We start from the raw sequence: 1081059 nt of genomic DNA on the forward strand, positions 1-1081059 counted from the left end.
TGTATACCACATGGGGGGCCTTTCGTGAATGCCCTGAATCACTGATCGGATCATGGCTGGCCCTTCACATTCTCGGTCTCGTTCTCTTTCGCATTATTTCATGCGGATTTCGGGGCTATCGACTGGGTCTGATCTGCAGTCTCAGGCAAGCTTCCTCGAACTTGGCCAAGTTGGTGCTAGCGCCGTCTGTTAGGGCTCCTTCGTGCGATGCCAACCAAAAGTACTCAAGCAGGTGGCTAAAGAGGGATTGGAGGAATAATGGATGGAGAAAGATTATAGAAGATACGCAGGGCAGCTGTATTCTATGTCCTAGGTGTAAAACAGCTCTGGATTCACGGAATCACGGCTGGATCATGGAAATGATTTGATAGTACTACGTAGTGAGTCTTCTCGGATATCCTACTCTGTATTGTATTTTATAGTCCCCGTAACCATTGAATTCCAATTTAATCTTTAGTCTATCCCCCTATTCCCACCCAAGAAGCCCGTCATCGTCGAAAAGAAGTATGGTCGATTCCCCAGCCTCTGGTCTTTGGGCCCCTGGACCCGTAGATCCTGGGTGATCCGGAGCGTCCATTCCATCATGGTCTTTTACAGTCCATTCCTATGATTTGCTGTCTTTTTTCTTTTTCCCTCCTACTGTACGAGTGTGTGCTTGCTGCTTGATACGAACTTGGTTGGCGATGTGTGATGTTTCTGCCTTCCTGTTGGCTCATTCCATTCTAACAGTGTCCTCCCTACATTTCTGCAAATGCGATCACACAGCCCGTGCGTATCGCTCCGATTGCTTCGTTGTGTTACCCGAGCATTGCTCACGATCGCAGCCCATGGGACTGTCACCGACTCCACGTTCCGCGCCTGTCGAGGGTGCTGGGTGGCTGCCACAAATCCCAGCCCAACGGACCGGAGAGATCCCCCTATTGTTTATTTTCAACGTCAACCATGATGAGGGGACAAGCATCTATAAAACTGTAGATATGCATGTAAAACCATCTTGCTTTCACCCAGAGTGAGAGATAATAATTCTCTTTCTTGCCGAATGGGCAACGAGGGGCGACGCAATGCCAGCAATTACATTCCTCCCTGCTGACGTGGTGGAGGTATTATGTAGTCCCTAACTGAAGAGTAACACCCCGTACGGTGACTATACTGGGTACTGCTGGTCACATACCGCTCACTCCGTATACTACAGATTGTAATCCGAGGCGACGGCAGCTTAGAGACCAGTCGCTTGTATCGCCGTCTTCATGATTTCCCGTTGAGTACGCCATGGTGAGTCTAGCCCACCCAAGCCTCGGCCAGATCGGCATTTTCTCATTGGAACGAGATGGTCTTAATCTAATCAGGTCACACAGGTCCTTGCTTGCTCGATCAATATTAACTATAACTTGACGGTCAGGCAGTGGAATGGATTTTGCCGAGAGCACATTAAATAGGCATTCGAGAAACATCGGACTGTATTCCGTCCGTCTACCCGCGACCGAGTGTTTTGTACCCAGCTTGAGATGTATGTACATAAATAATTATTAATTTTGACAAACTAACTAACCGGGCCCAACTACTCTGTACTGTGGACGGAGTATGAACGGAGCAGTTCTAGGCAGATTTGATTCATTTCCCCCTCTCTCTCCGTCGACGACAAGCCCGAGCCCACTCTGAGGATCACCGAACCACTGATCCTCAATGGGCACTTCTTGGCCGCAGGAGGACGCCACCAATGACTGCGTCAGGCTACGATGAGAGTGTCCTGCTTTCAGTTGGTTATCCAATCCAGCCCGTCTCGAGCGGGTCTTTCGTGCGGTCAGTCCTGATCTACACATCCCTTTTCAACTCTGATCGTCGCTAAGGAAACGGTCATCATTGGCGCAGGCGACAATTTCGGGTGGCCCGCAGGTATGATTCGCTGATGGCTCAACGCCGCTTGTGCCGGGGAAGCTATCGAGAGAACCTTCAAATATGAGCTATCGAGATTCTATTCTCCGTAGTCGCACCTCACCAACTGTAACGAGTCTATCGACACTCTTGTTTGCTGCGATGTAGCCGCTAGACGTTTCCGCCGCAAAAGCAAAACAGATTCCCAGTCGCAAGATAATGTCAATCAAGGGGGAAGATCGGTTGGTCCGACCGTGTATCATAAACTGCTGTAAATGTCAACATACATACGATACTCTCTGTCCAGTCCGGTTGACATGGGGAAACGTCGGGATCGCGTCCACCCCCCACCTCAACGACGGTCCGCACCGAACTACCCTCTGCTCTAGTTCGGGACAGGGCTTGCCTGTCATGATACAGCGGCCTTTCAAAGGCTCGGCACGCTTAGTCGGGCTGTAATAATATAAAAGACAAAGGGCTAAGCGGAAACGGGAAAAAGAGCGACTGCGACCTGCAGATTTTAGCCTTGCGCATCCCAGTCATACCGTACCATACGGCGACAGGGATCTTGCGCCAGCCAAGGCGACGTCTAACGGTCTAGCGTGGTGCAAGAGAAAGGAGTGGAGTCATTCAACTTACAGTAGTTCATACAAATGTTTCAACAGTTTCTCCATGGAAGAGGAGATATCTCCCTGGAAACATAGGGGAAGAGAAAGAAAACTACTGTAGGACGACGGCTTTCCCCGAGCTTCTATTTGGTACCGGGGTAGTCGGAGAAGAGACGGAGGACTAGGGAGACTTCCATTTGATTGGGTTCATTCCTTTGTTCATTTGATCCTGATACCACCGATACCCGTCCAGCGACACCCGTGTTCTATACTCCGTCCCCCAGACGACGTCTTGGACTACATACTTAGAGGAATTAAATAAAATACTCTGTACAGAAGTCGGACTGAAGGGCATACTGTACAGTAGCCCAAAAATTTTTAAAACTAGTCTGTCATCATAGGCCGGCGCTCTTATGAACCTCGTGCCGTCTGCCGCGGAACCCGTTAGTGGCGTTGGAGATCACCCGCAAGAAGGGAGTCATGGAGATCAAAAGATCTGTTTCAGCCGATGTGGTTCATGCAAGTTGCTCTCTACGGCTGGATACTTGTTGCCGGCTGCCTCTCTAAAGGCCTATGAGACACTGGAGACACCATAGGAGCCTCCGAGTCTATAAGTGAGGATAGGATAGGGGCCTTTCAGGGATCTCGTGGAGCTGAGCCTATGGAGACATGTGCACCAAGGGTACTCAGATGATCAGGGATTAATTTCGAGAGTAAACTCCTAAAGCATGTTCTACTGCTGATTCGACAAGAACTACTTCATATACATAGCAACCTTGGACACGGCGATGCCGAACACGACCTATATATCGGATGTACATCGAGGCTCGAGGCCGAATTCAAATATAAAATGCAACGCAAGTGCATATGAGTACCTGCTCACTCAGTGATTAAACATGGCCCCATCTTCGCAATATTATCTTTCTAGAAGGATTCGCCAAAGAATCAGACCACACACACCTCTTTGCGACATCTTGATAGACTGTAATTTTCAAATCCTGACACACGTGGTTAGACAAGCAACAACGGTGACGACGATTCACTACAACCAAATTTAATTCGTCCTATCAGTGGCTGAGCCGACCATCCATCGGATTTGGGGGCATGTAAAGTGACCGGAGGGTAAGCGTTGGCTCCGAGCTCACCCCTGTCGATATAGCCACGACTAATGGACGAGACCAAACAAGCCCCCTTTTCTGTCGAGGTCCTTGCATTTGTCTACAGGGCTAATCAGTCATGTGAACAAGCTACTCGCACTTGACGGGAGGCTTCGGGCTGTTGCGCGATTAGAATGTAATGTGCTTTTGGTGTGTGCATACGAAGTATATTGTACAAGTACCTCGTGTTGGAAAGTTAGGTCTTCCAGCCAGCCACATAACGGCTACACACGAAGTATTTGATTAGACCAACGGTTGCAGTCTACTGCTTTTCGTTCCTATTGAAAATGTTCGAAACTTGTAAATTGCGGGTTTTGAGTTGCACTTGACTTACAAGGCAATCGTTTGCCTCGCTTGCCTTCCCTGCAAACTGCATGGTTTCGTACGATTGCTCGAGTGCATCTCAACATTTTTGGTAATTGTCGCTAAAGTCCATAATGCAAGGCCTGACATGGTGCACGAGGGCCAGGCTTGTAGTTGGCCAGCGATCGGTGCCTGTGCTGTATGATGATGCAGCTTGTGGCCATTCCATGGCTGTTTCATAGTAAGCAAGCTGCATGTACGAAGTATCTTATTCTTCATCCTTGCCAGATTTATCTACATGCATATATCTCAAGTCTTTTCGGTTTTGGTGTACTGATCAAATCGACCAGTAACTAATCTCATCCTATGCTCCTAATAATCTCATGTTCGTGTGGTTTCATGAATTGCCCGCCACCGGACTCCGGGGGGCTCGGGCGATCCGCCAATACCACGTGGCTAGTATCCTTAAGCGACAGAGCTCACGGTACCCACCCTGGAAAATTAGCATCTAAGATGACACTACCTGACGGAGAAGCACCAAATGATTACTATATTATTAGACGGACTTTGTGGTAGAATTAGTACGGAGCAAGGACAGTGTCGGTATCTCAGGAAAGCCCTGCAGTGTGGGATACGTGTTCATCAACCCCTCTCTCTCCCCCTCCATCTTTTCAAGAATAATACTCACATACCGAGCCACAAACTAATGAACACGGCACATTATTACAGACGTGCTTTTAGTACTGTATCTACCAAGTCTCTGAGAGTGGATGATCCCGAATCCCCGATGCCATGCCATGCGCAGCCCCCTCCATGATCGGGCATCATGTTTCTCATTGCCCACATCAAGGCACCCACTTTACTCATCTGCCCAATGCATGGCCCCCATCGGATAAGCTAGAATGACTAGCCGGCTGATCGTCGTTATTTCCAGTACAAAATTGGATACAGTACAAATTTCTAGGCTGTACTCGTGGTAATCGTATGGCCCGTATCTACAATTTGTATGTACAAATGTCTGGACTTAGTACGTCTAATGATCGCTTGATCCGCACTTAGCATTTCCCTGCGAGCAGTCCCGGTAGGTTAACTGGGAAATTGATAGAGGCCAGTGATGTATGGACCGACCGCAAGTCGCGATGGTAACCAACAACTGAAAATACTCACACATTCTCTTGTACTGAGGACTTTTGGACGTTGAATTTGAAAGGTAGCCTAGCTGTCATCGCCAATAATGCTTAGGGGTCTCAATGCTACATCGTACTGACCTTCCTATCCGGGATGGTCGTAAGCCGCGTGCCCAGCCTCATCCGTCAAATTAATATCGCAGAGCCACATGGCACTGTCATGGCTGCGGCATGACAACCAAACGAAGCGTAAAGAGAACCCTTTATGTTTATGGTGGAGTATGATTGAAAGTTTAATATTTATCTCACTGTATAATCATCTTTCGCTCACTGAAATAAGACATTTCGCGGGCTAGCAGTTCAACCGAAGTTTCGACCGAACAACTGAACAGCATGCCGATATTACGATCTCATACTGTTGATGCACCGGTCTTCCAAGTAGAAACCCCTTATGTTGAGGTCACATCGCTTGCTTCACTTCCAAGAAGTGGGGAGGATGAGACCTAAATTGTGTTTATACTACATAGTCCGTACTTGAAACGAAGGCCGTTTGAGGGTAGATCTATACGCCCCTTTTAGAAAACTCTAATTAACTTCGACATAACATTCCACCCTCAACCTTCAGACTACGGACTCGTTATTGTTCAGAACGCATCAGCCTACTCTTTGTCGTGTCGCCTTACGTGTAGAGAACCAATTCTTAGCAATGTCTTTTGTGAGTGAAGGCTGTGTGGTCACTCCCAGCTTGGGATCTGGGGAGTTTTCCAGGCTAAGCTCCTGCCTGTTTGGAAGAGGCTTCTGTTGGGCATGTTACATCGAAACATACGACAGTAAAAAGATGGAATGATGAGAAGTCTGAACCTTTACCCTTGTTCAAGATATCGTGGCGCTGATGTTAGTTTTGGACACAGGTTCCCAGGTGCACTCATGGGTAATGACTAGCTGGTGATGATACCTATCAGGAGCGCAGATTGTTGTAGTCACTGGAGTGCCACCTTAGCCATTACTGTTCTCCTGACCTGTTCTCGTAGATAGCTCCCAGTCTTTATTGACATTAAATGAAGCTTGCCGGCTTATCGGGCATGCTCTTGTGATCATTCTCTCGGTGACTATGACTTCATGTTTAATTAGATCTCTCAAATTCAGCTTGCTATATAGAATATCATCGCTTCTCCGGAATAATATAATGGTGGCTGTATATTCATCTCTAGGTGTTTCTTCGATGTTATGGCAGATTGGGCTAAAATTTGCTCTGGCATGACCTAGGTGTTGACACCGATAGAAGGCCAACAGAGATATATATTAGAGCCACTCTCCTCTCCATTTACTCTTCTCCATGTCAAACGAAGAGTTGATGCATTTCAATCATGAGATGTAGGCCATGCCAATTGAACCTATAAATTTCTTCACCCATTTAATGTTCCCAATGGAATTCCAGATCAAAGCGAGTTTGACCCGAGGTTCATCGTTCATCCGTCGCAGGTGTGGAGGTTGGCCGTGATTGGCCCCACGCGACAGAAGCTTGAATAATCGCGACGCGCCAGCAGCTCGCCAACCTGCCCGTTGCCTTGCATTCTTATGGATCTTCTATCTGTTCTTCCAGACTTCTCGACGAAATCATATGCACATATTCTACCTCCGCTCGAGCGAAGTAAGATCACCACCGTCGATCTCATCACCCTCGACACGCTCGAGATCGCGAAACGCGCCCATGTGCCCCCCACAGACGTGCGGCGGCTCTCCGCCCAGGTCATCGAGGCCCTTCACGCCGACCTTGGATTCGAGAAGAGCCGAGCAGACATAGAGGCGTCGCCAGATTCTGAGCTCAGCTCCAGCATCAATCCAGACACGGTTACTGTCGCCCCAGGGCCAGCCACGAAGCTCCAAACGTCGCGATGGGATACGATCAGCACGCTAGACCCCGCAATGGATGAACTCCTAGGAGGTGGGATACCAATGGGATATGTGACGGAAATAACAGGAGAGAGGTACGTGCCAGAAAACTCGAGCTTGAGATCCAAGACGCGGCTCTAACTTTCGGTCAATCTCTCTCTACAGTGGCAGCGGCAAGACCCAATTGCTCCTCAGTCTCCTTCTGGCGGTCCAGTTGGTTGAACGAAACGGCCTACCGTCACAGGCCGTATACATCTCGACCGAACACCCTCTCGCAACGAGTCGCCTGTCTCAAATGCTCGAATGCCATCCACACCTATCCAGCCTCCCTGCCGAGAAGGCACCGTCCCTTGAGAACATTCTAGCTATCAACGCGATGGATTTGGAGGCCCAAGACCACATCATCAGCTATCAGCTTCCCGTCGCTCTAGCAAATTACAACGTTGGCCTAGTCATCATTGACTCCGTCACATCGAATTATCGTGCCGAACTCTCCTCCAATAATATCCTTGCCATCTCGACACGTTCCACTGAGCTTGCAAAGCTAGGACAAATGCTGCGCAATCTTGCTGCAAAGGAACACATTGCCGTTGTACTCGCGAATCAAGTCTCCGATCGATTTGAGCCTACCGAAGGTATCGGTGCTGACCCAGCTCAGCCATCCGGTTTTCCATCGATCCTGAGCCAAGGTGCAGTGGCGCGCGAAGCTGGCGCTGCGTCGCCATTGCAGAGGACCAGATCAGACAATACCGACCAACTATCCCAGTATAGTCAAGGGCCCTCTTCGTCCCAGGCTATTCTATCATCGCCGTATCATGCCTCTGACGATGAGAAATTTGACGGCTCATATATCATTGAAAACCCCGCTCGGAATAGTATTCTGAGCCTGGTACATCAAGAGCGGTTCTTCACCGGATGGGGCGATGGGTCACATTATGAAAAGAATCTCAAAACTCCGGCGTTGGGATATTTCTGGTCAACACAGATTGCTTGCCGTATCGCATTGAAGAAGGAGGAACGGCGCTCGATGGCTGCGCCTTGGGATAGGAATGGCACCTACTATCCGGTCTCAACCCCTACTGAGAAAGAAGATTCTCAAAAGAATAGTGCGACAGGACCAATGCACCAGCACAAAACTGTGATTTCCTCGGCTCGTGACGCTCATGCGGGGAAAGCTGACGAAGATTCCAAGTTAGCCAACGAGAAGGATCAGCCCTCTAGTTTGTTCAAGAAAGAAGCTCCTTCACAATGGCCCATGGAACCCCCTGCAATTGCATATAGCACAAGACGGACTATGAAACTCGTCTTTGCCCCTTGGACGGCGGGTGCGAGAGAGCCTGGTGCAGACGAGAGCGAAGACCGAGGACAGGCAACAGTTAGAACGACTAACGAGGTGGAATTCGAGTTATGGAAAGGAGGACTACGGAGCATACATCCTGAGAATTGAGATGTATGGACGTGATAAGCTCTTGTGCTTGACTTGTAAGACGGCCACGTTAAGCCAAGAGGGCCTATGATGAATTTTTTCTCTCGTCTATACCCCGAATAAGAACAATAGTACTGAAGAAGCTAGCTTACTCCAATCTCGTCAATTATCCGGAGCCAATCGTGCACGATGTTTTTTTCACGGTCGACCGAGATGATCCACCCAAACCCCGACCACTATAAAAGCGGGCATACCCCGCCCGCGCCTTTCGGAGAGCAGTTGCCATACCTCACATCCCATTAATTCCCCCTGGGACCAGGTCAATTGAGTCCACAATGAGCTTCCTCGGCATCGAAGGATATCATGTTTTCATCACCGGAGCAGCCGGTGGCATCGGCCAAGAAGCCGTCAAAGAATTCCTTGGTACGCGCTCCTCTTATCGCCCTGCTAGCATAACCGCGAACCAATGCTGATAAGCTGCTTTTAGGCCAAGGATGCAAGGTTACAGGGCATGACCTTCGCCATGTCCCTACACCTGCTTCTGCAAACAACTCGAATTTCTACTCTGTGACTGGAGATATCTCGTGCGAGGAGTCGGTTGCATCATGCATTAAATCGGCTGTGGACCATTTCGGACCTATCAACATTCTGATCGCCAACGCAGGAATCACCGACGAATCTTCCGAATATAACATCTGGGAGATCCCATTGGATATTTGGGAAAAGACATACAACACGAATATCCGGGGCACATTCCTAACCATCAAACATTTCCTGCAAAGTGCAAAGGAGGCCCAGACTGCGGCAGGCAACACGGAGCTGGAGAATCTGGCTATCGTCGTCACTGGATCCGAGACTGGCAAGTTTGGCCAAGCTGGTCATACCGAGTATGCCTCTGGCAAAGCTGGTCTGCAGTACGGTCTTGTTCGCGGCGTCAAGAATGAGATTGTCAAGATCAACTCAAAAGCGCGTATTAATGCTGTCGCACCTGGTTGGGTTGATACCCCTCTGATTGCCGGGAGACTCGATGACCCTAAGGAGATGTGGAACGAGGCCCAGGCTACGGTTCCACTCAAAAAGATCGCTCAGCCCGAAGATGTCGCGCGCACTATGGCCTTCCTGGCCAGTCATCGGGCGGCTGGTCATATCACTGGACAATGTCTTTCCGTCGACGGAGGCATGGAGGGTCGTGTGATTTGGAGGGCGGATGAAGTGCTAGGCAAAGAGAACACTGTTGTGCAGGCCAAGTCTGTGAATGTGAACGTCCCTCAGCCTATTGTGACCAAGAAGCGTCGCATTCAGATCCTTCTCTCTGTCGATTTCGACGCGGTGTCCGGTTTCCTTGGAACTGGTGCCTCGGAGACCAACAGTCTTTCTGATTACAGCAGTGGGTATTTTGCAGCTCAGGTTGGAGTACCGCGTTTGCTACGACTTTTCAAGAAACATGGAATTTCTTCATCGGTCACTTGGTTTGTGCCGGGTCATTCGATGGAGTCTTTCCCTAACGAGACTAAGGCGATCGTGGAATCTGGTGCCGAGGTCGGATGCCACGGATACGCGCACGAAGGCGCTGCCCAGATGACCGAGGAGCAGGAAAGAGAAGTTATTATCAAGTGTGTTCAGCTTGCAACGGAGTTGACTGGGCAGAAGCCTCGCGGCTGGAGAGCACCACTCTACTTGCTGAGAGAGCATACTGTGAAGGTGTTGGAGGAGTTTGGATTCCTATACGGTATGTCCTATAATGTACGAAAGCTATGCCAATTGCTAATCAAGTTCAGATACCTCCCTTACACACCACGATTCCGCACTATACTTCCTCCCTGAACTTCCACCTATTAAGCCGATTGACTTTTCTCCTTCGCAATCGGCCACCACATGGATGAAGCCCCTCGCACAGCCAGGTCCCAGAACAGACAAGACGCTCGTGGAGATTCCTTGCAACTGGTACATGGAGGACATGACGCCAATGCAATTCATTCCTGCGGCAAACAACTCCCATGGATTTGTTAGCCCAACCGCCATTGAGGAGAACTGGAAATCTCGTTTTGAATTCCTCTATAACGAGACTGAGGACTTTGTTTTCCCTCTGGTCTTGCATCCCGATACGAGTGGTATGGCCCATGTTATTGGTATGATCGACCGGATGATCACATGGTTGAAGCAGAAGGGCGACGAGGTGGAGTTTGTTACTTTCGAGAACTGTGCCAAGGAGTGGAAAGCGAAGCAAGATAAATGAATGCTAGCCAAGAAAAGTCTAAAGTAGCTAGCAATCTATAGAAATGCTGAATGATTCATGCGAAATAAGAATTCCTCCGAGCCCCTGTTATACAGAGGGCTTGAATGATCAAGTGAAGCAAGTACCTAACCCACCATAACACCCACAATTACCAATGCCTGAATTTCTTTTTCTTATTAGCTTGGAAGTTCCTTCTAGCAAATATACAAACATTCAAGTGGAGAACAAAATCATGTCCACTTGGCACGCCTTACCCTTGTGGTTGATGTTAACCGCCCACTAAACCAAGATAGTTCATACCCGGCTATTCCTAACCTTAGCGGATTCCCCTCTCCACGTGGTAAGCGGAGATCGAGTCATGCACCGGCTATTCTTATACCTTAGCGAATATCGCGCATTAGTCGATTCAGGAAAGTAGTTTAGGAAGTTGGAGGCAATACCTAGTGTCCGGCTATTCCTAACCTTAGCGGATGCAAGCCTTTCCATGGTGAGTCGATGCCAAGTTATGTGCCGGCTACTCTTATACCTTAGCGAATATCGCGCATTGTTCAATTTAATTCAGTGATCGTCCTGACTCAAGTTCATTTTTACCTGGATATTCTTGGCCTTATCGAATTCCAGCCCCGTAAGCTTGTGAGGCTGGCGTAGGACCCCGAAGAACCTTGTTACTTGTCGGACAATTGTCCGTCACCTCGTACTTCGAGCCATTCGAAAGCTACCCGGCGTATCTTATCTTCACAGACGTGTATGTCGACTTCCCCGCAGTGGTTCGAATTCGTTTTCATCTTTCCTTCTTTGCACAACTTGCAGTAATCAAAGAGGCTCGCTATTTAGCCCGTGGGTTGTCTCTACACACTCAAGATACTGAGACTTTGGAACAAGTGATTCTCAAAATGGCACCTCCGCATCCATTTGATCCCCTCACTCTGGGGGAGATCGCCAAGGTGAGGCGTCCTCGTTAACACAGCAGCAGAATTATAAGAGCTGATTCTTGATCTAAAAACCATAGGCCGCGGTCATAGTGCGCAAGGAGCTTGATGGGAAAGATCCCAATTTTCGCGTAATCACCCTCCAGGAGCCGCCCAAGCAGGAAATGATCTCGTTTCTTGAGGGAGAACTTCGTGGACAGAGTCATAAAAGACCAGCTCGAGCTGCGCGCGTCCAAGTTACCATTCGAGGCAATTCAAAGCCAAATGAGATGGTAGAGCTCACCATTGATCTAACTACTGGGTCTGTCATCAAGAAAGAGCATCTTGTTGGGAAGCACCCATATATCGACTCTGCGTATATGCAAGCTGCCGAGAAAGCATGCAGGGCGGATCCGAGAATTGAAACGGAGATTCAGAACTTGAAGCTTCCAAAGGGTGCCCAGGTTGTGGTCGAACCATGGGCTTATGCGACTGATGGCATGAATAATGTGTCTGAACGTACCACAATGGTAAGGCTTGTCATCCTCGTGGACCGCAACCCAACTGATTTACAACGAAATTTGTCTAGTGCTGGTTCTATTTGCGCCTCCTCGACCATGCGGATGCTAATTACTACGCATACCCACTCGATCTATGTGCCGAGGTATCTGAACAACTGCAAGTCACCAAGATTTATCATCTACCTTCGTCTGAAGACGAGCGTATCCGTGAAGATGCACGGCTGTATGACCACAGCAAGGCACACTCGCCTGAGCTCAGCGAGTACCATCCTGATTTGCGGCCTCCACCGCGCACAACCACGAAGCCATATCAAGTGGTTCAGCCGGAAGGGCCTTCGTTCCAAGTGGATGGTAACCTGCTTAGCTGGGAGAAGTGGACCATGCGCGTGGGGTTCAATTATCGCGAAGGCCTTACCTTGCATGATATCAGGTACGATGGCCGAAGCCTCTTCTATCGTCTGTCGCTGTCGGAGATGTTCGTTCCATATGGCGATCCCCGAACGCCGTATCCCCGCAAAGGAGCTTTTGACCTTGGAAATGACGGTGCTGGAATCAACGCGAATAACCTGCGCCTTGGCTGTGACTGCCTAGGTACGATCAAATACTTTGACGGCTGGCATAACACTGCCTCGGGTGAGCCTCTCAAGCTTCCCAATGTGGTGTGCTGCCATGAGCAGGATGATGGCATCCTTTGGAAGCATACCAACCACCGAACACAAAATGCCGTCGTAACTCGCTCACGGATCTTGGTACTGCAGACAATCATCACTGTCAGCAACTACGAGTACATCTTCGCCTTCCACTTTGGCCAGGACGCATCAATCCACTATGAAGTGCGTGCAACCGGAATCCTGTCAACCTGCCCGATCAACAACGGCGACAAAGTAGGCTATGGCACGGTCGTGGCACCCGGCGTACTCGCTCCTTACCACCAGCACCTCTTTTCTCTCCGCATCGACCCAGCAATCGACGGATACGCCAACTCGCTGCAAGTTGAGGAGTCGCACCCCATGCCTATCAACGATCCAAATGTGCACAACCCCCTCGGCGTGGGCTATACGACAAAGTCGCAGATCATCACCGAAGAAGGCGGACACGACCTCGACTTTGTAAGCAATCGAACTTTCAAAATCATCAATGAGAAACAGATTAATCCAATCACTGGAACACCTGTGGGCTTCAAGTTACTCCCGTGCTATAGCCAGATGCTGCTAGCCCATCCACAATCCTACCACGCACGACGCTCCGAGTTTGGAAGCCATGCAGTCTGGGTGACTCGGTATCAAGATGATGAGCTCTTCCCATCAGGCCGGCACACGATGCAGTCCCTTGGTGGGGAAGGTATTAGTTCGGTGATTGAGCAGCGCAAAAGCGACCCTGCTGCGTCGAGTGTCCGTAATGAAGATATTGTGATCTGGCACACGTTTGGATCGACTCATAACCCACGCATTGAAGATTGGCCCGTCATGCCTTCGGAGAAGATGGTGGTGGGCCTGAAACCAGTCAATTTTTTCACAGGCAATCCTGGTTTGGATGTTGCGGTATCGACGCAGGAGAAGAATGAGAGTGTTTTGGTTGATGATGGGGCTGGATGCAAGGCAGGCATTTGTCCGCGCTTGTAAACAAGTGCATTGTCGTATGAGAAGTATATAAGCATGCTAGTATCGGCAAGAGTGATTATTGTGGGTGAATGAAGACGTTCTAAACTATATCCCTTAGGGTCAATCTGTTCAATCACGTTAGAGATGACTCAACAGCATTCTAGAAAATAATATTAGCCTCTCGATATTGCTAAGTCATGATCTGGCATTTCATCGTGTAAACGAAGTCCAATGTCTTTATCCTTTCGGAAATAGCAACTGTTGCTGTTGATCTCATCCTGGGTCTCCTTTCCATCGGCGGACAGAGTGCCAAGGCTGATGCGGATCCACCTCCGAGCTGGTCTCGTTTCCCAAACACGTTCCTCCCCGCAAACACTTGCTGCCAAAACTACCCCCTGAAGAGGTCAGCAGCAGCTCGTGGTGCTCGATTCGGCATGTTCTAATTGCCATTGACTCTGCGAACCTGCGCCCGGGAAAATCATGGACCCTTCAAAGGCGGCCTCGAGCAATGTGACCGGTAACAAGACCCCATTGTCCGGAATGCTTGTCCGCAACTCGTGCTAACCAGCCGCGATAAAAAAGTTGAATATACGGATCCCTCTGGGCTGTTTCCTTTGGTCCAACCCATCATCGAGTCAAAGCTTCCTCTGAAGAACCTACATTGGAAGTCGCCCACTCGCCCCGTTCGATCGATCGAGTCCCTCCGCATTGGCTTCTCCCCCGCGCCGAACGATCCTACCGAGCGAAAGTCCTCTAGCGATGGCGCTGGTGCCGTGCCACACCGAAGACACCAGATTCCAGGTTTGCGCCAAACACCGTACCTGAAAATCTACCTCCTCCGCTGCGACGACAACGATACATACAAGGCAACAGCACGGAAGACCCTCCGGGAATGGATCAAGGCTCAGGGATCAACAAGCACCTCGCAGCCGACTGGCAGTAGTCAGGAGAAGCATGATGCGTTTGAATGGCTTATTCTGCATGTGGTTCAGGATGGTGATGGCGCAGAGAAGACACCAACGTCGACCTCGAAATGGGGCCGAAGCAGCACCACAGTTTTGGAGAAGGTCAAGGCTGACTTCAATGGGACGTCGAAGACGGCTATTGATCGTGTGGCACAACTACGGATCCCAAAGGAGGGCTCTACGGCCAAGTCTCCTGAGCTGGCCGAGCAGCTGGAAGACCTGATTGATAAGGTCAAGAACGGTATTCTGGCTTCATTTGATCTGCGCGTGGCTCAGTATGAGGAAGATATCAAGGAAAAAGACTCGCAGCGAAGCCTCCCTGGGTGGAACTTTTGTACGTTCTTCATTCTGAAGGAAGGTCTTGCTCGAGGATTTGAGAATGTTGGTCTCTTTGAAGATGCATTGCTTGGCTATGACGAACTATCTTTTGGACTTGATGCAGCAATTCGAGATCAGCTACATGGAAACAGCGAGCAGCATGGTACTACACTTCTTAATTCCAGCAAAATCTGGGTGGAAAATGCACGGAAAATACTCGAATCGGGCTCATCAGCCAACGACAGCGACCAGGATGGCGAGGGACCAAGTCTAGAGATCCAGCAAGAGGATTTTCCACTCAGTGCAACCAAGCTTCCTTACCGAGAAATGATTTTGGCCAGCGATATTTCCATCTTTGACTTCCGCACCTATGTCTTCTCCCGACAACTTATCCTCCTCCTTCGAGCGGCCAGAGCTCCTTCAGTCGTTGGAAATGAGTCCGCAAAACGTGGCAGGAAACCAGAAGATCTGATCTTACTCTCTGAAATATGCGCAAGATCTTTGGAGTTCATCAGCCTTGCCGCTCGTAACCTTCGGTATGGTCTTGAATGCGGTCTTGAGGATGTGGAAAACCACGCCAAGGCAGAGGTCATCAATAATCTCGTGTCTTCCTGGGCATATTCGGCAGCCCTGCAGATCCTTAGCCAGACCTTTACTCCCCACCTGGCTCTTCCCGAGTCCTCGTTCCATGCCGGAGCGCAAGTCAGCACTGCTGCAAAGTCCACTGTGTCGATCAACGAAAACCGCTCAGAGATACCACGCCGGTCAAGCTCATTGATAGCTGCAACTGCGACTCGCCCCGCTCGTCCGATGACGCAGGATCTCTCTGATACTCCCGCTGGAACACTTCAGCGGCGTTCGACTTTGGACCACCCTCAACCAGCACCCGGCTCGATGCAAAAGACTGGATCCGAACAATTGGCATCAGCGCGAGGAGAGCTGTTCCTGCTAGCTCGGCGATCTCTTGAAGAACTGGCTCGACGACGGGGCTGGTCTGAGAAATGGAATGACCTCGGTCTGCTATTTGATGACAGTCACCGCGCCGGAGCAGGCGGCCTTACGGAAGTCTCCCTGGACGATAATGATGCTTCAAACCAGGAGCCTTCCTCTAAGGAGGAACACACTTCCCTAGTGGGTATTGAGCTAGCTCCTCTAAAGGCTGGACTTAGATCAAGGGAGGCGTATTTGTCGCTTTATGAAGATCTTACCGACCATATCATCCGTCATTACATGGTGGCTAACCGTGCCAACTCCGCGGAGACGGCTCTCGCAGATATCGCTATCCTGCGATACCGGCAGGCTGACTACGAAGCTGCTGCTTCATATTTCCACCAGATGGCTCCATTCTATGGGAGCAAGCTTTGGGTGGTCCTGGAAGGAAGCATGCTGGAACTGTATGCCCGCTGCCTCAAGGAGCTGAAGCGGAACGAGGATTTTGTCCGCGTGATGCTTCGGCTGCTGGCCAAGTTCGCCGCATACGCGCAGGCAAAGCTGTCAGTCAGAGAACGAGCACTGTCTACCCCCCATCCATCTTGCAATTGGAACAGCTGGCTGGTTATGTCACCGATCTGTTCAGTGGAGCGTCAGCCATGCAGAAAGATGTCACGGCTTTATTGGTTGAATTCTTTGCGGACCTCCGCGTTGATCCTGCTATTCAACTCTACGAGGATAAAGATGGATTTCAAATCAGGCTCTCTCTTCGATTCCTCTTGGGCCCCCAGATCAATATCGACTCTATCAAAGTGCGGTTGGTCAGCGATACCAACTCCCAGAACGCGGAGCATTGGATCGAGGCATCGACCAATTTCGTGGTCAAGTCATCGATGACTACGATTCTCATTGACTCTTCGGTAAGTGCTGACTCTTTGTATAAGCGACTGGTTTTGCTATTCTCTTGCTAACGGTCCTCTCAAGACTACCCTACATGGCAAATATTTTGTTGACCGCATAGAAATGAAGTCTGGCAACATCATCTTCTCTTTCAACAGCGGAAATAATTCGGCTCTGCCGGTTGGCTTCCGTGAAACGGACGAGGACGAAGAAACCGATCGTCGGCCATACATCTACTGTTACCCTCCTGCGGAGGGATTACAGGCAAAGGTTGTTTCACCGCATTTGATCAACCTGGAGGCCATGCGCACGCTGGAGCTGGAACTCAACAGCGGACGGAATGACATCAATGCCGGCATAATTCGTGTGCGGCCAGCCACGGCCGGGCTCCGACTTCGAATCTCCGAAGTTGAGGTTGTGGATGGCGAGATCGATGTTACCCCCAACATTGACGCCGGTACAATCGAATTCACCCAGCTCCCAGCACAAACCTTCATACGGCTGCGCATCCCTTACACGGTGGAAGAAACCTTCACAAATCTGTCTGCGCGAGCCGAGGTCAGTTATGAGACTGATAAAGGCAAATTTGCCTTTTCAACGGCACACAGCATTGTGGCCACGCTGCCCATATCAGTCAATGTGCAGGACATTTTCAAGGACGAGTTGCTGTTTTCACGTTTCACGATCAGCCCCGCAATGCTGATCCCGCTGCGCATTACGAATTGCAGCCTGCCCAGCTCCGATTCGTATTCTGTACAAACCAGCATCAAAGGCCCCGTGGCTATGGACGTCTTCCCCAAGCAGCCCGCATCTTTGCTCTACAAGATTCGTCCGTCTGGGCTCGTCAGTGCCACCACTGGCCCGGGGGCACCTCGCAGTCTACGTCTCCGTGTGGACTTTACTTGCGTGGATGATGAGTGCCTGGATGTGGTTGAGAAACTCTTCCTTTCAGCCATCGAGTCTAGCCCATTCAGTCAGTATGCGACACTGCTTACATCGCACATTGTTAGTAGCTTCCGCACTCAACTATCTACCTCTGATATGGAAGTCATTGGTCTTGTACGAGAGGTCGAGATGCTCCCATATCAGAGCGTCCAGTGGGAGGAATTGTTGGGCGCGCTAAAGGAACGCACGGAAGATGTGCGACAGTGGCTCACGTCATGGCACGAGGTGAGTTTTCCCTTCAATACATCACATCACAACCATCACACGACCATCAGTCGCTGGTGCACTCCCTGTGTGTTTGACTATGTGCTAACCAGGTTTTCACCCCGATTAGAGCAACCCAATCATTCGTCTCCCCGAGCAGGCCTCCATCCCCACCCGTAGTATCATCATCCCCGTCGATATCCCCGAGATCCAAGTAGTGCACACGGCCGAGCTGCAGCTCCAGCAAAACACCGACACAGACGCATCATCCTCCCACGCAGCCGTGGGCCAGATGATCGCCGCGGAACTATCCATCCGCCACACACGACGATGGTGTTCCCCAGCAAATCAGGCCCACGCAGACCAGCCCCTCGAATGCTCGTACGAGTTACACGCCAACCCAGAGCTATGGCTCCTGGGCGGCCGACGACGCGGCAACTTCCTAGCTCGCGATGGCGAGATCATCCGTTTCACGGTGTTGCTTCTACCCCAGAAACCCGGCCATCTGCTCCTCCCAGGCCTGGAGGTGCGCACTTTTGCCCCAACGCTGCCACAGCCTCCGACCTCCCCTCCGGCGACGGATGTTGCGGCGGGCAGTCCCGCAGTCCCCGTCCAGCGCCAGGCGATTGCTTGCGAGGTGGATTATCGGAATCATGGCGAGACGGTGCTTGTGCTGCCGGATCTGCGTAAGACTACGGTTAGTCTGAGTGTGTCGGGTAGTCCGGGTGGATCTTCGTGGTTGGTGGACTCTGAACGACGTGCGGAGGTTCATTGATTGGGAGGAAGATGGATTGGATGATCTGTTTTCTGTATGTGTTGTATGAGTCGGTAATTAGTGTGGTATAGAGGATTGATAGGATGGCTGGAATTGAAGTGTATGTATATAGATCTACGAGTCATGAAACTCTTTTTTGTTTGGTTTTGATCTCTGTAAGTATAGCTTGTGTTATTGAATCTTTGAACCTCACAGGGTTCAAGTTGTTGACACCCTTCTATACACAGACGATTGCGTATAGATAGCAAGATCATATTCAAATCCACATGCTGAGGACAACTACTGTGTTTTCCTAGTCTATGCTAATACTTTGCAAGTCACAGGCAGATATTACGAGCTCACTATTGAGTATAGCTACTGCTGTAGTATAGCCTAAAGATATTCATCCTCGGCCCTTCTTACACTGGCTGGTCACGCGTTTTGCAAAAACCCAACGAGGGACAATGACAGGTGTTCAGTGGGGCTATTTGATTGGTGGGGGTGCTCCTCAACAAAACTCAAGCGGGACCCGCTCGCCCAACAAGAGGGACTTTTCCCCCACGATGTACAGTATGGATACAAGCATTCATGGTATGTAAGAGTACATTTTGTACGCGAGTGTACTCCGTCCATCCGTAGGCCGAGCGTATCCCGAAGAGTATTGATGGTTGTATGTCAAATGTAGTTATACTATCTTGCTGCCGAGGTCAGTGGTTTGTTCAAAGTCTTTGGTACTGTGCTATCATGCCATATGTATTCCTTCATAGTTGAAGGGTACAAATGTATTGTACAATTGACATGTACTATTATTGCCAATACTGGGGCCGCCCAACAAGCAGTAGAGTACTTCTCCCTGACCAAACATTTCGCATTTCCCATTCACATGCCAGACATCCCGGCCCCCTTCCCCTCGCTTTAGAACACACTACCATAACATACTTATTCTATGCTGTACTGTAGTGTATTTCTTTCCCCCTTCTGAATGCCATGCCATGCCAATCGCCAAATTGCCACCCTTGACCCTCGATCAAATTGATCAATACACCCAAGCGGGCCGTGAACCAATCCCACCAATCCACCGTCCAAAGCTCGCACACCTGCGCAGCAACCCACGAAAATGGCCCGCCGAGGCCGGTCGATCGCCCAGCCCATCCACATGCTTTCCCCCGTCCCGTAGGCCCGTAGGTTCCGGGGCCCGCATGTGAAAGTGCCGTCCATGGATGATGGGCGAGATAGGATATCCTAGTATTACTGTAGGTCTAAGGGGAGACGGAGTATACAAGCTTGCTTTTTGGTGTGAGTTTAGACGGATGATTCATGACGTTGGTTTTGTTACTTGATGCTTATTGTTGTCAATTGACTTTTTTTAATTCAAGTATCTACCACAATGTACAGTACAATTGTAGTCACCTTAAAGGCAGTCGTTAGATTAATCCCTCACCGCCTCCGGACAAATTGAAATGGATAAGAAATAAAGTGTTGGGCCGCTCAAAGGGGACTAGCGTGGTTTAGGCGGTGGCGTATTTTTTTGGGAGCTGAAGAACGACCGGGGGATCTGGTAATTTTCAGTAGTACTTAAACTACTCCGTATATAGATCTAGAATGATACTATGGAGTACATAGGGAGATGGACAGGGAAGTAGAAATAACAATCAAGAGTAGATATAAGTTATAAAGAATAAGAGTAATCCTCGGCCCAGAATCAGGATCAGAATCAAATTCAAAATCAGATGTGTCCGCTACGGTGGCGCAACCAGATCTATCCAATCGCTTGGACTCTTATCGGGGAGGGCCGTGGCCCTTGTCATGCAAGACGTGAGATCGGCTGAAAGAGGAGTTCATGCAAGAGGAAGTGTGTCTCCATGAAAGGCGAACGAGTCAAGTGGCGGGAAAAGCAGAAGAAGAAAAAATTCGATGTGATGGATGGATGGGCCCAGAGGCGAGTGGAGACCCAAATCTTTAATTCTTTAGATTGTTGCTAGTGGTGTAATTTTGTAGAAAATGGCAATACCCCCAATAATACCGCCAGGGGCACATTCAGGCCGATTGGCAGGGACTGAGACCTGGCTCTAAATGCAAATTTACCCTCCCGGGTCGATGAAACCATGGAAAGATGGAAACAAAACATACACAACAGTAACATGGTGGTCCCTTTTTTTTTTTTTTTTTTTTTTTTTTTTTTTCATTTTCGTCTTTTTTGCCATCCCTATTATTATGATTCTTTCTCAGCCTGCCACTCTTTCCACTGAGGTGATCGTCTTTCGGTCTTGCTTTATCAATCCCTTCAGCTCCTCTCCTGGGATCTTACCTTCTCTCCCCCCCCACCACTCCCTGCGTTGTGTAACCACCAGGAAACAAACCCCCCAAAGGTGCCCACTTAAGAGGGACCAAAGAGGAAAAGACAGAGACCATTGACTGTGAGTTGAACCACTGAACATCCACTTCGTGACCGTCGATCAATTGGAAACTGACTGGCGTCTCCCCCAATCCCCACAGGCTTTGATACCAGCTGTGGTTTTTTTCTCTTTTCTGTCCGGGCTTTGCTTTTTTTGCAGCTAATTGCCGTTCCTTTTCTCTCTTCTCCCTTCGCTTTCATTCTTCCCAACATCCTCGGTGTGATTCGTTTCCGTTGGTTCGGTGGACGCATTATAGTACGGCCGAGGGAAGCTTTTTGAAGACCTCGCCATCCCCCTCCATATAATTCTTTCTTGGTTGCGTTCTTCCTGGGATTGACCATTTCTGTCTGTCGTCTTCGCCATGTCGTCGACTGCTCTCCCCAAGCGCGTTGCGCTGCACCGCAACCCCACCACCGACTCTTCGATGCCGTCGTCGGTCTCGGCCTCGCCCTTCGACAGCCCGCGTCAATCGCCTTCGTCGACCTCGCTGTCCTCCATGGCCTCGGACCAGGAGCCCCGGACCAAGATGCTGGACACCTATGGTAACGAGTTCAAGATTCCCGACTTCACCATCAAGGAGATTCGCGATGCCATCCCCGCTCACTGCTTCCACCGCTCCGCCGTGACCAGCTTGTACTATGTCTTCCGTGACATGGCTATCCTGGCCACCGTCTTCTACCTCTTCCACAACTATGTCACCCCGGAGACTGTTCCCTTCATGCCTGCTCGCGTGGCTCTGTGGACCCTGTACACCGTCATCCAGGGTCTTGTCGGTACCGGTGTTTGGGTCTTGGCCCACGAGTGTGGTCACCAGGCCTTCTCCCCCTCCAAGGTCCTGAACGACACTGTCGGCTGGATCTGCCACTCCCTTCTGCTGGTCCCCTACTTCTCCTGGAAGATCTCCCACGGCAAGCACCACAAGGCCACTGGTAACCTTGCCCGTGATATGGTCTTCGTCCCCAAGACCCGCGAGCACTATGCTTCCCGCGTTGGCAAGACCATCTACGAGCTCAGCGAGCTCGTTGAGGAGACCCCCATTGCGACTGCCACTCACCTGATCGGTCAGCAGCTGTTCGGCTGGCTGCTGTACCTGATCACCAACGTGACTGGCCACAACAACCACGAGAAGCAGCCCGAGGGCCGTGGCAAGGGCAAGAAGAACGGCTGGGGTGGAGGTGTCAACCACTTCGACCCCTCTAGCCCTCTGTACGAGGCCAAGGATGCCAAGCTGATTGTTCTGAGTGACCTCGGTCTTCTCCTCACCGGCTCTGCTCTGTACTATATCGGCTCCACCTATGGATGGTTGAACCTTCTGGTGTGGTACGGCATCCCGTACCTCTGGGTCAACCACTGGCTCGGTAAGTTATAACTCCGATCTGAATGGAAATCAGCTCAAGTCGAGTTTCTAAATGCAAACGTATCACTAACATCTTTTTTGCAGTGGCTATTACCTTCCTGCAGCACACCGACCCCACCCTCCCCCACTACGAGCCCGAGGTGTGGAACTTTGCCCGCGGCGCTGCCGCCACCATCGACCGTGATTTCGGCTTCGTCGGCCGTCACATCTTCCACGGCATCATCGAAACCCACGTCCTGCACCACTATGTCAGCAACATCCCCTTCTACAACGCCGACGAGGCCAGCGAGGCCATCAAGACCGTCATGGGCAACCACTACCGCACCGAGGCCCACACCGGCTGGACTGGCTTCTTCAAGGCCATGTGGACCTCTGCCCGCGCTTGCCAGTGGGTTGAGCCCACCGAGGGCGCCAAGGGCGAGAGCAAGGGTGTCTTGTTCTTCCGTAACACCAACGGCATCGGTGTTCCCCCTACCAAGATTGTCGCTAAATAGATGAAAACGAGACGAGACCAATGCCCCACCCACCTGCTTCGCATATGTTGTGGTTTTGTGGTCCTTTGCTGATTTAATTCTTTTTCTTGATCTCTTCTCTTTTCTTCATTTCTTTTTTTGTATACATGTTGCGTGCGCATACACAGTCTTTGTTCTTTTTCTTGACTTTCTGTTTCTCTGATGTTGAGATGGCTTTTTTGTCTTGCTGAGAATATAGATGAGAGAAAGATGATGCTGTAAAAGGAGTTTTTTTTTCTTCCTTTCGTTCCACTTTCAACCCTTTTATAATCAATCTTTATTTGATAAGTTCTTTTTCGGTGGTGGTGTATGCGCTGGTCGTAACAGACTTGACTAGATTTGACTGTGTTGGTGCTTGCCTCGAAACTCGAGGTGGTCGAGTGGGAGGCAGAAAACGATGAGAATCCGGTGGATATCGCTTCAAGTCTTGGTGGTTATTGGTGATAAAGACTCGTCTCTCGGATTTGTTTGCCTGCTTGGTCATCACTTTTTAATCGCACCTCAAGTCTTCGTATTCTCAAAACATTGATCAAGATCGTTAGCATCCAACTGGCTTTAGTGGAAACGCAGTTTATCAGTAGAATAGTCTGCGCCTTCAATGGCCAGACCTGCGCTACAGGTGAGGCATCCGGGATCTTCTCCTCGAGCAGCCAGCGTTCAATGCAGACTAGCTCTTCTAAGGCCTCCGATAATCCATCGATCAGGGACAGGCAGGTGGAGTGTATTGGTCGAGGCTGTTAGTGATCAGTATGGGATAGGATGTGTTGTTGCGCAAGGTCAAAGAGAGAGAGAGAGAGAGAGAGAGAGAGGAGAGAGGTAGGACAGGTTCTAGTGAGCGAACGCGAGTCCGATGAAGGCATCTTATTAATCCAGCGATGTGACGTGAGTGTTGGAACAAGGAACAAGGAACAAGGATAAGAAACAAGAAACCGTTGGAGCTTGGAGCTTGGAGCTTGGGTTTTGCGGGGTAAATTGCCCTTCCGTCGCGTGCCGGCCAGAAGTGGAAAGTGGATTGGATTTGGTGGAGTCTTTATTAGATGACTGGGGCATTATTTGGGAGTTGTTGATAATAGTTATAATCGGGCTACATTAAGGATGACATGCCTCTCGTTAGGATGTTGAATATGTACTTTATCAATCCGATACTCAGAAGTGCAATCTCGAATGGGACTAAGAAATGCATGCGATCTTGGAGGGGACCAGTCTCTAATCATTCCAGACGAACATACCAGCCAGTCAATTATTGATCTTTGGCAGCCAAAATCTTCATCATAGAAGAGTTCATTTAATTCTCTCGACATTTGAAGGGATAAAAGATCTCGGTAGATCATATAGATGATCTAGGCGCCAAGACAAAAGTAGGTTATTAGCTTATTAGCTTCCCGCGGCCAGATGGCGAATTTCCCCGCGCCCCGAAAGAAGCCTAGGCACAAATGACACAGCCTCAGCATCGCCAAAATATTTCACTTCAATCTACAGAGTAGACTAACTATATACCTTTCATTCACTCTTCATTTTCGCTGGAGCATCTCACCTTCCTTAATTCACGCAACACCAACATGGCAACCAACGACCCAATCCCCTTCCAATCCATCCCCTGGATATCAACTCTCCTCAAAGACACCTCCTTCGTGACGCTCACCATCCCATCAAGGACAAAAAAACCCTCCACAGAAGACAACCTCTTCTCCAAAACCCTCAATTCAGAAACAACACTATCCGCTTGTTTAAGCCAGTACCGTCCCCTACAAACCACCACCACCACCAAGTCCAAGTCCACACCTTCTAGCCCACAAAGTCCAACCACAACCACAAGTACCCTCGCCGAAGAACTCCGCCTCTTCTTCATCCTCGGCTCCGATCTAAACGGCTACCCGGGAATGCTTCACGGCGGCATCGTCGCCACCCTCCTAGACGAAGCAACCGGCCTACTATTATCACTAAATGGCCATGTAGGCGATGCTTCGATCCGGGAAGCTAAGCATGCGCAACCGGGCCCTGTGACTGCGTATTTGAATACGAAGTTTCTGCGTCCTGTGCCCACGCCGGGCGCCATTTTGGTGCAGGCGAGAATGATTGAGGTTAAGGAGGATCGGAAGTGGAGGGTTGAGGGGGTGATAAGGGATGGGGACGGGGTTGTTCTTGCGCAGGCGGAGGCGTTGTATATTAGGCCGAGGGCGAAGATTTAGATTTAGATTTTGGGGATGAGGAAACTGGGTTTTGGTGATTGCCCTTCTTACCTAGGGGTTTGTGAGTGGGAGGGCTAAACTGTTACGTGAATTCCCTCCTTGTATGCTGTTCATAGATTCTTCATCTCAGAATGTCTTTGTGTTTACGATTTGGAGGGCGCTTATCAACGGCCGAGTCTTACTGTAGACCATATAACAAACAGCCTTGGTTTTTCTGAGAATGGCGCTGCTCCCATTCGGCTTTCTTCCCTGTTCATAGGCTGGCTTGGTATAAATATCATTCTTTCTATTTCCAGATCAGAGACAGATTTGCATGCCAAAATTACGACGCTACTAAGATCACGCCTCCTTCGGAGCAAATACGCTTATTAGCGAACTCACCCCATAAACTCTTTTTAGTAACCTGCACTAAAAACATAGTAGCCAGAAAATGAGATACACACAGATCTCTCGTGAAATTACTACTTCGACAGCCCTCTAGTGGTGGAGTCATCCCTTGAATTATGTACATCGGAAGTGGGGTGTAGTCCATATCATGAATGTGCTTCAGCTTCAACCTCAACGATGAGGTGAGAGAATTGTTAAAATATGTATAGCGATCGTACCAAACAGAATAAGATATGGCGATAATTTATTTTATTTGCAAAACATTGTCCCCAAAACTCTTGGGTATGGTGAGGGAGAAGGGAGCAAAAAGAGAAATTGAGACGTCAGCTACAGGGTTCGAACCTGTGCATCCGAAGATACTTGATGCCCAAACATGGCAGGGTTACCCCCAGTAAAGTTCAAGTCAAGCGCCTTAGACCACTCGGCCAAACTGACCTCAATATTCGAAGACTCAGCTTTTGATTATATGAAGCATTCGGTCTTTCGCCAACCTCGGTAGCTGCACCTTCCTTCTAAGCGACTGTCTGACCACCTTCCCCATTTACTTTCTGTCGCCATGCCTAACATATAATCGTCAAGAAACGCACCATTGAGCAGGTTTATCCCAGGGGATAGCTGCTGATTGGACTTTTTTCCCCATGTACTTGAAAGACTGGTTGATGTCTCACAACCCTCTAAGCCGCACCAGTCCTGTGGACGAGCCATATTGTACTCTGCCAGTATCCCTGGCGGTCGCTTCTTGAGCTTTGATAAATTTAGACATTTCTGACCAACTATAGATGATTCAGTTCATAATAATAGCCTATTCGGTATATATATATATATATGTATGTATATATACATCATTCAGTATGCAATTATAGACTATTCGGTACATAATGAAGTCAAAGAGAACAATAAGACCTGCTTTGGGATGAAGAGAACAAAGCCGTTGAACATAACAACGCATAGTCCGATAAAGCCGCTATATTGTCTAATTCATTTAGAATAGCCTTGTCATTCCACCTCAAGCGCGTAGATGCAACTAAAAAAAAGGCCCCAATCTCACCTCCGCAACGATCTTCATCCACCACACTGGGTTCCACTTCCCACATCATCATCATCCTCCTCTTTGGCAACCACAAGTCCAACCTCCCAAATCCTTCACCATTACAAACCCACCTTCAGTAAGTACAACAATCCAATCCCCAACAATATAGAGTTACGAAGAAGCCTTCAACGACAGCCGGGAGAACATCATCAACCGGCTTGTGGATTGCGTCCACAAGCTCGAAGAATTCCCCAAGCGGTTCGACGAGGTTGCCGCCGGCATGCAACTTGCCGCAAAAATACTCGAAACCAATGTCAAGGGCAACGGTAAGTTCGAGGCCTCCCGAGAAGATAGCGACGTGCCGGCTCGGTTCGAAACTCGCTGTGATTTACTTCGAGATGCTATCGACTGGCAGGGCTCATTGCTTGGTGGTCGCTCCCACCTTGTCGGCCACACCCGTACCGCGCTGGACTGTCTTCGAATTCAAGTTGGTAGACTGACTCTTCGATCTCAGGTGACGATAGTTATGCCGAGTTGATGGAGAACTCTGCGGCCTCACGGGTAGCTCAATCTGTGAATCGTCAGCCTTTGGGACATATTGTCGATGAGGATAGGCTTAAGGAGATTGAGAAGACTTTCAACATGTTGAATCAGCCGTTTCCTAACTGCAGCTGCATCCAGTGCACTAAGCGCCGGAGCTCTTAACAATAGCTGTTTTCCTTGATATCTACATTGAAATTGAAATCGTTGCCTGTCTATCCATATCCTCACCCATCGTAGCCTTAGTACTAGTTGCTTGCTTTTCTGTATATGTCACCCCTTGTTGCGGTACATACATGTTTACCTCGATTACATCTTTCGAATCATTTTTCAAAGTACAATTATCAAGGTCATGAAAGTCTAGTTGGGTTTCAAAATTACAGAATCTTACAGAGTCTTTCTCTGTTAAGTCGACAGAACTTGTGTGATTTGTCCTTTCTCGGCTGCCGCACTGATGTATGTATGGCTCATAGCCTATCTTCATTGTCCGTTATTGACCTGATTTCTATGCTCAATATTGAGCGACAAAATTGGACTGCTGCCAGGCGCAGAAATTGCCCCTTTGAATTTAACCTAGTACTAACCCCTCCGAGCCATGAATCTGTCGAAAATCCACGGAATAATATCCTGTCGGAAAATGCAGTTACCAACTTCCCTATACGTCGGCAAAGCGTGGCGGCACTTCGGCCTCCTTGAGCGGTAAACCAAGGCTTCTAATTTTGTCCTAGGCTCACGAGTCTCAAAATTTTGTCTTTCTATTGACGGGGAACTGGAAGCTTCATGCCCACAGTCCAGGCTTCCAAAACTTCACGACTGTTGGCAGATGACTTCTTTTAAGTTTCTATGGCGGCAGCGAGCCACTGTAAACTTGATTGAGCGAATAGCATCGTTATTTCGCCGAACATTAAGCGGAATATGTGGTACCCCGGAAAACCCGACCCTGACGATGTGGGGTTGCCGGGGGGGGGGGGGTTGCGGGTGTGCCGAATGGCCTCTCATCCAATTAATTCCCCGCACGACAGAGATGAGCTCGGGTACAATCCCACCGAGACCCTCATGGAGGAAAGAAAGGGGAGGGGGAGTGAGAGACGAGGGGAACAAATACCACACGCTGCCGTGATTGCAATTGGTCTTCTTGTTGGAAACACCACCACCCAGAACAAAGATGAGGGCCCTAGCAGGGGGAAATTCTTTGTCGTAGGCGCATTGCTTGCAGTCTGCAATGCATCGACCGAGTTTGTGCCCTTTATGACATTTTTTGATCAAACAGAACTAACCTGCATTCTTTATACAGCAACTTTCTACCTCAAAAGTACCAACTGGGTACTGGACCGAGCATAAACACCAAACCCCTTCATGCCAGCCATTCCGTTACTCTAGATTTCGACAAGAACCCTATCCTTACCTTGGACTATGCACGCGAAGTTGCGGGTTTTCCATACTTCCAAATCTCAGATGTAAAGGGCCCAGTGCAGATCGAAGTTAAGTACACAGAGCAATTTGATGGGTTGAACCATGTCTGGGCCGACGGGCCATATTACTTTACAAATGGACTTTCCAATTCATTCAGAGTCGAGACTTTCAACATTACAGAACCTGGAAAGATCGAGTCTTACTTTATCCAAGGAGGACAAAGATGGCAGTCCATCAAGGTCTTGACCAAAGGGCACATCACGCTGTCTGAGGTTGGATTTGTACCTACCATCGACCATGTCGATCTTGACAACCTTCCTTCTACTTTCACCTGCTCCAATCCAACATACAATGAGATCTGGAAGCTTGGAGCTAGTGCCGTCTCAGCCGCCTGCTTTGACGCTGGCTCTCAACCCTCCACTTGGGATATCACCAAAGAGGGCGCATACATCCGCGGTCAGAAGCCCGGTCCTGGCGTGAATGGAATCGATTGGACTGACTACACCATGACTTTCTCATCTAAGATCGTTCGTGGAGGAACTGGCTGGTCTGTTTCTCAACCTATTTCAGGAACTGGGCTGCTGCTCCTCCTGGTCTCTGATCTACCGGATGAGACGACATTTGTCAATACTAACAGGACTCTTACTCCGCCAAACTCCATTGTTGTTGCCTCTGGTTACGGATTTGTGAATCAGACCACACTCGACAGCAAGCTCGTTGGAAGCTTCCCGGTCTCTATCGACATCAAGGAAGGTGAATGGTACAAAATCTCGACCACTCTGCTCTCTCGCTCTCAGCTTTCTGTTGATATCGATGGGACCCAAGTCTTGAACATCTCACTAGCTGATTATGGCGTTCCTGCCGTCAGTGCCGGTGGTTGGGGATTTGGACCCTACCAAGATCAAATCGCGTTAGTGAAAGACGTGACTGTCCACGCCAGCAATGGCACACTTCTTTACGAGAATGACATGCTATCATCCTCTATCTTGTCCGAGTATGGTGTGCGACAAAATACGGAGGCCTTGTGCATGGATGGAGCGAAGCGAGATCGTTTGGTCTGGCTAGGAGATTTCTTCCACACCTCGAGAATTCTGACTTCGAGCACATCTCGCTGGGACTACGCCCGAGGAACTTTGAACTACCTGCTTGACACTCAGTTGCCAAATGGACTTGTCAACATTGCTCCACAAATGGGATACAACAATTCGTGCTTGAAAGAGGTTCTGTACTCCTACTATGGCCTGAATGACTACCAAATTCTGGGAGTTCTCTCCTTCACCGGGTATCTCCACAGAAGTGGAGATCTGAGCTGGGCTCGAGGTGTCTGGCCTTCTATCCAAAATCAAATTTCGTGGATACTCGGTCAGATTGACAGCGCTACTCAACTGGTCAACTTTGGTGGATTCCTCGGCGATGCAAAGGGTACCGCGATCAGCGCCGCGCTTGTGCAGGCACTGAGTGAGGCTGCCCTGGTTGCCGACGCTTTGAACGACGCAACGAGCGCAAAATTATACCGTGACAAGGCGGCACAAGTATCCAAAGCCATCAATGAACTACTTTGGAATGGTGAGCTGGGCGTGTATGTGCGCAGTACCTCATCCAACACCACTTTTGGAGTGGCAGATATTGCTTTCGCCATCAGCTCCGGTGTTGCCAGTGAGGAACGAGCCGCATCATGTCTGGCTAGACTCGCCGATTTGAAACTTGCTCCCGGCTACAAAGATATCTCTACTACCGATTCCTCTTCTGCCAATATTTCTCCGAACACCAATGGCTTCCTGATGGTAGCAGCTATGGAGGCAAATGACACTGCTGTCGCCAAATATCTCCTGGACAACCTTTGGGCAGCAATGATGAATGATAAATACGGCACTGGTGCTTCTTGGGAATATGTTGCTCAGGACTTGAGCCCTGGGCTTAGCTTGTTCACGTCTCAAAGCCATCCATGGGGTGGAGCACCAACCTATGTTCTGACCGAATATATTACCGGTATTCGCGCTGTCATGCCAGGACACAAGACGTGGATCATTCAACCCGCAATCTCAGGATTTGATCTTGATTGGGCTGCTGCATCTGTCAAAACTCAGTATGGACAGCTGTCAGTGAAGTGGGAGCTTGGTAATAAGCTGCTGACTGTGAATGTCGCCGCACCGCAAGGGACTTCGGGCAGTTTGAGTCTTCCTTCCAGTCTCCAGATTAAGAGTATCAAGGTCAACGGTCACAAGAGCCCTTCAGGGAATAGTGTTTCGCTGCAGGGTGGGGCCACTATTGTCACAATTCAACTGAGCTGATCTGGACATGAGGGTTTGATAAACTATACTTTCATGGATCCTTGGTACATATTTCACTTGGAGCATTCTCTCGCATAAGATAAAGATCTATCTTGAACAAGAGTGATATTATTAGACTGTAAAAACCCAGACAAAGTAAAGAGCATCCCTCACATAGAGCAACTCCGCATATACTCTAATTTAAATTTAGTCACTTGTTGAAGCACTTAACCCCTAGTCGTGGATGATAAAGGAAGGACCCAAGTGAGTTTCTCTAGGCAGACATATAGATTTAGTACGAAAGTATGTCTTCCGAGTCTTCCGAAAGGGGTTCTCTGCGGAGACTGCGGTGCAGGTCTATGAGCGATGACATACAGACATGCAATCCACGGCTAAATAATGTTCAAAAATGTCGAAAGGGAATCTTCTGGCATTTGAAAGTGGATGCTTCATTTCACTTGATACAGGATGTTTCCAAAACAAGAGGCTCCGCACTAAAGAGGCGGTGCCTGAGGGCAGTAACTCTTTATCCTCCGTACATCAGCTAACATTGTCTTGGACCCAACTTGACTTTCTCCAAGACTTCTTTATTCCCTTTCCACTAAATATTCCGAACAATTTTTCGGAAGCAATCATTCAGGTGCTCCAGCCTTTCAACTCATCCCATCCGTTTTCCTACCAGAACTGGCCTTTCACAGCTCACCAAATAATTCTCAAAAGCAGCGAGTTCCTCACGCATCCCCGATGATGAAATAGAGGAACCATCAAAACGGGATCCCACCATAGAAGCATACTGCAACGGCGCAGACAACCTAGAACGGCTTCTCCAAAAAGATAGATTCATAAAGTAGGGCTTCGTTATCTATCGTTGCACATACCAAAGCCAAAAAGACTGGGAAAGATTCATAGCTCGCTTCCTCCAGCCCGTCACAGAATATCTTGAGGACAGCAAGGGTCTAGACATGTTAGAAGGGTTTACCCTAACAGTCTTTGAAGACCCCTCATTTGATAAGGCGACCACCGCTCTGCTTCGCACCTATTTCAGGAAGTGGGCTACGATTGCACCGCTGCAGGAACAGGGTGTCGATACTATCGGGTATTCGGGTCGCTACAGATTTTTTGTCATAGTCGAGCAGGAGGCGCTAGAGTCTGTCTTGAGCTCGGACCCGGATGCTATAACGCAAACCGGATTTGTTCGTTTGGTTTATAGGGAATGGAAACCGGAGGTAAATGAAGATAGCAATGAGTCAGTCGATTCGGATAAGGAGTTTGAGCCCCTAGAGGGATGCACGCAGGAAGATGTTAGTTGGATGAAAGTGCCTTACGATGAGGTGCAGGCGATTGGAGCCACGGAAATGTGCAACACGCACGACTGGGATATGTATTATGCTCGTCCTCCGGAAATGCAGGCCTTGGATTGACCTTAAAGTGTCCACAAGCGAGACCGGAGATTAGTTTAGGAAATATGGGAATCGGACTGTGTATTGTGAGAGCCTCAACGGCATTGACAGTTGCATTTATAGGTCTAAGTAATTTTCTGCTTCAACAAAACAAACATATTTGTAACTGTTGCTAGGTATGGTAGGCAAGTCCAAGAGGATCCTTCACATCGTCTTCGAGGATGAGTTCTACCAGTGGACCTTGGCACTCGAGAAGAGATTGCTTCATTTCAAATGATGCGGGATATTCCTCAAACGAGAGGCTCTGCTCTTAGCACGTGGGCCGCATTGTGGCCGGTCCGCCATGGCTCGGACCCTTAGACCCGCGAAGCTTGGCTGGAAGCTTAGCCAACAAAATGATGGTTCCGAAAAGGCTTCTCTATGCCACTTCCCGTGGAAAACTCTCCTTGATTGGTCTTCTAGAATTGATCTTCAGGCCCTATGAACATATCGAGTCTAGTACAATTACACCTGCCTTCAGCCATGCACGCCCACGATCCGCTTGGACCCTTCCACGACTTCGATACTCGACGAAGCCTGTCGTGCCCACGTGTCTTGGAAGGGTAGTAGATCAGTTTCTTGTTTTATGAGTGATGCCTAATGCCCGATAGTATAAAGGCGGTCTTCATGGCCGGGGCCTCATAACTGCTCCTCGCAGAAAACAATCTCCCTTGAAGTTCTGACAGTTGTGGACTCGAGGTCGTCTAAAGATGAACGCCTTCACCAACGCCGTTTCAGCTTTGGCGCTCTCATCCGCGGCTACTGCTCAGTATGCTCTTCCCGCAAAGGATGTGCCCTACATTGGTGGCAATGTCTTCAGGCACAACGACCCGGCAGTGGCCAGCTATCCTTTCTCCTATACTCCTCCCTTCGAGCCGGAGCAGTATGGTGGCTACTACTACTGGTCGGTGAACAACGAGACCGTCAGTGGTAGCAACTTTACTGGCTACGGCGCCAAGGAGGGTTATCTGCTTCCTTCCGGCGCGACTGGCAAATACCCTTTCTTCCAGGTCAGCGAGGGTCACCCCAAGGCCATCAACAGCTCCAAGCTCTTCGCAACTTGCGCTCCATCAGCGGGCCAGTGCGAAGGCAAGTTCCAGAAGATCCTCCACATTGTCTTCGAGAATGAGGTCTACCAGTGGACAGTGGGCCAGGCTTATTGGAAGCTACTGGCTACCCGTGGCAAGCTGCTGACTCGCAGCTATGCAATCACCCACCCATCCCTGCCCAACTACGCTGCTCTCGTCGCCGGTGACTTCTTCGGTATGGCCCATGAGGATTTCTACAATGTGAATGCCACCAGCATCTATGATCTCCTCGAGGCCAAAAATGTCTCCTATGGTACCTACGCGGAGTGGTACAATCCTATCGCGACTCACCGTGGCCCGAACGACTGCAACAACTACGTGACAAATGGTCCCATCGACAACACCAACCCTGACTGGTGGTCTCAGGTGTACCGTCGCCTCGACGTCCCAGCTCTGCTTTTCAGCTCCTACACCAGCAAATATGAGCGCTGCAGCAAGATCTACGGTGCCAACAACACCTTTGCCGATGATGTCATGTCACATACTCTGCCCGAGTACTCCTTCTACGTTCCGGATATGCTTCACAATGCCCACGACCCTACCTCCGACAGCAACTACTTCAACCAGCCAAACACTGGTGGCCAATGGCTCAACTCATTCTTGGATCTGTACCTGCCTCATCTCGAGGCTCAAGGCACCCTGGTTGTTGCTACCTTCGACGAGGCTACCTGGTGGAATGACGATGACTCTGACCCCAACAATGACAACCACATTGCTACCATCCTGTTCGGTGCCGGAGTTACACCCAACACTACCGATGACAGCTACATCACTCTGTACGGTATGTTGCGAGGTGCCATTCAGAACTTCGGCCTGGGCTCGCTCGGCCGTAACGACACAAACGCTACCAATGGCAACCTCTTCAACTTGGTGGATTCCTCTAACGCACACAAGAAAGCGAAGTTGGGTGGTGGTGACCAAGGAGATGAATAGAAGTCTCGAGAAATGTTGAGATGTTGATTGAGGGGGATGCCTAGCTACTGGGCAAGAAGAGTTAAGGGGGAAGGATATGACTTGAGCTAAGAGCTTAAGAGGCTAGGTCTGAGTAATTTTGTGTCTATATTTAGATTTACCCTTCGTCCGTGCGTTTTACGCACCATATACCAATTTGAATATGTAGTGATGATTGATCAGATTGATAGATCGGGGTCAATTCAAGAACACTTCATCCCATCACTTTATGCTTTACTCAAAGCTCTTATTCTGATCCTTCAAATCGGATTCTATAGTGTAAACGGCTACAGATATCAAACAAAATCGCTATCGCTAAATGTTCCCCACAAATCGGAAGCTGGGTTGAATCTAGAGGCTGATGAACACCCGTATGATCGGAGTATGCCGTAAGCACAAATGCACCGAATTGCTCAAATGAAATAGGGCCAATCAAAAAGGCTTGACACCCCTAAATTTATAAACCCATGCCCACTTGTCTAGACTCCCAGAGCCGTGAGCTATTGGCAAGACAAGCGGTCAAGGAACCCCGGAATTAGTTGGAGCCGGTCTTCCGCTGACTGATGCCAAACTCTTCAATCCGAAACTGGACCTCAATTGCTCAACTTCCACCATTTCAGTACCCACCTTCTGTCAAACTAGGCTCTCGCATTGAGCGACCAGATCACTCCTCAGACAAACAAGGTGGACATCATGCACCATGCCCATCCCCCTCAGCTTTACAGTCGGCAGCCGGGACGAGCGGAAGAAGGTTTGGGCACGATCCGACCCAGGACTCCACTCGTGGCGGTATAGCGGGCATCTGAATGGCTCGAGGCCGCCTCTTGTACAAGCGCACAAACGCCTTCCCCCTTTTTGAAGTGGCTTGTCTCCTTTCTGTCCGCCTTTTAGTGCCGTGATATTCCAATCTCGTGGCTAGGGGGTTTTGAAATATTTTTGGATTTAGCCGTGGAGGTGCTGGCAGAGATTGATTGAGTCTAAGTTGCCTGGATCTACCGCTACTGCAGCCTACTGCACATCACCAACAAGACACCCGCATCTGTGGAGCGGACAATCCCCGGCAAATGGCTGCCGATCAGATCTACGATATCCGAGAGCTTCCTCAGGACCCCCGGATTCTTTCGCGACAGAAATACCGAAATTATCTTTACTATGTAGCGCAATCTGCCATTTGGATCGGCAATGCCTATGTTGTCCTACGCATTTTGTCAATCTTGCTTTCTCCGCAAACATGGCAGATGTGGGCAATGTTCCTCATCGAGGCTATTTTTATTCGTGAGTGCCACGGGCATCCGGGTGTGAAAGGAGGGAAGGTCTAATCGAATGTCCAGATCTATCACGAAAGGATCAGCTCCTAGTCATCGTGGCGTCCAAAGTCAAAGAGAATGGCCCGCGCAAGAGACTACGCGTGCATGGGACTAAAGACCTTCCCCGCGTGGATGTGCTTTTACCTTGCTGTGGTGAAGACGTGGACGTTATCATGGCCACAGTACGCGCTGCCTGCGCCCTTGACTATCCAACCTCCTGCTTCCGCGTCCTGGTGCTGGACGATGGTGGATCAGCAGCCTTGAAGCAAGCAGTGTCAGATCTTCAATCTCAATGCATTCATGTCTCATATCATTCCCGCGGCAGACAGTCCGGTATGGTATTTGCCAAATCAGGCAATATGAATTACGCCTTGACCACGCTGCAAAAAGAAGACCCGCCTGAGTTTTGTGCGATCCTCGATGCGGACTCTGTTCCATCTCCGGACTTCCTTCGGGCAACCTTGCCTCACCTACTGCAAAGCCCAGACGCCGCTCTGGTTTCTACTCGTCAATATTTCTCTAATCTACCAAATGGTGATCCTCTTTCCCAGACTAGGAGTCACTTCTACACTTGCCAGAACGCTGCATTGGATGTCCTCGGTCTCGCAATTGACGCGGGCTCAGGGGCAGTCTTCAGACGGAGCGCAATCGTGCATGTTGGCCTGTACCCAACATTCTCCTTCTCTGAGGACTGGCAGCTGTCCCAGATCTTGCATGGCATGGGCTGGCGCACGTTTCAAGTTCAGGAGCCTCTGCAGTTCGGTTTGGTTCCCGATTCGCTGACAGGCCACTGCGCTCAGCGAAACCGATGGAATATTGGACACGCCCAGCAAATTCCTGCTATGCTTTCATCGGCATACAAACACTATACGAAGTCTTTACGATGGAGTATCATCTGTGATGGGTTCGGAATTGTAGCTGGAGAAGCTGAATGTTTCTTCGGCTTTCTTGCAGTCCCGTTGCTCTTTTTGTCAGGGCAACTCATCCCGACAGCCCACCCTTCTCTAGTAAAGGCTCAGATTCTCATGTCCATCTGTCAAGTCGCAGTCATGTGGATATATGAATACCTTCAGGCTGCGATTAATGATTTCCAGAGTGCACCATTTGCCCATCTGGAAAACAAATGGTTGGCCGGCCGTAAGTTCCGTTTTCCATGTCTTTCTAAGAAAAATTTCATATCTGACTAATTACTGCAGCGAACATCCTCGCAATCTTGCGATTTTACCTTGTCTCCGCCAAGCCCAAAGGGTCTTCCTTCGTGACTGGAAGCGTCCTCAATTCTTGGAACCAGCACGCCCTATCAGCCTGCAAAAAATTGTATCTGGATCTCTGGAAGAATGGTGTCTTTTACAATTTGGTGTTACTGGTAGCTACCGTCTGGGCTGTTTCTCACGCGATAACATCCGTGATGGTAGGAGAGGAGGGGCGCACAATTACCAGCTTGATGACTGGCATCGCCTTCCCACCTTTGGTGCACATCTGCTACTTGACGTTGATGGTCAACTGGGTTCCGGTCGCTTACATCCTGAAGCCCCCTCACTACCCTAACCGCCCCTCCCATCCCATGGAGAAGGACGGAAAGTCAACATCTCGGCTGCGAGCCAAGAGTGACGCTGCTTCGGATTTCAAATGGGCTGCCGCAGGCAAGGTGGGAAAGGAAATCCTGCATTTGGGAACTAGGTTGGAAATCCAAGAGCGTCCTGAGCTCTAGACGTACCCTGATTCCGATGATCTCCATAAGCATGGTTCATGTTCAAAATTTTGAATTCTATTAGTCTTTCCTTTGATTAATTTACTGTCCCCTGCCGTGTCACCATTCCGTGCAAGATGACCTGGAGATAGTTTCGATCAAAATGATATTTCTATAGACCCATAAGCTGTTTCAATAATCAGGGAATTTCCTCCAAACCATAGAACAAATTATCTTTCAACCACCAGTCTTCCAAGAACAGAGCGTCAAGCTGTGTGTTACCTCCTCCCATCTCAGGAAAATTAACATTCTCGGCTTCCTCAGCAACCGGCCCTGTACCAGCGGGAATATTTGGCAGACACCATGACTTAAACCTCAAAAATATCCCTATAGCGCGTTCCATGGTTCCGCCGCAGCATTGCTCGCCAATCTCTGACATGGCTTGCTCAATATTGCGGATCACTTGGTCGATTACTTGGATCACATCGATATTCGCTTTCACCAAGCCGAGGTCCCAGACAGGATCATTAAGGGTGGAGAGCTTATAAAGAACGATGATGTACCGAACGAGTTGTGTGAAAACTGGAAACGAGATCCCGGGATAATCGGGGATTGGGATTGTGAGGAAGTTCTCTGTTGCTGATTTAACTGTGTTGAGGCATGAGTAGAGATACTCGAGTCGTTGGAACCCTGGTGGACTTTTTCGGGAGAGAACCAGGCCGAATACTGATAGCTCGGTGTAGAACACCGAGGCGGAGAGTACTCCTGTCGAGGCGAAGAAGGGTTAGTATAGTTATGGCAACGATATGACACTGAGTGATCTGAAAGGGATGAACATACGATCGTGCTGCAGTCGTGATGGCATACTAGCCTTGACCTCGTCCACCTTTTGTTGAAGGAACTTTAAATAGAAGTCTGCTGGAGCCTTTGTTGCCTCCCTCACACTCTCGACCTCTCCAACGATACGCTGCAGCCTGACTTGGTGGACAAAAATCTCGTCGTATGGAGATTCCTTGCTCTGCATTAAATCGTTGATGCAGTCATCCATGTAAGGCGTCCATTGCATCGGGTCAATGTGGCCAAAGTATACAGAAACACTGATAAGGTAAGAATTTGGGCTGTACATTCCGGTGGTTAAGAACCTACATTGAACTCAAGACAAAGCACCCGAGAACAGCTCGTTTCTCTTCGAGCGATCGCGATTGGCCTTTGGGTGTGAAAGCGCATTGGCTGATGGGGAACATGTTGGACTCTTCAGATGGAGGCTTATTCAGACGAAGATCAAACACCAATGTTGTCGCCAGCTGCGTAAATCTGGCTAATTGAGCAGGGTTGGAGTTGAGAAGCTGATTGTGTCCCCAGGCCAGAAATATCAGAAGACCGAGGAGTAGGTCAATGTTGATAGTTGGTTCATTGTCAAGGAATATACGCCGTACCACTTCTTGCTTGATCCTGTCACCGAGCGCGAGCTTCGTCTGTGTTGATTGAGAAGCTGCAGCTACTAGGCAAAGCCACAAGAAAGGCCGGTCTCGGCTTAGTTGATGCGCGTCTGCATCTGGAGGAAGGTGAAGAAAAGGAAAGTATTTCAGAAGATGATTCCGGAAATAACTTAGGTGCTGTTCGGGTGAAGGCTCAAGACCCGGCGGACCCGCTGTGGAGGGCAATGAGGTTGAAACGGTCGAAACACCCAATGAGTTCGATGTACTGCAGGTAGAGATAGGTGGTGATAGATGGTTAATGCCAGGAGACGGAGTGCTCAAGCCTCCTCCAGATCCTATTATCGTGACGAGGTTATCTAATTTACCCTCAAGCTGATCCAGGCGAGCGATGGGATTATTGCGCTGGGCTTGTCGTGCCCTTGACGACTGTCCAGGCACACAAAGCTTTTTCAAACGATCACATCGTTCGCAGGCGCCACTAGGTCTCGAAATGCATTTGCATTTTGATCTTGCGCATTCTGAGCATGCCTAAATTGACGGTCAGTCGATCAGCATATCCCGGAAGCAGTCGGATGTCCCAAAGGCCCAAAGGTAAACGAACTTTTCCATATAGCTGCATGGCTGGAGCCATATCTATTGACAATCGCGTTGTCAGTTTTCCGAGTGACGAATTGGCCTAATCACGGCTTTCATTGTCCGATGCCGAAGCAAAAGGTGGAAAGAACCAAAAGGTAGTGAGGCCTGGAACAGAACAGGCGGGTTTGTGGAAGTGAACTCCGGATACGGGTTCGGAGTTCGGCATGCCGACCGCCGCCTTCTCTTACCATGTAGCGGAATAAAGTTAACACAGGCCTACGCCCGAATGAAAACGAGTTTAAATGTATAACATACTTGGAAAAATTCAGTGACGCATCACAAATTCGCAATGAAGATTATAGTCGCAGGAGCCACGGGCTTGGTTGATCCGAAATAATTCGCCAATGTCTCGACATCGGTTCAGTCACAGAGGTGATTGCATTAGCGCGAAGACCTATTCAAATCAACGAAAGTACAAATTCCTCAAAACTTAAAATTGTGCTCATTGAAGACTACGGATACTTTTCCGATCATGCCAAGGCTGCATTTGCAGGTGCGGATGCTTGTATATGGTGTATCGAAAAGTCAACATCCAGACTGACCACAGACTAAAACAGTATCACAGGACGGTGGCCATAACTCCTTTTAGGTTCGGGAACTTTGAATTTGACGAAGTGGAGCGAGTATGCCAAATTTGCACGTTGAGTGGTCTACGAGCGATGTATGAGGCCCAAGAAGGTCGACCATTTCGATTCCTGTACCTGAGCGCCGAAGGGACACCTGATGATCCCATGAAGAAACCCATGTTTATGGGAGGTTATCAGATTATGCGGGTAAGTAAATAAGAATTTGACTGTTATCTCAAATATTCGGGGTTTTTCTCATCCATGATGTACTCACGTTGCCATCATTAGCACAACACAGAACTGCAAGTACAAGAGCTTTCCGACAAGCACACAAATTTAGAGATCTGTACCGCTCGTCCAGGTGTGGTCGCAAACTCCACAACCTGGGGAAGAGCTGCTCTGGCTTCTATGTAGCAATTGACCAATCATTTCTCGCGGTTCATTCCGAACGTGGGACCAAGCTTGCGGCGGCCATCCTAAGCCAGGTTTTACATGGATTCAGTGGCGAGATACTTTCCAGTGCGGATTTAGTCCGAATTGGGCAAAAAGCCTTACGTGCAAAAGAGACTTAGCTTTATATGCTTCGGAGCGTAGACGGAAATGCAGCATTGTCTAGATTATATTGATTTCAGTGCGGAACAACCATGCTAAGAGCCTAAGAGCCATTTGCTCCCAAGATGACATCGAAGGTACCCGGTATGGGTAATCTTGCTTAAAGTTCGTCGTGAGAAACCACTTGACACATACGCCCACTAGACGAGACTGTCCACTCATCCGAGCCAACAGCAGTAAGGCCGTAGAAGATATCGTGAGGGTCGTACTTAGCTTTGACTTCACGTAGAGCCTTGTAGTTTGTGCCATAGAACGCAGCCTTGAAGTCAGGCTGGCGGAAGTCGGCCTAGTAGATGTTGGTCAGTATATTATCTTTGAATGAAAGAAACAGTGATAACATACCTCGTTAAGGTACGCTCCCGAGTTGGGGGCCAATTTCATTAGACTTGGCACAAAGTCATTGGTCATCTTCTCCTGGGCTGCATGAGTATGCTTCGAATCATTCCATTCCCAGGCGGTACTCAAGACGACATGTGCAATAGCCTCGCACCAGGCAGGGAGGACAGCGTTAAAGACATCCCCGCTCACCTTTTTGGAGACGTTGATAGCCACAGTAGTGAAGACCCCGCCATTACCCACAACACTTCGAATTGATTCCGTTAGGCCATGGTTATTCTCGTGGATCAACGACCTGGGAATAAGCCAGCCGCCGTACTGAGCAATCGCGACCTCAACTAGCGGCATCTGGGCTTGGAACTGAGCCAGAGAGGAATCAAACTCCTCTGACTGGTACTTGTACTTGATCCCAAGCTTATCGAGTCCATCGCGAATCGGTTGGAATAGAGTCTCAAGCTTCTCAAGGGGCATGTCTGGTGCAGTCATTGGACCGATAGTAAAAGAAGTGTTGGTCAAAAAATTGAGGCTCATAACACCCTCGTCCACTATCGAGGGAAGGTGAGTATTGTATAGCTCTACAGCCTTGAAAAACGTATCCATAGAGATATTGGTAGCCGAGAACGTAAGGTTCAAGCCAGAGACAATGCCATCTGGATATACCTTCGAAGTCATCGACCAGACAATACCATAAGTTCCGCCTCCTCCACCGGCGAGTGCCCAGTAGAGATCGGTATTCTGTTCACGGTTGGCAACTAGAAATCTTCCAGTGCCGTCGATAACTTCCCACTCAAGGACTTGATCCGCGCCCAAGCCATACTTTGAAGATAGGGCAGAATGACCGCCACCTTGGCTGTATCCCCCGGCCAGACCAACGCTAGGGCACTCGCCTCCGACTACCCTGAGTCCTTCTTTATGAGCAGCTTGGTAGGCCTCCATGCCCTGAACACCAGCTCCAAGCTTAGCGGCCTTTCCCTTGTAATGTGTATCTTCCCAGTCCTCAAACTCAATATCCTTGAGATTATGCATCCATATAGCAAGAGCGCCCGCGCCGGTAGATTTTCCTAGGTAATCATGCCCGGTATTACGAACAATGAACCGGATGTTGTGCTGCTTCGCAAACTTCAGTGTCTCGGTAACATGTTCCAGCTTGGACACATTGACCGCAAACTGCACAAGATTCCCGATGGTGCAAGGCTCGGAACTAGGATAGAAGGGATCGCAGCTCCCGAAAAGGGGCGCCATTATCGAGCTTGAGGTTTTATAGCTGATTTTTTCAGTACTCGAAATGCGGGGGAGCGTGTCAGTTACTCACTGTCCATCTGGGAGAAGCCATTCATCTTGGATGGCTTTGCATTTGTCCTCGCTATAGTTCGGGGCATGGCATGGAGTGCCCATAGGCACAGTAGCCATCAGTCGACCATCGACTGACTGATTGAAAGCATCCCAGGTAGATGTCGATGGCCAGCAGTCATCGCCCGGGAAACATCGGCAAGAGGAGCTCTGAGAAGTTCCAACTGGGAGTATGATGGCCACGAGGCCCAAAAGGAACCCTCGCCTGGTAAAGTTTAAAATCAACATTGAGGACGGTTACTGGCTGTCCTGCAGTTCCCAAAGAATCTTAAGAAATTTCCCAGAACACGTATACTTGCGTTATTTCTCGAGCCTTTATGGGTCAGTCATGCCCCGCGTTCGCACTAGAAGATCAACTCCGCCCGTGCTTGAGGCTAATGCGAGCTGGCCCACTGGGGGCCGTATTGACCCATTTGTTTGATTTTAGGTACTGTGGGCGGCACCAACTGCCTTTAGTGAGATGAAGATCTCCTTGGCAGCCTTGTCGGACCACGGCTTCTGGAGACAATTGGTGGGTCGCATAAGCGCGTTTCGAAAAACAAGCCGAGAGAGCAAACATGTGGACGTTACCTACTAAGGTGAAAATTATCCGGCTGGTTGGTTGATCTATTTTATGGTTGTTCGACGGTTGCAATCATTAGGCATACTGTACTGGGAATCCTGGGAATCTAAGAGTATAAGTTTATTCAATTACTTTTGCACGGTATAAGACCATTTCGGTTATAGCTCTCGAGATTGAGAAGCAGACGATAGCCCGGCAGGGAGCCGAAGATAGCGATAAGGATTCGTAGGGCGCATAGCTATAGTATAGGCGGGGAATGAGAACTTCCAATAAGGCTGTAAGACTGTAAGAACTTCTTATACAGTAACATGATTTCATTTTACGGTATAAGAACTTCGTGCACGGCAACTTCTAGAGTGATGAGAACTTCTCACAGGGTCAGGCCGGCGACTATCTCTCTTACTATATGATTCCCTTGTTTCCAAGAATTAATTCATATTGCAAATCATGTACCGCAATCTGTCTCTATTAAAACATGTATTTCTTTCACTCAAACAGATACCTGGATTTCTCCAGGAAAATCATCAGCCACATTAAGCTTAAGCCTGCTTCGAGTAAGGCCAAGTCCAGTTGCGGATATGCTCAGGATCAACACCATTAGTAAACGCCTCCTTCTTCCCCTGAAGCTGGAACTTGGTGAACTTCTCACGCGCACTAGATCCAGTATTGCCGAGAGACTGGATCAAATCGATCGCATCAATGGCAAGACTGTATCGATCGGTTCCATTGCGCAGAGCAAGCTCGAAGGGAGTATCGATGTTACCCTTCTCTTTGTATCCGCGCACGTGCAGGTGGTGCTGTCCAGGGCGTTTGTAGGTCAATCGGTGGATCAACCACGGGTAGGAATGGAAGTTGAAGAGGATGGGCTTGTTGTCGGTGAAGATGGCTCTCCATTGCTGGTCGGGCATGCCGTGGGGGTGCTGGGTGTCGGAGATCAACCGGAAGAGATCCACGACATTCACAAACCGGACCTTAAGGGTGGGCAAGTGCTCGCGGAGAAGAGCGGTGGCAGCCAAGGCTTCATGGGTGGAGACATCACCGCAAGATGCTATGACGATATCGGGCTCTTGGCCCTGGTCGTTACTAGCCCAGTCCCAGATTCCAAGTCCCTTGGTGCAGTGCTCGACCGCATCCTCCATGCTCAGGAACTGAATGTGCTCCTGCTTGTCGGCCACGACAACGTTAACATAATTGACACTGCGCAGGCAGTGGTCCATGACGGAAAGGAGGGTGTTGCCGTCTGGGGGAGATAGATGCGAACGACCTCAGGAGACTTGTTCGCGACGACATCCAGGAAGCCGGGATCTTGGTGGGTGAAACCATTGTGGTCCTGGCGCCAGACAGTTGCCGTGATCAAGATGTTCAGCGAAGCGACCTTGGCTCTCCACTCAACCTCGAGACACTTCTCAATCCACTTGCAATGTTGGTTGACCATGGAGTCAATGACGTGCACGAAAGGCTCGTAGCTGTTGATGAGACCATGGCGTCCGGAAAGAATATAGCCCTCAAGCCATCCTTCGCAAGTATGCTCGCTGAGAATTTCCATCACACGACCCGAAGGGGAAAGATTGCCGCCATCCTTATCCTCCTCAAAATAGTCGGCCATCCAGACCTTCTTGCCTGCCTTGTAAACCTCAGCAAGCTTGTTGGACTCAGTCTCATCAGGACCGAAGAGTCGGAAGTTCGTCATATTCTTGCTGACGACGTCACGGAGAAAATTGGCCATGTTTGCCATGCCGCCCTTGATGGTCTTGCCAGGAACGATATCCTGGAGAGCATACTTGGTGAAGTCGTTCAAGTTCAGAGGCTTGCGTAGGACACCACCATTGCCGACTGGGTTGGCGGACATGCGCGAGTTGCCAGCAGGTGCAAGAGCACGCAGCTCGGGAATCAGTTTGCCGTTGGCATCAAACAGCTCCTCTGGCTTGTAGCCCTTCATCCAAGACTCCAGAACCTTGAGGTGATCGGGGTTGGTGAGAACATCGGTGATTGGAATCTGGTGAGCTCGCCAAAAGCCCTCGAGTAGCTTTCCATCGATTTCCCTAGGGGCGGTCCATCCCTTGGGAGTACGCAGGACAATCATCGGCCAGCGTGGGCGGAATGGCTTGTTCGATGAGCGAGCTTGCTGCTGGTACTCTCTGATTTCCTTGACGCACTGTTCCATGGTGACTGCCATAGCCTGGTGCATACTCTGCAAGTCGCTTCCTTCCACAAAGTATGGCTTCCAACCGTAGCCAATAAACAGGGAGGTCAGTTCTTCGTGGCTGATTCGGGCCAGGATAGTGGGGTTGTTGATCTTGTATCCATTGAGATGCAGGACAGGCAGAACAGCGCCGTCAGTGATTGGGTTCAGGAACTTGGTACTGTGCCAGCTGGTCGCAAGTGGGCCTGTCTCGGATTCTCCATCGCCAACCATTGTCAGTGTGATGAGGTTGGGGTTGTCGAAGACGGTTCCGAAGGCGTGGGAGATAGAATATCCCAATTCACCACCTTCGTGGATACTTCCAGGAGTCTGAACAAACAATCTTTGTTAGCATCTCTTCAGTCAGCGTAGAAGTGGAAATCTGTCATACCTCGGGTGTCGCGTGCGAACCAATACCTCCCGGGAAGCTAAACTGTTTGAAGAACTTCTGCATACCCTCTGCATCTTCAGTCTTGTCGGGATAAACCTCCGAGTAGACACCCTCCAGGTATGACTGCGAGAGAATTCCAGGAGCGCCATGGCCGGGGCCTGAAACGAAGAGAGCATCCAGATCATACTTCTTGATGAGGCGGTTCATATGAATCCAGGTGAAAGACTGGCCAGCGTCCGAACCCCAGTGACCGAGGAGACGTTGCTTCAAGTGTTCACGCTTGAGCGGCTCTTGAAGCAGAGGGTTGTCGCGAAGATACAACATGCCGAGGCAGAGGTAGAGACTTGCCCGGAAGTAGGAGTTCATCTTGCGAACCTCCTCCGAGGTGAGGCATTCACCTTGGATGGTCGAGCGAGCTTCTCCATAGGCGGAGATGCTCTTGCCCTCATTTGAATTTGAGAGCAAACCCATGGTGGATGATGTGGATTATGTGTGAGTAAACCCCAGCTCGCAGAGTTGGGTAGAAGAGAGTTTGGTAGAATCTAAGTCGGAGGAAATGTGGTTGTGGTGAGGTTGAGGGGTTGTTACTGCTGATGCAGCTTGGATGCAGGGCAATTTAAAGAGGAAGGCGCCCACTGAGTGTTTGCGACAATTACGCTTGACTGAGATAAACCCTTCAGAAGGGCGTCTCCAGAATGGCAGCTTTTATGAAAGGAAGCAAATAAATTGTGGAGTGGCCTGATCCCTGTTATGGGACGCGGCGGTTGCATTTGGCAACGGGGTGAGCAGTCAATGACGTGTAGTTCAGTAGATAACACCACTCCTTGTGCAATGGAGCCATGTGCATGCGCCCATCGCCATGAATCATGACATAGAATAGTAAGCAAGATGGACTCATGGATATTATCCATACCGTGATTCTATTCGAAAACGCGATCGGGTCAATTATCCGGTTCCTAGTCGACGTTCTTACTTTCTTGTTTCCGCTCCGAGCATCTCCGCCGTCATCCGAATAGCCTCAGCCACCAGGATAATGTGTTTTAGACCATGCCATTATCAGAAATTAGATTAAGTTTTATTAGGAGTACAATCATACACTAGTGGATTGGGCAATAGATGCAATCTGCAAGATCGCTTTATACCGACTCGGGGTGTCGGCTTGAATCCTGCGAGTCGCCTCTTTGGTATTTATTGTATGACATGGGACCACCAGGGCCTAGAGCCGGTTTCATGCACCCCGCTTATTATTTCCTCCAGTCGCATAGGTATAACTTACCACGCGGTGCGGTTTAGTTGAATTTGTCTATCTTCTCATAGCATATCTTCCGTAGCCATATCATTGTAGCCTCGTTGCGGCCCCCGCTAACAGAAGTACTGACCTTCTAACGAGTATAGCCATAAGCCGTGGTGGCTTGGAACCAGAGGTATACCGTACACGTGCGATTAATATCCCATTCCCGTGTAGTTAGGTAGTCAATGGCCTTCCAAATTCAGCCTTCAAGGTCATCAACTATCTTATATCGAAGTAGCTTTCTGTCAATCATGAAGATCGTCAAGGTCCCACACTATGGGAAAAGGTTGTCCGCGGGAAGCCATCCGAGTGGAGAACCATCCGCAATGACATTGCCAAATCCAACCGACCCTTTAGACATAGACAAGTCACAACCAACTTTCGCCTACTGAATAAATGCCGCCACCAACGCTGAGCAGTAAGCTCACATCAATCCAAGGCATACGCTTAGCGGGATCCGCGTCGGCCTGGAACATCGACATCCACTATCCAGCCGATTCCCCGCGCGGCATCATCCAGTCTATCACCCCGCACGAAGCGACAACCCCTGGAGATGACTCGGTTCCCACGCCACTGGTTCTACCAGCCTTGACACATCCGCATATTCATCTGGATAAAGCATTCGTCCATAGTGCCTCGCAGTACGCACATCTTCTGCCGTCTACGGGTACCTTCCAGGAGGCTTTATCTTTCACCACGGAGGCGAAACAGCAATTCACCGTGCCTGATGTACTCCAAAGAGGGGAGTGGCTGCTAGCCGAGTCTGTCTCGGCCGGAGTCACGGCGATGAGAGCATTCGTCGAGGTTGACCATACCGTGAAACTAGTCTGCTTAGAAGCAGCCACCAAACTCCAAGATCAATGGAAAGATGCCTGTGAGATACAGATTGTCTGCTTTGCGCAAGATCCTATCTTCTCTACCCAACACGGCGAGGAAAATATGGAATTGCTAGAGCAGGCGCTCGCGCGATACCCGCAGATCGACGTGATAGGAACAACCCCCTATGTGGAATCAACTATCGAAGCCGCTAAACGAAACATCGACTGGGCCGTCGATCGTGCCCTAGAGCTAAATAAACACCTTGATTTCCACCTTGACTATAATCTCGACTCGGGCAAGGAAGCTCTAGTATGGTACGTGTTACAGAGTCTCCAACACCGAGGCTGGACCTCATCCTCCACGACGAAACGCGTGATGCTAGGGCATTGTACTCGACACACACTTTTCACCGACGAAGAGTGGTGTAGAATCTCCCACATCATTCACGAAAATGATCTCCCCGTCAGCTTCGTCGGATTACCCACCAGCGACCTCTACATGGCCGCATCGCCCGATCAAAAAACCTCACACGACCGGCCTAGAGGCACCCTACGAGTCCCCGAGATGATTCGCAAACATGACCTCGACGCCGTGATGGGCGTTAACAATGTCGGTAATGCGTTCACGCCGTGGGGTCCGCCGGATCCATTGTTTCTGGCTTGCCTAGGCGTAGGCATTTATCAAGCCGGGACGCAGGATGATGCGAGACTATTGTATGAGTGTGTGTCTACTCGGGCTCGAGCGGCGATTGGACTCTCGTCGTCGCGTTCGAGTATCGGATTGAAAGAGGGCGATTCTCCTGATTTCCTGCTGTTTCATCGTCAGGATCTTACTGGGTGTCGCGTGGCTCGTCCATGTGGTACCGTCGCTGAGGTTGTATGGGATCCTCCCGCAACGGTGAATCGAGACGTCGTGGTCGGCGGCCAGCTTAAGCGCTCTGGTTTTCCCTGCTCGCGGGGTGATTTGGTCTATAAGTTCTCGAACGAGTAGTCTCCTGTCAGTCCTAGGCCGCGACCGGGCGATGTGATATTTTCGCGATATAAAAGCGTAAATTGATCTGCTAGAGGGATGTCTCGTATCGTCGTACGTTAATAGTCCTTCGGTACGAGAGGGAGGATATTCTCATGAGTCATGGCTATCACATCATATAGTCTTAGCCTCTTGTTTTCGAGAGTTCAGTCTACTGAACATCTTTATATCAGAGTCTAAGAATCTAAGATTAAGCATCGGTTAGCACTATTTATAGTTACAGTCACGTGACCCTGACATGGCGGAGGCGGATCGTTTCTTTTGTCGTGGCTGGGCCGCTCGGGATGATCCACAATCATTCATATTTGAGTCGGTCTCAAGAGGAAAGATGAATGTAATCATGTCTGAATATTCCGGAGAAATTGAGTAGAGCAAAATAATGAAGCTAGGATCTTTATATAGCGAAGTTCATCCAAGGTACAATTACTATAGAGAGCCAGAGTTTTTATAGGTGCAAGAAGTAAGGAGGTATTCCCCCCACCATCCGGTGCCTGGAACATGGTGGATACGGGCGAGGATAGATTATGTCATGGGCGTTCCTCTCGAGTCCCATCGAGGTTTAGCAGAGAGAATTAGGTTCCAGTCACCTTGTAGGAACCGAGGAAAGGACCTGGGGAAAACAGACGCTGAAACTTAACTGACCGAGTCGGGACTCAAGATTCGAGACCATATCACATTGGTCGCTAGAAAATGACCTATAGCCTGTGACCTATATAATGTAAGGGTAAAAGGTTAGAGCATATCGCCTATAGGCTATATCTGAGATCAGAGAAAGGGGGACTCATCTTAGAAACTCGGGTATCACAGGCTGAGATCAGAAGATATGAGACGAGAGTCGAGAGTCAGTCCTAGGAGTATCTTGTTAACAGTAGAGGACTACTATGGTAGAAGTGGCAGTGAGAACTCGGTCAAGGGGAAATAAATACATAATATCCCCCTCCTTTGTCTCTGGCTCGGGCAGTGGCTCGGGCACATATACTGGACACAGTGGACAGGCAGAGATGTTGGCAGGTGCTGGGGGCCGGTGCTCGTGAAGTTGTCGACTTGTTAGTTCGGCCGTGCGGGTTGTTAGTGTTGGCTAGTCCCGCCCCCCCATCGCAACTTGCGTCTTGTCTTTCATCTCTCTCCATCCTGCTCATCTCATCCACCACTCCCATTTCTCTTCCTCCTCTCCTTGGCCCGTTGCATCTTTTGCCTCGCATTTGCATTACTCATCCATCTTCCCCTCCCTTTTGAGAGTGAGCCCGTGGGGCCCGATCCCTCGCGGTCCCAGTGGCCCTCCCAAGTACCTACCGTGTCGTCAGCAGCAGCGCTCCTCTCCCCGCTCGCTCATTACACTCCATCCACCCCCATTCTGACCTTGTTTCCAACCAGCGACCGGAGTTGCCACAATGTCGTCAGCTCCCAGGCGCACTGTGTCGACCACTTCAAGGCCCTCGCGACCCGCCGCTCAATCGGAACTCCCGCATCGCACGAGAAGCGTGGCAGTCCGATCGTCCAACTCCTCCCAGCCCCCTCCACAGACTCACTATGCGCATTCGAAAACCCCCTCTCATGATAATCGTCCGCCGTCCAATTATGCCGCTCTGGACAGCATAGCCCGCCAGGAGGCCGAGGCCAAATCTCGCCGCGACCGTGATGCCTCCGCTGAGCGTCCGGCCACTGCACGGACCGAGTCTACCCGGAGGCACCACCAAAGAACCTCCTCTATGCAGCCGCGTGAGACTGAGCTGGCGCCAGCAGATACGGTGCAAGCGCCTGCGAGTGGAAGTAATGGACAGTCCGCCGCGCCCACTCAGCCCAAGCGGCGAACCACAATTACCACCCCCACGGGGAATTGGGCGTTGGGAAAGACCATTGGTGCGGGCAGTATGGGTAAAGTGAAGCTGGCGAAGAACATTGAAACCGGCGAACAGGTCATTATCTCCCTTCTCTTATGCCTTTTTTTGCTCCTCTTTTCCAGCGCTTGAGTATCGCGCGGCTCGCTAACTGATCCATCTTTATATCACAGGTCGCTGTCAAGATCGTTCCTCGTTTGTCGACCGAAGAGCACAAGTCATCGCGCGAAACAGAGCGAGCCGATCGGTCAAAGGAGATTCGGACCGCCAGAGAAGCTGCCATTGTGTCGCTTGTGAACCACCCATACATCTGTGGCATGAGGGATGTGGTCCGGACCACGTATCACTGGTACATGCTTTTCGAATATGTGAACGGTGGTCAAATGCTGGACTACATCATCTCCCACGGAAAATTGAAGGAGAAGCAGGCGCGCAAGTTCGCCCGACAAATCGCCAGCGCGTTGGATTATTGCCATCGCAACAGCATTGTCCACCGCGATTTGAAGATCGAGAACATTCTCATCAGCAAGACCGGCGATATCAAAATCATCGATTTCGGTCTTAGCAACCTCTTTTCGCCTCGAAGCCTTCTCAAAACATTCTGTGGAAGTCTTTACTTTGCGGCCCCGGAGTTGCTCCAAGCAAGACAGTACACCGGGCCAGAGGTGGATGTGTGGAGTTTCGGCATTGTCCTGTATGTGTTGGTCTGCGGAAAGGTGCCATTCGACGATCAGAGCATGCCTCAGCTTCATGCGAAGATCAAGAAGGGTGTCGTGGAATATCCTCCTGGCCTTACAACTGGTATGTGTCATTTTCTTCCAACTTCTTGCGACTTCATTTAGCTAACTAGCATCTTTACAACAACAGAATGTCGTCACATTATTTCCCGCATGCTTGTCACAGACCCGAAGCAGCGTGCCAGCTTAGCCGAAATCATGGCCCATCCCTGGATGAACAAGGGCTTCAACGCTCCACCGGAGAACTACCTTCCCGTTCGCGAACCTCTGCAACTTCCATTGGATCAGGAGGTGATTGAGAAAATGACTGGTTTCGATTTCGGTCCCCCAGACTACATCACAGCCCAGTTGACGAAGACGCTGGAGTCCGAGGAGTACCAACATGCGTTGCGCCTCAACTTCCGCGAACAGCCCATCTCCAACCAGGCAGAGAAGAAGCGTGGTGTGTTCGACTTCTATAAGCGACGCAACTCTGCCGCAAGCCGGGACACCTTGTCTGCTCCTTCAGCTGAGGCTATTCAGTTGGGCAATGACCCGTTGAACGCTTATAGCCCCTTGATTTCTGTTTACCATCTTGTGAAGGAGAAACTCGATCGTGAACGTGCCGAAGCCCGGCCTGGGGCTCTTGGCCTCCGTCAAACCCCTGGTGATGTACAAGTTCCCGAGCTGACACCTCCGGAAGCTGCTCACACAAATCAGTACCAGTTGCCGGGAGAGAGGGACACCGGTCGTCGTTCTCGCCCTCGTGCCAGAACTCATGGCGAGGACGACGTGACAGAGACACTGAAGAGCCACCACGCTGCTTCCCCATCTGCTCATGCGGTCCCAATTACATCTCAGCTCGATACTCCTTCCAAGAAGGAAAGTACCGCTGCTGGTATTCTCCGGCGCTTCAGTACTCGCCGAGCCAAAGACCGCAGTCGCGATGTCGAAAGGGAACGTGTCAGCACCCCCAACACCCCGACTCTCAATGTCCAGCCCCCTGCCGATTCAGCCTCGCCTATGCATCGTGGCTTCAGTGTGCGGCGCACCCGACGGGCCGAGCCGTCACCGGGCCCTATCCCCCACGGTGGTAGTCAACCCCAGCAAGATCTGCTGACTGCCCCAAGTTCTGGTGAGCAGTCTTCGCAGTCCAACAAGTTCCTTGGCCGGTCTACCAGTGTCAACTCTGCCGATTATCGGTCTCGACGGGCTGCTAGGAGGACAGATGCCGATACCTTGGATGTCGACCGCCAGCCTCCTTCGACGAGTGGCTCGGATCAGCTTGGACCTGAGAGCCAGCGCGACCAACTGGGTGTCAAGAATGGTGGACGCACACATACGGCACGAACCATGTCGCTTGGTCATGCCCGTCGTGAAAGCATCCAGGCACGTCGGGCTCGACGTGAAGCTACTCGAGAGGCCAACGTGCCAGAGGAGACCGATGCGGATATCTCTGGCGCAGGGACTGCTTTGGAAAGCGCCAATGAAGGAGAGGACTTGTCAAAGCCCGTCTTTCTCAAGGGCCTCTTCAGTGTCTCGACCACCAGCAGCAAACCCCTGTCTGTCATTCGGGCGGATATTATTCGCGTGCTGAAGCAACTGGCTGTGGACTACGAAGAGATCAAGGGCGGTTTCCGCTGCCGACACGCCCCAAGCATCGACCTCGAAAAGGTGGTCGATATCAGCCCACCCAGCCCTGACCGCCAGGGCCAAGTATCCCACCGTCGCCGAATCAGCTTTGGAGGACTTCTCGGGCACGACGATAGCCGAGATGACAGCCGTCCTTCACACTCCAAGTTGCAACGCCGTACCCAAGGCCCACCCGACCGCAGCTTCACCACCAACTCTGATGCTTCGGAGGAGTATGTTGCACGAGAACCACCAACCAGTACTGCTGTTGGCGAGCGGGTGGTCGGTGAGACCACCACACGAGTGCAGAGCGACACTGGTGAGAACTTGATTTTGCGGTTTGAGATTCTCATTGTCAAGGTTCCTCTCTTCTCTCTTCATGGCATTCAGTTCAAGAAGGTTTCCGGCGGTATGTGGCAGTACCGCGAGATGGCGAAAAAGATTCTCGATGCTTTGCGGCTGTGATTTGGGGGAGTGGTCTTCACCAATGCCGATATGCATCAATCAACGCGAACTTACAAGACGAACATAGAGTACCCTATTTGGGAATGACCCCGTTATGTCTTCTTTATTTCTCCTTTTACCCGTGATTTTGCATTGACTTTTCCGGTACATTCATCAACGACGTATTGCACGAGCATCCTATCATATCTATGTTACCTTGCATACATCATTCATGTCCCCCCCCCCTTATTTGTTCCAATCCTATTTTCCTCATCTATTAGCCCCATCGTTTCCGGTCTGCAATATGCATCTTCCTCTATCACGCAGCACGCCCCGTCTGTTTAGCATGTATTGTTGGACTAGATAAGCTCCCCCTCTTCTGTTCGGTCTTATGATGTACCTTAGAGTCAAGCGAAGATGCCTTTAGGCGTTGTGGATGGCAGTATCTTCCCTTTTATTTTCTTATGTCATATTTATTTAGGTCTTTAAGGCTGGTTTTCATTTCTATGCTATCGATTATCGAGGACTGGAATGGCGTCGTGTGGTTTTCGTGTCGATATTTGGTAAGAGGTTTATATTGTTTATGCGTGTTACGACACATGCCTGGGTCACATGTTCATACACTTAGGCCAAAAAGTCCACTCTATCCGCGATCAGCGGATATGACCCAGGAGCCAATATATAGTAGCGCACTGTTATATTGTAATATCGTAACAATGCGGGAAATACGATATTTTTCACAAGGGCGTATCGTGGGCGTATGGGTGTTCCGTGGTTGTGTGTTCGATGGTTGAACCTTTGATAATGGTGAAGGATTCTGCCGGTCAAATAGGAGTCTGCTATCCATCATCCTGCGCTAGCTTTATGTGATTATTTTGTAAATTATAACCTAGTGAATATGAGTCGACTCATATCAAACGTAAGTATCATCGGTCGGATAAATAACTGTCGACATAAGTGGGTGCATAAGCCCATGAGAGCTATCGAACTTGACAGAATGCGACGGAACGTCCACGTGACGACGATCTTCAACGATTGACATCAACAGATTGCACACATGACGAAAGAGCTTCAACACTCTATTTCTTCTGATTTCTATGAGATTCTAGTCTGACGTATTGCCTTGATTTCATGAAGTTATAAATATTGCCTGTTTTCCATAGCTAGTTGAATCAAGTTTAATGATTGTGATGAAGTTGGAGCATTCTTCTATCATAAGTTAACTTCCGATTCTGAGCCGAATCGTACGACCTGACCTGACCTATACGATTCTTCGCCAATCGTATACTGATTTGACCAATCGTGCACACTCGCTTGCTTGTGCACGCCGAAGGATTTATGCTGACCCCGTAAATCCGACAGTTATGAGCCCGATCGCTGCAGCCTGTTGCTAAAGCTTTCGGATTCACTCTTCTCTGATCTTTCGACTACTTTCGCCTTATCTATCTCTTACTTTCGTCTCACCTGTCTATCACTTTCGCTTTATAAGTGATAGATTCGACCAATATTCAAGCCACCTGGCTTAACTACCCTTTGAAGTGCCACGCGCACTGGATCCCTTGGTATACTGCTGTGCAAGACTATGCACTATCGAATGGTGTGTGGAAATACACCAATCCTAACGAACAGCCTGCTACACCTCCGCAGGAGCCGATAAAGCCACAGATATCTGATGTGGTTAAACGACCATCGAATACGTTCACTTCAGACGAACAACCTACGCGCCTGATTGATCTTACACCTGATCAGCTATCAATCTACAAGATTCTGCTAAGCGAGTATAAGTCGTCGAAATCAGACTACCTTCGCTATATACGCGCAATCGAATTGCTAAAGCAAGGCATTCGCTCATCACTTACGCCTGAGGGAAGGCAAATCGTCAACGGCCTATCCCTACGTGAAGCCATCATAAAGCTTCGTGCTACGTTCGCTCTATCAAGCCAATCGAAGAACCGCCAAATCCTACGCGATTAGGATACATTGAAGCGCCAAACGCCGCCTACCAAGCCTTCCAACCTAGCCATATAGTGCCAGAAATAGGTGATTTGCCAAGCCGACGGCGAACAGGCCAATATTGCCCAGTTCCAAGATCCCTTATCACCAATTTATGACTTCCTAGAGGCTATTCAACCTTGCGATCAAAGCTTCTACACGTTCTAGCATAACACTATCCTTCAGGGGATAAAGCAGCCTACTTTGACAGAGCTAGTCAATCAATTTATCGACCAATATCGATCAGCCCCGCTGTCTACTAGCGGAAGCAAACGGCAGATTGCTCACACGACCTATCAGGGCCGAAATCCTGATGACGACGATGATAGTAACGAAAAGCCACCGAAACCACGCCGAAAGGGCACCTGCCCTTGCCAGGGTCCACCTAATGACGGCAACCACGATTTCAACAGATGCCCATACATCAATCCACGCGCTAGGCCTAAGGGCTGGCAGCCAGACGAAGAAATTCAACAGACCTTCCAAAGGATTTGCGAATCATCACCTGCATTTAAGACTGCGTACGACCTTGCGGTCAAAAGACACCAAAAGCCAGCTAAATCGGGCAACCAGAAGCATACACACAAGCGCGAGCTAGAGCAAGCTCCACCAGATGAAGAAACGACGACTAGGGATGCTTTCTCTGCCTATATCCCGAAACAGCAAGCTGAAGACCTCTTCCGAGCCGATGATGGGAAAGCCATGAGCACGATTTGGATCCCAGCTAAGAAAAATGACACCTGGTGCTATGATACTGGAGCATCTATCTATGTCACGAACAACAGAGATCTACTATCAAACTATAGGCCAGTCGTTTCCTCCGTCATAGTAGGAAATACTGAGACCACTATCCTCGGATATGGAGAGCTTATCTTGAAGCCAACACAATCTCTTGATGGAACCAGTTTTCCCTTGAAGCACGTCGCATATTGCCCTGGATTCTATATCAACCTAATCTCTGCAGAAAGAGCTGCAAGCGCTGGAATCTATCTGAATAGCAAAGACTACACGCTAGAGGAGAAGGATAGCACGCCAATATACCGATTGAATGCGAAATCAGGCATTTATTTGATCAAATAGGACGAAATGTCTACTACCGGACACTCTGCCAATCACGTTTCCCTTCCTTCACCTATCTCTCAGCTATCTCTCACTTCCGATTCACTTGATGATGATATTGCTAGCCAATTCGACAAGATTGCCCTATCTTCACACACGAAGAAGCCGCTAGATAGAACCATCGACCAATGGCACCGACGATTAGGCCATATCAGCCACGACGTTATAGCACGACTACCAGAGCACTCATCAAATATCACTGTCAAAGATATATCCTCGCCTATCAGCCATTGCGAAGCATACAAACTGGCTAATTCACCACGTCAAATCTCTCGATTACCGATGCGATATAATCGACCGTTCGAATCGCTGCACTGGGACCTTATTCACTTCGAGCAATCGCTCACGAAAACTTCCTACCTATCACATTCGGTCGATCCAGTGACTAAATATCAGCTAGCGCAAGACCTTCCTTCGAAAACCGATTCAACACAATCGCTGTCTGACCAAATCGACTTCGTACGAAACCAATTCAACCTAAGCGTCCTTACAGTGCATTCAGATAACGAAAAGACACTATCCGACTTCTTCAACCAGCAAGCAACCGCTCGCGGAATCAAGCTAGAGACTACTCCGCCCTATCAGCCTGACCAAAATGGCTACGCCGAACGATATGGTGCATTGATATCAAAGATAGCTAGGCAGATGACGATTGATGCAAATCTACCAAGCTATCTATAGCCTGAAGCAGCTAAGACAGCTGTTTATATTCAAAATCGCATACCACACCGATCAATCAACTAGCAATCGCCACATAAAGCACTCGCAGCCTATCTAGGCGATAATGCACCACATTGGCTACAAGCCAAACCTGACCTTTCGAATATACGAATCTTCGGATACAAAGCGTACGTGCGCATCAACAAGCTTCCTAGACTAGCTAAGCTAGCGCCACGCGCGGCTATCGGCTACCTAGTAGGCTATAAAGCACACAATATTTGGCGAATTTGGATACCCTCTAATCGCCGAGTGATTCGTGCACGGGACGTACAATTCAACGAAGACGAATTCTACGATTCCTTATTGCCTAATCAGAAGATTCGCATCTATAAAGATAGCAATCTATCGCAGCCGATTACCACTCTTGATGATAAAGAAACGCTCAAGATCCTTAACGATATCGATATACCAATTGCCTCCCAACAGACGATGCAGTATAATCTAGGGGGTAGAAGCCCTAGTACAACGGCTAATTTAGATCCTGCTGCACCCTCTCAGCCTTCCGAAACTTCATTTTCGCCTCACTTTCAGCTCACTTCTGATCCTGACGATCATGACGAAATCCTTAGAGACCAACCGCCTACCCCTCCACTAGATCCAAAAGCAGACGAATTTGACCAATCTGACCAATCAGACCCTTCTGATACTAAAGATACTAGCCAATCTAGCCAGATACAGCCTTTCGTGCTTATTGATAACACCAATTTCGACCCTTCCGGTTACGAACCACTGATATCGACTAAACGCCCACGTTCTGATTCAGATACTAGCCAAGACCATAGTGAAGCTAAGCGCCCTCATATCAACCTCACAGCGTTTATGCAGGCCTTCCTGCTAGACTAAAGCATACAAAAGCAGCCAAAAATTCTGATATCCTCCATTCCACCTGCACCATCCGGCTACAATCAGCTAACTAGCCACCCTTTTGAGAGCCAATTTCGTCAAGCTATGCAGATTGAATTCAACAAGCTTATAGATATACGTGCATTTGAACCAATAAGCGCACATCTAGTCACCCACGCACATCAGACGAATTACAAAGGAATTGACCAATCAGACTGCCCCCGCCACCAGTTTATTCCAATGCGATAGGTATTCGCTTATAAATCAGACGAATCAGGCTATCTCACACGCTTCAAAGCCCGTTTATATATACGTGGAGACACACAAGTTCCTGACGACCAAGACGCTCGCACTAGCACACTCGCGGCTAGAACGTTTCGCACGCTTATCGCGATTATCACACGATTTGACCTTGAGACCTTTCAGATAGATGCTGTCAACGCCTTCCTAAACAGCTCGCTAAAGGAAGAAGTTTACTGCCGATATCCCCCAGGATTAGGCAGGAAATCGATGGTTTTACGCTTGCATAAAGCAGTATATAGCCTACGAATCGCTGGTAAGCGATGGGAAGATGATATTAAAGAGATACTGCTCTCACTTGGATTCAAACCTTGCCCTGATGACCCTGCCCTTTATACCGATAATCGTATAATTATTATAGTATTCGTCGACGATTTCCTTGCTGCCTATCACAAAAGTGAGAGTTCGCACGCTCAGCAAATCAAAAGACTACTCTCAGAACGATTCGAAATAAAGGATTGCGGCGAACTGACACAGTTTATTGGTATTCGAATCGTACGTGATCGATCAAAACGAAAGACCTGGCTAAATCAAGCAGCCTACATTGAAAAGATAACTGCTAGATTCAACCTGCTAAACAGCCAGAAAGCCCCGATACTACCACTTCCAGCCACACAAAAGCTTGATCCAATTCTGACAGAACCAATTAACCCGAAAATCGTCAAGCTATATCAACAAAAGTATAGATCTACCCTTTTCCCTGCTGTTTGGACCCGACCAGATACTGCATTCGCCAACCAATTGCTAGCTAAATCGCTTACTCGCTGCAATAAGAAGCATTTAGCAGCTGTCGACTATCTGATATTGTATCTCTATGCGACGAGATACCTTTCGCTCTGCTTTGACAGCGAAATAAGAGCTTCTATCTTCACTGCCGCCTCAGATACAAGCTTTGCTAACAATCCTGACCGAAAGAGCTCTGAAGGATTTATCTTCTGCTTATTTGGTAGCCCAATTGAATGGAAATCGCGCAAGCAGAAGACTATCACCACATCAACCACAGAAGCCGAATTGCTAGCTATTAGCCACGCGGCTAAGCAGCTATACTAGATCAAACGCCTCTTTTCCTTCATCCAATTCGAAACTGACCAATTAGATATAATCGAATGCGATAATCAGCAGACAGTTGATTTGCTCACGCGCAAGAAATCAACATTTCAGACCAAACTTCGTCATGTTGATATCCACCAGCTTTGGATTCGCCAGGAAGTCCAAGCTAGACGATTGCGAATTAAATAGGTCAAATCGGCCGAAATAATAGCCGACGGCCTCACGAAGCGCTTATCTGCAGAAAAACATGCTGCCTTTGTTCAACAGCTAGGCATGGAGATCTTACCTGCAGAGAAATCCCCTTCCTTCTGATATCTCTCATTCAGCTCTCACTTTGACCTCACATTGAGAGCTGAGGGGGTGTGTCGACATAAGTGGGTGCATAAGCCCATGAGAGCTATCGAACTTGACAGAATACGACGGAACGTCCACGTGACGACGATCTTCAACGATTGACATCAACAGATTGCACACATGACGAAAGAGCTTCAACACTCTATTTCTTCTGATTTCTATGAGATTCTAGTCTGACGTATTGCCTTGATTTCATGAAGTTATAAATATTGCCTGTTTTCCATAGCTAGTTGAATCAAGTTTAATGATTGTGATGAAGTTGGAGCATTCTTCTATCATAAGTTAACTTCCGATTCTGAGCCGAATCGTACGACCTGACCTGACCTATACGATTCTTCGCCAATCGTATACTGATTTGACCAATCGTGCACACTCGCTTGCTTGTGCACGCCGAAGGATTTATGCTGACCCCGTAAATCCGACAATATGTATGTCAGATGTCGGGTTTAGTTAACTACCATCATGCTTACGCCGCCACTGGTTTATAGGCCTCCTATCTCCTGTCTCCTGGCCTCGAAAATACATTTATGAACAGTTCAAAGATATGCGACCGGGTAAATATTCAATTTTCCTTATTAAATTGTGATATACGATCGCGTAGAGGGCTCTTAGGTAATTTGCGCTCGAAAATTCTCATGTTGGAGGCTTTTTGCTTCAGTTATAGATCCTTATAGATCCTATGGTTCTAGACGCTGGTGAGATCGTATATAGCAAAAAGATGGTGCTCTGGTTGATGGGCCTGACCGGTGGATGGCATCGGCGGGATGCACTGGCGAGACTCACCGGCGACACTCCCGCCGCGGGTCGACGTAGTGGCCCCCTACAGCGGCCTCCTGCCCCGAAGCCTTGGGGCAAGACTAGCCAGTTGACTGATTATAGTGTACACCTCAACGTAGATAGCCAGTGCTTCTAGGATAATCGATGCTATGGAAAATTGATTAAATTATTGGCTAGATGTAATTTGAGCGGCGATAAGAAACAGTCTATATGAAATTAAATCCTTTAGAAGCTCTTCTGTTGGCGCTGGATATAGCTAAATATTTTACATCGCTAAGAACGTGAAGCCAGATTGCCAGGTCCCGGACTCCCGTGAGATACATCGCTGGCCAGCACCCCAAGTCCAACCTGCCCCATACGGTCCATTTCTCCATCATCTACAACGTTTTGATGTCTCTAGATCCTTAGATAGTATCATCATAATTTATTATATATATCTTTCTAGGACCTCCATATATAGGATTGATTAATCAGCAAACTAGCGAGTCATGCAGCAATCTGATTGGTGTAGAAGGGGAGCTGAAGGAGCGGTGAGGCTACGAGGCAACCCCGCGGATGGACCATGACGCCAAGACCTCTTTCAAAGAAGACCTGTCAAGGTTGTCTGAACGAAAGGACGCCACCACAACATCGAATTTGTCTCAAAATTATTAAAAGGGAAATAGAACGTGTAGAATAATCTGCCTCGCCAGGGATTAATTTGATAGCTCACTTTGTTTGTGTGGAAGATTGCAAGACGGACCATCAAAAGTACTGTACATAGTTCTGGTTTCCGCCCCGTGCACTGGCGGCCTGCTCGGCAGAAAAGAAAGCAAATGCTCGTCACAACTCTTCCACTTTCTCGGATCTTTTTTGGCCAATCAACAGCTACTATCCAGAAGTCCCTCCCCTCAACCCTCCATACGAGACTCGACCCATGTAATTCATCAACATCTGATATTTTATATAATGGGTTCCAGAATACTGCCGAGAACATCAGAATGTCCGTTTCATATGTTTTAACCCCATTTTCTCGCAATTTCTGATCTCTAGAAACTAAGATACCATGGCATATTAGAGTTTGATACATGACTAAGCTACCAACGCTTACATAATTAATTCCTCGCACCCGTCCTGTGGCCCAATGTCTTGTCTTTCTTTCATTTACAGCTTCACCTCCCCACGCTATACGATTCTCTTTTCGTTTCCTATCCGCAGATTCGGGCCCTGCCTCCCCTGATCTATCCCGTCACCATCACATATCCTGAACAAAATTACTTGAGGCTATCCCCCCAGAAGTCTCTCAAGCTCTTTTCCCCCTTGACCAGCATTTTCTCTCACTCGGATCTCCTAGGGGAGGTTTTACCTATCTCGACTCCTAAATCTCCTACCGCTAAGGCCGTTATTCACGTTTCTGCCTTTTTCCCTACCCGACTATCCCATATCGAGTGGGATATCCATCTTTTCTCGCCCGCTGTGATCTCTGGAACACATTTATGCGCGTCACAACGCGTGTTAGAGGACTTCCTTACCGTTATTCTGACATAACGGTACGGTGCCCCCAAGATCGCGATGCAGGGGCTCGCTGGGCCCCCGACATCCGGGTACCCTCCCACACGGGAGGTTATCGATCTGACCTTGGACGATACGGATGTCATGGATCTGGATGAAGTGATTCCATTTCCTGACCCAACGGTAAGTTTTTAATTGATTTCCTTTTGTTTTTATCTTGGCCCGGTCGCGCTCTTCTATCTAAGGGAGTCGTGTCTTTCGGTCCCTGCCTTCCTTTGATTTTCATTTTTCACCTTTTCCCTTTGTTTCACGCTTTCCGACAAAATTGAAAAAAGCTTCGGTCGCTTGTGCGGCTGTTATCTTTCGAACATTCTTGTGGATTATCCTTTTCTTTGTGATGATCACCCGCCATCTCTTTGAAACTTGATTTACACTCTGTTTATGCCTTCTATGCGCGACTCCTGGCGCACGATGGATCGTGTAACCAAGGGTGCATAGAGCTGTTACTGGACAAAAAAAACATCATTTGGATCCATCATGGAGCTTATCGCTAATATACGGCTATGTTCGCAGCCTGAACGTTCAAAACAAGAACAGAACGGGCTATCGCCTCTCGTGAAGAAAGAACCCCAAAGTGATCGCCGTACATTCGTCTCGACCTTGGCGCACCGCGCGCAATCTTTGAGTCCTCAAAAGCAGAAACGGAATGCTCTTGAGCAAGCAGGATTCAATGTCTCTAAAAATTTGGATTCATCCTCGGTGGTCTATCATCACAGTCCCTACGATAGCGGAGACAACGAGCGCTCCTATCGTGTCGTGTCTACGACGATCCCCCAGAAACGCAAAAGCCAAAGCACTGAGGCATCAGACTTGGGCAACATCACCAATAAAAATTCATCCTTTCGACTGCTTCAACCAAATGGCGTCGGCTCTTCGGGCGAGGGCCCATCTAGGCCGTCCGAGAAGGCGCTCGGCAAAAGGCCTATGGTTGTTCCCCGAACTCCCAGCCTGCAGCCTCAATTGCCGCCTCAGAATTCTGTGAGCGTGGTGATTCCTTCTCCTTCTGCTGCTCAAAAAGAGAAGATAAAAGCAGCCTTGAAGCCGGAGTTCCTTGGCCTTGACGAACGGTATTTTCCGGTTGGACAGGAAGAGAAAGCCAAAGCTAAGCGGCGTGCGTACCCAATGGCGAAGACGACCACTCCCGCTGTCAATAAGAAGGTGGTTTCATTCGCTGTTGCAAAGCCTACTGCGAAGGAGCCTGGGCTTAAGAAGCCCAGTGCTTCTCTTTCTCTGCGAAGGAGCGTCTTCTCAAACGCATCTTTATCTAATTCAGTCACTGCTGAGACGGCAACTCAAGCTTCTACCGCGAAGTTTCTGAGGAAGAAGCTTCGCAAGAAGCTGAAGCGCATCCCTGGCGGTCCTGAGATGGAGTTCGATATTGATGATGAGAAGTTGGCCGCCTTGTCCGCCAACTTTTCCTTTGTGGGTGATTATCGACTAGGACCCGGTGTGACGCCAGTCGATAACGCTTTTCTGACCGGCTGCGACTGCGGCAGCGTTTGTGATCCCAATTCCTGCCATTGTCTCATCCAGGAAGAGGAATCGGATAGATTCATCGTGGCATATGAAAGATTGCCGTCTGGAAAAGTTGTTGTACGACAGGACTTTCTCAATCGCAAGGCGATGATCTCAGAGTGCAGTGGCCGATGTCAGTGCGCTAGGAACGACTGCTGGAATCACGTCGTCCAGCGCGGCCGTCAGATATGCCTAGAAGTCTTCGACACGGGCGAGCGAGGACTCGGCCTACGGTGTCCTCAGCCATTGATCACGGGGCAATTCATTGACTGCTATTTCGGAGAGGTCATCACACAGAACGATGCCGATGCTCGCGAATCCGCGAACGAGGGTAAACCCTCATACCTATTCAACCTTGACTGGTTGATTGGCAACGGTCCACACGCCTATGAGGACGGGTACGTCATTGATGGACAGAAGTTCGGCGCGGCAACACGCTTTATCAATCATTCTTGCAATCCCAATTGCAAGATTATTCCTGTCTCGGTCAACAACCTATCCGATGACCGTCTTTACTATCTGGCGTTTTTCGCCATCCGTGATATCCCTGCCAACACAGAACTCACCTTCGACTACCACCCTAATTGGGACGGATCAAAGAAAGTCGATCCCAACGCAGTCAAGTGTCTCTGCGGCGAGGAGAACTGCCGCGGCCAACTGTGGCCTAATTCCCGAAAGAAAAAAAGGCAGTAGTGAATGTCTTTCGATCCTTGATTCACTTCGAGGCTGAGCCTTAGGGCTAAGACCTCCACCCTTTTCATCCATCATACACATACAAGCGCAACGAATCAGCGATGAGGTTTCTTGTCATTTGACGCATCTGGCTTAGACCATTGCATACATTAGCGAGAGGCGCTATGATTCTAGCATTACCTTTGATCGATTCTCACGATAATAATGACGGAGTATTAATGCATATTCCTGTTTTTCTTTTCTCTTCATTATAAGGCTTATACCCGGGTTTTAATTTTGGACGATGGTGATGGTGACCTATACCTATAAAACCGTCCTGCATTACGGTAATTGTACATACGGGTTAGATGAAAGCCTGATAAATTACAAAGACCTAAGAAACAGAGGAAATAAATTATATATGAAATGAAAAATTTAGACATTATACATACTCGAATGGAGATAAAGCATTGCTTTCATCTAAGGCCAGTCAGGACTCAAGACGAAACTCTTTGTTCAGAAAAATCACACATTGTTCAAAAATAAGTAGATCTGTACATCGGACAATCTGCTATTTGGATGCGATACACCTATGCCGGCGCCCCGGCCTCATACCCTATACAATCAATCTTGCCCATTCAAGAAGACAGAAAACCCAAGCAATACCGATAAAACTCCTAAAACACCTCTGCCCGGATGCTTTTGAATGGTAGTCGAGAAGAAACAAGGGAAAAAGGAACCAATAACCAGAAATTAAGCCTATGCGGCTATGCCTGACCCTCCATGACCTCAAAGATCCCCCCCATCACAAACCGCGGCTGTTGCACCACGACAGACCGAGTATCAGAGCCGATACTCGCTCTAGAACCCGAATTGCGCTGGCCCAGGCCCATATTCAGACCCATATGCATATTCAAGTTCGAATGCAGATTCATATCCACAGGCCTTGGCTCCATAAGATCCAATCCCTGTCTCTCAATGGCATTCTCATCACACCGACACCGCTCCTCACTCAATGCCATATCCACAGCCGAGGGGCGTCGTCGCACGATCATCAGAGAGGAGCGGCCTCGCAGGACCGCGCAGGGTAGAATGCTTACACCGCATTGGGTCGAGGCATTGTGGATGTTGTGGCCAAGACCATGTCCCTGGGTGTGATTGTGGAAATGGACGTGGTGTTCATTGTCTGGTCTAGACCCTATGTCGGAGTAGACCTTGGGATGAGTGGTGGTGGTGGTGGGGTGGAAGGAGAGATTGAAGAGGTGGTGCGGAGACAATTGCGTTGGCTGGTGACGTCGGCGGAGTGTGGAGGTGGGTGATGATGGCGGCGAAGTTGTGCGTGAACTGGGGGGACTGGAGGTGTCGCTGGCTGGGTGTCGCTGGGAGTGAGTGGTGGTAGTGTTGAGAGGAGGGAATGGTGAAGGGAATTGATGCATTTTGTGCTTTGGAGTTGTGTTTTTTTTTTTGGAATTGTCTGGTGTTTGTTCTGGTTGGTGGTGGTGATAGTGTGGAATGCGGGTATTGTGTTTAGTAGGAGATGAGAACAAAAGAAAGATTTCTCTCCATGAATTGTTGACTTGCAGTGTAGTGTAGTGAAGAAGGTAGAAGTGAAAAGTAAAGTTGAAATAGAAGAAGAAAATTAACTTGAGCTAGGAGATTGTCCATTATGAGGCAAAGGCCAACTGCAAGGACCAGCTGCAGGGAGAGTTTGAGACACGAACGGAATCATCGAATGCGGTGTTGCGCTGCCGCATGCGGGAATTGGGGGAATTGGGGCGTGGCGCCCACAAACCCCATTGTCTTGCTAGACCCGCAAGCAGTTAAGGGAAATAATTAAGGTGTTAGAAGAAATGAAGGGAGGTAAATCAGATGATAAGAGCTCAAAAAGAGAAGTCATTAATTGACCGCATTAAGTTATGTGACGCACCCCTACTATTCTCTGCCCTCCTACTAAAGGGTGAAGTCAAAGTGCCGATCTACAGTATGTATGAGTACAGGACTGTAGATGCACCTAAAAAAGTACGACCGATTACCTATTTCGGTTCCCTAGCCAATAGTAACTAACAATAACCACCTAATAAAGTACTTAGTGAACGAGTCAGACCCACACTGATTCAGCCTGCTAGGTAGGAAACCCGTTTCTATCAGCCGTAGGCCCCATAGGCCCATAGTAACTACTAGAACTAGAACTAGTCCAATGTACACAGCCCTTTCTATTGAACCTATTGACTATTAACCCCGGGGTATGAATTCTACTAATTCTCTGTCTATCCGACCGAGTAAGGAGGCGAAATGACAAAAAGCCGGGGAAAATGAAATCCATGACAAAATGGCCAAGAAGTCCACGCCGTTGCTATGCAAAGAAATGCTCCCAGGGATACCGGGATCATAGAGGGTAATATACAGCGAAATGGAAATCATCCGACCAAACACACGAACTGGAAATACAGCAAGGAAAAGAAAAGGGACCCCTCGGAAGTCTAATCATTCAGGGATACAAAAAAAAGGAATGTCCAGGGAAAGGTGGAAGAAAGAGAAAGGAAGAGAGGAAAAGAAATTGCGTGACAGAACCGAAGGCTCTTCAATCATATGACCATACCTCCATAGGCTGGCTTTTTCGTCTCTCATCGGGAGGCACAAGTCAACACATGCACTCCGTACTCAAGACGACTGGTCTAGTGATCGCTTGATCGATCACCCGGTCGCCGCTGCGTGAAACTCCGTCGGATACTCTCGCCCCAAGCAGAGTTGTCCAGCGAGTGCATCACATCCTGCACACTAATCGCACTATTCTGCCGGGAATGGTCGGCTCTAGGATTCGACTCGTCGCGCTCACCAGACTCAAAGGAAACCCGATCACCATACATCCGACGCGGGGTGCGCGACGGACTGATACTGGACCATTCTGTAGGGGTACTAGCACCAGAGGCACGGCCACTAAAGGTAGTATCCAACCGGGGAAGATCATTCCGGCGTCCAGTCGGGCTTGACTCAGCGCGCCGATGAGAAGTCGACGTAGGCGAGAGCATGGGCGCAAATGGTGAATCGGGGTCTGGTTGGGTTCGCGGCGTCATGACTCCAGGTGCGTGCTCTTCCGGGTCCTCTTCAACGGGATCGTCGACGTAAATCTCCGGCACAGTGAACTGCGGAACGGCGGTCATGCGACTGGATTTCTTGCGGTCGCAGGCCCGACGGAATTCGCGAGACCAGTAGAGTGTATCGAAGAAGCCGATGACCGTGTTACGGCGGACGGCTTCCTCGACACGTTGGAGTCGGGATCGGCGGCGGAGGAATTCTTCCAGTCGGAGACTCTTGCTGTCGCTGATGACGTTGTAATGCGCGAGAATCATCAAACACTGGTGGAATGAAATTCCTCGTTCTGGGTCCGCTGAAACGAGGATCTCTTCGTAGAAGGTATTCAGGCGTTGACGTCGTTCACGAATGGTATTGACTGGGATACGGTCGATGATACGGGAGAGTTTCTTGAGATCAACACCTGTCGCGAGAGTATTTTCGCCATTGGGCCGCAATGACTGGACGGATTCTCGAGAGCGAAGAGGCAACGCGTTGTGCATCGAACTCAATGAGTGCACTGATTCGCGAGGAGTTTCTCGACATTGGTCTAAAATCCTTCCAACAGTGAACTCATTGTCGTAGATCCGCATGGCGAAGACACCAGAGAGTTCCTAAATCAGAAGTTAGTGACTACAGCAAAGAAAAGAAGAGCTTGAACGTGACAAAAGGTCGAAACTCACCCCAAGTAGCCGGGGGAACTGCTCTTTGGTGATGTAGCCCGTTCCATTCGGGTCGTATGTCGCCCACGCCTGCTTGAAGCGGCGAATCTCTTCACGACTAACCGCATACAGTCCACTGCTGCGTTGATAGACGTACGAGAAGCTCTCGAAAATAAGCGAGACAAACAGCGAAACAAAAATGTACATGCTGATGATATTCCACATGATGAACAGGGTCCGAGCCCAGGCGGCACTGCCGCAGTCGTCGTCAAGGAAGTTGGAATCATATGTGCAAAGTGGAGGTACCATCGTCGCAAAATCTTCCATGATCTCATTCCATCCTTCACCGCAACTAGCGCGGAATAGGAGGATCAGAGACTTTGGTACGTCACGGAAGTTCATGTTGTGGTTTTCTTGGGAGCCGAATTTGGTGAGGCCGAAGGCCTGGTTCATGGCGATGCCGAACACCAGGAATAATACGAACCAGGTAGCCAGGAGGTTACCGATTACCGGCAGACTAGCCGCGGCAGTCTTGAAGAGCTGGTCAAGCTGGTTGTTCCGTGGGATAAGTAACAGCGCGATTGAGACAAGGAACAGTTTGTTCAACTCCAGCACGACCTGAGTTGGATATGAGAAGTCGAGAATGATGGTGATGAATGCGCCAGGGACAGCAGCAAGCGAGTAAAGGTCCCAAGAACTTCGACTGAAACGATGCCACCCAAGACCAATCAACCGAATGAGCACGTTGGCAATGTAGACGAACATGAACACAAAAAACAAGATGGTGCGAGTTGTCGCCCACCAATTAGGCTCGGGATAATACTCGAGTACCAGAAGAAGCAAGTGCACGATGAGAACACCAGTGACGAACCGCGCCCATCGCCCATGTTTCTTGACAGCAATTCGATAGCACCATAAGCGCCATTTGTTGCTTCGCTCATTGAACGACCGCTTGGATGGCGAAATTTGTCGAAGAAGCTTCCGCAATTCCAACCAAGATCGTTGTTCGGCAGTCAAGAACGCTACGCCAGTCTGTTCTGTATAATTACGCATGAACACAGATACAAACAGCGTCAAGACGAACACTGCACCCAACAGATTGAAGACGACGAAGAACAGCCCATTCTCCGGCGCGCTCCCGTCCTGCGGTTGCAGCCCCTTTCCAGTGATTTGCATCGCACTATCCTGAACGTCGATCCAGCCTTCCTGGGAAACAATCTGGAAGAGGATGAAGAGAGAATCGCCAAAGTCGTCAAAGTCGTAGTATGGATTGGCTGCGACTCGCGGAGCCAGCACATCCCAATTGTACGGGGAACTGGCATACTCGCCAACACAAGCTGTCAGATTGCCCGCGAAATTGCCGTCATTGCATGAGATCATCTGTCCATTAAACAGGTTGACACCATAAATGGCAAATGGAATGAGGAAACTCATCGAAACGGCCGCCGCGGCAACGACCTTCCATCCTCCAACAATGATGACCGAATGGAAAGTGTCCTTAGCACTGTCCGAGACATTCAGCAAACGCAAAGCCCTGAGCGCTTTGAATGCACCAATGGCACGAGAAATGTTCCAGTCTTTCCTTAGTGAACTGCCAACACTGATCCATAGAGTCAACAACACGATACCGTCGATGAAACCCCAAGAACTGCGGAAGAACGCGTTGGGTGTCCAGAAGAATCCATCAGCGACGACTTTGATCAGTGCCTCGACTGTGAAGATAACAGCGAAGCTCATATCAGTGTACACGAACCAATTGCGGGTGGTGCGGAAGTATTGTCGTTGGTACAGGGGTGTAGTGATACAGGCAAGGAGCACCATGGCCACAATTGCTGCGTAGATGAATGCCGAGAATGCATACCACACCGGCTTGTATGGATCCACACCTTCAACTCGCTGATTGCCCCGTCCAGGGCCGACAATCTTTTGGCAGACTTTGCGAATGGGATTGTGTGGCGAGAAAAGGAACAAGGACTTGTTGTAATTAGGATGCTTGACGAGATATTCTCGTTGCGCACGCTTCCTGGCCTCGGCCGCAGACGCGACTTCTTTCGCCATTGTCCGCGGGTCCAGTTCTTCGTAAGCTCGTGAAAATTGCAGCTTGGAGTAGAACGGGTTTGGTTCACGGCCGAGAATGAGCGAGGTGGCCTTTGTCCATAGTCGAGACAGTACGCCAGGCTCGATGGCTTCTTGATTCGCACTGTCCGGGACCATGGTATTTTCTCGACGTCGGTTTTCATGTTCAGCTTCTGCATTCTCTTGCTCCTCGTCAAGGAAGTCGCGGACAACAGCATCCTTGAGAAGCATTTCCATCGCGGCAGGACCATGGTCCAAAGGATCCTTGTAGCGATCCGAGTCTCTGCCTAGACGGAGAATCTTGGATAGAGCAAGGTTGCCTCGCGCATTTCCACCAAGATGCTTCTGCTCCAAGAACGCCCGCACTTGCTGCATTCGCTTCTCATCTTCTGACACGTCAAAGCTCTCTTGGATAACAGCAATGAACATATTCAGAATGATAAAGTTGGCCACGATGAACCATAGAATAATAAATGCAGCAGAGATCCAGGCCGTATTGAAACTCACAGTATATGTCTGGGCATTGTACAGGATGTCTGTCCAGTTCTCACTCGAGAGAATTTGGTACATTCCCAAGAATGAGTTATAGATATCAGCAAAGGTGATGCTGATTGCATTACCACTAGAGTCTTCAGGCGGGATCTGGCTTCGGAAAAGTTGGGTTGCGAAGATAGATGCGAGGAATGTCATCAAGAACAGGAAGAAGATCAGGTTAAGCAAACCAACAACATTTCGGAAGACAACCATAATCAGCTTCCTAGTGACAGAGAATGCCAAGACAAATCTGTACACTCGAAGAATCTGAAAGAGCGTGAGAACAGTGTACGCGCGACCTGAATTATGGATCGGAGGAACCTGAATGACGCAGGTCACTACCACGAGGAAGAGGTCAAACCAATTGCGGCGTTTTCGATGGAAGACACGCCAATCTGATGCAAACCGCAAGACAATCTCGATCAGGAAGACAAGAGTCACCACAGTCTCGGTATTATCAATGAACTGGGCTCTTTCGCGCGACATGGAGGCGCTTCTCAAAGCCTGGACAACCAGATCAAAGAAGATGAGGCACACCCACAGCCACTCGGTCTTGTCATAAATGCGTTTGAGGGGGCTGATTTTCCGATTCAGGTTTTCATCGCTGTCGAGTGCATCGATTTGTTGGACGGCAAATGCACTGCGCTTACTTTCTTCGCGAATAACCTGGAAGGAGTGCGTGATGACGGCAACAAGCAAGTTGACCAGCCACAAACTCAGGATAACCAAGCCGAAAGCAAAGTATAGTGCCGCCGCGAGGTAGTCACTATCGGTGGTCTTGTAGAGCAGGTCGGAGAAGGTATTGGAGCTCATAAGAACAAACACCAACTCGAGAGATTGCACGATATTGTCGAAGCTCTGGGTTCCATTGTAGGGATTTTGCCCTTCCATGCATAGCGAGCCCTGTGGGCAAAGATACCCTTTCGCCTTGGAAGAAGTGGAAGGGTTACCAAAATGATCCAGCCAAGGCATTTCCGCTCCAGTGACGCTGTCAAGATATCCACCACAGAATTGCTCGCCGGATGAATAGTTGTTTTTGCCCTCTGGATCGACCCAGACACAAGTACGTCGGAAACTGGACTTGAAACTTTGAATTCCGACGATGGCGAAAAGAAGCCAAAAGAATCCAATGAGAAATGCAACATGAACCAGCAAAGGAGCAGCCCGTTTCAAACTTCGAAGAATTACCTAAAAAGTTATTAGTCAGTGTATTGTCATGGCGGATGAAAGAGAAGACTTTGCTTCTGCAGATAGGGAAATGCCATACAGATGTACCATTCGTGAGGGCGAGGAGACGCAAAATTCGAAGGCAGCTGAGCATTCGGAAAATGTACAGCTGATGCGTTGACTCCACGCCCATCAGGGAGAGAAAGAAGGAAACCCAAAAAGCCACGACGGCAACAAAATCTAACCGGTTGAATGAGTGCCGAAGAAAAGCCCGATGGGCAAGTCTAACCCGGCGTTTATGAAGAGGATCGTCGTAATTACCCGCGCTAGGATCTAATGCATTCATTCCAGTAAACGACCGAAGAATAGAACCCTGCGGTTCTTGCGGGAGAAACGAGACTTTTTTAACTGTCGCTTGTCGATGAGGCGTGATCAGGTTCCTGCTCTTCTCCGCAATCGCTTTGCGAATGCCTAAAGATCGATTGAGAGTACTATACTCTGCTGGGTTGAATATAAAGCCGGAAACGAGGATTTTGGCAGTGATTTCAAGGGTATAAATGGCGAAAATGACGAAAAAAACGTAGTCTAGTGGGGTGCCGCCCCATCGCACCGCTAATGGTCGATTGAAAACGGATTTTGATGATTCCACAATGAGTAGGATGGTCTGGATGATGATAATGACGAGAATGAAGGGTTCCATGATTGGATGGACGAGAATATCGCACAGCCATAGTCGGAGAGGGTGATCCGGACCCAATATACCAAGTGACCTGCCTCGGAATGGGTTGTTTCGATATCGCCACAACTTTGCTGATGACCGCTTTTCCCGTCCAGTTGCATTAGGTGACGGGTCATGTGCATATTCTGGCATTGCTGGGAGCATTGGAGGACCTTCAAGTCGCGAATTTTTGTGAGACTCTTCTCTCTCAATGGACTGTTCAATAACTTCCGGCTCATTACTCAAGTTGACCACACGTTGCGACATGGATTTCACCATAGAGCTGGCTCTTTGCAGAGCTCCACCAGACGCTGATGGAGACAGAGAGCGAGACCGGGCACTACTGCCACGACTTCGCGACAATCCTTCCTCGAGATGCGGCAGGTCATCGCCCAGTCGCGCTCCATGTCCAAAGTGTACAGAGTGAACACCCGTGTCACTGCTCTGTCGGCCCTCTTCGCCACAGGCGCCGCTAATAGGTTGCAAATATCGTGGATCCGTCAATCGCGCGGTGTCGTCTTCATCTTCGACGTGTGGGGCCATATAGCCATCGTGATCGTGAGAAGTATAGGCGTCCAGCGGCACATTATCGAGATCGGAAGTGGAATCATTAAAGTCATGCATCGAAGAAGGCCCGGCCGTAGCCGCTGTTGGGTGCGAGTTGTCGAACGTAGCACCAAATGACATTGCTTGCGCCAGGGCTTCAGGAGGGATCTCATCGGAGTCGCGGCCGCCATAACGAACTGGTCGGAACGGATTCCTGATCGCGCCGACTAGTTCAACCGGTGAATCCTCGGCTACGCTCTGGTAATGCCTCCGCGACCCTCCTCTTAACAATGACCGTCGAGAGAAAAGACTGTTCCCCGCGCTGTTGGCGCGACCTCTACCGCGTTCCTCGGCGGGGCCTTCGAATCTGGAGAGGTCTTGGAGGGGAATTTGGTTCGAGGACAGGCCATCATAGTCGCCAGGCGTCTGGCTATTTGGCGCCATCGTCAGGCAGGGTCAAGGATTACCGGATCGGAGACATCGCAGGTCGTGCTGTGCTGTTCACATTCGCTCGGAAAGGCGGGAGGGGCTTTGGAGATCACCAGGAGCGCGACAGGTGGAGTGAACGAGTGAGGAGAGCGGGAAGACCAGTGGCTCAGTTACTCAGGAGACCGCAGGCGTCCAGGTAATCGCGTAGGTATAGAAAGCGAGAGACAAGGGCAAGATTAGAAGTGAGAGGGGGTCATGTCGCCAAGAGTCGCGCAGCGCAATGGGGCCGAGTTTAGCAGCTGAAAGATGTTTAGTTCAAAAAAAGACAGAGAGTAAGAGACCCGCCGGTCGCAAGATGGACAGAGCCACGGGAAGTGCTGGGCTGGTTCGGCGGGTTTTTATTGGTCTGGTACCACGGAAGGTTGGACTTGACATCCCTAAGGTCTGAAACAATTTTGTCTTAGACCTTTGTTACTCCTACTACAGTATCAGGAATACGCGATGTAATACTGTAGCACAGCAAGCTGGTAGTAAGCTACTGCTACACTCTGTATACTTCTTTGTTACTCCGTACACTACTCCGCTATCAGTGTCAGCAAAGATTAGCCTCTGTGGCTGAGGAGTGCACAGCCTGTTTCAGGACTCCGTACAGTTTTACCCCAGAAGTGTATCTAATACAATTTTACAGATTTTGACCTGGACCTGTCTCCCTACATTGTACATCCTCTACGAGGCTTTATTTCTGCTGATCCGAGTAATCCGACGGGAAATTACCTTCTACTCTAGACACTAAACGGTCTGCGCTAACTATCGTAGTCGCTGACGAGGCCATGGGCAAAACAGTGTTGCCTGGTGGGGTCCCCAGTTACCAAAAATAGGCCAAGCCATAGGGCTTGCAAGCTGCAAGGAAACGTTCTTCAAGATAAGTCGTGTATCACATCACCATGGTAAAAACTCCGTTCCCTACAAAGCAAGGTCCATGATGTATGGGGTGTGTATTTCAAAAGACTTCCAAATAATAATAATAACGCTAATCAATCCGTTTCCATTTGACCCGACTGATCGGTCTTCTTGACTTGTTGCCGAACGCCATCCAGGAACGCTTCCACCGCATCACCCCCACCAAGGGGCACGCCGCCATGCCGCATAAACCCGCCATTGGCTACGGGAATCTGCAGGGCCTCGCTAATGCTGGGAAGCCCGCCATCTCGGAGAGCCACGGTAAGACTAGCTAAACTTTGCATAAATTGGGGAGATCGGAGCACACGACGAAGGATGTCTTTCTTTTGGGAGAGATCGAGAGATAGAAGTGCCGCCTGGGCGAGTTCGGGGTCGGTATCGGCTTCCGCAGCCTCGGCATTGCCCTGGGCCAGCAGAAGTAGTGCCGGTGGGAGGAAGCTCAGAAGGTGATCAACGGTAGTATCGTCGGCAGTCTCGATGAAAGGGAGAGTAGTAGGGGGAGTAAGCAGGTCTTGAAGGGTCGTAGATGGTCGTTCGGGGTCCTGGGATTGGCCTTGGCTTTGTTGCCGACCACCCAGAGACCGCAAGAAGTCTTGAACTACCGATGATGGGTCGCCCGAGGCACTGAGATAGAAGAGGAATGATCAGAATTGGTCCAAGACATGCCCCAAAACGAGATATTGAGGTTGACAGAGATATGTACCTACGCTCGTCCACCGTCGGCACCGCCCTCTCGTGCCTCCTGGCCTTCCTCGCGGATATCACCTCCTGTGGCATCGGGGCCAGCTCCACCACTGCTCCCGCCGTGGTTGTGGTTGGGGTCGTGGTCTGTTCCCTCCACATCCTCCATGGTCTCGTCATCGTCGCCTCCAGATGGCCGCCGGGGAGGTTGGCGATCTCGTGCTCAACATCCACATCCTCACCCTGTAGCAGGACATCAACAATCTCGCCAAGCTTCAAATCCCGGGGACTGAACCAGCTGGGGTCGCCACTCTCATGTTGAGATTGAGACTGCAGCCAGAAGAGATACCGCTGGGAGCTGGAAGAGAATTTCAACACAAACACACGTCCATTTGTAGCGTCCTTGCCAGACGGTTTGTAGGGGGTGAAGCTTCCATCTGAGGGAATCATGACGAGATCAAGATTAGGCTCATCAAGAGGGGCGTCACGAGTGCGCCAGCAGAAGTGCATCAGCTCATCTTCGGAATAAAGGTAAATGTAACCGGGGGTCGGCTTAGGCTTCACGGTGGCGGGGGATGAAGAACCCTAGAACAGAAGAGCATCAGGGTTAGCTATCTCTCATCTCCGTTATGCTAATCAATGACCACCAGATGGAGCAATGGAGAGGAAATATTGGAGCTGTTGAGGTAGGGTCCAAGCACTCGACTTACATCAAAATCGCAGATACCTGCTTTGAAGGTGATGATTGGAGCTATCGACATGGCGAATCTGGATAATGCAGAAGCCGACAATGATTGGGGATTGATTTACTTTCGTCGGTCCACACCTGGTAAGTGAAGAGGGTTCAAATATTGGTGGAAGGAAGAAGAACTGCGGAGAGAAGCTTGCGGATACGTCAGTTGCTTGGTGTTTGTCCTGAGCAGCTGACTTGCATCGGAGGTGTCTCCGGGCGACCGTGATTTTCAGCCTGGATATCTAGGCATTATTGCGGCCTTGTGGCCTGAATCGCAAGCCGCAGGACTACTAGTGGGCCCTTCGGTACTTGGAGTATTTCTCCAGCTATATCAGTGAGATTAGCATTGATCAACAAATTATACACCATGGCTTTTCTGGCATGGGCTCAAGGGTCTGAGCACCCCGGTTATCAATCTTGCAGTGGGGGCCACAGCGAAAGAAGCAACTGACTATTTTCTCATGCTTCGGGGTATGTTGAATTGTCCGTATAAGCCGAAATAGACCGAGTCCACTCAGGAAGCTATCCATAATTGAAGGAGATGACAAGGTATATTAGACCTTCTTTCGCTCAGGCCATTCTCAGTATTTATGACATTTCTTCATTGCTCTTTCCCGACAGGTTATTGCTCACACGCGACAAACATTAAGAAACGCAACGATAAGCCAAAGTCATCTTTATGGCTCCTTTGAAAGTCCTCATCTGCGGCGGAGGCTGCGCTGGCCCAGCACTAGCTTTCTGGCTAGCCCAAACCGGCCACCAAGTGACTATTGTCGAGCGCTTTCCAGCTCTCAGATCTGGAGGTGCACAGATCGACCTGCGCGGTGCAGGAATTGAAGCCGTCAAGCGCATGGGGCTCCTTGAGGCCATCCAGGGCAAGCTTGTCGACGAACGAGGTACAGCTATAGTGGACTCCAATGGCAATGTCAAAGCTACCATCATGGCCAACAAATCTGGCCAGGGCGCCCAGACTTTGACGTCTGAGTATGAGATTATGCGAGGCGACTTGGTGCGCATACTCAATGAAGCGACCAAGGACAATGTACACTACATGTTCGGCAAAACAGTTGAGAGCTTTTACCAAGATGAAAAGCAAGTCATTGCTCGTTTCTCAGATGGCTCCTCGGGCACATATGATATTCTCGTCGGTGCTGACGGTCAGGGTTCACACATTCGAAGAGCGATGTTGTCTCTAGATAGTCCTGACCCTTACTATCGGTTAGGGACCCATGTGGCCTACTATTTTATTCCGCGCATCAAGTCAGATACCAACATGAAGACAGTGTACAATTGCACCGGGGGACGCATGATTATGCGTCGAAGCCATAGCCCGACCGAAACACAGGTCTTGCTCTTTCTAAAGGACGACTCTCCTGAGATATCAAGCCTTTCCAAGGCCTCGGTTGAACAGCAGAAGGCCTTCTGGGCTCAGCGATTTCGCGATGCCCGATGGCAGACCGACAGATTTCTTGCAGGTATGGAAGCCACAGATAACTGGTACTGCCAGGAAGTCGTACAAGTGCGCACAAATACATGGCATCAGGGTCGAGTAGTGCTTCTTGGGGATGCTGCACACTGCCCATCGCCCTGGAGTGGAATGGGCACCTCGAGTGCTCTTGTCGGGGCATACGTCTTGGCTGGAGAGATCAATCGGCACCCAGATGATCTCGCTCAAGCCTTTGTGGCCTATGACAAAGTTCTACGACCATATGTGAATGAGTGTCAAGAAGTTCATACTTCGTTGATCAAGCTGGCCATGCCGAAATCTTGGTGGGGAGTTGCTATTCTCCGGTTCGTCTTTCGGGCGTCATGCTTTCTTCGTCTGCCCGAGTTGATGTCGAGATTCTCGACCGAAAGGGACGGTGGTTGGCAGCTTCCTGATTTTGCAGAGCTTCGGAGGAGTCAGTGAGATATAAGAAGTTTTCTGCGTGTATCATATACGGAGGAGATAGATTCAGCAATGTACTACTCGGCTCTTATGACCTCATATCGAACATGTAGATAGTAGTGCTGTCGTGCTCGCTACACAATGAAGCAATCTGACCGTTGTCTGTATAATGCCATAATTTTATATTTTCTTAACTTGTCTATGACTACAGTAGTCTGCACATAATCGACCAATACATGCTAATGTCTAACTAATTGGTTCCAGTACGTACCTAACGAGTGTCGTGTGGTATACTTACATACTCCAGGCCCGGCTGGACCCACCCAACACAAAAAAGCCGCCCCGATAACGCGCGATGAGTCAGCCCCGTGACCCGTCGGTTCGGCTAACCCGTATCACGTGAGATAGGGCTTTCCCTTCCCACAAACCCTCTAACTGGACTCCACTGGCAAGTCCGCACATCAACCTTCAACACCAACCCCCCAACCCGACAACCACCTACACCATCTTCGTCACCATGTCGGACGGCCAGACGAAGCAGTTTGGAAAGGGCCAGCGGCTCGTGCCCGCCCAGAAGGCTCAGAAGTGGTACCCCGTGGACGACGAGTCGCAGCCTAAGAAGGTCAGTTGAAGGACCCCGGGCAACCTGCAATCAGATACACCTACAATCTCGAGGAGGAATACGAGGCACGCGAGGTTCGCTCGGATAGATGCGACAACAATTTGCGCCGGATTTCGTTTTGGAATGCAATTCGTGGGGGAGATGCTTCACCACCAGCGACAATTCATTCCAAACGAGCCCGGTGGCAATTGGTGATCACAATTTACGACGAGATCTTTTCACAATCGAAACGCATTCGCCAGCACCAAAGAAAAGATTGAATCGCATCGCATCTGAGCGAACCGACCACGCCTCGAAACTCCAACGAGAATAATGGGGATCGAATTGCTGGGAACCAACTTCTCCGAATACACACAACCTACAACAGTGACTAACATTCGCTCTTTTCGTACATTACAGGTTCGCAAGACCATCCGCCCCGCCAAGGTCCGCGAGGCTCTCCAGCCCGGTACCATCCTGATCCTCCTCGCTGGCCGCTTCCGTGGCAAGCGTGTCGTCCTCCTCAAGCACCTCGACCAGGGTGTTCTCCTCGTCACCGGCCCCTTCAAGATCAACGGCGTTCCCCTCCGCCGTGTCAACGCTCGCTACGTGATCGCCACCTCCAAGCGTATCGACATTGCCGGTGTTGACGCCAAGACCATCGAGAAGGTCTCTACTCCCGACTACTTCACCAAGGAGAAGAAGGCCAACCAGAAGTCTGAGGAGGCTTTCTTCAAGCAGGGCGAGAAGCCCGAGGTGCGTTTTTCGTCCCTTTTTCTCCCGTCTACTACGGGATCTACGGGTCTTAAGCCCAAAATGTTGAACATCTGAACACTAACATCCATTTTTCTCGCTCAACAGAAGAAGGTTGTTGCCTCCGCCCGTGCCGCTGACCAGAAGGCCGTCGACCAGTCCATCCTCAGCATCGTCAAGAAGGAGGAGTTCTTGAGCAGCTACCTCGCCACTACCTTCAGCCTCCGGAACGGTGACAAGCCCCACGAGATGAAGTGGTAAAAAAGTGCGATGCGGCGGCCGCGGGTTCGGTAGATAGTTGGGGAGGACTCATCTTTCAGACGAGGGGCGGCTCGATTGCACGTCGGCAACCCTTTTTCGCGTGTCGGGAGGGGGAAAAGGTTTCATGAATCATGTAAATCCACAAACGGATTCCGTCTACACATGCTTTTTCGCTTTTTCTAGGGATCTGCGGTTTAATACGGAATATCCGGCTGTTGTTCTTTTTCAAGATGCCTCTGTTTTGCCTTTCTTTCCCCCTTTTCGCGCGTGGCCGGTCCTGCATGACTCCCTTCTCTCGATGTCTCGATGTCTCGACGCCTCGGGCTTCGGGAGTTTGGGGGGATCAGCCGTGATGTGAAGAAAGACTTCCAAACAAAAAAAGATTAAAAAATACCTCGCTTCCAGCCTGTCCGGCTGGGATTTCTCTTTCATGTTCAGTATGACATACACACACACACACCTCCCATTTCCAGGTTCAGGCGGCAAATCCAAAAATTGGGTCTTATTCATAGATTCTTTTTCCAGTATATCATATAAATTATTAGTCCTCATACTTCGCCTTGAATTCGGGTTTACATACTACTTGGTCAATAATTTTGTGGATATTAGGTTATTTGTGCGATGACGACGTAATTGGCTCCATTTACCAAGTAAAACTGTACTATGAACGATCTCCATATATCCGGGGCAAGATCTCCTTCCAAAATATATCTCCACAACTCCCCTTCCTATTGACGCCCGACCCAAACTCGAAAAACACCTTTAATCACAGAAAATGCAACAAAACGAGACTATCGTGTACATAAAGGAAACTCCCCCCCCAAAACCCGAATCTATACTACCTATTTAATCCATTCGCCTCGAAACCCAAAAAATTCAATCATTGTCACCCTTGCCAAAATGATCCATTCCATCAACAGATCTACTTCTTCCGACCATTCCTGCGCAGAGAATCGACATGCACCTTGCGATTATTCGCATCCATCGCCTGTCTCACTCTCTGCCCAATCTGATGATCATGGGCCTCATTCCGCACGTCGTCCTCGATATCAGTCTCACCAATACTAGTACCGACGACCCAGTCCAAGACACCCCACGGTCCGAAGTTACCTTCGCCCGAGTAAACCAAATGGTCTTCGTTACGGCGAGCAACGCCGCCCAGGAAGAAACTAGTCGGCATGACGGTGTATCCGGAGTATGCGAAGGTCTCCTCAAGCGAGACCATGGCGATGTAGACGAGGTAGGTGAGCATGTGGAAGCGGAGAAGCATGGCGGGAAGATAAGTTGGAACAAACTTGTGCACTAGGTAGACGAGCGGGTGGTCGTAGTGCGCGGTGAGAGGGAACGGTAAGCTCAGATCGTGATACCATTCGTTATGGAGCTTTGTGAGGTATGACCTCGGATGGTGGAGGGCGTAGCGGTGCATAACGTATGTCAAGCCCTAATCGAACAAAATATTAGCCAGGTGAACGTCAAACTGGCAATAAAAGCAACAAAGAAATAACTTACCTCGCGAAGGACAAAGGCGAAGAATACATCAGACCCTATAGTCCACGGCGTGGGAAGGCTGACGGCCACCTTAATCGCACTGCGCACACGCAGGACTCGAGTGAAGAACCATTCAATGGCCGTCTGCGTACAAATAGACAAGAGAAGATTTCCGAGCGCGTATCCTGCAATCTTAAACTCCTTCAACCGGAGCTTGAACCGTTTCTTGCCTCCAGGCAGCCCGGCCTCGCCATGCGCCTTGATGACCACCGCGGCCGACGGCGTCAAGACGTCAAAGAGGAAGAATATGATGGATGGTACCACAAAGAATGCTAATCGGAATGCGGCTGTGCCCCAGATTTCCACTCGGAGGGGGGGTATGCGACCACACCAGTGTGCTCCATGTCATGTAGAAGAAGAGGATATTGAGGGTGGTGGTGTAGGAGGCTATCGTAGGCAGGAGGACGAAGGACAGCAACGGGACTGAAAGAAATCCGCCCATGATATCGAGTGCTTCGTAGCAAGTACTGAGGAGGTTTCAGTTGTCAGTTCGGAGGTAGGTAAGAGATGTGTGTACAATTGTCGCAGCTTCAAGTTCGCGAGAGTTGCTTCGTGCGGAGTAGTTAATTTTTGCGACGAGCAATAGTGTTGGAAAACCTGGCGGAAACTCGAGATTTGTATAGTCAGAGATTCATTGTTAGGCCGAGTGTATCTGGGAACCGATCAGTTTCTTTCAAGTCATTCTCTCAAACCTGGAGAAACTCGGTTTGGCGCAATGAGGAACAATGAAAACTGGGGAGGCTGGTGGAGGGGGTTCCAAAAAAACCCACTACGTCATCCCCACCCGCATTCCACAGCAGCCACTCACAATGAAATGCAGAGGATTTGAAATTCGAGTCTACAGTAGAACGGAAAAGGCAATTCAAGAAAGAGGAGGACTAAAATAAACTTTTACAAGCCAAAATGAATTGAAAGAATTAGAAGACAGATTCATACACTAAAACTAATAATAGAAGTGCCCGATCGCACTCGGACAAAGAGAGCGTAACGTCTCAATCAGACCGAACGAGGGAAAAGAGCCTTGTAGGCAACATGCAGGGTATAGTACAAGCACCGATTAGCGAGTCGGGAACAAAAACATTCCGTTCGTGACAATTAGGACGAGGCCTGGTCTTGGGCCGAAGGCTTGGGAAGTCCGTTGGACTTGCCCCAGTTGAATGCTTTGTTGCGAAGGTCAGGGATAACCTGAAGGAAGACCAGGTTGCTAAGCCAGCTGAGAAGGGTATCGCCAACAATTGCATTGCGAGGACTGGCTCCAAGAGCAGTTCCTTTCATGATGTTACCCACAAACATGGTGGTGATAAGGTACTCGCCACGCTCCAGGGCGTTGATGGTAATCCGGGCGACCTCCTCGGGACTCTGGGGCTTGTCGGCCTCCTCGAGCTTCTTGGTCAAATCAGGCTTAATCTTCTGCTCGTTGTCGAATCCGGGGCTGAGAATACCCATGGGGAAGACAGTGTGAATCTTGATATCGGCAGCAGGAGCCGCGTTGCGGTGTCGCTGGTTGTAGGCTCCGTTGTACATCTCAATCTCCTGGCTGAGGGTATCAGACAGAGAGCGAATGGCGGCCTTGGCCGGCGAGTAAGGACCATAACCAGCGATTGGAACGAATGCCAGGGTAGAGCAAGTAAAGATGAAATGCCGACGAGGGTTCTTGATCTGCTCACTGGGGGAAACGGGCGTCAACCAGTTGCGGAGAGTGGCATGAGCCATGTTGGCGGCAGTCCAGTAGACAGTGTCCATCTGCTGGCGCTGGACCGAAAGGGGCACATCGGTGAAGAAACCAGGGTGGCAGAAGCCGGCACAGCAAAAGACGACATCAGGGGCGCATCCGTCGTTCCAAGCAGTGACTTCGGCGACCACACGCTCACATTCAGCGCTATCAATCAGATCCGCGCTGATGTAAAGGAACCGCTGCTTCACGGGGTTCCGGGCACAGCTCTATGAAGAATGATTGGCGGATGGATAGACAGAATGAATGGGATGGAATCATGTGGACTTACCTTGAGCGCTTCAACAGTGCCCTGAAGCTTGGAGACAGTTCGAGCAACCACAACGACATGAGCGCCCTTGGCGGCGAGCTGGATGGCGAGAGCACGACCCATGCCATCAGATCCACCAGTAATCACGACAGTCTGGAAGGGAGATGGTCAGCAACTCAGTCCTTGTATGAGAAGAAGCCAACTGGACATGTAACTTACTCGACCCTCGACGGGGAACTCGTTCTTGCGACCGAATCCGAACATTTTGGCTATCGAATAGGCAATGGCGGTGCAGACCAGTATTGATACTCCGAGTAAAGGGGTGGAGATATTATATGGGGGAGTGAATGAGGGTAGATGAGGCATGAGGAAAGGGAAAGAAGAGGAGAACAACACAAAAACAAGACTGGGGCGTGTGATTGGGACTGACTGGGGAAGTTGCTGTCCCTCAATGTAGCTGATTCCGAAGCTGGCAGGAGCGTTGATACTCGTAGCCTCGTGGTACCTGTTACCGTGTAGGACGGAGTTACCATACAAGACCACAGAATAACCTATCCCAATTGATGAAAGTTTTGTATGGCCGTTACTCCCCACTGCCTTATCGCTGCAAACCAGACAAACATCAGCAGCTTCTGCGCGGGCGGTGAGCGTCGGTCCAAAAAATTATTTTGTCGGTGATCAAATCGACTCGAAGCAGTGACAAGACACCACAATTCACCATGGGCAAGAAAAGAAAGGCCGGCGGTCGCCCGGCGCAGAAAGATGATGCTCCTATGCGCACAAAGTACAGCATTGAAGAGCGGTTTGAGGACTCAGAAGATGAGTTTCAGGCCAACCGTGACCAGATTCTGTTGGAGGAAGCCCCAGAGGCCAAGCGTCGCCGCAGAGTCGCAGAGGATGGTACGATAATTGTTGAAATTTGTATCCGTTGATACATATTGCTGACTATTTACACAGAGGAAATTCTTCAGCCCTCCGATGAGGAGATCCTAGGCTACGAGTCGGTGGACGAGGATGAAGATGATCTGGAATCCGAAGATGACTACGATGAGGACGACGACGATATGGGTCTGTCAAAGAAGGCCCGGGGTGCCGAGTCGGAGGAAGAGGAAGAGGGTATCGCCGCCTGGGGTTCGTCCAGGAAGGACCTCTACAACGCCGACCAGATCGAGACCGAGGCAGATGCTTTGGAGGAAGAGCAAGAAGCCAAGAGACTGCAGCAGAAGCAGCTGCAGGCCATGGATGAGGCTGACTTTGGTTTTGACGAGTCTGAGTGGGCGGAGTCCGGCAACGATGGGCAGGACGATGCAGAGGACACCGGTGTTGTCACCGAGGTTCTTCCCCAGTTGGAGATCACCGAGGACATGGACGATGATGAGAAGCGGAGAATTCTGAGCTCAAGATACCCCGAGTTCGAGCCCTTGGCCAAGGAATTCGCCAGTCTCCAACCCATCTACAAGGATCTGCAGAAGGCAGCCTCGAAAGCCACTTCGACACCCGACGAAGATTCCGACGAACCCCAACCAGCACCCGTGGCAGTGGTCAAGCTCCGCGCCCTATCAACGTACCTTGGTACCATCAGCTTGTACTTTATGCTTCTCGCTTCCTCTCCCCGAAGGCTCCGACGCAGACGTCCCATTGTCTCCCGCCCAACTCCGTCAACACCCTGTGATGGGCTCCCTGGTCAAGTTCCGAAAGCTGTGGGAGACGGTCAAGGACCTCGAGATCTCAGAGGTGGTTGAGGTCATCCAGAAGCCTGTGAAGGCCGCTTCATCCGAACCTACCAAGGCCGAGAAGCAGCCGAAGAAGACCAAGGAAGTCAAGGAAGTGCCACAGAAGAAGAAGCTGAGCAGGGCAGAGCGGGCAGCCGAAACTGCGCGAGCTGAAGCCGAGGCCCGTCGTGCTGAGCGCCTCCGCCAGACTGAGGCTGGCCTGGCCGATCTCGACGATCTGGTTACAGCGCCCGGTCAGAAGCGCAACACCAAAAAGTCTAAGAAGTCCTCCAAGGAGGATGACGAGTCAGACTTTGGTGATGAGAATGCTTTGACGGCTCGTGAGGCCGAAGAAAAGGCCAAGCAGAAACGCTCGCTCCGCTTCTACACCTCCCAACTGGCCCAGAAGGCCAACAAGCGCCAAAGTGCGGGTCAAAATGCCGGTGGTGACGCCGATATTCCTTACCGCGAACGTCTCAAGGACCGTCAAGCCCGTCTTAATGCCGAAGCCGAGAAGCGTGGTCGCCAACGACCAGACATCGGCGAAGAGCTGGGCGGCGATAGTGACGAAGAGGACCACCGTGTTCGCAAGGAACTTCGCAGCGGAGGCAACCAGTCCGGTACCGACGAGGACGAATACTACGACATGGTTGCTGCACGCTCCAAGCAACGCAAGGACGATAAGAAGGCCCGTGCCGACGCGTACGCCGCTGCAGCCCGCGAAGGCGGCCAAGTCCATATCCAGGAAGAGGTCGGAGCCGACGGCAAGCGTGCCATCACATACCAGATCGAGAAGAACAAGGGCCTTACGCCGAAGCGCAGTAAGGATTCGCGCAACCCGCGTGTCAAGAAGCGCAAGAAGTACGAGGAGAAGAAGAAGAAGCTCGGCAGTATTCGCCAGGTTTATAAGGGTGGCGAGGCCCGTGGTGGGTATGGTGGTGAGCTTACAGGTATCAAGAAGAACCTGGTTAAGAGTGTTAAGTTCTAAAGTTGGGGCTTTGAGGCTGGGATTGGGAACAGATGTTTGTTTTACGGATAAAATCTTCTTATTGTTACCACGGCGTTTACTGTCCATGGCAGAGATACAGGCATTTGATGTGTATATAAGTCAAATTTTACGCTTTCAAAAGAACGCTCCTTCCTTTAATCGCAATCGTAGGTTCCCCTTTCTTTCTTCCATCTTATCCACAGAGGGGCCCTCAGCACATACCGCAATACCTTGCAATCTATGTCCAGCTCAACTTGGTTAAGTCTTTTCACCAGCTCCGAGAGTTGGGCCATCTAGGCCACGAAGGTACTCCGCGTTTATTAAGGTAAGTGCTTGGGGGCATCAGAGAAAAGAACCTCGTATATGGATTGAATCTCAACTAAGGTTGACTAGCTATCCATGTAATTCGCAATGAGGGTGGTAAGATGCACGAAGATGGATAAAGAAGGTGAAACACGGATGGGCGGCAGTCATATAGTGACACAGTCGTTCAAGTTGAACCCCGCTTAGTGTCCATTGCATTCTGAAAGATGGAGCGGTATGGGAATAAAGTGTCTGTAAATGCATAGAACCAAACAGACGGATCTTCGCCCAGGAGGATATGTTAAGGTTAGCGTGCCAGCAATGAACGAAGTGCCTTGATAATACATGCTTCTAAATGCTTGATGCCATCTCGACCTCCCTGTGAGTGCAATCCGTCACGCCGGTGTCGTAACTACCGCCGCGAGAGCTGCCTTAATATCCTGTCCCGAGTCATCGTCATCTTTCGGGAGGTCGAGTTTCAGGAAATTCCTCGCTAGAAGATCCTATCATCCAAAATTAATAATTACATTATCACGTCGCGGTCATAGGGTTAGAAACATACCGCTTCTTGGAGGTTCTGAGTCTCTTCGGGAGACAATACCGCGCATGCAGCAATCACGTTCTCACCACGGGCTGCAAGCAATGCAATCTCGTTTGCACGGGCAACGATAGCCGCATCAATGCCATTGATTGCAGCACAACTGAGCCCCTGTCAGCTAAAAACATCATGATTTAGGTGGTAAGCGAGCGGCTCGTACATAGTGCCGTAACTCTTATTGCTTCGGCCAAGGCGAAAGCTGCGACATTCGTATTAGTTACTGGCATATGACGGATTCAGCGGAGGAACATACTTGTAGAGATACGTGACTTGATCTTCCACCTGTTGTGATTCCTCGCAGACTTTCACCTCCATATGACCCAGTTGAAGTCCAGGCCGGGGTGGGAGAAAATCGTTTTCGAAAATCTCGTGGAAATGTGTGGCTGCGATCACCTTTGGAGGGTCTTCGAGATTCAACAGATGCTCGAGGACCCCGCAAGCAAGTCCAATGCCGTCTGCATACATTAGCCGGGTAGCTTCTACACTGAGTGTCATCAAGAAAAAACATACCACTCTCATTCGTTCCTTTCCCAAACTCATCGATAAGCACCAAGCTCCGGTCTGTCACTTGTTTCAAGCAAAGAGAAATTTGCTGCAGATCGCTCATGAAGGTGCTTTGTATCTAATCATGCGATTAGTTTCTGATCCTCAGAAGCTGTACCGTAAGCTTCCAGTCAACATACTTTTGACACACTTTCCTGGGTGTTGATTTTTGTCAAGATCTTGTCAGTAATCCCCAACTCTGCACTCTCTGCAGGGACAAAGCTGTGGCCGCTTAGTTGAATCCGTTGCTAAGGGGCGAACTTGAACCTGACATACCTCCCGATTTGCGCCAGATAGACAATGAGGGCGACCTAGATAGCCGTTAGAGAGACTCAAGAATTTCATCCTAATTGATCTCACCTGCTTCATGTAGACACTTTTGCCGGAGTAATTTGGACCGGTCAGTAACAGCATGCTGGGGGCCTGTGGCGATAAAGTTGAAGTGTCCACCGGGTCTTGACGCCCACCCATGAGCAAAGCATTGTTTGGAACATAAGAAGATACAGTCAACTCTTGTAGTATGTGACTAGTATGTGTTAGAACCAAGAAAATCTCAACAGGCGGAGCTTTCTTACCGGCCTCCTTTGATTCTGATGGCCTTCTCGGATACCATCCGTGGTCGGCTCAGCTTGTAAAAGCTGGCTGCTTGTGTTAAGGCAAGGAGGCTATTCAAAGGTCAGAATTGGCTCATAGGTCCTGATGAAGAAAAAATACCTGTCGAGTTCTCCGCAGATATCGGACGCCTCCACGAGCACGGCCTCATATTGCAGAATCCTCTGAGCCATGTCGTATACAACCTCGATTTCCTTCTCTGTACATAACATGTTACCCGAAAGGCTTCAGTTTGTTCATCAGGCAGGCTCCTTACCGCATATAAGCCCATAAATATCGCCCAGATTTTCATCCAATTCCCGCATGCGAAAGTCTTTGAAATAAGCTCGGGTCTCCGTGATGAAAACCAACTCCCAGTCCTCACCAGAACCAGAGTAGGCTGCTTGACCCCGGTCATTAAGTGGGATGGCGATGTTGAATCCTAGTTGCGGGAAGTAGATAACATTCACATCGATGTCCAGCTGTTCTGGAATTGTGGTTGCAATATCGATGGCGACGTGTTTGAGAAGACTGTTCAGACCGTCATATCGATCTTTCATTCTATCAAGCTCGCGGTCAAGACCCTGCTTGACAACTGTTCTGCCTTGTTCTTCTGAGTTGTCAATGTCCACCTACACAAATTAGTATTAGTTCCAGGGTATTAGGTAAAAAGGTTCTTACTATCTCTTGGATCATCCGCCCCACACGATAAAGTTGTGCTGCCTCGAATACTCGGAGGGCCTACACTCGGTTAGCTTGTCCAGCTTTGTTGTCCAGCATAAGGTCCTCACCTTTGCCCGCAATGGCAGGATGTTCGCACCCGAGACCTCCCGCAGAGCATCGTGGATGTCAATCGAGTAGAATGCAAACTGAACACGCGGTGTCAGCGGATAATAGTTGTGCATATGAGAATACGTACAGCTAGCAAGCTTGCCCACACGGTAGCTTTGAAACCAGTCATCTTCGCACTCCCAGTACTGATTCCCTTTCGCAAGTTGATCATCACTGGCCGAAGATTCTTGATGTGTTTCAAGCCCTTCGTAATTTTCTCCAGAGCAGCCATATTATCTGGCCGTGAGAAGACCCCGATAAAGTCATGTCGTTGTCGGATGGACGCGATGTCCAGACTTGGGCGGAAGAAGATTTGTTTGAGCTTCGCTTTGCCTTGAGGGGTGTATGCGAACCGGTTGAACAGGCCATATACCGAGAGGCCCTCTTTGCCCGAAGCAGATTTTGTGCCGGGACCCTGGTTGAACATGTTTGGATGGGACTCGGATTGTATGATCTGAAGTGACATGAAGGTATTGGTACTGATCCACCTGATCATGGGACGCAAGGTTAGCGAGGGATCCCGGTGGAAGTGCCATTGAGATCCCAGCTCACATTGAATCCCGTAAACTGAACATCTCCAAGTATCGAACTTTGAATGGACAGTCATCCATCGGTCCTATACTTGTTTCCGTGGCTCGACGCCTTTGCAAGTGGGTAAGAACAGCCCCCGCACAACCGATGGACACTGGGTTCTCCATGTCAACGGAGCTCGATATGTGTAGAAGTCTTCCCTCGCTGAGTGAGAACCCCATATCTTCAGCACTAATCTCCTCTGGGCCGTCAATGCCAGTACTGGGGACGAAAAAACGGATGCGTTCTTCGTGAGAAGATGACATGTCTAGGGCGACCAAACTGTTTTGGGCGTTCGAGAAGCTGAATTCTTGCGTTGGTCGAACGTCTACCTGATAGGGCAGATAGGACAAAGTGTCTATAGACAAAACTTAGATCCAATCGTCATTTTTCACATTGGGCTAGTAGACGATACCACTGTCTTGTGCCAAACTCTGCTCTCGGCCTCGCGCAATGGGGATCTCGACTCGGGAAGGTGTCAGGATGATTGTAGGTTTGATTTGAAGGATCACTAGTCGAAGAGTCAGTAATTGCCAACATAAGCAACAAGAAGATATGATTTACAAGCATCAATCGCTTCCATTCCTCCGGAGCGACTATCTCCAAGCAGGTAAAGCTTCTCATCTTCTGCAGAGTAGTAAGCGCATCCCACTGTCCCGTAATCCTTCATGTCAATGGCAGCAATGACATGACCCAAGTCATCCTCATCACAATCATATTGCTCTGCCTCATTTGGAGTATCTGTTGTCTGATAAGTTGTACGCATTTGTCGCGATGACGACGATGATGGCCGTGGAAACGAGCTCCTTGGGGCTGCTGATGAGCGGCTGGGCTCCCGAGCTGCATTGCGGGTTTTCGATCCTGAAGCCCCTGGTGTGATAGGAGGATGTCGAGAGACAGCTGGTGAGCGGTATTTTCTCTGAGATGAACGCATTTTGTCAAGCGCGGAGATAATGCTTAGTATCAGAAGGACGAAGTGGGATGAAACCAGGAAGACCGGCGGCGACGGCGAGCAGGTCACGTTGTCCAGCCTAGAGCAAGATGACTACGAACTACAGTAGAGAGACCATGACAAACATGATATACATGACTTGCATTGCGTTAATGTACAGTGGATTGGAGTGCAATATTATACAAAATATCATGACTGCGTGAGAGACCATTCAAATGCAACAGAAAATCAAACCTGAACACCAACCTCATATGCCCTTATTAACACCATTGAATCTTTCCAAATTATGCCTCCTCCTCCACCTTCCCTTCAGCCGAAACAACGAGTGTAGACTTGTCCTCATTGAGGGATACCCGAACAGTCTGGCCAGAGGTGACCTCGCCACGGATGATCTTGTCGGCCAGCCGGTTTCCAATCTCCTTGGCGATCAACCGGTTGAGAGGGCGAGCACCGAACTTGGGATCGTAGCCCTTCTCGCACAGCCAGTCTTTGATCTCGTTGTCTACCTGCAAGGTCATCCGGCGGCTATCCAGGCGTCCTTGGAGTTCCTTCAGTCGGATATCCACGATATCCCGCAGCGCTTCCTTGGAGAGGCGCTTGAAGATGATAAACTCGTCCATGCGGTTCAGGAATTCGGGTGGGTAAGCATTCTGAACAACATCCATCACGGCCTTTTTGATATCTGATGGGACCTCAGCGCCGCCGGTGTCCTTGTAGGCATGCAAGGGGTCGGCTCCGACCAGAATCTCGGCGCCCAGGTTCGAGGTCAGGACGATCAGAGTATTCCTGAAATCAACCTTGTGGCCCTGAGCATCGGTAAGGAAGCCTTCATCGAGTACCTGCAGCAAGAGAGCCGAGATATCCCGATGAGCCTTTTCAAACTCATCGAACAGAAGCACAGCGTACGGTTTTCGTCGCACTGCTTCTGTGAGCTGACCAGCATCGTCGTAGCCGACGTAACCAGCTGGGGAGCCGATCAGGCGACTGATGGTGTGTTTCTCCTGGAATTCGCTCATGTCGAATCGTACAACTGCGGTCTCGGTGGAGAAGAGGAACTCGGCCATTTTCTTGCAGAGCTCGGTCTTACCCACACCCGTAGGACCAAGGAACATGAACGAAGCCAATGGGCGGTTTTCGCCACTGAGGCCGGCTCTCTGCATACGAACCGCATTGGCTACGGCAGCGAGCGCTTCGTCTTGTCCACGGACTGATTGCCGGAGGGTATCCTCCATGTGAATTAGCTTCTCGACCTCTCCTGCCATCAATTTGTTGACAGGAATGCCAGTTGTCCGCGATACAACATTGCCAATGTCATCAGCGGTCACGGAGTCATGGATCAAGCTTTGCTTTTCAGCTTCCTGCTCTGAGCCTTCTTTGGGCAACTTGGCTTCAAGGCCAGGTATGGTCGAGTATCTGAGCTCGCCAGCCTTTGCAAAGTTTCCTTCACGCTGAGCTTGCTCGAGCTCGAACCGAGCCTTTTCCAGATCTTCCTTGGTACGCTTGATGGTATCGATCTCTGCCTTCTCCTTCTCCCAAACCTCCGTCAATTTACCAACCTCATCCTGCTTAATCTTCAGGTCTTCTTGAAGCTTGTCGCGACGTTCGCGGCTGCTCACGTCAGTTTCCTTGCGAAGGGACTCGAGCTCAATTTGGATGGTGGTGATATCACGCTCGAGTTCGCGAATCGCATCGGGCTTAGATTCTTGCTGCAGACGGAGAGCTGATGCAGCTTCGTCGACCAGGTCAATGGCCTTATCAGGTAGGAAACGATCGGTGATATAACGATTACTGTAGGTAGCAGCAGCAACCAAAGCACCGTCGGTGATTCGGACACCATGATGGACTTCGTATTTGTTCTTGATGCCGCGGAGGATGGAGATGGTGGAGGCAACAGATGGTTCACCGACCAGGATAGGCTGGAATCGCCGAGCCAGCGCGACATCCTTCTCGATCAGGCGGTACTCGTTGAGTGTTGTAGCACCACAGCATTGAAGTTCACCGCGAGACAGAGCAGGCTTGAGTAGATTGCTAGCGTCGATACTGCCCTCGGCCTTGCCCAGTCCTAGTAGGGTGTGAAGCTCGTCAATGAAGAGGATAACTTTGCCTTCGGCGTCTTCGACCTCCTTCAGGACGGATTTCAGACGCTCCTCAAAGTCACCGCGGAACTTAGCACCCGCGATCAGGGATCCCAGGTCCAAGCTAATCACGCGCTTGTTCTTGATGCTCTCCGGAACATCTCCTTGTACGATACGCTGGGCCAGACCCTCCAGCACGGCAGTCTTACCGGTACCAGCGGCGCCGATCAAGACAGGGTTGTTCTTGGTCCGCCGAGACAGGACCTGGATTGTGCGATGAATCTCGGCGTCTCTGCCAATAACCGGGTCTAGCTTTCCAGCTTTCGCCTTCTCCGTCAAATCCACACCGAATTGTTCCAAGGCAGGCTTCTCGGGCTCCGGGCTCATATTCATGCGGTGGGTACCGCCAGGCGGGTGCGGCCGACCATTGGCATAGTGGCGAACCGAAGTAACCGAAGTCGTCCTTGCAGCAGATGTTAGGAGCGGTGCCAGGATCCGAGGGAGATGCGCGGAGCGTGTAGTGGTTGAGAGTAGTCGGGAGGAAGTAGGTAGGTTAGGTGTGCGCAGCAGCCGAGTGCGCGAGTTTAGAGCGAGTCGGGCCGCCATGATGGTGATTGTGTGTGCAAACGGGAGAGATCCTGAGGAGGACGCTGATCACAGCTTTAATAGCTGCACTGGCGGGCTCATCGCGATGCTTCTCGAAAGCTCCACCAGCCAGACTCTCAGTGGCTCCCCAGCGGCGGAAGCTCCGCAGCGACTGGACCAAGCTCCGTCACCACTCGAGTCACGTGGCTTAATGGCGCCCAATTTAAACGGAGGAAAAAAACCTTTACCCCTCGGTCTTCCTCCCACTTTGTGTTTTCTTCCTTTCCCCCTTTTTCCTTTCTACCAACCACCTCACCCCCCAAACAACCACATATCCTACATTCACAATGGGTTTCACCGACTTCGTCTCTGATGCCGGCCTGACTCGTAGGCATTCCCTTGCCATTTTCTCCTGAGCTCATGGACTGACTGTTGCCTCAGTGGCCAACAACTACCTGGCCACCCGCAGCTACATCGTTGGGTAAGCCATTCCCACCCTCTGTCGTTCCTTGATGGTATTTTGCTTCTGTTTTCCTTGTGTCCAAATACACCGAATGTCGTGTTTTGATTTCCCTTGCTTTTTATGATGAGAAAAAATTGGTCCGTGTTTATGAGGCGGATTAAGACCCCGCTGTGTGACTAAATCCAATGCGAGCAATCGCGTCTCTGATCTTTGTTGCAACCTTGACAATCTGCTCTTTCATGAAGTTGCTCTCGATGAACATCAAAAACTGACAGTTCTCGACAGCGATGCCCCCAGCCAGGCCGATGTTGTGACCTTCAAGGCCTTCAGCGCCGGTCCCGACGCTGCCAAGTTCCCCCACGTTGCCCGCTGGTACAAGCACATCGCCTCTTACGAGAGCGAGTTCTCTACCCTCCCCGGTGACTCCTCCAAGGCTTTCACTGCCTACGGCCCCGAGTCCACCGAGCTCCCCGTCAACCCCAAGGACAAGCCCGAGGAGGACGACGAGGAGGACCTCTTCGGTTCCGACTCTGAGGAGGAGGATGCCGCCGTTGTCGAGGAGCGCAACAGGCGTCTCGAGGAGTACAAGGCCAAGAAGGCCGCTAAGGGCCCCAAGCCCGCCGCCAAGTCTCTGGTGACCCTCGAGGTCAAGCCCTGGGGTATGTGTCCTTTTTAAGAGATAGGTGGATTCATCTTACTAACTTGCCCTCACAGATGATGAGACCGACCTCAAGCAGATGGAGGAGAACGTCCGTGCCATCGAGATGGACGGTCTTGTGTGGGGTGCCTCCAAGCTGGTCGCCGTCGGCTTCGGTATCAAGAAGCTCCAGATCAACCTGGTCGTCGAGGACGAGAAGGTCTCCACCGATGCTCTCCAGGCTCAGATCGAGGAGGATGAGGACCACGTCCAGTCCACCGACATTGCTGCCATGCAGAAGCTGTAAATGATGTCCCATTTTACGATGTGGCAATGGCGTGATGATGGAATTTTTGATGTCTTAGGAACCCCCAAATAGTAACGAACCTAGAATCCAGTCTAACAATGGCTGGTCTGATGAAAAAATTAAAAAATTTTCATGACCCATCGTGTTTTCTATGTAACAGAATCTAAATACTTCTCTTGGTGAGATCCTCGTAGGTGGCAGCAGTTTGCGCATCGTGAGGTTGCATGGCGGGGTAGAATTTTTTTTCCTAGCAGGTTCGGGTGCGGGGCTCGGGGTGATGGCCTCCAGTCCTGCCTAACCTTGCCTTTGGCAGGTTCCCATGGCAATGGATATGAGAAGTGTTTCGATGACTTCATTCATGGTCATTGGGATGTTTTCAAACTTTGGAAATTTCTCAATCTTGTAGCCGATATGTAGCAAATCATTCGATCACGAGTTATGCAACTGAGATATATATTCAGCGCAGGACGGCTAGCTAGACAGCACCAAATCGAATGACAGTGGTCACAGGTCACAGATGGAGGGTGGTCAAACTCAATCATTAGCAAAACAGTACTTCTCAATTGGTCTATAGCTATGCAGTAGGCAGCGAGGGGTTTAATCATGATTGTAGCAGCATTTAGATACCCAGCTGGACTTGAGCTTCCCCCCGGCCAACGCCAGATGCTTAGGTAATCTCAACGCGGGCGGCTTGGATGGCGGACATCCAGAGACAATCCGAATTCCCATGACGAGTGATCCAGGACCCTAAGTCTACCCTCCAGAGCTATCGATCAATCGCTGGGTCTATCCTGCCATCTGAATTATTCACTTTGAATTGATTACAGGATATATCTCCAGCCCACTACACTGGGATACACCACTCCTCCAAAACACCTCCCCAATTGACCACCTCATCACCATGAGCTTCCTCTCGCGCCTCGTCACATTATTCGGCCTGGTCCTGCTGGCCCACGCGTACGTTCCAACCGAAGACCGGCCCTCCCTATCCATCATCTGAAATTGATAAACTAACAAGCTGTTCTATCTGCAGTGGCTACTCCGCCCACGAACACACCGTGCTCTTCAGCAACGCCCGCCTTTCCTCCTCCACCGCCCTCCCGCAAGATATCATCGCCGAAGTCCTGGTTGCCGTCGTCATTGTCTCTGTTGGACTGGTTCTCGGTGCAGAGAAGTTGAAGCCGATTAGCTGGCGTGACTGGGCGGGTGAAATTGAGCGGAATGGTGGTGCGCGTAATCCGTATCTGAGCTTGGAGGAGCGCCATGGGTTCTGGGATATTCGGGTAAGTTATGGACTCTTCTTATCTCATCCTGTCCTTCTTCGATTCTTTCAATGTCGAGCTCCTTGAGCTGGCAATGGTGTTCGAAGCCAGCATAGAACACTATCCTATTATGGTCAATGCTAACCCGAGTCTACTTCATAGGCTAAGCGGAAGGAGTTTGCGGATTGGATGCGGGAGAAGGATGTGGTGAACAAGCAGTGATTATGGAAAAGGAGGTATCATAATGTTGGAGATTATTGTGGCGTCGCATTTTTTGTATTATAGACATTACTATTGCTGCGAGGGAGCCTCAATCCATCCTATCCGCCTTCGAAGCCGATCAGTACGTACATACGGCGTTTCGGTCTTTAACCTTCCCTTCTTTTTCTCCTGCCTCATGGCCGATGGAACTATTGATGGGGTTGCCTGCGAGTATTCTCTCAGTCTGCACTGCATCTAGTGCCTCAGCTAATAAACAGAAAGAGTGAGCGGTGATCCTATGCCCAGATGGCGACATCTGATATTGACAGTCTGCATGTGATCAACGACATAAGATCAGGAACTGCAACCTGGCTACGAGCCTGCGAATGGCACCACTCAGCGCGTCGATCGCCGTCGGTGGCAAGTATTGGCCGAAATAAAGATATGCCGGCCAGCAAGGATCATGCGTCGACGGCTACGGGGCGAATCACATTTTGCTTTTCTCTGTATTGCTTATTTCTTTTGGCTTTGGGCCTTTTTTTCTTGGCCTCTGTGCAGGTATGAAGGAGGCTCGGCGCATTGTAAATGAGATTTTTTTGGTAGCGCAATTGTTCACTTAACATATACGGTAGAGTCGAGAAGCTATCCGTTTGCATCGCCTACTACTCCGTACAGATGATGCACATAGTCCTACTATACGTATTCTTTGCTTGGCTAGTGCATTCATCCTCTGTCTCACAGAGTCGAGTACAGTATACGCATTTATTGTCGCACGAATAGTAGACCAGACCAGGGACCGTTTCTTCCACGATGTATTCAAGCTTAAAACACGTTAGGTCCTGCAGGGACTAGGCAGGGACATTGATCATACTGTACGGAGTACCGCGTACATATGTCCCTGGTAGGGTAGAATGGATCTCGAATCCACCCGAGGGTTCAAGATGTTCCAGCTTGCGACGCCTCGACCATGTTGGTGAAACAGCAGGAACGGGGGTTACATGGTGGTGTAGCCATGATTGTTCTTTCTGGAAACGAGTGTTTGCTGCTGAGGATGTGTAGGGTTTGTAGAGATATAGGTAGTTTGTATAGGATGTTTATTGCCATCATGGAAAAGCTACCCACTTTGCATGCTCTCAAATGCCTTTCCTAGCAGGTCGGACTGTATCAGAGGAGGTGATGGGGTAGATCAACCGTTAGGATTTCCCGTGGAAAGAAGCCCACCGCAGTCCTCCATGGCTTGGAAGAGTAGGTCTGGACCTCACTCGTTAGGATTCGAAATGTTACTATTTCTGTTGTTTATGACCCATGGATGCCAAAAGTGTAGGTTCAGTACGGGAGGGGACCTTGCATATGTACGGCGTGTAATTCAGTTTTGAGTTATCCCAGGACAGTTACAAGGTTTTCCCGAGAAGGTGTACACTTGTTGGTACGAACCAACACAATCAGAGCCTAAATGGCACCATTGCGAACTGAACACCAGACACCAGAGCGAACTTGTGCTGGGTGCATTGCCTTGCAGAACTTCTGCCTGGCTCCTCATTATTATGATCATTCCGTCACCATAGCCACTTTGAATACAGTATGTACTCCGTAGTGACTGTGATAGGCGACTAATCATAGCCGACAAAGTGATGTCTCACCTTGTCGGGCGATCCGCGTCCCAAGCTAGTCTTAGTCTCGCTTTCTTGGCGGTCTCACCCGATACGCCACGTCGAACGGCACCCGCTCTGCCTTGGAACGAGCAAGGAAATTGGGGAAACCTGATCCGAGGAGGGGTTGTGGATTGAATAATGAGAAAATAGACGAACGCGAAACCGTTGAGAAAAAAAAGTCAATCCAGGATGGTGTGGTAAGAGAGAAACTTTGGATGTTCTTATGACTGGGCTTCTTGGGGAGGAATGCGTATGCCGCCACGCGGTCTGTCGAGGGGAGGTTTTCTTCAGGCATAACGCAGTGGACTCGATGGAGGCTTTTCGGGCGAGGGTGCCGAAGTGAACTGGACCACGCTGTACTCCTCTTCTCCAGATAGACTTGCGAGATGTTTGTACTGTAAACTGGAACTACAAACTTTACTGTTCACTATTGCCCACCATTCTTTTCAATACGGAGTACATACATACTTCATACATACTTCATATGTACAATTTTTTCTATGCTTATGATCTCTCGATTTTGCTTCTCCCTATTAACAATAATGGATCTGTATCATCCCTGCTCCTCGTCAGGGGGAAAGAAGCAAAGACGGGATGCTCCCAGCTCCCAGGACCCCTCTCTTAATTAAGTCCATCATCATCAATTGACCAAATACTTGTTTCGTATGATATCGCCACGCCCTGTACGTAGGAACGCCCTGTACGTAGGAGGCTCCGAATGGCCGTGCGTTGCAATAAAATGACAGGGTGGGTGGATCCTCAATGATCCAAACTAAACTTGAGAATCAAACGTACGAAGAGTCGGAGAAAACTCCTTACTATTTTCTGTTATGCGTACCATTGTAGTGATCCTATGAACTCTAGGTATCACTACAACTATCAATGAGATCTACACTCTCCAAACGAATAGTATTATGTATGTAAATCACTATTCCGTCCATGGTAACCTCGTCAACCAAAACAGCTTACGCCAGCGTTGCTGCACGGCAGTCATCCGGTGTGACCCCAGACACTCACCAAAATAGAAACCCTTCGACCTTGCAGATCCAGCTGCCGCGCTAAATCGATTCCTACCCAGGCGAGGCCCACTCGGTTCGACGATTTTCTCCTCTTTTCCAATCAATTCCACTTATTTCTTAGGTGTTCGGTGGTCCGATTGGCCAACCCTCAGCCCAGATGGCTGAGGATGGCGGATGGCGTGTCAGTGCTTGTGTACAGAGCACAACGGAGGAGACTGGAGATCCAACAGATATAAGACAATCCCCCGTTTTCCCTGTTTCCCAGTCAGTATACGTTTTGTTTGTTTCCCTAGACAACCAGCTTCCTCTTTAATTAATATCCCGCCGACGCTCGCTTTGCTCGCCGTGACTTTCGCTCTCTTCCTCTCTCTCCACCTCTACACATCTCCATAAACATCTTCTCTCCCAGTAATATTTTCTCAACCACACAAATCAACACCATCAAAATGCGTGCCTCCTTCATCGTCGCCTCTCTCTCGGCCCTGGCCATGGGTGCCATCGCCGCTGACTCCTCCAGCTCTACCGAGGTAAGTACAATCTTTCCAGGAAACACTTTCTGGTTGACCAACCGATTCTAACTACCATACTCATAGGGTAACCCTGCCACCAAGTACCTGACCGAGACCAACTCCCTCGGTGTGGTCACCGGCCAGCCTGATGCCGTCACCTCTCAGCCCGCTGCCGTGACTACCCAGCCCGCCGTTGTGACCTCCCAGCAGCCTGCTGCCTCCATCCCCGCTGGCCTGACCTCCCCCGTGGTCACTCCCGTCACCAACAGCGCCTCTTCCAGCGGCAGTGCTTCCACCTCTACCTCCAAGAGTGGCTTCACCTCCTCTACCAAGTCCTCTGGCACCTCCACCGAGACCAGCACCTCCACCAAGACTGGCTCGTCTTCCTCTTCTTCCAGCGGCTCCTCCTCCAGCACTGCCTCTAGCTCTTCCTCCACCGGTGGTGCTGCCATGGCCACCGCTGGCCCCATGGGTCTGGCCGGTCTGGCTGCCCTGGCTGCTTTCGCTCTGTGAAGCAGCTAGCTCTACGAGTTATCTATGACCGATATGAACTTCTTCATCTCGTGCTGAGAATCCATTCCCTGCAAATACTCCGAAATGGATTCCAGGTTTGAAATGAAGTGGAACATGGTCATAACAATGCGGGCTGCCCATTCTTTTTCAGTTGGTGCAGTCCATGGGACGAGGGACATGAAAATTCTAGCAAGGTTTCTGGTTGTTTGTTCGTTACTTTCCTTCTTTCGCGCTTAATATTCGGGGACATCTGTAATTTGGCCATCTCATTCTGGGGACAATCTGTATCTGTTTTTATTTTGGTTCGTCAATCGGACAGCGTACCCATGGCGCACCCGTTTCCCCATCTAACATTACATTTTTTATTATTCTTTAACGTCTTTTCCATTGTCATGATTAGCTTAGCTTAATTCTTTGGTAAATACAAGGTCGGACAGACTCCCATTCCTTAACTGATGTCTCTGACGATTGGTTATTGCTAGACCTCAAAGTATAGACAGCCTAGGTGCTAAGGTCACTGGGTGATAATTTGTTACAGCGCTGGCAGTATATGCCTGAATTTACAGGCCTGACTCTCTAGATGGAGCTACAAATCTCAATCTAACCCGTCGTGGGCTCTCACATCAAGGCCTTGTGGGACCGACTGTGGACCTTTCAACAAGTGGAACTTGACGAACCAAGACCCGTAGCTTTATTCAATGGCACTTAAAAGCCTAGTAATGCGTAGGGTAATATATGAAAATAAACAATATACCAATCGACTTGTATACATCCAAAGCTGAGCGAAGATAAGCAAAGCTAAGCCATGTTGACACGAGTGTGCCCGATTAGGAAACGTAATGAGTTAACGCGGTCGCGTCAACACGCGTCACCGCCTCCACTACATCGGGATTAGCGGCTCCAAACAACCCGTCGACGAAGTAACCAACTGTTTTGTTTCGCTCCAAGCTACTTCATCATCATCACAACTGCACCCGCCATCATGGTAAGTCCCATCCCTAAATTCACATCTATCCCGATGTGCATGATCAAGCGCGCAATAAGTGCTTCACTGTACTGACACGATGGTTAAGGTCTCCAACTTGCGCCGGTTGGCGACAGACCATGCTGCCCTCAACCGTGACCTTCCACCGTACTACCTCTTGCTACCACATGATGGCCGTTTCGCCATGGGAGACGACCTTTCTCAACTGAAGGTGCTCATCACTGGGCCTCCGGGCACCCCGTACGCAGAGGGTCTGTGGCGACTGGACTTGAAGATGCCGGAGGATTATCCCAAGAGCCCACCTAAGGCGACCTTCCGCACGAAGATCTGGCACCCGAATGTGGAGGAGAACACAGGCGCAGTTTGTGTGGATACTCTAAAGAGGGACTGGCAGTCCAAGCTGACCTTGCGCGACGTGCTTGTTGTAAGTGTTGCCGTCTGAAAGCCTCGCTCACCCTAGTGGTTTCCCTGGTTAGTCCCCTGCGGATCAGTTAAGCTGACCCTGTCTTCTCTCACCTGCAGACCATTTCCTGCCTTCTCATTCACCCAAATCCAGACTCTGCCCTCAATGCAAGTGCTGGAACCCTTCTCCGAGAGGATTACGAGGCATTTGCCCATCAAGCCAAACTGATGACCTCGATTCATGCGCCAATTAAACCTGCGATGCAAGCTGCTGTGAAGGAAGCCAAGTATCGAGGCGAGGATCCCAGTTCCATCCCGGTGGACCAAGATGAGGTCCAAAGCCCTCGCCCAAGAAAACAGCCCCGCTTGCGATCCAACATCCCCAAGAAGACAGTCCGCAGACTGAATCCGCCTGAGAATCACCTGCCACACGCTGTCGTTGAGCCCTCCCTGCCTACTCTTCCAGAGAACGGCGATCAAGATGACGCCATGAACGACAGTGAGAACGAAAGTCTCGCTGCTTCAGGCAAAGAAAATGACCCCTCACTATCACCAACTCCCGTCCTCCCGGCACCTCCAAGCCCACGCAAGAACACGCTTGGCAAGCGCCCACTCTCCGTCATTTCCACCTCGTACCCCGACGACCCGGACGCGGATATGATGATCATCGACTCGGACTCTGAGGAGGAGGAGGAGGAGGAGGAGTCTGCTCAGGTATCTCCTTCAGCCCGAAACATCGCCGCCAATTTCATCCATTCCCGACACTCTCCCTCGCCGCAGCGCAATCCCCCCAAGCTGTCTCCGAGTAAGGGAAACAACACTCCCTTCCGCTTGCGCGATGATCTCCAAATCTACGAGGATGTCCCCGATCGGACTCGATACAACGGAAAGGAGAACCATGACTCTGGCTTGTTGGGCCTGAAGGAAAGACCCGACATGCAAGCTGCGACACTCGGCAATAGCACCAACCCTCTGTCTTCGGGACCGAGCCCGACTCTGCCCGCCCCCTCGGTCACTTCAAAGGCCAAACCTCCTCACAGGGTCACCAAGAAGGTCGGCGGAAGCGCACGCAAGCCTGCCGGGACCAAGTCAAAGCCCCGGATTGGTGTACGCAGACTGTAATTGTCTCTGCGAGTTCTCCGTTTCATTTGCTTTTGCTTTGTTTTCTGCATTTGGGTTTTCCATTTGCTTGATGCCATACGATACCCCCTGGTTTATGATTGATAGAAACGGAGTGTTTGGTGTACATTATGGGGGAATGAATTTAACTGATTTTCAATTTAAGAGAAATTGACTGCAAACTGCTTGCTGTGCCTAAGCTCTTTACTCTAAAGCATCTTCATGATTCTTAAGGCTTGGGTTTCTTTATCTGATCCACGAATTCCCTAAAGAAGCCACGGTGCTATTAGCTCCATCGCAGCCGTGCTTTCGCCCGCCTAGCAACCTCGTGAAGGCCACTTTCATATTATTGGTGGAGCATTTACTATGCGTTTTGGGCCGTTCATTGTGGTATACGGCGTTTTGCTCTTACGCGGGCCTGCTCTCGCTCGTACTTTTCGCCTTGACAATATTAATTATGTGCACGCCGAGCACTTGTCCGCCGTCAATCTTGCCGAGCTTAGATTCAAGAAGCTCCGCATCTCGCAGAAGCCTACACATTGTTTAGCCAGCAACGAACATATTCTCGAACAAGATGCTAACCTCGCTTTTCTGGCCTCGGTCTGTATCGCCGCACCCTCGAAAGCCTTACTCCATTGCTCCTTGTAGTTCGTAAAGACCTGTCCGACAATCATGCTCACGGTCACCGTGGGCAGGTGCTTGCTCAGCACTCGGTGTAGCGTGAGCACCTCTTTCGTGAGCGTCTCTATGTGTAGACTGACGTTCCTCTGCACCTCATCTTCGTCATCCCATTTGATCTTATTCATCTCTTTGATGCAAACGGTGGCGCGAAAACTCATTATGTTGATGAGCTTGTCGTGGATAGCGGACTGATGGTCTTGGAATATGCGCTTTAACCGGTCATACTCTGCCATGCCGGGGACTGTTATGGACGGTCGCCGACGAACACACTCGCGCACGTAGGGTATCAGAGTAATGAAGAAGGACAGCGACTGCGAGGCTAGGGCCAGGTGTTTGGTATCAATGTTTGTTAGCCCAGCTGTCATCAAGAGGTCCCCGCAAAGCTGAGCTTGCAACAAGATCACTTGCTGCGCAACGTCACTAGTCTTCATTTCTACTATGAAAAATGCATTATCTCAATAAGGAAAAGTTTTCTTGCGGATAAAGTGTTCGTTTGGTCTGACGGGATGTTTCTCGAGGATCAGTCTTTGAGAGACTCGGCTTGCGAATTGGGTGAGTTCCTTTTAGGGCGCAGTAGATGAGCTTAATCAGTTAAATACCGATTGATACATTTCAAATGAACCATTGATATTACCGTGTTGGTATCAAGATATCAACGTTTGGCAAGGGTATTACTCCTCCTAAGCAGGCATCAGTCAGTGTTCCTTGATCGGATGCTCCAACCGGCACCCGGAAGCCGAGCCCGAGTCAACCAACCGAGATACCATCATCAGGAGTAGTTTCTCGGCCAAGTGCCCGATTGCCGATTCACCAGGGCTGTCGATTAGGAGGGGTTATTACTATATATGACTCAAATAAATAATTGATTCTGTCCTAGTTCACATAGCTAAATATCACTTTCATCTGTTATAACCATCACGAATTGACACTGGTACGCTTGTATCACGCCTTGGGACATACTCACATCGATATTTCTGGAAGAGATTCTAAATTTCAACAGACACTAGATTATTAGAAAGATATGGCATTTACAAATCTCGGCGATCTACCAGTGCTACCGCAGCCCGAGTCATTCGCCCTGACAGCAGCCTACAACGAGGACACATTCCCCAACAAGGTCAACCTAGGACAAGGCGTCTACCGAGACAACAATTGCCAGCCATGGGTCCTACCTAGCATAAGAGAGGTAAAATCAAATCCGATACCCCCACAATTCAATCCACCAATCTCATTCTCACTCCAATCCAGGCCGAACAAACCCTCCACAATCAACAAGTCAACCACGAATACCTCCCTATAGCCGGCCACGCCCAATTCCTCACCAAAGCACGCGACCTCCTCTTCAGTCCTGCAATCGCCTCGCAGGACAATATAACAAGTATCCAAGCCGTCGCAGGAACAGGCGCAAACCATCTCGCGGCGATATTCTGTGCGAGGAACCTTCGTCCTAAGAACGTGTTCATTTCTGATCCAACATGGGATAACCACCATTTGATTTGGGAAATAGCCGCACCCAATGTGACAAGAAAGCTATACCCGTACTATGACCCGTGTACCCGGGGACTCAATTTCGACGGGATGCTGTCTGAATTAGAAAAGTCCGCTGAAGAAAACGATGTCGTGATTCTACACGCTTGCGCCCATAATCCCACCGGCATTGATCCGACGCAGGACCAGTGGAAGAAAATCGCCGATGCCGTGCGACGCAAGAAGTTGATCGTGATCTTTGACTGCGCGTATCAGGGTTTCGCATCTGGAGCTGCCGACGCCGACGCATGGGCGATCCGATACTTTTACACCACGCTATTCACCGAGTCATCATCCTCAACCGGACCGGCAGGAATGTTCGTCTGTCAATCACTCTCGAAGAACTTCGGACTCTACGGTGAACGAATTGGCGCGCTTCACTTGATCACTCCACCCTTGCTCCCCACTCAGGGAGCCAAGGCGCATCTAGTCCGATTGGTTCGCGCCGAGATCTCATGTCCTTCTTTGTTCGGTGCCCGGCTTGTTCATACTGTTTTGGATGATACTGAGTTAGTCTCCAAGTGGCACGAAGATGTGAAGACGATGGCGCATAGGATTAAAGGTGTCAGAGCATTGCTGAAGTCGGAATTGGAGACGCTTGGTGCTCAAGGGGATTGGGGTCACATTGAGCAGCAGATCGGTATGTTTAGCTTTACTGGGCTTTCTAGTGCTCAAGTGCAACAGTTGAGGGAGAAGCATCATATCTACATGTTGAGCAATGGGCGCATGAGCCTCAGTGGATTGGACGAGGGCAATGTTGCGTATGTTGCTCAAGCCATTAAAGATGTGTTGTGAGCGTGCGTGAGGGTCTGGATAGACAATCAATATGACCATGTTCGAAACTCGATGCTAGCACCTAAGTAGCCACTTCGGGGATCATTGTAGAACTGCAAGAATTCTGAATTTGTACGTTTACTAATTGAAAAGCAAAGGCGATGTGAATACCTGGATTAATAGAGGACTCTTCGGAAACTATCGAGCTGCAATCAATCTTTCTCCCTTGAACCACCCATTCCAAGCATCGCGCAAGACTGCAAATAATAGCAAAGACCCCCCGAAAGCGCAAAGACATGGAGGAGGGAAGGGGTTTGGAGAGATCAAGCTGAAAGGTAGGGCCACACTTTCTTTCTTTCTCCGGGAGAAGAAACTCAGATGCTCGCAAAATAAGGAAAAAAAACTAAAAAAAACAGACAACCGCTGCACAACATATAACAGACAAATAAGTATAAGGGACCCCCAGGACACGTCGGAAAGATGAGTCGGGTAGAGATATAAGGGTGGATCGGTGTTATCAGAGGATTTTCAGATAATGATATGTTCGATCCGCATGTTGGGGGAGAATTATGTCCATGGGGGTTGGGAGATCATGGGGGCCATGCTCAAAAACACCCAAAGAATTTGCAGGATAGACATGCAATAATATTTCCCAAGAAAGGGGGACAACCGCTGCAGAGCACTTTTACAGGGCATAGGGGTTGACGGACCGGACAGTCAGGCAACTGCAAAATGAAGTTAGTATGGGATGTGCCAATCAAACATATACGGCAGAAAGTAGTGAAAAGAAAAGGATGAAACTTACGGTGGGCTCTTGCTGAGGTCGGTCTTCAGAATGATAGGGACCCGAGTCATCTCGGTGACATCCTGGATGAACTCGCCATCTTCCTCTCTCAGCTTGAACAGCTTCAGGTACTTCTCCTTGTTGGTCATCTTGCTCTCAGGAGCATCGCTGGTGCTTGAAGCAATCTTCGGGTCGGAGCGAGTGCGGTGAGGACCCTGCTGGTGGTGACCGTTGCGAGTGGGAGAGGGAGGCATGCTCTGGGTCGACCGGTCGGCGGAGTTTAGAGACACGCCAGCGGCCAATTCGGTCACCTCGTCGACATCCTCATCGTCATCGAAGAGGGCATCAACGTCATCCGCGGACATGGTACCAGTCTCGGTCTGCTTGCGCATGGCCTCATCGCGCTCGCGAGCACGCTCCTTGGCAGCTTCAGCCTCACGGGCAGCGGCAGCAGCCTGGGCTGCACGAGAGTTGCCGGGCTTGGGACGCTCATCCTCGGGAATGTACGCAGAGGAAGGAACACCCTTCTCCCAGTACAGCTCGAGAACACGGCTGTCCTTGCGGTACTCGGCCTTCTTCAGCGGCAGCTGGTCACAGTGGACGCGCTTTTCAAAGCCGAACTCAGGAATGAGAACGTCAAAGGCGGACTCGTAGACGCAAAGAACGATACCCTCACTGATGAGATCTCCACCAATCTCGTGAACCTTCCGGTCCATCTTGCGGCAGGCCTCGATGTGCACACTCTGCTCCTGAGCATTGAGAGCCGAGTCCTTCTTGTTGTTGCAAAGGTCGGCGGTCTTGTTCAAGGATTCAGCATCATCGGTGAACTCAATTGCGCCCTCAGAAAGGACAGCCTCGAGCTGACGGTGCACAATAACGTCGGCATAGCGGCGAGAGGGGTTGGTGAAGTGGGTATAAACAGGCACGTTGAAAGTGTAGTGCTGGCGCTGCTCGTCCGCGGCACCAGTGCCAACAAAGTACTTGGCGCGCTGCATAGCCTTGGAAAGCAGAGTCTCCATACCCTTGCGCAGCTCAACATCCTCCACCTTGCAAACCGAGCTCTGGAGGCTGCCGCTGCTGGAGGAGTCGATGTTGTAGCCGAGACGGTTCATCCGCTCCACAAACAGGGTCAGACGGCGAGGGTTGGGGGAAGGCTGGCGACGCAGGAATGCCTTTTCGGGCATAGCGGTGACCAGCTTCCGGGCAACGTAGAAGTTGGCCTGGCGACTGAGCTCCTCCACAAGCTCGTGCGCCGGGGTAGAGTCGAAGATGTTGTACTCAACGGGAACATTCTCATCATCAAGCTGCTGAAGGAGACGCAGGCTTGGGACATTGGCCGCACGGTTGCCGAACCGGGCATCACGGAACTTGTTCGCAACATCCTAGAAAGAAGATCGTTAGTTGAGTGTCTGATTAAATACGGAAAGGAAGACGAAGACTTACGTTCAGCAACTGAAGGTTGTCTGCAGTGATACCAGCACCGGTCGAGGTCGACTTGCCAGTGAGCACAGAGTTAACCTCGTCATAGCCGAGGCGACCAGCGCTCTTGATGACACCCTTGCCGATCCAAACGTCGTCGTCTATCGCACCAGTCTCCGGGTTGGCCTTGAAGACAACGCTGACCGTCAGGCGGTCCTCACCGGGAACAAGGGAGCAAAGCTCAGTGGAGACACGGGGAGGCAGCATGTTCATGACACGGTCCACCAGGTAGACCGCAGTGCCGCGCTTCTTAGCTTCCCGGTCAACGAGAGAGTTACCCTTGACGAAGTGAGCAATATCCGCAACGTGGACACCAATCTCAACCATTCCATCGGCAAGCTTCTTGACGTGGAAAGCATCCTCGAGGGCCTTGGAGTCCTCGGGATCGATCGTGAAAGTGGTTTCCTCACGGAAATCACGGCGAGAAGCAAGCGCGTCACCTTCCTTGGCGACTGACCAATCCTCCCAGCCAATGCTCTTGATAACCGCATCAGAGAACTCGTCAGAACCGAAGTTGTTGTCACGAAGAAGGGCATCGGTCTCAACGCGCAGGTCACCCATCTCTCCGAGCTGCTCGACAAGGGTACCGAAGGGGTGCAGGGAGGTGATGGGCCAACGCTTGATGGAAGCAACGAAGATGCGGTTGGCATAATCTTGGTGCTTCTCAACGAAGTCCCGAGGAGCCTGCTCAGTGGGGATTGCGATCAGGGGCACACGCTTGTCAGTAGGCTTGAACCAGACGATCTTAGGCTTCTCCTGGTGGCGATCCTGGTGACGACCGTGAGCACCATCTCTGGCCTGACGTTCAGCCTCCTGCTTCTCCTTGGTTGCCTGGCTGCTAGGTCGAAGAAGTCCAAGAGTTCCGGAGAACATCTGTCCGGCAATGCGCTCAACAACTGCAACGACGTGGCCAGCGTACAGAGGCTTCTGCTCGTCGCTAATCTCGTCCTCCTCAACAAGCAGGAGGCTCTGGCCCTCAACTTCGACGTCATCGTTCTTCTTCTGGGTGGGACGCTGGCGAAGACTGCCACGGCGGCGGATGCTTCCATCCGGACCGATCTCCTGTCTGTCGCCATTGGAGTCAGAACGACCCAACTTGTCATTTCCAGCGTTGCTGCCAGAGCGTGCGTCGGTGATATCCTTGCGCTTCTTCTTCTCCTCCTTTTCCTTTTTCTGGTTCCACACTTCATCAACGTCGAGGAGCTCAATGGCGACAAAGTCACCCTCCAGAGCACGGTTGCGGTCCTTGCTACCGCAAATGAAGATATCGGCGTCCAAGTCGGGTGTAGTCACGTAGGCATCGGAACGGTTCTTCTTGTTGACGCGCAGAACACCAGCAACGAGTTGACCGTTGCTGATCAGCGCAGGCAGATTGGCCTGGGGCAGGTAAGGAGTGAAAAGAGTCTTCCGCTGCTGCTGTTGCTGCTGTTGCTGCTGCTGAACAGACAATTGAGGAGGTGCGTGCTGACTCGCCTGAAGGCCTCCCATGCCCTGGCCGCTCTGCTGCTGGAGGGCCTGGAGTTGAGCAAGCTGCAGAGGGGTCAGCTGCGCTTGGCCGCCGGCGAACATTTGCGGGTTGGCCATCATGACCTGTCCCTGCGGCAGCTGGATAAGCTGGGGCTGACCCGGGTACTGGAACTGGCCGATGGAGCCCATCGACTGGTTCATAGAGCCACGCGAACGGTGACCGGGTTGGAACCCACCCTGCTGTTGCTGACCACCAAAGGACTTCTGTTGGTCTTGTCCTTGGTTCTGGTTGTTGGGCTGGCGCCAGTTGCCGTCGAAGTTTCGAGAGCCAGTGCGAGCGTGGCCGCCAGCCTGACTACCGCGGCGCTGGTTGTCGGGTTGGCCCTCGCTCGGAGCCGGGAACTGGAAACCACCTGCACCGCGTCCAGACAAGGAGCCTCGGTTACCACCAATGGCCATCGACTGACTGCGACCGTGGCCGCCAGCGCGGATGTTTCCAGCACGCTGAAGACCGAGACCCTGCGGTGCGGGAGAAGTGCTGGAACCGGGCTTGTCATCCGAAACAGACTGGTTCTCCGACCCTGGGGCGGGAGCAGGGAACTGAAATCCAGAGGCTGTACGCTTCTGCTGAGCCAGTTCGGCAGCCTTCTTCGCCTCGGGAAGGGCAAGGGAGTGGCGGCGCTGGTGACCTCCACCAGGGGGTCCACCACGACCACGACCGTGGTTGGTGTTCTCATTCTTCTGGTGATTATTTTGACCTTGCTGGTTGTAATCGGCGTATCCGGAAGCACCAGACGACGGAGCCGGGGGAGGACCCATAGGAAGGCCAGGGAGAGCAGACTGATTGCGACGGTGGGAGTGTTGGTTCGGTGCGTTCATGGGCACCCCAAGCTGCTGTTGCTGCTGGGGAAACTGGAAGGCGTTGACCTGAGGAGAGACACCACCCATGGAGCCGCCTGGAGAGAAGGCGTTGACCTGGCCCAGCTGTTGGGGCTGCAGGAGACCCATGTTCACGTACTGTTGGTGTGTCGCGGCAATCTGTTGTTGCTGCTGCTGAAGCAGCTCAATTTGTTGCTGAATAGCCAGTTGTTCCACTAAAAATGACAGGTGACGAGTTAGCTGGGCGGTCTTTGGGAGGGAGCAGGGTGACAGGAGTTTGATCGTACTCATCAAAGGGGTCAGCTCAGATGGACTTCTCCGGTGAGCGATGTGGAGCTTGCGCCCAGCAGGGCCTGGTACCCCAGACTGGCCTTGTTGATCCATGATCTTGATGGAGGAATACAGCTAGCACTGTAGTGTAATATGTGGGACGGACGGAGATTGAGATCCGGAGACAGGAGTGACTGGCGTTGCCCTCGAAAGGCAATCGAACCGAGTGAATTCGGATCGCGAACCGACCGCAGATGGGTTGATATATGTTCGAACGATCGTTCTCAAAACGATGATGGATAGGGTGAACTATACTGTAGGTCCAGGAAAGAGAGTGAATTAGCAAAAGGTGGATGATGACTGTGACGAGCTGGAGGGATTGTGGTCAAAGAACAAGAGAAAAGCAAGCCGAGAGGGAGGGACAAAAACAAAGTAGAAAGAGTCAATGTGGAAGGAGCGAGTCGGGAAGGAAGGAGGGACAGGAGATGGGGAAACAGTGATGACAGGCTTGTGGTCAGTGCAGGAGCAGTGTTGTCATTGCGGGCGGAGAAGTCGATGAGGGCAGGGACTCGAAAGCACCGTCCTCCAGGTCAAACCCCCAGGATCAAACCACTCCGCACCAACAACGTTCGCTTATCTTGAACCCACGCAAGCTTTGCAGATGGAAAGCAATGAAGCACTCTTACCTGTAAGAGAAACTAAAGCGAATCTCAAGACCCTAGCATACCAAAAATGACGTCTGCGATTGTCCAACGTGGGATGAAAATTGCTAGAAACGGCCAGAGAAGCTGTGACGGAGGAAGCCACAAGCAAGTCGCGGGAATCGAGGAGAATGGCAGTCGAAGTCAATTGCACCGAGTGCGTTGAACCGATCAATCCAAAGATCGACTGAAAAAGGGACGACGCTCGATTCGACGAGAGGAGTTTGGGAAGGACCGAGTCGGCGGATTGCAGGAACGAGTGCTTAGGACGCACAGGTAACAAGCAACCGGCACAAAAGGGTGGGAGGAAGCGGATTGAATCCTAAACGACCACCGTAGGAAGACCGAGGTTCGACTCCACGAGGTATAAAAGCTACTGCAGGAGCTTTCTTGAATTCGCGAGCAATCCCGGGAGTTCAAGAAAACCAAGCCCAGATAGTTGCACGTCCCCCGAAGAGAATGACAACAAGAGTAATTATGGGAAGGATAGAATAGACGATGCAAGCATCGACTGATTCGGCCTGAAGGAACGATGGAGGGAGGGGAAGAGAGAGAGAGATGGGAAAGAAGAAGAAGAAGGAGAAGGAGGGGGGGAAAGGAGAAGAAAGAGGTGATCATGGATCCATACAAAGCGGGTGTGGGGAGAGGGTTGGGTACGGAAAGGAGAGATAGTATAGTTCTGGTATAACGTTATATTACAATACCATTACAGCTACAGACCACATTAAACTGGATTGACGTTTCGTAAATACTATTTCACAGCATCTCAATACCAAAGCTCTCCCCAAGGCGGATGCCGTGGATGATCTTCATTGCTCCCGACGACCTCATCATCATCCTGATGCAGCCATGTGGTCGAGTTTGACTGATTCTGGCTTTAGACACATTACATGCCACTGAAACTGTATATCTCAAGTGGTGATAGCTTCTATGGGCAGTGGTGGTCACAGTTAGGATACAGGGATCTACATACGCTTACCCCCTCCTTAGTGACCTACTAGGCATTGGGTCTGAGTCGGCGGCATTAGTGGCTATCAAGCTGGAGCAACTGTCTCGAACTAGCGCCAAAACTGACGGGGCCCTGTGAGACTGGCTTAATAGCTGGACAGCCTGCTAACTGCTGCACATTGAGCTCTTCGTATTGTACATTGGAATGAAAAAACAGACTCGTCTATAGCAATTCATATGAGCTCTAATTACTAGCATTTCTTTTTTTTAAGCATGAATGGATGATGCTCACGATGATGCAAATGAACCAGAGTTCGATAGTTCCACCGCCGCCAGTTCCAAAGTTCCGTGGTCCAGCTGACTCAGCCGGTAATTTATTTTCCGCATTGAGCTCCGTTGGAGACTCTTGGCTTCGCGATAAACATCGACTGTTGCATTGGCTGGGGGCAGCGCGTCAGGTTGAACGGTACGTTGCCTACCAGGCTACACACTCATGGACATGCGATCAGGCATTGCTCTCCCAAGAGGCTGCTGTTTCCGTGGCTAGAGAAATTACTGGAATCTATTCATTGCTAACAATTGACGTTGCGATAGCATTAAATGGGACTTGACTTCGCCCTTGAAACCTCACACCCTCGACACATTCCTCCCTTCTCACTTCACTAAACTTGACGAACCTACCTATAAATCTGACATAGGAAGGACTGTTCACAATCTGAGAGATCGTAGAAACCGAGCTTCGTGATTGCGGCGAGCAATTGCCTGCGGCGCACTTGCTTGAACGGAACCTTCTTTCGCGCACCTAGACGTCACATTCAGTTCACTTGCTCGCTTCCTCTCTTACCATGAGTCTCACGACTGCCGTACTCTCACTTTGCCGTTAGAGACTTGGTCTCGTTGACGTTCCGAACTTCTCACCTGGTTCTTAACCTCCTTCTCCTCCTCGACCTCGAGTTCTTGCTCCTCAATACTATAAACCTCCTCAACTTCTTCCTCCAACCAACTTCTGCCTTCGACCATCTTCTTCCTCCAGCTCGACTACTTTCCTATCTCGACCACTTTCTTCCCTTCACCACCACTCTCTCTCCCATCCGCTACTCTCCCCCCTCGACTTCCTGCTCTGTCTAGACGAATCACTTCGTCTCGACAACTTACTACGTCTCAACCACCTTCTCCCCTTGTCTGCCACCTTATCCCATCCACCACTTTCTCCTATTGACTACTTTCTTCCCTCGACGACTTTCTCCATCTCAACACTTGCTCCGTCTCGGATTCTTTCCTCCCTTTCCTTTCATCTCACGCCCCAATCCGAACCATACCTTCTCCGGTCAAACCTACACATCTGGTACGATGACTCGGAATCACAAGTTCGTCACCGGCATGGACAGTTCGTCAAAGATGGATAGCCCGTCAAAGCAACTCTTGCTCGACTTGGTCAATGACCTTGAGAATGCGAACATTTTCAATACTGACCTTAAAAAGGTCCGAGCTTACGAGCGCAGATCCTTTTACGAGACGCTCGACCGGATTGATCGAGAGCTCGAGGCTCAACATACGGCTGCGCTGGACGAGGCTGCTGCCTTACATGACCGGGTGCGTGAGCAAGCCGAAGTCATTCTGCAGGAACATATCCGTGCCGAAGAAGAAGAGCGCAAGCGGCAAGAGGAGGCTGCGCGCAAGGAAAAGGAGCGCATTGAGCGCATCCAACGCGAGAAGGCAGAGCAACTTCGCCGACAACAGGAAGAAGCTGCGCGTGCTGAGGCGGACCGCAAGGCCAAGGAGGAGGCTGCAAAGAAGGCGGCGGAAGAAGCTGAGTGCGCAAGACAGGCAGCACAAAAGAAGAAGGAGCGCCAGGAGCGCGAAGAGCGGGAACGAGCTGAGGCCGAGAAGCGGAAGCAAGCCGAAGATGTCAAGAAGGCCCAGCAGGAGGCTGAGGCAAAGGCCAAGGCCCTTGAGCTGGGGAAGGTTGGTGTGAGCGGTCTGACAGCCGATGAAGCGCGCATTCAAGCCCGCTACGTGGAGATCCATAAGACGCTCAAGCAATTGCGGAGTTGGCTACAGGGGCTCGTTAAGAACGACCCATCTGCCAAGAAAGCCATGGGCGACATGCGCAGGTCAATTAAGAAGTGTGTTGGTCAATTGCGCGACGGCAAGGGTGTCAACAAGACACAGGTACGCCACTCCATTCATTGTTCGTTTGCTATGTGATTTACAACACAGAGTACTAACTTACTGTTCTCAATATAGACCCAGGAAATTCGCGCAGAGTTGGAGAAGGCCTGCCAGATGCCGGGGCCATCCATTGATATCCGCCCATTCATCGCATTCCCTCCCGATGAGATCGCGCAGACCGAGCATAAGGTGCCCGCGATGTTGATCTACGGGCTGAACATGCTTTCAAAGGCCCTGATCTCAGCGTTAATTGGAGAGGCCTCCATCAAGTCGGCCCATGCTGAGCCAATCGGCATCGTCGCTGCCCAAATTTTCTCTATGGACAGCTTCATGTTCAAGGGCTTGCCAATGAGTGACATCCTGCTCGCGAAGTACCGTGTGGTATGCCCGGCACTCTGGGGCTCCACCGGGGACGACAAGACCGAGTCAGGCCGGCAGGCGCTCGGCTGGTGGCGCTTGGAAGCCGGCGGCCCCTTTGTGAGCGAACAGACTCACATGGACCGCATGACGGCCCTGGGCGCCGGATTTTCCGCCCTGACGCTGCGCAACTTTGGGAAGGCCCAACGTCCCAACCCCTTTCCGAATACCATCTTCTGGACTTCGATCCAAAAGATCCTTACCATCGCTCCTGCCGACATGCAGGAAACCCAGATCGCTCTCCTCTATGGTATGCTACGAGGATCGAGTGAGCGGATCCTTGTCTTTTTTGGACAAGTTGGGTTGGCCCTTTTGCGCCGGGCGATCGTCGAGCTGCCTGCGGCTCTGCCGCGGCAGACCATGACGGTCAATCAGCTTAAATTGCTGAAGGATACCTACGCGCAAGATAGATGCCTCCTCCTCTAGAGAGGCGTTTGTTTTTTTTTGCTTTTGCTTTTGCCTTTGATTTTGCTTTTTCTTTTGTACGAGAGCGACGTTACAGCATAGATCTTGGGAATGTCGATAAGATTTTGCTGACATACGAGCATCGGGGGAAGATGGGAAGTCATGCCCCATTAGACCTAGAATTATGTTACCCATGACCACCTTTGAGCCTCGCAACATTACTTAGTTATTAATCCAAAGGCAATCTTGCGAGCGTTCGCTTTCCTGAAAAACATTAGACTAGATCTTAGGAGTTTCAATATTCTATATCCGTTTAGGCTAGTCATCAAATTAGATACAGTGGTAGTCCAGAAGTCTGAATCTAGACACCAGCGAAACAGTTCGATCCGATATAACCCAACTTTCTCTTTACGAAACGACCTTTCGAAAATCGTTCGGTTCAACTTTCTCGAGAACTCACGCATCATCTAATGGTCTCTCACCGCACTCGTTACAGATAACATGATTTTGACGACTAATTGGGATCTCAAAATTCGAGACCCTTCCTGTCCAGCCCCCACCCGCATCATAGCCACATGCCAACCCATCGACAAAAGAAGTAAGCAAAAGAGAACGACCACCCCTCAATTCCCCTCTTACAAGTTACAACCTCGCCATACCTACAATGAAACCCACCACCGTAATCACCCACCACCTTCCAAAAAGATGCATCTCAACCATCTCCCCCTCCAAAATCCACCATCCCCGACCTCCACCCCTCAGTACCATGGTTCCCCTCGGCAGTCCAGGCCGACAATCCAGACTTCCACCGACCACCATCTTCTCCTCACCCGCCTTCTGGATGCGGGCAGCCTATGCATCTCTTTCCAACAAACCGCCATCCCCGGTAAAGCCCGGATCGGCAAAGACCCACAACAACGAGCGTATGGCTGCGGACGAGGTCCAGGCCCCGTCTGTTAGCTTTGAGGGCCTAGGCATTAGTCGCAATATGAAGCTGTTTTTACTGGTAATTTTGGGTGTTTTTGGGAGTGTTGAGACTTATTTTTGGTGTAAAGCTATTTGGATTTGGTGGATTGGTGGTGAGGAGGGGGGTGGGCAGGAGTAGGTCGGACATGGCAGCGATGAGCTGGGTTATGTGAAAGTCGGTTGTTTGCATGTATTCTGAGGTGCTGAACTCGGCGTTGTGGGGTTGGTTCACTGGATACTCGACTCTTGGTGTGTATAATAGTATTTTTGAATCTCCACTATGATAACTTGACCTGATGAGATAGTTGGCCTTTGATTTCCCGGTTTGCCATCCGATTTCAGTATTCTCGGAGCCGAGGATCAACATATGTAGCACACAGAGTAGAACACTGGTTTCTTGGCTATATCGTCATGGAGTCACACAGGTATCCAGGTTGCGTGCTCTTGGGGTACCAGTACTACTCTACGTATAGGACCCTCTACTTCATATCCAACACGAAACAAGCGCTTACCAGTAATGTATAATGCTAAAGGTTGAATGGCAGGTCTTGATGAGCGTCTTCAAGGGCAGGTAGTTGGTAGTGAGTTCTTTCGGGCAGTTTATCTCTTCCAATTCCTACCAAGCTCGATATGCGAGAAAAGAAACCCTTGCATAATGAGCATGGAAGAAATCGGAAGAAATAAATTACCCGAAATGCTCGCTACTAGATACCTGATCTTCAAGGACCTTGTTAATACCTACCATTGGTATTAAGGCACTATACATGACTGGTAAGCAGAGATTTCATGCCGTATATAGAGTATAGGCCCCTAGACACAGAGTAGTTAGATAAGAAAGAGTCTTGTCATCCTGCATTGCGTCTGATCCTGTAGTTGATTGATTCAATTACGCTGATGTGGAAGACAGTTCATCCGATATGGGAGTGTTTTGATAAATTCAAGCAACTAACAAGAATCAGGCTCATGTGGATAGTCCAATGTCTTTATACCTGCAGATCCGGGGGTAAAATCGCGATTCGAGGGCGAGTATATAGGTAGTACCTCTCATATGTCCAAGTCTGAATGTATATCCAAGAAAGATGGTTCTACCACTCTTTTATCTCTCAAATTTCATGTCTTTTGCCACTCTTAAATCTATCTTTTGGATAACCTTGTAAGTGTGGAAACAGTAACCGTCCGAACATATCCGAATGGACCAGAACCCTTCGCTGTTGTTTGATGGATCATGGCAGTGCTGACCAGAACAGCGATGGTACCTGTTTGGTCAAGTTAAGTTCCCGAGGATAAACATGAGCAGGCTTTTTGAACTACAATTGGTAGAACAACCATCCTATAAGCACGCTTGAACGTAACCTCGGAGAACTAGATCAATAGGGTCCTTGAGATATTGAATTAGGCAATATGGATAACCAGGATGAAAACTTCGGCGGCGACGAAGTGTCCTGCTCAGATTCAGTTGCTCAGACCTCAATGAACCATAAGAATGATATTGCAGGAACTGGCGCTTGGTGGCTCGAACGCCCACCTGGCGGAAGCACAGGGAAGCATCAGATGGGGACAGCCGTGGGAAAGCCGTTGAAAGGCAAGGAAGACAATGGCTTTCCTTAGGGACGGTTTGTTGCCATCCGTGAGAGTTGGCCGGTTATACCCCACTTGTTGCGCTCATTCTCGTGGATGCCCAGGGTACGTAAGTATCTGGTTAATCGGCCATGGAGGCACAGTGACATCATGACTCTCGATCTCTCCATCGGGGAAGGCGATGCGAGGCTTGGCATTAGGTCAACTGGTGATTATGGGGTGACACAGTGAAACGACAGTTGACAGACAACACATCCTAAAGGGAAAGAGACATAGCAATGAAGCACAAGAGTAGCAAATCTCAAGATATCAACAGCGAAAAAGTGTTCGGGTAGTTGTTCTGGAAGACGAGGACGCCACACTCAAAGTGGAGTCCAGACCCTGAGCGAGATTTTGTTTCATCCACGGGTCCCAAAAGGGTAAAGTTGGGCCCCGTTGCACAGGCCCGGCGGGGGCTTATTCGGGTCTCATTAGGGACTTTCATTGGCCTTTGCGCTTGCCCCTTGATGGAGAAAGCCCAGTCGCTCCAGTCCCTGAAGGCCCTGCACCCTGCATCCTGCCAGGGCCCAAACCCTCTCGGGCCTCTGTGTGAGAGACCCTTTGGAGAGCTGATCACCCATCTGGAGCCACCCGCGTCCTGTCCCCCCCCGTTTGGCAGCCTCTTTGGGAATAGTCCAGGAGGCGACCAGTCTTATCCAACCCAAACTCTGGAGCCTTCAACTTCGTTCTTTCTACCAACTACAACTGCGTCCACTTCTGACGTCCTTCCCTTCTCTTCTCTTTTCTCTTTTATAAAGAAAGTCCATTCCTTTTCCTGGTCACTCCCTTCTCCTTCTTCCTATTCGCTTTGTTACATTCTTTCCCCAGCTTTTTCTTTTCTCCCGGAACCCCCTTCTCGACCATCGCGTTTCCTCGCCTGTCACCATGCGTGTTTCTGGCCTCCTTCCCATCATTCTGGCCGCTGCCCCGGCTCTGGTCTCGGCCCGTGGTACTTTGGGCTTCTCCCTCGGTGACAAGAATGCCGACGGTACCTGCAAGTCCACCAAGGACTACGAGTCCGACTTCGACAACCTGAAGAGCCTTGCCACCCTCGTCCGCACCTACTCCGGCACTGAGTGCGATACCCCTCAGAACATCATCCCCGCCGCTAAGAACAAGGGCTTCAAGGTTGTTTTGGGTATCTGGTAAGACCGGCGATGCTCCTATCTACCATTGTCCCATTGCCCCTAAGCTAATCGCACGGTGTTTTCCTTTTTTTAGGGTCGGCAAGCAGGACAAGAGCGATATGGGCACCAACGATGCCTCCTTCCAGAAGGACTTTGCCGCTCTCAAGAAGACTGTCCCCGGCAACGAGGACGTCATTGAGGCCATCACCGTCGGCTCCGAGACCCTCTACCGTGGCGATCTGACCGGACCCCAGCTACACAACTACATCTCCGCCGTCGCCAAGCAGTTCCCCAAGGTTACTGTTGGTACTGCCGACAGCTGGAACAAGTTCGCTGACGGCACTGCTGATGACCTGTTCACCACCAACACCGATGCCAACCCCATGGTGACCTACGTTCTGGCCAACGCCTTCGCTTACTGGCAGGGTACCGCCGCCGACAAGGCCTACAAGACCTACTTCGATGACATGTCCGGTGCCATGACCCACATTCAGAAGATTGCTGGCGACAACGCCGACAAGATCCGTGTGATCAACGGCGAGACTGGCTGGCCCACTGGTGAGTGACCCCGCAAAATACGGCTGCTATTGATTCTATGCCGAAGACCCTGTTCATGTGGCTGACCGTGTGTTCTCAATCTAGATGGTGGCTCTGACTACGAGGCTGCCTTGGCCGGTACCAAGAACGCCGAGACCTTCTGGAAGACCGGTGTCTGCGGCATGCTCGCCTGGGGCGTTGACCTGTTCTACTTCGAGGCCTTCGATGAGTCCTGGAAGCCCGCCAGCGTTGGTGACAACGGCAAGCCCATGGACGAGAAGCACTGGGGTCTGTTCACCGCCGACCGCAAGGTCAAGTTTGACACCAGCTGCCCCAAATAAGCGTGCATCTTAAGATGATGTGTGCTTGATTGAGGGATTTTTTTATTGGAATGTTCCCCTTCATGGTTTGAAAGGGAATGAAACTCGTAGATACTGTTATTTTCAGATTGTATCATGTTTTTGGAAAGCTCCCTTTCGTTGTTCATCAGTTTATTACTTTATTAACCATTCTCGTTGGGACTCGGGAATCGCGCATAGACGAATTGTTGTTTCTGGTCTGAAATCCGAATTGAATTGTGATACGGATGCATTGGTTCTTGTGTTGTCTTATGTCCTCTATTTCGTAGAGTAGACTGTGGCTTCTGCAGTGACAGCGTCCTTGCAGCCGAGGAAAGGCTGGAGCGGAGGTGACTGGCCATTGAGGGAGCATGGCCTCATGCACTATGGTCTACTTGGCATGGCCAGATTGGGAACCACGTACAAATCATATCTGAATCCATTGACCACGTAGCTACTGTTTTTGGCGTGCTGTATCACTACCCAACGATCATACTGATCCTAATCTACTCAGTTCATCCCGCCCAATGAGGGATTATGTCATCGGTATCTGTGGCTGTCTTGGTAATACCAAGATTGTTAGGTGGCGATAGCACAAAGTGGCAATAATACATAAATACAGATGTATTCTCATAACATGCTGTGTGTACACTGTACAGACATGGAGAACCGAGGAACCACGGTTCGTCTACCCCTGAATCCATCCAAACGATCGAATCCATTCCAGCTATTCTCCGCGAACCACGCGCCAGCATTGTTTACTTTTGGAACGCGACTTTGTTGTCACGAACACCTCGAGGTCAACTGCACGACCTGAAACTGCGGCAAGGGGAGACATCACAATGGGTACTTGGCTGGACCCGAGAAAGCAATCGAGTCTAGTCACCGCTGGATGTCCTTGCACATTGGTGGCGGTCAGGCCTTGGTGCTTCTTAACTGTTGGGGCTCTTCGGGGTACCTGCGCAGGTAAGGGTTGGGGGGAACCCATCAGGGCCCATTCAGCGCCTCCCGCTAGTTACATGTGCTCTTCAACTCGTCAGAGTCTTGGGTCAATCACAGTCTTAAGTTGACTTAGCAGCTAACCGCCTCGGGAAGTGTGTGGGTGGATGTGGATTGGTGTACTAACTAAAACTTTGTTAGTGTGGCCTTAGCAAGTAGTTAACCAACTAATTCTATGTAACGGCCTTCGTCCATAGTCCCCTTTAGGAGAGGAAATTACTTTACAGCCTGTACACAGCCTATACCGCGTTAGTATGGACTGAATATTACCTCGCCCACAAGCCTATTCGTTCATGAGGGTCCTCCCCTCCCGTACTAGGTACTCGCTAGGGACTCACTAGGTAGTTATTCAGGGGCATCTATTACCCCTGAAGCCCAATCATCACCGAAGTACTCAGTACATCCAGTGCGTTTCCCTCGATGGCGGAGAGTGTTCGGCCGTGACATGACATAACCAGCGTTTTTTCCACCTCCCCTTTCCCCTGTCCTCTGCGTGTCCGGCCATACTTCTGTCGCGTTGTGATCTTTCTTCCACACTCCCTACAACCCCCCCTCTCGCTTTCGCCCTCTCTCGTCCCCGCGGAGGATCCATCTAGGTTCGACATCGAATTGTTATCGCCAAAGGGTCCCGGTCTTTTCTGCCCGTTGCCCTCCCTTTCGATCGCCAATCACAGGTCCGTTCTGCCAGGTCTATTCTTCCCGTGGGATTTCCATGCGTCAACATTCTGGACGATAAGCGGAGCGGCAAGCAAGTGCTTGCTGCAGGAGTCGACACGGAAGGTGGGTGTTTGGTTCACTTCGGTTTTCAATTCATGGTCCTCGTCTACTCCTGTGTTCATGCGCTGCTCCTCGAGCCCGTCGTGGGAATTGCAATTGTCCGGACCTCTTCCACGTCGCCACGCGATTTTTCCTCCCTTTCTACCACCACCCCCTTCAATCGGATCTTCTCGAACACCCCCCTCATTCCAGAGGAAATAAGTCAACCCCGTCACTAACTTTCCCCGCGTCGATGCATGTACAGATCTAGATCACGCGGTCTCTTCCGCCAGTGCGGCGTCTTCTCCGTTCCATCCCAAAGACGCGCGCAATCTACGTGACGAATCGCATCTGGGCCCGACCTTGTTCCTGTCCTCTCCTTCATCTGGAGAGTCGAGCTCGTCAACCACTGGCTCTCCCTCCCAGCAGCATTCCCCGCGGAGCATCAACCTCGAGCCCCCGCAACTGCCATTCCTCTCGGCCCACCACCACTCCCGTCGGCCTCAGGAGTCTTTAGTCTCATCCCCGGAGACTCGCCGAGCGGATAGCAGTGTCTACTACACCACGGCCTGGGGGTCCCCGTATGCTGCACCGAGCACGCGGCGACTATCGTTAACCCTCAGCCAATTCGCTGGGGTCGATCCGGGTTCTCGTGAGAGCTCGCCTGCCCCGTCTATCGCTGTCAATCACCCGGAGGAAGTGCGACGAGCAAGTGTCGCGGAAGGTTTTACGGAACAATCACTCCAGGGAGAGAAGACTATTCGGGATTTTACCCAGGATTGGATCAATCAGTATTTGTCGGGACAACCGCGGACAGAGAAAAGTAATTGGTTAAGTGACGATTCCGGAAGCGAGGCGCCGTCCTTCTTTACTGCGAAGAATCACCTCGCCGACGATCTTTCCGACGACTGGCTTGGTCTTGAAGACGATACTCGCGAAAGCGATCTGCTCAAGACCCCGACCCTTTCGGACTTTGTTGGTCGAAAGGCTGCTGCGCGCGCCAAAGGAAAGAAGACCCAGCATAAGCGCGCGGACACTTTGCGCCAGGAGGATTTTTGGGGATTTGCCTACGACAAGGAACCGTCAAAAGACATGATGGCTGATTCTCAGGAGTCACAACCACCCGCCGAGGCCGTGTCCCCGGTGGAAAAGCCGCTGCCACCCCCACCAGCAACGACAGCGGACGACAACACAAATACAGGAAGCACAGAGGAGTCATCACAACCGGAAGCTGTCAAGAGGCAGGCCTCGGATATCACCACATCGGGAACCCCGGTCTCACGGCGAAGAAAGAAGCTGGCATGGCGCGGGAAAGCATGCATTGTCGATATGCCAGTTGATGATCAGCGTGGTACCGAACAGTCTGGTTATCGCCTTTTGACGCGTGAAGATGTGGAGGACCGCTTGAAACAGTGGGAGCAGGAAGGATGGGACGTGCGTGGATTCTCTATTGGAGACGAAGTTGACCCTTCTTCAACAACCGAGCTTGGAGGGTTGAGCCGTCCATTGTATCCCGACCCGTATGAGGTTTATGAAGAGACGAAGGGCCAGCGGCCGTACATTCAATTCCCTGACAAGGCTGTGTGGGATGCCTATGTCGCCGAGCTCCAGGAGGAGAAACTGCGAGCTCTGGGTGTTTCGTTCGGCGACCCTGAGCCTCAACCCTCGATCTCTCCAGCATCCGCTGCCCAGACACCTTTCCCTGGCCTCGTGGCCTCGCCGCCAATTCCCACTGCCTCGGCCGCAAGCAATCCACTTGGTGCAGTGCATCCATTCTCGCCACACTTCGCACAGCCTGGAGGAACGCCAAGCGGCGGCATTGGATCCCTGGCATCGCCAGCTTCGCAATTCAGCGTGCAGACTCCGTTCATGGGTATCGATCAGGGCATGATGCCTGGTTATCCATTCCAATTCCAGCCTACGCCTCCTGCGCAGTCGATGACTCCCCAGAGCCTGATCAACCTTCGCCAAGCCAGTGGATCAGGTGGTCCTGGTACCCTTCCCAACTTCAACTCGATGCTGTCCCCTGTGTCACCGCTTCATGACCAGGGTGCTTTCCATGGCTTCAATGAGAAGGCTGTGTGGGAAACCGGATATGGACATGATGGTCAAGATGAGGGACAGCACTACCCCACTCCTCAGACTCCCGTCAACGCTCCGGATCACTTCCACACATCGAATATCGAGATTGCCCACCCGACGCCCCGTGGCCATGGTCATAACTTGAGTGAAACTCTCCAGCGGGGTCTCGACCAAATGAACCACTCCGAATACCGCATGGATGACCATATGGAGCATCACATCAACGAGGATCATCATGTTGATCACCACCAAGGCTTCAATCCCAACATCCTGAAAAACCACTGGGCAATGCAAGAGCAGGATCAACACCACCAGCTTCAGAAGAACGGGCGACAACCCTCGCACCCTTTCTCCCAGCAGCCCCACGACTTCTACAATGCGCACTTTGGGCAACCCAATACCCACGAGGGCTCCGATGTGGAGACGAACCCTAGTCTTGCCGGAACTCCTCACGTTCGCGGTGTCTTGCCTGATCACGGACCCTGGCACGAGTCCAAGGCCAGCCATCACTCGAAGCTCTCCATCTCATCCCTTAATGTGGAAGCCAGGCCGTTTGATCCAACTGCTTCTTTTGCAACCCAACAAGGTGCATTTGGCAACAGCGCGTTCCAGTTCAGTGGTATGGATGGTATGAGCCAATCCGGATTCGGTTTTGCCCCCCCGCCATCTTTCGCGCCAGTTAACGTGATCAACGGCTCCATTCATCACAACCCCATCCCCGAGCCTGAGCCCAAGCCTAGCTCGTTCAGGTTCTCTGCTGCGTCCTTCAACGTGGATGCACCTGTCTTCAACCCGTCTGCCAGCCTCAACTCGAATGCTAGCTCCGAACAACCCTCCGGCAGCCGGACGAAGATCTTCGGAGATATCGATTTCGCTGAAATTGCCAAGCCCCCGAAGCAGTCTAAAGCCATTCCCATCGTCCGTCCAGATGAAGTCGAATCTGCCAAGGAGGGAGAGCCGGCGACCATGGAAGATGCAGAAGGCCGTATCGTGCTTACTGACCGTCACAAACGCGCTCGCCGTGGCATCGGTCATGCCGAGGGCGAGGCTCGGTATAGCATCTCCTCGCAGCCTTTGGGCGAGACTGGTAACGCTCAAGCACCAGGCTCTCTTCATACCCTCGCCGAGGGCAAGGAGAATGCCATGCCCGAGGATGATAAGCATGCGGAGCGTAGGGGTACTCCGACGAGTGAGGCTACTACTTGGACCTTGTTTGACGTTAAGGACGAGGCCAGGTCCCGCGCTGGATCAATGGCTCGCCATGAACAGACCGAAGAAGTTAAGGAGGAGCCTGTCGCAGAGGCCGAAGCTGAACAAACTGTTCAGGAGAACGCTCCAGCTAAGGAGCAGAAGCCTGTCAGCCATGCTCCTCAGGATTCTAGAAGCTCCGTGAAGAGCACCATGTTGTCGCCGACGGCCCAACCTTTCGAATTCAAGCCTGCTGTTCCTTCATTCGTCCCAACGAGTGTGCCCTCTTCTGTCTTTGCCCAAGAAAAGCCTGCTGAATCAGACCCTGTCAAGATCGAGCAGACCGTGTCGAAGCCTGTCGAGAAGAAGCCCCAGGGTGGTCTCATGGCTTCTCGCTTTGCTACTGCCAGCCCGCCCAAGCCCGCGCCAGCACCAGTTGAGCGAACCATCATCCACGAGACGCCCCAGCCCAAGCCTGATCTGTCACGCTGGCAGGAATCCGCCGAAGAGTCACCGGATGACGAGGAGCTCAACGCCATTATGGAACAACTCAACGACGACTCTGACGTTGGCATCGAGCGTCAACACACTCCACTTCCTCCTCACTTCATCTCCGAGTCCGCTCCCACCAAGGAGCACCGCTTTGGCTCGGCGGAAGCCCGCAGCGAGGCTCCCAGCCCCAGCCCCGGCGGTGGCCAAAAGACTTACAAGCTCAACATCCCCAGGCTCGGCTCCGACATTGACGCCGCCAGCACTGCCACTTTCTCGCCTCAGAAGAGCCTCATCTCACGTATTCAGTCTCCTGTTCGACAGCTTATCACTGAAAATGACCATGTTAGTGATTGGGATGATATGATCTCCTCTGGTGAGGATGAGAAGTTCTTCAACCGTAACCGCTTCTTCGACCGCCGTATCAATGACATTGTTGGTTCGGCTATTGATGACCGGTTGACTCCTATGGAGCGTGCCTTGGCTGTCATCCAGCAGTCAGTGGCTACAATCGCTTCTGGGACTGCTAGCCGCAGAGTTTTCCGCAGCGCCTCTTCCGCCATGGAGGACAGTGATGCTGATGACGAGGATGATGAGGAGCACGAGAGCTCTGTTCGCGAGCGTTCTCCCCACCACATGCGCGATCGCAAGCTGGAGATGTTGAAGAGTGTCGTTATGGAGGCACTGGTCACGCATGATATGCCCAACCGTGGAATTCAGCATTCGAGCCACAGCGAGATGGCCCAGCTTAAGGAAAGCATTGCGGAGCTCCAGGCCCTGACTATCAAGAAGCTGGCCCAGGACCCTGTTGGCGATATGCGTGAGATTCTTGAGGAGTCACTTGCTCGTCACATGGCTCAGCAGACTCCGCGGATGTCGGAAGCCGACGAGATCGGTGCTGACAGCCTTATGCTCCAGATTGACGGTCTGAAGAGCATGTTGCGTCTCGCTGATGAGCGTGCTGAGACTGAGTACAGGCTGCGTCGTGAGGCGACTGACTCTGTGGGTGAGCTCCAGCAACTGCTGAAGGTTGCTGAAGAGGATGCTGCTCGCCACAGCGCGGCTGCTGAAGATGCGGAGGCCCGTCTTCTCCAGTTTAAGGAGGAGAAGATTCCTCATCTGGAGAAGATGCAGTTCCGCTCCGAGTCTCTTGCTGAGGAGAGTGAGACTCTCAAGGTTACGATTGCTGAGTTGTCTACCAAGAACATTGCGCTCGAGGGTACTCTGGATGAATACCGTGTTTCGGCCGATAGCTTCCGTCGTCAATTGGAGACTACCAAGAGCGAGAATTCATCATTGCATGAGACTGTTGATGCTTTGCGCACTCGTATCGAGGACAGCATGGCTGCTCGTCAGAACCTGACTGAGAAGTTTGACCGGTTGCAGACTGATATGGTGAATGTCACGGCCGATGTCGCGCGAGAGCAAGCTGCTTGGCGCCGCAAGGACGAGGAACAATCTGCCAAGTACAATGAGCTGCTGGCCTCGTACAACCGTGAGGTGAAGCTGCGCGAGAAGTTGGAAGATGAAGTTGTTGCTCTGGAGAAGCAGGAGAAGGAGGCCACCAAGGTGAAGTTCCTCTACGAGCAGTCCCAGCAAGAAAATGCCAAGATGGAAGAGAACATTGCCGTTCTGCGGGCTGAGAATCACAATCTCCAGCTCACTGCTGCTCGCTTCGAGCGCGAGTTCAACGAGGCTCGTGAGAGCAGCCGCATGGAGATTCAGCGTACTCGCACTTCTATGGAGGCAGATCTCGAGGCTTCCAACAACCAGGTCAATTATGTTCGTGCTGAGCTTGAGACCCAGATCATTCGTCTTGAGACCCAGTTGGACAATGTTCGTCTGGACGCTGATACCTCTCGTGAGCGCTATGAGATGCTCCTCGAGGAGGCAAAGGAGAGTAGACTCGCTGCTCTTGCTACCGCGAAGGAGTCACGAGAGGTTGCCCTTGAAGAGCAGCGTAAGACTCATGAACGTGTGCTCAATGATCTTCGCGAGCGCCACGCTCGTGCCTTGCACAACTCTTCTGAGGATCGCCAACGTGGTGAGGCCCATATGATCGACCGCTTGGCTCTGGCGGATGACCGGGCCAAGCACCTCGAGGAACGTGTCCAGCATCTTGAGGAGAAGCTTGAGATCGCCCAGTCCGCTGCCCGTGCTGCCGCCGAAGCCGCTCAAACTGCCAAGGCAATCCCAACCCCAGCGGCGCCCACCCACTCGACTTCGCCTTCCATCTCCTTCAGCAAGGGATCTCAAGAGCCGGAGAGAATCTCCCCGCAGGCCCTGCGTGAATCCATTTTCGTCTTGCAGGATCAGCTCCAGCAGCGCGAAACCCGTATTGAGGAGCTCGAGCAGGAGGTTGCTTCTATGGACAAGGATGCTCCCAACAAGATCAAGGACAAGGACAGCGAGATCAACTGGCTCCGTGAGCTGCTTGGTGTTCGCATCGATGATCTCCAGGATATCATCAAGACTCTTTCGCAGCCTTCCTTCAACCAGCATGCCGTCCGCGATGCTGCCATTCGTCTGAAGGCCAACCTACAGATGCAACAGCAAGAGCGGGATCGCGCACTAACTGGTTCCGGCCTCCCCTCGCTTCAATCTCTTACCGAGCTCGCTGCCTCGCCCCGTTCGCTTCCCCTGGCTGCAGCCGCCGCTTGGGGTAACTGGCGTAAGGCCCGCGAGACTGCCAACGGCGGCTCAACCCCGTCCGAGCAGACACCCTCCAAATCTAGCAACGCCGGCGCCTTCCTATCCGGTCTCCTGACGCCTCCGAGTTCCCATGCTCGCCAAAATGCCCCGAACACAAGTGGTCCCGGACGCGCTTACGCAGAGACCCGGCCACTGAGAGGCTTCACCTCAACTCCTCGCCGTGGATCAGTCCGTCAAGAAGTCCCCATCGCCGAACCACCAACGACCCCTCCTCTCCTCCGCCGCTCGAGCTACGATCACGACGCCGAGCCGGCAAATTACGAGGGTAACTTTGCATCGGATGACATTGAGTCTACAGTCGATGGCATGGTCTCGGCATCGCCTAAGGACGCAGATGAGGGACCCTTCGGGCCTTCGATCTCCTCTGAAGCCATCGCCGAAGAGGAATCTTGATCTTGATCTGTCTCCTGCTCATAGTTCCATTCGATTTCATTAGACTGTCTGAAAACTTATGTCCCCCCCCTTTGGTTATCCGATCCGCGATGCCTCGTTTTCGTCTTGGACTCCCACAAAAATTTGATCGAGAATGTTTAAATGGTGAAGAATTTATCTTTCTCCATTTCTTCTTGATTTGATCTCTCTTTGCTCATCTTGCAGTTTTGTATTTGCTTTTTTATCCGCGTGCTGTGTTTCATGTTATGCTTGCAGCGTCGTCCTTCTTTACTCGCAACTCCTCCCTCACCATCCATCACTACATCACTCCTCTCTCTCGCTCACATGCACACACACTCTCTCTCTCCCGTTCCTCTATTTGTAACAATCCCAACCCAACTAACCCAACTCTGCCGCTCATTCCGCAATAAATCCCCCCATACATACATATTTCCTTCATTTCGAGATCGGATTTCTGTGTTTTTTGACGTCCTTTCGGATTTGATACCACCCCTGTTTTGATTATTATTTTGGTTGTCTTCGTTCTATGGCAATCGATATATTTTTCTTTCTTTGCCTTCTTACTACTTACTTAAATTACCCTGTATATTTTCAGTGCCTTTTTTATTATACATATTAATAGTGATGCTGTCGCTCGCTTGCTCCTTGATGATGGGGTTTTATATTACTTATACATATTATTATTTTTCTTATCGAGTTCTTCCACTGCTAGGTGGTGCGTGCCTACTATGAGCCGTTCGAATGCTTGTAGAGCACCTACAGCTGCAAGTTCCTCGGTTTTGTTTGGACTGCCTCGTCCTAACGTTAAGTACGCTACTTATCGGTCCTTAGGCATGAAAGGACATGGATGTCATATTTGGTCTTTAGGTTGACGTGTTTGATAACTGCGCCTGGGTAACAACCTTCAATTTTGAAATTTTATTGCAACGCCGCATCAACTTCCCCAGTCCCAGCTCCTTTTCACACCCTTGTCCCGCCTCTTCCAGCTTCCATTGACAATTTCTCTGAATTCCCTCGATATACCCGACCGCTCAGCCTTGTCAAAAAGAGCCTTCACATAGTCTCTATCCTCCCTCCGAATGCTAGCCAGACCAAGACAAAAAGCAGGGGTAAGCAAAAATGGGTGAAACTTGACATCAGAGACATTCTCTGCGTTAACAAGACCTGTATATACAGTATTTTGGACCTTCTCCTCTTCCATATCTTCCGGATGTACAACGAGATAAAGCCACACAAACAGTGCCGATACACAGGATGCATGTAGGGACAGGGAATCGGATGAATCGAGGGTTTCTGGGGGGTTCAAGTGCTCCAGGTCATTCCATATGCCGAGGGCTTGAGAGATTGATTCTGAATCCAGGTTTCCAGTTTCTCGAGAGAGGATGTGTAGAGAGAATACCCTCTCCATGAGGCTCAAGAGACCATCTTGGGCGCCGAATGCGCACGGTGTTTCGATGGCTGGTTGTCTTGGTTTATTTGAGTCCCAGACAGCGTGGAATTGATTCTGTGAAGAACCCATATGATTGTTGGATAGGTGGATGATTTTTTCGGCAAAGGAGGTAAGAAAGATGTATTTCTCAAATTGTGATGGTGACATTCTTGAGATAAGGTACACTGTCGGTATCAGATAGCTCTCCCAGATCTGACGAGTCCAACTGCAGGCAGATAAACCGACCGATAACGAACACAGAAAAAGAAGAAAGCCGAATGATTCTTTCCTGAATATCTTTTTAAGGAAGATTTTCATCCTCCTTTATAATCTTTGGTGCGAAAAATTTCCATAAAATTTCAAGCAATCTTTTTGTCAAGGGGTTGACTAGCATGACCCAGACCCAGACTTTAGTCTGTAAGTACAGTGTCCAATTCGGCATTGAGACCGACCATTCTTTTACGCCGTCGCATTCTAAACCCACCTAGACCCCTCCAGAGCCTCGAGGAAGTTCAGTTTACCGTGGCGGGGTAGGGCCGAGTCAAGTCTTGACGTTCTAATGGAGACGATGCGTGGATCCAAGCCTAACCCCGCGAATGCTTCAGTCCCAATGATCTAGTCAAAGGCAGACTATTTTCCTGACTGGTATAAACTTAGTCATAAGAAACTGCGTAGAATGATGGAGTTGATGGCCAGGTACGCTCGAGCTTTATCAATTTGCCGCGCTATCCGCGATGTTGGAGTTCTAGATGTCATGGTGGATGTATAAATGTGGCCCTAGCACTGATGCAGGTAAGGAATGGAGTTGAGGAGCTTCGGCTGTCGCCTCCGACCTGATGGATCGGCACTTGCATAGGGTAGAAGATTATTCGAGGCCAATGGTAGGGGTTTCATTGTCAAAGCGGATGGGATTCAGTTTGGTTGCTTGCCTGGCCGTGCGGGCTACTGAGAATTTGCCTCTCCTCTTTGCTCAAGTTCATCTTGTGGATCCGTGGGGCCAGAATGGTTCCATAGACCTCGGAGGTGCCAGCCGGGTCTATGCAAATCATTATTGTCTTGTTTTTTGCAAGACTAGCTCAATGCTTTTGTGTAGAGGGGTACTTATGGTCGATCTGAGAAAGGATAAAGCAGATTTGAACTAGGCATCAGGGCACGAGACCACAGATGCACTATGTACAGTACATGTCTCTGGAAGGCGCAAGCTACCACCAGATCAGCTGTCAATTGATCACGACCAAGGTGCTTGAATGAGATTAACACTATAATGTTATTGGAGCATTCTCTACCCCCAGGAAATGGCCCTTTATGCCAGATAATGACCATGCTAGGTGACCTTGAAGCTTCTCTCAGCTAAACCACACCACAGGGCCGAATAATCCAAGAACCGGCATTTTCTACAAACCAAAGTTGTCAGTAGATCAACTATTCCTAGGGTCATTTATATTCTAGCACATCCTGCTCTAACTGTAGCAGAAAAACCATTGGCTCCTGGGATTTTCTCTGACTTCTGATGATGTGTACCTCATAGTTGCGGCATGGCCTGTAAATTTGGAGGATGAACTCGCTTTTCTTCCATTAAATTTGTGATTCCAAACACATTTCATCATTCTAGTTGCTATTCAAGTCAATTTAATCACATGACCATATAACATATGGGTTGAAATGTATAAATGAAGACGTTGGCAGAATATGTTAATATACTGTACTAACTTCCTTGTTCTTTTCCTCCGCGGGCTGTTTACCAAAGTGGTCCGAGCGTCTCCAATTGACACCTTGCGCGTTGTCCCCGAATTCACTGCGAAACCACCAGCATCATCATCACCACCTCAGTCCCTCTCTGCCCGCCAATTCGATTCAATTCGACTGCAAAATCCGAGCAGCACTTGGTCATCGGTTCTTCAACATGCGATTCTCCGCCACCACCCTCCTGGTCACGGCGCTGGGCTGGGTTTCCGCCGCGACCGCACACACCATTCAACTGAAGGCTCACTCGCGAGAGTGCTTCCACGAGACCCTGCACCGTGATGATCTGATGACAGTCACCTTCCAAGTTGGCGACCGGGAGTTTGGTGGCAGTGGAAACCTCGAGATTGATTTCTGGGTAGGTCTGCGCGGGGTGTTGATGATTCCCCTGGTTTGGCGGCTATGAGGCGAGAGCTCTGCCCAGAGAGAGGGAGCATGGTCGCTGTCAAACAGGGAGAGCAATTACTTGCAAGGAACAGACTAAACTGACGATGATCGCAAATTCTAGGTCGAGGATCCTCTCCGTAACCGCCAATACTATAAGCAGGCTATCTCCAACGAGGACTACTCCTTCACCGCACACGCCGACGGCAAATACAACTACTGCTTCAGCAATGAGGGCTGGACCTCAAACTCCAAGGAGGTCTCTTTCAATGTCCACGGTATTGTCTACGTGCCAGAGTCGGAGATGTCGGCGGACCCTCTGGAGGCGGAAGGTAAGAGAGCCAATGGACATGGACCTGCGTCCAAACATGGAAGAGAGAGATTGAGGCTGATCGTCTGGAAAAATATAGTCCGCAAGTTGTCCGACGCCCTCGCGCAGGTTAGGGATGAGCAGTCTTACATTGTGGTCCGTGAGCGGGTGCACCGGAATACCGCAGAGAGCACGAACGGTCGGGTGAAGTGGTGGAGTATCTTCCAGCTGGCTGTGGTCATTGGAGAGGGCATTTTCCAAGTCTGGTGGCTGAAGCGCTTCTTCGAGGTGAGTGTTTCATAAGTGGTACTTGATTGAGCGTATCGCAAAACAGTCGACTAATCTCTCGTGACATATCTAGGTCAAGCGCGTCGTCTAAGCGGTTTTCCCTTTTCCACCGTTCCTTTCTCGAATGAGCAATATATGAATGTGATGTTGAAAGCGATTTTGGTCTCCGAGTAGCTCCATTTGGAGTTGTTGTATGGGAGATGCTTGCTTGTGGCCGGCAAGCGTGGCAGATTTATCCTCATGTCCATTCCATTATATCTCACCTCATGGTGTCATGCCTGCATCTTTGTTAGCTTTTAATACAATTGTACCACCAGCGATTTCCATACATTGATGACTGGGGAGATATCTGGATCTTGATGTTGTGATCCAAAATCCTTCGTAGTGGACGCCCGATCAGCCAGTTCGCAATGGCGAAAAATGGTGTTTGACAGGGCCGATTCGAAAACAATTATCTGATGGCTTTACAAGGATGGAATAACTCTCCTTAGCTATTTGGAACTAGCTTGACTGGAAAAAGTACGTGAACTTATCATTCCAGGGAGGGCACAGCCCATCTCAACTGTCCAGGGGCGTATACATTTCCCCGCACGTTACAACCTCCCAACGTCAATGTCCCTCCATCAAGTTGCGAGCATTCGATTCGATCTCTCTCCATCTCAGACCAAGCTGCATCCCTAAAAGTTCTGTCTGAGTTGCTCCACATCCGATACGTATATCAGACGATCAACTTGATCTGTCTCTCCAGATACCTATCGCGCCTTTGATCGAGTAGCGCTCTGGCACAAGGCCGTGTAAACAGCGTTCTTGTCTATATAATGCCTCGTGGCGGGGCTATAGGCAACTATAGCAATGATTCACTGATTGCTTTCGATGAATCGCTTTTCCATGTATGCTGGCGTCGCCAATCATGCTCGTCATGCCTAGAAGGTGATGTTCGCTGCAGCTGGTGTCCAATAGTAGGTCGCACTGTTTACTATGTCGTTGATTTGCGAGAGTATCTGCTCAATCCTTATCGTTTCATTCCAAATGAGATCATTCCGGCTATCTGTCATCTACTCTTCCTTGGCTTTTGTTCGATCAACGCATTTTGCTTTGTTGGTTGTATTTGACCACTTTCAAACACAGCAACCCATGAGTCAATTTCTGCATCATTCCAAATCGTTACAAAGTGTTGCACGATAGCAATATATTAGTTAACTTACTAACTATTCATTTAGTCATCTAGCTGCGTGCCCAACCCCGTACGCCTACCTATCCTGTCACCCATAGGCTCTGCCCACATCTGTCCACTTGGCTCCGAGGAGAGATGGGAGCTTCGGGCTCAGCCATTTGGATGCAATGCTAGCACTTTGACAGTTCTATCCGTCATGGTGTCAATACTGGGAATGCTAGTAACTATTGGGGCCGGATGTGGCATACTATACCTTGCTAAGTATGCGCGGCGTCGCTGGGAACAACCAACTCATGAGCCTCGGAGTGACCATGGGCAAGATTGTTCACTGGCCACTTTGTTGAACAAGTCTCTGACAGGAGTGTTTGGAAAGAGCCGCCGGAGACATGGACAGAGTCAAATTTTGGTAGAAGAAGCTCAAGACAACGATGAGACGAGGCCATTGCTCCAGTAGATCAAAAACCACTGGGATATTACCCGTTGGCCTAAAATATACAATGGATTTGCGTTCAAGATATGAGTAGATGTTGCACGAAGCCTATTACAGGGAGGCCCTATATGTACATGATAAGGCGGCCATCTGAGGGCATGCCCCTATAGCGAGTCGGATGTTGCTTCCCTGCAATAATTTTGCCTGCGCATCTATTTTGATTTTGACTGGACCTGAGTCATGGCTTGATCATTGCGGCTTGAATCTATCATACCCATGATCAGTCCCTGGGTCCGGTAAATATCTTTTGGCTGTACTTACCACTTTGCGTACCAAGAGAAATCGACCTTATTGAGAATGCGCCACCGGAGACGTACGCTGAGTGCAGTCAAACGGCTCATCAATCCACCAGGTATTGTGCTGTGAGTCAAACACGATTGGGTAGTTCGTGTTGGGATCACACATCTTGTCGATCTGGGAGGGATTGCCGGAGCTGATGGTGAACCAATAGAGGTTGGTGTCATCACGGATCTTCTCGCACTTGTAGAAATATCCGATCAAACCGGGACCAAAGACATCGCTGCGGAAGTCTACAGAAATCTTCTTGTTGAGGTTGATGTTGTCGCAGTCTTCCTTCATACCCTCAACACTGGTTTTATCGCCTGCCTTGGAGGTGTATCCCTTGGCAGTGTGGGTTCCATTGGCCGACCAAGTGAACATTGGCAGAGAGACCGATTCGGCGATTGACTTGAGGAATAGGCTGTTAGGCACGGTCATGGTCGCAGAGACACCGGTACTAGCCGCGAGTAGGCTCAATGCCCCCAAAACGAAAGAAGACTTCATTGTAGAATGAGTGCTGACGCAAAACTTGGAAATCGTAGACTGTGGATGAAAGACGATCTGACGAGGATTTCTGGGGTATTCTTGCAGCCTTATAAATACCCCAGACTGCAGTCCCACTTGATCTTCACATCGTTGAATTACCTAAAGAAGGTTAGAAGAAGCCTTAATTATGATGTGAATAAGCACCAGGGTGTGATCCGAAGCTTCCATGGCCCGAAATGGGTCGGGTAGCCGCGCTTGTGAACCCTGGAAATGGAAGTGCTTTCTTCTGGTAAATGATCGCCACTCAAACTCTCGATTAGTAACCGCATGGACTTTCTACCTTGGAAATAATTGAGATGTCACTGGGGTCAAGAACTCCCCGGATTCGGACGCATTGGATAGCGTCTCTCAGACAAGAAGAGGCGTCGCGACCGGTCGATTTCACTGCGAAGGCCAACGGTTGCTGTGCTAAGTTTGCCTCCATTCCACAAAAGACTATACTATTCCATTGTCCCTGGAGCATTGAGAATCTCTGGACAAACTTGCAGAATGATATATGCGCCATAGCTCTAGACAGACAGAGTGAAGTCCAAAATCCAGGTAAGGGTGGAACATCACTGCTTTTGCCTCCCGATTTCAAGAAGCAGAGGACTAATTGAAGTTGGATCAATTCCCGTAAAAGTTGGCCCTAGTAGGAGCTTTTTGCTTGTCTTTGCTCAGATAGAGCCTAGGAGGTTTAGATCGCTTTGCCGGGACGTGAATCATGTGCAGAAAAGAAGCAGACAGACTAGGGGCGAGGACCTCATAAAATAATAGTGACAAGACACGATGCATGCTGATCATGTTCCTCATATTTAGCACTTCAACGAGGTTCCTTGAGAACGGGTCTCGTGTCTTCGTTTTACACACGAGACGCTTAGTCTCCTGCATGAAGATGGAGACGGTACATACTCTGTAGTGAGTCAACACTAAGGTCTAGGTTCAAGGGCATTTCAGAACAGAGACTCTCAAGGAAATTCATGTTTGAAAAGCGAATTTAGGTCAGCGGCTTTGACGCGTGCTAAGCTTCTCTGCCTTTAATCTCCACAAACAATTATTGCGCAAGCTCTGAGCCCCTTCATTGAAACAAAACTGGGCAGTTCTGAAGGATGAGCTGCCAGAAATGTGTCGGGCTGAGCGCTTTGACCCAGCAAATACTAGCTGCTGTGGTTTAAAGTGAAGAAGACTGGTCGGGCATTCTAGGAAACATCTCGCGCAGCATGACTCCCTGAGCGATTGAAAGCCATGATGCGTGCCACCGATTCGGATCACAATCGCCATCAGTTGCTCTTTTCAGAGAGGCACAAGCCAAGAAGAACGAAAAGTCTAAACTTTCTCGCTCCGAGAGACTTATATCACGAGTGAGGAAAGACAGGCACGCAGATCACGTCGGCATATTGTTGGCCAGACTCGGCTTTGACCTCGTCGCCCATTTGACCCCTTCAGATCGCTTCTAGCTAGCCTTGTAATTCTCGCTGTCTCGGACATGTCCTATCGACAAAAGTACAGTGAAGAGACGCAGAGACCCGATCTTCGATGAGATAAAGCCATCGCCCCCACGAAACTCCCTTCCCGCGCAAACCACTGGTCAGTGTTTAGTTAGATGAAGCAGACATAATCCACCAGATCTATCTCCACGGCCGCCTCAGCCGCAACAAGCCTTCCAAGAATCGAGTTACATTCGTACTGGGGCCAATGACAATGATAACCATTATCGAAACCAGCAGCCAACAAGGCCAAGCTTCAGTGAAATTGTGAATCGCTCGAGATATTAGAGTTGCCCGCATGGAGCTTCTTATCTGTGTCAAGTGTCCCAAGGAACCTGAAAACGCGGAGACCTCCGACAAACCCTATTCGCCCCCAATGAACTTAGTTTTGCACCCTCCAGATCCCATATAAGTTCACAATGGAGGAGATCTCCGATGAGATTTAACCCTGTTCGCCTTTTGAAGATAACGAATTGACATCGGTATGAATTTATAACCATCAATTTGATGGTTTGTTGTCGCATGTCGACAGGACAGCGGCATCATTTTGCCATGATATTGCGGCTTGGTTACGAGCCAGCCAAAGATCTTCTTCGTCATGTCTCTCTCACCCAGAGATTCTACCTATAATGCTGGACCCCAGCTGCTCAGGGATATCTGGGGTCTTACAGCTGTTGCCATTGTCATCCTCATTTTAAGGATCGTCGCAAAGTTGCGAATTAGGAAGTTTGGTGCCGATGATATCCTGATGGCTTTCGCTTTGGTGAGTTGATCTGTCTCCTTACGTAGTTTCAATGGCAAAAATTATATCCCAAAAGATCAAGTCTGACTTCATATTGACTCATAGTGCTTAGCAGTGGTCGGATCAATCATGATCACCTTGGCCATAAAGCAGGGCTTTGGTCAAGAGTTATCGAGCATCAAGGCACCGAATGTCTCCAAAATCATCATGCACGACTATCTGGCTCAAACATTTGGCCTTGCAGGCGGAGCTTTGGGCCGAATATCATTCATTGTTTTCATCATCGACCTTCTCGTGCAGACGCGATCACACAGGATTATTCTGTGGATTCTGGCTGGTCTTCAAATTGTTATCAACTGCGTCTTTATCATTATAATATTTGTGCAATGCCCAGGACACACATCAGCGATTTGGGACCAGTCTGGAAAGGCGAAATGCTGGGATGTACATGTCCAAGCTTACTACGGTTATTTTCAAGGGGGTAAGTACTATCACGTCCAGAATATCACAGATAACTGATTGATCGGTCTCGCAAACAGCTTTCAACTCTGCAACGGATCTATACCTTGCGGTGTTCTCGACATTTATATTCTGGAATCTGAATCTCAAGCTTCGAGTAAAGCTTGGACTAGTTGCTCTACTTGGAATGGGAATCTTGTGAGTAAATTGAGGAACAAAGTCTGCGCTCCTAAACTAACGCTCCAATTTCAACCAGCGCAATGATCGCATCCATCATCAAAACCGTCCAGAGCCGTGTCCTTGCAACCTCGGACAGCGAACCGACTACAGCAACTGTGCATTATGACCGCTGGCTATACATTGAAACATACTTGGTGATGGTAACAGCATCAATTCCATGCATCCGATCACTCTTGCGACCCACAAATAGCCGGAAGATAAGCAGCAGGGATACACATGAACTAAGCTCCCGCTATGCAATCAGCACCACGCGTTCAAGAACGAGAAGGCGAGATTCCTCCCTTGACGGAAAGAGGATCATTAATGTATCTGAAGGGGATCTGAGCAATGACGACGATGTTCACAGAGGGTATCAGCATAATGTGACGCCCCATCTGGGGGAGTCTAGAGAGTCTGTGATAAATTGCGTGTAGGCTGGTGTTGAACTCCAATGTTATGAGGTTACGATATTCCCATCATTGTGGTGTTGCAGTTGTTCATGTCCACTAGTATTTGAATCCCAGTTGAAATAGGTCTTGTGATTGACGAGCCATTGCTACCAAGGGTATGGCATTGTCCATTGAGTGAACACATACTCTTGTACTCGCATCTTCAGCACATTTAGGAAAAATTTGGATTTGAGCATCCAGATTAGTTGATATTGACTATTTCCAGTTCATCCAAGTACTGCTTTGAAGACTACACTGTCACGATCTCGTAGGTCTGCCAATTTGGAATGACATTTTTTGGGGATTTGATAGTAATAGCTATCATGTCATAGCTTACGAAACGCCTCTTCACCCACTAAAATTGGTCATCTATAGAGTGGCCAATGCGTCTAGCTCTTCCGTTAACAGGCTATTGCCCTTCCACGGATTTTTATCGTCGGCAACAGCTTCAGTAGCCGGTTGGTATGCTTGTACGCGGCTAGACAATGCTAGAGAGAGTCTGGTAGAGCAAGATATCATGTAAGTACCGATTTTCGGTCCCGTGGTATTGAACCTCCCGCTCCCCCACCGACTCCGAATGAATTTGCATAGCTGGCGTAATATTCGGGTTGTGGCCCACCAACTATCCAGCGGATATCGCAGAAAGCTTATATGCAGCTTCCAATCAGCTTGCTATTAGTCGAAGCCGAGGAACTGATCGCTATGTCCCTGATGGATTTTGCTTGTCATCAGTTGAATAAACACGGACTGAGCTAGCTTGGAACTAAATCGGCAATAGATCCCAATTGCCGTCGGCTATTGACAGGCTGGTGTAACCTTAGATACTCTTGATGGTCAACATGACTTTGAAAACGTCCATTGATGACAATGTCAACATTCATGAACAAGCTGACCGAGCAAACGGTGACATTTTGTCCGAAACAACGGCGGAACATCACAGGACAATTGATAATGCGCGTACTCCAGACTTTATGTCAAAGGGAGGGTCCTGAAAGTGGGCCGACGGACGGATTAAAGCCTCAAATTTCCCATGAATCACAGGGTTTTCTCGGCCTTCTTCATCCTTCTTGGCAGCCGAAGAAGCATGGTTGGCCCGTGCAATCGCTGCCGAACAGAGCCAATCAAACTTAGTCGTGGCTGGACCTCATGCCATGCGTGAGAAAACCAGCAACCTGCTTCAATGGACGGAAAAATTAGAGAAGTTTGCGACCGAACCAATCCCCACGGCGAACCCCGCGGAATTCCCCGCCAAATTTCCCCCATTCGACCCCAGTTGATTGGAGTCTCCATATGCCCCGCTCCCCCGGACCAGTCAGCGTGTCTGGCAAAAGGAGGAAAAGACGAAATCACGACAAGGACCCCTAGCAAGGGTAGTCGCACGGCAGCAGTGCCACCAGATCTTGGATGTTGCTTAGCAGTAGCCGAACCCGATACTCGGCTCACTAGTTAATTGAGTTAGTAGGTCCGCTGATACCGTTGCAGGTAGCTTGCTAGTGCCAACCCCCGAATATAAATGAGGATCCATCCCGGGGTCGAAAGTATCTATTCTTCCCCCGGTTTTTCTCAGGGAACTTGGAACTTGCACCTGGCGTGCTTACTCTTTAAATTCTAAGTATTCTTCATATCCCTTCGCCACTTCAAGGGAAACTACTCTGTCATCATGGCGCAGGAAGGCTTCCTCAAGAACTCCAGGGTGTATATCCTCACCTCGGTCGCCTATATGGGCTCTTTGCTGTTTGGTATGTCTCACCAATTCTCTATCATGATCACTTGAGACAAAGCAAGTCTAACATACTCGCTCTATAGGATATGACACCGGTGTGATGGGCTCAGTCATGGCCCTGACTAGTTTCAAGAATGATTTCGGCCTCCCTCTCGGCAAAAGTGGCTTTGCATCGGATAAAAATTCCCAAGTAACTTCAAATGTGGTCAGTCTCTTGACTGCTGGCTGTTTCTTCGGTGCCATTGCTGCTGCGTTTATCAATGACCGTCTCGGTCGTAGATACTCGCTCATGATCTTCACCCTTATCTTCATGATCGGCGCAGCAGTCCAGGTCGCTGCTCACCATGAGATTGGAATGATCTATGGTGGACGTGTCATTGCTGGTCTCGGAATCGGTGGCATGTCCAGTATCACCCCCGTCTTCGTCAGTGAGAACGCTCCCGCTCAGTACCGTGGCCGTATCGCCGGTCTCTTCCAGGAGTTCCTGGTCATTGGAAGTACCTTTGCCTACTGGCTGGGCTACGGTGTCTCCCTCCACATGCCTGCCAACACGAAACAATGGCGTGTTCCCGTCGCTATCCAGCTAATTCCCGGTGGCCTGATGTTCATCGGTTTGTTCTTCCTCAAGGAGTCTTCCCGTTGGCTGATGAAGCAAGGCCGCCGTGAGGAAGCCGTCCAGTCATTGGCTTACATTCGAAACGCCCCTGAGAACAGCGAGGAAGTCCAGAAGGAAATTGCCGAGATCTATGCTGCCATTGAGGAAGAGACTGCTATGACAGAGGGTGTCACCTGGAAGGAGTGCCTGCAGAAGAGCAACCGCTACCGATTCTTCGTGGCCTTCTGTATAATGGTCTGCCAGCAATTCTCCGGAACCAACAGTATTGGATACTACGCGCCTCAGATCTTCCAGTCGATCGGTATTAGCAGCTCTAACTCCTCGCTGTTTGCCACCGGTATCTACGGCACTGTCAAGGTTATTGCTACCGCTATCTTCCTGTTCATTGGAATTGATCGCTGGGGCCGTAAGCGCAGTCTCATGGGCGGTGCTGTCTGGATGGCCGTGATGATGTTCATCATCGGCGCGGTTCTGGCTACTCACCCTCCCGACACGACCTCCACGGTTGTCTCCAAGGCATCCATTGCCATGGTCACCATGATCTATCTCTACGTGATTGGCTACTCCTTCTCTTGGGGACCAACTCCCTGGGTGTATCTCGGCGAGGTATGTTTCCCCTCTTTCTTGACTTTTCTCGTAACAATTCTTGCTAATCTCAATTTGTTTCTCAGATTTTCCCTACTCGTCTCCGCTCATACGGTGTCGGTCTCGGAGCTGCTACTCAGTGGTTGTTCAACTTCGTCATCACCAAGATCACTCCCAGTGCTATCCACAGCATTGGCTGGAAGACCTTCATCATGTTCGGCGTCTTCTGCACTGCTAATGGAATCTTTGTCATTATTTTCGTGAAAGAAACCAAGGGCCGGACCCTGGAAGAGATGGACCTCATCTTTGGTTCCATTACTGAGGAACAGCGTCGTGCCGATGTGGAGAACACTCTGCACAAGAACAATATTCAGCATGCGGAGCATGCAGAGGAGGTCGATGACCGGAAATAAGTCGAATGCCTCGTCTCTGGAAGTGAGAGGTCCATATAATTGTATAAGAAGTCGAATTGTGCGAATATAGACAGCTCAATTGATAGAAACGCTCCATTCATGATGCAGTGAAATGTCTAGACTGCGAACGATGTCATGATGATATCTCAGCTTGTGGGAGGCCGTCGATTCAATGCCGAAGGTAGAATGATTGTATTCGCATACGCAAAAAAGTTCTATTGGATTGATTGCAAGTGTAAAGTAATGGCTTATCAATTCATGATGGTTTGTAAAAGCGAGTCAATTAGCAAGGTCGCCACAGACTTTTACGGCCGTCGCTGTACCAGGTATCTTGCTGCCAATAATATGACTAGCACAAGATGCATACGAGCCTCATAATGACGCTCTCTCTTATCGTATTTCCTCTCGATATTCCACCACTCCAAAAAATTCTTTTCTAAAGTAGCTCCAATGTCATCCCCATACTCGGCCAGGTTCTTTAAGGGTATCGACCCTGGAACTATCGTCACTCTCGATCGACCCTCCCCTTCTTGGTGGAAGATCATCGAGAAGCTAAACGAGCATGACCATCAAGTCAACGTGGAGGAAAACGAGGAATCCGGCTTTGTATCTTTTGCGTCGGCTAAAGCCCTATGCTGCGATCCTAAAAGGCGTTCAAAGAAAGCCTTCATGCGAATCTACAAACAAGTTCCCCATCGAAAAACTGAAATGTGGGATATAGACTCCAGAGGCCGACAAGCCACGACTTATCCCCCGCGAGAATTGACCGCCTGTATAGATCTCACTCAGAACGGCTCAAGTAATACACCAAAGCTCTTCGAATATAAAATAGGTACTCATGATCGCTCGGGGCTAGTTCTGGGTGGATTTATCATCTGGCTTGTGTGGGAGATCGTTCCAAGGCTACGCCTCGGAGATGGTTACGGCGCTGATACAGTTTGGGCTCTTGAAAGCGACGAAATGGAGCAAATCCGCGTAGCTTTTGTTAAAGCTCTCCCGTAAGTTGCTACTCCTTCTTTATCTATCACTGCGTCTAACTATTATCGACGATCTAGCACGCTAGTAGAGAACGGGTGGTATCCGGTGTCCACGGCAGAAAGTCTAGTTTGGCACCACGAGACGCAAACACTGTATGTCATTGTCAAATCATCTTGAAGAACTTGCTCACTGACTGATGTACTGTAGCTTCTTGGTCGGAGAATTTTACGAGTGGAAGCCTAAACGCCCGTTTCGAAGTTGAAGTCAAGACGATAGCGGCTTCCGAGCTCGCTAAACCGGACTCTTCACATAGACGAAGAGATATAGACTGGGGTAGAGACACTTCACGCTGGCAATGGTAGCTGAGAAATAAGCTAAAGTGTTTATTCAACATTGAATTTCAATAATATGCGAGGAAATGTTGAAAAATTCATGTGAGTTATCGTGATGAACGCGCCACTCATTACAACACAATCAACTGTGAAGAAGGTCCAGTAGGGTTCTATAAGTTTGAGGCACGATAAATTTCAGAATCATCTTACGAGTGATGGAGTGGAATGATTATGCAAGTTGAACGATAGACCACTGAAATGGGATCTGTACCATCAAGAAAGATGATTCGGAAGAAATTAGAAAGACCTTTCAATTAAGAGTGGTCAAAGTATGTCTGGTTCGTCCGTTTCCCTGGTTTTCAGACTCAGACGTATGAACTGCTACTGTAGTCTCTTAGACCAAAACCGTCCACCTCTGGTTACGCATGCCCGTGTTTGAATCGAAAATCGGGTCTGTCAGGATCAATAATCCGCCATGGTAGAGACAAGTTTTGCTACCGTAGTCATCTCGTTTGTAACGCCGGGCTTGAGCGCACAGGCGTCAAGGGATGTGCAGATGGGACCTGAGGGTGTAGTTTCTGTAACTGTTGTTGCTCGGCGTGCTCCATGATCGGAGATGAAAGGGCAACATCGTTGTCCTTGGTCTCGAAATGTCTCGCTGGTTTGATCACTGATGGCGGGATTCTTGCCTGTTCATGCCGGTACTGATTCTTTAGGTCTCGATGGCCCCATGCGCCTCATCTACCGCATAGAAATCAATCCAAACATCGCCGTTGAGCAAATGGAGAAGCGAATTGTTGTGTGTTTGATGTGAGGGGCCGCCCATCCTGAGGCTTAAATCAGGTGTAAGATAGCCAGGGCCCTGAAAGGGTATCAAAAGTGAATGCAGGACCTGATGTCATTCAAGAGACAGAGACAGGCGGCGTCTCCAGCCAGGACCACTCGACAGAGACCCGACCCTGGTCTATGTCGGCTACTTTTTTGAAGACTGCTTCCGTGACATCTAGATCAGTCGCTGCACAGCCAACACAGCGATCGACAATCTTCACGTCCACACTTTCTCCATTGCGGCGGAGTCTTATTTTCAGGCCACATAACGGGTTTGCATTGGGGTTTGAGCCTGTGGAGGCTGCATCGTACAGGATATGCGATACTGCACAAATCATGTCGGAGTCTGTATTGGTGTAGCCACAGGACCCGAGGGCTGGGTTGTAGTAGGTTAGGTCACCCTCATAGGGACCGCCGTTGGCAGTTGGAAGTGGAAGATTCGAATGTCTGGTAAAGTCAGTAACCTCTCTGGTACAAGAAATAAGACAGCTTTGTTTAGTCTAGAGGGCTGACTCACTTTTTACCCACGGTCAAGCCCACGGCAAGACCAATGATCAGTGCGAGCAGTATGATCCCCGCTCCGATGCCGACGATGAGGATTTTGCGCGATCGCTTCTGCGATGCGAACCAAAGGGTAAGACCACCAGCAGGAAGCCAAGTATTCCTCTTCTCAGGCGACGCGATCTTGTCACTCGTCACGCTGGTTTGGCCAGAGGCTGATTCCTCAGAGTCGATCGCTGCATTGGTGGCACCAGGGACAGGTTTGCGCTTTGGCATTGAGTCCCATGTGGTTTGCGCAGGCTGTGAGACAGAGGCATTGTTGTCGGAAGTCATGTCTGTAGTCTCGAATAATGATCTCGTATTCGCATCATCGACCACCGTGGGGTGTATTTGGAGTGGGGAAAATGAAGACCCTGAGGGCTCAGGGAAGAAGCTTCTTTTTGAGTTGTCGGCGCTTCACTTTTTCAGGGGCTACTGGTTCCTTTTTAGCGCCGGACTCCTGCCATAACGGTCGCGTTTCGCAGGCTGGCAATCGGACAGTCTAGTTACATACCCTAGTCCCTTCTGCGATATGATAATTCTTGGAAATCTCGGATTAAGCAGCTATCCTCTCAATCCCGCAAGCGATACCACTTGATGCACAATTGCTGCCCGTCTCCACAGAGTTTCGGCTATATACATTTGGTCCTCCCATTCGTCGAAAAAAATGATTCCAGCCCAGCGACGATCCAGTTGTATGCAGGTCGTCAGTGTTCTGCTACAGCTATATCATCGATCAAATAACCTCATCAGACTAGCGCGACTGACTATTACCATCGAGCCACAGATGTACGTAATGTGCTCCCCGCAATGGATTCTGAATTGCGCCTCAACACAAAAGGCGGGGGCTCCACTCGGAACGTGGAGCGAAATCGGCAATCAACTCTTGCCCCTCGATTGTTCCGGTTCCGCTTCTTTCTCGCAATCAAGCAACTCTCTGCAGCCACGGCATTCGGCGGTTTGCTTGCGTTGAGATTCATCTCGCAACACTCGATATCACGTCAGATCACGTGGTCATGCACCGGGCCGTTTGCGCCTCTTGGTAACATCAACGAGCCCACGACTTTGTGTGTGGCGGAACTTGGACGCGCGCGGGCTTGTCGCCGGGCGCTAGTCGCCGAACATGGCTACTCGCACAAGTACGCGCGAGTCAGACTCCTCGGGGAGTTCCTCAGAGGGTCCCTCGCTGTCGCGACGCGGCACCTACGCATCCAGGGCTACGACGGCCAACGAAAAGAAGACCCTGTGGGGTTGGATCAAAAAAACATGGGAGAGGACGGGCTTGGACCAACCAACTATCTTGCTGATGATGAAGTAAGTTTGCATGGCTGGTGAGCGGAGGAAACAAAAGTGCTATCAGATCGTTCTAACATCATCAAAGAGGTGGACTCGCGCCAGCGATTGCGGTGTCAATGTAAGTCAATCCCCTCTATACCCGGTCTTTCGACCGAGTATCGCTGATCAGCCTTGCAGCTACCAAGCCTCAGATGTTGCGGATGAGTACACCACTCTTGGTTATCTTATGGCCATTGTGTCAATTCTCGGCTTTGCCATCATGCCAAGAGCCAAGTTCATCCAGATGATGATCTTTGACGTGCTGGCCGTCTGTATTGCGGCCTGCTTTGCACTGTTGACAATGTACTCCAGTGTCAAAGCACGCCAACATACCAGCACCAAGGTGACCAGCCAATCCTACAACTCATCAGCATCTGCTGTTAGTGGTGTATGGCTGTTCTTCCAAATTTGGCTCGTACACACGTTCCGTGCCAAATACCCCCAGTTCCAATTCCCTGTGATCATTTACGCCATTTTTGCCAACGTCTCGTCTGTCTATGCACCACAGATGGTCAACATGGCAGCTGCAATTCAACTGGTGGAACAGCTGCTTAGGACTTTCCTCAGCGGGCTGGCCATTGCCACTGCTGTTTCGCTGTTTATCCTGCCAATGACGTCACGCAAGGCGGTTCGCAAACAGATGGCTGGCTATATTGGGGGGCTTCGTTCTGCATTAGGGGCCCACGCAGCCTACTTTGAATCACTAGAAAGTGACGACATGTTTGGCCGGGCTGAAACATATGACGACTCGCGCGAGAAATTTGGCAAGAAGGGCAAAGTCTACAGTCCCGAGGCTGAGGATATTCGGGCTGCTATCCGTCAAATCACAGATCTACACGCAAAACTGCATGGAGACTTGTCTTTTGCGAAAAGAGAATTCGCACTCGGTAAACTGGGCCCGGATGACCTGCAACTGATCTTCCGCCATCTCCGACAGATCATGATCCCCGTGGTCGGGTTGAGCTTCGTGGTTGATATCTTCCAGAGATTGTCTGATTACAACAGATGGAATGCCCCCCTCGACCCAAATGCCGAAACGGTTCCTGAAGAGATTCGCTCTCGCGCTGTGCGCGACTGGAATGATATTATGCGTGCAGTGCATGATCCTTTCGCCGAGATGATTCAGACTATTGACGAGGGACTATTGCATACCTCATATGTCTTCCGACTGACGAAGCCACCCAAGAAGTCGGCATCTGCAGCACCTACAAATAATGAAGCCGAGGAAGAGGCGAAAGATGTAGAAGCCTCAGCAGGGAACACCGCGCCTGGAGAGAAGGCCTTTACAGCCCATTTCGAGAAGAAGCTGGGCGAGTTCCGAAGCGCGAAGCGAATCGCTCTTCAGACTTGGGCCGAGGAGAAGGGAGTCAAATTACCACCGGACTTTTTTGATCACCCTTCTTCTATGGGAAGCTTGAAGGGCGATTTCTTTTCTGCATCTTCTTCGTTCCAGGACCGAAGTCGACGACAGCTTTACCTGTTCCTTTACGTACGTCCTGTTCCACTCCAATCCAGGGGACAACTTTTTTGGTCTTGTACTGACTATGGACCTCTAGATGGAACAATTGCTTTACTCGACCGGAAAAACGGTCCTTGAATTTGTTCAATACGCTGACGATGTCGCCGCCAAGGGTAAATTGTCGCGGACTCGACTCATTATTCCCGGTTCTAAGCGCATGATCAAATGGGTGAAAAGCTGGCTTAAGGCCGAGGACAATCACGAAGATGACAACATGGGCGATGTACATGCGCAAAACAGCAGTCTCGAGCTTGGCGAGGCCTATAAGCACCGCAAAGACCCTGAGCACCTTCCGCCTAGCACCGCGTTCGAAAAATTCGGTGACAAGGTCCGGGTGATTCCCTGGTTTTTGCGCTCGTTTGAATCTAACTATGGATTCCGAGTCGCATGTGCAACCATGACGATCGCAATCGTAGCTTTGCTACATGATACCCAATCCTTCTTCACCAAGCAACGCCTTGTGTGGGCCATGATCATGGTGAATCTCAGCATGTCTCCCACTTCTGGGCAAAGTATCTTCAGCTTTGTGCTTCGCATCGCGGGTACAACTATTGCCATGGTCGCGAGTCTTTTGGTCTGGTATATACCGGGTCAGAAGACCCCCGGCGTCATCGTGTTCCTCTTCCTCTTCGTATCTTGTGCGTTCTACGTCCCCATCAAGATTTTCCGTTTCCGCGTCATTGGAATCATCAGTATCGTTACTACGACTATGATCATTGGATACGAACTCCAGGTCCGCAAAGTGGGTGAGCAGGTTGCCACCTCTAACGGACAGCCTTACTATCCAATTTATCTACTTGCGCCGTATCGTCTGGCTACTGTCAGTGGAGGTATTGCGGTCGCATTCCTCTGGACGTTCTTCCCATACCCCATCTCGGAACATTCGGTCCTCCGTCAAAGCCTAGGTGCATCGTTGTACCTTCTAGCCAACTACTACTCCATTATCCATGAGACGATTTCTGCTCGCATGCGTGGAGACGAGGGGGATATGACTCTGAAGAGTTCTGCGGGTCGGAAGCTGGAGAAGGCACGACACAAGGTGTTTTCAAAACAGATGTTAATGCTGAATGGACTGCGAACCTACTCGGAATTCCTTAGGTGGGGAGTTCCGATCGGTGGTCGGTTTCCAAAGAAGCAATACGACTCGATCATTGTCTGTGTTGAAAAGTGCGTTGCTCACCCACTCATCTTTCCCTCTAGTGATCAATTGCTAACAGCTCACCTGTAGTATCGTAAGTTACCTCAGTTTACTCGGGTACGCATCCGACACTTTGATGCGCCTCGGAGATGACGAAGACGACGAGACAGGCTCGGCCTGGATGCACGACTTCCGGCGATTGGTCGGCACTGCCAATGTCACAACTCACGAGGTCACATCCCTGCTTTGTCTCCTCTCCGCTAGTATCACAAACCGACAACCTCTACCTCCCTATCTCAAGGCTCCCCGACCGTACAGCTTCTCCAAGCGCCTTGAGGCCCTTGACAGCGATATTCTGAGTATCAAGCACATTGCTGAACCGGGCTTTGCAGCATTCGCAGTCTTACAAATCTCTACTCGCTGCATTGTGGGAGACGTGGAGAGACTCATGAAACATGTCAAAGGCTTGGTTGGAGAATTGGACTTTTCGTTCCATGCCGTGAGTACGCTGGATGCGAGAATTGCGGATTCGAGATATACCTCGCGTGCGCCATCGAGAGTCAGCGTCAACGAAATTCAGGCGGCTGATCGTGAGAAGAAGGACTGATTTATGAGTCTTGTTTTGGAAGCATGTACATACTGAACGTTTTTGGTAATCGTCCTTTGGTTGGACTGTAATGGCACTTGCGTATCACAATTATCAACTCCAAGCCGTGAAACGCGTCCCTCATAGCTTCCTTTTGCGAAGAGAGATATGTTGGGCCCCAAATGAATGGATGTCGCAATCGGCAAGAACCCCGCAGTCTTCTCCGCATTTTCGGAGGTCTCGGCCAGGCCATGTAAAGTCTTCCAGCGAGAATAATCAAGCAAGACGATGTAATCAAACAACAACGCGAGTGTTCTATTCAAAATGTCCCAAATCAAAATCGACTCCAGCATCCTATCCCACTCTGCAAACAAAACCGTCTTAATAACCGGTTCAGCCCGCGGCATCGGCGCCGCAACAGCAGCGCTATTCAATCACCATGGAGCCAACGTAGTAATCACAGATCTAGCCCAGTTCCAAGACGCGGCAGAAAATTTGATATCGTCAACATTTACAAATCCACAGCGTGCAATCTTTGTTTCTGGAAATATTGTTGACTGGGCGCAGTTGACCTCGTGTTTCAAGGTTGCGATTGAGAGGTTTGGTGGGATTGATATTGTTGTTGCGAATGCGGGGATTATGGAGTCGAGTCCCGTTCTGGATGTGGATTTGGTTGATGTGAATGGGGAATTACGGGAGAATACCGAGGCTGGTAGAGTTATTGACGTCAACCTGAAGGGGACGCTGAATAGTATGTCTCATTTTCATGATCTTGGCCCCTTCTAAACTATTGAATTGATGGCCGATTTGGAAGCAGCCCTCCGACTAGGACTATTCTACATGAAACAGCCACGCAGCACGACATCGAGACCTTGTAAATCAATAACCTTGGTTGGCTCAACATCTAGTTACTTCGGCGGTACGGGTGTCACTGCTTATGTTGCCTCGAAGCACGGCGTACTGGGTCTTCTTCGTGCATCTCAATCGACAGCTCGCGACCTAGGTGTCCGAGTTAACGGGATTGCACCCTTCCTTACCCCGACGCATATCACGGCTGGATTTTCCCAGAGATGGAAAGAGCAGGGTCTCGAAGAGAACACGCCAGAGCGTGTTGCTGAGGCGATCGCGCTGGTTGCTTTGGACGAGGCACGGCAAGGGGATTGTGTTTTGGTAAGAGAATGAGATTCTTACAAGCGATAGGCGAAGCTGATTTATAGGATACTCAGGTCGCTGGAAAATACTTTCGGGAGCTCGAGTCATCCAGGATGAGCCTGCTGCCCACCTGGATCGGAGCAGATTTTGCAGAATTCATGGGACGCGCCATGCAGTTCTTTATTAGTATTGGAGGATATGTACTGCCTAAGGCGTACTGAATTCTCAAGCGGATGCGAACAGTAAAAATGCAAAGTTAGTGAGCAAATTATTTACACGTGGGTGCCTATGATAAGGACACTTATGTACATTGACGAAGGAAAATGAAACAAACAAATACCAGCCCAGGTACAAAATGGTAGAAATTGACAAAGAAAGAACACAAAACGCTCCCATCAGGTTTTTCTATATCGTAACTCCTCATGCGACATTAAATCGGATTCATCATATTCGCGCTCGGCACCGCAGGTTCTGTGACGGCACTGCTGGAAGGGACAGGTGTAGGTTTGGTGACAGGAATAGGGGAGACAGTCGTAGGCACACTGATATCAAGATGTGAGGGGCTGCGACTGCTCCGGCTTTGAGACTGCTCGCCTCGAGAAACAGTGCTGCCGGCTGTACTGCTGCCAGCCTTCCAACCACGCTTGACCATCTTGCCCAGTACACCGACAATCTCGGCGGCATCTTCGAAGCTTTCGTCGTCCATGCCTTCCTGGGCATTGTATACATCGGCGATGGCGCGTTTTGCTAGTCGGCGGGACGAGATTGGGTCTTGTAGGCAGTCATATAGGTATGCCGCATATTCCATTTTGACGGATAGACGGAGGGGGTGCGAGCCTGGAAGCAGTTTGTCTGCTAGCATGGCGGCGTGATTGAAACATGCAGTTGCAGTTGTCGTGTAGTCCAATGGAGGAAGGAGGAATGAAATAGCTGGTTGTGGCGGTTGAACAGGTGCTAGGCCCGGAGGTCGCGATGTCTTCTTGCTTTGCTTGGCATCTGATCCATCCAGCGCTGTCAACGAGTCCGGGTTGTAGATCGAGTCGCGTTTCATATCGGCTGGCGGCTCGGCGTCGGGTGGAATGATAACGGGCCGATTGTAAAAGAGCACAAAGATGTGGTAGAATGAGGCGCGGAGCTTGTACGATAGCACCTTCAATTCGACAAATGCGGTTACCATGGGTAAAACATAATGTTCCAGTATGACGAGGCCTTCGCGCGACAGCCATATGATGTGGTGGTAGAGCTGGAGCGACTTGGTCTCACGCGTGACATCCAATCGACGCAGCCTGCGGGCACGAATGAGTTTCTTCGAAAGCATCACCGAGACACCCAACACTCTATACAGCATTGCCGACAAGCAAGGGTTTTCGAGGGCCGTTCCGGCCGCGAAATTGCCCAAGGCCTTCTGATCCACCTCGGAGGAGGCCATCCATAAATCTATAGGGAGACAGTCTGGATCATCCAGCTCGGTCGAGTCAGCCATGTGGTCGAATGCCACGGTGAGTTGTTTTAGGTCATGCATGTTTTTCGCGTGCATCGTTAAACAGAAAATCAATTTAGCAGGAGGGGAGAATGTTGCATTTAGGATTCGCAGGTTTCATAATAAAAAGAAAGCAAGTCTTAGGAGTGCGAAGCGAGTAAACAAAGAAAGAAAAGCAATAAAGGGACTCACCTTGCTAGCGCGCACAAACGATACCAACCCAAAGAACTTCAAACGACCCTCAAACGAAGCGGCTGCAGCATACTCCGAGGCGCCTACCTCCCGCGAACCAATCGACCTCGAGCGATCTCGGCGCTTCGGTAGATCTCAATGGAATTGATCTGACCGATCTCAAAGTGCTAGGCTTGAGCGCACAAAATTCACGCACAGTTTCCCAAGCTAATGTATTTTTGTCCTGCAGTTAAGGTCCAAGACAAAGACTCGAAAACAGAACTGCTTTCTTTCAGGTTGTCACCCCAGTCGCAATGGGTATATTTCCCTTTTCGCCGTAGCAAACTCTTCACGCACCACGAGAACACCTCAAATGCGCCGCGAAATATAACCAAATGCAGACCGCGTCGAGTATTCCGCGGATCGATAGGTACTATCCTCGGTTCAACCACTCAGATCGGATGTATCGCAGCTGTCGCGCGACAGCTAGCAACGCAAGGCACGGTCGGAGGCAGGGAAAAGGGGGCATTCGTGGATTATTAGGAGGCAGGCTCGACGCATCGTGTGGTACACTCGGTAGGGAGGCGCGAGGCCGGTGATGCTCGTTGCCAACGCACAATCGGATTGCGCGGGGAAGAATCGCGGACACAAAATGAAGAGCTTCGGAAGTATGGTGGAGTTCGACTGACACTGCGACGTAGAGGGAGTTGCGAGACAATGGCTGGGGGATCGATTCCAAGAAAAAGCCTCAGCTTTTTTCTTTAAAGGAATATTAATCGCACGCAAGGACGAAGCCTCTGCACGGATTTCCCCCTGATATGACGCATGGGAGCGAGATACCGGGGCGCGGGCTGGATTCGGGCAGCTAGAGGAGTTATATTGGTAACTGCGTAATGTGGTAATATCATAACCCAGTATAGACTAGACAAATCACTCATGGAGAAGACTTTTACTGTGTATAGATACGTGGTGAATACAGTAGTGTAATTCTCGTTACTAGTCGCGCCCGTTCCTCGACGTAGTCCCACTAGCAACGAATTTCACGAGTAACCCGAACACACCGCCGCAACGATGCGCTGTACTTTGCTTTTTTTACCAACTTCAATTCCATAATAGCTCATTGTTTGCTAAATGATACTTGATTTTGAATGACTGAGTTTGGTGTTATATTCAAGTTCAAGTTCATCTTCACCCAAAGGCTGGCAATTCCAACCCGTGCGTTTTCCAGCCTCTTTCTCGCCCCAGCCTCAGTGACTTGTGTCCAGGCGCAATCAAGCGATTGCTGCGTTGTCTTGCAGTAGACATGCATGAATTATTCAACGAGTAAATCGCCTTATGGTACTGAAATAAACGAGGTCAGTCCCAAGATTTCCATAGCGCGCTACGTGGCAGCGGCTCATGACCGGAATCCTTGTCTCGCCTCATTCGAGTGTCCAATTGGCATTGTGCCAGCTCACTGGTTAAATACAGAAAGGTTTTCCGAGGACCAGGTTGACTGAGGAGAGCCTAAGGACGAGACATTCGGGGGTTAAAAAGCACGGACTGCCAGCGTGGCAGTGGCTGGTCGCTTTAGTACTTGGGGCGGGAGTAGTGTGTACGAGGATCGTGAGTACCCCCTGCACCCTGCTGGTCAATCTTGACTGCGGCCGAGATGTCAATTCGCCTATCCTATTAGACTTTTGTCGAGACTACCACATATTCTGCAGTAGCAGGTTCCAGTGCCAGACCTCACACTCGGTGGAAAGGTTCGTTTGGTTCTCGAGGATCGGCTGAGAGGCGAAAGATTTGCGGGCCCCGCAGGATCTGAGCGACCTGGCGGTTTTGTATCGCGAACTTGGCGGGGTAGTAGTACACCGCCAGAATGATGTCGAGTCGCAACCTTACTACGGTGCCTGTTTGCTCTGACAGCCTTGTAATTTCTTGCTATGACCTAATCACTCGTCCATACTAAGAGAACTTAGAACAAGTCATCGTGGTGTTCATTGACTGATAATACTATCAATGCAATTCATGTTAGGTACTAGAAACAAAGGACTGGAAGAAACTATACTGATGATGGTTCTGGACTGCTTACTGATGTCCGCGATTTAACAAACCCTCCCAACAACTTATAGCTGTGCCCAATTTTGATAAGAGATCTATTCTTCTATAGTTTGATTCGCTAGACAATTTAGATATGTCTTTAACCAATCAACTTATAGCCATTCATAGTTATCGTGGTTACCTCCCATACAATGCGTGTCCGTTGCCAGCGGCATCACATAACCGCGTTTTTGCTTTCGATCGCGTTGTCAAAGGCACTTCACACCAATTTCAGCGAAGGGAAAAAAATATCGGGAAAAAACCAGAAATTCATTATCTATTATCTTGGTGCTCTATTTTCTAACCTGCAAAATGCATAGGATCACACGTGATATAGCGCTTAAGGCATGAATAATCGGACAAAGGGACCGCTCCACGACTGCGGAGACATACAACCCTCATCAAGGACACTTACTTATCCGCACTGAGTAAACCGCAGACATTCTCTAAACCTTTACCAGTCAAAAATCATGCACCGTGATCAGAAAATTAGATGGGCCATTTTCATAGGGAGGTTATCAGGATTAAAGTTGAACCTTTCCTATGCTTAAGTTGAAACCTTTCCTTGACCTTGCTATCAAAAGACTTACATATGACCGCGTTCTTGCTTCGATCGCGTCCTTAAAAGAAGTTCACATGGTATTAAAAGAAAAAGAAAAAGAAAAAGAAAAAGAAAAAGAAAAAGAAAAAGAAAAAGAAAAAGAAAAAGAAAAAGAAAAAGAGATAGAAAAATGCTAGACATTCAATATCTATTGATCTGTTACTCTCCTTTCCAGCCTACAAAATACCTAGCATCACGTAGAATATAGCCCTTAAAACATAAATAATACGGTGTTGTACAGCTCTATAACCGCGGAGACATATATACCTCATTAAGGACACTTGTCCGCGCGAAGGTGCGCCGCGGACATTCTCTTAGTCCGTCCTAGTGAAATCATGCACCACCTATAATCAGAAAATTCAATGAGTCGTTTCCATAGCAAGGTCACCGGGATTAGGCAATCACCAGCCGAACGAACACGCAGTGACTCTTCAATGCAAGCCCAAAGGTATGGCAACCTCGACACAACATTATACGCGAGAAATTTTATCTCCAGGGGTGTCAATATCTTTGAGTGTCCTTTGGTTCGCTCTTGGCTAGGATATACAGCAGGAAAATGGTGTTGATTATTCCCGCTGTCGTTGTTTCGGTTCCACCGTTCATCAGTGAGGCGCATTCAGACATAAATTCTGTTCGAAGAAAACTCAATTCCTGGAATTTGTTGTCCCGAGGCAGACGCTTAAACAGATCATCTTAGGAGTCCGAATTTGCCATTCTCTTCCTCATCCGTAGTACACAACGTTTTACAAATCGTCTCGCTTTTTCTTGTATGAGTGGTGATTTGCTGGTGCTTTGGCAATGGGCAGGAGGTGAGAGAAATTTCCAAGAAGCTTATTGATCAACGTCGTCTCAAGAAGCGAACCAATGAAAGGAACATGGTAGGTTCGAGCATCTCGAGAAAGGCAAAGGATGCGCCTTAAATTAGCTCAATCATCTTCATTTCGGCTGGAGCGACGCATACCAGCAGGTTGCTTCAGCATCAGCTGCTCTACCGCGTCAAAGGCGGCTGTCTGTGGTCTTATTACTGCCCCCGAATTTTCAGGTCCTGGTTCTATTGCAATTTAGGTTAGGCCATATTCTAGTATCGATGGCTCCCATTCTCGTATCTGATAGTTCCGGTATTTGCAGACTTGCGTCTAATCAAAAAATAGAATGCCACCTAAAATCGACTAATTAAATGCAACTAGCACGCAGATATAATCCCCCTTGATATAATTTGAATTGTTGTAGGAAGTTAAGTATTAGAACAAATATGTCAAAGTACCCCTGACAGTCAATCCACCTCAGATCTTTCCCCGCCACAACAGCCCCCTAGCAACTGGGGCCTCATTCTCAGGTGTCATCCATTCAACGTGATTGAGCAATTTTGAGACTAAGCATCGGCTTCAATCTTCTCAGTGACAGTACCATCTTCCTGCACAACGACCTTGTCCAGGTTGAGGGAAGCCTTGACGGGGTTGGGCTGCTGGTACACCCACTCCAGTTCCTCGAGGGTACGGCCCTGGGACTCGACACTAAGGGTTGGAGTTAGTTTGATGAACGGGAATATGGTAGATATAGGGTGATAAACATACCAGAACAGATACCAGAACACAACCTCAAGGAGATCCCAGCCGACGAAGATCCAGAAGTAGTTGGTGGAAATGTTGCCGAGACCAATGGGAGAGGCGAACTGACTGATGAAACTGATGGAGCTGACCATGAAGCCAGAAAGGGCCAGACCCTTGGCACGAGTGGTAGTCTCCAGAGCTTCAGCAGGGACGACACCCTGCAGGGGAGTGTAGGTGAAAGAGAACACGACATTGAAGAGATAGTAGAAAGCCAGGGCAGCCTGACCCTTCGTTTTGCTGATGGTTCCGGTCTGAGCGATGGGCTCAGAGATAGCGGCGTTGATGGCCATAGTAATGGCGCAGGCTTTATTCAGAGTTCCATTAGTTGAATGATCAAATGAGGTGTAGGTGCTGGGTAAATGAACTCACCCAGGGTTCCGAAGATCAGAACTGGACGACGGGGCATCTTATCGGTCAAGCAGACGGCAATACCAGCGCCAATGGCGGACACAATCGAGTTAACGATGTTCAGGAGCAGCTGAGTAGAGCTGGAAGTGTATCCGAGAATGTTGAAGACGGTCGAGTTGAAGTAACCGAGACCGTTTCCAGACCACTGACCAAACACGGAGATCATAATGACCTGGGCGAAACGCCAACGGCCGCTGTGCGTCGTGACGAAAGGACGGTCTGGAAATTTTGAATTAGTTTTGTGTGCTCACATCCAAGCGATTGGGAAAGGAATCGAGCCATGACTTACAGTCCCACCATCTCTTGTCAATACCATCAATGCGAATACCTTCCTTCATCTCCTCGATTTCCAGGCGAACCAGGCGAGCGTTGGGGTCACCATTACCGTGGTACTTGACCAGGAATGCCTCAGCCTCCTGATCACGGCCTTGAGCGAGCAGCCAACGGGGGGACTCGGGAATGAACCACACGAAACAAATGACGAGAACACAGGCAAAGCACTGGCAGATGAAGGGAATGCGCCACTGCCAGTTGTTACCCATGAAGTTCGTGCCGTAGGTAATAAGAGCGGCGGGAACACTGCCTCCGAACCAACCGCAGTTGTAGAATCCTGGTCATTCGTCAGCATCTTGAGAACTACAGGATCCATATTTTGGATAGCAGTAAAAGCAGAGAGACTAACCGACGGCACGACCACGCCAGTGGGGTGGAGCAATCTCAACAGCGTAGGCGGGCGCGGACACCACCATGACTTGAATGCCAACACCGAGGATGAAACGGCCAACAACGAATTGAGCGAGGGTCATTCCAGAAGCGATGATCACCGAACCGATAATGATAATCCATGCACCAACGAACATGCACTTTCGGCGTCCGAGCTTGTCGGAGATAACAGCACTCATCGGGGTTGCAACAATCGAGCCACTAGTCAAAGAATCAGAATTGAACAATAAAAACAATTGCAAAGGCAAATTGCGCTTGGGGAATGCAATTGGAATATTGACACTCACACTGTGTAAAGCGAGGTAACGACTGAGACCTTCTCACCAGTCAGACCGGTTTTGAACACGTCTTGGTAATGGTCCATGGCGAGAACGGATCCCATCAGCGAGCCTGTTTGCTTTTAGCATCTCTCTCTCTCTCTTTTCGAGTCGTCCGTAGAAACTCCGTGAATCTAATGTTTCTTTGAGGTCGAAACCGAGAGAATTGTGTAGACGTACCATCATAACCGTTGGCGCAGGCGCAGAGGAAGGCGACGAAGATACAGACTGGATTTTGAAAATATTAGACATTCGAAACTTCTTTATGGCTCAATGAATGGACTGGTTTGTATCAAGATACTCACAGTAGAGGTGAATCGAAGTCTTGCTCCATCGCTCGATCTTGGTCTCCTCGATAGCTGCGAACAATTCGGCCTATTCTCAATCAGATCCGACCATCTTCAAAGGAGAACGTCGAAGCTCACATTGTGAACCTGCTTGGTCTTCGCGCCAGGCTTCTTGGCCGTTTCACCATACCCTGCAATAACATGGGCAGTGTCCTCGACGGCAGTCGAGATGCCATGGACTTCTTCGGGGGCCTGTTTCTCCGACATGGTTGTACTGGGTGCTGCGGATACCTCCGGCTGGGCCAATGCTGATTCCGGTTTGCGAAGTGATACAAGGTATAAGCCTCTGTAGACGGTGGGGAAACATGAGACTTATATACCACGCGATCGGTTCGGACACAACTGACAGGGTTCTATCTCTAGGCGGAGGCTAGTCAAAATTGGGTTCTTGCGGAGACCTGACAACCTTGTGACCCCAGGCCCCCGGATCCCATCAGCAGCTAAAGATCCTGGGGTGTGGCGTACACGAGGAGCTCCGTATCCTGATTGGAATCGGGGGATTCCCCAGTGAGACCAGACATCTCCAGGTCACAGACATGAGTCGAGGATCGTCCAAAAAGAATCAGGACATGGTTTCTGGGGTATCGGCCCTATGTCCCGTAGAAGCTGGAAGGTTGAGAATGATTGGTTCGGTACCACGGGGTAGTGGGCGCCCCTTTGGCTTTGCTTTCTTCGGCTAACAGTGTATTTCATAATGGGAAAGGCTTCCAGCACTCTAATTTGTGGTCATTAAAGTCTGGCTTAATTGGGTTTAGCTGCTGCACGAGGGAAGTCCCGTTTCATCCCAAGCCCGCCCTCCCAATGTGACACTTATCATTCCTCCGAGGCCTCATTATTCTTGCCTTTTCATGGGAAAGTGAATAGTTTATTCAAACCGATCTGTCAGGAATAATTCTTGATAGTTTGCATTTTTTAAAGTCGCGACAATGTCTACCAGTCGAGCACATCAAAGGTGTACTGTGCTGTGCATGAGGCCACAGTTAGCGCGGAGCATCTCTCCGTGCTTAATTCTACACGGGTCCGCCCCCACAAACCGTTAGGCCCATTCTAGACTGTCAAGTCCAGCGTGGTTTGGCTGGTTTCCCTACTCCTTCCTCGGACAAGGGGCTTTCCCGGACGGCCGCTTGGTCAATTTCGGCCCGAAAGCCCATGTTCATCTTGAACTTAGTCCTCGAGGCTTTCTATCAAGCTTAGGTCCTTGACGCATTCGAGTCGCTAGCCTTTGAAGCCATCCAATGCACTTTCGTATTCATCATGCCATGAAATGAGGAGGAACGGGGCCACGCCCACTAATCTTGGCTATGTATTTCCTCTCTGAAAGCATGCCAAATAGCTGAAATGATCCTACTTAATACAGTACAGCTGATTACTGCTCCAGACCCGCAAATATGTATGGACAGTCCCGACACATGCCTAAACCTTGAAACTTAGCGAGTGAGGGCCATGCGTGAGCCAGTGAGCATGTCCACATTCTTAGCGCTCGCAGTATGCCAAGAGTTTTGGTATGTTCGCTACTGTAGCCAACCCAAGCCATGTACAAGCACCGTTGGAAAGCTTCCGAGTCGACTGGTCTATTTAGTATTCGATAAAAATTATCTCAAATAATAAATCAGGTCATGGGTATATTTTCTACCGTAAGACTTCTACATGATCGGAACGGTTCGGCTAGAATGACCAGAAAGAGCCGGGAATCACGCCGAAGTCCACCACAGTTCCGAATTCCAGAACCACTCTGACTCGAGCAGCATCAATTTTCTTGGCAACAATAGATACGATGCCCGAATGATTGATGAGATGGCCCACGAATTCGGTTGCCGGATTATTTGCACTGATTGGTGTAGAATAAAATAAGTTAGTTATGAGAAGCGAGGTGGCGAGTAGAGACCAAATCATCTGCCGAGGTTGTCTTGGATTTGATCACCCCATACAAATCAGACCAAAAGCTCCAAGCTTTGAGGTCTGAGGCTCGAATATATTCCTGTCTGGCTCGACTAGACACGTACACAATCTCTGAAAAATGGAGAACCACAGTTTAATCGGCATTTTTTACCATATGCCTAATCTTTCCACCAGAAAAGGCCCCCAGATATCGCCAAGCGAGTCATGGTATTCCTTTCCATATGCGGCATCGAAATACATCGCGATCGTTCCGCTGCCCGATATGTGCCTAGCTTGTCGCCAACGGGCTTCAATCCGTGTCTCCTAATCAAACATCCACAGATTGTGCCATGAGAGAATAGGGGCTGTGCCTTGTAGTGCCTTTTTTGCAGACCAGAAGCCCCCCGTCTCATCGAAATCGGTCCAAGGGCCAGGGATCGGCAGTCAAATGAAACGGGGGATCGGCGCGATAAACAGATGCCGCGCCCGATGGCCCATGTACATGATGTTCCGAATTCATGTCTTGTCTCTATCTACAGCCGTCCGATGGCCGACTTGTTTCTCCTCCGTCTCACCGTGTCTGCGAGCGTGAGAATGCCCAAGTGTGACCGGAACTACGACGGATATCCGAATATCATAGGCCACGGCGTGCCGACCGTGTGCTAGGACTCATGCAAACTATGTTTGGAGTCAGACTGGACTACTGCAGAGTGCACGGTGGGTGGCGTTGACATGGGTGTGAAGGTGGGCGTGAGCGCTCTTCAGATGTAACAGTCTTAATTATCCACCACGCAATAATCGGGCCGTGACCCGGCTTGGACATGTTTGCGATTAGATCAAAGGTTAATCTCTTAGCGAAAGGAACAAGGATGAGCGCCAAGCGCCAACGTCGAGCCTGAGTGTTGGGGTTTTCCATTGCCACTCGAGAAGTGTGAACTCTGAACGGGTTTGAAGGGTGTTTTGTAGTTCTTGGGTAGGCCTTAGAAGGACCCGAGACATGCTGCAGGTACTACCACTACCCAGGTACCTATCATTTTCGATCAAGAAATTTTTAGCAATGATACGTGGAAGAATTAAAGATGATTTCCCGGTTTCACTTGCAGGGGACACAACCTAGGAAAATAAGTTTAAGAGCCCAGCCTAAACGGATGGGGATGATTATGATCATAAAACGCGTGATCATCTTTAGCACAAGTGAAACAACCGTGCTTCGATTCCTACATCGCCGCGTCCTAGCAAAAGAGAATTTCTTTTGAGTGTCAAGGGCTCGCCCATGCAGGATGAAGATTCTAGCACATTATTTGGAAGTTAAGGTCCATAGACAAGTACTGAAACCATTTAGATACCTAGGAAGCTAGCGCGTTATCCAATCTATGATTCCCAAAAGCATGGAATTAATTATTCATCTGGATGGCTTAGGTAGATATGGTTTTGAGTACCAAGTCCAACACCGTGAAGTGCTCGATCTATATCTTCAACCACCTGCATCCAAGGTTGGGATTTAGTAGGTAATCACCACCAGCCAGGCATAAAGTCGGCATTTGGTCGACAGCTTCGAAACTGTCGCATATCACCATCGGAGGCAAGTAGACATGACGATGAAAAGCGAAAACTTAAAGATCCAGGTGAAATTACACCCTTTTCTCTAAGATTTTGAAGCAACGGGCAACAGCATCCATGAGGTGATTCTCTACTCCGTACTCCGTACAGCTCCCCGCTTCCATCTCCACCTCGGGAAGCTCTCTTGCCTGCCAAGAGTAATACCACAAGAGACTAACCGAATTTGTATCAGATATGCAGCAAACGTGCACATGCACTATCGGGCTAGCGTATCGAGTGGCTTCAAAGGATGAGAGCTCCCGCCCCCGGGTTCTCCAAGATTCCTTTTTGGAACTTGACAACTTGGTGGCATTCATAAGAGAAGTGCGCGGTTTACTCCATGTGCAAGATCAACTATACATAGTGATGGCATGCCTGAGGGTCGAAGTAGGGGAAAACCTTGCAGACTAGGCGTCCAACTGCCGGGTGTCAGCTTTGGTGGGAGCCAGTTGTGGGCGTGTTAATGGCTGCTGCGGGGAAACGGGGCCCAGTAAGGCTCGTCCTCAGCTGGATGTAGTATGTCGGCGATTTCTGTTTCTCGTCGAGAATCATGCTACAGTACAAAGTAGGTACGAGACCTGAAGACGAGCATGACATCCAAATTTCACAATGAACTTGGTGGCATGTGTTGTGTACATGTGGCTTATGGACGGCCGGGAGATCATTCATGCTTCTTTCTTAGTCGCTCCCATGTCATTGCAGCTCTTGGAGCCTTCTCCCCGCACTTGGCAGCTTATAAGGCCACCAACATGGCCACGCAGATGCTCGTTGCTATGTAGTAGCTGACGCGGCGAAGATGGGAATACAATGAGAGTAGAGTAATCATTTGCCCTTCATTTAAATTTTCATATCCTATTCACCCTACAAGGTACACTTGACTCTCTCTCTCTCTCTCTCTCGCTTGCAATAGTAGAACCTAGAGCTTAGAAAAGAGCTTCAATGGCTTCATTCGACACCGAATTTTCTTCAGGTCTCGAAGATGCAGTGTTCGACTATTTCATTGTTGGAGGTGGAACCTCTGGCCTTGTGGTAGCCGACAGACTCAGCGAGGACCCCAATGTTCGAGTCATTGTCCTTGAAGCAGGAACAAACCGTCTCGATGATCCTCGAATCACGATCCCAGGATTGGGCATAGCAACATTCGAGGATCCAGATTTCGTTTGGAATTTCCGATCAATACCTCAGGTAAGCTTCCGCAGACGGTGTTTGATGATGCATTCAACGGACCGGGGCTTTCTAGTCGCTAATACTGTATATTAGGAGTAATTCAACGGTCGCACACTCCTAGCAAACAAAGGGCGCACTTTGGGAGGCTAATCTGCAATAAATATGGCATGGTAGTCTACCCCTCTCAATCGGGACTCAATGCGTGGGAAGCATTAGGAAACCCCGGCTGGGGGTGGGAAGGAATGTCACCATAAATTCGCAAATTCCAAAATCGGACCCCACCGTCAGACGCAAATCGGGAATTTTTCAAGGGAATGAAATATGACGAAAAGAGTAATGGGACTGATGGCCCTGTGAACGTGTCGTTCGGTGATCAGTACATGCCGTATCATTCTGCATGGTTGGAAACCTTCAAGGGACTTGGATATCCACAAGTCGAAGATTTAATCAATGGTGCTCGGATTGGTCCATTTGTCACGCCTGGCTCCATTGATCCAGTCACCAACACGAGAAGTCATTCTGGAGTGGCCTATCTGGGTCCGGATGTTCAGGCTAGATCCAACCTGAGGGTTGTGACGGGGGCTTTGGTAGAGAAGGTCGTGTTGGACCAGCGAAGTCAAGGAGTTTGTCGCCACAGGTGTTCGCTTTAGAAAGGACCAGAAAGGATTCACGGTTTCAGCGCAAAGAGAAGGTATCTTGGCTGCAGGAACGACGCAGACGCCTCAGATATTGGAGCTGTCCGGTATCGGAAGATCGTCAGTTCTCCAGGCCCACGGCATCACCCCGATAATTGACCATGCGGGTGTCGGCGAGAATCTGCAAGATTATGGCATAGTACCTTTGGTTTATGAAGTGGCGGATGGCCTTCCGTCCGGGGATATGGCGAGGGATCCTGCAGTTGCCGCCGCAGCAATGGCTGCATATCAGAAAGACGGCTCAGGTCCTCTGGGAATGGTTCCATTCATTTCTGCATTCATGCCCTGCGCGGACCTGACCCAGCCAGAACTGGAGAAAATACTTCTGAAGATTGAGGAATCCATCAAAAATCCGGAGACCTCCATCACACACAGAAAACAGTTTGAGGTGCTGCAGGGCTTGATCAAGGATCCGGAGGAAGCCACTGCCCAATAGATAATGGCTCCATCCCAGTTTCTCCAACGAGCGGGAGATGACCCGAAAAGTATTTTCAGTCTCAGTCATCCAGGGTTCTTCATCAGTATGATTGCTGCACTGAGTTATCCTCTTTCCCGAGGCTCCGTCCATATTCAATCCGCAAACCCACAAGACGCACCGGTGATAGATCACGGGATGCTCCGACATCCTGTTGATCACGAGCTGCATGCCCGCCATAGTATGTGGCTGGAGAAGATTGCAGAGGCTGAGCCCATGGCATCGCTGCTTAAGAAAGGGGGGGAGTGCTGGCATGCAACAGAGCCTTTGACTGAGCTTGAGAAGGCAAAAGGAATTTGCAAGAAGCTTGTGCTATCTGTGTATCACGTCAGTGGGACCTGTGCTATGATGGCCCGAGAAGACGGCGGTGTTGTAGATTCTAAGCTGAAGGTTTATGGGACAACCAACTTGCGTATTGTGGACGCCAGTATCTTCCCCTTGGAGGCTCGGGGTAACATTCAAGCGACAGTATACGCTGTCGCTGAAAAGGCTGCTGATATCATTCGATAAGATAGAGGTAGAGGCTTGATATAGATAGAGAAACAGACGCCTGCTGGATAATTGAAGTTGATTCACAACATTTCGAATTTGTTTGAACATATATACATAACACAATGGAGCCATTAAAATCGATAAGAGTACTTCTCCGACGTCTGACCATCAAGCTCACTGATTGGGCTATTACCCAGCTCAACCGCCCGGTCGTGTCCTGCTAGTTCCACAACTCGAGATCCCGGAGCGGGGCGTACTGATGACATGCCGCTCGAGGAGTTAGGAGCCTTATCTGAGTTGTCTGTATATGGCGGCTGTGCATATCCAGCTACTAGCATTGGTGCCTGTGGAGAATATGGGCCATGTGGCTCTCCAGGCATCGAGCCAGATGCCGGGCCAGATTGCTGATTACCAGCGGGTGTACTCGCGTTCTTGCGGTTTCGGCGTCCAAAATAGAAGAATAGCCCTCCGATAATGGCTACTGCAGCCACGACTCCAATCACGATGCCAGCAATCGCACCGCCTGAGATGGAGGATGAAGAGCCACTGCCCGCAGTTGCAGAGTTTGTGGATGTGGCTGTGGAGGTAGGAGTCGTCGGTGTTGACGTAGAGAGGGTAGTTGAAGTGGAAGTAGAAGTTGAGGTGGAGCTGGATGCAGATGTTGTGGGAGTTGGAGTCGAGGTGGAAACAGACGCGGAAGACGAATCTGACTCGGAATATATTTGGACGCCGTGGAATGTTGTACTCGCGTTCTTGCTCCAAGCGTTACAGGAGAGGCCTCCTCGTTCTTTGCACGAAGAATCGTAATATATCGAGATACAAAGACCCGAATCCTCGGGGTCCCAAGAGAAGAATTTCCCCCCAGCTAGGTCGATTGATGTGCAGTTGTCTGTTCCAGTGTCATGCAGGATGGTGGCGTTTCCGGTCGAGTTGGTGTACAGGAAAGTCCATGCGTCCACCAGCGGAATCAACGAAAGGGTGCATAACCAGAGATTCATCTTGACGACGCGGCCGATGCCGATGTGGCCGCAGAAGAGGTTCAGAATAACGATATAAGATAGAATTAAGCTCACGATGAAAATCAGGGAAGATGCTCGTCTCTAAATATGGGACCCGCAGACACGGGGCATCAACGCGCGAGGGCAAGTCAATCTCGTATCCAATGAAGCTTCTTCTGTGCATGATTGCCCATTAAGGCCAGTTAGAACCATGGGGTGGACCCCGCGCAGGGCGCAGGGGCAGATCGCTACCTTGATGGGGCGAAGATCGACGAGCAATTTGTGCCACGCAGATTTCCAGCGTCATTTGCATTCCCAGCATTGAAGAGGGGACTGACTGGTTGGTTCGTCGCATGCACATTATGGAAGGTCTAAAAGCCATTGACGATAAGGTCCCAAGAGCATAGGAAATTTCCCATTCGTAAAGAGCATCACCTCTTTATTTACTTGGCTGTCGAGCATCTTCAAATCTTTTTCTGAAGGGGTTTGTATAGCGTAGACAACACGGGTGGCTTCCAGGCACCCACTCGGCGAAGAGATTAGGTCCGTCGGCCTGATACGAATTTTGCAAGCACGGCCCGTCAGCATTCACACACATGAAATCGTCGGATCGACTCTGGAATGGCATGCAGGTCGGTGATTGGTGCCCCGTAGGCGGAATACGAGGTGATGGACGGCCGGGAACCCTCTTTTTTGGTAACAGTCCCTCCAACTCCTGACTTTATTTAGCTTCGAGGCTTGGAACTTTCCGAGTGAAACGGTTTGTTGCAGATACGCCTCAATCGAGACAAGACTTCTTGGCGATGCTCGTGTTCCTGAGTTGCGCCTCTGGAGGATTCGTATCATCTCGAGACATCGAGCACTTTGACATATGCCAAGGGCCTAGGAATAAGGTTCTGGCTTGGCGCGAAGAAAATAGATTCAGCTAAACCAAGTCCCTGCTGTGGCTTCTAGATTGTTCGTGCTGCCATCACGTTGTTATCAAGGCTGGAATATCACTTAAGGGCAGGTATGCAGGTTTGCCTCAGTAGGGACAGGCGAGGCGCCTTTGATGGCTTCTGGTGAGTCTGCGAGGGCAAAAGGAGATGGACAGATTGACGGAGACAGCCTCCGCAGAGCTCCCATATTGCTGCCTCAGGCTACTATCCACCCTGTCTTGTCGCGTCTAAAATCGCAACACGTGATTCTCTACAAGAAAAAATGACTTTTGCAAATAGAGGTGGGTATTTTTGTAAACTCACAATGAACGTATTGATTCTGTAGAAATTCATCGATTGGTTAGTTCCTCTTGGAGTGGTCAATGACGTCAATGGGGCATACAACACGTAATGCTGGGATTTACCATGAAGAAATTCGTATATATACCCAAAACTTCATTTCTTCTTTGATATACCTATCTATATACTTCTATATCCTTATAGGTATCGGGCCACTCAGCAAATGCCGTGTCATAATCCGCAGTCGGCGATGTGAGTGGCGACGCAAGAGGCCTGGGTCCGGTGCGGGTCGCACCCAGACATGTCGAAACCATTTCAGGGCCGAAGCCTATGTGATGACCCTAAAGAATCTATCAGGTAATAACAGGAGATATATTCAAGGCCCCTTAGTAGTATATTCCTTCAGGCACAGATGCTGGTAGCTTATTATGTGGGTCGCCTTGACTGACAGGAGATCGACACCTGGCGGGTCTCTCCGGCTGCGGGGAAAGCCTCTTGTCAGAACGAACTCTGGCGGAGTTTTTATTCTTAACGTATGTGACTGACTTTGGGTTTTAGCAAAGCAAATCCATGGTAGTCAGTCCTAGATACTGTCTCTTGGCTGGCATTCATATACGATGTCTAGTACGAGACTGATGGTGGTTCGCATCATAGACTAGTGGTCCCGCTACTCTGTAGAGTGTCGGGGCTTCTTCTAGTCGAAAACGCACCATATCAGTCCTCGGAGAAAAGCATTGTTTGCTAGAAGCTACTCATAGTCACTGACTTGTACTTTTTTAAACAATCGTACTCCGCCAGGCGTGACGTCACGTTCTTTCCTGGCAATATCTACTTGAGCGTTGGTTCCGCTACTGCTCAACGGTTTACCATCACACACAACTTTCTCTTTTCAAAACTTCACTTCCAGTCGCCTCTCCAATTCCGATCGTTACTCTTGAACTGGTTCGTCTTAACTTTGCCCAACGAGTGCTTTGCGTACACTTACCTTGTATTAGCGAGAACTCCATCACTCGCCTAGTCGAGACGCAACCAAACTCCCTACCTTGTCTTTCAGATCCTCAAGTAGGTTCAATCTAGCCCCCCAAGAGTAAGCATTGCTGACATCCAACACAAGAGACCCAAATTATCACTCGCTCCAAATCGAAATGCCTGCTATCACCGTGACCAACCAGCCTCAGGGAACCGATATGACCACCATCACAAAGCGAGGAAACTGGGCCAGCCGCGAGCCCGGTGTTATCCTGGTGTTCGCAATCGTCTTTCTCGTCGGTCTTGGTATAGTCTCCTTGTTTGTCTACCGCAAGTGGATGGCTCGGAAGGCCAAAAAGCAATCCTTCCAGACGGCCTAATGGGCTTACACACCTTCACGCTCTCCTCCGCATCGGGACTGCTGCCACAAAGCACAGGATCGGATCTGTGCAATGGGGACTGGCTGGATCTACTTCACCGCAGTATGCCCATTTGCTTGATTGGCGTGGGAGGGCTTGGGTTTCTTTATGTCCTCTCGCTCTTATTGAATACCTATCCGTGCGTGGCTGGGAGGATGGCGAATACACTAAGGGGATCCCAGGGTTAGGGATGCGCAGCAGATTTTGGCGCCGATATTAGGGAACAGCAACCGCAAGGAGAATATGCTTCATAGCAATTCAGCAGACCATATTGATGAATGATACGTCTTTCTTACTGACAATGACCGGGTGACCAGCTCGGGCATCTTAATTCCACCCCACAAGCTTCCAACTTCTCTGAAATAAGCCGCAAGAAGCCGAGGCTCTGCAATACTTAGCAAAATGACACAATGATAAAAGTGCTAGAAGTGTAGAATTCTGTTTTTGGAACTTTGGTGAGCGAAGGTCTTGTATGCCCAGGAAAACAATTCCGGGCGCCCCATTATTCTGCTCGCGTGGCTTATATAGCGGATCCCCGTGATCACACTCAAAGTTACCCACTCGTTCTGTTGGCAATCCCTCTTCGCATCCTTCTCGAATTACATCTTCGACAATCTACTTTGAAGAACTGCGAAGTGGGAGATTCAGAATGTTCTTTGTGCCTTGATGAGCTAACAATATACTTCATTTTCTCCCAGGCCGGCCCTTCCACGACCCAAATCAACACAGTTCCTCGATAGCTCCCCTCTCCCCCTGTTTATAGCTCCACCCTCACCTCGATCGAACCCTCTGAGCCTTGACCATCATCATCGAGATGCAATTCGTCGAATTTGTTCAAGAACATATCGAGCTCGACCTCATCCACCTGCGCACCCTTCATTGAGTTGATAAAGTTGGGGTACTGGCTACTGAGAATCTTGCGGTCCTCGCGGCTCCAGGTATTCGTCTCGAAGTCGGTGAAGAGTGCATCTGTTTCAGTTGGCAGCTTTATCTCCATCTGCTTGGATGTTACTTGGAACAACCGCAGCATGCCCTTGCCCAATGACCAGCGACTCGAGAACGCCTTCGCCGCGATGCTCAAGCTGGTAAAGGCTTTGCAGTTTCTCTCATTGTCCTCCAAGTACGGCAGGAGAGTGAACATGGACACAGTTACCCACTGTACATTGGCAGGTGGCATTTGATCTAGGCCCCATAAGTCGCAATGGATGTCGATCAAGTCTCCGCTTGCCTGGGCCGATTGGATACACCGCTCCTGGGCTCGTAGACGAGTTTTAAGCAGCCACTCCTCACCCTCGTCACAGCCCTCGGCTTTCGGGAGATCCTTCAAGACGCCGAACAATGTCTGGATAATGGTGTGGTATTTGAGACTGGCATTGATTCTGGTCAGCTCGGGTTGATTGGTCTCTCCCGGGGAAAGAGTAACGGACTGGAGACTCAAAACATGTGGCGTGGCATTGCTCGTCCCCAAACAGTTCGGGAACTTATCGTACCACGCACACAGACGACTGTATGCATTTTCTGCTGCTTTAACAAACTCAGCATTGAGGGTTTGCTGTCCATCACTGCGATTGAACAATAACCAAGTCAGGTCATGCGTGATGAGGCTCACATCATTAAGGGCCTTTGACAAACACTGAGTGTGCGCTTTAGTGTTTTCTGATTGGACGGGATAGTTGGACCACTTTTCACGATGGACATCACGGCCAAGGGGTGGACAAGGTATCTTTGGCACCTTGATCAAAGCGGTCCTTTGATATGAGAATGCGGTCATCCTCAACAAAGCAACGTCAGCAAAATTGAACCCATGCTTTTGCGCCAAGACTTTCTTACGAGGATAACGTGAAAAGTCCCCAGATCGTATGGTCTGCTGCTTTCAATTTTTCAAGTGTCTCCTGGTCAGCATCTTCGGGCGGTGGTCTGCGCTGTTCAGCCAGTTCGTGCACTCCGTATGCGAGGTCACTCAGGTACCTCCACCCGATCCGGTCCCTACCGATTAGGCATGTGCTGGAAGAAGATTGTTAGCATTGATGCTAAATGGAGGAAAAGAAAGTGACTGACCACAAGTATAGGACACCCATGCCTTGGAGAGTCGCGATCCTTCCTGTATTGAGATCTTTCTCGAAATACCGTTTAGCCTCTTTATAGAAGTGGAGTCCTCGTGACCACTGCTCGGCTGCGACGGCGTATGCCTCGGGGTAGTCGGAGTATGCCTATAGCAGCGAGTTTCTCAGATGAGTCCCTGGCCAGCGAACTTGATATTGCAATCGGCGTCACTTACACAGGCATCTGCAAGAATGATATTGACTAAGAAAGGAGAACAAAACTCAGAATCTATCGATCCTGTTTGCATTTCTCGGATGAAGAGATCCTTATCAATCCAGTTTAGGAACGGATGTGCCCAGGTGAACCACAGAGATATCAAATGTGACACGAAGTCATCGTCTTCTGTGACACTCGTCCATGGATGTGCGGGTACTCGGAAGAGCGGCATGTCAGACAATTGCAATTGTTTCGGCTCGGACCTGGTACGAATCACTCGTTTTTGCGACTCGTGCCACTGTTCAATACTATGACATGCATCGATAAGTTCTGGGGTCTTTTCCAACCGAGGTCGTTCCATCAGATCGTCCATGAAGGTTCTGATCTCGTCCAACGACGCATGGCTGCGAATGAGATTGGTTATTTGCGCAGCGTAGATTCTGTCGCTTTCCTGGAGGGTGGCAATGAGTCGATCCAGAAGCTGGCCTTTCTCCTCCAGTGAGTCGAGTTTTCGTTTGAGAACATGCTTCCGACGCTGGTCGCCATCCTCGTCGATGTCGCATGATGCCCCCGTCTTGAGACAGTTGACGCAGGGTGCCTGACCCGAGCACTACAGATATTCCTTTACTCAATCATCTCACTCGGCCACTTCTAGTTGATTGAGGGGTGAAGCGGTTTACCTTCAACTTGCGCCGTTTGCACGTAGTGCATGCTGTGCGGACATTCCTCCGCCTTGAAATCGAGTCTTCGAGAAGGACTCTCGAAGAACCCTCTATTGAGGGCCTGAGTGGCCTCAGCGAGTCCGAACCGTTCATGAAGCACACCTGATACACCCGAACTCGATACAGTCCAAAAGAATGATGGGTGTGAAGTTGATCTCGCCTACAGGCTTTTCGATGGGGCTACAGCATTGATTCCCTAGAGGGCAAATGCCTTCCTTTGTGGGAACACCGTCGGCCTTGTTCGAAGCTTTGATCGAATTACCACACTTATTGGTGCATTAATCGGCCACCCGCAGCTTCCGATGCCTTTTGCGACACTTGGGCCATTCAAGAGTGTGGAGTTTGATGCGGCTGGAAGGTACTTATTTTGCCTTCTCACCATCTTTACTTTTTTTAGCGGCCAAAAAAGGGCCACGTTAGGCTCACCTCGGCCACCATTTTGAACCCTCGCGTCTGGTGATTGGGCTTCGGAAACTATCACCATTTAAATTAGGATGCTTACGAACGCCCATTCTGGGGCGGGTCCGGCTCGATCTTCCAACCTGTCGCGTCGACGGGTCCCGCAGAAGGGTTTTAACTCCAACCAGGTACCCAGCCTATCGCGTCAGTTGAGAAAAATTCGGTGCCAGTCTTTCTCGATCCTCACAGTTTGTTATTGTTCCTTCCGCCAAACTTCCGACCAATAGAGCCGCAAGCTCTTTACCGAGAACATGGTCATGGGCCCTTTATGCACCCAGCGCGGGGGATCTTCTTCTCCTGACATCAGGATTGCGGCCATCTCTACAGAGCAGGGGTTTCGCTGTGAGGCTGACAGCCTAGACCTACCCTGTGACTACTCGTTAGTCAACGGGGAAGCAGACTAGTGCTTTCCGTCCCGTAACTTGCATCATTAGCACACGAGGAAGTCCGCGGAGTGGACAGCCGCCGTGAAGCACCTTCCTTGTCACTTACAACCCGGGTAGCAAACGCCGACGCAGTCTTCGATTGATAGGCCTGGTCTTGTCGCATACAAGCATCATCTCACGTTTTGGCCTCTGGCCACTCATGGCAAACAGTGTGATCTTCAGCATGCCAAGGATCTAATCACAAGAAGTTCGATCTAAAGAGCAACCTTGCTAATGATAGAACGGAACGAAACACCCGTCCCACTGTCATTTCGTGCCTACCCATCGAGCTACTGAGCACCGGTGTCTCTCCGATTTCAGATTATGATGGATGAGACATTCATTACTGTAGACATTGAATCACTAACAAAGATACTTGTAGGGTGACGGCGGAACTAACAATTTCAGTGGCTTGCCGGAGCCAAACTTAGGTCGTGTGTCTCTCGGTCTCGTTCCGCGGTCGCACAAAAGCGGTTCGCGATGGAATTCCCCCATCAAAGGAGGGGCCATCGAGAGGCGCTAGCCATCGCACATCTAAACCATATCAGGCAATAGGCACTCTAAAACTCGACGGAAGCTTTCCCCGAGCAGACTGGTCTCGCCAGCAGCCGAACATATGTACTCTGTATTAGCTTAAAACTGATCTTTCAACCGACGATGGCGAAAACAATGTCTCATTCCTAGATTTAGTACATGGTCTGCCCGTCAGCTTACATACTCGCTAATGCTAGCTACACCGCAGGCTTCAGCTTGTCCAGAGTGTCATTGATCACACAAGCTAGATGATTTTCAGCTCTACAGCAGCATGTGATCTTAAAAGCCCACCATTAGGATTGTATACTCCGACTGATACTCCGCGAAAACTCAAATTTGACAAGGTCCATCTTGATAATCTATTCGCCGGTCCTTAAAATTAGTTACCGATCGTATTCTATACCAAAAACCACCCGGAAAGAAACGTCGTGCGTTTACCCTCCCTACTGTGCCGTGATTTAATTGCCCAAGTATAAGAGTGTCGCATGTGGGCGCTAATCTTCCAACCCTATTACGTAGTAAAGCGTTTGAGACAGGGGAAACTACCCGTAAATATTCCACATAATTAACATTTACTTAGCTACCCCACAAAAGAGACCATCAAGTACTCAAAATAATGAATTATTTACAACTATGATACCATATACTTCTAAATGTATGCTACACTGACTGCATGGTAATAAGCGCTCTCACCAAGTGTATTCCCTCACAGCGCTTTTGTTGTGGGCTCCTCGGCATTGTTTGAACCCTTCTCAGCTGCCACTCGCTCCTTGGATGAACCAATGGATTCTAGTTCATCGGAAGCGGCGCGCTCCTCATCGCGACGCCAGAAGTCCTTCCTCCCACTAGCAGCACGCTTCACCCAAGGAGGAAGGAAGCCGCCAGGCACCTTCCATGACCAAGGATCGGACTCATCCTTGTTTGGTGGGACAATGCGACCACCACTGACCTTCTCCAGAATCCAAGCAATGCCGTTGAGAATGATATAGCTCAGAATACCAGCGATAAGACCGTAGGCAATGCTGTAGGTGAAGGGCATGATAGCGATGGTAAGGAATGCCGGGATCGCATCACCGTAGTAGCGCCAGTTGATGTCGGCTGCTGCCTTGGCCATCAGAGCGCCGACAATGACGAGAGTGCAGCCGGTTGCCCATGGTGGAATTGAAGCGAAAATCGGTGCGAAGAACACGGCAATGAAGAATGCGAAGCCGGTCATGCACGAGGTCAAGCCTGTCTTGCCGCCTTCCGAAATTCCAGCACCGGATTCGACGAAGGCGGTTACGGGCGGACTACCGAACAGGGAGCCGATTGAGATAGAAATAGCGTCAACCATCTGGATGATAAGTTAGCTGGTGCGTCCTGCAATTTTGGAGATTGGGAATTCTTACGTAGGCGATGGCACTGCCTTCGAAATCTTGGGTACGCTCGTCAATGGCGCCGGCGAATCGGGCCATGGAGTACATAGTGCCAGTAGTGTCCAGAATATCGACGTACTATCATTTCAAGTTAGTCATGGGTTGACGAGTAAACCAAAGCCATCGATGGGAAGATCGAAAACATACCAGGAAAGTGATGAAAGCAAGACCGAACTGACCGCCATGGCCAGAAATATCCCATTCCTGCACAGCCAAAGTGTGTGTGATAGGATGGAAAGTAACGACCTTCTTGAAGAAATCGAACATGCTAGTTCCGAGTTCCGTGTAAGGGAAGTATGTCACTGGAGTGGTACGCGGCCACGAAATGATCGAGACAAGCAGGATTCCAATAATGATCGCGCCTTTCACCCGGTACATCATCAACAGCGCAGTCACGAAACCACCGCAGAAAATACCGATCCACATAGTAGGGTTGCGCATCTTCTGGCTGCTCATACACAACCCAGTCTTCTCGTCGAAGTACTGTGATGCGCATCCTGCCAACTCAATGGGAGTGTCCGAGGCACCCTGGACTAGTCCAATACCGGCACTATAAGTCAAGCCGATGAGAGCAAGATACAGCCCAATACCGACACCAGTCGCAAGCTTGATAGAAGCCGGAAGTGCGCGCGCAAGCCATTGTCGCATACCGATCAACGTCAGGCCCAAAAAGACCCAACCCTCGACGAAAACCGCAGTCAAAGCAACCTTGTATGGGATAAGACCGGAACCGTGATACCCGACGACGGTGTATGCGAAATAGGCGTTGAGACCCATTCCGGGAGCCAGCGCAATAGGCAAGTTCGCAAAGAGACCCATGCAGAATGTCGAGAGGGCGGCGATAGCTGCTGTCGCGGTAACGATGTCGCGCTTAACTTCCTGCACGCAAATCAAGTATTCGGCGTTGGTTGCGCAAAGGTCAGCCATGCTCTCGGCCGGGCACACACATGTTCCACCAGACTCCGAAGTAATAGTGCTGTTCACGGAGATAATATAGGCCATCGCGAAGAATGTGGCCAAGCCGGCGCGAAGCTCAGTAAAGAAGAAGCTGCCCTTCCTCTCCAACGGCTAGTTCATGACATCACGTTATTCAACCGTTCAATATATCTGTCGTTGGTACAGAAGCAGCAATGAAAACTCACGTGGCCGGAATTCTCCAGACGAAACCATCTCCCCACGGGGCTGCGCGCAACCCGCAGGTTAGTATCATGAATCCAGGTCTTAAACCCCATTTTTGCTGGACGATTTGCGACTGCTGCTATACGCGCAGGGTATCAAGAGCCGCTGCAGTCGATGCGACGCACTATTTAAAGTGGTTGACGAACAGTGAAGAGAAGAAAAGCAAACGCGTCGAAGGCGAAGAAAAACTATCCGGCTTACTCCGCCAACCAGACTTCTCTGATAAGCTGCAACAGAAAAAAATTCACCTGGCCAGTCGATGACCAGCTATCTCCGCCCCCATCATCCTTGGCAGACTTGGCGGGTCAGGGTTGGGCCTTGTGCCGGCCGAGCAATTGGCCGCTTGGTTGCCGACAGTCCATTTTCCCATGGGTCTGAGCTCGGCAACCTCGGCAGTGGGTCTGGTATGTTGAAAAAAAAAAATTCGATAAGATCCATGACTCAGATGAATTTGTTTAGAAAGAGTTCTAGATGAAATGTGAGATAGAAATGCTTGGATTCCTTGTCGATAGTTAGCACGGTCACTGAAGGATGGAAGCTTTTTCTCTGAACGCCTCTTGCTGAAACGCCAAGGTTGCACTCGGTCTTCTTGGCAAGACGCAGGCTATCTTATCGTGGTAATCTTCAAGGTCCCATGATAAGCAGCCCGGAAACTTTGATAGAGCGGATGAGTCGATGTAATCTCAACAGCTTTATACATATCAGACGAGTCTCCCCAGGAAATGATATCTGGGGTTGAAAAAGTCGGCCGGGTCCGATGGCGTTCAAACTTCAGCTATTGACATATGAAAGGGCGGATTCTATAAATCTCTCTATCGGGACAGACACACCAGCTTTGAACAAGGAAATGATATTCAACTAGTATATTATAAATAACAAATTTGGTAAAAACAAAAAAGTCAACAGGGATTATGTGATGCGATGATGCCCTATACAGATGCCCTTGGCTCCTTCTCTGAAGGCCTGCTTTCACGAGGTGGAAAAGCTGGGGCAAATTTGGACTTCTTTCTCAGGATGGGGCCAATTTTGATGAATGCGAGTGGGATAGGAACCATGATCAATGCCAGGCATCCGAGCAATGTACCAGCCCATTGCACCCCTAGGTTATTGAACATTTGTTTCGAAAACAACGGAAATGCGGCTCCAACCGCGGATCGAATGATAGTGTTGGCAGCAAACACAGACGCCGCGCTAGAAATGTGGTTAGTGGTGTGCATTTCTGTAAAGCCATATTGGAGACTTACAAGGTGAGATATGAGTCGATCAGGTAGTTGAAGCACTGCAGGAAGATCACGTAGATACCGAATCCAGTGATGACTCCGCTCGCAGTTGGTGCCATCCAGTGTATCGATTTTGTCCATCCTGTCCAGCCGAACCAGAACAACCCGATGGTGAAACAGATACCACCAAGGATAGATGGTGGGAGTCGCCATTCGGGAATAGGAATATTGTTGTTGGCCGCTAGCTTTTTCGAATACGACTTCTGGTCCAGCAGAATGTAACCACCGGCTAGGAGCTCACCAATAATCAAACCAATGAAAGGTAGACTACCAACTCCGAGGTTCATGCCATGGATTCCTTGAAATACGACAGGATATGCACTGAGAAGAGCATACATCAGTCCATAAACAAAACTCATCCAAAGAGAGATCTGCAATATCATTAGTGAAGTTCTCATTTACCACCAAAAAACCGGATTGAACATACCAAAAATACGATTGGCTCTGTGAAGAGCATTCGAAACGGCCGACTGAAGTTATTTGTGATCAACTCCTCCCAGTCCAACTCGACCTCCTCCTGCCTCGCCCGTATACCCCAGTTGTGGGTCTGTCTGCGCAACTTAATCGCTTTCTCCACAAGGATGGCGGGTGCATAGGTTTCCTTGAGGAACAAAAGACATAGTACCGTGGACAAAAAGCCCATGATGCAAGAGATATACATCGTCCATCTCCATCCAAGATAAGACATCGTGATAAACCCTCCGGTGAAAGGTGACGCGAAAGGGCCAACAAAAACAGCCATGGCAAACATTGCGATAGCCACACCACGAGTCTGATTGTTGTAGATATCCGCAAAAACGGCCGGCACGATGGCAATTGGGCTGGCGGCAAAAAACCCCGCGAAGAATCGAGTCAACATGAGAGTTTGGACATCTTTACTAGTTGCAGTTCCAACTGTAAAGATAGCATAACCAAATACTCCCACAATGATCGGCCATCTTCTTCCAATCAACTCACTTGCTGGAGCCCACAAGGTTGGCCCTGAAGCAAACCCCAAGACATAGAGCGTCACGCCGAGGATGGCGACCTCGGCGCTGATGTGAAAATGAGGACTGATTTCGACGACGGCAGAGGAGTAGATGGCACTAGCGAACGATGAGACAAATGTGGAGTAGGCCAACACCACAGATATGATAATCTTCTGGCGCAAGGACCAGTTCTGCGGATGCAGAGGATCATTGGCATCGGTAAACTCCACCACAAATTGTTCAGGGTCCGGTAGAGCTGGCGGATACGGTTTCCCAGCACCCATCGGTAGCCATTCTTCGCGGGGTACGGGAACTCCTGATCCGACAGTTGAGCGGTGCTGGAGACGATAGGTTTCGATACGTTCTAGTTCGACCTCGTTGAGATTGGTAGGCTGACGACTCAGTGTGTCCGCGCGAATAGCCTCAAACTCGGATCCACCGCGATCTCGGGTGGTGGCGATCGCGGTCAGAGGATCACTCCCGCTGCTAATGGTTTCATGAGAGTTAGAGGCAGGAGAGCTGGGACGCTCCATAATGACAGGGAATCTGATGTATGCCTCACGATCTCCCAGTGAGCAAACGTTCTTCTTTTTTTCTTTCTTCTTGCAATTTTCTACGAGAGGGAAAAATAAAGACCTATTTGAACTCTAGAATGACGGAAGAGTCGGGCCCAATTATTAGGTTATTCGTTCCTTATTTCCATTCCTTACGGCTGCTGTCTACAGCGTCATCGAGTTGTGTCTTCCCCGGTTGATCCGTTCCACGACACAGCCAAGGTATGAACATCCGAAATCGAACAGCGTACAGACCTTAGACATATTTGCGGGAAAACTACAAGGCAATAAGATAAGATCCACAGTACTTTATTTGCCAATTAGAAGTTGATTCCAGATTCAGATCGTGCTGTAGGGTGGAGTTCTCGTTCCCGCGATGCCGAGTATGATTCAGGTCGCGACGTCATTGGTCGGCATCGGCTGTCAATTCACAAGGCGGTTAGGACATGCGGCACTCATTACCTCGAAGAAACGAAGAAAACACAAAGTCGGGCCATATTGCCTGGAGGGGAATTTCAGGTGGATTATAAGCTTTTGTTGCCGTCAGCCAGTTTAGAGCAACAGAATAGTCAATTCCCAGCCACCAGAATTCTTATGCTGGGCTAAACTGCGAAATGCCGGGCATCATGCTCTTCACGGTCTGATTGACGTGATCGCATTTATCAATGAGCCTTCTCATTACTAAGGAAGATGCCCTATTACCAAGCTCAGCCCCCAGGGACATCAACTTGATTATTCAGTTTTGGGATGGCATTTATCATCAACTTGAGCGAATCAACGATACTACACAACGCTGCCAATGTGCGACCGAGGAGCTGACTGCCTGATAGGGGCTCAGCTGACAATCACCTCGGCATCATCAGCAATTCTGAGAGAAAGAGGGGGCCACGACAATTGCCAATGCCATTAACTTCACCTATTTGGCTCCCAATATTTCTGATATAAAAGGCAGTTTATTCGCAACCCTGTCTCAAAACATTAAGGATCTTGCTTCTGTGAATTCGTTTTGCTACACATTCAACTCGTCCTAGATTCATCATGGCTGAAGTCCACGGTAATTGCGACCCCGCATTCGAATCAGTTCGTGAGCTTCTCCAGCAGCGACTTGCCAGTGGAGACGAAATTGGCGCATCCCTTTGCATCAACATCGACGGAAAGAATGTCGTTGACATATGGGGTGGCCACGCTGACGAAACCAAAACTCGACCCTGGGATGAAGATACTATCACCGTGATATGGTCTTCCTCCAAGGTCATCACCAACCTTGCTGCCAATGTCCTTATTGATCGCGGTTTGCTCAACGCCAATGAGAAAGTTGCCACGTACTGGCCAGAGTTCGCAGCCAACGGCAAGGAGGATGTCAAAGTCTCGCATATCCTAAGCCACACTTCTGGAGTCTCAGCCTGGGCCCCTGGAATCACCCTGGAGGAGATTCTGGATATCGAGGGGGCAACAGCAAAACTTGCGGAGATGGCCCCCTTGTGGACACCGGGTGAACTCAACGGGTACCATCTGCTTTCTCAAGGCCATTTAGTCGGCGAGATTGTGCGGCGTGTCAGCGGCAAGTCTTTGAACCAATTCATTGTCGACGAGATAGCGGGCCCCTTGGGCGCGGACTATCGTCTTGGCTTGCCAAAGGAATTGTATCCGCGAGCGGCAGATATCGTTCCCTTCACTCCAAGCCCACCCCCCGGCTATCGATCCCACCAGCATCGCTGCGAGATCATACGCAGGGACACCTATGAGTCCCTCGTTCCCCACGGCTCCCAACACTGCAGCCTTTAGAGAAAATGGGATTGGAGGCATAGGTGGCTTCTCCAATGCCCGCGCTTTAGCTCGCATTGGCTCCATGGTTTCTCTCAATGGCACCGTCGATGGAAAGCAATATCTGTCTCCCAAGACCATTGATGACATGCTCCAGGAGCAAGTTGCCGGAGTCGATGCAGTCTTGTTTCACTACTTCCGCTTCGGTCTTGGTGTTGCTCTGCCTTCGCCGCAAAGTTTGCCCTGGATCCCAGAGGGTCGTATCGGCTTTTGGGGTGGTTGGGGTGGTTCTTTTATTTTGATGGATCTGGATCGCCGGATGACTATTGGGTATGTGATGAACAAGATGCATGAAGTTATCATTGGTAATGAAAGAACCACCCACGACTATGTCAGAGAGATATACAAAGTGGTCGACCAACTGAAATAGCCATTTTGTGTGCTAAGCTTGGTCTGAAAGGATCAGCGTCATCTCAATCGCAGTATATACTATTTACATAGAAAATAGGAATCTGCTTTGATCAAACCTCTAAATTCCCACTGGTAGCTCGGCACTTTACCTGGAAGTTCTGTGCATGTTCTCTCCAATTCTTCAAAGAGACTTCTTGTCCTTGATAGCTTGTTGCCGAGAGCCACCGGTCTCCTTGAAAACCAGCTCGTCGCGCTCCCACATCAATTCCACGGCAGCGCCAGTCGGTCCCGTCAGAATGGTCAACACAGCAACCTTGACCAAAAGACCTGGCCAGGAAACAGTGCTCAGGATTTGCTTGTGAGCAACGCTGTACAAAGTCAAGGCCCAAAGAAGGACACCCGCGGACCCAATCAGGTAATCCCATCGCAAGAAGTAGTGCACGCCCTCAGCTACCGTCTCGACCTTAGCCCCAGACCACGGCAGAGGAATAGCAAAGACCTTGGATGGATGGAGATCACTCAGATATTGCTCGTTGAACAATCCAGGAACAGCAACAGTGGCGAGGGAGACAATCCATGAAACGAGGTGAGTCAAGGTCGCATTTGCGAAGGCAGATGCGTATACCCAACGCAGACCGGACATGGACGCTCGGTGGTTGTTCGGGAAGAAGGGTGACAGAACGTAGTAGGCCACCGTCGTTAGGATGGACACATATGCAGGCCAAGGCTGCCAGATTGCAATGGCAATCTGCTTCATATCGATGGACATCAAAGATGGGGCAGGTATCACCATCGCTTGAGTCGGCACCATGTATCCAATCAGGAACATGAGCGGCAGTACCGCTAGAACCACGCGCGGTACTCGAATGTTGTCCGCATTGGGAAGGCGAGCAGTCACTGAGCAACCCAGTTGGAGACCGCAGATCAATGGAGTCGCGAAGGCGAAAGTCATTAGTTGGGCTGTGAGACCAAAGATAGCAGGACTGCGACACTCGTTAGTATTTTCAAGCTCAGGTGTGTGCATTTCATTGGAATGCGACCTACTAGGCAGCGATAGTTCCCACGTTACCCTTGCGCCATGACTCCAAAACGACTAGGGTCCAAGCAGCGCCAAAGGTACCCGAAAATGAAATACTGTGGAGCAGAAGTGTAGGGCTTTGGCCATCGAGTGATGGATAAAAGAAAGTCGTCAAAAGAGTTAAAACATGGTCGATAGCCTCGACTCCGGTATAGACTGTACGGAGCGGCGCATCTGTGCCAGGGAGCTTTCCGGATGCCACGGAATTGCGGCCCAGCTCGTCAAGACCATTGATGTACGAGAAGTAGAAGATAGCATAGAGCACAAATGCGCTCAGCGAGAAAAGAACGTATCTCATGATCGCGTCGTGTTCGTAGGGTCAATTTCAGTGAGATGACAAGACGACAATCTGGAGATCGAACGCGGGGGATCCAACTGTTTAAATCTCAACTTACTGTTACGAACGGGTCCTTCCAGGATCATGTGTAGCTTCGTCAATGAGCAAACCGAGGCTAGCTCCTTGTGCCGGAAAGCGAACCGATCTTCCCCCAGCATCGGTGTTGTGTAACCGAATCGCACTTGGCTGTCGATCACTGTCATTTTCACATGAGCTATGGTGGCATCCTGCATACCGAAATTGGCTTAGCTCGGGTTCGGCCTTTTGGATTTCGGTGTGGGGAAGTCCTGTGTTAGTACTGTAATACCTTAGATAGAGAGATAGTTTAGATAATCTTATTAAAATATTCACAAGATGTGATCAGAAAATGTCCAAATTCAACCTATTTAGGGAGGTGTACAAGAATCTCATCTACTGTACACCCCCTTCCTTGCCAAGACTTTGTTACCATGAGTACCCCCCTAGAGGGCCAACAGGGCCAGAATGTGTTTAGGAAGGTCAACAAAATTCAACGACTAGCTTTATAGGCAGCTGAAACGATTGAGGTAGATATCATTTTGACTGAACAGTCAAGTGGAAAACTGATGGTGCCAGCGAGTGTTTAGTAGCTTCGGGATAAGACCGAAGTCCGAACCTGTCCACCTACAAACACCGAGGCCGGGTTTTGTCCATGGTCTATAGCTGTCTGTCCAATGCAAAATTCGAGCCACGAAATTAACAACGAGGGCAAATTAATCCCCGATAAGTTCGGATACGTTGTTAACCGAATACCCATGCCCATTACAACATTCCATATCATGACTTTTCTACCTATACATGGTATAGCTTCGCTACGGCGCGTGGAGATATGGAATAGCTGATAATATCTTGCCTTGCTGGTTGGCCAATTTCTGTCTGACAAACAGGTGGCATGTTTGATGGCTGAAGAAGGGTGTATTGAAGCATGGACAATTCTTGTTTGATTTACATGAGACTTGCGATACTCCCTTTGGATAACTTGCATGGTTCAAGCCTGGCACTGGTTGCTTACGTCTATGTTCAACGTATCCATAATGCCCGGGAAAAAGAATAAACTGGGAATTTCCAATCCCAAGGCAGGGCCCTAAATAGTGAGTCTGACGGCAATTTCGCATATTGAGGGCGGAGGGTGGAAAGGAGCGATACCAGTGGGAAAAGAAATGGGGAGAATACTTACTAAAGCATCCAAATCAGGATTTAGAGGATTGTCTGTCCCCATAGTCAGCGACTGGACAGAGTCCTGCGGCGTACTGGCTGCATGAGAGGCGTGCAGCAAGGAATAGCATTTCTTGAGGCTTTGTTTGACGGTCCCGTAAATGGCGGGTTGGATCGACCAGCCCGACTCCATTGCACGGATCTGACTCAAGATGGCAGACAGGAAGTTGTATCGCTTGAGGCTAGGATTTCCGAGGGCGATAATATGCAGAAGCTGCTCCTGTATGTGCTCTAGGCTCCTAATCAAGGGTGCTCGATGAGCCTTTACCACTTCATCCAGGGAATCGGCGATAAATGGAGAGGAAGATCCCACGGACCGTGTTGAAGCCTACCGAAGATGGGAGCTCCAGTAAATTTGCCCATCGACATGAAGCAGGTTTCAACGAAAATGAGGCTGGCATCTTTCAGTTATCTCGGACGGGTTCGAGCGCGAGCGACAGAGCTCCTTGTAAAGTCATCACGCTGCCGAATGAGCCGTCTTCTGCCTACGGGCCATCGGATGTATCTCAGTTTGTTCCATTTCGGTGGCAAAGTGTGGGCAGAAGACCGGGTCTTTTATAAGAGAGAAGAGAGATTGTCCGAGAGTATGGGCTGCGGGCGCAGATGCCGAAAGATGTGGTGGATCGCGTCTGACTGCACGATACTGGAATTGACCTCAAACTATGTACGCCAATTAACTCAAGTAAGCATGCGGGGATGTCGAGAATATCTAAAAAATTGGCATCCTTAGTGCTAGGGTGAGATTGGCTGCTTTGGCCTGCTTTCAACAGCGGCTAGAGCCGTAAACACGGGTATTCCTAGGTTTGTTGACGTTGTGGAGTCCACCCTTCGCGACACGGAGGACTTTGGAGATTTCGAGAGGCTTCCATCGTTGATCTGGTGGTGACTTTGCATACAAAGCGCAAGAAAAATTCTTTGTTCGGAGGTAGGGGACTGATTCAAGTGATTAGTTGTCAGGTTTCATTGGCTGGTGTCTTGAATGGAGATGAAAGGAAGTTGTGGACAACACGAAAATACACTTCTGCAGGGATCACCTGATGCCCCCACTTACTTTGTTTGACCGCCTGCCACGAAGCTACAAATTTGACTTTCCCCCCACCGTATTAGCTCACTTCTAGGCTGAGGAATTTCTGCTTCTTGAGCTTCTTGAAACTTCTTCGCATCTCGATTGAATGTTCACAGCCCTTGCTGAACTCTGCTGCTTCGTGGGACAGGCGTATGCCTTCCCGATAACTCGATCAACATGCTGAGTGATTCGGATATAGATTCCCTGACTAACCATCTTGGAGCCTTGTCAAAGGAAAACCAAAAGCACCACGACACTCTCCAAGATGTGCTGGAGCAGTTCAAGCACCTCCTGGAGGACTACAGCTCCCTCAAAAGTGACTATGAAGAGGTGAAGGAAGGCCGAGAGAAATACAAAAAGCTAGCTCGTGGTCAGGTACGAAGCTCGACATTTTTTTGGGTGCCTGATGACAAGGCTGACAATATGACAGGACCGCAACCCATTCGTCCTGGTGCTCGTTGACGGTGATGGATACCTTGTAAGAGAGCCTGGTAACCTCTTTCACTTCTCCCAGACTAACCTCAGGTAGTTCAAAGAGCATTTCATCAAAGCCGGTGCGGAAGGTGGCATTAACGCAGCCCGCGAACTGAGCGACTCGGTCAGAGAGCTCATGCATTCTACAATGGGAATACAAGCTGATCAATGCCGAATCATGGTTCGCGTCTACGCCAATATGCTTGGCTTGTCGAAGACCCTCGCTCGAGCCGGTCTATGTGGTCACGAAGCACGATCCCTAGCACCCTTCACCTCAGCTTTCAACCGTGCTCAAGATCTCTTTGATTTTGTTGATGCGGCCGAAAAGAAAGAGGGTAGCGATTTCAAAATCAGAGGTATTTCCCCGCACAATCGGCTTTCACAGCAAGTACTAACCGCCACTTCACTTCAGAAATGTTCCGACTTTTCGCGGACTCCAATCAGTGCCGGCATATCTACTTTGCGGGCTGCCACGATACTGGATTTGGCTCTTTGTTGACCCCATATAGGGGCAGAAGTGATCGCATCACACTCATCAGGGCTGCTTCCTTCCACCGCGAATTCGAAGATCTGGGCTTACCGATCAGAGAGCTGCCATCGGTGTTTAAGTCTACACCTATTGCTAGCACCAAACCAACTACTACTACTGTCAACACTAAGGTGGCTTCTCTCACGAATGGCAATGGCAGCACTAAGCCGATTTGCAAACATTACCAAAAGGTATCGAAATCACACCTCTCCCCCGCCTGCTGATCCGTTCTTACTAAAGTCTCTCAGGGTATCTGCAAGTACGGTAATTCGTGCATCAAGCAGCACGTCATGCCTGGTCAAACCTTGGCTGCTAAGCCGGCGGATGAATCGCCAACCAAATCGTGGTCTACTCCAACTATCGTGGGCCGCTCGCAGGAGTTCCTTTTCACCCACCTGCCTCCAAAGAGCCTCAAATCGGAGGAGTTCATTGCCGTCAATAAGGATGGCGAACGTATCGACACCTATTGTCCCCACCCCTCCACGGATGCCATGGACGAATATCACCATCGTGCCAAAGAGCACAAAGTCTGCAACAGTTACCACCTTTCAGGGGAATGTGGCGACATGAGTTGCCAATATGATCATAGTGATGTCTCTGACACCGTTATCGAGGTACTCAGATACATTTTGCTTCAACACCCTTGCCCTCGAGCTGGGGCTTGCCGGTCCATGAAATGTTACATGGGCCATCTATGCCAGAAGCCAAACTGCAAGGCCGTGAAGAGCTGGCAGTGTCGCTTCAATCACCGTGCCCACAGCCTTGATATCCAGGTCGCTCAGTGGGTTGTGCCAGTCGAACAGTCCGAGGGGGAACAGTCCTCGTTGAGCGGCGACTCATTCGAAGGGACCACCTCTCCGAGCAACACCAACTTCAGCTAAGGTGCTCGAACTGCCTGATACCGCTACTGTACCGTTCTAAAACAGTAAAACCTCGCTTACTCATGACTCACATCAATCGTGTGGGTCTTGTATGTGTGTCTGTATGTGTGAAACAAAAATTGCGAGGCAGCAATGCCGGGGATTTGTCTTAACGGGCGGGTTTTGGACCTAGACACTCTTCCTTGTTCCAAAAGTCAAATGGGATAGAAGTGGGTGGATTCGGTTCTAGGGAATCTGGGGGGCAGGAAAGGTTGATTTGAAAGCGTTATGGTTGCCAGATATCCATATTTATGCCTGAAGCGAACAACCAAAGATATTACCTCGACCTGGCGGTCTTGAGGTAATATTTACGGAAACGGGATTATTCTGGCAGGATTTGCCATATTCATTATGGTCTCAGATTGGTCGTGATTTCGAAGTTGATAGATTTCCCCTGCATTTAGTATTCCGAATGTCATTTCACTAATCGTTCTGTGCGTCATCACGCCTTGATCGTATTATGCTCGAGTGGTGCTTCATGCTATCTTACGGGCTATTTCCAACGCCCATTGGGATTTAACCTACCTTCCGATTCAATGAGTCTTGTAGCCTTGGAACAGACCGATCAGTGTGCAGGCCATGGTCAGAAAATTCCCGATGTCAACAGTGCAATATCCATGTTGTAGCATTGTAGAGTCTATGCACCATTCTCGTATGTTGATATCAAAGTCATGAACTAGACTAATTTACAATTGGAAACTTTTTCTTGGCTCGCAGAAAGCAGATTTTGCTCTGCAAGAGTCGGAGAGATGCTGAGAGCCCTGAGGTCGCTAACTGGGCCTTGTTACTTACCCGCGGCAGCCTCAACTTTACAATAAGCTTCTTGAACTTCCTCACGAGCATGCATCAATCCCAACCACTTATGGATCATAGGGTAGTTGTCCAGCGAAAGACCAGCGAACGAATGCTGTCTCACCCACGGCTCGAAATGATAGTCAACCGCGGTGACCCGACTCGGTAGTATACTCATACCTCCGGACTTTTGCAACTGTTTCTCTAGAACATCGTAGCATCGATAGGTCTGAGCAGTGTATCGCTGAAGAGCATCCTCGTTCTTCTGGGTATGATGGTGTCTATGGTGAATCAGCTTTTGCTTGAAAGGATAGGGGTCTTCAGACTGACCTGAACCAATTGACTTGCCCAGTCATTGGACCAAGGGTTGTCAACAGGAAATATTCCCATTTTTCAAAATCAACCAGATCCTGGCCTGAACCCCCGGAGGGACCAATCTTGTTCCCTGTGTCGTAAACCCGGCGAACATAATTCATACATGCACCAGATTCCCAGGAGACGACACCCGTGTTGGGATCCTCGAGTGCAGGTACACGCCCATTCTCGTTGATTTTGAGGAACTCGGCGCTCTTCACGCCCTTGTTGGGAGCATCGCTAAAGTCCCAGCTCTTGACAGTGAATGGAATATTGAGTGATTCCAATGCAATGGCAATCTTGATAGGATTAGGACCGGTCGCATGGGCATGCAAGATCAGAGGTTTGATATGGGCGGCCATCTTAGATCACAGAAGCTGTTGGGTTGAGGAATAATGAAGAAGGGCAAAAAGGAAGAGGGGAGGAAATGAAGATGCGAAGGTGATCTACGAATGATGTCACCGACGCTTATGGTTAGAGCGAACCTCGATATCCGTGGATGAGCCGTGAGCTTGTTTAGCCTGAGTCTCTCGGCACGATCTTGAAAACAAACACAACTCGGCGCATTATGATCCGAGGTTGGTTTGGGGGTTACTATGACTTCGTTCTGGAATTCTGTAATTTAGCCGACCCCTGCCCCAACGTGCTTAACGTGGGGATCTTCCTTCAATCAGACATCCCGAAATGAAGGGAAAACTCCGCTAGCTAAGCGTGGGGTAAAAGAATATGGAGATGCGGGGATATGTGAAGAACTGGTTAATTATCCGCTTCCTTTAATAAACAGCGGAGAATGGCTTCTAGTCCCATATCTATCTCGCTCACAATATTGACGACTTCCAAGATGCTTCTCTGGGACTCAACCCTAGACTTTGCAACATGGGTGGCGCTTGTTTTCATGCCATGTATAGTACTCGGGTCGAAGTCACTTGATCAATCTCAAAGGAGAGATGCTTTACAAGACTTAGTAAGTCGGGAGTTCTGGAGGGAAAGCTTCACAAAGCTAACCCACATGTTTGGAGGTGACATGGATAAGCACTCGATTTTTGTTCGCGGTGAACGCATCATGATGTTCTCGGGAGAGTTTCATCCATTCCGTCTACCTGTCCCCGATCTCTGGCTAGATGTGTTTCAAAAATCAAAAGCATGGGATTTACGGGAGTTTCCTTCTATGTGGACTCGGGTTTTGTTGAGGGCAACCCAGGTCACGTCTCAACGGATGGCATATGGAGCCTGGATGAATTCTTCGACGCTGCTACCCAAGCAGGTATATACCTCATTGCTCGACCAGGTCCATACATCAACGCAGAAACTTCAGCAGGAGGCATTCCTGGTTGGGTTCTACGAAAGAATGCTACCATCCGCTCAGACAATCCAGAGTATCTCAACACAACCATCAACTACATGAACACTATGGGTCGGATAATTGAAAAGGCTCAAATCACCCATGGAGGACTGGTGATATTAGTGCAGCCCGAGAACGAGTATTCCACTTGGCCTGGCGTGACCGATTACCCATCATCAACGAATCGAAGGTACATGGACTTCGTGGGGAAGCAGCTCCTCGAAGCCGGCATCACTGTTCCACTCATAGTCAACGATAATGTGGCAATGGGCTACTGGGCGCCAGGATCTGGTCTGGGAGTGGTAGATATCTACGGAATTGATTCCTACCGACTACGCTATAATTGTGAGTCTCATGAAATTTTCAAACGTTAAAAACAGTCTGGTTCTAAACGGCTCTCAGGCGCACACCCAACTATTTGGCCGACTTACCGGTTCCCATATAATTGGCAGGTTGTTCACGAGCGTGAAAGTCCAAGCACCCCCTTCGCAATTTCTGAATTTTAGGGAGGCTCTGGAGAAGGATGGTAAGTTTGTTTACTTCCAAGACTCGATGCCTCGTTTGCTCAAGGACTGTCCATAGGGGAGGAGTTGTTCAAGACAAGTGCGGAGAACTTGTAAACGCAGAGGCTGCCCGAGTGGTCTACAAGAGCAATTATAGCTTTGGCGTGAATATTTTTAACATATATATGGTCAGGAAACCGGCGAGAGCTCCGTATCAGGATTTCTGTATCTAATTTATCATCACAGACGTACGGTGGCACAAACTGGGGCAACCTCGGCTACCATGGTGGGGACACCTCCTACGACTATGGCGCAGCCATCATAGAAGAACGAGACATTTGGTGAGAGAATACAGCGAGCAGAAGTTGGAAGCAAACTTTTTGAAGGTTTCGCCAGCATATCTGACAGCAACTTCGAAGTTGGGTGTCAACGGTTCGTATGGAGCACCGGCTTCAATCGCAGTCACACCTCTTCTCCGGAATGGTACACAGACGAATTTCTAGATGGTCAGACATGCGAACTTCAGCTCCCTTAACAACACTCAGTATAGCCTCGCAGTCTCTACAAGTGTCGGAACCATCAGCATTCCTCAGCTCGGAGGCAGCTTGACCCTCAACGGGCGCGGTTCCAAATTTCACGTCACAGATTATGATCTGGACAGCATCAACCTGATTTATTCGACAGTAGAAATATTCACATGGGCAAGGGGACTCGGATCGTCTCGAGTCTTAGTCTTGTATGGTGGTGCTGGCGAAACACACGAGTTCGCTCTGTCGCGCCATCTTGGAAATCCGGCCATAATCGAGGGAGACAATGTCTCATTCTACCCGAAAGACTCAATGTGGGTTGTACGCTGGCAAGTCAGACGCTATCGCAGTGTTATCAGGTTATCAAACTTGGAGATATACCTTGTTTGGCGCAACGAGGCGTACAACTACTGGGCGTTGGAGCTGCCAGCGTCGCACCCGATCGGGAATTTCTCGTCGCCATCTAAGGAGATGGTTATCGTCAAAGCTGGCTACCTTGTTCGTAGTGCTAAGTTGGTCAACAAGCAGCTCTGGCTGTCTGGTGATGTCAACACGACAACAAAGATCGAAGTCATCTCCACACCCGTTGGACAATTGGAAGGATTGGTCTTCAATGGACAGCAAAAGAATACATCGTGCACAACAACGGGCAAATTGTCTGCTATTATCGAGTACCAACCGCCAATGCTTGACATTCCAGATTTGACCAATCTGCGGTGGAAGTACATAGACACACTCCCGGAAATCAAATCATCATATGACGACTCTGCTTGGCAGTCCTGCGACAAACTCCTCACCCACAATCCCTGGGATCAGGACACTCCTACGAATTTGGATGCCATGGGCTATGGCTTCCATACTGGATCCTTGCTGTATCGGGGTCACTTCTCCGCAAATGGGCATGAATCGTACATTTGGCTCAACCTCAGGAGGAATTGGATTCCGTCATTCTGTTTGGCTGGATGATACATTCCTTGAATCGTGGCCTGGTACAGGCGCAAACGTCACGATCACACAGAATCTCACGATTCCGACAGCCCTGTCTTCCGGAACTCAGCACATTCTCTCCGTATTGATCGACAATATGGGTCAGGATGAGGTAGCGCCCGGTACAGATGCCATCAAGTTCCCTCACGGCATTCTCGGATACCAATTATCCAACCATGCGCAGACCGATGTCTCTTGGAAAGTGACTGGTAACCTTGGGGGTGAGCAGTATCGAGATCTGGCCCGCGGGCCACTAAACGAAGGTGCCATGTATACCAAAAGACAGGGTTATCACTATCACAGTTCCCCCCGACTCTGAGTGGGAAGTATCAAGCCCGTTCAAGAGCGGCTTGTCAAAAGCCGGCGTTGGGTTTTACACAACATCCTTTCGCCTCAATATTCCGGATGGCTGGTTTGTCCCTTTCAGCATTGCGTTCAACAATTCCACTGCAGGCGATTCGTCCCAGAGACCCAATGGACTAAATTATCGCTGCCAGCTATACGTCAACGGATACCAGTATGGAAAGTATAGTAAGTCGTCATCATTGTATCTTGTACATACGTTCAATAATGGCCCTTGAGACTGAGACCAAACCAGTTAACAACCTGGGGCCCCAGAAGTCGTTTCCGGTCTCGGAAGACATCCTCAACCACAATGGTATCAACTACATAGCGTTGACTCTATGGGCTCAGGATCCTCAGGGAGCAAGACTCGGTGGCTTGGATCTGGTACCAAGCATGCTCGTCCGCTCCGACTATGTCAAACGACGACGTGCACCCCAACCTGCTTGGGCGCCTCGATCGGGTGCATACTAGCGCACTATAATGATACTTGCGGCACCTTGGCATACTACGATAGCCATTATAAGGCTGAGGGCAGCGTGTTGTATGCAGGCTTGAAACATAATATTGCTAAAGGATAGCTTCCATCAGATAGCAATCGCAGCGACAAGCGCGTCCAATGCTGAGCTGTGAGTCGAAGCATCTGCGGAAGCGAATGGACCAGCCCAATTAACACCAAGCTCATTTTGATTGTTTCGGTCATTGGCCCAAATGCTATTTGCACAGGCCTCGATTACCTTCTTGTAGATATCATTCGGAGAAACCTGTTGCAGCATATGTAGATTGCGTATGAAGATTCCTTTGAATTGCGTTGCATCCGGGGCGCAATTCGGCTCACAAACATCATGAATAACCATATTTACGTCAGAGAGAGTACTTATCGCGGCTTGGGCGATCTTGTTGGCCGATTCCAGGTATGTGTCGTTTGGAGCCGCTCTGTTGAGCTCAACAAGGCCGCCAAGAATAACACCTTGGTTGTAGGACCACCTGATCATTGTTAGACAACCCATGTAGCCCAATAACTGGAAGCGCAAATGAGAGACGGGCTTCGATACATACACTGTCTGGCCATTATTTTGACAATTTTCTAACAGACCATCGTTGATGGTGTAATTCGCCCCGATGAAGCCTTGCGCCGCAAACCAATCCCACTCTTTCTGCGCCCATTCAACATAGGTATTCCTCTCTGATTCGGATGAAGCACGATTTGCAAGATGTGCAGCAACGGAGAAAAATAGCTCGTTTGTAATTGCGTTGACGTAGGCACTCGTCGTACTCCATTGCAGGCCCCCACCTCCACATGGCGTGCCCCAAGCCTTGGTCTAAAAAAACGTTAGCCTTGAACCTTATTGACAAGGCTCTCGAGCATAATTTTAGGCACGTACTAAGCTTGAGAAAATGCCCTGTGCTAGTCCTAGGTATGTTTCATCGTTGGTAACATCGTATGCCGCAATCCAAGCCAGCGCCCACCAAGCATCATCATCATAAGACGAGTCCAGCCATTCCGAAGCATTGGCAGCACCCGCATACCGTGATTGTGTTTGGTTTTCAGGGCCAGGTTGAGGATTGTACGCTGGGGCCATGCGTAGCGTGTTACCAAAGACATAGGTTGCGGTATCTAACGCAGATGGGTCAATTGCGGCCAGGTCTGCGATTGCGGTCATGCAATTCGCGCCATTCCACCATCCACAGGTGTTCCAAAGACCGCTTGTGGAGTTATACCAGTTCTGGAGGGTATCGAGAGCTACAAGGGCACGCGAACTGGCATCCTCGGCGATCGCAAATTCTGGTAGGACGAGTCCTATTAGAATTATAGGAAACACGCTCCAGCGTAGGGATAGCATGTCGGAGACCGAGGTAGAAGAGAAATCAGACGCGTTTTTAATGACCGCCAGGGGGCATTAAATATAATTGCCATCGCTCGGTTTGGCAGCCCGAGCTCAGGAACTGAACTCGAAATCAAAATAAATCTACATTCTTGCTACAGAGCCGCCTTGATTGGCTCAGATACTCAGCCCAGTCGGACAGGCCCACTGATGCGTGAACGCGAGACCCCTGATCTGCATGATAGGCCGGCTCTCAGCATAAGCATGTTTAATTCGCCCAGGATATTATTCCCATTTCTCTTAGGCCACAACTTTCTTGACAGAGAAAGCTAGGTCATTCAATTAACTCTGACATTGCTGGTGAGTATCGAGGCTTGCTAAAATGCCGCGGACGGTTGGAATTATGTTCGAAGTGGACAATAATCGCGTGCCACCCAGGCCCAGCCCCTTGCAAAGATGTGAACCCATTCTAGTTCCTCGTTCGGGTATCTTCTGGAATCGGCCGCTAACACGGAGTGGTGTTACCAGAGACAGGTCATACTTGTGCTGCTTCGTCGATCTACTTTTCTTGCGAGTTGAATCATGGACCGTGGAGCCTATCTATCAGCAGTCTGTTCAACGTGGCTTTGAAAGTGATTATTCTGCAGTGATTGTTGCTTGAAACAGGCATGCAACAGGAGAATACTCCTTCAGTTATTTGACAAAGGCATTATGATATAGATCTATTCTGTTCAATCAGATAACTAAAGATAGCTAAGTAAGCTTTTGCCCAGTCAGATACGCTTTATTGTACCCTCACCTAGAATACAAGCACAGTAAGCCACTAACCCCTCATACGTCAGAAGTGTCAATGCTTGAGACAACGTACCCTCTTGTGTTTCACATGTAGTGAGTCTTCCTTTGAAATAAGATGTTAGAAACAAATCAATTGTCCTATATGCTGGTGCTAAAATGTCTCTAGATTCGCATGAGTAGCCGGGTCCAATGCCGATGACTTAGATAAGCCCAGACTCATCAACGTTACCTAGCTACCTACGTTAGTGAACTAAGATCGAGCCACGTCCACTCGAATAGTGTGTGGTATTTCTCTTTCCTTTGATTCTACGTACCCAGTGAAGCCATATTATTTTGAGTTCAATCTGACATCTTTTCATTATGTGATCAGTTGACACCGATTCTTATTAGGGAGTTACTATCAAGGCACTCCACACAAAACCGGAGGTCGACAAGCACATTCTGACTCACCTTACGATCCCAGGGTCGCTATCCCCGACCATAAGTGTATTCTTCAGGGCACGAGGATTCCGACACAAAATTCTGTTCCGTCATTTCCATCGGCCTCTGCCGACTTCAACTCGGTATTCTAGTACGCATCACTTTCTCCAAGATCAAGATCGCGTTGCGATCACCACCCAACATGGTCGAGCTGCCCCGCACATCTAGAGATGATCTGAGCATAACCAAGGCAACAAATGAGGATGTGCCAATTATCCAATCGATGGTTGACGCCGCATATACCAAGTACATCGATCGCATCGGCAAGCGGCCAGCCCCAATGGATGAAGACTACCATCAAGCCATACACACCCACACGGTTCTTATCCTGAGGGAAACGGCGAAGAATCGGTTAGTCGGGGCAATTGTCCTTGAACTTGATACGTCATCGGACTCGGTCAAGATCGATAACTTGGTGGTTCATCCCGCTGCTCAGGGACATGGATACGGGCGGGTTTTGATGAATGGTGCAGAGGACCTTGCACGGTCGCAGAATTACCGGGCACTGACTCTCTATACAAATGTCAAGATGTATGAGAATCTCGGCGTATATTCGAAGATGGGTTTCTACGAGACTGAAAGGAAGCATGAAGATGGCTTTGACCGGGTCTATTTTCGCAAAAATCTCTACTAAGTTTACCCTTTTTTCAGATGAGATTATGGAATGCGCGCTGGTAAAGCAAGTATTGAGGTATTTGATGATTTGATATTTAAGGGTAGATATACATGGGTGTCTTCGTTATCCATGCTACCTCAAGCAGAAGAATGAGACGATCCCTGTTTCTTTTGAAAGATAAGATATATACAAAGTTCCGTCATAAATGAACAAGGTCAGGATTCAACAGTCGTAGAGAGAAAGGAGAAGAGATACATATGTATGGATGGGGCAAGAAGAGCTCCCATCGGTCAAGTCGAGGTCGTGAAGAAGGTAAGAACGAAGGTGAATATTAGAAAAGGCGCGTCAACGGATAAAGTAGGCGAGGACAAGCGTGGAAATTGAGCAATGTCTCGCAGGTGTTCGGATCAATTAGATGGCTGATCGTTAAAGCCCAAGAAAAGAAAAGAATTATCGTCGCCACATCCGCGATGGGGCTTCATTGAAGTCATCTTTGCTGGAACGCTCACTGGCTGCTTCTGACGGGTAGGCAGGCTCGGTGGTGATTTCGATGGTGGTTTCTTGGTACACTTTGCCCATTGGGCCCATTTCAACGCCCGGCTGAACAATGTTATCGGTAGAGCCGTCACGGTCGAGTTCGGTGTTAAGACCACCATTCCTGGTCCGAGTCTTGGGGTCGGCAGCTGTGATCGTAGTAAGGTGGTTTTCCCCGTGGCGGCCACGACTGCTGGCGAACTTGTTGTAAGAATGGTCTTGGCTGGGTTCGGAATCGATGATGAGATTGCGGCGAGTGAGGGTGTATAGAGCGACGTCGACCAAACCGGAGCTAGTAATGATGGCACCTTTGGATATGTCAGCGGTCATGGCTCATTGAGTATACTCCCGATAGGGAAAGTTTATAAAAAGATTGACTTACCGGCACAGCAGAAGAAAGTGATGGAGGGAGTGTTGCCATTTGCCGTAGCCATACGACCGGCAGCCAGAGGGAGCGAAAGAACGATGTAGACGATAGGATAGATAGTCATGTAGCCAACAACACGACGGAGACGCTTGAGACTTTCCAGCTGGCTGTTTCCCAGAATAGACGAAGCCGCAATCTGGCGTCGGAGCTGGAAATACATAACGGCGTAAAGACACACTGTACCGAACTCGGCCAAGAAGATCCAGATGTAGTGAGTCCACAGACGGACTGTCTCATACTCTTCACTAATCCAGCACCAGGCGCCGGAGGGAACGAAGACATCGGCACCGTATGCTGCCAGAGGAATGATCACAATAATAGCGATGAATGCCCACACGCCGATGACGAAGGAAACGAACACCTTATGAGACATCTTTCGGCCCCAGACGACCAGCAAAAAAGTGTGGAATGCAATGGCAAGCACGAAAAGTCCACTGCCAGGATCTCCGATTTGAAGCCAAAGGCCCTGGAGGAAGCATGCTGCCGTGCCAGACTTGATCTTATCGGTAGCGATCCATTTCACACAGATCAAAAAGGCAAGGGCTTGCTGGAAATCAGCCAGAATCAGGTTATAAATCAAAATAATATACTGGTTGTAACCGATGTATCTCTGGTAGTTTTTCCTCCAGAAAATGAGTCGATAGGTAATGAAACCAAGCAGAGACAAGGTGGCAATAAAGGAGAGGAATGCCATGACCGAGACTGCGATGAGGCCTCTCCGCTGGGCCAAGGGCAATGGGTCGATATCCAGTGTAACATCGCTGGTTAATCGTGGTAGCAGCTCACCGCCAGAGGACTGGCCCCTCGGCATGAGAGTGTATAATAGCATCGAAGACATCTTGTAATGCCTCCAAGGCAATCGAAAGACCTGGAAAATTTCCTCGAACCACCACCTAGATGGGTTCGAAAATGCGAGTTGAACCGCACCGTGGGGGTTTTGTCGGCGAGCAAGGCTCGGGGAATCAAATTTCGATCCAGGTACGCCGATTAAAATGCCAGTACTACCAGTTAAGTACGCCTAGGATGGTGATTTGATCCGTTGTGAGTGGCTTACTCGCTTGGGCCTCATCCACAGATTAACCGACTTGCAGGGGAGGAGGGGTGAAATGAACGACAGGGACGTGGGTATTGTCCAACAAAGAATAGAATGTGCGGGATGTGATTATTAAAGTTGATTGTGCTCAGATCCGAGACAACGGAAAAGAACCCATAAGCAGAGCATTGTCAGGCTAAATGAACTCTAAAAGCAATAGAAATCAGGGGATAGACGATAGAAGACAAAATCACACAGGCTTTTTTCTCCCGTCAATGACCAGTAGTGGTCCACAGAATTGGGACTTTTGGAACTTTTGGTCTGGGTCTGCGAGAGGATCATCTCCGTTAGGGCCTTCGTGGTGGGGGATTTAGCTTGATACCCATGATTGGGGCAAACAGATCCATAACAGTTGCAATCCACTACTCCGTACGACTCCGTAATAATTGCAAAGGCCCAGAATTATGGTAAAATTGCCCCCACTCCAGGCGCCCATAACCCCTCTCTGATGGTCTGACCAGGGTCAGAGTGGAGGTTGTATGAAGATTTCTCTACGACAAGAGGGTCAGAGTTTGGTCGAGACGGCTAAACCCACACAAGATCATCGTCCAAGCAATACGGAGAAAAAGACTAGTACTACTCCGTAATAAGTGTACGACTACTACATGCGCGGCATGCAAACTACCGAAAAGGGGGAAGCGCCGGTCCGGTGCGGCTGCATGCCGTACCAATAAATAAGCCTGAATTTGAGGAAAGCAAAGTCGTTAGAAAAGATGCACGTTATTTGTATTGAGATGTAAGCTTACAACAGCGCCACAAACTCTCTCTCCGCGCTGACCCATTTGATCAAGTTCCGTCCACTCAGATCAGGCCACCATCAACTAGTTCAGGTTTTTCCGACGCAGGGGCGAGGCTTCTGGAACGCTAGCGGAAGACACGGGCAAGGTTCACCGCGTGCTCGATGACCAAGCCCGTGGTGGCCGTGGCTTTGAGATCAATGGTGATAGTGATAATAATATCATCAATGGTCGTAGCGCAGTTTTCAGCCTACTGGAGAGGGTTAGATGCTCCGTGGCTATTACGGGCGGGGGCATTGATCGTCCGCGGCGATTCCCTAAGGAATCAAGGCTAATTAGCTAGTAGCCAACGGTAGTCCAGCACTGGTGGCTACTTAGTACTAGCCTCCTAGGGGCTTACTGCGTGCGTCCTCCGAACCCCGCAGAATCACCAACAGACTAGTGCTTTTTGATCCGTTCTCTTTCTGGTGACCGACCGCCTCAGGGGAGGATCTCCAAATGTGAGATCTTGTTCCCTGTGACTCGCATGTGCTCTTGCCAAGGGGCATTCCAGAAGAGAGTTGTCGATCGTATAGCCACCTCGTATATACTCGAAAGGAAAACCGTAAGATGATTCAATGATAGTGTAATATTTTGATCTGACGGCGGTGCCCATTGGACCTAGGATAAGCTTTGTGTCCACATCGAACTGACCGGCAACACAGCTGGTGGTCCCGTTGACTCCATTGAATGGAACCCTAGAGGCCAGGGCAACCGTGGATTGTTTCTTGACTGAAACCAGCTACCCACCCACGGGTCAGGGGTCACTCTGCCCAGACCTCGGGGCGCTGCGTCATTGATCCTCCGTCTTTCTGGGCGAAACCATTGAACCATCGTGAGCCCTGGAAGAAAGCAGCAATTGCTTAATCTGGTGATTGCTGCACAGAATGCACAGAATGCACAGAAAAAATCTTCCAGACATACTTAAACTTGTGTTACGGTCGCAAAACGTGCGTGGTCCGCAAAGTTTGCGCGGAGATCCGCACATCAACGGAGCCATCAAGTCTGCTCAACGCCGCCTCGGGAATTTTTTGCAGTATTTGCAAGTGTCAATGGAGATCTCGAAGCCCCACAGAACAACGCAGTCCTGCGTCGGCTGGTCGGTTGGCCATGTGCCGAGGATGAAGAAAAAAGCAAGTGGCCGGGAAGGGTTAAGATATGCATGGAGGCAAATAACTAGCGTGGTTAGTAGATGGAGACATGATGGGGCATTGGGGTCACGATGGATACGATCAACAAAGACTTAACCAGCGAAGGATGAGTACACATTGACGCCGTCGCGCACTAGAGGCGTTAGCAGCGATCTTGGAGATTGCAGTCAAAATCAAGCCGTCCAAACTCAGGAATGTGCGCCCCGAGTTGTGGTGGTTTGTCAACCATTATTTGCTCCTGTTTAACCTCTAGTGGCGCCTTACTACTAAAAAGGGGCGGCAGAGAGGCACAAAATGGATTGGAGCAGTCAAGGACTTTAGGCTCGGCTTTACCGACTGTTAGGCGGCATCTTCCGCCGAGAAGTTAGCTCTCTCGCAGGATTCCTTGATATATAGAGACTAGTTGGATGTTTGCTGACGTCTCTGTATAAGAGACAGGGAAGCTTGTCGAGCGTTCCATGGGGCTGAGGCTGATGCTTATGTCGATACCGACATTGAGAGTCTGGGACCACTCGTGCCCTAGTGGGGGTCACCAAATTCCATGGTTCTTTCCGGGTCTACAAACCGCAGGGCACATTACTGTACTGGGTATACGCTCCGTACTTTGTATGTACAGTATGTATGTCCTCCTATGTATTCTCCTTAACTTGCCTATTGCTGCTAATGGCACATCTCGGCCTGCCGATCGAAGTCCCAAGACCATGGAACTGTCAAGGAGAGTTTGTACCAGAGTTGCCTTGCTTTCTCTGCATGGTTGCCACATGGCCACGCCATTGGCGAAAGCCACACTCAATGGCCCGTCATTGACCCTCTTTGTTCTGTGCTCCGTGTCCTGCGATCAGTCCTCCACTTGCAAACACGGAGATTAAAGAAGAGGTCAAGCAAATCCGATGTCGATGACCGACTAGTTTGTAAGCTTCTTTGAACTAACTACTGGTATTTTTGAGACATTATTGCTACATGGCTAGTTCCCACCAAATTACCTGTTCAATCACAAGATTGATGGTTCCTGTGCCGTGCACGGAGACCCCCGATCTGGGACCTGATCTTCGGGACCAACAGAATCTGCGATGAGGAGCTGAGATATGTACATAGGAATGACGATATGTATTTATTTTGTCCCTATGTCTCAGTTGAAATGTCCAAATACCAAGAACGACCTAGTGCTCACAGCGCTTTGCCGTACAGTGAAATTGCCGAATCCTGCAGGCTGTCTCGAGTCAGCTAGTTGTGGTTGATCCAACTATGTACCACCAAAGTTATGCTGCTCAACTGCCGATCTCCATCTGACCCCGGCCCTTTGCTTATTCAGTTACTGTTAATAACTATCGCTTTACGCCTTTCTAGCTACTAGCTAGCAGTGGCGACGTCTAGATCTCCGTCTCCGCGTTCTGTTTACATGTGACCATCAACGGTAGCGGCAGGAAACCTTACTTCTGCCCATGGTCAGGCTAAATTCGATACTATTGATTTGGCCCGTGCTAAACGGCCGGTGGATCATGGGAAGACGATGCTACTCCCCTTGAACAACCATGACGATCTGCAAATACTAAAGTTCGTACCGGGCGGCGAGCAACTGTCAACGGAGATGATCGGCTAGACCAACTTTTCAGCGGCATGAACAAGTGGTCAAAGTTTTGATCCGGATACTACAGTAAAACCGACGATATGGAGAGTTCAATATCTGCACGAGCGATCGAAGTTTGTGAAGACACGCATGATGAAATCAACGCTCACAATCATGGCCCGCTTTCGTACGACCGTGCAGGCTGGACCTGATCCGATCGACTACAACTCCGTAGTCTCGGATCCGCAATTATGCTGATCCAAATCAGTACTCTCCTCTGTGGAGCTACTGGTATCTTCATAGCAGATCTCAATTCCATCCACTTCCAGGTCTATAGAAAAGCTGCCTTGCCAGAAAATCGGCCTGTATCGGCTCATTCCGACCATTCAAGCTTTGCGTAAATGATGCCTTCCCAAGACCATTTTTCAATACCAGAGCGACTCCATTTTCTGGGTCTCCGAACGATATCTCGTCTCCACTGAGCGTCCATGTAGGACATTCTAGGTTCGCCTCGAAAACACTTTGGATAGGGCTTAGCTCGAAAAGGGAACATATTGGCCAGTTCTCCCCTTGCTTCGGCTGGATCCGGTGGCAGTCTTGCTTTGGAGATGGGATAAACATGCCCAGAAGGTACTTGTCTTGTGTTTTAGTGCCTTTTCCAGACACAAGAATGAGAAGTCGATCCTCCGATTGCTCGATCATTGCCGCTAGTTCCGATGTGCTGACCGGGTGATGTCGGATATCATGATTCCAGGAGAATTTGAAATACTCGAACCAGAGAATCAGGTCATTCTTGAAGATCGTGTTGAGTTGGAAGAGAATATGGGTTTTGAACAATTTCCCAGGTTGATGCAGACACTTCAGCACATTCGCTTCGAGATGAGACGGTTCGGTCAAGAGAGAGCTTATGATATCATGCAGAGCATCTAGAAGAAATGGCTACATGTCATCATCAGATTACTCAGTGTTTATCAGGCAAGGACAACCAAATTTTGAGCCGATTCACGTACCGCAGACCTACAGCCCTTATCGAACATGGGCCAATTAATCCCAACATCAGAATACTGCGCGAATGTCCGAGTCACGCAATCAGCAACCTCATCAAGCTCGCCAGTGCCCACCAAACAGTCCAACTTGTTTATCCCAAAGCTGTGGTACAACATGAGCCGCACAATGTCCCGCAGTCTCTCAGTTGGCATAGTAAACTCATAAAGTCGAGGAGGCGTCTCTCCATGCAGTCGCAACGCCAAAGGACGAAAAGCATCGCGAGGCTCCCCCGCTAGAGGAAGACTTCTCTTCGGCTGAGCAGTCATCACTACACTAAGAAGATCATGGTACAACTCATCTCCCCAATCGTCATAATTTGGATCCCCTAGCTGTGAAAGGGTTGATTTGATTTTCTCATCGGGCAAGTCATACGCGCGACGACGGGCCTCTCTTCTCCATTCATCAGCATCATGGGGTAGCTTGTGGCCATTTCGTTCCGTAGCTAGACTCTGAAAAATGAGTCTTCTATGGTCTGCTGGGCTGAATTCACACCAGCCACCACCCCATGATTCGAATGTGACTCCCCTGTCATATGGCATCAGCCAAAGGAGTGCTCGAGTTAGTTCGCTCAAAGTGAGTGCTGAGGGATGCTCATAGCGGAAGGGGTATATCGAAAGGTAATGTAAACTTCGAAAAATGATGGAGCCCACGTCCGCGAGGTGTTTGGGCAGAACACTTGAACGTGTGAGAAGTTTGGTAAATCCCTTCTCGTCGACACGTTTGATTCCTGTCTCGTCTTCGGTAGCCACCGAGTTGAAAGTCGCTTCAAGACCTTCCGTGTTGATATTATAGGTGTTCGTCTGCTCTAGGAATCTGTCCAGTATCTTCTCTGGTGTAAACAGACCTTGCGCGACCCAGCGGTCCACGTACTGAGTCGTGACTCCGCCTGGAAGCATCGTTTCCATTACCATGCGAAACAGGCAAATTGTCAACCCGCGAGACGCAGGCCAAGTCCCACTGTTCTGGAAATGTAGGGTAGACAAGGTCGCTTAATCAAGCCTTCGGCGTAGAACTAAGCTCCGATCGGTTGATTGGTCCTTGGCAGCGTCACACTTGTGATCCTGCCAACTTAACTTTCAGTGAGGCTGACAGGGCGTTAGGCACACGCTTGTCAGCCCTGCCCAGCCAGCGATGATGAAAAACCGCTTGGCGACTTATTATCAGCCATAAACCTCAAGACATTTGTGGTGGGGCCAACAAAAAGTGCCTTCTTAAAGTCTCCACCAAGTATTCAAGCGTATGCCTTGCTCAGTAATGCACATAGGAATACGTCAAGAACTCCATGTCGAAGGATAGTCAAGGAGACGTTTATGAGAATGCCTAGATAGAGTGATAGATGAAGTTTCATAGCTGGAGTATACCCTCCAATGATAACCAGTCTTTTCGCTTACCTCGAATGTTGTTATCCGTACGTTACAATAAAGCTCGCTGTATAAAAACATCCAAACTGAGTTTGATTGATATTCATTTTAGGTCAACGATTCACATCAAGGACCACTCATGACATTCATGTATCATAAAGAACAAGCTAAGAGGGGACCAAATAAACAAAATCATCATAAACGTCAAAAATGCACCAGGCCAAAAGCCATTATCATATGGGGAAAGTGGGGGATAGGCAGTGGGTATCATCATCAGTTCATCAATCCGTAGCACCCGATGCAATCATATATCCACCTCGCATGCAATCCTGAAACTTGCACTTGGCCGTCTTAAAAAAGAAATGAAAGGCCGTAAATCAAAATCTTGCGAACCTTCGTCGAAGAAACATTTCTCTATCTCCGCCGCGAGTTTCGGCTGTCGCGGCGACTAACATGCACCATGTCCTCCTCCTCATCTTCTTCCTCGACTGGAGCCGGGGTCCGGCGCTCGGTGCGTCGCTTGGGTCGGCGCCGACGGTTCGAGCTAATATTACTAGCGGAGTCGTCGGGGGCCAGGGAGCGGTCGTCATCCATGAGGAAATCATCTTCAGTGCCGCTCTCCCAAGCTGAGGCTGGGGTTCCCAGGCGCGCTTCGACGTAGGAGCCTCGTCGGCTTTGGCTGGCGACGGAGAGACCGGCACCACGTTCGCGCAGTGCAAGGCGGACAACTTCTGCTTTGAGGTGGAGTGCCTCGAAAGCATCTTCCAGAGCTTCCATTCCGAGGAAGATATCGCGTTCAATTTCAGCCAAGGCGGCGATTTCCGTTTCCTCATCCAACGCGATCGGCCCTCCGAATGAAGCAGGGGAATTCGGGCCTCCGTTGGGCTGGCTTCCGGGCCGGAAGCTGCTGTCCATGTAGTTGGGTGTTGGACCGCGCGAGATTCCTGCAGCGCTGAATGGCGTGTTGGAGCGACTGCCACTCCAGCGGGGATTGGTGGCCGGAACGGGATCTTCGACACCGCTGCGGAGGAACCCGTCAAATCGGCCGGATATCAGGATCTCCCACTCGTCATCTGTAATAGCAGCAAGGGTTGCCAAGACGTGGTGCAGACCCGGGTTGTTTAACATAAACATGGCCGTTTCCGGGTCGCGCGGGAGAGATGGAAGGCGATATAGTCGCTGAATCGCCTGCGAAGAAGACACGAGTGGCGACGGTCGGTGTCGAGGTTTCTCATCATCTGCACGCGGCACGGGAGTTGAGGAATTGATTCCAAGGAGAGCACAAAACACGGAGCGTTGGTGAGATTCAAGATGTGTGAGCATCGCAAAAGTCAAGGTTTCATCGTCCACTTCTTCAGGTGCACTGCTCGCTGAGTCAGTCTGCTCAGAAAGCCATTTGTCAACCGCGACCTTGGTCTTGCGAGACTGGCGGATAAAGTGATCGCGGTACTCCTCGGGTACGTCGACATCAAGCTTCTGCATGGGAATGTGCTCTTCGCCAGGAGATCCCGCATCCACGGTGGATGCAACCATCATAAACGGCGGCCACATGGGCAACTCGCGACGTCCAGACACTAACTCCAACACCTCCCCCCAGCTCACACCCTCTGGACGTTCCTCCCTGTCTTCACGCTCACACATAAGACAGTTGCATGGCTCTGATGAAATGTCACGTGCGAAAACGGTCTCCAGACGATCCAGCAGCCGACGAGCAACAGATCGGTATCCAGTCGCGACGGCCAGAGATCCGTTCTTGCTCATGACCTTTTGGTAATCATCTAGCAAGTGACTGAACTGATCAAAAACCTTAGCAGCTGCCAGCTGAGGCTGAGTGGCGGATTGAGAGAAAGGGTCGGACGTGGCTGGGACAGGAAGCAATGTTCGCGGCACTCGGTGATCAAGACCTCCATGTTGAAGAAGATAGTCGACCCTCGGGATGGTGACAGGGACCTGTGGCGGAGGTGGAGGAGGCGGCGGCGCACCGAATCCTGGAATGGGCATCACAGGTCGGCCATAATCAATCGAGTCGTCGCTGGGAGTATGACGGTGGGAGGCCGCCGACCGGTTCTGATTGCGAGAGGGGGGCTTCATCGGCGGGGTCATTGCCTTCCGTGGTACAGTGTATTGTTGATTAGGAGCAATGGAGGTAGCATCAGATCCAACGGTCGATTCTCCGCCCACATCGCGAACTGTTGACTGAGAGGGCGACAACGTCGAGCGACTCGATCGCTTGGGTAGCTTTTTCTCATCGGAGAGTTTTGCCTTTGATGGTCTGTGACTGGCACGAGGCGACGAAGCTTCCTTTTCAGACCTAGATGACTTTGACTTTGGTGTATCTGCCCTCGCCGTCTTGCTAGACTTGGTTGAATCATCTCTCTTCGATCGAAGGCTCGATGACGACCTGTTCACCTCGGTTCTGATCCTTATGCTTGCCTTTTTGGCCTTGGGCTTTTCCCCCTCTTTATCATCTTGCCTGCTGGCCGTACTGCCCCTCTGAGATGATTCCTGGTCGAGACCAGTCAATGGTGGACTGGGAGGGGCATGGTTATTCTCGGTGCGGTCGTGACTGGGTCCATTTTCCTTCTGAGCGGTCAAGTCGGTCGGGTCTGGGGTAGGGATGTCGTGGTGGCGAACATCTTCTTTGCTATGCGCTTTGGAGAAGGAAGGGTATGGGAGGCTGGACCTCGATTCCAGGAACGAGGCTGTTCCCGCTCGACTCGCGGCGTCGAGGCCAGGCATAGAGGACCGTCGTGGGGGAGGAGTGTGGGAGGTCGAGGAAGTCGAGCAGCGAGCCGTGGATTCTTCGGGCTCGGTTTCCTTGGTTGACGTGCGGGAGGTCCGTCCTTGGGACGCTCGATTTGTTGATGGTTGGGATTGTTTGTTGGAGGTAGTGGAGGAGGACTTGGGCTTCCGACTCTTTACGCTGTTAGGTCTCACCGGAAAAAACATGGCGGGCTCGTGAGAAATCGTAGCGGGAGCGTTAGCCGTACGAGGTGGACCCCTTCAGGTAACTTTGGGCCCGCTGGTTCATCTGTCACAGTTCGTTTACTTCACAGTAGCCTTCTTTCTCGTCTGTGCTGTCTTGAACCCTTGTGTCAGGCAAGGCTGAGTGGATGAGATACTGCACCGCCACTGAGGGGGAAAGTGTTCCTATTTTCGTCTCCAATTCCTGCGCGTGCTGCCTGGCGCTTAAGTTGGGCAGGTGTGACTTGTCACTGGTCGCTTAAGGTCGGAGTGGCACAGCGCTTATGTCGATCGCATGAGAGCTACGGGAAGGGCTTGGGCATTTCATCGATGGATGACCGTTATCTGTCTGGGCGATCGATCGAGCAGGTTCGAATAAGACAGTGCGGAGTGAAATAAGCTCACGTCCAGGTACGATGCATGAAACAGCCTGGGGAAAGAGCGTGGACAGAGGGGACCGGTATGCGGTGGAGTGGCGGTCGGAATGGAGGATAATACTTTTGGCCCCCGCTCAACTGGCGTGGGGGACAGCTGCATGGACGCCCGATGCTTCTGGTGAGATTAGGATGAATTCACCTCGGGCTGCAACGAAGAGGATAACCCGAGGTCGGGGAGAAGGTGGTGGTATGGTCGGTCACCTGACAATGGCCTTACTACAGCATCTGCGTACTGAAACAATAGAGGGGAGGAACGGGGCCAGTCACATACCCTCTTCTCTTCTAGCAGACCTATATGTAGTCCAAACATGATCTCTCGACTTATCTTTCAACGCATGAATGATTACATGATTTTGAAGTTCAGTGTAGTTCCAACTTTGGTTATCTAGACAACTTTTAAGACTGTCAGGATCAAGTTACAACTGACTGGGGTCCTTATGTGGAGAGGGTATCATTCAAACAGCTAAACAAACAAGAATTTGTATCTCCCAATCCTACAACGTATGTGCTCAGTGACTAGTCCATCACATGCAGTCCATTCGGCGCCTTCTTCACTGGGGATGTTTGCAACACCCAATTCCCATCCTCCTCGTGCGCCACACCATCTCGCCGTGCCGCTCGTAGTGTCTTCTCTCCGGCCGGAGTCAAATCACCCGAGTGGCAATCCCAAACCCATCCTTCCTTGAGCCACATCCAAGTGAGATAAGCACGCAGTTCCTTATCCTGCGGGAGAACAGACTTCCATTCGGGGACAAAGCCATGCACATCCGAATCGGTGCCTTTCCAATCCTTAGCTAGACCTCGTAGCTCATCACGGCAGAAGATGCGCCAGCTATCCAAGGAGTATGCTCCGACTCCGGGTAAATGTGCGATTTCCCAAGCTGCACGGGGATCTTCATCATCGAGATATTCATCGGCTGGGACATCCCGACCATCCAGCTTCTTGGGGTAATGAATTTTGCGATATCGTTTGCTCTTGACGGGGGGATCGGTCTGCCAGAGTTGCGCAATGCCAATGCATTTCTTAGCTCGTTGGTTTTGAAACCCCAAACAACGGATCATAGACACAAGCTCCGTCAGGTCGGCGGAAGCCATAGCATGAATAGTAGGATAGCGTTCAAAGACTTTGAACAAGACGGGTAAAGCAACACCACCTCGCGTTCTGTTCAGAAAAATGGTGGCAATAAGCAACTTGAATGGTTCATGTGCAAGTTGCTCCTGAACGAGTCCGAAGGATGGGGCATCGATAGGTGGGAATGGAAGACAAGATTGGGGAGGATCTGGTGAATTGGGAAAGTATGGTGATATTTTGGGTCGTTTGGGTCGAGGATCTTTGGAGATTTCAGGTTCAAGGAATTTAGTGTGCTTGACAGGAGTGCGAGGCCCCGAAGCACTCTCAGGGGGCAGAAAATGCGGACTTTTCGAAGGCGAGATTTTGGGCGTGGGATACAAAGCGAGATCATCATCGAGATCAAGATCGAGATCGCTAGGTGGGTCACTCAACGAGGAGTCTGAACTTAGATCCAGCTCTTCCAGGATCTTCCGACTCTTCGCAGGCGGTGACATGTCCAGTAATGGAGATGCTATGTCCAGAATTGCATTTGTATTTGTTTTTGAAGTAGGAATGTCGGTCTTTGGTGCTGTGCAGAAGTATTTGGAGGTCACCTCATCGCTGGGTGTCACCCCTCGCAAATCACTGGAGATCAAAAATCCGTGTCCCACTCCCTTGGATCAGGTGACAAGGGCCCGTATCTCGATCGGGAAGCACTCGATGACGGGGTCGAAATTAACATTGACTCAACACCAGCAACCTCGCGTTGAGGAGTTGACTTGACAGGGGTCTGTGGCTGAGTGCTCGATGGTGAAAACGACTTCTTCGCAACAGTATTTTCAGGCCGAGGTGTTTCCCGTGCAATGTAGACTCGGGCCTTTGGCTCGTCGTGATCTGAAGATACCACATCTTCTCCGCGATCATTTGAGAGTTCGTGAGACTCATTTGAGCGATCTAGGAACGGAATATCTGGGGTGGCTTCATCGTCTTTCACATCGCCCTCATCGTGATGCGACGCCAAAGACCGCTCCTGACGCTTGCGCTCTTTCTTCCGTTCTTTCTTGGCTTGTTTTTTGAGCTCCTGCTCGCCAAGCTCGGGAGCCTCGATTGCAAGCAGATCGTCTTGATTTTGACCATCGTCAATGGTGTTGCTGTTCGTTTCGAGTTTTGAAGATTCGCGCTTCCGCTTCCGCTCTCTCTTCTGTTCTCGTTTGTGCTCGCGCTCTTTCCGTTTCCTTTCTTTCCTCGGTTCGGGATCTATTGCTAGTGGTTTAGACAAAGGCACGTGAGCTTGATTTTTCTTCGTTTGCAGTGCCTGTGCCGGGGTGTCTTGTAAATGAAGGATGTTGCGATGCTTGAGCCAGGAGTTCGTGGGCTGTTGTTGCGCTTTCAGCTCCTTTTCCCTCCTTTCTTGATTCTTCTTCGCCTTTTTCTCCCGCTTCGCTTTTTTTCTTTCCTGTCTTTTCTGATTCTTCGACAGCTTTGTGGTGGCTTTACTGGTCGGCACAGAAGGTAGGTCAGGAAATAAGTTCTCCTGGATCAAATTGGCCACCGCCTCAGGTAGATCATTTGATACATCCAAGTTGCCAGGGGAGCATTCGACATTCACGCTCGTTCCAGCTTCAGAGGTTTTGTGAGCTGCATCACCAACGCCACAAGCGACAAGCTTTTGAAGCGGAGGAGTCGGCTGAATATTATCCTTCGTCTCAGTAGTTCTCTCTTCTTGTGGGGCTTTATTGAGTTGTTGTCTTCTTGCTTTCCTCTTCTGGCTCTTCGAAAGATTGTCAGGATGATTCTTGTTCTGCTCGAGAGCCATTATTGGATTCAAGTATTCGGGCATTCTGTCTGCTGCGGTCTCTGGTGGAATTTCTGGTTTGCGCAGGCCCTCGGGCACAACCTCGTCATTCGCAGAGTCTCTCGCCCTTGGGAGATTGCTGGCTTCTTGGGCGTCTTTGAGACCTTCCTTCTTATCGTCGGCAGAAATCGTTCTTTCGATCGGGACACTCGGCTGAATGAGGTCCTCTGTCGGAAGGGTATCTGCAGTTTGTGATACAGTGGCATCACCTGTTTCAAGGGGCAAATCGGGCGTGCTTTCGACCTGGACATTGGTGGTCCTTTCATGGTTCTCTTGGGCCTGAACATCAAGCAGATGAGATGGTAGTTCAGGTGTGCTTTCGAGAAAATGATTTTCGACAACCCCATTAGGGAATTCGTCACCGTCGGTAACGATGGCGTTGAGGGGCGAGTCGGGAGTGCTCTGGACTTGAAAAACAGTAGTTTGTTCATCTTTCGTGTAGCTCGGAGAATTTGGAAGCTCGGGAGATGGTGGATTGGCATCATCGGCAATTTCAATGACCTCGGACACTGTGACTGGCTGCGGGGCCTTTTGGGATTCAAGTAGATGTCTCTTGCTTCTCTTATTCTTCGGGCTCGGAGACCCCTCCTTGCGGCTTCGTTTGCGACTCTTTCGAGACGGGGAATGCGACTCAGGCTCATCGTCAACCTCTTCTCCGAAGGGAATGTCCTCAAGCCCAGGCGCAAGAGGTTCCGCACGGACACCGGCACGATCGAGATATAGCCTGCGCACATACTTTATCAAGTCCCAGATCACCCCAGGATCCACTCCCTTTGAGAGAGCTTCCTTGCACATGTCCGTGATAAATTGACGCCGTGCAGAGCGTTTCACGGGTTGCACGAACTGAGACATGAACGGGTGTGCCACAATAAAATGCAGCACATGCCCTTTCACAGATTCTGTGACAGAGGAGAAGATGAGTTGCTCCTCTTTGAAGTCTTCCCCTGAGTTCCTCACTCCATTTTCGGATACACAAATCCTATCACCGGCAGCAACATTCGCTTCGATATTCTTCACATGCATAGGGCCGGATTCGACGGTCTTTGCATTGACAATATTCACATGGACAGTCTTCGGGTTGATTATGTTCACATTGACGGTGCCCACTCCACTTTCCATGGCATCAAAAATTTCCGATGTGTCGTCAGAATCGCCCTCAATGGTAGCAACCGCCTGGGAATTGACATCAACATTCCTCTCCTGGGGGTCCTGGGGGTCCTGGGGGTCCTGGAGCTCATCGTGCTTATCGTGATCGATGTCCGTATCTTTCGGCAAAGGACTTTCATCATCGCTGCGAAGATCAATGACCGTGATCTCCCTCTTGGCCGCAGACCGCTTCTTTTTTGGCTTGGTGGACTTGGTGGTCTTTTTCGCCCTGCTCTTCGTCATCACTCTAGGTGTCGACAGGGGTGAGTCTTTCTTATCGGCAGCCCCGTTTCGTAATTTGTAAGAAGCTGGTGAGTCTCCAGACCCATCAGCACCTGAGTAGAATGGCCAGTCGTTGCTTCGCGACTCTTCAAGGCGGGCTTCCTCGGATAGAATCTTGTCCATAGCTTCCTCGACAAAGTCGGGAAAGACCTTGTAGTTTTTGTACGTTTCGGTGGGGTAGGAAGCAGGAGGTGGAACGATGGAAAAGTCGGCTGGAGACGCCATCTCGCAGGTAATGTTCGCGCTCTCGCGGCTGTTCAGATGGCGGGGGATAGAAGTGAAGGATGCATGAGCGCGGTCGGTTCAGATTCAGTCACACCACAACCTGGTTGACTTAAAAAGGTCAGTCTGGGGAATCCCGATATAATTAGCGTCAAGCAAGCATACGGTCTTTGAGTGTCACTTGGATGGCGGCGAATCTGGGGAAGGTCGAGGGGGCTTCAGCATGGTCTGGTGGGTGAGTTGTTGAATTGAAAGAGGCGGAGGTCGGGGGCTCGAGGGAGTAAAATGGTACAGGAATTGGGTGTCATAAAAGAGAGTGGGAGGTTCCGCAGCCCTGAATGAACGTGTAATAGGACAAAAAGAAGGAATTGGCGGCTTCAGACATGTCCAACAAAAATTAGGAAACTCCGCACGCCGAGCTGTCAACGCGCACAGACCAAGTCGCGATAGGCTTATCGCTAGGATGCCTCGGGGAAATGGCCGTCGCGTCACCAAAGGGCAAACCTCCAAACTTGCGAGCCCATGGTTGGGAGAATTGCAGCCGTGAGTTTTAAACGCAAGATGAACTCAAGAACATAACTCGAAAGATTATTCTTGTGATCAAGGCTATATTTTTCTTGATTCACTCCTTCAAATCATCAACATAACTACAGGTATATATTCACGTTTAAGGTTGTTTACATATGTATTAGCTTCCAAATGAGTAAACCATCCCCACATATCGAGCATCCCCCATTCTAAATCGAGTATCCTGCAGAAGCGAGCTGTCGTGGCTCACCAGCAGCATCGAAGGTCCCATTTAATTGAACGTGAATGAGCTGCGCTGTGCTCTGACCTGGTGCGACCCATGTCACATTATGCCCAAGGCTCTCCATGAAAGCGACAGTCGAATTATCGTAGGAATATTCGAAGGTGACCTGGTTGGGAACCAGCTGATCATGCAGACGCGGCTTTGCAAGAGCCTCAGCTGCACTCAACTTTTGGTCAATAGAATGAATGATATTCTGAACAGTGGCCGTGATAATACGACTGCCTCCAGCAGAGCCAGCAACCAAGAAAAGCTTGCCATCGGGGCGCAGGACAATCGCCGGGGTGATGGATGACAAGGGGCGCTTTCCAGGTCGAATGTAATTTGCTTCGGAAGGAATATAGCCAAATTGGTTGGAGGATCCAGGAATTGAGAAGTCTAGAAATGATCCATTAGTTGGCGGCTTTTGATTGCGTGTGTACTCCGCTGATCACCTACCGTTCATTTCGTTATTCATGATGATTCCCGTCTCGGGGACCAGGACATGGCTTCCGAAGAACAAATTGATCGTGGTGATCACAGAGATAGCAAGGCCGGTGTGGTCAGCGGTCGCGAGATGAGAGGTTCCTGGACTGGAAGCCAGTTAATCAATTTAGTTGTGTTCGTGTTGACTAAAAGGAGTTCGTACGTTTCCAAACTTTCCAGGCCTGATGGGTCGTATGTAGACACATTCTGGGTGTGAAAATCGGAAATCTTCCCTCGAATACTATCGATAGTCGATTGTTTCAACATGTTCTGCTGATATTCGTCCATGCCCTCCACAAAAGATGGGTCACCGAGTTTAGTCCGCTGCCGGCGTTGTTAGTATAGAAAATCATTCCTTAGAGTTTGAGCAGACCTACCTCTCCATATCCAAAACGCATCGCCTCGTCCATCCGGTGCGTGCTAAGATTCAGTGACTTTTCCGAATCAAACAGACCTTTGTAGGTGCTCAGAATTTTAAGGATGCTGAGAGCAACAATTCCACTCGAAGGAGCCGTCGTACTTGCGATCTTATATCCGCGATAGTCAATCATCGAGGTATTGCGAATCGCCACAGTGTAGTTCTTCAAGTCCTCGACAGTCATGGTTCCGTTTGCTGCTTGAATAGCATTGATCATTGTCTCTGCCATTGGGCCTGTGTAGAATGCATCCGGTCCCCGATTAGCGATAGTTTCAAGTGTATCTGCATAGCGCCTCCGTGTAATGGTGTCTCCCAAGCCCAATCGGGTTCCGTTGGGAGCAAAATCCAAAGCCCAGTTCGGATCCTTCGACAAGAAATCTTCTCCATCGCCAACTGCAAGCCCCATATATTTGACCAGATCTGTAGACACGGCAAACCCATTTCGTGCCGTCCGAATCGCTGGCTGCATCAACGTCGCCCAGGGGAGAGAGCCATATTTCCGGTGAAGATACTCTAGTCCACGGATCTCGCCAGGTACACCACTATAGCGTGTCAATGCGTGTCTCCCAAATGGGAACATGTATTTGCCAGTGATCATACCTTGCCAGTCCTCCGTAAATAGATGCCTCGGTGTTATTTTTATACATGTCCTGAAAGGCGGCAGCGGGCGCGGTCTCACGGAAGTCAATGAACTCAAAAGAGCCGTTCGGTGCTCGGACAAGCATGAAGCCACCTCCGCCGATTCCACTATGGTACATTGCTGGGGGTGGATTAGTTTCGGCCAGCCTGATGTGTTACCATGATTGTCAGATAAACTCACAGGTTACACCGATACAAAATTGTGCGGCGATCAACTATCAAATCTATTAGCACGGGGCCTGCATTCTAGAAACACTCCTTTCTCAAGAGGGTGTACTCACTGCATCGGCAGCATTACCGCCCATCTCGAACATCTCAATACCATGCCGCGAACAAATAGCATTCTCCGTCGCAACCGCACCCAATTTTCCCGGGCCGATCGCTCGTCCTTGTCCATTGTTGTGGTCGGTATCTCGAATAGCGAATTCAAGCGGCGATGTGGATGCGCTGGGTAACCAGGCGACAAACAAGATCATAGACAGTACGGCCAACAGGCCGAAGTTCCTGGAATAAAACATCTTCCTAGATCCGATGCAATGTCCGTCGCTGCTCTTGACCTTCGCAAAGGAGTGCGAACCCAGCAGAGGCTATTAAATCCATCATTTACACTGAACAGGCCGTCTTTCAGCGTGAGGGGGTAGCGGGGATTTGACCAGGGTCGGTATGGATCTCTTACCTGCTTCTCCACATCTCCAGCGCCGATCATTGCAACGTGCAGGAGCCCATGCACGCGTATGGGATGTTGAGATTCGAGAGACTCCTACTCCCTGTCGACCTAGTAAACAGTAGCTTTTAATTTCTCCGAGGATTCCATAATCAAATGAAACCCATTCCCGTTTTTCGGGGAATGTCCGAAACCGGTGGTCTCGTGGATTGAATTGCTCTTTGGGATATCAACATGACCCCGCAGATAAGCGGCCGTCCCTCTCCACTCACTAATCTTCGGGGACATAAAGCCAGATTACCTACGACAACATACACTATGACTGCCTATATTTCCGCTACTGTTATCTGTGGGGGGTATGAACGTGGTCCAATAACGCCTGAGCGGATGACTCCTGACCATAGTGTGTTGGGGTCAGAAACCAACATTATTAATCATGGGTTTGGAGTCGCGTGGCACTGACATTCTCGTACTCGAAATAACCTAGTCCCAAAGCTTATCACAGCGTCCCGTTATTGCGCCCCGATTAATACTGGCATTGCTACGCTAAAACCATCCCCATCCAGTTAGTCTTCAGCGGAGAGGGCGCCGGCGACGGCAGGGTTGGTCTTCGGAGCGTCAAATCTGAGCTCTATCATCCAAAGATGAATGAGCAAATGCTCATGGTATGGAATGCACTCAGGACGACTTCGATATCGGCGGCGCTATAAGTTTGATAGACATTTCCCCTCTGTAAGCCAGGGGGTACCTTATCTTCTAACTATAGATTATTCAATAATCATGGCAGACGCTCAACGGTTATCGCCCCTGGCCCTGGTAATCTCGCTACCCTTTCTTATCAAACTGTAACATTGTTACATATCGGGTTGTGTGTCCCACGCTGCCCTGCCAAAAGGCGGAGTTATACAAGAAGCAAAAAGAAAAGCAAAAAGAAAAGCAAAAAGATAATGGCGCTGCCCGGAATCGAACCGGGGCTGGCACGGCCACAACGTGACGTCATACCACCTGAAAGTAGGTCGGTTAGAATTGGTTGATTCATGCTGCTGATTGCAGGTATACTCACTAGACCACAGCACCGACTTGCTGACAGAGCAGTTCAATTAGTGAATTCAGAACCCACTCCTCGAGTCGTTGTCATTAGTTGCTGAGCACCCGTTATGATTCGCTCGGTGGAAATTATACCCTATCACAGTTACCATTAAGGGCGAGCTTATATGTACTCCGTATAAGAGCGCAGATAGTTGGCTTGCTCTTCACTTAAGTTTGTCACACGCTAGCTATTCCGGAATAGGACTCTCCCATCGCGTGCTCTCTCAGAAGCAAGACAAGATGAAGCAATAGCCAAAAGGCTTTCAAAACTTCTCCTCGTAGGGAAATAGAAACGGATGAACTAATGTCAATGCAACATGCAATCATAACTAGGAAGGTTACTCGCCATTCTTTGTCAATTGGTCATTTTACTCGGGAAATAGCCTTGAGAACTAATAGCCTCACTCTGAACAGCATGGCTCTAAGTGCGTTTCATAAGAATGACAATATGGGAGTCCTGTAGCTAAAGTCAAACTTTGAAAGAGAGCAGAGGTTTTCAACGTAGAGCAAGTTGTTCATTCGAGACACTTATCAAATCTACAGGGAACAAAGGGATCACGGACATAAGAGAGCTGGAGAGTTCCAAATTCCATTAATACCCGCTTCTGTGCTCAATCTCTTTGGCTGTTCATTTCTTAGGGCTTCAACTCTCGCTCGGCATGACGTCTAAGTCGAGGAACGATACTTTTTCTCACTCTAAATTAACAAAAATTAGACGTCTCTTCTCCCAGCGGAATCACGGCCACATGGCACTCACCAATCGATCCATCAGCCGGCACAACCCATTTTTCAGGACTTTTGCGTCATAGATCCTGGATCTGTAATACTTCAAAGTCAGCAGGGTGACGGATTGCGGCTGGAATGCAGCTAGTAGAGCAGAGGCATATACTGACCGTATTCAACTTCAGTCAAAATCGTCATCATCCTGACCACGATTTGTAGCAATATTCGAGGCCTTCAAGGAAGAGAGGATTGGGTGGAATCCGACAAGTGGATTGCTCAGCTTAAAGAGATGCGAGACATTTCGAGTCGGAAAGTAACAGTCATTGTGGCTCGGCTCACCCTCGCTTGAAGATTTGTTGACTTCCAGTGAGCAGGTTCTCAGTAGAGAGTGATCACTCAATTCCTGCTTCCATGAAGACAGTTCTGATAATGTCTCGGCCGTATCGGGATGGTCTTCGCCAAGGCAACTCGTTCGTAGCTTCCCACATTGTTTAAGCATGGCCACGGCATCTTTGAGGCGGTCTTGACTCTTCCAGGTCCGCGCAAGGTTCTGCATTCGCTTGAGCGTAAGAGGGTGCTCAACACCTAGAATGGCCTTAGATGATTCCAACAAGGGCACTTCAAGAGCTTCAGCCTCCTTCCATCGCCCTTGATTCCCAAAGGTCAGGCCTAAGTGCTCCAGGCTAATGAGCGTTTTGGGGTGCCCTTCGCCCAAAACCTTTTTCTTGAGATTCAAAACCACAATTCCAAGCTGCTCGGCCTCTTGATAACGCCCACGGCTTCGAAAAGTTGACACCATCGTCCCCAGCGTACTAGGGTGCTCAACACCGAGAACATTCTTTTGTGTCTCAAGTACCTGCACTTCAAGCTCCTCAGTTTCTTTCCATCTCCCCTGCTTCCAAAATGTCGCCGCAAGATTAGCCATGCTTATTAACGTATCGGGATGCTCGACACCCAGGATACTCTTTTCCAGCTCCAGCACCTGAATTTCAAGCTCTTCCGTCTCTTTCCATCGTCCCTGATCATAAAGTGACGACGCAAGATTGGTTATGCTCGTTAATGTATCAGGATGCTCGGCACCTAGAACATCCTTTTGTAGCCCCACAACCTGGATGCTTAGCTCTTCGGCTTCCTTGAATCGCCCCTGATCCAAAATGACCACTGTGAGGTTCGACATACTCATCAGCGTATCATGATGCCTAAGACCGAGAATCTTTTTCCTGTTCTCAAAAACCTGGGCGTGTATAATTTCAGCCTCCTTCGATCGCCACTGTTTCCAAAAGATCAAGCCAAGGTCTTCCATGCTTTTTAGCGTATCAAGATGCTCAAGGCCTAAAATTTCCTTTCTGGAATCCAACACCTGGACAACTAATTCCTCGGCATCTGTCCATTGCCCTTGGTTCCTATATATAGATACCACCAGCAATATACTCTGGAGCAGACTTGGATCACCCTGGTCAAGGCTCTGACGCCTACTACGCAGGATTGGCAAGAAGAGTATTTCTGCTTCGTTGTATCTGCCATCTTCACAAAGACACGTTACAACACTCTCAGCAAGCACCTCCCTAGTCTTTGGCAGGAGCTCTTTTCTTTCGAGCAGAGCTTGAACATGAGGTAGATACTGTCGCCACAAGCTTCTGTTTTTGAGGTCAGAAGAGGGGAATACTCTACTGATGTGCTCCGAGTTTTCAATTGTCGACTTAACAAGATTTTCGTTCTTTCGAAGCCAGTTTCTTGTAGCAAGATGAACAAGTCGATGCATGCTAATAAATTTGTCGTCGACGTGTGAGGTGATAAAAGAGTAGGCTTTCAAGACGCCCAATGCTTTTTCTTTTGCGAGCACTGTTTCCGTCGGCGGCAGAAGGGATAACGGGATGTCCCGAGGGTCAATGCATGCGAAGAATAGAAGAAACCTGGTTGCAAGAGCATTTGATTTCTCAATATGTCGAAAAGCAATCAGCCAAGTAGCGGAGACAGCATTCTCAGCATCCCGATACCCGTAATTGTCCTCGAATCCCTCGCTTAGTAACTCCATCATATCCCCTTGCTGATGAAGGATCGAAAGATAGCTTTAAAGGGACACCGAATTCTCATTGATGAAACTCGCAGCTTGAATAAGGGCCAATGGTAGACCACATAGGTAGTGTATGAGTGCGATCGAAGTTTCCTCGTCCACAGTCAATTCTTTTTCGATCAGAGAGCTTTTGAACAGATCGACAGCAGACGCATCATCTAATGCGGATAGTCTTATAACGCCAGGGCCAACCAGTTGAGTCATAAGTCGTTGACTCCGAGACGTGAAAAGTATGAAGCCTTCGTGGCTCTGTGGAAGAAAGCTTTTGAGCGGATGGGATGAATTGATGTTAGGTTCTAGCCACATAGTAGGGTCGTCGGCATTGTCCACAATAAGCAGCCACGATCCAGCTCTCTTAGAACTAAGATGAGCTTTCACACGAGACTTTATATCATCGGGACCTCCATCCGGTAGCCCCAATGCTTTGCACATGCTCTGAAATGCTTGCTCTGCTGTTTCTATGCTCGTTGAGGCAATCCAGAAGATAGAGTATGTTGGGTCTAGGGAGTGTATCGTGTAGGCGAGTTCAAGGGTGACCTGGGTTTTCCCCACTCCTCCTAGACCCGAGATTGCAGCTCTTCGGGCTTTCGTATGATCTCTGGTCAATACTTGAGACTTTAACCGCTGAATTGCTTCACTTCGCCCCAGAAATCGTGGGTTACGGTCAAATGGAAGCATCAAAATTTCATCCGTTTTCATTTCAGCTTGGGCTTTGGTCACAGGCACAAGCTTGAGTAGCATTTTAGCGTATATTGCAGCAACAAGAGCTGCATATCCCTGCCACTCCTTGTTTTTGTGCGAGTCACAATAATTGCAGATCCCACGAACCACAATACATGGTAGATGATTCATGATGCCCGCAGCTTCCATCTCAAAACAAAGTACGTTAAATCTCTCTGCAATTTCATCACGCTCACGGGCGTCTTTCATAACACCGTTTCCGGATGCAATCGTTCCGTAATGTACTTGAGGATCCTTTGATTGACGAGCTGGGCGGGTGACTACCTCGTCGATATTACAATCAGTGCAAGAGTCATTTGATCCGGAATGGGTATAGGTTGAGCGGAAGAGACGATCATCCTTTGTAGGTCTAGAGAATCTCGCTTCCATGTCCGGATTTTTCTGAAACAGTTCCAGTGTCTCCCCAGAATAGCAAGTTCCTGCTTCCTCATTCCCTTCGATTCCAGTTGAGATGCAGCAGTCAAGAGGATAGACGGGGGCTGGTTTAACATTCCAGTCTGCTTTAGATGCACCTCGCCAATGGATTTTCCGAGGTCATATTGTTTGACGCCCCCAAATTTTCCAATCGGCTTGCTCACCACTATGTCCCCGAGTCGAACATCTGCGGCTTTGCTTGGTACGCCACCCCCGATTCCAACCATAAGACCATATCGAATGTTCGGAAAGACGGATTGCGTGCGTGAAACAACCCCTGTTGCGGCATTCGTACCGTAAATTCCGGATGGCAAGCAGCCGATGACAACATTGTGGCCTGCGATTTTTCCGAGTGAGTAGCCGCTTTGGGCATCGTTGGGTGTATGATGATGGGGATCATCGAGGATTGACTCTGCGGCCGCCAGCTCAAGTGGTAAGGCACATAACCACGCGACTGTATAGTCTGCTTGGTCAACGGAGCTTGGCTCCGTCATTTTGAAGTAAATTTATTAATAAATTAGAGGCCAAGCGATAGTCGCTCACATTGGAAGTAACCTATCTGAGGGATGGTAATAAGAGGGGTATCCTAAGCGCCTTGTGCCACGTGATGAGGCTGATTGCCCACGTCACCCAGTATACAGCGCTAAATTAGAATGGAAATAAACCTGTAGATCACAATAGTACGTACATGAGTCAAACAGATACTTTGTGGCATGGGGGCTGTACCAGTTGCAGCCGATCCCGCCCTTGGGCCTTGACATTGGCGGCAAACAGACGGAGCAACATAGCAAAATGGATCCGGGACTTCTTCTATGCTATGACGCCAGGGCCAGCTTAATTTGATTCGATAATCTTGCTAAAATGCTCAAGAAACTCCTCCCAGCCCGCGGAATCCAAGGTGGCATTGCTTTGAGATATAGGTGTAATTCATATTCCGCACTTGGGACTACAAATGGCTAGGGATCCTCTTGTATTTTGCAGTTGGAAAACACACTGCTCTCGTCGTATAAAGCCTATCAGTGCCCCGCGTTGTCTGTGTGTATTCAATATAATCCTGTGACCAGACACGGTTACGCCTATAAGCACCCATTTACTCTGGGTACCTCGACAAGTCTGGATAGAAGTTCCAGATTCCTGACAGATATTATACTGTCAAGTGAGACACCTCTCTGTTTCAGTCGGATCGCCGAGAACCGTGGCCTCTGAGCTCGGTAAAAACTCGACATTGGCGCCGACATTGGCGCCGATCTGTAAATTGTAGATATTTGTGCCGAAGAGAGAGCGCGAGGCGCTGATAAGTGGATGTTCACTGAAATTTGGGCCCAAGGATGACCTGTATCAATGGATAATGCGGTATGTGGATATGCCCGGCCAACACTCATGACCTTTCTAGATATCATCTTCGAAGAAGTTGGTCGGCGGCACTGGGAATGTCTTAGCTGAACATATTCTAACGCGTAAGTTTTTTATGCTTGCTAATGATGTCAAAGATTTGGCCATCTTACATCAATCAGGTGCTGTGGTCCAGTTGGTCAAGACGCTTCGTTGTGGAGCAATATTCGTATTCCGAAGTAGCCCCGGTTCGAATCCGGGCAGCGCCACTTTCTTTTTTGTCTTTTTGCATCATGATCACATACTTACAAACTTCAAAGGTCATGTTAATGACTTGCAGCTTTTTCTTCGTTCATTTCTACGCATGATGGGCTCGTTAAAGATTAGAGAGTCTACAAAAATCACCGTGAGTACACTTTGTAATCTTATTATTAATTTGTCGGGTTGATTTATATTACGAAGACAGCTTACTTCTAGTACTCCCTGTAGCATAGGCAGCGGCTATACAAATCTGCTTCTAACTGATACGGTAAAAAAGGCAGCCAGGAATGACCGGTCATGCGATGGAACGAAAGTGAAAGAGAGAGGGTAGAGTGAGAGGCGAGGAGAAGAAGCAGAACACAAAGACGTCCTTGTAAGTATCCCGCCATCGATAATTCCCTGTTTCAGGTTGATCGGATTGATGTATAATATGTCTAGTTGTCGGTCTGAAGTTGCTAAGTCGCTTTTCATCTTCCATGGTTGCTTCCAGTGACATAATACGCCTGATTCGTCCAGACAGCTACGTCTAATTAAGACTACTACTCCCGTGAGCTTCGTGCTATATGGTGATTATCGTGCGCAACCTTTGTGAGCTAGATATAACCCTCCACTACGTTATGCCTCGACTTATCAGTTAATCGAACGGCTTCAAGGCACTCCTCGTCCTATGCCTATTGATGGCAAGGATGATTCTAGTAACATGTAGTGGATTTAACCTTAGTAGAAAGTCAGTTAGTACATGCATAACTAGTGATAAATTACAGCGTCTGTTAAATATCATGCAAAAAATGTGGCTCTGATATGATGGATGTGAGTGACATGAGGACAAAATGAAAAAAGAAAGTGGCGCTGCCCGGATTCGAACCGGGGCTACTTCGGAATACGAATATTGCTCCACAACGAAGCGTCTTGACCAACTGGACCACAGCACCTGATTGATGTAAGATGGCCAAATTTTCAACATCATGAATCTGTTTGACCAATTTCCCTCCACAAAGTGCTTCATTGCCAAATCACGTGGCATCTTGGGAGGAATAGAGTTCGTCGGCGAAGTGCTTGAGCCTGGGAGAGGCATACATTGAATGCTTTCGAGACTATTTTTTCCAGGGTAGCTAATTCAATTGATAACTCGATTCTTATTGTGCGTGTCTTTCGAAGGTAATTGCTTGGGCACATTTGCTATTAGCTAGGTAGAAATACCGGACTTTACAACTTTGAAGCTCCATCACACTTGCATACAGCACTTCATGGGTCACTCCTTGCGCCGGTACTACAGATGACCATTGAATTAGTTATCAGATCCACCACGGCATAAATGGGTCACTGAGCACTTGACCTATGATGACCTCGTATACCTCTAGCCGTGTAGCTTGAATTTATCGTTCCCATCGATTATATCGATGGTGTGAGGAGGGCAGCAGCCCATGGGCGGGGTTCTACGGCTATATATCTGTCCATCGGAAGGTTTGACTGGCTGTTTGGCGTTCTATACTAAGGTTCCGGTTGAACTTATCTCCAGTGTTTGCAATATCTATTCAACGACAGTCGTCCTCAGATGTGTACCTCCCGCTCGGTATAATATATATTTGGGTCCACTGTAATGAACTGCCATTGTCCCAGGACATGGCGTCACAAGTAAGTACGTCTACAGCCTTAGGGGTGCCTACTCGGCCTCTTTTATTTTCCTAAAATACCAAGTCTCTATTTATCCATTATTAAGACGATTCATATTAGAGGTATTCCGAAGTGTTGCCCGAATTACTATCTTTTGAAATGGCCACACTGGTTTGTAACCTGTTCAGACGGTTATCACAAAATAGGTGTTGATCGTGTCAGCAAGTCGGTGCTGTGGTCTAGTGAGTATACCTGCCACCAGCAGCATCAATAACCCAAATCTAACCTGATCTACCTTGAGGTGGTATGACGTCACGTTGTGGCCGTGCCAGCCCCGGTTCGATTCCGGGCAGCGCCATTTCTTTTTTAATTTTGCCTTATCCCCCATTCTTCGTTGGAGACAATGGAGACGGATTATTTTTGTTGGAAGCAAGGGCAAACATGCTGGGAAATCCAACTACTCCAATATACTGAGGATTTTTAATTAGGTCTAGCTATTAAACAGGCAACTAAAATCACAAAAGAGAAATCGACACGGTAGGGGAGAAATGAAGTCTTTGAAACCGATACAAGGACTTGCCTCGAAAATTTTATACAGCACGACCACGATGGGTTTTCCTAGTGTCTTTCTCTCCCTTCTGACTCCTACCATAATATGCCTAGATACTCTGTTTGGTCCCCGCACGCTACCCGGTCACCTAATTTTTAATATACCGACTGATCTGTAACACTACTCCAAACCCGAAGGTGACAAAAGAGCATCTCACTGATAACGGTCCACTTAAATCACTCCCCGAAGCGGGACTTTCCTATGAAAATATTGTCCATGAGCTCATTGCAATGAGGCCGATCTATTAACAAACAGAAAGAATCACTAGGAGGGACTGGGAAGGAGCTTGCCATAACTAGGCAAACGGACTAAGCGGAGTTTGTTTTGAGAACTCGCGCCTAGTCGTGTTTACCATCCTTTCTCTCTTCAGTCTCCCCGCCATCGGCAAATAAACGAGTGCCCTTTTTCTTTTCTGCTCTTTCGAGTTCTTTTTATTTTTGGTTCATAACAATAATTTGGAACTAACAATCTCGAGAAAGTCAAACAGAAGACCAGTAGGCTGGCCAGACCAGCAGGCCCAAGCTGTTGAATTCGCCAACACACCAGTCGAAAGGTCAGCCATTCAGCTATATTCACTTCCTTACCAATTTATGATACCCTTCTAAAAAGGGCAAAATACTAGATGGCGATGTACACCACGGGGCCACCACCGCAACCCGCAAGGAAGAGGTCAAGCTCAGTCCCTCGCGGCACGAATACCCATGTAGCCACCACTCAAAAAACCAGACAGAATTACTGCAACATGGCCACAACTTACGACTGTCAGATCAACAAGAGAGCGTTGATTGATTTGCTGGGAGTTGAGCTCAAGGCACACCACATAGACATCTCTGGAATGGTGCTGGAAAGGTTCAACTTTATTCTTGGGAACACAGACCTCTCACAGGAGCAGTCGAAGGTCATCCACACTCTATTTGTACAGCCTATGTTGGTCACTGATACAGACCTTGGAAAGATTCTGCGTCTTAAAGCTCCACAAATGGGAAGCAGCCTCAACCAAAGCCTTGCACCTCGAGAACATGCATTTTACATCCGCTCCTGGTCCATGACACCGACACAACTCTACAACATCTCACAATACCTACAAGATGACGGCAAGACGTTCCCCGAGTTAGATGAGTGGAAGTTCACCAGTTTCGTGGCACGGACCCGGGATATCACGGTGCGATACGTCGGAAGTACAAACTGTGTGACGACTGCTTCCAGACGATTCGCGGATGATACAAACAACAAGTCCAAAAAGAGTCTTCTCGGTGCTTTTCAATGCTGCTTAGAGGAAAAATATCCACTCATATCTCAGAAGGCAAAGATTCATCTACTCCCAGATATGTCATTCGATATACTGGGCAGTGGAAACCATATCGGCAATCAGTTGAATGCGGATGATACAGAGAGTTTACTCATTCATCTCCTTGGATCCCGCTCCCTTTTGAATTTGCAGCTTGGAGGGCATCATATCAGATATCTGCCGAGCGAAGAAGATGAAATGATATTTGAAAATCTTGATACCAGCTACTTTCAGAAAATCCTGAGCGAGAACAGTCTGTTTTCTAACAGCGAATGGTCAAGCGTGAAGAATCATTTTGCCAAAATGCTTACTGGAGATCCGCGACTGAATGAAGCTGTGAGCAAAACTGCCAAGGATGCTCTTGAAAGCCAAGCAAGACCATACCAGTACCTTGGAACAACGATCGTCGTATTCATTGGAGAAGAGCTCACAGATAGCCACCTGAAAGCAAGATGCTCGTTTTTCGACGGGAAAAGCAAGTCTAGCAGACTTGTGAGGAATTTGATCTATCGCATCAAACACATTGAAGAAAAGAACTACATCGGGGATAACGTGGTGCCACTTCAAGACATTTCAAGAGCTTTCCCTTTTCTCAACGTGATTCCGTTGCCCAAATACAGCGCCACAGTCAAGGCACTGGATTTTCTCTCGGCTTACTTCCGATGTACGCGGCCGATCATCGTGGTAACATTTGGAAAAGTAGCTGCGAGCGCCATGATCTTCAATCTGACCAAAATTAGTGCAAAATCGAGGCTTATCAAGTCATTCTTGACGCTTGGTACGCATCCACTCGAGATTCGCTCTTATGATTCGGATGATAATGAAGCATTCATTCACATCCCCCTGGAACATCCCGGCAGTCACCAGTATGGGCCTCGGTCTTCGGTTAGGCTGCGCTTTTACTACTTAACGATGCAATTTGCTTTCTTCGTCGCATCCTGCGCGATTGAGATTGTCGATACATATCCCAAATGCACAAAGACCCCTTCTCGTCGGGAATTATGCACCCAAATCTTGGCCCATGTTGAGAAAGCACTAAAAAGTGGTGCTGGTTCTTATTTTCAGTCAAATATGATCCAGGCAAGAAAAGCTGCCCAGGCAGTTGAAAATTCGGATACACATTTTCAAACAGACTTGTTCGAATACCTTTATATGAGAAGCTCAAACTGGCACGAAAGCAAACTGGCACAGACGGCGTTGTGCGACTCCACTGCCCGCATCCATAACTCAATCGGGGCGGTAGCAACCGGCCCATTGGACTTCTACACTCCTGCAATATTTGGCAAGAAAAATGGTATAGAAATTCTCGATGAACACACATTCTCTCACATCGCATCCTTTGGCATGTCTGTTGGCGAGGCGTATTCCGAAAAAAGGCGACGAGACTTAGATATGGTCTGGGCTCGTGCGCAGAAAGAGTTACACTGGTCAATTCCACATTCGGAAGACAAAAGGAATATTTGGATGGAACAGTTCGCGTCTCTTCAGCCAGGTCAGCCATACCTTTTGCGGGCTTTGAGTCAGCTTACAGATGGCGACTATCTCAAAGTTCTCATTGAAACTTGTCCAAAAAAGCGCTGGTATCCTACACTTCCCATCGAAAAATATGAAAAAGGCGTTTTATCAGAGGGTGTTGTAAAATGCGGCTTCTGGCTCCAGAAGAAAAACGTGAGAAAAAGCAGCACTCTGTTCCCTTCTCGCTTCTTGACTGCAAAGGAAATGCAGGGCTATCCTATTGCTATTAAGGAAGATGGGGCATTCTTGCTCCGATGGAAGCATCCAGATGGGAGCAATAAAACTCTTTCGCTGTGTGCTCGATTTGCCATCCCCAAAGGGAATCGTGATTCTAGAGCATTATCCTTCACAGAGCACGGGATTGACATCGTCGATGCCAGTGGAAGAAGTCTTCGATCGTCTAACTTGTGGAGTGAGGGAATCTCCAAAGCCTCAATTCCTAGATCAGAGCTTCACTCGAGACCTTCAGGCCGGCTGTTGGTCGATCTCTGGACCACTGCTCGTCAGGATTGTGGGCATAGTGTTGCAAAAGAAGAAATTGACGGAATAAGTAAGAAATGGGGCGCGCCAGGGCAGAAATACCTCGCAAGTAATGCCACAAAGCAACAGATGCTACGCCAGAACTGTCCTCCGCGCGAAAATGATGCCAACTTCTTGTTGGTGGCGTTTCTAGACGAAAGATTCCCAGATGGTGGTACCTTACGAACAGCCCCCAAGGCAAAGGTTGGGGATTCCACCGAAGATTTGCAAGCTTTTGTTCAGTTCTGCAAGCGATCAGAATTTTCACGCCATCCATACTCTTCCACGTGGATTGGATTGCTGGACAGGGACGCACCATTGGTGGGTCTACTCGGGAAAAACATTCAGATTTATCGTGCATGCCAGTCAGATCGATCCAATTCCTGGTCTAAACATCTCAAAAAAATGGTAGGTGAAGTCAAACTCATTATCGGACCAAAAGAAACTGAGTCCCGCATAACTTGAGTGCCGTCATCAACAGAAGATTTACATGAGAATAAATATTCCACAAAATCTTCCCAAATTCAAAATTAGAGTATCTGGTAACTACAACCTTGAGAGTCATGACTAAGAGATTTATAATTATGTACCTGCCAGCCATCGTCAAGTCTCAATATATGATGATGTCAAGGGCAAAGGTAATCCCTGCATCTTGATAACGCTTGCTACCTAACCTTCATTGGAGAAAATCTGCTACCTCAAAATTTACGAGGGTCAAGAAAAAAGGATCCAATCTAGAGTATGACTCAAGATCTAAGACGATATTGAAGAAATCCAAGATTTTCAAACTGCGCAGGCAGGACCTTATATACAGACATAAAATTGACATTCGAACCATGGTTCTTTTACATATATGTTCTATGCAACGAGCGACGTGTCAATCCCAACACCCCTTTTGACCCAAGAGATAGTCTCCGTCCACTCAGACGGTATCTCCTCCAATTTCTCTAATGCTGCAAGAACCAGCCTGCGACCCCGATCACGAACATACCATCGGTTGCACATCAGCCGTAACGCAACAGCATGATGCAGGAAAAGTATTTGGGCGACCCAGTCACCACTTTCGAGTAATGAAATATATGCCTCGGGGATAAAGAGTGGCCATGCGATCACTCCCCCATGCGGCCCGATCTTGGGCCATGGCTCTATCGAGTTATGTAGAAGCTGCCATATCGTCTGGTAAAGCTCTTTGTTGGGATTTCCATTTGCCCCAATTGTGACTCGTAATTTCTCAAGTGATTCCATGATGCTTCTATTTATTGTTAGCTCCGTGTCCCCGATACTCGTTTGATGATCCTTACTTGTGCAAATCATGTAATTTCTTGGCGTCGTCATCCGAGGAGTCATCACTTTTGCATAGAATTAGCTATGTGGCATGAACTGTGGGGTTTCAAGTACCTATTCTCCTCGTTCTTCTCGAGACTTTCTTCCGTGTCTGGGACACAAAGCCAACCGCTCAGTTTTGCATCAACACCCATTTCATTGAAACGCTCGAAGAGCATGGCGGTACCCGTGATAAGTCGCCTCCCTTCGAGGACTTCAGAAATTGGGCTGCTATTTTGGTTGCTTTCCGGTGAAATACCAGGAAATCCCGTCGCGAATAAGAAAATAAGGACCGAAGATACGAAGGCCGATTCGTAATGCTCGGGTGTGACGTCCGGGAGTATTTTACCCATGCCAGAGCATGCTTGGCTCTGATACCGCACAGCAGCATCTAGCCATGTCAACCGGTTATCTACTTCGACAGTAGCCAAGTGTAGAGCAGAAAGAGCAAGAATGCTGTCTAGTAGATAAGGAAAGGAGGTAGCCATCCGGGGTATGATGATAGACAAATGATATGCAGAGAGTCCATGCTGGGAAAGTGTGTGGCAGGTCGATGTCAGGTATTGATGGAAGAGTCTCATCTCCAGCATACGCGTTTGCATTGATTGATCTCCTCCCGGCGTTCGATTGCCACTCTCGGAGCCATCTTGACCTGATGGTGAGCCATGAGAGCTATCGAGGTCACTCTGTGGGGGCGGATAACTGCACTCCAGTCTGCGCTTTTTGCACAGTGTGCACTTGGGAGTCCCCTCATCGCACTGTAAGCATTGTCAGATATATGGTCGCGTGTCGCGTTATAGCTGTTTCCTGGCGCAGCGGCAGATTGCCGAGTTTGCTTCACATTGCCAGGCAGTCCGAAAATAGACGCATTGGAGTCTCCGAGAGTCCTGCAGCATATTAAAAGACAAGACTGACCTTAACATGTCTTCTCTTGCACTCTAAGCATCCCTTTCGGGACTTTGTATGGCTGCGACGTGAAGGCATTGACGACGGGCGCCTACCGCGCAATGCAAAGATGAGTGACTCCCGTCAGCTTTCCAGAAAGACTCTGACGACCGAAGTCTTGCCTGATTGACGAAAATGGGCTTTGAACTAGTCCCCGACCTCGGTCCTGGGGGATCTGCATATGACGGCGAGGCCATCCCAATGGAGGTTAAGGTCGGGCTCGGGCCCACGCTCACTGGGCGTTGCTTATGTAATAGAGCCGCTGGACCCTTTCCGGGAAGGCGGGGGTTGGTCCTTCTTGACTAACTACTTTACAGAAGGCTTTGCTCTTTAGACACATCCCCGGGTTGCTTACCATGATAAAATATGCTTACCAAGATGAAATTCGGCCCAGATAGCGATTCAGGATTAGCGTCAGCGCCTGGTATTCAAGTCGCCATCATATTCCCCGCTTACCCCACATGAGCGACGGCTATAATCAGTAAGAGCAATTCTAGGTCGGCTCTTGACTCAGATGAGTATGCCCAACTCTAGACGAAAACGACTTCCAAGTCTCGGAAGTCTGCTGAAGGTTACGGCAGTTCAATGAGACAACGATCAGATGATGCTGCACGTCGCCCCATTTCACTTGGACGTAATGAAGAAACCAGGCTGGTTGAAGAGCACCAAAGCAAACATGAAATCGAGACGACGGTCAAAAGCTAGTGAACCAAATTGCGTAGAGGATCAAAGAAAAGAGATAGAAGATAAATTGAATACCCCAGAATTAGCTCGAATGTAGCTTGTTAGAATGGCACGGAAGTCCCCCGGACAAGAAGATACCCCCTCAATCATCTCGATTTGATCTATCGAGGCGAGAGTGTTTGTTAGCCAAGTATAGAGACGCAATCCTATAGGTAGTTGGGCGGCTTTAGCTATGCCTCATTTTGTCTAGGGCACGAGCTTGTCCAGAGTGAAAAGAGCATGTAACTCAGTCTAGCCGACGCATTCTTCTGGTGGTTAGGAGTGGCAATGAATATCACGCGGGCTCAATAGCCCTTCCGATGTAAATTCTATAGGGCCCCAATATACGCAAGAACTTGGTCATTGATCCCCAGCTCCAAAGAAACATCCATGCCAATAGAATTCTGACGAAAACTTAAGCCATCCATATGTCCTTTCCGTTTAGGTGAAAGCTGAATTTGATAGAGCTGAGGCAGTATAAATTACTTTTAGCGTCCTTGCATCCGTTGGCACAGCCTTAAAGGTTGAAAACTGAGACAGATTGGGATAGTTGCCATGTCGTACGTATCTCCTCGCGGGTATGTCCACTTAAACGAGGCGACCATGTTGTATCATCTCACTCATAAGTTGCCCCACAAGAAATCGGATGGGAACAGGCAAGAAGTGGGATATTGTTATTTATCTCGGCACTTGAATTGAATTCATTACCGGCCTTATTACCTGGAGAGCGATTCCATCAAGCTCCCCGCAAGCCCCTCTCCATGTGGCGTCGTGGGGCCAGCACCCACTCGGGTAGAGCCGAAACTTCAATAAGATTGGAGACATTGGCACATCCGCAGGACGAACTACTTCTACAAATGTTCGAGGCCGGATATATCGTTCAAGTGCATCTATTTTAGAGGCGATTCTCAGAATGGCAATCTCCGTATTGCTTGAGCATGCCTCGTTTTTTTCCATACCGCAATTCCTAGCCCTCCATCCATATTCCTTAGTCGCCGGAGTGATTTTACTTCCAGTCATCTCGATACTGATACACGATTTTCTTCTATATCTCCGTCTTCCACCAGGTCCAACTCCCCTCCCATTTCTCGGGAATAAATTCATCATCCCGTCCTCATCTCCATGGATTCAATTCGAGAAATGGTCCCAACTATACGGACCCATTTTCACATTATGGATCGGTCGACGACCAACAATTATCATTTCAGATCCCAACGTGGCAGTCGAACTACTTGAAAAGCGCAGCACAAAGTTCAGCTCCCGGCCGCGTTTTGTCGTTATGGGCGAACTGTACTGGGATAACGCAGGCATTCTGGTTCAACCGTACGGCAAGGAATGGCAAATACGCCGACGTATGCTGCACCAAGCCCTGAATCCATCTGCACTGAAACTATACAAGCCTGTTCAAGAGGCGGAGGCAGCGAGATTATGCCGGGCGCTACTCGATCAACCCAAGTCATATGAAGGACTTATCGATCGGTTTACAGCGAGTGTGGTATTCAGCATTGCGTATGGCCACAGAATTGACTCGATGAGTTCGGAAGTCATCCGGCAACGTCTTGAATTTATGCAGTATTCTGCGTCTCTCAATGTACCAGGGAGATATCTGGCCGAGTCAATTCCCTGGCTGAAATACGTCCCCGACTTTCTTGCACCATGGAAAGCAGAGATCCAGCGGAAGGGCCGCGAAGAAGCGGCGACGAACGTGGCACTGCTACGTCGAGTTCAAGATGAGCTTCACAATGCCAAAAGGCCGTCTGACGTACCAGACTCTCTATCCAAGTTGCTTCTTGAAGCTCGAGAGGCAGACCCTGCTACATTTGGCGTTCTCAGCGAAAGAGATTTCTCATTTGTACCAGCATCGCTATTTGGAGCCGGTAGTGACACGACCGCGAGTACGTTGTGCAGTGCAATCCTCATGCTGGTGACAAATCCACAAGTACAAGCCGGAGCACACGCAGAGCTCGATCATATCGTGGGAATGACGCGTCTTCCCACATTCGACGATGAGGATAACCTCCTTTATCTCAAAGCTCTCTGTAATGAAATACTTCGCATTAGACCCGTCGCTGTTCTCGGAGGTACACCACATGCAAACTCGGTTGCAGATACCTACAAGGGTTACTACATACCGCAGGGCACGACCATCCTCTCCAATTCATGGGCAATCAATCTCAACCCAACATACTACCCGAACCCGCACCATTTCAACCCACTCCGTTTCTTGGGCATCCGTCCAGAGTCACTCTCCTATCTTTCAAAGTCCTCACCAGAAGATCTTGCGGAAATGTCTCCACCACGACCCCATCCTGCGAAAGAGGGACATAGCTCCTTTGGCTGGGGACGACGTATCTGTCCAGGAGCGGGATTAGCACATAATTCCTTGTTCATTTCATTGGCGCGTCTCTTGTGGGCGTTTGAATTCAGACCGGCACGTGAAGCTAATGGTGCCGAGAGAAGATATGATACCTTTGCCTATACCCAAGGCTTTAATATTCGGCCTCAGCCGTTTGAATGTGAGATTTCTGTACGGAGCGAGACGCACCGACAGGTCTTGATGGCTGAGGGTATCAGTGCTGAGAAAGTGATGAATCGTTTCCCTCCTTTTGAAGAATAGAAGTGGTGAGTGTTCTTGAATAAGTTAGTCTACTATAGAGGCCGACGAACGCCACCCATTGTAACCAGTAATGCGGCATGGCTTTTTGGGGATGCTGCTTATCAGCCTTTGCAGCTTACTTGAAGAATCAGCGGTTCAAGGAAGGGATGATGTTTATTAATGGTTTCTTCTCTCGGCTTTGGGGTATTCTAGTTGTATGCAGCAAATTTGAACTAATTTCCAAACATCAATTCGTAACGAGGAGAGCTCATAAACTCCTCTTATCCACATCAGTATACCCAGAATATTCTCCTGCGATGTTTTTCACAGAATCCACAACAAAGAAAGCGCCTAATTAATGCTTCCAACTTGGTCTTAACGTAACCTGACCCGACCAAACTATCTGAACCTCCACATCCTCATTATGGAAATGCCTGATATACACAATAGCCAGAGGCAAAATGCACCGTATAGAACAAACGACCTGAAAGCAAATGGCGGAGTCGGAGCCTCCTGGGCAACCTAGAAATCCACTTTGAACAGCTTGCTTGTTCGGATGCGCTCGCCGTAGATGTAGAAGATGACTGGCAGCGGGCAGAGAGCTAGGGCGATGAAGCCGAGCAGGGAGTTACCCCAGCCTAATCCAAGCTTTTCATACATCTTGGGGCCGGCGAGAGGGAGCAAGGCACCGGCCAGAGATCGGAAGACGGTGTTGGCTGCCATGGCGGAGGCGGCGTAGGTTGTGTAGGCGTCGACTAGATATGTGCTGACGGTCATCTAGATAGGGAAAGAATGTAAGCGATTGCGACATAAGAAAAAAGGGAAAATGTAGCCAAGAACTTACGAAAGAAATCAGCATGCCGAGGCCGAGGAAGGCTGTTCCAATGATTGGAACGATCCAGTGGGTCTTGTAATAGGCCGTCCATCCGTAGATGAATAGGGAGATAGGCACGAAGATCGAGCCCGGGATCATGGGCGGCAGTCGATACTCGGGCTTTTTCTCGCCGTTCTTCTCGGCGAGGTGCTGGAGTAAACGGTCGGACGTGGCACCGAGCAAGAAAAGTCCGACAAAGGAACCAATACCGATGCCCAAGTATGATAGACCAACGGATCCTGAAGACCAGCCATACTGGTCCTCGAAAACGGAACTGATAGTAGTGAACAGGAGGTAAAGGTATCCGTAGACGACGCCAACGTATAGCGAGAGAAGGAAGACAATAGGCGACAGGAACAGCATCTTGGTTGGTCGGACGATCGAGAACATGAACAGATCCATCGGACTGCGACCGCTGTCCAAAGCGGAGCGTAGTTTCTGGTTTCCAGTCTCCTTGCGCAGCTTCTTGGTCTTCGCAGCTAGGAGTGTTGGGGCATACGACTCCCGGATAGTGAAGAGAGAAATAACAAAGACAGCCCCGCTAGCCATGGCTAGAACCCAGAAGGTCCATCTCCAGCCCTTAGCCTGGGCAAGGTATCCACCAGCAACGGGTCCGGCGACGGGGCCGATCAAAGGGCCTAGAGCCCACGCTGCCATAGCACCACCTCGCTTTTCCTGAACATACATGTCTGCGATCGAGCCCGCGCCGATTGTCAGCGGACAGCTACCAGCGAATCCAGCAAGGAATCGAAAGACCGTCAAGCTGCCAATTTCGGGCGCAACGGCACATGTAATGGTGAAGACGACGTAGAAAAAGTTGCACACATTGTAAACAATGCGGCGACCAGCAATCTCGGAAATCGGTGCAATGAGCAGCGGGCCAAAGCAGTAGCCGAGTAGATATACGGAGACCACAAAGGATGAAAGCTCCGTGCTCGTAATATGGAAGTCTTGGACCAGCTGTCCGACGCCGGGCGCAAACATAGATGAACCGAGAGGCCTATCATAGGTTATATGTTAGCTCAGGATATAACTAGACGCGCTGAGGATTGAAATGCGATCGTACGTGAGAAGCGTGATCAGTGCAATTGACACCGTCGCCGACACCTTCCTCTTCTTTGTCCAATTGAGTGGATTCTCAGGGTCATCGGGACCATCCCAGTCGACAATGTTTGGATCGCGAGGTCCATCGACTACTTGCTCGATGTCATGTTTCTCAACGTCTGTCGTAGGTCCCCGCTCCACATCTATGGTTTCATGAAACGATCGCTTTTCGTCGTCGACATGGTGAACTTCCTGATTACTTGCCGTTGGTGTTGACCCGTCAATTGACGCAGTGTCCGCTGCTATCACGTTAGTATTGCTTTTTCAACTTCTTTTTCTATTTCCACCGTTCTTGCTATGTTGCCGTTGTTGTCTGGGCGCCACGGGCGGGGGGAGTTTCCGATCGACGATCAAGGGGCTTGTTTGCGTACCTTTGTCGTCCTTCATGTTTGGAAGCAATTCGTGTGCAATTGCAGAGCACCTGGCTCTGAGCTGCGGGTTGTAGATTGGACCTTTATTGGCGGATCGAAAAACTATTCAGCGGAGCAAAGCTGAAGATTATGCTGTGGGACAAGCTTTCAGGTGTGCAGCGCTGACGCTCAGACAGCCAATGCCTATCGCCTTCGAGAAGGATTCGGTCGCACGCGGTGATTCCCGACGGCGAGTACACCGACCACTAGTAAAAGGGTAGGAGTCGAGCAAAGCAAGCTTTTGTGAACAGTGCTTCGTAGGCCATGAATGGAAGGGAGAAAGAGAAGAATGGAAAAAGGGAGAGAAACGAGGAGGGGGAAGCAAGTGGAGGGCGGGAGATTTTTAATAATAATAATGAAATGGAGACGAGATGCAAAGATGGATAATAATAATGCAACCAACTCGTTAAAGTGGTTAGTTGACTCGTTAGCTATCACCTGAAGCCCGGAAAGTCCTAGGCCGCGCAAGTGCAGGAGGCTAATTAGTTAGACCAACCGGACTAAATCTGAAGAATAGAGGACCTTGGACCCCAAAGACTGGGAATTATAACAGACGAGTCTCAGGGCCAAGCGTCACGTCTCAGTTGGGCTTCGGCGATCTCAGACCGGGGCGAGAGACGGCACCGGTTCATCTGCAGGCAGATATCCACAAGTGGGAGCACGATGCGAATCCTAGCCGTAGTTGGCCAGTGCGAGTCATTGTCCTGGTGCGCCTGCAGGAAAGCGTGGATGCACGTCCGGTAGTACAGGGGATGGAAGTCCCGTAGTGTACATAAGACCCCTCGAAGTTGTGGAGAAGGCACGCCTTGTGTAATGTGAGGTCTATTATGTGCATAAAGCCCATCGGAGATAAAAAGGAAAAAAACGCGAACAGTGCGCTTTTCGATGTTGTGTTTCTCCGGAAGGCTGTTGGGATGAAAGAATGTCGGTTTGCCCAGTGGGAAATAGAGCGAATCAAGTGGGCCAAATTGCCTGCCACCCATGTATCATGGGGCCGTCCCAAGGCAAACTGAGCTTCCTTGGGGGCGGGTCGAGCCGTGAGTGACAGTCACTGAGCGGCCCAGTCTTGGGTCTTCTAGCGATAGACAATCTTTGCCATTCCAGGCCAAGCCTGCTGGATACGGAGCAACAGTATCATCGTAGCGGGTAAAAACGTGCCCCATCGATACTGTAAATCACACAGGACTCGTAAAGAGAATTGGCGCTTGAGACGCAGGCCTCCCAATAACACGGCCTCTAATGCATCACGATGGGGGCCATTTGGAAGGAGACCACGATTGAGTGGATGGATGAGCTAGTCGAGTGGAGCGCTGAGATCGCGACCCGCGCACACAGAGAAAAGGGGGTCGCAAAAGAGTGGATATTTTCCCTCTCGTGTCCAGTTGGAGGCCGGTGTTTGGAGTGGACTCAGGTGGACACTTCTTTTAGGGGGTACTTTAAACGGTGGAGTGCTAAATTCTCGGCCCATCCCCGTTTCGCGTTTTATGCAAATCGTATGCCCATAATGAAGCTGAGTGATGCAAAGAATGGTGCAAATCTCGGATAGAGGGCCGGGGCTTTGACTTCGTCTTGGGAAGATGGGGAGGGCTGCCATTGGTGTGTATTCGTGTTCGGCATCATCTTGCCGATTCCAGCCTGCGCTGATTGACGGGATCGTGGGGTTTGTGCCCATGAACCAGGAATTGGGCGCCGCCCAGACCAGCGCCTCGTCTTGTAGTTATGCGTTGGGGTCTTGAAGAGGCTTGGGCAAGAGGCGTTCGTTCTCGCGTTCGGAGATAAGAGAGATGGCGGCAAGATGCAGCAATTTAATCTGGCAGCAATATCAGCAAGGGTTGTAGACTCGTCAAGTCAGTACATAGCGAAGTGTAGATTGGAAGTTGAAAGGCTTTCGGGGCGAACCTTCCACTGGGACGAGCACGGTCACGTTGCCCGCTGTCAATTTAGAAAGACCGGCGATTTTGGCCAACTGAATAATTTGTCATGTTGATTATTGTTCTTCACATAGAGCGTTCAAACGGTTCAAAACTGAATATGCAATGTCTGTAGAACATGTTCCGGATTATATCCTCACTGACACCCCCCGCATTTGTTAGGATATCGCCGGCTAGGTTTGCCGCGGCCCGCGATGATGGAGCATTCTAACCCCACAACTATAAGCACCTCGAGAACTCTTGTTAAAGTGGATACATATGACAACCTCGGAAAATGTGACCACGGCAATAAATTGCCATGCTCATTGCATGCAACGCTTGTGTGTCCCGACCATGTTTGATTGACTTAAACCTCGACTTGGCCGAAGAGTCTCCGTGTTGCCCTTCACATGGGAGACGAAATCTTTTATTTGTGAAGTCTAATGCATGACACCAGGCGATTCAGACCGAAGTGTTTGAGCAGGCCATTGCTGTCCGCCCATAACTTTGCAGCTGATTCCTTCATGAACACCATTAATACCCTTCATTCCCAAGATTTCAAACCCGACGCAGTTCCCAAACCGCAACATTCTCCTCATCTATCCTGTCTCGCGCGAATTACAATCGATATTTTTCAAGCGCTGCATCTAATCGTGCTCATCACGATTTAGATGTTCGCGGCTTCATAGCTCCGATCAACCCAGGTCCTTTAAACCCATTTCTCACATATGGAGGAAGGAGATAGATGAGATGAGCAAGCACAACCGGCCCACCAGTATCGGCATTCGATATGTTCTTGCTAGCTTTGTTGATTATAAAACCCAAAAGCCTTTGATGTGCCATATTCGACCAGAATTACAAGAGCTCTGCCCATCTTGGAGCAAATCAAGCTGAGAGCAATCTAGATTGGGAGTAACTTGGAATATTGGCGGGCTTCTGCTCATCAGATCGTTGAGTTGATCTAAGAAAGCTAACATTTTATCAGTGAATTATTGTGAGTTTGAAGGAGACTTGAGTTGCTGCTGGAGCAGCTTCAGGATCAGCTTGATCCAAGGTGGAGATGTCGTTCCTTTGAAGGAAAAGTGGTTCAACCCAAGGGGACTATCAAATTTCTAATCATCGATCACGTTGTGATGCCTACCAGAAACACCCAAGGCCAGCTACACTCGACATTTCAAAAGCGCCCACTGCAGCTCAGTCTCTGCTTGATTCGCTGTTTGCAGGGGTACCCTTCTGGGCACCGTGCTTTCCACTACTGGTTCGCACTGAACCTTATGATTGACTACATCTCTGTCGGATACAGAAAAGCCTGAAACGAAAAGAACAAAAGACATGACGAGCCTCTGGTAAAAGCCAGCAGATTTCGACGATGACCCCTCGTGTTCACGAATGAAAGGCATGGCTTAGTGTTGGGAGGGGGTGGAGCAGCCGCGCTAATGCTATAAAATATCAGTGTCAGCATAGTCCCACAAGCACCAGTACTATGAGCTGAGCAGCCTCCAAAGTGGAAAGAGAGATGTCTCTACTTGAATGGCTGCCTTGACAAGGCATCATCGCAGGGCGAGTCGATAAGCCAATGGGTCTTGCTTCTTGAAGCCACACGAACTGCTTATTGGACACCCCCCATCTGCAGCTATGTTATGTTAGGCAATAGCAGGGGTGCCCTGAGATTAATTAATGGCTCATTTTCAATTTCATGCTGTAGCCAACACCTGAAGCAAACATATCGAACAAACGACTCGAACTCATCTCAGCCTCTTCATGCGCCGCTCCTCATGACCCGACAACTGTACTCGGGACTGGCCGGTATTAAAGTCACCCTCTCCTGTAGCCGTTTCCTAGATTATCGCCGGGTGCTTCTGCTCAGCAGGGCCTATGGAGTATCTTGATGAGCGAACTTGTGATGACGAAGACTGCAAACTTGAGGCTTGGTGGAATTGCAGGATGGGGTGGGAGTCAACGATGCGAGGACGATACGACGATCCGCGCTGATCGGAGCATACATCAAGACTCTCCGAAAGGTATCGTTTTCTTTCATTTCGTCTTTGCCTGGACTCGTGGTCTTGGTGAACTGATCCGAGTTTCTCCTCGTTAACCATTTGCCTGCGATCGTAACAGAGCCGAATTATCTGAAACCAACGATCTCAAGTCGCAACCGAGCTCACGGAAGCACCAATTCGCAATGCTATCGCGACGCTGAAGGAAGCCATTGGCATTCCAATGCTACTACCCCGCGGCCACTGAGAAATCCTCAATTATTGAGTGCCACCGGTTCTAGATTAAGGGGCTACGCCTCATGCCATGGACGGCTACCACCCCAGCTGGGAGGAAATGTTCTCACTCCCGATGCCGGCCCTCACGAGTTACACAGCAATTCGGCACACTCACAGGCTCAACAATCCCAGAACTCGAACATTGATCCACCCAAGGTTGAGCCAGAGGGGGCGAGTGAGGGAGCTACATTGAATGGAACGACCCAGGAAAATACCACAGGAATCTCCCATGATGATCCTTGGGTCCGGTCCGAGTTGCCGGGTATCACGAATGGAACTACCGTCAATACACCTCAGCCCCCTGCACAGAACACTCATATTCTAGATGGAGAGCCAAGCTCAGGTGACAAACAATCTTCAAAGAAGTAAATCTTCTACCTTTGACGAAAATGTGCACTATACCAAAGCTGACCACTCGATAAGGAATTTTTATATATCCAATCGGAATGGAGAAGATAGAATCGAATGCAAATTTCAGGGTCGCCCAGGCGATATAGAACTACCGAAGGGACATAAATGGATCCTATAGGATAAGGTGAGTCGATCTCGAATTAGTTTGGTAACAGTGGACCTGTGAACTTGCTGACCTCAAAGCGTGAAGCCGGACTCAGTTGCTCGGGATTGAAGGCACAAACGAAGAATATGCCATGTTTCTGGTTTTTCAGAATGCACACACAACCTCGAATCTTCACTTATTCTTATCTATCAGACCTGTGGTGGAGGAAGTCAGAGTGACATTGACAATTCTAACAAATAATTGATTATAACAGACGTGAGTGCATCCCAATGGAGCATGGTCTTCTCAAAATAGTAGGCTTCAAGGATGGGTTGACGAATCCATATTCTGACGCTCATTAAATAGACCCCCTATACCCTGATTCTCCTGAAGAATTAGTTGTTCGCAATATCTCGATTTCTTGCGTGTGATTGCGCATGGACCGGCCCTTCTCATAATGAATTTTATTGCATCAATTGGTAGCAACACAAACGATGAAGCCATAGTGTGTGAATTTTCCAGTGTCATCCTCGTTGGTAAGGACCGATTGGCCTCGTTACTATTACGATCGGAGTGTCGCATGAAGCATGAAAGCGCAGTCCCTCATCTCTACTGTAGATAAGATCAGCTCTGATGGTCACATTGACCCAAATTCCAGACGGGTAGCCTAGACATCAACTCCGAAGCGAAGCGTGCGCCGACAAAAGCCAAGAAATTTGAGGCCGACCCGGCAAACCGTGAATCTTCCGGTAGACAAGAGTGCCGGACAGAGTGCCGTGAACAACGGGAACCCATGGAACCAAAAGACTCTTCCAGACCGGAATCCCAGTGGAGGCTCGAATAATTCATTTTCACAGGAAAGCCGGGACGAAAAATCTGATTAGATTAGATGGATCTGATTGATTAGCCGAGCTGTCCGGTGGAAAACCTTGGTTGAAAAGAGTTTGCGCCACCACAAAAAGCATGATTTCATGTGCCGAAGGATGAACGCACAAGCAATTATTCCCCATGAGATGTGATGGGGCTAGTCATTGTCAAAGCTTCTCGTGGAAGGGTGATGGCTATGGGTCAGTATTTCTAGTGTATGTAATAGAATCGCAGCGAGCGGGTGACCCCGAAAAACTCTGGATTAACTACAGAAGAAAGGACAGTGTGTGCGTAGTTTCAATTGATAATGTATTAAATACCTACCGTGTTGGCTTTTCGCGATCGCACCACCTGGAGCCCTAAAGAGTCTGGCTTGTCTTGGCGAATTCTTAACGTTCCTGTTCGTTCCGGTGTGTTTGGGCACACCCATGTGCTGACATGCGAGCGCGGGTCCTCAAAATAAAATCGCGGGTCATCCACCATCTGATAAACGGTTGGTGGCGTCGACCTGGGTATGTTTTGGACTAGCGGCTCAGTAGTGCCTTCCTAATTTCAGGCAGCTGGCTTCAAACTGCAAGGCTTGGACCGGTGGCCGGAGACTCCGATCATGCCAGCAGCAAGTAACAAGGCTGCGCATCTCTCCGTGTAAGTTCTGACAGCCTTGAGCTGAAAATATGCCATTGTTTGATTGGATTGGAGCCAAGAGGTCGAGATTTAAGAAATCTCGGACCGGGTTCAGGCCAGGTTAGGAAGTTGTTGACGATTTTCCCTCCGATGTGGCTATTCTTTATTGACCGAGGAGCGAATAGAACATCAAATCGTCCAGCATGATGGACTGGACCTGGCCGAGGTCCATTTATGAAGTAGTACTCAGAGAGATTATTAGTTGGATGAGACTTGATAAAACTCTGGGCCACATACAGTTACCTTTGGAAAGCGCAGCTTCTGTATCCGGAATCCCGTTTGCAGGGTGATGGGCCAGTCCCGCTAGTCCAGATTGGGAAGGGGACCGAGAGACAACCAATCACATGACAAAGTAACACCTCATATGGATCCACAGTGCCCTGACTTCTATGATTTGATTGGCTTAAATTAACTTTCAGTGGAAACGTTTATCAGATTGGCTGATAATTATCTGATCTCCCCCCCAAGTCCACCAAGTCCACTGTTGAGCTGCTCCGCAGCTGAAAAAAAACCCAAAGACCCGCGAACTAAAAGTGAACCGACGAATCTTCGGGACTGCCGGGCAAGCGCGTCTGGCGGGAAATCCTCGCTCGCAGCTCTCAGGCCCTGACTCCCTAAATACTCCCTCACTCCTCTCCACCATCTCAACTTTCTCTCTCAGAACCCTTCTCAATCCGCTTCTCGAACCTCTCATCCACCGCCCTTTTGGGGTTACATAGGGTCTTTGCAGTATCCGGTCACTGTCTCCCCTCTCTGTGCAACACTCACCCCCGAGGAATCTCAGAGGCATCTTTGTCCATCATGGGTGTTTTCGACGCCGTACGTGGTCGCGACGACAATGGTCGCATGACCCAGTCGGTTGTTGATACAACGAATTTCAAAGAATCGAAGCATGCGCACTCCGACGCGGCTGGCACTAATGCGGTTGAGGCACCTCCAGTCTACGAATCCCAGACACCTAGCGACTCTGACTCGGCTTTCGGTGTCAATGGCGTTCTCGATGATGAACAGGAGGTCAAGCAGAACCCCGAGCATGTCACGGACAAGGCTGGTTTGGGCCAACAGAAGGCCGAAGCCGCAGCTTTGGTCTGGAGTCGCCCGGCTGTCGCTGGTATCTATGCATGGTGAGTCATGGACCATGCACTTTGAGTTGAATACGGGCGGTTATCAACGCAAGGGGTTGAACTATAAGAAACTAACGGGCGCAATCACTGAATTAGGATTTGGGTGGGCTTCTTCATGCTTGCCTTCCACTCCGCGATTAGCTCCAGTTTGATGAACTGGGTTTACGGCAGTTTCCAATCGGCTCCACAAATTTCAACCTCATATATCCTGGCCAGCATAATCGGTGGAGTTCTGAAGCTTCCCCTGGCCAAGACCCTGCAGCTGTGGGGTCGCGCAGAGGCTCTGTTGTTCTCGACTGCCATCTACATCGTCGGCATGATCATTCTGGCCGCATGCAATGGTCCGAATGCTTTTGCAGCTGGATACGTCCTGTATTGGATTGGATACTACTGCATTTATCTGATTCTGGATATTTTCGTCGCGGATACCACTGGCCTGCGCTCGCGAGCCTTCGCTTTCGCTTTCGCCTCGACCCCATTTATCTGTACCGCCTTCACCGGTTCGTTGGCCGCGCAGTCGATCTACAACACTTCTGGCTGGCGCTGGGGATATGGAATGTTCTGTATCATCCAGCCTGTCGTCTTTTGCCCTCTGGCCCTGCTGTTCAAGTTCTATGAGCGCAAGGCCATCAAGATGGGTGTCTGGCAGCCCAGGAACAGCGGACGCACTAAGATGCAGTCGATCATCCACTACTTCCATGAATTTGATGGTAAGCGACTATATCGCCCCCTTCTCTTCTCTGTCTGCCTGCCGTGTATTAACTTTCAAATCCAGTCATTGGTGCCTTCCTGCTTATGGCTGCTTGGGTCATCTTCCTGCTGCCCTTCAGCTTGGCCCAGTATGGCCGCTCTCAGTATAAGTCAGCCACCTTCATCGCAATGGTTGTTATCGGCTTCTGCATGCTCTTCGTCTTTGCTGCGTGGGAGAAATGGTTCGCCCGCCATCACTTCATTCGCTATGAACTGCTGAAGAGACCCACCATTCTTGGTGCATGTGTCTGCTCTGCGGTTTCTTTCTTCAGCTTCTACCTTTGGGATCAGTACTTCTACAACTTTGTACTGATTACCTACAACTTGGACATTAGCATGGCCGGCTACATGATCCAGATTTACAACGTGGGATCGTGCTTCTGGTCTCCGATTCTGGGTCTCATCATCTGGTGGACCAGGCGGTTCAAGTATATTGTGTTGTTCTTCGGTGTTCCGCTGATGCTGCTCGGCTCTGGCCTGATGATCTATTTCCGAGGCGGAGAACACGGAATTGGATACATCGTCATGTGCCAGATCTTCATCGCTTTTGCAGGAGGCACCATCGTCATCGGTGAGGATATGGCTGTCATGGCCGGTGGTGGTCGTGAGGGTACTCCTATGATGCTGGCCTTAATTGGCCTGTTCTCTAGCATTGGTGGTGCTATCGGCTATGCCGTGTCTGCTGCCATCTACAACAATGTGTTTGTGGATGCTCTGACCAGCCACTTGCCTGACGACCTCAAGGCCAACGCGACCACGATCTACTTCGATGGCATCAACGTGCAGGACACTTACGCGGTGGGCTCTCCCCTCCGCGATGCTTGCATTTACGCTTGGGGCTATGCCCAACGTATGAACTGTATTGCCTCGACCTGTATTCTGGTCCTGCTCATCCCTGCCGTTGCCGTGTGGAAGAACTACGATGTCGGCAAGAAGCAGAACAAGGGTACCATGCTTTTCGACTAAGCCTCTTGTTTAGCATTACGAATGCATGAAGTGAAGAGATGAAACTATTCCTTCTTTATGTCTTACCCGGAGAGGCTATGTATGTGTATCCCTGGACTCTGACGGGCGCAGAGGCAGGCATGAAATGATCGAGGATTCTCCTGTACAATAATTACTGTTCCTACAAACATAAGGCATTAGCTTCGGCACCTATTAGCCACAACAAGTCTAAACCATCCCATCCTCTATTGTATACTGTACTCTATAGTTGCTACACATACACCGACCTCATCTCCCTCTCATTCTTTAGATCAACCCCGCACTCCTCCCTCGTGGCCCTTGCATCACACACTAACGCTTCATGGGGCGTTCCGCCGTCGATCATATCAACAATGCGACGCTGCAATCAACAAACCGTAGCATTCTTGCCTTTTGCCGACCACACCTTCCTTCCAGGCTTTCCCAAGGTCCTAGCGGTAGGTGCCACTGCTCATCTGCAGTGTAATACTGGAGTATTATCATTTCCCCGCCCTCGCCATTTTCTTCGACCAATTTGATTCAAGTTCCAACGCCTCTCCCTCACATGGTGCAAAGTTAATCGCCGCATTCCACAATGCCGGCCCTAAAAACAAACATCATCACTCTATTCACCATCACTCTCCTCCTTCTTCTACACTTCACCACCGCCACAAAAGATGACCTGCACTACGTGAACCCGCTCATCGGCTCCACAGCCGGCGGCAACGTCTTCGCCGGAGCAAGTCTACCCTACGGCCTGGCCAAACCCGTCGCCGACGTCGACGGTCAAAACACAGGCGGTTTCTCAACGGATGGCAGCAATGTCACGGGTTTCTCGCACATGCACGATAGCGGCACGGGGGGGAATCCGTCAATGGGCCAGTTCCCTTTATTCCCGCAATATTGTCCCGATAATGTCGTGGATAATTGCAAGTTTGGGAAGTCCGCTCGCGCAACGCATTACGTGAATGAATCTGTGACGGCCAGGCCAGGGTATTTCGCTTTGGAATTGGTGAATGGGATTAAAGCTGAGATGACGGCTGCGAGGAGGACGGCTGTTTATCGATTCACTTTTCCCGAGACTCGTGCTGATGATGGGAGTGTGCTTGATCCGTTGATTTTGATTGATTTGACCGATCTATGGGATAGTCGGCAGAATGCTAGTATCAGTGTTGATCCTGATACGGGGCGTGTGATGGGAAATGGGACTTTTTTGCCGAGTTTCGGAGCTGGATCGTATCGGGCTTATTTCTGTGCGGATTTTGCTGGGGCTCAGGTGAGGGATGGTGGGATTTGGGTGAATGATCGTGCGGGATCGGAGGTGAAGGAGGTTTTTATCACGAGGGGGTTTAATAACTTTTATCTTCAGGCGGGTGGGTATGTTAGTTTTGTGAGGCCTGGGGATGGAGTTGTTACGGTTAGAGTTGGGGTGAGTTATGTTAGTTCTGAACAGGCTTGTTCCAATGCGGAGGACGAGGTGTCGGATCCGGTGAAGGACTTTGAGAGTCTTGAGGAAGCGGCAAAGATTGCTTGGAGTGAGAAGCTCAGTCCTATCAAGGTGATCTCTGGTGGTGTCAGTGATGGGTTGCTGAGGTCCTTCTGGAGCGGCATCTATCGGACTATGCTTTCGCCTCAGGATATGACCGGGGAGAACCCTCTGTGGAAGAGCGATGAGCCTTACTTCGACTCGTTCTATTGTCTCTGGGATGAGTTCAGAGCTCAACTTCCACTGTTGACCATCATCGATCCCCAGACGCAGTCTAAGATGGTCCGCAGTTTGCTTGACACATTCAAGCATGAAGGCTGGCTACCCGATTGCCGCATGTCCCTCTGCAAGGGCTGGACACAAGGCGGATCAAATGCAGACGTGGTTCTCACAGACGCCTACGTCAAAAACCTGACTGGAATCGACTGGGAGCTGGCATACAAGGCCATGGTCAACGATGCCGAGAACGAGCCCTTGGAATGGTCATACGAAGGACGCGGTGGTCTGCAAAGCTGGAAAAAGCTAAACTACATCCCGTACCTGGACTTTGACTACCTGGGCTTTGGAACCAACTCACGCAGTATATCCAGAACCGTGGAGTATGCGTATAATGACTATGGTCTTGCGGTTGTGGGCAAGGGACTTGGCAAGAAGGAGTATACCAAGTATCTGTCTCGAGCGGGTAACTGGAAGAACCTGTTCAAAGCTGATCAGAAGTCATTCTTGGAGAATGGAACTGATACGGGCTTTACGGGCTTTTTCCAACCTAAGTATCTTAATGGTACCTGGGGGTTCCAAGATCCGATTGCCTGCAGTGCGCTGGCATCGTGGTGCTCATTGACATCCAATCCGTCGGAGACTTTCGAGTCCAGTATTTGGGAGTATCTTTTGTGAGTTCCCCTTCTAGAAAGTCAGTCGACAGTTCATGGCTAATAACTACAGCTTCGTCCCCCACGACATGGCAAGTCTAATTAAGCTCCTCGGCGGCCCAGACTCCTTCGTAAAACGACTAGACTACTTCCACACATCCGGCCTCGCCGACATCAGTAACGAGCCCGTCTTCCTAACAGTATACGACTACCACTACGCCGGCCGACCTGCTCTCTCCACATCTCGAGTCCACAGCTACATCCCGCGGACATTCAACGCATCCAACAACGGTCTACCGGGTAACGACGACTCCGGCGCAATGGGCTCATTCCTCGCCTGGAGCATGATGGGCCTCTTCCCCAATCCAGGCCAGAACGTCTACCTAATCACGGCTCCATTCTTCGAAGCCGTCGAAATCACTCATCCAGAGACCAATCACACCGCTACGATCCGAAATGTAAACTTTGATCCCACCTATCGGAGCGTCTATATCCAGAGCGCTACGCTCGATGGAAAACCGTATACAAAGAATTGGATTGGTCATGAGTTTTTCACACGAGGGATGACGCTCGAGTTGATGCTTGGGGACCGGGAGAGTGATTGGGGTACGAGGGAGGAGGATTTGCCGCCGAGTCTGAGCGATGCTTTGGTCCAGGATGAGATGCAGATGCAGATGTTGGATGCATGAGTGCAGCGTGGAAGGAGATTTTAGTTTACTGTAGGCTCGTGCAATTAGATGCATATTGTCCAATGAAAGCTGGTTAATTCTAGCGGTCTGTCGAACATTTTGAACGTGCATGTTAATGCCCCTCGGACCCTCCGCAATGCCTATGCTTGCCACGGAGGAAATCCGAATCGTGGTGGGTCTGGCGATATCGTGGTATCGATGTCATGGCTAGACGTTAGATTCGGGGATTAACAAAGAAACAAGCACGCCATATCACCAACATACGAACTGCCATGTGGCACTAGCATTCCTAATTGGTATCTGAATAAGACTTAACTCGGTCAAACCCATGGAAAGGAAAAAAACCCGAACCCAAAACGTCAATGAACAGAGCGACCATGACTAAGCTCCCTTTATGCAGCTGCAGCCTGGTCCGGCCACCATACGACAAGTAGATTTGCCCCCTTCACAAAGCTTCATCTCCCTTCAACACTAATTCCTCGCTCCATTCCTACATTCCAGGGAAAATCTTGCCCGCATCTTCTAGCCCGGACAGACCCTGTTTGCCCTTTCATCACAGGTGCCCCTCGACTCCAAATATTGGCGAAAAACCCCCTCGCCCCTCCGCCGACATGGCCAACCGGCAAATGACACGGCGCATCGCCATCAGCGCCGTGATCGCGATATGCCTGGTTTTCTTCCTCTTCATCAATCCACAGGGCCCACCTAGCCCTGCCGTCCGAGCCCCCGGGCATATCGCCCACGGTGCAGCGCCGGGATCCGGAATCACGATTCAGGAGGATACACTGAAAGGGGCGGTCGTGATGCCGAAGTTGGGCAATGCCACAGCAAAGTAAGGATGCCATGATGAGTTTGAGCTCATTCAAGCTTGATTGTTGAATCTTGAAAGCCATATGCTAATCATGATTGTCTACTATCTTGCAGAGCGGAGCTAGGCCGTGCAACATGGAAATACTTCCATACTGTCATGGCGCGATTTCCCGAGAAGCCTACCGAAGACCAGCAGGAAGCGCTGCGATCATACATCTTCTTATTTGCGCGACTTTATCCTTGGTACGGCATACGATCCCGCCCTTTCCCTCCTCCTCCAGAATTCACCGGTGTCTTCCGAGACTTCCTCCCGGCGCAACGTACAATGAAGCTAACAATAAAACAGCGGCGAATGCGCCGAACATTTCCAACAACACTTGAACAAGTACCCGCCGCAGGTATCATCGCGCAAATCCGCGGCCGGATGGGCTTGCTTCATTCACAACGAGGTCAATGCGATGTTGGAGAAACCGGAATTCGACTGCACGAATTTAGGCGCATTTTATGATTGTGGCTGTGCTGAAGACGAAAAGGCGGAGAAAAAGGATGGCGAGGAGGAGGATAAGAGTATCGAGGGACATTCGGCGGTTAGCCGGGGTGATGGGAAGCAGGATTCTGCTGATCTGCATGATCACCTGGCTGTGGAGATTTCGAAAGAAGAGTGAGTTGACCCGTCTCGGATGCTGCGCTTGTTTTTTCTTTCGTTTTGATAGGTGTGTGTGTGTGAATTGTCTGACTGACATCTGGCTATTTAGGACCACTCGCGGTTGATGGCTTTGAAGGCTTCTCTGGGTCCTTGCGATCTAAATCGCTGTTTTCGTTGCACTCGTACGGCGTTTTCCTTTTCTATTTTCCTCCTAGAACATCCGCTGGAGCTGGTCTCCATTTCTATGTACAGTACTTCTTTTGATAGATTTCTATATACCCAATGCGCAAATGCGTACGTCCGCTGCAGACCAGCCCGAGCCCGAGCCCGAGCGGCGGGAGCTATCCCTGTACCGCATCAGCTATCAAGCATCTTTTGTTGCAGTCTGCTCTTACCAGCTTCCAAAGAGGTACTCGTCCTGGCAGGGATTAGAGTTGTCGATCATCGAGTCTCCCACGGGGGCATGACCCTCCAACCTCGCGCAATCCAGGATCGCGCTCTATCCGGTGATCCCAGGCCATAGTTGTGTTGCGCATGACCCGGCCAGTAGTGCAAGTTTCTTTCTTGTCTCCTCATCGCACATTTATTGCGAGACATTGAAGGGCTATCTTGATGGCTGTTGATACTACCTTGCTACACTCCCATCAACTCTGCCGTCATACATTAGCCGGCGCCATCCCGCAGGAATATAGTGTCCTGATCGTCCTTCCGAGACTAGCGGCGGCGTGATGGTTGTATGTCGCATCCTCGTGATACAGTAGAAACCCACACTAGTGTGAATGCGCTAGTCCATGACGACACCTTGAAAAAGAGAATCAACCTACCTATGAACTATGAATGCGCATAATGTGGAATAATTCCAGAATACGTAGTAAGTGTTATAGCTGGTATAGATTAGAATCAGCATCAGCATAGCTAAGATTATACGATATCTTCGTAACCAGGATCTGGGGTCTGGTCTGGGCTTTTGTGTTTATCGATTTGAGTTTGGCCAAAAATAAAGCGGGGGGCCAGTATGTATGGGCTAAGAGCTTCAGCTGATAACAAATGAAAGAAGGAGGAAGAGTCTCCTGACAGACTTGGGGGGGGCCAGTCAGCATGTGCGCGGCACAGATCACGATCGTCCGCGGGGATCGTCCTAGAGGGGAGGGGAGAGGAGGGGAGGGAGAGAGAGGGGAGGGGCAATAGATACATAGGGTACAAGTGAGATACTTCAAGGATGCCTATAGCGTTCGTTATAGAAAGCCAAGTAAATTAAAGACTTGAGAGTGTATATCGAGTACTTTGTGATGTATCGTAGTCCTAGTTGCGCGCGTTCAGGCGCGACTATGAAACAGAACTGAAAGCACCAAGTACCAGTCAGGGGCTGCTTGCTTATTATTCTAATTCCTGTGTTTCGTATTCTTCTCTTTTTCTTCGATTTCAGCCCTTTCCAGTCCCCTTTGCAATTCTTCTCTCTCTCCACTGCTTCTGCATACTTTACTGTCTGATTCTATACGAAAAGCACGGAGACTGGACATCCACTCCGACTCCACCACAATAACCCTTCCTAATCCAGATTAGCGCTTACTAGATCCAGTCTAGCGTCTCCTCACGCGCCTTTCCTAATTTTCGACGCGCAAAAAAGAAAAAAAAAGGTGAAAGTGACTTGAGTTTGACGTTGGAAACTCGGCGCAGACCGCAATTCAACACAGTCTTATCTACGACAGTCCTACTCCTGTAGCAAAGGACTAACTCCGCAAGGGATAACTTTGTTGTGGTTTCCCGCAAATCCTTCCACCTTCAGACTTTCTTCCCGCGCATTCTGACTGTCCACCCCACGCCATAACCTTTTCCTTCTGCTGGTCGCAATTGTCGCGCTTTTGGGTTGTTATTTTGCGTGTCGCATAGACTCGTTTCTTCGAATTTGAACCTGCGTCGCTGCATCGGCCTTTTTCCGACGGTGTGATTATCAGCCGTCAAGATGGTGTCCTTCCAGTGTGAGGTAAGTCAGAAAGAAATCTCCTTCGCTGTCGGCGCTATGAGCCGCGGACTGGGGATTGCTTGTCAGTATGAGTAAAGATCATTGCTAACATCAATCTGTGATAGGCATGCGGTGATATTTTCACCAAGAAAAAACTCGATCCCCATCGGAACCAGTGCCGAGGCGCGTCGTTCACTTGCATCGATTGTATGGTCCATTTCCAGGGAACTCAGTATAGGGCACACACGGTACGTTTTGGTAGTTGATGGCTGGGTTTGCGCATACTGTTGGCGGTATACGGGCAATTGGCGCAGAGTCTCCTAGAAGTGGATGGCAGACTGGAGCAATTGTCTCGCGCTAGCTCAATCGTTCGTCTTTAAGCAGGGCGCTAACAGGTGATTCTTCCTTATAGTCTTGCATGAGCGAGGCGCAAAAATACCAAGGCGCCTTGTATAAAGAGAAGCCTACCAAGGGCCAAAAGAAGGGCCAGAACGGCCAGAATACCCCCAACCAGAAGGGCAAGGGCAACGCCAATGCCAACAAACAACCCCGGGTCGAGGATGGTTCCGATGGAGACAATTTCAAGGCCAATGCCCCGCCCCCAGCGCCGACGCCCCCTCCTGCGGGCGAAGGCAAGGCCACCTCTGAGGCGCTGGCCAAGACTGACAAGCCTATCAATGTATTTGACTACCTGGTCACCGAGGACACCCCCAATGCGTCCAAGGTCACTCTGGCCCCCAAGAACGGCCCCAAGGAACAGATGAGCATGGTTGCGCACGCCAAATCCGTCTTCGAGCCTAGCGATGCTCTCGCCAAGCTGGACACCAAGACCGACGACGAGGGCCACTACGATGTCGCGTATGAAGAGAATGGCTTCTCCTACGGCGCGGACCCCATCCCACCACCCATGTACGCCAACGATGTACCCAACGTCTCTACGGAATTCGTCACACCCGCACCAAAGAAGACCAAGAAGGAGCGCCGCAAGGAAGAAAAGCGCTCCAGCGCCAGCGCCAGCGCCAGCGAGAAGAAGCGCAAGCGCGGCCAGGAGAACCCCTTCAGCCCGCAACCCGACCTGGACACTCCCATGCTAGACGCCCCATCCAGCGTGATCAACAACGCCGGGACCCCCGTCCTCGCGCACTCCGGTCTTACCGGCGGTCTAAACCGCATGATGCGCTCCCCATCCCCCGAGGACTCCCCCGACCTCCACCGCCAATCCTACCACGACGCCTCATCCCCCATCAAGCGCACCCGCCGCAACGGCAAAGAGTCCAAGGAAAGCCATTCCAACGGTGACACCGGCCTGGGCATCTCCATCAAAAACCGCGCCGAGCGCCTCGTCACCTCCATGTTCGGCGGCTCCGTCGTCTCAACCAGCAGCGCCGGCAACGACTCCAACTCCCGCGCCCTCGTCCGCACCCGCCGCGGCTCATCCTCCAGCGCAGACGGCGCGCTGGAAATCCGTAAGAAAAAGTCTCACCGCAGCCGCCACGCATCGGATTCACACACGGAACGCAAAGCCAAGCGCAAGAGCAGCAATCCCACAGACGGTGATAGACCCAGTCGGCGGCAGAAGCAGAGCGATGAACGTCGCCGTTCGGATTCACGCTCGCCGCACCGCGAGCGCCAGGTTACGGTGTATCGGGCTTCGAAACCGCCTGCGCGCACGAATGATGAGTTCTCGCGGGAGATGGCAGAGATGTTTTTGGATATCGTGGCTGAGAGGGATAGTGCGAGAGGGTGTTCGGTGAATAAGGCGTTGAAGAGGTTTCATCGCGAGTTTGAGGATGAGGGGGATATGGGGAGTCGGGAGGTTAGGGCAGAGAATGAGAAGGATCTTTGGAGGGCTTTGAGGTTGAGGCGGAATGAGAGGGGGGAGATTGTTGTTTTCGTTTGATAACCTGAGGGTTGTTGGGATCGTTCGTCATGTTTGATCTATGTGTGTGTGCTGTATACTCAGGCTCGCCCTTTGGTCTGGGGCTTGCATAGCGCGATTGACTGCTCAGTTTCTGGCGGACGCATTTTGCATCTTGTTTATAATACTTGGATGACAGATTGACATTAATGTGTATGATTTGCTGGTTCGCACTATGACAGTCGGAGTACTCTGCGGAGCTTTTCTTGTACTTTGATAGGCCGAGGCTAAAGATATCTTGCTGCTGAGCCTCGAACTCTGGACTCTTACAGGGCAAATTGAACAGTACTCATTCGTAGGGAATTCTCGAGGAAGTAAGAGAGCCAGCGGGCAGTATTAACGATGGAGAAGGGCCTAGCAGGTCTATCACAGCGTCACCATCTGGCATAAAATCGTATTGAAATGAATGGCCCGTTCCCGGAACAGGTTGATATGGACAGTCTAGCCTTATATAGCCCATGACTGGTTATGACACGGTTGGAAACGTCAATTTGTGATTGCTAGCATCAAATATTGAGGGTTCAGTATCACGACGGTCCAATCTTGAGGTACACTATAGTTGGGGCTGGGCGAGTGGATCGGTGGATCAGCGCCCATGAGTCATTTGGTAGACGAACTGACTCACTCAGTACGGGCCTGCAACGGTAAGCCTGAGCTGAGCCAGAGCCTTCATATTACTTTGACTGTGGTTTTCTTGAATCTGATTGGCGGATACAGTCTAGAACGCCACATTCCACCGCCCCAATCTCCGCCCGATACTGCCCCGTCTGTGAGGTTTTTATCAGCAAGCTCCCAGGTATCTCTGCAGTCTCAAATACACTTTCGCCCTCAGGGCTCTTTTTTTCTTGGATCTTACTATCTCTTTACATTCCCCCTCATAGCTCCCTGCGTTTTGTCCCTTCGATTCGGACTTCCGAGCGTGCAATCCTCACCTTTATCTACGTCACTCTCCGAGTCTGATCGCCAAAACACCATTTCGCGAATCTCCGAAATCCATTCGACACACGATTCCAGCGCTTGGATGAGCATAGCAGCAGCGGGTCGTCTTGAATCAGTACTCCCGGCTATGCAAGGCCCAGACGCAGCTCCTGCTGCCCCAGCTGCCCCTCGTTCAAGGCACAGACGCCGTGGGAGAGGCCCCGCCACTCGGGATGGCCAACAACAAAACGGACCGACACAGCCTTTGAATAGCCAAGCCACGGCCCCCGTACAGCAACAGCAAGCTAATAGTGCTGCTGATCCCGGTCAGCAGAGCACCCAGCAAGAGCAATCTCGGCAGCGGAGGCCAAACAAAGAAGGGCGGGGATCGGGAGCCCGGAGAGGACGTAGCAATGGAGCTCGACGAGGCGGGCAAGGACAGAACCCCGAGCAAGTCGATCAAATATCACAGCCCCAGTCTCGGGGTATGAGGGCTCGAGGTTTTGCAGCTCGTTTGACAAGGCCAGATCAAGAGTCGGTCGACCAGAGCCAGGAACATGCAGCCGAAGGCGATGCTGATGCTAGCCTCCGGGCCGATGCGCCTGATTTCGTACCTGGAATGCCAGCATCGAGCATTCAGACTCCTCCTACCACATCTGCAAAGGGTAAGGCCAAAGCAAGGCCAAAGCCCCCGCCAAAGCCGCCCAAGGTCACAACGAAATCCATTGCCGACGATATCGCCACCCGCATTCACGAAGACATTGCCCATAATCTGTATGAATGTCCCATCTGCACTAGTGAGCTAGGTCGGCGATCGAAGGTCTGGGCTTGTGAACTGTGCTGGACGGTCTTCCACTTGAGCTGTATCAAGAAGTGGTCCACAAATGAGGGCGCTGCTGCTGCCCAAAATCGCCAGGCACAAGATGGTGAAACATCTTCGGCTCCCAAGGCCTGGCGTTGTCCCGGTTGCAATCTCTCTCACGAAATATTCCCATCGACCTACTCCTGTTGGTGTGAGAAGGAGGTGGACCCGAGACCATTGCCTGGCCTGCCTCCGCACTCCTGCGGACAGACATGCTCACGGCCTCGGAAAGGCTGCCCCCATCCATGTGATGCCACCTGCCATGCCGGCCCATGTGCGCCATGTACTGCAATGGGCCCGACACAGGACTGCTTCTGTGGTCGCAATTCCTCAACTAAGCGGTGTCAAGATACCGACTATGAGCGTGGATGGAGCTGTGGCGAGATCTGCGGAGACCTTTTGCCCTGTGGCGAACATTTCTGCCCTCTTCCCTGTCACGAGGGATTATGTGGTGCTTGCGAAGTGAAGATCGAGGGCCGTTGCTACTGTGGTAAGGTGGAGACCGAAATGCTTTGCAGTTCGAAGGATGAAGAGATGGATAGCACAATGGTTCGCGATGATGGATCAGAAGAGGAGTGGACGGGCTGCTTCAGTTGTAATGATATCTGCGACCGTCCCTTCGACTGTGGCCTCCACTCTTGCAAAAAGCCATGCCATCCGCAGGACTCGCGCCCTGCTCACTGCCCCAAGTCGCCAGACATCGTCACCCGTTGCCCTTGTGGTAAGACCAAAATGAGTGATATTCCCGGCTTCACTCCTCGCACCTCCTGCGAGGATCCCATCCCGAATTGTATGGAGCCATGTGGGAAGATGCTTGCTTGTGGCCATTCTTGCGACCAGATTTGTCATACTGGCCCCTGCGGAACATGCATGCGTCGTGTCCCTATTTCGTGCCAGTGCGGACGTAACAGCGCCATGAGTATCTGTCACCAAGGAAATATCAACCCGCCCCAGTGCTTCCGCCAATGCAAAACTACTCTGCACTGTGGTCGTCACGCTTGTACGGAACGATGCTGCCCAGGAGAACAAAAGGCCATTGAAAGACAAGCTCTCCGCCGAAAGCTCAAGTCTCATCTCCGCCCTACCGATGAAGATATCGAGGCAGAGCACATTTGCACCCGGATCTGTGGTCGATTGCTGAAATGCGGAAGACATACATGCCCGGAGCTCTGCCACAAGGGCGCTTGCAATACCTGTCGAGAAGCGATCTTTGAAGAGGTCTCTTGTAATTGCGGACGATCTATTTTATATCCGCCGCAGCCATGTGGCACAAAGCCGCCTGCATGCTCATTCCCCTGTGGACGGCCCAAGACGTGTGGACATCCGCAAACTGCGCATAACTGCCACACGGATGAGGAAAATTGTCCCAAGTGTCCGTTCCTGACTGAGAAGGAATGTCTGTGTGGCAAGCGGGTGATGAAAAATGTACCTTGCTGGCTAACAGATGCCCGCTGTGGTCAAGTTTGTGGCGCACTTCTGAAGTGTGGTTCTCATTACTGTAAAAAGGATTGCCATCGACCAGGTGAATGCGAAGACGCGGATAGGCCTTGTCAGCAGGCATGTGGAAAGACCAAGACGTTGTGTGGTCATCCTTGCGCCGAGCAGTGCCATGCTCCATACTCGTGTCCAGAGAAGACGCCTTGCTCGTCCACGCTTACAGTAACATGTAGCTGTGGACGACTACGACAGGAGAGACGTTGTGGCGCCGCCAAGGCTGTTACTTCCAAGGGCCAGCTTCAACAGCCAGAGCGCTTGCCATCGCTTACTCCATTGACCTGCGACGATGAGTGCTCCCGTCTAGAGCGGAACCGTTCTCTAGCATCTGCACTTGGCGTCGACATCGACAAGACGACCACTGTGCAAGCTTTCACCGCGTCTAACCTCCCCTACTCAACCGAGACACTCGATCAGTACATCAAACTAGCCTCCACAGTTCCCCTCTCGACTCTCCAAACCTACGAGTCGAGTCTGCACTCTCTGGCAACCGATACCACGAATCGTTCATTCCGCTTCCAACCTGCAAAGTCAACTCTCCGCGCCTACGCCCACTCTCTCGCAACAGATTGGGGCTTCGTGACTGAAAGCCATGACCCCGAACCACACCGTCACGTCTTCGTCCTCAAGCCCTTAGCCTGGACATCCCCAGTATTTGGCATGGGCAGCGGCACATCCATCGGCATTGGCGGCGTGAGCGTACGCGAATGCGTCAAGCTCCGCGAGCGCGAACGCACCAAAGAACGCGATGCTCAACGCGCAGCTGCACTTGAAGCCAAAGCCGCTCGCGACGCTGCGAAATCGCAAACAGGTGCCGATGGCTGGGCTCAAGTTGCTTCTCGGGGCAAGAAGTCTGGGGCAGATAGTAGCACGGCGAGCACCCGGAGCACTACACCTGTCCAGAATTTGTTCCAGAGCCGGTCTATTTATTCTGCTCTTGCGGGTGGTAAAATGCCTGATATGTCAAGTCAGTCATCTAAGAAGGAGCGCCTGGTTCTTCGTTCGGGTGTTGGTGCGAGCAAGGCGCTGCGTACTCAATCCTCAGCTGAGGTTGTTGATAGCTGGGAGGAAGCCGAGGAGAAAGAAGAGCAGGCCGAGCAGGCAGAACAGGAGCAAGGCAAGACTTCCGTTGAGGTTGAGGCACAGCCAGAGACTGCGGAGGCTGCTGTTCAGGCAGTTGATCAGCCTGCGGAAACCGAGATGATCAACAATCCAGCCCCCGATATTGCTGATGGTGATTCCGAACATGTTTGATTTGCATACCTACTCACGACTCATGATTATGAGAAGAGAAAAGTGTCGTTTCTGTTTCTTGTTTCTATGATACCCCCCGGGTGAAGTTAGCATTGAGGACCCCGGGGACTACATGAACTTTGCGGTATCCACTTACTTGCATGTGGGGACAGCGTTATTATTCAATTGTTTTTTTGGAGCCTCAATAAATTCGAAGATAAAAATAAACGTTCTTGAAACTAGAAATAGGGACCTGTGAAATCGACGCCTTATATGGCTCCCTCTGCATTTAAACCTAGGTCTCCCTCCTTCAGCTAGCCCGGTCGAGCGTCCGTTATAGATAATCCACTTATACTACCTATTCTACCTCTATCACGGCAGCCTTCCATCCATATTAGATTCCCTACCTAATTGATAGGCATCATTCTACTAGGTAGCCTTTACCTTTACGGCCTAGACAACAACCTCTCCACACAAGCCAAGAAGACTACAACCTGCTCTGCGACGGGACCTGACAATTCAAATCATCGTCTATTTATTGGTTTAACGTTTCTGCGTAGGATACTCAATATCGAGCTCGATAGCTCCGGAGGCAGTCCGCAGAAACCAGTCCTGGAGATCTCCCAAGAAAAAATCCACCCAACGAAAAAGGGAATTCTCTTCATTATCCCGTCACCTGCTTCAAAAGCTCGAAGTACTCATCAGCAAACTCGCAGCGGAAGCGGCGGGCTAGTACCAGTTTATTGATATCTTTACATACAGACTGGTACATCCAGTATCGAATATCCCTTGATGTTTTCACCCATCTAGATACTTCCGGCGAGGTCTTTGGTGGACGCTTAACATAAGCGTCGATGAGACGGTGTAGATTCTGTGGGCGGAGCGTTTGAATGACATCCTCTAGCCATGTATCAAAGTCGTCGAATTCTTCGAGTGGGTCTACAGCCTTCAGTTGGTACTCCTGCGGAGCACCTGTGATTTAGGTGATTTCTCCTCCATCTGTAGGGGTATCTGCATTGAAATCACTGTAATCCTCGCTCACAGCGGGTAGATTGGCGAATGAAGAGGCGTATTCTAGTGTAGGCATGACGATGGTGGAGTTGAGATAGTGATACGAATCGACATCGAAATCGATTGGGAGCATAAACTGGCGGTCGTATTCTACGCCGCCACGGGCAGAAAGCAGAAGAGAAAAGCAAATTGAATTTGACTGTCTCAGGGGAAATAAGGGAACAAAATTTATTGAAGCCTTTATAGGCTGAAGGAGGCAAACAGCAATCGCTGGTCCTGGAGATATCCGCAGGGAAGAATCCCCGGAGAGGGAGGAGGGGATCTCCGCCAGAAGGTATTGGTTACATCCTACTCTGAACGTTGTGAACGAGCACTCCGTTCGTCAGAGGTTGATAGATTTCTCTCTTGACTGACCTGGTATGCCTCAAATACAAGCTGGGCCTTCAAATTCCAATTGAAACTCACCCTCCACATTCTGGCAATATTCTCATCAATGAGAGAATCATAATGCTGTAGATTGCAGCCCAGTTTTTCAGCTTCAAGTGTGGTCCATAGCCAGATCTGTTGGGAGGAATTTTAGGAAGACTAGCTTCTCGGGATTGATATTAACGTTCAGCTCCATGGATCATGTAGCGCTACGACGAGCTTAAAGAGGAGTAAATGTGGTTGAAATATGCTATTGGTTGAACATTGCAATGGTAATAGTCAAAATGATACATGCATAATAGAGGGAAACTCAACTTCCGTCCCTATCTGAAATGCAAAGAATACAGAACCCGAGAAAAGCATATCCTTCCCACGCATAGAAATAGCTTGAGCAGTGATAAAAAACAAGTGGATTAAAAACAAAGTGCCAACACCGTATGTCACAAAAAGGTTCATCGCTTGTATTCCATGGATGATGACGCCGGTAGAGATCCCCGTGCTGTGGGGATAAGATAGACTGGGAGTAGGTAGGGATAATGACTCGAAGATGATTGGTGGCTTGGTCGAGTTGGATATGTATGTAACAAGCAGCGGGGGCTCAAGTCGGTCAGGACCGACTGGATGAGTGACGGTAGAGAATATCTGTCGTCGATTGCAATAGTGTGGGTATCATTGATGTAGTTGAAGGATAAGAGGCTGGACGGGGACTGGAGACCAATGTAGTTGACCGCGGAGGATCGCTCAAAAGGTTCGGCTCGCTGTCTACTTGCTCAAAACCTCCTCCGTAACGAAGGAGTGAATATGTTCAAAGTAGCCGGGTTCGGCCACGGAGTCATTGTGGCCTCCATTTGGTAGTGTGCGCCAGATCTTGGTTTCTGACTTGCACACGGCGAATAGTTGGGTCATATTAGATGGACTGGGAAGGAATTAGCCTTGTAATATTTTTCAAGTCCGGGGTAGTACATACGGCACGAGCTCATCTTTCAATCCACTAAGAAAGAGGACCGGCACCTTGGAGATCTTTGGTAGCACGTCCTCGCTTATCCAGTACTGATGGCACAAACGAGCCAAATACCGTGCTGGCGGGAAGATACTGCCATCGCATTAGCAACGTCTTTCAATTCAATGCTGACCACGAGTGAAACCCATGAAAACCCACCTAGGGATGAGTTTGCGAATACTCAAGAAAGTATTCTCCAAAATCAGACCCCCAATATCACCCTGATCTTGATTGGTCGCAACAAGATTGATAGAAACCGCACCACCCAGACTCTGCCCGTAAACAACAATCTTGTCATCCCTTGTCTCGGCCCGCTGTCGCAGATAGTCGAGTCCAGTCTGCGCATCGATCTTCAAGCCAGCCTCGTCAGGCATACCCGTAGACATGCCATACCCGCGATATTCAAGCAACAGCACATTACAGTGTAGTGTATCTTGCATCGCCTTGGCGATCGGCACTCGGTGCCCGATATTTCCTGCGTTGCCGTGGAACATTATCACTGTTAGATTGCGCCGATAACGACTCTTGGGCGGGCGCAGGAAAAACGCATGCAGCGTTTCGCCATCGGGAGTTGGGATTTGCAGATCTTCAAAGTCGGTTATGCCGAATTGTCGGGGACTGGGGACGTTCGTGCGCGCATCGACGGGGACGTTGCGGGGGTATATCAATTCACTAGGCTGGTATGTTAGTCTCAAGGGTGGGTCTAATGGATGTTGATGGATGAGCGTACTTCTGCTTAAAGTATAGGAGGCCACTTGCGACCACTGCCAGGCCGGATGATGCTAGAACGGGTAGTCGGAGGAACTGTACGGCGCTGTTGGTCATGTTGCCTATGCTCCACGATGAGGGCGGCGGAGGGGAGTCGGACATGATGATGTGTTGTTGTCGCCGAAATCGAGCGGGAGGAAGTGTGGCGGCAGGGCAAGAATGAGTCAACCGTGCGGATGTTCTTCTAGTGATTCTGACTTGGATTGATCAAATGGATAGGCAGGTTCCCCAGAGGAGATGTTTCAGGAGATCTCGCGGGGGCTGGCGATAAACCCAATCCGCCCTATCAGCCAGCCGCCGGGCCCTCACCGCCCGAGCTGGACGCGTTGAGCTTCTGCCTTCCGTACAGCTTCGTGAGCACATCCCTCCATCTCTACTCATCTACTTTCCCTCTCTCGATCCTACCTCTGTTTCTGAGCTTTTTCATTTTGCCTCTTCCATTTCATTGATACTAGACAACAACATGGTCAGCCAACACGGTGTGCAGGGAGTGCTGGGTGAAGGTGAGTCCGAGCTATTCGTCATCCGTCGCCGCAGAGAGGGAGCTAACATCCATCGACCAGATGGCATCCACGTCGATATGCAGCACCTGAAGAGTGGAGAAGTAAAGTAAGTGTTTGGATAGACATGTTGTTTGTCTTTGTGGTTTTGGTCCAGCTGCTAACTTTCAACTCTCCTAGCCTGGGAACCTCGATGTGAGTATGCCGGAGCTCGTTATTCCCTCGACGAACACCATCTAACTGAACCATAGCATGGCCATCAACTTCAAGGACGGTGTCATCCTCGGTGCCGATAGCCGAACCACAACCGGAGCCTACATTGCCAACCGAGTCACCGACAAATTGACACAAGTGCACGACACCATCTGGTGCTGCCGTTCGGGCTCAGCAGCGGATACCCAGGCCGTGGCCGACATCGTTTCATACCACCTCAACATGTACGGCGTGGTCAACAACGAGGCACCCAGCACACAGGTGGCAGCCTCGCTCTTCCAAGAGCTGTGCTATGAGAACAAGGACTCTCTCAGGTTTGTTCTATCCTGCATTCTGCCTCTGGGTATCTCCCGCAAGGAAAATATAACTGACTAGGAACTTCCAGTGCGGGCATCATCATTGCCGGATACGACCCTCGCCACGGTGGTCAGGTATACTCGATTCCGCTGGGCGGATCCCTCCACAAACAGTCGTTCGCCATCGGCGGTTCAGGATCGACCTACATCTACGGTTATACCGATGCGAACTGGAAAGAGAACATGACAGAGGCCGAGGGTATCGACTTTGTGCGCAATTCCCTGCAGGAGGCTATCAAGTGGGATGGCAGCTCGGGTGGTGTCATCCGTATGGTGGTGCTGACCAAAAAGGGTGCGGTGCGGCACTTGTACCTGCCGGACACCAACTACACCGGGCCTGGCGTGACGAATTAAATCTCTCATGTACTAATAGCATGTGTTTTCTTTCTTTTGGGGATAGTTCTCTTTCCGAATGGAAGAAAATGGGAATGAAATGTCCTTTTTACGATCATATCAGTAACCTCAACCTCGGCCTCGGCCTCGGAAGTTGGTTTTTAGGAGTAGTGTGGCTTTTTTTGTCTTTCGTGTTGGTACCTCTTTTGTATTTCTTGGAAGGAGGGCTGAGTCTGTGATATGCGTGAGCTGTGAGCGCTAGTCCTCGTACCTTGACATGGGGGATCCGGAGGATTGGGTAGCTATAATGGTCCTACTCCGTATTGCCGGAGAATGGAGCGATGGGCTGGGAATGTAGAATGAAAGGATGATCCGGTTGAATGGAGCATGGCAAATGGCGAATGGAAAAAGGAACAAAGTGTATCAGAAAAAGACATTGTACAAGGAAGAAGCAGGAAACAGCCGAGGAAGAGGCGGACAGAGACCCAGGTTACTGGAATGGGATGCTGTATACCCTGGTCGATTACATCATGGCAAGGAAAAGGGCCAGGGTATATTGCCAGTTATGTTCTATATGCCCTGCAGGGTAATGATAATGATAATAATCAAGTGCAGCTGGCAGTGGCTAATTGGTCAGAGTAACGTAGAATGGAATGAAGGAAGTATATGAAATAAACGTATAGGTAGGTATGAGTGTTTTTCAAAGTATAGGATGGTACCCCATTACAAGTGGCCGAGCATTGGTACTTATGGAAATGCTGTACTCCAGAGTCTAGTATACATACGAGTATACTCGGTCTATGTCTTGGACAATCATATCAGTAAAATATACTAGCTAGAGACATCATGATATATGTATACAAGGTGTGGTCTTCTGGCGGATCGATCTACTCGGGTATTTATCTACGTTTACAAGGTTTAGTAGGTGCATGTTGAATTCACTTCCCATTTCTTACTTTATTCTATAATAATCTCTCAACCCTGAGATTCCCATATAAATCAACTAAAGAATAAGACTAATAAATACTCCACTCCCTCATCCTCCCTGCGGAATCGCCCGCTGGCGTCCGCTGGAATCATCGGCGGCGGCGTCACCACGCGGGTGCAGATCGGCCTGTCATTCGCCCGATATCCTCTTACGAACAGATGATCCCATAAGGAGACTAACTCAACGCAGAAAGTAAGAAAAAGACTCGTTCAAAAAGCTTCCCACACCGTCTTTCGTGGCTGGTTTCCGATAAGACTGGGTTAATCTGGTTTTGGGGACTGGGTTGCTTTTTGTTGAAGAGGATAGTATATCAACTAACAGGCTGGATTGTAGATTTAATTAAATAGAAGTACTGTACGGAGTAGTTATGGTATATATTAGGAATTTAAACTTATCATAAATGCCATAATAGTTGATTATCCTCTGTCCCAACCATGGATTCATCGAATGTTCAGTATTCGAACTGACTCCTCGTTGCGAGCCTCTCTCTCTCTGTCTCTTTACTCCGGATATCCCTGTCTCATCACAGCCCATATTTCTTGGTATTGGTCCATTTTCCTTTTTATTCTTTCTGATTTTATTTTTAATACGATTCAAATTATAGACTGTAGAAGTCCATTCTATCCAAAAAGACCCTTTGCGACCGGTTGAAATTAGAATCCTTCTCTGTTCCCCCTTTTGCCCTGGCAAGTTTGGAGTAGAACCTGTCCATTTGCTCATAATCCCATCTCCACTGTCCACTGACCTCACCGTGGAACCAACTCTCTCTCTCTTCTCTCTCTCCCTGTTGGCCTCTCGTTTCGACCTCCTGGCCCTCACTCTCGCTTCTGATTCCCTCATCTTTGGCCATTAACCAAGATAACAATGGCCCCGATCGCTGGATGCTAAACTCCACCTTCGTCTCCTCATCTCCCCAACATTTCGTTCTAACGTGAATCTCGCGTTCTGGCCCGCGAACCACCACCCATTTGGCCCAGACCCAGGGCCCATCGTCATCGAATGTAAAGCCAAACAACCTTTTCCCCTCTCTGTCTCTCGAGCCCTTTTCGTCCGACCTTATCTCTCTTCTTCTTCTCTTCTTCCTTGCTTTCTTTTCTTCCTTCTTCTTCTCTCCCGTCCTCGTTGTCTCGTCTGGACTCCCTCCAATGCCTCCTCCTCCCTTGCTGACCTGCGGCGCAATATAGTAGAACGACAGCACCTGCATCACCCCCAACTCTCAACCAGCGCCGCCAAGTGGCTTGATATGGGCTCCGTTCTTCTCAACCACGTGCCGTCGAATCAGATCGACCGCCATTACACGATGCTGGGAGGTGCGATGAACGCGGACTCGGTCTACTCACGCAAGACCCCGTCGGTCCAGTCAGACAGCCACTCGCACTCCAGATCGAGATCCTCCTCCGTCAACAGTACCCCCACCTCGACCACCGCCCCGCCAGCCTCTGGTTCGGGCTCGACTCGGCTTCCCGCCCATGCAAACGAGATCCTCCCCGCCTACATCAATTCCCAAACTCCTTCACTCCCCTCCTCGAGAACCACTCCCTCCGACACCCCCTCCCACTATCCCCCGCCATCGATGACCTCACACTCCCACTATGGCATTCCGCCCGACCACCCGTCCCACTCCAACTCACACACTCCCCAGTACTCTCATCACCCGCAGATGGGCCACCATATCGCAACGGCCGATTCCATGACTTCCGCTCCAAACCCTTACCCTCAAGCCTCCCCGGACTCGCCACGCTTACAACCGACCTTTCGATCTATGCAATCACTAGGAGGCTCTGAAGCAAACTCACCCAGTCGCATCCGGGTCCGCAGCTTGTCTCACATTCAGAGTCTGGCCAGTGAAGAATTCCTGCACCAGCCGCATCGATCTCGCATCCCCGGCCATGGATCCCAACCCCGGCAGTTTGAGATCAGCTCGATGCCCGTCACGGACATCATTGAGATGGTTGCGGGTCTCCTCACCAAGATCACGACTACCAACGATATGCACCACGAGCATGTTCATCGCCACATCCCCCTCCGGACGGAACCAACAATCTCAGCCCACAGGCTACCAGTGTGCTTGCTTTCCACGGTAAGAACGTGCCAAGCATCACCATCCTGAGCTATCTCACTCGCATCCACAAATACTGTCCCACCACCTACGAGGTGTTCCTCAGCTTGCTGGTCTATTTCGACCGCATGACCGAGCTGGTCAACCGAGACCAACTGGGCCATGTACATCATCGGTATACCTCCACTCCCGGTGATCTATCTAGCTCAACATCTACCGAGTCACTTGCGGCACATCCACAGCGTCAGGAGCAGGATTCTTCGATGGTGACGCCACCGTCTTCAACCCGCATGACGGGCCAGGACCCGAGTCCCAACTCTACCATCTCACCGGCCCTCTACCCCCAGGGTGAAGACGATAACCTCTCCCATTTCTTCGTCGTCGATAGCTTTAACATCCACCGACTGGTCATCGCGGGCGTGACCTGTGCGAGTAAATTCTTCTCTGATGTGTTTTACACCAATTCTCGATATGCAAAGGTATAGCCCTCCCCCACTTACCCGCAGACTTTCGCCAGACTGGACAAATCCGCTCACCGCACTGGTACGCACAGGTTGGAGGCCTCCCTCTGGTAGAACTGAATCATCTCGAGCTTCAGTTCCTCATGCTCAATGACTTCCGACTCGCCATTCCAGTGGAAGAATTAGAGTCCTATGGGACCATGCTGGTCGAGTTCTACGCACGTGAGATTGTCGCCCAACAGCAACAGAAACAACAATCTATACCCCAACCCATCAATCCTGCTTCAGACTCCGCCGCCGATGCCATGTATATGCGGTCCCGCGACAAGCGCCGGGATCAACCGGACTTCGGTCAGACTCCGACTCCACCTTGATCCCTGCTGCATACCCGCCTAGCATAGGGCTGCTGTTGATTCATTCACCGAATGCCGGCATACCTCTTTCATCTCACCCATAGCCCATCCTCCCCATAACTAGCATCTTCTTTTCTTTTCGATATCGTAAACGCTGAGCGTTTTCACCACCACCCCCCACCATTTCGGAAACCCCTTTATGACTCCCCTCCGACGCCGTATCCTCTCTCTCTCATCCCGACTCTTCGAAGATGCGATTTGCGTCGCGCATTTACACGTCACGACCTGCATAGATTTGGTTTTGTCGGCGCGTGTTCGCGCTGATTGGGTTTTTCATCCACGGCTCTTTTCGTTTTTTCTTTTTTCTTGTTCTTTTCCTCACTCCTGTTGGTGGGGTTTCAACTTCTCTGCTATTCCCTTGTCTGCAAGATTTCATACATTACATATCTATGGGCTACTTCGTTAGGTCGGGTTCGTTTCATCGTATGTCACAAGCTTGTGGCTTGTTTTCTGTGTTGTTTTTCTCTCTACATCCTGCTGCCGTTGTTTTCTGTCTTGCGATCGACATGGGTCGGTGTTGAGGGCGCTTTTGTGTTTAGGGTTCTTTTCTTTCATTGTGTTGGCACTACAGGTGCATTTGCGTTGATTTTCTTTTTGTCTTTCTTCTCTCTTGTTTCTAGCGGTGCTGGTGGGATTGGTTTTTTTAGGTAGGACTATTCGTCTGATCCATATATTACTCTTTCCATCCGGATGGTTTATCTTTCGGGTTGAGGTTTTGTAGAGAGGTGTGTAGATGTTAGGAATTGATGGTGTTTGGGTTGTAGGTACTGGTGGTCACGAGATCATGATGAGTAGGTGTAGGAGGTTGTTCATTAAGGGAGGTAAAGTATGAGATGTGTATCCGATGAACTTCTTTGTACCTGACTTGGAAGTAGAAATTACCAAGCTCTATGGGATCAGAAGTGGGATATACTGTGACATGAAGTTCATGGTCACATTCCACGCTGCCACCCGCGAGTCTGTATTAGAGTGCAGGAGAATGTGTGACCATAAAGACCGCTGGACTCGAAGCAGTAGGACCAAGAACATTCAGTAGATTCAGAAGATCTTGAAAGACAATTCAGAAAGTTTCTCGATCCCGTTAAGCGCGATTTAGCTCGGTGGTTAACCAAGTTTGCTCCATGCCAAGTCCCTGAGATGTGACAAGATAGTTCGTTGCAGTGGATGCGGTAGAGGCCGTCCGCATAAGGTATGTTTTATATCAGCATTATTTTGATAGAAAAGGGACTTGTATGAGTGTATACCTCGAAAGTGAACATTGGTAGGTTCAGGTTTCCTTTTGACTTGAAGCTAGCGTACCACTTCCATGCACTGTGGTTTTAGAGGGTGTGCGTTAGATTTTTGACTTAAGTGGTCGCTTCGGGTTCGGCTTACGTTTTCTGCGACTCGACCCATATTGATTGCTTTGAGGATTGTTTTGGAGTGGTGGCTGCTATGAATTCGAGGGTGTAGTAGGCTCACGATGGGGGATGGGAAGGAAGGTGTGCGTGTAATTTACTGGTTACTATGATAATGGTGATAAACAAAGAAAGTGGTTTTTTGTGGGCTAAAGGTGGTGAAATTTTGGTAATACTGAAACAGTGGGTAATCTGACGGGTCGAACGGTTTCCTTTGATTGAGATGCCCGCCCGTGTGTCTACATACGTTTCGATAATGTTGTAGATACTTTGAGTCTCTGGAATAAGAAACTTTTATTTATCAATTGCAAGTATTAGCTCCTGTAAATGTTCTCAATTGAGGTGTCTGGAAACATTGCACTAGTCACCATCGAATTGCAGGAGGAGTATGGATGGCAGAGAGACATATATACTCATTGCTGGTACTGGAAGTGGGATTACTACTACCAATCGAACACATCGTTGGTCCTTTCAATGGAATAGCATTTTATCTCAGGGGGTACTTATACTACTCATTTAACAACAAGCTGAACTAATCCTAAAATTGGCAAGCTCTGGGCAGCGTGGGTAAAGGTTATAAACAAAGATCCATGGCAACTTCAATGCAAACCATTGACAGGAAATTTAGTGTTCAAATCGCCACCCAGAGGTACGAATATCCCAAAGCACAGATAGATTGACATTGTTTGGAATACTACATACCGAAACAAGCAAGGGTTTCCTATTTAGGCAACCAACAAATCAATAACTTAAGGGATAAATATCAATCACCCTTTCATCCTCGAAAAACCAAGGAATTACCACGAACTAACAAGCATTCTCGCCGTTCAAGGCTGAAGCTTGGCAGAAGCCACAATGAGCCAATTCCGCGAGTCAAGCTTAAAGAAGATATTCTATGACCCTGCTGCTGGTCTGGTTTGAGCTTCGGCTTGCCCCGTCGTGGCGCCCTTGTGGGACCCGCTCTCATTCTTGATGTTATGGGCCGATCTCCGAGCATACCTTTGAGCTCTCTCTTGCTTTCAAATTGCCCAGATGGGAAGTATCCGCCGGGATGAGCAGCATGGGGATCGCTAATTTGGCAATGGTCATGGATTGCTTATTTGGCAATGGTCTGAGGGGGAAGGTAGAGTATTTAGTGCAGAATATTTCCGGACCTGTGTAGGTTCATTTCCTTGTTGCCCTTATCACGCCAGAATATTCGGACCTTCAATTGATATCCTGATCTCATCCAGTGCACGATGCCTTGTCGCGCAGAGATCCTCGCCCTCTCAGCCCTATTGCTGCAGGTCCTTCCTGCCGTGGCACATCCAGCTGCTGGGGGAATTCCAGGATGGTCTGGAAGCAGCAATGGAGTTGGAAACGCTGGAAACGTTGATATCAGCCCTGATGATCATGACTATGACTATGGCCTGGCCTATGAGTTTACCCACGGCCCTCAGCAGGGCGCTGGTGACGGACCGGATGACCACTGCGGCGGAGGACACGGAGGGAATGGAGGCCATGGCGGTGGTGGTCAAGGAGGAAATGGTGGTGATGGGGGTTATTTTCCCACCGTGACCGTGAGTGACTGGTAAGTTTTTATATTTTATCCAGCAGTTTGATTGGTTCTTTGCTAACAATGCCGCGTATAGCACCTCCGCGGGTCCTACGTCAACAGTCACTATCACTATTGACGGTGACGGTAGCGGCACAGCTACTATCACAGAGACTGTGAGCTCCTGCACAGCGACAGTGACAGAGGACAATGGCCTGACTCCTAATACCGTGACGGTGACCGATACTTTGATCTCGAGTGTCACCGAGTGTACCGCGACATCCACGGACATCACCACCGTGACCGTCGACGGATCTACCACGACCGAAGTTATCACCACCGCTGGCCCCACGGTGACCTCAACAGTGACAACCGGAGGCGAAACAGTAACTGAACCTGGATCCACCTCAACCGAGACTGTCACCGAGACATCAACCTCCATTGACACCACCACCATCACAAACATGCAGGTAATCACCTCGACCTCGACCGTCACGAAGACAGACACTCTCGAAGTCACAACCACGGTGACATCCGATGACTGCTCAAACACCGGCGGAGGCGGCGGCAACACTATCGACTACGGCACCTGCTCAGACCCTTATATCCTGTACGAGTACGGTCTCGATGGTCGCACCGAGTACGCCTACACCACCCGCAACCAGGCAGACTTCCCCTTCGGTTCCTCGCCGACTATCGGTAGTGTGGACGATTTGATCTGCAACCGCCTGCGCAGCCCGTGCAATGCGCCCCAGGCCACTATTGATCTCTGCTACGAGGCGGAGGATGCTGTGGCTAACCTTTCTGGCCAGGAGGCTGCTGATGTGTGGAATGCTATGATGACGTAAGTGTATTTTGGGGTTGAGCGCCGTTAGTTTCCGATATACGTGTAATTATATCGACTATGGTGCTTTGTTGGTGTTAATTTGGAAGCGAGGCGAGTATATGAATGTGGCTTTTTGCGAATGTGAAGACTAACAATATTTAATGTGTGAGCTTAATTTACTACCTTGTTTCTGTGTTCAAATTAATAGTGGTTTTGGATGGTTTCTGCTTGTTGTCGGAGAATGGACAGCAGTCAGTTATAGAAAGGCCAATGAGGCCCGTCTCAAGGTACAAAAATGGCTGAATCATTGATGAAGACTTACCGTCCATGAATCTGCTTTTTGGCTGGGAAGTTTTACGATTGAGCCTCAACCAGCAGAAATCAAGCGAATTTCTCACAATCGTGGAAGGGTCGGCATATCCTGGGAGATCCCGACCACGGAGAGAGGCAATATGTAACTATCACGGCCACGTTAATGGCCTATAAAGTCGCCTTGATCTTTGAGTACATGAATTGTGAGATGGCTTCGAATCTGTGTTGTTTGACCTTGGAAACTGTGGGGCTACAGTGTAGTTTTATAAGTTTGAATTCATGATCAATGTTTAGAATCATCTTATCAGTCACAAGTTGAATGATAGACAAAAAAATAATACCTTGACTATTCAGAAGGAGGTTTCAAATGACTTTTAGGGAAACTTTTCAAGAAATAAGAAGTGGATGCATATTTGTCGGGCGGTTTCTCTAGTCTCTAAATTCGGATTTTTAAACTACCAGCGACTGAACAAAATGTCAAATAGTACCGTACCGTGCTTTACGGACCATCATCATCATCTCAAGGAAAGGAATGTAAAAGGAGACTGGAATATCATTCAGAGACTAGAATCATAAACCAAGATACTCAATTCCAATCCCACTCCGAACCTTCTTCCAAATCGGGCCCCATGCCTCGGTCAATTGTATGTGTCGAACAATCAGAATCAGGGCTTGCGCACGGACCACACCTTATTTCATCCAACCAGGCCTTTTATTTTCCCATCTAACTTTCAACTTTCATCATGGAATGGAGGTGGGAAACAAGCAGGATGGAGGTGGTAGAAAGGGACTGCCAAATATGAGAGAGTCAACAGAGAATTCCCCGAGACGGAAGATGACTGCACTTACCATCATCGCCAAGAAGGCGGGCCACCATGCAGCCTCCGTGGAATCATTGAGCGACGATTCCCACCAACAACTGGAAAATTCAAGCTGCATTTGATCAAATTATGTGATAGGCAGATGCACTTTGATATTCGCTCCCGTCGGCCCCGTAATTCGAGCCAACATGGGTCGTGTCGGCCACTCGGCGCTCCCGGCACTTGATCCTTTCATAACCACAAATCTCAGAAAAAGCGAGTCTGTTCTCTCATCCACAGTAGAAACCAAGCTCTGCCTATGAGATGTGAAACGGCAAAGTCTGTCATGCGAATATTAGCAAGATGGAGCCAAATGTCGACTTTGGCCCACCTGCCTTGATCAATTGCCGGTGCAAAATAATATCCCCACAAAGCAAGAGCCCGAACGAGCAAAAAGAATGTAGGGAGACCAAAGGCACGAGGGAAAATCGCAAAGAGTAGAAGCTAGAAAGAGCAATGAAAACCCGTAGTCCCAAGAGCAAGGCCACCGAAAGTGAAAAGCCAAGGTCAAAAAGGCAAGAGCAACCCCCAGCAAAAATAAGAAGTAAAAGGAAGGTTCAAAAGAGGAGCAAAAGGTAGGTCCAAAAGAGACCAGGAAAAGTTCGGAGACATGCCAGAGAATAAGAGCTCCCAAGATGCAAACCAGATGCAAAAACCCGCCCCCAAAATAAGACAGACCAAAAGAGCCCAATCAGTATAATTGGTTCAACTCAACAGATGCACATACTCGGCCAGGCGTCATCAAGATAGTCGAAAGATAGAGACACTTATCGGGTGTTAAGTGTAAGTGCAACAAGGGACCAAGAGCGAAATACTTGTGCGTTGTCGCAATTCTTTCGGATGCGAGGGAAGCCCGTGTAGCCAAAAAATAGTTGCCCCACGACGGGGCCGACAAGACTCGGAGAATGATATTCGAAGTGTTGGTGACAGGCGCAGCGGCAGTTCGCCTTGCACACGGGGTCAATATGATGAGCGGCGCGGATTCTAACAAGACGGTTGTTTGAAGAAGCGAAGGATTTTCTGGTCCTGCTGGAGGGAGGTGGTTGTTACATTTGCCGCTCCTCTGCGGAGATTGGCGCCCATGTCCGAGTTCAGGCGGAGCTGGAGCTGAGAAAGCTGTTTGTAAAGAGCCCTTTCCAGAGTGGCCAGCCTTTCATCGACACGGTGGGAACTTTGTTCGATGGCTGAATTTGCCTTTCTCCAAATATCAACGGCGTTACCGATAATACTCTAGACTATAGGCTTGCTTTTTTCTGTGCGCAAATGGCCCTATTGAGGTCAGTGTGGCCCAGTTATATCTTGGAACCAATAATCGCTATTCCCATTTTACCATTTTCCCCCACACCCGCCACAAACCTACGACCCCACTGAGTACTGTATTTATGTGGTTCTCAAGTTTGATGTCTTCGTGGCTGCTGAGGTTTTAGGCGCCTATCAAATACACATGTACCATATGGTTGATATGCTCGTGAGGGAGCAGGCATAGACGCGAATCTGGTGTTTTCCTAGTGATAGGCTAGTAACTGGAAGTTCTAATTGGACTTCGCTATGAGATATTGATAAGCTTGACTCGATAACGGACGGGGTTCGCCTGCGGGCGGGTTCGACGGGACCACGGGCAGCCCGCAGATATTTTGCAGCGGGTATCGGGTTGACGGAGTCTTCCTCTCTGCGGACTGTGGAGGGGCTTTCTTGAGTTTACTTCATACCCGTATACCCCGCAATAACCTGCTGCGGATCAAGGCCCCTTTACGATTACGGGGATATGCATTCGGAATAACATTAATTCCGTATCCGATAGGCTATCAACTAAACATGACCAATCATTGGAAACAGACAAACACCAAGCGTCTCGATTTACAGTATCTTAGATTCCTATTATTGAAAATCTTAATGTCAGGTTCAGCTTGGAAATCTGCGCGCAGGTAAGAGATAACCGCATAGCCCGCATATTCCCAGACGGCAGGCGATAGTTAGCTGTATAGTCCCCATACGCGGCTTTTCCACGCCCTTAAATATGCTTTTGAATTCCACCCTCCACCCCTCTTGAAAGTTCAGATCGAACACGTTTACCTCTATCACTGCTTTCTTGAACAATATTTGAAGCGATTTTACGTCGAAAATACGTTAAAATGGCTGCTGCAAACCGAAAGGTGATTAAAATTGGGGACACCTATCAAATTGAAGGGTACGTGAACACAAAAAAACGAAAAGGAGATGTCAAAGTCCTTCTATATATTAATTTTGAGTTTATTGACTGATATATATGTCTAATTATATCTATAGGCGGCCACGGGAAAAATTCGAGGTCCTCAAGGTCTACAATCCATCGAACATACCGGGAAAATCAGTCCTGGTCCTCTCAATTCATATGGACGCAAACGCAGCCACGCCTTCTCACACTCATGGCGGAGCAGCAGCTATTGCCATGGTGATTGATGGGACAGTTCTCAATCAAATGAATTGTGACGAACCAATCGTGTCGAAAAAGGGCGACTTCTGGTATGAAGCTCCCGGTTGTCACCATGTCCGATCAGAGAACACCAGCGGATCGGAGACGGCCAAATTTTTGGCAATTCTCATTGTTGATGATGAAGTGATACAAGATGGCTTTGAGAACATTTTCGTTTTGGACGCAGAGAAGGAGGAGAACAGGGGGTAGAAGTGGATTGGGTTCAGCTCGAATTTGAAGCTCAAGTTCAATGTTTAGCAGGGCTTAGACCATCGCATCACTAAATGATTTGATCTCGATCGTTCTTCATAAGATATGTTGCTTTTGTATCTGCGCGACCAGAAACAGCCCCCAAACCCACAGTCCCTAAACCAAACCCGATCCCCCCCTTTGTAGATTTGTGGGGTAGAGAAAAGCGGCCTTGCCTAATCGGGACTAGCCCTGTCAATCATATATTATACAAAAAGCTTCGCGCTCTGCTCGCCTGAGATTGGTTGAGTTACCTATCCGTTACCCTTTCTTTTCCTTCCCGCATCCTCCCACCCAAGTTCAACTCGTTGGCCAAGGTTCCCCATACATTCAAGCTACCCTGTTCCCTTTCGACCACATATTTCTAGTGGTACCCGTTCGCAAGCATCATCATGACACTTCCTGCCAGACCGACTGAATTCGATGCCCGGTTTCTCTACTTCCGCATGGTAGGGACTAAGGTCACTACCTTTTGTGACTTCAATCTGCAACAGCCATCTGCTGTCTCTCCCTCCGCGTCTGCCATCTCTCTCTCTGTGGTTCCCCCTTCTGGGGTTTCCCCTCCGGCTGTCTCCCCTCCAGGTGTCTCCCCTCCGGTCTCGACGGATTCCTTCGCTGCGGCCCCTACCAATGTTTCCCTCTCTGGGTCGGCCCCCCTAGGGATCAGCCGCTCGTGGATCATCACGGAAAGGCTCTCGGAGGAGGCTGTTTATCTCACACAGGAAGATGCCGACGACGGCTGTGGGTCTCCTATGACAGTTGGTAAATTTCTGTGCCATCTAGAGGAGGACCCAACCCAGATAGCGTTTATGCGAGTTTATTACCAGATTCCTATCACTGGGACGGAGCACGCTCCTCCAGCTACACGAACCCAACAAGTCCAACCTGATGAGGTGTGTGGTGAGATAGAGGCATTTAAGCTATTGATGAGTCAAGGCTGTTGCTCTGTTCCACGTCTCCTTGGTTACTGCGAAAAAAAGCAAGGGGAACATGATCTCGTTCCTGGTGGCTATGTCAAATACATTGTATGGGAAAAGGTGCCTGGGGAACCTCTTACAGAGGATTTTTTCTGGAGCTTGGATCCCCATAAACGAAAGGATATCCGTGCTAAGTTCCGCGATGCCTTTGAGTCATTTCACGCAAATCCAAGATAGGAGACAAGAAAAACGCTAATACAATCATCAGGGAGATGCTGCGTTGCGGTGTAAAACCACAGGAGTCAAGAATCTCGAAGATTATCTATGATCAGTCGAGTGGCAATATGTACGTCAGGAACTCTATATAAGTTGGTACTATTTACTAATGATTTTAGTCGCATTTCGGGTTTTCGAAGAGGATGGCCTATCCGTGACAAACTCCCATGGTCAGACACCCATTATGTCGCCTACATGCTGGCTAACCCACCCGACAAGAGTGACTGGCCAACTCGCCCGGGAGAATGGGAGCTATGAAAGTTCAGCAATGTTGCAAGTTGCAGTTAGTGAGCATCAGATTGAGACTAACTCATTAATCTCCGTCAAAAGAGTTATGCCAATCGAAGGCTTTATCTTTCTGATAGTGTTATGGTTCCTAGCTAGAAATAAAGGGGGGTTTCACTGGATCTTTTGAAGTCATATTTTACAGTTGTTAGCTTCCACCAATCTTGCTTTTCAGATGAATTTAACCTTGATTGAGACTTCTTAATGAGCACAAACAGGATGTTAAATCATTTGCCAAGAATGCACAAGACTGGCTAAATGTGAGGCGTGGAATTCAATTATGTCGACGAATACCTCTTGCTACCAATCTGGTGGAATCCAGTAATTTCTCCAGGCACCATTGCCACTGTCTGCATCACGGAATGTCTCAATGCCTCCTTCTACACCATCTTCACCTACTGTCCATACACCACTTTCGATCAGTTCGGTCCAATGGTCGAATAGTCTTTCCATCCTCTGCGCGCGGTGCTCACCTCCAAATGGATGATGGCAGCCGTGTTGAAAAAGTTCTGTGAACGAGCCTGTTCTAACTAATTGACCGTCACTTACTCGCGCCCCATACTCATCACGGAAATCAGGCCGTAGCGCAAACGGAAGTAAAAGGCGGAATCCTGCCTCCTCGGGCTCAAACCTACTCCGAACTGCAGGCTCGCTATATAATCCTGCAAATATTGGAGTACCCATGCTCAAAGTCAGATCTTCATTATAATGACACTCGAAGAACAGACTTTGTAATTCCATGTTAAAGTCCACAGTTCGTCCTGATGCTGCAAAAATCAACACTGCTGGCATAGTTCCCTCGTGGTAAGGTATACGAGTGAAGTTTTGGCGCCTCGCGAATGCTTCCTTATCGTGCGGAACTTCCAGTCCAGGTGCAATAAGTTTGAAACGCGGGGACTTTATCCGTGTCAGGACCAGGCGAATAAAGCATTCCTGCGGTACAGATGCCGTATCTAGTTCTGCATCTGAGAAGAGAGCCCCAGTGATAGGGAGAAGTGAGTCAGCGGGCATACGGGACTCGACCGCGACTAGATAGCGCTCGATTGCAGCAACAGTATTATCAACCTGGGCATCGCAGTAAGGAAGCCACGACCATAACCCCTCCTGGGCTCGGTGCTGAGAGCCGCACGCTGAGAGCCCGACAACTACCTTGCCAAGACGAATCAAAAAGATCCAGTGCGTTAGAAGAGTCTCTAGTGGAAACCACATCTCCTCATGTTCGTCGATAGGCTCGACATTTTCAGAGGATCCGATGGTTAAGGGGAACGAGGCCCTATGGAGCTGCTGGTCGTAGACAACCCCGAGACAGTGCGAGTACACATCAGGCGTTGTATTATAGATTACGATAAATCGCGCCTTCCCTTCATCTTCAAGATCATTTTCTTCGTAGCAAAAACTCTCGTCGCAGGATAACATTGAAAGTCCAACAACCCAGAAGAAGAGCTCCTGGGTACAATCGTAGATCATATCAAGCCAAGCGTTCAGCGACGGATCTAGGAGCTCACGGCCTATATCTCGATCTGGGTTCCGCTCATCGCTGAAGAACCGTTTCTCTTCAGCTAGCGCTGTGAGGTCAGGCGTATCCCGTCCGTGGCGGGCCATCCAGCCATATGCAACCAGGTAATTATGTAGTCTGGCGCAGCGCTCATAGTCGAAGGTGCCGTCATCACGCGCGGGATGTTCGTCGGAAACCAAAGCATCCTCGATGCCGAGAAGTTGCTCGACTGTCATGTTTATGGGAGGCATGTCAATGGTACAAAGGAGGCAAGTTAAGGGTCACTAGCAGAGAGAGACAGAGACAGAGTCGTAGCTTGGAGAGAAGCTGCGGGTTGCGGTGCCTGGTATTTAGAGTCGTGCGCGGAGTATGTCCCGGATGACCAAAGGCAACACCTGAACGGAAGGGCGATTCATAACCTCAGTTCCCTGAGCTGGCTGCCCAAAGGGCGTTGAATGTTGTCTCCGCCGCCTGCTGTTTTGGCGCTGCTGACACATGTGCTTCACCTTTTTGTGGTGGGGCCAGGGGGTCGCCAAAAAGGGATAGCGTGTAGTGTCACGAACGTTTTTGTATGTCCTGCCATTAACCAGACCCTAAGACCATAGCCATTTCGTCTAGGTATAGATCAGGCTTTTCGTGCGGATAATGTACAGAACTTTTAGTATCGCCGACTTCGTGCCTTGTTACAGGGTGCTGCCAGGCAATCTCCGCTCCTGTTCGACCATTCTCTAGCCTAGACCCGTCCGACCAGATGAGTTGACCAGATTCAATTGCCCGAGCTGCTGCTGGAGCTTATGTAGATAAAGGCCCATCTAAGTTGATGTTCTACTCTGTCTGTGCTACAGTCCACAAGTCGATCTGTCCAAACCCAAGGGGCAGCTCAGTCAGGCTGAGAATCAAAGTGCTTGATCGCGTCTCACAGGATCACCTCCACAGAATCCCCCTATCCAGATAAGGACAAGGCTAGCATACGAAGCTGAGTATATATGGAGGGGCGGGGGGAATATTGTGAATTTGGTAGTAGCGCTTTCCATAATAACTTGAGATATCGTGCTCTTATTTCTACGGTGTCCCCTATTTGTGACTTGTAGGCGAGTATTACTGTAGAATGGCTGTGTTCTATTCTCATGGTGTGGTTGTATCTATGTAGTAGCGTTTCCTCAAAAAGAAATATCATATTCATTGCCTGGTCTATCAGAATTCTAGGAAAGCCCTTATCTCTTTGGAAACCAATTGCGGAGAAAGAAATAGCGTACACTGCGATTGATAGCCGAGTCTCGAGAGAATCTTGTACGTTGATAAATAGACCACTTCGTACGGGAGTTATTCTGGCTTCTATAGAAAGCCAAACCTAGTGTAACCTTTTCAGCTTGGAGGGAAGCTCTCCCACTTCTCCTTGGAAAGACCAAACGGAAGCTGTTTTATCCAGCCTTGTTACTTGGGTGATGTAGGAAATAACGTATTGTATCCCCAAGCGCTGTCTTTCCATGGCTTCCTGGTCATAGTTTATGACCCCTGCCGCTGGGGTCTCCAGTACCAAAACCCTCAGACAGAACAGAACATCAATACAAACAATATAGAGACACATAGCACTAATCAATTCCTACAGCTACCGAGATTTGAAAGCTCGAACACTTATATAGAAAAAAAGTATTATTGTATCAACCAAGGAACATAAACAGTGTTCAACACCCGAGCTCGAACCTCATAACTAATGCAGCGCTTGTAAGTACACAACCCAACCAAAGTCTTTGTCCATTGTGGTTACTCATTTTCTGGTGGGAAAGAATGTATGCAAAAACGAGGAAGGAAAAGCATAACAGGCATATACTCGTGACAAAACGGGACGGGACTTGTTTACTCGATGCGTGGGGGACTTCGAGATTTTTTGCCCATGGGACTTGCGCTTGCCCTGAGAATTCAAAGGTTAGTATTTGTATATCGGGCAAGTGAGGGGAATCACGGTCAGGTCGCTCACGATCGTCGGCGCTCCCCTTCCTTCCGAAATCCTTCAATAATCTTGGCCATTTCTTTGCGTGATGCGCTGGGATCGATCTTCCGTCCGCCAAGACTCATGCTGACTTTTTCATGGGCACTGGCCATGAGGAGTCGCTTTAGAAGGAGATGTCGCATGTTCATGCAAACGAAAACACCGCAATCACTTCCTCCATCTTGTTGAGGCGAGTCTCGCAAGTGTTGCCAGGCGAGCGGGCGCCCGAGAAGCTTGCTGAACTGTGCGGTCACAAACCTGGCCTCGTCATGGTTTCCGTACACCAATGAATCATAGTGGAAAGCAATACCATCGACGATGGAGATCAACAGTAATGACCAATGCGTACCACCTTCTGCTTGTGTGACGTTGTGGCAATCGTTGATGGGGAGGAAGACGTGGGTGGTTCGAGAAAAGTCAGGAAGCGCTTGGCGGAGTGTGCGCGGGTCGGGGGTTTGGAGGAGCATAAAGGACATGCTGGGTCGGAGGAGGACGATATTGGAGGTCTTGTACTGGGCAAGGAATTCGTGTTCCAGGTATCTAAAGCATCCGGGCATCAGTGTTGGGTTCGAGATTGTATCGATTTCTGGTCGTGTCGAGAGAGCTTACTCTTCCCAAAATGAGATGATCTATGCACGAGTTAGCTTTAGCTGTCAAGCCAAATAAGACTCTCTTTGAAACCCACGTTGTCTGTGAGCCAATCATTCTTAAGGCATTGCATGTCCTCTCGCGTCACTGCAACATTGTTAGCCGCTTTGTCTGAGGCCCCCGCGGGTGGATGTCCGTACAGCGAATGTCGTAGTCTGCGGCGCGCAAAATATCTCATCAGTATAACACTTCTCACCAAGGGCGACATCGCAAGGTGTCCATCGAGGACTCACAGCTCAAATAGGCATCATCCGGATTCAACTGCGCCAGTCAGTACTAACCATCAAAACCAAGACCAGCCATCCATAACTCACCGTGTCGCCAAACCGACCCCGCATCCTCCTCTGCAATTTACCCAAACCGCCATCCAACATCTTGATCTGAACCAAAGGCTCAAAGGCGAGACTTGAAAGACAAAAGACAGTGACCAAAAAGAAAAATGTCGTCACAGGAAGATCTCCCGCTGCGCCACGGCCAAGTACGCGCACCACCAAAAGACTAGGCGACTAAATTCCGAGTTCGATCGCCACAGAATCACAGTCCACACACCAGACTCAAGTCTAATGACTCCACACAGATATGAATCGATCGCAGTCACAACCGGAGAACAACGGATAAAGATAACGGCAATCAGCCAAGTTCAATTCGCGAAATGCACCCCAGTTCTGCACCAGCCGAGTGGGGAACCGGTCGGATAGCACTCCGGATTGGATTGGACGGCGCAAGTTCGGAGGGGTAGACGGGACCGTCAGCCCTATGAAGCCAGAGGCGGAGGGTAGGAGCGATATTTGCTCGGTGTTGGGCGATTCTGTGAGGTATCACAATCCTGCGCTTGGGCACCAGACGATAATCTGACTGTGAAGGTTCCGGGAACTCGGCGGGATGCTTGTGGTCGTCGCTCGGAGGGGAGGATCGACCCGCGGTCTCGTTAACCGAGGTTTGGTGCTGCGACGTGGGAATGGATGCAATAGGTATGAGGAATGGAGGAATAACGTGTATATGTAGACTCCAGAGTCACAAGAGAACTGACTCAGGCACAGAGGGAACGATCCCTGCAGAAGTCGGGACGTCGGGCTCCTGCGTCACATGTGTCGCGCTGGCGGGTCACATGATGACGACGCTGACTTTGAAGATCAAAGAATGTGAAGAATGAATATCTGGGTTTAGCGGGCATAATGAACACTACAGATGATGGCCTGTAACTCGCCCGTGCATCAGTCTAAGCTATTGAATCAATTCGATAGTGTGAACTTTAGGTATCATACAGCAGGAACAAAGTCTATGCAAATCAAAAACCGAGGTGTAAAATACTCTACATCATGGAACGCTCATTCAACTAGTCATGATAAATAAAGGGGGTATCTAAGCGTACAGGTCCGATCCCTCATTCGTATCCAGGGACCGGAGTTGATAAAACAAGTAATTGATAGCAACATCAATCAACGCAGCTTGGGGGGCTCAACCGGAGCCACAGCACATAACAAACCAGCGGAAGCAACTTAGAAGCCCTCACACAACTTTATATGGCACATGGGCCTAAGGTTAAATAAGAAGATGGTGAAAGATAAATCAGAAAATGGGTGAGGGCTCCGTAAGAGTACCCGCCAGCGCAAGGAACGGGGTAAGAAGGAGGGAAAGTACTTCGTGGCAAGCGGGGGGTGGATCAGGCCAGCTTCACGAAATGCTTGTTCCAGATCCACCCCAGAGTCTTCTCCTTCTCGGTCTTTCGCCTTTGGATCTCTGCCAATGTGATTGCTCGAGCGCCGGGGTCCATCGCGGCAAGTTCCTCGGGAGAGACATTCAGATCTTCGGTGTTCTCATCCTGGTTGCAGGCGAGCCAAAGTTCACCCTTTTCGCCGTAGACATCGAAGACAGCTCCGGACTCGTAGGTCAGGTATGGGAAACCTGCCTCGCTCCGGGGACGGTCGATGTCAAACTTGTACAGGCTGGCTGCTACGAAGAGGACTTTGGCTCCCTCGGGAAGGATCTTGGGGCCACGATGGACCTCGACCTCGTTGGGAGTGTCTGACATTGGCATGGCGGAAGAGAAGAAGCCGGAGTATCGATCAGTGGGGGAAGTTGGTGGGTTGTTCTCACTGTTCGACGCACTGATCACATCGGCAAGGAAGGGCGTGTCCAGGCTCAAACTTGGCAGACTCGGGAACGGCTCAGTGCTAGACCGCATATCCGACGAGGAGCCGGAGGTGTTGGTCACTTGCTGCAAAAGTTGGCTTCGTCCCAGGTCCGGGGTGTCTTGATAAGGTGCACGCCCGGAGAATGACGAGTCTGCACGATGACGACTGGTACCGGACTGGCTCATATTGGGAGACTGGAAGAGCTGACCAACGCCAAAGTCGGTGGAGACCTTCGGCGAGTCCTCAGCCATTGAGCCTGGGCGATGGGAAGAGCTGTTCACTGTGGAAGGGCGCCGAGGAGAGTTGAGGTTGGAAGGAGTATTGAAGTTGACCAAGTTGATGGCATCAGCCAGCAAGGACCCATTGCAGACACCGAGTGAAAGAACCTGGGCTTCAGCAAAGCTGTAATCGCTGCTCCAGTCGTTGATGATCTTGCTGAAGTCATCAGGGAAAGCATCGACGTGGGCTTCCATTCTCGTCTGGAACAAGCTCCACCACATGGTTTGGAGTTGAAGCAGATTCGTCATGACGGCTTCTGTGAGTTTACCCGTCAAAGCAAAGAGTTTGGGCAGCTCGTCTTTCAAGGTCTCATTCAAGGCAATGAACTGCTCGCCTTGCTCGGTGGTTTTCCTGTCAGGCTTATCGCCGCGGTCCTTGGCAGCCTTGAAGCGAGCATAATCGGGAAGACGCTTATTACGTTTTCTCATAACTCGCTCAGGTCCTTGGTAGAGTCGGATGATAGAATCAAACGGGTCCTGGACTCGTTTGGTGATCATGTCGAGCTGAGAAAAAACGGTTAGCAATCAAGGCAGGTCAGAAGGTATTTTGGGGTAAATCTCACATGTTCAGGCAGCGCGACGTTAACGATCTCCTGGAACGCCAGATTGAACCGACGCCACTTAGTTTCCAACTCGGCATAACTTGACTGATCCACATCGATGACTCCTTCAATGGCCTCAACATACGCACCAAGCTGTCTCATTGCTTGGTGTGTGTTCTCCTTATATATCACCACATCATTCTTGATCACATGCAGCTCTGCGAAGTGCTCGCCGAACTTCTGGAAGAGATAATCATACTCCTTGTCTTGGAACATTTCCGAAAGACCAACCTGCTGGCGCAATTTTTCTGTGCGTCGACCAAATGCCTTGGACAAGCCTGCTCGTACATCGGACTGGTTGCGCTTACGACCAACGACTTGACCCACCAGATCCGCGCGCTTTTTCATTTCATTAATTCGGACAGAAATGTCGGTGACTTCTTGCAGAGCATTCTGGAGATGGATTCGGTCCGGGTGATCGTTGGGAGTCGAGTCCAAAAGCTCGGACAAGAGAAGCGGATACTTCAAAATGCGTTGTACAGGTTTGACAAGGAGGGAGTCGAGATCCCACGCAGTGGTGAGATCTGAAGCCCACTCGCGACATTCATTCAGCCAGATCGACACCTTCTGGTTGCGCTGGAGAACTTGGAGCTTTTTGTTGGCAGCTTCATGATTCTTCAAATACTCGGTATACACCTTCTCCATCTGGGCCATGTGAAGGATGAAAGCTTCTCCAATGGCGGTGGCACGGTCTTTCTCAAGATCAGATGTGCCCGAGTCGGCAACATTCTGTTCATCAGCTGTATCGGCAGAACGATTGTGACGCGCACTGCGCTTGCTGCTCCAGCGCTGAGACTTGGGCATAATGTAGACACTGCGAGCAGCTCTCTTCAGCGTGTCCTGGAAGTTGAATGAGAACTGTGCAACCTGATCGGAGTTGGCGAACAGAATCTTAACATCCTCCACAGAGAGATCCAAACAAGATGAAGAGGTGCCTTTGTAGATATCATCGACCACCTTCATATCTTTACCAAATGTATATTCGGTATCAACGAGCTCCTTGATGACATTACGGCGTTTCTTCAGACGTCGCTGCTCGGGCGAAGGAGACTTGCGCGGCTCAGCCCGCATGGATTGTTCGGCAGATGGCGCCAGAGATGTCGCAGACGAATCCGCAGCATTAGGTGATTGGGCATTGTCCACTCGGTGAAACAAAGAATCTTCACTACTCTCAGCGCTGTGGGTAGGGCGCAATTGTGGCACGTCGGGAAGGGCCTTGTCCTTGATGTGCAAGTCATTTCCAGAGTGGAATGTGTCGGCAGGAAGCTCTGCAGGTCCACGAGCCGGCGGCTGAATATTGATAGATAGCCCGAGGCCAGAATCATGGCTCCTCGAGGCCTCTAGTTCAACTGCGGCTGTTTGGCGGCGTGGAGTGGGCACACCAGCAAGAGTAGCGTGGCCATTCTCACTTCCGGGAGTGATAGCCTCTTCTTCAGCGGCAATCTGCATCCAATCCATGATCGATGGAGATGCATGTTCCCAGTCGCTTGGTCCAGCCAAAGTTGCCGACGGGGAGAGATGATCTGATCTTTGGTGGTCCGGTCTTGGTAATTCCTGGAATCCTGGCATAATGTCTGCCACTGGAATTTCCTGGAATCGGGGGACGAAGACCGGATCATCTGTCAGGCTGTTACTGTTATTGTGATTGTGGGCTCGAGGCGGAGCAACAAGAGCCGTGCGGACAGCCGGAGAAGGTAGGCTGTTCATATGATTGCCGGTACTGGAGTTGTTGTTGTTCGCTCTGCCTCGGGTCAATTCCTCCAGATAGAGCTGAGTGACACGGCGAGAGTCCCAGCGGCCTTGTTTGGCCAGACTGGGGGGTGTGGAGAAAGCATGACCGGACTGTGACTGCTGCGAGGACTCAACGGTGTCTGGTCCCATCACGCCAATGTCTGTTTGAATAGGAGACGTAGTGTCCTGCTCATCGAAAGAAGGTGGGCTTGTCGAAGCTGCAGAGCAAGACTGAGTTGCTGGTTCCGTCGCCTGGTCATCCTGCAAAGCTGCGTCATCTCCACTTTCCTCACATTGTTCATCACAGGTGGAGGTCTGATTGTGGTGAACGGACGAATCCCATGAACTCAAACTCCATCGGTTCTGTGGGTGATCGGTTGTTTGAACCTGCTGTAAAGGCGCGGATTGAGGCTCTTCGGTATCTGTGCTGCTGCCAGAACGCAAGTACGGGGACTCATGGAGCATAATCTTGATCGAGGCCTTGTCGTCGTTCTCCGATAGACTGCAATCCGGCTCGTCACAGGAATCGCTACTCGAACTTGATTCACGGATTTGCATAATGTGGTTTAACAGGGTCCGATGAGACAAACTGGGCTTTCTCTCAAGTAAACCAGATTGAGGCTCGGGGTCAAACTGGGTGACGTGGGTATCGCTTGAGCCGGTTGTCATGGCCGATTTGGGCTCGATGTCATCTGCGTGATTCTGATCAGGCGCCGTATCACGTGGTTCGCGATGAATACCCTCTGGATTTCCCAATGTCGGGGAATCCATCGTCGTGTGCGGCACATTGTTGTCTGTCACATTGACCGCCGTATTTAGGTGGAGTTGAGGGACGGTGCGTTGGTGCTTGTCCCCGTCGGCAGGAGCACTGACCGACTGAAGTACCACTGTGGTCATCTCTGCGGAGGGCAGAGCGTTATTATTAACCGTTGCAGCACTGGGGGTTGTCGCTTGGTCATCCGTTGGAGTGTCGGCGTCTGCGTGAGCTGCTTTTTCTTGTTCTCGAGCACGGCGTCGAAGTTCAGCAGCGGCTTCCTCCTTTCGCTCATTCTCTTGGACTGTACGATTGAAAGCTTGTTGGATTCGTTGTCGACGAGTTTCGAAATCCACGTTACCCAATTCGGGCAATCGTCGTCGTGTGCGAGGGCTGTGCGGTGGTTCCAAATCACCAGTGGACTGTTGTTGTAATGTTGATATCCTATCGCCAATCCGGGAGCGCGGAGAGATCGGCCCACCATGTGAGATGGGCTGCCGAGGTCGAGAACTGCGCAATGGCGGCGATTTCTTCGGAGGAGGAGCGGCGATGTATGCTTGGAGAAGCTGACTTCGTTCGGGAACCTGGGTACGGCTTCGGCCGATCGTCATATCGCGTCTGCCACGCCCCGTCATCGCAAACGAGGCGGGTCCCGTTTCCGCCATGCGGGGCGGGCTGTCCTTTCCAGACGGTTTGGGAAGGCGGCTGCTGCCCTTCGGAGCCAGAGGAATGGCGGAGGACCGACTGCTGAAGGTCGAATTCGAGGTCGGTGACTGGCTCTCTGGGCCGGAAGCAGCTGGCAGACGCTGTGATGAGACAGGAATGCGGGATCTGGAATTGGGGCTGCCGGGCGAACCATCGCCCGGCTTTGTCTGCCGCAAGGGCACTGAAACCGCCATGTCGGGATCCCACGGATCCGCAAGGGGCTCCCTTGGGGGATTTCCAGCCAAGTCGCTCCGAGCTCTGCGATGATAGCTGTTCGCACCGTTCGACCCAATCTGCACTGCTTCCAAAGAGCTTGTCTGCCCCAGATACCACGCGGTTGGCGTTAATGGCGAGCGAGCCGACGATGGCTGGGATTGGTCGAGGAATGCTGGATTGGGACTCGGGAGGCTCCCTTCAGAGCCCCGGCGCTTAATATGGGCAGGGATACCAAATCCCAAGTTATTCAGCTGAGTGTTCACCGACAACAACTCCCCAAATAGTGGTCGTCGAGGGTGCGATTTCGGGATTCGCTGGAAGAGTGGAGGAGGGATCACAGGTTCCGTACTTAATGGATCTTGTCTAGGGCGCTCAAACTCCGGTGACGAAGGTGTTGGATCAACCTGCAGCCTAGGCGTGCTCGTTACGGAGACTGGCGGTGGAGATTCGCCCCGCAGATGACGCCGTCGCGGCAAGGCTCGTGAGGGGTGGTCGGTGTCAAAGCTGCCGGAAGGACTTGCGGCCCGTGAGGTAGTTCGAGAGTTGGTAGGCAAGGGAAGGACCTCGTCGGAGGTTTGGTTGAATTTGTTGATCAGGTCTTTGAAAGAAGTTTGTCGGGCTCTTGAGGAAGTGGAAGATACCGATGCTGACGGACCTCTCAACGCAGGCGAATCAGACGTCGACCGATACGTTGGCCGTCTAGCGCGCGAATAGTCTAAATTGTCTGTTGGCAGCGGGGACACCCTGTCCGTTAGGTCGCTATAGCCAGTTGCCATCCTTGCACTTGTCACATTGTCGACCCCGGTCTTGCCATCGGTTGCCGCGGGCACACCTTCACGCCGATAGAAATCGTCCGGGTCTGGAGAGTCACGGCCACGCAGGTCCGGGTGTGAATGTCCACCAGCGACAAGAGGGTTGGTGGGGTCGAAGCCTGATCGGAGGGAGGTATACGTGGAGTTCGAAAGGGACGGAGCGATCGGAGAGGCCTCAAAGGATGAGGCGCTGTGGCGAGCGGATTGGCTGAAGGTGGGCGCAGAGGATTGACGCCCAAACGGAGGCGGGTCGTGATTCCGAACACCAGATGCCTGTTCGACACCGCTGCCGGACATTTTGCATGTTCCAGGCCAAAGCGACGTGGACTGATGCGTTGGCCCGGGGTGGACGGAATGGACGCCCAACAGGGAAATGTCGCAGATGGGAGTCGACGACTCAGGCTACAAAGCAATCGCTGGGTGGCGCACCCCCATTCAGCAGCATGTTCGAGACACCCAGTCCACGAGAATCGAGATCTCGAGGGTCGAGAGTGGAGTGGGAGAATTAAGAAGGGGAAATAGACACCACAGCAGAGGAGGGGGGGAGGGGATCTTGAAGTGTATTATTGTCCGAGGCGAAGCGACGATCGCGAAGCGGTGGGAAACCAGATTGATGGAGTACGGAGGGATCGGCCGATGAGCTGTGCGAGAGTGACTAGACCTGACGAGCGACTAGGGAGCCCTGGGGGCGTCAGCGGGAACAGCCCGGACAAGGTTGAGGGACGAATGAGAGTTGGCGAGACGATGAGCGGCACTGACGTTTGTTCGTCTCTTCAATCTGGTGGTACTAAAGTGTCTCTGTTTTCTGATAGGCACCAGACGGAAAGAGGGGGGGCCAGCAACGGGATTGATAGGGCAGACTGCCGGGCCAGATCGTTAGCTTCGGGGGGCCGGCTTAGAGGGGGGGCCGCTTGCTGAACTGCAGTGTCGATCGCCAGGTCTGCAGAAAGAAGAGCGAAAGAGAGATGTGATAAAGTAGAATAGTGGAACAAGAGTTGACAGGGAACAGGCGGATGAAAAAAGGTTCGAAGGAATAAGATACCTTGAAGATGGAAAGATCGGTGGGATCGAAAGATGGGAAAGGGAAAAAAGAGCCCAGTTGACCAGTCGCTCGCTGAGCACATGAAACTCCGCGACTCGGAAAAAAGAAGCGAGGCACGTCTCCGCAGAGTTCAAGTCGGTAGTCTCGAGAGTCGACGACTGTCGTCAGTCCTTCGTAGGGAAGACTCCATGGATGAGCAGGGCCTTAGTCGTCTTCCAAGATGAAACCATGGAAGCCCCGGTGGGTTCACACTCCTTTGTTCATTTGAGACTGGGTCTCTTTGTAAGAGGGACACAATTGAACATGGCATACATACTACAGTAGCAAGTATGTACAGCGAATCAGTACAAAGTAGACAGATATGCTTTGTAGATTTAGTCTAATTCGATCTATGTCTATAATTTAGGTAGAGAAAATCGATCTATTAATCAACTGGAATGTCTGCTGTATCTGCACACTATCAACGAGGACAAGGGAAATGTAAGCCGGGTGACTAGTCGACTAGATCTAAATAAAAAGTATAGAATACCAAAGTCCCAATTTTCATGCCTACTGCATTATTCTATCATTTTTTTCTCCCCTCCAAAACAAGAACAATTTTATTCAGGAACATGAAGTACCCCTGCCCCAAGTTCTTCTCAAACATGGAACGGACCTGACGCAGTGGAGACGCACTTGCAGTGAACAGACAGTAAGTAAGCTATCGGCCTTTCTAGACCCTCGTCCCGTTCCGTGGGTCACTCGGCATTTTCTTTTTCTATTTTTTATTACTCGGGGTGGTGCCGTCTTGAACTTGGTGCACAATGCACCTACTGTACTCCGTAATTGAAGTAGTAGCTGCCAAGTCCATCATTAGAATGGCTACGTAAGTACTCAGTAGTTACCTATCGAGGACCGGCAGTGGCTTGACAATGGCTGTACGCCTGAAGTTAAACATTCCTTTCGACGGAGGTTCATACCTATCAATCACCAAACTGGAGTAATCATTACCTATCTCCTTCCAGCGATGCCCGACGTCGCACAAGGTCATTGTCCCCGGAGATTGATGGATCTTTAGTGTACAGTATAGGTCAGCTTGTAGTTCGTTCCTGTGAGTGACACTTGGGTTGGTCTCAGACTACAGGAGTCGCTTACCCTGGACCCTAACATGAAGATCGAAAACAATTCAAGTCGAGGTTAGATTGGAGAAAAACAAGTAGACAAATCTATTATTAGTGTATCAATTTTATATTTTACACGACTCAAAGCTCGTAGCTACCGTTGCACTGGCAGTCATGGTACAAAGTGCGGGTGTACACTACCAGCGCTATCCCAGTGTCCCTGTCTGTCCCTGACGCAGGTCCCAAACTCTTTCTCCGCCGAGACGCGTCAAAACACTCGCGTCAACACCACCCATCCCAACTACGCAATCGACAATGTAAAACCCGGATTGGAACAATTTCTTGTTATACAGTTCCTGTTGTTCAGTTTTACCAAGCCCCCCAAAAGAGAAAATGGGCAAGAAGCGAAAGAGACCCGTCAAGGACCGCGGTCCCACGGCCACGTCTCAGCCGAGTATCACCGCATCGCCCAGTTGTTTCAAAGTCGCCAAAGCCCCAGTATCGCAAAACGACCAAACCACAACACACCCCGTGATTTCGCTTTACTACCGCCAAGTCCTCACTCTCCGACAATACCTTTTACGCCAACTCCCCGCCTCGTCGAAGGTGCGACGGCGGCGCATCGCTTCGTTGCGCCCGTCCGGCCCACCAAGTATAGCCGAGCGCGGCAACGACACGGGCTTTCCACTAGCCGACCTGCTGGATTCCACGCTAATCGGCGTGCTGAAGGAACCATCGCCCAAGATTGATTCAGATCGCCAGCGCGATTATCGGGCCTTTACCCAATCCCAATCGCGCTCGATCCTCGTCAGCACGGATACGGGGCCAACATCGCCGCAATCTGAGGTATGATTGTGATTGTAGAACTATAGATGGCGGGCAGACAAGATCCAAATACTCTCCTTGTTTCCGATGGCTAATTGTTGTCGCGCAGGTGGTCAATTTTGTGATCGAGACGCTCTTTGCTCGAACTCCGGGTTGGCAGAAACCACAGCACTTGCTCACGCATGGCTATGGTCCCTATCGACCGACGGACCCGAGTATTTTGGAAACAAGTATTATCGGTCTGGTGGCCCAGTTTCCGAATAAGAACGTTCGGACCCTGAAGGAGGCGCCATGGTCGGATGTTTTGGGCCTTTTGGGTGAGAATGGGGATGATATTATGATGCGATTGCTGTTCGATTGCGGTATCTTTGCGCCTGTGAATGCCCGTAGAGGTATCTACTACCAATTGAGCGGTATGTCCATATGTCTGCTACATTCAGATTGGCTATTCTAATTCCGCACGCAGGACTACCATTGTCTGAACTTGAGCCATTCGAACAGAAGTGTGCCAAGGCCTCAGAATCTTTGGCGGATCGAAAGTCGGCCAGTAAGACGGTCAAAGACGATAAGGCTCGGAAAGGAACCAATGGCTCCAATAGCATTATCTTCTCTCGCCGGCGTATGCTCTACGGCAGATCTGGGGGTGAAGGCAAAGGGCAGATGCGCTCCGGACTAGGTACCACGCGTATGTTATTGCCTCTTTTCCGATGAACTGAATGATCAAAATATTGACAAACCCTCAGATGTACTCAATCGATACAAATCCCTAGACTCAGAGGCGCACACTGTCCATTTGATCAACTACATTTTCCCTCGGCAGTTTGGCCTCCAGAATGTGTTTACATCGACAGACAATAGCTACGGCAACACGCCGAATGTTGTCTTTCGCGAACCTGAAATACGACGACTCATAGAAAAGGAGCAATTGCGCCGCTCTGCGCCTAACGGTGATCAAGCGCAGGAGACCGATAAAAATGCTGCTCATACAAAGCTGCCCAAGCGACTTCGTGGGCAAACTCTGGAGCTTGTTCAGAGATTCCGAATTCGCCATTCAAAATGTCCATATCGACAGTTACTGGACTATTATTGCCCAGATGAAGTGAGTGTTTTTCAATCTGGTTTTGACTGTCTGCTAATCTTGTACAGGCTGTTGGACCACGAAAACTTGGCACCGCCACCTCTCCCACGAAGAGACGAAAAGAGAACAGCGAACCTGGATCATCGATTGGCGGGAGTCTAGTGACACAACTCCAAGCAAAAACCCCATCTTCGACTGGGCAGCCAAATACTCAGAGTCATGCTCCCGAACTCCCTGTTACCGATGAAAATACTGAGACCAAGGGGCGTCCTGAGCGGAAAGTCAATCTGACTGATTATGCTACTCCCGCGTCTGCTGTCTCGGCCTTTTGTCGTGCAGTAATCCTCAAAATTGTGCCACCTCGATTTTTTGGAGAGGGATCAGAGGGCTTGACGAACCGCAGGATCATAATGAAGCACGTAGACGCCTTCATCAAAATGCGTCGGTTCGAAAGTCTGAGTCTACATGAGGTGTGCAGTGGTTTGAAGGTTAGATACATTGAAAGATGCGAAAATATGGAATGGTTGATTTAACATGTCAATAGGTCGCCAACATTATTTGGCTGGCACCACAGAATTTCCAGAATCCTTCGGGATCTGGGAATGCAAAGCTCGCACTTTCGGATTTTCAAAAACGCACAGAACTGCTGCACGAGTTCATTTATTACATCTTCGAGTCAATTTTGATCCCCCTCGTCCGTACCAACTTCTACGTCACCGAATCTCAGACCCATCGCAATCGTCTTTTCTTCTTTCGACACGATGTCTGGCGAAGCTTGACGGAACAACCGATGGCAGATCTCAAGGTGAACATGTTCGAGCAACTCAACCCTGAAAAGGCCCACGTCATGCTGGGCAAGCGGTCTCTTGGCCTGGGTACCCTTCGTTTACTTCCAAAGTCAACTGGGCTGCGACCGATTCTTAACCTGAAAAAACGCTTCCTGATGAAATCACAATGGGGTAATAACAAGACCTACCTAGGAGCGAGTGTCAACAGCAATCTTGCCCCTATCTACAATATGCTGTCCTATGAGCGAGAGCGGTGTCCTGAGCAACTGGGCTCGTCCCTGATGTCGGTGGGAGACATGCATTCGAGGCTGAAAGAATTCAAGAACCATATCAGCAGACATGCGCCGGTATCGGTAGGACCGAAAGCTGACCGACTACCACAACTGTTCTTCGTCAAACTTGATATCCAAGCCTGTTTTGACACCATCCCGCAAAAGAAGTTGCTGCGTCTCGTCGAGCAGTTGGTCTCCGAAGAGGCATACCATGTCACCAGATACGTTGCCGTACATCCGAGTATGCATGGTAGAGCCACACGAAGGTTCCTCGGGCGCGCTGCACCTTTGGCCAAACAACAGTACTTTCCCGACCTCGCCGCCGGTGGTACAACCGGCACTGCCAATACAGTGTATGTCGACACCATCAAACAGAAAGAGCATGACGCAGATGAGCTGCTGTGTCTCCTCGAGGAGCACGTACGAAACAACCTGGTCAAGATTGGGAAGAATTACTTTCGCCAGCGTAACGGCATCCCCCAAGGCTCCGTGCTATCCAGTCTGCTATGTAATTTCTTCTACGCCCAGCTGGAACAGCAGGTCTTGAATTTCCTCCAACCTGCAGATTCGCTTCTTCTCCGATTAGTGGATGATTTCCTGCTCATCACCACCGACGTCAATCAAGCCACCCAGTTTCTGCAAGTGATGCACCGTGGTCAGCCTGCGTATGGTGTCTCGGTCCACCCGGCCAAGAGCTTGGTGAATTTCACCGCTGCAGTAGATGGAATCTACATCCCACGATTGGAAGGCACACCCCTCTTCCCTTACTGTGGATGCCTGATTGATACACACACCTTGGAGATCCACAAGGACCAAGATCGAATGCTGGAAGGCGGCGCCTCTGCCGCAGCCACTATCTCCAACACGTTGACCGTCGAGACCAGCCGACTCCCCGGTCGCTCCTTTCACCGCAGAATGCTGGCATTAATGCGGCCCCAACTACACTCGATGTACCTAGACGCAGACCACAACACTCGCAACGTGGTGCTGGCCAATCTCTACACAGGCTTCATAACCGCCGCGATGAAAATGTACCGGTACATGAAGTCTCTCCGTGGTCGCGCCCACCCCCAACACCCCATCATCATCCAGACCATCAACGACCTCGTCCAGCAAACAGCGAGCCTAATCCAGACGCGCCGAGCATCTCGATCAGCGCCGCTGACATGCTTCGTGCAGCTGTCTCACCTGCAATACCTGGCGAGTGCCGCATTCCGCTTTGTCCTGAGACGCAAGCAAACGCGGTATGCGCCTGTTCTCCACTGGCTGGACTCGCTGTGGAGGGCGTCGCGTCCGGCGACGAACGCCGACGCGGTGCGTCTGCTGCAAGTTGTGAGAAAGGGTAATGCGCTATTTGAAGCATGGCGGTTCTAAGAATAGCCGTAGTACAGCAGCATGTACATTATGTATGGAGTATGCAGTTGTTGAGGGAGAATCGATAGTACACCAATCATAGCCAATAATGCCCCCTACGAGGTCAATCTATAAATCCACATTCTAGCGGATGGGGATATCTGGGATTTATTGTTTACCAACGGTCGGCTATGGTCCTGATACCGAGTTTATCGTCCAATTAGAAGTACAGCTGCTCGGGCAGTCCGCGGAACTGAAGGCAATGGACGGGCATCCGAGTGGACAAAAATCGCGGACAATCGCTGGGTCTTCAGGGGACAAGATTGGGGAAATTCCGATCGGGTTGCAATTATTCTCATCTCGTAGCCCTTGGAGCCTTTGAAACAAGAATCTACCGAGCGAGATCGGCAGCGATCGTTGCCTTTTGCATGAGAACCCTGATCTTCTGGGCCGTGTGGGTATGATGGTACATTAAAGTACTTTTAGAATTAGCTATTCAAACCAGTAAAACCAGGTATACTCCAAGTATACATTCTCATTATCCTAACATACTCTACTCTAGTTCCTTTAGTCTATCTCTGTTCTCGGCCAGACCGCGTGCGGCCTGCCTCAGGCTCTCCGCTTGCAACTCCCCCCCCAATCCCGCTTTCTCCTCCTCCTTCAACACTTCTTCGCTTTCATCCCAAACTCTCTCGCTTCCAACCCCAAATCCTCACACTCCTTTTTTTCTTGTTTTGTCGTTTTTTTTTTTTTTTTTCCTCTCAAGACCTTCATTCAATCCTACACCCTTCGTTTCCGAACTCCCAATTCTAAACCCCTCCTCCTCCCTTTCCTCTACCCCCTTTGGCGGCCCCCGATGCTCACCCCATAATCGCGGCCTCCTGATCCTCTTTTTTTTACCCACCTTTCGCTCCGAACTCCTGATCTGGTTTTTATCAGGCCGCACGGCTGAGCCTGCACTTTCACTTCTTTGACGTTGATCGGTTGTTTATTCTCTCTGTGTTTACTTTCGTTTTCGGAAATCGCCTGCATCTTGCATCCTGCATCCCTCGCCCCGGCCGACAGTGAACGCCCCCGGAGACCCTACAATCCGAGCCTTGCGTGTAGTTCTCCAACAGCCGCCCCTTTCGCTAACACCAGCGACGATTTTTACCCATCTTGTGTTTGTTTCGGATTGTCGATAATTGTGGAGGACCACCGTGCTTGAACGCCCAATACATGAGATCATGACCACCGTCTGCCCAACTCCGAATTCCCCGCCCGAGCTGTCCGGGTCCAAATCCTCCAAGTCGTCCTCGTTCCATTCCTCCTCGCAAATCGATGGTCCCGATAGCGTGTTCACCGACATCGGGAACTTTGAGGACATTGGTCTTGAAGATGACGCGGAATTGTCAATTGTCGATCAACCGACCCCTTATGGCCGCGGCCTGACATCCCGGTCGCCCGCCGCCAGATTGCCAAACGGTCTGCCTTACAAGAGCCCTGCAGCGACAACGCGAGACTTGACTGCGACCCCGAAGCCGCGGAAGCGCAGTCCCCTACCGCCGATTCACAGCCAGTTCAATGGATCGGGACGGACCCCGCAATCCGCAGGTTCTTTGTCGGCACGGTCCGGCAACAGAAGAGACTCGGGGAGTACGAATTACTCGGGTGGCTTGACGCCTTCACAACCTCGCCGGTCACGGTCGACATCTCCCCTGCGACCAACGTCCAGCCGGTCAGCCTCCAGCACCAGTTTGGCTCTCTCGCCGCTCTCTGCACGAACCCCTGTACCGAAACAAACGTGGCAACCGAACCGCAAATCCTTGAAGGATCTGGAGGAAGAATACCACGACTCTGATGACGAATTACCCGACGATGCCAGCTTGTGGAACATTCCAATTTCCCCGCGTCCCGTTCAAGATCGCCCCCAGTCGCGAGCCGCAAGCCCGAACGGCTGTAGTCCCGGTCGTCGGCCTTTGCCGATCTCGCACACCACATCTGATACGTCGGTCAACCAGGACCATTCGTCGCAATCAGCCTCACGTGCGGCACGCATGAAACGAACACAACGGTCTAGTTCTGCAGGACCTGAACGAGGCCAAATTTCCCCGCGCAACCCCCGCGCCTATTCGTACAACAGTTATCTGTCCGATCTGTCAGAAGAAGCTAGGATCATCACCGAGGCGCTGGAACACCACGCGGATGAAAGCGAGCGCAAGCATGAAGATGCCGTGCAGAACGGACTTTCCTCGCGAAAGTCGAGTTCTGATTCCCCACGCACATCCGATGCCATTGAATTACCGCCCTTGCAGAAGTCTAACATTATGATCGACCCGCTACCCATTAGCAAAGAGAAGGAGAAGGTTCTTACACGGACGCGCCCTAGCTGGCTGCCGCCCAAGGATCAAAAGGAGGAGAAGAAGCATCTGAGAGAGTACAAGCAGATGATGGCGCAATCGAAGGAAGCTGGTGAGTGTTCTCTCTGCTGCGGGTTGCATATCGATTCGGTCTAACAATTATACAGAGAAGCGCAAAGCGGCTCGAGCTGCTTCTGAACAATGTGAAAAGGACACCACCCGCGCAACGCTTCAGAACATCTGGGATGACTATGTGAACCCCCACTGGGAGAGTGCGCTGCGTGAACCTCGCATCCGAGAACTCTGGTGGCGTGGAATCCCACCTCGTAGTCGGGGAGCCATGTGGAAACGTGCGATTGGTAACGAGCTTTCGCTTACCGAGGAGACATTCACCAAAGCCTTGCAAAGAGCCAAGGATCTGCGGTCCAAGACCAATGCAGAGCCAGGAGAAAACAATAAGCGTATGCTCGAATGCTTCGAGGCAATCGATGCAGATGTATCGAAAGCATTCCCCGACTTGAACCTGTTCCAGGAGGGCGGGCCATTGCGGAATACGCTTATAGATCTCTTGCAAGCATACTGCATGTACCGCAGCGATGTGGGCTACATTCATGGTCTGCACACCATCGCCGCACTCATCGTCCTTCAATTCCCAACACCCAGCTCTGCTTTCCTCGCCATGGCCAATGCCCTCAATCGCCCTCTCCCAGTTGCCTTCCTGACCTGGGACCGTGGTGCCATGGCCCGCACGTATTCCCTCGCTTCTGAAACATTACTCTACAAGTTCCCTCGCCTGTACACTCATCTCGAGGAGACCCTCAAGCTGTCTGGGGAGGAAATCTGGGAGCCGATCTTCCGCTCTCTCCTCACGAACGGCCTCGATCTGGAACGCATCTCCCGCGTGTGGGACTGCTGGGTCTTTGAAGGTGACCGAATCATGATTCGCTCCGCCGTCGCAATCCTTGGCTGTCTCCAGGCGCAACTCCTGTCCTTCAACCAGCCAGACGACCAATCTCGCCTGGCTGTGCGCAACATTCTGGGCTGGGGTCCTCGTCATTCCGGTGCCAGCGCTCAAAAGCCAAAGGAACGACACAGCGCGCCTGCGGCAGCTGGGTTCGGTGGCCAGGTCGCGAATCCCGGTGTGGCTGATCATTGGATCTTGACCGCTGCCGGCAACGAGGATGGGTTCATGACCGCCGTGCGGGAGGCTGGAAAGGTGCGGCAACAGCAACAGCAATAGCCTTGGTGGCCATTTGGTTGTGAGCGTGCTTTTGCTCTGAAGTATCTTGTTAATCTCACTGCCTACTCTCGTTCCATATCGTTGGGCGTCGCGACTCCTGTCTTTTCACTCGCTCCGCCAGGGAGTTCGCATACCACAAACGGCCGTCTCATACGGCCTCGACTAACGACGACGGTGACTCGAACAGCGTCTCTTTATTACGCCTTGTCTATTACTGACTCCCTTTTTTTACACTTTTTCACATCATACACACTACCCATTCGCTCGCTGGTTTTTTTTACCCTGCCATGCCTCTGCTAGTTGCCTGGCTTGTCTTGTCTGTCTGTATTTGGCCTTTCCCCCCTTTTTCTTTGTTCTTGTTTCCTCTTACTCTTTTCTACACTTGTATTTTTATTACTCTACATGGCCTTGGATGCATCCCGTCTATTGAGAGTACAGTACTCGGTAGTGGTAGACGTAGCAATCAGGCTTTGGTTGTTCATTCATTTTATTTTCTTCTTTTCTTTAGTTTAGTTTAAGTTTTAGAGATCCTGGCGTCTCTCGCCTTTTTCTTGAGTCTGAGTGTTGGACTCGTGCCGAATCTAGGTGTGCATGACTCGTTTGGGTCGTGGGAGGGGTGTATATGATTCTTTGTTCGGGTTTAACTTAGGAGTCGTGGCCTGCGTCTGTCGAGGTCAGCGCGTAGATCTTTCTTTGTTACTGAAGTACCCCGTGGAAATAGTTCCTTGGATTATTGATTCCAGCATCATGGGTTTCTTTCACCTGAGAAAAATTGTACATGCACCCTCGAGGATATACCCAATCACTACTTCGTGTTCAGTCCCCGTCCAGAAGAGGCGCACTCGGATGTAACCGTCCTAACAAATAGGTATTAACCGCATCAATGAAACGAGGCTTGTCAATGATATTAGGTGTATGCTCTAGAATTCCACATTGCCACCCAGTTAGATAGCTCCAGATAGAAGAGGCGTGAACTCGGTGAGCGGTATAAAAACCGTTGTCCCTCTCGCAGTGGACTTGATTCCTTTCTTTCCTACCACGGGATTTACAGTGTTCGATTTTCGTGGCTCACAAGCATTGCATTTCAGTATTTGTGTATCTTGCATTATGCTGGGCTGTTATTGCTTGCGTGTCCGCGAAATTGAGTCTGGGATTCCCCGTCAGTGGTTCTTTGGGTCGTGGTTTGGTATTTTTGTGTTTTCGTTATTCTTCCGTTGTCACATCAGAGGATTGAACTCTCTTTCTAATTTGTCGGTCCTTTGTTTTTGGGGAACGATATCTCATGAGAAAACCTATTTTGATTGCTAAGGCTGTCACCGTGGCTCAGTATAGCCAGTCTTGTTTTTCACTGTCCTTTTCATCTTGTTGATTTATTAGGCCTGTGGGTTCTCCTGTTTCAATGTTCTTACATGGAAGATGATGCGATGACGGATGTGTGGGAGTGGGTTTACTGCTTGGATCATAACATGGCGCACGGGAGGTGTTCTCATTCTGTTGTATCAACTGACATGAGCGATGTGGAATGGTTTTTGAAAATGTGTGTCCTTAACATAATAGGTTGTGCGATCATTCTCCACGTTGAAGACGTGTTAGTATTCAACGTCGAGAACGATCGTACACCCATGTTAATCTAGGAAAACACATGTCTGCAAAATGTGTTCTATCAAATTGAGAATTTCGGTCTATTTCTTTGCACTAGGGTCAATAGGTCTTCCAAATTAGACACTTTGCTATGTACTATTCTAAGAGACATATTCTAGTCAACAGATGAATCCATAAAAAGGCCGGAACTTGGTTGCCTGTTCAACAAGTTTGAAATCATGTAGCGCAATATTTGGAAGTACAAGTCGAATGTGGAATGAATGCACAAAGTTATATGTTTTTAATTCATTCAACAGTAATCATCCAAACTCCAACTCTAAAACATATGCAATCCACAGAAAAAATGCCATTTTGTTCGCTGAGAATACTTCCAAAAAAAACTCCACAATTTCTCAACCAAACAAACCATGGAATAAACATGAAACCCAAAAATGATCCCCGGGGTACAATGAAAAAATTAAAAGCTCAAGTAAAAAGCATCTATCACAAAATCCACTATTTATGTCATAAGTCATATCCCCTTTTCCCCCAATACAAGAAAACGCAGTGACACTCTACCACGAAATCCTCGCAACAGGACCCTTGGGGAACTGGCGCACCAACACCTTTCTCAGCTCATCCATAACAAGGATACCAAGTGCCAGACCCAGCGGGATGAACCAGTACTGGATAGGCACAGAGGCTGTTCCGAAGAGGGACTGAATGCCGGGGACTTCAGTGACGAAGATAGCGATAACAAGGGAAATCAGCATAGCCAGTGGAAGCCATGGGTTCCGACGCGCAGGACGGATAGGATCAGCCTGAAGTAGGGACATGCGCTTGCTGCGGACAGACAGAATATTTCCCCATTGCATGATAACCAGGGAGACGAAGTAGACGCATTGACCGACGTTGTTGAAGTGGGTGAGCTCGTCTTGCGAGTACCCGTGGAACCCGTCTGTGTACTTTTCAAAAGCGAAGACGAGGTCTGAGAAGGGGATACCGGCTGCTTTCCACATGTAAAGGAAGAACATTGCGTGGGCGCTGAAAGCTTCCATGACACCGACGAAGAGGTATGATTGGCCGTAGATGCGCATGTTGATGAGATGGTCCTTTTTGGGGTCGCGGGGTGGGATGCTGAGGAGGTCGAATTCTTCTTTTTCCATGATCAGGGAGAGGGAAAGGAAGAGATCTGTGAAGACACAGATGATGATCATGAGGAAGGAGCTCAAGGGGGAGGGTACACCGAAGAATACGTTCATGATCACGGGCCAGATCTCGGACCAACTACCGGCGGGAAGTAGGTAGGCGATGACTTTTTGAAGGTTCTGGAAGACCAGACGACCCAGACGGATGGCTTCGACGATGGAATCGAAACGGTCCAGGAGGACTAGGTCGGCTGCTTCAATGGCCACGTCGCTACCACCGCCGATGGCGACACCAACATTGGCAGCACGCAGAGCCGGGGCGTCGTTGACACCATCACCGGTCACGGCAACGTAGTTGCCCTTGGCCTGCAATTCGGAGACGATGCGCAGTTTCTGTTCAGGGCTGGTACGAGCAAAGACAATCTCGTCATAGCCACACACTGTCGACCATTCATCCTGAGTCAAAGACGAAAGACTAGTTCCCTCGAGTAGCAGGCTGTGGCGCGAGAGGGAGGCCTTGCCTTCATCGCTAAAGTCACGCAGGTCGTCAATGGTATCTGGCTCAGCAGTCCCGTCGAAGATGCCAATGTCCCGGGCAATAGCAGCAGCAGTCAGGCCAAAGTCACCAGTGACCATGAAGAATCGGATACCGGCGCGTCGGCAAGCAGCCACAGTACTAGCAGTCTCCGGACGGGGAGGATCAATGATACCGAAAATGCCAAGTACCGTCAGGTCCTGCACACCCGAGTCAATGATCTCGTCACTGAAACCGTTGGAGCCAACTTCGTGAACGGGGATGTAGCGACGTTGACAGATGACAATGACACGTTCAGCGCGGCGAGACAACTTGGCCTGGAAAGCGGAAAACTTCTCGCGGGCATCGGTGTCGAGTGGACGCACGGCATTGTGGACGGCAGACCAGTAGGTTGAGCAACGAGGAAGAAGTACGTCGGGAGCACCCTTGACGTAGATCAGATATCCCGGGTTAGTGGTGGTGGGATCGCGGTGCATGGTCAACATCCACTTGTTCTTTGAGTTGAAGGGGATCTGGTGGATACGCTCATAAGGCTCGAGGTTCCTGGGAGTGGCGGCACCAACATGATCAGCGAGGCGGAGAACTGCTGCATCGGTAGCGTTTCCATTGACGGTGCGCTCATACGAAGGGAGGCCCATAGTCTCCGAATCGAATGTGGCATCGTTGCAAAGGACCGAGGCCCGTAGGACGTTAGCCAGTCCATGAGAGACCTCAATGCCGCCCGCCAGGTCGTCGATGCTGAATTCCCAGTCTACCATGCCGAGAGACTTGACAAACATGCGGTTTTGCGTCAAGGTACCCGTCTTGTCCGAGCAGATGACATTGACACAGCCAAGAGTCTCAACAGTAGCCAGACCCTTGGGCAGAATGCTGGTCTGTTTCATACGGCGGGCAACCATCATCAAGGTCAGAGCCACTCCGACAGGGACACCCTCGGGAATGAAAGCCACCACACATCCCATAACATTGTTCAGCATCGCCACCACACTCATATAGGTAGGGTGATCCTTGCGGAGCCATCCCACCCAGGTGAGTAGAATCAACAGAGCAAGGAAAACGGTCAGGCCAATAATGATGGCAACGAAGCGGTTGATTTCCTTTTGAATCAAGGTTGGCTTTTGTTTGACACCGGCAGTCATCTTTGCGATACGGCCCATAACCGATCGTGCACCAGTCATGACGACGACACCAGTTGCGTTGCCATTGGTGACGAGAGTTCCCATGAGGGCGATATTGCGGGTCTCCAAGAAGTTGGCTTCGGTGGCCTCGGTGGCACCGTCAATCTCGTCCGACTCGCCAGTGAGAATGGCACGGTCAAAGCGAACGTCACCTGAGGTCTTCAAAAGACGCATATCAGCGGGAACTTTGTTACCGACGTTGATCTGGATGATGTCGCCAGTCACTAGCTCTGTAGCCGGGAGACGGATAAACTTCTCATCACGCATGACGAGAGCCTCGGCGGGAAGAAGGTTCAGAATGGAATTCATCACTCGTTTCGTCGACCAGTCTTGGAAGGCCGAGAAAGTGGCTTGAAGGACGATGACGATGATAACCAAGATAGCCATAGCCAGATTGGTAGGCGAAGGCGGGTTGCTGAGAGGTTTCCAGCAGATAAAGAAGATGATCACACCAACCCAAAGAATCGAGCAGAAGCCACCAAAGACGTAAAAGAAGAGCTTCTTGAGATAATTCTCCCGGTGCTGAGCGATCATGTTCTTGCCATCGCGAGCGAGGCGTGTGGCAGCAGCCGAGCTGCTCAGACCAGTGCGGGGATCGACATTGAACTGCTGGCATAGCGAATCCTGGCTCAAAGTATGGAAGTCGAGACTCTCAAAGTAGTCCTGGTTCGGTAGTTTTTCCTTTGGTTCTTCGGCCAGAACCTCCTTGGGTGCGGTCTGAGACTCGGAGATCTGGATGGACAGAGTGCGGAATTCGATGGGGATGCCTGCATTGGCTCCGACGGCAGTGGCGCCACTGCTGCGAGTACTGCGGATGGTATCCCGGCCGGTGGACTGAGTACGGTTGAAGCCGGCAGGTTGGTAAATGGACCGCATGTTGTCGATGGCAGTGGCTTCAACGTCGGTGGCCTCTGATTCCTCAAAGGTAATGCGCACATGGCGCCCCGTACGATCACCATCGTCTCTAGCTTGATCACCCTCGGCCTCGACATCGGCGTCTGGCTTGCTGTGAGAGGGTTTGGACTCCATGGCGATAACTGTCGGGGGAGGGTAGGTGAGGGAGGAGGAGGTGAGGGAAGCAAAAGGCGATTGAGGGGGAGGGGAAGCTGACAGCTAAACACCCGGATGGGCACAGCAGAGGGGAGTGCAGGAGGGGCACAGAAAAGAAACTGGAAGATGATGTCGAGAAGCAAAGACCAGTAGTTTGGAAGGGTCCCCTGTCTTTTATGTAGAGGTGCAAAAGATGACTAGGCTGGATATAGCAGGCCCACGCCGGTGGCTCATGCAACCAGCAGATGGATGAATTGGGAAGGCGAGACGAGGAAGCGGAGACCAGATTTGCTATTTGCTTATGGCAAAGGAAAAAAAAATCGATACGAGGGATCAATAAAAATAATATAAAATATCAAAAAAAAGTCAAGCTCGCGTCATGCAAGCGACGCCACGCGAGAATAGCCACGAGGAGGGGCTCGAGGTCTCCTATAGCAGGTCTTGGATATTTAGTCCATTCTCTGCCTATAGTAGGGTATTTTCCTTATGACAATTTGCTATTACTACTTGCTACTACTTAATTTTACTACGAGAGTGGAGAGAGAGAAGAGAATGGGGGGCATTGTTTGATACCCACTTGGCCTGTCTACGAGGACATGGTACCTGGGGAATCAGAGAGCTCTCCGTAGTGTTTCAGGTACCTCGCGAATGAAAGCAGGCAAAAAATCCTAAAGCATTAACCAAAACCGTATAAGCCCGTGAGAGAGACCCAATACTAGAATGGGAGCCAATAACACGCTGATTCCACCGGACAGAAATCGCGCAGGAGCTTGACTGTGCCACGATCGGATGATATACCGATGGTACCGTAATTTATGTAATTTAACTGCCAGGGAGCTTTATCGGCCAATAACCATGTTTATGAATGGCTCACTTTATGCCATCTGACCATACGTGACATCGTCTTGCCTCAGCCCTAACAAACTTACTTTCTACCTTCAAGTACAACGAGTACAGCAAGTCAAGTAGAAATCCTCATGTTGAAATTGTACTCCCTAGTAACCAGAATAAAGAAATTTCTGAATTGCCTGTGATCATGATGACTGTAGAGATAAAAGTAAGAAAATACCGCATAGAATCTTGGCTCTGGGTGCTTTTCCAGAGTAATTCTTGGGACGGTCAACGTAGGTGAGCTGCGCGATTTTTCCTCACCACAGGAAAAAAACCCCCCGTCCTGACTTTGGCCCGTGGCTCCTCTGCCGAACTGCTGAATCCAGCCAGGCGGGCAATTTACAGTCTTCTATTCTAACCGTTTTGCTTTGCCCCCTCTCAGGCTCCCGTTTTCCGCTAACTAATTTTTCCTTTCTTTCATACTTAGCGCTACATCCCGTTTGCTTGTCTGTTCGAGCAGAAAAATCGCTCAAGCCACGAGGTCATCGTAGTACTAAGCCCCCCGATCTTCCTGAGCGGTTTGTCGGGCCAATCGCGGCATCCCCAGCGAGGACGATGAGTAGATCCTACTAAACACCACCTTTTGTTTTTTCTTTACTACGCGATGATGACCACCATCGTTATGATAGACAGTCCTAAGTAGTACTGAGTATCTGAGAGCCTCGCTAAATTAGTCGAATTTCTTTGACTAACAGGGCCCCAACACGCCAAGTCTCTTGCTATGCAACCGGATACGTCCCTTTTTTTCTCTCAGTGAGACTGTCCTCCTTCTACATCGTATACCTCTAGTCTCATCGCCTCCGTGGATTGGTCTGACTGAAATATCTCTCATACTATTCTCTCTCCTGAACACCGTAGTTTCACAAGATCTTTCCCATAATCATGATAACTCCCATAGCTAATCATTCCAGGAGGCATTTAAGGCATACCTTGTGGTTGGACTGTATAAAAACCACGCCGGACTCAAGGGGGCGTGCTGATAGACTTCCATGATCTTCTCTATTTTTGACTTTTGCTTCCTTTTTCCTCTCCTCCTTGTATTTAATTCTCCAATTTGACGTCCGTTAAACTTTGGTTTTTGCTTTTCTTCTCCATACCTCCTTTACCTCCTCCACCTCCTCCACCAGGACCCTCTCAGACCTCGTATCCTAGTTCCATGAAGGATACACATCGTCGTCACCAGGACGCCTGGACGGCCGTCGCAGTGCCTCGACCCAATCTGGCTCCTGCAACAGCACATCACCATTACCTGACGAGACCCAAATGGTCGACCAACACATCCGATTCTAATGGACACGACTCATGTCAGAGCGCAAAGCGCGGCTTCCCCGTGTTTAGAAACGACCACAGACCCAGCTTGGCATCAGTTTCGACAGTTGAACAGCCATTGCTGCGGTCATCGACTACAACCTCCATCGTCTCAACCGCCCCAACAACAACCACACCCTTGCCCGAACCACAACCCCAGCGCCCTTTCACCGAAAAATACGGCCGCTGTCTCGAGATTCTCCACTACGGCTCCAATAGTACCGTACGTCTTCACCAAACCAAGCTATCCGCTTACGAACAGAAATCAAAACAACTCTTCGCTATCAAAGTCTACCGCTACAACAATAACATCGTCGATTGTCCCAACGCTCTCGCACGCACATCATCCTGCCCACCATCGTCCATCGCAAACATACATCCCCATCACCCAAACATCCTCGCCATAACAGACCTCCTCTACAATGAACGCGGCGAACTCTGCCTAGTAATGCCCTTTTGCGCAGGCGGCGACCTCCACGAACTCCTCTCCCGCTCAGGACCCCTCTCCACCCCCGAAGCAGACTGCATAATCGCCCAGATTCTCCGTGCCTTGTCCTTCCTACACGAACACGGAACCGCCCACCGCGATATCCGCCTTGAAACAGTTCTCCTCACACAACACGGTGCTGTAAAGCTGGCCGGCTTCGGCGACGGACATATCCGTCGTATCTGGAACGGGTGTGCCATCGCACCAGCCTCCTCCAACGAAACAGACGGCGAAACCGACGCCCATTCCTCACTCCATTCTACTCGCTCCTGGTCCTTCTCTCTACCCTGGATTCTAGCCCCGTTTAGCCATGCCTCCCCTGCAAAGGGGAATACAGGTGATACGGCGAATTCCACAGCCTCGTTCCCCGGTATGAGTCTACCGTATATCCCGCCGGAGGGATTTACGTACCGACCGCGTCGGAAGTTGTGGAGGGATACGATTGAGTGTGAGGAGGACGAGGACGAAGAGGAGGAGGTCCGGGATCCACGACCGGCGGATGTTTGGGCTACGGCGATTATTTATCTGGCTCTTGTTACTGGTCGGTTACTTTGGCGCAGTGCTAGGCCTCATCGGGAGGATGCGAGGTATTTGGAGTATTTGCATTGTCGACTCGGGGAAGATGGGTATCCGCCTATTGAGGCGTTGGGGAAGGTGGGTCTTGACCGTTTCTTTTTTTATTTCTTTTTTAGCGTCCGGGGGGGGGGTATACGGGGTTTTTAACTTTGTTTGAACCTATGCCTTTCCCTGCCCCATGCCAAGTGAAAGACTCAAGACTAACAGATCCTTTTGACAGAGACGTCGCAACGCTATTTATGCAATGCTACACCCCAACTCGCGTAGACGCATTACTACGAAGGATATGTTGCGGTCTGAATGGATGCAGAGTGTATCGGTTTGCGAGGCTGGGGAGAAGGGGTATTGATGCCATTGATTGCTATCAAGCCTGTCTATCGCCTTTTAACGAATTCATGACTTACGCATATATGGAGTAACAACTTAGGGTATCTTGGGACATCAGCACTTTTTAGGTTTAGAAATGGTCAGAATAATTCACTCATTTTCTACTGGATGGGGTCATCCATGATTATATCTTCAAGACATCTCTCAGCTGAGTTGTTGGGGCCATGACTTTACGGTCCGCCTTGGCCGTAAAAAACATGCATTCCGGCGCTCTAACTCGGGCTCGGGAACCCGGTCCTGCTCGTTCGGCCCGACGTCCCTTTTATACTTTATCGCTGGTTATGCCGAAGGGGCCTGAGCGGTCGTGGCTGGTGTGCGCCACTAGCAGAGCGATTGGACCAATCGATCAATCCTGGAATATTTGTTAGCAGGGGTGGGAACTATCAAGGTTGTACAAGGCTGCCTGGTTTGGAAATGCCCCGTCGTTTGGGGATTATTTTCGGGATTGCTGAGACATATATCGGTAGAGTGAACGCGACATTTGGAGAGTGGCGTCTTGTCAAAAATGGATGGCCTCGATAAACTAGGTCAGCCTACTTGTCCAGCAGGCTGGAACCCGATAGTTGACCAGAGCAATACCTATCTTTATTTGTACTCCATTTAGAATAGTAAGGATTAAATAGCGTTTGCATAGAGTACCTCAGTTTATCTTCGTGAGATACCGAGAGAATCTCATTGGGCCTTGCTAGGACTCGCGTAGAACAGGTGACTTTCAAGTTTCAATACAGCTGCCAATGTCTAGAAGCAATGGTAAAGACAGTGTTAAAATCTAGTGTTTCATTTGAAAGTACTCGAAAATTCAGGAGCTTCTTATTTTCAATGTTTGAGTTACGGCCATGACTGGTAGAAGCTAGACCAGCATAAGATGCGGATATGATATTTGAAGAAAAGATATGAAGAAAACAGAAATGTACATGACTTCAAAACACTCGATGCCGGCTCTACAGCTTGGCCTTGATGGCCTCGCTCACAGGGGCAACCTCCACCATCATCTTGCCGGTATTGACACCCTTGTACAAATCGACCAGAGCCTGGGGCGCACCCTCAATACCACCCGGCACGATATGCTCCTTGCGCTTGAGCTTACCCTGCGACAACCAGGAAGCCAGCTCCTGCAGCGCAGTCCCGTACTTCTTCGCATAGTCGAAGACAATGAAGCCCTTCATAGTGACTCGTTGCGACTATAACACGGATTAGCATGGCTCTCCTCAACCATTTTCCCCAGACACACTCCGATAAACTCACAATAACAGTCATAAAGCTAGTCGGACCCTGCGGCTTCGCAGAGTTGTACTGACTGATGGCACCACAAATAACAAAGCGCGAATCCCTCGCCGCCCTCGCCAAACAAGCATCCAAAATCTCACCACCAGTATTATCAAAGAACACATCAATATACTCCGGCGTAGCCTCCTTCAACTGCTTCTTCCAATCGGCATCCTTGTAATTAATCGCCACATCGAAACCCAACTCCTTCACCAAAAATTCACACTTATCCTTACTCCCCGCCAAACCCACAACCCTCTTCGCCCCCTTGATCTTCGCAATCTGTCCCGCAACCATGCCCGTCGCTCCCGCCGCACCAGAAACAACCACCGTCTCGCCTGCCTTTGGGAATCCCACCTCCGTCATACCAAAGTACGCCGTTAACCCGGTCATGCCGAGCACGGACATGGCGTCCGTGGGACGACCGCCGGGTGGCAGGACGACCTTTTCGACTTCCTTGGCGCCCAGCACGGCGTACTCTTGCCAGCCCGAGTAGGCGACGACCCAGTCACCGGGTGTGAATTTGGAGGTGAGGTCGGCGCCGACGGTGATGATTTGGGCGATGCCCTGGCCGCGCATGACGGCGCCCAGCTCGACGGGGGCGATGTAGGAGCGTTTGGCGGTTAGCCATTGGCGCATGGCGGGGTCGAGGGAGAGGTAGTGCGTGCGCACGAGGAGTTGGTCGGCCGGGACATTGGTGGGTTTGGGGACGGTTTTGATGCTGAAGGTGCCGTTGGTGAGGGAGGGGTTGATGGCCGGGTCTGGCGTGGTGGTGTAGATGATTTGTTTGTAGGTGGACATTGTGGTGGTAGCGGATAGATGGTCAGGGAATATGAAGGAAAAATAATGATTAAGGAGGAAGAGAGAAGTTGGGAAATGGGGGAGTTAAAAACATGGAGAAATTCATGAGGATGAGGAGAAAAAGTAGGGATTATGGGGAAGACGATCGGAGCAACCCCAGATTAGGAAAACTGCTCCACTGGAGGAGCGAAACTTGGGAAAGGACCTCGGCTGAGAAGTTGAACTGTAGCCGGGGAGGACGGTGAAGATTATTCAACATGCCAAGCAGATCGAGGGCTCGGTGCAACCTTGGGAATAAGATCTAGTCCATGATGATTCAGCAGTTTAATGATTCATCCATGTTCAGATCAATAACTGTTCACAATAACTCTGTAGACATGAGTTCACCCTGACGTCATGTCCAATATTTAAGCTACAAAGCTAAGAGATCTAGCTACTCTATACTTCACTCTCACCACAACTATATCTGCACCTCTTATTACCTCCCCAATCCATTCCAATACAACAATCTAGAAGCTACACAATGGTTACAACCCCCCGAGCCGGCGGCTCCCAAGGCTCCTCAACCGGCGCCCCGGGCATCCCAGTTCCCACGCAAGATACCCGATCACACTACGATCCCGCCACGACTGGATACAACCCTGCCACAGGCGCCTTATACTCGAAAACAAAACCCGCAGCAAGCCAGCCCCACGAAGGAACCTATAACCCGAACATACCGTCAAACAGCTACGATCAAATGGCAACACAGGACGACCGGATCCAGTATGCGCCGAGTACCGTGCAGCGGGCTGAGATGGAAGAAGCGGCTGCGACGTCGAAGACGGATAACGCATCGGAATCGAGGGCGATCAGGGCTAGTGAGGATCTTGGACGGAAGGTTAGGGGTGTTGGGGCCAGTGTTCATGTAAGTTCAAGTTTTTTGGTTGTTTGTGATGTGATGTGTGATTGGGAATGAATGGCCTTTCTAGGAGGGGCATTTTCGGTCAATTGGTGTTTTTCCTGGATGTGGATGTTAACGGTGTGGTTTTTTGGGGATGACAGGGTGCTGGAGAGTCGCTTCGAGGAGCGCTGAATGCTGCTGTTGATCGGACGTTTGGATCTGAAGAAGGTGCTGCGCGGAATGAGGAGATTGCTCGTCGGGGCGAGGGGGAGATTCGGACGGGGGAGTTTGCTAAGGGAGATCCTCGGATTCGGTAGATATGAGGTTGATGATATGCTGTACTATAGTATGTGTGATGTGAATAGAGTATAGTGTATATCCCTAAAAGAGTATAAAATTGTGTTGAATAGACATTTAGCTTCCATGTCACAACTGTATGATGACGACGCAGCCCCGATCGGAACCAGCTGGGCTCAGCTGCGATTGGGTGGGGCGTATAGTTTAGTTTAGATCCTACAAATACTCGACTTGGCTGGATTGCACGATCAGTACCTTGTCGGGGATAAACGAAAGCTTGTTTATGTTCTCTAATCTCATCATCATTAGTACATCGGTGCATAGACCCCGAGATGGAAAACTGGGAAAAGACAAGATTTACTAGTATAGAAATCGAGATGCGACCGATGTCATGATGGTGTCGAAAATCGCCGATCCCTCGTACTTCCTTAGCAGTACTGAGTTAGTCCTACTAAGTTAGTAAGCCAGTCACCGATCTCCCGGTCCCAATCCACGGTGCTGGTTGATCTTCCCTCTTGGGCAATGCTTGAGTTGTTGTCTTACCTACTATCCTAGTTTGTACAACAATGATAATCTAGTGCTTATGTTTATGCTTAGTGCTTAGCCTGATACCATTAAACATGTACAATCCAGAATCGACGTATCCAATGATCCATTACTCCGCCGGGAATAGTCGACTCCCACGTGTTAATCTGTTGAACGACAGAGTTTTTGCTGTTCGGCTCGCCCGGAGAAGGCTGTGCTTGGTGGAACTGGTGGATCCCCCAATTGCGGCTGGAAAGCAGAATGCTTCTTAACTTCTTTATAATCCGCCCGTTTCCTGATTGACATCAGTTCTCTCTCCCCTACATATGACTCGATAATTCGTTGTACAGATTTGTATAGAAATTGTACAGTTTTGCATCAGGGGCAGCCGCAAGCTCCAACCCCATTTCACATTGCATAGTTGCCGTTCCGCAACTGGACTTTAACTCTTTTCGTTCGCATCCATCGTCATCATACTGTATATGCCCGAGGTCCGGCTTTTGGGCGCCTTTTCTCGTGGCACGCATTGAATTGGACAACATTGCGCCTACGGCCTAACAAACCCCAGTGAATCGACTCTCATGAACTCCTCGAAATGGCTTCAATTGCCCCCGCCGACGACTCCAATTTGCTAGTTCCCAAAGCGGGTACGAGTGCGAGTGCAAGTGCTGCCAACACGCCGCGACCCATTCAATCGCCTCAAAACCCGCAAGAATCGTGGTCCTCCGAATCATCCGCCAATGCAATCATCTCCGACTCGCCCTCCAATTACTCCTCCTTTTCCAGCTCCGATAGCGACGAACACCTCCCCGGCACCGCCAATGAGGAGGTAGACGAAGATGACGCCCTCGACGTGGTTGGGGTGAGTATTGGTCGCGAGCAAAGCCGCATGAAAGCCCGGGCCACACCCGCCGAAGAAAAGAACCGAGTACTGGAACAACAGGGCGGATATTTCACCACTATTCCTATTCCTGACGAGCTCAGTGAGGATGGCTTGTTCGTCTCGGAACTCACGGCTGAGCCGGAATCGGTGGAGCCCGAGCTGGCGGCAGCTGAACAAGTCCAACTTGCAACTCGAAGCGACAGACCTGCTGCGTCGGTGGAGCGCCACGCGACGCCGTATCGTCCCCACAGAGAGTATTCGGCGCCATTGCCAGTTGCTGTACGCGACTCGAAGGATTCCAGTGCATCGGGCTCGCGAACTAGCTTTACCCGGTCGCTGCTGAAAACCTCGCTACCTCGTCGGCCGCGCGCTTGGTCGGGTGAATTGAAGAAATTCTTGCCCGATTTGACTTCGTTGACCAAACGCCCATCACTGCCGTTCCGCTCCGCAAATGCGAATAACCGCGCTCGCAGCCAGACGGTGGCGTCTGGCAAACAGAGCCAGGCCAATTCAAGGGCGTGTTCGTTGGAACGGCGAAGACGAGAGCCATCTCCTACAACCAATGCTCCCGCCAATGATGAAGAGTTGGGTGATGATGCACAGCCAATTTCAGAGCTGCGGACGCTGGATGGGAGCTCTGCTGTAAAACATTCATTCTCGAGACGGCCTAGTGCTGCGATGCCTGGACGACCGCCGAGTTTGCGGAGATCCTCCTCTGATCAGTCGCTATACCTGCGGGCATCCTCGACTGCATCGTCCCTAGAACAGCGGCCGCGATATGAGAATGTGCACTCGCAGGTCAACAGCCGGTTCAAGGCTATCAAGGATAGTTTGCAAGATTCGAGCAGTCGCCTGCTCAGCATGCCTTCTCTCCATCTACAGGATATTCGCACAGACTGGACTTCGCGCCCGTTCCCCTCTGTAACGAATATCACGACCGAGCGAGGAATCAATGGATCTGCTCATCGGACGGCGACACCTCCTCCGCCTCCGCGATATAACACACAATCCACTCATCCGATCTTTGAAGAGGCAATGTCTGAATTGACCGGGGATGTTGTGATTCTTGGTGGATACCGTGGCTCAATTCTGCGTTCTGCGAAAGCCCCTCATCGACAACTCTGGGTACCGATGAAGGTGGGACTGAATCTGCGCAAAGTCGACCTGGAGGTGGGTTTGACCCGGGAGGATGAAGAGCGCATGGAGGAAACTATCATCCCCTCTGGCGTGTTATCTCACATCGGTCCCGTCGATGTATGCCGACGACTGATGAAACGCCTACGTAAATGTGACAATGCCGTGCGGGGAGACCTCCGCATTTGGGACTACGGCTATGACTGGCGATTGAGTCCGGATTTGCTCTCACAACGACTCATCACCTTCCTCGAAGGTCTGCCATGCAACCGGCCAGCTCCGGATGGTCAGCCCCAGAATCCCCGTCGAGGTGCGACAGTCATTGCCCACAGTCTCGGCGGTCTCATCACTCGGCATGCCGTGAACAGGCGGCCCGATCTCTTCGCTGGCGTCGTATACGCAGGTGTACCACAGCACTGCGTGAATATTCTCGGTCCCCTACGTAACGGCGACGATGTCTTGCTCAGTTCTCGCGTCTTGACCGCGCAGGTCAACTTCACCTTCCGCACCAGTTTCGCTCTCCTCCCCGAAGATGGCCATTGCTTTATCGACAAGCGGACTCAAGAGGAATACCGCGTCGACTTCTTCAACGCCGACAACTGGGACAAATACCATCTCTCCCCATGCATCAAACCCGTCCTCCCCGCCGTCCCATTAAACACACGCTTCAAAGACTTCGCACTCATCAGCAAACGATTCTCCATGGGCCCACGAGACGAAACCACCGATCTCACCCCCCAAGCCCAAGCCCAAGACCTCTCAGACACCAATGATCCCACCAACGAAAACCACAACCCTCATCGCACCACCCCAATCCACTCCCACTCCCTCCCCAACCCATCCCAAGTCGCCGCCACAGCCACCGACAAAGCAACCGACACCCTCGTCCCCAGCGGCGTCGACAACCTCGTCGGCCCCGGCGCCACACCCCGCAGCAGCACAGCAGCAAACCAAGCCACCAGCCCAACAACCATCCCCCGCGCCGCAGCAATGGAATACCTGCACCGCACGCTCGCCGAAGTGAAACGCTTCAAATCAGAACTCTCCTTCCAACCCACCCACCAAGCAGAAAACCGCTACCCGCCCGCCGCAGTGCTGTACGGGAAAAGCGTGCCGACGCTGTACGGTGCACGGGTGTCTTCCCGCGAGGCGATTAAGCATCAGGACGCGTATGATGATTTGGCGTTTGCGGCGGGGGATGGTGTTTGTCTTGCTTCGGCGGCGATGTTGCCGGCTGGGTATCGGGTTATTCGGAATGGGCTGGTTAAGTGTGATCGAGGGCATGTTGGGTTGTTGGGGGATTTGGAGGGGGTTGGGCAGTGTTTGAGGGCTGTTATGAGGGGGAGGAAGGAGGGTGTTGGGTTGGGGAGTTTGCAGAAATAGGAAGCTTCTGTGAGGAGATTCCCTGGTTTTTTGATGTTTTGCAGCGAAAGGGCTTGATACACAGTCGCCCCTGCTTTGTTTTTGTGTGTTTTGGATGATACCACCTTCTTATGCGCTATGATTTATGTACAATATTGGGGTGGATGCTTTTGTCACTTTTTTCAGAGTTCTGTTTGGATCCATTGTATATTAATTACTCATCTTGTCATTTACTCGCAAGACATATAGAAGTCATAACGATCAAACAGGCATATACAAAGACATTGAAGTCTTTTTTTCCTTTTCAATCTCGCTATATGACCCAATGCTCTATATACGTAATCTGTCAAGGGAAGAATCTCAACCGCATTCTTTTTGATCCATCAGGAGCCCGAAGAAAAAAAGAACCAATGGCAAATGGCAAAAAAACAAATGAATAAAGAACAAAGTGTATACCAAGCAAAAAAGAATCATCAGGGAAAATATTTTAAGAATACGACAATCCGCAACCAATCATGAAGAAAGAAAATCCGGCTATAACCCCAGACGAAGCAAAAACCGACAAAAATTAGAAACAAGGCACAGACCTAGCCAGAACTAGACCAAACAGTCTCAGTCTAGTCCGTGCGCGAGTTGGCAATGTTCAGAACCAAGATATCCGTGGCGCCGACCTTGATCAGCTCATCCATGACAGTAGCAACACGCTTCTTCTCCACCATAGAGCTGACAGCCACCCAGCCCTCCTCCTCGAGAGCAGTGATGGTGGGGGCGCGCTTGCCGGGGGTGATCTTGGAGGCAACGGCGAGCTCGGAGCGGGGGATGTTGTACTGGCACAGGACGAACTTCTGGGCGGTGATGACACCGCGAATGCGCGAGGTGATCAGGTTGAGGAGATCGTTGTTGGAATCGCGAGACTTGACGAGCACGGCGGTACTCTCGACCACGGTGTCGATGGCCTTGAGGCCGGCAGCCTTCATGGTCTCGCCGGATTCTGCGCAAACAAAAGTATTAGCAATATGGACGACAGGTAGAAAAGAGTAGAGACGATAGCTAAAACACTCGATATACGTACCGACAAGATCCACAATACCATCCGCAACACCCAAAGCGCAAGCAGCCTCGACACTGCCGCCAACATACTTAATCTTAGTCTGGAGCTTAGTGCCGGGCTCGACACCCTCAAGCTTGGTGAAGAAAGCCTCCGACAGCGCGGTGAAGCTAGTCACGACATTACGGCCGATCAACTGCTTGGCCTCGGTGATATCGCCCTTCTGGGGAACCTGCACCTGTAGCTTGCAGCCGCCGAAGCCGAGGTCAAGGATCTCCTCGACACCGGAGGTCTCGCCGGCGGGGAGGGTGGAGTCGTGCTCGGCGACTTGGTCGCGACCGGTGATACCAAGGTCGACACGGCCCTCGCCAACGAAGGTTGGGATGTCGGCGGCGGGCAGGAAGATGAGTGCGATGGGCAGGTTCTTGACCAGCGCGATGTCGAGACGGGTCTCGCGGCGGAATTGGATGTCGGAGCCGGCGAGGAGGTCAAGGGTGGCTTGTTGGAGGCGGCCCTCTGTGTAGGAAATGTGGTGTTAGTTGTGATGGTCAACTTCTTTTGCGCCTGATATTGCTTCGTGTCGTTGACTCTTTGGCGCCCATGGCTAGTGAGTCATGACGGTCTGTATGTAGATGTAGAGGGTCACTTGCTCTTGGGCACGGCGAAGAGGAGTCTTCCTTCCAAGCTATATTGCAATTGAATATTAGTATATGATTTTCAAAGGGTCGTCTTGTTTGGTGACTCACTGGTTGACGAGATCCATTGTGATAAGAAAGTTGCGGCGCGGGGCACTCCGGAATCGGACAGAGGTTGGAAGATGATGGAAAGGCCAACAAGGATGAGTTGGACAAAGAAATCAAGTCAATTGCAAGAGAAGGGAGATATGACTCGAGGCAATTGAAGCTGGGAATGCAATGGAGATTGGAAGGGAAAGGGGAGGACGCAACGTAGACCGGAGCTCGTTGCGGCAGAAATTGGAGGGGCAGAACGGCAGTCCTCCGGTGACGCTGAGCGGGACTGGCTGCGGACCAGGGTACGGCTATTCTACTACGGTCAAGCAGGACGATACACTCGTGCACGTGGATGAAAGGGGGATAATCGATGAGAATAGGATGAATTGTTCATTCTATAGACTTGATCATTGACTATGGCCCATTCGACCATTCAACTTGCAAGTACCAAAAAAGTATCCAAACTATTTTCCGAGTAGAAAGAAAATTGTTTATGCCTGAAGAATCAGGTGTCACGGTAGATCACGCTGACTCATCGTCATCTGACTGGAACCTTAGGTAAGGCTGCCCATATTCCTGCCTGGCGGCTCAGGTGTCAGCAGCCCTGAGCCCTCGCGTAATTTGGAACCCACACAAGGCAAAATCATCTTCACATCCGCCTCTTCCTCCAGTCCACCCAAAACTCCCTCCAACCTCGTCGTCCGAGCTCAACGCCCTCCACCCACCTCCAAGATGGATTCCAGCAAGCAGCCCGTCAAGCTCGTCAAGGTGACCCGTGTCCTCGGCCGCACCGGTACGTGCCTACCCTGAGAGAATCAAAGAAGATGCTCTATTCCGCTCCGCTCCGCACAAATTCGAGATCCGCGGGGGTCGCACACTACGCCCCTGAATCGCCCGGAAAGACAAAATACACATCGAACTTGCGCAATTTCTGAGAATCGAACGAGTACTAATATGTGGTTTTCGTGATCTTCAGGCTCCCGTGGTGGTGTCACCCAGGTCCGCGTCGAGTTCATGGACGACACCTCCCGTTCCATCATCCGTAACGTCAAGGGCCCAGGTATGCGATTCCGAATTCTATTTCACATCTCCGAATGCCGAAGAGCGAAACAAAAGACACCTATTGGAGGATCAAGAAAGAGGAGGGAAACACCGGGATGGGAAATATTGAAGATCCAACACAACCAGATGGGACATTCTGTTTCTCTTCGGCAAATTCATACACGAACCGCACGAAATATCAGTCGCTAACTCATTTACTCCCGCACAATAGTCAGGGTTGACGACATTCTCTGCCTGCTCGAGTCCGAGCGTGAGGCTCGCCGTCTCCGTTAAACACCCCCAAAAAACGACAATTCATTCGCGCCATGTCTTTCATCTCTCTTCGTCTCTCGCATATCCCTCGCGTCCGGTTTCTCTGATCGTTCTTCGGCCAAAACTGTGTCCCCACTTTTCTTTCTTGCCGTACCTCTGAACTCCCCCTCCGACTCCTTCAACCTCAACCGCCGCGCCGCCCCATTTCATTCCCCCTTCTCGACCACTCGACTGCCGTGACTCTACTACGTTTTTTGATGATCGAATATGGAAGGGGAATATTTGGGTCGGAATGGAACTTTTTTTTCTTGGGGTGATTCTGGTTGCGTGACTTTCTATTTTCAGCTTGAACAATTGAATTCTACAATCAGTTCCCATACCAACAATGAAAGTCCCTGGAAGTCGATCATGGATCTCCGAACGGGAGAGAGAGATGGAGAGAAATGAGCAGATATTCAAAAAAGAAAACCCCTGTTTATATGAGAAATGAAATGAGGTTGCGCGAATTGGCTGGTGGATTTTGTGGGAATCTGGTCTCTCTGGTTTGGTCTGGTGTTTTACTACATCCACACGTCCTTTTGGCGTGCTTGCATGGGCTCAATGCGACAAACGAGGTTGTGATGTGCTATACTTTTTTTCCTCTTTCCTTTTGTCTCTTGAAAATTCCCCTCCGAAGTGGGTAACTAGCAAAGAAAAGATAAACCGCCAACAGAACTTGGAGTCGGACCGACCAAAAAGAACTATGGGAATCCAGAAACAAAAACAGATTCAAAATTCCGGTTCTATCGTGTCCAGGGCGAGTACAGGTGATTCGTAGTGGCATCGATCTTATTTGTAGATTGCGGGGTACCATTCATAGCAATTCGAATGCTGCGTGGTGACTGATCTCCCTGCATCGAGATATAACCTCGTTTGCATATATTGATTGCATTGATTGTGGTTGGCTCCTAGAACCCCTCAATTTACATGCTTGTGTACGGTAGTTTTCGAAATCAGTTATACCTCTACACTCTTGCAACTTCATTCCTGGAAAATGTATCCGCCATATGTGGATATTGGACTGGGTACTCGTGAGGTGCTGATTCGCGTTTTGGCATTGTGTGTCAAAGTAAGCGGTGCACTCGATACCCGACGCGACTTGGATAGATCCGACCTCAGGAGGCATAGTATTGGGATCGATAGCGTCACACTCTCCTATGGGACTGATTTGCTGCGACGGCCCTGCAAATCCAGGGTCAAGGTAAATAATAGCCTGCTTAAAGTAAGTTAGATACCCACTCATCTCCCGCTTGGAGAGATGATAAGCGACGTACGATAGGAATTTGAGCGACTACAGTGCTGGCAAGGCAGCGGAAAAGAGCCGAGAAAAATGCATAGTGGCAATATGTATTATTCTCTCTGCTTTGCGTGCTTGTTGGTGATGAGGTTAGAGAAAATACGGCTGTGTGTAACGTTCAGCCTCCGTTTGAACATGAGCATTATAGACTCACGTACTTTTCTGGAGCACAAAAGCTGAAGGTTAGGTGTGATTCAATCAGAATCGATTCGGGTAACTAGTGATGATATTGATTGTGATGACTAACATGTTAGAAGCCCACGGTCATATTATATATCTTGTAGTTTGCTCTATTTACGCCTTTGCGAAGTAAGGGGCAACTGATTAAAGCTATAGTACATATGTACCACTCACTCATACTGTAGGCCAAGGCGATTCTGTATTTCTATGGCTCCTGTAATCTTTTCCGCTTCCCATTCGTTGTCGGCCCGATCTGGCTCTCCCGATAAGGATTCCCCAAACTTAAGCTGCGAAGTCACTTAAAGAACACGATTAAGAGTACATTGAGCCTCTACATCTAAGTTCACAAGGCCAGACTGTCGAGCTACCTGTAAGTCGCTATGTTCATCGTTGAAGGCTAAGTAGCGACTTACCTGTTGAACGTCGTCATAAGAGCAGCAGTAGACGTCACCAGCAGCGCAGTTTTGACCTAATGCACCAGGCAGAACGTTGCCTAGTGCGATTAGACCACCGTCTCCTTGTGATTTACACACCACGGTTTGTTTGCTCGCACAAACATTTCCGGTTTCATTTTGAGGCAGAGCAAGGACAGTGGCGACAAAGAAGAACAAGGCAAAGACAAATTTCATGGTGTACATAAGTGGATTGAAGAGCGAAGGCCGAAATTGGTTGAACTGACTTTCTGAAGCGATTAATGTGCGGCTGGTTTTGAGATTGGAAATATCTGCGCAGAAGGACCTGTGACTCAGTAGGGCCTAGTAAATAAGTTACTTTAACTACTTTATAGTTGTTGTTCAAGGTGAAGAGCAAGGGTCTCAACTATAAACACTAAAAATGTCAATCCCCCTTAATTGAAAATCTCTGTACTTGTACTAGGACAATCTAGGAAAGGATGCACTAGATCGACTGGCCAGGGACGCCGCATACCTCAGTTAATTATATTGTGTCCGCTAGTTTCGTGTAAGATACACTGCCCATGGTATTGAAAAGGTATTGTAAAATACAGTGATTGTTGTAGAAAGCGGTCAAGATGAAGGGCTTGAAATAACATCCAATAAAAACTCTCATAATTAGGATTTAATTTCCGGGACTCAAGTGTCAAGAATGTGAGGTCAAACTGAATTCGAAAACTACTGTACTTCCGGAAATTAGGGTCAAGTTACTAAGGAAGCTTATTTAGACATATCACACTTCCTCAAAATTTAGTTCTCAACCACCAGCCCTCGCAAACCTTCTCAAGTCCTTGACAGTTGTCATAGCCTTCAGTTTAGTCTACAATATTGTCTAGTCACTAGGATCTTTGTTTTAATTGACAGGAACGTGTCTCGGAGAGGACCTTGAATAATCCACTGCAAGTATGGGATGATCATTAGATACATATACCCTGTGAGCAACAAAATATTAGAGCTAGGAAACAGAGGTTAATTAGCTTATTTGTTAGTCTCTGATAGCCTACAGCTGCTTGGATTGTAGAATCTATAGGTATGGGCCGGTCAGCTCAATATATATGAACTAGCTTGAGCTACATAAACCAGACTCCAGATCTGGTGTCTATTTACCGGACAGGGAAATATCCTTTGCTGCTCTCTCGATAGACCCGTGGACTGCGTAAGCAAATAGCATCGCATTAAGTCTCGACTGGGTCTTACTTTGAGGGCGAACTCCATTGCTCTACATTGCATGGGCTACTCAGACTAGTTCCACCAGTTCCAACTTGTTGTGACTTCAAACGCAAGGGGACTATGTGACGGAACTTCCCTCCTATCGGCAGATTCCTGTTTTGTCCTGGCCCTGTGTCTTGTTCTGTTGGATTATAAGAGGCCTCTGCGTCCCTCTTTCCCTTCTGCTCCCTTAGATATCTCTAGATTGACTGATTGACTCGTTTCCCCCTTCTGACTGCGGCCTCCTTTGGTATTCTGTGTGTGGACATAGAGTATGCCATCAGCATGACCTGAGAGTTATCTAAGAGCTAGGAATGAAACTTGTAAGTCACGCTCGATCTCTAAGATTCAGTCGCGGTGTGGTCATGCTATTCCCCATCCTAAACTAAAAAAGTTGGCATAGCACTATAGCTTCAATCAAGTGTCACGAAAGCACAGATTTCGTGGGAAGCAGTTGTTTTGAGACCGATACTATGACTGATACCCTTCGGTCATCTCTCAACCTCCCCCGACGGTCATCTTTCAATCTCTTCCTAGCGGGTGGGGGTGAATACAGTGGTGTTTCTTAAGTCTTCGTCCACCTGGTGATGACTTGATATTCTGCCGGTCAAACAATCTCTGCATCTATTTCCTACTCACCCGCTCGAAATCCATGGTTTCAAGCTGCTAGATAGATTCTGATGTCAAAAATTGAATATCTTGAGATAATCTTGAATATCTCCTATGGTTAATCAGAGACCAGTAGAGTTGTACGAACAATAGATAGTCTGATCCGCAGGTCGACTGGTCGCAGCATGAGGATAGAGGCCTGTTTTTATAAAAAGATGCTTTTGATCCATACCGAGATAAATGTACAAAGATAACACCCAAACCAAGCCTATCCTATCATCCTACAACTGGTCCGCACTAGCAAGCAATCGCTCAACGAGCTCATCCTCCGCGGAAACAGCACCACCACCATCCCTAACCTCAACAACCCTCCCAACAGCTCCAACAAGCGCAGCCAACCTCTTCCTCTTAATCAACTCCTCCAACTCCGCACTCTTAGTCTTCGCCAACTCCAACACAGAAGCCGGCAAATGCGCCAACCGCGCTACATTCAGTCCGTAACTCCGATGCGCCACGCCTTCTGCAACTTCATACAAGAAGGTGATTTCTTCGTCACCGTCTTTCTCACCCGACTCTGTGAAACGCATGTGTACGTTACGCAGTTCTCTGTTCGGGAATGAGCGGACCATGCGCGAGAGGTGTTGGTAGTGCGTGATGAAGAGGGTTAGTGAGCGGATGTTTCGGACCATGTAGTCCAGGACGGCTTGGGCGATGGCGACGCCGTCGTGTGTTGATGTACCGCGGCCTAGTTCGTCGAGGATGACTAAGGAGCGTGGTGTGGCTTGCTTGAGGATATCGGCTGTTTCGGAGAGCTCGACCATGAATGTGGATTCGCCGGCGAGCATGTTGTCAAAGGCGCCCATGCGCGTGAAGACGGCATCGAGGAGACCTAGCTTGGCGGAGGCTGCGGGTACGTAGGAACCGATCTGTCCCATGATTGCGATGAGGGCGACTTGGCGCACATAGCTGGACTTTCCGCCCATGTTAGGACCGGTGACGAGGAGTGCTCGTGTGCCGTCCGGATCGAGGTTGGTGTCATTGGGGACATAGGTGTCTGTTAGGATGCGTTCCACCATCGGATGCCTGCCCTGTTCGACATGGAGACATGGTCGTTCGGTGAATTCTGGCTTGACATAACCAGGTTGTTGGGCAATGACTGCCAGTGAGAGTAAACAGTCTAGCGTCGCGAGAGACTGGACACAATCCCGGAAGGACTGGTACTGTGTCGCGATATCGCCGAGAAGTGCTGCAAAAGCTTTGTCACAAGCCGCGGCCAGAGCTTCCTTATGTTGATCACGTTGGCGGATGAGTTGGATCACTTCAGGCGTATGGAATCGTGAGACCTTCTTCGTCCCACTGACCTTGATCCAAGACGCCGGGACCTTCTTGATAGCTAGCGAGTTATTCTCGATCTCGATGAGGTATTCGATGCCGGACACCGTCACATACTTGACGCCCTTTCTTTGTAAACGCTCACTGGCCACGGAGAGATGCTCTTGCAGCTCGTGCTCGATACTACCGATTCCGAGCTTTTCTTCGCCAATCTCCTCCGTCTCCTCTTCTTCACGGAAGAACGAGTACTTGTCATCATTTCGTGCTGCGTGAAGGTTGATCTTGTCTAAGAACCGGGTGATATCTTTCAAAATGGTTGGAAGGGAAGCAATCGCTTCGCTAATCAGTGTGGATTCAAACCCTGTGTCGGCTGGGGATTTGACATCGGCGAATTCCATTGCAATCGTCTGCATGGTTTGCAGAACGGTGAGAAGCTCCGGCCGGGTGCACTGAAAGCCTTGAGTTAGCAGTCGAAAACATCTAGCACGCGACCAAGTACATACCTTGCCGTAGTAAATACGGATCAAGCTCTTCTCCAAGTCACTCTTGATCTTGCCCAGCAACCTTCTCACTCGCTCCACAATTACAGTGCGAACGGGGTTCGTGAGCTCCTCAATTGCGTTGGTACGCTCTTCAAGCCGTACTTTATCAAGCAACGGCCGTCCAACCCAGCGCCGTAGCAGCCGTTGCCCAAACCGCGTCTGTGTTCGGTCTAAAGTCCAAAACAGACTACCTTTGGCTGAATGATCAGTCTGATTTTGATAAATCTCCAGGCTGACCAGGGTGTTTCCATTCAAGAGCATGTGTGACCTTGCCGAGAAAGGCTGGAAATACTTTGTCAGATCGAAGACATGTTCCAATCCGTACTCGGTCATATGTTCAATCATAGCAGAAAGGCAAACGGTAACCTGTTCCGGCAGTTCAAGCACATTCTGCAATAGCTTGGCCGCCTGGACATCGTCTTCCGTACCAGTAGCTTTCATTTTCCCAGCATAAAAGCCCGAAACATGACTATGCGCCTCGGCAGCTGCGGTCTTCTTCTTCGGAGACCGTTCGAGACGAACAGCATCACCAAAGACATTCATTTTGCTTCCGGACAAATGCTGTACAAGCTTCTCGCTCGCTTTCGACATCTCACCAACAATGAGAATCTCACAAGGCGCGATGTGCAACAGCCGCGTTTCAATCTCGCTGCGCATGAACCCGTCTTCAAAGTCATCATAGATCACATCACCCGTGGCAGGCTGGACGGCAACGATACCAACGTGCACTCGCTCATCATTGCCCCAGCCCTTGGCATTGGTCTCTGTGATGCAAAGCATGTACCCCGTCGCCGGCGATGCACCACCAGCCGCGGCAGCTGGGCCTTCGAGACCCTCGACATCGTCGATGTATGTTCCTTTGGTGTACAGGTTGGTCAACTTACGGACAAAGGGCGCATTGCGATTATCGCCTGCAGCCTTAAGCGCCGCCGTCTCGATCTGCCGCACCACTCCAACTTTGTGGCCCGCCGTAACCAGTCGTTTCACATGTACATGTAGCCGGTGGACGGGGATACTGGCAGACGCAAAGCGGTCAAGGTGTGCCTCCGATGGATCTGTAGATGATTAGCGAGGTTGTACTAGTATTTTGGAGCAGGTAAACAACATACGCTCATCAAACCTGAACTTCCCCGGGATACACACAATCCCAAGTTCCTTCGCCGCAATACGAGCATCCTCGCCAAAGAACCGAAACTTATACCCAACCTCAATGACCAACACAGTATCCATATGCTTGCGCTTGATTTCAATAACCTGCTTCTCCATCGGCGTAAGTTTGCTACCGCCTTTCTTCGCACCCTTGCCCTTCGTCGGAGGCGGGGGTGCAGGTTCATCTTCTTCCTCTTCTTCCTCGGCCTCAGCCGCAGCGCCACTTTGGTCGCCGGCCGCGGCCCTCCCAATTCCAATCAAACAATCAGGGCCACCAAGCTTCCGTACAAATTTCTGGTGTTGTTTCTCTTTTTCTTTCCTCCGTTGCGTCTCCTCTGGGTCCTCGGCTTCTTTGCTGGGTGGAGCGATGGCGGGCGAGCTCTGGAATTTGAAGATATCGGTCCGCTGGCTGCTGCTGCTGCTGAGTTGGGAGGCCGGGTTCAGAGGTAACTCAGCCGGGGGTGGAGCTGGCTTGCTTTCTCCTGCGATAGAGCCATTGGTACGAGCTCGTTTTGAAGGTGGCACCACGATGTCATCCTGATCCTCGTCTTGTTCATGTATGGAGACTGCTCGTTTCCGCTCCGGACTTGGTTCTATGGGAGAGGCCGCTCTCTTCTTTGATGTCTTCTCCGGGACTGTCTCGGCGCTACTCGATGCAGGCTTCGGCGTCGAGGATGGCTTCTGAGTGAAGAAACTCGAGATAGTCGCTTGCTTTCGTTTCAAGGACGGAGAAGGTGCGGAGGATTGGGAGGAATGAGGCGCCATCGTGTCCGGCAGTCCTGGCAGAAGGGAGGATTAATAGAACACAAGATAAGGAAGATCAGATTCGGGGCTCTATAAGATAAGGAGAACAGTGATGCTTTGGTCGCTCTCTCTTAGTTGACATTGAGCTCCGCAATCGCGGAGCTTGACGCGTTAGAGACGCGATGGGCGTTTAATTGGTTGATGAGTCAGCCCCTTATCGGGCAGTAACTTAGGTGGGCACCCGTTCTAACTACCCAAGTTAGTCTCCACTAGAGGCGAGTATCAGACCAACCTTCAACTTCCAATATACAACTACTTCGTACTCTTGAAATAAGAAGCTTATACAACTTAATCTATAGCTTAGTTATTTGATAGTAATGAGCCACATTTCATTAGAAATTATTCATTGTGAGGCTAGCTATGTATGTTACATACAGCGCGGTTGACTGTCTGTGCAAAAGAAAATCTGTGCCACCACTGATGCTATCAAATGCCCGCCACCAACAACGGCAGAACGATCCAGATCAATGCGTTCAAAATGTTAGAGTCCAAGAGGATGAGTGACACCCTGCTCGGTCTCCAGAACTTTTCGAACCACCAGGTGACCGATGTAACGAAGAAAAAATGCAGCCATAGATACCCCAGGCCGCTCCAGAACTTTTCAAAACACAATGGATCCATGTAGCCTTCAGATCCGCAATTCGCCGAAAATTTAGTTCTCTTGATAGGTCGTTCCAGTGTGCATCTGAGTGAATGTGTCCTCATCATCCTCCTCAATGGTACCGGCGCCAGAAGCCATCGCTTGCGAATTGGTGGTCCAGCGGCTGTTGGGCAGAGGGACCTCTTCGCCGTACGAATGATGGCCGAACGTTGTGGCCGAAGTAGCGCCGAAAATTGGATTGAGTTGGGATGGAACAGCAACCCACAATTGGCCAAAAATTGGGTCGTTGTAGAAGTAACCCTGGCCGATGTTGTTTCCATTCACAAAAGGCGACATCGGATTGAAAATCGGAGGGTTAGCTCGATTCGCGATGCTCATAATGGGCTCAATATTTTCATTGCTTGGCGGGATTCTATGTCCATGGTGGTGCGAGATATTCGATGTGTTGTTGAGGGCGAGTTGGGCTGGAGCCAATGTGCCCTGAGGAGCCTGAATCATTGCGGACTCGGTGTGAGTCTGATCCTGCTCGTCTTTGAAGACAGAGAATCGCGGGCCTTGTAGAGCACGTCGTTGATCTCCGTCTGCCTCGCGATAGGCCGATCCGAAGTTATTCGGGAAACGAGCTGGTTCAGTGTACTCCAGTGTGTCTTCACTCTCATCACGGCTGCGAGGATTCTCCTTCTTAACACGCTTTGTGTCCCTGGCGCGTGGAACGTTGGCATCGCGCTCCCGGAGCATACCCGGCTTGCCGCGAACTGGGCCCTTCTTTGCAATTGGGGACTCGCCTTCCAGAGGGGGGTAATCTTCAACTTTGCCGGTAATCTCACGTTCCGCCTGGAAGGGCAGCCCTTCGGTGGATTGAAAGATCTGTTCAGTGGGCTCGACCTGCTGAGAATTCGCTTCCATCTGCTTCACAAGGGTCCCATCTTTCTTCTGGTTGCGCTTTCGTCGCATTTCCGGCGTGGCTGCATCAAAGAGGTCCATTCCAGGCCACTGAACACCCTTCAGACTGATCGACGCCTCGGATCTGGCATTGTCATTGGTCAGCTTCTCATCCACCTCAAACGGGTCAATGGCGCCGCTGATGGTCTCCCCGTTGTTGTCGATGTCCTCCTGGCCGTCCCAGCTGGTCAGTTCAGTATTGCCAGGCGTGTAAGCATTGCAAACATCGGAATCTTGAGGCATAAGCTGGGCTTGGTACCAGCCGACAGTCGACGTAGCGGAAGATGCACCCTCAGGGTTGAGTTGCTCGTGACCAGATCCGTAGGGTTCCCCAAGGCGAGGGTCGATGTAATCCGGGAGAGTAGGAGTTGCAACAGTGGGTCCAACGGTGTGTGCTTCTGTAACAGCAACAGCAGGAGATGCAGTCGCAAAGAGGGTTGTAGCCGCAGTTGCAATAGGAGTCGAAGCCGCTGCAACAACAGGAGTTTTATTGGTTGTTCCGTTCGCGATTCGGATAGCAGAAGTACCGTTGTAGACAGTTGTCAAGGTCGTGGTCTCTGCAACTCCAGAATTCGGCGCCGCTGTAACCACACCAGGATCAGTCAAGACGGGCGGGATCAGGGTGTTTTGGATCAAAGCATTCTGTCCAGATGATCTTCTCTTGTTCGTGCGGCCATCCTTGGCAGCCTGGCGCTCGGCAAGCAACGGGTCAAGGTTGTTGGCACTGTACCAGTCGTCGTATGCGGTGAGGAGCGTAGTAGCAGCAGCGTTGTTGGTACCGGCCTTCTGGCGAAATTCAAGCTGGTTCTTTTGGGACAGATGGCCCTTGGAGAGGAGATGGGTCAAAAGATGAGACACATCACTGAAGACGGGCTTCATCGGGCAAATGACGCACTGGCGCCCCGATGCGTCCATCTTTCCAGATCCAAGCCTGGATGATGGCGGCACTGGGTAGCTGGATGCAAAACTGTGAGACTGACTGTTCGAAGTCTCGGAAACTGTACGAAAATGATGAAGGGATGATGTGAGGGAGACGATGATAAGGAAGGTTCGAAAGAGGATTGGAAAGAACGGAGGAGATCCAGGGGACCTGTCGAGGCAGCGAGGCCTCGAGGCAATCACCCGCCCCTCCTTCAGAGAGAAGGCCCAGCGTAAATCTGACGGGAAGCAGCAATCGAAGCATAGTCTAACTCTCCAGAACAACCAAGGGTTCAGCCTTCCCATATTGAAGGGGATGTCCAGGTGGCGGTATTGTCATTTTCGAAATGAACCAGCGTAATATTGTGCTATCTCCGTTTTCTTGGTAGATTGACAGAAAAACGCTGTAGAGAAACGCTGGATATGCAATATACAAAAAAAAAAATAAAAATAAAAGGAAGAAAAGATAAAAAAGATAAAAGAGAGGGCAAAAGAAATTGAAAAGATAAGGTAAAATATGTGCCACGATGTCTTAACAGCCATTAGGCCATTGTGGGATGGTATGAAGCGGAATAAGTCAAAGTGGACATTGCTCTCCTCCTGCCTTGTATCCCATAGTTCATGGGAAAAAAGAATCAATGGGTTATTAGATGGCAGGAGGGTTTGAAAAGTCGAGGAACAGTGCAGTGTTCATACAACATAATCCCTTTACTTTGCAAAGCATCGTGCAATGACAGACTTAGGCATGCAGCTGGGATATCAGTCAGTAAACTGGTCAAAACAGAGGAGACATGGGTCACAAACTAAATAGGGTCAACTTCTTGTAGACCCTCCATTCCAAGAAGGCTCAGGCCTGCGATGCCAAAGTGTGTATGGTAAACATCAACCATATTCCCAGGGCGATCAGCGAAGCCACCTGCTTCAGGGTCCTGTGTCATGTTAGAATGTAGATGGTAGAGATAGATAGAAGAATCATAAACAAACCTGGCATTGCAAAACAAATGATGCAAGTTTTTTGCCATCGATCCAATGAAGGCGGTCAATCATGGCTAAACTGGACCCAACCCACCAGGCATAACATGCATCGGGGAGTTTCTCAGGACGCCCATTGAAACCACCTTTGTCAATTTGTCGTTCACTCAGCCAGGCCCCGAGTCGATCCTTGTTCACCAGATCCAGGCGACCGGCGATAGTTAGAGCTCCAACACAGGTGAAGACCTGCCCTGAGTGGGATTCTGCGCCAGGGGTCACACCGTAGGCTCCATCGAAGTTCTCACAACTTTGAATGTAAGAGACAGCTTTGGGGATGTCGATCATGTCTAGTAGACCCAGGAGGGATAGGGCATTGAAGGCACCATACAGGAAACGCGTATCGGTCTCACCCCATTGATCACCCATGAAGGAGCCATCACGTTTGTTCTGCAGGCTTGCGATGACTAGGATCAATCAGTCAGGTTTTAAATCATCGACGTCATCACACAGGGAGGTGGGAACATACAAGAGCCAACTTTCTGCTTGCCCCCAAGACCACGCTTCTCTAGCTCATCCACAGCATCGATAGTGACCAGAATCTGGACTGCAGAGACAGTGTAGAGCATGTGAGCATCATGGCCAGGGGCAGCACCAAATCCTCCGCTGTCCTTCTGGCAAGAAAGCACGAAGTCAATAGTTTCAGTGCGGGGTAACGCGTCAGGATGTCCAAGGAGATGAAGTGCAGTCAGTCCCCAATAGACACCATTCAGACGCAAGTGCTCGGTAAGCCAGTATTCGAGTTCATCTTTCCGCTATAATCACTGGTTAATCAGGGGTCCCTACCGTATGACCTGGCTTCAAGAGAGAAGATCACGCACAGTGTCCAGGTTTTTGATGTATGCCACATGTTTCAAGGTGTGCAACTCCTGGTCTGACGAGATGCCTCCAGCTCTGCCAGGGCCTGATACCAGCGCCATTGTTAGTGACTGTGGGGGACGCGTCGTGATGGGCGTCGTCGATTCAGCTCCAGTGAACCAAGGGGATAGATAATATTGGGCAGATTAGTGACACAGGATGAGGAGAAGATTGTCCCGTGGGTACCCTCTGAATGAAGGATGTTGCTCGGGTCATAGCTGTCACGAAGCTAAGATGCAATGGGTGAACGCCACCAAGGGCTAGCAGAGCCTCGGGACAGGAGGTGGGGAGGGGCGAAGTGTGGCTGAGCGGGAAATATTCTTGACCTTTTATAATTGGCGAATGTGTGTTCACGTGATTTAGCGCGAATTAGTTTGCCGAGGGCGGAGGAATATATGGCAGTGCAATGCAGGCGGTGAATATTCGAGGGCGGTGAACACTGCCAGAAGACCCGAAGCAAGTGCTATATTATTCAACTCATCGAGTATGGAGGACAACGTTGCTGTAGGGCTACCGTATATGTTGGATGGAAATAATCTGATCAACAATGGAGTCGCTATATTTTACCAATATCAGATCAAATTAGGGCTTGGGGGAACTACTCTGACCAGTTGTCCTTTGTATTGTGGTATACCCAAGTCGATGATGGCATTGATAAATAATGCAATCGTTGCTGTTAAGCATGTTCTTTCAGGCAAATGGATTGTGGACGCCCAGTATTTGAAGATGACTAGATTTCTAGTAGTATAAATTGGTATCTTTTAGACATTATTTCGACTAAGTATGGGGAGGGAATGAGGCGACAAATTCTATACTTCGAGCGAACTGACTCACAGTTGCATGCTCATACATACTTTGAGTCTTGAAAAGCTACCAGACAACACAATGGTAGATCTCCATGCTTACCCAGAACCAGCTTAGTTCATTGTCCCACTGATGACTGTACAAGTGTGTTCATTCTCTCAAAGTCGCACTGCAGATTGCTCCGTGCACCGAGGTGTTGTATGTTTCCGGCGCTAGTCTTAGAATATCTGCCATGTTTCAGACAGAGAGGGATCTCTGGGACGTGCGGGTGCCAGGACGAGTGGACCGGGTAAGAACCATCGCCATGGCCGAGGGATTTGACACAATAACACAATAAAAGTAAATTGAATTTATGTACCGGTCGCACAGTGGTCTCTCCACCGAGGTAGGAGTAACACAGATAAGCAAGATGGGGGGGAGACAAAGACCAAGAAATAGAAATAGAAATGGAAGCTTGTTGATGGGTCCGCGGCCGGATCAAAGAATAAGGCTGAGTTATTCTGGTGCAGTACAGAATGGACGCCAATGCTTTGTGCACCGTACAGTCGTACAAAAGATAGAGATTTCCATTCTGGTCGTCGTTGTTTGAGATTAAAATTTGATAAACGAGGTCGTGATGATCGCTTTGCCACCGCAAGGGTCTTTGCGGCACCAACGTGCTGCAGTTGGCTCATTTCGGTTCAGCATAGGGAGCGAAGACTAACCAGGGTCCTGCAGGTGTCTGATAACCGACTGTCAAAGTAAACATGAGTTTACTTTAGGATATCGATTTCAATTGCGCGGATTGGAAGATTGTGTTATTAGCTCAAGTATGTACTAATCTGGAATATATATTCGACGAATCGGCAAGGATACCTATGTACACCGCATTTCCAAAGGTACTTGTACTTTTGATTAAGCGACTGGGTAGCTCTCTTACATCACTACTGTACAGTACTCGTCTATGGCTCTATGTACATATTTCGTACTCCATGAAGACAAGCCGGAGGGTTCCTCACATCCTCCGGCACACAGTGACACAGGATCAGGCAAACGATTTCTAAAAGAAGTCCACCCCCACTCTGGATTAGCGTAGGATCCGAGCCATGGATGAAGAGGGGAATGGGCAGCGCTTCTCCAGGGCGATGGACATTGTCAGTGGACAGAATCTGAAACTTGGGCAAACTAGGCAATTTAGCAAGCCCATGAAGCAAGAAACAAAAAGTGGAGACGATGGGGCCCGGTGCAAGCGCCGTGGACACGTTTTTGTCTGACGACTGCCTTTGGTATTTGCCTATTTGGAGGGGGTGTAAGGTCTATTATTATGACTCTGGCCTATTATTTGCATGGATGGAGCCTGGAGTATATTTCCCAGGTATTTGGTTCAGCGGAGAGGCGCTGGGAAAGTCGCGTGGTTATCGTTCTTTTTTTTTCTGTCTCTTTTTCTTCGAATTTACCCCTGAAATATACATACTCCGTACTTCCGAAGTATGTATATCTACGGAAGTCACATTGTTATGCAGAAGGACCGTGTACAAATCCGAGCAGCGCATCATACCTTGGAAGACATTCGTGTTATCATATTCCGTGTCCCTTGAACTGGTAACTTTCTTAAGGCTCCCATGATTCGGATTTGTCCGGTTATGCCAGCATCTGCGACAAACGTAACCGTGGAATCCGCGACAGGCACAGACTGGTGGGATTCGCCAGTCATCCAAGATAACTCCACTCTGACTCGATGATCGGCCCAATCAACGTCAATAACCACTGCAACGTAAGGCACGCACATCATCCCGCCCGTGGCTCTGTTTGTTTGACCCAATGGCTTTGCCCGTTCCTGGTGGGGAGCCCTCCGATCGCGCGGACTCGAGTACACAGTTGTACAGAGTGCTCAAGAGGTTATTGAAAGTCATTGCCCGATGAGGATTCCGGTCCGATCGCGATAGAGTAGTACTGTAGTTGAGTTGTCAGCGGTCATTGTCGGTGTCAATAACCTCGAGTACCGGTGTTGCCTAGACCGGGATGTTGCTGTTGACAAGGTATCTATATTCTATAGTCTAAATAGTCTCTATTGATGGTACCTGGATGAGATGGAACAACCTCAAACACTCCACCGTGATGCCCATGGAACGGCCCCCAAGGATCAATGATTGATTGACACATGAGATCATGGCTCACCGTGAGCGAAAGCGAGATATAGTAGAGTATGATGCATGGCACACACCCCAGTCGGCCACCCGTGCAACATGGATCCTTGGGACAGGTCCTTGAGACCATCAGATAGCAGGTTATAGTAGGGTATAGTAATATAGTAATCAGACGAGTACTGGTACTCTGGACAGAGTACAATGGATGTACTTTGTCGCTATCTGTACTCCATTGTCTTAGTTATAGCTGGTACCAAGTATAGACTGGCATAATTAAAGCCAAGTGGGAATCCCACTGGGTAAATACAAGAGTCTCCACCGACTTTCTTTTCCCCCTTTTAGAATGCATGCACCACTTTTTTTGGCTGTCAAGTACAATTCCACAGTCTCCAGTCTCCAGGACTCTCCCCCCGATAACTGATAACCGGGTGGCTTTGGGGCCTTGCATAATCGTCCTGCGAGGAATGCGTGGTCGCTTCTTCAACTCTCCCACAATCCACCCCATACCACATTGCATCTTGCATTTTGCATCTTGCAGCTTCGATTCGACTCAGTTCGAGTCCTTCCTTCACCTCCAGTTTCACACATCCCTTTTTTACCGCTACCATTGCCCGGACAGGCTAGCGTGGCTGACCTGTTAACTCGACGCTTTCCTGACGGGGTCATAGTCAGTGCTCCCTGGCTAACTAACGCAGCCGCTACGCCAGCGCTAAGTCCATTAGGGGACTTTTCCTACGGTCGTCCCTCCATTCTTCCTTTCCCCTTGATCACAACCTTTTCTTGGGGCTTGACTTCGATCGTTTCTGGCATCACCCTCTCTCTTCGGACCAGACCCCTTGAGTCTAGTGGCCCGCGACTCGCTTGAAACGTCGCCTCCTGCCCTGCCGATCCTCCGATCCCCAACACGCCAGAAAAAGAGGGGGAAAAAGCGACTGGGTCCTCGCAATCACAACACACCTTCCTACAACTTCTTCCTCCCAGTCCTCCACCTGCAGCTTTTGCCTGGATTGGAATCGCGCAGAGAACACGTTGTGGGCAACATATCATGAGGGACTTGTTGGTGAGTCGTTTTGCTCGAGTGTGCGCGAACCCTCCTATGGTGCCTGTGAACCAGTGTCTGGGTCTTGCTTTGATAAAGACCTCGTAGCACTTCCTTTGAACTCCCTGGTCCCCTGCCTCAGTCATCGTGTCATGAGGTGTCACTTGTTCTTTTTTTAGACCTCTCCGACGGTCCTGGCTTTTTCACGATCGATTTGACTAATTGTATACCATTGTTTCCTCTAGAATCCACTCTGCCGATAACCTTTCTTCCCCCCTCCTTTATTTGATGGAAACGACCGTTTGCATCTGAACATAACCATAGTCTTTGCAAATAACCGGCCAAAGCAAGCCATCTGCACTTGAAGATTAAGTTGTCTGATCACGGGTGGTCAACAATCAGATCATCAGGTACGCCTCAGCCGCAATCCTGGTCGCCTGGATGCCCATTGCTGACGTCGGACATTTGACAGCTGAACAAAAATAAAGTTGAGCTGTCTACCATCTGCGCGACACACCGATCCGCATTTCTTTTCTTTCTCCTTGAACCCTCGCACAAATACGACTGAGGCCCGGCTTCCTCGATTACCGCCCAACATGCCATCTCGCAACTCCACCATTCCCAATCTCGACCTCAAGTCGCTCAAGGTGGACTTTAGCAGCGGCAAATTGACAAGCCCTCTCTCTCCGGGGGCTCAGAGCTCTGATGGTCTCAGTCCCTTGACGCCACGCTCGCCGAAATCATCCTCCAGCTCTCCGTTCCTCAAGGGCGCCACCATCCGTCCTGTCACCCAGGACTCTAGCAGCAAGGGCAACAGCCCTGTTATCGCACCCAAATCCCCTGGGCTTTCGGCTACTGAACTTGGCCCCGAGCCGTCCACGCCTGGTCTGACAGCCATCCCTCAATATTTCCCCTCTTCGAAAGAATCCGGCAAAGGCTCTCATACGCGCGATGCGTCAAAATCATTTTTCGGCAACCTGAAAGCACCCAAGCCGTCGCATCGAGCACAGCGATCAGATAGCTCAGAGAACTCCACAGAACCACCCAAGAGTCGAGGCAGTTCGAGAGACCGGAAGACGGCACCGAAGTTCTACGAGTCGACCCCCGACTTGCCTGGCACCCTCGCCAAGGCAGGTGAGAGCGAGAAGAGTGAGTATTTGCCTTTACTTGGTCCTTTGAAAAACACAGACTAACAGCGCATGATTCCAGACGGAAACGGTAACAGCGACAAAACAGCTCAACCTGCTGGACCTAAGAAGACCAATACCGAGATGGATCCCGCTCCGTTCAAGAAGAGCAAGCCCCGATTCGCAAACCTTTTGACCCGATCACGATCTATTCGAGTTGACGAATCGTCCGGAAACCGAGCCGCTGGCCGACGGCCATCTACTGGTCTTGCGAAGCTGGAGGAATTTAAATCAACAGAGTCTTCGAACGCACCGAGCGCATCAAGCGCACCACGCGCTGCTACCGCTCGTCCTGAGCGTCCCGTTGAAGGAGGACTATATCCACCCCCACGACACGCGGATGCTGCGTCTCTGAGGAAAGAAAAGAGCCATGGAGGGTCCATGGTGAACTCTGGATCCTTGAGCCAGGTCTCTGGTGCTTCAGCTGCAATTTTCAACAACCTCAAGCAATCATCAAGTGGAGCGGCTGATCGTATTGGCAAGGCGGGCAAGGGCTTCTTCGGCAAGATCACTAGGAGTGGTAGCACGAATGAACGGGAACTGATCAACGATGATAACTACGTGTGCTCTGTGATCAATCTTCCCCTCATTGAGCAGGCGAGGAAGACCCGCATTGCGAAAAAGCTGGATGGTTGCAGAGATAAGACCGAGTTTTGGATGCCAGCGCTCCCTTACCGCTGCATCGACTACCTCAATTACAAGGGCTGCGAGGAAGAGGGTCTCTACCGAGTACCAGGTAGCGGCCGCGAGGTGAAGCACTGGCAGAGGCGGTTTGACTCACAGTTGGACGTCAGTCTGTTCGATGTACCAGACCTCTATGATATTAACACGGTTGGATCCTTGTTCAAGGCCTGGCTTCGTGAATTGCCAGACGAACTCTTCCCCAAAGCCACACAGGACATGATCGCCGAGAAATGTGAAGGTGCCACCACCGCGCCCCAACTTCTCAAGGATGAGCTGTCCAAACTTCCACCTTATAACTACTATCTTCTCTTCGCTATCACTTGCCATCTCAACCTTCTCCACTCATACGTCGATCAAAACAAGATGGACTACCGCAATCTCTGCATTTGTTTCCAGCCTTGCATGAAGATCGATGCCTTCTGTTTCCAGTTCTTGGTCTGTGACTGGAAGAACTGCTGGCAGGGTTGCTGGACCGAGAAGGAATACATTCAGAAGGAGAAGGAGATGGATGAGATGGAGAGGAAGGCTGTGGAAGAGAAGGAGGCCAAGGTCCAGGCTGAGGCAACCCAGTCTTCATCTCGCCACGAACGAGCCGTCTCGTCAGGCTCCAGCTCTCGGTCTGAGGAAGAAAAGCCTCGCCCAGAGACGTCTCGTGGCCGAAAGGCCAAGCCAAAGAACATTGAAACCGCGCACACTCGAAGCATCTCACAGCTTCCGGAACTTGGTCCGCCTTTATCACCAATAAAGATTTAGAGCTGAAACTTCTCACTTTTGTCTATGGGCTTACTTCACAGTCGCCCGCAAAACATCTTCACGGGCATATTGCCCCGGCTTTTTTTGGACCTGCCTTGGAAATCATCAAATCTGGGCACTCTACTATTCGGCTGGACCGATTATGCATCCATCCTTGGAAGCCTGCAAGATCACACGAGACTTTGGCAGTTCTCGGAAATCGTATTACCAGTTGTTGATTGATGGCGACGACGATTCTCAAAAACCTCACATCATCTCTCATTTCTTTCTCCCAATCTCGTTACTCACCTCTCTACTGGATGCTGTTATCCCCATGAATCACCACTTGGTCTCAATCCAGCATCCCGTCAGAGTGCATATTCTGGCGTCTTCGGCATCGGTTATTTCCCTCATCGGATGATCCTCACATGACTATCATCATCTTCCTCGATTTACGCTTTTCCTGTTTGTTGTATATGTTGATTTGCACCGTACACACTCCCACCCTGGCGATCTGTGGCTCTCATTTCATTCCCTCATTTTATTCCCTCATTCTGTTCATCTGAATCTCATCGTCTCCTGCGCTCTGTGCCCTGTTTGGCAGCACTTCAAATATCCCCCATTTGATTTATCTGCTTTTCATGCTGCTGCTGCTCTTCTTCTAGATTCCCCGCCGTGGCTCTTACTATGTTCTGTCATTTTGTGCCTTGAGTTTTTTGTTTCATTCGCACAGTTGCCAGGTATCTTCTATTTTATGTCTATTTGTCTGTGTCTGGCGTTCTCATTTGAGGCTTGTACGATAGCGACAGTGAGATGGCATTTTCGGCTCAATGAAGACCTTTTTAAGGCTCACAATGATTTCCATATACTCCCTAGAAACATGAAGTACGTGAAGTAAAGTTAGTCCCTCAATGGGTATAGGTAGGATCATTGGCATAGACATGGCGACATAAACAATGCTTTTGATAAGGTGGTCTCACAACTGGACAATCGTAATGAAGATATGAGTCCCAATTCCCAAACCCCAACGCCCGAGAATGAAGAATAGAAACGAAATCTAGAACTATACAGGCCCCAGCGAAAAACAAAACTCAGATCAAAAAAAACCTAACCACTGCCAGGCTTCCTGGACCGCCGCTCATTAGCCCGCTCCTTACGCTCGTTCCGCTTAATCCGATCTTTGCGCTCAGCCCGATTCATTCCACGGATATTACCACCCTTGGCAGCAGCGTCTTCTTCCTTCTTCCAGTCCTCCTCCTTGACCTCAACAGCCCACTGGGTGTCCTCGGGCTTGTTCTTGCCCTTGTAGCCCCAGCGCGGCACCCACTCGCCAGACGCCTCGTCGTAGGCTAGCTTCTTGCGGCGCTCCTTGTCGGCCAGGGCGAATCCGGGACGCTGGCTGAACTTGCCGATACCCTTCTTGCGGGCGAACAGCTCCCACTTGGTAGGGGGCTTGGGGATGGGCAGGGGCTTGTGCCGGGGGCAGGCGGTGGCCGGGGCCGGGAGGTTGAGGAGTACGCCGTTTTGGGCGGAGGAGGTGATGGTGCATGTTGTCAGGAGCTGGTTTAGGAGGACCTGGGCGCCGTCGCGGGCGATGGCCTTGAGGGAGTCGTTGAGGGGTTCGCCTTGGGGGAGCTCAACGGGGTTGGGGTCGTTGACCATCAGATTGCCCAGGTCGAAGGTGTAGGGAGAAGGCTTGGAGACGGTTATGGGGCTGGATTGGGGCGGTTGATGTTAGCTTTTTATGTCGAGTGTTTGGGTTGATACAGATTCAATATCAACATGGAGGAAAGTTTCGTACAGTCTCTCGGGCTTGTTGGAAGCCGCATCTGTGGCAGAGTTGCCCATCTTGACGTCGGGCATAATGAACGAAATTCAAAGCTCGAATAAAAGAGCCAAAATGTCAGTTCAGAGCAAAGAAATGAGGCGGAGATAAAGCTGCTCGGCAAGAAGAAAAAAAAAGTGGTTATCACAGCCTCTTCTACTTTTCTGCCGTTTCCTGACTAAGGCACCAGCCACACCGCCATCCCGAACGGGCGGAAGGAATTCATCAAATTATTATGGGTAACTTTACTACACCCGACACTCCGAAATCCCGCCCATCTGCCCCAAACTCTCTCACTCCCCAATTCCGCCTCGAATTGACCACACTGGCCGCCGTGCCAGTGTCTGAGTGATCCAATGGCCTCCTCGTGGTGCTGGAGCTGCCTCTCGAGGCTTCGCGCCCCGTCAACACCGCGAGCAATTCTCCCTCCGCAGTCCATCACGCCCCGACTCACGACCGCCTCCTTCCACTCCTCCGCCGTGCAGTATGCCAATCCGACCAAAAAGAAGGGTGCGCTCGTGGCAGTGAAGTACCGCCAGGGTCAGACCCTCCGCCGGAAGAAGAAGAAGACCACCGAGCGTTCGCGTCCCCCGGCCGTCGGCGAGCGCAAGGCTTTGCGGAAGCGTATCGTCCTGAGCAACCCGAATGCTCTTGAGGTTGAGGGTATGCAAGACTTGTCGGCGGAGACTATGATTGATGCTCGTCTGCGGGGCTCTGTTCTGGGTCTGCCTGTGCCTATGCTGGATCAATTGAGAGCTGTGCAGGCTTTCAAGCCTAAGCAGGGTTGGTCGATATTCCGCCGGCCGGGTACTGTTCTGCGACGGGATACTCTGGAGATGGCTCGTTTGTTTGAGAAGATCTCTGGAGAGGGTGATGCGGCTGAGAAGGGCAAGGTTGTTAAGAAGATTATTACGGGGTTGAAGGGCTCTGGCAAGACTGTGCATTTGTTGCAGGCTATGGCTATGGGTTTCCTCAAGAAGTGGGTTGTGGTCACAGTTCCTGATGGTAAGTGTTGCAATTATTCATTTTTTGGGTTCAACTGAGAAATTCAAGTCACTAACTGCTCATTTCACAGCTCGAGAACTCGTGTCCGGTGATACTAGCTATTCCCCAATTGAGGGCACCAACCCTCTCCAATACGTTCAGCCCAATGCTGTGTCCGCCCTCCTGATGCGCACCGTTGAGGCCAACCGCCAGGTTCTCTCCAGTCTCAATGTTTCCCAGAAGCACACCGGCCTGCCAAGCCTGAAACCCTCCTCCACCCTGGAGGACCTCGCCAAACTCGGCTTCCAGGATGCCGCCATTGCCTGGCCCGTCTTCCAGGCTCTGTGGACCGAGCTGACTGCCACCGCCGCAGCCCCCGGCATGGAGAAAGACTTTAAGGCCCGCCCTCCCATGCTTGTCACCGTCGACGGCATCGCACACTGGATGAAGGAGAGCGCCTACCGCGCCTCCGACTTCACCCCCGTCCACGCGCACGACCTCGTCTTCGTCAAGCACTTCCTCTCCCTCCTGCAGAACGGCCAGGCCTCGCTGAAGAACGGTGGTATGGTCCTGTACGCCACCTCCACCTCCAACAACCCCAGCATCTACACCCTGGAGGTTGCCCTGGATCAGCTAGCCGCCCGCCAGGCCGGTACCAGCCCTTCGTCCCCGGACTACCCTTCCCCCGAGGCCTACAGCGGTGCCGACGCCCGCGTCCTGGATCTCTTCAAGCCTACTACCGGCAAGGAGCCCCAGTTCGAGCTCCAAACCCTCGGCGGTCTGACCCGCGACGAGACCCGCGGTTACTTGGAGTACTTCGCCCGCAGCGGCTTGCTACGCGAGGAAGTCAATGAGACCTGGGTTGGCGAGAAGTGGAGTCTGTCTGGTGGTGGTATCATTGGCGAGCTGGAGAAGTTGGGCCGTCATGTTCGTACCACTGCGCAGACTACCCCGGTCTTGAACTAAGTGTTGTTTTGGTTGGATATACCACTATACCACTACCTGTTGTTTGCTTCTCTTGGGCCTGGTTAGGCCTTTGGCTGCTGTACTGTAAATGGGATGTTTGCGGTCTTCCTTTTTATTTTTATTTTTTTCCTTATATGTACTTTACAATCTGAGTCTCCTGTCTTTTTCTTTCTTTTTGTTTGTATGCATATAATGGATATGTTGGGTCTCTATATCGGAATGTAGAGAGTAGAGATGTCTGTATGTCTTTGAAGCTAAACATTTCAATTTGTCGACAGGTAGTGCATAGCACTTCCTCTGGTAAGAAGATGCGGATTGCATCTTGGAATATTTGACAGGTATTTAGATACATTCCTGGTCCGCAACCTCCGATCCTTGATTTAGGGCCGGGCGGGCATATCCCACTCTGCTGTTCCACGATGGGCGGAGGCGAAGAATATCCGAATTTACCACTGTTCTCGGAACGCACGGGGGAGGCTGTGTGTAGTGGTTGGAATATCTGGCCGCCCTGGATGCTGGGGAAACATTCCCATTGGTAGGGGGAGTGAGGAGGGAGGCTCATGGAGGAGGCTTCACCAGTAACCAATGATTCGACTGATAAGACATGGATGATTGAGACTGATGGCCACAAACACCTCAACCTGTCAACGTATCCGAGGAACGAGTAGAAAAGATGCAAAGGGACAAAATCCTCAACAATGTGCTTGGAATCAGCTCTTTCATCCACCAGGCCGGAACAACCAATCTGTCTCCGGCGTGGGAATCAGATAATTCGTGATATTAAACTCATTCGTATTCGTATTACCATTCCCATCAACAACAGGTCCCGTACCCGTAAGTCCATGAATAGACATTGGATTTGGCACAGACTCAGACATATCCAGATGACCAGGATTAGCCGAATTAGGATCCGGCGCGCGAGCAGGCGGTACACGCGGAACATTAAAGAACCCAAAGACATCGAGGTACTCGAGTTCATTCGGCGCCAGGTTCCGCGGGGGAATAGTCGAGTTGGAAGGACGCGTTGCGTCATTTCCGCCGTTGCTCATGGATGATGGAGATTCACGGGGTTGACGGGAAATCAGGAAGTCGAGGTCAAAGGCACAGCGGCGCATGTCGGCTAGGATTTTGACTGTGGAGGGTGTTGAGCGTTCGCCATCTGTTGCGGCGGATTGTTGGTATTCGCCGTATTCGTCGAGGACGCGCTGGAGGATGTTGCTATAGCGTTCGGCGACTTTCCAGTATTGGCCTAGGTGGGCGAGGGTGTCGACGAAGAAGAGGATGTCGTGGCTGACGGTGTGGGCGATTGTGGAGCCGTGGACGAGGAGGAGTCGGGCTGAGACCCAGAGGGTGAAGGCGAAGGGGGGTCCGAGCTTGTCGAGCATGTTGTTTTCGACGACGAATCGTGTTACGGAGAGGATGTTGTCGACTGCTAGTAGACACCGTTGGCTGGCACTGTATGACGGGGTGAAGATGGGTGATCGAGTAGTTGGGTACGCGGCAGATGAATGCAGGCGGATCACGGCTCTGGATGGTATCTTAGCAGGGTATCGTGATATGAAGTCTAAGAGTAGGTCTAAACTCACGTTTGATAGGTGGCATGGAGCTGCACCCAGTCGCTATGGAGAGATCGGCTCTGTTTTCCTGCGGCGAAGAGCCTGGACGAATTCTCATACGCATACTCGACAGGCAGGTTGAACTCCCATGATGTGAGCTCACTGTCAAGCTTGCGGTATGTGGCCTGCCATTCCTCAACATCGGAAAGCGACCCAATATCAACAGGTCGCTTCAAAAACAGGTGAATGCGAGACAGAATGCCCAGGATCTCCATATATAGTCCGAAGGATCCCACATTCTCTGCATGGCTGAGATAATCGGCTCGATCACTGGAACAATGGAATCGTCGCGTCTCGACGGGCTGGTTCTTCATGAAAAACTCTTCCTTGCAGGGTAGCTTGCGGTCGATGTCCTTGTCGTCAAGGGCAAAATTGAAAGCAGTGGCGATTGTTGAATACCGGTCCAACAAGTATACCATCCAGAATAAGCGTCGTCTGCTTTCATCCTCGATCCAAGAGTCAGGCTCTGAGAGTGTCACCGCTCTCAATGTGTAGATGGAGGGATACACTGGAGCGATGAGAGATGATTTGGACTCTACAGCCAATCCCAGTTGGACGACAGATCGAGTGATCAGAGCAAGCAACTTCCAACCCGGGGGACCGTTGGATGATCCAACCAAATCTATTGCCAATATGACGAGGGCTTGTAGAGCTTTCACAGATGAGTTCTCCAAACCGTAGAGGAGAACTTTCTGTTTAGAAGAGTCGTGGTAACGCTTTCGATTCAAATCGTTGAGTCGGGCATCGGAAGAGAAGCGCAAGGTTGTTGCTACGATGGCATACAGAACCATCCGATCTGCCTCTTCCAGCGGGGACGGGCCGAAGAAAGTGTCCAATGTCGACCGACGATGAAGAATTGGGCACCAGGAATTGATGTGCTCGAAATAGAGATCAACCAACGCGTACAGCAGATCATAAGGCGGAAGATCCAAGTCAGGATCTGCCAATGACTGCTCCTGGTTGCCAAAAAGACTGACGGGGACTTTCAATGAGGATTCGTTCCCAGTGTAGTCATTATTTGTTTGTGCGTTAGGAATAGAGGGCAACGAGCTCATCGAAGGTGCTGATCCTCCATTTTGAAGGCTATTTTGAACCAAGTTCTTGACCGAAGTCTCCGACGGACTTGTGATAGAGACATCTGCTCGGCGAGAGGGTAGGTTTACCGAAGAAGCAGGGTCGTTAAAGTAAAGTGCCGTGCGGGGACTGGGACCATGGACTGCCGAGGGTTCCGAAGGAGAGCTATAAGAGAGTGAGCCAGCTTGGGTCATCTCACGACCCATTGAAGGCTGGCTCTGCAGGACATGCATCTCAATAAGACGGGCTTGCGCCTGAATGATCTCCTCCAATCTGTCTGAAACACTCATGAGATTTCGGATCAATGGAGACTAGGTAGAGTGTCGACCTACCAAGCCGCTGCTCCAATTCCTTGCCATACCCAGCCCGCAGGCCAGGCTTCTTTCGCTCCTTGTACTCACACATCTGACCATTGCGAGTACACCAGCCACAGCTGGGCTGGACTCGATCTGTATTAACGATTCTAGGTTAGCAGCGCGGTCTGTCCTCAAACAGGCCGTCGTCACATACCGCACTTGACCTTTCTCTGCTTGCATAGTTCACATCTTTGAGGTACATTAGCCTTGGATATCCTGCATACAATGCGCCTTCACGGCCGGGTATGTGGCATGATCAGCTCGGGTACGTACGAGACGGTGAGGGGCCGTTTTCGTTTCAAAGCTCGCGAGCCATTGGGGCCAACAAGCTCGCTATCCGAATCAATCCCGGACGAGTACTCCCCCGGGCTTTGTTCTTTATCAAGGCTGCCGAGTCCCTGATTGGAGGAGGGGGCAGCAGCGCGGGAGGTGCTGCAGTGTTCGGCATTTTGCTATAGCGAGATAGTCCACTCTCTTATTGAGGATCGACCATGACGCGCACTCGGCGGAATGACACGCGGGATGGTTTCTGGGCCAGTGAGGTCGAGCGTAATACACGGCGTTTGTCCGATGAAGAGGCAAGTTAGGACCGAGGGTGTGCGAAACAAGAGGAGAATGAAGACTTCGGGATCGCGGAGTCACTAGGCCGAAGTGGAGTGCCTCAGGCAGAAACTGGGGCAGTCACCCCGCGTTTCTCCACTTCTCGCTTGCACGAGCTTCTGCACTGCTGCACGATCCCGAGTTGGAGAGTTTTCCCCTGGCATGATGACATGCGATGAAGAAGGGTTTATTCTCTTAAAAACCTTATGATAAACTGAGAGAACATCTCAGTCAAGAATTCTCATCTTCTTCACAAACAAATGCTATTTACAATCGAGAATCTTAGGCTACTAGCAATGGCACTTCAACCTGCCGCGGTCGGTCCTCCGGCATCTCGGGCCAGCAATGCCCCGAGAGATTTCAAATGCTAACATCGTACGCCCTCACCGCGACTTGGCCCCAAACACCCTGTTTCTGCTCCTCGGTCAATCCTCTTTTCTCTAAGATTCCCTCTACAATCTTTATCCACCGATTCCACGAAACATTATTGCCTCCACCGCCAATATTGCACACGGGCCAATCCGACCCGAACATGACTCGCTCGGCTCCAAACGCGTCGAACACCACGTCTGTCCAAGGTTGGATGCGATCGATGAGGTTGGAGATATCAGGTTCGGATTCGGAGTCCAGTGGGGGAAGCTCTGAAAATGCGCCCGAGAGCTTCATGTAGGTCCTTGAGCTCGACTCAGCCATTTTCGTAATCAATTCTTTCCACTCTAGGAACTCGTGGTGAGATGAGACGGATTCAGGCGAAAGTCGTAGATTGGGCTTGCAAAGATGATCTAAATGCCGTAGATTTAATATAACAGCTGGTAAAAACTCTTGAAATGCGGACTCACTTATAATGATTGTCACACTGGCATCTCCCAGCCTATCCATCATTTCCACTGCTTCACGCAATTGATGCAATCCACCTTGTCTGGCGTCAACCCCGAGATCAAAGACCAGGCTTTGCTCTCCTAGCCAGCGCAAACCTTCCACAAACTGCGGCTGAAGCATCACTCCAGCTGGCTTGTCCTGAACCAAGTATCTCACTCCTCGCACCTTGCGCCAAATTTCTTCCGTTTGTGTCCGCTCCTTGACCTTGGTCATATATGAGGTGAGAGCCTCGGGTCCCCCTGGAACCGGCGCCCAGGGAATAATTCCAAGACACAGGTCTTTATGAGTCGCGTCATGGCCTTCCCCAGAAACTGGTTCTCCCAGCGCAATGCGTGTCAAGAAGGACACCTCATCCAGAGCATGCATCCATCCCGGGCTATCTGGCTGATCATCTGCCACGGATGAAATGCGATCTGTCTCAAGGAAGATAAAGCCACGTAGATATTTTGATTCGGCACTGTCGCTCTCAGTAGAAATGGAAGATGATGCGTGTCGGTACTCGTCGACACTGTGTTGCGCCCCGAGGGGACTGTCAGGGCTGTACCAGGCCAATGTTGGTAGATGAGAGGCTGGGAAGAGGTGAATGTGCGAATCTACAATTGGAGTCGGCATTTTGATTGTTGCTTCTCCTTGAGAGTATCTTCGTCGAGCTGTGCTTTCGTGGTCAATTGTCACGCGTTGACATTGCGGGGATGCGGGGTCAAGATTAGAAGAGATGGTTCATACCTTCTAGGAGGCAAGCGGCAACTGGCAAGATATACCAGTATATAAACAGGATGTTATCAATTTGACAGGTATAACAAGTAATGAACTTGAGGAGAGTTAAAAGCCGCGAAAAAAATTGGATTCCATCGCTAACAGTCGCCCTCGGTAGACCTTGTCCCGAGCCCCAAAGTGGGCCGGAGTGAGAGGATCCTCAACCGCTTGGACCTTTATACAGATCGCCATCCCACTTCTGATTGAACGAGTTACCGATTTTCTGGAACGCAGCTCTTCTTTTTGAATTGTTATAAGAATTTACATTTATGCCTATCTTTAAGTTTTAGTATTTACTCCTTACAGACCCCCTGAAAGTGTGTCAAATTGTCAAGGCAATAAATGACGGTATACTCCAGGAAGCTTGTCCATAGACCATTTTTGGTCTAGCAAAGATACCACACCCTTTTATCCCTCAATTATATCTTCTAGTACTACTGGATATCTACTGTCTATCATATACTAAATTCAACGGTGCCCATCTAGTTTCACAGGAATGTTGGTCTTTATCTCTGTGGAGCACGTCATTGAACAATGCAGAGACAAGGCAGATAGATGCTGCAGGCTGCAGGCATATCAAGATCGGTACCCTCGAATAAAATCATTTGCAGCTATGTGTAGGTACAAAGTCAGCCTCACCTAACGATAACCAGATGATACAGGTGACGCCTAATCAAAACGCCTCTTTGAGCGGGGTGGAAAGGTGGCTGAGGCTGAGTCGGAAAAAGATGACCATTCCCCATTGTCAACGCCCAACTCGCTCATCCTAAGCTTCAATCCTCTTTGAAATCTTCACCTTGAAAAGATAAAGCCGATCTTCGAGTTTTTCACACAAAAATATGTCCCTCGAGCAGTTAAAATGGCTTCGGACCAGACTGCAGGACGATGACTCGAGCAAGACAAGCTACGATCCCTCATCGCCAGAAGTCTACGAAGCAGTTGCGAAAAGCTCTTTCTATCGCCTGCCTCTAGAATTGCGGTGGAAAATTCTCATTCTCGCATTCGGAAACCACACTCTTCATTTCGGGCTCATGGACCCCAATGGAGAACAAGATAAGATTTTCAGTGACTGCGAGCCTCGAGCTTTGAGATGGTGGAGCGGCATTTGTATGCGCGATCCAAGTCTGTCTCCATTCGAAAACAATTGCCTCGGCCATCCAAACTACAAGTCTACGGAGGATATTGGTGTGATGGGCTGGCTACGCAGCTGCCGGTTAGGGTTTGTGATGTCTTCTCATCGTTTTTTGCAAGATGGACCTAACTTCGCGATGACTAGATATACTGAGGGTATTAACGTACTTTACTCGACCAACACATTTCATATTCGCAATCGAATGCTGATAGAAAACTTGGATGTACTTCTTCCATCAAAATACCTCACTCGCATCCGGTCTCTGGAATTATGCGGGTACTTCTATCTAAAGAATTGGCCATATCATCACCCTGAAACCGCATTATTAGGATATCATGGACTTGAAACGGTTCTAATTGCTATCAGAGATTGTTTCCCTTCACTACGGAAGCTTTATTTCTCTATCGATTCCTACGATGTAGGCGCCTTTTTAGATTTTGGCGAACCGGAAGGTGATTCCATCGAGCCTTTGATTGATGTTATGGAAAAGTCTCTCGGCATAGTCGAGGAGGTTGTGTTTCAGAAACATCATAGTCTCGAGGTTGAAGTTGCATTGTCGGCACGAGTCCTGAGCGAGCTCCGAAAACGAGGGTCGGGTGTGATTGCTCCACAGTATCCGGGACTTTCTGTACTGCAGGGCAGGGATGATAGCAAGGTATGTAATTGTGTCTGGTTTGACTGGTGAACCCATTTCTCACCATTTCCTACAAGGGGACTAAGCTGACTAGTCAATGGTGACATGACAGGGTCTCTGGCAGTTTCCACGAAGCATCCATTATAATAACAGAGCAGATTAAAACAGCATTAACTAGTATGCATTACGTGGAGAAACAATGTCAAGGGTAGCAATGGGCATATTGAATTTCCGATTTCCGCCTACAGAGACCAGATGCTGCGGGTGTATGAAACGCCACGAGACTCAGAGCAAACCAATTCGAAATACTGTAGGATCTTGAAGTTATATACCAAAAGATGAATACAGGACTGAAGAACCTCCTAGATCAGGTATATAAACTCAGTCACTAAGTGAGCCTTGGAAGGTACATGGGGCAGTAAGATATGAATCTACCTAAGGTGAAGCCTAGTAGGCAATGATTGGGAGTCAAGCATGCATATATTCTTTTTTGGCTGACATCCTAGCACCCACGACCATAGGGTGTGGAGAACAGGGCTTCCCGTCCGCTCAGCCGTACTTAAGCCCATTATAGTACGCGGTCAATTCTCGATGCGCCCTGGGCCCTAAAATGGCGGTGGATTTGATCTTTGGGTGAGTGTGGGTGATGTGGGAGAGAAATTTCCAGACAGGGGTGATATAGGCCCATTACCACCATCACCAGCGGGACCCCAGTTCCGGCAACGACTATTAGCTAGTATGGCTGGCGGCCGGTCTGAGATGTTTAGAAGCCACAAGAATAATTCATGATCCTGTCTTGCCACCAGGTTTGGGTGAGCTCCCACCGACTCTTAGTTTCCGCCTGCTCTAGCAAAATTAGGTACCAGTCGACAGGAACGCAAAGTTGTAGCCTTTTCCATGTTCGACTCGAAGCAAGTCTGTCCCAATGCGCCATAAATTCAGTCATGTCACTGGGAGAAACAGTCTCATGTTGTAGTGAGGGCATTCGAATTGTCAGTCGTAATGAGTGGAGGTTGGAGAGAGATTGCCAAAAGACTCCAAAGAATGCAGGGTAGACGGGTGTCCAGCTGCTTCTTACCTCTTCCTGTGGCTCGCTCAAGGCACTTCAAAGTTCGAATAGTACATCCATCGATTGGAGAAGGCTTAGACAACCAGGCGACAAAACTCTCAAAACGATAAACAAAGAGTCAATTTTACTGCGTGGGATGAATACACTTGTCCCGTACAGAACTGGCAAAGCGTCTTCGTAGCTAAAAGAACACCGTATTAGCCATATCTAGGTCCTAGCAACGAAGTGAATTCAACGACTTGCCCAAGTTGACAACACCTTAACCACTCCACACCCTCGAGCTTTGTACCCGGCGGTGTGCTTGTTAGCCGATCCCGGCTGTTCTTCCATCTCTCTTCCGCGTACACCACGCATCGGTCCATCCAAGCATTCTGGGTAAAGGAATTGGTTTCTTGGCAGATAATGTGATGCCAGCCAGTACCTCACCGGGCCGTTGATCATTGACAAAAATCGCTTGCGTTGAAGAAAGGGGCCGGGGAGGCTTTGATTGAAAAAGGGTTTGGCTCAAAAGGCGAACCTGGCATCCATCCATACTCGATATGTACACGTCGATTACCCATCAGCTCAATGTATATCATCCTTCTCACTTCCTTGGGAAGCCCGAAAAATTTGCTGTCCTGAGAGTTCTGTTGTCGAGTACATCGTAGAGACCCTGATTCTCACCCTGTCTATTGCGCACTCACCTTATCTCACCCTGACTGCACATAAGCCACGCCGGCTAGTTAGTAGTATGGTGGGTGACCACATGCGAATCCTGGCTGTTGAATGTTTTTATCTTTTTCTTTTTTTCATCTTGTTCGACTACAATATTTGATTACATAATCTACTGATACCTTAGGTGTCAACATTTGAAGCCACGATAAGATTGCCAGCATCCTCAGTTTGGTAAGAGGCGGGGACGACAAACGAGCACAGTTGTATCCGAAAAATCAAATAAGCAGAAGTTATCTTGATAGAATCCACGCCATGTTATAACTGAGAGCCGAACATGCGCTCCTCCGGTCCGTACCACTTGCATCCTCCAGCTATCCTCACCGGGTTTCCTGACCATGTATCCTCCTCTTAGAAGCCGCCTGCCTGACATGTCGTCAGAAGTCCCGTCGATGTGATCGTGGGCGGCCGATGTGTAAACGCTGCATCAGTAAGGGTTTGCAATGCGGTGGGTACCCAGACAAGTTTCGCTTCTGCGGGATCGCCAGCCGTGGCAAGTGGAAGGATCGAGATGCCCCGGTTGATGTACAGGGTGCATCTACATCTGCATCCGCCTCAGCTTCCCCCTCATCATCGAATGTCTCAAAAAAGACTGTGTTCGAGCGAAGTGGGATTTCATCGAGTGCTTCTCCCCATCAGAAGCCTGTATCCCAGAATTCGACCCCGAATGAGCAGTCGGAAATTAAGACAGTCCTCGGCTTGGAGGAAACGAAATTACTTCTGAAACACTGTAAGTTGCTTGTGTAGTCATTTATCATTTGGATTTTTTTGACTGAGGCTTATACAGACGATCACATTATCTGCCCTCATCAGATTGCCCAGCAGTCCGATAATAGGGACAATCCCTATCGCCGTTATGTGCTGCCTCTGGCGTACGAACAGATTGGCCTCCTTTATGCCGTGCTTGGACTCTCTGCATGCCACTTGGGTCATTTGAGATCTGATAAGCACTTGTATGAGACGACTGCTGTGAATTATCGGGTCAAGGCAATTACTGCCCTAGGCGCAGGAATCAGAAAAGTCTGCTCCGGAAGCTTCAGCGATGATGAGCGAGATGGCGTGTTTGTAACAATACAGATCCTGCTGCTTCATGATGTAAGTGAAGGAAACTTTGGATTCAATGCTGTATGACTGACTGCCCTTCACATAGATTCGGGAATCTGGCGTGTCGACGCATGGCGCACATATATCAGGCGCGCTGTCCATTTGTTCACAGCTAAAGCTTGATCAGCACTTGACCATAAAAGATGAGAGGACTGTGTTCTTCTTGGGCAATCTTATCTGGTGAGTTTTCTCTATTTCGCATGGTAAGCCTTAGTCTCATCCTGTTGTTCGTTATAGGCTAGACATTATCCGAGCATTTTCTGTGCCTGAACGATTGTGCTTCACTCAAGAGCTTCGTCAAAAGTTGCTATCACTATGTGATTTGAGATTCGAGGAAGTGAATGGCTGCCCGCGGGAGCTAGTTCTCATCATCGGTGAAATTTTCGAGCATGCCAAAGCCCATTCAAGTGGCCGTCTGAGCACTGAAGAGTATCATACGCAAGTCCAAGCATTGATCCAAAAGATGTACCTCTGGGATAGCTCTCGGTGCTTCTTTCCCAGTGAAGATCCTCTCTGGCGATGCGTTGCAGAGGCCTTTCGTCATACATGCATCTTACGAGCTTGGCGTCTTCTAGATCCCACCGAACCCGCATCGACGATGCACATACAGACATCGGTCACGGCGATCCTCGATTCCCTTGCACATATCCCTGGAACCAACCCACTAATAGAGATCAACGTGATGCCTCTATTCATAGCTGGTGCCGATAGCCTCTCTCCTCACTCGCGTCATTATGTCCTCTTGCGACTTACAGAAATTCAAGCAAGAGCTGAAATGGGCATGGCGGCACCTCAGTCATTGCTTGAAAAGGTATGGGAAGCTAGAGCCCGTCAGCCAGAAAATGATCATAGTAATGTTCCTTGGATGGATTTTGTGAGAGAACATGCATACCCAGGTTATCGTGCTTCGCTAATCCGGTGTAGACCCACAACGCCGACTCAATGCATCAGGATGATTATTTGATCATTTAGAATACTCATTTCATTCTTGGTTTCAAACTAGAGCTTTGGAGCTCTGTCCTCACTTCAGTTTATCAAATGCCCTCAGGCAGTTCAGCTTCAACAATTCCCAGTCCATCGCCTTCATGCACCCAAAATTTGACAACTCGCAAGCCGACAGACGTCATGAGATCAGTCCAACGTAGCTGCGTTCGCTCCAGACCCGAACAGAAGACCATGACTGCCATGTCAGTCATACAAGGCAGAGAACGAGCGTTCTGGTCGGGAAGAATGTACTCCTCCGCAATGATCTTGGAGAATCCCGGCTTCATGGAGAATCCCGGCTTCATAGCTGGCTTGAGGTTATTGAATATAATGGCTGCTTTCTCATCGGACGAGTCGTGAAGCACGTTCTTGAAATAATATACCCTCGCGCCTGAGATTTCGAAGATCAGTTGAACAACTCAAAAGACGCGGTATTGGAAATTTACCTCGAACAGGTTGGACCTGATTGAAGAAATCGTAGGACACAGTATCGATACCAGCGGCTGTCAGATCCTGTGCGCCTTGAACCTCTTCAATGACTGCGGGGAGATCCTCTAAGACCAGTTTACCTTGAGCGTTCGGGAACCGCTTCCTCAATCCGATCAGATCATGACCGCGACCGGCCCCGATATCAACCAGAAGCGGGGTGTCAGCGCCTCTGATTGAATTAATTTCCTCTCGCGATGAGGGGCTATTATTGTTCCACCTGTGTACAGGATGTTACTCAGTGGAGCTAAAAAGCTGCCTATCAATACCCCGGTATCAATCTGAGTATTTCCTTGTTGGGCTGAACGCAAATCATCGTGCATGACGGTGCTACACCGGCAGTTACACGTTACACGCAGGTTCCCACCGACCAATCATTCTCATTTCCAGAGCCTCTAGCCTCCAATACTTGCCGAAGCCAACTAGAAAATAAAAATGCTTGATAGCTATATCCACGGACTTGATGGCGGGGTGATAGAGAAACAAGGCGTGCCACAGAGCAGTGGAGTCTTGCCCACATCGTCCATCGACGGGCTGCAAGCCTCGCGCAGATCGACCCACCTCTGCGTCGGCTCCCTTTAGACGTGGAATAAAACTGGGTGGGGGCGAGACATTGTTTGCCTTTGGTGGAAGAATGATTACAGGGGCATTGACTTCTTCCAATGGTATAGTATCGTTCACATCAAATGATAAACCCCATCCTCGCCAGCCACCTATACATCCGCAGCATGATCATCCTGACAAATCGACTCTGCGGGAATCCTCGAACTCTTCCGAATATAAGTCTGTCGCACCAGATCGCCCTCATGTTTACAAACCTCCCATTCCCCAATACCATATTTCTCCGGTGCACGCTTAACTCCACGCCCACCACCTCCAACTATCAAATTCCCCGGTCGGTAATTCGGGTCAATTCGCAGCTTATGAACGGCCGAGATGTGAATCTGTGCACCTTCAGGGATATCACGCACTTCTCCGCATGGAAGAGGCCAGCGAATCGGCTTCCACGTTCCATCAGGTTGGAGATCCATTCGTCGGAAAGGTAGGTACTCCATTATTCGCCATGACAGTGTTGAGAAGAATGAAAGGCCGCCGCCGTATGTGAGACAGTCGTGGGCAGTGCCCTGGTTCATGGTATGGGTAAGGGCTTCGTTGAATTTGTCGGTTTGTCGGTGGGGGTTGGTTTGATTATGTGCTGCGAGGCTGTTGGGTACTATGGTTTCTTTGAGTGCCTCGCTTGTGCTGGGGTATTCCTCGTAGCAATTGAAGCGTTTTAGTTTTTCGGGGTCGAATTCCAGTCCGGCAGCTTGCGCTTCTTTGACCATCCATACCAGCGGTATATGGCTAAGTGGCCAGGGATCTTCTGGGTTGAGTTTCCAACCACCTCCGACATCGCCGTGTTGGCCTGGGAACCAGACTTCTGAGATATCCTGCTCGCCCTGCTCTTCTTCTCCGTTGCCCGGAATGTTTAGGCTTGGGACTCGAAGGGATGTTCTGAAGATTGCACTCTTCACTGAGTGATGCTCAGACAAATAGGCATTGGTTCTGGGTAATTCGGAACTTCCTTTGCGCATTGGCGACGACGACGGGGCACGATATCTGAATTCGTCTGTCCCATTCCCAGATCCAGGCCTGCGACGCCCTTCTCTCCCAGCATCATGATCATTTTCGGGCAAAACAATCTCAGGGACTTTGGTCTTTTCATGATCCTCCCTTGACAGCAAATGCCTCAATCGATGTGAATGCAAATGACCATGCGCAACAGGTCTAACCTCAGATATCAAATCCTGCCGAAACTTCGCTCGCCGTTCATCAATCGAAACAGCATGCCGAATAACACGAGCCGTTGTCTGCGCCGTATAAGGAAACTTGCTCCTCTCCATCCAAGCATTCTCAAACATCGGCACACTGTTCACCGTATCGAACAGTCCCATGAATTTAATCCGGCTCACCGGCCTGCTAAACGTCTCCCGGAACGCCTTCATGAACCGAAACAGCTTATGCCTCTCTTTATCATCCCGCTCTGTGCCACTTTTCTGCTGCTGCCATTTCGCAAAAGTCTTCCATGCAAATCGTACCAGTTCCTCATTCCCGGGCTGAAGTAGACCGATGTAATCGAGCATCTCTGCGAGAAAACGTGCCGTGTACGAGCCTCGACTGAAACCGAAGAAGCAAATGTCGTCGCCAGGGGCATAGTATCGCATCAGGAACTTGTATCCGCCGAGAACGTGTTCGTCGAACGAGGATCCCAGCGCTGCATCCTTGGCTTTTTTGTATGAGGATTTGATGCGCTCGATTCGTCCTTTGCTGCCTAGTGAATGTGATGTCACATATGTCCCTATGCCGGGTTGGTAGTAGTGGTATTGGTGGCTTTGGCTGCGATCAAGCATCTAGATATATTTGAAGCGAGCGAGTTCAGTCGCGTCGAAATAGCCGTCAGGGATATTAGTGACTACCTACGCGATAAATCTTCACGAGATTCGTATCCGACTCATCGCCCGCAAATTTATTCCCCGTCCCATCAAAACATAACACGAATTGTTTCGGCTGCGCAAATGGCCCGGAGGCCTCCCTCCGTTCGTGGGAGTCCATGTTGGGCCGGATATCGCGATGAATGTCGTCCAGATAAGATGACAGCTGATGGGGCCCATGGTTCGTATTTATTATTTATTAGAGTCAACAAAGTAAATATACCCGGGTAGTGTCGCGGGGGGCTGAGATCCCTGGGCTGAAGATGAATCGGGGGCTGCAAGATACGATCCAACCAAATTCGAGTACTTCTCCACGCTCCGCCGTCTGTCATAATCCTTGGCCTGTAGATCGCCCGGGATACGGTCAGCTTACCGCTAAGAAGGCTCCGTTGCGGCGTGCTGGTTGGGCGGGCGCTTGGTGGGTCGCGTCTTCAGCGTCTGGGCGCTGCTTTCCTATTGTAAGCTGAACGACTAATCGGGAAGGATCTTGTTAGATCTAAGGGTGTTCGTGGGGGGTGAGAGGGTTTAGCTTGTGAACATGTTTGTCAAATGGGTAGATTATTCGCTCAGGTCGATGCGTTGATTGTCCTTCGCGCATGAGTGAGGAGGCCCTGGCGACGAACGAAGTCTTGCATATGTCGATGAACTAGAGGTCCAAAGCGTCGCGATCACAATTCAATATGTTTTTAATTTCGTGTTTCCCTTTTGGATGTTCAATTAGGTACATGACGTATGTTCCTGGGGGTATCGATACATTTCTCATCCCATGTTCGTCTTCACATTAAACTCCATGCTATACTTCCGCCTCTTCCTCTTTGCTCTCCTTGTTTTTTTTTCTCGCCGACGGGCACCTGTGTTGACTTCGGCATTTAGTCAGTCTTCGGAACTGTTGCAGCAATCGCTGCAGGGGCAAGGTGCATAATCTCAGCAACCTCCTCATCAATGAGAGGACCCGAGTACTCTTTCCTAGCACGGACAAAGTACCAGATACCACTCAGGATCAGCACGCCACCTGTCACGACGATACTGTAGTTCATGGTCGTATAATCCACAGGGGTCTCTGGAGGCCAGACACTCCAGAAGATAACGAATAACATATACACGCAAGCGTACGCATTGTTAATAGTACCGAGGATGCCAGGGACCTTCCATGGGCCCCAGATCAGAGGTGCCTGGGCGATGGCATACTCAGTGGGCTGAATGCCCTTTTTCTCAGGAATGTTGCGTTCGGGGCTCTGTGAAGGGCCTGAAGTGGGGGTTTCCTTGTCAATTAGGCTCTTGGGGCGCACAGGGGTAGCAGGTTTCTCCGCAGAGTTGGCAGTGGCGCTGGTGGCAGCGACGGCAGAATCCGAGAGACCGTCCATCATAGTGCCATGGGGCAGTACATTTCCTTTGATGCGATGGTAGAGAAGGAACGCGCTGGGGAGGAAATAGGTGCCGTAGAATCCAGTCACGGTGAGGGAGATGACATCGTTAAAGGCAGTGGTGGATCCGATATAGATGAGCGTCAGGGCACATGCGAGACCGCAGACTACAGTAACAGATACGATGGGGACTTTGGTGCGATGGTTCACCTTCTTCAGATAGTGGGAGAAGGGCAAGCCCTGGTCTCGAGCAAAAGACCAGGTCATACGAGATGCAGTGGCCGTGATACCGGTCGAACAGGCCATAGTCAGTACCATGATGAGGGCGGTCATCACCGAGGCGCCAGCATACGAGTGCGTGACGTCGTAGAAAATTTGAATAAAGGGGAACCCTGTAGCAGTGTTCAGCACAGACTCGACATCGCCCAGGCAGAATAAAACCGTGAGCATCATCGAGAATCCGAGGGCGCTGTTGATGGACATGCCCGCAATGATCGCTTGGGGGATCACTACCGCGGCGTTGGCAACTTCTTCCGCCATATGCACACTGGCATCAGCTCCGACAAAAGTAGCAATATTGCCAATAAAGCCAACACAATAAGAAATTCCTTGTGTTGGCCAGTTGCCTTCATTCAACGTGGTGTGGAAGACAAAATCTGCCGATTTCTTGGGTGACATGGCCAAAAGCACAGCAGTGATCGCGATGAATCCTGCCAAATGCAAGACCAACATGAAAATTTCGAAACGAGGGAGAATATGAGGTACTACCACATTGATGAAGAAGGTTCCCGCAACACTGGCCCATGCCAGGAGGGTGTTCTGCCAACGCTGCTGAGCAAAATCCGGGTTGTTCAAGGTGATGAGACCCTCGATCATCGTACCGAGGAATATCGTCTCCGTCGCGATCGTAGCGATCCATGCAAGGGAGGTCAGCCAGCCAATCAAGTAGCTGCAGACTTTCTTCCAACGCATCGGTGCGAGCATGTAGACCCAGTAGTACTGCCCTCCGGCAATGGGTGCCATTGAGGCCAGCTCTGCGATGACTGTATATGTCGATAATGTCGACAAACAGGCAATAATATAGCCATAGAAGGCGCCCGCAGGACCACCATTGTCAAATGACTGGGAGAACAAGGTGAGAACAGTCTCCCAGGTGATCAACTCGGCCATTGCGAAACCGACGATCGCCATGAAATTGAATCGTCGCTTCAGCACCTGCTTTTTGCCCAGTCGGGCCAGAGCCAGATCATCGCTGGTCTCAGGGCCATTTTCGACATGCATGGTGAATTGGATTTTCGGAGCCGCCCGTTAAGAAAGTAGGTAGAGAGCTCCGTTTGGATGACCAAACTGGAAGTGGAGATGGAAAACAGGAAGTTGCGTTTAGACTCCACACATTCTGCGATCAACGGGACTTCAAGGAGTTGCACAAAGACCCTTGTTCAAACGTGCAGTTATATCTTCTCTCGGGAATCGGGAGAATCGGGAGGAAAGTGAGATGGACAGGGTTTTAAATGTCACCGACCGATAACCGAGGCCATTCGTTAACTACTGCGACTTGCCATTTGCGACTTTTCGCTAAGCACCCGCCAACCCAGCCTTTTTCCCCACTTCGTTCGCTTGGCCGCTTGGCCGCTTTGGGGTCAATGCGACGACCCCCAGACCCATTCACAACGTCCCTCGCACAATGCGGAGTGGACATGATCCAAAGGGAAATTTGGCCAGAGATGGAGAAATAAAGAGCCAAGCTCGCATGATAGGGATACCCCTCTCATAGTGCCTCCCGCACAGGTAGTTCGATCCCGTCGAGCACAAAAACACATTGTATAGCATAATTAAAGAGCAGCCCGGAAGTGGCACAGACTCAGAGAAAGTCGGGAACCGTAATCCCAATGCAGTAAAGATGTGGGCTGTCCTCGCAAAAGCCTGTTGGACACTCAGACGGCAGGCAGGATCTATGAACACCAATGAAAGCCACCCAGCCATGTTTAAAGCCAATTAGAGACTGGCTAGAGGCTTGTTAGGAACACTTAGAGGCAATCTAGCGAACACTTCGGCATTCTCCGGCCAACCACAACAATCTCGTCTATAGCAACAATGAGGATGTCTCAAGTCCACAATGGGGTACCCAGTCCAGCTACCGCTCGGGGTCAGACTATTTACCGATCACTTTGGTAGACCTTAGTCTGTAGGGCAAATTAGGCAAGGGCCTTTTCCTATGACGCGTGGGCATTTTCCTCTTCTGAAGCATCTTTCAATCACCAAACTATGTCCCTGTCAAGCGATCGGACCGTCCGACAGGATCTTTTATCCAGGAACGGAGATATGTTTTGAGATATGACAATCTACAAAAGTGATGGTATGGCTGATTTCTCTGATTGGCCATCTCAAGTCTAAACATGACCTTTGCTTGCAGGAACTTCAGTGGATTGGCCGGATGTATATCAATCTCCTCTGACAGCTTAGCTCTCAGGAACTACTGGTCAAATGACCAAAAGCCATTCAATTGTCAGAGATCCTCCTCAACATCGATAACATCATACGTCTCCGGGTCCCTCTCCTGACTCAACTCAGCATGAGACGAGAGAATCAGTCGTCTCATCTTCTCGTCCTCAGTCACGCATGGCTCGTATCTCATATAACCCCGTACAGATATCTGATAAACCACAACATCACATTTTGCAGTCGCTTACTTGAAGGGTTCAGCAATGCCTGAATTTTGGCTCCACGCAGGGTATTCCTTTGATGGTGAGCATGCCCAAAACGCTCGCTGGCATATCTGTTGTCCATAGCGAAGGGGTCCTCGAGTGACCACGAACTCGAACAGCGTTTCCATGCGGACTACAGTCGAGCGTATTCAAGTTTTCTAGGCTGCTCGCAATGAGCGTCAGTCACATTTCTATGTTCAATTAGAAATATAGCCGGGAACTTGCCTTGATGATGCTCTGCGACTGCAGACGCCCCGACACCACGTTAAAGAAGACAAATCCCGACATTGGAGGCTGCTGAATAAGCATACGACGCCAGCTCACTTCTTTTCGATCATAGGCAGCTATCTTATCGGGGTACTTGATCATATCCCAATTCGCAAAACTGAAACAGCCAAATCTCGCTAGCGATGCGCCATCCAGGGAAAATAACGTTGGGAAAAGTTCTGCCAACAAAGGGTTTCATGATTTGGATACATTTTCATCTGGTATGAAGTAAAGATATTTCTGCAGAGAAGTTGAGTCTCGGATGAAAGAATTCGAAGGTCGACAAGTTCGTTGGGCGCCGGTGAGAAGTTCGTAAGTCTAGGTGGAGTAGAATGAATTCGAGGAGCTCGGCTGTCGCAAGAACCTGTTCTGCTGTCATTTTGGCACCTTTGACTTATCTATAAGAGGTGGTCTCGTAACTTATCACGCAAATTTTATATGGGCTGTCAGACGCCAGCATCCCCTCATATGCATTACGCAGTCTCTTATCATGTGATGCTTGTCACAGCCTCACTGGTGAGAGACGAGTTGTGGTTGGCTAACGTGTTGAGCCTCAATTACCATCCACCACCGGTCGCATCATGGCTCAATGGAAATATCAACCAACCGAAGACGTAGCTAGTTAACTAGGGTATCATTTTGTGAGAAAACAGTGTTTACTAGATCATGTGATGAATTTGCCACGTGACTCTGTGTATAGGATTCCTTCAGATAGATTGTTGCTTCTACACATCTCAGTGCTCACAATCTCTCGAACCTTTATATCCTCTATCTTCTCCAGAAAAACCGATGTGGACAGGTTATTCTAATCACAAGTTCATTACCGACGGAAATATTTTAATCTGCAAGTGACTCTGCATTCTCCCATTCATCTATCCCACTGGCCATAGGCCATCCTGCAAACACCTTTCACTTTTCATGGGGACTCGTCGGTTGGGGATCCCGATCGGCGATGTACAAGTCTAAAGAGTTATTGATTGTACCAATTTTAGGCTACAGGAATGTCTTCGATAAGGCTAAGCATATCATTATGTAATAGTTTCGCCGGATGGGCTTAGAAAGATTTTAAATTTGACTAGAGGTAGTTAAATTTTGAGGTAAATTAGAGTCCAGTCCAGAATAAGGCTACATTACCTAAAATCCTTCCTTATCTAGTTTTGACTTTGCTGCGGCTTTTTGTGTGCCTTCAAACTTAATCATGGTCTTATTTAGTTCTAAACAACTTAGTTTGCCCCTGAAGGATCTGAAGGACCTAAGTGTCTCCAAGACTCCAACTTGGAACCAACGTTATTTGTAATATCGAAGTAATCGGAATCTTTCTGCAAATCTCTTGTCATCGATATGGTTGTATGTCTGTCAATTGTTGAAAGGGAGTTCTTGGTCGCATTCAACTTTATTGCTGTTCAACACCATTGGCCCTAATGCAGGCATAATGACGTACCCAGAGTTTGTCAATGATATTCCACCTCCAAGATGAGACTATTTACATTCAGCATGGTTCATTTGAAGTCTTCAATTCAATTGTAATAATGAGAATGTAGTAGCACAATGCGAATTATGTTAGCAGTAGTCTCTATCCATATATCACAAAGGCCAAGTCATTCAACGTTCTTTGTTCTGTGCTTGTACACTGTAAAGCCTCTTTGTTTGAACCCATTGTTTATGGATAGAATGCACTATTTCGAGTACTCTTTCGTCGTATTTGACAAAAACAATCCTATTGATGTCTATTCAAGGTTTATAAATAGGCATCATGGCCTTATTTCCCATATAAGGACTTCGTTTCTCGCGATGTGTGCACCATATCAGATTACAAGGTCTTCTGCTCTCTACTGCATACCCCTACCTCAAAGTCTTTCTACCAGTTAGTTACTCATCTTTACTCAGTACAGCATAATGGTGTTCAACAAACTTATCAGGTCCCCCGAGGTTGGTAACTCAGGAAAGAGGGGTTCTCGCTTCCGAAAGGTCCAATACGGTGAGTTGGAGAAAGAAGGTGCGGCTTTGCAGAAATGCTTCACTTTTTCCCCGGGAGAGTCAAACGATACCAAGGCAAGAGTAATTGAATTCTCTGGTTACACTCCCTGGGCACCCCAGGATTTCGTGAAAACAGGGTGGACCATTGAAAGGGTCGGATGGAAGGGTGATCCACCTCTTAGCACTCAGGGTTGGAAACCAGCGATAGCCCCTTTGACCCCCCTGCCTTGGTCTATCCTGCCAGTTGCGAAACAACTTGGTATTTCGACAGAGCCAATCTACAAAACCGTGTCACTTTTCAAGTTGGTCAAGGAAAATGCCGAGAGCGATTATAGCGACTATATCATTCAAGTCGGTCCGGGTGTAATCGTATCTCAGCTCAGTTCCCGCTTCATGGGTCCACACTGGTCCGACGTCGCTCTTGCGGTCTATAAACAATATGAGACCGCTCCGTTGAAGTATGTATTCCGCGTGGATATCACGAACGAGATTGTTGAACGTCTGATCAGCGAGGAGATTTATTCAGTGAAGACTGGCCTCAGGTGGCCTGACTCTGTTCAGCGAGAGTGGCAGATTAGTACTTGCGAGTATAAGGCGCTTTTGGGAACTCCTTTAGGCCGTGGAGTGGTCGCTTTAGTTCTCAGGGGCTATGATCGCGGCAAGAAGCTTATTTCGAGCATCTCCACCTTCTCGGATGAACAAAAGGTTTCTATGCATATGCTCTTCGTCATTTCGGATCAACCTAGGTAATCGCTTGATGATTAACCGTTGCCAATTGCCCTGCAACTGACCACATCTGACTCGATGCTTCAAGAAACCGGATAGCTGCGGGTATTTTTCGATGCGGATTTCAACGGATTTCGGTTTTCATTGTGGCGTGACTGGGTAAGATTGTTAATTCTTCGCAACATAATGGTTCTGATCCGACTTGTTGTGGGGATTTGAATTGAATTGAATTCCTACCAGTGTTGATTGTTTTCTTGTTTGGATTGTTCAGGTCCGGTTGTTAAACTTGAAGAAGGTTTTTATCACCCAGATATGTCCTCGGTACGTACCCCTAAATTGATTGTTTCCCATAAAAACCACTCGGAAGAAACAAGGTTCCCAAGAAAGCTTAATTAGATTAGCAACCTGATTGGTTCATCACCACAGTAGATCTGGTCGGCTTTAATTTCCTTCTAGAACGCCTCAGATCTAAATCGGGTTTGGGCTCATTATAGCGAGTGGCTGTTCGTTCTCGCCATTGGTGGCTGATAAGCTCCGATGCCGCGTAAGACGGACATCCCTTACCTTTTTGCGTATGAGTACTCCGTACTGTATGTCAACACTCAAGCCTCAGATTGCCCCATGGCCCCCTGGCGAATTGATGCTTGACGGGCTGTTGTTTCCCCGTCTGGCGTGCCCGCGTGGTATCCTCGGTCGGAGGACCTCGTACTGGGATGTGGAGGCAACCTTCTTATCAACGGGAGCCCCGACGGATGACCCCAGACGACCCGTAATGGTAGATTATGGTACGGAGTACAATCAGCAAGGTGGATGAAGCATTATCAGTCGTAGCGTGCTAAGCGTTATCAATTACCTTGTTCGACTTGGCAAAAGGCCCTACCCCTTATCATGTTGAGATTATCACCATGCATCTTTCGATTAACATTCCAGAAATAGTGATTCTTGTTTTCAACACCTGATGCATTAATCCTAATCCCTCCCTGGCTACTCCGAACCTGTCACTATTCTCCTCAGGGTCACAAGGTGGCACACATGCTTGCTTCCTCCCGTCAACCACAACGCCACGCCTCTGCCTCAAAACGCGGGGTTAGATCCACATTCTTCTCAAGAACGCCCTCTACTGGCTTACGAAGGAAAGTAAAAGTCTCGTTTTCCACCTTCCTCTCACGGTTACAGTCGGGGCTGAATACCCTTGCGATAAGCGCGAGTTGGACGATGGGCTCGAGCCAATTGGACTAGATCACGGGGCGGTCATTATCAAACGGGCAATGGGCTTATCTTCCAATTGGGGATGGTCTGACCGGGCGTCGAATGGCGCAGGGCCTATAAGAAGCTTTTTTGACAAGATGTCGTACCTAATGCTGTATCGGTCGCCACGGTCTGTTCTGTATCCTGTTAGCCTCAGACGGCACGTATATAACGCCATCGGAGCCCGGCCTTGATCTGAGACGCCCCCCTTTTTCTTTTCTTGAACCAGTTCGAGAATTTCTTTTTTACCCCGGTTCAAAGATGACTGCCTCAGAGGAGGATATTGAGAAGAAGGGCGTGACCGCCGTAGAGCCCGCTGGGGATAGGTCTATGCCGGCATACGACGATGTTGCGGTCGGCACTACCCAGATCAGCCCTCTCAAGCGGAGTCTGCAGGGTCGTCATATGCAGATGATCGCTATTGGTATGTGCTTCGTAGATCGGTTTGATGGGTCATCTTGACTGATGTATGGCATGTCCAGGTGGTTCCATTGGTGCTGGTCTGTTTGTCGGTACTGGTAGTGCATTGAGCGCGGGAGGTCCTGGAGCTTTGGTAGGTCTTTCCGATCAAGCCGCTTGAAGTAATGCGAGAACTAACTTTATCAAGCTCGTCTGTTACTTGATTGTCGGTGGCATGCTTCTGCTCACGGTCCAGGCGCTGGGAGAGTTGGCTGTTGTATATCCTGAAAATGGTGCTTTCTTCACTTACTGCGTTCGGTTCATCAATCCTGCTTGGTTAGTCTCCTCTATCCCTTCTTTTGTTTCACTTACTTATAAACCATGTATCAATCAATAGGGGTTTCGCTGTCGGCTGGGATTATGCTATCAGTTGGCTCATCATCCTACCCTTCGAGATCACTGCCGCTGGTATCACCATTCAATATTGGCGCGATGACTTGAACGTCGGGATATGGATCGCAGTCTTTTTGGTTATCTTGTCCGCGATTCAATTCTTCGGCGTTCGTGGATATGGTGAAGGTATGAATCGTTCCTTTTCTTTTTCCTTTGTCGGTGCCGTTTGGATTCTAACAAATTATCGCTTTAGTCGAATTCGCACTCGGTATGATCAAAGTCATCGCGGTCATCGGCTTCATCATCCTCGGTATCGTTATCGACTGTGGCGGTGCCCCCAAGGGTGGATATATTGGTGCCCATTACTGGCATGACCCCGGCGCGTTCACCGATTTCAAGGGCTTCTGCTCGGTGTTCGTGACAGCTGCATTCGCCTTCTCTGGTACTGAGCTGGCTGGTCTCGCTGCTGCTGAGGCCGCCAACCCCGCCAAGTCTGTGCCCAAAGCCACCAAGCAGGTCTTCTGGCGTATCATGATCTTCTATGTCCTGGGAACATTCATTGTCGGCCTGATCGTCCCTCACACTGCCGACTACCTGCTCAACTCCTCAGGTGCTAACACAAAGGCTTCTCCCTTCGTTGTCTCGATCGCAAATGCCGGTATCAAAGGCCTACCATCAGTGATGAATGTTGTTATCACCATCTCCGTCATCAGTGTCGCCAACTCTGCCACCTATGGATCTAGCCGTACTCTCCAGGCCTTGGCTGCGCGTGGCATGGCCCCCAAGTTCATGGCGTACGTTGACAAGAAGGGTCGTCCCGTGTACTGCATCCTTCTCCAAATCGCCTTTGGTTTCCTTGCTTTCATCAACGAGGCATCGAGCACTGGCGGCATCATCTTCAACTGGCTTCTGGCTCTGTCCGGTACTATTTCCTTCTTCGTCTGGGGAAGTATCTGCCTTGCGCACGTTCGCTTCCGCGCCGGTTGGAAGCACCACGGTCGTGAAGTCAGCGAGCTTGCCTTTGCCGCTCCGTTCGGCGTAATTGGAAGTTGGATTGGCTTTGGTCTGAACGTGATGTGTCTGGTCGCTGAGTTCTATGTATCGGTTGCTCCCAAGGATGCGGAGGTCTTCTTTGAGAACTACCTCGCAGGCGTGCTGATCATTGCCCTGTTCATTGTCTGGGTGATCTATACCAAGTTCAACAAAGATCCCAAGCTTGACCGGGGTGCTTGGTTCGTGAAGGTGCAAGACATGGATGTCTTTAGTAACATGCGTGACACTGCATTGGACGTTGACCTCCCCCCAAGGTTGTGTACCACACTTGGGGAGAGTGGTTCAAGGCGGCACCCATGAGAGTCATTCGCTCGATTTTCTAGATTCACAATGACCGTGATGATGTAGGATGTGGTGATGTTTCTGTAATAACTGTCCAGCTGTTGAGATGAGTAATTAATACAGATTCCCTGGGATTCATTCCCAGTAGCCAAACAAGTACCTCTTCTTTCTCGTGGTGTAAATGACTCAGTATTCGGGAGGGTATTCCGTTTTATGACCAAGCCACAGATGACACAATCACGTTTATAAGCCGATGAAGTCGAGATCGCACTGTCTGTGAGTCATGAATCACGACTGCCCTACGGGGCCCAACCCACGAGTGACGACTAAAGTATCGTGAGTGGAGCACAAACAATCACCAATCAGAACCGGGATCCGATTTCCGATTTCCCGTCCAACGTGGGGGTGACTTCGGGAAAGAAATAAAGCGTCGCAAGCGTCCTACACAGTTCATGAATAAACTTGGGATTGTCTTTCACTCGAAAATTAAACTCAAAAGCTTGTTTGATTGCAGTCATCCACCATGATCACCAGCATCGCCCACGTCAATCTCACGGTACACCCGGGGACTCTAGAACAAGCACAGGAGTTCTATGGCCAGACCCTCGGACTAAACTCTGCACCAGTTCCCGAGCTGCAGATCGGGACTATTCTATGGTAAATTCTCGAGTCTACGTCATTGCCCAGTACGAATTGGAGATTAATCGAAATGCTGAGAAATGTAGGTTCGATATTGGCTCTAGCGGACAACAAATTCATGTTACCTGCGGTCCTACTGACCCCAAATCGACTCGGCACCCATGCTTTAAGCTACCAGGCCGTGATGAGCTAGAAACTATCAAAAAATCCATCTACGATCACCACATCCGCGGGGGCCGGCAGCACCAATGGCAGCAGACAAGCCTGGTGAAGAGGGATCAGGTAAGCTGTTTCATCTAGAGACTCTATTGTATCGTATGAAGTGGTTGAGGCGCTTGAGACTAACGATACATTCTTGTAGGTACCAAAGGAAAGGAATACCCTCAACGGTTCTTTGCTCGAGATTATGCCGGCAATCTGTTGGAGTTTACTATGTAGGATTTCCGATACACGGGGGAATTTGTGAATGATAATGCTTCCTGAGACGAATAGAATACTCTCGGAATGATTAATGTCCTTCTAAATCATAAGTTTTAGCGAGACTCCGTCTGTTACTCCCCTGTGGCTTTCCAGTAAGTGGAGATTGCGGGGTTGGCCGATCCATGTGGATGGAGATGCCCCGCGAAGAACACCACAGTAGCACTAACTCTTGAGGACCTTGAGCGACCGGTTGGTTTCTACGTATAAATAAAGAGTAATCTATCTACCGTTGATCTCCGTTGACTGCTTTTTCGCACTTGATTCAACAAACATGAAGCTATGCTGCTCTATGCAATGTACCATGCAGTCGCGGATACCGTGGATCGTCCATGACCGAGGTCCATCACGACTCCACCTCGCACCCCTCATCAGCGTCACTTTGGCCCAGGATTGGAGCTCTGCACTAACTTGTTCACGGACGAGCCTCCTAGTGGGCTCCGACTCTCCGAGGCTCGTACACGTTGAAAATCATGTAACTCTGCCAATCTTCCGAGCCCCGCGATCCAGCTTCTCCACATTGGCTGTCGCCCTCTGTCTCTTTCACTAGGTGGCGGGTTTTAAATAGTAATCCTTTTGCCCGCAGACCATCTTTTGACTTCTCATAGCAGTCATTCATATCCTGCACACTACGATAATACCAACCCTCTACACTAGTCCAGGGCTTTCACTCAACATGGCGACTGTCGATATCCCTACGAAGCAAAGGGCTGCTATCTACGACCAGCCTGGTACTATCTCAACTAAGGTTGTGGAGATCGATGTGCCCGAGCCTGGTGCTGGCGAGGTTCTCATTAACCTGTACGGTGATCTGTGAGGCCCTAATCTAAGATGAACTAAGAGGTCTGACTTGTTTGGTTGACAGGACTCATTCCGGCGTATGCCACTCTGACTATGGAATCATGACCAACACCGTATGATGACCTAGCCTCCACGGATACTGTTATTCTTCGAGATACTGATTTTGTTAAGTGGAAAAACCTACCATACCCAACTCAACCCGGTCAAGTTGGAGGCCATGAAGGTGTCGGCAAGATCGTCAAGCTTGGTGCAGGCACCGAGTCCTCTGGTCTGAAGATTGGCGATCGAGTCGGTATCAAATGGGTCGCCAGTGCTTGCGGAAACTGCCGTATGTCCCACCATCGGCCTTATCTGAGACAAACATAGCTGATCACAATTCACAACAGAGCCCTGTGGAGCGGGAGCCGACGGACTGTGCTTCAAGCAGAAGGTCTCAGGCTACTACAGCCCAGGAACGTTCCAACAGTACGCACTAGGACCAGCCAACTATGTGACACCGATTCCCGATGGCCTGGACTCCGCCGAGGCAGCACCAATGCTCTGCGCTGGTGTGACGGTCTATTCAGCTTTGAAGCGTAGTAACGCACGCCCTGGACAATGGGTCATCATCTCCGGCGCTGGTGGTGGCCTCGGCCATATTGCAGTGCAACTCGCAAGCCGAGGAATGGGTCTTCGCGTCATTGGAATCGACCACGGCAGCAAGGCCGAGCTTGTTAAGGAGTCTGGGGCAGAACACTTCGTCGACATTACACAGTTCCCCAAGGACGACAAGGGTGTCGCCTTGCAGAAACACGTCCAATCACTAACGGAGGGACTGGGTGCCCACGCTGCCATTGTCTGCACGGCTGCAAACGCAGCGTATGCCCAGGCTTTGCCGCTGCTGCGCTTTAATGGCACCCTTGTTTGTGTTGGAATGCCCGAGCATGACCCACAGCCGATTGCGACTGCGTTCCCAACTTCTTTTGTTAATAAGCAATATACAATCACCGGCTCTGCGGTCGGAAATCGCCATGAAGCGGTCGAGACATTGAAATTTGCTTCTCGCGGCATAATTAAGGCTCATTACCGGGTTGAGAAGATGGATGCTCTAACCTCAGTATTCCAGGAGATGGCTGAAGGTAAGGTTCAAGGGCGTGTTGTTTTGGATCTGTCAGACTAAGTGATCTTGGATCCATATGGGATTGCCCGGAGGTTGCGGTTTTTCGAGTTTGTGTTGATACTATGTACTTTTTCGAATATATATATCGCTCTGACACGGGTTACAACTCCATAACCGTCAGTTAGTTTTTCAAAGCCGACGTTGTTTTCGTGAATCACGCTCCTGTGAGAATGAATCTCAACAATTTCTGCAAGGAAATTTTAGTAAAATTTCATACCATGCTACTTCTTTCAAAGATAGATAGATGGTCTATGCGTCTTGATAAATGATCACAGGTGCAAAAAATGTGATAAAAAAGAATTTGACCGACGCAGGGGTCGAACCTGCAATCTCTTGATTCGTAGTCAAGCGCCTTGCCATTGGGCCAGCCGGCCGCATCCGAACAGTTTAACCGATAGGCCAAGTGTTGGTTGATGAAGATGTGAAGAAAAAAAAATACAACGCCTCAATGCAAAATTCGTCAAACATAGCTTCCTGGTTGGTAGAGATGAGAACATAGATGTGTTGCCCTCTTTGCTCAAGCATACATATTGAGGTTGAGAAAGTACGAAATAGAGCCGAGCAACTGCGATGACCTAATCCATGTACGTTTTTAAACCATTTTCAAAACTTATCGATTACATTAGCATGGAATAATAGAATAGGACGTGTGGTTCTATTTTGTTGGTTTCTAGGACCGCCGTAATGATTAATAGGGATAGTCGGGGGCGTCAGTATTCATGTCTAGTTGATATAGGGAGGAAGCATGTGTGGTCAAACACATGCCGTGGTACATACAGCCGCCCAATGGGACAACAAAGCCTTACGTGGCAAAGCGTGGCTATTGGGGCAACGGTAGTATAGCGAGAATTGGGGGAATCCTTCTCGCCCGAGAAATATCAGTGGTAGCTGCCCTCTGACCGCGCTCTAATTTCCTCGTTTAAATATGGCGTAGTCAAGGGTGCATCGTAAGCAGGTCTCGGCGTGTGTGGGTCTCCAATGAGCAGCGAGAATATCTCCGTACTGTACATAGCTCGCAATTCCCCAGATCCATTGTCTCCAAATTGTGGTACTTTAGATAAGCTCCTTGTCATTATCGTCTCAACTATGCGCTAATTCGAAGATTTCTGAAGCCTAGCGAAAAGCATCTGAGTCATGTACAGGACAGATTTGTGCCAGTCGAGACCAGTTATTTGATCGTAGGATACCTTTTCGGAACGTCATGACCGACTGATATACCTTGAATCTAAAACCGGCCACAATGGGCACATATTTTCTAATCGTCTATGCAAGTAGAGCAAGATAAATCAGTTGTCAAGAGATGCTAACTAAATTTCAAAGTTCAGGATATGCCTATCAAGTATATCATAAAGGTGGAGTATTGCGTGCTTGTAGGCCTGGGCATTCACAGGACGAGCCCCCACGTGTAGTCTAAATGCTATCGGAAAGAGTCCGCCGTGACTTTTACAACTCTTAGCAAGGCATGAGAAGATGAAATCATGATATCGCGATCAATATGGGTCCTGGCGTGCTCTTTTGGGTCAAATTCCTCTCTCTTATAAAAATGGAGGCATGGCCCTGGAAAATCATGGCTATCAGTGACCGAGTGTGGCTTGTAACGCGCGAAAGTGCCTTATCTGTCCATCATGGCTTTCGAAAGGTTAGCTCAGTTCTACCGATCGTGCTTGTTTCAGATCATCATCGTGGGACTGGTCGCCTTTTGTGAACCTGGCATCTGGACAGCCCTGAACAATCTCGGAGCAGGAGGCAATGCCAAAGTAAGAACAAAATCGAGTGTTTACGTATTGTCCAAATATAGCTGACATTACCACCAGCCTTTCCTGAACAATGCTGCCAATGCCTTGACCTATGGACTCATGTCAGTCGGCTGTTTTCTTGCTGGCGGTGTCACCAACAAAATCACGGCGAAATGGACTTTGTTCCTCGGAGCAGCATTTTACACCCCTTATGCCGCTGGTCTATACTGCAACAACCGTTATGGAAATGAATGGTTTCTCTTGCTTGGAGCTGCTCTATGTGGTATTGGTGCATCTCTCCTATGGGCCAGTGAGGCTGCCATTGCGGTGGGATATCCGGAGCAGGAAAGAAGAGGACGGTAAGATGAAAATATTTGAATAAACTTGATATCATCTGACCGAAATCAATGGTAGATACGTTGCAATTTGGATGGGTATCCGGCAGATGGGACCGCTCGTTGGCGGTGCAATCTCACTCGCCCTCAACGTCAACACTTCTCACGTCGGCAAGGTCACCTACACAACATACCTTGGGCTTGTCGCGATTTCTTCGCTCGGAGCTCCATTTTCCTTGCTGCTATCACAGCCACAGAATGTCGTCCGACGAAATGGCACTAAAATACCGTACATGAAGAAGACGAGTCTCAGCATTGAGTCTCGGGCTATCTGGAAGCAACTTACAAATAAGTATATGCTGCTACTGATTCCAGTTTTCCTCGCGGGACAGTTTGGTACCACTTACCAAGGAAACTATTTGACAAGTATGAGCCCTCCAAATGCGCGATCTCTGTATGAGCCGCAACGCTGACGAAGATGCTAGCATATTTCACCGTCCGCTCTAGGGCCCTCGCATCATTCCTAACAGCCGTGGTTGGGGCCACGGCTAATGTGACGACAGGTATTATCCTGGATCTCAAGTACTTTTCCCGAGAGACCAGGTCAAAATTAGTGTACCTTTTTGTCCTCACCTTCGTGACGGCAGCTTGGACATGGTGTGCTGTCATTCAGACAAAGCTCTCCCGCATGGCAGACCCACCTGCCTTTGATCTTGGGGGTGGTCACTTCTTCAACTCGGCCTTTACCGTCTACATGTTCTTCAAGTTCTTCTATGAGGTGCTGCAGACCTATATCTATTGGTTGATGGCCGAGATCAAGGGAGCACAAGGGGAAGGTGATATTGCTAGAACTACGGGCATCCTCAGATCATGGGAGTCTATCGGTAGCACGATTGCCTATGCAGTTGGTGCAACCCACTGGCCCAACCAGAACCAGATGATATTAGGATTCTCACTTTGGGCTTTCACGATACCCTTCACATGTCTTGCAGTTTTCGGCAACTGGAATCAGCCTGATACGATTGAGGTGGCGGAGCAAACGGATAGTAGTAGCCTCGAGGCACAGAGAGTGGTTATTAGTCCTCAAGGAAAGGACTGAATATGAGTGGGATGCTATTCGTTTTGATTGGGGCTAAGAAAAAGTCGCTTGAGTTACAATAGACTTAATTCATAGACAAGGCAGAGAGAAAACAAATCAAAAAGAATACTAGCATATTCAAAATTCATAATAGGACATCTGGAAAGCGAGATCAAACTTTTGTTAGTGTCTTTCTGATTAATTTTGTTTGCAATGGGTATCACGACTGCAGCGCGACGGGTTGCCTTCCCGACAATATACGGTATGCATGTCAACTTAGAGAGATAAAATTATCTCATTTACCTTTTTGGAGGTGACGCGAATCATACAACGGCATAATCACTTTTAGCTCTCGGCCAGGACCATTGGTTCAGCCCAAACTAAGTTATGTAGCCCCCCTTTCCAGATTAAGAAAGCACGATGCCAAACTTGGTGTACCAAGTCTAAACTACGACCTCATCATTACACTACGAGTCTGATAGAAAGGAGTCATAGTTGCCTCAAACCCATTTTCTTCACACCCACTCAACTCTCCTCATTCCTCTCCTCATGACATCAAATTCGATTATACAAAATCTCAAAATGTCTGCCTCCCGAGAGAGTCTACCATACAAAATCGTGGATAAAATTCCCGTCCCTCAGCTACGATCGCGCGAGGATTGGCCGGCATGGAAAGACTACATTGAAAGGACCGCAAAGATCTGTGGAGTTTGGGAATTCTGCGATCCAGCCAACACGGAAGACGAATATCTGGAACAGAAGGCAAAGCTTTCGGAGCCTACATTCCGAACAGTCCGCGATGATGCATGGTCCATTGCTGACCTTGAGGATGCGGACTTCCAGAAACTCCGGAAATTAGTCAAAGAGTACAAGGAGAATAAGGATGGGCTTGATCAAAAGCGGAAGGCTATTGAGACGATTCAGCAGCTCATCAAATCCTCCGTTTCTGGGCAATATACCAAGTACATCTTTGGGGCTACTCCATACTACCAGCTGACGGCACTTTCGAGAACTTTCAGTGGCCCATCTCCTGAAGATATCAATGCGGTGTCCTCCGAGTGGCTTGCACTTCAACAGCTGGCAGAGTCTCAGGATATCCAGCAGTATGTTACTCGCTGGAAAGCGCTCTTCGAGAAATGCCTCAGCCTGAAGATGGCGAATGGTGCTCCAGACCAGGCTCTGGGAAAGAGCTTGCTGGATTCCCGGGAAGCAGCTACGATGTGGAAGCCTCTGCAGTTTCAGTTTTGGTTCGTGAATCCTGGGCTCTCAGAGTTTGATCAGGAGTCCACAGATAGCTGGGGGATAGCGCCGAAGGCCAGCACAGTAGCCGCCGATAAGAGTCAAACTGAGGAGGATGGAAAATTCGATATTTCATGGTCCACCGACGCAGGTGCACATTCAGACGAGGAAGGTGAAGCTGCAGATGACTGGGTGAGTGCGAGTGCCCTAAGAAAGAGGGGTTTTCTTATTTTTGTTGTACTGACAGACGGCTTAAAGTAACTTTGAGGTGGAAGGTCCAGTCCGGAAGGATCCTAGCTAGCTTTGAGAGTAGAATTGACCAAAGCTAACGTGGTCGATAGCTATATGAAACCCAGAAATGCCATTGCTTTTGTCAATTTCTCAATGGAACACACGAATAGAGATGGTCCTTCAATCTAAACTCCACCATTATGCAAAGTGCATCATGAGGGAAACGGGGATATTGGTTCAACTCTCAAAGAATATACCGGAAACTCCCGGCGATGCGCAATCATCAAACGAGGTAGAAAAGCAAGTGTACCGTAGTTAAGCCCAAAGAAATTAGCCTTTTTGGGACTCTTTCACTGACTAATGTATATATAAAGGACATAGAAAACCTCATCATGACGTTTTGATCGGAATCCAGCGGTGTGTGCGTGACCCCGGGCTTCCAACTCACCTCTGAAAATCATCATCAATTTGAATCCAAATTCTAAGTAAGATCTTGAGACCACCGGAAATGGCATCAAAGCGAGATACCAAGCCTCGCAAGGGGACGCCTAGTCCGCCTTTCCTCTGGTCAGCCGACGATTGGCGCCTATGGAAGAATCACATCGAGCAAGTCGCCAAGAAATCAGAAATATGGGAATATTGCAACCCAGAAACCGAGAGAGCAGACCTACCCTGCCTGAAAGAGCCAAAGGAGCCAACGATTCGTTCCGTCCAATTCCTGGCAGACTCCCTCGTCGATCTTAGTTTATCTGATTCACCAATCTCCATTCCCTTGCTTCGAAGTACAAGGCAGAGCTGGCTACCTACCAAAAGAAGAAACACGCCCTTGGAGATCTATCGAATCTGATCATGGAATCAATCTCCAGCGAATAAAGATCTCTTATTTAGGATGTATACGGCCAGCCTTATGAGCGGTTGAAGATTGTTTCGGGAATGTTTAATCATCCGCCACGCAAGACTCTGAAAAAGCTTCAATCAGACTGGAGCACACTTCAGAATCTTGGAACCTTACCTGCTGTGCGCAACTATGTTCGACTGTGGCAGAGTCTCTACCAGCAATGTGTTGATTGGAACCTGGATCTTCCTCAGGGAAGGGAGAATAGTTATCTCGGGGAGAGAGCGTTCTTCGAATCTCAGGTCCCTCCTGATGAGCAGGCCGAGGCATATCGGCATATCCTCACTTTTCAGCCTTGGTTTGATAGTACTCTTTTCTCTGCGTTCCTCGATGAAGAAAAGAACCCAGGGGGTAAGGCCAAGAAGTGAACTTTGTTGTATGCTTGATAGAATACTAGCTAGTTAGCTTTTTCTGGGCAGAAATGAATACCCAAACGGTAATTTTCGGTACTTCAGAGCTGCGGCGATCACTAGAACTAGACTTATCCATCAGAGCGTTTATTATTCCAAATCAACAAAATTCAATTGGAAAACCGAGAATGTCCCGGACGAAAAGCCGAAAACAATCATGAAGATCCCCACCTAAGAGGATCTCCACCATCAAAAGCACACTAACGAAACCAGTCCCAGCGCAAATCCACACGAATTACCCCTTCTCGGTAGAAGCACGGTCCACTCACTATGCAAAAGACCCCAGTCAGTACCTCAAAGTCGGCACGGACCCGACGCCTTTTCGACACCGCCAGACAATGTCATTGTTGATACGTAGTCAAACCTAAGCGGCCCGTTTAGGTAGCAACCAACACCAACAAGATGGATGGATGGACCGAGGTTGTCACTGCTAGGACCGTGCACGGGTCCCCCCTGGGGGCACGCGAGTCAGGGACTCAAAATGATAAGCGAGCGTCCGCTGTTTTAGGTAGCATTGTAAGCATTTGCTACAATCATCTGTAAGCACCACCCCGGCGTTGAGCGAGTCTGTTTTGAGCACCCAGGAACTGCGTTGGAGGGGCTTTTAGGTAACTAATCAACCGTAGCACCATGGGGACTATGTTTAACTTTTTTTTCCTGAACGCGTCTCTCCGTATACTGCCGAGCTGCTCCGCCATGACTCCACAGCTTATAAACATACATCGGTGTATACAGCCGAAGAGACCACTACTCTTTGTGCTACACACAAAACACCAGTAAATCCATTCATATCGATATAACCGACTTTGTCCAGGTAAAACTGAAGAGTATGAAGCTACAATAGTCAGTCCCATTAGCCCCGTGAAACCCCCCTTTCCGATTTCACATTCCCTCATCATGCGGGCCCAACCATGTGCGAGTGGGTCTGACCACCAGAAGCTCAGCGTCGACCCATGGTTTGCATCGTCAGATCGGGCTACTGCCACAGCTTGGAGGACAAGTGACACGTCCGGCCTGTGCACCAATGATCCAATCCGTGGACGCGGGGTCCCAAGGCCGCAGTATTGGGGCTGGTATGACGCCATGGTACAGATGACCCTTACGGATTGCGGAAATAGGTGTCATGGGGATATATAGATCTGATCTGGGAAAAAGTAAATCCGGCCAGATCGAGGGTACTGTGTTTTTTGGGCTATGGAGATGATGAGATCATGAATAAAAGGGATTGATGGATTGATGCTATGTGGAAAATGACATGCGAGCCACCCAAGTGTGTATCCAAATGATGCGTAGCAGAATTAGAAAAGAAGGACAAATGCAAGAATCAATGAATGACAGGACAAAAATAAATGGCACGGGGAGTCTTGAGACTCGCTGGTGACAAGAATGCAGGGGGTATTGGAACGAATGAGCACGATGGCCGCCCAAACATGAAAACAAAAGAAAAGAAACAATAGTGTAGCCAAAGCTAGGAAGCAAAAGCAAAAGCCATAGACAGATCCCGCCGTTACAAATCAAAGTAGAAGCCTAGCGACTTCGCTTCGGATAGCCGCCCGAGTTACCAGCTGCTGGTCGCTTTTGTCCAGAGCCCATCTGACCCGATGCTGATGCTGCTGCCGCCGACTCAGCTTGTCGGATTAAAGCCCCCAGCCGAATAAGAAACTGCTTCGGCGCACGATTGACCTCGATTTTGCTCCGAATTTCCAGCAGCTTGGGGATGTATTGTGCAAGATCGCTCAGGGGGAGGGCATACAACGCATCGATCACGAACAGCTCCGCCTCAGGATCCAAATCCATATCATCAGAGCCAATGAGTAAGTGGTAGAGATTGCGCTGATCCTCATCCTCCCCGTGGAAGGAAGCTCGGCCCCAGGCATTACCCTCCAAAGCATCCTTGTTACGCGCGGCAATCGCTTCGAGAATAGAGACGAGTGCCTTCGCAGCACCTTCGGAACCGTACGGCGCGCGGAGGGCAATGTTCGCGTGGATTCGAGAAACCGAGTAGCGTAGCTGTTGAACGACTTCATCTACCTCTAGTCGCCCTCTGCCAGGACTGCTCGAGTCGGCAGGCCGCTCCCCCGTCGCACAGTAGCGGTCGAAATCGGCCAATAGCCGGCGCAACTGCTCCTGAACCTTGTCAAAGTAGATCGCCGCACATGCACCGGAAGGCATGGCCTTGCACATGCTCGTGAAAACGCTGTCGTCGTGAACCGCAAGCCGGAAGATCGTCGCCTCGAAGTCACCCTGAACCACGCATTGTTCCGGAGTCCGTGTCTGCGCTGTCGTTTCGACCAAGTCCCGGCGGAAATCCTCGGGCAAGACCTTTGAACTGAAAGCAGAGAGAACGTCTCGTACCTTCTCGGCACGCGTCATACCTGTGGTTCTCCCATCGCCCTCAACCCGAAGATACGGCCAGTTGAGCCGGTCTGCTACCGCTTCTAGCTGACCGTTGAGGAGGTCCTCAATACGCGGACGTACACGGGGCCGGCCATCGTGGGATAGAGCTAACTCCGTCGAGGCAGGATCAGTGAGGAAGCAGCCATGGAGCTGATCGAGGAGCCACTGCAGAAAGGAATCAATCAGCAACAAGGCCTTGGCCTACTCGTCGGCTCTGCCTGTAGAAATTGCATTTCTCACTTACGAAGATGTGGTGACAGGCCATGCCCGGCTGGGTTTGGAAGGTCGTGCAAGTACAAGTAGGCGGACCGGGACCAATGTGAACTCGGGGTCGATCAAGGAGCTGGAACTCATAGCCCGAGGACGAGGCACCGCAATTGACAACTTCGAATTGACCCGTTAAACCCACCAAAGCTTTGGCCTCGGACTCGGTATCTAGCTGGCTCAGATCATAAGTGACCCCAGATCGCGTTCGGACGGTGGACGCGCGAGTAGACTCTTCCTCGCTGCTCTCCTCGTCTTCTTCATCCTCATCCTTGTCCTCATCCTCCTCACTCGAGCTCTCTGCAGGAGAATTGTCATCCCCTTGATTCCCACAATCACCCTCGTCGTTGTCGGCAGGATCAGGCCGCCCCGCCACACGAGCGGACCGTGACGATTGGGCCCGAGCTTCAGGCATACTCTGACCGATAGAAAGCCTGTGGAATTGGCTCGTAGGGGGAGCCATCACCGATCGAGGCCAACAAAGGGTAGACTAGAAAGCAGACCAGACGACCGACGAAAATTGACGACCAACAACAGAAAAAATTGGGCATCAATGATGGGGGGCAAGAGAATTGGGAAAGTTGCAGATGTGTAAATCCCGTCGTGGCCTGGTGGATTTTCCACAAGCCTCACTCATTAACGCTGAATGCCCCGAGTTAAGCTGGAGAGTTTCTTCCGACCCATGGACGGAAGCGGGTACACTGAACCATGGAACGGCCCTCCCGCCTTAAATACAAGTTGAAGGAGACTGGCGGAGTCTTAGAGGATCCTGGCCGAACGAATTACCCATAATCCCATAAGAGGGGCCAAAGGTCAAGGTCGATTTACCCACGATGATTTTCGTCATCCGTGGCCGCCATCTGCACGCTCCTGTGCTCGCTGTGCTCCCGCAATGGCGCATGACGGGGCAGGACCCCCGAACCTGATTGCGAACAAAGAGCGCGCGACGGGATTTCCGAGAGAAACAGGAGGAAGGCGGGGAGGGGGAAACAGAGATGGGCCAGGGAGAGAGACGAAAATCCAAATCAAACAGAACGGAAATTAAACACCACAGGTTAATCTCAATTGTCGTTAGTTCGACGCTGAGAAACTGCGGAATTTTCCAACGGCGCTTAAGGTAGGATCTAGGGGGACCAGGGCAAAGGGGGCAAGATTCATGGCCGCGAAGGGATGTTGTCTTAACAAGGCCGAACCGTTTTGACTATGGCCTTCGTACAGTGACTGATCAGCATCATTGCGTCGCGCACAGACGCCCGCTAATGGGATCGTTGTGGAATGGACAGATCTGGGGCCATTGCGCCTTGGTGGCTTGGGCTCCGAGGAGAGCGGATAGGAGAATAAGACCAAGGAGCTATGTTATCAGCCTTGAAGTACTGAGGTTGGTGTTCTCCATACTCATAGGCAGGAAGATCTTATCAAGCACAGTCAGGAGCTTGAATTGACAAGCATCTGGTGAGAGATTGTTGCCTTGTCGTAATGGAATGGCTCCATTTCTACAGTTCATCCTGGTTGGGCTGCACACCGGAAGGGCGTAGGCGGCGCCGTTGGGCCAACCTGGCGAACAGATCATGACCTTAACTCAAGCACAGCGAAGGGGAATATCAAAATCTGGCCACCACATAGGTGGAATCGAACAACGTTAATGAAGACTTATCGTCGATAGTATAGGCATACGCACACCTGGAAGTCTTGGCCTGGTGACGATCTCATTGCTCCGCCGCTTAGGCGCATGCCCAATTTGCTAGTCCGCGATCGCCGTCGACTGGGTCCGGTCTCGAACCTTTTCCCCCTTTCCGAAAATTAATATGGCGTCACATCCGACGCGCCTCTCCTTGTCGTGTTGGTCCTCTGTTGCTCACTCTGACAATTGCCAGTGATAGGAGTTGAAGTGCAATTGAACTTGCCCTCAGTGCGATTCACGAGGCAGATAGCAAGCGCGACATTCTGATCGAGGCCCACGCGACAAAGTTCTGGTCCGTGTGCTGCAAGGGGACCCTTGAAATCGATCGATCTCCAGACCAAACAAAAAGATCGATGCTCCTTCCAAGTTAGGGCAAGACGTGCAGCGTGGAAGCAGCCTGGATCTCAACATGACGGGGGACAAAGTGGAGTACCCTGTTAAGGCCGCAGCCGAGTTCCATAGACGCCGCAGGATCATTTTCTCTAGTGTGATCGTGGACGAGTTGGTGATTCATACGGGCACCTTGCATATCGCCTCAAATTCATTGGCAGAGGATCCCCGATGTCGAGTAGTGCGGCACAGCACAAATGAGGGGTGTTAGGAGAGGTGGGGGGGTTCACGGTGGGCGAAGCTCCTGCGGGCGAACGGTGCCTATCTGCTTCGGCCGATGTGCCGTTAGCTTTTTTTCTGATCAATCTGGACATCTAGTGCAGGGGGCACAGCGAATCCGAGCACGTCGGGTAGGTACTGTGCAGTCCAGCAGGCCCCGCTGACGTGGGCAATTTGGGTTTGAATTAGCTCTTGGACTGGAGAGAGTCTTCCACCCTTGTTCTCAGCTGGGGCCACAAGTCCCCGCTTGTCTCGCGAGGATGGAGGTGACGGCCACAATCCATGACAGCTGTTGAGCGGTGGTCAGAGCAGGCTTCGTGCGCAGCAGGGCTGATCGACAGGCATCTGGCGTCTAATCGCCCGAGTTGGCCCCATGGCCGCCAATCATTGAGGGCGGGCGCCTAAAAATTGTGCCTTGTCTGCATGACTTCCGATTGATTTCACACGCCGAGGCGTGGAAATGTTGACTCTCTAGAGGTCATTGAGTCTTTTTTGGCTGACGAGGTCGTTGGATGAAGTTGTCCGTGCGTTCGATTGTTCGCAGAATTCAAATCACTTGACTGGTGAACCCTGCTCGTTGTGCAGCCACAGTTGGTGGCGCGATTGGCAGGTTCGCCCGTTGGAGGATCAAAAGAGTTGGTGTTTCTCATCATGCGATGTTGCGTCATCGTGTCGAGGTAAGTGGTTTTGGATACTTCCTCGATAAAATTTTGCTTTTTTGCTGTGCTTTTTCCAAAAGGACAATCAAAACAGCTAAAATGCCCGTGTAACGTGGGGAAAAGGAATCCGGTTGGGTCCTTGCTGTCATGTAAGTACTTGTTGTTGGCCTGTGCATAACCCACTCGTGCTAAATCGACAAATCCAACTACATACAACTAAATAAACTATTCATGTCAGTGCTCTCAGGTATTCACGGGGGATATGTTTTGTAATAATATAGAAGATAATGTGTAAAAGGAAATCTTATATCCAAATAGCTAGACTACTCGAGTAAACAATAACGAGAGGGTATCCATGTATGAAGTGAATAACATCAAGACTGCCACGATCACTGTGACAGTAGTCAGAGAATGAAAGATATTTCAGATGCAAGGAAATTCGTCACGTCATGAGTTCAACCTGTGGGTTCAATCTACAGCAGCCCCAGTCAAGAAAGACAAAATTTATTGGTCGGCCCGGGCTGCATTGCGCTTTTTCGCATCCTCTAGTGCTCTCCGCAGCCTCTCCTTATGCTCCACCTCGGGGTCTACCACAGGGCGACTCGCCAGAGGTGGGCTAGGGCTCTGAATGGGGGCAATAGTCGCAGGGCGAAGGTCCAATGGCAACAAATCAGCTGGCCGACTCGCCATGATTGCCCCCTCGGGCTCAGGTGCTGCTGGAGGACTTGGAGACTTAGTTGGAACTCGTGTTGGAGCCGGAGCAGGGGCCGGGGCCGGGTTTGGTGTCGCAGGCTTTGGGGTCTTTTTCAATTCCTCAAGCAAGCGTTTAGCGGTAGCCTCAATCTCCCGCGGGCCCTTTTGGATGCTCTGCAGCTTAGTATCCAAGTCTGCTTGAAGAATCGCATCTTCTTTCTTCTTCTCCATCTCAAGCCGATGGAAGATATCCGGTTCCGAATTGGCATATCGCGCTTCGGCGACGGAGACGTTGTAGTCGGCGTCGTTGAGGGCTACTTCCGCAACAGCCGAGCTTCGGAGAATCGCCTCCGAATCTTTGTGAAGCGACGTCGCGAACGTCGCCACGGATTTGAGAATCTGTTCGACTTCAGAATCCGGCAGGTTGGACGCACGGAGGGTCGCGGGGTCAAGCCGGGCTGCTTTGCTCGCAAGCTCATCCAGGAGGCTCTGATTCATACCTAGCCCGTGGAGGATCGCATCATCGAATGAATCCATGAGCCGATTCGCTCGATCGTCGCGATCCTTGGCCGCCTCCAGAATGTTCCGCTTCTCCATGCGGTCAAAGTCCCCATCTAGCTTGCGAAGACTAGCCATGTCACCCATGAACACCAAGGGACGACGTTCGGCCTTTTTGCGACGACGCTCACAGTCCAAGGCAATTTCGAGCCTCTTCTGGAAACGGATCTCAAGCTTGCTATGAATATCATTGACTAGTTTCATGGTCACGGATGGGCTGCATTGCTCCACCGGCGAGCTCTTTCCCTTCTGATCTCGATCCAGTTGATTGAGCGCAGAGTCATAGGACTTGCGGAGAGCCGAGATTTCGGTTTTCAAGCGCTCGTCCAGAGGATTGAACACTTTTTCCATGAATTCGTTCACCTCTTCGCGCTCCTCATCAAGCTGAATACGAGCTTCGCTCTGACGGAAATCCTCTTCCAGAGTATTGATGTCAGCATATCCAATCTCCTTGCCATTGAAGAGGTCGTCGATCTGGGCTTCCGATTCCTCCTGCCGAGCAGTGCGTTCTTGCTCTAGTTTTGACCGGCGTTCATGTGCGGAACTCTCCCAGTTATCAACCGTTTCTTGAATATAGGCGAAGTTATCTGGGAAGTTGTCCAATTCTTCCCGAGTCGTGATATGCCAAGAGCTTTCAGATTGTTTGTCCAGGGGAGTCCAAACCATGGCACGAATATCTTCAACTGGATCATCGGACCGTCGTCCTTGCCGGAGAGGTGCGGGAAGCAACGGGGCCGTGATGGTTGCTCGGCGGTCTGTTGCTTGATAAGCGCTGCTCTTATCGCGGATGAGGCCAAGGAAAGTCTCATTATGTTCATCTTGAGCCGGAGACGTTGGCAGTGTGTCGGACCTCGATCGAAGTATCGGGGGAGGCACATTTGACATGATTCGTCCACTCACGGCGGAAGCTTGCCGAAGCTCAGAGTAGGCCTGATATGCCGGACGGTCAAAAGTAAGGTTATCTGAGCCACGCTGGGGCCCTTCGGTGTACTGGAATGGTGTATAGATAGGCCGCGGGGGATTGGTCGTGAGCGGCTCAATTGTCTGCTTTTGGAGCGCATCGTCCAATGAGAACTGCCTTGAAGGGGGTTTGATAGGTCGACTGGTCGGGTCTTCACCCGCTGGAAGCGTTGAGAGCTTGGGTGTCCACTGTGACGCTTGACGAGCTCGTTTGCCGAGAGTAGGTCGGCCTCCCGCACTGTATTCACTGGCCGTATCATCACCGTCATTTCCGTCATCCGTAATTGTAGTAGTCGGTGACCGAATTTCTTCTGTCTCCACGGGAATTAACCCTGATTCGATAGCTGGCTTGCCATTGTCTGAGATAGGAGACGACCGATTCTGTGCTACCTCAGAGCTACGAGATACTGGCAGGGTATCTTGCACATCGTGTTCAATATTATAGAGAATCTCCCGAAGCTTGGTCTCCTTGGCCGTGAAAGCAATGAAGATCTTGTAGCGCTCCTCGTCCGAGTCGGCAACTGCCTCTTTGCGTAGCATCGCAATGAAGCGGGTTAAAGAGGACTTAGACCATGGGTCGAGATCCTCATAAGGATCTGGCTCTCTAGGAGCTACAGTGCTTGGTCGTGCCTCCGCAATTGGGGCCGGCACTTGCACTGGACTTGAAAGCATTCTCGGATCCTGAGCCGGAGGCGGGCTGCTCTGTGTTGGTGGAGCGGCCGCGACCGGAGTGGTCCGATGACTCGGAGGTGGGAGATCTGGCTGTGCTGGCCTGGACGGAGGCGACAATGGCTTCACCCAGGCATCGATGACATTGTCGATGCTGTCGGCGCGGCCGCCAAACGAGGAAACACCAGAGCTAACGCTGTCCATTCGATTGAGAGGATCGGTGGGGCGCCCTCCCTTGGTACTTGCAGGGCTGATCGGTGACATTGAATCATTCCGACGCGAATGATCGCCATGATACAGGTCGCCCGGAGGTGGCGGCGCTGTATCTACCCGTGGCGGAAGTGGTGCGTTTGCTGGCACTGGGGCTGCAGGAGGGGGCATTCCAGTTGAGTATCCCGGTGGAGTGGAAATTGAATCTGGCGATTGGAGTAGTGTATAAGTCACAGTTTGGGGTTGAGGTGGAGGTGGAGGCCTTGGTGGAAACCAAGGGGCATCGTCGAATTCACCCGGCGTTGGTCCCAAATGCTCCCAATCAGAGGGTGTTCCTGGGCCCAACGCCGAGGGACCCGTTGGAGCCACATTGGTATTAATAGAAGTATGCCCCGTAAATCCATACGAACCCTGTGTTGCTGCCGGCCCTGAGCCTTGCGCGAGCAGTGGAGGCCGTTCCGGTAGAAGCTGAACAGGCGGCGGGGTTGGCTGGTATCCTTGCGGCTTTTTGGGAGGCGGAGGTGGAACGGGAGATATAGCTGGAGCTGGGGCTGGGGCTGGATGCTCGGTATACGGTGGTGGAACGATCGACGAGGCCAATGGGGGTTGAACGCCCGAGAAAGGTTCGACGCCATGGGCTAGCGGCGGAGGGGAGATGCTATTGTTTATGGGCGGCGGATGCGTATGCGGTTGCGCATAGGCGTACGGTTGCTCGTTGGTACTCGATGGCCGAGGCTATTCAGGAATGGGCGGTTAGTTCTGGAATGCTAGAAAGCTTCACCACAGCTTCATGCAACTTACCGGCAACGGCGGCGGAGCATATATCGGATGGTGTTGCTGGTTATACCGCACCCCCCAAGTTCTTGGGTCCGCACCCGTCACAGGCGATGTGCCTGCATTTGCCGGGGAGTTTGAGATCGGGCCGTACGTCGCTGGACTATATGCACCTGTTGTCTGTGGACGAGGCGGCGGAGGAGGAACAGGTCCCTCCGCCTGTTGGCCTACCTCGCGTCGCGGGGGCACTCGCCATTCAGGCTGCGATGGGGGATCTGGTTGAGGTCGTCCATACATGATGGCCAGGCATCGCAGTGGTTGTCAAAAGGTGCGAGACAGGAGAAAGGAGAATCAAGTATTGATCGGCCGCGGACTCCTCTTGCCGAACAGTGTTTCAAGATGGACGGCCAAGGCGTCCTAGCGATTGCTGTCTTTAGGTTGAAGCGGGACAGGAGTGCAACTCAGTCAGCCTGATACCGTGACACGCGGGATCTTCTGCCCCACTCCAACTACGAACTACAGGATGAACTTATTTTGTACTATTATTACTACCTTCTTGATGATTGCTACGAAGTGCGAAGGAATACACTTACCGACAGTATGCTAATAATAGTGATTTCCATCAGATTGCGCCTTTTCTCCCGTGTCTGGGGAACTTGCCCATCCCCTGGTACAAGTCTCCCTATCTGAAGTGTAGACTCCACACGAACTATGCGCTCGGCCTCGTTCTTTGTTCGTTGATATCTCATCACAACCCAAGGCAAGCGTAATATTGTCACAAGGCCTGGCAATTTGGGAAGAAAAACTCAGAAATTTTGTCCTTTGTCCCAGTTCTGAACTCTTCATGACCCTAATACGCCCCTATGCGAAGGTGCCCGCTTGGCCCCCAGCAGAGCTCTCGGACCTTGGGAAAAACCGAAAGCTAAGCCACCTCCTCGGCTTGGATATTTCCAATATGGGCTCGAAGGATTCTGGTTTTTGATTCGAATAAGTTTAGAATAGGTATGGGAGCTGATCGCACTTTCTTTGTCCTTTCTTTCCCGACATGTCGAGCTGCATTGGACCTAGGCACCAGACAGGGCACTCGGACAGATTGACTTGGTACATTTTCTTTGTTACCTCGAAGGGCCAATTCTCTCATGGGAGAATTTGATTTTTACTGGACAAGTTGACTCGACCTCAATGTGTATCTACCTAGCAATAACACTGGCTTCCTTTGTTCGCATGAGTTTCCTTGAAATGACTGCCGTAGTACTGCTTCTTGCCCACCCCAGAATCGCTTTGCTTCGAATATAATTATCCCCATCTTGACCTGCAAACCTCGAAGAGAATTTTACCCTTTCTATCATTCAACTTGATATCTGATTCCGGGCCACTCTTTGCCAAGGACCTTCTCAAGTGCCATTCCTATACTTCTAGCACTATTATCAATTCCCCCAACTACCACTCAACCTCCGACCACCATGGCAACCAATAAATCCAAATGGAAAGGGAGGATGCCGTTTGACCCCGATGAAAATTTAAAATCCATCGACTCGCGCTTTCTCTCGAAACCTGCAATGGGCGTGATCGAACCCCCTGATTGGCCACCCAGACCAGACATCTTCGACGAGGTGCTTCTGAGAAAACCCGTCACCCCAGAAAGGGCCCACGATGCATACATGGCATGGTATTTACCAGACCAAACCCTCGGCAAGGTTTGGCAGCAATGGGATGAGAAGAAACAGCGTCCATTCACTCGACCCCCCGACAGAGAACTCGATATCCATGTCCTGGCACACAACGTGTATGAGCATCTGATGAGCGATCCCCTCCTACCCGTGGCCTATGAAGACGGTGGAAAAATAATCGCACAGCAAGGGCTCGACCGAAAATATGATCTTTCCAAGAACATGCAGCAGACGAAACAGGCGGCGATCGACTCGGGCAGCCTTGGATACCTGGAATTTCTGGATTTGAGTCAGCTTCGAGCAGAATGCGAAGAAAGGGGACTGGATACGTCTGGAGATGAAGCCAAGCTCAGAGCTCGCATTACGACAGACACCATGGACAAGTGGTCGGGGATGTTAACGAAGAGCGACCTTTCTTACTGGGGCGTAAAGCGCACACACAAGTATGGGTTGGAACCCTGGAAGAGAGTCAAGGCGACTGCACTAGAAATGTACACTGTTGCAATTCAAATCAGTCCCTACAATCCGACTTACTGGGTCAGTCGGGCTTACTGTCATTATCAACTGGGATTTTTCGATCTGGCCATTGGTGACGCCTACCGTGCACAACTTCTTTGCGATGTGCTTGAGCAGTCATTGGAGCGCAATCGACGACCTGGATTCTACATGCGAATTTGGGAGGCAGTCGAGGCACACTTGATGGTATTTCCTCGTGATAAGAAAGGGAATCTCAACCCTGAAGTTGCTCGCATGCGGAGGGCAAACGGTGTCAATGTTTTTGTGCCCACGCTTCAGAAGTCGCTTCACAGTATCATCAGTCTTAGTCTTGCTGGACTCAACGCATGGCACGACTACCTTGACCACATGAAGATCCTCGAAACCAGACTGGGGATGCCTGATCGTGATGTGCGAGTGCCACAGCTTCGCAACACTTTGAGCGAAAAGGCCGCCAAGGTCTACGAGGAACAGACCCAGCATAAGAAGAAACTCTTCTTCCATGAGCACAGCGCTGGTGCAGTTCCAGCTAGTCGACCGTATCCATTTGAGGCACAGGATGTCGATCGCACTTCGTCGTCATTCCTGGACAAACTGAATAAGAATGTCTTCAATGAGAATGGCATAACGGGTAAAGACTCGAAGCCAACCTGTGTCATTCGCAAGGCTGGTGGTGATAAGCAGGAAATTGGTGTCTTCGCCAGGAGCGCAATCAAGACTGGCGCCGTCATTCACATTGAAGAGCCCACGATTCGAGGTCATCTTCCACCGCGCCGCTTGCCCAAGGACTTGCACGGCAAAGCCTATGACAAAAGCCGATGTGAAAACTGCCTCAAGCCGATCAGTCCAGCGATGGTTCGACAACTGAAAAATAAGGCCCCAACTAAGTGCCCATGTGCTGATATGTGGTTACGCCAGCCCGCTACCCCTGGTCGGATGTTCTGCAAAGCGCCCCCGAAGTGGCAGAGTGAAAAGAGCTGCCTAGAAATTGCCCGCGAGATTCATCATTTCGGTAGCTGTGGCAAAGACTGGCAGTGGCTTTATGATTCCATGCGACCGGTTGTCAGTACCTGGATGGGCCAAGAGTTTATTTCCCACACAAATGAAGGCCATGGAACCACGCTCATGCTTCTTTTACGCAATGTGTTTGAGATCGCGCTGCACCGTCGGCAGGAGGAACCAGATGATAATATGCGACTGAACGCGCACGAGATCGACGAGCTCCTGGTTCTTGATGGGAACAGCAAGTCATGGAGAGAAAGCTGGTTCCCCTTCAACCTGGCAGCGAACATCAAGGTTCCTTTCGATATCCTTGAATCTCTCGGCGTGGATATCTTCCAACGACCAGAATTTGATACATGGATTATTCAGATCATCTTGCGCAAGCTGCTAGTCAATGCTGTACCATGGGATCCGCGGCGCCAGGGAGAAGTCCCCGACAGATTGGCAACCGATCGAGACAAGAAGCTTTATGCCCCGGATGTCCAGTTCGAGCGCATGGAGAAGAGAGAACCACTTATGGATATTGATCCGTCTTTGCAAAACCTTTACCTTTTCCCGGGACTGAGCATGTTCAATCATTCCTGTGCAGGATCCCACAATGCAGATTGGGGCTATGACAAGCTAGTTCCCAACCGTGTCATCGTATGGGCTACCAGGAACATTGCCCAGGGAGAAGAAATTCGAATTCGTTATCGGAACCACGCAATCAAATCCCAGCGACGTGCAACCCGACTCTTCGGAGGTCCATGCAAATGTCCTCGATGCCGCAGGGACCCACCAAGACCACAAACCCCGGATTCCGAGAACTTCAGTGATCAGACATATCCTTCCGAGGATGAGCCCGAACCTGTAATCAGCCCACTGAGGGTCCCATACGAGAAACAGAATGATAACGAGAACCCCAATCCTTTAGCCATGCAAATCGCTCGAGGCGGCGAAGAACGACCCACCTACAAGGAACATGCTGTTGTCAAGGATGGCAAGGTGGTGATCTATCGCGAGCTGTCGGTCCGAAAACCACCGCAATCACCAACACGGAAGAGAAAGCTCGAAGAAATGGAGGCTGAGGAGAAAGAGGAGGAGAGGGGGAATGAGAAGGAGGAGGTAGTGATGGTGGCGGAGTAGGGTTTGGAACTTTACGATCCGATTATTGATGATATTGTTAACGAACTTGAAATGGACCCGGATGAGAAGATGTGGGCTGACGTTCACTCGGATCTAGTGAAATGGGGTGAAATGGGCACAGAAATATCGAATGAAGTTGAGGAAACTGTCCCTGAAGGTGGATGAGGATGAGAGCTACCATGGACCGGCGAAGAAGCGGAACAAGCGTGTTGCAAATGGGAAGAAGTATTTGATGTGCGACCTAGATCGGTCTTTTTATTATTTGCTAGCAGTTATCTCTTCTCATTATTTCACGAATTCCAAGGATTTATTTTTGAAATACATAGATTTCTAGGACTCGAGCAAATCCAGTGAATAGTATCATTTAACTGGCACAGCAGGAGAAGATCGGCAATTACCCGATAGCATAACTCTAAACAAGTACCGACCAGAGTAACCGACTTGGACACGGAGTTAAACAGCCAAGCTTCGTAAAAACGAGCCGCGACCCAGTCAGCATTGACGAGAATGAACAGTGACTGGCTCGATCGTGCCTCTTGAGGGCCGGACTCCGGAGTTATGGCGGATTGAGGGTTGAGGTATCACAAGCATTAATAATGTGCTTCATGCCCTCATAACCTGTTTACTTACATCATTTCCCCGCAGTGTAGATAGGATACTCTGTGGAGTATAAAGAGCTGTTCACACCGCAACCCCAACGAAACAATTTCCTGATCATTGCAGGAAGATAATCCGAAATACATTGAGACTCTATTCATACACTACCGGCTTCGGTTTGACAGGAAATACTTTGAAAAAAGGGTCTGCTGCCAACTACGCGACGATGTCATTCCCCACTGCCCCTCCGCCCAAGTCTCGCCTCGGCCGATACCGCATGCTTGCCCCCACTGCGGGTGTCATGGTGAGCCCACTGTGTCTGGGTGCAATGAACTTTGGTGAAGGATGGTAAGTCTTCAAGATTGTAGAATGAATTGATCTCTTCTATTCATTGCATAATTGCATTTTGTGGGCAACGCTAACTTTGCCCTCCAGGAAGGAGAGACTGGGTGAATGTGACAAAGAGACATCCTTCAAGATCTTGGATACATTCTACGAGAATGGTGGCAATTTCATCGATACGTAAGACAAGCTAATCACTAGCCTTGAGAGCGCTCCTGCTAACACATTTAGTGCAAACAACTACCAGAATGAGGACTCTGAAGCCTGGCTAGGCGAATGGATGGAAAAGCGTGATCTGAGAGACCAAATTGTCCTCGCAACAAAGTATACCTCGGGTTACAGGACCTATAACAAGTCCGAGATTCAGGCAAACTTTGTGGGAAACAACACGAAGAGCATGAGGTTGTCAGTCAATGCTAGTCTGAAGAAGTTGCGCACTGATTATATCGATTTGGTAAGTTGACTATTCTCTCCTCAGGTACACCAAAAACAAGGGCAAAAAGCTAACTTGGATATAGTTGTATGTTCATTGGTGGGACTTCGGAACTTCAATCGAGGAAGTGATGACTTCCCTCAACCAGCTAGTCATTGCAGGTAAAGTACTATACCTCGGTGTCAGTGACACGCCTGCATGGGTTGTCAGCCGTGCAAACCAATGTAAGAAGCACTTCTCCAAAGTACTTCTTGAGAAAAACCTTCTCACTGATAATAAATCCACAGACGCTCGTGATCACGGCATGCGCCCCTTTTCCGTCTACCAAGGCCAATGGAACGCCGCCCGACGCGACTTCGAGCGCGAAATCATCCCCATGTGCGCCGCCGAAGGCATGGGCCTCTGCCCCTGGGGCTCCATCGGCGGCGGCGCATTTAAAACAGCCGCGCACCGCGAAGAGCTCGCAAAAAGCGGCAACCCAGGCCGACAAATCGAGCCCCGGGACGTCGACGTGGCTGTGTCCAAGGTGTTGGAAAATGTCGCGAACAGACATAACACGGTAATCACTAGTGTGGCATTGGCGTACGTTATGAGCAAAGCACCGCACGTCTTCCCGATTGTCGGCGGTCGGAAGGTCGAGCATTTATTGGGTAATGTTGAGGCGTTGGGGTTGGAGTTGAGTGAGGAGGATATTAAGGAGATTGAGAGTGCTTATGAGTTTGATCCTGGGTTCCCGAATACGTTCTTGTTCCGGGGGAGGAGAAGGAGGCTCATCCTGGAAATGTTTTGTTTAAGAATGTGGCGGCTAAGTTTGATTATGTTGATTTGGTGCGGCCTATTAAGCCGAAGAGTCTTGATGCGTGAGGGGTGTTGGGTGAGTATACAAAGCAATAAAAGTTGTGACCGAGGGTGGTTGTTGATGTGGACTATAGGAAAATACATAGTGCGAATTGAAGAAGTGCATCAAAACAAATCTTAGCTGTAGTGAGAGCCTAATAGTTAGGACTAATGTTTACATGATGAAGCCAGATTTTCATTCAGCAGTTTTGTATTTTGTTCTGAAAGATTTGACCGACTCAAATCCCACTCTCGAGAAGAGTGATTTTGCATATTGCACAAAGGAAAGGTTCATAATGAACAAACGAAACTCATAAAAATGACGCTAAACATGATCGATGCAGGGTTGACTCCAGAAATGCGAACGACAGCGGTGTACATGCTAAAAATGCGCCTGAAAACTCCGATGATGCATAGTGAGAGAACGGACAAGGCCTGAGCCGACTTCAGAGGCCTTCACCACGAAGAAGCCTTCTAAGGATCCCTTCACCGGGACCGGCAATCTGGCTTTCAATCTCTGATTGGGAGACGAAGCAGAGAAGACCCTGCTCATCCATGCCCTTATGGGGAGTGGAGATGACATTTCCCGACTTGGATGGTGTGCGTCGGATGTCAGACCCACCAGCGACAGTTCCGCCACGGCCACGGCCTTGGTATTCGCCCACAAGGCCCATGGTTTCGAGGTTGCTCAAGACATCCTTGAACTCGGTGGAAGTCAAAGGGTGCAGGATGTTATCATTCCGGCAAAGTGTAGTGTATGTATCGAATGCTTGCTTGACCGTAGGAGCAGAACATCGAGACTTGGATGGTGTGCTTAGAATGTCAAGCTCACGACGTTTGCGCTCTAATGCAATCAAAGCACAGATGGCAGCTTTCTGCTGCAAATTCAATCCCTTCAGTCTTTGAACGGTACCTTGTCCAAAAGCCGAAGTCGTGATACGGGCAATGTGTGCGATACTGGCGCGAGGTGCTGTGATAGCGGTATAGCTTGACATGGTGGTTGGACGGGGAGCGGGAGCTGCCTTTGCTGGAGAAGAGAGATTCGCATTCTCAGCGAGTATCGAATTGTTCTCTGCCTCGGCGGCTTGTTTCTCGAGTTTCTGTTGAGTCTCCTGCTCAATGGTATCAATCGCACGCTTGATGAGTTCGAAGGCTTTTCGCAGGTCGCCCGTCTGCGACGCCACCTTCTTCGCACATAGCTGAATAGCGGCAGGCTGCAAAAAGGGAACAAACTTCGGGTCATTATCCATGCCAGCGGGAATCAAAGACCGAAGACGGTTGGTAATAACATTCGCGATAGACGCCGCATTGTAAGGCAAGAATGGCAAGAGGATCGGTCTCAAGTTTTTTGCCTTCAACTGCGGCAGCGAGCGGTCGGTCAAGTCCAGAGCGTTGGCAATGCCAATCAAAATCAGGGTTGACTTGTTTGATAACGACCACTCAAACAGCGACTGGAGAACACCCGAGTCACCCATGAGCAAATGATCCATTTCGTCCAGCGAAACGAGGAAAAGACCATTGGGTTTGTTTGGAACAAACATGGCTTTCAATCGGTCTCCTTCACTCTTTTTGAATACATCCGAGCCCTCGTCAAAGTCTTGGATGAGCTTGCTATAGACATCGCGAGCATTCCGCATGCTCACGCAATTGACATGAGAGACCTTGACATCTGACAAATCCATGTCTTGACACACTTCATTGACCATCGCACTCTTCCCCGTACCAGGCGGTCCACTGATGTAAAGACAACCGCCTTTTTGAGACTTCACGCAATCTTCAATAAATGTGGCCACCTTCTCTCGTTCCGAGTCACGACCAACCAGCCGTCCAGAGTTGGCTCCCCGAGCAAATAGTTGTCGCGCTTGTGAGTACACCGATTGTGCGACGGTTGGGGTGGCACTTTGACGAGGAGTAGGTGGGAGATCGGCGTGTCGAGGGGTTCGAGGAGTGACTGCTTTTGCCCCGACTTGGACACGATGCCGAGGCGTAGATGGTGAAACTTGCAATGCATCTCGGAAGCGTGCTTTCTGTGGGGTCTTGAATTCAAGCGGAGCGGGTGTTTCCTCTGTGTAGACAATCTATTAGCCCAACTTCTCTGACATTGCGCAGACTTCCGATTCTCTCAGCTTACCCTCCACTAGCTTTGAGGTGCGGAAATGCGAGTTGATCTTGGACGGTGACCCACCCTGCTCCTCACGAATTGTGTGCTTGGAGGGCGCCTTGTCCGAGGTCTTCTTGAGATCTCCATTCTCCTGGTCGGGCAGAGGCTCTGCGATCTTTGCACGCGACCGTGTCCGAGGAAGTGACTTAGGAACGGCGGCCTCTTCACGTCGGGCACGAGGTGCCACGGTTCGGCGCTTGCTTGTCGTGCGCACTGGGAGTGCTAAAACCAGATTAATTAGTATTGATCTGAAGGGGAGGAAAGGACTGTAGGGGCTCTTACCTTCGGGCTCTGCACCACTGCGCGAACGCTTGCCCAAGACCGTAGCTGCCATGATACACGTTGATCACCCGAGACACAAGGTTGCAGGAGCTGATGTGAAAGTACCTTCCTCGGGACGGTTGGTGGTCCACATTATTTCACGCGGGCCCTTCGAGGCGCGTAGCGCGACGCGTCGCATTCCCCAAGTAGTAAGATCAGCTACGGTGATCCGCTATCACCAGAAGTGCAGAGTTGCGTCTGTTGTCTTTATCGGTCACCGCACTGGCATTTGCGTCACTGGTCCCTAGTGGCAGATGATCATCTCTTCTACATGATCAACGGCGAGGGAAGCTTTAAGAGCTTAAAGTCTTCAACTTTCTTCATAATCTTCATGTCATCTTCCTTTAGCATCCGTTGCGCGGGGTATTCGCTGCGTTGATCCCTCGGTTTGCAGCTGTTTGCACCTCAGATTGCTCCCCACACTTCTACTTTGAACTAGGTGGATTGCATCTTAGATCTCTTCAAGGCTTCTCTCTCTCTTCTCTTTCCTTCTTTACCTCTCTTGATTAGAACATTTCAACCTTCACATCTCTCACACACTCTTTGCCCACCATGGAGAGTGACCTGGTGGCCCAGTTCGCCGAAATTACTGGTGCGACGCCTGAGCTGGCGGCACAGTACCTGCAGCTCGCTGATTTCGACATCGAACAGTCCATGCTGCTGTTTTTCGAAAACGGAGGTGCCCCATTGACCGAAGAGCCTGCCCAACCACCACGCCGTACTCGTTTCGAGGATGAAGCTGGGGTGGTTCATATCGACTCAGACAATGATGACGACAACCCACCTGCCCGCACCCAGACCTCTACACGAGCTGCGGGAGATTCAACATTCGAAGATGACGCCGCCATGGCCCGTCGCCTACAAGAGGAAATGTACGGGGGTGGCCCTGGCGCCGGTGGTATTGGTGGAAATGATGAGGATGTTCGGGCGCCCATGGCGCGTACGACCGAGACCCTGGTGGGCCCGGATCTTGGTTTCGACGATGAGGAGGATATGCACACCAATATTCTCAGCCAGCTGCGTGCTCGTCAACGGGCCGGCCAGAGTGAGTAAAAAGACCGCGATTTAGAGTGCTGGTTTAAGACTGACATCACTGACATTACTTACCTTTAGGCCGTGCAGGCATCTTCAACCAGAGATCCGCGCCATCAATATGGGCCGGCGATTCCGCAGAGACACACCAGGAACGATTATCGATGGCTACGGGAGGTGCATCGGAGACATCTTCCAAGTCAAATATGCTCGCCGAAATGTACCGACCTCCGTTCGAAATCATGTCTCGGGTGCCTTGGGATGTGGCTCGTGAGGAAGGGCGCGAGAATGAGAAGTGGCTTTTGGTCAACGTACAAGACACTTCAATCTTCGACTGTCAAGTTCTGAACCGCGATCTCTGGAAGGACAAGACCGTTCAGGAGACCGTTCGAGAACATTTCGTGTTCCTGCAGTTCTCAAAGGATGATCCCAAGGCCGCACCATACCTCCAATATTACTTCCAAGCCAGCGACGTTTCCGACAACTACCCCCATATTGCCATTGTTGACCCCCGAACGGGCGAACAAATGAAGGTATGGTCTGGTCCTCCAGTCATTAAGGCTTCGGAATTCTTGATGCAACTTCATGAGTTCTTGGACCGGTACAGTCTGAACCACAACGTGCGCAACCCCGTGGCGAAACGCAAGTCGGAGAAGAAGGAGAAGACCGTGGATGCCATGACGGAAGAGGAGATGATGGAGATGGCCATCAACAACAGCCTCGGGGGAGGCTTGGCGGCCGGACCGAAGCTGGAAGACCCAGACGACCTGACTCGAAGCACCGAGGATGTCAAGGGCAAGGGCCGAGCAACTGGCGCTCACGATCACGCCATGAGCGAAGTTATCCCCGAGGCTGCTGAAGAAGTGGAGGCGTCTCCATTTTCGTCTATTCCCAGCAACCGACCTCACGTTGAGCCCGAAGCTGATCCTGCCACGACCACCCGCATCCAATTCCGCCACCCCTCGGGCCGTGTTATTCGACGCTTTGCATTGTCAGACCCAGTCCAACGCATCTATGAATGGCTCAAGGCTGACCCTCCCTTGGAGGACAAAGCTGGCGTCGAATTCGAGCTGAATGCTATGGGGCAGAACTTGATAGACCTCCTTTCTACGAGCATTCAAGATGCGGGTCTGAAGAATGGCACAGTCATGATTGGCTATCTGGAAGACTGAACGCCCTCCTTGTTCTGTGCTGCTCAACTCGAAGTGTAAACCACTTCCCGCTGGGCTTTGGCACACCTGACCAAGGTAAATCATTTGGAGCGTGCGATAAAGTCCCTTTGCTCCATGCAAGGGCCTACGAGGCCTGGTATCTCCCATTTGCGGTGATACTCAGTCATATGAAACGATTTCTAGAACCTTTTGCCCCATGACTTTTCCGGTCTTAGAATTTAGCAATCTTATGAACCAATGACTTTTCACTTGAATCTTGAAGTCTAAAGTAATTCATGATATGTCTTCAAGTTTTAAGGGACATACAGTAGCATTCTATGTACTCATACTGCCCTTGGCTGTTTAGTACCCCGTTGGCTTGGTTACCGCCCTAATTCTGTCTGAACATACCGCCTTCCATCAACTCTAGTGACCGCCTTCTATATACAGTAGTTATATAGGCAATTTATTATCTCGCCACCATAGATAAGACTGACCGCCTGGCAGTATATGCCCCCGCGTCGATAAACACAAGCAAGGGAGCTGAGCTTCTTACAATCCTTTACTATCATTGCGCGTCTGGTTCCCCTTGTCAAGCCCATGAACCATGCAGTTCAATGATGCATCTTGACTAATCTGTTGCTCCTGTGAGTGTTCGAGGTATTAGTCCATCGTGGCTTTCCTATGCCTCTCTTATGGCCTTTGTTGATGTCCCGCTAATCATGGTTGTGAGTTGCAGCAAGAACAGATATCGTGCAGAGCCGACCGAGTGGCCTTCTGTACAGGAAAACAGAACAGTCATTGAATCATCTATTATCTGCTTTCAATACGCGTCCTGTAACCTTTCCTCGTGAATCGTGACCCGCCTTCTCCCCCACCATCTCTCGGATCAACCTGCCTCCACGGTATGTGCCATCCTGTTTCCTCCTACCGACCCAAGGCCCTCCCCTGCAACAGAAATCCCTGCACTGGAATGATTCAAAAGCCTGCAGTGGGCACATGAAGGAAGTTGCTGATTCACTGATCAGTTATCTAGGAGCGCCGAGGATCTTGACTTACACTGAAGCCCGCATAAGCCGACAAGATGACAGGCCCCATTGATCCAGAGAGCATCTACACCAAACAATCGTGTATTGGTGAGAACTACCCTTCTAAACTTCGGTGATGAAGCGCCACTGGGGCAATTGCTGACAAGATTGTCATCGCAGGTGGTGGAAGTTTTGGCAGGGTCTACAAAGGGTACTTATTGGAAACCCCAGCTTGATACAAAGGAAGGCCTGCTAACGAATCAACTTTTTTGCTATATCAGAGTCGATAGGCGTACTGGAGAGTCCGTTGCCATCAAGATTATCGACGTCGAAAACGCCGAAGACGAAGTGGACGACATCATTCAAGAGATCGCGATTCTCTCAGAACTGAAGTCTCCCTACGTGACTAAGTATCACGGGTCATACTTGAAGGGCTCCCATCTATGGATTGTCATGGAATATTGTTCCGGTGGCAGTTGCCATGACCTATTGTTGCCTGGACCGATTCACGAGGAATACATTGCGATCATTCTGCGGGAGCTTCTGAAGGGCCTGGAATACCTTCATGGTGATCATAAGCTTCACAGAGATATCAAAGGTAACTGAACCCTTGTCTGCTTTCTGGAACATGAGAGTTACTGATCATTTGGCAGCCGCAAACGTCCTTCTCACTGCAGGCGGTCAGGTCAAACTGGCCGATTTTGGTGTCTCGGGACAATTGTCAGCTACAATGACCAAGAAGAATACCTTCGTCGGAACACCTTTCTGGATGGCCCCAGAAGTCATTAAACAATCAGGTTATGACTACAAGGCGGACATCTGGTCTTTGGGCATCACGGCCATCGAACTGGCCTGTGGAGACCCTCCTTACGCTGACATCCACCCGATGAAGGTGCTGTTCCTGATCCCCAAGAACCCTCCTCCTACTCTCACTGGGGACTTCACGAAGCCATTCAAGCAATTCGTAGAGCTATGCCTGCGTCGGGACCCTAAGGAACGTCCCTCCGCCAAGGAATTGCTGGAGCATCCGTTTATCAAACGTGCCAAGAGAACCACCTACCTGACAGAGCTTATCGAGCGTGCAGAGCGCTGGCAAGCTACACGTCACAGTCAGAGAGAATACGAGCAAACTTTTGATGGACTCGATGAACCAGCAGTCTGCGAAAAGAAAGAAGAAAACGAGGATCTTTGGGACTTTGGCACTGTACGCCCTGCTGGAAGAGCTCCTGACCCGCCTCGGACGCCGTTGAATGAGCCGGATTCCAATTCACGCAACCCGGATACAGATGAGTGGGATTTGGGTGATGAGTCTACCAAGCAGACTCGTCCATCTCCCTCCGTACCACAGCTGGGCAAACACACAAACACTGCGGCTGATCTCTCTCCCTTCAAAATCCCCCTTCCTCCATCTGCGCCTTCCTCTCCCCTTAAGAGCGCATCCTCATCCGCACAGCCTCGGCCACAGGCTTCACCTTCGCGCAATTTTCGCCCTCTTCCAAAGCTCACTTCAACTGAGCCAAATTCCCCCGCGAGAGGCCACAAAGACCGGCACACACAGGCCATCACGAACCACAGAAATGACCCAGCACCAAACAAGCCATCTCCTTTGGTATCTGGATCACGGTCTGCCGGGCCTACGGTCACAGAGCCCCCTCGCTCCCCTACCGGCCAGGTTGCCAGAAAGCCTGCGCCGCTCCAACGCCCACTCCCCGATGCCCCTCTGAGCCCTGGTCTTCACAGACCATCCTCTCATGCGAGCCTGCAGCAGCAGCAGCAGCCCGAGGCGCCAGCCTCACCGAAACCTGCGTCTGGGCTGAAGTCCAAGCTTGGACCAGCCAGACAGGATGAGCGGTTTGCGAAGAGGCAAACATCGACTCAAGGCCCTCACATGAATGAGCGGCCCCAGCAGCTGCCAACTCCCTCCAAGGCGGTCGCCGAGAACGAGCGGCTAACCGCCTATGGCTCTGTGCTCGTTCCCGCCCTCCGCGCCGCAATGAATCGACGCGGCCGCCAGCTTGCTCGCCTGGAGCCCGGGCGAAACCACAGTGATCGGGAACCAACCCCCGAGGAGGAGAAAGCCTGGGAGCGCAGTGTGCGTATCCATCGGGGTATGGAGCAAATGGCGGATGATATCGCCCAATCATTCGCCAACCTTCACCTCTGGGACGCGGAAGCCCCAGTACAGCTGGGGAATGGAGTCGATGCTATTCTTGACGCCTTCCTCGAGGAAGTACTTGTGCGGCTTCAGCCGAACTCTCTCTAAGCCGACAAAGCTCATGTCTAGATTCTCTGTGTGATGACCTTACGTCTATTTGTCTGTTTGATTACTAGCGCTGTGACTGGTTCACTGAAATTCCCCCATTTATCCTTATCTCCCCGGGACTTTTTCTTTCACCACAGCTGCAGTTTCTTTGTTCCTGGCGTCTTGTTTCCTATCAGTGTAGATCATGAATCAATTCAAATGTGATGTTACATGTACAAAACTAGATGAGCGCTGGCAACCACCATAGGGCCGAAGATCATCCCATCATCAAGTCTGGGGGTAATTTGAGTATGTAGTGATTAGCCTTTATCTATTAACTGGATCCATGGATGAGCATCAGTTCTCCCTATATCAGGAAGTCCATGCGTCAAAGGAAGGCCCGCTGGTTCGTTCGCCCTGCATGCCCAAAATGGTAAGCTTGAAGTCCGGGAGATAGCCGACATCCACATGTGATTTTTCGCTTCGTATTGCGGAGAATATTACTCCAGGCTCCAGCATGACATGTTGCACAGTGTATTCCTAGATGGAAGGAGAAACTGTTGGGAAGCGCTAAGAATGTTCCCCGCATTTTAGTTGATCGACCGCGTTAGCGTCCTTCATGTGAACCCTAGAGGGATCGTGACTAGTGGTATTACTAATATCAAGAATGAGTGATGGAAAATGAAACTTTTCTAGGGCGGATTAAGAGTGTTTTCCGTGAAGAAATACAAGCGACATCATTGTGAATAGCATGTGAATCTAGAGAATTGGGTAGGCAGCATTTATCTGGCTGTTGTGTATATATCGTGGTGGATATGTTGTATAGAATTCATAGCTAGCATTATCAATATCCCAAACAAAGATCAATAGTCACACAATGTCTACTGCTAGAGAGCGTCTTGTTCTTCTGATTCCTCCTACTGTGGTTGGGACAGGCTTGATCATTTACTCCCGTATGACTTCGGAGCGGCCTGCGACTATTTTTCTCTATACCCTCGCGATCAACTTTGTGTTGATGGCAATATGGAATATCTTCATATGGCCATTCTTTGTCAACCCTCTTCGACACTTGCCGACAGTTCATGTATCTTCCCTTCCAAGTTAATCAGTCAATACATGAGCTATGCTGATATCTCTCGACTTAGGGTCCCCTAATCGGAGCCAAAGTCTTCCTTCGTCAACCTCGAGGAAGTATCATCGTGGACTGGCTACGGACCATTCCAAATGAAGGACTGATCCATTTCCGAGAGGCTTTGAATTACAGCTTTGTGGTTGCTACCAATCACAGAGCCCTGATGGATGTCCTTCATACGAACAGCTACGACTTTGTCAAACCACCAGGCGGACGAGAGTTCCTGGCTCGCGGCCTGGGATATGGTCTCATTCTATCTGAGGGTGATGCTCATCGGGCCGCTCGGAAGGCCGTCACTCCTGCGTTCAATATCAAGAATATTCGGGCCATGTATCCCCTGATGTGGATGAAAACTCAGCATCTCCTTCGCCAGTTGCAGAAGGAAATCGATCTTCATCCTGTGCCTGGTAGGAAGGAGGGTCAATCTGCTGGGGTTGTGGAGATCCAAGGATGGGCCAAGTAAGCCACAGTCTCCCGTCAGATCATATAAGCTTCGCTAACTCCTCCTTGGGATAGTCGATTGACATTAGACATCATTGGACCAGCTGCGATCGGCCGAGACTTCCAGTCGCTGGAGAATGAGAACGATCCTGTATCGCAGAACTTCAACGCCATTCTCAAGCCATCGTTGGACCTACTGATGCTGTTTGCCGTTTCGATCATTCTACCTCAGTGGTTTGTGAAGCGTATTCCATGCAATGCGAATTCCGTGCTGCCGGAAAAGGTTGAATATCTGCGAAAACTCTTTGCCGACATCCTCCACGAGAAGCGAGCACAGATCGCTCAGGAGAAGACCCAGCAAGAAGCCGCCGAAGGTGATATTTTGGGCACCATGATGCGAGGTGGAGAGTTTAGTGATAGTGAGTTGGTGGATCAAATGTTGACATTCCTCGCTGCTGGAGTATGTTTTGCTCTTTCTAAGAACACATCTCTTTTTTTCCCCGTATATGACAGGCAAATCTAACTAAATTGATAGCATGAAACCACAGCCGGAGCACTTACCTGGTGCTGTTATCATCTCTGTATCGAACCAGATATTCAAGAGAAGTTGCGCTCAGAGATATACGCAACAATCCCCTCCCCCTCCGCCTCCCTATCCTGGCAAGATCTCGAGGGAATGCCATACCTCAACGGAGTCTGCCAAGAAGTTCTACGTTTATACCCAACAGTCCCCATGACCGGCCGCGAAGCCATCCGAGAAACAACTATCGCAGGCAAGAAAATCCCCAAGGGTACAACCATCGCACTATGCCCACAAGCCATCAACCGCAACCCCGAATTCTGGGGCGAAACGGCGGACCAATTCCTCCCCGAACGATGGATTGATACCGATGAGAAGACTGGAAAACAAACACCGAATAAACATGGTGGTGCATCTACGAATTTTGCGCAGATTACGTTCCTTCATGGCCCACGGGCGTGTATTGGAAAGGACTTTGCGAAAGCCGAGTTCCGATGTGCCGTTGCGGGGCTGTTTGGGATGTTCCGTTTTCAGCTAAAGGAGCCAGGCCAGAAGATTACTTTTGGGGGGACTTTGACCACGCAGCCTATTGAGGGGATGCATTTGAAGTTGACGAAGTTAGAGGGGTGGAATTTGGAATAGTGGTTTTCACAGTCCAAGTGGGGTTGTGGGATTGAAGTTGATAATGCTTGCTATGGCTAGGGTGGATTTTTCCTTGATATGCTTTGCTTTGATGTCGAATTAGTTCCACAATATAATACAATACCAATTTCTGTAAACTTTATAATAGACAGGTTTAGACCCATAAATCAATTTATAATTTCAGTACCAAATAATTTGGAGTATCTCCACTTGCGGGGGATCTCTCTCGTTCCAGGGTTCGGTTCGTGTGAGCGGTTAAAGAAACGGCCCCAACACCCATGAAAGTTAATCATGTTAGCGACAAGATGATCTACCGGATCCAACCACCGAGGCAGTACCATGAGCTTACCCGTGCTTTCATCCCAGAGGGGTGACCGAGGCAGCTTGTAGCCCTCGTTAGCCAAGCATTCATGTGGATATCAAGTTTGGTTTGAATAAAGCAGCGCAGCCAAGTATGTTGCTTCACAACTGTATTTATTCAGATAATACCATTACAAAGACCCTGAAGTTGATTGAATATAACCATTGATATTTCATTATGACCATCACACTGGATACTTCGACTGGATACGTGCATAATCTCACTCCCAGCCAAGAGGCGAAGCTGCGTGAGCTGTGGATTCTTCTTTTCTCCTCAGCAGCCTCTGTTCTTTCGGCAGTCTACGAAGTTCCCCTTCCAGAGGGATCACCGAACAAGCTCTTCGAGATCCTGGACAGAGTCAACGAGCCCACAGTCGAGGCAATCATCAATGCCTTGAAAGAAGAAGACAGCAATGGAAAGCCATCAGACAGTAACGGCACAGCTAGCCAAGCCAACAGAGAGGAAAACGGGCTTCAAAACGGAGCAAGCAAAGAGCAGGAATCCCTCGACAAGGTGGAAGCCCTCATGAACAAAGACGCCCAAAAGAACATCATGTCAGAAATAGCCACCAAAAAAGTCACTCCACAGCACTTTGCATCTCTCTTCGCCCAACTCCGAAAAATGGGCGTCCAAGAATCAGAGATCAAATCCATGGAGAAGATTCTATCCAAGATGACCCCCGAAGAAATGTGTTTCTCCATCCTGAAGATGATCAAGCAGGAGCACCCTGACAGTTTACTGCTCCGATTTCTACGCGCCAGAAAATGGGACGTTGGCAAGGGTTTCACAATGATGGTTACGAATATTCTCTGGAGAAGAGAGATGGAAGTCGACGATGATATTCTTCCCAAAGGAGAACTATATGCTCTTGAGCAATCTCGGGATGAGAAACTTACTGCGAAGCAGAAGAAAGAAGGGCGGGACTTTATTGAACAGCTCAAGACTGGGAAGAGTTTTCTGCATGGATTTGATAGACAGGGACGACCGGTGAATTATGTGCGAGTGAAGATTCACAAACCGGGGGCTCAGAGTGAGGAAGTTCTGGAGAGGTATATTGTGCATGTTATTGAGACGACGAGGCTTATCGTGGTTCCTCCGATTGAAACTGGCGTGCGTGATTCTTGGAAGTTGTGGATGATATACCTGCTGACACTCTGGTAGACTATTGTGTTTGATATGACAGGGTTTTCTTTGTCGAACATGGTAAGAAGCTCACCATTCACTACTTTGCTTGGGGGGTAACTAATTGATCAAACCCTCGTTCCATATAGGAATACCAGCCCGTCAAATTCATCATCAAATGCTTTGAAGCCAACTACCCCGAATCACTGGGCCAACTTCTAATCCACAACGCACCCTGGATTTTCTCCGGTAAGTCCACTAACCCAAACCCCCAGATCAACACATTTCCCAAATCCCAAAACCCCAACACTAACCATGAAAAGGAATCTGGAGACTCATCCACGGCTGGATGGACCCCGTAGTCGCCTCAAAAGTCCACTTCACCCGTTCAGTAAACGATCTAGACAAATACATCTCCCGCGACCAAATCCCCCGCGAACTAGCCGGCGACGAAGACTGGCAGTACGAATACATCCAGCCAGAAGACAAAGAAAACGAGATCATGCAAGATACGGCAAAACGCGACTCACTCATGTACGAGCGTATGATGATTGGTCTGCGCATGTTCGCTGCTACCGCTGCGTGGATCTCTGCTACTGATTATTCAAAGGGCGAGGAGGATAAAGGGAAGGTGGAGGAGTTGAAGGCACGTCGGAATGGTATTATTGAGGAGTTTAGGAGGAATTATTGGAAGTTGGATCCTTATATCCGGGCTAGGGCTTTGATTGATCGGGCGGGGGTTTTGAAGGGGGATGGGACTGTTGTTGTGGGCGGGGGGTCTAATGGTGATGTTGAGTCTGGGTGAGGAGGGATTAGTACTTTTTGATTTAGTTTTATGTACATGAGTTTGAAACATACAATGCCATGCACGATATACTTCGAATAAAGACAACGCAAGTAGAAGTGGGCGATTCAAATGTAGACGCAGATCAGGTGGGTCTGCAAAGTTGAAAGAATATCAACCTCATACATTCTAAGTGTACCGAATGAGTGACTAGAGTATCATCTAATCGGAAAATGTAAAGCGAAATTGAAACATTAACGAGTTAAATTAAATTATTTGCTGGCCCCAGATCGTACACGAACATGAAGCTGCCACGCCGGGTCTTGAAAAATTAAATCCCCCCTCCCCTCCTCTAAAAGCAGCGAACCGATCCATACTCCAGACAGAAGAAAATTGAATCGAGCGACAGTCTCACGAATGACCATCCCCGGATCACTCCTTAGAGGTTGTGACCACCGTGGCGACCCCCAGATCTTTAAGCCGACGGTCGTGGCCTACCAATCGCCTGTCGCAGCCTCGCCTCCACGTCTTCCCAGTCCTGCTCTCTGTTGAGCGCCTGATACAGGAAGGGGGCGATCAGCTTGGCCCTCTGATTGAAGCCTTTCCTCGGGACGTGTTGGCGAAAGATGTCCCAGACCTCCAAGTACAGATCTCTCTGGGGAATTATCTCTTCGATTTTCCCACTCAGGCACTCGGGAAGGCAACCAACGAGGCAGTCGTGTGCTGATAGGAGCGCATGTTGTTGTCGGTCTCATCGAGAACGATGTGCTTCCAGTCGACATTATCAAGTCCCAACACATCCTTTCCCACGCCGGTGGTGAGAGGTGACCGACGGAATAGCGAGATGCTCGTGTTGCATATTCGAATTGCATACGGGAGACATAGAATCCCCGGTCGACCGTCATGAATGTTGGGACCTTGAGGTATTTCTTGCTGAACTCCTTCGGGTCGACAGGCAGGTCTCGCGGCTGTTGCTTGCTAGTGATGTCCAGAAACGAAGGGAATCGCATGGCGAAACGAATGGGCATGAACTTGACTAACTCCCACCCGATGAAACTAGTACTGATGTTAGTATTTTTTCACAATTGAGAGATTGGACTTATGAGATTACATACACTGTTAGGTTCAGATTCTCATCAATGTAAATATTGCGAGAAACCAGGTTTTCATGGGAAAGAGCACAGATCATGCTCTTCATCTGCCCCTGTGTGAGTCTCCACGCAAGTATCCGCAGGTACAGAGACGACAGTACGTCAATCCCCAAGTGTTCATCCAAGCTGGGCATCGGACGGATAATCCTCCGATCGACGATTATTTCCACCCATTTCTCAGGCGTGAGGTTCTAACCTAGATGAAATTGTCTTATAAGCAAACTGCATTGCATCGGCCCGGGTAAGTTAACAAGCACATACTGAGTTTCCGGCTGAACAGCAGATCAAAATTGATCCGAGCGATTTGGGCCAGAATTTTCTCCCGGTCTGCCTTCTTAGCTGGAAATGTATCACTCCTTTGCAGCTGCTTTCCAGGGAACCTGGTATGGACAATGTATGGCCTGTCCAGGGGATTGATGTCGTCCAGAGTGCGGTAGAGTACGCGAGGCGACCATGGGAAACCACCTTTTTCCAGCTTTTGCAGCAACTTGCATTCGGCCTCCATCCTGTTCTTGATCTGTGCTTTGTCTTCGACAATGACCCTCACACCGTCGGGGAAAACCACCGGCCAGCAAGCAAACACTTTCCCAATATATGAAGCAGGCTCATCAGGAACGAACGAGGGTGGGCTCGAGACGAAACTTCGACAGTCGGTAGCGACATAGAGGATCAAGTCACTGTTGATGCCAACGTTGAAAGGTGGGCCACTTGCCCTGGGAGGGGCGTATGAAGGCAAGGGAACCGTCATCTTGATCAATACGCAAGATTCCGGAGCGAAGACGCTTGAGAACGATAACCAGATGATGAAAACGATACCCGGGGCGTTGTGATATCTGAGAAATCGATGTGTGAAAGAGTTAACAAGGACGTGTTTCGGGAGGTTGAGAAAACACCTTTATATCCGTGCGCAAGTGACGGTAGAGTCACGATTACCCGATTAGGCAGTCGGCTGGCGTCTGCCTTACGCTGCGCTGCCTCATGCCTATCGATAGGGGTGGAATATCAAATTATCCGGTTGTTTGCTCGACTGGATTGAGGGCGGAGGAGGAGGCAGTCAGGATGGAGAATAGCGTAGAACGCATGGAGAGAAGCGTAGAATCCAATCGAATATGCATACATGACTAGATAGGCATCAGGGAGACTAATAAACAGAGCCCTATAGAAAGAAATGTATGGAAACATGAAACGGGCTGGAATAGAACTAGGTAATATGGGAAGAATGAGAAGACTCGGAAGCACAAACACGAAGGCAATGCAAGGCATAGAATGGGGTATGAGTGCCTGCTATACCAATAGATTATCCACGCAGAAGATCGAAAGCACAAGAATAAGACAGGAAATGTAAGCCCTAGAAGGCAGGACCACATATGTTTTTGAATCTATACAGAACTGTTGGGAGAACACATGAATGAGAAACGTCAAACCGTAGCCTCTCTTCTTCAGTCATCCATAGGCTTATCCTCCAATGTCACACCTTTGGGCTCACTTTCAGCGAGACTGCTTCGTTTGCTATCCGACTCCGGGGCACCCGCACCAGCGGGGAAGCTAGAGATGCTACCGAGACCGGGCTTGCGGGTGTATCGAGCACCGACGGACCGGACGGAACTGCGCTTGTCGAACTCACTGGATGTAGGAGCCGGAGTGGGAGTGGGAGTTGGAGAGCCCTCTGAGGCAGTCTCTGGAGGGGGAGGGGGACTTGTTGTGCCAGAAGAAACACTGGGAGCGGCAGAGGCTGGAGACTCGGTGGAGGTTCCATTGATGGCAGTCTCAGCAACATGGGTGTTCACAGTAGGGTGATCCTCGGTCGTGGTGGGTGATTCGGTCTTGGGAGGAACATCCAGGCTAGCGCGAGCGGCGGCCCGGGAGCGGTCCTGCGGGCTAGTAACGTTGATAGGGAAACGGGTGGCTGCGGAGGCACCACTAGAGCGATCACGGCGGTGTCGTGCGCCGGGGGCAGGGCTAGTAGCCCGGCTACGGTTGACAATGGCGCGTTGGCGAGCTTCCATAGCTGCCCGACGGTTGCTCTCATCCGTGCTGATGGCGCGAGGACGGCTCGAAGTAGAGATGCCCAGTGCGCTCGACTGACGCTTCAGCTCGCCGAAGATAGAATCCTTGTGGGCGAACAGATCACGAATCAAGCGGTAACTATGGCGCTCATCCATGGTGAGACTGTTCTCGGTACGGGGCCGGAGAACACAGGGAGACAATGCCTGGGCAAGAGTAGCAATGTATTGCTCCTCGGCGGAAGTGAGGTCAATCAGGCGGGTGAAATGGGTCATGATAGCGTCAAGCGTAGCAATGTTGACGAGACGGAGCTGTCCGAGAGTGCTTTGTAGGACCTTGATCCGTCCCTCTTCCGTGGTCTCGTGAGCGGTGGTCGAGTAGATCGTCTTGACGATTTCGTAGACTTGCGAAGAAACAAGAGAGTCTAGTAACAGTGAGCAGGGATGACAAAAGCGGGAATGGTGGGAGGAAGACAAACCTGGCAGTTCAAGAAGGTACAATTTCAAAACGCTGGCAACAATGGGTATCTCAAATTTGGGGAGGACTTCGCGATAATCAACCTTGCTGTTATTCAAGGCATTCCGCAATTGATGTGTTTGGGTAAGAGGAGGGTTGTGGAGCCAGATCCCACGTCGAGCCTCGTCACCCTCAAGCTCGGGGTAGGCGTTGTCCAGATAGGTCAGAATGGTGGTCACTAGGATCGGGACACGCTTGCGATCAACCCGGGCACGGGCTTCGAGATCAACACCGAAGTTTTGCTCCTCAACGGAACCATAGTAGTTCTCGTATGCCTGCACTCGAGGAATAAACCCACCAGTGCGATAATTTTCCAGCAGATATCGCAGATCACCCAGAGGCTGGATCGTCTCTTGGTACAGCATCATGTGATCGACGGTGCTCTGGAGGTTGGGGATGACATTACTGATGGCACCGGAGAAGTCCAGCACCACGGCCTTGATGGCCTTTAGGCGATCAAGCTCACACTGCTCCATGAAGCGCAAGTTCTCAATAACCTCTTCCTCCAGACGGCACCTGATCTGATCCAGTCTCCGAACAGCAGCCTTGTATTTCTCGTCGGCCTCGAAAGCCTCTCTGCGCAGCTTCTCCGAAGGGGTCTCGTTAGGATAAGGGTTGTTGAGAGGGTTCCAGCCAGCCAACATTTCCTGAACGGATGTGATGGGCGATTCGCCGCCGTTGCCATCCTCGCTCGAAGCCACAGAAGTCACGCGCATCAAAGGCTTCTTCTTTTCGGGAATCCCGGTGATCTGGAAAACCTTAGGACGCCACTGGTAGTTCATCTTTGAGCTGTTGGCAAAGGTGCTGCCCATGTTTCCGATTAAGCGGAGGAATCCATTGTCGACGAGATCCTGGCCAATCGCCTCTGCCTGGGTGAGGTTGGTCGCACCCATGTTGTTTTGGATATACTCCACAATCTCTGCACCAGACGAGGTGTTTTGATAGGTACCGATGATAGGAACCTTGGCGTCTCCAAGTCTGATATTGTCCAGCATGTGCAGCAGAAGTCTCTTGATCTCCTCAGGTGGATAGATTCGATCGCCAATCTCATATGGATCCTCCTCGGGTTCTTCTTCGGGGGTGGGTAGAACAATCTTCGGGGTGGGCTTGATCTTGGGGCTGTTATCGGGGTCCTGGAAGGCGAGCTTATTCTCCTCTTCCAAATCCTCTACCACCCGGCACTTGTTGAAGTAATGGCTGCGCAGCTTCTTGACCAAATCCACCTGCTTGGTATGTTCCTTGATCCGCGCCTGGAGGTTATCGTGGGAGGTCTGGACACGGTAGTCATGCTGATCACTCCAGCGTCGAAAGGGCGCCACGACAAGTTCTCGGATGTTGCTGGCGATCTTCTGGTGGTTGCGCGAGGCCTCGATCATTTCAGTGCGGACACCTTCGTATGCCTGGAGAAATTTGCAAGATGCGACATTAGCGGGAGTTCTCCTTCCAGTTCCCCGTTCAACTGCAAGCTTACCTTCCTCACACTCGCACCGTCGTCCTTGCCGAAACCCGCGGCAGACATGCGATCGACACTGGGTGCGATATCGCCCATGCGGAGACCATACTGCTCCTCCGCATCTGCTCGCATAGATGCAATAGTGAGAATCTGTCTATTCTCCACCACACCCTGCTGCAACTTCCCGTATAGCACCCCCAGGCCCGTGGCATAGTCGGGTGTCCAAAAGGAATCCGAGAAACCAGGCATTGTGACAGCGGCCGACAGGCGAACGATCCGGAGTCAAGTAGAGAACGAAATGTATTGAAGTTCGGACGTTGGCACGACGTGAGAGGACGATGAACGCTAATTCTCGATTCAGGAGATGCAGGAACCGATGCAAATTGTGGAACAGACGGAGATGGCACACCCCTCCGCAAATTGAAGAGTCTGATCGGTGTTAGGCTCCAGAGTTGACCTCGTATCCGCCCAACTATGCTTCGATGGGAACAATCTCAAGACGATATGAAGTTCAGCACTGGCTGGTCAGGCGCATCAAGCGGGGGAGACCGAAGCAGCAGAGAGAAAGAGTGTGCCTGAATCGTGCAGAGGATGCGTCCCGGGGAAAACGAGAGGTGCGCGGCAGTGTAAGCGCCCAAGCTGCGGGCTATGGGTCTCGAATGGGTGGAGCAAAGCGCAAAATGAGCGGATGAAAGCCGGCCGGACGGCAATTGAGCAAAGCAGAATGCGATAGAAGCCACACCTAGAGACGGAGTGAATGCAGGAATAGGGGTGGAAAAGAAGAGAGATGGGCTGTGCTAATGATGTTGATGAGTTTCCCATCGAGTGTTCGTCAGGTGGCTTGTAATTTTACCGGGCGGCCCGTATGGGACGAGTATAATCCAGCCCAGCCCTTTTCTGCTCCACCACACTACCAGCTCAGCTCAGTACGAGTACGTAGCTCTAGGACATACAGTAGGTACATAATTAGCTGGTGCTATTTTTGGAATGAAGAGGAGAGGTGATTTCTTTGGAAGCCGTTGAGCCGGGAGATTAGAATTACGCAGCCTAAAGGTCAAATTGGAAGTCTAGGTGAATGAATGGATTTGAGAAAATGTTAGTAGCCTTCATCCTGAACGTCTAGAGACAATTGGTTGAACATCATCTTCGGGGGTCCGAGTCGTACATGTGATACGCTGGATCAGGTCCAACATGGCACAGTTGGGCCTTTTGGGGGGGAGAACAAAGGCTGTTGGAATCTGGTAATTCAATTACAACCCCCAGGTGCAAACATGCCAAGTCTGGAGAGTCGACACGATCGGCGAGGCCGTTGTCGACCGACGTCAGACTACGTAGGTGCACATTCCAGATGAATAGATTAGCCTGTTTACTACTTGAGAGGCTCATGGAAACCCCTTTCTGAACATGCTTTTGGGATGCGCCTCTACGGGAGAAACACGTGGATTGAGCATGAGATAATTATTAGAGTCCTTGGAAACAATGTGAGACATTGTCTTCTCCAATACCAAAGAGGACAAGATCTACAGAAAAGACTAGAATTTGAGAAGAGTGAATAATAGAAAAGACGTTTCTTGATTATGGTATCCGTAATCGTCAGCATAGGACAAGAGTCATAAAGACATCCAGGACAAAGAGATGTAGAATAGAGATGTACATAAAAAGGCGGGGGTGCATTTCCCAGAAAGATCGCCTGCGCAACATGAACGAAAATTCCACAAAAAGAGCCTCCACTTTCTAGCAGAAAAGCTTGTAGAACTTCTTCCACTTGGGCAAAGCGGCCTGCTCTGCCCGCTCCTGGTCAATCAAGTGCTGAATGTCCAGGTCGCGGCGACCAGTGCTGAGGTCCATCTCGTGAGACCGGACAAACTTAGTACGGTAGTAGAGCTTGTAGGGGATGAAGAAGGCCAGCACGACAGGGGCAGCCAGGTAGCTGGAGAAGAAGGCATACACCAACTCCGAGGCGGTCTTCTCCTTGTAGCCGACGGGAGCGAAACCAACCCAGAACTGGGCGATCAGCACAAGACAGTTGAAGATGAAACCGATCCAGGAGCCAATGACACCGGGCTGAGATTGGAAAGCCAGCTCGTCCAGGCTGTGGCCCTGAACCTGCCAGGCGCGACGGAATCGGATGTGAGCGAAGCAGACAGAGCCCCAGGTGAAGACGGACGAGAGACCGGAGATGGCCATCATCCATCCGAACGCAACAGTCTGCTTGTCCGAGGCAGCCAGGAAGCAGAGCAGACCGAGGGCGGAGGCGACGCAGATGGCCCAGAGAGGGCGACCCTTGCGGTCGATGTAGGCCAGGAAGCGCGGAGCTTGACCCTGCTCGGCAAGGGCAGCGAGGGTACGCGAGGAACCATAGACGGAGGAGTTACCGACAGACAGCACGGCAATCATGATGACGACGTTCATGACGGAGGGCAGACCCTTGATACCAGCATTTTCGATGGCAATGACGAAGGGAGAAGCCTTGGCATCGGCCGACGAGCTACCACTGACGAGTTTCGGGTTGTCATAGGGGACGAGCAGGCCAACCAGGGTGAGAGAGACCACGTAGAAGAGGGCAATACGCCAGAACACCTGTTTGATAGCAGTGGGGAGCGACTTGCGGGGGTTGGCAGTCTCGGCAGCCGCCAGACCGACCAGCTCGGTACCAGCAAAGGCGAAGGCAGCATTGACGAACACACTGCAAAGACCCTTGAAGCCATTGTGGAAAGCACCGGGTTCGTGCCAGTAGCGTCCACCGATATAGCCACCCTCAGGGCCACCACCACAGTTCAGGACGATTCCGAGGATACTAATCAGAGATGTTAGTAAGAGCCAGTCGCAGAAACAAACAAAAGTAGTCACATACATGAATCCAATGACGGCAATAACCTTAATGGTCGAGAACACAAACTCAGCCTCACCGTAACCGCGGACACCGAACATGTTGATAGAGACGATCAGAACCCAGAATATAGCCACCCATGCCGCGTTTGACACACCGGGACTCCAGTAGTCTATCGTGATTGAGGCAGCGACAATTTCCAAGGGCAGGACAATCAGCCACTGTAGCGCATAGTTCCAACCCATAGCGAAACCCCACGCCGGGTCAACGAAACGAGTCGAGTAGTGAGAGAAAGATCCGGCAACGGGGAACAGAACAGCCATCTCGCCCAGCGCGTGGACGGTGCAGTAAAGCATGATACCAATGAGAACGTAGGCGATGATAACCGATGCTGGACCACCGGTAGCAAGGACCGATCCAGAACCAACGAAGAGACCAGTACCTAAAGTTCATGCGTTAGTCAAAAATATGCCGGGGAATATGGTATCGGATGCATCGTGCGGAGTAGTGGGGGGGGGGGGGTTTCGTACCGATTGAACCACCGATGGCGATCATCTGCAAGTGACGGCCCTTCAAGCGGCGCTGCAGCGGCGAGTGCGCGGTGTTGTGAGCAGCCTGCTCGGCATCGAAGCCAGAGCCATCGGCGCCTGTAGAAGCGTGACCGCCGTTGATGTATGCATTAGGATCCCGCTTGAAGCTATCAATGATGCGTTGGCCGATGCTGCCCTTGGTGGGTGAGGAGTCGCCATAGGCCGGCAGCTGTTCGCCGGTTGCCTGGGCCACCTTGGACCCAGAGTCGTAGCTCTTCTCATCCATGATTGCGACCAGTTCGTTTTATAGGGCGTTGACGTTTCAGTGGAAGGATGAGGTTATGATGAGATGGAAGGTAAAGTAAGGTTGAGACAGAGAACTTCCAGCTCAAGCAGTTCCACCGGGGACTCTACAGGAGAGAAAGGGAGGGAAGAAACAGGGAATGGTCGAGACTCGACTAGCACGCAGGAGGAGAGAGTGAGAGCTGGGGGGGCGGATTGTTTAAATATGGACCAGGGCCGTGAATATCCATTAGGTGATTGTCACAGTCAATGATAATCTTAAGTTGTCATAATGAGGAGGAATAACATAAATTCTGATAATTTAATTTAAATAAATCATTATTATTATCCTTATTATCATGTACAGGCCCTTCATGGCCGGGGGTTGAACCAACTTCGACTGGGTTTCACTAGGTTAACTTGAACATGGAGGACCAATAAAGACGACCGCAGAGGCGCATTGAACCGGGTGCGCTTAGACCACTTGGGATGGGGGCCTCTTTTGAGTCGCTGGCGGATTTTGACTTTTTGACTTTGGGCGCCATTTGACTTTGGATTATGGCCGATCGAGTTAGGCAGGTCGATTTACTCGAGTGAGTCTAGTTGGGCGGGGTGGAGAGAAGAGGTACCGGTTTGCCTCTAACTTAATTCTCTTAGTGTTCCCTTTTGTCTTCCATCGCCTGATAGGACTAACTTAGTCTAATGCAAGTCTTGGGTATGTGGCTGTTTGGCTGAGGAGAGTATGTTCCCCCGACGGTTGTTACCCCAGTCTTTCGGGAGGCAAATTAGCGTGCGTTCTTTTTTGTTTTCTTTTTCACTCGTTTTCTTCGTCTTTTGCAAGGGGGAGAAGTTACCGAGAACCGAGCCCCTAGGCGTTTAGTGGGATAGACCCGATTCTGATTCATCATTATTATTCGACTGTTGCACCAGAGATCATCGGCTGTTGTGTAGGCTGCAAACGGTCTTACCACCCAATGCTGATATTAATATTCGCTATCAGTAGCGTACGTAGCCCCATAGCTTGAGAAATAGCACCAAGACTCTTGGTATGGCCCCCATTGCTGTGGTCATACGTGAGGGTCGTCCCACCGAGCTGTAGGTTGCCCCATCGCTGTTGATAACGATGCTGATAATGTTCCGGATGGTGAGAATTATGGGGCACGGGGAGATAAGGCGGATAAGAGCAAACGCTGACTACAGAGTTCCACATGCACCTGTACTCGGCATCAACCAGTAACTATAGAGTACAGATTCCTTCTGGAACTTGATCAACTGCTCTATCTGATAGTACTACCACTTGTCCCCCTGCCTTTTAGCAGGAGATGGACTCGAATTGTGTTTCACCCTCCTCGGTGGGGAACTTCACGAGCCACGCCACGCAAGTCATCTCGTGAGCCTGTCAGAGCGGGACGATCCCATCCTGCTTGTTCATCCGACCGACTTGGCTTCTCTTCGATCAGGTTGTTCCTTGCTGCTGATTTCCTTCTGCTGACCATCTTGCCCAAGGGCCAAGGCATCGCCCAGCCTTGCCTATCGTGTGGCGACCTTGCATCAACGGCCATCCCGAACACACAAAAGCACGAGTCAAGAAGCACAAGAGGAAAAGCCAAGCTTCGGGGACCACCAGCACCACTCACCAGCGCGGCGACTTGCCCATCTCAAGCCCGCGGTAGCCAACAGAAACCACGGCAGCAGCATGCCCCACTATCCCCATCCGTCCGCTCTCCGCATTCCCACGCGATAGCGCGTGGCCAATCAGCATCTTCCAAGAACATCTTTCGAGATAAGAAGCCATTCGGGGGCGAAAAAGAGAACCCATGCGACCACCCTTGGGTGCTCTCATCTTTGTCCCCCAACTCGTGATGGAGGGTATACAAAGTGATCGACTTGAACCCTGCCAGTGATACTTTGTACTAACCCCTATCCGAAACTCTCCAGGACGCCTCCCTGGCTATGGGCTATGGGCTTGCGCCAGCAAACAAGGATCTGTGTGGCTTACCCGGGCCATGAGGGACGGGATGGCTCAATCACCCATTCGCCCCCGGTCCCCCTTAGTCCCCGGGTTCCCTTTTTCCTCCAAGTTCTAACCCCCCTTGCCTATGGGAAAACTTCCCGACGGGGTCCGTGGCAGGCGCGCTTGAGCCGAAACGGCCAGATGTCTTTACTAGTTCAAGTCAACTCCCTCATCAATTCATTACCGATTGGCGTGGATAAATGTTACCCTGGAAGCCCCGGGATCAAGCGACAACTTTGAACTTACAGTGCTCACGAACCTGGGGACAGACTCTAGACTCCACTGAAGCTAGCTGCGCAAAACATCATGTCATTGCTCACGAACACTCCAACACGCCCACGGCGATTATGATCGAAAAAGGGTGGCTTGGCCCGTGGGCGTGAACCTGTAAGCGCCCGTTGTCTTCCTTTCGACCTCGGGTTCACCGTGCGGCCGTGGCCATGCTCATCGGACTGGAACTAGATTGGGGAAATATGGAACCCTTGGTACCCTTGGCTTTTTCCCCAGCCCCGAGGCAATTTCTACGCGAATGGAACCATAAATCCTTCCCATCGACATCCGACGACGACCACCCCCTTGACTTCCGGCAGAGAGACCCTGATTCGCCTAGCCGTTCGGGTGGCTCGTGGCGGTCTGCCACGATATGCATGGAAGCACGGGAGAAAAACTCTCAGGCTGACCAGTGATAGCGTGGCCCTCGTCAGGATTCAGTTGAAAGGTTCAAAGTTCGCCCCTCCTTTTGTCCACCCCTGCGGTACATATGTGGTGCCAAGCTCAATGCATCACGCGCTGTAATATGCAGAGTCCGTGATTATCATCCTCGATCGTGTTAACGCGCCACGTTCGAGACGCAGGTCGTGTAGAGAAATAGCTTGGTCACATTCGCTGGTTGGAGGGTAACGCCGTGTCTCTGCGGAAAGGCCCTCGCATCTCGCTGCCAAGTAGATTGGTCGTATCGCGATGACAGGACCTGGCTTCTGGCGGAGAGTTTGGGCGTTGTGATCCCAAACCCAAACACCTGGTCGCCGATCGTAAGACCCTTCGAACCCTTCTCGAATTCTGGGGGCGGTTCTATTCAACGGGTCTACCAGAGATGGACTTGGCCTCCAGACTTACAACATACTCAGTCTGTAGGTGTAGATACATGGAAGTCTTGAATAACAACAGTGCTGTTCGAGGCCATTCAAACATCAACAAATCGATCGGGAAAATCCCACTTCAATTCGATAGTAGCCAAGAAAACTCCCCAATCTAGAACATCTTGAAACCGTAACCCAAGACTTATAGTCCCATACACTCGGAACATTGATATCCACCTCCTACTTCCAAAAAGAGAAATATGCTACCACGCAAGAACAGAACACTAGCAGTCTAGCAGGGCGGCAGCGGGGGCGCAGCAGGGGCCTTGCCCTTGTCTACTCTTGTCTCACAGTACTGGCTGCTGTCCATACTTGCCTTTGTGATCCCCGGTTTTCTTCTAGGCCGCCACACTTGCTTGATGGCGCTCATCTCGGCTTGTGAATGGCTGTGTGCGGCTGACCCCCTAGAAAGCCACGGTAGCATCGGACCAGGGTTGGCGTGTCTGTGATTCCGAGGCTGAGCATTGCCCTTTCTGAAGCGAATAGGGAATGTCTGTTGCTTGCGAGCTTGGCTCTGTTGTTCGTTCTTTGGTTTGGGAGGCTACAGGATCAGGGATGAGAATGGATATGGAAATGGAAATGGCCCTTAATTTTCTGAAAACAGGCACGCTCGTGATAATTGAGGTTTAACACTATAGTTATTGTTTTTTAACATTTCCGTAATCTTCAGTTTACTAATGTCCTAAGAAGGGATAAGGTAACTAGTCAGTCTATTAGAAGTGATACGCCTCGTTGTGGCGACGCAATTCAATCCAGCCGAGGCCGAAGGCCGACCGTAGCGCCCAAACTCCCACATAACTCAATCCTCCACTCCTCCAACATCAACTTTAACTTCAACATCACCAACCCGCCTCAGCCGACCCCAAAAAATCGCGCAAGACTCATCTTCACCTCTTCCCCCCCTCTATCACTGATTCACTACATCCCAGCTGGGTCTACTTAGAGTTGTCCCACCAGCCCACGGGGGTGATCCAGTTTCCCCATGTTAAATGCGGGGGACACGAAAGCTGTTAGGTAACAGTTTCCACAATGCACCCACGGGCGCCGAGTCTGAGTCTGGGGTAAGAGCTAGCAACCCGCGCTACGGGCTGAGCTCAATTGTAGCAAATGACGGTGATTCATTGATATTTCATGATTTCAGATATTGTTGTCTAACCGTGGCGGGATGATTGGTTGGTCTGGATTTGGGGGTTGGATGTGCTTGTTACGGCGGGTCTTCGGGGATTTGGTGGATTTCCGATGTCCGCGTACATAGTACAAGCACAGGTTAGTTTATGAGTGGACTAACATGAGTTAGCTCCTATTGTATACGCGGCATCCTTTGACTTCCCCATGGGGAGGATGCCATATCCATCGCAAGAAAGTTCTACCCCGACTTCCGTATAGATGGAATCTGCCCCGGCCTGGCGAAGGTTCGGGAGGCTTGGATACCCGCATGCGATCTTCCCTGAACGGCGATGGACTACCTATCTCCAAGCCACCTTAGCTTTGACTATGTATTCTAGTATGAGTAGTCTGTTAGATTGAAGTCCCGAGTCGACGATCGCGGGCACTTGTGTGGGAAGCATATCTACCCGCAAGCGTCATGACTTCATTCTGGACTATAGCGGCAGAGCGTATTAAGTGGATGCTATTCTTCAATTACACTTCTACATTTGCATCGCCGGACATTATTAGTCCTACCTACATACATACTGCAGTAGTACATACGTACCCACATACCATAACCAGCACAGTACGGGGATCAACATCTCCATATCCATCTCCATCCACAAGCGTACAGTATCCGCATTCTTTACTCCGCAAATTACCCCAGAAACCCACACCCTAGGTACATCCAATGCCCCATTTCCCCGGTATATTCCCATAATTTCATACCCACATCCCCTCATTCGACGGTTTAATTGTGGGAACAACCAGCAATCACCCCACAAAGGTCGTCCTTCATGCGCCCCAAAATACCCGGTTTCAGACCGTCGATGGCGAATTACGAATCTCTACACCGGCTATAGCCGGTGCTAAGCTGTTTGGTAACTTGGTTAGTGGTAGCGCGGCTCGGCGAGAGTTTGTTTATTTTAGCTCGGAGGTCGGGGTGGCGGCTTATCTTTGCGTTTGGGGTTAAGGCTGGTTGTTGTTCCCTCTGTGTCCTGGGGCTGGGGGTGATTGGAGGAGGTTGGGTGTGCCTGCATAGAGGTGTGGTCTAGAAGCATTGGCGAACTTTGATGCAGGCGGATTTGTTGGCGGTCGAGTGTCCGCTTATGAGGGATTTGAGGTAGGGATGTTGATTGAGTAATTGAGTTGGATTGGGGCTTGAAGGATTTGTAACTATGACATGGATGGTGATGGGATTTGTCATTGCGTGCTGTAGCGAATGTTGGGGGTGTTGGTTACTTTTCCCTTATGAGGGATATTGAGATGGAGATGGAGATTGGGTAATTGAGTTGGAAAATGCCCGCGCCACGGGCTTCGTATCGCATAGTGCTAGAATTTGTCATTGTATGGTTTTAGCTGGAAGGCGCGGGGTAGGGAATGCTGTCGCAGTCTTCGGGGTATGAATGGTTCCTCTGATTTCTCTGCTGAGTATGTTCCTCTTAAAATTCTCACTGTGATCTTGATGCTTCGGTCGACGTTGAAGGAACTCTCAGCGGCACACGTAGAGTGAATTTACTCAAGTATTCGAGTTGATACCTATCCTTAACGGTATTGAAGTTTGTGCTGTCAGCATACACAGCAAGAGTAAAATGAAATCGGCATTTGAGAAATGATATTCCTGGCAGATTCTCTGAGGGTTGATGAGATTAGGGTCTTTTGTGAGTGTTAACTAGCATGAGAAGCCCCCTGCAACGTTCGTGTTTTGATCAACTGGAGGTTGAGATTAAAATCATAGGAATATACAGCTAGCCCGAGATCGCTGAAGCTAGTATTCGAGCCTGATATCCCCAATATATTGAAGATTCTGCCTTTTCCATACACGGCAAGGGTGCAGCGGAGTTGGAATTTGGAATGATATGACTAGTATCAATGGGATTGATTCATTCTATAAAAGGAGTTTTCATGTCGTCGCATTCGGTATCATTAACGCAAAGGTTTCTTTTCATCATTTTTCCTCTGGGCCAAGCTTATGCGCTGCCAGGGCCCTCTCCGCCAGGGATCAACTGTATAAAGTCGTTAGAGACCCGGCCGAAACAAAGCAGAGGAGAGACTTACCATGCAAATGTTGTTGCCGTTGAGCAGGAGCTTGGGAAGCTTGATCTGGGCACCGGAGTAGTCGCTGAAAGCAGGTTAGTCTCTGCCGGAGAGTCGTAGGATTGTTGAATATCAAAAACGCCATCATGAAGATAGAGGTCGTGGCTGTCAAGACATGAGGTTCCTGACAGCCATGACTCTCTCCCAGGAAGGTGAGGCGTAATGATGACACTCACAATTCGGTGACGTCCTCCAAGACCATGTCTAAGTCCATAGTCAGCAAATTGTAACATACCAATGCCCGAAGAAAGAAGGGGTACTTACTGACGTAGTCGTCGAAGCCAAGCAGGGTTCCGGAGAACTCTGTAGTTCACATTAGTACACCGAAAATCATCCACTCCACGAAAATTCAGACTCACCCTTGTCGCCCTTCATGACAACCCAGATCCGGGAGCCAACGCACTTGTCGATAAGCTCTATCGAACGGTTAGCGGGGTCACACGGTGGGCGGGACATTCGCGGACACACCAAGGGGAAGAAGTTGAGAGGCCATCGTGTCTTGTATGTCGGGGAGCTAGAAACTTTAGAAAATATTTCTAGCGGTGTTTCGTGCGTCGCGAAGGAGATTTAGGACGAGCAGGACGCGATATACAAAGCAGAGCTGCGATCTCTGGCCTTCAGGAACCTGGTTTTCTCCGGGCCGATGAGCTAGTCCCAATTAGGTAAAGTGCGGCGACCCCAGACAACGGGTGAACGAGTATCCCACCTACAATCGACCGTTGTACATAGCTCCCTGTTCTCACTGGGCTTTTCGTTCTTTGCTTGAAGTTGGTTGAGGAGCTTGAGGAGCGTCGCATTTTTTCAGTCGCCACACTGGCCATATTTTGGGCAGCGCACTATGCGCACTACACAGCATGCGAAGATGGGCGATACTTTCAGCAGGTCTGAGGTACCCGTCCTTGGTCTCGACGGCCCATGGCAACTTGTTTGGGCATGGCAATAGCAAACTGGGGCTCCGATGGCTCTCATATCACAGGTAAGCTTATAATCTCTGCGCAATACAGTTCCAATGCCTAACTGTTGACCCGTAGTGACCCCAGCCCCTCCACCTCCCGCTCGTCCCGCTCGCTTTATCAACCCAGAGTCACTCGGAACCGATGCTACCGTTTTCACCGTTCGCGAATCATGAAATGGGAGCCCAGACGAGCCTTCTCTGGCTCACCGCGTGCGCAAATCATCATAATCGACGACGAAGAGGAGGTAGAAGCACCTTCCCCACCCCAAATTCACCAACCAAGTCTGAATAGACCCCGGGCTGCACTTCGAAATATGAACGACTTGATCCGGACACGTGAACTCAGAGCAAAACAACGAGCCAGTCAACCTCTTGACCGCAAAAAGATCCATGAGATTGAAAAGAAGGCTCGTGTGCTGAACGATGTCTACCCATTGGGTGATGAGTTTCTACAACTGAAGTACGCTCACGTTGAGCATTGCCTCTCTCAATCTGCCAAGGCTATCGCAGAGACGCGACTCCAGTACTACACCCTCCTTTCCTCATACGTTTCATATTTGGAAGATCGCCTGGGGCAGATGCAACAGCGCTGTCGGTATCTGGAGCACGAGTATTGCAAGATCGCGTTCCGACAGATTGGACATCTGAAGCAAGAACTGTCCATTTCGGATAGAGATATCCTTAAATTGAAGATCGAAGTATTTTCCCAATCTTTACACATCTCGGAGCAACTCATCAAGAATCTGCGTGCCCATCTCGACAAGGAGTATTTGCAAGCTCGGAACTCTGCCAGGACGCGAATCGATCAGATCCTTGCCCATGCAGAGATCGTAGCCAATCAATACAGTGAATTACAGACCAAGTCTACAACCGTGTCTAATGGGCTTGGCACGATTATGGCGCTCTTGCAAACACTTGTGTCTCTGGATTCGCGGAAAGAGTCCCCTTACAAACCCTTTCTAGATGCGACCGATTCAATTGCCAATATTTTTTCTAGAGTGTCACACCTGCACCGTTGGAGATGGCGCCTGTCGAGAAGACATGAGAATCCGCTCGGTGGGGCATTTTTGCTCGAATTTTCAAACCGTGTTGGGTCTGACACACCATCATCAGGAGCAATGTTGCCATCCAAGGCCCTATCAGCCCTCATGTTTGATGATAGAGCTCACCGGGAGACCAGAGCCCTCATGGAAAAGGGAGGGCGCCGGGTTGCTGATCTCCTACGCAGACCATATTTGCAGAAGTGGAAAGGGCCGAAGCCAAGCCAGTCCACTGAAATCAACCGGTACTGGCGACAGCTCGACATGCTTGCGCCCTTTGATATACAAAGAATGTACCACGCACGACTCTCGAAAGATCTTATGTATTTGACGTCGACATTCCACGGAGCGTTCGGACCCATGTGGGAAAGTCTTGACGATCCAACTCGTAAAGCTCATCAGACTCGATTGAACGACTGGCATAAGATCTACAAAAAACAGCAAAAAGACTTCCTAACAGAACTAGAATTGTACAGGTACATCGACTGGTATCGACTCGGAGTTGAGGAAAGGTTGGCGAAGCTGGGTGTGCCGAATCTGATTCAAGCTCAAGGGCTGTTCGTCCCGAGCGAGCCTTTGAGCCAAGATATCCGGCGCTTTCACCGGTGGATTGACAAGATGGCAGATCTCAGTTTCCAGGGTTGGGTATCAGAGACTGCCTTCCGATTACTCAAAGAGCCCAAGGGCCCGGAGAAATGGTTACAATTGACGAAGAAGTTCCATGAACACACAGCCGGAAGAAAATCTCAGATCCTGGATTTGGGCACAGTGAGGGTCCGTCGGAGGGGTGTCTCGCAGAAGAGAGCCAAACTTTCACGCCTTTCGAAATCCAAGAAGAATGTGCGACACAAACCTGCACGGAGAGTGCGCTCCAAGCCTGCTGCTGGTCGGCCGTCCACGAAAGAGATCCCCAAACTTCGCGAGAAGCCCAAAAGCGAGCGCCCTTCCAAGTCTTTGAGCGCGAAATCGGATGAGAAGAATACTCAAGCTCCACAGCCTAAACCGCAAAAGAACGCCAGTTCTTGGAAACGAAGGGCCGCTCGGAGCAGGCTAGGACCCACTGCCGTTTGGGATTTTCTGGGTCCAGCAAAAGAGTTTCAACCCAAGCCAGCGCCCGTGGATGCAAAGACTCGATTTCGACAGGCAATGTCGATGAAGAGTGAATTCGAATCTCATCGCACACCTGACAAGCCCAAGACGACGAAGAGTGAGGCAACACGACCGCCAACAATAAAGTCTGTTTTTGCACCGGGTTGGAAGGATAAGCTTATGAAAATTGAGCGGCCTCGGGAGTCAGCGAACGTCAAGCGTGATACGTCGGCAAAAAGCGTGCCTCCTCTAGGAGGGAAACAACTCAAGAGCACGAAGCGCAACTTTTGGGATCCAAATCCTGTTGCTAGTCCTAGTAGTATTTTCCAAAGGCCTAAGGGAAGACCCTACAGCACTGGCTCGATCGTGTCCAGCAACCATACTCTTGATTGCAATCACGACACTTTGCCCGGGACGACGCCGCGTTATGCTGTCCGGCCTACGGACACGGATGTCGAGCTCCCCATCTCAGCCGAAGACGCATACCATCTCGAGGTAGACTCTACCTCAAGTGAGGAAGCCCCACTGTTCTGGAGTCACAGCGACCAGCAATCTCCCAGTGGCGAAAGACCAATAGTGCACTACTGTAAATCCCTGGAGAGCACCGAAACAGTCGCACGGCATTTTCTCAATAGCAAAGTTGTCGGATTTGACATGGAGTGGAAAGCCCAGGCGTCTGCCTTGGACAGCATCCAGAATAATCTGTCTTTGATTCAGATTGCAAACGAAGAGCGCATTGCCCTCTTCCAGATCGCTATGTTCAAGCCTGCTCGTTCGCTAGAGGACTTTGTCGCACCCTCTCTCAAACGCATTATCGAGTCTCCAGATATCACCAAAGTAGGCGTCTCTATCAAAGCGGATTCGACCCGGCTACGCAAGTACCTCGGCGTCGAGGCCAAATCTATCTTCGAGCTGAGCCATCTGTACAAACTGGTGAAATATGGACAGACACAGCCGAAACTTGTCAACAAGAGGACTGTGAACCTGAGTGAGCAAGTCGAGGAGCATTTGGGCTTACCGCTTGAGAAGAGCGAGGATGTACGGTGTGGTGATTGGGCGCGATCGTTGAACTACCGCCAGGTCCAATGTGAGTTTCTTTGGTTTTTTTTTGGCAAAGCGCGAAGTATCAATCACTCGTTGAACTAACAGTATTTGATAGATGCCGCCACGGATCCATATGCCTGCGTCTGTCTGTTCAACGTCATGGAGCAGAAGAGGCAAGCCATGAACCCTGTCCCACCTCGGCCCGCACACGCGGAACTCAACTTGCCGATTATCTGTCCGACTGGAGAAGCTGTGAATGTTGAGGATAGGGATGTTGGCCCTGGTTTAGTCGATGGCGCTGTGATTGACCGCTCATGACCGGATCCCTCTCGGTTTATTTTTCTCTGTTGTATGTGCATGGCTTTGATACCAATACATAGACAGCGGCTTTTTCACACTATTTATTGTCGTGTTCCTTGCCTTGCATTTCTATGCGTTTGTTGGTTACCTAGCTGGCGATTTATTTGTTCGATATCCAGATCTGTTTGTTTTGATCTCAAGGAGAATCTCAATCTCTTGGTACCTTTACCTCTTTGTCCGCGGCGTTATCCGTGCGTAGAAGTCGATATAGCCGCTCTATTAAAGAGGAGCGACTTTGCAATAACGTGGATGAGTTTACGTTGGGTAAAGCACCAATACCCCGCTTTCTACTCCGTACTGGTGGTGATTGAGCCGGGAGTCGTACCTAGCTTTCATAGGGGGATTTAACATTTCCCCGGATTCCCACCCGTTTCAATAAATTGACTATTCAATTGGATTTCCTCTTCGATCTTCCTGACTATGCTCAGCGTCAGTCACGTGGGACATGACCGATTCCCCGTGAGTGCTCATTCGATACTCGAAGATCCTCCAGCGTCGCTCAGTGTCCGATCAACAAGCGCCCAGGGGTCATCTATGTAGTCGGTTGATGGCTCTAGTCCTGCCCTCAATTTCTAGAGTCATCTACCACGGATGGATTAGCCTAAATAGATAGGTACGCCTTTTCTACCACCCTTTCGGGGGTGGGGTCCCCGCATCCATGTCTCCTTTAAGGCATTCGGCCCTAGTCTGGAGTCAAGCTTTCGAGCCGGTTAAATTCTTCTCTACACGTCCGGCTAATGTGATGATCTGTAGTATTTAAGCCCCCTTAAAATCTCATGGATATCAATTCAATTTTTGAAAACCTAACCTTGCCAATAATTCGTTTGCACAACGCGACAGGTACATGATCTTCTAAGAGACTTGGAAATCTAGCAAGGGAGCGCCTTGAAATCCACCCACCCATTCGCCGAGATGAGAGCCTGTGCTCTATTGTTCCGGTCCCTGCTATGCCTATCCGCGTTGCTGGGCGGCAGCGAGCTGGCTAGTGCTGATAACCCCATCATACAGACCATATATACAGCAGATCCAGCACCGGTCGTGCATGATGGGCGCCTTTACTGCTTTACCGATCACGATTTGCCAAACTCGACATTCTTCAATATGACGGACTGGCGGCTTTTTTCCACTACGGATATGGTCAATTGGTTGGATCACGGCACAGTCATGAGCCTAAAGACTTTCAGCTGGGCTAGTGGTGCAAGTGCCTGGGCCGGCCAAGTCATCTCTCGCAATGGCAAATTCTACTACTACGCACCGATGACCCATGGCGCAACTGGGGCTATGGCTATTGGTGTTGGTATAAGCAATACAATTACCGGTCCATATGTGGATGCGCTTGGTCACCCTTTCCTCGAAAATAACGAGTTTGACCCAACTGTCTTTATTGACGATGACGGCCAGGCATACTTATATTGGGGTAACCCAGACCTATGGTATGTCAGGCTGAACGAGGATATGATCTCATATAAGGGCACTCCTGCACAGATCAACCTTACGGTTGCTGGTTTTGGGGCCCGTGAAGGCAATGAAAATCGCACAACTTCGTTTGAGGAGGGCCCATGGGTCTATAAGCGAAATGGCATCTACTATATCGTCTACGCCGCAGACTGCTGCGCTGAGGATATTCGCTACACAATGGGTACGGGTCCCCTCGGACCTTGGAGTTATCAGGGCGTTCTCATGCCGACCCAAGGCTCGAGCTTTACAAATCATCCCGGGGTCATTGATTATAAGGGCCATTCATATTTCTTTTACCATAACGGCGCTCTACCAGGAGGTGGTGGCTTCGAACGATCTGTGGCCGTTGAGCCCTTTACCTATAACCCTGATGGTACGATTCCCCAGATGAATATGACGAAGAAGGGTGCTCCACGAATTGACACCTTGGACCCATACCGACGCCAGGAGGCAGAGTTGATCGCTTGGGAAGTTGGCGTTTCAACCGAGGTCTGCAGTGAAGGCGGTCTTAATGTCTGCAATATCAACAATGGCGATTACATCAAAGTCGAAGGCGTCGACTTTGGTGGTGGGAAGGGCGCCAAGTCTGTTGAATTTCGAGTCGCCTCAGCTGCAAGCGGCGGCACAATCGAGATGCACCTCGACAGTACGGACGGCACTCTTCTTGGCGCTTGTACTATCCCGAGTACTGGAGGATGGCAAACGTGGACCACAGTGTCCTGTGCTGTCAGTAGCGCAAAGGGAATTCAGGATCTGTACTTCGTCTATACCGGCGCTGGCACTGGGGATCTGTTCAATGTCAACTGGTGGCGGTTCAGCAAGGGCAACCATTAAAACTCTAGACCAACCTCTACCTGAGCAGAAGGAAATTGGCCAAATGATATACTTGCCCAGAATCAGTTGGGTGCTGTCAACAGTTAAATTGTCCCACGGTCAAATTATCATTTCCTTTTCCCTCTCAACTTCTTCCTAGTACTATCCACTACCACGATGCCTAAGGTATCTAGAGAAGTTGAGGCCAGCCCTCGAATCAAGCCTGCTACAGTCGTGGCAAGCCAAAAGGACGCGTTCATGATCGCCAATTTATTCAGCGCGCCCTGGGCCAAAAAAAAGACGTGCTGGATAAAGCCCAGGAGCAAGCACTTATTACCGGGGCAATCATTCTTGGAAATGAAATTCTACTGCAAGAGTTATCGCTAAAGAGTCGTAGACTTCCGTAAAGCCAAACTTGGACTAAGACCTCGACCCGAAACCTGACGCAACCCGTAGTGGAATCTCCTGGTTAAACGCGGGCAATCTGCACGGGGAATGGTGGGTTATGAGACATAAAATTGATGGTCGATAGAGACGAGCGAAGATTGACAGACAGAGAATCGCAGCCGCTAGCTACGTTCGAACGGGCTATCACTTTTAATATCATAGGTCCATCTATTATAGGTGTTTACTCCGGAGCGATGCACAAAGTCGACTTGTTTACTTATTACATCCTCTCCGCAAGAAGTACTTAGTATATATCTCTGGTTGACTCTCAACTGATCCGAAGGTCTTCTTTAGGTATGGGCCGAGCGTCGACTGATTGCTCAATAGATGCCTTGGATAAATCTTGAGTGATCCATCAGTGATGGATCAGTGAGTGCTCATTAGACGACCTCACTGATAATCATGTGATAGCACTGACCTGACTGAAATCTATTCACTGTGAGTTTGACTCAAATCGCCCTCATTAAAGCGGCGGCAGCTAAGATAGGGAAGCCCCACCCGGCAGAGGAAAAATAGTACGTATAGTGGCCTAGGTAGTCTGAACGGCGACACTATAAGCGTATCTCCTAATCCTGACCCGCCGATATCTCTACTTTGTGCCTCGAATAATTCTTCACAGGAAATTACAATGGTAGACGAGAATCGGGTTGCGGGCACACTAGCCGAACGAAAGTAATTTAGGTAATTCATTTACCTGACCTGTCGAGAACCCCACTCCTCGAATATCCCCTTTGCCAACGTTCCATCAATCACGCTTCGGATTTGGAAAACCCGTGGTATCATTCTACTAGGCTTGAGTCGGTCTAAAAAGGTCGTTGCCTGATTGTTACTTGAGTCTCTCCAATCATGCCGCAGCATTTTCGTGAGACTCAAAGGGCTCCTCGGTCGTGCATACCGTGTGCTCGAAGAAAAGTTAAATGTTCCAAAACTATACCCTGCGAGCAATGTATTCAACGGGCAGATGTCGCTGCCTGCACGCGAGAGGTTGTGAAAGTCGGGGGAAAAGTAACAGTGTGAGTGCCCTGCCCCTGAAACAAGGATAGTATCGCTAAAGACACGATGAAAAGTGCTGTCGACAACGAAGGTCAAGATAGCAATACGTCGCACTCTTCAAATCTTATAAGAGAGAATACAAGCTTAAGGATTCGCATCAAGCAACTCGAATTAGCACTTGCACGGCCGGAATTATCAAGGCTAGAGAGATGCGTATCAGAGCCTGCTCCTGCATTTCCCGAGAGCCCACAAATTCCAAAAAGGATTATGAGCGACTTCCAGACCCAGACGTTTGGTCTTTTTGCGGAGCCTGCATCGGGGCCTGCTCAAAGCAAACGGTCTCTAGATAGCAGTGTGAAACTGATGCTACCAACTCGACAATGGAGTAAGATTATCGTTGACTTCTCGTTGGTGCAACTGGGCTGGGTTCATTGCGCTGTGGATGAAGCTATATTCATGAAGGAGCACGATGAATTTTGGCAGAGTCTGGTCGAAGATAAACAGGAATGCTTGACAAATCATGGCTGGATTGCAGTATATTTGAGTATACTCGCTGTAAGTTTGCCAAAAAAGGGCTGTATGCGATACGCAAGCTGATGTGTCATAGGTCGGGGCGTACTTTATCAATGAGGCGGAAATACACGATATACAGCTTCTCTACGAAAGCTTCTCTAGTCAACCCCCTCCAGATGTCTTGTTGCGGGGCAAGAGCCCGGCAGGATTGTGTCGTACTTGGTATGAAGCTGCGTTGAGGGAGCTTGATCTCGCCGACTTTACTCGCAAACCCGCCTTATCAACCATTCAGACGGTCGCTATCCTAAATATTGTCCACAAAAATCTGGGCGAATCGAGTCGAGAGTATATCCTCCATGGTATGGCGGTGAATATCGCCAGGCTCATTGGGATTGATCATCTTGGAAAAGAGAAAAGGAGGACAGCGATTAAAGACCCAAACAGGGCCCAAAGAGTAATCCATCGAAGACTCTGGTGGACTTTGGTAATCTGTGACTGGTATACTACTATATATTTTCGTGTCTTTTCGGGGTTCTAATGCTTGGTAGGATGACGATCGGGTCGCGTCCAATATCAATCCATCCCGGTTCATTCACGACCATGCTAGAGACCGAGGATGAAACTAGCGATTCTCCCTCACCATTCGAGTACCACAAAGTCATGGCCCGAATTGCAGCCATGATCCGCAGCCAAGTCACTTCAGTCAGAGGTTGGAGTCCAGCGATACTGCAAGCATCCTTTGAGGACCTCGACCGCGTCCTTGACTCTTTTCCAATACATCTTCGGTGCCACGAATCTGCAAATAACTTCAACCATGATCTTCATGACGACAATAACGAGCCGTATTGGAACACACTTCAACGGAATCTAGCCCTCAACTGTGTTGACTCCTGGCGGATAAGTCTCTATGTTGCCAAGATACCTCAAATGCTAGATACCCTCGAACCAACCAAGCATGCGGATTTCTCCAATGGCGTCCCAGTTGCGAGGCGAATTCTGAACAGGATATACAATAACCCAAATCTGCGCCTTCTCAAGTTTTGGGCCGCTAACTCGGCTATTATTTCAGCGGGGATCTTCCTCGCTCTCGATATTATTTGCTTTCAACAATATCGGCCAGCAACTGAGGTAGCGAGAGAGAAGGAAATGGTTGCATTAAGTTTCAAAATGCTTGAACAATCGTCGGCGGAGACACGTCACGGTGGACTGCTAGTCCTGAGGCGACTATCACATCTATATGAAATCGTGCTTCCGGCCCTGTTCCGCAAAATTGATAGGAACGCACTAGCAAGAATACTCAAACTCGTGGCTGTTCCCAGATTATGGGATTCCCTTCCAGATTCAGATGCGACTATGCGATTTGTCTTCCAGGACTCACAGTCCACTAGCGAGGGGGACATTAGCGCTCATCGCGTTTACTCTCAGTCCCTCACATCTCCTTCTACACCTTATCCGATTCAACATGAGATATATGGTGCCGTTCCGCAAGGAGAGACACTTGATGTTTGGGACCCTTTCCCGATGTTAGGAGAAGAGGAAATGATACCTTATTTGGGTCAGTTCTTTCCGGCCGCGGATTTGATCGATGCATTATCCGATCATCGAGGCGAACTTCTTGGGTGATGTTCCAGGGAATATACCTAGGTTTTCCCTACAGAAGACATTCCTGAGGCTGATCATTAATTCAAAGACGCTACCTTTGTTCTAGGAGATCAGTTGCTTATTATACTGCTTATATCCTGTATTGAATTTGAAGACCAGAGGGTCTATATTTGCAAAAGAGGACTAGAGAAAATTCACCTTGCAACAGGGGCATGGCAATGATATTTCCAATTCCCATGAATAATGTCGGGTAGGTCATCAGGTCAAGGTTCGAGAGTCACCCTCGTAGTAAGCCGAGATGACGGTGAGAATGGGGCCCATGCCTGAGGTCAATAGGACACTGAATATGGCAACTGCAAATTGTCAGGATCAAATTTGCTGAGATCATTCCGGACAATCCCGGCCTGGCTTCCACAGGGAATAAGACTTACAAAATCCAAGAGTGATATTGATCAATAATTTCTGAGCAACGGGGAGATTAAGTGGATCTAGCAATATTCGAATCAAAATCAGAAAAACACTCATGAACATGTATCCGTGAGCCCTTACCCCGTGGGTCAGGAGAAGGAGTAGGAATCAAGATGATCTCTCCGTCTTCGAGTAGAGTGACTGTTCCGGTGGGATTGTGATGCTCCGCCTTCGAAGCAGTAACTTCATCGTGAATCGTCTGAGTTGGTTCCTTGTTATCCATGGCTGATGTAAGATGAAGCCACTAGGCTCCCTGGAATGCCACTGTGAGATTCTTTGGCACAGGGAATTGATGTCTCGTTGACCAACTTCCCCGGATCCCCCATGATTTATACTAAAATTTGTCTCGTACTGGATTGTTGTGGGGAAGCCTAGCCGGGGAATGTTGCGGAGAACCTTGTGTCCTTGTCATTCGGGACGTGGAGTGCCTGGCCTCAGATCTGGAGCTGCGCGTGCGTTGTGAAGGAAAATTCCATGGTCAAGAGTCCTATTCGAGGTTTTGTTGAGGTTGTGGCGACGGTAATCCACCTCACCCGAACTGAGCCGAAAACTAAGTTGATGGCATTTCTAGCGACCAACTGCGGTCTATTAGCCCGGAATCTCGCCCGTATAGCACATAGTTCCCCACTGGTTCGTTGTGAATTCATTTAGAAACTATTTATCGCTATCTCAGCCTAGCTTTGAGCTTCAAGTGCTTGGAAATTGCATCCAAGTATGAAAATGAAGAACTAATAATATGCCCGGAGGTACTCAACTGAAGCTGAATCTTGATACGAAGTCCTCAGGGTTCTTGGGTAGTGTTATATGTTTATGATCGGTGCCGTGTCTTTTCAACTCCTTTGCTATCACTAACTGTTTTGCTAAGTTGCAGGGAAATGCTTAGCGTTCGAGAATACGTGTTCGCTTCCTAAGCATAACAAGTTTTATCCAGATGCTTTGGCAATATTTGTTTGCTAAGACTCTAAATCGGAGAGTTGGAGGGTTATCACCGATTTCCAGGTCAAACAATCACTCGGCCCTCCGATGGCCTAGTTGGTATCCACCATAAATTGGTGAACCATTGGTGTGCCCTGGAGGATTGGGCAAACAGAAGAAGAATTGATACTGGGCCAGTGTTGACGCTTCGAGCTCCACAAACGGCCGGGCACACCCCTAGGCGGGGGGAGTTTTTTTTGTTTTCCGCATTTTTGGGCAATATTATTTTTCTGGTAGAAATCTCTCTTATAATAATCTATTTTATTGATTCTTATTCTTTAATAGCATTTAACCGGTGTTAGAGGGTGAAAAAGAGGGTGCTGTATATTAGGTGCGGCACTAGGGTGGGATGGCGATGTTTTTCGGTGTCCTGGGACGGCGATGTAGTAACAAGGGCGAAGTATATAGAGAATAGCAAGGCCGAAGGTTCGATTCATGAAGGCGGGGGATTTATTTCAGGTTGACTCTTGGAGAATGTTTGTGTGTGGTCAGTTGGATATGGCATTTGGCTCTTAATATTCTTATGGTTTCTGATAATTCTGATTCCGTGAAGGGCAGACCTGATCTGCTTAGTATAGTGTCTTTTAGCTAACACGCAAAAGATTAACGTATAAAAATTTGCCATTCAGGCTTTATCTGGCACTATGCTGGGCCCAGGTGTTCAGACTCTCATCAATATGCCCCTAAGTACCCGACAAAGTGAACAGGCCATTAGAAGCAAGACAGCAGTCGTTGTGGAACTTTCTAGTGGTGTATTGTTGACAACCTGACCTACTTCATAGGTATTTGATAGTTTCACATAATACCCCTGTGCATTAAGAGTAGTCAAATGGGGAAATAGCAGTGTTGCATGTACCATAACTGTCCTTCGAAAGTCACGAGGTATTTGTAATCTTCTATTTTAATGTCGCCGACTTCTCAGACTTTAAGTAGCATAAGTCACCCAGTACCCAAAATGAGAGAAATGATATTGGTTATATTCCAACATCTACCGCCATATTAACATAATGTAAGATGCGGTACCTCTCACTTTGGCTCATAATTATTCAAGGCTTTGCCTGAGGTTGGCGTCTTGCCGCGTTGATCGACACGGCACTGTCGAAGGCGCAACTATTGTTTTATCGCGGTTTGAACGGGATCAAGTGAATCCCAAACACCGATTGGCTTTATCAACATTCGAACTAAATCTAGTTGTCTGTTGTAGATTCTATCGGAATGTGGAGATGAAGTTGCTATTCAGGTTCTTGCATTTTTGTACGAAGGGTATCCACTAGTGGCGGCTGAGCTCGCCCGAGCTCGGACGAGTTCGGGTGAGTTTTGGTCACCACACGTCAACTGACCAACGATGGACAACTTCGATTGGAGGGAGATGGGAATTTGGGGTCATCTATGACTGAGGAACTCGGATCTGTGGGGGACCTACCAGGCCAGAGGGTGGAGGTTGAGGTATATCATGGCTGACAGGCCCATTTCTGTTCACCCAGCTTAAAAAGCCTCTGTTGGGTCCCTCGCCATAATTATTGAGGCTGCTTCTGTTTTAGAAAACGCCATTTGATTAAACTTGAGCCTCACAGAACTCAATATGGCCCCCTCCCGCATCGACACTCCCGAGGCTGTTGTGTCTAAGCAGCAGACCCAGTATGGGGACTGGCGTAATGACTTCTTCCGGGACGGATATGTGGTCATCAAGGGTGTTATCCCCAAGGAGCGAGCACAGGGATATCAGAGTGATGCTTTGACTTGGCTAGAGTCTTTTGGTCTCGGATTTGATCGTAACGACAAATCCACATGGAAAAAGGAGAATCTTCCTCAGAGTTGGAAGGGGGGGATGTACCTCCATTTCTCTGCCGCTCATGAGAAGTATATGTGGGATATCAGATGGTAAAGCACAATCTTCCAATCCCCCCTCAACATAAACCAACAGCTAACCTTTCAAAAAATCCTAGTGAACCTGGAGTCATTTCACCCTTTGCCAAGCTATGGGAAACAGAAGAGCTCGTTGTCTCCTTTGACACCGTGAACATCACACTTCCTCAATCCATCGTCGGCGCCTACGACTCCAAACCCTGGCCACACGTCGACCAACAACCCGAACGCGGCGGCCTCCGATGCGTCCAAGGAATCGTCAACCTTTCCAACGCCGGACCCGATGACGGCGGCCTGATCGTCATGAAAGGATCATCGAAGCTCTTCGACGATTTCTTCGCCGAAAACCCAGTTCAAGGTCCTACACCTTGGCGAACAGCCAAACACAAGGACTTCCACCCTTTCCAAGACAAAGACCTGGAGTGGTATAAAGCCCGGGGTTGCGAATTGATCAAAGTCTGTGCCGAGCCGGGCGATTTGATCCTTTGGGATTCGAGGCAGATGCATTGGGCCCAGTTTGGCACTTCGGATCTTATTCGGACGATTGCGTACGTGACTTACACACCTGCGGCGTGGATGTCTGAGGAGGATCGTGCTTTGAAGGTCGATCTTTTTGAGAACTTTGAGACTACGACTCATTGGCCGCATACGAACTTCTTTTCTCATGGTAAGGCCACGAAGACTATTGATGGGGAAGAAGTTCCGGACCCGTTGGAGAGAGATGAGCCGATCACCAAGGCGGAGAGGACTGAGAGGCTCCTCAAGCTGGCTGGTGTGGAGCGTTATTGAAGTATGAAGGAGAATTTCGATGCCACTAGTCGGATAATGAGGGTTGCAGACTTACCTAGCTGATTCAAAAACCTTACTCAAAGAGATTATGTTCGTTGATTACCAAGTTAGAACTTAGTTTGAATATTACTGAGCAGATACAACTGATTTCTTTGTATTCGCACGAGTATTCCTATATCCGTAAAGATGGTATTCGTGTGCAGCCCTAAAAGTTGAGGAGCTATTTTCGGCGTCGTTTCACAGGTATTTTCTACTTGTATAGTCAAGCATTGTAAGTGAATAAGGCTAACAAGCCATAGGTGATAACCATACGTAGAAGTAGATGCATGCCCGAAGGTGTATTCGTCGTAGGAGAAAGTGGGGGTATATATTCATCCAGGTCAAGTATATACATCTAGTACATATGTAAAGTCAAGTATTACAAGTAAAGAAGGCTAACAAGACACAAGACTACCCTCTCAGAGGGAGTACTTTAGACAGTAGCACTTCCTGCCGACAAAGCGGACACTCGGGCTTTTCCCTCACCCAATCCCTTACGCAAACCCAGCAAAAAACATGTCCACAAGTCGTCACACTGGGGTCCTTAAACGCCTCCAAGCATAATGTACATTTCCGCTGCTGACCGTCCGGGATCCACGCCACTGCACCGGGATCTTCGTCAAGGTCGTACCGGGCAGTTGACGCAGGAAGCAGGGGCACGGTAAGGGGGTTCTGGATAGACGGGATGAGCGCCCCAGCTTCCGATCGATTCTCCCCAGTCCCTGAAGACTCTTCTAGATCTTCGTTCATGCTCGCGCCAATCTTGCGTACATGCAGGAATCCCTGCACAGCGATCTGCAACACCATCAACACGCCCAACACCTCGTACCCAATCCGTTGCTCGTTCTCCTCAATCTTCTTCGTGAACACGTATCGTAGACGCCAAATCCGTTTGGAAAGATGGTAATACGAGCCGGTGAAATAAAACGTCGCAATGCTAAGCGCATAGATCGGCGAGACGGATGTAATCGAATCAAGGTGTTCAAGGATATACTGCTGAATCCGCAGTTTCGTAAAGAACGGCTTGGGCTGTTTGCTCACCACGCCGGAAGGAGATTTATTGAAATTGAGCAGGCCAGCCTGCTGCGCAGCCCGGAGTTGTTGCTTAGCAATGCTGCGCTCGAGCTTATTGCGCACGCGCTGTCGGAGCGCGGGTAGCAATCGCTGTAGTGACCAGGGCACTAGTATACTGCTGAGGATGTATCCGACGCGCCGGGTTATAGCGGGCAAGCGGAGGGTGTCATCTTCCAGCTGGACGAGGTCGCAGTATTCTTCGCCGAGGGTGCGGTTGCCGATAGCGGTGGTGAGGGAGAAGTAGAGGAGCTCGGTGAGGTGCTTGATGGCGTCGGAGTGGTTGTGGGCGTAGCGGGCGCCGCGGAGGGCTCGAACTATGGATTGGGCTTGTTGGACTAGCCCGCTGGTGAGGTAGGCATCTTTCTCGTGGGAGCGGATGATGTCTGGGGATGTCGCGAAGGGGTAGAAGTGTGAGGCGGTTGAGCCGACGGGGGCGTCGGGGGTGGCTAGCGACAAATGGGGGTCGTCATCGGCCATGGTGGTAGGTGTATGAGTGATTGGAGCAGGTACGTGAATAATGAAGTGTTGCTAGGATCAAAATTGTGTATGGGGGCAATGGGAAGCATCCCCGGTGCTTTCCCCACGGCGATGAGCGATGCTTCGGCTCATTCCCCGGACTGCCTCGGCTGAGATCAGGTGACCCTGGGACTGAAGGCCGACCCAGAATGATCACATGATATCCAACCGCATCGGGCAGTCCCGATTACATAAGACGAAGAAATTCTAAAAAATATCAAGGCTTACATATTTCATACTCCCCTTAATATTATTGTTTAAGAGAAGACCCTTAACACAGCCGGTGGCTAATCAAGGGTCAATGATTTGATGCTTTGGTGGCTCGGTAGTGGTAACATCTATATAGCCAAGTTTGGTCATGTTTCAATGAAAGCACTGGTGCTGGGCGCTGCGTAAGTGAGTGGGTGCAGGGATCACCATGATGCCATAGTGGATTCCACCAGACGAGTAGAGATTGTTAGAGAACGACCAGCACAGCGCGAACAGCTTGAAAAGCGGCCCCTGGACTGTCGATCGCAAGCAGATCTTCGGGTCGTCTCTTGGGAATTGAAATCGAATCATGTTCGGGGACTGCTAATAATAATAGAACTCTGCAGCTGCCCACTAAACCTATGAGAGTTTAATCTTCCTTCCCAATGCCAGGCTTTCTTTTTCTCTTTCCCCCTGTCACCCAATTAACCCACTTAAACCCATTTAAATCAGTCCGAACGAAGAAACACCATCGGACATGGTGGAGTTCCAGACCTTCAAAGACCACTAAAGACCCCTGGAAAATCCACTGAAATTCCACATCTTATTCTCCACTGCCGACCTGCACCAGCGGACCAGCGCAGGGCGCGTAACTCCTGAGCAAAGACGGTGCTTATTAACGGGGCCTGAAAGCGGCCACTCCCAAAAGTTGCAACTCCATCCAAACGAACTTCGTCCCCATCTTCACGAAAAATCCGGATCCTCACCCCTAGTCATTCTTTTCCTCCCTTTTTCAACTCCCCCACGGGGTCTTCGTGTCTTGCGTCTAGCCTCGTCATCTCGCCCCTCCATTCCACCATCCCTCCCTCCTCCTACTTCCCCTCTCTCCCCGATCAATCCATGGAATAATGGGGCCGGATCAACAGCCGCAAATAGATGGCTTCGGGTTGACCTTCCCCTTCCCTATTCGGGTCGCTGCCCTCTTAGTTGCTGGTACGTGATCGGCTGTCCTCGTTTTTGTCTTGGTCTCTATACAAGCTGGAACAGCAGTGGCTAATCAAAACGACAGGGTTTTGGGGATGGGCGATCAACCTACACTTTCTGGCCAAGGCCAATATTGTACGTCGCGGGGCCCGGAACACCTCAAACCAGCTCGAAATGTCCAATCCCAGGTCTAACAAGCGCTTCTCTTCTTCTAGGATGTCCCTGCACTTATCCGATACCCATCCTCCGCTCAACGGACACACCATGCCTCCGTCTACCGACTAGCCACTATCTTCACCATCCCCCTCACCCTGTGGTTGGTCGTCTTCTGGATCGTCACGCACTGCCAGTTTGAGCTCGTCGGTCGTTTCGACTACATCCCGCAGTCGATCTTTATTATCCTCCTCATGATCCTGATCTGGCCCTTCAACCGGGCTTCCCGGGCAGGCCGTATCCGCCTCCTTCTAACACTGAAACGGGTCGCTATCGGAGGTCTCGCGGAGTCACAGGATGGCAAGTTTGGCGATGTTCTGCTGGCAGATGCCCTGACGAGTTATGCGCGTGTGTTGGCCGATCTCTATATCAGTTTCTGCATGTTCTTCACGGACGGTCTGTCTGCAACATCCAAGCCGAATCGTGCCTGTGGGAAAGACTTTGTTGTGCCGATTATTATCGCCGTGCCGAGCGCGATTCGACTGCGTCAGTGTCTGACGGAATATATGCGCTCGCGCCGGTCGACATCTCGGCGGGAAATCAGCAAGGGAACCCAGCACCTGGCCAACGCCTTGAAGTATTCCACCGCCTTCCCGGTCATCTACCTGAATGCCAAGCTCCGCAACTATAGCCCGCTGGACTTCCACGGATTCAGCGAGGTGACTATTATGCGTCTTTTGTAAGTCAACTGTGTTATTGTACTATAAAATGAAACCTACTTCTAATACACCTCACAGATTCATTTCCGCATTTATCAACTCTAGTTACTCGTTTTGGTGGGATGTCGTGAAGGATTGGGACTTCACACTTTTCTCCCCCAATCGCTCAGACCGTGAACACCCATACGGGCTACGAAGACACCGCAACTTTTCTTCCGACCGGTTGTACCACTACGTCATCATCGCGGATCTTGCGCTCCGATTCTCATGGCTGTGGCGCGTGGTCCCGGGTCTCACATGGCTTTCTGAAACTGAATCTGGCTTGTTCCTGCTCATGTTCCTCGAGGTCGCCCGTCGTTGGATGTGGGTATTTTTCCGGGTCGAAGCTGAATGGAGTAAGTCTCAGCTGTTCCACACCTTCTGCAGCGAGCCGTTTGCCAGGCGGATATCTACTGAACACCACGGTCCCGGTTTCTTTCTCTCATTTGCTGACCACCTCTCTTTTGTGCAACAGTTCGGAACACCCAAGGGCCCGGCCCAGACGATGTTCTGCTTGGCGACTTCAACCACAAATTCGACGCGGATTAAACAGAGACCGCCACGCCATCCCGTGCGACGGGGCAATACATCATTGCTCTCATTTTTCTCTTTTGAAGCGGTTCCGTTCAAACCCATCATTTTGGAACGAGTATGAGACACAGAATTTCAGTTGTCGACTCCTCCACAACACCCTCTCTCTGGAAGCAACACATGCTTCCCACATCATCTACGGACGTTTACCTACGTCAACCCATCCAATACAATTAGAACAGTTATAGACACGAGACCCCGATCTCTCATTTTACTTGGTGTAAGGAAAGTACATATCATTCACTTGTATGCCTCTCTTCGTTTTCTTTCTTTCTGGTTGAACATTCGATCCTCAAGACTCCTTTGACCGGTATTGGAATTCTTCCTTTTACAATTCTTTCCCTGTGTCAGGATCAGCTCGTGGACTTGGCATGCTCGTTTCAGCTGGCTACTTAGTTTCACGTTAAGGTTAATTTGCTGGAAGTGACGGAGGTTCTCATACATGTCTTTAGCGCTTTTTTGTACATTACTTTCTTTTTTTTTAGTTTGATTTGTCAGCTCCTTGCCGTTTATCTTGGTGTTAGCACTAGGAGCTTCGGAATTTCAATGACATGTACAATATGACTCGGAGGACGAACTGGTCTTTACTAAAAAGCACTCGATGTGCTATGCTAGAATGCTTCCATGTATTGCTTATTACGCGCCAGTAGGCCGTCCCCTGACAATGAAAGGCAGGTTTCCATAAGCTGAAGAGCAAGCAGTCTGGATGGAAGAGAAATGAAGTCCGAGGCCGCATGTGTCACTTTGGTTCAATTCTTTTACGTTCACTCCAATCTTAAAGCTATCTACTGTAAGCTTGGCAATATCGCGAATGACTCGCTGGGGGTGATAAGGTGAATATTGTTCCCCTTTCAGCTACATACGGAGATAATTACACGGGTCTTTCTAGCGAAGTATTTGAGGATTTTGTCATTTGAAGAGAAATTCTTTTAGAAACAGTCCTCAATGGATTATTCATGATGTTTTTTGAAACCTCGATAGTGGAAAGCAGTATATTTCACTAAGCTAGACAGGTCCTTCATTATGTGTATCTTTTCCGCCTTGATACCCGATCGATAGCTAAGTTGGTTCCCGCCTTAGCCTTTTTGGGGTAGTGACGTTGATCAGTTTCTTTGGGTTTGTATATTTGATATCACAGCATGAGGAAATAAAACTACGGTCGGTGTAGTCTTCCTAGATCTAGTACTTGGTATGACCGTCCGACCCCCGAACTTTTTATAGACCCTTGTCTGAGGTATCATTAGAACAATTTATTAGCCGGCAATATAACATACTAGGGTATGGGGCAATGATCTATGAACCTGATACACCAAATCAATACCGGGGCAAGCGATGTCACTCTATAGCCTGTCAAAGGACTTTGAGGTGTCGACATGGGCACGGGCGGTGTACTGGGTTTAGATATCATGTTCAAGAGAGAATGGGAGACTCCTATATACTCAGAAAATAGTGCGTGGTTTTAACCAGGGCAGAAGAACTGAAGGCGGGAGAGGAAAAGACAGAAAGTGCCTAGAATGAGTGGCTTTCTAGGCCGGTGGTTCGATCACGTGATTAATCTTGCCCTGAAAAAGTACATGGATCTTTGTGGCGGAGCTTTCAGAAGAGCCTTCGGAAGAAACCCGTTAGGGATTTTTGAGAAATATTGGACGTTAATGATTGTGATCTCGACGGAGGAAACGGCATATGGCTAGATAGTTATCTTCAACTTCCTCCTTCTCTTCTCTATACTTGACAGGTGGGGATTAGCACGATTTCATGACATATCATATCAGAGAAATGAAAGCCATGCACAAACTTTGAATAGTGAGATCTTGAATTGTATAAAGCTCCCTTTGCAAACAAATTATACACGGTGGTTTGCTATTCTTCGGGACCAACAGTAGATGTAAAGAGAATATGATAGGGCCCGCCTACCTATGTAGAGGTACGCAGGAGGGAGTCCACTAACACCTATTCATAGAACCGGGTAATGACCTTCAAAGGATCCCAAGTGAGTTGTTATTTGAACTTCTTTGAATCGTATCCTTAACTTCGGTAGGCGTTGCCAGCAGTCCCTCGTCCATGTTTGACGGGGCCTAAGAGACGAGAATAGATTGATAATGAACCTTGATCACCATTCTTGGTTGCTTCTCTTGGCGAGATGTATCGGAATAGGAACCTGGCGAGTGTGGTGGTTTGTGAGAACGAAATAAGAAGAATGGTTTAGCTGAAGGCGACTGCAAGCTTCCTGGACGGCTCATCTTGGATCGAGTTCGCGTGGGATGGTAGACAAAGTCGTGTATATACGTGCACACTTCTGCATATCAAACAATCAAGATGGGATGAGAGCAAATAGTCCAGGGAAACTTCCGGGTCGTTTATAAGATTTCATGGTTATAGGTTCAGCAGGGAGCCTGGAGTTGGATGGTTTCCAATTCTACCCCGGTATTCATTTGTTTTGCCTAATCCATCCGAGATAAAACAGATAGCATAAGTTATTTCTTGAAGGCTGAAACGGGTCAAAAAGCTGCACGAAGTTGTGGCGTTATTTATTGAACACTCGAGGCTGCTATCTTTGGTAAGATCATACAACGGCGCCTCGGATAGTGACCCAACAGTAAAGGACTAAAGAATTTACAAAGCTTTCAACAAATAAGATCCCCATTGAGCGTGTCAATCAATATTGGAGGGCTTGTTTTCTTGGATTCGGGCCGGACTGGCTTTGTAGAGAGACAAAGAAACCTCCCAGGCCTCCAGGGCTGGCTGGGACACACTAGTCATCTCCGGCCTCCAAGACAAGGAACAAAGAAGAAATGAATATGAGACAGGAAACTTCCATGAGAATAAAAAAAGGTTCTTCACCTTCTCCAGCTCTTTTTCCCTCCCGAAAATCACCAAACATTCTCGAATCATGGCATTCGGCTTGAAATGGCTGAGGGATTGGAGCCCATGTGGGAAAACCTATCAGTGATTCAGAGTCGCTGGCCCGATAACCGTCTGGACCTATACCTGTTGAAAGAAACTCTGTGGAATGTCCTCATGGCCCTTGACTACGTACACACTGAACGCAAAATTATTCATACTAGTAGGGGATTATGCAAAAGCCTTGCTGTGTGAGATTTGTTAACGCTTCTTGTCCTGACCAGATATCAAAGCGGATAATATCCTCGTGTCAATTGCGGACTCTGCTATCTTGCAGCAGTTCGAGGAGGATGAGCACACTTACCCATCGCCCCGGAAATTTGTAGGGGGAAGAACGATCTACCAATCACGGTCTTGGAGGGAACCCAGAGAGTATGGCATGCCCATGCTGACTGACTTTGGTGCAGCTGTATTCGGGGAGGAGAAACACAACCACGATGCCCAGCCAGGCGCCTACAGGTCACCGGAGATAATGATAAAGGCGGATTGGGACTATGCCATTGATATTTGAAATTATTTGAAATGTCGGATACATGGTAAGTCTGTTTATTACAGTCCATGAGTTTCCTATTGCTGATTATGAATGGCAGGCTTGGGATTTATCCCCGGGACACTCTTTGTTCTCTGGTCAGGATCCAGAGAGAAAAAGCTATCTCACAAGGGTACATTTGGCGGAGGTAATTGGGCTTCTGAAACCACCCCCTGCGGATTTGATCAAGCGTGGCAAGAGAAGTCTCGAGTGATTTGACGAAAATGGTGAGGTCATTGTTCGTTCTCTTGGTCGTATCTGTATCGAGTGCTGACTATGATTTAGGCAAGTGGAAATTCGATGATGTGGCAATCCCTGCAAGAGGCCTGGAGGAAGAGGAAAAGTATTTCGAAGGGGAAGAGAAAATAATGTTCTTGGCCTTCTTGAGGAAGATGTTACAATGGCGTCCCGAGGACAGGCAGACGGCAAAGGAACTACTCACAGATCCTTGGTTTGAAGAGGGACCCTCAGAGCTTGGTTTATGAACTTCTGGAGTTTCAAGTTTCTATTTTAGAAATGGACATGTTCAATTCTCTTTCGAACGCCCGAGGTGAAACCTAACAATCTAGAGGATCTACAAGTATCCTAGAAAACAACCGGAGAGGAAAGTAGATATCAACTTCAAAGCATGGACAGCACTCACGGTTGATACAATTCCATGTTCGCACGTGAAATGACTGTGATAGAATGAATACATAGCCTAGCAGAGACCCAATAGAGGGTTTACGGAGTGTCGTTCTCGGCATCTTCCTTCCCAGATGATCTGCTGTACTCGGCAAAGTTCTACTAGCTTTCAATATCACTTTTGTCTTCTTCGACGATCGTACTTCCAAGGCAAGGGTGGCCTCCACTTGAAGCCCTAAATTTACTCTGTTGTGCTCCATCCATTGGAGACGAAATTGATGCAACCAGCTAATTCATGGGAGTTGGACATGAATGGCAACCCGTCCTAAGGTAGGTACCACCTTGCTGAGATACCACCAACCATGTCCTTCCATCGACAATGTAGGCTGCTATTCAATGGAGGGCTTGGATTAAGAAGGATGCCGGGATCTTAAACCCCGGATAGACATGCTAATCATGGCAAAAACCAATGGATGTACTCATTGTGCTGCCATGAGGGAATTTGGAGATGAAGGGATTATATTATCAGATCACAGCTCGCTTTATGAACATGAAATTTGACCTAGATGGAAAGTAAATACGAGACACAACAATGCAGAAAGGGTCCAAAAGCTCCAAAGAACGCCAGTGCGTTCGAAGACGGAGAGTAATAAAAGAAAATAACTTGAAATATGGCACAAAGAAACCAAGAATAGATCAAAGTTGGAAATGAGCCGCCCATACTCATCCTTGTCATTATGGACTTGAGACTAATGATCATCGCCGACCAGAGTCCGGTTGACGACCGAGACCAGATTCGGAATGACGGGGTGATGTATGGCTTTCGAAAAGATCCTCGAGATATGCGCTCGGTGCACGACCCTGCGGTGCCTGGCTGAGATTCAGGGAGCTGGTGGAAGCGCCGAGATGCGAATGGCGAGTGTGCGGCATCTCGGGGTATCCACCAACCGCGGGCAGAGATGGGGAGGATCCTGCATGGAATGCAGTGGGCGAGGAGAGACCAGCAGTGGGGGAGTAGATGTTGGTCTGCGACCCGCTCGCATCCCTTACTGGCGTGGAGGTACCAGCGGCAGCATAGTACCCGGCGGGCAGGTAACTCGAACCACGGTTACCCGCGTTATTGAGACTATGATGCGATCCAGCACCGCCGGCGGTTGGCGAAAAGAACAAGCCGCTGTTTGTGCTGGGACCTCGCTTCGAGGGCTTATAGCTTGCGCGAGTGGCTGCCCCGAGCTTATCGAGGGATACATCGTTGCCCGCTGTAGCCGCATAGACTCCGTGGGAGCGCTTCCTTCCACCGCCCCGTCGCGCCAGTCGTTTCTTGTCGGAGGTTTGTGCAAGGGCTGCGCGGCGCACTGAGCGGTTCACAGACCATGCGACCATGCCGCGCCAGGCAAGGACCGCCAGCCCGATCAACCCTAGGATTGCGCCGACGGCGATAAACACCGTACCCTCCGGGACATTCGTTGTCTGCATATACGGCGCATTTGCGGTAGGAGGGACGGTCACGACCGGGCCGGACGTAGAGGTTGAAGATGAGGATGTTGAGTCGGTTGTTGTGGAAACGGACGATGTTGTGCTAGAGGTGGAGGAAGTAGAGGAAGTCGACGAGGAGGACGTCGTCGACGTAGTTGACATGGTCGTAGATGTTGTAGACGAGGAAGAAGTCGTGCTAGAGGTGGACTTCGTTGTCGATGTCGATGAAGAGGAGGACGAGGTGCTGGTCACGCTAGAGGTGGTGGAGGAGGGATCAGCGGTGGTGGTCTGGGCGGCATCCGTTGTAGTAGAGGTCGACTTCGCATCCGCTGGCTCTGCAGCCACACGAGCGGTAATGGCGAGCAGCAGTACCAAGAGGAAGATGAATGACGGCTGGGCCTTCCCGAGCCCGCGCCGTGAGAGTCTCATCTTGTTCTGGTTTCCTCGCTCGCTCTGTCAATATGTAAAGGAATCGGATGTTCTCCACAGCGGGTCAGCTGGGGTAGTTGGCAATCAATAGCGAGTGTGTAGAGACACAGGAATCGGTCAAATCGTTAACAGCGCACTCCTGAGAGCTGGACTCGAGTCAAAGGCTCTCAAATATTGGGGGCCAATCTCTTTCAGCGCCCGGAATGCGTGGTTGAAGCCGTTCCCCTGACAGGATCTGTGGGGCTCCACACTCTTGACAGATTCCAATTCAGGGATACACCATTGACATCTCCAGGTAAAACGAATGACTGTCTCCCAACAGGAAGCAACGAGTGTCTGAGGGTTCGGAGAGGGGAAAAGGGTCTCTTTGGGTAAGCGAGAACACGGAGGAAAGCTAAACGACACCAAGTTACTGCGCTAAATTAAGTGCCTGAACGCGGAGGCCGGAGGCCTGAGGCCTCAGGCGTGCGGCTTGAGGGGGTGTCACATGATGATGGCTTGAATTCTACCAGAAAAATCGCAGTGTGATGTATCATACATAAACACAAAAGAATGGTGCCCCTGACCCCGAAAAGACGCAAATAATTCAATTGTAGCATGCATCGAGCAAGGTATTATCTTGGAGTCGACGACTGCCACCAAAATAGTGCCCGTCCAAAGTTACTGCTGCTTTTTCTGCACAGCAGCGGAAGTATCCTTCTCAAATGCAGCATAAGGAACCCGAAGGCTGCTTACGGCGCTGATAGCGATATAAAGGATGATCAGGCAGAGGAATGTGGCCATGAATCCCATAAAAAGTCCTGCCAGGGAGTTAGAACAAGATAAAAGAGTAATCATAAGGAAGCGAATACAAACCGGGGGTAAAGAATTGGTATTCGTCAAACAGAGAGGTTTGGCGATCCGACTCCGACGCGCTAGAGTATGAGGAGTGGGAGGAGTAGTCGCGCTTGAGTTCCATACGAACAGAGTCGGGATAGGCATCCTCGGTCTCGTAGACGACTGAGTCGGTCTCGGGGAACTCCCTCGGCGAGGTGACATAGACAAGAGTATACTTGGAGGAGGAAGGAATGCGGTCGATGATGTCGGCAATCAGTCCATCTATGAATATTAGAAGACTAGTCGTCGACAATCAAGCTCCACGTACCGTTGTTGGAGAGCTGGTCGGCACGGTCCGAACCAAGCGAGAGCATGGGGAATTCGATGTCGATAATCCGAGGACCGGACTCAAAGTATGAGGGGTATGATCCAGCTATTGGTCCTTGTGAGTCCTGGTTTCCAAGCTATAACCCGCCACCATTGAAGCCGGGCCGGCCGTAGCAACTCACAAGAGCCGTCAACGACGGTAGTCTGGGCCTGGCACTTCTCCTCCAAAAGGCCCTTGATTTGCTTAACCTCCAAAAGACCAGCCACCTCGTTGACGCTCATCTTCGATCGGATAGACTTGTCCTTGCCTAGCATCTTCGCGCCGAGGCGGGGTGCCGACTTGCGGGTCGCGAAGTCAGAGCTATGCACGCCAGGCTGGTTGACGACGACATAGTATTCTGACGGGCAAGCTCCAAGAGCAGAAGAAAGATCACCGAATAGCGAGGCGCTGGTCTTGATGTTTGCGGAGTTCGCTAGGACCCTACATGCAGGAGGAGCTGGTTAGCTGGCCATAGTTTCAAGACGGACTCAAGCTGCTTACTCGGAGGTCGATGCAAGGAAGAATGGAGAAGTGTCACGGAAGGCATCGACTGCAGCTGCCCCGAGGGCGACTAGCCCAAACCTGCTCAAATGCATTGTGCTTTGTGGAGGAGTCGCTGGGGTGGATGATGATGATGCCAACGGGAGGTCCGACTTGGCCTCGGAGGCGGTCGCCCAGAGTCCGGGCCCGCTGCGGCGTCTGAGCTTTTGGAGACGCTACTTTTTTTTCTGGTTGGACAGAACACAGTCCCACGACCAGACACTGGGGGTCTCTTGAACGATTTTATTGTACCATTTACTCTGAATCCTTTTACACAATGGGTCCACCCGTTAAACGTCGCAAGACCTCCAAGGTCGAAGAAGTCAGTTTCGACGCAGCCGCCCGCGAAGAATTCTTGACTGGATTTCGGAAGCGAAAGCAACAGCGCATCAAGCATGCGCAGGAGATCGCGATCAAGCGGATGAAAGAAGAGAAGCGACAGGATCGCGCAAAGGTGTGAAATGAATTTATCCAGATTTTGGCCAACCAACAACATTCACTAATCGATTGTCCGCGTTTAGCTTCGTGAAGAGCGAGCAGCAGAATTCAGACGAGCGATGGAAGAGCACAAACTACAGCTGAAGCGTCTCAAGGAGGAGGACATGAGTGATAATAGCGACACAAATGCCGACGAGGAGAGCGACGACGAATGGGAGGGTATTGAGGAACCGCCCGCGGTTGACTACGAGGCCGAATATATCGACGAAGACAAGTACACTACCGTCACCGTGGAGGAGATAGACTCTTCGAGAGAGGGCCTACGCAAGTCGATTCTGGGAGAAGACTCGGACGAGGAAGAGAACAAGGCCAAGGCAGAGGCAGCTGCGAAGAAGAGGGAGGAGGAAGAAGCCGAGGCCGCCAAAAAGAGGAAAGTGACGGCCGACAAGCCCAAGAAGAAGAAGAAGCAGTTCCGGTATGAAAGCAAGCAGGATCGGAAACTCGCGGCTGCCAAGCAGCGCTTGACAAAGGCGAAGAAGGCCAAGGCCCGGAGGGAGAAATGATGAGATGTACAATTCTGAAGGAAGTGTCTCTCGCAAAAAAAGCGATTCATACATGTTATACCATCTAGCAACTACTTAGGAGTTTCGAAAATTCTGGCGTTTAATCAAATCTATGATTCACAAGACCGACGCTGGCGACAGAAGAACGGTAATTAATTTGCAAGACAAAACTGGCACCATAGTCAACATCGCATATGTGCTATTGGGGACGCGGTCTCCAAAAGCATGGTAGGGGAAGCAACACAAGACTGGTTACAAAATGAAGCAAGCAGACAGATGGAAAGGGGAGTAGCCTGCATCCAACCCCAACGTCTCTCGACACCCTACACTCAATACCCCAAGTCAGCCAACTCAGACGTTGCTGATGGAGACCTCGAGGTCGTGCAGGTCCTTCTGCAACTCGGCGTGCTTCTTGGCCATCTCCTCGTACTTGGCCTCCCACTGGTCACGCTCCGTCTCGAGGGCCTGGACCTTACGCTCATAGTGGCCGGCCTTGACGTCGGTTTGGCGGAGCCTATAGATCCAGATAGATTAGCAAGGTCTGTTCATAGAAGTGGAAAAGTAAACGTTATCAAGTAGACCATACTTCTCGTTTGTCTCCCGGAGAGTGCGGTCGTTCTCCTCAGCCTCCTCCTCGAGGAGCTGCACGCGCCGCTGAAGGGCCTCGTTCTGGGTGTCGTGCTGGGCACTCTGGTTGGCGGCATCCTTGGCATCCTTGACGGAGCCCTCGAGCTTCTCAACCTCCTCCTCAAGAAGCTGGTTGCGGTGGTTGAGGGATGTGATCTCCTGCTCCTTGGACAGGTTCTCCTGCTCCAGGGTCTTGACCTTGGCCTTCAGCTCCTCGACCTGCTCGTGGGCCTCGTCGGCCTCGAGGCGGAGGGCGCTCATACGCTAGCAAAGAACATAGTTAGCATAATGCCACGGTCAGACGGGTGGATAGAAGTGGGATGGTATGCATAGGCATGGTATGCAAGACGAGGGGCAGGCCAAAAGGGTAAAAGAGACAGCTTGCCAAAGCTACCCCACCAAAACAGGGATGGTAGGCAGACACTTACCTCCTTGATCTTGTCCATGTTGAGATGATTTGAAAGAAGAGAGGGTTGATGAAGAGTAATATGTATGAATGAAGAAAAGTAGTAGGCTTTCGCTCAGCGAGCCGGAGTAGTAGTAGTGGGATGGGGGGGGAGGGATTAGGCCGTGGGGGAGGTCGGAGTTTGGGTAAGGGGAGGAATTCATGGCTGATGGTGTACTTAGTACCCGTTGAGCGGTGACCACGGCCGCCGACCGCAAAGTACCGGGTACTTTGCCTAGTCTTCCATTTAGGTCCTTTAGGTACGTTAGTGACTCCTGCCACGGTACCTGCCGTGTACCGTACACAACCAGCCCCGCTGGCCCCTACCCCAATCACATGGCTCCGATCGCCCTGTCTCCACGGGCAACCACCCAGACAACACTCTAGACTCGTTTGGATCATACGAGCTCTCGACCTTACGCCTCACCAGGTTACCTTCACCGTTTCTTTGTCTGCCACTGCCAGAATCGATCCGTCAGTGTATGCGAAACGACTGCCTCCACACGCCACCATGTTGGCCCTTCGCGACCAGGAGAACCTGGTAAATACCCACCAGACTGCCGCCGCAGCGAAACCCTTGAACCAGGGCATCAACAAAATACCGCCCAAGACTCCCGGCAAGTCAGTGCCGCTCAACGATGAGAACAATCCTCGCGCATTCGGGAAGGGAACAATCAAGGGCAATAAGAGTGGCCAGGAGAATGGAAAACCGGCGTTGAACGCGTTCGTCACGCCTGGGGGTACGTGACCGAGCTCCTTGAGTCAATTGACGCGAAGCTTTGGAGTGGGACTAATAAATTGCTCGTATAGAGACCAGACAACGTGCTGTACTGGGCAACAAAACCACCAACCTCAAGACCAATGCCTTCAAGACTCCAGGTCCATTTGGAGGAACGTCAAAGCCCGAGAAGACAAACAACCGGAGAACCTCGACTGTACAGAGAATCAAGAAGGCGGCTCCTGTAGTTCAGCAGGCCCAGACCAAGGTGTATACTGAGGCTGCTCAAGATGATGTGCCAGACATTGAGTACATGCCACCGAAGCCTACAGGTATGGAAGCGTCTATCGTGCAATTGTATTCAGAAGAAGGTTGCTGACAGCTCATAGCTCTCTTGGATGAGCCCGATGATGTCACCTACGATACTACATTCCCCCAATTCAAACCAAAGCATCGGGCTCTGGGATTAGAGAGTGTTTACGGAAAGCAGGAGATTGGCAGCGATGGCCTGACCAAGAAACAGCGCAAGTTCCAGGAGGATTCCGTCAAGTGCGACAAAATGATCAACGATACGATCATGAAACAGTTGGACAGCATCAGTTTCACCGAGCACACCGAAGATGTGGCAGCTAGAGCCCCGAAACCACGCCTGCAATCAACCCACCGCAGGGCTCCTTCCACCAGCGTGCGTCCTACCCGCCAAGTTCCTACCATTCGATCCCGTGAGGCCGCCGCAGCGCTTGCAGCTCCGCGACCCAGCTCAGCTCCTGTGCGAACCGTTGCTGTTCCCAAGTCCCGAGTTGCGTCTGCAGCATCTGCTTTGATGCCTCGGAAGCATACTCGGACTCCGACCAATCCCTCTTCCATGCGCAGCACTGCCGCAGCAGTCACTTCTAACACGACCGTGGGATACTCCAAGGGTCGCAGTGTCTCATCGACCCTCCGCGAGACTGCTTCCGCACAGAAAGCCGCCAACTCGGAGGCCCTGCTATCCCCCGAAACCTATATGCAGCTCTACGGAATGCCGCCGCTGGACTCTGAGATGTGGATCCGTTGCAAGGCTGCAGGCTGCTTTGACAGTGCGGAAGAGAGTGCTGCTTCACAGGAACTCGAGGAACAGCTGCCGACCTTTGAGGAGGCTGAAGAGGCCGACAGCTTCCAGCTGACGCTGTAATCAGCGCGGCTCAGCACTCACCGCCATGTCACGTTATTACATTGGAATTACGAACTATTGTTGAATCCTGGAATGATTCTATTCGTCTATTCTTGTTGTTTACCTCCTTTTATTTGGGCTGGGATTGGCTGGGTATGACATCAATTTGGGGATGGTGCAAATGGAGAAACTCGGCTGGGTCAGGACAATTATTATTGGCGTATCATAAGGGAATGAATGTCTTTCTCTATTTCCTCTGTCGGGGACTTTTGGCAACCGCGGATCCCACTGTTTCAGGAATCCCCACTCCTTGTGAAGATCGTGCGGAGCCAAGGCCAGTTAAGCGCACGCAAAATGCCAATTGAGCCCTTGCTAGGGAATACCACACAATTGTATATTGTAGCGAATAGAGAGTGTCGGTTGGTATTGAAAAAAAGCAATTATCCTGCAGTCAACCTTATCAGGGGCTTCGTGGTCAACGTGTTCTCTTCCCCATAGCTCCAGAGTGACCCTTGGAAGCCGCGTCGGCTGGGCCGCAGCAGCTCACGGAGGCTGGAGCAGCCACCGAGCACCGAGCACAGAGCACAGGCTGGTACTAAGTTTGCATACTAAGTTTACCAGGCACCACATCCACACTTCACCGCCCCCCGTGGAACTGCCACGATATTATTTACTCCCTTGTCTCTCCTTTTCAACTCCCTCATCCCTCTCAATTGTCAACTCGCCAACATGACGACCCCCCACCCGGAGTCCACTGAGGACTTCGAGTTCATCCAGACTCCGGAAGCTCCCGTGCAGTCCAAGCCTGCCTTCGATTGCGGTGTTCCGACCACGTTGGTGAGTTACTGAGCTAGCGCCCGAGCTCCCACCGAGCTCCCCCTCTCCCCACCCCCAAAGCGACTCCGAGACCAACGCAGCTAAACAATTGTTTCCAGTACCCGGCAATCAAGAATGCCCCCGTTCCCGCCGACTCGCCTGGTAGCGACAGCTTCTCCAATGGCTTGATGATCTTCCTGGTCATCGTGGTGCCTTGGTACCTGGCCCGCCAGGTTGGCGGTGGCTTCTACACCACCATCTTCTTTGCTATCTTCACCACTGTCCCCGTTCTGATGGCCTTCTGGACCGTCTCTTCCTCTATCTCCCCCCGCAAGACCGAGAAGGCCAAGTACTGCGGCCGCCCCGTTGAGTACTACCTGAACTTCCACAGTGAGCATGACCGTGCCACCTACCGTGGCAAGAGCAAGATCCCCATGGAGGTCTTCTACGAGAAGTACTTCAACGGCGAGGTTGACTTCAAGGGCGATGCCCTGGAGGCTCTCGAGTACCGTCACGATTGGGCCAACTTCAAGTTCACCATGGGTCTCTTCAAGCACTTCCTGTTTGGCTTCATCCCTGAGATGCTGCTGCACACTCGTTCCCAGGGTATGTCGTACAATTTTAATTGCAATATTCTGGCCTCATTGATATACTAACTTTGGAATCCCCAGATGAGGAGCAGGTTCGTGACCACTACGACCGCGGTGACGACTTCTACGCTTGGTTCCTTGGCCCCCGCATGATTTACACTTCCGGTATCATCAGCGACATCAACAAGGAGGAGACCCTCGAGGAGCTCCAGGACAACAAGCTGGCCGTTGTTTGTGAGAAGATTGGCATTCAGCCCGGTGACAAGATGCTCGATCTTGGCTGTGGCTGGGGTACTCTCGCCAAGTACGCCTCTGCTCACTATGGTGCCCACGTCACTGGTATCACTCTTGGTCGTAACCAGACTGCTTGGGGTAACAACGGTCTCCGCAAAGCTGGCATCGAGGAGTCCCAGAGCCGCATTGTCTGCGCCGATTACCGTGATTCTCCTCGCGTTGAGGGTGGCTACCAGAAGATTACTTGCCTCGAGATGGCCGAGCACGTCGGTGTCCGTCACTTCTCCAGTTTCTTGTCTCAGGTCTACGACATGCTCGATGACGATGGTGTCTTCTTCCTGCAGATTGCTGGTCTCCGCAAGTCCTGGCAGTACGAGGATCTCATCTGGGGTCTGTTCATGAACAAGTACATCTTCCCCGGTGCTGATGCCTCTACTCCTCTTGGCTTCGTCGTCGACCGCCTTGAGGGTGCCGGCTTCGAGATCAAGGCCGTTGACACTATCGGTGTCCACTACTCTGCCACCCTCTGGCGCTGGTACCGGAACTGGATGGGCAACAAGGACAAAGTTGAGGCCAAGTACGGCAAGCGGTGGTTCCGCGTAAGTTTGCTCATTTTATTCTGAACTCTAGGTCTGTCAGTTGCTGATTTCGTTCCATAGATCTGGGAGTACTTCCTTGCTTCCTCCACCATCACCTCCCGCCAGGGTGGTGCCACCTGCTGGCAGCTCACCCTCGTCAAGAACATCAACTCCACCCACCGTGTTGATGGCATCAAGACCCAGTTCGGTCTCACCGCTGCCCGCGAGGCCGCCATCGAGCGTGCCAACGGCACCCTCCCCAAGGCCCACATCATCAAGAAGGACCTGTAAACGTCCGATTCGAATTGCCCCTCCTTCCCTCAAAGCTTCAATCCTATCCCATGGGATCTTTGGAGCTCCGAGGGAACGAAAGAATCGGAAATGATGCGGCGTGCCCTATGGGTTCCGCAGCCCCTGTGACTGCGAACATGAATGTTTGTTAGGACACGCATGATACGAGTATGAATGGAAGTGAATAGATCCACGACCAAAAGTGTTGAAGATGTGTTGAGGGTAGTTGAGCTGGATCTATCCAGACGTGTGATGTATGCTTATGCCCCGGCGGCGGCTTGTATCGGGTCTGAATTAGATCTTTATGTCATGTCTTTCCTTGTATCGAATAGGATATGAATGGTTACGGAATTGTCATAAAAGGGGGTTTCCATTGTCTTTATTCTATTAAACATGAATTGATAATCATATCTTTCTGATGATCTTACTGTATGCAAAGTCATGCATAACTTGGTCGCAAAGCTTTAATGCCGCTTGGTATTGTGTTCATCCATTCTCTCATACCAAAGTCTCGTGAACTTCCTCCTACTTGGCTTTGGCATTTTCTTGTCTATGGCTGGGAAAGAATCAAAAGGCACAAACGGTCTATTATTAGTCTAATTCTTCACCAAACAAACAAGCTCCCAAGGAAATCTTCGATCGTCAATCATAAAATCAGGGTAGAAAGAAATAAGTACAGATTCAAAGCACAAAACAGTCAACCCAAATCTCAACTAATGCCGACATCGTCCTCGTGGAGTAAGTGGGTGCATAGTTTATGCCATACTATGGCCGCCGTTGTACTCGGTCTTTTGCTCCAGAAGAACAGTATCCTCCACAGTCGATTTGGGTGTTTCTCCACGCATTTGCTTAAAGCAATACCCTGGATGGGCGATGCAAAGCACCGCAACCGCCACAGCACACATCCTGTATGTTATCATGGTTAGCGTGACCGGCTGGAAGATGGCATATGATATAAACTTACGCAGACTCAAAAACGATGAATCCAACTTCATCTTGCATGATCTTATTCCTCCAACCTCCCGCCATCTCCGCAATACTGTAGTCGTCTTCTGTTGGTATCGAAGCCGCACTCCAGGAGTACAGGGGTAAGGGAAATAACGTACCGATAAACACACCTCACAAAAGTCATAATAAAACAAACCACAATCCCCGCACAAAACCCCCAAAACCTTCGACTCTCCCAAACCTTCTTCGCCTCCCCCTCAAGCTGATACTTCGGCGTCCTCTTAACCCTCAAAAAAAACAACACCGAAAGACCCCCAAAAACTGACAACGTAGCGACCTGCCACACAATTCCCGCCATCATAACATTACTTCCAATCGCACTGCCCTGGCTAGTCGTCGCCGTAGCCGCGAGTCCACCGCCCGCACCTTGCAAGGACAACGAGATAAGATCGCAGGTCACGAAGATGTAGGGGTACCATTTCGCCTTGAGTGGCGAGAATTTTGGGCCTAGCACGTTTACTTCGTGCTTTAGGGTTAGGTAGATTGCGGCGGACCAGAATGCGGGGGCCATTGTTAGGGTGCAGATTTGGGTCTCGAAACCGGCGGAGGAGTAGGCGTTGGAGTGGAGAATTATGCGGCCGATGTAGCCTGCAACGAAGCAGAAGTTTTATTAGATTTGCGGTTTCATTTCGGTGTATGGCTTGTGAGTGTCGGTTGGTGTGTTGTACTCACCGATGACTTCCGATATAGCACCGAGAATAACTGCTATACCGAAGGACCACATGCGCCATTTGAGCATTTGGATGAATTGTATTAGGGCACAGAGCCCGAAGCTTATGGCGAATGCATAGCTTGCTGCGATGTTGGGGGCGTAACCGTAGATGGACCCTGATACGGGACAATCGGGGGTTACCTCTGTACAGTCAGGGGTGGAGCGGTTGACGAGCATGATTGCAAAGATAAATCGGTTTCTAGGAGATGAGATTGGAAGGGGAATTTGTTCTCTGCTGTGCCTTCTTTTTATCGGGGAGCGGGTGAAAGGATTGAATTTATAGATTGTAGTTGAGAACGAATTTTGCTTCAAGTATAGAAATTTTCCTCCTTAGGCCCGACTCAGACTTTCCAGACTTCAGCTTCCTGGCTAGCTTGGAGTAAACTCAACGCAACAATGCTGAGCCAAGACTTTCTACCCATTTTGAAGCCATACTAAGGAAGTTGAGGCTATGGTTTGATGACTTGACGGCCGTAGGGCCAACATTTGCTAACTGTTGAGATTGCGGCTAGATACCGCTTCGGCAGAAAGGGGGTGAACTAGGCGAATATCAAACCCTCTTTAATGACGGTCTTACCAAGCTTCTCGATTATCATGTTTCTGGTATAGATCCGCGGACTATCCATAGCTTGAATGCCCATCTATGGGTGGCGGGATCTGGATAGTGCTGACTCGGGTCGCCTTACGGCCGTAGGTACAGCCGTAGCGCGACAACACTATTTACTAGCGGGGGCTTACTACATACTCTTAGTTCCACCAAATATACGGCCGAAAGAACCTTCTATTATTATTAACTAGACCTTAGTTTGAAACTTAAAATAAAAATGCACTTCGGGGAGGTCGCATAAATATACAGCTGACAGCCGGAAGGACAACATCTCTTTGCAGACTATCCCATCAACTCAAACCAACCAACTCCACAATGTCTAACCGCGATTACTACGGTGATTACACTCCCGAGAACTTGTCTTCGCAGGACAAGCCCCAGCAAATGAGTTCTATGCAGAACTCAGAGTTTGTTCCCGGACAGGTAATATCATCCTCATCCTGTGCTAGTATTCAACAGTTAATCATCCAAGATATCCCAGGCCCACGAACAACAAATGGGCGAACAGAATTCTTTCAATCAACAAAATCAATGGAAAGACTTTGACCCGTCTACTACCAACGGACCACCCGAAGGCGAAAGAGGTCTCGGTGCAACAGTCGTCGGTGGAGCAGGAGTAAGCACCATAATTTCTGGAATTGATCTCGCAGATACACAGCTAATCATTCTTTCCTAACAGGGTGCATTCGTCGGACATCAAGTCGGGAAGAAATCTGATCATGGAACTCTGGGTGCAGTTGGTGGTGCTTTGGCTGGTGCTGTTATGGCTAATATGGCATCGAAGGCTATCAAGGGGAGTCATCACGGGCATGGTTCTGCTCATGATCGTCGTCGGGAGAGACTTGAGAGACGGTTAGATCGATTGGGATGATTTGTAAAGCTTTGACAATATTATTGTACGTTTATTGGGGGTTTGTGGGATGTGGTAGCTTCTAAGTCATTTTTTTCATTATTAAATTGTTTCACATTTGTTTTCGTTGAGATATGTTGCCTCCTTCTTGTCCCGGGCTTCAGATAAATTTTTAATTACCCAACTCTATTCCATTACACGAGACAACTTCGTGCTTTGGCTGGAAGATCTTCAAGGCCGAGTCAACAACAAAACAGTCCAAAGGCCCGGAATAGAGCTAGGAAATACACAACAAAGATCACTTGAAAAAGCATCTATAGTGACAGTTTTTCAAAGACATGGGCTTGTCCGAGTACAGTTGCTTTCAAATTCACAACGTGTGCCCACAGATTCAGAATTAGGTGAACTCCAGAGTTATTAGTTGTACTCGAGGAAATGCTACTGCAAATCGCTTTGACGTACGAGATCGCAAAAGCAAAACCATCGGCAAAACTAGACGGTAGCTGTAGCATGGAAAAAGGCTTAGAATATCATTCATTCTTAGCAATGCCTACATTATGCTAGCGAACTATAGTAGTATGGATGTAGAGATGCGAATCGGGGTGGAGATTCATCATAACCGCCACACTCTCCCCATTTTCCTGAAATGGAAATAGACTACCTCTTGTTAGCCTCAAGACCCCTTCTTTAATGGTCGTATGTCCCAACACATGGAGTGATCGTCCAAATGCTTGGGCAGTAATGCTTGGTGGGCCGTGGCGCTTTACGGCCGTAACATGCTTCCTCAGCCGCCAATGGAGATGGGTGCGGCGATGGGGCCAAAAGCTTGGTTTTCTGCCGATATTTGACTCGAATCTGCAAAATAGGGATAGGAAGTAGATATATTAAGTCTTTTCCAGAAGCCTTCAACATCGAGTGCCAGAGAAATTTCAAAAGCAATCAAGAATAGAGATTCAATCTCAAAAGACAGTCATGATTGCCCACGAAGTTTTGGCTTGTCTCGAGCTAGCGATCTACGTTGGCCTTCTACTTCCCGCAACATTTTGCACAATCCATTATGTTTTCAAGGGACAATTTGGATGGCTTTATCTCCATGCCTTCGTGATCAGTATGCATTTTCTTCACCTACTGCCCGGACATGTTACAAAGACTGATCTTTTCTAGCAAAAATCGCGGGCCCGGCAATCTTCATCAGCATAACTGAGCATTCATCACCATCCTCCGGACTACAGATTGCGGCCCAGATCCTATACCAAATTGCTCTAGGCCCTCTTATGTCTGCAACACTATCTTTCGTCAACATATCCTCCAAACCCGACGAAGACAAATATGAGCACTCTTACTCTCCGCTTGCTCCACTCACGCAGGGGACATCGCTCATGATCCTTCGTCTTGTGCACCCCATCATCATCTGTGGCTTAGTCCTAGGCATTGTCAGCGGAATTGACCGTATGCCAGACAGCTCCACCGGAATCATCAATTCGGACAAGTATGATCGCGGTGCAACTTTTATGAAGGTTTCAGGCGCCTTATTCCTGGTTGCGTTTGCAGCTATCTGCTTTGGCGTGATCAAATTGTGGAAGAGCCGGAAAGCACTCGTGACCGTGTCTTATTACATCGTGCGCAGTATGGTTGTCGTTCTGCCCCTGCTCTTCCTGCGAATTTTGTACTCTGTGTTGAATTCGACGAATCTGGACACTACGGGCCATACAGGTCATACCACCAAATACAACATTATGAATGGCAGTTGGGTGATATATCTAATTTTGGGTCTAATTCCTCAGGCTACGATTATCACGGTTTATATTGGCAGCGGTGTCTTCGCGTGGATGAAAGTTCGCCGAGGAACTGGGGTTTGATATGAGTTGGATAGGTTGAAACCCGGCTCGAGCGAAACTACGAAGTTTCGAGGGTTCTTATTGGGAATATTGATTTAATAGATGATTTGGTGTATCTTTTTCGTGGGTTCTCTTGTGGTTGGGCATCTGATATAGTACATGTTTCTGGCATTTGATTTAATGAAAAGCAGGAGGTTGAAAACAAACTGTGATCCTCCGTGTAACTGCTCCTTAGATTCATGAATTTTATCGACTAGGGAAGGAAGTCATGAAGACACAACGTCTACTCCTCCTGACATTGCAGGCTTTGCAATATTCATCGAGTGGTGAGTTGTGATGCATTCCTGGGGTCTCATGTGGTTCATTTCCCCTTCCAAAGGGCAACGGAAGGACTCGCAGACAGACTCTAAATAGATAGCTCACTGTCATATCCTAGCTTTAGGCTTCCTGGTACACGGAGGATAGAAAAAGGAAACCCTTCCTGGTGCTGGCTCCCTTGTGAGTGTCTGTTTGGCCGCGGGCCGGTCCGTGATTGCATCAAATAATAACAACCTCCGATTGGTCAAATTATGCTCCCTGCGGCTTGCGGGGCATTAATAGTGGGACATGATTGGCCGGATCAGAGCAGTGTAGGTTACAGCGCTCTGTGGAGTTTGTTTCCATCTTCCAAGCTCCAGTACTCTACGGACTCTATCACGAGACGAGAGGTAAAGGTGCCAAGTAAATCTAAATATTCGCACCTTTGATATCCATTAAATAAAAGAAACAGTTTGTCTATATATCGTTTTTGCGTCAGAAGCTCACGCTCATATTCGTCGACCTGAATTGATGAGAATCAGCCAGAGACGTTCGAAGTTGCCATGAGAAATTCAAATTGCATGCAAAACTTCTGCTTGAGCATTATTAGATCACATACTGGTCCTTACTCTCGGCTTCAGGTACTGGAGCAGTCGCTGCCTCCTCTCCATGATGAGGAGATTTTGATGTTTTCGAGGATTCAAACATAGCACCACTGGAATGAGCAAGCTTCTCATCAAGCTTGGCCTTTTCTTCATCGGTAGTATCTGTCAGATGAACAGCAACTTCTTCGCCGAAGTTTTGGGCAATTTCTTCCAGGGTCAAACGTGCAGTCTCCGGGAAGAAGAAGTAGATGACTGGATTCAGAGTCAGTACATTCTTCATGGGGATTAATGTGCTGGAATCTTACCTGGAATGAAGACTACCGACCAGCAGATGATGACAAGATAATATTTCCACCCAGCGTTGTTGAAGCCCATAGGAGCGGTCTCGAGGAGAATAAGTGTTGCTGTCCTTGGTTAATACAGTCCGAAAGAGGCAAATTAACTGGAGAAACTCACAAGCAAACTGGCCGAACAACGAGAATCCCATGCCAATTGGACGGATCTCTGTTGGGAAAATCTCCGAGACGTAGAGATACATTGTTGTGTCACAAAACGTACTATCTTATGGTCAGTCTACATTCCCAGAGGATAGATAACATAAACTCACCCTTGGAAAGCCAAGTAAAGGTAGATGAACAAAATGCCAAAGGCATTTCCAACCCTGTTGGTGGTGCCGACATACTCAGAAGTCATAGCAGCGAGACACGATGTGGTAACGATAATACCGACAAAGCCAGTTATGTACATGCCTCGACGAGAGTTGACTCTGTCATGGAGCCAAGCACCCAGAGGATTATAGATCAGACCTGATACGGAGTTAGTAAGACCAATATAGTAGCCGATCTCTCAAACTTACCAGCCGTGGTCAACCAAATAGCGCTCAGCAGCAAAGGCATGCCGTCCTTCATCCCGAGGTTTGTGTACAACAGAACAGCATAATTGTTCTAAGGGCGCGTCAGTTTTGTCCCAGAAAGCTGGCAAATTCTCGACTTACAATGATGAGAGGGCCACCAAACTCTGCTCCCCACTGCGTAAGGAAACCAATAATCATGCGCTTCCGGTATGATTTCTTCCTAATGACAGCCAACCATGGACTTCCATACTCGGTCATCTTTTTAGCCTCAAGTCTAATCTGCTCCTTAGTCTGGAAAAACTCTTCCTTCGCGGCAAGGTTGTCAGGGTCCTCGGGAGACTCGCGGAGACGCTGAAGCACATGCTGAGCCTCGTCAAGCTTGCCCTTAGAAATCAACCAACGAGGCGAGCGAGGAAGCCAGGGCGAGCCAGCAAGAAGAACCAATGGCGGGAGACATTGAAGAGCCAGAGGGAATCGCCAGCCAAACGCGGGGATGTTCCCAGCATAAAAGCATGCAAATCCCACCCATCCTGCAAGCATGTATCCGAACACGAGGAATATCGCATGGTGCCCAACCAACCAGCCTCGGCGTAAAGGGCTGGACATCTCCGAAAGGTACATCGGGCAAACAGTAACTAGGATTCCGATTCCAAGACCACACAAGAACCGGCCGGCTTGGAACATACTATAGGTAATCAGTCAGTCAGAGGCGAGACACAATGTGTCTTTACGGATTTAACGACCTACTCTAGAGAGTTTGCACCGGCTTGGAGAGCTCCACCAAACATTGCGAAAAACGCGCCCAGTTGAATACAGACCTTCCGACCAAATTGGTCGCATGCCCACATAATGAACAAAGTGCCGACCGCTCCACCGCCACTGAAGACACCGTTGGCCGTCGAGATGGCGGGTGTCGTAATCGAAGCATAGCCAGGTTCATCCACAGTAGGCAAATTAAAGTAGGTATACCATCCTGGCTGGCCGATAGTGCTACCGATGATCGAAGCACAGTAGCCATACGTCTGGTCATGAACAGGGGTCAGATATTTCAATATTCAGATTTGAAGAGACATCTCGGAGACTCACCATAGAACCAATGGCTACAAAGACTGTCACCAGCCTATTGTAGGTACTGATCTGGGACCCGAACCTGTTATTCATGATGATCTGGTTCAACAAATCTTACGCTGAAGAGATCAACTTCCAAGTGGGTGAGAAAGAGCCTGAGGGGATTGCCCAGGATCAACGAGAGATGGCAGTCGCTGTACGTGAACACAGGTGAAAGGGAAAGGAATTAGCTCTTCTCGCGCTCAGATAGCAAGGAGTGCAAAGGATTCAATTCATTTACTCGCAGGTGGAGTACCGAGCTCCACTTAAGTGTTATGGACAAACGTTGGTGGTGAGGAGAAGTTAAGTAACTCCTTTGCCGATCATGACCAGGCCTGCAGCCAAGAATGTAATATTAATGTACGACGGGATACGAGCCGTTGTTGTCTATGCAAGGATAGAAATTTCTCATCGTCTTGCTTCTACTCTTTCTTCTCTATTGATGTCGATCTATGCATCTAAGAGGGAGATTTGCGAGGACTCGTGGATTGAACAGACCGTGGATCGTGCCAGGCCCGTGCTACTGGAGGGGTTCCTGTCCGTCATTCAGTGTGAATTGGTTTAATGCTAATGAAATTCTATAATTTATTTCTCTTCTTGCAGTCAGCATCAGTCGATGCATTCACAGCGACTCGGGGTTGGAAGGTCTGCCCGGAGCGGCTTCGGAAAGTCTCCACGCTCGAGCGGGATTTTTCAACTATCCGGCTGTACAAAAGTACGGAATACCTTTCGCTCAACGAGTCAATAGATGCTTTGAATTGCATCCTGCAATCAATCCCTTATTTTTACCCTTTTACCTTTCTTTATAGCGTCCAGCGATTGGATCAAAAACGATGACTCGATCTCTGTTTGATACTCCATTTGATGAGCTACCCAACCCCAAACAAGTTTGGATGGGAAAGCCTGGCAGCTATGAAGAAGGCCTAGGAAAATTAGCTATCCTTACCCCCGACGTCGTTGCAAAGGCCGCTGCTAGTGAGATCAAATGCGGTCGCCGAGTGACGATGAATTGGGAAATGACCAAGCTGGACTACCCTAATCTCAACCGGCAACCCTGCAATCACCAGATTGTGCCTTTATTGGGAGGAGTGGCATTTGATGATGTTTACAGTTTCAATCCCCGTAAGATAACAATTCGGTAGCTGGTCATATGATTTCGTTGCCAATAATTGACATTTTAAATGTGGTGCATAGAGCAAAGCAGTCAGTGGGATGGATTGAGGCATTTCAGCCAGACTGTACCTGGTCAAACCGACCGCGTCTTCTACGGAGGTACCACTGTCGAGGAGATAAATGACCGTGAGAACGATCGAATTGGTATTCAGCATTGGGCAAAGGAGGGAATTGCCGGTATGATCCCCCGAGTTTGCACAATCAGAGACCTCGAATACTGAGAATTCCCTGGTAGGCCGTGGAGTCCTGATCGACTATTCGACATGGGCCGAAAGGAAGGGAATCAAGTATAGCACGTTCTCAACACATCAGGTCCGCCTCCAGGATATTCTCCAAATCGCCAAGGAGAACAACATCACTTTCCAGAAGGGTGATATCCTCTTCGTCCGAATCGGAGTTACGAAGGAATGGGACACTATCATGACGGACGCTGAAAAGAGAAAATATTCTGACAATCCCCAACCCGAGCACGCAGGAGTCGAGGCTACTAAGGATGTGCTCCGATGGCTTTGGAATAGTGGCTTTGCGGCAATTGCCAGTGATGCGATCAGCTGGGAGGTAAGGTTTGATTCTTTCTATGGACTTCACAAAGTTTGTGGTAACTTCACCGGGAGTCCCAGCTAAAACGCCACAGGTCTATCCACCTCAATCCACCGACGTATTTTTGCACGAGTATGTCCTTGCTGGCTGGGGTTGCCCGATCGGTCAGTTAAGCGAGCATGAATTCTTTCTTATCAGAGTTTTTCCAGCTAACGTGGAGTCCTATCAGGGGAACTCTTTGATCTAGAAGCTCTAGCCCAAACCTGCCAGGAGCTTGGGCGTTGGACCTTCTTCGTAACTTCAGTGCCGTTGAATATGCCTGGAGGTGTTTCTTCTCCTCCCAATTGCTTGGCGATCTTCTAAAGGACCCCGTAAAGTTAGTCTGTCAGATTGACTAGCAATTGATAGCTTTCAATAGTATCAAACTTTTTAGTCCTCATACTCTACAATAGCCGAAGCTTTTCAAAATTGTATCGGGACTATGTACTCCGTACAGATAATCGATCGACAACGGGTGGCGCCGTAATGAATTGTCTCAAGACGATCCAGGCCCCGCAGGATCCTAGGATGAGGAGCGAAGGATGAACTAGCCCTGCGTCCTTCAGCAAAATTCGGGAAGTCTCCGCTGTCTATGTAGGGGTCGCAATTGTGGAATCGCAAGAAACATGCCTAGGCGATACTGGATGACGGACCACTTATACCCCCAGCGGCTAACATGGAATTATCCTATCGTTTCATACTTAATCGAAATGTCAGTTTCATACGAGACAGACTCAAGATATGCAGTATGTGGACTGCTCGTATTTGATTTTTGTCTTCATTTACCGAACTATCTCCTTACCCCCACCCATTCCCTCCCGCATATCCGCGAGAATACTCCTTCCGGACAAATTTAACTCTGACTATTGAGTGGTTTGGAACGCTATGGGCAGTGAAAGAAGCTTTCAGCGCATCGAATGGTACGATGACTACGGAGAGGTTGATACCCACAACCCGCTTCTTCCCGCGGCAGTGGAGTGCTCTACCGAACCCTGGTCTGTCCATTTGGGGGCCAACCCACTGGTGCTCCTGCAGGAATATTATTAGGACAAGATTCGAGACTATCGACGACGGAAGTAATAATGAGAGTCTTGCCTAATATAGTGAAGACCGTTCAGCTAACGAACTACGTTGCCCAACCTATATTATTGGCTTAGAGTCGGAGTTCCTATAAAATTGCAATTTGCAAGCATCTTGGCCAGTTAGCCCTCGCGAAACCATTGAGGTTTGACATAAATGGTCATGTGTTGTTAATTCACTCTGTGATTATGCCTCATGCGCTTAATTATTGTGTAATTATCTGAAATTGAAAAGTTAAACGCATGTATATTGCGAGAACCACAGCGTGGGTAACTTCCGGAATCGTTGGACAAGCGAATTACGTACGAGAAGCACCATGCATCAAAAGTACATTGCCCAAGAAATTCTCCTCAAGCTCTGCACGGGGCTCCTAAAGATAATTCTTGGTCACCGAAGGTGTTAGTTCTTCCCACGTTCTTGGAACGTTCTTGGAGAGAATATCCGAAGTTTCTCATCCGCTAAACCTTGTCAAATCTCGGCAAAGAGAAGGCTGATCCTTGAGCAGGGATCTGTTAAGGTTAAGGTCAATTTTGTGACATTCCTTCAGTGACTCTCCAATGATGTTTTCCGTGACGGATTTATCTGAAGAATAGTGCTCAATAAGACTGAATCCCTCTATTGCAGTTTCTGGCCTGACATTCTCTTGCGAATTTTGATCGTCTACACGAAGCTATGCCAATATGCCGTTGCCCTCGGGTTTAGAACTACGTGACGCTAGGGATGCATCAATTGACCGCAGTGTGCAGACTTGGAACTATGTGTGTCAGTCATTATGCATCATTGGCATGACCCTTTTCTTTGGCCTTCGAGTCTATACACGTTGTTTCATTCTCAGTGGGTTCGGAAAGGAGGATTGTGAGTATGTCATATCCGGTCTGCAAGGACAGTTTCATTGACTCTACTACAGGGGTATGCTCAGCAGCATGGTTCTTTGGTGTCTGCTATTCTATCATCGCGCTCATCAGTAAGTGGCCTGCACGAGTCAAAACAGATGTTGGCTGACAGCCCTACTACAGTGGGACATTATGGAGGAGGTTTACATTATTCTGATGTTCCGCCCGAAGATCGAATTGCATTCCAGAAGGTATTTTCCCCCTTGCCCTTCCAATCAGCATGAACGATATCCTAACAGACTTAGACCGTCTATGTCACAATGGTCATGTACGGACCAACCGCCTATTTAACCAAAGTTCTGCTCCTGTGGATCATGGCTCGTGTATTCAGCCCCTTCCGCCAATCTGTCCTCTTCATCTACGGCTTCATGACCCTCATGTTGGCGTACTATATTCCGGCCGTCATTGTCAAGATCCGAATTTGCAACCCGATTTCTCTATTTTGGGACACCAATGTTAAGGGAACATGTCTGGACGAGACATCTATCATCCTTGCTGATGCAGTGGTCAGCTGCATCAGCGACCTCATCATTCTTATTCTTCCCCTGCCGTTGACTATGACATTGCAGATGTCGAAGAAGAAGAAGACGAGAGTCATAGCTATTTTGGGTGCTGGTGGCCTGGCTGTCGCAGCCAGTATTATTCGCTTGATACTTATTGTATTAACTGGACAATCCAAGGATGCCACTCTGGCCTTCATGAGAATCAATATGCTTGGGTATGCTCTCTTCAGAAGCCTTATAACTTTATCCAGCCAGAAATGCAATTATGCTGACTATACCCTTTTTCGATAGAAATGCCGAAATCGCGATAGGAGTGATTTGCACCTGTCTTCCCGCTCTCTCGGCCCTTCTCAAGCGTGTCCTCCGCGAATACTCCACCGACAAACAAACCTACGAGTCCGAATACAAGCTGAGTTCGATGAGAAATCAGTCCAAGGCGGAGCGCAGCAGAAAGCAGACGACCGTACGGGAAGCTGAATCAGATGAGGATATGCTGGTCTCCAATGCACAGAGCAACCCGACGCAAACTACAATTTACGGCGACGCGGAGGAACGAGGAGTCTCACATGGTTCTAACCTTGGGGGCATTGGAATTACCAGAACCGTCGATGTCTCTACTTCCGTTGAGTCGCGACCTCAATAGAGCTTAGGCTCTTTCTTAAGGTCCTATTCGCTTGTAAGACTTATTTTCCGAAAAATAAAAATAAAAATTTCTCAGAAAGTACATTTAGGAAAACATACAACCGATAAACCTGTTTTAGACATTTTTATTTCAATTCTTCATTATCTACCGTTGAATATAGCGTCCATACGATTCCTTGGATAGAGTGACTGTGTCTCCTGCTGTTACGAAGAGGATATACCGTGCGATCAGACTGGCTTCTACGGCGCCAGCTCCGCTGTCAGTGTTCGTCTATTCCTCCTCCTCTTGCCGCTAGCTCTCTCGTGTCGATTATGAAATGAGCTTTCATACTGATGCTCGCATCGTACAATTGGCCGAGGTCGCAGCCCAAGAATGCGAGTTTAGGGCAGGCGAGATATCTCCGGTGGCGCACAATAGACAACCTGCGGCCACAGCCCGCTCTGTAGCATGTAGTACAATCTAGGATGTACCTTGACTGCTAAAACCTTGGTCCACCCGACTTCGTCCTCTGGCAAATACTCATCCTCCTTAGGAGCTTCGCGTAGGTCGAACCATTGCATATCAAGCACAGTGACATGGGCTGTTGAATCATCGGTGTGAGAAGCCCTCCATTCAGTCGGTCCTGGGGCCTCTAGGATTGAATCTAAGGACTCTTTATCCACGATAATAGGAAATCCGTGTTTGATTATAGCAGCATTATATCCTCCATAAAGAGACCTCATAAGCTTTCGGTGGCGTCTATATACCTACACTGGTTTTTTCCCCTAGGTATCTCAATATAGAAATTTCGTCTTAAGGTATTAGAATCCATACCGCCAGATCTCCTCTTTCGAACAGCCATTAAGCGAAGGGTCAGATTGAATATTTCGCTCTAGTTTGTTTAAGAGAATTTTTCCACCGCCGTCCCGATTATACGATAGGGGCTTAAGTAGAATCGTTTCTGCGAATTCTTTCATTCGCTTCAGAAAATTCTCCCACCATGTATCATCGTGGTAATAACAGGTGCGGTAGAAAAAAAACCCCACGTCTCTTCGCGGTCACGTGTCATATCCCGAAGGACACAAGTGGCTTCAGACTCATTCATAGCCCTAGCCCTAGCCATTTTGGCCAAGTAGCGAGAGCTCTAGGTCAAAGGTCAAGCTGGGCGACAAGTCAAGGAATAGGAATAGGAATAATGAAGTCAGTTTTGGCGGAGTGGAAGGAACACTGTAAGGATATACTCTATAAGTCAGGATAGAGGCCTGTCAATCAGGTAGGAGGAATGGAGCCAAGTCAATAGTGTAGAAAGGTCAAAGACTGTTTCTTAAGGATCGTAAAACCTCTTTAACATGGGTCAATTTATATACAGTCTCATCGCTCAAACAGGAAGGAGATGTATCCTTGGTAGGGAAATGGGAGCGGGGTGAAACACGAGGCTTGTGTAACCTCTGTCAAGGGTGTTCCCTGCAGGAGTTCGTACACGTACTGATGACGAAAGCCCAGCGAACCTCCACAGAAAGCCTGCCGGCTTATCAGACCCGGGAAGCCTGAGGCACCAACACTTGGGAATAGCCTCATGCCAGGGTATATCATAACACTTAGTCTTGTAAATCTTTGAGCCTCTGTAGCTTTTCTATAGTAGCTTAAGTAGCTGCGAGGTTAGTATTAAGATTAGTAACAGTCAAAACCGGGTCGGTCGCAATTAGGATTTCCTCCGTGATACGGGGAGGGTTTGGTGCCTCTTCAGTAGAGGGGGTAGAACGGGTCCTTGGTACTATTTCTCCAAGGTGATCGAAGAAGAAGCAACAGAAATTGTAAGGATATACTCTATAAGTCAGGATAGAGGCCTGTCAATCAGGTAGGGGAAAGGAACCAAGTTAATTGTTCAGAAAGGTCAAAGACTGTTTCTTGAGGATCGTAAAACCTCTTCAACATAGGTCAATTTTCTTAATGTGAAGCAGTAACAGGAAACTTGGATGTTATTGAAGCTATGAGGAATCTAAGTTTGGATGAGCCCTGGGGCTCCTAAAGTAGTGTGGGGCCGGGGCTCCACCCTAATCTACGAAGAAATTTATATACAGTCTCATCGCTCAAACAGGAAGGAGATGTATCCTTAGTAGAAGGATAGGAGCGGGGTCTTGTGTAACCTCTGTCAAGGGTGTTCCCTGCAGGAGTTCGTACCCGTACTGATGACGAAGCCCCAGCGAACCTCTACAGAAAGCCTGCCGGCTTATCAGGTCCGGGAAGCCTGAGGCACCAACACTTGGGAATAACCTCATGTCGGGTATATCGTAACAATAGTAGACTTTTTTCACTAACAAAGTAGCTATAACAAAAAGATACAAGGTGCCCTAGAAGGTATATTAAACGATATCTAGGACTTGCAAAATACTGTAGCTAGTTTAAAACAAACTAGTCCGGTAGAGCGAAAAGTAGGCTGTCCTAGACGAAATATACAGTTAGGAGAAAAAGAGTAAGATTTTATTACAGAATAAATTCTAGCAGCTCCTTGTTAAATATCTGTGTCGTTAATATATAAATAATTCTTTTTCAAATTCGGAATTTTAAGCGCTCGACTAGATAGCGTATACACCTTAATATAGCGCTATAAAAATGATATAATCGAGACTAGCTGACTACCGGTATATGATTAAGAGACTAGTTTACCTTACTAGTTGCCGGAAACTAATTAATTCATGATAATAAGGGCCGAAATCGCTAAACTGTCTACTAGAATAGACCATTTATATTAAATCCACCTTGTTCAGCTGAACTAACCACTCGAACGGGGTTCTAAAGTCGACCCTAGTTGAATTTCAACTAATCTTGGTAGTCTGATAGATTGATTTGATTGATGTAACATTAGCTCCCCAAGAGATGCAAAAGTAAGAAGGCCTGGTAGATCTAAGTGGACAATATTGATGAATTAGATAATTGAGGCTCCGCGGTATTAAAACTACTAGATTTTGAAACTCGATCCGATAACTCAAGGAATTTAAGCAGCTCTTAACGCATTCGATACACACAAATATAATTAACGTAATTCCCGGTCACCCTGGCCCTTTACCCTAGATGTCAACCTGCCTCGGCGTCGGTCACGACGACCACCACGTCCCACCCTGCCTGACTTAAGACTTTTGCCTATACGGCCAGCCGCAATGCGTCGACTGATGACCTTAAAAGCGATGCCAGTCCCAAGCTCAATGTCCGGCTCTTCGACAGCCATGCCCTCCTGAATGGGGAGATCGCCGGTACCCCCATACTCCGCAGTGAGCAGCCACGTACAATCGGTATTGGTGAGCCGCCTGATTGGAATTATGCTGATACCATTCTCATAATCGCAGCAGTCACGAGGTCCAAAGCCAATGCCCCAGTACTGTTAGACCTCTGCGTCTATCCTACACATGACAGTGTAGACTTTCAAGACTACTTTTCGTTCGGAGATCTCTAGGTGAGTGAGAGTATGATCGTATTGAACTTATCATGTTGTTGCTTGAGATGGGAATTTGCCATGGAGATAAAGCGTCTCAGCCCACAGGGCGTCATTTTTGACACTCTCTGTAGCGTATGAGTAATGACGTGACTAGAACTATTATGCCTTAAGAACATACTCTCGAAGCCACAACCCCTGATATTCTCCATGATGAAGTAACCTAGATAACATCCTTCTTCTTCAAAACGTCTTCAATAATGGAGTCCAGACTCTCCTCCTTGGAAATCTTCAAACCCAGAGTCCGATTCCATTTTTCTGCGCGCTCTTTGAAGTCCAGGAATCCCCACGGGCCATACCCAAGAGCAGTTACAATCTCCGGGTACCCGCGTTCATAATCTCCCTGCTTCAAATGTTCCTGCCCTCGCTCAGCAAGGTCTTTCGTATTAGCCCTGGTTACCTTGAATTTCCTCCCAGATATCCTCTCCAAGGTAGCCAAAAGTTTGTTCTGCGTGGTCGTGAAGGACCGTACGTAGACATAAGTATTCTTCGTTTCTTCTGGGTATTGCAGTGTTGAGACAATTGATTGAATAACATGACTCAAAGTGCTCACGTCAAACGTTTGATCGCCGGTATCAAAGATCGTTACTTTCTTGGCCCTTATGTCCCAGCCCATAGCGGCATTTTCGTGTTCAAGGAGCTTCAGAAAATGGTCAGCCACTTACCACCCACAACAATCTATTAATGCACGCACCCAATTGACAAAGGCTCCAGTACAAATCGCAGTCCAGGTCAACCCTTCTGCTTCCTTGCTTTGAAGATACTCCACGATCCGCCTTTTCTCCTTTGGAAATGGTGCGAAGCTCACGTTGTCCGTGTGAGAAGTATCGCCTCCATATTCACTAGGGATGAACCGCTTAACATTCGCGACTGCAGCGGCGTCTATAGCAGTTTGCTGAAGGTGGGCGCTGAAAGTCCCCATAGTCGAGATCACCGCGTCTTGGCCTTTAAACGCAGCAACAAGGGCATTGAAATCAGTGTAATCAGCTTTCTGCACCGTTACATTGCCTACAAATGTAGCATTTGTCGAAGGTCGGACCAAGGCGGAGACGGTAAATCCTGCGTCGAGCAACGCAGGAATTAGAATGGTGCCAACATTACCACCGGCCTGAGTACATAATACAGTTGTCAGCATGTGTCGATCACCCGTAGGCCGGTCCGCGTACCCCAATAACAATAACATTCTTCACCTCGCTAGCCATGTTGATGGAACGGCTTAATGGACCCTTGTGTTGAATACAAACGCGGTATTATAAGGAGGAGGAAAAAGAGAAATGGTTTATCCAACAAGAGCAGATAAGGCGCGGCAGCTGAATATATACCCTCGCAACCTCTGCCATTATATTCATTACAAATCAACTAGTATTAAGTCATTCAGTAAGCATTGCTTGACCCATAGCAGATACGAGAACGTTGAGTGGAGGTTAAACCTCATCTGGCGATGGGTCGAGGGAATCGCTATGATTTTCGATAGGTTGGTGTCTTGAGGTTTGGTCTGTCGGAGGAATCTTGGGTGACAACAAACCAAGTTGCGGAGACTAAGCCTAAAATGTCTAGACTCTGCAACATCTGGTTCGGGGGAGACGAATGGGAAGGGAGAATCCTGACACTAACTAGTTATGCCGCCGCACGTGAGTGTGATTAGTCATTTTTCTTGCCACGGTCTGGCATCCAGATCCTGGCCTCGGGCTCGTATTCCAGCTGAAGCAATTCTAGTCCTCCCGGAGTGTTAAGGCTGCGGTGGCATTAATGATGTCGAATTCAGTCAGCTTGCGCAGGTCATGCAAAGCTTGCGTCAAGGGTAAGCGGCGTTGCGATCTCTCCTTACCCAGTTGCAGTCGATGTGCAGACAGAAGAATTGTCTGCGAGTATACCAATATCCCGCTGCCTGCAGGTGCAGAGTCCGAAACCAGTCACCGACATAAGCAAGTCAAGAAATATGGCCATATAAGCATGGCTCACATTCATCCGTTCCTTCATGCGGAGATCCTCAAAACTCATGACCGGGCCACTGTGCGATTTCTCATAGACCGCATGAGGGGATTCCCGGTCGCGTTCGCTCAGTATAAAATGACTCTATTCATGCACCCTTATCTCTATGACCCATCCCTAGAGGATATCCATACTATCTGCAGTCTCTACCAGGGCCCTGAACCTTCCCCGAATAAGCTTCTTGTTGCCTCTCTGAGGCAGAAGTCCGCAGAGATTTATCGACAGACGAGACAGTTAACGAGCTTTGAGAAGCTCCTCGCCTACGTTCAGACCTTGGTCCTCATACAATGCATGCTAGTCTTCGACCGTGATGAAGAGAATGCCGAATCCACCAACAGCCTACTTGCCGGACTAGCGCGACGGCTCTGGGCACAGGCGCCGAACCAGCTTCCTCATGAGATGAGTCCTAGAAGAGCATGGCTATTTGCGGAAAGTGTCCGGCGAACCATCATTGTCTCCTATGTACTGTGCAGTGTGTATTCACTGCAGAAACAAAACTATTCAGTTCGAACTCCTTTTGTGGAAGCATTACCCTTCGATGACCGCACGTTCTTATGGGATGCGCCTTCGGAACAGACCTGGCAGGAAGGCACATCACGAAGGCCAATTTCAATGGTGTCTCTACGTGAATACTCGGACATGCTCGCGTCGAGTGGGGCTGATGAGGTCACGGAATTTGGAAGCCTCGTATTAGCGGCCTGTAAGGGAATGCTTCCGTCGCCCCTAGTGTGAGTTCATCACGGTAGTTGAAATAAAAGTTCATACCTGGTTTGCTGAAGAACTTTAGTGAAGAATGAACAAGCTCTCACCAAAAAACACTTTGCACCTGATTTCTCCATTCATCCCATCACTGAGTTGCCTTCAAACCAGCCTAGTCCATGGAGCCATCTTGAACCATACCCTGGCAGCGAATCACGCACTCCGCACCTAAAACACATTACGACTCTGGTCCAACTTTATCGTAAGCAGACAGAAAGCGAGGTTGGTGACGAAGGTGTGGATGACTCCCGTGCCTAGGCCAAGCTAGTTTGCAGCGACGACTCTGGGAGTGAAAATGCTACCTACTATATCCGTAATTTCTTTTTATACCGATCCGATTTCCTAAGCGAAACTAAGGTAGTGCCGCTAGCTAATTATTAATATAAGTCTAAGATCTATTTAAAGATTTACGCCTAGTATACCTTAAGAGAGACGTGTAATTCAAACACTAATATAATTATACGGCGTAAATTAACAAAAGTAACGGACCGTGACTATCTCTCCTTAAATTGAACTGCTTCGGCCTAGGCGTTATTCTGAAAAAGTATCGATATAATCTATAAAGAGCACTGCTAAATAGTAAAACAGTAGCCTAAATAAGAGAGTTTGATTGTAAGAATAATACTATATTATAGCGTTTCGGATGTTCTGTAGTAGTTAGAAGATAGGCTATAAGTCGCTGCGTAAATACACCCGTCGCAGATTGAGTACGGAAACTAAAGTAAGAACGAATAATAATAATAACTCTCCTAAATCTTAAACATATCGTTCTCTCTATAAAAACGTAATATGAATCAGTTATCTATATACTGTATACTGCTGTCGTAGACGATTAATTTAGCTTCTTCTGGTATAATATTTACTATACTCAGCAGGGATCACTGACTAGGTCGGCAGCCCTAGGTAGGTGGGCGCTGGGCCCAGTGCCGGGGCGACTAATTGACTAGCTTCGGCTCTTCTCAAAAAGGAAAGGAGTTTGGCGACGCAATCTCCACATACAGTGCGATCTTAATTTTAGAGCTTGGGCGCTTGAGCCTTGGTCGTCGGGGCAGCAATCGAAAAAAAGTCTAGATTCGCGTTCTTGTACATGTAACACTGGCAGACATTGCCAAATCAAAATCCAGGGTTATAAGAGCCATATGACTGCCACATATAATCATCAGAAACATCCAAGTTACCATCATTAACCTGTGGGGGAAAGATAGTATCCCAAAGGTTCTATCCATACGTTAGTAAAGGCATTTCGTAAAATAACAGGGTTAGAAAGTGTTTGCTGCTCACCCAGTCAATTTCAAGCATTTGCGGATCAATGTCTGCATTTCCACTGCGCATTTCAACGATCTGCGTGGCTGAATAACTTTCAGTCGTGGCACTTGCAGCATAGCTTTGAGGGTTTGTCGGCTGTAGCCGGGTATAATTATCGCCGTCGAGGTCCGATTCCCCATACTGGATCCAAGGGGAGAAGCTATCCGAAGAAGAGGCCCACACGCTAGCCGTATTGTCTAGAACAGACGGGACTTCTGTGGGAATGATTTCACCTTCTATTGTCAATGTCGGGGGCAGATGGGCCATCCCAGCGTGCATACCCATTGTGGAAACACCAACCCTGACTGGAGCGTTCTGGGAGTGGCTTTGGGGTTCGAGTTCAGGCTCAGGTTCAGGTTCCCCGTGCGCAAAGTTGAGAGGCATGCGCGGATCTGAGCTGTCGCCATCTTTCTGAGGCGTGAGGACTATCATCGAGTCTTTGAATTGCACCGGATCCTTTAATCCCTTGGCTTTCCGGTACTCCCGCATCCGTACGCAGACCATGGTCAGCAAGTACCTAGCCTTGATATCTCGATGGGCAACGATATCTTGAAGCGTTGGATTATTCGTTTGCAATGGCGGGACATTACTCAACGCCTCGGCGAAAATGAAATCGAAACATCGCCAAAGCCGATTTGCCTCTCGTCGCATCGGGTAGGTGAAAACTTCAACTAGCAAGAGGAAGGCAGTGTGATACTGGTGGTAGGCGCCAAAATACCAAGCCCATTGCTGGAGGTCCTCGGCTGATTCAAGTTCCACAGCGGCTTCGAGCGCATCCGTGCCTTTCGTTAAGACAATTTGACGCAGCCTATCTGGGATTCTGTAGGTTACCGAGTTGAGGTGCCTGTGTAGAATTATTAGGTAAAGAAGGCTGGTAAAAAGCTTCATCACCAGATGAGCCATTCTTTGTGTCGGGCCTGGCGTTGCTGTATAAAGGTACGGCCCGTACTTCGCATCCATAGACTGTCGAAACTCTTCAATTTTGGAAACGGCTTTGGTCAGACTGAGCTTTTTCTGATCGACGCGGTTTCGCAAGAGCAGACATTCTCGTTGCATTTCTTGACATTCAAATCGGATGGAAGAAAATATCAGATCGTTCCAGGTTGGTGGGGAATTTGGAGACTGGGGTGACTTTGGCGAGGTAACATCGATTGGGAGTTGTGTTGTGTATCCATCGTAGGAAATGTAAGGTCGAGGTCCCTGGACTTCACTTGTCTTGAGATCTAGGTAACAAATTTGATACCAAACGAGGCGGCGGACATGGCATTCAATCGGTGAAAAGCCATATTCGGTGGGATCACAGTGAAGTCCCATACATTCTGCGATTCGGATCGCTATGCTGGTCAAGACTGTGTGGGCCCGAGAGATCTCATCTACACACATTGACAGCTGGACAGCAAATTTTGTGTCAGCATAAATCAACTTCCAAAGATCGCTTCGAGTGACGATTTTCGGGCAAATTTGAGTCCACATACCAGATAGGCCACAAATGCCTGCAGTGTCTCGAATTTGGTGGTCTTGAGTAACTGAGCCTTTGCGAGTGATGTTTCCACTCCGGACTTCAGCTGGTTCTTCAGGTCCACTCGGGAAACTCGACAAGATTCTAAGATTTCTTCCTCGGACATGCTGACCACAGCTGAAAATAGAACAGCGCAGACTAGCGCTGAAAGTGAAGGTGCGACTTGATACTCATTCTCAATGGCTTCCCACAGTGTTTCGTATCGCTGTGCAAACGAAGGTCTGTGAAGTACTCGTGCCACGGGATGAACAGCGTCCCAGTACCTTTGGAGCAATTTGTCTGCAATATTGCGTGGAGGAATAAACTTTAGTAGTGAGTCTTGCGCAGGAGATTGGTCAAAGACAAAGTCGAGCGATGGGGCCGTAAAGGATGGTCCAGGCTTGAAGTGCTCGCTGGCTGGGATAGAAGGTAGAATTACGGGGACTGATGGAGAGCTTCGCTTCGAGATATGCTGAAGAGATGACATGATCTGGAATGATCAACATTAGCAATTGTCGATATTTTTTCAATCCTCGTTGCAATGATACCTCATCTGCGATTCTTGGCCGATAATGCCCTCCGATCCTCTCCCCCAGGCGCATCCGCCCGATTCTAAAGCCCAAATCTTCAATATCATCGTCCACCTCGTCTGCATACGCAGCGTCGTGAACTGCCAATGGTGTAGGCTCGAGAAAATCATCGTGTGATGAGCTTTCTGAGCCTTCGCTTTCCTCTCCTTGATTCAGTTGCCTTGAACGCTTGCGACATAGGCCCTTTTCCCCTGGTTGAAGAGTGCGCGTGCCGATAGTTTCGCGAAAGGAACTGTCGATCTCATCTTTTGCTTCTTTCATCTGCACCAGTTTCTGGCGAAACTGGACATCGGTCGTTGCACCACTGACATAGAGACATTCTTCACCCAAGTTTTGACAGCTCTTACACGGATTCTAGGAATTTTATTAGACAAGCTGATGCTGGGGAAATTATCAAGGGAAGTAAATACCCCTCGATCGCATTTCAGCTTTCTCCGACGACATTCAAGGCACGAGTGAATGATCCTATTGCGGCGTCGTGCCTTCTCGCGAGGCTTTGGGGCCCCGCTATCTGCTGAAGATGGTGCGCTGTCGGGAGATACCCTTGGTTGTGGTTGAGGACCGCCGGGTTGCGACGTGTTTGCCCTCATGATGGGTATTCACCAAGGTCTGCGAGACGACAGATGTAGCAGGAGTAGCCTTGCGACGGCAAGATGTGTACAGCAGAAAAAGCAAAATTGAGGGACCGGTAGGGCGTAATCAGGCTGAACCTGGGGCTGAGCTTAACGCTATCCTAGTCAAGCTAATGGTCGGTCGGCATCTATACAGCCCAATGAACGTGCCGCTGGGGGAGTTGTTCAGCCCCAATTGGTCTCGGTATGGGACCCTGTGGCTGAGCGTAAGCCTGGTAAGCCTGGTAAGGATTAACCCCCAGGGAGTCAGGGGCAATAACGCGTGTTTGTGTGCAGTGCTGTAATAGTACTCGGACATGGACTTGTGGGTTCGCAAATTCCAGCTGAGCTATGGTGGCTCAGTTCTTAACGCCTTGCTGACCTCATTTCGGCAGTTTACCGTAGGAAATTCCTCATCGGGCAAGGTGTCGCTGGAAGAGGTTAGCATATCTCGTGTGGGAGCCATACAAACTCTAAAGAACCATGGCTGACATACGCACTATCAAATGAGGTCAGCAAGATGTCTCATTTCGATGATTCTCAAGGGAGGTGTGTGATATGAATGTGTGTAAAAATCAAGCGCTTCTTGATACTTTCAATGTTATAGACTCTACCCATTCATCTTCCATGGACCGTTTCACAGAGATGAGAGATATTGGGATGTATTAGTGGAGTGACAGATACAAATAAAAGGACTGGAGCTCAATATATAGATCAAATTCCATGTTAATGAACGCTCTCCTTATTAGAATCTCCAATACAACTTCTTGCCAGGGCCCAGTACTACTACATACTCGACCAAACACAACGGCACGTATTAAAAGAATCAGCGTCCCAGTCACGTGACCAGACGCGCAAGTTTTCCCCGATCAGGAATAGTCAACCCCGATTTGCTATCAATCGCGGGGAAACCCTCCACGAATATTGCACACATCATGGCCTCCACGCTTCCTGCACAGAAAAAGGGACGGAGTCGGCGATCAGGCACACCCTGGACTCGTGGTGGATGCATCACCTGTAAATCCCGGCGTAAGGGTGGCTGTGATAGAGCAACCCCAAGGTAGGTGGCCCTGCCCATAAGCTTATCTTCCGAGGTGGAAAACTGACAAAATCAAGCTGTAATAATTGTCTGAAGCTTGGCCGAGTCTGCGAGGGATATGATGACCTTTGGGTGACACCGTTAGGACCTTCGGCTCTTGTTTTCAAGTCGGATAAGGGGCCGAAGAGAAGGCGACTTAATTCTTCGTCGCCGTCGCAACCGCCATCGCCATGTTCATCGCCATCCTCGAGTGATCTATGGCAGGATGCACAGTTATCACCGCAGCCGGTCACGCCTGGCTGGTCTGTGCCTTCTTCTCCGCAGTGTCGAGTTATTGATCTTGATGTGGAGGAATCCAGTCAAGAACAAGCTTCAGCTGAACTGGACTGTCTTTCTGTGATTCCAAAACCACAGGGTTTCTTGAGCCATTTATCTGGTCATGAGGCTCATTATTTGCAATACCATGAAGCCATGGCCTCTCAGCGTCTCGCGAACCTCGAAAGCGAGCACAATCCACTCCGCTCATTCCTCATTCCTCGCGCTATGTCTTCTCCACTATTGATGAAGGCGGTTTGTGCGATCTCGGCAATGCATTTGTCGAATCGTACGGATAGTCTTGATGCGAAGACTGCTGCGATTGATTTCTATGGTCGGACGCTAAGGGGCTTGCAGGCAGTCATGGCGCAGTCTGTAACAGAGGTCGTGCCGGATGATGCCATGCTGGCGGTGGGTATGTTGTGTAAATATGAAGTTGTGCGCGGCAGTGTGAAGCATTGGGTTGTTCATCTTACTGCGCTGCATCGGCTTATTGAATCCCGTGGTGGATTGGGCTCGATGGATTCAGAGGCAGCGCATTTCTTACGGGGGCTGTAAGTTTTTGGTATATGAGGCTGTCTGAGACTGGACTAATGAGTTATTCTAGATACGTATATGCCTACAGCATGGGACAAATCAGCAACCGGAAAAAGGTTCTCGGAAATCTCATCCTTGCTGATACTGACATGGAGACTCCGAGACTCAGTATATACCTTGGATTTACAGAAGACCTTCTCAAAATATGTGCTTGTGTTGCAGAGCTACCAGCACTTGCAGGCGATGATCTCTCACTACGCCTAGCGATTGCATCAATGTATGTCTATCTCATCCTCAACATTATAGTACAGGCCTATACTGACTTACCCCAGAAATGACTCCCTCCTTACCTGGACCCCCTCTTCAACCCGCCTAAACATCCCCCAAGATCTCACACAATCAACTCTCGTCCGCCTTAAGCTCGTCGCCGAATGTTTCCGCGATGCCGGCTTCATCTATCTACACTCTATCCTCGAACACATGAGCAGGGATATTTCACCTCCCTACCACACCACTTCTCAAACACCGAACTCCATTCCCAAATGGTCAACTCTAATCACCACACCTAAACACATCGCCATTGATCGCCTGCTCGCTCGCATCCAGTCCTTCCCACTAGATGACCACTGCGAGTACTCAGCACTCACATTCCCGCTCTTCATAGCGGGTGCTGAAAGCGACGTTTTCGAGCATAGGGAACTTGTGCTCCAGTCACTAAGTAAACTGCAAGAAAACTTTGGCATAGGGAATACGCTTCGTGCTAAGGATATTCTTCGTATCCTATGGGCCAGACAAGATGCCGCTGTCCAGGATCTATCTAGAAAAGCGCACTGGATGGACATTCTGGAGGAGTTGCAGTGGGAGTTGACACTTGCATAGCGCTCTCCTTTCCCCTACCTTTACGACTTTTACGAAGTGTATACTTATAGATTTTCTTGTATTATATTTGGTTCCAAAGGCAATAGATACCTCCTTCCATTCAAAACAGACTGACTATCAGCAACCTTGACCTTAATCCCTGGGGCATTTGAACACCGAGTAGCCCCTCAAAACGACATTAAAAGGAAATAAATCCCGAAATATGATAGAGAAGTAAGGAATCAAACAGTATCACTACACTGTCACTGAAAAAGGGGGTATGGTATGTGTGTAACAGCGAAATTCGCAACAACGGTCATTGTCAACTCAAAGCCATTTGTACTTCATCACTTAATCCCATTTCCCTCTCAGCACGTTCCGTTCCCCCCGCAGCCCTCGTACTCCATTTATCATGTCGATCGTGCGAACTCGCCATTTCCTTCTCGCGCGTACTAGCACTATCACTCGTCGCCATACTTCCTTCCCGAACACTATACTGCGATTGTCGGCGGGTATTCTGGATACTAACTGGTCGCGCGGGCGTGCCTCGACCACTTCCAGCGCCGCCGGTGGCGTCGGAAAAATTGGCGCTGGTTGTGCGGCCGGCGTCGATGGAGCCGCCGCTGCTGGTGCGCTCTTTGCTGCTTTCTTTGCTGCTGTCTTTGCTGCCGAACCAGCGTCGACGACGGGCTTTCAGGGGTGTGTGGGGGAGAGACTGTTTGTCTCGGGGTCGGAGTCTTTTTTGTCTTTTTCTTGTTCTTTTTCTCTTTCTAGGGCTTGTGTGAGACTGGAGACGGCTTCTGAGGGACCGTCTTGCTGGGTGTCTACCAGCTCGGCATCACGATACCACTTGCGGCGGCGTGTGTACCGGTCCCATCCGTCCTGTCCTCGGCGACCATCGTTCCACTGAAAATGGTCAGAAATGATACTGTGGTCACAATACTAGAGAGAAACATACCTTGTTGTCATAGTAGATCCATCCTTCACTCGGGCCCTTGGAATCGGATTTCCCATTGCCCGAGTTATCACCCCTTCAACACGCCATTCACTACCCTCAACCCAGCGCCATTTCGCGTCTCCAGTTTGTACATCCGGTAACTCAAACTTGTCCTTGGGCAGAACAGTGTTGAGGTGCTCATCTGTCCAGGGACCGCGCTCGGCTGGGAATAGCGAATAGGTCCACCCAATACCGAGCCACCGGCGCTGGTTCTCGTACACAACAAATGTGAAACGCACACCAGATCCATTTCCCCGTCGCCGAGTTGAGATATTCAACCCCATACCTTGGACCGCAGACTTCTGGGGTGTGTGCGGGCCATCCGCTACAGACAACCCCGTGATTATAGAAACGAGTCGGCGCACCGCTCGCGAGCGCCATAAGATAACACGTGAGACGCGAGCTGGCCTCGAGTGGTAGGTGAGGATGATAGTTCCAACGCACATGACAACGCGCCGGGTGGTGATTATGTAGAATGGAGGAAGTGTGAGTATGATCCAGACGGGGGTGACCAAAAGAATGCGAATGAAAAGCGCCGTGAGGGCTGGGCGTGTCGTCGCTGAGGTAGGTGTCCGCTGTGTAGATAGGAAATCGGTCAAATCGAGCAAGGGTTCAAGCAGGATATGGCACCTCGTAGTCAAAGTGCGCAAGGTCTCCACGATATCGTCCAAGCTCTTCTGGTGACGGGTAACCTCGGCCGAAGCTTTCCGCCGATGCTTCTCACCCGTTGACGTAGTCGACGACAGAGGCGAATAGCGACGGCCATACATGCCGAGAATCAACCCAACCACTACAAGTATCGGACCTGCATAGAGAATAATGGCATCGCTATACAGAACCACCGTCCAAAAGGTGGCCACGAGCAAGAAGCTCTGCCACGGATCCCCCGTTGTCCATGTGAGGAGACCGACCAGTTTATTCAGAGGGAGAAGGAATGGATGCGAGTATGCGAGAGCTCGGGTGATGGCTGGCGGCGTTGCCACCAGCAGAGGTGATTTGCGATGCACGATGATGCTGGAACGCTGCCGCGACGTCGAGGCCGAACCCGCGATCGTTGAAGGAGAGAAGGCAGCGATCGTTGGGGGTAGGGAGGAGTCGGCCTGGCCATCCTGCGGCTGCGATGCGGGTGCCATGGACATCCACGGGAGATCTTCTGTTGGAGCATGAGCATGAGCAACGCGCTGGGGCAGTAAATTAAGGGGAGGGAGAATGTAGAGAAGGACGTACCGAGAGCTGCCATCCAATTATGACGACGTCATAGGGTGCGGATTCAGCTCATGAGGCTGGTGGGTGTTGCATTCTCTTATATAGTAGCCTTAAGCGAGCTGGAAGAGAGGTTCGTCTCGGTCTAAAAAGCTGATCTGCGGGGATCAACGGGGGGGACATGTGACTCTCCGGTGTCAAGTACCTAGGCGTCGGTGTGATGCCGAGTACAAAAGGATGTACTTTATTATACTCTGGTAAGATATATCTTGTTATTTCTTCTCTTTGTAGAAAGATAAAAGATATATTGCTACTATTACTTTGCAATATGAACCACTCTTCAACTATTGTGAACTCCCTATGGGGTAGACAGTCAAGACATCCAAACATTTGCCTTTTCTTTTAGCAGGCTTCCATCAAACAGCTCATGTGTAAACCATGAGAAGAATACTCAAAACTATTATCTTCCAATATGCAGTATCAAACATAGACATATTTCCAGTCATCATGCTTATATGTACCATATTGTTGGGGTTCGGCATCTCAGTTGCATAGTTGCAACTCGCCGACTCCCGACGCTAAAACGCGCCGCCCGAAATTTTCCCTTTCTTCCTCTTTCCACCTCCTTGTGATCATCGCCTTTGGACACCTCCACAACCCCCGTCGACATGGTAAGAATTCTCCTAACCTTCAATTCTGACTACCTACATATTCTCCTCTGAAATCAAAATTCTAATTCCCATTCTCCCTCCCCCCAGGCTCACCGCATCGTCACCCAAGTCGTCGTTACCGGAGCCCGGGTCTTCGGCCGCGCCTTCGCCGAAGCCTACAAGCAGGCCCAGGCCTCTGGCAAATATGCTGCGCAGAAGAAGGGTGGAGGTAGCGCTTTCACCTCTTCGGGTCTGACCCTCGACGAGGCCTGCAAGATTCTCAACGTCAAGCCCCCGGCCGGCGGCGAAACCAGCCTCGAGCATGTCATGGAGCGATTCAAGAAGTTGTTCGACCTGAACGATCCCCAGAAGGGTGGCAGTTTCTACCTGCAGAGCAAGATCTTGCGAGCACGCGAGCGCATAGAGATGGAGGTTCGCGAGGCAGAGCGGAAGGCGGCTACGGACAAGGAATTGCGCGAGGGTTGGAATCCCAAGGTCTACAAGGACCGGTGAAGTGACGGACAACCTTGATCGCTTCGATCGATCCAATATGCCTCATTATCGAACCATATTTTCCCTCCTCGCGCCGCGGCGACAACCTCTGCGTGTACGATTGAGTGGAATTTTTGCGGCACACACAACCACCACACCGCAGTCCTCTCGTCCTTTTTGATTTGGCATAGCACGGCGTTTTTGGGTTCTTGCGGGAAAGAGGTCTTATTTCATTAGAGTGAAGGATTTCTCCTTGGTTCCAGGGTCATTCTCTTTGGCATGGGGAGTCATCGCCTCTTTCGATGCGATTTCTTCTCTTTCCCTTTCAGACCTCCGGGTCTTCTCTGTGTATACCATCTGCGAGTCTTGTTTCCATTGCCTCAACCTCACCCCCCTTCTCCACTCTGATTTGGACCCGGAAAGGAAAATCATGTACTATAGCTGTATACTTGCACATGTTTGAATGGCCGATTTGATTACATTTATCTGTCTATTACCTATACACAGTATGTCATTGTCTGCAGAGTCCCCCGTATGCCCGAGCACAGACTTGGTTTTTTTTGCCACCGCCGGTTGGCTATCAGTTTCATCCAGCAAAAGTCCTGATGACTTGCAGGAACACATCTTGATAAACCATTTGAAGATGCACCGTCCAAAATCTCAACCCATCCGATCCTTTTTCATCCAGAGATGTCTAGGATAGGCTCATCAGGCCCCAGAGTATCATCGGCCGCATGGCGCCATCGGGGAGCGGAGCCGGGACAATTTCTCGATTCCGATCTCCTTTTCGATCTCGATTCGATTCTCGGGAATAAGAAAACTTGCCCCTCCACCACGCCGACCACCATGATGAATTGATCTTTCCCTTAAGAATCACTCCTTTCCCCTTCCATCTCTCAACTTCTCCCTCTCAATACACCATCCGACACCACTCACACCTACCCTCTTCCCCCTACTTCTCCGGACAGAAACCATGCGGCCTTCCACCCCGCTATCCGCGGACCTGCCCCCGCTGATAATGGGCACAGCGACATTCAACTCGCAATACAACGCAGACCCCTTCGCCCTCCCAACAACCGAACTAGTCCACCGCGCCCTCTCCCGCGGCGTCCGCGCCTTCGATACATCCCCCTACTACGGCCCCGCCGAAGAACTCCTTGGCCGCGCCCTAGCCACCGATTTCGTCCAGACCAATTTCCCCCGCGAGTCATACCGACTCCTAACGAAAGTCGGGCGTATCGCAGGCGAGTCCTTCGATTACTCCCCAACCTGGATCAGACACAGCGTGCGCCGCAGTCTGCGCCGTCTACACACAACATATCTCGACGTCGTATACTGCCACGATGTGGAATTCGTGTCACCGGAAGAAGTCCTCGTCGCCATAAGGGAATTGCGCCGACTACGCGATGAAGAGGGTCTTCTCCGATACGTCGGTATCTCAGGATACCCCGTTGACGTGCTAAGCTCGCTGGCGGAAATGATTCTCCGGGAAACCGGCGAACCACTAGACATCGTCATGTCCTACGCAAACTACACCTTGCAAAATACCCGGCTGCGCTCGCTAGCACTACCGCGACTCCTCGCTGCAGGCGTAGACGTCGTACCCAATGCCTCCCCACTGGGAATGGGTCTTCTCCGTCGAGACGGTGTCCCCATCGGATCAATGGGCGATTTCCACCCCGCGCCAGACGGTTTACGCACCGCCATCCACGCCGCTGCGAACCGCACCGCACAAAGCGGCGAGAAACTCGAGGTCGTTGCGATTCGGTTCGCGCTCGAGTCCTGGCTACGCGCTGGCGCGAAGGCGGGGGCCCTTGGTGCACCGCTTGCTCGGTCCGCGGATGCGGATCCGGGCTTTTTGTCTGTTGCTAATATGGGTACGGGGCGGAGACTTGGTGTTAGTGTGATGGGTGTTAGTAATATTGCTGAGTTGGACGAGACGTTGCGCGTTTGGCATAGTATCTTGGATGGACTGGAGAGTTGGGACGAGGATGATGAGGAATCCGAGTTCGATGTTGAGAATCACTTGTTGGAAACTGGTCCGAGTACAGCGGATGTGGATAAGCCTCAGACCGACGGCGCTATCGCTCCATCTGCAATCCTCACCCCCTCCGAAGGTCTCATCACAGATCGCGCATGGTCTCATACCCGCCGCACGAAAATTCTGCACCTCGCCAAGGAAGTCCGTGACGTCCTTGGTGCGGAATGGGTAGATTATGTCTGGGCCAGTCCACCACCAGATTTCAAGAATACCCTCTCAGACGAACATCTCGCTGGAATGAGGGTTTTCGAGGATGAAGAAGCCGCGGGCAAGATGCTAGCTTCGCCTGCAGAGTTTGTTCGGGATGAGCGCATGTTGACGCCGCCGCTAGATGCGGATGCACAGTTGGCGTAGGATGTAGATACGGTGGTTTGTGGCTTGGGGGTGTAGAATATGTTCTTGTTTTTGACTTGGTGTTTTGTTGCAGAGCTATGCAAGATATAACTCGAATTGCCCGGTTCTTGCGTGGATACATGGATTTCCTGAATAGTATCGGGATCACATATAATAAAAACGAACGGTTATTATGATGATCGTAAGCTAAGGTTCCCTTCCCACCCTGAAATTCCATCCACCTCAGGTTATGTCAAGTTAGTACAAAATTACCATTTCAATCCCAATACTCGATGACCTCCCCAGTCGCACTTTCCCCATCCGCCAAGAGCACCAACAAACCCCAAAGCCCCACATCCTCTCCAAGAAATCGCATATAGCACTTTCTTGATGAGAAAGGAGGGAAGGGGGAAGGTGGGAGGGAGCAAGAAAGCAGCATTTAAAGCCAGCGCAGGTCGCCGCGGAGGACGGATCCCACATATGCCGGGCCAAGTTTCCATTGGAGTCACTAAAACAAGATCAAGACAGTTAAATACCTTATCCATGTCTTTCTCCTCGAGCTGTACTCAGGAAGACAGACAGAAAAGATAGATTCAATTCGGTCCGTGATATCAATGTAAAGAGTCGTCAATTCTCGTCTGAATGACCAGTCTTAACAGGCGCGGATACCGCACATGTCATATGACAAGTCAACCCGAAACTAAAAGTTCATGGCGACGCTAATTCATTTCCTAGATGTAAGTAGTACAGTCCCTCATTCAAAGGAATTGGATACTCATGTCCCCATTCGCAAGGGAGAGGGGACAAACAAAAAAAACGCAGACAGACCTTGCCGTGGAAAACGTCAAGGCCACACGCTGAAAGGAAGAATCCGCCCGCCAAACACCATCAAATGTAAATGCCATTTCTCCATCTCCTGGCTCCATCGAAAAACTAAGAGGGGGTATCGAACGCATAACCGAGTGTAAGAAGGGCATAAAAAATGCAAGGGAACTCGTCGAGGTCGTCAAGACTACGGCACAGCGGTGCAACAAGTCGAGGAGTCAGGCTTAGGCTCGCATGCCTGGTCCGGGACGCATGTTTCGAGGTCCGGTGGGAGGAGGCGGAGGGGGGACTCGCCGACAGGAAGAGGTGGCGGCGGTGGTGGAGACTGTCGATACCGCGCGAATTGGGGAGCCGTGTCGAAAACATGGCGAAGCTGGTCCCGTTGGTCAAGGTACTCGTCGTAATTGGCTGCAATGATGGCTTCCAGGATACTGGCATTCCGGCTGCCGCGATCATTGATCCAGTCGATTCGGTCCCTAAGAGCCCAATATGCGTGGCGGAATGATCTGAAGATCAGGCCAATCTCTTTGGTACCGCCGGAGATATCGTTCGAGGAATTGTTCGGATCCTCAATCGTCAGACGATCCCTGTTCTCGAAGACCTGTACAAGAGAATTTCATAAGCAGATGAATCACTCTACTTGCGTCATGGGCGGGCTTACCTTGTTGTAGTACCCCGGAGGATTCATGCGAATGCCAGTTTTCTCAAAATTAAAGGCCCTGCCATAGAAATGGAAGAAGTCGAGCAAGAGACTACCAATATTGCGCTCCTGGTTTCTTGGCATGTGCTGAAGAAGGCTTGTCACGATACAAGTGATGGAGAACCCACCGAGACCACCAGTCGGAACTTCATTCAACCCTCGAAGAAGCAGGAACTGCTTAATGACCGAAACGACGACAGGCATCGCAGGGTACTGTTGCTTCCATTCTTGGAAAGTTTTGTTGGCAAGCACACCACTGTCATTGTCAAAGGATAGATCAATGCGCAGGCCAGTCAGCTTATCGACCCATTTCAGAATTGGCACTCGCGCACCTGCGATGGCCTCCACCGTGCCATCCACAGCAAGGCCCGAAGTCCTGACGAAACCAGCAAACGCATAAATCTGACCCTTTCTTTCTCCAAATGCCCGGATACCGGTCTTCACAAAAGACGTAGAGAGGAGGACGAGATCGATATCGGCTGTGGGAAGATACAAACCGGATGCAAAGGATCCGAACGGCTGGATTTGAATACCCGAGTAACGCTTCTGGAATGCTCTTTCGAGCCGATCCACGATATCCTGGCGGACAATCTGCTCGAATTGACATGGCTTGACCCAATTGTAGAAAGAAAGTACCTCGTTGTGGAGTCTGGGTAAAATGTGAGTGAGCGTGACGACTACCAGTCATGGTGGGGGTGTGAGCGTACCTGGTCGTAGTGTCCAACGGAGTGACTGTATCCATCCACGGTGTGGGATCCTGGTCTCTCAGAGGCATCCAATCATCGAGAATCGATGCGTCCATCTTGAACCGTCTCAATGGCTTTCCAGTCTTTGTAGTCAATGGCTTGGGCTGGTCATCTCGAGTCCGCTTGCGAGACGCGACAGCCGATTGCTTGATTTCCATCCCCTTCGGTCCCTTGGGTGCATTCATAGGCGGTTGATTCTCCTGCTTGACGGGCGCGCCTGCATCGTCACCGATCGCGCCGAGCGAGATAAAGTCCACATTGTCAACCACGGCATCGTTCGCCTTCGGCTGGACGGCGGCCAGCCGTGCTTTCCTAATCAATTTCACAAAGTCGACGCGCTTGTGCTGACTGTCATCTGGCGGGGGAAGCGCAGTGTAGGGGTCAGGGTTGGACCACTTGGGCGGAGGAGGAGCGGGTGCGGGAATAGCTGCGAGGATGGGCTGAGCGGCGTCGACATTCCCATCCAAAGCCACAACGCGCTTCTTCCGTGGACGTGCCTCGGAATCAGACTCGCCATCGTCAGAGAGATCCATTTCGGCTTCTTCGCTGTCGCTAAGGTCGTTGATCGATGCGAACTTCGGAGCGGGCTTGGGTCCTGTTTCAGGGAACAGCAGCTCGGGCGTGGGCTCCCTCATGCCTCTTAGCAATGGGCGCTCTGATGTCGGACGGGGCGGGGGACGAAATGTGAATTCAGGCTTGGAGTATTGACTGCGAGGGCCTCTGGGAGGACCACTCCCGCGAAACTGGAATGGCGGAGGCATTGCTGAACGCGCACAGTCAAGGCTGAGATGTCGGAGACGCGACGAACGCAACAATGGCGAGACACTCTGATATGCAGAACAGGGTCCAATAAGGTGTGTATATATATTACGCCGAATAGGGCGGGTACTAACCAGCAATCAACTCAAAACAGGAGCACTGAGTGCAGCAATGGGAAGGAGGTAGTCGAGGTTGAACTGGGATGAAGTTTCCCAACTTCGAAAAAAGAAAGAGCGAACGGCAGAATCCACACGACCCAAAGGCGGGCAAACATTTCGCCATGCTGATTGGCTTCTGATTCCCTGATCTGTGACTGATACTACTTATGTCTTTCCACGAGGTTCTCAATGGATTTACATCATTTAATGCTGCTTTGCATACTGTTGTAGGCCCTCTTCCAACAGCTTCACCAAATCTTTCTGTACCGCCATTTCTGCAAAACTGACACGCCCAGTAGCCCAATCCAACAAGTCTTCTGATCGTGCATGTCTCCCCCGAATTAACCCAGCACTTACATCGATCACGGTTGGCCGTCCATCATTATGCCAGAAAACTGTCGCACCACAATGGTCACAGAATTCCCGATAGACCCCTGGTGAGCTCTTATATTGTCTCATCGTGCCATGGCCAAATGTGAGAGAGGATCCATCCGCATTGACGATGTTTGATTTAGGGATGAAGGCCCAGACTTGAATGGGAAAACCACTGTGTAATCGACAGGAAGCACAAGCACAGGTTCCCGCCAGATATTTGGTGTTTCCCTTGCGCAGGAACCATTTGACATCGGCATCGTTGTCCAGATCAGCATATCCTGAGTTGTAGGGCATCAAGAGATCACTCCACTGTGACCAGGCCTGAGTGGAAGATGCATCTGGGGGTGTGATGAAGAAGTCAATCCCTCCACAGTGGCATCGTGCCTGCAGCTTGTTCTGACCCTGCAGACTATCCGAAGATTCTAGTGGTGTCTTTTGCATTGCATCACCTCCTGTTTCAGACAATTCGGGAGGTCCTGATGGTGCCTGCAATCTGCAGCTTATGTCGGTAGCAGGCCATCCGAGGAGATATACACTCAACCCACCATCTCCTGTGTCACCAACCTTCCAATGCTGGATGGAGTGAACTGCAGGTGTATCTTCTGCTACCAATACCCCAGAGGCTACAAAATATCGGCCACTGGGCTTGGACTGGGCGAAGACATGAGCACCACAGGTCCGACAGAAGAAGCGGCTCACATGAGGGGATTCCTGGTACTCTTGGAGAGTTTCCAAGGCAGGCGGCTTATGCTGCATGAGGTAATATGAGGTACAGAGCAGGCCTGTCGCAGCGCGACAGCTGTTGCAATGACATAGCTGGAGCTGAGTGTGGTCGGTGGTAGGGTCCAGCTGGATGGACAACCTTGTCTCTCCACAAAGGCAAGTAATCGAAGTGGTCATCCCGGCGAGTATAACTGTTGTCGGATAGGTAATCAGCTCCAATGATACCGGCGATTGTGCTGGCAGTAATATCCTGTATAAATTAGAGCCTTTCAAACTGACTTTGGTGATGCTGTCAATTGTGTTGTACAAGCTCTGTTAGTTAGTAATCGTGCGTCAGGATATGTGCTCAGGCGGGGTAACAAGTGCGCAAATGTGCTCGTAGTTGCGACATTCCGCCCCTCTCAATGGCTCTCATAGTCACTAGGGAGGTCACAGCCTAGTTACTGTAGGGGACCTCAACCTTGAAACCCGGGAAGTCACGGGCGGCCCGCCGTCTATAAGAGCAGTCGGGCCCAAAAATGATTCCCACCCCACCATCATCACACCACTCCAAACTTCCTCCCTCCACAACTCCCACCACTCACACTACCAACCACAAGCTCTCTCAGCTCTTTTTCTCAAAAAGAACCACTCTCCATCAAAATGGGTACGTAAACCCTCACATCTAACCTACTACATCTTGCCCTTCACAGGCAGCACCCAGCACCCTGCACCCTCTTTACCCGATCCCAGCATAGCCTATGGGCTATGGCTCATGGCGGGGTTCATGGCGGGGTTTCAATGTTCACAACCCTCCTCGTATTCCCGAGTCTCAAGTTCCATTCAGCCTCCAGTATCGCTGACGAGTACCACATCAGGTCCCGACCACACTTGCAGCTGCGGTGCTTCGTGCCAGTGCCCTGCCGGCGCTTGCCAGTGCCCCGTAAGTAACCTCCTCCATCCCCCTCTTTATCGCACCTCGTTATCAAATCACCCAGTTGGCTAACGAACCCTCCCCCGCTTTTCCGTTCCCGGGTACAGAAGTAAATCAACACACTTCTACCTATCCAACGGTGCTTGCTGCTTGCAGAGTTACCAGTGGGAAATATCGCAAATCGCTTTCGCTGAATTTCCTTTCTTCTTTTCGACCGAGATGCAGCGCGGGGGATATGCGGGCTGGATGATGTGACGATCAGCTGAATCGGATGCCGAGGCTTCCGTTTCATGGCTTTCTTTTTTGTGCTGTTGCTTTAGTGCAAGCTTGCAAACTAGAGAGAAATTCAGAATCGAGTTGATTTTGATCGACTGAGGTCAATCTTGACGATCGGCGGTTGCTGAGATACTTTTATTCCTGATTTCCTAGGTACCTTGTGGACATTTGACCCGATCTTTGGGTCGGTAGACTCGGCGGGGTGGCACGAGCTTAACCCGAGTGCAGTAGTAGAGAGACGGGGGTGTTATCATTGGCATCGGGGATCGAGACAGAGTCTGCCACGACGGTATTGCATGGATAGACAGGCGACCCTTGTTCATAGCTGGAGATTGTACCCGGGTGATACACTGATCTTGACATATAAGAGCGGTAACTACTTGTGATCTTTTCTCAGTGGTTCATGATAAAAAACCGGGAAAATATCGGAAGGAAAAGGCGAGAATGGAATAAAGATCCTATCTCTTTTTTCTTGGATATCATCCAGTATGTGTAAGGTATAGTAGATGAGATGTGTGAGCAGACTTGTTCCCGGAGAAGCTTGCATCCTGAGAATAACCGTATTAGAAGTCACAAGAGACATTAGAGGAGACGGACTACTTGTAGTAAATCGAAAACCGAGATTATGCTCCATGGTCTCGTCTTCCATACCATCAATCCCATGAACATCGAACTACTCGCCGAATTCCATGACCTGGGTATAGCTACTGCCTCCCAAACGTACCCTCTACACATTAGACCTTGAGCTCGTCTTCGCAACAAACTATACCTCGGCTTTGATCTTACTGGCTTTCTAACCACCCTTCCCAGTATTCAGTATCTAACATCCATCCTTAACTATGCTCATATGCTACCAGTACCTATACCTACGACAGCCCTACACACTCTCCCTACCCTTACCCAGCAAGCGATGCAATCCGAACTGTCTTTCTCAGGCCAACAACGCATCGGAGCTAATAGCCTGGGCGCCGAGGAATCTGATCACCCATCCACCAATTATAACCTTTCGACGTGCATATCGGGAGGGTCCGTGGCACAGACAGGGTATGATATGCTCCGGTAGCTTCGAGCTATCATGCAGCTCGAGTCCACTTTGGCCCAGATACAGTACTCAGTTGGGCAGCCTGCCCGGTTTTGTAGAAGTAAATTCTTCGACTGCGTACGAGACGGTGTAGGATGTAGAGTAAAGAGGTGGAGATTTATTCTGTGTGGGTCAAAATGCCTGACTTTGATGGATCTTGGGCCTGTATGAACGGGTTGCAAGCGCACTAGGTTTCCGGTGAACGCGGTCATCTTGCAAGTTTGGTTATCAGATCTCAATTAGGTACAGTACTCTGCAAACCGGATACCTTGCTATGTACATTGTAGCGTGTACCTAGTTAAAGCTATGAATCTGATCCCGTAATACCTACCTGCTCTCCTCTTCCGTTCCTCAGCAATATCCAGCTTTGATATACTCCCTCCATCAAGAAGTAATTCACCTACACGCTTAACAAACAATCAAACACATAGCAAACACATAAATGAATACCTCGACTCCACCCCAGCGTAAAGGAAAACCATGCACCTCAGTATCCAGGACTCCCCAGCCCTAACCTACCAATAAGCCCTCGCACCGCCCCTCCTCCAAGGTCCTCAATCCTGCCCCAAACACCCGCACCCTCATAGGCTGCCTCGAGTCCCCGACAGGCTCTGCACCGCTCCTGGCGCCGAAAATAATTCCCTTCTGGAATACCCTTTTCCCCGGTTGCCTGGCAAGCTACATGTATGACTGTACCCATGAGGTAATGCAGACCCGTTTCCGAAGAGTGGATCTGGTGAACGACTGTACGAAGAATAGGTGGATCGACACAGAGCTCGCGAAGGGCGGTTCTTGTCACTGTGACATGACTAGTACTCCGTGATGATCGGCTATGTTTGAGGCGAGAAGGAGTAATGGTACGGTGTTTGTCTACGCATGCTCGTCTTCGTACTCGAGGCTGCACATCGTGATAACTTCTCTTCACGGTCCAGCCAGAAAAAGAAACCCCGAGACGGAAGCTGAGAGAAGAGAGTAGCTCCATAATCGTAAGACCGGGAGTTAGCCTGGGTGTCAGGGTGACTGCCCAATATCTCGCCCGGGTAAGCTCCATCCAGGCTCTTAAATAACGCATGGAGCGGACCCACGCCTTACGAGTATGCCTAACAGCACCGGGCCGCCGATAGACTCCTGCTGCTTAATAGAGGATAGTCAGAGATCGAATACTACTACTCTGTTCTCCGATCAGGGACATAGAGCTACACTCCCCTAGTAAGTTCCTTCATAAGCCAGTCCAAACGAACCTGCCACAAACGCCCACATCGCCATCCACATAATCCTTACCTATGCCCATCCGAGTATCGCCAGTCGCGTAGATCCGCATTAATCCCAGCCCGAAATCCGCAAGAAAACAGATCGGGGTACAGTACTGCGAAACCCCACCTACCAGGGCCCGGGCATGCCGCACATACCCAGACCCTCACATATTGGCCCAGATCACAGCAAAAGAAATCCGTCTACTAGGCAGAGCGTCAGAGCACACGCTGTTGGCTGGGGCGGGTAGCGCGTGAGGAACAGCAGAGTGGAGATACTCGGAGCTGGGAGGGGCAAGAGCGTATAGTTGCATGGGGGCTTGGGGTGGCATTTGACTCGACCACGCGATGCTAATGGGGGGGGCGGGTATGCTGATAGGATGGGGTATTAGAGATGGTCGAATAATATGATGGCAAGATATACTGGATCAGGAAATGGGAACCAGGAAAAGAAAAAGAAATAATGGGAATATTATTGTTGGTTGGTTTGTTGTATACTGCACGCTCCATACGTCAAGTAGAAAGCCAGAAGAGGGGAAAGAGAGGCTCGTGGGGAGATGTGGAAATGCCCTTGCCCTTCAAGTATAAAACCAGCCCTGTTCCTCCTGGATCTTGTCAATAGAACACCAAGCTACCAAATCTCGAATCTCAGAATCATTCCAACAAACTCTTTCGTGGTCTTATCCCATCACCAACAAACAAATATCACCATGTCTCCCTGCTCCTGCTCCTCTTGCTCCTGCAGCAACGACTGCAATGGCTGCTCTTGCTCCACCTGCGGTGTATGTATCTCCCTATCTATCTAGGGCTAACGCCAAGGCCTATCTTGAAGTCTTGTCTTGTCTTGAACTGTTCTGATTTATTTCTACCAGCACTAAGCCAGCTCATACACCATCGCCGCCGCCACCCTCCTCCAACACGACAACACATACCAGGCCCGGTATCCCGCTGCTATCGAATTAAGATAGCTTCGGAATTGGGAATCTGCTCTTTCAAGTGTGTGTGTTGAGTCATCGCCATCGAGATGTCTCCCTGTTTGCACCATCTGATGGGATTGTTGGGGTCTTGAAGATGGGGTAGGGTTTCAGTCGCTAGTTATTGCTGTGTCCGAATTTGTGTCTGTGTTTTTGGGCTTTGTGTCTTGCGAGTATATTTATTCTCAATATGCATTGCCTTTTTCATACATAAGTCGTTTCTATTTTTGTAGTCTGTAGATCTCGAGTATGGATGTTGTCTATGAACGGTAGGTAGGCAGCACGGGGTGGAAGCTACGATCTATAACGGAGGTAGCTGGAAGCAATTTGAATGAGAAAACAGTTCGCTTTAATTTACTTGAGAAAACCTCTAGATGTATGATGATAAACACTCCCGGTACGGAGGATGTGAAAACTGAACAAAGAATATCAAACAGCAGGCCTGGGTAGAAGCCCACATCTTATATCAGAATCAAAACGTTACAGCTCATCCTTCGAGCGAGGAGTACCATCCTCTTCGCCACCAGCACAAACAGCTGGGGTGGTCACAAGCATCGAGTAGACACACTTTTCATCCTCAGCCGTCTTCAAAATCTCGTTCTCCTCACCGCACTCCAAAACGACCTTGGTAGACCGATTAGGTCCGTTCCAGCAGTGCTGGCCGCGGTCATACTCGATGGCAATCTTCTCGACGGAGACGATCTCGCCGGCGTCGTTCAGCTCTTCAACGACAGTAGAGCTAATCCGAGTGAACTTGCCCATGGAGGTAGAAGAGCCGCCCTTCTTGGAAATCTGCTTGGTACCCTCCAGGAAACAGTGCTCGTAGGTGTACTCGCCCGCGTCCCTGGAAATGCACTGGCCCTTGAGGGCACGGAAAATGCCAGCGGGGCCATATTCCGTTTCGAGATCGGCCCGTTGATCGCGGAGCTTATTCTTCAGGTCTCGCAGTGTGTCTTCCTGGGACTTGAGAGCGTCGCGAGCCTGAATCACGGCCTTGGATTCGGATGGAGAGTCCCCATCGCGTTTAGCCAGGATGCCGCTAGACTCCAGGAAGGATCGCAAGGAAACGACCTTGTCTTCAATGAACTCGACAAGAGACGGGGGAAGATAGGCTGCAAGCTTGTAAACTGTACTTTTGTTAGTTCCATACACCCTCAATCCCAGGATACACATTTGAACCTTACCCAAGTCGGTATCATTGCAGCCATCCTCTTCCTTCTCCCAGTGCTCCCAATGAATCCCAGAGTCCTCGCCATCAGCCTTGGCAATCTCATCCAAATCACGATCCCGCGCTTGATTGGTGCTCTCGGTCACTTCACGGGCGGCATAGTCCTCCCAGCTGCGCACAGCGCGCTTGACACCCTCATCGTTGAAGTTAGGATTGTACTCAATCTTGAACTTGGTCAGGATCTCCTCGAGCTCCTTCAACCGCGATTGAGTCTCGTCTCTCTGTTGACGGACCTCCAGCAGCGCATCGCGCAGCTCATCAACTCGAGCCTTTGCAATACCTGCCAGAGCATTGACCTTACCCTTACCCTTGCCACTGGTCCGGACAATCTTGCGCTCCGCATCCTCGACAGCTTTGAGTTCAACCTCGAGAGCCTCCACCTTAACCTCCGCACCCTTAATCTCGGCTTCCAAGCGGATGACATGATCCTCAATCTCCTGCTGCTGACGCCCAGCATCCACAAGCAGAGCCTTCTTCTTCTTCAGCGCAGCAGTCATGGACTTTTGGTGCTGCTCTTCCTGTTTCCGCCACTGCTTGCCAATTTCCTTGCAGCGGTCCTCGCACTTGGCACCACCAACACGGGCCCATTCGTCACTTCCGTCACAGCATTGTTCGTAATCGCAGATTCCGTCGTTAACACGTTGGAAAGGTACGAATGATGGTCGGTGGCCCTTGTTTTTACAGTAAAATCCAGGCAACACAGCCCCAATTTCATCTTCGCCTTTTCCTAGCCGATCCGCAACTCCCAATGGAGAGTTACGTGAGAGGTGCGAGCAAGCTGAAGTGCCGGGCTCGTCACTGCCATCGGGACAATCGCAAAAGTCATCGTTGACGGCGGAGAAGGGAATCTGGACGGAGGGATTCGAGATACAAGTGAACGTATTTGAATCCTGGTAGTACTTGGCAACTTTCGAGCCTCATAGTTAGCACATGAAAGACTATCAATTTTAAGAAGAAAATGGTGATATGCCACCCAATTGATTGTCCGCCAGCTGTGGACACCTCGTCGTCCGGGGGTGGGGATAATCATCAGGGACTAATAGTCACTCACATTCTGGGGCTACACCCCGAGGACGAGCAGTTTTGTCGCTGCTAGCTCGGGCACCAGACCCGGCCACAGCCAGCAGAAAAAGCGACTGAGGGAGTCTCATGATTGAGGCATTGAGCTGGGGAGTGTGGAGAGAGCTTCCGGCCAGCTGTTGATATGCGGGATCTAATCGGACGCTGAGTCAGCGCTTTATCTTTGCCCAGGTCTTTATCAGCGGTGGTGGCAATAATCTGATCATCTGCGACAACATCGTCAAACTCAGCAGCCAATATGGGTAATGACGGTGGAAGGTGAGTTTTTTACCTCTCTTCTCTGGCCCTATCACTCTTCAAACTAACTCAGTCTCGAACTACAGTATTCCAACCCGCCGCGAGCTCGTTCGGGAAGCCGCCCGCGCGCCCACCACAGCGCAAATCAAAGAGACCCAGCGCGAACAGCAAGAGCATAGCTGGACAACATGCCCGCTCTCACACAAGGCACTAGCACGGCCGGTAGTTTCAGATAGTGTTGGAAACCTATACAATAAAGATGCCGTGCTACAATTCCTACTCCCCGGCGACGACGGCGAGGGCATCAGCTCCAAGTCCGATTGCGAGGAGGTTCTATGTGGACGGGTGAAAGGTCTTCGTGATGTTGTCGAGTTGCATTTTGAAATCGACACCGAGTTGAGTGAGCATCCGTCAGACCGTGCCAATGCGCACCGTCATAAGCGCCGTGAGGGTTGGATCTGCCCGATCACTGCGAAGGCATTGGGTCCCAGCGTCAAGTCTGTCTACCTTGTGCCGTGCGGGCATGTCTTTGCCGAGGAGGCTATCCAGCAGCTCAAGGGGGATAAGTGCCTGCAGGTGAGTATCTTTATCTACCTCAACGAACGTAACATGTATCAAAGTATCTAACATGTTCTTTAGTGCAACGAGTCCTACACCGAAGACAATATCATTCCCATTCTCCCCACAAAAGAAGCCGACAAAGAGCGCCTTATGGCCCGCGGCGCCAAATTGGCTGAGCAAGGCCTTACACATTCCCTCAAGAAAGCCCCCGGTTCGAAGAAGCGCAAGAAGCACCCCACCGAGAGCTCCACGGATGCGCCCAGAGCCACCGCTACGGCCACAACTTCTGCATCGGTGTCTAAATCAAACGGCGCCGGTAATGGTATTAAGAACTCTGCGACAGCTTCGCTGACTGCCCGCGTTCTGAATGAGGAGAATGAGAAAAATAAGAAGCGAAAGACGACGGGTCGTAATGAGAACATTGATAGCTTGTTCACGAAGGATAAGAAGGATGGTGCAAAGGCAGATTTTATGACTCGCGGATTCTCTATTCCGGCTTCGGCGAGGAGGTAGTTCGATCTTCAAGGGTGTTACTCTGTTTTTGTCTGGAGTTTTGGAGCAGGTTGTTACTCGGGTTTCTCCTTGGCGGTTGGTGCCATCTCATGATAGCCACGATGCGTGCTTATATCTAGCACTGTACAATCCAATCTTATTCATCTTAAACGTTCAAAGTTTCCTCTTCGAGCTCTCTTTTCCAATGTCGTTTGATACCTCTCATAATGTTTTGAATTCAATCAACGGCTCAAACAGTAAATCCACAAATGCAATTGAAAAAAGTGCTTCTAGTATACACGAATAATGTCTTGCTATCAAAACAAAGCAACCCATAATACAGGTCACGAAGGAACCATTTCCCAGCTCCATTTCTCCACATCTTTACACTGATAAGACGCTCATGGCTGAAATTTTCATCCTCGCCAATAGCGTAGTCATATCTCTCCCTCGGCATTATGACTTTTCAAAGCGGAATCCAGCATTGTTGGCGCCACGAATGTTCAACCCTCTGCGGTAGAACTCGGAGACAATGGCCTTCTTCCGGCCATGGTCCTCGTCGATCTGGCTCTTCTTCAGACGCTTCGGGCTGAACTTGACGTTGGCCGGGAGTTGCCCGCTAGCAGCCTTCTTGCTCAAGACCTTGGTGACCTGGATAGGCTTCTCCTTCAATGGGGTAGCCATTCCGGTCAGAATGTCACCAACGGTCCAGGATGTGGTGATAGCCTTGTCGGAGATGCGGCGACCGAGAAGCTGGGAGAATCGCTTGATGAACTGGAATGAGGGAGAGTGTTAGTGCAATGTCTTCATAATTGCGAGAGGAAGTGAAACGTACGGCAAATTTGAGTTCCGGGTCGGCGAGGGACAGACTGCGGTGCGTGTCCTCCTTGCTAGACTTGTCAGTGACCAGGGTTTCCGACGGCTCAACCTTGACTGTGGACTCTCCACCAATCTGGTTAAACACGAAGAGAAGTGCTTCCATGTTCTGCTGGCTTGAGAATCGGAGAGCACCGTTCCATTGCTGAGGGCTGGATGCATCCACGTAGCAAGAGTCAAGCATCTGCAGGATTTGGGGGTTGTGGCGGGGAACATCGCAGATGCTGGTCAGAGGCTTGCCCAGCATGCTCATCAAACATAGTTCCACTGTGGTTTGGTGAAGAGCGTAAAGGACGGATCGAGACCTCACGTCGGCGCCGTACCTAGAGATGCCAATGGGTTAGGATGAGTTTATTGATCTAATCAGGGGACTGCGGACTCCGGCAGAGCCTAACTCCTAGAATTAGGATACAGCGCTGAGAGAAAACGTACCGGGCATATTTATCAGCCTTGCGAGTCCCCTCCTGAATCCATTTGTCCTTCTGAAGATAACCGATGGCCTGCAGCCCATCCCAGGTCTCCGCTTGCTCGTAATCCTCCGTTGCCAGAACCTGTGATTTATGGGTCTCACCCTTGGCCAGCTCCTGCTCGGGCTCAACACCACGCGCAAGTTGTGACTCGCCGGTATATGGGTCTGCGGCACCGGGGGGCTTCTCTGTGTTCCAGAGCTTGCTGCGGGTTCGCTCGAGGAAGGACGGGGAATCGGAGGATGCGTAGCGGCGGAATTGGCGGGCGAGGGGGGAGATGCCTCGAGGTGCGACTTCTTGTCTGCAGTTTGAGCAGACATACAATGCCTCCCGGAAGGGGAGACGTAGGGCGGGTCGCATTGTGGTGGTGTGCGTGCTGCTGAGGCTTCAATGTACGGCAACTTTTGCGCGGCGAGACAAATCTTTGGATATTGGTCACGTGAGCCCACGCATGCCCGTGACCCACCCTCTTCTACTATACGTCTCACGATAAACATGGGCAACAAGAATTTATCATATTATTTGGCTAGCTGAAGTGATCCCTAGTCTATGAATAATACATAATTTTATCCACGAGTCACAGCCTATTGGTAGGTCCCTTCGAACCAATTTAGTCGGGGTATCCTCTGCAGCGAACATACAAGATATGAACACTAACAAGAATGGAGTAAATGGCACTCTTTTGTATAGATCTAATTGAATCAAGATAGAGCCTGAGTTTCAAGAACTGTTTTAAATCGAGTCATTTCATCGCCTCCATTATATGGATTCGAGAGGACATCAACGCGTATCTCATTGACTGGCATCTCGCAGATCCAATGGTAAACACCGTTAAACCATACGCAACAAATCCCTTAAAGCTGAGCTTTGGGTTCTTAGTAATTCCCATACAAACTCAATCTTGTGGTAAATCCTAGAGTGTTGAGTTCAGAATCGTCCTTATGTGGCTCAAAACCACCCACGCACTGCACTCGGCCTATCCTAAAGCAGCGAGAAACGAGCCGGTGTCATCCACAGAGGTCTTATGCAGCGGTTTTAAATCGTCTAACACCTGAAGCTTGAGACTTCCTGGTGGCAAGAAACAATCCGCGAGCCGAATTCTGCGGCAACATCGTTGCCGCAAAGTGAAGGGGCAACGTCAGGCCCTATATCTTTAGGTTCGAGTCATTGTACAGCAATCGTAGATCCTGTATTTAAGAGCCTTTCCGTGATTGCGTGGGCCTAGGCGACCTCCTCAGGCCCAATGCCTATGGCGCTAGCACTTTCCTTCATGCCTAGGCTGCCCCCGATGGCCCTGCAGACGACTCTCTGACCCCAACTACCGAGACCGCCCAGTTTCAAGAAATCTGGCGGGCTAGGCGTGCAATCCAACAAATTGAGAAAGGAGTAAGGAAAACCTAGAATTGAGCATATAGAGCATAAAGCGGAACGTAGTAAGTTTAGTATCAAAGGGGTAGGTCTCCCTAGGAGTTTGGAGAGAGAGGTGAGAGTATGTATGTTTAAGAGTGAGGTGATAATAAAGAGGGTATAAGATTTTAATGAGGTGATAATAAGCTGACAGTGGTATATTGACTCACTTAGGTCAATACTTTGTGATATCAGAATCCATTTTGGCGTAGGCACACATTCAAGAGAATTCCAGGACTGATACTTAACACATTTATCGAGACTGAGATATAAGAGGCCCATCTAAGCCTACCAACGCAAAATAATTATGGAGCCTGTGTCCAGTAATTACGGAACTAATGTTGTTGATTGACTTGCGAATAGATTATCAAGAGTATAGGATTTGCTATTCGACCTGGTAGATAATGGTCATGGCAACTAGGATAGGGATGATCTTTAGTTTTGAGATAAAGAATATTACTTTCAATTACAAAACACCCGGACACTACTGAAGGAAGGAGTGAAGTTGAAAATGAATCATTGTACGCGAAATGTATATACACATGCATCGCTCATATCATAGTATAACATAAAGTAAAAACACAACAATTAAGGAGAAAGCCCCAGCGTCGAAAAAGGCCTTTTTTTTACTCGCGAACAAACATACCAGCCATACCCATACCGGTACCAATGCACATGCTAACCACACCAATATCCTGGCCACTGCGCTCCAACTCGGGCAGCAGATCAGCCAGCTGGCGGGCACCGGTAGCACCGAGAGGGTGACCGATAGCAATAGCACCGCCGTTAGGGTTAACCTTGGCCTCGTCAATGCCCACCTTGCGGATACTGTACAAAGCCTGGGAAGCGAAAGCCTCGTTGATCTCCCAAACACCGACATCGGCGACACTCAGACCGGTGTTGGCGAGCAACTTAGGGATAGCAACGGCAGGACCAACACCCATCTCATCGGGGGCACAGCCAGCCACGGCGGTGGCGACCCAACGAGCCTTGATAGAGCCGGACAGACCAAGCTCCTCGGCGGTAGAGCGGCGCATCAGCAGAGCGGCGGCGGCACCGTCGCTGACCTGGGAACTGTTACCGGCGGTGCTGGCGCCGTCAGCGGCGAAGGCGGGCTTGAGGGAGGCCATCTTCTCAACGGAGATGTTATGGCGGATACCGTCGTCCTGGGAGACGGTGATCTCCTCGGGGGCAGCGTCGGGGTTCTCGGCGGAGTAGGACTTTGTCGTGACGGGGACGATCTCACTGTCGAAGCGGCCGGCCTTCTGTGCGGCGGAGGCCTTGTGGTGCGAGGCAGCGGCAAAAGCGTCCTGGTCCGCGCGGGAGATACCGTAGCGCGAGGCGACGTTCTCAGAGGTAATACCCATAGGCATGATGCAGTCCCGGGCATCCTTAGAGGGGGAGTCCTTCAGCTCAGGCCAGAGGACGGTGGGGATGGCGCGGGAGCCGTAGTTGCGAGTCATAGACTCCATACCACCACCGACACCGACGTTGATGGCACCGGCGCGGATGCCGTAGGAAACAGCCGTGATGGCGGCCAGACCGGACGAGCACTGGCGGTTGATAGTGTTGAAAGGCACCGAGTGAGGGAAACCGGCGTGGATCTGGGCCATGCGGCCGGCCTTGGCGCCACCGAGCTCCTGCAATACGGAGCCGATGGTGACCTCTTCGATCATGGCAGGGTCGAGGTTGGGGTTGGCCTTCAATGTGGCGCGGAGAACATGGGAGAGCAGCTCTTCGGGGTAGGCATCCTTGAAGCCACCCTTCTTAGCACGGGTGACGGGGGTACGCAGGGAGGACAGAATGACAATGTCGTTGGGGGTCTTCTGGAGCACCTGCTTGAGGCCACGGGGGATTGGTGAGGCCATGACTGCGAGTGGATTTGTTGAAGTTCGGTGAAGTGTGTAGATATCGCCGAGCTAGCTGATTTACTCGGTGGATTCTCGGTGACTGGTCGCGAGTGCAATTGCGATGCTGTCGTGTGTCCGAGGGGTAGAATTGGACTCGTTCTGTACACTATACACAATGACCGTGAGGATGAAAGAGAATGAAGAAAGAAAGAATCAAAAAGACTAAAAGCAATTCAAGCAACCAAAAATTCCCCAAGCCATCCTCTCCGCGGCAAGCGGATCTTAAGGGAAATGCCGGGAGCAACCCCGGGTTTCGGAAGTAGACAGAGTTGGCCACTCCCGTCGTTGGACGTCCAGCGGGCCCGGCACGAAATCTCGGTTAAGGGCTCTCCCGCAAGAAGATGAAAGAGGCAACGCAACTCCATGGGTCACTAGATCAAACTCTTTTTTTAACACTGATATACCGATAGAATATGAATACCATATACAAATCATCTATGATTTCAACTCTATGTTTCTAGAAAGAAACAATATACAACCAGTTTGCATCTCCCGTCGATTCCCCCACTGCGAGCCGACTCGGCTGCTTATGTGATCTTCGGATCGGGTCTTCGGGACTCAAGCCGAAGTGGTCGGAATTAAGAATTATACTGGCAGTGGAAGATAACCATAATCTAGAAATTTATATCTCCATGGAGAATATACAGTATGCAGATCCCAGGCAGGAGGATGTTGATCAGTGGGGGGGATTCATTGCTAATTGGAAACTCCAGGGTGATCAGTCACCTATAGACATCGAAAAGCTACAATTTGGATTGCTCACAGCAGCAGAATACTGTGTGCGGTTTCCAAGATGGAAACATGGACTCTCTGTATCAATTCTGTTGTATATGGTCCTGGCATGAGCTGCATGTAACCATAAAATTGGGATAATGTCGATTTTCAAAACCTGATGCACAGATGCTCAAGCTCCCAGTAGGGGTCCATGAGTGAACCAGAGATCCCCGAGGTCAAAATCAAGAAGTTTAAATTGCCGTGGAATAAAATTCTTGCTCACTTAAAGCGTTGCTCTTCGGCGATAACGGATAAGGAGCTATACTGTTCCCCTCATCGTCCAGGATTACATATTGTATCGTCCGATGACGTCATGAATAAAGACATTGTGCATATGGTCAATCATGTACGATCGCAGACCATACATCGGACGGATACCCAAAGGCTATAATTTCGGGTGGAAGGATGCAAAATGACCAGTCCAGAGAGCACCAAGAAAGCCGAATCTTCTGACCAGCCTCTAAACCGGGAGCCTTCAGCAAAGGTCCTGGTGGATCAGTACGTTCAAGAGCTCAGCACACCATATCCAAACTCACACTACGTTATGATCGTATAATGAAGATTCCCGAATAACAAATGACTACAGTTTTCTGACTCCACAAGACATTAGCTACGACCGTAACCACGGTCCAATCCCCCACATCAACAACGAAGGCCACTTTATCCGCGTCGGCGGTCTTGTCAAGAACCCACTATTACTCAGTGTGAACCAGCTACGTTCCGAATTCACCCAACATGAAGTAACCTGCGCACTTGAATGCGCCGGAAACAGACGACATACGATGCGCACGCTCATTAAAGAAGTCCAGGGCATTGACTGGGGCGATGCGGCGATCATGAATTGCAAATGGAAAGGGCCTCGTCTTCGAGATGTGATTCTCCATGCTGGTTTACGGGTGGATGTCACTGATCCAACTCGTGAATTCCATGTAGCATTTGCTTCTTATCAGGCAAAGTGTCAAGAAGAGGAGTGGTTTGAGGCTAGCGTTCCGCTGGGGATGTGTCTGGAGATTGAAAGGGATGCTATTCTAGCACTTGAAGTGAGACTCTTGATCTTTCTCTTCCCGGCTTGATCTTGTTTGATATGGTAATCATTAACGGGTCTCTATATCATAGGTAAATGATACCACTCTTGAGAGCAATCACGGGTATCCCGTTCGCGTCGTTCTCCCCGGTATCGTGGGTGTTCGATGGGTAAAATGGCTTGACCATATCATAATCCAAGACCACGAGTCACGCAATATCTACCAACAACGCGATTACAAAGTCCTTCCTCCGGCGGCCGTGGACACTGAATCTGCGAAGAAGTATTGGGAGGAGACTCCACCCATGTACGACATCCCGATCAATTCTGCCATCGCGGTTCCAGCTGATGGCGAGACGGTGACATTATCCTCGACCGGTACAGTTCAAGTAAAGGGTTATGCTATTCCACAAGGTGTGAGTGGACCTGTAACTCGTGTTCAGGTGTCCGGAGATGGTGGTGACTCGTGGGTAGATGCGCAATTAAACGACTCGGAGAAGAGTATGAAGTGGAGCTGGGCATTGTGGACGGCGAACCTTAAGTTGCCCCCTGGTGTACAACGGGAGATTTTGAGTTGCGCCACGGATGCAGGACTTAATTCGCAGGAGTGCGAGCATTCGCAGTGGAATTTGAGAGGGGTTGGGTATAGTGGGTATGGTCGAGTGAGAGATTTGACGGTTGTTGAAGGATAGTCTGGACGAAAGGGCTTCCCCATTTATGGCGACAGAGTATAAGCCATACGATTCCAAATTTCATTTGGATACCAAACGAACTTCATGAACCTACCGTTGGGTACTTTTTTATTGCTGCAAATATCAAGTGAGACTTTCCGACGGGTCGATCAATTCCAATCATAAGAGACACGCAGACCCTTTGTCCTGAAAAGAATGATATAATTTTCTCATGATCCTCCTCATCTCAAGATGGTCCTAAATTCCGGGTACAGACTAAGGAAAGGATATTATAATCCCTCAAACAGCATGGCTAGTAAACAGGCTCAAGTCCCCACAATGCTCAGAGACAAACCAAACCATAACCCACCAATCATCCCTCCCAAAAAAACCCCCAGTATAATCAATTAATATAAGCCTCACGAAGGTCTACCCAACATGAAGTCCCTTCTTAATCCAACGCGGAATATGCCAAGTACTATTCACATGATTCTGAGGAATCATCCTCATCCTCCCACAATCCATCATGTGAGTCCTTGAGACCTTCAAACCCCGCAAATCATAAAATGTTTTCCTACACCAGGGACAACTCGCATCACGCGAGAGAATCCATGAATCTATGCATGGCTTATGGAATATATGGCCACACGGTAACTGGCGGAACATGGAGGCAGCCTCCATGTTTTCGAAGCATAGATCACATTCACTGGGGAATGAAACATCTGAGCAGAAGAAAGGCCATCAGTATAAGTCCGGGGTGTAGGGTGAGGGAGATGAATATCATGATGTAAGCCAAGTGGCGCGTACCAGTGTTTAAATATTCGCATTTTACATAGCATGGCATACGTGCCAACTCGATATCTTTGGCGCTGAGCGGGCCGCGCGTGCTTGTTGATTTCTGCATCTTGAAGTAGAGCTTGTGATAATTCTCTGGGTAGGATAGGATGTACGAGAGAGTAATGTCATCTACGTGAGTAAGCTGCAGTCTTACATCCTCTTATATAAGAATGCCTACTACTACTGGTACGGTAAAAGGTCATCTGGTGTAGATTGCGTGGCTCCAAATGACTAACTTTAATTCTTCATGTTGACGTCGATGCGGCGGTGCTCCCGAGATTGTCATTGGTTGAATAGTATCGCTTAAGTAGGCTACATACAGATCGGCCGGTCCGGCACCGAAAGTACCGTCCCTCGTCTAATATTTCCGAGGGAATATGTAAGCTAAAGGGTCCAGATTTTGAGTTTCATTGCGCTAGTTCTCATAAGCATACATGATAGAGTTGCTCTGCTGATCCGTCGGTTCGTCGATCCAGCGCCTTCATCCCATAAGCAAAATGCTTCCCGAAAAAATACCGAATTAACGCCGCCCATACCCCAAGGACAAAAAAGAGCAAATAACGAGCGCATAAACCATGTGCTGGTAAATGGCGCATGAAGACAGGGTGTGGCCTCCGATTCAAGTCTCGCCGAGGACTTCCTTGGCCATATTGAAGGCAATCTGGTTCTTGTCGCGGGGAACATACCAGAACTGGACCTTCATATCATACTCCAGCTGCTTGAGTATAGCATCAATGATCCGCCACAGCTCTGCGTTCGCAATGGCGTGACCACTGGTCTTCTTCCAACCATTCTCCTTCCACTTTGGCAGCCACTCCGTCATGCCCTTGACGACATAGTCCGAGTCGGTCTTGATGACGAGGGAGTGGAGCGGGTAAGTCATCTCGTTGTTCTTGGGCGGGTCGATCTGCCAGTTGGTATTCAGGACGAAAACGCGAGTCAGGGCCTCCAGACAAGCCTTGAGCTCGGCGGTCTGCGCAGTGTGCTTATCACCGTCCAGCTCGACGGCCAGGTTCTTCTTGTTCTGGCGGCCGAAGAAGATGCCGATTGAGGAGCGGGGAGTGTGGCCGGTGGTTGAGAGTACGCCGCAGACGGAGACTACTAGACATCCGATATGGTAGACGTGGTTCATGCAGTGTGGGCATTTGAAGGTGGATTTGGGGCATGCGACAAAGACCCATTTGTCGTCGAAAGCTTCGATATCTTCAGGCTTGATGAAGCCGTTGTTATAGATTCCGATTGGGAATGTACGGAAAGGAGCCTCTTCGACAGCAGTGGCATCGCCGTCGGTCTTCAAGTGATCAGGCGGATGGCATGACTCTCTATGGTCCAGGTCCATGGGAGAGTATTCCTTAGACTTTTGATTAGCGCACTGTGTTGTGTGGCAGATCATGTTTCCTGATCCTGGGAAAGTAGGTGTGTGAGGATGGCGGAGAGGAGAGGAGTAAGTGAGCGTGGGAAATATTTCAAGCTCTCCAAAAGGCAGAAAAACAGACTGCTCTTTGAGGATTCAGACTTACCGGGATAGGGAGCTGAGCTTGGACTGGCTTGTCCTTTCGCTTCTTCTGCCGCTTCATCAGGGATCGCTGCATATTGGTGATTGGATGGGAAAGGTCTTGAAGAAAGGCGGTGGAAAGGCGGTCTGGGATGAGGGTGAGTCAGGAAGATGAAGAGGGAAATATCGAGAAGAGAGACAGAAAATGTTTGTGGGGGTGAGTGTGGAAGATAAACGTCGAATGTTTGATGTTGCCGGTCAAAAAGGTGAAGGTCCGAGACAAGACAAAGGCGTCTCCAACTCCGCGTTTGACCTTTCTTTGAAACAGAACAAAGACCTAACCACACTTGATTTCGAATAATCTAGAACTTCTAGAAACAATGAAAGACTATTAATTCGGCGTGAAAGTATGAGGCAGTTGAATTTATCCGTCACTTTCACGTCACTTCTATTTTTGGCCTTTCTTGTTCTTGCCAGGCGTCGATGGCGATGATCAAAGTAGCTTCGGGTACATCATCTTCGTTGATGTTATAACATCGTCTCTGGGGTTCTGCGTGAGACAAGAGTGTCCGTATTCTTCTCTATAACAAAGCAGGGGGCTGCAGTTTGGTATCTTTGGTGTCAGGGTGATTTGGCCGTTGCTCGACGGTGGATTTAGGCTTTGCAGCTTAGTATAGGAAGGCTAGTTCTTCTCTAGGCTCAAGAGTCATCCCTAATCGCTGGCTAGGTTATGTACCATCTTTCTATTGCGTCTTGGTCCACGCATCCTGATCTAACCCAAGTCTTTTGCTTTTGCGTGCTTCGGTAATAATGTAGCGGAGATAACGGTGGGCTCTTGAGGTGATAGTGTGCGGGGCTACACTACAAACAATGAAGAAACTGTCTGGAGTATGGCACTGTAGAGGTTGCAGTATCTATCTGGTGAACCTTAGTGATTTAAGAGGGAAGGCGGGGTAATCACAGCAGTACCATGCCTTGCGCACTATGTACTGTCGTTGATATCGATCTCATACATACATATTCTACCCAGCTTTAGTAGGTACATAACATCACTAACCCACGAATGAAAAACGAAGAGGCAGTCTAAAGTGCACATACTCGCATATCCCTACCTCCTATACCAAATAATCGCCGACCAATCATACTAGCTCGCTTAACTCAGTTGGTAGAGTGCGTGACTAGTAATCACGAAGTCGCTAGTTCAAATCTGGCAGTGAGCATTTCTTTTTGTGTTTTTCTTTTTGGGATTTCTTAATCAACCTTGACCTATTGTCGATTTAATGTCGATAGATGTTAACATTTGAAATGATTTAAATGTGCCTTTTTTTTCCACGGTACACTTACCGAGCTATTCATTTCTGGCCCTCCGCGGCTGGGTAAGGACGCGCTCCGCGGGCCATGCTTGATGGTTAGTCAGAGATATATATCCACTTAACTAGTTAACAACGGTAAACACAGTTAATACGTCGCGTAAATTATTTACCTATAAAAGTAGAATTCCTATTACAGAAGCTCGAATTGAATAATACTCATATTCAATAATTGAAATACATGCGAACCCCAAGGACTCGAGGAGAACGATGGACCTGCCATTCATTGTTCGATTTTACCTCCGAGCACCCTCGGGCCTCAGTATTGACCCAGCCAGACCATGAAAGAAAACAACAAGCCCTTGGTAAGCAAAACTCCAGAAACCGCAAGCCATCCCACCCCCATCATCCCGGAAGAACAAAGAAAAACGCCATTCCCAGGAAATCATATGCCCATGGCCTGGTAGACATCACGCCAGCGAAAAAAGGTATTGTACATAATGAAAAGAAAGAGAAAAAGCAGATACAGAAGCAGTCATCGACACCTCTGATAGCACCACACACCGCACTCTAGTATCAAGCGCGAATGTGGCTATAGTGCCCGGGTACCTTGCATCGACACTTATTGCAATCTGCACGGTAGCCCATGACGAGAGGGGATCGTCGGCGTGGGGCTGCAGTGCACGTGGAAGTGTGATGATTATCAACGACAGGCGGCGCTTGCTGGTATACACCTGAAAAGCCAGTCGAGGGTGCAGGTGAGTCAGTCTGGGTAAAGCTGGGCGGGAAGTAGTCGCCCATTTCCGCGTCCGCGTCTGCATCCCCAATATTCTCAGGTGTACCCATAACCGCGTCATCATTGTCACTGGTCGGAGTGGGTATCCCTGGGGAAATCACATTGGTACCTGCCATGTCCCCCGTCACATGTAGATGCTGTGGTGTAGCTAGGACAGGCGAGGCGTCGGCTGGGAAGTAGCCGTGCGTAGGAGTAGTGGTTGGCACGCCATTGATAGTCAGGAACTGGTTGACTAGCTGGTGTGGAATTGGTGAGGGTTGCACACTGCCAGGCTGCAGCCATGGTGATAGATTGTCGCCGCTGGCCAAGACAGGGCGCAAGTTGTTTGCCATGTTGCCCTCGGCGCCGAGGTGCAGCATTGGGGGCCGGTGTCCATGCGCCGACTTGGCCTTGTCGGGATGGCCTGCGCCCAGGACTGGTGCACCTTGTTTCCTGAATTCCCGTTCATCGTCCGAGGAGTCGATGGGAGTTAAATTGGAGGAGCGAAAGCGCAGCGACTGGTCGTGATCGGCTGTGTATTCGGAACGCGCTTCGGGGATGGAGTGCCATGGGCGGAGCCTCTGGATATTTCGATTGAGTTGTTAGCAAAAGCAAGAGCAAGAGTAAGACCGCGATAAGTAGTAGGGGAAAATGCGAGTATGCATGCTGTAGGACGCGACGGGACGCGCTTTGACGTGCTCATGGGACCGGGCCAAGGTAAGACTTACCCTAGACTCATTTGCGCCGAGCAACTCCAGGTCCTCGTCGCGAGGGCGCTTGAGGGACTGGATGAACATGATGGGTGGAAGTGGGAAGAAGGAAGAGCTCCAAGAGTGGCCAGCTCGAGAGGAGGAAGCTTGAAGGAACTCGGAGATAGCCTGGGGAAGTAAGGGGACCAGAATTCACTAATTAAAAAGGTGGAGAGCTGAATACGGCAGTTGCCGTCAGGGCGGATCCCCCGACTTCTGCTCTGCTTGTGGAGTGGCTGCTTCTAACCTTAGCAATAAGCAATCCCATTTAGTTTAGAAGTTGGCCTTGGGACGCGATCGGATGAATCTCGGGTATATTTAGAGGAGAATTGACGTCGAGAAGATTAAGAAACTACGATAAGATGAATTGTCTCTCACTTGAAGATGTATACTAAATGTCCGAATAGTTCGTATACTCGGGCAGGTCACATGAGTCGGGGTTGTACAGTCCCTCGTATACTTTTGCATCTGGACATTCTCCTTGTCCTGGTTACCTGACACAAGAGCGCAGTAGCTTCAATCGTGGCAGCTTTAAGACTGTCAATTGACAATAGATATTTCAGCTATGGACTTCAATTCTCCTCTGATCCCCGTATTTCGTCTCAACTAGCTAACCTCCATGAAGGGCTGATCCGCTCCACAGATCGAGCGGCGCCCTATGCTTGACATCCTGACACCAGACTCTGGTCTATGACGTGACCGACCGAGTCCAAATGGGGGTATCTGACATCTATCAGATTGTACGATTGTCTCTCAATGTGCTTGTCGTGTGGTTTGCAAGGTGTTGGTTACACCTGGACGGGGCCTGAAGAAGAGTGTGGCAATCTGGCGGAGAGGGCTAGATTCCACGGAGTATGATCTTTGAACCATTGGCAAGATTCCGATCTGACTGATCTGACTTGGTTGCACGACCAGTGTCTGAAGGCCCAACTTCCCAAGGGAGGAGTGCGTGTGTCTGCAGCAAGTCACAACGAGTGCATTGCGGGCCATGTGATTGGCTCGGTGGATCCGAGGTGTTGAACGAGGACGAGGACGATATCGGACGACCTTGCAGAAATTGAGAAATTATTTGTTTGTTGTAAGGAGAGGGGGGATTGGGCAATCTGACCGATCATACAGGAGTGAGAGGGGTGTATATATTAAAGAGATATTTTCCATCTCATAAACATTTCTTTCCCTCTAAGATCTTCATTGTATAGAAGCTCTTTACTCTTCTGCCCTGCCAGTTCCTCGTTGGCAAGAAACCCAAAAAGGAGCCAGCCGCTCGCCGAAAATCCACCGCGGAATCAAATCTGAGGCCCACTTTTTGCCATCGGCCTTTTTTTACTCTCGTCCACACTCGCTGGCTTCTCTTTAACACTCTTGTAAAAAAACATCTTCAAAAAGGTGAGTCTAGTGCAATTCTGGTTTTGGTCTTGTCGGATTTCTCAGTCTACAAGCTTGAGATCATTCAATTACCCTCCACCCTATTCCTCCCACCTGTCAACCAGTATATTCATTTTCGCATCACAGTACAATTGACGATCCCCGCCATGCCTCTCGTCAACACCACCGAAGTGAATGAGGACACTCGTGGTATGTGTTTTGTCTGGTCTTTTCTCAATTGAGATCCAATGCCTCAACATGAACCAACTAATTCTGTTTCCTCCGCTTCAGTCCTCGGCTACGACCCTCTGCTGTCGCCTCAGTTCCTTCAGACCGAGATCCCCGCGGTGAGTCATTTTTTTTTTCTTGCAACACCCCGCCTTTCGTTGCGAGAACCATCGCTATCACCACGCCGAAACAAATAAAACTTCTATTTGAAATCAATCAAAAGTCCTTCAACTAATCCCTTCTCCCTTATCCAGCCCGAGCGTGCCATCCAGACCGTCCGCGCCGGCCGCAATGAAGCCATCGAGATCATCGAGCAGCGCGATGACCGTCTCCTCGTCATGGTCGGCCCCTGCTCCATCCACGACCCCGACACTGCCCTCGAGTACGCCCGTCGCCTGAAGGAGCTCGAAGGCAAGCTGAACAAGGACCTGTGCATCATCATGCGCGCCTACCTCGAGAAGCCCCGCACAACCGTCGGCTGGAAGGGACTAATCAACGATCCGGACATCGACGAGTCCTACAACATCAACAAGGGCCTGCGCGTCTCCCGCAAGCTCTACGTCGACCTCACCAGCACCGGCCTCCCCATCGCCTCCGAAATGCTCGACACCATCTCCCCCAGTTCCTGGCCGACCTGATCTCCCTCGGCGCTATCGGCGCCCGCACCACCGAGTCCCAGCTCCACCGCGAACTGGCCTCGGGCCTGTCTTTCCCCATCGGCTACAAGAACGGCACGGACGGAAATCTGGGCGTTGCTATTGATGCGATCGGTGCTGCGGCTCACCCGCACCGTTTCCTTGGTGTCACCAAGCAGGGTCTTGCGGCTATCACCAAGACTGCTGGTAACGAGCATGGTTTCGTTATCTTGCGTGGTGGTAACAAGGGTACTAACTATGATCGGGAGAGTATTCGTGGTGCGCGTGAGGCTCTTCGCGCGAAGAAGCAGCGTGAGGTTATGATGGTGGATTGCTCCCACGGCAACTCGAAGAAGAACCATCTTAACCAGCCTATTGTCGCGAAGGAGGTTGCTGATCAGCTGCGCGAGGGCGAGTCTGCTATCGTCGGCGTCATGATCGAGTCTAATATCTACGAGGGTAACCAGAAGGTTCCCCCCGAGGGACCTGCTGCTCTTCTCAAGGGTGTCAGTATCACCGATGCTTGCATCAACTGGGAGATGACGGTTGATGTGCTGAATGATCTTGCCGATGGTGTGCGTGCTCGTCGTGCTCTGCGCGCGGCTAAGTCTAATGGCTCGCACTAAGCGAGTAAGCATTGCATTGCAGGCTGATGGATATCTTCTTCTTCTTCTTCTTTTCTTGTCATTGAGTTTTGATGGGAATCAGCTATCTTCCCGGGAATTTAAAAAAGTGTGTGGTTTTGTCATAGATACCTAGTTTTTTATGCTGCCATGCGGACGAGCGTTTTATTTGTCTTGTTAGTGTTTTTTGTGATGGGGCTCGGACGCGAATATGATGATTTTCCTTTCCGGTTTTCAATCTTCCCTGCCATATAGAAGTAAATATAGTTTCAGAAAGAGAGACTGTGGCTGCAAGTAGACACAGGAATCAGGAGAGTAGGGTAAACTCAACTCCCAAGTCCACACACGTTAAGTGAACCTAGGTATACCTTCAGGTCAAGTCCTAGTCTGGGGAAAGCTCCAAACAAAAAACAATATACCCCAGACGCCCCACCCCCATCCTCCTTTAAAGTTAACTCGATCTAAATTCTGACAGCTAATCTCTCCACCGGACTCCGATCAAATCTGCAAATCTCGATCCACCGCGCAGGGGTCCAAGTCTAGACGGGATGATGTGGTCGTGGTGAAAAAAAGAAGCCAGCGACGGGCAAAGCGCTCTGCCGCGGCCGGGATACCGGTTAGGGTATAGCGTGGGGCTTGATCGGGGGACCGCTTTTCCACGGCTGTTGGAGGATGGAGACGGATTTATTATTTGGGGAATTTTGAGTGGATGAGTTGTGATTCGGTGGGGATCGAAGGGGATGTGTTTTGTTTTTGGGATTGGTGGTTGGTGTGGTTGGTGGTTCTCCTGTAGGTATGTATGTATGTACTACTTGTGGATGGGAGGATGTGGCCAATTGAGAGTGGCTTGGTATGTGGTTTGTTGAATGGGGCTTTGATTGTATATGTATTGGTTAGGATGGGAAACCTGATTAAATGTAGAAAAGTGTGGTTAATGGAAGGCGATGAATACAGGAAAAGACTGGAGGGGATATGGGTTTATTAGAGCATGGAGACGGTGTGGGGCTTGGGGTAAAATGACAATTGTGTGGTGTTGCTTGTCTACTATTATTGCTTACTCGACAAGATCCTAACTAGGTAGGTGTAAGTAGAAGATCGACAGCTAAAACGCTGACTACAGGCTAAAGTACTAGGCTAGTGACCTGGGTAGTACTAGGCTACTATGTAGCATGCTAACGGGACAAATGATCAGTGGGTGGAGAAAGGAGCAGATTTTCTATGTACTGTACACAATATACACGGCCATCCTATCTTGTCTATCTTCTCTGACAAACAGACTGACCTCAACCTAAAACATCCCCAAGCAGTTTAGAAACACAGTCCTGGATCGGAGTTCGAAAAAAGAGGACGAGAAAAAAGAACACAATGCAACGCCGAAAACCCCCTGTCACGATGAATGCATGCTGCGAGGAAGAGAGGCACCTCGCCACACGCCATGCAAGATAAAACACTTCATATAGCACTGGTTGGACTGGGACTGGAGCTGGAGTCTGGTGGTAACACCCAGAAGAAGGGGGACGTACCCGAGCGGGAGATAATGAGCGAGGGTCGAGATGGGGAGGAGAGTGGAGACGACCTTTCTTGTCCCAGGTCCGAGTGATTTGGATTTTTGTTTGGATTGATTCCCCAAGTCAATAACAACGATCAAATTCTCTACCGACCAGTCAACCAACTTGTCCAGCTGCGTGTGGTCTTCTTCGCTGCCTGCTCTGCATTCTCCGCAAGTACGTCCAACTGCCCAGGTACCGGTGCGCCGGTCTTCGCCTTCGCCGCGTCAAAGGCCTGCTGGGCCTGGACAGCCTCGACCACGCTAGGCTGGGCAGTCTCGGTAGCCACAGCGGCCGTCGAAGCAGCTGCAGCGGAAGCACCGGCGTCCTCGGCATTCATCTTGTCGAACAGGAATCGCTTGGCCTTGGCCCATGGCCGCTGTGCCTTCTCCTCGGCGCGCTTGCGCTTGACAATCTCCGCGATATCTTCCTTCTCGATGAGCTCTAGTTGCTCGGTGGTGGCGGCGCCGCTGGCCTTGGCGAGGCGTGCTTGCTTCAAGTTCTCCATCTCCTTCTCGATCCAGAGCGTGCGTTGACGGCGGTTGTAAAGGGTCAGCGAGACCATAGAGTAGACTGTGAGGACACCGCAGACACCTAGAAACGAGGAAGCGAGTCAGTCATGCAATCGCTCTAAATATTGCAACCATCATCAATCACAGGTCGGGGGAATCCATATCCATCATGAACTCAACCCCTTCCCATCCCGGAGAAAACCGTATGATCACCCGAACATCCCAATTCAAGATGGACGATACGTACCCGACGCAACAATCAACGAATAAACCATGCCCTTGTGTGCGCGATTCGCAAACCTCCGCCCGGACTCAATCCACCGATCCACACCCGAGCTCTGCTGAGCCATCCGGGCAGCCCGTGCCTGCGCCCGCAGGCGCTCAACCTTCTGCTTCGGCGTCTCGGGCTGGCCATCGGGACCAGTCTGTGGTGCAGTCGGCTTAGCCTGCTTCGCGTTGTCCTTCGATTGCATGAAGCTGGGCAGCTCGTAGGGTGCGCCGTTGGGCTTGGAGCTGGCGTAGGGCCCCGTGGCCGTAAACCGCGTTGCGTCCGCCGCGGATCGGGACATTGTGCGGGTGTGAATGGGGTCGGCGGCGATGATATTGGCGGTGAAATCGATCAGAGAGTATGTGACTAGTGAGAGAACCCCTCGATTGAGAGCGTAGGGGGTGTTGTTGGTGGCGGCGTGGATGCACTGGAGGGTTTGAGGGTGGGAAGGTTAGGTAAATTTTCAGCGGCCGGAGAATGGCGCCAAGACATTCAATTCCAACAGCTTCACGCGGCTTATCGATACATAGAGACATCCGCTATCCTGCCTTGTGAACCCAACAGGCATCCGGTCTGGTTGTCCGAGGATCAAATTTCTCTCACTATATGGTTCTCTTTTAATTCTTTCTTCCTCTCTCTTCATCTTTGACCACTTCATTATCGCCTGCCCAGGATGGCAGAGAACCCTTACAATGCCTCGGACCTGAATTCGGTCCTCTACACACTATCCAGCTTGACTGCACCAGGAATTACATCCCGAAGTGCATCTTCAAGTCAGTCGGGCACTCCAGACCCTCGTCAGGCTCGCCGGGAGCAAGCCTATACACCACGAGCGTCGACTTCCAATACACCAGGGAGAAAACCGTCAACGTCAACTACCTCAGGTGTCGATCCATCAACCATCACCACCTGGCCTGCAGCGCTTCGATATGTAATGCGCACTGTCGGCCAGAATGAGGAGACCCAGCTTCGTATTCGCGGGCTGATTCGAAGCCAGCATAACCACGAGCGACAGTGGTGGAAGGGTCGTGAGGCCCTTCTGGAGAGACAGCAAGCGCGCGGAGATAAGAAGAAAGAGCTTGACGCTGTATTGTAAGTATTGCCCAGTGGAACTGCGCATCAACTCTATGAATCACTTATATCATGATCATTTGGCATTGGGTGGAAACTAACGTCGCCTGGTTAGACGCTCTATCGGCGCACCTATTGACTCGACAGCGACCTCTGTATGCTATGACCTAACTCTTGATGGCATGGGCCTTTTTTTCAACTACTGACTGTACCCAGGATGAAAATGCAGAACGAGTCGAGCTGGAAGACTACGACATGAAAGTATACAAGGCTTCTGCACAAATGGCTGATGCGCTCATGGCAGAGCTTCGCGGGATGAAGATCCCCTTCTTTGTGCTTCACAAAAACCTGATTGACTCAGACATATCAGAGAATGTGCCCCAAAATTACAATATGGACGGAGCCGCGGATGCAAGACCATCCAGACTGAACAACTCTGATCTTGCCGATCTACAGCGACGCATGCTCGGATTACTGGAGGATCTTTGCAAGGAATGACGATTCTCGACAGATTACTTTTTCTTCTACTTGATACCCGATTGTGAAAGATTGAAATGGCTCGATGATTTGACAGATGACGAAAACCAGCTAACGATTCTATTTCGGCGCTCAATACCACGGACTTCCAATAGTCAACTTCACAAATTGATGAATACAAAAACATGAATGAAACAGTACAGAATATTTCTCTCTATCCAACACCTCTACCGCTCAAAATCGGATTACCAGAATCTGCAAGTTTCAGTTAGCCAATCATCCCTCGTCCAAAAAATCGGTGTTATCATACCTCATAGCGTAAGGGCAAATGCTCTCGCCACCATATGAAGTCCAGATAGCCTGCTCGCGAACAGGAGTACCAGTGTGCGCAGCATTGATCATCCAGCCATCACGAATGAAGATACCAACGTGGGAAACACCCGACTTGCAATTACCATTCTCACCCCAGAAGATCAGATCACCCTCCTTAGCCTCAGCACGGGGAATACGCTTGCCCTGGCTGGTAGCATCGTACTGTGTCTGCGCAGTACGGGGAATCTTCTTGTTGAGCGCCTTGCAGAGGGAGAACTGGGTCAGACCGGAGCAGTCGAAACCACCGCCGGAAGGTCCATCGCAGCCACCTCCACCCCAGACGTAGGGCAGACCCTTCTCCTTCTCGGCGGCGTTCACGATGGATGCGCCAGAGCCGGAGCCACCGCTGCCTCCGCCGGTGCTGCCGCCGTCACAGTGCTTGGTGACATAGCCGCTGGAGCCGGTTTTGACGTAGTAGTCGCTCACGTAGCAGCCGTCGGAGGTCTTGTCCCAGAGCTCATCGCCGCTGACGTTGGTGCCGGCAGCCTGGCAGGTGATGCTGAGGTCGGTTCCGCGCTTGTAGGACTTGACGATGCCGTAGTTGGTGCCAGGACCGGAGCGGCAGTGGAGATCGTCGGCGTTGACGGGGTAGGCGCTGGCCAAGGGCAGGGCGATGGCTGCGGAGAGGGCGAGGAGAGAGAAGTGCATGTTGATTGTTGGATTTGTATAAGTAGAAGAGAAAGGAAGAGAAAGGTTGAGAAGAAGATGTTAGTCTTTGTCTTTAGACTGTCTTGATGATTGAGATTGTTGTTGAGCTGATGATCTGAACTTCGACGGAAATCAAGTTTCTTTTATACCTATTCTTCTTGCTCTATTTTCGATTCTATCCAACTTGCCTCCTAGAAAGAAACAGTATATCTCGTGAAAACAACCAGTCTTCTCGCAGAATACCACCCTACTTCGTATCCCAGCACGCCCCAAACAGGGCATCATGAAGCCGATCACCATTCCTCGTATACCCTACTTATCATCCCATGGGGCCAAAATTCGTATTGTGGGTCAATTATAGCAACACCAAAACGGACCCCACACCACACGATCTGCATTCTGCAAGTTCTAACGATTTCTCTTGATCGTCGAGCCAACTTTAAATGTGCTTGTGCTAAGCTGATCGCTGATCGCTCGTATGGTTCGTGTTCCCGGGGCCCACGAGGACGCACCCATTCAGGTACGGGGATTGATACGGGTGGCTCCTAAAAATAGAACCTGCAGGGAAGAATAAGCCTCGTTTAGCGTTGCCGATCATCGTATACTGTAGACTGCTGTATGTGACCCTGGGGGCAAGGAATAAAGGTTGATCTCGGGGATTTAAAGTGGTCTATGCTTGTTTGAAGTCGGATTTGGTGATAATCTGCGAGCTAGTCTATCTTAGGTAGGCGTCATAGGTTGTTTGGGATTCTTCGTTGTGGTGTGGCTTTTCGTATTGTTCTTTAGGGTCATTTGCGGCCTTGTTCAGTTACATTCAAGATGTCTTGGCGACCTTGGTTTGTTGCTTGTCGCAGCTTGTTCTAATATTAATCTTGAACCCTGAAATACTGACTAGATCTTGTCAGGGTCTGGCATTATCGCCGATCGCCTTCATCTTCGGTGTCGAGATTTCCCTTTCCCTGGCCGTTCATTAAACCTATTGTCGGGCGCGATGAAAGGAGTCAATACGGATTCCCCTTAGACTCTAAGCCCTTAGAAAATTGGTACGTCGCATAATACAGTATGAGCTATTGAAACCCCACAGCCAGGGGCATCTATACTGGATGGTGTTTGGCAACGCTTAGCATTCGGCCCAGCCCCATAATCCGCATGAAACTACTCCCCATCTCCGAAAGGTCTCCAAGGCCTGTCACAATGGTTTAAGATATAGATGAGAGGGGGTTAGTGAGCAAAGCATTAGAGAAGCGCCATACTATACCTGTGATACGATGAGTACTGTCTGCGCCTCAAAGCTAAGACAGAAACCTTCATGTCCGATGTTGTCAAGAGCTTGTCCTTAAAGTTCTCCGCAAGATGCGCCTCGACATGGACACAAGAGAGATTATTCTCGCCAGGAGAAAACGTCGAAAGTGACAAACGAAGTGATTCAGTGAACATGTGACGAGAACCGATTCTAGCCACTGGCACAGGGACACACTTTGTAAGTGGAAAGTCCGCGTCAATAACAGTCATAATCTACTAGTGTCGAAGATCTTGTTAGTCCGTAGCTAAATGATGAAAGGCAACAGAGAGATAATTCCTGAGCCGTCTTCCGCATCTTCGCGCGTACATCGACCAATGTGATGAATACAAGAAGAACGCTGTGCTCCGCCGTAATTCCTATGATCCTCTTCAGCCGATCATCGCCCAACATTCCTTTCCAAACCCTGATGATCGACTTCGTGACTGGCCTACCTCGGACGAAGAAAGGGTTCGATACGGTCGTCATGTATACCTGCATGTCGAAAAAGCGCATCGGTCGACGCCTGGAAACAAATCTTGGAAGGATTATGACTGGACTACAGCGGTCGAACGCAGTTACCGGCGAGTCGCTACACAAGCTGATGTTCGGTGTTGACTTGCGTATGTCATGTAACCTAGAATGACCCTTCGAGAAAGCAAGTTACACATATCCAGTTGGACCATTTGAAGACTTGCTGTTCTCTATACCCAGGATGTTCAATTGTCGGTATTCTTGTATGTAAGTTTAGGCATGATCAATTTGGAAAATTGATATGGTGTGTCTTTTTTCAATTGAAGAACAAATCTTCAGTCAGATTTCTGAGGTTTTTAGACCATACAACCGTAGTTTATGGAGAGCAGGCTTCCCGTCCGCTCTGCTCTACTTTAGCTTAATACAGTGTACAGCTTTTTTGCAGCAGACTATAACGCTGTAAGAAAAAGTTTACCCTCGCCCACCTATTGACACATTCTGCGTAGACAAGCTAAAATAGTTTGAAATTTTCGCAGAAATTAGCTCATCTCGTCAGGCTAACTCTCCAACTTGCTATAGATCCTCTCATAGTGTGGATCTCTCACTACGAGACTTTCGATTAGGAATAATTCAAGAAAAGACCCTAATTGCTTCTGAATTTGCACAGGAAGAAGATCGACACCCAAATGGCTTTTGAGAGAGCATTAAATTAGTCGTAGTGTAAAGATGCAAAATAGCCTATGTGAACCGGGTGGTAGGAAGCCCAGAATCAATATTGTGCCTGAGTTTTGAGGCAGCAAGGCAGAAAGTAAGGCCGTGGTACATAGTTGGACTTGGCCACTTTCGAGATTCTGCTGGTGTTTCTGCCCAGTGAAAATGAGTTTCCAAGTCGGGCCTAGGACATTGACCTTTCTTCAATGTGATTGGACGAAGATATTCATTGTGGAGTGCTGGGGGAGAATGATTCCAACAACTAGGTAAATCAGTGAAGTTGCCAACGGAGTGGAAGTATTTGCGAAAAATGACTGCACAACTATCTAGGTTGTAACAGAATCATTGGATTATCGATAATATTATAGGCAGCAGAATATTTGGACCATGAGAGAGGTTTACCTATTTTGGAAGGGTGAAGGGAAATGCGAGGTGCGAATACGAGGCTGACTGGAGATGCTTATTGGTTCACTGGCATCCACTTATTGCTGGCGTTCTTGGTGATGCATTTGAGCAGGTATACTGGCGATGAAGACAAAAGATATAAAGCTTCGATGCATTGGAGCTGGAATGTTTTCAAAAAATATCTTATTATCTATTCACTTCGAGCAAGCGCGTTTACACACACCTCGCCTTCACCGAAAACCTAGTGTTTCTTTCTCTTCGAAATATGGGCTCATCTATATACTTCTATGACCCGTCTCTGACGGCGTCCATCATATTCACCATCCTTTATATCTTCCCATTTATTTACCACTTCCACCTGTCCGTGGTCGCTCCCTGGACCGGAAAATCCAGCCGAGCAGGATACTTCATTCCCGTCATGATCGGTGCCGCAATTGAAGTAGGAGCATACGCCCTCCGAGCCGCCAGCGTCAAGAAACCAGATAACATCGGATTATATGCGATTTCATCGACACTAATTGTTATTGCCCCCGTGCTTGTCTGTGCTAGCCTTTATATCTTGATTGGTCGATTGATCCAATCTACGGAGAAGGAACCGTTATTGTTGTTCGGAAAGGTCTCCCCAGCCTGGATCCCCCGGATATTCGTTACGTCGGATATTCTAAGCTTCCTCACGCAGGCATCGGGGAGTGGAATTGCGTCTTCAAATAACTGGGAGGGAACTCAGAAGAATATCGGTGTTGGTGTTCTTATTGGTGGGCTGGTTTTGCAGCTGGTGACTTTTGCGCTCTTCCTTCTTATCGTCATTTGGTTTGATATGAGGTCGAAACCGTCTTCACAAGGTAGCAGTATGGAACGTGGGGTGAGATTGGTCTTGAACGGGATTTATGTCGCGGGATTCTTTATCATGGTCAGTTTTTTTCCACAGGCGATACTACGTTGACCTGGAAGTTGACTTACTCGTCCTTAGGTCCGTCTGATTTATCGAGTCATTGAATTTTCCATGGGCATGAACACTTATACTTGGACCCACGAATGGCCGCTGTATGTCCTCGAAGCAGCTCCAATGTTTATTGCCATGGTGACTTTGGGATGGTATCATCCTGCTCGGTGGATTCCCTCGGGTCTTCGTGCAAAGAGGGAGACAATCTCTTCCGAGGTAGATAGCGAGCCAATTGCGTTGCATTAGATGGGCCTGAGCCATGGGCGGCCTTTTGGAAGCTTCTGAGGGCATCAGTTCATCACTTTATTCTTTCTCTCCCTGTCTCTATGTTTGTCTTTGTCCGGTTTGGTGGACGTTATGCAACTGTCTATCTCACCATCGTGCTCCCTATTTATATTTGATCCAATTTTTCCTTGGCCATATCACATAGACATCCCAATGACAATTTCCTTTCCCAATCCAGGAAAATTTATTCCTGTTCACGGACGATACCTCAGTTCCCAATTGCATTACTTATGGCTCCACCCGAGGCAATATAAGTTGCCTGCCACTCCACCAACTCACGCATCTCCAAAGGCAAATTTTGGTAAATGGCGACACCCCATTGACAAGGAGTAAGGTTAGCCATCGGTGCCTTCAGCATCGACGGCCGCAGTATACAAAAAATGGGCCACATCATGACCGTTATCGCAACGAAATGAAGGAGTAGCAGTTGCGAGACGTGATTTGTGGGATCCACAAACTCCATGAATTCCTGATTCCCCATTCTTTCCCAGCCATTATAGAACTCGCTCAAAGCGATAAATCCTGCTCGAGCGGACTGCTGCAATCCCGTATATATGTTCAGGATAGCCTGGTAGGTGATCCTATGGCTGCTAGACTTCAGCAGTGGTTGGATACTTTCGAGTGTCAAGATACAAAATTCCAGCATATCTCCATCGCAGCATGTAGTCAGTGGGAGAAGTGGGAGGACACGGGTATAGATAGCTTCCACCGTAAGGGAGTCGAACATCTCGCTCCCTTTGTACATATTCAGGATACGCATGGTGATAATCGCGCAGCCTCGAACCATGACAACGAAATCGACCAGTCCGTCTTCCATGTAGTTAGATTGGAATGTAAGCGCGTAAGTAGTGGCTAACATCAAATCTAGCTCGGCTCTGGTGCACTGGTCGCTTTTTGCGAGTGCTTCACCTAATGCTTTAAGCGCCCTGCCTCTATGTGCTATGGCCATAGGTGTATATATAGCGCCATTTGGTGTGATTCGGGACAGGTGAGAAGCTCCTAGGCAGAGAATCGAGTGCATCAGATGTGGACACTGTCCGCAGTTTGTCAGCATACACACGTTTTTCATTTCAAGAAATAAGCTCAAACAAGGAAAGGGGATGTCTACCTCGTGCGCATATGCTGGCAGAGACGTCTGCCATAGGTCTTCACTCCCAAAAGGGAGATGCGGGTATGCGGTGATCAAGAAGTGATGTAAGAATCGCAGGTCGTCCGTGGAAAAGGCACCCGGAGGATGGTATGAAGGATTCTTCCATCCTGTCAGTGGTGATGCAGTAGGAATGCTAGATACAGTTTCATCGCCCTGTTCCTGTCGTCCGCGGGGCTCTTCACTTGAGATGGGTCGACGACGGCGTAAGAGCTGGTCTTTAGATGGATAAACACACACCATATTCCGGCCCACGCAGTTACAGCACGGGTCAGGCTGTGTTTCTTGACACTAGACATAATTTAGCTACCATAACCTGGATAAAAATTGCCGGTAGGGCCATGGTGCAACCTTGACTTTTCTGGCCTTGCAGTTCAGACAACCTTGGCGGGACTTTGTGTGCGGTCGCCTTTTTGTCCTAGCAGGTCTTGTTTCCGTTGGGGTTCCAAATGCTATCTCGGAATAGGATGATCCACTTTGTAACATGGGCTCGTAAAGATGTTGAAGAGGTAATTGACTCATAGGGACATCAAGCGATTGTCCCGAATCCTGAGATACCTCAGGAAGCCAAATCTCAAAATCCATCCTCGCTTGCTATACTGGATAAGACCGCGGAGAACTGGAAGATTGATGACGGAGCATAACCCGAACGTGATGAAGGCTGAAGTTGGGTAGTAAGTCAATGATGATTATCAATGATGATGACTGCAGGCAGCCAAATAATAATCGCGGTGGCGCTTACCGTGCCCACGCGGCTGAAATTTGCATTTTTGGCGCCACAATAGGCGCCTACGTCGAAACAAGTCACGCGGAGTATGAGAACCGAGAGGATAAAGGCTTGATGTACTGGCTAATATCGAAAATCTTCAATAATGGAATCAGTTGATTGCTTGAAATGCATTATGATCGTTGAGCGATCTCTCGGGTCTGCATCGTGGTACTTCCGAGTCCAGCACGAATACGAGTCCCAAATACCGCTATTACTTGGCGAACTAACCCGCTCGTGACGATGTTTTACTGGCCAGAAGGGCTTTAATAGCCAATTAGGCTTGGGAATTGCTGAATCGACGATACACCCCTTATTCTGGTTTAGCGTAGTAATAGTATTACTATATTCTAGAGTAGGGTGAAGTTATAACCCCCACAAATTTCAAAATCATCTTAGCAATCTTTAGTTGAATGGTATTAGAGCTATCTAGAAAGATAATTCGAAAGATATCTAATAAGACATTGAGAAAGGCAGCTAGAAAGACATCCAGAAAGACAGCCAGAAAGACATCCAGAAAGACCTTCAAATAGTGATTGATGTACGTCTGGTTAGTCAGTTTCTTTAGTTTCTAGAGGGTAATCTAACTAGAAGATAGTAATACAGCTACAGTGCTAAACCCATGGGAGTGTATTTTGGGCTTAGTTGACACTCTGCGTGTAATGGACTGCCGTTTTAGCCATCGGAAGACATTACAACTACATTTAGGGCAATAATAAAGCAGTATAATCGCACACCCCGACTTTACATCTTATCTTTTCCTTTTCGATTCTATTCCAAAGATCAGATTTCTCTTAGTGAAACACAAAGATGGCAAACCCCGCTAGACTGATGTCCATCGATGACCATCAGATCTTCAATATTCCGATCAACCAGAGCAATTCACCTCGCAGTCATAGTGATATGTTAAAACTCCCCGAGACAACAATATTACACATTACACCAGAAATTATCGATCAAAACCTGGCCTATCTCCCACTAGAGGATAAAGCTTGTTTTATTATAACAGCCACTTTTACTCCCAATACCAATCCATCCTCCACGATGAGCGACTACGAGAATGTCGACCAATCGACATATCAGGTGACTATACCCTTACAAAAAGACCCAAAATCATCTTTTGAAAAGGGGCTGTGAACGTAAGGCCAAAAATTAAATTACTCCGGCGACTTGAAAATGAGCACTTGAGATTATGCCTAGATTGTTGGAAACTCCATCCTACATCCCAAAGCACCGATACAAATACAGACAGTCCAACATAATCATGCATACTAAGTACCGGTATAATCGAACTTTGCCCATGCGCCAACCTCACATTCATGGATTGCATAAAACCAATCGAGCAATAATGTCCATGAGCTCAGGTGAATGGCATATCCCCCAAGAGTGGTATAAAAACCTATTCCATATCGCGTGGCAAGATGAAACCGAGTCAGACGGTGTTCTCTGTCATGTTTGTCCGATCCACCATTGGTTCAAAGATTTCTATCCTCAGTATCATCCGTTTGAGGAAATAAAAGTGAAAATGGATATTTACAACAAAGTTCAGGACGGCGCCGACTACCTTTACGTGAAACGCGAAATAAATCTTGTATTGCCTGAGGGTATGAGAGACTTATATGGGTATACTGGCTGTATGATCATTTCCAGGAAGATCCAGAATCTATGTACTCTGGCAAAGACAGCGTGGAGGGAGAGGGCTTCATCCGTTTGGAAACTCAGAATTTTCTCGGGAGGGCAAGCTGGACTTATGGGGGCTGCATATTCGAGTCTGTCCCTTGAAGAGGAGGACATGAAGATGATGCTTTACTAGTTGCTCGCCAAGTTGTCAAAGTTGAGCTGATGGTAGCAAATTCCGAGAATGATATCTGCTTTTCATTGCTTATCGCAGCTTGCTTGTATACCAATCATACACCTTGACTCCACGACCCAAGCCAAGAACCAATAATAGAAGAATAAAAGAATAAAGAAAATCGGCACTATCATAAGAATAATTACCAGAATCCCATCCTGTAAACCCCTAGGAACATGCATATCTTAAAAAGAGCTTCACTTCACTTATCCATGAGAAAACCGAAAAATGCCCCCTATGACGAGAGAAATAGAACAAGAACAGACGGAATGAAAAAAGAGAGAAATGATGAGACTAGAACCCTAGAAATTGAACAAACCGCACCAACCACACAGGAGTGGAAACCAGACGCCGCCCAAGCCCGAAGAAACATGACGGGGGAAAACATGTAGAATAATTGAAAAAACCCGTGCGAAAACCATATCTGTGTACCCATGCAAAGAATAAAACACCTGGCAAATGCATTGAAAAGAAGTGAAATGGTGCTGGGACAGCGGATGCTGTTTAGAGACGGACTCGTGGATCATGCGCCGATGACTGATGGAGAAAGGAAGAAAGTCACAATAAAATGATAGAGGAGGATGATGGGGATGTATGAAAGGAGGGAGAGAGGAAGAGAGTCGAAGTCTATGCGTGGCGAGGTACTAATGCATCAATCAAGCATCCATTCTGTCGTCATAGATTTATGACCGCTGCTCAGACTTGTCTGCCACAGCGACGGCCACAGCCACCGCAGCACCGAGAATAGCGCTCTCTGGCGCGGGATCCAGGCGAATCACAGATCCAGCGGTGCGGTGAGATTGTTCAGATAGCTGGTCCAGGTAGGATTGGCAAGTATCGCGGAAGCCAGGGTACTTGTTAATGACGGTGCCGTCGCAAGCAATGGACAGGTTCTTGGCAGACTCGTCGCTCTCAACGACAGTAATCTCCGGAGACTCCTTGATGGGGTTGCCGGACACGGAGGAGGTTGAGGACTCGACTTCATAACTCAAGCACCACATGCTGTGAATGGCGGTTGCAAGGTAGGCAGCGGCACGGCGCGAGACGACCTGGCAGACACGTCGGACGAAGCGCAGGTCCTCAACGGCAGGGGTGTTGGGGAAGGTATGTTGTTTCTGCAACAAAGCCGCAGAGGCAGACATCGAGCCGGACGTGTCTTCTTCGATGAAAGCGACAATGCTGGTGTCGAAAGAGTAAGCCTCGCGCATGGAGTGCGGGAGGTCGCCGCCGAAAAGACCGGCTGTCTCGACAGCTTCCACGATGATCAGACGCACAATCTCTCCGAGATACCGACCAGTAATCATGTACTCGAGAGGCTGGTAGTCTGGACGCAAGTGCGTGCGGTTCAGCACGTCGTCCCAACGGGTCATGGGGAGAACACCGCCTCCGAACATGCTCATTTCACTGTTGATAATGACGTGCTTGGCGTAGTCGAACCAACCCTCGGGACGAACACCGAACTTGCTCCGTCCAATCTCGTGCACAGGGAAGTGAATAGCCATGTTGGTGCCGGTTCCCAGGATCAGGGACATGCGGGTCTTGGGGTCCACATAGGCACGCGACAGCAGAGCCGCGGAGCTATCGTTGACAATTGCCGCCATCGCAACGTTGAGATCACGCTTTCGGCAAGACTGGATCAGCAGATCGCCCAGCTCTTGCCCAACGGTGCCATTCGAGCAATGGAAACCCTTGCCCATGGAAATCATCAATCCGCTGCCCATGGAGGTTTGATCAATGGGGAACGACCAGGACAAGCCCATTGGCAGTACAGCCTCACCACGGCCATAATCCGCGCCAACACTCTTCAACATTTCATCAATATGTCCAGCCATCCAGTCGAAGAATTGTGTACCCTCCAGCAACTTGACGGTATTATCAATGTACGACGACGCGACCTTCACAATGCGCATCTCCGCATCCCGTCCGTGCAGCTCAATCAGCGCAACCCGGAACGTCGAACCTCCCACATCCAGCGCCAGGAATGTACCCGTCTCGGAGCCCGTGGGCAATGCGTGGTTGTACGAAGGCAGCATGCAAACAGGGCTGTTCTGCAAGCAATGGCGGAACTGCACGCGGATCTTCTCGGACATTTCGATCATCTTGGGCGTGGACAGCGGGGTGGTGAAGAGGGTGTCGACCTCATCGGCGAAGTCGTCCAGGGTGCGACGGCGCCAGTGGGCACCCAGGAAGGGCTTGCGCTTTCGGCGCGAGAGGCCGCGGAACAGCGAGGGGAAGAGAATCATAGCTTCGAGGGCGGATACCACGTTATGGAAGAGCTCCTGCAGACGGTGCAAGACCTTGACGAGCGGGGCCGACATGGTCGGAGTTGGAGAAGGTGTGTAAGAAGGAGGGAGGTCGAAGTCGTGGTTAGAGATAGAGAGAGGAGGAAGAAGAAGAAGAAGAAGAAGAAGAGAGAGAAGCCCCAAAAGAGAGAGAAGCCCCAAAAAAGAGAGAGAGAGAGTTGAAGGGGCGGCGAGGGATGATCAATTGTAGGTTGGATAGATCGAGGGATAGGATTGGAGGGGAGTTTGTTCAGAGCGGCGACATGGGCACAACAGAGATTATCTTCGCGGGGAGAAGCATTCGCGAATCGACTGAAAGGGGAAGAGTGTTTCGGCGGGGGGAGTTATAAGAGAGATAGGCGAGGTTTTGTGAGGTGACACTCTACCCACGGAGGTAGTGTTGGAGGTGGATCGGAGAGGGAGTGTAGTAGAGGTAGTAGTAGCAGCAGTAGTAGTAGTAAGAAAGAGGGTTTTGGGTTTTTTGGGCAAGCCCCGTCAAGTCCCCAAGAGAGAGTGTGTGAGTGAGAAAGAGGCAGACCCCACCGGAGCAAGAGCAAAGAAAAGAGAGAGATGGTTGAGCAGGATGAAGCATGGATCAACATTGGCCCATTCCTGGCCACTCCAGTGTTACGGTGGGTGCAACTGTGAAGCCCTTGCGGTGTCGCAATGCTCTGGGGGAAAGCGGTGTATGGTATTGGTATTGTATTGCAGATAATCTCTAAGGTGTGGTTTGGGGGTCATTTAGGGTCAGTTGGGGGAGTTTAAGGTGGTATTGGGGCGTAATCAGATTACTCCATGACCAAGGTTATTGTCGTATTGGGGGGCGCATTATTGATTGCGGCTCAGGCAGAAAAAAAAGTAGTTTAACGCGGTACCTTAATTAGTTCATAGTATGAGCATTGATTCAATAGACTTATTTTCAATAATGAGTACTTCTTCCCGCAATAATAGTTACATGATTACATGACTGATCAACCCTTCTCTTCCTGCATAAAAAGGTAGTTTGTGTACGTGTGTTGAACCAATTTGCGACATTCCAGTCTGTGGTATGCCCCGTACATGCTCGATGGCCCCCTTGAGTGCAACGGTGGTAGTCGGCCCAACTGGTCGGGACGGTTACACTCGTGTGGAACCGTCCCCGACTACATAACCTCGTGGAAGGGCCATTTCCCATATTAACCACTACCGTCGTGCTCAATGTTGAACTGGTGTATTGATGTACTCTGGTCATTTATACTCCCTCTCTCATAAAGTATCATACCATCAAATGATAATAGTGTACCACCCATAATAGCAAGAGCCAAAGTACACACTGAAACATTGCCCTCTCGGCGATCGCGCCGCCCCTGACGGATAGTTGATCTTGGTTTAGCCACTTGGTACTCCGTACACTTACTACTGTTGTAGTTAGTTTATTCCCTTTTTTTTTTTTTTCCTTCGCTGGTTCCCCTGCCACGCGGGCCACTTCCCTGATCGGGGTGTATGTGATAGCGGTTGCATTCGATTGCAACCACGGACCACTCGGGACGAGTTTCGGACATGTCGGCCAGGCAAGAGACAAGAGAAACTGTCGTAGACTCGCAGCATTATAGACTCGCATAACGGGCGGAGACACACGCTTATTCTGCCGTGAAGTCTGACCCATTGCCAAGCCCGCGATGAACGCCTGCAATGGCAATGTGTCATGTCAAGTCCTCCCTCCCCCCTTAGGACACGGCATGGTCATGGCCACAGTCACGGTTATTCGGGAGAATGTCCCTTGTCAAGTCTGTATAAATGTCGACAGTCTCAATCCGAATCTGATCCAATGTCGCTGCCCGATGATGCTCATCTTCAAGTTGGATGACATCACCTGTGCACAAACATTGCGTTTTTTTGAGGTTCGGTCTGTAATTGAGTGGGATTGGATCCATGCGAGGGGCGTTGAAACCCTGCGGTGCATCGTCTGGCTCTAGGATTCATCGTGTCGCTGTCATCATGCGGATCGGATCAATCGAGTCGATGAGTGAGAGAGTAGACTCGTACTCGAGCGAGAGCCACGTATATAGCAGGAGATACCGTGGTGGAACCTGACAACGTGAAGAATGCCACCACATACACCCCAGTTTGTGAAGCCCATCAGGGAGCGAGTAGCAGATCGCCACGGACAAGGAGTACACCCACGAAGCAAGGGTCATTCATCCGTTCAAGGCAAGTTGCACCCGTTGACCATCGAAATTGATGCGATCACATCATCACATCATCACACTGTAAAAACAGTGTATCCCCTGAATGCCAGGCCATCAACATCTGGCCGTAAGGCGACCAACTTGCGATCCCACGAGTCTGGAGAAAGAGTTAGAAATTAACCCGGCCTTGTTCTCAGCCCTGCTCGTATCGGGTTGTTCCGACAAGGCAAGATACCACCCCTCCTTGGGGCCTGTATGGCATATCCTGCCCCACGGGGGCTGATCTGCGGGGACACACTTGAATCAGTTGCAAAAGATGATTGACATCTCCGAGCATTGGCCTCTGATAAGGGCAGCAATGTGGGTTTGATAGGCTCGCGCCGTTGATCTGCGTTGTCCTGCGCTCTAGATCGATGTCAAAGCCTTTAGAACCAGTAGATACTGTTAGTGGGAGGGATACTCGATGTAACACACAGTGCATACAATCTTCCACACATGGCATGAGACAAGCTCTCATCAGGGAGTCTGGAAACACATCTCAATGACTGACTCTTGGGTAAGCCCGCATTTTCCCCTGCTGCAGGTTCATTCCCTAGACCCTATTGTGGCTAGAGGAAGGTCCCAAGAGGCTGGTACTGGTGGTGGCACCTGAAATATGCAAACTCTTGATCATTTTCGTCCTCGAAGAACTTGATCACAGTTCTCGACGGTTTGGTTGACCGTTTGACTCACTGCCGTCGCGATACGAGCCTCATCAAACACACTCACAAAAGCGGCAGGTGGTCACGAGGGCAATAATCGCAGACTGATCGGGGCATTGCCTGCTCTCACTTGGCAGCTCCAGGAACAGAAGTTTCCTAGATCGCGTTCCTCGCATCGACAGAGGGGACGTTGTCAACGACTCATCGGAGATTGCCAGATGGAGGCGCCATCCTTGCAGATGTGGCTGAAGCCATCATAGCGGCTGGTCTCGTGCTGTCCAGCATCGACTCCTTTTGATGGATGCATCGAGTTTGAAATTTGCAGAACAAGAATCTAGCTCTCAGTCCAAGGGAAAACTCATTTAAAAGTTTCGCCAACGCACCGCCTGTAGTCATCGAAATTCCCCGAGACATTTCGATTCGGGCGCATTGGTTATCCCGGTCAACTCGGTTGCACGCATCACCATGCCCGCAGGATGACTCTGAGCTTCGATAGCTTCAGTAAGAGACTCCGGCAGACGTATGGTCTGGCAATCTGGCTGTACCTGCCCCGCATATCACTGCCCGTCAGACGTCCCAGCGCCTATACAAAGACCTACACCTTGTAGGACTCGTTGGTTCTGTCTACCCACAATACGCAGTGAGCGACCTCCATCCAACACCTTTAACGACACCGGATTAACCACGCCGTCCTACTTAGCGCTAACATTCCTCCTCTACTATTCCGAATAACCTAGGAAGCGTAGCCTACTACACATGTCAAACGCTCACAACTAACCCTCTACAGCACTTCCTATTTTAACCATGATCAGATCACCCACCTAACCCGATTACGCATCCCCCAGCCGCGTTCGCGAACCCACGTCTCCTGTACGCGGCTACCCACTGGACGCGGGCCAGCCCGCCGCTGGCTTTTATACACCACGAGGGGGGCTAAAAGCTTTTCCCGCACTCCTTGCGTGGGCTTTGGGCTTTTGACGCCATCGTGCATGACGAGAAGACTCTCGGATCGAATGCATACATCGTGGGCGCGTAAGATGCGCGGATCAAGGAAATGGGGTTGACTTTGCTGGTTTTGCGTGCGGTCGCAGAGGGGTGGGCGGTGGTTTGGATGGTGGAGATGGGCGTGCCGATTGTGGAAGGGGTACGCGTCGAATATGGCTCAAGGGCGGGAAGGTTAATTGAATCAGAATGGGATTTTTTTGAATGAATTAACGTATCTTCTTATGTAGGGAATTGCGTTGATGGGAATAACGGGTAGATTGATTCTGGGTTTGAGGCTTACAATAACAAATTTGGTTTAGATGGTAAATAACATCGACCTTGGTCAAAGGATGCTAATTACAGTATGGCTGGTACTGTGTCGAGGTTTTAAGGCAATCTCGTAGCGACTGCAGTATCGTGAGGATTCCTGGGCATTGTGGTTTCCCTCTTCTTATCAAATCTTGCAGGCCAATTAAGCAATGCCATAGAGCACCCGCGCCAGGCTTAATCGTGGATAGGCTTGATCACGTCACCCCCGGACGGCAAGACGTGTCTAGTGGGACTGAATTAAGCATCTATAGAGTATCAAGGACGAAAACCTCAAGTTGTACGTACTACAATATAGAGAGCTGTCCACAATGTGAGGAGCCAATTCTTGCTTTGAATGGTTGTAACCATCTACAAAGCTGGACAATCTTGCGAGAAAGTGCATAGAAATCTAGGACCCAGGAGTATTCAGGTACTGTACTTGTACTCTGTATGACTATGGAGACATAGCATGACGATCTTGAGCTGATCACTGATCAACCCATTATTCGAACTTCATGAAGAACGCTAGAAAAAGACCCAAAATGTAGAAAATCGGGTCTTCTTGGGCCCTACCAACCGTTTCCATAGCTTGTTTCGTATGTACTACTGTACACAAATGCCGGCCGGGATTGGAGTGGAGTCTGGATGCAGATCGATGTCCATCGCTGCTGGGTCGAGGTGTGTTTTGTAGATTGATCGTCTGTGATGATCTGTCGTATGTATACGAGTTCATAATTTTAACCTACAGGAGATTGCCCAGGTTAATACTTTAGAAATAGAATGAAAGCATCTTCAGAAACTAAACAGTAGTCAAGTTTTTGTGCTATGAACTCTGTTTGAGATACTCCTCCGTAGTGTACAGAGAAGGTGGAAAGAGAAAGTTTCGTAGCGCTTATTGCACTTCCTTTCCCCGACCATCATCATTTACACAGTCTAGTGAAGATGTCAGGAGCATATTGATCCAGTGTACTGTATATGGTCAAAATGTCTTTTTCATTATGTATTCAGACAAAATGCCAAGACCGCCCATCACCTGGGGCGTCTCCAGTCGTCATCCGCCGTTGGCCACCCACTGCGCGTCCGTGCGCCTTTTCTCCCCGTCGGAGCCCGGCTCTACCGGCAATTCTTGTTGTGCGAAATACAGTTGGTTGCAACTGAAGAAAGGCGTACGTACTAATTTACACTAAAGAAGTTCCAGGTTCCCCTTGACGAGGTTTTGCGCAAGCTGCTGACGGGGCCCGTCCTCGTGTGGAATCGTGGATGGGGCTGGTTCGATTGAGTTCTGGTCGTTTGGGGAAAACAAGACCGAGTCCGAATCATCCCCAGTGCAGCAAAGCCACCTGGACGCCTATCGGGTTTATCGTGTGACCAGACGAACAAGTCAGATTGAACGTGGATGTCTCTTCTCTTGAAGGACCGACGTGTATGGCGTATGCAAGCGGCTTCCATATTCCATGCTCCACGCTCCATACTCCATACTTCCTGCAGAACCCAACCACGCCAAACGCTGTGGAACCCCGACTGGGCTAACGATACGCTCAATACGAACAAAGGACCGTAAGGGCGGAAGTAGAGAGGAACGCTCTCAGACGCGACGCCTCTTGGTGCTCTTCTCCAGTCATCGTCCCCCATCCTCGCGGGCTCCACCGTCCGAAACAATGCCAAGCCCTCTTGTCGTCCTGCTTTTCGCTCCTCCCCTGACAGCGTTGGATACCTGTCCCCCCATCTCCCAGTCCCTCCCAGTCCTCTCCTGGTGAGCGGAGTCCTCGTCGCTCCCTTGCCCTCCTCAACCCGAGCGGGCCTCCACTCGTTTGGACCCGACGCCCTCCCCTGGACTCTGGACTGACGACGACCGAGAGAGAAAAGGGCAAGGCCCGTCGGCGCCCGCTCTTCCGCTGTCTCGCTCACGAACTAATACTGACTAGTTTGCGCCCCAGAACTCGGGATTATTCAATTCCAATCTTGCTCTCTTCTCCCCTCTTTCTTTCTTCTCTGCGTTGCGCTCTGTCTTCTTTCCCTCCCTCTTGCGCTCGACGGCCTCGTTCTGCTTCCTTTCGTTCTGCTCGTCGGGGAAGCTTGCCTTCCTAGCCACTCTTTAAAGCCCGCCATGCTGTTTGCCGGCGCATTATCATTATTGTTCCTGCAGACTGCGGTTGCACAGCGCCATGATGCTGATTTAATGTCCTTTGTGACTGTGAGTCGCTCCCCTTCCGAAGCAACCGGGAATTGATCCAATTGCGAAAAACCTGGGCCCGATCAGTGCTAATATCTTGTTTTTCTATTGCTAGCTCCCTGAGGTCCGCGCCTTGAAATGGGAAGTCACTCATCACGATCGCACGAGAGCTGCTCCAGGTTACTGGTTTGTGGCACCTTACGGACAGATTTCGCCAGAGAACCCCACACAAAAGTATCAGCAGTACCAGGTTGGGCCCTATATCTACGATAATGATGGTGTATGTTGCTTTTCTTTTGGATTTTCATCTTTTTCCTCCTCCAGTTCTATATTCATCCATGCGATTGGACCAGTATCTGACTTGGAAACTTTTTTGTGGGGAAACAGATGCTTATTTGGGCCGGTGCCCCATTGTACGACAATCGTAATGTCTTCGACTTCAGGCCGGTTACCAACATCGACGAAGAGACGCACCTTTCATTTATCGTGTCCTGGGCAATCGACAACTCCGACAAGGGTAGCGGTGTGATCGTGGATAAAAATTATAAAGTGGAGAAGGAAGTGGGCGTCTTGAATGACCTGCACGACTTCAACATGCACGAGTTCAATGTCCTACCGGGCGGGAAGACGGCCCTGGCGTGCACGTACCGCAGTCAGGAGATCAACATGGCGGATTTCGGACGCCCGACGGAGCAGAGTTGGGTGGTAACGGGTGGCTTCGTGGAACTGGACGTGGAAACAAGCGAGGTGCTGGTACAATGGGACTCCTTCGATAAGATTGCCCTGCATGAATCCAACATGTTTCATTCATGGGATGCGCCCGGCGGCTTTCCCGGTTGGGACTATGTGCACATCAATGCCGTGGATAAGAACGAAGCCGGCGACTACATCATCTCCCTCCGCTTCACCAACACGATTTACGGTATCTCGGGCGAGGATGGCCATATTATGTGGCGCCTCGGTGGTCTTGAGAGCGACTTTGACATGGACTTTACTTTCTCAAAGCAGCACGATGTGAAATTCGTCTCGTCCAACGGCACACACCATGTTATTTCATTCCTGAATAATGCCTCTGACGAGCGTGGCAACGACGAGAACATGTCGGCTGCCCTGTTCGTCGAGATGGATACCATTGCCATGACTGCCCGCGTTATCAAGCGCATCAACCGCCCTGATAGCAGTCTCACCCGCCTCCGCGGTAGCGTTCAGGTTCTTCCCAACGACAACGTTTTCATCGGCTGGAGCGAGCGTGGGTACCAGAGTGAACACGCGCCAAACGGTGATCTGCTAATGACCGCCCGCTTCGTGTCCGAACGTTACTCGACCTACCGCGCCTACAAGGGCGAATTCCTCGGCCGTCCGACCACCCTACCTGACCTTGTGGCTTCGGTGTATGGTACCAGCGACGAGGACATTACCACGCTGATCCACGTCAGCTGGAACGGTGCCACCGATGTGGCCGGATGGAAGTTCTTCGCACAGGCATACGACCGCGCCGACCCCGTGTTTATCGGCCAGGCTAATAAAACCGATTTCGAGACCATGTATATCGTTGACGGCTACATGGACTGGATCACCGCCGAAGCTATTGACCAGAATGGCGATGTCATGAGTGCTTCGCGGGTTATGCGAAGCGAGATCCCGAAGAACTGGAAGGCCGTTGGCTTTATGGGCTCTGCCACGGGCCCCACGCCAGATGACCCTTCGATCATCACGGCTGTCAACAAGGGCTCTACTTCGACCTCTTCTTCCAACGACAACACGGATGCCACTGACAGTACCGATGGCATGGCCGGCATGGTCAGTGATAACACCGCAACAGGCTCTGGCTCGAGTTCTGACCACTCAACCTCTGCCTACGCCGATGCCAAGGAAGTTGCCAAAGCCGTCTACAAGGCTTACGAAGTGATCCGTGGCGTGGGAGGTCTCCTCATCTTCATCCTAATCGCCTGCACTGTCGTCGGCGTAGTCGCCGGTGTATACCGCTTGTTCAAGCGCCGCAAGATGCGCTCTTACCAACACGTCCCCTCGGAAGAGGGCATGCCCGTGGAAGAAATTCACCTGCGCGTGCATGCGCCAGAGTGATCTGATCTATCCTCTCAAAGATGTGCTGGTAATACATACAGCACCATCCACCATTCCATCATCTTCTCTTTTTCTTTTTTGTCTCGCATGATTAGCAGCGTTGCATCTGCATTTGCATCTACCTTGTTCTCATTCCCTTATTCTCTATTTTCTGGCCTTCCTTTTTCCTTTATCCATTTTGTCCCCGCCTCGTTTCTTCCAGGTGAAGGTTTCCCGGGGTCGGAAAAAGCATCTGTCTTTGCAGCACTACCTGAACGAAGCATGGTCCGGATGCACAATATTCGGAGGGGCGGCTTGATGGTTTTGGTATATACTATCCAGGTCAGGTCAGGTCAGGGTCGGGTCAGGTCATGATCGTTCTACGCATATCATACCCAGCAGGCGTTTTGGCTTTTTTTGGTTACTGTCTTGTCTCACACTATTTTTTTTCTGGGCTGTTGGCCACTTTGAGATTATCCTCAGATATTGTTGGAATCTCGTATTCCTTCACTTTCTATATCTATCTCTTGTTTTGTGTCTCTTTTGACCCTTCTTGTGTAATATTATTTTTACTACTGCCTTTTTAGGGACTTGACTATGTCACGCTACCCGCTTTCGATCTGATGTCTCGCATTTGGATGAAAGACAATGTAATTGTTGCATAATACCTGGAAGCATTTTCTGTGTCGGTGTCTGTATTGTCAATCTTGAACTACGTATGGCAAAAGGCCGCGCAATACTTCGACTAGAGTCTTTCCTCGCGACGAGATTAGCGACTAAACGACTAACATCTAGTGAAACGCTCGCTGTGTCTGGTGATGAAAACATGTCTATTTGGCCGGACACTTGACTTGTCATTTGCTTATCCGCTGGTGCTGGACTGAAATGTCCATGCCTCCAAGCGAGGCGCTCAAAATCTACTTCTACCATACCTCGTGGTTCGAGTCGTAGTTGACAATGCCATAGCGGACGGATCTCACGATAATTTCCACAGCATCATGAACGCAAGCGTGTATGGGGCGCTTGGCCGAGCAAATCAGGCCACCTTTGATGGTGCATAGACTCTGGCAACGAGAAATGCCGCTTGGACGCAATATGCCGCTGGCCACTTGGCGAACTTCAGAGCGATGCATATCGCATACCAAGCTCAGCTGGCAGCTAGAAGTATCGGCGCGTTTGTTCCAGTTCCCAAGTGGTTCTACTATCAACGTGCCAACCACTGTAGAAGTTACTAGAGGGAGTATCCCAGTTGGCTCTTGGACCCCATGGTGCGTAGCCATGCGGATAGGAGACACGAAGGCGGCATCTATCATTTCAAGCTCCCCTGTCGTGGACCCCAGTGTATTAGGTGGCCCCTGTATACTGAATGGAAAGTCCGTTCTTCCTTCAAAGTCCACTGGGCATGGAATGGTCAGAAACCTCAACCAAAAGGGTCTCAGTGGATGAAGTGAAGCACGCAGGATTTCTGGGGTGTGCGTGCGTGGGCTTGTGCTATAGCGCCTCGGACTGGAGGATATAGTAGGATCTGCATGGACTCGGGGCTAGAACGAGTCATGTCCATCCGTTCTATATCCTCGTTCTGAGTCAAGCATCCATCGATCCACGATTGTGCCGTGCTGTCCGGGCTACTGTGAACCTGTCGTGAGCGTTTTACGTATTATCGCTGAATGGATCAGTCTTGCCCGTACTTGTACATTTCTCTCCTTTGCTATGCGAATAGAATGATGTATCCAAACAGCGATTGTATTACTGCCGCTTGATGTGTCTCGTAAGTTCGTATACATCCTCACGAAGAACTAGTGGCGCCGCGCTGACGACTCCTCGGTAATGGCCGTGTGAGCGGGGTTGGATGTGGCGTTGTGCCTGTAGATCTGTGGTTATTTGGGATGATGTAGGTTAATCGAGGTTCCTGAGATTAGGTTACGTGTTTGTTTCCGATATCAATGGAAAGATACGTCGTGTTTCTCAAAAAGATGCCTTATGCTGGATGGTCGATATTAGGGTTGGGTGTTCCCAAATGTCTCACTGTTCTGTCCGTTAATTGCCTATTTGGCTCGTGCTTGCTATGAGCTCTTTACCATAAGGGAATGAGTCCGTTCATGGCTTGCCATGGTTATAGGTGAAATACCGGGTTTAAATGATCAAAGAAGACTTCGTTGTAGCTCCTAGAGGTCAAATAGCTAGCTTAGACTTGCTGAGGGGAAACCCGGTGGAGGCCGGTAGCGCTTTATCACTGTTTACCGAAAGATGTTGAAGTATTATAAGATCATCGTTCAAAGTCAGATGGCAGAATTCTCCGTCTCCTGCCCTAGCTTAACCCGCATGTTCATCTGCTCCACCTGGTCGAGCCTGCCTTGGGCACGATATAGAATCTCAAGATTATTGATGGTGTCATGGGTCGACGTGTGGTCTGCTCCAAGCACGAGAAGGCGCCCGTCTAGCGCCCGCTGGAGCATCAACTCCGCCCGGTCTAGCTTGCCTTGAACACGATATAGAATCCCTAGGTTATTGACGGTATTAAGGGTTGATGCGTGATCCGCTCCAAGCACTTTTTCACGCCCAGCTAGTGCCTGCTGGTATATCTGTTCTGCCCGGTCTAGCCTGCCTTGGGCACAATTTAGAATCCCGAGATTGTTGGCAGTGCGAAGAGTTGATATATGATCCGTCCCAAGCACTTTTACACGCCCGGCTAGCGCACGCTGGAGCATCTGCTCCGCCTGGTCTAGATTGCCTTGGACGTGATATAGAAGCCCGAGATTATTGACAGTCTCAAGGGTCGACGTGTGGTCCGCTCCAAGCGCTTTCTCCTTTCCGGCTAGTGCACATTGGAGGATTTGCTCTGCCTGAACTAAGTTGCCAAGGACGCGATATAAAATCCCAAGATTGTTAACAGTGTGAAGGGTCAATATGTGGTCTGCTCCAAACGCTTTCTTACGCCCAGCTAGCGCCCGCTGGTACATATGCTCCGCCTGGTCTAGCTTGCCTTGGACGCAATAAACAATCCCGAGATTGTTAACTGTGTCAAGAGTTAATATATGGTCTGCTCCGAGTGCTTTCTCGCATCCAGCTAGTCCCTGTTGGAGTTTCTGCTCTGCTTGATCTAGCCTGCCTTGGAGACGATATACAATCCCGAGATTTCTGACTGTGTCAAGGGTTGAAATATGGTGTACTCCGAGCGCTTCCTCACGCCCGGCTAGCGCCCGCCGGTACATCTGCTCCGCCTGTCTTAGCCTGCCTTGGTTCCGATATAGAACCCCGAGATCGTTAACAGTCTGAAGAGTCGACGTGTGATGTGCTCCAAGCGCTTTCTCCTTTCCCGCTAACGCTCGCTGGTACATTTTCTCCGCAGCAACGAGAAGTACTTGGTCTCGAAGAAGGTTTGCAATTAGTGAAGCTTGGTCGAGTCGATGAGGCGCAATATCATATGAGACGTCATTATCGCAGAAGCGCTGTTGTAATAGCCGCGTGGCATGAGCAGCCAAGGCAGAGTAAGACAGATTTGCAAAGTCATCCACCCTATTATCTCCTATAGACGCAGAAATGCAGTCAAAAACAAACCAACAAAGACTTGCGTCGATGTTCTTGTTGAGTGCTGCTAGAGTCCAGTCGTGCACACAGTTATGCATGCTCCATGACCCAGAAGTATGGTGACTCTCCACGAAGAAGTATTCAGTTAGGGCTCCCATCGCTCCATTGAAATTCACGTCATCCTCGATCACTTCTCGAAGCCACTCGGGAGAACTATCATTAAGGCCAGCTTGAAAAAGCTCGTACCAAAGTCTCCCATTATCGAAGTAAGCCAGTAGTTTCAGTAATTTTGCCGCGACCGGATCTTCTTTCTCTAGGCGAGAGTATGACAAATCCCAGGTTGTGTATAGTGTGCGCTCCTGATACTCTTGGAGTTGTAGGGGTCGGTGAGGGCTGATGTTCCAACGTTTCTCATATTCTCGAAGGTAGCGTTCGAAAGTGAAGGTACTGCGATGAAGATATGTGCCGGTGGTGGCCAAAGCAAGAGGAAGACCGGCAAGTCGCTCCGCGAGGAGTTTGGCATGAGGATCTAACCGTGGTGGTTAGTACAGCAGTCCTAAACCGGGTTGATTAGAGCGTACCTGATTGAGCGCTGTCTCGTTTTGATCGGGTTTTAAGGACCGCGAGGCTATCTTCAATGTTCCGAAAAGGCTTTACGTGAAGTGGGGTCCCAGCAACTAGATCCGGCCGCCGAGTGGTGATCACGATAGCCCCATGAGAAGCAGGAGGGTAATAGCGGTCAATCTGAAACTGGGCCGGATCGTCGTAGTTATCGAATATCAACAACCATTCAGTATTTCTGGGGGCACATAGCCATTGTTGTACGCGCCTCACGACCTCTTTGTCCTCTAACACTCCCGGCTCCTCAACGTCGAAGATAAGGCTGGCTATCGATCGGAAACTGTCTTTCAATGCGGCTTCAGACACTGCATTAAGCCAGAACACAGATTTATAAGACCCACGGCCGGTTTCTGCGTAGGCGATCGCAAGCTGGGTCTTGCCAATACCACCCATACCACCGAGGACAAGGCGCCGTTGTTTTTGGGCCTTGCAGTCAGGGTGTAGAATCTTTTTGATATCATCAAGCTCGTAGCCACGACCGACGAAGAGTTCCGAGGCGATATAAGGCGCTTGGCCGTGTAAGATACCAACGGGTCCGCGAAAACTAAAATCTGTCTTCTGCTTGACAGTGACTATCAAAGAGTTAGTTGAATTGATTCTTCTGGCATCAAGTGGAGTTATGCTTGTAAATAAAGAGACAATAAAGCACAGAGATAAATTCTATTGGAAATAAGAACTAGCAATGAGCAGCGACAGTGAAGTATTGAAATCATCTAAGCAAATGTGCCCGTTGACTGCCGCCATAATGGCCACGCAGCTTCGGATGGAGGGAACTTAGCTAACATGATGGCTGCCTCTTACCAGAATGGAAATTCTGCGTTCCGACATGGGCATTGTTGTTGATTTGCTGACCATAGCCGCTACTGACGTTGTTATTCTGTGCCCCTCCACCGCTATGGAAAGCTAAGGCCGTGTGCTCTCTCTCGGGAGTCGAGCTTTTGACGGATTTCATCTCGTTGCAAATATTGTCGAGTTCGAGGTTTTGCTCAGGGGTAGCAGAATTGACGGCATTGTTATTGACGACAAGTTGGACGTCTTGAGTGAGTGCAGCCATGAGTTCTTCGACTTTGTTTCCTTTTCCAAGTCTGCGAATGACTTTTGCATATCGTTTCTCCCACGTATCCCTCTCACCAGGTATGACCATCTCGAATATGTCTCTCAATTTTTGAGCTTTTTCAGTACAAGCGTCAACGATGTTCTCTAGCGCATCACAAACATCTGAAGGCATAGAGTCTTTTCGCGATTCTAGGCCGCTCTTGCATGTCTGAAGGATATGAAGGATAACAGGCAGTCGGCATTGAACGGATTCGAAGGTCTCTGGTAACTTCATGCCATTTCGAGCTCTGTCGTAGATCTTAATCGAGGCATCGAGGAGAGTGATGATCGCAGAGATACCGCCGATGACTTCCAGACCTGACATTTCAAAGTGGTATTTTGTATGTAAGTGAGTACAAGAGGGATCCTCGGGAATGTGACAGAACGCACAGCGCGAGAGTAGTTAACGGGAGAGAAAGAAAAGAGAGATTCGACCCTCAGTATATGAAAGGCTCATTACGCATATAGGGGAAAGCCTGGGCGCGAACAGAGAATACATCTGTCGAGTCATATTTATCAGCAGTGATAGCGCGCGCGTATGTTGCTTGTGATACCTTTTGCATGAACCCTGCAAACACCAATTACCTTAGAGACGGTGATTAACGGCAGAATTACCAGAAGAACAAAAGGACCCAGTCTCAGGAGTGACATAAATTTGATCCAGGTAATGCATCTTGTAATGCATCATCTCATATGTAGGTCAAACGCTAAGCTCGATGAACGTTGTAATGCTCATGGCTAACGAGAGAACCGTACCTCATTTACCCACACTTACTCGACCAATCGTGGGTGAATATGTCTTAGTTGAGGCGACTACGTCAGGAGCTGCTGAGGATGTTATTTACCTACAAGCAATGGACAACTGACTAGGACGGTCGTTTAATGGTATTGTCTAGATTTTCAAGCACTGTGAAATACTATACAAACAGCATCTTCCAGTGGCCATCAACTTCCGGCGGGCGGCTCAATGATTGATCTGCGCTAAAGTCTTGGCCGTAGGGCTAGAAAAGAGTGATTGAGTGTGAACAGTATCATTTGATGCGATTTCGAGAATGACTGTAGCTTTCCATTTAGTTTTTTGCAATACGTCACTTTCGTTTTTGGCTGTGTTACCTTTTCGGCAGGTCAAGTCCCAAATCTCGCGCTGCAATCTGTGCCCCTCCATGGGCAAGTATACAGAGACCGTAGTTATGCTTGGTTTGTTGAGCCATGATCACATCCTTTTGGGAATTAAGATCATGATTAATGGAGCCTACCAAGCATATAGATCTTGATGCAACTGATATTAGGTATAAAGGGAGAATCTCTTTCTCGGGTTGAGTGTCCAAGTTACAAATCATCCTGCAAGGAAGTAAGGACTTCCAATCTCCATAAAGCTGCTTGCTATACTACCTCCTACTTACAACTCCGTCCAATGAGCCTTTAACTTCCCAATCATCTTGGTCACAGCCTTTCCAGCGTAGAGAGCAGAACAGAAACCCATACCTCCCTAGACGTATTCCACAGCCGCAACATCTAGCCCCCAATTGATCTTACCATCAAATCAATTCCCATCCCATCCATAAACATCCTCCCTCCCCGGACCCCAGACATTCAGCCTCCACCCAAGCTTCCTTCGCAAAACCTGCCTTCCCCGGAACTCAAAACGAGATACTGATCGACAACACTAAATCTGGCCTAACCAAACAGGCAAATTTAGGCAAACCTCCCTCCGAAGTAGAAGGCTTGCCGAAGGGCGGAGACATATCCCGCATCCTGCATCACATCACAATCTAGCTAAACCATGGAGTGTGGAGTTGTACGGAGAATACGTGATTGCCGTACATGCTTACATGCTGCTCTGTAGCCGGGGCCTGCGGGGTGCAGTGCAGGTCACTCTGCCATGTGGCTTGGCCGTTGTGATGACGGAATTGGGATTGTTGTGTTGTGTTTGGTTGCTTGTTGGTTGGGTCTTGTGACTACAGTACATGCATGGTCTACAGACTCCACTGGGAATTCTCCGAAGATGTCTGGTATATTTTGAATTTGGGAGTGGATTCGTGGGGTTGGTGATACGATTGTGAGGATTGGATTTGATCCTGGATGGCATTTCCTTCACATTATAATGTGCTGTTTTTGAGTTGGAGAGTGTTGTAGACGGAATGGTATTCCTGGATTAGAGTTACCTGTTCGTGGACATGAATCGTGCCAGTACTAAAGAAAATCTTGAATTGGTTTAACTGAGGTGAAGTCTATCATGAACGACACCTGAACACTAATCGTCATTATGCTGAAGTTTTTCAATCCCAAACTTGAAGTACACATTCTTCGATCTTTTGATAATTATCTACTTGTAGAGCTGCTGCATGAGCAAGAATGATTATAGGATGACAATGCATTCTATTGTTGAGCTTCAATCAACCTCTATTTTCCAAATCATCACCTCCCTTCATGGTATATAACATAAAGAAAAAGCAAAAGCACTGAGACATTAATCTGGCGGCGATTAACCAGCCATGGTCATGCCAACATCATAACTTGATAATAGGAAAAAAACGAAGAAAAAAAATTGGGGGGAATAATAATGCGAGGTATCACATCACAACGCACTCTGAAAATCAATAAAGAGTTTCGTCGTAACCTCAAATATGCTTTCCGTCACCAGGATGGAACGCCAAAGCAAACACTGTACACGGCTCTCCGATAGGAAGGAAGGGCTGGATTATAGAATTTACTCAGCCTTCTCATCGCTCGAGTTGCCACTGGACATGGCCATCTCGACCTTCTCGTTCTCCGAGGCGTGCTGGTGGTCAGACACGTCGAGGCCGACCTCGCGCTGCATGGAGGCAATCTCACCGGGAGAAAGCTTGGGCAGGGTGTTGGCGATCTGGTAGGGCCACTTCTTCTCGATGTGGGCCTTGGCGAAGATAATGTCAACCTCCTCCAGGTCACGGCCGGCGGTCTCAGGGTAGTAGAACCAGGCGAAGGGAAGACCGATGAAGTTGACAAGCGCAAAGAAGAGGTAGATACCCCACGGAGAAGCGTCGGAGAAGACGGGGGTGAACATGACGACGGCGAAGTTGGTGATCCAGTTGGTGCAAGTGGAGGCGGCGGCGGCCATGGTACGGGTGCGCAGGGGGTTGATCTCGGGAGGGTAGATCCAGGGGAGAGGCAGCGTGGTAAAGGCGAAGAAGCAGATGAACAGGAAGATACCGACGATGGCACCCTTGGCGTTCTGCTCGTTCTCATTGATCAAGCAACCCATGGTGATGATGAAAGACAGACCCTGGCCGGCGAAACCGATCAGGAACAAGTTACGGCGACCAACGCGCTCAATCATGAAGAAGGAGGGGATGGTAGCGAGAGCGTAGACGGTAGCGAAGACACCACCCAGAACCAGGGAGAGACGGTGCTCCATCTTCAGGTTCTGCTCGAACAGCAGAGTAGAGTAGTAGATGGCAGCGTTGCAACCAGTGAACTGCTGGAAGAACTGGCCGGAGCAACCGATCATCATACGCTGGAACTCCTGGGTCTTGCCGAAAGTGAAGAGGGTCTTCCAGTCGGCCTTGACACCCTCCTGGGTCTTGAGATCAGCCTTCATCAGGTTGAAGTCGGTGAGGACATCCTCGCCATCGATAGTGCTGTCGTTGAGAGCGGCGAGAACCTCAAGGGCCTCCTGGTCCTTGCCCTGCATGACGAACCAACGAGGAGACTCGGGAAGCATCATAGCACCAGCGCTAACCAGAATAGCGAAGAGGATCTGGAAAGCAACCGGGAAACGCCACTGAACGGAGCTATTCACGTAGGAGAGACCAAAGTCGATCCAGTAGGCAATGAAGGTACCGACGGCAATGATAGCACCCTCGAAGCAGACGAGGAATCCACGGTTGTGGGCGCGAGAGCACTCAGACTGCCACACGGGAATCGTGGCAGTGTCCATACCGTTTCCAAGACCAGAGATAACACGGCCAACAACGAACTGACCCAGGCCCCATTGAGGACCGAAGGCAGCAGTAGAGATGACAGTACCGATAATCATGAGAACACCACCGGCGACCAGCAAGGGGGTACGGCCGATGCGCTCACCAAAGCAGAGAGTGAAGATAGCACCAAAGAAGCAACCAAGCTCGTAACAGGCAGTCACGGCACCACGGAGGACAGAAACATGTTGAGAATAGGCGGCAGACGAGCCGTCAGGGATGGCGAGAGCGCTGAACTCCTTGGTGAACTCGGTACCGGCAATGATACCAGACATAAGACCCTGATCATAACCGAACAGGGAGAAACCAACAACGGAAGTGAAGGTGATAGCAAGGTGGAGCTTCTTGCCCCGCAAGCCGGAAGTTGTTGTCCACATCTTGAAGGTTGTTGTCTCTTCTTCTTCGCGGTGGTATATGCGCGAAGGGATGGGATTGACCAGGACAAGGGAAGGAAAGAAGAAAGACCTGGGGTGTCCGGGGTCAGGGAGGAGGCCTTATATGTATGTCTATACTTCTTTCGGGAGCGGAGAAACGCATGCTACGGGTCAGGTCGGCCAAGACGAAAAACATTGGACATGACGTCGGCCGTGTTAACGCTAGAGGCAGGTCGCGCGGACCACCGTGGTACGCCGTGGAGCCCGTATGGGGGCTAAGGGGCTAAGGGGGCCCCGCAGCAGAGTTTTACGGGGTCGCGATAGGTGGGGTTTGCCCTAAGTGGGTTGTGATGGAGGGCAAGTCTCGCGAGCCGCCCAGCAAGGCCTAGCAGGGGGGAAAAAGGGCCAAGCGCGTAGCGGCTGCTTCTGTTTCTTGTTTGGGGTTGGCCGCCCGCCACCAACGTGTGATGCTGCATTCGGGAATCCGAAGTTTATCGCCAAAGGTCAGCCAAGTGGCGGACCAGTCAGGTGTTGCGGGAGGCCGAAAGTTCTTGGAGTCGTGCCTGAGGGGACCAGACTTGTCCACTTTGGGGGTTGCCAATTGCTTGGGTTGCTTGCAAGGCGCCACCCGTTCTCGTCCGTCAAGCCACCCGTGGAGCCCTCCGGACGCCTCTTTGTCACCGTCCGATCGCAGCCCTTCCCACTTGTCACGAGTCTCACGACGGTGTCGCCCTTTGTAGCCTCGTGGGGGTGGATCGTTACCTTGAGCGGGCGTCAGGATCATCATTCTCCTGGCCGGAATGGGAATCTCTCCCGACCCTCCATCTCTTTCATCCTCGTCCATTCACGGGGGAAAACGGGGAAGTGCAGTGGGTCAAGGGTCAGAGTTTTCTTTTCTTCTTTTTCTCGTTGGTGCAGATATTGAGTGGTAGTCTAGCAACTAGTCAGTCCTTTTGCGCATTTGAAAAAAAGCATCGCAATCGAAGCGAGTTCGCGCCAGTTCGGGGATCCCAGAAGAGGCCCAAGCTAGAACAACCAAGTCCAAATTACCTTTCACCCACAGACTCGCCTCAGTTACCTTTTCTTTCCGCACCCTTCTTGGCCCCCGAAGGCCCGTCCGTCATTACTCACAGGCCGATGCCGACGACCGGAAGGTTACCGTGAAGGAGGCCGTGACCCACCGAGCGGGTCCACCGAGGGGCCAATCAAGCCACCGACGCGATCGAATCCGACACCACCCCGTGGGGACCAAGAGAGAAGGCGGTCTTCAGATTGGGAAATTGCCTTGCCGGACAGTGTCTGATGTTGGTACCAAAGTAAAATTTGGTTGAAAATTGTATCAATGGCGCTGGGCGTTTCCCGATCCTTGTTAAGGTGGTAGTTATCAGAAGCTACCGCGGGAAGGTTTGTGGAGGAAAAGACATGTGATCATAACCGTTGTTAGCGGGCGATTGGCTTTTTGGGTCTTTTTGGGGCTTTTGCGATCCTCCGCGATTCTCCTCATTTTGGAAACTTTGGGGTCGAAGGGGGGGGGGGCTCGGAGGGTAGTATTTCCAGTCCCGGAGGACTAGTCACGTGATAACCGCCCGTCTTCGAGTTCGGCCAAGGTCCGAGCCCCATCTCTGATTGGCAGGACAAAACATCAACCCAGTCAATCCAGTCAATCCAGTCATTCCAGTCATTCCAGTAGGGCTCAACCACCGAAGTGGGTCCCACGATCCTCCTTATGTAATCTCTCTATTTCCCGTACCGACCTCCGTGGACTCGGGCCGCTCCTGAGTCCTGGTTACACTACTTACGGACTTACAGCACGGAGTATATATCGGCGTACTCATGGATCTCCACAATCGGGTACAACACGATGATGAATGGCTCGAATGAGTGTGGAGCAGAAGGGACAGGACATTGTTTAATTTCCATACTTTCTCATTGCTACCGAGATTACATACTAATTTACTGGAGAATTGTTAGTCAGAAATTAGTCCTCTGATGGTAGTGGTACAGAGGTGCTCTCGGCTAGCGAAATAGGCTGTCCGGAAAAGAGTTTTGATCGAGTCATGAAAAGGATTGCACGGACTGATACTATGTGTCTCGACAAAGCCGATGTTATCCATTTCGCGCCTCGGTACTTCGCATTCAATTTAATATCGTCTTGCTTATCCTCTCCTCCAGCTCAATTGTCAACAAATCTTAACAATGTGGGTCCTTCAATGTCATTCGCGTTGAGAACGGCCATGCCAGATGGAAGAATTCCACGTGGTTGATCATACATCGAAGAATGTTACTGGTATATCTCGCCGGATTCGTTCTCCGTTCCTGGGCCAGACGCGATTAGCCGATTATCAGGTACATCATGGTCACTGAAAATCACTGTCATCGACGATGACATCGTCTGCATACTCCGCCTAGCATTACCATCTCCTCCCCCTCTAGCCTATAATAATTGTAGTATTACCGCGGCATTCATCGTTTAAAAACGCAAGTGGAGTACCCAGCTCCACTTTGCTTTGCGGCTTGCCGCTTTGAAATCCTGAGATAATTTAGCTGATAAATTGACCAGTAACAACGACTACGGGTGAGAATATGTCGGCATCTCGTTTAGCGTCGACTGTCCGTTAAATAATTACCCGAGATCAAAACATATTCGGGCAACACTAGACCGAGGGACCGGTATGGACATTTCATTGTAGGAGAACCAGCTGCTAGGCATATCGCTTGGCGCATCAGTTCGCTTCAAGATTAATGTCTCATCTAGGCACGGCGGAATGTAATTCAAAATCCACTTGCACGCGATATCCGCAGTACTTAGCATCCACGGAAAAAACGCTTGTCGCATTGTCCTCCCACGGACATTTCTTAGCGCCAAGCATCAGCCACCGCGGATCCCAATGACATCACTGCTGTAAACACCTACAACGCCCTACAGTAGGTACTTCCGTTCGTACATGTTAAACTTTTCAATCCTCCGGAATGTGGTGGCGGACAACCCGTCGGCAAGTGGCCGATGAAAAGTTTCTTGGCTCAAGAATGACCGAGGCCAAGCCTGCCGAGCGGGAGGTGTCAAGAGTAAACTCTCGAGGGAAGTTTCATCTCACCCTCTACTATGATTCTGGAAAATTTAACCTTCGTATCTGCGTCACGGGTAAAAATCTGCGATTAAGTTTTGACATGCGTCACAGGTCAAGGGGAGCGGGAGGAGAATTTTTTGGTTGATGGATGCCCTTTTTGGGCCTGGCTTGAAGTGCCGGTGGCTATCGGCTTGGGTGTTTTTGGAGATGATCATCCCGGCATTGTGCTGTTGGAGGTGGGATGTCAGTTGAGTAGAATGACCTACGTAGTTATCAGAGGCAGTTGCCAGTGTTGCGATGACGATGCATTGTGACTTTTTTTCTGAGGGAGCGGAAACCTCTTTCCGGAGGGGCGCCGGAGAGATACCTCCGCGGAATGAGCCTCTTCAAGGCTTTCCCCAAAGTGATCCCTTCCTGTTGAAAAGTGCCTTCTCCAATTATGTGCTTGAAGGAGACTGAGTCGCGATACAATATGAGCCCACCATGATGTTTTCAACAGTCGTTGAGGAGGTCCAGTAACAAAGCAGCCCAAAAGCGACTGCCTTGAATCCTTCATACAAAATCGAGTCAGACTGGAGCTTACCAAATTTCATTGCATACATGTACGTATAGAATCTATAACAACAAAGAACAGCTCATGTAAACATAAATCATATGTAACAAAACAAAAGCGCCAGCACACGGCATTCTCCCCATCAAACCTGCGACTTATTCAAAATAATCTCAGCTAGCGCCATCAAAGATCCGCTCGACAACAACTCCAACACCTGCACATTAGCGTTGGCCTCGCGCGCAATCCAATTACGGATTTCAATCGCCACAAGTGAATCCAAACCCAACGAGGCCACTGTGATCGATGGATCCATGTCTTCCAGCGAGATCACCAGTACCTGTGCCAGCTTGACCGCGAGCGCTTCATAGCAGATGTGTAGCGCCTCCTCCTTGGAGCCCGCATTGGCAAGGAGCACATTCAGCGGTGCGGATGGACCGCTTCCACCGGCAGTTCCTGAGCCATGGGCCGCCTTCGCGGTCTCATAGAGAACACTGAACTTGGCGTCCTGCGCCCAGAAGTGGTCTAGTGTGCTGAGCTCGAGGCCGACGATGAATTGGCCCGAGCAGGAGTCTGCAATGTCGCCTGTGATCGCGGCGGCTAGCAGTGCGAGCACCTCCGCTTCATCCATGCCATCTGTACCGATGTTCTTCAGTACTTCTTGTTGCCGTTTGATGTCGACTTCGGCGAGATACCCGACATCCCGGACGGCAGTTAAGTCAATGGATGTACCCGGGAGGCCCAATGAGCGCCGGTACTCCATGAAACCATCGAGGAAAACGTTTGCAGCGGCGTAGGCTGCTTGACCACGGTTACCGATGACACCGGCAACCGAGGAGAGAGCCACGAAGAAGTCCAGAGGATAGTCGGCGAGAACTTCATGCAAGTTCCAGGCACCGTCGACTTTGCTGGCTATGACGGCTTGGAAGTCATCCAGAGTCATTTTCTCGAAGAGAATATCCTATGAGGTGTTAGCTGGCTGAACGGAAGTTTGAGTGGTAGGCATATTGGCAGGGCATACCCGAAGGACCATGGCGCCATGGACAACACCACGGACTGGAGGAAGATCTTTCATTTCTTCCTTGACAAGATTCTCGACTGATGGCTTGCTGCTCACATCGCATGGCTTGACGACAACGTGTGTGCCATCGACAGCCAGCTCGTTAATCAGAGCTTGGACCTGTTCATTCACTGATGCACTCCGAGAAACCAGAACAATGTGTCTGGCGCCCTTGGAGGACATCCACCTAGCCATACTTCGTCCCAGACCACCAGTGCCACCGATCAGAATATAAGAAGCATCAGCCTTCAACAGAGAAGAGCCAGTCTTGGGTGCAACAGCCTGGGATTCACATGTTAGAATTTATGTACTCGGAAATTCAAATTGCAGGTTTCTTACCTTGACATAATCATCCTGATGAGGAACAACCACGATCTTACCCATCGCCTTACCGGTCTGCAACGTGCGGAACGCAGTCTCCAGCTCAGAGATGCGGTACGTGGTCAGCGGCAAGATAGGCCGCACAGATTCCTTGGCCATTAGCTCCGTGACATTCTCCAAAAGACGCTTCATCAGCTTCGGGCGGTGCAGAGCCACCTTGGTTAAATCGACAGAAGCAAAGCTGACGTTGTACTCAAATGGCAGCATGTCCAGGCGAGTGTTCCTGGTGATATCAGCCTTGCCAATCTCAACGAATCGGCCGAATGGAGCTAGACATTCCCAAGTTTCGCGCAAAAGGTCGCCGGCGAGTGAGTTGATAACTACATCCACGCCTTCGTTGTTCGTCGCGCGGCGGATACCACGGCCAAACGAAGTATCACGACTGTAGAGAATGTGGTCCTCAGGAATTCCGTACTGGGTCATGAGGAATTGCTTTTTCTCCACACTGCCGACACTCACGAATATCTCTGCTCCAATCATCTGTGCCAGCATGATTGCTGCCTGTCCGACACCACCAGCACCGGCGTGGATCAGGATTCGCTCCCCTTCTTGCAAATGCCCGAGGTCGAAGAGCGCATAGTAAGCTGTGCAAAAGACGACTGGCACAGTGGCACCGACCTCAAAGGACATGTTTTCGGGGATAGGGGCAGCACTGGTAGCTTTGCAGCGAGCATAGGTGGAGTAACCACCCAGCGGCAGGGCCATGACTCGCTGGCCGACCTGAAGGTGCTGAACATTCTTGCCGACAGACGAGACAATGCCACTGCACTCGATACCGATGTACGGCTGCGCGAGTTGACCCATTGTAACGACGATATCCTTGAAGTTCAGACCAGTGGCCTTGACCTCAATCTCGATATCATCATCAGCCAATAGCTCGACCACATCATCCGCAAAGTACAGCGTATCCAGGGCACCGAGATTGCCGATTTGGAGCTTGAAGCGACGACCAGGCTGCTGGAATGGCTGAGACGAGATGGTCAACTCATGAGTCTCGTTATGGACGAATACGTCTGCGGCTTGGTTGGTCAAGGCACGTGGGACGAACAACTCGGCGCCCTTAGCCCGGAACTCAAAGTCCTCGCAGGGCTTCGGATTGTCAACAGACCACAGAGAAGTGACAGCAGCCATGATGGGAGTGGCGGGGTTCTCGAGATCTTCAGTTTCGAGACCGAGAGTTGCAGCCTTTGCCAATGTTTCGGCACGCAGACTTCGGGTAAGACCGACGATCATCTGAGCATCTGGGTTGTCAAGACGGTACACCCAAAGAATATTGGAAGCGTTCAGCAGAGTCTTCTTGATATCTTCAAAGGACTCTGTAGTGAGGTTGCGAAGAGAGCGGGCCCCGGTCTGGAGGACGACAACGTGCTTGCCAGTTGCGTCGATCTCATCGAAGCTGGAGATAGAGGGCTTCCAGTCATTGCTCTGGTTTTGAATAGCATCATTCAGTTTGTCTGCGATACCGTCGGACTTGCCGAACTGTGTGATCACAATGTCGGTCAAGTGGCAGCCATTCTGGATGCCATTACCATTAATATGCGGCTTCTCATCTGGACTGAGATGACCATTGGTCAACCCATTCAGGACATCGCCATTTGTGAGTCCCCCATTCGGCTCATTCGCATGTCCGTTCATGCTATTGAAATGACCATTGGGCTCTTGGGATTTCGCAGCAGTCTCCTGCTCAAGTTCGGCAAGAGACTTCCACTCAAACTTGTAGCACAAGCCACGGACATTTTCACCACTAATAGCGCCCGCGTCCTTCAGTGGAGTCATGACCAAACCTTCGATGTTGATCAAGACTTCGGTCGAATCCTCGGTTGTCACCCAAAGATCGAATTTCGTTGGCTCTGCATTAGCTTGGCAGGGCCCACCATTGCACCAAGCTTTGACAGATGCGCCTGGAGTAGAGGGTATCTGGTCGCAGATCATCAAGCTTTTGAGCATAGTCGGCATGTACAGCGTTTCTAGTTCCATACGGCCTTGGCCGAGAATAGGCCAGGTCAGATGCAATAGCGCGTCCAAGAAGGTGGGATGAATGGTCAGCGGAGCCTCAAAATTCTTAGGCATCACGGACTTGGTATCCCGAACGTACAAGTCTCCACGCGAGTAATGGGGGCTTGAGAAGACATTCTCCAGACCCTGGAAGCAAGGGCCATAACCGGCACCAATATCGGTAAGGACTTGGTACATGTTGTGTATGTCAATCTTGTATGTTGCTTGTTCCATGACTCTGTCAATCTGGCCGCGGAAGTACTTGCCCTCAGTCTCAACAATGTTGGAGACTGATGTCTGCTGCTTCTGGTTGGAGCGGGTGCGAATCATGCCTGAGCAGTGCACTGTCCAGCCTCGCTTGGTTGTCCATGAGCTGATACGGAATTCATCCCAGATATCCGAGTTCCCGCGGGTACCTTCAGCATAAGGCTTCAAGGAGATGATAGTTTCAGCGTCTACGTCGTCGGTCAGGACGAGTGCAGCACCAACGGTAACCTCGCGGAATTCGAACTGCGAGAATGGATTCTCATGGGACTCGGCGCGTCGGCGTGCAGCTTCAATGGCCATAGCCAACTATACAAAATTTGGTCAGCAATTATTCAAACTGATATAGAAATGGGAGAACTTACATATCCAGCCATTGGATAAACACTCATACCCTGCATCTTGTGCTCCCGAAGCCAGGGAACATCGTCCAGACGGACAATGTTGCGCCATGTGGGCTCAAGATCGTTCGAGTACATAGCCAGTGTTCCCAGGACATCGTTTCGCTTTCCATCGCGGAATCTGTGTACGTCTGCGATGCGACTTTCATGCCAGTACCGTGTTCCATGCTGCCAGGGGTACTTGGGCAAGTCGCGCAAGAAAGATCGATTACGGGCACCGCTCACGGGGAAGTTGACTTCTGTGATGTTGAGGCTTCCACCGCGCACATATACGGCACCTGCAGCATCCAGCATAGACTGGGCCGGATCGGCATTGCGGAGCACGGTAGGGGCATAACTAATCTTGGAGGCGAATGAGCCCAGGCTCTTCAAAGTGTCCAGAATTGGACCCTTGAGGGCGGAGTGGGGACCAAGCTCAAGAAGGAGGTTGGGACGCTTCTCTACGTCGTTACACATCTTGGCCAGTGCGTTGGCAAACAACACGGGAGAAGTCAAATTGGCCACCCAGTATGATGGAGCTAGATCAGATGGTTCGGCGATCTCACCAGTGACAGACGAAAAGAATGTCGCGGTTGCGGACGAAGAGGGCAAGATGGAACCAATAGCAGAGAGATATGCCTCTGCCACCTTCTTCATGTGGTCTGAATGGTAGGCAACATCGATCTTCAGCTTTCGATTAAAGAGCTGCCTCTGCTGTAGGACAGTCTCGAGCTCATCGATCGCGTCTGCGTCTCCGGAAACAGTCACACTGGAGGGACTATTCACACACGCCACCGTGGCATAGCCGCGCATGGTCTTGAGCATTGGCTTGATAGCATCGGAACTGGCTCCAACGGCAATCATTGTACCCTTCAGGAGAGGGTAAGAGCTCTTCAGCAACGAGGTCATCTGGCCACGACGGTAGGCAAGCGCCATGGCTCCCTCCAAGTCAAAAATGCCAGCGGCGTAGGCAGCACCGATCTCACCGGAGCTGTGACCCACGACTGAAGAGGGCTGGATACCCCATGAACGGAGAAGATCGGTGAGTGCAATCTGGAGAGCTGTGCAAGCAGGTTGGCTCAGATGGGGAGAGTTGATATCGGAGACTGCAGCCTCCTTCTGTAGCTCTTCAACCAGGGAGAATTCCGCCCCCAGGTCACGAAGACATTTGTCTGCGCGTTCAATAGCCTTTGAAAAGACGGGATATTCACCCATGAGGGGAATACCCATCTGGGCCCATTGAGCACCCTGTCCAGTGAAAACAAAGGCGACTGTGGGGGTTCCAAGTACTCGTATAGGATTGGCTTTCAGTTGCGCCATCTTGACACCCAGTTCGTCCAACGAAGATGCAGACAAAGCAACACGATACGAAAGATGGGACAACTTGGTTCCGAGGGTATGCGCAAAGTTGCCGAAGAGGGAGTTCTCGAACACTTCTGGCCGCTGCTCGAAGTAGATTCCAAAGTCTTGGATTCTCGTTCGGAGAGATTCCTTATCATTGGCCGAGATCAAGAACAACCTGCTCTTTGGATCTCCCTCCACGCCTGCATCATCCTCCGCCCGATCTGGTGGAGGCGGTCTTTGGAGAACGACGTGTGCATTGGTTCCTCCAAAGCCATAGTTGGAGACACTGGCGTACTTCTTGCCCCGTGGAAAAGGACGAGTACTGGTGACAACCTTCATATTCCACTCTGTCAATGGGATATTCGGATTGGGCTTCTTGAAGTCGGCATTTGGTAGCAGCAATCCCTTGTCAAGGATCATGGCCGTCTTGATAATGGAAGCGATGCCGCTGGCACCTTCCAAGTGGCCAATGTTGGACTTGACTGATCCGATGTAAAGCGGGTTCCGGGCTGTCCGACCTCCTCCAAGGGCTGCATGCACCGCTCGTGCCTCGATGGGATCTCCGGCTTTCGTGCCTGTACCGTGCATCTCTGCAAAGCCGCAGTCTTCCGGGTTAAGGTGGGCTTCACGGTATACACGACGGATCAATTGCTCCTGTGCATGTTCGTTTGGCAAAGTGATACCCTTGGTTCTCCCGTCTTGGTTCACTCCAGAATTAGCAATTACCGCCCGGATAGGGTCTTTGTCGCGAATCGCAGCGTCGAGAGGCTTGAGGAGCACAACGCCGGCGCCCTCACCGCGCGCGAAGCCGGACTTGGCTCTTTCGTCAAAAGCATATGTTTTCCCCTCGTCGTTAAACAATCTGTAGATATGTAAGTAATTATTCGGATGACCACTTCTAGTCCAGGCTGGGTGTACTCACTGTGACATGGACATAGAAACGAAAAAGTCAGGAAGTAGATTCAATCTGCATCCGCCAACCAGCGCCTCCTTTGATTCACCACTCCTCAAGCTCTGAACGGCATAATGCAAGGCCACTAGGGAAGACGAACAGGCCGTATCGAATGTCATACTAGGACCTGCTAGGTCGAAGTAGTATGAAATCCGATTGGATTGCATGGCATTTGCATTGCCAGTAGCTTGAAAAGGAGGAACGGTTTCAATATCCCGGCAATTATTGAGCTCATAATCTGAGAAATTGCCACCAACAAAGACGCCGACATCGCGACCTGCGAGAGACTCCTTGGGAATGCCAGCACTCTCCAAAGCTTCGTAGGAGCACTCCAGAAGCATGCGCTGCTGAGGGTCCATAGAAATCGCCTCTTGCACGGTGACATTGAAAAAGGGTGCATCGAAACGGGAAACGTCCTCATCTAGAAAGTAACCGCCCGCGGGGTTGAGAGTACCAGGCTTCGAAGGATTAGGGTGATGGTAGGCGCCATGCGAAAACCGGTCCTTGGGGATGGGCACCCAGCCGCTTCGGGCTCTTGTACAAAGCTCCCATAAGTCACCGGGGGAGGAAACCTGGCCGGATAGTCGACAGGCATACCCAATGATGGCAATTGGCTGCGGGATCTGGGGTTCCCCGTTGCACGGTGCGCCATTGGGCTCGGCCGTGCCATTCATAGTGTGTGTGGAGGAGAGGATGAGGGATGACAAAAAGAGTAAGGAAGGAAAGAAGGAGAGGAGAAAGATGAGATGTCGGGGTGGAAACGAAGTATATAACGATAGAATCAACGCATGTATAGTAGGATGTTCGGGACTTTCTTTCTTCTTGTTTATTCTCCTTCTATCTTAGGCCCCTACTGGGCAGGCCATTAGAGTTATATAGAAGAGTCTGGAGCACTTCAATTTAAGTGTCAGAGAAATCAAAAATGATCGAAAAGGATAAAAAGGACAATTTGTTAGAGTCTCGAGCAAGAGTAAAGATCAACAGGCCCGCTTCCCTTATTCATCCAAATCCCTAATTTCGAAAAAAAAAAAAAAAAAAGCTATATTTTCATATCTTCAACGACACATTTGCCCCGAGGTTCCTGCGATAAGAATGAGAGGTTGACATTGGGCCACTGGTGGCGTAACTTGGACGGTGCTACCACTCAGGTTAGACACAAAATCAGGGAACATGATTTTCTGGGTCCATGCAACCCACATGAGCTTCGATGAACTTGTGGATCGATGGTGTGGATACAACCTGTCGATCACATGTGTTCGGAGGGAATTGCTAATTAATGAGCTGGAGAACAAGTCCCGAGAGTGGAGAATCCGAAGTATTCCACGGGGGTTGGACTTGACAAGCTCTAATGTTCTTGCCCTATTTCTTTCTGCATTGATTCTTAGGCTTAGCTGCTTTGCTTGTTTCCAATCTTTACCGAAGCTTTCATCTCTGTTACTTATTATCCTCCTCAAAGATCAGGGATTTGACCGAAAGTATACGCAATATATCGTCAGTCCACTCAAGATGAAGTTTCTTTGCCTTCATGGTGCCATTGGCAATATCGATGTAAGTCAAGCTAGCATGGGAGCTACTGAAAGCGCCCCAAAGGAAAGGACCGTGCTAATTGTCGCAGAATATCAGCATCCAGTTATGTAAAGAAATCCACCAGGATGAGACATGGTAGATTTAAGAAACACAGAATCTCACACGAAGCGATCGATTCTAGCACCGCTACAGAAGAATTTGGCGCGCGATCATGCGGCTTCGTTCTATTACATCAACGGCTTAGTGAGGATTAAACCCCCGCAAGGTATGATACACCCCAGACTCCAATTCAAACCCCGGCGAGTGGCCATCTGAGACTGATTGTCGAGCTCCTATACGCAGGATTCGAGGAGTACTTTGGCGCTGGACCGCACTATCGCTGGTCGGAAGATGGTGGTATAGCCGAAGAGTCCATGATCAGCCGAGTACGCAAGATCCCAGTCGGGCATAACCCGGAAGATGTGATGCGCGACTTGGTCGGAGACCGAGATGTGGTATGGAAAAACCATGAAGAGGTGATGCAGTATCTTTATGATACGTTGGAGGAGAACCCAGACATTGGAGGCATCATTGGATACAGTGAAGGTGCATCCATCGCCGCGACCTTCATTCTCAATGAACAGCGCAGACAGGAAGAGACTGGGCGCGAGCGAAGGATCAAATGCGCAATGTTCGTCACTGGCTGGCCCCCAATTGACCCCCACAAGGGAGTCATTCTCGCAGATGAGAACGATGATCTGGTTGATGTGCCCACCCTACACGTCGTGGGTGCCAATGGTATGGTTGAACCTCGGACCCGAACTGTTCCAGTCTCCAAGTTCTGCCAAGGATTCTTACTGATGGATTTTTATCCTCGTTTCGCTTAAACAGATCCCTTCCGACATGGCGCATATGCGCTATACAACGTATGCGACCCTGATACAGCCGCATTCTTCGACACGGGCAAGGGCCACACCATTCCGCGATCCGGATTGGTGATCGATGAGCTCGGCGACGCAGTCCGAGACCTCATCGCTAAATCTCAGGAGGGAATATAAGCGAAATAGGCCGGGGTTCCGAAATGATAAACATACGGAATGAGACGGGCGTTCGGATGTATGGAAGTTCTTCCTGGGGTCTCGAATGTCTAGGCAATGGTCTACTATAGAGCAGTATCGATGAGGTAACATAATTGATTTTCATACATTCTAATTCGTACAATGTGTACCTGGCAGGATACTGGGGTTTCTGTAACACAACGCCCGGATGGCGTTTGGGCATGTCGACGTAGCTCTGTGGGAGGGCAGTTCGCATCCCAGCTGTTGTGCAATCGAAAACCACTGGTTGGTGTAACTTCAAGGCCGTTTGCTGTCATCCTTGCAACATAGGGAATATTTCGACTCTCTACCTGCTGTGGCATTCAGCTGTGGCTCTTGACTAAGTTTCCGGCCGAACCGTGGATGTTTCCGCTGAATATTCAGCCAGCCCTCTCGAATTCTAGGCCGGCCACACTACTCTATAGATAACAATTATAGCTAAACCTCTCTTGTGAACCTCGAAAATTTTGGCCCTCCTTACTGAACTAAAATGGAAAATGGAGGATTCTTTTCTCGACTCAAAATTACTACTCTCCTATTTCCCCTTCGCCCATGTCTTCTCTGGGACTCAGTTTTTGTTCACATGTTATCACCGAGGAGGTCATTGCGCCAGAGGGGATCTCGATTGATCGGCAGGTCCCAAAGCGTATCTATCAATACAGATCCATGATTATTAACCTTCCTTCTTTTCCTTCCCTCCGTAAAGTCAATCCCGAGAAGCAGTGCCGATCCCAATCTCCAAATCAATAAATTCTTTCATGCTTTGCTTCCCTGAACCTTCAACCCCCCGAAGGATTAGTTGAATTCAATCCGTGACACCTGTTGCACAGCGCGGATAATATTAGCCTGTACACTGCTAGGACTCACCATTTTCTGAGCCAAGATAAAAATATCGCCCAGCTTCGCGGTATCTGCGCGAGCCAATATAGTAGTCCTCATATCACACCATTTTTTTATCTAATGCCACAACTCCCTTCATTAATTCTTGGCCAACCCGACACATTAAATATATGGAGACAGCTCTGTAGATCATTTCCATTGCATCGCCGATCCCGCCAATCTTAGGGTTCATCTCCGTCCACTAAACTTGCCACCCTGTCGCTATGCATGTCAGCTGTTTCCAGAATATTGTCCTGTTGGGCCTTTTCCTCTATCATTCCCAGCCGTCTCCGGCCCAGGAGACCCCGCCGTCGCTGTGCGCCACTGGAGTCCACGCGATTCTAATGCGAGGCCAAGGCCCCGGCGATCATCTAAATGTTATGGTGTCTGTCCAGAATCTGGTACTACAGATGATTCCAGGTTCGAGTTGCGTTGCACTGCCCTATAATCATGGCACCGATGACCACCGCGCCGCTGCCTCCAATGGCTCCTATATGATGCAAGATTACATCCGCTCTTATGCCGCTAGCTGTCCAGATTCGAAGATATTTGTTCATGGGTACTCATTGGTATGTACATCCTGATTCAAATCAAAAATCATTACGTATTGAGCTTTGCTGAGGAAGAACATGATTGACCACGTAGGGTGGGGTTGCGATGATGGACGGGCTATGCGGCACGAGCTCGCAATGGCTTTACGATGTTCCCGCTCTAGAGCCTTATTACAACAAAAATGGTAGGTGAGCATATTCCACAGTCATTAATCACAGCCATCCTAAGCCCATCTCGATTTTAGTGGTTGCCGCTGTATCATACGGCGAGGAGACCTTTGTCCCAGGATTAGCATACGACGTTGGAAGTTGCATTGATGGCACAGGGGTAAGCCATATCGATTTATTTTTGAAATATTCTATCCCCTAACTGTGAAGCCATCTGGAAAGACTTTGGTGATCTGGGGTCCTGGTCAGAACCAAATAAACAGATCCAATCTAATATATCGGGTGCCAAAATTGTAGATGTATCCACGAATTCACCCGGAATGGTGCGATCCATTTGCCGCTTCGATCCGGAGCTACTGCGATGAGGGCGATATGGAATGCTGTCTTCGGTTTCCTCCGCCGACGAATCCCGCACACTGGCTTTATATCTTCCGATACAATATGGACGTAATTCAATTTGTGCAGAAGCGCTTGAACGCGACTCGGTCATAATAACGTTACTACGTACAGCATAGCCCAATAGCTTGGCTATAGTCATGACGACATATTTCTACTAGTGATAACATGAAAGAAAACAAGCAAAGCTGAAAAACAAAAGATACAAGCTGAGCTTCACCTTAGCTATGCGGTATCCCGCGCCCACGCCCACGCCACCGAGTGACATGGAGACAATCCCCTTCTTTAGATTGGCCCATGATTAACCATATGAGGAAGTGATCGGAAATGGGTTTACTTCGCGTGGCCAAATGTGGAGTCATCGAGGACCAGCTTGAAGCCAACCACGAACCGCTAGAGTTTGAGGACTTAGCAGACGCTCAGGGTCTGAATAATTATTGGAGTTTTCAATGATAATTGCTCCCCTGGGCCTGGAGTTTAGTTGATTTCGTGATTTTAGTCATTTCAGCCACGGCTCATGCCATCGAGCTGCTGCTATCCTATTTGTTCATTCGCATCTCATTGGTCCATCCATTTGCCTCTTCCCCTAAATCTTGGACGGCCCAAAACTTTAATTCAAGATACTGGATTCTGCTCCTCGCCTGAAAGGCCATAAGTAGTAAGTAAAATAAAGATCCTCGGTAATTCCTGACGGGTACTAGCCGGCACTTCACCGAGAAGCTAGCCCAGTACCTAGCATCTCCTCTATATGTCGGTCGGAGTAGGAGGCGACACGGTAAGTACAGTCCCCCTCAGGAAGTATTTGACCAGCTCCACTTTTTTACATAAGATTCTGCCAAAAGATAATATGTTTTAAATCTTTTCATTGGTTAGATAGAGGCAAACTAGTTTTAACATAGTAGGCGGTAAGTAGGGGTGGTCAAATACTTCCTGAGGGGGACTGTACAGTAGAACTGCATCGCTACAAAAAAATGTACCTTTGTCATACGATGAAGATACGCCGTCCGTCTTAGTAGATGATCGGCACTGTGCAAGGCGAAGCCAGAATCTGAGTAGACTAGTCTAGACACCCATGAGCGTAACCAGCTTTGCGGTACCATTGACACATTGACAATCGGCTTTGAGGTCCCCTCTATCATCAATTCAATTGCAGCGGCTCTAAGCGACACCTTGACCTACATTCCTTATCTGTGTTCATGTCCATATTCGAGGCTAACCATCCGAGACAAGCCCGAAATTCGGTACTTACAAGAAAATTGACCTCTATAACCAGACCTTCCATCAAACGGTCACACGTATATTGGGTGCGCCCACAGCCCGATTTTGCTCTTGTCGCGATTTTGAGCAGGCGGCGAATGAGGGGGCTCAAAGCTTGGCATGCTCTAATCCGCAGAGAGTCTTGATTGGTGGACTGGGTATACATGGGTGGGGAACGGAGCAGATAGCCTATTGCGGATAGACTTGCATTGCAGGGCGTCTGACACTTGTCGACGTACAGCCTCAAATTTGAGAAATAACGGTTATCGTCAGCAGATTTAATGAGATGTACCACCGGGATTTGCTTCATCAATTTTGGTGCGTTAGGTGTTTAGGAAGTTAGGTAGTCTACGGCATGTTCTAGCTGAACAGGATCGACCTTCCGGTTGTTTCGGTTCGTGAGCTGCTGCGAGCGTAGAGATTGCATGTGAAATTGTTGAATTCCGGGGTAGCGGCTGACTTTCAACTCCAGTCACCTTATTTTGCATGGTATCAGCCTTGTGCCTTGCAGGATCGACGGTAAAGCTATTTCAGATACGCTAGACTGTCAAGTCAAATTGCACATGTTAATGTCTTATCCATTGTAGTAGGGTGGTTTAATAATTTGATCATTGGTCTCCTGGCGAGCCCGGCGAGCCGGGATCCTGACTCCCAGAGACTCAATTCAAAACTCGTATTAGTTCGTATGCTACCTGATTATCTAGCTGCATATGCATGAGCTTGATCTACAGCTTACTCTTTCTATCTCAAACCAAGAACCTGATTATCAGAAGGGTATCCTATCAAATAAAACAAAGTAAGGTGGTCAAGGTGGCGCTCACGTTTGATCAGCTATATCATTTCATTAACGCTTAGCAAGTCAAAAGATGATGCTTCTAAAGGAACTTTGAAACTCGATAAAAGAATTACACGTGCTGCGTTGCTTCATTGCCTAAGTAGGAGACTTTGCATTCCCTTGGCATTAGCCCTAGAAAACGGAGTCTGGCCAGACTTGTCGGAAGCCCAAACATTAGCGCCCCAGCCAACCAGTAGTTTGACAACTGGGGTGTGTCGATTCTCAACTGCCCAAGCTAATGGAGTGAGGCCAAACTTATCCTTAGATTCGATCTCTCCACCCCTGTCGTGCAAAAGTTCTACAAGCGCCGCATGCCCATTTCTTGCAGCCCACCATAGTGGTGTCTCCCCGTAATGGGTTCTCGTGTGGATATCAGCGCCCCCATCAAGCAGCAGCGATGCGGAGTGCGCATTGCCCTTCTTTGCAGCTTCTAGGAGGGACAGGTTCGACAACTTGACGGCCTCTTCACTCTCTCCAAGGAGCAGCTCGAGTAGAGTCTTTTGCCCGTCCGCTGTGGACCACATCGAAGTTGCCTGTCTGGGAAGACGTTCTTGGTCCACGGTGGTGTTGCGCTCCATATACTGTTGAGCCAGTAACTCGAAGCTTTTTCTTAGTGCCGACAGTAACGGCGTCTTATCCTCAACGCCCTCATCTCTGTCGAGGAATGATAAATCCTCTGGGTCAGTTCGCGTTGGTACAGGCTGCAAGGCAATAAAGTCGAGTAACTGGTTCATTCCCTTGTGGTCTCCGATCCGGTCTAGCAGTGACTTAACCAATTCCTCGTGGCTATACTCGACAGCCCAGAAAACCGCTGTTCTCTCGTGTTTATCTTGTGCAGAGATAGCCGCGCCTTCTTCGAGCAGTAATTGAGTCAGTGCCTCGTGCCTATTTTTTGCTGCCCACAGTAGAGGCGTCTGGCCGTCAGCATCTCTGGTCTCCCGATTTGCCCCGCGTTCAAGAAGAATCTTCGCGATCTCCAAGTGCTGATTCCGGATAGCCCACCATAACGCTGTTGGCCCGTTGTCATCGGTAGTGTTCAGATCCGTCTCGGGATTCGCAGCTAGTAAGCTTGTGATAGCAGCATGTCCCGTCTGCGCTGCCCATAGCAGCAACTTCCCTTTGTTCGCAAATTTACAAGCAGAGTTGGCGCCTCTCTCAAGTAACAGCTCGATCGTGTCCAGATGTTCATTCATGACGGCCCAGGATAAAGGTGTCCAACCACCAGCGTCCTTTGCTTCCAGATTCGCTCCCTTTTTCACAAGAAAGTTGACAACATCTTGATGGCCATTGCTAGCAGCCTGTGAAAGAGGCGTTCGTTGTGAGGAACCTTCTCTGGCTTCAAGATTCGCTTGTCTCTCAGTCAGAACCCGCACGAGGTCGCAGTGGCCATGGTTGGCAGCTAGCCAAAGTGGTGTAACTCGGGTCTTTGACGGGATATCTATTTTGGTGCTTCCTGAGTATAGAAGCATGGCTACAATACCTTTATGCCCCTTAATAGCTGCATGGTGTAAGGCAGTATATCCTTCTTCGTCTTGCAAGTTCAATTCGCAAATAGGTAGAAGGAGATCGACGACGTCCGCAAGCCCCAGTTTTGAGGCGACATGAAGTGCAGGAAGCCGCTCATCGACCAACGGGAGGTTACAGATCTCCCGTATGTCTCGGTCGGAACTGAGTGCCAACTCCAACAGCGGAATGTGCGCTTCCTTAACGGCCCATCCGAAGAGGCCATGTAGGCGTGATGTTTGTGAGCGACCGCCGACCACCCAAGGGTGGAAATTCCAGGTGTCGTTGAAACTCAACGAGAGTTGTTGGAATTTATCCCAAACTGAAGATGTGGAAGTTATTCCTTTGGTTTGCAAGGCCCACTGAGTGACTGCGTAGTCCAGAAATTTGTACCGTGAACGATCTGGGATAGTCGCTGATCGAATCCGTCGAAACTGTACTTGAGTGGATTGTTTGGGGCTTGCACCTAGTCCCCAGAAAAATCTAACCAAGGGAGATGCCAAGGCATCGCCAGCGAGCAGTTTGGCATCCGGCAGTTTTACCAGTTCTGTCTCGTTTGCTGGCTTCACCAATTCGAGGTTGAAGTTAGAGAATGACAGATACGCAACGCAGAATTCTCCGCATTGGAGCTCGCCCTGTTTATCGGATTCTGGGTACCCAGGAATTAACCTTACTGAATTCTTCTGCAGATATGTCTTGATGGAAGAATGCGCAAAGCGAACACATTGATCAGAAGGGTCGACAGCAACGAGATTCGCACCGCACCCAATCACCACATCTGCTTGGGGGATCTTTCCGGCGTCCCATCCCGTGTCATCTAGATCGAAGGCGACGGCCTCTTTCAATTCGTCGATATGAAGTGGTCTTGCAGCAAAACTCACCCATTGGATGGCGCGCAATGTGTAAGGATTGGAAAAGGTCATTCTTTGAAGACAGCGATGGTATGTCTCCTCCAGATCTTTCGGAAGATCTTGCAGCGCTGATCGAATACGATTGTCCGTGAAACAGTCTTGCCACAGAATCTCCAACTGCAGATAGACCCAAAGAAACCTGACTCATTAGCTTTAAGCTGACGTAAAGGATGCAGCAGGAGGCTTTCTTCTTACATTCCAGATGATTCTTCCAGGAGGACCCGCTTGACTTCGTCCAACAGGGCTAAATCGTCCGTGAGCCTCCGGCTCATCAGTTTATCGGTGACACTCGTATCAATGTACGTTTGAAGATCTGGCATCACGTTGGACGTAGTCGAAATTTGACAAACCCCAGCCATGAACAGGGGAATGCCTGTGTAGCCAGGCAGTTGCTCTCGGCTGAAAACGAGCAACCGCGACTCCGGCGAAGATCCAGAACCGCAGAACAAGGACCTGAAGAGCTCAAAGAGGTCTTTACTCTGTTCTGGACTCAATGCATCGAGTCCGTCAATGATATACACCGTGTCTGGAATGAGGTGGAATAACTGGATGAAAATTTCCTTCAAATCATCAAAGTCGGGAACAATTCGCTTCTTCCCAAAGAAGTGATTCAGTGCATCTACCACATTGTCGGGGCAGCGTCTGTATTTAGCACGGAGATACTCGCATAGTTGTTTGATCAGACTAGAAAGAATGTAGAGCCCATTGAGCTCGTCCAGTCGGTCGCTCTCACAATAGAAATAGGCCGTTGAGGCGGCGTGTTTTGACGATCGATATTTGGCTGCATCGATAGCCGCCGTCCTATGACATAATTAGCCTATTTGCCATAGGAAGAAAGAGCCAAATGGTACTGACGCTATCGTCGTTTTACCCGAGCCAACTAATCAAGAGTAATGATTAGTGTTGTTCAACGTCAAGGAGCTCCGGGAGGCACGCTTACTTTTCCCGGAGCACCACAGTGTCGAGAATCTCTTCTCCACCAACCATGCCTGGAAATCGGGATGATCCAAGAACCACTGCGCTGTCCCCATTACTCGTTTGTGAGAAAGTCGCTGGTGAGCCTTTCCATGATCGTAGGTTGAGATCCGCCTGAATATCGTCTCGTCGAGATCATCTGCAATGACTGAGTGCTTGTGATGTGCAAAAAGTATTGGATTGTGCTTGCTCACCATTCGGTTTTGTCAACCACGTTGATAAACCTCGCAGTTTAGCCAGAACCTTCTTGCTATGAACGACTGGGATTATTTTAGTCAGAACCGACAAGTTCACAGTCTGTTGTGCATAACCTACGTACTGTCTTTGACCAGCAGGGCTGTAGGTGTATCTGCAACTTGAACAGCGTGGACCATGTAGAGAAGCTCTTTTGCGTATCCTGCCGCCGTCGCGGCTGCATACTCTTGCCATTGTTTATTCTTGTGAGAATCAGCATAGTCACAGATGCCTCTTATTACGAGGCATGGGAACGTGTCCACCAAGCCGGCCGCCTCCATCTCGAAGCACAGGATCCCCAGTTCCCTGGCTAGCTGATCTCTGGTCCGGCCATCCTTCATGACCTGGTTGCCGGATGCAATCAGACCGTAGTGGATAATAGGGTCGTTTCTGTCCCTTTGTGCTCGGGTAACTAACCGCTGTCTATCACAGCCATCGCAGGTTGTCGTCTCGCGGTCAGTATGATCGTACTGGGCCTCAAACAACAAATCTTCTCTGCGGCTGTCATAGGTGAACTTCTCCCTCATTTGCGGATGGCGCTCGGCCAAATCCGCGATGAGATCAGGTATGCGACTTTTATTTGCAATGTGTGCTGATTGTAGTGCCGTCACGGCTGTCAGGAGCATGGTTGGGGGCTTGTTCAAGACGCCCGTCCGTTCCAAGTGGCCGCCACTCACGGCCTTGCCAAAGTCGTATTGGATCACTCCTCCGAAATCCCGCGTTGGTTTGCCGACTACGACATCACCGAGCCGAATATCATGGTCTGCACTAGGGACTCCCCCTGCAATTCCCACCATCAGTCCAAACCGAATGCCCTTGAAGGTGAGCCGCATTTGAGACGCCACGTTGGCAGCAGATGTCGTCCCATATACCCCGGCTGGAAGACACGCGATAATGACATTATGGAGGCCCACCCTCCCTGTAACGTAGGTATTGTCGTCGCCAGGGATAGTGGGCAGGGCAGTGTGTCTCTCATCCAGCATTGCCTCGGCGGCTGCCATTTCATTGGGAAGGGCGCAGATCCATGCCACTGTATAATCATGGGGCTTCAATGACGGTGTCGGTTCGGTGGCCATACTGTGTCCGCACCATGCATAACCCATACAAGGTCCCAACGTTTTGGGTATGATGGATATGTCCGAGGGTTGGCGAGACTGAACAGAGTGAGATTCCTCAGCCTCACCCCCGCTCCGTTCAGGGTTATCAATTATATCAATCATCAGGTCGACGCCACATGCAGCCACGCGTGGCGGGAAAGCCCAATCATTTTCCCTTGACCTCATGCTCTTTGTTAAGGGCACCACATGATTGTGACCATCGTAGCCTCGAAATGCAGGCGGAGATTCAAAGTGGACCTATGGTCCTTGATAAGGAGATGGTTCAGTGCGTTGGATCATTGTGTATGACAAACACAGTCTTTTCGCGCAAGGCGACATTGAGGTTAAGTCAGCCTTGCAAGTGCCAAGAAACCCCAGTTTCACCCAGATCGAGTAAACCAATAAGGATGTATCTGAACCCAGCGAGAGGTCTGTGCGGAAGAGCGCTCGACGGAGGGTGAGAATCACCCGCTCTATCCAGCTTCTCACCCAGTCTATTGCGCACTCGCCCTAATTACCGAGATGGTAAAGCGGCGCTCTCGGGTCCCACCTAGTTGTATACCACTTTATATCTTATGCTTAATACATACGACCATAGGGTGTGGAGAACAGGGCTTCCCGTCCGCTCAGCCGTACTTAAGCCCATTATAGTACGCAGTCAATCCTTAATGCGCCCTAAGCTCTAGACTGGCTTGGATCTGATCTTAGGGTGAGTGTGGGTGATATGGGTGAGAACTTTGGAAATTGGGTGACAGAGGTGAGAACGGGGTGAGAGCGAGTGAGAGCGGGTGAGAACAAGGTAAGGATTCTCACCCAGATCACCGGGATTCCCCTCTTTCTTGGCTCCGGGCCATAAATATGAGCCCTAGGGCGCATGTACGATCTTTTTCCACCTTAGCGCTCACCCATTCGAAGAAGATGCTCCTGAAGGACGTCTAAAAGGGATAAAGGATTGCACGTGCTACGTCACGTGGGTTCCCCCATGAATTGTTGGAACAGAGATGAGTAATCCACGTGGGTACACCAATTGAAATCACAATGAGTCTGAGTTGTTATGAATCCCCTAGCTAGCAATTTGGATGGGCGATTTACATGACTAATCCCGGCGGATCTATAGTTAGTATCTCCTTCCTCCGGAATCCTGCTGCTCCGACATATCAGAGTTGGCCAGAGGATGCCTGTCTGGTCAGTGTGGCTAATCCATTATTGTGAGAAGATCGATATTACCAGCAACATTAACATCCATTCATCGTAGAGTCCCAAAATTTGCTGATCTAGTCGAATAATCCAACACAAGCGCTCGAACTTCCGGAACACACACACACACACACACACACACACACACACACACCGTACATCGGGAAGGGAGGCAGAGAAAGCGACAAGGCGCTCAGTCGGGCTTCTTGAATATACAGCTACAATGTGCGGCTTTGCCTTGAATGTTTGAATGATGGTTGATGCTCGATGATCCATCGCCAAGCTATATGTATGTTCTCAATTAGCCACTGTTTTGTCGACGAATAATGTATTTCTGCTGCCAGGATATGCCTACACGGAGCATACCCATCATGTAATCTCTACTCCCTGCATCTACTAGAGCTCTTCATGCTCTGCCATTACAAGTATTTTCTCTTTGCCCTTCCTCCTATGTACCATACGTACATATATACTGTTCGCTGTACAAATTCCTGATTAGATGAATTGTTGCATGTAAGCTTGGCTCGCTGGGGATATATGCATATCGCAGCGTTTCAAGAGAAATACAAATGCCGCAATACGAACCGAAATTTTAGTTCAACTTGTCTAAACCCTTTATGGTATATGCTGTGCGCAGGGAGAAGGAGAAGGGTGCAATGAGCAAGAAGTGTGTATTGGTAAGGACGAGTGAGCTAAGGTAGATATAGCGAGAGTAGAGGTCACATGATGATATGCCATGGGCATATCCAACATGAGCAAAATGTCAGGGCTTTGGCCTGCAAGGCAGAGAAAATCTGCTCGTAGCAATTTTCATTATTCTATGCTACAGAAAACCCGATCAATTTGCAATACTAAAGAGATTAGCTATTTTTATTTCATTTTGTCAAGAAGGTTGACTCACATCGAGCTTTCCCGAAATTGCCTGGACACCCTTCTCCGTGGTGAGGCGCACTAATGTCGGCACATCGCGGTGCGTGTTGTAATGGGTATTTAGGCCAGTAATCCACTGGCATCTCGTGGAACCATCTTGGTTACCTACCCATCTGCTAGAGTCTCCTTTGAAGACTGCCTGAATTGCGTAGATTGCGTGATCCCCGGCAATAATGTTAAACCCCATGAGCTGCTTCCCATCGATGTTTATTAAAAGATATTGATCCGGTATACGGTACCCCAAAATCAAGCGTGGCTCGCCAAAGTCCCTTTCCAGCAGACCAAGCCCAGTGATATAAGTGTGATATGCTTCACGCAGAACATACACCGCTAGGCTGAGGACTGATTTGTTCAACGGAAAAGCCTGTACAGATGGAGTGTGTTCCATCATGCACATCGAGCATTTATTCCGACGATGTCCTTGACCACGGAGTCTGTCACACCTGACTTTCAAAGAGAGACCTTGCCAAAACATCCCTCTAATCAAGCTGCTATGAGATCTTATCTCTTCATCACTGGCCTTGGTCATTATGTATCTCTCCCCTAGCCATCGATTATTATGCCATCGTCGGCGGAACTCGAAGAGATGGCCATCGCACACATCCAAATTCACGGAACATCTATATATCAGTCTCCAATCTCTCTGCTTAGAGGCTTGATACTTTGGCCTTTTATCACCTTGGGTCTCCGTTAAAAGAGAATTTAGGAAGCCGCGCTCTCCCCAGGGTAAAAACCTTGTCCTCCAGAAGAATTGATCTCCAAAGACTTCCGCCATTGATCGGGATACTTGTCTTAAACTGAAAAACTCCGAAGTGGACAGGTTGCTCGCAACTAGAGTTCTAATCTCCAAAGGAAGCAATCGAAAGCAGTCAGTCTCAGAGAAGAGATAACCTTGGCCCGCTCCTATCTGTATCTGTGGGAGCCTAAGACGATTCTTAGCTAGAAGGCCTCGAATGATAGGTCTTTTCAAAGGATAAGTGTGCTCGGCGTCTGCCTGCACACTTAATGATTCGTCTTTCATCGTGTTAGTTTGAGATTATAACATACTTGTTAGAAAGGCAACCTGCTCACACGAGGTATTTCTGCCTGAAGGAGCAACATCCTTACAGACTTCAAAAACTTATCCAGATCAAGATCCTCTTCCAATTGTCGACTCAGAATAATCCAGCAGCTCTCATGAAATATGTGAGCCTTGCTAGGTTTCAAACAGGACATTTGGTACCAAGGGCCAAATTTTTCTCGAAGTGCTGCCCTTTCAGAAGATCCGAGATGGCCACAGTCGCGTTGCATTTTTCTCCAATCAAGATTGGCAAAAAAGACATCACTCAATCTAGCACCATCTGAGGTGCGATATACTATGGCACATACGTGAGTCCTATTGATTATATTTAATTTGAATGGGTACACTCACGCGCTCGATAATATTTGAGCCAGTCCTCATTGGCACCAGGTGCTTGAGATTCTGCACCAATAACATGTCCGCAGGAGAGGCAAGTGGCAACAGTGGGTCCTTGATAGTTTAGATAGTAAGGGTTACCGAGGCGCGCCTCAGTAGCGGATGTTTCCACACTCATGGTGAGATGATAGCTAAAGACCAGAAATACTCGTTTTGCAGATGAAAGAAGCTGGTTTATATGCCCCGAAAGCTGCGAGGGGAAAACAGTACAAACGTCAAGTTTAGGCAATACTCTTGATAAGTTGTGCTCATGTAATGGTCATAATGTGTCGTTGAAAAGTGGAGTTGTTCATTACAGTGACATGGGATTGGTCCATCATCAACCCATATTTCCTGTGTGTTTGTATGTAAAATGCGGGTACATACAGTGGCGCCGCGCAAGTCTGTGACCCCCCAAAGTATCTTTCTTCACCGCCTCCTTATAAGGGACATACCGTCCATCAATACTAGTTTTTGAGTGGTGCAGATGCTAGTTGCCAGCAGAATATTAGCGCGATACTTTAGGGGGTCACAGACTTTTGCGGCGCCACTGTAATATGTACCTCGACATCGGTATTGTCACTCGAATACTCGGTTACACCGCCATGGGACAGCTCAAGCCCCTTTTCCCATATTAGGCACCTTACGCAAATTCTTTTCTTGTTCCCACATTACTAGTATCCCCTGGGCTGTCCCGGGAGTCTCAAAAATTAGTGTAATTTATCTACGCGCTCTGATTAGCTAGCCGCTGTAATGCCTCGGTAACCAGATTTAGCGTAATTAATCTAAACCATGGTATCTATCCCAACATTGCCCTTTCTTACATAGTGCTGCATCACACTCTCTACAACCAGACCGTGTTCTTGTAGCTCGCTGGCCTCGGATCCCTTTCTCTCTTATATACTGACACCACACACAAGGTAGCTGCTTATCTAGCTTATATCGCTGGTGGTCCTGGCTCTGCTGGTTTGGCTGAGGGCGCGCTGCCTGCGCTGCGAATGCGAAGAGCTCTCGATAGAGCTTCTGCCGAAACGATAGCTGGCTATCTACTGGTTGCTGGTGCTGCTTATAAATGCATTGGATTCGCTATGCATTAATAATAGAAGCATCCAGGAAGAAGTAGAATGGAAACCAGCTACGATTAGTCTTTCGATGTATCTCATAACTAGCACGATACTAATTTGCTATATCAACACTACCCATATAATGATTATAGTCGTTGATAGCAGTAGGAATATCTAGTTCCCTCTGAAAATCAGTGCCGAAAGGGGTACGTGCAATAGCTGCGTTGGTTGTGGTTGCTGCTGGCCGTTTCCTCTTAGTGGTAGTATAGATATATGGCGAATGGATAGTCGATAGTAGTAATACCACGTTATTATCCTGCCACGCGAGACAGAGGACCCCTTGCGCTTCAGATGAATATAATCTTCCCTATGGGATAGATTTAATATGATCTTTAAGGCTAACCCTTCCAAGCCTAGCATTTGTGCTTTAATTTCAACGATATACTGCCCTTCTCGGTTTCTAGGCAACGATTACTATACTAGCTTGCCTCCACTCGATATAAATTTAGCAATTCTTGTTGGCATTGCATCGATAAGTTTGTTGATGCAGCGCATTAAGACCATTTCTCCTTCCACTTTAACAGTGTGCGTCAGATCATCAGCGTTTTCACAACTACACCTTTATATATTCTTCTTCAAATACAATAGTACATCCGATGCAATTTTAAGCTCCGGAGAACAAGGGGGTAGTCAGATTACCGCCATAATAAGATCCCCGAGAGGTCGCTTGAAGGAATGTAGAATCGCTATATTGTTTTCGAGCGTGACGTTTTTCGGCCTTCGTAGAGAAACAGGAGTTTGCGAATGAGTCCTTCCCCGGAAACTAGAATCCCCTCAAACAGAGCGATTAGGGCTTCGTTTTCTTTATGCGTTGAAGCAAACTGCGGCTTTCGGTTAAATCTAATAACTGTCCAGTATAAAAACGTCTCCTCGCGTTTATTCGTTCGGTTTTGTAGACAGGGAGTAGAATATTACTATTCCCTCTAGACGTAGACGTTGGTCACAAAATTTTCAACTTCTATATAGCCAACGAAACCAGCCGATCGCCATTGGGTCCCCCAGTTTTGATAATATTCCGCAAAGTCAAGGCGTGCTTTCCGAGCCTCCATTATCAACCATAGCCCATGGCACCCCATGCTTTTGCAGAACCTCCTTGAACATCGTCGATTCCAAATGCATAGGCGAGTTTCTTCCCATAACTAGTCTTTTGCTCCCCAAATTCATTAACAATTTTATCGACTATAGCTTGATCAAAATTTTTGGGTCTTCCTCACCTCGGATGAGCCTTTTCGTATCTCGCAAGCTGTAAACCATAACGTCGGTAATATAGACGTTGTGCAAGATATTAAAATTGTGCGACGAGGTGAACAAATAATAGTGTGGATAAATTTAGGGTAGCATTCCAACTAACCAGGAGGAAATATGTAATAGCCGGGTTGACCACCTCCTCCATCATCGTAGCCTTTGTAAAATAATGTACCAACAATAGCTCAGCAAAAAAACAAACGCCACTGTCAAAGTTACCATCAAAGCGAAATTGTGACGGAACTGCAGCATAATATGGTGGCTGGGCTGAATGCACTGATCATAGTCTGGCCCTGTTGATTCTTACTGGTGCGTATCCCCACGGTTATATGCCGAGTCAATTACCTAGGTAGTCCTTAATGGGGAGGAGGTTTGGTTATGTACGGAGTGTGTTCCCAGTCTTGTGGTCACTGTCCTCATCATCTTGTCACGAGAGAATTCCCATTCATGGCCATTATTTCCAACAACTCGACATCGGGACAGGAGGGTCCCCGATCTTGAAGCAATTGGTTGATTATTTCTCAAGGAAGACCAAAGAGAGTTAAGCGACAAAGAAAACTAAGCATCATGAGCCAGCAGCAATTCCATATCCCGGGAATGTATACATCCATGAAAGGACTCTATGCAATGGCCATTGTTGGCGAACTTACAGAGAACACATCTAGTGTAGTATTGCTGTCTTAGGTTATTTTTCTCATGGCAATATAAGATCGAGGTTTTCTTCAATGCATCCTTATAAAACCCCATCAATCAATCCCATTCTGATCAAGTTTTGCAGATTCGGCTGCTATTCCTTCTTCAAGATGGACCCAGAAACTTTTATGCATGATCGCCAGACCTTCCGCGAGAATCTGCTAACATGGGCTAACAAACTCAGTGCGGACTCCACCCACGACAGCATTCGCATGGAAATCGTATCTGAATTAGAAGAAATGGTCAAGGAAAAAGAGGTACTCGGAACACCACCTCTCCTTGGAATGCTTCTAGCCGAAGATTTTGATCTAGTCGACTCATGTTCCGGACTCATGTTCCGGAGACGAAGATCACGATTACTGCGAGGGGTATGAACTGAATGACCCGCTCGCGGAAGCAGGCTTTGGCCGTCCTTGTTCTAAAGATGGTACTATTAGGGATACACTTTCCTGGGCTTCAGAGCTGCTAAAGAGGCGACAAGTGCCGGTCTCTGACGTTGCTATTATTCTGGATATGCTCGCTCTGCATATTGTGAGACTTCGATTAACTCGGATTTCTGAAGGTGTTGTTGTAGATCCGTATGTGGATAAGATGGATGACTTGGCGAGGGTGCGACATGAGTCGAACCAGAATCACGCGAACGAGTATCTTCGGGCAATCTGGAATCGTCTTTATGATTGCAGGGACTGTAATTGTGATAAGTGTAGCGGGATTCGGCGTTGAAGATTTTTAAACTTACTTGCTTTATCTCTTCTATTTAATCAAGGTTGAGGCTAATCACACGCCAACTTGTGCTTTCGCACGGCAGACTATTCCATTTTCAGATGTAGTGGATAACTGGTAGATTACTGGATCCTTGATATCTAGATAGGGAAACTGTTTTACAATGTAACATATATGCTTTAACTTTCCCTTTTATAAAAGGTCTTTCCAAATCTTTTTTGAACTGTCGTTTGAACTGTGTTTTTTTGAATAGCTCTCGGGAAGGGCTTAGTAGGTATTATGAGAATATCTAGGTACTCGGTGAACCTGTTATCTACCATATCCGAAAATGGAACAGTCTGTGATGCGAAGGCACAAGTTAGCGTGCGATAGCCTCAGCCTTAATCAAGTCTTCCAGCTCGATATCTAGAATGGTCTGGTCTGGTCAGGTTCTAGCTGTAGTCACATTAATTCCAGTAATTTTAGGAACATCTAATATAGAACCACAAATACAGATTAGAATTTTTGATATTCTTCAAATGAAATTCTCTATGGTTACTATCGTTCACTTATATGATGACTTTCCTATCATCTCTCATCCTAATTCACTTCACTCTCCCTTCACTGTCAAATAAAACTCGAATGAAATCTCACTCTTACACCTCTCACTAAGGACCTTAGAGAACAGGGTATCAAATCAGCGACAGGACTTCACAAGCCACCCCGTGATAATCTCTCGAGGACACCGGAATGCCATCTAGCATCTTATTCCGAAGCGGCGCGAGCGGTGTCTCCTGAAGATAATCACCGTCTTCAAGGTAAAGGTCACGAAGCCCTGGGTTCATCGTTTGCAAGTACCTGTAGAACCTGTGTGGGGTGTCCGGGGCGATATGCACCTGCAGGTATGCCTCAAAGAAGGGCAGGGTCTCCAAATTCGCGAACAGGGAGAAACCAAGGAAAGGATTGGACAGGGGAGGAGCCATACAAATCTTCGGCATCTCATCGAAGACCCCGAGAGAGATGTCTAAAGCCCGAAGGGCTGGGAGCTCGTCGCGAAGCGTATGCATGTTTGCAACCAGGAAAAACTGCTCTTTTCCCTGTCCGGGTGATTGTTGTACATGACGTGTTTCACCTCGACGTGGTGAATCACTTCTCTTGCTTCTAGGCTGACCATATTCAGGAAGTGGTTGAGCGCTTGCGGCGATACGAAGAGGAACCGCGTTTGATGGTAAAAGATGAGTCGAACCTCGTGGTGGATGCTCTTGCGGGTGAGCATGAGGTTGAGTTGGATATTAGAGGTAGGAGGGGTATTGGCTCTTTTGACTAGGTGGGTACTCTTGACGCGCGCGCAGAGCCTGTGGTAGGTGATCTTGTATGGCCCCGACCTATTTGATTCGTTGACGCCAGCTTCCACGACGCCAGCTTCTTCCACATGACCAGACTGACCACCTTGGTGACCATCGGTGACGTTACGAGACTGCCGAATCTGCAAACGAAGGTCCTGGCAAACGAAGCCGTATATCATAATACGGATTTCGCCGAGAAGCAGCTGGAAGCGTGACAGAGGGGAAGGCAAGGTTGTGATGGAGTCGATGAAGAGATATATGCAGGAGCAACTTTCCGGGACTCTCCACGTACGTTTGGAACACAGTACCGAGGTCTAGTCAATCAAAAAGGGAGTCATATCCACCAGAAAGATTGTAAGATGAACATCCCAGGATTTTCAGAAAAGAGATGGCAAGAAGTCGTTGGCTTTCTCAACTTGGGCCTTTTATTTGAGCGATGAGTATCTCCAATCGCTCAAATAAGTCATTCAATACCGTCCTAGTGTCTTATTTAAGCGTGTTAAGTTAAAGCAAGCGACTCTAGACGTGTTTCTGGGTGCGGGTAAGGTGTTGCTGAGGATGTAGTCTGGGGTGTGTTGACTCCAAGACAAAGACGACGATCGATGGTATAATAAGATACGACTAGGCAGAAGCTCTCCTTGACCTGCTGCAGTTTGAAAGGAAAGCGATTGACCCGCAGCAGTGCTTTGTAGGAGACAGGTATAGGATAAGAAACTGCATGGACATAGAAAAATTTAGGTGGTAAAATCAACACATACAGCATCGATCGCTGGGAAATTATCAAATATTAAGAAATAACAGCCTAGGAGTAGTTCCATAAGTCATTTGTTGTAAAAGCAAGATAATGAGACATATCGAAGCTTGGTTTGTGGTAGATGCCAAGGGTAGAGATTAACTCAGCTGCAGAAGCACCCGTGGATTCTATACAAGGATCAGCAACTAATCCCCTTCCGGCCACTCCCTTTTTTCCTATCACACCTTACAGAATCACAAGCTTCACAATAGGCCTCATGTCTCTGCCTGCAGCCCGCCGTTTCGCATCTGGAGTCTTCTCCAAGCCAGCATTTACTTCTACCCACCTCGTCCGATCCTCAATTCCCCAGCGCCTGTCGTCCAACAACGCGCCCAAGTCCTCGCGCCCGTCCTCCTCCGCACCACATAACGACCGCTCACAATTTAAGATCCTGCCCATCCTGGTAATCATTGCCATTGGATCTGGCTCCTACGTGTTCCTTGTGAAGTCTCGCACTGGACAATCACCACAGCGACCATCTAATTAGGGGGTAAGAGAAGGGTGCAGTGCCAGCTCAGAAAAGCAAGACTAACTTAGCCCGTGTCCAGTCCCGCAGCTTCTACCGCTTCTGCCCCTCCACTTCCACTCCTAAACTCTCACACCTCACCGCCGCCCACCAAAACAACTTCTCCTTTCATCTTCTCTCCTCACTCCTCAATTCCTCCTATTAAGCCAATTCCTCACTCTCTCCACCCCTCACAATGGCACCAACTTCATCTCCCCGCTTCTCCCCCTCCGAAGTGACAGTCATCTTCTTCCTCGGCGGCCCGGGCAGCGGCAAAGGCACTCAATCAACCAACCTAGTCCGCGACTATGGATTCGTGCACCTCTCGGCAGGCGACCTCCTCCGGGCCGAACAACTCCGTGAGGGAAGCCAATACGGTGCAATGATCAAAACCTACATCACCGAAGGCAAAATCGTGCCCATGGAAGTCACCGTCAACCTCCTTTCCAACGCCATGCGCGAGTCCCTCGACAACAACCCGCCCGCCGCTGGTACCAAGGCCCGCTTCCTGATTGATGGGTTCCCGCGTAAGCTGGACCAGGCTGTTTTCTTTGAGGAGACGGTTTGTCCGTCGGAGTTGGTGCTTTTCTTGGATTGTCCCGAGGATGTTATGGAGGCTAGGCTTTTGAAGCGTGGGGAGACGAGTGGACGGGATGATGATAATGCGGAGTCTATTCGGAAGCGGTTTAGGACTTTTGTGGAGACTTCTATGCCTGTTGTGGATGATTTTGAGGCTAAGGGGAAGGTTGTTAAGGTTCAGGCTACTGGGTCTGTGGAGGAGGTTTATGCGCAGGTGAAGCAGGGTATTGAGGAGCGGGGTGTGCATCCTCGTTAAGGTTGAAGATGAGATGGTTCTTGTTTCTTTGGGGTCGAACTAGAATGGGCTGGATTGGAGAGATGTAGATATATTGTGCTTGTTGTTATTGGTCGGGACATACAGAGACCACTCCTTTTTTGATGTGTTTTGGAGCTTGAAGTATAGATGAATAGAGAGTCCGTATAATAGGTTGGAATGGTTTTACCACAGTTGATTCTTCAAAGCGTGTGTACTATACTCAATGGGAGAGTTGAATCTTAATGTTTCTCGCTGTTCGCCAACCTTCTCTTCCTTGTGGTTATACATGGCTCATGCCCCCTATACGGACTCGATTGCGGCAGGTGCAGGAGACAAAGAGTCAACCATTGTATCATACCTCGCACTCTCAATTGTAGTACAGTTAGAGCTCTACACAGTCTACTCCATACTTCACAAATCATCTAAAAGTATTGTAATTCTGATCAAAGACCAGCCAATCCAGACAAACAGTCATCCCGCCGGGAAAACATAACAAGCAAAACACAGACATGACATGACTCGTGGGGATCCCAATATCAACGGAGGAGGAAGGTGGGGCCAGTAAATCCATCCCAACTAAACTGGCCAAGAGACAAAAAAAAAAAGGGTGAAAAAGATAAAATAGAAATGCATGAGGGATGAGAGAAAAAAGGGTGAGGGGGAGGGGAGGGGAAAGAAAAGATGGTGAGATAGAATAAACCAAGGAAAAAAGAAGAAAGGGCATTCTGCCTCTTCTATTATGACCGCAAAGAAAAGACGTTTTTTCGAGTTCAGTGAGCCTTTGTTGTTTTGTTGCTTTTCCACTCCATCGCAGAAAACACCTACTCCAATGCAGTAGTTCCACAAATCATCCCAACTTCGTCGTCAAGAAATGGCAAGGCAAGGCAAGACAGGCAGAGTATGCTTACTCGGCAACGGGCTCAACCTCGCGGGGCTGAATAGCCTGCTGGGGGCGCCTCCGGTCACCGGAGCGGCCCTTGTCGCCGTTCTTGCCCTGAGCAGCAGCGGCCTCCTGGTCAGCGGGAGCCTGGATGCCCTCACGGGCGAAGCGCTCGCGCTCGGAGCGGATAACGCTCAGAACACCCTCGAGGGAGCGGCGCCAGACCATCAGACGACCCTGGACTTCAGCCCACTGCTTCTCGCCGAACACACGGTAAGTAGCGCGGTGAACGAGGAACTCCTGCTTCAGCTGGGAAAGCTTACCCTCGACCAGACCGGCGCGGATGGTGTCGATCACCCACACCTCGATATCGGAGGCGGGGACGCGCAGGGCAGAGGCGATGGTAGCGTAGGGGAGCGAGCGCGAGGGAGTGGCGGAGGCCAGAGAAGTGAGAGTCAGAAGACGCATCTTGGTCTGCAGGGCTTCGGCGAACTCTGCGAGGACACCACCAGAGATGGAGGCGAGAGGGTTGGCGGCAACGAATTCCTCGTAGGCATCGAGGGTGTCCGAGGTGAAGATCTCGAGCAGCTCGAACAGAGTGCTGTCGCTGGAGCGGAGCGACTGAACGGCATCGGAGGCAGTCAGAGGGGTGAAATCGAAGACAGTAGGGCGGCGCAGAGCAGAGGCGAGGGCGCGAACGGCCAGCTCGCGAGCGGCGGGCTTGCTAGAGTCGGCAGCGGGGATGGTCTGCAGAGCCTGCACAACGTGCGTCTGGGCAAGGTCGTCGTCGCCAGCAGCGGTAGCGGCATCGGCAATGGCAAGGTGCACCTTCTGGGTCTCCTCCTCATCCAGCTCCCAGGCGGACAACCACGTAGGCAGCTGTGTGGCGAGCTGGGGCTTCAGGGCCTCAAAGGCATATCCGGAGCCAGACTGGCGGATGACGGCCACAATGGCCAGCAGGACGTGATACCGGCTGGGGTCAGTGGCGGACAGGGTGTTAAAGATGGTGGTGAGGATGGAGATGGCCAGAGTCGGGCCGAACTGGGGAGAGGTGGTGATGGGCTTAGCGAGATAGATGCAGATGCGAGGGAGGAACACGTCGGCGTCGGATGACTGGTGAATGAGGTGAACGAGCAGGTTGTAGGAGGGGATGATCTCTATCGAATTTTCACACCAAGTCAGTCATTTGTCCTTTATCCGTCGAGGAAGATTGCTTTCGCGGCTTGTCGATATTCGAAGGAGATATCTTTTTTTTTTCACTTCGTTGTCCGCCGCTGCAATCTTCCACATTCAATCCGCGGTATTATCCCAACTCACCCTTCTCGGGAGCACCGTTCAGGACGGCGGCAGCCCCAACAAGCTTCTTCAGAACCTCATCGCGCTGCTTAAGGTCGGCGTCGCTCTCGGACTGTTCCTGCTGGCGGATCGGCTCAAGGAGCGGGGCGATCTCGGTCTGGAGGCTGCCCTCTTTGCGGAGGGTGTCGATGTACTGGGCGAACTCGTCTGCGAGCTCGGAGAAAGAACCCTCAATGAGGAGGGTGTTGGTCGGAGCGGGCATGATTGGGAGGGGGTATGTGGTGGGAGGAGAAGGGGAGGGGGAAAAGAAGACAGGTTCCTTGATGGTGGAGTCGTATCGATAAGTTGAGAAATTTCAGTGTGTGCCAAAAAGTCTTGGCGAAAGAAGAACACCAACTGGTCCCGCGCCGTAGTGACCTTCAAACCATCACCAACTACCCATCCGTTATCAACCAACCACTCCATCCAGTCCTTTTCAGTCTAATCTACAGGAAGAATTTACTGTTTGGAGGATAAGATCCCGAAATAAGTTGATTAAGACCATAGCCTGCTATGCGACCGCCAATGCAGGCAGACAACTGCAAACTCCGCTAATACACAGGGAAGGACAGGCGCGCGTTTTCATAGATAAGGGGATAACATCAACGCAGGAGAGCATTCAGAAACGGGGAATCAATCATTCAAACAAGTAAAAGAGCATCAGCATGTCATCATCGCGCTGAAATATAAGAGGATACGAAACATCTGCACGCCGCATGACATCGCGAGAGAAACCGCGAAGCTAACTCCGAAGACGATAGGAGGTCCGTCGCGAGAATCCTCTACAGGAACAGACGCGCAGCGAGGAACATGGCACCAGCCATGAGACCAGTCGAGTAACCCTCCAAACCAGAGACGGCGGCGTTGGTGGTAGTGGCTGCAGCGGCGGCGACCGAGGTGGTCTGGCTAGAGCTGGAGCCAGTGGAAGTGGTCATGGCCAGAGTGGTGGACGCCGCGGTCGTGGTCGAGCTCGTGGTATCCTCGGCGGTGGCATTCTTACTACCGCAAGTGGCAGCAGCCTTGCAAGCGCGCTGGCCCTCGGCGTCGTTGGGGTGAGAGTTGATGCACTGGCCATAGGTCTCCTCGCAGACGTAGAAGGGAACAGTCTCGACGTATGGGGAGACATCGGGGACGCTGCCGTCAGCGCAAACGCAGTTGAACTTCAATGTGCTCTTTGAAAACAGTGTCAGTAAAATTTGAAGCTTGGACATGAGGTCGCGGATGTTGCGGAAGTGCAGTAACGTACGGGTTCGCAAGTGTTTTGCTTGGTCGAGCCCTTGCAAATGGAGGGACACTCATTGCGCTGTCCCTGGCACCAGGAGTCTATTATTTGTTGAGCTCAAGTCAGCAATGCCTCTCAGAAGGAGTCTGTTGTCAACCTACTCAGCTGATCCTGCTTCACCAGGCCAATGTTGAACCCTGCGGGGAAAGTGTATGTGTAGGTGGTGTTGGCGCCGAAGGCAGTGGCTGCCAGTGCGGACATGAGGACAACGGAGGGTAGCATGGTGAATATGACTGGACGTAATTGGAGGTTCGAAGAGATACAGAAGACCAGTTGGAAGAGTGGGAAAAAGAAGAGGAGAAGGAGATAGCAAGGTAGCAACGAGAACGAGGAAGCCAAGAAGCTAAAAGAGGTAGTGCAGGAAAACAAAAGCTGGGAATGGCAGGCACCGTGCAGGACCCTAAATACTCAGTAACAAGAATAGTGGGACACTGGGATGGGGGAAATCAATAATGAAAGCTAAGCTACTGCAGGTGCCAGGGAAAAGGAAACACTAAGGGAAGGTGCCAGGGTAACCGCCCAGGGAAATTGGGAACAAAAACAGCTCAGCACATACCAGCAAAACTTCCCAAGTTCCCAATTCCCTAAAGGCCGTCTTTTCCGGTTTTGGTCGGTCAATGATTATTCCAACTTCCCAAAAGGCCATCGCGGGCGCCACTAGTTAGTCTAGTTGAGACCCTGTTGAGCTCGGTCCATGGGCCAACCACTGAACTCTGTCGGCGAGATTATGGATGATTCGGGGGAGATTGATGCGCTAGGGCAGGGCCTCTTTTCATTCGCTCAACAGTATTGATTCTATTGTACCTGATACACTACTACTGTAGGCACTAATTGGCTATCTATCTATCTGTAGAACCTTTACCTCTTGGCTCCGTCTAGTCAGACGACTATTCTCCTCGAGTAGTACAAGTTATCTTCTCGTCTCCCCCAGGTTATGATTCCGGAATCCCTTATCACCATTATACCCCAATGGCTCTATCCATATCTTCTGTTCCTGGCCTGGTTGATTTGGTTTCGATGACTGGGAAGCCTCCTACATTCCACACCTAAATTCTTCATCAACAGGAGGGCGCCTCCTTGCAGCTGTCATCCCGATTGCATACCCAATGTAAGACCGTGTCTGTAACATGCAGCAGAGAAATTATCCTGGTAATTGAGAGCAATGAAATTTCTTACTCATATTGTCTTTTACCCATGATCATTCCATTTGCCTGGGTCCGGCAATTGATAACCATGGATTTCCTTCCTACAGGTTAGGTAATGTTTGTTACGGTAGTCAACGTTCCCGACCGTCCAGGTCTATACAATTCACGTGACAATGGTCTTTCCGCTAAACCATTACATAATGAGGGTCCATCCAAATTACCCGATTAGGAACAAGCCGAGGTCTCATCCGATATATTGCCGAATGACAGGAAAATGTACATCCAGAGTACAACTATAGACTAATTCACTTTTTCATCTCTTTCCTCTCCTCTTGGTAGTTGCATTCACTCTTTCTAAATCCAAACACTCACAATTACAATAACAATGGCCGACACGGCCACATTAACCTCCACGGTCTCCCACTTCCGCAACCACCAATGGGCCAACTCCCTCATCTCCTCCTCAGACTACACCCCCATCCCAACAGACTCCCGGCGTCCCAAACCCAGCGGCGAAGACGGATTCTTCGGCGCAACGATAGCCACACCTTCCACAATTCCACACGTCCTAACCCTTCAACGCCGCCAACTGAACACCCCACTCTCCGAACCACCCGTCTGGCTCCCCGCAACGAAGCAAGATGCCGCCGCAAGCACAACGCCCACGCCAGGCGCCAATCCCGCGGATATCATCATGATATATGACCTGGGAGGTTCGGGGATTGCGGGGCATCCGTCGACCGTGCATGGGGGTGTTGTCGCGACGATGATTGACGAGGCGATGTCGCTGGCTGTGGCGGCGCATGCTTCGGCGCCAGCGCCGGCGGGTGTGGGGGCTGTGGATAAGAATCCGAGGGGGAAGACGTTTACGGTGCAGTTGGATGTGAGATATAAGAAGCCTGTGACGACGCCGCAGGTGTTGGTTGTGAGGGCTAGGGTTGTTGCGCGGGTGGGGAGGAAGTATTGGGTTAGGGCGCAGGCGGTGCAGGAGGATGAGGCTGGTGCGGGGGGACATTTGGAGTGGGCGAAGAGGAAGGTTGTTAAGATTGATGCTATGGCTTTTTGGATTGTTACGCCTGAGGGTCAGCAGAAGTTGTAGGTAGGCTAGGCAGGTAGGCTTGGTTAGGGGTGTGGACTTGGTGGCAGGCAATGTAAATATCTCATGATGTATAGATGGGTATGGTCTCATATAAATACGCAATATCAAATGCGAATCATCGCAGTACAAATGAAAAAGCACTCAAATGATTGAACCAGAATTTATACATTTCAAGTTTATTGCGATTGATTAGGTCTTCGTGTATATCCCAGACCCGAATAAGGTATATACTTCCCACTCTATTTGCAGTGCTATATACAATCAAACCTACTGGCAACAACAAAATCTACCCTCCCTTGATAACCAAAATCTACAACTTCCCAAACTTCCTAGTCCCAACATTCCGACTCGCACTCACAATAAGTCCAACCTGGGTACTCAACGCAACAACCTCCCCATTCTGATCCAACACAGTAACATCCAAATCCGTCCTCCCACCACGCACAACCTTAGTCACAACCCGACTATACAACCACTCCACCCCCTCCTTGGGCAAATGCTTCTTCATATCAATATTCAACGTAACAGTTGGATACCAAAACTTAGCCTTGATCTCCGGCACAGGCTCGCCCTGGGCTTCGGCCACCGCCGTCGCAGACAGGGTATCAAAGCCATCCAGCGCCATGGGGAACATATCCAGCAGATAGACAACAGCGGCATCAGTCCAACGACCGTCCTTGTCCCCGCCAGGCTGGAATCGAGCCCACTGGTCGATAGCCATGCTCCCCGTGCGCTGCTGCTGAGCCTCGGCTTTCCCGGGCGCGAATAGCTCGAGCTGGGCACCTGCGCGGCGGAATTCAAGGAAAGGAGGGCTGAGTTTTTCCCATGCGCCGTCTTTGCCTGTTCGTGCTAGAGTAGGAAAATCGATTTTTCCATCTGGAAGGGAACCTGGAGGCGGGGGTGGGAGTGGTTTCCACCCCGTGGTCCCGGTGATACCGACTTCCGCGCTGGGCGGACTGACGGTGATGTAACCGGTGACATTGACCTGGAGCTGATCAGGTTTCTTCTCGGATGGCTGGAGGAGCTTGATGTGAATTGTGCTCGTTCGCGCGCCGATCTTTACATCTTCGACTTCCAGTGTTGCGGGGCCGGCAGCCGTGCGACGGAGGAAAGACAGTTGGAGGGAGATTGGGGATGCGGGGGGTATCGAATAGTTTTGGGTGGGCGTGGGCGAAGTGTGTCAGGGCGAGGTTGTAGATGACTGCTGTTGTATAGCCACCATGGGGCACTGAAAGCGAATTTGTTTAGCTTATTTGCTGTTTATTCATCATTGGGAGAGAGGTAGTACCAGTTCCAATGCACCATTCCGAGCGAAGATCAGCGCTGTACTTGTTGTTGCCTTGTGGAGTGATACGAATGGCGTCCTCGAAGGACGCGTTAAGGCGAGGCATTTTGAGATAGAGATTGTGTAAGACGAGAGGAGGTAGAGGGAGGTTTTCAAAATATGGGGAAACGGGCTATTTACTTGGTCTCTCCACATTCAGCCAGCCTCGGCTGCCGGCGATTTGGGTGATCACTGAAATTGCCGACGCCGAGTTATCGGGGCTTATCGTGGCTTATCGATCGTTATCTGGGTTATCAAGTACTGTATCCCCGTGGCGGATAAGGAATCCTGGGACAATAGATGAATAAATTAGCGTTGATGCACTCTAGTTGAAGGGAGATAATAAACAATGAGACATAATTGAGAAAGGACAAGCTCTTGAGCGAGAAAAAAATTGTGATCCGAACGTAAAGGGATTTGCCTCCCACATTTTGAAAGCGTTTCATTTTCATTTCTCATATAAATGTTAGACAAGATAGGCGACAATGGCAGTGACAGTTCCTTTGTAGCGGACGACCTTAGAAATCGTGGGAGTCCCTTTAAAGAACTTTCTCCCAGCTCGGATTCTGTCTTGGCTACTGATACCACCAGTTTTGGTACTCAAACTTCTGATTCAAGTGAAGAGTATGCTAGACAGAGACATGAATCTAGATACACTCATGCTAACAGTGTCAGTGGTCATCGCTCCACCGGAGATGACATGAGCGTGCAAACAGCTGAAAATAACCGCAAACTAGCACGAAACGAAGCCACATCTTGGCAACAGAGACTACACAGGTACGAATGTAACTGGTTCAACTACCAGCATACAAACGTGATTTTCAACGCTTTCGTGGATATCACCTGGGCGCGACACCCTCGACTTCGAGAAACCATAAAATTATCAGACATGTTGGGAACATCTACAAACCCTCACCGTGCGAAAACTCCATTCTCCTGGACCAAACAGCAAGAAAGAAGTGTCCTTGACTCGATTTCTCTCTCTAAACTTCGTAAACAACTACAGGTGATCCGATCATTCGATCAACACAAGGATGCTATTTGGTGGAGCCCTTGCCCTTTGGACACGACAGACTTTAACTCAACAGAAGGCCAAGCCCGAATAAAAAATCAGCGCGACCTAACTTGGGCAGTATACCGGAGCTTTGGTGCCCCTTGGCAAGATTGGCGGGGTGGGAGGATTGCTGCATTGCGTCTCTCGCAGGAGAACTTCCCTCGCTTCTCCATTGTCATCCGAGATGTCGATGATCTTGTCGATACTGTTGTCGATACATCGGAGTCTATGGATCTTGACGATCACTGTAGTAGCTCTTCTGGTTCGAGTATTTGTGGGTTATTGGATAGAATGAGTAGATTTGGGGAGAGCGTATGTGGAGATTACCTTGCGGATATTCTATCTGCAATCATCATGGACCCGGTTCGACCCAACGATTGGGCTTTAAGCCTGCTCTCATTTCCAAGGAAATATTGACCAAACAACAGGTAGATGAAGTCTTATAGGTTATGTTACTTGGGCTGGTGTGGACTCTGTAAAGCTGACCGCAATCCAAATAAACCGTCATAATGTCATATTGCGCGCTTTACAGCAGTTCTCGAATTCAGGTTGACCTCACACTCTTTATACTTGATTTCCGGTAAATAAATTCTACATATACGAGTTCTGATCGGATGTAGTTTGAAGCACATTGATCTAGACTGCTGTCTACAAGAGTCTGTTTACTTTATAATACAGCTTCAGTACCGTAGGTAGTGTATTTTACACTAGACTGGCAGACACACGGCCCTCCCTCTTGTTCGTGATGATCGGCAACTTCCTACACAACAGTTTACTGCTTACCAATATTAGTCCAGGTGAAAATACCGCGCCCTCATCCGAGAGCAAAGCTTATTTGCAGCAATCTTCATCCCTCGACGGATAGATCCGCCCCGGGCTCCATACGCATCCTAATTTTGTTGCCCTTTTTTGTGACCAAAGTATGGCGTCTAACTCGACACCTCTGTTGAGCTGGCAGTTAGACGGGAACAGTCGGTCAGCATGGGACATCGTTTGGACCTGTTTGTCCACAATTTTTGCCTGCACATGGACTCTTCTTCACATGGACGTTCCTCCTCGCAATACATCGGCTGCAAAATGTACGATCGGTAAATTACGCGCGTGGGTTATATGTATCTTAGCCCCTGAGGTTACCTTCGTGGTAGCGGCCTTTCAGCTCCTCGATGCGAAAAAATTACAGAAGGTGTGCAGCAAGGCACAGAAAGCACGAGACGCGGAAATATCAGAGCCAAAAACGTGGCTATCACAACGGTCTAGGCCGCTTGAACAAGTCCAAAACGTGGACCATTTGGATCTACATCAAGTCCACACCGAATGGACGCTGCCTCAATGCTTCTGTGTCGTTGCTGGCGGACTCATGTTGCAGACGCAGGATCAATGGATTTATACAATACAGCCCCGTGATATGAAACCTCTCATCCAGGCCGGTATAGTCCACTGTTCAGATTTCCGAGACCAGGATATCGAAGATCGAACGAAAGCAGACTCGTTTGCCAAGTTCTTCACCGTCCTTCAAAGTACCTGGTTTTTATGCAACATCATCACAAGGTGGGCCTGTGATCTACCAGTATCCCCCATCGAATTGTCAACTGTTGCCTATGTGGCCTGTGGCATTTTAATATATGGGGTATGGTGGTATAAGCCCAAAGACATGGGCACGTCTATCGCAATCCATGTACGATGTAACCGTGATGATCTGCTAATCGAGGTCCGCAATATGATAGGGAACGGATGGGTCCATGTGCGTGCTCTCGTCAAGGAGGATAACTGGATGTTTGTCCTGTGGAAGAACATCCGAACGCCTTTCTTAACCAGAGATGTGGAAACTCTCGTGGAGCACTATGACACGCGTGATGATGATCTTAACCAAACGGCACTTGAAACTTTCATCTTTGATATAGTAGGCAGTTTCACTGCTCTTCTCTACTGCGGGATTCATGTGGCCGCGTCAGTCTGAAATTCCCTTTTACTACCGTCATCCCTATAAGCTAACGTTTATCATTTCATAGATGGAATTTCCCTTTCGCAACTCGTGCTGAGCTGATATGTTGGCGTGTCTTTTCTCTCGCCTCCATTGGTGCAGCTCTCGTCATGAGCTTAGTGAGTGGACTCCAAGACACGGCAATGTTCCCCCACTCAAAAGATCTGCTTCCTTCATGGATGGTCGCCATCACTCGCCCAGCCGCTATTTGGGCTATGTTAGTTATTATCACTGTCAGCTTCAACTTCTACATTATTGCACGCTTGGGGATCATGGGACTTGTCTTTTCGTCGTTGAGAGCTCTTCCTACTGGGTCTTACACGACTGTAGCATGGGTGACCAGCATACCTCATTTTTAGAAAAGAACAAGTCAATCACGGTGATATTGTGTACCAGCTAGCGGGAATGATATGGATCTTTACAATTAATTCAATTGCCTGGCATCGTGGGGGCATGCAAGCTCAAGTTAATCTTGAATGTAATCTGCAAGGTTACAGCCTTTGAGCGATATTCTCTTCTCGGGCAGAAAGCTCCTAAGTTGAAGAATAGCCCGCCCGAACTACTGCCTTGTAAACATTACATGAGTATAGACCATGTCCATTCCGCTACCTATCTACTCAAGAAAAAAGGTGCAAATGCACAAGTGGAATGCCATTGTATTGCTCTCAAAGTATGTATCCAATACTAACCATCTACGAACCCCGAAATAAAGACAACCAAAGTGAAAGTCACATCGATGTACCGAAAACGCCCGTCGCTCTTAATCTTGTCTTCATAGAATCGTCTTGGCCGTCTGTTCATGCCATATGTCTCGCTCTTTTGTATGAATAATAGGGGGACCAGGTGAACCTTCTCCCAATATCTTTCTATCCTCTAACGGATGTTTTGTCTGATGGCGCTGCCAGTCGCTGCAGGCAGGAGAGAACACCTAAGATACGTTAGTGGATTGTAGATAATGGAGTCAAATTAGAGGATAACTCACCAGTTACTCCCTGAGTCAAAGTAGCTTGGGCCTCGGTACTGCGTGATCCCAAGGTGACGGTCATCGCGTAGTCAACAGCCTTGGCTTTCTGTAGCTTATTCGCCCAACGGAACACGGGTTCGTCTTCGCGGTCATCGCCGATGATCAACATAAAGTCCGGTTTACCAGCGTCCTTCTTCTCCGGATCTTCTAGACACAACCGCCAGACCAGCTCCGCTGCCGAAGACTTGTTCGTGCTGGTTGTTTCAACGATCAGAGCGCCCTCGACAGGAATAGCATGTACACCCTGGTTCTTGCACGCATCGTTGATGTGATCTGCACACTCGGCGGCAAGGCGTGCCGCGACGCTGCGGTCATCGGCCGAGCCGTAGTGGAAAACGAGCGAGCAGTGGCGAACCTCGATCCAGCTACCCTCCGTGCGATCCTTGAAGTAAGACAGGATGTGAGCAACCGAGGATTTCCAGTTTTGGATGTGGTCTTTATCGGCGAGATGTGTCCATTCATCTGCGTTGGGCTCGCGCACGAAGCAGCCATTCTCGGCGATTAGGCCAAGGTTGTTAACCTGGCGGAAAAGCCGTTCCATTTCCTCTGGCATGCGCGAACTCATCACATAGACCACGTTATTGGGGTCGTCGGTCAATTCGGTAAGAGTGGTGATGGCGCGCTGCGGGGTAGTCAGAATGATGCTGCGTGGGGATCCCCATGAGGCGAGGGTGCCCTCGTAGTCCACGATCATGAGTCGGCGCTTGCTCTGTCGGTACTGATCAATGAGCCGTGGTACCGACAGGCGTGGCACGGCCATGATCTCCCGAGATGATTGCTCGTTCCATACTTTCGTGAGTGTCTCGTTGAATGATTTGACCCAGTTGGCGGTTGAGTTTTGCAGCACAGCGCGGTGCATAGCTTCCCAAACTTCCTTGCGCTTTTTCTCATCTCGAGTAAGCGCGGTGTGGATTGCCTCCGAGCATTGTCTGTAGTCCCAGGGATTCACCAAGAGTGCATGGTTTCCGAAGACGGATGCACTACCGGTGAATTCACTGAGAATAAGGGAACCGTATTTCTTGTCCCCATAACTGCCATCCTGACAATACACAAACTCGTGACTGGTCAAGTTCATGCCCTCGCGCAAACTGGTGATCATGAGAGCATCGGCAACCGTGATGAGGGCCAAGTATTGGGGGAATGCCAAGTCTTGCTTGAGGAATACCAGAGGCTGGTGAGCCAATGTCGAGTGAGTGGAATTAATACGCATGGCAATATCAGAGATGGTTGCCTCCAGCTCAGGCTGTTCAGTGGTACTGGTCGCAACCTGAATCAGAACCACTTTGTCTGCCATGTCTGGGTAGGTGTTGAGGAACAGCTCATAGCTCAAGAGCTTTTGACGAATACCCCGAACAGAGTCGATCTTGTCTCGCGAGACGATCAGTCGCTTGTCATGATACCGCTCGGAAATTGTATCGACCCATCGTTCGACATCTGCCGCCTTACGGCGCTTATCCCACGATGTCGGATCGATACCAATCGGGAACGTGCCCACATTGATAAATCGATCCTCCATCTGGATACCTTCATTCGTAGCCTCGACGCACAGAATGCGGCTGCAAGTCTGCAAGAAATGCCGGCAATATTCACCAGTCTGGAAACCAATCAGATTGGCACCCAGCATTCCCTCCAACAGTTCCTTGCGGGGTGCGAGGCACTTGAAAACTTCAGAGGAAGGGAATGCAATGTGCAGGAAAAAGCCAATCTGCGCATCCGGCAGCATCTTGCGGAGCATGGCCGGGACTAGCAGCAAGTGGTAATCCTGGACCCAGATTGCATCGCCGCGCTTCCAATTCTTAGCAATTCGCTCTGCAAATGCTTGATTGAGTTTCACGTAGTAGATCCATGAGTGATCCTCGTAGGCCTTGCTCTTAGGGTTGTCTGGGATCTGATAGTGGAAGACGGGCCAAAGGATGGTCTTGCAGAAATGGGTGTAGTGACCATCAAAGTCACCATCGTTGACAAACACGGTCAACGAATTGTACTCATCTTCCAATCTCTCGGCAATGTCGTTGCGCGTCCAGTTCACCAGCGCATCCGTTGGCATGCCCAGGGTACCAACCCACATCATATCTCCCAGGTATCCCGACTCCTTGGCTGATCGAACCGCATTGCGCAAACCACCATTTCCTTGCTCGGCGGTCTCAATTGTCCATTCAGCTCGCGAGAACGACACCTTGCGATCCCCGCTCTGAGGTTTCTTGGCTCCGAGTGGGGGCACGGGCGCAGACTCGGGGATTTTAGCTGGCACTGACTTCTCGCTTGGTGCAATAATGGGATCCAGATGCTTGAGAATGGACGGAGATGGAGAAATGAGGGTCTGCGCCTTGAGTGGCTGGTTTAGAGAGGTGGTTGCACCCCATGCTGGGGAGTGCGCTTCGCTCTCGGTGAGAAGCTGGTTCTCTAGGGCAGACGATGGAAACGGATATCCAGATCTCTCCTTCTCGGCCTTGGCAAGGGTATTGGCAAAGATGCGCTCGTGGTCGGTGGTTGCACCAGGCGTGAGGCCTGGTTGAGTCTTGGGATTGTTCTTTTCAAATAGACTGGCCGCAGCGGTGGGCAGAGGAGGGACTGTGTCGGCGACCGAATTGGGGGGGGGGGAGGAGTGGCCTCTGGGCGACGATCGCGTGGGTTATCGACCCGGAAATTAACCGTGTAAGGGAGGAAGCTATATGAGATTGACCATTAGAATTCAATGTCTGAGCTGGTGCTGGGAGCTTGTCGCATCACTTACAGAGACGCGATGAAGACCGTCATCGTGAAAGATTGGCCTGAGGGCGGGGCTGGAATGGAGGGGTGAGAGGTGACAGCGACCTCCAAGGGAGGCAATAACAGCGTGGGGAGGGCGGCTAAATACGAGTAAAGGAATGGCGAGACTGGTTAAAATGTAGGCATTGAGTTGGGAGCTTTTTTTTTGTATCGACGCCGAGCTGACAAGAGGATCAAATGAAGATCGAATTTCTCATAGCTACGTCATGTGCAATCGAATCAGGTGCCGTGGGGGAAGACTGCAGCAAGTTTGTTTGAAGAGATGCCCTGTACAATGACCGTTTCAGAGTTACTATTTTCCTGGTAAAGGAGACAAATAGCCTGCTTTTTCCCTTGTTCTTATCGATCACGAACCAAAAAAAACTCAGGGCGAGACCCAAAGCTGCCAGGTTCTGGTGCCATCAATGACAGCGCGTATTGACTCTGACTTGGTGGTACCACCACCCGCTCATCTCCGCAAGGTTGGTGATGTTACCATACGGTAATACACATACCCATCTACTCAATCTTTTCTGCGATTGGCGGAACCTCGGGTTCTGCCGAGACCAATCACCTGACGATGAGGTAATCGTCGAAGTTGCGACCATCTTCTAGAGTCAATCAGTCAGTCGAGGTCCTTCGTTTGGAACACTTTGCTACTGAGTGTCCCGGTATGACCCTGCGTCTCACATCAGCTCCAGTCTCCGGTGTCAAGAAGCGCAAGTCCACCCCCAAGCCTCGCAGTTCACCTTTTGCCGCTCATGCGCGTCGCAGGCCAAGTTCGGCCACAACTGCCGCCGTGAAGGCAGCAGATGAACTAATCGACGATGATCCTCTCCCTGATATAGGTGGATCGCGTTTTATTTCGGAGACTGCAGAGGCCCATAATGTGGTACAGGCGATCCAGTCCATTCGGATGAGGATGTTCGACGAACTCCCACAGCGCGCAGGCATGAACAGTACTCGCATTGCGGAGGTCTTGAATTTGCGCCGGTCGCTGCCTCCCCTTGCCTCTGTCGCACACGTACACACTCTGCTTAATGCGCCGACACAGGTGGAACGGGAGATTGTTGAGCTAGTGCAGTCCGGTCGGGTTCGACGACTCATCGTTCCAGGCCGCGGCAGCGATGCAGCAGGGTTAGGTGACTGCTTGGTCTTGGCCGAGGACTGGGAGGACATGGTTCGTGGGAGCACTGCTTTGGAAGATGAGCTCAAGGGTAAGTACTCGGGCTTCGGGTCTATTCTTTGGAAGTACAGGAGCTGACATCTCGCAGAGAAATTCCTCGATATCCTCACGCGCATCGGATCCTCATCTGCCCTTTCGCAGAGTGTGTTCACTCCCGACGAATATCGCGCTTTAATTCGTGCTGGCTTCCTTGTCTCGTCATCATCATACACACAAGCATCGTTGAATGTCGCTTCTCTTCCAAATCTACCCCAGGCTGTAGTCTCTTCAGCCAGTCGGAGGGGCCCGGCTCATCCTTCTGATACCGACCGAGCTGTACAGACAGATGCCCAGGCTCGTGCAGCGACTCTATTTTTGTCGTTGCCAAATACTGGAACCTATCTGCGGCTGCTCGGTACTGGTCGGGCTCATTTGCTCGCTCTACTTCGGCGGTCTACCTGCAACGAAGCCCCTTTGAAGTTGCTCAAAGATCGCTGGGACGGCGCTGTGGAAACCGAGAAGAGTTTCCACTTGGCGAAGCGAGCGCGGGGCGAGTTTGCGGGCATTCTGCCAGGGCGAACGAAGAAGTGGAAGGATCTGTATGGCATGCAGTTTCGTTGGGTGCTGGAGGAAGCACTAGGCGCAGGCCTGGTAGAAATATTTGAAACCGGCAGTGTGGGACCAGGCATTCGATGCCTGTAATGTATATATATAAAGTGGTGGGGGTCTGACCTAAGAACCAACCTGCTGGTTTAGACCAACTGCCCTTTTTATGAGAAATGATAAGCTACGACCAGTTTGACGTGCCCCGCTGATAACAGCCACACTGAACGATTCATCCCGATCGAATCGATCGATAATCCAGCTCCGCCGATCCCTCGGCCTTAAGCTTCCCCTTTCAAAACAAAACAGCTTAAACTTGCAGATTCATCCTGCACTGATCAGCCTCCTACACACATCCTCATCCTCCTCATTATCCCCATAATGTCCCTTATACAACTCCAACCCCATCCCTTCACCTCAATCCCTACCCACCCCTCCTTCTCCACAGATTCATCCCGCCCCGACCTACACCAATACATCAGCACCGCTCTCCACGAAGCTCTCGACCTTCTCCATTCCATCCCGTCCACTTTCACCACAGACCCCAAGCAACACCCCTCTCCGCCATCACAAGCCAAAGTAAAGCTTCTACGAGGATGGCGCAAGCCCTTCGAGTCCCGTGCCAGCACTAAGGGTAGAGAAAAAGAAAAAGACAAGTCTGAGTTTTGGGTCTGTCGCCAAAGTGAACATGTCAACGAAAGCTCGAAGGGTACCGCGTCATGGCGCGAGTTCGAGGCTGGATTGAGATCGGAGCATGCTGAGCATGAGATGGAGTATACGCCTAGTGTTTCTGCTGTGGAACGACTGTTGGAATGGGCGCCGGAGAATATTGGGGAGATTGAGGTGGATGGGGTTAGGTTTAGGGGTGTCAATATGGAAGGTAAGCAAGCCCTACAATCTAGATTATGCATATTCAATCACGATGCTCATGCTAATACCTATCCCAGTCAATCTGATAACTCACACCTTCCACCCATCCGCCCTGATATCTCCGCGCACCTTCATATCCCTGACCATCTCCGCCGCATACGACGGTCTCCCTTCCACAACCTCTCAAGCCCCAACCCTGTCACAAAAAGAGCACCGGCAGGGCTTCCTAACCGTCCAATTACCCCTGCACCCGGCAATATCCTCCACGCCAAAAGCCCTACACCAGGAAATCACCGCCTCCGTACCGAAGCGCACTATCTTCGCAAATTACGCAAGCATTGAGCGCGTCGAACTGGTACAAGCTGGCAAGGCCACGGATCAGCCATCCACTGAGCAGTCCCAGTCTCAATCGCTTATTGAATGGACCATGGCGACTACTTCTGATGCTGGGGGCTCGATTCCGCAGTGGGTCCAGCGGAGTTGGGCGTTGGGCGGAGTGCCGAAAGCTGTTGTGGCGGATGTGGGGTTGTTTATTGGGTGGACGATGCGTCGGAGGCAGGCTACTTAGATGAATCTTTGGGGAGAAATGGAGTCCGGGGCTTTGGCACTTGGTGGTTCGTAAGTTTTGATGGTGGTAGATTTCATCTCTCGGAATGGTCAGACGGCGAGACCCTTCTACAGAGTGATCGAGACCATGGCAGATCTCTACAAGAGCTATGCTGTCATTCCCTTGGCCATCAGGTGCAATTAACATAATATAATGACATGATATAACAAATTCATCCTACTGATCAAAATGACTATCCAGTTCATTGAACATATCAACGTCAACGAACCCTAGATATTACATCCAAACCTCTCACTGAAACCCTCACTGCGAGAAAACAGAATAAGAGTGCAACGCAGCCGACAATCCCACCAACACAGCATTATCATTCACACCGGTCTTAGCATACCACGCAGAGCTAGCCCAGAGAATGGCATTGGCGATACTCGCCAGTGCCTTGTTCAGGGGATCCTGGAGGGCGGTGGGGTTGTTGGACCATTGGTAGTGGAGGATACCTAGAAAGAGATATTTGTTAGGAGGATTGGACTCGTGATGATTATGGTATATAACATATTGGAATTGGAATTGGAGGGAAGAGTAGGGATGGGACGTACCAGTCATGAGCAGGAATGCGCTTCCCTACGTATTCCAAACACGTGTTAGCAATAATTCCCAATCCTGAAAAGCCATTTCAGGTTCCATCGAGCTCAAGCTTAACGAGGTGCTCGAAGGATACATAACATACCTGGAACCATCCCACGGTACCACAAGCCCACGGCTTAGATCCCTTGATATTCTTGAACACCTTCTCGGCAGTCCATTGTCTACCTTGGACCTATAAGTAGCATAGCATCACGTTAGTAACCGAGTATCTAGCACAAACAGCAATGCTCCGCAAACATGTAAGTTGTGACATATCGAGCCAATGTTTCAATTTGCACCTAACCTACTGCCCGGATATTCCGCGAGTAGGCACATAGCTCTCATGATACACAACCCGTAAATGCGGGGAAACGTGATCGTAAACGTACCGTATGTCCAATAGACAAAATAACAAACGTCAAAGCCGAAGCCTGAAGGGATCGAGACGGAGCGACGGAGGACATTGTCAAACCTAAGCCTTGGTGAACCGTTGCGGGTAGTGTATGGTGGGAAAGGTAAAGTAATGTTTATGTTTCTGCAGGAGTGAAATGACAGGATTTTATGATTATTAAGGGGTGCGGAGGTCGGTGCATATAACACAGGTCCAAGGCCAAGGTTGTAACCTGGTGTTAGGGTAATAGTAATAGGTTCGTGTCGTGAGCGGGGAAGGGCCTCGGTTCAATCATTGGGCCGGGGTGGAGACGCCTCGGTTTAGGTGGAGTCGATCAGACACATGGGGATGAACGTTGGAGATTTACTTAACTACTACTTGGATTATGTGTAGGTGGAGGCGTGTTATTCTTTCGTAGGTATACCTAAAGTGCAAGTGGTCGTAAACATAAGCAGCGAGTTCTATGGTAGAATATGTATATATTTATCTAATAGGTACCGAAGCATTGCTCAGTCAGGGTATATTATCACTACCTAAGTTGGAATAGCTCGACAAGAGATAAGAAAAAGGGAAATATAAGAGCGCAAAGAGGTGTAAAAAAAATAAAAATAAAACTCCATCTCAGTCATTCTATGCATCACTCGAGAATGCAATCGGGGCGGCACCAAATCACGGAAATAGGAAAAAACAAAGGAAATGAAGTCGGAAAAAGGAAACATAGAAAAGGAGTAGCCAGGTAACCGGGACTTCAGCCTGCCAGGGCCCATACAATGAACACAATAGTCATCAACCAGGAACATGATACCCGGGGAAGATATAGCAGATCTGATCCCGGCTGCCAGGGCCATAGTCATGGAATAAATAGACAGCCCAATCTCGGACTTGAGAATCGGGCATGTCTCTGTCGCAATACATCCAGTTTTGGTACGCCGAACTCCGTCAGCTGACCCAGGAGGAAAAGACAAGCAAGTAGAATGAGAAATAAACACCTTGCGCTTCAAACAACCCCAAGGCTTGAATTTGAAATCAAGCTTACAAGGCATGGGGGTAACAAATTGAAAGATGGAGCACAAGGGCAATATCAAGACTGATAAACCAAGATATCAAATACCTCGTATTCCATCACCATGGAAGAATTAGTGCACTAGACAAAAAGAAAACAGAAATAATAAAAGGAAAATACCACCAGCGCCGGCAAGTGTCGGAAGTATGATCGTGGAAGGGGGCATCAAAAGACTGAACGTCCGCGTAGCAGAAACGCTGGGATAGTGTAATCGAACAGTATGAACAGAGTAGGAGAAGGAGGTCGACAGTCGGCTCTACCACAGAACCGATGGGATGTAATCAGGGAGATATATTCATATCGTACACACCAAGAACAATTGAACAGTACGGCGCGGCAGAACTTATTATCGCGGACCGGGATTGCCCTGGTTTACCTCGACCGGTACAGGAGCAGTCAGCGCATTTGTCGATGCAATATGCGCGCGCAGGGCTGCAACTTCAGTGCGCAGGCTAGTCAACTCTTTATGCATGTCGTGAACATATGCCCAGAGCTTCTCGATTTCACCACCCGAGGAATCTGATCCGTCCAGTCCGACTTTGGGCGCTGTGAACCCGTAGCTACCAGAGTGGCTGTGTGAGGTGGGTGTGTGCTTGGCGGTGCTCTGGGGGTCGAAGCGTGCCTGCGGAGAGTTGATGACCGGCGGAGGCAGATGGACCCCGGCTTGTGGCGGTGGAAGACCGAGGGTAGGCGGGGCATGATTAGGCGCAGAGGACTGGCTCGTTCGGGTATATGGCTGGGGGTGCGGTAACGACTGACCCAGTCCTGGGGAGTGTATTGTGTGCGGGGGCTGCGCGTTCGGGTCGTGCGGTGGTAGAGCATTGGGAGAGATCGGTCTCGGGCTATCGCTGACAGTCGACGGTGGGAAAATCGACGCTCCAGATGTGTGTCCGGCGGGCGGGAAAGTGTGGTTGGTAGGCTGTGCGGCCGATGTCAATGATGCGCCCGAGCCACCTTGTGTGCCTTGAGGTAAGGGGAGGCTGGAACGGTAAGCGGCGATCGGCGGATACGTGCTGGGTTGGCGACCAGCGTGAGGGGAATCCGCTCGAGCCATTTGATCGGTATCGTGCCGGCGGATGTTGGGATGGCCGAGCCGTCGCTCATCCTCCTCATCCATGCGCTCCGGCTCCATGTATACTACACCATCCATTCCGTCGTCTGGGTGGTGACCGTCGACATAGTCATCTTCTGGATGGAAGCTTCCCATGCTTGCCCGCCGACCAGCGCATCCGCCTTGACCCTTGTTGTGTCGCGCGAGCGCGTCGCCGCGAGCAAATCGTCGCCCGCATTTGGGGCAGGTGTGTGGGCGCTCGCCAGTGTGCAGCTTGGTGTGTCGCTTCAAGTCGTGGAGTCGGCGGAACCGGGACTGGCAGGTTTGGCAAACGAACGGTTTTTCTTGACTGTGGGTGAGGAGGTGACTCTTGAGGTTGTGTTGCCTAGTGAATTCAGTTGCGCAGTAGGGGCAACGGTGCTTCTTCGCGGAGGGGGAGCGAGGGCCGCCTCTGTTATAACCGGAAGTCGGCAAGCTCAGTCCTCGACGCGGGTCGTTGATCCCACCGGTGGGCATGGGATACGAAAAGGCTTTGTTACTATCTTGGTCGATCTCCGTGTCCTCTCGCGGGCGAGGCCGGTCTCCACCATGCAAGGACTCTTCAATGGGACCTGGACTCGCGACCGTGGACGTCGGCATTAGATTGTTCTGATTGGGATCGGCTGTTCCGTAAGGGTCTGATGATGTATCGTTTGGGTGTGAGTCGACCTGCATCTGCTCTGGTGATGCATGAACCGATGGTTCGTGGATTGTAGGACCAGGCGATTTCTCGCTGGCCCCCAAGGCCTCGCGAGCCACCTGTGAGCTATTCCGTTCAACATCTCTTTCTTGGTCGACCGGGCGATCCACCGGCGCTGGGGCAGGACTCGTCATTTGGGAAGACTGGGATCGCGAGACGTGCAAACCGGCGCTGGCGATAGAGCTCAAGTTGGATTCGTGCTTGCCGGGAGGTTTCAGAAAAGAGATGGACTCTGGACTCGCGATCGAAGCGGTGGTGCCGGTGATGGAATTGGAGACGGCGATGGACTCGTTATTCGTGTGCATCAATGCCGCCATGGAGGTAGAAGGATTCGCGCCAGCCTGCAGCGGTGGACGAACCAAAGCAACGGCTATTTCCGAGGTCATGTTAGAATCAACTTGGGAGAAAATCGATGAAAAGCTGGGGAAGACAGGAAGAAAGGTAACGACCGACTTCACCCAGAGGCTAGATTGGTTGAGGTAGAACAGAGAGGCGACGCGCAAGTCGACCGATCGGAGGAGGGGGAGGGAATAGGCAGAGCCAGGCAGGAGTCTTGCTTGAAGGCGAAGTCCAGGGCGTGTGGGGCGTTTCCTTTCTCACCTGGAAACCGAGTGTGGCGCAAGCTGACGAGGTTGGTTTCAGCTTTCGCACTTGTCAGGCCCAGTGACGATCCACCCGGAATGTCCCAGAGTCCCAGGGGGTGGCCTTTCTGGCCGGGGCGTTAATAGCAATTGGAGGGAAGTGGAATTGATGAGATTGGTCAAAGAGTCAATGGAACGGGGCCATGAGGCGTGGAAATATGGAAGTTTGGAACCGTGGCGGGTGTTGCAGGCGCAGGAACGAGAAGAAGAGGGAGACGATGGAGAAGAGGTATGCCTGATGGACCAGGTGTATAGTAAGTATAGTATGGTCGGTAGGGCAAAAAGAAGTATAGCAAGGGGACTAGATGTGATAGATTAACTGGGAATCAAGTTCAAGTTGGCATTTGTGAGGTTAGAGAAATGACAGAATTCCCCAGCTTGAAAGCCCCGAAGAGAAAGAGTAGTGAAAGGCAGCGACAGAAACAAGAAACCGGGCACGGGGGAAACTGGAGGAGGATGGGCAGTTGGGAAGTTGGTATGAGTCGATACATAGAATACGGGGTTGTATCTACAGATATACAGACTGTACATTACTTGCAAGGGACTACTTGCAAAGATTGAACTATATAGATAGATAGTAATGCACTTTACTTTTGAAAATGATTTAAATATATGATTGTAGGTGTCAGTGTGCTGCTGTCTCTATCATGAACTGCAGAAAATTGTACATAATAGTGTCCACCACAATAAGAACGGATGGATGATCCATTACACCTTTTACCGTATCATTACATACCAGGCGGTCACGGTCGAGGCTCTTTGAAGATGAACCCTGACCCGGGGATGGAGGAGATTAATGTACTGGGTACATCCTTATATATACACTCTCCACAGTAATATTATGTACCACTTACCTAGGATAAGATTGAGGCTGTGTAGCCCGCTAACGCGTGTGGCGGGTCGTGGGTCCAACACGAGGCGTTTCTCCTCTTCATGCCGTCCACTCAAACCTGAATCATCCTTAACGGCCCTGTGAGGCCACCTCTATCCAGGTGCAATATTAAATAGTGCGGCTGAGAGAGGGGGAAACAGAGCAGTCACGTCAGGAACGTCACACTCTCTATACCTTCTTTCAGCCAGTCTGCAAAACCAGTTCCAATGACGTAGTACCATCATGAAGTCATCCGACAAATTGGTGGCAACCGAGGCATTAATGATCATCTTGGCAGGCATGAACAATGATGAATTACAGACGACTAATTCCTGCAGATTTCAGAAGATGCCATCGTATCTGGATGCAGCGGTCCGGCAGATCAACTAGTGTCACGGTTCGCTCATCATGAACACCTTTTTTGTGCCTTACGAGTGCACTCTATGTATATACCCCCTTTCCCCAGAATATCCGAATACCCTTTCGACTGTTCTCGAGTATTGGTGGAATAATGCCCTCTGAGGCACATTCTTGGCCCAATAAACTATCCTCATCCCCGTCCCCTCCCCTCTCAATCCATCATGCTTACAACGGGTTCCGCCCGATTTCACGTAGCGCCCTGGCCTGAACGAGGCAATCTACGGAGTATACCCCGATACGAACAGCGGGGCCCCATTCCTCTGGCTGTGCAGAGGCTGACGGGCAGATGCAGCATATTGAAGTGACTTGTCATTACTCGATATGGGCGTAAATGGTGCAGGGTCTCTTGCATAGTATGCATACACACTTCTTCTCGGTGATCTCATTGGACTAGCCACTCTAAACACTGGTGGAGCTGTCCCGCCTTATCCAAACAGACGAGTCACATCTATGCGGTCGGTCTGGTTATATCACCCGAGTGGACTCGCAAAGAGCCAACAAAGAGAGTACATACGTACAGGAAATTGGATAAGGACATACTGTTAGGACATTCCATTGCCCTTCTTCGGAGGCTCTGCTGTCTTTTTTCGCATCTAAGCCTCGATCTGTAGTCCACTGTGTAACGTGTCATGTGTACAGGTTACTGTGCTACTTACTGTCTTGATCCGGATCTATTTTTATGTGCTTTGCATGAGATCTATACGCGAAACCCCACATCTGGGTGTCTATCCGCTCGTAGGACAACTTGGATCTTTCGAAATCATCCTTTGATAAACCGGATCGACAATATATGAAGATCCTGGGGAATGGCGTTGATTGTATGCTGATCGATATGCGTGGGTGTGAATCTCACCGCTCCGTACTACGCATTTGCTGTCCTAAGACATGCTATAAGAACTTGACTTGACTCGAGGAATATCGGTCAGAAGAGAACACAGAGTGTTGAACTAGGTTGAGCAGATGGTTAAACTTGGCCTACAATTTGATGAAAGTCTACCTGACAGGTTTTGACTGTTATTGTCACCTGATGACCACTAAAGGGTCACTGTGGCTGTACTGAGTCCTTAGTTATCTCTAGGCATTCACGATAAGCTTGCTTCCATCCTCCCCATGACTATCCACACTCGAACTCTTCATAGTAGACTCCCCCAAGAATTGCACCAAGTTGAGACATCAGAACTGCTGATGCTCTTCTCTACATTATCTCGCACTCACACTTATCCTCACATAAGCCTTATCAACATGTCTGTCGGTCATAAGGAGGAGGCCAATTTTGCCACAACATATGGCTTAAAGTGAAATATTTGTCCTTTGGGACAAGCCGCCACTGGGGTCGTATAGTAAGGCAGATGAAGACTCACGGTCAAGAGAGTCTTACGTGGGGGGACGATGTTGTGACCTAGTACCACAATTCGAGCTTGGGATAGCGTAAGTCGACTAATGGACGTCACTGGAGCGCAGATAACGTGAAAATATAGGTCTTTCTTAGCTGCTTACTCTATCCCAGCCATGCAGCCAGCCGAGGAGCGGCTTCGGACACTTCTTACCCTACCCATTATGACGATTTTGTATTAAGGCTAAAAGCAAAGTAAATATCTATCTCCTGGATCAGTCTCTTTGAAATCATCCAGCGACGATTGGTAATTGTGGATACCTAGGCTAGGTAGGGTCCTACTATTGGAAGATGTGAAGTGTCATCAACTTGACTGAGCCATCAGCCAGGTTTCCGAGGAATCAGATCTTGTATATAGGGCAAGAAGTCGGAAGCGATTTGTGAAGAGAATGCCAGTTTCGCTGGTCATGCCAAACCCCTATGCGAGTATGCTGTGGCGGGGATCTGCTGTCTGCTAAATTCAACCATCACTCACTAGTATATCTCCATCTACAGTAAGTGACAATGTTCGGGTAATTGAAGCTGCCCAAATTAGGATGGCTTGTCGATTTTGAAGGCTAAAAATCCACTGTTCTGCAAGCCTAGGAATGTTATTGCAGGTTTTTAGACTGGCATACACGCCACCAAGTCTACAAATATACCCCTCAAGGTGGGTGCAAACATGCCAAATATCCCTCCCTAGACTCATCACAGTAAATTGTCCTCGACGAGAATAGATCTGCTAAATCCAGTCGGATTCAAATATTAAGGAATTCCAGCCGCCACGGACTACAAAAAAGCAGGGCCCGGTGCTTATTGTGTGACTGGCACGTTTTGGATTATTCTCTCGCTCGTCCGGGTTGGCGGGTATTTTTGTCACCTGTGCAACCCCTCCTCTTTCCCTTTCCAACCTCTCCAACCTCTCACACTACTTGCACTTTGCACTACTTCCACCCCGGAAATGCATTCCTCCCAAAGGTCTAAAGGTCGAGGCGGTTCTGCAAATCCTGTGATTGGCCAGCCGATCGGCGGATTGGCGCCGGTTGAGGTGATAGGGCGTGCATCGTGAGTAGCAACGGGGCCAACGGGGACTCTCCAGCCTGCTTACTGGCCAGGGGCTCCACTGTGACAAGCTTGACTGATCACCCCGCTCAGCCAGTCACACAAGCTGATGGACGGGCCGTGAAGGTGTGAACATGCATCCTGCAAGCTCGCCGAGAACTGCGTCTCCAATCATCATCCTAGTTGGCCCTGCGCGATCGTGCCCTCGGCGCTTACTTGGGTATGGCTCGAGTGATGACCAGCCATGGGCTGCAGCTCTGCCCCTCTCGGTCGTCGAGGAAGAGTAGCCGAACAACCCAGTGTGATTGATATTCAAAGCACCCAGTGGCCATCCTCCCATTCTCCAAATGTCTTTCTCTTCCTGAGCATCTCTGTCGCTTCGCCTGGCTTCTTGTCTTTTCTTTTGCAAGTCTATATATCCGTGGACGACAGGTTTCGCACACGGTATATCCCAAGGCGATCTGATCAGCGTATTGAATTTGTGAACTTCACTTTTTCAGCCGTTGTACCCTCCCACGAAGGTGTCTCCGCAGCAGCCAATTTGACTCAGCTCTGCACCCGGAAGCGAGTCGTTTTTAATCCCTCCCGTGAAGCTAGTTCTTCGTTCGGGATCCCTCCAAGAGCTGGTTCTCTTGACTGCATTGTTTTTCGTTCCTTGTATATCGCATCTTTTGCCTTCAATGTCGAACGCTAGCGACTCTCCTCGAACGGACAAGCCCGTGATTCCTGTTGACCTGACCCGAGCTTCTTATCACAGCGGAATGGGTGACCTACCGTTACAACAACCGCATACGACACAGCAGACCCGCAGCTCATCTGAGAGCTGCGGCGCCTCGCTGAAGAGCCCTCGCACCGCTCGATTCGCCGAAGCCACAACTGTGCACTCGCCGATTGAGTCGTCGAGCCGCTCTCCCTTCGCTGATCCGCCGCAAAAGCAGAACGGCGGCGTTGGCGATGTTGGTTTCGGCTATGTAGCTGCGAACCACCCCGCACAGTATGCCGAAGACTCGCGACCGCCCATGACACCTGCCCTCGCCTCGCCATTGAGGAGTGGGCTGAAGGTGCCAAACACGGCGAAGTCTCTGAACCCGCTCAGCCCAACGTTCCGAGAGGAGTATATGCTTGAGAAGCAGGAGAAAGTAGCCGAGAAAGAGAATGCTCGTGACTTGGTAAGAGAATCTCCCGCACACATGATTCACCCTTGTCTAAATGCACCATGCTTATACCAATGTAGCGAATCAAACTCCGGGTCCGCATCGCCAAGATCTTCCTCCGCGGCGTCAACTTCTCATGCAGTCTGATCGTGCTGGCCCTGCTGGCCACGACCCTAACCATTTTCAGAGCCACGAAGAGCCTTCCCTCACGTAATGGTCTGCCCGCCTGGGCAGAGGGCACCAACCCATGGGCTCAGTACTTGCTACTCGGCCTGGCTTGTTTCTCTCTATTTGCGTGTTTGATTGTCTTCTGGGGTTATTGGAAAGGCGGGCATCGTCGCGCCGAAAAGGTCACCGTCTACTATACCACGTTTTCGATCTGTTTCTTCTTCTTCAGTTTCATTATGTGGATTGTCGGCGCGGCCATTTACCAGCACTCCAAGTCTTCCGGCAATAAAAAGGATATGTGGGGATGGTCTTGCAATCAGAACACGCGTGAAGAGATCTATTCGAACACGGTAGATTACGCGCTTCTTTGCCGTCTTCAGGTTCGTTCATACGCCCATGGTCTATACCTTGGTTGTCAATTTTTAACATCTCGCAGGACTGGGGCCTCGTCTGCGCCATCATCGAAGTCGTCATCGAAGTTCTCGTCCTGCTCATCTACGGTGTCGTCGCTTACCGTCTCTGGACCAAGCGTCGCCTCATGAAGACCATGGACGGGCGTGACAAGGCCCGCTCGGATCTCTACCTCGCTCAACTGCGTCTTCAGTCCGCCCCCAACACCCCCGGCTTCCCCGGCTTCGCAAGCTACCCACCCAAGTCACCATACGGCATCTCAGTAGACCCCTATTCTGCAGCAGAGAAGGGCCAAGCCGAGCCAACGACAACGCAGTACGCCTCACCGCGCTCTCCAACCCGGCCAACCCCCTCGTTCCAGCTCCAGCCTCCACCCATCCGCGTCCAACAGGCCTCGCCTCGCGTGCAACAGGATGGCTTCGCGGCGCCCCAGGCGCCCAGGTCGCCCTCCCCGCCGCTAAAGAACGAGCCTCAACATATGGCCGCGGCACCTGGCGAGGCAGACTACGGCTCTGTGCCTATCCCGGGCGCTTACACAAGCCCCATGATGCCGACCTTCCCAGCCGCGGTGCACAAATAGTTCCCGCTTGATTGCCGGGCTTTTTGAGAACCTAGCTCTTATCTTGACCAGAAAATCTATTGACAAAAAAATGTGAAAATCTTGAAAACCATGTGTTGTGACAATTCTGTCACATGAAAACTTTGAACATACACTTGTATTCAGGGGAGTGCTCGATCCTTGAACTAATTATGTGCTTGTGCTCTTGCTTGTTAGGGCCTCGGTCCGGACCGGGGCTTGAGTTGTACAGCGGGCGTGTTGGAGTTTGTGGATAGTACAGATACCTTATACCTACTGGAGGGATTGTGAATTTGATTTTTTTCTTTGTTTGTTTTTTCGCTCAATTGGATCCTCTCTAATTACCTTCCATGCCATCCATCTCTCATCCAAGGAAACTAGCTCCCCAATGACTAGGGAATCCACTTTGTATGCTGGAAGATCATCGATCACACGAAAAGCGTCTGTTATAGCGCCTTTGACTGTCTTCCAAAGGGAAGCTCTATTCGACATTGCCTGAACTTAAGTACTATTTCCGCTTTACCTAGAGCCCAACTTTTAGAAATATAGGAAGGCATCCGCATTCAGCCGTACATTGAGCAATACCCACCTGTCTGGCGTGTTGATACGAGTTTGAGTAGATTGCTTGCAAGACAATATGCGGGTATGACACCTGATGGACTAGTTGGAAAAGATACCTAAAGTATTGATCGAATAGACTTGGTATAGGCTTCTAACAGGTAGGATCTAAGTATAATGTACAGAAGAGCATATAGTCAGGTATCAACACAAGACACGTCAATCGACGTCAATCTAGCACAAGAAAACAGTCTCGTTACCGATTTGAGGACCCTACATGGAAATCGAGTTAGTAAACTTCCTCAGTCTTAAATGTCGGTTAATTAAACGAACCATATAAACCAAGTTCCGATGAGCAATACGCCAAGAACCAGTCAATTGACGCTCCCAGTTATCCTGATACTGGCCATACGCATAAAGAACTTGGCCCTCCGTCTGTCCCTTACCAAAGTGGGCAGCACGGAAATACGTCACCGACTTAGCGGAGACAGGGGAGATGATATCAATCCATTGGGTACCAAGGAGATGCTGGGTAGTCACACATGCCAGACTTGTCTGGAGAACGGATTGAATCGTTGACAGAGGGGTCAAGACATTGAGGGGCGCGGAGTAGTTGGCTACAGCGCCGGTAGTGAAGACCTTGCTAAGCGCGTCGAAATTCTTGCCATCAATGGCGAAGGGGTAGATGGCTAGTGTGTTTCGAATTGCCTCGATTGTGCCAGCGTCGGTATAAACCTCGGGCGTGCAGCTGTTAGGAACGGCTGAAAGTGCAATGGGGGCGACGTCGGTGGTTGTGGTTGCCAGGACCGAGCTAGCCGCGGCGAGGGACAGTGCGCAGATGGAAAGGAGTTTCATTTTGTTAAGAGAGAGGCGAGATAAATATTAACGAAAGTAGGAATTGAGAAAGAGAGTAGGATGTTGTTTTCTTTCATGGGAGATCTCGCGTCTTATGGTTCTTGTTCTTTCCCCGCTAACTACTAATCTCGGTAACGGTTCATGCTTCCCCTGAGGTCCGATGCAGGCACTATTCGTTTTCGTTTACAATTTTTCCTACTATTGTACGTACTACTGTATATAAGCTAAGGCGTTGCTAGTGAGACAATGGACCAATTGGGATAGCGCCTGAAGCTAAGAGTATTGATCAAGGGCCAATCCGGGAGAATGATGATATTAAACAGTACAGAGAGAGCGGACTCGGTGGAGAATGGGGGAACGGGGAACGCTTTGACAGGACGGGAGGGCGGGTTCGCTTCGCGATCTTAGGGAGGCTCGGAGGCTCGGAGGCTGGAGTCGGGTCCCATCGAAGTGGATCCAACAAGCAAGTCTTGACATCTTTGGCTCCGATGCCACCTCCGAGCCTCGTCGTTCTCTACAAGAACGAGATCCCGGTGTTAATTACAATAGGCTTTCAAGTGGGAGAACAAAACTCGAGATCTCCCCTCGGATCTCATCGGCTAACCCGCGGCTACACTAATCAATAAACCGACTAGGCAAGGATTCCTGCGTTCTCCTTGGCCTAGATGCCTCGTATTTGGCAATTCCTAAAGAACTGAGTCAATTGGGCAGTAAACGCTAGATGGCCATGCCATGGTCCGTAAGCATTTCAGACAAGGGTTCTAACTTGTTCAGTAACGGCTAGGATTGTAACCGAAGCGCCCCAAGGATCAAATGCTTGCTCAAGGGGTCAAACCCCATGAATTAGTTACAGAATTGGCCCCCAAAGCACGGCTTCAGATGGAGATCTAACCCGATTTGTTCAAGTGTTCCTGTGTAAGGGCCACCGGTGTATACAAGGGTTGTCATCGTTGCTGCTTGTGATTGGCGGCACTTTCCACATAACGAATTGAATTTTATTAGCTGTAGGGAATTGAGAAGGCTCGGGGTCTGAGAAATGGATGATGAAGGGTGCTCTGGTACTACTTATTAAATTTCCAGGGCGCTGATATGGTTCGTGTTTTTCCCCTGGTCGTAGATTTTTGGAATTTTGCGTCTTTCGTCAGGTCAATGGGTGACACTTTGGTCGAAAATAGGTAGCAACACCTCGCTGGGCATTTGTGTACATGATTCCTCGGATTGTGCGAGAACGGTACCTAGGTATGGACTCGACTATCGGGTTTCCCCCTCCAGCTGGGAGAAACGAGCGGAGGCCACGATGGAGACACCATTGATATCTCAACAAGGCCAGACAGTAAGCAGATTTTCCACGACATGAGATAGGAAACAATCGAGCTAATATAACTCCGGCGATAATAGGCTCTATTATGGATCGGCGTCGTTCTTGCTTTTATCTTTGTCACCATTCGAACACATACTCAATACCAAACCAATAAACGGCTATTCGTCAATGACTACTGGATATTCTTCGCCTTGATATGTCACCTAGCAACCGCCATCGTCTACCAAATTGCCATGGCGCCCATGTACGAGCTCACATACATCGGATGCGGCATGAAACTCCCGACAGAGGGATTCATGGACCGAGCATCGCTTTTTCTCAAGTTGCAGTATGCCGCCGATATTCTCCTGTGGACTACATTGTGGTCGGTTAAATTCTCCCTCTTGTTCTTCTTCTGGAAGCTATTTGAGTCGGTGAATTCCTCCATGAGGTTGTTCTGGTGGGTTATGTGTGGAGTCACTGCGTCGACGTGGATCATAAGTGTGGTTTTGCAGGAATTTGCTTGTGATCCTATTCGTGATTTCTTCACGTTAGGTAAGATGTTCACATGCTGCTGTTTGTGTCGAGCATATAGTCTGACTCCAGCTAGGGAAATGCTCTTCCGCGAAAGACATATTCTACTCGAATCTCGTTTTCCATTTCTCGGTTGGGACCGACATCGCCGGCGATATTTGCAGTAAGTAATCCCCGATCTCGTTTCAACACCACATTCTCCTACTAAACCACATTGTATAGTCATGATAATCCCCTTCCCACTCCTCCACAAACTAAAAGTCAACCCCCGAAAACGCTGGATCCTAATCGCCATATTCTCACTCCCAATAATTCCAATCATGTTCGCCATCCTCCGCCTCGTCATGACAAACCCAAAAACCCACAACGTCGATCCGATAAAATTTCAACTATTCTCTATGTTAGAGAATACTTCTGCAATCGTTACCTCCTGTTTACCCGCCTTCCGTTTATTCATTGTCAACGCACATAGCTCTACGGTTCATAGCAACTCGCGACCTTCTCACCGGTATTCGCGAGGCGTTGGTGGCTCGTATAGAAATTTCGGCGACTCCGCACAACATAAGAAGAGCGAGGGAATTCCTCTCGGCTCGTTTACCCCATCACATTGTGATTCATATCATGAGGCAAATGTTGTTCATGACAGGGTGGTAGTTGGGAAAGGGGTCTCGGTTGATAGTGATGAGGAGGCGCTTAATCCGCGCTATCCTACACCTACTTACGGTGTCCTTGTTACGAATGAATATCGTGTCACTTGAGCGAATAGAGATAGAAATAGAAATAAATGTGTCTCGTTGAACAAAATCAAGATCATTTAGGCATTGTTAGGAATAGGAGTAGAGGAGGGGGAAAAAAAAAGAAGGCATAGTGAGATGCGTTTCTTTCTCCGCGACCATATGCATCTGGGTGCCCATCTCAACCCATTTTGTTTGCAAGGCAAAACGAAAACAGCGGCTCAAAGAACACGCTCTTTGATTATGAAAGATTACAGTTGCTAGAAAAGGTTGCCAACTACTGGATCGAAGGATACTAGTATGGGCTGCATTAAGGTGCATTGATGGAAGCAATCAAGATTGGTAGAGCAAAAGACCAAGACGCCACTGTGCAAAAGACGAAACCGACCCAACTCCAAATGATCTACCAAATTCCCATTCTGTCCGTCATTCGTGACCAAAATAGTGGCTGAGGCACATCTAATCCAAACAGAAGACTGTACATGCAAATGAAGTACTGAATTGTACCCCACAAATCACATTCCTCCCTCTTCGATGATGGCGTGGGCATCACGACTGACAAATATCTCCTCCAGGCTGATGGCGCCGTTGGCTATCTGGTCCATGTCACTCTCCAGAACGAGGCCCTGTTCATTGGCCAGATGGAGTAGGCAAATGAAACCGAATGATGTGCTAATGTCGCGCAACATCTCGGCGGGATAGACAGTCTTCAAACTATTCATGATATGCGTGAAGCGTAGACGACCATCCTTGTCGGAGTCGTGGGCCTTGGCGGGACTGCTCGATTGAGGAGTTGGCGGGACCGGTTCATCAGCCTCACTGTCAGGTTCAGCTGGAGGGTCACTGGACACAGCTCCTGGCTGTGAAGCAGAGCTGGATTCTGAGGCAGACACCAGACGTTCACCCATGCCCTTCCACATTTCGACCTTTAGTCGTCGGACATCCACCTTCTTTGCTACGCGAGCGTAGTTGACATAATCTGGTCGTGCACGGCGTCCACCTTGCGTCACAAGCTGGGATCCATATCCGCCTGCACCAGGACGGCCAGGAGTTGCACCGACCATATTCAACAAAGCGGTGATGCCGGTGGCATTCCCGACGGCAGTTCCTGGACGGCCCTCGGCTGCCGGTGACAACATCTCTCGCGCATCTGCAAATGGCAAGTTATCATCATCGTCATCAAGGTCCATGCCATTCGGGAAAGCAAGACCATCGTCGTCAGCAAAGAAATTGGCATCATAAGCACCACCAACGCCCTCTTCAGCGCTGGTATCTTCCGTTTTGTGGTTTGCCCAGAATGCCTCGTCCATATCGCCGTGCCCGGATACCTGTTCAGGTCCGGCCTTTAGTGTTCTCCGACCCAAGAGTTTCCTTGATCCCATGCGGGCCTTGGGCTTCAGGAATAAACTAAGCAAGCTCTTAGAGTTGAAATGCTTGTCATCGGGTAGCAGATTACGACCCTTAGTCTTCCACTGAGTCTTCGGGACGGAGATCGCAGAGTTGGAACTGGCAGGGGTGTAGATGAGGTCGGCAATTGCAGGATCAAGTGGTGCAGAGAAATCAATTTCGAATGGCTCCTTCTCCTTGCGCTGCTTGGGTGCCGAACTCGTGTCCCTGGCGGCTGTCGTATCTTTGATCCTTCGGATCTTCCAATGTTCGGGACCAGCCCAATTCTTCTGGAGAGCGTTGTCGAAGTAACTGAGTATGCTCTCATGGTCTTGTTTGCTAGGTTGATGAGACATGGAGATAGCGAAGGCATCCTCGTCAACCATTTCTTCATCGCCATCAGCATCCTGACCGTCGTGGTCAAGTCGGTGAACTTTGAGCATGGGCTCCAAGGCGGCCTCTCGTGCCCAGACCTCTCCACCGTCGCCGAAGCCAGCATCACCACTCATGTCAAAGCCACCCAGATCATCGTCATCAAAGCCGACAGCATTGTCATCGTCGAGCATAATACCAGACGGGTCTTCTTGAGCACCCTCACCCTCATCAGCCTTCTCATGCCTCCAATCCTCGGGAGCCTTGAGGAGAGGGATATCAAGGTTTCCACTAGGGTCACCAAGATCAAAGTTCTTCAATGAGGGGCAGATATCCTGCTCGCCCAGACGATCGAGATCCGGGAAGAACTGATTAGCCAGGGTGGCGAGGTCAATGTCGGAGTCGTCATCAAAGGTATCGGTAGCCTGTTGGGTAGGTTTTGGTTTTTCCTCGTCTTGTGATTCTGGGTCCGCAGACTCCTGGCGATCACCATCGCCTTCAGCAGGTCTTGAGCTATCATCAACTGCATCATCACTGCTGTCGAACACGATTCTTCCATGTCCGTCGATAGCGAGATGGTTGAGGAGCAAGCCCTTGGCACCACCCTCGTCGAAGTCGGCGGAGGCCTTCTTGAAGAGAGGATCAACGGCAAACTCCAGTTCAAATTTCTTAAGTTGTAATGAGTTGAACGACGGCGCGAGTGTGGCTTCATGCGATCGTGTCTAGAGGAGTCCTTCAGTCAGTTTATAGGTCCGTGTTTTGGTTGCGCCGCAGTCTGTCATACCTTCTTGCGCGACTTGCGTCCTCCACCCTCTTCACCATCCTCGTCCTCATCCCCGTCCTCTCCCTCGGCCTCATTATCCCGGGCTCGCTTATCGCGACTGTCGGCCAAGCCACTCAAAAGCTTTCCCGTCTCCGTCGCAACACTATCCACACGGCTGGTATAAATCTTGACACAACCATCGAGTGTGCAACTCGCCTTCTGGAAGTTGACGCCGTCTCCTTCCTTCAAAAGCGACATGTCGTGGAAGTAGTCGATCAGGGCGAAGTTCCAGGAATTGTTTGCATTAATTTTATTGTCGGTAGCCATCTTCATCCATTCCTCAAAGTTTGCCAGAATGGGCACGCGCTTCATCGGCGTCACACCCCGGCCACTGACATCGCTTTCGCGACCACGAGGGTTGGATCCTCGAGGCGTCGCGGGGCTATCGTCACTTCCTTCGCGATATCGACGGGCGGGCATCGGCGTCTTGACTGCGGCCTTGATCTGGTTCATCTGGCGGTCGTGGAGGGCTTGGCGGGCCTCCATGCGCGCCGCTTTCTCGCCCATATCATCGTTGAGGGGAATCCTGATGGTGGATTAGTTTTCCGTCAACTCCGTTGCCTGGTGATGCTGTTGGCGCACTTACCTGATGGGCGCGTTCTTCTGAGGGGTAGAGTTCCCGCCGCCTGAGCGACGGTGGGCCTTATTTGCGACACGAGGCATGGTTGTAGTTGCCCCCGATCGGGGATAACGAGATGCGCTGTTGTCGAAATATGCGTCGAGGGTTGTTGGGTGCAGTCGCAGGAGGGGCGACCCAAACAAATGAGGAAGTCAACAAACATACGGCGGGGTGCAGAGACCAGAAGCGTAGACTATCACGTGTTGATGCCACAGAGATAAGGCACCAACACAAGTTAAGTATCATCATGCAACCTTAGGCTTTTCATCTGAGCTTCCATCAAAAAGAACTCCCTTTATGACTATTCAATAACCATTCATCTACTCTAAAATCCCAAATTGTACATTTCATCCTCTTATCTCCCTCTTCTGTCCATACGAGGGGACCTGCCAAGCATGCGTATCGGAGACTCGTGCACTGGCCCACTCCTCTCCGCTATTGCTAGGCTGACATCACCGGGCTCACCGCATTGGTAGGGACAAGTCAATGCCAGCTTGATGGCGCCTGATCTTGGTGCTTGACTTATTCTCCTGGAGGGTATCGCGCGATATACGAATAGTCCCTTGGTATGCCCTGGGTCCAACATGCAGCTGTCTCGGATTCCATCATGAACCGGCTACCATCCCTCCTGCGGCCCGCCCGTTCGGGCCCTCGATACTCGGTTCGACCGTTCTATGCGTCGCTTCTGGTAATTACAGTGCTTGCGGTGGCCAGCTGGACTTTGGTGGGATATGGGAATGGACAAACACATGAGCGTACAGCAGCGGGTGTACTTGTACGGCGGGCTGACGAACCAGAGGTATTCCCCCTCCCCTCTCGTGGCATGGTATCGGTAGCTAACCATGTCCTCGTGTGACCAAATTATAGTGTCGCCTAGTTCGCAATGTCAAAGATCAGTGTGCATATGTGCGCGAGAACTGCCCCGACCATCAAGATGGCCTCCTCTCCTACCTAGAGCTCTACTATTGCGCCCTGCCCAATGCCAAACCATTGGCGTTCGTTATCATAGTTCTCTGGCTGTCGCTACTTTTCAGTACTATCGGCATTGCAGCCAGCGACTTCCTATGCATCGATTTGAGTACGCTAGCGAGTATCCTTGGGTTGAGTGAGAGCCTAACAGGCGTCACCTTTCTCGCGTTCGGAAATGGAAGTCCCGATGTCTTCTCTACCTTCGCCGCTATGCGATCGAATAGCGGGAGCTTGGCGATTGGAGAATTGATCGGTGCGGCGACTTTCATTACATCAGTAGTAGCTGGCTCTATGGCCTTGGTCCGTCCGTTCAAGGTCGCCCGGCGGAGTTTTGTCCGTGATGTCGGGTATTTTGTGATCGCAGTGAGCTTCAGCATGATCTTGGTGGCCGATGGTCGCCTTCATGCTTGGGAGGCAGCTGCAATGGTTGCTCTGTACGTCTTTTACGTGATTTTGGTCGTTAGTTGGCACTGGTATCTCGTTCGGCGCCGTCGGAAGTACGAGAGGGACCTAGCAGCCCGAACCCACTTCCATATCCCTGACAACCAGGAGCTGGAAATTGATCAGCAAATGGAAGACGACGATCCAGGCGTGGCTTCGGAATCTCGCAGTCTTCTCCGTGGAGCGTCAACAGACGATTTCGACCTTCTGGAACGATCAGGTGGCCTTCCCACTTGGAAGGAGGAAGAGGACGAAGATGACGAGACACGAAACAGGTATCTGGCGGAGATTCGCGACAATATGCATGTCTATCGACCTGCTGCCCTATCGAGGCGAAATACTATCAACCCGATTCGTCCCAGTCTTGTTGGTGCATTGGAATTCCAATCAGTCCTTCAGTCACTTCAAAAGTCGAGAGCTACCGGGCATAATCCAACGATCAGCCTAAGTAGTTACTCTGACGATGGCGATGATTCATCTCAACCATTTGATACGCGCTCCATAGCGTCACATCCCCGTGCTACTAGACCAACTACTGTCAATGATCGTCTATCACCGCACAGTGCAGAGGGGTCAAGGGCCCGAGCTGTCTCAGCGAATGATGCCGATAGATTACAGATTGACTCTAGTGTCTTTGATCGACAAGGCCAAGCTCCTCGTCTGACCGTAAGGCGTCCATCGAATGAGCCTGCAGATAGGACTGGTGGGATGCAGACTCCTCAGCTTCCTCGCATTGATACTAATGCGTTATTGACTGCCTCTCCTTCATCCTCGGAGCACCCATCACCAAACACAAGCCCTACTATCGGGCCGACTGTTCCTCCACCCCCAGACCTGCTAGCACCGCCGGGAGCTTTCCATTCGCCAAATTACCAAACATCGACCACGCATGATCGCTCTTCGGGCCCAGTCTCACCGCGAGGAGGCAATGGAAGCTATCCCTCTGGAGCTGGTCCAGAAAGCCCGGCTGTGCCTTTCCCCGCATTCATCGATATACCCTCAGCTCCATCATCCCGTGCTCCCAGTATTCGTCTGCCCAACCCAGTGGCGAGCCCATCGGAGCAACTCATGATCCATGACAGCCTATATGACACGGCCAATGACAGCGCGTCATTGAAAGCGCCATTGATGAAATGGTGGCCGAGTTCAATCCTTCCTCCTGCTGCGCACATTTTTTGCACCCTTTTCCCAACATTAGCTGGCTGGAAATCCAAAACCATAGTAGCACGGCTGTTGGGAATAATCGCTGCACCAAGTGTCTTCCTTCTCACAATCACTGTCCCAGTCATTGAACCTGAAGTGTCAGAAGCTGATGAGCTGGATCCCTTTCCTGCCGTGATTATTGAGCCATTTGGCGACAATGGCAATCCAGCACCTAGGGTGAGACTACCTGGAGACAGTCCAACCCTTCATCCCAATGGACATAATCACCTCGAGCCTTTTCCTGAGGGACATTCCGCCCCCTCGCATCCCAGACGAAAGTCCACACATCCTGAATATTCGCCCCGCCCACGCTGGGATTCTGAGTTGCCGGCCGTACCACATGCAGCCCCAGATGCAGCATCTGTGGAAGTAAAGGATTGGAATCGCTGGCTCATCTCCATCCAGCTTTTCACCGGGCCATTCTTTGTCACACTAATCGCCTGGAGTACCGTAGACGAAGAGCTCGATCCGAAGAAACTCATTCTGCCTTCATTGGTGTCTCTTTTATTCTCATTTTTGTGTTTGAGTGTCCTCGTCACATCTACCCGTCGCCGTCGACCATGGCACCATAATAGCCACGTTGACCAGTCATACTTCCACCAGCATGAAACATCAGATATGTCGAAACCCCAATCTCTCCCATCTGCATGGCGATCTTTCCTTTCCCTCCTAGGGTTCTTAGTCGCAATTTCTTGGATTGCCACCATCGCGACAGAAGTGGTCTCAGTGCTCAAGACCATTGGTGTGATTCTGAACATCTCCGACTCACTGTTGGGATTGACCATCTTCGCCGTCGGCAATTCGCTCGGCGATCTAGTCGCCGACATCACCGTCGCCCGACTGGGATATCCTGTGATGGCATTGAGCGCCTGTTTCGGCGGACCCATGCTCAACATTCTCCTGGGTGTCGGTCTTGGCGGTTTATACATGACTCTCAGCCCGGGCAAGTCATCTCCCAAACATGACGAGATGCTCACTCGGGTTCCCTATGAGATCAGTATCTCCAAGGTGCTGGTTATCAGCGGTGCCACCCTTTTATTTGTTCTTGTTGGTCTTTTGATTGTAGTTCCATTGAACAATTGGCGTATGGATCGCAGGATTGGGTGGGGTTTGATTGCAGTTTGGTGTATGAGTACCTTGGGAAATGTGATTGCGGAGGTTGCATCATGATTCACTTGCGTTGATGGTGTCGAATGGGATCTTTGTTTTGATGAACTCCGCAGCGGTGGCGTTGATGTGTGTGGAGTATACGTTTTGCGCATCTGATTTCTTTTCAGCATCTTCTCACGCCTTTTCCTTTTGTTTGCAGAAGTGCGATTCTACTTCCATATTCCAGATGCATGACAATGTGTACATGAATTGCATGATCAATGGTTTTATTTATCTACTAGTCTATGGACCAATCTCGCGACAATTTTGTAGGCAATCTAGGTGGCCTCTACCTAGATGGTAAAGGTTTGCAACGAGTGCAATGCCTCCCGGGCGACCGACCACCCTACAGAAGAGAGTTGCACCTACTGCTTAGGTAGCGTTCACATAGCATCTCATAGATTGATGTTTGCTGAAACTTCCAAAGCACTGCGCCTGAGACTTTGAAAGGTAGGGATGGTGAACGTGGACTTTTGAACTTAGGTGTGGCTAATTTTACTCCGGGTATATATTGAAGCAGACCGTACCTACGTACCGTTGACAATGGGACTATTGTATCTCAGAAGCATTCCTTCTCCGCAAAACCGGGCGAATGGAAAGAGAAATGACCATAACGGCGCGAAGCATAAATCCTAGCAGTTTGCAATGGCATTCCGCTGGCGATATATCATCATTCTTCTATACCCAGTGTAAGAGAGCGAAACTGCACGAAAGAGGGCAAAGGTCGAGAATGAACCCACCAAGAATTTCTAAAGGTCTAAGCCCGTTGGGCCCGGGCCCCTTGAAGGTTCAATGATTGGAATTATGAACTTCAACCTTTGCGTCTTTTCGTCTTTTCGTCTTTTCGTCTTTTCGTCCTTTCGTCCTCTATAGCACTGTATTGCCTCTGTCTGTAGCTACATGTGCCATATCCTATCAACTCAAGAAGAAATCTACCCAATGCCAAATTGTGGCAATTCGATTATCTGTCTGCAATCTTCGTCTCCGAGGAGAGTCATAAATTTTGTCCTTGGCAGGCCCACAAGGACCAAGGACCACGATGCCGGGACCAGTAGGAAAGATCAACATCACCCTCCCATGGCACATTCCTACAAAGTCAAAATAATGCACGCGCCAATGGTTCGCTCACATTAAGCATCCCAGGTAGACTCGAGGACTAGTTTTAACTTCATAACAATAACACAATAAGATCCTAGAGTCATGGACACAGTAACTGATAGAAGCTTCTGCATACACGATGGATCAATTGATCGATGGTCTAATCTCCGAAAGAACCATTCATAATTGGACCCTTTTTGATGTACCTGATGCGCTAGCCCAATTTAACTCCGATCGGCGACTATCTATGCCGATCATGAACAATACGAGATCCGGCCCCGCCGAAGGCTTCCGATTCTAGCGCAAAACATTGCCAAAGGGTGGACAAGCCCTGCCGTGTGTTTTCGGTAGATGTGCGAAAGAAGAGATAATAGGGGCTGGCCCTATGGTGCATCTGATTATGAAAGATAATGTAATACCTCTATTATGTAGACCGGATATTTAACCCTTTGTCTCAATACAATCTTTCTTTTACTTTAACCTCGTCACTCTTTGAAGGTTTGTTTAATCCAGTCACTCTTTTTTGGATCTTTTGGATCCAGCCATTCTTTAATACATTTCCTCAACATGGCTCCTGTTTGGCCATGGTTGGGCGCCCTTCTGGCTGCCCTGCCAGTGGCTTTGGCAGGGCATGGCGACCCCATTGCCCAGAAGTATATTGTCGAGTTTGTTGATTCTACGACGGTTTGTCATCAATGCTGTCCCATACTAGTTATGTCTTTGTTTATACTAATTCACTGACACGTACTCTAGTCGTCTGCCAGCTTCCTCTCTACTCTGAAGGACCATGGCATCCCCGCCAATCTTAACCACGACCTATCCTTCGCTCTTTTCCACGGTGGTTCCTTTACTCTGCTGGACGACAACCAGAACGAGGCTGCCGTTGTTAAGCAGATCTCTTCCTGGCCTATAGTGAAGAAGGTTTCTCCCGTTCGGGAGCTGGAACAGCCTCGGCGTGAGGTCTCCTCAGTCGCCCATGGCGCGCCCCTCCGCCGTAGTGTTCACTCTCACAGCATTCGCCGCCGTGACACTGCGGGCCACGAGGGCAATGACTACCCTCACATCATGGCGGGAGTTGACAAGCTTCGCCAGGAGGGCTACCTGGGCACTGGTATCCGTGTGGCGGTTGTGGATTCGGGCATCGACTATAAGCATCCTGCTCTTGGAGGTTGCTTTGGCAAAGGCTGTCTCGTGGAATTTGGTTTCAACTTCTTGACAAACACTTCTGACCCATGGGAGGGACACGAGGGACACGGTATGTCCATGAATAGGCCCAAAGTATGTATAGACTTTGGCTAATTGACTATAGGAACTCACGTCTCTGGTCTGATTGCCGCTCAGCCCAACCCGTACAACTTCACTGGTGTGGCCCCGAATGTGACTCTTGGTCACTACAAGGTTATTGGAAAGCAGGTCGTAAAAACGGGCACTGATATCGTCTCCGCTGCTTTCAAGATGGCCTACGAAGACAAGGCAGACATCATCTCCGCCTCCTTTGGTACCTACAAGGGCTGGAGCGACGAGCCCTGGGGACAGTTGATTCAGAAGCTGGCTGAGGCTGGTATTCCTTCTTTCGTTGCTACCGGTAACGACGGAAGCTTCGGTCTGTTCCTCGCCTCCAACGGTATCGACAACTCTGCCGGCATCGGTATCGGATCTGTCAACAACGTGTATAGCCCTCTGTTGCTGACTGGCGCTTCTTACTCAACCCGAAACACCACCAAGCAGTTTGGCTGGCAGATCGCAGGCACCTCCGACTTCAAAAACGGCACATATGCCCTGTACCCTAGCAGCCTCAACTCCTCGGTCGTCGGTGATTCGTGCCAGCCATGGACGGGCAACCACCCCAACCTCACTGACAAGATTGTTCTCATTCGCTATGGTGGCTGCCGCGGCAGTATGCAGCAGACCAACGCTGTCAATGCCGGTGCTAAGAACATTCTCTTCTATTTAAACGAGCCTGGCACCTATGAGCTTCCCGTCTCGAACCCTGCTCTCACTGGATTGGGTATGGTCTCCGCCCAGACTGGAGAGAAGTTCGTGAAGCTCGCTGCATCTGGCGCCAACGTTACTCTGCACATGATCAGCAAAGCGTACGCCAAGACGATCTTCATCAACGAGACGAACCCCCAATCGGGTGGTCAGATCAGTGAATTCACCCAGTGGGGTCCCAGCAATGAGCTTCTCCCAGTGACGGCCGCTTCTGGAGTTGGTGGATTCATGTTGTCTACCTGGCCGGTCGCCGAGGGCGCCTACGCTATTGACAGTGGTACTTCCATGGCGACTCCCTTCGTTGCTGGTTGCATTGCTCTCCTGATGGAGGCTCGTGGCAAAAACAAGGTTACTCCTGCCGAGATCAAGTCTCTGCTGTCGACTACTTCCAACCCCAATGTGTTCCACGATGGTGTCACTGCTTCGCCTTTCCTGGGATCTGTTGCGCAGCAGGGTGGTGGTCTTATCGATGCTTATAAGCTGGTGCACACCACCACTAAGTTCAACGTGAGCACCATCTCGTTCAACGATACCGAGCATATTGCCCCGGCCTATATCCAAATCAATAACACCGGCTCCTCGCCGCGTGTTTACACTGTTGGCCATGTCAGTGCTGCTACTGTCTACACCCTGCCAGATAACAGCTCCATCCCCCAGCGGAACAAACTCGGTAACTTTGTGGACCGCACCACCGTTGGCGCCTCGCTCAAGTTCAGCTCGTCCAGCGTTCTCGTCGCCGCTGGCGGATCCGCCGTGCTAAAGGTCACTGCCACTCTTCCCAAGGGTCTCGTCTCCCGCCGCATCCCAGTCTACAGCGGATACATCACCTTGAACGGTACTTCCTCTGACGACTCTTTCTCCGTTCCTTACCTGGGTGTTGCCACCGCCATGCGCAACGTGACCATCCTGGACACCACGGCAGGCAGCAACATCCTCGTCGACAGCGAGACCAACGAGCGCGTCCAGGCCAACCAACAATTCGTTCTCCCTAAGCAGGACGGTACCCTCAGCCAAGTAAAGACCAGCTACCCCATCTTCCAGACCAAGCTCTCCATGGGCACGGATCTGCTTCTAGTCGGTGTCAAGGCTGCCAACAGTAGTGCTATCCTCCCCTTGGCGGACCCCCAGACGGCCCTTCCCCGGACCGTTGAGGGTGCTACCGGTCCCACGGCTACTTCTTTCACTGGGCTGCTGGCGAATGGCTCGTATGTTCCGGCTGGTAATTACTCGATTGTTGTGCGTGCGCTGAAGATCTTTGGCAACCGTTCGAACCCGAGGGATTATGATACTGTGAAGACTGTGAACTTTGGGATCACATATGCTTCTAACTAGTGCGTGGTGTAAACATATACCGTGGAGATGATTTTCCATCCATGCTTATTCAAGAATGGACACTCCACTCTCATCATAATGGTCTTTTCATTTTATTCTTGGACGGCTTTTTGTTTTTTTTTCCTCTGCAGAACGTCAGGAAAATATGGTTCAAATTATAATAGAACACGGTCATTTACCGTTAATTTGGAATATATTGAGATATAATTTAAGTTATCAATTTGATTGTAAATACTTCCTTGCTGTCAGGTTTCAAATGAAGATTGAGGAATCACCCGGGCACGCAGTCTCTGCGTAATGCCCTTGGTCAAAAGCAATATCATCGCTTGTTGGGCTTCTATCAACCCAGACTAAACAGACCATGCGGCTTCTTTAATCACTTTCGATGATGCTTTGACCAAAAGCGACCTATATCGTTCTTCTGGGCAGAAACAAACGGTAAACATATAGACTTATCGGTAATGACTGATAGATCCGACGGCAACAACATATAAGGTCTGTATCCTCCCCTCCAAGACCACTATATCAAATAGAAATCAAATTATACAAGTCACCAAACAATCCTCCATCAATCACTCAGCCCCTAGTATGAACCAACTTCCCCTGAACCCACACATTCTTAACATTCCGATCATCACCACTCCACATCCACTTCTGAATCTTCTCCTGCCAAGTTTCATCCCCAAACAAATCAACGTTACCCACAGCCCCAGACATAGTCGTACCCCTCGCCACAAGACTAACAGTGTTATTAGGAACAGAGCCCAACTCAATCAACTGCGCATCCCAAATCATCCCCTTATCAAAACCACCAATATCATCCGCCATATCGACGACAGCTGCTCCACCACGGGTAGCCAGGTATAGACTCTCCTCGACAGAAAGCTTTTCACTTCCGTTCGAAGGGGCATTGCCCGTCATGGTCTGGTACTCGGAGCTATATTGGAGAAGGCGAGAGACGAGGCAGGCCTGGCGGGCGGCTTCCAGGATACTAGGGCTGTATCCACCGCTCACGTCTGTGCCTAGACCTACGGTGAGACCTTCGTCGAGGAGGATGCGGACGGGAGCTAGACCCGAGCCGAGGGCGGAATTGGAGGACGGGCAGTGTGAGATTTTAGATCCGCGGTCCCGGATGAGGGTTCGTTCGTCTTTGCTCAAGTGCACGCCGTGGGCGAGGATGGTGCGCTGCGTGAGGAGGTGTGCTTTATCGTAGACGTCTGCGTAGCTGGATGATTCGGGGAAGAGTTGGTGGACGAGGGCTATTTCGTCTAGGGTTTCTGCGATGTGCGTTTGGATGTGTAGCGGGGGAGTGTAGGATGCGGCTAGTTTGCCGAGACCTTCGAGCGAGGCGTTGCTGCAGCTGGGTGCGAATCTGGGGGTGATGATTGGGTTGATGAGGGTTCCGTTTGGGTCAAGGGTGTGGATGTAGTCGATTGTGGACTTTGTTGCGTTGAGACCTTGTTCGGTGGATTGGTCGATGTAGTAGGATGGGCAGATGTCTTTGTTGTCCATGCAGACGCGGCCGATGAAGGCGCGTTGGCCGTGGGAATGGCAGAGTGCGGCCAGGGCGTTGGTGGCTGGGACGTGGATTGTTGCAAAGTAGGATGCGCAGGTTGTGCCGTGGGCGAGAGTGCGATTAACGACCTCGTCGTACACGCGCAGTCCCGCTGGAGGTGTCTTTTTGGGATCGGTTTGTTGGTTCTTAGGGTCTGACTTGGAACCAAAGCTTGCCTCGGTGGGATAGGTATATTCGTTTAGCCAGTCTAGAAGTCCGGATGATCCGAACAGACCGATGTTGGGGAACTGCGGTGCGTGGATGTGAGTGTCTATGATCTGTTAGTATCGCTGAAGTATCAATGGGAGATGGAACATACCAATGAACCCAGGGAAGAAGAACTCATTCCGAGCATCGTTGGACTTGACAACCCCGACCTTAGTCCCCTGTCTACTAGTGCCATCGTTCCAGCCATGGCTAGACAAAAACGATTGGAAGCTAGCATCGTCGTTGACAGTCCAGTCGTATCCCTTGATACGTCCATCTGTAGATGAGACCCAAACAACACCCTGGTTGCGATCAAGCTCCGGCTTGTCCGAAGTCGAGTTCAAGCGAGGGAGATGAATGAAGGTACCACGATAGACAGTATAAGGATATGCCGCCGCGGCAGTGCTGCATGCGCTCAGCAATGCAAGCACCCCGACAAAGAATCGAGATAGGTTTGAAAGCATGATGAAAAAGAGTGAAACGAGCGTAAGTCGATGCGCTATCTCTCTGTCTGTTCACTTCATCATCTCCTGGATAATGCCGATTGATATATCCCCATTGAAACGCCCGGAAATTGAAGGGTAATCATCATGGATAGACACGAAGGGCGAAGATGACGATATCCAGAAAAGGCAGGCATAGCAATGGGTTGCTGGATGTTGAAGGCTGTACCTGCTAGATGGGAAGACGATCTTCAGGGACGCAGATTCATCAATCTATAATATGAAGTCGATATAGCCACCATGAGACAGTCAGATCAACAGAGCATGAGCATGGAGAATATTCTAGGCACGGTGTTCGGCTGCTTCCGACTGATCGTTGGTTTTAGTTGGGAGGCAAGAAAAGATACAAAGGAGTCAGAATGTACAAAAAAGGGTAATACGAGGAGGGGTGATCAGCGGTGGTGCACAATCAAGGTCATCTGCCGTTATGAGCAAGGAAGAAGACGATGACTGGTGCAGATTTGGAATCTGATTGTAGCAACTCAGAGCGAGGCTTTCGTGGTGGACATGTTAGTGCCAAACAGATAAACCAATCAATGAATTACTATCAGCACATCGTCTACCACGTTGTCCTGTAACACTTCCAAACGAAAGACCAGAGATGCACCTTCTTCCATTTCTGGAAATTAGGATAAGCTGATATCTTATGGATTATAACGTAGCTGCATGCTATCTTGATTACTATTCACGATGGAATAGGGATTTGCAGGAACATGACATTCTTCTCATAGAAGACTGTGAATTCTCTGCATGGAAGATCATCACAGGAATGTTGATCTTCATTTACTCGGATCGATACCTAAATCCGGCCCTAAAATAGCCACAACTCAACAACCTTAGATAATGGAAGAATATTCATTGAGGCTAGCCTTGTTGAATAGGCTATGAATACACTGTCCAGTACTAAGTAGAATCCTTCAAGTTGTCCAAGTTATGCCCATCCCGCCTCCAAGCAAACTCATCATAGCCAACAACGGGTCCAAGCGGCATCTGCCCGAGCTAAGCGAGTCCAGCGTTGAATCAGCAGCCGCAAGCACCCGAAGACCAGTCTGGCCACAAGCCAAAACGGACATAAACTACGTTCCGACCATTCGCAATTTCCGATCAGTGCTTATAACTGAACGAGAGCGAGTCAAGCTGTCATCCACCACGGAATACGGAGCTATGAAGGCATACAAGAACTCGTAAATAGAGAAAGTTTTATGAGAGGATCGATGGATCGATATGCAGGACGTGCATTAAGTTCACTCGTGGCCTCGTGACAAATCAGAATCCCTGTAATCCCGGAAATCTAGCGGCAGTTTGGGTAGGTTGGGTGCTTCTGATTGCTCCAACCTCAGCCATTGAAACCTTATGGGAGGAGGAGGCAACGTCCACGAGTCGAGTATGGTAGGTTTTTGCGGGCGGCTCCGAAGAGATAGTTTACATATTCTGCTTGCTATCACATAGATGTTTAACAATGTGATGGTTTGAATATTGTTAGGATCATGAATAGCATCTTGTAGTTAACTGGTCAAAATGAACAGAGTGACTAATATTCATTGGGCCGAGTAGACCCGTAACCGAGGTTCACAAGGAGAGACTGGCAGAGTTTGTTTAATACAGTGAAACTTCAGTACGGAATATACAGAATCGTCCTGATGGACTGTAGACTTCTTCCAAGAAGAAAGTCACAAACTCTCTCAAGGTCAATGGATTGGCAAAAACCCTAATCTGCTCTTCTTTTGGCTTTCCGATCGGTCTCTTCCATGATCGACTTGATGTTCAGGCACTCTCCGAAATATGCTAATGTATCTAGCGGAAAACTCGTAACAATTCCCAGCGTGATAGTGTACATACTGACCTCGTACTTTGCCCAACCCCCAAGGGAAGTCCTCGCGACAAGTTCAGCCCCAGGCACACCTGAATGGTCAACCTGCTAAACAAACATTATCAGTTCGATCTTAACTAGACGTCTCCTGATCTTTAATAACTATAGCCTTTGATCTCAATTTTTAAGCTTAATCAGACGATATCCAAAGAGTGTAAGCTTCATGATGATGTTTCCAAACCGGAGAAGTCGTTACGCATCGGCCACTTCCCCAGAATTTCACGATCCAAGATGTTGAGAACTTCCCCGGACATCTCCACACTACCCCAGATATTCCTGCAAGCCAAGCTGCGTTGGCCCAATACCAATTGTTCATTTTACGTCGATTGACCCAACGTGCTGTGCTGAGCGGGTTCGCAGGTCTCCCAGTTGGCCGGCGACCGGCGAGTACCGAAGACTTCAACCCCGTACTTAGAGGCGACCCACCGCAGCCGATCGAATGGATTATTGGCACTGGCAAGACAAGTCACTTGCAAAGCACTGCCTTCAACTCCATCTCAATAGGGTGACACAAGCAACCGCTTCTGCAATTGATCATATATCGGTCGCATATCGCCCTACAATCCCATTCAATCTTCTAACATTCTTCCATTGTGCTGTGTGCTCTTTTATCAAATTTCCATTCTTATATCTCCTCCATCATGGGCTTGAAGCCATATCTGGGCCTTCGAGGCAATTCCCTCCTTAGGGCTGCGGTCATGCTGGTCGTGTGCCCTACTTTCACTTGTTATGGATACAATATGAGTGTGGCCGGTGGTCTCTTGACCCTGCCTGCCTTCAATACTCAGTTCCCCCGGATGGACACGATTAATACTACTGGAGCCCAGAAGGCCGAGAACTCGACAATTCAGGGTGAGTCGTGAATCTTTGATCATATACCGTTTCAGCATATTCTAAAATCAAACCTCCATAAACAGGCACCGTCATTGCCCTCTACACTGTCGGTGGTATCTTCGGAGCCCTGTCATGCGTCTACCTGGGCGATCTCCTCGGTCGCAAGAAAGTCATCTTCTGGACCAACTTCATCACCATCATCGGCGCCATCCTTATGGCAACCTCCTTCGACTTTGTCCAATTCATCATCGCACGACTAATCCTCGGTCTCGGTATCGGTGGCTACGTCGCGACGGTTCCAGTCTGGCAGAGCGAGCTATCGCCCGCACACAAGCGCGGCTCGAACGTCGTCACTGATGGTATCTTCGTCGGTCTCGGCGTTACTCTCGCTCTGTGGATCGATCTTGGCTTCTACTTTATCAAGGGTAGCTCTGTGTCGTGGCGGTTCCCGCTTGCGTTCCAGGTCATTTTGTCGCTTATTGCTATGATTTCCATCAATGTCCTTCCCGAGTCGCCTCGTTGGTTGATCAAGGCTGGCCGTATTGATGATGCTCGCGAGGTTATGGCCGCTTTGCTGGAGTTGGAGCCTCACTCTTCTACTATCACGGATACTATCCATGAGGTTCAGACTACCCTGGCTGTCTGTGGAAATACCTCTTGGACTGCTATGTTCACCAATGGCGAGCAGCGTCTGTTCCACCGTGCCTATCTGGCTGCCACCGGTCAGATGTTCCAGCAGATGTGTGGTGTGAATTTGATCACCTACTACGCTACTACTATCTTCGAGGTAAGCCAACACAATCCATTTACTCTAGCAAATAGCATCTACTAACCCCAATCCTAGCAATACCTCGGCACCGACGCCGTCAAATCCCGCATCCTCGCCGCAGCAATGGGCCTTATGCAACCCTTCGGCGGCTACCTGGCCTACTACACGATCGACCGACTCGGCCGCCGCCCGCTCATGCTCTGGAGCGCCGGCGCAATGTCAATCTGCATGGCCGTCCTGGCAGGCACAACCTCCCCTGAAGCCAAATCCAGCACAGCCGCACTCGTCGTCGCCGTCATCGCCCTCTACTGCTTCCAATTCATCTTCACAGTCGGCTACTCGGGTCTAACATTCCTATACGCCGCTGAAATGGCACCTCTCCAAGTCCGCGCCGCCGTCAGCGCCGTCTCCACCGCAACAGTATGGACGTTCAATTTCCTGCTCGCAGAAGTGACGCCTATCGGCTTTGCTACTATCGCGAATAACTACTATATCATTTTCGCGGTGATTAATGCTTTGATTGTGCCGTCTGTGTACTTCTTTTTCCCAGAGACCAAAGGTCGTTCGTTGGAGGAGATTGATGAGATTTTCGCGCAGTCGAAGAGTATCTTTGATCCGCCTAAGGTTGCGCGGAGAATGCAGAAGACTCTGCGGGCGCATCAGCCTGAGGTTGCTGGCGGGGCGCAAGACTCGGAGAGTGGTGGGGAGAATAATGAGTATGTTAAGGAGAGTGTTAAGGCTTAAGCTGGCCACCTAGGACAGTGGATTGATTGGGAATTATTTTCTGATAGACATTTATGAACGATAGTTGATTTAGTTCTCGAGAATGGGGACTGATGACGATGATGATGCCTTCGATAAAGGCAGTGGATCGGATCCTGAGTTGCAGGTCAATGTGGATTGGAGGGTTTGAGAACCCAGTGCAGATAGCAATAGCAGCTAGCAGATGCCCAATAAGGGTGATCGTGATCTATAGCAAGCAGAACAAAGTTTTTCTGAATGTCTCGTTCTGGCCCTGTTGAGTCCTTAGATGCAAACGCTTCTCGGAGCGGTAGCCCTATGAAGTAGTCAAATGCTCCTGCCTGGGAGAATCTATGCAGGCTAGAGGGTAGGGATACCAACATTAACCTACCACTAGCACGTCTCTCCTAGTGGCAATAGCAAGTTGCCGCGAATCACCGGCATTACGTAAATGAAAGCCACCGAAGAAGCAACAAAATTAAGCAAAAAGGGCCAATAAATTATATGAATGACATACACAACAAGCTAAATACTCTCCCATCCATCATCATCACCATCATCATCACCTTCACCATCAACATCAGACATCCATCACAACATGAGATATACTAAGTCCTCAACACACTGAAAAAGAAGAATGCTTCAAAACAATATGGTGATGATTTGCTTCCATTCCAGCCCATGAATAAACTGCCCATCTCAAAATTCACCTAATTCTGTACAATATGTTCTGTCACACTCACAGCACCCGACCAGCCGAGGAACTCGTGCTACGGTCATTGGTCTGCACCTTCCGGAGACCCTTACCCGCCTGGATGGAGGCAAGGAGCGCAGAGCGGCCACCGCCGGACCCACCCGCGGCTGGGGGAGGTGGCGGGGGACCTCCGGGGGCTCCACCTGGAGGAGGGGGTGGAGGGGGAGCAGCGGGGGCTCCGAAGGAGGGAGGTGGCGGTGGTGGTGCCACGGGGGCGCCGCCTGCTGGAGGAGGTGGAGGAGGAGGAACGGCAGCTGGGACTCCAGAAGGTGGGGGTGGTGGAGGGGGGATGCCAGAGGGAGGAGCTGGAGAAGAAGCTTCTTCAACGGCTGCGGGTGAAACAGTTGCTGGCGGAGGGGGAGGGGGAGGAGCGATAGGGCTGGCTTGCACTGGGGTAGTGGACTTGTCTTCGTCCATGGCGCTCAGGGGACGGGGAGGAGCCATGGTGCCGAACAAGATGCTGGCAAGCTGCTTGGCGCTGCCGCCGCCAGGGTGGTCGTCTTCCTCGTCGGAGGAGTCGAATTCGGAGCCTGCGGCAGACCAGTCATCGTCGTCCTCGGGCCGGGCACGGGTCTTGCGCTCCAATGGAACGGCGCCGGTGAAGGTGGGCTTGAGTGGCTCTTGCTTCTCTTGCTGGGCGAGACGGTGGAAGGGGTTGGTGGACTGAGCAGCCGGGGGTGAGGTGGCCGACGTGGGCTCAGAGGGCTGCTGGCCCAGAGACTTGAAGTAGGGGTTCTTGGATTCAGCATCAGGTGTAGTATCCGGGAAGGCGTCGGGGCTGACAACCTTCTCCTCCTGAACAGGCGCAGGAGGCTCGGGGACAGCGATAGTAGGAATAGGAGGAGCAGATAGAACCTGGCTCTGCGTGGGAGTGCTGTCCTGAGGGGTCATGTTGATAGGGCCTTCGTCATCCGAAGAATCCTCGTCCATACCCTCCAACTCCCGCTGCAGCTGACGCTCGCGTTCCTTGGCAGCCTCAAGCTCAGCACGCTGGGCTTCAAGTCTAGCCTCCTGCTCCTTGGCCTGGCGTGAAGCCTCTTCCCTGCGGCGCTTCTCTTCCTGCTTCTTAATCTTGCCCTGTCGGACCTGTTCCTCAAGGGCCCGTAGTTTGGCATCTTGAGCTTCCTTCTGCTTCTGATATTCCTCCTCGCGCAGCTTGGCTTCGTCCCTATCAGTTTTATTAGCAAATGTAACCATCAGATCCAAAATCTAGGCAGACTTACTCAAGACGCTTAGTCTCAGCCTCCTGCACCTCTTGCTCCTCCCTAATGGCCTGCTCGCGGGCAACATCCTCCGCCTTCTTCGAATCAGCCTGGCCAGCACTATCGGTCCGGGCTCTGCGAGTGGGAGGCGCAGGGGGTGGCTTCTTGCCAGCAGTCTTAGAGACAGCAGGGGCTGGTCCACCACGCTCCTCAGCTAGACGGCGTTGGCGCTCGGCCTCACGTTTGGCATCTTCCTCCTCGGCACGCTTGACACGCTCTTCACGCTCACGCTTCTCCCGCTCCTGTCGCTGCGCCAAGGTCTCGGTAGCGTCATTGGGCTTCAGGCCAGCAGCGGCCATACGCTCAGCAATGCGCTTCTGAGCACGCTCTCTCGCAGCTGCCACACGATCCTCGTACGTGTTTCCAGGGTATGAGCCAGAAGAGACGCTCGACGGTGGCATAGAAGGACGAGCAGCAGGCGACTCGGTAGGAGAGCGGTATTGAGCGCTCGAATCTGCAGCAGGTCGTTCACGCTCTTCCTTGCGGATATGAGCGGTCCGGCTGTTACGGCCGAGGTCGTAGATGAAATCGCGGATAGTATCTTCCACGCCAAGTGCATCCTCCCAACGACGCTTCTCGTGCTCACGAGTAGAGTTCTCACCCTGGTCACGGAGACTGTCCTCCAGGCTCTTGGCAAAGTCACGAACACTCTCCTCGACGTCCCGAGTCATAGTCTCATTGCGTTCTCGCTCGGCCTTCACATTGTTGTTCTCGGCCTCCAAGCGGCGAGCAGCTTGACCGTCGTCATCCGTGCCGGTAGGAACAGGACGACCGGCAAGCTCAGCAGCACGAGCTTGCATACGGGCACGAGCGCGAGCCTTGATGCGATCGGCCTCGGTGATCGACCCGCCGGGACCAGTGCCGACAATGTTGCCCGCACTGCCAGGGTGAGCCTTGGCATCCTTGAGACGGAAGAGCTCAAGCTTGGCATCGGCAATCTCACGCTCGAGTCGGCGAACATCAGACGCAACCTGGGGAACCTGATCCTCGTAAGCCTGCAGTTGACGACGAAGGGATCGACGCTCCGCTCCATTGTCCAGGCCACGGAAGGCAGCGTTAGGGTGAGTGTCAATGTCATCCTGAACGCGACGAATTCGGTCCATCAGGCTCTCAGCTTCACGGCGGTCCTGGCGATCGAGAGCATCATCATCCTCAGCACGGTTCTCATCCTGGAAGTCAACGGCGTCAAGCATAATCTTGGCCTCGCGGATCTTCTTCTGCAGTTGCTCAACTGACAGCTCATCGGTCTCAGATGCTTGGGAGGATGGGGCAGGAGAGGGAGTACGGCCATCTTGACCAACACGGCGACGCGCACTAGAACGGTAGCCGCCTGCAGCGTCGTTGTTCTTAAACATCGTCGCATCCTTGCGGCCGATCCCAGCGGTACCAGCGCCGCCGCCACGGAATGAGTGATCCTTAAGGTAGCTGACGCCGGTTTTCTGGGGCTGCAAGAAGGCACCAGTGGCCTTGCGGTTCTCGGCATCCTGAGACAAAAGAGATTTGACAGTACCAATAGACTCATTCAAGTGCCTCGTGGATGGGGGGATAAGCTCAGGAGGAAGGCGGCTAGGAACGGGGTACCCGTTCAAAGCACGATAGATCAAGTGCATAGCCACGGCGAACTCATCCATGTTAAGACGGCCACGGTTGTGGGGGTCTGCCAAGGTCCAGATGCGCTCTAGGTCCTTACGGTTCAATCCACTCTGTCCCATGATCTCAATGGCGGTCTCACCACCAACGAAACCCTTGCGAAGACCATCCCAAGCGCGGAACAAGTCGTCATAGATCTTCTTCTCTTCCTTGGTGATAGCCCAAGCAACAGTAGCGTTACCGGACAGATTGGCAGTAGTGAAACCACCCTCGCGACCAGGCTGGGGCATGAGCTGCTGCTTCATGGCCTCAATATTGGGCAATCCCTGCGCGGGAGTGTTGATGAAACCCCATTGTCCAGGGATGCCAGTAGGCTGAGCAGTCAATCCCGTAGGCTGCGCGGCCAGTCCTCCAGTCTGCGCAGGGCTGAGATTCGAGCCAAATCCAGTAGGCATAGGCGGCATCGGAGGTCGAGGTCCGGTGTAACCCGTAGCCTGGGGGTTGGTCAGGAATCCGGTCTGTTGTGGCTGGAGGAACTGCGACTGATTCTGTCCCGGGAAGCCGGCTTGCTGAGGCTGCATGCCGGTCTGCTGGGGGAAGAATCCAGTGGGCTGGGCAGTGAGCTGCGACAGAAGCTGCTGGTTGCTAGCCTGCTGAGGCTGAGGCTGCTGGACGATCGGAGGTGTTGATTTGTTCTCCAAAAGCGGCGCATCGAAACTGGGGGCATTGGTGCGCGGGGCTGGCACGGGCTGCGTGTCGGGCACATCAAACGAGATAATATCGACCATGCTAGAAACCTCATTCTTAATTGTCTCAGGTAAGGATGACGGAACTTCGCGGCCGGTCAGGCGCAGGTTGCAAAGGTACATGGCAAGGGCGAATTCGGGGAAGAACAACTGGCCCGACTTGGTGGAGTCTGACAAGACCCAAATCTTGGAGAGGTCGCTACCGGGGAGTTTCGAGCGCATTAGGAGATCTCTCGCTTTGTCACCTGTAACATGCAGATCAGTAAGTTAACCCTACTATCGACAAGACATTCGCCACCGCCAGGTGGAAAACCAACCTTCCATTGTCTTGCTATCGCCAACCGCCGACTTGAACAGCTGCTCAAACTTGGCCTGGTCCTGCGCAGTGATGAACGACAGTCGAATACTCGGGATTTTCGAACCAGTCTTCGGCGGCACCTGCGGAGGGGGGGCCCGATGAGCCATCGGCTTGGAAGGAGTTCGCAATCTCGGACGAGGTCTTCAAACGAGTAGGGAGGCCTGTCGGTTGCGACACCTGCAGTTGCGGGGCCTGCGGCTGCGACTGGTTCTGGGGAGGGTACCCGGTATATTGAGGCTGCTGGAAGCTCTGTTGCTGTTGCAGCTGAGGCTGCTGCTGCTGTGGTTGTTGGCCAGGGAAGCCGGTGAATTGCGGCTGGAGCTGGAGCTGGCCCGCGGGGAATCCGGTGGCCTGGGGTTGAAGCTGGGCGCTACCGAAAGGGGAGGGCTGTCCGGCGAAGCCAGTTGGCTGAGGCGCAAAGCCTGTTGGCTGTGGCTGCTGCATTGGTGCTTGTTGTTGACCCTGGGCGAATTGCGAGTATGAGGGCTGTTGCTGTTGCTGCTGCATGAATGGTGCCTGGCCTGGTCGGCCAGCACCACCACCGCCGAGGAAGGAATTCGACGAGGAGTACATTATGATGAACGCAGCACTTGCATGGACAAAACAGATGCGCAGGAACCCACAGACAAGAGATTGATGAGGAGGGAAAGGAGAAAACGAATGCTGAGGGGGAGTTAGGTGAGTCTCAGGAGCAACCTAAATGACGCCGTTGTAGGGGACGCGGAGGCACGCTAGCCCGAACTAGCGCTTAGTCATGGCCAGGCGGGTCCGTTCTGTGGCCTGAGGCGAGAAGAGTAAATATAGCATACGAGTAGATATCCAATGTTGAACACGTCTGTCAACAATTTGTAGACTAGCAGAGGATAAGAACGTTAGTCAAACGCCCAATATTCTCGAGGTTCTCGAGTGGTGCTTTGGATAGCCATTCAGATGGGCTGAGGGGAATTCATAGAGTCAAGTGAGCTTTGTGGACAAACAACTACATATGGATCAATACTCCATATAGAATACATTCAACTACAAATCATCATGCAGTAATTTAAATTGTAGTTCATTGCGATGGTATCGTGCTCAATGCATATGGCTGATTGCACATGCAGAGCTAAGTATCAACTAACTAAGAAAAGTCCTCGCCGGGACTGTGAAATCCATGAAAGAAAGGAAACCCGGAAAACCCATCCCAGAAACAACGAAAGAAGAAACGAAACACAGCAAGGATCCCAAGCGCACCAAACACCATTTAAAAACATACGAGAGAAGAAATGGAGATGATGGTTGTTGAGACAGACATTGATCGACCCGGTCCTTTTACTCGCCGATGTTCTGCTGCTGGTTGGCAGCGTTGGCCATCTTGCGCAGTTCATACTCTTTGGTGAACTCGCGGGAAAGGATGCCGAGGTCCTTGATCAAGGCCTGGCAGGCGTTGATGACAGCCTGACGAGGGGTGATTTCGCCGTCGGTCTGGCAACGCAGGACAAAGTTGGGAGTCAGGGGGTGAGGGACCTGGATGGTGGTCAGTTAGCCTGTTGACATCAAGGTTTTAAAAGCTGTGGACAAACCCTGTAGGCGGCGAAGGTGACGTGGGCGGTGCGGAGAAGGCGGGTGCGGATCATGTTTCCCAAGGTGTGGTCCTCCTTGTGGAAGGTGAAGATGGCCGCGGAGGGCAGGCCTAAACATCGAGTGTTAGAAGGATCCCCTGTAATCTTTGTTGATATATGGGGGAGTACTTACGGGTATCGACCTCGACGTCAATCTTATTCTCGCCGGGGCCGAGAAGAATAGCCTCGTAACTGCGATATCAAAGTCAGTGTCTGAACGTGCGTAGCAGTGAACATGCGAAAGAGATGATGAAGAAGAAGAAGAAGAAGAAGAAGAAGCAGAAGACATGATGCAAGGAAACAGGATGGTGATAGACTCAATCCGTGATGCTTGAAAACTGACGGGTCCTGGCGATCATCGATTTGAAGAGGGCGCTGGCCGCGAGGAGCAGGGCGAGCCCGATTGCCAGCACGCTCCCGGGCGATGGCCACGGAAGCAGTGTTGAAGTTGAAGTGGGAGGGGTAAGGGTACGAGTTCATGGTGCTCGAGGTGCAAGAGTGTTCGGCACGAAGGTTTCTTGGAGGAGCTTCGACGGCAGGTCGAGGGGGAAGAGGATGAAAGGAATTGGAAGAAAAAGTAGCAAACGACATGACCAAACAAACAACACAAGCTCAATGGCAGGTCGACAAATTGTGGGTGAAGGTGATGTTATACAGCAAAGTGGGAGAGGAGGGGATTCGAGGAAGTTGGGGCAAATGGGGAAGGAGCAGGAGGGAAGCTCCGATGGTTCAGTCAGTCATCCGCCGACATAAGCGGACGGCTTTTGTCCCATCTCAAGGTGAGAATCCGATCCACGAAGCTCTCACGGGGCTTTTCTCTGCCCACCAGTGCCAGCCATGCCTGCCAGGCGCACTCGGAAGTGAATTGAGCACCATTGGAGCGCATAAAGGCATTTATGTCCCGGATCGACGAGGAAAAAGCGAAAAACGCAATGACAAGATTTACAGCAAAACTGGATTTCAACCTACCGGTCTGGTGCGTTCATAATGGCGGATAGTTTGCGGTGATTGGCTGGTGTGAGAGATTGGGGGGGGGAGAAATCAAGAGAAAGGATTGAGAATAGAAATTGAGCAGAGAGATTGCCCACTGCGCCTGATAGAAAAATCGGCGTATTCAGACTAGATGCATATGAGTTGATAGTCGTTCACGTGCGTTTGAGACGACTTACAGTACACCAGTTGGTAGTGGTCGTCAAAGGTGACGAATTATATGGGGTTGGGGAGAAGCTTAAAAGTTAAGCTTGAATCAGGGAGCCGAAGATCGATTAAGATAGAATGCCGCGGAAGATCCAGTGACCGCCTAGGCAGTAGTCGCGCCGTTGATAGCCTGACAAGCTGCGCTTTGATCAAACACCAGGAGAAATGTCGAATACTAGTGGCTAGGACACTCTAGGTAGCCGATCAATACGAGGTTGTTGAGACCTTATTGCCGAGAAAGAGGATCAGCCTAGAGGTCTATCAGAGACGGAAGCGCTGCCTGTTGCGTATGAGTCGTGATGGTATAGATGGAGAAAAGAGGCTTGTCGCGGGCAGATCGTGATATTAGCCACGTGATGAGGCCTGGATGACAAGTCACATGATTTGATTTGTAGTATCACGTGATTTTACTTGGCCTGGTTGAGATGGTACTATGTTTAGGACGACCACTTTCGATCCATGGATTAAACAGGTTTCTTATTTTCATCGATCGTCTCATGCCAGTTTAGGGACAATTGATTCCTCACCATGTCATGACTCACTCGATGTAAAGTAACACTTGTAACTATCAGCTGTATCCCAGCTTCACCTCGGTTCTCCGCATCCTGCGGGAGATGCGGGACCATGTTAACAACATCCGCTGTACTCACATCCACAAACATGCAAGCACCATCCTTTGTACAACCAACACTTAATTCCTGGTCACTCTTGAGAGAAACCCCCGATCTACTCTCTCCAACAAACTCAACTTCATTCAGTGTCCGAAATATCTCCAATCCCCAAACCTACAACATATATCTGCATCACCCTCCACGCACCCACCTACTATCTACACACCCAACAACCTCACTCTAAAAATGTCATTCAAACCAAGAATCTACAAAACCCACCCCTGGATCTCCCCCACAAACCCCCCCTCGCTAACGCCCCCATGCTTAACATCGCCACCGCCCCCCTCGCAACATCCATCTCCCTAGCAGGCGGCATCGGCTTCATAGCCGGCGGCTACAACACAACCCTCAGCAATCTAGAAACAAACCTCCATCACGCAAGCCAACTCATAAAGTCCCACGCAGATCAGTCAAACCCCGCTTGCAAATTCTACACACAAACGGGTGTGTTACCGCTCGGCGTGGGGTTTATTAATTGGGGTGTTGATCGGGATGAGGCGTTGAGGATATTACGGATGTATAAAGTTGCGGCGGTGTGGTTGTTTGCGCCGAGGGATGTGGGGGAGTTTGGGGGGTGGGTTGAGGGGATGAGGGGCCTTTATGAACATAGGAAGGATGGGGATGATGTGGATGGTTCCAAGTCCAAGGAATGGAGTACACCACAAATTTGGATCCAAATCAGCTCGGTAGCCGAAACAACAACCGCATTGAAAGCCCTCCACCCAGATGTGCTGGTAATCCAAGGTTCTGATGCAGGAGGACACGGTCTCGCACGCTCTGCATCACTCCTAACTCTCCTCCCAGAAATATCCAACCTGATAGCAGAGCATTACCCACCCTCAACCAAAACCACCTCCAACGACCATCAACATCAACCACCAACCCTCCTCGCAGCCGGCGGCCTAACCAACGGCCTGACCCTCTCCGCAGCCCTCCTCCTCGGCGCAACAGGCGGCGTAATGGGCACCCGGTTCCTCGCCTCCCACGAAGCAAATATCCCAGGCGGGTATCAAAACGCAATCCTCCGCGCCGTAGACGGGGGCGTGAATACCGTTCGCTCAACAGTATACGATCGAGTTAGAGATATAAAAGGTTGGCCGGAACGGTATGATGGGCGCGGAGTGATTAATGCGAGTTACCTTGATGCGGTGGGTGGGATGAGTGATGAGGAGAATCGGGGGTTGTATGTTGAGGAGATGGGGAGGGGAGATGAGGGGTGGGATGTGGAGGGGAAGGGGAGGATGACTACGTATGCGGGGACGGGGGTTGGACTTATCAAGGAGGTGCTTGGGGCGGGGGAGATTGTTAGGCAGGTTTGGGGGGAGGTTGTGGATGTTAAGAGGAGCGTTAGGGCGAGATTGTAGATTGAGGATTGGAGGTGAGAAGTTCTTAGCACTACTTAGTAGAAGTGGTGGTGGTGGTGGTTTATGATGATGGAATTCTAGTGTAGAAGCCTGGTATACACGGAAAGCACACTATGATATAATCGTTCATGAAAAACAGAGTTCGACATCCTCGAACCGCAATGTATTATATGTAATGATCTCCCAAAATCGGCCCGAAGAGAGAAAATTAGAGAAGAGAAGTGGACCAGAAACAAGAAGAACAAGATGCAGAAATGCTAACGAAAAAAGAACAACAAAAAGACGAAATGACCAGGGAAAAAAAAGATTCAAAAGGGGGAAAAAAACGCCATGCCTGCCTGCGCCAATGCCAAAAAGAGAAGCATAAAGGTAATAAGTGCATATGTCCTCATACTATTAGTTTCGCATCGCCCCAGAGATGACATGACTGAAACGAGAAGCCCAAACAACAAAACTAGCGAGTAACGAAGCGTCGACCTAGTAGCACCGAGGATACTTCTGCTGTTTCCAGGCTATATCCAGGGAGGACCGGGCCGACGCTGGAAATCATGCGAGCTAGACTGTCTGGATCATGGAGATGGGTATGTGCGTCGGAATGATGTCAGAAGGGAGGCGAGACTCAGAGCAGAAGAAATTTAAAAGAAAATCTATACAGCAACGCCATCGGTGCATCGGCTCAATGCACGCAGATTTCAAATGTAGAATGCAAAAACACCCGAAAAGATTAGTGCACAGCGCTTAGGAGATCACCCAGCGAGGAGGTACCTCGCTTCAACTTCCAGCTGCTCTTCTTCTTGTCTCGTTTCTTCATCATATCAGCCCAGCCCTCGTCGTCATTATCTTCGTCGGACGCATGGACGGGCTTGCGTCCAGCTGGGGACTGGCTGGCTCGCGAGACCGGTCGTACAGTCACGGTTGCGAGCGAGGAGGACTTGGGCAGGCCCATGTGGGACTGGGAGACGGATAGGGACGAATGGTGGTTCTCGTCGTTCCAGCCCTTGTTCAAGGCTGAGACGCCGGGGCCGGGTTCACCTCCCATCACTGACACGGGTCGATACCGGGATGCAAGTCCGGCATTGCTGCGTTCCGAGGGTGCGATGGAAGGAGCGTATCCTCCCGTGTTAGGTCGGAAGGGTGGGCCACCGGGCAAATTTGGCATCGGCGAGCCTCGTCGTGCAGCAATGTTGGGATCGAGCATGCTGAGAGTACGCTGTTGTTCAAAGTTCGGTGCCATAGCTCCAGGAGGGCCCTGCATAGACATCGGCCTGAAGTTGGGATTGAGACCCATGACTGAGGGCGAACCCGCCATGGAGGGAGGACCCATGGGACCGCCCTGCATGGGCATTCCCATCATTTGAGGTGGCATCGCACCGGCCATCATTGGAGGAGTACCCGGCGGCATACCCTGCATACCCGGCGGCATACCCTGCATTTGCATCATCTGCCCCATCCACTGCATCTGCATTTGCATCATATTCTGCATCTGGTTGGAAAGGTTCACCTGAGCCAGCTCACTGGGGGTCATTGGTTGCGGCCCCATCATCGAGAAAGGTCGAGGGACACCACCCGGATTGCCCATTCCCATCGCCATCTGCCGCTGATCGTACATTGCCATGTGGTTGGGACTGCCACCTCCGGCACGCCGAGCTGCCCTATTACGCTCTTCAGTGGCAATCACACCGACGAGACCACCCGGGGGAGGGCCGGGGGAAGATGCACCACCGTACACCGAGCCAGAGCCACCGCCAAAGGCCAGAGATTCCCGATTGGTTGGGTTGACTATGCGAGCACCGAAGTAGGGATCCTGAGGCAGATTCCTGGCAAAGACCGGGAGACTGCCCCTGTTGCCAGCCTCGGCACCGGCGAGGGAGGTAGATGAAGTAGAATACGGGTGCATTGACGCACGAAGGTTCGGATGAGAGCTGACATTGGCCAAGCGAGTCGGAGGACGGTTGCGGTTGGGGAAGCCATGGGCTGCTAGAATACCCAGCGGGATCTCCTCATCATCCTCCTCGTTGCTGCTCTTTCCGCTGGAAGACTTGTCAATGGGGTTGGATAGGCGGTTGGGAAGGTTGGGAGTGCTGTTGCTGGCTCCTGCCATTTCCGGACGGAGCAACGGAGACGGAGCTTGCTGGCCCGTCACCTTCTGCATCTGCTGTCGATAAAGGGAGAGGTGAGCCTCTTGCTTCCGCCGTTGCTTCTCTGCCTCCCGCTGCTTCTCAACCTCGTCTTCCTCGTCATCAAACTCTTCGTGCTCGGATTCCTCATCGCTCTTCGTAGCATCACTCTTGGATCGTCGAAGTTCTTGCTGCTGGCGGTAGTGTTCGAACTGGGACGGTGTCATGACCTTGTTGCCAGCGGGGAGGCGGTTTTCGGGAGGCTTTCGGCGAATTGAACAGCCAGTCGGGCATCGTCCAGATCGTGATCACTCGGGGCAGGTGAACGGCGTGGCGCAAACAAGCCCTCGTCCGCGGTGGGGCTCAAAAGTGAAGGACTAGTGGCCTTGCCCTTATCGAGGAGAGGTGTCTCACCAGACGGAGAAGTGGCCTCCTCCCACCGAGGCGAGGAACCCTTACTCCACAGAACAGATTGTCGGACCATCTTGGCATCTTCGTCGTCGACAGTGTTCGAGTCTCGGTCCCCCGGATAAATCCCACTCCTTCGCAAGCCATCCGACGGCCGCCGGCCGGGCTTCTCCAAAGCCCGGTGTGAAGTTGTCGCGCCGAGCATATGGGCAGGCGATGGTGACGGCTTGCGGAAACTGGTTACCGTTTCGGCAGTCGAACGAGCTGGTGAAGTAACGATTTCACCGCTGGGGCTATTCAGTAGATTGTCGCCAGAGTGACGGCTACCCCATGAGTAAGGGGAGGGTTCAACGGCCACCGATCGGTCTGTATTAATGGGAGTAGGTCGTCCGGCTCTATTGTCAGTTGCTTGGAACTCGGGCAGGGCTTGCGTCGGTGGAGAGGAAGAGTACTAAAACCACAACCGTTAGCCCGTGTGTCCTCATATCCCCCCTTGCATCTTGTCATGACTCAGTGGTTCGGCGTACCTGTTTAGCTCGCTGCGGAGAAGGGTCCCGCAACAGGGCACTCTCCCGTTTTCCCAAATGGTCGAACATCTTTCCGAAATCATCTCCCCCTGCTCCGAGATCGAAATTCAATTGCGAATCAGGTAGCCTGGGCGGGGTCGCCGTATCGTCGGTGCTACCGCTGTAGGCACGCTGCTTGGTTGCGTCCGGCGTGGCATTTCGAGGGGGAGCAGGGGGCGTCGAGTTCTTATTAAAGCGTCCACCGAATGAGAATGTCCTGCCAGCAGCGGCTCGTAGAGCACCCGCCAGGGGCGGCGGAGCGGGGATATCATGAATTCTCGAATGTGGGGATGAAGCCTCATCGGGCGGCGGGACTTCGGTCGATGATGGGAGGGTAGATGAGGAACTGAGCCGCGTCGAGGTCGAGCTTTCGTAGGTCGGACCACTGTGATGGCGACCGGTCAGTCCCTTCCTGAGGGATTCCATGGTCCGGGGGCGGCCATACCGAGTTTTGCCCAAGGGATGCTCTGACCCGGCAAAGATGTTATCATTGTCCTCGAGACTCGCATGGCCTTCACTCATGCGCTTGGTGAGTGGAGCGCCATCTGTCATTGATCGTTGTTGGGCTCCCGGTCGCTCAAAGACCCGGAAGGAGGATTGGGGTTGGCCATCCACATCGTCTAGAACATTGCCCGACGACTTCCTCCGGGCGAAGCCTTTAGGCAACTTGATGGGCATTGGTGCGGTGTTGCGGTATTTAACCACGCAACAGGGAGCAGCTGAATGGACGAGATAGGATTATCGTTGTAGACCTGCCTCCCTTCAATCGCGAGTCACTCCCATTAAGGTTTTCCCGGTCACTCTGATGGAAGAAGGAGGAGGGAAAAAACTGTGAATAGTCTCGTAGAGCTCTCTTTTTGGTGACTTTGACGTGTCCAATGCAGATGAACGGGGGCGAGAAAAGTGGGTAAAAAAAGCGATCAGTCCAGGAGGAGGGGGTCTGGAGAAAAAGGATATGGGCCGATGGGCCGGCCGAGCGGTCGCAAGGGGAAACCAGATAACTCCGATTGATTTGTACAGCGGGAAAACAATGAGAAAAACGAATGACCGATGATGCTGATCAGGGGATGAGACTGGAAAGAATTGAAGGGAAGCGAGGGTCAGTTCAGGACAAAGAAGAAGAAGAAGAAGAAGAAGCTTCCAGACGGAGACAACAAGCGAAGACCGAGCATTTGAGCAGTGAGCAAGCGGTACTGCTCGCAGCAATCACACTTCTCTAGCGGCTGATCAAGACCCCCGGAAGGAATCCACCCGGTGGGCACTGGCTCCCTGGTTGTATCGGATGCTGCGATCTGATTGCCAACTCACAACAAACTCCCCGGGAAGGTTTGGTTGGGTTTGTGTTTTCCCCTGAACCGAGAACTCACCTGAGGATAGTATTCAGATAGATCAATATGTGTGTGTGTGTTGTTCTTAAAGAAGAGAGGCTGAAGAAGCGAAAGAAAAGAATTCACCAGGTGAGACCCGGGCTGGACACTTGTACTGTGCCGTTTCAGTTTGGGCTCCGCAGCGATTGAGTCCGTCGAACAAGCTGGAGCGAGTCAGATCGGGGGATGTGGAGCTTTGGGAGAGCAAAGAAAAAAGCCGCCCGGGTCGGGTAGGACCCTGTTGGGAACTTGAAAGTCAAGATTTCAGTCCTCAATACTCACGTTTTGGGAAGCAATTCAAGAGTCCACAGCGACCGAAGCCAGGGGAATATTAGGATAATACAGCCCAAGAATGGAACGAATAAAGCCTCAATAAGCCCAGTGATTGGAAAAGGATACCGGGAATGGAGAAAGTACAGTACGGAATGTCCGCAAACTTCGAGGCAAAGAATGAAAGGGACAGGAAACAAAGGCCGGGGAAAAAATGTAAAAAAGAAGAGAAAACACAATCGCAAGAACCTATTAAGCCACAGAGGCAAGTAGCAACTAGGAAGCGATTAAAAAAGCACACTAAGTATAACTATTAACTGAATGCCCTACACTAATTGCACTAACAACCCCTCTGAACCAGAAAAAACAATCGAGCCAGGCCACTCATTAGTGCACGCCTGGCGTCTAGTTTCCGCCGTGACCCTGCAGTATTTTTGCCTTTTGGCTGCACCGGATGGGGAGGGCAGGGCAGGGATCAGGGCTGGACTTGGACTGTATGATGATGTCGATGCTCAGTCGCCCATCTAGACTTTTGATCGGATATTATTATGCCCGGATTGGCAATTGGATCGAGTGAGTTCACTATGGAGTCAAGTAGGGCCATGGCGACTATCGACTGGCTCATGTGCAGAGCTGGGTGAAACCTCTTTACTAACTTTAGTACAGTACTGTATGCGATGTGTATGGGCTGTAACCCTTTTAGGACTGACTATAAATAAATAGCCTGACTGGCCGCTTATGTCACGATCGGACCCGCCGATGATATCCAGTCAACCGAGTATTTAAATAGTACGGAGTACAGACGGAGTACAATAGCTATTTATTCAAGGAAAGATCCTGCATCTTGAAGTCTTCTTGATCATTTATACGGAGTATATTCTATACAAATATTATATGCACTAGACTACAATACCTAATTTGCCGCTTTCAGTATCCTGCAGGCAAGAATGCCAGCACAGACAACCTGGAATGTATTCGTCAGAAGGCAGAGCAAGCTTCTCTTGGCCTAACTAGGGGCGCCCATCCAACTACAGCAGTACAGTAGTACATCCAGTACGGACTACTGTAAGTCCACGCATTGAAACTAAAACTCGTCTTGGATCTCATACCGCGTACGCACCACCCAAGATGAAATCGAACTCAAAATGGAAATAAATACGAGTACACACAAATCAAAGACATTACATATTACATTTTGGAGGCCCATTCGCTCTGGCCCCGACTGACCCCGCCTGCCAATCAAATTAATTGGATCTCCTGCTACAATAGGATCTGTCTGGTCCAATGAGCTTGCTGCATAGGTCACGGTTAAACAGATTAATCTATATCATTCATGATTTTCCATCTTTTTGTCTTCTTCTTTCTCGCTCCTCTCTTAGTGAGTTATGATTCTTTCTATCGTGCTACATCCCACTACATATACATGCCGATCATGTGGATACAGTTGTTGTCTCGGTCGGCTGATGATCGTGCTCATCTTTGTACAACTCGAGGCTATGGATGACTCGGGGAATCTACAGTCACACAAGGACTCGACAAGTCCATGGGACTGGACATGGAACGCAGCGGAACTCATGAGGTAGTCATGGAGTCGAAAAAAAGAAGAGATTGGAAATAGTAAATAGCAGAGATGGGCCGGTAGATACAACACAGCAGACAACAGGCCAACCCACGCACCCGCAGGCCAGTCCTATCAAATTTCAAACACCGTCCATGGCCCCTCTAACGCAAAAGTCGCCAGCAAAACATTGATACACATACTCCTACAAATAACGGTGTCAATATCAGAGATGGGAAATAATGATCTTTTCCTCCCAGAGCTCGGCCAAATCATGTTCACATCCAACTAGTGTGGCAAGTGTAATCAAAGATCAAAAACAGGAATCAGAGATCATCGAAGGAGAGGAGTGGGAAAATCCATGAAGTTCCCTTATTTGGCAAAGTGGAGATCATAGTTCAACCACTTGCGTGCATTGACGCCATCCACATCCAACCCAGGCAAACCGTAGGTCAATGGAGCGAAGAAGACAAATCCATAGATGGTAAACGCCAGAATGACCAGGGTCGCGATCCATCCCGCAATGACGGACCTGCGGCCCATGCGCTCCTTGGCAGTGACAAAGCGACCCAGGCTGCGGTTCGCCTTGGCCTTGCCAGAGGGGTCATCCTCGGGTGGCGCCGCGGTGGCAGGGTCCAGAGGCTGCAGGTTGAAGATGAATTCGATCAATGCGCCAGTCACCATGGTCGATGCCAAGTGAGATGGCAAGTAGTGGTGCAGGAAGCGCTGACGACCCATCAGCCAGAAGGGGAAGTAGTGGGCAGCCCAGCACAGGAACAGGAATCCGGTGCTGTTGTACAGGCGAGAGCGGGCTCCAGGACCCCAGACTAGAAGAGATGAAGGTTAGTCGCAGACTCAAAGAAGGACGGGGAGATTAACAGGTTTGGGGAACTCACTCTCTTCCAATGCATCAACTCCGCGGCGAAGAGACAGCTGGTCGGCACCAACAATACCCGCAAATACGGCCAGCAGACTGCTGGCAATCCACCATCCGATAGGGTTACCCAGGAAGTAGATCTGGCCGCGAGTCTCATTCTTGGTCCAGAAGCTGACACCACGGAGCAAGAACGGCCACTGGAAGGGCTCGGTAGCGTAAGGGTGGCTGCTAGTCAGCGCATTGTTGTGGTGGAACATGGCACCCTGCAACTCAAAGTACTTCCGGAGGAAGGACAGAGACTTGGGCTCGCGCTCCTCCCGCACCAGGCGGGGGCTATCAGGCGCGAGGCCATCAATAGTCTCGGCGAACCACAAGTTGCTGGACTGAAGGATGTTCTTGTTACCGTTGATCTCGGCCTGCTTGAAGCCCCACTCGGGGAGAGGAGTAGTGTGTGTCCACATGGCGACGCGGGTAGGCACGTGAACGAGCTTGATCAAGCTGGCAAAGGTGCGGAACTCTTGTGCTGGCTTGCCATTCTCGATCTTGAGCTCGAACAGGGTATCATTGTGGCGCTCGCCCTCGGCCAGATCGGGGGTCACAGTGGTGAACTCTTGGTTGGTTGGGTAATATGGGGAAGCCACATCGTGGGTGAGAAGGTAGCTGTTGGTGCCGACGTGAAGGAGCTGAATGACATCTCCGTTGCGGACGCTCTTGGACTGAGCATCTTCACCCAAAGGCTTGGTGGGGATAATCTGCCACAAGTTGTTGGTATCATTGTGAGGATAGCCGGTCACCTGCTGGCCTTGGCTGGAAATACGGCCATCATCGTAGCGCAGAGGGTACTTCTCCCAGTGGCTGTGGAGAAGGGTCTTGGTGTCCTTGTGGCGGAAAGTGATGCTATCATAGTACTGAACTCCAACAGACTGGGCGGTCATGGCATTGTCACTCAGAGTCTCCTGGAACTCGGGGGACATGAACTCATCACCAGGCCCGGAGCGGGTGAGAACCGCAAAGTGAACCTGGAACCAGAAGAGGTAGAAGAAGAAGGGGATGATGATCAGCGCGACCAGACGAGCGGCAAAGTGCTTCACCCAGGTGTACATATCAAGAGCACCCTGGCGACGGTTGATATCCAGCAAGTTCCACAGGTCGATCAAAACGGCAGCACCGACGGTCACGAAGGTGAAGAAACCGACGTACTTGGTCGAGATGACGCAGCTCATGCAGAAACCAGTCAGAAGCAGCCACTTCCACCACTTACGGCCAAATGGCTGGTGGCGCAACTTATAGAAACGAACATAGCAGAGAACGCTGAGAGCCATGGACAAAACCAGGGTGGAGTCCAGGAGGATCAGGCGGTCCTCGCCAATGTGCGCGTTGTCAAACACCATCAGGCCAGCTGCCAGCACACAGGCCGGGAGTGAGTATCCAGACTCCCACATGGTCAGGAATACGACGGGAATAGTCAGGGCACCGAGGGTAGCTGGCATTGCGCGGAGAGCAAGGTAAGGCACATTGTTGTCGATGTACGAGTCACCAATGTTTTCGAACAGGAAGTGGCCATCGTATCCGATCAGCCAGCCCATAAAGGCAAATAGAAGCTTCCCAAAGGGAGGGTGCACATCGAAGAAGTACGTGCGCTGGAGATAATAGGAGGCAAACTAGTTATGGAACAAGCACATGTCAGCTTAATTCAGCCCAGGGAGGGCCCCTTTTGCCATTGCGTCTTGACGCGGCTCTCCAAAGACGAAGCATACCTTGCCGAAATGAACTTCATCAAAGACAACCTCGTTGGGGTAGTCAATGCGGTAGAAACGAGTCGCAAACGCCAACACAGTGAGCACGATCATGGCCAGCCAATAATCCCACTCCGACTGCTTGCGCGCAGCCGCGACGGCAGGAAGCAGCGAGGCATCATCCGAGGGCACCGCCGTATAAGTCTCCTTCTTGCCGCCTCTCTTACGGAGAGAGGAAGAAGGGGACGACATGCTGAAGAAAAGAGGAAGAAAAAAATAGGAAAACCGATAGAGAATGACCGCGAAACCACCTAAAGTAAATAGACTTCCGAAACGGCGTAGCTGTCAGCAGGGTTCCATCAAAGCAACTTGAGAAAAGAGAAAGAATGGCAAAGATAAAGCCAGGATCAATGGTCAAGACTTACCAGAATCACCAAAGGGCATGGCACTCCGAAATTGAGGCCAGGAAAGCTGGTTGCAGAGAAAGGAGTTGTCCGAGGGGGCGGTTTGGACTGGTTGCGTGTCTTCTTGTTTCTGGCAAGGCGGTGGCCCGAGCGGGCGCGCATCTACACTCGAGTTTCCCCAGCCCTACCAATCAGAGCATCAATACTCTATTATTTAGAAACGAACATGCGACAGTGGAAAAGGCCGATGACGTGGAAATTCTTCTGCAATATACAATGGTTCTAGATAACTGGATATTGATGCCTAGTCTGTCAGGCAGAATATAAATAATACTCAATTTTATACATCTCTTCCTCCCCACTTCTCTCTTGTACTTGATACCTTCATTGAGTACTACAAAATCGTCCACCTTCATGGCTATGGAGTGAAACACTCTGAGGGTAAGCATCCACTGATATTGTAGTGGAGTTTATTTAAGAGAAAATCCCTTCCCCGCAACTGTCTGAGTTTTTTTCCCCCTCAGTACATGAGCGAGGCATTCTCGGGGCTCATTCTCCAGTTTCAAAATCCTCGAACCAGGTATGAGGGGAAGATGAGGTAGTCCTAAGCCCTTGAATGATCAGATACTATGTTGAACTATTTTGAAGAAAGATTCCTAAATTGGCTTTCCCTACCTACCATACGTAGAACGAAGGCTTATGATAGCCACCAGGGTTTCTTAAATCACGACAGATTTTATCTAACTAATGAGCCAAAGGCCGTTGTTCCAGATAATATCTCTACTCGTATGGCAGTATTTGGGTCACAGTTGTAAGGTGTAACGTGAATACGATGGCATCGTCAGCGATAATCGCCCACATAAGGGTCTAGTTAAGGACACAGTAACCGTGTCAGTAATTTGGAAAACCATTGGTAAAAATTAGAGCAACATTCATGAATAGGAGAATGGTTTGTATAGTTTCGGGCAAAAACCTGGAGAATCTCTGCGTAGTTAAGCGCCGTCTGTAGAATGACGCAGAATGTCTTTCTACAGTTTTTGAATGTACCGTGTCTCCCCTGATTATGTTTCTGAAGCTGGTTGTTTCTAGTCATTAAATCATTTCCGAATCATAAAATTAGCCAAGTGATCAATCAACCTTCGCTATCTATGTAATCGCGCAACCCATGTTTCAAGCCCGATGAGGCGAATTCTCAACCCTCCTGCACTTTGATATGATGATCGACCAATCAAACAGCTTTTTCGGACTTGAGCTCTTCAATGAGACCCTCGATACGTTGACGAATTTCATCACGGATGGGTCGGATCGCATCTATGCCTTGACCAGCGGGGTCGTTCAGCTGCCAGTCCAGGTATCGCTTGCCCGGGAAGAAAGGGCAGACGTCGCCACAACCCATCGTGATGACAACATCGCTGAGTTGAACTGCCTCGGTTGTCAAAACCTTGGGCTTTTGGCTGCGCAGGTCGATGCCTTCTTCAAGCATGGCTTCAATAACATTAGGGTTGACGGAGTCGACGGGGGCGGACCCCGCAGAGCGGACTTCAACATTGTCTCCGGCAAGGTGATTGAGATACCCCGCAGCCATTTGGGACCGACCAGCATTATGAATGCAGACAAATAAGACGCTAGGTTTGGAAGCCATGGTGTGCTTATCGAGTGTTTGTTTAGGGAAAGGTAGTTCCTTGGTTGGGTGCGACAAGAAGAGCTGAGTGAAGAGTGGTAGAGGAAAAGATCGATCTGGTACTATCCACACGAGGGACAAAGCTACGATTCTTAAACTCTAGATACCACGTTTGAGCTACCAAATCAGGCGGATAACCTGTCGGTCTCGAACTTTCTTTTCGAGGTGGATATGTCCCGCAATTTACAAAAAAATGTCAGACAAGACTGTTCCTGAATCGGTGAAAGCTCTTACACATGGCATACCCGGCCAGAGCTGATGCTTCCAGACATAAAATGCTTTAGAGTCATTCAAGTAATTTATCTGATTAGATCTGTGGCAAGAGCTTCAAGGTTGGCATGGGCCAGCTTCAGATACGTTCGCTGATGGATCCTGTCGTGAGGATATTCTGATACGACACGTCCGAAGTAAGCTTTGCATGAAAACATGTCACTTCGAGATCATGACTGGTTAAGATTTGGAAAAGGAGACACTGCCTTTCTACCGCTGAAAAACACGAACTGTGAGCATTGACAGTTGGTCACTACTTGGCTGTGATTGGTTAGAATGAACAGAGTGTCATTCGCCAAATTTTATTGGCTGTGGCTGCCCCACATCTAATACACCAGGAATAATGTATAATTTCTACCTTTGAATACTCCAGTTTCTACATATTTTATAGACGGTTCTTTTTTGTCTGTGAAGATTTTGATATACTCTTTGTTTTTGGTTCTCCCTCAACCCAATACATTTGCCCTTTAAAAGCTCTTGAAGCGCGATCGATCGGCTAGTTCCTGAGATGGCCGTCTCAACTTCTCAGGCAGATTTGCCCCCAAAGGCAACTGCAGATTCGCAATCTGTCGATCCAACACCGATGGATCAGCCGCCGACTCCTTCTATAAAGGATATTGAGAAGCAAATGGGTCATGAACATGAAGAGTCTCCGTCCCAGCAATCGGCTTTCAAGGGTCTCGGATGGCTAGACCGGTTCCTAGCTGTCTGGATCTTCCTTGCCATGGCCATCGGCATCATTTTGGGCAACTTTGTGGAAAACACAGGGCCAGCTCTTCAAAAAGGAAAGTTCGTGGGGGTTTCTATCCCAATCGGTATGTGCTATTCATATTTCCGGAGATACAGACATGAACTGACCTTTCCAAGCCATCGGTCTCCTCGTCATGATGTACCCTATCCTTTGCAAAGTGCGATACGAATCTTTACACCACATCTTCAAGCAGCGGGCAATTTGGGTTCAGATTGCATTCAGTATCTTTGTGAACTGGATCATTGCTCCTTTCTTGATGGTATGACATAGAGCCTCTTCACTGGTCTTAACGATCCTTGCTAACATTACGTTTCTAGCTGGGACTGGCATGGGCTTTCCTACCCGATCAACCAGAACTTCGGGAAGGCTTGATTCTCGTTGGACTGGCCAGATGTATTGCTATGGTAAGAGACAAAAATTCATTTCATCCTTGAATACAACTGACATCACATTACGATTAGGTTCTCATTTGGACTGGCCTCGCCGGCGGTGACAACGAGTACTGCGCTATTCTCGTCGCCATCAACTCGATCCTACAAATGGTCCTCTTTGCTCCGTTGGCTGTGTTCTTCATCAATGTCATCAGTGACTCGGACGACACGGTCACATTATCCTACTCCACCGCCGCCAAAAGCGTGGCAGTGTTCCTGGGCATCCCCCTGGGTGCGGCAATTCTCACACGAATGACTCTTCGGAAGATTGCTAGCCCCCGGTGGTACGACCATGTTTTCGTTAGGTATATTAGTCCGCTATCACTTCTCGGGCTGCTCTTCACTATTCTCGTGCTGTTCGCATCTCAGGGTCGCCAAGTGGTGCATCAGATTGTATCCGTGATCCGAGTGGCGGCTCCACTGATTGTTTATTTCATCATCGTCTTCTTCGTCACTCTCCTGGTGGCTTACAAGCTCGGCTTTGGGTACAAGTTGGCTGCAACGCAGAGTTTCACCGCTGCCAGCAACAACTTCGAGCTGGCAATTGCTGTCGCTGTCGCAACATTTGGTGCTGACAGCAATCAAGCTCTTGCTTCTACTGTGGGCCCGTTGATCGAGGTTCCGGTACTACTTGGCCTTGTTTATGTTGCCAGATTTATAGGCAAGAGGCTCGGTTGGAAGGATTGAGATCATATTGAAGACGAGGACTTTTGGCTTGTGAATTTCCTGCATACTTTTTTAAATAACGGCCTATCGATACTTATCTTGCATGTGATGAGACAAGCGTTTATTGCGATCAAGCCTTGTAGTTAGCGACAAATTGCATTGAAAATCTCATCTTACATGGGCGTTCTAGACTATTCGTCCCTTATCAAGCCATTTTCTGTTAGGGTGTTAGGGTTATGAAACTCTGTCTCCTATCTAGTCTGAACTAACATTCCCTCGCCTACGGTATACCATATGTTGCCCGCCAAGTTAATACTACAGCCTTTGATCTAGAATGAACTCTATGACTGTCATATCACTGTCAGGATAGGTCGGTCACTTGCCAAGATTCCGTGGTGTATAATCGGCGGGTCACAGCCCCTACCCCGCAGATGCGGACTCGCCAAGTTATTGATCCGAAGAGTACATAACATAAACTTGGACCTCTCAAACCATCTCGAACGACCTCTCTTTCCCTCATTCAGCGAAATCATCCATTTCCATCCTTGCTTTGTACACCAAATTTACCCGATCCAGTGCTACAGAACACATTTCCGCGCGATGAACTCTGAAGATACATATCGATCTGTGCAGCAACGATATGCAAGTGTTGCAAATCAGACGGAGTTGAATGAACAGAGGGATTATGAAAGAAAAGTGGCAACGGCATTTGGATATGACCCGGACGATTTACGCTCTCTACCCGAAAATGCGAACCTAGGTGTTAGTTGTGGGAATCCATTAGCGACGGCTAATATCAGTCTGGTAAGTTACAGAAAATCCCGAGTCCTGAGTAGTGGCATCGTCTTACCATTACCAAATAGGGTGAGACAGTCGTTGATCTGGGTAGTGGTGGAGGTATCGATATTTTACTCGCCGCGAAGAAAGTTGGGCCCGAAGGGAGGGCTATTGGTATCGACATGACGAAGGTAAGTCCAATTCAGTCTGCGGATCTGGGTGTACCTTCGTCCTAAAACAGCAGCAGGACATGCTGGAATTGGCCCGTCGGAATGCGAAAAATGCTGGAGCCTCAAATGCATCGTTTATCGAAGCATTCATCACATCTATCCCGCTACCATCATCTACGGTTGACTGCATCATCAGCAACTGTGTGATAAACCTAGTGCCAGAACCTGAGAAACATCTTGTATTTCAAGAGATATTTCGTCTACTGAAGCCGGGAGGTAGAGCTGCAATCAGTGATATCTTAGCAAAGCAAGAGCTTCCGCTCGAAATAAGACAAGACCTCTCCCTATATGTTGGCTGTATCGCGGGGGCTAGCCAGGTTGGGGATTATGAACGATATCTCAAGGAAGCAGGATTTCAAGGTAACAGTACTGTATCTTTTACGTTGCCCACCTGCTAATTTCTCGGATAAAGACGTCTTGATTGTCAATACCAACAGTGACCTCAACATGTACAAGGAGATGTGGCAGAAAGAAGATAGTAACGAGGCGCCGGCAAAAAGGTCATGTTGTGCTACTACAACCGTTACTGAATCGAGAGAGGTCAAGGGATTGCCAAACGTCGATTTCAATGTTTGGACTGGTAAGCTACAACGTAACAAATTTGAACATAAGCTACGATACTAATCAGACCCAAGGCTCATTTAAGATCTTTGCTGTGAAGCCCGTCTGATATCGCTTGAGAACAATACTTGAAGTCAATTAAACACTCAGATTGGAGTCGACTTTTGAAAGCGAAAATTAAGGAAAAAGAAATACAACACAACCACCTCGATTCCCATCTGATCATCGAGCACAATGACCAATACATGCCGGATAACTTTTTCAGCCAACAATCGGGATGGCGGGGGCAATATTTGCTAGGCCGTGAGATAGTCTCCAGCTGGCTATACGTAAAATTTCCCAAAGATCAGACTGAATAAATTCTCCACCGCCATGAATCGAACCGATGACCCTCTCCTCCCCTATATACTTCGCCCTGTTACTGAATCGTGACCCCAGGACACCGAAGAACATCGCCAGTCCACACCCCCTTTACACGCCTAACACCGTTAAAGAGGCTATGAAAGAAATAGCATTAATACTTACTAGGTATTAGCCTAGGATATATTTCTATTTTACAAACAATATTGCTAAAAATCTCCAAAAAAATGAACTCCCCCCTGCCTAGGGGTGTACCCGGCCGTCCGTGGAGCTCAAAGCGTTAACACTGGCCCAGTATTCTTTTCTTCTCTGTTTGTTTGCCCACTCCTCCAGGGCACAACTATGGTTCCCCAATTTGTGGTGGATACCAACTAGGCCATCGGAGGGGGGAAGTTGATTGTTTGACCTTAATCATGGTCATAACCTCTGTTTGCCATAATTGACTTGCCTCTTCTGTGGGAGATTTCTTGGACGGGCTTCATGGATTTGAGCCCTGTAATAATATGCGGCTCGATTGCCCGGTGGTGCCCAGTAATGCCTTCGATCTTGAACACCAAAGAGGAGTCGTTCTAAGCCCTTATTACTCTGTCATTCGACATTGACCAATTTATGCTTAGTTACAGTAATAAGGAGTCTATGACCATGGATAATTCAAAATGGTATATAAGTGGGTAAAGTAGCCTTGGCAAGGCCATATATTCTTGAATGGCCTATGGAATATGCAAGGAGATGAAAATTTTCCGGGCCTGTCAAAGGTTTCAAGCGTCACGTCCTTTCCTTGTACTCTCCACCACACTCTGTGCATCCAGATGTTTAAGACGGGGAAGCCGATCCTTGAGTTTCTGAAGCTCGCCAGGCCAAACCTTGGCTGAATCCTCGAACTTAATACTCTCAAGATCGGGAAAGCGATCCTGCAATATTCTGTTATTTAGTAGCGAGACTTGACAATATGAAGAACAAGTATCCACAACGCACCGTGATAAGGTCAAAAATCACCTTCCATTCATCCTGTTGTACAGAGTAGCTAACTGGAAGCCAGTCATACTGTGGATCAAAGGAAAGCTTCGTTAATTGTGGAGCGTGGAAGATAGGAATCTCTGCCCTGTCACTACCATCTCCAGGTACATAAAGATAGAGGCTCTTGAGGTTTGAAAATGTTATGTCCGTGAAGGTAGTTTGGACAGTGTAAAATAGCTCAGGATTTTCAACAACGGCTAGTTCAGCATGATGAATCATATCTGCATAAAGCTGTGGGCGCGTCGGCTCCATCTTCGTAAAGGTTTCTACGAACTTAGGACGCAAAAAGATTTTGTCTTCCCAGTCCCGCCATAGGATTCGGGTGGCTTCGTAGAACCACTGTTTGCTGACCAAAGCGCAGCGAGCCAGGACCCCACCTCTTTCGATGTAGTCGCTAGAATTGTATTCTTCGTCCTCATCTCGGGGCTTTTGAGGCCGTTCGGGAACTGGCCAGGAGCCATAAACATCCTCATAGATCCATGTAAAGATCCGTTCTAGGAGTAGTGGAGTAGAGAGGACTTTGTGCGCAGCCGAAAATCCCTCATTTGCTGCGTTGTCGGTCATGCTGTAAGCAAAGGCCAGATTCAGGATGACTGGAAGGAAAATTTCGATGTTTTGCGAAGAGAGATACTGTAATTTGTACAACGCGTGTTGGGAATTGGTCCCTTTTCAATTGAGAATGCGGAAAACCAACGATGCGTGTTGTTGCTACGTATTGACTCACAAATTCGCTAGGTGTGGTCGGCAAAATTAGTGCCGATTTTCTGACTACGCTCAGTTTCGAGCCCGAGAAAGCTTAATTAGGTCATCAAATCCTATTTTGGCAGGATAATGGGCTTATTCAGCCTGCACGTATGAGTCTTAGCAGTTTTGAAAGATTTTTGTTTATAGTTGACATGTAAGTAGAGCTTATTCCTGTTTTCTACACCTGATTTCCTACCATAGTGTGGTATGTACTGCAGGCATTTTTCGTAGTTACCCTCGCTGTCGCTCTCGATTACACCCTATCTGATTAAAATAGTATCTTGTTATTTCTAAGTCGTCCAACATCCTCATTGGCAACATCTTGGGCCCTTCGTGAACTTCGGAAGGAATGAATGGGTGCACCATTGGGGGCAGAATCTGAATATGATTGCCGGGACTCAAAGGAGGTAATTTCTGACCAGCTTCAGCCCCAAAGGTCTCCCCGAGCTTGTGGTTTAGTCTTCTCGTCATCGACTCCGGAGACTCTCTGTGGAAGGCCTGCTTTTTAGCAATGAATCTGTCAGCTTTAGATTCACATTTCTCTGCAAAATCGAGGAAAGCATTTAGTCTCGCTTCGTCGGATACAGAGACAAGCTGAATACAGGCATCACCGAGAGGTCCATACAAGCCCGTTTTCGCCGCAGTCTCGAACGTGGTATGCACTGCGATAAGGTGCATCATGACGACTCCATTTTGCAATTTCTGGAGGGCCCCAATCCTCTCTTCTACATCGATATCTCCATCGAATGTATGATCAAGATATCAAACATAAAAGAGCCCCCGGAGGCCTGGACCGCTCTCCAAGCTAGAAAATCGAGGGCACTTCCGTCGCCAAAATATCCAGCCGTGTAGTACGAAGTCCAATTTAAGTGAATGATGTCTCGAGAGGGGTCGATCCATGATTTTTCAAGTTGGAGATCAGAGTTCCACTGCGCATCCGGAGGCGCCTCCAGAGAAGGCGAGCCCTTTTCACGATCATAGCTAGTATTAAACTTAGACGCGATATAGCGCGATTCACGGCATACACGGCTGATCACTGGCGGACGTCTGTTGATAATGGTCGTTTGCCGCAGCTTGCATAGCGAATAAGGACCCCAGACGACGCCCTCTTCCCATGGATAGTCTATTTCCACAACGCGGTTTAGGAGACATTCACGCCAGATGGCTTCCGCAGGTAGCTGAGACAAGAAATGGAACTTTTGGTTGCTGGTTTCCATTAAATCAAGATAGGCGTGTGAACGTCGGAAGGGAAGTTTAAGAAATCAGGTCCCAAGGGTGCAGCCCCCTTTATTTCGCACCAAATGCCGGGAAATTGTTAACGTAATCCGCTTGTGGGCGTCCTGTGTGCAAAGTAATAGAGTTGATTCTCTGAAAAACAAAGTCGCTCCTCTCCGTCTATGAGTTGTCTGTATTCCCGGTCCGAGACTTGGAGGCTGCTGGGTCTGGCGTCTCTTGAGTAATCCCTCGTTCAAGAATGGCGTTTCGAATCTCCTCACGAGAAGATTCAAGAGCACGCTTGAAGACAGATATATTCTTGCCGCGGAAATGTATATCTGCGCCATGCTCAACGAGCAGCCGAAACTCGGCTGACTTTTCGCGGTTGACTGCAATGAATAAAGCCCGACTGGCGGCTTCAGCACTCGCTCCGAACTCAAGCAGCAATCCACATCCGTGAAGTAGTAAATCAGACTAACATAACCAACCAAACGACCCACTCGCTAGTTCAGGGTAACGCTGCTGCCCCCTCGGAAATTTGCACTATGATTTGGTCTGTATCGCTGAACTCGTGATGGATTAGATACCTATTCTGAAAATTTGTCAGGGCTTGGTAAGTTATGGAACCCCACTATAGCATTGATGCAACCTTTACGCTAAAGCTAATGCCGAGCTGGATTCTCACCATAATAATACGCTGATTCGATTTACTAATCATGTTTCGAAGCCTGAATTCCCTTATATTGGAGCTATTCGAAAAGACTCGTCCGGTGATTGGACTGTCTCAAAGCGTCCTTTTACTTTCAATATAAACCGCTTGCTCAGTTCTCCAATATTCCACTCAATGGCTTTCGGGAACAGCACTTTACCACCTTGAGCTTCAGCGGAACGACGCAGTCACAGATGAAATCGACTGCCGGAAAAAAATACATTGCACGCTGTCTTTTTCGCAAACTCTCGAGGGAGATAGCTAAGGAGCACTACAATGGGCCTTTTAGACTCTATTGCGACGATCTTTTGCCCAGCAATGTCCTTATAGATCTATCAAGACTTGTTATCAACGGGGTAGTTGACTGGGAGTTTGCCTACGCCGCCCCGGTTGAGTTCACATACGCTGCTCCTTGGTGGCTCTTGTAGAGCATCCAGAGGACTGGAAGGTTGATCTTGATTAATTTATAGACCGTTTTATGCCAAGATTTCGCTTTTTCCAGGATGTCCTTCAGGATTGCGAGAACAGCAAAATCAAAGGCGGATCCTTGTCACAATCTCAGCGTCTTTCACTTAGTATAACGAACTCATTCGAGACTGGATTATTTTGGATTTGCCTTGCTTTACGGCATAGTTCTATGTTCGATGAGATTTACTGGAAATTTCTCAATCGAGGTTTTTTGGCCCTTTTACAACGATGGAGGATCGATTATGTCTGCTGAGTGCTGAAGAGTGTCTCAACAATGAACCCTTTGTTGAAAAGAAAATGCGCGAGGCAACTGAGGGCATATTAGAATCTCATTATAGCATTGATGAACTAGTTGATCTTTAAGTATCACGAGATCTATAGGTCGGAGAACTATAGCTTGAGCGCCATCCCTAGATGAGTGTGAGGAATTTGTGGGCGTCCTTCTTCGAAAATTGAAAACGAGTTGATGAGGTTTCAGCGATACAGATGACCAAAGGCGAGCATTGAACTGGAGAGTATGTACAGGCATTGATTGAGAGGAAACAGGTCTCATATGTGCTGGATGAGGAAGCATCGATCCTTGGGTGGGTGGGCCCAGCGCCTGGGTAAGTGCGGCCCCTGCGTTAGGTCCCTAACCTAATCGGGTCGGCGGCTTTCGGTGCTCGGAACAGGAGAGCCTGGAGAATTGCTAGCCGCCGACAAGGAATTCTACTGAATGAGGAGCAGAAACAGCATTATGAAAATATGTAATATACCTAAAATTCCACTATGCATGACATATCAACCAGCAAACCAGGTTAGCCAAAATGCCTCGAAACTAGAGACCAAGTAACAAAGAAAAGTGATCACAAGGGAAACAAAAAGAAAAGACAAGATAACAATGCACCCAACCCCCCAAATGCGTATGCAAGCATGCGTCAATCTATGGCTGATATCTGTTCCAAGTTCTCAGATCACTATACAATCATTCCATTCCCCATCTCATCCGATCTCATTTCATCTCATCCAAAGCTAAATCTCATGGGCTCATGGGTATCACCGCAAGAAGATGCAAGAAAAAAACAAATCACGTTCTCAATCATCCACGTCCGTCACATCCAAGAGCTCTAACTCTGTCCGCACCATGCTTTGGAACTCGACCCGCGACATTCCTGTCGCCTTGGCGAGGCGGAAGAGGCTTTTGATGCTTGTACCGATGTGCTGCTTCACGCCGACTTCGTATGTGCTTTGACTTTCGGCTTCCTGCTCCAGCTTGGCCACGGCGTCGGAGCTACCAGATGAGGCGGATGCTGGGCGTGGGTGGCTGAGGGAGCGGGCAGCTGAGTCACTGGGCATTTCGCCGGCTGCATACCCGTTTGTCCGCGGGATTGAGCCATCGTCCAAGCCATTGACCTGACGTCGCAGCAAGCTTGCCAGCATATCGCCGTTCAGCGAGGAAGGCCCAACCTCGGGTTGCTCTTCTTCCGGGTCATGGCTGTCCATGGCAGGTTGGACATTACCGTACTGTGAGAAGTACGATGCTTCGGACAGACCCGAAGGCTGTTGGTTTGAAGAGCCTGCTCGCGGCGCGGGGGTCTTGTTACCCGGCGTAGCATCATACTGCGCCCAGTAATCGTCGTCATCGTCATCGTCCTCGGCCGCAGCGTTGTCCGCAGGCTGAGCCTGGACTCGGTCGTCCAACGCATCCGCTAGAAGCTTCTCCTTGGCCTGGTCATTGGCCTCGCCGATCGAGGATGCCCACGAGCTCTCGTCCTCGGCGGGACCCTCGCGCGGAAGTAGTTCCGCCACACGCCATCCGCGGCCACCGCCCTGCTCGTCGTCCGGACACCAGAGATAAACGACGGTCAAGCTGTACTCGGGCAGGAGCACCTGAGCACGGAGAGTCTCATCATCGATACGCTTGTATGTAACGGGGATTTCGGTCGGAAGTTCGATCTCGCCAGAGACTGGGTGCGGCTCAAAGGTCGCATCGTCGACGATGCTCTGCAGCCGCTCGGCTTTGGTGGTGTCCCAGCAGAGAAGGCGGAGCCAGGAGTCTGAGGAAGAGGCAGATACTGAGGTGAGGATTTGGATACGCTGGCGGAGAATAGGGGAGAGGAGGGGGAGCAGAGCTGGCGGTGGGCGAGGGGAGACAAAAGCTGTGGGGAGGCAGGCAAGAAGTGGTGGGAGGAGAATCCGTGGTTCTGGAGGGTTGATGAGTTCGACCATGATCGGAGGAGGTGGTAGTGAGAGATAGAATAGAGAGTGTGAGAGTATGTCGAAGAGGGTATTAGTAGAAGGGGGAGAGAGGAGGTCACAGAGAGCAGGCCATTTTGATTTTCTCCCCAGACCCGTGGAAGCTCTGATCCCAAATGACCCAAAAGTGGATTGCAGTCTCCATTCGCCCGAAGACGTGGGGCAGTTCCGAGCGGGTGTGACTTACCTAAGCTCCCTACAAAAGGACAAAAGGGACAAAGCTTAGCCGGGAGGGGGGGGGGTCTGTACATGAAGAGCTCCTTGCACCAATCATAATGGTAGTTGATTCTTTTCCGATAAAGCTGATGAGTTTGAGTTGGTGGAGAGAGATCATGTTTGTATACTATATTGAAGGTGGAGTTGACATTTCTCCTTTTCGAGTATCCTGCTTTGTTCCTTAGGAGCGTTACATTCTACCAGGTTGGAATGTCACCCTAACCCATGTGGTCCCATGTGGCCCTGAAAAGCTTGTAACAATATATCCTGTTTGTGTGTTATGGTCTTTCTATAAACGGATTCGATGTATCAAATTTTGCTATCTGATCTAACATCACTCCCTCAACAATAGAAACCCAGCACAATCAGCTATACACATAAATTCTCTTCAATTCTAAGAAACCCCTATGAAATGAACACAAAATGAGAGAAAAGTGATGTTTTTTCAGGGAGATAGCAGATCAGTTGGCCTTCATTGGCCACAGAATCTGACCTGCAGGAGCCCACAGAGATAAAATCGGCAAGCTTTCGGCCCGGTTCGAATAGCTTCGCTTGGCTCACAGGCAGGTAAGAGCGAAAACAACAACAGAGGACCACAATAGCTAGCGTAGTCGCGTCGCTTCCTCAAATACGAGCCTCCAGAAAACTCACCGCATCTTCCTGTGAAACCTCCCAATACCAACACCTCCAACCCATCATTCTTCATCGTTTTCAACACCGTCCCATCAAGAACCTCACCATAAACTCAATCCCTCACACATCCTCACGATCACTCCGACCCGCTCATCAAATGGCGGACCTCCCTGTCGACCCTGTGATGCGGGGCACCAATCCCGTCACCAGGTCCCCATCCATGCGTCAAGAAGTGGACCGAGACTGGGCCGAGATCGAGCAACGCCTGCGTCGCAAAGTCGACTGGCGTCTCTGCACCATCGCCGGCCTGCTGTGTAGTCTCAACCTCCTGGACTCGGGCATCCTGTCTTCAGCTGCTGTCACCAGCATGCTGACCGATCTGGATCTGGACCAGGGCTCGCGGTTCTCAGTGGCCATTTTCATCTTCACCATTGCTGGTGTCATCTTCCAGTTGCCTTGCACCCTGGCTGTGCGTCTCTTCGGTCCTCGTGTGTGGTTCGCATCCATCACTTTCGTCTTCGGTCTGTTGACTCTCTGCACTGCTTTTATTCATACTGCGCGCCAGATGATTGCCCTTCGTGTGCTGCTGGGTATTGCCATGTCGGGCATTTACCCGGGTTTGACATACCTCATCAGCACGTGGTATCTGCGTAGTGAGCAGCAGCTCCGATTCGCGTTTCTGCAGGCGGGTGAAGTTACGGTCCTGGCCACAGGCACCTTGATCAATTTCGGTCTCAACCATCTGGATGGGAAGGCGGGGCTTGCTGGATGGCGCTGGATGTATCTGGTACAGGGCTTGATCACTTGTGTTCTGGGTATCGCCACCTATTGGTGGATGGTCGACTTTCCGGAGGATTCGGCGCACAGCTTCAAGTTTCTATCTCTGCGAGAGTCTCAGATTGCCGCGGCACGAATCCAGGATGATCGTGCGGATCTTCAGCCAGAGCCGTTCACCTGGGCTCGGATTTTCGACTGCCTCAAAGATGTGAAGATCTATGGCTTCGCGTGCATGTTCTTCCTGCTGAATCTGGTGTCGACGGGCCTGTCATATTTCCTGCCAATTATCCTCGAAGGGGGCATGGGGTTTACTGCGAATCAGGCGATCTTGTTGTCAGTTCCGGTGAGTGTCAAACGTTGGAAGTTGAATTAGAGTTCTGCCCCCGTCCTGAACATCATCCACGATGATGTCGTCCGCTTGCCTCGTCGATTGCCTGGATAACATGAAATCGAAGCCGCTAACATACTTTCCATTTCTATAGCCTTACTACTACGCCGCAATCCCGGTCATCGTGACCTCTTTGACTGCCGACAAATTGCGCCTACGAGGGCCCTTCATCACCTTCAACGCCCTTTGCATTATTGTCGGCTTCCTCATGTTCGGACTGCCCCAGTCCACCCAGGTGACCGCCCGATACATCGGCACGTTCATCGCAACCGGTGCCTACGTCTCCAATTGGGCGGCGTTGAACGCTTACCAAGCCAACAATATTGTTGGCCAGTGGAAGCGGGCCGTTACAGCCGCAACGGTCACCGCGTTCAATGGGCTGGGGGGTGTCGTGGGCAGCTACATTGTCCGGCAGGTAGAGGCCCCGCTGTACCAGACGGCGGTATGGGTGTCAGTCGGGTAAGTGCATTTTAAGTTGTCCTTGGGAATGTTGTGGAAGTTATATACTGACCAATTGGGAATACTAGATCTCAAGTCCTGCTGATTTTGATCGTCGGGGTATTCACCCTGTATTTCTACAGGGCAAACCAGCAGCAGAAACGCTGCGAAAGAGTCATCCAGCACGTGGTAAGTCTTGTCTTGGTTACTCGGTATAAGGTCCTGGAAGTCACCATACTAACTCCTTATTCCAGGCTGGCTTCCGATACACCTACTAGAGGTGGTCGATCCCTTCCTCCCAACGGTCCAGTCAATGATAAACTGGCCGTTGATGTATGAGTCACGAGAGAAGCATTTTGCATTTGCGTTTGCGTTTGCCCCGCGGGGCTTTGTTTCAGGGCTACATATCTTATCTCCAATATAGCAATCAATCAGATACCACTGCTGAACTAATCAAAAATCTATCATTAAACACTCTCAACTTTTGCTCTATGTGACTCAAGCGTAGTCCCGCACGGCCTAATCTCATCCCCCTCCTCATAACTCCACCACCGCTGATCTTCCAAATGCTCAAACGACGAGTGCGAGCTATACCAAGAGGCACTCCCCTGGTCTCGCGGTGTACTAATAGCTCTAGAATTTGTGAGGGCGGCTTCGCTTTTTGATGGACGGCGTGTGCGCATGTACCAGCACTGATGGTGTTCGTGGTCCCTGGGTGTGGTGGGGGAAGAACCGGATAGTGCGGATAGGAGGCGTTGCGGGGTGAGCCGGATTACTAGGGGCCAGATTGTTACGAGGCAGGAGGCGATTATTATGACTGCGCCTTCGACGACGGTGAGGATGCCTAGTTTGACGGAAAACCCTGTTTGAGACGTTAGCATTGGCCAACTTGTGGGATTTGGCGGGAGATGGGGATCGTACAGGTAACATCACTTAGTGTTGTGGAGTCATTCAGCATGTAAATCACCATGCGGAGGATGCTTGCCACTGTTCCACTATTCCATCAATCAGCATCCATACCATAAATCGTCTTGTTTGAAAGAAGGAATACTTACAGTCCACCCAACAGAAAAACCGCAGTCAGGGCAATCTTCTGCGCCTTGGGAGCCTGAAGCTTCCACACCAATGGCAGTGGCAGAGCGAGTATCAAAATGCCAGTCAAGACGTTGAACGAGGAGATGTACCGGTAGAAAATGGTCTGGTCAATGCAAGTGCCCGGCCCAACGCTCTGGTCCCAGCCATAAGAAATGGGTGAGCATTGGAAGATGGTTTGGAAGAAGACGGTGATGCCGATGGCTAGGACGAGAGATCCTACAATGTAGACGAGGATCTGGAATTTGCGGATGCAAAAGATTCGCACGTAGAAGAGGAGAAGGGAGATTTTGGCGGGGGTGATGCAGAGGGGGAAGTCGAGGAGTTCTAGGACGAAGAAGAACTGATTGAGTGTTAGGAATGCGATAGATAGATAGAGAGGGGGAGACGGTTTTTGGGAGAAGAGAGATGATGATACCTTTCGGACGAGGGCTACTTTCTCTTTTGGTTGGCTTAGTTGATTGAGATGATAGCCGAGTCCTGCTAGTTCGACCACTGTACTTGATCAGCCTCTCGTTTTCTGTGCCGAGACACAGGTTTACTTACAGACAATATAGAGGATTGCTTTTGCCAAGCTCCCACCCTGAATGGAAAAGTCATTAGCACCAAATCCAATATGCCTCAGAATCACATCACCAGAGGAACACCTTACCAAGGCAAATAGCATGACCCAGTCATCCAGTCCACATTTCATCCGCTGCATATACCGCGTATAAAACCGCGCCGCAACAAAGACGATCTGCACAAACGACAGCACCACGCTCACAATAATCAGCGCCGAACCTCCGTCCGACGGCGAACTATAGTTCGCGCGATGTTCCTCGCCCATGATGAATTAAGTGATCGAGTCACCATCGAAACACAAGCGGGCTTCCACATCGGAGTAAAACTGCAGATTGAACATTGACCAGAAGAATCCTCTTTTTCCCACAACGATGGGGGCCAGGGATGTGGTCTTCTATTTCACCCGGTGGTGGTGGCAGTCTAGTTCACACCTTCGGAAGATCTTCGCCGCCACAAAACAAGGGAAAGTCTATCATTCGAGGTGTAAGACCGTTGGGACCGGACACCCGAACATTCACCTGCGTATTCGTCCCGAATTCTGGAAGTGACAAACTCTCTGCCTTGACAAATGGGGAAACTTAAGTCCCCGCTATCTTCCCCGGCCCGGGACTCCCCATCCGGCTATTCAAGATGGCTCTCTTTTGGTGTAATATTTGAAACGTGGAATATCGGGTTCCGCACACTCTCTCTCGTACGTGTACGTGTATGGCTACACTCTGCCCGGTTTGAACAGAGTTCCATTCCCATGGATATCGACTCATGGCCGACCGTTCAAAGGTGGGGAGGACTAATTCTTCCGGTGGTCATGATTGGCGTGCCCACGATAAGGTTGACCCAGTTCCCGGATCGGCGGGGCAAGGACATGCATGGGCGATCTCATTGCTCCACGAACTCCAATGAACCAGTCAATCAGTCATAGAATGACGATACTTGATAGTTATCTCTAGCCGCGCCTTTGCCAAGCGCTAAGCACAGTCATAAACCGAGAACGGCCATTATGGAGTCGGTATGCTTTGCACCGATCTCACCACCGGATTTGGCAACTAGACCCCCCTTCCAGAATGCTTCCATTCCAATGGGAGCACTTCCTTTCGTCGTTGTGGGTACAACCATAGAAATCATCGGCTTTTAAGTGCTGATCAAAGTGCCGATATTTCCCCAGATGGTAGATCTGCCTTCTGGGTCGGCTTGTGGGCACTACGTATAATTCCGCGGACATTCGCTGTCTTCCGCGAAATATTGGGACAACCTTCCTTACGGGACTGCTCCGGCCGGGGTCCACCTTTCTGCCTGCTCATTCATGATCTACTCCGCCGGCGATATATCTCTCCTTGGTAACCTCCACCTGCTGGCTTGAATTTATGGCAGCGGGAGGTGGGGGGATAAGCGGGCTCGGAAGACATGCTAGGATCGTTCCGAGACACATGTGCGCGGCTCCACATCTTCCGTACGGGATTTCTTCGCGCTTGTTGGCTAGACTCGCACTTATTGTCTAGAAACGGCGACAAATGGGGACTAGAATCCTTGCCATGTGTGGTGCGGGGCTTTGATGTCTATTCTGGTCTCGGGGAATATCGTGGTTGTGCTTGGCACTCGTCATACATTCAGAGTTTCGGACTCTAATGATTCTGTCATCAGTTTCGTGAGTCGATGTCTAAAAGTTGATACGATTTTGCCAATACCGGTGAACGAGGGCGAAATGTTGAGGTCTGATCGATTCTTCGATTTCTAAACAGGCTAATAGTCTGGGGTAGATCGTGATTGTCGATCATACCGCACTAGTCTGAGCATTTATCCTAAAAGGAGTCCCGGATACCTTTCTCCAGCTTCATGAACCGAAGAATCATCAAGTATGTTTAACCGCCTCCTCAACTTTAGGTACGGAGGAGAGTAGAATCCTCGCCAGATTCCCGGGTGTACATTAGCCGAGGCCACGCATATGCTTGTCCCTAACGATTGAAGATTATTGACTATTCTCAAAATTCAAAGAAGCAACAAAGCAAGTTTAAGTTGAAGTGGGATCAATTGTCAATCCCGAAACCCACTTGACCTGGATCCAACTGATCGTCTAGGCCTGGAACATTCGTATTGGAATCGTATTCTCGGCTTTTCGGGGGAATTTTCGGGGGAATATGGGAGCTCATCTTGTACTCGATTCCTCCCATTTGTGGACAAATGGAATTCTTGCGAATATGTGTTCCAATCTGATTGAATATTTCGACTTGGTACCGAATCGTTTCGGCAACGGCCTATGCATGAACCAGCGGACATTCGGTTTCGAGATACTCTTCAACGGCGCGCACACTGGGCCTGCCGTTGTGAGACTCGAATCAAGGGTGCAGATCATTCCCGAAACCACGAAGAGTGTAGGTTAGAAGGCGGAGGGCCTGCAGGATTAACTCCAGCCACAAAAGTTGTATTCTTGAATTTTCGCCGGCCCATCACTTTGGGCTGGGCAAAGGTTGGATGCGGAGTATAGTTGGCTCCGACTAACGGGAATTTGTTCATCCCGGTCCCAGTCTTGCTCAGACTGATCTGTCAGTAAATCTGTCTCCACAGCTATGTAGAAGCTGTCTATGTGTATGCCACACAAGCACATCCCCATCTTACTCTTCTTCTTCTCTTTCCTATATCCAAGGGTAAACTTTCTAATGACCGCTCACTGGCCATCCAAATTGAGTCAAGATTGGGGTCCAAGCCCGAATCCTATTAAAAGATATACGATGACATTCTCTGAAGAATGATGATATTTTTGACACATCAATAACCTTAAAGAGCGCTATACATAACCTTCCTGGTGTGGCGTTCTAGAAAGGCAATCATGATTCATTAGACTCTAGGCAGGCCATTGCCGACGTAGACCTCGGCCCGATGCTCGCTATATCCTCGGTGCGAAGACGCGGATGGTGCTTGTCAATGAAACTTGACGGGACAGCTGTCTCGCCTGGTTGAGAAGCTTCTAAAAGCATATACTCCGTCAAGCTCGATAACGGCCCATCAAGACCCATAGGCTTACTCCAGAAAGTCACTGAATAAGAAACAGCCCGGCCCGACGAATAAGAGGAAGGAGACGATTGAGGTATGACCGTAAAATCATAAATTCGAGCATTTTCAGGAGGAACAAGGTCCTGCTGAATGATTTCCTCCGGCAAAGCACCGAGATATCCCTCCTCAATCTCCAAAATGCGCGAGAAGATGGCGTGATAGTGTTTCGGATCGAAGAGCCACTCACGCTTAGGCACTTTGCACAATAAAGACAGTGCCCAGCGACGAAGAGAAGGCCATCTGCATTTCCAAGCTAGCAAGTGGAAGCAAAATAGCATGCCGAAATCCAAACTTAAGAGTCGGAATCCGTCATTAGGGAAGCGACTGTGATCGGAGATGAGACTGTCGGCTATCGATAGCATTTCTTCGTACTCGGCTCGTGCACTATCCCATGAGGACTCAATACTGGTCATGTAGTTGCGAGCTCGGAGAGTCTCGGCTATGTTGATAATGCGGACAATGTTTGCGGCTTGTCTTTCTTTGTTTCCCCATAAATAACTCTGTCGGGAAATTAGGTCGTCGAACTTGGTTTCCCATTGAGACATAATCTCTTCAGGTATAACATGCGTGATCTGGTTGACCTTTTTACCGGCCAGGTCATTGTTAGGAAGATGTTCGTTAACAGCTCGTAGACGCCCACTCGCAGACGTAATCACGTCTAATAACCCGGCTCTGGCTTGTTGTATGTTTTCGAATCGATCGCCGAGTACAACATCGCCATTCTTGTCGACCGGATTTAGGTAAAACCTAGCATCTTCGATATCTTCATTATCTAGAATATTGATACGGAAGACGGTGAGGAGTGGCGCGATCTCAGTTTCCATAAAGTATGATTCATAAGAATCATAACTTTGACCCCATGGTTTATGAGCGAGCAGTCTCGTATTTTCTCGCCAAGATTCCAAAAGCTTGATTCCACTTTTGACATGAGATCTGGCCGCAGTCAAGTTCCCTTGGAAGTACTCGAAGCAAGTGAACAATATGTTTGCCATGGATGTCAACGAAATCGGGGTTTGCTCTGTCTCGAACTTTTGCAGCAGAGCGCGAATAGCTCTATTATAACATTGAACTGGGACTTCTGGACCATTAATATCCCATTCTCGTCCTGGTGAACTTGATGACAGCTCTTCGTGGAGGATTGCAATCGCAGCAATGGCGTGTCTGATAGTAGGCTCCACAAGGCTCAATTGGGCGACACTACCTTGGAAGAACGCGGCCTCAAAAGAGCCTGCTAATTGTGTTGCTGTTTTATGGAAGAAAAGCTCCAGTGCCCGGGCTTCTATAGATGACTCGACTGCAGGGGCAGGGGCCAGTGTCCTAGGTACAGCGACCGGTGGTTTATTTGGTCCATAGCCGTCGCATTTTCGTCCGGTACCTAGACACCTGTATCATAGGTTAGCCCAATGGCCATGGGCATTTCTATATTAATAAGGGTAGGACCTACCTCGCGCAAGCAGGCTTTGCCTCATCACATTTCACCCGCCGGGTCCTGTCTCGTATGAGTGTTTGGGTAAAAGGAGGCGGTTATGTCTGCACTATCTCCGAGGGTCTGGACTCACTTGCAGGTCAGGCAACCAGTGCTCACTTTGGGCTTAAAGGCGCGTTTGCGATTTAAGATTGCATTCTCTGATTCCTGTGCCATTTTAACCTTTCAGAAAACGTGTGTTTGGCCTAGAAACAGGTAAGGCTGCGTGAAACAGGAGGTCTCGGATAGCGCTACTGGAATATTTCGAATGGCGTTGAGTTGATCAATTTGGTATGATTTAAATGGTCATCAGGGAAGATTAGAAATAGATAAGAAAGGAGGAACCAAGATCGAGACATAGTCTCGGAATGGTGATAAAGTAATGTTGGCTGGCCTAGAACTGTGTGGGGGGAGGAGGGGGGCAGGGAAGCACCAAAGGCACATGATTGGGATATTCTGAGATTCTTCATCCAAAGGCTAGTCAATGCCTTGGATAGGACAGAGCTGGATGGAATATTACGCGATCCATACAGATGGAATATTCATTTCTATTTACAACCAGTTGAGGCCAGGTCTTTCACAAGAAAGCTCATGTATCACGTGCCAGTCGCATGCCGTAGTGCGGTCGTATCCTGAGGTACGTCATACGAAGTACCTTTTTACTAGATCATAATCAAATGTTCTCGACATTAAGTTACAAACTTGTCAAATGGTGGGATGGAGACAGATATCCCTAAGTTATGTTATTGAAGAAGAAAGGGGTATATGGCAAGCAGAAACTAGGCATGGCAAGGACAGAGGTTTGTAGGGGTTAGGAAAAAGAAAAGATATGGCAGCCAGAGTGCCATTTACAAAGATCATTCAACATCAAGCCACCCGATCCTTCTGCTCCAGTTTCGAAACCAAACGCTTCATACCGGCCCATTCCTCCGCTGGAACCTCCTCAGACGGTCCACCAAGGCCCTTGCCGACCTCAAAGACCGTGACGACGCCGTTGAGACCACCAGTCGCCAGACGGCGGCCTTCGCGCTCCTCCCAAGCAACCTTGTTGAGACTTCGGGATGGCATGGCACTAGGACCACGAGAGGGGGTGGTCCGTACAACGGGAACCTCGGTGTCGGTGTAGAGATCCCAAACCTCGACGTTGCCAGCACCGTCGACGAGAGAGAACACACCTGGTCTGTGTGGAGACCAGCGGGCATCGTAAACGACATCGTCGCGAACAATGTCCAGAATTGGCGAGACGACCTGAGCCGAGGACATTCCAGATGTGAGAGCAGCAGTCGTCGCTGGGGGTCGTACACGCCAGAGCTTCACACTCCAGTCCAGACTGGAGCTCAGCATAAGGTCTCCCAGGTCAACTGGACCACGAGCAGGATGGAATGCCGTAGACATGATCGGCGCGGCGTGTCCTCGGTATGCGAGGCGGTGGTCAGTGCCTGCCTTCGCTCCAGCTCGGTCATAGCGATGGCAAGGGTAGATGCCTCCCTCCTCAGTGCCGACAATGAAGAAGGTTGGATCGGACTGGGGGAATGACATGGTAGTTGGTGCAAGATCTTCCGTCTTGGATGGAGGGGGTGTGGTTAGTTCGAGGAATTCCTGTGGTTGGGAAAGCATGTCCACAGTCCAGCCACAGACAACTCCATCAGTGGAAACGGTTAGGATATTGTGCGCATTTTGTGTACCGATAATTGAGATGCTGTAAACGGGATGGGTATGTCCAGACCCGGTCAAAGGCGTCTTCTGCACGGGCGCACCACCGCCTGCGCGGGAGGAACGAGTGTCCCACAGAAGCACCTGGCCGGAGTATGAGCCTCCAACAATTAGATTTGGGTGGAAAGGTGAGAATTTGGCAGCGAGAATGTCGGATGTAGAGTGGAACACATATTCTGGTCGAGAGTGCAGGTGTTGATTCCAGACTTGAACAAGACCATCTGGCTCATGAGGGGCTGAAGGATTCTTTGTGTATGATGCTAGGACAAGCTCCGGGAACTGGAGACAAGTCAGTACAACAGGCCCTAAAATGCTGTATTTGAATGTGAAATCACCATACCTTTGGGGAAAAGCTCAGGTCGGTGACCATGCGCTTCTTGCTCCATCGCTCGTCGTAGAATTGGCAGACCTCTCGGATGCCCCTCCTCTTCTTGCCAGTCTCTTCATCCTCTTCGACATCTCCATTCACACCAAGCTCGTAGTCTGCAAGGACGTCATATTCCTCATCCAACGCCCGCTCAATCACCTTTGAGGACCGCTCCACAAAGTCCAGGAAATCATTAGATGAAGTGACCGCCTTCAACTCGTCGTCATCGAGCGTGCGTAGAGGGTATCGGAGTTGTGCAGATTGTGTAGTCGCCGCAGCAGCCCCATCCTGATTCGTAGCTTGCAATTCTTCCTCAATCTCCTTGCGGATCTTCTGTCGGATTTCCTCATCGCGTTCGCGGTCCCGTCGACTGAGACGCTTGCTTGACCGTGTAGTGCCGGCTTGTTCCTCGTTGTCTGAAGCAACCGATCCATCCTCCGACTGGGGTGGTGATTCTAGACCGTCTGTTTGCACGGCTTTGCTGTAGGTGACGAGCTCTGGTTTGCCTTCAGGGGGAGGTGGGGCTTGAACTTCGGGTGCGGAGTAGGTGTAGGGTTGCTCTTCCCCAACTGTCTGTACGGCAATCGACTGTAACAGCGGTCGTGAGGTAGGGGACAAGGCATCGGTATTCTCCCCACTGAGTTGACTGGCACTCAATACTGAGTTCGGGCGACTTCCTTTGCGCGACTGGCCGTCCGCGCCATGACTGATGGAAGCTGATCCTGGACGGTCTACCAAACGTGAAATCAGGTCATCAAGTTCGGCTCTGCTGTCAGAACGGCTAGGCACCGGCGAAGCAATCTATATGAAAGACAGTCAGGTTGCGCTCGAGCTTGATAGATTCCATCCTTAGGGCCGCGTTACCTCTGAAGTATCCCCGATGCTATTCCGGTTGTTCGAGAACTCCTTCTGGCGAAGTTCACGCTGCTTCTTCAGTTCAGCAAGCTTAGCCCGCTTGGCCAAGATCTCATTTTTGCGCTGCTGCACCGACGACATCTTGCGATCATGGAGAGCCTACTAGATGCGTAGCTGGTAGCTGCAGTAGTACAGTTGTTGCGGCTTTATTTACCGGGATGACATAAGCGCCAGGTCCGAACGGCGCCGGAAAAACTCGCGCAGAAGGGAACTGAACCACCTCGCCTTGCCCATCCCGAGGATTCATTGCCATTGACGGTCGACTTGTGTTGAACGGTCCCTCGGATATCCCGCTCCTTATTTTATTGACTTCTTCCCGTCTCCCGGTGACCTCGCAGAAATGGCTAGCACTCAGGGTGTCAACGTAAGTGTGCCCCGATACCCAGGAAACACCCGCCCCATACGTGGATGCGAATTCGGATGTCTAACCACCCATTGTTCTCTCTACAGGTCTTCCGTTACTCGGCTCTCGTTGCCGGTCTCATTTACGGAGTCTACCACCAGTCATCCATTACCCAGGCTGCCAAGCGCACAGAGATCGAGCACGAGTACGCCCGCAAGGAGCGCTTGATCGAGCAGGCCAAGGCCGAGTGGAAGAAGAAGACCCAGCCCAAGCAGGAGACCACGCAATCCAGTGGATGTACGTGATATGAATTCCTCCTTCAAAGACCACACATTAGCATCTGCGAATGCACCAATACGCCGCCCGAACGCGCAGCGCTAACCAATCTGTTCCCCTACAGTGATTACCGATTTCGAGGACCCCAAGTTCGATCTGGAGGCTTTCTTGCTGGCCAAGGCTAAGGAGAACCCTTGAATGTGATAAGAGATGGTATAGAGGTGGAATGGATACGCATCTATTTGCGGAACTCGCACCTCCCCCCAGGGTATTAGACGTGATTGCTCAGGTCCATTATTGTACGATTGTTTGGGTCTAATTTGCCCTCGAGTTGCGACATTGCGAGCGAAAGATGCAATGATTTCTTTTTGATTCGTTTTTTCTTTTACTCATCGTTTTAGACGTTATCATTTGGGTCCTGTACATACCCTGGGCTGTCGTGCGACTGTACACTACAGTTGGACCACAAGAATGAGCAAAAAGATCGTGTTATGCATTCCGGCGTTACCACTAGCCTGTGTTCTAAAATGGCTGAGTGTTGGTTTTCTCGGCGTGTTGCCATTGTATTAGACTCTCTGATCAGAGTATGTAGATTCGTCATCCCTCGGTCTATCGGGAGGCCTTCAGCAAACTTGTTATTTCTCCCGGGCCCCACAACCTCTCTCATCTTCCGCCATTACCCAGCAGTGCCATCGTCTCACGAATACCATTTGAGGAGGGCTGGTTGGCGGTTGGCACGGCAATTGGGGAGGGGTGGAGTAGTTTCGCCGCCGGGTCCCATGTCCATCCACAACTTGTAAACTTCTCGATGATAGCCGAATCTCCTTGTTCGGCAGCTTGCGGGTCAAGGCCTAAGTAGTTTTCAGCGGTGGCAGGTCTTATCGCTTCGTAGCATGTGCTGATCGCGATCAGCGTATCGTCTTTGAAAAAGCCTAGATGGATGCTCGTATTAGCAGCTTGTAATAATATCCGGCTATGGAGTTAAGCATACTCTCATATCTTCGAACTAGTGGCTGCAGGCTTTCTGGCCATGGAAGGCCTCTGAGAATCTGGTAAACCTGGGCATGCTGAGTCTGCCAAAGAGCTCGAAGTAGGGTCAGGCAGTTCTGTAGAGATGGATCTTGGTGTCGCAAATCTTCCGGCATCCGTTGTGTCAGGGCTCGAGCTTCCGGTCTATTTCATGGGTTCCTTTATAAGTATATTATCCTTTGCAAGATATATGCGGAAGTACTCACAGCTGTTTGGTGAGAAGATGGGCGAAGAAGAAGCTCGAGTAGAACAAGCTCAGCAACTGAGAGTCACCGCCTCCTGTTTCAGCACTCCCTGGGCCAGCAGACATGAGAGATGCGTCTGTTTCATATTGCGACAAGATCTCATACAGCTGTGATGGGGGAACATTGGATGCGGCCAGCTTCGAGAGCTGCTCCGTGGAGAGAGGAGGCAGTTCCATCTTGGAACTGTCCGCAGAGAAAGTGGATTCCAGTGACGGAAGAATAAGGTGTTTCCTAGGATAATTTTCAACACTTCTCCAATAGAGCTTTGTTCGTATATGGAGTGGAAAGCAGGTCAGAAGAGAAGGTGATGGTTGAATCGACGATTGCGGGGAGCAGTCGGAGGTGGCGCCTTTTCCCCGACGCGATGCCAAGACTTCAGAAGTGACCACCTTGCGCAGCTCTCCCTCCTCCAACCATCAACAAGGCGACCAACCATTGGCAGCTCTGCCCGATCTTTTTCTTGTTTTCATGTGTCTCTTTTGATTCTTGGACTTTGCTCCTTTTCTTTGGCCATTATGGCCCAATCTTCCTCTCTTGATGTTCTGCTGAAGGGCAGCTCCGGCCAAAGTACGCGCGGTCTACTACGGATCATCATCCTCCTTACAATCGCTGCCGCTGCCGTGGCCAGTCGTCTTTTCAGTGTTATTCGTATGGAATCACCCAATCCCTCGTCTTATTTTTTTCCGTTACTGACCTCAATTCCAGGATTTGAAAGTATTATTCACGAGTGTATGCTTCCCCCACCCCTGCTGCACGCCCCAGAAAGCAACTTGGCATCGGCCAAATGACAGATCTCGAGATATTGACCTTCTTCACATTGCAGTCGATCCTTGGTTCAACTTCCGTGCAACAAAGTATTTGGTCCAGAATGGCTTCTACAGCTTTTGGGACTGGTTCGATGACCGTATGTTATTTCATCTCTTCGGAAGATCGTTCATGACGGACTTGCTAACGCCAATTGCCTCTCTGCTCAGGAACATGGCATCCTCTGGGTCGTGTCACTGGTGGCACCCTGTACCCCGGTCTCATGGTGACTAGCGGTATTATCTACCATATCCTTCGCTTCCTCACAATCCCGGTCGACATTCGAAACATTTGCGTTCTTCTTGCCCCCGCCTTCTCTGGCTTGACGGCTCTCGCAATGTACCTCTTGACTTGCGAGATGTCAACCTCGCCCTCTGCCGGTCTTCTCGCCGCTGCATTCATGGGTATTGCCCCTGGTTACATCTCGCGGTCCGTCGCCGGTAGTTACGATAACGAGGCCATTGCCATTTTCCTGCTGGTCTTCACCTTCTTCCTGTGGATCAAGGCTGTCAAGAACGGATCAATCATGTGGGGAGCATTGACTGCTCTGTTCTACGGCTACATGGTTTCAGCATGGGGCGGATATGTCTTCATTACCAACCTCATTCCTCTCCATGTCTTCGTTCTTCTCTGCATGGGCCGTTACAGCTCTCGCGTGTACATCAGCTACACCACTTGGTACGCTCTTGGAACATTGGGCAGCATGCAGATCCCCTTCGTCGGATTCCTGCCCATCCGTAACAGTGACCACATGTCTGCCCTTGGTGTCTTTGGACTGATCCAGCTTGTTGCCTTTGCGGACTTTGTTCGCGGGTTCCTCCCTGGCAAGCAGTTCCAGAAGCTCCTGACTGCCATGGTTCTGCTCACCTTCGGTCTTGGATTCGCTGGCCTGGTTCTCCTGTCTGTCTCCGGTGTCATTGCCCCGTGGAGTGGTCGTTTCTACTCCCTGTGGGATACCGGCTACGCCAAGATTCACATCCCGATCATCGCGTCCGTCTCCGAGCACCAGCCTACTGCCTGGCCAGCCTTCTTCTTTGACCTGAACTTCCTGATCTGGCTCTTCCCCGCCGGTGTATTCATGTGCTTCCAGAACCTCAAGGACGAGCACGTCTTCGTGATCATCTACGCTGTGCTTTCGAGCTACTTCGCCGGTGTCATGGTCCGTCTGATGCTCACTCTTACTCCAATTGTCTGTGTCGCGGCCGCCCTGGCCCTGTCTGGTATCCTGGACAACTTCTTGGTTATGACCAAGCCAAACCCCGAGTCCCGGGCCAAGGCCAATGCCGAGGACTCCAAGTCGCTCCGCTCAACCCAGAAGCCCGTTGTTGGCATTTATTCGTACTTCTCCAAGGCCGTTGTGACTGGTTCGATCACTGTCTACCTGCTTCTGTTCGTTGCTCACTGCACCTGGGTCACCTCAAACGCCTACTCGTCTCCCTCTGTTGTGTTGGCGAGTCGCATGCCCGATGGCAGCCAGTTCATCATCGATGACTACCGTGAGGCTTACTACTGGCTTCGCCAGAACACTCCCGATAACGCCAAGATCATGTCCTGGTGGGACTACGGTTACCAGATCGGTGGTATGGCCGATCGCCCTACGCTGGTTGACAACAACACTTGGAACAACACCCACATCGCCACTGTTGGCAAGGCTATGAGCTCGCGCGAGGAGGTCAGCTACCCTATCCTCCGTCAACACGATGTGGACTATGTTCTGGTCGTCTTCGGCGGGTTGCTGGGCTACTCGGGCGATGACCTGAACAAGTTCTTGTGGATGGTGCGTATCGCCGAAGGTATCTGGCCCGATGAGGTCAAGGAGCGTGATTACTTCACTGCTCGTGGCGAGTACCGCGTCGACGATGAGGCTACTCCCACCATGCGTAACAGCTTGATGTATGTTGACCTTTCCATTTTCCCCTCCAAACGATCTACTTTACTAACTCTTCCACAGGTACAAGATGTCTTACTATAACTACCAGTCTCTCTTCCCCGCCGGCCAAGCCGTCGACCGGGTCCGTGGTACTCGCGTGCCGACTGAGAGCCCGCAGCTCAACACCCTTGAGGAGGCGTTCACCAGTGAGAACTGGATCATCCGTATCTATAAGGTTAAGGATCTGGACAACTTTGGCCGTGACCACAACAATGCGGTCGCCTTCGACAAGGGTCTTAAGCGTAAGCGTGCTTCCAAGAAGAAGGGTCCTCGCGTTCTGCGAACGGAGTAGACCTCCCTGTGAATTAGATGTGTTTTTGCTTTTCGTGATATTCTCCTGCCATATTGGTTTCTTTTTCACGTGGCAGGCTTGGCTTGTCTGCATGATTTCTTTCCTTGATTCCCATATAGTTGTCGAGTCAATGGCTCAGAAACAGTATACAATGGAACTCTTGGAAAGACTCAGGTTGTCGAGCTATATAACGTAGCCCTGACCGGTGGCAGTAGTAGGTCTAAAGTTGATCTCTTCCCGACACTTGTATATATACATGCACCGAGGTAACCGCAACCAACTCTCGACATCTTTGCGACTTCATCCATGGAACAGTTCCATGTGTTTAGCTAATGTACATTTTTGCCTTACATTCTAATAAGTCGAGGCCAGTCAAGGAATAAAGAGAAGAGACTGGCATTCAAATGGGGCCTAGATGCACAAGAAAATATATCCTGGCCAATCTACTCTGTACAATCCATTGAAGCCAACAAATCAAACCCATCGAGCTCACAAATCCCAATCAAAAAGCTAGGGATTGTCTGTGTCTGCTCGAGAATACTCCATAACCCCAATGTGCTCCGTTGCTACTGTGTTTCTGTTTCCCCGCCGAGGATCGGATCATCCAGTCCCCTCGGCCACTTATTCTACCCTTGAAAATGATGCGACTATATCGTACACGCAGAATCCCAAGTCATTACGACTCCCGGTATCAGCCGGAGGGTCGGACTTCCAGTGGCTGCCTTGTGTGCAGGGTTTATTTCTGTGCAGGGAGTTTTTGGGCGGGGGCGTCGGGGACTTTGACGTCGGAGAATTCTTCTTGGCCGACAGCGCGGATGGTGTAGGTGTCTGTATTTATGGAAGGTGTTACGGTTAGTAAGATGGTCTTGGAAGGGTCCTTGTGTAGGGGTAGGGTGTTCTGAGGCAGTTGATGTGTCTGGGTGGTATCGTGCCACCCGGATTGTGGGTGAGTGGTATGTGTATGATGTTTGGCGTCGCAAATGTAGGAATAGGGTCCGGGAGAGATCGGAGAACAGGATGCACGTACAGACGGCAATTGAGAAGGCAAAGAGGCCGAACCCGGTCAGGGCATTCTTGAACAGATATGGGCGGCGGGCACGCAGGAGGGCGGCACCGGCGCGGTAGTCCTTGCCGTAGTATGTGGAGTTGAAGCTGCACCGGGCGTATTATGTTAGCTAAGGGAAGCGAGAGCATGCAGAAAGATGTTGATCTAGTGACGTACATTCCGGTAGCCATGGTGAGTCGTGGCGGTGGTTGTTGTTTGAAGATCAGGAAGAAGTGATGCCGGCGACAATTCGATGCGGCGGAAGTCAAAAGTCTTGGCGTTGATTACTTCTTTGGGTGCGTTTTGCCTGCAGATTGGATTTGTATATAGTCTGGAGCTTCTTTATCTTTTACAATGAAGTAGACGACTGAACTCTGATAATTGAATTTGATTCTAGACAAACTGGGGATCATTTCATTATTTATTACCGAAAGGCCTTATCTATGGTCGCTTTATGTAGAGTCTATACCTAGTAGTAGATAAGCCCATGGAATGGCATATCCTCGTTGTGTTTCGGAAATCAGGCCAGACAGAAACCTCAGTGACACTTTACCAGTCTTTCACTCCATTGAGACCATTGGGATCTCTCTTACTCTTTCTAATTGTGTTATCGTGGTTGAACTTCGCGCGTCGAAGAGTATTGGAGCAACGCCAACTTTCCCCAACTTTTTCTCTTGACCCCTGCGGCCTTTGCTACTTTCCTTTCTCCATATCCACCCTCTACCCTCCACCCTCCAACCCTTCACGCCCGACACACGCGACAACCCAGGCTTCCTCCTTACGTTCCACAATTCATCCCACACACTGCCTAGTTCAGCCTATCGTCCCGGTCCTTCATCATCGTCACCGCGCTCTAGGGTACATGCGCGTCTTGTCCGCCTAGTAACTCCAGTCACGCTCCGGCCCGGCTAAGAAAGACCTTAAGCTTGGTCTAGTCCCCCACCCGCGAAAAACGTCACATCTCGCCGACTCCTCCCCAGCGCATACCCTGTACCTCCCTTCCTTCGAGCCGCGATGGCTCAATCGACCGATCATGTTGTCGACCAGGTCGCCCAGCTCAACGCCGCTCGAAGCCTCGTCCTCGGTGATGCCGCCCTCTACCCGCAGATCGTAAACGGTATCTTGCCCATCGTCGGAGCCAACGCTAGACTTGAATTGCGAAGATGGGGCGCAGATTTTCTAGCAGAGACTTTTGCCAGTCCAATGCTAGCTACGGTGCAGAAGCAGGAGCTTGCGCCGACGGTCTTGCAATCGATTCAAGAGACCTTAGCTCTGCCTGAGACGGACACTGCAGTGTTGTCGAGCTTGGTGCAGACCTCTGCTAGCTTGTACCCCCTCATATTCCGCCACATGTAGGTCCTCCAGAAAGATGGGAAGATATGTTAGTTACGGACATCACGGATACTAATGCGCAGCTCGTAGTGTCAACCACCCGGAAGACAGCAAGACGTGGGAAACAATGAACGCGGTCAAACAAGAGATCCTCCGAAAGATGGATTCGTTCCCATGCCCAGCCAAGATCTGCTCCGTCAAGTTCCTACAGCGTGTTGTCCAGGTTCAGACGCCTGGTTTGATCGCGGACCCCAGAGTATGTTCCGCAAGCCCAGTCCCACCTCCGGTTCCTTACATCCACCATACTAAAGTCCACCAGCGACCCGATCAGAACGAAACTTCTTTGGCTGTCGTCCCCCGAAATCATGCCCTGCTCGCCATTCCACTCTTAGAGGCCGAGGCATCGGGCCTACTTGACCGACTCCTCGGTGTATTCCAAGAAGAGACAAGGTTTGAAGCCGGAGATTAGAGCGATAGGTGTCGTCCAGCTTATACTGAAGATTTGCTAGTGACCCTCTCGTCGTCAATGCGACGCTGAACTGTCTGGCACCTTTGATCCGCACGCGCCAGTCGATTGCGAACAAAATTATTCAAACAATCCTGGACTTCTTTCCCGCCAAACATGTCCGTCCACCATTCACACCCACTGTTCGCGTCGGCGTCAAGTCTATGGAGCGCACAGCTCGAGCTTTGCTGTTCAATGTGATGAAGAAGTATAACAAATCCCCTGCCACTATTCGTGGCCTCGATCAAAGACTAACCAACCCATTCAGGAACCCCAGCAACCCGCTGATGGGCAAGATGCAAGCCTATATCGAGCGCTTGATGCAGTCCCGGCTTGAAGTCACTGAAGATGCTTCTCGGAAACGTGGACTACCAGTTGAGCCGACGGATGGCCTGGACAACGCGAAGCGGGCCCGTCTTGATGCGATGACGCCGCCACTACTCAAGATTCCACCTCTTCCTCCAGGCCCAACCAGCTATGACCAACTATTCACCTTGACCCAGGATATTGGTCTTTCCTCCTTTGATGTGAAGCAGCTTCCTCCCGACCTAGTGGTGAAAATCGCGGTCCCGCTGCTAGCTCAAGTAAACCCGTCGATGCTTACCCAAGCTGTCGATGTAAGTCAATCATTCAAAACAGGTGGCGCGAACGAAAGCTAATCTTTTCTCTAGGCTATAAGAAACCGATATGAGACCATAACGAAAGAACAGAACTTGAAGCGGCAACAGCTATACCAGGCCGCTACGGCTGCGGCTGCGGATGAAGATGATGATTACGAGCCCGACTATGAACCCCTGGATGTTGGAGCCGATGCTTCAGAGGAGGCTATCGCTCTCGCAGCAGAAGACGCAGAGCTGGAGCCCGATCTGGTATCCTTGGGACCTTTCGTTCTACCGCAGCCGCCACCATTGACCGAAGAAGAAGCTGGTGATGTTGGCCGTAGCGCTGTTTCCCGGGTGTTTGGCATGATCGATGCTGTCGAAACAACTCCGTCACCTGCCCAGAGCAAGACCCAACAACAACTGAGCTTCGCACGACTGGCCGGGAGCACCTTCGACCGAGATGCCTGGGTTATTCTCCTCACTCGTTTGGCTACTCGCGCCCCAGCTGGTCTGGAGGGCGGTGATAAATCCAAAGGCGAGTTGGCTACAGGCAAAAGACAGCCAACCATCTCAGATTCCATTCGGGAGACGCTGTATCGGTATATCTTGGAGGACTTCCGTGCTCGGCTCAAGATTGGAATCACCTGGCTCAATGAGGAGTGGTACAATGACCGGGTCCGGATGAAGGCGGCTAATTCGGACCGTGGAGATGAAGACGAGGAACCCACTGTTGCGCTATTCTATGATACTTGGGTTCTTCGTCTCCTGGACGGTTTCCTGCCTTACCTTGATTCCCGTGACATTAAGGTATTGGTGCGATTCCTCAGCGAGATTCCAGAGGTCACTATCGCCATTACGCAGCGGGTGGCTAGCTTGGCTAAAGATCCGGAACGTGTGAATCTTACCGTGCAGGCTTTGATGTGAGTATTTGATTTTGTCTCCCCTCCCGGATTTACATTTGTCTAACCCTTCCCCCAGGTATCTGATCATGTTCCGGCCTCCAGCACGAGAAATGTGCCTCAACACACTAGAGGACGTCTACCAGACTTGTAAGTTACCCCATCCTGCCCCCTGATCTCCCTACGCAACATCAGTTACTGACAAAGAATCTACCAGACGAGGAATCGCGCCCCGCAGCTGGCAAGGTCCTGGCCAGGTGGCGTCCCCAGGCCCTACCTGCTCCTACCGAGACGGCTCCGGCTGCTCCCCAGGCGGAAGTGCAAGCCCCACCAACTGCATCAACATGATCATCCAATGTCTCTTTATTATCCAAAGTCCCTATTATTACCGAGTAGCCCAGAATGGGGGAATGAATACACTTGTTTTTCTTTAAATTATCTTCCTTTTCTTTTCTCATCATGTCTAGTTGACAATATTTTCTCTCTTCTTACCTCATTTTATATCTCCGGGCCATAAGTTTCAAACTCAGAATCGACGGGCTAATCATGTCAAAGAAATTGAGCTACGACTCGGCTTCTCCTTGAAAGCTACATTCATGTCCGTTCATTTTCGAAGGAAACAAGGTAGTATCATGGATCCACCGGGATTCCAAGCCACTCTGGTGGACTTAGATTGAGCTTTCTCAGGCTTGGGCTTGGAGTAGGAATACTCTTTGTTCGAAGTGTTTGAGGTAACTCTCCTTCCCCAGCAAGACTCGGATTTTGATCTCGAGGGAGTTCCATTTTCGCTCGGTTTTAGTTGCTTTGATGGGTTTCTAAGCCTCGATTTAGTATTTTCTTTGTTTTTATGGCCCCTATCAACTTGAACCGGATGTTAGGGACACTCAAGGTGTGGGGGTTTCCGGTGGTCCCAGGAACGTTCCACGTTCAGTTTCGAGGGAGTTTCCACCACATTTGGTCTGTGTTGATGGATTTCCAATCTTCGTGTACTGTACTAGTTAGTTCCTCTGTTTTCATTCTTCCCCATCGACAGTTTAGGTGCGCATTATTCCTGTAGCCTTAGCAACGATCCGCTCCAATTTCAGTCTTGAGGGTGTTTCCAAGAGGTTTTATCTGCGTTGATGAATTTCCAGTCTTCATATACTAGTTAGTTCCTTTGCTTTCTTCATCCTCGTCGACAGTTCAGGTGCGGGATATTCTTTCCAGTAGACAACTCAAGATTCGATTTCTGGGGAATTTCTACCGAATTTTGTCTTCTTTGATTAATTTTCATGCCCGAGTTTTTATTTTCTTTGTTTTCAGGTTCGCTATCAGGTTCGACTAGATCTTAGGTAGACTCCAGACGTGGATTGTTCCAGTATTCCACAGGGACATTCTATTTTCAGTTTCGAGGAAGTTTCCACCAGACTGCGTCTTCTTTGATGAATTCCTAGCCGTGATGTATTGTTTTCTTGGTTCAATGGCCACTATCGACTCCAACTGAGTCTCAGGTAGACTGTAGAGGCGGTTCGTTCTTGTTCTAGTAGTCCCCTCGGACAATCCATTTTCGATCTCGTAGGACATTCCACCGAACTTCGTCTTCTTTTTTCAATCTTCATGCACTAGTTCCTTTCTAGTCTCCCTGCTGAACGTCTGCTTTGATGAACCTGGGCTCTCACTTGACCATCGTCTTTGTTTCCATCATTTCCAAGCCTTACCCCGATTTCAATTGAGTTACCAGGCCGTGCAAGTTGCGTTATTTGTCCCACAGGATATCGGCGAATACAAATACTCCTCTAGAAACCTCTCCTCGAAGCCATTCTCAACTTCAAACCATTTCTTCTTGCAATATCTTCATCCGCCTTACAAACCCGGTGAATCGCGTTCAACATGTCGTCGAAGAGAAAGGCACCTACTCGAAACCTCCCGGCTCAAAATGTAGCCAAGAAGCCGAGGGAAGAAGAGGAATCTGACGATGAACCTGCCTGGCGGAAGATCAAGGTTGAAGATCTCGATTTCGATGTATCCTACGTCGGCAAAATTGAGTCGTCGAAGACGCCGAAGGTACCAAAGAGGAAGAGGTGGACTCATGACGGCGACGAGCCTCTAATCAAGCCGGAGGACCTGCCCAAAGGGTGGACCAGTGAAGAGCGTGATCTTGATCCTCAGTGAGTAAACAGACTCTTGGAACAATTTCCAATACTGTTCGTCACTGACCCGACCCTTTTTTTCCCTTTTTTTTATTTTTTTTTTAATAGCGATGTTGATGCTCAAATCGCCCGGTGCAAGGAGCGAATCGAGGATAATATTTGGCCATTTATTTTCAAAAACAGGCTGAAGAGGCTGGAGAAACAAAAGGAAGTTAGGGAGTATGTTAATAGTCCTACACTAATTTTATATGATTCTTTTTCTTTCAGAGCTGATTCTCCATGGTGCATTCTAGCGCGTTGATTGCTAAGGAACCAGGACTCTTCCAGGTTATCAGACGTATTGCCCAGCTAGAGGACATCGCAAAATCGCTTGAAAAGGACGGCGATCGACACAAGGTGCTCCCAAACGTGATGGCTATCCGGGATGCATACCGAACAAGGCAACTGGATATCCACGAAGGCCTCGTGACAATGACGAGTTCCTCGCTGTCAGTCAACATTTCACCAAACAGAGCAGAGGGAAGGGATTCTGGGAAGAAGATATACGCCCTCAAAGTTGATAGCACTGATATTGATATGGTATATGAGTCTAAATGCTTCATTTTCTCCAGAGTTCTACGCGCGGTTTAGGCGGAAGGGTGGCGAGTACTGTCACTTGCCGCGGAGTTGCTCTCTCATTCAAGAATGAGGTGTGTCAACAACATGCTTTCTTTTGGTACGCACTAGATTTGTCCATGATAGAACGCTAACTAGAACTGCTCTATCACCATTAGATGTCGCTAGCTATCCGATACCCTGGGGCCCTGGTTCACGACATCATTGACTTCATCGACGATACCGGGTCGGAAATTTTGACTATGTTTGACGGATCTCGATGATCTCGATACATTTTATCAGCATGCTAATGTGAACGTACCGACGCCAGCTCTACGCCGGCTGCTTACGATCGAAACAATCAGTGGAATGCAAGAGCAACATGGTCTTTACTCGATCGAGGTTGCGTTTCCTGATGCTGCAGGTAATATGCTCACAACTTGGGACGTTGTAGACGTCCGTATTATACATGATCCAATTGGCGCCCCTACTCCTCCAAGATGCAATGGACCGTGGCTTCGACACAAGCTGCACACTTCCACTGCTCCAGATGGGGCTGGTAGGATGGAGATTTTCCGCAACAAATCTGCTCTGGCACGAGATACAGATGTTGGCCTACCATTGGCGCAGAGAAGGATTGTTAACCCGTCCATAGCTCATCAGCCGCCCATCCAGAGCATATACTCTTTTGCTTGCAGTTGAAACTGCTGGCTTGGTGCCTGCAGTTCCTCCTAATCAGCGCTGAGTGACTGGCTCCATGTCTGCTTTGAGTTGGCAGCGTTTCCTCTATATGAGTTGTTCTTTTCGTGCCATCCGCTTCACTGGTTGCAAATTTATATCGATTGCTTGACTGCCCAGTTTCGATTTTATCTTGGTTTTGTTGTTTTCCTTTGGTCTCTGCTGATTGACTTGTTCTTTCTTGTTTTCCCTCGTTTTGCTTGATTCATTGTTATGATTCGATGTCTGTTTTTGGTTTGTTTCGCTATTTGACATGCCCTGCTGGATTTACTGTTAGATATGAATTCAACGCGTAGATATTCAAAATCAATCCCAGTCTCCAGATCCTCGGGTCACGATAAAGTATAAACAGATGAATTGGTATCAATAAAAGAACATCGAATAAAAGCCCTCAACATATCATGAATCGGATCCATCCTCCCAATTCGGTAGAAACCAAGCAAAAATTCAACGCCAACCTGACGGATGTCACATCTCGCAAAGTAGACGGAGCAGAAGAACGAAAAGAGTTGGATTCCCCATCCCATACCCCGTACAAAAACACCTCATATGATAGAAAGATAGAAAAAGAAGTCCCGTTCCCATCCATCCCATGCAGTCATCGCCCGAATCCAGTTTCCCGTAAGTGACGATCACCAAAGTTTTCCCATATATAGCGTTGGGCTTCGAGATTGAAGCCCGTATTTCAACGGACACCCCTCCATGCACACTGACACGCCAACAAAGTATGTTTCCACACGCACCCTTCTCTTTCTAGCACAAAACGCTGATCAAAATGACATTTGCCTTTGCAGCAATAGCAGAACGGAAATTGGGAAATATTCATTAATGGGAGAGAAGTTGATCCCAGAAATCTCAACAAAATGCCAATACAAACACGTCTATCACAAAGTGATTTCAGCCCTACGACATGAGCAACAGGCCAGCTCAGTCAGTCATGACATCGATATTGGAGGTGGTAACTTCGTCTACCGCGCAGGCATGTGACTTGAGCCAGGTTCTGTAGAAATCTCGGGGTGGTGTGGGTGATAATGTATCGTGTCGACCTGCTTAGAATGGAGAGATGGCGAGGCACTCGGTTTTGAGGTGGAGGGTTGGAACAAGCCAGCCCGAGCGGGAGGTGGAGAGAATAGGGAATTGCGGGAGGCGTCGGGTCCAGGGGAGCGGCGTTCGAGGAGATGGCTGGGGTGTGGTTGGGCTTTTCGTACGTCTAGTGGAGAAGAACTCTGAGATCGGAATCCAGATCTGTGCTCGGTGTCGTAGTCTGGATTGCGAAATGGTCCTTGACCGGGGTGCCGTGGGTCTTGCTCCGTGCCGTAGGGGGTGTTGTTGGCGGATGAGTTGGCCGCCGACATGTTCTCGGGAATAGTGGACGCAGATCCATTGGGTGCGTTGATATCAACTACCCGCTTTTGAGCTGCTGGTGTAGCGAACGAGGACGCCGGGGGCCGATGATGTTGAGAATATTGGTGTTGTGGCTGTTGTTGATGGATGGGATGTTGAGGATTGGCCCACGGCGTTTGCTCTAGGAAAGCTTCCTCGGCGGCTGTGCGGAAAATGCTTGATGACATAGCTGACATGGTTCCACGAGGGGGCATTGCAGATGAATGTGAATGTCGTGGAACCGATACTCGGGTCTCAATGGAGATCTAAGGATGCCTGTCAGTAATGCTTGCCGGGCGCTAGGAACTCGATTAACTTACCCCCATCTTCTCCAAGTCATCTTCCAGTTCAGACGGACGTGCACCCAATAAAGTTGGCGCGGCCGGGAAACCAACATACTTGGCGACTCCAGCCATGATTGAAACCTCGTGATTGTAGGCGGTCTGGTGTGCGATCTGCTGCGAACGGCGGGTCGGGAATGGCACAATGTGGTGCGGGCTCAGCTCATCCGTCTTGAAACGATCATGTTGGATCGCATAGAATTGCTTGCTGATCGCACTCGAATGTCGCTCACGCACGTCCCGAACGCGCTGGAAGAATGTGCTGTGACTTTGCGAACGCTCGGCCAAGCTCTTATTCAACAAGGCCTTTAAGCGGTACTTGTACAAGGTATGCTCGTATTTGATTTTGGCGTCTCGGTAACGTTGCACACATTCAATCTGACGCAGGTACTCGGGATGCGTCGGGTTTGGCCCAGTCAGCATTTCCAACTCGCGATTGAGTTTTGTGATCCGTTCATCATAAATTCTGCCATACTCGTCAGTAATTGAAAATGTAGATAGAAAATGTAGATAGAGCGGGCTGTGAAGTCATACTTGTCTCGCAACGTCGCGAACTCTTTCTCCAACGTCGCCAATGATTCCATGGCAGACATCTTTTTCGCAGCTATAGAGAATCATTAGTTCCATGATCGCCAGTGCGAACCTCGGAACAACACTTACACTCTTCTTCCACCCGAGCAGTAGCCTCAGCATCATCGACTTCATCGACGGGTTCCGTTGGCTCTTCAGCTTCACCAAGATTGTCGTCAGCAGTGTCCTCTATACCAGCATCTGCACCCTCATCTCCATATTGGGCTCTCCTTCCTTTCCGCTTACCCTTTTTGCCCCTCTTGCCCTTGGATGGCAAAGCGGGAAGTTCTGATTCAGCAATGTCGTCGACAGGGAGCTCATCGTCCATCATGGGGACCTGCTCCTCATCCATCATCGGCTCCGGTGAAAGAGGGGTATCGTCGTCGTTTGGATCGCTCAGATCGCTCTTAATAGAGCTCCGACGTTTCTTGAGCGGCTCGTCTTCGCCAAGCTCGGTTCCAGTCTCGTCGCCGGCTTCAACGCGCTTGCGCTTCTTTCCGACACTATCGGGAAGCTCCAAATCGTCGAGATCGGCATTCTCGTCATCGATTGCGTTGTTGTTGGACGGTCGCCGCGGTTTACTGGGCGAGTCTTCCACTAGGTGCTCGTCATCGTCGACATCGTCAAGTGTGGTAGACTGGTGAAGCTTGCTGGGACTTGGGCCAGCGCTGCCAGTGCCACCGGCACTCAGTACGATGTCACGCTTTCGAATGTTGTGCGGAGAGTCTTCGATGCGCTCTGTTTCAGCCTCCGAGTCATTTTCCAGCTGCTTCTCGGGCTTGGGCGAGTCCTCAAAGTCCGATGGCTCGTCGTCGGACACGTCATCGATCTCGCTCAAGCTACTCGACCGTCCGTCATCCATGAGAGGGTCATCCAAAAAGGGATTTCGCTCGCCATTGATCATGGTGGACTCTGCCCCCGTTGTCGGACCAACGGAGGTCTGTTCTCTGCTCTCGACCACCTCCATCTGTGGTTACGATGGAGTCTGAGTGCAGAGCGAGTGCGGTATAGAAAGGAGGACGGAGGGTATGGTAGGAGGGTTGTCCTGGTGTGTCGAAGACAGCTCTCGGCAGAGTGGTTATCGGTAGGAGAGGGGTCAGGACGGTACGGTCACCAACCCGCCTGAAGGTATGATGATTCTTGTTCTAGATAAGACATAGATCGATTAGCTCAATTGACATTGTGTAATGGCCGGAATTGACCCAAAATGAGTGGTGGGAAGAAAAATAGGTCGGCGGGTGCGAAAGGTAGTGTCGGCGGCTCCAGAAGGCGGTGCGGAGATTGATCATCGCCGGATTGCCCCCAGCTGTCGGCAACAAGCGCCCAGAGGAGACTGGCACCTCGCGCAGGCTCGAGAAGCGGAGAGACAGCTTCCCAAGCACCCGAGGACCATGTAAATCCAGTATAACGACCAACAACCCCCCATAGACTGATGTAAAAGTTACAGCGACGTACCGTTGCAACAATGCGCCGGGAGCGACGCTGGTGAGGAGCACAGCTGCTCGCGATCGAGCCCGGTTCTCACTGCCACCGCGTTCCTGGCCCACAGAACACTCGTCAGAGATATATCCACGCGTCTCGCACGTATATAGTACCACCAGAGCCTTTGAGGTTGCTGGGGTGCCAATGCTGGAACGGCGAGGGGAGGTCGGCTAGGACGTGGGCAACACCACAGATGACGGCCGCGGGAGAATGGTCGGCATGAATAGGCACGGGGAAGATAGTGGCTGAGGTCGTCGCAATGGTCGAAGAGGGCCGTAGGAAAGCAACTCAAGTCGAAGGCCTGAGAGAAAGGGGAGTGAGAGCGACAAGACTGCTATGATGGGGTGCAGCAACAGAAGCGAGTGACGGGGTTCTGCCGCGTCCCGGCGAGGGCGAGGCTCACCGCCTGCAAAAACTCCCAGATCACGTGGTGCTGACGTCGCCGGATACGGCCTCCAGCTCGGGATGAATGATAGCAACAGCATTGTTGAGAATGATTAGGTAGAGCTGTGAAAGGAGAGTATTGCATTGTGAATACGAAGTTCGAATGGAACAAATATGTTGATTTACTTACAAAAATGGGATATAACGAATGAAAGAGACCTCAAACCATCCGGGCAACCTTTGAGAAGCCCAAATCTGTTCACAATATTCATTAGTGGGATCTTCTTGGACTTTGCCCTTTCATTAAACCCGTACTTAGCTATTTTAAGCTGGTTTGAAGTATCCATATCGTTGTTGATATCTCTCGAGTATGGAGTTCAAAATCATGTGATGCGCAACAGCTCCCGCGCCAAGACCGATAAGCCCAAAGAAAAAAAAGTTCGGAGATATGCGCAGTCTTCCACAGCCGCTATTCGACGCAACTTGTTGAACAAATCCCAAAGAAATAGATTTCTTTTGGGACGAGAAATTCCTCAAAATGGGCAAGAAATCCAAATCGCAGTCAAAGTCGGCCCCTGAGGCGCCCACCAAGGGTGGCATTCCCTTCCTGGGTAGCGCACCGCTGGACGCGGGTCTGTCTTCACTGTTCGAGAAGAGTGTATGTTTTGTTAATTGTGTCAAGATGGAGGACTTACTGACTTTTTATGTTCCAGGCTGGCCCGGTGAAAACCCCCACTGTTAAATATGTCGAGCTCAAGCCGAGGAAATTGAAGGAGAGCGAGGATGTCGCCGCGGAGGACGACGAGGCCGAGTCAGAGGACGAAGAGATGGAGGATGCTGCCGATGATTCTGCTGAGGCTAGTGAGTCCGAGGCTGAGCAAGAAAAGGCTGCCGACACCCAGAGCCGCAAGCGCAAGAGAGGCGGAGTGGAGGATGACCTCGAGGGTTCATACATGCGCCGTCTTGAGAAGGAAGAGCAGAGGGCCGAAGACAAGCGCAATGCCGAGCAAGCCAAGCGCCAAAAGCCCACCGAGGGAAAAAACGATGACGAGAGCGATGCATCTGAGGCTGAGGCTGAGGAAGATGCTGAATCCAAGGACAGCGACGAGGAGGAGGCCGCTGAAAAGGAGCCTGTTCCTGTGCACGAGAGTGTGTCTGGTAGCTCCAAGGCCAGCGAGGTGGAAAAGTCCAACCGCACAGTCTTCTTGGGTAACGTCTCAACCGAAGCAATCAAGTCCAAGGCTGGCAAGAAGACCCTTCTCCGACACCTGGCATCCTTCTGCCCCAATCTGCCAGAATCCTCCGGCCCACACAAGGTTGAGTCCATCCGATTCCGTTCCGTGCCATTCGCCAGCGGTGGTGGTGTTCCCAAGCGTGCCTCTTTCGCTCGCCGCGAGATTCTGGATGATACCACCCACAGCACCAACGCCTATGCCGTTTACACCACTGTTCTGGCGGCTCGCAAGGCTCCCGCCGCGTTGAACGGAACTATTGTTCTCGACCGACACTTGCGTGTTGATAGCATTGCGCACCCTGCTGAGATCGACAATAAGCGATGCGTGTTCGTCGGTAACCTGGACTTTGTCGACCAAGAAGTTGCCGAGGAGGATGAAGACGGCAAGAAGAAGAAGCCCCGCAAGCCCTCCGACATTGAGGAAGGTCTCTGGCGGGTATTCAATGCCCACACAGGCGACACCAAAGACAAGAAGGCCGTCAAGAAGAATGTTGAATTTGTCCGTGTGATTCGTGATCAGAACACTCGTGTTGGTAAGGGCTTTGCCTATGTTCAATTCTACGAGGGTACCAGTGTGGAGCAGGCTCTTGTTCTCAATGAGAAGAACTTCCCCCCTCTGCTGCCTCGCAAGATCCGCGTGACCCGTGCCCGCAAGGTGATGAAGAGACGTGATGACTCGGGCGGCAAAGGTGGTCGTGCCGGAGACCTGGCTCGGAAGACTCTTCAAGGTCGTGCGGGCAAGCTGCTTGGCCGTGCCGGTGCTTCACAGATGAAGTCCGAGGGCAAGGGTGGCATTGCCGGAAACTCATTCGTGTTTGAGGGCCACCGTGCTAGCGAGGGTGGCTCGAAGGGTCTGAAGCTGAAGGTGAAGAGCCGTGGCTCAAAGGGTAAGCCCAAGAACCGCAGCAGCAAGCGTGCGGCGGCGTACCGGGCAGCTGGTGGACAGCGGCCATGATTTGAGGTCTAAAAGAAGTGTTTGATTCTTGTATCTTGTTGGCGTTGGGAAGGGCATTCAAATTACTTGCAGATATCATCAATTGACGATTCATCTCTACAATGTTGGTCTTATGGTAGTAGAATCCTGTGGTCGTCAGGTTTAGATACACCAAGAATGTTCAGTCATTGAGCATACCGGATTAGGTAATCCTTACTACACTTTAATTAACAATGCAAAGTCTCTGTGACTAGCGTTCTAATTACTGTACATACAGATTTCAAACATCAAGCTTATGCATAAACCAAGAATAAGTGGTCGCAGGATGTGTACCTGTGGATCGTCCAGCTGAAATGCGGGGCAAGCTGAATAACTTGAAAGAACACAAACTGAGACAAGTACTGGTTGTTAAATAATGGCTGCTGGTTTGACTATAGCTGTCATCCCCGCTATATTAGAATAAACGGATTACTTTGTTCACAACTCTGGATACAACTCTGGATGGATGTTTGTTGGCCGTGGATCAAGGAAATATCATAGAGATCTCGTTGTCGATCAGTGATCTGCGGAGACCCGCCTAGCTTAGTTACCTGACCCTGACCTTCCATCATCACACATCAACATAGCCAACTTCATTCGCTCTTATTGCCCATCCTTCTTTGAGCTTTGACTGTTCCTCGTACAACTACTATTTACATGCCATTCTCACTTTCCATGATGATTCCCCATGGCGCACGGCAGGCCTTGCGCCGAATAAATGAACGATCAGTTAATGAGGACGAGCAGGCAGACACCAAAGACGAGGTGCCTTGAAACTCCATCAATAATCAACCTGCTTAACCTGCATACTAATTACAAGAGATTATCGCTCTACAGACTCCTGAACATCTACCCAGTGCCTGGGACGCCCTGCGAGTCCGCAGTTTCTTACAATGGAGACTAGGCGTACCTGTCGAGATCGTGGACCAAATCATCGACACAGCCGAATACTGGCCCTCAACCACAGCCACAATGGCGCCCCCAGAAAAAGGCACACACCGAATCATCAGAAAAGACCGAGACCAAGTCCTTCTGAAGACTGTCCCACTCTGCTACGATCGAAAGGTATGTAATGTTATCATGAGGGGTTATTCACCCCGATGACGTATGCGCTAACAAAGTAAAAACCCCACGATAAAGCAACTTGAACGCTCACCCGATTCACCAAAACCACTACCCCACCGTTCTACTAACCATCCATGCCGGAAAATCGTGTTCCACTTATCGTCTCATGATCAAGGCCCCGGCCGGATTAATGAGAATATGTACGAACATTCCTGGACGTGGTTCGATGCAGAAATTATCCGTGGCGCGCACGAGAAGAAGATGTACGTTGATGGTGAGGAGCAAGTGCTTTTGGAACATGAGAAGGGTGAAACGACTATACCCCGTGGACCGGATGATCCTCTTCTGTTGCCTAGTGAACATAAGGTTCAAGTGAATGGTGCTCGTGTGTCTGAGATGCAGGATGTTGAGATTATCTGGGACTCAGAAGATAATGTCCAGCCTGATTCACCGGCGGCACTTGATGTTGAACAAACCAAGGGGCGTGGTCGGGCTACTCTTGATGGACGGGTTGTGCGGGAGATGCAGGTTGGGGATTCTGTTGCTCTTTGGGCGAGAGCGCGCTTTCCTGGGTGGTCGAATCATGTTTACCGTGCTTCTGTGACTGTGTATTGGGCTGTTTGAGGATGGGAGTGTTAGGCTATAGGTAGGCCCACTCTACATGAGGCTTACATGTATCTCATACGCTCTCAATGAATCTAATCAATATTTTCCAAGACTTCTTTTGACTGAGGATAGTACTAATGATACCTTCATACTTCGCGTCTTGGTATAGGACAGTTAGTATAGAATATGAGTAACGCTAGGTAAAAGCCATACTGTCAGCGCGAAAACATCCTACAAAGTCTTTAATGGATCTATCAACGATCATTTTAGACTACACAACGGGATACAGGCCTTAGGGTCCATTGGCGTGGCTTGATTCCGGCAAACTTCAGCCTCAGGCACCAAGGCCTTCAACTCGATCACGCAATTTCGCCAAGCCCTCCAGATCGACCTGACAGGCGAGTATAAGACCAAACGCCCTCCCTCAACCGACTTTCTTTCCCTTTTCCACCCTTCAAACAGGCCTGACAGGCACATTGACGACGCTCATAGCTCGTCTGACACTCACTAACATGCCCCTTGAACAGACACAGCGAAGCCCATCTTGAGGCCAAGACACCGAAACAACAGAGTCCCCCCATCGCTCTTTCCGCCTGGCAGAACCGACGCAGCCGACCAGCCGACCAGCCGACGCAAAGTGCAATTCAGTGGGGCTCACTGCGCTTCTCGGCCGATGGTCAGCTGATTATCAGCTGAAGGCGAGAAAAAAGTCCAACCCAGCCGTCGGATCGAGTCACGATCGTCTTCTCGACCGAGACGGGCCACGATGACTACAACAATACAACTGCCTAATGTGTCATGGATACTGCCAGAGGGCAAAGAGAGGGGCGTCCCCGGGACGAGTCCTCTCTCAAGGTTGACCGCATCGTGTACTCTGCGTACTGCTGTTCCCCGCTAGCGACGTCCCGACTGGCCGATGGTTGCGTTATCTGGGCTGGCGAAATGGTCATCGGAGTGTTACGCATTCCTTTTGGACGATTTCCCACCTCCCATTCCTGCTATCGTGCCGCGGGTTCTTGGCTTTTTGGGTCCTTGGATGTCCCGACCCCTTTTAGAACTTGGTTCGCCCCTCTCTGTTGCGGTCCGCGTGTTACCATGTCTTGGTGCGATAACTTGCGGTCTGTGGATGACTGGGCCGGTTTTTCTTATTTAGATACCCGAATGAATCCATTTTGACTTGCATTTCCACTTCTCTCTAACTCTGCGATTTTCTACATATTTTACACCCTTCTCACCACACTTTCTGGTTTCCTTCGTTCTTGTTGTCTGTTCTGACTTACTCTCCGCACATCCTCTTGCAATCATGGCTACAAGGAATTGCGCAGCTGTCGTGGTGGGCGCGGGCCCAGCCGGTGTGGCTGTCGTGGGCAACCTGCTGGAGCGCCAACTAGGCACAATCGCTTGGATTGACCCTAGTTTCGAGTCTGGCCGTGTCCATCGCAAATACCGCGAGGTTCCCAGGTTGGTGGGCTCTTTGATCCGATCACCGGGATCTCGATTAACGAGCATCATGTAGCAACACCAAAGTCGCTCTCTTCCAGGCGTACGCCACTGCCGTGCAGCCCTTCAAGACAGTCATCGAGAGCACCCCTCGACCTAATGCATTCACAACTATGGCCAAGCTGGATCAGGAAAAGACATGTCATCTCGGCTACGCTGCAGACATGATTCGCGGTCTCACGGACGGGCTGATCAAGATGGATCAAGTCCACGCCTGCCGCGGCTTTGTGACAGCCGCCAATTTGAGCAGCAGGGTAAATCAAAGCTCCTCCACCATCACCCATATCACTCTACAACAATTATGTGTATCACGGAGGAAGACTAACAATGACATCATGGCAAACAGACGTCCCCTAACTCCCAATGGACCGTCCACATCAAACAGCACAATTCATCCGACGAACTCACAATCGAAACAACCCGCCTCATCCTCTGCACTGGCTCCCACCCCACCAACATCCCCGTCCCAATCCCCGGCCTCGACATCACCCGCCTAGACCTAGACACTGTCCTCAAACCCTCCGAACTAGCAACGACCCTGCCCACCAATACCCCCACCACCGTCGCCGTAATCGGCGCCTCCCACAGCGCCATCCTCGCCCTCCTCAACCTCGTCACTCTCGCCCGCGACTCCCACCCCCATCTACGCGTAAAGTGGTTCACGCGCCACCCCCTCCGCTACGCAGAGTATATGGACGGCTGGATTCTGCGCGATAACACCGGTCTCAAGGGTCTAGCCGCGGACTTTGCGCGCGGAGAGCTCGAAGACGACAAACTTGCTACTTCACCTGCTGGCCAGGTCATTGAGAAGATTGATTGTGGGGGCGGCGAGGGTCGTGAGGCTGCGCAGTATCAGGCTGAATTGCCGGCTTGCTCGTATATTGTTCATGCGGTGGGGTTCACGAGGGATCCGTTGCCGCGGTTGGGGAGGGACGGGGAAGCTTTGAAGATGGAGTTTGATCATGGTTCGGGCAAGTTTCATGAGCAAGGGAATGATGGGCCTGAGATTCCGGGGTTGTTTGGTGCGGGCATTGCGTTCCCTGAGAGGGTGGTTGATCCCCCGGGGAATGTGGAGTATGCGGTGGGTTTCTTTAAGTTTATGAAATTTTTGAAGAGGGTTGTTCCGAATTGGGTTTGAGGAGGTTGAGATGGGGATTGAGTATATCCTGTACTCGGATCCTTGATCATTGGGTATGCATCTGCATGCTAGACTCGGTGCAAATGGTGTTTGGTTTCTGGGCTTTTGCCTGTTGTTTGGGCGGTTTTTACTTCGTTGTCCTCTCTAGAGCATTTATTCTTAGACCTCGTCTTATTCTTAGATCGAATTCAACATCCTAGATCATGTCTGTCATTGCATTATGTCCACAAGTCATTCATAAACAAATGACAACCTTTTGGTTTCTCAGTTACCCGCCATCACATAGCATAACCGTAACTCATCACATTAACCATCATCCCTTGATATATCGTCCATGGAGTTGTAAATCATGAGTATCTCACCTTGATCAAGATCCAACATCGACTATCCAACACTATTTGAAGCATCAATTCACTCACACCACCATCAACCCACCAACAACCACCCCAACCAACCTGCCCAAAGACCCAACGCCCCTCATAACACCCGCATTAGCACTCTCCGTTGCACTCGCAGCAGCCTCACTCCCCGTCCCACTCCCACTTCCACTCCCACCCGCACTCGTCTGACCAGCCCCAGCAACAACCTTCTTATCAACCCCCGTCGCCGTAACCGTATAAGTAGCACTCGCCTGCGACCAAGTAATCACCGTCCCACTCGGCGGCGCCGTAACCGTTCCCGCAACATTATGCAACGTGGAAGTCCCATTTTTGGGAAAATCACCCGGCTTATAGAACTTGTTGTTTGTATCCGAGAATCCTAGGTTCGCGCAGTCGGTATTCGATAAAATGTCGTCGCAGCCTGACCAGGCGAAATTCGGGATTGAGGTGTAGAGGTTTGGGTATGCTGAGGGGAAGAAGAGGGGCCAGAGGTTTGCGCCGGCGAGGGTTGGGATTGTGTTTAGGCAGATTTCCCATGCACTACACATCAGAAAACGGATTAGATCTTGCTTTTCTTCTGTTTTTTGGGTTAAGTTTCTAGTTTGATGTGTATACGTACGAGGACATGCTAGCACTAGCGCCGCAGCAGGCACAATTTGTCGCTGTGCGTGCGATATCAGGGATATTACCCAGATTCGAGAGGTCGGGGATGTTGTTGAGGGCTTGGTTGGTTATGTTCTCGACGCAGGAGGTTTGTTCTTTGCGTGCGGAGAGGGTGTTTGTGAGGACTTTGCCTAGACTGCAGGAGCAGCGGTTTGGTGCGTTATCTGGGGCTGGCCAGAAGGGGATTGGTTCTGTGGCGCTGGGGCATACGGCGAAATATTGCTGGACGAAGAGTTGGTATTCGCAGGAGTAGACCTGGATGTAGGAAGATGGTACGTTAGTTATATGGGTTGAGAACGTTACAGCTTGCAATTGAAGAATTGGCACGACGAAGGTTTCGATGTCGAGGACAGTGTATATCAGAGAAGAGACAGACCTGGTTCCAACATGAGTGTGCCATGCAATTGATATACTCCTGGTGCGCGGTACATCCACAGTCTACAATACAGTCGCCATTGCCGTTGCAATTGTTAATGCAGGAGCGCCATGTATCGGCGACATTGTGGTTACAGTCTGAATAGACGGATTCCTCGACACAAGCACTGGCGGTGATGTTGGTTTGTGCAAAAGCGAGCTGTGCAAGGCCGGCCAGGGCAGCTGCCGAGACGGCGAGGTAGATGCTGAATGGCATTGTGGAGGAGTTCGCAGTAGTAGACAGTGACACACTCCAGGAGTCGGATTGAGCTGACTATATGGTGGAAAAGATGTCCTTGCTGATCGGAAACTTTTCCTGTGGACTGCGGTCAGCAACGAGATATTATATAGACCGCCTCTCCTGGCAACCCGGTATAATTAGAAATCGACAGTCCTCGGATCCCGGTCTGATGCATATTCGCATCCATTCCTCTGCAGGGCCAGCGGGACGATCAGCATGTACATTCGTGCATTAGTATCGGAACCGCAGTGTCATCGCAAGCTCGGGCTGAGGACTTGAGTTCTAGCGATGGCATTGACATTGTCATCGACACGATAACCCGAGAACTTGCAACTATCATCGTCGCACAGGAATATACCTGACGGGCCCAGAAACTCCCTGTCACCAGTGATGATGGCTGATTACCTCCATCTTCTAGTCCATTGATCGAGCCCCCCTGCTTGCATATCTCACATGCACGTAGGCAGTCGCTTTTTTCTTCGGCAGTCAGCGGGTTCCGGGGTCATCAAGCTGGATAAGTCGAGCCTTATGGGGTAGGCTTTTCGGTGGTGTCCTGCATGGTGCTGAACCCTTGCTTATAGATGCTAGAGACACGAGGGCGGTGCGGATCTGGTAGTGACGATAGACCGGTGAGCCTTGCATGATGTTCGCTTGGATGTGCGCGGATGGAACCCTTGATGACGGTGAGTTCGCATTAACTGGTGTAAAAACTTGCGAAGATGGGAAAGATGAACATGCTTGAAGCTGTTTGTTCTTAGGATTTCGAGTCTTGGCTAGGTCGATGCGGTCTGTATTTGTGACAGTAGTCATCTTCAGGGTCTGAATGACTCTTGTCAAAATGCTCCATAAATCCCGTGTGTTTGTCCTCCGGCAGTTTTCGCCAGGATAACAGGATTGATCCTGCCACAACTGGGGCTGAGCTCAGTCGAGATGACAATAACGAACGGATTGTGAAACGCCGCATGGCAGCCATGGTCACAACTCGCGGGGCAGTGGCTCTATCCATGCCATTGACAATCCATCGTGGCAGAGTCGATCGATCCGCTGGTGAGGTATCCACACTGCGAATCCAGCGGTAAGGAAGTGCACATCCCACGCGTCCCTGGATATCCCCGGCGTTCCTGGCGGAGCCGTGGCTATGTGAATTGGCTGGAGCGGGCCGAATCGAGGGGGGTTCTTCTCGGCAGTGGAGAGATCACATCAGATCTCATCAGATCCGAAATGTCTCACCCCTGCCAAGTGGAGTCGAGCGTTGGCAGAGAATTATGACTGCATGATTGCTTCAACAGATGCTGGCTCGTTCCTCAAACTAGGTGGTTGTACTTTCGTATTCTGTCCTTGCAGATTGTTGCTTCGTCGGAAATGTGAAGTATGACGTCGCTTAAAAATATCGCCTCGCTCCAATGAAGGCGATGGGATTGTTGTAAAAATCATAAGTCTCATATCAATTCCGCATATATGTTTTATTTTGCATATTGGCCGCTTTCCCATTTTGTCTGACAGCTCAGTAATCATCACCACTCTATGCTGCCTGATGCTCATTCAGTACAACTAGAAGTGATAACGCCTCTCACTAATGATTCCATACTACAGTAACCAAGCGAACTTTCATTAATTAAGAAGAGCTATAGAACAGATTTCTCAAAGTTCTCTCTTTTTTTAGAAAGTATTTGCAACTTAATCGTCTACCTAGACAAATAGGCGATGTGGATACGGAATCTATGAGCTTACTTGTGGCACCGATATACAACTGGAGCAAATGGAGTACTTCGGCTATTTGATTCAAGCTCAAATGAACGGCAATGGAGTCACGACTGTGTCCTGAAATAGAAGGGAAACTCGGATGAACCGTTAGAGATCGGCTATCGGTCAACTTCTTCAGATAGGTAGCTCCACCCAAAATAATCCATTAAGGTTTTTTCAAAGTAAATAAATGCACTTCACCCTACTCATAGAGTCTGGGATGGGTACAGTCCCATTACTGCTTGTCTGCGTTATCTGGATCTAAGACTACACTACTGCGAGATTATCCATCCACTACACATGTGCCTAGGATCCTAAATATATTAGCGAGAGGCACCCGTTCGCAAAAGTTCCTGCTCTGGAAGATGATTCAATAGTAAAGCTATTTGAGTCTCGTGCCATCTGCCGCTATTTAGCAAACCGGTACCACAGGGACGTTGATTTGCTTGGTCCAGAGTCAGGGTCGGCACTGTTGGAGCAGGCGGCTAGCGTGGAGTACTCGTACTTCGATGCGCCATGCAAAGGGTTGGCCTACGAAAAGATTTGTATAAAGTTTGTTACACAACCACAAAGAGACTTCTCGTATACTATTGAATTAGGATGATGGGACACGGAGAGAAAGATGAAGAGTTGGTGTCCTCTTATGAGACGCAGATTCGCCAATGTTTCGATTATTACGAGGCTCTCCTCGCAACGCAAACAAACCTAGCAGGAAATGTACGTCTATCTTGAAAATATTTACTAATTTGAAAGTACCAGCATGGAAAGGCTGATTTTTTTTTTAGAATTATACTGTCGTCGATATTTTCCACCTCCCCTGGATTGCATTTTTGGAGAAGCTGGGCATGTGGCATGAGGTTTAGACGAGACCGCATTTACTCGCTTGGTGGAAGTTGGTGAGTGAGCGGCCTGCGTGGAAGGCTTCCATCAACAAGGTTCCTTCAAAATAGTGCTTAGATCTGCCAAGTTGCATTTTCTCATCTTTGATAGCTCGATTAGAAGTACATGACAACGGTGAATGAGACTAATGAATATCTATCATGTCTCCTTTCATATAATTGCTTGTTCAATTTACCGACCGGGTATCGAGGCTTGTGTCTATTCGTGTTTACCCCTGGCATGGGCAAGCTACCCATAATCCGCCTGTGTTGATCATCATTACCTTTTACCTTCGCTCCGGCCACTAAAGATACTGCACTTACAAGAAATACTTCTAGTCCGCAGCAGACTGTTTTATGTAGACATATATCAGCGTGAATAAGTGTTTAGATTCATGATATCAACCAAGGAAATGATATTAAGCTCTTCTTTAGGGTGTCATAGGTAAATCCAAGCCGAGGAAATAATAGCAAAGACTGTTGCAGTACTCCAATTAGATAGACGAGACCGGCCAGGAGCCCCGCTATTGTGGCCGATGTTCATGGAATTATTCCCAAAGCCCACCGTTCTAAGCCAAGTAGGTATTGTGCTCGTGTTGACCAGCGTATCCGAATGGTAAGGGTCGATAGCCCCAAAGAACGAAATCTTTATCTTTCCTTGAACCTCATCCGAGTTCACTAGGTTATTTTGGCCATATCCAGTAATTGAATTTCGATATGGAAAGGCAGCGGCATACCCATCCACGGTCAGGTTGGCAGTCTGGCTGTCAAATTGCATGTCAACCTTTGGATATTTCCAATTCCAACCGGCAGTGTTGAGTCCATAATCGCGGTCAATGAGCAATGCGTAGCTCTGGCCGCTCTCGAACGAAGAGTTGCAGGGTTTCAGATCCATGTCGAAAGACTCTATCATTGTACCTGCGTCCTTGATGATTCCTGTCAGGTTGTATGGACCCCCTTTAGCGCTCAAGGATAAGGTCAAGTTGAAGACATCATTGACAAAAGAACTAGTGGGCGCGTCGCTCTCAGTCGTGGTGTTCTTGGCATGAATTACCCAGCTACTAGAGAATCGGGCCAAAAAGATCTCTTATGTATGTCACGGGGAATGCCATTGCTTACGGGGCAGACTCGAGAAACCATCGCAGCGAGAATGATGACCAAGGAAGCGAGTCTATCGAGCTTGGGAGTGACAGATTTGTGCCCGAGTTCCAGAGAGTCAAAAGTGTGTTGACTGGGTTTGAGCCAAGATTGTAAGGACGTCTCTCGGTGATAGAGAGGAAGGATTGGAACTCTGTGGTGAACGTCTTGCCTTGCAGATCTTTGCATACTGACGCGTTGACTGTCGATCCGATCTCGGGAGTGAAGCTTCTCTTCGTGGTGGCATTGTAATAACTGAGTTGGGATCAGTAACGCCTGAGCATGGAATTTGGGCCTCTAACCTACGATCCAACCCAGAGGTAGATATCACTTAGTCCTGTCACATTACTTGGTCGAAACGGAAGAGAAGCATTGTACTTTGGGTCAGCTTTTGCTGAGACGATTAGGGGGCCAATTAGGCAAGAAGCAAGGGCTAGTCGAAATCGTCTCATCGTGCTTTGTTGCAGCAAAAAAAACTAAAGTGGTTGTAGATTATTGTAAGTCAGGATAGAACAATTCAGGAAAGAAAAACCGAGTGGGCTGCTAGATCTTTACTGAAAGAGAGAGTACAAACAAACACTTGGGGACTGAGGTAGCCCGGGTAAGTGGTGAGTGACTGATGGCTGAACTCGGGCCTAGTCAAACGCAGGCCCTGACACGCCGCCGATATTAGTGGAGTGACTATTGTTGCTTAAGTCCACATGGTAATAGGAATGTAACCCTGAGGTCCTAGTCAGTTGGAATATAGAGCTTAGGCAGGGACCGTGCGATCCCCTGACAGTTCACAGTGAAACTGTGAATTTTCGAGTGATATCACAATATCACAAGTCTCCATGCCTTCAAAAATAGTAGTCAAAGTTAGAAGCTCTCGAAGAGAGGAAATCTCTGGCCGGATACAAAGTGGTCAGGTAATCGAGGATGTGATCCTCTTGCCTCTGTTGAAAGTTGTTCGCTCAGCCCCTCGCCTGACTCGCAGGACCGAATTTGCTGGTGGCGCAATTTCGACTTGTTGTAGTATAGCGTCGTCGCCTTGCCTAGGAGATCACGGAAGAATCCATCGTGTTTGCTTGGCCCCCGGAATTTAGGCCCCACAAAAAGCTTGACTATAAGCCTGTCACACCTCCATTTAAGCCTCAAGGAGTCCTGCATGGAAGAAAGTGATTAAGCGGACGCTGTGGTTGAAATTGGAGATTCAGTATCTTGAGCAGAAGATATTGCTCTTTAGCAAGTGGCCTCGGCTGACCCCTTAAGTGATTGATCTCTACCAAGTGAATGTAGTAATTGTACAAGAGGCGGCAGGCATCCTGTATTAGCAAGTCCGCCATCCGGCTCTGTCAACATGGTTTTTTTTCATATTCTCTCAATTTCTCGAACAGCTGCTTTGCCATATAAAACCGATATGTCCCGAGACCTGAAACGATATCCCTCAGTAACAAGGTTCCTTGAAAACAGTGCATGGATCCACCAAGATGCCGTTTCTCCGTCTTCGAGAGGTCAATTAGAAGCACTTCACTGTATAGGATCACATTGATTTACATATGAAATAACTCTCCGCTTCTTTCGCACGACTACTCTCATTATGCCGAACATGTATCAAGTCTTGTGTGTATTTGGCTTAACCTTTCCCTAGCAAGGACGACCTGACTATGAACATGTTCATATGATACCCCACGCAAGTCAATGGGACCACCATGTTGACTAAGAAATTTGCCTGATGATAATAGGGCCATAGTAGGCACACAGCCATCATGGGCTCAAACGTTGACATGTTTATAGCATAATGTTCAGTCTCACTGGGGTAAGCCAAGAACACCTCCGCACGGATGAGCCGAACTGTTTTCTCCACAGATGTTGATCATCATTACCTTCGCTCTGAGCCTCTGACCGCTAAAGCTCGTACATAGCTATAAATTAGAATTCTGTTCAGTAGGCTAGGCTATCACTCGGTGACATCAGTGGACACTATTCTCCGTCCTCCTCCTTCATGCGGTGTGGTACCTTGTTTGGAAGCGCTGTTAGCTATCCTACAGTAGTCACCGGGTTTGGCTCTAGAGCATCATAAAGATGATCTGAGAAGATGATGCTGTATTTCAAGATTAATAATTTATAGAACGACTTGGTAATTTCAAATTTTGAGTATGGAGATTGCTAGGTAATAACACGGAAATTGCGACGATTATGAAGGAATGACTGATTCCCCGGGGACCCACCGTCGATCACGGAGGGGAGACCGTTGTAAATGAAGTGCCGAGTTCGTCAGTTGACTACCACTGTCATATGCTCACACAGCAAAATGATATTCGGTCATCGGAAGATAGCATATCGCAGGGAATATCTAACGACGCATAATCGAAGTACCTCCTGACTGCTAGAAGATAACGTGTGCCCCCTGGTACCAAGAGTTTCCTACAGTATCGCGTCTCAAAGCAAAGGTCTATGCCAAGAAACACCATCCTTATGTCTCAGATGATCTAGATCTGAAGATGACGAGTCACAGATATGAAAAGATGGATACTATCCTAGTATTTGGCTTATGGGTATAAAAGGTAAAAATGAATTCCAAATCATAACAAAATACATCCAAACACATCGAAGCCGTCCAACTCTTGAACCCGACTCACAATCAATCAGAATCAACCCCATATACACAATGCCAATTAGACAAATATGAACAACTCGACAAGGAAATAACAAGTACTACAAGTACAAGTCAGGCTCTCCCAACAGTCCCTCTATCAACCCCTCACCCCACCCTTCACCCTCAATGCAAATTCAGCTCAAAATGCAAAGTCCAAAATTTACAACAACATAGCCACACCAGCAACAGCAGCCAACAGACCCCCAGAAACGCGGTTCACAACACCAGCGTTAGTAGTAGGCACAGCCGCAGCAGAGGTGCTGGAAGCAGAGGTGCTAGAAGCGCTAGTCGAGGTGGACTGGGAAGTAGTCGAGACGGCAGAGCTAGAGCTAGCGCTGGTAGAGCTGGCAGTGGTCATAGTAGTCGGGGTGGAGTGGGTGGAAGTAGAAGTCTTGGTGGTGGTGGAAGTAGTCGAGACAGTGGTGGTCGAGGTAGAAGAAGTGCTGGTGCTGGTGCTGGTGCTGGAAGCAGAAGTAGAAGTGGCCACGGCGGCGGCGCCGGTAACGGTGAAACGGGGAGAGAAGTTGTAGTTGGAGGTATCTTGGTCGTCGATGATTTCGATGGTGTAGTCCGGCTCGTAGGGGAGGTTGGAGGGAACGGACCAGGTGAAGCTGCCGTCGTTGGCGATGCCGGCTGGGAGAATGTTAGTTATGTCATAAGTAGTCTTTTGGAGGGATTTGGTTGTGGGAATGGAGATTGTGATAGGGTGGTTAGGGTGAAATTGGGTTATGATTGTGATTGGGATTAATCCGGGTACATCCGGTGGGTAGGCGCATGTTCGCATAGAAGCTATTCTGTACGTTGATGCAACTACCAGCGCGGATGCACATGGGATATACTGTGATATGATGTCTATGCAATTGGATACTCACAAGCAATGACAGTGCCGGTGTTAGCAGTAGAAACCTCGCCAGACTGCAGGCGCAGAGTAACAGTGCTACCGCTATCAGCGTTCCAGGTCAAGGTAGTAGCCTTGCCGACAGTGAAGCTGTAACCACCAGCGGGGTTGCTGAAGGCATTAGCCTTGCTGTTAGCCGAGACAACGGCGGCGAAGAGCGCAGCAGCGAGAGTGACGAAGGTAGTGCGCATGTTGGCGATGTGTTTAAACAAGTTTGTTCAAAAGGTATATGAATTAATGGTAGAAGAAAAGGGGAAGGCAATTAAGACAATATAAGAGTTTGAAAGAAGTAAATAAAGCACGAGGCTATGTTACTCAAAGTTGCCGATCAAAAGGAGTGAATGCGGTCGAAAGTGATCAGGGCGAGAGAGAGGCTGAGAGTAAAAAGTGAAAGAGAGCGAGAGAGAGCGGATATGAAAGCCGAGAAAGCAAAAGAGGCGCGAGCGAAGGCGAGGGGAAAAACAGTCAACCATATATTTTGGCTGGAGACGAGCCCCAAGGCCCTAAGGGACTGGCTAACTATTTTCAGCCATCGGCCTATCAAGCTAGATCATGGATCATAATGAACTAACCATGTCCGGAGTTGACCTGTACAAGAAATACCCGCCCGAGAATTCGAATGGCTTAGAGAAAGTTCATTTTTACCCGTAAAATACTGTAAGAACACTGTATCTGGCCTGTGCTCCATGGGCCACGACGCCCAAACTAGGAAAGCACCGGCTACGCTAAAATCCCGTCCTAAGTTCGTCGCTAAGACTTGTTCAGTCAAATATGGGGCCTTGGAAAATGATTAAAATCAAATAGTCAAATCGCGTGGCGGCGCAATCATTCCAGGACGGTGATGATTGGTCCAGATGAGGCGTGATGGGGTGGGGGCAGAGAAGAGCGCCATCGTGGACTTGGGATTTGGGAATTGGGTTTGGCCTGGGTTACTGGGGCCAATGGGGGCTGGACCCCCGGAAATTGGATAGAGAAAGAGGGCAAAAAGGGCAGAGGAAAGGGAAAGGGTAGGGAAAAGTAGGAATTCATTATTGGGCACTGGAAGTTGAATCACGGCCTGATATTGAACAGTACTGTATTGTAGAGACTGGAAGTGAGTAACTCGTGGCGATTCCCTCGTGCTTTCTCCCTGACAGGTGCAGAATCCCTTCCTCACCCCCCTGTCCACTTAGCATGCCTCGCTTCGAATGTCACCTACACATCACTAACATAACTAACATCTGTACGGAGTACCTAGTCATGCAGTCTGCTTGTGGGCAGGGTACTCGCCCTCGGCTAGCCTGTTAGCCTGTAGCCTCGTAGGTGGGCGCTCAGGGAGGAACTTCGGGATAATCGTGTGGAGAGGCGCAGCGGTTGAACCATTCCTATTCCAGCGTAACAGCAGGGTTATTTTTGTATTATGTTTTTATGGCTTGCTCGCCCCTCGGCCTGGGTGACTGCATTTGATTTTGGAGGTTGGAAAAACCAAAAAAAACCTTTATTGATATTTATGGATGAGAGGTCAGCTTTTATTATCGTGATCATGGGAAGATTAAAACATTGGTTCTAAGGCTGAAGAAACCAAAGTTGAGGATAAGCTTGCGGCTCTGCTTGGAGGATTTTTTTCAGGTTCTCGGTCCTCGGGGCTAGTTTCACCTTAGTTTTGTCCACGTAGGTGTCGGAGGGAGATGATGATTTCGTCATCTTACTGCACTGTAGAAGTGTTAAATGACCTGTGGGCGCGTGCTGAATCTTATACTTCTTGATTAAATCCGGGATGGACGGGCTGAAATGAGGATGCGCGTGGCCAAGTCAAACTTTTTTTAATCACAACACAGTGAGAGTCTACCCCTTTCCCAGCCAAGTGAAGGCCAAGGGCATTCATGATTCTGGGCATTCTTGGGGTGTTTTGTTTAGGAGGTAAAGATGACAGGTGTAGATACGGTGTCCAGAATACTGCCTGGACGTAATGCGCCGTACTTTTTAACCTGATAGCTCAATGCCACCACGGAGATTACTCCCTCATCTTCTAGAACACCAATCACAAGCCAAAAAAGAAGCCAAGTCCAGTAGAAACCAAAACTCCCCCCCGATGTTCATTCATATGTATTATTCATTCGCTGGTCCAAAACCACTAGGCAGGGATATCCGATTGCGGGGCAGTGTTCGCAAGCACACTCGCTTCAACGTCCACTCCAACATTCACGCCGGCATTAACATTATCATCGATATTGGCATCGGCATTGGCATTGACAACAGTAGTGGCACTTGCACTGGCCTCCAGACTTGTTGCCGGCTCGGCTAAATGGCCATTCTGCCCGAGCCAGGAAATGACTTCCATTGCCCGACGGTCTTCGTCATCTTTTTGCCGGTCCAGCAGCTATGGTTCCAAAAGTAATTAGCCCCGTCATCTATACTTTGGGTCCTCAAATGCTTGATATAGAATAGACAGGGGGTGTAATGAAGGATCATCACACCACCACACCTTCAAATCAAGTAAACATGGAAAATAGACAAAAAACTTACAGCTTGAAGTAATCCCTTTCGTCCCTTCTTCTCCTTCTCTGCTGGTTTCGTTTTGGGTCCCTTCTCGCTGACTTCATGCGAGAACTTGCACCGGTCGCCCCGGTTGCATCGCCCAGTGCGCGCAAAGTGTCGACATGGGGCTTTTTTGCCTTCGCGGAGTGGCGCCGGCACGCGCTCGGGACCCTGTCGCCGTGAGCTTACTTCCTCTGGCGCAGAGTCATTGCCATCATCACGATCGGAATCCGAATCCGCATTGGAACCCGAGTCTAAGTCTGAGTCGGAGCCTGAACCACTCGATGAAGTCCAGTCGCTCATGTCTGAGCCATCGGGGTCTAAATCCGAATTGGGATCGACGACATTGGTTGCGACGTTGATTGCTGCCGTGGGATCTGAAGCTGAGACGGGAACTGGAACAGATGTTGAAGTCTCACCTGATGATGATTCAGGTGCTTTGGGGAATTCCAAATCTGTAGTTTCGGCGCCCCCTGTTCCAGCGCCCGCAGATGGTACAGCTGGCAGCTCAGTAGTAGGCACTTCGTTCCGCTCTTGAGCGGACTCTTTATCCTTCAAACCTTGAGCTTGCCTCTGCAGCGCCTCCACCTTCAGCCTTGCAGCTTCAGCCTCTGCCTCAGCTTTGGCGAGATTGCGCCTGATCTTCTCGGCCTTGCGTTGCGCCTTCAGCGCGGCATCAAGTGCCGGGTCTGACTTTGCAGAAGCATCCCCGGCAGGTCTTGGTGGAGAAGCCTGCTGCTTGGACTTGTGCTTTTCCTTTTCCTTCCCGCGCTCTTTTTGTTTCTCAAGTCGGGCCGCGTCACGGGCAGTCTTGGCTTCCTCGGCAGCCTTTTTCTTCTCGTCGATGCGAGCTTGTGTGGGGAACTTCTTCTTGCGCTCCGCAATCCAGGCTGCAATGTCGGACTGCGACTGCAACGTTGCCGTTTGTCCTCGGTAGGAGAACTGAAGTGGTGCAGCGGCATCAGAGCTTGTTTGCGCAAGCTTGATCTCCTCGTCCACATCCTCTTCCTCCTCGCTTGACTCGTGGTCATCAGTCTTCGGCGTCAGTCCCAGTTGGTTGTGTTTTCTCTTGCGTTTCTTCGCCGGTTTTCTCGTGACATCTGCTGCCGGTGGGGGTTTCGAGGGGAGAGGGTTGCCGAAGCTGGGGACAGCTGGTGGTGCTGGTGTTCGCGGTACTGTTGATTGCGGCTTGTTGAAGGCAGATGTATGATCACGCTTGTTGCTATTATGGTGTCGTGGTTTGGATGCATGGTTGCCGTGAGCATGAGACGACCAGCCTCCTCGCCCGTGTGGTGCTGGTGGACCACCCCATGGTGCCCCCATCATCATCGGATTGTTTGACGGCGCACCATGCTGTGGTGGAGGCACATTGGGAGGGTATGTTGGCGTAGATTGTGTAGGGTAAGGTGCCAAGTGCGTCATGTTGGCAGTGGGCCCATTGTTGTACCCAGGGACCCTTGGATAAGCAGCCGAGCCTGCGAGCTGTGGGTAGGACTGAGAAGGTTGATAGGAGGGTGGTGTTTGAGGGTGCTGGAAATTCGCCTGCGAGTGAGGATATGGCGGGGGAGGTGTCGGAGTCGGAGGCATGTACGACGTTGTCGATACGGGTTGTGGTTGAGCTGGGTATCCATAGTTCCCTGCTGCGTAGTTATAACCTGGTGGATTTGAATATTGCGGTCGGTTATTGTCCGAGGAGTAATGACCTCCTCCTCCTCCTCCTCGACCTCGATTCCCTTGGCCGCGACCACGACCTCGTCCGCCAGATCCTCGGGCATTCCAGTGTTGACTAGAGTGCGCAGAAGGGTAGGCGGACGGTTGTTGTGTAGTGGACGGTGGCGGGGGAGGTGGAGGAGGGAACGAGAACCCCTGTGAACTCATGATGGCCGTGCCTCTGTGAGGTCCCAGCGCTAGGGAGACCTTTTACACCATCGTGGAGCAAAGCTGCGGCGCGAAAGTTTCGGCGGAGCTCGACTTTCTGACAGCTCCGCAGATCACGTGCACCCCATCCGGATCATTCTTGAGTGGCAGGTTTTTGATTTCATGAAGATTGATGACCGTCTGGCCCCGAGCAGGGATACAAATTCGGAGATTTTGTCTTGTGCTGTATAGTCTTGGGAGTTGATATACTGAACTACTGGCTGGCCATCATGTTCATCCTGGTACGTTGGTGGTGCTCAGACGCGATATCTTTTTTTTTACTGACTCCCGCAGACTACGATCTCCGATCTGATTCAGATCGCACCCGAGGACTTTTCCAAGCTCAGTGCAGTTGCAATTGAGGATAATATCAATGAGAAATATGCCAACAAGGTATGTCTTTCGCCAGGGGCTCATAGATGACCCACGAGCCTTGGGCATGCCAAGATCGCTGACACTGTCCTAGGTGATCCAAAAAATCGGCCTCTGTGTCAGCTTCTATGACCTCCTCGAGTCCTCAGATGGCCTGATCGGTCATGGAACTGGGCTGGTCAATGTAAACGGTAAGCCAAAACTACTATCTACACCTCTCTAAACATGGCTAATCATGAACCAGTGAAATTTCGCATGATCGTCTTCCGGCCCTTCAAGGGCGAGATCATGCTGGGCAAGATCTCCAGCAGTACCGACAAGGGTATCAAGAGTATGTATCTGGTAGAGAGTTCCGTCAACTCTTCCGTATATTGACCCTCATTCAGTCAGCGTCGAGTTTTTCAACGATATCCTCATCCCACCGTCGATGCTGATGGACGGCGCTACATTGTGAGTTTCACTGTCACAGCCCGTCTTGTCCCTCCATTATATCACCGTTTCTTTACTAACTAAGATGGTGGTAGTGATCACGCGGACCAAGTATGGACCTGGGATAACGACGGCACCATGTTCTATCTGGACGTGGGCGAGATTGTCCGCTTCCGCGTGGAGACGGAAGAGTGGCATGATCAGATCCCCAATGCGCCAGATCTCGGCGAAGAGCTTCCTACTGACCGGAAGCCTGCATATTCCATCTTCGTACGTCGTTCTTTTTCCTCGAGGCTGTAGCCAAAGCGCCTGAATGACTCCAGCTGACTTGTTTGCTATCCAGGGCTCGATGCAGATCCACGGTCTGGGACCTATCACTTGGTGGTAAAGTGTTTCTTTGGACGAAATCAGATTAGATGATTCGTCTTAGGTTAGAATCTTGGATGGCGCTTTGGTGGAGCAGTGTAAATTTCCTTCGTCAGATCAGATACCCATGCAGACCTGGTACTTAGCAGACTGGGCGCAAAAATATTATTTCATTAGATATTGTTCACGCAGTGTGTCAGTTCCAGACTATGCTAGGATGTATGTAGGAGTCCTAGTTGTAAGTAAACAAAGTACCTTCTCAACACTGCTTTAATGTACTTCTGTTCGGGGCATGCAGTGCTGATCTCGGCGAGAGTAAAGTACGATTCTCGTCTTCTTGTCCGGAGTAACCAGTAGACATCATTTCTTTGTGCAACACACCGCTAGTTAACTTGCATCCACTAGTAACACAGTCATCTCGTAAATCTCCCCTTCCGACGGTGTCCGACTGCTTTATCTAGACATACTATCCCCCCTCCATATTACCCCTCTTCCACCCGTGCTTGATAATCCACAATTCAATGACAATCACGTCTTTCACTCCGATCACTCCGATCAGTCGGCATGTTCAGAGTTTTCTCCGACTCGATTAATGCGGCTACGTCCGGCAATAGTGGAGCCGCCAGCGTCTCTGAGCCACTCACGTCTTGACGATCGATCGCCGTAAGCTCCAACCCAGCTGCAGGCAACGTAAAAGAAATCCCAGATGGCCGTTCCATAGTTCACGGGGCCTGAAATTTTGAATTTTTTTTTTTCACTTGGAAGAAGTAAAACAGGAAAAAATTGAGAATTTTCCGTTGGTCAGGAGGATAATCATAATAACAAAGCAATTCTTCTTTCTTCCAGTCAGCTTCAGAATTCTTCTTCTTTGCTGCTTTCTAATCAAATCGCCGCATCTGTTCGCCTCTTCCCAAACCCGGTGATCTCATCTTATCGTTGCGCAATCACCTCATAAAGCTTCTTTCTTTCGAGGAACTATATAACCAAGGGTTCAAGCTTGTCTTGCTGTTCTACATCTTGCATTGCATTTCATTATACATCACAATGGGCTCTACTGAGAACGGTCACTCTACTCACCGGTTTGGCACCCTTGCGGTTCACGCCGGTGCTCCTCACGACCCCGCCACCGGCGCTGTCATTGAGTCGGTATGTCCGCGGACAAGCAAAGAAATTCAATTAGGAAGTGGAATTGGCATTGACTGAATCCCCCGACTAGATCTCCCTTTCTACCACCTTCGCCCAGACCAGCGTTGGCAACCCCGTCGGCCTGTACGAGTACACTCGTAGCGCCAACCCCAACCGGTTCGTCTCCCCCTTGCTCCCCATCAACCACTGACACACGTCCCAATCTAACACTCTCTTCCAGTGACAACTTCGAGCAAGCCGTCGCTGCCCTTGAGCACGCCAAGTATGCCCTCGCCTTCTCCTCCGGCTCCGCAGCCACCGCCAACATCCTCCAATCCCTCGCCGCCGGCTCGCACGTCGTCTCCGTCTCCGACGTCTACGGCGGCACCCACCGCTACTTCACCAAGGTCGCAGCCGCCCATGGCGTGCACGTCACCTTCACCCCGACCATCGAGCTGCACATCGAGGACCTGATCCGCCCCAACGAGACCAAGCTCATCTGGATCGAGACCCCCTCCAACCCCACCCTCGGCCTGGTCGACATCGCGGCCGTCGTCGACATCGCCCGCCGCCACGGCATCCTCGTCGTCGTCGACAACACCTTCATGTCCCCCTACGTGCAGAACCCGCTCGACCACGGCGCCGACATCGTCGTCCACTCCGTCACTAAGTATATCAACGGCCACTCCGACGTCTGCATGGGTGTCGCCGCTTTCAACTCCGAAGCCCTCAAGGAGCGTCTCTCTTTCCTCCAGAATGCCATCGGCGCCGTCCCTTCGCCCTTCGACTGCTGGCTCGCCCACCGTGGTCTGAAGACCCTGCACCTGCGCGCCCGCGAGGCGACCACCAATGCTACCGCTGTGGCTCTCGCCCTTGAGGCTTCTCCTCACGTCATCTCCGTTAACTACCCCGGTATCGACTCCCACCCGCACCGCAAGATTGCCCTCAAGCAGCACCGCAATGGTATGGGTGGTGGTATGCTGAGCTTCCGTATTAAGGGTGGCCAGACTGCTGCCCACAACTTCTGCAAGTATACCAAGGTCTTCACACTGGCTGAGTCTTTGGGTGGTGTTGAGTCCCTCTGCGAGGTCCCCTCTAGCATGACTCACGCTGGTATCCCCAAGGACCAGCGTGAGGCTGCCGGTGTCTTTGATGACCTTGTCCGCGTCAGCTGTGGTGTCGAAGATGTCGAGGATCTGACTGCTGATGTGCTCCAGGCTTTGGAGTTGGCGATTGCCTCGAACTAAAGCGCATAAAATGTGCGGTTATAGTCGGGTTAATGGCTGGACGCTTGCATTTTCTTTTTACGAAACTAGATAATAGACGATTTCCCTTTTTTTGCTCTGCTAGTTTTGGATTGATCATTTGGATTGATCATTTGGATTGATTGATCGGCTGGCTAGAAGTTTATTTTTTTATCAAAAACTTGCATTGTTTCTGCATATCCTCATACAGAGGACAAAATATCATACTGCATTTTTCCTTCTCTTCCAATAATATCCAATCTTCACTCACAGACCAGAAAGCATACCATAACCCTCAAGAAACCATTTCCCTACGAACATGAAAACGAAGCTAGCAACCGAGTATCAAACAATCAACGCACCAAAAGTCTTCTCGGGACCAAATATCAAACAAGGATTAGCAAGATCAGACCAAGGAGAATGAGGCCCATCAAGAATTCTATCCCAGGCGGTAACTCTTGCGGTAAGTCTGAGCTTCTGCTTGTGATTCCCAGGCTCGTTGGTGTCGACGGATCGGGGGATGTATTATGGTCTTCCGCTCCCGCTGGTGTGTTGGTCTTGTTTTTGGCCCTTTTGTGCCTTGCCCTTCCCTTCTGGCATTCGCACTGGCATGACTTGGGGGTACTGGGGCTAGGCTTGACTTTGATGCTGGTCAGGTTATCGTCGGATACCTTGGAAATTTTCCCACAGTCACAGATGAGTTCGAGGCTGCTCGTGTCATGCTTTCGGTCATCGCAGTCGCGCTTCTCAGCCTGAGCATTGACAGTTATAGCGGGAGTGTCGTGACCATCTCCCTTCAGAACAGGAACCCTCGCCCCAAAAATCCTATTCCTCTCCCAAGACTCCGCACAGATACTTTCATCGAGACTCTGCTTCTGCCTCCGAAAAAGATCTCCATATCCAGAGATTTCCCTCAGATAATCAAGACGTTTCTGCAACATGTTGTTTCGGGTTACCAGCTCTTTCTTTTCAGCTGATATTTCAGAAATCGTCGCCTTGAGCACTCTATAGTTTGCGTTTAGACTGGCGTTGATTCTGACCATTTCGTCGTTGCGGAGTTCCAGGTCTCGCTTTTTGGCGGCCAGGGTGGATAGGGACTTTTCGTAGCTTGTGCAGATGGAGGCCCATTGCTCGTTGCAGGAGTCTGTATCTGCGTCTGGGAAGTCGATTTCTGTCATTTTGGAAATGGAGTTTGAAGTCGTCGATGGAGTAGGAACTCGGGGGTCTTTGCTGGGATATGAATTTGAATGTTGATCACCGAGTAGGGGAGTGGGTAGGTGAATCATGTGTATGGTTTTCGATTTGGGGTGTTTGGGCGCTGAGCGTAGAGTGAAGTGAAGAGTTGAAGTAAAAAATGACTGGAAAGTATGACGGTGAGCTTGACGAGTACGGAATGAAAGGTTGAGGATGTTCGTCCACGGATCTATGCGATGTACTTTCCCCAGACTGGACGTCCGAGGTAGAATAAATATATCTGAGCGTCATCATGAGCGAGCGAAGACCTTTATACCACGTGTAAAGATTATTTGAATAAAATCAATCAATCTTCTCATCCTTAATCAGCATAGATTTTTATAGCTGACAGCGCAAATTTTTGTTACGCAAGCAAGTCTGAAAAGCGAGGAACAATCTTAAATAGACCATTCTGGAAGGAACTGTCTAAGGAATAGGAAGGGAAAAAAATGGAAGAGAGGCAAGGCCTAAATAGGCCGAAGCAATGAATCCTGGCGCTGGGCCTGGAACTTTCCATCAGTGTAATCCCAATGGGGTTTGCCTCAGGATGGAATCTCTATCTCTATCAATTTCAATTCATTGAAACAATGGCTAAACTGGTTTAAATTAGCTAGTTATCGCTATTAGAAGATTAAGCCATAGTTCCTCGAGTTGACAAGTTCTTGTCTAAAATCCACCAAGGGTGAAGAGCAACTTAATAGTGGAAGAGGAGCGTCTTGGGAAACCCATCCTCAGTGATTATCTACAACTCCAGCAGGCCCCTCAAATTTTCCATAGGCCCCGGCCCTAGCAACACCGGGAGCGCTTGGCTGTCCACTAAGTCCTTGTTGACTACGCACTGCCAGATCCGTATCTTGCAGTAACTTGGAGTTGATATCCTCGTGAGTCTCTTTCATTTCACGTACGACGTCATCGATATCACCCAGGAGTTTGGCAATCCTGGCCTTAATCTCGATGACTATGGTATCGTTTTTGCAAAGCCTTTTCTTAAAGCTGTCCGGCAGCCCCTGCTCCTTGTGCGATGACGCAGACCTATCTTTCCCAGAGCAGCTGTTTGCATGATGTCGGCCAGACTGATCTTTGTCGTTGTCGTTTTCGTTCTCGGGATTAATGAATTCGAAGCAACTCTCAAATTCCGAGATAGTGTCTTCCGTTTCATAGCTGGGAAGGGGAACGTCGCGGCTGTGTTGAGCATTCAGTTCCAAGGCAGCGACCCTATCTTGGAGTGACTCGCACTTTCGCTCTAGGAAAGTGACTTTGTCGGACATGTTGCGCCAAGTCACGGATCGGTATTGGATGCGAGGACCAGTGGCTTGCTTCATGTCTCTTTGAGAGCGGGTGCATTTTAGTTGCTGGTTGCTTTTGTAGCCTTCTGCCGCATGTTGGTCTACCGCGTGATGAACTCCCGCGTGTGTAATTGCGTCATGTGGAACTGCGTCATGTTGAACTCCCGAGTGGTGAACTTCCGTGTGGTGAACTGGCATCTGCTGGACTGCTGAATGTTGAATAACCTTAGGTTGGAGGGTCTTCTTGAGCTCGGAATCCATGATCGCGGTATGGTTTTGGGACAGACGCTATAAGAGACTGAGCGGGAATCCTAGAGAGGGAGGAGAAAGAAAAAGCTGGAGGGTAAGGCGTAAGAATGAGCCTTTCTATAAATGATTGTTCCAATCTAGGTCTAGTTGATGGCGGTTGTCCATGGATCTAGGATCCAAGAAATTGTAAGTACTTCGGACCCAAAGAAGCGGTTCGGGGATCTTGATTGGGACTCGAGCATCAAACTATCATTGAACATATCTTAATCGAGCAGAGTAATAATCGATTCGAAAAATCTTGAGATCTGTATTATTCGACTCCACATCATAGCTGACAGTAACCCTTCAATCTACTTTGTACTATCCAACTCCTGTCGAGCTTTGTCCAACCACTGCGCCATCCGCTCTAGCAAACCAGACCAAATCTCCCTTTCTGTCGCTTCTGCCTCTGGCACCAACAGTTCTAATGTATACTGCCCATCTCCGAGAGGCAAAACATTCAGCCGCGCAGGCTCTGGGGGCTCCGCACGATCCAGCGCAATTGGTATCAGAGGAATGTCGTTGCTTTCGGTGTGGGATGACTCCTTGATGTTTTGGAAGTAAATGACAGAGCCAAATGATCTGACATGTGATGGCCAGTCGGTGCATCGTTTTGCGATTTCCGACAACCCCACCGTTTCATAATCAATGGAGTTGTTGAGTTGGGACTGAAGTGATTCGATGATATCATGCACCCTTGAACCCGTGGTTGAAGGAAGTGTCATCCTCACGGGGGTGATATTCAAACAGGGGCCAATGACATTCTCGACGTCTATATCGGACGATGCCAGCGTGCGTCCCGAGACACCGCGGCCGAAGACAATGTCGTCTTTGCCAGTTGTTTGAGCGAGGGCGATGCCCCACGCTGCTGTAAAGATGGTTGCGACCGTTAACTCTTTTGAAGAATGTGAGAAGTGAACAATCTTGCGCAGCACAGTGCGCTTTCCTGGCTTCAACACTGTCTCATGATCACCGATAACCGAAAGGGGGATCGGAGCGCCCTGGAGCAATTCACGCCAATGATTGAACATAGAGGGAGATGCTGGGATTCGAACGAATGGTGAAAAGTCAGACACAGGCGGCAACGATTGATCATGGTATAATGCGCTGAGACACTCTGCCATTCGAGGAAGACTGATTGCATCGTAGAGAGCGTGAGAAATTCCCATCACCAGTCGAGTCTCCTCACGGTTCTTTGACAGTAGGATAAAGAAGGTCACGAAGGGCGAGCCGGGAGAAATGGCCTTCCTAAGGTCATCGATGCACACTTCTTCGCATGCCTGGTCCATTGATATGTCCAGAACGCGCTGTATGGCAACGTTGGGTTCCAAACTGCGCAAGATGACCTGGATGAACTCTCCATCGTCGCCATGAGGCAAGAAAACGGCCCTGAGGATCTCCAGTGACGAAACAAGCTCTTTGCAAACATCACCCAGTTTTCCAGCAGCAGATTCATCGTTGAAAGACATGGCAAAGTAATTCCACTCTGTGCGTGGTTTCTGGAAAGTACAGTGAACGGCATAGCGCTGGAACTCTGTGACGGGGAGAATCTCTGCTATCATATCTTCCGAGACTCCCAAATTCCTCGCAACATCGCCGACTTCAGGGAGCGGTCTCATTGCCGAACCAGTGGCATTGACATGCCCATTGGAAGTGGAAAGGCCTTTCGCAGCCGAAAGAGCTATTTTGTCTGCCATTTGTTCGAGAACTGGGTATTTAAATATGAGGGAGACTGAAAGAGGCAGACCACTCGCCCGAGCAGCCCCAACAAGTCGGATAGCAGTGATAGAATCCCCTCCAAGTTCGAGGAAGCTATCCTGTCGGCCGATAACTTTAGTTGATATACTGAGCACATCTGACCAGAGTTTCCTGAGACTCTTTTCATGTTCTGTCTTGGGCTCTTCCACTGGTCTCTTCTGGTTGATGGTATCGAAGTGGATGCGTGTCCCGATTTCACGCAGCTTCTTGCGGTCAATCTTGCCTGCTGATGACAGAGGAAGTTGCTGAAGCACTCTGAAAGCGGCGGGTATCATGTAGACAGGCAGAATCTGCATCAACTTCCGAGTCAGGTCGTTGGCCGTCGCTGCAGACAGAGGGACCGGCTCTTCCAAAGAAAGATTCTTGTGGCTGTCGGATGGCTCAGTGGGCGAGAGGAAGGCGACCAATCGCTGGGACTTTCGAGCTGAGTCTTGCAAGCTTGGTATCTCCACAACTTCAGCTGCAACCGTGTATGAGAGAGCAGGGAGAAGATTGCGAACGTGGTACTCGACTTCTTCGAGTTCCACGCGCTGTCCACGAAGTTTCACTTGCGTGTCGATGCGGCCAACATAGGTCAGTCTACCCTCGTTGTCGGACCTCACTAAATCACCCGTCCGATAGAATCGACTATGTGCGCGAGAAACAAGACCTTCCTTTTCTCCATGTCCAAGCCACACAGGAGCTGAAATGAACGCAGCAGCCGTTTTGTCCGGATTGTTAATATATCCTCGTCCAACCAGTGGACCCTCGAGGACCAACTCGCCAACTGCCCCGATAGGTACCAGTCTGTCTGGTTGAAGGCAGCTAACGACCCAAGCATTCAATCCTCGTGGCGGGCCAATATTGACACTGGTCGTGAACTCCTTTCTATAACAGGCAACGGTACTGGATACCGTGCATTCGGATGGACCATATGAGTTGCGGATCTCCACATCAGGTCCCCATCGAGTAACATCGTCCATTTGAACAGCTTCACCACCAAGAACAATCTTTTTGATCATGGGAAGAGACTTTGGATCAAGCGTTCGGGCCAAAGAAGGCGTAATGTCAAGATAGTTGACGCGCAAGTCATGAATAGCGCCGACGATATTATTGCGGCGTTGGTCATCGGATGGAACGCAAAGACAGCCACCCGCGTAGAACGTGTGAAGGAATTCGTACCAAACCATGTCAAAGCTGTACGATGATAGGTCCAGCACACGTGTTGTCTTGTCAAATCCAATGTATGGGTCAACGTAAGTCATGGCGCTGCAGGCATTAGCATGTGTGATGACAGCTCCCTTGGGTGTTCCGGTACTGCCAGAAGTGAATGTCACGTAGAGAGCATTGTCAGGAGAGAGAATTGGAATCCAAGAATCGTCCTTCGCAAGATCAGGACCCATAATACTCTGTAACAGGCGTTCGTTGACGACATGCACGGCAGCTCCTGACAACTGCTCGGCAATAGTTTTGGTCGATTCTGATGCCAGAACCAGCCGCGGGCTGAGCTGTGAAGTAATGGAACGGAGACGGTCCACAACTTGTGACGGATCCATCGTGACGACAACACCTCCAGCTATGATGACGGCCAGCATTGCCACAGGTGTCCAGACACTTTTCGCACAGCAAATGGGGACTGATACCTCAGGACCGATGCCTTGGTCAACAACGAGCCAATAGGCCAAGAGGCGGGCTTGATCATAGAATTGACTGTACGTCAGCTCTCCATCCCAAGCACAAATTGCCGGAGCGTCTGGATGGGCTTTAACACGCTCTGCAAGCAAGTGATCCATCCGACGATCGATACTCGGCGGGACTGTGGCATTCCAGGATGAAATTTTCTGTCTGTCGAAGTGCGACAGTAGATTGAGCCGTGACAGTGACCGTTCATTCATTGGCTCATCAAGTTTGCAGATTTCTTGAAGAATGTGCTCGAGCTGTACCAGCATTTGTTCTGCTTGAATGGAGTCGACGACATGCTCGTCGAAGCTCAAATGAACTGAGACACCTCCCGATGAAGGTGACGATGGATCATCCAGCACACATTCCAAGACGAGAGCGTATGTCCCTCCCTTCAAATCATCATCACCAAGTTGCAACCGGAGAATGGTATTTTCATCCGCGCCAACATCCTCTGGAGGTTGAATGACGAGCAAAGACTGGAACTGGCAAGCTTGCTGGGCAACCGAATTGAGTCGCTGAATTCGGCCGATACCGTAATGCTCGAATGGAATCATGTCGGTTGCATCTGACTGTATGTCTTGAAGTAGGGTTTGGAGTTTCGCTGAGCTCCAGTCTATTTTCACGCGAATGGGGACTGTGGCAATAGTTGGACCGGCGATGCGCTCGACACCAGCTAAAGGTGCTTGTCTACCCATGACCGTTGATCCAAAGACAACGTCACTAGAGTTGGAGAATTGAGAGACCAAGATTGCCCAGCTTGCTTTCAATGTGGTTGCCGGAGTGAAGTCCTTGGGCCATGCGATGGAGTCGAGCCTCCGCTTTCGAACACCTGTGGTTGTTGGCCGATATTTGGGATTTGGCAAAACAGGATATTGCGGAACATTGCAGTCTGCCAAGTACTTTTCCCAAAATTGCTGACAGCTGTCTGCATCGACGTTCTTTCCCAGGTATTGGATGAACTGGTTGTACGGGAGCAAGTTTTGTACAAGATTTTCTCCGCGGTAGATAGATTCAACAGCCTTCATAACCAGTGAAGCAGACCAACGATCGTAGATAGCATGGTGGATAGTCATGACCAGAGTTTTCTCTTCAGTGGCAGTGCCAGATTCTCCTGTCACGACGCCAGATGGGGATTTCACCAATGCAAACCAGAGTAGGTGCTCTCCGAGACCGACGGGAAGTTGCTGCACCTCTTCGAGAGTATCATACTCTAGCCAGACAGGAGTCGTTTTTGTCACGACCTGTAGCAGCCCTTGCCCTGCAAACTCCACAATGCGTGTGCGGAGGATTGGGTTGGCAGCGATCACCTCGAACCATGCTGCTTTCAACCGTGCGGTATCAACATGAGCTGGAAGATGAATGTAGCCCTGGGAGACAAACTCTCCAGCACGGCGCGCAGTATGCACCAACATCATGTCCTGAATTGGCGAGCACGGGTAGGCGTCTTGGATTTCGTCTGGCTCAAGGTTGCAGGCTTTTGCAAGTGCTTCTTTGGTCACGTTCTTGTCAAGCAGTGAAAATGGTTCAACGGTATCCGAGAGCGACGACTGCATTCCTGCCAGTGGCTCCAGTGCCTTGACTGCCATATCTGCCAGACGAGGGGTACGCAAAACTTTAGCCACTGACAGGGAATACCCCTCTTCTCGGGCAGCTGCAACAAGTTGCATCGCTCTCAAAGAGTCGCCACCTAAGGCCAAGAACGAAGTGTTCCTGTTGATTTGAGACCTTTCCACTCCCAGTGTGGTAGCCCACAGGCCGTGCAAGAGGGTTTCAAGTTGTGTTCTTGGAGGATCATTGTTGCTTGGCCGTGCCGATATCAAGGTAGAGCGATTCACTATTTGATTCACAGGTGTCTGAAGTGCGATACGATGGAGTTCCTCGTGGTCAGTATCCCCTGATCCCAATCCCAGCTTTGGTAGTTTGGAAAGAAGAAGAAAATGGGATGGAGTCATGTGCGATGGCAGTTTTTCACCCAGCAATTCGATCAGGTTGGCGAGGGCTGTGCTGGATTGAGATGAACTAGTTTCACTTTGCGCCAGACAGACAAAGGCCACCAGCTGCTTCGAGAGACTTGGAAGCTCGACAACATCAACCGCGGCATCTGATATCTGCTCCGGTAGAGAATCTCTGATGCACGATTCAATTTCAATCATTTGTGAGCCCTGACCCTGCTGACTGAAGCTGATAATATCGGCGTGCTCCTCATCTGTCAAGATGCCCATTTCTCGCAGCTTTAGGGGACTCTCTGACTCGGTGATGAGAGACCTCACGACGTTCTCCATATCGCTCAGCATTTGCTGAACCTGATTCTTCCCAAGAATCGTCTCGTCAAAGCTTGCACGGAGGTGGAATCCATCGCGAGCTAGTCCGCAATCAACCATGATGGCGTATGTATTGAAGGCTTGGATGTCATCTCGACCGTCACCAAGATCAAACAATGCCTTTTCCGTCGATCGAACCTCTGACTGAGATACTGGCTGAACAACCAGGAAGGTCTGGAACTGACAGGCGCGCTGCATGTCGTAACCCAGTTTGCGAATGCGCTTGATGCCATGATGCACGAATGGGATCATCTCAGCGGCTTGGTCCTGCATGCGCTGGAGAATTTCTAGCGCGCTCTGTCCATCCCAGTCTACCACGACTCGCATGGGCACAGTCGCAATGGTAGGCCCTCCGACACGCTCAATTCCAGCCAACGGGATTTGCCGACCCAGAAGTGTTGCTCCAAAGACTACCTCGCTAGCACAGGAATGCTTGGACAATACCATTCCCCAGGCTGTCTGCACGATGGTATTTGCAGTAATTCCCGTGGCCTTGGCCCATTCAATTCCAGATACAACATGGTCTTGCAAAGCGGTTGCATTTGGTCTGTAGTTTGGCACCGGGAGAGCAGGGAAGGGACGCAGATGTATATCCTTCAAATATCGGGTCCAGAACCTCGAGGCCACGTTCTGGTCTGAAGTGTGCAGATGTTGGATGAAGTTACGATACGGGAGCATTCTGTCGTCCGATGCCTTGGAGTCTTCAGAAGCATTATACTCTCGAGCGATGTCTTTGCCCAGCAGATCCATGGACCAACCATCATAGACGGCATGATGCATCGTCAAGACTGCCTGAAGGCGTGATGTTTGCTGTTTCTGCGGGTTGGCTTTTCCAATAATACCGAGTCGCATCAACGGCTCACCTAGTCCCATTCCATTTCCTCGTTCCGCTTTCAGGCACTCATCAAGGTCAGAGTACTCGGTCCACGGTACCTGGCCACTGAAGATGACCTGGGAGAACACATGATCATAATCGACCGTGATATCCCCTAAAGCCATCTTTGTATCCACAATGCGAGTGCGAATTATTGGAGCCTCGCGTGTGACATTTTCCCAGGCTCGTTGGAATCGAGATAGATCAACTCCGGGAGGTAATGGGAAGACGGTTTGGGTGACAAAGTCCTCCGGATTACGAGCGCCCAGAATAACCATCTCCTCTTGGATAGATGAGCATGGGAACACATCTTCAATCTCAAACGCCTCACACTTGCAGATCTTGGAGATCTTCTTGCGCGTCAGTTCGATCAACTTCGCATCTGGAGCATCACCGAGCAACATGGAAAATGGAGTTGCTGGTTTCTGTGTTGCATTCGCATCCGGTGAGGCCTTCCCAGTAGCCTCATCCATTACAATCGCCATATCACAAAGACGCGGATGCCGGAAGATGTCTGCGACGTTGATGTTGCTGCATCCTTCTCGGCGCAAGGCAGAGACAAGTCGCATCGCCGCGAGTGAATCACCTCCTCGCGCAAAAAAATTGTCGCTTGGTAGAAGAGGTGCATCATTATTCATTGTCAGCACTTCCGCCCAGAGCCATTGCAGAGTCATTTCAACGGAAGTCATGGGCCGGTCGACGTCTTGCGCTGGCAGTGCCCCAGTTGCTCCTGGTAGAGCGTGCACATTGAGTAGTTGGTCCGGAGCCACCAACGCCATTCGCCGAAGGACCTTGCGATCAGTCTTTCCAGTCGCTGTCATCGGAATCGTGCGCAGTGGGAAATATGCAGAAGGGATCATGAATCGAGGCAACCGGTCTGATACTTTTTCATCCAGCTTTGTGATCAACTGCGCTAGCTGCAATCCTTTATCCTGTCTCAAGTAGATGAAAGCGAGCAGTTGCTTCTGACCCGATGGCCAGTCCACTGCTTCGACGATCGCATCAACTCCTTCTGGGAGACATTGGCCAACATGATATTCGACCTCGCCGATTTCGACGCGCTGTCCGTTGATTTTGATCTGTGTGTCAGCACGGCCAATGAATGAGATTGAACCATCTACATTGTACCTCGCCAAATCTCGCGTACGGAAGATTGGACTTTCTGGGGCTAACGCAATGCCGGGTAAGTAGCCACCAGGTACATCGACCAGAGACTCCTGAGTTTTGCGCTCATCGCCGAAATATCCCTGGCCGATGATAGGGCCATCAATAAGCAATTCACCAACTGCACCAACTGGTGCCAGACGATGGATGTTGTGGACATCAGCAATCCAAAGGTTGGCACCCAGTGAGAACCCGACGCTCTCGGCGTCTTTGATGCAATTGATGTTGCGATTCGCCGCACACATGATTGTGCACTCGGACGGTCCATAGGCGTTGATGACCCGTACTCGACCCGCTGTTTCTAGCCACGGTTCGAGTACGTTGCGGTTGATCTTCTCTCCAGTAAGGATAAGCGTGTGCAGGCGTGGGAGCTTGCTTGGGTCCAGAAGCCGGGATGTAGAAGGAGTGAGCTGCACAAACTCGACATCCATGGACTGGAGGACCGACTGCAGGTTATTAATGCGGTCGTTATCTGATGGGACACACAGACAACCACCAGTCAGGATGGTGTGAAAAGTGTTGCAGACATATGCGTCGAAACTGTACGACGAGGAGTCAAATGTACGCACTCCAGTGTCGAACCCCAGCGCCCGCGCCTGGTGTCCGACCGCGGTACAAAGATTGGCATGCGAGATAGTAACGCCTTTAGGAGTTCCAGTGCTTCCAGATGTAAATACAATATATAATCGGTCTGACGGTGAAATCTGGCCGCAGAAGGCTGGAATCTGGATGGACGCAAGCTTGTCACTGTCTTGAAAAAGGTCCTCATCCACGATGACAGTGCTTTCGACCAAAGACCTGGCCAACTTGGCCGTGTCATGCCGCGCGAGGATTGTGGTTGATTGAATTTGCTGCATTATACTCTTCAAACGACCAAAAGGCTGACGCGGATCCAACATGATGAAAATGCTTCCCGCCTTTGCGACAGCTAAGAGAGTGATGGTCGTCCATACTGTCTTGTCAAAGCAAAGAGGAACAATGCGCCCCGGTCCAGCAATGTCATTCTGAATCAGCCATGCCGCCAATTGAGTTGACCTTTCGTCCAGCTGTTCATAGCTCAGCTCTCCATCCCATGCATGGACAGCGGGATAATGACCTCGTCTCTGGACTTGGTACGCAAAGAGATCGGTGATACGAGAGTTGGTCATTCTAGGTCTAGATCCATTCCATTTCCAGAGGAGCTTCTTATCTTCATCGCAGAGAATGTCGAGGTCGCCAAGTACCTTTTGCTGTTGATGCAGAGCAGGGTCGCAGAGCTGCCGGATGAGATGAGTGAGCTGCAGGCCCATCCGCTCGGCCTGTGCCGCGTCGATGATTGACTCATCGATATGGAATCGCAGAAGCAGTTTCTGGCGAGGAGTTGATGGAAAGCACTCAATGATCAGAACAAGAGAATTCTTGTGGAGGTTCTTTTCGATAGAGGAGGGGTGGTTTCCCTGGGCACAGAATATGACTGGTCAGCATGAAGGTCACGTGTCTATATTTATATATCTGGAAACTGTAAGTGTATTCTTGTCCATACCTCGTACGTTTCCAGCTCTGGATCTCTCAACAAAATTGATGTCCGAAACTCGCAGGCTTCTTTGGCTTCTGGACTACAGGATTGAATTTGATCCAGGCTCATACAGGATTGGACCTCCTGCATTGCCTCTACCCGGGACTGATTTGCCTGCAACCACTGCGCAAGATCAGATTCCCAGCTGACCGGTATTCGTAAAGGAAGGACGTCTTGCAAGTCCGAAACTTCTTCCAAGGAGTTCATAGATATTCCAAACACCACATCATGGGTATTGGCATATTGGGCCAAAAGTAATGCCCAGGCGGCTTGTAACTTGGTGGAGAGCGGATACAGACTATCAGAGCCAGTTTCACACTCAATGTGGTCAATTTCATGATCAATAATCTTTGTGATTGATGATTGATATCCCACCGCGGGGAGCACAGGGTATGAAGAGGTTTCCAAGCCGGCAAACGTCTGTTGCCAGAATTGCTCAGCCATCTTCGGCTGTCAATTGGTTGAAAGGGTTCGTTTGTTTAATTCAAATGATCTTCTACTAGGATTATCTGAGATTTGTAGCAGAAGAACCTTTATACATAAGTACTTGGGGTCTTCTTTGATATTGGGTAGGCCTTACTGCAGCATGATGACAGTTGATCGTGATCATTTTGATTGGTATCAAGCTGCAGTACCGAGAAAGCTAGGATACAACTGAAAAGTAAATTACGCGATACAACAAGTTGAAAAAAACCAGCTGCATGAAACATGATCCTATGCACGGCTTGCGTAATAGAGGTACATTGGTTAAGGAAGACTTGCCAAGTATAACGAGTGTAACCGTAAGCACTAAGCCGAGGACTCTGGGTTGAAGCCTGTTTAGTGCTGTGGATTAGCCTAAGGCACCCGCCCGATCTGCTTCCCGTCGGCCTCCCGTCGGCCCACAAGCCTCCACCACGGTACCACCTTCGATCCCGCCTAGCCAAGGGATTTTATCGGCTTTCCCTTGAGAGACTGCCTTCGGGCATGAAAATAGTGTCACATTCTCGGGGAACACTCGAGAACTGATTCATTTCAAGATATTCTAGCTCATGTTGACGCCTCAAGCTACCGAGGAGGAGCCTACGGAGCAGGCGCCCCTGCTGGGATCGCGTGGGGGCGCCGTCCAAGATGGCTCTCCCACCCCTTTGTCTCATTCTCACCTGCGTCTCCTTGTCCTCGTGTGCATCTCGATTGTCGCCGCTGACTTTGGCAACTCTCTGACTTTGGCCCCTCAAATTTCCATTTTCGAATCCCTCATCTGTCGCCGAATCGAGGCGGGCGATGATTGCAAGTCCGCCGATGTACAAGCAGAATTGGCCCTGTTGATCGGGTGGAAAGAGACCATTGACCAGTTGCCTGGGATTATCTTTGCTCTGCCATATGGATTCGCGGCGGATCGGATCGGCCGCAAGCCCATCTTGGTGCTTTGTCTGATCGGCCTTGTGCTGGAAGAGGTCGCCATCCGTTTGGTCTGTTGGTGGAATGTCGCCCTACCCCTTCGGATGATCTGGGCGACGCCCGTCTTTCAGATCATTGGCGGTGGATCTCAGACGGCGACGGCAATGGCATATGCTATGATTACCGATGTAGTTCCTATGGACCGGCGGTAAGTGAAGCCCAGGGGACTCGTTAATGATTCACTATGGCTCGTAGGCTGACAAAAACACGTTTAATCACCAGAGCTTCTATATTTTACATCATGGCTGCCGTAATTCTGCTTGGAGAAATCCTGGCCACCCCTATCAGTGCCTTTCTCATGACATGGAGTCCATGGGTTCCTTCATTGCTAGGAATAGTTTTCCAGCTTGGAGGCCTGTTGGGCGCAGCCTTGGTCTCCGAGACGCGCCCTGATCCCAAATCCAGCATCAACCATAACGACGAGTCAGAACCATTGTTGAATAATGATGAAGAGACCGAGATGGATCATGATCGACCGGAAGACCCCAAGTCCGGCTATCAGCGTGTGAAACAAACATTGTCGGAATACTGGCACCATGTTCGGAACACCCACCTGAAAGGTTGGGATTTTAACATGGCCTTTATTGTGCTCACATTCCTGCTTGCCAGTATCAGCAGACAGGCGATGCAGTTGATCATTCCGTACGCCTCGAAGCGCTTCTCCTGGAGTATTGCGCGCGCAAGCTTCCTCATTACCTTGAAGGGTGTTATCAATCTTGTCACCCTACTACTCATTCTCCCTCGCTTGTCCACATGGCTGAGTACACAAATGTCTTGGTCGCCGGCGGTCAAAGATCTCCGTATTGTCCAGGGAAGCGCGTGGATTCTCACATCAGGTATGGCTCTCATGGCCTTTGCCGCCATCCCGGAGCTGTTCATCTCTGGATTGAGTTTGTTTGCGCTTGGTTGGGGCTTCTACTCGGCGCTGCGAAGTCTGGCGACATCACTGGTAGACCCGTCTCAGGTCGGAGTGCTGAACTCGGGCATCGGTTTGGCACAAAGCTTAGGCTCGCTTGTCGCAGGGCCGATTTTAGCGGCGGCATTTGGACGTGGTCTACGACAGGGTGGTATCGCCATGGGATTGCCATATATGGTTGCTTCAGCATTGTTGTTTATGTCTAGTTGTCTGGCCTGTGCAATTCGTATCGCGGGAGAAAAGCGCAGACTGTAATTAGTAAAATTCAAGACTCTAGATAATGTTAGGTCGCAATAAACCAAGTAAATGTCATCGCGAAATAGGTTATAGTAGAATTGTCTCCATAAGTTCAATCCCCAGATATAATTCTGAAACTATCTTTATTTCTCGTCTAGGGGCTGTGTTTCCATCCTATCTACCCGATCAAGTCCAGTAGCTGCGTCAAGTCATCAAGCATGGGCGTTGTCATAATATTTGTGCGTAAGTACGTAAGTGTGTTAGGCCTCGTAGATCACGATATACCTGTCCTAGATTATCGCAAATTCGGGTCCGCTCTCCTCATGCGTGCCCCATACTTGATCATCAAAAATGGAACGGGCAAGAGCCCCATCGCAATAAATGCCAACAAGCTATTCCCCCACCCTATACCTAGAGCATCATACATTCTTTGTCCTCCGAGAGGTAATAAAGAACCCACAATACTTCTCAGTACGGTAGCTGCTGCCATAGCAGAGGCGGCTTGTTTGTCAAAAGAATTCACCACGTAGATTTGTACTGGCTGGAATATGCCCATCATGCCAAATCCAAATACACCCAGTCCCACTAGGGGCACCACGGGGAATGCATTCCGTTCCAGTGTCCAGCCGTACCAGAACAGACCTGCGGGAACTAGGAAGCTCGAAGGAATCATGGGCCAGAGCCAGCCTTCTGGTGGTAGGGTATCGTCTGGTATAGACGCTTTTTTCTTTCTTCGCTCGGTCACTTTGTCGGATGCGTAGCCGATGATAAAGATTCCTGGTGCATTTTGTTAGAACTCATTGGTTGGTATTATTGCAATTTTGAGGGAAGGTGGATACCTAGAACTGTTCCGATTCCATTGCCCAGGTATACAAGCCCTGACAGACCAGTTGAGAGGTGATACTTATCTTGAAAGATGTAAGACAATGTTGTGAAGACCAGATACTGATACCCATAAACTATGGCTGTGTCTATCGCAAGGACTGACACAATGGGCGACGTGAATAGTATTCGAGGAGGTCGGATGAGGGTATCGAGAATGAGTTTCTTCCGAGTGAGTTGCCTGTCGAGTCGGGATTTTAGATTTGGGTTGCCCGTTTCCTTGCGTAGGCGCGCCGCTTTGCGTTCCAACAGGACGGGGACGTATGTTTCTCGGACTATGAAAGGGAATACTATTGTGAGAATTCCCATCTACAACATGATGTTAGCATCAACGTAATGAGTATTTGAAGCAGTATGTGTTCGTCAGTACTTACTGGAATGGCAATCACCCAAAAGATCCACCTCCAGCCTGCGTCTTGGCTAAGATACCCACCAGCAATGGGGGAGAAGACCTGCCACATAATACAAATTCTGATTAGTTCTACCCTCACCCAAAAAACCAAAGGAAGTCTTACAGGTGGCGCCAACGAGCCCAATCCCCAAATTGCCATTGCAGTGCCCATTCGTTCGGGCTCTATGAGATCACTGATCGAGCCTCCTCCTAGAGCAAGAGGAGTCGCTCCGGCACAACCACAAATTAGACGAAAGGCAAGAAGCATGCCTATATTGGTGCTGAGAGCACATCCAATAGTCGCACCGAGAAAGAGGACATTGGAGACATTGTAGACAATTGCGCGACCATAAAGTTCTGACAGGGGCGCCACGAGCAGAGGCCCGACCGCAAACCCAATGACATAGATTGAAACGACGAAAGACTCCAACTCAGAATTATCGGAATGAAGCGATTTCATCACGTCTGGTACTGCGGGAGCCAACATCGATGAGCCCAGTGATCTAATGGAAAACTATCATTCAGGGGCCTGATATAGAGAAGAGCTGGAACGATCTCGAGACGTACGTGATAAATGTCACAAGCGCGATGATAACAACATGTGTCCATCGGCGTACAACGCTCCAATTCTTGGGATTGGTTTGATCATCGTCGCCATCCCAGAAGACATCGTTCGGGTCTTGAGGTTCATCTTTCTCCACGGGAATGGTATCCGTTGTTAGCAGAGTCTGAGGGGTTATCGCCTCCTCTGCAGTCTTGGAGGAGACCATATGCCCCGCTCAGATTGTTGTATCGAGGAATTCCAGGCTGTAGAGTGAAAATAAGAAAGAGTGAAGGGTGGATAGCTCCCTTTAGCCTATAAGTGTGGGGTGACTTAGAAGCGGCCGTTTCAGGATCTTGTCGCCGACTTTGTTTACTCGTGGGACATGTCTCGCTCCGTGTTCTCCTTGCGCCCCGAGTCGAAATGATTCTTTGTTGTTCACCTGGGGATCTTGAGGTATACCCAAATACACGTGACTCGGCCTTAGCGTTTACTCCGTTGTCCGTTGGCTATCGGCCATCGCGAATTGTGATAACACGTCCGCTCGGTCAAAAGTACTTTGTACTTCCACCTTCCGTTGTTCTGAAGATTTTGAATCACCTCGATCAGGAAAGTGGTTAATCTAGAGAATTTGATGCCACTACGGCTCGAAATCCTGCATATTAGGCGGCCATGAGCTATTTACTGCAAGTAACGCTCCAGATGACTCCGTCGAATTAGACAATAGTAGTTTACGAAATACAGTTGAAAGAAGACTAGTAATTTTCAATAACGCCCCTGGCGGGTCAGCCCGCAGCGCGGGGTGGCGGACTGTTTGCGATAAGGGGCAGTAGTTAAAGTACGGAGTAGTTCAAGAGGATATCTCCAAATAGCCCCCACTCGGGTGATCTGCATCACTTTAACTTAATGAGAATCTGCCTACCTCTGCCTTGGCTAAAACATCTTGCTAATATTGTTACTACTCTACCTAAGCGAGATGAATTCGTTGGCATACTAAGTATGCTACATATATGCATGTAAGACCATCTACATTCCTCCCCGTGGTTCTCCGTGATGAAGTCCCACTTTTGGGTGGAGCTTCGACAAGAATGAAAGAGACACTCTCTTTGTCCACGAAGACATTAGACTATGCACAGGCAAGATATTCGAAGTTGCTCATATAGGTGCTCATACGGCTTGTTTAGGTTCAATTTACACCAGAGAGGAAACGTCCAACATCTTGTGCTCTTGATGTTGTCGGCTTGAAACCTGGTGTGTAAATCTGAACCAGAAGTGCTGTTCAATTGGTCATATTTCTCGATGACTGAGGAATGTTCCCAGGTTATTTCCTCCAACGCTTGATGGTACCTTTGTAGAGCGGGGGTCGGACTTTCCGATGGACCGGCCCATGAGTCTTGGTTCAAACTCTTGGTATATTGAACAAATCAGAAGTACATAATTGAATTTGATCAAAAATGGACTCTTTGATTGCACAATCCTCACTGCTCTGGCATCATGATCACTGAAACCTTGCCTCGGGCGAGACCTGCAGTAACTCGGCTCGAGATGCACGGACGCTTGGGGGGAGTAAGCCACGAAGAAGGGAATAAGCCCCTCACGAAGGCTACAACATTGACGATAATGATATAACCGATCCTTTGTAGATTGTCAACAAGAATGGGCAGTCGGTGGGGCAATTATGACGTCCACTAGTATCTTGGAGCATTGACATGCTGTCAGACAAACACTAATCACGCCCCATGGTTACTGCACTAATCCGAAGGAAGGCCATCCCTGTTCTTCATCGCTTTGACATCATGCTCTTCCATGGAAATCTATGTGATGAATAAAGTGGGCCCAGCTTACTTGGGGGTGATTCGAATCCTAATTGTTGCACCACTGCCCTATGGTCTCATCCGAGTGGGTGGAAAAGGAAGCCCGATATAAATTGTTTTCGAAGAAAGATCAACATGGGTAAGGACAAGGCTTGATGGCTCTTGCAAGTGAATTGATTTTAATTAAGTCCCATCTAGCTATCGAAAACCTCCCAACCAGACCTCATCAAAATGACTGTGACACAGCTGCCACTCGTTGACTTTGGTCAGTTTCTACATGGAAATGCTGATCAACGGCAACAAGCGGCGAAGAAACTTGTTGACTCGTTCGTGAATCACGGCTTTGTTCGTCTAAAGAATCACGGTATATCTCGGGACTTTGTGCAGCAAATCTGGGAATGGGTACCTACTCTCCATGTCTTTTCGAATCTCTACACAGGAGAACTGACCATCCCTATTTAACTAGGATCGGGCATTCTTTCAGTTGCCAGACGATGTGAAAATGAAGATTGTTCATCATCCAGGCTCGGATTTACAACGAGGATGGAGTCGTAAGGGTACGGAAACAACGTCCAGGTTGCGAAAGGAAAACGCCGAGACCTCACCGAAAGGAAAGGGTGAACTACTAGATGAGAAGGTATGCTTTTGGGTTTGCAAATCAGATTGTAAATGTGTCTCATCCAAATCTAGGAGCACTTTGACTGCGGTCCTCGAGGGGATACCGAGTTCCCCAACAAATTTCCCAGCGAAGAGGACCTTCCTGGATTCAAGGCATTCATTGAACAGTATTTCGATCTGGTACAGGACGTGTCTCTTGATATCATGCGGGCATGCGAAGTTGGCTTTAAGATGCCCGAAAACTCGCTCGTTGACCGATGCATTCCCGCAGCTTCAGAGCTTCGTCTGCTTCACTATCCGCCGGTCTCTCTAGAAAGACTTCAAACCGGAACAATCAAGCGTGCATGGCCGCACACAGACTTCGGAATCATTACACTTTTGTTCCAAGACAGCCTTGGAGGTCTTGAATTCGAAGATAGAAACAAACCGTTCACCTTTGTGCCTATTATTCCATCCGATGACAACGAGCTCATTGTCAACACGAGCCAAACCTTCCAGCGCTGGACTAACGGGGTTGTCAAGGCTGGCCTTCATCAGGTGAATGTACCGCCCCATATGTCTACCATTACGGAGGGTTACATTCCTGAGCGATATTCTTCCGTGTTCTTCTTGAAGGCGCACCGAGAGATTTCCGTTGGGCCAATTGAGCAGTTTGTGACGGAGGAGAGGCCGGCAATATACCCGGATATAACTGCTCTCCAGTACCAGCAGGAGATGACAGAAATCTTGTATTAGAGGATTTTAACTACAAGTCTAGAGTAGCATAGACTGAATGAAGAGTGAACTTGACTAATTGGCCGTATACTGGTGGTTTTACTAGATTGAATAATGATCTGATAGTATAGTCAACGGAGTAATCAATCCTCCTCAGAAATTGTGTTTTATCCTGCAGAGCAAACTTTACCCAGCTAGGTAGAAGAGCGTATCGCTCAGTTATCTCTGAAAGGAATCGGCTCCTCCCAGCTCCTAACATGCCGACAGAAAGTCAATCTTTCTATCCACGTTGCCATGCACGTTTTCAAACCCGAGTGCGATCGGTAATACGCTCTTCATCGGGAATAAAGCAGTACATTGTCATGCAACTAGACAATCGTGAGGGGCCATTGCTAATATCAATGTTACATTTACGCTGCACGTTTTAGTTCCTGCAAGTCTCATGAGCTCGTGATCGCAGCAATTAACCAAATCAAGCCATATTATCGCTGTATCTTTTTAGCCCCCATCGCTACCACAAACTGAGACCTGTACTATTCACAAGTATGCAGGACGCTGTTTATTGGTGAAATTTACCTGCATGGGGGACCGACGGTACTTCCGCCACCATATTTGCTGCAGGGTTTTAGCACCACTAGCTCCAGCCACCATGCAGCAAGGTTACAGGGACCTTAAATTCTTGCAAAAGTCCCATTCCCGATCAGAAAGCTGAGCCATGTTCTATACTCGGCCTAGTACTGTAGTAAAAGCCCTAGTAGATTCACGAAGGGCCCCACTGTCAGGCCAGAGCTTACTTGACACACTGAGACTTGTGTGTTTGCCACTGATATTATTTGATTTGATTCTGCTTGTGGCGTGGAATATCTGTACCCCTCTTCCTTCGATGAAACTTCTCGTCCCATCAACTGATACAAAACACTCGACTTTTATCATACGTAACAAGAACAATGAGGGTGTTTTACAAAAATCAAGTAAATAGAATCTCTAGAGACGCTAGGCAATTGAGAGGAGATTGTCTTGCGCTTTGTGAGGAACAAATTGCTGGCCACTCTCGATAAGAGGCTTTGAGAATGTGACAGGAGTATGCCTATTGATCCACGTGGAGACAGGGTCTGGTCGCGAAGAATTTAGTGTTTATCAGAAATTGAATCACGTAAACAACGAGATGGAAATACCCTCGTTACCATACAGATGAGTATTCCAAATTTTTAGAGTTCGGATCGTGTTTTACGCCTCGATTACATTCCTGCAATGCATCTCGTGTATGGAGCCATCGATGACGTGCGGAGAACTAACGCCGGTTGTAACATGCATTCCGCCTATGGTACACTATGATGGGTCATTTTTGCCTTTCTAAACAGAAATCTGAGATATGATCGACAGTGAGGGGAAATAAGCGAGCTACAGCCTGCAGGAGGGGCAGTCAGCAGAAAGGATTTTTTGCGTTGAAGGCATGAGATTAGGAGGAGAGGTTAGGATATTGTTTGTTGTGTAGCAGCGTGTTCTCAGCATATGACATGTATAAAAACTTAGGGGTTGCAGCACAATCTAGGATCGACATCAACTTAAGCTGAAAACTCACTTCTACCCTCTCCCAACTTCCTAAACTCTTCCCCTGACATTCATCATGGGGAGCACCTTTCCCGAGCGAAAGTATGACATTAACCATCAATGGCCAACTCCTCATGCTAGACAGGCTTTGCAGGCGTGGAGCAAGCTCAACTCTCATATCAAATCCGGGACTGTCCACATAGATGGCAAGACTTTGGATGTGGCAGCTGTCGTCGCTATCGCAAGGTCAGTTCTCCGGCTCTGTGTGCCTAAGAAATACGAGGCTAATGAGCTTTTTGATACCTTCCAGGAACGGTGTGCGTTTGGCCCTCTCTGAGGACCCTAGTATCATCCAGCGAGTCGAAGCGAGCGTCGAGACCTTACAAGATTACCTATCGAAGGGATATTACCTCTACGGTAAGTAACAGGCGACCCTCATGCTGGATGCAAGAATTCATTTCGCTGACATCCAACGTCTCAGGCGTCAACACCGGATTCGGAGGTAGCGCAGACACACGCACCACGGACTTATACGGATTGCAGCGCGCCTTGATGCAACACACCCAAAGCGCTGTTCTGACCAAGGAAGACAAAACAGACTCTCCCAGCAGCCATGAATACCTCGAGTCTCACAGCATGCCAAGCGCATGGGCAAGAGCCATGACAGCTATTCGCTGTAACGCCAATATTCGCGGCCACTCGGCCATGACCCGCAACATCGTGGACTCGATGATTAAACTCTTGGACAATGATATCGTGCCAATCGTGCCCCTGCGCGGCTCCATCTCAGCCTCCGGAGATCTGATGCCTCTGTCATACCTCTCTGGAACTATCCAGGGAAACCCAGATGTCTATGTGCGTGTCGGAGGTCGTAAGGGTGCACCTCGCGTCAAATCTGCACAGCAAGCCCTCTACGAGGCTTCTATTGAGCCTATCGTCCTGGGACCTAAAGAGGGTCTAGCGCTGATCAATGGAACCGCTGCGGCCGCCGCCGTGGCCAGCTTGGGTCTTTATGAAGCCAACCAGCTCGCGCTCGTCTCACAATTATTGACTGCCCTTCTCTCCGAGGCGCTTTATGCCAACAACGAATGGGCCCACCCATTCGTGGCTGCGGCACGCCCACACCAAGGTCAAATCGAGGCTGCTCAGAACATTCGAACTTTCCTAAAGGGCTCGCGGTTGTCATATGGTCTAGAGCAGAGCAAAGACCGCTTCTCTGAGGGGCTGGCCCAGGAGCGGTATGCGCTACGCAGCTCACCACAATGGCTATCGCCACAGCTAGAGGACCTCCTCAGTGCCGAGAAGCAGCTTGTGACAGAGCTCAATTCTACCTCTGATAACCCTGTCGTCAACAGCGAAGACAATGATATCCATTCTGGAGCCAATTTCCAGGCTGCAGCTGTCACTTCTGCCACGGAGAAGATTCGTTTGGCTTTGCAGTCGATTGGCCGCATGCTATTCAGCCAGGTCAGCGAGGTGATCAATCACGATTTGAGCAATGGCCTTCCTCCTAATTTGGCCGCCGATGATCCCAGTCTTTCTTTCTGCTTGAAGGGGATCGACGTCAACACCGCTGCCTACACTTCTGAGCTGGGATTCTTGGCCAATCCAGTTAGTAACCACGTCCAGTCTGCTGAGATGCACAACCAGGCCATCAACTCGCTCGGTCTTCTCTCCGCACGTCAGACGATGGCTGCAGTTGAATGTCTGTCATTGATTGTCGCCAATGCACTCTACACTGGATGCCAGGGGGTGGATCTACGCACGCTTCATCGTACCTTTATTGCAAGCATTGAGGAGCCTACCCGCAAACTCGTGGCCGGTCTCTTCCCCGATGCTCATGACCTTGTGGCCGAGGAAAAGTTCTTCACCAAGTTTTGGAAGCAATTCGAAGACGCTTGGTATGATGCCGCAGTATACGATGCTGCCGAACGCGCGCAGAAGGCCGCACAGTCACTAGCCATGGCTGTCTTCACCAACTCCCAGCAGATCCCGACGATCGTCTCCGTCGAAACGGTGACCAGCTTGACCAAGTCCTTCGAGACCCTCATCCTTGAGTCATATCTGCGCCACCGTGATGCATTCTTCCAGAGGCCAACCACCGCTGAGTATCTCGGCCAAGGCACAAAGGCTGTTTATCTTTTCGTCCGCGAGAAGCTAGGCGTGCCTTTGCACCGGGGTCTCGTGGAGCATCCTGTGGCAGGAGACAAGCAAGGAAATGTGATCGATGGCCGTCCCAAGAGGACTATTGGCTCTTGGGTGTCGATAATTTATGAGGCGGTTCGGGATGGGTCGTTGTATGGTGAAGTTTTCCAGTTTCTGGAAGTCGGTGGAGGAGTTAGTGTGTCTGGTGGTGTTAATGGAACGAAGGCTGCAAATGGGCTCAATGGGAATGGTACTCACTAACTCCAAGATTAGAGGATCAACACATTTAGAGAATGACAAACCAACTATTTCCGCAATATTTGACGCACGATGCGTAGAACAAGTTAATTGGAAACACCTTGAAGGAGAGTAAGGAGACTACATATCAGGTAACGACGTCAGGGGAGCCCACCTTAGCGGCCCCACAGCGGGAAGTTCCGTCGCTCCACCTCTTCATTGCACACCGCCTAAATTTGATCGCCTATATTCTGTTGAATGTATTCTTTGAAGGTGTACTATCTGTACGATAAGTCTGGGAACAGCAAGATCCATGACCCTACCACACTAGTTTTAATCATTAATTTTGTCACTCACCAAGTTAAATTGATTGAGGCATCAAATTTGAATCAGAGATAGATAAAAAAAAATGCTGTACCCTAAAGCCCCATTTCAGGAAACCGAATAAAACAAAATCAAACTCAACGAATCGCGATGGTCTGAAAATTTACCTCATTCAACATGGCAGGCACGTAGCTAATTATAGTATGTATGCATTTTTCAAATTGAAGGGCCATTTTTCTGAACATAAGGTATCACTTTGGTGCCTTGGCGTTTCCTAATTCAATCTAGATCGATGCCTGAAATCCTGGGCCCCGGGAACTGCTACAATGGATTGGAATCTGGATGAAATCTCACGTGAAATCTAGCTATGGGTCTAAAGAATAGAAACTAGAAGGAGCCTGGTCATCTCGAAACCCACAATTCAAATCGAGCTTTCCTTTTCTGGTGGCTCCTGGTGGCCCCAGTCTCCACGCTACCAAACAGGTCTCTGCGTTTGACTCGAAACCCTCGAAGACAAGTCAAAAAACATCCTGTCCCCAAAACTTCTCGGCACTCGCCATCCACCATTCTCAAGTATCTTTCAACCCACCTCAGCATCCATGCCTCCTGTCAGGGGAAAGTGGACCACCGTCAACATGGACGAGATCCGGCTGTGCCAAGACCTCGTTGATGAACTCGAGCTCGAGTACGTTAACGAGGATAGGGCCACCATCATTTCCACCACTCCTGAGAAGATATTCCAGAACACGACCATCGCTCTCTGGGCACGCACTTACTTGGGCACGAAGGAGATCAACCTGGGTCTACCTTCTCTGAAGACCTGGCTGGAAAACCTCGCACTTTGTGGACCTGGTCGATCTGGAATGTATGAAGGGGTCACATACAAATTTGTCAAGCGTGAGTTCCTTCACTTATTCTACGAGGAACAGTGACTGATGAGTCTTACAGGATGGCCCAAGAGCGAAACCACTACCCCCGGGTACGAACTTGATTTTTGATAAATCGCACAAGCGGTCCATTACGGTCAACACTTCCTGTTCAAGTGTTCCCCTCTACCGTGCTACAAGCTTAAGATCAGCGCTTAGGGCTTTCGTTGGGACTACATTTAGTGTATCGGTTTGAAGCACGGAGTCGGAAAATCATTTCGCTTAGCCACATTTTCAGCATTTGCTATTGATTTTGGATGGTAAAGGAGCTAGCTAGGTTAATGACCTCTAGTTTGAATACATACCCTACAAAACTCTGCCGTTCAAGTTTCTTCATGATCCTACCGCCGTACCTTTTTATGGCTTCAGATGCTCATGTATCCATATTAGAGACATCGGGAGTTATTCAAGGCAGATAAAATCTTTATTCAAAGAAAAATCCTTTCTTTCCCAAGCTGAACCACGTATAGACAAGATATGGCGTGGGCGTTCCTCTAGTTCATGTGGGCCATCAACGAGATCCTCATCTGGCGATCGAATTGTACGCGGTTGATTGGTCAAGCCCGACCTATACAATTGCCACCGGTCTCATAGGGGAATCCCAAGCTGTCGAAAGACTCGAAAGCCAACTCGCCAAAGGGGATTCCGTGGGGATGCACTTCCACCACAATGAAGCCTGTGATGTGTTATCGAAGAGCTCTGAAATTGGGTGGACTGCTGGTGTTGTCCCCAATAGGGGACGTCAAGAGAATCACCAGGTGTTTCAGGTAGAGGCCAGCACGCAGATAATGAAGGTCGTCTGGCGAAGGGAGGACAGTCAAGTATGGGAGTCCGAGTTCAGGTTTGACTGGTGTCATCTCAATTTTTGACAAATCGCACAAGCACTCTGTTACAGTCAACACTTCTTGTTCAAGGTGTTTATCCCAGCGCCAAATCTTGTGCTCTTCAGCAAAGTGTGCCAAGTCCTCATCAGACCAGGCCCATCGCGTAAAAGCCACGTCGCAGACGTGGGTGAAAATCTCCTGATGCCATAACACGGATGTTACTCGACCCAGGAGGGCAATCGAGTTCCTTTGAATTAGAATACTTCGCCCTCGGGCTCTTGCGCTTCACCATTGGCCCGAGCAACAGTCTGTTACAGTGAAGATGTCGGGCGGCATGGTTTTGCCAACTTGATGCGATTCAGAAATTTTTGGAGGCACGCACAGGCTAGACGATGAATCATTGCCGCATTTGCTATCGTCTTTCGTATTGGGCCTGGTGACGTGATAGAGGACAGGGGAAAATGGATCTCCAACAGGCCACGGACGAGCTCAAGTAGAGCTGGCGCGGTAAATGTTTTGGATTCAACGGCCAACACGATATAGAAGAGTATGTAGAGGCGACCCGAGGTTAAGAGACAGCGCTTTAAAAGACATTCTTCAAGATGGATTCGTGACGGGCATTGAAGACCTGTTCCATGTGCGGGAATATTTGCGGTAGACCGTCCAGGCTGGTGAAGTCGCAACAGGACTCGAGTATCACTTCTATGAGTTCCAACAGGAGATCTTCGATGATTGCCATTTTGAGTGGATGATCGAATAAAGTAGTCAGCTGGATATCACATTAGAGATAGAGCATGTATTTTCAGCTCGGCGGCTGACTGCAAAGAAATTCAAGTGCAGGTTATTGGGGAGAAACCATGACCTATCGTGCCAAAAGGGCCGGTGCGATGATTGCGGGGCGCTTTAGCGGTAAGTGCCACGTTCCAGTTCGTTTATGGTCATCTTTGATTGTAGCGTCTGGAACTCACTCAGTTCGGGAGAAGTGGAGATCATACGCGACACTACCTGTTTTCGTCAGCGTATCGATATCTAGCCAAGGTGGCGGTGCATCGAGCTCTGAGCAACGTGCTCCCTGATATATAGTCCACCCCTGTAGACGATCGCCATTAATGAAAACACACTCCCCTTCGTTGGTAAAAAGTGATTTTAAATAATTTGGCTTGATATCCTCAAGGGGCGTAGATGCTGAAATAGTGAGTATCCAAAGACTGGGTCTAGGTGAAAAAAGGACAAAGACAGCTAGTTGTTTGGATGGTTTGAGATCTCGATGCCTTAGTTCCTAAGCGCCCGCACTGTGCCTCAGGCATGCAATACAAGTCGGAAATGTTGCTTAGTAAAACATGGTACGCACCAATTGGATATCAACAAGTCTGAATTGCTATAAAGCCCCTATCTGGCAATTTAGTTAACGTAATTCGCGGTCACCCTGGCCACCCCAAAACACCATACTAGATATCGAGTATGCATTCCCCTATATCTCAACCACCAGGAATTCAATTCGGTCAAACTTCTAGCATATACATGTATAGAGGTAAAGGAAGAATATAACCGGATTTGAGGTCTTTCAGACTGGTATTTCCCATGCTTTACCATAAAATACACCGTAATTTTCATGTTTCAGATTCAAATATATATATCTTTCTCATTACTCGCAAGTACATTTTCCAAGTATACAAATAGGCTTTTTATACTCTCTAGATTATGAACCCTTAATAATTAAACTTAAATATGCATGGTTGTTGATATATGAAGTTGTAATTTATCACATTTACTATGGTGTTACGGGGTGGCCAGGGTGACCGTGAATTACGTTATCCCTACTCCGGGATCCACTGCTGCTTCTGTTCCGTCAATACAGGCAGATGTGACTGGCGCCTATCGGCTGCCTTCCCGAGCCCGTAGTTACCCCGACCCGCATATTGCAAACAATGCATACTTTGGAATAATGAAGACATCCTGACTGACCTTGACCTTCAAACCTTGCTCCCCCACACCATCGACAGAAGAGACTTTTCGCGTTACGTATTTTCCAAAGAAAGCCGGACCAAAACCTCGCTCATTCAAATCCGTATCTAAGATGCCTCAGCATCTCTCGAGTATCAAAGTTCGATATGCCGTCACCCGGCCCCAACCGCGGGGCAGTCAACCCAGATGACCGCTTGATATTGACGCCTTTGATGATACCAAAATCTCCCAACTTTGTCTCAGAAAAATCTGGATACTTTCAAAGGTTCACGAATCTACCTTCACCGGAAGAAGTACGCAAGCAAGCAGAGGCTCAATATCTCGCTGGAACCTCCGCAGACAGCAGGAGACGCTTCTCGGAAGGCGAAGGACCTCAGCGGTCGCCACCTCCCGCAGTCTTCGAGAAATTGGGGCTTTTTGTCAAATGGGGAACATCTGTCAGCATTTCAGAGGGCCAGTGTCTCTATGCCGTCAGCCAGCTACTCAAAGATTATGTCCCAGTTCCAGAGCTCTACGGCTGGCGGCTCGATGGAGGCGAAACCTTTCTCTACATGGAATATCTCGAAGCACAGACACTGGAGCAAGCGTGGGATACTTTGGAGTCTGATGAGCGTGTCTCGATCTCCGGTGAGCTTCGGACGATCTGCGCCAACCTTCGGCATCTTGAACAGGATCCAGAAGATCCGTTCGTAGGTAAGAGGCTTTTGGAAACTTCAAGTTCGTCTGGTTGCATTTTCTGACCCGCGCCCACTTACAGGTAATATTGTACGAGATCATGTTTATGATCGAGCCCTCCATCTCAGTTGGATGTTCGAGGCAGGGCCTTTCAACACAGTCCAGAAGTTTCATGACTGGTTCACTTGGCTCCCTCGAAAACCAATGCCTTATCCATATTGCGTCCCCATCGAACCGTACCGCTATGACCTACCAGACGACACCGCTATTATCTTTACACATGGTGATCTTCATCGCAGTAACATCTTGATTACCCGCTCTGAGCCATATCGCGTTGTTGCAATTGTTGACTGGGAACAGTCGGGCTGGCTACCCGCATACTGGGAAGTCAGAAAAGCACAGTGGTCTGTTGGGGGCAATGATGAGTGGTCTACTTTATACCTACCGATGATTATGTGTCAGTTTACTAGCACTTGGATACCTTGGGACTGGTTCACAAGTGCAATGGGATGTTAAAATACCGGCATGCAATGGCACTTTTGCTAAACACCATGCTAAACACCACAGTGATTGCAGTGGGCGTAAGGTACAATATTCGCTATTCTCACCATCAGAACCAATCCAGGATCTAGATTGAATCGACCAGTTAGAGGCTAAGCTAGCACCAGTAGTGTATTGCAAAATGGATAAGCATCTTTAGCGATCTATGCTCCTGATGGGATACCGTCATGCGTTAATTCACGTTTCCACTTTCTGATGCGTGCCTCTTAGTCACTTGCCCTGCAAGAGTCTAGCAAACGAGGAAAGTGCGAGGCAACATAGAGATTTGAAATAGAAAATGATTGCTATAGATTGAGGTCCAAAATAGCAATAAGAGTATTACTGGGTAGCCAAGTGAAAGTTGCTATGGTTGTGGTCCCTCAGAGCTCCGTTGCTTCCCTCCAGCTCAGCTTCATCCCAACCATCACTCTACTCGAAACCAACCATACTTTCATCATCATCGACACCACAAGCCAAAATGACCCACCCGATCCATCTCGCCGTATTCAAGAACGCCGCTCGGCCTGCCCACTGGGCTATTTTCGTCCCAACGGACAAGGACGGCAAGGTGGGAAATCTCATCCATGTCACTGGGAATCCTGCCACCGGATTCTTCCTCGATTTAAGCGCAAGTACGACTTCAGCAAGACCCCCCGCGAGTACCACATCATCCCCCTCGCCCAAGTCGATGAGCGTTTCGTTGCTGCCAAAGCCGCGAATGTACCACAGGGACGCGACACTATCGCCCGCGATCGCCTAGAATCAGTCGCCACTAGTGTTCAACCTCCTCCTCGAAGTGACATCCCTTTGATCCCAAGGTATGTCGCTGGCCTTCATTTTACTAGATAATGCAGCACTAACAAAATCTTGTCTAGAACCCAAATTGTCAAGACTGGATTCTGAGTTACGTCCAACACCTTGTCGATGAAGGCTTGGTTGATAGCAGTGCTCTTTCCGTGATCCAAAATGCTCCAAAGATGATCTGACTGGGGCAAGGAATTAAGGCTGCGCATCGGGGGAGGTTCATACATTTCACATTTGTCCTAACCTAGAACCATTCAGGTAACGATCTTGTCGATATTCGAAGGTCGTGATTGCAAGCGTTCTCGTTCATGTCCTTGGAAAATGACTTTCTAATCGTGTTTGTAAACTTCTTTGTAAACTTGTAATTTGAACTAACAATTGAGAGTCTCTCAGGACACCGAGTGTCAACCCCTGCGGCTGTTGGTGTGTCGCTGATTACTAGTACTTAACATTGCTATTGACAGACTCGTCATGCTCACTCGCTTGCTCAGGAGGGCTTTCAATTGGTACCGACTTCCACCCATCTTTGTGATAGCAAGCGTAATCTCCCAAGATGGCTTCTTTCGGCACGCAGTCAAGATAAGCAAACACGTCTCCTAGGGCCGATATTTGTTGTCTCAGCCTTCGAATATCGATAGCTTCGATTCCAAACTCCGGGGCCCACAGTGACCAAGGTCCTGAGATGAGTGACGTCGTTGGAAGCAGAAGGTTGTGGTAGTAAGTACCAATTCCGCCAAATGACGTGAAAGTTGGTGCGCTTTTGAGGTTTGGCTTGGAGACTCCACGAGTAATCAGGACACGATCGAGTTTGCGCTGTGCCACGGCCTTTTTGACAGCCTTGACAACGGGGACACTAGGGCCTGCACACCAAAACATCAATTCTCCACGACCAGTGAACTTGAGCGTGCGGCCAATCTTGTTGTCTTCACGCGAAACAGGTTCTATCTCACGGGTCCCTAGATGTTCCACAGGTATGGTCAAGGCCAAATTGTTGCGGTCGAAGGTTTCCCTCAACTGCCGGGCATGTCTCAAACTGCCTTCACGAGAGATATGCAGATGACCTGCATTAAACGCAAACTCAATTGTCCTTCGTCTGGAGCTGAGAGGCTGGTTTGCAAAGTACTTCGCTAGAGCCAGAAGTGCCACCGGGCCGTTCTCCTGGACAAACGTATTACCATCCGTATGGGTGATATAGATGATACGTTCATCGGTCTGCCCAGGCAAGACTCCAGTGAGATTGCGAGTCACCAAGGAGAATGTGGTTGCATCTACAGACAGAGAGGCGGCATATCCTTCGAGAGCTTTCTCTTTGAGAAACCGTCCTTCATCAACGCCGATATATGCGGCGGGGACCAGGTAGTGTGTTCCCTTATGGGGCTCCCAATATGACTCTACCTGCTGTCGAGGAAGATCGAAAATAAATATCACCCCAGCAGCACCAATTCTGCCAGCTTGTAATAAATCCTCGTGTATAGGTTGATCGGCCAGACCGGGCCGTTCGTAAATTCGCCAAGTGTCAGCATCAAGGTCGGCAGTCTTGTGGTACTGTGGGAGCATTCCAAGGATATAGGGAATCCCTCGAAGAGGGAAGTCTCGGAGGATCATCTTGCCAGATAAATCTTGATTAGACAGTGGCACTCCCTGAGGAACGTAGACCAGGCTGCCTGTTTGGCCACAAACTGGAAGGGAGTACGGTACGACGCCAGCAATTGGTATGGGTTCATGCTCGGCTCCCGCCTGGTTGACAACCGTAAGGCTACCCGCCTCACACAACGATTTCTCCGGTTGCCAACCCATAAGCTCGATCTCCTCGGTTTGAACTTGTAGAGAAGGAATGGCTTTCAGCTCTTCTTCGATCCACGAGATGACATCGTTATGCGCTTTGCTACCAGTCGAGCGCAGTCCAGCCCCTCCAATTCGACGAAGCATCCCTTCGAGCTCTTTCTCATCGGCTAGCTGGGAGTCATCGATGCCATTGGATGCAAGTCGTATTTTGTTGAGGGAAAGACAAAGTTGGAATGGAAGCTTGATGAGCTTGGCGAAGTAGTAAATTGGTAGAATGAGCAAGATTCGAATGCGCTGCCGCATAGACGGATTCGGCACAAGCTGCTCGTGCTGGCTCGATTTCCGATATTTTGAAAATAGGCCGACGATAACCACTGCCAAAAGTGAAGTCTTGAGCAGTGTGTATTTCTGGGAAGACATTGTGTTGCAAAGAACATGGGCCAACGGTGTCTAGCGACAAGACTCGTTTTCATCCGCCAGCTTGGTTGCAGAAGTTCAAAAACCCTAGGAATATATACTTTGTCGAGCTCACAGTTGATGGAACGTGTTTGTTACGCCGGGGTTTAACCGAAGAACCACTGGTTTTACCACCCTTCATTCCGGGCTAACCATTCTAGGAAATAGCTTGCGAGTTACAGGATGCTATTGGCTCGGTGTGTGAGTCTCCGCAGGTGTCTCCCCAAACCCTTAGATCCACCAGTCGAAAAGTGGCGTTCTCCCCACAATATATTAGATGACCTTTTCTCCTCATTCTTGTTCGCAAGGTTTATCCACATTCAGCTGCATCGTATTGCGATTGCTATTTTCATATCAGTCTGGAGCGACTTTCAAAGTCATGGTATACCCGGGGGCGAGAAGCACGGGTTGTGGCATATGCCGCAAACGAAAGATCAAAGTAGGCTCTGTCCTTCCTTCAGCTGGCAAGATTTTAATCTCAGGGTTGGCGATACTGACTGTTCTTTTCGAAAAAATAGTGCGACGAAAGACGACCTGGGTGTCGTCGTTGCGAATTACATGGTGCTCATTGCCCTGGTTACAAGAAGCCTCTCCAAATGCGCTTCTACGCTGGGCCCCCAGTCAACACTTCCACTACAGTTCTAAAACGCAGGCCAGACTTGCCGTCTGCCGATGCAAATACTCCACCTAAGCGGAAGTCTCGGAAATCCCAAGTTCAAGGCAAGGCTCTTGGCGAAGCCGTGTGCCTCTTCCCTCTTGGTAAAGAACCGAGGCCTGTATCCGATGACACGCCCGTTTGTTACTTTCTATACGAATATTGCGTAGCGCCTCGGCCGGGCATTTTCTCCGGCCACCTGGACTTTCTTGAAAGATTTCTCAAATCGGCTTCCCTCACATCATGCCTCTGGCCTGCAACGCTTGCCTCGGCTTACCTGTCGCTGTCACGCCAGTACAAGTCGCAACAGTTGAATGTTATCGCCCGCAAATACTATGGCGAAGCCCTTTGTTCCGTCAATAACATTCTTTCCCAAAATACGAGCCTATGGCAAAATGATACATTAGCGGCCATTATGCTGCTGCATATGTTTGTGGTAACTATCATCGGCATTCTCGACATTTACCTCCTGAGGCTTACGCTAGTCCTCTGATTTAGGATACTGATAGCGGGGCATTTCGAGAGCGAGCCTCTCATCTGTGTGGAATAGCGGCAATAATTGAGTCTCGTGGTCAGAAGCTGCTCGATGTGGTACCGGAGTCCTCAATCTATGCATGGATATTCACGCAATTAGTAGGTGCGGATGTATTGTTTATGAAAGAGCGATCTAACCACTAATTAAGCAAATACACTCAATGATTACACGCCAGAAATTCGATTGCTTAGCCTTCCCCGATGCTGAGCCTGATATTAGCCACCCACCAACCGGAGTTGTCGTGATGATAACAAAAATATGCAGCTTCAGGTCTTCTCTAGCAGATCACCTGGCATATACGAAGTCTTCTCGTCCGTGCAAAGACACTCTACTTTTACTTATGCGGCAAGCAATGCGAACACAGCAGGACTTTGAGACCTGGGCAGACTCTTTGCCATTGGAATGGAGACCTGCCTCGATTCTCGACAGCGACGGAAGATCGCTCGTCACATACTCAACCCAGTGGCTGGGTGTAATTTTGACCATGTATCACGCCAGCCTCATCATATTCTATCATAGTGTTCTGCGTTGCTGTCAATTGGTCCTTGATTCTCTCTCTGCTGAAATGACTGTTGAGAGAGAACTGGCCGAAAGATCTGCAGCAATGGCGGAGAAAAACTTGACGCATTTGATCAGTGTCGTCTGCGACAGCTTACCATTTACTCTTGGTGAAATCGACAATATCGGAAACCCGCTGACCACTCCTACTTATAAAGGGAGTGTCTGTCACACCTTGATATGGCCACTGGTCTTGGTAACTATTTGCCCCAATAGCACTGAGGATCAGGCTCGAGTGTGCAAAGAGACGTTGGCACGAATAAATCACATATATGGGATCGACTTGGCCCATTCCGCTCAGAAGTGGGGATCTCAAGTACTGGTGCAAGTACCAATTTCATTTATGAGCACAATCTACTAGATAGCATTCATGGGGACATTCAGTTATATCGCCCTTCATCTTCCAGTTACTCGAATCACAGGCCAAACAGTAGTTTAACCCATTCGGGGGCTGGAGTTTCCTCTGCAACAAGATCGATACCGGCCGCTCTCGCATTGCGAACGTGGCCTTCGTCAAAGAGATCATGCGCCGAAATATACTCGGTGATTCGTGACTGCCAATGTCCATCCAAGAAGCTCATAATGGGGACAGCTAATTCCTCAAACTTGGTAATGATTTCTTTCAGGAATTTTTCTAAATCTTCAAGCATCAGTTCTTGTTCATCAAGAATTCTGTTAACTCGTCATGGTCTTTTCCTTGGGCCTGATTGTTTGGATAATATGCGTCATCGATCTCAATGCAGCATGTATGCTTCAAAGCCACTGCATCAAAGTTCATAGATCTCAGAATAACCTTTTGACCTTCAAAAACAGCATTGTCCGGTTCGTGCAACGGTACCAAGTCAATTCGCCCTAACCTAATGCCGTTGAGAGCAACTTGAAGGATTTTCAAGTTGAGGAAATGAACCACTGTTGTGTTTGATTGCGAAGCCTGGGATGGGAATTTGCTCCCTTTGAGATGAACCATGCAAGCCTTTTCATTGAAGTCAGAAGTTTGGGCTTAAAATCCACCGTCATAAGGGGTGTCAGTCCAAATGAGTCGACAATATCGATGTCATGGAAGCCCACATTGTATGTTGCCTCAATAGCATCGATCGTTTCCAAGAAATGATAGACAGATCGGCCACGGTTGTCGACACCAACCTGCAAGGATGGAAATGCATTCTTCTTGTGTGTAACCAATGCGTCAAGTACCAAGCCTGCATATGCATTGAGAAGGGTGCCATCTTTAATTACTGGTAATTGATCCACGGGCACAGAAGCCTGGGCAAGTGCCCACAATCTCCTTCGTCTATTTGCCAACTCGTTGATAAAAATTGATCGTCTCTTGCCAAAATCATTGCATGAATCACTTGCGTTTATATCGTCCAGACTGAAGAGGCATTCAGCTTTGAGTAACAACATAGCTGATTGGTGATATTCTTCCCCCTTTGTGGTGAGTTCTGGGAATTCTTGACATGCGTCTGCTCCCGATTCCAAAAGGATATGCACGCCTTTTGGCCATCCGAAAGCGAGTTCAAGCAATGAGAAATCGCAGAGCTTATCATTTGGCAATATGCTTCCACGACGAAGACTATCTCGTGCTCTTTCTCGTCCTGGCGGATAATGGTCTTAGCATTATCCGGGATTTGAACTACTGTACCTGAAGTTAGAACGAAGCGACAACTCAATGCTGACCGATTCAGAAGTCAATGTACTGGGAAAGCATATCATCTGTTGCCAATGAGATTTTTCCCCACATTTAGAGCAAGAATATAGGTACATACGTCCATGAGGGAATATGCACCGCCTTTTTTCCTGTAGAACATGTCTGACGGAAACGATTTTCGTGCTGAAAAGAGGTGTTGTAATTGCAAAGAGGAGGCAAGGAATAGGTAATCCGGGTTCTGGTTCTGAGTAACCCCCCTGCAACTCTTCCTCCACGGTTGTTCTCGGTTTGGGGAGATAATCTGCTTGATTTTGCCTTGCATTTCCTCGATTCTACCTAACATGGTCACCTATATCATACCGTGTGGTAAATGTGATAGGCGAGTTCAGAAGGGGCTCAGATGCGATTTTTGCTCATCTTGCCCTACATATCAGCGAAAACTTGAGGAAGGAAGGGCTTGTTTAGTCTGTACGCGACCAGCACCAACCTTGAAACGTGGCAGTGTCATCAAACATCAGCCGAAGCAGTTATGAGGAAACAGTTCCGTCTTGTTTCTAGACCTAATGTAAGAATGCAGTACTATTTACTCTATTTTGATATTCTGAACGCCTGCTTACGCTCACGTAGTGCAAGGATTCATGCAGTCCTCTTCTCAAACCCAGTGTGATGATGTTCAGCAAGTTGTTAGTGTGCGTCAATACCGCGACGGGCAAAATGGTACTCTATTGAAACCCAAAATTTGACGGAGACAGGACCAGGAGAAGATGATTTCAGAGAAGAACTTCCAAGTACATGAATGGCGGCAGTAGATCAGCTTCATCAGCCCGTGGCTGTATGTCAGTTATCCTTCCTACGACCATCAGTAGAAGGCCACAACATGTCCAGTCAGGCTGAACAAGGAAAGATATTCCTATATAGCAGGGAATTATTCTCAGTCTTATACGAGCGCAGTAGATGATAGGCTTCTTTCTAAGCCCACACAGCGAGACTCACGTCCACTCCTGTCAAAGCAAGAGCTACCCACGCTAACCATCGACCCGTATATGTGTCAGCTCCCTAGCCCCCTTTTAGCCTCATTTCAAAGATTCCCATCGTAATGCGCCTGATATTTGACCTATCTTCAGCGGATGTGGACTGTTCTGTGCCTGACAATGGATTGGGGTGGGGGCGGGCGCCTGCCTTAGGTGAAGTGAATTCTACCCCCAGGGCGCAGCAGCAGAGAAGACTTTGCCAGATTCAAAATTGGAGAACATCGTTCCAACGCTAGTCGGGCAAAAGATCCACGCATGTAAGAGAAAAATAGGCTTTGTGCACAATACTTACATTTATATCTCGATTATTCGGCCCTATTTCTCTCTATTTCATGATCCCTCGTTGGACTAAAATGCCGCCAAAGGTTTACCCCGCTCCATTGATCATCCCTCCACTAAATGGATCGCATACACATACCATCATCTCACTTCATGGAAGAGGTAGTAATGCTGAGCGCTATGGCTATGAACTTCTCGAGTCAGCAAACCTACAAGCTCGACTCCTAACAGTGAAATTCATCTTCCCCACCGCACGAAAACGGCGGTCAACGATCCTCAAACGCATCCCTATCAATCAATGGTTCGACAACTACTCCCTTGAAGACCCTGGAGAAAAAACAGAACTACAAATAGAGGGACTTTGCGAGACTGCTGAGTTCATTCGTGGTCTTATCGCTCAGGAGGCCCAAATCTTGGGCGAGGGTGGCTATCGAATGATCATCCTGTGGGGGCTCAGCCAAGGCTGTGCAGCAGGCGTTTTCACGCTTTTGGGTGGCTGGAATGACTCCAGTGTAGAGAAAGCTTTGGGAGCTTTTATTGGCATGAGCGGATGGCTGCCATTCGAACAACAGCTGCGTGATATCCTCCGATGTCATGACAATCCTGCTTCAATCCAAGATGAACAGCATGATACACAATCAGACGATTCCGACACGGAAGATGAAGAAAGCTCCGAGCAAGAGGCTGATAGCGAAGAGAATTTGGAGGCATCTGGAGACGCATACTCTGATACTGAGTCAAACGACGATCTATTCCAACGAAATAGCTCATCGCATGATGACTTCGACCCTTTTGAGGGAGATGAGGAAGAAGTAGCACCTCCGATCATCCAAGCTGTCAATCATATCCGTGACATCCTCGACCTTCCAATTATCTCTGCAGAAGAAGAATTATCACAGGATGGATCATCAATAAAGGGCTTGCATCACCTTCAAATACCTATCTTTCTAGGTCATGGCTCAGAAGACCCTAAGGTTTCCATCAAACTTGGTGAAAAAATGACCCACGTTCTGTCGACGGGTATGGGCATTGACGCGACATGGAAGGCTTACGAGGGATTAGGGCATTGGTATCGCGTTGAAGATGAGATTCAGGATATTTTGAAGTTCCTCCAAAGTCGCGTCGGATTACCAGTTGAACCCGAGTCGTCTGTGGACAAAGGTCAGGATGAGAAGCAATGAATGCTGCATGGTATGGTGGCTCAGATATCTCCAGGCTTGTTGTAGTTGTGGCTAGTAAAACATCCAGTTTTTTGATCAATCCCTTCGAAAATTGTTCCGAGCATCATGCACGATATCACTGATCTCGAAATTGCAGTGATCACTCCTGTAGACCTCCAGCCGAAGTATGTGGAACGTCCTCTGAAATGATAAGACCCTACAAAGCGATAAATCCCTGTCATAGATCAAGCTTCCAGAGATAACCCAAACTTGAATTATGACGGATATTGCGTTTCTTCTTGTTAGCCAGCATGTTTGACTTCAGATGCTAAACCTCTCAGCCAAAATTGACCTTTTGGTACCCCACCTTGGATGGGCGGGCACGACATGATGCTTAGTCATCGGATCCGACCCACTGCAATTTTTTGGATGCTTGATTGAATGACCTTTTTGATATCAATTCCCCACGCTAGCGACCAATTTTGTCAGAATAAACCTGTTCAGGCCGCTCAAATCATTGAATAGTGGGTGTCTGGAAACCACGTCAAATTAAAATCTGAACTGGCACCGCAACATCACTAGACCACGTGCTTTGCAACCCGCACTATATCTCTTTCCAAGACTTGGGAATAGAGGCACTCGGCAAAAATGGCGTTCAGCTTCGGTTTTTCGGGAGATGACATTGATATGGATGACTCTGATATCAACAATGGGGTACTGGATGTGTTGCCTCCCAAGCACTCCGCCAATTCTCTTCCCGAGTTGGTCAAGCCCAGCAAGCATGATATTAACGATTGGGTGAGTGAAAGCAGATAGTTCCTACGGTCTTGTTGTATTTGTGTGTTATACTTTGCGTGATATGAAACCTTCATTCATTGAATATTTGCTTGTTGAGAAGATGCAAAATATTATGGATGATTTCGCTTCAAGAACACGATCGGTATTTACAAGAACTAACACCATCGCAGCTCTCAATCTTCCCATCACAAATATTCTACAACTGCCTCGCAATCAGTGGCACACCCATAGTCATTGCTCGTCGAGAAATCTTCGATATCCGCACCCAATTGATGGCCGAGGATAACGAGAACTACGACAATGCCGAGCTCATCGCCGGCCTCGAAGAAGGCGATCTCAAGCCAAACTTCTACGAAGGCGGCTTTAAGACGTGGGAATGTGCTCTTGATCTTGCCAAACTGGCTGCTGGGGATCGTACGATCGTTGGCTCATTGGATGACTCTCAGACGGATGTTCATGTTATCGAGGTATGTATTGTCGATTGAGGTAATTGTAGGATATCATACTAATAATGCGGGTATAGCTTGGTGCTGGTACTGCAGTACCGTCGATGACTTTGTTCGCTCATATCCTCAGCCAGACTGAGACGGTGGAGGGTGCGGCCACGCGGCGGAACGCACGCTTCACCTTCGCGGATTACAATGATGCTGTGCTTCGACTCGTTACACTACCCAACCTCCTCCTAACCTGGCACAATAGTCGGCCACAGACTGCAGTCGAACCTGCCGTTAGCCAAGAAGCTCCTCGCGCTGAACAGGACGAAGAACTGGACATCACGCCTGAATTGGTAGACGAGTTCAGGCAAGACCTAGCCCGGCGTGGTATCTCGATCGATTTCATCTCTGGCGGCTGGTCTCCCGAATTTGTCGACTTGGTTTTTTCCAACCCCAGCAGTGAGAATTGCAAGACTTTGGTCCTTGCAAGTGAGACCATCTACTCACCGGGCACACTGACGGCATTCTCCGAGACTCTCTTGGCGCTGTTGCGCCGGTCTAGCACGCCTGCATCTAAGACTCGGGCGTTGGTTGCAGCTAAGAAGGTTTACTTCGGAGTTGGAGGTGGAGTTGACGAGTTCCTCGCTGTGCTGAAGAGTGTCTGTGGAGATGAATTACAGGTCCAGGAGAAGTTGGACGTGCAGTCGGAAGGGGTCGGTCGGGTAGTGTTGGAGGTCACATCGTCTGCCAATGGCATATGAGGTGGACATACTTGTCATTCAGCTCTATCGAAGAGCTGCTCTTTATACCCTAAGGAGTTGGGAAACATGTCTTCAAACAAATGGAATTCAAATGATCAGGTTGCCGGGTTGACCCAGTTCCGACGTATATGTACATGTTTTGCTCCCCATTGCGCATGTCTATCGTAGACAACCAACCAATTTCAATGAAAAAGAAACCCCCATCTATCCGCTTACTCGTAGACGGACTTGCCGTCCTTCATCCGCGCAGCACGAGCCTCCTCGATGTCTCTGTTCTGGCGCTCGTAGTGAGCCACAACGGCGCTCAGATCGGCCTGGGAACCGGGGGAAACGTTGTATGGGGGGCGAGCGTTGAACATGCTGTACGAATGTTAGCGATTGATTGACATCCCCAATCGACCAATCTCAATCAACGTACTCGGGCTGCTTCAGCTCAATGAACTCGCGGGGGCCCTGGGATTGGAGCAGGTGACGGTCCTCGGCGGCCTTCTCAAGAAGGGCGGTGTGAATGGCATTGCGCTGCTCAAGAACCTCCTGCGGGGTGCTGAACTTGTTGACCAGGCCGGCGATGAAGGACTCGGAGTCGGATTCCTGGCTGGCGGAGCTGATGCGGTAGAGGATGTACGCGGAGGCAATGGAGCCGGCGGTGACGTAGAAACTGCGCTGTTGAGAGAGAGGAACAATGTCAGCAAGCAATTGCATACCATTGAGGACCCTTCAGAGCTTGCAGAGCTCGTTGTCGAGTCCTCTGGTTCGGCCAGCGGGGGAGGAGTAGCTTACGCCGAAGCCCTCGTTCACGGGCTCGGAGTGGGCGGAGTGGGAGCCAAACCGACGAGGCGGCTGGCGCATCAGCTGCCGCGTCGAAGCAGCAGAGCGTCTGGCGGCGAACATGGCTGGATGAGGAGAATTGACAAGAGACGTGTGGTGATGACCCTTCGGGCGGTGGTGATAGGATGAAGTTGCGAACAGATCAGGTCACATGACTTTGTCTGGATCGGGACTAGTGTGTTTCTCGCTTGGTCGGGATAGGAAACAACTGAAGAGTCAAATTAAAATCACCAGTCTCTTCAAACGTCTGCAATGGCATCAGTGCTGGTGTGATTGGCAAATGGTACTGATCGATTGGGTGCAATATTTCAACTTTTTTTTGCGAGGTTTAGACTCGTTATTGACTCTATCCCCAACCAAGATAATGCCATACAGTCTCGCCATGATTATGAGGTTCATGTCAGAAATTATAACAAACCAGAAAATTAAGGAAAGTTGAAAGTTACTCTTCTTCTCAAAGTTGAGAGAGTCAAAATCATTATTCCGGGGATTTACATGGTCTCTATCAATTCCATTATTCCCTGCTTCCCGCTTTCAGATCAATGCGATACACCGAAATCCTTGGCTTTCTGCCATATGTTCGTTTCACGACGCCTTTCCTCAAGATCAGATTGCAACTAGAAGTTTGTGATCCGTCTGGGAAAAGCAATATGTAACTATCTAATGTTTCTTAACCGAGGGCGGCAAGTCTCGGATAGTTCGACAACCTTTGCTCGTAGTACGGTAGTTTGTCCTATTCGCGTATTTATGTAGAGCATTTGAGAGATACACTATACCTATCGCTGCCGATCTGCCGTGCTGGAAGCTTTTAGGAACGGCTTGACGCATCAAATGAAAACTTAAAAGGATTATTGACTCCTCGAACAATCTTCATCGAAGCTATCGCCTGGTACAAGCCGGTACAGTGCGGACAAATCATTTGGTACAAAAGAACGAGATAATGTCGGGATTTGTAGTCAATTGTGTTGCGATATTGAAATTCCCAAACTCAGTATACTACAATCTTCGAAGAAGACATACCATCGCGTCGCTAAGAGGCACTTCAATGCTCCTTGTAGTTCACTAACTAATAGTTCGGCCTCGTTTGATCAGAAGAGTCTCTCAGATGTCCTTTCGAGTCAATTTTTTAGCAAGTTTGGAGAGGAGAATTCGGGATAGGGCTTAACGCAGTAACGTGACCGTTTTTCGAGGTATCACTATTTCTTGCTTATTTTCAAGATGTCCAGGAGCTGTACTCGGCGTTGGGAGTCGGTCCTTTTGATTCGTCGTGGTTTTCTTTTTCGGATTAACGCGCCCGAACCAACACGCCACAGGAGACTACAGACTCACACCCAAACCTTCCATCTTTCCAACTTCATCCATAGTTACCTATTTTCATCTCTCCCCAATGACTAACTATACCCAAGAATATCCAAAGAGGATCCAGCATCATGCTGCATATGCACGACTTTTCCCCAATCCAAGGCATTAGCGATCTTTGTTCTGGGGTTGCATGGTTAGGGCGTGTCTCCAGATGACGCCTCGTTTTCAAACTGGCCCCAGCCCCCTCTTCCTTCCATTTTAAACTCCATCGGGCCGAGTTCATTGAATATTGGACCCATCGATTCCTTCCTATCAAGCGCGTCTGGCTCTGAATTGAACAAGTCAGAGATTGGGAGCCAGTCCCCACCAGCCTTGCCCTATTGTTTTCCAACTGGCGCCCGAAACCCGTTGATGCCCAATGTCTGCATGGCGAGCGGCAATTGGTCTTCACTTCGGTTGAGATTGGAATCTTCGTTGTTCCTTGGGGCGTCGATCAGCGTTACGCTTGATCGAGATGACTAGTCTGGTTGACTCTTTGGGGGAAGGGGATGGGCAGTGTGGGATGATGAGTGAGGATGAGTTTTGGATGGGTACCAATATCCACACTAAGGTTCGGTCCGCAGCGGTCTTTTCCCATGGCGAGAACACACTACGCAGTGTGGACTGTGGAATGCGAAACGCACTGGCCTTTTTTTGACCCTACTTCCTGCCCATCCACACAATCCCCTTTATAGTTAGGTGCATTTAATATTCAATTCTGTTACTACTTTTCCCTTTTTTACTCCCTTTTCTATTTTTTGTACACACAACATCCCACTACAGTACACACTCGACCATTGAGATCTGGACTTACCCAAAAGTGTCTTTGTGCTACGAGAGGCTGCCTTGCTTTCGTGTATCACACTTATTTGCGCCCACTTTGGCCAACGAGACTCGAAGAATCGATCAACTGATTCTCTGCCCGATACTCCTCATCCAGGACGCCTTGATTTCAGTATTTTCTGGCATCAAAGCATTCGGCGTTTCGAGTTCTACTCTAGCCTGTGAAGACAGACCTGTTTTGGGCTATATCTTGAGGCACTGCCGGGGCAACTTGCAAATGTACAGTGCAGAGCAGAGAAGCCCCATCTATCAGCCGACTGGAGTCTTTACTTGACGCATTCCTGCTCGAAATCAAACAGTGATCCTATTGGGGACACGTCTTCTTTCTTCTACAACCATCCGACTATCTCGGGCACGCATCAGTCAACCGTGATGGGTCTGGGTGGCAAGAAGGCCAAAGCCAAGGAGAAGAATGGCAAGGCTGGTGTAAAGCAGAAGATTAAGAAGGGGAAGAGTCCCGAGGTTGCTGAAGTTGTTAAGCCTATCGAAACCATTGAGCACACTGAAATCCAGACAGCAATCGAGACGCCTTTGCCTGCGCCTGATAGTCCAGAGCTTGTGCTACAAGAGCCAGAGCTCAGTCAACCATCTGAGCCAGTATTTGAGAAAGCCATTTCAGTTGAAGATTTTCTAGTGGAGGACACTCCTTCGGCACCTCCATCGCCTTCAGTATTTTTAGTGCCTCTAGCAAGAGTTGACAATGAGGAAGAGCATGACGAGCAACCATCTGAGCCCTTGATTGAGCAAATTGTCGACAAAGACGACCACTCTCGCGAAGATCGCGAGGATCCTCACTTCGAACCTCAGGACATACATCGTGAGGAGCATCTTCAAGAGCATCGTGACGAACATCGTGGCGATCTTCACGTCGAACAGCAAGACGAACCTCGTGAAGAGCATCGTGACGACCATCCTGAGAATTCTCACGTGGAGCATCAGGTCAAACATCAGGACGAACGTCGCAGCAACCACCGTGACATCCACCGCGACAACCATCGCGCTGAGCGCCGTCGCAGGCATCGTGCCCACAAGGCTGAGCAGTATATTGACGGCTATCACGACCCAGCATCTCAGCCCACAACTCGCAGAGGCACCCCCGAGCCTTCAACTGAGGTTAACGAAGGGCACCCAACATACGAAGAAGCCTATCCTCAGTATCCCGTCTACCCAGGCTATCCAACCTATCCAACATATCCGACGGAGTATCCAGAGGGAACTATCGTTGCATCCCCTTTTACCCCCTTCTCACCTACGCCGGCCCAAGTGCCACTTCCATCACCATCTCTAACTGAAGCACGGTTTATGTCAAGTGCTTCTCCTGAGACCCACTACTATCCATACTACCCTCCTGCTCCGCTTCCATACGCACCGTACGCGGCGCCTGTATATTCTGCACCCTATTATCACTCTCCCATTCCGAAAGTTAGCAGTCCACTGGCCCGATCTCATTATTCTTATATCTCGCCCGCCATGTCACCTACCGCTACCCCTCCGCCACCTGCAGCCCCGGCGGCTCCAGCTGCTCCATCGACTTCATCAACTCCAATGCCGCCTCCCTCAATCTCCCAGGGCTATCCAACGGCTGTTCACTCTCCTGTCATGAGCTCAGCGGGTATGATCCCGCCTTATGGCCACTATACACCTCCTCAGCCATCAGAGAGTCACTATATGCAACGGAGCTACAGTGTCTCCGACCAACCCTACGCTTCATCGTTCCAAGCCATCCAAAACCTCAATCTGAATCATCTGAATGGCCAGGTGCATGAGAATGGTAATATCTCCCCACCTGAGAATGATCAGGAACACATTGAGCTGCTTCATCGGATTCAATCTGCCATCCCCGACATCAACCGCCTTCTCCACGGTTTCCGCCACACCCACACTAGACTCAACAGCCGCGAGGCTGAGATCAAGCAGATTGGCAACCAACACGAACAAGCGCTCATGCACAAGGACTTTTATATTGAGGCTTTGCAATCACAAATGAAGAAGACTGCCAACGAGAGCGCTGAGGAATGTGCCAAGCTCAAGAACACCATCAATGAGCTGCGTCTGGAACTGGGTGATCTACAGGAGAAGCAGAAGGATCTTGAGGATGGCCTGGCTGGTCATCAAAAGTCCAATGAGGAGCTCTCGCAAAGCAAGTCCGAGCTTGAGGCGGAGATTGAGAAGCTGAATGCGAGTATCAAGGATGCTCAGGAGACGCATGAGAAGGAGCTTGAGACACAAAAGGAAGAGCATGCCAAGTCTCTGACCACGCAGAAGCAGGAATTGACTGAGCTCTTCGAGGAGATCAAGGCCGAGGATGAGAAGGCTGCTGCGGAGACTCTGGAGGCTCGGGAGAAGGAGCTGCGCGATCAGCACGAGTCGTCCAAAGAGGAGTGGGGGAAGGAGAAGAAGTTGATGGATGATACCCTGGAGACTCAACGCGGCGAACTCGAGGCTACGAAGACAGAGCTTGCCTCCAAGATCGCCACTCTGGAGAGCAAAGAAACCGAACTGGAGACACAATTGGCCGAGCTCAACACAACCCGCGAGGAAGTTGCCTCCAAGGTTGCGCTGTTAGAAGCGAAGGAGAAAGAATTGGAGGAAACCCGCCAAAAGAACGCCCAAGAGCTAGAAGCACTTCAGCACGGTCATGCTGGCGAACTCGACACACTTCGACAAAGTCACGACGAGCAACTCGCCGCCGCCGCTAAGGAACTCAACGAGAAGATTGCTGCCATTGAAGCCCACTTCCTGGAGCAGGAGAAACATTGGGAGGCAGAACGTGCTGCGCTACAGAAGCTTCTGGCCGAGAGGGACGAAGAGTTGAATAGTGCCGAGCGGGAGAAGGATAAGCTGGAGGGCGATGGGCTGGTCAAGGAGCAGCAGCTCCAGCGTGCGGTGGAGGAGATGCGATCGACGATCGACCATTTGGATCAGGATTGTGATCGACTACGCAGGACGCTGCAGAGTCTCGGTGAGGCAACGGACCTGAAGACGACCAAAGGCGATCAATTCTTGTAAGTAGGCGGCCTATGATTTTTCTGTTTTTTTCTTTGCATTTGATTTGGCAGTGATGTTACGATTTACGATCACGATATCACGACCATGATCATGTCTCTCCTTCACAATTTCTCTTTTGTCTCTTTTTCCTTGCCGGCCAACCCCATACTATCCCTGCTCCTAAAGAGCCCCCTCTCGATATCTCCTATGTCCTGTCCTATAGAATGTCAACCTCGCATCCATGTTCCACCACAGCAAATTACTCTCGATACCGCCCAATAAACTCATCTGTACAAGGCTCTAATAACCTTCTCTCTTCTACAGTGTGGACTGCTTCACCCAACTCTCCTGTCTAATCGCCGACCTCTCCCACGAACACTTCGCCTACCTCCCCATCGACCCACCAAAAGACATCCTCTCCAAAATCCCCTCCGAAATCCCCTCGTTCCTCGACAACACCCCGCCATCTCGCGCCCTCCGCGCCGCCTACGTCCAACACGTCGTCTCCAAAACCCTCACCTACCGCGTCTTCCAACCCTTCCTGTTCACCCTGGGCCGCCGCTACGACAAAGCAGACACCTTCTTCCAAATGCTCTCCATGGATATTCGCCGTAAATCCGTCCGCCGCGAAGCTTTCTGGCGTCAGCAAACTCTCAAAGCTGCATATACTACCTCCGACGCTAAACAATCCATCAATGTCGCTGCCGCAGTTATTGTTGACGAAATCATCGATCATATTCGTCATTTCGCGGACCCCCGCCAACTTGATTCCTTACTCACGGCTGTTCGGAAAATCGTCAAACTCGCCGCGGAAACATGGCGCCATGCTCGTGTCGAGCGCGAACTGGTGTTAGCTTCCTTCCCGGCTCCGGATGCCGAGGCCATCGATAACGAGGGCTGGAATGAGTACGGTGCCAAGGAGGGGGAGTCTGCTCCCGCGCCGGCGGATGCTCCCAAGCCAGAACCTAGTCGGCATGTCGTGCTGCGTACGTTCCCGCGGGTGGTCCGCGAAGCGGCACATGAAGATTTTGCAGTCGGTCCGGACCGGGCGAACTCCTGTGTGTATACGAGTGGGCAGGTGTTGTATTCGGATTCGCCGGTGGTGATGACGCGGTTGCAGGAGTTGGCAAAGAAGTCGACGGAGACGTTGGTTGTTGTCGAAGAGCAGAAGAAGGTAGAGGAGGCTCCGCCGTCGCCGCCTAAGACTCCTAAGGATAAGGAGGTGAAGGTTGAACCGGCGGTTGTGACTGAGGTGATTGCGACAGTGCGGAGTTCGACTCCAACGCCTGTGAAGAGTCCGCCTCTTGTTAGAAACTCGGCGCCCGCGCGGACCTCGTCGGTACCGGCGAATCCTGGAAGGGGGAAGGGGCCGTCTGTTAAGGCTTGAGCTTGAGAGATGGGGGGTTGAAGGTTATTATTTTGATTGAAGTCATTTTTGCTTGCGATGTTTTTTGTCCTGTTTTCTGTCTGGTTTTGTTAGCGTTCATGCTGGATGCGCAGGTGATTTTTCTTTCCTATTTTGGTTTTTCCTTTTCTTTGCTGTCTACTAGCGTTTGATGTTGGACATGCGAATGTTTGTTTTTGACGTTTCCATACCATAGTCGTTGCGTTGAGCGTGGTTCAAAGGTTTCGTTTTCCTGTACGGTTCGCTTATATATGTATTCCGCTTGTCAGATGTATAGCACTAGAACGATGAAATGATTTTACGACCACCAATAACTACCTACTCTTACCAGAAGTACCGATCTTCTATCTAAATATATAACTCTAAATGAAATCAAATCTTGGATCCCAGTGTTTGGACCCGCCCTACCCAAGATCCCCCAACGCCCAGTTCCAATAGTAACCGCGCCACGCGACGTACAGGTACGGTTTCAAGTTTCGGTGGATTCTAGTGGAAACAAGCTCGTGGAACTCGAGCCCAGGGGAGATTCAGCCCTACGTGGCTTTGCCACGTTCCCCCACCGATAAGAATAGAAATAGAAACAGGAACTGCAAAGATGAAACGGTTGATCGTCGTTTCTTAGGTTCACTAGTCATTAAGTACCGGGCGTAAAATCCCTTGGAAGTTTGGGGGTTCTTGACAGGGCGTGGCTTGGGGGTGCAAACAGTGCAAAGGATGGTATCGCACAGCCTTGTTTCAGGTGTCGTTTAGTGGGGTGGCTGGTCTGCCTTGAATGATGCAATGAGGTTTATTGGGGAGAGGAATGTGAGAAACAAGAATAGAGATTGAAAGAATATAGTTTATCAAGAGTATATATGAGAATTTTTTGGAAATAGTTGTTTGGTATAGATCTCTACTCTGTTCTTCTACAGTCTGTAACCTGACAATACCTGTATCTCTCGGAGCCACGATCGGACCGCGGGGCACGAACAGCGAACAGCGCTAAATGAGGCTCATGTCAAGCGGAGTCTTTCCTCTCAAGGCTGAACCCTCCCCTCTCGCTTTCATGCCACGGCGCCTATGGGAACTGCATATCGCTGGTCGCATATCTCAAGGGCACTTATCCATTTTCCCATCTCATCTTCTCCCCATCTAATCCAATCTTGTATCCCACCTTCTCTACGCTGTACTCATCCTCCCCCCCTCGTCGAGTCTTCACACCCTCGGCCCCCATTTCAGACCCTCCTTCATTTCTGCAAGACCACTCGTCGGCTCAGCTGGTCAGACTGATTCTATAAGCCGTGCTACATTATTCTCCTTTCCCCATCATTTGTAATCCCCTCTCTCCAAAAAAAGGAACCCTCCCAGAACCTCTACATTTCTACTTTGATTTCCCTCTCCCTATGCCTGGGAATCTATATACCAACCCTCCCGATCTGGCTCAAAGCAATTTGCATCCCCTCAATGATTTCCCCTTGTCGGGCCCTCTCTCGCCTCCGTCCGAAGGCGGCTCGCCAAATCAATCCCTCGCTACATGGGTTAATCTCTCCCGCAATCTTCCAAAGACCGACTTGAACCTCACCCTGAACCAGAAAATGTCTTCCAGCCCCTACGCGCGCCAGTCCCCCGCTGGAGCGGGGGCGGCCACCACTCGCCGCTGGAGCTGAATACCACAGACCCATATCTGTCGGCGCAATCCGACCCAGAAGAAAGCGACTTTCATGCCAGCGCGATTCGACTTACGCCTGTCAATGGCAGTCCGAATCATACTTCCTCGTCGTATGATGAGGCCCGTCGCCCGTCTATCACGTCGCAGGGCTATTTGGCCCCGGGAGGAAATGATTATCCGGACGCTAGCTCCAGCACCTCCGCAACTAACCAGACGGGAGGGTTTTTGGACCCGACAGAGGTGATGGTCAATTTCTCGGCCCTCTCTAATGAAGGGACGCCTTTGGTGTTTGGCGCAGGAGAGTCTGCGGCTGCTGTTAGTAATGCGCAATGGTTGTCGTCTATTCCGGGCGATACGACCCAGTTTCTCGATCCAGAGCACACCATGCCCAGTCCGTCTTCCTTACAGGAGACCGCAACGGTTCAGAGCAATGCCAACCCCACGCTGCCAACGCAGGCATTGTTTGTCGCACCGCAACAGTCTGGTATTAGCTCAAATCCAGCATTCGGCCCGTCCAGACTCACCGTATCAACGAACAATGCATACAACAATGACTTGGCCTCACCATCACCGAGAGGCCGGAGTCCTATAATTACCATTTCCAGGACGTCACGGGGAGATTCGCCGGATGAGAATGCGCCCGAAACACGCCCCAGCAGATCGCTGCTGTCTCCCATTGGTCCCGATGAAATGCCCAATGGGTACGTTGATGACAACGACGATCACCGCTCAATATCTTCCGTGTCCGTGATGCCCTCGCATAACGGGACTTATGTGCGGATTTCCACCGCAACCCGTCGCGGCCTGGATCCCTTTTCTCGAGGAGATGAATACGGGCCAAGCCCGAATGAGATGCACGGCAAACACCAGCAGGAACAGAAAAATGAGGAAATCGGTCGCTGGACGGCCACTGTCTCGGCGGCCAACAGCGAGGCCGGCGATGATACTCCGGACCAGTCTCGCGGACGCAATAAAGTGACTAACCGAATCCGAGCGCTCAGCACAGGGGCCCAGCCACTCCAACAAGCAGATTATTTCAATCTCAAAGAAAGCGATCGTACAGTGCTGGGACCTGGTCTCATGTTGCATGAGAGTAGTGATGACGGGATCGAGAGCGAGGAGGACTCGGATGGCAGTACGGCGCCAGATTCCCTCCCTGCTCTTGCTGATGATCGCGGTTTATACGATTACTCCACCCCGGGCGTGTACATGTCGCAGGAAGTTGCTTCTCCAGAAAAGAGCTTCCCTCTTTATCCATGGCAAGATCCGCCGCGTGACCCCATGCGCAGGGGAGATATGAGGCAGCCAAAGAGTTCCGCAGCTGCAATGGCCACGTATGAGAGGCGCGCGAGGGAGCAAGACGCTGCTTCTATTACAGCGACCATCGACAACAACAGCATCATCAACTTCAGCGCTGGATTCGAGCGGTCCTTGAGAATCACGGATGCGCCAAAGAAACATGCTAGCTGGAGCAGTGCCCTTTTCAAACGCGGACAGCAGAGAATCAAGAGGCAGGCGTCTGACCTGTCGCTGGCGAGTGCACAGTCCAACTTTCAACCTGGCGTCCCGGAACTGCCGCAGCCTCAGCGGAAAGAGAGTGCCGGTTCGAGCTACCGGCATCGACTGAGCTTGTCGAGTAAGCATTCGCCGAAATCTCACAGCCGCTCTCCGAGCTTGACCAATGCTCTCATGTCCATGACTGGGCAAATGGCGGCCGTTGGAGGTAGTCATTCCGTCCAAGCAGTCTCCCCTCATGCAGATGCCAGCCCCAAGACCTTCCCAGCCAAGTGGGGTCGTGATCGGGCGAAGAGCGAGGTTCCACGACCGACCACGCCAGGCTTGCTAGATCTCATGACAACACATGGCGGCCCGCCCGTCGCCAGTCTCTCCCGATATTGCAAGGCAGAGCCGGATGTTGCAGAGCCACGTGCAAGCATCGCGCCGTCACTTGACGTGCCTGGCGCTGAAGATGACGAGGATATGGACGTTTGCGACGAGAAGGGACTGGTGATGGATTTCCCAGCGATTGTCCGCTTGCCAGTGCCCACAATGGAAGGGTTCAAGTCACAAATCATGCAATTGAACCCACGTCTCGACCCAGCCCTGATCAATCGCTTTGCCGGCGAGCAAGTGCGGCGGTATCGCAAGTTGATTGAATACCAACAGAAGCACGCAACGGCCGTAGCCAAGGGCTCATGCAAGTCGGGCAGTTTCTGCTTCGCATTGGGTGGGCAAGCAACCTTACTACCTCAGCGTAAGACCGCAGCGGATATCGAGAGTGGCCAGACCCAATTCCGTATCACGGACGGCCACGATCAGTCATATCTCGGCAGCGAAGGGGCCGTTACCGCCGCCCAGTTCCCCCCTGGCGTCCCCCTTCCGCCCGTCGCTCGGCTACCAGCCAAGTTTGAATGCCCCGTATGCTTCCAAGTCAAGACCATCCAGAAACCGTCCGATTGGTCTAAGCATATCTTTGAGGACGTACAGCCATTCACGTGTACGTTCCCCGGATGCACAGAGCCCAAGTCCTTCAAGCGCAAGGCCGACTGGGTACGCCATGAAAGCGAGCGACACCGACAGCTAGAATGGTGGTGCTGTACATACCACGATTGCACGCACAAGTGCTATCGTAAAAACAATTTCATCCAGCATCTGGTGCGCGAGCACAAACTGCCCGACCCCAAAGCTGTCGTGGGCGATGGCTCCGCAAGGATAGTCGATCAAATGGTCGAGGACTGCAAACACACCACCCAACATACCCCCGCCCAAGAGCCCTGCCGCTTCTGCGGAAATAACTGTGGCACCTGGAAGAAGTTAACGGTCCACTTGGGGAAACACATGGAGCAACTGGCCATGCCGGTTCTGGAACTTGCCAGGCAGAGCTGCGCCTCCCAGGGTCAGGGTCAGGGTCAACCGAGGCCGATCGACACCGCGAGCCCCTTCGAGGCCGGCAACAATACCATAACCAGCTCCTCCGGCCCCGTCCAGGCTCCTCAAGTGCAGGCACCAGTCCAACAAGCCCAGGGTCAAACACAAGCCCCGACCCAGACACAAACGTACTACGGCGACATTCCAAGTTTCAACTTCACCAGCATGACAGGCGGCGAGATCTCCATGGAACCGGAGTCGATCATGGAACCAGAATCACTGATTGATCCCCTGCAGCAGCCTGGCGATCAGTTCTCCGGCTACGCACTGGGGCCGTTCGATCCGAACCCGAATTCCCATGCCCAAGCCACGACTTCGGCCACGCTCTACCCACAAGGCCATGCCCATGCCCATGCTCAAGCTCAAGCTCAAGCTCAAGCCCATTCCCTTGCTCATGCCCATGCCCACGCTCACGCCCAATCCCTACATCAAAACTCGGTCTCATATCCACCCCTCTACACGCCGCCGCCGCCCTCCATGGACCAAACTGTCGCCCCGAATGCGCCACACTCATTCTCCATTTCTTCTCAGCTGCCACCGCAGGCTGCGCAGCAGCAGCAGGCGGGGTATCAAACATACCAACCCGTCGCGCCGAGTAGCCCGTATATGTCCGGGCAGTACAATTCGAGTTATTCGTCGCAGATGGGGTGAACGTGCATCTCTAAACTACTACTGTACTCCGTACCCTGTCTATACAGTAGTTCCTTTGTACAGAGTGGATTGCCACGAGTTTGCACCCAATTTACGACCCATATTGTCTTTTGATTATTTCATCCTCATTTGATTCCACTTCATTTACCCACCCTGTTTTAGCATTTCAGGGTGTGCGTCTGTTGTCTACGTGTATATACCTATACCCCCTTTTCAATTTCTTCTTTTCTTTGCGGCTAGTTCACTGTACCCGTTACCAGTCACCATGCACCACCATGCAGTATCCTTCGACGGCACACCGACCGAGGTGCATTTAGAAAGGGATGAGATATTGACTTTTCTTTTTCTTTTCATTTTAATCCCGTACTCGTACTTTGTTTTGGATTGTCTCACTACTTCTTAACCTTCAAGTTTCTGCAGACAATCCATTTTCCTTTTTTATTGTTCCTACTCCGTATGTTGCTTCTTTTTGTTCATTGTTTACTGTTTCTCGTTCATCGATCGATCATTTCATTTCCTTCTAGGTTCTTTCTTGTTGGGCTTTCTCCGAGGGGAGATCCCCCTTTTTCTTTTTCCCATCTTTGTTCATGAGTTCGTTCCTATCCTCCCTTGCTCTCGTTTCCGATGGAGTTTCTTATCTCCCGTCCCAAATGTAGTACAGACGGAGAATATATCCTATCCTCTATCACGATTCGGAAAAGAATGAGCGGGCGCGCCACATGCTCATTTCATTTCTCCCAAAGCGAACACGAGCACAATTAACGAATGATTATCTCTGCATGGCATTGGCATGGCACGGGCTGTGGACTGGAATGACGAACGGTCCTGTCCTGATGATTGCTGATTGCTGATCGCTGATGGCTGATCGCCGACCTCGAGGACTCGAGCGACGAGAGGGGTTTCCGTTTGTGTACATATTTTCGGGGGTCACTGGGGAATCCGGGACTTGGATTGGTGGCGTACAGTAATTTTCTTTTGGTTCATGCATAGCATATGAGAGATCATATTTTTGTCTTTAGGGTTGGAACTTGGGGAGGGAGGTTTCGCTTTTGTTACTTGATTTGGACTTAGGTGCTGGATAGAGGAAAGTGGGTTGGCATGGTTGTCAGGCTGGTTGGAACTGAGACTTGGATTCATTGTGCATTCTACAGTACTCGGCATGGCAAATTGATCATGGCGATGAGGAAGTACTAAGCGTACGAACTGCGCAGCCCTACCTTAACCGAATGTTGTGCTCGGTATGTCCAGAAGGGCTATTGTCGTTAAGGTTAAAGCTCACGCTTAGGCGGCCCATTTTCCTTTTTGAGATCCTCCTCCTCCCTTGCAAGCAACGCGTGGATGTCAAAATGTCAGTCGTGTTTCACCATGAAAAAGTATGGCCCCCTTGGATGTCAGTTATTGGGTGTGGTTTTTGTACACACCCCCTTGCTCAACGGCATGGCATGGCTTTGGGTTCGGGAGAACGAGGTGTTTGCCGATCGCCCTGTCACACCCGATCTAGCCCCAGGGCTGGGGGCTTGGGGTTGGTTTGGTTGTGTAACCAATAATGCACTATCTAATGGGGTTGAGATTTGCGGTATGTACAGTAATCGTAGAGGATAGAATGGATGTGGTGAATGGAAATGAAATTGGATGCGATAACGATATTGTATGTGTACTATAGTTCAGTAACTAAATGACCAGTCTTACTAGCTAATGGTGTGTGGAGCACCCTCGTCTAGTTAGCAGCTAACCTGTTTACCAAACACCCTTCCGTCATCTCAAAACCCAATCGTCATCCCGAAGATTCGCCTATCATCATGATCTTCAACCCGGGTGAACTCTCCCCTCCTCTCGGGAGTCACTACGACCAATCCGTAGTAGTTCATTAGCTATCCTAGGTACCGAACCTAAGCTCCCGACATAAGTAATCAAAAAAATAACCCACACCCAAACCCTCCCGTGCAGCGGGGCTGTGCAATCGAATCAAGGGATGACATGCACATTCCAAGGTTTGTGTCTCACCAAGGTAATAAACGACAATCCCCGTTTCAACGCTCTCGTTCAATCAGTTTCCATCTTACGCGACATTTTTGGACCCCCTTGATTAACCGCGTGGGTGATTCCGGCCCGGGGCGAGAAGCAAGAAACGCGAGAGTGGAGGAAAAGAGGGGAGTAAGACTTTAGGAAAAAAGGGTTGTGGCATTGAATCTAGTGCGTGTTGATTAAGATTAATTATTTCTCTGGCTCGCGTGTGCGTTGGTCCAAGGATGACTACTGTATGCACCTCGTTTTTTTAGGGGCTTCGGGTGCCACGGCCCTGGGCACTGTCTGCATTTAATCCTGGCTCTTTTCCTGGTTGTGGGAGGAGTGAATTTTTTTGCTTTGTGGAACTCACACCTTTTTTCTTCCTTCCGTTTCATGAAGAGTTCGAGTTTTGTGGTGTGCTTGAATAAAGTGCTCTGCTCCATATACTTGTGGGTTGTATACTTCACAACTCGTCAAGTTACCACGGTTCATCTCTCCCGTGGATCCATTACTCTAACCCTTTTTATCCCTCGACCCTCTCTCTACCTCATAGCTTATAGCTTATATCTTATATCCTCTTCAAATTACCCACTTTATACGACAATAAGCCTCAGCTGGTCTGAACACTTATCACTTTCTTTATTGACTTCGGGTTCCCCCCTCCTTTCCTCAGCCATCAGCCACAGCATGGAGGTTCGTGCTCCCTGCGGCTCTCTGACTTGAAATCACGCCATCTTACTCTAATCTTTTCCATCCAGGATCCCCAACTAAACTGGACTGACCCGACCGACGTGCTACACGGTATCATGGCCAGCCAGGACGTTTCATATTCACATCCAGATCTGACAGAATGCCGTCAGTCAGGTCTGACTCTGGACTCGACTCCACATCATCCACTACTCGAACTGGACTTGGGATCCATCGAACCCCGCCATCAACCCGCTTTCATGGGCTGGCCATCGGCATCAACAACATCCTCCCCCGCCGAGCCCCACGATTTCTATCGCTCGTACTACCATCCCTCACGTCTGACCGCAGACCAGGATGCATGGAGTCCGCTGCAGGTCACCGGCGTGCCGAACCCGTCGCCCATGTCGCATATGAACATGGCGGTCGGGGATCGTGAGCCAGGCTACGCCAAACATCATTATCGGACCCCGTCGGAAAATGGAAGTCAGTATATGGGTAGTTTTCATTCGGGGGACTCTGGTTATGGGAGTACCAGTTGTGCGACGCATTCGGTGGTGACCTCTTCCTATGGCGTGGACTCGATGTCGAGTCCGCAGATCGGGCCGAAGGAGCAAGGCTTTGGGGAGTCCCTTGCCATGTTTAATCAGGCCTATGTGGGACCTCCAATTTTTGCTCGTGGTATTGATGACTCTCCGTTTGAGTCGGTCAAGTGTGATCATCCTGCTTGCACCTGGGTGGGCAAGTGTCCGTCCGATAAGAGGTATACATACACAAACCTGCCCGATCTTCGTCTGTTGGATCGTGAATGATTCAATACTAATCCCGGGTTCTAGAAAACACGAGGCCCGTCATCGTAAACTGTTCAAGTGTGATGAACCTAACTGCCCTCGGAAGGAAGGCTTCGGCACGATCAACGACTTGGCCCGCCACAAGAAATGCGTTCACAATAAAGAGCCTGAACGCGGGCCTAAGATGATGTATCTCTGCTTTGGAAATAACTGCCCTCGGCCCAGCAAGAGATGGCCGCGACTGGACAACTTTAAGCAGCATCTGGGTCGTATGCATCATGGCGAAGACGCAGATGCCCTTCTCAAGAAGTAAGTGCCTATCTTTGTCATGTTACTCTTGCGTGTTCTCAATACTGACACATGCACAGGTCTATGGACTGGTATGAGAACCTCACAGGGCAACCGGGTCAAATCCCCGATGATACCGCTTCCCAAGATGATCTCCTGAATGAGACACAGCAGGATCTTGATTCCACCCATGAAATGGATCTAGATTCAGTTATCTCTGGCGACACCCAAGAGGATAACGTAGACATTCCACCGTCTCGCTCTGCAACACCCAAGCCTCCTCAATACCACAATACACAACCCGAGATACCTCCTCTGGGAACCCTCGCCTCACTCACCAACGATAATCGTGACTCAACGACAGAACGCGGCAACATCAAGTCAGAAACCTTCGTTGCAGATGCAGCAGACAACCTCATCAACGCCATAACCAAAATGATGAATAACCGCGGACGAAGGTCCAGCCAACACAGCGACGAAGGAATTGAAATCGAGCCTGATAATACTACGCTTTCCAAACCACAGCGCCAAATGCTGCAAAAAGTGCTCTCCGCGGCACTGGAGCGTCTCTCGGACGATACATCCTCGGTAGCACCTGAACCCAACGACGAGAAACAAGATTGGTTCCAGTGCGACGTGTGCTCCAAACGCACCCGTCTCCGCTGCGAGATGAAGTAAGTCCCCCGCCAACCACCCCTTCCCCTTCATCACCCTCTCCATCCATCTAATCTAACGATCCCTACCCTCTAGAAAACACCAAAAACGCCACGAACGCCCCTACGGCTGCACATTCCCCCACTGCGCCAAATCCTTCGGCAGCAAAGCAGACTGGAAACGCCACGAAACCTCCCAACACCTCCACCTCCCCAGCTGGCTCTGCACATTCCACGACGCCCCCAAATCCGCCCCCTGCGAACGCATCTTCTACCGCGAAGAAACCTTCGCACAACATCTACACCAGACCCACCGCGTCCCGAAAACCAAGGTCAAGACTGCTGTGCAGGGTAGTCGACTTGATCTGGCGGAACAGTCGCAGTTTTGGTGCGGGTTTTGTTGTCGGGGTGTGGGTTTGAGCGGGTCTGGGGCGGCGGCGTTGGATGAGAGGTTTAATCATATTGATGTGGAGCATTTTAAGAAGGGGGAGAGGGGGAGGGATTGGTGTTTGTTGAGGGTGGAGAGTGGTGGTGTTAGTGGTGAGGTGGGAAGTAAGATTGAGATGGGGCAGGGGCAGGGGTCTGAGAGGAGTAATGGGCGGAAACGCAAGTACTCCTCTGGATAGTACCATTCAGGCCTGGATGTGGCCTGGGGCTTCTTGTTGGTCCGTTATACTAGTGCTCGTTGCATGCATAATGAATATTCTGTACAATGGAATGATAGATTCGAGCTTGGTTTGTTTTACCAAGAATTGAGAACTTGAACTCCGACACCGTTGACTCCCTGTTCTTAGAGAGCGACAGTAGACTAACCATAGTCAGAAGGAATCACGAGCAAAACCCAGTTCCAAATGATTGAAATAAGTCTCTTCCTTGAGTAAGTAGAATCAACTATCGTACAAATGCCAGCAAAACTCCTATGACCCAAGATACATAAATCACTTCTGCTTGGCAGCCGCCAACTCCCGAGCCTTCTTCTCCAGGGTAGCCATTTCCTCTGGACCTCAAGTCAGCATGAACAACAATACAAACACACAAGTCTCAATTGGGGGTGCAATACCATTCTTCTCAACTCTAGACTCATCCGTCTCCAGCTTCAGCCACGTCCAGTAAATGATCTGGTACGTGAGCACAGCACCCAGGAAAACCTTACCGAAGGCTCCCATGAAGGTTTTGTAGTTGGACATCTAGCGAGGGTATCAGCACCAAACTAAACCTCAGACAATTCCTATTGAAGGGAAAAACTAGGATAAGAAGGGAAGGATACTTACCCCCTGCCTGTACGAGCTCGGCTGCTGCGCCTGCGCCGAGTTAAGCTGTGCAGGCGTTGATGTGAATGATCGCCTGGGAATAGCAGATAGAATGGGTGATGAGATACGCGTCGCGAGCGCGAGGTGTCGGGTTGATTGCTTGAATAGCATTTTGTGTTTGTTTTAGGGGGAGTGATTGAATGGATGTTGTATATCTTGATGGCACCTGGCTGGAATTTCGTTGCGGGTAGGTTCGCGGTGGGCGTAGTCTGGAGCTGCTGAAAGCGGTTTAGCGTCGGTACTTGGCTTGGTGATGCTGGGTGTTGGTAAGTTGTTCGCTAGATGGTGATATGGGAAATTTGGAGGTTGAATTGGAATTTTAGATTATTTTGTTGCTAAAGATGAGTTAATCATGGGGATATAGTAATTTAGGAGAGATTTTAGTGGCTTTGGGCTGCCGTTGATTATGGGTTGTGTACGCAGGTCGACCCCATTGATAATGTTAGCGCGATACTTCCACCCCTTCCTCATGACTAATATTCTGCCACCGTTTTATTGCGACTTCCTGTAATTAAACCATCTTGATACAATATTACGGTAGGAAGCTAGGTGGGTAGGTGGAAGGGGTTGAAACATGCGGTATTGCTCTAATCCCTTTTAGGAAGGCGGTTAAAAAGACGGTATTAATCATAAAGAATGGTGGGAAGTACCACGCTAACATTATCAATGGGGTCGACCTGCGTATGTACTCGTCGTGTGTGGCTTGAATATATCGCCGAGGATGAATGAAAGCGTCACCGACGAGCAATTGATTAAGATTGATGAAAATTAATATCGAGCCCTATCAAACCAGTCTATTCAAGTAGTCATGCCTCTTGTACAATGTATATTAGAGTTCGGAGTTCTTAAACAACATTGAATAGATGAGTTAAGTTGCAGTAGGGAATAGTAACCCCGGCCACCCTGCTGAGTCAGCCATCACATGATATCAGGTCCGGTTGAATTCTGGCGGGCAGCCAAAGGAAGGGAGCCACAACCCAAATGACAGAAGGCTTCCAGTTGCGCTTCTCGTTGTCCCTGACTGCCTTCTGACACCTCCTTTCACCACCGGTCTCTCCACGCTTCCATGGCGTTCCAGGGCTCAAAACACCCCAGCCGGGACTTGATTGGTCACAAAATGTATTTTCCAGACGATTGAAGCCTCTCCAAATAATCCCCAGGTGTGATTCTGGGGGTGTCTGAAATCGGCGTGGCCATCGAGGGTGAACTGCCTTCATCCACCTTGACGATGGTGGCACGTGCGTCATGACTAACCCGTGGTGCGCCACAATTGGCGGCTGCGGAAGGAGCCCCTGTGGCTGGTGCCTGAACGCTGCTCTCTCAGGCAGCGCGAGTCCCTTCCCGGGCCCTTCTAACTCGTGTTGTTGGAAGCACACAAAGAAGATCACCACTCGGACTCTCTGGCTGCCTGGCAACTCCACCTTCGTTCATGTTGCGCGCCTCTCTATTAGTGTGATCTTTCCTTTCATCTTTCCCTGTTTTCCCCACGCGTCCACTTCGAGTCCGTGGGTGACCCTTCTCAACACAATCCAGTTTGCGCTCCACCATTGCTCCCGTCGCCGACCACGGCTCCCCCGTTGATCAGCAATTGTCGTGAAAGGCGCTCGTGTCTCTTCTTTTTGCTCGAGAACTGGGTCGCGTACCGGCATCTCTATTCACATTCTGTCATCGCTGGTCGAAGACTTTGTTTTGTCGTTTGTAAGCTCCCCCGGTTTGCGTCCTGGCGCCGGATCTTGGATCCATTTGCGACGCCATCACATCTAGCCCTAGCCTTTATACAGCTTTTCAGTCCTTCTTTGGGCTGCCATCCGCTTTTTGTTTGTGCTTGCTCGCTGACACATCTGTTTGTCTTTCAGTGACCGCCCATAATCCATCCCCCTCGCCATCATCATGGCTCGCGGCGGTGCCAAGCGCTCCCTCGAGGAGATCGTGAATGCGTCCGACTCCGCCGACGAAGACTGGAGTGCAGGATCCGACCGTCTATCCCGACGCCCTAACCGCAAATCCCAGTCGAGTCCCAAGAAGAAGTCGCGGCACACAAAGAAGCGCCGCCGTGGTTCTGACGACATTGTTTCGGACGATGCTAGTCTAAGTGATGAGCTTTCCTTGGAAGAGTCCGAAGAAGACTTGGACGACCCGAGTGTCCCACGAAATGCGCGAGGAACGGCGCGTCGCCGAACCACCCAGACCAAGAAGACCTATCAAGAGCCATCTGACGAGGAGGAGTCATTTGGGGATGACGAAGACGGCGAGGGACCGGAAATTTCGTCTCCTCCGCCGAAGAAAGCTACAGTCGTCACTTTGAAGATTCGACCTGAGATCCTCTCCCAGCCTGACCTCATGACTCGACGCATTACTCGCCGGACTCGCGGTGCTTCCGAGGATATGTACGCGCTGACCAACTCGGGGCATCATATGGAGACCGTCGAACGAGGTACCGTCAGTCCTGAGACTGGTATGCAACGCCGCCACAATAGTCGAGCCTTTAAGGCACCCGTGATTCACGAGGAATCCGTCGAAACTACCGAGATTCAAGCATCCTTGGAGATTCTGGAAAGCGATGTCCCCCCGGAAGCTCCCGAAGGCGACACTATCATTGCAAATGATGGCGACGATGTTGAAATGGCCAATGAAGGTGTTGTTCCCGAGTCCGAGATCGGCGATGCAAAGAACGAGGACGACGATGATGAGGACGACGAGATCCCCACTACTCGACGACGAAGTCGAGTCACTCGAAACACCGATCACGATGGAGCCGGGGAGGCTGAACCGTCTGAAGACGCTCAGCCCCGTCGCTCCGGCCGCAAGAAGCCCTCTTCTCAGCGCAAAACACAAGACGAAGAAAGCGATTTCGAACCCGAAGAAGAGGGATCCAACGACGATGCCTCTGATTCTGCCGAGTCTGCCCATTCGCCGCGCAAGGCTAGCCAGACCCGCGACGACGATGGAGAAGACAGCAGCGCCGTTGGTCGTCGTCCTGGTCTGCGTAAGCGCGCTACCCAATCCCGCGGTCATTCAGAAGTTGCCGATGAGCTTGCCGAGGAACTTCATGACCTGCGAGGTGGCCGATCGAAACGCCGCGCTATTCATGAAATCATTTCGGAGAAGCCACGCCGCAGTCGCAAGGAAGTTGATTACCGCCTGATTCGACCCGAGCACCTTCTACCTATTGAAGATGTTGAGAATGACTTTGTCACGGAGTCTCCCTCCCGCCGTGGACGCGGCGGAGGTGGTGGCGGCTGGCAGCGAACTCTTTTCCCGACATATGGACCTTTCGGCGGTGGTGGCCCATCTGCTATCCTGGCTCCACCTGGTGCACCTGCTGCAACTGGTGGTGTTGAAAGTGACAGCAGTGATGATGAAGGCATGCACCAAGCTAAGCCTGCTGGACTTGTCCCCGGCGGGCTTGTTCCCCAAACCCACTCCGCCGATCCCGCTCAGAATACCTCTGGAACGCCTGCCAACTTTGGCAAAGTCAAGGACAGGCAGGCATTGGCAGACGCAGACCCTCTGGGAGTTGACGTTAATGTCAACTTTGACAGCGTGGGAGGTTTGCAAGGTCATATCGACCAGTTGAAGGAGATGGTTTCTCTCCCGCTGTTGTATCCCGAAATTTTCCAACGGTTCCATATCGTGCCTCCTCGCGGTGTCCTGTTCCATGGTCCTCCTGGTACGGGTAAGACGCTTTTGGCTAGAGCTCTGGCAAACAGTGTCAGTGCCGAAGGTCGCAAGGTGACTTTCTACATGCGAAAGGGTGCAGATGCATTGAGTAAATGGGTTGGTGAAGCTGAGCGTCAACTTCGGCTTCTCTTTGAAGAAGCTCGCAAGACACAGCCGAGTATTATCTTCTTTGATGAGATTGATGGTAAGAATGATTTCGCTGGTTTAGCTTCAAATTCATTTGCTAATGAGTGTGTATAGGTCTCGCTCCCGTGCGATCAAGTAAGCAGGAGCAAATCCATGCCTCCATCGTGTCGACCCTGCTGGCTCTGATGGATGGTATGGATGGCCGTGGTCAAGTCATTGTCATCGGTGCTACCAACAGACCCGACTCGGTTGACCCCGCGCTCCGTCGTCCTGGTCGTTTCGATCGCGAGTTCTACTTCCCGCTTCCAAATAACGAGGGTCGACGGGCTATCCTTGATATTCACACCAAGGGATGGGATCCCCCCCTCCCCAGCGACATTAAAGATGAACTCGCCAAGATCACCAAGGGCTATGGTGGTGCGGACTTGCGAGCCCTTTGCACCGAGGCCGCCCTCAATGCCGTCCAGAGGAGATACCCTCAGATCTATAAGTCTGATAAGAAGCTGGTGATTGACCCAAAAAACATTGACGTCACTCCCAAGGACTTTATGATCGCAATCAAGAAGATGGTTCCTTCATCCGAGCGATCTACATCTTCGGGGGCAACTGCTCTACCTCAAAACGTCGAACCTCTGCTCCGCCAGCAATTGCTCGAGATTGAGACCTCGCTGGCCGAAATCCTTCCCCAGCGAAAACGTCTGACTGCGCTCGAGGAAGCTCAGTTCGAGGAACCCGACGATGGGAATGGTTTCAAGCGAGAGCAGATTATGCAGGAATTTGATCGGTCTCGCGTTTTCCGGCCGCGTCTGCTTCTTCGGGGTGGCCATGGTATGGGTCAGCAATATCTTGCGGCTGCTCTTTTGCACCATTTCGAGGGTCTGCATGTTCAGGCCTTCGATCTGCCAACTCTCCTCAGCGACTCTACCCGGTCACCCGAGGCCACTGTTATCCAACTGTTCGCGGAGGTCAAGCGCCACAAGCCCAGTGTCATCTACATTCCGAATATTCAAACGTGGTTCGAGACCGTTGGACCAGCAGTCATTTCCACGTTCATGGGTTTGCTGCGATCTGTACCGCCTACAGACCCCGTGTTGCTGCTTGGAGTTCTCGAGTCAACGGGAGATGACATTGATGCTGCTCTAGTACACAAGCTGTTCGGATTCTCCAAGAAGAATCTCTACGACCTTGCAGCCCCTGGTCAACAAGCTCGCTCTGAGTTCTTCAGTAAGCTCATCGAGTACATCAAAACAGCGCCCTCCGATTTCCCGGACCCGGAAAACCGCAAGAAGCGACAGCTGGAAGAGTTGGAAGTCGCACCACCTCCGCCCCCCAAGGCCGATATTCCAGTCTCCAAGAAGGAGCGTAAAGCTCAGAAGAAGAAGGATCATCACACACTCAACCTACTGAAGATTCGTATCCAGCCCATCATGGACCAGATTAAGAAGTACAAGCGATTCCGCCAGGGTGTTGTCGATGAATCCCAAATTCGATACCTCTGGGAGGAGGAAGATCCCAACATTGTTACGAGTGATCTGCCTCCTGATCCATTGAGCCACCGGCCATATGAGAAAGCATACGACAAACACGGCGCACCTGGCCTTCGTGAAGTTATGACTGGCAAGTTTTACTACAACATGGAAATTGTCACCATGGAGAAGCGCCTGTCTAATGGGTTCTACAAACGCCCATCTGATTTCCTGGCTGATATTAAGCGCATTGCCAAGGATGCCCGTACTCTTGGTGAACAAGAGCGGCTACTGAGGGCCAATGAGCTGCTGTCCAATGTCGAAGTGGATATTTCTACTATTGAACAAGCGGAACCAGCTCTTGTAGCGGAGTGCGAGAATGTGTACCTGCGCGAGTTGGCCCGTGAAAAGGAGGCTACTGAGCGTGCGCTTAGACTTCAGGAAGAGGCGGAGGCAGCCATGTCCCGCCCTGGCACCGCCGGTGGACCTAATGATCACTCTTCCAACCCGGGTGGCTTGTTCAAGCCTGATGGCGATGAGCGTCCGGTCACTCCTACTCGACACGGCCTCGCAAATGTCAGCTTCGCCAATGGCAATGGCTATCATAACGGGGGCGGTTCCGACCTGAACGAGCCCGCACCTCACGGTCAAAGTAATGGCTCTCACGGTGATGGTGACGGCGATATTTTCATGACCAACTCGGAGGACCACTCTGGCAGCAAAGACACACAAGTCAGCTCCTTTGGGCCGTCTGCACAGCCGAAGCCACCATATTCGCACACTGCGCCGTCTCAGCAGATGCGTCGGGAGTCTGGTATGTCCAGCTTCTCCCAGACTGGGGTAGTAACCCCCATGGTAGCCGGGTCTCAGCCTGGAGACTACACCAACGAGGCATCTACAACACAGACCACTTCCGACAAGAAGTCATCTGGTCCCGGGCACTCAGTGCATGACCACACGCAGAGTCTGCATGGATCGCGGGATGAATTCCCAGATCTCCACCAGTATCCTGATCGTGATCCGCAGCAGGAAGAGCATCTGCCCGACACCCAGCAAGGTGGAAGCAGCCAGCCATCTCCCCGGCCTCGAGAATATCAGGCACTGGGGCACGCCGAGGAAAGTGGTCCCCTCAGCGGAAGCCAGTCCCATCTGAAACCTCAGCCGCCGTTGTTTGACGCCCGTGCTTCCAAGCCCACACCCGAGCTCGACCTCGACCTCGAGTATGTCGAGCATCTCCACAAACAGCTGGCATTGCAGACTAGTGGCTGCTCTGTCGAGCAACTGGAGCAGGTGAACACCTGTCTCATGGACTTTGTGTGGCGCCAGCGGGGTGATTGGAATCGGACAAATGTTGCTATGGGCGTCACCGAAACTTTCAATGCCGTGTTGGAGGACATGCAGTCCGTCCAGGAGATCGGAGCCATCAGCCAAAACACGAAGATCCAGCTGGAGAACCCTAGCTTCTCGGTGTAATGGGATGGGGCTAATATGATGCAACTTTCTTTTATTCATTTTCAGATTTCATGTTAATATGTTTCGTTCCAGCTGAGGTCATTGTCCAGATATGGTTTCTGGGTTATTTGTGGCGCAATTTTATGGTTTTTCCAGGGTGTTTGCCCTGTTCATGGTTTCTACCCATTCTGTCTCTTTTCTTTTCTTTTTTGTATTGATAAGGGCAATATGTGAGAGTATTTCAAGCGAGATAGGAAGGGATTCAATAGTCCCGTACATGTAGGGAATTCAGACATTTCGATTTAACATGATCTTCTGTATAATTCGTATTCTTTGTAGAGTCGAGGACCCTGAGTTGCTCATACTTCGATGGAGGCGGAACATGTGACGTCGACCCACTAAACACCTGGCCTTTGCGGCCACGGCGCCTGATGCACCTGCCCTTTGCCCTTTGATACTCACTCCGACTTTCCCACTTCCCCCAACTACTCCTATTCTCTCCCGACCTTGCTCCCTGGTCTCAATTCCTGGATCATGACCGGAGCTTGAATTACTAAATCACACATCTTTTTCTTTCGGCATCGCCACCCTTCTCACTATCGCCTCTCCCTACCGCGCATCCACACAAACACCCGCACCGCAACAATGGTGGACTGGCTCAGTCTCACCGTGCCACTCGCCTACCTAGGCGTGCTAATCGGCTCTCTCGCTACATTCTCTTCTCTTTACCGGAAGCGCAAGGCTCGTACGTATTACCTCGAAACCATTCCCATCCTCCACCCTCCAATACCCATGATATACCCGCACAACGTGTCACTTCCTTAATCAATGAAACTAACCACTCCCCCTTCTACAGAAAAATCCGCTACCCTGGAAGCATGGTTCCCCGCACACCTCCAACGCGACATCTACTTCTCCCTCATGCACCTCGACCCAACCTCCCAAAACGAGAAAAAGACCCCCGCCGTCCCGGAGTCCGTCCTCAAAGCCGCCCTCCTCCGCCGCGCAACAGAAGACATCCGCCGCGTCATGACGCTCCGCTCCCAGAAGCAAGCTCTATCAGTGCTCCTGCAGCGCGGCAGCGTAGGCGACGACCTGTGGCAGCGCTTCCTGCGCGCGGAGAAAGAAATGGAAGACGAGGTTCGCGACGTGGTCGCCGAGGCTAATGCCTACGCGCCCGGTTGGGGACAGATTATTTTCCAGTCTGCGAATGAGATGTTGAATAATGATCTTTATCGGGCGAGGGTTGCGGAGCATCAAGAGAAGGTTGCTGAGGAGCGGGAGTGGTGGGATAAGAAGAAGACTAGTATTCAGGAGGGGTTTATGAAGGAGTTGAATGAGGAGAAGGAGGAGGGGGGGTCGACTTCTGCCCAGACGCCTGCTACGCCGGCTAAGGTTAATGAGGCGGTGCCTGTGACGACGCCGGCGAAGGCGACTTCGGTGCAGGGGAGTGATGATGATGCGGTGTTGGTTGAGGCGGATCCGTCGGTGAATAGCCCTGGTAGTCCGGCTTCTGGTGGTGGAGGTGGGAAGAAGAAGAAGGGGAAGGGCAAGAAATAGATGATCTTTTGCTTGTAAAATTATGTTTTCTTGGGTTTCGGGTTGGATTAGCATTTGTTTCCAATTCATTGGGCTCATCCAGAATGGCGTTTTTTTTTTCGTTTCTTGGATGGATTTTCGTATAGAAATACTGGCAGACTCTTATTCGATGACCTTGCAGTGTAAGTATTGTCTGAAAGTAACATTGTACAATTCCCCAATCTAAATAGCAAAGAGCTGGGAAGTAATATACAGGCCCTGAGGATTTACCACAGGGCTATAAAGAGGAGAAAACAATCCTTGAACGCCAGACCATGCCATGCAACACAACACAACACAACACAACAACATGACCAAAACAAGTCAACAGCTCCAGAGCTAGAGCAACTTGCTATCATCCACACCGAGAGGAGACCCTAAATTAATCCCTTCCACATGCATCTCAGCAGCAGCCTGCGCAAGCTTCGTCTCAATCTGGACGGGATCTAACCCTTCCGTCCGACTGAGCACAATACGCAGTAAACTAGCCATGACCTCGAGCTGATACTGCTGTTTCTCATGAGGATCAAGTTGTTCGATACTCAAGCCCTGCGCTTTGAGAGCTAATGACTTGCGTTCGCCCAGCATCTCTAACAGCTGGCTGACTTGGCCGATATTCTCTTTACTCCGGGGTGTGGAGGAGAGCCGGCGGAGACGACGTTTCGGTGTGTCGGCGGGGACACCTGCGAGACGTGCAACTTGTAGGACAATCATACGGGCGGTGGCGTCGTCGGGAGCGTAGTTGAAGGCCGCATGCATGGAGTGGAGTGCGACGAGTGTACCTGGAAGATCTTTGGATAGACAGAAGCAGCGGATGATTTGGTCGTATAAATCCTTGGAGAATTGCTCGGTGGTGCTCTTCTGTGCTCGCGGAGAAAGCTGCGAGTACCATTGCACCATGTGTGAGAATAGTTTTCGTGCCGAGGGGAACCCAGCGTCGAAGGCAGTGCGTCCACGGTCATATTGCAGCTTTGCACAGTCCCAGAGGCATGCGAAAGTTTCGAGGTCTGGCCGGATGCTTGTAGTCATCGTCTCGAATTTGTTCCAGAGAGATCGGATATCTTGTTTGCGGAGTTCGGCATAGAGGAGATGGTTCATGAAATAGGAGTTTGGTTGGATGTGTGCGTCGCCGAGACATTTGGCGAGATACTTGACCATATCGTCGTCGCCGCGGCGGGTGTAATGGAGGAGAAGAATGGAGAAAGTCTCAATGCTTGCCGGAGGCACTTCTCGCTGCAGGAACTTGGGTATACGGCCTGATTCTATCGCTTGGTGCTGAATCTGGATTTGTGGAGATACCTCGACGGGCTGGTATCGTTTCCACACGGCGTCGATTCGGTGTTGGATCATGGACCAACCCAGTCGCTCTGCTTTGTCTCTGGCAGATGCGTTGCCTTCACGAAGCCAGCCGGCCATGACACCGTTGAGATGCTTGGAATCTGGCTTCACGCCGCGCTCGTACATGAGCTCAATGACCATTGCGGCCGAGTCAACCTCACCCATTCCGATGAGCTTCTTCATCCAACTAGCGTAGAAGAACCGGTTATGGAATCGGCGGGGTAGCATCGTCAGAGCAGACAATGACACCTTGTTCACGGCGTGCTCATCGATGCTAGACGCCTGAAGGCTTCCCGCTAGTCCAAGAGCTGCTTGGTATAGGGCTGTTGAATCATTTGCTGGATCTTGGCCTGTCACCATCATATCTTTAAAAACAGCAACGGCGGCATCTGACCGACCAGCCGTGAGGAGACCAATGCTAACTCGATCATAGTCCTCCATAGTCATGTCTGGCCCGAGGAAGGTCTTGAGTTGCAGATACAGTGCCCAGGCCTTCACCTCGGCTTCTTTCCCGGGCATCTTGCTCCATGCAGTGATAACTGGGATAAGAACACGGGGTTGGCGAGATCTGTCGTTCGCAAGGAATGCCAATGCAATATCTTGAGCGCGTTGTGGGTTGTTCTCGGCCGCAAAGAGTCGGACGCCCAGCATCCAGTACTCCTCAAGGTCTTCCTTCTTCTGCGACAGTTCCGCTTGATACGCCTCCCATTGTTCCAACGCCTGGCCGATGGCACCGCCTTCGTGTAGAGCTTCGATATAGGAGAGTATTTGGGGGATGGCGAGAGGTCTTCCAACCGATTTCATGTCTTCGGCGAGGGTTTGGAGGTGTCTGGACCGTGTGGACTTTGTCGATTGCGCAGCGACTTGTGACTCCCAGATTGAATTTATCATGGCTGGCGTAAGTGATTCCAGGAACCCCGGAACATTTTGCTTGCATCGGCGGTATGACTTCCAAAGCTCTTGCCTCGCGCGCTCGTCTGTTGTCTTCCCGGTATAACGTCGCAGGGACACGTTGAATCTTGTAGAGTAGGCTTGAGATCCTGGATCTGCAAGGTGTTGCTGCGACGCCTTCCGAGCCGCCAGCTTTCGTCGGTCCCTAACAGTGTCCTGCCAATTCTCTTGTTCGTTCGCAAGGCCCTCGAATTCATCCTTCAGCATGTTATCCAGCTCCTCGTCAAACACATCGTCCAATGATAGCTGTGGCTGAGCCGGCCCTCGCTCTGCTTCATATTTCCGTAGAGCCTCGAGAGCAATCTTCCGGTCCTCCTCCGGTAAACTCTGGATAAATTCGCCGTCGGGCGTAAACGGACCCTTTTCCAGTATCTTCAACTCCTCCTGGAGCTTCGAAAGCTCGGTATGAACTTCATTCCGCTCCTCTTTATCTTCCGCCTCCGGATCGACCTTCCGCGCGGTCTTGCTCGTGGGACTTTCTTGTTCGTAAAAGTTGACCTTATCGTTCGGTCCGCCGAAGTCGAGACGACGCGCATTCACAGCGCTAAAGGCGCGCCGGGAAATCGACGGGCTGTGGACCGCATGGCACCATCGAGCTCCTCCTCGAACAGCCTGGCGGAGCATATGGAGTTGTTCATGGGGGGATTTGAAGGAGTTTGGGGTAGTTGTCGAAAGTTGAAGATCGGAAAACCATTAATGCCCCTGTTCGGGTTTAGCGCCTTCCGCCTCCGAACGTGAAGTCATCCGCCCTTGACGCGACTTTGTCAATTGCAACCAGCAATGGATCCTGAAGGCCTCGAGGATGCGCTGGACTTGTCCAGGGACAGGTCGCAGAACCAGGTATGTTGTGATTTGTTTTTGGCTATGTCTGGAGGTGAAAATGTCGACTCACTAACTATTTCAAGGGTGTCTACATCTACCAACCCGTAAAACCTGGGAAAGCTACCGGCGAGCGACCCTCGAAACGACGCAAGGTCTCCTCTACCAACAATCAAGGACAGAGATCCGATGTCCAATGCTTTGTGCCATTGTTGAATGGAGAAGAAAATGCCGAGTCATCGCAATTGCGACACGAAACCTACAAACAGCTTTGGTCGGCACAGGAGCATAAGATTCAGGTGCGAATCATTCGCCTTAGTCTGCAAATTGTTGCTGATAGTCAATACCTAGGCTATTCTTGAAGATGTTGACGCCGGAGTATTGGCCGATGTGCTCTCTTTTGTGAGAGAAAACTCTCCTGAAACGTACGCTCTCCCCCGACGAAGCACTACAAGGTGGAATCTAACTTGGTCTGCTAGATGCAACGGATGTATCCCTACAGGTCTGGTGACAGTCGGATCCAATGTTTCCTCCCTGAGCAGATTGCTCTCTCGTCTCAACGATCAATTACTAGCCAGTGGCGAAGGCGGTGTTGTGGTGCTGGAGTCCGGTGATGCTCCTAATTTGAAGTCATCCTTGAAGAATATCATTCGAGCCGCGATCACAAATACCGAGGGAAATGATGGATACCAGAAGTTCTTGACCGATCGGGCGGTAAGTTCTCGGCTGAGAATTATTTGCTGGACTATTACTGACTTCCTCCTAAGGGACCTCGACTGCTTGGATATGACCTGGACCTTCTTAACGACTACGTTCAAAGAAAGGGCACGAAAAAGCTGGTTCTTGCACTTCGAGACAGTGAAGCCTTTGACCCAGGTCTATTGATGGATCTTTTGTCACTTTTCAAGTAAGAACAGCAATCCTCGCTCAGCTGGCTCAATGTCACACTAATGCGATACTAGGTCCTGGCTTGATCGCATTCCATTCACAGTTCTTCTCGGTATTTCGACCTCCGTCGAGCTGTTTGAAGGTCGTTTGCCTCGTGCATGTGTTTCTTTGCTTCAAGGCAAGCATTTCGAAGTCCAAGAAGCAGGGAACTGTGTCGACCGTATCTATGAATCGCTCCAGACCGACCCACAGGGAAAGCTGTGGCTGGGCCGCAATGTCACTAGCACTCTTCTGGAAAAGACGCATGACTATTTTCAAACACCTGAAGCTTTCAGTCGCATGGTCAAGGTAAATTGGCCCCAGGTAGTTGTCTAGGTTCCGTTGCTGACTATGTCTAGTATGCGTATATGTCACATTTCTTCGCGAACCCGCTCGCGGTGCTGTTGGGAAATCCAGCGCCAGCTACGCTTTCTCAACCCAGACTATGTGAGGCCATTAGACATCTGCCATCATTCCGCATGTTAGTGCCTTTTCCTTCGCCGATCTGGGTTTCCAATCTAACCGTGGTGACAGGTTTTGCGAAGATTTACTAGAGGCGGGGTCTCCCGATGATGTACGGAGTTTGCTAGAAAACGATGAATACCTGCTTCAGGAGGCGCTCAGTCATGTTAGCGCGGGCCAGCAAAGCATGCAACAAATATTCCAGGCTGTTCTTGTCATCCATACCTGCATCCAGCACACGCAACAAGGCTCAAAGAAGACCAATGTCTCTGATCTTTCTGTTCGCGCCCTCTCTGGCGAGCTGAATGACTCCCAGGTGGCCGATGACATGCTAGCGACAGTGAGGACTTTCGACTCCGAAAAGCTGGGTCTCCTGCTCGACTCTTTGCCCAAGACACTTCCTGCCGTCCTAGCTCTCGAAGATATCCGAGCCGATTTTGCGACATTAGTCGAGGCAAATGCAGAGTTCGAACCTCTACGAAGTGAATACAACATCAACAGCTCTGTGGTGAAAACTACGGTTGTCCAGCAAAGGATTCTACTCAGCAAAGGAAAAGCCAACCTATCCGAGCAAGACATCGAGTACACTCGGATTGTCGATCGACTGGTCGGTGCATTGCAAGAATACCTCACAGAGACATTGATCCAGCCACAGGAGCTGTTCATGCACGAAGCTTTCTTGTTCGACCTGCGCAACCCCTTGAAAGAAAACTTTACACCCCGACCACGATTCGCTCTGGAACGTGCATTGGCCAATCCTTTTGACTACCTTATTTCCTCGACAGATGCAAGCGGCGCCAGGATTTCCGCCAAGCAGCCTGCTACTGCGATTCTTTATCAGCTCTATCTCGAATCCGGGGCTTTGGTCAACATTCACGACTTGTGGCAGGCTTTCTACGGAGTATTTGAGGGCGACCAGGGCAACACTTGCGATGATCGCATGATCATGTCCCTGTTCTACGGCGCGTTGTCTGATCTTAAATCCTTTGGCATGGTTAAGAATAGTCGGAAGAAGACCGACCATCTTGCCAAATCCGCGTGGATGGGACTATGACCTAGTTTATTTTCAATAATTCATGAAGTTTCATTGTATGTGTTGAATTCCTATCAACCATATTTCCCATAATAGGGTAGCCCATACTAGGCAAGGGGTATCGCGCTCCTGCAGCAGAGTATCACCGCAGTAAAGAATCAAACAGAAAGGCCATCCACGCCAAATCAGTCATCCAGGATCGGTCGCTGGATAATGTCCTCATGGCCTAAGGGGTGACCTCCTTCACTAAGAACCATGGCTTCTCTCCGGCGGCGGCGCAAGGCTTGGTCTTGGGCACTGAATTGGAACCGCGAGGGAACATAGAAATCTGGACCAGCCGTGTCTTCTCCGCCCACCATACGAATGTCAGGATCCGTGACCATATCGTAGTCATCGTCATCGACATCGTCTTGGTCGTCGTCAAGCTCGTCCTCATATCCATGCTCATGCTCATGTTCATGCTCGACATGGTCACCGTAGTCGACATCGTCTTGGCCGTCGGTGTGCTCATCGTCATACCCATGACCATGCTCATGCTCCTCGTGCTGGTCGTCGTCGTGCTCGGGATCATCCTCGTTGTCATCCTCGTCTTCTGGGATCGGGCCATTCAGACCGTACTTTCGGAGTTGCTTATTGCCCTCACGATGGCTGGTCAAAACCTCAAAGATATTACTCATTGTTTCGTCGTCAGACCACCAGGCTTTCACGAGAAGCACCACATCATCCTTTCGGTCCTTGTCAACTGCGCATGGAAATGGATAGTTAGTCAGCCATCGGCTGACTATCCCTGCTTCCAGCGCGGTGGAGACATTGCCCGGCAAGAGGATCCATAGTATCTCAATAGCTTTGTTCTCTCCGAGAGGTCTGGTCTTGGGCAGGATGGGCGAGATAGTCGCGGACCATGGTTCGGTGTGCTCGTCGAGGAAGTTGCATAGACAAGTGATCAGGGCGGTAAACGTCTCGAGGTCTTGCAGATAGGAGCACGCGGTGTTCTTGTTTACTAGAAGGAATTAGCATGGGGCTCTTCTTGGGTGTTGGAGTGTGTAACATACGAGCTCGGTCTGAGACAAGATAGTAGAGAGCCGTCAGCGCTCTGTCTCGCGGTATCTTGTTTTTGTGTGCCAGGTCTTCCAAAATCAAGTCGCGTGTATTTTCTCTGAGCGACCTCTCTGAGATGATGCGTAAAGCCCTGCTACCATTAGCGGCGATAATGATGTAATGTGGGTGAGAGTATCTCGTACGCGGATCGGAGGTCATAGCTCGTGTTCTCAGAAAGGGTCAGAAGAGTGTCCAGCTTAAGGACTGCAAAGGTATTAGTATTGGATGAATAAGAGATGAGATCGAAGAAAGCACTCACCATCCTCTGTTCCTTCACTGATTATCTTGTCTTCCTTCTCAAGATGCTTAATCTCGGTCAGGCCAACGACATGACGAAGGTCCTCGATGATGCCACGAACGGCAAAAACGAGGGTGAAACCTGGTAGAATCAGTATTTAGACCAAAGAGCTCGTTCCGATCATTCCTACCAAGGCAAAGCCATAGCACTCCATCTCCAGAGAGAGGAGCCATGGTGGATATCGAGGTCGGTGTTGGGGATGCGGAGATGATGGCAGAATCGAAATCCCCGAGGGCGGTGAGACTATTTTTTTCCGGGCGGAGTGGGAAAGTTTGGCAGTCACGAAAAAAACTCCACTCAGTTCACGCTCGTCACGACAAACAATGCCGCCCTCTCAGCTGAAGCAGTTGAAGGCTTCACTCCGAGAGAGTGGGGTCGTTGGTCCCCAACAATCTAAAAAGCAGAAACGCCAAAATGCGAAATCTGGTGTTGGTGCGCAGAATCGCAACCAGCGCAATGCTGCATTGCAAGCCATTCGAGACCGGTTCAATCCTTTTGAGATCCGCCCAACTGCGACTAGGAGCAAGTTTGAGACCACTACACGCGATGATAATTCTAAAAAGGCTACTGGGCGCCGTCCAGGTGTTACGAAGTCATTGGGAGAAGAGAGGGTGAGCTTGTTACTATTTGAATGCAAGTATGCTAGGAGGATTCTAACCAACTTTCTCTGCTAGCGCCGCGCAACTCTTTTGCAGGAAATGAACAGCCGTAACAAAGTCGGTGGTCTTGTCGATCGCCGATTTGGTGAAAACGATCCGACCATGACGCCCGAAGAACGAGCCGCCGAACGATTCGCGAGAGAAAGCCAGAAGAAGATGCGCAAGGAATCGATGTTCAACCTCGAAGAAGACGAAGAAGAGTTCCAATTGACGCATATGGGTCAGTCCTTGACTTTGGATGGTACGATCGTGGATGGTATGACGGTAGACGACTTTGATGCCGGTGATTTGGAGGGTGCCGAGTCCGACGAAGAAGCCTCACGGAAACGGAAACGCTTCGGTGAGGATGATGAAGATGCGGAAGACTTTATCGATTTTGGAGAGGATGGCGAGGATCAACCAGAACGCAAGAAGTCCAAGGCCGAAGTTATGAAGGAAGTCATCGCCAAGTCCAAGTTCCACAAGGCTGAGCGACAGAAGGCCAAGGAGGATGACGACGATCTTCGCGACGAACTCGACCAAGAGCTGCCAGATCTCTTCGAGGCCTTGCGTGGCATGAAGGCACCAGCTAAACCGGAGCCGGTTAAGCAAGATTTGGACACCATGAACCCAGAGCGCGCAGCCATGCTCCAAATCCCGGAAGGCAAGGACACAGAGAAGGAATACGATCAACGCCTCAAACAATTGACTTTCGACAAGCGGTCACAACCCACGGACCGCACAAAGACGGAGGAGGAGAAGGTAGAAGAGGAGGCTAAACGGTTGAAGAAGTTGGAGGAAGACCGACAGCGCAGAATGCGCGGTGAGCAGCTTAGCGACGAGGAGGAAGAGGAAAGCGACAAGGACTCTTTCTTCCAGGGCGATGAAGATGATGAGGAGTCTGAAGTTGACGATGCGGCTGCTTTTGGACTTCACACGACTTCCTACGAGCCCCGGCCCGAACTCGCCGTTGAGGACGAGGATGATTTCGTCATTGACGATGACCTTGTTGAGACGCGATCAAATGTTAGTCTGTCTTTGGACGGAAGTGACATCGAAGAGGAGGAGCTCTCAGACGAGGATGATGCCGAGGAATCGGAGGAGGAAGACGAGCTTATCAACGGAATGACGTTACCCGCAGCAAGCAGTGCTGCTGCATCAACAGCGGTGCAAGTCAATCAGACCGCTGATGGAAAATTGGCCTTCACCTATCCTTGCCCAGGTAATCATGAGGAGTTCCTTGAGATTACCAAGGATGTCCCTACCCAGGATCTGCCGACTGTCATTCAGCGCATTCGTGCTTTGCACCACCCCCGTCTTCATGCCGACAACAAGGCTAAGTTGGGCAGATTTGCTGAGATTCTTGTCGAGCATGTTTCCTACATGGCCAATGAGAGCGAGGAGCCTTCCTTCGCTATTATTGAGAACATCCTGCGTCACGTTCACTCGCTGGCCAAGACTCACCCCATCAATGTGGCCATGGCCTTCCGTGCTCGTCTCCGCGAGATCTCAGAGGATCGGCCGCTCAGCCTTCTTCCTGGTGATCTTGTTGTTCTGACTGGCGTTTCTACGGTCTTCCCAACATCTGATCACTTCCATGCCGTTGCTACTCCCGCGCATCTGTGCCTTGCTCGATTCTTGGGCCAGTGTTCGCCCAACGGCACTTCTGACTTTGTGACTGGTGCCTTTGCCACAAGCTTGTGTCTTCAGTATCAGACTATTGCGAAGCGCTATATGCCCGAGTTCATCAACTATGTTCTTAATGCTCTTTGCAACTTGGCTCCCACGGAGCTTACTGCTAGGAATATGTCTTTCCCCCTCAGAAAGTCCCAGCAATCAGTCAAGCTTGCGCCGGTCAAGAAGGTCACACCGCGCAAACTGCGGTTCCGAGATGTCTGTGCCACAACTTCCGATTCTCAGGCTGAAGAAGACCTTAAGATTTCTCTTGTCGCCGCCTTCGTCTCCCTCCTCGACACTGCTTCTGATTTGTGGGCCGAAAAATCCGCCTTCGTCGAGATCTTCACCCCCGTCCGCGCTGTTCTGAACCACCTCCGCCAATCCTTCAAGAGCAAGGTCTTTGCAGCCGCCCGAGACCCTCTCCAGTCCACTCTGGACAAGATCGATGCTCATCTCGCCCGTGCCAGCCTTGCCCGCCGTCCACTGCTCCTTCACAACCACCGCCCCCTGGCCATCAAGTCTGCCATCCCCAAATTCGAGGAGAACTTCAACCCGGACAAGCACTACGATCCAGACCGCGAGCGTGCCGAGGCCAACCGCCTCAAGGCCGAGTACAAGCGCGAAAAGAAGGGTGCTATGCGCGAGCTGCGCAAGGATGCCAGCTTCGTTGCCCGCGAGAAGCTGCGCGAGAAGAAGGAGCGCGATGCCGAGTACGAGAAGAAGTACAAGAGACTTATTGCAGAGATTCAAAGCGAGGAGGGTCGTGCGGCCAACGAGTACGAGCGAGAGAAGAGGGGACGCGCAGGCAAGCGGTAATCTTGTTGAGTTTTGGGCTTGTCTGTGGTGTCTCAATTCTATCGCCGCCGACTTCCAGGTCATGTCATGTCTTTCTTGTGCACATCTTTATAGATCAGTACATAGTTCTTTTTGCCCTTTGCTTTCTGGGGCCGGTGCATGGTTGGGAATTAAAAGTCGCAGTCAATCAAAATCAGGTTCCGGTCATAATTATCTTCGCCCTCTCGAGCTGTAGTCATAACACGGTCTTCTGCCCATCCATTGTCGCTGTCACGAAGCTCTAATAATGTCCTCATACAGTAGTGAATACCTTGAGTAGATACCGGCCGGGTATAGTGCCATAGCCGCGATTTGCTTTACAGGCGAGCTTTTCAAGCGCGCGCGTCGACTAGATGTTCATTACTATCCCCCAATTACGACTCTTAGGTGGGCAGCACATAGCTCCCTACAACATCCTGCAGCACGACTTTTAGGAGAATGCTACTAGTACAGTAGAATTTCAAAAGTGTGAATCTATCAACCAGAGAAGCGGACCAACCAGACATGGTTTAATCACTCTTATCTAGAGCATCTTTCTGGACCGCACCCAGCAAGCCTTCAATTTCCTGGACCTTCTCATCCATTTTCTCTCTCTTTTCCGCGAAGCCTCTTCTCAAATTCATGTAATATAGTTGTCTTGCAAGCGACATAGGCTTACTGGGTGTTGCAAGAAAGGGCGCCGGCTCCCAGGGTACAGGTTACCGTCCATACTGTCCTGCGACCAGGAGCAAGATTTTTTGTAGCCTCACTCATCTAGACTGACTTCTTCCCCCTCCAAACAAAGTGTTCCATGATCCGCACAAGACTTAGAAAGCCTTGTAGACGACAAACCACGGGAGACCCTTGGCCCAGATGATCCTGAGTGGTGGTTGGGGGGGCGGGGGCTTGTGAAGATCTATCTTGACCTTCGTTTCACAGAACTTGTAATGCCACGAGTCCTTCGATACCCGAGTGAATTCAGGCATATCGCCGAAGGCCACCGAGGGATCCTTGTTGGCAATTACATCAATATCAACGTGCCGATCAAATTTCGCCTGAAATTGAGAACGGCGTTGCTGCGGCGTCAGGGTACAATCAGCAGTATGAAACTCCTTCATCGGTCTATCAGTCTATCCGATGAAGGATTGTGCAAGACGAGCCTCGCTCTTCCGGTGGTCCCAGTAGGGTCTCGCAGGTTCGACATCTGGATCAAGCATGTCTTGTAGTCGCGATGGGAGAGGAGCGTGACGTAGGGAAATCTCGCCAAAGCGAGCCCATCGCACTGCAAACCACGTCATACTCCGTAGTGGAGGACCGCTTGATACCTGTCGGATACTCGGGGAAGGTTCGAGGAGGTGAAGAAGAAGCTTTGGAGGTAGGGAGGTTAGCACGCGTGGACTCGGCGAGGACGTGAGAAACTTGCTATGACATAGTAGGAGCTTGCAAGTGAACAGTGTCACCCAGGAGCGAGTCACACTGAAGGACTGCTTAGCTTTGAAAAGCTAGACCGCATAATCCCCAGGCTTGACTCTGGAACCTCGACGACCCAATTTTGACTCTGCTCCCTCGTTATCACGCGAAAGACCCAATACGGTCTTCTGAAACCAAGGCCAGCCCACCTCGTTTATCTATTTGGCAAGATCCCGCAATGCCCACATTACCTTGGAGATTGAAGATATCCAAGAGAGCGAGCATTCATAGGTGGAGTCATCAAGTGATATCACCAGATAGTAGCTATCTTGTCATCGTCGATCTGACAGTCTGCTTGGTAGTAAAGAGGTCATGATCTTGAAGAACGTAATCTCCTGTATATGAATCCTTTCTGCTGGGGCTTGAGGGTGTACTCTGTGCCTAAATATAGGAAGTAGGAAGCAGAGATAGGAAACAGAAGGAATTATGCGTGGAAAACCTAAAATATCTAGAGGAACAAGGGGAAATTGGGTCTATCAAGGCCTTTATAGACCAAGGGGGCGCCCAGCAAACATTCTGGCTCAGGAGATCTCCGCGGGGAAAATCCGCTAAGGAGAAGGGAATCTCCGTTAGGATTGAAAATACCCTAGCAATACTGCCAGATTGAAATCCATCACCTGGATTTCCTCACAAGAAAGCACTGCGTCACACCATCAAGAGGCATCTCAATCCTCCCTTCCGTCTCAAACCCAAAATCATGATAAAAGGATTCCGCAAACTCATTAGCCTCAACAAAAACATCCAGCTTCTCTCGATCCGCGATTTCGCACGCCTTCGCCAGGAGCATTTTCCCCATTCCACGGCCCTGGTACTCATGATCGACCCCAAAAAGATCAATACAAAGATGGACCCGTCCAAGCATGAATCTCTCGCGATACTCGATCATCGATTTGAGCATGGCATCGTAGGATTCTTTGTCAACTTCTGGTGGTGGGGGATAAGAGGCCCATCGCCCGGCTCCTTTTTCGTTGGCGTCGTATTTGCGGAGGGAGAGTAGGCCTAGAACTGGAGCTGGAGTTGGAGTTGCAGAGTCTGACGATGAGATCTTGAGAACATAGCAGTTGGAATCTGCAATTTCCATGCTGTATCTCTTTTCCCACCATGGCGCGATGGATTCGGGAAAGATCCTGCGGTGCCATTCTCTTGTCGGATGAAAGGCGCGAGCGTGTATAGTACCGATTGATGGTAGATCTGCAGCTTCTGCTAGTCCTACTACAACGTGGGACATGTTGAGACTCAGCTGTGTTGATCAGGATATCCTCGGTATTGATTCTTCGGTCTAGATAGAGAGGCTTGGGGAACGGCGGGGGACGGTGGGGAACAGTGGTGAGGGGTTTGCTTACTGGGGTGGGCTTGTACAAAAGAGGCAAGTCAATTATAACAAACAGAGGTCAAACAGAGGTTATGACCATGTTTAAGGTCAAACAATCAACTCCCCCCCCAGATGGCCTGTTTGGTATCCACCATAAATTGGTGAACCACTGATGTGCCCTGGAGGAAAGGGCAAACTAAAGAAGAAAAAAGTACTGGGCCAGTGTTGACGCTTGGGGCTCCACGGACGGCCGGGCACACCCCTAGGCGGGGAGCTCTTTTTTTTCAGAGATTTCTTTTGGGTAATATTTTTTTTTATCTTAGGCGCTGATATTTTATTGATTCTAGTTTTGAATAGTCTTTTTGACGGTGTTAGAGAGTGAAAAATGGGGTGGGATGGTGATGCAGTAACGAGGGCGAAATACATAAGGAACGACAAGGTCGGGGATTCGACTCACGGAGGTGGAGAGTTTATTCATGTTGATTTCTCGGGAGATTCATTTAGAAAGAGACTATCTCACGGCCTGGCAAACATGCCTCTCTAGAGGGATTCAACCAACTCTTCACTGACTTGGATTTAACGTCAATATCAAATGCAATAAATGTTTATTGCCGAGCTTATGAATGTACTGTCCTCATTCCACAGTCTATCAATAAACCTCGGAGCTCAAGGTGGCCCTCTCCTTCCACTGTCTCTCTAGTTCTCGTCCAATCCACGAGGTCCGCCACCCAAGGCTCTTCTCTACGCGTGACAGAAACTGCAGAGATCCCTGCTGCTCAGCAGGCTGTCGCAAGCAATATCCAACTACAGTAGTGATTAGAAAGCGTCGCCTTTTTCATCGAGTAGCAAACTTACAGCGTTGGAGCAAATGTGAGGCGATGAAGTAGCTGTTTTGGACACTTTCATTCGATATTGAAAGTCCGATGGCCATTACAAGGTGGCTGGCAACTTTTTTCTAGCTTGGATATCAGCGGTTAATCGTGTTAGGGAGATAGCTAGGACGAACTTCTGCGACGAGTCGGGCTTGCGACATTTCAAAGTCCGTCATTCGCTGGGATGGAGCGTCTGATAATGTGAGGAATATTCTGGAGGCATGGTAATATTGCAAACCAACCACTGGAAACCGAATCTGTCAGATTGATCTTTGCATCATTGGAGCTGGAAGCGAGACTTACCTGCAGGGGGCGACATGATCCATAACTCAGGAAATGGTTGATCAGCGGACAGATTCGGGGGCTGATATCGAAGTGGTTGCCAACTCCTTGGCTTGTTACTATGCCACTCCTCCACGCAGTCTGCCAGATGCTGCCAGTCTTTCCGGTCAATAGCATACCCCGGCACAGAGCAACATAGTTTAACAATACAAGCGCAGAAAAATATAATAGCATTAGCGAGAGCCGCATCATCATCACGATGAAACACCGAGGAACGCTCATAATTCCGCAAGTCCAGCTGTATTGGTTCGTACTGGGCTATAGATGAGTAGATAGCCTGGCGCAAGAACTGCCAACTCACTGCCTCACCCAATCCCCCGGACGAAGCTGACCGAGACATGAGATTGAGTAGGCGGTTGGACCCGAGGAGGTGACATTTCCTGTCGGTTGTCCTTTCAAGTTCCTCGTAGAAGCGGAGCACAACCACGGTGATGAGGAGATTGTCGTCATAGCTTTCCTCTGGTTGGTTTAGCGCGACGATGAGCAGTTGTAGACACTCGCCGTGAAAGGTGGATGCTTCGCAGTCATTGTGATTTGTCAATATGGCATCGTGTCTGGCTGCAAGTGCGAGGAGAGCTTTTAGCAGCATTGGTTCGTCGAGGGCTCGGCGAGGAACCTCGGTGCTGAAGTGAGACTGGGGGTCGCAGATATCCGCCTGATATTGTTAGGTCCTGCTCCACGATAGTTTTGCCACTGAAGGCTTACCACGGCTGCGATCTTTTGGATATAGGAGCGGATCAAGTATGCCTCTCGAGGGGACGGTGTGGAGACATCACTCGCCCCCTGGCTGGGGGAATTATTCGAAAGAGTATCAGCCGGAACAACTTCAACGGCTTCTGTAAGTGTCAGTGGACTATCGCCTGGCGGCGAATATGCCTGTTCAAGGGTCTCAGAGCTCTGATCATTATCGTCCGGCTCTGACGGCCCGTGTCCAAAGTCATCGGTCTCGCCCACGAAGGTCACTAGAGCAGTTTCTTGTCAATATGTAAGTTCATCATCACATCCGAAGGGAAAACTCACCTGGCCGTGAAACCCCAACCCAAACCTGCTGTTCATCCCAGACGAGGTCGAAGCGGGATGAAGCACTATCGCATTGCTGGTATATATAGCGCACAGGCTTGAAATGGAAGCGCGGCTCGAGATGACATGGCCGACCTAGTCGCGAGCAGCGAGAGCATGATGACGCTCCGGAGGGGACCACACAGCGGGCGTGACGATGGCGGCAGCGAGCACAGCCCTTGGTCACGCGCATGACGCAGCGGTGGATGGTTGCTTAGAGGATGATATATCATGCACAGCGGCAAACGGCGACCGGGATTAGTTGAGTTCACGTAATCCACTGTTAAACCTAGGTAGGTACACCCAAATCAACGAGAAATGAAAATAGCCAAGTGCATCTGGTATCACTTGGAATGATTGACCTTCACTGATATTTTATTCATTCGTGAGTCAATATGATAAGATTGTAAAGCATTGTACTATTCAGGGGTTATTCTAGTCTCCCTTATCTCTAAACTGAAGCCGTCACTCGGAGATACAATGTTGAGGCTGATAGGCTGATAGAGGAGCTATCTTATCGCCAGTAATGCGGGGTAGTCTACCCCACACCATGCCCATCACCATAGGTTGCGGACCATGACTTCTCCTAGCCTGTCAAACGTTTTCGAGCACAATTATGACCACCGGAATTGGAATATTCAAATAGGGCTCTAGCTCATAAATTCACCCTTAAATATCATCAATTTGATCTCATTTGAGCGGAGGGAGAAAGGCCACGCTTGGAGTTCATGTCGTTTACTCCAATCCACACACGAGCACCATGAATCTCAAAGTAAGTACCTCGGCTGTTGATCAATACTAAACCACTTATGGTCAGGGGTGCCTCTTTTGAGGGAAAATGGCATATAACATCGCATCGGTTATCCACTCAACAACCAGAATCTATACTTGTGCTTTCGCCCATGCAGTTGTCCAGACAAGAATAGTGCTTGCCAGCATGGCGAGGGCAACGCCCAGGTCGCCCACAGGGATCCATCCGAGTAAAGACCCGGGGATGATCAAATCCAAGCTGTCAATTATAATGCGGTTGAGAAGAGACGCAGTGGATGGGACCGGTTTCGAGATTTGCGAGTGACCAGATGCCTTGTCTTCCTCTTTCTCGTCCACAGAGTCGATTTTATCACTGGGTGCTGCCGGGCCAAGAAGAAGATCCGAGGCAGTTTTGGTAACTGCGGTACAGATAGCATAAAACCAGAACTTGTAAGATTCGAGGAGAATGGGAGTGTACCATGAAACCAAAAAAACGTTCATGTCATGGAGCTGCGCTTTATGGTTAACACAGTTCTAGCATTGCCGATAACTTGAAGCCGAGTAGCTTACCATGGTTGTGCCCTCCAGAACAAGATACATCCCCAAACAACTGGATTCAACTAACTCCAAAGTCGCTGCCCTGTTTCTTAGAGGGTATCCCGAGGCCAGAATATCCTGAACATTTTGGAAACAATCGAGGAAACAGAAGAAGCGGAGATAGCGTCTCGCTGGAGACGAATTAACAATGGAACATGACCGATAAACTGCCAAAAGACCTACCTAGCCCTATCTGTGATGCCGCAATAGAGCATCTCATAACAGTGACATTGTCAAAGTCGATCTGGGTTCCGATAAGTACCAGGCTATGGAATAGCCGGAGGGTCAAGTCCAGGCCGGCAGTGGTATTGGTGAAATTGGCCAGTTGCTTGGGGAGCGATGCCCTTGAATGGGCCGAGGATAGTTGAGCCATTGGCCAAAGCCTTGTATTTTGATGGGGTGGAGTCACATTCAATCTATCAAAAATCCTCTCGTCGCGTTGAGCGGCCAGTGTCCTTTTGAGGGAAAAAAAAAAAAAAAAAAAAAAAAAAAAAAAACGCCAGGGGGAAGCTTTGACACCAGCAGTAGGCCCTACATAAGCCATGAACCATGACCGAACCAGTGCACTGGTACGGATGTTTCCCGCGCAAAAAGCCAATACACAAAATACGATATCTGACCCTATCTAACAGTGGATATCCCGTATTGTGGTGGTGGCGGCGCCACGCTCGGGCCAAAGTGCGGGGATCTTCGAGATGCAGGAGGGAGACGTATCAGGAAACTTGCTCCATCGCTGCATGGAAGTTAATAACTCCACCATTTCTGTCTATTTTCCGGTTTTAAACAACATTCAAATTCCTCCTATGCTAGTCTATTACTTGAGCTCGTTTAAATAGCTTATTCCTCTTTCGTCTTTGTCGTCAGGCACTACTCCAACTATCATGGAGCCCGCCACACACCCACCCGAGATGGGTGAACGCAAGAACTCACGAGAGGCAATGAAAGGTCTTGACCCACGAATGCATGCAAAGCACGACAGTGAGGAGGCCTTGACCTCTGAGCTCATATCAGCTGGCTCGGAGCATCTTCAACGAAAGCTAGGTGGAAAGGAAATCCAGCTGTTAGCGGTGGGTGGTGCTATTGGAACATGTTAGTGAGCCTGATCTTTGAGAAAGGAACCAAATGATTAACTAACTCGTTTCATAGCTTTGTTTGTTCAAATGGGCGCGAGTCTACCAAAGGGTGGCCCGGCAGGCCTTTTCCTTGGGTTTGTTGTCTATGGAACTGTCATCTGGTGTGTCAACCAATGCTTCGGTGAGTCCTTTGGTTCCTGATTCTTCAGGTACTATGTATGCTGATGAGGCAATTATGTATAGCTGAAATGGTTACCTATCTTCCGATTGCTTCTCCCTTTATCCGCCTGGGTGGGTTTTGGGTTGATGATGCCTGGGGTTTTGCGATGGGCTGGAACTACTTCTTCCTTATGGGTGAGTGCCAATTTTTGTGTCAAGTTTATGACCTCTGACTGAACTTAATACATGGAGCCTTCGCAATCCCGTATGAAATCACGGCAATTAATGTCCTCCTTACGTACTGGACCGACAAAGTTCCGGTGGTCGCGGTTGTGATGATATGCTTGGTAATATATGCGTGGGTTGCCTTCCTCAATCACAATGGAATAGTAGATGAACTAACACGGGCTTTACAGTGGTCTAAATGGACTTGCAGTCAAGTATTTCGGGACTGCAGAGTTTTATCTAGCCATCTTCAAGGTCTTCCTCATGCTGGGACTCATTGCCTACACTTTTGTCACCATGGTTGGTGGCAATCCAGAGCACTGGGCCTATGGCTTTACCTATTGGAAGAACCCTGTAAGTTAAAGCCGACTTTTTCTTGTTTTCTTGCTAATTTTTCCTCTTCAAGGGTGCTTTTGTCGAGTACCTCGCTCCTGGAAACACCGGACGCTTTCTCGGGTTTGTTTCTTGTATTATCCAAGGCTCCTTCACGTCAGTATCCACTATCCATTAGGCTTGCCTTATATGATGGCTGATTGTTTCTAAGTATGGTCGGTCCCGAGTTCATCGCGATGACAGCCGGTGAATCAGAGAATCCTCGCAAATTGATGCATCGGGCTTTCACCTCTTTCGTATGGCGTCTTCTCCTTTTCTTCCTCGGTGGAGCTCTCTGCGTTGGGATTGTAATTCCTTATAATGACGAGCTTTTGCTCAAATATATCGAGGGAACTGAGGGTGGCACTGGAGCTGCGTATGTTCTTTGTCCCAAAATAAGTCCTGAATTCGCAGCTTACCCGTGATATAGCTCTCCCTACGTTATTTCAATGGTCAAATTCGGAATCAAAGGTCTCCCCTCCCTTGTCAACGCTCTGATCATGACCTCCGTCATTTCTTGTGGAAACAACGTTGTTTATTCCTCCATTCGAACACTCCATGGCCTAGCAGTGGACGGCAAGGCGCCCGCAATCTTTGCCAAGTGTAACAAATTCGGTATTCCGGTTTACTCGGTCATCGCAGCACTCGCGTTCTGCCTTCTTTCCTTGCTACAGCTTGGCAATACCTCTGCCACTGTTCTAAACTGGCTGGTCGGAATCTGCACTGCATCTTACATGATCAACTACTTCGCGACGGTCGTAACTTACCTGCATTTCTACGCCGCTCTCAAACGCCAGGGCATTGACCGAAAGACTCTGCCATATCGGGGATACTTCCAACCTTATGCGGCATATTATGCCGCGGTGATGACATTCGTCGTGGCCTTGGTGCTCGGATACACCGTTTTCATTGATGGTCATTGGGACATTACGACGTTCTTTACGTCTTACCTGATGATCGGGTTTTTCATCGTGGCATTTGTGGTTTGGAAGCTTTTCAAGCGGACCAACTATGTTCGTCCGGGAACGGCGGATCTTCAGCTTGGGGATATCAAGGCCCAGATTGATCTCTATGAGGCATTGTATGAGCCACCAAAAAGGGGCAAGATTTCGGGTTGGTTCAACAGCTGGTTTGAGTAGTCTGATAGTCATTTGTTGGGATAAATTTGGGTTTGGTGGGGTTGTCTGTTTGGGCACATTTTCCTTTCTCTATAAGGAGTGTCATTTCCATTCCAAGAACGAATTTATGTGGTTGATCTACCAAAGTCCATGTGTAGGAAGTTCCTAAGCTAGCATTGAAAAATAGTGTAAATCTAACTGTAGCATTGCTGAGCAGGTAGGGTATTATTTTTACTGTATAATGATCGTTGATTATCCAAGGCCTTCACGGCTTTTTATCTTTCCAAATTATCTGACCCACGGCCATTCTTTCTATCACTAGCCCACAATATCATCGGTATTCAGAATCAATGTTGCGAAAAAGAGAGGCTCACGAACAAATTCATCGGCTCGAATAAACTCATCAGTCGTATGCGCCCGGTTGAGATTCTCTACCAGATTCACAGGTGTGAATCTGTAGATGTTCTTGGTCAAAGCCCAGAAGAATTTAGTGTCGGTGTTGGCTGGCATCAAATAGGGTGTGACAATGAGATCGTCATCTGGGCCCAGTGACTTGAGAACATTCTTGACGGTGCCAGATAAGATGCGATAGGGTTCAGCATCGACGGGAGAAACTGGAGCTGGCTCTAAGGCGTCAACTCCAAACATGCATATTTTCCGTTTCTCTGCAGTGCTACAGGGCGAATGAAACCCTGCAAATGCCATTCCGTGCTTTCTAGCAATTGGAATGGCAAGAGACTCGTAGTGTGCTTCAACCTCAGCGATGGAGGTTTCGACAGCCAAGCGCAAGTTGACCATTGTCGATGCTGTTTCGGGAATAGCATTGATCTTGACGCCACCGTTGATCTTTCCAACGGACTGGCTCGTTTTGAAGAAGTATCTCATATCATTCAGCGTCTGTGCCAGTTGCTCCTGGCTGGCACTGTCCTCTTCGGCGACCAGACTTAATTTCTGGCGAACTGCCTGCGGGAAGCTCGACTGGGGAGCATGAACAGCACCACACTCTAGGAAGCGAAACATTGGATTCTTCGGAGTGACCTTTCCAGGGAATGGGTTGCTCTCAATCGCGACCACGATTTCCGACAGGATACCAATAACATTATGATCCGGCGGGTTACTCGCATGTCCGCCTGTCGAGGAAACATTGATCCCAACGTCTAAGTAGCCTTTTTCCGCGACACTAACCATAGCAAAGGACTGGCCGAATTCTCTTTGGATACCAGTGGAACCCTCATCCATGATCAAGTAGATTCCGTCGTCTCCATATTCTTCATGGAGGAAATCCGAGATGGGCCTTCCGCAATTTTCGCCGCTGATCTCTTCGTCACAGCCAAAGGCCAGAATAACCGTTCGTTTCGGTTTGAACCCGCTCTGAATCAAAAGATCCAAGCTCTCAATGATGGATATCAAGTAACCTTTATCGTCTGTTGCACCACGACCCCAGATAATCTCACCATCATAGTGGCCGTCATAAGGCGGGTGAGTCCAATCCTTGACATTCTCTTCAAGCACTGGCACGACATCTTGATGTGCGAGCATGAGAATCGGCTTAGCCTCCGAAGGTGGGACGCTGCCTTCCCAGGTCAAGATCAGCCCGTGGGTGTTGGCGTGATCCAGCTTCACGTTGTCAAATACAGTGGGATAGCAGGTTTTGATGTAATCCTCCACTTGGAAAAATATATTCCATCTGTCGTCTTCGCCAATGGGCCCCAAGTCGTCATAGCTCTCAGATGGGATACGAATGATCCCAGATAGCTTGTTGATGATTTCTCCATGGTATTCCACGGACTCGACTTTCTCACGAACATACTGTTCGACTTGTTTGTTCCTTGGAGACAGTTTCGGTACTTGCTGGCATATCCCATGCTCTGCTCCTGGGCTGTAAATGTCCAATTCGGGCGGGTTTGAAGACCGTACAGTATTGTTGAAGAGTGCTGTAAACGCTGAAGCGAGACCAATGGCGAGTGTGCCATAGAGGAACCAGGAGCTAATTTTACGCTTATCTCGCCGCTGATTGAACTGTTCGGACATTGCTAGATAGGTTGAAATGGCAAAATATTGGTTAGGGTAAGTTCATGGCAGGCATGGATGATACGCGATTCAGCCAGGGATATATTTCACCGTCTACCTAGGATAGTCTCCGAGCCTGCGTTTAGAGTGTTGTCTGACTACTACTTTGCCGCATATCTATTCATTCAAGATTCGTATTAATAATTTCGTATACTATCACAGTCATGTTAGACTGGAGGGATTGATAACCGTTGCGGGGAAGAAAGTTAAATCCACATGCCGATGTAACCTTCTAGGGGCGGATCGATTAGAATTGAATTTGATACCTATTCAAGTATCTTACAGCGCGTATTTGACTTGAAAGGTATCTTACTCCGCCCTGTGGACCGAATAAGAATTTTAATCCACTTGATAATCGATCTTATCAAGCACTGTACCGAATATCTGGGAGAACGGCAAACGCCCACGGAAAGCTTTCTTTGTTTCCCGTGATACTTGAAAATAGTCCGACCGAATCAATATTCGTCGTGGGCCAGGCTGGCAGGAATTCTACTGATAACAAGACTCGCAGTGTGAGTCCCTTCCCCCCTTCTGCCTTTAACATTCACTGTGGATTACACGAATCCTCAAGGACACCTAGAGATCAAAAATAAACATCCCCCATCAAACGCGTACATACATTGATCTGACAACCTGCAACATACCACTATCAACCGTCAAGATGTCGAGTCCCAAGGCCTCACCAGCCGCCAATGAATTTCGCAGCGACACCTTCACTACACCAACGCCATCCATGTTGGCTGCTATGGCGACCGCATCTTTCGGAGACGACGTGTACCAAGAAGACCACATCACCACCAAATTTCAACGGGAAATCGCACGATTGACCGGAATGGAGGATGCCCTGTTCATGCTCTCTGGAACCATGGGCAATCAGATCGGAGTCCGCGTTCATCTCAACCAACCTCCGCATTCTGTACTGTGCGACTACCGCGCTCACGTCTACGCCGAGGAAGGGTCTGGTTTAGCGGTGTTGTCTCAAGCTATGGTGACTCCTGTACACCCGGCTAATGGCATATACCTGACCTTGGACGACGTCAAGAAGTGGACCGTCCTGGGAGAGGATATTCATACGGCGCCGACAAAAGTGATCAGCCTTGAGGTGACAATAGGCGGAGTGGTGACCCCCATGGAAGAAATAAAGAAGATTTCTGAATTTGCGCATGCCCATGATATCAAAGTTCATTGCGACGGGGCTCGCTTGTGGAACGCCTCCTCAGCAACTGGTTATTCTTTGGCTGATTACTGCCAGCATTTTGATACAGTGTCGATGTGTGTTTCTAAGGGACTAGGTGCACCAATTGGTGGGGTCCTTGCCAGCACCGCGTCCAACATCAAGCGGGCTAGATGGCTAAGGAAACAGCTGGGAGGTGGCATTCGACAGGCCGGTGTCTTAACGGCTCCAGCTCTGGTGGCACTAGAGGAGGTCTGGCCTACCATGAAAGAGACACATGAGAAGACAAAGAAACTGGAGAAAGACCTAGCTGTACTTGGTGTTGTACCTCAAATTCCGGTCGATACAAATTTCTTTTTCATCGACGCGAAGAGGTCAAACGTGAGTATGGACATTTTGTTGGAGCAATGTTCAAAGTTCAAAGTGAAGCTTATGGATGAGCGGATTTCATTGCATCATCAAATAAGTGATGAAGCCATCGAGAATCTCAAGACTGCCATTGCTGAGACGGTGAAATTGACCAAAGCTTTACCACTGGACTGTGTCCCTAAGGTTCCGGCGGGTGGGTATGGAAGTACCTCGAAAATGAATGAACACAGCTAGTTGTTGGATCAAGGAGCTTTCTGTTCTATATAGATTCTCAATGGCAAAACTGTTGTTCAAATTGATGGGATTATTTGTCTACTGCAATTTTGAGAGTTTTGTAAAGTTAAGTCTCTTTTCTCCTGCCGCTAGACTCAGAGCTTTGAGCTACAACTGTATGGAACGCTGCACGAATGTGAACGAGACGTACAATAGCTACAATCAAAAGAATTATCAGGAAGAACAAATATGGATATGCTAGCGAAGAACTAAGATCAACCAAGGATCGATTGACCAGCATAATCAAGCACTCTGCGTCGGGTCACCCAGCGCAGCTGCAGGCTCATAATCACTGAAATCGTATTCAACATCATAGTCCTCCTCATCAACATCCCCGTCGCTCAGTTCGACATCTTGAAGATTCTCCCCATCATCAATCTCATCAGCGGTGAAACCATAATCCTCTTTCCGAATCTTCTTCCAAGCAGCAATTGTCTGTCTTCGGGTAAGACAGAAAGGAAGCTTGGACAGCGCAACACACCCATCCTGAGTGACTTCCACAGTCTGACCGATCGAACTAGCCGTATCAGTGGCCTTGTCCATCAGGATGATATGGATAAAGAACACCATGCCCGGCTGCGCCACCACATTCTGGCCACGCACAAACATGGGGAAATCCATCCACGTAGGCGAGAAAGTCGCGCCCAAGCTATAGCCACAGCTGTTGAAACGTTGATCCCGGAAGCCATTCTCGTCTGCAACACGAGCATACGCCTCAAACACGTCGCCAATCTCTCGGCCTGGTTTAAGGGCCGCCATGGCTGCCTCCATTTGGAGGATGTTGACGCGGTGCATCTCCCGGGCTAGCTTGGTGATACCGCCAATGGGGATCGTACGCATCAGACACGCATGATAGTGCTTGTAAGCTGCGGCGTGCTCGAGCGTCAGCTGTCGATCGATCTCATCTTTGCCCGTCGAGTATCGAGTGAGAACCGCCTTGTTACCCGAGACAAGGATGTTCTCATTAGCAGGATCATCTCCACCGCCCTCGTAGACCGTGCCAACAATTTCTCGCCACAGGTCGCCTTCGTAGGCTCCTGGTTTGGCCAGCTTGAGGGTACGGATGAGAGCAAAGTCGGCGAGATAAGCGGCTTTTCGAACCTTGCGCATTTCGGCTTCCGATTTGATAATGCGAAGCTCCCGCGTGAATAAATCGCTGTGATCCACCAACGTGCAAAGACCGTTCACGGCTTCTTCCAATGCTTTCCCCAGGCGGTGCGTCAAGGAGCAAGAATCAGGTTCGTAGCCAATTCGCTTCGAGGACGAGTTGATTCCAAATTGCTGCAGGACTTTCGGAACCAAAGACACGGGATTGCTTCCGGCGTCGTCGGATCGAATGAGGATATCTTTTTGTTCCAGAATCGAAGTGTAGAGAGCTTGACGCAGGTCCGGAATTCGAGTGATCAATCGCATGGAGCCATCCTTGTGGAAGTACATGGCTTGAAAGAATACATAGCCAAAGGTATCGAAGCCAGTCAGGTAGTAGAGAGATTCTTGTTTCGTCATGAGAAAACCATCGAGATTCTCTCGCTCCATGAGCTGAAGAGCTCGCTGTTGACGCTCTTTGAACTCGGCCACTGAAAAGTATAGGGCCTTTTTGAAGGGTTTGGCTTTTCTGAGCGCTGCCATTTCGGTTTTAATAGTATGTGGAGTAATTTTAGTTATTGAGTTGTCTGATTGCTCCAAGGGCATAAGAGTGAACTCGTTCTTATACCAAAGCTACTACTACCCCTCCCTCATGTAGGAACACATCGAACCAACATGGGAATATAGTCCGCCGGTCCGAATTAGGATTCTTGCTCCGCGCGTTTCAAAAGTCTATCATATCAGCCACCTGCCATGTGGAAGCCCCTCACCGGGGTCAAACCTTAAACGTTAACGACTGTAATAATACCGACTGATAGTGAAATGGACTTTTCCGAGGAAAACATACTCTGATATACTCAATCTGGAACTAAGCCCTCGTCCTCGTCGCTACTTCTGGATTTCAGCTATCATACAGCGATGGAACGAACGCGTTTCGTGCCATCTGAGCCAGAGCCATCCGGATACTAGTCCGAATCTCTAGCGATATTCCACGGTCCCAAGCTACTCTCATGGGCTGGTCTCGGATTCGGAAGGAGGGATTACAACTCCGCGCACGCAGGGTATTCATAACCTTCATCAACAATATTGCCTTGTTGGACGCGTGGGTCCCAACGTTCTCTCTTTCGGTTCACTGAGAGCCTTGTGCTAGGCCCAAGCAGCTGATACTTCCTTGGATATCCATCCTTTTATCTCCTACTCATCGGTTATAGCATGCGGCTCGAAAGAAGATGATAAGCCACACACATTGCTCATCCGTTAGTTGGAAAAGTCGGCGATGACTCAAAACGGTCGCGCCCCACGATAAGATCCGTCATGGCAGGACGGGGCGAGGCGCAAGGCGTACTGAAGTTGGGGGAAACTCGTTTAGTGGTGCCGAAATAAGGCTTACTACTTGAATGCGATCCATCCATGTGCGAGTTTAAGGAGAATGGAAGAAATTCGCCAATTCATATTGCCGCGTTCTTTGGTAATGCAGAGATTGTGCAGAATCTTCTGGATTGCGGTGCTATAACCTAGATAAATCGGGAAATGGGACTACATCTGGCGGCTTTGAAGGGCCATGATGAAGTCTGTGATATCCTCCTGAAACACGATAAGAGTTTGACGCGGACATTATGGGAGCGAATGACCGGGCCCAGTTTACAGGTCAATTAAAAGTTGTACAATAGGAAAACGCCGTTTGTACACGCGGTGGAAAAGAATCATAACCGGACTGTCGAGGTGTTTCTGTGTCATTACCCGGAACTTGTGAAGAGTATCGATGGTAACATTAATAAGTGGTTGCTTTTTCATCGGGCTATTGAGTTGAAACAGATCGATGTGGTTCGGATATTCTTGAGACATGGCGTGGATCTGGAGATGAGAAATAGTTATGGGAAGGGGGCGCTGCATCTGGCTGTCGCCGGGGAGAATAGGGACTTGATTCAGCTTATTCTCGATCCTGGTGCTGTTGTTGATGCGAAGGACAAGAATCGGTTTACCCCTGAGGCTATGACGGGGGATCCAAAGATCAGGATGATTTTGCGCCACCATGCCAGAGCGCAGTCTAAGAGCACGTTACCGCCGGTAGTGCCGATGGTATTGGCTCCGCCGCCTGAGTATAAGGCGGGATTTGGCCAAGTTCAGGAGGGATATGCTTTTGGGATGACGAATAAAGAACTGAGGCAAATGAAGAATCAATGTCAAACCACGTACTATCAATGTTATATGAACGTTACCACATACAGAACTGATTCCTATGTAACCCTCAAATATTCACAAGTCGTTCAGACAACCACCAACTAGACTACTGCCTCAAACTCTCCCCAATACCAATCAAATATTTACACCTATCCCGCTGCGCCTGCGGCACACTCTCCATCCTCGTCTCATTCGTCCGAATGAAAATCCTCTTATACGCATCATCCCCCGTTCCCCAAGTCTTCCACTCCGGACTCCCAGGGTACCGATGCGTATTCGGATCCAGCGACCTCACAAAACTAGTCCAATACCCCTGCATCACGGGCACGATATTGGCATTAATATTCCAGTACGAATCCGGCGGTACACCGCTCACGTACTGCGGTCCCCAGATCGCATTGACTTCGACCGTGTGGCTGACTCCCGTGCCGTTACCCTCGGACCAGGGATCCAGAACTGCGTAGTGGTAGTTCCAGCTGGGGAGGTTGGCGGCGGCGTAGACGGAGGACATGTCTATGCCGGGACAGATGTACCGTATTTCGCCGTAGGCGTTGCTCGCGGGACGCCAGTAGGGTTTTGCGTTTGGGAAGTCCTGCTTCTGGTCCTCGGTGAGGTACATGCTGTTTATTTTGGAGAGTTGGGCTTGTGTGATAGTTGGGAATTGGTCTTTGAGAAAGTTGTCTGCATCGGTGACGCTGGCGGTGCCTTTTGGGACGAAGATTGTGCCTTCGTTTGTGTCGTCGCCGAATATCACAGGGACTTTGATGAATTTTCCTTCGTGGAAGAGTTTCAATGTGTGATCTTGAACGAGATCTTCGTCGACGGTTGGGCCGTATAAGTACAGTGGGTCTCCTGGTGCTCCCGGGTAAGGGGTGCGAATGTTTTGCGCTTGGAGGGCACTGATGTCTAGCTTGCGAAGACAGGCAAGGGAGTCGCTGTTCGTGTTACAGCCTGTACGAGTGGCTAGTTTGTCGTATGCGAATTGGCTTTCAGAGACATTGAGCATGTTTGCAAAGCTTTGAGATTCGGCTGCGGCGCCGATGAATAGTTTATCGTTGCGTCCGCCATATGCGGAGAGTAAGAGGGTCACCGATGCACCACCTGCACTGTCGCCGCCGATGACAACGTGGTCAGGGTCACCACCGAACTATAGATACAAGTCAGCCCCATTCATCCAGGGTGGTATGTTATGACCTGCCTTGCTAATATGTTTTTGCACCCACTCGAGAGCCTTGATCTGATCTTTCAGACCATTGTTTAGACTGGCTCCATTCTCAACTTCTTCACCGGCGAGAAAGCCGTAAGGCCCCACACGGTAATTGAAAGTGACGACGACAATATTCAAGTCCGAGGCCTCGACCAAGCCGGTACCGTTATAATTCTGATTTGACAGAGACGCAAAGCCCCCACCTTGAATAAAGAAGTACACTGGTAATTTCTTGTTTGCCTGGACAGCCTCCGTGGGGGCGTAAATATCTAGGAACAGGCAGTCTTCTGAGGACCCATGGGGCACAGCTGTGTTGAGACTGTTGGCGACGGGAATACAGAAGGCACCATGCTGGGCAGACTATCAGCAATGAACGGGACTGGGAGCTTATCAAGGTCAGAATTCAAAGCATACTTGGGTTGCTTGTTGAACTCCTTCTTGCGAAAGAGGGTCCTGGGGTGCTGCAAAGCGCAATTCGTTCACTGGAGGAGCAGCGTAGCGCATCCCAAGCCACTGCGAAACACCACTGGCAAGTGAACGGCCCTCGTAGCTTGTATATCCCAGATCAACGACTGGAGACTTGGCAGCTGCCAGGCCAAGCAGAAAGAAGAGGTAAAAGTTTGCCATATCAGACCATGTTGGACTCGAAAGGATGGTCTGAAAGCCCATCACATCACAGTCTTATGAATGAGTTACTTCGGGCCCGCGGGATCAAAAGTAGAGCCGAGATGCGGGTCAGAGTTACTCCAGACGCGCTGAGATGGAAGGCCCGGCGATATAAGGCCGGAAACAGGGCGATCCCTTTACCTAAATAGTTAGACCGGGTTGCCTGAACAGCCGTGGGCCTGAAATGGCAACACCTCGGTGGAGAGAAGCTCTTAAAAGTAACCATGAGAAGATCTCCAACCCCAATAGGGGTCGTAGGGAGGGCCCAGCCAATCTAGGCCCTCCCCTTGCGCGGCGATTCGAGACTCCGTCCAAGTTCCACAAGACACGAGCAGCAGAAAAAGCACGAAACAAGCGTCTGGACCAAAACATCTAAAGTGGCACTGTCTGAACTACGGTGGCCGATAGTGGCTACGCTGGCGTTATTATACCGCCTTCAAACCCGCCCTTTCTGTACATACAAACTAGATATCAAATTCCATGATAGGTAATAATTCAGTATGCTTTCGAGTCAATTGCCCTTGGCTCTACTCTCTTCGTCTCTTTCTTTACTTCTCCCTTTATTTCTTTCTACATTTTTTGTCATCTCTCTATCTCTCTACATCTCTTACTATATTTCCTGCCATATCTCGTACTATACCTCTTGCCACCTCTCTCTCGACATCTTTCTCTATATACTTCTCTGCCTCCCTTTCTATATAACGCCCGTTAGTAATATGAAGAGGCTGCTACATGTGGCTTGGTAAATTTTCTGCCAATCAATTTTCCAAACAAAACGCGACTTATACAAAAGTAACCACTATCGGCCACCGTCCTGGATTCAGTGGCTGGGCTGGTTGCGGCTCGGCTCCACTTTTCGGGCTTGTTGCTTGTTCCCCGCAAAAAGAAAAAGCAGATCCGTCATCCATGCGAGCTCGACTGGAAATTGAAACCGCCTCGTCTTGCATCGCCACAATGTCCAACGAGGAAGACGACTACATGTCCATGGTGATCGAAGAGCCCACCCAAAAAGAGACCTTCACCCAACGTAAACGTCGTGAACAACGAGAGGTAAGACCTCCGCCTCCCTCTTTCCCTTCCCCTTGCTTTCACTCCCCTCCCCTCCCAGTCACTAGCTCGCTCTAGAATCCAATATTTCGCGGGAACTATACCATCCAAGCCCCACCGATCACTAACCTTCTTCCTTCTCTATTCAACAGGCCGAAGCCCGCGGACGAGTCCCCTCCAAAGCAGAACGCGCCGCACAAGAAGCAGCCCGCCGCGATGAAGCCCTCGCAAAAAGCACCCTCGACCCATCAAACAAGGGTTTCCAGATGATGGCCAAACTAGGATTCAAGCCTGGTGAGTCACTTGGTAAACGCGATCCTCCCGGTCCATCGAGTGCGACTTCGACGAAAGAGAATGGGTCGGACGCGGCGCATCGGCCAGCTCCCGCCAGATCCGAGCCATTGAATCTCATTTTCAAGGAAGGTCGGGGTGGAATTGGTCTAGATAGTGAGAAGAAACGGAAGATCCGGGAGGAGGCGGCCGAGGCGACTAAGAGGGTTAAACAGGATGAGGGTGATTATCGGGATCGGGTGCGCGAGGAGCGGGAGACAAGACGCGCTGAGGCGCATGTTCGTGCTGCGCAGAAAGTTGCGGAGAGGTTGGATGCTGAGGTGGAAAATGCTGAGGCTGAGGCTCAGACTGATGCTGAGGCTCATGGGGAGGGCGAATCTCGCGCGAACGATACATCAAAAGCCCCATCCAAGGCTGGCGATGTGATCGACAGCGACGAAGCCGACACACCCAACCACACTGATGAATCACGCAAGACCAGCCCTCCAAAAAAGAAACACTACAAACCAACCGCCAAACTCAACATCCTCTACCGTGGTCTTGTCCGCGAGCGCGAAGAACGCGAACGATCCATCCAAGCCCGTCACGCCCTCCAAACCTCCCTCCCATCCTCGTTCTTTCCCGGGGCCAAATTACCGGGCTACACGGACGTGACTCTAGATGGTGATGACCAACAAGCGCTCGGGACGAGAGAGGCTTACACAGCCATTGTGGAGCAAGAACTCGAAGAAGAAGATCCCGAGTTAGATGCGTTTAATGCCCTGGAACCGGCGGAGCGATTGCGGATGTTGGTGGCATATCTACGGGACAAATACAGGTATTGTTTCTGGTGTAAGTATCGCTATGAAACGGATGATGAGTTGGAGGGGTGTCCTGGGTTGACGGAGGAAGATCATGATTGATGCTGCTGCTGCCATTCGCAAAGCTTACAGCTGGAGAGCAGCTCATTCCCCCATCCTAAGTGTACAATGATATCCTACATTACGAACCATTAGAGAAAATTATGACTTGAATTAAATGCGCCGCAACATGTTTTATGCGCATTGCTTGATTGAAATTAGCGCATTTGGCTGTTTGCTGGGTAGACACAACACCAAGCCGGAAAAATCATTATCAATACATCAATATGCTGATGCAACTCGTACTATACACATATCTCCCCTGGTATCATAGAAAAGAAAAACTCGAAATTCCCCACAGAACATGAACGGGCTGCTAGTCTTTTGCGGAGACTGTACTCGAATCTTGATCTTATAAGATCAGATCCGCAGTAGCTCAACTGCAGCCCCAACCCCAACCCCAGGCGCACCGCGCCACACATGCAGAGAACACAAAAGTAAAAGACATAAGAAAAATAAAAATAAGAGAAAGAGACGTGGAACATTCCAGCAAGAGTGCAACAAAAAAGAAAGAAAAGAGAACACACCACCCCACAAGGCACCTCAAATATCAACCCATCTAGGTCCTCAACCCAACTGATTCATCAACTCAGCCAAAGACCTCCTCCGACACCTCTGCAACGAAAGATAACACCCCTCACAAACCCTCAAACAACAAAACACACACCGATGCCGAATCTCGCGATCCATCTTCTGACACGTCATACACGGCACAGGACACCAGGTATTCTTCGCAACGGGCATATTGCGATGTTCCTGGAAACAGGCATAATGGATTTTGCTGAGTGGGGCTGCGATGGGCTCAGTGTCATCCGAGGGGGTGTAGGATGCTTGTTCGTCGCTAGAGGTTTGGTCTAGCGGGGTGCTGCCGCCGTCCGGGGTGGGGATGAAGTCTTCGAGGGGTGTTAGGGCGTCGGTGGAGGCGGAGGGTTGGGGTGGTGCTGGGGTGAGGTTTGGCGGGGGAGCTTGGGATGGCGTTGGTGTGGGTGCGGGACCTCGTGAAGCTTGGTTTGTTTGCGCTGGTTGGGCTTGGACTTGGGATTGGGGTGTTGGAGGAGCAGGAGCAGCTTGGGCAGCGTGGTAGCCCGGTAGTGATTGAGTGATGGGTGGTTGCGCTTGTGTATAAGCGGGCTGCGATTGCGCTGGTCGTGTTTGCGATTGCAATTGCAATTGCGACTGCGACTGCGGGGCTTGCGGCGAAACAACTACCGGAATTCCAGAAGCAGGAGCCTGCTGCGAAGGTTGTCGCAACCCCAACTTTGGCGCACCAGTAATTGGCGACGTCCCACTCGGAGGTGGTTTGCGCAGTACTTCTCGCCTTGGGGGCACCATTGACGAAGACCTCGGCGGTGCCTGTGCAGAAACCGGTTGCGGCAATTCCTCCTTCGGAGTCGGTGGGAGATCCTTATTCGGAGGAGGCGGGAGATCCTTGGGTTTTGTCTGCGGTGCAGAGATAATCGTGGTCAGACTCGGGGTCGACGAAGAGTCTGGTCGTGAATCGGTGGATTTCTTGCTGTGGAAGGAGAATTGGGACTTTGTGGCGGAGGAGCCATTTTTCATGGCCGTCAGCGATGGAACGCGCAGGCCTCGAGGGCGTTTTTCCGAGTCGAAAATCGCCATTTTTAGCGGGGAGAGGCGTAGCTGGAGTGACTGGGCGCAAAGTATGTATAGATCTGGCGCAACGTGGGTGGATATAGTGGCTATCACCGATTATCTGCGCCACCGTTTTTTAGCGACGATCTCGGGACGATGGGTCACGCAGGGTTCAGAGGAGGGATGTTGTGTTGTAGCTCTGGTTGTTGGTTGAAGGGAGGTAGGGAGACGATGGATGGAAAGAGATTAAAAGAGGGAAATTAATTTAGACTTGAGCAGATCTTCGAGAAAAAACAAGACCAGAAAAGAAAAAAGCGAGATGAAGGCCGGTGTAATCTTAATTTGAGGGGGAGGACCCAGCAAGTTTTCCGTTTTCCAAGAAGAGAGACAGAATCAAGAAGCACTAAAAATCACTAAAATCAACTAAAAAATTCCCTGGAAAGAAACCCACCGATCCCGAACTCTCAGCCCCCCAAAACCAGAAATCAGAAATCAGGAACCAACCAGGAACCAACCACTTCACCTTCGCATTCAATTCCCCCCCTGAAATAAGACCAAACCAGCACGAGGACTGCTGGACTGCTGGTGACAGCACACCGCATACAGCACAAAAGCATACCGCACTGAGCAGGGATCGTCGTCTTCTTCCATACTCAATGGAATCATCGTAAATACTGTATCTACCTTCTATTACCCCCATCGGTCGATCCGACCATGGAATTCTGTACAGTAGGCTACTTCATCACGATCGCAGCGTGGCACAATCATTGGCCCGTACTAAACGAAAATGGAGATACCCTGGCCCCTCAGGGACTTTGATACACAAGTGGAGATCTTACCCTGAGGCCTGATTGTCTGATTGTTCAATTGTTTCATCTCATCTTAACCAAGTGGGGGCCATTGGCCCTCTTGGACCCGTCACAAACGGGCGGCGCTAGAGTCAATAGATCGGGACTGGCGTGATAACTAAGGATTTTACTCGGGCATACTGAACTCCGCAAGTGACCCGGCACTTCCTTGATTGAAGACCAGCCAGCTACTCTAAAAATCAAGAAAGAACAAAGCTTGAACTCCCTAATAATAAACTAAAGTACATACACAACATAGCTTGCAGCAATAGTAAACAATCACCCCCCTAATCCTAGCTCCTGCAGTGTGTACCGCCTCTCCCTAATACTCCGGCATGCCACGGATATCTTCCCGTGGGCGGTGATATCATTAGCAGCAATCCTTTTTTTATCGCCTATCACGGACTTGGCCGTCATCGGGTCGGCCAGCTGAGCTTGTGGAATTTGAGTTTCCTCGAGGACGTCATGTTGACTTGCCCAGTAATAACGGATCCTTTGATACGAGAGGATGTACTTCGTAGAGCGAACCTGTCGATTTTGTTGTTTGTTTTGGGGATAGCTTAGCCTTTGTCGCCTATGTTCGCGAACTGCTTGACTAGCTCGCGCCACAAGGATTGATGGTCAGCTCAGCTTGCAGATACTAGATACCAGATGGCACTAACCTCATCGCGCTGTAACCGCTGGCTGGCTTTGCTAGTGAGATGAGGCAACCGAGTTATTTCTTGACGCTTGTCTTAGACCGCCAGTAGAACACATGGCTATTGCTTCCTTTTCTTTTTACTCTGTCTGCAAAAGAGAGCTACATAATCAATCTCTCAACCGGATTCCGTAGCTCTCTTTCTTATCTTATCATTTTAGATGTGGATAGTCAGAATCTGAATTTGCACAAACCATTGTCACGCAGAGCTCCCACGAGCTAAATCGGAACAAAATTCTAACCTATTTGCCTATTATTTGCTCCCACTATCTTAGAGTTGATTTCGCCTTTTCTTCAAAACAATCCTGGCTGGCAGAAAAAGCACTCTGCAATCTTACAAGGCAAGTGTATCAAGAATTGATGTGTTCCATCCACATAACCATAAACCAAAGCTCTTTTCAATAGGGTCCTCGGGCAATCAATGCACCTGCTCAGCCCAAAACAAATACCCCGGAGTTATGCAATGGGCAGCCATACATATCAGTACAGATCAGCGACCCAATTATCAGGCTCAGTTCCCACCAATCTACTCCGTGGAGTCACCGGGAACCCGGGACAGAAGGAAACTGTCAAAACTAAAAACTTGCACGAGCAGCATTCCTGCAGAGAGGTCAGGTTCGTCCCAGCGACCCATCTTGACTTCGAATCGATAGGAGAGATGTGCGTCCATCACCCACGGTATGAACTACGAGCAGAACGATACTATCTATTCGCGCTTTACAGGGGCCACAAGCTCAATCGAACAAAAAGGTATCATATTTCATTTTCACGGAAGCTTTATCCATCCCGAATAATATCTACCCTTCAGGTTCCCCAACAGGCATATATGATCGGCGTTCCCTGGCAGCCTAAACAATCACAATAAAAATATTAGCAGCTGTTTCCATGAACAAAAAAAATAGAAAAAGCAATCCGTTCAAATAGCACCGATTTGCTTCTGTCCCTTTTTCCTTTTTGTTGATACTGCTTTTGCTTACCTCGATATACTTCTCAACCCAGGGCTTGAGTAATGCCCATGCGAGTAACCCGCCAGTAGCAAAAATGAAAATGAATACCACAGCCTCGTCTTTTCGAGAATCGCGTTCTATGCATGAAGGATTCGGTTAGCGGGTGTATCGTCATGCGCGATTGTTTTTGTCTTTGATGGAATGGCTACTAGTCTACCTACCACCCATACTACCACGATGCTGTAGTAGGTGTAGCAGTAGACTAGTAGACTAGCTATTGCAAGACGAGTATAGTCCACCATAGGTAACTTACGAAAACAAGTCGTAAAAACATCCTCCTCCTTCGCATCCTTACAAATCGGCAACTCATAATCCAGACAGAACTTGCGATTGCAATCATTGCAGCTCAACGCGCGGTATTTCTGCGCGCGCTCGGTGATTGTACCACCTGCATCAGTGCCGGATTCGGATTCGGATTCGGTGTCTACCTCGACCTGTTGTTGTTGCTGTTTTCTTTGCTGTTGCTGTTGCGAGAGATCATTCTCTAGCTCCTCGGTGCTGAACGCGCGTTCGTATAGCTTGTTGTTGAGGCCGGCGCCTGTGCCGGAGCTGGATTTGGATGGGTCGAGGGGGATGATGGTGCTATTTGAGAAGCAGGTGCATTTGCAGAAGGAGGTTGGTGCTGGAAGAGAGTGTGTGTTAGTAAGGTTGGGGTGTTAGGTATGGACTTTTGGGGTTTGGAGACGCGGGTGCGGAGCGGAGCTTGGTGCTTGAGGTGGATGGGGAGCTGGTGGGGTGGCCACTTACTGGATGCCGCTGTAAATGATGCGATTGATAGAAGGGTGAGGAGCAGCAGAAGCATGTGTGCCCTGCTGCTTTGTAGACATCGCCTTGGGTTCATTTTGTCTGGGTTGTTTCATCTGGAAAGACACCCAGCATCTCCGATGATGAGGTTATCGCGGCCACTTATCGGGGCCCACGTGATCAGATAACCCTCATAGGCTGGTAGAGGACTATAGTAGCAGATGTAGAAATCAAGGAGCTATCAAGGGTATGAGAATCATTGGAATTATATTCAATGTATATTACAAAGCAGCAAAGCCGTCTCATATATACTACTCGTCCTTTTGTATCCAATCCCAGTCTGTGAACATCTAAGACTTTCCCTTCATACCCTTCTTCCGGTTGTCTCTCTGCCTCTGCTCCTTAGCCGCATCACGTCGCCTCTTCTTCCAAGCACGATTGTTCTCACCACGATTCTCCCAGAACCATTTCGTAAACTCAGTCTCTTCCTTGGGTCCTTCCTTCTCCCGGGCTTTCGAAACAGGGGTATCAACAGAAAACTCTTCCTCGTCATCCTCCACGTCATCAGCCTCAATCCAGTTCATGCGGCGGTTCACCATGGTAGTGTCGGGTGTAGGTGCAGCACTTCGTAAGCCTCGAACCTGGAGATCCTTCTTGGTAAACGGCGTGAAGGGGGTCTGAGGCTCTGCAGATTGCGGCTCATCTTCGGACTCGATGTCGTCGCCGCCGAAGAAACTGAACCCGGCGGCGGGGGCAGGCGCAGCGATTTCCTCGGTGGACGTGGGAGCTGGTCTTTTGAAGAGTGCTTCCAAAGGATGAACCTCTTGTGTTGAGGGTTCTTCCGCCTCTTTGGCAGGCTCGTCGGCCATTTCTGCGTCGGGATCTAAGTCTGATTCCTCGGGGGCATCCTCGATGGCGTTCTCGGTGGCAGGCGCAGCCTTTGCCGTTTGCTTTGTAGGTTCCGGCTTCTCGTCCGCTTCGTCGTCAGACGAATCAGATGAATCATCAGATGAACTGTCTGCTTCGCTCTCAGAGTCGGCGCTCTCATCAGACGATGGCCCGCTGGACGAAGTGTAATCCTCTGATTCACTCGAGGGTTCCGGTGACTTTTTCTTCACCAGCATTTTTTGGACCTCGGATTTCTTCACTTTGGCACCCGCCTTTTGTCCAGGATGGTAGTCATGTTTGCGGGCCTTGTCGCTCGCAGCCTCCTTCACCTTGCCCGAAGCATCCACCCAGCCTTTCCCTTCATCAAATTCAGTCGTCGGGACAGCATTCTCGCCTGATGTACGGAGGAAGCTGGGATAAGTGGTCGCTTTGGCAAACTCGTGGACAACGTTATCGGTTGATTTCTTGGCCTTCTTGGCCTTCTTCTCGTCGGCGGCGTCGAGGGACTTGCGATTGGGAGGGATTGTCGCTCGGAAGAGACACTCCTCCTTTTCTGTGTACTTGGACTTGGCCTGGGGCTTTTCCTTTTTATCGCCCTTGCTCTTGCTCTTCTCGGCTCTTCGTCGGTCCTTTTTAGAGGGCTCCGTCCATCCTCGCTTAACCTTGCGATCAGAGGGAAGCTCGTAACCCTCTAACACACCGTCCTCTTGCTCCTCTGACTTGCGCTTCTTGGACTTCTTCTTCTCTTTCTTCTCCTCAGCTCCGGCATCAACATCCTCAGCGTCTCGCTCTCTCTTGGATGGCCGGGCAGCTTCGACCTTGAATTTCTTGCCCTTGAGAATTGAGCCATTGAGCTTCTTCTTGATCTTTTCGGCGTCCATGATCGGCAAAGTAATGTAGCCGTAGCTGTTTTCGGGAAAGGTGGGAATCGTGTGGAAGGAAATGTCGGTAGCGGTCTGGCGGAGCGAAGGTGGCAGGACGGCCGGGAGGATATCGGGGGTTAAGGGTGTGATATGAAGTCTGACGGTTGTCTCGGTCATTTCATCGAGCGGAATGGCCTCTGAAGACCAGTGTTATGAAGAAGTTGGGCCGCAGCGCAGCATGGTTGAGATCGCCGCACTTTTTTTCTGGCGCTCCGCAGATGCACACCGATTTGTTTTTATGCCACCGCCTGCCTGTTTGGGGATGGTTGACAGCGATCGGATATCTATCGCGCCAGGGATGCAATGGATTATAGATTAGGTTTTACGGGTGCTATTAGATAGTGTATGTTGGTTTATTGACAGTGAAAGCTCCAATCTCCGGCAGTCTCTGGCCAAAATCTGAATGGGTGGGTTTGCGAGGCAAATGTCCCTATACTCTGGAGGCCCTGTCCGATGGACCTTTTATATATCGAGAGAGCATCACTATAATCAAGTTACTTCACTGTCAAAACAGGAATGTAATAGATTGTAAGTGCTATATAGATCCTTCGCAGACTGAATTACAAACGATGTTTGTCCTTAGCATGCGATAGCACGGTACTGTACGGAGTAGTCTTCCATAGGCTCGAATCCACAACGGTCACCTGACCCAGTTGATGGACGGACTTCGGAGTAACTGCCGAGGCGATCGTGGGAAATTAGTCGATAGTAAATGCGGCCAAGTGGAGAGTTGAGTGGGGAGACTGGACGTAAGGCAGTACCAGGGTAGAGTTTCACATATTATTGAAGAATACATAATGTACTAAATATGAGCAGATCGACCTCGGGTTCACAGGGGCTGATGTAATCGCCCTCGTGCCCTCAGCCCAGTTCCTTAGCCTTAAGGCATTACAGTACTTTAGTCCAGCTTAGGCTGTCTTGGAAGGTGAACCGATGATGACGAGAGAGTCTCGTGGCACACGACAAGGTGGACTAAAGACGCTTGGCCATGGCCAGACCGGAACTTGGATCTCTTCTACCCAAGATAACCGATCTTCCGACCGAGTATACCGCGTGTCGATTTGTGTATACATATCATATAGCAAGTCCGTCCACAGGGCATCCGCCATATCCGATTCTCGCGGGTTTGCCCTCTTACGTAGTCCCGTAATGCCCGTCCACCCATACAGACTCTCACCGATCTTACTTCCCCAGTTCAAGTCCCTCCGGACAGATCTCCCCCCTCCTCTCCCCGCTTCAACTCTCCAACTACTTGACCTCCACATGTCACCACTCAAATCTTAAAATCACTAGGCTCCGATGTTTCTCTCTTCATCATCTTGGCGTTAACTGCATTTTCACTTGTCTATTTTCCTCCCCCGACTCTTGCCCCTTGAGGGGCCCTTTCCCCCGGTCGGAGTAACGCCGTGCCAATCTAGTGGCTGGTCCTGGTCCAACCTGACGGCCATCATCCAGCCCCCTCTCCTCCCTTCCTCCCTTCCTCCAACCATTCCCTTCGTGTCACGATGGGTAACTCCCAGACCAAGGAATCACGAGCCGGCACGCCGCATCGTCAACAATGGTCATCTTCCGATGCCTCCGGCAGCGGCCGGGTCGTCTATCAAAACCCTCGATCGGGCAGAAGCAGTCGACCTGACTTGTCTATTCTCGGGATCGGGAGCAGTCATAGAGATAGAGATGACCGTGACGTGGCCTCACTGGAACACCGGCGCGAAACCAAACAGGAGCGGGAGGCTCGTCGCCTGGAGAAGGAACGACTGGCTCGTGTGAAGGAGCGCGAGCGCAGTATGAAAGAGGAACATGTGGATGGAGGTTATTTGGTTACCCAGGGTGTCTATGTGGGCACGGAGGACTTCAATAAGGTGGTCGTTCGACAACTGATGGTAAGGCCCGCTCTCGGAGAACCCCGCATGTGGTGATGCAATATGTACTAACTGCAGATGCCTCTCCCCCTAGATTGAGCGAAGAATGGCTCCTTTCTGGAGAGGACTGAATGACTTCTCAGAATCATGGGCCGAGCATCAAATCATGGCCGCAGCCCGCGGCATGACTATTCCCCCGCCCGATGAGATTCCCCCAGAGTTGGAGTACACGCCACCCAAGGCTAGTGACACGAAGGCGGAGGTGAACATCCAGCACCTTACAGTGCCCATCACCTCCCGGTCGCAGTCGCTTAATTCCGATGTCTCGCAAACCTCCAACCCTAGCCAGTCATTACCATCGGGGATAGCCTCCGGTACATCCACGTCACCATTCTTCCGCACTCGCGCAAAGACTCTTGCAGCCCTGACTTCCTCAAGACATGGCTCACAGACAGATCTGACTCCTCGGGAACTGCAGCTTCCCAAGGATCCATTTGTCAACGGCCAGCCAATTGAGGTCTATCTTTACAAGGATGGGACCGAATGTCCGATCTGCTTCCTGTTCTACCCTCCGTATCTGAACCGAACTCGATGCTGTGACCAGCCCATCTGCTCCGAGTGCTTTGTTCAGATCAAGCGCCCGGATCCGCATCCCCCAGAGCACGAGCAGCCTGATGCCAATGCTCCGGCTCCGGCTGAAGGCGAACAACCAGCAGCAGCTGAATCGACCGACGGCCAATTGGTCTCTGAGCCCTCCGCTTGTCCATTCTGCGTCCAACCCGAATTTGGAGTCACCTACGCCCCGCCACCCTTCCGCCGAGGCCTGACCTATGCCGCCGACCTGAGTGTTCGCCCCTCACCCAACATCATCTCCCCTGTTTCCTCCACCTCGTCCCTGGTCTCTGCACATGCTCTCCCCACGCATGGCCGCCGCCGTGCCACGTCCTTATCTGCGACCGACCCCAGTGTCGTCACGACAGACAAGGTTCGTCCAGATTGGGCGCAAAAATTAGCAAATGCCCGCGCACATGCGGCACGTCGGTCGGCCGCGGCGACTGCTTTACACACCGCGGCCTATTTGATGAATACCAACCCTTCCGGAAGTGACTCGCGCGGTATCGGTCTGAGTCGGAGAGGTCTGCGGAGAGCTACACAGGGGGACGCCGGCCGGACCGGATCTCCCGCACTCAATGCGCTTGCATTTTTGACTGAACGACCTGATCGAACGCCACCTCGTGTGTCTGCACCAGATACGGATTCTGCGGAGGAAGGACAAGGAACCATTGCGCCACCACGAGACAGCTCGCGACGCAGCCGCATCGATGACCTGGAGGAGATGATGATGATGGAGGCGATTCGGTTGAGTCTGGCTAGCGAGGAAGACCGCAGGAGACGAGAAGAGAAGGAAATTCGGAAGGAAGCTAAGAGAAGGGAAAAGGAGAAGGAGAAGGAGGCGAAGAAGGCCGATAAAGCAGCTCGCAAGACTGGATTGTACAGCAACAATGCTAGCACGTCGGCGTTATCTACATCCGTTGAAGGTGTCGTGGGCAAAGCGAGCAGCTCTTCTTCCATTGCTGAAGAGGGTCCGTCGGCAGGCAAGGGAAAGGCCGTTGATCGTGCGACTCCGTCGGCTGCTGTGGAAACGGCCCCAGCTGCTTCATCAATCACCTCTAGTCCGGCCGATCAATCTTTGGCCCCGCCTGATCTGTCGGCCACTGCCGAGCCATCGAAACCATCTCATCTCCGACATGTGTCGAGCGCATCGTCATCAATATCGTCCATCATGGAAGCCAATTCTGGGGAGCGTACCGCCGACGGGAGCAGTGCTTCTCTTGAACCGTTGTTCAACTTTCGGAGTTTAGCTGCCGTGATTGGCGACGATGAAAAGGGTCATGAGTCGGAGCATATCGAGGACACTACGCACCGGGCCGAGGGCTCGTCAAGTGCCACCCCATCTGTTCACCAGCTGTCAGCTGATGTGGCTCGAGACAGTGACCCTACCAAGTCCGAGAAACCCCCCGTCGTGAAGGAACCCGTGGAAGTGCAGGATAGCCCTGGTGGCATCTTGCCTAAGGAGCTCGAGACTCGATCTGTGGAGATTACCAACGAAGCGAACACCGAGGCGACCTCATGACCACGATCATCGGGGTCTTCTCTTCTCTCATTGCCATCATTTTCATTTGTTCTCGTTAGAAATCTGTCATCAGACATGGATTGAGCCGGCGTCGCAGGGAAGGATTAATTTTTTTTGATTGTTGGCGGAGGGAGGTGGTGACTTTTCCCTTTCGTTTTCGGGCACCATTCGCTCGTTCGTTCATTTGTCACTTTCCATCCATAACACGCATTTTCCTTCTTGTCTCCATCTTCTTTCATTCTGTCTATGATAGAGATGTGATTGACACTCCCCTTTACCCTCTCATTGTCTCGGTCTTTCGAGGGGAGTACTTGGTTTCTATCTGTCTCCCACTTCAGCGTGCTTGGTGCCCTCGTTACTATGTATTTTTCCACCACAGTTAACTAGTAGCCCTTCTGTGGCTGTTCTATATTTCTGCCTGACATCACGTAACCCGTTGGTTCCTTGACATTCTATCTTGCATTATCATCAGCCTGTTAATAGATTGTAGTACAGGATACTGTATATTGCTTATTTGTAGTGTAATATTAGGACTTGTGAATTACTATATGTGTTTAGCTTTGCCGTTTGAGGATTGGCGCCCCGATACGCTGTTCTGTAACCTCCTCTGCCTGTCGCCCGAACATAAAAGACCTGTCCTCGCCCTTTCTATCTCCTTTCCCCTTCTTCTCCCTCTCTCTGACTCCTCTATCTTGCACTTATCGTACCTCCCTTTCTTTTACTGGCCCCTACTGAACACGGCGCCTTAGCTTTCAGCCGCACGTATTGCCCCTTTCATTTACCGGAGATGCCGCTCGATCAAACGCCTAGCTCTTTCTCGCTCCTGGAATGGAGTAGTTGCCTAGGAGCAGAATCACTGGGATAATCTAGCCCGCAGCCCTATAGTGTGATTTTATGTCCATACTCGTCTGTGATATCGCCGGCCTTCACATCTTGCAAAGTGCTAGTATATCCTTGGGGCCGCCGTATGCCCCTCTCCGTCCGCCTTATCTAAGGTTACACTGCACAGCCAGGCGTTACAGAATAGCTCTTGGTTGCCTAGCCACGAATACCTCAGCACCTAGTTATCGTTATCGTCAGTCTCTCTGGCCTCTCAGAATGCTGATAATGAGTTTCGCATCCATATCTTAGTGTTGCGGACTGACGGCAAAAATATGCGAAAGACCATGTTAGCCCGACCTCTCTTTCTCTCCTTACTCTCGTCGCTGCGTACCTGCAATTTCGCCCTTTAAACCTCACTCCATTTGCCCCTTTTTCTTTCTAGTCATAAAATACCCTACTCCCTTGTTGCCTCTCCTTTAAATTCTTTATAACATTGGCAGGTTAGTATGCTTCTGTCGGAGTATGTCCCAAGTATCAAAAGCCCGGTGACAGTAAGACATGGATGTAGAGTCATTGTCAAAGGTAAGGAAACCAAGGTCGGATGACAAACGGCCGAATACCTCAGCCAGTTGCAGTCCCGGTTGACCCAATATCCGGCATATCAGCCAGGACGTCGACAGGTCAAACGAGCTCGAGCTTACGTTTGATTGTAGATCTTACTACCTCTGTCATTTCTATCGTAAGTTGCCAGTAAACGATATTGATTCATACCCGCGATCCTCTCCATTGATTTTCTTAATCACAAAAAGGTTGAAGAATAGCGCCGCCTACGGAGTACAGAACCTTGCTGTGCGCGGAGGCATCTATGAAAGGGGCCACTTGTTTCAAGGTAATTCATCTCCACATTATTTCGTCTTTCTGATGGCTAGAAAGCGATTGATCCTCCACGGGCTATCTCGCCCAGTGGGGCCAGCATTGAAGGCTACATCCTACAGTATATGGGGATGAGATCCTCTCAGGTCCCGGCATCACCTGCAAAACATAGGATATGATGGAAGTAAAATATACAAGAATATTCGAAATCAGAGCTACCTCCGCACTCTTAGGCATTAACCCGGACCCCAATTTGAAACACGCTAGTCTATATATTCGTGTGTTGCTACAAAGGGAAAGACACTGGGAAGAGAGAGAAAAAAGGGAAAAAATCCCAGGATCGGGGGGTTCCTGATAACCATCTGCCACAATTTGCTGCCACGGTTTGCGTTCCACCCTAGATCTCTCCAAGTCCATCTCAGATCGCAGATTCCGTCCAGATCGTCACAAAATGTGTATCTTGAGAAGTGGAAAAGCAAAGGGCAGCATGGGTGAAGGCAGTTATTATTGAATGTCTGCGCCACAGATGACGTAGGAGCGGAACTGCACCTCCTCGTGTGTGTTGCGGTTTAGATGTTGCGGGTCAATCGAAAAGAACCAGATTAATTCCGTATCTGCGGACGAAAGGATCGAAGCTGAAGAGGAAAGAGAAGAAAAGGAAGATCACTCAGAAGGAGAGAGCTCAAGAACATAGCAGGCAAAACATCCCAAGCACCCAAACAGATACCCCAGGCACCAATCCCGCAGAATGAAGTTATTCCCAAGCCTGAAAGTCATAGCCGTCACAGTTGGTCGCAGTCAACAGCACCTCGGTATCAAAGCCCCTTTTCCAGTCTAGCTTCTCTCTTTAGCCTGGATCTGTTCAGCGTCGTCGATCGCATCCCAGACACGCTCTGCCAGGTCAAGCAATAACATTTCGGCTGTTAACACGAAATCCCTTTCGCCTTCGCCTGGTTCATCCAACAGGAGAGTATGGAATGGTATGGTTAGGCCCTCCCCTTCAATCGTAGGATCGGAGCCATCTCGCCCTCTCTTGAAGAGAACTCTCTGGGCGATCTGAGGTGGTGGGAAATTATCGACGTGTCTTTTGACGACGTGGCGGCCGCTTACTGTGACATAGTCAAGGTGTAGTGATGGCTCGAATGCTGGGGTCCAGGATTTGATTTCAATGCAGCCTGATCTTCTTTTGATGTCGACCGTGACCCCCATTCTCACTTCGCCTTTCGATTCGTTGATCCACCAAGCGATATCCTTCTCTAGTTTTGCGGTTGTCTCTGAAAAGCCGACTTCCAATGCCACCGTTGGAAACTTCCTCGCTTGGCGGGCTGGCTTCCATGATCGGTCTGCCTGCTTGCTTCGGTCAGGAGTATCGATTCGAGTGGCTCCGCAGGCCGCGATTCGTCGAAAGACTTGCATCTTCTTGGCAATTTCCGTGATCATTGCCTCGAAACTGACAGCCGCCTCCTCGTGCGGTTGACTAGGCATTTTGATGACAAGGATCTGAAGTGGTGGCGAATAATCACAGCGTTGTGGTAATGCTTCCTCGCATTTGGCGAATATCTCTGGCGGGAAATGCTTTATGACGATGAAGCGATCCTCGACCGAATACGGAGGAAGGAGGCTCCCAATAACGCACTGTCGGTCATAGCGGTAGACGGGCGTATCAGGAGGAAGGTGCTCGAGAAACGGATTTGCACCTTCCTCCGACACAACGCCCTCACTTTGATAGACATATGACATTTCAGTGAGAGGTGTAGCGTCTCTTTTCACCTTAGTATGAGCCAGCTCGGAGGATGATTGTTGAGTCCAGAACGGATAGCTGAATTTATATCCTAGATAGAGAGATATTGTCCGGCTTGTTCCTGAATAGAGGTGTTTTGATGATGTCATCTATACTAAGGGTTCCAGGGTTCTGTGATTGGCTGTTCGGCGATTAAGAAACTGGCCCCAACGGCCGCTAAGGACGGGGCTAAAGTATATGGGGGAACATGGTGGCAAGAGTCCAACATGGAGGTATGACACTATAGATAGATCTGAAAACTGATATGCTAGTCTTTGTAGGATATACTATTGATATAATGTATATTGGAGGGTATAGCTGGTTATAATTGAGTGTCTCACATGAAGTCGGCCTCCCTTTTTGTGTCGTTGGTCGGCACTCGGCACCGCTCACATGAGCGGCAGTTTTTTAGTTCGGGCTCGCCACTTCAAACTCTGTTGGGGGCTTCTTTGTAGACCCACCAGATGAGAAGATTATATCGGTGATAATTATTATTACTACTTCAATAGTATTGACAAGATATCTTCAATTATTTGAATTAAATAGCAAACGTCACTATTGACATAACAAATCAACAGATAAATGTAAAATCCCCCTCACTCCCCGCACCCGGCCATACATTCCTCCAACCTCCAAAGGGGCGGCAGCTTATCGCTGGAAACAGAGTGGCCCCGTTGGCCCAAGCGTTGCCCTCCTCCTCAATTGAGTAATGGAAACTGAAGACTCTTTTCTCTCCGCCTCTTCCACCCCCTCTTTCTCCTTCTTTATATCCAATCTTTGAATTTTCTAGGCTTGCACTCGACTACACATCCTCCAAAGAGTCAACGTCCATCTACAAAGAATCTCAGATCTTCTCTTTCTTTCTGCCATTCTCCAACCCACGAATATAACCGAAGCCACAACCGAGGATTAACCAAAGAAGACTAAGACTCGACTTCGTGGGGACGGATAGCCGTAAGGTCTTAGATACTTCTACGGGACGATGGTATTAACACAGCAGCCAAGATCTCTCGCTTCCACCGACGATAGCTTTCCCACCCTCCAGCTCTTCCTCTTGGGTATGTGATTATATTCTCACTCCTTCTCCTCCTCCTCTTTGTGCGGGTTACACAACTCACGCGGAACATGGAACATGGAACATCGCTGACCGTCCCGCTCTAGCAATATGTCGTGTCGCCGAGCCCATAGCTTTAACCTCCATCTTCCCATACTCATGGGTCATGGTCAAGGATTTCCACATGGCTAACGGGGCTGATGCCTCCTTCTATGCGGGCATTTTGATCTCCGCTTTTTCTCTCGCTGAAGCAATGACGGGTATGTTCTGGGGTAGTCTTTCTGATCGAGTGGGTCGCAAGCCTGTTCTTCTGTGTGGCTGCTTTGGGACTATGTTGTCGTTGCTGCTTGTCGGTCTGGCCCCGAACTTTTGGGTTGCCCTTGTGGGGAGGGCGTTGGGTGGTGCGTTGAATGGGAATATTGGGGTTATTCAGACTATGGTTGGAGAGTTGGTTAAACGGCCTGAGCATGAGCGTAAGTTATGAGTTGAGTTGGCTTGGTTGGTGGTTGGTGTACTGTATGGACTGACGGTGGGTTCTTGACAGCTCGGGCTTATGCTATTATGCCTTTTGTTTGGTCGATTGGTACTATTATCGGGCCAGGTAAGCTATCCTTCCCTTGAACCTCTTGCTGCATGCATCGTAGACGCGGGCTAAATCGTATGATTTCAATTTCCAGCTATCGGAGGTCTCCTTGCAAGACCCTCAGAGGGCTATCCTTCTCTGTTTCCCTGCGACGGCCTCTTCGGGCGATTCCCCTATCTATTACCCAATCTAGTCTGCTCCGTCCTTTTATTATTGAGCATCATCGGCGGCTGGCTCTTCCTACAGGAAACCCACCCAGAAATGCAGCACCACAGCGAAACCACCCATCGCTTCTTCGAGCATACCTCAGCCGAACAGCCTCTCCTCGCGACCTCCGGCGCGACTGCCAATGCAGGCGTTGACCTCCGAGCCGAGTCCTACGGAACCTTCAATCAGGTCAGCCTGCAAGAGGATGAGAACTGGGATGTCCTCGCAGACGGTACGTCTCCCGTGTGGAAGAAGTCACTGAAACCGAAACCGTTCACGTGGCGGGTCACCATGCTAGTGATCGCCCTGGCTATCTTCACATACCACTCGATGACCTACGATCATCTTTTGCCGATTTTCCTCCAAGATGAGAATACCCGTGGTCGCTCGTCTGGTCACCATGCTTTCCTGGATATTCCGGGTGGAGTCGGTCTGTCAACGCAGACAGTGGGAATGATCATGTCCACAGATGGCATCATCGCCCTCATCATTCAAAGCCTGATCTTCCCCGCTCTGGCTGGATGGCTGGGCGTATGGCGTCTCTTTGTCGTCGTAACAATCCTCCACCCAATCGCATACTTCATGGTTCCCTTCGTGGCCCTCCTCCCTCAAAACCTGACCTTCGTGGGAGTATACACCTGCCTAATCGTCCGCAATATCCTATCCATCATCGATTATCCCGTGCTGCTTATTCTCATTAAGCAAGCTAGTCCGTCGGACTCGGTGTTGGGTAAGATCAATGGTCTGGCTGCTTCGGCGGGTGCGGCTTCTCGTACGATTGCGCCTCCCATTGCGGGATACCTTTACAGTACTGGTGCGGAGGTGGGTTGTACCGCGCTTGCTTGGTGGGGGAGTTCGTTTGTTGCTTTGCTAGGTGCGGTTCAGCTTTGGTTTATTCAGCGGAAGAGGAACTCTTGGGTTATTGTCGCGCCTGCGGCTCCGTGTCATTATGTTTCTATTCCGGATCGATCGACGGATAATGTTGTGCATATCATCGTGACTGATTTTGATGCTGATGCTGATGCTGATGCAGCTCGGACGGATGCGGGAATTGCGGTGTCGCGCTGAGAGTGATTGTTGAGCAAGGGTTGCATACTTGCGATTGGGATAGACCTTACTGGATTCTTTTCGATCCAATATCGATAAGGATCCGTGGGTTGATATGACGTGTAATGGTTGTTTTTTTCAGTTTTTTCTTTTCGCTTTCGATTTTGCTCATGTTTTAGCGACTGCCCTGCATAGCTCGGCTTCCAGCGTTTTCTTTTTTATCTCATAGAAATTGAAAATTTATCAATTAAATAAAGAACTCACTATTTTCTTTATTTCCTCGCTTATCAAACATCTCTACTTTGGATACGTTCCCTTGAGTTTTGTGTATGGCTGTATAGTTTGCCTTATCCACTATTCCAAAGACGGCTTAGCTCTGTTTACATAGCAACGCTCCCGCTTCCGCTGCACGTTGAATCCCAAAACACGAGAGGATCCTGCTCGAACCAACACTCTTCAGGTCCCTTTCTCACACATAGAAGAGGTTTACACGATATCCTCTTCACATAATTCAAAATGTCAAATCCACTATCCCCCCTCTCCTCCTCTTACCAGAATGTGCGAGCCCGCTCACCAATGGCCGGCTCGTCGCCCTTCCTCACAAAAACCCTCGACGCTCCGTCCAACACGGAATCTGCTCTGCCCTCGAGTCCATTGAAGCAGGCGTGGACCGACCGAGAGACAGATACGGATGCGCGCAGCCCGAGTCCCTACAAAAACCACGAAAACGAAAACGAGAATTATTTCCCCAACGACCACTGCCGAGATACCCACGATAATGACGAATACGACGACCAAGACCAAGAAGAACTTGCTAGCTCGCCGTTCCGCTACGATACCCGCGATGATACAGTTGACTTTCAAAACATGCGCGAATATACGGGTCCACAACGACCATTCCCCGGCGCGAGTGCTCGTCACCAATTTCCAATCGAGGAGGAAGATGAGCCGCCGAGTTCGCCTTTCCGAGCCGATGCCCGTGACGAGAATGAGGAGGAAGCTATCGATGAACAAATCGATTCCTACGGCTTGCGCGAAGTACAGCCTATGTCACCGGGTTTGGATAAACGGCTTGCATTCGAAGACCCGGCTAGCTCTCCGTTCCGCGCAGACGTGAGAGATGAGACGGTGGATTTTGACCGGCTGCGCGAGATGCAGGGTCCAGCTTCGCCTGGGTTTGATGAGCAGGATGAGCAAAGCGTCAGCTCGCCGTTCAGACCTGAGGTCCAGGAGGAGACTGTTGATTTTGAGAAGGCGCGGCGCGAGTCACTTGGGAAGAGGCAGTCCGTTGGCAAGATGGTGCAGGCTGCTCCTGTTGAGATTGGTAGCTCGCCTTACCGCCCGGAGGCGAAGGATGATACTGTTAGCTCGCACGTGTCTCGTGGATTGCAGCGGGAGTCTATTGGAGGACAGCCCACTCAGTCTCCTGGTGGACCGCGTTCGCCGTTCCGTCATGACAGAGATGATACTGTTGGTTCGCGGAAGTCGCTTATTATGCAGCGAGAGTCGTTCGGGAAAAGGATGTCGGTTGGGAGGGCCACGCAAAATGCGCCTGTCGACGCGGGTGGCTCACCTCTCCGTCGGGCTTCGGATGCGAAGGACGACACAGTCAGTTCTCATGCGTCGCGTGCATTGCAGCGCGAGTCTTTCGGGAAAAGCTCTCAGTCCCCTATTGGCTCTCGTAACTCTTCATTCCGACATGACGAAAAGGACGATACGATTAGTTCTCAAAAGCTTCGCTCGGCACCTCGAGTCTCTCTCGGCGTTGACGACCACCGCTCATCTACCACAGCTAGGAAGCGCTCGTTCGATCAGACGCCGCAGGACCACGAGGCTGACTCTCAGAACAATGAGCGATGCAAGAAAGGCATGACGAGCCGAGTTGAGGCACCGGAGATCCATATCGATCTCGAGGAAGGAGAGTCCAGCGTTATTCACAATCAAAGCTTCGTTTCCGCAGGAAGCGCCACGTATGATCGGTCGACTATTGCCAACAGCATGATGGAAGATAAGCGCAACGAGGGCATGAGCACTGTTTTGCACGATGACGAAGAGACCGGCAAAGAGAACCAACGCCTCGAGCGCCCTGATGAACATTCCATTTTGGGTGAAGATGACCATGACCCCATGGATGACACTGGTCTGAGCAACTTCTCCGTTCTGCCGGATATGACCTCTTTCGCAAACCTGCGTGCCCAGTCGCCTCTGAAATCTATGCGCGGCAGTATCGGACCTAGTCCAGGCCCTTCGGCAGATGTGTATCGCCGCAGCCTTGCCCCTTCTACCCCAGGAACAGCACGCAGATCTTACAGAGCTAGCGCAATGTTCGATACAGGCTCACAAGTGGGATCGCCTACGCCCAGGCGCAGGGGATCCCGGGATGTTGGCAATCCCCGGGAGTCATCCAATCTTCTTGATTTCACGGATCAGATGAATTTCCTCCCGCGCCAGTCAATGCAAAGCTCTCGCTATTCCCCAGCCCGGCGGTCTCCCATGCGCCCTATGCGTCAATCTATGCGATCGCCCTCAAAGATGTCGTCTCTGCTGGACTTTGATATCCCGCCGGCCCCGACTCCTCGATCGCTCCCTTCTATCACGCCGCGAGAGCTTGAGTCGTTGAAGTCGAGCTTCATGTCGGAGATATCTTCTCTCAAGGCTACTCTTAGTGGCAAAGAAGCAGAGGTCGCCAGTTTGAAGCAGGCTGTTTCTGACGCCGAGCGTCGTGTGGGTGAAGCCTTGGAAGAGGCTCGTCATGAAGCTGCCCGGAAAGATGAGCTTGAGATGGAACAGGCTGAATGGGACCGTCGAGGCAAGGAGATGGAGACTGTCCTCACATCGGTCCGAGATGAGCTGGAAGACGGCGAACGTGAGAGAGAGCGTCTCACACGAAAGGTTGATGAGGGGGAGAAAGCCAAAGAGCAGCTTGAAGGCCGAATCGTCGAGCTCGAGACCCAGCTTTCTTCCGCACGATCGGCTTCGGCATCCGCGTCTCAATCTAGCTCCAATGCTGGATCCCGCCAGGCCTCTCAATCCGCCGAGACCACTGCACGTGAAGTGCAAGAAGCCGTTGAAAAAGTTGCTCGTGAACTACACACTCTATACAAGAGCAAGCACGAAACCAAGGTCGCCGCTCTGAAAAAGAGCTACGAGGCTCGTTGGGAGAAGCGCCTGCGCGAGGTGGAGCGTAAACTCGCCGCCGCTACCCAGGATAACGACCGTCTCAGAGATGAACGTGATGCCGCGCAATCTGAGTCCATGGCCGCTGCCAACGCTAGTATGATTGCCCGCGAGAACGACGAGCACGAGGCTGAGAAACGCGTCTTCGAAGCCCAGGTCAAGGGTCTGCAGCATGAAATGGCCGCTCTGAAGGAAGACAGCGAACGTCTCCGCTCGGAACTCAAATCTGAACGCGCTGAGAAGGGCGAACTCGTCGCTGCTGTTGATGAGTGGCTTGCCATGCAACAGGGTCAGGCCCAGGTACAACCACAAGAGCGTGAGCGTGAGCGCGAGCGTGAACCCTCCGTTTCCTCCGCTGGACACTATGAAGAAGAATATTACTATCAGTCTACCGGTGAACCGGTTGAATCTTTCAACCGTAGTATCGGCCGCTCAGGTTCGGCGTCTAGTGGTATTCGTCCTCCCCCTGCCACGAACGAGAAACGTATTCCTCGGTTCGGCGCTGCTCCTGGTGGTCATTCGCGGGGTAATAGTGGTGGGAAATCGGGTATTGCTGTGTTTACGCCTGGTCGCGGAGGTATTATGAGCTCGATAGAGCGGATGGGTCGTGGTGGTGTTTGATGTTGATGTTGATGTTGATGTTGTGAAAAGCATTGCTATCGCTTTTATGGTTGATGTTATGTTTTCCATGTTACTTCTTTGGTTATTTTGGTTATCCATTGTTCTCGCGATTGATTCCCCTTCCGCGATGATCTTTTATTTGGTGACTTTGTTTTTCTGGTTGGTGGAAAGGTTGGAATGGGATGGTTGGAATGGGATGGTTTCGGTTACGATGTTTATGTTATTATGTGCTATGAAATTGATGCATTTCCGATTTTTTGAGAATTCTTAGATCTTGTCCGGTCAGATGGATGATAGCAGTCATCCATATAATTCGGAAACAGAATGTGCCACGGGTCAGTTGTGAAGTTGTGCTATTTTGCATGACTATGCACTGGTTCTCGTCGTTCGACCTACTTACCGACTTTGAATGAAGCCAGCGTCCATACATTCAAAGACTTGCAATAGCTACCATATCAAATAACTAACCAACATGGTCGGGTAGATAAATAAATCTACCACCATTGAAGCTATACCGAGCCACCACTACTGACACTCACCGTCGTCAGCTGCTGGAACTTCCGGGGCCCGTCAACTCGTCTGACTTTTTTCAGCATTATGCTCCGGAACTCTCTTTGTTCATTATCCATCGTAAGGTTAGAAGAACTCATTGACGATCCAAAGTGGCAAGGACCCTCCGATTGGATTTCCGAACCAATTTCGCGCCACCAAAAGCAGGAAGAAGAATAATAATCTGGGGAGGCAAATTGACCCTTAGGCGCAGTCACCTCACAGGCTAACAGGCTAACTTTCACTCTCGAGTATCTTCCCCACTTGACAACCGGACTTCCCACCTCCTCCACGATCTTCTACGATCCAGTCAATCATCGCGGGGTGCCGAGTGTGTTTTCCGCTGCCTGGCCGGGGCCGATTCGATTCCCCTTCGTCCGGTCTGTTCAGGATTGAACGACTGACGGAGGGATTATTGACAGGTGACAATTAACCACTCAAACCTAACCAGCGTATCCATCTTTCTGTCCGTCTTGTATCTCGATAAATGACTGCGAGCACTTTCTTTCACACCTAGTAACCCCCACGCACGGTCACCTCCCCTCCCCGTTGACCTTTGGGCTTTGTCCCTCTCGCCTATCTAACCCCGTCTGGTCTGGTCTACTCTGGGCTGGAGGGGCAAATGCGCAATGACGCCACTTTGTCCCTCACTCCTCTCTTCTTCCCCTCCAGCTTTTCACTAGCTTCCAGCTTGAAGCTGTATGGCCGCTGATCAGAGCCCCCTCGTGGGTAACTAGCCTCTAGCCACGAGGGGTAGTTTATACGGCTTTCATCTTTTTAGTGGGGGTGCAACCGCCTCTGGTTTTGGAAGGTTAACTACTACATTATAGGAGTAGCTACTGACTGGTGGGATGGGGATGGGGATGGGGTTTGGAGGGGGAAGCTAACTAGCTCGTCATTTGATTGAGTGTCGGCATTTCTCCGACGAAACGAAACGTGGGGTGGCTGCTGTTGCGCAGATATCTCCGAACAGACTAAAGGACTCCATATGTGTCACTCAATCGAATCTGCTGTAGTGATGAAGTGGATTCTGTCAAATTACCCCCGCCGCAACGATTTTCCTGGGGAGAGCTGAGAGCTTATTGATTCGTTCTTTTCATGAAACCCTGAGCTCGGACGTTGATTTTTCTGTCCTTCTTTGGCGCCCTCATCACGAGTCATGGTGCAGGATTTACGAGCGACCGGCGTGATGACCGATAGTGGAACATCAAGTGCTCTACATTGATTTTTACGATCCCTGGCCAGCCTTGTCCTGTGCTGTGCTTTGCCAGTCTAGTAGCGACTGTGCCTCTCTGGCCTAGCCCCATATTCCTTACAATCGCCAAGCCTGTCGTTGTTGCAGGTTTCCCGGACTCTTCTATTCGTGGTGGCTTTGCGATCGTATCCTCAGCCTGTTGTACTACTCCTAGTACAGAAGTATCTGACAATTCGTCATTTCACAACCCTGGCTCAGATAATCTCCCCTGCCCCCGGTTGCCCGAAAATCTGCGGGTATATCTGTGCTGCGGCGGCCCGCGGCTGGCATGGCAAGTTAACTGGCGAGTACTCCCACCGCACATACTAACGCCAAGCTCGCCTAGTCTGTTTCGGGAACCCATCTCGGCAAGTCTAGCGGTTCGAGGTTGGCCGGGTCGGCTCCTGTGACGGGCTGTGTACGGAGTAAGGTATACCGAACGGGATAGGGAGAGGTTGATAAATGATAATAGTAATGGTGATCGCTATTTGTATGAGTGTAGGATGATGATCGATAAGTTTTAGGCGATAGCTTGTTTGTTCTTTCTAGATACGAACAATGGGGCCAACAAGCAGTTGTATTGGCCCCCATTGATCCCTTGCTGTAGCACGTACTATTTAATCCCGCAAGATCGAGGCCAGACAGACCACCCCCCAACTTTCCAAGCCACCCTATCCCCGGATTTCCCGTTTCTGATTGTTTCCTGGTCTATGACTGGATGTGACTGGATCGAAGATTGTGTCAGACGGATAATGCCGGGGCGGAGTGTCACGGCGTCTAGATTCAAGTCCGACGGAGTTCGAGGACAAGCACGGAGGATGTATGGAGTCATTATTCATGTACATATGTACTGTACTATAACTGTTGACACGGGCCAGCGCTTCGGGGCCTTGACCTATGCCAGGTCGTTGATTGGTGTTCCACTTATTGATTGCCCACACTGAATACTGCGACTTACAGTGTTAATCCTACTTAAATACTATGTATGTACTACTAGGCAGGGTTTTTTTATCTCTTGTTCGAACACTTCAAACTTCACTAATGATTGGTCGAACTACTTTGGGTCCTCGACAGGAGTTTTGACTAACTTGACTCAGGTTGAGGACTTGTTAGTAACAGTGGTAACTTGGGCCCAGCCAGCATTAGCGGCGCCCCGCAATCCCCCGATGCCCTCGTGATTTCCCCACATGGTTTTGCTGGTGGAGTTGAGATTTGGGAATAATTACGGGCTTGTATTTTCAAGGGACCGGGGATTTTTTTTCTTTCTTTTCTTTTCATGGTTCGCCTTCTCTCGGAGACATTATATTTTCTTAGATTCTTCTATTTCTTCATTCTCTACGAGGCTCTTCTGGTCTATATGTATTGATTATGGTCAGTGAATGTCGGACAATTCGGAACATAGTATCACCCAACGATGCACTTCCGTAACACTAGCATGCGCGAAATAACTATATTCATAGTCATATGCGGGATATAACGTGCCTCACGTATCCATCTGTGCGACTCGCACACATACTTGATATGCATTCATCAAACCACACAGTGTGATGGTTCATCACTCCGACCATCGGCACTTTCAACCACGCTAGTCCTAGTCCGGCTGCATACCCATACTACGTTTCAACCAATTATCATCCACCGCGGTATCCGCAGTCATTCGGACATCCCTAGGACCGTCTCGGTGCGGCATAATTTTTCAAGATCTGGACCGTCGGTCCGGTCATGGGCCTTGGGTTGTTTTAACTTTTCAGGGAGGTGGGATGGTGAACCGGGGTGTGATTCTCCGGTTGTCGGCTATTTTTATGGACGGAAGGGATGGGATGAGACTTGGGGCCTATTCTAACGGATATACGGAGCACTTTGACTGAGAATATATCTAGGACGAATGAGATGATGTTCTTGTGTGGATGTCGTCATTTTCATGAGATTGTGGATTGCCATTCTTCTTTTCTGAGTATTGAATCAATTGTCTTATTTCTATATTCTTGACGTTTGAAGGTTGCTTTTGTGGGGAGTATACAATTATTATTACAGTTATTAATTATTTCCATTCGGGCCGTTGGCGTTCCTGGGGAGGAAGGTTAGTGAGACTCTGGAGTCGGCGTGTTCCCACTTAGGGCTGCTGGGGGTTCCAGACCCGCTCGACTTAGTAATGGATGGATGCACAGAGAGACAGGGATTTACAGTGGTCAGTTAGTCTGGAGTACTAAAAATTGTAGTGTAGCAACTTGCAAGGCACCAGCTCAGAAAATCATCGACGGCGAATTCGCGATCTATGGATATGCAATTAGTATACTATCGAAACCGATGTAGAGCACACAGAGTGACACTTGTCTAGAATCTCCATGTCATTCATTTAGAAGAAGTAAATCTCTCTTCTAAATCCCATCATTGTAGTCTAAATGCTTCGTGTCAACTTCCTTGATCCTCATCCCGTTGCGTTGATCTTCTCGCAGTGGGACCTAGATCAGCAAAACAACCCGGCGTGAAAAGCGACTCTTGCGGATCCCAATTCCGTTTTATTCTCCATTATTTGGTATTAAACCATTCGTTATTACTTCATTATTCATCCGCGGATCCGAAACTGGTAAGCTTGCGAGTCACGACAAGCCTCTCCACCCCGGAGGGCCCGCTCTTTCTCCGCCATCGGACGCTTCTCCAGCCCTTCCAGTCTTTTTGAAAGCTGGAACTTCAATAATAGGCACTGTAATAATAATAATAATAATAATTGTGGAGAGCCACAGGGAGAAAAACAACTTCTGGCTGTCATGGGGTCTTCAAGAAATCCTTTTCTCCATTTTTTACAATTCTCCTTGGTCCAGCCCCATCCCCAGTTCTCAGCCCCAGGTCCCAGGTACGCTACTCCGTTCTCCGTAGTAACCTCCGATCTTCAAAAGTTCAGACCCAGATGTGTGACGGTCTTGATGTTGGGAACTCGGGGACTCCATTGCGGATCCATGAATGCGGGACCTTTGAAGCGGTTGTCTACGGATGTACATATGGACTGTAGTCCATATCCTCCTTATGATTATGTACTATACTGCACTGCAACTCGCTAGTCGTGACTACAGACTGCAAGGATCTGTACCTGGTCGGCGTATTTCGGAAGTTTAAATCTCGATGACTATGGAGTACTTCCCGTCCTATCGGTCCGGTGCCGATGGTGTGATAGTTGATGCATAGTTGATAGTTAATGGAAGAGATGCAGGGCAGGGATGACAACTTAAATTCCCAACAGAAAAGCTAGAGTAGATACAGTGCTAACTTAATTATGATCAATTATTATCTTAGAGTCGCTTTGATGCATTGATAGGATCGACTCTCCGTGGCGGTGGCCATGCAGTCGACTTCAGGCCCCGGTTTGGTACCAAAAACAGTAATACGCCGCGGTAAATTACCACTTTTAGTGTGGCCCATGACACACAGCTCTCCACCAGCAATCCACGAGGAGGTTTTTTCTTCAACTGATGTCTTTTTTTTGGTAATTGTCTCAAGAATTAGGAGACTATCCTTGAACTTGACATTTCATCTGTAACCTTCTTTACAGTATTATAGATAACCTATGTGATATTCTCAGATATCTAGTAGTTCATCTTCAAAAAACAACCCGGAAAATGCAGCATCGGATACTCGGCACCGTAACGGTTCCGAACGAGGTAAAACAAGCGGGCCGAGCACATTCTAAGAGGAATTTGCGGGCAACTCTCTTCAACTGAACAACCAGTGAGATGTTAGTATTAAGCCCCGGAAATCTAAAACCATTCAAACGTAAGCAGCCTAACAGTCTAACAGTTAGGACGTGCTAAAATAACGTGCTAACTTCCTTTGTTCTGCTGGGTGCCACGAGAAACAAAAACCAACGAAACAGAAAAATCAGACCCAAAAGACCATTTGCCGCTAATCCGATTTCGGCGACTGTGACGCCAGTCCTCCACATTTCGAATGTGGAAATGCCTCTCGTGTGGGGAATTCTTGCCCATCTGAGTTTAGTGACATTATCCCCAAGTTGATTGGGGGCGCTATGATTTTTATGGATTTATTCTAATTAATATTTCTGGCACGGATCTGCCCCAACCTGAGTTTCTGTAAGTTTTAGTTCCTGGGTTCGTGAGTGGACTGGGTGGACACTGGGGGACTCGAGGGTTTATACTTGTTCTTGTAGAATCGTAGACCACAGTAGTAAGTACTACTATAATTCCCCATATACTTAAACACTCCATGTCCCCGGCCCCAGGCGCGGTATCCTCCCCAGACCCTCTCCACTCCTTCAGCTTCAACCTCTCCCCTCTTCCTCTCCTCTCCTCTCCCCCCTCACCCTTTCCCTTCCTCCTTTCTCCTCCCTACTATACAATTCAAAAAAAAATTTATTGTCTGTGTGGCAATATACTTTCCAACGGAGTATCTCTATAAGCACATTTATCGAATGTGCTCCGATCGCCCCTCGGTCATCACTTCATCGCCACCATCATGAGTAGTGCATCCGCCACCATGACTGACTCCGATTCTGGAAAACGCAAGGCCTCGGTCGCCGGTCTCTCCGCCCATAATCGTCCTGTGAAACGTCGCGCCTCGAAAGCTTGTTGCTGCTGCAGAGCTCGCAAGGTTCGCTGCGATGTAGTGGAAAATGGATCACCTTGCACGAATTGTCGCCTCGATCAGGTCGAATGTATCGTCACGGAAAGCAAGCGGAGAAAGTTCGTCACCATTGCAGCTGATTTAGAAGAAAGAAACAAATTATTTCATTCTATGTATCATTTCAAACTAACATCGGCTGTTTCTGTTGTGTGACAGGAAGTCGCGCGTCGACGTGGATACCAACCACACCTCCGAGTCGCCCGGCGAGATCTCCGAGGAGAATCCTCTAGGCTCTTTGGGCTTGCACGGTATGGCCGACATGGAGCCGACTTCTCCCTCGCAGAACTCGGTCGATATCGACCACGGGCAACATATGCCTCATCTACTCTGTTCGTAATTGCCCTTTGTCTTCTCAATGTGGCCAAACGCTAATATGCTCTCTTTTCGCCTCTGCTACAGATCAATCACAGGCTCATCGTATTGGCTCTGATGATCGCTTTCGTCGCCGAATGGCTCCTAACCCAGCCGTTCCCTCGTCAATGCCTCTCGCCAATGCGACTCTGCAAATTCAGCAATTGCTAGATCCCAATTTTGCCAACTCCCGTACCGCCAACGGCTTTCTCCCCGATTATATCCGTGGCCTGCCTGCTCGACTCCAGAAAGAGGATATCGATTATTTAGCCGCCAAGGGCGCCCTGACGATCCCCGATGTGACCTTGCGTAACGAATTGCTCAAGGCCTACATTCACTACGTGCATACGTACATGCCATTGCTCGATCTGGAGGAATTCCTCCAGACCATTGTGCAGAACGATGGCATCCACCGCATCAGTCTCCTGCTGTTCCAGGCTGTCATGTTCGCCGGTATGGCCTTTATCGACATGAAACATCTCCAGGCTGCTGGTTACCAGACCCGCAAAGCGGCTCGCAAGATTTTCTTCCAGCGTGCTCGTCTCTTGTATGATTTCGACTACGAGGTGGATCGCATCTCTCTAGTTCAGTCGCTCCTTCTGATGACCTATTGGTACGAAACCCCCGATGACCAAAAGGACACCTGGCACTGGATGGGTGTGAGTCTCTCGCTGGCCCACACCATTGGACTCCACCGAGACCCCGGCAACTCGCGGATGGATGTTCGTCGCCAGCGGATGTGGAAACGCATCTGGTGGAGCACGTACACCCGTGACCGACTTATTGCGCTGGGTATGCGACGACCGATGCGTGTAAAGGATGACGACTGTGACGTACCCATGCTCACCCTGGACGATTTCGAGTTCCAGAGCTTTTCTCCGGAAATCGTAAAGATGGTTGGAGACTCTGAGATCTTGCAGAATGTCAGCCACCAGCGAGAGCTGGCACTGATGTTCATTGAAAAGGCCAAGCTGTGCCTCTGCGTCAGCCATGTGCTTTCAGCCCAGTACTCCGTACTGAGCCACAAGTTCGGTGGTACCATGGAGACTACGATGATGCTGGTGCCGAAGAAATCCACTGCTGAGACGTTCGAAGTGCGACGCTGTGACCAGGAATTGGAGGACTGGCTGGCCAACCTCCCTGTGGAAACTCAATATTCGCCTTCCGATGGCCACAAGCTATCCGAGGCCAACGAGGTGCTGCACTCTCATCGTGCTTTGCTGAAGATGGTTTACCTCACGACCTCCAGCGCCCTGCACCGGCCTCAGGTCCTCCCCGCAGTCCCATATCCGTCCACGGACGCCGAGCTGCAAGAAATGTCTCGCAACAAGGTGCGCTTCGCCGCGGTGGAAATCACCAACATCGCCCAGGACCTGCACGTCCTCGACCTGACTCGGTACTATCCCACTACCGGTGTCACCGTCCTCCTCCCCGCTGTCATTATTCATTTGCTGGACATCAAGTCTAGCGACCCAAGTGTTCGTATGACCAGCCTCCAGCGCTTCTACCAATGCATGCGCATCCTACAACGTCTACGCGAGATCTACGCCTCCGCCGACTTTGCCACCTCCTTCCTTGAAGCCGCCATCCGCAAGGCCGGCATTCAACTCACCGTCGCCCCGCAAGACGTACAATCCTCTCGGTCCCGCCCCAACCGCACTACTACTACCGCCGCCTCCACCACAACTCCCTCTGCTTCAACAAGCACCGACCACTTCGACATCCTCTCCCGCCCCAACGCCTTGACTCCCCCACCAGACTCCCTGGCCCAAAAAATCCCCGACCTCACATACCCCAAACCCGGTCCCGCGCCTACCCGCGCCCAATCAACCGCCGACCTCTTCGCCTCCACACCCCCACACTCCGACGGCAGCGAAAACGGCAGCACAAACAACCTAAACCCCAACTATGCCTCCCACGACGCCTTTGCCATTCCAGACCTCCACTCAGAAATGAGTCTTACCGAATTAATGGATCTTGCCAACGACGCCGAAGTTACTCAAAACGACTTTGACGCTCTGATCAACTTTGACGATGCGGGCAATGATTTCTTCGCTGAGGATGTCCAGCAGCAGCAACAGAACCAGCATCAGCACCACCAGTCTGGTGTTTCCGTTGGTGTTGGCGCCGAGGAAAAAGCCTATGAATTCGATATGAAGGTTCTGGGCTTCGATACCGAGCCTAAGGCATTTGATTTTGCGCATTTGGCTGAGTCGCGTGGGCATGGGGTTTCTGCCGAGGTTCAGCGGCTTGGGTTGACGGCTGATTTGGATACGGATCTCGGGATCGGATTGGATGAGTAAGCCCAACTTACTTATTCTGGTGCTCCCTCCGGTCTAGGCATTGGCACAAGCTGTCTTGTGTCGTGTGTCTATGTGGAGGTTTTTTTCCATCCCGTGTCTTTTTGGACGATTTGTGCTTTTTGGATGGTCTTTTAGCGGACTTTTTTAATTTTTTGATCTGTTTTATTATGCAGAAAGATTGTGGGGTTTTTTTCTCCACAGGGGATTTGATTTTCCCCCTTTTGTAATTCTTTTTTTTTCGATTTCATGTTCATGTTCATACTTGGCGCTTTTGATCGGCTGGGTCTTTTTTTCTTGACGACGATGACGATGCCTCTTGTTCTTGTTTTATCTTGGACTGGACTGGATTTGACTATGGATATAGAGGGATTTCTTACAAAAAGCACGAAGCAATGTCAATGTGAATATATGATATATCTACCTAAACTCATGAATTTACTCTGTAATTCAACTGTTCCGCTATTCTACCTAAGTTATGATGATTGACCGCTCCCAGACATTTTGTGCTATGTTACAGTTTCACCACAATCATGCCATGTGGATAAAACCGATTACCCCGTACTATATGCACATATCTATTATGCATTATATCTTTGCATATGAACGATTAGCTTTAAAGATTGTGCGGGATTAGGGTTTCGATCATCTCGGCGATGCCGATTTCCACTTCTGCCTTCGGCATCACATGCTAGGCCCGGTCAGTTCGGTTGGTTTGGCCCCGATGTCATCCCGCATGCCCCCTGAAGAATAATATGCCTGTCTGCGACGATCATGTAGGTCTTTCATCATAGGTTCGGAGTATGGAGTAGTATTAGGTATTGACTAGTGAGGTGGTCCAGTAACACTAGCTACTGTATGCATAGTCTGACTGGGTCTTGGCTGGTGCATTAGCATAAGCTTGGTTATACATAGAGTACTAGTGAAGATATACTCTATAGACGGAGTCATTAACCGTTTTTATTTTTAGCTAAAAGCTTCTTGATCGACAGGGATGGTAGGATGGCGCAGTGTCTACTTTCGTGCTGCCATAGAGTGCTGTATTAAATGCATACTATATAGCGGTCCCAGGCAGTATCCGCTAATCACTGTGGTCTTCTAGCCTCGTTAGTGAGTCTATTAGCCCTAGGTATGTGATAAACTCCTAAAAAGGAGGTTTAGTTTATTCCTTCCTTAGAAGAAAGGGAGAAAGAAACATAAGATAGATAATGTTAAAGAGGGAAAAGATACGATGAAAGGGAAAAACAAAAATTAAAAGAAAAGCCCAAGCCTGGGATCGACGGGGACCTCGCATTAATGCTTTGGGTGAACCCCAAGCGCGAATCATACTAGGATCATACTAGGATTTATGTTGGTGATAAGTTTAGTAATGTTTATTAGACTAAGTATTCCCTACCCACGAGACAACCCGGCAGTTGATATCCTAAGGCGGTAAGGTTGCCTACAGATTGAAAAATATCTCTAAGGATGGAAGATTTTGAGTTTTTGGAGATGAGGTAGTGATCAGGTAGAGATGAGGTAAGATTAAGGTAAGCTAAGATTAAGTTAGGACTCCTACCTTATCTAATATGAAAGAAGTGTCCCTTCAATAGTTTATTTAGGTTAGTAACTTTAGCTATGTCTATCCTATCAGGCAGTTACTCCTGACTTGAGTTTCCTAGTAATCGTATCGATATTAACAGGGCTCAAAGAGGGACTTTCAGTTTTGAGATCAGGCTTAAAATTTCTTGGTCGTTACTAGTGCCCACACGTTATGTATATAGATAAGTATGAGTTACACACCATTTTCACTAGCATAAAGACCTGATTCTTGCTCTTAGGCTTAGTCATTGTGTTCTATGTCTTTCTCCTACCTTGATTCATAAGCTTCGACATATATCTGGAACCAATTTGTCGAATAGCTCATGATAGACCGATTAACCCTAGGACATGATGATGCTAACCGACTTTTAGATCAGATACTAGTGCACCACTCAAATTCATGTCAATAACGCAGGCAAGCATGACCTAGTTGGGGCAGTCGGGATGATGAACCGGCATACACATTTCTTAGTTTTATGGATTCCCTTGAAGTTAATACCTGGTCCCTGTCTGGAGTCCAAGGATTAATTCCTACTTGTCATTTATGACATTCACGATAGCACATTAGAGATTCATCAAAATCCCTTCTCGTATCAAAAAAAAAAAACTGATTGCTATCATGAAATATTGATGTTACGTTACAGCTATGAAGCTCAATTGCAATGTGAGGTGGCTAAAGCTAGAACAAACTTTCAAAAAAGCTCAAACGCGAAAACGATATCCTTACTCCGACCCACTGTCATCGTTCTACTTCCGACCGCTGATCACACCCTTAGCCCTCTTTCCATCCTTAGAAGGCGTGACCTGAAGTTCCTCCATTGCCGAGCACAGGTCATCTGGGTCTAGCTCGACCTCATCGACATTAACAGACTTGGTGGTCGGCGTAGCAGCCTTGAAGCTCGGACGTGGTGGTGGTGTGATCGGAGAGTCCGAAATCTGACGTCCTCCTTTCTTGCCTGAACTGGGGCTAGGAGAGAATCGTGGGCGACGTCCCTTGTAGCCGAGATAGCTATTCAAAGCAGGAAGAGGGAGCCTTTTCTTAGCATTTGGCTTCAAGGTCCCTGTTTTGCTGTATGGATAGGACTCAACGAAGTCTATCCATTTCTTCAAACTTCTCAAGAGACTTTTTTCATCGATATTAAGTAGCTCCCGGTGACTGGCTTTGCAATTGTGGCAACCGTCCTTGAGTGTATAATGGTTGTTCTGGAACTCTGCCAACAATAGCTGTTCCACACGATACGCATAAGGTATCAACTTTGTCGCAATCACTTTATATTCGCCGTGGCACTTCTTGTGATCTCCAAAACGATTCAGATAAGGAGGCGTCTTGGCATAGCCAACTTTGAGGATTCCCGGTAGGTTAGGAGGGCTAATTATGTAAACCCACCCGGGGATTTTAGAGTTACCTTGAACAGGTTGCTCCAAAAGCCAAGTGACATCTTTGGACACTTCATCATCTTGTATTGTCCATGCGCGGCGAATCACCCCAGGCAACGGCGATGATTGACTGGAACCTATTGAAGCATCCACTTTTTCTTCCAATGCATCTGGTTCCTCATCCGGCTCCTTCTGCCCGCTGTCATATTGAAGAACTCTGCTGTCGTATACAAGAATGGACTCCTCCGTCTCGTCATCTTCTTCGATTTCATCCTCGGTGTACAGATCATCACTCTCCATGTTGTAGTAATCCTCTAATCTGGAAATAATAGATGCTCTCTCTGTATTGAACTCATCTAGCCATTGCTCTGTGGCTTGTGACTTGTGTTTTTCGTGTCTGCTGCAAAGGTGGATAGCAGCGAGATCCTCGAAGACTTTGACATGGATGTATGTCTTGATAAACATATCAGAAGGTCCAGTGAGAATTTCAAGATGGCCGGCAAAGACTGATCTGGCATCATTTGATCCCTTGTTCTGCCTTGGCCGGGACTCGCATGGTCTTTCACCCTTCACAAGGTAGGTGCACTTAGTAGATGGAGGGTCGCAATGGGCCCAATTCACTAACTCTACCAGAGAGCAGAATGTTGGGAAAGAGGGCTTCATTTTCAGAGAATGCCGCTCTGCCTGAAAAGACGGGTCCTTCCTCGTCAAAACAAAATCGGACAAAGCAGATCTATTTCGAACGAAGGGCACTGTTGGGGCCCGTGAAATCCAGTTAGGCGTCTGTTGAATGCTTCGAATTCGGTACGAATATTCGGACCGCGGGGATACTGTGTCGGTTTTAAATCACAGCCCCCAAAACCCAAGTCCTTCCAGGGGCTGTGAATTCAGAAAGGGTCATTCCCTCATCAGCCTGCGCCGCTTGATGCACAGTGAATGGAGGGGGCTGGGTTCAAAAATGTCCGCGTGAACAACTTTGCATGGGCTAGGATCAGGGGATATCAAGCTAAGCTGTATACTTATGGGGCACGTGGATGGGAAAGGTGGGGATCGTGAGATCGCAGGAACTCTGGTTCGTGGATCAAAGACTCACTAAGGTAGCGCTTGTAGGTTAGAGAGAGTGCTAGGGGAATGTGCATGCATTAGTTCCGCGCCTAGACATAGGTTCTCCGCCGCTATTGCAAAGGTACGTTTCATGTATTTCGGGGGCCAAGCCACGCTGAAAAATTCCATTCCCCAGACATCTGTATAGAGGATGAGATGAGGCATGACTCAAGTGCCATTCTGTATTCGGAAATTCCCCCTTTGTCATAATCTCAAACTCGGAGTTACCCGGTATCATAAAATAATATACGATGCTGTGTGCTAAATTTAACCATGGAACAGCAAGAGTGTAACAAGCTTACAGAACTTTCAAATTAATATCGATATTTAATCAAAATCCTCTTGTGAACTGGCTTCTATTAGGCACCGTCGTGTCTTCCTACTAACGGAGTCATTCAAGAAGAAAGGCATGGCCCTAATAACTGTTGGGAATAGATTGTCGGTCACGTGACCGCCAAGCGGGCGGAGCGGCCCCACTCGTAGCTATCTAGACCTCTTCGCCCTTAGCAATTTTATCCTGCTTACACTCTCGTCAATCTTCCAGTGTGCACTGTAGCCTATCTTCAACAATAACTAGGTCTCACCTGAATTATTGTACAGCTGATATTATTCGTGAAGCCCATCCATGATAGCACTTCAAGAATCTAAATCAAGACACCGGGGAGAAGTTCTTTTTAGCTAGATACGCTTTGCTCTTCTATCTTTCGAAAGATTTTCTGTATTTTACTTGGATATTCTTCCTAGATAGATCAGGAAAATTGTTTGGCTTATCTTCACAGCATCACTGATGGATGGTTTTGAATTTTGGTGAGGAGGGGGTGATTCAAACTCATTGGACCCATGTACACGATTTTTTCCTGTCCTATAAGGCTCGGATACATTACTCGTAAGGCTCACTTGGGACAATTTACTAGATATTCGATGACTTTCACCTAAATCACTATAAATCTTTACACTCTGTTGATCGTTGCTACCTCCTGTCGTTGTCAGAGCAAACATTGACCCTTTCGCGCATTGGTCAAATGAATTTCTATTTAGTTTCTAAGCTTCTGGTGCTCTTTTCTTCTTTGTTACAGTGAAAAATTTCATGGACAGTTGCTTCCACAGCATATAATTCTCGATTGAGATCATCCCAATCCAAGAGATTAAATGATGCAATCGTCAAATCCAACTGTCGAAGCTTTCTCTATCAGCCATCGCTATTTCTAGTTTTAACAAAATCTTAACTCATAACTCTATCCGTACATTCTCCATCGTGTCGGAACCTCTCCAGTTTTGCGAATTTCTGGACCTGGCAAAATCTCTCTCAGGAGCTCATCCACCCCCATACCCATCTCAGCACAATTCTTCCATTGCCGTGGATAACCAAGACTGACTTCCTCAAATCGGCACCCATCCTTCCAATCCGTTCTCCGAATATGAAGATGGCCACTAACTACCACTTTAGCATTGAATCTCCGATGCCAATCATCTGTCAATTTGGTACCACACCATAAGCTAAACCTTGGGATAAATTTGAGTGTCACCAAGTCTTCCCGTAATGGCCAATGGTTTGCAATAACAAGAGGCAACAACGGGTATTGTGCTCTCGCAGCCTCCAACTTTGTCTCAAATTTCTTAATGAGCGCGTTGCACCAATCTTGCCGACTAGGATGCGGATCCGGATGAAGCAAAAACTCATCTGTAGCTTCCGTATCCTTCTCTCTTGCCCAAGGGACAGCACCCTCCAAGCTCACATCGTCAGGTCTGAACGAATAATCGTACAGTGTAAAAATTGGAGCAATAACAGCTGGACCGCCTTCTCCTTTCCAAATAACAAAATCGTCTTCAGGAGTAAGAACGTTGTATTCTCGTGCTATATTAATGCATTCTTGATATTTCTGCTCTCCTCGAGCTCCGGTGTCGGATTCAACGGGCAACGTGTATAGCTCGTGATTGCCTGGACACCACCATGTGGCATCGAAGCACTCTGTTGCTCTGGAGAATGCTAATCGTAAATGCTCGGCAGATTCTCCAACATCTCCGCATAGAATGAGACCATCTCCCGGATGCGGTGTCAGATTTGACCAAGCTACTTTGTTGTCCGCGAAGCCGAGATGGAGATCGCCGATGGCGTAAAGCTTGCCCGTTGGCATTTCCCTTCGGCGTATTGAGCTGTTGGATGCATCAATTGTCTCTCTCTGTCCAAGTAGTTGGGAAGCTTGAGGATTGGCAGCCATCATTGTGAAGTCGTAAGCTGAAGCCTCGGCCTTGATGACCAGTCGTCAATGTCAAAATTTTGTACCTGGGCAAGCGCGCCGAGAGCCGAAAACGGACGGCTGCGTAACGATAGGTTGTGTTGCGCCAGACGAATTTAGCGAAGCTAGAACTGGCGACAAAGTTTTTTGCTCGAATGTTTTGTGTTGTACAAACGTTTGTGTTCCTTCAGCTTCAATTGCAAGTTCAAATAGTGTAGCCGAGTCTGCTCAACAGAAAGCATAAGCCCGCGGTTAAGCTTTTCGTCTTAAATGAGGTAAGAATGAGAGAAGAATAACAGGAGACGTTATTCAAGACTGCTTTTGCTAGAATCAGCACTAATTCTGGATCACACAATCTAAAATACTACCCCGCGCCTTGGCAGCAATCAGCTGACAATCAAGCGCCGAATTGCAGGGGACACCGTAAGCGTTTTAAGATAGTACGGTCGCGTTGCGATACGCTTTCTCACGCGGGTACCCGACTCGATTAGCGGTTAAAATACAGATCATGCCTTAGAGAGATCGCAAGCCTGGTAAAGTTGTAAGCTTGCACCCCGCTACAATATCTAGCGTCAAGAGATGTACTCGGCAGAATATCTCATATCGAAGGGCTTTCTACCCCCTCTACTGCGTTGATAATCTTAACTCTAGCCACAGTATCTACGTGGACAGACTGGAGCCCTTTTGCAGTCCAGTTCTTGATGGCGGTAATGTTTGGGTGCTGACACCGAATCTGTCGATGTCAGGAAGTTGGAAGCTTTTGATTGACATAGATCAAGCTGCGAACCTTCCTGGGTCAAGAGCACATCTATATACTATTGTTCTGAATATTCTCTTAAGAAAAGCATCGCGAGAACCACGACACAGCCTGCTCCTCCGCTCGCTTCGCCGCCGCCATCTCCTCCTTATCTTCTGGATGGGTGCGGATCGCAAAGCCATGCTTAGCACCGGGGATAATCTGGATGTCATGCTCGGCATCCTTCTTGCTCTCAAGAATGGCCTTCATTTTCTGGATATCGGGTCCCTTCATCTGCATGTCTTCTTCGCCGACGGACCATGAGATGGGGATTTTGATGGAGTCAATGTCGTCCGGAACCTTGATGTAGGTCGGATGCGCGACGAAGGCGGCATCAATAAGAGGTTCCGGGACGGAGGAGAGGGTCTGGGAGGAGTGTCGGGTTACGCGGTGCGTGGGGTCATCTTTTGCGAGCTCGATAGTGTGCTTGCCGCCCCAGCAAAATCCGGCCGCACCGATCTTCAAGTCCTGAGTCTGAACGGAAGAAGGAGGAGGCGAGGTACGAAGAGCCTTGAAATACTTGATCACGCCGGCTTCGGTCTTGGCCGGGCTGCATGTCAGTATCCAGGGGATCACGTAGTACAGGGCCAATAGGAAAGCGAACGGCTTGACGAAGATTGTGGTGAACCAGGAGGATTTCTCTAAGAGCGTGTCAAAGACAGGGAGGACTGCTGGAGACATGGCACGGCCTTGAGGTATCTACAAGTTAGCTATAGGTTAAGAGTTCGGATGTTGGGGGCGGAACGAACCGTTCATGAAGTCTGGACAGTAAACTAGGAAACCTCCCTTGGCATAGTGGTCGCATAAGACTCGGTTGTTTACAAAGTCCCAGCCAAATGCATCAGTGATGAAGACAATGATGCCCTTGGGCGTGACGCCGGCTTCGGGCCTAGCAACATAGGTTTTGACGCCATGGATCGTAACCTCCGAGCCAGTGGGATGGCTCTTGGAGACACCTCCACGAAAGCAGTCAGGACAGGACATTGTAGGAGGGATTGAAATGTCTAAATGAGAACTGAGGATTGAGGATTACGCGTTTCGACCCAGGAGAGAAATCCAAATAGGCGGTCAATTGATAAAGGGGAGATATTATGAAGCTGTGTTGATGATATGTTTGAGCCGACCACTTTGTGGCCGGTTTCTACCGACTCCGATAATCCGACTTCCAAACCGACCGACTCCGATATTGAAATCCGACCGACTCTCCGATATTGCAGCGACCCCGATACTAAGTGGCCTAAAAACTGTAAAGAACATTGATAATCGACTTTAGGTGGTGTGTTGATACGCTGGTTTCCCTTATGTTGTGCAACAAGTGTTGACCTTAATTTATACCTCTTGCTGAAATATTCTACCCCAAGGTACCTGATGAGGAACAACATTTGAGTACATAGTTCCAGTCATCAGTCCTCCAATCGTCTTTCAATCTTTCCAATCCGCAACAATCAGCCTTCCAAAACCCAACATTCACGATGACAACCCAAGTCTACAGCGCCGACCACAGCGCTCCCGTCCTGCGCACCCACGCGTGGCGGACCCCGCAAAACAGCACGGCCTACCTCCTTCCACACCTCCAAACCACCTCCAAAATCCTCGATATTGGCTGTGGCCCCGGCAGCATCACCACCGGTCTCGCGGCCCTCGTACCAGCCGGCCACGTCACCGGTATCGAGCCCACTTCCCCTCCGCTTGAAGCTGCTCGTGCCTTCGCCGCGTCCGAGGGTATCACCAACATCTCCTTCCAAGAAGGCGATATCCACGCGTTGCCATTTCCAGATGAATCCTTCGACATCGTGCACGCTCATCAAGTAGTCCAGCATATCACAGACCCAATCCATGGACTGCGGGAGATGCGAAGGGTATGCAAAACCGGTGGCCTCGTCGCGATTAAGGAAAGTGCGAGTTTACACTGCTATCCTGACGCGCCCGAAATGGCTCAATGGCTGGAAATTTACCACAAAGTAGCGGCGGAGAAAGGCACGAATCCGCACCCTGGGGCGCGAATCCATGTCTGGGCTCGTGAAGCCGGGTTTGCGCCCGAGGATGTGACGTGCAGTACGGGAAGCTGGTGTTTTCGGACAAAGGAAGAGAGACAGTCTTGGGGAGGCAACTTTGCAGAGAGATCTGTGGGGAGCCCGTTGAGTAATTATGCTATTGAGAAGGGGTATGCGACGGAGGAGTTTTTTGAGAAGATGCGGGAGGTTTGGCTGGAGTGGGTTGCGAATGAGGATGGGTGGTTTGGGATTTTACATGGGGAGATTCTTTGTACGAAGAGGGATGCATGATGGAGCAGCGAAAGCTGATGGGAGGCAGTACAGTAGATCAGAAAAGGATTAAATCGTATACTGGTTACATGGAAGAAAGTGCTCCTTGAACTAGCATCATGTACGTAGCAGAACCACAATCAACCAGAGAACAAGTCAACTACTACTCTGTTTTGTATTGATGAGACGCTAATGATGGGAAATGAGTGGCAAAGAACTGAGCGAAATAGGCCACGACTTCTGCATCAGAACCACAATCTCTCAACGTCACGATAATGTAGAATCTCACTATTCTGAGTCCTGACTATACAAACCATTATTCTGACTATACAAAGCCACAGCCATCCTGCCTTTCTCATACACACTACGCTTTTTAAATTCAGGCTAACTTTTTACCTTCCTGCAGGTTTTCGTATAAGTACTCAATGTCCACTACTAAAAAAGAGATATTCTCAATATCAAAAAGCGAAGCTATATTTACCACAATGACTATCAAATTGAGTATACTGAACACTTTATAAACTTCAATTTCCTCTCTCCCCCAACCCTCGCCACTTGAGCTAGTACGTTAATTTGTCAATCTCATTTCAATGCGCTCGCATGCGCTTACACCGTCCAAGTCTTTGGATCGATGCCTCGCTGCACTGCAGGCCGCTGCCTGATGCGCTCAATCCACTTCAGCAGATGCGGGAACTGGTCCATTTCCTGCTGGGTGATCTGGCCGTTGCTGTTCCAGGCATTCAACCACGCTTACAGGTGTCAGTCAATAGGCACGGTTAAGTACGTGTTGGGAACAAGAAGTGTCTTACGCCAAGTGGAGATGTCTGCGACAGAGTATTTACCCGCGCCTATGCCGGCGAGGTATTCTTTGACCTGGCCAGTGTATTTGCCCGAGAGATGGATCTCAAGGACGCCGTAGATGCGGAGGACTTCGTTTTTGAAACGATTGAGAGCGACTACATTCAAGCAAGAATCAGCAACTTTTACCAAGCGGCGGTATAATTTCAGGTACTTACCCGCGTCGTCCTTGAAATTATTGGAGAACCAATTCAATTGGCCTTGAATTGGTTGGCCCTGGCGATTTGTTAGCACAGAGGATGTTATCGGCGCTAGGAGGTTCATTACGCTGCCATGCCAGAAGAAGAGCCATTGCAAGCATTCACTCCGCCCAACATCGTCTGTGAAGCCGAACTCAGGCTTCTTGTCGCATTCTTTGAAGAGGTGAAGCAGCTCGGCTGCGGTCTCCATTACCGGAAAAGGCGGGTTTTTGGTGTTGTCGACGAGGACCGGGATTCGTCCTGAGGTTACGAATAAGTAAAATTTTCTTGCCTAAAAAAGGGTTATCTACCATTTGGATTGAGTCTCAAGAACCAGTCTTTTTTCTGGTCATTGGTGCTAAGGTCAATGATCGTCTTAGTGTCTGGATAATTATCGTCAGCGCCTCATGCGAAGAAGCAATTATGCCATTTCCCCTCACATTCGACGCCATACAACTCCTTCAATTCCTCAAGGTAAATCTGCACTTTCTGGCCGTTTGGAGTCGACGTGGTGATCAGGTGGAGCCCCTAGATACCCGTCTTAGCTCCAACCTAAAGGGCCCGGCGGGCTGTCACTGACCTTAGCGTTCTTCACCTCCGCTGGGGTGTCATCGAGATAGAAGGTTGAGGTCATTTTGGACTAGATATTGTTATTTCGCCTTTCTGTTAATTTTAATTGTCTTGTAAAGATTGTGGGCCGTTATAGTAAAGGAAAGCTGGGGGTTGTCGCGCTACTCACCCTGAAAATTGTCTAGAAGTCGGTGATTAGCTCTGTAGTGATCTTGCCTAAACTATATGCTCGCTGTCGCCGATGTGGGGCCTCCGATCGGTGCTCCGATCGGTTTTTCCTCGAAACACGATGATCATTGCTATTATAGCTCAAAATAGCCCGACGATACCCTAGAGTATAGATAGAGTGAAGAGGTGTTCAAGGAGATTAACCACGAAGAGGTAGCTACGGAGAAATAAGCACTACTCCGCATTTTTTGGCCCAATCTCTCGAAGACATTCGTTCACTTTTCTTTCCACATACCTATACCGGAAGACGACTCAGGCCAACGATAATGGCCAGCGCAGTAATGAAGGCTCTTGTCGGTGACGAGTCCAGCGGCTACCGGCTGGCGGACGATTTCGAAATTCCCGTCCCAGGACCAGGCATGATGCTTTGCCGGGTGCATGCGGTCGCCCTCAGCCCATACGATGCAAAGATTGTAGACTATTCAAATACGCCCGGTGCAGTGGGTGGCTGTGACTTCTCTGGTATTGTTGTTAGGGTGGGCGAAGGCGTTACGCGGTTCAAGGAGGGCCACCGCGTCCTCGCCGTGACCTTTGGACTCAACGCCGCAGACAAGACAGCCGGCGCTTTCGCCGAGTACGCGCTGGCGACTGAGGACCTGAGCTGCCATGTCCCCGACAACTTGACCTTTGAGCAGGCATGCTCAATGGGACTTGGTATTGCTACTGCTGGGCTCGCCCTTTTCCAAGCCCCCGGGCTACACCTGCAAATGCCGCGACCCAAGCCAACCTCTGATGATGAGAACATGCCTTCGTTTGTTCTTGTCTCGGGGGGTGCAACGGGCACCGGGACGATGGCAACCCAGTTGTTGAAGATGTGAGTCCAATGCTCCGCCCCGATATAGACTACCTATGTAGTGTTATTAGATACACTTCAGAGAAGCATCTCAGAACCACATCACTGACACTAATGTTCACAGCGCCGGTTATACACCCATAGTCACATGCTCCCCCGCCAACAATGCCCTGTGCGAGAGCTACGGCGCTGCAGCTTGCTTCGACTACCGTTCGTCCACATGCGGAGCCGACATCCGCGAATACACTGCCAACAACCTCGCCTCTGTCTTCGACTGCGTGACTGATGCGCCGACAATGCGGATGTGCTATGAGGCCATTGGCTCTTCCGGTGGCACCTACGTTGCCCTCGAAGCACCTACCCAAGTCGTCAAATACACGCGGAGGGATGTCCGTGCCGACTGGCTGATGACTCCGACCATTACGGGAACGCCAGTGGTGATTCCGGGCACGTACGGGCGCCCTAGCACACCCGAGCATAGAATATTTGGGGCTGAGTTGTTCCTGCTGGCAGAAAAATTGTTGCAGGAGGGCGGAATCAAGAATCATCCTTTGGATATTAGGGAGGGGGGCTTGGAGAGGATTCCTACGTATGTGAATGATTTGCGTGTTGGGAATGTACGGGGTAAGAGGATGATCGTGCCGTTGGTTGGTGCTTAGACTTGGTCAAAAGCGTAGTTCTCAATGTTATATATGCCTTTTCATCCCAATAAATTGCTGTGAAGATTTAAATAAGACTGTTTCAGGGCTTGTGATTCCGAACACCCTATTCTATAAATCTCTTAGTTGCCTCAGAGACTTCTTACGTATATGTGATTGAGTCAAATCTATTTAGATCTTGTATCGATAATTATAACGCAAAAGAAGGCCTGAATTCGGCCCGTATGTTGATCGGGGCTCTAGAAAGGTGTTGGTTTCTGGGTCAGAAATCCAACCCCTGAACCGACGCAAAAGTTATAACGAACAAGAAGCACTGCATCCAGATTCCGGACGATTTGAATAACTTAAAATAATTCGTTTAATCGTGCACCCGCCTGCGACTGCGACCTCTTGCCGCAGCAGAAGACAAGGTTTCTAGGTCAGAGTCATCAATGATTGATGTTTATGGGCAGAATTCTAACCAAGATGATTACTGACGAGAAGTATCTCAGGACTCACTCGTCAGAATACCAAACAGTACCCAGTTCAATTAATTTCTCCCTCTCCTAGCTTTTGAATAAGTTTGGTAGCTAGGTGCTTATCATAAGGAATTTGGGTAACTATGTTGCTCTGATTGCAAACCTCAGACATGATTTTGCAAGACTTTGCCAATTCATAATCATAGGCAAATCCTTTCTTGATTTAGCCCCTGAACACTCGCTTAATTTAAGAGGTTTAGCAAGCGGGGGGGTCGTTTCCAATACCTGTATTTCGAGTCGGAAACTTGAACTTGGCGTACTATAACGCCGCTGCCCCCGCAGCGGCCCTGTCCGACTTGCGAGGTCGGGGATCCGATCGGTGGTGGAGCCTCAGACAAGCTTAGACTAGGCTCATCTCGGACCTTGTAGTCCCGGCTATAAACATCAAAAGATGAATGCATGAACAATCGCCATTTCTTTGCAGTTTGTTGAATGAAAAACCTTTGAAACAATGGCACTACCTTCCCGCGAAGATATCGAATTCAAGACCCTCAGCGGCATCACGTTGCGCGGCTGGCTGTACCCAGCCGCGAAGCGCGGACCTGCAATCATCCTTTCAGCAGGAGTACGTGAGAATTCATGTCTAAATTCTTTGAAGGGAAACCTTTAACCTGATAATTTGCCACACAGTTCAACATGCCTAAGGATGTAGTCGTACCTGATATTGCCGAATGGTATCAAAAACGTGGGTTCACAGCACTCATCTTTGACACATTCGGCATTGGCGCTAGCGACGGTGAGCCCAGACATGAGGTAAGTCGTCCTGGGTTATTTCACTATATACCTGTATATGCAAAGCCTTTTGAGGCGGGTATCAGCTGACTTTCAACTGTCGTGACAGAGCGACATGCAAAGGCGGATTGACGACTTCATCGACTCGGTCACATGGCTTTCCCAGCAGCCTCTCGTAGATCCGAAAAAGATTGCGGTTTGGGGTCTTTGTTTTGACGGCAACATCATGCTCGCGACCGCGGCCCACGACCGGCGGATCGCCGCCGTCGTAGCGGTCGCTCCCATGATCGATGTCACTGGGGACCCAGAACGCAGGGAAGCCATCTTCGAACTTGGGCTAGAAGACCGCGCTGCCCAGCTAGCTGGTGAGGAGCCCATGTACCTGCCCTTAGTCGATGAGGATGGCAATACGCCGCTCGGTCAATTTTTGGGCAACTTCTTCACGACAATGGACAGCATGAAGATGCCCATTGAAAACCGTGTCACGGTCCATACCTACATGCGATGCCTTACTTGGAACATCCTGCACCTTTTGCCAAAGATCAGCCCAACACCAGTCATTATGGTGACGCCTGAGCTAGACCAGGTTTTCCCCGCGGAGAGGCAGAAGGAGGCGTTTGACATGCTGCGTGAGCCGAAGGAACATCATCTCATTGTTGGGAAGAACCACTTTGATTGGATGTTTGGGGATATGGATGCTGTGTTTGACAAGCACCTTAACTTTTTAAAGAAGCACCTGTCGCTTTGAAACATTTTGATAATATACAAAGAGGACGCAGGTGGCCCTTGGACTATAATTAAGAAGATTTATCGTGACTCTCGCTTCAATGTTCAAGTATCTATCTATTCAGTAGATTTTGAGAAACATTCCCCATCCACTTAACATAAGCGAATCTTGACGAAAATCATTTGCTCTTACTTTTGGCCATGCTGTGCAATTGCGTCACGCAGGCGAGTTTAAAGTCTGTGGTGTTTTGCAACCCCTTCTCTGGCATCCATTGTTCGCGGACATTGTAATTAGGACCAAGACAACCGAGGGCTTTTCGAACCATTCAGGTACATAGCCAGAATTATTCGAAAAGACCCACCTCCGAGTCGGCCGTAGTACTCTAAGAGTTAAACATCGGTCGTATGCACACCGAGCCGACCGACTCCGGGCCCTAGCGGACCCTTGCAACCGTGAAGCGACTCAGGAAAGCTCCGATGATTGCGGAAAGCAGATACCTCAAGCATAATTAGAGAGATCCCTAATTAAACTCATATGGCGACCAATTAGCTCTCGTAAGGCCATTTTACACCTCGTCATACTCTTCATTCCATCGGTGTTCATCTCTCTATCGTTATGGTCTCCTCATCAACCCCCAAATCAGTAACTATTATCGGTGCTAGCGTGGGCGGCCTCACGCTTGCTCTCGTCCTCAAGCGATATGGCATTCAATCGCGATTCTTCGAACTCCGAGACGAAAATCATGACTTTGACGGCGCCGTCTCGCTCACTCCAAACGCTTTGCGCGTCGCCGATTCCATCGGTGCATACTCTCGCATCAAGCATCAAGGCTTCAACTTCGAGGCTATGACTTTCATGACGGATCCTGAGCACGAGATTACCGGGAAGCTCTACTTTGGTCAGAAAGACGTGTATGGGTACGATGGCATACGCATCACACGAAAGGTGTTGATCCACGAGTTGAGGGAAATGGTGAAAGAAGCTGGAATCGAAATACACTACGGAAAGAAGTTTACCAAGGTTGTCAATGAAGACGACAATGGCGTCGAGTTCGAGTTCGCAGACGGAACTCGGGAGAAAGCTGAAATGTTGATTGGCGCCGACGGTATCCATTCCAAAGTCCGATCGTATCTCTTCCCAGACATCCATCCACATTACGGGGGCTTCCTAGGCTTGACGTATTGCTTCCCACGCGCCAATGTGCGACTGGATGACGACTTCCCACTTCCAGTATCTCTGCGTGGGGAGCACGGTTCCTTTATTATCACGCCTCAGGCTGAAGGTGGAAAAGAGATTTTCGTTGGACGACAGTTGAAGTACGAACCGCAAGATCGTGCAGGATGGTCAGCAATGTTGCGGGATAAACAAGCAGTGATTGAAATACTTCAGCGAGATCCCACTGCATGGACACCACTCGTCCAGTCTGTACAAGCGCAAGCTAGTGCTCCGGACGCTCATTTCCTAAATGTCTGGCCATTTTACACTGTTCCTAAAATGGATCGTTGGCATTCATCAACGGGAAAAGTTGTTATAGTCGGAGATGCAGCGCATGCTATACCACCCTCAGCAGGGCAAGGCGCAAATCAAGCCTTTGAGGACGCTTATAGCTTCGGAATGCTCTTGGCAACCCTCAATGGCAAGTCAAGTTGGTCGGACGCGTTGACGGCTTGGGAGACATATCGGATGAAGAGAATGGATGAGGTGTTAAGATTGACCAACCGGCTTCTCACCATCAGGATGACGGAGGAAGAAAGGGCGAGTGTGCCCGAGGACATGAGGTGGGAGCTTGATTGGAGTAACGCAGGCAAGTCACAGTTGGGGTGGTTGTACCTTGTAGACATCGATCAGGATGTTGAGAATTTAGTAAAGACGTTGAATGTACAGGCATGAGATAGATAGATGGTGTTAGCATATGATTATTACTTAGTTAGTCATATAAAATACAGCAGCAAGCTTGAAAATAGGTACCTTGCGGGGGCTACTTGTTGAGCAAGCTAATCAGGAAAGGGGGGAAAGACTATTTGACAGATATCGCATGACTTTGTCTATTAAGATCCTCCAACCTCTCGATAGATCTTGACTTCATCAACAATCTAACCACTCTCGAGGGCCCTTCCTTTTCTCCGTTTGTATCATAGAGGAAACCATCTGAATTGGTGTGAATTGATCGAATCTTGTGAAGTAACAGAAACGGATGAGTGGTGATATAATACCCCTTTGGGAAGAGAGCCTATAACCTCGACACCATTCGTACATACACACAGAAGAGATAACATTGTGGGCAGCATATATGTATGCTACATAGATCTCAGGACTCAGGCCGGGATAAAGCCCCCGCATGAAGTTTTAGACCATGCTGGCAGAACTTTGTGACTTAGAATTTCAAAGCTTCTTTAAGAAACTCTAGCTGTGGGGTTAGCAGCTCATCAAGGTCAACGCTTAAAAAGTCCGAGTGTCCTCTATCCTTTACAATATGGAACTTCTTCAGCGGTGACCGCATGCTGTCAAATATGCTCTTCTGATACTCGGGCGGCACGATCTCGTCATTTTCAGGCGTCAGGATCATAACGGGAGTGGGGCTGACAGACGTGAACAGATTCGCGGGCTTCCACTTAGCATGACGGTAGAAGCTTTGAATGGTCAGACTATCCTTAAAGGTCGGGGCGTTCTTCTTAGCCCCGTGGACCCAGTTGGGAAGGTGGGCCTTTTGCTCGGGTGTCATTTTGGCCAGATACTTGAAGAACATTAAATGCTCGCCCTTTTCGTTGAGGAGGGGTATATATCCGGGCGGATCGCCACGAAGCTGGTTCGCCCGATCCTCGACTGCACGCGCGACGAGTTCCTCCTGGTCCTCCTCATTCAGGTACCACTCGGGCATCAGACCTTGCGCTATGACGGCCTTTACACGCTTGTCAAAAGCTGCTGCCTCGAGTGCGATCCCAGAGCTATAGAAAAAGCCCCATATGGCTATGCGGTTCGGGTCCACCCATCCCTCTTTCTGCAAGAACTGTTCCGCATTCATTAGTCTATTGAACTGTATGGGAATTGGAGTCGTAAGTATGGACAAATACATACTGTGACGGCATCTGAGTTGTCTTCGGCCATCTTCTGCGGGTCCAGATCATTTCGAGGCAGGCCGTCGCTTGTGCCTATAGTTCGGGCGTCGTAGACAAGAGCCGTCAGGCCATTACGTCCGAACCAAGCTGCTATGGCATCCACAAAGATCTCCTTTGGGCACATAAACTAATGGCCTCAGGTAAGTAAAGGTTCGAGCATTTTTTTGGGCAGATCTTATGAGACGTGGTCGTTCAGGGTCGACTTACTGCGCCATTGACAATCACTGCAGGACCACCCTTAGGGCCCACGTACAGCGAGCCGCGCAAAGTCAAGCCATCAAAGGTTTTGAATTCAACGTCATTACGCTGTTGTTCCGTGGCCATGATGATATCGAATCTTCTCAGGAATGGAGTCTCGCGTTGAGAACTTGAGAACGAGAGCAATTTGTGTATGGCCTACCGGAACCAAAGGTAGGTTTCCTTGAATGGTCGCTTCAAATCTCGGATGAAGATATTCAAGCAAGTGGGAGAAACTCCGCGTTGATATTGAGAATGTTGTTTGGATCTGCATCGGTAGACTGAGTATCCTCCGACAGGATCGGGATTTCGGAGGTAGGATCAGTTAAGCTTACATTTTGCCGATCCGATCGCCGTCCAGGCGGGGGACCCTGTCCGATTGACTACTGGCTTGGAAAGACATCTTGCACCGACCGGACCGGACCGCCGACCGATGGCTTACCGGACCCCCTGTTCCATCAAAGTGGTTCGGTCTTTGGTATGATCTATGCAAATCGAAGGACAAACGGGTCTCAGCTGAGAACTACCTGTGGCCATATCGCTGACGCAGCTAGACTTAACCACGGTCACATCCAGAACGCACAAAGCTTGAAATCTGCATCCATTCGAATTTCCATACATTGAAGCTAATGCAAGTTGTCAACCAACTATTTTTTCTAGTCCAATTGATCGATTCAACCCAACTTTGATCATGGGCAGCCTACCCGAACCCAACGCCATACCGCTCCGGGAGCCCATTGCGGTAGTGGGAAGTTCCTGTCGCTTTCCTGGAGGTGCTAATTCCCCATCGAAGCTTTGGGAGCTCCTCAAAGACCCCAAAGATCTTGTGCGAGAAATCCCGCCCAGTCGGTTCGATACCAAGGCGTTCTACAACCAAAATAGCCAGCACCATGGAGTATGACAGCGTTGCCTTTCCAAATTACATATTTGAACTGAGTGTAACTAATGTATCAACAGAGCACGAATACAAAGTATGCCTACCTTCTACAAGAAGAACCGCGACTTTTCGACCGTGATTTCTTTAATATCAGCCCGAAGGAGGTCGAAGCGATGGATCCCCAGCAGCGGTGTCTGCTTGAGACCGTTTATGAAGGCGTAGAATCGGCGGGCTACTCAATCCCTCAGCTTCAAGGATCATCTACTGGCGTCTTCGTCGGAGCGACGTGCTTCGACTACCAGTTTCTTTCGATGCGTGGCTTCGACAGTCTACCGCAATACTACGCAACTGGCGGTTCCATGGCAATCCTAGCTAACCGTCTATCATACTTTTTTGACTGGAGAGGCCCGTCGGTTGCGTGCGATACGGCTTGTTCGTCCTCACTCGTGGCCCTGCACCAAGCAGTCCTTTCCCTTCGAAGCGGAGAAATAGGTATGGCCGTTGCAACAGGGGCAAATCTCATCCTCGGCCCTGAGCTTTTCATCGCTTATTCAAATGTATGTTGTGCTTTGAAATGAGGATCTGGTTGCAGTCTAAGCTGACAATTGCCTACAAGTTGAACATGTTGTCTCCTAATGGGCGATCTTACATGTGGGATTCCTCTGCTGATGGATATACACGAGGAGAGGGTTTTGCCTCTGTTATTCTCAAGACTCTCAGCCAAGCCATCGCCGACGGTGATCACATCGAGTGCATTATCCGCGAGACCGGTGTGAACTCGGATGGTCGGACGCCAGGTTTGTTTGCCAAGCTCTCTCTGATGTCAACTGTAATAACCGTGGTGTAGGTATTACAATGCCGAGTGCAGAGTCGCAGTCTCAACTCATTCGAGACACGTACATGAGGTGCGGGCTGGACCCAGTACGCGATCGCCCTCATTACTTTGAGGCCCACGGCACTGGTACGCCGGCAGGTGATCGTTAGTAAATTCTCTCCATAGCCAATAGACTGCGATGCTGACGTGCAATAGCTATTGAGGCGCGGGCCATACATGACACGTTCTTCCCCGCAGAACGAGGCCCAGACGATGGTCACCTCTATGTTGGTTCGATCAAAACCGTTATCGGTCATACCGAGGGCACTGCAGGTCTCGCTGGAGTGCTCAAAGCGTCATTGGCGGTTCAAAATGGCCAGATTCCAGGAAATCTCCATTTCCAAGAGTTGAATCCAAAGATTCGGCCATTTTCCAAGAACCTCTGCGTTCCCACAGCTTTGACACCCTGGCCCACCCTTTCCTACGGTGAGCCGCGCCGTGTGAGTGTGAACAGTTTCGGCTTTGGCGGAACTAATGCCCACGCTATCATTGAGAGTTGGGATGGAGCCTACGATCGCTATACGTCCAAGCCAGATGCAGGTGGACTCGTTGTCCTGTCTGCCAACTCGGCTCAGGCACTGGCAGCCAAGGCTACAGCGCTGGCTGGCTACCTACGAGAGCATCCCAATACGGATCTTGTTCGACTTGCCCGCACTCTGTTTCAGAGGGCCGAATTCCTCTTCCGGGCTTCCTTTTCCGCTACATCTGCTGCACAACTTGCTGAAAAGCTTGAATCACGCGCAGAAGCGCTCAAGAAGACCGCACGAATCCCAGCAATTCCAAAGACCCTACCCCCTCGCATCCTCGGTGTCTTTACCGGGCAAGGTGCTCAGTGGGCCACCATGGGCAGGGAGCTCTACGAAGCATCATCTGTGTTTCGCAAGGCTATCGACCGGATGCAGCAGAGTCTCAATGCGCTTCCTGACAGCGATCGACCTGAATGGACTCTGATTGACGAACTTTCCGCGCCCAAGGAGACGTCCCGCGTTGGCATAGCCGTCATCTCGCAGCCTATCTGCACTGCCCTCCAAATTGCTCTGGTGGACGTACTTCACGCGGCCGGTGTTGACTTTGCGGCCGTTGTTGGGCATTCGTCTGGAGAAATTGCCGCTGCCTATGCTGCCGGGTACCTTGATTCTCGAGATGCTATTCGCGTTGCTTATTACAGAGGATTCCATTCTGTCCTGGCTCAGGGATCGGACGGCAAACGCGGCAAGATGATGGCCGTGGGCATGGGTTTAGAATCGGCATTGGCATTCTGTGACCAATTTGGTGCGAACCTCAGGGTCGCCGCTAGCAACTCCCCGACAAGCTGCACGCTGGCGGGAGATGCCGTTCTTATTGATGAGGCTAAGGAGCAGTTAGATCAAGACAAAATCTTTGCCCGTGTCCTGGCAGTGGACACAGCATATCATTCCCACCACATGCTGCCATGTGCCGAGCCTTACCTTAATTCGCTGCGCCAATGTGGAGTCAAGGCTCTAAAGGGGGCCCAGAAAGTGCGAGTGGTACTCTAGTGTTTGGGGACCGAATGGCCGCAGTCGCTCCTTCGACAGCGAACAAAGCATGAAATTGCTCGAGGGACAGTACTGGGTCGATAACCTGACCAGCACGGTACAATTCTCACAGGCAGTGAACCGAGCCTTGTCTGAAGAATCCTCCGTCCTAGACCTCGCACTTGAGGTAGGACCGCACCCAGCTCTCAAGGGACCAACCTCCGAGGTGATCAAGTCGCTGACCGGTCTGAACCTTCCGTATTGCGGTGCCCTCAATCGCGGACAAGGTGCGGTTGAAGCCTTTGCCGATAGCTTGGGACTTCTATGGACGTCATTCCCGTCGTCACGCCCTCTCATTACCTTCGACGGTATGCAACGGGCCCTACCACTAACTAGCCCTAAGAAGCCCAGCATTCTCAAGGGCCTACCGACCTATCCTTGGGATCATGATAGCCTTGTCTGGCGCGAGTCGAGGGCCTCTCGCCTTTTCCGCAATGGCCAGCCTCAACATGAGTTGCTCGGTCGCCCGACCACTCTGGGCGAGGACGGCAGGCGAGAGATTCACTGGCGCCATGTCTTCAAGCTGAACGAGCTCCCATGGGTCAGTGGCCATACTATACAGGGCCAGGTTCTCTTCCCGGCGACAGGATACGTGACAATGGCGTACGAGGCCGCCGTGCGTCTTGTTGACGACCAACAAACACTGTGCCTTGTCGAGCTCCACGATATTGAGATCGTGCGCACCATGGGCATGCTGGAAGATTCATCTGGCCTGGAAGTTCTCTTCACCATTCGCGTTACGAGCCAGACTGACAGCTGCATCACCGCCGAAGTGGCCTGCTACAGCGGGGACGTCGATGGGACCAAGCTGGACGGCCCTGTGAACGCACTCACCGCACATTTCAGTGGTGGAGTGCGGCTTTTCTTGGGACCTTCTCAGAAAGACGCCCTGTCCAGCCGGAATAAGCCCCTACTTCCCTTGAACGCTTTAGATATGGAGCAATTCTACTCATATCTGTCCAAGGTGGGTTACAACTATTCCGGTGCCTTCAGAGCTAGCTCGGTAGAACGCCACCTCAACCACGCTGTGGTATCCGTACCAAACCCTCCTGAATCCAGTTCAGTGCGTCCTTCTGTGCACCCCGCTGTCCTTGATACCACCATTCAAGGTATCCTGGCCGCCTTTTCTTACCCAGAAGACGGAAGACTTGGGGCGGTATATCTCCCCACGGGGATTGATTGCGTCCGTATCAACATGACAGCCGCCTCTCCGGATTTCCTCATGGCAGACAGCCGTCTGACTTCATCCGGAGAGAAGGGACTCACGGGTGACGTTGACCTTTTCAACGCAAGCGATGAGACCGTCCAAGTTCAAATGCGTGGAGTCCAGTGGACCCCCTTGAACCAGAGTCGGGAGCGCCGACTTTATGCAAGCGAAACCTGGGTACGTGATGCGGCTTACGGAATCGAGCCCAGCCTCAAGACCAAGTTCTCTCCAGAGGACGAGGTGTTGCGGAAGCTTCTGGTGCGCACAGCCCATTTCTACCTGCGAAAGCTGCGCAGCCAGATCAAGCCTGCTGAGCTTTTAGTCATGGGCAAACACCGGCGGCACATGATGAAGTGGGTCAGGGACCATCTGTTTCCCCAAATCGAGGCGGGCAAGGTTCCCGATATTGAACCAGAGTGGGAAAACGACACACTGGAAGATGTGCAGAAATGGAGCGCTCCCTATATTGAAGCCCGAAACAACGATATGCTTATCCTTCATGCCGTGGGGAAAAACTTGGCAGCCATTGCTCGTGGAATCATGCCTGCCCTTCAGGTTCTTTTGAAGGACGACATGCTCGACCGCTTATATGTGGAAGGAGTGGGTTTTGCCGACGGCAACCTTGATCTAGGGCCCTTGGTCAAGCAGCTCTCACACCGATACCCGCGTATGAAAGTGCTCGAGGTTGGAGCTGGAACAGGCGGTACCACTCGAGCTGTGCTTTCGGCTGTGGGCGATCAATATGCGTCATACATGTACACTGACATCTCAGCCGGCTTCTTTGAGCCCGCAAAGGAAAAGTTCAGCCAGCATGCCGCCAAAATGTCGTTCAAGCTGCTGAACATTGAAAAAGATCCGCTGGACCAAGGATTCGACGAGGGGGCGTATGACATGGTTATAGCCTCCAACGCCTTGCATGCGACTCGAAGCTTGAAAGAAACAGTCAGCAACTGTCGTCGCCTGCTTCGGCCAGGCGGCTATTTAGTGTTGCTGGAGATCACAACTAACCATCTTCCCATACAACTCATCATGGGCACGCTTCCTGGGTGGTTCCTGGGCGTCGATGAAGGCCGCGTCTGGGTACCCACACTCAGTCTTGATGAATGGGACAGCTTGCTTAAAGACACCGGATTTTCAGGCGTCGACACAAGCTCAACTCCTTCCTTCTGCTCCGTTATCATATCCCAGGCAACAGACGAGATCTTCCAGGAGCTTCGGGAGCCACTTTCTGTTGCTTCACGTGCGGCAGGCCGCTCACTCGGCCACGTTTTGGTCGTCAGCGACGTGGCGTCGGAACTTGCATCCAAATCGCAGGCGCTCCTTGCTTCCACCGAGGGTGTCCTCCAGTGTGAGCTTGAAGGTCTCGAGGAAAACAATTGTCCCGTCGGAGCAGCCGTGCTCTGCCTTTGCGACCTGGATAGTCCTGTCTTCGGCGAAATGACTGTGGCCAGATTCGAAGCTATGCAGGCTCTTTTCCGCAACGCCAGTGCTGTTCTGTGGGTAACCTCAGGCGCGGCTTCGGGCAAAAATCCACTAGCCAATGTGACGGTGGGATTGGGACGCACGCTGCTCGCTGAACTTAGTGATTTGCGGCTTCAATTCCTTGACGTCGATGAACCCACATCGCTTGAGCCATCTCTACTGGCAACTCTTCTCCTCAGACTCACCGGAATGAATCAGCCTGATCCAAGCGAAATACTCTGGACTCACGAACCCCATCTCGCACTCAGAGATGGCGCCCTCTACATTCCAAGGGTTTTGCCTCTCGATAGCATCAATAGTCAACACACAGCAAAGAACAGCCAAGTCACCCAGTTGACCGATCCTAAGGGAATGTTCGCCGCCGACAAGACCTATATTCTTTTCGGCATGACGGGAGACCTTGGAATCTCCATTGCTCTATGGATGGTGGATAACGGGGCTCGAAACGTCGTGTTGACCAGCCGACATCCTCGTGTTCCGGCCGGAGTGTTCCAACTCATGTCGCAAAAGGGAGCCGTGTTGCGTGTCGTGCCAGTGGACATTACGAACAAAGAAGGCTTGAGAGCGGCATATACCGAGATCAAGTCCAGTATGCCGCCCTTTGGAGGTATTATCAATGGTGCCATGGTGCTTCGGGACCGCCCCTTCCTCGACACGTCTTGGGAGGACTTTGAGGCGGTGCTAGCGCCTAAGGTTGCCGGAACTCGCAATCTTGACGAGCTCTTTGGTGGAGATGAGGCGTTGGACTTCTTCATAGGGCTTTCGTCTGCAACATCGATTGTTGGGAACGTCGGCCAGTCCGCTTACAGTGCGGCAAACCATTATATGGCAAGCCTTGTGCGACGTCGGCGGGAGCGTGGACTGGCGGGCTCTGTCGTCGTCATTGGGCTCCTCACGGGCTTGGGCTATATTTACCGTGCAGACAGGAAGCGGAATGCTGCCATTGAAAAGTCCCTCTTACCACAGTTGGATAGACAAGGCGAGACAGATCTTCACGACATGCTAGCCAAGGGCATTGAGTGCGGACGGCCTGACTCAGACCTGCCATCCGAGCTTATCACTGGTGTAAGGAAGATCTTTACGGAGCCGTGGCACGAAGACCCGCGGTTGTCATGCTACCTTCTACAAGAGGGTGCGCAAGAAGAGGACACTGGTCAAAAACAAGCTGATGGGAACATTAAGGTTGAGGCTCAGCTTGCAACAACGGAGGATCCAAAGGAAAGCCTAGCAATCTTGGTGAAGTGCTTCACGCAGTCTCTGGGCAGCATGCTCCAGCTTGACCCCGCTCAGATAAGCGATGACGTGCCCGTGGCTGATCATGGAGTTGACTCGCTCGTTTCCGTTCGTATTCGCGAGTGGTTCTTGAAAGAGCTGGGTGTTGACGTGCCTGTGTTGAAGCTCATGTCGACCAACCACACTCTCTCCCGAGTCTGTGAGGACGCTCTAGTAGGATGGCGAAATCTTCGCACAGGGTCCCAGGCAGAGTCGCAGACAACTACTAACAGTCATGATGATCCAGAAATGGATTGGAAGAAGGAAGTGGCCGACCTCATCGACGGGATACCTTCCCTCATTCCAGCAGGCGCTGACTTGGTCAAGGACGTGCCTCGGAGCAGTTCACGCCGTGTCGTCCTCACAGGATGCACGGGATTCCTGGGTACGAACATACTACGCAACCTCGTGGCAGACGGCGACATTGCAGAGGTGCACTGTCTTTGCCTCCGCTCACGGCCTCTGCGCGTCAAGGACGCAAAGATTCACGAATACAAGGGTGACCTGGTCAAGCCGCTGCTGGGCCTCTCCACCAATGACTTCAAGCACCTCTGCCAGACTGCAGACATGATCATCCATGTGGGCGCGGATGTCGCCCATCTCAAGTCATATGAAATGATGCGGGCAGCCAATGTTGTCTCGACGCAATATCTGCTCGCTATGGCTACACCACGCCGTGTTCCCGTTCACTTTGTGTCGTCGTCCTCGGTGGCCATGCTCCAAAAGGATACCAGCGAGCTGGCCGAGGTGCCGCCGTCCAGCTTTTGGCCACCATCTGATGCCGACTCGCTGCTGAAAAATGCCATCGGTTATGCTGCCAGTAAATGGATGGGCGAGATATTGCTGGAGCGAGCGGAGGGACTTCCGGCCGTTGTGCACCGCTTCCCCAACATCATGGGGCCTGATGCGCCCGAAGAGATTCCCTTAGTGGCGCTAGACAAATACTGCACCAAGATGCGGGCCGTACCGGCGCTTGACCCCAAGCAATGGCAGGGAGAGCTTGACATCATCGACGTCAGCGACGTGGTGCCCGAACTTCTGGCCAAGGCGTATGCTCATGATCCTCGCGAACCATTTGCCGTGCACAATTACTGCAGCGAAAACAGATATGTGCTGTCAGACCTCGAGGGCATGTACAACGACAGGCTCGGCACCAAGGTCAAGGTCCTATCAGTACGCGAGTGGATGCAGAAGGCCAAGGCTTTGGGCATGCCGGCGGGTGTTGAGGCTACCTGGACTGGCAATGAAGTGTTTGTGTCGCCTGTGTTACGCAAGGGGGGCAAGTGATAGGTAATGGGTAGATTTATCTCGTGCAATCAGTTTGTTTGCTTGGTCCTCGGGGTCACATGACCCCATCTCTCTATTTAGACCTTCCAGACCTCAGATTGATCTTTCTTTCCTACATGCTTCTTACACAATCAGCTAGATTAGGGTCTTTTAACAAAGCAGTTTTGAAAAACTTGTTTCATGTAGCTGTTTTAAATTAGAATATCCAACGTTCCCTTATCGCCAGATTTTTTGCACTTTGCACTCAACGAATCTAAGCGCCTATAGAATACTATCAATGTTCATACTGCGCAAGGTATGAACACGCAGCTGTCGCAGACCACCAAGATTGGTGACCTGTATGCAAGCCCAGATACTTTAGAGTGTGATGCAATATGTTTGAATGACCGCGTATAGCGCCACCTTCCCAATCTAGAGCGGATGGGATGCCGATAAATCGTACTCGACGAAAGGACGCCCAAAAAAGCCTTGAAACCTTGACTATGAGATATGAGCTATTTCAGCCCTTTTTCCGTAGGGATTCATTCAATATCACGGGCACAGTACTGAGTTATGGGAAGATAAAGAATGCATTCGATCGGCAGAAAATATAGTAGAACAAAGCGGCGATTCAAACATGTTATGTTGAAAGTCACTATACAGTACACCAAAACTCAATCTTTTATCCTGTCATTGGGCCTGTAGATTTGGCGAAATCTCCCCCAAAGAATATTTGGCTTTGAATATGGATTTCGTGGAACACATAGGATTCACCCACTCGATAGTCCTATTTCAATACATTATGAGGTAGCCAACCCTGGATACCATGATACCATCCAATTTCCTCCTTTGATGCACTCCTCCGTTCCGTCCTCTCTCTAAGCTATACGAATCATCATACAAGATGAAAAAAATTTTATGACGAGAAAAGGACAAGAACTCCATTGGCATAATCTTCCAAACAGCCGTTTCAAGCCTTGCTAATACTTGCTTTCTTTGCGTTAACATTGGTCCATTTGTTGCACAAGCTGAAAGGGACAGTGAGGCCGCAGGCAGCGAGAGTAATCGCGAAAACAACCTTGATGCCCCATGCGTAAGCACGGACAACACCGTCCAGCTCGGCTCCAGAAAATATGCGGTGCACATCAGTGGCCCCGGAGCCCGTGACTAAGGCGGGATTAACAGTCGGTGCGGTTTCGGCAAGCTTGTGCACGATCTGGTTGACGAAGCCGGATTGCGCAGCTGAGAGCAAAAGTGTGCCGCCGACAGATCGAGCGACTGTGCACGAGGGATATAATTAGCTTGTGGATACAAGGGACAAAGGAAATTGACGACATCCTAGGACAGGGCAAAGGAGAACTTACAGATAATAATCGCAGTCGTAGGAGCTATGTCAGTTGGCGCAGCAAAAGCCTGCGCAACGACGACCGGGACTTGGAGGGCCAGGCCATACCCGAAGCCCGCCAAGATCTGATACCCAACCCATTTGCCTGTGGAGGTCCCAATGTCGAGAGTATACAGGAGACCAGAGGCAACGGTCACAATCACAGAGGCAACTGCCATATAAGGAGTTGCAATACCCGTCTTCGTGATGGCTCTGCCGGAGCCATATGTGGCAATGCCGAACATGATGATGAGAGGGATGTTGCGCACACCCGAGCCAATTGGACTGACGTTGTCGACGCTTTGAAAATAAATAGGCAGGTAATAGAGCGTGACAAAATACGCGCCAGCGAAGAAGAAGCCCCAGACGCTGCTAACCCAGACAGTCCTTTTGCGCAGAATACGTGGTGTCAGCATGGCGCGTTCACCTTGCCATATTTCTGCAATGATGAGTGCAATAACTATGACAACGAAGCCGACGAGTAAACCGATAACGACGCTGGAATTCCACGCATGGCTCACACCACCGTACTGAAGAGCTAGAAGCAAGCAGGCCAGTGCACCCATCGTAAGCACCGTCGCTATCGGGTCCATGTGTAGAAGCTTCTCCTTGAGCGTAGCCTCGACCACTTTAGCGGCTTTAGGGGTCTTGAAGGTGAGCAGGATGACAAAAGCGGCCAGACCACCGATTGGAAGGTTGATATAGAAACACCTAAATTTGTCACATCAGGCAAGGTCCAATCATGGCAGGGTTCGATAACTGTAGAAATTTCTTGACTCACCATCTCCAGGATACCCCTTTTGTAAGTCCTCCACCAATGAGCGGTCCACAGACAGCGGCAACGCCATATGACACACCAATGACACCCGTGTAGGTAGCTCTTTTGGTGGGCTCAGCAGCGAAGGCAGAAATTGTGTATACTCCAGGCGCGATACCCGAGGCACCGAGACCGGAGATGGCACGTCCAACAATCAGAGTCGTTGAGTTTGGTGCGACGGCGGCGATCAAACTTCCAAGTTCAAAGATGAAGATTGCCACCAAAAAACTGGTTTTGAGAGGAAAGTATTTGTACGCTTTGCCCCAGGTTGACTGGAACGCTCCGAGCGTCATGAAATAGGCCGAACCGTACCACGAAATATCGTTAAGGCTGTGAAATTGGTCGGTAATTTTTGGAATAGCGGTTGCCACAATGGTCTGAATAAAGAGCATTAGTTTGCCGGAGTGTGATATGTTGCCATTGGCAAAAGACAACTCTACGAAAGCTTAGAGTAGTGGAACTCACCTGATCCAGGGAGCAGAGGGTGATGCTGAGCACGAGGGCAGTCATGATAAAGAAGGCTTCGATACCTTTCGGATATGCCATAGCAGGTTTTGGCGGCTCATCCACAGCTTTTTCTTCAGGAGCAGGATCATCATCTACACCTTTCACAGACGAGGATGTCATAGTGGACGGTGTGTTAGACTCGACGGTCTGCTTTTCCGTTTCAGGCTCGACCTGATGTGTTTTCTCTCCGGTCGCCTCGAGGTTGTCCTTGCCGTTGGCGTCCTCTGGCAAGGGAGGTGGAGGTGTTGATGGAGACATTTGTGTTTGTTGTATGGCTATGGTTCAATTGCTTCACCTTGATATGCGACTCCGCGCGCTTTACTGACGCTTTAAGGTTAAGGTAACTAAGCTTATATCCATGGGGCTGTTAGACTTTACGGAGATAATAGGTACCAGACCCTTATTAGCGAGGGTCCAGTAATTTTGGTAACAAAATCATAGGGGCTGGTAAGCGTGGTACATTGGTAACTTGCCCAAATACCACCTGATTTCAGCTTTGGGTGCTCACCTACCACCGTTAATTCCGTTCATTCCATTATTTCCGTTAACTCCGCTCATCTGAATGGGGATAGCGGCTCGGGGCCTCCCGTCTTTGTGGAAACTCTACGGGAAGATCGTCGCGCGGGTACTTTGTGGAGTTTTTGACCAATTAAGAAATCCAGCTTCACTAAAAAGTGGGACTTCCGATACATAAAAGTACTTAGGATTCTATATACTCAATGTAGGATGTTAGGTTACCTCTTTGTCGTGGATTTTCATTAGTAGAGATGTTACTCTCACTACCTTAATTCCGGGGTGAGAGTCGCTCGCTTACAGGAAACCCCTTACCTCAAGAGGCTTGGGTGGTATGAAGATCCTCTCCTCATTTCGGAAAAGGAAGGTGCGAAGAAATAACACAAGAAAACAAGAAGACATCCCTACTATTCAAGTGGACACGGTATATAATACTGTTATAATGACGGCTTAGAATCCTAGGAGACTTGTAGAAATCTATTGACTCTATTCAATCTATACATAAAGTCCTTCCTCTATGCAAGATTGAAGTTCCTGAATGAGCTCACTAAGCTTGACGTGCTCATCAGGTAGGGTTTTGAGCATGACCTGAGCAGAGTCGACAATGCTCTCTGAGCTGCCGCTTTCTCCATTGCCGTCAGACCCGAACGTCAGCTCGTGTTGGTCAGTATTCTCTCGGTTCCCCATTCGAAGGCTGCGACCTATACGGTTGAGTAGGTGCATGATAAGCTGCAGAACCATGATGAATTGCGCAGAGGACGACCCAGCGCCGTGCAAAGTTTGTTGTTGCAGTACAGTTCCTTGAACTATGGACCCCAAGGACCTCTTGATAAAGTCACAAATTGCGTGGAAGAGGGCGAGGACGTGCTGGTAAGAGGCGAGAGCCATGAAAATTGGGTTGTATTCGGTAGACAGTTGTCGCTCGTTTTCATCGCGGGACAAAGGTCGCGAGGAGCCATATGTACTGTCCGCCAGAGAGATATTGTTGATGATGTGCACTAAAGCATTCGCAGCTTCGAACGCTTCATTCACGACCGGGGAGTTTACTGTCAAGGACGTAGTCATGACCGCGCCTTCGAGTTCTTGTGTGGCACCCATGACCCGGTTGCTCAGTTTCATCAGCTGCCCTGTCAGGGTCTCTTTGCCTTCGTCCCGAGAGAGTGTTAGGTTGATTCCTGGGCCCTCTTGGGCCCTGTTGTAGATCTCTGTATTATATGTGAGGTCAGCGTTGTTGTTCCAGCTGTGTGCGTCGCCATCGTCAAGGCAGGTCATGGTCGGATCGAGTGACGGTATGATCAGGTCGTTGAGATCATATGTTGCAACATCGCTATTTGATAGCACGCTCGAGAGATGCTGACTGAGATGTGTATTTCCTCCGGGCGATAGGGCGTCTTTCCCTTTTCCTCGTCTGTTTCTCTGCCTCGCTGCAAATGACGCGATTAATTAATTATTCCAAGAAAGAAAATACATAATATGCGAAGAAGCCACATGACATACTGCTGTACACACATGGCACATCCGCCTTTATACATCGATCGCATGGTGTGAGGTGGCTCCGGCCACCACCCACGGCCGTTGATAATTCCCAATTCTTCAGGCATCGGACCTTTTGTTGGCGGCAACGATCGCATGAATATCGTTCTGGGAACATTTTGCTGGTGAAGAGTATAGGGGAAAGCATATTTTTTCATTCAAAAACGAACCTAAATAGTGACAGGCAGGGGAGATCGGGTGTCTAACTCGACTCAGGGAATATATGGTTCCCTGACAACCAATTTGGACCCTCACATGGACCCAATCTTCTCCTTTCTTCTTGCAGCGTGTTTGGGTGGGGGAGAATACGAACGAAAAGGTTACCTGCCTGTGTCAGTTTAGTTCTTACGCCAAGCCCAACTCCTCCGTGTTGATTATTGGACTGGCCACTGTAGATCAACGTCTCGCTTCCATACCATGACGCTATCAAACTGGTCCATCGTATGGAACTGTTGTCAAATTTGGGTAAAGATGTGAGCTCCATATACATAGTCAGATTTTAGACCGTAAACATGCCACTATTTACCCAAAGGGTATAGTGAGACAGCCCATAAGTGAGATTACGGCACGCGGCATGTAACCAGGGGGCTAAGGCGCCTCCCGGACCCCTTGCCCTAGGCTTGTAGCAGAAATCAGTCGATTGTAGCGAGTGCTCTCTATATGTTAAATCCGAGGAATTGATATTTTCCTCTTCGGTGGCGCGTCTCACACCACTACGAAAGGGTGCAGGAAAACAAAGGAGATGAAGAACGAAGAACGAGTCAATGTAGTTCGACTGTCTAGGGAAAATATCTAGAGAACAGAAAGGGGAAAAGCAAGGGAAAGGCATACAGAGGGCTAAGCAACCAATCCGCGCGCTGGGCTAACAACCTGCCAACAAGAAATCCCAATGGGGCGATTTCTTCAGACAAGAATCTTAATTACTCTTGTTTTGTATTTTCAACAGTGTAGCTAAACCTTTTTTTCGGGGTGCGATATTCCCCCGGCCCCTATTTTTCCGGGGGATACTTTGGGTCCGGGTGTTACGGACCCACTAGGTTATTTTCCGAACAACGGAGAACCAATCAACTTGGATCTGGGACGGGAAATGAACGAAATGAGGAAACGCAAGTGTGTAGAGGCAAAGGTACCTGTTGAAATGTGCCAAGACTGTTTCTGTTTCTTGAGGATCCCTTAAGAACTCTCTGATCTCAACTATTTAATATGCAATCGCACTTAGGCCTTGGCATATTTCGTCCAATCTGGTAACAAGATGCGAGCCGAACTTCAGCAGAAGCAAAGGATGGACTACAGTATGTAACATGAGAGCGGGGGTAACATGTGAATGTGAATATTCAGACGGGCCGGCCCTCCATGCAGGATCACACATCTCTGTTGACTATTGAGGGCAGCTGAGTCCCCTTGCTCTAGTCTAAAATGTCTTAGATAATCTTGGGCAGTTTGCTCATAATTTTCCGAATTAGGTTAACCACTCAATCCTTCGTCCCTTTTCCTCCCCGATAGTCTTCAGCGAACCTTCCCATATTATAAAACCTACATTCAAACAATCGCCTCCCTAGCTTCGATCCTCAGGCTTTAGCCCTGTATGATGTAGAGACAACTCGGACGTCTCTGAAGCAGCCGCTCCTGAAAACGAACGATGCGAAACTATTATTGCCTATACAGGGTATTGCACTGGGGAGACTATCTTATTTGCTTTACTTAGTGCTTAGGCCTATCAAGCGGCACGAACCGAAACTAGCACCTCTTACGGAATTAGACTCTGTGTCTTTAAACATTTGTAGCCGATCCTGCCCTAAGTTTGGCATTTGTACTTTGCATTTCATACTAAACCAGAGAAGGCTAAGTCATAAATCAAGTCGTCAGATGCCGTGCGAAGCGACTTGCCTTTAATCTCAATGCATCTGTCTACTTTGATTTGCACAAGCCTAGCAGGAGTTGGAACGGTCAAAAACAATTAGTATTAGTAAATCACAGGTCCCTATACTAAAACCGAAAATTTGAGATTCACCCGCTCAGTACCATTCTTCCTTTCTCAAGTCACTAACCAAGTCAATGTCATCAAGAGTGCCTACGGGCACAAAAATCAGGCCGCGCATTCCATGCATGTCAGATTCGCGATAGAGCACAGACCCACAGTGGCTGCAAAAACAGATATGCCCATGCTTGTCATCTGACAGAACGGCGTTGAAGATGCTGGTACTCTTTGATAAACCCGGAATATGAAAGGGCCACTTCGAGACGCTCGTCAACTTGAAACTCGCCTCCGGCACGATCAGGTTAGTGGTAGTATATTCACCACTGATCTTGCGGCAGCGAGCACAGTGGCATACTATCTATTAGAAAGCCAAATAAGTAGATGAAGAAAGGGATCTCGCCCACAGTCGTTCGGAAGTATATATTAGTCACCTTCCTGAATACATCAGCATCCTCATTTGTGATTGTGTATTTGTTCACGGTGCAAAGGCACGAACCGGTCAGCATGATGAATATTTCGGGGATGTGATTCTTAGAGAGCGCATTACATGGAACTGACCGTTAAGTCATTCAAATATAACTAGGTAGAACATCTGATTCTCTCGCGGTCACTGATGACGTCTTTGACTCCCCCGCCAATTCCATCTCTAGGTGCTGAGGGGTCTAATCAGCCCATCTCTGACCGAATTGGGAATTCGGCCATTCTAGGCCCCGCATTTTAGTTTAGCCCCTAAAGAGGTATCTTACCACTCAATCAGAGTTGTGGAGTTGCCCAGGGGACCTCAAAGAGCCTCTGGCCGAAGCGCGCAAGAATATCATGTACAGTGTCGCTAATCACTCCAGAGCGTGGGTTCTGAACTAAAAAATTTATATGACTAGACATATCTTGACTAATAAGCTTGCTCATTGTATCTTCTGACGCGGTTCATAAATCTTTGGAGTGGTCGCATTTACCGTGCCATTCCAGCAATATTGGTTGAAACAATTCACACACGCACTTGGCACCGACGTGTCAGTCCGATGTAAGCTGCGACTAACGATCGCGCATCCAATACAAATGCCCCATGCTGTCGAGTTTCCCATGGTAGCCACGTTGTATCCATTCAGCACCAGCTTGTCCCGCTCAGTATCGTTAAGTTCAAGCGTCAAGGTCGAGATGTTCGACATGTAGGTATATGGGTTATTTGGAATATAGACGATCAAAGGAGCTGGAGATTTGCCCGTACTGTTAGATGGATCACAGCCAAAAAAGACGGGCCCACCGTTCAAGCCTAGGTTGATAAAGGTGTTCTGATCTGGAATGGAAGGAAACGCAGTTCCATTCGCAATTTTCGAAGAGTTGCTGTTGCGCTGATAGGTTGCCACCATGCTTGTCCCATTGGGCCACCGTGTTGGTGTGTCTGCCGAGCTGTCAATGGCGAAAATAATGTCGACCTTGCGATTGGCTTGTAGCAGCGGGTAAAAGGGGATGTTTTGCAGATCCTCGCCCCCGTCAACAAGGATAAGAGCCTTTGCTTGAGCATTCCGATTGCTCGCTTCATTAAAGCCAAAGAATGGATTGGGCTCATATACTGACACGTCGTTGGAGGAATCATTAAGGTTTTGGAGAAGTGACGTAGTGAGGCTCTTTAACGTGCGCTGAATATCGGTGTTGTTGATTTGAAGCAGGGCTTGATTAAACAAGGAGGAAGATGTGCCCATAATGAACCCGACATTATCAAATCCGGATATGCAATCATCCTTTGATAGATTGCCATTTGTGAAATTTGACCCCAGAACTCCGAGAGGCATAAAGCCATAGGTGGTTGGGTCCCATGTGCCCAATTCCCATGGGTTAAACTCGTAAATTGATGAATTCAATGCTGTGCGATGTTTGATAATAGCTAAGTCAACAAATCTTACAACAGAATATGTCAGTAGGGAAAAGTTGTCAGGTATGCTTACTCAGATTCTGCTCTGAGGGCGCTCGTTCCAGCGCCGTGATAATCGGCATTGGCAGTTTTCCATCAAGAAATTCTCTTGTTGAAGCGATAGATGACCATGTATAGGCAGGCCCACCCTCGCTCGCATTCACCAACTGGTAGGACAGTCCGCGACCCCTAGCCAATGAGTCATTAATTCCATCTCTCAAACTTGGTGGGGACATAGATCGCTAGGCGCTCAGGCAACATGTGGGAGAGAACATTGCCAATCATGTGAAGGATCTTGAGTGTGAGATGAGTAGTCTCGTACCAGTAGTCAGTAATTGAAATAGAAAATCCAGCCTCCTCTTTGCCATCTACAGTTTGTCTGAGTTGCCGAAAGTAGCCCGCATCACCCGTAGGTCCGCTCAGGATTGATTGATCAAACTCCCAAACACCACTAGCATTGGAATTCAGGAGTGCAGTCACGGTGGTAAAATTGTTCGTATAAATTGATCCGACCAGCCAGGAGCCACCGCTAAGGCCAGAAATATATGTAGTTGATTGCAACAATCCGCCTAGCTGGCCTGGCGCAGTCGACTTGCTTGTCCGTTCATCAAAAGCAGCAAATGCCCCAGCTCCGTTGAGCAATGCTCGATAGCCGCCTCCTGAAAACGAGATCCCAATGTTAGGCAAAGATGTGGCCTGAGTCTTTGCAAAATATTGCGTAGCATTAAAGTTCGGGATTTTCATTCGCGTAAGAAAGGTCTCCATCGCCTTCAACCGTTTGTCCTGGCGCTTTTGCAACCAATTCATTTCGTCCTCGCTAATGTTTGTTGCAATACGCACGCTTGGATTAGGCGACGGGCATTGTACGTCTTCTGGTGTATATCCATTGGGCGCATTTGGTAACGCTCTGAAAGTCAGAGTGCCAGTAGGAGTGTCAAGCGAGGACTTGCAGAAATCTGTCAGGCCAGAAGCGAAGCAGACAACGAAAAGGAGAGATAATTGGATTTTCCAGCTCAACATGATGAATGTAGATCCTCTACTCTCAATAGGAGATGGAACTGAAAATCAAGCTGCACGCTGCTAACATTCGCCAAGCAGATTTAGCTGAATTGGGTGACTATGCCAGGCTCAGCAGTATAGCAGTATACTTATCAAATTTGAGGGCGGTAAATGCAATGATGACCTTGCTCCAATGCTTCTGGCGGAACAACCGGGTGGCTGAAGTTGTCACCATCACGACTTCCAGCCCGTACCAAAGTAACCAGAAGAAAGAGATGAAAATCTTGGCCGGTCCACGGGGCCATAGATTGAAGTCGAGGGTTGAATTAGCCACTAGGGCTGATTGATGGGCTAAACGCCACCGAATCATGATGGTCCGAGCTCATGAAAGCTCATTGATTAATTCCTTACCGTAATTGATCACTGCGGGGTATCGGTAGCAGAACCCACCAGCAGAATGTTTAACTTCCCACCTGATCGATCACACGATTGCACCGAGGTTGATGCGAATTTTGCTGTGAAAGAAGATAGAAGTAACAGTATTATCATATCTGTCGAGTTCTTCAAATAGATACGGCAGTGTTTTAATTATAATGTGTGTATCTTAAGAACTTCGTATTAATCCGCGATCAATGTTAACGTTCCTGGATGAGCGCCCCTCAATTGTACGTTCGGTTTAAAATGTAGATTGAAGAGGAACCAAGTTATTTCCTTGAGGCATGAAAGCCAACAGATGTATTCTGGAACTCAGTAAGCCAAAGACACTCCTCCAATGTCTCCATCACTACGGAGTAGAAGCGATCCATCGGTGGGCTAAACCACATTAGGCGTGGTCAAGTCAGGGCGAACCAGAAGTCTGACGATCAGCTGCCCGCTATCTGACAGCTGGAAACTTGGGAGCAAGTATACTTAGGACTGTCCTGGTCTTAGACAGCGTCATTGATTTTGGACTTCTCCTCCGACAGTGAGGAATCTATAAACAACTCTTCTTCCTGCAACAACTTCGTCATCTCAGACTACAGAGTCCAGCATTATCAAATATGACAAAGCACGGCGACACTATTCGACCTTTTCTGTTTTCGGTTCGACTGCTCCTATGGATATGCGCAGTAGTCACTTTGGGCCTTAGCGCCTGGGTGGTCGATCACCTGAAAGGTTATCGGGCCATCTTCACCCTAGTCATTGTGAGTAAATGAATCTTTCTTAACACTCTCTTGCTACTAAGATAGCACTGACACTCCTCGTATAGGCGGTTCTCACTACGGCATTCTATATTCCCTCCCTGTTCACCTCGTGCATGCATCGCAATCGTGGCTATATGATCCCATTGGATATAGTCTTCTATGCACTGTATATCAGACCCTTCTCCCTCATACCCCTACGACCGTTAACGATAAGTTTCTACCCCGTTGGACTACATTAAGCTGATGAATTTAAACCCTTTCTAGATGGCTATCGGCATTCATTTTTGTTGCCCAAACTGATGACCTTCTTGATGGCGCCGGGTGTGCATACTACATTTGGGACCTAAGTAACAGTTGCAGGCGGAGGAATGCCATCCAAGCGTTTAGCTTCCTGTCTTTGTGAGTTGTCACCAAAAGCCCCCCTCGTCTTTCTTTTCTTAATTTGTGAGCACACATGCTCATTTTCTTCCAAAGCTTCTGGACACTCTGTGGCCTGTGTTTGGAAATCCTCAATATTTATCTCGATGGCCGGCGCTCTACGGTTCCTACTGTTGACCATCCTGAGAAACCGATTTCATCGGGCCCAGGTGCCAACAATGGAACTACTACGGCCCCCAGAGACGGGCCTGCTCCAGCAATGAATGGCGCAAACCCTCAAGTTTGATGTCAGCCATATCCGCCAACTTTCACACGGGGCCTCTGGGCTGTACGGGCAAATGGTATATATATCCGTCTGGATTAATCTTTCTGGCCTTGCGGATATTTTTAGTGCTTATTTGGGATACTATGGGGGAGAAAATAATTGTAACATTGCTTCCTGATTACCTTGCTTTTGTTTGCGGCCCCACAAGATTGTCCTCCAAGTCTATAGGCGTATCATTCAAGCTAAACACAAATGTATATCTTTAAGTTTATTTAAGATGACCAAGTGTGCCTGCCCCCACCAAACATCACCAACTTCTCACCCTGTCTATTGCGCACTCACCCTACTCACGCCTGGTTGCGCGACGCTATAGCGGCCCTCACTCCAACTCACCCGGGCAACACCACCCGATTTTTCGCCGCACATAAGCCACACTGATCTGCTTCGTCATTCCTCAAGACGCCCTTTTGACTAAATCAGCGGCTAAAGTTTATCATTTAGGGTGCTAATAAAATAAGTCCGGTGTTTGCTCCGGGTGAGATCAACATCACACCATGCCAATACTGCACCTTCCTGTCCTCTTCTCCACCTCCATCGACCTCACAACCTCGATATATGCGCCTCCCGCGCCCTACCTCTACTCTGACAAGTTCAACATCTTGAGAGATAAAGCCGACAACTTCTTCTCCCCCTCCGGATCGAAGGCGTGTGGTGCATCACCGACCGCCAGTGTACCACCCTCGGGGATCGGACCAGCTTCCTGACAATCCTCCAGATAGACGCCACCCTTCCCTTCCCATTCCTTACCGACTGCAGCCGTCATGGTCGTGGTAGCGCCTTGAGCAGGGCTCTTGCCGTATTTTTTCGCAGGCTCACTCGAACCCCACTGCTTCAACGTTTCCGAGTCGACGTGGCGCTGTAGGCCTGTCGCGATACCGCCAGGCATTAACGAGAGGCCGTGTAAACCCCTACTAGTTCCGTATCAGCGCTCAATCTCGTTCGTCGTCCAAATGCAAGCTATCTTAGCATTGCCGTATGCCTTCCACACCTCGTACTCACCGTCAAGGTTAATGTAGTCGAGGACAACGGAGCTCATGTGATGACCAGGGGAAGAGACGTTAACGACGCGGGAATGGAACTCAGGCGTGGAACTAGACAAGAGCGTCTGCTCGAGAAGCTTGTAGAGAAGGAAGTGGCCAAGATAGTTGATTGCAAGTTGCAACTCGAAGCCATCCAATTTTTTCGCCTCTGGGCATGCCATAATCCCCGCATTGTTGACCAAGACATTGAGCTGGGTCGACTTGGACAGAAAGGTCTTTACCGCAGTGCGGACGCTTTCTAACGAAACAACGTCTAGCTCAATCAGCTCCACACGACCGGGTTCGAGGATCTCTTTTAGAGCTTGCTTTCCCTTCTCCAAGTCACAAACGCCCAGATACACTTTGCCACCAGTCGCGGCGAGCGCACAACCAGTTTCAACGCCAATTCCTCCAGATGACCCGGTGAGAAGAAAGACATTATTATAGTCAATTCCAGTTCTAGTTTTCCGTAGCTGCAATGCTCACCTTATCCTTCATGGTACCGATTCGGTCGTTATCCTTGAGAATGTCAAGAGCTGTAGGTCGAGCGTCTCCAGGCCCATTCTGCTCCAAGAATGCCTGAGTGTACTTGCTGTGCTTGCCATGGTGATTACTAATGAGCGGATTTGCCATTCTGGTGATTATAATGATGGAGGATAACTGGTAGATTGACTTTGCAAGTAGGTGCTAGGGAGAAGATGTATGCCTGGCGGTGCTTTATATAGGGGGTGGGAAGAGTGTTGTAATGGAGTGCCTTGTACTAGCACGACTTGGAATATAGGTCAAGAGCTGCCACTACCTATCAGCGGGGGCGATACGTAAGCACACAGCGCACTACTTACAAGTTAAGAGCTGTTCAAAGTTCCGGCTTTAGTTCGGACTTTATCGGATTTTGCTTAACACCTCTTGTCGGAAACGAGTCGTGCATATAGATGCTAGGGTGTGTATTATTAAATTCATAGAACCCTTACTTAACTACCTAACTAGACTTGAATCTATCATGTGACTATTGTCATTATTCAACAAAGACTGGATTAAATTAAGGATTATGTTGTCAAAATTCCTGAACCCTAGCTTCATACTACAAAGGTATCACTAGTATGCATTGGATAGCGCCTCGCAGGAGGTAAAGACTGACAATTAAACTCTGATAGTATGCCGAAAGAAGGGAGCTAAAAGGTGGGTTTAGTCCATTTCAGGAACAGGATAGCAGCCGAAACGAATCGCCAAAAAAATAATCGGGATAAGCTAGAGGAAGGCAAGCAGAGAGACAGGAACATAGCCCCGGCTGTCGGTCGGGCTGACTTTATAACACATGGTAGACAACCCTGTTCACTTGCTAGGACCTTTGGGTCACCTGACCTCTCTGTATGTAGACCCTCCAGACCTCAGATAGATCTTTTCTTTTCTTCCTAAAGACAAGCAACCTCTGAAAACTTGGCATCCAAGAAGGTGTGAAGCCTTGAAGCTTGTAAATTTCCAGTTCTCCAGGAAATATCCATCGATTTCGTCCTTTCCCCCTTCAGTCGCGCGATGACAAAGGTACGACCACTGAGCAGGAAGCGGAGTGATCGTCGTGTCAATCCTGGGCCTGATTGTCTGTTTAACCGGAGGATTGTTGCTAGTGTTTTCAAGAAAAGAAATGGTCTGTTTTGTGAAGACATATGGACGCTCACCGGGGTCGAAGGTATATGCTCGCGTATAACAGTATTCAGTAATTGCGAGGAGTATGGTGGGTGACCACATGTGGATCCTGACTATTGGACGTTTCCGTTCCATTCTATTCTATTTTATTCGATTGTGACGATGCTAGACGGGCAGTTCGCGAGAAATATCAAAAGAGTGTTTTTTTTTGGATTTGTGATCACCCCAGATGATGCTCTCGATGATACTCGGTTTGAGCGTACAGCCTCGTCGAGGTGAGCATATCCAACGAAGGGAAGCTCAGGATTGGAAAAGATTTTCGGATCGCAATCTGGATAGATACTATAGAGAGGCGATCTTATTAGGCGTGAAGAGACTAGATTAGGTTATGCCAGGGGGAGGCATCATTAATGGTTGAATTCACTTAGCCTCTTCTGTCCCCACCAAAAGTATCCCCCCATAGAAGATACCTAACAATTTCAGATCCAGTCTCTTTTCTCAGAACATTAGTATCCCGTAGCAAAATAATGGATATAGATTTTGTCCACCATGCATTGATCTATTAGCAATTCAAAGGTCCAAATCCAGAGGTCAGAGAAAAGGTCCGGTAAGGTACACTCCAAGCCCCTGTGTCTTGAGAGTTCCTTCTCGTTGTACTTTTTATCGTCTCTCCTGCATGATTAACGAGATGATTTTGAGGTTTTCTTGGGGTTTTAGTCTTTGGAAGCCCGACTGTATTAGTATAAGTAATATCGGGAGACCTCCCAGTCCATATTATTCACGTGTGGCTTGATGCTACTGCATCAGTCCAACACAAATGATTTGCTTGACCGATGAATTTACAAAGGACCACCTGAAGGTTGAATTGTAGAGAGTTGGTGGCGTAGGGACTGACGGAACGGTCACGCCAAGTGGAGCTCCGATCGCGATTGCCTGAAATGGTACATTGACCCTGATTATTCCTCATAACTTAATATAGCCGACCGGAGATTCGATTCATCTCGAAGAACTTTGATTCCCACGTTGCATCCACAGCAGGCACGCGAGATCCAAAGTAGCTATCTCCGAAGATGCTCCGGCCTACGCAGCTTCCATGCTACATAATTACTGTGATTGTGCTAGCCTACTCCGACTAGGATCGACCCCGCTCTTTGATCACTGAGACGCCTTTTCAACCAAACCAGCATTCATTATTCATTTTAATTGCATGTACCCCAATTTTTTGCCCTGGTTTCTGACTACTCACAAAAAACTTGACCCCAAAGACCAAGGAGATTCTGGCTGCCTATTTTGTGAAAGCATGGTCATTGAACTCCCGGGTCCCTACTCCACTCTGGCCCAATCGCGACCTATGGGCTGCACCCTCGGTCTAATGGTGTCGATCCTTCCCCTCACACAACGCCAAAGCTCGTTATCGGGTCAAATCAAAACCCCTGATTCTCTGCAAGCCTTGGTGGAGGCTTTACCAAGCCTCTTCCATTTGGCTTGTATGGAGGAGGCTCCTCCTCGTATAATATTGCAGCGATGCTACCTTCCCCGGAGCTCCTGCGGAGATGGCTGGAGTTGTCTCCACGATGCACGTCGGCAGTCTTTCTGACTGGCTTTCCTGCTCGATGACGACTTCTTGGCTATATCCGCTCTCTTTACCTTGAGAGGAAGCTGGTTAATGATGATTGTCAGGGGACGGCTATCTCCGGCTTTGGATGCGTAGACCCTGTTGGTTGATTGAGCGGAATTTACAGCCTGATTTGTTGATCCCCCCTCTTATGGAAGACTTATTCATTTAAAGTCCCCGTAAAGACCCTTGTCTGAAGCTCTTTTTTTTACCATCCAAGTTGAGGTTGAACTTCTGCTCCTTAACTGATCGTTGCGCCAACTATGCGCGTCCACAGCCTCCTTCCACTGGTGCTGCCGCTCGCAGCAGCAGCATCGTTGCCTCTTGGTACTGAATTCGCTCGTCGCCAGCTTCCTAAGGAGCCCACTGGGGTCAAGACCATTAAGACCGCCAATAATGTCACCATTCGGTACAAGGAACCCGGCAAACACGGCGTCTGTGAAACGACGCCGGGCGTTAAGTCATATGCCGGTTATGTGGACTTGGCTCCAGATAAGCATACTTTCTTCTGGTTCTTTGAGGCACGCCACGACCCAGAGAATGCACCAATTACCTTGTGGTTGAATGGTGGCCCTGGTAGCGATTCATTGATTGGACTGTTCGAGGGTAGGTCATAAATATTTTTTTTGGGATGTCAATTGCTAATTTTGATGGTAACATAGAGCTGGGTCCCTGCAGCGTCAACGAGAAGAACGAGACCGTGATCAACCCTCACTCTTGGAACGAGGTTTCGAACATGCTTTTCATCTCTCAGCCTCTAGGCACTGGTATGGAAGGCAACCGATTCCACAGACAAAAAATATACTCTAAAACTCTATAGGCTTCTCCTATTCTGAGAAAGAAGCTGGCTCTCTCAACCCCTTCACTGGCGTGTTTGAGGATGCTTCCTTTGCGGGTGTTCAAGGCCGCTACCCTGTCATCAATGCCACTATGATTGGTATGTAGCCTGTTTGGAGAGGTGATTGTGGAAATAAGACTGACCAAGACGAAAGACACAACCAATCTTGCTGCTGAGGCTACCTGGGAAGTTCTGCAAGGATTCCTGGGCGGTCTGCACAAGCTGGACCCAAAGATCAAATCAAAGAGCTTTAACCTGTGGACTGAGAGTTATGGAGGGTAAGCTTCATCTGAATTTCCAGATTTTGTATGAAAACTGGTGATGCTAACAATATTCTAGTCACTACGGCCCCGCTGTAAGTAGCTAAGTATCGCCTTTGCTTGACTTATATCTAACAAGTCTAGTTCTTCGACCACTTCATGAAGGAGAACGACAAGATTGCCAATGGTACCACCAAGGGTATTCAGCTCGACTTCAACACCTTGGGAATCATAAACGGAATCATCGATGAGTCCATCCAGGCTCCATATTATCCCGAGTTTGCTCGCCACAACTCATATGGCATCGAGGCGGTAAGATACTGTGCAAATTTGTCGAGTCAAATTCCCCGCTGACAGGGCCTCAGGTCAACGAAACTGTTTACAACTACATGAAGTTTGCCAACTCCATGCCCAATGGCTGCCAGGACCAGATTCTCAGCTGCAAGACCACCAACCGCACCTCCCTGTCCGACCTGGCAATTTGCACGGAGGCCGCTAACATGTGCCGTGACAACGTTGGTATGTTGATTCTCCAATGCTCATACCCTTCAAATAGCACATATCTTAACGCCCTTTATAGAGAGCCCGTACTACGTCTTCAGCGGCCGCGGCACTTATGACATCCGCCACCCATCCCAGGACCCCACCCCTCCTAGCTACTACATCAACTATCTCGCCAAGGACGAAGTCAAAAACGCGCTCGGCGTCGACCTCAACTATACCCAGTCCAACGCCGATGTCTACTACGCCTTCCAACAAACCGGCGACTTCGTCTGGCCAAACTTCATCGAAGACCTAGAAGATCTTCTCACCCGACCAGTTCGCGTCGCTCTCATCTACGGTGACGCTGATTACATCTGTAACTGGTTCGGTGGTCAAGCAGTCTCCCTCGCGACCAACTATCCCCATAGCAAGGAGTTCCGCGCCGCGGGATACGCTCCATTCACCGTCGATGGCGTCGAGTATGGTGAGACCCGCGAGTATGGCAACTTCTCGTTTACTCGCGTATACGAGGCTGGTCATGAGGTACCGTATTATCAGCCCGTTGCCTCGTTGCAGCTTTTCAATCGTACGCTGAATGGATGGGAATTGCCGACGGGTGAGAAGAAGTTGACCCCGGACTTTGGATCTGATGGTCCCGCGACGGCGACACACACTGCGCCGTCGGTGGCTTTGCCTACTCCGACTTCTGCCGGGGGATCTTCCGTTGGCGGAGAGAGCTTCTAATGGTGATATGGTGATATGGTGATGTAAATATATACACAGTATACTAATTGAAGACGGCGGATCTTCGAAGTGGACAAGCCATATCCTCGAGAATTACCCTGTACCATGTAGAGTGTTGACTCGTGACCGTACATAACCCTTCTACGTCCGGCGCTATCATCAATAGACCTAGAACCTCAAATTGCTTGACAATAATACATATCTCGTGTGGCGTGGGTTTATCCTCAACGTCCCACTCTGCTTGATGCAACCAATTTTCCTGTCTATACTGAGGAGGGAGGTGTTCCTATCTTACTATTGTTGATAATGATGATTGGTAGCAGGATGGTAATACATGCGCTACTTGCCCGATTGAAGAAAAGCCGTACAATCTTATGTAGAAGTGGATAACATGCTCCTTGGATCATGTGTAATATATATCTTGATCTACTCAGTGGGGCATGAAATACAGTGATGGATTCATCTTGGCAGCTGGGTGGGTTATCGCGGATTTAACTACACCTACAGGTAGAGTAAGTGCCATTCTGGATACTCGGGGAGTGGCACATAATAGGGCGAGTCTCAGGCCGAATTAGAAGAATGCACGTATATTGATCGGATTCCGATAGATACATGTAGGATTGGCTTATATAGGCAAAAGTTCAACACTCTGACATCAACGCCCGGGTGGTCTAGTGGGTAAGGAAAATCGACTCTGCCAATGTCACCGAACAAATCACTAATAAGTATTACAGTATGATTCGCGCTTAGGGTTCACCCAAAGCATTGACTGCGCGAGGTCCCCGGTTCGATCCCGGGCTCGGGCCTATACTTTTTTTTCATTTTATTTTTTCCATTTTGGGTCTTGTCTCCTGACAGACCTCTTCTCTCTTTTCTATTAAGCTTTACAAAATGATATAGATAAGCTGAATAATCTAGTTCTGCCCTGCTACGATTATACCCCTATTTTTGGTTAAGCTCATCATCTAATGAACTCCCTGATGGGATCACCATCAAAATACTACGCGATACTACTATAAGGACGTGGGCGTTTAGATACTCTAACTATGTAATTTGAAATGACTTTTTAGCTATAGGTACAATTACTGAGTCTAAAGTATCAGTCTGAACCTATCACAAGCGTGCCGATTTAGAAACTTAGGCTTTTTATAGATAACTAAGCTAATAGTCCTACCAACCTTGAACTAACGCATGGAACTCTTTCTTGTGTAGTCAAGCCACTAATCATCTCTTTTACGTGGCACGCAGTGTCCCTTATGAATCATCGGTACTTTTGGTTCATGCCTGTCTATCATATTTAGAATCTTTATTACTAGGTTATGATGCATGGTTATAAGACCTAAAATAAAAAATAAAAAAATGAAAAAAAGTATAGGCCCGAGCCCGGGATCGAACCGGGGACCTCGCGCAGTCAATGCTTTGGGTGAACCCTAAGCGCGAATCATACTGTAATATTTGTTAGTTACCTGTTCGGTGGAGTACATTGGATTCGATTTTTCTTACCCACTAGACCACCCGGGCGTTGATGTCTGAGTGCTGATCTTTTGCCTACATGATAGAAAACTGCGGAATTCCGGATACAGTATAGTGTGACTTGCAAAAGACCAATAAAGACAGGCTAAGGGTAATCGTACAACGATTTGATAGACTATACTCCGTACCATGCTCAGACATAATGGATAATAGGTACTTCAAGTATCTCAACATGCGCAGAGTACATATAGTAGGATAGGATTGTGTGGGTTAGAAACCCTGACATGTTTTCAAAATCGTCTTATCGGTCATGAGTTTAAACGATAGACCATATAGAAGCCCTAGCTATTAAAAAGACAGTTTGAACGACAATTAGAAAGATCTTTCATAAAAGAGAAAGTTAAAGAAAAATGGTTGTATGATACAAGCGTTTCTTTCTATATATCTGTGATCCAAATGTTCCCACTCTCCACTACATATATCTACGGGGGACTTACAGTGTTATACCGTGCGAGAACACACTTTGTCGTGAGGTTATCCTCAGCCTATAGATACTTGCTGTGCTGCCTCTGTAATGTTAATCAGTACAGTATTCTTAGCCCCTCCTTACTGTGGAACCATCAACAGCCCCCCAGCCTCCGAAAATAATCCCTAAAGCCTACAGCAGAGACATTAGGCCCTCATGAAGTTGGACCTACAGAAGGGTTCAATAAGTCTGAAAGCCCGACAAAGTTTTAAAACCATCTTCGCAATTGCGATTGAAAGATTGACCACTAAAATGGTCTCTATACCATTAAGGAAGATGATTCGAAAGATAATCGAAAAAATGTCTGAAAAGACATCTGAAAAGACATTTCAAGTAAATAATCAAAGCACGCCTAGTCAGTCCGTTTCTCTTATTTTCAGACCCAGATTTCTAAACTGCCCCTGCACTCCCGCAATTTTATGTGATATGGAGTACATAGTTGCCTAGAACTACATCGTAGGTAGTAACCCTGGTCATGTAAATTACAGCATTGCAAACTTCGTAGTTGCAGTCATACTCATGGATTATACTTGTACTTCCCCCAAAGGGAAAGAAGGGAAAAGTCTAAATAAATTACCGATGCCCAGGTAGAGATTCGGATAGTACCGTAACCGTATACCACAAAAGTTCTATCCCGCCAACACAAATCTCACAGATAGAATAAGTTGAACAAAAGGGCGTAGAGGATGCCTGTCGGCAATTCATTGTATCAAATCAGAAATACCCCCACCCGGGAGGAAACAGGAGGGGGGGAATCAAATCACGCCGCGTAAAGATGCATGGAGCCATTGCAGTGCGTCCATGGAATGCAAGATAAGAAAAAGGGAACCATTGAAAATCGAACAGAGAAACAGAGCATAAAAATAAGAAGAGAAAAGAAGAATAGTAGAACAATGTGGTGATACATGCGATCGGGTTTTGCCAATCAACCGCCTTCTATGCCTTGCTGCCGTTGTCTTGCTCGGCATGCGGTTTTTCGGGGGACTCCTCCGTGTCACCCAGGACTTCGGCGGTAGTCTCATCCGAGAAGCGCAGATCCTCCTCGACATCGGTGCTTTCCTTGATCTTAGAGAAGATCACGGGGGAGGCAATGCACATACTGCCCAGGAGGAGACCCCAGCAGGAGGCGAACTCGGTCATGAATGGGGTTTTTTGGGCGTCCATGCTAGAAGAAAAGGGAATTAGAGAATGATTTATGATATTTTGACAGGCTGAGACGGGTTGAGAGCACTTACCGCCACATTCCTGCGGCACCGGCAGATTGGATGCCCTTGTAGAAACCGGCAAAGTTGGCCAGTTTGCGCGCGTTGTTGGAGAGAGAGCCCATGTACCTGGATCGACGTTAGACGTGGCTGAGCTAGGCGTGCAAGAATAGATACTCACCAGTAGGTGCAGGTCTGGAAAGCAGCATCGTAGAAACCATAGAACATGTACAAGAACATAGGACCAATGTAGTGGCTATCCGTGAAATCCGTATCGGCCTTGACAGTCTCCCGAGTATACTGCTTCTGGAAAGCATAGCCACCACCCCAGATACCCAACGTAATAGCGATGAGAATACCAAAGTTGATCTTCGCACGGGTCGGACGCGAGAAGCACTTCATATCCAGAAGTTGACCGAAAACAAAGGCGCCGACCATCTGCATCAGCCAGTACAGGAGACTGTTCAACGCCCGAGTGCGCACGGTGAAATAGGCCAGGTTGACGGCGTTGAAGTGGTAGCCGTAGAACCAGTTGCTGGCTAGGAACATGGGGAACATGAAGACGATATACGAGTCACTTCGGAGGGTTTCCCATAGACCGAGGAACTCGGATTTCCAGGTTGGGTTCTTGATCACGATCACGCGCGATCCGTCGTTGCGCTTGATATACTTGGAATCGACGAGACCCCAGCAGAGGACGAATCCAACGGCCATCAATACCAGGAAAGCGATGTAAGTGCCGTTGTTCACGTTGCCTGCTGTGCTGTGCATGTTTTGACCGAGAGGGACCTGTAACCGCCGAATATTAGTGGATCGAGTCCTCCCTAGTTTGTTAACTCCTATATTTAAGGACTCACCAAACTGCCAATGACACCACCCAGGTTGAAAATAACCCAGAAAATTGCGATATACTTGCCCTTCTCATGCTCATGGGGATAACTCATCATGACCGCACCCTGCGCACACCACAAGAGACCCGCACAGACACCCAACAAGGCACCGGCAAAGATCAAGAAGCCCGCATTCTGATTGATGTTATACGAGAGCAGAGCAGCCGTATACAAGAAATAACCGAATCCACCAAGCGACAATGTAATCCTTAGACCGATGCGATTGGCAATTGAGCCCGCGAAGAATCCCACCACGGCAAAGGTGCTGTACAGGGCCGTGTTGGCGTTGTTGACATCGGTCGGGTTCACTTGGCCACCACCACCGAGGCCCGTCACGGCGTTGTACATGCCGGGACAGAGGAAACACACAAAGGAAACGAGGTAGAGCTGCATATCCGGTGATGCGAACCAGGGCGCTTCGTAGTTTCCGATTTTGAAAATCGGCTTGTACATCCACGGCTTGCCGACCACGGCATGGTCTTGTCCCGGCTCGGGATCCTCGACGTCAAAAGGGACGGGCTTCTCCCGTGGCGTCGACGAGTCCATGACTGGAGTCTGTGCCTGCGACAGCTCCGAGTCGGGAGGAGTTGTCGCCATGATTTGGTTAGGGAGAAGGGGAGGAGGACGAGAAGAAGAGGAAGAGATTGACAGGGGAGAAAAAAAACTAGCACAAGAGACAGATCGGGAATCGTGGAGGATCAACAATGACAATTGGGGGAAGGGGTAGGAATGTTGATGATGGGATGTTCCTGTCCTTTTTCACTTTTGTATTCTTCTGTTTCCCACGTGAGAGAGCACTGCTCGATCCAAGGAAAGTCCAAAGTATCAGGAATGCAGGAGAAGAAAAATCAAAAACAGAGCGAGCCGGAATAAATTTATGAAGATTCTCGGTCGCGCGGCTATTTGGGGGCTCTTTTTTTTGAAGACGCTAAAAAAAAGTATGGAGACACACTAAAAATGTATAGCCGAGCTAGTCGTACAGTAGTCTCTTATCATGTCTCATAGATAAGTTGCCCTCTTGCAGGATGAGACGCTGGAATCACCCGGATCATACAATGGGGTCGTACAATGGAGCCATTACGGGGGCAATTGAGTGAATTATTAACAAGATTTTGACCCCGGTTATCACTGGCGAAACATGATGTGGATATCTGCTTTTCTTGCCTTTTTTTTCTACTCACATTGCGGGGAGTGGGAGGGAAAAGATGGAGACTCTGGAGAAATCGGAGAACTCATTGGAGACCACGGGCCGAGTGACTGTAACTGGGGACATTTCACTGGTAGATTAAAATGGAGAAACTCGGACCGGAGAATCTGGGCAAAGACTGGGCAGAAGGGAGAACCAGGAAAATGGAAGACTTGGAAAGACTGGAAAGATTGGAAATGACAAAGAAAGAAGGAAGAAGCGCCTCGCCGATGCGACCGGAATCAGAGTTGCATTCAATGTTCAACTCGATTTCTGCCCGGTTGCAACTCTCCGCATGCGGGGCCCCGTCTGGTAAGATACAGTACAGATACCGGTTATATTACAATAGATTACCTATACTACAATAACTCAGTGCTATACTATACTATAGTACTACTAGGTGTAATAGTACTACTGTACTACAGTACTACGATAGTATACACTATACACTAATGAGTATGACTATCCACTACCACACTACCCCCATACTACTCCCGCGCCACTGCCGCTGCACTGGTAATTCACCTGGTTCTCTACCGTTTCTACCACATCGGCATGCCGATGTCACCTCTGTTCTGGTTACATCATTGTGCAGTCCGGGTCCTTTATCTGCCAATACTTCATGAATCATATCCTCCCCTGGTGCCTGGCCTGAAAACCTGAGACAAACAAACCAGAGAAAGACTTGAGAATTTTCTTGTTTACTCTCGAGTTTCTCATCCTCTCACTCCTTGGCCTCGGTGTTGGTCTACATCGCCATCTCGGCACTTCATCTCTCCTTCACTCCACCCCTCCCATCCCCATCAACTATCACCAACTAGTAACCATCATCATGCCGGGCAAAACTAGCGCCCCCAATACCCCGCGCATCACCAAATTCACCAACTGCCGGCTCGTCCGCGGGTCCAGTCTGGTCGAACAAGATCTATGGATCGACTCTCTGACCGGCAAGATCCTCAAGGACCAAGAGGCCTTCTATGAGCTGCATTTGTCCCCCGATGAGATCATTGATCTCGGTGGCCGTATCCTGGCCCCGGGTCTGATCGACACCCAGCTCAACGGCGCACAGGGTTTCGACTTTTCCGTGCCCTGCGCGACTAAAGATGAGTACGACCAGGGTCTACGTCTTGTGAATCAGGGCCTGGCCCGTACAGGTGTGACATCCTACCTACCTACTGTCGTGAGCTCCACGCCTGAGGTTTACTGGAAGGTAAAACCAACACCCCAACCCCCAATCCCATCACAATCCCTGCCATCTATATAAGCATCATGCCAAGCATAAACTAATGCACATCCCATCCAGGTCCTCCCTTCCCTTGGCCCCGCCGCAACAACCCACACCCCCTAGACGGCGCCGAATCCCTAGGCGCCCACGTCGAAGGCCCCTTCATCAGTCCCGGCCGCAACGGCATCCACAAACCAGAAGTCCTCCGCTCAGCCCAAACCTACGACGACCTCCTCCACTGCTACGGCGCATCCAACCTCGCCCCTCCACCGCAGCACACCTCCCCCATAAAAATGATCACCGCCGCCCCAGAAGTAGGCAACATGATGGCGCAAATTCCCCACATCACCGATACAGGAATCATCTACTCCATCGGCCACTCGGACGCAACCTACGAACAGGCAATCTCAGCCACACACGCCGGTGCCCGGATGATCACCCATTTGTTCAACGCCATGCGTCCCTTTTACCACCGTAACCCCGGTGTATTCGGGTTGTTGGGCCAGTCTGAGCGTAGACGCCCGTTCTATGGCGTTATCGCGGACGGGATCCATTTGCATCCGACTTCGATTAAAATTGCGTATAATGCGCATCCGGAGGGGTTGGTGCTTGTTACTGATGCGATGAGGTTGTGCGGTTTGCCGGATGGGGTTTATGAGTGGACGAATGGGGAGCGGATTGTTAAGACTGGTGCGCGGTTGACGTTGGAGGGATCTGATAAGATTGCGGGTTCGTCGGCGACGCTGATTGAGTGTGTGAATAATTTCCGAAGGTGGTCGGGTGCTAGTACCGCTGATGCGATTAATGCGGCGACGGCGGTGCCGGCGAGACTTTTGGGGTTGGAAAAGGTGAAGGGGTGTTTGGATGCCGGGGCTGATGCGGATTTGGTGGTTTTGGGGGAGTCGGATGATCCGTACTCGGGGCCTACGTTGACGGTGGATCAGGTTTGGAAGTTTGGTGTCAAGATTCATGATGCTGATAAGGTGACTGCGGTGGCGGTTTGAGAGGGGACGACCGATTCTTTCGATGTTTTTCTCTTTTCTGGGATTGTCTTCGGTTTTCTCGTCTAGCTTTTACTGGACATGCTTTTTCCCCCCGGATATCTTGCGATTTAGGCTTCGGCGTTCTGGGATCTGCATTCCATGAGGCTTAGAATCATATTACATGCACATGCGCAAACACAAGTACTAGCAATAAGCATATCGCATATCTCACAGAAAGTCAAAATCAAATCAAATTTCAAATCAATTTGCAGAAATATTCATTTACGTTAAGACCAAGGAATATGTGTTAGATGTTTTTGTTTCTTTATACTTTCAAACTCCCAAATCATGTCATCCCCGTTATATACCTAGGACAACTTGGAGGTACCATCCCATTCCAAATTGGCAGTGACTCCCCTGCTGTCCAAGATACTGTACAGGTAAGTGGTATATATACGTGAATATGTTCCAAAATATCCAAAACACCGGGTCCGTCTGGCGGAGTCCCATAGACCAGGGGAACGGGAGTCGAGAGAACCAATTTCTCTCTTCCTTCCCCCCACGGTCCTTACTCGCTGATATGCAAAAAAACACAAAACACAAACAAAACAGAAAACGAAACTTTTCACGCGGAGATTGGTCTGGGTCAATCCAGACTGACGCCAATCCCCGACATGAGAAGGAAGACCCTCTACCTTACGGTATACTCACTCTACCAGAGGTAAGAGAGAGACTTACAGACGGGGCTGCGAGCGGGTCCAGCCAGCCTCCTCAGCGATCAGCTCTGCGGCACGCTCACCGATAGCCAGAACGGTGAGCATGGGGTTGATGGTGGGCATCTCGGGGAAGACACCAGCATCGGCAATGCGGACACCCTTCAGACCGCGGATCTTGAGGGTCGGGTCCACGACGGCCATGGGGTCGCGAAGCACATCACCCATCTTGGTGGTACCGGCCGGGTGGTACACAGTGTGCGCCACACGGCGGCCGTATTCGGACAGCTCCTCGTCGGTCTGGCACGCCGGGCCGGGGGCAACCTCTCGCTTGATCCACTCCTTGAAGGGAGACTGCTGGGCAATCTTGCGAGCCGCCTTGAGACCGTAAACGATGGTGGCGGCATCGTATCCCTCGGGATCAGTGAAGTAGCGGAAATCCAGCGCGGGCTTCACGGAGGGATCGGAGGAGGTGAGGTAGAGACGGCCGCGGGAGCGGGGGCGGGGAATGTTGGGGGTCATGCAAAAGGCGTTGATGGGCTCGTCGTAGCCCAGGCGAGCGGTGTTGAGGGTGAAGGGGATTTGGTAGCAGTGCATCATGATGTCGGCGGCCCGGCCGTCGAATCCAGCTGCGTTGGGCTCCTCGCGACGCAGGAAGATACCGGCGTCCGAGTCCATGGTGGTCTGGTTGGGGGGAACGGGGTAGTTGAGCTCCCACATGATGATACTCTCCGGGTGGTCGAGCAAGTTCTCACCGACACCGGGGATGTCCTTGACAACGGGGATGCCCAGCGCAGAGAGCTGCTCCTTGGGTCCCAGACCGGACAGCATCATCAAACGAGGGGTGTCAACGGCACCGGCGCACAGGACGGTCTCCTTCTTGGCGCGGAGAGTGTGCTGAACACCAGACTGCAGGGTCACGTTGACACCAGTGACGGAGTCACCCTCGACATTGACCTTGGAAACCCAAGCGTTGGTGAGGATGGTCAAGTTGGGGCGCTTCTCATCACCCCGCAGAATGGGGTGAATATAGGCGACAGAGGCACTGCTGCGACGACCATCATCCGGGTTATAGGAGACATTGAAGAAGCCAACACCCTCGGTCAGCTCACCGTTCTTGCGGATGTCTGCGTTGAAGTTTTCAATGATGGGGATGTTCATGGCGTCAGAGCAAGCCTGGACCCAGTCCTTGCACAGCTGGTTGCGGTGACGAGCGTGCACGGGCTGGAAAGTGTTGCGCAGACTATCGATCATGCGGGTAAAGGTCTCAAAGTCCCAGCCCTTGCAGCCCTTGGCAACCCAGTTCTGGCAGTCATACTCGAAGGGGCGGAATGAGATCAAAGTGTTGTGACTGGAGCAGCCACCCAGGACCTTGGCGCGGGAGTGGCGGATGTAGCTGTTGCCTATAGATTGGATGGTCAGCACAAAGGTTTTCGTCTCGTTCTCTCTGCTGGGACTTACCGTTGGGCTGTTCAATGGTAGGGTAGTCATAATCCAGTTCGCCGCCGAGCAGGCTCAACCACTCCTTCAGATTGAGGACCCGGTCATCCGTGAAGTCGCTGGGACCACCCTCAATGACCAGCACACGCTTGTTGGGGAGGTACTGTGCCAGGCGCGCCGCAATCACACAGCCGGCGGTACCACCACCGACGACAATATAGTCATAGCTGTTTACCTCAAGGGCAGGGAGGTCGTTGGTAGTCGCCATGTTGGTAATTGTTGGAGAAAGGGAATGAGGGGGAGGAGAGGGGAAGGATAGGAATTAGAAGGGGAAAATAGAGGAGAAATTGGGGGAGACCGCCACTTGGTTTTAAACGGTTCCGGATGGGAGGCAGTCAGCGGAGTATGGGAGAGAACAGTATGGTCTGACGGTCAGATTGGATTATGCAGATTGATCCAATGACTCCAATCTTGAGATGATTTCTCTACGTAGTACCTTGATTCGGTGGTCTTCTCGTTTTCTTTTACACAAATTTTTTCTGCCCCGGCCGAATTGGAGACTGTGAGTGGTGGCGATCGAAGATTAATGTGGAGCCTCTGTTAGATAAACCACGGCCCACTGCCAGGATGATAGGATCGACATTCTACAAGGCTGCATGGATGTCTCGTGTACAATCAAGATAGGTGAAGATATGATAGGAGGGAATCGACTCAATCGAGGGGGATCTGGATTCAATATCCTAATTCGAACAAAGAGGGGAAGATTGGCCTTGATAAGCCTGTCTCATGACTGATATAGCATGACCCGTATAGAATCAGAACTCTGTCGGAATAGTCAAATCCTATCTCCCAGCCTTCAAATGAATCTGGAAACGTCTCAGCCCCCCCCTTTGTCACCCTTGAAACGTCCCACAAAAAGCCTCACGAACTCCCCCTACGTCACCAATCCCCCGCTTCCCGCTTCAACTCAGCCCGGGCCACGACACTCTTCTAAGTGTTCTTATCCAGTTACCCTTCGAAGAGACTAAGCCCTTAATAGAGAGGACCATCTATGCTAGGTCTTCATCTTGTCCATTAGTCCCCTTCACAATTGCGGAAATGACTACCACGGAGAACCGGCGAATCCCAATTCCCAACCAACGCCTACAACGCCCCTCTTTACCGCCACCGGCTCATCGACACGACCAAAAGGCTGGACACGCTAATGCACGGCGGCAATGCTAATCCCATTTGGTGCAAGTCGCCGCGCTGCGCCCCACAATGCCGCGCTTTAACAGTTGAACTGTGTAACAAAATTAAAAATTGGACCGGCTCAACTCCGAAGGTCCAAGGCGGTGAGTCCTGCAGAACAAAGTAGAATGACGAATGGCCACCACCTTCCCCGATAAAGAAGGACTCTCATCGAAACGAACCACTGGCCACAAAAACTCTTTTCATATCGATCTGTGAACTTTTGTCAGATAACAGCTCGTACTTCATATCTTACACCCTTGACTCTCCTCCGTCATGGCCCTCCCCTTCCCGACCCGTCAGCTTTACTACGACGGCCAGGTGCACGCCGCTTCATCCGGCAAGACCTTCCAAACCATTAACCCTGCTACTGCAACCCCGCTGGCCGATATCCAGATTGCTTCCAACTCGGATATTGATGCTGCGATTGCGGCGGCAGAGCGTGCCTTCCAGGTCTGGTCCAAGACAACGTATATTGCTCGCGCTCGGATCTTGCAGAAGGCGGCTGCGTTGTTGCGGGAGCGCAATGATGAGATTGCTCGGATAGAGACTTTGGATTCGGGCAAGGCCTTTACGGAGACGAGTACTGTGGATGTGGTGACGGGTGCGGATGTGCTCGAGTATTATGCCAACTTTATTGGTGGTGGTGGGTTGAATGGCGAGACGACACAGCTGCGTGAGGATGCCTGGGTGTATACGAAGAAGTCACCCTTGGGTGTTTGCGCGGGTATTGGTGCTTGGAATTATCCTATTCAGATGTGAGTTGCATTCGTAGCTGAATATTTAGTCACTTTCAAGAACCGGTTTTGATACTCATTATCTGTCTCTAGTGCCCTCTGGAAATCCGCGGCTTGCTTGGCTGCCGGTAACACCATGGTCTACAAGCCTAGCGAATTCACGCCTCTACACGGCGAAACCCTCGCCCAGATTTACACCGAGGCCGGTCTGCCTGACGGTGTCTTCAACGTGGTCAACGGAGCCGGTGATGTCGGCGCCTACCTGACCAGCCACCCTACCATCGCCAAGGTCTCCTTCACCGGCCAGGTGTCAACCGGTATGAAGGTCGCCGGCGCCGCCGCCGGCAACATGAAATATGTTACTATGGAGCTGGGCGGTAAAAGCCCACTGATTATCTGCCCGGACGCCGACCTCGAAAGCGCCGTCGACGGCGCCATGATGGCCAACTTCTACAGCACCGGCCAGGTCTGCACAAACGGAACCCGCGTGTTCGTCCCCCGCTCTCTAAAGGCCCCTTTCGAGAAACGCCTTCTCGAGAAAATCTCTTTTGTCCGACCTGGCCCGCTCTTCGACGAACAGACCAACTTCGGCCCCCTCAGCTCAGAAGTCCACTATAAAAAGGTCGTCGAGTATATCTGCCACGGCATCGAGAATGACCGCGCAACACTGCTAGCCGGTGGCCCCGGCAAGCCCGATATCCCGCAAGACCTTCAAGCAGGATTCTGGGTCAAACCGACCATCTTCACCGACTGCACTGACAACATGCGCATCGTCAAGGAGGAAATTTTCGGCCCTGTCATGTCAATTTTGTACTATGATACCGTTGACGAGGCTGTGCGTCGCGCCAACGCTACGGAGATGGGTCTTGCTGCGGGCGTGTTTACAAAGGACCTTAACCAGGCCCACCGCGTCATTGACCAGTTGCAGGCTGGTATCACTTGGGTGAATACCTGGGGCGAGAGTCCTGCTGAGATGGCTGTCGGTGGATGGAAGAAGAGCGGTCTGGGTGTCGAGAATGGTCATAAGGGGATTGAGGCTTGGTTGCAGAATAAGAGTACCCTTGTTGATATGAGTGGGGCTGTGGCGACGGTTTTTGCTAAGCTATGAGGGTTGGAGGAAGACTTGAAAGGTGTGAAGGTGTTCACTGGGTGTTTTGGTTTATAATGTATACGACGTGATGTGTGAAAATTGGGGTTTAGGTCATATAATGATATTCGGATAGATCAAATGCATTTCAAAAGTAATATGGACATGTCGGGGGTGATATTATGAAAGACGTCAAGAAAGATACAGCAGCTTTCGAATTCAGTTAGACGCTAAATCTTTAGACTTGCCATGTTACCGCTCTGTTAGTTAGGCAGAATTATGTCGGTAATGACTATACCTCATCAAGGACGTATTGTAGTAAACTCGTCATGATCGTCGGCTTCATGACTTGGCTGGTAGGTATTGAACTTTAACCAATGGCGTTGTTGGTTTCTTTTTAACCTAGACTACCATTCAACGGCAGCCTATACATTCTCGGATCACAAACAACCATACGTGAAAGCTGCCAACCCCCTACTGAAGTGCAAGACAGGCGTGCTAAGAAGCTATCTATCCCATGAGCAGAAAAGAAGTATGGTACATAACTGTGTACTGCACGAGTTTCTTTTTTCAGAGTCTATGTAGCTAGTAGTCTAGTATCTAACTACAACTGTCGGTGTATAGCGCTAAGAGATTGACTAGTCAGTTATTTCCTATCACTCCAATGAATCAATGATCGCCTTCATGGAAGATCACGTACTCGCTCGCCGCTTGAGCACCGGAAATGAAGAGAGGGGAGATGATGGAGACTCTGTACGAAACTAACTTCGTAAGGGTAAGTAAGTGTTAATAATGAATCTCGTGCACACTAACAACACACTCTATAAAAAGTGAGAGAAGAACTCTCTTAACCCTACACACACCCCACACCACATCACACCCAGCCTTCCTCCCCGATCCATCTCGTTAAGAATCCTCCACAACACCCATTTCTCAGGCCATAAAGTTACTCGCTCTTAGGAGAATCACCATCAAAGAGCCCAAAAATGGGTCTATTGTAGAAAAATTTGCAATTTCTGCACGATCGGCTCTTCGCGTTGAGAGCTTGCTATTGATATCCCATCTTGATCAGCTCTCTATTCTTGATTTGTTTTCCAGAGTTAAATAATTCACTTACAACAATGCAATTGCACTCGTAACAATAGTCTGCATCGGCCTATCCATATCCAATCTCGATTAGCCTTGTTATCCTTGAATTTCATCTTCCAGGCCTGGGCTTATGAACCACTTACGTTCCCGGCTTCGTCTTGGGTTACCTGAGTACTAGACTCTTCCATAGGCGACGCAACCACCAGGGTCGTAAGCATGACCGTAAAGAGGAGGGTGAAGAATCTTCATGATTCATGCAATCTTCAAGACGTAAGCAAATGATGAAGGAAAAGATAAAAATGATTAGAGGCTGTAGGAGGAAGTACCTCCTCTTTATACCGAGTGGCCTACCACAGTCTCTACATTATTTTGATGATCTTTGCTTGGTGATTGATCGACATTGTGACAGCTATTAATCGATCTACATACATAGGTAGAGTATATTTTTCAATATGTATTTTAGAGGTATAGTATCGTGTGTATGCTAGTTTTGTGTTAAATATATCTACGATGGTTCTAAAGACGTACTATAAAATATAAAGACTGTTGTAGAAAGTGGTCTGGATTCGGCCACTAAATAACATTTAATCAGAAATCGTATAGTTAAGGTAGGATTCATTTTATTTGCAATAGAATGCAAGGTCAGGCTGAATTCGAAAAGTACTGTGTGAAAAGAGACGTGGAATGAGAAACAGAGAGAGAGGAGTAGTGACATAGGGGTATTCAAAAACAGACTGAATCAAGGTATAAAATGCAGCCAGTCTTAAAGGCAGTATCAACAATACTTGCACAAGGGTGGCCACTACTGACTGTATCGGCAGCTGTAGCATGCCATTCGGATCAAAGTTTCTTTCCCTTCTACATGAGATGATTGGGTGAATCATTGTATGGGAGAAGTGAATCAGATCGGTTGATTTTAGTTAATGCCTAGATGATCATGACTAAATGAGAATAATAAACTAGTCACACGCGAATTTCCCAGAAGGCATGATAATTGCAATGAACTGAAACTCCTTGAACTGATGGATCTTGAGAAAAGAACAAGGGTAGATCGAATGTGAAAAAAAAGAGATAAAAAACACTGCAGCCATGTCGAGTCCCTAGTTAAAATAGCAGATAGAAGAGTGAAGAAAAGAAAAACCCAGATCCCAGTTCTCCAAAGCCAGTATGAGAAAAGAAAAAGAAAAGAAAACCCCAATTCCGCATTCCCGAAAAGTGCAAAATGCCATGCGAATGCCCATGCTCATCTTTACAGAGTCGTCATACGAGCACCCATCCGATCAAAGATCAAATCATTCTTCAAAGCTCCATCTAACCCACCAATCGCCGAGTCCACCATCCGCGAAGACATGCTGTCAGGCGTTAACTCATCCTCTTCCATAGCGCGGTGCAGCTCAGTGTTGATGCGCAGGTCTTTGGGAACCTTGACGGGTGTACGGTCGGGCGTCGTCAGGCCGGAGGCCTTCTTCACTGGCAACGGCGCAGGCACGTATGTACGAGGCCGGTAAACCAATGGGGGCCCCTGAGTACGCGCATCCGTTCCAGCCTGCTCAATGGACTCAAAGTAGCGCACGGTCTTAACCTTCAATTCCAGAGTGGCATCCTTGTCGCAGACAATCAGCGGGTGTGGGTGCAATTGCAGCGCGGAAAGAGTCCACATGTGGTTCACGCCATCCTCAAGACCCTTCTGCACGGCAAAAGCCTTGTGTGCGCCCGTCGCGACGATGACAACTTCGCGCGCGTCCATGATCGTCTGGATACCCACGGTCATGGCCATGCGCGGCACTTTGTTCACGTCGTTGTCGAAGAAGCGGGAATTAGCGATGATGGTGTCGTAGGCGAGGGTCTTGACGCGGGTGCGACTGGCCAGTGAGGAACCGGGCTCGTTGAAGGCGATGTGTCCGTCGGGTCCCACGCCGCCGAGGAAGAGCTCGATGCCGCCGTAGCGGGCGATGCGGGCGTCGAATGAGGCGCATTCGGCGGCGAGGTCGGGCGCGTTGCCGTCGAGGATGTTGATGTTTTGGGGTGGGATGTCGACGTGCGAGAAGAAGTGCTTGTACATGAAGCTGTGGTAGGATTCGGGGTGGTCGCGGGGTAGACCGACGTATTCATCCTGGAGAGGAGTGTTAGGATATGCGATTGATTGGGTTGGTGTGAGGTGCTTGGGGGTGAATATTACCATGTTGAAGGTCACAACATTCTTGAATGAGATCTCGCCGGCGCGGTGGCGCTGGACCAGGATCTTGTAGATGATCTCCGGGCTGCTACCGGTGGGCAGACCCAGGACAAAAGGCTGGGTCTCGGTTGGCTTGAATGCCTTAATGCGACCTGGAAAGAAGGGAACTGTTAGTTTTATCGCGGAGTATATGAAAGGACGGCTTGCGCCAAGCAAAGGGAAGAGTGTATGACTTACTGACGATGTACTCGGCAATGTACACCGAGACCGCCTGAGGGTCCTCACGAATGATGACACGCCTGGAGAGAGTAACAACTCTGGTCAGTTCTGATTTTTCTGAAAGTGAGGTAGAAATGGTGAGAGTCATGAGCGCATACATCGTGGTTACGTCAGCGGGACGTGTAGATCAAGACTGATATCAGTAGGGCTGATGAAGAGGAACTCGAGCAGCGAAGCAAGGGGGTGGAGGGGAAGAGAGGGGTTGAAAGGTTTAAAGTGTAGAAGGTGTAAAGGTTGAAGAGGTAAGAGTAGAAAAGATAAGAGTGCCTGGGAAGTGAAATGAGTCGATGAAGGGACTAGAAGATGCAAAGATAAAAAGCAGAACGGGGCTCAGCCCATGGATTGGTTACGTCGAGAGTGCAATGTACGACAGTGACAAAGAAGATCTACCGTGTCGTGGTCGTAGTGGGCCACACTCTTTTCTTACTCTCTGGACTGTAGTTCTGAGTGCGTCCGTTACGTCGAGGTTTAATTGCGGATCGGTTCCTCCCCAAATGTATCGTCGCATGCGCCATGTGGGAAATGGACCCAATGATAATGGCCTTGTCAGGAATCAACCGTTGACGTCGACTCCGAGAATGGAGGTCCACGAGCCACTTTCTTTGTGTCTGATTCGTGGGGCGTGCTCATTTTATCGCCTCCCAGGATTATCAGGTAGCATATATCATAGGTGCTATAGAGTCATCATGATATCTATTCCGTGGATGTAGTATCTTCCTGCATGCGATATGGAGTTATCGCGGCAATCTATTACCGCCCATAAACCCATTTTTACCTACGCTTGGTTACCCTGTTCGCAATTCGCAGATGATTGACCATGTGGTGCCCAACAATAGCAGGAAGAATGTCCAAGTCGAGTCTCTATTACACCACATCACTTCCTGACAAGACATCATCAGGTGGAGTGGAGCAGATCCCAAGGTGAAGGTTCCATCGGGGTTAGAAGAAGTTGCATCCGGTGAAGTCGGCAAACGAGCGAGACCCGTGAAAACCGGGGAGTGTAACCCTGTAGCGTCGCAGCGGGACCCGGTATGGTACCATACGGGTATGTAATTACAGTCACGTGACCTAATTCTAAGATGATGATACGGTAGGTACTACTCCGTAGAGTAGTTACGATTTGATCATGGACCAGTAAAATCCCAATTAATGTTATTAATCTTATATAACGGACTCCGCATTGACCCGTGACTGCTTGATTTCAGAATGGATAGACTAAAACACATGAGGGGAATTAATTTCCCGGCTATAATGTAGATTTCCCTTAATCCAGGCAAGGGATCAACAGGGCACGAGGAACCAGGAGACACTAGAGATCAAACAGTTAATTTCCTCCGACTTTATACTTTTAAGAGTACAAAGGATGTAATTTTAATAATCCTTATTTTGTTGTATATTGGCAATAAACTCATTTGATGATATCCTATCAACTGACTAGTAGAATACATTTTATTAGTTATGTGACTACTATGCACTTACATACAGTAGTCTACCCACTACTGTAAGGCGGAGAACGAAATAGCCGGGGCCAACCTTCTTATCGCGCCTGTCACACTCCCCCGATTGCGGCTCTGGAGCTCATCCCTTCCCTTTCCCGCTCCAGTGCGCTTTTGCTTATTCCTGCGACTGCTTTTCGTTCCCCGACAGCTGTCACCTGACTGCGACCTCGGAGTGTCATCCTCGGGCCCTCAACCTCAACCTCGAGAGACACTGAGCCCGGTTGCAGGTTACAGCTCAGCTCCTACCACCATCTACCCAAACCCCAACCCACTTCACACACTCACACTCACACACCACCACCCCAGTCTGCCGTCTACCACCAAACATACAGCTCCCTCCACTCTCCTCCACTCCTCCCCGCCCACGACCTCCAAGCTTCCTGGGATACTGCTGGCATTCCTCATTCCCCCAGGGCCATGGCCCCGAAAGAGGACATGCTGCCCCCGGGCTGGGATGATCTAGACAGGTATGTTGATCACCTTTTTCCGGAGCTTCTATCTACTTGTACATCCACTGCGCCCACACCCACCAATTCTTCACGACCCTGTGGAACCCCAAATGCGCCGGACGGGCGATTTAAACTATTTCCTCTTCGGGATGTTTCGACACCTGAAGCGGCTATGATGATGTGCATGATCGTGCTGACCAGCCATGTGGCAATGCCAGGCAAATGGGCCAGCTCTTTATGATGGGCTTCGATGGTACTTCCGTTAGCCCTCAGATTCGCTCGCTCATCGAAGACTACCACTTGGGATCTGTCCTTCTGTCCGCTAAGAATTTGAAATGTAATCGCTTTCTTCTTTTTCCCTTCTTCCCTCTAACTGTGCATCCTGTGCTCGTCCGATATGAAAAACCCCGGATGAGAAGAGCGCGTGAAGGACTAAAAGAGAATCCATCTCATCTCCCCTGGCTAGACCTTTTGGCTGATCTTTTACGCCCACAGCTGCCGAGGAGGCCACCCGACTGGTCCTGGAATTGCAGACCATCGCTCGAGATGCCGGTCATCTCGTGCCCCTACTTATCGTGCTCGACCAAGAGAATGGCGGCGTGAATAGCTTGTACGATGAGATATACATTCGCCAATTTCCCAGCGCCATGGGAATCGCCGCAACGGGGTCGAAATCATTGGCGCATGAGGTTGCAAAGGCTACCGCGCAAGAATTAAAGGCTGTCGGTGTCAATTGGATCCTCGGTCCCGTTCTAGATGTCTTGACCAATGTACGGAATCAGCCGTTGGGCGTGCGCACCTCTGGCGATGACCCGCAGGAAGTGTCGCAATACGGGGTACAGTTCATGAAGGGCTATCAGGAAGCTGGGGTCGCGACATGCGGCAAACATTTCCCTTCATACGGAAACCTCGAGTTCCTCGGTTCGCACACGGACGTGCCCATCATCACCGAATCTCTGGAACAACTCAGTCTCACCGCGCTCGTTCCTTTCCGAAATGCCATCATGCAGGGCCTGGATGCCATGATGGTCGGTGGCGTATCCATGTCATCAGCCGGTATGAATGTCATGCATGCCTGTCTCAGTGACCAGGTGGTGGACGAACTTCTCCGGAAGGACTTGAAATTCCAAGGTGTCGTGGTATCAGAGTGTTTGGAGATGGAGGCCCTCACCCATAATATTGGTGTTGGTGGTGGAACGGTCATGGCGAAGAATGCCGGTTGCGATGTTATCTTGCTGTGTCGGTCATTCCCCGTGCAACAGGAGGCAATCAATGGACTGAAGTTGGGCGTGGAAAACGGCATCATTGGACGACCTCGAATCGAGCAATCGCTTCGTCGCATTCTGAACTTGAAGTCTCGGTGCACGTCTTGGGAACAGGCGTTGAACCCGCCGGGTCTTCATTCTCTCACACAAATGCAGCCATCACATACTAACCTCTCCACACGCGCCTATAATAGCTCCATTACTGTGATGCGCGATAAGAACAATCTCCTGCCTCTCTCCAACATCATCGATGCAAGTGAGGAACTCTTGCTCTTGACCCCCTTGGTCAAACCCCTGGCTGCATCAGCAGTGTCCTTATCCGCAAAGGACACCAATCACGGCCCTACTATGGATCAGACAGCGATCGAACGATCAGCTTCCGTCATGAGTGGTGAAACTGTTTTTAAAGAACTCGGGAGGTCCCTCTCGAGGCAAAGGAGCGGACGTGTCCTTCATACATCGTATACACACAACGGCGTGAGGCCCATCCACGAAGACCTTATTGAGCGAGCCAGCGCGGTCATCGTGGTCACCGCTGATGCAAATCGAAACTTATATCAGCAGGCCTTTGCCAAGCATGTCTCCTTGATATGCCAGAACCAGTTTTCCGCCACAGGGGAGCGTTGTGAGAAACCCTTGATCGTGGTTGCGGTCAGCTCTCCATATGACTTTGCCATGGATTCCACGATCGGTACCTACGTGTGCACCTACGACTTCACAGAGACCGCGCTCCAGGCTCTGGTCAAGGTTCTTTATGGCGACTTGACACCCACGGGAAGCCTACCCGGTTCAATCAGCCGCAGCCAGAAGATCCATCAATCTCGGCAGCATTGGCTTGTGGAGAATTGGAACGAGGAGCGAGATGCTAACGGTCTAGATGCGCTGCTCGATGCCGTCCGTGAGGACTGTGCACAAGGGCAACGCTCTGAGCTCCTTGGTGCTACCTCCAGCAGCTTCCTCCTGCGCAAAGAAGATATCGAAGAGGCGCACTTTGTGGTCCGCAATAGCAGTACACAAGCACTGTACGGCTTTTGTGCAACCTACTTCTTTCGATCCACCGGCACAGGTGTTATTGGATGTTTGATCGTTGACCCGTCACGCCGCAAGCTATCCATCGGCCACTCGCTGCACAGCCGCGCCATTCGCAACCTACTCCAGCGCAAAGGGATGAAACGCTTCCAGCTCGGCTCTAGACTACCCGGTATTTACCTAGGAATCCCGACTGCCAGCTCCGTCGAGCGCAAGCGACTACGACAATGGTTTGCCAACCTGGGCTGGAATACGTCGCTTTCACGCCCCGTCTGCAGTGTAATCCTGCGCAATCTGGCTACCTGGACGCCACCCGATGGCCTCACCGTGACGCTGCAGAATGCCGATGTGGTCTACGACCTCGTCTACGGGTGGGACTATGCCCGTGCGATTCTTGATCACATCAAGACCAATGCCCGTCAAGGTGTCGCTGACATTTATCGGATTGCTTTGGGTGGCGCCCCCAATTGCGGAATCATCCGCGCCAAGCGCTCGGCCGATGATATGATTCTCGGCAGTATCGTCGTTTATAATGAGCGATCGGCGCTGGCGGAGCATATGCCTGCTCTGCGCGCTACTCAGACTACTGTCGGTGGTATCTCCTCGCCAGTTATCTCGCCGGTTGCGGATGATTACTCCACCGTCATGCAGGGGTTGATTCTGCTGGCTATCAAGCAGATTCGCAAGTTGAATGCCAATGCGGTGGTGATGGACTGTGTATGTTGACTCCCCTCTTTTCTCATTATCATTCAGGGTCTTGATGAAGTATGAATGTCTTGCTAACAACATTCTAGGTTGACGGTGATGGCAATTTTGACTGTCTCTCCTCGATGGGATTCAGCATGCTACACAACTTTGAGGAGGTCAACTGCGATGCAGCGACATGGACGATGATGCATCCGCCATGAGATGGCATTGGCTCGCAACGCCTTCTTTGTTTTACTCGTCATTCGCCAAACCCTCTTCCTTTTTCTTTTTTTCTTCTTGGCCTGTGAGGCCCTTTTGATTTGTTTGGTTCTCGCCGTCTTTTTTTTCGCATTTATGATATCCATCTGGCATTTGTTGGTTACGGGTTATTGATTTCTTGGCTTATTTGGGTTTATTATATCAGGCCCCCTGGGGGCGGGCACCCATCGTGGAAGCCCTGGGGGCTTCGAGGCTTGAAGGCTGATGGGAGGGACCTACAAGGTTCGCAGCATGCAGGTACTTGGGTTCCTTCTCTTGGAGGCGCTGATTGGACTGGACTGGGTTTGAACTTTGGGGGTTGGACTTACTATATTTTCTTTCTTTTTTTCTTTTCTTGGCCACCTTTACACATTCGTGCATATGTGCATAGCTGCTAGCATTATCAGATTTCCCACGGGGCCAGCCCTCGGGGCGCTGTTCTCAACTAAGGGTGGGTAGGACAGACCCCCTCCCGTTTCTGTACGGCGTCATTCGGACCAATCTTACATCATTTTTACTATCCCTCCTGGAGGGTGAAGCAGCCCACTCCAGTCTCCATCCAAGCGACGTGTCGATCAACGGGAGATCCGCAGGTTTCGATGTTTCTTTTTATTTCCACTTTTCTTTTTTTCGCTCGATTTTCGATTTTCTTTGTTCTGGTTTGTTATTTGTTTTTTTCTACTTTCTTGGCGCCTTTTGGGTTTCGATTGCCCTGTCGGGATGAGACAGCCGAGGCTCTTCCAATCACTCCTCTAGTCCTCTGATATCCACCGCTCTTGGCCTAGGGGGCGAAAGCAATTTAGTAAATCATGCCTCACTTGGAGTGGAGGAGTGGAGATAGATTGCTCTCTTCTAGGGGTCAAGAGTAGGCACCAGGCTAACGGTGCCCGCTTACTGGCCCGGACTTCCGTTGGCCCAAGGAAAGCGGAAGCTGAACTCCAGCGCCTCTGGGCGGAAACAGGCAGGCATTATCATTATTACATTACCTACGGGAGTTTGGGGATGATGACTCGAGGGAGATTAGGTTATCTGAGATACGAAGGGTTCAATATGAATTCGTATGTACTTGGGACATTAGTACATATGCAGCTTAGCATGGAGTATACGTACAGTAGAGTATGTACATACGGATGTACGGAATACGGAATACTCACTGCTGAACTGTTGAAGAAAAAACCCTGCATGATCATCTCACTGACTAAGTAAATACTAAGCACCTAACTTAACTAAATTATCCTAGTGGTTCAGTAATTACCTCGCCTCTATCAATCAATCAATCCACTTCCACTTCCGAAGTCTATCGCCTCGCCTAGGCGCATCACATCGAATCGCATCCCGCGATACAATTCCCATCCTTCGTGGCAACTTGCAAATCAGTTCCCCATTCTCACGCAATTTATTCACGATCGGTTATATCCATAAAACTCCGATTCACTTTACGGATTTATCGGGAGTTGGCTGTTGGCTGTCTGTGGGCGTTTGGTTCGGACTCCGCTTGGCGCCGGAGGCGAAGGGTAAGAAAAAGCTAAGCATCCACCTTTTGGATTTTCTCCGAAGGATGTGAGAATCGTGGTGGTTAGTGGTTCACTGGTGCGACCGTTTAGGCGGTTGCGGTTGCGGGGACTGGGACTTGGATGAATAGAGAACGGAGTTTTAGTTTTGGTTTTGGTTTTAGGAATATGCACTATTGCTTTAAATGTGGGGAAATATAGTTAGAAATAGAATAATAATGAATAAAGGCTTCTAGGTGTTTGGGAATGGATTCATATCTACTCCGTACTGTATGGACGAAGGCCCTTTGACAGAATATAACCGTTATGTCCGCGGCATGATCGACTTTACGAGTAGCTATTACTCTTACTATCAACTATATCATGATTCGATCCTGGGGGTCTGGAAAACGCCGCTGATGCTGGACAATCATCAGCTTATGTACAGTACTTTTCTAATTCTTGTTCAGGATTAATCTTCTCACTCACGGATTCGACCAGCGCATAAAGGCTAAAGCTTTCTATAGTACGTTATGTACAGCATGACTGGATTTTGGCGCTAAGACATCGGGGCGTCGGGGCCACAGTTCTATCCGTGGGCCCCAAACCGCCCAAACTTGCAAGACCACTAGCAAATTAGCAAGTACAGTTAGTTCCAGGGTGGCTCGAGTGGCTGGACCATCGAAGCTCAGATCACGGCACGAAGCGCGTTTTTACTCTGGTTGAGGCGGGGAAACTACTTTAGTTGACTTTAGGGGGGGATGTTTGGGGGATATATCCCTCGGTCGCGGAACACCGCCTTCTAAGTATTTCTTCTGATCCTGGTTTCATCCTCGTGGGATTCGTGAAGATGGCAATTATTATTATTATTATTGAAGGATCATTCTGACCCTGGAGAAACTACAGTGAATAAAGGCAGTGATTGAAGGGGGTCCAGTTTGTTAGGTCGACTCTAATCATCCTAATCATGCTAATCAGTCCCCACTACTCCGTACTGCGGACAAGCTGGTGTAGCTCACCCGAAAGATACATGTGGGCGCTGTACTGTACGCTGTACACAGGGATAATGCTTGACCGTTAATGGACACACGGCACTCGCAGCTCCTGAGATCATTTCGATCCACATTCCTTATCTTCGATCTGGGTCCCAATAATCCCCGCTCTGGGAATGAACGGTCTCGGATAATGGCAAATGGATTATGTGCCAGCACAGCACAGCAGAAGAAAGAAGGAAAACGTGTGTGGCTGTAGGTGAGGTCAGATTCCAACCTGTGTTGTTGGACTTGTTGGCTGGCGTTGGTTGGATGGGGAGGGCTTTTTACACTTTCGGCTTCAGATCAACCTTCCTTTCTCCAGTTTGCGTCTAGATCGATCGGATATCTCGGTGATCATCGGCTCTGGTGACAGCCTCAAGCGGAGGGTTTATCGGAAAGTATGTTAATTGTGGGTGTCGGGGCTGGAAATGTAGTCTTCTAGGGGGGTTAATTGCCCATATGGTGTGCTCTACAACTGCGATCCCAGCTGATCTGATTAAACAACAAATAATGTGAGCTCAACTCCGACCGTCATGAGATAGCCGCTCAGGATAATGAAGATCAGAATAGTAGCCTGGACGGCTATCAAGTTCAAAGGTCTTCTGTTGCTGTCATGATTCGCTAGGGATGGGATCCACCAACTGGCCAGCTAGGATGATCTGGGAAGCTGGACAACGCGCAATGACGGGAGCAGACAAACTGAGAACTCTGGAACCGTGGGAGAACCCTGGAGGAATCAGGGATCTGCCAATGAGAGTGGAGGGGATGTAAGTTAAGTCCGTTGACTAGTGTCGGGGCCTCGGGGCCGTGCAGAACTGGAAATAAAAGACAAGGTTTGCATTGAGCGGAGGAAAGTCGAATCGGGTAAATGCACGGGAGATTGGAGGGAGGCAAAGCAGCAGATCCTCTTGAACGTGTAGACTGCAGAGTGTAATTATATACGAAAAAGCACGGCATTGGAAAGTATATGATGTATGATAGACTTTTGGACTACTGACTCGTGATCGACCGGACCAATATACATTTTTGTTATACGGACTCTGCTTGCAGGAGTTATTGTTATACATACTTGTTCCAGAAGGTTGGACTCTCACTGGTCTGGATGGCTCACATGGAAGCTTCTTTGGCTTCTCCGCCACACCCGTGTCATGACTCTCTTGAATCCTGTGTACCCTACTTACCCTTCGACATGAAGCAATAGGCCACCACTAGGTTCTGGTCTGGCCAACTCGGGCAAGACTCTCTAATTCTAAATGCTCGGCAGGTTCCACGGGCGCTCGTGATGCCGCGAATAAGACCTCTTTTGCCTCTTCTGGCGCACCTCTTGTATGACCGGAATGACCTGAATGCATCACCCGCCCACGGCGAACCTGCAGAAGATCAGGACGAGAAATCCTGTCTGGTCAGTAAGTGGTTCCACCAAGGCGTTCTACCTTTGTTCTCTCTTCTCTCCCTTGTGTCTCGCTCTCTGTTTAACCCTACTGTACTCATCTCCCTCGCCCCCACGAGGCAACTTGCATTTTTTTTTTGTTTTCAGCTATGCACAAGAGAACAGAGTTTATGAGCTCTTAGGCGACCCGCTGGAAATGCTGGAAATGCTGGAGACTAGTACGGAGTACAGAGACCAGACTAAGTACCTACATTATGTACGGAAGTACAGAATTGACCCACGATGGAGAGTGCTCCATCTTCCACAATTTCCCCTCGATTTAGTCTTGCTCAACCAGTCTTCCATGTCCGGTACTAACCCTCAAAACGGTTTAAGGTGCTCGCTAAGAACAGCGCTCGGTTCCTGACTCCGACTGCGTCTGGATGGAGTCCTTGAGTGGAGTCATGGACTTTCTCTCTGTGCATTTGTGCAGTGTGGATTTCCCGTTCGCAGTGGGCCGAGCCACCCATGTCCCATTTTAGTCCAATGAAGAGATCCAATCATCGGAGCGACGAATCGAGGGAAGCTCTCCTTCGATCGCCAGCAGAGAAACGCTCACGGCCCTCTTCTGCTTCTTCTTCTTCGCTCTCGTGTCCCACTGTCCCTGCTTTGCTCCTTTGGCCCTGCTTGGTGCTGTTTGGTCTCGATTGATTGGTGTATGTGTGTGTCTTGTTAGACCCACTCTCCCGTTTGGTATTCCCTGTCCCTCCTCCCCCCTCTCCCTTCCTTCGTTCTTTTTCTTTTCCCAGCACGATGGCGCTGCATGTCAGACGGGTCCATGTTGATCATCGATGCCCTTCTGGGATGAGGCGCGCTGGCCCGTCGCTATGCCCTTTTTCGGGTGGACTGGCTGGCTTGATGGCGGTGGTCTTTTGTCTTCTGACTGGTTGGGCATTTCGTTCTTGTGTCTGGACTGCGTCGAACTGATGAAGTTTAGTTTCTTGTCCCCCCCCCCCTCTCCCCATCCGGTGCACAGCGATCATCTGCATCGAATAATCGTTGATGGGGGTCCTCGGGTACATCCTGTCTGGGACGGGAGTACTCCGTACGGAGTCTCCGTATAGGAGAGAGTGTACCTTTAGGTACCTTTTTCCTTTATTCTTTATTTCTTTGCTAGACTGCTAGACCCTGGATGCTTCTCCTCCCGACGGAGGGTACGGAGATCCAGTGTTCTTTGTATCCTATCCTATAATCTTATTATTATCATTGCCCCGTAATTATGAGTCCCCGTACTAGTTACAAGTGTTAGTATGTAGGTTAATCAACTCATGCTTCTCCAAGAAAGTGTACAAAGGATCAAAGTACTCGAATTTGCCTCCCTCTATCATCATCTCGTACTTTCTATTCCCTTTGCATCGGGACCCTCGGAGAACCGTCTTTTTTTGGTTTTAGATTCTACATTTTTACCTTTCTGTCTCCCCCCACTGTAATCCTATTTTCCCTCTGGACTCTCTCCGACCGTGGCGCTTTCAGGGGAGAAGAGGGCTTGTTTTAGCCCGAAGCAGCCGGGCCTCAATAGGCAGGTGGGTTCATCGTTTTCTATTTGGTTCACTTAAGTGCATGATCTTCAGGGCCGAAGAAGATAGGTGCAAAAAACAGCGACAGTTGCCGAGAGCCGGCGATCGGCCTCGTCTGAACTCGTTTTGAAGAGGGGAGAGACCCCGGGGGAAGAGTAGAGGATGAAGAGAGGAGGGGGGGGGGTTACTAGGGTAGGGAGGGTAGGTAATAGTATGAGGGTGGCCTGTTTTTTATTTTTCTGGAATTACCGTTGGAAGCGGATGACTGTATCCTGGTCCATTTAGTCATTTTTAATCATGAAATCATGTTATCATTGGGAATAATTGGAATATTGGGGAATAATTATCTTATGATCCTGCATATTCTGATAGGAATCAAATCGAGTGGACCGTCTTCGTCTGGTTACCCACACCTCCCACAGTTGGGTACGGTATGGATGGTATTACTTTTACCCTGTAAATCCAGTTTATCTTATATAAAAGGCATGTAATATATGTAATTGAGATGTAAACTCTATACTCTACCTACTGTATGATTGTCCCTCCGCAAAAAATAACGGCTCCACTTTTCCCCGAATCCGTCGGCGCATCCGCAACTGTTTAACACATTCCATCACGCTTCCTACTCGCTGCTCTCTCTACTCTACTCTACTCTCAATCTTCTCTCCTCTCCCTCTCTCCTCTCCTCTTCTCTTCTCTCACTTGATCTACTCTCCAGATCGACTTTCAACTAAAACTACTTCCTCTCCTTTTTCATCTTCCTCCTCTTCTCCCCCCACCCCCCGCCTCTCGTTCTAATTCACATCCTAATCTCTCATCTCCCCTCTACCTTTCCCTCCCATCTTCGTCCTCTCTCCTCTCTCTCCTCTCTCCTCTCTCCGCTTCCTTACCTCCCCTCACGGCTTCCCCTCCCCCCTCCGCGATACTCCCCTCTATATCGCGCACCGTGTCCCACCTAAGCCCTCGCCATGGAGGGCTTCGATACCATGGCCATGCCGCCCTATCTGGCCAGCCCGCTTTCTCTCGGCAATCTGCAGGGCACCGACTACCTCAATGCGATGCCAGGATTGGATCTCCCAGATCACCGCTCCAACTTCGACTCCGAGACATTTGTCAGGTAGGTGTTCGTTGTCTCATTCTGCCCTCTGCTCGATCCCTCGAGCTCTTCTCCACTTCTATAGCCCACCCAGGGTCGTTCGTGTTACCCCCAAGAAACTAATCCAGAACACCCAATACAGTGACGACCTGGCTTTCACCCAAAATAACCTATCGCACTCGTTAAAGCGCTTCCCCTCGGGCTATGACGACCCATTCACCGATATGGTCGCTCCATTCGACCCGGTACCTCCAGAGCAGCAACAGGACTCGTCAATCGACCACAATAACAAGCTGTTGAGCTTCTCCACTCCGCTCTACCACTTCACCTTACTCGACTACTCCATGCGCCGGACCTCTCTCTCGGTCTCTGCCCAGCTGCATGGCATGTTCTTCTTGGCCGAGTCTCCCTACACCACATCTCCGTCCGAGAATGCCCCGCCCCAACAAGGTGCCGAATTGACATGTTATCGTCGCAACCTCTTTCAAATTACCGGTTCAGTCACCTTGCCCCGAGGCATGCGCTACATCATGACCGATCAGGGCGATCGTATCCCCATTCTGGCACAAGAATTGACCGTCTCCGCGACGGAGTCTGTGGAAGGAAACCCCGTGAAGATCATCTCCGTGCCTTGGAAGACTCCCTCCGCTGCTGCTGCCAACGCAGGCACCGCTCTCGAAGATACCACCCCGACGGGTGCCGCCAAGGTTGAGAAGGAACCCCCACCAATCCCGCTTGATATTATGGCCGGCCAGGACTTGGACACCGACTATGCCACTTTCCCGATCGCATGGAAGCGTTTGCAGTTCCGTGTTGCTACTGCTAATAACGGACGCCGGAAGGAATTGCAGCAACATTTCGTCGTACGGCTCAAGGTGGTTGCGACGTTATCTACGGGAGCGAAGATTGCGATTTCCGAGGTGCAATCCGGACCCGTCATCGTTCGTGGCCGCAGCCCACGCAACTTCCAGTCTCGCAAGGATCTCCCATTGAGCGGCAGTGCCGCTGCATCCCGCAAGAACCAGGCTAATTCTGCCGCGGCTGCGCTCAACCGCACCCCGACCAACGAGTCTGCACCCCGTCGCGCCAGCGTAACCCCGGCCAAGAACAAGGCCCCCTCGGGCACGGTTCAAAGTAGCTCCCCCGAGACTACCTCCGTCCCTCCTCCATCCATGATGCAACAATCACAAGCCACTGCCGACTGGACTCCTATACCTCAGTCCAGCTCCAACCCCGTAATGTCTCACTCCCATCATCAACCTCTCTTCCCGCATTCCAGCCCAGAGCAACTTTCCCAGGCCGCCGAATCCCAGCGCCGCGTCAGTAGTACGACGGCAGCAGCAGCAGCGCCGATTAATCTGTCTCTCCTGGATGAAGATGATGGCAGCAGCCATATGGACCAGAAGATTATGCAGCCTTATACCAACGAGATGCCTCAACAACGGTCTATAAGCATGGATCAATCCGCCCAACCCCCAGCCAAGATGCGCAAAATGTCCCACGGTGTCGCGCAGAACTCTTCTCGCAGTGCTACCTCGTCTCTGCCGCTTCTCGAGACCGCCAATCTTCCCCAGCAGTTTGTTTCGTCTCTGCCCTTTCCCAATGAGGGCACGGACTTCCTTTACGAATACTTCCCTCTCGGTCTGGATGATTGGCAAGCCCCGGTTGATGCTGTCTATCGACCCCATGTCGTTCATCATACGAATATGCCTGAGATGAAATTTGTTGCTGGCTCCAGGGGTCGCAGCAAACGCTATTTCGCCGCCGAGGACGTCTTCTGAAAAGAATAATTGGCGCTGGGCAGGTGTTTGTCTTTCATCCTCTCCTTTTTTCATTTGGAATATCTTGGTTTCGAAGTTTGGGCTTTTATCCCAATCATCTATCTGGTCGCATCTGCATATTTGCACATTTGGATAGGAGTTTTGAGGGACTTTCCACTCCTATATCAAGTCTCCTTTTAGAGCTTTGCTCCTCATCTTTGGTATGAGGAAACAAGCATGTTCTATTCTCCCACCGTTTTCATACCCTTGTATCAGGGGGTTTTGTGTTGTTGAATTGTTTGTTTGGGATCGCAAATGATATGTGATACGCTACGTCTGGTCTGGGCTCTGTTTTTGCCCTGGTTTTTGGGGGGGGGGGTGGGGCTTTGGGTGGATTGGATTGGACTTTTTTGTTTCGTCTTGATATTTTGGTCTTGTTGGATTATTGCGGGTCACCCGGTGCAAAATGGCGAGTGTGGCGTGCTGTGGAGTTCTTTGTGTGTCTTGTCTTTGGTTTTCATTTCTTGGATTGTTTCGACTTGATGGGAGGTTGAGCGATGCTGACTGTATGACATGGAATGACTTGCTCTGCAAGACCAGTCGCAGTCAGTATTATGACTCCCTCCCTCGAGAGGGGCTATCAAGTCGAGCTGGCAGGTCTATTGATTGACCTCTGGACGCATTGGGTTTACTTCTTTTTTGGTTCCGTTCTTTTTTCCCTTTTGACGTGCTTGGTTCTGGATCTGGTTATATCCCATCGTGTTATGATTTTACGCTGCGATTGACTGCGCGAGATCTTCCTGGTTGGCCCATGGTTGCCTATTATCTGCCACTCCTATCTTTTCTGGCATCCCAGGTATTTTACTGAAAACTATACTTGGCAAATATCATCGGTGATGAAGTGCTTTAAGTGATTCTTTCTTTGTGTTTGTCTTTAATGAGTTTGAAGGGACTCTTAAGAGTGATAGAGTGATATCTACTTGATGGACTAGATCTATGCTGAGGCTAATCGCACAACAACTTGTGCTTTCGCACGATAGACTATTCTCTTTTCGGATATGGTGGATCATAGGTACATTGAGTACCTAGATGTCCGTATCCTTCCTACTAAGCCTTTTACTTTAGCTATTAAAAAAGGTAGCTCAAAAGACTGTTCAAAAGACTGTTAGAAAGATCTTTCATCAAAGGGAAAGTTAAAGCATATATATCTAACCTGTAAAACCGTTTCTCCAGTCAAGATATCAAGGATCCAGTGTACCTGTTCTCAACTATGTCTGACAATAGAATAGTCTGTCGTGCGGAAGCACAAGTTGGTTAGCCTCAGCCTAGATCTACTTGTATACAATAGTTTGTCAATAACTTCACCAAGTATAAAACCCCTTACTTTTGATAAGACTAATATACTATAGTCTACTCAATAGATAGTAATACTAACGCCCATTATTTCCCCTTCCATCCCTCACAAATACCCCAACCCATCACCACCAATACTCTCCAAATCCCCCCGAATCTCCCACTCCGACGCCCCAACTCTTCCCGCAATCTCCGCCTGCCGCTGCTTCCCCAGATTCAGCCACAACCTGAGCAAATTCCCATCCACCATACCCCGCCCACCAGTTCCATCGCTCTCCACGGCCCGGAAGGCCCGCGGGTTCAGACCGCCGGGGTGCTCGATTGTATTGATTAGTTGGGACTGGAGCGCTGAGAGTCTTCGGTAGGATTCTTCCGAGACACTGGTTACGAGCGCTAGAGATCCGTTTTGGGAGGCGATGAGCACTTGGTGCGCTGATATGTTAGTGTCTAGGTCCATGTTGTCGTCTGTGGGTGCGAGTTGTTCGGTTGGGACGGGTGTGCGTGGGAGGAGAGCCATTTGGGTGGCGAAGTTGCCGGTGTAGAATTTGCTGCGGTGGAGGAGGCGGTCGCCGTTGGAGGATTTGGGGTCTAATGGTTGGATTGTTAGTTTCGTTGCTTTCTGTTTTATTGGGAGTTTGGGTGGGTTGAGGATTAGAGAATCATATTACGTACCTTCGGGGTCGTACTGTAGCACATGGAGGTTGCAATCGCTGTCGGCGACGAGAATGTACAATTTGTTTCCGTCCGGGAGGAATTCAGCTGTGACTACCTCCAAGTACTCGAGGTCTTTGCCGAAGATTGTCATTCTGTAGGGTTCCTCCTGTAATAGACGTTAGTAGACTGTTCATGTAGAGAGAGAGAGAGGAGTAGTTGGTAGTCATTGTTTTCTTACCGAGTAACCTGCAAACCAAATCCCCTTGACCGCATCACCCAATAGACACATGCCCGTGCCTTTGAGCTCCTTCGCGACAGACACGTAACATGACATGTCCATGAATGCCACGGGAAGAAGACTGCCATCTTCCTTCAGACCGCGTACCATGCACTTCTGCCCCTGCGCGACAATCACAAAGCCCTGTCCACCGATTCCAGATAGAGCAGTCACTGCACCCTTGACCGTCTCCTTGCCGATCAGCTTGAGTTTACGCCCTGTCTCGGGCTTCTCTGGGTCTGGGACCACATCGATCACGTCGAAGACGTAGATGCACCCACGCGGGGGAATGTCTTCGCCCTTTGTGATAGCAGTGCCGACAACAATCAGATCCTTCCGTTCATGTGTATTCTCGGAAACTTCCATGTTCACATTCTGCACGGCCGTCACATGCTCTGCAATTTCTAGGGGATACTCGTCGATGACGGTCCAGGTCTTTGGGCTGATCACCTTGATCGAGCTCTGCGGAACCTCGGGGCAAAAGGTAATTCCCTCGTTGCGCCATTCCGGGTGCAACTCGTCGTTATCTGGTAATTTGAATTCCACATTGTGACTGGTACCAACCACGTAGGTTTCAGATGATGTTGAATATGTCAGGTAGTCAACTTGCTCGTCCAATGGGATCTTGCGCAGTGTCCACGGGTGGTCGAGTAGAGTATTCGGAGAGAATTGACAGGCTCGGATGGTACTCTCGGAATCGACATAGATGAATCCATTTTCGCAGCCGGAGGCGGCAGAATCAAACTCGCTTAGCCATTGGGTGAATTCGCCGCGAAGGCGCACCAGATGGGGAGAGCTTGCTGCGGTTCGCAGAATAAATCCTGCGGAGCTTCCGGGCAAAAAGACCGTGCTGAATCCAGAGACATTTTGTAAGACTCGCAGCGGTCTTGCTCGTTGCTGCATATATAACTCTGATGTTGTGCCTGAAGCTGCATTGGACAGACTGTGATTGGACTCTCTGTGGAACCGGATTCCCTTGGGAGATTTGCTTTCAGCCTCTGGCAAAGTGACAACCGTCTTGTAAATGATGAGCTCGTCATTGTCCGTCCGGACCTATTTTCAAGTTAATATCTCACTCCAAACAAGGAAAATTTGGGGTCGTACAATCAGATATGGCGATTTGGTCCAGCGATCGCCAAGGTCGGCAACAAGGGCTTCCTTGAGGGCCTCTCGCGTGTGGGATCGGCGAGGAGGTTCAGTCGATAACACGGTTTGCAAGCAGTCGAGGCCATCAATAATTGACAACACTTTCATGTCTGCGAGGTTGAATATCTAGAGTCCGCAGTCAGGAGATGAGTTGCTATGGTCAGACTCGCCTGGGCAACTTACCGAAAGTTTGTAGTCGGTGCTCAGTAGGAACAAAATGATGTTTTCATCGGCAGTGTCAGTCGATTTGGAGTCTGATGAACTAAAGACTTGTTCATTGTCCCGATAAAGACAAGCGGAGCGCCACTTGAGACTAGAAAGGTCATCAGGGAGAGAAACTTCATCAAGGTCACCACTGTCATCTGCTTGAAGAAGCAAAAGAGAGGCATCATCTCGCAGGATCGCAAGATAGGGATCGGCAAAGCTTGCGCTGACCGCTAGTCTTTCTTCATCGGTGTCTTCGTCCCATATGGGATAGATCTGAGCCAGTCCCAAATCTAGATAAGACCATAATCAGTCTAATATCCACTGTAGCACATCCTTAAACAGAAAAAACTTACCAATGTCGTAACTGCGAACTTCATTTCGAAGAACTTGCACGAGACGGGTACTGCCTGCAAGAGGGCCAATATCGATGGTGTGGTCTTCATTGGGGTTGAATTCAGGGGCCTTGAAGGGCTTGAGCTCTTGGCCCTCGACTGCCAGGACTTCAGAGACCTCTTTGTCTGCTTCTGACGAGCGCGAGGCAATCACATATTGACGAGAGATGCTCTCGCCCGATTCAGTGTTGTTTGGTTGGCCGCCCTTTTTCCCTTGGGTTACGGTAGCCGACCAGACTGCATCAGCATCGTCGACTTGGAGGGTCAGGGCGATGTTGGGGTCGATCTCTCGTTTGATGACGACCAACCCACCAGCTCTGCCAGATCCTTGTGATGCGACCAATTCTAATTCTGCGGAAACAGCTTCATTGTCCGGCTGTTTCTCACCTTTGGAGAGCTGAGAGGATTTACCCAGTGTGATATCTCGTAAGGGACCAATTGAAGACAGTTGATCGTTCAACCGGAAGTTGTAGAGCTCCGCAGTTGAAATTCCAGAAGTCGTACGCCGGTCCGGCGCGGTCGAATAGAGATCATCTTCATAAATATCATCATCGTCCATCTGATCATCATCTGAAAGGTCCTCTATACCACTGACAACATGCTTTTTCTTGGAAGATGCTGACGCGTGGGACCATCCTAAAAGGAGAGAGTCCGCTTCTTCACTGCCGATGAAGATATTGCCGTCGCCGAAGCATGTCGAGCATGAAGCAGCCGACTTCAAAAGTTCTCCACCTGCCTGTGCTGGTAAGGGATGAATCGTCATTCCAGACACAGATCGACCATCCAGCTTGAATCTGATCAATGCCATATCTCCAGACGCAAGAGCTAGAAGAAGATCGCCACTGTCACCACCCAGTCGCTCCACCACACAGCCTTCCAAGCGGTAGGACAAATCCGATTGGTCGCTCATCGAGAACGAAGACACTTGCCGCGAGAACTCGTTCACTCCCACAGCGCTGGTTTTGCCTGCTTGGTCAACATGCACGATCTCATTTGCGCCAATAAGCAGGGCTCCTCCCACGGGGGTGGGAGTGCGACCACCTTGAACAAGTCACTTGGTAGCCTCGAGACTGACAAAAGGATTGTTGAAGCTTTTTGCTCGAGGTCTAATGTGAAGACTGTGTAGAACATCACATCCTTTCTTTCATGAACCAAAGCAGTGGAGGTTGCCACTTGGGAGTACAAAATGCCAAATGTCGGCTCCCTGTACTCGTAGAGGAAGGCAAGACTGACGGGGTGCAGTAATGAAGGGTCCAATGTTGTCAGTGGCAGCACAAAGGAGGCGGCATAAGGTGTTCCGTATGCCGCACCATCCTTGCCTTTGGTGGCACCTGCATCTTGATTCGGTCGTTCGCCATCAAGATCCGAGTCATAGTCATCCATAACCAGGTCATCTCCCGCTTGGTGGAAAGGCAAGATTGCAAGGTTACGGACTCCAAAGTTGAACACTGCGCACCGACTGCTTGGGTCCACACTGAGGATACTGCCACAGGTGCTGAGATCTGGCACCCAGGGACTCCGAGTCAGATCATCGCGCTCGTAGTAATGAATCGAGATGGTGGAAATGCCATGGCGCTCGGGATCCCACTCAATCAGACTAAGCTTGGCATTGCGGAGGGCAACGAGGATAGCTTCACCACCGCTCTTGGAGTTCAAGATTTTCACCCTGCTCAGATCTGTCACTGTTCCAGGCAGTTGGTATTCTTTTACCAGAATGAGCTTCGTCCCTGATGTGTGAGATGATGTTGTTGGGTGGGTCTCGGCATTCTCTGCCAGCCGATGAGCAGGGGATGAATGCAAAGAAAACACCTGCAAGAGGGAAGTTCGAACCACGATCAAATTGTTGGCTGTAGCAGACAGAAATGGGACTGCCAATGCATGAGTGACCCCAGATGGGGGCAGCAGCTCAGTATAGCACTGCATCGTAGAGCGCCTGCCTCACGGGGGTTGAAAATGACCCAATGACCTTGGATTTTGGGGTTGGTTCAGATCAAAAAGTGAGCATGATAATCTCCAAACTCAATTCGCTTCAAATGCAACGCCTCAAACAGCAGGGAAGGAAAGCCAATAATCAACAGCCCATCAACAGGCATTGCAGGGCGACCTCGACTCAAAGCACATGGTCACGTGGTAATTACCAAATCAGGTTAGTCCATGACGACAGTCGCGTCGGGCGATTTACTTCATGCTCCTTCCCAGCTTTCCCAGCCTTTCCGGTGTCTCAGTTTGCGCCGTGAATCCTCTATTTTTGGAGGTTTTGGATAAGTCTCTCAGAACCGTTAGCTGATCCATGTGAAACGTTCTGTCTTCGAGATGGCTCTCCTCCAGACCTCGCTGATCTGGATCGTGTATGCCGTCGTGATAGCGATCCTGCTCACGGTAGCCTCGATTTTCATCTACGTTTACCAAACTCCACGAGATCGTTCTCCCTCAGTGACTCTGACGTGTATCATCGCGATTACGAGTCTTCTGGCAACGGTACTCTTGCTTCCTGTGGATGTTGCTTTAGTGTCGTCGACTACTTCATCCAAGTTGGGTCGCCGCAAAGATTGGGCCACTCAGGATGAAGTCGACAAAATCACTTATTCTTTGACCATCATCTACTATCTCCTGTATTCATTGGATGCACTACTTTGCCTTTTGGTCCTTCCTTTCACCTACTTTTGGTATGAGGAATACGATGAAGTCGCCGCGGAGGCGGGAGAGCAGACGGTGGGACAACGTTTCTGGGGCGCTCTCAAGTACACCTTATCGTTCATCGCGATTGTAGTGATCTTGTTCCTTGTCGGTTTCTTTGCTCCTGTATCCAAGGATAAGAGCAACTTGGACCTGGACTATTTCAAGCGGTTGCTGACTGAGAACCGTAAGTTTACACATTGCGTTTCAACCTGGCTTTCTATAGCCGATACTAACATACTCGCAGACGGAGAACGCGCATTGACATTTGCACTTGGGCTATTGATAACCCTTGGTATTTGCCTCTACGTCTTGTACACATCGGCGGGACTTGCTTTGTTCCCCATCAGCCTAATCAAGACTGCGCCCTCAATCTCCAGTCCTACGTTGCGAGCAACTACTGCGCAACAGCTTGAAGCAAATCGTGAGCGGCAGCGACAGCTCGAGGGTCGCTGTGGTGGTAATCCTGAACTCCTGTCATCCAAAGATCGCAGAGAGTTCGATACCCTCAGCCGAGAGGAGAGGACTTTGATCCGGCGGCAGCGTCTAGTCGAGGAAGCACAAGGTGAAGGTCATGGCTGGTTGATGCGAGCATGGTACAAGATTGGAGCTATCTTCCGCCCGTTCAAGCTGCTCGGTGGTATTTTGCTGCTTTTGGTTGCCTTTGTGACATGGGTGTCGATGCTCTTGACATCTATCGACAAAGCGAAAAACTCGATTTGCAAGCACCGCTGTGGATATATCCTTGGCCACATCAACGTCTTTAATCCGGTAAACTGGGTTCTGGTCCAGTCTGCCAAGGTATTCCCAGTGGACTATGCTATCTTCACTGCTCTTGTCTTACTCCTGTTCTGCAGCTCCGTGGTGGGTATTGCAGTGGTTGGAATCCGCTTCCTCTGGATCAGAATTTTCCAAATTCGCAAGGGTCACACTTCACCCCAGGCTCTCCTTCTGGCAACAGCCATGTTGATGCTTATTATACTGGCATTGAACTATTCTGTGTCCATGGTAGTCGCTCCACAATACGCCACATTTGGACCGCAGACATTCTGCGACCGCACTCCGAGCTCGCCTGGTGAACAGCCTGATTGTACTAACAGCAAGGACCTCATCAAGCCATGCTCCGAGCTAGCAGAGAACCCAGTAGCTCGTCAAGTCTGCACTCCCACTGTTGTCAGCACTTTCTTGAACCGCGTGACTCTCAACTTCCCTTTCTTCGGTGTCGTGTTTTTCTGGGCCCAGTTTGTCTTCCTCGGTAAGGATTCCATTTTCGAAATTACTCTCTCTCTCTCTCTCTCTCTCTCTCTCTCTCTCTCTCTCTCTCTCTCTCTCTCTCTTACTGGTGACACCTTTTTAACTAACATTTTATCTTTTCAGGCATCTATCTGATCGTGTTTGTGACCACCCTGTTCCGAGCACCAAAGCTCGATGAAAGACAAATCGACGAGGATGCTGAGGAGGCCGAAGAAGAAGGCCTACTGGCAAGCACTGGCAGGCGCTTTGGTGCTACATGGCAAGACATCACCGGTAGAGCTGGACACAGTGGACATCCCAATGATTGAAAGAGTCGAGCATAATGGACTAACTAAAGCTAAACAGCTAAGCAGGTTGCGTTGACTTTTTGACTTTTTGAATTATTGATCATTTTCCTAAACAATGATTCTCTTGCAATGATCTCGTTAATTGGCGGGGACACATACACGTTGTAACCCACCCCCAGAAAACATATTAAATTGAAATTCTTGATATCTTATGACTTCAGTGTGGAATCGTAATTAAGAGCAACCTTGCATGAGCCAGCATGCGCTTGCTTAGCTTTTGAGGGCCGAAGCCACCCTGGACGTAATTTCGTGACAGCATTAAACCTTCATCTGCTCGTTGAGCAGGGCCAAGGCACTCTGGAAAGCCTTCACAACGTCCGTATCTAATCGAGAAAGTTGTTAGCCTTCCAGACACTAAGGAGGATTGCAATCAATGTCGATGGTCATACAGTGTTTTTTCTTGCTCTCCAAGCTCACTTCGGAGTTCTGCACATGCTGCATCTGCGTCTTGAATCTGTCGGCTGTTAATCTCAAGCTCTTCGTGGACATCCCTAAGGCTGTGTGGGATTCAGGTCGTAGTGATGAGTCACTAACCGTTTCAAGGCCCGTTTTTCATCTTGCAAAACGGTAGTTTGAGACCAAGCAGTGAAGACCTATCATAATGTGAGTAATTCTGTCAATCACTAAGTTGGAAGTATGTCAAGTCTTACCTCGAGCAGCTTTGCAGTTTCGGCACGTAAATCATCTTCGACACGGCTGTGTTCATCCATGGCATCCGTGTACTTCTCTTGCAACTGATTCCAATCACAATCTTCTAGTCCTTGCGTCAGGCGAGTAACCAGGGTGAAATCGCCATCACCAGAAGAAGACTGCATCGACTCGAGGTTTCGAGGTTGCGGAGTCTCTGCTGTAGAAATCGGCGGTGTTGTTTTTGCTGGGCTCCCTCGTCGCGACATGTTTAAAGGGTAATGAGTGTACTCAAGCACCAGCAGCGACGATAATTGGGTCAAGAGCACTGCAAGTCTCAGTCAAGATTCACTGGAAACCTTGAAATAAGATCATCCTCACGTGTATTGATATCGCCAGTGGAGATCATCTGGTCCGCCCCAAAGCGGGAGCCGCGTCAGGTGACGACATCACAACGTGAAACTCCCGATAATCCGCCGGTCTTTTGGATTGATCATCTCCCACTCCATGGTAATCGGCGGCAGCTCTGGCAGCTTCCACGACACACCATGGAAATGCGACCTCTGACGACAGACTCAAACACCCACGACCGTCTGCGATGAGCTGTCTCATATGCAACTCTGCCCACTCCCGCCAGCCGTTCCTCTGCCCGACATGCGCCCGCAATCATCTCTATCAGCTCCGTCTCGGAAATACCCGGGTTCTCTTGGAGAAGGAGAGCCTAGGGCGTCAAATAGAACTTGCTGTGTCCCGTGAGGTCTCTCAGAAAACACCATCAATACCAAGTGAGGGGCTTTCTACGGACGATCACAAGAGCTCTCCATGTTGGGCCCTCCAGACGATTTCCAGTCGCCAGGCTGCTTCCTCCTCCAGGAGAGAGAGTCTTGCTCAGCAGATTGAAGAGCTGAAAGAGGATCTCAAAGCCAAGAAGGCAGACATCTCTGAGCGCGAGGCGAACTTATCCCGGAGGCGGTCCGATGCTGAATCTGCCTTGTATCAGCTCGGGGAGCGGGAGGCTACAATCTTGACGGGCGTTCAGAATACGACCAAACGTGCGGAGCATCTGTGGCACAATCTCCATAGCAAAACCGCTGAAGCGCGCATCTTCCTCTGCCGGGAGGCGGCCCATCTCTACGGCCTACGACAGAAGACCTCAAGGAAGGGGGATGGTCGGCATAGCTATGTCCTTGGTGGTATAACCATCGTCGATTTGAAGGATATGAATAGTATGCCTGCAGAGTCTATCTCCACCCCTCTCAGTTTTTCTAACAGGTTCGCAGGTGCAACTCCCGCTCAAATATCCACCTCCCTCTCCAACATCGCCCACCTCCTAGTCCTCGTATCGCACTATCTCTCTCTGAGACTTCCGGCGGAAATCACCCTACCGCACCGGAATCATCCTACCGCTACAATATACTCCTTCGCCGCCTCATATAATTTTCGAGATTCCTCTGATGGGTCTGACACCGCCTATTCTTCAACCCCCAGTCCAACGGCATCCAGAACGGAGCCACGCACCCAGCCACGGCCCAGACCGCTCTTTATTGACAAGCCTCTTCCCCGCCTGGCCAAGGAAGATCCCGGGACTTATGCGCTTTTCTTGGAGGGTGCTTCACTGCTCGCCTGGGATGTAGCCTGGCTGTGCAGAACCCAGGGGATCAACTTGACATCCGACTCCTGGGAGGATGTGTGTAATATCGGGAAGGGCATGTGGCAGCTGCTGGTTGCCCCGCCTGCTCAAGCATCGACCTTGATGCGAGCGTTTGCCGGTCGAGAGACCCAGGTAAAGATGAAAACCGCGAAGGACTCGCCACAAACGACGATCCAACGCACCAAATCTTTCCCGATGCTCGGTCATTACTCCCACGGGACGGTACACTCATTCATTGCGGCGTCCGAGGGTGTTGAGTTTATGCGCACATGGAAGCTACCAACGCCAACGAAGATTGTGGATAAACTCAAGTCTAATCTACTTGGTGAGATGGCAAGCGCCGAATGGGAGGTTTTGGAAGAAAAGGAATGGTTTGATGGGAATATGGATCCCAATCAACCACTGGACTCGCAAGATCAGCAGGGTACTTCGTCTAATCCACAGGCTGAGTCGGGCGAGCGGGCCACCGATCACCAGCAGACATCTGTTCAGACGGATGATAGTCGTCGCCCGAGAGGCACGAGTGGATGGACGAAGTTGAACAGTAGATAGATGTCATGCTAAGATCGCAGCATGTTTTTCTCATTGTATCAAGCAGACTAGAATAAAACAATATGTACTTGCTTCTCATCTCACTGTATTAAAGGCAGATTGATACGATTCCTCAATCATTAGTCGCATCAAAGTATTTACATGCTGATTACCATAACAAGGCCGTTTTAAGGTAAGCTAAGGTTACGCTGGACCCGTCGTTACTAAGCCGAGATAAGATGGCGGCAGTCCGGATTAAAGTGTCAACTCGTGGCCCGAGTCCCTCCCTCTGAACCTCCGAACGATGCACCGGAGATCGGCAACTCCTAGACGGAGCTAACAAAGTGTCATCGTTGGCCGAGCTCAATTCAGTTCCTTTCATTCTGATAGGTTCTCCTTCCTTTTCGCATCCCAGTCACTCTTCGAGCTGGGGATGCGGCCCGGTCCCAGCGGTATTCCAACCTTTCCGATTCAAATATGCAGAATGCCCAACCGTGGCAGGATGCTGGCGTGGGGTCTACGGGTGAGTAATTCCTCCCTCATACCGCGATCATTGCAGGCTTAATCTAAATCTGTTCTCAGACCTGAAGCGCGCTCTCTCTGCCATCTCAGATATCCCCGAATCACTCCTAAGAGCAGAACTTCAACGACGAAATGTAGGTCGAGCCTCTGACCCGGCCGGTGAGGCCCCGGCCTGTGGTTCTGGCCAAAGAGGCGTCTATAACACTCCACTACACGTTATGGCGCTCTTCTTGATTCTGGTATTGAGTACATTTGGTATGTATCGTCGTCTTGTTCTCCTTTTTACTTTACATTGATATCAGTGAAGCTAACTGTCAATGCGACTGCAGCCTGCTCATTCCCTGTTCTTGCACGCCGATTCCCTGGCCTTCCAATCCCCCGCCGCTTCCTCTTCATCTCGAGACATTTCGGAACAGGTGTATTGATTGCGACGGCCTTTGTCCACCTCCTGCCAACAGCATTCGTATCGTTGACCGATCCATGTCTGCCGCGGTTCTGGAGCCGAACGTATCGTGCCATGGCAGGCTTCGTGGCCATGATCGCAGTCTTCGCTGTGGTCTTGGTGGAAATGTTCTTTGCGATGAAGGGTGCGGGCCACGTCCACGCAAATGATTATGATACGCTCATGGGGGATATCGGCCGTGATTCTATGGACGATTTCCAGCATCAAGATTCAAGTTATGCGCATTTGGGGGCCCGCGGTCCATCTTCCAATATTCTTATGGAAGGTCTACGGCAGGATGAGCATGGGGATGCTGAGAGGGCTTCCGGTTCTTCGCACGATTTTGAACGGTCACCTCTCAGCGGTGCTCATCCGGATAAGGAGGACGAGGAGAACGCTGATATTGAGGGACTTGACCCGTACGCGGATGATGTTCCCATCAATGGGCAGCCGCAACAACCTTCAGGTCCTCACCAGCGTCACCGGGCGCGTGCCACTCCCAACTTTAGGAATCAGGATGACTTGGCCTCGCCGATGCAGAACCCACAACGGCAGCTTCTTCAGTGTCTTCTCCTTGAGGCTGGCATCCTATTCCACAGCATCTTCATCGGCATGGCTCTCAGCGTCGCAACTGGCACGTCATTCGTTGTTCTCCTGGTCGCTATCAGTTTCCACCAGACCTTTGAAGGCTTCGCTCTGGGAGCTCGCATTGCCTCTCTCATCCCTGACCTCTTCTCACCGACTTCTGCAAAGCCGTGGCTCATGTGCCTGGCGTACGGAACGACTACTCCTATCGGCCAAGCCATTGGCCTTGTTTTACATAATCTCTATGATCCCGCCAGTACGACTGGACTGCTGATGGTGGGTATCACCAATGCCATTAGTAGCGGTTTGCTGCTCTTTGCAGGTCTGGTGGAGTTGCTTGCCGAGGACTTCTTGAGTGAGTCGAGTTATCAGACTCTCAAGGGTAGACGGCGTGTTGAAGCTTGTATATCAGTTGCTTGTGGTGCTCTCCTGATGGCTTTCGTTGGGGCTTTTGCCTAGTTAGAATGGCTCTAAAAGATGGTTTGATCTATCCCTTCAGTCTCTAATGGATTTTGTTCACTTAGACTAATGAATTACATATTTGGCTCGCTGATGTGTTTGTAAAAGTCGTGATCTAGTAAACCGACCCTTTTGGCTTTGACATGTAGGGTAACTAAGTATTTGCCTGGCTCCCATTGATTTAATTGGCTGCTAATCTATGACGCTTTACTGGTATGGGATGTTTCTATGTAGACGCTATGTTCTCAAATTTCGATTAGTCCCCACGAGTTGCATTTTTATTCATCTGCCTCTAGGATCGGGGTTTATATATATGTGCCAACACTGCTTTTTGGTAATTCACAAAGTGTTGATAGTCATGTCATATCCGTACATCATTAAAAAGTCGCGTTAGAAGAGAGCCTCGAGGACCAGGGCGCTGGCACCGCCACCACCGTTGCAGATGCCGACACAGCCGAGCTTGCCCTGCTTCGCCTTCAAGACACCAAGCAAGGTCGCGACAATACGGGCACCGCTGGCACCGAGAGGGTGGCCGATGGCGACAGCACCACCGTGGATGTTGACCTTCTCCTCGGAGAGACCGAGCAGCTTCATGTTGGCAAGAGCCACAACACTGAAGGCCTCGTTGATCTCGAAGGCGTCGATGGAGTCCTGAGTCACGCCAGCGTGCTTCAGGGCCTTGGGGATAGCCAGAGCGGGGGCAGTGGTGAACTTGCTGGGCTGGTGAGCGGCGTCACCCCAGCCGAGGATCTTGGCAATGGGCTTGAGGCCGAGCTCCTTGACCTTGGCCTCGGAGACCAGGACAACAGCGGAGGCACCGTCGTTGAGGGGGGAGGAGTTGGGGGCGGTAACGGTGCCGGTACCGGGGATGAAGGCGGGCTTCATGGCGCGCAGCTTATCGGGGTTGAGCTAATAGAAAAAAAGACACGGTTAGTAATCATCTCACGAGACGGGCATATGGGAGGAGCATTGCAACTTACGTTTTTGGGCTCGTCATCCTGGGACACGGTAACACCGGGCTTGCCACGGAAGCCGGGGATCTCAATGGGGGCAATCTCGTAGTCGAAAGCGCCGGCCTTCTGGGCGGCCTGGGCCTTCTGGTAGGTACGGATAGCGTACTCATCCTGCTGCTCACGGTTGAAACCGTGGTCCTGAGCACACTCCTCAGCAGCGAAGCCCATGAGCTCCTGCTTGCCATAGGCATCCTGGAGACCGTCCTTCATGATTCCGTCGACCATGTTCTGGTTGCCGTACTTGGCACCGGTGCGCAGGCTGGGGAGGTAGTGGGGGGTGTTGGACATGGACTCAGCACCACCGGCCACGACGATATCGGCGTTGCCGGTCATAATGGTCTGGGCACCGAGGATGATGGCCTTCAGGCCAGAGGCGCAGACCTTGTTGACGGTGGTGCAGACGGTGGAGTCCGAGAGACCAGCATTGATGGCGCATTGGCGGGCGGGGTTCTGACCAACACTAGTCACAGCATGTTAGCTTTCAGCTAGAAGACCAGAGTACTCATCCCATAACTTACCCAGCGGACAGGACGTTTCCGAAGAAGACCTCCTCAACGTCGGAAGCGTTGATACCCTCGGCCCGCTCAACAGCCGCTATCAACCGCCGTTAGTATCAATTGAAACAAGCAGGGGCCTCCTATGGAGGAATAAGACTGATCATACCCTTGATAGCATGAGCACCAAGCTGAGGAGCAGTCAGGCTAGAGAGGGAGCTGAATCAATGTGTTAGTCTAGTAACAGAAACTCCACGGCGGGGTGGACATACCCAAGGAACGAACCCACAGGAGTACGGGCCGTCGAGACAATGTAGACAGGAGGAAGAGAAGACATTTCGAAGTGCAAAGGTGTAAACTGAGGATGCAAAAAAAGCAGAGGTTAGACAATCAGGGGGCTATAATGGAGGAAAGGAAAGGAGGTCGAGGGGCAGCGTACAAGATATATAAATAATAGTGGGGAGTGAGGAGCTGTACGGTGTAGGCGCGAGTCTACAGAACTACTAACAGTAGTAACAGTACTTTTAATTCTGCCCGCTATTCTGCCGGACGCTCGGACCAAGTGAAAGTTGCTCGCCTTCGTCTTTCTCCGGCGTCACGCCAGCAACTCGGGGATCCGCAGTTCGTTCATTTTCCCCCAACTCCAACCACTCGCATAATTCTGGCCCATCATGGACGACCTATACGATGAGTATGTTATCTGAAATGATACTCTATAACGTACGCGTCCATCTCGCTAACTAAGGGGCCTCTAGGTTCGGTAACTACATCGGCGAAGCCGAGTCCGATGAGGAGCAGCAGGAGCAGGTCCCGCAGGCCTTCAAGTTCGACGAGGCCTTTGAAGATGAGGAGGAAGAGGAGGAGGTCAATGACCAACAATTGATGGAGGTTGATGGTACGTTTTGCGCTCCCCAGAATACACAGTCCAAGCTAGACCGCATGCTCATTCGCGCCTCGCACACAGAGGGACCTTCAAACGCGGTCATTCTACACGAAGACAAGCAATATTACCCCAGCGCACAACAAGTATATGGCGCCGATGTCGAAACTATGGTCCAGGAGGAAGATGCGCAACCGTTGTCCGAACCCATCATTGCGCCCGTCCAGCAGAAGAAATTTGCGATCGCTGAAACCGAGCTTCCCCCGTCTATTTCTCCCGTGAATTCATGTCAGACTTGCTCAACTTCCCCGAACAAATACGAAACGTTGCGGTGGTGGGTCATTTGCACCATGGAAAGACTGCGTTCATGGACATGCTGGTGCGACAGACACACGACCTCTCGGCGCGGTTAGAAAAGCGGCAAGGAAAGCGCAAGGAGGAACAGCTTCGATATACCGACGTTCATTTCTTGGAGCGCCAGCGTGGCGTTTCTATCAAATCGGCTCCCATGAGCTTGGTTCTTCAAGGAACCAAGGGCAAGTCCCACCTGGTCAACATTATTGATACCCCCGGTCATGTGAACTTTGTGGATGAGGTCGCCGCATCGGTCCGCTTGGCTGACGGTGTTGTTCTCGTGGTGGATGTTGTCGAGGGTGTGCAGGCGAACACCGAGCAGATTGTCAAGCATGCGGTCTTGGAGGATATCCCCTTGACCCTGGTTGTCAACAAGATGGATAGGCTTATCTTGGAGCTCAAGCTACCTCCCAACGATGCCTACTTCAAGCTGAAGCATGTGATTGAAGAAGTCAATACCCTCATTGAAAATATCGTTCCAGGTCAGGGTGAGCGACGACGATTGAGCCCCGAAAAGGGCAATGTCGCATTTGCTTCTAGCTCGATGAACTGGTGCTTTACCTTGGAGTCATTTGCCCGTATGTACGCCGACACCTACCCGAAGCTTGATTCTACAGAATTCGCCGCGCGCCTCTGGGGTGACATTTTCTTCAACCCCAAGAGCCGAAAGTTCACTCGGAAGGGTGTGGAGGAGAACTCGAAGCGTGCATTTGTGAAGTTTATCCTGGAGCCCATTTACAAACTGTACTCTCACACGCTCAGTGAGAGTCCCGAGGATCTCAAGCAAACGCTGGCGAGTGTGGGAGTCACTTTGAAGCCTTCTCAATTGAAGACTGATGCAGCTGAGCTGCTCAACCTCGTGTGCGAACAATTCTTTGGTGCTCCCACTGGATTTGTGGATATGATTGTGCAGCACGTTCCTTCTCCCGTTTGCGGTGCCGAGCGAATGTTGGAACGGTACTACACCGGCCCTCTGGACACAAAGGTTGCGACTTCGATGTCTACCTGTGACCAGGATGGTCCCTTGGTCGTTCATGTCACGAAGCTGTTCAGCACTGTTGATGCTAGTGGATTCCACTCTTTCGGACGTATCCTGAGTGGTACTGCTCGTCCTGGTCAGCAAGTCCGAGTCCTGGGAGAGGGATACACCCCAGAGGATGAGGAGGATATGGTCATTGCAACCATCTCAGACACATGGATTGCCGAGACTTGCTATAACATCTCTACCGACGGCGTTCCCGCCGGTAACTGGGTTCTGCTCGGTGGCGTTGACAACTCTATTGTCAAAACGGCAACACTCGTTCCTCTAAAGCTAGAGGACGATGAGGAGCCGTATATCTTCCGTCCCATACGGCATATGACCGAGTCTGTGTTCAAGGTTGCTGTAGAGCCCGTGAACCCCTCCGAATTGCCGAAGATGCTGGACGGTCTGCGCAAGGTCAACAAGAGCTATCCTCTGATCTCCACCAAGGTCGAGGAGTCTGGTGAGCATATCGTGCTGGGAACTGGCGAGCTCTATATGGACTGTGTGCTTCACGATCTTCGACGGCTGTACTCAGAGATGGAGATCAAGGTTTCTGATCCGGTTACGCGATTCTGCGAGACTGTGGTTGAGACCTCGGCCATCATGTGTTACTCTATCACGCCAAACAAGAAGAACAAGATTACGATGATTGCGGAGCCTTTGGACGAGGGTATTGCTGAGGATATTGAAAGCGGCAAGGTCAACATCAAGGACCCTATCCGTAAGGTCGCACGCTATTTCGAGGACAACTACGACTGGGACAAGCTTGCGGCCCGTAGTATCTGGGCGTTCGGTCCCGAGGAGATGGGGCCCAACATTCTTCAGGACGACACACTGCCCTCGCAGGTGGATAAGAAGCTGCTGGGAACTGTGCGAGACTCGATTACTCAAGGTTTCAGCTGGGGCACGAGGGAGGGGCCTTTGTGTGAAGAACGTGAGTAACACCCTTTTATTACCCAGCCTCTCTTTCTATTTGATCCATTCATACTGACTGTTATTAGCAATTCGGAACACCAAATTCAGGCTCACCGACGTGTCTCTTGCTGACCAAGCCATCTATCGCGGTGGAGGTCAGATCATTCCTACCGCTCGCCGCGCCGTCTACTCATCATTCTTGATGGCCTCGCCCCGACTCATGGAGCCAATCTACTCCTGCACAATGACCGGCCCCGCAGATGCCGTCGCCTCGGTATACACCGTGCTCTCCCGCCGACGAGGCCACGTCCTCTCCGACGGCCCTATCGCCGGTACCCCCTCTACTCTGTGAAGGGTCTAATCCCCGTGATCGACTCATTCGGTTTCGAGACCGATCTGCGCATTCACACTCAAGGCCAGGCCATGGTCAGTCTAGTCTTTGACAAGTGGAGTGTCGTGCCTGGTGATCCCCTGGACCGTGAAGTGAAACTGAAGCCGCTGGAAGTGGCCAATGCTATGTCCACTGCCCGGGACTTTGTGCTGAAGACCCGCCGGCGTAAGGGTCTGGCGGAGGACGTGACGGTTAGCAAGTTCCTGGAACCAGAATTGTGGAAGGGTCTGCAGGAGAGTGGCGTTTTGGATTCATGATCGATTTTGCTCTCGAGGAGGGCTTCAAGGCGAAGAGATAAAAGATCTTTCTTTTCTTTTGGGAGGGGACTTTTGGGCTACGGAGTTAGTCATTGATTTGTTTCTTGCATTTGACTTGAGCTTGCATGTAATTGTAATGCAAAAAAAAGGTCCGAATATATCTCCTGTCATATTGACTGCATAAAATTCGTAAGGGGCTCTTTTAGAGGAAGTGTAAATATAAGAAATACTCCAATCTAGTCCCCAAAGGTGAAAGAACCCAATAAATGCGCTTCAAAAAATCACATCATGGCACATGCAAAGAAAAATAGAAATGCTTTCGGTCTGGTCTCGGTCCTGATCCATCCGTTCATTGGCACGTCTCCATCATCTTTCCGATAACCTGCATCAAAGCTCCATTCTCCAACGCAGCCGCAACTCGCTCCTTATCACCAAGTTGCTTATTGACCTCATCGCCGGTACTATGAGTCCCCTCCTTAATCCGCACGTCTACGCGGAACCGTGGCGGGAGGGACTGCTCTAGTCGCACTCGGACTCCGAGTCCGATAACGGTGGCGAGACTGCAGTGGGTGATTGTGGGAGTGATTAGGACGGTGACTGTTTGGAGTGGCGAGGAGGGGACGTTCGGCAGGGTTGGTTTGATGAAAATATCTGGGAGGGAGACGACGGCTAGTTCGCCGAGGGAGAGGGGGTGTTCTGGGTCGGAGATGGATTTGATTAGGTCTGTGGGATGTTTGTTAGTTGTGGGTGAGTTGGATAGAGAATGGATTTAAGAAGGTGGGAAGGGAGGGAATTGCATTGCATACCGTAGATCTCTTGTTCGTCGATTGGCTCCTCCAGCAGATCTTCGTCTCCCTCTGAATCGGACGAGAGAAAGTCTGTTGGCTTGGGGACTGCGGCGAATATACCGAGTGCATAGTCGCCTGTTTTCTTCTCTGTGGACCGTGATCTCGTGGGGAGATCTGCGGCGTTGAGGATGGTGGGATTAGAATTTTGCATTTCCGCCATGATGATTGGAAGGGGGTATGATCGATGGTGGTGAGTCCGGATGTAGTGTGAGGTTGAAGTCGGTGATGATGGTTGGTGATATCGGAGAGGGTTCGGAGGGGCAAAAAACGTGATGATAAGAGATAAGAGATAAGATTAGGCTTATCTAAGTTCACGTGCTCGGTGGACTGTCTCGGAGGATCCTCGGCTCTTTTCTTCGAATCATCGTCACGACTTGCCCCCAGGCCCTGGAAGGCTGATGTGATTACCAAAATGGCCCCCCTGCTTCGGAGCTACGGAGATAAACTATCTGACTGCTTTGACAATTCAAGTCCACCAAAGAACGGAGAACAGACTAGAGATATAGCAGATTTATGGTTATATCCCCAATGACCAATGATGAGAACCCGACCCAAAATTGAGGTTATACCCGTACCTACTAACCCGAGAGCCCGTCGATCTTGGGAAGAAAATCCGTTTTCCCCCGCCATATCCCAGAAGCTTGGGCAATGGGATCGACGTGGGTTTTGGTAGGTTACTCTAGGGCCCGGGTATTTTGCCCCTGACAAGTTGCCGAGTCCGAGTCGATCAGGAAGGATCAAGGCCTTGGCCTGCATGAGTGGCCATAGTGAGCCATGGTGAGCCATTGACCGGGGGGCCTTGCAGAGAAGAAGAAGGCGCCCATACCGCCATGCATTTTGGTGTCTCCAGTCTCCACCGAGGGATTCCCAGGCTGGTAAGTTGTAACCATGGCGGTTCCAGTTCGTGTGGCCTTCCAGAATCTACCGGGGGACCCACTTCGTTAGCTTAGCCATAATCCTAGAAATATGGAATGTGGACTGTGGTACCCTCTTTTCTCCCCCCTTTCGAAAGTTCGAAAGCACTTTTGAAACCCAGGGCACCAATGTTGTCCCGCACATTTATGCGCTTTCTGGACTAAGAAAGTAAGAGGGGGAGGGGGAGCCACAAATGGAGCTGGTCCTGCATCCAGGATTCCAGGTAGATGGGATATTTGGCGCCAAAGTCAAGAGAGGAGGAGGGGCCAAAGGATAGTTTCATGTTTCATCCGAATGAACCCGGCGAAACCGAGTACTGTTTTTGACCTCGGCCTTTGGACTTCACCGCTGCAGAAGAATGGAGGAGGGGGTAAGGTCTTAAGGAAGGTTTTGCTATAATTTTCCGGTCCTGCAGGTATTCTTCCGGTAAGATTGTGGCACGGCGTACTGTACGGAGTACATAATATTGTATAATTGTAGTGGTGATCTGTAGAATTCTTCTTGACCTGAAGCCCTAAAAGAGGAAAGAGAAAAAAAAATATCTCAGGTACGAGAGTGATCCATTCTTGCAACCCGTTGGTCGACGACCGTCGGAGAGACATTTGAACCATCCCGAGTGATTTACGGTGATTAATCTTGGTGATGAGTGGAGAACCTGTTGGTTTGCGCAATCCATCCATTCACTAGTGGCTTGCTTTTACCCTGGAAGGTCCAGAGGCTGGGCGAAAAGGATAGGTAGGCTCCCGAATAGAGACAGAAAGAGTGGAAGAGTGGATCAGGATAGATTATCTGCCATGTGGTGAAAGATTCTAACCTTTACCGTATACCGTATTCATACATGGTGATTTTCCCGGATCCCGAGGCTCCATTTAGATTATTTGGTAGTGGATTCAAATATGGTTAAATATTCATCAAACACCATTCCTGCCCTGTTCTTCCGCGATGAGTCTGTTGAAACGTCCCCCTCTCCACTCAGGGACAGAAGGAGGAGACAACTGTCACAGCACGAGGATCAGCCTAGCTAGCTTGCTGGTCAGACTACTAGTTACAGGAGTTGACTCGTGTTGGAGGTCTCGACCTGACAGAGATGGAGTCCATATGTCCTGTTCCTGTCAAATCCCAGCCCAGACTGCTCAGAGAGCCACTACTGTCAGACCTAGAGTCGTTTAGGTAGTCTTAGATTAAGAGGCCGGGTTTGTCAGACAATAGTGTCTGTCAGAAAAGTGGAGGATATAGTTACTACTACTGTAAGTAGTAGCATGTCCTGCGAGTGCCGGCTGGAGTGTCAGGGTTGTTTGTATACTTGACGTTATCCGGAGTCTTGGGTTATGCAAGGACTACGTATGGCGGACCACCAGGGGTCTTCTATACGTAGATTTCTCCGTGGGGGGGCGTTTTTTTAGTTTTTTAGCTTGAATCATGGTCGAGGCTAGTGATTATTAGTATGTGAAGGAGCGATCGGTCTAAAAGTCTAGAGAGACAAGAAGAGTTAGAATAAGATAATAATAAGTAGGATACTTTTTGCCATGTGAAAACTATTTCCATCATCATCGTGTGTATATTAATATGTATTATAGTATACTCTTCTAGTGACTCTTTGACCTCTTCTCATTTAATCAATGTGTGTACTTTGTAATGATCTCCTTTTTAGCCTGAGAAGACTAGAGACTAGAGAGTATATTACGTCGTAACCCTTCAGGAGGCAATCTGGATCGCCCCTCCACCCGAATCCACTACGATTGGACTAATGGGACTATTGGACGGACTCGGCCAACGGGTCCTAGTTTAGTAAGTACGGAGTACAGTTTAGTTACTTGGAAGAGAGCTGGAAGCGCTGGAACAGCTGGAACAGCTGGAAGAGAATTGGATGGACTGGATGGATCACCCTTTAAACCTCTGGGACTTGGGAAATCGCTTGGCAGCCCCTCTCAGCTCCTCTCCCACTTTGCTTGTTCATTTTTGTGCCCACTATCCCGTAATGAACTTGTCCCCTCGAGCCCAGCTTTCTCAGAGTCTCAGAGTCTCGGTTTCTTACCTCTCCGCCCTTTTCCACTAAGCACCCCCCCCTCCTCTCCTCTTCTCTCCAAAAGTAGTGCCGACTGCCTCCACCACCACCTCCATCATCAAACCGCCCCCGAATCTTATTCCCTCATTCCCCAAACCCAACATTCTCTCTCGACTACCACATCTACCTACCTCCTCCCGATCCTTCCTAATGTCTCCACCCAGATCCTAAGCCCCCATCTTCACGATGCCCGTTGTGACTCGGCATTTGCTCAACTTCTTAATTCCTTGGTATGTTACAACCTCACTTCTCCCCCACGCGCCGATCGCATGACCGCACAACTAACCTTCCCCGTCACTCGGTTAATAGCATTAACATCACTGTATCCATTACTACCCTACACTCTTGCGCGCGATCCTCCTCTTGACTGAAAATCGCTCCCGGCTGCTCCGAAGTGCGCGTCAATCTCTCTTCTCTCGTCGCCCTGTCTTTGTCCAGCCGACCGTAACGCGACCGAAGCTCGGATAACTCTCTCGACGTGCGCCGGCTCATCGCGCTGGCCATTTTTGATCTGATTTTAACAAGCAAACCGAGTCAAGTGATTTGCCTATCATATACGAGTAATCAATCACTGCGATCAGCGCAGCCCGATACCGTGGCCTGAATTATCCCTCGGCGCGACTTGACGCTCGGCTTTGTGACCGCGCGTATAATTATTACATTCAAACTGCGAATTTTCATCTCAACATTCATTATTTCCATTGCAAGGCAGGTCCTTGTGGATAGATTGTTCGGATTGATAGCACGCGACACCGAGAACCTCTTTCGCCCGAGCCTCCACCTTTTGGCATCGGAACATGCAAGGCTATTCATTTGCGCCTCCCTCGGGACCTCCCCGAGATGGCCAGAAAAGTATACCTCTCCTGCGAAAGATAATGCCATATGGAAATATGAGATGGGGACTAATTTCGCGCTCGCTTAGATTATGTATTCGTCGATGAACACAATCGGCACAAGAGGCTGAAAGGTAAGCGAGCCCATACTCGATGCAATGAAACTAAAACGGCCGGACTGACCATTTCAGTGATGCGGGCGTGTAATGGTTGTCGGAAAAGAAAGATCAAGTGTGATGCGGCCACGACAAATACATGGCCATGCTCGGCATGCACTCGCTTAAAGTTGGTCTGTGTGCCACCCACCATCGGTCAAGATGGAGACTTTGTCAATGAGGGAATGGAATCTGCCCAGGAGGTTGGCGCCTCCTCCGCCACGTCCGAACCCTCGCATCATGCCTTCCCGGTGCCTCCGGCCTATAGAGACCCCAATCAAGCGCCGATGGGAACGATGCCGCCTTACGACGGAATGGGCATGTATGGCCAATTTGTTCATGCGCCTCCGGCCCAGCCTGGAATGTATAACGACATTCGATCATCCCCCATGGTCATGCCACACCAGTCATATCAACAGCAACCTCAAGTATTTCCGGGTTCTCAACCTCCACACTTGTCAACCCCAGATCGGAGCGTGTTTGCAGAGAACGATCAATCGACGGCGGACAATCTCAGCGATGTTCTTGGAGAGCTGAAGATTGATGAATCGGGCATCGGTATGGTTCAATTCTAATCTGTTTCCTTGGCCCTCGGTCTGTGGCGTATCACCAGTACTAACACTTCGGTTCAGCTCCATATATCCGGCGACAAAGGAAAGATCTTATTGAACCAGAGGCGCCTGTCCAAGACGAAGTGGAAGAAAGACTGCCCCCTCTCAGTACGGGAGCAGGCGCAACCATTCGAATCCCACCCGAGTTGATGCCCGATGACGAAGACGTGATGAATTACTTCAAAATCTACTTCGACGAAATCCACCCTTACGTTCCCGTGATTCCCCGCGCCCACTTATACTACCAATGGCAAAATGACCGCTCCTCTATATCTCCACTCCTCCTCGAAGCTCTGTTTGCGTGCGCGGGGCGATTATCTGATGAGCCTTCGGAAGGGGCCCAATGGCTTGCTATGGCGAACAGTAAGTTTGAAAATTCCATGTTCTAAAAGGGCACACGCAGTCTGGCATTCAAATGCTGATTCTTTCTATCAGGACACGAGTCTAGTTTTATGGACGTTCCGCGATTAAGCACCATCCAAGCCTTGCTGCTCTTGCTCAAGGCAAGAGAGTCATTGCCCAAGAAGGGCTATTATTATCGGTCATGGCAGACCGTCAAAACCATCGTATCCATGGCCAAGGACCTCGATATTCATGAACATTATAGCGGCCACGCCGAAGGGCGACCCTGTGACTTGAGCCCGATTGAATGCTTGGTGAGCACTCGGATTTGGCAGACAATTCTGGTGGTTGAGGTGATGATTGGAGCACCCCAGGGTGAGTGGAATATACTCTGAAACAGGTTCTTTCTACAAGTTTGGCAAGATTTTCTAATGATGTTCTCTTTAGGCCGCTCTGACTACGGCGTTGACCCTGAAACTGTCGATATGCGTCCAACCCTGGATATCCGAGGGTTGGATCAGTACGAAACGGAACGCTCCAGACAATACGCCTACTTTGTCCGTAATGCACACCACATTCGCATCATCGCCGACGTATACCACAAGATCAAAAAGCAGAAAGATTGGGGCGCGGACCCTCGTTTCGTACAGAAGAACCCGCTCTTCGACGACTGGCTGCATAATTTGCCCACAGATTTGCAGGTAAATTACCCATCAGATGGGGCCCCTCCATGGATTCCGTCTCATTTTGTCGGCAACATGCACTGCCACTGTCATCTGGCCATCATCCTGCTCCATCGTCCTCAGCTTGTGGCATCCCAGTCCTTTACAGCAGGTAGTGACTGGAAAATTCATTTCTCAATGTGTTATACCTCGGCAAAGAGTATTTGTCGTTTGCAGGAAGCTATCCTGGAGCGATTCGGGTTGTCTGGTTTGCTGTACATGCAGCGAGGCATCAATTTTGCGATTTATTGCATTCTCACTTGCACCATGCTTCACCTGGTAAGTGGACCGCAGTCGAAGAATCGTGTCTTTTGGAAAGAGCTATCTGACCCCTACAGATCGCAATCACTTCACCAGACCCGGATTTCAACTCAGACGCCCGAGAATATTTCACACGCCACATGCGCATCTTGGAAAGATGCTCCACAGCCTGGCCCATGCAAGAGATCCAGGCACAGATCGATTCCCTCCGACTGGCCTTTTCCGCGGATACTCATCGACCGTTTGAGCTGAAACCGAGCTTTCCCTACGGCAGTCCCTCGGAGCCATACCAGCCCAGTCCCCCCATGGACGCGCATTACCATCCACACCTAAACCAAATTTCAAGCAATGTCCAATCCAGAGTGGGTTTCAACACACATCCAATGACCCCTCCGATATCTGCTGGTGCTGAATCAGACGCAAAGTCGGACACCTCCTCCCAGTTACAATCCCTTGGAATGGTCCCCCATCAACCGCCTACAACCCATCCACTTGAGGCTCCTTTAGTTGATGAGCATAGCTGGGACCCCACGCGTATTATCAAGTATGTGTTTGAACAATAAGAGTGTACATGTTGTCGTGTTGCATTGCTAACTTCTCAAATAGCCAATGGGATATGGCTTTCTCTGTCAACCCTTCAACCGTCAGCGCAAACTCTCCTCCCATGCCCATGAACAACAACGCTCAACCCATGTCGAACATGGTACACCAACAATACCCGATACAATATGACTCGCCATCCAAGGTGGCAGTGCCGCAGACCCAATCCGTGTCACCGCCACAGTTCCAGGCCCCCCCGGTCGTGTTCAGTGCACGAGATTGGCAACAAAGCGTGGCAAGCGTGTATGATCCGCAGGGCTTGAAGAGACGGTGGAATTACTCCACGGATCTTGGTGACAACATGATCAAGCGGCAACGAGGGTGATGAGACACTTGAATTACCTACAACTCCCTCTGCATCTCTCGACTCTTTCGCGACCTTGTCTATCGATCTACCCCTACTGGACCAGAGCCAGCCTGTCCTCTACCATTTGTTCCCGTTCTTATCTGATTCCCCTATCTCTTGTGACACTTGTTTCCTTGTTTTGTTTTCACCATCTTCGGCTTTGTCGCCACAGGTCGCCCTACCTGCAACGGGTGCTATAAGGGCTATGACTGAAATTGGGGATGTTCCGCGGCGATTGTCTTCGCATTGGGAAGATGCCGCTTGTTGATTTGAATGAGGATTGGATTGTATGATTCCTACTGTACATCACGATGAAAAAGGTCTAGAAGCATGTGCTGAAGAGAAGACATATCATTGAGAGGATCATTGGCTCTTTCTTTAACTGGAGTAAAGTGGCTGTCTAGTAGGCTTCTCCGTAAAATTCCCACCCCCATGGTTCAATTGTGCCTTAGTCGAATGAAGTGTGAAAAGAATAGATCTTCGAATACATTGAAGAATGATGGCCAAGATCCTCATAGTATGTCGTATGTCATGGGTATGGAGATATCAACAAATGTGAATAGTGGCAGTTGCTTTTGCAAGCGATTTGTACTTGTCTCAACCCCCAAGTCCAGGTCCTTCGACATGATCTTGAAGGCGTTTGTGGTGTTCCTTATATTCCGCCAGTAATCCCATAAAAGACTCCGCACTGACTGGCCGAGCCTTGATAAAACGAGACAGAGTCCAAGCCAAAGCCATTATAACGGAGTTCCAGCGTGTATGTATGTATCGTGATATTCGTGACAGTCGTGAGTGATAGTGATAGCTGTAAGAGCGTAGGATAATTCCACCCAGCCAGACATGCCATAACCGAGTAGCATATCCTCAACGTCCCAAATCAACCCCGATGACCAAGTCCAATCCTCTCTTCCCGACGAAGAATCCTCGCCTTATCACCCGGTAGAGGCTTCAGTTCATCACTCGGATTGACGTGGGTCTTAGCGCTGGAACCCTGCGCCTGTTCGGGCTCGCGGTTCTCATTCTGTTTGCGGAGTCGGGACTCTTCGAAGGCGGCGATGTCTTCGGTGGTAATTGCTATGGCGGTTGGCTTTCGGCGAAGCATTGTGAGTATGAGTTTGAGGGTATGGATGGGCTGAGTGGACGCGTAGTTTGGAGGTTGTGAATGTCATGTTTTTGATAATTATTTGTACCCCGGATCAATCTGCCGGGTTGACTCGATTGACCGCCTTTTACTGGATTGACCGCCTTCTGGAAGAGTAGTGGATGGAGGAGAGTATCAACCGAAGAGTAGACACGATAGAATTGAGACATTTAGTGTGGTATTTTGACATATAGAAGTTACGATTGAAATAGCTTTTTGAAGTAGCAAAATTTCATACAATCAGGGAAGTCAACTTGTCGGTGCAAAACCAACTCGATTTCACATACCAGTCACGTGAGCCTACTCCGGTTCCTGCAAAAGTTGTGTTCCCGCCGGAGCCAACATCCCAGAAGTCGTTGCACGTCCACCACTTCCTCACACCACAATGATTCGGTCACAGTTGAGGCAGCTTGCCCAGCATGGAGACCGTGCCTGGATGGGCATGACGATGCCTGTCCGCCAGTTCTCTGCCTCTTCTGCGGCTGCTTCGGAGGGTCCAAGTCCGCCAGCAGGTATGCGAAAAGCAATTCCCGCTCCACCCCGGCATCATTGTTCTAGTGGCTCAATGGCATGATTAAGATGGTGCTGTAGCTATTGAATATCGCTAATTGTCATGTCCGCACAGCTCAAGGCCAACCCAAACAGAGACCGGCGACATCGGGCCCCCCTCGCAAGCCTCGAGCTTCCAGCAGACCCCCCGGCCCCCCAGGATCCCAGAACAAGCCCCGTCCAGCAGCCCGGGCAATCGATGCCAGGTCATTTGCTGCACCCCGTGCTGGTGGTGAACCTCCCAAGATCATCCGCAAGCCTAGACTCCGCACTGGACCGCCTGGCAAGCAGATCCCAGGTCGCAAGGGCAAGCCCGCTGGGAAGGCTGGTCAGAAGCCCCGTCGGAAAAACCAGAACCGCCGCTCAGAACATGATATCGATGACGATGAGGCTACCGCTGCTGCTATCAAGCAACTCGAGCTGGACGCAGAGTCCAAGGGTCGTCCGGTGCCTATCCGCTATGAGCCCCGGGAAATTGATTTCTCTACACTGAAGGATACTTGGCCCTCACTGCCGACGGATGTGAACGCCCGCTCCGCTGCTGTTCTGGAGAAGCTTTCTACCCTCAGTGGACGCTTCCCTGGCGGCTATGTCCCGCCCTATGAGCTTGGCCGGCGTCTGTGGAAGGGACAGAGCGTTTTGTTTGAGAGTGAGGCTGAGAAGGCTCAGGCCCTGGAGGAAGTCAAGCGCCTGTCCCAAGAACGTGCAGACAAGATCTCTTTGAAGAAGGGAGAGACTGTCAAGCCTCGTGATATCAAATTCAACCCCGTCAGTACGGAACACACACAAAAGTTGATGGAGACCTTTGTGCAAGGAAAATATCCCGCTTTGGAGACTAGCAAGGACCAGCCAGCTATCATGGGTGACGTGTTGAGGAATATTCGCAATAACGCAACTTATCAAACAGCTGGCAAGCGACCCCAGTTCCTCGCCAAGGTCGAGTCTCTGCTGGCCTCCAGTCGCGTCAAGCGCTCCTAGTGCTATTGAATTGGCATTCACATAAGGATCTGCTGTTGTGTATTATATTGATTCTGTGATATCGAATTTTTCTTTCCTGTCTCCCACTAGGCGCTATGTGTTTTTCCCGGGGTGGTATTTGCCCACCACCTTTCTGTTCCCTCTGTATCTAGATTTACAATGTGACTATATTACAAAAAGCGTGACCCATTCGCTATTCTCCGTTGCTGCGGTGTGTTCATGCCTGTTCCAAGGACTTCTTGGCCGCATCGAATAGCTCCTTGACATCCTTTTGTCCCTTCTCCGTAGCTTTCTCCATATGATCATGAGCTTTGCGCACGTCGTCAGGTCGGGCAAGCTTCTTCTTTTGCATGTCTTGTAGTCGCTTGTGCATGGCGCCTCTGGAATCGCGAACAGCACTAGCAGCTTTTTCAAAGGCCTGCTTAGCGGCCTGGACATTCTTGTCCCGGGATTCTTTGGTCGGAGGAGGAATGGGGATATTCAATTGAAGCGCGTTGTGAGGATCAGGTTGGGGAGTCAAGGACAAATTCGAGGATACAATCGCCGAAGTAACGGGTTTGATGTGCTGTAAATTGAAATTCTCTTGTTAGATCCGGGGTAATGCGATAATGAATCTAATTCGCGCAAGAGCGTTTCACTAACCTCTTCCTCCGCCACGAGGATGGTCACCATCCTGCCACCCTTGGGTATAACCTGGGCCAGATCGCCCAGCTTGACTGAATCCTGAATATCCTTGCTCAGCTGGACCTTTAGGCCCTCGAGAGTCGCAGTGTTGAAGCGCCCGCCCGCGCGGAGCTTAGACAGATCATCTTTCAATCTGGAAATGGCCGTGGATATGCCTGAGTTGAGGGTTGAAAGATCGAATGGATCCTCTGTGGCAGCAGCAGCAGCAGAGCTAGGCTCCGCCTCCGAGTTGGAGCTTCCCTTCTTCGCTGCCTTGTCTTTCTTCTTGTATAGTGCTGGTGAGTTGGTGAAGGTACGGCTTTGGCGGAAAGTCAAGCTGCGGCTAGGAGCCACGGAGAATCGCAGGAATTGGGTCGGCGGACGGCATTGAGGGACGAGACGTAGTGGTAATCGGGTCACGAGACGGTTCATGGTGTATAGCGAGTATGAATAGGGAGTAAGTTGGAGTAGCTATGGTATAATTGGCGACGGAGAATAGGAAGCTGAAGAGCGACGAAGAATGGGGAAGCTATCGAGATAAGATAAAAATTGCCAGAAAGCGGTCCGAAGTCCACCACTACCTGCGGTAGTGCACATACATCTGAGTTTATTAGATCTAAACTAGCTGTATATATCAAAATCACAAAATTACAGAAACTTGGACTGGTCAAGGTACATCTCTACACGATCACAGCAGCAGAAAATATGAATAATGGAGAAAAAAGGTCGTTACACATTAAATTTGCAACGTCGATCCTCGTCTACATAAAAGGCGTACTTTTTAACATCTTAAAAAGGAAAAAGAAACTGCGCCCAGGTTTGTCCGGTTTGAATAACAAAAAAAAACAATAGACCAAACGCTGCCTCAAGATCTATATGGCGCAGACATTCTCCGGATACCGTCCGGGAATAGAGCAAGCATTGGTCATCCTATTTTCATCTCTCCCTTTAGCGGGTGGCCATGGCCTTGGTGATCAGGCGCTTAAGAGCAAGCTCCTTCTTCTTGAGGTCCTCGGGGGTGGAGTCCTCAATCTCGAGCTGGGCCATAGCGTCGCTGAGGGCAGACTCGATCTTCTCCTTGTTGCCGCGCTTGAGCTTCAGGGACATAGTGGGGTCGGAGACGATCTCCTCGACACGGGAGATGTAGGACTCGAGCTGTTGGCGAGACTCGAACTTCTTGGTGAACTCCTCGTCGCTGGACTTGAACTTGGCGGCGTCCTCAACCATCTGCTCAATCTCGGTGCTGGAGAGCTTGCCGACGGCGTTGGAGATGGTGATGTTGGCGCTGCGGCCGGAGGTCTTCTCAGTGGCGGTAACCTTCAGGATACCGTTGACATCGACCTCGAAGACACACTCGAGAGCGGCCTCACCGGCACGCATGGGGGGGAGGGGAGCAAGAGTGAACTCGCCCAGGGAGGTGTTGTCAGCACAGTTGGTACGCTCACCCTGGTAGACGGGGAACTGGACAGTGCTCTGGTTGTCAACAACGGTGGTGAAGGTACGCTTCTTGATTGTGGGGACGGTCTGGCCACGGGGGACAACGGGGGCGAAGATGTTACCCTCCATGGCGACACCAAGGGAGAGGGGAACGACATCGAGCAGGAGGAGGTCCTGGGTCTCGGCGGAGGTGGCCTTGCCGGAGAGGATACCGGCCTGGACGGCAGCACCGTAGGCAACAGCTTCATCGGGGTTGATGCTCTATATCAAAGGCGTTAGCACACTTATACTTTTCATCTTCAGGAATAATATCAATTCTTACCTTCTCGAGCTTCTTGCCATCGAAGAAGTCGCTCAGGAGCTTCTGGATGCGGGGAATACGGGTGGAACCACCGACCAGGACGATCTCCTCAACCTTGGACTTCTCCATGCCGGCGTCCTTGAGGACCTGCTGGACGGGGTCCAGGGTGCCGGAGAAGGCCTTGGCGTTCAGGTCCTCGAAACGGGCACGGGTGATGGAGGAGTTGAAGTCCTCACCGTCGAAGAGAGAGTCAATCTCGACAGTGGTCTGGGTAGCGTTGGACAGAGTACGCTTAGCACGCTCGCAAGCAGTGCGGAGACGACGGAGGGCACGGGCATCACCGGAGAGGTCCTTGCCGGTCTTGCGCTGGAACTCCTTCTTGAAGTGGTCCAACAGGTTGGTGTCGAAGTCCTGACCACCAAGGTGAGTGTCACCAGCGGTGGCCTTGACGGTGAAGACACCACCCTGGATGTTCAGCAGGGAGACATCGAAAGTACCACCACCGAGATCGTAGATCAGAACGTTGCGCTCCTTGTCAGACTTGCCGGCACCGAGACCGTAAGCGATAGCAGCGGCAGTGGGCTCGTTGATAATACGGAGGACGTTAAGGCCAGCAATGGCACCGGCATCCTTGGTAGCCTGACGCTGGTTGTCGTTGAAGTAGGCGGGCACAGTGATGACGGCCTTCTCAACCTTCTTGCCGAGCTTAGTCTCAGCAACCTCCTTCATCTGTTTTTCAGTGTATCAGTATATGGGTCAATGGTAAGCGAATTGGCTATGGTTTCAACTCACCTTCATGAGGACCATGGCGGAGATCTCCTGGGGAGTGAAGGTCTTGTTCTCACCGAGGTACTCGACCTCGACGGCAGGGGCGGTACCCTGGGCAACGACCTTGAAGGGCCAGGACTCAACATCCTTCTTGACGATGGGGTCATCGAAGGGACGACCGATCAGACGCCTGTTATGTGTGCCAGTTAGAAACAAATTTCATCCGAGCAAATGTAGACCCGCAAAAGATCGGGTAGAATTGGAGAATGTGGAGGGATTGAGCGATCGGGCGAAAAACTCACTTGATGTCGAAGATGGTGTTCTTAGGGTTCATGGCGGCCTGGTTCTTGGCGGCCTCACCGATCAGACGCTCCTTGTCGGTGAAAGAGACGAAGGAGGGGGGTAGTGTAGCTACCCTGATCGTTGGCAACTGATTATTTGGTTAGCTTTGTAGTGAAGATCTCGGCGAGCGAGGGAAACGCACTGATCTCGACGTTGGTGCCCTCATAGTTGGCAACGCAAGAGTAGGTGGTGCCTGTTCAGTAAAAAAGAGCCAAAGTCAGTAAATTAGAGACATTGAGGATCGATTGGTGATAATCATACCAAGATCGATACCGATCGCTCCGTCGTAAACCGGAAGGTCCGCCATTGTGTGATGTGGTGGTGATTTTGAAGAGTGGGAAAGGGTTGAAAGGAGGGGTTGTGCCGGGACTGAAATTTTTTTATAAACGCAATGCCACACATCGCTGGGCAGAAAACTTTGCGGGAGCGGTGAATCACGTGCTGATGGGGGTTCCGGGGTTTTGCGAGTTTGTGTTTTTTTTTTTTTTTTTTTTTTCCCTAATTACTTCCGATAAGATCGCCACTGCCATCAAGCTTTTCTTCAGATAGAAACTTCACATTAAAAACTTAGCATCGTGGTCTTACAATTGCCTCCGTACCGAGGTCGGCAGTTAGACAAAAAAAAACAATACCGTGGCAATTTTCAAGACTTAATCCCGCTAGAATTCAACATTATTGACAATATGTAAACAAATCATTCCCTCGCTTAAGATTACGGTGAAGACGGTCAGCCAAATTCATCCGACCAAGGACAAGAACAAAACAGGAAAATTGTAAGGCGACAATAAATAGAATAGAAAAGACCAAGAAATAAACTTAATCTTCCTAGTAGTCTCGGGATCCTCCATAGCTGTCATGGTATAATTGAGCCTCCACCCGTGTACCTCTTTCATGATGAGTAACCGGGTCACCGCAGCAAGTTCAAGAAAATAGTGACCCGCTCATAATCAATCTCCGAGCCAGGGGGTCCAGTCCTGGGAACTCCCCTTGCTGGGCCAGCAATGGCCTCCAGATCAATCTTAGTAGTCCCAGGGTGAAGTGGGATATCATACGCCAGTCCAGAGGCATCGCTTACCGATGGGTGAAGCCGTTGCATTCCTACAAGGGCAACCATCTTCACATGCCTCTGTGCTGTCCCAGGGACTACTGTCGGCCTGATGGTCAGCAGGTTATGCGACGCAGGGAGGTTGATCGTAATTGACTGTTGAGAAAGCGTGGCAGATGGTGGAATGTCCAAGCTCAAGCCATGTTGTAAAGAAAGAGAAGGATGAGTGGCGATTTGTACATTTCGGATCAGCGCCGAGGTGGCATCTATGGTGCTGTTAGCGCGATACATTCCCTCTCATTCTCTTTTTCTCGTGTCATCGCCTCGAGTGTTGTTGACCACATAAAGGGACTTAGGGAGGAACTATCTCACCCTGACCTGGTCGCCTCAAAAGCGAATCCAATGGAGATGCAGTGACTGGTTGCGGGGCGGGTACTATATGGTGGAGCGAAGAGTCAGTCACAAACCTGAGACAAGGGATGCTGCCCGTCGGGGTCCACGGCTTACTCTCATGGGGCTCTGAAGAAACACCGTGTAGGCCATTTGGAGGTCGCGTTGTTTCGGGATGCTGGGACATCGGCCCCGAAGTTTCGCTCTTGATCACACCGGTCGGATCTCTGGCACCCGCAGGCTCATTGTGTGGCTGTTCTGATATAGACGGGGTAGTAGCACTAGACCTGCTGGGGCTGACCAGATGTCTTCGCAGGGATCTGTTTCGCGGGGACATGCGATGTGTGTCGGCCTCTTGGCTTGCCGATCCGGTTCGAACGAGCTCTTGTTGTCGTTTCAAGGATTCTTTATCAACAGTGACGCCGGATGGTGCTCCCTCATCCTTGGAAGGTGTCTCGGAGGTCTGCCCAGCCATCTTCAAGGTTAACCTTTGTGACCTGGGTTCCACATCCTTCGCGCCCATTTTCAATTTGATGCGAGGCATTTCGGGGTGACCATCTACCTGAGTGTCCGGGACATGCTTCTTGGCTTCTGCTACCCGTCGCTTGAAATGCTCCTATTCTCAACGTTAGTCTCAGTCAAGTTGGGAACGGTTCTAGCGTGGTAGGAAAGGAAAGTCTTACCTCTAGAATTCCCGCAAGCATCGAGATGTCGCTACCGTCCTCGTTGTATTCCCTCGCATTGCGCCAGATGTAGGCGACTTCCTCTTCGAAGGATTTCCATGTGGGAAATGCGGTCGTCCTGGATGGATTCTTGCGACTATCGGTACCGCGGACCTGCTTTTGGATCGTTCGTAGCGATACAGGGTGCTGAATGATCTCATAGTAGTCGCGGTAAAGGTTGCGATCGGGCTTTCCAATGAAAGGATACGCGACATCTTCGCCACTGGAACCACTGTCAGCCTCGACAGCTTGGTGCGCACGGGGATCGCCAAGGACTCACTCGTCATCCTTCAACCGAGTCAGTTCGGTCATGATCTTATCTTGTGCAGCCTGAATGGTATCGCCCTCGAAGTCTGCCTCGGACTCCTCGTCGTCATCCTGGGCAACGGAAACCTCCTCTGCTTCGGCCTCTTCTGCGGGTTCGGAGTCCTCCTGGGATGGTGCTTGGTCGGATTCCTCGGGGTCCACGGGGCTTTCTTCCTATTAGATGCGCATGTTTGTTAGCGGCGCAAATCAAAGCTACCCATGCCGGTCATTTTGCGCGTCACCATGCGAGCTTGTCGCAAAGCTCCATTGACCCCGGAAAAGGGGGTCGGGGAGTGGCGCAACAAGCCAGCATCACCCTTCAGCCGAGATGAGCCTGGGAAGACCCTATAGACCGAGGTTGGTCCCTCGTGAAGGCCGAGGAGGGTGCAGGACAAGAGTGCGGCCACTTACAGACACCTTCCGGCGCTTCTGGCCGCGGAGCCTCACGTCTGGTGAAGCAGCAGCCGCCCCACGCCTCTTGGTACTCATTCCGAGATTATAGAGAGTGATTCCACGTCAAGAATATAAAGGGTTTGGAAAAGAACGTTCAACAGCTATAATGCGAAAGGAACTATGAGAGTTCATACCTCGACGTGTGCAGACGCGCTGCGATCATCCAAGTGGAGACCCGCCGCCTTAGGTAAGTGGTATTGACAGGGGGAATTTGGTACGGTACATACCGACTGGAATGTGTGGAGAATTGCAGTCACAGAGAAGGGCAGCGGGTATTGTATTACCGTATTTTACCGTTGGCTCCATTTGATTAGACATGGGGAACAGTAGTTAATGATGTGTTGAACTCTAGTCATTCAAAGAAATCTTGAACTCCTCTCTGAAGTCTTGTAGAGTTATAGATTCGTGGGAGTGAGAATTTCAGGTTTCGAAGATGCTGCTCTATCTACTTGTATAGCCTGTTGATCGCCGAGTATTATCATAGTACTCTGTGTTTACATAGCAACTACCGAACGCTTTGTATGTGTCTACAGTAAGTGGCATGCCCAGACTGTAAGCGCCCGTTACGCACCTCAGGTACGGGACTCGGGCTCCCATTGTGTACCATGTACTTGTACAAGTAGGAGTACATCCTTTAAAGGGTAGCCTAAAAGGTGTCTACAGTATTCCAGTAACTACCTTTGGTATCCACCGTTTGTTGACACCTCGCCCCTCAGGCACTCAACCTTCCCCCTCCATTTTCCGCGTCCCGCAAAACAACCCGATCTTCTGGCAAAACACCCTGAACCAAACCTCGCGGTCGTTGGTTTCTCTCCTCTTCCAACTCTCCTCTAACCGTTCTCTGGGTCCTCCACGAATTTCTGCGGCACTCACTCGTTACTGCTCGTGGATTCTCCTGTCAGTTGCAATGAAAATCTCCAAACTCTGCTCCATAAAACTTGAGACTGACCAGCCATGTGCCAACAACAGATTCCTGAATTTCACGTCTCCCCGCAACCTCCTGTTTCACCTCCCACAATGGATATCGATCCCAGCAGAAGGAATAAGAAGCCCCGTCTCCTCTTGGAGTCGGAGCGCGAGCGTCTAGATGAATTCATCGACTCCATTCACTACTCCGCACGGTATGGAATGCACTGCTACCCCGCGGCTGCCCGGTCATGTCTAACTCATTGGATCTAGCTACTCGGACGACAAGTTTGAATACCGCCACGTGCAGCTGCCCAAGAACATGCTCAAGAAGATCCCCACAGACTACTTTGACAGCTCCAAGGGAACATTGAAGTTGTTGTGGGAGGAAGAATGGCGAGCGCTCGGTATTACACAGGTGCGGCTAAGCTCTTGTCACCCTCAGTTGAGCATGCGAGCTGACATACAGACAACAGAGTTTGGGTTGGGAGCACTACGAGGTACACGAACCAGAGCCTCACATTCTTCTGTTCAAGTAGGTTCTCCTCTGTTCTACTCTGGTCTTCGTACTGGGTGGTTTACCTATTGCACTTTGCTAACCGTGATTCAGGCGGCCTCTGTGAACTCCCATGCTTCCTAGGCGTAATATACTCGCGATACTCGTGAAGAAGTGGTGGTGCTGCATTTGGACTTTTCGTTTTTTCCTGTTCCTCAGCGTGACATAACCGTGGTCGGTTTTTTTCTTTTCATTTCCTCTCCATTCTTTTTCTCTATCACAAGGACATGCTTTTCCAGTATGTTCACTAGGGTCCACAGCAGCTTCGTAATGGAAGTTCTGGAATGAGATATGATTCGTTTTTCCCACTCCTTCACCTGCACCCTGACCACCTCGGTCCAGTCTCCCCATGTACACGCCACAAATGAAACCTAGCATATCATCCATACGCCCCCATCGATGTCCCTGACCATCAAACCACGTTCTTTGCCAGCCATTCTCCCCACTGAGCCGCAGTGAAGCTACTGCTGATGCCACGCTCTTCCACTCCCTAGGACAGTGGTTAGTGCCTTGGCATTTCTTCCTATGGGTGGTCTTTCTTACATTGAAGAAAACCGTTGGTGTGACATGAACTCCGACCACTCGGTTCGCCTGTCCGGTGTTAGACAATTGCTTGGCCTGGGTTGAGATCAACCTTCTCTTACCTTGGTCATCCACTTGATGTCATTGGTCACCTGGTTGCCCACGTTCAATTCATTGGGGTTCGAGGTTTCGGGGATCAACAGCAGAGCGAGAACCCTTTGCTCGTCTACTCCGACAGATCCTGCAATCTTGGCCAGGCGCTCATAGGTCTTGTTACGTGTCTCATTCACCACGTTCACGTCGAAAAATTCCGTCTGGCGCTGGAACAGGGTCGCACTGAACTCCCAGAATTTCTCTGGAGCCAGTCGAAGAACTGCTGCACCTGCCTCGTGGGCGAGGGTAGATGATGGGTGCCATGGCTGGATTTGCTGCCGGAAGATTACCTGAAGCCGGGAGCCATACTGCTGGGCAACTGTGGGACCTTCAGCATAGAATGTCTTGAACATCTTAGCAGAGAACTGAGAGATACGTCGTTAGCCGCAGGTACCGGAAAAGGAATCAAAGGCTTCACTCACCGGGCACACATAATCTAGAACTGGTACTTGTTAGTTGTCGAATGCTCAATGCAACAGAATCGTCGATGTAAGCTCACATAGTTCGAGAGTATGCTGTGTCTCCTGTGGGGTTGCCCGGAGGAGCTTCAGGCCTGCGTATTTAGGAGGGACCGACATGGTGCAGGAAGATTGAATCTAGATAATGTTAAAACACAAGAGAGTTAAATTTCAAGACAATTGAATCGTAGGATAATGTCTATCTCCGGAATAATGGCGGAGAAGTAAGCAGGAGGATGATCCCGCGAAGGGGGAGAGCGAGGTGTTGCGTCACTTCCGACCACCCCACCACTGATTCATGAATTGCGCTAATCGCGTGCTATGCATACTTGCATTACACGAAACTTTCTGCTATCTTAGGGTCTCCAAGCGTTTTTTACCTTGCATTGACTAGATAGACAAAACTATCCAAGCTTCCTTGGCTGTCCGCCTATCAACCTACATGTACACACCTCCAATGTACTCCGTACTCTACTCTTACTTGGCACTATCTGTACTCTGAACCTATCCTACCTGGAGTGGAGGACCTACGCAGAATGGCACGCAAATCAGACTAGCTGGTTTGTTTTTCATTCCCCTGGGACTAATAGAATCACGCTATGATGAGATGATAGTACCGAGTTGATTGTATCTATATCCTGCAACAACTTCAGTCCATTTGCATCGTCAGGAAAGTTTAGAATGTGTCATTTCAAATGTGCAGAATGACTTAGTTGTATCATTCCTCGGGGTAAAAAATCTCTAAATTGTTATTAGAAATATGATTCAATAGAGAGTCCACCACACGGTTGGCTTCAGGTCTGTATACTATGTACTCCGTACACACTTTAGATTCCTCAGGGCTCAGGCCACTGAGGCCAGGCCGTTATCGGGCGCTGACCTAATCCCCGTTGATAAGATATCATGTGACTGGCGTTCCATGAGGCCCGGAAGTCCAAATTACTCTTAGTACCGTTCATTATTCGCTTCTTCATCTTGACCTGTGCAGTTAGACCGGGAATATTTTTCAGGGGTTTTTCTCAATGCTCCGGCTCCGGCAGCTCTTTCGAACTCAACCACGGTTTGCGCTCTTCCATATTGGTCCTCGTCAACCCCCCGCAACCTGCGGCGGTCCGGCATGTGAGATTCAGAAGGCCCTGGTTCAGGTGAGTGTAGTATCCCTCCTTCCCAGTTGTTACGAAACCAAGGATTGCAGGGACAAGGCTGACCATGTGCCTTGATTTCTGGCTTGTTATAGGTCCTTCCTGGGCAAAGCTATCTTATACGGTACCGCATTCCACCTATGGAGTTCCTTCGTGCTCGTTCGATTCGACGACGACGATACCCATGACGACCAGAAAGCCCCCGAGACACGTCCAGAGCACACCAGTCTACAACGTGCCTCTAGGGGTATTGACGAGTTGACGGAAGACCAGTTGGGAGAAGAAGACGGCTTGTTCATTCCTCTCACGTGGTCTTGGCTGGAAGAGGGCGAATTGTATACTGCTTCAGATCCCGAATGGCAAGAGTTCGTCACCATATCAAAGGATCGGCAAAAATTGCAAAAGTTGAGAGGTATGTTCAAAACGGGAACATTTGGGAGGCCGGGGTTTATTGACGGGAGTCTAGATGAACTTGCTGCGATTGTTCTCAAGAGTGCTTCGGAGAGCATGTCACAAATATTGGGAAGCCCCCTTTCCTTGACCGGATTCTGGCTGGTCCATCAATTCCCGTCTCGTGCACCTCCGGAGTATCTGCGTTCTGGGTATGTGTCTCCGCAACTACAGTTCGGTAGTATCATCTGACTAACATCACCGCTTCCTAGTCTTGAAATCGCAGATGACGGTGTGTCCTGGGTAACCAAAACCCTGGACCCCGATATTGGAGATCGACTACAAACGGTTATGAAGCCTGTACACGTGGCCCTTGCGATCAAGGATGCGTACACGCTTCTGATCAGACGGCAAATAGCCCGACTTCGGGACCCAGATGCTCAGCCTCTCGATGCGCTAGAATTGCTAAGTGGCAGATATATTCTCTCGGGGCATGAGAAGCTCAACCCTCTCAGCCCCCATGACCAGCCGAGGGTGCAATCTCCATTATCTGACGAACTCTCGGATAATATCCTGCCCAGCGAGGAGCCAGAGCTTCATCCATCTTCAATCATCTCATCTTTACAACGCCTTCCATTACCTGATCTAGGACCCGGGTCAGATCTGCACCTGGCATCGCTGGCATTCAGGTTGCGATTGAACGAGTATCAGGCTCGGAATCCCCGAACACCTCGGCGAGGCACTTTCTTCATTTCGGGGCCCGTGGGTCTGAAGGGGCCCAATGGCTTCTGCCGATTTGAAGTGCGCGGTGAATATGATCCAGCCAAGTCTGCGTGGCGGACAGTGGAGATGCAGTTGAAGGATATCAACCCCAGAAAGCAGAAGCCACTCGGAGGCCGTTAAACCGGGGTCTTACGGCCTTACTAGAAGTCTGCGGTCGAAGTCACTCGCCGTCTTTTAATTCTCCCTGTAGATATTCGAGAATCTCTTTGAACATCAGTTCCATAGCTTACTTCCTTTTCTCTTTCTCTTGCCAATGGTGGGCTTACTAAAGCTTGTAGTTGGGAAATTAATCAAGGATATAACAGTCGGACCCTGCTGGATCGAAAACCTGGTTCTTATCCCAAACAGATCATTTCTTTTTCAGCTACCTTCCTGGATACGTCTATAATCTTGAATTATATAGTTTCATGGATCGGTGGTTTTAGAGGGGGGGGTTCTCAGCTGATGCTTAGCTAATCCCGCCTCCTCGGAGGTCGAGAGGTGTCCCGACAACTCGCCCGTGGGGGAGACCATCATCGTCAAGCTTTCATTACATTCCTAACCCACTTCACAAAGACGACAGCGACACTCGGGAGCTTCTCCAAGGAAAAGCTTACCTATGTTCGAAGCTGCATCATTTGGGATCGCCTAACTCCATCGCTCCCCCGCCCTTGTCCAACAACATGCATATGGTCTCCAAGCTCCTGGCCCTAGCGGCCTCGGGTGCGTTGGGGACACAGGCCCTGGACACTTCGATATTTACTTTTCCCTCGAACGAGCTGGAACAAAGAGAAGCTAGCTTGGGGCACCGGACAGTGTCAGAAGATGTCGCTCAACTGATCTTGGAGCTGCGCACCCAGTCTTCCTTGCAGTCCCTCCTTGGGAAGGTTGAAACAGACATCGTGGATCGCATCAACGAGTTTTCTGGCTCCCAGTTCTCTTTGTTCGGTGGTGATGATAGCCATGGATCTCCAAGCAGGAACATGATTCTGATCGAGGGAGTCAATGAAGCTGTTGGTATGTCTTTATGAAGCACCCATCGAGAGAATCGTCAGCTAATAGCTATCCGTTTCCCCGCTCCAACAGGTTCGAACATTCGAAAGTCCCGGCCACAGAGTATTATCGTTTCCCATGCGTCGCCGAAGTTGGTGGATGACTCCCTCGGGTCTCAGTTTGGATATGGAGACATGAAGAACCGCTGCACTTATCGCCAAAGCGATGGGTCAGAATTAGTTCAGGTATGGGCGACTTACATACTATGGAATCTATGTGATTGTCGGACTAACTCATGTGATGATCGAACAGGCCGCGAAAGATTGTATCTCTCAAGATCCAGTGCTCTCCCAAGACCAGGGCCTGTACAGCCGCGAGTTCCTTAGCCTGCTCGACTCGGTAGAAATCTGGTCGAGCAAGGACCACAAAACAACTGCCTCGAGGCTATCACTCAAGGTAAAAACACATCTGTGAAATTGTCCAGGAAGATGACACTCAGCTCACCTTTGGTTCCAGGCAAATTCCGCCGACAACGCGCTCGTTACCAAGTATCTCGAGTCTCTCTTCCAGAACTTGGATAAATCGGCTTCGTCAGAAAGCCGTGAAATCACTGCCTTGATGGTTCCCGCTGTTGATGCCTCTCGGGACTTTGCACGGATCTCCCGGCGTGACACCGGACTGCCTCGGTCATCTGCATCGGATGCGCAAGGCACTCTGCAAAAGTCCGCACAGGACCTGGGTTCATCCTTGCTCCTTGCACCTGTCTGCCACGCCTCTAACTCGTCTTGCTCCGAGGCAACCAACAATTGCTCGGGGCATGGTTCTTGTTACCTGAAGTCTTCGTCCGGGGACGCGCAATGTTTTGCATGCCGTTGCCAAGCAACAGTGCGCACGAAAAGTGACGGCTCGAAGCAGAAGATCTACTGGGGTGGTTCAGCTTGCCAGAAGGAAGATATTAGCTCGCCATTCTTTTTGATTGCCGGTGTGAGTGTCTTGGCCATTGTTCTAGTGACCAGCGCTGTTGGTATGCTGTTCAGCATGGGCTCGGAAGAACTTCCGAGTGTGATCGGAGCCGGCGTCGGGGGCTCGAAAGCACCGGCGTAAGCGAGAAACGGGTGTCTTTTTCATGTTTTGTTGAATTTTGGGGCATCTTTGCTTTACATCTGCACATTTACCTGCTCTTCCACAGGGGGGATTTCGGTTACTATCCGCTATATTCATGCCCACTAGCGGCTCGTGGACTGCCAACCGGCTCTCTCTCAACTGAGACCTCCGATCGTCCAGTGTACTCTAGTGTTATAGATAGTTGGGGAGTTGGGAGTGGATTGTAGTTCATATTCGTTTAGCTTTGTGGTGGTCAAACAAGTTACAGATATCCGAAATCATACTCGTCCCTCTGACGACCTCCTAGAACTGTTCAATAAAGATCATGCCCAATCTTTCCGAAGACCGACGCCTTGGGAAGATAGTGTAAGAGAAAGCGACCACCGTTCCCTGCTCATTTTCCAGTAAAACCGATGAAGAAAGGGGTAAATTGCGAGGTGCCATTAGCAAGATCACCACCCTGTCGTACGCCAATATCCGAGCCAGAAAAGCAATAAATTACACAGAATAAGTCATTAACATAGAAAAGGCTGCGCTGGACGAACATTCCAGATGTTAAATTCAGCAAAAAAAAAAAGTCAAGGGACATCAAGGATCATAAAAAGTAAATGGTGTGAACAGCAAGAGATCAAGTGCCCGCCTCGAGTTGACCAGGCGTACGCTGTTGTTGCCCGGCCGGCAGATTGTTGTTAGATGGAGGATTTCTTTCGGCTGATGGCTCAGGAGCCTCGCCGGTAGTAGGGTTTTGGGAAGGACGCCCTCGCAGACGCGATGGCAAGAATCGTGACCAATTTCCTCGAGGTGACGGTCTAATCGGATCTTGTGCTTCGCTGGGAGGGTCTTCCGAGAGCCCTGCCGCTTGAGGAGGTCGGCCTTGTGATTCTGGGGATGTTGGTTGGAATAACCGACCAGGGAACGCCATCTGCACCCGGAAAGGATTGATCTGAGCCCTCGGCTGCGCAGCACGCGGGGGTCTAGCTAGACCATCAAGGCGAATCGATACAGTACGGCGTCCCTGGCGATCCGAAGCAGACGCTCCCTCGGCTGGCTGGGGACGGGGCTTTGGAACATAGTAGTCCGCTTTGCACAAAGGACAACAGGCCCGCCGACTTGTCAACCAAGGATCGACGCATGAGGCGTGGAAGGCATGACCACAAGCAAGTCCCCGAATATCATCATCGTCTTCAATGATGTCCAAGCAAATTGCACAAGAATCTCCAGGGTTGGGAAGCAACTCGGCGGGCACCGCTTTTCGAATCTGATCGCCATCGTCTTCGTCCTCTTCCAGATCAGCGTGCTCATTGATCAGGGAGTGTTGCCACTTTTCTTCTGTTACGTTCCCTCCGGTTTCTTGCCGGGTAGAGGTAGCAGCGGCGCCCGTAGAAGTGTCGATTCCAGTCGGTCGTAAAGCGGGGTCTCCGGATACATCGTGGGATGGCTGAGAAGTATTGCTTGATACCGCCCGCTCCTCCTCCACTACGGGTGAAGTTGCGGCTGCAGAAATCACTGGGACAGTAAAGGCAACGCCATCCTCATCTTTGAGGCTCTGTGGTCGAGTATTGGGAGCCGTGATACCCCCCTCCGTTGAAAGACCTTGGTTGGCGCGAGACGACCTCCACACTTTGTATTTCACCAAGGGGAATCGCTCGTTAACTTCGTCCATAGTCATCAACTTCTTCTCTCGTCGTCTTCGATGGGCGCGAGGCATGGTAACCAGATCTATCGGGTCACCAGTCTCCTCATTGCGTAACTGGCGGTTCCGTTGATTGTAGCGGAAGCAGTATTTAACGCCGACGATAATCCTGTTTTATCGCATTAGAATGGAGCCTTAAAAAGACCAGTATGGTAGCGGTGATAAGTTGAATGGGACATACCAAAGATTGGTGAAGACGACGCCGAATCCTAATGCGACAAAAAACAGAAGAGGCGAACTCGTCGCATTTGAGCCGGAGCCGCTATCACCACTACCGGTGGTAGTTGCGGCACTGCTGGCCGCTGTGGTTGTAGAAGGAGCCATCTCAGGGAGGAACAGAAGCGCTCGCTTACAAAGGAATCGCAAGGATACAATATTGGCCTGCTTCCTTCTCAGATCGGGATTCGGGTTCGTTCGAGTCCACCCAGCCACCAGTCATTCCCTGGAGGGATATGAGCCAGGTTGTGGATGGGCTAGTCGCAAAAGCCTCTCAAGTAGGTGATTTACCGCCTGGTGTTCACAATGCAATAAAATGCATGCAGTTGACGGTGGACCACTTCGATTCAGTCCTAAGAGGGCTGGCCGGTCATGGATCGACAATGGAGCAGGGAGACCCACCGGCCTTGGGTCGGTGATTGTTGTCAAATCTCGGATTCTTCGCGAGGGACAGAACGAGTCCAACTCCTAGCACCAAGTCATACCATCTATTCTGGGGGGGTGGTGATCCCAAAAAGGATAGTGAGTAGTTGGGGGCAAGTCAGAGGAGAGGAGTAAGAGGAAGGGCGAAAAAGAGTTTAGAGGGATGCATGCGGTTTTGGGTTTTGGGTTTCTGAGGGGGAAGAGTAGAGAAATGGGGGAAAATCGACACCTGAAGACACCTTGACACCTTAAGATACGGTAAGACACCTGAGGCTGGGAAGTCACGGGAACGGCAGCCACTTGCAGTATGGACCCTCGTTAGTTTTCAGTTTTTGAACCAGTCTTGCTTGTTTGGGGTTTTTATCTTCAAGTCTTTTATTCAATTTGAAAGAAGGGGTAAAAATTGTGTGGCTTTCAAAAAGACTTGACAGCCATTCAAGACTTCGTGCACAGACCGAAATAAGTCCGGCGAGGAATATCATTCCATCATCCCGCCCACGCCAGCTCAATTCAATCACCACCAACACCTACAGAATCCCAGTCTACTCCTCCCAGCTATGGCTGAACATGTTCCACGGCCCAGTGAGCCTACCAACCCGGTAGTCTTCTTTGACCTTGCCCTCGCTGGTGAGCTAATGATTCCCCTCCTCACTCTGCTTGTTAAGATAGAATCATATATGCTGACCAACTTACGCCAGGTGAGGCTCTTGGGCGGATTAAAATGGAGCTCTTTGCCAATACGACTCCCAAGACGGCAGAGAATTTCCGGCAGTTCTGCACGGGCGAGAGCAAGAACCCCAAAGGGCAACCTCAAGGCTACAAAGGTAGCAAGTTCCACCGTGTGGTATGGACCTCTTCCTCTACACCCTCCCCCCATTTCGGTGCTTAAGGCTTGGGACTTCCAGCTCACTTTCCTCAGATCAAGGATTTCATGATTCAGGGTGGCGATTTCGTCAATGGCGATGGCACGGGCAGCTGCACTATTTACGGCACCCCCAAGTTTGCAGATGAGAATTTTACGCTGCCACATGACCGCCCAGGTCTTCTGAGTATGGCGGTAGGTCATGTTTACTCTAGTTGAATAGACTCTTCAGTCCATGAGGCTATTTTCCTCTTCGTTTGAACGTCTCACTGAATCTTTTAATTAGAACTCGGGCCCAAACACCAATGGCTGCCAATTCTTTATCACGACCACCGCGACGCCCTTCTTGAACAACAAACATGTCGTGTTTGGCCAAGTCATTGATGGCATGGACATAGTTCGCATGGTCGAGCAGACTCGGACCACCAGAGACAAGCCGAACCAGGATGTAACGATTGTTCAGTGTGGGGAGATGTAGAGAAGATGATGATGAAAAGATAAAGAATGCTGTTATCAATGGGTTGGTTTTCACAAAAGGTGAAAGCAAAAAGACCATTATCTTAAGCAGACAAGTCTGGTCTAGACAGTCTAGTTTAATGGCATTCATAATACAAGAAAAGGCCGAGTTCATTATAGAAGTCATTATAGAAGTCATTGTAGAAGATATGTAGGATGGATCACGGCGAAGGGAGGAGCAACGGGGATCAACCACGTTCGTCTCTGGTAATAACATAAATTGGAAGAATATAACACTTCAATTTCACAAAGTAGATCAAAGTCGTCCATCAATTTCCCAGTTCTTCTTTGGTATAGCGTTTTTGTCCTCTGCACCCGAGCTTTTCTATTTTCCTTCGCCCTCGGAATTTGTACTGATTGTGTCACGGTGAAATGTAGCCGCTAAAAAGCCAAGGAGCAAACCAGGTTACGGCCATTGTTCCGAGAGGGTTTGCACCAGGGCTTGAATCAAGATCTTGATTCATACATACTTGGTCTCCTATAGCTTGAATTTGCTCAAGTATTCGGTTGCAAGCGCGACAGCATCATCGACCTTGTCCGGGTTCGTGCCATTGCCGATCGAGGTCGCGCCCTTTCCACCGGCTTTTCCGCCGATGCTGCTGGAAACAACGGCAGCCCAATCGCTCGCCGACCCTCCTAGCTCTCCGAGTTCCTATAGCTGTGTGTTAGATACAGGTCTCACAAATTGATAACATCTTTTACTTACCTTGGACACGTAGCAACCATGTGCAACCCGGGTGTTTTCGGGATCAACTGCCATCACATAGACATTCTTGTTTTGCATCTTCGACTTGACGTGATTGATAGATTCGCTGACGGCCTTGGCGCTTGCAGGCATGGGAAGCTTGACAACGAGCGACGAGGAGTTCTGGTTCTCTGGGGCCTCAAAGTAGGACGTGATGGCTTCCAGGGCCATCTTAGATTCCAACTTCTGTTGTGCTTTCTGGCCATCCAGGACCTGCTTGTTGATCGCGGTGAAGCGTACGCGGAACTGCGCCTTCCGAACTGCGGAGATCACAAGCTGGTTGAGATCAACCTGCACTTGCTTGCACTCTCGCTCCTTCTCAGGGCCGAGGGGCATAGCATCCAGCTTGTCAAGGCGGGCCTCAAACTCTTGAGCAAGTCGCTGGACCTCGTGGGCCTCTTCGCCGGTGACAGCGATAATACGACGAATGCCCTTGGCGATACCACTTTCTTCAAGTACAATCAAATCCTTGATGTCGCCGGTCTTCTGAACGTGGGTTCCACCACAGAACTCAATGCTGACTTTCTCCCATTGGGGATCCTTGACATCCCGCAGGATCTCTTCCAATTCAACACCAACGGACACGACCCGGACAGGGTCCGGGTACGTCTCACCAAAGACAGCACGGACACCAGAAATCTGCTGAGCGGTGGCAAGGGGAAGCTCCTTGGAGTAGACAGCACAGTTCTGTCTGATGTACCCAGTAGCCTTGGCCTCAATCTGCTCCAGATCGGCATCAGACACAGCAGCCTTGTGAGAAAAGTCGAAACGAAGCTTCTCAGCCGAGACCAGAGAACCCTTTTGCTCAACACCAACTCCGAGAACCTCACGAAGGGCAAAGTTCAGGATATGGGTACCAGTGTGGTTATTCCGGATAGGCCAGCGACGAAGCTCATCGTATTCACAGATCACGGCATCACCCACTGAAAGGGATCCATACTTCATGAAGCCAGTGTGCAGGACGTAACCAGCGTAAACTTGGACGTCGCCAACCTCCAACTCGGCCTGGCCATCAATGACAATCCGACCAGTGTCGGCCTCTTGACCACCCTGCTCGGCGTAGAAGTTGGTGCAGTCAAGAATGACACCAAGTTGTTCGCCACTGGGAGCCTTGTCGGTGCTCTCGTAGAAGTGCTTCCCATGGTAAATGGCCTTGATGTTAGCCGTAATATTGCCCCTTCCAAATTTCGCGGAGTCGTCCGTCTTGTGCACGTCGCTCATTTTCTCCAACTTTCCGAGATCATGGACATCAAGCTTGACCACATTTTCGGCGGCCTTCTTCTGACCCTTGCTAGCTTCTTTGGCCTTCAAGCGGGCTTCTTCAAACTCAGCATCGTCGATGCGGAGACTACGCTCTTCCGCCATGATCTGCGTCAGGTCGACAGGGAAACCGAAAGTGTCGTACAGTCTCCACACATCCGCACCGTGAAGTTTGTCGGAACCCTTGAGTTTGGCGTGCTGGGCATACTGCTCGAATTGACGCTCGCCTCGATCCAGAGTCTTGGCAAATGACAACTCCTCTTCATCAAGAATCTCCATCACGTCGTGCTGTTTCTTGATCAGCTCCGGGAACATTTCACCGAGCTGATCCACGACCGTTGGCACGAGTTTCGAGAAGAAGTTACCGATTTCGACCTGGAAGTATTTACGAGCGTATCGGGCTCCACGGCGCAGCACCCGACGGATCACGTAGCCACGGCCCTCGTTGTTAGGGGCCACTCCGTCAGAGATGGCAAACATCAAAGTGCGCACATGATCGGCGACCACACGGTACGCAGTGTCGATGCCGTCCGGGTCTTCGGCACCAAAACGACCGCGGTATTCGCGGGCGCCGGTTGCGTTCTGAATGGCCTGGAAGATGGGGGTGAAAACGTCCGTGTCGTAGTTGGAGGGCTTGTCCTGGAGAACGGACACCAGGCGCTCAAAGCCCATACCGGTGTCGACGTGCTTGTTAGGTAGGGACCTCAAGGAGCGGTCTGACTCGCGGTTGTACTGGATGAACACGTTGTTCCAGATCTCCAGCACATTCGGATCATCCTGGTTCACGAGGGATGCCGCGTTGCGGCCGCCGATGCGATCGTAGTGAACTTCACTGCAAGGTCCACACGGGCCTTGGTCACCCATTTCCCAGAAGTTATCTTTCATGTTGCCCGGGAGAATGTGGGATTCCGGGACACCCACAGACTTCCAAAGATCTCTGGCCTCGAGATCGGGCTCGAGACCACCGGCTTCGTCGCCCTCGAAATATGTGACGTATAGACGATCGGGGTTCAGTCCATAGACTTCGGTGAGAAGAGTCCACGAATAGGTAATCGCCTCCTTCTTGAAGTAGTCGCCGAAACTCCAGTTGCCCAACATTTCGAAGAAAGTCTAGTAAAATGAATAATTAGAAATACCGCCCTATGACAACAACCGGAATCATGATATGCAAATGGAACGTACGTGATGATAACTGTCCTTGCCGACATCGTCAAGATCCTGTGCGAAACCAGTCAGTAACTCGAGAGGCATCCCCATGAGCGCTCCCACTCCCACTCACATTGTGTTTACCACCAGCGCGAATGCACTAAGGAATTGTGAAAGTCAGCTAAAGATATTAAGATCGCATGGCCACCGGTGGAGGGTTATCGTACCTTCTGAGAGTTCACTGCGCGTCGCAGCTTTGCAAAGTCTGACTGCGGGTCGACAGTACCCAGGAAGATAGACTTATACTGGTTCATTCCAGCATTGGTGAAGAGCAGAGTCGGATCCGACAAGGGAGCGACCGGCGAGGAGGGGACTAGAACATCGAATGCGCTGTTAGTAAATCGAAGAGGGCGCGTTATGGAATTTCTCTTTGAGGGGAAGGAGGGGTGGCGGGGTTTGTAGTTTTTTTTTGTCACGCACCAAAAGTATGGCCATTTTGCTTGAAATATTCCAAAAAGGTCTCTCTGACTCGAGGAGCAGTCCACTCGGGACGACTAGTATCAGAAGCCATCCTGGCGAACAGGAGAGAGGGTGTTGGATGGGTGATGAGGGGAAAGTGGCGGGGAGGATAATGGAAGGTTCTGGGAGTGCGGCGCGCAAACTGCGGAGGATGAGTCAAGGGGCCTTTCAACAGTCCTCCTCCTCCAGAAACTCGCATCCACATCGAACGAACAACACTCCCTCCCTGTCAACAGGGAATATGCACGCCTGCCTGAGAGGCCGATCTCGGATTCTTCAACTGTGATCTCGGATTGTCTCCCTAATTGTCTCTTGATATCTCTCCTCCTTTGTTCTTCTCGTGCATTGGGGAGGTTGTTGGTTTGTGGATGGCGCGGAGTGATGAGATCCCTCAACTCGGCAGAAAGCGCCCCGCTGATGGTGACCCGGACGGCGCGCAACCTCTAACCAAGAGGTTCGGATACCTCCAAATAGGTAAGGATCTTTGTTTGTTTTTGGTGTCACAGATCTGGGAGGAGAGTTCAATTTAGGGTTGGGAAAAAAAAAGAATCAGAGATTGACCGCATTCCTAGCAGGAAATAATGATGAGGCGCCAATCGTCGGAGCTCGGCCCCGTGATCGCGATGGGGTTCATTGCAGCTCTTCCACTTCGACTCTCTCTACGCCATCCACTTCTACTCCGACGCAAATATTATCGACTTCCAATACCAGCCCGGCATGGCCACCACAGTCCGATGCGATGATGCTGGACGACACCAAACATACGACCTATATTCATGACTTGGATCGCGAATTGGCCGATTTAGACCCTCCCGAAGGAGGTCTGGTTATCCTACCCCTCGCGGCCAAAATGATCTCCGTGCCGGATTCCGTCTTGTCGACCCCTTCACAAGGCAGGGAGCTTGTGTTGTACACCGAGCCATCGTCCTTGACAGTCCCCAATGAGCACGACAGCGTGAGGAAGGCGATCATCGAATCTCGGGCGAGGGCAAGGGCCAGGGCCCAGGCAACGAGTAGTCACCAATCTTCACCATCTTTCGATCCTGATACTCTATCTTGTTCGGCCAGGAACTTCTGGGATTCTCCTTTGACGTATAGTATTGATGACGACCCAATGGACATTGACTTCAATCCCTAGGTACATTCAAGGGAGGTGCCCGATTCGGAAACACGGCAATCTTGGGCCTTTTGCAATTCTCTACATCGTGCACGGCACAGCATCGCTAGAGTCTGATCTCGGTGTCGATCGTTGAGGCTGCTACTTTGGTTTAAATACGACCGATGTACATGCTCCATGGAAAGGCAGGGGGAGGAGGACTAGGAGTCTGGCTTGCTAATCAGTATCATGTAATACTTAGGATATTCTCGCATATAGTGAATCTGGTTTCCTTGTAAATGAACTATCTTCGGCTAAGCTCCTAGTTTCAATCAGCGTCGGGTAGCCAGGAGACCACTGAAGATGGAAAATTCACCTTGGTTCCACAGCCTCGTGATGACCCATCCGTTGAACTGGAGCTCCCTAAAAAAGAATTCCATCTTGCTCATTGTTGCAGCAACTTCTTTCCTACCCAATTATCGGTCCGCTACAGGAGCAGCCGTCCTTGAGGTCCGGTCCATGTAAGTCTACCTCTCACCACTTCTGCAGATGGAACACGGCTCATTTAAAATCTGTAGCGCATGGGGACTGACTGTGGAAGAAGTCAACCATAGCCACTCAGGAAATAAGTTCATGGTTGATATAGGTGGCATTTTCGTTGTCATCCTCAGTGCCTACTTTGGTCGCCTCCTGGTATCGTTCTGGTTTACCGTATTAGCCTATGCAACAGCTATCTGGTGCACAGCCGCTCATAGCCGCTCGGATTCTCAATGGTCTTTTCTCAAGTGTTAGCGAGGCGGTGGGTCCTACCTCCTGTTTTTTGTACATAAGTTGAGCTAACAAGGCATCAATTTATTTCTTAGTGTGGCCTTATGTTCATCAATGTTATATTTTTCTTTCACGAGCATGCTCCCAAGATCAATATATGGGCCTCTCTTGTTTCTATGTCTCCCTACCTCGGTCCGATGTTTGGCGCCTTCATCACTATTACGCTCGAGTGGCAATGGATATTCGCTATCTACAGTATCATGTCAGTGCTTTAATTGCTCATCATTGCACCTTTGCCAATGAAAATTTTTATAATAGGAAAATCCCTACCAGCGGGCAGCCGCCACGAGACTCACGCCTTATGCGTCTCATCGATATCTCACAGTGGAAAAGCCGCAGCCAGCGTAGCACCTTCTCACAGGCCCTCGCACGGCCATACTTGATAATTAGTCGTCTCCCGGTTTTGATCGCCTTTATTTCATATGCCTTCTCGTTTGCATGGTTTATCGGATCAATACCACTCTATCCATTTTTCTCGGATCAGTTTATAACTTTGGACAGAAGCAGATCGGTAGGTGATAATATCTTTTTGGCTTTTGTCTGTGCTCTACATGGCTCACACTCCATTCTATCTTTCTATTACTTTACTCCGGTCATTGCACTCATTCTCAGTGATGTTTCCGGGCACTGGAGTCACACTTACATTGCCGGCATCCATACTCGTCTGCATTCAGGCCACTTCCATCCTGAAGCACGTCTAGTGACTGTGTGGCTCGCAATGCCCCTTCAAATCACAGGCCTCGTTGTCCTTGGGTATGCCCTCCAACATGAGTGACACTATCCTCTCGCTGCACTAGGCTGGGGAATGTACGTGTTTGGAGTCATGTTTACTACTGTTGCTATCAGTGCCTACTATCTTGACTCTTATCCTGAGGCCTCCGGAGAGACCAACGCTTGGGTGAGTTTTGCGCGTACGCCGGGTGGTTTTGTGATATCAGCTTTTTTCGAATAGAGTGGGTGAACAAAGTGGGCTTTGTCAAAGCATTTGGCTCTCAGGCAGGCCCTTGTGGCTTAGCGTTTTTGTTTATTTTGGGCTTGCAAGTATGGGGAAAGGAGTTGAGGAAGTAGAGTGGGTATCCGAAGTTTAGAACGTCTTAGATGTTTACATGTTGCTTCGACTTGGACTTTGCAATATCTGTCGGATTTACGCCGTGTGCATAAACCCTAGGGAGTGTGCTTGGAGGCGCACACAGGTCGATCGAATACCACGATTATGGAAGAGTGACGAAAGTGCAATAGAGGTAGGTCGGCAGCGAACAGGTTGAACAGTAGAGGGTCAACACAGTTTAATTAGAATTGCCTTGAGCTCTATTCGTGAGTGAAAATGGTGTCAAACTTATGACATTGTCGTCAAAATTATTCAATTTAACTAGGGAAACAGGCTGTATTTATAACTTTGGATATATGGCAGAATGTCACAGGAAAAGGCTGATAAAAATCCGAAATAACATGGGGGCATACGAGAGTGTTAGGAAACTCGTTCTTTCCATCCGATGCCATAGTTGATAATCAACATCGTACATCATGAAGCGGTGTATCGGGGATACAGAATTATGCATCCGATTGCATTAGCGCGCATACGTATGCATGCGCTCGCTTATTGCAGGGATATGCACACACACACACACATGTTGACAATATCTACTTGTCCCACCTACCTAGTTACCTCTCTCGGTATTTTATCCTGTAACAATTGTCAACATATGGAATACCCCGCACTAAGCGTGTTGATAAGCGATACACATCGGACTAATCGGATCAATATCCCAGAACACCACTACACAATACAATGATAAGATATCAACTATTGTATCAAATGGAAAGAATAACGAGTTTCCTAACACTCTCGTATGCCCCCATGTTATTTCGGATTTTTATCAGCCTTTTCCTGTGACATTCTGCCATATATCCAAAGTTATAAATACAGCCTGTTTCCCTAGTTAAATTGAATAATTTTGACGACAATGTCATAAGTTTGACACCATTTTCACTCACGAATAGAGCTCAAGGCAATTCTAATTAAACTGTGTTGACCCTCTACTGTTCAACCTGTTCGCTGCCGACCTACCTCTATTGCACTTTCGTCACTCTTCCATAATCGTGGTATTCGATTAACTTGCACGAACACTTCGTGCACTACCTAGGGTTTATACACACAGCATAAATCCGATAGTCATAAGCCCGATACTGTAGCCCTTTACTAAAGCTTTCGGATCACTTTACCTTCACTTTTATCTTATCTTTCTATCACTTTTGTCTTATAAGTGATAGATTTAAATAATCTTTAAGCTACCTAGCTTAAATACCTACTGAGATACTACGTATATTAGATCCCCTAGATTATTACTGTACAGGACTACGCACCAAAAAAATAGTGTATAGTAATACGCTAATCCTGATTAACAGCCTGCTACGCTACTGCAGGAGCCGATAAAGCTACAGCTATTAGATATGGTTAATACAGACTAAAAGATCCCTTATGCCTAATTGATCTTATACCAAATCAATTATGTTCTATAGAATCCTTCTTAACGAATACAATTTGTCTAAATGTGATTTAAGTAATATATACGATCGATTTAGTCTCTCAAGTAAGGTATTTAATTATCTCTTACACCTAAAGGAAGAAAGATTATCAACAACCTATTAAACGCAATTCTATAGCTATACGCTATATTCGCCTGATTAGACTAATCAAAGAATCGCTAAATCCTGCGTGATTAGGATAAAATCAAGCGCTAAGCGCTACTATCTAAATCCTCTTAACTAGCTATATAGGGCCAAAAGTGTATTATTTACAAATTATAAGGGAGTTAGGCTAATATCTCTTACTTCTAAGACCCTCTCTCTTTAGTCTATAATTTCCTATAAGCTATTTGTCGGATTTACGGGGTCGGTATAAATCCTTCTGCGTGCACAAGTAAGTAAATATACACGGTAGGTCAAATCAGTATACGATCCGGCAAAGAATCGTATAAGTCAGGTCGAAAGGGTCGTACGATTCGGCTTAGAATCGGAAGCTAACTTATAATAGAAGAATGCTCCAACTTCACTACAATAATTAAACTTGATTCAACTAGCTTTAGAAGACAGGCAGTATTTATAACTTTATGAAATCGAGGCAATACATAAGAATAGAATCTTATAGAAATCAGAAGAAATAGAGTATTGAAGCTCTTTCGTTATATATACAATCTGTTAATATTAATCGTTGAAGATCGTCGTTATGTGTATATTCCGTTGTATTCTGTCTAGTTCGATAGCTCTTATAAGCTTATACACCTATTTATGTTAATATACCCCCTTAGTACTTAATATAAGGTCAAAGTGAGAGCTGAATAAGAGATATCAGAAGGAAGGGGATTTCTCTGCAGGTAAGATCTCTATACCTAGCTGTTAAATAAAGGCAGTATATTTTTCTGCAGATAAACGCTTCGTAAGGCTGTCGGCTTTTATTTCGGCCGATTTAACCTATTTAATTCGTAATTATCTAGCTTAGACTTCCTAGCGAATCTAAAGCTAGTAGATATCAATATAACGAAGTTTAGTCTGAAATATTAATTTCTCGCGCGTAAGCAAATTAACTATCTGCTGATTATCGTATTCGATTATATCTAATTAGTTAGTTTCGAATTAGATAAAGGAAAAGAGGCGTTTGATTTAATAGAGCTACTTAGCTATATAGCTAATAGCTAGTAATTCAGCTTCTGTAATCGACGTAGTAATAGTCTTCTACTTACGCGATTTCTATTCAATCGGTCTATTAAATAAGTAGAAGATAAATCCTTTAAAGCTCTTTCGGTTAGGATTGTTAGTAAAGCTTGTATCTAAGGCGGCAGTAAAGATAGAAGCTCTTATTTCGCTATTAAAGCAGAGGGAAAGGTATCTGGTTATATAGAGATATAATATTAAATAGTCGACAGCTGCTAAATACTTCTTATTACAGTAAGTAAGCGATTTAGCTAGTAATTTGTTAGCGAATATAGTATCTAGGCAGGTCTAAATAGTAGGGAAAAGAGTAGATTTACACTTTTGTTAAAATAGCTTAATAATTTTCGGGTTAATTAGTTCTGTCAGAATTAGATTAAGCTTTTGTGTAGCTAGAAGTAGTAGTTTTAGGGCTTTCTAGCTATTTAGTAGGCTAAATCTAATAGCTATCTTTTTAATATAGGCTACTTAATTTAGCTAGGTCTTTCGTTTTAATCGATCACGTACGATTCGAATACTAATAAACTATATTAGTTCGCTGTAATCCTTTATTTCGAATTGTTCTAAGAGTAGTCCTTTGATTTACTAAGCGTACAAACTCTTACTTTTATGATAGGTAGTAAGGAAATCGTCGACGAATACTATAATAATTATACAATTATTAGTATAAAGGGCAGGGTTATTAGGGTAAGGTTTAAATCTAAGTAAGAGTAGTATCTCTTTAATATTATCTTCCTATCGCTTACTAACGATTCGTAGGCTATATACTACTTTATATAAGCGTAAAACTATCGATTTCCTGCCTAATCCTAGAGGATATCAGTAGTAAACTTCTTCCTTTAGCGAGCTGTTTAAGAAGGCGTTAATAGTATCTATCTAGAAGGTTTTAAGGTTAAATCGTATAATAATTGCGATAAGCGTACGAAACGTTCTAGCTATAAGTGTGCTAGTGTAAGCGTCTTAGTCGTTAGGAACTTATATATCTCTATATATATATAAGTAAGCGTTAAAGCGTGTGAGATAGCTTAACTTATCTAATTTATAAGCGAATACCTATTGTATTAGGATAAACTAGTAGCAGGGGCAGTCTAATTAGTTAATTCCTTTACAATTTGTCTAATATACGTATATAATTAGATATACGCTTATTAGTTTAAATATATATATATCTATAAGCTTATTAAATTCAATATGTATAGTTTAACAAAATTAGCTCTTAAAAGGGTAGCTAGCTAGCTAATTATAGCCGGATAGTGCAGGAGGAATCGAAGATATCAGAATTTTTGGCTGCTTTTATATACTTTAGTCTAGCAGGAAGGCCTATATAAACGCTGTGAGGTTAATATAAGGGCGCTTAGCTTTGTTATAGTCTCGGCTAGTATCTAAATCAGATCGTAGGCGTTTAGTCGATATAGTAAGCGGCTTATAGCCGGAAGGGTCGAAATCGGTATTGTTAATAAGCACGAAAGGCTATATCTAGCTAGATTAGCTAGTATCTTTAATATTAGAAAGTTCTAATTAGTCGAATTCGTCTGCTTTTAGATCTAATAGAGGAGTAGGCAGTTAGTCTCTAAGGATTTCGTTATAATCGCTTAGAATAGTGTTATTTTGATTAAAAGTAAGCTGAAAGTAAGGCGAATATAAGGTTTCGGAAAGCTAAGAGGGTATAGCAGGATCTAAATTAGCTGTTATACTAGGGCTTCTACCCCCTAGATTGTGCTGTATCGTCTGATTAATGTTAAAATTAGCTAGAATATCGATATTGTTAAGGATTCTTATCGTTTCTTTATCGTCGAGAGTAGTAATCGGCTATAATAGATTACTATTTTTATAGATACGAATCTTCTAATTAAGTAGTAAGGAATTGTAGAATTCGTTCTTATTAAATTATATATCCTGTACACGAATTACTTAGCGATTAGAGGGTATCTAAATTCGCTAAATATTGTATACTTTACAGCCTATTAGGTAGCCGATAGCTACGCGTAGCGCTAGCTTAGCTAGTCTAGGAAGCTTATTAATATATATATACGCTTTATATCCGAAGATTCGTATATTCGAAAGGTTAGGTTTAGCTTATAGCTAATATAGTATATGTCGACATGAGTGGATGCATAAGCCCATGAGAGCTATCGAACTTGAAAGAATGCGACGGAACGTCCACGCGACGACGATCTTCAACGATTGACATCAACAGATTACACACATGACGAAAGAGCTTCAACACTCTATATTTCTCTTGATTTCTATGAGATTCTAGTCTGACGTATTGCCTCGATTTCATGAAGTTATAAATACTGCCTGTCTTCCATAGCTAGTTGAATCAAGTTTAATGATTGTGATGAAGTTGGAGCATTCTTCTATCATAAGTTAACTTCCGATTCTGAGCCGAATCGTACGACCTGACCTGACCCTTTCGACCTGACCTATACAATTCTTCGCCAATCGTATACTGATTTGACCAACCGTGCACACTCGCTTGCTTGTGCACGCCGAAGTATTAATGCTGACCCCGTAAATCCGACAGTATATTATCGCCTAGATAGGCTACGAGTGCTTTATATAGCAATTACTAGTTAATTAAGGGCGACGCTGCTGGCACCACCCCAAAACGCTGGCGGCACCACCTGGGGCCTGATTTCTGCCTGATTACTGCCAAGCCTTTCACGCCTGTTAATTACCAATTCAACCACCCTCTTTCTTCTTACACACACATATCCTTTAGCCTACCCGCAGGCCTTAGCCTTGGCATCCCCCATCAAAAAAATCCAGGCTTAACCTAACCCTATCGGGCAAGGGTCTTCCACGTGATAATTCTAGGATATTATATGACAATTAGGTAGAACTAGCTATCAGATTAAAAGATGTAAAAGATCCGACCGAAAAATATCAAGATTTCGGGTACTTAGGGGGTGCGAAAAAAATCGTGTACCCCCACCCCCGGTGTATAGCCTGAATATATTTAAGGGAACGTGATTATAGTAGGGCTAGTATAAGGTCATGTGATAGGCCTGGTAGTAGAAGATAGAAGATCAGGTGGACGGGATGCGTGTATGTAAGAAGGAAGGGGGTGGTGAAATTGGTAATTAACAGGCGTGAAAGGCTTGGCAGTAATCAGGCAGAAATCAGGCCCCAGGTGGTGCCGCCAGATTTCTCGGGTGGTGCCTCCAGACTTACCCTTTAATAAGTACTCTAGTAGTTATACTTAATATCGTGGCTGATATAGCCTAATCGTCGGTACTATTAGTTAATAGTTCTATCTAACGGCTTCTTTGTGTGTAAAAATAGGGTAATCTTATCGAATTAGCTAGTAATATTATTATTAAGTGAATCGGAAGTGAGAAATAGCTAAGAGATAGGTAAAGGAAGGGAAATAAAATTAGTAGAGTGTCCGGTAGTAGATATTTTGTCCTATTTAATTAGATAAATACCTAATTTCGTATTAATTAGTATATTAGCGTACTATCCTTCTCCTCTAGCGTATAGTCTTTACTATTCAGATAGATTCTAGCGCTTATAGCTCTTTCTGCAGAAATCAGGTTAATATAGAATCTAGGGTAATACGCAGCGTACTTTAAGGGAAAACTAGTTCTATTAAGAGATTATGTTAGCTTTAAGATAAGCTCTCTATATCCGAGGATAGTAGTCTTAGTATTTCCTACTATAACAGAGGAAATAACTAGCCTATAGTTTAATAATAGATCTCTGTTATTCGTAATATAGATAGATACTCTAGTATTATAGTATTAGGTATTATTTTTCTTAGCTAGGATCTAAATCGTGCTTATAGCTTTTCTATTATCGGCTTAGAATAGGTCTTTAGCTTGCTATTTAGGGATATAGGTAGAGAAAGTATCCCTAGTTATCGTTTCTTTGTTTAGTAGAGCTTACTCTAGCTTACGTATACGCTTCTAATTACCTGATTTAGCTAGCTTTTAGTGTCTTTTGACTGTAAGGTTGTACGCAGTCTTAAATATAGGTAATAATTCGTAAATCCTTTAGAAGGTCTATTAAATTTCTTTGTCTAGCTACTAGCCCTTAGGCCTAGCGCGTAGGTTAATATATAGGTATCTATTAAAATCGTGGCTACTATTATTAGGTAGACCCTAGTAAGGGCAGGTACCCTTTCGGCGTAGTTTCGGTGGCTTTTCGTTATTATTATTATTAGGATTTCGGCCCTGATAGGTTGTATAAGCAATCTGCTGTCTGCTTCCGCTAGTAGACGATAGTAGGGCTAATCGATATTAGTTGATAAATTGATTAACTAGCTCTGTTAAAGTAGGCTGCTTTATCCCCTAAAGGATAGTGTTATACTAAAACGTATAGAAGCTTTGATCGTATAGTTGAATAGCCTCTAGGAAGTTATAAATTAGTGATAAGGGATCTTAGAACTAGGCAATATTAGCCTGTTCGCTATCGGATTAGCAAATTACCTATTTCTAGTATTATATAGCTAGATTAGAAGGCTTAGTAGGCGGCGTTTAGCGCTTTAATATATCCTAGTTACGTAGGATTTAGCGGTTCTTCGATTAGCTAGATAGAGCGAATATAGTACGTAGCTTTATATTAGCTTCTTGTAGGGATAGGCTGTTAACGATTTACCTTCCCTTAAGTGATAAGCGAATACCTTGCTTTAGCGATTCAATCGCGCGTATATAGCGAAGGTAGTCTGATTTTAACGATTTATACTCGCTAAGCAGAATCTTATAGATTAATAGCTAGTTAGATATAAGATTAATTAGGCGTATAGGTAAGGGTTTATCAGATATAAACGTATTCGGTAGTTGTTTAAATACGTTAGATATTTGTGGCTTTATCGGCTCCTGCGGAGGCGTAGCAGGCTGTTTATCAGGATTAGTGTATTTCTACACACTATTTAATAGTCTATAGTCTTGTATAGCAGTGTACCAAGGAATCTAGTGCGCGTAGCACTTCAAAGGGTAGCTAAGCTAGGTGGCTCGAATATCAGTCGAATCCATCACTTATAAAGCGAAAGTGATAGAGAGGTGAGGCGAAAGTAGTCGAAAGATTAGAGAGGAGTGAATCCGAAAGCTTTAGCAACAGGCTGCAGCGATCGGGCTCATAACTATCGGATTTACGGGGTCAGCATAAATCCTTCCGTCGTGCACAAGCAAGCGAGTGTGCACGGTTAGTCAAATCAGTATACGATTGGCGAAGAATTGTATAGGTTAGGTCAAAAGGGTCGTACGATTCGGCTCAGAATCGGAAGTTAACTTATGATAGAAGAATGCTCCAACTTTATCACAATCATTAAACTTGATTCAACTAGCTATGGAAAACAGGCAATATTTATAATCTTCATGAAATCGAGGCAATACGTCAGAATAGAATCTCATAGAAATCAAGAGAATAGAGTGTTGAAGCTCTTTCGTCATGTGTGCAATTGTTGATGTCAATCGTTGAGGATCGTTGTCACGTGTACGTTCCGTTGCATTCTGTTAAATTCGATAGCATGGGCTTATGCACCCGCTCTCTTGGGGGCTTATGCACCCACTCATGTTGACATCTAGTCATAAACGCCGTGAAGTATAGGTTGCGTTGTACAGCGACGTTATTTACTAGAAAAGTGGAAACAGTCTTTAACTATTACAGGATCGAATAGTTGTCAAAAAGATTCAAGCTTCTGCAATTGCTGGTTGTGTATATCTTGTGGGACGAATAAGGTGCGCATAAAACTATCTATATCTATGTTTAGAGCTAACTCGGAACTATATATAGTCACACTTCGACGGTAGCGAGACTATCAGGTTATATGTCAGTTTTCAAAAAGGTCGCTGTCTTATGATAGGAAGCTAACATTACCAAAGGGGTTTCTCGATAAAACGTGCTTATATCAAACATAACTTATCCTTAATTGAAGATATTGGAGACTGGAGCGCTATTCACGATGATATCAGGAGGATCTCGGGTTGATCACAACGCCTTTACCGATGGCGCGCAAGAACTATTCGCTTTGCTTCGGGCCGAAATGGCTTGGCTTGGCGCGCATCTAAAATTTTCGTCTTGTCTCTCACTAGTCAGATCTCGGAGAGAATTTTTACAGATTATCAAAGGCGATATTCTTGAGCTTCCCTCTACACGACTAAATAGAATATATTATTTCATGACTCGACGCTGTGAACTATATAGAGATACAGCCTGGTGGCCCTCGAAAGGTTCAGGATTTGGGTAAGACTTCTTGCAATCTACCCAGCCCCTGTCCACTACCTTGACATCGAGTAGTATTGTGCTCGCAGCCGGGGATATTGGATATTGCTTTTTAAATGTAATGAGGAGCTTCCTATGCATTTGCGGCATGATTTACATACACACACACACACACACACACACACACACACACACACACACACACACACACACACACACACACACACACACACACACACACAATTCATTAACGCCCGGCGGCTAAGCCGAAAGGGCAACTAAAACTGATTCTACGAATACACATCTCAATATATATATGCCGTATCTCCTTCAAGCCCATACATGGATCTTTGCCGTACATGTCCTCTCAGCTATCAATATCATAAGGATCCTTATGTGTTAGTAGTTTGGTTAGTAGACTGGCTTGAAGGCGCTTCTTTAAGTGTTCAGCATCCTATCTTCGGCAGTTGAAGCGCGTCCACTATCTTTGGCACAAGGTAGTAGGTGTAGGTTGGTGAGGCGGAGGGTGTCATCGTGTTGGTCAACGTGGTTAGGTAGCGTCAAGTCGGCCCGTGGCGATTGCGAATCGTATTGAGGCTCGCACGGCTTCTAGGTTTGGCGTCCATTGCTAATTATCAGAAGGCGATTTCCCTCCTAGAAAGAAGGAGAGATTGCCCCGGTGGGATTGGCTATATTGCAGTAGTGCTGTTCGTTGTGTGGTCCACTTCCGATATCGAAAGAGGAAGTGTTCCACGGTCTCTCTTGCTTGTCTATATGTATACTAGTCCGTGTCTGTAACGTTGATGCGGTAGAGATAGATATTGAGTCTGGCTATACCAGTCCGGAGCTGGGCCAGTACGATCGCTTCCTTCCACGACAATCGATTATATAGCTATCGAGTGTGATTTCCTGGTAGTGATGTATCTACTCGTTTTACGTGTCTCCCTACGTTCTCTAGCAACCTCTTGCTAGCCGCTGCTTAGGACCGAGCGAGATTTAGCGTTGTCGACTTTATCCTAGGGACTGATTCTTGCGGGACAGTATCTTTCTGGGTCGCACCCTTAGCCTACTCCTTAGCTAGTTCTAGCAATTTATTATCTTTAATAGTAGGGGCCTACTAGACGTTAATATAGTTTCCATTTCTCTGCAGTTTTTTGATCAGCTTATACGTTTAGCAGACAAACTCCTAGCCCGACTATTGCCGAGGATTCCCTATCGTAAGGGCAGCCGCTTTGTTGCTCGTGAGTAGTATAATCCTATAGTCTTTTAGTCCGACAAGTATATTTAACACGTATACTATTACTGCTAGCTCTGCGGAAAATAGATTTTGCTCTGATCTTGCCCCTAGTATCACGGAAAAGGTCTTTAGTTTCAACTTTCGATACCGAGGTAGCTGCTTCTCGATCGCTACCCTAAATCCTACGAGGCCGTTCCGTGCTGAGCTACTAACTATAGCCTGTATTAACCCGCTAGGTGCAGTGTGTAAGTCCGGCATTGCTTCACTATTAGTCTGCACGCGAGTCTCCTATAGTGCTAATGTGAACGGATTAATAGTTTCCAGTGTCTCTATCTTAATGTTTTTTTAGTGCGTTCGTTACCTAGTATAGCGGCGAACGGTGGTATCTCCTGAATTTCTTTATGCAGGCTATACTCCTGCGGAGCGGATAGGTTTCTAGAAGGGTGTGAATGTCCGTCCACATTTTCACGGCCCGTCTCCAGAAACAGTGCTATACAGCGGCAATATAAGCCTCTGCCTCCGCAACGCTAGTCGCAACTGTGAGAAACGTCCCTACAATTGCTTGCGCTCCTACCCTTTAAACTCGGTTGATCGGTCCGCTAGCCTTATCCTTGCAAGCGTGCATCCAGACGGTGGAAGCGTAGTCTACCACCGGGGCCACCGTCGATGTGAATAGCTGGCGTGCAGTTGCTGGGGTTAGACCGCGAAGTCGCCGAAGCTCCATCGCTGCCTCCAAGCCTTTCGACACTGCCCTCGCGATATGTTCCTTGTACTTGAGTCTCGTGTCCATGAGAACGACCAAGATCTTGACATGATCTCTAGACACCACGGTCTCGGTTCCACCCGAAATTTTGAACTGACGGGCCGCAGGTTCTGCACGCGACACTTTTGATGCGATGTGAGTGCCGATCCTTTTTTCTTTTAATCTCGAATTATTTGCTCTTTAAAATTCTTCTGATTCTGTTCAGTCGATTACTATCTTTTGTTTGGACCATGTTCTCCGGGGGCATCATCCACTCGGATTGCACGAGTGACCAGTACCCAACGCGAAAATCAGCATGGGAGTCGAATCCATATGACCAGGGGCGGTTCTGTGAGGAGTAATAGTATCGTTTGGAATGGGGATTTGGACCCGAACACCTTTATCGATGTCTTTTGTAAAGATCGCTGAGATGACTTTTAATGGCATAATTGGGATCGTCAGCCTTTGGAGAGTATATTATTTTTTATCGTGATTCAAGTTACATCTGGTTTTCGTTCTGTTTCTACTGAGTGTATCTTTCTTTTCAAGAGTCTCGGACCTGCAGACATATATGAGGTGAAAATGCCTGTTCCCATAGGCATAGGGTGGGTTTTGTATTGAGCCTTGCATTGACATAACTGAATATGTACATGCGATCGGGTTCTTGGAGAACGATACCACGATAGAATACAAAGTCGGATACATTTAGCGGCATAAGGGAGCTACATCGGGCAAATGGAATCACCACGATCTCCCACGAAAGATGTTATCTACCGGAAGGGTAGGAGGAGATAAAAGACATCTTATTCCATTTGAACAGAAACCTGGTTGATGAGGGCCCAGTTATACTGAATCACTGTAATCTTTTGTCTGTGATCTCCGCCGTTAAATGACACATTGAATCCTTCGTTCTGTTGAGGAATCAGCTTTGCTCACCGCTGATATACTGTATGGTCTGATACAGCTTTTTCTATGGCGGACGGTCTGTATTAAAGTGAGGATATAAATAACCCTCCCACCTAAATCTCGAGTCTCCAATAATTCTTTTTACCACCTAGTCGGTATAGATCTTCACTCCCTTCGCATCCAGACAACTTCTCCTCAACACCTTCTCTTCTTTCCACATCTGCTCCCGACGTCTCTTCATCTTTATTCCGTTTATTTTACACCAGCTCTTCAAACTTTTGCGACATGTCTCCTCCCGAGACATCTCGAGGCAGAGCTAAACTGCCTCAGGAACATAGCAACTTCGCGGCAGGACTACATGATTTACCAGAGTTGAAAGTTCCTGACGCGATCAATGATGATATTCTTCGTGCCATGATGCTTGCTTCAGAAGGGGTCACGGTCTCGTCGGAACCTAAAATTCGGGATGCGGAATGTCTCCTCCAGAGTATCATAGGGAACATAGAGAAACTGAAAGACGAGGAAGGTGAACCAGAGGAAGGCGACGACACTTGGACTCTTAAAGCGTACAGTGAGATCGCTGCCGTCTATGGTATTCTTGGAATGACGCAACAAGAAAAGGAGATGTCTAAGAATCTTTTGGTCAATATGGAAGCAAGACGAGGACCAAATGACCCGGAGACTCTTTTCATTGTCCAGAGAGATGCTCTTCGATACTGGGATTGGGGCAGCCTGGAAGATGCTGTATTGCTTTTCGAACGTGCTCAAGAGGGCCAATCAAAAACCTTTGGAGAAGACACTATCCATGTCATCAAAAACACGCTGTGTCTTGCTGCTACTGCTATGACACTTTCATTTAAATATGCTGGTGAAGGCAAGGAGGATTTGAGGGCTGAAAAGTATCGGCAGAGCACTAAAGCCTCGGAACGGGTGGAGGCTTGGGAAGCAAAGATGCTTAGCGGTGATCTTGTTCGAGTTCCCGATGTCTACTTGCTGATAAAAGCCACTCGACAGATGATATTGCGCAAGCTTCAAAAGAGATCTTAGAGTGGGCTCGCTCGTTCTCAAAGTGTTATTCCCGAGTAATGTTTCAGTCTTTGTCTCCGTCTCCCTTGCATCTACAAAGCAATTTAACCTTCTTTCAGACCGATCTCTCGGATTACCTTTAATAGTTTTCAATAATGCGAAGGCCTTCGGCTGGGGAGTAGATGTCCAACTCCGCTAATTATCGTTGTTCTTAGGGCCTGTATGGTTAGACCTCATCGCGTACCACTTCCTTGGCGATGACAGCCAAGTCCTCATTAACAACGTTGGCTATGGCATCGGGTACATTGGGAGTCGGGACAAATTGAGGATGAGACCCAAGTTGACGTATGAAACACTGACACTTTCCCTACAACATGCCATTGCACCTTCTATACGGACACCACAGAGGACTAACGTGTAATTGTAATGCTGGAGACTTACAACTTCATAGGATGGATTAAAAAGCGCTTGATAGTTTGTGGTAAAAAAAACAGTGTCCCCTTTCCTGCTCACTGGGAGGCGTTGGACGATAACAGGAGAGTTGTCCTGGTCGAAATTTGTTTTACTTTCCCAATTGAAGACAACCCGGTTGTACAAATGAATTAAAATTAATGGCCAATATATTGAGAGTCACGTCCAAATTCTGGTTTTAGGCCTGTGATTTGACTAGATCCAAAATTGAAGTCCGATAAGAACTTTTATATTTGATGCATGATGAATGGCCTTCCAATGTCGTCCCAGCCCGTTTTTGTGGCTTTCACGCCATTTTTGTAGGGTATATGGACCCAGCTACCTTTTCCAACGTTTTTGGTAAAGATCAGGAAGATGAATGAGATGGAGAATCTTGAGCCATCGCCTACTAAAGCCTTTGTCATACTTAGGAATAGACCATCAAATAATCCATGTCATTGCCTCTATATGTTTCTAACCGGGGAGGACGGCCGTTTCCCAAGCTTTGTGCTCCAGTACACTTGTAGAGAGCCTTGACTCCTTCCAGGGAATTTCTGACCGAATTGCTCGGTCAATTCCGACCAAGGAATGTTTTCTTCCTCTCTGAGCTTCACCAGCAGATCAATCTCTTCGTCGGACCATGATAACCCTTTTCTCGAGCAAGGTGCACGTCCCATATTGACCGATTTGGCATCTACACTTGCGTGCTGGGAACTAGGCACCGGGGTTGTATCTGAAACGGATGAATCAGACTCATGGTCACAGATGGCAAACGCCGATATGGGTTGATATTGAATTATGTGCCCATCCTCACTATGCTCCCTGAGATAGAGGAAGGATAGAACACGCTCCATGGTCTCTGGGGTGTCATCCTTGATATTGATAGCTTTCTCGGTAGATTCATAAAAATGTCAGCGACCGAAAATATCAGCCATTCCCTACTAAATTTTACCTTGAAGCCATCGCACATTGCGCTATAGAAATAGCTTGACTGAGTGCACACAATAGCTTGGTGGTCCTTGAAAGTAATCCCTTGGCAAAGAATCTCCATGTCCGAGAATTGGCCTCGTAGAAGTAAGTTGGGAAGTTGGTGCTCTCAATGGGAAGGATACTAATTGGCGCATGTTCGGGGATTGAACATCACGAAAAATCTGTGGAAACGAAAGTGGTCCCACTTTACGTTCTCCTTGCCGTTGCCCACAATGTCGTTGCTGCCGTAGGCGGTTCCCTGCTCGCACACTGCTATGAAGCTATAGATCTATACCATGGCTACGTAGCTGATATGGCTGTCAATGGCGCAACTGTAACTCTCGGTCAAACATGTGTTACAAAGACTGGTGGTGCTTGCACCGTCCAAGACTTTCTCAAGAGCATAATGGATCCTTATTCCGCCCAAATGCTTGAAGACCTCGGTGAACTAGGCCATACAACTCGCCCCGGGGATTTGTTAGATCTTGCTAATGCAATGGCTAACGCGGGTTACGATGATTACGACTGTCGGCGTATGTTCGGCGACATGATCCCCCATTCCAAAGTCATAGGGACCGCCACCAACATACTCATAAACGCACGCGACGAGCACCCGTCTGCATTAGATGGGGATCTTCTAGTCCAAGCAAAAAAGGCTTTGCTGTATGTTGAAGCTGAACGTGCGCAGGACACTCTCGAGGATAAGAAAGCTGCATTCCGGGGGAATTCTCAGATGGTAACCAGCCAATCGTGGAGAAAACCGTGTATTTGGATGAAGAGCTGGTGACATATCAAGACATCGACTGGATGGAAACTGCAAAAGCAGTCAAATTAGAAGGCGATCAAACGTGGGCGTCGATTTACGAAGGTTACAAAGACTTCGCTACCAAGATGAGCCGGGATCCAGCAACATCTTCGGATCTTGCAAAGTATTCGCATGCAATCTGACCAGCTGGGCACTCTGGCCCAGTGCAGGCCCCCCGCTTGATTGAGTTTGGACATTACCTTGACTGCCAACGGGTTGGGGGCTTTTCAAAAACAAAATAGTTCGTATGTCGATTACCCATGCAGTGGGGAGGGAATTGCCAGAGTGATACTATAATCTACATAGTGCTATTTGAAACATAATTTGGGTGGTTATTACAGTCGCCCATTGTCCTAGCAATTACGCTAAGTACGCAGGATGTCCGCGCCCAGTGTCTTAAGCCTAGAATGACGTTCCATAAATTTGTACCTATAAAGCCCCATCCATATTCATAAGCACATACCATTCTGCCACGTACACAATCTTGGATACAACTAACTGACATTTCTATTATATCGCCAGCTATGAGCGCGTGTATACAGCTCTTATTAGCTTTTAATACTCGATTTTCCCCACAAGATCAATAGTTATGGTGTTGGAACATGGAGCGGTAACTTACCACAAGCAACTGACGTCGAGGAAAGTGGAGCAGTACTTATAGCTGCCTCCTATTGGTTCGTACCTCGCCTTTCTGAGTGTCCCATGGACCCCATCCACATATCAACTATGGACCAAATCTGCAAATGCGTATTGAACAATATCTGCGTGCCACTCATTTTATCAATCAATTAATCTTTCAGTCTTGAATTGGTTCCGCTTGATCTCTTTCGTCAAATATGCATACTCCTCCATACACTTTTAGCTTGTGCTGATATATGGTTTCGGGCAGGCGCTTATGGTAATGTCTTGTCTCAATTACGGTAGGCGGTAAGGCTCCGGATTAGGCGGTGTGATGGTTGGTTAGGACTAGGGGAAAAACGTATAGAGTGCCGCCATATCCGTGCCCTTCGCTACGCTGCGACCCACCCATTCGCTCCCGCTCATGGGTGCGCCCCCCCTATTCATTAGAGATTTTCACATTCTCTACTCAACCAGCTATTTCAACCACCACAAGATGCCTAAATCTGCCGATTTTGATGAGATTCGCATGGCTAAGGCCTTTGCAGCGGTTATGAGTCAAAAAAAACCGAATATCGCGAAGACTGCGCGTGAATTTGGTGTGACTTATTCTACCCTTGCAGCACGCGTCAAAAAGGCCAAATCGCCTATTATCCCGAAAGAATCGAATAGATCTACGCTTCGCCTATACCAGGAGAAAGCTTTGATCAATTAGATAGCTAAAATGCAAAGTTGGAACCTTCCTCCGACCGCAGGGGTTATCCAGGCGTAGGCGAATCGCGCACTCGCTCGATCAGGCCAGCCTGATAAGCAGGTTAGTAAGATGTGGGCATATCGCTTTATTAAGCGTCTTCCAGATCATCTAAATCTTGCTCCTGTGAAGCAGAAGACTAAGGAACTAAAGCGAATCCAAGCCGAAGATACAGGCTTGCTTCAGTGTTGGTACGACTAGCTTAGTCAGCTACTCTATAGCGTACCCTCGCGTTTAGTATATAACTTCGATGAATGCGGTTTTCAACCTGGTCAAGGGCGAGCGAGGAACGTGATCGGCTCTCACTTATCTTGCCCTGATCTTACTGAATCTGAGCGAGGCGAGACTATCACTGCGGTTAAGTGCATCGCTGCTAACGGCTGGCTAATAGATCCGCTCTTTATCTTTAAAAGTAACGGATCTAACTTTATAGAAGCCTGGTATAACGGTAGCGAAGCTCTACCGCCTAACACAGGCACTGCAATGTCACTAAACGGCTGGATTTCTGATAAATTAGCACTAGCTTAGCTAGGCTATTTTATTACTGCTACTACCGACCGGGTGAAAAGGGGTGAAAAGCGATATCTTATCTTCGACAGGCACAGCGCGTATCTTACCCTCGAATTTCTAGAGAAATACGAGCAGTATTCGATCGTACTATTCGCATTTCTACCGTATTCTACACACCTCTGTCAACCGCTCGATAGGAAGCCCTTTTTGAATTATAAACAGCAGTTTCGTCTTGCGAATAATAAGCTATCGTTTTGGGGTAGCCGACCGTATAGGAAATCAGATTTCCTACGGATTATCGGGCCAATTCGCGAAAAGGCCTTCAACCCGCGAATTATTCGTGAATCTTTTAAAGAGCGTAGCATTTATCCAGTCAATGGAAGTCAGATTGTGGATAATCTAGCGAATCAGCAAGATCCTCCTAAACTATATACACCGGAGCTTCGGTCGTATATTCGCACACTATCTCCAGAATTTCTATCTTCTAGCGTGGAAAATAGCCCTCCTACTACTATCGAAGCGCTAGAGAGGAATCATGCGAAGATATTAAGAGATATCACCTCTAATTCAGCGAAAGCTCAGCAAAATCTTACCAGGATCTTCCAACACTAGCGAGAGAAGCTTGAAGAGCTTGCTATGACGCAGGACTCGATTCGGCGCATTCGAGCTGCGCAAGCCCCCCAACGTCGTGTATACACTAAGCGGCAGGTTAAACCGCTAAGCCAGGATGGTATCCTATGCCCTCGTGATGCGAATCGGTCAATTAAAGAGCGGAAGGAGAAGGAAATCGCTATAGAAAAGAAGAGGGTGGATAAAGAATCGGAACGGATCTATAGCTTCAAACCCTCGCAGCTTTCGAAGGAAACTATTGCAAGAGCTGCAGCTAATGCGAAGGAAGCGAAGGAGAAGGGGGAGCTTTTTTTTATGGGTTAATAGTGTGTTTTTAGCTAGTTTTGGTTGATTAATCGCATAGTGCATTCGAAAATCTCTAATGAATAGGGGGTTCTAAAGAATACGGGGCGCACCCATGAGCGGGAGCGAATGGGTGGGTCGCAGCGTAGCGAAGGGCACGGATATCGTTGGAAGTAGGGAGAGTGGCGCGAGTGGCGCAAGAGAATGTGGATATCCTGTTGTTATTGGTGGAGATCGGCGGGTACCGGTGAAAATGGCGATTTGGGCGTAGTGCACCCTATACTAGGAAGCGTTGTGGGGCATCGTAGGTAAAACTAGAGGGCACGGATACCTACTTTTACCGTTTCGGGTGAGACAAGTTAACGACCGCTACCTAAGCTAGGATCCTGTTCCGTGTATTTAGGCTCCATCGGGGAACCATTTGTTCATTCGGCGGCAAAGGTTCAGACCACCTCATCCAAAATGACAAACCTCACCAACGCCGGTCATGGCCCCCTCCAAGTCCCCGGATTCGGCGGAATCCCTCTGGATATTGAACTTCCTCCGGAGAGCCGTTTCGCCCATGGACTGGTGCAGTATCGCCACTCACCTCGCTTAACCAAGCGTGAAATAGCTATGCTACGACTGATGCAACATATCACTGAGACACCCGGGTGGGATCACTCAATCCTAGATCCAGACGAGGAACAACTTACCCAGTGGCACCGAGAGGCAGTAGAAGGCCCGGAAGGCTTTCTGATCAGCGATCTTGCGTGGGACTGGTGTATCTCGGAATTACGCGACAAAGCAAAGATTTGGCGGGACACAGGCCGTCTGTTGGTTTTCGATAGCTCCTCAGCTATATGTCAAACGGACGTGTCCGGACTGTCTTTGGAAGACTTTCAGAGACAAGTGGATCGACTAGGGCCCCAAGCGGATCACCAATCTCCGCTGGTGGATCCATCGCTATATCCCCTTGTTTATGCTCAGTCGCCTGTCTTATCTCAAGGAGGGCAGGTAACTATAAACGATCCATGGAATTCGACCGGAGAGGTTGACAAAGATCACCCGGCACACCCTTTTGATAACTTAAGGTGTCTACGGCGGATACCAACTAGTCTTGGGCGCCGCCCTGGATATGGCGGTCCCGAGAGCTGCTACTCAAATCGCTTCCAATGGCTACCCTGCGAGATAGAATTTTTGTCTAAGCAGTCTCTAGACATTCGAATCACCTCCTACGTGAACAATTTAAATCCAAAAAGTCACCGAAATTTATACGTCCACCTTGAACATCTTATCGCCTCATCGATATCGTCGTGGAACGAGATTCTCTTTCGAGGCAACGAGCGTGGCCGTCATCCACCGCGAATACTGACATACGGTTGTCATATCCACAACTACATGGAAGACCGCAAAATCTTCCACAAAATCAATCATATGCTTCACTGGAATGTGCTCTGCAAGACGCATGAAGAGTGGCAAAAGTTATGTGATGATGCTCGCGAGTATATCTCTACCCCGGAGCCACCAAAATGGCGCCAGGCGCAACCACGGCCAGACCTTCCGCCTAACCTACTAGATACACTCAAACCTGATCAGTGGGAAATTCCCAAGTTTGTGAGTCGTCTGATAAGGTGTAAGCGTGCTCGACGATCTTGGTTTGACCATCCCGAACCTAGCGTTTCTTTTTCATATGATCAATGGAAGGAAGGTCAGTTTACTGGGCGCGCAATAATACCGCAGCGAGTGGGCAGATTCCCGGACCCGCTCCATCATGAACGCGTCCCTGTTCGTCTGCAGGAGCAGTTCCAAAAAGACGGTCTCCAGGTAGTGATTGAAGTTTCCCGAATTGAACTAACGCCGGAGAAGCCGACCTACTCGGGTGATACGCATTTTTGCACTGAGGGACTACGTAACGACCGCATCACAGCTACGAGTTTGTTTGTTGTGGAGGCAAAAAACATCACTCCTCCACGCATCGCATTTGAGCACGAGGATAAAATTCACGCAAGTGAATTTGAGTGCAAGATCCCGAACGTAATGGCGACCGTGTTAGATGTGGAACACTTTAAGCCGTTCGAAGAGAAAGCCCCCCGTGCACTTCATACCTTCGGTTCTATTTCACTCCAAGAGGGTCGTCTCCTAAGCTGGCCGGCTACATTTAGGACTAAGCGCGAGCGATTTAGCTTAGCAGATCCCACCCGGCCTGGAAATTTGACTATTGTTAAAATTCGCTTAGTTGACCCGCACTATCGGATCTGCTCTACGCGGAATGTGCCACCGCAACAACACGACTGGTGGGCTGCTGAAGCGGGGCAGGCTGCAGGGTTAGACAAATGCTTGCCCGCGGAACTAGTGCAGCTTGTAATGAAGGAAACAGATCGGTGGCCTATCTCGCGAGACGTGGCGGAGCGTCTGCGCGAAGAGCTTCGCCTAGATCATGAGCGGAAACGCAAAGCCGTTGACCAGTGCGTTGGCCACCATCTCGTGAGCTATATTCCGTACGATACTGCCACAGCTCGGGATGCGACGGATTCGTCTGGTGTCGGATACGAGTCTCCATAAATTCCCTTTCAGTCCATACGGCCGATGTGACCCTACACGGACTTTTACAGAGCCTAGTGCTAGGCTATTTAATCCAATACTATGCTAACCCCACCCATGCATCATTGCCCGGTCGGGATTGGGAGGTCTCGATTATGAAGTTTGCCTAGAACCCTTGCCGACTACAGAGTATCAATTCCCTATGAGGTTCGGATCCTTAGGGTAGACGCTAAATAGTCACTAATAGCTAAACAGTCCCTGTCGGTAATTTCCTAAGCGTTCCAAACAACGAAATAGTGCATAATCCTTAATCGGCTTCGGGGTGATCCTCCTTAAGGCTAGTCATGCAACCCAGGCGCAACTCAGACCTGTTACGGAGACCGGGTTGTCGTGAACTCGAGGGCAAATAAGAGAATAGGGTCGGCCAGAAGAACGAAGGCGGGGTTAGAGATATATACCCATCGCATAGGCAAAGAAGAAGTAGCGTATACGCAGGAGGAAAAGCCTCGATTCGTCTCAATTAGCGTGCAAATAGAAAGAAGATTCAATTGCTCTCCGATCGGAGCGACGAGTGACGAGGGCGTTGAGAACAGGCACGGGCGGTGAATCTACAAGATATGGATTCTACGCCGGTGTTTCAACTGACTGCGTCGATATCAGCGTTGATTTGCTAGGGAGGAATTCCTGTTTTCTAGCTCTTGTCGGTCAGAGCTATGACTATGCAGAGACTGACTAACCTAGGAAGCACTCTTAACCTAATTTTACTATTAAGCCGTCGAAGAGCTAGCGAATTATAGATAACTAATCACTATTCTATTATAGTCTAGTCGCTAACTATAAGTATACTTACCTCGAATATCCTATACTTTGAAGGGAATAAAGATAAGGATAAATCGATTAGTATAATTGATTAAGAGGAGCTTAGGTGTATACGCTATCTTCCTAATATATAAGTAAAGCCTGCTTATACCTCTAAGCAGGTATACCTTATTAAGGTAGGTACAGACCTTAAGGAGCTTATTAAGTAACTTTAAGGCGAAGACTTAGAGACTTAACGCTAAAAGACTACTATATAGTTATTAACTCTAGGGTTTAAGGGCTAGAGTATTAAATCTAAGAGTTTTATATAGTTTAAAGAACGTATTTATATCCTTACAGGGAGTAACTTAAGAAGTATACTAATAAGTATATATTATAATAACCCCCTTACTAGCTACTTTAGTTATATAAGAACCCTTTAGCTAATAAAAAGGAAATATTATTAGCTAAATATCTATATAGACGTTACTAAATACGTCCGGGCTTATTAGACTTACTAGGGTATTATAGCAAAAAGATATAAGCTATATAGGAAGCTATAGCTGCTCCTAATTCCTTTAAGGCCTTTCTTAGAAATTTTAATAGACTTTATAACAGGCTTATTACTAATAACCTACGAAGGGAAGCTAGTTAATATAATCCTAGTTATTATCAATAGGTTTATAAAATAGTTACTATTTCTTACTGTTTCTACAATAATTACTATAGTAGAACTTACTAAGATTTTCTATAATTATATTAAACTGTGATCTATGATAGGGCAAAGGGTGCATAAGGTTTTATTGTCTCCTAACGTAGAACTAAATATATAGTATGTTGCCGAGGGTAGGATCACGTGTGCGGAAGTGGTAGGAAGGAGGAGGCCGCTTGCTGTTGTCCGGCCTTGGCTGAGTAGAAGCCTTAGGAAAAAGGTTCCGGGGTCCCGGGATCTTATCCTCCCCCACTAAACTCGATTTCGCCCCGAGATCGTGCATCCGCATAAAGGAGCGCACAGCCGGCAGTATCTATCCACGAATAGAAACAAAGTAACTAGATATATAAAAGAAAAGGAGGCAAAGCCTGAAACTTATAGCTCTCTATAAAAGAATAGCGGAAATCAAAGGACTTTTAAATATAGAAGGGGCCGGGCGTAGTCGGCTATAGCTACGACTTTAGGCTGGCGTAACTAATATACAAACATAGGAGCCGAATTTAGCAAATAAAGAATTAATAAGGGAATTAATATAATATAAACAGATATGTTTCCTCTCTCTCGAGTAATTTCTTCTTACTTTACTATCCCTTAAAACTATAACTCCTTACTCTCTCTTATATCTGTAAGATTCTACTCCTAAAATAGGTAAGAAAGCTCTAAGATCTTAATAAAGCTTCTGTCAGCATATATGAATGAGAAATACATCGGACCCTGAACAACGCGAACATATAATTCTAAGAAAGCTGAAGATGCCGCCTATAGTGCATTTTTGGCCTCTTAGAATTACCATGTGACCGTTCCGTCCTTCGATCCACTACTTTAGTCCGACAGCTTCTAAACTAATACGTATAATAGTAACTACTCGCTCTTAAACTAGAAGTCCTAAGAAGGGACCCTCCTAAACCGATTCCTTACTCCTAGGCGTCTTTCTATCTATCGAAGTAAGCCCTTATACTTATCCCTCCCTAACCCTTAACACTATAATAGCTTATCTAGTTCCTTTCGCCCCTAGCCTTAACAGAAACTCCGAACGTTAGGTTACTACTAGAAAGCGTAGTAGTACTACTACTACTTATACTCGAAAGCGTAAGGCTACTAAAGTAGCTAGTAGCGATAGAAATAATAGTAGTAATACTATAAAGGTAACTAAAGCTATAACTTAAATTAACGCCTTAAAGGTAGTAGATAGTAGTAGGGCTACTAAAGGTACTATTAAAGGTATTACTATAGCTAGTAATACACCTTTTAATACTTCTATTACTTAAGTAGCTAATATTAACCCTTATAAGTAGAGGAATTCCCTTTTTTATATACTCTTACTAACCTCTATAGTCCTTATTAATCTAGATTCCTGTAATAACCTATTAAAGTCGACTTTTACTTCTATAGTTAAGAAGGCTATACTAATAGCTATACCTATTTAGGATATTAACTAACGCGATAGGGTTTAGCCCTTAAATACTTCTAGCTAACGCCGGGTAGCTTATATCTAATAGTATAGTGTCGACATAAGTGGGTGCATAAGCCCCCAAGAGAGTGGGTGCATAAGCCTATAAGAGCTATCGAAGTTGACAGAATGCGACGGAACGTCCACGTGACGACGATCTTCAACGATTGACATCAACAATTGCACACATAACGAAAGAGCTTCAACACTCTATATTTCTCTTGATTTCTATGAGATTCTAGTCTGACGTATTGCCTCGATTTCATGAAGTTATAAATATTGCCTGTTTTCTATAGCTAGTTGAATCAAGTTTAATGATTGTGATGAAGTTGGAGTATTCTTCTATTATAAGTTAACTTCCGATTCTAAGCCGAATCGTACAACGACCTGACCTAACCTATACGATTCTTCGCTAATCGTATACTGATTTGACTAACCGTGCACACTCGCTTACTTGTGCACGCCGAAGGATTTATGGTGACCTCGTAAATCCGACATATAGTCTTTAGGCTCTGACTAGTTCCTCCTACGCTAGGTATAGCCTATAGAAGGGTCCTTTTACGTCTTATTACGTCCTTATTATTAATAGCGACTTAGCCTTTTATAGCGCTTATAGTAATTATTCGTTTAATTCTAGTAGCACAAACTATAGCTTACGCTTCGATTCGCTCCTTAACTAGATTAAGGCGCCTTTAACTACTTAAAATCCTAACTATCCTATATTAAAGGATTTTTCTATAAGTTTATATTATTGTTTCTGCGTCCTTCTAGTAGCTAACGTTTAAGAATAGGTTCTAACTTTAGTTAAGCGTTATATTAGGCGTACTTCTAAGAAGGTTAAGACTCCTACCCCTCCTACTACTATAGCTATCTTAGCTAGAGCTACTCAAGTTACTCTAATTATTCCTCCTACTCTCTTAAAGCTAGTAGTTACCCCTATTACCCTATTAAAGGGTATAGATTTTAATAAGGCTACTATAGCCGGTCCCTAGAAGAATACCTAGCTAACCTCTCCTCTTAGTGACCCTATTATTCGGAACCCTATTGATACTTTATAACTCTTACAGCCTTCTACGCCCTCTTAGATATAGTAGCTTATCTTAAAAAGTAACTAGCAGATTCTAGGTAAATATCTTATAAGTAAGGGGGTCCTTAAGCCTAAAGATATACCTATAAAGAAGAAGGAAGATAGTAAGAGCGATAAGAAGAACCCTTTTCTAGACTTTATCTAGTATCCTTTAATAGACTATAAATTTCTATTTATAATATTTATTAATCTATCTATTAAGTTCTAGCTTTCGCTTTCTTTCTATAGGCCTATAGCCTAAATTATAATAGCTATAGGGCTATTTAAAAAGGGTCCTTTCGTAAGTATTAGTATCTTAAGGCCTACTTTAGACTAACTAGGGAGGGTATTCCTCTAAACTCTCTTAGTTATTATTCCCTTTAGAGGTAAGTAATTAAAGCTTCTTTTAATCTCTTATTAGCTTTTGCGATCTTTTACCTTTTACTACTAGTTACTTTTAGTAATATTTAAGAGTATTTTCTATAATACTACTATCGACTTTATTCGTAAGACTATTACCCTCCCTTACCTACTACTAGTATATACTATTAACCCGAAAAGCCTCCTATTCTTCGCGAGTAAATATAGATAATTTATAATAGGTAGGGAGAGAGTTATCTTAAGTAAGGACTTTTAGAATCTCTTTAGGCCTTTTTAACTATAGACCTTTCTTATAGAGGGCGCTTTAAGTAGCTTAAGATATTTATAACGCTTTTAGGTCCTTTATATTAGCTTCGATAAGGTAAGATCTATTAATTAAATAGCAGAGGACGTAGCTATTTAGCTCTACTAGCGTATAAGTACTAAGTAAGTAGGCTTTAATAACTTTAAAAGGCCTAAACTATTTACTTTTATACTTCTATAGCGATTTATTTCAGACTAAAACTTAGGTATCCTTTTTAAAGCTTATCTTCGTAACTAAACTATTACGTATACGATTTATTCTAATAGTATATATAAGTAAGAGTTTATTCGCTTTCTTATAGGTATTATTAAGATTTTAGAGCTCTCTAACCCTTTCTATAAAAGGTAGAGTATCTTTTAATAAAACGTTACCTAGTAGTTAAGGGTAAATTCTGTATATAAGATAGAATAGACTAAAGCTAGTTATAGTATATTTATAGATCCTAGTAGTAATAACTACTTACGTTAGGTAAAGATCCTATACTTTTATTAGCTTTCTGTTACGAGACTCTCACGCAATAGCGCTAATGTAGGGGAAGGGAACACTAATGTCCAATCAACTTAGATCAGTCAGTAAGGATTAGGATTGGATAACGTTATAAGGCATAATTATTACGTTATTAGGAAAGCCTAACGATCACGTGACCTATTATATCCTAGGGTATAAGGGAAGTATCACGTTATATAATCGGATTATACTTGAGGGTCTGACCCGAGTATAGCTAAGGCTATAACCTGTTATAGCTAGGGATCGGATAGACTAGATATATAAGGACACTTATTCAGTACTATATATTTAGTTCTTCGCGATTAATCTTATATTATTACTTAGTTACTACCTTTAGTACTTTACACTTTACAGTTCACCTTTAAGATAACTTAACCTACAAGTAGGGGATTTACCTAGTAGTAATACTTAGTGATTGACTTACTTAGCGCGTACTTCTAATATATTCTGCAAGATACTTAACAGAACCCGAACCTAACGTAAGGCTTCGTATAATATCGGTACAGTTGCGAGCTACTCTTAGAATCTATAGTTAGAATCAGGTAAGTATAAACTATAGACGCTCTAACTTACAGTGACTAATTAGTAACGCGTAATATATTAATCGCCCTATCTTAAACCGTGAAGCAAAGTTATTATAGCACTTAACGACAGTAGTAGTAACCTGTTAGCTAGAATAGCAATACTAGCACTAACTAATGCTTAGCTGTTATTAATAGTTAAATAGCTATAGGAGCAACTTCTTTATAAAAGAAGAACAGCCCTATAGACTATCAAACTACCTAAGCCTAAGTTCTACTATAGCAAACGGACTAAGCTCTGCGCCTTCCTAACCTAGATAGATATACAACTGAGATCCCGGGACCCCGGAACCTTTTTCCTAAGGCTTCCACTCGGCCAAGGCCGGACGGCGGCAAACGGTCTCCTCCTTTCTGCCACTTCCGTGCACGTGACATACCACTCCCACACACGTGACATGCCACTTCCGCGCACGTGATCCTACCCTCGGCAACGTACCATGTATTTAGTTCTACGTTAGGAGACAATACAACCTTTATGCACCCTTTGCCCCATCATAGATTATATATAGTAGCAAACCCTTAAACGGAGTTGGTCCTTTGCGACTACCTACTAGGAGGAAGCTTACGTCCTATTTAGGGCCCTCCCAGAAGATCGATCCCCCCTGATTCACGAGGGGGCAAAACGAAACTGGAAGCTCTCGCCCTAGAGCTTTGGGACAGCCTAGTGAGGCTAACCGCTAGAAAAGTCTCGAGATCTAGGAGTAGGCAATAGATTTGACCCCTAAACCTAGACGGAAGCTCGCTTCTACGATCGGGGCCGATCAGTAACGAAAATCCGACCTAGACCCCTATTAGCTCTACTAAAGTATTAAACGGGCGGAACACTAGTAGATACCCTATTAGGAAACTCTAGTTTCTGGGTGTATCCTTCCGATCGGAACAATCCTCACTTTATATAAGGATAAGCGAAATCGGAAGTAAAACTTTAAGCAGAGGAAAACACTTCCCTTTAACGGACTATAGTGAAGTTATAATTCTGCGAACTTTTAACGTAAATTTTCAACGATATCTAATATAGAGTATATAATTAATACCCTAAGCGAGCTGATATAAGGCCCTACTAGTTAAGACCCTGTATAGCTACCTCCTTAACACCTAATCTCGCTAGTAACTAAGAGCGTATTAAGCCTTCTACCCCTGACTATAGCGAGGGAGATACGTTCCGCTATTATAGAGGCAGATAACCCTACGATATACGCCCTAATAGCTAAATCTACTACTAGGACTATCGCTAAGTAGAACTAGTAGGAAGCGTAACGCTAGATATAAGCTACTACTGCTTAAAGCGAGTAATTACTAGTAGAATAGCCTATTCCGGACCTCTTATCCTTCTTAGTAACGCCCGAAAATCTAAACTTAACCCTGAATAGTCCGCTTACAGGCTAGATTACGCTTAAGAGGGCCCTTCTAAAAAGAGTCCCTAAAATCCGCGAGTATTTAGGAGCTTTTAAGGACGATACTACTCGAGAGTACCTCCTTAATTACGAACGCTTCTTCTATAAGACAGAATAGCTAGTTAAAGCTACGCTAGACGATAAGCTAAAGGTCGTCTATGTATAAGGTGCTCTAGGTAAAAAGGCTATAAAAGCTTAGCGATTATATTAGTAGCGTATTTCATCTATATACAGAGACAAAATCTCTACCTAAAAGTAATATCAGGAATAGATCCTCTATAAGTTTTCAGAGTATTTAGGACCCGAAAAGCGCTAGGATAGGTTTATAGAGCTTAAGTAAGGCGTAAAGTAACCCTTTACTAAATACGCTATAGACCTCTAATAGGCTACTACCGATACTAACTAGGAGATTTCGGAGGGTATCCTTATCTAATACCTCCGGAAAGGAGCGAAAGTTGAATTATAAAAGAAGTAGGCTAAGGATAGTACCTAACTTAAGGCTTTAAGGGATATCGTCAAACGTTTTATCTAATCCGAATAAGGGTTAACTATCGCTTACTATTATAGGCAGAAGGCCTAAGATACTAATAGGGACGTTAAGATAACTATAAACGGAATATAGTCTACGTAGGAACCCTTAAACCCTCCGTCGACTAGAGGACCCGGCTAAGTATAAGGCTATAGTAGTAGTTATAGTTAGGGCTCTAAAAACTAGCCTAGAGGCAGGCGTAATATATACTATAACTACAGCGGTAAAGGCTATTTCTCTTAGAACTACCTAAGTCTGCTAAAGCAGGAGAGTAGAAATAATAGAAAGCTAAAAAATAGTTATAGCTAGAAAAATTAGATATACTTATTAGCTATACGAAAGCTATATTACAGATATAGATACTACCTAGTCCTAACCTTTTAGACCCTTCCCTAAACGCCTCGGAGGTAAAGAAAGCTACTCTTTACTTAATAGGTAATACCTTACTATTCTATTAGATTAATATAGGACCTTTAAGGAAGGATATATCTGTCTGCGTACTTTTAGATTATAGTACTTTATATATGTTTATTTCTATAGCTACTCTTAGGAAATTTAGGATATATCTCCCTGCTCTTAAGAAGACCTTACTACTCTGTGTTAGAATACCTAATAGATATACGCTTTTTACGGATAATATATTAAAGCTCCTGATTAGGATTAGTTCCTAGAGGGGTTATATCTAAGCGTAGGTATTAGACCTCTTAAAGTTCGAATTCGTACTTAGAAGGGACTTCCTTAGTGTAAAGAATCCTTATATTAATTAGGCGACCTCGGTAATAAGGCTATAGGATTATAAACGCTTATATTAGGTTAAAGCTATTACTCCTCTTAAGGATAATAAACTAGCAGAAGCTTAAGTTAACCTAATAAGTAGCTATTAGTTCCGATATACCTTACAAAGGAGTTTACGAATACTTTCCTAATAGTTATTAGATAAGAAGAAGCGCCTATTACACTATAGTATTCGGATCCTAAAGTACGTAAAGTCCTATAGAAGTTTAAAAAGGTTCTTAAAAACGAACTCCTAGACGCTTTACTACTAAAAAGGAATATTACGTACTAGATCGACACTAGGGATACCTAACCTATAAATATAAACTTATACCCCCTTTCTAACGAAAAGATATAAGAGTAGCTAAAGTAGGTTAACCTACTCCTTAAGAAGAGCCTAATCCGGTTATCTTCTAGTCTATAGGGCTTTCCGGTGATTTTTGTTAAGAAAGCTAACAGAAAGTAGCGGATATATATCGATTACTACGCACTAAACTAACTTATAATTAAGAATAGTTATCCGCTACTATATATCTAGGAGCTTCTAGATTAAGTTAGGTACGCTAAGGTCCTTTCAAAAATCGACCTAACGTTAGGCTTCTAGTAGGTCCGGGTCGCTCATAATACGATATAGAAGACTATATTTAATATTATCTAAGGTAAATATAAATAGCTTACTATACTATTCAGCCTTTGTAATACTCCTACGACCTTCTAGATAGTAATAAATAAGGCCCTCTATCTATATTTAGGTAAATTCGTGGTTATCTACCTCGATAATATCCTTATCTTCTCTAACTTATAGGAAGAATACTATTGTTACCTCTAAAAGGTACTAGAAGTCCTCGAACAGGAAAGATTAATAGCTTAACTAGATAAATATATCTTTTCGACTATAGAATTAGAATTCTATAGATATATCCTTAGGAATAAGTCTATCTAACTTATATTAGCTAAGGTAGATATTATTCGGAATTAGCTAAGACCCTAGAACGTCTATAACGTCCGCTAATTTATTAGGCTAGCAATATACTACTATCGGTTTATTAGAAACTTTGCTAAAATCTGTGTCCTGCTCTATAAGCTCCTTAAGGAAACGGATATAGACCTCCGGAAGTAAAAGTTTTGTCCTATCCGCTAGATAGTAGTATATAAGTACGCTTTTAAGAAAATAAAAGATATAATAACGGATTTACTTATCCTTACGTAACCTAATCGCTCGAAGCCTTTTATTATCGAGACAGACGCTTCTGAATAGGTAATTAAAATAGTTCTCTATTAACTAGGACCGGACGGATAGCTATACCCGGTTATATTCGACAGAAGGAAGTTAATTAAAGCCGAATTAAATTACCCTATTTACGAGAAAGAGCTTTTAGTAATAAAAGAAGCCTTACGCCTCTAAGATCGCTATATTAAGAATAGTACCTAGACTACAGTCGTTACTAACTACGTAAGTTTATAATACCTATAGACTACTACAACCTATAGTAAGCGCTTAGCTTATTAGGTCGACGAGTTTTAAAAGTATAATCTAAAGATTTAGTATCGGAAGGGATCGGATATAGTAGTCCCGGATACGCTAAGTAGGAGGCTAGATTTCGTTAAAGATAGCCCTGTTAATATATCCTAATCCCGGCCGATTTAAGACGTTACTCTTACTATAACTCTAATAGAATCGCTAACTATTAGTAAAGTCCCTGAAAACGAATAGTTAAAAGTAACTGTACGATTCCTCGATATAGGGGAGTTACTATCTCGTAAATCTGTTACTAAAGCTATCTAATAGTATATAGCTTATTTAAGCTTTCGTAGCTATCCGGATAAGAACGTAACAGACCGATAACTCGTTTTTACCTATGACAACGGGCTTATTACACTATATTTAGAGCCTGTTCTTCGTAAAGACCTTATAAACTATATATATTTAGAATTTAGCTACCTAAGGTAGCCTAGCCTAAATAGAGTTATCCGCCTATAGGCGTAGTAGCTATAAATACGAAGAGATATTAAAAACGTAGTATATTCGTGCCCGAATTATTAAGTTTCGTAGGGTTTTAAGTAGTCTCTAAAGAGGGAAACCCCTTAGTATATAGTGACCTTAGGGATCTATCTATTCTAACGCTAGGGAATTAACCTAATTAGTGTCCTACCGATAACCCTTAATAGTAACAGATAGATTATTATAGTAATTAATTACGCTACTAGCTAGCCGGTTACTAAAGCTATCCTTAAGGCTATTAAGGAAGCTTTAGGTAAGTTCTTATACGAATAAATCTTTATAAATTATAGAGCGCCTATAGAAGTGATTTCGGATAATAGCTAAAACCTCCTTTAAGGAGTAGTTATATACTATCTAAACCTTCTAAAAACGAGATATAGAACTACTATACTTTACTACCCTCGAACGAATAGAAAGGTAGAAAACCTAAATAGACTATTAGGTCGTATATTAACAAAATACCTAATAGGAAAGCTAACAAAAGTATAGGATCTCTACCTAACGTAAGCAGTTATCGCTACTAGGATCCGCGAATATACTATAACTAGCCTTAGTCTATTCTATCTAATATACAGAATTTACTCTTAACTACTAGGTAACAATTTATTAAAAGATACTCTACCTTTTACGGAAAGGGTTAGAGAGCTCTAGAATCTTAGTAATACCTATAAGAAAGCGAATAAACTCTTGCTTATACGCGCTATTAGAAAAAATTGTATACGTAATAGTTTAGTTATAAAGATAAGCTTTAAAAAGGATACCTAGGTTTTAGTCCGAAATAAGTTACTGCAGAAGTATAAAAGTAAATAGTTTAGGCCTTTTAAAGTTATTAAAGCTTACCTACTTAGTATTTACGCGCTAGTAGAGCTAAATAGCTACGTCCTCTACTATTTAATTAATAGATCTCGCCTTATCGAAGCTAATATAAAGGACCTATAAGTGTTATAAACGTCCTAAGCTGCTTAGAGTACCCTCTATAGGAAAGGTCTATAGTTAAAAAGGCCTAAAGAGATTCTAAAAGTCCTTACTTAGGATAACTCTCCCCTTACCTATTACGAATTATCTATATTTACTCGCGAAGAATAGGAGGCTTTTTAAGCTAATAGTGTACGCTAGTAGTAGGTAGGGGAGGGTAGTAGTCCTATAAATAAAGTCAATAATAGTATCGTAGAAAATACTCTCGAATATCGCCGAAAGTAACTAATAGCGAAAGACAAAAGATCGCGAAAGCTAATAAGAGATTAGGAGGAGCTCTAATCGCTTACCTTTAAAGGGAATAGCGATTAAGAGAGTTCGGAGGAATACCCTCCCTAATTAGTCTAAAGTAGGCCTTAGGACGCTAATACTTACAAAAGGACCCTTTTTAATAGCCCTATAGCTATTATAATTTAGGCTATAGGCCTATAGAAAGAAAGCGAAAGCTAGAACTTAATAGATAGATTAACAAATATTATAAACAGAAGTTTATAGTCTACTAAAGAATATTAGATAAAGTCTAAGAAAGGGTTCTTCTTACTACCTTTACTATCCTCCTTCTTCTTTATAGGTACGTCTTTAGGCTTAAGGACCCTCTTACTTACAAGATACTTATCTAAAACCTACCGGTCACTTTTAAGATAAGCTACTATATCCGGGAGGGCGTAAAAGGCTATAAGAGCTATAGAAGTATTAATAGGGTTCCGAATAGTAGGGTCCTTAAGGGGAGAGGTTAACTAGGTATTCTTCTAAGGACCGGTTATAATAGTCTTATTAATATCTGTACCCTTCGGTAGGGTAATAGGAGCGACTACTAGCTTTAGGGGAGTAAAAGGAATAACTAGAGCGACTTTAGTAGCTTTAGCTAGGACAGCTATAGTAGTAGGAGGGGCAGAAGTCTTAACCTCCTTAGAAGCACGCCCGGTATAACGCTTAACTAGAGTTAAAACCTAATAATTCTTAAACGTTAGCTACTAGAAGGACGTAAAAATATAATAATATAGACTTACAGAAGAATCCTTTAATACAGGATAGTTAGGATTTTAAATAGTTAAGGGCGCCTTAATCTAGTTAGGGAGTAAATCGAAGCGTAAGCTATAGTTCGTACTGCCGGAATTAAATAAATAATTACTATAAGTACTACAGAAGGCTAAGTCGCTGCTAACAATAAGGACGCAATAAGATATAAAAGGACCCTTCTATAGGCTATAACTAGCGTAAGAGGAACCGGTCGGAGCCTAAAGACTATACTATTAGACGTAAGCTGCCCGGCGCTAGCTAGAAGTATTTAAGGGCTTAATACTATTACGCTAGTTAATATCCTAAATAGGCGTAGCTGCTAGTATAGCCTTCTTAGCTACAGAAGTAAAAGTCGACTTTAATAGGTTATTATAGGAATCTAGACTAATAAGGACTATAGAGGTTAGTAAGAGTATATAAAAAGGGGAATTCCTCTACTTACAAGGGTTAGTATTAGCTACCTAAGCGATAGAAGTATTAAAAGACGTACTACTAGCTATAATAGTACCTCTAGTAGTACTACTATTACCTACTACCTTTATAGCGTTAATTTAAGTTACAGCTTTAGCTACCTTTATAGTACTACTACTATTATTTCTATTGCTACTAGCTACTTTAGTAGCCTTACGCTTTCGAGTACGAGTAGTAGTAGTAGTACTACTACGCTTTCTAGTAGTAACCTAACGTTTAGAGTTTCCGTTAAGGCTAGGGGCGAAAGGAACCTAATAAGCTATTATAGTGTTAAGGGTTAGGGAGGGATAAGCATAAGGGCTTACTTCGACAGATAGAAAGACGCCTAGGAGCGAGGGATCGGTTTAGGAGGGTCCCTTCTCGGGACTTCTAGTTTAAGAGTAAGTAGTTACTATTATACGCGTTAGTTTAGAAGCTTTATTAAGATCTTAGAGCTTTCTTACCTATTTTAGGAGTAGGATCTTACAGATATAAGAGAGAGTGAGGAGTTATAGTTTCGAGGGATAGTGAAGTAGGAAGAAATTACTCGAGAGAAAGGAAACGCGTCTGTTTATATTATATTAATTCCCTTATTAATTCTTTATTTACTAAATTCGGCTACTTCCTTTATATATTAGTCGCGCTTACCTAAAGTTATAGCTGTAGCCGACCACGCCCGGCCCCTTCTATATTTAGAAGTCCTTTGATTTCCGCTATTCTTTTATAGAGAGCTATAAGTTTCAGGCTTTATCTCCTTTTCTTTTATATATCTAGTTACTTTGTTTCTATTCGTAGATAGATACTACCGGCCGCGCGCTCCTTTATACGGATACACGATCTCAGGGCGAAATCGAGTTTAGTAGGGGAGGATAAGATCCCGGGACCCCGGAACCTTTTTCCTAAGGCTTCCACTCGGCCAAGGCCGGACAGCGGCAAACAGTCTCCTCCTTTCTGCTACTTCCGTGCACGTGACATACCACTCCCACACACGTAACATACCACTTCCGCGCACGTGATCCTACCCTCGGCAACGTGCTATGTATTTAGTTCTACGTTAGGAGACAATACAACCTTTATACACCCTTTGCCCTATCATAGATCACACAACTCCGCTTAATTAACTATAGTAAGGAGGCCGACAAAGTTATCTATACCTCTACCTACCTTCGCGGATAAGTATTCGAATAGTTCGAACTATATATTAGGGAGTTTAATAACAAACCGCAGAAGGACTAGGGTAACACTATTAAGGCTATCTTCGCTTCTTACGTAATATTCAAAAAGAAGCTCAAACAGACCTTCGGTAATATCGATGCCTCTAGGACCGCGGAACGACGACTTAACCGACTTAAACAAACTAGATCGGCTAGTGTGTACGCCGCTGAGTTCTAGTAAATTATCTCTTACCTTAATTTCGACGAGGATATATATATCTAGCTCTTCGAGCGCAGACTTAAGGAGGAAGTTAAGGATAAACTTATATAAGTTAACTGACTAAAAGAACTCTATAAAATAATCGAACTTGCGGTTAAATTTAATAACTGACTCTATAAACAGAGGCTTTAACGAAGAGAACAGTAGTAAGGGAATAGTAGTAGGAACGTACCTTACTAATACCGCCGCTACGAAGGTAGGTAAGGATAGTAACAATAGTAACCTAGGGAGTACAGCGACCCTTACAGACTATAACTAATAGAGCTTAACGTAGTAAGGCTCCTAGCTAAAGAAGAAAAATAGCGTAAGGATAATAACCTATACTTCGAATATAGGAAGCTAGAATATTAGGCGCGTAAGTATAGCAGATATAACAATATAAAGCTATAGGCGCGTAAGCGTAATAACAGATATAATAACGTAAAGCTGTAATAGCTATAGGCGACTTAGGATAGCGAAGTTCGACCTTAGCAGCTACAAGCTACTAATAATAAGAAATAGATAGTAACGTAGGATAATAAATCTAAGAAGGAATCACAAGCTACTAACGACAAAGGATAGATAGTAATCGATAGCTCGATACTATACTAGTAATAGATAAAGGATTTTTATAAGGAGCGCGAAGACCTAGCTAACGTAATAAAGTAACTCGAAATATACTAAATATAGAAGGGTAAAACTAAGGATACCTTTACTAATAACACCGAATACTATAGCTTAAGCAGCGTAGAGTACATAACGGATTTTCCTGAAATAGACTAGGAAAATATCGAGAGTTAAAGGTAGACCTAGTATAGTCCCTAAAATACTACTAAATCACAGGAACTATCCGACGACTCTTAGGACTAAGGAATAGAGATCCTAAAAATATTAATCGAGATTTTAAGAACCCTAGAGATCCTAAAAACTCTACCCTAGCTCCTAGGTATAGATACTATAATATAGCCTTAAGAAGACCCTAACAACGACCTAATTATTAAATACCTAAATTAGGTACTTTAAGTATAAGGATTAGTTAAGACTAATCTTCTACTAGCTAACTCGCTATAAGAGCTTATTAATATCCTTAATAAAGTTTAGGAAGTAAGTAATAAATTACTACTAGAAGGACAATACCCTTATAATAGTAAAAGGTACGTATATAAAGGATATATATAATACCCTAAATATAATCTAAGAACTATATTAGGATTTTACGATAATAACTATATAACGTACTATATAGGTAAGACTAAACGAAGCCTAGAACTAAAACCGCTATAATAGGAAAGGAAACTAGACTAGAAACTAAAATACACAGGACTTTAATACAGAAACTAAAGGATAAATACTAAATAATAGTACCTCGCTACGATAGTATAAAGGTAATATATAAGAGTTAAAGCTAATATTATACTCCGACTAATAATAGTAATAATCGACTTAGGAGTAGCTAGCAATTTTATAAGCCTAGCTTACTGTAACTACTATAAAATCTAGGGAGTAGCTAAACTAAAGGTTATACCTATTATTAGGCTTAATAGGGAGAGCCTTAGACTAGGAATTACCTATAAAAGCGGACTACTACTAATAGTTATTAAAGATTACTTTAAAGTTATTAATTTTAATATAATCCCTTTAGGCGAATATAACGTTATCTTAGGAGTACCTTAGCTAAAGTAGTATAATCCTATAATAGACTAGTAGGTAGGGAATATACTTTTCGATAGATATAATTATCTGTCGGATTTACGCCGTGTGCATAAACCCTGAGGCGTGTGCTTGTAGGCGCACACAGGTCGATCGAATACCACGATTATGGAAGAGTGACGAAAGTGCAATAGAGGTGGGTCGGCAGCGAACAGGTTGAACAGTGGAGGGTCAACACAGTTAAATCAGAATTGCCTTGAGCTCTATTGGTGAGTGAAAATAGTGTCAAACTTGTTGTATTTAACTAGGGAAACAGGCAGTATTTATAACTTTGGGTACATAGCAGAATGTCAAGAAAAAAGACTGATAAAACTCTCAGAGTAACATAGGGGATACGAGAGTGTTAGGAAACTCGTTGTTCTTTCCATTTGATAAGATAGTTGATATCTTATTATCGTATCGTATAGTGGTGGATATCCGATTAGTCCGATGTGTATTGCTTATCTACACGCTTAGTGCGGGGTATCGCACATCTATATGTTGACACACCCCCTCAGCTCTTGATGTGAGGGCAAAGTGAGAGCTGAATAAGATGAAACAGAGGAAGAAGGGAAGAAAGGGTCCTTCTATTGAATAGGGAGGATTTCTATACCTAGCTGTTGAACGAAAACAGTATGTTTTTCGGCAGAAAAGCGCTTAGTAAGTCTATCAGCTAGCATTTCGGCTAATTTAATCCATTCAATTCGCAGCCGTTTCGCCTAAACTTCCTAGCGAATCCAAAGTTGATGAATATCAACGTAGCGAAGCTTGGTTTGGAAAGAGGATTTCTCTTGTGTAAGCAGGTTAACTGTCTGCTTATTGTCACATTGAATTATATCTAATTAGTTAGGGTCAAATTGGATAAAGGAAAAGAGGCGTTTAATCTAATATAGCTACTTAGCTGTATAGCTAATCGCAAGCAATTCGGCCTCGGTTATTAACGTAGTGATAGTCTTCTGCTTACGCGATTTCTATTCAATTAGGCCTCCAAATAGGCAGAAGATAAATCCTTCAGAGCTCTTTCGATCAGGATTATCAGCAAAGCTTGTATCTAAGGCAGCAGTGAAGATAGAAGCTCTTATTTCACTGTCGAAACAGAGGGAAAGGTATTTTGTCTGATATAGGTAAGAAATCAGATAATTAACAGCTTCTAAGTGCTTCTCGTTGCAGCGAGTAAGCGATTTTGCTAGCAATTAATTAGCGAATGCAGTATCCGGCCGGGTCCAAACAGCAGGGAACAAGGTTGATCTATATTCTTATTGATATAGCTTAACGTGCTTCGGATTAATTAGTTCTGACAAGACTAGATTAAGTTTTTGGGTGATTGGTAGTAGTGTATTGATAGGCTTATTGTTGTTTAGCAGGTTGAATCGGGTAGCTATCTTTTCAATATACGCTGCTTAATTAAGCCAGGTCTTTCGTTTCAATCGGTCTTGTACAATCCGAATACTAATAAATTAGGTTAATTCGCCACAGTCTTTCATTTCAAATCGTTGTGAGAGAAGGTCTTTGATTTGCTAAGCGTATATACTCTCACTTTGATAATAGGCAGCAAGGAAATCGTTAACGAATACTATAATAACTATACGATTATTAGTGTAAAGAGCAGGGTTATTAGGGTACGATTAAAATCTAAGTAAGAGAAGCATCTCTTTAATATTATCTTCCTATCTCTTACTAGCGATTCGTAGACTATATACTGCTTTATATAGGCGAAGAATCGTCGATTTCTTGCCTAATCCAGGTAGATATCGGCAGTAAACTTCTTCTTTTAGCGAGCTATTTAGGAACGCATTAACTGTATCTATCTGAAAGGTTTTAAGGTTATATTATGTGATAATCGTAATTAGTGTGCGAAAGGTTCTAGCAGCAAGGGTACTAGTACGAGCGTCTTAATCGTCAGGGATTTAGGTATCACCTCGTACGCATAGGCGTGCTTTGAATCGTGTAAGGTAGCCTGATTTATCTGATTTATAGGCAAATACCTATCTTATTAGGATTAATTAGTAGCGAGGACACTCTGATTAGTCTAAACCTTTACAATTCGTCTAATGTGTGTGTATAATAAGGTTTGTATTAATTAGTTCAAATGTATATATATCTAGTAGCTTATTGAATTCAATTTATATAGCTTAACGAAATTGGCTTTCGAAAGGGTAGCTAACTAGGTGATAATAGCTAGAAGGTAGTAGAGGAATTGATAAAATCAGCACCTTTAGTTGCTTGCTTTAGTCTAGCAGGAAGGCCTGCGTAAGTGAAGTAAGGTTGATATAAGGGCGTTTAACCTTATCTAGGTCTCGGCTAGTATCTGAATCGGATCGTTATCGCTTTAGTATAGATAGGGGTTCGTAGCCGGAAGGGTCGAAGTTAGTGTTATTAATTAGCACAAAAGGCTGTATCTAGCTAGATTAGCTAGTATTATCGATAGAATCAGATTAGTCTGATTGGTCGAATTCGTCTGCTTTTGGATTAAGTAGAGGAGTATACGGTTAGTCTCTAAGGATTTCGTCGTCTAGCTTATTCGAATTAGAAGTGAGCTAAATATAAGGTAAAAGTGAGGTTTTAGTAGGTTACGAGGGTGTAGTAGGATCTATATTAGCCGTTGTACTAGGGCTTCTACCCCCTAGATCGTACTGTATCGTCTGTTCGATATCGTTAAGGATCTTCAGCGTTTCTTTATCATCGAGTGTATTAATCGGCTGTGATAGGTCTTCTTTATAGACGCGAATCCTTTGATTAGGTAATAAGGAATCGTAGAATTCGTTTTCGTTGAATTGTACGTCTCGTACACGAATCACTCGACGATTAGAGGGTATCCAAATTCGCTAAATATTGTGTGCTTTATAGCCTACTAGATAGCCGATAGCCGCGCGTAGCGCTAGCTTAGCTAGTCTAGGAAGCTTATTGATGCGTATATACGCTTTGTATCCGAAGATTCGTATATTTGAAAGGTCAGGTTTGGCTTGTAGCTAATATAAGGTATTGTCGCCTAGATAGGCTGTAAGTGCTTTATATAGCGATTGCTAGTTAATTAAGCGGTGCGGTATGCGATTTTAAATATAAACAGCTATCTTAGCTACCTTAGGCCAAAGATAGCTTAGTAGGTTTATATCAATCGTTATCTGCCTAGCTATCTTTGATATCAATGCACTATATCGTTCAGCATAGCCATTTTGATCAGGCTAATAGGGCAGAGTAGTCTCTAGCTTGATTCCGCGAGCGGTTGCTTGCTGATTGAAGAAGTCGGATAGTGCTTTTTCGTTATCTAAATACACTATAAGGACGCTTAGGTTAAATTGGTTTCGTACGAAATCGATTTGATCGGAAAGGGATTGTGTTAAATCAGTCTTCGAAGAAAGGTCTTGCGCTAGCTAATATTTAGTCACAGGATCGACCGAATATAATAGGTAGGAAGTCTTCGTGAGCGATTACTCGAAGTGAATAAGGTCCTAGTACAGAGATTCGAACGGTCGATTATATCGTATTAGTAATCGAGAGACTTAACGTAGTGAATTAGCTAGTTTGTATGCTTCGCAATAACTAATAGGCAAAGATATATCTTTGATTGTGACGTTTGATGTATACTCTAGTAGGCGTAATATAATATCGTGGCTAATATAGCCTAGTCTTCGGTGCTACTGATTAATCGTGCTATTAAGTTGTTTCTTTGTGTATGAAGATAGCACAATTTTGCTAAATTGGTTAGTAAGGGGAGATATATAATTATATACAGTATAAGTAAGAGATAAGTAAGAGATAGGTAAAGGAAGAGAGATATAATTAGCAGTGTAGCGCCCTGTATCTATTACTTTATCCTATTTGATCAGATAAATACCTGATTTCGCACTTAATTAGCAAATTAGTGTTCTATTACCCTCTTCTAGAGTAGAATTCTTGCTATTATAATAGATTCTAGCGCTTACAGTATGTTCTGCTAATATAAGGTTGATATAGAATCTAGGGTAGTATACGATATACTTTAAAGGAAAGGTGCTTCTATTAAGAGATTTTGTTAGGATAACTATAAGCTCTCTGTAGCTAAGGATTGTAGTCTTAGTATTTCCTACTATAACAGAGGAAACGACTAGCCTATAGTTTAACAGTAGATCTCTGTTATTCGTGATATAGATTAATGCTCCGGTATTATAGCACTATATATCGTTTTTCTTAGCAGAGACCTAAATTGTGCTTATTACCTTACTATCGTTGCTTCGGAAGATATTATTAGTTTGCTCTCTCGGAATATATACTAAAAATATATCTCTTTTAGTCGATTCAGGCGATTCGTCTGATTCGGCTATTTCGTCTGATTCAGATTTATCTGATTTTTGATGTTTTTTGATTGTATACTAGTAGGCCTTCTTAAATCCTAGTAAGTATTCACATCGTTATTTGAATACTTACTAGGCCTTTCTGCTAGGCTTCTAATCCTTTAGCCTAACTAGCGGGTTAATATAGCTGTATTGATCAAAATCGTGATAGCCGTTGCTTAGTGGACCCTTGTATAGGTAGGTACCCTTACCCTTTCGGCCCGGTTTCGTTAGTGTTTCGTTTAATTCCGGTTCTTTATTAGGGTTTCGGCCCTAATAGGTTTGGTGTGCAATCTGTCGCCTATTGTGTGTAGATAGTGCAATTAGTCGATATTGTTTAACGAAGAGATTAACTAATTTAGTGAGTGTAGGCTGCTGTAAGCCCTAAAGGATTGTATTACACTAGAATATGTAGAAGCCTTAGTCGCTTAGTTAAATAGCCTCTAGGAAGTCGTAGACTGAAGCGAGAGGGTCTTAGAAGTAAGAGATATTAGCCTAACTTCCTTGTGATTTGCAAATAATCTACCTTTAGCCCTATATAGTAAGTTGAGAGGATTTAGATAGTAGCGCTTAGCGCTTAATTTTATCCTAATCACGCAGGATTTACCGATTCTTCGATTAGTCTAATCGGGCGAATATAGCGCGTAGCTGTATAATTACGTTGTGTAGTGATAGGCCGTTAATTATCTTTCTCCCCTTAGGTATAAGAGATAATTGAATACCTTGCTTAAGAGACTAAATTAATCGTATATATTACTTAAAATCAGACCTAGACGAATTGTATTCGTCAAGAAGGATTCTATAGATAGATACTTAATTTAGTGTGAGATTAATTAGGCGTGTAGGTAAGGGTTTATTAGATATAAAGGTATTAGACAGCTGCCTAGCTATATCAGATATCTGTAGCTTTATCGGTTCCTGCGGCGGCGTAGCAGGCGGTTGATTAGGATTAGTGTATTGCTATACACTGTTTTCTACTGTATAGTCTTGTATAGTAGTAATCCAAGAGGTCTAGTATACGTAGCTTTTTAGTAGATATTTAAGCTAGGTAGCTTGTAGATCGGTTAAATCTATTACTTGTAAGATGTAAGTGATAGAAAGGTAAGGTAAAAGTGAAGGTAAAGTGAGATATCCGAAAGCTTTAGCAAAGGGCTGCGGCAATCAGGCTCATAACTGTCGGATTTACGCTGTGTGCATAAACCCTGAGGCGTGTGCTTATAGGCGTACACAGGTCGATCGAATACCACGATTATAGAAGAGTGACGAAAGTGCAATAGAGGTAGGTCGGCAGCGAACAGGTTAAACAGTAGAGGGTTAACACAGTTAAATCAGAATTGCCTTAAGCTCTATTAGTGAGTGAAAATAGTGTTAAACTTGTTGTATTTAACTAGGGAAACAGGCAGTATTTATAACTTTGGGTACATAGCAGAATGTCAAGAAAAAAGACTAATAAAACTCTCAGAGTAACATAGGGGATACAAGAGTGTTAGGAAACTCGTTGTTCTTTCCATTTAATAAGATAGTTGATATCTTATCATCGTATCGTGTAGTGGTGGATATCCGATTAGTCCGATGTGTATTGCTTATCTACACGCTCAGTGCGGGGTATCGCACATCCACATATTGACATTATCGATAAACGAGTAAGAGATAGACCGGATACGAATTAAATATATTAAAGAGACCTAGCCTTAAGGTAGTAGATACTTAGGGAAGCCCTTATAAAGAAGAACTTAAGAGGAGTTTTCAGCTAGGAGGTAGGCCTAATAGGAGAATAGCCGATATTAGAGATATTACTATAGCTGAATAGTAGCTAGATATAATTAACTAAGAATTAGAAGAATACGTCCTTATTTATAAAGATAGAATAACCCTTTACGCTATAGGAGCGCCGGAAGAGGAATATAGAATTCCTAAGGAATATAATAAGTTCCGGGATATATTTATACTACTACTAGATAGGAAACTACTAGAGTATAACCTATTCGACTATAAAATTAAAATTAAGGATAACTAAGAACCGAAGTTTATACTAATCTACCTACTATCGTAAAAAGAATTAGTAATACTAGAGGAATATATTAAGGATAACCTTAAAAAGGGAAATATTAGATATTTAAAATCCTTAATAGGATATCCGATTCTGTTTATTCTAAAGAAAGGAGGAGAACTTAGAATATACGTTAACTACTAATAACTTAATAATATTACTATTAAGAACCGGTACCTATTATTACTAATTAACGAAATTTAAGATATTATTTAAGGAGCGAAATATTTTAGTAAGTATAATATTACTAACGTATATAACTAACTTAGAATTAAGGAAGGAGATAAATAGAAAATAGTATTTAGAATTAAGTTTAAACACTTTAAATATAAGGTTATACTATTCGGACTTACTAATATACCTATATTATTTTAATAATTTATCTTTACTATTTTAAACAGATACCTTAACAAATTCGTTATTGTATACCTTAATAATATCCTTATATTCTCTAAAATAGAAGCGGAATATATCGAGTATAATAAAAAGGTATTATAATAATTAAGGGAAGTAAAGGTTATACTTAAGCTTAAGAAGTATAAGTTTTACGTATAGAAAACGAGCTTCCTCGGATACACTATTAATCCTAATAGGCTTAGAATAGAATAAGATAAGGTTAAAAGTATACTTAAGTAGCTAACGTTAATATATATTAAAGATATACAAAGCTTCCTTAGACTCGCTAATTACTATTATAAGCTAGTACTATAATACTTAAAATATATAGTAGGACTCTACTAATTTATTAAAAAGGGGGTACTATTTAAATAGGATAATAAGGCAGAAAAATTATTTACTACGCTTAAGGAAATATATAACAAAAAGGCAGGAGAAGCGATTATTACGATATTTAATTATAATATACTAATTATTATAGAAACCGATATATCGGATTTCGCGCTTAGGGCTTAACTTATATAATTAGGATAAGATAATAAGCTTAAACCTATTACCTTTTAGTTACGTAAGATAATCCTAGTAGAGCTAAACTATAATATCTAAGATAAGGAACTATTAGCTATAATATTAGTATTTTAGATATAGAGAGTATACTTAAAGGGAGCTAAGTACACTATAATTGTTAGAACGGATTACTATAACCTTACCTATTTTACGATAATAAAGAAACTTATATAACGATAAGCTAGATAAGCAGAAATATTAGCCTAATATAACTTTAAGATTATATACTATAAAGGGACTAAGAATATAGTAGCGGATATATTAAGTTAATAATTAGATTACGAACTTAGGACTAAGGAGGTAATACCTGCTATCCTCGTAATAGATAAAGAAGGTAATATTATTTATAATTATTAGATACTTATAGTAACTAGCGAATTACAAAATAACGAATAGACAGAAAGGATTCGAAGGTCTATTATTAATAACGAATTACTATAAAAGATCCTAGGAAATAGTACTACGCTAATAAAAGATAGCTTAATCTATATTTATAGCTTATTATACGTCCCTAGGGACCTCTAAAATAAAATTATCTAACTCTATTATAACGAACTAATATAAGGATACTTAGGAATCAAGAAAACCGTCGAAAAAGTTATATAGAACTACTATATTCCTATACTTTATAGGAAAATCAAAAACTATATTTAGTAATACAATTTATACTAACGAAATAAGTTATTACAATACGTACCCTATAGAGAAATAGAACTAGCGGAAGTATTAAGATAACTATAGGAGTAGATTATAATAGATTTTATTATAAAACTACCTATCTCGGAAGATAACGATATAATTATAGTAGTCGTTAACCGACTAACTAAATACGTATATATAATCCTAATAATAGAAACTATTAATACACAATAAATAGCGAACCTATTACTTAGATACGTGTTTACTAATTATAGTATATTAAGTAGGATTACCTCGGATAGAGATAAACTATTTATATCTAATATATAGTAGTTACTTATAGACTAACTTAGTATTAAATATAGACTCTCTACTATATATTACCTGTAAATTAATAGACAGACTAAATAAGTTAACTAGACTCTAGAATAATACCTATAACACTATATAAACTTCTAATAAGACAACTAGACAGGATTACTACCTATAGTATAGTTCGTATATAATAATATAATATATATAGTAATAAAGGAAATACTATTCTTCGTAAATTATAGGTTTAATCCTACTATTATTAAAGAACTAATTAAAAGATAACTACTTATAGAGTTATCCCGGCTACTAGTAACCGGTCTAAAATAACTATATCTCTAATTATTAAGGGATATCGAATTCCTTAATATATATATAAAGTTCTACTACGACTAATTGCGCTAGGAGGTACCGGATTTTTAAAAGGGGGAGAAAGTTTACTTCTTATAACGAAATATTCGTATTAGGTAACCTAGCGCAAAACTCGACTACCTTAAATTAGGACTATTTAAAATTATAGAAAAAACAGGACTACTTAATTATTATCTAAAATTACCTAATAGTATATAATATATCTATACAATATTTTATGTCTTACTATTAGGAAAAGTACCTAAGAACACTAAAATCGCTATTAACGTAAAAATTAAAGAAGAAATAGAGAATAAATATAAGGTCGAACAAATTCTAAATATAAACAAAATTAGCGGAAAACCCTATTATCTTATTAAATAGAAAGAGTATAGTACCTCGGAAAATATATAGGAGCCTATTAAGAACCTAAGGGGCTACTATTAGCTAGTTCGATAGTTCTATTAGTAAGAGAATAGGCTCTTGTAAGAGAACCTAATAATAAAGAAGTATCTAGGTTAACCTAGGAGAACGATAGGTTATTTAATAACTAAGTTAGAGTAGGATCCTCTAACGTTACTATAAGAATAAGGCTACTAGGCCTAGTAGATTAAAGAATATTAATTATAGTATAGGCGCTCTCTACTTTACGCTCCTTCTACTTAGATTTAAGGCGCTCTCGCTTAAGACGCTTAAACTCTTCCTTTTCGCGACGCTTGAGCTCTTTTAGCTTAGCAATTTCTTTATAATTATAAGTAATAAAATCACTAATATAACTCCGAAGAAGAGCCTTATAGCGCTTAAGACGTATAACTTTAGCTATAGCCTCTTAACTCGTAATTAGAGCTTAATAATATACTTCGGTAATCTCTTCTTATATTTTCATTAACTACTGCTATTTAGTATCCGAATAAGTCGGTTTTAATATTACGCACTTAGAATTTCCGGTATAAATATACTTACTACAATAATTAGATAACCTAGACTTAACGTAAGACTTATAAAGACAAATATAACGATTATAGGGGAAACGATATAATAACCCTCCTCCTTAATACAATAATATAAGTAGTTCTTTTTAATAGACGCCTTTAAAGATATAGTTAATACTACTATAAGGGGACAATAATATAGGAAGAGAAAACAAAAAAATATACCTAAGAAACAGGCGTACTATTTAACGAATCTTTAGGGATAAAGACCTATAGAAGGAGGGGATAATATTACGAGACTCTTACGCAATAGCGCTAATATAGGGGAAGGGAACACTAATATCTAATTAACTTAGATTAGTTAGTAAGGATTAGGATTAGATAACGTTATAAGGTATAATTATTATATTATCAGGAAAGCCTAACGATTACGTAACCTATTATATCCTAGGGTATAAGGGAAGTATTATATTATATAATCGGATTATACTTAAGGGTCTAACCTAAGTATAGCTAAGGCTATAACCTGTTATAGCTAGGGATCGGATAGACTAGATATATAAGGACACTTATTTAGTACTATATATTTAGTTCTTCGCGATTAATCTTATATTATTACTTAGTTACTACCTTTAGTACTTTACACTTTATAGTTCACCTTTAAGATAACCTAACCTATAAGTAGGGGATTTACCTAGTAGTAACACTTAGTAATTAACTTACTTAGCGCGTACTTCTAGTATATTCTGTAAGATACTCAATAGGACCCGAACCCGACGTAAGGCTTTGTATAGCATCGGTACAGTTGCGAGCTACTCTTAGAATCTATAGTTAGAATCAGGCAAGTATAAACCGTGGACGCTCTAACTCACAGTGACCAGTCGGCAACGCATAACACTTTCCTATTAGGTATTTTGTTAATATACGACTTAATAGTCTATTAGGTTTTCTACCTTTCTATTTATTTAAGGGTAGTAAGGTATAGTAGTTCTATATCTCGTTTTTAAAAGGTTTAGATAGTATATAACTACTCTTAAAAGGAGGTTTTAGCTATTATCCGAAATTACTTTTATAGGCGCTCTATAATTTATAAAGATTTGCTTATATAAGAGCTGTTAATATATAGATATGCGATACCCCGCACTAAGCGTATAGATAAGCAATATATATCGGCCCAATCGGATATCCACCACTACACAATACAATAATAAGATATCAACTATCTTATTAAATAGAAAGAACAACGAGTTTCCTAATACTCTTATATCCCCTATATTACTCTAAGAGTTTTATTAGTCTTTTTCCTTAATATTCTGCTATATACCTAAAGTTATAAATACTACCTGTTTCCCTAGTTAAATACAATAAGTTTGACACTATTTTTACTTACGAATAGAGCTTAAGACGATTCTGATTAAACTACGTTAACCTTCTACTGTTTAACCTATTCGCTGCTGACCTACCTCTATTACACTTTCGTTACTCTTCTATAATCGTAATATTCGATTGACCTATATACGCCTATAAGTATACACCTTAGGGTTTATACACATAGCGTAAATCCGATAGTTATAAGCCCGATTGCTGTAGCCCTTTATTAAAGCTTTCGGATATCTTACTTTACCTTTACTTTCACCTTACCTTTCTATTACTTATATCTTATAAGTAATAGATTCAACCGATCTATAAGCTACCTAGCTTAAATACCCACTAAAAAGCTATATATACTAGACCTCCTAGATTACTGCTATATAAGACTATATAGTAGAGAATAGTGTATAGTAATACACTAATCCTAATTAACTACCTGCTACGCCACTATAGGAACTAATAAAGCCGCAGATATCTAATATAGCTAGGCAGCTATCTAATAGCTTTATATCTAATAAACCCTTACCTATACGCCTAATTAATCTTATACTAAATTAAGTATTTATCTATAGAATCCTTCTTAATAAATACAATTCGTCTAGGTCTGATTTTAAGCAATATATATAATTAATTTAATCACTTAAGTATAGTATTTAAGTATCTCTTATACTAGAAGGAAGAATAATTATTAACAGCCTATTATTACGCGACGTAATTATATAGCTACGTACTATATTCGCCCGATTAGACTAATCGAAGAATCGGTAAATCCTACGTAATTAGGATAAAATTAAGTAGTAAGCGCTACTATCTAAATCCTCTTAACTTACTATATAGGGCCAAAAGTGGATTATTTGCAAATTATAAGGAAGTTAGGCTAATATCTCTTACTTCTAAGACTCTCTCGCTTTAGTCTACAACTTCCTAGAAGCTATTTAACTAAGCGACTAAGGCTTCTATATATTCTAGTGTAATATAATCCTTTAAGGCTTATAGTAGCCTATACTTACTAAATTAGTTAATCTCTTCGTTAAATAATATCGACTAATTACACTATCTATATATAATAGGCGATAGATTATACACTAAACCTATTAGGGCTAAAACCCTAATAAAGAATCGGAATTAAACGAAACACTAATAAAACCGGGCTAAAAGGGTAAGGGTACCTACCTATATAAGGGTCTACTAAGTAATAGCTATCACAATTTTAATTAATATAGCTATATTAACCCGCTAGTTAAGCTAAAGGATTAGAAGCCTAGTAGAAAGGCCTAGTAGGTATTTAAACAACGATATAAATACTTACTAGGATTTAAGAAGGCCTATTAGTATATAATTAAAAAGTATTAAAAATAAGATAAACCTAAATCAGACGAAATAGCTAAATTAGATAAATTGCCTAAATTAACTAAAAGAGATATATTTTTAGTATATATTCCGAGAGAGTAAATTAATAATATCTTCTAAAGTAACGATAGTAAGGTAATAAATATAATTTAGGTCTCTACTAAGAAAAATAATATATAGTACTATAATACCGGGGTATTAATCTATATTACGAATAACAGAGATCTACTATTAAATTATAGGCTAGTTATTTCCTCTGTTATAATAAGAAATATTAAGACTATAATCCTTAGTTATAGAGAGCTTATAGTTACCCTAACAAAATCTCTTAACAGAAGTACCTTTCCTTTAAAGTATATTGTATACTACCCTAGATTCTATATCAACCTTATATTAGCAGAACGTACTATAGGCGCTAGAATCTATTATAATAGCAAGAATTCTACTCTAGAAGAGGGTAATAGAAGATTAATTTGCTAATTAAATAGGATAAATAGATATAGAGCGCTATACTATTAATTATATCTCTCTTCCTTTACCTATCTCTTACTTATCTCTTACTTATACTACACACAATTATATATCTCCCCTTACTAACTAATTTAGCAGAATTATACTATCTTTATATACAAAGAAATAACTTAATAGTATAATTAATTAGTAGTACTAAAAATTAGGCTATATTAGCTACGATATTATATTACGCCTACTAGAGTATATATTAAACGTTATAATTAAAGATATATCTTCGCCTATTAGCTATTGCGAAGTATACAAACTAGCTAATTCACTACGTTAAGTCTCTTAATTATTAATACGATATAATCGACTATTCGAATCTCTGTACTAGGATATTATTTACTTTAAGTAATCGCTTACGAAAACTTCTTACCTATTATATTTAATCGATCCTATAACTAAATACTAGCTAGCGTAAGACCTTTCTTCGAAAATTAATTTAATATAATCCCTTTCCGATTAAATCGATTTCGTATAAAACTAATTTAACCTAAGCGTCCTTATAGTATATTTAGATAACGAAAAAGCACTATCCGACTTCTTTAATTAGTGAGTAACCGCTTGTAGAATTCAGCTAGAGACTACTCTGCCCTATTAGCCTAATCAAAATAGCTACGCTAAACAATATAGTATATTAATATTAAAGATAGCTAGGCAGATAACGATTAATATAAACCTACTAAGCTATCTTTAGCCTAAGGTAGCTAAGATAGCTATTTATATTTAAAATCGTATACTACACTACTTAATTAACTAGTGATTGCTATATAAAGTACTTATAGCCTATCTAGGCGATAATACCCTATATTAGCTATAAGCTAAACCTAACCTTTCGAATATACGAATTTTCGGATACAAAGCGTATATACGTATTAATAAGCTTCCTAGACTAGCTAAGCTAGCGCTACGCGTAGCTATTAGCTATCTAGTAGGCTATAAAGTATATAATATTTAGCGAATTTAGATACCCTCTAATTGTCGAGTGATTCGTGTATAAGATATACAATTCAACGAAAACAAATTCTACGATTCCTTATTACTTAATTAAAGGATTTATATCTATAAAGATAGCAATCTATTATAGCCGATTACTACTCTTAACGATAAAGAAACAATAAGAATCCTTAACGATATAGATATTCTAGTTAATTTCAATAATAATCAGACAATATAGCAAGATCTAGGGGGTAGAAGTCCTACAGAGGCTAATATAGATCCTACTATACCCTCTTAGCCTTCTAAAACCTTATATTTGCCTTACTTTTAGCTTACTTCTAATCAAAACGACACTGTTCTAAGCGATTATAACGAAACCCTTAGAGACTAACTACTTACTCCTCTACTTAATCCAAAAGCAGACGAATACAACTAATCTAACTAATCTGATCCGTCTGATATCGACGATACTAGCTAATCTAGCTAGATATAGCCTTTTATGCTAATTAATAACATTAACTTCGACCCTTCTAGCTACAAACCCCTCTTTATACTAAAGCAATAACAATCCGATTCAGATACTAGCCGAGACCTAGATAAGGTTAAGCGCTCTTATATTAACCTTACTTTACTTACGCAGACCTTCCTGCTAGACTAGAGTAAGTAATTAAAGGTACTAATTTTATTAATTCCTCTACTACCTTCTAGCTATTATTACCTAGTTAGTTACCCTTTCGAAAGCTAATTTCGTTAAGCTATACAAATTAAATTGAATAAGCTACTAGATATATATATATTTAAACTAATTAATACAAACCTTATTATATATATATATTAGACGAATTACAAAGGTTTAGACTAATCAGAGTACCCTCGATACTAATTAATCTTAATAAGATAGGTATTTGCCTATAAATCAGATAAATCAGGCTACCTTATACGATTCAAAGTACGCTTATACGTACGAGGTAATACCTAAATCCCTAACGATTAAGACGCTTGTACTAGCACCCTTACTACTAGAACTTTTCGTATACTAATTGCGATTATTATATAATATAACCTTAAAACCTTTTAGATAGATATAGTTAATACGTTCCTAAATAGCTCGCTAAAAGAAGAAGTTTACTGCTGATATCTACTTAGATTAGGTAAGAAATCGACGATTCTTCGCCTACACAAAGTAGTATATAGTCTACAAATCGCTAGTAAGAGATAGGAAGATAATATTAAAGAGATACTTCTCTTACTTAGATTTCAATCGTGCCCTAATAACCCTGCTCTTTACACTAATAATTGTATAGTTATTATAGTATTTGTTAACGATTTCCTTGCTGCCTATTATCGAAGTGAGAGTATACACGCTTAGTAAATCAAAGACCTTCTCTTATAACGATTTGAAATAAAAGACTGTAGCGAATTGACCTAATTTATTAGGGGAAACGCTGCTGGCACGACCCTAAAATACTGGCCGCACGACCCGGGGCCTGATTTCTGCCTGATTTCTGCCAAGCCTTATATACCTTACAATTACCAATTTTACCACCCTCTTTCTTCTTACACACACATATCCTTTAGCCTACCCGCAGGCCTTAGCCTTGGTATCCCCTATCAAAAAGAAAATACAGGCTTAACCTGATACGTTAGGGTAAGGGTCTTCCACGTGATAATTCTAGGATATTATATGATATTTAGGTAGAACTAGCTATCGGATTAAAAGATGTAAAAGATCCGACCGAAAAATATCAAGATTTCGGGTACTTAGGGGGGTGCGAAAAAAGTCGTGTACCCCCCTACCCCCCGGTGTATAACCTAAATATATTTGAGGTTATGTGATTATAGTAGGGCTAGCAGGGGTCACGTGATAGGCCTAGTAGTAGAAAATAGAAGAGAAGAAAGAAAGGATATATATATATATAAGACGAAAGAGGGTGGTTAAATTAGTAATTGTAAGGTATATAAGGCTTGGCAAAAGTCAGGCAGAAATCAGGCCCCGGGTCATACGGCCAGTATTTTAGGGTCGTGCCAGCAGCGTTTCCCTTTATTAGTATTCGAGTTGTACGAGACCGATTAAAACGAAAAACCTAGCTTAATTAAGTAGCGTATATTGAAAAGATAGCTACCCGATTCAACCTGCTAAATAATAATAAGCCTATTAATACACTACTACTAATCACCTAAAAACTTAATCTAATCTTGTTAGAAATTAATCCGAAGTATATTAAGCTATATTAACAAGAATATAGATTAACCTTGTTCCCTGCTATTTAGACCCGGCCGGATACTATATTCGCTAATTAATTACTAGCAAAATCGCTTACTCGCTGCAACGAGAAGCACTTAGAAGCTATTAATTATCTAATTTCCTACCTATATCAGACAAAATACCTTTCCCTCTGTTTTGATAGTGAAATAAGAGCTTCTATCTTCACTACTGCCTTAGATATAAGCTTTGCTAATAATTCTAATCAAAAGAGCTCTAAAGGATTTATCTTCTGCCTATTTAGAGGCCTAATTAAATAGAAATCGCGTAAGCAGAAGACTATCACTACGTTAATAACTAAAGCCGAATTGCTTACAATTAGCTATACAGCTAAGTAGCTATATTAGATTAAACGCCTCTTTTCCTTTATCTAATTTAACCCTAACTAATTAGATACAATTTAATATAATAATAAGCAGATAGTTAACCTGCTTATATAAGAGAAATCCTCTTTCTAAACTAAGCTTTGTATTTATTAACTTTAGATTCGCTAGGAAGTTTAGGCGAAACGGCTATGAATTAAATAGATTAAATTAGCCGAAATACTAGCTAATAGACTTACTAAGCGCTTTTCTGCCGAAAAATACAATAGGGTCCAAAAGTCTGTGTGCATACCGCTTCCGCCACCCTACCCCATCAAATATATATATCCATGGTTATATATCCTGCACCACCAATACTTATTGGATTAAGCAGAAACTTAATATGCTGAATAATCAGGATTATATGCAAATTTCCCTCGCTTAATATTTCGTATAATAGCCCTGATTCGCATACAATTTATCCATCCTTCTCCCCATACTCAATATCAACGCATCAATCTTCGCCTGATCTAATGCATCCTATGCAGCACCAATACACTCTTTAAAATAGGCCCAATCTGCTTCTGATCTTCCCATTTGCATCAGTTCTGGATACATTCGGAAAAGTTGGCGCTTAAGTATGTTCCAGACCGGTTCAATAGGGTTTAGATCAGGAGAGTGCGCAGGCCAATCTTCAACATATATCCCATGCTCTTCAAACCAATCCTGCGTATCCCGCGCGATATGAATCTTTGCGTTATCTTGCTGAAATATCATTCCAGGTTGATAGATTGGAAGGAGACCTTCTTCGAGCGCTTCTATATAACTCCAACGTGAATATCCGCCTCTTTCAGAGGATTCATCCCGTTCCATAATAACTAACTTTGATCGACCTCCAAGCCAGATTGCAGCCCAAACCATCTGCGAAATATCCTTTACATGAATCTTAGGATTCACAAGATCAATCCGGTATGCTTCAGAAGCAAGCCGCCAGCACCATTGTGGCCCATTATTCGAAGTTCGTTGGACGGAACACTCATCAGAGAAGATCCAATTTCGAAGCGCGGAGATTGTATGAAATTCGGAGCGCCAGCGGCGAGCAAATCTCTTTCGTTTAAACGCAAGAACCCTACTAATAGGGATCTTACGCTTTGCGAGGCGCCGAACGATCCCCGATCGCTTCAAAATCCGTCGAATCGTATTAACTGATGGAGAACCAGTCACCCTACTTGCTAGGGCTCGATAGGACCAAAAAGGGTTCCGGCGGGCGTATATTTTAATCAAATGGCGAGATCGGGTGTTAAACTTAGGGGGTCGGCCGCTACGAGGGCGTGATTTCGTATTATTGCGTTCCTGCCAGCGCTTGAAGGTGTTAGCTATTGTATTGCGGTGGCAACCAAACTCCTTAGCCAACTTAGCCTGGCTCGAAAGCCTATTTTCGAGAGCGTATATAATTGCAGTACGCTGCTCAGCCGAAAGTTCAGCCCCTTGGCTACGATTTGCACCAATTTGTATGGCAATTGGAGCCATAGGGGTGGTGTAGGAGGAAAAACAAGATTGTGGGTGGTTGTTAGGGTGATGGGTAGTGGGGCTGAGTGCACACAGACTTTTGGGCGGGTGGTGTATACTGTTTTCGTTTAATAGCTAGGTATAGAAATCCTCCCTATTTAATAGAAGGACCCTTTCTTCCCTTCTTCCTCTATTTTATCTTATTTAGCTCTTACTTTGCCCTTATATTAAGAGCTAAGGGGGTGTGTCAATATATAGATATATAATACCCTATACTAAGCGTATAGATAAGTAATATATATCGGCCTAATCGGATATCCACTACTACACGATACGATAATAAGATATTAACTATCTTATTAAATAGAAAGAACAACGAGTTTCCTAACACTCTTGTATCCCCTATATTACTCCGAGAGTTTTATTAGTCTTTTTCCTTGATATTCTGCTATATACCCAAAGTTATAAATACTGCCAGTTTCCCTAGTTAAATACAATAAGTTTGATACTATTTTCACTCACGAATAGAGCTTAAGGCAATTCTGATTAAACTACGTTAACCCTCCACTGTTCAACCTGTTCGCTGCTGACCCACCTCTATTGCACTTTCGTTACTCTTCTATAATCGTGGTATTCGATCGACCTATATACGCCTATAAGCATACGCCTTAGGGTTTATGCACACGGCGTAAATCCGACAAGAGCTCGCCTAAAGCTTCCTTAATAGCCTTAGAGATAGCTTTAGCGACCGGCTAGCTAGTAGCGTAATTAATTATTATAATAATCTATCTATTACTATTAGGGGTTATTAGTAGGACACCGATTAGGTTAATTTCCTAGTGTTAAAATAGATAGATCCTTAAGGTTACTATATATTAAGGGGTTTCCCTCTTTAGAGACTGCTTAGAACCCTATAAAACTTAATAATTTAGGTACAAATATACTATATTTTTAATATCTCTTTGTATTTATAGCTACTACGCCTATAGGCGGATAACTCTATTTAGGCTAGGCTACCTTAAGTAGCTAAATTCTAAATATATATAGTTTATAAGGTCTCTACGAAGAACAGGCTCTAAATATAGTATAATAAGCCTATTATTATAAGTAAAAATAAGTTATCGGTCTACTACGTTCTTATCTAGATAGCTATAAAAGCTTAAATAAGCTATATACTATTAAATAGCTTTAGTAATAGATTTATAAGATAGTAACTCCCCTATATTAAGGAATTATATAGTCGCTTTTAACTATTCGTTTTTAAGGACTTTACTAATAGCTAGCTTAGCGATTCTGTTAGAGTTATAGTAAGAGTAATATCCTAAATTAGCCGGGATTAGGATATATTAGTAGGGCTATCTCTAACGAAATCTAGCCTCCTACTTAGTGTATCCGGGACTACTATATCCGATCCCTTCTAATACTAAATCTTTAGATTATACTCTTAAAACTTATCGACCTAGTAAGCTAAATATTTACTATAGGTTATAGTAATTTATAGGTATTATAAACTTACGTAGTCAGTAATAACTATAGTCTAAGTGCTATTTTCGATATAGCGATCTTAGAGGTATAAGGCTTCTTTTATTATTAGAAGCTCTTTCTTATAAATAGAGTAATTTAATTCGGCTCCGGTTAACTTCCTTCTATTAAATATAACTAGTGTTAACATATATATGTGTGCATATCCCTGCAGTAAGCGTACGCATGCATACGTATGCGCGCTAATACAATCGGATGCATAATTCTGTATCCCCTATACACCGCTTCATGATATACAATGCTGATTATCAACTACTGCATCAAATGGAAAAAGCAACGAGTTTCCTAACACTCTCGTATACCCCCCTGTTATTTCGGACTTTCATTACCCTTTTCCTGTGACATTCTGCTATGTACCCAAAGTTATAAATACTGCCTGTTTCCCTAGTTAAATTAAATAAGTTTGACGACAATGTCATAAGTTTGACACCATTTTCACTCACGAATAGAGCTCAAGGCAATTCTGATTAAACTGTGTTGACCCTCCACTGTTCAACCTGTTCGCTGCCGACCCACCTCTATTACACTTTCGTCACTCTTCTATAATCGTGGTATTCGATCGACCTGTGTGCGCCTACAAGCACACCACACCAGGGTTTATGCACACAGCGTAAATCCGACAACTAGGTATAGCTAACTATCTAGTCCTAATTAATAGAGAACTATTCTAATAGCCCATTCGGAGGTATCTATCTTAATAATAAAAGGCTTTAAGCGATTAGGTTATATAAAGATAGGTAAATCTGTTATTATACCTTTTATTTTCTTAAAAGCGTACTTATATACTACTATCTAGCGGATAGGATAAAACTTTTATTTCTAGAGGTCTATATCTATTTCCTTAAAGAGCTTATAAAGTAGGACGTAGATTTTAATAAAGTTCCTAATAAACCGATAGTAGTATATTACTAGCCTAATAAACTAGCAGACGTTATAGATATTTTAGGGTCTTAGCTAGTTCTAAATAATATCTACCTTAGCTAATATAGGCTAGATAGACCTATTTTTAAGGATATATTTACAGAATTCTAATTCTATAGTTAAAAAGATATATTTATCTAATTAAGCGATTAATCTTTCCTATTCGAGGACTTCTAGTACCTTTCAATAATAATAATAGTATTCCTTCTATAAGTCGGAGAAGATAAGGATATTATTAAGGTAGATAACCACGAATTTACCTAAATATAGATAGAGAGCCTTATTTATTACTATCTAGAAGGTTATAAGAGCGTTATAAAGGCTAAATAGTATAGCGAGCTATTCGTATTTACCCTAGATAATATTAAATATAGTCTTCTATATTATATTATTAGTAACCCGGACCTATTAGAAGCCTAACACTAGGTCGATTTTAAAAGGACCTTAACGTACCCGACTTAATCTAAAAGCTCTTAGATATATAGTAGCAGATAGCTATTCTTAATTATAAGTTAGTTTAATACGTAGTAATCGATATATATCCGCTACTTTCTATTAGCTTTCTTAACAAAAAATCACTAGAAAGCCCTATAGACTAGAAGATAGCTAGATTAAGCCCTTCTTAAGGAGTAGGTTAACCTACTTTAGCTACTCTTATATCTTTTCGTTAAAAAGAGGGTATAAATTTATATTTATAGATTAGGTATCCCTAGTATCGATCTAATACGTAATATTCCTTTCTAGTAGTAAACTATCTAGGAGTTCGTCTTTAAGAATCTTTTTAAACTTCTATAGGACTTTACGTACTTTAGGATCCGAATACTATAGTATAATAGGTACTTCTTCTTATTTAATAAGTATTAGGAAGGCGTTCGTAGACTCCTTTTATAGGGTACGTCGGAATTAATAGCTACTTATTAGGTTAACTTAAGCTTCTGCTAGTTTATTATGGGTAAGGCTGTTGGCACGATACGAAAAGTCTGGCGGCACGATATAAAGCCTGATTTCTGCCTGATTCTTACTAAGCATTTCATACCCTTATAATTACCAATTTAACCACCCTCTTTCTTCTTACACACACGCACCCTTTCCTTCTTCTATTCTATCTTCTACTACCAGGCCTATCACATGACCCCCTACTAGCCCTACTAGAAGCACATGACCTATATAACAATCTAATTCAATCTATCTTACCAAAAACCTCCTACACCCCACCCTACTAACCATGGATTTTCCAGAGTCTCATGAAATACCACCAACACTACCACTAAGTCTACCACAATTCTATACAACTCTTGACCTTGCAAAGGAAGCCCTCCAAGAATCAGCAAAGGAACAGGGTTTTACCCTAGTAACAAGAAGGTCTAATCCAATAAGGGTTGAACTATCTTGTTCCCTTTGGCCATAGCCTACTAGGAAAGACCCTTTAGTCTCATCTAAGGCTAAATCTCGTGAGGTTATCAAGATTGGGACCAACTGCCCTTATATGATATATATCTGCCGGCGGAAAGCTAGGAATAATGTTATTCCCGACCGTTATGAGATAGTGGTGAAACATGGTAAACACAATCATAGCCCAATTCCACTGAATCTCCTGGTTCCGCTACAGCAAAAAGAGAGGAAAGAAAAGGAAGCGCGACTCCTTGATTACTTCGAAAAAGGCCTAAAACCTATGGCAATTTCAACACTTTTAGAGCCTGAGAAGAGTCTGCTAAACTTAAAAGACCTTAAAAACCTCCGCGCCCGAACCAGATCCCTTTTCCTTGCCGGGCGCACATCGATTGAAGCAGTTATCGAGAGTCTACCTGGGTGGATTATACAACACGAATTAGATAAAAGGCAGCGGCTAATCAGAATCCTTTTTATCTCAAGGATTAGCCTTCAATTTCTTCGTGTTTATCCAAATGTTATATAGATAGATGCTATATATAAGACTAATCGGTAAGATAGGATAAATAAGAGAAAGATAAGATGAAACTAATCGGATAACTAGGTATAACATACCGATGATCAATATTATCGGACAAACCTCAACAAGGAAAACCTTCTACGTAGCCCATTGCTTTGTTAATAATGAGCAAGAAGCGTCGTATCTCTAGACATTTCAAGCTCTTTAAACACACCTTATACAGGCAAAGATTCAAGCCCCACGTGTTATCTTCTCCGACGGTGCAGACGCTCTTTTAAATGCATACAGGGAGGTCTTCAAGGATTCAGCTTATATACTCTGTCTCTGGTATATTATAAAGAACATCGAGACTCGTGTACGGCTAATAATCTCAAAGCAATTACTCTTACAAGACCCTAAGAAGACTATCGACGAATAGCGATCTATCAAGGCTAAATTTATGCAGATTATCCTTAAGCCTACTAAGGATAGGATAGAAGCACAAAAGACCTCTTTTCTAGAAGCCCCTAGCGATCTAATCTACTAATCAGCAGTTGAATACATTGAAAAGTAGTGGTTTAGTGAGAGGGCAAAGCAATTTATACGCTACTATCTCAACGGTATTCTCTATTATGATAAGCTTACTTCTTCTCGTGTGGAAGGAGCCTACGCAAAGCTCAAGCGAGAAATTCGTACCTTAACTAGCGATATTCTTATAACGATGTAAGTCGTTTCTTGAGTTGTTTCCTATACAAATTTGCAGGCTTTTAACTCAATCCAGGACGAAATACACTGTCACCCTGTCTCGCTTTAAGTTCTAATTTTGCGCAATCTCCTTAGTCGAATCTCACGAAGCGCAATTCGAAAGGTTTATAACATATAGGGGGAATTCAGCCGAGCAGGGAAGCCACTACCCTCTTGCACCTAATACTACCAGAAATCTCTTAGTCTTCTATATAATTATATGATAAAGGATCTAATAGATCGTGGCCAATCTCTTCTTCTATCCCATTTTGACCGACAACACTGGCTAATCCTGCTAAATCGGGTAATTCAGACGAATCGGCAGCAAATCAGACGAATAGGAAGGGTTCGGATTAATGAGCCTGCGCAGGTAAAGGGGGTTGGACGGCCGAAACTGCTGGAGACTGTAAAGCGTTGGCAACGATAGGGGGGAAGCATTTTACTGGTCGGAAATTTGGGGTAAAGCGAAGCTAAGGTACCTACGTTTCTATGGATAAAACCATAGGAATTGTAGTACCACTACCTTCAAAGAGAACCGACACATCAATAAGGCGAATACCATCAAACTGGGAGACAAAACTTCGGCAAGGGCGTGGGGCTGGCTGCGGTCGGAAGACTAAGAAATTGGTGATGGCGGAGAAAGAATTAAAGAGAAGGGCACGGCACATTACTAAGTAGCGAATTGGGCTAGTTAGTAGATAGATTGAATGATATTAATGTGTGGGTCATGTGATTGTAGTAGGGCTAGTAGGGGGTCATGTGATAGGCCTAGTAGTAGAAGATAGAATAGAAGAAGGAAAGGATACGTGTGTGTAAGAAGAAAGAGGGTGGTTAAATTGGTAATTGTAAGGGTATGTAAGGCTTGGCAGAAATCAGGCAGAAATCAGGCTTCATATTGTGCCGCCAGACTTTTCGTATCGTGCCAACAGCCTTACCCTTTATTATCCTTAAAAGGAGCGATAGCTTCGACTTAATATAAGCGTTTATAATCCTATAGTGTTATCACTGAGGTCGCCTAATTAATATAGGGATTCTTTACGCTAAGGAAGTCCCTTCCGAGTATAAATTCGAACTCTAGGAGGTCTAATACCTACGCTTAAATATAACCCCTCTAGGAACTAATCCTAATTAGGAGTCTTAGTATATTATCTATAAAAAGTATATATCTGTTAGGTATCCTAATATAGAGTAATAAGGTTTTCTTTAGCGTAGGGAGATATATCCTAAATTTCCTTAATATAGTCGTGGAAATAAACGTATATAAAGCACTATAATCTAAAAGTGTATAGATAGATATATCCTTCCTTAAAGGTCCTATATTAATCTAATAGAATAGTAAGGTATTACCTATTAAGTAAAGAGTAGCTTCCTTTACCTCCGAGGCGTTTAAGGAAGGGTCTAAAAGATTAGGACTAGGTAGCGTCTATATCTATAATATAGCTTTTATATAGCTAATAAACGTATCTAATTTATTAACTATAACTATTTTTAGCTTTCTATTACTTTTACTCTCTTACTTTAACGGACTTAGGTAGTTCTAAAAGAAATAGCCTCTATTACTATAGTTATAGTATATATTACGCCTACCTCTAGGCTAGTTTCTAAAGCCCTAACTATAATTACTACTATAGCCTTATACTTAGCCGGGTCCTTAAGTTAATAGAGGGTTTAAGGGTTCTTATATAAACTATATTCTATCTGTAGCTATCTTAACGTCTCTATTAGTATCTTAGGCCTTCTACCTATAATAGTAAGCGATAGTTAACCTTTATTTATACTAGATAAAACGTTCGACGATATCCCTTAAAGCCTTAGGTTAGGTACTATCCTTAGCCTACTTCTTCTATAATTTAACTTTCGCTCCCTTTTAGAGGTATTAAATAAGGATACTCTCCGAAATCTCCTAGTCGGTATTAGTAATAGCCTATTAGAGGTTTATAGCGTACTTAATAAAGGGTTACTTTATACCTTACTTAAGCTCTATAAACCTATCCTAGCGCTTCTTAGGTCCTAAATACTCGGAAAACTTATAAAGGATCTATTCCTAATATTACTTCTAGGTAGAGATTTCGTCTCTATATATAGACAAAATATATTATTAATATAATTATTGTCAACATGTGGATGTGCAATACCCCGCACTAAGTGTGTTGATAAGCAATACACATCGGACCAATCGGATAAACACCCCAGTGCACAACTATAAGCAATACGGTCGGACCAATCATATCAACACCACAGAGCACGACTATACAATACGATGAAAGATATCAACTATCACATCATAACGCAAAGAACAACAAGTTTCCTAACACTCTTGTATGCCCCTATGTTATTCTGAGATTTTTATCAGTCTTTTTCTGTGACATTCTGCCATGTACCTAAAGTTATAAATACTGCCTATTTCCCTAGTTAAATTGAACAAGTTTGACACCATTTCCACTCACGAATAGAGCTCAAGGCAATTCTGATTAAACTGTGTTGACCTTCCACTGTTCAACCTGTTCGCTGCCAACCCACCTCTATTGCACTTTCGTCTCTCTTCCATAATCGTGGTATTCGATCGACCTGTGTGCGCCTACAAGCACACCACACCAGGGTTTATGCCCACGGCGTAAATTCGACAATTATTAAGCTTTTATAGCCTTTCTACCTAGAGTACCTTATACGTAGATAACCTTTAGCTTATTATCTAGGGTAGCTTTAGCTAGCTATTCTATCTATCTTATAGAAGAAGCGTTTATAATTAAGGAGGTACTCTTAAGTAGTATTATCCTTAAAAGCTCCTAAATACTTACGGATTTTAAGGACTCTTTTTAGAAGGGCCCTCTTAAGCGTAATCTAGCCCGCGAGCGGACTATTTAGGGTCGGGTTTAAAGTTTTAGGCGTTACTAAGAAGGATAAGAGGTCCGGAATAAGCTATTCTACTAGTAACTACTCGCTTTAGGTAGTAGTAGCTTATATCTAGTATTATACTTCCTACTAGCTCTACTTAGCGATAGTCCTTATAGTAGATTTAGCTATTAGGGTATATATCGTAGGGTTGTCCGCCTCTATAATAGCGGAACGTATCTCCCTCGCTATAGTTAAGGGTAGAAGGCTTAATACGCTCTCGGTTACTAGCGAGATTAGGCGTTAAGGAGGTAGCTGTATAGGTATTACGAGACTCTCACGCAACAGCGCTAATGCGGGGGAAGGGAACACTGATGTCCAATCAACTTGGATCAGTCAGCAAGGATTGGGATTGGATAACGTTACAAGGCACAATTATTACGTTATCAGGAAGCCCAACGATCACGTGACCTATCATATCCTAGGGTATAAGGGAAGTATCACGTTATATAATCGGATCATACTCAAGGGTCTGACCCGAGCATAGCTAAGGCTATAACCTGTTATAGCTGGGGATCGGATAGACTAGATATATAAAGGACACTTATTTAGCACTATATATTTAGTTCTTCGCGATTAATCTCACATTATTACTTAGTTACTACCTTCAGTACTTTACACTTCACAGTTTACCTTTAAGACAACCCAACCTATAAGTAGGGGATTCGCTCAGTAGTGACACTTAGTAATTAACTTACTTAGCGCGCACTTCTAGCACGTTCTGCAAGATACTCAACAGGACCCGAACCCGACGTAAGGCTTACATAGTATTAGTACAGTTGCGAGCTACTCTTGGAATCCGTAGTTAGAATCAGGTAAGTATAACCCGTGGATATTCTAACTTAGAGTGACTAGTCGGCTACGCGTAACACATTAATCGCCCTGTCTTAAACCGTGAAGCAAAGTTATTATAGTACCTAACGATAGTAGCAGTAACCTATTAGCTAGAACAGCAACACTAGCACTAACTAATACTTAGCTATTGTTAATAGTTAAATAGCTACAGGAATAACTTCTTTATAAAAGAAGAACAGCCCTACAGACTATTAAATTACCTAAGCCTAAGTTCTACTATAGCGAACGAACTAAGCTTTGCGCCTTCCTAACTTAGATAGATATACAACTCTGCTTAATTAACTATAGTAAGGAGACCGACAAAGTTATCTATACCTCTACCTACCTTCGCGGACAAGCATTCGAATAGTTCGAACTATATATTAGGGAGTTTAACGACAAACTATAGAAGGACTAGGGTAACACTATTAAGGCTATCTTCGCCTCTTATATAATATTCAAAAAGAAGCTTAAACAGACCTTTAGTAATATCGACGCCTCTAGGACCGCAGAGCGACGACTTAACCGACTTAAACAAACTAGATCAGCTAGCGTATACACTACTAAGTTCTAGCAAATTATATCTTACCTTAATTTCGACGAAGATACTTATATCTAGCTCTTCGAGCGCGGACTTAAGGAAGAAGTTAAAGATAAACTTATATAAGTTAACTAACTAGAAGAACTCTATAAGATAATCGAGCTAGTAGTTAAATTTAATAATTAACTCTATAAATAGAGGCTCTAATAAAGGGAGTAGTGATAGGGGAATAGTAGCGGGAATATACCTTACCGATACCGCTGCTATAAAGGTAGGCAAGGATAGTAACGATAATAGCCTAGGGAATACAGCGACCCTTATAGACTACGACTAATAGAGCTTAACGTAGTAAGGCTCCTAGCTAAAGAAGAAAAATAGCGTAAGGATAATAACCTATACTTCGAATACAGGAAGCTAGGATATCGGGCGCGTAAGTATAGCAGACGTAATAACGCAAAGCTATAGGTACGTAAGCGTAATAACGGACGTAATAACGCAAAGCTATAATAGCTACGGGCGACTTAGGATAGCGAAGTTCGACCTTAGCAACTATAAGCCACTAATAATAAGGAATAGATAGTAACGTAGGATAAGAAATCTAAGAAAGAATTATAAGCTACTAATAATAAAGGATAGATAGTAATCGACGGCTCGATACTATACTAGTAACAGACGAAGGATTTTTATAAGGAACGCAAAAACCTAGCTAATATAATAAAGCAACTCGAAATATACTAAGTATAGGAGGGTAAAACTAAGGATACCTTTATTAACAACACCGAATACTATAGCCTAAGCAGCGCAGAGCACGTAACGAACTTTCCCGAAATAGACTAGGAAAATATTAAGAGTTAAGGGTAGACCTAGTACAGTCCTTAAAACACTACTAACTTATAGGAACTATCCGATAACTCCTAGGATTAGGGAATAGGGATCCTAAAAACACTAATCGAGATTCTAGGAACCCTAAAGATCCTAGAAACTCTACCCTAGCTCCTAGGTATAGATATTACTATATAGCCTTAAGAAGACCCTAATAATAACCTAATTATTAAATACCTAAATTAGGTACTCTAGGTATAAGGATTAGTTAAGATTAATCTCCTACTAGCTAACTCGCTACGAGAGCTTATCGATATCCTTAATAAAGTTTAGGAGGTAAGTAATAAATTATTATTAGAAGGATAATACCCTTATAATAGTAAAAGGTATATATATAAAGGATATATATAATACCCCGAATATAATCTAAGGACTATATCGGGATATTACGATAATAATTATATAATATATTATATAGGTAAGATCGAACGAAGCCTAGAACTAAAACCGCTACGATAGGAAAGGAAACTAGACTAGAGACTAGAATATACAGGACTTTAATATAGAAACTAAAGGATAAATACCGAATAATAGCACCTCGCTACGACGGTATAAGGATAGTATATAAGAGTTAAAGCTAATATTATACTCTAACTAACTATAGTAATAATCGACTTAGGAGTAGCTAGTAATTTTATAAGCCTAGCTTACTATAACCGCTATAAAATCTAAGGAGTAGCTAAACTAAAGGTTATACCTATTATTAGGCTTAATAGGGAAAGCCTTAAACTAGGAATTACCTACAAAAGCGGACTACTACTAATAGTTATCAGAAATTACTTCGAAGTTATTAATTTTAATATAACCCTCTTAAGCGAATATAACGTTATCTTAAGAGTACCTTAGCTAAAGTAGTATAATCCTGTAATAAACTAGTAGGCAGGAAATATACTTTTCGATAGATACGATTATTAATAAATAAGCGAGAGGTAGATTAGATATAAACTAAATACGCTAGAGAGACTTAGCCCTAGGGTAGTAGGTACTTAAGGAAGCCCTTACAAAGAAGAACTTAAGAGGAGTTTTCGGCTAAGAGGTAGGCCTAATAGGAGAATAACCGATATTAGAAATATTACTATAGCTAAATAGCGGCTAGATATAATTAACTAAGAATTAGAAGAATACGTCTTTGTTTATAAAGATAGAATAACCCTTTATATTATAGAAGCGCTAGAAGAGGAATACAGAATCCCTAAAGAATATAATAAGTTCTAGGATATATTTATACTACTATTAGATAGGAAGCTACTAGAGTATAGCCTATTTAACTATAAAATTAAAATTAAGGATAGCTAGGAACCGAAGTTTATACTAATCTACCTACTATTATAAAAAGAATTAGTAGTACTAGAGGAATATATTAAGGATAACCTTAAAAAGGGAAATATTAGATATTCGAAATCCTTAGTAGGATATCTAATTCTGTTTATTTTAAAGAAAGGAGAAGAACTTAAAATATACGTTAACTACTAATAACTTAATAATATCACTATTAAGGACCGGTACCTATTACTACTAATTAACGAAATTTAAGACGTTATTTAAGGAGCGAAATATTTTAGTAAGTACGATATTACTAATATATATAATTAACTTAGAATTAAGGAAGGAGATAAATAGAAAATAGTATTTAGAACTAAGTTTAAATATTTTAAATATAAGGTTATACTATTCGGACTTATTAATATACCTATATTATTTTAACAATTTATCTTTACTATTTTAAACAGATACCTTAATAAATTCGTTATTGTATACCTCGACAATATCCTTATATTCTTTAAGACAGAAGCGGAATATATCGAGTATAATAAAAAGGTATTATAACAATTAAAGGAAGTAAAGGTTACGCTTAAGCTTAAGAAATACGAGTTCTATATATAAAAAATAAGCTTTCTCGGATACACTATTAGTCCTAATAGGCTTAGAATAGAATAAGACAAAGTTAAAAGTATACTTAAGTAGCTAACGCTAACGTACGTTAAAGATATACAGAGCTTCCTCGGACTTGCTAATTACTATTATAAGTTAGTACTGTAATACTTAAAATATATAGTAGGACTCTACTAATTTACTAAAAAAAGGGTACTATTTAAATAAGACGATAAAGCGGAAAAATTATTTACTACGCTTAAGGAAATATATAATAAAAAGGTAGGAGAAGCGATTATTATAATATTTAATTACGATACACTAATTATTATAGAAACCGACGTATCAGATTTCGTACTTAAGGCTTAACTTATATAATTAAGATAAGATAATAAACTTAGACCTATTGCTTTCTAATTACGAAAGATAATCCTAGTAGAGCTAAACTACGATATCTATAATAAGGAACTATTAACTATAGTGTTAATATTCTAGATATAGAGAGTATACTTAGAGGGAGCTAAGTACACTATAATCGTTAGGATAGATTACTATAACCTTACCTATTTTACGATAATAAAGAAACTTATATAACGATAAGCTAGATAGGCAGAAATATTAGCCTAATACAACTTTAAGATTATATACTATAAAGGGACTAAGAATATAGTAGCAGACGCGTTAAGTTAATAACCGGACTACGAACTTAAGACTAAGGAGATAGTACCTGCTATCCTCGCAACAGATAAAGAAGGTAATATTGTTTATAATTACTAGATACTTATAGTAACTAGCGAATTACAAAACAACGAATAGACAGAAAGGATTCGAAGGTCTATTACTAACGACGAATTACTATAAAAGATCCTAGGAAATAGCACTACGCTAATAAAAGATAGCTTAGTCTATATTTATAGCTTATTATACGTCCCTAGGGACCTCTAAAATAAAATTATCTGACTCTACTATAACGAACTAATACAAGAACACTTAAGAATCGAGAAAACTATCGAAAAAATCACACAGAATTACTATATCCTAGCACTATATAGAAAAGTTAAAAACTATATTCGATAGTACGATTTATACTAACGAAATAAGTTATTATAATATATACTATACAGAGAAATAGAATTAGCGGAAGTGCTTAAGTAACTATAAGAATAGATTATAATAGATTTTATTACGAAACTACCCGTTTCAGAGGGTAACAATATAATTATAATAGTTATCGACCGACTAACTAAATACGTATATATAATCCTAATAACAGAAACTATTAACGTATAACAAATAGCGAACTTATTACTTAGATACGTATTTACTAATTATAGTATACTAAGTAAGATTACCTCGGATAGAGATAAACTATTTATATCTAATATATAGTAATTACTTACAGACTAACTTAATATTAAGTATAGACTCTCTACTACGTACTACCCGTAAACTAACAGATAGATTAAACGAGTTAATTAGACTCTAAAATAATACCTATAATACTATATAAACTTCTAATAAGACGACTAGATAGAATTACTACCTATAGTACAATTTGTATATAACAATATAATATATATAATAACAAAGGAAATACTATTCTTCGTAAATTATAGGTTTAATCCTACTATTATTAGAGAACTAATTAAAAGATAACTACTTACAGAGTTGTCCCGGCTACTAGTAACTAGTCTAAAATAGCTATATCTCTAGTTATTAAGGGATATCGAATTCCTTAATATATATATAAAGTTCTACTACGACTAATTGCGCTAGGAGGCGCCGGATTTTTAAAAGAGGGAGAAAGTTTACCTCTTATAACGAAACGTTTGTATTAGGTAACCTAGCGCAAAACTCGACTACCTTAAATTAGGACTATTTAAAATTACAGAAAAAACAGGACTGCTTAATTACTGTTTAAAGCTACCTAATAGTATATAATATATTTATATAATATTTTACGTCTTACTATTAGAAAAAGCACCTAAGAACGCTGAAATCGCTACTAATATAGAAATCGAAGAAGAAATAGAGAACGAATATAAGGTCGAATAAATTCTAGATATAGATAAGATTAGCGGAAAACCCTATTATCTTATTAAATAGAAAGGGTATAGTACCTTAGAAAACACGTAGGAACCTATCGAGAACCTAGGGGGCTACTACTAGTTAATTCGATAGTTCTACTAGCAGAAGAATAGGCTCTTATAAGAGAACCTAATAATAAGGAAGCGTCTAGGTCGGCCTAGGAGAATAACGGATTATTTAATAACTAAGTTAGAGTAGGATCCTCTAACGTCGCTATAAGAACTAGACTATTAGGCCTAGTAGATTAGGGAATATCGACTATAGTATAGGTACTCTCTGCTTTACGCTCCTTTCGCTTAAATTTAAGGCACTCTCGCTTAAGACGCTCGAACTCTTCCTTTTCGTAACGCTTAAGCTCTTCTAGCTTAGCAATTTCTTTATAATTATAAGTAATAAAATCACTAGTACGACTCCGAAGAAGGGCCTTATAGCGCTTAAGATATATAACTTTAGCTATAGCCTCTTAACTCGTAATTAGGGCTTAATAACGTACTTCAGTAATCTCTTCTTGTATTTTCACTAACTACTACTATTTAGTATCCGAATAAGTCGGTTTTAATATTACGCACTTCGAATTTCTAGTACGAATATACTTACTATAATAATCGGACGACTTAGACTTAACGTAAGACTTATAAAGATAAACGTAACGATTGTAGGGGGAAATAATATAATAACCCTCCTTCTTAATACGATAATATAGGCAGTTCTTTTTAATAGACGCCTTTAAAGATATAGTTAGTACTGCTATAAGGGGATAATAATATAGGAAGGGAAAACGAAAAAAATATACCTAGGGAGCAAGCGCACTATTTAACGAATCTTTAAGGATAAAGACCTACAGAAGGAGGGGATAATATTACGAGACTCTTACGTAATAGCGCTAATATAGGGGAAGGGAACACTAATATCTAATTAACTTAGATTAGTTAGCAAGGATTAGGATTAGATAACGTTATAAGGTATAATTATTACGTTATCAGGAAGCCTAACGATTACGTAACCTATTATATCCTAGGGTATAAGGGAAGTATTATATTATATAATCGGATTATACTTAAGGGTCTAACCTGAGTATAGCTAAGGCTATAACCTAGTATAGCTAGGGATCGGATAGACTGGATATATAAAGGACACTTATTCAGCACTATGTATTTAGTTCTTCGCGATCAATCTTATATTGTTACTTGGTTACTACCTTTAGTACTTTGCACTTTACAGTTTACCTTTAAGACAACCTAACCTATAAGTAGGGGATTCGCTTAGTGGTGACACTTAGTGATTGACTTACTTAGCGCGCACTTCTGGCACGTTCTGCAAGATACTTAACAGGACCCGAACCCGACGTAAGGCTTGTATAGCATCGGTACGGTTGCGAGCTACTCTTGGAATCCGCAGTTGGAATCAGGTAAGTATAACCCGTGGACATTCTAACTCAGAGTGACCAGTCGGCTACGCGTAACAATAGGGTCTTAACTAGCAGGGCCTTATATTAGCTTACTTAGGGTATTAATTATATACTCTATATTAGATATCGTTAAAAATTTACGTTAAAAGTTCGCGGAATTGTTACTTTACTACAGTCCGTAAGAGGGAAGTATTTTCCTTTGCTCGAAGTTTTACTTCCGATTTCGCTTATCCTTATATAAAGTAAGGATTGTCCTGATCGGAAGGATACACTTAGAAACTAGAGTTTCCTAATAGGGTATCTACTAGTGTTCCGCCTGTTTAATAACTTTAGTAGAGCTAATAAGGGTCTAGGTCGGATTTTCGTTACCGATCGGCCCTAATCGCGGAAGTAAGCTTCTGTCTAGGTTTAGGGGTTAAATCTATTGCCTACTCCTAGATCTCGAGACTTTTTCAGCGGTTAGCCTTACTAGGCTATCTTAAAGCTCTAAGGCGAGAGCTTCTAGTTTTGTTTTGCCCCTTCGTGAATTAGGGGGGATCGATCTTCTAGGAGGGCCCTAAATAGAATATAAGCTTCCTCCTAGTAGGCGGTCGCAAAGGACCAACTCCGTTTAAGGGTTTGCTACTATATATAATCTATGATAGGGTAAAGGGTGTATAAGGTTTTATTGTCTCCTAACGTAGAACTAAATATATAGTATATTGCTGAGGGTAGGATTACGTGCGCGGAAGTGGTAGGAAGGAGGAGGCCGCTTGCTGTTGTCCGGCCTTGGCCGAGTGGAAGCCTTAGGAAAAAGGTTCCGGGGTCCCGGGATCTTAAAACTATACTTTAGACTACTTAAAGGTATTATTTTAGACCAGGGGTCCTTATTTACTAGTAAGTTTTAGTTAAATCTATACTACCTTACCTAAGTATACCTAAGGCTTTAATAGTATTTTACCCTTAAACTAATAATTAAATAGAGCGTATAAACTAAATACTCGAATATTATCTTTAATATTTCGTAGCTAATAACTAAGTTATATAGCCGAACCTCCTTAGATCTACTAAGTTTGTATATAATAACGTAGCGAATATAATAACTAGTGTCTCTCTATTCTAAGTATTAATAGGCTACTTACTAGATTTCTGTTAATATTTCGAGGGTAAAACTTCCTATATAGAGGTCCTAGTAATATCTATATAAATTAAGAAACTTAAAGCGCTCTGTTAAAAGCTATAGGAATACTAGCGAAAGGTAAGTAAAACTATCACGAAACACTATAATAAGGATTATATTCCTATATAGTTTAAGAAGAGAGATCTTATTAGCTTATTAATAAGGAGCTTAAGGTTAAAAGGAAGCAGAAAACTAGCTCCTTACTTTATTAGGCCCTTTTAAGTCTTATAGACTATTAAAGAATAAGCTTACTACTTAAGCTATAGCAGAATCTCTATAGAAAGGATAATAAACCCTTACTAATACCTAAACTCGAGGAAGAGGATAAGTATAAAGTAAAAGAAGTATATAATAAGAAGCTAATCGAAGGAGAAACCTACTTCCTTGTTAAATAGAAGAGTTAGCCCTTAAAATATAATTAATAGGTCTATTATAAAGATATAAAAAACGCTATAGAAGTAATATAATCTTACTCGAAATAAAAAAGAGTAAAGGATTCCCTAATTACCAGAAAAAAGTAATAAAAATATACTAAATCCCTAGCGAAAGCTAGTAAAATATAGGTAACCCTACTAGCACGACACAAAATCCTAGCGGCACGACATTTCTGCCTGATTTCTACCTGACTTTTGCCAAGCCTTTCACACCTTACAATTACCAATTCAACCACCCTCTTTCTTCTTATATACAGGTATCCTTTTCTTCTACTCTTCTATCTTCTACTACTATAGGCATATCACATAACCTCCTACTAGCCCTACTATAATTATATAACCTTAAATATATTAGGGCTATACACTAGGGGGTAGGGGGGGTACACGATTTTTTTCGCATCCCCCTAAGTACCCGAAATCTTGATAATTTTCGGTCGGATCTTTTATATCTTTTAATCCGATAGCTAATTCTACCTAAATGTCATATAATATCCTAGAATTATCACGTGGAAGACGCTTACCCTATAGGGTTAGGTTAAGCCTGGATTTTTTTGGATAGGGGATGCTAAGGCTAAGGCCTGCGGGTAGGCTAAAGGATTTGTGTGTGTAAGAAGAAAGAGGGTGGTTAAATTAGTAATTGTAAGGTATAAAAGGTGTCAACATGTGGATGTGCGATACCCCGCACTGAGCGTGTAGATAAGCAATACACATCGGACCAATCGGATATCCACCACTACACGATACGATGATAAGATATCAACTATCTTATCAAATGGAAAGAACAACGAGTTTCCTAACACTCTCGTATCCCCTATGTTACTCTGAGAGTTTTATCAGTCTTTTTTCTTGACATTCTGCTATATACCCAAAGTTATAAATACTGCCTGTTTCCCTAGTTAAATACAACAAGTTTGACACCATTTTCACTCACTAATAGAGCTTAAGGCAATTCTGATTTAACTATGTTAACCCTCTACTATTCAACCTGTTCGCTGCTGACCCACCTCTATTGCACTTTCGTCACTCTTCTATAATCGTGGTATTCGATCGACCTGTGTGCGCCTACAAGCACACGCCTTAGGGTTTATACACACGGCGTAAATCCGATAGTTATAAGCCCGATTGCCGCAGCCCTTTGCTAAAGCTTTCGGATATCTCACTTTACCTTCACTTTCACCTTACCTTTCTATCACTTATATCTTACAAGTGATAGATTTAACCGATCTACAAGCTACCTAGCTTAAATATCTACTAAAAAGCTATGTACACTAGACCTCTTGGATTACTGCTATACAAGACTATACAGTAGAAAACAGTGTATAGCAATACACTAATCCTGATTAACCGCCTGCTACGCCGCCGCAGGAACCGATAAAGCCACAGATATCTGATATAGCTAGGTAGCTGTCTAATACCTTTATATCTAATAAACCCTTACCTACACGCCTAATTAATCTTATACTAAATTAAGTATCTATCTATAGAATCCTTCTTGACGAATACAATTCGTCTAGGTCTGATTTTAAGTAATATATACGATTAATTCAGTCTCTTAAGCAAGGTATTCAATTATCTCTTATACCTAAGGGGAGAAAGATAATCAACGGCCTATTATTACGCGACGCAATTATACAGCTACGCGCTATATTCGCCCGATTAGACTAATCGAAGAATCGGTAAATCCTGCGTAATTAGGATAAAATTAAGCGCTAAGCGCTACTATCTAAATCCTCTTAACTTACTATATAGGGCTAAAGGTAGATTATTTACAAATCACAAGGAAGTTAGGCTAATATCTCTTACTTCTAAGACCCTCTCGCTTTAGTCTACGACTTCCTAGAGGCTATTTAACTAAGCGACTAAGGCTTCTATACATTCTAGTGTAATACAATCCTTCAGGGCTTACAGCAGCCTATACTCACTGAATTAGTTAATCTCTTCGTTGAACAACATCGACTAATTATACTGTCTACACACAATAGGCGACAGATTGCACACTAAACCTATTAGGGCCGAAACCCTGATAAAGAACCGGAATCAAACGAAACACCAACGAAACCGGGCCGAAAGGGTAAGGGCACCTACCTATACAAGGGTCCACTAAGCAACAGCTATCACGATTTTGATTAATACAGCTATATCAACTAGCTAGTTAGGCTAAAGGATTAGAAGCCTAGCAGAAAGGCCTAGCAAGCATTCAAACAACGATATAAATACTCACTAGGATTTAAGAAGGCCTACTAGTATACAATCAAAAAACATCAAAAATCAGATAAATCTGAATCAGACGAAATAGCCGAATCAGACGAATCGCCTGAATCGACTAAAAGAGATATATTTTCAGTATATATTCCGAGAGAGCAAACCAATAATATCTTCCGAAGCAACGATAGTAAGGCAATAAGTATAATTTAGGTCTCTACTAAGAAAAACGATATATAGTACTATAATACCGGAGTATTAATCTATATCACGAACAACAGAGATCTACTATCAAACTATAGGCTAGTCGTTTCCTCTGTTATAGTAGGAAATACTAAGACTACAATCCTTAGCTACGGAGAGCTTATAGTTACCCCAACAAAATCTCTTAATAGAAGCACCTTTCCTTTAAAGTATATCGTATACTGCCCTGGATTCTATATCAACCTTATATCAGTAGAACGTGCTGTAAGCGCTGGAATCTATTATAATAGCAAGAATTCTACTCTAGAAGAGGGTAATGGAACACTAATTTGCTAATTGAGTACGAAATCAGGTATTTATCTGATCAAATAGGATAAAGTAATAGATATAGGGCGCTACACTACTAATTATATCTCTCTTCCTTCACCTATCTCTTACTTATCTCTTACTTATGCTACACACAATTATATATCTCCCCTTACTAACTAATTTAGCAAAATTGTGCTATCTTTATATACAAAGAAACAACTTAATAGCACGATTAATTAGTAGCACCGAAGACTAGGCTATATTAGCCACGATATTATATCACGCCTACTAGAGCATATATCAAACGTTATAATCAAAGATATATCTTCGCCTATTAGTTATTGCGAAGTATATAAACTAGCTAATTCACTACGTTAAGTCTCTCGATTACTAATACGATATAATCGACTGTTCGAATCTCTGCACTAGGACCTTATTTACTTCGAGTAATCGCTCACGAAGACTTCCTACCTATTATATTCGGTCGATCCTATAACTAAATATTAGCTAGCGTAAGACCTTTCTTCGAAGACTAATTCAACATAATCCCTTTCCGATTAAATCGATTTCGTACGAAACCAATTCAACCTAAGCGTCCTTATAGTGTATTCAGATAACGAAAAAGCACTATCCGACTTCTTCAATCAGCAAGCAACCGCTCGCGGAATCAAGCTAGAGACTACTCCGCCCTATCAGCCTAATCAAAATGGCTATACTGAACGATATAGTGCATTAATATCAAAGATAGCTAGGCAGATAACGATTAATGCAAACCTACTAAGCTATCTTTAGCCTGAGGCAGCTAAGACAGCTATTTATATTCAAAATCGTATACCGCACCGCTCAATCAACTAGCAATCGCTATATAAAGCACTTGTAGCCTATCTAGGCGACAATACCCTATATTAGCTACAAGCCAAACCTAACCTTTCAAATATACGAATCTTCGGATATAAAGTGTATATACGTATTAATAAGCTTCCTAGACTAGCTAAGCTAGCGCTACGCGCGGCTATCGGCTATCTAGTAGGCTATAAAGCACACAATATTTAGCGAATTTAGATACCCTCTAATCGTCGAGTGATTCGTGCACGAGACGTATAATTTAACGAAAACGAATTCTACGATTCCTTATTGCCTAATCAAAGGATTCGCGTCTATAAAGAAGACCTATCATAGCCGATTGATACACTCGATGATAAAGAAACGCTGAAGATCCTTAACGATATCGAACAGACGATATAGCACGATCTAGGGGTGGAAGCCCTAGTACAACAGCTAATATAGATCCTGCTACACCCTCGTAACCTACTAAAACCTCACTTTCACCTTACATTTAGCTTACTTCTAATTCGAATAAGCTAGACAACGAAATCCTTAGAGACCAACCGTATACTCCTCTACTTAATCTAAAAGCAGACGAATTCGACCAATCAGACCAATCTAATTCTATCGATAATACTAGCCAATCTAGCTAGATATAGCCTTTTGTGCTAATTAATAACACTAACTTCGACCCTTCCGGCTACGAACCCCTATCTATACTAAAGCAACAACGATCCGATTTAGATACTAGCTGAGACCTAAATAAAGTTAAACGCCCTTACATCAACCTTACTTCACTTACGCAGGCCTTCCTGCTAGACTAAAGCAAGCAACTAAAGGTGCTGATTTCATCAATTCCTCCACCACCTTCTAGCTATTATCACCTAGTTAGCTACCCTTTCGAAAGCTAATTTCGTCAAGCTATACAAATTGAATTCAACAAGCTACTAGATATATATACATTTGAACTAATTAATACAAACCTTATCACACATATACATCAGACGAATTGTAAAGGTTTAGACTAATCAGAGTATCCTCGCCACTAATTAATCCCAATAAGATAGGTATTTGCCTATAAATCAGATAAATCAGGCTACCTTACACGATTCAAAGCACGCCTATGCGTACGAGGTAACACCCAAATCCCTGACGATCAAGACGCTCGCACTAATACCCTTGCTGCTAGAACCTTTCGCACACTGATTGCGATTATCACACAATATAACCTTGAAACCTTTTAGATAGATACAGTCAATACGTTCCTGAATAGCTCGCTAAAAGAAGAAGTTTACTACTAATATCCACCTAGATTAGGCAAGAAATCGACGATTCTTCGCCTACACAAAGCAGTATATAGTCTACGAATCGCTAGTAAGAGATAGGAAGATAATATTAAAGAGATACTTCTCTCACTTAGATTTCAATCGTACCCTGATAACCCTACTCTTTACACTAATAATCGTATAGTTATTATAGTATTCGTTAACGATTTCCTTGCTGCCTATCATCGAAGTAAGAGCACATACGCTCAGCAAATCAAAGACCTTCTCTTATAACGATTTGAAATGAAAGACTACAGCGAATTAACCCAATTTATTAGTATTCGGATTGTACGAGACCGATTGAAACGAAAGACCTAGCTTAATCAAGCAGCGTATATTGAAAAGATAGCTGCCCGATTTAACCTGCTAAACAACAATAAGCCTATTAACACACCACTACTAATCACCTAAAAACTTAATCCAGTCTTGTTAGAACTAATCAATCCGAAGTACGTTAAGCTATATTAACAAGAATATAGATTAACCTTATTCCCTGCTGTTTAGACCCGGCCGGATACTGTATTCGCTAACCAATTACTAGCAAAATCGCTTACTCGCTGCAACGAGAAGCACTTAGAAGCTGTTAATCATCTGATTTCCTACCTATATCAGACAAAATACCTTTCCCTCTGTTTCGATAGTGAAATAAGAGCTTCTATCTTCACTGCTGCCTTAGATACAAGCTTTACCGATAATCCTGATCGAAAGAGCTCTGAAGGATTTATCTTCTGCCTATTTAGAGGCCCAATTGAATAGAAATCGCGTAAGCAGAAGACTATCACTACGTTAACAACCGAGGCCGAATTGCTTGCGATTAGCTATACAGCTAAGTAGCTATATTGGATTAAACACCTCTTTTCCTTTATCCAATTTGACCCTAACTAATTAGATACAATTCAATGTAACAATAAGCAGACAGTTAACCTGCTTATACGAGAGAAATCCTCTTTCTAAACCAAGCTTCGCTACGTTGATATTTATTAACTTTGGATTCGCCAGGAAGTTCAGGCGAAACGGCTGCGAATTGAATGGATCAAATCAGCCGAAATACTAGCTGATAGACTTATTAAGCGCTTTTCTGCCGAAAAACATACCGTTTTCGTTTAACAGCTAGGTATGGAAATCCTCCCTATTCAATAGAAGGACCCTTTCTTCCCTTCTTCCTCTGTTTTATCTTATTCAGCTCTCACTTTACCCTCACATCGAGAGCTAAGGGGGTGTGTCAATATGTGGATGTGCGATACCCTGCACTGAGCGTATAGATAAGCAATACACATCGGACCAATCGGATATCCACCACTACACGATACGATAATAAGATATCAACTATCTTATTAAATGGAAAGAACAACGAGTTTCCTAACACTCTCGTATCCCCTATATTACTCTGAGAGTTTTATCAGTCTTTTTTCTTGACATTCTGCTATATACCTAAAGTTATAAATACTGCCTGTTTCCCTAGTTAAATACAACAAGTTTGACACTATTTTCACTCACCAATAGAGCTCAAGGCAATTCTGATTTAACTGTGTTGACCCTCCACTGTTCAACCTGTTCGCTGCCGACCCACCTCTATTGCACTTTCGTCACTCTTCCATAATCGTGGTATTCGATCGACCTGTGTGCGCCTACAAGCACACGCCTCAGGGTTTATGCACACGGCGTAAATCCGACAAAAGGCTTAGCAAAGTCAGGCAGAAATCAGGCAGAAATGTCGTGCCGCTAGGATTTTGTGTTGTGCTAGCAGGGTTACCCTAAAATATATAGATAGAAAAAGCTATAAGGGTAACCTCTAACTAGATTATTAGTAAGGAGATCTATATAAAAGATCCTTACCGGAAAAGTAACGAATAGCTACCGAAACTATAACAAAAGTACCTAGCTTTACTAAGTAAAGAGAAGGGAAAAGATAACCCTTAAATTTCTTTTAGAGGTAGAGGAAAATCGATTATAGTCTACTCCTCTAACTTATCTCTGCTAATAGAAATATTACTATTATTATCCGAATCCCGGTTATCTTAGGCCTCGCGAATTACCTACGAAATATTATCGAAAAAGGCCTATTTTCTTAAGAGTCTAAGTAATATATCCCTTATCCCTAGGAAGTAAGCGAAGGAGTTACTTAAAGAACTATATAGCCTTCTCCTCCTTAATATTAAGAGGACTAGGAGTAAGAATAGAGGGAAGCTTAGAGCGATAAGCTATAAGGAATATATTATAGTTAATATAGTTTTACTAGTAAAATTATAGTTAGAATATACTAAAACCTATAATCTATAAACTATATCTTAATATATACCTTATTCCCGGTTAACTAATACTCCTTATAGTAAGCCTATTCCGAAATATCGAAGTAATATACTAGTTCCTTTATAAATTTAGCGACCTTTTAGCGGACCTCTAAGGGATATAGCTACTCTATAAACTATTCTAGATTAGCCGGGTTAACTATCTAAAATACCTACTAAGCCTACGCGAATACAAGATTTAGATCCTAGCAATCTCCTAGTATTATAGTCGCGGCCTATAGAATTATTAGCTTTATCTTTAAAGAACTTAGCGAAACCTATAGGAATTGTCGGATTTACGGGGTCAGCATAAATCCTTCGGCGTGCACAAGCAAGCGAGTGTGCACGGTAGGTCAAATCAGTATATAATTGGCGAAGAATCGTATAGGTCAGGTTAAGGGTCAAGCGATAGAGGGAGGGGGGTCGGCAGTATTAGATTGATAGTAGTCAGGTAGGCAGCGTGCAGTATTAGACTACTATACAATCAGGTAGGCCTAGAGCTCTCTCTTAAACAGATCGGGATCGTGATTGTGCGATTCAGCCAAGAACCCACAATCATAGAAGAATGACTATCCACAGGAAAGGGGGGTCAGCAGTCTTAGATAGGTAGTAGTCAGGTAGGCAACATACAGTATTAGACTAGAGCTACACTATTAGGTAGGCCTTAGTCTCTTATGTGGATCAAAAGAGTGTCAGACTTGATTCAATTTAGCTATAGAAAACAGGCAGTATTTATAACTTCATAAAATCGAGGCAATACGTAAGAGTGGAATCTTATAGAAATCAGCAGAAATAGAGTGTTGAAGCTCTTTCGTCATGTGTGTAAGTTGTTGATGTCAATCGTTGAAGATCGTCGTCACGTGTACGTTCCGTCGCATTCTGTCACGTTCGATAGCTCTCATGGGGGCTTATGTACCCACTTATGTTGACAGGAATATATATCGAAGCGTAGCCGGAATACTACTTACACGAAACTAAAGCCTTAATATCGCGAATACACTTAATAGCGAAAGATAAGCCTAGAGTTACGTCCTACTTAGCGATCGTTATACGCAAATAGTATATATATTAGAGAATTATTATAAAAAGAGGATTATTTAGAAGAGGATAAGTAGTAGTATAGGTTCTAGGAGGTATTATAAGGTTTTCGGGAGCGAATAGATAATAAAACGATAGCGAAAGGGTGCGTGTTAATAAGGTGTGTAGAAAGGGGATAGAAGAGGATAAGGGAGGAAGAAAAAAAGGAAGAGGGTAATATTAGCGATATTAATAAAGAAACGCGTTTCCTTTGTTTGCCCCTCTACTAGGTAACCCCTAGTATTAACCTTCCCTTTTTCAGCCTATACGCTCCTTCCTTATTTGACTGCTACTCTTTATGATTGTTTATACGTCTGTTTACCTCGCTTAAGGGCAAGCGATCCTTAGAGGGAGGATAATTGTTATAATATACCCTAGTATAAGGTTATTCCTAAGTGTTAGTGCCTTAGGCTTCCCGGACCTGATAAGCCGGCAGGCTTTCTGTGGAGGTTCGCTAGGGCCTCGTGATCAGTACGTATACGAACTCCTGCAGGGAACACCCTTGACAGAGGTTACATAAGACCCCGCTCCTCTCCTTCTACTAAGGATATATCTCCTTCTTGTTTGAGCGATGAGACGGTATATAAATTAACCTATGTTAAAGAGGTTCTACGATCCTTAAGAAACAGTCTTTGACCTTTCTGAACAATTGACTTAGTCCCTTCTCCTACCTGATTGACAGGCCTCTATCCTGACTTATAGAGTATATCCTTACAATTAATAAATTTGGCAAGGTGATCCCTATTTCCCGCCGTACACGTCAAACACGTAAACAATGTGAAATACCACAAAGGTAAGCAGTACTTATCACTTATGCTCAAGATTGGAAGCGGGTTTCAAGGGGCAGACGACACACACGTAGCCTAACCTCTATGCAGTGTTCCTCCCAGGCTAGGTTGAGCACGGGTTTGGCGTCATGTCATGTGACCGCGCGAACAACGCGTAAGCTCCAACGGCCGGGTGAGTAAGAGAATCGGCGCGGTCTTCGTACAGTAGCTGAGGACCAATCATGTCCTAGCACTCATAGACGCGCCATGGACGTTCTTCTAAAATTGTTCGAAGAGTCAGTTCTCATCACAGAGCCACAAATTGTATATTAATCGAGACAGCCCGCTTCATATTTTGCCATGAACCTCCCGGCTACGGCATGAGTTTAGCGATGTTTAGAAGACCAATTAGTTTCAAGAATAGCTAAGTCTAGTCATGATAAATCAACCCTTGAACAGTACCATAAGAAAGGCTATAATCTAATAGGTAAATAGTTCTAGACAGAGCCAACGCCCAAATCATTGTGTCTTCTTTGCTTCCACCTTTTTCCCTCTTCGGCGCTTCAGGGCATCCGGAGTGTACTCGGTGTCAAGGACGTAGTCCCACCAGCGGAAGCTGCTTGAATAGTTCCCAATGAATTTCTCATGGTGGAGGTCGTGATGATCAGCACCAGCCCAGAAAGGCAAGAAATGGTGAAGACTCCAAGGAAATTCGTAGCCACTGTGGGCATCGATAGCCTGGAACAAGCGCAATACAATCCAGATATACATAGTGAGAATATGCAGGTTACCGGTGAAAGCAGCCCAGAGGATCGGGGAGCTGACGGTCCCGAAGCCGAGAATCATCACTTCAATAGGAGAAGCATATTCGGCGGCCAAACCAAATGGTGCGGAATACTGATGGTGAATTTTGTGAATAGCCTTGTAGAGTGGACCCCAATGAAGAGCTCGGTGGAAAAAATAGTGCCAAGTGTCCTCCGTCACAAAAAATATTGCAATCTGATATGCCATAGTCCAGGGATACGGAAAAGGAATCGATGTTGATAGACCGAAGAACTGAGCCATTGGGTGGAAAAGCCTAGAAGAAGCCGTTACTACTTAATCGGGCCCGAGAGGCAAACGTCAGGTAGAATACCACTCCGTCGAGGGCATTAACATACCAGATTTGAGGAAGTTCGACGGTGAAGTGGCTCAGAAGCACAAACTTGGCGCAATCCCATTGCTCGCGTAATGAAGGTACTTTGCTCTGAAGCAGAATGTTAATTTCGATGGCGGCTGGAATTGGGTTGATTTCGGTTAGTGCCAGGTGTTAGGCTTGCCACTTACATTTTGAATCTTGTATCTATTGAAGAAACCCAAGCTATCAATGAAGACCCACGGAAGAGAGCGGCCGAAGTAGAACAACTCGTGGATGGCGAAGGACATGATGCCGGTGGCCAGGACATCATTCTGCACCCACGCATACCATGCGACCCACAATCTCTCTGCCACGCTCAGGTGGGTATTGGATTTGGCGATATCCTGATATTGGCCCCAATAGGTGCTGGGGGGCAGCACGGTAGAATTCCTAGGAGAAAAAGGGTCAATATGCGACAAATTCCACAAAAGAGTATAATTCAACCACCCAGGGGGGGGAAGCGGAGAAACAGACATCGTGGTTCGCAGCTGGTCTTGAATAAGAGATGAACCAGAGGCTGAGAGAAGAAGAAGACTATTTCGTGAAGAGGGAGTTAAAAAAGAAAGGACTCCTGGCGAGAGCCGGAACACAAAAGTCACGCCACAAAGGTCAGGCCAGACGGGCCGATAGCCATCCGAGCCCCGCCAAACCGGATAATGTGCATTTGCCCGCCTGTGATTGGCTGCCTGGAACCTTCCTGTACTATATGGTATGTTCAATTTACATAGCATGATTAGGATTTAATAGTGGGGAATATACTATACACTACATAGCACATAGTACTCCCGGTCTCACCACTTCGGGAGTGGGCTGCTCCGAGTTGTCTCGGTCGATAGCTACGTATACGCGAGTGAATTAGTAGGTTATACCCCTAGAATCAGTAGCTTTTAAGGGTATATTCTACACTCTGTATATAGGGGTTGCTTGTTCGTTAATAGCGTCGATAAGGGGTATAATAAGTTTCGCTTAGCTAAGTTTATACTTCTTAATAAATTCGAAGCTTATAAGATCGACTTTAGTATAAGTATTAAGGTTAGTGTAGGTTTCGAGGTCGTTTCGGATAGTAACTAGGATATAAAGTTAAGTTCTAGTTCCTACTATAGGAGGAGGCGGATTCGTAGGATCTAATCTGTCTCGCTGTTGTTTCCCTATAGGGCAGATTTTATAGTACTAGTAGTAGTTTTATCCTTCAGCGGATTAGGGTATTTGTTAGAGTATTACTTTTTACTTCTATAGTTATAGTACCGATTACGTTTCCTGTTATCCTAATAGGGTTTAGGTAGTCTTTCGTAGGCGTTTTTTATTAGTTTAAGGTTTCTAAGCCTTCCTGCTGTCTTAAGGCTTTTTAAAATTCTAGTAGGAGTTCTTCTTCTGTAAGGGTAGTGGGGGAAAACACGAGGCTTATGTAACTTCTATAAGGGCCCTCCTTGCAGAGGTCTGTACACGCACTGGCAGCGAAGCCTTAGTGAACCTCTACCGAAAGCTTAGCGGCTTACTAGGATCCTGGTAGCCCGAGGCACCGGCATTTGTAGATAACCTTATATCAGGTATATCGTAACAAGGAGCCACTTATAGCCTTTACTAATAAAGAGTTTCTGTAGCTAAGCCTTTAAGGTTAGCCTCGAATTCCGGAATACGCACGAGAATAGGATACCGAAAAGTAATATATATAGGTATATTACTAGGGAGGGACTATAAACAATCTTAGGAAGTACAAAAGTAGTCCTGCTAATTAATTAGCTACATAACTCTAGCTAGAGATTCCGGAGACAAGAAAGAGAATATATATCTAGAGGTAGCCGGGGAATCGAGAGAGAGAGAGAGAGAGAGAGAGAGACGGAAATTACGCTTACTATTTAAGTTAGTTAGACCGAGGAATTTTTAGTCCCTTCGGGAGTAAGTTTAATTAGGGTATGACTGCTGGCACGACATCAATTTGCTGGCGGCACGACATTTTGCCTGATTTCTGCCTGATTTTTGCCAAGCCTTTCACGCCTTACAATTACTAATTCAACCACCCTCTTTCTTCTTACACACACATATCCTTTAGCTTACCCGCAGGCCTTAGCCTTGGCATCTCCCATCAAAAAAATCCAGGCTTTACCTAACCCTATAGGGTAAGCGTCTTCCACGTGATAATTCTAGGATATTATATGACATTTAGGTAGAACTAGCTATCAGATTAAAAGATGTAAAAGATCCGACCGAAAAATATCAAGGTTTTGGGTACTTCGGGGGTGCGAAAAAAGTCGTTTACCCCCTACCCCCCGGTGTATAGCCTGAACATACCTAAGGTTATATGATTATAGTAGGCCTGGTAGGGGGTTATGTGATAGGCCTAGTAGTAGAAGATAGAAGAGAAGAAGGAAACGATGTGTGTGTGTATAAAGAAAGAGGGTGGTAAAATTAGTAATTGTAAGGTATGTAAGGCTTAGCAGAAATCAGGCAGAAATCAGGCCCTAAGTCGTGCCGCCAGAATTTTGGGGTCGTGCTAACAGTCGCCCCCTTTATTAACTAGTCTATTATTGCTGTATAGTTCGTTACTCCTATAGGTCTAAAGGGTAATAACTTAGTAATAAAGTCTACTAATATTTCGGCCTAGATTCGCTAGGGGATTAATAGTAGTTTTAATAACCTATATTTTATATCTCGCTATACAGAGCTTTGTCTGTAAACTATATAAGTCCGGAGGAAACGTTGTATATCTTTCGCTACTCCTAGCTAGAAGAACCGTTAAGATAGTATCGAATAGGTAGCGTCTTACCTAGGATATACTATAATATATAAATCGTAGATCTTCTATATAATCCCTATACGTAAAACCTTGTTATTAAGAATCTAAACCTTTTATTTAAAATAGAGTACCCCTTAATCGTCTAAATAGTACTTTAATAGACTTATTTTGATATTTGTTTTAGTAGCGATTCTTTACTCCTCTGTTAGTAAAGCGTAGGTAATTTATTAATAGATTAAGTTAAACGCCTTTACCCTTTTTTATTCTACTTAGAGCTCTTCTTCTTTAAAGAGAGGGATATTTCTCTTAAAGTTAATCTCTTTATTAAGTTAGTCGTTAGCTAATGAACGGTTTAGCTATTATATTTTAATCTTAACCCTTTTAAGTAGAACTAGAAGCAATTCGATAGCCTTTTGCTAATAATACTCTATAGTGTATCCTAGCTTTGTTATAATAGTGCGTCTAGTCTTACTATAAGCTTACTAAGGTAATAATAGAGATTAAAATCGAACTCTGTTAAGAGGTTTGCCTAGTACATCTACTATTCGTTAAGGTATTATACTTTACTAAAGTATCGAAGGTTCTTATAGTCTGTTACGATAGTAAATCGGGGTATTATCTTTAATTCCGGTCTCTATTTACGTAGGGCTTATATAATCGCTAGAAGCTCCTTATTGTAGATCTTATAGTTCGATTTTACTAGGGATAGCGTTTAGGATAGATAGGTATATAGCTATAGTTATCTATTAGGCCTATATTATAATAGAACTACTCTAGTAGCCTAGCTAGAGGCGTTAGTTTCTATAACTATTTAACGATCCTCTTCGAAGTAGGCTAGGATTAATATATTTATAAAGAGTTCCTTTAATTCTATAAAGGCTAGTTAATAGTTATTATCCTATTTAAAGAAAGCGTCTTTCTTTATAAGCTATATTAATAGTACTACAAGGTTAACAAATCTAGGTATAAACAGCCGGTAGAAGTTTACGAATCTAATAAAGCTTTGTATATCCTATATAGACTTTAGTCTCTCCTATACTCTAATAGCCTCTACCTTCTTTAGATTAATATAGATCCTCTTTATAGCTTTAACGATAAAGCTAAGGTATTTTACTAAGTCCTATTCGAACTCCGACTTCGTAATATTATATTATAGGCTAGTATCTATTAGTTTCTATAGTACGTCGCCGACCTTTTAGTAGTAATCCGCTAGCGTTCTATTAATATAGATAATTGTCGGATTTACGGGGTCAGCATAAATCCTTCTGCGTGCACAAGCAAGCGAGTGTGTACTGTTGGTTAAATCAGTATACGATTAGCGAAGAATCGTATAGGTCAGGTTAGGTCGTACGATTCGGCTCAGAATCGGAAGTTAACTTATGATAGAAGAATACTCCAACTTCATCACAATCATTAAACTTGATTCAACTAGCTATGGAAAACAGGCAGTATTTATAACTTCATGAAATCGAGGCAATACGTCAGACTAGAATCTCATAGAAATCAGGAGAAATAGAGTGTTGAAGCTCTTTCGTCATATATGCAAGTTGTTGATGTCAATCGTTAAAGATCGTCGTCACGTGTACGTTCCGTCGTATTTGTCGGATTTACGCCGTGTGCATAAACCCTGAGGCGTGTGCTTGTAGGTGCACACAGGTCGATCGAATACCACGATTATGGAAGAGTGAAGAAAGTGCAATAGAGGTGGGTCGGCAGCGAACAGGTTGAACAGTGGAAGGTCAACACAGTTTAATCAGAATTGCCTTGAGCTCTACTCGTGAGTGAAAATAGTGTCAAGCTTATTCAATTTAACTAGGGAAACAGGCAGTATTTATAACTTTGGGTACATAGCAGAATGTCACAGGAAAAGAGTTATGAAAGTCCGAAATAACATAGGGGCATACGAGAGTGTTAGGAAACTCGTTGCTTTTTCTATTTGATGCAGTAGTTGATAATTAGCATCGTATATCATAAAGCGGTGTATATAGATATAGATTTATGCATCCGATTGCATTAGCGCGCGCATGCATATATACGCTCGCTTATTGCGGGGATACGCACACACACATATTGACATACCCCCTTAGCTCTCGATGTGAGGGCAGAATGAAATCAAAGTGAGAGCTGAATAAGATAAAACAGAAAAGATAGGATAAAAGGGCTTTATAAGAAAGAAGGTAAGCATTTAATATAGTTTTTAGGAGGTTTTCGAGGTCGATTCGCCTAGTGATCGTGATTGATCCGAAAGATATTGTATAAAGGTAATCGGGAGGCTTGATATAGTGAATTGACCAGTTTGTATACTTTAGAATAGCTGATTAGCGAAGATATCTCTTTGATAGTGGTGTTTAATGAGTGTATATAGGTTCCACCCCTTAGGTCTTGTGTAATCTGCTGATATAGTATAGTAGCATTATATAAAGCAGTATCGTGTGAAGTAGTATTATGTGAAGCAGTATTATGTGAAGCAGTATTATGTGAAGCAGTGGTAAGGGCTAGGTAAGCAATAGGTGAAGATAGGGCAGTGTGATTAGCAGTAGGGTGCCCTGTTAGAGTTGATTCGTCCTATTTAATTAAGTAAATGCCTGATTTCGTATTTAATTGACAGATTAGTGTGCTATTTTCTTCTTCTAGCGTACAATTTCTACCGTTGTGATAGATTCTAGCGTTTGCAGCACGTTTAGCAGAGATTAGGTTGATATAGAATCCTGGGTAGTATATAACGTTTTTTAAGGGAAAGGTAGTTCTGTCAAGAGATTTCGTTAGGGTAACTGTAAGCTCTCTGTATCCAAGGATTGTGGTCTCAGTGTTTCCAACTATAACTAAGGAAACGGTTAGTGTATAGTTTGACAGTAGATCTCTGTTATTCGTAATATAGATTAAAGCTCTAGTATTATAGTATTAGGTGTCGTTTTTCTTAGCAGGAATCTAAATTGTACTTATTGCTTTGCTATCATCGTCTCGGAAGATATCTTTTGCTTATTCCTTTAGAATATATACTGCAAGTACATTTCTGCTGGCTGATTTAGTCGAATCAGTTAATTCGTCTGTTAGTTCTTCGGTTGATAATTCGTCTGATTTTTGATACTTTTTGATTGTATAATTATAGGCTGTTTTGAATCTCGGTAATAATTCGTATCGTTCTTTAAAAGCTTATTAGGCCTTCTTGTTAGGCTTCCAATTATTCGGTCTGACTAGTGGATTAATATAGCTATATTGATCGAAATCGTGATCGCTGTTGCTTAGTGGACCCTTATATAGATAGGTACCCTTTCGGCCTAGTTTCGATAGCTTTTCGTTGTATTCGTCATCAGGGTTTCGGCCCTAATAGGTCTAGTGTACTATTCGCCTACGGCTAGGCAATACGATTAGTTGATATTAGTCAACAAAGAGATTAACTAGTTTAGTGAGTATAGGCTGCTATAAGCCCTAAAGGATAGTATTGTACTAGAAAGTGTAGAAGCCTTAGTCGCTTAGTTGAATAGCTTCGAGGAAGTCGTAGACTAAAGCGAGAGGGTCTTAGAAGTGAGAGATATTAGCCTGAATTCCTTCTGATTAGCAGATAATCCATTTCTAGCCCTATATAGCTAGTTCAGATAAATCGATTGGTAGATTCTCGCGTTTTATTGTATCCTAATTGCGTAGGATTTAGCAATTCTTTGATTAGTCTGATCAAGCGAATATAGCACGTAGCTGTATAATTGCATTGCGTAGCAATAGGCCGTTAATAATTCTTCTTCCTTCTGGTGTAAGAGATACTTGAATGCTATACTATACTTAAGTGATTGAATTAATCGTATATATTGCTTAAAATCAGATCTAGACGAATTGTATTCGTCAAGAAGGATTCTATAGATCGATATTTGATTTAGTGTAAGATTAATCAGGCGTATAGGGGGTCTTTTGGTCTGTATCAACTATATCTGATAGCTATAGCTTTATCGGCTCCTGCGGCGGCGTAGCAGGTTGTTGATCAGGATTGGCGTATTGCTACACTGTTTTCTACTACATAGTCTTGTATAGCAGTAATCCAGGAGGTCTAGTGTGCGTAGCTTTTTAGTGGATATTTAAGCTAGGTAGCTTGTATTTCAGTTGAATCTATCACTTATAAGACGAAAGTGATAGAAAGATAAGGTGAAAGTGAAGGTAAAGTGAGATATCCGAAAGCTTTAGCAAAGGGCTACAGCGATCGGGCTTATAACTGTCGGATTTACGCCGTGTGTATAAACCCTAGTGTAGTGTGCTTATAGGCGCACACAGGTCGATCGAATACCACGATTATAGAAGAGAGACGAAAGTGCAATAGAGGTAGGTCGGCAGCGAACAGGTTGAACAGTAGAGGGTCAACACAGTTAAATCAGAATTTCCTTAAGCTCTACTCGTGAGTGAAAATAGTGTCAAACTTATTCAATTTAACTAGGGAAACAGGCAGTATTTATAACTTTGGGTACATGGCAGAATGTCACAGAAAAAGAGTCATAAAAGTCCGAATAACATAGGGGTATACGAGAGTGTTAGGAAACTCGTTGCTTTTTCCATTTGATGCAGTAGTTGATAATTAGCATCGTATATCATGAAGCGGTGTATAGGGATGCAGATTTATGCATCCGATTGCATTAGCGCGCGTATGCATGCGCTCGCTTATTGCGGGAATACGCACACACACACATGTTGACCATAAATACTGCCTGTTTCCCTAGTTAAATACAACAAGTTTGACACTATTTTCACTTACTAATAGAGCTTAAGGCAATTCTGATTAAACTGCGTTGACCCTCTACTGTTCAACCTGTTCGCTGCCGACCTACCTCTATTACACTTTCGTCACTCTTCCATAATCGTGGTATTCGATTGACCTATATGCGCCTCTAAGCACACCCCAGGGTTTATGCATACGGCGTAAATCCGACAGTAAGTCTATTAACTAGTATTTCGGCTAATTTGATCTATTTGACTCGTAGCTGTTTCGCTTAAACTTCCTAAAGAATTTAAAGCTAATAAATATCTATATAACAAAGCTTAGTTTAGAAGGAGGATTTCTCTTATATAAGTAGATTAATAGTTTACTTATTATTATATTAAATTATATCTAACTAGTTAGGGTTAAATTAGATAAAGGAGAATAGGTACTTAATCTAGTATAGTGTTATAATATATCCTGACATAAGGTTATTCCTAAGTGTTAGTGCCTCAGGCTTCCCGGGCCTGATAAGCCGGCAGGCCTTCCCTATATATTAATGCATCAGGCTTCCCGGACCTGATAAGCCGGCAGGCTTTCTATAGAGGCTCGCTAGGGCTTCGGTATTAGTACGTGTACGAACTCCTACAGGGAACACCCTTAACAGAGGTTACACAAGCCTTATGTTTCACCCCGCTCCCATTTCCCTACCGAGGATACATCTCCTTCCTGTTTGAGCGATGAGACTGTATATAAATTAACCTATATTGAAGAGGTTTTACAATCCTCAAGAAACAGTCTTTGACCTTTCTACACTATTAACTTAGCTCCATTTCTCCTACCTGATTGACAGGCCTCTCTATCCTGACTTATAGAGTATATCCTTACATAAAGCAAGACTTGATTCAATCTAACTAGGCTAATATACTGTTTACAAAAAGCTTGGAGAAGAGAAGGAGTGGATCAAGCGGAATAACAATAGAAGTAAGCAGACAGGGCGGTAGCAGAACGGAACGTGCAGGGAAGGCTATGTGGCAGGGCTATATAGTAAGAAGCGGGTCTAACCCGTAACAATATCTATTATCCCCAGGAAGTAAGTAAAGGAGCTACTTAAAGAATTATATAGCCTTCTCCTCCTCAATATTAAGAGGATTAAGAGCAGGAATAGAGGGAAGCTTAAAGTAATAGGCTATAAGAAACGCGTTATAGTTAGTATAGTTTTACTAGCGAAATTATAGTTAAAATATACTAAAACCTATAATCTATAAACTATAACTTAATATATACCTTATTCCTAGTTAATTAATACTCCTTATAGTAAGCCTACTTTAAAACGTTAAAGTAGTACACTAGTTCCTTTATAAATTTAGCGACCTTTTGATAGACCTCTAAGAGATATAGCTACTCTATAAATTACTCCGAATCAGCTAGGTCGACTGTCTAGAATACCCGCTAAGCCTATATAAATAGGGTGATTCTGCTGGCACGACATCAAAATTCTGGAGGCACGACATTTTGCCTGATTTCTGCCTGATTTTTGCCAAGCCTTACATACCTTACAATTACCAATTCAACCACCCCCTCTTTCTTCTTACACACACATATCCTTTAGCCTACCCGCAGGCCTTAGCCTTGGTATCCCCCATCAAAAAAATCCAGGCTTAACCTAACCCTATAGGATCAGGGTCTTCCACGTGATAATTATAGGATATTATATGATATTTAGGTAGAATTAGCTATCGGATTAAAAGATATAAAAGATCCGACCGAAAAATATCAAGATTTCGGGTACTTAGGGGGGTGCGAAAAATAGTCGTGTACCCCCCGGTGTATAGCCTGAATATATTTAAGGGAATGTGATTATAGTAGGGCTAGTAGAAGGTCATGTGATAGGCCTAGTAGTAGAAGAAAGAATAGAGGGAGGAAAGGATGTGTGTATAAGAAGAAAGTGGGTGGTAAAATTAGTAATTGTAAGGTATGTAAGGCTTGGCAAAAATCAGGCAGAAATCAGGCAAAATGTCGTGCCTCCAGAATTTTGATGTCGTGCCAGCAGAATCACCCAATAAATATAAGATTTAAGTCCTAGTAATCTCCTAATATAGTAGTTATAGCCTATAGAGTTATTAGCTTTTGTCTCTAAAGAACTTAGCGAAACCTATAGGAATATATATTAAAGCGTAGCCGGAATACTACTTACACAAAACCGAAGCCTTAATATCGCGAATATACTTAACAGCGAAAGGTAAGCCTAGAGTTACGTCTTAACGATCATAGTATATAAATAGTATATACACTAGAGAATTATTATAAAATCTAGATTATCTAGAAGAGGATAAGCAGTAATATAGGTTCCCGGAGGTATTGTAAGGATTTCGAGAGCGAATAGATAATAAAATGTCAATATGTGGATGTGCGACACCCCGCACTGAGCGTATAGATAAGCAATACGCATCGGACCAATCGGATATCCACCACTACACAATACGATAATAAGATTCTCAACTATCTTATTAAATGGAAAGAACAACGAGTTTCCTAACACTCTCGTATACCCTATGTTACTCTGGGAGTTTTATCAGTCTTTTTCCTTGACATTCTGCTATGTACCCAAAGTTATAAATACTGCCTGTTTCCCTAGTTAAATACAACAAGCTTGACACCATTTTAAAGGCCTAATTGAATAGAAATCACGTAAGTAGAAGACTATCACTATATTAATAACCGAAGCCGAATTGCTTACGATTAGCTACGCAGCTAGGTAGCTATATTAGATTAAACGCCTCTTGTCCTTTATCCAATTTGATAGCGATCTATCACCACTACGCAAGGAAGCAGGAGAGAGAGGAACAATCTAGTTCGAATATATAGAGAACTATCTCTATAGAAGAAAGGAAACAAAGGAAGGGAAGGCCTAAATAGGCCGAAGCAGAACACAACCTGGCGCTAGAACCATCCTCTAGGAGAATCCTGACTAGGGGATTCCCTCGAGGGAGATCCCTATCGGATCTCTATCACACCCCCTACAGGGCTAGTATAGAAAAAGCAAAAGGAATAGCGGAAAATTAGTCAATCAATCTAATCTAAACGCGTCTCGCTTAACTCGCTTAATATTCTGGTTTGGCTAATAGGGGCACTTAGATCACTAGGGATCGTATATATAGTAAATCCCTTCTGTTCTCTTTGAAACCCGGGTAGGGCTTCGCCTTTGTCAGGATATCGGCGGGATTAGCTTTGCTAGGTATGTTAAGTAGGGTAATCAAATTCTTTTGTATACAATCGCGTATCAAATAGTAGCGAGTGCTAATCTAATTCATTTTGGGTGCAATCTTTGAATTCATGACAGTTATAATCGCGTTGTCGGAGTCGCTGTAAAGTAGTAATAGGGTGTTTCTTTCAAAATCCTTATCCTGATTCAATAGGTCCCTTAGGCTAAGGTTAGCGCACAACTTAGCTAGGTAAATACCTTCCTTTAGGGTAGGTATTATTGCGCAGTATTCAGCTATTATAGACGATATAGCTACTATCTCCTGTCTATTCGAAGACTAGGAGATCGGGGCGCCTGCGAATAACTAAATATAGGCTTCGGTAGATTTACTATCTTCTGTATTACTATATAAAGAATTAACGTAGCCTTCGAGGCCTTTCGTAGGATCTCTTCCGAATAGGATTCTTAAGTTAATTATACCAGTAAGGTTTTGTAAAAGGTCTCTGTAGGCTAATATATCTACTTCCCTTAGGGAACTACTTCGCCTTTATAATTTAGAAATAGCCGAAGTAATATCAGGGCGTATTTTGATAGCTAGCTAGCTAACCTTGCCTATCTTCTGTACGTATTTTAATTTATTAACGTAATCGACTAGTTTTTTAAAGGGGTCTTCTATAATAGGTTTATTAGAATTAATACAGGATTAGTGTTTTGTAAGCCTTTATCGCGAATAAGGTGTTAACAGTGCCCACGGCACTGCTGGCACAGGAAGCGAAGAGAGAGAGAGGGAGACTAAGTTAATTGGTCTATCTAGGAACATAAAGACGAAGACGACTAGGAAAAGAAGAAGAAGCAGAAGGGAACAGAGCAGGGTCTATAAGGCCCTAAAGCACAAAGGAAAGGAACAAGGCCTAGTCCTGACAGGAAAACCCCGGCCTGCTTTATACAGGGCCAAAGAAGACGACAAACCCTACAAACCCTATCGAGGTCAAAGGGATCGAGTTATCACATCCCCTACAGGGCCTAGGCCGAAGAAGTTAAAATATACGATCGCGAGATTTCACCAAAACTTTCTTATAACAGAAGCAATTTGAACACAATCTTCTTGGTGATAGAATCAAGTAAACAGGCTTAGGAAATGGTATCTTTTGATAGCAAACAATAGTAGGAAATTATACAGGAAAGTATCCAAAATCAACAATTTTGTAAACATAAAATATATAAAAGATTGCAATTTGGTTAAATATAGTAATCACTAAAGGAAATCAATTCGTATAGTCTAGGGGCTTCGTTATGTATAGCAATTTATCACGATCGTCTTCAAAAACACTATATAGCTTTGCCTTCGTTAAGATATCCGCTGTATTCTTTTTGCTGGGAATGTTGATTAATACAACAAGATTCTTTTTCACTAAATCGCGCACTAGATATCGAGTATTAATCTATAACACTTTAGTGCTTAACTTACTGTTAGTGACAATTCTTATCGTATTGTCAGAGTCACAATAGAGCAGGAGTAGATTCGTTTCAGGGTTATCTTTATTCTATAGCAGGGAGAGTGTCAAATCGGTAGCTAATTTAGCTAATACAATACCCTCTTTAATAGTAGTGCTTATTACACAGTATTCAGCTATTATAGACGATATTGCAACGATATCCTGTCTATAGGAGGACTATAAAACCGGTGCGCCTGCAAAGAACTAAATATAGGCCTTAGTGGATTTACTACGTTCAGCATTAGTGTATAACGAATTAACAAAACCTTCTAGTCCCCGGGTTAGGTCTCTTCTAAATAGTATTCTAAGGTCAATTATACCTAAGAGATAGCGGAGGAGGTCTTTATATACATTAGTATCTTTCTTTCGCGGAGATTTATTGCGCCTTTGCAATTTTGACACAGGAGCTGCAATATCTAGTCGTATTTTGATTAATAACTATCCGACCTTACCCATTTCCTCGCATAGTCGAGCTTGTAAATATTGTTAACTATATCGTTGTCAGTTGTTCTCCAAGAGGGATCTATTGGAATTAAAGCAGTGGAAGCATTAGCAAAGCCTTCGTCAGAAATCAATATTGAAAGGTAAATCTGTTAGTTCATGAAGATAATACCTTTCTTTTAGTTATAGAAAATGTTATATCCCAAAAATCTTTTGAATAGTAGGATCTTCAGCTTACGCTTCAAAGCTATTGTATCGCAAATTCGCTTAATTTCACTGTTAAGGCTAGTAAAGAGTATATTATTAACGTAGATTAACATAAACGTGTTTTTCTTATAATTCGTGTAGATATATAGTTCAGTCGGTAATAGCGTTAAGCTAATATCTTTCAAATCCTTATCGAACACGTTATACTATAGGTGCCCTGCTTATCGTAAGCTATACAGTGCCTGCTGTAGCAATACAATATATTTAACACTATTAGGGCTTTAGTATTCGTGGCTAGTAGGCTGTTTTATAAAAATCACTCGGTTATCTAATACAGCATTAAGATATACGCCCACAATATCCTATTAGTCAACAGTCCACTTCCTAGTAGCTACTAATATAAGAAACAATTTAGCAGCAGCATTAGAAACGACTAGGGTAAATCTCTTATCTAGTTAAAAGTCAATTCCTAGTGCTTAGCGATTGCTATATACAACCTATCTAGCACGAAATTCCAAAACGTAGCTATCGCTATCAGATTTTAAATTATAGACCTATTTCCCTAGCACAATTGATGTGCCCTTTAGAGGATAAGGAACAAGGACTATTATATTTAAAGCAGCAATTTTATCTAATTAGACTTTTTCGGCTTATAGCTAATAGTCTGCAAAATCGGATTTTATTGCTTCTATATAGGTATTAGGGATCTTCACTATTCCTGTGCGAAAGCGCTCTGCTACACAATAAGCAATCCTATCACCTACTATTACCTCTTTAATTATAATTAATAAAGGATCTTGACAGCGCCCACGGCACTGCTGGCACAGGAAGCGGAGAGAGAGGGAGAGTGAGTCAAATTGGTCTATCTAGAGGAGCAGGAAGACGAAGACGACTAGGAGAAGAAGAAGCAGAAGGGAACAGAACAGGGTCTTTAAGGCCCTGAAGCACAAAGGAAAAAGGAACAAGGCCTGGTCCTGACAGGAAAACCCCCGGCCTGCTTTATGCAGGGCCAAAGAAGACGACAAACCCTGCAAACCCTCGAGGTCAAAGGGATCGAGTCATCAATAATATAAGGAGTAAGGACCCTTATAATTTCCGTACCTAATACACCCGCCTATCTTTAGCTAGAAGCAGTAATAGCGATAACGTACGTATTAAATCGAATTCGCTGACTAGGTAAACTTAAATCTCTAATAGAAAAGTGGAATAACGGCTTGTAACTTCGTAAAGCTAGACTAATTAACTTAGGTTTCCTGCGTATATAGTTTTCTAAAGCCTATGTTCATATCCCCAAAGAACAGAGGGTGTAAGGTAAAAAGATAGAACTACGCGTATAGATTAGCTATTTAGTTAGCTACGAGGGCAATAATAGCTATATCTACAGAATCTACGATCCTTCGAAAAGACAAGTGGTTCTCCGTCGTGATGTTGTATTTTAGGAAGAACTATTGCTAATTCGCTATTTACCGAAGTTAGAAGATTTAAATCTAATTTCAATTAACTAGCAAAAACCTTATAAACCTCGCGAACGCTACCCTTTGATAATTTCGAGAAAGAAAGATAAGATTCGAATTGAATATAAACAAAGATCCCCTTAAGCCTCAATTTAACCTTTAACTCAACCTTAATCGCAATCACAATCCTAATCGCAATTGTAATTGTATTATTCGAGTCCTGTTGCTTATAAATATATTGAATTAAGTATAACACTAATACTAATTAAGGTGCTATAACTAAATACACTAATATATTAAAGAGTAATTACCCTACTACTTTAGACTACTACAAGACTAATTGTATTACTAAAAGCAAGGATTTAGTATTTTCAACTATCTCTACCTACTTCAGAAAGCCAAATTGCTCTATCTCTACTAATTTAATTATCTTCTCGTGAATCTTTATTTTCAGGAAATTAGAATGTTTTAAATATTTTATTTTTACTAATTCAACAAACTCGTCTAGCTATTCTATTAGCTTTATTACCCCTAATTGAACAACTTCGACCTTATATAGTTCGTGGATTGCCGCTAAATACACTAGCAAAAAGATTGTTTAGTGAAGTTATGCGTCAGCAAGATCCCGACTTACTAATTCTAAGTATTGAAAGTTTAACTATACTAATTGCCCTAGGTGGACTTCTAAGAAGTTCCTTATTACTAATTGAATCCCCAATTCCACACTCTGTTCAACCACTAATTCGTTCGATTCGAGAAACATCTTCTGTTAACCTGATTGCAATTGTTTCAACATAACTAATATAATAAACTTAACCTAGACAATCTACTAGAGAAAGGAAACTAGCCGACCTTAACCCTAGTATAGTTAAATATCCTACGAAAGGTCCAATAGTATTAGATCCTTTATCAATTGTAATTGAAGAGATAACGGTAGGTAATAAGATTGCTTGTTATACAGCAGAGCGCTTTCGCACGGGAATAGTGAAGATGTCTAACACCTATCTATATAAAGCAATAAAATCCGACTTTGCAGACTATTAGCTATAAGCCGAGAAGGTCTAATTAGATCAGATTACTGCTTCAAATATAATAATCCTTGTTCCTTATCCTCTAAAGGGCACGTTAATTTTGCTAGGAAAATAGGTCTATAATTTGAAATCTAACAGCGATAGCTATATTTTAGAATATTGTGCTAGATAGGTTATATATAGTAATCGCTAAGCACTAGGAATTGATTTTCAACTAGATAAGAGATTTAACCTAGTCGTTTCTGATACTACTGCTAAATTATTTCTTACGTTAGCAGCTACTAGAAAGTAGACTGTTAATCAATAGGATATTATAGGCGTATATCTTAATACTATATTAGATAACTAAGTGATTTTTATAAAACAACCTAGTAGCTACGAATACTAAAGCCCTGATAGTGTTGAATATATTGCATTGCTACAACAGGCACTATATAGCTTACGATAAGTAGGCTACCTATAGTATAATGTATTCGATAAAGATTTAAACGATATTAGCTTAACACTATTAGTAACTAAATTATATATCTATACGAATTATAAGAAAAACACGTTCGTGTTAATCTACGTTGATAATATACTCTCTACTAGCCTTAACAGTAAAATTAAGCAAATTCGCGATATAATAGCTTTAAAGCGTAAGCTGAAGATCCTACTATTTAAAAGATTTTTAGGATATAATATTTTCTATAACCAGGAGAAAGGTATTATCTTTATAAACTAACAGATTTACCTTTTAACATTAATTTCTGACGAAGGCTTAACTAATACTTCCCCTACATTAATTCTAATAGATCCCTTAGAGAACAACTAACGACGATATAGTTAACAATATTAATAAGCTTAACTATACGAGGATAATAACTCGATCCCTTTGATCTCGAGGGTTTGCAGGGTTTGTCATCTTCTTTAGCCCTGCATAAAGCAGGCCGGGGTTTTCCTGTCAGGACCAGGCCTTGTTCCTTTCCATTGTGCTTCAGGGCCTTATAGACCCTGTTCTGTTCCCTTCTGCTTCTTCTTCTTCCTTTTTTCCTAGTCGTCTTCGTCTTCATGCTCTAGATAGACCAATTTGACTCAGTCTCCCTCTCCCTCTCCGCTTCCTGTGCCAGCAGTGCCGTGGGCGCTGTCAGATATATTAGTGTATTTAGTTGTAGTACCTTAATCAGCTTCGGTGTTATACTTAGTTCAACATATTTATAAGTAACAGGACTCGAATACGATTGAGATTGAATTAAAGGTTAAATTAAAGGTTAAATTAAGGCTTAAGGGGATCTTTGTTTATATTCAATTAGAATCTTATTGTTCTTCCTCGAAATCGTCAAAGGATAGCGTTCGCGAGATTTATAAGGTTTTTGCTGGTTAATTGGAATTAGATCTTGTAACTTCGGTAAATAGCGAATTAGCAATAGTCCTTCCTAAAATACAATATCACGACGAAGAACTACTTATCTTTTCGAAGGATCGTCCTTTCTGCTTAATCTATACAATAAATCTCAAAAAGCTTAGAGCGCTATTAGTTCGTATTTTAAATAGCTAATAGCCTATAATATTAAAGATTTAGGTTACCTAATTAATTAAGACGTTAGAGGAACTACCCTTTATCTTAATTAGTATCGCCTATCGTTGTTGAGTTGTATCATCGCAAATAATTAAGGTATAATCGATTCCTCTAATCCCTGTTAGCTTATAAGGTTGAAGATTAATGTGAAGAAATTTAAATAGTTTAGTTGCACGCTTCTAAGGTATGTGAAATAATCTTCTTAACTTAGCTAATCAGCAGGGTTCGCAATTAAATTTATAGTCGCCTTACACTAATTCGATAATAATTGATTTTAGCCGTAGGTTGACTAATATAACACAAACCAAAGTGTACGAGTTCTAGCGAAATTGTCGTAAGTAAAAGGGCTTAAGAAACACACTTTAGCGTAATTAATTTAGATAATAATAATAGTCGAATTGAAATTATGTGTAAAAATAGTATACCCTGTTAACGAGATACATATACCTTCATAATAGATAGTTTATAAGGTTCAAAGTGGATAATTGTATCCCTATTAACGTAAATTAAGCGTAAGGCACCTGAGTTAACTATCTATTCGCTAGTAGAACGAGTAATTGTGGCTAAGGATAAGGGAAAGGCGAATCTTTAGTCAACTTTAAGGGTATTCAATACACAGGAGTCTATTCTACCTATATTAAAATCATTCTTATCCCCCACAGGGATTACTTTATTAAACTATTCGTCAGTTTCAACTATTACTGTTACAAAATAGTATTTAGGCTATTGCCAAATAGTTCGACTGTCAAGCTTAAGTAGCTATAGGGGTAGTAATATAAAATTGTCTGGGCAGTTAAATCTATTTGCAATAAAGAACCTTGTTGAAGTAGTAGTGTATATCCAATGACTAGCTAAGGGGATCTATCAACAATTAACGACTAAGGATCAATCTTGTTTAAAGAGGAAATTAGTGTTTGGTTTAGTTTTGAAGAAGGATTTTGCATATTATAGTCTAGGATAGGTAGAACTGTTGGTGGAGTAGTGCTACCATTTCGGATTCGGTTATTATAGTTCTAACCTTAGGGTTTTTGGCTATCCAAATTGTTTCTATTCCTCGGCGATCTATCGCCACTACGCAAGGAAACAGGAGAGGAACAATCTAGTTCGAATACTTGGAGAACTATCTCTGCAGAAGAAAGGAAACAAAGGAAGGGAAGGCCTACATAGGCCGAAGCAGAACAATCAACCTAGCCCTAGAATCATCCTCTAGGAGAATCCCGACTGGGGGATTCCCTCGAGGGAGATCCCTACTGGATCTCCATCACACCCCCTTCGGGGCCAGCACAGAAAAAACAACAGGAACAGGGGAAGATCAGTCAATCTAATCAATCGCTTAACTCGCTTAGCATTCTGGTTTAGCCAATAGGGGCACCTGAATCACTGGGGATCGCATATGTAGTAAATCCCTTCTGTTCTCTTCGAAAACGGGGTGAGGCTTCGCTTTTGTTAGGATATCGGCGGGATTGGCTTTCCTAGGTATAGGTAATCAAATTCTTTCATATGCAATCGCGTATTAAATCGTAGCGAGTGCTTATCCAATTCATTTTGGGTGCAATCTTTGAATTCATAACAGTTGTAATCGTATTGTCGGAGTCGCTGTGAAGCAGTAATAGGGTGTTCTTTTCAAAATCCTTATCCTAATTCAATAGGTTCCTCAGGCTAAGGTCAGCGCACAACTTAGCCAGGTAAAGACCTTCCCTTATGGCAGGTGTTATTACACAGTATTCAGCTATTGTAGACGATACAGCTACTATCTCCCGTCTATTCAAAGACCAGGAGATCGGGGCGCCTGCGAAGAACCAAATATAGGCTTCGGTGGATTTGCTATCTTCTGTATCACCGTATAAAGAATTAATATAGCCTTCGAGGCCTTTCGTAGGATCTCTTCCGAATAGGATTCCTAAGTTAATCGTACTAGCAAGTTATTACAAAAGGTCTCTGTAGGCTAATATATCTGCTTCCCTTAGGGAACTACTTCGCCTTTGCAATTTAGAAATAGCCGAAGTAATATTAGGGCGTATTTTGATAGACAGCTAGCCAACCTTGCCTATCTTCTGTGCGTATTTCAATTTATCGACGCAATCGACTAGTTTTTCAATAGGAGTCTTCTATAATAAGTTTATTGGAATTAATACAGGATTAGTATTTTATAAGCCTTCGTCGCGAATAAGGTGTGTTAAATAGGCCTGTTAGTTAGCAAGGATCACACTTCATTCTCGTGTAATATTATATCCTAAGAATCTGTTAAATAGTACCTCTTTTAGCTTTCTCTTGCTCGTAAGACCTTGTTTAATAGTAGCAACTTCTGCTTCTTCACTAGTCGCAAGTATATCGTCAACGTAAATCAGAATATAGACTGAAAAATCCGGGTTCATATAAATACACAGCTCTGATTCTAGTGGCTCAAGACCTAATTCGTCAAGGTCTTTTGTGCATACTTCGTGTTAAAGGTAGCCTGCTTTAACGTAATCCGTAGAGGGCCTGATTTAACAGATAAACGAATTCGGTTCTATCAGGGCTGTAGTATTCGTAGCTAGTAGGCTGTTTTATAAAAATTGCACGATTATTAAGTGCTGCATTAAGATAGGTCGCCACTATATCCTATTGCTATACTCTATAGCTACTAATTGCAGCTATTGATAGGAAAAGCTTCGCTGCAGTATCTGCTATGACCGGTATATATCGTTTATTAGGTTGGAAATCAACTCCTAGGGTTTAGCGGTTACTATAAACTACCTATCTAGCGCAGAATTCAAGGATATATCCTTCGCTATCTTGTTTTAAGTTATAGACCTATTTACTAGGGAGAATCGATATACCTTTAGGTAGTCGTGGAACTAAAGTTATAGTATTAGCCGCTGTAATCTTTCCTAATTAGACCTTCTCTGCTTATAGCTAATATTCTGCGTAGGGGGTTTTCATTACTTAGAGGTAGGTATATAGGATTTCTACTATCCCGGATCTGATTCTCTCGGTCGTAGTATAAATTAACCCTAGGCTAATTATATTATTATCTTCTTAATATTACTAGTGTAGTATAATCTATCGTCTTCCCGTAGTACTATTGTACCTTTAGCAGGGTAAGTTGTGATGACTCGATCCCTTTGACCTCGAGGGTTTGCAGGGTTTGTCGTCTTCTTTGGCCCTGCATGAAGCAGGCCGGGGTTTTCCTGTCAGGACCAGGCCTTGTTCCTTTCCTTTGTGCTTCAGGGCCTTATAGACCCTGTTCTGTTCCCTTCTGCTTCTTCTTCTTCTTCCTTTTTCCTAGTCGTCTTCGTCTTCATGCTCTAGATAGACCAATTTGACTCAGTCTCCCTCTCCCTCTCCGCTTCCTGTGCCAGCAGTGCCGTGGGCGCTGTCAGATATATTAGTGTATTTAGTTGTAGTACCTTAATCAGCTTCGGTGTTATACTTAGTTCAACATATTTATAAGTAACAGGACTCGAATACGATTGAGATTGAATTAAAGGTTAAATTAAAGGTTAAATTAAGGCTTAAGGGGATCTTTGTTTATATTCAATTAGAATCTTATTGTTCTTCCTCGAAATCGTCAAAGGATAGCGTTCGCGAGATTTATAAGGTTTTTGCTGGTTAATTGGAATTAGATCTTGTAACTTCGGTAAATAGCGAATTAGCAATAGTCCTTCCTAAAATACAATATCACGACGAAGAACTACTTATCTTTTCGAAGGATCGTCCTTTCTGCTTAATCTATACAATAAATCTCAAAAAGCTTAGAGCGCTATTAGTTCGTATTTTAAATAGCTAATAGCCTATAATATTAAAGATTTAGGTTACCTAATTAATTAAGACGTTAGAGGAACTACCCTTTATCTTAATTAGTATCGCCTATCGTTGTTGAGTTGTATCATCGCAAATAATTAAGGTATAATCGATTCCTCTAATCCCTGTTAGCTTATAAGGTTGAAGATTAATGTGAAGAAATTTAAATAGTTTAGTTGCACGCTTCTAAGGTATGTGAAATAATCTTCTTAACTTAGCTAATCAGCAGGGTTCGCAATTAAATTTATAGTCGCCTTACACTAATTCGATAATAATTGATTTTAGCCGTAGGTTGACTAATATAACACAAACCAAAGTGTACGAGTTCTAGCGAAATTGTCGTAAGTAAAAGGGCTTAAGAAACACACTTTAGCGTAATTAATTTAGATAATAATAATAGTCGAATTGAAATTATGTGTAAAAATAGTATACCCTGTTAACGAGATACATATACCTTCATAATAGATAGTTTATAAGGTTCAAAGTGGATAATTGTATCCCTATTAACGTAAATTAAGCGTAAGGCACCTGAGTTAACTATCTATTCGCTAGTAGAACGAGTAATTGTGGCTAAGGATAAGGGAAAGGCGAATCTTTAGTCAACTTTAAGGGTATTCAATACACAGGAGTCTATTCTACCTATATTAAAATCATTCTTATCCCCCACAGGGATTACTTTATTAAACTATTCGTCAGTTTCAACTATTACTGTTACAAAATAGTATTTAGGCTATTGCCAAATAGTTCGACTGTCAAGCTTAAGTAGCTATAGGGGTAGTAATATAAAATTGTCTGGGCAGTTAAATCTATTTGCAATAAAGAACCTTGTTGAAGTAGTAGTGTATATCCAATGACTAGCTAAGGGGATCTATCAACAATTAACGACTAAGGATCAATCTTGTTTAAAGAGGAAATTAGTGTTTGGTTTAGTTTTGAAGAAGGATTTTGCATATTATAGTCTAGGATAGGTAGAACTGTTGGTGGAGTAGTGCTACCATTTCGGATTCGGTTATTATAGTTCTAACCTTAGGGTTTTTGGCTATCCAAATTGTTTCTATTCCTCGGCGATCTATCGCCACTACGCAAGGAAACAGGAGAGGAACAATCTAGTTCGAATACTTGGAGAACTATCTCTGCAGAAGAAAGGAAACAAAGGAAGGGAAGGCCTACATAGGCCGAAGCAGAACAATCAACCTAGCCCTAGAATCATCCTCTAGGAGAATCCCGACTGGGGGATTCCCTCGAGGGAGATCCCTACTGGATCTCCATCACACCCCCTTCGGGGCCAGCACAGAAAAAACAACAGGAACAGGGGAAGATCAGTCAATCTAATCAATCGCTTAACTCGCTTAGCATTCTGGTTTAGCCAATAGGGGCACCTGAATCACTGGGGATCGCATATGTAGTAAATCCCTTCTGTTCTCTTCGAAAACGGGGTGAGGCTTCGCTTTTGTTAGGATATCGGCGGGATTGGCTTTCCTAGGTATAGGTAATCAAATTCTTTCATATGCAATCGCGTATTAAATCGTAGCGAGTGCTTATCCAATTCATTTTGGGTGCAATCTTTGAATTCATAACAGTTGTAATCGTATTGTCGGAGTCGCTGTGAAGCAGTAATAGGGTGTTCTTTTCAAAATCCTTATCCTAATTCAATAGGTTCCTCAGGCTAAGGTCAGCGCACAACTTAGCCAGGTAAAGACCTTCCCTTATGGCAGGTGTTATTACACAGTATTCAGCTATTGTAGACGATACAGCTACTATCTCCCGTCTATTCAAAGACCAGGAGATCGGGGCGCCTGCGAAGAACCAAATATAGGCTTCGGTGGATTTGCTATCTTCTGTATCACCGTATAAAGAATTAATATAGCCTTCGAGGCCTTTCGTAGGATCTCTTCCGAATAGGATTCCTAAGTTAATCGTACTAGCAAGTTATTACAAAAGGTCTCTGTAGGCTAATATATCTGCTTCCCTTAGGGAACTACTTCGCCTTTGCAATTTAGAAATAGCCGAAGTAATATTAGGGCGTATTTTGATAGACAGCTAGCCAACCTTGCCTATCTTCTGTGCGTATTTCAATTTATCGACGCAATCGACTAGTTTTTCAATAGGAGTCTTCTATAATAAGTTTATTGGAATTAATACAGGATTAGTATTTTATAAGCCTTCGTCGCGAATAAGGTGTGTTAAATAGGCCTGTTAGTTAGCAAGGATCACACTTCATTCTCGTGTAATATTATATCCTAAGAATCTGTTAAATAGTACCTCTTTTAGCTTTCTCTTGCTCGTAAGACCTTGTTTAATAGTAGCAACTTCTGCTTCTTCACTAGTCGCAAGTATATCGTCAACGTAAATCAGAATATAGACTGAAAAATCCGGGTTCATATAAATACACAGCTCTGATTCTAGTGGCTCAAGACCTAATTCGTCAAGGTCTTTTGTGCATACTTCGTGTTAAAGGTAGCCTGCTTTAACGTAATCCGTAGAGGGCCTGATTTAACAGATAAACGAATTCGGTTCTATCAGGGCTGTAGTATTCGTAGCTAGTAGGCTGTTTTATAAAAATTGCACGATTATTAAGTGCTGCATTAAGATAGGTCGCCACTATATCCTATTGCTATACTCTATAGCTACTAATTGCAGCTATTGATAGGAAAAGCTTCGCTGCAGTATCTGCTATGACCGGTATATATCGTTTATTAGGTTGGAAATCAACTCCTAGGGTTTAGCGGTTACTATAAACTACCTATCTAGCGCAGAATTCAAGGATATATCCTTCGCTATCTTGTTTTAAGTTATAGACCTATTTACTAGGGAGAATCGATATACCTTTAGGTAGTCGTGGAACTAAAGTTATAGTATTAGCCGCTGTAATCTTTCCTAATTAGACCTTCTCTGCTTATAGCTAATATTCTGCGTAGGGGGTTTTCATTACTTAGAGGTAGGTATATAGGATTTCTACTATCCCGGATCTGATTCTCTCGGTCGTAGTATAAATTAACCCTAGGCTAATTATATTATTATCTTCTTAATATTACTAGTGTAGTATAATCTATCGTCTTCCCGTAGTACTATTGTACCTTTAGCAGGGTAAGTTGTGATGACTCGATCCCTTTGACCTCGAGGGTTTGCAGGGTTTGTCGTCTTCTTTGGCCCTGCATGAAGCAGGCCGGGGTTTTCCTGTCAGGACCAGGCCTTGTTCCTTTCCTTTGTGCTTCAGGGCCTTATAGACCCTGTTCTGTTCCCTTCTGCTTCTTCTTCTTCTTCCTTTTTCCTAGTCGTCTTCGTCTTCATGCTCTAGATAGACCAATTTGACTCAGTCTCCCTCTCTCTCTCTCTTCGCTTCCTGTGCCAGCAGTGCCGTGGGCGCTGTCAGGTTATGCAGCCCTTTTTGATTCTTCTTCTGATTTAATCAACCTGTTACCATGGCACAACGCCAGGATCCTGTGTTCGCTAAGTCTGTAGCGGCACAAGTCGACTACAGTGACTACGTTTCTACCAATGCAGCTTCGCAAGGTAATCTAAACCAGGCAACTGATGCCCCTGATGAATATCAACTCAATCCTCTTGATGATTTGGAAAATGTCAACGACTTTGACACTTGGCTTGATGATGTCTATCGCGTTCTTCGTCAAAAGGGCCTTTGGCGTTTTATTGACTCTTCAATTCCTCGACCTCCAAGAGACTCCCCACTTGCTGACCGCTGGGTGAAGATCTCACGAGATGTGCAAATTTGGATGTATCAATCCGTTGCAAAGGATATCAACCGAATGGTAACATCTCGCAATTTTCGGATTGAATTCGCTGACGAATACATTGAAAACCTCAAAAATGTGTTGAACGTCACCGGCTACAATGCAATGAACAAGGATTGTGTGACTTGGTGGTCTCTTCGCAGATCCCAGTACACTTCAGCCGTTGACTACGTCAATTCCTTTAGAGATACCGTCACCAAAATCTCAAAGAGAGTTGAAATCAATCCAATTCTCCTGCGTCAAGTTCTGTTACATGAAATTCGTGATGACAATCCAACAATGGTTGCTTCGAAGCACTCTTCTTTCGATGAAAAATATGCGAAAGCGACAGACTTCAACATCAGTGAGTTCTACAAGCTTTGCACAGACCTCACAACCGAATTGGAAACGTTTCAATCTATCCAGTCAGTTGCACTTGCGTCAAGGGCCAATCCAAATTCCAATCCAGGTGGTTCCAATTCAGAATTTTGGCCTTTGAAGAATAAACCTCCTGGTGGTGTTGGAGCTGCCAGCAAATGGGTTAAGGACTGGATTGAAGGCCTAAACCAAGTTACCCCCAAGGTTGCTGTTCGTTTTGTGGTAAGCATGGCCACCCAGCAAAGGATTGTATGCACTTGGTGTATGAAAAGCGTCCACCTACATGGAAACCTACAAGAGGCCTTTGGATCAATTTCCCATGGAGGAATAGAAACAATTTGGATGGCCAAAAACCCCAAGGTTGGAACTATGATAACCGAATCCGAAAGGATGGCACTACTCCACCAACAGTTCCACCTATCCCAGACCACAATATGCCCAATCCTTCTTCTTCTTTAAAATTGAACCAAGCACCAATTTCTTCTTCAAACAAGATTGATCCTCAGTCGTCAATTGTTGACAGATCCCCTCAACCAGTCATTGGACATGCACCACCAGTTCAACAGGATTCTTCCTCTTCTTCTTTGCAAACAGATTTAACTGCCCAGACAATTTCATATTACTACCCCCATGGCTACTCAAGCTTGACAGTCGAACCATTTGGAAATGGCCCTGAATACCATTTTGCAACAGCAATGGTTGAAACTGACGAATGGTTCAATGAAGCAATCCCTGTGGGGGATGAGAATGATTTTGATGCGGGTAGAATAGACTCCTGTGCACTGAATACCCTTGAAGTTGACCAAAGATTCCCCTTTCCCTCATCCTTGGCCACAATTACTCGTTCTACTGGCGAATGGATAGTTGACTCAGGTGCCTCACGCTCAATTTGTGTTGATGGTGATGCAATCATCCACTTTGAACCTTACAAACCAAATGAGGGTTACACTTGCCAAACCTCAGAAGGCAGAACTTTGGTTGCTAAGGGACAGGCAATTGCAAGAATCAATTTGGTCCTCCCTGATCGAATTGTTGATTTGAACGTACAATGTGAGTATGTGCCAGAAGGACCATTCAACTTGCTTTCGACAACCAGGGCCTACTACGACAACGCATTGGCTTGGAAAGATTGGAAGAATGTGATGGTAGACCCTTGGGATGAATCCATTATCAAGGCATATGCATTTCGTCAACGTGGTGTGCCATTTTTACACACAATTTCAATTCGACCATCATTGTCAACTGAATTAATTGCGCCAAAGTGTGTTTCTCAAGCCTTTTCACTTGCGACAATTTCGCCAGAGCTAGCACATTTTCGTTTGGGTCATGTTGGTCAACCCACGGCCAAAATCAATCATCATCGAATTGGTGATGAAGTGCAAGGCGACCATGAATTCAATTGCGAACCCTGCCGATTGGCTAAGTCAAAGAAGATCATTTCACACACACCTCAGAAGCGTGCAACTAAACCATTTGAATTTCTTCATATTGATCTTCAGCCTTGTAAGCCAACGGGGATTGGAGGAATTGATCATGCCCTGATTATTTGCGATGATGCAACTCGACGAAGATGGGCAATACCAATTAAGACGAAGGGCAGTTCCTCCGACGTCTTGATTGATTGGGCAACCCAAATCTTTAACATTGTGGGCTGTTGGCCATTTGAAATACGGACTGATGGCGATCTGAGCTTTTTGAGATTCATTGCATGGATCAAGCAGAAAGGTACTGCGTTTACAATCTCTCCCCCGGCTACTCACGAACAGAATGGTGTTGCCGAATCCTCTGGGCACATTGTGATGCAAGGAGCAAGGACCCTTATGATTTCCGCACCCAATGCGCCCGCCTACCTTTGGCCAGAAGCAGCAATGGCGACAACCTACGTGTTGAATCGAATTCGCCGACCAGGTGAAATTGAATCTCCAATAGAAAAGTGGAACAACGGTTTGCAACTTCGTGAAGCTGGCCCAATTGACTTAGGTTTCCTGCGTGTCTGGGTTTCCAAAGCCTATGTTCATATCCCCAAAGAACAGAGGGTGCAAGGTAAAAAGATGGAACCACGCGCATGGATTGGCTATTTAGTTGGATACGAGGGCAACAATGGCCATATCTACAGAATCTACGATCCTTCGAAAAGACAGGTGGTTCTCCGTCGTGATGTTGCATTTTGGGAAGAACCATTGCCAATTCGCCATTTACCAAGGTTGGAAGATCCAATTCCAATTGACCAGCAAAAACCTCATGAACCTCGCGAACGCCACCCTTTGACAATTTCGAGAAAGAAAGATGAGATTCCAATTGAACATGAACAAAGATCCCCTCAAGCCTCAATTCAACCTTCAACTCAACCTCAATCGCAATTGCAATCGCATCATTCGAGTCCTGTTGCTCATGAATATGTTGAACCAAGTATGACACCAATGCCAATTGAGGTGCTACAACCAAATGCACCAATGCATCAAAGAGCAATTACCCTACCACTTCAGACTACTACGAGACCAATTGCATTGCCAAAGGCAAGGATTCAGCATTTTCAACCATCTCCACCTACTTCAGAAACCCAAATTGCTCCATCTCCACCAATTCAATCATCTTCTCGTGAATCTTCATTTTTAGAAAATCAGAATGTTTCAAATATTTCATTTTTACCAATTCAACAAACTCGTCCAGCTATTCCATTAGCTTCATTACCCCCAATTGAACAACTTCGACCTCACACAGTTCGTGGATTGCCGCCAAATACGCCAGCAAAAAGATTGTTTAGTGAAGTTGTGCGTGAGCAAGATCCCGACTTACCAATTCCAAGCATTGAAAATTTTCAACAACCATCATTACCCACACCAATTGCCCCAGGTGGATTTCCAAGAAGTTCCTCATTACCAATTGAATCCCCAATTCCACACTCTGTTCAATCACCAATTGGTCGTTTAATTCGAGAAACATCTTCTGTTGACCCAATTGCAATTGTTTCAACACAACCAACACAGCCAACACAACAAACTCAACCTAGACGTTCTGCCAGAGAAAGAAAACCAGCCGACCTTGGCCCCGGTATGGTTAAATATCCTGCGAAAGGTCCAATGGCATTGGATCCTTCATCAATTGCAATTGAAGAAGTAACAGTAGGTGATGGGATTGCTTGTTGTGCAGCAGAGCGCTTTCGCACGGGAATGGTGAAGATCCCTAACACCCACATGGAAGCAATGAAATCCGATTTTGCAGACTATTGGCTACAAGCCGAAAAAGTCCAATTGGATAAAATTGCTGCTTCAAATACAATGGTCCTTGTTCCTCATCCTCCAAAGGGCACGTCAATTTTGCCAGGGAAATGGGTCTATGATTTAAAATCTGACAGCGATGGCTACGTTTTGGAATTTCGTGCTAGATGGGTTGTATGTGGCAACCGCCAAGCACCAGGAATTGACTTTCAACCAGATGAGAGATTTGCCCCAGTCGTTTCTGATGCTGCTGCCAAATTGTTTCTCACATTAGCAGCTACCAGGAAGTGGACTATTGACCAATGGGATATTGTGGGCGCATATCTCAATGCTGCATTGGATAACCGAGTGATTTTCATGAAACAACCTACTGGCCACGAATACCAAAGCCCTGATGGTGTTGAATATGTTGCATTGCTACAGCAGGCACTGTATGGCTTACGACAAGCAGGCCACCTGTGGCACAACGTGTTCGATGAGGATTTGAAAGATATTGGCTTGACACCATTGCCGACTGAACCGTGCATCTACACGAATCATGAGAAAAACACGTTCGTGTTAATCTACGTTGATGATGTACTCTCTACTGGCCTTGACAGTGAAATTAAGCGAATTCGCGATGCAATGGCTTTGAAGCGCAAGCTGAAGATCCTACCATTCAAAAGATTTTTGGGATGTGACATTTTCCATGACCAAAAGAAAGGCATTATCTTCATGAACCAACAGATTTACCTTTCAACATTGATTTCTGACGAAGGTTTTGCCAATGCTTCCCCTGCTTCAATTCCAATGGATCCCTCTTGGAGAACAACTGACGACGATGTGGTTGACAACATTGACAAGCTCGACTATGCGAGGAAAATGGGCAAGGTCGGATGGTTGTCAATCAAAATGCGACCAGATATTGCAGCTCCTGTGTCAAAATTGCAAAGGCGCAATAAATCTCCACGAAAGGAAGATGCCAATGCATACAAAGACCTCCTCCGCTATCTCTCAGGCACAATTGACCTTGGAATACCATTTGGAAGAGACCCAACCCGGGGACTAGAAGGTTTTGTTGATTCGTCATACGCTGATGCTGAACGTGGTAAATCCACCGAGGCCTACATTTGGTTCTTTGCAGGCGCACCGGTTTCATGGTCCTCCCATAGACAGGATATCGTTGCAACATCCTCTACAATGGCTGAATACTGTGCAATGAGCACTGCTGTCAAAGAGGGTATTGCATTGGCTAAATTGGCTGCCGATTTGACACTCTCCCCGCCATGGAATGAAGATGACCCTGAAACGAATCCACTCCTGCTCCATTGTGACTCCGACAATGCGATAAGAATTGTCACCAACGGCAAGTTGAGCACTAAAGTGTCATGGATCAATACTCGATATCACTTAGTGCGCGATTTGGTGAAAAAGAATCTCGTTGCATTAATCAACATTCCCAGCAAAAAGAATGCAGCGGATATCTTGACGAAAGCAAAGCCGCATAGTGTTTTTGAAGACGATCGTGATAAATTGCTGTGCATGACGAAACCCCCAGACTTGACGAATTGATTTCCTTGGTGATTATCATATTTGACCAAATTGCAATCTTTCACACATTTCATGTTTACAAATTGTTCATTTTTAATGCTCTCCTGCATAATTTCTTACTATTGTTTCCTGTCAAAAGATGGTATTTCCTAAGCCTGTTTACTTGATTCTATCACCAAGAAGATTGTGTTCAAACTGCTTCAGTCACAAGAAGGTTTTGGTGACTTCGGCCTAGGCCCTGTGGGGGATGTGATGACTCGATCCCTTTGACCTCGAGGGTTTGCAGGGTTTGTCGTCTTCTTTGGCCCTGCATGAAGCAGGCCGGGGTTTTCCTGTCAGGACCAGGCCTTGTTCCTTTCCTTTGTGCTTCAGGGCCTTATAGACCCTGTTCTGTTCCCTTCTGCTTCTTCTTCTTCTTCCTTTTTCCTAGTCGTCTTCGTCTTCATGCTCTAGATAGACCAATTTGACTCAGTCTCCCTCTCTCTCTCTCTTCGCTTCCTGTGCCAGCAGTGCCGTGGGCGCTGTCAAGTTGTTATACCTAACGTTAATTAGCGTAGCTGTAGTGCCCTCTATGATCTGCGGGTTAGTTCTAGTGAAGATAATTTTCTAGTTCGTCGATTCGGTACAATTGGAGGATTCGCAGAAATTATTGATATTAGGTTAACTGAAGATGTTTCTCTTTCTAAGGTAGATCGATTTGATACAGCTAATAGTTCTGTATTTAACGATATAATCGTTTCTGCAATTCATTCAGTAGCAGTTAGTATAGGTATATATTAATGATGTTGAAGGTGTTGTTTATATAGATATTCGTTGTGTGGGTTCTCTACTAGACCCTCTATAGTTAGCAATAGTGTATCGGGATTATACAAATCACTAAATAACCTCTTTATTAGTGTCCTCGGCTGTAATCCTCGCACTGTATATAATTCAATCTGTCGAGGCGAAGGTATTGATTGTAGCCCTTTAAATACTAGGCTAATATAGTTAAAAGGAGATTAAGGTAGTATTTTGATTTTGTTGAAATAGTCGAAGTTGCGAAGTTAGTGGATTTAGTAAATAAGGAAGAATTAGTAATTGCCTCTCTACTACCGGTGCTATCCTCGGTGCGACCGGTATAATAGATACTATTGTCTGTGTATTACTTCGTGCAATTATTAGATTCGAAATTCGTGTAGCTATTAGGGTAGTGTAAGCTATTTTATAGCTACTCGATACTATTAAGTTTAGTCGATTCGGTGCACTTAGTGTAATTAGTGTCGTAAGTTGTATACAAGGTTGTTTCTTTCGCCTTTAGGGGTTTATCAGTAGCTCTTGTGATCGTACCTAGGCTAATATAGGTAGTGTTCTCGTTCGTGGGATAGATTCAATAACCTTTTCTCTATAAATCGTTATCTAGGTTAGTAATTAGGATTTCGGTGCCTCTTGTGCAATTTTATTAGGTTTAATCGGCTTAGGGATCTTTTGCAATAGTAGTGGTTCTTCCTAAAATATAATATCCCTTCGTAGCACTACTTGCTTCTTCGAAGGATCGTAGATTCGGTAAATATAGCTATTTTTACCTTTATAACCGACAAGATAGCCTATCTATACGCGTAGAGCTATTTTATTCCCTTGCACTCTTCGCTCCTTTAGAATATAAACGTATACTTTAGAGTACCACACTCGCAGAAAGCCTAGGTCGATTAGACCTAATTAACGTAAATTCAATTCTCTGTTCTATATTTTAATTAGTGATTCTTCTTAATTTAGGCGTCGAATTCTGTTAAGGATATATATTAATACAATTACAGCTTCGGGCTATAGAAATATAGGTGCTTCGGGAGTAGAAATTATAAGGGTTCGTGCTAATTGTATAATAATATAGCTAGTAAACTCTGTAACACTGTTCTGTTCGTGTGTATACAGGGCTGATAGGGATATTAATATACCTTTCCCTTTAATCCACACTATCTACGCGCGAAATACAAGGTCGCTATCTATTCTAACCTTGATTAGCTAATATCCTATAATATTAAAGATGATAGTAGCCTACTTAATTAGGGCTTAAGAGGAAGTATCTCTTGTCTTAATTAGGAGAGCCTATCGTATTCTTGTAGTATTATTATATATTACTACTATATAATTCGTTGTATTAATTCCTGTTAGCTTATATAGTTATATATTAATATAAATAACGTGCTATAGTTTACTCGCTCTCTTCTGAGGAGTATATAAAACGATTTTGCGTGACTTCGCCTGTCTATAAGACTTATAATCGAATGATTTATTACTGTGCACCTTATCACTAATTCGATAGTGGTTTATTCTAGCCGTCGGTTAACTAATATAGCCTAGTCTGAAGTGTGCTAGTTCTAGTGTAATTATTGCTAGTAAGTATATATAGGAAACGCTTGATAGAACGAGTACCTCTATAGATTGTGATAGTCGAATTGATGTTGTTTATAAAAATAGTATACCTCTCTTTCGATATACGTATGCTATAATAATTGATTTATTATGTGGATTAACGAAAGTGTTCTTCTAATCCTTCTAGCCTATACTATACTTATAGTAGGTTTGTGTGGTTAATATTAGGTTAAATAGGCCTTCAGGAATATATTCGTATCGAATATCTAGGTTTACTACCTAGTCAGGGAATACTAAGTTGATTCTAGCGATCGCTTTGCCTTTCGCAACTAGTGTTTAACCCTCTGGGGTTTAATATCTGTATATATTATCCTTATATAGTTTAAAGTATATAATTGTATCGCTATCTACACAGATTGTGCGCGAAGTACCTGAATTAACTATCTATTCGCCTCGAGAACGCGCGACGGTAGCTATTGAAAGTAGAATCGGTATATTCTAGTCTACACTACCTATATATATAACTGTTTAGGGAATTCTTCCTTGTTTAAAATTATAATCTTCTAATTATAATATCTAGTCGTCGTTAAACTAATTATTTTCGTTAATTATTGTTGTTGTAAGGCAATCGTTTGTGGAAATATAGGATTCTTCTAATATTATTAAAGAAAAACCTGTTGTATCTAAGTATTAAGGGTAAAGATTGTCTTTATAAATTACTGTAGCTAATAGATTCTGATCGGTTGGTTTTAGTAGGGTAGTGGAAATTAATAGCAACTGTAGTAATATCGTAGATAGTTAGGTTAATGCTGTAGTAGATAGTTTCGGAGCTATTAGAGGAGTAGGTAATAGTAGAATATTAGTTGAAGTAGTTGGATTCGTGCTCGTAGCGCTTATATTCGGGTATAGCTTTTAAGTCCTATCTTTTCGAATTCGATTATCGTAGATAAGGTGCTAATTGTTAGGTTTTGGGCTATTTATATTATTATAGTGCTTCTATAGGTAACTGACCTATATTCCCTCTACTAGCTTCTAATCTGGAGCTTGATATTTAATGGATATATATATATAAACGTGAACTATATATATCCTCTTTTAGCCTAATAAGAGTAAGATATAATATCTAATAGCGTTCTAATTATAGAAGTTTAGTAGGGTAGAGACCCTCTATGAAATATTAGATTAGGAGCTATTTACTATTATATATATATTTAAATATTAGTAGTACTATCTTAAGGGGAGTATATACCTAATTAAAGTATTCTTAGACTATTTAAACCTTTAACGTGAAGGGCTGAAGCAAGACTTAGATTCAATCTAACTAGGCCAACATGCTGTTTACAAAAAGCTTAAGGAGGGGAAGTTAATCCCGCGCGTTCCCCACGTCAATATACCAAGGTCCCGTGATATACGTGACCAACATCAGGCACTGGCCCGTGACAATACCCCCTCCTAGTCAAGCTCGCTAGGGGTGCGACGATATAGGTTTCGGTGCCGATTTGCTAGCGAATTATATCCGAAACGGGGCCGTACTACTGTTCAAAGGCATCCAAGGCGCTACAATCCTGCACTAAGTCTAATGTTTGCTACGTCTGTTCTGCCTATCCTCTCTATTTCACTAACGCTTCGTTACGATATCCTCGCCCAATCTTCCTCCGTTGTACGGCTAGGATTTACTCTATATCGTATTCCTCTTCTCTATCAACTAGTAGTAGTAGTGGCTGCGAATCGTCTACTAGCTAAGATAGGAACGGGTCTGTTAGTGCTAGGCGAACTAACTCGATATAGAACACTAGGTGTATGCTAGTAGGTATATTAAGTCGGACGGTGAACGGTGACGGAACGTCTACCACTTAGTACCGAGTATATAGCTAATCTAACTTCTTTAATAGTCGTTGCGTGCGTACGTTCCGAAGGTTTAGCTAAACCTAGTTATCCTTTTTATAGATAGGCGCAGCCTGTCGACGTCGGTTCGCTTATTCTTCTTGAAGGGCCTGTGCCGAAGTAATAGCGGCCTAGGCCTAATCAGTGGCTTCTTGTAGGCGATTTACGAATATTTTGCCTGCTTTTCGCGGTAGGGTTAGGGCGTCTTCTAGCTACCCTACTTCGTTAATACTAATCGGGTTAACGTAATAGCTGTAGGTAAAGAAGAATAGCGAGATTCTAGTTAAAGTAGTATTATAATTATTAATTGCTATAGCAACTATTAGTAGTAGATCCTTTTAGTTATCCTATATATACGTTGTGAATATACGTAAGATTCGTTCGATCTCTTAATTAGTACGCTCTGTTACGCTATCGGTCTAGGGGTGAAAAGTAGTAGATAATCAGCGTTAAATCGATAGCCTTTCGTATACTATTTCCTAGAAAGAGCTCACGAATTAAGGGCCGCGGTCGCTTATAAGCGCTAGTAGCACCCTATAATATATATAGAAGTAAGGAATATCTCTGCTATATCTTTTGCTATTATATTCTTTATTCCGATTAGAATCACGCCCTTTGTTAACCGGTCTGTTATTACTATATAGTTCGTTACTCCTATAGGTCTAGAGGGTAGCAACTTAGTAATAAAGTCTACTAATATTTCGGCCTAGATTCGCTAGGGGATTAGTAGTAATTTTAATAATCTATATTTTGTGTCTCGCTATACAGAGCTTTATCTATAAACTATATAGTTCCGGAGGAAACGTTATATATCTTTCGCTGCTCCTAGCTAGAAGAACCGTCGAGATAGTATCTGACAGCGCCCACGGCACTGCTGGCACAGGAAGCGAAGAGAGAGAGAGAGAGGGAGACTGAGTCAAATTGGTCTATCTAGAGCATGAAGACGAAGACGACTAGGAAAAAGGAAGAAGAAGAAGAAGCAGAAGGGAACAGGACAGGGTCTATAAGGCCCTGAAGCACAAAGGAAAGGAACAAGGCCTGGTCCTGACAGGAAAACCCCGGCCTGCTTCATGCAGGGCCAAAGAAGACGACAAACCCTGCAAACCCTCGAGGTCAAAGGGATCGAGTCATCAGTATCGAATAGGTAGCGTCTCGGCTAGGATATACCGTAACGTATAAATCGTAGATCTTCTATATAATCCCTATACGTAGAACCTCGTTGTCAGGAATCTAGACCTATTACCTAAAATAGAGTACCCCTTAATTATTTAAATAGTACTCCGATAGACTTATCTTAATATTCGTTTCGGCAGCGATTCGGCGCTCCCCTGTTAGCAAAGCGTAGGTAATTCGTTAGTAGATCGAGTTAGACGCTCTTACCCTTTTCTATTCTACCTAGAGTTCTTCTTCTTTAAAGAGAGGGATATTTCTCTCAAAGTCGATCTCTTCGTTACGTTAGTCGTCGGCTAATTAAGGGTCTAGCTATCCTGTTTTGATCTTAACCCTTTTAAGTAGAACTCAGAAGCGATTCGATAACCTTTCGTTAGTAATACTCTGTAGTATATCCTAGCTTTATCGTAATAGTACGTCTAGCCTTATTATAAGCTTACTAGGGTAGTAACAGAGATCGAAATTGAACTCTGTTAAGAGGTCTGCCTAGCGTATCTACTGTTCGTTAAGGTATTATACTTTACCGAAGTATCGAAGGTTCTTATAGTCCGTTACGATAGTAAATTAGGGTACTATCTTTAGTTCCGGTCTCTATTTACGTAGGGCCTATATAATCGCTAGGAGCTCCTTATCGTAGATCTCGTAGTTTGATTCTGCCGGGGATAGCTTCTAGGATAGATAGGCGTATAGCTGTAGTTACCTATCGGGCCTGTATTACGATAGGACTGCTCTAGTAGCCTAGCTAGAGGCGTTAGTTTCTATAACTATTTAACAATCCTCTTTAAAGTAAGCTAGGATTAGTGTATTTATAAAGAGTTCCTTTAATTCTATAAAGGCTAGTTAATAGTTATCGTCCTATTTAAAGAAAGTGTCTTTCTTTATAAGCTGTGTTAATAGTACCGAAAGGTCGGCGAATTAAGGTATAAATAGCCGGTAGAAGTTCGCGAATCTAATAAAGCTTTGTATATCCTGTATAGACTTTAGTCTCTCCTATACTCTAATAGCCTCTACCTTCTTTAGATTAATATAGATCCCCTTTCTAGCTTTGACGATAAAGCTAAGGTATTTCACTAACTCCTGTTCGAACTCTAACTTCGTAATATTATATTATAGGCTAGTATCTATTAGTTTCTGTAGTATATTACTAGCCTTTCGGCAGTAATCCGCTAGCGTTCTGTTAGTGTAGATAATTATATCGTCTACGTATACCGATATAAAGTTATCTAGGTACTCTTGTAGAGTTTGATTAATATACCTCTAGAACGTTGCCGGTGCACTAGTTAGCCTAAAGGGAGTTACGTTCTACTTATAGAGTCTATATTACGTCCGAAATACTATCTTCTATTCTTCTCTAGGGTAGATATAAATCTTATAGAAGGCTACGATAATATTAAGCTTTGTAAACTAGCGGGTATAGCCTATATTCTGTAATATCTCTTAAATTAGCGGTAGAGGGTAGCGATCCTTTACTGTTTGTTTATTTAACCCTTAGTAATTAACGTAGGATTATACGCTACTACCTAGCTTCCTAACTAGTAGGATTAGTACTACTATAGGTAATTAGCTTACGTATATAAAGTTTTTCCTAAGTAGGTCCGTTAACGTTTTTTGTAGGTAAAGAAGCTCTTCCTTATTTATACTATAGAGTAGACTATATAGTAGTAGCTCTTCGATACTGTTTTAGTTATATTTCAGAGGGATCTTATAGTTGATTCCTAGTCTATATAGAGGCAGCTAATCAGCTAGCTGTTAGTTAAAAGTAGCTAACTATCGCTAGTAGTGTTTCGGTAGCTTATCCTTTAGGTTAATATACTTCTTAGGGCGGAGTACTCTCTCGATATTATCTAATAAAACCTTACTAATTCGTAGGCGATCTACGCCTGATACGCTTTATATAAGATATTAGATATATAGTACCTCGGCCTACGCAACGCGTAGTCTCTTTACTCTAATAGGCTTAATAGTACGATCTGCGCGGTTTTAATATCTAATTCTCTCTCTAGACTTCGTAAAGATATCTAGGTATCCTTTCTTTACCGAATATCGTCTGTTTACCTTATATAGCTATAGGTCCCTAAGTATTATATTATCGCTTTACGGTTCGATAATATACGCGAATACCCGGCCTTATTACTAGCTATAGATATTAAGGTTAAAATAGGTAATATAGGTAATTTAGTACTAATTCGGTATTACTCTGTTAAGGATTCGTAGCTATATCTTAATATGTAGGAGGTTAAACGCTTAGACTAAGGACTTATTCACTGTTATATAACAGTAGTAACTGCTATCGACGAGAGCTTATATAAATTAAATTCTATTTACTCTAATATCGACTATAAATAGTAGTGTCTTACGTTTTAGTAGCTTTTCGACCCCCTTTCGCTCCTGCTCGCGGCTTAGGATAGGAGCTACTCTTTTTCCGAATTATCCTTAGTAGTCACACTCTTGTTGTCGGAAGTTGTTAGATCTAGGTTACTTATAGGCTTCGACCTCTTTACTTTAACTGTACGCCCCTTTTCTTTCTTACTCGAGGAAGTAGCGATACGTATACTATTCGGCTGTTGTGCTAATAGTAACGTATACCTCGCGATAAGGTGTCTAGATCTCCTATATCGTAAGTATTTCCCTTCGGCCTGTCGCTAATCTATCTTATCTTAGCTAACCTATTAAGCTTACTTTAGTGTTCTACTTTCGGGTTAGTAGTATTTTGTGTATAGTTCGGTATAATTTACTAATATAGTTAGTGCCTAATCTATTTCGTCGCTATTCTGCCTAGTTAAGCGCGGACGACGTGTTTATTCCTCTCTGTTAATATTAAGGGTATCTATATCCGAGTTAATCTCGTAAAGCCGGGAGATTAGGCCTGACGAGGTAGTAGGAATACCTCGATTTGTTAACGCGTTTATTATAGTCTTATTAAGCGCGCTAAGAAGGATCTGCCTTTTTGCTTCGTTGTGCTATTTAAGAGTGTCTGTATCCGCAAACTCCTTCTCTAATCGGGGAAGGAATCTAGAAAAGCTTATATCCTCTAGTTATCGAATCTAGTAGAGTCGTCTTGCTGTACGTACCTTAATATTCGGGTCTCTATAGATACTCTTAAGGAAATCGAGTAAGGCTTACGGTTCGCTAGTATTTTAGCGGAGTTTTATAAAGGTTCTAGTGTTCTTCTATACTAGCTTCTCTAGTCTAGAGAATACGTAGATAAATTAATCCTAGGGAGAACTAATAGCTTCGCTGTCTACGCTAAGCTTATTCTCAATCGAAATTCGCTAGGTTAGCTAGTCGCTTGTGCTTTTACTAAATAGTTTTAGGCCTAGTAGGTGTAGCTTCGGTCGGTGAATCGTCTCTATTCGTAGGGGAATCAGTACCGATTCGGTAGCCGATCGCGCTAGTGTTGCCTACTCTTTGTTCGTTATAGTCGTTACTACGGCTAATAGGGCCTACTACTCTAGTATTGCTTCGAGGCGACGTATCTGCTCCTCTTAAGCAGTATCTTGCTAGTAACGCTGCTCCCTTTCTTCGTTCTGTATAGCCTAGGTCTGTGCTATCTACTATAGTAGCGTTTACGCCTACCCGGGAGGGCTTATCGATTCCTATTACTATATTGCTGCTAAGATTATTAGCTAAATATCTATATAGACGTTACTAAATATATCCGGGCTTATTAGACTTATTAGGGTATTATAGTAAAAAGATATAAGCTATATAGGAAGCTATAGCTACTCCTAATCCCTTTTAAGACTATTCTTAGAAATCTTAATAGGCTTTATAATAGGCTTACTACTAATAACCTATAAAGAGAAGCTAGTTAATATAATCCTAGTTATTATTAGTAGGTTTACAAAATAGTTACTATTCCTCGCTATTTTTATAGTAATTACTATAGTAAAACTTACTAAGCTCTTCTATAATTATATTAAGCTATACTTTAGACTACTTAAAAGTATTATTTTAGACTAAGGGTCCCTATTTACTAATAAGTTTTAATTAAATCTATACTACCTTACCTAAATATACCTAAGACTTTTAATAGTATTTTACTCCTAAACTAATAGTTAAATAGAGTATATAAACTAAATACTCGAATATTATCTTTAATATTTTATAGTTAATAATTAAGTTATATAGCTAAACCTCCTTAAATCTATTAAGTTTATATATAATAATATAGCGAATATAATAATTAGTATCTCTTTATTCTAAGTATTAATAGGCTACTTATTAGATTTCTGTTAATATTTCGAGGGCGAAACTTCTTATAGAGAGATTCTAATAGTATTTATATAAATTAAGAAACTTAAAGCGCTTTATTAAAAGCTATAGGAATATTAGCGAAAGGTAAGCGAAACTATAATAAAATACTATAATAAGGATTATATTCCTATATAGTTTAAGAAGAGAGATCTTATTAGCTTATTAATAAGGAATCTAAGGTTAAAAGGAAGTAAGAAACTAGCTCTCTACTTTATTAAGCCTTTCTAAGTCTTATAGACTATTAAAGAAGGGTAACCCTGCTAGCACGACACAAAATCCTGGCGGTACGAAATTTCTGCCTGATGTCTGCCTGACTTTTGTTAAGCCTTTCACACCTTACAATTACCAATTCAACCACCCTCTTTCTTCTTACACACACAAATCCTTTGCCTACCCGCAGGCCTTAGCCTTAGCATCCCCTATCAAAAAAAAATCTAGGCTTAACCTAACCCTATAGGATCAGGGTCTTCCACGTGATAATTATAGGATATTATATAATATTTAGGTAGAATTAGCTATCGGATTAAAAGATATAAAAGATCCGACCGAAAAATATCAAGATTTCGGGTACTTAGGGGGTGCGAAAAAAATCGTGTTGAGATCCTGGGACCCCGGAACCTTTTTCCTAAGGCTTCCACTCGGTTAAGGCCGGACAGCAGGAGGCGGTCTTCTCCTTCCTACCACTTCCGCGCACGTGACATACACGTGATATGCCACTTCCGCGCACGTGATTATACCCTCGGCAATATACTATATATTTAGTTCTACGTTAGGAGACAATACAACCTTATATACCCTTTGCCCTATTATAGATTATATATAGTAGCAAACCCTTAAACAGAGTTGGTCCTTTGCGACTACCCACTAGGAGGAAGCTTACGTTCTATTTAGGGCCCTCCTAGAAGATCGATCCCCCCTAATTCACGAGGGGGCAAAACGAAACTAGAAGCTCTTGCCCTAGAGCTTTAAGACAGCCTAGTAAGGCTAGCCGCTAAAAAAGTCTCGAGATCTAGGAGTAGGCAATAGATTTAACCCCTAAACCTAGACGGAAGCTTTCTTCCGCGATTAGGGCCGATTAGTGACGAAAATCCGACCTAGACCCTTATTAGCTCTACTAAAGTATTAAACAGGTAGAATACTAGTAGATACCCTATTAGGAAACTCTAGTTTCTAGGTGTATCCTTCCGATCGGAACAATCCTTACTTTATATAAGGATAAGCGAAATCGGAAGTAAAACTTCGAGTAGAGGAAAATAGTTCCCTCTTACGGACTATAGTAAAGTAATAATTCCGCGAACTTTTAACGTGAATTTTTAACGATATCTAATATAGAGTATATAATTAATACCTTAGGCGAGCTAATATAAGGCCCTGCTAGTTAATACCCTATATAGCTATCTCCTTAATACCTAATCTTACTAGCAACCGAGAGCGTATTAAGCCTTTTACCCCTAACTATAGCGAGGGAGATACGTTCCGCTATTATAGAGGCAGAGAACCCTATAATATACGCCCTAATAGCTAAATCTACTACTAGGACTATCGCTAAGCAGAACTAATAGGAAGCGTAATATTAGATATAAGCTACCGCTACTTAAAGCGAGTAGTTACTAGTAGAATAGCCTATTCCGGATCTCTCTTCCTTCTTAGTAACGCTTAAAACTCTAAATCTAACCCTAAATAGTCCGCTTATAGGCTAGATTATACTTAAGAGGGCCCTTCTAAAAAGAGTCCCTAAAATCCGCGAGTATTTAAGAGCTTTTAAGGATAATACTACTTAAGAGTACCTCCTTAATTACGAACGCTTCTTCTATAAGATAGAATAGCTAGCTAAAGCTACCCTAGATAATAAGCTAAAGGTTATTTACGTATAAGGTACTTTAAGTAGAAAGGCTATAAAAGCTTAGCGATTATACTAGTAACGTATTTCGTTTATATACAGAGACAAAATCTCTACCTAGAAGTAATATCAGGAATAGATCCTCTATAAGTTTTCAGAGTATTTAAGACTTAAGAAGCGCTAAGATAGATTTATAGAGCTTAAGTAAGGTATAAAGTAACCCTTTACTAAATACGCTATAGACCTCTAATAAGCTACTACTAACACTAATTAGGAGATTTCAGAGGGTATCCTTATCTAATACCTCCGGAAGGGAGCGAAAGTTAAATTATAAAAGAAGTAGGCTAAGGATAGTACCTAACTTAAGGCTTTAAGGGATATTATCGAATATTTTATCTAGTACGAATAAGGGTCGACTATCGCTTACTATTATAGGTGGAAGGCCTAAGATACTAACAGAGATATTAAGATAGCTATAAACAGAATATAATCTATATAGGAACCCTTAAACCCTTCGTCGATTAGAGGACCTAGCTAAGTATAAGGCTATAGTAGCGGTTATAGTCGGGGCTCTAGAAACTAGCCTAGAGGCAGGCGTAATATATACTATAACTATAGTAGTAAGGGCTATTTCTCCTAGAACTACCTAAGTTTACTAAAGCAGGAGAGTAGAAGTAATAGAAAGCTAAAAAACGGTTATAGCTAGATAAATTAGATACACTTGTTAGCTGTACGAAAGCTATATTACGGACACAGACGCTACCCGGTCCTAACCTTTTAGACCCTTCCTTAAACGCCTTAGAGGTAAATGAAGCTACTCTTTACTTAATAGGTAATACCTTACTATTCTATCGGATTAATATAGGACCTTTAAGGAAGGACGTATCTATCTATACTCTTTTAGATTATAATACTTTATATACGTTTATTTCTACGACTACACTAAGGAAATTTAGGATATATCTCCCTACGCTAAAGAAGACCTTACTACTCTATATTAGGATACCTAATAGATATATACTTTTTATAGATAATATACTAACGCTCCTAATTAGGATTAGTTCCTAGAGGGGTTATATTTAAGCGTAGGTATTAGACCTCCTAGAGTTCGAATTTATACTTAGAAAGGACTTTCTTAACACAAAGAATCCCTATATTAATTAGGCGACCTTAATAATAACGCTATAGGATTATAAACACTTATATTAGATCGAAGCTATCGCTCCTCCTAAGGACGATAAACTAGCAGAAGCTTAAGTTAACCTAATAAGTAGCTATTAGTTCTAATATACCTTACGAAAGGAGTCTACGAACACTTTCCTGCTAGTTATTAGACAAGAAGAAGCGCCTATCGTACTATAGTATTCGGATTCTAAAGTACACGAAGTCCTATAGAAGTTTAAAAAGGTTCTTAAAGACAAACTCCTAGACGCTTTACTACTAGAAAGGAATATTACGTATTAGATTAATACTAGGGATACCTAACCTATAAATATAAACTTATACCCCCTTTCTAACGAAAAGATACAAGAGTAGCTAAAGTAGGTTAACCTACTCCTTAAGAAGGGCCTAATCTAACTGTCTTCTAGTCTATAGGGCTTTCTAGTGATTTTTGTTAAGAAAGCTAATAGAAAGTAGCGGATATATATCGATTACTGCGCGTTAAACTAACTTACAATCAAGAATAGCTATCCGCTACTATATATCTAAGAGCTTCTAGATTAAGTCAGGCGCGCTAAGGTCCTTTTAAAAATCGACCTAGCGTTAGGCTTCTAATAGGTCCGGGTCGCTGATAATATAATACAGAAGACTATATTTAACACTATCTAGGGTAAATACGAATAGCTTGCTATACTATTTAGCCTTTACAATACTCCCGCGACCTTCTAGATAATAATAAATAAGGCCCTCTGTCTATATTGTCGGATTTACGCCGTGTGCATAAACCCTGGTGTGGTGTGCTTGTAGGCGCACACAGGTCGATCGAATACCACGATTATAGAAGAGCGACGAAAGTGCAATAGAGGTGGGTCGGCAGCGAACAGGTTAAACAGTAGAAGGTCAACACAGTTTAATCAGAATTACCTTAAGCTCTTTTCGTGAGTGAAAATAGTGTTAAACTTATTCAATTTAACTAGGGAAACAGGCAGTATTTATAACTTTAGGTATATAGCAGAATGTCACAGGAAAAGACTAATAAAAATCCGAAATAATATAGGGGCATACGAGAGTGTTAGGAAACTCGTTGCTTTTTCTATTTGATACAGTAGTTAATAATTAGTATTGTATATCATAAAGCGGTGTATAGGGATACAGATTTATACATCCGATTGCATTAACGCGCATACGCATACATACGCTCGCTTAATGCAGGGATATGCACACACACATATGTTGACATATATTTAGGTAAATTTGTAGTCGTCTACCTTAATAATATCCTTATCTTCTCTGACTTATAGGAAGAACACTATTGTTACCTCTAAAAGGTACTAGAAGTCCTTAAACAGGAAAGATTAATAGCTTAATTAGATAAATACGTCATTTCGACTACAGAATTAGAATTCTGTAGATATATTCTTAGGAATAGGTCTATCCGGCCTATACTAGCTAAGGTCGATATTATTCGGAACTAGCTAAGACCCCGGAACGTCTACAATATCCGCTAGTTTATTAGGCTAGCAATATACTGTTAATATGTGTGTGTGTGCGTATCCCGCAATAAGCGGGCGTATATATGCATACGCGCGCTAATGCAATCGGATGTATAAATCTGTATCCCTATACACCGCTTTATGATATACAATACTAATTATTAACTACTGTATCAAATAGAAAAAGCAACGAGTTTCCTAACACTCTCGTATGCCCCTATATTATTTCGGATTTTTATTGGTCTTTTCCTGTGACATTCTGCTATATACCTAAAGTTATAAATACTGCCTGTTTCCCTAGTTAAATTGAATAAGTTTAACACTATTTTCACTCACGAAAAGAGCTTAAGGTAATTCTGATTAAACTGTGTTGACCTTCTACTGTTTAACCTGTTCGCTGCTGACCTACCTCTATTACACTTTTGTCTCTCTTCTATAATCGTAGTATTCGATCGACCTGTGTACGCCTATAAGTATACGCCCTAGGGTTTATGTATATAGCGTAAATCCGATAGTTATAAGCCCGATCGCTGTAGCCCTTTGCTAAAGCTTTCGGATATCTTACTTTACCTTTACTTTTACCTTATCTTTCTATCACTTTTGTCTTATAAGTGATAGATTTAACCGAAATATAAGCTATCTAGCTTAAATATCCACTAAAAAGCTACGTACACTAGACCTCCTAGATTACTGCTATA

General features: G+C 48.6%; 349 protein-coding genes across 349 annotated transcripts; 185 read left to right on the forward strand and 164 right to left on the reverse strand.

Moving 5' to 3' along the window:
• Positions 1-6645: 6645 nt before the first annotated feature.
• On the forward strand, positions 6646-8407 carry N7473_010658 (putative DNA repair protein (Rad57); the record flags this gene model as incomplete). The annotated part of the gene is made up of 2 exons (XM_057156597.1): positions 6646-7055; positions 7126-8407. The coding sequence occupies 2 exons, from the start codon at positions 6646-6648 to the stop codon at positions 8405-8407; spliced, it is 1692 nt and encodes a 563-aa protein (XP_057005252.1).
• A 314-nt stretch (positions 8408-8721) lies between these two features.
• N7473_010659 (SDR family oxidoreductase/polysaccharide deacetylase family protein) lies at positions 8722-10622 on the forward strand (the record flags this gene model as incomplete). Its single annotated transcript, XM_057156598.1, has 3 exons — positions 8722-8809; positions 8874-10115; positions 10165-10622. The coding sequence occupies 3 exons, from the start codon at positions 8722-8724 to the stop codon at positions 10620-10622; spliced, it is 1788 nt and encodes a 595-aa protein (XP_057005253.1).
• An 893-nt stretch (positions 10623-11515) lies between these two features.
• N7473_010660 (amine oxidase) lies at positions 11516-13673 on the forward strand (the record flags this gene model as incomplete). The annotated part of the gene is made up of 3 exons (XM_057156599.1): positions 11516-11566; positions 11632-12060; positions 12120-13673. The coding sequence occupies 3 exons, from the start codon at positions 11516-11518 to the stop codon at positions 13671-13673; spliced, it is 2034 nt and encodes a 677-aa protein (XP_057005254.1).
• A 459-nt stretch (positions 13674-14132) lies between these two features.
• N7473_010661 (putative TMEM1 family protein) lies at positions 14133-18689 on the forward strand (the record flags this gene model as incomplete). The annotated part of the gene is made up of 5 exons (XM_057156600.1): positions 14133-14169; positions 14235-16428; positions 16512-16785; positions 16850-17935; positions 18045-18689. The coding sequence occupies 5 exons, from the start codon at positions 14133-14135 to the stop codon at positions 18687-18689; spliced, it is 4236 nt and encodes a 1411-aa protein (XP_057005255.1).
• A 2736-nt stretch (positions 18690-21425) lies between these two features.
• On the forward strand, positions 21426-22915 carry N7473_010662 (oleate delta-12 desaturase odeA; the record flags this gene model as incomplete). The annotated part of the gene is made up of 2 exons (XM_057156601.1): positions 21426-22422; positions 22506-22915. The coding sequence occupies 2 exons, from the start codon at positions 21426-21428 to the stop codon at positions 22913-22915; spliced, it is 1407 nt and encodes a 468-aa protein (XP_057005256.1).
• Positions 22916-24492: 1577 nt separating this feature from the next.
• On the forward strand, positions 24493-25122 carry N7473_010663 (PaaI family thioesterase; the record flags this gene model as incomplete). Its single annotated transcript, XM_057156602.1, has 1 exon — positions 24493-25122. One exon carries the CDS (start codon positions 24493-24495, stop codon positions 25120-25122), a length of 630 nt encoding a protein of 209 aa, XP_057005257.1.
• A 1405-nt stretch (positions 25123-26527) lies between these two features.
• Positions 26528-27244, forward strand: N7473_010664 (uncharacterized protein; the record flags this gene model as incomplete). Its single annotated transcript, XM_057156603.1, has 3 exons — positions 26528-26675; positions 26719-26997; positions 27054-27244. 3 exons carry the CDS (start codon positions 26528-26530, stop codon positions 27242-27244), a joined length of 618 nt encoding a protein of 205 aa, XP_057005258.1.
• A 1057-nt stretch (positions 27245-28301) lies between these two features.
• N7473_010665 (glycoside hydrolase family 78 protein) lies at positions 28302-30783 on the forward strand (the record flags this gene model as incomplete). Its single annotated transcript, XM_057156604.1, has 2 exons — positions 28302-28318; positions 28374-30783. 2 exons carry the CDS (start codon positions 28302-28304, stop codon positions 30781-30783), a joined length of 2427 nt encoding a protein of 808 aa, XP_057005259.1.
• Positions 30784-31724: 941 nt separating this feature from the next.
• Positions 31725-32183, forward strand: N7473_010666 (uncharacterized protein; the record flags this gene model as incomplete). Its single annotated transcript, XM_057156605.1, has 1 exon — positions 31725-32183. The coding sequence occupies one exon, from the start codon at positions 31725-31727 to the stop codon at positions 32181-32183; it is 459 nt and encodes a 152-aa protein (XP_057005260.1).
• Positions 32184-32911: 728 nt separating this feature from the next.
• N7473_010667 (uncharacterized protein) lies at positions 32912-34222 on the forward strand (the record flags this gene model as incomplete). Its single annotated transcript, XM_057156606.1, has 1 exon — positions 32912-34222. The coding sequence occupies one exon, from the start codon at positions 32912-32914 to the stop codon at positions 34220-34222; it is 1311 nt and encodes a 436-aa protein (XP_057005261.1).
• Positions 34223-35304: 1082 nt separating this feature from the next.
• On the forward strand, positions 35305-37258 carry N7473_010668 (glycosyltransferase family 2 protein; the record flags this gene model as incomplete). The annotated part of the gene is made up of 3 exons (XM_057156607.1): positions 35305-35515; positions 35572-36684; positions 36744-37258. 3 exons carry the CDS (start codon positions 35305-35307, stop codon positions 37256-37258), a joined length of 1839 nt encoding a protein of 612 aa, XP_057005262.1.
• Positions 37259-37436: 178 nt separating this feature from the next.
• N7473_010669 (phosphoketolase 1) lies at positions 37437-38481 on the reverse strand (the record flags this gene model as incomplete). The annotated part of the gene is made up of 3 exons (XM_057156608.1): positions 37437-38002; positions 38078-38334; positions 38384-38481. The coding sequence occupies 3 exons, from the start codon at positions 38479-38481 to the stop codon at positions 37437-37439; spliced, it is 921 nt and encodes a 306-aa protein (XP_057005263.1).
• A 1397-nt stretch (positions 38482-39878) lies between these two features.
• N7473_010670 (uncharacterized protein) lies at positions 39879-40450 on the forward strand (the record flags this gene model as incomplete). The annotated part of the gene is made up of 2 exons (XM_057156609.1): positions 39879-40089; positions 40167-40450. Coding segments are annotated over 2 exons (495 nt in total), but the record flags the coding sequence as incomplete, so codon positions are not given.
• A 140-nt stretch (positions 40451-40590) lies between these two features.
• On the reverse strand, positions 40591-42404 carry N7473_010671 (FAD-dependent oxidoreductase; the record flags this gene model as incomplete). Its single annotated transcript, XM_057156610.1, has 3 exons — positions 40591-40776; positions 40833-42090; positions 42139-42404. 3 exons carry the CDS (start codon positions 42402-42404, stop codon positions 40591-40593), a joined length of 1710 nt encoding a protein of 569 aa, XP_057005265.1.
• Positions 42405-43277: 873 nt separating this feature from the next.
• Positions 43278-43877, reverse strand: N7473_010672 (Xylulose 5-phosphate/Fructose 6-phosphate phosphoketolase; the record flags this gene model as incomplete). The annotated part of the gene is made up of 1 exon (XM_057156611.1): positions 43278-43877. One exon carries the CDS (start codon positions 43875-43877, stop codon positions 43278-43280), a length of 600 nt encoding a protein of 199 aa, XP_057005266.1.
• Positions 43878-43879: 2 nt separating this feature from the next.
• On the reverse strand, positions 43880-45984 carry N7473_010673 (phosphoketolase 1; the record flags this gene model as incomplete). Its single annotated transcript, XM_057156612.1, has 2 exons — positions 45312-45984; positions 43880-45250 (listed from the first exon to the last, which is right to left on the reverse strand). Exons 1-2 carry the CDS (start codon positions 45780-45782, stop codon positions 43880-43882), a joined length of 1842 nt encoding a protein of 613 aa, XP_057005267.1. The 5' UTR covers positions 45783-45984.
• Positions 45985-46998: 1014 nt separating this feature from the next.
• On the forward strand, positions 46999-48411 carry N7473_010674 (putative zinc metallopeptidase; the record flags this gene model as incomplete). Its single annotated transcript, XM_057156613.1, has 1 exon — positions 46999-48411. One exon carries the CDS (start codon positions 46999-47001, stop codon positions 48409-48411), a length of 1413 nt encoding a protein of 470 aa, XP_057005268.1.
• Positions 48412-49841: 1430 nt separating this feature from the next.
• kin1 (putative serine/threonine protein kinase Kin1) lies at positions 49842-53101 on the forward strand (the record flags this gene model as incomplete). The annotated part of the gene is made up of 3 exons (XM_057156614.1): positions 49842-50366; positions 50462-51089; positions 51156-53101. 3 exons carry the CDS (start codon positions 49842-49844, stop codon positions 53099-53101), a joined length of 3099 nt encoding a protein of 1032 aa, XP_057005269.1.
• Positions 53102-61786: 8685 nt separating this feature from the next.
• Positions 61787-63994, forward strand: clrD (uncharacterized protein; the record flags this gene model as incomplete). The annotated part of the gene is made up of 2 exons (XM_057156615.1): positions 61787-61909; positions 62300-63994. 2 exons carry the CDS (start codon positions 61787-61789, stop codon positions 63992-63994), a joined length of 1818 nt encoding a protein of 605 aa, XP_057005270.1.
• Positions 63995-64740: 746 nt separating this feature from the next.
• Positions 64741-65409, reverse strand: N7473_010677 (uncharacterized protein; the record flags this gene model as incomplete). The annotated part of the gene is made up of 1 exon (XM_057156616.1): positions 64741-65409. The coding sequence occupies one exon, from the start codon at positions 65407-65409 to the stop codon at positions 64741-64743; it is 669 nt and encodes a 222-aa protein (XP_057005271.1).
• A 770-nt stretch (positions 65410-66179) lies between these two features.
• cch1 (calcium channel protein CCH1) lies at positions 66180-73192 on the reverse strand (the record flags this gene model as incomplete). Its single annotated transcript, XM_057156617.1, has 3 exons — positions 66180-67659; positions 67729-71505; positions 71585-73192. The coding sequence occupies 3 exons, from the start codon at positions 73190-73192 to the stop codon at positions 66649-66651; spliced, it is 6396 nt and encodes a 2131-aa protein (XP_057005272.1). The 3' UTR covers positions 66180-66648.
• Positions 73193-74211: 1019 nt separating this feature from the next.
• N7473_010679 (uncharacterized protein) lies at positions 74212-75579 on the reverse strand (the record flags this gene model as incomplete). Its single annotated transcript, XM_057156618.1, has 3 exons — positions 74212-74761; positions 74841-75403; positions 75529-75579. 3 exons carry the CDS (start codon positions 75577-75579, stop codon positions 74212-74214), a joined length of 1164 nt encoding a protein of 387 aa, XP_057005273.1.
• A 651-nt stretch (positions 75580-76230) lies between these two features.
• N7473_010680 (FAD/NAD(P)-binding domain-containing protein) lies at positions 76231-77460 on the forward strand (the record flags this gene model as incomplete). Its single annotated transcript, XM_057156619.1, has 1 exon — positions 76231-77460. The coding sequence occupies one exon, from the start codon at positions 76231-76233 to the stop codon at positions 77458-77460; it is 1230 nt and encodes a 409-aa protein (XP_057005274.1).
• A 496-nt stretch (positions 77461-77956) lies between these two features.
• On the forward strand, positions 77957-79054 carry N7473_010681 (60S ribosomal protein eL6; the record flags this gene model as incomplete). The annotated part of the gene is made up of 3 exons (XM_057156620.1): positions 77957-78061; positions 78461-78796; positions 78902-79054. 3 exons carry the CDS (start codon positions 77957-77959, stop codon positions 79052-79054), a joined length of 594 nt encoding a protein of 197 aa, XP_057005275.1.
• Positions 79055-79868: 814 nt separating this feature from the next.
• Positions 79869-81069, reverse strand: N7473_010682 (sterol desaturase family protein; the record flags this gene model as incomplete). Its single annotated transcript, XM_057156621.1, has 3 exons — positions 79869-80495; positions 80564-80907; positions 80934-81069. Coding segments are annotated over 3 exons (999 nt in total), but the record flags the coding sequence as incomplete, so codon positions are not given.
• A 430-nt stretch (positions 81070-81499) lies between these two features.
• Positions 81500-83088, reverse strand: ksrA (3-dehydrosphinganine reductase; the record flags this gene model as incomplete). Its single annotated transcript, XM_057156622.1, has 3 exons — positions 81500-82543; positions 82606-82737; positions 82804-83088. Coding segments are annotated over 3 exons (1263 nt in total), but the record flags the coding sequence as incomplete, so codon positions are not given.
• A 186-nt stretch (positions 83089-83274) lies between these two features.
• N7473_010684 (something about silencing 10 family protein) lies at positions 83275-85284 on the forward strand (the record flags this gene model as incomplete). The annotated part of the gene is given in 3 exon segments (XM_057156623.1): positions 83275-83484; positions 83542-84156; positions 84167-85284. The coding sequence occupies 3 exon segments, from the start codon at positions 83304-83306 to the stop codon at positions 85282-85284; spliced, it is 1914 nt and encodes a 637-aa protein (XP_057005278.1). The 5' UTR covers positions 83275-83303.
• Positions 85285-85982: 698 nt separating this feature from the next.
• Positions 85983-89654, reverse strand: N7473_010685 (MutS family protein MSH5; the record flags this gene model as incomplete). Its single annotated transcript, XM_057156624.1, has 17 exons — positions 85983-86090; positions 86150-86288; positions 86346-86384; positions 86439-86640; positions 86696-86807; positions 86869-86950; positions 87005-87039; positions 87089-87254; positions 87304-87393; positions 87443-87539; positions 87597-87951; positions 88001-88060; positions 88111-88188; positions 88239-88638; positions 88703-89078; positions 89136-89231; positions 89285-89654. 17 exons carry the CDS (start codon positions 89652-89654, stop codon positions 85983-85985), a joined length of 2805 nt encoding a protein of 934 aa, XP_057005279.1.
• Positions 89655-89956: 302 nt separating this feature from the next.
• Positions 89957-92353, reverse strand: hsp78 (chaperone ATPase HSP78; the record flags this gene model as incomplete). The annotated part of the gene is made up of 1 exon (XM_057156625.1): positions 89957-92353. The coding sequence occupies one exon, from the start codon at positions 92351-92353 to the stop codon at positions 89957-89959; it is 2397 nt and encodes a 798-aa protein (XP_057005280.1).
• A 326-nt stretch (positions 92354-92679) lies between these two features.
• Positions 92680-93739, forward strand: N7473_010687 (translation elongation factor 1 subunit beta; the record flags this gene model as incomplete). The annotated part of the gene is made up of 4 exons (XM_057156626.1): positions 92680-92719; positions 92774-92813; positions 93081-93454; positions 93510-93739. 4 exons carry the CDS (start codon positions 92680-92682, stop codon positions 93737-93739), a joined length of 684 nt encoding a protein of 227 aa, XP_057005281.1.
• Positions 93740-94640: 901 nt separating this feature from the next.
• N7473_010688 (membrane magnesium transporter family protein) lies at positions 94641-95223 on the forward strand (the record flags this gene model as incomplete). Its single annotated transcript, XM_057156627.1, has 3 exons — positions 94641-94696; positions 94773-95022; positions 95164-95223. 3 exons carry the CDS (start codon positions 94641-94643, stop codon positions 95221-95223), a joined length of 366 nt encoding a protein of 121 aa, XP_057005282.1.
• A 3096-nt stretch (positions 95224-98319) lies between these two features.
• Positions 98320-98895, forward strand: N7473_010689 (uncharacterized protein; the record flags this gene model as incomplete). The annotated part of the gene is made up of 2 exons (XM_057156628.1): positions 98320-98400; positions 98467-98895. The coding sequence occupies 2 exons, from the start codon at positions 98320-98322 to the stop codon at positions 98893-98895; spliced, it is 510 nt and encodes a 169-aa protein (XP_057005283.1).
• A 959-nt stretch (positions 98896-99854) lies between these two features.
• N7473_010690 (putative ubiquitin conjugating enzyme E2) lies at positions 99855-101582 on the forward strand. The gene is made up of 3 exons (XM_057156629.1): positions 99855-99880; positions 99969-100304; positions 100403-101582. Exons 1-3 carry the CDS (start codon positions 99878-99880, stop codon positions 101402-101404), a joined length of 1341 nt encoding a protein of 446 aa, XP_057005284.1. The 5' UTR covers positions 99855-99877; the 3' UTR covers positions 101405-101582.
• Positions 101583-101815: 233 nt separating this feature from the next.
• Positions 101816-102513, reverse strand: N7473_010691 (vacuolar protein sorting-associated protein 54; the record flags this gene model as incomplete). The annotated part of the gene is made up of 2 exons (XM_057156630.1): positions 101816-101933; positions 101984-102513. Coding segments are annotated over 2 exons (648 nt in total), but the record flags the coding sequence as incomplete, so codon positions are not given.
• Positions 102514-103103: 590 nt separating this feature from the next.
• N7473_010692 (uncharacterized protein) lies at positions 103104-104404 on the forward strand (the record flags this gene model as incomplete). Its single annotated transcript, XM_057156631.1, has 2 exons — positions 103104-103268; positions 103331-104404. The coding sequence occupies 2 exons, from the start codon at positions 103104-103106 to the stop codon at positions 104402-104404; spliced, it is 1239 nt and encodes a 412-aa protein (XP_057005286.1).
• Positions 104405-105068: 664 nt separating this feature from the next.
• Positions 105069-109376, reverse strand: ssdA (mRNA-binding translational repressor SSD1; the record flags this gene model as incomplete). Its single annotated transcript, XM_057156632.1, has 4 exons — positions 105069-105108; positions 105189-106549; positions 106611-109207; positions 109280-109376. The coding sequence occupies 4 exons, from the start codon at positions 109374-109376 to the stop codon at positions 105069-105071; spliced, it is 4095 nt and encodes a 1364-aa protein (XP_057005287.1).
• A 2885-nt stretch (positions 109377-112261) lies between these two features.
• Positions 112262-113926, forward strand: N7473_010694 (putative RNA export mediator Gle1; the record flags this gene model as incomplete). Its single annotated transcript, XM_057156633.1, has 2 exons — positions 112262-113083; positions 113159-113926. The coding sequence occupies 2 exons, from the start codon at positions 112262-112264 to the stop codon at positions 113924-113926; spliced, it is 1590 nt and encodes a 529-aa protein (XP_057005288.1).
• A 745-nt stretch (positions 113927-114671) lies between these two features.
• On the forward strand, positions 114672-115010 carry N7473_010695 (uncharacterized protein; the record flags this gene model as incomplete). The annotated part of the gene is made up of 1 exon (XM_057156634.1): positions 114672-115010. The coding sequence occupies one exon, from the start codon at positions 114672-114674 to the stop codon at positions 115008-115010; it is 339 nt and encodes a 112-aa protein (XP_057005289.1).
• Positions 115011-116272: 1262 nt separating this feature from the next.
• On the forward strand, positions 116273-116479 carry N7473_010696 (uncharacterized protein; the record flags this gene model as incomplete). The annotated part of the gene is made up of 1 exon (XM_057156635.1): positions 116273-116479. The coding sequence occupies one exon, from the start codon at positions 116273-116275 to the stop codon at positions 116477-116479; it is 207 nt and encodes a 68-aa protein (XP_057005290.1).
• A 637-nt stretch (positions 116480-117116) lies between these two features.
• bgt1 (1,3-beta-glucanosyltransferase Bgt1) lies at positions 117117-118743 on the forward strand. Its single transcript, XM_057156636.1, has 3 exons — positions 117117-117633; positions 117710-118173; positions 118258-118743. Exons 1-3 carry the CDS (start codon positions 117374-117376, stop codon positions 118491-118493), a joined length of 960 nt encoding a protein of 319 aa, XP_057005291.1. The 5' UTR covers positions 117117-117373; the 3' UTR covers positions 118494-118743.
• Positions 118744-120301: 1558 nt separating this feature from the next.
• On the forward strand, positions 120302-127109 carry N7473_010698 (putative myosin class II heavy chain (MHC); the record flags this gene model as incomplete). The annotated part of the gene is made up of 2 exons (XM_057156637.1): positions 120302-120381; positions 120539-127109. The coding sequence occupies 2 exons, from the start codon at positions 120302-120304 to the stop codon at positions 127107-127109; spliced, it is 6651 nt and encodes a 2216-aa protein (XP_057005292.1).
• Positions 127110-128043: 934 nt separating this feature from the next.
• N7473_010699 (uncharacterized protein) lies at positions 128044-128628 on the reverse strand (the record flags this gene model as incomplete). The annotated part of the gene is made up of 1 exon (XM_057156638.1): positions 128044-128628. One exon carries the CDS (start codon positions 128626-128628, stop codon positions 128044-128046), a length of 585 nt encoding a protein of 194 aa, XP_057005293.1.
• Positions 128629-130441: 1813 nt separating this feature from the next.
• N7473_010700 (p24 family protein) lies at positions 130442-131354 on the forward strand (the record flags this gene model as incomplete). Its single annotated transcript, XM_057156639.1, has 4 exons — positions 130442-130639; positions 130790-130997; positions 131076-131263; positions 131337-131354. The coding sequence occupies 4 exons, from the start codon at positions 130442-130444 to the stop codon at positions 131352-131354; spliced, it is 612 nt and encodes a 203-aa protein (XP_057005294.1).
• Positions 131355-132081: 727 nt separating this feature from the next.
• On the forward strand, positions 132082-132891 carry N7473_010701 (uncharacterized protein; the record flags this gene model as incomplete). The annotated part of the gene is made up of 2 exons (XM_057156640.1): positions 132082-132222; positions 132484-132891. The coding sequence occupies 2 exons, from the start codon at positions 132082-132084 to the stop codon at positions 132889-132891; spliced, it is 549 nt and encodes a 182-aa protein (XP_057005295.1).
• Positions 132892-133215: 324 nt separating this feature from the next.
• Positions 133216-133710, reverse strand: N7473_010702 (uncharacterized protein; the record flags this gene model as incomplete). The annotated part of the gene is made up of 1 exon (XM_057156641.1): positions 133216-133710. The coding sequence occupies one exon, from the start codon at positions 133708-133710 to the stop codon at positions 133216-133218; it is 495 nt and encodes a 164-aa protein (XP_057005296.1).
• A 2106-nt stretch (positions 133711-135816) lies between these two features.
• Positions 135817-137072, forward strand: N7473_010703 (uncharacterized protein; the record flags this gene model as incomplete). Its single annotated transcript, XM_057156642.1, has 4 exons — positions 135817-135981; positions 136066-136441; positions 136500-136617; positions 136676-137072. The coding sequence occupies 4 exons, from the start codon at positions 135817-135819 to the stop codon at positions 137070-137072; spliced, it is 1056 nt and encodes a 351-aa protein (XP_057005297.1).
• A 1675-nt stretch (positions 137073-138747) lies between these two features.
• Positions 138748-140424, forward strand: N7473_010704 (sugar porter family MFS transporter; the record flags this gene model as incomplete). The annotated part of the gene is made up of 3 exons (XM_057156643.1): positions 138748-138826; positions 138894-140032; positions 140098-140424. 3 exons carry the CDS (start codon positions 138748-138750, stop codon positions 140422-140424), a joined length of 1545 nt encoding a protein of 514 aa, XP_057005298.1.
• Positions 140425-140874: 450 nt separating this feature from the next.
• Positions 140875-141764, forward strand: N7473_010705 (uncharacterized protein; the record flags this gene model as incomplete). Its single annotated transcript, XM_057156644.1, has 3 exons — positions 140875-141422; positions 141480-141554; positions 141641-141764. 3 exons carry the CDS (start codon positions 140875-140877, stop codon positions 141762-141764), a joined length of 747 nt encoding a protein of 248 aa, XP_057005299.1.
• Positions 141765-142636: 872 nt separating this feature from the next.
• On the reverse strand, positions 142637-143396 carry N7473_010706 (RlpA-like double-psi beta-barrel domain-containing protein; the record flags this gene model as incomplete). Its single annotated transcript, XM_057156645.1, has 2 exons — positions 142637-143009; positions 143080-143396. 2 exons carry the CDS (start codon positions 143394-143396, stop codon positions 142637-142639), a joined length of 690 nt encoding a protein of 229 aa, XP_057005300.1.
• Positions 143397-143968: 572 nt separating this feature from the next.
• Positions 143969-147885, forward strand: N7473_010707 (uncharacterized protein). The gene is made up of 5 exons (XM_057156646.1): positions 143969-144416; positions 144484-144516; positions 144576-145926; positions 145994-147123; positions 147185-147885. Exons 1-5 carry the CDS (start codon positions 144226-144228, stop codon positions 147699-147701), a joined length of 3222 nt encoding a protein of 1073 aa, XP_057005301.1. The 5' UTR covers positions 143969-144225; the 3' UTR covers positions 147702-147885.
• Positions 147886-148004: 119 nt separating this feature from the next.
• Positions 148005-149053, forward strand: N7473_010708 (uncharacterized protein; the record flags this gene model as incomplete). Its single annotated transcript, XM_057156647.1, has 3 exons — positions 148005-148431; positions 148498-148850; positions 148907-149053. The coding sequence occupies 3 exons, from the start codon at positions 148005-148007 to the stop codon at positions 149051-149053; spliced, it is 927 nt and encodes a 308-aa protein (XP_057005302.1).
• A 209-nt stretch (positions 149054-149262) lies between these two features.
• erg27 lies at positions 149263-150369 on the reverse strand (the record flags this gene model as incomplete). Its single annotated transcript, XM_057156648.1, has 1 exon — positions 149263-150369. One exon carries the CDS (start codon positions 150367-150369, stop codon positions 149263-149265), a length of 1107 nt encoding a protein of 368 aa, XP_057005303.1.
• A 4169-nt stretch (positions 150370-154538) lies between these two features.
• N7473_010710 (uncharacterized protein) lies at positions 154539-156778 on the reverse strand (the record flags this gene model as incomplete). Its single annotated transcript, XM_057156649.1, has 9 exons — positions 154539-154680; positions 154741-155080; positions 155146-155403; positions 155474-155794; positions 155867-156108; positions 156195-156297; positions 156405-156452; positions 156530-156599; positions 156650-156778. 9 exons carry the CDS (start codon positions 156776-156778, stop codon positions 154539-154541), a joined length of 1653 nt encoding a protein of 550 aa, XP_057005304.1.
• Positions 156779-160987: 4209 nt separating this feature from the next.
• N7473_010711 (uncharacterized protein) lies at positions 160988-162346 on the forward strand (the record flags this gene model as incomplete). Its single annotated transcript, XM_057156650.1, has 3 exons — positions 160988-161233; positions 161527-161816; positions 161866-162346. 3 exons carry the CDS (start codon positions 160988-160990, stop codon positions 162344-162346), a joined length of 1017 nt encoding a protein of 338 aa, XP_057005305.1.
• A 3-nt stretch (positions 162347-162349) lies between these two features.
• Positions 162350-162895, forward strand: N7473_010712 (GMC family oxidoreductase; the record flags this gene model as incomplete). Its single annotated transcript, XM_057156651.1, has 1 exon — positions 162350-162895. One exon carries the CDS (start codon positions 162350-162352, stop codon positions 162893-162895), a length of 546 nt encoding a protein of 181 aa, XP_057005306.1.
• A 113-nt stretch (positions 162896-163008) lies between these two features.
• On the reverse strand, positions 163009-163875 carry N7473_010713 (EGFR-like transmembrane domain-containing protein; the record flags this gene model as incomplete). Its single annotated transcript, XM_057156652.1, has 1 exon — positions 163009-163875. The coding sequence occupies one exon, from the start codon at positions 163873-163875 to the stop codon at positions 163009-163011; it is 867 nt and encodes a 288-aa protein (XP_057005307.1).
• A 2362-nt stretch (positions 163876-166237) lies between these two features.
• Positions 166238-166441, forward strand: N7473_010714 (uncharacterized protein; the record flags this gene model as incomplete). Its single annotated transcript, XM_057156653.1, has 1 exon — positions 166238-166441. One exon carries the CDS (start codon positions 166238-166240, stop codon positions 166439-166441), a length of 204 nt encoding a protein of 67 aa, XP_057005308.1.
• A 796-nt stretch (positions 166442-167237) lies between these two features.
• Positions 167238-169554, reverse strand: N7473_010715 (uncharacterized protein; the record flags this gene model as incomplete). Its single annotated transcript, XM_057156654.1, has 5 exons — positions 167238-168252; positions 168311-168484; positions 168539-168690; positions 168759-169349; positions 169420-169554. The coding sequence occupies 5 exons, from the start codon at positions 169552-169554 to the stop codon at positions 167238-167240; spliced, it is 2067 nt and encodes a 688-aa protein (XP_057005309.1).
• A 1886-nt stretch (positions 169555-171440) lies between these two features.
• On the reverse strand, positions 171441-173612 carry N7473_010716 (NCS2 family permease). Its single transcript, XM_057156655.1, has 4 exons — positions 173437-173612; positions 172442-173362; positions 172268-172372; positions 171441-172212 (listed from the first exon to the last, which is right to left on the reverse strand). Exons 1-4 carry the CDS (start codon positions 173524-173526, stop codon positions 171586-171588), a joined length of 1743 nt encoding a protein of 580 aa, XP_057005310.1. The 5' UTR covers positions 173527-173612; the 3' UTR covers positions 171441-171585.
• A 790-nt stretch (positions 173613-174402) lies between these two features.
• On the reverse strand, positions 174403-176368 carry N7473_010717 (MFS transporter; the record flags this gene model as incomplete). The annotated part of the gene is made up of 3 exons (XM_057156656.1): positions 174403-174664; positions 174718-175124; positions 175181-176368. Coding segments are annotated over 3 exons (1857 nt in total), but the record flags the coding sequence as incomplete, so codon positions are not given.
• Positions 176369-177313: 945 nt separating this feature from the next.
• N7473_010718 (serine hydrolase domain-containing protein) lies at positions 177314-178469 on the forward strand (the record flags this gene model as incomplete). Its single annotated transcript, XM_057156657.1, has 2 exons — positions 177314-177918; positions 177986-178469. The coding sequence occupies 2 exons, from the start codon at positions 177314-177316 to the stop codon at positions 178467-178469; spliced, it is 1089 nt and encodes a 362-aa protein (XP_057005312.1).
• A 162-nt stretch (positions 178470-178631) lies between these two features.
• N7473_010719 (uncharacterized protein) lies at positions 178632-179826 on the reverse strand (the record flags this gene model as incomplete). Its single annotated transcript, XM_057156658.1, has 2 exons — positions 178632-179433; positions 179495-179826. The coding sequence occupies 2 exons, from the start codon at positions 179824-179826 to the stop codon at positions 178632-178634; spliced, it is 1134 nt and encodes a 377-aa protein (XP_057005313.1).
• A 27-nt stretch (positions 179827-179853) lies between these two features.
• Positions 179854-180068, reverse strand: N7473_010720 (uncharacterized protein; the record flags this gene model as incomplete). The annotated part of the gene is made up of 2 exons (XM_057156659.1): positions 179854-179903; positions 179924-180068. 2 exons carry the CDS (start codon positions 180066-180068, stop codon positions 179854-179856), a joined length of 195 nt encoding a protein of 64 aa, XP_057005314.1.
• A 2273-nt stretch (positions 180069-182341) lies between these two features.
• N7473_010721 (uncharacterized protein) lies at positions 182342-184048 on the forward strand (the record flags this gene model as incomplete). The annotated part of the gene is made up of 5 exons (XM_057156660.1): positions 182342-182539; positions 182595-182642; positions 182694-182994; positions 183051-183358; positions 183416-184048. 5 exons carry the CDS (start codon positions 182342-182344, stop codon positions 184046-184048), a joined length of 1488 nt encoding a protein of 495 aa, XP_057005315.1.
• Positions 184049-184871: 823 nt separating this feature from the next.
• N7473_010722 (glutathione S-transferase family protein) lies at positions 184872-185595 on the reverse strand (the record flags this gene model as incomplete). Its single annotated transcript, XM_057156661.1, has 2 exons — positions 184872-185160; positions 185210-185595. The coding sequence occupies 2 exons, from the start codon at positions 185593-185595 to the stop codon at positions 184872-184874; spliced, it is 675 nt and encodes a 224-aa protein (XP_057005316.1).
• A 781-nt stretch (positions 185596-186376) lies between these two features.
• Positions 186377-189408, forward strand: N7473_010723 (uncharacterized protein; the record flags this gene model as incomplete). The annotated part of the gene is made up of 10 exons (XM_057156662.1): positions 186377-186920; positions 186978-187027; positions 187082-187101; positions 187158-187266; positions 187325-187419; positions 187498-187561; positions 187624-188557; positions 188643-188820; positions 188879-189123; positions 189191-189408. 10 exons carry the CDS (start codon positions 186377-186379, stop codon positions 189406-189408), a joined length of 2457 nt encoding a protein of 818 aa, XP_057005317.1.
• A 113-nt stretch (positions 189409-189521) lies between these two features.
• N7473_010724 (uncharacterized protein) lies at positions 189522-190778 on the reverse strand (the record flags this gene model as incomplete). The annotated part of the gene is made up of 3 exons (XM_057156663.1): positions 189522-189921; positions 189994-190256; positions 190320-190778. The coding sequence occupies 3 exons, from the start codon at positions 190776-190778 to the stop codon at positions 189522-189524; spliced, it is 1122 nt and encodes a 373-aa protein (XP_057005318.1).
• Positions 190779-192177: 1399 nt separating this feature from the next.
• Positions 192178-192669, forward strand: N7473_010725 (GNAT family N-acetyltransferase; the record flags this gene model as incomplete). Its single annotated transcript, XM_057156664.1, has 1 exon — positions 192178-192669. One exon carries the CDS (start codon positions 192178-192180, stop codon positions 192667-192669), a length of 492 nt encoding a protein of 163 aa, XP_057005319.1.
• Positions 192670-193101: 432 nt separating this feature from the next.
• Positions 193102-194450, reverse strand: gprC (the record flags this gene model as incomplete). The annotated part of the gene is made up of 2 exons (XM_057156665.1): positions 193102-193493; positions 193568-194450. The coding sequence occupies 2 exons, from the start codon at positions 194448-194450 to the stop codon at positions 193102-193104; spliced, it is 1275 nt and encodes a 424-aa protein (XP_057005320.1).
• Positions 194451-198508: 4058 nt separating this feature from the next.
• N7473_010727 (uncharacterized protein) lies at positions 198509-200157 on the reverse strand (the record flags this gene model as incomplete). Its single annotated transcript, XM_057156666.1, has 2 exons — positions 198509-199138; positions 199210-200157. The coding sequence occupies 2 exons, from the start codon at positions 200155-200157 to the stop codon at positions 198509-198511; spliced, it is 1578 nt and encodes a 525-aa protein (XP_057005321.1).
• Positions 200158-201021: 864 nt separating this feature from the next.
• N7473_010728 (uncharacterized protein) lies at positions 201022-203556 on the reverse strand (the record flags this gene model as incomplete). Its single annotated transcript, XM_057156667.1, has 1 exon — positions 201022-203556. One exon carries the CDS (start codon positions 203554-203556, stop codon positions 201022-201024), a length of 2535 nt encoding a protein of 844 aa, XP_057005322.1.
• Positions 203557-204524: 968 nt separating this feature from the next.
• On the reverse strand, positions 204525-205574 carry N7473_010729 (uncharacterized protein; the record flags this gene model as incomplete). The annotated part of the gene is made up of 1 exon (XM_057156668.1): positions 204525-205574. One exon carries the CDS (start codon positions 205572-205574, stop codon positions 204525-204527), a length of 1050 nt encoding a protein of 349 aa, XP_057005323.1.
• A 137-nt stretch (positions 205575-205711) lies between these two features.
• N7473_010730 (uncharacterized protein) lies at positions 205712-208567 on the reverse strand (the record flags this gene model as incomplete). The annotated part of the gene is made up of 1 exon (XM_057156669.1): positions 205712-208567. One exon carries the CDS (start codon positions 208565-208567, stop codon positions 205712-205714), a length of 2856 nt encoding a protein of 951 aa, XP_057005324.1.
• A 734-nt stretch (positions 208568-209301) lies between these two features.
• Positions 209302-211600, reverse strand: N7473_010731 (gamma-glutamyltransferase; the record flags this gene model as incomplete). Its single annotated transcript, XM_057156670.1, has 8 exons — positions 209302-209750; positions 209811-209944; positions 210001-210161; positions 210215-210797; positions 210856-211015; positions 211076-211109; positions 211176-211481; positions 211571-211600. The coding sequence occupies 8 exons, from the start codon at positions 211598-211600 to the stop codon at positions 209302-209304; spliced, it is 1857 nt and encodes a 618-aa protein (XP_057005325.1).
• A 1951-nt stretch (positions 211601-213551) lies between these two features.
• N7473_010732 (uncharacterized protein) lies at positions 213552-214673 on the reverse strand (the record flags this gene model as incomplete). Its single annotated transcript, XM_057156671.1, has 1 exon — positions 213552-214673. One exon carries the CDS (start codon positions 214671-214673, stop codon positions 213552-213554), a length of 1122 nt encoding a protein of 373 aa, XP_057005326.1.
• Positions 214674-215441: 768 nt separating this feature from the next.
• Positions 215442-217093, reverse strand: N7473_010733 (5'-methylthioadenosine/S-adenosylhomocysteine nucleosidase; the record flags this gene model as incomplete). Its single annotated transcript, XM_057156672.1, has 2 exons — positions 215442-216445; positions 216574-217093. 2 exons carry the CDS (start codon positions 217091-217093, stop codon positions 215442-215444), a joined length of 1524 nt encoding a protein of 507 aa, XP_057005327.1.
• Positions 217094-221158: 4065 nt separating this feature from the next.
• Positions 221159-224203, forward strand: N7473_010734 (uncharacterized protein; the record flags this gene model as incomplete). Its single annotated transcript, XM_057156673.1, has 1 exon — positions 221159-224203. The coding sequence occupies one exon, from the start codon at positions 221159-221161 to the stop codon at positions 224201-224203; it is 3045 nt and encodes a 1014-aa protein (XP_057005328.1).
• Positions 224204-224596: 393 nt separating this feature from the next.
• Positions 224597-226174, reverse strand: N7473_010735 (uncharacterized protein; the record flags this gene model as incomplete). The annotated part of the gene is made up of 4 exons (XM_057156674.1): positions 225977-226174; positions 225137-225819; positions 225040-225087; positions 224597-224990 (listed from the first exon to the last, which is right to left on the reverse strand). Exons 1-4 carry the CDS (start codon positions 226043-226045, stop codon positions 224597-224599), a joined length of 1194 nt encoding a protein of 397 aa, XP_057005329.1. The 5' UTR covers positions 226046-226174.
• Positions 226175-228008: 1834 nt separating this feature from the next.
• Positions 228009-229346, forward strand: N7473_010736 (cytochrome P450; the record flags this gene model as incomplete). The annotated part of the gene is made up of 1 exon (XM_057156675.1): positions 228009-229346. The coding sequence occupies one exon, from the start codon at positions 228009-228011 to the stop codon at positions 229344-229346; it is 1338 nt and encodes a 445-aa protein (XP_057005330.1).
• A 501-nt stretch (positions 229347-229847) lies between these two features.
• On the reverse strand, positions 229848-231690 carry N7473_010737 (MFS transporter; the record flags this gene model as incomplete). The annotated part of the gene is made up of 4 exons (XM_057156676.1): positions 229848-230102; positions 230170-231199; positions 231266-231542; positions 231675-231690. 4 exons carry the CDS (start codon positions 231688-231690, stop codon positions 229848-229850), a joined length of 1578 nt encoding a protein of 525 aa, XP_057005331.1.
• A 7054-nt stretch (positions 231691-238744) lies between these two features.
• On the forward strand, positions 238745-240783 carry sit2 (putative siderochrome-iron transporter; the record flags this gene model as incomplete). The annotated part of the gene is made up of 3 exons (XM_057156677.1): positions 238745-239067; positions 239164-239777; positions 239843-240783. 3 exons carry the CDS (start codon positions 238745-238747, stop codon positions 240781-240783), a joined length of 1878 nt encoding a protein of 625 aa, XP_057005332.1.
• A 592-nt stretch (positions 240784-241375) lies between these two features.
• On the forward strand, positions 241376-243824 carry N7473_010739 (GH92 family glycosyl hydrolase; the record flags this gene model as incomplete). The annotated part of the gene is made up of 2 exons (XM_057156678.1): positions 241376-243156; positions 243209-243824. 2 exons carry the CDS (start codon positions 241376-241378, stop codon positions 243822-243824), a joined length of 2397 nt encoding a protein of 798 aa, XP_057005333.1.
• Positions 243825-244267: 443 nt separating this feature from the next.
• N7473_010740 (flavin-linked sulfhydryl oxidase ERV2) lies at positions 244268-245602 on the forward strand. Its single transcript, XM_057156679.1, has 4 exons — positions 244268-244656; positions 244749-244877; positions 244981-245295; positions 245390-245602. Exons 1-4 carry the CDS (start codon positions 244436-244438, stop codon positions 245403-245405), a joined length of 681 nt encoding a protein of 226 aa, XP_057005334.1. The 5' UTR covers positions 244268-244435; the 3' UTR covers positions 245406-245602.
• Positions 245603-246705: 1103 nt separating this feature from the next.
• On the forward strand, positions 246706-249143 carry N7473_010741 (LYAR-type C2HC zinc finger protein; the record flags this gene model as incomplete). The annotated part of the gene is made up of 3 exons (XM_057156680.1): positions 246706-247264; positions 247369-247491; positions 247656-249143. The coding sequence occupies exons 1-3, from the start codon at positions 247244-247246 to the stop codon at positions 249141-249143; spliced, it is 1632 nt and encodes a 543-aa protein (XP_057005335.1). The 5' UTR covers positions 246706-247243.
• A 1084-nt stretch (positions 249144-250227) lies between these two features.
• On the forward strand, positions 250228-253689 carry N7473_010742 (putative NF-X1 finger transcription factor; the record flags this gene model as incomplete). The annotated part of the gene is made up of 1 exon (XM_057156681.1): positions 250228-253689. One exon carries the CDS (start codon positions 250228-250230, stop codon positions 253687-253689), a length of 3462 nt encoding a protein of 1153 aa, XP_057005336.1.
• Positions 253690-255345: 1656 nt separating this feature from the next.
• Positions 255346-257120, reverse strand: N7473_010743 (alpha/beta hydrolase). Its single transcript, XM_057156682.1, has 4 exons — positions 256836-257120; positions 256265-256777; positions 256073-256198; positions 255346-256021 (listed from the first exon to the last, which is right to left on the reverse strand). Exons 1-4 carry the CDS (start codon positions 256973-256975, stop codon positions 255868-255870), a joined length of 933 nt encoding a protein of 310 aa, XP_057005337.1. The 5' UTR covers positions 256976-257120; the 3' UTR covers positions 255346-255867.
• Positions 257121-257216: 96 nt separating this feature from the next.
• Positions 257217-258485, forward strand: pre3 (proteasome core particle subunit beta 1). Its single transcript, XM_057156683.1, has 5 exons — positions 257217-257376; positions 257437-257482; positions 257554-257568; positions 257625-257900; positions 257972-258485. Exons 1-5 carry the CDS (start codon positions 257337-257339, stop codon positions 258294-258296), a joined length of 702 nt encoding a protein of 233 aa, XP_057005338.1. The 5' UTR covers positions 257217-257336; the 3' UTR covers positions 258297-258485.
• Positions 258486-260563: 2078 nt separating this feature from the next.
• On the forward strand, positions 260564-262157 carry N7473_010745 (putative cyclin-dependent protein kinase complex component; the record flags this gene model as incomplete). Its single annotated transcript, XM_057156684.1, has 3 exons — positions 260564-261268; positions 261319-261801; positions 261876-262157. 3 exons carry the CDS (start codon positions 260564-260566, stop codon positions 262155-262157), a joined length of 1470 nt encoding a protein of 489 aa, XP_057005339.1.
• A 2674-nt stretch (positions 262158-264831) lies between these two features.
• On the forward strand, positions 264832-265975 carry N7473_010746 (uncharacterized protein; the record flags this gene model as incomplete). The annotated part of the gene is made up of 2 exons (XM_057156685.1): positions 264832-265163; positions 265225-265975. 2 exons carry the CDS (start codon positions 264832-264834, stop codon positions 265973-265975), a joined length of 1083 nt encoding a protein of 360 aa, XP_057005340.1.
• A 3282-nt stretch (positions 265976-269257) lies between these two features.
• N7473_010747 (cupin domain-containing protein) lies at positions 269258-269787 on the forward strand (the record flags this gene model as incomplete). The annotated part of the gene is made up of 2 exons (XM_057156686.1): positions 269258-269313; positions 269412-269787. The coding sequence occupies 2 exons, from the start codon at positions 269258-269260 to the stop codon at positions 269785-269787; spliced, it is 432 nt and encodes a 143-aa protein (XP_057005341.1).
• Positions 269788-270218: 431 nt separating this feature from the next.
• N7473_010748 (uncharacterized protein) lies at positions 270219-271277 on the forward strand (the record flags this gene model as incomplete). Its single annotated transcript, XM_057156687.1, has 3 exons — positions 270219-270955; positions 271012-271089; positions 271139-271277. The coding sequence occupies 3 exons, from the start codon at positions 270219-270221 to the stop codon at positions 271275-271277; spliced, it is 954 nt and encodes a 317-aa protein (XP_057005342.1).
• A 327-nt stretch (positions 271278-271604) lies between these two features.
• On the reverse strand, positions 271605-273050 carry N7473_010749 (uncharacterized protein; the record flags this gene model as incomplete). The annotated part of the gene is made up of 1 exon (XM_057156688.1): positions 271605-273050. One exon carries the CDS (start codon positions 273048-273050, stop codon positions 271605-271607), a length of 1446 nt encoding a protein of 481 aa, XP_057005343.1.
• A 1606-nt stretch (positions 273051-274656) lies between these two features.
• On the reverse strand, positions 274657-275811 carry N7473_010750 (Ulp1 protease family protein; the record flags this gene model as incomplete). The annotated part of the gene is made up of 7 exons (XM_057156689.1): positions 274657-274711; positions 274778-275329; positions 275399-275418; positions 275475-275524; positions 275578-275592; positions 275671-275698; positions 275752-275811. The coding sequence occupies 7 exons, from the start codon at positions 275809-275811 to the stop codon at positions 274657-274659; spliced, it is 780 nt and encodes a 259-aa protein (XP_057005344.1).
• A 1289-nt stretch (positions 275812-277100) lies between these two features.
• On the reverse strand, positions 277101-282967 carry N7473_010751 (putative Rho guanyl nucleotide exchange factor; the record flags this gene model as incomplete). Its single annotated transcript, XM_057156690.1, has 2 exons — positions 277101-278354; positions 278414-282967. 2 exons carry the CDS (start codon positions 282965-282967, stop codon positions 277101-277103), a joined length of 5808 nt encoding a protein of 1935 aa, XP_057005345.1.
• A 2238-nt stretch (positions 282968-285205) lies between these two features.
• On the forward strand, positions 285206-289149 carry N7473_010752 (telomerase reverse transcriptase; the record flags this gene model as incomplete). The annotated part of the gene is made up of 6 exons (XM_057156691.1): positions 285206-285658; positions 285747-286050; positions 286104-286322; positions 286381-286736; positions 286784-287203; positions 287260-289149. 6 exons carry the CDS (start codon positions 285206-285208, stop codon positions 289147-289149), a joined length of 3642 nt encoding a protein of 1213 aa, XP_057005346.1.
• Positions 289150-289831: 682 nt separating this feature from the next.
• N7473_010753 (putative TBC domain protein) lies at positions 289832-293149 on the forward strand. Its single transcript, XM_057156692.1, has 2 exons — positions 289832-291579; positions 291635-293149. Exons 1-2 carry the CDS (start codon positions 290355-290357, stop codon positions 292705-292707), a joined length of 2298 nt encoding a protein of 765 aa, XP_057005347.1. The 5' UTR covers positions 289832-290354; the 3' UTR covers positions 292708-293149.
• Positions 293150-294863: 1714 nt separating this feature from the next.
• On the reverse strand, positions 294864-298178 carry N7473_010754 (cation-translocating P-type ATPase; the record flags this gene model as incomplete). Its single annotated transcript, XM_057156693.1, has 1 exon — positions 294864-298178. One exon carries the CDS (start codon positions 298176-298178, stop codon positions 294864-294866), a length of 3315 nt encoding a protein of 1104 aa, XP_057005348.1.
• Positions 298179-300246: 2068 nt separating this feature from the next.
• On the forward strand, positions 300247-301810 carry N7473_010755 (uncharacterized protein; the record flags this gene model as incomplete). Its single annotated transcript, XM_057156694.1, has 2 exons — positions 300247-301539; positions 301682-301810. The coding sequence occupies 2 exons, from the start codon at positions 300247-300249 to the stop codon at positions 301808-301810; spliced, it is 1422 nt and encodes a 473-aa protein (XP_057005349.1).
• A 966-nt stretch (positions 301811-302776) lies between these two features.
• N7473_010756 (NADP-dependent oxidoreductase) lies at positions 302777-304017 on the reverse strand. The gene is made up of 2 exons (XM_057156695.1): positions 303094-304017; positions 302777-303029 (listed from the first exon to the last, which is right to left on the reverse strand). Exons 1-2 carry the CDS (start codon positions 303913-303915, stop codon positions 302790-302792), a joined length of 1062 nt encoding a protein of 353 aa, XP_057005350.1. The 5' UTR covers positions 303916-304017; the 3' UTR covers positions 302777-302789.
• Positions 304018-304438: 421 nt separating this feature from the next.
• On the forward strand, positions 304439-305115 carry dprC (the record flags this gene model as incomplete). Its single annotated transcript, XM_057156696.1, has 2 exons — positions 304439-304822; positions 304960-305115. 2 exons carry the CDS (start codon positions 304439-304441, stop codon positions 305113-305115), a joined length of 540 nt encoding a protein of 179 aa, XP_057005351.1.
• A 1100-nt stretch (positions 305116-306215) lies between these two features.
• N7473_010758 (uncharacterized protein) lies at positions 306216-309020 on the forward strand (the record flags this gene model as incomplete). The annotated part of the gene is made up of 1 exon (XM_057156697.1): positions 306216-309020. The coding sequence occupies one exon, from the start codon at positions 306216-306218 to the stop codon at positions 309018-309020; it is 2805 nt and encodes a 934-aa protein (XP_057005352.1).
• Positions 309021-309616: 596 nt separating this feature from the next.
• Positions 309617-310810, reverse strand: N7473_010759 (ATP phosphoribosyltransferase; the record flags this gene model as incomplete). The annotated part of the gene is made up of 4 exons (XM_057156698.1): positions 309617-309990; positions 310072-310563; positions 310698-310732; positions 310794-310810. The coding sequence occupies 4 exons, from the start codon at positions 310808-310810 to the stop codon at positions 309617-309619; spliced, it is 918 nt and encodes a 305-aa protein (XP_057005353.1).
• A 700-nt stretch (positions 310811-311510) lies between these two features.
• On the forward strand, positions 311511-312113 carry N7473_010760 (40S ribosomal protein eS28; the record flags this gene model as incomplete). Its single annotated transcript, XM_057156699.1, has 3 exons — positions 311511-311571; positions 311755-311838; positions 312052-312113. The coding sequence occupies 3 exons, from the start codon at positions 311511-311513 to the stop codon at positions 312111-312113; spliced, it is 207 nt and encodes a 68-aa protein (XP_057005354.1).
• Positions 312114-313907: 1794 nt separating this feature from the next.
• N7473_010761 (uncharacterized protein) lies at positions 313908-314237 on the reverse strand (the record flags this gene model as incomplete). Its single annotated transcript, XM_057156700.1, has 2 exons — positions 313908-313976; positions 314022-314237. 2 exons carry the CDS (start codon positions 314235-314237, stop codon positions 313908-313910), a joined length of 285 nt encoding a protein of 94 aa, XP_057005355.1.
• Positions 314238-316159: 1922 nt separating this feature from the next.
• msh3 (mismatch repair protein MSH3) lies at positions 316160-319666 on the reverse strand (the record flags this gene model as incomplete). Its single annotated transcript, XM_057156701.1, has 3 exons — positions 316160-317659; positions 317714-318807; positions 318862-319666. 3 exons carry the CDS (start codon positions 319664-319666, stop codon positions 316160-316162), a joined length of 3399 nt encoding a protein of 1132 aa, XP_057005356.1.
• A 691-nt stretch (positions 319667-320357) lies between these two features.
• On the reverse strand, positions 320358-322127 carry N7473_010763 (uncharacterized protein; the record flags this gene model as incomplete). Its single annotated transcript, XM_057156702.1, has 1 exon — positions 320358-322127. One exon carries the CDS (start codon positions 322125-322127, stop codon positions 320358-320360), a length of 1770 nt encoding a protein of 589 aa, XP_057005357.1.
• A 747-nt stretch (positions 322128-322874) lies between these two features.
• On the reverse strand, positions 322875-324115 carry N7473_010764 (Rab geranylgeranyltransferase subunit beta BET2; the record flags this gene model as incomplete). The annotated part of the gene is made up of 5 exons (XM_057156703.1): positions 322875-322917; positions 322971-323095; positions 323151-323602; positions 323665-323950; positions 324017-324115. 5 exons carry the CDS (start codon positions 324113-324115, stop codon positions 322875-322877), a joined length of 1005 nt encoding a protein of 334 aa, XP_057005358.1.
• A 4503-nt stretch (positions 324116-328618) lies between these two features.
• On the forward strand, positions 328619-330646 carry N7473_010765 (uncharacterized protein; the record flags this gene model as incomplete). The annotated part of the gene is made up of 2 exons (XM_057156704.1): positions 328619-329171; positions 329232-330646. 2 exons carry the CDS (start codon positions 328619-328621, stop codon positions 330644-330646), a joined length of 1968 nt encoding a protein of 655 aa, XP_057005359.1.
• Positions 330647-331732: 1086 nt separating this feature from the next.
• Positions 331733-332488, reverse strand: N7473_010766 (ribosome biogenesis protein RRS1; the record flags this gene model as incomplete). The annotated part of the gene is made up of 2 exons (XM_057156705.1): positions 331733-332339; positions 332427-332488. The coding sequence occupies 2 exons, from the start codon at positions 332486-332488 to the stop codon at positions 331733-331735; spliced, it is 669 nt and encodes a 222-aa protein (XP_057005360.1).
• A 218-nt stretch (positions 332489-332706) lies between these two features.
• Positions 332707-334606, forward strand: N7473_010767 (mitochondrial 37S ribosomal protein mS29). Its single transcript, XM_057156706.1, has 2 exons — positions 332707-333455; positions 333526-334606. The coding sequence occupies exons 1-2, from the start codon at positions 332807-332809 to the stop codon at positions 334398-334400; spliced, it is 1524 nt and encodes a 507-aa protein (XP_057005361.1). The 5' UTR covers positions 332707-332806; the 3' UTR covers positions 334401-334606.
• Positions 334607-335119: 513 nt separating this feature from the next.
• N7473_010768 (putative C6 transcription factor) lies at positions 335120-339537 on the reverse strand (the record flags this gene model as incomplete). The annotated part of the gene is made up of 7 exons (XM_057156707.1): positions 335120-335927; positions 335987-337367; positions 337423-337539; positions 337601-337635; positions 337720-337898; positions 338419-338828; positions 338886-339537. 7 exons carry the CDS (start codon positions 339535-339537, stop codon positions 335120-335122), a joined length of 3582 nt encoding a protein of 1193 aa, XP_057005362.1.
• Positions 339538-340520: 983 nt separating this feature from the next.
• N7473_010769 (uncharacterized protein) lies at positions 340521-341556 on the forward strand (the record flags this gene model as incomplete). Its single annotated transcript, XM_057156708.1, has 4 exons — positions 340521-340900; positions 340958-341089; positions 341180-341468; positions 341542-341556. 4 exons carry the CDS (start codon positions 340521-340523, stop codon positions 341554-341556), a joined length of 816 nt encoding a protein of 271 aa, XP_057005363.1.
• A 1948-nt stretch (positions 341557-343504) lies between these two features.
• Positions 343505-345303, forward strand: N7473_010770 (Zn(II)2Cys6 transcription factor; the record flags this gene model as incomplete). The annotated part of the gene is made up of 6 exons (XM_057156709.1): positions 343505-343517; positions 343583-343957; positions 344015-344322; positions 344378-344511; positions 344569-345205; positions 345256-345303. 6 exons carry the CDS (start codon positions 343505-343507, stop codon positions 345301-345303), a joined length of 1515 nt encoding a protein of 504 aa, XP_057005364.1.
• A 62-nt stretch (positions 345304-345365) lies between these two features.
• Positions 345366-345620, reverse strand: N7473_010771 (uncharacterized protein; the record flags this gene model as incomplete). The annotated part of the gene is made up of 1 exon (XM_057156710.1): positions 345366-345620. The coding sequence occupies one exon, from the start codon at positions 345618-345620 to the stop codon at positions 345366-345368; it is 255 nt and encodes an 84-aa protein (XP_057005365.1).
• Positions 345621-346514: 894 nt separating this feature from the next.
• Positions 346515-348393, reverse strand: N7473_010772 (T6SS phospholipase effector Tle1-like catalytic domain-containing protein; the record flags this gene model as incomplete). Its single annotated transcript, XM_057156711.1, has 2 exons — positions 346515-348191; positions 348262-348393. The coding sequence occupies 2 exons, from the start codon at positions 348391-348393 to the stop codon at positions 346515-346517; spliced, it is 1809 nt and encodes a 602-aa protein (XP_057005366.1).
• Positions 348394-349141: 748 nt separating this feature from the next.
• Positions 349142-350917, reverse strand: N7473_010773 (uncharacterized protein; the record flags this gene model as incomplete). The annotated part of the gene is made up of 1 exon (XM_057156712.1): positions 349142-350917. The coding sequence occupies one exon, from the start codon at positions 350915-350917 to the stop codon at positions 349142-349144; it is 1776 nt and encodes a 591-aa protein (XP_057005367.1).
• Positions 350918-354504: 3587 nt separating this feature from the next.
• Positions 354505-355335, forward strand: N7473_010774 (uncharacterized protein; the record flags this gene model as incomplete). The annotated part of the gene is made up of 1 exon (XM_057156713.1): positions 354505-355335. One exon carries the CDS (start codon positions 354505-354507, stop codon positions 355333-355335), a length of 831 nt encoding a protein of 276 aa, XP_057005368.1.
• A 1485-nt stretch (positions 355336-356820) lies between these two features.
• Positions 356821-358704, forward strand: N7473_010775 (amino-acid permease; the record flags this gene model as incomplete). Its single annotated transcript, XM_057156714.1, has 5 exons — positions 356821-356983; positions 357042-357112; positions 357167-357294; positions 357356-357537; positions 357605-358704. The coding sequence occupies 5 exons, from the start codon at positions 356821-356823 to the stop codon at positions 358702-358704; spliced, it is 1644 nt and encodes a 547-aa protein (XP_057005369.1).
• A 505-nt stretch (positions 358705-359209) lies between these two features.
• Positions 359210-359791, forward strand: N7473_010776 (putative glyoxalase family protein; the record flags this gene model as incomplete). Its single annotated transcript, XM_057156715.1, has 3 exons — positions 359210-359343; positions 359412-359607; positions 359687-359791. The coding sequence occupies 3 exons, from the start codon at positions 359210-359212 to the stop codon at positions 359789-359791; spliced, it is 435 nt and encodes a 144-aa protein (XP_057005370.1).
• Positions 359792-360478: 687 nt separating this feature from the next.
• Positions 360479-361762, forward strand: N7473_010777 (zinc-dependent alcohol dehydrogenase; the record flags this gene model as incomplete). The annotated part of the gene is made up of 4 exons (XM_057156716.1): positions 360479-360603; positions 360668-360716; positions 360775-360931; positions 360990-361762. 4 exons carry the CDS (start codon positions 360479-360481, stop codon positions 361760-361762), a joined length of 1104 nt encoding a protein of 367 aa, XP_057005371.1.
• A 1625-nt stretch (positions 361763-363387) lies between these two features.
• Positions 363388-364932, forward strand: N7473_010778 (uncharacterized protein; the record flags this gene model as incomplete). Its single annotated transcript, XM_057156717.1, has 4 exons — positions 363388-363519; positions 363577-363857; positions 363913-364259; positions 364319-364932. 4 exons carry the CDS (start codon positions 363388-363390, stop codon positions 364930-364932), a joined length of 1374 nt encoding a protein of 457 aa, XP_057005372.1.
• Positions 364933-365493: 561 nt separating this feature from the next.
• N7473_010779 (uncharacterized protein) lies at positions 365494-366406 on the forward strand (the record flags this gene model as incomplete). Its single annotated transcript, XM_057156718.1, has 2 exons — positions 365494-366342; positions 366398-366406. 2 exons carry the CDS (start codon positions 365494-365496, stop codon positions 366404-366406), a joined length of 858 nt encoding a protein of 285 aa, XP_057005373.1.
• A 908-nt stretch (positions 366407-367314) lies between these two features.
• On the forward strand, positions 367315-367644 carry N7473_010780 (uncharacterized protein; the record flags this gene model as incomplete). The annotated part of the gene is made up of 1 exon (XM_057156719.1): positions 367315-367644. The coding sequence occupies one exon, from the start codon at positions 367315-367317 to the stop codon at positions 367642-367644; it is 330 nt and encodes a 109-aa protein (XP_057005374.1).
• Positions 367645-369213: 1569 nt separating this feature from the next.
• N7473_010781 (uncharacterized protein) lies at positions 369214-371290 on the reverse strand (the record flags this gene model as incomplete). Its single annotated transcript, XM_057156720.1, has 2 exons — positions 370328-371290; positions 369214-370248 (listed from the first exon to the last, which is right to left on the reverse strand). Exons 1-2 carry the CDS (start codon positions 370808-370810, stop codon positions 369214-369216), a joined length of 1518 nt encoding a protein of 505 aa, XP_057005375.1. The 5' UTR covers positions 370811-371290.
• A 2510-nt stretch (positions 371291-373800) lies between these two features.
• Positions 373801-377457, reverse strand: N7473_010782 (uncharacterized protein; the record flags this gene model as incomplete). Its single annotated transcript, XM_057156721.1, has 2 exons — positions 373801-377121; positions 377188-377457. 2 exons carry the CDS (start codon positions 377455-377457, stop codon positions 373801-373803), a joined length of 3591 nt encoding a protein of 1196 aa, XP_057005376.1.
• A 1166-nt stretch (positions 377458-378623) lies between these two features.
• On the forward strand, positions 378624-381452 carry N7473_010783 (uncharacterized protein; the record flags this gene model as incomplete). Its single annotated transcript, XM_057156722.1, has 1 exon — positions 378624-381452. One exon carries the CDS (start codon positions 378624-378626, stop codon positions 381450-381452), a length of 2829 nt encoding a protein of 942 aa, XP_057005377.1.
• An 823-nt stretch (positions 381453-382275) lies between these two features.
• Positions 382276-384078, forward strand: N7473_010784 (aldo/keto reductase; the record flags this gene model as incomplete). Its single annotated transcript, XM_057156723.1, has 6 exons — positions 382276-382397; positions 382485-382571; positions 382623-382845; positions 382910-383048; positions 383112-383607; positions 384006-384078. 6 exons carry the CDS (start codon positions 382276-382278, stop codon positions 384076-384078), a joined length of 1140 nt encoding a protein of 379 aa, XP_057005378.1.
• Positions 384079-384107: 29 nt separating this feature from the next.
• On the reverse strand, positions 384108-386156 carry N7473_010785 (AAA family ATPase CDC6; the record flags this gene model as incomplete). Its single annotated transcript, XM_057156724.1, has 3 exons — positions 384108-385726; positions 385793-386044; positions 386105-386156. 3 exons carry the CDS (start codon positions 386154-386156, stop codon positions 384108-384110), a joined length of 1923 nt encoding a protein of 640 aa, XP_057005379.1.
• Positions 386157-386695: 539 nt separating this feature from the next.
• N7473_010786 (DNA-protein crosslink repair co-factor UBX5) lies at positions 386696-388347 on the forward strand (the record flags this gene model as incomplete). Its single annotated transcript, XM_057156725.1, has 2 exons — positions 386696-387188; positions 387257-388347. The coding sequence occupies 2 exons, from the start codon at positions 386696-386698 to the stop codon at positions 388345-388347; spliced, it is 1584 nt and encodes a 527-aa protein (XP_057005380.1).
• A 561-nt stretch (positions 388348-388908) lies between these two features.
• Positions 388909-391617, forward strand: N7473_010787 (putative Ste20-like serine/threonine protein kinase; the record flags this gene model as incomplete). The annotated part of the gene is made up of 6 exons (XM_057156726.1): positions 388909-388973; positions 389066-389231; positions 389355-389462; positions 389535-389565; positions 389636-389952; positions 390008-391617. The coding sequence occupies exons 3-6, from the start codon at positions 389411-389413 to the stop codon at positions 391615-391617; spliced, it is 2010 nt and encodes a 669-aa protein (XP_057005381.1). The 5' UTR covers positions 388909-388973; positions 389066-389231; positions 389355-389410.
• Positions 391618-392473: 856 nt separating this feature from the next.
• On the forward strand, positions 392474-394331 carry N7473_010788 (cytochrome P450; the record flags this gene model as incomplete). The annotated part of the gene is made up of 4 exons (XM_057156727.1): positions 392474-392680; positions 392742-393187; positions 393245-393629; positions 393705-394331. The coding sequence occupies 4 exons, from the start codon at positions 392474-392476 to the stop codon at positions 394329-394331; spliced, it is 1665 nt and encodes a 554-aa protein (XP_057005382.1).
• A 538-nt stretch (positions 394332-394869) lies between these two features.
• On the forward strand, positions 394870-396619 carry N7473_010789 (CRAL-TRIO domain-containing protein; the record flags this gene model as incomplete). The annotated part of the gene is made up of 4 exons (XM_057156728.1): positions 394870-395802; positions 395854-395895; positions 395964-396063; positions 396138-396619. The coding sequence occupies 4 exons, from the start codon at positions 394870-394872 to the stop codon at positions 396617-396619; spliced, it is 1557 nt and encodes a 518-aa protein (XP_057005383.1).
• Positions 396620-397073: 454 nt separating this feature from the next.
• N7473_010790 (uncharacterized protein) lies at positions 397074-397883 on the reverse strand (the record flags this gene model as incomplete). Its single annotated transcript, XM_057156729.1, has 3 exons — positions 397074-397321; positions 397473-397654; positions 397714-397883. 3 exons carry the CDS (start codon positions 397881-397883, stop codon positions 397074-397076), a joined length of 600 nt encoding a protein of 199 aa, XP_057005384.1.
• A 57-nt stretch (positions 397884-397940) lies between these two features.
• On the reverse strand, positions 397941-398497 carry N7473_010791 (uncharacterized protein; the record flags this gene model as incomplete). Its single annotated transcript, XM_057156730.1, has 2 exons — positions 397941-397945; positions 398011-398497. The coding sequence occupies 2 exons, from the start codon at positions 398495-398497 to the stop codon at positions 397941-397943; spliced, it is 492 nt and encodes a 163-aa protein (XP_057005385.1).
• Positions 398498-398883: 386 nt separating this feature from the next.
• N7473_010792 (GTPase-activating protein RGD2) lies at positions 398884-402510 on the reverse strand. Its single transcript, XM_057156731.1, has 3 exons — positions 401741-402510; positions 400232-401669; positions 398884-400177 (listed from the first exon to the last, which is right to left on the reverse strand). The coding sequence occupies exons 1-3, from the start codon at positions 401969-401971 to the stop codon at positions 399189-399191; spliced, it is 2658 nt and encodes an 885-aa protein (XP_057005386.1). The 5' UTR covers positions 401972-402510; the 3' UTR covers positions 398884-399188.
• A 765-nt stretch (positions 402511-403275) lies between these two features.
• Positions 403276-405546, reverse strand: N7473_010793 (amino acid permease GAP1). Its single transcript, XM_057156732.1, has 3 exons — positions 405083-405546; positions 404577-404994; positions 403276-404519 (listed from the first exon to the last, which is right to left on the reverse strand). The coding sequence occupies exons 1-3, from the start codon at positions 405366-405368 to the stop codon at positions 403457-403459; spliced, it is 1767 nt and encodes a 588-aa protein (XP_057005387.1). The 5' UTR covers positions 405369-405546; the 3' UTR covers positions 403276-403456.
• Positions 405547-406704: 1158 nt separating this feature from the next.
• Positions 406705-407126, reverse strand: N7473_010794 (uncharacterized protein; the record flags this gene model as incomplete). The annotated part of the gene is made up of 2 exons (XM_057156733.1): positions 406705-406894; positions 407002-407126. 2 exons carry the CDS (start codon positions 407124-407126, stop codon positions 406705-406707), a joined length of 315 nt encoding a protein of 104 aa, XP_057005388.1.
• A 4319-nt stretch (positions 407127-411445) lies between these two features.
• N7473_010795 (RNA-binding protein LSM5) lies at positions 411446-412351 on the reverse strand. The gene is made up of 6 exons (XM_057156734.1): positions 412232-412351; positions 412123-412179; positions 412028-412066; positions 411940-411967; positions 411725-411788; positions 411446-411672 (listed from the first exon to the last, which is right to left on the reverse strand). The coding sequence occupies exons 1-6, from the start codon at positions 412254-412256 to the stop codon at positions 411637-411639; spliced, it is 249 nt and encodes an 82-aa protein (XP_057005389.1). The 5' UTR covers positions 412257-412351; the 3' UTR covers positions 411446-411636.
• Positions 412352-412617: 266 nt separating this feature from the next.
• Positions 412618-416209, forward strand: N7473_010796 (3'-5' exonuclease; the record flags this gene model as incomplete). Its single annotated transcript, XM_057156735.1, has 3 exons — positions 412618-412739; positions 412795-415934; positions 416007-416209. 3 exons carry the CDS (start codon positions 412618-412620, stop codon positions 416207-416209), a joined length of 3465 nt encoding a protein of 1154 aa, XP_057005390.1.
• Positions 416210-417163: 954 nt separating this feature from the next.
• On the forward strand, positions 417164-418543 carry N7473_010797 (glycoside hydrolase family 43 protein; the record flags this gene model as incomplete). The annotated part of the gene is made up of 1 exon (XM_057156736.1): positions 417164-418543. One exon carries the CDS (start codon positions 417164-417166, stop codon positions 418541-418543), a length of 1380 nt encoding a protein of 459 aa, XP_057005391.1.
• A 1686-nt stretch (positions 418544-420229) lies between these two features.
• On the forward strand, positions 420230-422098 carry N7473_010798 (fungal specific transcription factor domain-containing protein; the record flags this gene model as incomplete). The annotated part of the gene is made up of 3 exons (XM_057156737.1): positions 420230-420517; positions 420570-420973; positions 421024-422098. The coding sequence occupies 3 exons, from the start codon at positions 420230-420232 to the stop codon at positions 422096-422098; spliced, it is 1767 nt and encodes a 588-aa protein (XP_057005392.1).
• Positions 422099-422335: 237 nt separating this feature from the next.
• Positions 422336-422768, reverse strand: N7473_010799 (uncharacterized protein; the record flags this gene model as incomplete). Its single annotated transcript, XM_057156738.1, has 3 exons — positions 422336-422430; positions 422509-422565; positions 422627-422768. 3 exons carry the CDS (start codon positions 422766-422768, stop codon positions 422336-422338), a joined length of 294 nt encoding a protein of 97 aa, XP_057005393.1.
• Positions 422769-425102: 2334 nt separating this feature from the next.
• Positions 425103-426175, forward strand: N7473_010800 (uncharacterized protein; the record flags this gene model as incomplete). Its single annotated transcript, XM_057156739.1, has 2 exons — positions 425103-425401; positions 425467-426175. The coding sequence occupies 2 exons, from the start codon at positions 425103-425105 to the stop codon at positions 426173-426175; spliced, it is 1008 nt and encodes a 335-aa protein (XP_057005394.1).
• Positions 426176-426625: 450 nt separating this feature from the next.
• pex10 (ubiquitin-protein ligase peroxin 10) lies at positions 426626-427765 on the reverse strand (the record flags this gene model as incomplete). The annotated part of the gene is made up of 1 exon (XM_057156740.1): positions 426626-427765. One exon carries the CDS (start codon positions 427763-427765, stop codon positions 426626-426628), a length of 1140 nt encoding a protein of 379 aa, XP_057005395.1.
• Positions 427766-428711: 946 nt separating this feature from the next.
• On the forward strand, positions 428712-431056 carry N7473_010802 (EXS domain-containing protein). The gene is made up of 5 exons (XM_057156741.1): positions 428712-428986; positions 429063-429112; positions 429193-429869; positions 429928-430244; positions 430364-431056. The coding sequence occupies exons 1-5, from the start codon at positions 428902-428904 to the stop codon at positions 430435-430437; spliced, it is 1203 nt and encodes a 400-aa protein (XP_057005396.1). The 5' UTR covers positions 428712-428901; the 3' UTR covers positions 430438-431056.
• Positions 431057-433386: 2330 nt separating this feature from the next.
• Positions 433387-434128, forward strand: N7473_010803 (uncharacterized protein; the record flags this gene model as incomplete). The annotated part of the gene is made up of 3 exons (XM_057156742.1): positions 433387-433543; positions 433605-433839; positions 434020-434128. 3 exons carry the CDS (start codon positions 433387-433389, stop codon positions 434126-434128), a joined length of 501 nt encoding a protein of 166 aa, XP_057005397.1.
• A 1161-nt stretch (positions 434129-435289) lies between these two features.
• On the reverse strand, positions 435290-436438 carry N7473_010804 (uncharacterized protein; the record flags this gene model as incomplete). The annotated part of the gene is made up of 1 exon (XM_057156743.1): positions 435290-436438. The coding sequence occupies one exon, from the start codon at positions 436436-436438 to the stop codon at positions 435290-435292; it is 1149 nt and encodes a 382-aa protein (XP_057005398.1).
• A 660-nt stretch (positions 436439-437098) lies between these two features.
• On the reverse strand, positions 437099-438217 carry N7473_010805 (Ac45/VOA1 transmembrane domain-containing protein; the record flags this gene model as incomplete). Its single annotated transcript, XM_057156744.1, has 5 exons — positions 437099-437238; positions 437294-437536; positions 437583-437687; positions 437764-438062; positions 438123-438217. The coding sequence occupies 5 exons, from the start codon at positions 438215-438217 to the stop codon at positions 437099-437101; spliced, it is 882 nt and encodes a 293-aa protein (XP_057005399.1).
• Positions 438218-438438: 221 nt separating this feature from the next.
• On the forward strand, positions 438439-439162 carry N7473_010806 (rRNA-processing protein RRP17; the record flags this gene model as incomplete). Its single annotated transcript, XM_057156745.1, has 2 exons — positions 438439-438615; positions 438683-439162. 2 exons carry the CDS (start codon positions 438439-438441, stop codon positions 439160-439162), a joined length of 657 nt encoding a protein of 218 aa, XP_057005400.1.
• A 351-nt stretch (positions 439163-439513) lies between these two features.
• N7473_010807 (tropomyosin) lies at positions 439514-440235 on the reverse strand (the record flags this gene model as incomplete). The annotated part of the gene is made up of 3 exons (XM_057156746.1): positions 439514-439676; positions 439749-440053; positions 440218-440235. 3 exons carry the CDS (start codon positions 440233-440235, stop codon positions 439514-439516), a joined length of 486 nt encoding a protein of 161 aa, XP_057005401.1.
• A 423-nt stretch (positions 440236-440658) lies between these two features.
• On the forward strand, positions 440659-442571 carry N7473_010808 (uncharacterized protein). Its single transcript, XM_057156747.1, has 3 exons — positions 440659-440974; positions 441045-441284; positions 441342-442571. Exons 1-3 carry the CDS (start codon positions 440746-440748, stop codon positions 442124-442126), a joined length of 1254 nt encoding a protein of 417 aa, XP_057005402.1. The 5' UTR covers positions 440659-440745; the 3' UTR covers positions 442127-442571.
• Positions 442572-442807: 236 nt separating this feature from the next.
• Positions 442808-445030, forward strand: N7473_010809 (putative cyclopropane-fatty-acyl-phospholipid synthase). Its single transcript, XM_057156748.1, has 4 exons — positions 442808-442942; positions 443041-443527; positions 443593-444344; positions 444405-445030. The coding sequence occupies exons 1-4, from the start codon at positions 442835-442837 to the stop codon at positions 444612-444614; spliced, it is 1557 nt and encodes a 518-aa protein (XP_057005403.1). The 5' UTR covers positions 442808-442834; the 3' UTR covers positions 444615-445030.
• Positions 445031-445381: 351 nt separating this feature from the next.
• On the reverse strand, positions 445382-446511 carry N7473_010810 (RTA1 domain-containing protein; the record flags this gene model as incomplete). The annotated part of the gene is made up of 4 exons (XM_057156749.1): positions 445382-445520; positions 445579-445653; positions 445721-446210; positions 446295-446511. Coding segments are annotated over 4 exons (921 nt in total), but the record flags the coding sequence as incomplete, so codon positions are not given.
• A 745-nt stretch (positions 446512-447256) lies between these two features.
• On the forward strand, positions 447257-447812 carry N7473_010811 (uncharacterized protein; the record flags this gene model as incomplete). The annotated part of the gene is made up of 3 exons (XM_057156750.1): positions 447257-447364; positions 447423-447557; positions 447621-447812. The coding sequence occupies 3 exons, from the start codon at positions 447257-447259 to the stop codon at positions 447810-447812; spliced, it is 435 nt and encodes a 144-aa protein (XP_057005405.1).
• A 951-nt stretch (positions 447813-448763) lies between these two features.
• N7473_010812 (uncharacterized protein) lies at positions 448764-449650 on the forward strand (the record flags this gene model as incomplete). Its single annotated transcript, XM_057156751.1, has 2 exons — positions 448764-448899; positions 448956-449650. The coding sequence occupies 2 exons, from the start codon at positions 448764-448766 to the stop codon at positions 449648-449650; spliced, it is 831 nt and encodes a 276-aa protein (XP_057005406.1).
• An 897-nt stretch (positions 449651-450547) lies between these two features.
• Positions 450548-452545, reverse strand: N7473_010813 (putative MFS sugar transporter; the record flags this gene model as incomplete). The annotated part of the gene is made up of 8 exons (XM_057156752.1): positions 450548-450783; positions 450837-450935; positions 450988-451088; positions 451139-451337; positions 451388-451475; positions 451526-452069; positions 452132-452406; positions 452471-452545. Coding segments are annotated over 8 exons (1617 nt in total), but the record flags the coding sequence as incomplete, so codon positions are not given.
• A 779-nt stretch (positions 452546-453324) lies between these two features.
• N7473_010814 (uncharacterized protein) lies at positions 453325-454567 on the forward strand (the record flags this gene model as incomplete). The annotated part of the gene is made up of 5 exons (XM_057156753.1): positions 453325-453613; positions 453686-453841; positions 453900-454222; positions 454299-454368; positions 454434-454567. The coding sequence occupies 5 exons, from the start codon at positions 453325-453327 to the stop codon at positions 454565-454567; spliced, it is 972 nt and encodes a 323-aa protein (XP_057005408.1).
• Positions 454568-456003: 1436 nt separating this feature from the next.
• On the forward strand, positions 456004-457362 carry N7473_010815 (putative integral membrane protein; the record flags this gene model as incomplete). The annotated part of the gene is made up of 5 exons (XM_057156754.1): positions 456004-456178; positions 456231-456287; positions 456340-456407; positions 456462-456934; positions 457011-457362. The coding sequence occupies 5 exons, from the start codon at positions 456004-456006 to the stop codon at positions 457360-457362; spliced, it is 1125 nt and encodes a 374-aa protein (XP_057005409.1).
• A 3632-nt stretch (positions 457363-460994) lies between these two features.
• On the reverse strand, positions 460995-462033 carry N7473_010816 (aromatic alcohol reductase; the record flags this gene model as incomplete). Its single annotated transcript, XM_057156755.1, has 3 exons — positions 460995-461471; positions 461526-461939; positions 461998-462033. 3 exons carry the CDS (start codon positions 462031-462033, stop codon positions 460995-460997), a joined length of 927 nt encoding a protein of 308 aa, XP_057005410.1.
• A 751-nt stretch (positions 462034-462784) lies between these two features.
• N7473_010817 (uncharacterized protein) lies at positions 462785-463555 on the forward strand (the record flags this gene model as incomplete). The annotated part of the gene is made up of 1 exon (XM_057156756.1): positions 462785-463555. One exon carries the CDS (start codon positions 462785-462787, stop codon positions 463553-463555), a length of 771 nt encoding a protein of 256 aa, XP_057005411.1.
• Positions 463556-464656: 1101 nt separating this feature from the next.
• N7473_010818 (Zn(II)2Cys6 transcription factor) lies at positions 464657-467565 on the reverse strand (the record flags this gene model as incomplete). Its single annotated transcript, XM_057156757.1, has 5 exons — positions 464657-464800; positions 464864-466276; positions 466363-466875; positions 466934-467329; positions 467386-467565. The coding sequence occupies 5 exons, from the start codon at positions 467563-467565 to the stop codon at positions 464696-464698; spliced, it is 2607 nt and encodes an 868-aa protein (XP_057005412.1). The 3' UTR covers positions 464657-464695.
• A 956-nt stretch (positions 467566-468521) lies between these two features.
• N7473_010819 (Zn(II)2Cys6 transcription factor) lies at positions 468522-470356 on the forward strand (the record flags this gene model as incomplete). The annotated part of the gene is made up of 4 exons (XM_057156758.1): positions 468522-468646; positions 468703-469494; positions 469548-469754; positions 469810-470356. 4 exons carry the CDS (start codon positions 468522-468524, stop codon positions 470354-470356), a joined length of 1671 nt encoding a protein of 556 aa, XP_057005413.1.
• A 301-nt stretch (positions 470357-470657) lies between these two features.
• On the reverse strand, positions 470658-472471 carry N7473_010820 (PEX28-32 family peroxisomal membrane protein; the record flags this gene model as incomplete). Its single annotated transcript, XM_057156759.1, has 3 exons — positions 470658-471025; positions 471052-471263; positions 471294-472471. 3 exons carry the CDS (start codon positions 472469-472471, stop codon positions 470658-470660), a joined length of 1758 nt encoding a protein of 585 aa, XP_057005414.1.
• Positions 472472-473139: 668 nt separating this feature from the next.
• N7473_010821 (import motor complex subunit PAM16) lies at positions 473140-474148 on the forward strand. The gene is made up of 2 exons (XM_057156760.1): positions 473140-473206; positions 473294-474148. Exons 1-2 carry the CDS (start codon positions 473204-473206, stop codon positions 473696-473698), a joined length of 408 nt encoding a protein of 135 aa, XP_057005415.1. The 5' UTR covers positions 473140-473203; the 3' UTR covers positions 473699-474148.
• A 502-nt stretch (positions 474149-474650) lies between these two features.
• On the forward strand, positions 474651-476072 carry N7473_010822 (D-arabinose 1-dehydrogenase (NAD(P)(+)) ARA2; the record flags this gene model as incomplete). Its single annotated transcript, XM_057156761.1, has 1 exon — positions 474651-476072. The coding sequence occupies one exon, from the start codon at positions 474651-474653 to the stop codon at positions 476070-476072; it is 1422 nt and encodes a 473-aa protein (XP_057005416.1).
• A 991-nt stretch (positions 476073-477063) lies between these two features.
• Positions 477064-479083, reverse strand: N7473_010823 (putative topoisomerase family protein TRF4; the record flags this gene model as incomplete). The annotated part of the gene is made up of 3 exons (XM_057156762.1): positions 477064-477477; positions 477538-478225; positions 478284-479083. 3 exons carry the CDS (start codon positions 479081-479083, stop codon positions 477064-477066), a joined length of 1902 nt encoding a protein of 633 aa, XP_057005417.1.
• Positions 479084-479443: 360 nt separating this feature from the next.
• Positions 479444-480514, reverse strand: N7473_010824 (GFA family protein; the record flags this gene model as incomplete). Its single annotated transcript, XM_057156763.1, has 1 exon — positions 479444-480514. The coding sequence occupies one exon, from the start codon at positions 480512-480514 to the stop codon at positions 479444-479446; it is 1071 nt and encodes a 356-aa protein (XP_057005418.1).
• Positions 480515-480775: 261 nt separating this feature from the next.
• Positions 480776-481676, forward strand: N7473_010825 (uncharacterized protein). The gene is made up of 3 exons (XM_057156764.1): positions 480776-480983; positions 481030-481259; positions 481358-481676. Exons 1-3 carry the CDS (start codon positions 480980-480982, stop codon positions 481361-481363), a joined length of 240 nt encoding a protein of 79 aa, XP_057005419.1. The 5' UTR covers positions 480776-480979; the 3' UTR covers positions 481364-481676.
• Positions 481677-485021: 3345 nt separating this feature from the next.
• Positions 485022-487226, reverse strand: N7473_010826 (uncharacterized protein). Its single transcript, XM_057156765.1, has 3 exons — positions 487111-487226; positions 486016-486966; positions 485022-485958 (listed from the first exon to the last, which is right to left on the reverse strand). The coding sequence occupies exons 1-3, from the start codon at positions 487208-487210 to the stop codon at positions 485312-485314; spliced, it is 1698 nt and encodes a 565-aa protein (XP_057005420.1). The 5' UTR covers positions 487211-487226; the 3' UTR covers positions 485022-485311.
• A 131-nt stretch (positions 487227-487357) lies between these two features.
• Positions 487358-488582, forward strand: N7473_010827 (replication termination factor 2). Its single transcript, XM_057156766.1, has 3 exons — positions 487358-487397; positions 487463-487952; positions 488016-488582. Exons 1-3 carry the CDS (start codon positions 487378-487380, stop codon positions 488448-488450), a joined length of 945 nt encoding a protein of 314 aa, XP_057005421.1. The 5' UTR covers positions 487358-487377; the 3' UTR covers positions 488451-488582.
• Positions 488583-488885: 303 nt separating this feature from the next.
• On the reverse strand, positions 488886-490132 carry N7473_010828 (mitochondrial 54S ribosomal mL50 protein; the record flags this gene model as incomplete). The annotated part of the gene is made up of 3 exons (XM_057156767.1): positions 488886-489203; positions 489265-489628; positions 489738-490132. 3 exons carry the CDS (start codon positions 490130-490132, stop codon positions 488886-488888), a joined length of 1077 nt encoding a protein of 358 aa, XP_057005422.1.
• Positions 490133-491805: 1673 nt separating this feature from the next.
• N7473_010829 (3-ketoacyl-CoA thiolase peroxisomal) lies at positions 491806-493047 on the reverse strand (the record flags this gene model as incomplete). The annotated part of the gene is made up of 1 exon (XM_057156768.1): positions 491806-493047. The coding sequence occupies one exon, from the start codon at positions 493045-493047 to the stop codon at positions 491806-491808; it is 1242 nt and encodes a 413-aa protein (XP_057005423.1).
• A 1228-nt stretch (positions 493048-494275) lies between these two features.
• N7473_010830 (putative sulfite oxidase) lies at positions 494276-495579 on the forward strand (the record flags this gene model as incomplete). Its single annotated transcript, XM_057156769.1, has 3 exons — positions 494276-494361; positions 494474-494903; positions 494980-495579. The coding sequence occupies 3 exons, from the start codon at positions 494276-494278 to the stop codon at positions 495577-495579; spliced, it is 1116 nt and encodes a 371-aa protein (XP_057005424.1).
• A 216-nt stretch (positions 495580-495795) lies between these two features.
• Positions 495796-496499, reverse strand: N7473_010831 (uncharacterized protein). Its single transcript, XM_057156770.1, has 2 exons — positions 496366-496499; positions 495796-496280 (listed from the first exon to the last, which is right to left on the reverse strand). The coding sequence occupies exons 1-2, from the start codon at positions 496460-496462 to the stop codon at positions 495988-495990; spliced, it is 390 nt and encodes a 129-aa protein (XP_057005425.1). The 5' UTR covers positions 496463-496499; the 3' UTR covers positions 495796-495987.
• A 515-nt stretch (positions 496500-497014) lies between these two features.
• Positions 497015-497987, reverse strand: N7473_010832 (uncharacterized protein; the record flags this gene model as incomplete). Its single annotated transcript, XM_057156771.1, has 2 exons — positions 497015-497746; positions 497916-497987. 2 exons carry the CDS (start codon positions 497985-497987, stop codon positions 497015-497017), a joined length of 804 nt encoding a protein of 267 aa, XP_057005426.1.
• A 1789-nt stretch (positions 497988-499776) lies between these two features.
• Positions 499777-500772, reverse strand: N7473_010833 (uncharacterized protein; the record flags this gene model as incomplete). Its single annotated transcript, XM_057156772.1, has 2 exons — positions 499777-500556; positions 500704-500772. 2 exons carry the CDS (start codon positions 500770-500772, stop codon positions 499777-499779), a joined length of 849 nt encoding a protein of 282 aa, XP_057005427.1.
• A 1137-nt stretch (positions 500773-501909) lies between these two features.
• Positions 501910-503578, forward strand: N7473_010834 (3-deoxy-7-phosphoheptulonate synthase; the record flags this gene model as incomplete). Its single annotated transcript, XM_057156773.1, is given in 5 exon segments — positions 501910-502110; positions 502237-502299; positions 502381-502436; positions 502572-502877; positions 502892-503578. 4 exon segments carry the CDS (start codon positions 502257-502259, stop codon positions 503576-503578), a joined length of 1092 nt encoding a protein of 363 aa, XP_057005428.1. The 5' UTR covers positions 501910-502110; positions 502237-502256.
• Positions 503579-504768: 1190 nt separating this feature from the next.
• Positions 504769-506347, reverse strand: N7473_010835 (cytochrome c oxidase assembly protein COX14; the record flags this gene model as incomplete). The annotated part of the gene is made up of 2 exons (XM_057156774.1): positions 504769-505716; positions 505882-506347. Coding segments are annotated over 2 exons (954 nt in total), but the record flags the coding sequence as incomplete, so codon positions are not given.
• A 228-nt stretch (positions 506348-506575) lies between these two features.
• On the forward strand, positions 506576-507471 carry N7473_010836 (DUF2458 domain-containing protein; the record flags this gene model as incomplete). The annotated part of the gene is made up of 3 exons (XM_057156775.1): positions 506576-506994; positions 507089-507128; positions 507190-507471. 3 exons carry the CDS (start codon positions 506576-506578, stop codon positions 507469-507471), a joined length of 741 nt encoding a protein of 246 aa, XP_057005430.1.
• Positions 507472-507695: 224 nt separating this feature from the next.
• N7473_010837 (C40 family peptidase) lies at positions 507696-508470 on the reverse strand (the record flags this gene model as incomplete). The annotated part of the gene is made up of 2 exons (XM_057156776.1): positions 507696-507705; positions 507761-508470. 2 exons carry the CDS (start codon positions 508468-508470, stop codon positions 507696-507698), a joined length of 720 nt encoding a protein of 239 aa, XP_057005431.1.
• A 1709-nt stretch (positions 508471-510179) lies between these two features.
• Positions 510180-510523, forward strand: N7473_010838 (uncharacterized protein; the record flags this gene model as incomplete). Its single annotated transcript, XM_057156777.1, has 2 exons — positions 510180-510372; positions 510501-510523. 2 exons carry the CDS (start codon positions 510180-510182, stop codon positions 510521-510523), a joined length of 216 nt encoding a protein of 71 aa, XP_057005432.1.
• A 1081-nt stretch (positions 510524-511604) lies between these two features.
• N7473_010839 (RTA1 domain-containing protein) lies at positions 511605-512528 on the forward strand (the record flags this gene model as incomplete). Its single annotated transcript, XM_057156778.1, has 2 exons — positions 511605-512249; positions 512310-512528. 2 exons carry the CDS (start codon positions 511605-511607, stop codon positions 512526-512528), a joined length of 864 nt encoding a protein of 287 aa, XP_057005433.1.
• Positions 512529-512775: 247 nt separating this feature from the next.
• On the reverse strand, positions 512776-514389 carry N7473_010840 (Zn(II)2Cys6 transcription factor domain-containing protein; the record flags this gene model as incomplete). Its single annotated transcript, XM_057156779.1, has 2 exons — positions 514066-514389; positions 512776-514005 (listed from the first exon to the last, which is right to left on the reverse strand). Exons 1-2 carry the CDS (start codon positions 514297-514299, stop codon positions 512776-512778), a joined length of 1464 nt encoding a protein of 487 aa, XP_057005434.1. The 5' UTR covers positions 514300-514389.
• Positions 514390-517015: 2626 nt separating this feature from the next.
• On the reverse strand, positions 517016-518650 carry N7473_010841 (putative hexokinase; the record flags this gene model as incomplete). Its single annotated transcript, XM_057156780.1, has 1 exon — positions 517016-518650. The coding sequence occupies one exon, from the start codon at positions 518648-518650 to the stop codon at positions 517016-517018; it is 1635 nt and encodes a 544-aa protein (XP_057005435.1).
• A 5139-nt stretch (positions 518651-523789) lies between these two features.
• On the forward strand, positions 523790-524055 carry N7473_010842 (uncharacterized protein; the record flags this gene model as incomplete). The annotated part of the gene is made up of 2 exons (XM_057156781.1): positions 523790-523942; positions 523975-524055. The coding sequence occupies 2 exons, from the start codon at positions 523790-523792 to the stop codon at positions 524053-524055; spliced, it is 234 nt and encodes a 77-aa protein (XP_057005436.1).
• An 828-nt stretch (positions 524056-524883) lies between these two features.
• On the forward strand, positions 524884-527034 carry N7473_010843 (uncharacterized protein; the record flags this gene model as incomplete). Its single annotated transcript, XM_057156782.1, has 3 exons — positions 524884-524970; positions 525065-525229; positions 525337-527034. 3 exons carry the CDS (start codon positions 524884-524886, stop codon positions 527032-527034), a joined length of 1950 nt encoding a protein of 649 aa, XP_057005437.1.
• Positions 527035-529292: 2258 nt separating this feature from the next.
• N7473_010844 (TPR repeat protein) lies at positions 529293-532582 on the reverse strand (the record flags this gene model as incomplete). Its single annotated transcript, XM_057156783.1, has 3 exons — positions 529293-531070; positions 531123-531734; positions 531964-532582. 3 exons carry the CDS (start codon positions 532580-532582, stop codon positions 529293-529295), a joined length of 3009 nt encoding a protein of 1002 aa, XP_057005438.1.
• Positions 532583-534967: 2385 nt separating this feature from the next.
• Positions 534968-536593, reverse strand: mfsA (glucose-inactivated glycerol proton symporter STL1; the record flags this gene model as incomplete). The annotated part of the gene is made up of 1 exon (XM_057156784.1): positions 534968-536593. The coding sequence occupies one exon, from the start codon at positions 536591-536593 to the stop codon at positions 534968-534970; it is 1626 nt and encodes a 541-aa protein (XP_057005439.1).
• A 382-nt stretch (positions 536594-536975) lies between these two features.
• Positions 536976-537434, reverse strand: N7473_010846 (uncharacterized protein; the record flags this gene model as incomplete). The annotated part of the gene is made up of 1 exon (XM_057156785.1): positions 536976-537434. One exon carries the CDS (start codon positions 537432-537434, stop codon positions 536976-536978), a length of 459 nt encoding a protein of 152 aa, XP_057005440.1.
• A 2919-nt stretch (positions 537435-540353) lies between these two features.
• N7473_010847 (type I polyketide synthase) lies at positions 540354-547258 on the reverse strand (the record flags this gene model as incomplete). The annotated part of the gene is made up of 5 exons (XM_057156786.1): positions 540354-541169; positions 541230-541550; positions 541608-544217; positions 544274-546494; positions 546555-547258. 5 exons carry the CDS (start codon positions 547256-547258, stop codon positions 540354-540356), a joined length of 6672 nt encoding a protein of 2223 aa, XP_057005441.1.
• An 832-nt stretch (positions 547259-548090) lies between these two features.
• Positions 548091-549148, forward strand: N7473_010848 (uncharacterized protein; the record flags this gene model as incomplete). The annotated part of the gene is made up of 4 exons (XM_057156787.1): positions 548091-548132; positions 548304-548376; positions 548454-548888; positions 548982-549148. The coding sequence occupies 4 exons, from the start codon at positions 548091-548093 to the stop codon at positions 549146-549148; spliced, it is 717 nt and encodes a 238-aa protein (XP_057005442.1).
• Positions 549149-550290: 1142 nt separating this feature from the next.
• On the forward strand, positions 550291-551277 carry N7473_010849 (uncharacterized protein; the record flags this gene model as incomplete). Its single annotated transcript, XM_057156788.1, has 4 exons — positions 550291-550635; positions 550712-550802; positions 550863-550945; positions 551083-551277. The coding sequence occupies 4 exons, from the start codon at positions 550291-550293 to the stop codon at positions 551275-551277; spliced, it is 714 nt and encodes a 237-aa protein (XP_057005443.1).
• A 2085-nt stretch (positions 551278-553362) lies between these two features.
• Positions 553363-556803, reverse strand: N7473_010850 (ankyrin repeat domain-containing protein; the record flags this gene model as incomplete). Its single annotated transcript, XM_057156789.1, has 3 exons — positions 556628-556803; positions 555883-556488; positions 553363-555826 (listed from the first exon to the last, which is right to left on the reverse strand). The coding sequence occupies exons 1-3, from the start codon at positions 556672-556674 to the stop codon at positions 553363-553365; spliced, it is 3117 nt and encodes a 1038-aa protein (XP_057005444.1). The 5' UTR covers positions 556675-556803.
• Positions 556804-556973: 170 nt separating this feature from the next.
• N7473_010851 (ankyrin repeat-containing protein) lies at positions 556974-557972 on the reverse strand (the record flags this gene model as incomplete). Its single annotated transcript, XM_057156790.1, has 1 exon — positions 556974-557972. The coding sequence occupies one exon, from the start codon at positions 557970-557972 to the stop codon at positions 556974-556976; it is 999 nt and encodes a 332-aa protein (XP_057005445.1).
• A 3503-nt stretch (positions 557973-561475) lies between these two features.
• N7473_010852 (uncharacterized protein) lies at positions 561476-561694 on the reverse strand (the record flags this gene model as incomplete). Its single annotated transcript, XM_057156791.1, has 2 exons — positions 561476-561495; positions 561532-561694. 2 exons carry the CDS (start codon positions 561692-561694, stop codon positions 561476-561478), a joined length of 183 nt encoding a protein of 60 aa, XP_057005446.1.
• A 3033-nt stretch (positions 561695-564727) lies between these two features.
• N7473_010853 (uncharacterized protein) lies at positions 564728-565304 on the forward strand (the record flags this gene model as incomplete). Its single annotated transcript, XM_057156792.1, has 2 exons — positions 564728-564874; positions 564930-565304. Coding segments are annotated over 2 exons (522 nt in total), but the record flags the coding sequence as incomplete, so codon positions are not given.
• Positions 565305-566011: 707 nt separating this feature from the next.
• Positions 566012-566844, reverse strand: N7473_010854 (uncharacterized protein; the record flags this gene model as incomplete). The annotated part of the gene is made up of 2 exons (XM_057156793.1): positions 566012-566416; positions 566452-566844. The coding sequence occupies 2 exons, from the start codon at positions 566842-566844 to the stop codon at positions 566012-566014; spliced, it is 798 nt and encodes a 265-aa protein (XP_057005448.1).
• Positions 566845-567675: 831 nt separating this feature from the next.
• Positions 567676-567945, forward strand: N7473_010855 (uncharacterized protein; the record flags this gene model as incomplete). The annotated part of the gene is made up of 1 exon (XM_057156794.1): positions 567676-567945. One exon carries the CDS (start codon positions 567676-567678, stop codon positions 567943-567945), a length of 270 nt encoding a protein of 89 aa, XP_057005449.1.
• A 214-nt stretch (positions 567946-568159) lies between these two features.
• Positions 568160-568798, forward strand: ura6 (uridylate kinase ura6; the record flags this gene model as incomplete). The annotated part of the gene is made up of 1 exon (XM_057156795.1): positions 568160-568798. The coding sequence occupies one exon, from the start codon at positions 568160-568162 to the stop codon at positions 568796-568798; it is 639 nt and encodes a 212-aa protein (XP_057005450.1).
• A 904-nt stretch (positions 568799-569702) lies between these two features.
• On the reverse strand, positions 569703-571236 carry N7473_010857 (PCI domain protein; the record flags this gene model as incomplete). The annotated part of the gene is made up of 2 exons (XM_057156796.1): positions 569703-570835; positions 570996-571236. The coding sequence occupies 2 exons, from the start codon at positions 571234-571236 to the stop codon at positions 569703-569705; spliced, it is 1374 nt and encodes a 457-aa protein (XP_057005451.1).
• Positions 571237-571795: 559 nt separating this feature from the next.
• On the reverse strand, positions 571796-572517 carry N7473_010858 (uncharacterized protein; the record flags this gene model as incomplete). Its single annotated transcript, XM_057156797.1, has 3 exons — positions 571796-572185; positions 572260-572336; positions 572397-572517. The coding sequence occupies 3 exons, from the start codon at positions 572515-572517 to the stop codon at positions 571796-571798; spliced, it is 588 nt and encodes a 195-aa protein (XP_057005452.1).
• A 1308-nt stretch (positions 572518-573825) lies between these two features.
• N7473_010859 (uncharacterized protein) lies at positions 573826-574539 on the forward strand (the record flags this gene model as incomplete). The annotated part of the gene is made up of 1 exon (XM_057156798.1): positions 573826-574539. One exon carries the CDS (start codon positions 573826-573828, stop codon positions 574537-574539), a length of 714 nt encoding a protein of 237 aa, XP_057005453.1.
• A 310-nt stretch (positions 574540-574849) lies between these two features.
• N7473_010860 (thioesterase family protein) lies at positions 574850-575930 on the reverse strand (the record flags this gene model as incomplete). Its single annotated transcript, XM_057156799.1, has 3 exons — positions 574850-575596; positions 575655-575767; positions 575828-575930. The coding sequence occupies 3 exons, from the start codon at positions 575928-575930 to the stop codon at positions 574850-574852; spliced, it is 963 nt and encodes a 320-aa protein (XP_057005454.1).
• Positions 575931-577959: 2029 nt separating this feature from the next.
• Positions 577960-578874, forward strand: N7473_010861 (uncharacterized protein; the record flags this gene model as incomplete). Its single annotated transcript, XM_057156800.1, has 1 exon — positions 577960-578874. One exon carries the CDS (start codon positions 577960-577962, stop codon positions 578872-578874), a length of 915 nt encoding a protein of 304 aa, XP_057005455.1.
• Positions 578875-579764: 890 nt separating this feature from the next.
• N7473_010862 (putative alpha,alpha-trehalose phosphate synthase subunit TPS3) lies at positions 579765-582679 on the reverse strand (the record flags this gene model as incomplete). The annotated part of the gene is made up of 3 exons (XM_057156801.1): positions 579765-579826; positions 579881-582534; positions 582657-582679. 3 exons carry the CDS (start codon positions 582677-582679, stop codon positions 579765-579767), a joined length of 2739 nt encoding a protein of 912 aa, XP_057005456.1.
• A 664-nt stretch (positions 582680-583343) lies between these two features.
• N7473_010863 (Stk19 family serine/threonine-protein kinase) lies at positions 583344-584537 on the forward strand (the record flags this gene model as incomplete). The annotated part of the gene is made up of 2 exons (XM_057156802.1): positions 583344-583887; positions 583945-584537. The coding sequence occupies 2 exons, from the start codon at positions 583344-583346 to the stop codon at positions 584535-584537; spliced, it is 1137 nt and encodes a 378-aa protein (XP_057005457.1).
• Positions 584538-584819: 282 nt separating this feature from the next.
• N7473_010864 (SRPBCC family protein) lies at positions 584820-585876 on the forward strand (the record flags this gene model as incomplete). Its single annotated transcript, XM_057156803.1, has 2 exons — positions 584820-585318; positions 585386-585876. The coding sequence occupies 2 exons, from the start codon at positions 584820-584822 to the stop codon at positions 585874-585876; spliced, it is 990 nt and encodes a 329-aa protein (XP_057005458.1).
• A 303-nt stretch (positions 585877-586179) lies between these two features.
• Positions 586180-586961, reverse strand: N7473_010865 (uncharacterized protein; the record flags this gene model as incomplete). Its single annotated transcript, XM_057156804.1, has 4 exons — positions 586180-586370; positions 586470-586494; positions 586601-586690; positions 586887-586961. The coding sequence occupies 4 exons, from the start codon at positions 586959-586961 to the stop codon at positions 586180-586182; spliced, it is 381 nt and encodes a 126-aa protein (XP_057005459.1).
• A 1336-nt stretch (positions 586962-588297) lies between these two features.
• N7473_010866 (C2H2 zinc finger protein) lies at positions 588298-590127 on the reverse strand (the record flags this gene model as incomplete). Its single annotated transcript, XM_057156805.1, has 1 exon — positions 588298-590127. The coding sequence occupies one exon, from the start codon at positions 590125-590127 to the stop codon at positions 588298-588300; it is 1830 nt and encodes a 609-aa protein (XP_057005460.1).
• Positions 590128-594787: 4660 nt separating this feature from the next.
• On the forward strand, positions 594788-596420 carry N7473_010867 (uncharacterized protein; the record flags this gene model as incomplete). The annotated part of the gene is made up of 3 exons (XM_057156806.1): positions 594788-595276; positions 595342-595809; positions 595866-596420. 3 exons carry the CDS (start codon positions 594788-594790, stop codon positions 596418-596420), a joined length of 1512 nt encoding a protein of 503 aa, XP_057005461.1.
• Positions 596421-597209: 789 nt separating this feature from the next.
• On the reverse strand, positions 597210-597830 carry N7473_010868 (nuclear transport factor 2 family protein; the record flags this gene model as incomplete). The annotated part of the gene is made up of 2 exons (XM_057156807.1): positions 597210-597248; positions 597309-597830. 2 exons carry the CDS (start codon positions 597828-597830, stop codon positions 597210-597212), a joined length of 561 nt encoding a protein of 186 aa, XP_057005462.1.
• Positions 597831-599127: 1297 nt separating this feature from the next.
• Positions 599128-600422, forward strand: N7473_010869 (uncharacterized protein; the record flags this gene model as incomplete). The annotated part of the gene is made up of 4 exons (XM_057156808.1): positions 599128-599163; positions 599229-599685; positions 599741-599827; positions 599887-600422. 4 exons carry the CDS (start codon positions 599128-599130, stop codon positions 600420-600422), a joined length of 1116 nt encoding a protein of 371 aa, XP_057005463.1.
• A 491-nt stretch (positions 600423-600913) lies between these two features.
• N7473_010870 (condensin subunit BRN1) lies at positions 600914-603642 on the reverse strand (the record flags this gene model as incomplete). Its single annotated transcript, XM_057156809.1, has 3 exons — positions 600914-602878; positions 602941-603505; positions 603566-603642. 3 exons carry the CDS (start codon positions 603640-603642, stop codon positions 600914-600916), a joined length of 2607 nt encoding a protein of 868 aa, XP_057005464.1.
• A 524-nt stretch (positions 603643-604166) lies between these two features.
• On the forward strand, positions 604167-607381 carry N7473_010871 (sodium/calcium exchanger protein; the record flags this gene model as incomplete). Its single annotated transcript, XM_057156810.1, has 2 exons — positions 604167-604397; positions 604466-607381. 2 exons carry the CDS (start codon positions 604167-604169, stop codon positions 607379-607381), a joined length of 3147 nt encoding a protein of 1048 aa, XP_057005465.1.
• A 1644-nt stretch (positions 607382-609025) lies between these two features.
• On the forward strand, positions 609026-611782 carry N7473_010872 (uncharacterized protein; the record flags this gene model as incomplete). Its single annotated transcript, XM_057156811.1, has 3 exons — positions 609026-609142; positions 609212-609713; positions 609768-611782. 3 exons carry the CDS (start codon positions 609026-609028, stop codon positions 611780-611782), a joined length of 2634 nt encoding a protein of 877 aa, XP_057005466.1.
• A 576-nt stretch (positions 611783-612358) lies between these two features.
• N7473_010873 (uncharacterized protein) lies at positions 612359-614008 on the reverse strand (the record flags this gene model as incomplete). Its single annotated transcript, XM_057156812.1, has 2 exons — positions 612359-613608; positions 613657-614008. The coding sequence occupies 2 exons, from the start codon at positions 614006-614008 to the stop codon at positions 612359-612361; spliced, it is 1602 nt and encodes a 533-aa protein (XP_057005467.1).
• A 972-nt stretch (positions 614009-614980) lies between these two features.
• N7473_010874 (uncharacterized protein) lies at positions 614981-615235 on the forward strand (the record flags this gene model as incomplete). Its single annotated transcript, XM_057156813.1, has 1 exon — positions 614981-615235. The coding sequence occupies one exon, from the start codon at positions 614981-614983 to the stop codon at positions 615233-615235; it is 255 nt and encodes an 84-aa protein (XP_057005468.1).
• Positions 615236-616558: 1323 nt separating this feature from the next.
• Positions 616559-618264, forward strand: N7473_010875 (sugar porter family MFS transporter; the record flags this gene model as incomplete). Its single annotated transcript, XM_057156814.1, has 3 exons — positions 616559-616769; positions 616835-617538; positions 617596-618264. The coding sequence occupies 3 exons, from the start codon at positions 616559-616561 to the stop codon at positions 618262-618264; spliced, it is 1584 nt and encodes a 527-aa protein (XP_057005469.1).
• Positions 618265-619000: 736 nt separating this feature from the next.
• pan1 (actin cytoskeleton-regulatory complex protein PAN1) lies at positions 619001-622937 on the reverse strand (the record flags this gene model as incomplete). Its single annotated transcript, XM_057156815.1, has 3 exons — positions 619001-620183; positions 620239-622858; positions 622931-622937. 3 exons carry the CDS (start codon positions 622935-622937, stop codon positions 619001-619003), a joined length of 3810 nt encoding a protein of 1269 aa, XP_057005470.1.
• A 37-nt stretch (positions 622938-622974) lies between these two features.
• Positions 622975-623544, reverse strand: N7473_010877 (Actin cytoskeleton-regulatory complex protein pan1; the record flags this gene model as incomplete). Its single annotated transcript, XM_057156816.1, has 1 exon — positions 622975-623544. One exon carries the CDS (start codon positions 623542-623544, stop codon positions 622975-622977), a length of 570 nt encoding a protein of 189 aa, XP_057005471.1.
• Positions 623545-624279: 735 nt separating this feature from the next.
• On the reverse strand, positions 624280-625049 carry N7473_010878 (DNA-directed RNA polymerase II core subunit RPB11; the record flags this gene model as incomplete). The annotated part of the gene is made up of 4 exons (XM_057156817.1): positions 624280-624474; positions 624531-624640; positions 624703-624761; positions 624913-625049. 4 exons carry the CDS (start codon positions 625047-625049, stop codon positions 624280-624282), a joined length of 501 nt encoding a protein of 166 aa, XP_057005472.1.
• A 109-nt stretch (positions 625050-625158) lies between these two features.
• On the forward strand, positions 625159-625557 carry N7473_010879 (uncharacterized protein; the record flags this gene model as incomplete). The annotated part of the gene is made up of 1 exon (XM_057156818.1): positions 625159-625557. The coding sequence occupies one exon, from the start codon at positions 625159-625161 to the stop codon at positions 625555-625557; it is 399 nt and encodes a 132-aa protein (XP_057005473.1).
• Positions 625558-626697: 1140 nt separating this feature from the next.
• N7473_010880 (nitronate monooxygenase) lies at positions 626698-627801 on the forward strand (the record flags this gene model as incomplete). The annotated part of the gene is made up of 1 exon (XM_057156819.1): positions 626698-627801. One exon carries the CDS (start codon positions 626698-626700, stop codon positions 627799-627801), a length of 1104 nt encoding a protein of 367 aa, XP_057005474.1.
• Positions 627802-628525: 724 nt separating this feature from the next.
• On the reverse strand, positions 628526-631796 carry N7473_010881 (uncharacterized protein; the record flags this gene model as incomplete). The annotated part of the gene is given in 3 exon segments (XM_057156820.1): positions 628526-630181; positions 630199-630777; positions 630854-631796. 3 exon segments carry the CDS (start codon positions 631568-631570, stop codon positions 628526-628528), a joined length of 2952 nt encoding a protein of 983 aa, XP_057005475.1. The 5' UTR covers positions 631571-631796.
• A 2340-nt stretch (positions 631797-634136) lies between these two features.
• Positions 634137-637197, reverse strand: pmt4 (dolichyl-phosphate-mannose-protein mannosyltransferase). The gene is made up of 4 exons (XM_057156821.1): positions 637126-637197; positions 636722-637025; positions 634984-636625; positions 634137-634914 (listed from the first exon to the last, which is right to left on the reverse strand). The coding sequence occupies exons 2-4, from the start codon at positions 636950-636952 to the stop codon at positions 634460-634462; spliced, it is 2328 nt and encodes a 775-aa protein (XP_057005476.1). The 5' UTR covers positions 636953-637025; positions 637126-637197; the 3' UTR covers positions 634137-634459.
• Positions 637198-638332: 1135 nt separating this feature from the next.
• On the reverse strand, positions 638333-638746 carry N7473_010883 (arsenate reductase ArsC; the record flags this gene model as incomplete). Its single annotated transcript, XM_057156822.1, has 1 exon — positions 638333-638746. The coding sequence occupies one exon, from the start codon at positions 638744-638746 to the stop codon at positions 638333-638335; it is 414 nt and encodes a 137-aa protein (XP_057005477.1).
• An 892-nt stretch (positions 638747-639638) lies between these two features.
• On the forward strand, positions 639639-640924 carry N7473_010884 (arsenic resistance protein; the record flags this gene model as incomplete). Its single annotated transcript, XM_057156823.1, has 4 exons — positions 639639-639870; positions 639923-640065; positions 640124-640210; positions 640268-640924. 4 exons carry the CDS (start codon positions 639639-639641, stop codon positions 640922-640924), a joined length of 1119 nt encoding a protein of 372 aa, XP_057005478.1.
• A 579-nt stretch (positions 640925-641503) lies between these two features.
• N7473_010885 (uncharacterized protein) lies at positions 641504-642580 on the forward strand (the record flags this gene model as incomplete). The annotated part of the gene is made up of 5 exons (XM_057156824.1): positions 641504-641707; positions 641767-641871; positions 641928-642270; positions 642323-642490; positions 642546-642580. 5 exons carry the CDS (start codon positions 641504-641506, stop codon positions 642578-642580), a joined length of 855 nt encoding a protein of 284 aa, XP_057005479.1.
• Positions 642581-643589: 1009 nt separating this feature from the next.
• On the reverse strand, positions 643590-644412 carry N7473_010886 (uncharacterized protein; the record flags this gene model as incomplete). Its single annotated transcript, XM_057156825.1, has 2 exons — positions 643590-643742; positions 643807-644412. The coding sequence occupies 2 exons, from the start codon at positions 644410-644412 to the stop codon at positions 643590-643592; spliced, it is 759 nt and encodes a 252-aa protein (XP_057005480.1).
• Positions 644413-646523: 2111 nt separating this feature from the next.
• Positions 646524-646944, forward strand: N7473_010887 (phosphotransferase enzyme family protein; the record flags this gene model as incomplete). Its single annotated transcript, XM_057156826.1, has 2 exons — positions 646524-646577; positions 646633-646944. 2 exons carry the CDS (start codon positions 646524-646526, stop codon positions 646942-646944), a joined length of 366 nt encoding a protein of 121 aa, XP_057005481.1.
• Positions 646945-646994: 50 nt separating this feature from the next.
• On the forward strand, positions 646995-647347 carry N7473_010888 (phosphotransferase enzyme family protein; the record flags this gene model as incomplete). Its single annotated transcript, XM_057156827.1, has 2 exons — positions 646995-647155; positions 647191-647347. 2 exons carry the CDS (start codon positions 646995-646997, stop codon positions 647345-647347), a joined length of 318 nt encoding a protein of 105 aa, XP_057005482.1.
• Positions 647348-648058: 711 nt separating this feature from the next.
• On the reverse strand, positions 648059-649192 carry N7473_010889 (uncharacterized protein; the record flags this gene model as incomplete). The annotated part of the gene is made up of 1 exon (XM_057156828.1): positions 648059-649192. The coding sequence occupies one exon, from the start codon at positions 649190-649192 to the stop codon at positions 648059-648061; it is 1134 nt and encodes a 377-aa protein (XP_057005483.1).
• Positions 649193-650225: 1033 nt separating this feature from the next.
• On the forward strand, positions 650226-652096 carry N7473_010890 (putative MFS transporter; the record flags this gene model as incomplete). The annotated part of the gene is made up of 4 exons (XM_057156829.1): positions 650226-651188; positions 651328-651692; positions 651761-651860; positions 651926-652096. 4 exons carry the CDS (start codon positions 650226-650228, stop codon positions 651947-651949), a joined length of 1452 nt encoding a protein of 483 aa, XP_057005484.1. The 3' UTR covers positions 651950-652096.
• Positions 652097-652138: 42 nt separating this feature from the next.
• On the reverse strand, positions 652139-653592 carry N7473_010891 (uncharacterized protein; the record flags this gene model as incomplete). The annotated part of the gene is made up of 5 exons (XM_057156830.1): positions 652139-652533; positions 652593-652666; positions 652727-653258; positions 653310-653346; positions 653416-653592. 5 exons carry the CDS (start codon positions 653590-653592, stop codon positions 652139-652141), a joined length of 1215 nt encoding a protein of 404 aa, XP_057005485.1.
• Positions 653593-656146: 2554 nt separating this feature from the next.
• Positions 656147-658014, reverse strand: N7473_010892 (Zn(II)2Cys6 transcription factor domain-containing protein; the record flags this gene model as incomplete). Its single annotated transcript, XM_057156831.1, has 3 exons — positions 656147-657755; positions 657817-657861; positions 657932-658014. The coding sequence occupies 3 exons, from the start codon at positions 658012-658014 to the stop codon at positions 656147-656149; spliced, it is 1737 nt and encodes a 578-aa protein (XP_057005486.1).
• Positions 658015-658516: 502 nt separating this feature from the next.
• N7473_010893 (uncharacterized protein) lies at positions 658517-660938 on the reverse strand. The gene is made up of 3 exons (XM_057156832.1): positions 660782-660938; positions 659891-660718; positions 658517-659829 (listed from the first exon to the last, which is right to left on the reverse strand). Exons 1-3 carry the CDS (start codon positions 660911-660913, stop codon positions 658705-658707), a joined length of 2085 nt encoding a protein of 694 aa, XP_057005487.1. The 5' UTR covers positions 660914-660938; the 3' UTR covers positions 658517-658704.
• Positions 660939-661172: 234 nt separating this feature from the next.
• On the forward strand, positions 661173-661649 carry N7473_010894 (ATP synthase subunit e; the record flags this gene model as incomplete). The annotated part of the gene is made up of 3 exons (XM_057156833.1): positions 661173-661196; positions 661283-661472; positions 661576-661649. The coding sequence occupies 3 exons, from the start codon at positions 661173-661175 to the stop codon at positions 661647-661649; spliced, it is 288 nt and encodes a 95-aa protein (XP_057005488.1).
• A 304-nt stretch (positions 661650-661953) lies between these two features.
• On the reverse strand, positions 661954-663035 carry N7473_010895 (CSN8/PSMD8/EIF3K family protein). Its single transcript, XM_057156834.1, has 3 exons — positions 662687-663035; positions 662443-662624; positions 661954-662383 (listed from the first exon to the last, which is right to left on the reverse strand). Exons 1-3 carry the CDS (start codon positions 662899-662901, stop codon positions 662115-662117), a joined length of 666 nt encoding a protein of 221 aa, XP_057005489.1. The 5' UTR covers positions 662902-663035; the 3' UTR covers positions 661954-662114.
• Positions 663036-663240: 205 nt separating this feature from the next.
• Positions 663241-665751, forward strand: N7473_010896 (dolichyl-diphosphooligosaccharide--protein glycosyltransferase subunit STT3; the record flags this gene model as incomplete). The annotated part of the gene is made up of 5 exons (XM_057156835.1): positions 663241-663373; positions 663431-663454; positions 663549-663629; positions 663700-665422; positions 665481-665751. 5 exons carry the CDS (start codon positions 663241-663243, stop codon positions 665749-665751), a joined length of 2232 nt encoding a protein of 743 aa, XP_057005490.1.
• Positions 665752-666045: 294 nt separating this feature from the next.
• Positions 666046-667009, reverse strand: N7473_010897 (uncharacterized protein). The gene is made up of 3 exons (XM_057156836.1): positions 666974-667009; positions 666779-666903; positions 666046-666579 (listed from the first exon to the last, which is right to left on the reverse strand). Exons 1-3 carry the CDS (start codon positions 666985-666987, stop codon positions 666488-666490), a joined length of 231 nt encoding a protein of 76 aa, XP_057005491.1. The 5' UTR covers positions 666988-667009; the 3' UTR covers positions 666046-666487.
• Positions 667010-667810: 801 nt separating this feature from the next.
• On the forward strand, positions 667811-670482 carry N7473_010898 (RNA-processing protein PTA1; the record flags this gene model as incomplete). Its single annotated transcript, XM_057156837.1, has 8 exons — positions 667811-668148; positions 668219-668384; positions 668448-668578; positions 668638-668841; positions 668902-669250; positions 669305-670155; positions 670214-670284; positions 670352-670482. The coding sequence occupies 8 exons, from the start codon at positions 667811-667813 to the stop codon at positions 670480-670482; spliced, it is 2241 nt and encodes a 746-aa protein (XP_057005492.1).
• A 1521-nt stretch (positions 670483-672003) lies between these two features.
• On the forward strand, positions 672004-673141 carry N7473_010899 (uncharacterized protein; the record flags this gene model as incomplete). The annotated part of the gene is made up of 4 exons (XM_057156838.1): positions 672004-672281; positions 672372-672482; positions 672557-672842; positions 673037-673141. 4 exons carry the CDS (start codon positions 672004-672006, stop codon positions 673139-673141), a joined length of 780 nt encoding a protein of 259 aa, XP_057005493.1.
• A 1422-nt stretch (positions 673142-674563) lies between these two features.
• N7473_010900 (uncharacterized protein) lies at positions 674564-676793 on the reverse strand (the record flags this gene model as incomplete). Its single annotated transcript, XM_057156839.1, has 5 exons — positions 674564-675244; positions 675299-675785; positions 675854-675923; positions 675980-676048; positions 676136-676793. 5 exons carry the CDS (start codon positions 676791-676793, stop codon positions 674564-674566), a joined length of 1965 nt encoding a protein of 654 aa, XP_057005494.1.
• Positions 676794-677059: 266 nt separating this feature from the next.
• On the reverse strand, positions 677060-677856 carry N7473_010901 (uncharacterized protein; the record flags this gene model as incomplete). Its single annotated transcript, XM_057156840.1, has 4 exons — positions 677060-677318; positions 677345-677427; positions 677474-677616; positions 677775-677856. 4 exons carry the CDS (start codon positions 677854-677856, stop codon positions 677060-677062), a joined length of 567 nt encoding a protein of 188 aa, XP_057005495.1.
• Positions 677857-678226: 370 nt separating this feature from the next.
• nop12 (rRNA-processing protein NOP12) lies at positions 678227-680016 on the forward strand. Its single transcript, XM_057156841.1, has 2 exons — positions 678227-678413; positions 678469-680016. The coding sequence occupies exons 1-2, from the start codon at positions 678294-678296 to the stop codon at positions 679942-679944; spliced, it is 1596 nt and encodes a 531-aa protein (XP_057005496.1). The 5' UTR covers positions 678227-678293; the 3' UTR covers positions 679945-680016.
• Positions 680017-680542: 526 nt separating this feature from the next.
• On the forward strand, positions 680543-681693 carry N7473_010903 (uncharacterized protein). Its single transcript, XM_057156842.1, has 3 exons — positions 680543-680727; positions 680800-681027; positions 681103-681693. Exons 1-3 carry the CDS (start codon positions 680620-680622, stop codon positions 681649-681651), a joined length of 885 nt encoding a protein of 294 aa, XP_057005497.1. The 5' UTR covers positions 680543-680619; the 3' UTR covers positions 681652-681693.
• A 1243-nt stretch (positions 681694-682936) lies between these two features.
• N7473_010904 (uncharacterized protein) lies at positions 682937-684271 on the forward strand (the record flags this gene model as incomplete). Its single annotated transcript, XM_057156843.1, has 3 exons — positions 682937-683094; positions 683150-683387; positions 683480-684271. The coding sequence occupies 3 exons, from the start codon at positions 682937-682939 to the stop codon at positions 684269-684271; spliced, it is 1188 nt and encodes a 395-aa protein (XP_057005498.1).
• A 415-nt stretch (positions 684272-684686) lies between these two features.
• On the reverse strand, positions 684687-685945 carry N7473_010905 (uncharacterized protein; the record flags this gene model as incomplete). Its single annotated transcript, XM_057156844.1, has 3 exons — positions 684687-685191; positions 685271-685569; positions 685691-685945. The coding sequence occupies 3 exons, from the start codon at positions 685943-685945 to the stop codon at positions 684687-684689; spliced, it is 1059 nt and encodes a 352-aa protein (XP_057005499.1).
• A 2370-nt stretch (positions 685946-688315) lies between these two features.
• N7473_010906 (glutathione S-transferase) lies at positions 688316-688575 on the forward strand (the record flags this gene model as incomplete). Its single annotated transcript, XM_057156845.1, has 2 exons — positions 688316-688429; positions 688498-688575. 2 exons carry the CDS (start codon positions 688316-688318, stop codon positions 688573-688575), a joined length of 192 nt encoding a protein of 63 aa, XP_057005500.1.
• Positions 688576-689029: 454 nt separating this feature from the next.
• N7473_010907 (uncharacterized protein) lies at positions 689030-690179 on the reverse strand (the record flags this gene model as incomplete). Its single annotated transcript, XM_057156846.1, has 3 exons — positions 689030-689651; positions 689710-689982; positions 690034-690179. The coding sequence occupies 3 exons, from the start codon at positions 690177-690179 to the stop codon at positions 689030-689032; spliced, it is 1041 nt and encodes a 346-aa protein (XP_057005501.1).
• A 2294-nt stretch (positions 690180-692473) lies between these two features.
• On the reverse strand, positions 692474-693759 carry N7473_010908 (GPI anchored serine-threonine rich family protein). The gene is made up of 2 exons (XM_057156847.1): positions 693238-693759; positions 692474-692998 (listed from the first exon to the last, which is right to left on the reverse strand). Exons 1-2 carry the CDS (start codon positions 693452-693454, stop codon positions 692526-692528), a joined length of 690 nt encoding a protein of 229 aa, XP_057005502.1. The 5' UTR covers positions 693455-693759; the 3' UTR covers positions 692474-692525.
• Positions 693760-695376: 1617 nt separating this feature from the next.
• N7473_010909 (CCCH zinc finger protein) lies at positions 695377-697367 on the reverse strand (the record flags this gene model as incomplete). Its single annotated transcript, XM_057156848.1, has 2 exons — positions 695377-695622; positions 695769-697367. The coding sequence occupies 2 exons, from the start codon at positions 697365-697367 to the stop codon at positions 695377-695379; spliced, it is 1845 nt and encodes a 614-aa protein (XP_057005503.1).
• A 378-nt stretch (positions 697368-697745) lies between these two features.
• N7473_010910 (DNA-directed RNA polymerase III subunit RPC25) lies at positions 697746-699029 on the forward strand. The gene is made up of 7 exons (XM_057156849.1): positions 697746-697939; positions 697992-698090; positions 698164-698260; positions 698314-698400; positions 698456-698519; positions 698594-698768; positions 698842-699029. The coding sequence occupies exons 1-7, from the start codon at positions 697928-697930 to the stop codon at positions 698884-698886; spliced, it is 579 nt and encodes a 192-aa protein (XP_057005504.1). The 5' UTR covers positions 697746-697927; the 3' UTR covers positions 698887-699029.
• Positions 699030-699908: 879 nt separating this feature from the next.
• N7473_010911 (cystathionine gamma-lyase CYS3) lies at positions 699909-701236 on the forward strand (the record flags this gene model as incomplete). The annotated part of the gene is made up of 3 exons (XM_057156850.1): positions 699909-700010; positions 700081-700166; positions 700231-701236. 3 exons carry the CDS (start codon positions 699909-699911, stop codon positions 701234-701236), a joined length of 1194 nt encoding a protein of 397 aa, XP_057005505.1.
• A 383-nt stretch (positions 701237-701619) lies between these two features.
• N7473_010912 (uncharacterized protein) lies at positions 701620-702411 on the reverse strand (the record flags this gene model as incomplete). The annotated part of the gene is made up of 1 exon (XM_057156851.1): positions 701620-702411. The coding sequence occupies one exon, from the start codon at positions 702409-702411 to the stop codon at positions 701620-701622; it is 792 nt and encodes a 263-aa protein (XP_057005506.1).
• A 786-nt stretch (positions 702412-703197) lies between these two features.
• On the reverse strand, positions 703198-704013 carry N7473_010913 (uncharacterized protein; the record flags this gene model as incomplete). The annotated part of the gene is made up of 1 exon (XM_057156852.1): positions 703198-704013. The coding sequence occupies one exon, from the start codon at positions 704011-704013 to the stop codon at positions 703198-703200; it is 816 nt and encodes a 271-aa protein (XP_057005507.1).
• A 338-nt stretch (positions 704014-704351) lies between these two features.
• N7473_010914 (uncharacterized protein) lies at positions 704352-713818 on the reverse strand (the record flags this gene model as incomplete). The annotated part of the gene is made up of 2 exons (XM_057156853.1): positions 704352-713255; positions 713342-713818. The coding sequence occupies 2 exons, from the start codon at positions 713816-713818 to the stop codon at positions 704352-704354; spliced, it is 9381 nt and encodes a 3126-aa protein (XP_057005508.1).
• Positions 713819-714286: 468 nt separating this feature from the next.
• On the forward strand, positions 714287-716000 carry N7473_010915 (MFS transporter). Its single transcript, XM_057156854.1, has 2 exons — positions 714287-714962; positions 715037-716000. Exons 1-2 carry the CDS (start codon positions 714406-714408, stop codon positions 715983-715985), a joined length of 1506 nt encoding a protein of 501 aa, XP_057005509.1. The 5' UTR covers positions 714287-714405; the 3' UTR covers positions 715986-716000.
• A 71-nt stretch (positions 716001-716071) lies between these two features.
• On the reverse strand, positions 716072-718303 carry N7473_010916 (MFS transporter). The gene is made up of 5 exons (XM_057156855.1): positions 717808-718303; positions 717365-717743; positions 717224-717301; positions 716807-717158; positions 716072-716744 (listed from the first exon to the last, which is right to left on the reverse strand). The coding sequence occupies exons 1-5, from the start codon at positions 718008-718010 to the stop codon at positions 716263-716265; spliced, it is 1494 nt and encodes a 497-aa protein (XP_057005510.1). The 5' UTR covers positions 718011-718303; the 3' UTR covers positions 716072-716262.
• A 1457-nt stretch (positions 718304-719760) lies between these two features.
• On the forward strand, positions 719761-720991 carry N7473_010917 (isopenicillin N synthase family dioxygenase). The gene is made up of 3 exons (XM_057156856.1): positions 719761-719997; positions 720062-720232; positions 720286-720991. The coding sequence occupies exons 1-3, from the start codon at positions 719827-719829 to the stop codon at positions 720946-720948; spliced, it is 1005 nt and encodes a 334-aa protein (XP_057005511.1). The 5' UTR covers positions 719761-719826; the 3' UTR covers positions 720949-720991.
• Positions 720992-722554: 1563 nt separating this feature from the next.
• N7473_010918 (uncharacterized protein) lies at positions 722555-724884 on the forward strand (the record flags this gene model as incomplete). Its single annotated transcript, XM_057156857.1, has 3 exons — positions 722555-722724; positions 722789-722895; positions 722960-724884. 3 exons carry the CDS (start codon positions 722555-722557, stop codon positions 724882-724884), a joined length of 2202 nt encoding a protein of 733 aa, XP_057005512.1.
• An 899-nt stretch (positions 724885-725783) lies between these two features.
• Positions 725784-726182, forward strand: N7473_010919 (uncharacterized protein; the record flags this gene model as incomplete). The annotated part of the gene is made up of 2 exons (XM_057156858.1): positions 725784-726081; positions 726133-726182. 2 exons carry the CDS (start codon positions 725784-725786, stop codon positions 726180-726182), a joined length of 348 nt encoding a protein of 115 aa, XP_057005513.1.
• Positions 726183-729045: 2863 nt separating this feature from the next.
• N7473_010920 (Aminoglycoside phosphotransferase) lies at positions 729046-730090 on the forward strand (the record flags this gene model as incomplete). Its single annotated transcript, XM_057156859.1, has 2 exons — positions 729046-729592; positions 729657-730090. The coding sequence occupies 2 exons, from the start codon at positions 729046-729048 to the stop codon at positions 730088-730090; spliced, it is 981 nt and encodes a 326-aa protein (XP_057005514.1).
• Positions 730091-730480: 390 nt separating this feature from the next.
• N7473_010921 (uncharacterized protein) lies at positions 730481-731017 on the forward strand (the record flags this gene model as incomplete). Its single annotated transcript, XM_057156860.1, has 2 exons — positions 730481-730932; positions 730990-731017. The coding sequence occupies 2 exons, from the start codon at positions 730481-730483 to the stop codon at positions 731015-731017; spliced, it is 480 nt and encodes a 159-aa protein (XP_057005515.1).
• A 339-nt stretch (positions 731018-731356) lies between these two features.
• N7473_010922 (uncharacterized protein) lies at positions 731357-733123 on the reverse strand (the record flags this gene model as incomplete). The annotated part of the gene is made up of 1 exon (XM_057156861.1): positions 731357-733123. One exon carries the CDS (start codon positions 733121-733123, stop codon positions 731357-731359), a length of 1767 nt encoding a protein of 588 aa, XP_057005516.1.
• Positions 733124-733755: 632 nt separating this feature from the next.
• On the forward strand, positions 733756-734307 carry N7473_010923 (uncharacterized protein; the record flags this gene model as incomplete). Its single annotated transcript, XM_057156862.1, has 1 exon — positions 733756-734307. The coding sequence occupies one exon, from the start codon at positions 733756-733758 to the stop codon at positions 734305-734307; it is 552 nt and encodes a 183-aa protein (XP_057005517.1).
• Positions 734308-737939: 3632 nt separating this feature from the next.
• On the forward strand, positions 737940-739046 carry N7473_010924 (Phospholipase/carboxylesterase/thioesterase; the record flags this gene model as incomplete). The annotated part of the gene is made up of 1 exon (XM_057156863.1): positions 737940-739046. One exon carries the CDS (start codon positions 737940-737942, stop codon positions 739044-739046), a length of 1107 nt encoding a protein of 368 aa, XP_057005518.1.
• Positions 739047-739673: 627 nt separating this feature from the next.
• Positions 739674-741018, forward strand: N7473_010925 (protein-histidine N-methyltransferase; the record flags this gene model as incomplete). The annotated part of the gene is made up of 3 exons (XM_057156864.1): positions 739674-739823; positions 739994-740290; positions 740347-741018. The coding sequence occupies 3 exons, from the start codon at positions 739674-739676 to the stop codon at positions 741016-741018; spliced, it is 1119 nt and encodes a 372-aa protein (XP_057005519.1).
• A 212-nt stretch (positions 741019-741230) lies between these two features.
• On the reverse strand, positions 741231-741909 carry N7473_010926 (putative NADH-ubiquinone oxidoreductase 178 kDa subunit; the record flags this gene model as incomplete). Its single annotated transcript, XM_057156865.1, has 3 exons — positions 741231-741378; positions 741437-741681; positions 741799-741909. The coding sequence occupies 3 exons, from the start codon at positions 741907-741909 to the stop codon at positions 741231-741233; spliced, it is 504 nt and encodes a 167-aa protein (XP_057005520.1).
• Positions 741910-743950: 2041 nt separating this feature from the next.
• On the forward strand, positions 743951-748405 carry N7473_010927 (uncharacterized protein; the record flags this gene model as incomplete). The annotated part of the gene is made up of 2 exons (XM_057156866.1): positions 743951-747035; positions 747343-748405. Exons 1-2 carry the CDS (start codon positions 744403-744405, stop codon positions 748403-748405), a joined length of 3696 nt encoding a protein of 1231 aa, XP_057005521.1. The 5' UTR covers positions 743951-744402.
• A 1531-nt stretch (positions 748406-749936) lies between these two features.
• Positions 749937-753650, forward strand: N7473_010928 (putative C2H2 finger domain protein; the record flags this gene model as incomplete). Its single annotated transcript, XM_057156867.1, has 2 exons — positions 749937-749940; positions 749995-753650. 2 exons carry the CDS (start codon positions 749937-749939, stop codon positions 753648-753650), a joined length of 3660 nt encoding a protein of 1219 aa, XP_057005522.1.
• Positions 753651-756344: 2694 nt separating this feature from the next.
• Positions 756345-758702, forward strand: N7473_010929 (putative C2H2 finger domain protein; the record flags this gene model as incomplete). Its single annotated transcript, XM_057156868.1, has 5 exons — positions 756345-756350; positions 756416-757107; positions 757181-757444; positions 757504-758097; positions 758174-758702. 5 exons carry the CDS (start codon positions 756345-756347, stop codon positions 758700-758702), a joined length of 2085 nt encoding a protein of 694 aa, XP_057005523.1.
• Positions 758703-759014: 312 nt separating this feature from the next.
• Positions 759015-759497, reverse strand: N7473_010930 (uncharacterized protein; the record flags this gene model as incomplete). Its single annotated transcript, XM_057156869.1, has 3 exons — positions 759015-759073; positions 759137-759263; positions 759348-759497. 3 exons carry the CDS (start codon positions 759495-759497, stop codon positions 759015-759017), a joined length of 336 nt encoding a protein of 111 aa, XP_057005524.1.
• Positions 759498-761276: 1779 nt separating this feature from the next.
• On the forward strand, positions 761277-766132 carry N7473_010931 (chromatin segregase YTA7; the record flags this gene model as incomplete). Its single annotated transcript, XM_057156870.1, has 2 exons — positions 761277-763251; positions 763308-766132. The coding sequence occupies 2 exons, from the start codon at positions 761277-761279 to the stop codon at positions 766130-766132; spliced, it is 4800 nt and encodes a 1599-aa protein (XP_057005525.1).
• Positions 766133-766756: 624 nt separating this feature from the next.
• Positions 766757-767671, forward strand: N7473_010932 (Sec63 complex subunit SEC66; the record flags this gene model as incomplete). Its single annotated transcript, XM_057156871.1, has 2 exons — positions 766757-766856; positions 766968-767671. The coding sequence occupies 2 exons, from the start codon at positions 766757-766759 to the stop codon at positions 767669-767671; spliced, it is 804 nt and encodes a 267-aa protein (XP_057005526.1).
• Positions 767672-768028: 357 nt separating this feature from the next.
• On the reverse strand, positions 768029-770602 carry N7473_010933 (pentatricopeptide repeat protein; the record flags this gene model as incomplete). Its single annotated transcript, XM_057156872.1, has 1 exon — positions 768029-770602. One exon carries the CDS (start codon positions 770600-770602, stop codon positions 768029-768031), a length of 2574 nt encoding a protein of 857 aa, XP_057005527.1.
• A 156-nt stretch (positions 770603-770758) lies between these two features.
• Positions 770759-773267, forward strand: N7473_010934 (uncharacterized protein; the record flags this gene model as incomplete). The annotated part of the gene is made up of 8 exons (XM_057156873.1): positions 770759-770818; positions 770884-771096; positions 771149-771222; positions 771277-771511; positions 771565-771704; positions 771760-772033; positions 772084-772205; positions 772259-773267. The coding sequence occupies 8 exons, from the start codon at positions 770759-770761 to the stop codon at positions 773238-773240; spliced, it is 2100 nt and encodes a 699-aa protein (XP_057005528.1). The 3' UTR covers positions 773241-773267.
• A 137-nt stretch (positions 773268-773404) lies between these two features.
• N7473_010935 (uncharacterized protein) lies at positions 773405-774788 on the reverse strand (the record flags this gene model as incomplete). The annotated part of the gene is made up of 5 exons (XM_057156874.1): positions 773405-774219; positions 774272-774408; positions 774461-774521; positions 774577-774696; positions 774746-774788. 5 exons carry the CDS (start codon positions 774786-774788, stop codon positions 773405-773407), a joined length of 1176 nt encoding a protein of 391 aa, XP_057005529.1.
• A 150-nt stretch (positions 774789-774938) lies between these two features.
• On the forward strand, positions 774939-777746 carry N7473_010936 (snoRNA-binding rRNA-processing protein NOP14; the record flags this gene model as incomplete). Its single annotated transcript, XM_057156875.1, has 2 exons — positions 774939-775226; positions 775290-777746. The coding sequence occupies 2 exons, from the start codon at positions 774939-774941 to the stop codon at positions 777744-777746; spliced, it is 2745 nt and encodes a 914-aa protein (XP_057005530.1).
• An 824-nt stretch (positions 777747-778570) lies between these two features.
• N7473_010937 (uncharacterized protein) lies at positions 778571-778861 on the reverse strand (the record flags this gene model as incomplete). The annotated part of the gene is made up of 1 exon (XM_057156876.1): positions 778571-778861. One exon carries the CDS (start codon positions 778859-778861, stop codon positions 778571-778573), a length of 291 nt encoding a protein of 96 aa, XP_057005531.1.
• Positions 778862-779826: 965 nt separating this feature from the next.
• On the reverse strand, positions 779827-780441 carry N7473_010938 (GNAT family N-acetyltransferase; the record flags this gene model as incomplete). Its single annotated transcript, XM_057156877.1, has 1 exon — positions 779827-780441. The coding sequence occupies one exon, from the start codon at positions 780439-780441 to the stop codon at positions 779827-779829; it is 615 nt and encodes a 204-aa protein (XP_057005532.1).
• Positions 780442-781174: 733 nt separating this feature from the next.
• Positions 781175-782991, reverse strand: N7473_010939 (Zn(II)2Cys6 transcription factor domain-containing protein; the record flags this gene model as incomplete). Its single annotated transcript, XM_057156878.1, has 6 exons — positions 781175-781329; positions 781381-781480; positions 781532-781641; positions 781701-782394; positions 782445-782701; positions 782760-782991. The coding sequence occupies 6 exons, from the start codon at positions 782989-782991 to the stop codon at positions 781175-781177; spliced, it is 1548 nt and encodes a 515-aa protein (XP_057005533.1).
• A 689-nt stretch (positions 782992-783680) lies between these two features.
• N7473_010940 (uncharacterized protein) lies at positions 783681-784518 on the reverse strand (the record flags this gene model as incomplete). Its single annotated transcript, XM_057156879.1, has 3 exons — positions 783681-784058; positions 784119-784276; positions 784329-784518. The coding sequence occupies 3 exons, from the start codon at positions 784516-784518 to the stop codon at positions 783681-783683; spliced, it is 726 nt and encodes a 241-aa protein (XP_057005534.1).
• A 508-nt stretch (positions 784519-785026) lies between these two features.
• On the forward strand, positions 785027-787113 carry N7473_010941 (uncharacterized protein; the record flags this gene model as incomplete). The annotated part of the gene is made up of 8 exons (XM_057156880.1): positions 785027-785234; positions 785292-785383; positions 785428-785572; positions 785630-785735; positions 785794-785956; positions 786009-786091; positions 786147-786350; positions 786405-787113. 8 exons carry the CDS (start codon positions 785027-785029, stop codon positions 787111-787113), a joined length of 1710 nt encoding a protein of 569 aa, XP_057005535.1.
• Positions 787114-787410: 297 nt separating this feature from the next.
• N7473_010942 (M20 family metallopeptidase) lies at positions 787411-789123 on the reverse strand (the record flags this gene model as incomplete). The annotated part of the gene is made up of 1 exon (XM_057156881.1): positions 787411-789123. One exon carries the CDS (start codon positions 789121-789123, stop codon positions 787411-787413), a length of 1713 nt encoding a protein of 570 aa, XP_057005536.1.
• Positions 789124-789823: 700 nt separating this feature from the next.
• On the forward strand, positions 789824-790939 carry N7473_010943 (threonine aldolase family protein; the record flags this gene model as incomplete). The annotated part of the gene is made up of 1 exon (XM_057156882.1): positions 789824-790939. One exon carries the CDS (start codon positions 789824-789826, stop codon positions 790937-790939), a length of 1116 nt encoding a protein of 371 aa, XP_057005537.1.
• A 282-nt stretch (positions 790940-791221) lies between these two features.
• N7473_010944 (M24 family metallopeptidase) lies at positions 791222-792607 on the reverse strand (the record flags this gene model as incomplete). Its single annotated transcript, XM_057156883.1, has 1 exon — positions 791222-792607. The coding sequence occupies one exon, from the start codon at positions 792605-792607 to the stop codon at positions 791222-791224; it is 1386 nt and encodes a 461-aa protein (XP_057005538.1).
• A 1744-nt stretch (positions 792608-794351) lies between these two features.
• Positions 794352-796079, reverse strand: N7473_010945 (uncharacterized protein; the record flags this gene model as incomplete). The annotated part of the gene is made up of 3 exons (XM_057156884.1): positions 794352-795392; positions 795444-795803; positions 795867-796079. The coding sequence occupies 3 exons, from the start codon at positions 796077-796079 to the stop codon at positions 794352-794354; spliced, it is 1614 nt and encodes a 537-aa protein (XP_057005539.1).
• Positions 796080-797072: 993 nt separating this feature from the next.
• N7473_010946 (putative G-patch domain protein) lies at positions 797073-798358 on the forward strand (the record flags this gene model as incomplete). Its single annotated transcript, XM_057156885.1, has 2 exons — positions 797073-797168; positions 797318-798358. The coding sequence occupies 2 exons, from the start codon at positions 797073-797075 to the stop codon at positions 798356-798358; spliced, it is 1137 nt and encodes a 378-aa protein (XP_057005540.1).
• A 581-nt stretch (positions 798359-798939) lies between these two features.
• On the reverse strand, positions 798940-799975 carry N7473_010947 (uncharacterized protein; the record flags this gene model as incomplete). The annotated part of the gene is made up of 2 exons (XM_057156886.1): positions 798940-798970; positions 799023-799975. The coding sequence occupies 2 exons, from the start codon at positions 799973-799975 to the stop codon at positions 798940-798942; spliced, it is 984 nt and encodes a 327-aa protein (XP_057005541.1).
• A 2315-nt stretch (positions 799976-802290) lies between these two features.
• Positions 802291-803302, reverse strand: N7473_010948 (uncharacterized protein; the record flags this gene model as incomplete). Its single annotated transcript, XM_057156887.1, has 4 exons — positions 802291-802341; positions 802471-802577; positions 802754-803122; positions 803248-803302. 4 exons carry the CDS (start codon positions 803300-803302, stop codon positions 802291-802293), a joined length of 582 nt encoding a protein of 193 aa, XP_057005542.1.
• A 292-nt stretch (positions 803303-803594) lies between these two features.
• N7473_010949 (uncharacterized protein) lies at positions 803595-805172 on the reverse strand (the record flags this gene model as incomplete). Its single annotated transcript, XM_057156888.1, has 1 exon — positions 803595-805172. One exon carries the CDS (start codon positions 805170-805172, stop codon positions 803595-803597), a length of 1578 nt encoding a protein of 525 aa, XP_057005543.1.
• A 1133-nt stretch (positions 805173-806305) lies between these two features.
• On the forward strand, positions 806306-809547 carry sip5 (Sip5p). The gene is made up of 2 exons (XM_057156889.1): positions 806306-806938; positions 807012-809547. Exons 1-2 carry the CDS (start codon positions 806561-806563, stop codon positions 809049-809051), a joined length of 2418 nt encoding a protein of 805 aa, XP_057005544.1. The 5' UTR covers positions 806306-806560; the 3' UTR covers positions 809052-809547.
• A 2033-nt stretch (positions 809548-811580) lies between these two features.
• N7473_010951 (uncharacterized protein) lies at positions 811581-812486 on the reverse strand (the record flags this gene model as incomplete). The annotated part of the gene is made up of 1 exon (XM_057156890.1): positions 811581-812486. One exon carries the CDS (start codon positions 812484-812486, stop codon positions 811581-811583), a length of 906 nt encoding a protein of 301 aa, XP_057005545.1.
• A 1022-nt stretch (positions 812487-813508) lies between these two features.
• N7473_010952 (MFS transporter) lies at positions 813509-815438 on the forward strand (the record flags this gene model as incomplete). Its single annotated transcript, XM_057156891.1, has 4 exons — positions 813509-813584; positions 813688-814053; positions 814125-814181; positions 814258-815438. The coding sequence occupies 4 exons, from the start codon at positions 813509-813511 to the stop codon at positions 815436-815438; spliced, it is 1680 nt and encodes a 559-aa protein (XP_057005546.1).
• Positions 815439-815933: 495 nt separating this feature from the next.
• On the forward strand, positions 815934-819215 carry N7473_010953 (uncharacterized protein; the record flags this gene model as incomplete). Its single annotated transcript, XM_057156892.1, has 1 exon — positions 815934-819215. One exon carries the CDS (start codon positions 815934-815936, stop codon positions 819213-819215), a length of 3282 nt encoding a protein of 1093 aa, XP_057005547.1.
• A 6035-nt stretch (positions 819216-825250) lies between these two features.
• On the forward strand, positions 825251-828714 carry farB1 (putative C6 transcription factor (Ctf1B)). The gene is made up of 3 exons (XM_057156893.1): positions 825251-825692; positions 825790-825962; positions 826033-828714. The coding sequence occupies exons 1-3, from the start codon at positions 825466-825468 to the stop codon at positions 828285-828287; spliced, it is 2655 nt and encodes an 884-aa protein (XP_057005548.1). The 5' UTR covers positions 825251-825465; the 3' UTR covers positions 828288-828714.
• A 1898-nt stretch (positions 828715-830612) lies between these two features.
• N7473_010955 (GIY-YIG nuclease family protein) lies at positions 830613-831905 on the reverse strand (the record flags this gene model as incomplete). Its single annotated transcript, XM_057156894.1, has 1 exon — positions 830613-831905. One exon carries the CDS (start codon positions 831903-831905, stop codon positions 830613-830615), a length of 1293 nt encoding a protein of 430 aa, XP_057005549.1.
• Positions 831906-833581: 1676 nt separating this feature from the next.
• N7473_010956 (metallophosphoesterase family protein) lies at positions 833582-834568 on the reverse strand (the record flags this gene model as incomplete). Its single annotated transcript, XM_057156895.1, has 1 exon — positions 833582-834568. One exon carries the CDS (start codon positions 834566-834568, stop codon positions 833582-833584), a length of 987 nt encoding a protein of 328 aa, XP_057005550.1.
• An 850-nt stretch (positions 834569-835418) lies between these two features.
• Positions 835419-836363, reverse strand: N7473_010957 (dienelactone hydrolase family protein; the record flags this gene model as incomplete). Its single annotated transcript, XM_057156896.1, has 2 exons — positions 835419-836068; positions 836129-836363. 2 exons carry the CDS (start codon positions 836361-836363, stop codon positions 835419-835421), a joined length of 885 nt encoding a protein of 294 aa, XP_057005551.1.
• A 488-nt stretch (positions 836364-836851) lies between these two features.
• Positions 836852-837664, forward strand: N7473_010958 (class I SAM-dependent methyltransferase; the record flags this gene model as incomplete). The annotated part of the gene is made up of 1 exon (XM_057156897.1): positions 836852-837664. One exon carries the CDS (start codon positions 836852-836854, stop codon positions 837662-837664), a length of 813 nt encoding a protein of 270 aa, XP_057005552.1.
• A 585-nt stretch (positions 837665-838249) lies between these two features.
• N7473_010959 (glutathione S-transferase family protein) lies at positions 838250-839314 on the reverse strand (the record flags this gene model as incomplete). Its single annotated transcript, XM_057156898.1, has 6 exons — positions 838250-838392; positions 838453-838599; positions 838660-838941; positions 838992-839063; positions 839121-839208; positions 839261-839314. 6 exons carry the CDS (start codon positions 839312-839314, stop codon positions 838250-838252), a joined length of 786 nt encoding a protein of 261 aa, XP_057005553.1.
• Positions 839315-839759: 445 nt separating this feature from the next.
• Positions 839760-840930, forward strand: N7473_010960 (zinc-binding alcohol dehydrogenase family protein; the record flags this gene model as incomplete). Its single annotated transcript, XM_057156899.1, has 2 exons — positions 839760-840292; positions 840396-840930. The coding sequence occupies 2 exons, from the start codon at positions 839760-839762 to the stop codon at positions 840928-840930; spliced, it is 1068 nt and encodes a 355-aa protein (XP_057005554.1).
• A 969-nt stretch (positions 840931-841899) lies between these two features.
• On the forward strand, positions 841900-842928 carry N7473_010961 (alpha/beta hydrolase; the record flags this gene model as incomplete). The annotated part of the gene is made up of 3 exons (XM_057156900.1): positions 841900-842013; positions 842079-842201; positions 842290-842928. The coding sequence occupies 3 exons, from the start codon at positions 841900-841902 to the stop codon at positions 842926-842928; spliced, it is 876 nt and encodes a 291-aa protein (XP_057005555.1).
• Positions 842929-843522: 594 nt separating this feature from the next.
• Positions 843523-844797, forward strand: N7473_010962 (FAD-dependent oxidoreductase; the record flags this gene model as incomplete). The annotated part of the gene is made up of 1 exon (XM_057156901.1): positions 843523-844797. The coding sequence occupies one exon, from the start codon at positions 843523-843525 to the stop codon at positions 844795-844797; it is 1275 nt and encodes a 424-aa protein (XP_057005556.1).
• Positions 844798-845281: 484 nt separating this feature from the next.
• Positions 845282-846347, reverse strand: N7473_010963 (alpha/beta hydrolase; the record flags this gene model as incomplete). Its single annotated transcript, XM_057156902.1, has 3 exons — positions 845282-845941; positions 845983-846150; positions 846231-846347. 3 exons carry the CDS (start codon positions 846345-846347, stop codon positions 845282-845284), a joined length of 945 nt encoding a protein of 314 aa, XP_057005557.1.
• A 604-nt stretch (positions 846348-846951) lies between these two features.
• On the forward strand, positions 846952-849528 carry N7473_010964 (type I polyketide synthase; the record flags this gene model as incomplete). Its single annotated transcript, XM_057156903.1, has 5 exons — positions 846952-847155; positions 847218-847694; positions 847754-847934; positions 847985-848116; positions 848168-849528. The coding sequence occupies 5 exons, from the start codon at positions 846952-846954 to the stop codon at positions 849526-849528; spliced, it is 2355 nt and encodes a 784-aa protein (XP_057005558.1).
• A 49-nt stretch (positions 849529-849577) lies between these two features.
• Positions 849578-854815, forward strand: N7473_010965 (Male sterility NAD-binding; the record flags this gene model as incomplete). Its single annotated transcript, XM_057156904.1, has 1 exon — positions 849578-854815. The coding sequence occupies one exon, from the start codon at positions 849578-849580 to the stop codon at positions 854813-854815; it is 5238 nt and encodes a 1745-aa protein (XP_057005559.1).
• Positions 854816-855764: 949 nt separating this feature from the next.
• N7473_010966 (MDR family MFS transporter) lies at positions 855765-857760 on the reverse strand (the record flags this gene model as incomplete). Its single annotated transcript, XM_057156905.1, has 4 exons — positions 855765-856072; positions 856159-856889; positions 856960-857372; positions 857461-857760. The coding sequence occupies 4 exons, from the start codon at positions 857758-857760 to the stop codon at positions 855765-855767; spliced, it is 1752 nt and encodes a 583-aa protein (XP_057005560.1).
• A 750-nt stretch (positions 857761-858510) lies between these two features.
• N7473_010967 (uncharacterized protein) lies at positions 858511-859287 on the reverse strand (the record flags this gene model as incomplete). The annotated part of the gene is made up of 1 exon (XM_057156906.1): positions 858511-859287. The coding sequence occupies one exon, from the start codon at positions 859285-859287 to the stop codon at positions 858511-858513; it is 777 nt and encodes a 258-aa protein (XP_057005561.1).
• A 2276-nt stretch (positions 859288-861563) lies between these two features.
• Positions 861564-862032, reverse strand: N7473_010968 (GFA family protein; the record flags this gene model as incomplete). Its single annotated transcript, XM_057156907.1, has 2 exons — positions 861564-861884; positions 861958-862032. The coding sequence occupies 2 exons, from the start codon at positions 862030-862032 to the stop codon at positions 861564-861566; spliced, it is 396 nt and encodes a 131-aa protein (XP_057005562.1).
• A 396-nt stretch (positions 862033-862428) lies between these two features.
• N7473_010969 (lysophospholipase catalytic domain-containing protein) lies at positions 862429-864455 on the reverse strand (the record flags this gene model as incomplete). The annotated part of the gene is made up of 3 exons (XM_057156908.1): positions 862429-863408; positions 863470-863657; positions 863695-864455. 3 exons carry the CDS (start codon positions 864453-864455, stop codon positions 862429-862431), a joined length of 1929 nt encoding a protein of 642 aa, XP_057005563.1.
• Positions 864456-865474: 1019 nt separating this feature from the next.
• N7473_010970 (MARVEL domain-containing protein) lies at positions 865475-866282 on the forward strand (the record flags this gene model as incomplete). The annotated part of the gene is made up of 4 exons (XM_057156909.1): positions 865475-865618; positions 865684-865784; positions 865883-866017; positions 866093-866282. 4 exons carry the CDS (start codon positions 865475-865477, stop codon positions 866280-866282), a joined length of 570 nt encoding a protein of 189 aa, XP_057005564.1.
• A 616-nt stretch (positions 866283-866898) lies between these two features.
• N7473_010971 (NAD(P)-binding protein) lies at positions 866899-867973 on the reverse strand (the record flags this gene model as incomplete). The annotated part of the gene is made up of 3 exons (XM_057156910.1): positions 866899-867229; positions 867317-867749; positions 867844-867973. 3 exons carry the CDS (start codon positions 867971-867973, stop codon positions 866899-866901), a joined length of 894 nt encoding a protein of 297 aa, XP_057005565.1.
• Positions 867974-870862: 2889 nt separating this feature from the next.
• On the forward strand, positions 870863-872924 carry N7473_010972 (S10 family peptidase; the record flags this gene model as incomplete). The annotated part of the gene is made up of 8 exons (XM_057156911.1): positions 870863-871205; positions 871262-871366; positions 871420-871536; positions 871592-871715; positions 871777-871792; positions 871842-872009; positions 872063-872216; positions 872278-872924. The coding sequence occupies 8 exons, from the start codon at positions 870863-870865 to the stop codon at positions 872922-872924; spliced, it is 1674 nt and encodes a 557-aa protein (XP_057005566.1).
• A 2935-nt stretch (positions 872925-875859) lies between these two features.
• On the reverse strand, positions 875860-877612 carry N7473_010973 (unc-93 family MFS transporter; the record flags this gene model as incomplete). The annotated part of the gene is made up of 4 exons (XM_057156912.1): positions 875860-876088; positions 876159-876254; positions 876307-876914; positions 876983-877612. The coding sequence occupies 4 exons, from the start codon at positions 877610-877612 to the stop codon at positions 875860-875862; spliced, it is 1563 nt and encodes a 520-aa protein (XP_057005567.1).
• A 1421-nt stretch (positions 877613-879033) lies between these two features.
• Positions 879034-880430, forward strand: N7473_010974 (N-acetylglucosamine-6-phosphate deacetylase; the record flags this gene model as incomplete). Its single annotated transcript, XM_057156913.1, has 2 exons — positions 879034-879355; positions 879505-880430. 2 exons carry the CDS (start codon positions 879034-879036, stop codon positions 880428-880430), a joined length of 1248 nt encoding a protein of 415 aa, XP_057005568.1.
• A 713-nt stretch (positions 880431-881143) lies between these two features.
• On the reverse strand, positions 881144-882830 carry N7473_010975 (GMC family oxidoreductase; the record flags this gene model as incomplete). The annotated part of the gene is made up of 2 exons (XM_057156914.1): positions 881144-882525; positions 882584-882830. 2 exons carry the CDS (start codon positions 882828-882830, stop codon positions 881144-881146), a joined length of 1629 nt encoding a protein of 542 aa, XP_057005569.1.
• Positions 882831-884068: 1238 nt separating this feature from the next.
• Positions 884069-885637, forward strand: N7473_010976 (NAD/NADP-dependent betaine aldehyde dehydrogenase; the record flags this gene model as incomplete). Its single annotated transcript, XM_057156915.1, has 2 exons — positions 884069-884550; positions 884623-885637. 2 exons carry the CDS (start codon positions 884069-884071, stop codon positions 885635-885637), a joined length of 1497 nt encoding a protein of 498 aa, XP_057005570.1.
• A 2317-nt stretch (positions 885638-887954) lies between these two features.
• Positions 887955-889260, reverse strand: N7473_010977 (uncharacterized protein; the record flags this gene model as incomplete). Its single annotated transcript, XM_057156916.1, has 2 exons — positions 887955-889033; positions 889119-889260. The coding sequence occupies 2 exons, from the start codon at positions 889258-889260 to the stop codon at positions 887955-887957; spliced, it is 1221 nt and encodes a 406-aa protein (XP_057005571.1).
• Positions 889261-891076: 1816 nt separating this feature from the next.
• On the forward strand, positions 891077-894310 carry N7473_010978 (putative beta-N-acetylglucosaminidase; the record flags this gene model as incomplete). Its single annotated transcript, XM_057156917.1, has 4 exons — positions 891077-891126; positions 891327-891445; positions 891604-894119; positions 894197-894310. The coding sequence occupies 4 exons, from the start codon at positions 891077-891079 to the stop codon at positions 894308-894310; spliced, it is 2799 nt and encodes a 932-aa protein (XP_057005572.1).
• Positions 894311-900433: 6123 nt separating this feature from the next.
• On the forward strand, positions 900434-903046 carry N7473_010979 (NDT80/PhoG-like DNA-binding family protein). Its single transcript, XM_057156918.1, has 2 exons — positions 900434-900934; positions 901056-903046. The coding sequence occupies exons 1-2, from the start codon at positions 900786-900788 to the stop codon at positions 902692-902694; spliced, it is 1788 nt and encodes a 595-aa protein (XP_057005573.1). The 5' UTR covers positions 900434-900785; the 3' UTR covers positions 902695-903046.
• A 975-nt stretch (positions 903047-904021) lies between these two features.
• On the reverse strand, positions 904022-908625 carry N7473_010980 (cleavage/polyadenylation factor CFT1; the record flags this gene model as incomplete). The annotated part of the gene is given in 7 exon segments (XM_057156919.1): positions 904022-904614; positions 904699-904846; positions 904919-906010; positions 906062-906229; positions 906287-906600; positions 906664-907743; positions 907758-908625. The coding sequence occupies 7 exon segments, from the start codon at positions 908623-908625 to the stop codon at positions 904133-904135; spliced, it is 4152 nt and encodes a 1383-aa protein (XP_057005574.1). The 3' UTR covers positions 904022-904132.
• Positions 908626-909015: 390 nt separating this feature from the next.
• On the forward strand, positions 909016-910940 carry N7473_010981 (uncharacterized protein; the record flags this gene model as incomplete). Its single annotated transcript, XM_057156920.1, has 3 exons — positions 909016-909565; positions 909626-910633; positions 910756-910940. The coding sequence occupies 3 exons, from the start codon at positions 909016-909018 to the stop codon at positions 910938-910940; spliced, it is 1743 nt and encodes a 580-aa protein (XP_057005575.1).
• Positions 910941-911237: 297 nt separating this feature from the next.
• Positions 911238-912015, reverse strand: N7473_010982 (uncharacterized protein; the record flags this gene model as incomplete). Its single annotated transcript, XM_057156921.1, has 5 exons — positions 911238-911302; positions 911369-911433; positions 911514-911572; positions 911630-911934; positions 911988-912015. The coding sequence occupies 5 exons, from the start codon at positions 912013-912015 to the stop codon at positions 911238-911240; spliced, it is 522 nt and encodes a 173-aa protein (XP_057005576.1).
• A 28-nt stretch (positions 912016-912043) lies between these two features.
• Positions 912044-913891, forward strand: N7473_010983 (Atg14 domain-containing protein). Its single transcript, XM_057156922.1, has 2 exons — positions 912044-912832; positions 912887-913891. The coding sequence occupies exons 1-2, from the start codon at positions 912205-912207 to the stop codon at positions 913807-913809; spliced, it is 1551 nt and encodes a 516-aa protein (XP_057005577.1). The 5' UTR covers positions 912044-912204; the 3' UTR covers positions 913810-913891.
• A 374-nt stretch (positions 913892-914265) lies between these two features.
• Positions 914266-915796, forward strand: N7473_010984 (putative ZIP family zinc transporter; the record flags this gene model as incomplete). Its single annotated transcript, XM_057156923.1, has 3 exons — positions 914266-914311; positions 914371-914565; positions 914640-915796. The coding sequence occupies 3 exons, from the start codon at positions 914266-914268 to the stop codon at positions 915794-915796; spliced, it is 1398 nt and encodes a 465-aa protein (XP_057005578.1).
• A 390-nt stretch (positions 915797-916186) lies between these two features.
• Positions 916187-917640, reverse strand: erg10B (acetyl-CoA C-acetyltransferase; the record flags this gene model as incomplete). The annotated part of the gene is made up of 5 exons (XM_057156924.1): positions 916187-916705; positions 916777-917269; positions 917328-917403; positions 917473-917522; positions 917576-917640. 5 exons carry the CDS (start codon positions 917638-917640, stop codon positions 916187-916189), a joined length of 1203 nt encoding a protein of 400 aa, XP_057005579.1.
• Positions 917641-917974: 334 nt separating this feature from the next.
• N7473_010986 (U5 snRNP component Snu114, putative) lies at positions 917975-920828 on the forward strand (the record flags this gene model as incomplete). Its single annotated transcript, XM_057156925.1, has 5 exons — positions 917975-917994; positions 918059-918198; positions 918268-918461; positions 918572-920495; positions 920563-920828. 5 exons carry the CDS (start codon positions 917975-917977, stop codon positions 920826-920828), a joined length of 2544 nt encoding a protein of 847 aa, XP_057005580.1.
• Positions 920829-920899: 71 nt separating this feature from the next.
• N7473_010987 (U5 small nuclear ribonucleoprotein component) lies at positions 920900-921124 on the forward strand (the record flags this gene model as incomplete). Its single annotated transcript, XM_057156926.1, has 1 exon — positions 920900-921124. The coding sequence occupies one exon, from the start codon at positions 920900-920902 to the stop codon at positions 921122-921124; it is 225 nt and encodes a 74-aa protein (XP_057005581.1).
• Positions 921125-921473: 349 nt separating this feature from the next.
• On the reverse strand, positions 921474-922132 carry N7473_010988 (iron-sulfur cluster assembly protein CIA2; the record flags this gene model as incomplete). The annotated part of the gene is made up of 2 exons (XM_057156927.1): positions 921474-921847; positions 921931-922132. The coding sequence occupies 2 exons, from the start codon at positions 922130-922132 to the stop codon at positions 921474-921476; spliced, it is 576 nt and encodes a 191-aa protein (XP_057005582.1).
• Positions 922133-924991: 2859 nt separating this feature from the next.
• On the forward strand, positions 924992-929186 carry N7473_010989 (Zn(II)2Cys6 transcription factor). Its single transcript, XM_057156928.1, has 9 exons — positions 924992-925182; positions 925262-925804; positions 925875-925919; positions 925977-926498; positions 926573-926914; positions 926987-927268; positions 927341-927894; positions 927954-928420; positions 928483-929186. Exons 2-9 carry the CDS (start codon positions 925750-925752, stop codon positions 928799-928801), a joined length of 2586 nt encoding a protein of 861 aa, XP_057005583.1. The 5' UTR covers positions 924992-925182; positions 925262-925749; the 3' UTR covers positions 928802-929186.
• A 513-nt stretch (positions 929187-929699) lies between these two features.
• N7473_010990 (CDC26 family anaphase-promoting complex subunit) lies at positions 929700-929924 on the reverse strand (the record flags this gene model as incomplete). The annotated part of the gene is made up of 1 exon (XM_057156929.1): positions 929700-929924. The coding sequence occupies one exon, from the start codon at positions 929922-929924 to the stop codon at positions 929700-929702; it is 225 nt and encodes a 74-aa protein (XP_057005584.1).
• Positions 929925-930348: 424 nt separating this feature from the next.
• On the forward strand, positions 930349-931490 carry N7473_010991 (uncharacterized protein; the record flags this gene model as incomplete). The annotated part of the gene is made up of 2 exons (XM_057156930.1): positions 930349-930475; positions 930589-931490. The coding sequence occupies 2 exons, from the start codon at positions 930349-930351 to the stop codon at positions 931488-931490; spliced, it is 1029 nt and encodes a 342-aa protein (XP_057005585.1).
• A 217-nt stretch (positions 931491-931707) lies between these two features.
• N7473_010992 (ribosome-recycling factor) lies at positions 931708-932585 on the reverse strand (the record flags this gene model as incomplete). The annotated part of the gene is made up of 2 exons (XM_057156931.1): positions 931708-932055; positions 932133-932585. 2 exons carry the CDS (start codon positions 932583-932585, stop codon positions 931708-931710), a joined length of 801 nt encoding a protein of 266 aa, XP_057005586.1.
• Positions 932586-933101: 516 nt separating this feature from the next.
• hscA (putative Hsp70 chaperone (HscA)) lies at positions 933102-935308 on the reverse strand (the record flags this gene model as incomplete). The annotated part of the gene is made up of 6 exons (XM_057156932.1): positions 933102-933851; positions 933913-934620; positions 934684-934849; positions 934962-935070; positions 935144-935194; positions 935263-935308. The coding sequence occupies 6 exons, from the start codon at positions 935306-935308 to the stop codon at positions 933102-933104; spliced, it is 1830 nt and encodes a 609-aa protein (XP_057005587.1).
• A 600-nt stretch (positions 935309-935908) lies between these two features.
• N7473_010994 (bromodomain-containing protein) lies at positions 935909-937953 on the reverse strand (the record flags this gene model as incomplete). The annotated part of the gene is made up of 6 exons (XM_057156933.1): positions 935909-936312; positions 936419-936481; positions 936554-937052; positions 937120-937381; positions 937439-937638; positions 937876-937953. 6 exons carry the CDS (start codon positions 937951-937953, stop codon positions 935909-935911), a joined length of 1506 nt encoding a protein of 501 aa, XP_057005588.1.
• Positions 937954-938871: 918 nt separating this feature from the next.
• Positions 938872-939446, forward strand: N7473_010995 (cyclin-dependent protein kinase regulatory subunit CKS1; the record flags this gene model as incomplete). The annotated part of the gene is made up of 4 exons (XM_057156934.1): positions 938872-939038; positions 939097-939241; positions 939300-939358; positions 939434-939446. 4 exons carry the CDS (start codon positions 938872-938874, stop codon positions 939444-939446), a joined length of 384 nt encoding a protein of 127 aa, XP_057005589.1.
• A 345-nt stretch (positions 939447-939791) lies between these two features.
• Positions 939792-940632, reverse strand: N7473_010996 (DsbA family protein; the record flags this gene model as incomplete). Its single annotated transcript, XM_057156935.1, has 5 exons — positions 939792-939869; positions 939923-939970; positions 940024-940419; positions 940477-940496; positions 940554-940632. The coding sequence occupies 5 exons, from the start codon at positions 940630-940632 to the stop codon at positions 939792-939794; spliced, it is 621 nt and encodes a 206-aa protein (XP_057005590.1).
• Positions 940633-941431: 799 nt separating this feature from the next.
• N7473_010997 (uncharacterized protein) lies at positions 941432-942947 on the forward strand (the record flags this gene model as incomplete). Its single annotated transcript, XM_057156936.1, has 5 exons — positions 941432-941460; positions 941553-941657; positions 941750-942066; positions 942121-942256; positions 942317-942947. The coding sequence occupies 5 exons, from the start codon at positions 941432-941434 to the stop codon at positions 942945-942947; spliced, it is 1218 nt and encodes a 405-aa protein (XP_057005591.1).
• A 542-nt stretch (positions 942948-943489) lies between these two features.
• On the forward strand, positions 943490-944903 carry N7473_010998 (DUF3844 domain-containing protein; the record flags this gene model as incomplete). Its single annotated transcript, XM_057156937.1, has 4 exons — positions 943490-943823; positions 943893-944044; positions 944112-944255; positions 944316-944903. The coding sequence occupies 4 exons, from the start codon at positions 943490-943492 to the stop codon at positions 944901-944903; spliced, it is 1218 nt and encodes a 405-aa protein (XP_057005592.1).
• Positions 944904-945531: 628 nt separating this feature from the next.
• On the reverse strand, positions 945532-946920 carry N7473_010999 (E3 ubiquitin-protein ligase RNF103; the record flags this gene model as incomplete). Its single annotated transcript, XM_057156938.1, has 2 exons — positions 945532-946705; positions 946778-946920. 2 exons carry the CDS (start codon positions 946918-946920, stop codon positions 945532-945534), a joined length of 1317 nt encoding a protein of 438 aa, XP_057005593.1.
• An 872-nt stretch (positions 946921-947792) lies between these two features.
• cyp3 (putative peptidyl-prolyl cis-trans isomerase) lies at positions 947793-948575 on the forward strand (the record flags this gene model as incomplete). Its single annotated transcript, XM_057156939.1, has 4 exons — positions 947793-947862; positions 947934-948079; positions 948155-948292; positions 948384-948575. 4 exons carry the CDS (start codon positions 947793-947795, stop codon positions 948573-948575), a joined length of 546 nt encoding a protein of 181 aa, XP_057005594.1.
• Positions 948576-949091: 516 nt separating this feature from the next.
• Positions 949092-952488, reverse strand: N7473_011001 (alanine--tRNA ligase; the record flags this gene model as incomplete). The annotated part of the gene is made up of 6 exons (XM_057156940.1): positions 949092-949265; positions 949320-951728; positions 951801-951836; positions 951898-951924; positions 951992-952137; positions 952245-952488. 6 exons carry the CDS (start codon positions 952486-952488, stop codon positions 949092-949094), a joined length of 3036 nt encoding a protein of 1011 aa, XP_057005595.1.
• Positions 952489-952651: 163 nt separating this feature from the next.
• On the forward strand, positions 952652-953421 carry N7473_011002 (uncharacterized protein; the record flags this gene model as incomplete). Its single annotated transcript, XM_057156941.1, has 2 exons — positions 952652-952769; positions 952856-953421. The coding sequence occupies 2 exons, from the start codon at positions 952652-952654 to the stop codon at positions 953419-953421; spliced, it is 684 nt and encodes a 227-aa protein (XP_057005596.1).
• A 13832-nt stretch (positions 953422-967253) lies between these two features.
• On the forward strand, positions 967254-968015 carry N7473_011003 (uncharacterized protein; the record flags this gene model as incomplete). Its single annotated transcript, XM_057156942.1, has 1 exon — positions 967254-968015. One exon carries the CDS (start codon positions 967254-967256, stop codon positions 968013-968015), a length of 762 nt encoding a protein of 253 aa, XP_057005597.1.
• A 1528-nt stretch (positions 968016-969543) lies between these two features.
• Positions 969544-970361, forward strand: N7473_011004 (uncharacterized protein; the record flags this gene model as incomplete). Its single annotated transcript, XM_057156943.1, has 2 exons — positions 969544-970093; positions 970147-970361. 2 exons carry the CDS (start codon positions 969544-969546, stop codon positions 970359-970361), a joined length of 765 nt encoding a protein of 254 aa, XP_057005598.1.
• A 3110-nt stretch (positions 970362-973471) lies between these two features.
• Positions 973472-975553, forward strand: N7473_011005 (uncharacterized protein; the record flags this gene model as incomplete). The annotated part of the gene is made up of 1 exon (XM_057156944.1): positions 973472-975553. One exon carries the CDS (start codon positions 973472-973474, stop codon positions 975551-975553), a length of 2082 nt encoding a protein of 693 aa, XP_057005599.1.
• Positions 975554-1036105: 60552 nt separating this feature from the next.
• Positions 1036106-1037239, reverse strand: N7473_011006 (sterol desaturase family protein; the record flags this gene model as incomplete). Its single annotated transcript, XM_057156945.1, has 3 exons — positions 1036106-1036664; positions 1036747-1036832; positions 1036913-1037239. 3 exons carry the CDS (start codon positions 1037237-1037239, stop codon positions 1036106-1036108), a joined length of 972 nt encoding a protein of 323 aa, XP_057005600.1.
• Positions 1037240-1081059: the final 43820 nt, after the last annotated feature.

This window comes from Penicillium subrubescens (assembly GCF_028828155.1).
Source record: "Penicillium subrubescens strain IBT 31985 chromosome Unknown utg000007l_segment0_segment0, whole genome shotgun sequence".
NCBI lineage: Eukaryota > Fungi > Ascomycota > Eurotiomycetes > Eurotiales > Aspergillaceae > Penicillium > Penicillium subrubescens.

What these genes read in the sequence shown, in the direction of transcription:
- N7473_010690 (XM_057156629.1), top strand. An exon ending in CCTTGCGCGACGTGCTTGTT is followed by an intron (nt 100,305 to 100,402) that starts GTAAGTGTTGCC and finishes TCTCACCTGCAG; the next exon opens with ACCATTTCCTGCCTTCTCAT.
- bgt1 (XM_057156636.1), top strand. Translation starts at nt 117,374, where the DNA reads ATGCGTGTTTCTGGCCTCCTTCCCATCATTCTGGCCGCTGCCCCGGCT. An exon ending in AAGGTTGTTTTGGGTATCTG is followed by an intron (nt 117,634 to 117,709) that starts GTAAGACCGGCG and finishes TCCTTTTTTTAG; the next exon opens with GGTCGGCAAGCAGGACAAGA. An exon ending in CGAGACTGGCTGGCCCACTG is followed by an intron (nt 118,174 to 118,257) that starts GTGAGTGACCCC and finishes TTCTCAATCTAG; the next exon opens with ATGGTGGCTCTGACTACGAG.
- N7473_010707 (XM_057156646.1), top strand. Translation starts at nt 144,226, where the DNA reads ATGGCTACTCGCACAAGTACGCGCGAGTCAGACTCCTCGGGGAGTTCC. An exon ending in AGCTTTACCTGTTCCTTTAC is followed by an intron (nt 145,927 to 145,993) that starts GTACGTCCTGTT and finishes ATGGACCTCTAG; the next exon opens with ATGGAACAATTGCTTTACTC. An exon ending in ATCATTGTCTGTGTTGAAAA is followed by an intron (nt 147,124 to 147,184) that starts GTGCGTTGCTCA and finishes GCTCACCTGTAG; the next exon opens with TATCGTAAGTTACCTCAGTT.
- N7473_010716 (XM_057156655.1), bottom strand. Translation starts at nt 173,526, where the DNA reads ATGGGGTTTAAGACCTGGATTCATGATACTAACCTGCGGGTTGCGCGC. An exon ending in TTGCTTTCATCACTTTCCTG is followed by an intron (nt 172,373 to 172,441) that starts GTATGTTTTCGA and finishes TTGAAATGATAG; the next exon opens with TACGTCGATATTCTGGACAC. An exon ending in AAGGCAGTGCCATCGCCTAC is followed by an intron (nt 172,213 to 172,267) that starts GTAAGAATTCCC and finishes CTTATCATCCAG; the next exon opens with ATGGTTGACGCTATTTCTAT.
- N7473_010740 (XM_057156679.1), top strand. Translation starts at nt 244,436, where the DNA reads ATGGCCAACCGGCAAATGACACGGCGCATCGCCATCAGCGCCGTGATC. An exon ending in TTGGGCAATGCCACAGCAAA is followed by an intron (nt 244,657 to 244,748) that starts GTAAGGATGCCA and finishes ACTATCTTGCAG; the next exon opens with AGCGGAGCTAGGCCGTGCAA. An exon ending in TTTGCGCGACTTTATCCTTG is followed by an intron (nt 244,878 to 244,980) that starts GTACGGCATACG and finishes ACAATAAAACAG; the next exon opens with CGGCGAATGCGCCGAACATT.
- N7473_010743 (XM_057156682.1), bottom strand. Translation starts at nt 256,975, where the DNA reads ATGTCCGACTCCCCTCCGCCGCCCTCATCGTGGAGCATAGGCAACATG. An exon ending in CTCCTATACTTTAAGCAGAA is followed by an intron (nt 256,778 to 256,835) that starts GTACGCTCATCC and finishes ATACCAGCCTAG; the next exon opens with TGAATTGATATACCCCCGCA. An exon ending in ATTCGCAAACTCATCCCTAG is followed by an intron (nt 256,199 to 256,264) that starts GTGGGTTTTCAT and finishes ATGCGATGGCAG; the next exon opens with TATCTTCCCGCCAGCACGGT.
- pre3 (XM_057156683.1), top strand. Translation starts at nt 257,337, where the DNA reads ATGGTCAGCCAACACGGTGTGCAGGGAGTGCTGGGTGAAG. An exon ending in GCAGGGAGTGCTGGGTGAAG is followed by an intron (nt 257,377 to 257,436) that starts GTGAGTCCGAGC and finishes TCCATCGACCAG; the next exon opens with ATGGCATCCACGTCGATATG. An exon ending in GAGAACAAGGACTCTCTCAG is followed by an intron (nt 257,901 to 257,971) that starts GTTTGTTCTATC and finishes AGGAACTTCCAG; the next exon opens with TGCGGGCATCATCATTGCCG.
- N7473_010753 (XM_057156692.1), top strand. Translation starts at nt 290,355, where the DNA reads ATGACCACCGTCTGCCCAACTCCGAATTCCCCGCCCGAGCTGTCCGGG. An exon ending in GGCGCAATCGAAGGAAGCTG is followed by an intron (nt 291,580 to 291,634) that starts GTGAGTGTTCTC and finishes ACAATTATACAG; the next exon opens with AGAAGCGCAAAGCGGCTCGA.
- N7473_010756 (XM_057156695.1), bottom strand. Translation starts at nt 303,915, where the DNA reads ATGTCCACCTACAAACAAATCATCTACACCACCACGCCAGACCCGGCC. An exon ending in CTAGCTTTATGACTGTTATT is followed by an intron (nt 303,030 to 303,093) that starts GTGAGTTTATCG and finishes TCCGTGTTATAG; the next exon opens with TCGCAACGAGTCACTATGAA.
- N7473_010767 (XM_057156706.1), top strand. Translation starts at nt 332,807, where the DNA reads ATGGCCTCCTCGTGGTGCTGGAGCTGCCTCTCGAGGCTTCGCGCCCCG. An exon ending in TGTGGTCACAGTTCCTGATG is followed by an intron (nt 333,456 to 333,525) that starts GTAAGTGTTGCA and finishes CTCATTTCACAG; the next exon opens with CTCGAGAACTCGTGTCCGGT.
- N7473_010792 (XM_057156731.1), bottom strand. Translation starts at nt 401,971, where the DNA reads ATGCCTGGTTTCTCGGATTCCTTTTGGACACCCGACTATGCCACGGGC. An exon ending in ACGGTGCGAGTGTGAGGAAG is followed by an intron (nt 401,670 to 401,740) that starts GTAAGCTTGCAG and finishes AAATTTCTCCAG; the next exon opens with GCATACGAAGGTGTCCGCAC. An exon ending in GTACCTTCTTGAACTGCCAG is followed by an intron (nt 400,178 to 400,231) that starts GTTTGTCTTCCT and finishes CACTGTTACTAG; the next exon opens with ACTCTCTTGTTTCTTCGCAA.
- N7473_010793 (XM_057156732.1), bottom strand. Translation starts at nt 405,368, where the DNA reads ATGGATGAGAAGAGCTACGACTCTGGGTCCAAGGTGGCCCAGGCAACC. An exon ending in CGCCATCGGTGGTTCAATCG is followed by an intron (nt 404,995 to 405,082) that starts GTACGAAACCCC and finishes CATGAACTTTAG; the next exon opens with GTACTGGTCTCTTCGTTGGT. An exon ending in ATTGCCGTCATTGGATTCAT is followed by an intron (nt 404,520 to 404,576) that starts GTATGTGACTAC and finishes ATCTCTGATTAG; the next exon opens with TATCCTCGGAATCGTCCTGA.
- N7473_010795 (XM_057156734.1), bottom strand. Translation starts at nt 412,256, where the DNA reads ATGGCCTCTCAACTTCTTCCCCTTG. An exon ending in TGGCTTCGACGACTACGTCA is followed by an intron (nt 411,968 to 412,027) that starts GTAAGTACCCCT and finishes CTATGGACTTAG; the next exon opens with ACATGGTCTTGGAGGACGTC. An exon ending in ACGGCAACAACATTTGCATG is followed by an intron (nt 411,673 to 411,724) that starts GTAAGTCTCTCC and finishes GACTTTATACAG; the next exon opens with TTGATCCCTGGCGGAGAGGG.
- N7473_010802 (XM_057156741.1), top strand. Translation starts at nt 428,902, where the DNA reads ATGGGGCCGGATCAACAGCCGCAAATAGATGGCTTCGGGTTGACCTTC. An exon ending in TTCTGGCCAAGGCCAATATT is followed by an intron (nt 429,113 to 429,192) that starts GTACGTCGCGGG and finishes CTCTTCTTCTAG; the next exon opens with GATGTCCCTGCACTTATCCG. An exon ending in CCGGGTCGAAGCTGAATGGA is followed by an intron (nt 430,245 to 430,363) that starts GTAAGTCTCAGC and finishes TTTGTGCAACAG; the next exon opens with TTCGGAACACCCAAGGGCCC.
- N7473_010808 (XM_057156747.1), top strand. Translation starts at nt 440,746, where the DNA reads ATGTTGGCCCTTCGCGACCAGGAGAACCTGGTAAATACCCACCAGACT. An exon ending in CGCGTTCGTCACGCCTGGGG is followed by an intron (nt 440,975 to 441,044) that starts GTACGTGACCGA and finishes TTGCTCGTATAG; the next exon opens with AGACCAGACAACGTGCTGTA. An exon ending in CATGCCACCGAAGCCTACAG is followed by an intron (nt 441,285 to 441,341) that starts GTATGGAAGCGT and finishes GACAGCTCATAG; the next exon opens with CTCTCTTGGATGAGCCCGAT.
- N7473_010809 (XM_057156748.1), top strand. Translation starts at nt 442,835, where the DNA reads ATGACGACCCCCCACCCGGAGTCCACTGAGGACTTCGAGTTCATCCAG. An exon ending in GCGGTGTTCCGACCACGTTG is followed by an intron (nt 442,943 to 443,040) that starts GTGAGTTACTGA and finishes AATTGTTTCCAG; the next exon opens with TACCCGGCAATCAAGAATGC. An exon ending in ACGGCAAGCGGTGGTTCCGC is followed by an intron (nt 444,345 to 444,404) that starts GTAAGTTTGCTC and finishes TTCGTTCCATAG; the next exon opens with ATCTGGGAGTACTTCCTTGC.
- N7473_010826 (XM_057156765.1), bottom strand. Translation starts at nt 487,210, where the DNA reads ATGAGACTCCCTCAGTCGCTTTTTCTGCTGGCTGTGGCCGGGTCTGGT. An exon ending in TCGGGGTGTAGCCCCAGAAT is followed by an intron (nt 486,967 to 487,110) that starts GTGAGTGACTAT and finishes GAGGCTCGAAAG; the next exon opens with TTGCCAAGTACTACCAGGAT. An exon ending in CTGCAATGATACCGACTTGG is followed by an intron (nt 485,959 to 486,015) that starts GTAAGGTTCAAA and finishes ACAAAAGTACAG; the next exon opens with TTTACAAGCTTGCAGCCTAT.
- N7473_010827 (XM_057156766.1), top strand. Translation starts at nt 487,378, where the DNA reads ATGGGTAATGACGGTGGAAG. An exon ending in ATGGGTAATGACGGTGGAAG is followed by an intron (nt 487,398 to 487,462) that starts GTGAGTTTTTTA and finishes CTCGAACTACAG; the next exon opens with TATTCCAACCCGCCGCGAGC. An exon ending in AGGGGGATAAGTGCCTGCAG is followed by an intron (nt 487,953 to 488,015) that starts GTGAGTATCTTT and finishes CATGTTCTTTAG; the next exon opens with TGCAACGAGTCCTACACCGA.
- N7473_010831 (XM_057156770.1), bottom strand. Translation starts at nt 496,462, where the DNA reads ATGCAGAAATCAACAAGCACGCGCGGCCCGCTCAGCGCCAAAGATATC. An exon ending in ATGCGAATATTTAAACACTG is followed by an intron (nt 496,281 to 496,365) that starts GTACGCGCCACT and finishes TCTTCTGCTCAG; the next exon opens with ATGTTTCATTCCCCAGTGAA.
- pmt4 (XM_057156821.1), bottom strand. Translation starts at nt 636,952, where the DNA reads ATGTCGTCCCCTTCTTCCTCTCTCCGTAAGAGAGGCGGCAAGAAGGAG. An exon ending in ATGAAGTTCATTTCGGCAAG is followed by an intron (nt 636,626 to 636,721) that starts GTATGCTTCGTC and finishes TTCCATAACTAG; the next exon opens with TTTGCCTCCTATTATCTCCA. An exon ending in AGTTGATGCATTGGAAGAGA is followed by an intron (nt 634,915 to 634,983) that starts GTGAGTTCCCCA and finishes CATCTCTTCTAG; the next exon opens with TCTGGGGTCCTGGAGCCCGC.
- N7473_010893 (XM_057156832.1), bottom strand. Translation starts at nt 660,913, where the DNA reads ATGTCGTCGGTGCAGCAGCGCAAAAATGAGATCTTGGCCAAGCGGGCT. An exon ending in GCATCGGGGATACTTCAGAG is followed by an intron (nt 660,719 to 660,781) that starts GTAACGCGGCCC and finishes TCTTTCATATAG; the next exon opens with ATTGCTTCGCCGGTGCCTAG. An exon ending in ACCTGAGCTTTTCCCCAAAG is followed by an intron (nt 659,830 to 659,890) that starts GTATGGTGATTT and finishes ACTTGTCTCCAG; the next exon opens with TTCCCGGAGCTTGTCCTAGC.
- N7473_010895 (XM_057156834.1), bottom strand. Translation starts at nt 662,901, where the DNA reads ATGGAACTGCCTCCTCTCTCCACGGAGCAGCTCTCGAAGCTGGCCGCA. An exon ending in CATCTTCTCACCAAACAGCT is followed by an intron (nt 662,625 to 662,686) that starts GTGAGTACTTCC and finishes CCCATGAAATAG; the next exon opens with ACCGGAAGCTCGAGCCCTGA. An exon ending in ACTAGTTCGAAGATATGAGA is followed by an intron (nt 662,384 to 662,442) that starts GTATGCTTAACT and finishes GCATCCATCTAG; the next exon opens with GCTTTTTCAAAGACGATACG.
- N7473_010897 (XM_057156836.1), bottom strand. An exon ending in TGCCTTCTCAATTGCCGTCT is followed by an intron (nt 666,580 to 666,778) that starts GTACGTGCATCC and finishes CCATAAATACAG; the next exon opens with ACACCTACACCATCCGCGCT.
- nop12 (XM_057156841.1), top strand. Translation starts at nt 678,294, where the DNA reads ATGGGCAAGAAATCCAAATCGCAGTCAAAGTCGGCCCCTGAGGCGCCC. An exon ending in CTTCACTGTTCGAGAAGAGT is followed by an intron (nt 678,414 to 678,468) that starts GTATGTTTTGTT and finishes TTTATGTTCCAG; the next exon opens with GCTGGCCCGGTGAAAACCCC.
- N7473_010903 (XM_057156842.1), top strand. Translation starts at nt 680,620, where the DNA reads ATGCCATTCTCACTTTCCATGATGATTCCCCATGGCGCACGGCAGGCC. An exon ending in AGGCAGACACCAAAGACGAG is followed by an intron (nt 680,728 to 680,799) that starts GTGCCTTGAAAC and finishes ATCGCTCTACAG; the next exon opens with ACTCCTGAACATCTACCCAG. An exon ending in CACTCTGCTACGATCGAAAG is followed by an intron (nt 681,028 to 681,102) that starts GTATGTAATGTT and finishes CCCACGATAAAG; the next exon opens with CAACTTGAACGCTCACCCGA.
- N7473_010908 (XM_057156847.1), bottom strand. Translation starts at nt 693,454, where the DNA reads ATGCGCACTACCTTCGTCACTCTCGCTGCTGCGCTCTTCGCCGCCGTT. An exon ending in CACCGGCACTGTCATTGCTT is followed by an intron (nt 692,999 to 693,237) that starts GTGAGTATCCAA and finishes ACATTCTCCCAG; the next exon opens with CCGGCATCGCCAACGACGGC.
- N7473_010910 (XM_057156849.1), top strand. An exon ending in ATGAGAAATATGCCAACAAG is followed by an intron (nt 698,091 to 698,163) that starts GTATGTCTTTCG and finishes ACACTGTCCTAG; the next exon opens with GTGATCCAAAAAATCGGCCT. An exon ending in AGCCTGCATATTCCATCTTC is followed by an intron (nt 698,769 to 698,841) that starts GTACGTCGTTCT and finishes TTTGCTATCCAG; the next exon opens with GGCTCGATGCAGATCCACGG.
- N7473_010915 (XM_057156854.1), top strand. Translation starts at nt 714,406, where the DNA reads ATGTTGACGCCTCAAGCTACCGAGGAGGAGCCTACGGAGCAGGCGCCC. An exon ending in GTAGTTCCTATGGACCGGCG is followed by an intron (nt 714,963 to 715,036) that starts GTAAGTGAAGCC and finishes TTTAATCACCAG; the next exon opens with AGCTTCTATATTTTACATCA.
- N7473_010916 (XM_057156855.1), bottom strand. Translation starts at nt 718,010, where the DNA reads ATGGTCTCCTCCAAGACTGCAGAGGAGGCGATAACCCCTCAGACTCTG. An exon ending in TGGGCTCGTTGGCGCCACCT is followed by an intron (nt 717,302 to 717,364) that starts GTAAGACTTCCT and finishes ATTATGTGGCAG; the next exon opens with GTCTTCTCCCCCATTGCTGG. An exon ending in TTTGGGTGATTGCCATTCCA is followed by an intron (nt 717,159 to 717,223) that starts GTAAGTACTGAC and finishes ATCATGTTGTAG; the next exon opens with ATGGGAATTCTCACAATAGT.
- N7473_010917 (XM_057156856.1), top strand. Translation starts at nt 719,827, where the DNA reads ATGACTGTGACACAGCTGCCACTCGTTGACTTTGGTCAGTTTCTACAT. An exon ending in TGCAGCAAATCTGGGAATGG is followed by an intron (nt 719,998 to 720,061) that starts GTACCTACTCTC and finishes CTATTTAACTAG; the next exon opens with GATCGGGCATTCTTTCAGTT. An exon ending in GTGAACTACTAGATGAGAAG is followed by an intron (nt 720,233 to 720,285) that starts GTATGCTTTTGG and finishes ATCCAAATCTAG; the next exon opens with GAGCACTTTGACTGCGGTCC.
- sip5 (XM_057156889.1), top strand. Translation starts at nt 806,561, where the DNA reads ATGGGTAACTCCCAGACCAAGGAATCACGAGCCGGCACGCCGCATCGT. An exon ending in TGGTCGTTCGACAACTGATG is followed by an intron (nt 806,939 to 807,011) that starts GTAAGGCCCGCT and finishes CTCTCCCCCTAG; the next exon opens with ATTGAGCGAAGAATGGCTCC.
- farB1 (XM_057156893.1), top strand. Translation starts at nt 825,466, where the DNA reads ATGAGTAGTGCATCCGCCACCATGACTGACTCCGATTCTGGAAAACGC. An exon ending in ACGGAAAGCAAGCGGAGAAA is followed by an intron (nt 825,693 to 825,789) that starts GTTCGTCACCAT and finishes GTTGTGTGACAG; the next exon opens with GAAGTCGCGCGTCGACGTGG. An exon ending in ACATATGCCTCATCTACTCT is followed by an intron (nt 825,963 to 826,032) that starts GTTCGTAATTGC and finishes CCTCTGCTACAG; the next exon opens with ATCAATCACAGGCTCATCGT.
- N7473_010979 (XM_057156918.1), top strand. Translation starts at nt 900,786, where the DNA reads ATGGAGGGCTTCGATACCATGGCCATGCCGCCCTATCTGGCCAGCCCG. An exon ending in GACTCCGAGACATTTGTCAG is followed by an intron (nt 900,935 to 901,055) that starts GTAGGTGTTCGT and finishes CACCCAATACAG; the next exon opens with TGACGACCTGGCTTTCACCC.
- N7473_010983 (XM_057156922.1), top strand. Translation starts at nt 912,205, where the DNA reads ATGAGCTGTCTCATATGCAACTCTGCCCACTCCCGCCAGCCGTTCCTC. An exon ending in CGATTTGAAGGATATGAATA is followed by an intron (nt 912,833 to 912,886) that starts GTATGCCTGCAG and finishes ACAGGTTCGCAG; the next exon opens with GTGCAACTCCCGCTCAAATA.
- N7473_010989 (XM_057156928.1), top strand. Translation starts at nt 925,750, where the DNA reads ATGCAAGGCTATTCATTTGCGCCTCCCTCGGGACCTCCCCGAGATGGC. An exon ending in TCCCCGAGATGGCCAGAAAA is followed by an intron (nt 925,805 to 925,874) that starts GTATACCTCTCC and finishes GCGCTCGCTTAG; the next exon opens with ATTATGTATTCGTCGATGAA. An exon ending in TCGGCACAAGAGGCTGAAAG is followed by an intron (nt 925,920 to 925,976) that starts GTAAGCGAGCCC and finishes TGACCATTTCAG; the next exon opens with TGATGCGGGCGTGTAATGGT.